The sequence below is a fragment of the Neofelis nebulosa genome, chromosome 1 (assembly GCF_028018385.1).
Source record: "Neofelis nebulosa isolate mNeoNeb1 chromosome 1, mNeoNeb1.pri, whole genome shotgun sequence".
In the NCBI taxonomy this organism is placed as follows: Eukaryota; Metazoa; Chordata; class Mammalia; order Carnivora; family Felidae; genus Neofelis; species Neofelis nebulosa.
This window is the reverse complement of record NC_080782.1, coordinates 238207305-239176401: the sequence shown is the minus strand read 5'-3', so window position 1 is coordinate 239176401 and position 969097 is coordinate 238207305. Positions and strand designations below refer to the sequence as shown.

Here is a 969097-nt window from a genome sequence, read left to right as displayed (position 1 = left end):
ATTAAGGAATGCACTTGTAGAGACCACCGGGTGTTATATGAAAGTGTTGAATCATTCCATTGAACACCTGAAACTAATATTACAGTGTATGTTCCCTAACTGGAATTCAAATAAAAACTTGAAACAAATAATAGCAATAGTATGTGGTTATTTTCTTGTACAAAAATAAAAGGGAGATACGACTTCTAGCTCCTGGGGCCAGACAAATGTATCTCCGGGGTCAGAGCAGCGAATTAGAGAGAAGAGCTGTACCCAAGCTGCCTGTCCCCCCTCCCCCCACCCCCAACCCTGACAGGTGCCATGGAGAGCCTGGATCGCCCTCTGGACATCAGGGGGTAGAACAGGGGACACCCTCCCCTCGGTCCTCCCTGGCAAACCGCTTCCCAGAGGGGCCTGGGCAGTGCTTCCGTGGGGTGTCCATTGAAGGCTGCTTCCCACAAAGCAACTCCACTCATCACCCACTTCCCAAACGTAATAATGTGGAAGACACCCAGATGGCTTTACACCAGACATTGTCAGAGGCCGATGCCTAGAAATAGGTCTTTTGAATAGACCCAGAAGAAGAAACCATGGGAATCTTCCAAGGTTCCAAAGCAGTTTTTAGAGCAATCCCTCCATATGGGGTGAGACTTTAAAATGCGTGACAATAGCTGGGCATTAGATGCATCTGAGAAACAGGAGAAATGAAATTGTAGGTCGATGAAAAGAAAAGAGTTTGGGGGATAAAGTTGCCCAAAGGAAGGGTTCTATTTAAATTAATGTGTGCAGATCTAAGAATAAGCTTCTTGAATGTTCCACTTAGACTGAGAGAGAATTTAACTTGCTTCCTTCTCTTCTAGGTTCAAAGCTGCATCTGTGGTTCACTTCTCTAAGCATTCATACTTAGTTTTGTGGGGCGATGTTATTTAAAGTAATATTTTCTGCTATATGTGTTGGAATCCATTTTTACTTTAAACTTTTGGAAACTCTAATGTTAGTTGTCAACATGGCCTGAATAAATCTGTTTATTGTTTTATTAAAATCACACTTTGGTCCGGAAAGAATTTTAGGTGGCATATATAAATACATCCAATCCAAGAGAACAAGAAAGAGAATTAAAAACAGGCAGATGAGGAAAACATAACTCAAGGGAAATGAGAACAGAAAAGATGAACAGGCATTCATATATTTATATCTATGTAAATGCATACATTTATATCTGTTTTCATCAAAACTCTTTTAGCACTAACTCTGAAAGCAATGTAAGCAAACCGTGCAAAAATGAATCTTTAGCCTATTTAAAATAAGTAGAAAGTCATGATGTAGTTCATGAAAACTCTATTATATTTGGAGGAAGAATGGAACTGTGATAAGGCGAGAGATCTAGAAGCTTCCAGAGTGCAAACCATTACAATTATTTCTTTACATTGGACATATTTGTAAAATGTTGTACAATTTATAAAATTTAAAATTTTTTTAAATGTTTACTTATTTTTGAGAGGGAAAGAGTACAAACGGGAGGGGCAGAGAGAGAGGGAGACACAGAATCCGAAGCAGGCTCCAGTCTCTGAGCGGTCAGCACAGAGCCCGATGTGGGGATTGAACCCACGAACCGCGAGATCATGACCTGAGCAGAAGTCGGACACTTAACCGAGGGAGCCACCCAGGCGCCCCTGTGCACTTTTGGAACATTTACTACATTTTGTTTCATGATGATAGGAGAAAAATGTAAAATAGCTATACTGTGTGAGCGGTGTGGGTATGTGTAACTGTTTTTCCGCTAGCACTAAAGTCACTTCCGAGAGCAAATAAAATCACTTTAGAGACCCAAGGATGCACAAGTAAAGTGTCTCCATTTCCTCTGGTTCTAGTCTACTAGGTAAGTCCTGTGAGCACTAAGTACTTGTTAACTAACTTGCTGATTGGCCTTTCTTCTTCTTTTATTCCTGTGAATGACTTTAATGTTTTCTGGGTGGATGTTTCCCCCATCTCTGTTGCGGGCCTACTGTGAGAGCTCTCTGAGAGGAACATTTCTGGCGTTAGCCATGAATTTGTCTGTGAAAGCATTTAGATAGCGCTTCTGGATCGGAGATTGACCTTCGCACAGAGAATTAGGAAAAAAAGCCTGAAGGGGGAGAAAAAGAGGCAGGAGCAGGGGAGGCCCCGCGGGGATGAATGGCAGCCCAGGAAAGATGAATGGGCCTCCAGGAAAGATAACGGGTAACAATTCAGCCACACCTGGGGGTGCTGACTAGCTCTCCAGTAAGCAGCTCACAAATGGTGGCCGGACACTAATGATACCCCCTACCAGCAGGCACTAGATGCAATGAAGTATTTGTTCACTTGTCTGGAGATCTTGCATCTTGTGATGGACACGCTCCTCTGTTAGATGTTATCATTTATAAAATTTAGTTAATGGTTACTCTTGTTAATTCTTTTCTCAGCTTCTGTGATCGTATATGGCTAATTCATTAGGATAAGGATTTCTTCTGCATTTGAAATACTCAGAAATGCATCGTGTGCCCTTCCTGGATTCCCAATACACAAATAACGGCAGGCTAATTATGGAGGGAGTTCTTTATTCTAAGCTGCATACAGACACAAATACAGGCTTTAGAATCTCTCCGAATTTCCAAAGGTAATACTACTCCTATGAATTGCTCTAGTGTGTTATTGGGACTTGAATTAAATGAAAGGAAATCAAGGGGGGGTGGTTAATAAAGACTCACTCATGTCTACTGTCCTAAATTCTTCTAGGCGTCGAACAAGCATTTTATCTTGGGATCCTAATTAAAGTCACTTTTCATCATTTTCATTGTGTACCCCCGAGAAATAGGCTCATAAATAAAACTGACAAGACCTGACAGTGTTATTAACCACTGATGTCAAACCTGATCATCATAGCACAGAATCCCCCCATGATAGGCTGCTATGTACAACCACCTCCCGGCCCTCGGTCTGCCAGGTGGATACGGAGGAAGGAGAAACCAGATGAATAGAAGTTTCTTTGCAAAATGCAGCCCTTTACAAAAAGCCCTTATCAATCGCTGGTCAGATTTTCCCCAAGAGCATTAATTGTGACCAACCGTGACCAGGGTGCTGTTGCTATCGAAGCAGTCGTAACAAATCGAGCTTCCTCACTTTGACTTTGGTTCCTTCCTGGACTTGACAACTGTTTACTGGGTGATTCTGTTTGAAGAAAGATACCAGGCACACGGGGATTTTTCCTCACGGCCATTGTCCATTAGGACATGAAAATATAACGAGAAGATAACAAGCATGTGTAAATCTACTTCCTGTGAATTAAATTGTCATTTGAGTGTGACTTTAAGAGAACAATGCGAAGCATTCTGTGAAAAATTCCTTTATGAAGCAAAGATTCCAATTGTGTGGCAAAGAGCAGTCAATTTGTAAACTGGAATTTGGGTATAAAGACCCACATTTGTAAGATTGAGAGGTTGCAGGTTTCTTTGTGAAAGTTTCTCTAGGTACTAGGTGGTGAGGAAGGCCTTGGAGACAGTGTGGGACCTGTACAAGGACACTGGATGGGGGCGGGGTGGGGAGAAGGCCACAGAGTGGAACATGGGACCCCAAAGAGCGTGAGACACCATGGCACCAGGTTAGAAGGGTCCTCCGATCTAAGGCAGAGGGGTTTAGATTCAATGACCATTGTCACCCTCGAGGAGCCGGGGGTTGGCATAAAGGGTCTTTAGTCAAGACTATCGTCTTGACAGGCATGCGGCTGAAAGCAGCGGACAATGCTGGTGGTCTGGGAAGTGACACCATGGGGGGGGGGGGGGGGGGGCAGGGCAGGGGGGAGACTCAGATTCAAGGAACCCGGGAGAAAGGAGTCGGGCTCAGGGACACAGATGCGGAGGAAACGGAGAGGCGGCTGAGCCACAGCTCTCTGCTGGCCGCTCCGTGCCACACGCTGTCTGGATTCCACTCGTTCTCCAAGTACCGCAGAGGCAGGCAGGTGCCTCACTAAACATGCAGAGGAACCAGGGCCTCTGAGAGCAGCCTTTCCGGAGAAGCATCTTTACATCACTGGAAACAGCCTCCAATCGACCCGGGACTGTTTGCCCTGGAACCATGAGGGAAGGTGACCAGGCTCTTACTGCACACCTTCGGGTTACCTGGCGCTGTCGCCTTCGTTCGGCTCTCTCCATACGCGCATCTTTGCGACACAATTTGATCTCTTCCTTTCCTAGCTTCCTTCAAATAATCCACGTGGAACCCTCAGCCATGAGCTTATCTAAACCCTTTCTGGACCGGTTCTATTTTTAGCCTGCGCGCATTCTCGGCAATAATGAGTTGTATCTTCTTCGCAATCATTGTAAAATGTGCAATCCCCACCCCCCCCCCCTTGTCTTGAGAGGGCATTAGCGCGTCACCCTCATTCAGCCCTCTGCTTACTGCCCTTCATTCATTCATTCAGTTGCTCGATAAGCATTGATCCAGTGCACACCACGGGCGGGATTCTGCGCCATGCACGGGAGGAACAAAGCAACGTGCTTCCAGCTCTCGAGGAACTCAGAGAGCACTGGGGAGACAGACTGGGAAATCTGACACTGTAGCTGGAAAGCGAGCAGGAGCGTCTGAGCAAGGTGTCACAGACGCGGCGAAGAGAAGTGCCTTCCCAACTAGTGCGCGATGCTTCACGACCCTGCCTGCCACTTCCACCCTAGATGTTTTAGATCTCGATGGTCTGGTACTTCTTTTTTTGTTTTTCAGTGTAAATAATCTGTATCTTTTTATCCAGCCCCTTATGAAAGCTTCTTTAGACTCGACTTTTCAAATGTCCGATGGGTCGTATCCGTCTTGCCACTTGACTTGAAATGGAAGCATCTTTCAAGTGCGGACACAACGCTAGAAAAAGTTAAGAGGTGGTGCCCTCCGGCTATTTCGCTCTTAGGTATCAACCTAATGGATAATTTTGCCACATGCCCTGTAGATCTGATCTTGGTTTCTTTGGAAATCCTCTTGAATTGTAGCTGTTGAGAACCTAGCACTCCAGAAAAGTTCTTTTCTTCCCAAGAACTGATTGTGTGTGTGTGTGTGTGTGTGTGTGTGTGTGCGCGCGCCTGCACGTGTATTTCTGTCTGTCTTCTTGGTGTGCCGAGGCTGAAGTTGGCTAGATTCTTTCACAAATACTAAATAAACCCACTGCCCAGAATGCATAACTTAAGAATGGCGTCCGTGACAGCTGACGTTCTTAAGAGGATATGTGTTTTCTTGTAAGAGAGTTGAGTGGATATAAAAGATACCGGTGACGGGCCCGCGGGAAAAATCCCGGGGTCACCTGGGACACCAAGCAGTATAGTGTCGGCGACTGGCTGACTTCGACTTTTCCACTCTGACTCTGACGTTTGTGATTTCATACCATGGACACTGAAAGTTCTCTGGCTGCCCTGACAGGAGAAAGCTCCCGAAAGCATTCGACGGATGCTGTTACAATCCCTTTGAGTCCCTTGCTCCAAGGCGTCGAGAGCCACAGACCGTCTTCCCGCTGCACCTGTGGACGCGCCACAGACCTCCTTTTGGAAACTAAGAAATCACACCTTAGGAATCTTCTCCCACGTCTTTGTCTTTCAGGAGCACAGAAGGCTCCATATTCAGTCAAGACGTGTTTATGGCCTGAACAAAGACAAAGCAGCGAAAATATAAAATTAGACACATTGATTTATTGCCATTTAACTAGCTATCTTCATGCTTTCAATCCATTTACCTACACTGACATGTTCACATTTATCTTTCCCATCCCACTTAAGATCACTGGACGTATTATACGCTTATCTTTTTGTGCATTGCCCCTCCCCTCCCCCACCAGAAAGACCAGTGTCTTTTGTCTATTTTGTTCTGTCATACTTTGGCTCCTAGAATACTTGATAACTGCTCAAAAAATATTTAGTGAATGAATTCTGAATTTCAAAATGTAGGGCTTGCTCCTCAATCCTCGTGAACGTATAAGGAGAAAGAAATTCGGCGTCTATGACGATTCCCGATGAATTTAGAGGACGCTCAGAAACAAAGATGATGAGTAGTTAGTGGACATACACTGTTGTTTTCTAGCTATGGTCCCTACTTAAGGAAACATACCAACAATGCAGGCATCCTCAGAACATAGGATCCACTGAGGATTCTCTATATCTGAGTACAGGACTGAAAATCCGTATGGCTTAATGCCAGATCCTGATCCCTGCGTTAAGTCATCTAAGATGACATCTCTTAAAAGGAAGCTGCATCTGATAATGGATTCGGGAGCAATAAATGTCATAGACAGAAGACGAGGGTGTTAAACGGAGCAAATCTCAACAGCTTGGAAGGTTGTGAATCGCAGATCAAATTCTGTCAGACTTGACAGTGTTCTGGCACGAGTGGGCACGCAGCTGTACACCTACCGCCAGGGCCCCACCTCCCTGCGGCCCTGAGGTCCCCTGAGCTCCAGGAGCCGGAGGAGGAGGGGCACAGTCTCACCGTTCTCAGCACCCCAGCCCAAACACAGAGCAACAAGGCTGAGGGAGGAGAGAGGCCGAGGTGAGGCTGGAAAGGAGTCGCTGTCTGCTATTTCGTGCAAAGAGCGGCCGCCCATGCAGACGGCCTCAAAGCCACACCTGAGTCCCAACGTGGGGGAGGAAATGGACTCAGATGAAGAAGGCCCCGAGTCCAGCTGGTGGACCAAAGTGGCTACCGGGCGAAAGTGCACCCCAGGCATGCCTTCCTCGCCCCCCAACCGAAACCGCCATCGGCCTGGCCCTGCCCTTCTTCCACAGCAGCGAGCCCCCTCCCTGTCGGGTTCTCGGCCAAGAGGAGGAAGAGGTGACCTTGACCTCCTGCTCTTGGGAGATCTTCACCCTGAGGAAGGTTTCAGTGAGACTAAGTGGGCCATGGTGTGACTAAAACCCCAGCCAGCCCATCACAATTTTCTATGAATACGCAGCTTAGGGTCTCACTCTGAACTTCCAACGTGCTGAGCTCACTGCCTCACTCTCTTCGTGGGGCACCGCAAACCCTGTGTCAAGAAAACCCTCTAGCCCTCCTGACCCACTGGCTTGGCTGAGCTTAGGACCCCTGCCCTCCCAGCCCGGGGCGTCCTGCACTAATTTCACTGTTTAATGACCCGTGGGTGCACCTCTCCACCTCCCTGCTCCCCCTGCTCCTCCGACCGGACTACTTACTAGAGGGCAGGAGTCACCCAGAGGTCACAGATCTGAAATGCAAAGGCACCCAGCACACGGCATTGGATGGTTGCGGAAAAAGAGAAATAGATGTGTGTGCGTGAGTGTTAAGAAAATTCAGAAAAACCCCTTCCACCGAAGTCTCTCAGGGTGGATGCATTTGCACTATGCCTTGAAGATGAGACTGGCTGTGGGCAGGTGGAAATGGGGGAGAGGGAGGGGGCTCTGAGAGCAGAGAGTGTAACAAGAAAGCCTGTATAGGGTAGCACCCCTTGGCTCCTGCCTCTTGCCCGCTGAGGTGGTCTCGAGCAAGTTACTTAGCCCCTGTGTGTGTTAGTTTCCTCCTCTGTGAGACGAGAATGATGTTGGATCTGTTTCACCATGCTCTGAGGATCAAATGAGCTAACATTTGTTTAGGCTTAGAACAAAGCTTGGCATACGGTAAGCATTTATGTAGACATCAGCCATTAGCAAAACTATTATCATCATAAGTCCAAATAAGAAATGTGGCAGGAACTCAGAGACAGAAGAATGGAAACAGTCTGGAACAGACCTGGCTGAGGCTGTCGCTGCTGCTTTATTTTTTCCTTTCCTTTTCTTTTCTTTCTTTCCTTCTTTCTTTTTTTTTTTTATAGCCTAACATTCTAGATTTTTCTGCGTGTCGCTTTCAAAGAGAGTATTCCAATGTTTCCAATCCATCCCAAGATTTCGTTGAGAACAAGAGGGTCATTGTGTCCTCATGAAGAAGTCATTGGATCTTTTTATTTACGTTTCTAAAATAATCTGTATTTTGACACCAGGCAACGTTCCTCCCAATTTCATCCTTGATTGGAAAAAAGGCAGAGAACAAATCAATTATATAACACACACACACACACACACACACACACACACACATACGTTAGGGCAATAAAAGAAGGCAAATCATATTATTCTGAAGATCATGGTTACATGAGATGTATAAACTGGCTAAACTAAATTGTTGCAAATCCCGTTTGTCTGTAATTTTTTTTCTTTAAATGTCCCGGTTGACGTAAACCCCATTTGCATTTACATGATCATAAAAAATCACGAGAAAAATATACTAATGCAGATCGACGTAAATATACAAGATAACAATAATAGACAATAGTGTATCTATGTTTTCCTTAATACCTTCAGCTAAGCCCACATTAGTCTAATTGCTTTGGTTTTTTGTCACTCATTTGTCAATGTCTGGCCCCTTTCTTCAGTTGTTTTCTTTTAGAAAATAAAAGCAAGTTACATAACAGTGTTGGTTGCACCCCAGAGACCATAATGATGAACCCAGAAGCCAGCAAAATGAGAGGAAAAGCCAGTGCTGTGGGCTGACCCCCAGCTCAAGGCTTAAGTTGTGCTCAGTTCTGGACCTGACTTTGTCTAAGTCTGAGAATTGAAACTGGATCTACTGTGATCTTGTTTTCCAAGTCTCCTAAGAGCTCCCAGAGCCAGGTAGCTGATCCAGGCACCTGCCCCAAATGCCCAGGTTCCCCTCCCGCCCTCAGGCTGCCTGGGCAGGGGGCTGTCAGTCTCTACCCTTCGTGGACGGAGATGCCGTCCATTCTCCCCTTGCCCACTCTGTGTGACACTGCAGAAAGGGGGTTGCTTAGGTCAGCAAAAGAGTGGGCTTTGAAGTCCAGCCGGCACTTACCAGTTTGAGACTTGAAGCCATTCCTTTGGCCTTTGAGCCTTAGTTTCTCTTTCCTAAAATAGATCCATATGGTAAGTATCTTACGAATGTCTTCACTCAAGTGAGGAAGTAAACTGGAAAAGAGGAAAGAAGCGAGACCCCAGACAGGGGATCCAAGGAGAAGAGCAGCAAAGGGGCCCTCCGGGGAGGGCTGGTGCAAGATGACAAGGCATCCCTGGGTGCAGAGGACAGTCCAGCCTCGGGCAGTGGCCAGCCTCAAAGATGGAGCCTAGGGCCCTTGGCTCGGTGCCTGCCTCCGGGCCTACTGTCATTTATTTATTTATTTATAAATGTTTATTATTTTTCAGAGAGAGAGACAGACAGAGCGTGAGCGGGGAACGAACAGAGAGAGAGGGAGACAGGATCTGAAGCAGGTTCCAGGCTACGAGCTGTCAAGACAGAGCCCAACATGGGGCTCGAACCCATGGTGCCGAGATCATGACCTGGGCCGAGATCGGTAGCCACCCAGGTGCCCCTGTGCCTACTTTCAATGAGTGAACTACTGGAAGATGAGCCCCTGCCAAACAAGGGACTACAGCAAGACAGAAGGAGACATGAGATCTAGGGAGCAGCAAATGCACAGGGAAGGGCAGAAAAAGTTAGACGTCAGCAATAGCAGCCTGGCCATCATCACCCCAAAAGATGGATGGAGACCCTGAGGAAGGTCATGGGCAAGGAACCCTGGAACTCCCTGGTCTTGGGAGAGGCTATTGGAGAATATGAGGAAAATCAGTAATCCATTGATAAGCCAGGGAATTATTGACTTGCAGAAAACAAAAAGGAAGGAAGGAAATTATCAGAGCACACTAAATATTTAACCGTGGGTAATAGTTGCAAATGCAAGGGCACTTGGGGGGCTCAAGGTGGTTGGACACCTGACTCTTGATTTCAGCTCAGGTCATGGTCCAGGGTTGGGCCATCTAGCCCCACGTCAGGCTCTGCACTGAGCCTGGCGTCTGCTTAGGATTCTCTCTCTCTCTCTCTCTCTCTCTTTCTGCCCACTTCCCCCACTTGCTCTCTCTCTAAAATAAAATAAAATAAAATAGGGGCATCTGGGTGGCTCAATCAGTTAAGCATCCAACCTCGGCTCTGGTCGTGATCTCACGGTTTGCGAGTTCAAGCCCCACATCGGGCTCTGCGCTGACAGTTCAGAGCCTGGAACCTGCTTCGGATTCTGTGTCTCCCTCTCTCTCTTTGCCTCTTCCCCCACTTGTGGGCTCTCTCTCTCTCTCTCAAAATAAATGAATTAATGAATTAAAAATAAAATAAAATAAATTTTAAAAATAGTTACATAAGCAGATAAAGGTGAACAGTGAACACAGATTTAATTTAAAATTATAATTATTTTGAGGGGTGCCGAGCTGGCTCAGTCGGTAGAGTATGTGACCCTTGATCTCAGTGTTATAAGTTCGAGCCCCTGTTGGGTGTAGAGTTTACTTAAAAATAAAATCTTGGGGTGCCTGGGTGGCTCAGTCGGTTAAGCATCCGACTTTGGCTCAGGTCTTGATCTCACGGTCTGTGAGTTCGAGCCCCTCGTCGGGCTCTGTGCCGACAGCTCAGAGCCTGGAGCACGTTTTGGATTCTGTGTCTCCCTCTCTCTCTGCCCCTCCCCTGCTCATGCTCTCTCTCTGTCTCAAAAATAAGTAAAAACATTTAAAAAAAAATAAATAAATAAAATAAAATCTTAAAAAATAAATAAAAATAAAATTATAACTATTTTGAACAAAAGGAGAAGAAAAAGCAGAGAATATGATGGTGGATCAGAAGTACAGAAAGTCAGTAAGTCATGTTGAAATTGATTTTAAAAACCAATATACATACACTCTTTAGAACTGTGGTCATGTTTAAGTTGTCAGAACAAACATCTCAAAGAGTTAAAACTGGTTGAAAAGAAAAAGGTGAACAGTGAGCACAGATTTAATGGGGAAAAGTGAAAGCAGGGAATGGTTTTATTTTCTTCTGGGCCTTCCACGTTTGAATTTTTAACCTATGTGCGTACATTACCCTGATAAAAATAAAAGCTAATTTAAAATCCTCACTTTAGGGGGGCGCCTCGGTGGCTCAGTCGGTTAAGCGTCCGACTGCAGCTCAGGTCACAGTCTCACAGTTTGTAGGTTCGAGCCCCATGTCGAGACCACGTCGGGCTCTGTGCAGACCCCTCAGAGCTTGGAGCCTGCTTCGGATTCTGTGTCTCCCCCTCTCTCTGCCCCTCCCCTGCTCATGCTCTGCCTCTCTTTGTCTCTCAAAGATAAATAAATGTTTAAAAAAATTTAAATCCCCACTTTACCAGATTGTTAACACGGGTTACTGACGATATTTACAAAGTGCTTAGCACAGGGACTGGCACAGAAGGACAGGCTCTCATGGGGACAGTGGTCGTCATTACTGTTGCTGGTAACAGCTCATGAGTTGGTCCAAATAAATATGCCACGTGCCAGTGCACTACTCTGAGTTCCATCCGTGTATGCGAAGGACATTTGCAGAGTGCTTTTATTTCTGTTACAAAATGTTTGTGTTTGAATGCTAATGTTTTTTATTGAGGTAAAGTTTGCGAAGTCGGGTTTTATAATTATATTCCTTGGTAGGATTTAGATCACTCTTTTTCTTTTTAATTTTTTTTAATGTTTATTTATTTTAGAGAGAGACAGGGCACAAGCGGGGGAGGGGCAGAGAGAGAGGGAGACACAGAATCCAAAGCAGGCTCCAGGTTCCGAGCTGTCAGCATGGCGACCCACGCGGGACTCAAACCCAGGAATCCCAAGATCATGACCTGAGCCGAAGTCGGCTGCCTAACTGACAGAGCCGCCCAGGCACCCCACCTTCTTTTTTTTTTTTTTTTTTGTTTTCCGAGAAAGAGAGAGAGTGAAAGAAATGTGTGCGGGGGAGGGGCAGAGAGAGAATCTTAAACAGGTTCCACATCCGGCTCAGAGCCCAACATGAGGCTCCATCTCACGAGTACGAGATCATAATCCGAGGTGAAACAGAGTTGGACACTTAATTGACTGAGCCACCCAGACAACCCTTAGATCACTCTTGAGTAGGGAATTTTACCACCGGATCTTTGTTGTTAGTGAAATGAACTTTAATTTTGTAACCTCTTAGAGCTGTAAGCAAACTTTTTGAGAACGTGTGTCAAAAGTAAAGAATCTATACTTTTCGTGAGATTTTACGAGGTTATGAGACCTAAGAGGGCCCATAAAATGTCTCTGGAGAATACAATATGTTGATATGACTTTTAATAAGTTTTGACTGCTGCAGTACAAAACCTTTTTTAAACCCAAACTTTACATTTCAAAAGAGACTAAAAAACAATTCCATTTGAGGCTTGATGGACCTAATAATTCCATGACTCTCGTTTTTCTGGTGTCACATCAACCGAGGGAAGTTAATAAAGAGAAGTGTTCTTCAAACCAAGCATCATAAGTGACCAATGGCAGAGTGTTGGTCACCTACAAGACAGGGGCTTTGGCTACCTGTGAAGAAAACAAAGGTACGAAAAGTAGTAGGTTTGTTTGCCCATGAGCATGCACGTGTAAAGGCGGGAGTCGAGAGGGGAAAGAAATTAAGAAAGAGAGAAATTGAGAAAGAAAGAGTTTAAAATGTGGAAATTTCCTTAAACCTAATTCTACCTCTTTTTTAAAAAAATTTTTTTTAACATTTTTATTTATTGTTGACAGAGCATGAGCGGGGGAGGGGCAGAGAGAGAGGGAGACACAGAATCGGAAGCAGGCTCCCGGCTCTGAGCCATGAGCCCAGAGCCCGATGTGAGGCTCTAACTCACCATCCGTGAGATCACGACCCGAGCCGAAGCCGGATGCTTCACCGACTGAGCCACCCAGGGGCCCCTAATTCTACCTCTTTTGTCTCTGAATTAATCTATTTCTTGGACAGATAAATGTTCACTTACTTTTAAAAAATCTTCTGGGGTGCCTGGGTGACTTAGTCGGTTGAGTGTCCGACTCTTAATTTCGGCTGGGGTGGTGATCCCCGGGTTGTGGGATCAACCCCCGTGTCAGGCTCTGTGCTGAGTGTGGAGCCTGCCTGAGACTCTCTCGCTCCCTCTGCCCCTCTCCCCAGCTCAGGTGCTCTCTCTAAAATAAAGATACATTGGGGCGCCTGGGTGGCGCAGTCGGTTAAGCGTCCGACTTCAGCCAGGTCACGATCTCGCGGTCCGTGAGTTCGAGCCCCGCGTCAGGCTCCGGGCTGATGGCTCGGAGCCTGGAGCCTGCTTCCGATTCTGTGTCTCCCTCTCTCTCTGCCCCTCCCCCATTCATGCTCTGTCTCTCTCTGTCCCAAAAATAAATTTAAAACGTTGAAAAAAAAAATTAAAAAAAATAAAAAATAAAAAATAAAATAAAGATACATAAATCTTTTATCTGCCTTCAAATCCTCACATGATCTCTTCTACAAATGAGCATCAGAACCCTCACAAAAAGGTGCTTGACCTCTTTCACACCCCAAACCTTGTGGCGTAAAGTCTGCAGGAGCCGTCACTCAGCGAGCAGGTCATAAGCTGGTGCACGGGCTCTGCCCGGCCTGGGGCTGGCCACTCCAAATAGATGTGGTTTCTGTCTTCTCGGAGCTCGCAACCTGTCGGAAAAGTTAGTCACACAAACAGCTGTGAAACCACACTGGCCGGAAGTGCTGAGAGGGAGGGGACATGGTGTGTTGGGAAACCCGGCGGGTGCTTTGAGGCAGAGCAGGGACTCAGGAAAGGCTTCCCTGGGTGAGTGGTGCTCCAGCAAAGAACCACAGGATGCTGCAAGGAGGAGGCAGGAGTGCTCATGACAGGATGTGTGGCTTCTGCCAAGTCTCAAAGGAACTGGGGGCCTTAACTGTGTCACACTGGGGAGGTGGCTCTGATGAGGCCAGACTGCAAAGCAAGAGACCAGAAAGAGTTTCACTGGTGATCAGACCCCAGGTTCCCTGTGTTCTGGGCATGCCAGGCAGGGTCACTCAGGAGGAAGCACAGGCAGGTGGGGAAAGCCAACTGTGGGCGGGGGGGTTTTCTTGTGGTTTCCGTGGGAAGGAGTGGGCAAGGCGGGATAAGCGGGCTGAGGATTGGTTTGCTGTGTCTGCAGGTAGAGCCCTCATGAAATTCGTGGTCACTGCGCCTATTAAAACACGCGGTTGGGGGCTTTCTAAAGTCTCCAGATGGTTGGGGATGGGTCAGGGCTTACCTGGGACCAGCTAGCGGCCATTTCTGTAGACGTTACAACATTGAATTACAGAAATGACGAGTGTGGTTTTATTGTTGAGGGCGAGGTGACCCAGGAGAGGTGGGCAGGCTCAGAGCACCAAGCAGACAATGTTACAGTTACCTTCTTAGCCACGAACACTTTGAAGATAACTGGGGAGGTGGGGGGAGGTATTCTGAAGGAACAGGCCCGCGCAGTGTGGAGACGGGTCATGGAAATTGTGAGTGACCACTGAGGCCTTTAAAATAGTTCGGGAGAGACGAGCCACGGACAGCAACAGAGCCTACTTGGGAATCTCTGTCTCTGCCCCTACCCCCTCGTGTGCACACGTTCTCTCTCTCTCTCTCAAAGTCAATAAATACACTTAAAAAAAAAAAACCAAAACACTCTGGGGGTTAAATTAAGTTGGCCAAATTCACATGGCTGGTTGAAACTGGTTTACCTCCAAGCTTACACATTCTTCACGACTTTTCCCTGTGTTAGTCGAGAGAACATACATGAAGCAAAAAATTCTCCCTGAAGACAAGCTTGCTCTGATGAAAGCATTTCCTAGTAAATAGAAATTCCCTGATAAAGCCTGAAGAGAACTGAGCTAACACAGGAATCATTCTTTTGTTAATTAAGGCATAGTGCCTACAATAAGCCACACAAATCTTACATGTGGTTTGATAAGCTTTGACAAACGTGCACACCTATGTAACTGCCACCTACACGTTAATTACACGTTAACTGCACGTTAATAAACGTGTAGAGCATTTCTCTGACTTTAGAAAGTTCCCTCCCCACCCAGAAGTGGCCACTATTTTGTTTCCTAGCCCCACAGATTAATCAGCCTGTCTTCCGTTGTGCCGGCCTTATTTTGCTGAGCTTCATGTTTCTGAGTTTCATCTACGATGTGTATCAGGAATTTGCTCCACTTTACTGCTGAGTTGTAATCATCTGTAAATGGATGCTTAATGGATTTTAGCAGGCTTTTGCATATCATTATTAATAGCTTCTCAACTGAAGGAACCTCATATTTTAAATTTCTCATGTTTGCTGGGATCCTGTTCCTTTTATACAACACAGACCGGAGAATTAAGATATGAATTTCCCTTCTTCCTCCTAGTCACTCATCAATATACTGACAATATCCCTAGGCCAGAATTGCGGGCACTAATTGATGGGTTCAGCTCCCCACTGTTGATAATTAAGGCCATCTGCTTGGAACTGGGATCTGTAGGGAGACTAAATCTCCATCACAAGGTAAAGCTTCTATAAGCTTCGCTGATGTTAGCAGATTGTGAGAGTGGGAAGTAAGCGTTTCTGTGGGTGAATTGCAAATGAAGGCAGCTATACAATGAGGAAAACTGAAACATTTTGCCCTAAAAAAATTAAGAATGTGTTTTTTGGAAATAAATATATATGCCGTTATTTAAAAGGGCATTATGACCCCTGAAAATGAAGCCACCCACACAAACACTGACCACCACACACGTGCTAAATAAAGATAAGGTCTAAGAAGATTGTGTGATCAGAAAGAGGGCACAAAATCTCCAGAATATCACCAGGAATAAAAGATCAATATATCATAGTCATCTTATATCTATATATTAATAGCAAATGATTGAAAATGACACTTAAGAAGCAAATATTGTCATCTTAGAGCAACCACTAAAAACTGATGAAATTAGCTTAAAGGCAATAAAGGAACTGCACAGTCTGCTAAGAAAAAAACATTTAATACACAAAAAGCAGGGTAAAAAAATCGGGGGTAGAGTAATTTAAAAAAGAGCGAGAGAGATGTGACGAATAGAAAACTGGCAGACTTAAAATAATTCATATCAAGAATTAAATGTAAGTGGATTAAACTCTCCAATCAAAAGACAGAGATCGGCAGATGGGAATATAAAAACAAAACCAACCTATATTCAGTCTACAAAAGATGCTCTTTAAATGCAAATATGCAAATGAGTTTAAAGTAAAAGAACAGGAAAAGACATAGCATGGAAACAGTCAGCATGAGAAAGCCCAAGTAGCTATACTGTAGGAAGGACTTTTACTGGAGACAAAGAATTTCAAAATGATTCCAAGATCAAAAAGCAGGAATATAGAACATTTACAAATGTGTATGAACCTGATAACAGAGTTCCAAAACATTAAACATTGACAAAAAGGAAAGAAGAAATAGACAAATCCATGATTTTTGCTGGAGATGAAACCATACTCTTCTGGTTAAGGACAGAACGTGTAGACAGAAAAGCAGTATAGTGAAAATTTGACCAACATTGATAGAGTAAGCAGGCAGAAAATCAGTAATGATAGATAAAGCCTAAACAACATCATCGGCCAATGACCTAATTGGCATTCACAGAACACTTGCCACATGGGAATACATTCTTTTCAAGTGCATATGGAATACTCACCAATATAGAATATCTTAGCCATAAAAACAAATCTCAATAAACATAAATGTAATGGGATTGCTTAGAGTATCTTCTCAGACCACAACAGAATTTACCAGAAGCCAGTAACAAAAACTCCCTGGAAAATCCTCAAATATTTGGAAATTAAACATGATTCTAAATAATCTCTGAGGAAAAGAAGACAGCAGAATTAGAAAATATTTTGAGTTGAACAAAAATGTAAGCACGCAGGGGCGCCTGGGTGGCTCAGTCGGTTAAGTGTCCGACTTCCGCTCAGGTCACGATCTCCTGGTCCGTGAGTTCGAGCCCCGCGTCGGGCTCTGGGCTGATGGCTCAGAGCCTGGAGCCTGCTTCCGATTCTCTGCTTCCCTCTCTCTCTGCCCCTCCCCCGTTCATGCTGTGTCTCTCTCTGTCTCAAAAATAAATAAACGTTAATAAAATAAAAAAAATTAAAAAAAAATGTAAGCACGCAGTGAAAATGCTTACAGGAAACTTTATAGCATTAAAAAGCTTATATTAGAGAAGAAGAAATGAATAAATCCAGTGATACAAACTTTTTTCTTAAGCAAATAATAAAAGAGCAAATTAAACCCAAAGCAGGTAGAGAAATAATAGAGGTAACAGTAGAAATCAATGAAACAGGAAACAGACAAACTAAAGAGAAAACCAATGAAATTGGAATCTGGTTCCTAGCAAATCTCAATGGAACATAAACTTTTAGGTAAACTGGTCAATTACAAATGCACAAATTGCCAATGAAATGAAAAAAATGACAGAGGATTCTCACTATAGTTCTACACTCACTAAAGATTGGACAATAAAGGAATGTTATGAACATGCCAAAAAATTCAGTGCCAGGGGCACCTGGATGGCTCAGTCAGTTAAGCCTCTGACTCTTGATTTCGGCTCAGGTCATGATCCCAGGGTAGTGGGATCAATCCCCAAGTCAGTCTCCGTGTTAAGCTTAGATTCTCTCTCTCCCTCTTTCTCTGTCCCTCCCATATTCGTGCTGTCTCAAAAAAAAAAAAAAAAAAAATCAATGCCATATGAAATATACAAATGCCTAAAAAGACACAAATTACAAAAACAGACTTGGAAAACAGGAGACATAACAAATAAAATGTTTAAATTTCCATCTGCTTTCATGGTAATTCTATCAAACATTTAAGGAATAACTGATACCCATCTCTCACAAATTACAGCAGAAAAAAGAGGAGGAAATACTTTACTGCATTACTCTTTAATACCTAACAAAGACATAACAAGAAAAAAAACTATATACCAATATCCATCGTGGACATAAATGTAAAAACCCTTAAGGAAATATTAGGAAAAAAACTGAACCCAGAAATATATTGAAAGCATCATGAATCATAAACAAATAGGGTTTGTCCAAGAAATGTAGTATTGGGGGAGCCTGGGTGGCTCAGTCGGTTAAGCATCCAACTTTGGCTCAGGTCACGATCTCGCGGTTTGTGAGTTCAAGCCCCGCGTCGGGCTCTGTGCTGACAGCTCACAGCCTGGAGCCTGCTTGGGATTCTGTCTCCCTCTCTCTCTCCCTCTCTCTCTGCCTCTCCCCTGCTCACGCTGTGTCTCTCCCTGTCTCAAAAATAAATAAACATTAAAAAAAAATTTAAAAATAAAGAAATATAGTATTGGTTTAATATATGAGAATCAATTCATGTAATTCATCATATTAATAGAGTAAAGGACAAAAACTATATGATGATCTCAACAGATGCAGAGAAAGTATTTGACAAAGTTCAACACCCATTCCTTTTTAATTTAATTTTTTACATATTTTTATTTATTTTGAGAGAGAGAGAGAGAGCAAAGGAGGGGCAGAGAGAGAGAGGGAGAGAGAGAATCCCAAGCAGGCTCCACGTTGTCAGTGCAGAGCCCAACGCAGGGCTCAAACTCATGAACCACAAGATCATGACCTGAGACTTACCCAACTGAGGCACCCAGGCGCCCCTCAACACCCATTCCTGATAAAAACTCTCAGCAACCTCAGAGTAGAGTGAAATATCTTCAACCTTGAAAAGGAGCATCAATGAAAAACTTAGCAGGAGCATCATACCGAATGTTGAAAAAGTAAATGCTTTTATCCTAGAACATGAACAAGACAAAGATATATACCCTTGCAACTTGTATTTAGCATTATTATTCAGCTGGAGGTCCTAACCAGGTGAATAAGCAAGAAAACGTATAATAGAGCATAGAGTTTTTAAAGAAGTAAAACCAAATTTACAGTCAACATGATCACATATGTAAAAACTCCTGAGGTGGGGGTGTATGGTTGCCTTATTTGGTTGAGCATTTGACTCTTGATTTTGGCTCAGGTCGGGATGCCAGGGTTGGGGATCAAGCCCTGAGGGGGACACTGCACTGAGCACAGAGTCTACTTAAGATTCTCTCTCTCTCTACCTCTCTTCCCCCTCCACTTCTCTAAAATAAAAAAAATAAAAAAATCCTGAGGGAATATACAAAATCTACTAGAAATAATAAATGAATTTAGCAAGACCTCAAGATAAAAGATCAATATGCAATAATCATTTTATTTCTATGCATTAACAGCAAACAATTAAAAATGACATTTAAAAAACCAATACATTTACAACAGCATAAAAAAAATCTTTAGAAATAAATTTAATGAAAGTTATAGAAGATTTTTACAACGTTGAGAGAAATTAAAGAAGACCTAAATAAATGGAGAGATATGCCATGTTTAAGAATTAGAAGATTCAATATTAAGATATCAATTCTTCCCTAATCAATAGATTCAATGTAATCTTTCTTTCTTTCTTTTTTGAGCGCGACACCCATCGTGGGGCTTGAACTCACAACCCTGAGGTTAAGAGTCCCATGCTCTACCAACTAAGCCAGCCAGGTGCCCCAGATTCAATGCAATCTTAATCAAAAGCACAGCAGGCATTTTCTTTTGGAAACTGACAAGTGGATTCTAAAATTGACATGGAAATGCAAAGGGCCAAAAATAGTCAAACAATTTTAAAAAGAAGAAAAAAGTTGGAAGAGTTAAACCACCTGGTGTCAAAACTACCACGATCCAAAGAGTGTAATATAGGCCCACCAATCAGTGGAGCAAAGTCCAAGAATAGATCCAAACATATATAGTCAATTGGTTTTTCACTCAGGTGTCCAAATAATTAAATGATGGAAAGGATAGTCTTTTCAACAAATGGCTTTGGAACTGTGCCGTACTGTCCATATTGGGGGGGCAAAAAGTCTTGACTCTTTTACCATATGCCAAAATTAACTCAACATGGATCATAGACCTAAGTTTAAAAGCTTAAGTCTTTTTTTTTTAATCTTTATTTATTTTTGAGAGAGACACAGAGTGTGAGCGTGGGAGGAACAGAGAGAGAGGGAGACACAGAATCTGAAACAGGCTCCAGGCTCCAAGCTATCAGCACAGAGCCCGACACGGGGCTCGAACTCGCAAACAGTGAGATCATGACCTGAGCTGAAGTCGGCCGCTCAACCAACTGAGCCACCCAGGTGCCCCTAAAAGCTTGAGTCTTAAAACTTTTAGGCAGAAAACATGGGAGAAAATATTTGTGATATAAAATCAGGCAATAATTTATTAAGACATAAAGGCACAAAACAAAAGAAAATATTGATAAATTGGATTTCATAAACATGAACATCTTCTCCCCTTCCAAAGACTCTCTTCAGAAAATGGGGAAAAAATTTGCAAAGCATCCAACAAAGGGCTTGTGTCCTGAACATAGAACTGTTACAACTTACCAATAAGGAGACACACAGTTCCGTCAAAAAATGGACAGAAGATTGAAACAGACACTTCATAAAAGAATATATATAAAAGGCCAATAAGGAACGAAAAGATGTTCAATGTCACTAGTTAGCAAAGAAATGCAAATTAAAACCACAAAGAGATACTGCTATATACTTCCTAGATTGGCGGAAATTTAAAAAGCCTGACAATATGAGGTATCTGCATGGGGATGAAGCTATTGGAATTTTCAAATATTGCTAGTGGTTATACTATAACAATACTATACTATACTATACTATACTATACTATATCCCCTTGAAAAACAAGTTGGTGCTTTCTTAAAAGGTTAAACACACACTCAATATTCATCCAAGCAATTCCACTCCTAGCTATATAACCAAGAATGAATACATATATCTACACACAAAGATACTTTAGACAAATGTTCATAACAACATTATGCTCCATTGCCCCAAACTGGAAACGATCAATATATTCATTAAGTAGTAAATCGGTGAACAAGTTGTTGTATATCCGGACAATGCAACACTGCTTGGTAAGACGATGGAATGAACTACTGATACATGCAAAAAAACATGGATGAAACTCAAAAATATGCAAAGTGAAGCAAACCAGACACAAAAGCCAACAAATTATTCCATTTGTATGAAATTCTAGAGCAGACAAAATCATAGGGACGAAAAGCAGATCAGTGGTTGCCTTGGGCCAGAGCTGGAAGAAGAGATTGACTGTTGAGAGAACGTGAAATTCTTCTGATTTTGGTGGGGTTTGCATGATTGTATACATTTCCCAAACTCATAGAACCATACTCTTAAACTCTGTGAATTTTATTGAATGACAATGTATCTCAAAAGTTGCCAAAAAAAAAAAAAATCTATATGCAAAAAATCAGTATCTTTTCTTTCTTTCTTTTTTTAATCAGCCAGTAGAAGACCCAGTGGAAGAAAGGACAATATGTTGGATATCCTGTCTTGCCCCCCAGATTCATTCTCCACCTGACTCCACCCTGTTCCCCACCCAGATAGGCTTAATTATATTGCCTGTTGACTATATCAATGGGCTCTCTTATCCTTTTGCCTCTGGTTGGGTTTGGCCAATGGAAAGCTCCAGCAGGAGATCTGAAGGAAAGGATTAGGGGAGGTAACATTTTTTTTTTTTAATGGTTATTTATTTATTTTGAGAAGGGTGGGAGGGGCAGAGAGAGAGGGAGAGAGAGGATCCCAAGCAGTCTCCACACTGTCAGCGCAGAGCCCGATGCAGGGCTCGATCTCACGATCTCACAAATCAAGTGAGGTCGTGACCTGAGCCAAAATCAAGAGTTGGATGCTTAACCCCCTCAGTCACCCAGGTGCCCCGAGATAGCGTGCTTATTTCTTCCTGTACCACTGTCCTCTCTGCTGGAACCACAGTGGGCCAGTGGTGCCCCTGAGGCAAGAGTATAACTCCTATCTGCAATAAGGCTGTGTATGTGGGTTACAGCAACTCCTTGCCCTCTACCATCCATGCCCAGGTGTGAAGATGACGAAGGACCTTACAACTGCTGCTACTTTCCCGAAGGTACTACTCTGTGCTCTTTGTTCTTCTATACCTTGTTCACATATTTGCCAATACAACTCTTCTCTTATCTCCCCAAGCCATCCAACTGAAATGGGACCATTTGTTTTCTTAAGAGAACCCTTACTGATACAGAGTTCGCTCAGAGCAGCACCAAAAAAATAAAAATCCCACTGGAATTCACAAACTAGAAATTGCAGGAGTCATGTAAAAACACTTCAAAATCAACAGCAACAAAAGACTTCAACAAATGGAAAGATCTCTGTGTACTGGAACAAAAAGACTCAACACTGTAAAGATGTCAATTCTTCCATAGTTAATTTATTATTTTTTTAAAGATTTTTATTTTTTGTCTCTATACCCAACGTGGGGCTCAACTTTACAACCCCAAGAACAAGAGCCTCATGCTCTACTGACTGAGTCAGCGAGGTGCCCTATTCCACAGTTAACTTATAAATCAAATGCCAACAGGTATTCTTACTGTTTTGTTGCTACTGCTGTTATTGTTTCATTTTTTAATTGAATGTGCCAGTTTTAATATTTATGTTGAAAAATAAACAAATAAGGATAGCTAGGAAAACTCTGAAAAAGAAAAGCAAATGTTAAAACATAAAATTATCATTAATGTCTTAAAAACCTATGGTACTGGCATGTGAATAGGAGACACCAATGTCATTGAACAAAAAGCCCAGAAAATATACATGAATACTTACGAGACATTACAATAAAACTTGCATCTGGCTCGCTTGGTTGGTGCACCATGCACCTTTTGATCTCAGGGTGGCGAGTTCAAGCCCCACATTGGGTGTACAGCCTAGTTTAAAAAAAAAAATGCATCTAGGGACACCTGGGTGGCTCAGTCAGTTAAGCTTCCAACTTTGACTCAGGTCATGATCTCACAGTCCGTGAGTTCGAGCCCCACATCGGGCTCTGTGCTGACAGCTCAGAGTCTGGAGCCTGCTTCAGATTCTGTGTCTCCCTCTCTCTCTGCCCCTCCCCTACTGGCACTCTGTCTCTCTCTCAGAAATAAACATTAAAAAACATTTTTTTTTTTAATTGCATCTCAAATCAATGGGGAAAAGGACTACTTAATAAATGGTTTGGAGACAACAGGGAGCATTCTGGGGAAAAAAATACAGTTGAATCCATGCAGTTCAACATACATGAGGATAAATTCCCAATGAATCAAAGATTTAAGTGTAAATGTGGAGTTGGAAAATATTAAAGGTAATTATGAGAGCATTTGTTATAATTATGGAGTGGTAAAAGACTTTCTAATTATAATTTAAAACCCAGAAGTAATAAAAAATTTTTAAATCTTGTATTACCAAACACCACTGGAAGTAATAATGTTGAAAGGTAAAGTGGGAATCAAACAACATACTCCTAGAGATCTATAAGAAAAAAAAAAAAGACCAAAAAAAAAAAAAAAAGAAGAAGAAGAAAAGTACAGAAAAGAAAGGCCAACAATTCAATAGAAAAATGACCAGAACAATTAACAGAAAAAGAAATGCAAACGAGTTTTAAACAGAGAAAAGATACTCGCAGTGCCTGGGTGGCTCAGTCAGTTAAGGGTCCGACTTTGGCCCAGGTTATGATCTCACGGTTCATGGGTTTGAGCCCCACGTCATGCTCTGTGCTGACAGCTCGGAGCCTGGAGCCTGTTTCAGATTCTGTGTCTCCCTCTCTCTCTCTGCCCCTCCCCCACTTGTGCTCTGTCTCTCTCTCTCTCTCTCTCTCTCTTTCTCTCTCTCAAAAATAAAAATATGTAAACAACAACAACAAAAAAAAAAAACAGAGAAAAGATAACTCAACTTTTCTCATAATAAGAGAACTGCAAATTGCAACAACACTGAGAAATCGCTGTCCACTTACCAGGTAGGAAAGCTCAAAACCATGGTAAAGTATTCCTGGTGAGGCTGTGGCCAACCGGGTTCTACCACGCACACTGCTCTCAGGAGTGCAAATTGGTACCAGCTCTCTGCAGGGCTCTTGGTGCTATTAGAATTCCAAATGTATTCACTCTTTGATCTAGCTATCTTCTTCCTGTAAATTTACTCTGTAGATATATTTGCACAAGTGAGAAATTATGTCTACGTAAACTTTCCACTTCAGTATTATTTTTAATAGTCAAACCCCCAAACAAACTATCTGACAATGGAGAACCGGCTGAATACATTACGATGTATGCATACAACGTAGTACTTTGCAGCCTAAACCAACCTGGAAAATGTGCTCTGTGTGCTCATTGGCATGAAGTTAATTGGAAATGCTAATTGAAAAAAACAAGGTTCTGAAGGATTGTAGTGCGTAAACAAGAAAGGAAAGTAAGAATATATATCTCTGAAGTTGCTTGTATATAAACACAACGCTCTGAAAGGATAGGCAAGAAACTAGTCACGGTGGTTGCCTGAGGGACAAAGGTGAGGGGTGGTGACAGCTGTGTGGATAAGCGACAGAGGTGGGAAGGAGGCTCGTCATCATATACTTTCTTATATTTGCAAAGGTGTCGAGCCCTGGAACTATATCCCCTATCCACAATTTTCAAAATGTAAAGACACATTATTCTTAAAAGCGAAACCCCGGACTGACAGATATTAGTATGTTACTTCAGAAAGACTCCTTAACTTAACAATGGGTTCATCACATTCACTGTCCCCCATGTGGTACAATGAATGTTTTCTGTCCTCATGTAGCAAAAACAGACAAGAGCAGGTGTTGTAGCCTTTGCTTCCCAGCTTGGTTAATGAGATGTGATTAGATTCATTTATTCTTGGGCTCCTAACCCTTCACAGGACTCTGACCCACGAGAATTGCCCTAGGTATGATTCTCTCTCTGCTCATTGGCTTTGAGTCTCTACATACACTGATTTTCATAGCCTCAAAAGTGTGCATTTCTGTACTTCCTTATTCGGACAAGTACAAAGGTGTGATTTTGTACTTCTGTAACTTGGACCAGTTAATATACACGGTTGCAACATTGGCAACCCCACCGAACAGCTCAACACCATTGATGGTAATAATACGCCATTAGTTAATCTTGACAGCCCGTGGGGTTTTTTTGTTTTTTTTTTAAGTTTTATTTATTTTTGGGACAGAGAGAGACAGAGCATGAATGGGGGAGGGTCAGAGAGAGAAGGAGACACAGAATCCGAAACAGTCTCCAGGCTCCGAGCTGTCAGCACAGAGCCCGACGCGGGGCTCGAACTCACGGACCGCGAGATCATGACCTGAGCCGAAGTCGGCCGCTCAACCGACTGAGCCACCCAGGCGCCCCTTGACAGCCCGTGTTTGATGCTTTTCATTTTTCTTCTTCTTCCTCTTCTCCTTCTCATACTCCTTCTCCTTCTTCTCCTCCTCCTCCTTCTTCCTCTTCTTTTTCTGCTTCTGTTTTACAGAAGAACCGACTTCACTCTGCCTTATTTGTGCATAAGACAACCTTAAATTTTATCTGCAAAAGCATCTAAGACTAGATGGTTCTCTACAGATCATTGGCTGTCTAGCAGATGAGCATTCAAACCTGTAATTGGTGAAAATCATGAAATGAAAGAAAAGCTCCAAAATAGGGAAGAGAGAAAACAGTAGGATTTAGGCAAGTGAATTTATTTTCCCTCTTATTTGGGAAACCATGGTGACCCAAGAGATTTGATTAAACCACATAATATGCCAACCAACATAAATCAGAACCATCTTGGAAGAAATATATCCTTTTGGCCTATTCAGTTCCTTTTCCTACCAGGCAAAATTTTCCCACAGAAATCAATCTGTTTGCCAGTCACAATCAAAATTTTCTATAAACCATAATACAATGGACAGATTGGCTGTCCAGTGGAAATGACCTTTTAATGCATGGTCTAGCCTTGTTTCAAATGCCTTAGTGTCACTGGGCATAGGGTTACAATCCTCAGAACTTCTGGGAAAATTTGAAAGTGAGGTTATAAATTAAATCATGGGTCTCCAGCCCAGAATTTTGGTGATTCCATCCCAGTTCAACTCCACCCAAGTGGATAGCCTATGAGCAGCATTTTTAGGAAATCAAAGCTAGTCTATATTCACATTTTTGTGATCTGCTTTCCTATCCATTTACACACTGAAATGGTTTTATTGTGCTGCCTTCTTTGAAAGAAAAGAGCATTTTGCATTCGTTAATGAGGCAGAAAATTCACCACACATTTGTAAATAATCACACCCTTCCTGGGCTTGCTTTTTTTCACGACTGCATTCTTAACATGATGACTGTGTTCCTGAAAAGCTGTGTATTGATTTAATTTTTAAACCTCTGATGAATCTTGTGTTAGTGAAGACGAGGATTTGAAGATCTGTTCTGAATTCTTTGTAATATGAACAGACCTTCCTAATTGATCTTCCTTGTAGGGCTGGACCTTTTTAGAAGGGTTTTCTTAAACAGAATGATTTCAGATTGTCAATTACTTACATATGTAACGGCATTAGGTCCTAAGATTAAGGCTGTGTACCTTTGAGTATAAACTTCATACTTAACGTGAATTTCCAGCTGACCTCAAGAGAATATAAAGATGTATTATTAACATTATGTATTGATTATATATTTCACACAGTTATTTTATAGTTATATATTTATATAATATATAAAAACAGATATCATTATGTACATTATATAATAATAAAATAGCTATTATAAATTCAGCAACACTTTAAAAATTATAACATAATTAATTTTAAATTCTATGTTTAAAAAAATTTTTTTTCATTTTCTTTTGAGAGACAGAGAGAGAGAGAGAGAGACAGAGCATGAGCAGAAACAGAAAAAATTCTGTTTTTTTAAAGATAACTAATCAAAGATACAAACACATGTAATTTAAAAAGTTTAATTGAATAGGTGGCTATGTCTGCTCCTGATCACAATATTCACTTTCAACCATTTGCTTTTTTTCTTTTTTTTTTTTAACGTTTATTTATTTTTGAGACAGAGAGAGACACAGCACGAACGGGGGAGGGGCAGAGAGAAAGGGAGACACAGAATCGGAAGCAGGCTCCAGGCTCTGAGCCATCAGCCCAGAGCCCGATGCCGGGCTCGAACTCGCGGACCGCGAGATCGTGACCTGAGCTGAAGTCGGACGCTTAACCAACTGAGCCACCCAGGCGCCCCCCATTTGCTTTTTAAAAACCACTTAATTGAGGTATGATGGCCAGGCAAAAAGCTGAATATATTTAATGTATACAATGTGATGAGTTTAGGGCTAACTATATACCCCTAAAACTATCCACAATGGAGGCCATAATTGATTCATCACCTCCAAAAGTTTCCTTCTGCTTCTTTATTTTATTTTTTCCTTTTGTGGTAAAGGCTACTTAACATAAAATCTACTCCTTACCAAATATTTAAGAATATAGGACACTATTGTTAACTACAGGCTCCCTGTTGTACAAAAAATCTCCAGTTTATTCATCTCGCATAACTGAAACTTTGTACCCTTTCACCAACACCTCCCCATTTCCTCCTCCCCCCAGCCCCTGGCAAACTCCACTCTACTTTCTGGTTTCGTGAGTTTGGCTATTTTGGATTCCTCATAAACGTGGGATCACGCAGTCTTTGTCCTTTCCTGCTCGGTTTGTTTCACTTAGCGTTCCTCCAGGTCCAGCCATGTTGTCTCAAGTAGCAGGATTTCCTGATTTTTTTAAGGTGCAATAATATCCAATTCTATGTATATGCCATATTTTCTTTATCCATTCATCCTTCAACGGATGTTTAATTTGTTTCCATCTCTTGGATATTATAAATAATGTTGCGATGAATACAAGAGTACAGATATCTCTTTGAGATCCTGACTTCAATTTCTTTGGATATATACACATTAGTCGGATTGATGGATCAAATAGTAACTTTATTTGTAATTTTGTTGAGGAACCTCCCTACTGTCTTCCACAGTGGCTGCACCAATTTGCATTCCCACCAACAGTGCACAAGGGTTCCCTTTTCTTCTCATTGTCACCAACACTTGTTTTGTTTTGTGTGAGAATAGCCATTCTAACAGTTGTGAGGTGACATCTTGTGGTTTTGATTTGCATTTCCCTGATAATTAGAGCATCTTTTCATATACATGTTGGCCATGTATGTCTTTTTTGGTGAAATGTCTATTCCGGTCTTTTACCCATTTTTTAAATAGGGTTATTTGGTTTTTTGCATTGATTCGTAGGAGTTCTTTGTATATGTTGGCTATTAACTTTTTATCGGATATTTAGCCGTTTGTTTTTAGTGTTCTAGTAGTTGGTTTTCATTAATCATAATCATACAGTTATTTCTTGGTTTATGAATCTTGCAGTGTAACTATTGACTTTTTTGCTATGATAGATGAGCATATTATTTATCTATCTATCTATCTATCTATCTATCCCCTCCTCACCTATTCCTCCCCTTTCTTCCAGTTATAAGTATCACTATTTTTCATTCTTTAACTGGTAATAGAAGTTAATATAAACATTCATATTATACTGTAATTATACTCAGCAATGTTACATCTGGTGAAATGTATAAAAGGATAGCCCACTTAAGCCTTTTCCTTTGAGATTAGCAGAGGCCATGACATTGCACCACAGAGAGAGAAGTGTAATCATATGACTTAGCAATATGCTATATAGACAGAGTCACTATATATATAATGGGTGTGCATATACATACAAACATTTGCACATAGTGTATATGTATGTAACCAAAATAGCATAAATGCTATTTATTGATTTTAACTTTTGGATTCAATCTAGAGGTAAATTACAGAGAACCTCATCATGGTTGTATAAATTCTGTATATATGGTATAATTATACCTAAATGATTTTTAAAGCCCATAAAATCAGAATGTTTATATTGAAAAAATATAACAAGAGATTTGAATTTTATTATTTATTCACTGACAGATAATGTTTGATGTATATATTGTATATATAACAGCACTGCAACCCTCAGATGTCACTGGTTTCTGAGTTGTTAAATACCAGTTTACTGATGGGCTTGTTAGCAGTACCTCAAGAATTTAAGTATTTTCTTCTGTCTTTTTAAAAGGGCTTATGTCTGACATCCTTATTAGATTATAAGCATCTTAAATTCAGGAAGTGGGTTTCGTATAGCAGGTAATTAAGAAATGCTTATTGGTAGGCCAATATCATACTTCCTGAGGAATTTTATATACTTAACATTCAAGCGATTAAATTCCGATAACATTTCTCAGAATAGCTGAGGGAACACTGTGTACAGAGATATTCTAGGTGATGTGGGAGGTATAGAAAGAAAGAACTTCCTGGGGCGCCTGGGTGGCGCAGTCGGTTAAGCGTCCGACTTCAGCCAGGTCACGATCTCGCGGTCCGTGAGTTCGAGCCCCGCGTCGGGCTCTGGGCTGACGGCTCGGAGCCTGGAGCCTGTTTCCGATTCTGTGTCTCCCTCTCTCTCTGCCCCTCCCCCGTTCATGCTCTGTCTCTCTCTGTCCCAAAAATAAAAAAAAAAACGTTGAAAAAAGAAAAAATTAAAAAAAAAAAAAAGAAAGAAAGAACTTCCAGTCCACAGTCCTGAGGTTCACCCTGTATGGTTGGAGAGGCGGCCAGGGAAACAAATCATGTCTTGTATCATAATAGAGGCATGAGCCAAGTATGTGGGAGAAGGACAATTAATTCCAACAATGAGATCTTGGAGGACTTTGTGAATGAGATGGCATTTAAGCTGAGCTTTTAAAGACGAGTAGGATTTTGATAGACAGGAAGAGAATAGGTGTTACAAAGTCCAGGGAACTCAACCAAAGGCAGATGACTGCTCACCAGCTTTTACAATCCCTTTCCTTCCATGGAATGCAGTTGTCCCTGGAAAGGGGCTACCCTTCCAAAGTCTGTATTTCCCAGTTCCTTGTTGCATCTAGATATGGCAGGTCACTGGGGGCACCGCTGCCGGGTGGCTCAGTTGGTTAAGTGCCCAACTCTAGATTTCAGCTCGGGTCATGATCTCACCGTTCATGGGATCGAGCCCCGAGCTGAGCTCTGTGCTGACAGTGCAAAGCCCGCTTGGGATTCTCTGTCTCCCTCTCTCTCTGCCCCTCCCTCTCTTGCTCACATATGCACTTGCTCGCTCTCTCTCTCTCTCTCTCTCAAAATAAATGAATAAACTTAAAAAAATATGGATATGGCATGTCATTAGTTCTCACCCAGAGAGTGTTAGTGGAAGGGATATGTGTCATTTGAAGCAAGGCTTAAGAAACAGGTGTATTTTCCATCCTCCCTTTCTCCATCTCCTGGAGAAAAAGGAACCAGAGATGGATGAATCCTGGGCCCCCAAGTCACCCCAGGAACAAAGCTGCTGACCAACTAGAAACACTTGCCTTGAACTGTCCCAATGAACAAATTATACACTAGACCTCTACATTTGGACATTTCCACATAGTAGGTCGGTCTAAAGGTGAATGGAGTCATATTCCCTGGAATAAAGCTGGAGCTGAATCTTGCACCCAGGACCTGGAGGGAGAAGAAATCACGAAGTGAGATAAACAGGCTGCAGTCCCATCATTACAACACACAACATTTGTGACACAAAGTGGGGGACACATCAAGAGACCCTTAAGACAGTAAGTTTCTAATCAACTGAAATGTTGAAAGAAAAAAAATATACTTATCTCCTTCGCTACATATTTCCCTGAAAGGATATTATCCACTGGGGTAGGGGAGGCAAAACAGCCATGGCCTAGAGGTTGAGAGCAAGAGGAGAAAAATGTGCCCCTAAAAGGATGAGCCTCCACCCAAGGCCCCGGTCTGCAGCTGAGAACCCTTAGTTCTTAGTTTCCCTGGGGCAATCAATGGCTGCCCGTAACACTGAGAAAGACTGGATAATTAAATGCTGCGTAAAACTCTCCTCATTTCTAAGAGCTCACTGGGAAACCCCTACCCAGAGTGTCACTCTTAACAGACAGTACTAACAGTGTAAGTAACAGCCACTGGGGCTTTCTGGGCAATTCGATTGATGGGCGATGGGAAGTAATTGGACTCCCTCAAAGAGACCAAAGTCCATGTAGGTGACAGGCCCACCTTCTGGAAGATTGGCCCGAAATTCAATCAGAAAATAAATGTCAACTCTGATCATATCACTGGACGTAAGTTGACACTGGCCAGTTAACATTTAACCATTGGCCTTTAGGATAAGTCGAGAAGAAGCTTTTAAATAAATAGTGACTATTCCACTCTCAAACCAAATGTCTGTTAAGACTTGTACATACAACTGCACACAAATCTACATAATTACCCACGATCCTGAAGCCTACACCAATAATGTACGTTGACACAAAGCACCCAGGGCTGTACGAGCATCCAGACACAATTGGGATCTACCACCTGGGTTTGAGAACCACTAGAGTAAATAGATAGCGTTTATTGTAATGATTTATGGAGAGCTACATTGGTAAGCACTTTGGAAAGAAGAGTAACCGACTATCTGTCCCATCCCTCGGCTTTTAGAGGAAAACGGTGAACCATACTAGCCAACAGTCAGCCTAGAGGAGACAGGCACGGAGAAATAAACCCAGGATCTACCTTGCCAAGGGCATGTTTCTGCCCAGACCACGACTTGCCATGAGATGGAGTATTTTCATGAATCGCTGGCTTTACCCTTTTAAAAATACCTGTCATTTTAAGGAAAAGGCTGCAAAGATTTTGAGACTAGCATTCTCTAATAAAGGACAAGGAACTGTGTGTATCCGGATGAGGTTTGTGTATCTGTTGAGTGATGAGCTTTCGCGGTAGCTAGAAATCTGGGGCCTGGATCAAGGGCAATTGTGACTTCCTAAGCCCAAATAGGCAGAGCATGTTTACATTAACGCATTTAGACCACGGTGAAATGAGGTACTTTAACAGCATCGATACAGGCATCGTGGGCTTTCTACGTCAGACTGCTGTCAACAGTATTCGAGGAAGGGACACAACTGTGCCGTTAAGGGGCGGGAAGTCAGTGGGCAGGGAAACCATGAAGCAGCCTCGAGGGGGACTTATGAGAAAGAGAAGACAAGTACCAAGATTGGGCACGGCACATACTTTGAAATATGCTTTGATGTTTCTAACACAATGCCAGGATACGCATGGGAACTAGAACCAGGAGTCTGACTGCAATCATCAGGTGGATGGATCTAAGCAAGCAGCTGGGGAGAGAAACATCAACTGCCCAAGGACATGTCTATCGCGGCATTTTAAAAAGAGCTATTTTCTTCTGATGCATTTTATAAAATAGTTCATGTAACAAACTTCAGAAATCAGCAGGCCACCAGATGTCCACCCAGCCCGCCAAAGTGACACTGGCCCATCTGATATTTATGGATTTGCGGTCAAGAGAACAGAGGCCTACCTATGTCTAAGTACTAAAAGTTATAAATCAACTTAAGAAACAGTCAAATAAAATGTATCTAGTACCTTAAAATATAGCTTCATAACAGAGGAATAGGAAAATAAGTGTCTCAGAGCTATGATTTATATATGAGTCAAGTCCAAAAATCACTATTTAGGTTTTTAGCATTAAGACATTAACACAGGAGTGCCTGATTGGCTCAGAAGGAAGAACATGGGATTCTTGATCTCAGGGTTGTGAGTTCGAGCCCCAACTTGAGTGTAGAGATTACTTTAAAAAAAGACATTAACATAATTTCTATTGTTTGGCACAAATAATCTAAGGGATCAAAAATAAAATTTAAAAGTATTAAAAGTATTAAAAGTGTGAAAACTTTCAACATATTATTAAAGTGTAGAGTAAATGAAAAAATTAAAGTATTAGTTTTTTTTGAGAGAGAGGGAGAGAGTGAGAGACTGTGAATGGGGGAGGGGCAGAGAGAGAGGGACAGAGAGAACCCCAAGCAGGCTCCGTGCTAAGGGGGGGCAGGGTGGATGGGGGGGAGAGGGTGTGCCGGCTGGGAAGGTAAATCTGTCTGCCACGGTCGCTGTGCTCCTTCCTGCGTGCGTCTGAGCAACTCGTGAGCACATTCAGAGCTGCTGCCGAGAGAAGGAGGACAGTGGGTGAGCCGCACTGCTGGAAAATGATGGTTCATTACCCAAAACTGACTGCAGTGTGCTGAGAGGGAACCTTCGACGCGTTAGTGAATTTGCCTTTTATCAGAATGCTTCCTCTCCCTTCTCCCACCGCCCCCGATTCTCCCCGGGATCTGGAGCCATACCCATCCCCAAAGTCAGCCACGGCACCCCCCAAACCTTCGTGGCATTAAGATGTAAGACGCGGATTCTCTGGGGCCTGAACACCACCGGCCACAGAGAGCAGATATGTCGGCTTATGGTCGTGCTGTGTCCGTGCCGAGCGCCCCGACTCAGAAGCGCCCGTGTGTTCCTTAACACATTCATCTGTGGGCGAGCGTCGCACCCAGGCCAGCCCAATCCCCGTCAACTCTACGCAGGCACCGTCTACACCAGCACTATGGCAGAGAACTAGAATACAAGCCGCATGTCTCCTTTTGAGTTTTCTAGAAGCCGTGGTGAAAACTAAAAAGAGGTAAAATGAATTTCAGCACTTTGTTTTCTTTAAGCCAAAACATCCACATATCATTATTTTAACACGTAATCAATATAAAGACTATTAACGAGGTATTTTACATTCTTCAAAAAAAAAAATCAAACTAAGATTTTATAATCGGGGGGTAATTTCACGCTTACTTCACATCTCAATTCAGACCGGCCACCTTTCCAGCACTCAGTCGTCACATGTGGCTGGTGTGACATGTTAGACAGCACAGGCCCGGACATCCACTCCCCGAACCCATTTTCTGGAATGAATGTGAACACCTTACAGCGGATAATAATGGCTACCGTTTATTAAGCATTTATTTTACCAGACACCATAACAAGCGTGCTGTGCTAATTTTCTCATTTTGTTCACCCCCAGGTAATATTTCTTGGCCTAGTTCAGAGCTCAGAAAACAGGCCCGACAGTAGTAGTTACTGGAGCAAGGAAAAAAGAGATCTTAAGCCCAAGAATCCTCACTCCACAGCCGGGGATGCCATACCTTTGGCACGCCCTCAGAGTTCTCTGCTGTGCTCAGATTCCCCAGACACACTTCACAAAAAAAGGGAATCCGGAGACAAGAAGTTTATTTTCACGGCTTTGCCCTCTACTGACTCATTTTCATGAGCTCCATTGTGGAGTTCCCCTCGTTGGCTCTCCCACCAAATACAAATGTCCCTCCACCCCTCTGCCCCTCCCACCCCCCAGTGCAAGAGCCAGCTGAAATTCTGCATGAGGATTAATTTATTCCTAGTGAAGGCAGCCAGGCATGTTGAGAAATTACATCCTGTTCTGATGCATGAATAATGAACTTGGAATAAGGACACAGTTACTTGTTAGTCTTGTCGTAACCAGACAATTTGGATATGCAGCAGAAGTTTCATCAGATCTGTGGATCATGCCAATGTAAAAAAAAAAAAAAAATGGGCAAACTTTGCAGGTTAGATCATTGTTCTAATAGCACCCACCAATGTGGACTCTTGATAGATTGTGCAGATTGATAAGGTACACAAAAAAGAAAGATTTCAACTCTCCTGCTCACCTGGAGACGAGAAGACACAGGGAATGCAGATATCTATTAATAGCATCGAATAAAAAAAAATCCAGGGGCGCCTGGGTGGCTCAGTCGGTTAAGCGTCCGACTTCAGCTCAGGTCACGATCTCACAGTCTGTGAGTTCGAGCCCCGCATCGGGCTCTGGGCTGATGGCTCAGAGCCTGGAGCCTGCTTCCGATTCTGTGTCTCCCTCTCTCTCTGTCCCTCCCCCGTTCATGCTCTGTCTCTCTCTGTCTCAAAAATAAATAAACGTTAAAAAAAAAATTAAAAAATATCCATGGGGTCAGGTTTCTTTTGTGTAAAGAAAGCATTTACGGATTAATGATTTTTTTCTGCTGTGATTAAAAATAAAGAATTATGATTTTGAAAAGAGCCCTCTATCTCTTAGAGGTACATGCTGAAGTCGTTACAAATGAAAGTATATGATGTCTGGGTTTGCTTTAGAATAATCTGTCTAAGTGAGGGGGCCACGTATATCTGAGACGAGACTGACAACACGTTGACAATGGTTGAAGCTGGTACATGGGGTATATTATATTCTTCTCTGTATTTTGTATATGTTTAAATTTTTTCCATGATAAAAAAGTGTTTTTTAAATTTTTTAATGTTTTTTTCATTTTTGTGAGAGAGAGAGACAGAGCGTGAATGAGGGAGGGGCGGAGAGAGAGGGAGACGCAGGATCCGAAGCAGGCTCCAGGGTCCGAGCTGTCAGCACAGAGCCCAGTTCGGGGCTCCAACCCACGAACCACGAGATCACGACCTGAGCCAAAGTCAATGTGGTGTGTAACCGACTGAGCCACCCAGGCGCCCTCATGATAAAAAAGTTTCAACAACCGATCAAAGAAGAAAAGATATCCTCAAAAACAGCCCTTCACTGGTTTACCATTAGAAATGGTAAATGGTACCCCTTGGTTTTCTACCTGTTTGTGTGATCATTGTCACTTTAGGACAGGATTCCTCGGCCTCGCCACTTTTGGGCCTGGATAATTGCTGTGGGGCCTGTCCTGCTCGAGCTGGGAGATTAGCAGCAGCCCTGCCCTCTCTCCACCAGATGCCAGTAGCTAGGGAGGGAGCATCTCCCACCCCTCCCCCCAGTCCTGTGACAACCAAGATCAAAACAGCTGCAGACATTGCCAAAAGTCCCCGGGGGGAGCGGGAACGTGCAAACCCACCCCAGATATGCACCATCGCGTTAGACTGTGAACAATTTGAGGAGCGTTTTCGACTTCGGGTTCCTGGTGACTCCAGCAAAACTGGTACATAGTATCTGATAAACGATCCAGCCATTCGCCTGGAGACCGTACCAGGAGCTGTGGGTAAAGCAAAGTAAAAAAGAAAACAAACGTACAGAAGGCAGTGCTGGGTGATGGTCAAGTGGTGACAAGGGCATATAAGCTATTCTTGAGAGTAGGGCTTTTACAAAGATCTTTCTAGGGGCGCCTGGGTGGCTCAGCAACCGACTTCGGCTCAGGTCATGATCTCGCAGTTTGGGGGTTCGAGCCCCGCGCCGGACTCTGTGCTGACAGCTCAGAGCCTGGAACCTGCTTCCCAATCTGTGTCTCCCCCTCTCTCTGCCCCTCCCCTGCTCATGCTCTGTCTCTCAACAATAAATAAATGTTAAAAAAAAAAAAATTAAAAAAAAATCTTTCTAACTGATCTGGTTTGTTATTATAAGTAAGTAGAACTTATTAACTGAATTTATAAGCTACAATTTTTAAATTATGTTGTATACAAGAAGTTGATTTTATATCTTATATGAAATTTTTATATTTTCTATAAAATGTGTGCATGACTGGTATTTGACTTCACTATTATTGCTCTCAGTTATTCAAATTTGAATTAAGTCAATTCTGCTTGGTCTGTGATATATTCAAATATCATAATAGTCACTTCTTCAGCGATCTCAATTATTTAAAACAGAATTGAATAACAGAGTGTTATAAGAACAAGGCCTCAAGCAGTCCATATAAGTAATACAAAGACCCTGAATTCATTTCTCCAGGAACAATGGATATACCCTCACTCAGAACTGAGTTACTCTTACTTTGCATATGGTTCTAACAAGGTTGGTGAGCTATTTCTTTCTCATTAAAAACCAAGTTAAGGCAGGGAGCCGGGCGGAGAATGCCGGAAACGAGAATGCCGGAAACGAGAATGCCGGAAACGAATACACTAAAAGAAGCAAGAAGTAATACTTGGTAGTCAAATACTTGGTAGTCAAGAAAGAGGTAAAAAGCAACATAAACACTCGACAGAAATAACACCAGCAGCAACAATAAAAACCAAACCTAGGGGCGCCTGGGTGGCTCAGTCGGTTGAGCGTCCGACTTCGGCTCAGGTCATGATCTCGGGTCTGTGAGTTCGAGCCCCGCGTCGGGCTCTGTGCTGACTGCTCAGAGCCTGGAGCCTGTTTCAGATTCTGTGTCTCCCTCTCTCTGACCCTCCCGTTCATGCTCTGTCTCTCCCTGTCTCAAAAATAAATAAAACGTTAAAATAAGTAAATAAATAAGTAAATAAATAAATACCAAAACTAGTGTGTGATGTCGTTATTAAATGCACTTCATATCCTTTAAATATTACAGCACATTCTAACTAACGGTCATTAATTCATTAACCAGAACAGAGAATAAAAGGCACATAGCAAATATTTGTGGAATAAATGTCCGTGACAATATGTCTCTGCCATTAGGAAAAAATGTAGTTGTGTTCATTATATTATGATTATAGGGGCATAAAAGCCAGCAAAACAATTTAAAAATATTCTCACTGCACCCAAAAAAAGGATTAGAGGAAAGTTTTGTTCTTAGGGTGATAATAAACCTTATTTATATGGAAACCTCTTTTTTCTAGGACTGTTGTTAACACGAAAGATTATTGGGGCTTATTCTAGAAATAAGAAGTTGGTTTAACATTTGAAAATCAATGTAATTCATTATATTAACAGAAATAAATGAGAAAAGTCATATATCCATAGATGCTAAAAAAGCATTTCATAAAATTTGAGACCCAGTCATAAAAAACACTCAGGGGGGTCTCCTGGGTGGTTCAGTTGGTTAAATATCTGACTCTTGGTTTCAACTCGGGTCATGATCTCACGGTCGTTGTGAGATTAAGCCTCTCGTCAGGGCTCCACGCTTGAAGCTGAGCTGCTTAAGATATTCTCTCTCTGACTCTCTGTCTCTCTGTCTCTCTCTCTCAGAGCCTAGGTGGCTCAGTCAGTTAAGCCTCCAACTTCGGCTCAAGTCATGATCTCACCGTTCGTGAGTTCGAGCCCCGTGTCGGGCTCTGTGCTGACAGCTCAGAGCCTGGAGCCTGCTTCAGATTCTGTGTCTCCCTGTCTCTCTGCCCCTCCCCTGCTTGTGCTCTGTCTCTCTTTCTCTGAAATATAAATAAAAACATTTTTTAAAAAAATTAAAAAATTCTCGCTCCCTCTCTATCCCTCTGTCCTCCTCTCCCTCTTCCTCTGCCCCTCCCCCATTGGTGCGTGCGCAGGCTCTCTCTCTCCCTCCCCCCTCGCCCCCGAAACACTCAGGAAACTAGAAATAAAATATATTTAACAAAAAACCTAGGATATCACACTTAATGATGAAATATTAAATGCTTTCCTTATCAATTAAACAAGAAAAAGAAATCTATTTTTATTCACATTGGTACCCCACATTGGGTGTAGAGATTACTTAAAAATAAAATACTAAAACAACAACAACAAAAAAATGCCCAATACTAATAAGTCACTTTTCTTAATAAAAATCAGGAAATTGGCCTCAAAAGAATTCCACCCCATGTTCCACCTATGAGGATTATAGGAACATTCATTTGGGGGAGGATAGACCAAATATATTTAGTGGAATCTCAGGATACTTAGGGATCTAGAAAGAGTGACATTTGAACTACACCCAGGGAATTGTAAACATTTTTAAGTGCTTCAAGGTATTTTTATATCTCTTTCTAAACAATATTCTAAAAACGTAAGCTTTTCTTTAAAGATTTTATTTTTAAGTAATTCCACACACAAAGTGGGGCTCAAACTCACAACCCCGAGATCAAGAGTCACATGCTCCACTGGCTGAGCCAGCCGGGTGCCCCAAAAGATAAGCTTTTAAAGCAGAATATCATATATAATCTATCCACGACCAAAGAGTTCTACAGCCAGGCTAGAGGTCACAGTCACTTAAATTGCATTTGATATATTTAGAACTAGCTATAAAATTATTTATTCAATAAGCATGTTGAACACTTACCATGTTCAAGGAACAACAACAGACACTGTGAGTGTAAGAGGTTTTGTAAGCCTTTGTCTTCTACTCCAATGTCTTATAATCTATTTGGGGTGATGGCACACACAGGTAGACAGCGATAACAGTAATGAAAATAATAAGTAGCTGGCATTTATCTAGCACTTCTCATATGAGGGACATTTTCTATATGTTATTTCACTTAACCTAGTCCTCAGACAACTCTAAGAGGTGGGTGCTCTTGTTTAAGAGACGTAGAAACAAAACTCAAGGAGACCCCACTGCAGCCCTAAAGTCACTCTGCCAGGGAAACCAGGACGGAAGGTGTTCTGTGTATTGTAAAAGCCTGACCTTTCAACCAGCAAGTAGGCCGTGGTGAAAAAAGAGCCAGGAGTCTGGCATCAGTTGGAAATGATTTGGATTTTAGGGGAAAACGTGATCAGGTGGCCCAATAAAGAAAGGCTTTGGGCTGGAAACCCAGCAATGTTGAACGTATTCTCAGAAGGCAGAAATCAGTACACGGAGAAAGAATATCAACAATGCATGAAGGCAGAAAATTCCAAGGCTGGTTCAGGAGATAGAGTATCAGCAAATCACGGATTCATGCTAAGAGGGTGGGACGGGGTCAGGTTATGGGGTAGCAGAAGTTAAAGCACGAGTTTGGAAATTATCACGAAGGTGCTAATGAATTGAAGCTTTTCAGTGGGTATATATGAAGCAAGACTCCTTTACGGTCATAATCCAATATGCAAAATGGATTAAAGATGGGGAGAAACTGGTTAGCTGCTGGTCCTTAGTCCTAGCTGCATATTAGAAACACCTAAGCAGGTTTTGTTTTTGTTTTTTTTCTTTTTTAATGCCAATACTGGGGCCTCAGCCAGGTCCAGAATCTCTGAGGTTGGGACCAGACATAGAATGTTTTTAAAGCTCTTCTAGGTGATTCCAATGTGGTATCAGAGCTGAGAATCACTGAGATTATTGCAGTCATGCAGTGTATGTTTTTGAGCTAGGGTGATAGCAGGAGAAATGATCGAATGCCACAGACATGATGGAGGCAGAGGAGGAAATAATAATATTTGGGGAGAAATTATTTTTTAATTCAACTTATTTAAACTAAAACAAAAACAGGAGCGCCTGGGTGGCTCAGTCGGTTGAGCATCTGACTTCGGCTCAGGTCATGATCTCACGGTTTGTGGGTTCGAATCCCACATCGGGCTCTGTGCTGACAGCTCGGAGCCTGGAGCCTGCTTCGGATTCTGCGTCTCCCTCTCTCTCTGACCCTCCCCTGCTTGCGGTCTGTCTCTCTCTCAAAAATAAATAAGCAGTAAGAAAATTTTTAAAAAATAAAAGCAAAAACAAAAACAGTTCACCCATTTCTCTCACCCTCAGTCCCCTGCCTCTGGTAACAACTAATCTGTTCTCTGTATCTGTGGGTTTGGTTTGGTTGATTGGCTGACTGATTGATTGATTGATTGATTATTCCACATATAAGAGAGATCATACGGTATTTGTTTTTTTCTTCCTGACTTATTTCACATAACATAATGTCCTCAGGTCCATTCATGTTGCCTGTCGTGAATAGCAGTATTTCCTTCTTTTTTATGGCTGAGTAATTTTCCACTGTATATATGTACCGCATTTTCTTTATGTATTCATCTATTGTTGGACACTTAGGTTGTTTGCATATCTTGTCTATCGTAAATAATGCTGTAGTGAACCTGAGGGTGCAGATATCTTTTCGAGTTAGTGTTTTGTTGTATCTGGATTAACTCCCAGAAGTGGAATTGCTGGATCGTATGGTAGTTCCAGTTTTAATCTTTTGAAGAACCTTCATACTCTTTTCCATAGTGGCTGTACCAGTCTCCATTCCCACCAACAGTGCCCAAGGGCTCCCTTTTCTCCACAGCCTTGCGAACCCTTGTTATGTTTTGCTTTTTTGACAATAACCATTCTAACAGTTATGATGGGATCTCATTATGGTTTTGATTTGCAGTTTCCTGATGATTAGTGATGTTGAGCATCTTCCTATGTACCTGTCGGCCACACGTATGTCTTCTTTGGAAGAATATCTATTTTTTCCCATTCCTTAAGTTGTCTTTTCATTTTGTTGATGGCTTCCTTGGCTATGCACTTCATTATGATTTTGATTACATTTCCTTCATCATCGGTGATGTTGAACATCTTTTCATGTGCTTATTGGCCATTTGCACACCTTCTTTGGAAAAATGTCTATTCAAATCTTCATTTTGACTTGTGTCTTTTATGTAACAAGTCCCTTTTAAGATACGATTTGTGTATATTTTCTCCCATCCTATGGGTTACCTTTTTTTCCCTTTCTTTTTTGGTGGCATCCTTTGAAGTACAAAAGTTTTTTCTTTTGATGAAGTTCAATTTTTCTATTTTGTTTTTGTTGCTTGTGCTCCTGGTGTCATGGCTAAGAAACCATGACCTAATTCAAGTTAATGAAGCTTACTCTGGAGTTTTCTTTCTTACATTTAGGACGATGATACATTTTGAGTTAAGTTTGCATGTGGAGTGAGTAGAAGTCAAACTATTTTATTTTAATGCAAATATTCAGTTGTCCTGACACCATTTGTTGAAAAGACTGTTCTTTCCCTGTTAAATGGTCTTGGCACTATTTTCAAGAATTAATTGGCCATAAATGGAAGGGCGTGTCTCTGGGCTCTGAATTTAATTCCATTAACCTCTATGTCTATCTTATGTCAGTCTCATACTATCTTGATTACTGGAACTTTAAAGTAAGTTTTGAAATTGGGAGGTGTGAGTTCTCCAACTTTATTCTTTTTCAAGATTGTTTTGGCTATTCTGAGTTCCTTGCATTTCCATATGAATGTTAGCACCAGTGTGTTAATTTCTGGCCAAAAAAAAAAAAAAAAAAGGTAGCTGGGATTTTGATAAAACTGTTAAATGTTAAATCTATGGATCCCTTTGTGGTATATTGCCATTTTGACAATATGAAGCCATTTGATCTATTAACATGGGATGTCTTCCCTCTTAGTCTTCTTCAAATTTTTTCAACAATGTATCATCATTTTTTTTAGGGCACAAGTCTCACACTATTTTGTAAAGTGATCTTATATATTTTATTCTTGTCTTATGCGACTGTAATGGAATTGGGCTTTATTAATGTTTATATTTTTATTTTGAGAGAGAGAGAGAGAGAGCACACAAGCAGGGAAGGGGCAGGGGAAATCCCAAGCAGGCTCTGCACTGTCAGCACAAAGCCTGACGTGGGGCTCGATCTCATGAACTGTGAGATCATGACCTGAGCTGAAATCAAGAGTCAGATGCTTGAGCCACCCAGATGCCCCTGAAATCAAGAGTCAGATGCTTGAGCCACCCAGATGCCCCTGAAATTGTTTTCTTAATTTTATTTGCAGATTTTTAACTGCTAGTATACTGAAATACAACTGATTTTTGTGTATTCATTTTGCAACCCCTACAGGTATATACACTTGTTGAGTCATTGAATCTTATGTGTAAGATACAATGCATTTTCCTGCATAAAGCTTACCTCAGTAAAAAAATTATAAGGTTTTAAAGAAAATAAACAGGACTGGTTATTTTTAGCATGAGATTGTTCTACTAACTGGAAATACTGAAGGTTTATATAACTGGACTGATTAAGGAGGGCTCGTCCAATGGAGAGAAGGAGGTTGTGGTATTCTATAGAGCACAGCTAATGGCTGTTAATGGAAAAATAAAGTCATTCCATATTGATACTTCAGAGAGTTAAGACAACTCCGTAAATCAGTAACTATGGTGATAGAAGAAAGCGTAGGCTGTGACTCGCATTATCCTGGCACGTTCCTTGTCAGAGCAATCTCGCAAACGAAAAAGGCTTTTGTTTTCTCTGGTCATAATTGATGAGCACCCAAGTCCCAGAATCTCCGGGCTCCATGTTCTCTCCTTTTTGCATCTTGAGGCACCTTGAGAATGAATAGAACATCTCCACTGTCTCTTTAACCACATCGTGAACACTGAGACTCAGCTGTTTGGTAATCACCGAGAGAAGTTTCAGCTATCAGTCAAGAAATAAGGCTCTTTTGGTGCAGATCTTGTGAAAATATAACACCGATTAGCAAGTGTGCTTAACTACTGGGGCCGGCAGATCCGTCTTGCGTAGTAGTAAATTTTATTTCTTCTCGAGAGTTCGTGCCCTGAGAAACCCTAGCGAACGCTTGGTACCTAGGCCATGTTTCCCATGTTTCTAGAGTTTACAAGGAAAACTTCAAGACCAAAACCTCCTGGAGACATTGATCTTCGAGCCCTTATATTTGAAATTAGAGGAATGAGGACCACAGGGGGTAAAATAGGCCTCAGGGGCCACATGTGTTTTGAATATTTCATTGTAGATATTTCAGGATAATTCATCTTCAAGGTTCTTAGGCCTCATCAGACTTAGGTCTTACACTAAGGTCTAAGAAAATACTGTATGAAACTAGCCAACGTTCATTGAAGACTATCTATTTCTCTTCAGTCTCCTAATGTGAGCTGCTGTCACATAAATAATCTAGATATTCCTGAGATGATTACAAATAATCACCCTTCAAGTACACTCTATAAAAAATGGTATTAACATTTGTTGAGTGACTGTGTTCCATGCATTGTTCTGGTGCTTTTAAACCTGGTCCCAAGTTTAATGAAATTTGACAATAATGCAAACAAATTTAGTTTACCCGCCAGACTTATTCAATAAATTTGTGTTCATTAAGAAGACAAGTGAAACATCATTGATATATACATATTCCAATATTTTCTTTCTTAACATTGTTTTCAGCTTCCCCCACGTTACCACGAAGACATCAAAACCCTACTATCGCAGTTCTGTCCTTCTGATTTTCCCACTGAAGGACAAGAGAAGAAAATTCCATATCTGTCATCTAAAATCTATTAGTAACTGCTTTGGCTAAGCCTCGAAACTAAGATGCCGCGGATCGATTACACAGGAATGAGCTGACATTTGCTTCCTGCCAGGAGGCAATCCAGACAGATATAGAGAATTGGTTTTCTGAATGTAGTTACAGAGAGCACAATATTTACCTTTGTAAGGATCTGAGACTTAGGGAGCTAGTACGAAAAGCTGTATGTTAAAAATAAGGACTTAGGTTTTGGGGAATCACGGAAGGCCCACTATGTTTCTTCGATACTATCCTTTTGGCCAGCTTATTTGAATCTGCTGAAACAAAAAGAACGTTCTCTCTTACTTCTGGCAGAGTTGCACAGAAGGAAGGGGAGGAGCTAAATCCTCAATCCTCTCCCAGAACCTCCAGAAGAGGAAATATTGAAATGTGAAAGCTGAAAGAGCCCTTAGAAGCCACACCAGCCACAGCCCTTATTTTATAGACAAAGAAACGGAGGCAAAGGTTGAATGCGACTTTTTTTTAAAGCTTTTAGACCCTTTATCGTCCCTTCTGCCTGTGTGCCACTTACAGAATGCATCGAGAAGTTTCGCTGGTGGGACTGGGATTCAGGTCCTCTGCGATAGAGTTGAAACAATTGTAAAAATGATTTTTCTTAGATGTATGATAACCAAATATCACAGAGTGCACACAGGACTGTGGACAGCAAGAGTCAGCATATTCCATTTTCAGAGAACAACTATCTGTCTCCACCATGGCCCTTTAAGGAATTTCAGGTACATTCAGATGAACTGTCTTTTATCCCAAATGCAATTTCCACCACTCGGGGCAATCTACTAAGGTAAGGTGCCCTGTGCTTCACAGTTAGCTCTGGGATTTGCCAGCTACAAACAGCTAGCCATAGGCTGGCTTGCTTTTAAGAATAACACTTGGCTTGGGGCACTTGGGTGGCTCAGTCAGTTAAGCGTCCGACTCTTGGTTTTGGCTCAGGTAATGATCTCACGGTTCGTGGGTTCAAGCCCTGTGGCAGTCTCTGTGCTGAGGGTGTGGAGTCTGCTTGGGATTCTATCTGCCTCCTTCTCTGTCTCTCTCTGCTCCTCTCCCCCCTCAAATAAATAAACTTAAAAAAATACCACTTGGCCCAAGCACAGACCTCTGAGGCAACATCCATCTACAGTCTTAGTATAAAATGAAATTACACTTTAAAGAACTTTTCCTACGATGTGAATTGTGATCTATTTCTACATACCAGAGATTCATGGCAGATATATAACTCTTAAATAAGAAAAATATGCTAAGCTATAAATATATACGCTTACAAAGTACATGCATATACAGACACTTATTTAGGAAGCTCTGCATTTCTTTTGGAATAATAATTAGGTTTATACTTCAGCCTACTTATTTTAACAAAAAGAGCATATGCCTTTCTAGGAATATACTTAACTCATAACCTGTCACTAAAGCAACTAAGTTCAATCTTCTGTTGTCCAGAAAAAAGACCAGTTTACTTTCTGAGACACCCAAAATACTGCACGTCCCTTTTACCAAAAGTCTGTATTACATAGGAGAAATCCAAAATTTCAGTTTTTCAGATCTTAGAGCAAAAGCAAGTCTCCAAGCAAAAGATATTGTTCCTGGTTGAAGCAATGAATTTCAACAGTATTCACCATGTTTATTTTCTGGAAATTGGGACACAAAGACACAGCCCTCAGATTAGAGGTTGCAGGAAAAGTGGACTTTCTTATTTCTCTTATTTTACGAGTGAATAAGATTGAATGAATGACTCATCCTGTTATGACTATAGCACATTTAGTGAATATTTTCACTGGTAATGAGTCATAACACAGGTTCCAACACGAGGAGTGCTGCTCACGCACGATGTGAATGTTCTGGAGTCTGAGACTATGTGGTGCTGCTGTCTTAGTGCTGCCATCTACTGGAGACTCCTGTCTCTGCAATGTTGACCAGATGGTTTTAAAACTCAGATGGCCTCTGAATAATTAACCTCACTTCTCCAAAAAGCCGGTGTTGCTACTTTGGTTGCTCCCGGTGTGTTTGCAGCGTAGAAAGCCTGGCTTTCTGATATATGAAAGGAAAATCACGAGGAATCAATCGTGGAGTGGAAGGCATCATTCCTGCTGTCTTGCACAACAGCTAATGGAAAGAGCCTCTTCTGATGTAAACACGCTATCCTGGCTTCTCCTTCCCTTCGGCCGTTTTACTCTGAAACAGGATCAGAGCCCATGAAATCCTGTCTCAGCCCTCCCACCTGCCTCTGCTTCTCTCTCTGCGTCTAGCCTCTGAAGCCACCACTGTCCCCTTTCCTCGACTCCCGGATGCTTCCTGCCAGCCTGGCCCCAGTGAGTGGGCCAGGTGAAGGTTCGGAGAGAGGCTCTCGGGATGTCAGCTTGCCTGATGCGGTTCTGTGGTCAAGGTCATGGGCACGCTCACCATCGGTGGTACTTCCCTCCCCCCTCTGTACAGGTTCTAGGCCATTTCAGGGGAGCTCACTGGGGAGGGCACACTGTGGTCTGCTCCAGGGGCCGGCTCTGACCGCGTCCTCCTGTTCGGCCTGTCGTAACTCAGTGGCAACGCAGGAGACGTCCTCAGAGGCCCCGCTCGCAGTCACCAGCTCACCTTGTAAAGCCTCAGCTGTCACCAACCACGGATCCTCCACCAAATGTAAATACTGGGTTAACATCCCATCATAGGAGGCTGCTCAAGAAAGGACTTGCCGTGGAAATAAGGAGAGGAAGTGCTTGTCGGTCAATCCAGGCACCGTCCTCAAGGTTCAGAAACTCAGTGACCTGCGTTCCAAGGAGAGACGTGTGTGGGATTGGTGGTTTATTTTTTATCCTCACTGCACCTCCTCATACAGCCTCGTCTCACCCTTTCTCTATCCCCCAACTACAGAAACACACACACAAATGCAAACACAAACACACAAATGCACATGCCAACACACACAGACACAGAAACACACGCAAATACACATAAACATAACACATACAAACACACCAAATGCGCACATACAAACACACAAATGCACACACGCACGCACACACACACAGACACTCCTCTCTCTCCTCTGCCTTGAAGCCAAATGCAGGACTCCTTGAATGACACACAAAAGAAGTTTTTAACGGGAAACTGCAATCTTTGAAGAAGGGAGAAACCTAATAATACAAATTATTTGTGGAAGTTTAATAAGCTGGATCAGCCAGAACGGAGACTGGACCAAGTAAATGTCTGTCTGCATCTTCCTTCTAGCCAGCATTCAGTTAACTGTGCCAGCTACTCAACTGGGCGCTGGGGATGATTCAGACATTGCTCCCGCCTCTCCAGCGACTCACGTGTCACGAAGGCTTGCAGACTCTGGATTCTTTCTCACGTCCTTTCTCCCAGCAAACATTGACTGGCTGACGCTGTTAATTGCCAAATGTGAACTAATTCTGAATGCACGAGCCTGAATTCTCCAGGCGATTTTGTTTCTAGAAAGGAAAATACAGATGCGAAAAGACAAAGGAAAGAAAGCTTTACAGTGCACAAACACGAAACAGAGAAAGGATGGAATAAAAATGATCTATTCTCATAAACCCAGATGATGAGGAGATGGGCAGGGGGCCCGTAATGGAAATAGAGAAGTCAGCAGGGCTAGTGTGAGGGACAAGGTGACATGTGCACTTTGAGACGGAATGACGTGAAGTGACAGGGAGACATAAGTGTCATTGACTGGCAGACCTTCAGATGCGAGGGGTGGGGCTTGGGTCGAGAGTGGATGGTCAGACTAGAGATGGTATTTGGGAACAATCTGTAGGAAGGGGAATTAAATCGGCGGGGCGTGAGATAAAAGAGGCACCATGATTTAATTAAGGAGAAAAGGTCATTTTCTCCAAACACCGTTGGTCCACATCGAATAAGCCATGGGAAGGCCGTCCTGAGGCAAAACTCTGGGCCAAATCCTTCCTTCCGAGCAATGAAGGGGGAGAAGAGGGGCATGGTGTGAAAAGGCAGGGAGTGGGAGTTCTGGCCTTAACTGGGGGGTCACTACAGCTTCACACAGCTCGGGAGGGGCATGCTCTCCTGAGTGCCTCCATAGCCTGATGCGGTTTTGCTGCCTTGTGTTGGGGCGGCCCCCACGGAGCCTCAGTCCCGGGTCCTGAGGTGTTCAAGGCTCCGAGATCACCGAACACACCATCAATGTGATGAGGGAGCGTAAAGCAAGCTGAGGGCAAAGCACAGCTCGCAACCCCTCACCCCCACCCGGGTGGGATGTAGGTGACATTCCTCAGGCACTCCCGGCTGCCCAAGGGCAAACGAAAGGGCAAAATCAATGGTTAACTGACAGAGATTCCAGTCATGCAGGACACGGGTCTCCATCAGTTAACAAATGTCTTAGTAAAACTACAAGAAAAAGGCAATCTTATCAATAGCCTAATCTCTAGAAACCTAGAGACTCACTTTCCTGGAGCCCCAACATCACCCTCTCCTCCGGAGTGCTGTAGGGAACAAGGACAAGAAGGAAATGGAGGGTAAAATTAAATTTCTTTATAACCTACAGCCCATTGACAAATACTTGAGGCAAAAAGAGTCTAACATTTCTCCAGGAACCCCCTACCGCCTTAATAGTAATGCCTGACTGGTGGGAAAACAACCTTAGCCTGACAATAGCAAGGATCCTTTAGCATATGAAAGTCCTTTTGCCTCAACCTCCCCTAACTGCACAGTGTATAATCAGTCACTCTTCACAACCCCCGTGCAGCTCTTTCTGCCCACGGGTCCTGCCTCCATGCTTTAATAAAATCGCCTTATTGCACCAAAAACGTCTCAAGCATTCTTTCTTGGCTGTCGGCTCTGGACCCCCACTGCTCCCAAACTCCATCAAATGGACAAAGAACTCAACCACACGAGACACGAGGTGCACACTAGCTGAAATCAAAATAGCCTTTTGCTGTGCTTGTATTGCCAAATCAGGACTTTGGCGGATGAAGTTCATTTCCGTGCCCTTTGTCTTGCCGATGCCCCAACTGACAGCCCCAGCTGCCTTCTGGAAAACCCAGCACCTCCATTCACACATGACACCGTTTCTCTCATTTTCCTGAAGAGTCCGCAGCTCTCTGCTCCTGCTCCGCTCTTCCCCATCGCCGCAGGCTGACCTTCGTGCCCTTGTTACTGGCTCAGGCTTTGCAGTGTCTGGATTTCAATCCAGTGCAATCGGAGCGAGCCGAACGTCTGAGCCAGCTCAGCATGGGGAATGTGACACCGGGCCTGCATTCTAGCGCCAGCTCCATCAGCAAAACCCGTCGTCTCCATCGTCGCCTGCGTTCTCTGTCATAGAGGAGCTGTCAGCCCGCGTGGCCCCGCTTTGCCTCCACCTCCCCATGCACTGTGGAGAGGATTTCTGGGAGCTACTCGTTCTCTGTGATCAGTGTGGCTGCACGAAGCCCACCCCACTTCCTGCCATCTCCAAAGCAAGGCTGTGCATGGCCCCCTGCACCCCAGTGGGCATTTGTCCTTAAACCACCTGATGACGCTTCTTGGTCTCAATTACTTCTCAGGCAAGTTTTCCATTCTTGATTAAATGTGCCAGAGGAACTCCCCCAAACCCAAAACAAGTTTTAGGTCTGGGTTAATCCCTTTCAGGAAAGACTCTGTTCCTATAAATGCTGATGATCTCATTTCAGCAACATTTATTAGGTGCAACTTGTATGCCAAACTAAGAAGGCCACAGGATAATGGGAATGTCTAGATATATATTTAGAAATCACAAAATAGATATTTTGTTATCCAAGTTATTCAGGGATGCATTACTATAGCAGAAAGAGGCCCAAATTAGGGATTATTTGGGGATTCTAATCCCCATTCTGCCAATCAAGGCTACGGGAACTTTCCATGCCTCTGCTTCTTCATCTGAAAATACAGGGGTTGGACCTGATTTCTTGCTAATGTTCCTTTACGTTTTACCATGCTGGGATTTTTCTTTTAATTGTTACCTTCTTATGTGATGTGGTTTAGCAATTAGGAACTCCCAAGCTCCTATTTGACATCGGTGTTTGAGCTGTTAATAATGGAAACACTGATTCCCCTCAGACCAGCTTTGCAGATAATCTTGTGTTTTATGGAGATGTCAAAGAAGGAAACGCTGTGCCAGAACGTCTGCAGAAAGCTTTGTCTTTCTGCAAGGTCATGATGTTCTAGGTGCTCCTGTGGCCTCTTATTTCACTCGGTAAGAATCTTATTTTTATTTATTAGCCAAAGGTGATGTGGTAAATTCCACAGTGGCTTATCCTCACTTCTGAGTTAGCATTTTTTTTTTTCAAATCTGTGCATCCTGTTTCCTGGGCAAATTCTCCAGGCAGAGTTTGAAAAAGCACTTTTAAGAAGAATACAAAGCAGGGGTGCCTCAGTTGGTTGAGCATCCAATTCTTGGTTTCGGCCCAGGTTATAATCTCACTGTTTGTGAGCTCAAGCCCCTAATCAGGCTCTGCCCTGGTAGCACAGGGCCTGCTTGGGACTCTCTCTCTTCCTCTCTCTGCCCCTCCCTGCTCCATCTCTCTCAAAATAAATAAATAAATGCACTAAAAAAAAAAAAAAGGAAATTTAAAAGGCAGTCCTCCAAGTGAATCCCAGACCCAGGGAAGGGGGTGTCTGCACTGACTCCCACAGTTCAGGGTCCCCAGCACTGCAGTGGGGGTGAGCCTGGCTCAAGAGCAGCAACTGGCCTGCGGGTGGGTCTGTGCCATGATGAGCCGCAACTTCTAGACCAGGTGTTGCCAACAGCTTGGGCACATGCTTCCCCAGCAGCAGTTCCGGTTCCCAGGAAGGGTTCTCTGTTTCCTGGGCCAAACTCTGACACCCGAGAGCTTGCTCCAGATGGGCTCAGGCCTCAATCATCCTCTCCCTCTATTTCCCATGCGTTCCCCTATTTGGGGCAGGTTCTCCTGTCAGAACCACCCCCCCCCTCCCTGTGCAATGGAGACATTCATCCACCCCCAGGACCTTCTGAAGGCACCTCCTTCTCTAGGTCAAGAAATAAAATCCACAGGCTTGATTTTGTGAGAAATAAGCCCACTGCCCCAATCAAAGGAGGGACACCGAGACTCAGAGCACAGTGAAGCAAGGCTTGAAGCAAGGCTTTAATCAACATTCTTGCAAGACCGGGTGTCTGATGAACAGGCCTGCTCCGGGCACTTGCAGCAGACAATTTATCTCCTAGTATGCAAGTCCCTCCCCCTAGTATGCTCAGCCTCATTGGCTGAGCACTACAGAGGCAAATCCCTCCCCTGATTCCTCATTGGCTGAGCACTACACAGGTAAATCCCTCCCCTGGTTCCTCATTGGCTGAGCACTACAGGGGTTACAGCCTTACCCGGAAGTCACCTGTGCCCATGTAAGGCAAAAAGTAGGCTGACTGGAACAAATGTACATTCCTTGAGGTGTGGCAGACACTTCAGTTCTTTGGCGCATGCTCATTGCAAAGCCCGGGAAAACTAAGCCCTCGAAATGAAGGGGCAGGGATTAGAACCAGGAAGTGAAGTGTCTAAGCGTTTGCGACTCTGGTTGATGCATAGGTTGTAAGGTTGTAATAGGTTGTAAATCTATTGTAAATAGGTTGTAAACCTTTTGTTAACTAGACAGCACAGCTTTTATTTGGTATTTGAAAATGAATCCTCTCACTTTTCACAATTTCCACCTTTCACAAATAATTTCTAAATACTTGGAGTTTTGGCACCAATAATTCAACGCATGCGTAGGATTTGAAAAACCCATCAGCAAAACGCAACAAAGTACCTCACAGTTCCTGTGGAAGGCTGTATTGTACTTCACCGATTCCTTTCTCTTTCTTCTTGTATTCATTATTTACTCAACAGACATTTACCTGAGGCCTTCCTGGGTATAAGGCACTGAGGTTTCAAAGACAGAGAAGAGTTGGTTATGGTGGGAGAGACAGACATAAATACAGTACACCACAACTGTTACTGGGCAGAAGTTACAGCAATGGTCCCTGGGGACTGGATCCAGGTCTCCCCCCTGGCTCCCGCATTCTGTAATTCTCAAGGAGTTGTGGTTCTGCTTTACAGGGGAGAGAGCAGAGGCTCAAAAGGGTCACTCAATTCCTGCCTTCCAGGTAGAAGTGGTAATGATGTGGAAATGTTAGGGTTCGCAGCCTACTCTTGAGATGTCTTCCGTGCAAAAAGGTAGTTTTATTAAAGCATGGGGACAGGACCCTTGGGCAGAAAGTGCTGCACTGGGATTGTGAGGGGTGACTGATTATATACTTGGGAACTGGGGGAAGTAAAGACGCAAAGTTTCCAAATGGACTTTCATATGCTAAAGACTCACAGGATCCTGGAGGCCTAGCTATTGTCAGGCTAAGGTTGTTTTTCCCTCCAGCAAAGCATTGACTTTAAGACAGTTGGGAGTTCCCGGAGGAAGGTCACACTCTGCCCGCCTCGAGTCTTTGTCAGTGGGCTGTGGGTTATAAGGAAATTTAATTCTATCTATATTTCTTTTTGCCTCTGTTCCCACATCAGTAACATTAGCTTTGTCCTTTGGTCCACATCTAACACTGACGTCTCCTCTCTGAGATGCGGAAGTTTGCCCTGATCGTGGCATGCTCCTGTTAAAAAGAAATCCACAGGCTTTTCTTTTTCGAAAATGGGTGTTACTGAGACCAAGATCCCAGACTAGGGCTTACCAGCTCAGCTGATTGCAGTTTTAACCTCCCGCAGAGATGCGCTTTTAACCCCGCCGTCAGGAATTGTTTAGTCGAGGCTGGTGAGCCTGGTTCTGGGGCCTTCCCCATCCCCTGAAGGAAGGTGAGGTGAACGACTTGGTAAAACCCCCACCTTTCCCCCTAAGGGAAAGGGGCTTGGCCTGGAACAATCCCTTTCTTTTGCTAATCACTTTCTTGCCACACCCTCCTTCTAAAAACCCTCCAGATTTTACAATTCCTGAGTTCCCCTCTCCTTGCCAGGTGGGATGCTGCCTGATTCTCGAATTCATTAATAAAGACAATTAGATCTTTAAAACGTCCTCAGTTGGGTTTTTGTTAGTTATTTAACACTGCTGAAGACCGCAAGCCTGCTGGATCCCTTCCCCTGGTCGAAGGGTCAGAGAAGACAGAGGAACACCATGTATGGGGGCTGGAACTCAGGGTGCCATGGCTCCTGCACCTGCGCCGGTAACACCCCTTGGGCAATGGGTTGCTCAGAGAATCTGCCCCTTTCTTACATTATTCAAAAACTAAAACCAAGGAAAACCCCTGAAGCTCTTCTAATAAATTCACCCAGACTTTCATTCCGTGAACACTCATTCATTGAACACGGGCCTTGGGAATACAGAGATTGATAAACTTGTCCACCATCAGCTGGAAGCCAATACAGACCGCCTCTCAGTGCAGCGAGGAGACTGAGGAAGCTTGGCCAGCCCACACTCTTGTTCTGAGCCCGAAGGCAAGAGCCTGCTCCACTCACCAAGTCCTTCCAGGGCACCTGTTGGGGACCAGAGTCCTCTGACGACGGCACTCCACTCCGCGATGCCCTATGTCTCTCCAAGCCTTGGTCCCAGCATTCCTGGCAGATGAAGGAGACAGTCCCTTGAAATGGGCATCGTCACCATCAAGCTAACACTCGGAGGACGTGATTGGAAGGGGGCTGGCGAGAGGGAGGCCCCCGGAGGTCCCGGCCGTCTGAAGGCATCGTCGTCACAACATCTGGTGCAAACCAAGAATATCATCTCGGGGAAGATCGCTCAGAGAATATCAAGAAGACGAGCAGGAGGGGGAAGGGGATGTGTGCTCCCTGGGTCCTAGGTCTCCTCTTCTCCATTCCATGAGCTGAAGACATGGAGGTGACGGTTGGGAGAGGGCGGGCAAGAAAACGAAGGGGCAGCGAGAGCAGCAGGGCCAGAGAGCCTTACCTGGATGGTTCCACACCGTGATGGGGGGCTGCCGAGCTCTCTGCCTTCCTGAAGTTCAAGCGATGCCTGTTTCGTCTTCATGGAAGGGACTCTGATCAAAACACAGGTGTCGGGGTGCCCGGGTGGCTCAGTCGGTTGAGCGTCCGACTTCGGCTCAGGTCGTGATCTTGCAGTTCGGGAGTTTGAGCCCCGCATTGGGATCCTGCTTCGGATCCTGTGTCTCCCTCTCTCTCTATCCCTCCCCCACTTGTGCTCTGTGTCTCTCTCAAAAATAAATACACATTTAAAAATTAAAACAAAATCCCACAGGTGTTGAAGGATGAATAGGAGCTCATCAGAAGTTAGATATAAAAGAGCATAAGATATGGGATGGGGACAGGAGGAAGGCGATATGGAAGGGTCTAAGTTTTCAGTGAGAAGCCAGAATTTATTTTTAGGAAAATCAATGTTCAAATGAACCCAAGAGGAGAGATTCTGGAGGCAGCCAATTGAGTTCACGGCTTCTGACCTGCTGAGAGGTGGTCTGGTAATGACACAGGATAAGAAGTCGGGTCAGTTTGGGGAACAAATCTGAGATACACCTGACACAGCTCGGAACAAGTTGAATAAGGAAGGTGAAGAGCGAAGGAGATGAGGGGTGTTTTTAGGAAGAAGGAAATGAGCTCCATTTTTAACATGTTCGATTTGAAACACCTAACGATGTCCCTCAGGAAGAGGAAATACGGGAATGTGACTGCAGCTCAATTTAGAATAAAAATAAAGCTTGAGGTATTGATTTTGGAGTTGCCCGGGTATACGGTGACAGTCGTAACTGTTTGAAGTAGGTCAGACCGCTCAGAAGGAGCATATAAAGTAAGGAGAGAAAAGGACACTTTCCCAGGTAACAAATGAGAAGAGAGAGGTCAGTAAGGGGATGACAGTCCCCAGGTTGAGGAAGAGAATCAAGGAAAAAGGGGCCATGGAACTCTCAACCCAACAGATAATAACACAGGGCGGGAGAGCTGTGCAGCCTTAGAGGGGGACCGCAGGGCCCCAGGGCCAGCTCCTCAAAGCACGGGAGGGCGGGCTGCAGGGTGCAGGCACAGACTCACACCCCCCCCCCCCCCCAAACAGACACACACATAGACAGAGACACACACAGCATCCAGCCACATGGCAAGGCCTCCCTGGACGCTCCGAGGGGAGAGGTTCCATCCCACCCGGCCCAGTTTATCACAGCAGCGGATTGTAGCCATTCACGACCTAAAACCAAAGTACTCTGCACGGAGCTGGTGCCCAACACGTTGGAAAGGTTGGAAGACACCTACCAGGCCGGTGTTGACAACAGGGAGGCGGATGGCAGGGGTCTTCGTTCCCCTGGGTAGCACAGCCTTCCTTTCCCTACATGCAGATCTTCATTTTATCCACTCTGCAAGGCCCGTTCTTAAAATCTTTCTCTGACCCCTCCAGCTTGATGGGATCTTTCCCCCCAAATCCCCAATCCCCTCAAATATTTGTTGTCCTAATTTTCCTCTGACTCTCAGTGCTTGCTGATCAGGCTCTGTCCCCCTCTATTATTACTAATACTTTACGTACTAGTGTAATCCTCCAACTAGAGTATATGCCCCTCCCACATTATATCTGCCACATGCACACGTATAAACTCAGTCGTGTGTCTAAATCGATGACTTTCCCGGGCATTTGGACATCCAGGAGCCTCTAGAAGTTTCCAGACTCAAGAGGGGGCCGGCGGCCTTTGAGAATCAGGTCACTCACACCCAGCCTATTTCTGAAGCCTCTTCCGTCTCAGGGGGGCCTCAGGCCAAGAGTGACAGAAGCCCAGAGCAGTATGAGGATATCCGGGGCTCGGAAATTAGAATAGAGCACTTGCCTCGACCATGAGGGCATGACTGACTCAGCCATTCGCCATTCTTCACGTATTACGATCTTATTAGTACTCAAACGTCCTGAGCGTGGCGGCAAAATTGGGAGACCACGTCACTTTTTAGTTTGATTCCCAGTAAAAGAAGGCACAGACAGAAAGGGAAGAGGGAGGACCGGCCACGAAGACCGTTCTCAGACCACCACACACGCCACACTCTACGACAGTGGTCCAAACTGTGGTTGTCATCTTGGCCTGAATCCTCGCACTTGTATACATATAAGTTATATATACATTTTTACAAGGGTTGCTGCGGTGTGTGTTCTGCACACAGGAAGGGGGCTCGGTGCTGCCACAATTCTGCTGCCTTGGTAACAGCTCACAGTGTAGGGGCACAAGTCTTGCCCAGCTAAATTCCTTGTTTAACTATCTCCATTAAAGCAGATACACGTTTAGGGTTCTTGCAAATAGCCCAGGGAGGCAAACTGGTGTTTCCTCTTAGCTCTGCAAAATTTTCAGTGGAACGGATCAGAAATTCAATTAAATACAGGTAATTCAATTCAGACAGAGAGAATCAGGCTGATGGCACATCAGAACACTACCTTTATTATAGACAAAGCCACTCCTGGAGAATGTGGCTTCTGTCTGTGGGAGAGTGGGCTTCCTTACACCTGACCCCCAATGGGGCAGCTGGCCCACCGGGTCCATGCCCCGGGCGGACGCTGGTAAACTTGCGGCACAAGGAACCGTGTGGAATGTGTTCTCCCACCAAGGAGCCGGGGCGTCGAGGGGAGGAGGAGAGGACTGGGCTGCGCCTTCCCACACCCCCCATCAGGACACAAGGGCTGTCGAAGCTTGGACGAAGGTACCCTCCTGCACGTGGAGACTGAGAACATGGAATGTGCAGGTTTGCTAAATGAGACAAGAGTTTCACCTACCGGCACACAGCTTCCCTTCTGTGTTCCACCAGCCCCTTTTGCTTTGGGGTAAAAGAGGCACGGAGGGTCAGGTTCTAAGACACCAAATGACCAAGACTGCAGGGCTGTTCTGAACGAACAGTGGGTTGCTTTTAAGAGATACGCAGCTTGTACTCATATGCCTTCCCCCAAATCGTCTGCATCCTGCTCCCTAAAGAGAAAGACAGGATTTGAGTGGTGGTGAGCATCCCAGAAACGCCAGCATGGGATGGGTGACGATGGGCCCCGGGACTTAGTGGGAGACAGAGGGGCTGAGAGGGAAAAACGCTGGACCAGAGGAGCTGGGTTCTGACGCTGGCTGCGTGTGTCCATGTGTGTGCGTGTGTATGTGTGAAGTCCCTTAACCTCTGGAGCCACTGCTTCTCAAACTTGAGGGCACTTGTCACCTGGAGAATTTGTTAAAAATGCCAAGTGCTGAGTTCTACCACAGGGATTCTGACAAAGATCAGGGACCCAACTTTTAACCAAGTGCTCCCCGTGTGAGTCTGACGCGGGTGACCCGTGGACCAGCGTTGCAGAAGCTGCATTTGGCCTCGCGTGGGGTAGCTCAGGGTGACGCCTTCCTGTGTCCCTGCCAGGGCCTCAGTGGGGATGAAGAGACACCACTGACGTAAGCCCATGTAGTCAATTTAAAGTCCTGCACAACTGCAGCACCATTCTGTGAATAAAGCCTCTGTTATTCCCCAGAAAACCTTTTGTGGCCCCCACTAACATGGTCTAGATTCTTCCCTAGGCGTACAGAGTATGTGGCCACAGAGTCTTTTGTGATTTCTAAGTCGCACTCTGTATTCTAATGTCCGTTACCTTCTTGATGTGTTTTTCTCCCTCTATTTTCCCCAAAGTCAGACGCTGCCTTTGCATGTTGGGTCTCATGTGCTATTTGTCAGCCACATCTCGATTCACTTGCGTTTCTCTTCAGCAGATTCTTTTTGAGCTCCCGCTCTGTCGGCCTCCTGGAGAAACCCGTCACTCAGAGACGGAGCGGGCAGTAGAGAGGTTTGCAATGGATTCGGGCCACCCCAGCCATACGGAGTCCCCACTGGGACTTCTCCCGGGCCAGAGGACTTGTCCTACCTCGGTCGGTGGTGCTTTTGCTCCTGGCCCCCAGGGCCTCTGCACTCACTGCCCTTGAACTGTCTCTGGCCCTGGGTTGAGTTGACACGGTCCAGTGCCAGCCTCTCAACACGGGGCATGGGGTCACACCTTCAGTCTTTGCCGGTCCCCAGAGGAACGGGCTGGCAGGCAGAACATACCGGACCTCAATTCTGCGCTTCCCAAACTCCTCAACGGAAGACACACACATTGTCCGTGTTTAATAGAATTCTCATCTCTTCCTCTTGTTCTGCCGTGAATCTACTATATTGCCTCCTCCCATGTGTCAGCCAGCTAACAGACTGAAATAAATGTTTGCCGAATGGACAAATCGGTGAATAAATGAACGGAACTGACAGGAGAGAGCCACTGATGTGATATCTAATCCCCGAGCTGTGTGGGGTCAGGGTGGGGATAGAGGCCACCATAAAAGTCCCCCGAGAGTGGCCTCGATCCTAGTGCAAAAGTAAATGCCACCGGGGGCTAATTACATCTGAGCCTTGGAGACTGTGTAATATTACCACGCTTTAAGTTATTGTCATTTTCCCATTTTAAAAATATATATTCACAGAGTCCTTTTTCTGTTAATAACACCCTTTTCTGTTACTTTGTGGCTGGGATGTATTCAAGCCAACTTAACAGAGAAACCTGGCAGTTCCATTTTCCTGCGTTTGGGGGACGTTTGAGCCAAAAGAATTGTGACATCCTCATAAATACATAAGATATCTGTGGCTCGGGCGTCTTGGAACAGAAGTGTGGTGTGGGAGGTGGCCAAATTGCTCATGCAAGGTGGAAAGGCACTCACATCCTCCTCACATGTTTGTCGAGGATTGACTCTGCACGGGGGACCTAACAGAGCGAGGGTGGTAGGAGCTCCAGCGAACAAGACGTCCTCGCCTTCATGAGATCATCGTCTCGAAAGAAAGGCAGACGGATCCACAGGCACATAGAATACCCTGTAACACCAGGTTCTGTTTTGTTGTGTTTAATCCGGGGGGAAAAAATGATTCTCCTCCCAGTGTCGTGAGACTCGGGGATGATTTTGAAAACTCTATTCATACTCGACACCTACTAGAACACTCCCACGGGAGGAGGTTCGTTCCTGAGTCACAGAAAACACGAAGAGGCAGATGGAACTAATAACAAAAGCTGGAAGATTCTATGGGTGCAGGGTCTGTCTTCCACAGCTGCCATGCAAGACAGCTGTGACGTGGGAAGGCAGGGTATCTTCATATGGGCTAGACCTCAGGGCTAAAGGAGACTTCGAGTTTAAAAAGCAAGATTTGATATAAAGTTGGTTTGGAAGACGATGTTGAAGCAACATATCATTTAGCTCCGTCACTTCTCAAAGTGATGCCTGGGGCGCCTGGGTGGCTCAGTCGGTGAAGCGTCCAACTCTTGATTTCAGCTCAGGTCATGATCTCACGGTCATGGGATGGAGCCCTGAGTTGGGCTCTGTGCTGATAGTGCAGAGCCTGCTTGGGATTCTCTTTCTCTCTCTGCTCCTCTCTCTCTCTCTCTCTCTCTCTCAAAAATAAATAAACTAAAAAAAAAAAGGACGTGCAGAATCTCAGGTCCTATTCTAGATGTACAGAATAAGAATATGCATTTTTTAAATGTTTATTTATTTTTGAGAGAAAGAGAGAGAGAGAGAGAGACAGAGCACGAATTGAGGAGGGGCAGAGAGAGAGGGAGACACAGAGTCCGAAGCAGGCTCCAGGGCCCGAGCTGTCAGCACAGAGCCCAATGCGGGGCTCGAACCCACAAATTGCGAGATCCTGACCCGAGCAGAAGTCGGAAGCTTAACCCACTGAGCCACCCAGGCGCCCCAGAATGTACTTTTGTAGCAACATCTCCAGGTGATTCACGTGCTCGTAACAGCTTCCGCAGTGCTGGTCTAGATCCGCAAAGATAGAGCCCAAGATAGATTTGGAAAGTCTAGGTCTGGAAAGAAGCTATAATCTAGGACACAGCTGGAAAGAAGATAGAGGGTAGAGACAAGGACAGTCTGGAGGGTGAAGCCATCTCTTGTCTAGGAAACCTCTTCACTGCATTTTCTGAGACCCTGACAGTCTGAAATCATCTGCCTAAACTATAATAATAGCTAACACTTATATAGTACCAGACACACTTCCAAGCAGTTTACGTGCAGCAACTAACTTCATCCTGACAACCCAGAGTGGTGACTAATATTCTCCCATTGCACAGGTGAGAAAACGGACGCGTTGAGAGGAAGTGCCTCTCCCAAGCCCATACATCTAGCAAGCCCCAGAAATAGGCTTTATTATTTTTTTAAGTTTATTTCTTTACTTTGAGAAAGAGAGAGAGAGAGAGAGAGAGGGAGAGGGAGGGAGAGGGAGAGAGAGTTTGTGCTTGAATGTATGCACAAGCAGGGGAGAGCAGAGAGACAGGAGGGGGAGAGAGAGAGAGAGAGAGAGAGAGAGAGAGAGAGAGAGAGAGAGAATCCCAAGCAGGCTCTGCACTGCCTTCACGGAGCCCGAGGCGGGGTTGAACTCACCAACTGCAAGATCATGACCTGGGCCGAAATCGGGAGTGGGAGGCTTAACCACTGAGCCCCCCGGGAGCCCCAGAACCAGGCTGTAAACCCAGGCGGTGCCACCCCTGCCTCTGTAGCTTTTTATGGCCTTGCTCTTATGCCTCGTAGGATCTTAAGCTGCTTCTATCAGCTTTGTTCTTACTGTTTCCCTTGGAGGGTTTTGTCTGTTTGTTTAAGATAACCATCCTGGGGTGCCTGGGTGGCTCAGTCGGTTTAGGACCAACCCTCGATATGACTCAGGTCATGATCTCACCCTTGTGAGATCCAGCTCAGCCTCGGGCTCTGTGCTGACGGTGCAGAGCCTGCTTGGGACTCTCCCTTTCTCTCTGCCCCTCCCCTGCATGCATGTACTCTCTCTCTCTAAATAAATACATAAACTTTTTGAAAAAGAAAAAAAGGAGGCGCCTGGGTGGCTAAGTCAGTTAAGTGTCCAACTTCGGTTCAGATCACGATCCGAGGGTTTGTGAGTTCGAGCCTCAGGTCGGGCTCTGTACTGACAGCTTGGAGCCTGAAGCCTGCTTTGGATTTTGTGTCTCCCTCTCTCTCTCTCTGCTCCTCCCCCATTCACACTCTGTCTCTCAAAAATAAATACATGTAAAAAAATAAAAATAAATTTTTAAAGCTCACTACCTAGAGATAAGCTTTGCTAACATTCATTAATGGTTTTTTTTTGTGGGGGGGAGGGGGGTTGCCTGGGTGGCTCAGTCGGCTGAGCGTCCTACTTCGGCTCAGGTTATGATCTCACGGTTCGTGGGTTCAAGCCCCGCGTCAGGTTCTGTGCTGACAGCTCGGAGCCCGGAGCCTGGAGCCTGCTTCAGCTTCTGTGTCTCCCTCTCTCTCTGCCCCTCCCCCACTTGTGCTCTGTCTCTGTCTCTCTCAAAAATAAATAAAATGTAAAAAAAAAAAAGAAAGAAAAGAAAAGAAAAGAAAAGAAAAGAAAAGAAAAGAAAAGAAAAGAAAAGAAAAGAAAAGAAAAGAAAAAAGGATCACATCGTAACTCTGCTGTTCCAAGGCGGAATAAGGGGAAGACGCTGGTGTGTCCTGGGCCATTTCATCCTCCGGCTTCGTGCCCTCCCACCTGTCACTGTCATGTACAAATTGGCAGGCTCCAGGCTGAATTCAGTGTGTTTTGCTTCACCATAAGTGTTTTAAAACTCAGACATTTTCATACAAAAATCTGCATATTCACACTGCTCGCTCCAGATGGCCGCGGTACCCACGGCTCCCTGGCCTGCTTCATTGGTACACACTCAGTCTCCCCTTTGTCCCCGCCTCCAAATGTGAGCGCCGTGAGAATGTGTGTCTCCATCAGGCATCTGGGTTGTTCCTTGAGCCTAGTGCCACGCATCGGGATGGAGGAGCTGTCGTCGATGCTTCTCGGCCTGGGCACCTTGGGCAGGAGCCAAATGGAGAGGAGAGGAGAGGAGAGCAGGGCGCCAGAGGAATGGCCGAGGAGGGGAGAGCAGAGGAATCAACGCGGGGAATCCCAGACTTTGCAGGGGAGGCTTTTGCGAAATGACTGTAAATCAGGGTGATTCAAACACAAATCCTTACTTAGGAGCAAGCTGTTGGGAAAGCCCTGTCGTCTTTGAGTCAAAGCCCATGCGGTCGTCTGTGGAAACGTGCCATGTTCTATCAAGGAGCTGATTTCTTAATAAGTGAATTCATTTTCTCCCGTAACATGCTCCCCTTCATTCACCATCTGTCCCTTCGAACGTGCGTTGGTGGATCCCTTCCAAGAGGTTCGCAGGTTTAGAAGTGGGATGAATGCGCGAGAAAACGCTTCACTGCCAGGAGGGCTGTTCTGTTCCCCACCCTCACCAGTGTGCCAGCGAACGTGTCCTTACCTGTCCTGTGCTTCTCAGAAGCATGAGTACTCATGACACGTGGGTGCAATACCACAGTCGACGTTTTAAGGGAATATGGTCGTGCTCTGTCTGCGGTACCAGGGAAGCTGATTGCACTGTGACTCGCCGTTGGCCGGACCAAAGCCTCCGTATTTCCCACCTGTCAGTTGGGTTCTGGAATACAGTTGCAATAAGACAAGATTTAACAAGACTGGTGACTCAGTTCGCTGAGTTGTTGCCTAAGTTCAAAAAACAAATCCCCACGTTAACACAAGTGATTATTTCGGTCCGCTGGAGGGAATTCTGTAAGGATATTAAATGTGCCTGCACCTTGCTTTTTCTACTGGGAAAACATCCAAAGGGAAGAAGTCAGAGTCAGGGTATCATTTCTGGAAGGAAGAAAACCGAACCTCCTGTATTTGGACACTTAGACTTTAATTGGGCCTTAAACTTGAAATGCTATCATTTCTCTTGGTCTCAGATTCTCCCTCTCTCTCTGCCTTTTGCGCTTCCCTCTCTCTCTTAAGCATTTCTTTGAACTGTGTATTTGGTACCATTTATGCCACTTAGTTGTATCCTTTAAAAAAAATTTTTTTTTAATGTTTATTCATTTTTGAGAGAGAGAAACAGAGCGCAAGTGGGGGAGGGGCAGAGAGAGGAGGAGACACAGAATCCGAAGCAGGCTCCAGGCTCCCAGCTGTCGGCACAGAGCCCAACATGGGGCTTGAACCCACGAACCGTGAGATCAAGACCTGAGCTGAAGTCGGATGCTTAACCGACTGAGCCCCCCAGGCGCCCCAAATCTTCATCTTCATACGCTCACTTGCACAGCACCTCCAGAGTATCTAAAAAGCTTTCGGACAGATGCTTAATCTCATGTGATCGTCTCAGAACCCTGTGAACCAGGAGCTACTATTTCCATTTCATGGGGAACCTGAGACGCAGCAAGAGAAAGAAACTTATATGGGACAAGTGGCCAGTGGCAGAGCTGAGATTTAAAACTGAGCCCTCTTGGGGCACCTGGGTGACTCAGTTGGTTAAGCATCTGACTTCATCTGACTTCAGCTCAGGTCATGATCTCACAGTCCATGGGTTCGAGCCCCGTGTCAGGCTCTGTGCTGGCAGCTCAGAGCCTGGAGCCGGCTTCGGATTCTGTGTCTCCCTCTCTGTCTGCCCCTCCCCCACTTGCACTCTGTCTCTCAAAAATGAATACATGTTAAAAAAATTTTAAAAAAAAAGCATCCAACTTCAACTCAGGTCGTGATCTCACGGTTTGTGAGTTCAAGCCCCATATCGGGCTCTGTACTGACAACTCGGAGCCTGCTTGGGATTCCATCTCTCTCTCCCTCTCTCTCTGCCCCTTCCCCACTGTCACACACTCTCTCTTTCTCTCCAAATAAACTTTAAAAAATAAAAACTAAAACTAAAAATGAGATTTCCTGTGTGCTTCCTTGCATGTTAGAGTGTTTCGATGGATATAAGGACTTACGGATATATAAATATCAAGAGCTCTACACGCAGACTTCCTGGAGGTGAATCCTGGCCCTGCCATTTACCATCCGGGGAGCTTTGGACCCGTTACACAGCCTCTTTGTGCCTCCCTCTTCATCTGTAAAATGGAAGTAATAATGTCTACATCATAGAATCACCATGAGAATAAAATAAGCTAACACACGGAAAGCACGTATGAAAGCGTGGACAGGACCCCGCACTTGCCTGTCACCGACCTAACACTGCTGGTGAAGGTTCAGCATAAAAGGCAGTATCCGCACCAGAATCGTATGATCGGGTGTCCATAGCTAAATGACCAGGAAGGAAGAAAACTCAGCAGGTTTTCTGGATATCAGTTTTCCTTAGCTCTTGTCAAAATGCAGTCCAGGCTAGAATTAGCAGAGGCCTGGGATTCAAATGTTTTAAAAGCTGGTGAGGGTGTCCTGTGAACTGCTCGTTTAAACAGCACATATAGTAGATGGAAAGAGGGCCCATTACTGCAGGCTCTTATCTCTTGCAAGGTTAAGAAGCTGTCTCTTCTAGAATCATTAGTCAGTGAAATAAACGGTGACAATAGCTTACATTTCCACTTCAATCTTCTTGCACAAAAAAAAAAAAAAAACACAAAAAACCAGTTTAATCTGATAAGGCAAAATGCTAACATCTTTCAAAGCTCCCATTACACAATTCAAAGAGAGTTTAGGAGTTTTCTTTATTTCTCTTAAATTATTCATAACATAAATCTTTGAAATATTTAAACTCCTTTCTCCAGTAGTCAAAGGAGAATGCTGATGGAAAGCTCTCTGTGCATGCCCAAAAGGGACAGATCGATGCTTGCGGATGGGGGAGGGGGCGGGGGAGTGGCACCGCAGCCTGGAGCGGGAATGGCCTCCCCATAGAACCTTCAAAGGCTTTCATTCTGCACGCTCTTGCTTTCTGGGACTGGGAATGTCTTCCTTTTGAGATCCAGGTTTTACCAAATGGGATTTACTTTTTCTAACGTTGTTCTCAAGGAAGAGCCTTTAACAAAACACAAGCAAAACATGCGAAGAAGTGGGACCGTCCTCCTACAGCAAATGAAAAGTCGCTCATTAGCAAAACACCGGGGTGCTACCATCCAGACGCCAGTGCAGCTGGCACCAATTCTGAGAGGAGAATGATTCATTACCATGGTTACTGATGCCCGAAATATTACCTTCTGCAATCAGCACACACAAAGATCCTTTAAAGAGAGTGTAAAAATTAGAGCACTGTAAACAATTAGTGAAAATTGCCGGCGGGCACGGAGGCTGAACTTACACAATGCTGCTTTCAGGGCCGAAAACCAGAGGGGACCACTGCGGCACCAGCAAATCTTGCTCAAGGCAAAAAAAGACACTCCTGTTCAGGGAGCCAGCTGCAGGCCTCGCCCACAAACATTTCTGTACAAATCTGTTATCAGTCACCAGGACGGGTTAGGAACAGACCTATCTAGCTGGTAATATTTGTACCATCAGATTCTAGTTCATTAGACACATAATTTCATTTTTTTTTAATTTTTTTAACATTTATTCACTTCTGAGAGACAGAGCACGAGCAGGGGAGGGGCAGAGAGAGAGGGAGACACAGAATCCGAAGCAGGCTCCCGGCTCTGAGCTGTCAGCCCAGAGCCCGACGTGGGGCTTGAACCCACAAACCACGAGATCATGACCGGAGTGGAAGTCGGAGGCTCAGCCGACTGAGCCACTCAGGCACGCCTAAACGCACAGCTTTTTAAAGCTTTAAAAAAAAAAAAAAATTAATAAACCTTATTTAAACATTTTAAAAAATTTTTTAAATGTTTATTTTTGAGACAGAGTCAATTTTTGAGAGACAGCGCCCCAATAAACCTCATTTTTAACGCCAGTTTTAAGTTCCCAACAAAATTGAGCAGAAAGCACAGAGATTTCCTCCCCCCACATTTGTACAACTATCAACATCCCCTGCCAGAGTGCTACATGTGTTGTAATTGATGCACCTATAAAAACTGATGAACTTACACTCACACATCATTATCACCCAAAGTCCATGGTTCACATTAGTGTTCACTCTCGGTGTTGCACATTCTATGGTTTGGGGCAAATGTATAATGACGTATGCACCATGATAGCACCCTGTGAGTATTTTCACTTCCCTAAAATTGTCTGTGCTCTGCCTGTTCATCCCTCCCCACCCCCACTCTCCCACCCCTGGCAATCACTGATCTTTTCACTGTCTCCAGACTTTTGTCTCTTTCAGCATCTCATATAGTTGTAATCATACAGCATGTAGCCTTTTCAGATCGGCTTCTTTCACTTAGTGATAGGCATTTAAGGTTCCTCCGTGTCTTTTCACGGCTCGATAGTCCATTCACCTACTGAAGGACGTTTTGGTGGCTTCCGAGTTTTGGCAACTCTGCATAAGGCTGCCATAAACAACCGTGTGCAAGGTTTTTGTGTGGACAGAAGTTTTTGACTCCTTTAGGTAAAAACCAAGGAGTGTGACTACTGGATCATACGGTAAGAGTATGTTTAGTTTTGTAAGAAACTTCCAAAGTGGCTGCACCATCTATACTCCCATCAGCAATGAATGAGAGGCCCCCAAGGTCGGCGTTTGCAAAGCATCTTGGAAAATGCTCTGTGTCCTAACACTAATATTACAGTCCAGTGCTGTTGCTTCTTAGTAATAAGATAGGGATGCGAAAGTGGGAGGAAAGGAAGCGTGGTTGTTAAATGGCAGAAGTTTGCCTTTCAAACTGCAGTGGACTCTCTTCCAAGTCTTTAAATAGGAAACTAGATTAACTTCCATAAAAAAAGCTTTCACTGAGTGGATGAGTCATTCCCATACATATCTTATTCTATTTAAAGAATGTCAACACCTTGAGGCAATCTGTGCTTTCCCAAAATCTGGTCCAAACTCAGCAAATCCCAAAGCCCCACCCTGCTCTGCTGAAAATGGCGGCAGTAAAAACTCGGTCATTCAAATCTCTGATTTACTGAAATGTACCTTCCACCGCGTAATTTCTTCACAAAGAGGTGGCTAAATCAATTGGTAGTATAAACAAGATAATAACCTATAAGGAGCAGGCACTTTTGCATTTTGCAATGTAATTTGCAAAGTCAGTTAAAACGTTGATGTTTGGGGCACCTGGGTGGTTCAGTCGGTTGGGCGTCTGACTTCAGCTCAGGTCATAATCCCACAATCCATGAGTTCGAGCCCCGTGTCGGGCTCTGTGCTGACAGCTCAGAGCCGGGAGCCTGCTTCCGATTCTGTGTCTCCCTCGCTCTCTGTCCTTCCCCCCTCTTGTGCTCTCTCTCTCTCTCTCTCTCTCTCTCTCAGTAAACATTAAAAAAATTAAAATAAAAACCAATGATGTTTATCATCTATTCTTTAAAGAACAGTGATTCATCAGTGCTTTATTAGCCACTAGTATGGTCTCAAATGGATGAGATTTGATAAATACATGCATATATGCATTCTGTATATACATATGCAGAAATACAGATAGAGATATAATGTGATCGCCACATGACCAAGGTTTTTTTGTTTTTTGCTTTTTTTTTTTTGGTTTATATTGTCCATTGTTTTATCCCATATTGTCCATTGTTTTATCCCAAGCACCTGGAAAAGTTGTAGCACATAGAAGACCATATACAAATGTTTATACATATTTGTATATGGTCTTCTATTATCTACATTGCCTTCAAATACACACGCACGTTGGCACACAAGAATGAATGAATGTGAAGGCTCTCTCTCCTCTTTTGAATTCAAAGAGTTGTTGACAGATTTTTGTGAGTTTTCTTTTTCTGAGTGCATGAGCTCTGTAAGGCTCCATGAAGGCTGGAACAGGGTCTCATAGTTCTGTGTATTTTTAGTCTCATCAGATTCTTGCTCTCAGCTTCGCCAATTTCTTTGTGGTCCACTGGGTCCTGGCCTGGCCCTGTGGGCTCCTTCTGCTTCGCCCCGGATCTTGTGTCTCCAAACCCAGTTGGAAAGGGCCCTGGCTTCTTCTTTGCTTCTCTTCGATGTGCTTCTTTTAACCTCCAAAGAGTAACTAAAGGTGATATAACTAGCTTTTCCACAGTGCCAGTGGTTGATGTGCAATTATATGCAACTAACAGCTGACAGGGAACAAGGTCAGCTGTTAGGAAAAATCCGTTGTACGCCAAGGCATGGTCAATGAAAGCAAACTGGCCAAAAGGCTGGGAACTGGCGAAATCGATGGGCTTATCCTTATGTAGCTCCCCAAACCGATTTCACCTGAGGGGACTGATCTAGCCGTCCCTACCCCTGATTTTTTTCTCTTTAGAAGAATTACGTAGGTTCCTGAGATTCACGGGGCCTGAGTTCAGTCGTGTGTCTGCCGGGACTTCAGGGCCGAGGCGTTAAGGACAGGTGTAAGAATTACAAGAAACTTCACAGATACAGGCTGATGATGGGGGCCTGCCCCGTTTCCCACAAAGTGAGGCTGGGGCTTGGCAGGTGTGGCGCTCCTGTAGGGACCCTCGTGTCGCTGCCTCAGTATCCAGGACACCTCTGCCTAGGGAAGAAATCGAAGAACAAAGGAAATTTCCAGTCCTACTCTTCTTCCTCAGCATGATGGCGTAGACAAGGGCGCCGGCTTGCAGCCCATCCCAGATGGATTAACATATCTGCTCGATACTTACCACTGCGTCATTTCAGGAAAGTTGCGTAACTTCTCTGAGCTTGAGTTTCCGTAACTGTTAAGTGACAAAAGTAATCGCCTACCTCATAAGGTTGTGACAAGGATCGGCTGCCAGTGATATAGTGCGTGAGGTCCACCGGAAGCCCCTGGCGATTCTGTCTCAACTATTCTCCTGATGTGTTCTAACATGCTCTCCTATAAGATGTTACCGTCGTAACAGCGACTGGACAGACAGGCCCCGCGTGGGATGCCTCCGTTCACTCCTCTTACCCACCCTGAGCGGTCTAGACCTTGGCACTCTGACCCATCTCCGGTGGCTGACCCGACTCCACGATGCAATAATGTGAAACATACATATTTCATTAGAGATTTTTATGAGGATTCAGTGCAGACGTCTCAGCACCCAACGCACAGCAGAAACAGTAGAATTTCCCCATTAAACACCCTAGTTCTTTCTTCGAAAGCTTGCCTGGACTGTAATCAACCTCACCTCTTCTCTTGAAACACAGACTCTAAAGACTTTGCCTGATGCCGGGACTGAGCCAACCCCACCCTCGGCTTTATGCCCCACATCTCCCAACACGGGGCTGCAGTCGGCAAATCCCTGCCTGGCCCAACGGCTGGTGTGGTTCCGAAGCCCCACAACCGTGGCCTAATCACGTCTCTCTGTCCTCCTCTCTCCTGTCCTCCAGGAAGGAAGAAACACAAGGCAAACCTAGTGTGAGAAATGACATTCATTCGCAGTGTTTCTGGGGCTGCTCAAGTTTGCATGGCCAAGGGGTTCAGGGCTGCCCACGCCGGCCCCTGATTCTAAAGCCTTAACTTTCCGCTCTCTGTGTTTCCCTTGGGCTTCGAGCAGACAACTGGTTTTTCTGTCCCATCCTGCACTGGTGCATTTTAAGGAGAATATTTAAGGAGAATCCAAATCGACTCCCTCCATCAGTCATGACATGAAGTGAACCAGAGTTCGAGGCCCTTGACTTCCTAAGAGTAACTGAACAAAAGGGATGGTTTCTCAGCAGACCAGACCCTCTCTCTCTTTCAGCCTCCTCCCTGGCTTACCTCTCCGGCCACACCCTGCGGGACTGGATCACACCTGATACCCTTCTGTGTGGTGGTAGGAGGTACGCTGTAAGCTTTACCCTCCTTACTGCTCAGAGTTTGAATCTTGAGTTCCCCAACTTGCCACGGGCACGTTAACTTAACCTCTGTAAGTCTCAGTCTCCCTACCTGTAGAACATGGATAGTATTACCTTCCTCAGAGGTTTATGGGTAAGATCCAATGCCTGGAACAGCACACATTCCCCACAGAGTGGCTATTGGTTCCTGATCTGGGAAGAGCTGGATTTGGGGATCCTGTGCCCATCTGACTGGCTTCACGATGAGGGTCAGGTGGAGAGGTCGGCATGCCTTCCCCAGAGGCTGGCTCCGCCAGCACTGAGGCACATTCCTTTCTGCCTGGCTGGACGTGGGATTTCATCCTTCACACCCTTTGCTTTCCTCAGATAAGGAAAAACGGGCCAGTGGTTCTCAACTGGGGCAACCATATTAAGTCCCGCACCCCTCACCCTCTGGAGGCGTTTTTGGCTGTCTCAGCTGGGAGGGGGTGGGGTTACCCCCTGCACCTGGTGGCGGGTGAGACCAGGGATGACGCTAAATATCACACAACGAACAACAGGACAGCCCCCACAACAAAGAATTAGCCAACCCAAAATGTTGATCGCGCCGAGGTAGAAAACCCTGGAAACAGACCCCGTGTCCAGAATGTATGCGCTCACAGATAAAATGCCATTCTTTATGAAGTGGGGGAGGGGGGGGAGGGAGGAGCTGTTGGAGGCAACTATGTACAAAGTATGCTTGTGGACAAATTCTCTGAAAAGAAAAACAAGAATTACCACCGGGAGGGGATGATATCAGATGATCTCAGATGGTTCTCTTGCGTTTTAAATCTTCCTATCGTGTGGTTTGGGCCATAAGTAAAGGAAAGAAACGAATCGTCCCAGACGGTGGCACAGGATTCGGCTACTAATTTAAACAAGATAACCAGCACTTGGAAATTCACTGACCCTCAAACTCTCTCCATTCACCCAGTGGGCCAATTTGTCCCCACCCAACTCACTTTGCAAATGCACGAGATAGAATCACACCAAGAGAAATCAACATTTAGAGGGGAAGAAAATCCATCCATGCGAAAATAATTTCAGTAGGGTTTTTAATATTCATTTAATTTTTACTTCATTGTTCACTAAACCAGAAAATGACAGCAATCGCCGTGACTGGTTAGGTCACTTGGGCCAAAAAAATTTCTGGTTTGCCTGGCTTTTCCTTTTCAAATTTTTCTTTTTTCCTTTTTTCTTCCCAGAAACTGTTCTTAACTGCCAAGTCATTAAAAACTGCCGAACCAATCTGTGCATAAAACACAACCGAAGCAGAACAGGTCACAGGGAAAAAAAGGATGCACTGAAAACACCTTCTACATTATACGACGGATGGTTTCCATAATAACAAAAGAAAAAAGAAAATAGGACATTTATAATGAAATGAAGTGGCTGAACATCAGAAGACATTCTTAAACTGAGGTGGAAAAAGACTCCAACACATAAGACAAAAGGCCAATCAGGGCAAGACGTATAAAAGTCCTATTCACTGAAGGCCAAAGAACGGCTTAGCTCCCAACATACTATTAAAGAACCACTCACACCCCACATTTCTCCTTAGCTGAGCGTGGGAGACACAATAACTGCTCTTAGTCACTGTCAGCACAGGGGGGGTAATTTGCATGTGATTTCCATACAATCTTTTTGCAGGCAGATTATGGCATTCACAAGTCTGAACTTTTCATTTTATTTTTTTTTCAAAGAGAAGGATCCATTGACCAGCAGTATGGACAGCTGTTGTTATTTCTGCCCCTAACCGCTGGATGTTTGCAAGCTCCCAAATGGTCCTTTTGATTTATGTTTTAACACTCTGATCAATGCAAGGAAACGTGAAAACCTAACCTTTAATCTTGAGATGGTTGAAATGGAATGAGCTTAGCTCTCCACGAGAAAATGCCAAAGTTACGAAATTATAAACTACATTATTTATGGAAGAGGAGTATGTCTTGACAAAAATTAGCTTTAAGGCAGAATTCTGTAATGGGTACAGATTATTTGATCTGCCCATTCTATCCTGTCTAGTCTTGCTGTCTTGCTGTCATAATCTGTTTATTTATTCATTGATTCATTTATGCCACACTCCACAAATGCTTCCAGGAAGTGCGCGCGCGTACACACACACACACACACACACACACACACACACACACACACAGAATACTTGAGGTGATAAAGCTGAGGAAAAAGAATGAAGCCAGGGAGAGATTAGAATATAGAATATACACCATGAAGTGTTGTGAGTTCCTATGGTGGGTAACAAATTTGGTGCCAGGCTTCTTAGTAGCCAAAACAAAAAGCACATTCCCATTATTACAAGGTTCACAGAAAAAAGAATGGTTCAGTTGTTCAGTGTTTCTCAACTATGAAACCTGAGAGAAAATTCTCTATTGTGCCTTGTGATGGCAGTTTCTTGAGGGATTTGTTAAGTAATCTAACAGTCGTGTTTTCTGTTTCATTACTTTCTGCACTTACCTGTATTGTTTTCAAAATAGGTAATAGAACACAATTTTGAAAAATCACTGCCTGGGGCGCCTGGGTGGCTCAGTCGGTTGAGCGTCCAACTGTGGCCCAGGTCATGATCTCATGGTTCATGGGTTCAAACCCCACATCGGGCTCTGTGCTGGGCTCTGTGCTGACAGCTCGGAGCCTGGAGCCTGCTTTGGATTCTGTGTCTCCCTCTCTCTGCCTTTCCCCTCTTGCACTATGTCTGTCTCTCTCTCTCAATAATAAACATTTAAAAAAAAAATTTTAAGTTATTTCTGTGGGGCGCCTGGGTGGCTCAGTCAGTTAAACGTCTGACTTTGGTTCGGGTCATGATCTCACAGTTTGTGACTTAGAGCCCTGAGTTGGGCTCCCTGCTGTCAGCACAGAGCCCGCTTCAGATCCTCTGTCTCCCTTTCTCACTGCTCGTCTCCCCTCTTGCTCTCTTTCTCTCTGTCTCAAAAATAAACATTTTTTAAAGAGTTATTTTGGGGGCACCTAGGTAGCTCAGTTGGTTAAGCATCTGACTTTGGCTCAGATCATGATCTCACAGTTCCTGGCTTCCATCCCCGTTGGGATCTGTGCTGACAGCTCAGAGCCTGGAGCCTGTTTCAGATTCTGTGTCTCCCCCTATCTCTGCCCCTCCCCTGCTTGTGCTCTCTTACTCTCTCTCAAACATAAATAAACATTAAAAAAAATTTTTTTAAAAAGAATGGATAAATTTTGATATAGCCATACATGGGAATACAGTATAACAGTTGAAATAAATAGATGAATTAGATCGACATTACTAACATGGATAAATATCAAAAACGTTGAATTTCAAAAGCAAGTTAGAAGGTGATATGTATACTGTGATTTAATTAATACAGGAGTTTAAATCTCCTTGAATAATACTATATGGTGTCTACAGAAACCTATAATTAACGAAAACACATAAACATGGATAACAATGATGCAGAACAACTTCAGGATAGTGATTCCTTCCGGGATGGTCATGACACTTTGAACTCTACACGGGCATGCAGGGTAGCTGGGAGCTTCCACTCTATCTGTAAGACTTTTCATTTTTTTGGTAGATAGAAATAATTTTATTTTGTATTGAGGCACAGCAGGCATACAATCCGTATTACTTCCTCGAGTGTGCGATATATTAGTTATTCACATTATAAAATTAAGGACAGAAAGCCTTGTATGCAGGGGATATTAAAAATGTGTGTCTAATTTTGAATCTGTCTCTGACAGCACCCACGACCAGCTTTATAAATCTGAATGCATACGACACGAGACACATTTGGACAAAGTATTCATATGGGTCCACTCCAGATGCTAATTCACTCTACAGATAACTCACTCTTCACCTTGGTCATTGGCACTCCAGGGTCTGAGGCACATGTGGATTTAAAAGACACTTCTGGAAGTACATTTATTACACTGGCCTTGTAAAGATTTCTGTTTCTTCTATTCTCCTTTAGAGCGAGGAGACCTTTTCTCTTTACAAGCAAGAAGACCTTCAAGCTTGTCTTTTGTTGGAAGAGTCTGAGCATAACAAGCTTCTTCTATGGCGAATCCTGTTACTAAATCAATCTCCATCCCTTGATTAATTGCTAATTTTGCCATTTTTTTGCAACAGGTCCCTGAGGTAAAAACTTTCCTGCCAGGTCCAAGGCCTTGCGTGGGCTGGGCAGCATTCCTGTCCTGGTTCTGTTCTAGAACGTGGCTGATCAAGCCCACTGCTTTGGCTTCTTGGCATCGAGCACACGAGAAGATGAAGTCTTTGATGAGGACCATCCCGATACCGCCTGGCAGTGGCTGTGACCCCCCTGCCTCTATTTCATTCACCACTGCTCTCATTTTGGAGACAAAAGGACCAACTTCACTGGGATTCACTTGGACTCTCTTCTTTAGGTCAGCAGCAGCACCGAATATTCCTGGGACTTCACTCCTGACTATTACCATCCGCGCTTTTGAATCAGATTTGAAAGCATCCACAGCTTTTGAGAGCATTTTTATCAGCTTTTACTGAATGGGTTTTTGGCATAAGCTCTGTTTATCCCAAGCACCGCAGTTCCTCGGTTCTCCTCTTCCAGGTACCGAACAGGCTGCTGGTCCTCTGTCCTCACCTCAGAGCGGTACCCCTCCATGGGGCCGACCCCCTGGCTGATGGCAGGCACCCAGTCCCACCCTAGATGCCTGGCCCACCCACGGGCCGTCAAGGAACCAGGCAGTGCCCCCCCCCAACCTGTGGGGCCAATGCAGGTGCCCAGGGTCCCAGGTGCCCCCGAGGCCTTGTCTAAGACTTTCTTTACACAAAGATATGAAACAGATACGGTAAACCAACGAACAGTCTAATTTTTCTTGTGGGCACTTGGGTGTATCATCCTTTTCTCTGAACTCTGTGTATTGAAATCTTTAATATTTAAACATAAAAATTTTAAATCATGAAAGGAAAGTTTGGGGATAGAGCTTGAAGGATCTAGAATGCCATGCCTGGGGTTCTGAACTTTATTCTTTAGGCATTAAGAATATGCAAACGTAATTAAAAAAAAAAAGCGAGCAGAGGACAGACTGGTCAGAGCTGTGCTCTAGAAAGATTACTCTACCAGGCACATAGAACTTCTCTCTCTTGTTCTTCCCATGATACGTACTTAAGTCCATCCGTATCCTCTGATGTCTTCCCTGCCTAGTCTCAAAGTTGTCCCCCCACCAGGCTCAGTGTTTCTTGTCTCAGCTGCAGATGTGTGGTGTGGAAGATTTTGGTTATTGTAAGGAGTGAATGGGAAAAACTGAGACCAAGGGCGGGGATGAGTTCGGGAATCAAGAAACATCACTCCTATTAAGAACACCCTAAGGGGAGCGACATAAAATTAAAACTCAAAGCAGATTCTGTGCAAATCCCATGCCAATTCCCTGGTGGCCCAGCTTTTTCAAGTCCTGGCTTAGCTACATGTGATTAAGGGGAGCACATCAAATCCAAAGAGGCACACATGTCACAGACCCTCACTCGTTCCTCATTAGGGATCATTCCAAAGTATGTCATTACATTTTTCCCCAGGAGTAAATTTGCCTGCGCAGGAGGCTGTGGGCCACGTCAGCTGCTCGACTGGGGACTGCCTATGTCAGAAACGAGTGCCTTCAAGGGTAAGTCGGGGGAATTTCCCACTCTGCACCCTGGCTATAACTCTGCTGTGGGTGTATCCCTTCCTTCCTTCTCCTTCCTTCCTTCCTTCTCTTTCTTTCCTTCCTTCCCTCCTTCCCTTTTTTCTTTCTTTCCTCCTTTCCTTCCTTCCTTTCTTTCAGTTTATTTATTTTTCAGAGAGAGAGAGGAGCAGGGCAGGGACAGAGAGAGAGAGGTAGGGACACAGAATCCAAAGCAGGCTCCAGGCTCTGAGCTGTCAGCACAGAGCCCGACGTGGGTTTGGAACCCGTGACCAACGAGATCATGACCTCAGCCGAAATCAAGAGTGGGAGGCTTAACCCACTGAGCCACCCAGGTGCCCCTGCGCGTGTATTTCTATCAACATTTCCTTATCCTCCAGCGCGGGCCAGGAAGTGCTGCTTAACAACAACAACAACAAAAGTTTCATAAGGGTGCTGACGGACTCAACCAGGTATTTGTGCTAACCTTGGGGCCCTCCTCACAATCCTTTTATTCGTATTTTGCTGTCTCCTCTTCTCGGTGCCGGCGGGGCTGTTTCAGACGGCCAGTCATCCGAAGTTCCTCCCCGGCTCGGGCGGCAGAAGGCTCCCCTTTCCACCTGACGAAGAACATAATGAGCCCTCCTCGTCCTAAACCAATGCCTGGGGTTGGCACTCCACGTCCTTCCCTCCGCCTTCAAGGAAATCGGGTTAGAACCCGTCCCCGCACCGTCCGCAGGGCGGGCTCTTCAGCGCGCTGAAATCCCCCTGCTGCAGTGATTGGGTCAGAGGCGATCACATGCCCTGGGGCCAGCCAATCAGAGTACTCCAAATCTGGGCCTTGGTGATTGGTCGGAGGATGAGTTTAAGACCCAAATTGGTCTGGTCCAGCTCCTTGTCAGCGCTTGGGCACGCCCTCCTCCGGGAGGGAAACGGCTCTTTTTTCCCTTGTCAGGGATTGGGCAGTGGTGTCCGAGAATTGGAGCCAACATTAGCAGAGGGAGGGAAAGAAACCAAGTTCTGATGGCATTGTTTGAACTCCCAGGTGCCGCTCAGGCCTTGGACTTTTCACTACATGAACCAGGAGTTCCTTTTTCGTCCCAGGCAGTTTGAGCAAGGTTTTCTGTCACCTGCTGTTGGCCAAGCGTGACAGCTCCAGTGTCCTTTCACACGCCCCAAAGCGGCCTCTGCAGTTCACCACAAAGACCCTGTCACTGTCCTTCTCGCCATCAGCAGGTGGCCTGCCCCTCCTCCGCAGAGAAAGGGAAACCATCCTGCACAAAGTCCACACTTCTCTCTGAGTTCTCGTGCATCTTGACCACCATCGTTGTTGAACTGTCCTCGGAGGAGTACTTCCTCCTGTGCAGAGTGAGCTGGACCCCTCTGCTCTGGATCCTGTCCCTGCTGCCCTCCTCTGGGACTTAGCCTTATCAAGTACTCCTTCTTCCTTTTATCTTCAATCTCTCCTGCCCCAGTGGCTCTTTCTCTTGTGTCTATGGACTAAAAAAGAAAGAAAAGAAGGAAATTAAAAGAACTTTCCTTCTTCCTGAAAATCGGCCTATCATCCTTTTTCCTTCCTTTACTTCACAACGTGTTCGCTTCAAAAAATACTCGCTACTCCCTGTACTTTCTTATCGTTCATTCACTTCCCAATTCACTGCTGCAATTAGAATTCTGCCCCTCTACTTCCCTGAACCTGCCAAGTGCAGTGGCCTAATTTCAACATTTCACTCCTCTGTAACAGTTGATTCTGCTGCTGTGTCCTCTTCTAAATGGACCGTCGAGCACTTCCCTCATAGATGTTACTGCTTTTTTTCAGGGCTTCTTCCTCCATTTCCTATCGCTTAAGCCAACAAATGTGCTGCCTTTTCTGGATTTCAAAACCTGTTGGAAAATTGACGGGGCCTATTGTTTGTTTCCCTAGAGGCATGTACTTTGCAGGGTATTGATCAAGGTTGTTAGTAACAAACTGAAAAATACAGTCCAGCTGGTGGAATCAAAAGGGGCTTGCCTAAGAGCACAGACGGTTCACATAAAGGTCGGGAGTGCGAAACTTCCAGGAACCCCGCACACGCAACGGAACTGCTCTGCCTCTGCCCAGTGAGAAGGCTCCTAAATCAAAGCCACTGCCAAGCTGCTGGCACCAAGCAGCTCTAGCGGGAACTGTGCCGGCAAAGCGGTGCCCCGCACCCTGTGCCTCTCTCCGCATGCAACTCTGTGCGGATCAAGTCCCTCATGAGGGCAAGTGTCTTCAGACCACCCGGTTTCCAATCAGGGTCTCTCCCAAGCTCATCCTTCTGGCAGAGCCTCAGTCTCATGCAGAATCCTGGCTTCAAAGGGAGTGAGAGATGTGGCTTCCACCTTTCCTGCTGGGGGCACTGTAGAAAGAGGCTAAGCAGACAGCGTTGGGCTAATCAATCAGCTGTTATCACCATGTATGTGTAAAGGCAAACTTCAAACACTGAAGAAACACATTTTAAATGTTGATGTTCCCGAGTGCTTTAGTCATGATTTCTTTTTTTTTTTTTTTTTTTTTTTTTTTTTGGTTACAAGTGTCAGATCACAATCGAAATTGCCTTTGTTATTATTTTTTTAATCTTTATTTTTGAGAGAGAGAGAGAGAGAGACAGAGTGCGAGCAGGGGGAGGAACAGAGAGAGAGGGAGACACAGAATCCGAAGCAGGCTCCAGGCTCCGAGCTGTCGGCACAGAGCCCGACGTGGAGCTTGAACCCATCAACCCTGAGATCATGACCTTAGCTGAAGTTGGATGCTTAACCAACTGAGCCACCCAGGCGCCCCTGAAATTGCCTTTCATAGGAGAAGGAATTTATTGGCTCAGACAAGAAGTTCAAGAACAGAACTAGCTTTGTCAGAACATGTCCACTCGGGGTCTCTGTTATTGTCTTCGCTCTGTTCCCCACTGCTTCTCTCTCAGGCAAGATGCTCCTGCACTGACTAGCTGGCCAACAGCAATTCCCTGCTCATATCCTACTTGTACAGCAGCCCCAGCAGACAAAGAGCCTCCTTTCCCAAGTAGTTTTAGCAGAAGACCCAGAGTGACGTCTCCTTGGACTAGTGAGTCAGTGAATCTCTCAACCTCGTGAATCAGCCATCGTGACCAGGTTCGCAGCACTCCGATGCACCATGTTTGAGTGATGTGTCCCATCTTAGGTCCAGAATGTGGGGCCATCCCCATATGAACACGTCGAACTGAGGGATAGGAATGGAGGTGCTTTCCAGAGGAAATAGTATGTTGTTACCCAGAGGAGGGAGAATGGATCCTGGAAAGGCGAATTTAAGAGCTGTCCCTTCCACCCAGAATTCTGCATCCCGCCTTCTGTTCCAGATTCCCTTGGGATAATCTCAACTACTTCTGTGGTTTCAACTACTGTCTGATTTAGGACGCTCTTGTCTGGAATAAACCTTACGTTGATTTTTTTTTTCATCCAGTGAAATAGAAAATTCAACAAAAGACATAGTGCATTTGAGGGGCACCTGGGTGACTCAGTTGTTAAGCCTCTGACTTCAGATCAGGTCTTGATCTCACGGTTTGTGAGTTTGAGCCCTGCTTTGGGTGAGCCCTGCTTCTCTCTCTCTCTCTCTCCTTCTCTCTCCCCCCATCCGTCTGCCCCTTGTGGGATTCTCTCTCTCTCTCTCTCTCTCTCCCTCTCTGCCCCTCACGCACTTGTGCCCTCTCTCTCTCTCTCTCTCTCAAAATAAAACAAAACAAAACAAAACAAAAACAGTGCCTTTGAAAGGAATTTTTTAAAAGGGATTTTTTAGAAGGAGGAAGGGCACAGTCTTTTTTTCCCCTATTTAAAAACATGTTAAACGACATTCTGAAATGACTCGCAGTGCTTCTGGTCCTCTACTAAAAATGGAACTGTTCGCTGTCAGATAATCCAGTTTATTTTGCCCAAATGGTGGACACAGACATTTTTGTCCACAAAGGGAATATTATTTTTTAATTTTTTTAAGTTTGTTTATTTTTTTGAGGGGGGGAGGGGCAGAGAGAGAGGGAGAGAGAATCCCAAGTGGGCTCCAGACTTGAACTCACAAACCATGAGATCACGACCTGAGCTGAAATCAAAAGTCAGTCACTTAACCAACTGAGCCACCCAGGGGCCCCCACAAAGCGAATATTTTTTAAAATATATTCTTCTTCTTCAGGAATAGGCCTCTTGATCCTTGGGATCTTCAACTGAGATATTTAATTATTCATTTATCTCATTTAAGGAAGGTTCAATGGTCATATCTAATCTCAGTTGTCTTAATTCCCAGCAAGCATGATTTTGAGCAATTGTCAGGGTTGTATTTTCTCTTCCCTTAGTGTAGCTTATCTTCTGGGAAGGAGGCACACAGATCTGAGTAGGTGACTACCTTAATACCAGTTTCTTTAAATGTGTTCCAGGGATAGAGGAAAAAAATGCATTATGACCTGGTGTTCTGTCGGTATCCAAAGCAGGATCTCCACCCAGATCCAGGTTCTTTATTTCGTTTTAATTTTTTTTTAACGTTTATTTATTTTTGAGACAGAGAGAGACAGAGCATGAACGGGGGAGGGTCAGAGAGAGGGAGACACAGAATCTGAAACAGGCTCCAGGCTCTGAACTGTCAGCACAGAGCCCGACGCGGGGCTCGAACTCACGGACTGCGACATCATGACCTGAGCCGAAGTCGGCCGCTTAACCGACTGAGCCACCCAGGAGCCCCATCGTTTTAATGTTTTAATTTATTTTTGAGAGAGAGAGTGTGTGAGCAGGGGAGGGGCAGGAGAGAGGGAGACAGAGGATCCGAAGCAGGCTCCACGCTGATAGCAGCAAACTTGATGCAGGAATTGAACTCACAAACCGTGAGATCATGACCTGAGCCGAAGTCGGATGCTCAACTGACTGAGCCACCCAGGCGCCCCTCTAGTTTCCTATCTTTAAAGGGCATTTTTATCTCAAGGTCCTGAAAACATCACAACTCAACACACCTCGAATGAACTCATCTTTAACATTTGCTTTTTGTTCAATATTCCCTATTTCAAGTAACTACTAGCTATCTTTCAACAAATTAGAAATTTCTGAATTGTCTGTCATCTCTCTCTGCTTTCATATCCAATGGGTCATCAAATATTGCTAGTTCCTCCTGAATCTGTCTTGAACCTGTATCTTTCCATCCTCCTCTGCATGAGCCTTAATTTTTTTAAGATTTTTTTTAACATTTATTTATTTTTCAGAGACAGAGAGAGAGAGCATGCGCAGGGGAGGGGGAGAGAGAGAGGGAGACACAGAATCCAAAGCAAGCTCCAGGCTCTGAGGCATCAGCACAGAGCCTGACACGGGGCTCGAACTCACAAACCGCAAGATCATGACCTGAGCCAAAGTCGGACACTTAACCCACTGAGCCACCCAGGAGCCCCTGCACAAGCCTTAATCAAGAACACCCTTTTCAGGAATTGCGGGCGACTTACTTGGACATATAGCAAAAGCCTGAAATGCTCTTCTGCATTCCATCTATCACTGGAAAGGAGAACCAGACAAGGAGCTGACTTCATTCAGCTCTGGCTTTAAACCTGCCCCCTCCCTTACCACGTCATCTCACTCACCAGGGGGAAATCACTTTTCCTCTTCGGACCTCTGTTTCCTCATTTGTGAAAGGAAAGGGTTAGACTACATAACCTCCAAGCCCTTCCAGCTCAACAGTTCTGGAATTCTAGTTCCGACAACCCTGTCCCTACCCCATTTATCTCACGGGGTTAGTGTGCAAGTTAAAATTACTGTACTTTCAGTGCCTGTTGGAGGGAACGCTGATGAATTCACACTAATTAGTCCTATGCCTGGGGATTTAAAACCTAAGAAGCCAGGGGCTTCCAGGAGAGTCACACGTATTCAGCCCAGGGAGCAGAACTACTGGACCCCTGTCCCGTCACTGGGGTGGGCTGGGGGACAGCTTCCATGCAGGCCTGGAGAGGTGGCTGCAATCACATAGGCAAGACCTTCAGAGAAGGTCACGGGCCTGAGTCATTATTAGCAGGATCACCTGAGCAGTCTATGAAAGCCTCCCCCCAATGCCCCCTTTCACTCCTTTGTTGTTTTCTCTCAATTACTTAGGCAGCAAGGGTGGGGAAATTGTTTTAATAGCTGGCACCAGATTTCTATCAGGGAGACACCTGTTTAGGAAAACCCCTGAACCAGCCTATCGGCCTACGGGGGATAGTGGGAGAGCGTGTTCATCTAGGAGACTGGGAGAGAAGAGGAAAATGGGAGCTGGCAGGGGATAGAAAAAGAAACCCAAATGGCCAATGAATATGGAAACAGCTGCCAGGTCTCCCAGCTAGTGGCTGCCCGGTGAGGAGCACAAAAACCCTGTCCGCCTCCAGGTGGGATAGACTTTGCAGTGAAGTATATTCTCCCTGTGGAACCAGGCGGAAGGAGCTTTCCCCCAAACTACATCCTTGCTTAACTGGATCTCCCGCCATTTGAAGGATGTTATTTAAACCCAGAGGATCGGGGCGCCTGGGTGGCTCAGTCGGTTGAGCGGCCGACTTCGGCTCAGGTCACGATCTCGCAGTCCACGAGTCCGAGCCCCACGTCGGGCTCTGTGTTGACAGCTCGGAGCCTGGAGCCTGTTTCGGATTCTGTGTCTCCCTCTCTCTGACCCTCCCCCGTTCATGCTCTGTCTCTCTCTGTCTCAAAAATAAACGTTAAAAAAAAAAAATAAACCCAGAGGACCAGGTAACCCCAGCGATCACTTACCTTACGTTAGTAACATAACACAACTGTGCTTATTACCTTCTGAGTTTTTTAAATTAAAAATGTAGACGGGAGCCTGCGTGGCTCGGTTGGACGAGCATCCGACTTCGGCTCAGGTCTTGATCTTGCAGCCTGTGAGTTCAAGCCCCCTGAGCTCAAGCTGACGACTCAGAGCCTGGAGCCTGCTTCGGATTCTGTGTCTTCCTCTCTCTGCCTCTCCCCTGCTCATGCTCTGTTTCTGTCTCTGTCTCTCTCTCTCTCAAAAACAAACATTACACATTTCTTAAATTTAAATTAAAAATGTATTAACCTTGTATTAAGCCTGTGTTTGCTACTACATACCACACTAGAATCCACTGAGATTTATTATGTCAGTGCTCTTGCTGTGATTATCTAGCAGCTCTTGGGAAAGGAAACAATATAAATAGATTTATCCTGATGTCAAGTAGGGAGGATAGTTGAAATTACCGGTCATGGTCCTGAGTTTCCGTAAAATACCAGTAAATCTCACATGAGTCTGGGGACTTCATGACCGTGTGAAGGGCAAGGGCCCCCAAGCTTTTCCTATCACAGCCGTCATAGAAAACAATGATATTTATGCAGCACTGGGGGGCTAACCCGAGGGGAGCCAGGGACAACGCACTATATGGGGCTTGGTAAAAACATTACATTTTGTTCATATCACATCGCACAGTTACGTCAAGAAAAATGAGCTAGGAAGTATCAGAGAAAATATTTACGACTGCCTTTCTGTAAAACTCTTCTGTTAAAGGACTTCACTGAGAAGTCAGAGCTCCCTCCGCATGCACGCGTCTTTCCTCTCAAGGTTTTAAGCCTTAGAGGGTCCCACCCTCCTTTTCTAACCCTTGATCGCCTCCATCCAGGAGGAAACATGTTCATCCAAATGGGTGATAAAAAATTGAAAACCGTGTTTGCAAGCCTTTCAAACATTTATAACAGTTGGAATTAAGTCGAAAGGGTCTACCAGCTCCGAAGTTTTTGTGATCAGGGCACATGGGCCTCAGACCCACCGGGACTTGGACCCGCCGATGGCCCCTCAAGTGGGAGCTGTCCCTGACGGATCTCACGTACGCGAGCAGTCCCTCGGAGGACACTGGGTCCGCTGAAAGTGCCCTTGGCCAGAAGCCTGCTAACTGGGGGGACAGAGATCGGGGCCCCGCCGAGCCCTGCCTCGCCTCACGCCGGGCTGCCCCTCGGCTGCGGAGCCCTGCTTCTTGCCCTTTTCCAACACAGACTCCCCCCACCCCTGCTCTCCACCCTTCGTCCACGGAGTGGGCAGCAGCGGCAGAGACGGGGTTCCAGGCGCTGGATCCCCCTGCTTGCATTTTCTGGCCCTGCAGGGGGTCCCAGGCTTTTCATCCGTTCGTGAATACCCCGGGATGATGTTAGGCTCTCTACCCACTGCCCGAGCCACTCTGTGGATCCCCCAACCAGGGTATGGCCAGCCACTCTGGGCCCTACAGGAGATCAGCGCCACCAAGCATACCTCTGAGAATATCCAGTTAAAGCCACAAGCAGGGGGTGGAAAAGTAACTCTGAAGGTTCAGAGAAATAGCCTCATAAGATAACAGAAACGAGTGTAGCTGGTAGATCAATTGGGCGTGTGTGTAAGTTGTGAGACTCATAACTCGTATCAATTTATTTAGAGCTACTATAACAAAAAATATTTTTAAAAAAATTTTTAACGTTTATTTATTTTTGAGAGACGGAGACAGAGCACGAGTGGGGTGGGAGTGGGGGGCAGAGAGAGGAGACACGGAATCCGAAGCAGGCTCCAGACTCTGAGCTGTCAGCACAGAGCCCAACGGGGCTGGAACCCACAAACCATGAGATCACGACCTGAGCTGAAGTCGGTCACTTAACCGAGTGAGCCACCCAGGTGCACCCAAAAAATAACTCTTGAAATAATGTTTATTTTTGAGAGAGAGACAGAGACAGAGAGAAAGACAGAGAGAGCAAGAGGGGCGAGGGGCAGAGAGAGGGAGACCCAGAATCCGAAGCAGGCTCCAGGCTCCAGGCTCCAAGCCCGATATGGGGCTCGAAACCACGAACCATGAGATCATGACCTGGGCTGAAGTTGGACGCTTAACCGACTGAACCACCCAGGCACCCCCAAAAACAACTTTTTAAAAGTGTTATTTGGGCCTGATAAAAATTAAGCCACTCCCCCTCCCCCCCCCACCCCCCCGCCTTGCATCCCTGCAATACTGCAGTCTAATTCTGATGCTAGTCACTTGGAGTCAGCAGAGATTCCACAGGTGAAGGGCATGGTCCCCAACTGTCCTCATTTCAGATGCCCGCTGCAAGTGTGGTCACCTGCACTTCTGACCAATTGGCTACCAGTTTGGGGGGTTCCCAAGATCCCCTCAGGTTGGATAATTCATTAGAATGACTCCCAGAACCCAGGAAAGTACTGTACTTACAATTAGAGTTATTAAAAAAGGATACAAATCAGGACCAGCCAAGTGAAGAGTCACATAGGGCAAGGTCTGGAGGGTCCTAGACACAGAGCTCTGTGTCCTGTCTCATGGAATTGGGGTTGTCATCCCTTCCGGAACAATGATGTGTTTACCACCAGGAAGCTACCCTGAGAAGCCTCCGTGTCCAGAGATTTTATTGGGGTTTCATTACATAGGCACGACTGATTAAATCATTGGTTTCAAAGTTGAACTGAGTAAATCTCCAGTCTCCTTGCCCTCCCTGGAAGTGGGGGTGGGGGGGTTAGGCTGATGTCACAAGGTTCAGGGCCCAGGCTTCTAATCACATGGTTGGTCTCTCTGGCATAACAGGTCCCATCCTGAGTCACTTCCTTAGCATAAGCTTAGGTGTGGATAAGGGGCCCACCACGAGTAACAAAGACACTCCTATCATCCAGGAAATTCCAAAGATTTCGAGGTTATCTTTCAGGAAGCAAGAACATACATCAGACAAACCCTATTATAACCCCTAACAACGCTGGTTTATGGATACAAGACTCTCAGGATAAGCCTCCCGGACAAATCAGGTATCATATGGATTTTCCACTAAAGGAGGACAAACGAATTGTTGGAGATATAATTCTGAGCTAAAAGTCAATATGAGAGAAAGTTATTAGGAGAACAAAGAACAAAGGTGGCAGGAAGAAGGAAAGAGTAAAACCAAAATGTACAGTCATAAAAGAAAGGATTAAAAAGACGCAAGTCCTTGGGGGTGGGGAAACTCTAGACCATCAGAAAAAATGGAGCCCAAGTAGGGTTTCGCCTCTTTATTATTCTTTTAAGTAGACTCGGTGCCCAGTGCAGAGCCCAATGTGGGGCCTGAACTCACAACCCTGAAATCAAGACCCGAGCTGAGATCAAAAGTCAGTTGCTTGACCGACTGAGCCACCCAGGCACCCAGGGTTTCACCTTTTATTCCTATTTAAGGCTGAGAGATGTCACTGTCAGAAGACCAATATTCTCTTGAACACAGTGTTGGATTTGGACTTTGATGGGGCTCTCCACTTAGAAGAAATCTCCCTCACACCCACCAGGCAGGCACAAATTGATGGGTATGGTCATGCATCAGACCTGGTGCATATGTGCCAGACTGAGAAAACAAGATGTGACAAGAATCTTCTGCAATGCAGTCCCATGGGCAAAAGAAAGATTTAGAAGCTTGTTAAGAAAAACACATTGCCATCTGGAAGTAAGTACAAGACATAGATCTAGGAGATATTGGTGTCTTCTGGGAAACACTGAGGTGCTAGCAGAGAAAGATCTTTTTAGATTATCCCCGTCTTCTCGCCTGCCCCCTTGGAGGGTCGGGTAAATGAAGGAAGGGCCAAAGATGTCAAATGTACAGGCCTTCGTTTTCCTCAAAGTGGGAGCCTTGAAAAATAACCCTGAGTGCATGTGAGGGTTTTTTTCATGTGCATTTCATGAAAAGTGTATAATTCTGTACAAAAAGGAATATGCAATTTTCCTAAACACTGAGACCTTGCTTGGATCTGTTTGATACATTCTTCACCAAATATTAGTATCTGTAGACTCAACATTTGGATAACTGCCTTTTTTCACATAAACCTTCACTGATAAGTGAAGAATATTATTCTTAAAACTTTTAATATATACATCAATATTTGATCCATTCTAGGATGCATATTTTCACACAATTTTCCATCTCTAAAGCTGGGTACATCTTTGAATCAGTGGTGTCTTACAATTATAATCGCCAGCATTGTTTTTTCTTTTATGATACATAAGAGAATGTACATCTGTAGAACCTTAGATTCGATGAAATATGGACAATTGCTTAAAATGTTACTAGACAAAACGTTGAAAGTTTAAAGAACCCCAATTGTCCTGAGTAGCTTGAATCCTTTCAGAACATGACAGGAATTAAGTGTCCAAATTCTAGAACTGTTAAAGAACTTTAAAAAGTGCCTTCAGGCATGGGAATCTACAGCTTTCAGATATCATATGCTTCTCCTTTAATCTTTTAATGTGACAAGTTATAGTAATAGACATTTTAAAAATGTTGAACCATATTTACATTCCTGGAGTAAACCCAACTTGATATGATGAGTGTTGGTTTTACAGACTACCAGATTCAGTTTTCTTTTTCTAAATTTCATTAAAGAGAAAGAAAGCGCACACACACAAAAGTGGGGGAGAGGGGCAGAGAGAGAGAGAGAGAGAGAGAGAGAGAGAGAGAGAGAATCTTAAGCAGAGTCCACACGCAGTGTGGAGCCCAACAGGGGGCTCTATCCCACCACCCTGGGATCATGCCTGAGCTGAAATCAAGAGTTGGATATTCAACCAATTGGGCCACCCAGGCACCCCTGGATGCAGTTTTCTGATCTAATATGGAAATGTCGAATTCCATGAAAGAGATACATTTTTACTTTTCCTCAGATATATGCAACAATGAATGGTTCTTCCTTCTCTTAAAGAGATTGTGTTAGGGACACCTGGGTGGCTCAGTCAGTTGAACTCTTGTTTCAGCTCAGGTCACGACCCCAGGGTTGTGGGATTGAGCCCCACGTCAGACTCCATGCTGAGCACTGAGCGTGCAGCTTGCTAAAGATTGTCTCTCTCTGCCCCCTTCCCCGCTCACGCACACCCTCTCTACATAAATAAATAAATAAATAAATAAATAAATAATTTTTTAACGTTTTTATTTATTTTTGAGACAGAGAGAGACAGAGCATGAACGGGGGAGGGGCAGAGAGAGAGGGAGACACAGAATCGGAAGCAGGCTCCAGGCTCCGAGCCGTCAGCCCAGAGCCCGACGCGGGGCTCGAACCCACGGACCGTGAGATCGTGACCTGAGCTGAAGTCGGACGCTTAACCGACTGAGCCACCCAGGTGCCCCAATAAATAATTTTTAAAAAAAAAGAGAGAGAGGGGCGCCTGGGTGGCTCAGTTGGTTAAGCGTCTGACTTGGGCTCAGGTCATGATCTCCAGGTTTGTGAGTTCAAGCCCCATGTCGGGCCCTATGCTGACAGCTCAGAGCCTGAAGCCTGCTTTGGATTCTATGTCTCCCTCTCTCTCTGCCCCTTCCCTGCTCATGCTCTGTCTCTCTCACTCTCTAAAATGGATAAATGTTAAAAAAAATAATAAAATAAAATAGAGAGAGATTGTGTCAGATTAGAGTTACCTGATCATTAGATGTTTGGTAGGACATTGGTTCTGCTATCTGGTTTTACTGTTTTGTCTGGAGGGGGTGGGAGAGTTTTCACTGCTGATTCCCTTGTCTTTATAACAGTTTTGGGACTTTTCATGTTATCTATTTCTTCCCAAGCCACTTTCGGCAATTTATATATTTTTTGGAATTTGTATGTATTGTCTAAATGTTGAAGTTATTGCCATAGCTTTATAGCACTGTTTCTCTTTTTATCGATGCCACAACTGAAATTATGCCCATCTTCCCATTCTGAATCTTTCTCTTTTTTCCTGATAAATACTATAAATGTTTTACCAAAAAAAAATCAATTTTTGTATTTGTCGATCCACTTTAGAGTATCTTTGTTTCCAGTCTCGTTACTTTCTGCTAAGTTATATTACTTCTTACTTAGACTTTCTATGGGTTTATTCTGTTATTCTTTTTCCAACTTCTTACATTAGATTAAAATGGATCCTTAACTCATTAATTCTCAGCCTTTTATCTTTTCTAATGTAAGCATGTTGGGCTGTAAAATTCCTTCTAAGAGGGCGCCTGGGTGGCTCAGTCGGTTAAGCGGCCGACTTCGGCTCAGGTCACGATCTCGCGGTCCGTGAGTTCGAGCCCCGCGTCGGGCTCTGTGCTGACAGCTCAGAGCCCGGAGCCTGTTTCAGATTCTGTGTCTCCCTCTCTCTGACCCTCCCCCATTCATGCTCTGTCTCTCTCTGTCTCAAAAATAAATAAACATTAAAAAAAAAATTAAAAAAAAAAGAAGTCAAAAACCATTTAAAAAAAATAAAAATAAAAAATAAAATTCCTTTTAAGTAATCTTTGGCTATATTTCATGTTTTAATATATAATGTCTTCATGATTGTGCACTTCTAATTGTTTTCTAGTATCCATTCTCATTTATTCTTTGATCCACAAGGTATTGAAAGGCACATTTAAAATTTGTCCCAAATGTATGGAGTAGTTTTAGTTATCTTATCTCTACTAATTTCTAGCATACTTGTAGTAAAAGAACATATTCTGCATGTAACTGATTTTTTTTTGGGTGGGGGGAGAAGCTTTAAGACTTACTTCATTGCTTAGGATGTAGCCAATTTTAATAAATGTTTTATTTGTACTTGAAAAGAATGTGGATTTTCCAATTGTTTGTTCCAGGATTACATGTGCCCAAAAGTCTTTCTCAAGTCTTTATCCTTACTGATTTTGTGCCTGCTTGATCTTCCAATTACCAAAACGTTCTACAAAACAGCTCATCCACTCTGATTGTGGATTCAACTGCCTATTGTATGGTCCCCAGTCCATTCTTAGGCCCTGGAACCAAAAGTTGAAAGTTCTAGGCCTCCAGGAATCAGTAGTAACATCCAGGGATTTCTGGCCTCCCTCCTTTGATAGCTCAATATGCATATAGAGAAATAAAACTAAACATTGGCATTTTTTAAGTGTTCTGTACAAGAAAATTTTAAAACTCTAAATTTCTGTATTGCCAGAAACATGTAAGATCTCTAAGCCTCACTTTTTCATTGAAAAATGGAAATAATAATATCTGAGGTTGAGATTCCCCAGGAAATGACACCAAGACAGAGATTTGTACTCAGGGAGTTTGTCGGGAAGCTTTAAGTGGCCTTAGCAGAGAGTGTTATGTCTCACTCGTGTATACCCACCAAGCTGAGCACGGACCTAACACAGCAAGTAGTCGATGGTTGTTAACTAAACCAAATGACATGAATCTCTTTTCTGATACATATAATGGTTATAACTTTTTCATCAGAGGAAAGCTGCAGTTAGACTGTGGCATCAGACCTGGGACCACTGGAGGACCTGGCCAAGAGTTGTCCTTGAGCTTCCCAAGAGAACCAGAATCCCCTAGTAAGTTCCTATGCCCCCTGGGCAACAAAGCCAACGTGGAGGCAGCTTCCGACACCGAGAACAACCATCAAGGACTCTCAATTATTTCTAAAAGGCCACTTTTATACAGGGTATAGGGAATCTAGAAATCTCAGGAGCTAAGAAGGAAATTAAGCTCTCAAATCTTAGACCTAGAAGCCAGAAAAGCACAAAATCTTAAATGATCTAAAACGAGAACCCCCTCCCACCTGGGGGATAACTAGGAAAACAGAATGTGTCTGTAGCTTTGGGTCCTGGTCTTTGCCCAGACTTCTATCCTTTCTCGGGAATATCCCTTTCCCCATGTGACTGCTGGCTCATGAGCACCTGCCATGTCCTGGAGGGTGCAGGAGTCTGTGAGCACAAAGCATGGCGGGATAGAAAAATTCAAGGGCCGTTTTCCATTGCTTTGTTCTCTTTATGACATTGACCTCTGCCTTCTGAGACGCAGGTTTTCACTCCCCTTTGGTTCAGTTGCTTCTTTGGGATTCTAAACCTTCAGGTTAAGGTTCTCCACGCGTTGAAAACAGCATGAAAGGCTGAAATCGTGTATGCTCTTAGAACTCTACTGTGAAGGCCCACATTGGAGACTGACATCTATCAGTGAGTCGAGTGTGGCCAACTACTCCCTCTGCGTCAGAACAGATGGGTTTCTCTGCGCTTGGCTCCCACATCCCACTTAGGGCAGAGCAATAGTCACTCTATGAGAAGTATTCAGCAACTGAGGCTGATTCAGGACATGGGCCTTGCACGTCCGTGGCTTGAAATGGTAGAGGCAATTGCTCGCTGACTTAAATTATTTTCTCTCGAGCCCATAGAGTTACATTTTTTTTTTTCCGTGTTAAACACATCGATGATTTCTCTCCGCTAAGCGGGTGTGTACTCAACCACCCAGCCACCTGCCTTCAATCATGGTTGCTCTCTCTCTCTCTCTTCTAGCCCCTTGTTTGGTATCTGGGGAGGGGCGGGGGGAAGCGCCTTTCTGATTTCAGCGCCATCATGTCTGTTCACTGCTGGTTTAGATGCCAACACTCCAACCAGCTCAGCTACTGTCCTTGATTTCTTCTACAAAGACTAGGCTTTTCCCCTTAGTCTCTCCTAATTATATGTAGGCTTTTCATTTCAGAATAACCTGTCTCAGAAGATCACGCTTCAGACCACCTCTACTACTCCCTTCTGTTTGCTTGTTTGTATATAAGCATCCTGCACCACTCCATACCTCATTCCCAATCCAAGAAATCCGTATTTATCTCTATGCACATAAAAGCAAGTTCTCTGTTCAACTCCAGCTCATGAAATTTTAATTTTTATAAATGCTTTTTTTAATGTTTATTTATTTTTGAAAGAGAGAGAGAGAGAGAGAAAGCACAAGCAGGGGAGGGGCAGAGAGAGAGAACGAGACACAGAATCCGAAGCAGGCTCCAGGCTCCTAGCTGTCAGCGCAGAGCCCGACGTGGGGCTTGAACTCACGAACTGTGAGATCATGACCTGAGCCGAAGTCGGATGCTTAACCGACTGAGCCACCCAGGCGTCCCTGAAATAATCCTTTTTTATTTCTTTTACTAATAACTCTTTGCCCCACGATCCTTCCTATAAAAACCCTCTATTTTGTACAACTGCTCAGAGCGTCTACTTGCTGGGAGGGAGTGCTGCCTAATTCACGAATTGCTTAATGAAGTCAATTCGATCTTCAAATTCACTCAGTTGAATTTTGTTTTTTAACACCCCCCCTCCAAAAAACAGAACAAAATAAAAACCAGAAAACAACTCTTTAAAAGACTCCAGTCGGGGCGCCTGTGTGGCTCAGTCGGTTAAGCGTCCGACTTCAGCTCAGGTCATGATCTCGTGGTTTGTGAGTTCGAGCCCCGCGTCGGGCTCTGTGCTGACAGCTCGGAGCCTGGAGCCCACTTCCAATTCTGTGTCTCCCTCTCTCTCTCTGCCCCTCCCCTGCTCATGCTCTGTCTCTGTCTCAAAAATAAATAAAAACATTAAAAAAAAAACGTTAAAAAAAAAAAAAGACTCGGTTGGTCCTAACAGTCACAGCAGATTAGCCGGCCTCATGTGTGCTTATGAGAAATGGAGATTTTCTGAGCAAAAGGCTCAGAGATCAGATCCCCATCAGAATAACAAGGCTTTCGAAAGGCAAACAACAGTTTTTCACTTGTTTACAAAGTGTGAAAAGAAATACGGGCCCACTGTCGGTTTTTTCCACCAATTTCACGCACACACACACGCACACACACACACACACACACACACACATCACACTGCCATTACCACAATCATTCGAATCAGTTCTAAAAACTGAAAAGGGTGGAAATAAGATTGACCCCGAAAAATAACCTACAGAATTCACTTTAAATGTAAAGGAGCAACAAAATTTATTGGCTGAATTGAACACAACAGTTAAAATGGCAGTGCTGTATTTTCATTTTAAGATGTTTGAATGAAACAAGAAAAGTGCTATTAGTTCAAGCTTCTTACATTCATTAAAAGAGTGGCTATCAAAAACAGCAACATGCACAATGATACATATGCACAAAATGGAATTATATCAACAAATATACAAAATACCCAAAATAAAATATTTACAGGCTTAAAAATATAAACATTGGTTCATTTATCCCATTAAATCATTGGAGGAAGGAGAAAAGATCCTATTGCTATCTGGAATCCTCTTGTAAAACAAGTTTTAAAAACATAGAGTAGTTCTAGAAGACAATTTTTGATGTTTTGGGGGGGACTTAACATTCTATTATAAAAATAATATCTATAAACCTACTAACCATTTTCCTCCTGTGCACAAAAATAATACAGCCAAAAGCTTGTCCTCAAAGACATGCCTGACCTTCAGGAAAACTAATTATAGAGATGGAGTTTCTCATTTGGGTCTTCTTTGTCGTTATTTTCAAATAACCTGCAATTCCCCATAGTACACTGAGATATTTCATATAAATAACTTGGTCAAAACCTGAAGTTAGCAATGAGCCCGGCAGGAGCCGGAGTCGAGTAAAAATGACAAAAATTTACTTTGCCTATAGCGTCAAAACCATTTTCCCTGACGTTCTTGATAGAACGACCACTCTCGGATCCTTCGCGTTCAGTTAACTTCATCCTAGAAGCAGTAACAATGTCATCTATTACTTTGTTAGCATTTCTCTTCCTTTCTTTAGAAATAACTGTGCAGTGGGGGATAAATGGTTGCAGTGTAGATATCTGAGAAGGCTTACTAATTCCTTTAGGCTGCCTAGGGCCATCTCATGGCATGTCACAAGGATTTGCTGTGTTTGTGCTCTGTGCCCCTATGCGGTTTGACCAGGTATTTTTAGTATCTCTGCTTTAGCTTATTAGATGATCCAGGTAGGTATCTGAGAAAGTTCAATATGTCTCTGATAGCCAGTCACCTAGGCTGTATTTTATTAAAAGTATTATCTTCCCACCCAAAGCAGAAAGTTACCAATTATTGAGTAGTTACCAAAAAGGACCCCAGTTGACGATTCAATAGAATGACCACCTGTCACCGAACTCTTCATTACATCTTATTAATACGAGGTCTAAAATCCATTTTAAAAGCATCTCGCCAAGCGTAGGCAGGTCATCGATTAGTAAAATAACCTTGTTAATTGTGACCATGTTACAATTTCAAATGGATTGTCCCTAAATACAGGAGTATGAACAGAAGCGGAGTGGAAGAAAACTCAGCTTGCAACCCGCTGGGTTCACTACTGAAATTGTTTTTGGTTTTGTTACTGACAAAACAGACAGCAGATTACAAAATCTGTAGGCAGACCTGCTTGTGTGTAACTCGAGAATAACTGGGGAATACAGTCCACAATTTTGACTGGCCCAGGTGGGGAAAAAACCTGCTAGACTCTGAGATCTTTTAGACTTGCATGTATAAAAGCCATCAAAGAATTAAAAACCAAAAAACCAAAAAACCAAAACAAGTTCACTTTTAACTCAAATAGTCAGAATTGTCATGGGTTGAGTGGTCTCCACAATTATAAAAATCTGGTTTGGCTCTCACAGTTCAGAACTTTGATCAGTTTCTTACTTAAAACGACTTATACAAAAATGGAATCACATGGCTAAAAAAGAAGATGTGTAATTAAAGCAGGAACTGTAGAGTTAGGTTTCTCATTCAAATTCTGTCCATTACGTATGAAATGGGCGACTCTGGACAAGGTATCTCACCTTTGCGCGCATTATTTCCTTCCTCTGCAGGATGGAGTTAATACCCACCCTGCACGGTTCTTGTGGACCGTGGCGATAACAATGCACAGAGGATCGTCCCGGCACAGAGTCGACACCTGGTATATGTTAGTTGTTTTACTTCAATATACAACCCTCAAATTCACGGTGGCTGACTTTCTAGGTCTTCAGTAAATATTAGTTGAATGAATTAATGAATCAGAAAATAGGCGCCAGAATTCAATGGCCACAGACAGAAGGTAGGATGCGCTACTTTTGAAAGAGCCAGGAGCTTGTCTCCGAAGTCCAGAACTGTATCGAGGCGACGGATCGCTCAGCTAGTTCCTACTTAAACAAGCCACACGGAACACCCAGAGCAAGCCTGGGCTGGGTTGATGATAGAAAACCACGTGCAACGTGCCTGGAATGACTGAAATCCTACAGGGAAGAAATATTGCCATGACAACAGAAGAGATTTCTGTCTATATTCTTGATGTTAAACCCGAGAAAGAGAGGATACCGTAAAAAAAAAAAAAAAAGCAGAGCGTTTGCCTGTTAACTGCACAACAGTGCCCGTCTCTCTGCCAGTGATGGGAGCCCCATCGTCTCAGACACAAAACCAATTTTCAGCTTTATGGCTTGGGTTGGCTTTTTTTCTATTGGAAGTGAGCCGGTCATGCCATGAAGTAGTTTTTAACTCTTGTGTCACCCTAAGTTAGTGAAGACTTTATATTCCTGTCCCAGACACTAGGGGAAAAGAGAGAAAGGGAAAGAAGGGAAGGGGGAGGGGTAAAGATGGAACGGGATGGAAACAAACATAAAACAGGAATGAAAGATGGCACACGAGGGGAGTAATATTGCCTAGCCCTCGATAAAAGAAAGATGTTTTTAGGGACTGTTAAGAAAGTCCCATCACGGTACGGCTGTGTGTGAACTCCAAGCTGAAGGGGGTTCTATGAAGTATCAGATACAGTATATGCCCCATGAATACAGGTTGCTTTGAATTTAAGTACTTATCGGTCATAAAATGCGCCCAGTTTCAGTTCCGGAGGCTTCGTGGCCATTTTAATCTGTCCTTTTTCAGTTTGAGAAGGGACTCCTTTCCGTAATCATGAAACTATCATTCTGAATCGCTCCTTGAAAGCATTCTCTGCAGTGAAAGAAAAACATTCCTTATAAGTGGACTATTCTTGCAAGAAGCTGACTCCTTTATATCATCAGCACAGTGCAAAGGCTTTGAGAAGCAATTTATGCCAGCCGTCAGGAGATGCTCAGGGCCAGACGCTGCCCGCCCTTGAGGGGGAACCACACTTACCACCTGACCATGTTACAGACACGTCTTTCTATGAAGCAAACGCTTGCCTCTTGCTTTCCCGCACAGGTCTGTATGTCACCAGTCGGCCATGCCAGCGTGTGGTCCCAAGCTGTCGTGCATATTTGTGCGTGGGGAATCAAAAATCCCTAAGGCCGAGTTTCCACGAATAAGAACTATGTTGTTCATCCCTTGGGCTGCCTGGAGAGGACGGAGGGAAACGGGTAGGGCCCAGGTATTTGGGTTCCTCCTGTTACTTCATCCGGGTACTTTAAACCAGCCATTGCCACTGGTGAGAAGAGGCAACTGTGATGCTTTCTCCTTATGTTTAAGAGTATAAAATTCTTTAATTAGTTTCTTAAGAATGATTAGTTGCTTAAGAATGAGCACAAAGTATATGCAAATATATTGGAACACGCCTCAGTAGAAACGGAGCACAGGGGACCAAGGCCAGATTGTCATCATTCAGGGGAGAAATCTGGAATGACTACCCTCAGGAAATGTGTTCCACTATGCAAGTGTCAAAACACTCCACCCTCGCGAGAAGTGTCCCCTTACTGCCATCTGAGGGCACCAAGTAAACATGGTGGCTACGGAGAGAGCGGGGAGAAAGCTGCTTTAATTAATCACTGCATACAAAGTGAATGGTAAAAAGTCTCTGAAGACTAATCTGACAAAGATGTAAGGAATGAAAACTCAGAAAGATCTGTATAAGAAACCTGGATTATCTAACACAGCCTTTTTACCTTGGTAACTGTGTGAGCAAAGGGTACTTTGAATATTATCCATTCAAGTGCAAATACTTCAAAACTTACTTCTGAGATGAATGAAGAAACCCTTAAAACTCAGTAAAACGTCACATTCATCAACGTGAAACGTTTTGTATTTACATAGGCAGGTAATTTGTGGAAAACGTATCTAAAGGAAGCCCTTAATGTCCTCTATGTCATTGTTGTTATTGGGTGAAATAATAAAAGTCTATTTCCTCTTGCAATTATCGAAAATGCTATAGTAAAATTTCTCCCGGTCAGTGCTAATGGAAGAATAAAAGCATCCAACTGCCATTAGAACTGATGCCAGAGTAGTTCAAGTAACATTGTGTGATGTAGACATTAAAGTCAGCCTGTCTTTGTGCAGAGCCATTAAACTCACTGATAAATGCAGGGCCAACAATTGATTTGACTTTCTCCTCTCTAATTTGTTCAGCTCTCTGACTAAACAGACTTAATCAACCAAGCATCTCAGAATCATACACAACATAGCAAAGGTATCATCAGCCCACACTTAATCCTCCCCATTAAAAAAAAAAATCAGCAAATATGGCCAATTTAGGAAATGCATAATAATAACTGGAATATAAATCTATTAAAATGCTAAAAAAAAAAAAAGCCAACTCTTCAATCTCCAAGAACATGAATGAAAGTAGCCCTTGGCACAAAAAAAGCAACTATGATTTCTTGCCTATGGGTGGACAAGGTTACGATCCAGGCTTCCTGCATTGGTCCTGATTTCCCATCAACCTACTGAGGCCATTTAATTAGTTGCCTGCATCCTTCATTTTGACTAGCGTGGGTGGAATTCTTAAAGATATAGAGGTTTTGGGTTTTTTTTTAATGGAAAACATACGGGAAAAAAAAGAAAAAAGAGAAAATATTTTACATCTTGCATAACTGGTTAATTGCCAGGCAAGAGAAAATGAAGGTAAACTTTGCTGACACTTTCCTTTACTTATAAAAGAAGACACAGCATCGCGGTGGAATCGGAGAAAGGAGTCCCAGAACTGTGAAAGCAAAAATAGTTTGTCCCAGTGCTTATAAAAGAGATTTATCAATAGATTGCCTTTACTGTTACAATATTCTCATCAGTACTTCAGGTACACTTAACTTTCCTGTACAGTTGAACAAATGAGCAAACAGAACTTTTGTCATGGATTCACACAGAGGAGACTACAACCCTCACAAGCAAATGCACGAGAAGAAAATCAAGATCCTTTGTTTTACGGCTAGGAATGAAATTTACGTTCTTTACATTCGCTGGGGGGGGTGGGGGGGAAATGAATGCAGCTGGAGTCTAACTAGCACTATCGGGGTGAAATCAAATTTAAATCCGTTTCTCCAGACAGAATGTGTAAAATATTTCCAAGTGTGCAGTAGATGCCTTTGTGTGTTAGTTTGTGCACAGTTGAGTGCATCAGCACGTGTGCGTGCGAGTGGCTTTATGAATTCCTGGTGGTGGGTTCAGAGTGCTTAAGGCTATGTCTGATTATAGGACCTCATCTATAGAAGGAAATTAAATATTAAAACAGTACTTTGAAATGACATTAAGGATCTGACACAATGCAATAAAAGCCAGTAATCTGACTAATAAAGAAATTCAACAAATCTCTACCACCTCTTCTAATTGAATCACTGCAAATTTAAAATGGGAACGATCTGCTTTATGCTACTGGCTCAAACTTGTTTTTCTTTGATGTCTGTTTATTTCGTTCCTTTCGTACTGTTGAAATAGGTTTCCGTATACTTAGCTTGCCTCTTTCTTTCCTTTATGACACAGAACACAAGCTTTAAAAACATGTACCATCAGTTCATTACTTAGGCAATCTCTCTGGAAGATGGGAGCTATATAGCTCATATAGTGTATGAATGTTATGCCGTTCACATGCATGTAGTTTTGCTTGAGAATATCTAGTCGTCCCGACACCATGAATCAACTCCTAGTAGGAGCTCTGGTCTTTTGATTACACACACTGAAGAGCATTTCAGAGAGGATATTACATAATCATTAGAGGCTAATAGCGTTCTAGGAGCTGCTTCAGTTAATCACTCAAAGTATCCAGGCATATGGTAACCTGTTCTGAAATAACTGTTTCATCTAAAATAATAGGAAACATACATATAAGGAAGCCACTTTTCAAAAAAAAAATCTTGGCATAGAATGTTTATGATACATATGCTTGCCAGTGTCATATTCTCAACATACCTGTCCCAATCACAAGTCCATAAAGCAAAAGTCAACTAACATGAAAAACTGTGTTTTTCTCTTATCTTTTCTTTGTATGTTCCTCATTTGGGACTCCCTATATTGTAGGATGGTGGAATCCAAAATTTTTATAACCAAGGTAAAAATCTCTGATAAATAGTCTCTTACCCAAGACAAGACAGAACCATTCCTCTGGGAGGTCAACACAATAGACTTTTCTTTTTTTCTTTTCTTTTTTTTTTTTTTTTTTTTTTTACCCCTGCATTGAGAGCCAGCGAACCCATATAAAACAAAAACAGAATTGCTTTAGGTTACAGTACATAAAAGAACATCAATAGTTCAGGGACAGTTATCATAACTAGTTATAAAACCAGATTTTAAATTCGAGGTTACTGATAGATTATAAAATGTTAACAGCTGGATAAACTGTAAAATATGTATTATGTACACGTGAAAAGGTTACAGTTTATAAATGCTAAAATACTGTGTCTCTTGACATTTTAGAGAAATCTTTCCCTGATCCTAATTTCTTCACTGGGTGGGAAAGAAAAAGGAGAAAGAAAGAAAGAAAGAAAGAAAGAAAGAAAGAAAGAAAGAAAGAAAGGAAGGAAAGAAGGAAGGAAGGAAGGAAGGAAGGAAGAAAGAAAGAAAGAAAGAAAGAAAGAAAGAAAGAAAGAAAGAAAGAAAGAAAGAAAGAAAGAAAGAAAGAAAGAAAATCCTGCTCTGTTGAGCTTTTTACTTCTCCCCAAACAAATGATCTAAACCAAGCAAACCAAACTGCTCCTTTATGGTCCTGGTGGTAGGTAGTGACCTATTTGCATACCCAGCAACTGAAAGTAGGCAAATTTTCTGCCAATCACTGATCCCCTCTGCTCATCAGGTGAAGACCAGACTCTTTCAGCTTTGGGGGTGTTTCCCACACAGTGGTACGGCAAAGGGTCTTTTCTTTCTTTCTTTCTTTCTTTCTTTCTTTCTTTCTTTCTTTCTTTCTTTCTTTCTTTCTTTCAATCCCTCCCTCCCTCTCTCTCTCTCTTTTTTTTTCCTGGAAAGAAAAAGGAAAAGAAGGAAGGAAGGAAGGAAGGTGTCTTGGGAGAGGAGGGGCTCCTCTGGGGTTGGCAGTGGTTCCTCCAGGCCCTCTTTGCACCCTGCCTGGCACGGCCAAGTATCACGGCATGACGCTTACTTGGGTTTGTTTGGGTAAGTCCTGTTTTCTGCAAAGGCAAGTAAAGGTGACTTCCAAGTGTTGAGCGCATCAAAGCAAAAAAAGGAAAACCAAAGATTTTTTTTTTAAAGGTAAAAAAATTAAAAGTGCTTGAAAATAATTCTCAGGAAACTTATCTTGAGAGGAGAATCCCATGTGTAGCACCCCCTCCACGCGGTATCCTGCTGCCCCTGCTGGCCGCACAGGGACCTCCTGGGTCTAGGCTCTGGAGCAGGGACGGTCCTAAGAGCCTCCGTTTAGGGGGAAGCAAAACTTATTTCGGTGGTTCCCAGGGAAAGTTGTATTCCTTGACGTGTGGTCCACGCACGTCGGCCTCGGAGACCTCACAACTTTTTGGCAGTGTCGTGGCACGCCGCTGCCCGGATGGTGGTCCCAGCCAAGCCCCTGTTGCTGACCCTGCGGACCAGCACTTTGGAAACCGGGATTTTTGTTCTGGGCATCTCACTCCTGACCGGTTGCTGGTGCGCTACGGGATGGCTGGACGGGAGGTTCGCGAGGTGCTTGATGCTGATGGGGATTTTAGAGTCCTTCAGCAGGCTGCCTGGTGTGCGCAGCGGGCAGGTGATGGTGACCGGGGACACGGGCTTTAACCGGGACAAGCAGGCCGTCTCCTCGCTGGCGGGGACGACGGCCGGGCCCGCATCCGGATCGGAGTAGAGGTCGTAGAGCGCGTCCCCGCTGTAGCTATCCCGGGGGATGGCCGCCTTCCTGCCGCCGCCGCCGCCGCCGCCGGCGCTGTCCTCCTCCGGGCCCGGAGTGGTGGAATCCCAGTAGCCCTCGTCGCTGTTGGGGACGCCCTCCTGCTGCTCCTTCTCCGGGGGTTTGGGCTCCTCCTTGGGATGGAGCTCCATGGGAACCCGGTTGAGCCTCCGGTGCTTGCCCAACGGCACGTCCTTGGCCCCTTCTGCGCACCTGGCGTCTTTGGGGGTCTCCGGCCCCACCTGGGCGTCCAGGGCCGCCGCCGCCGCCGCCGCCGTGGCCGCTGCCTCCTGGGGCCCTCGTGCCTGGTCCTCGGTCTGCGACAGCATGTCCCAGAACTCCTGGAGATAGGTGTCGTCCAGCTCGTCCGGGCTCGCCATCTCCTCCCCTCCGCCCTGGTAGGCCACCACGCCGGGGTTCTTTTTAGACAGGGCTGGCTTGCCAGGCCCGGGGGCATGCTTGTCGCAGCTGGGACCCGCCTCGTCCTCCGGGTCTGCAATAATATCTCCGCAGCCTGTAAGAGAGTCAAAGCTTTTCAGTGAAGTCACGTCAGAAAACATCAAACAAATACGATCGGCCGACGGGTCTGAGGGCGGATCGACAGAGGAAGGGTCGGGGGCGGCCGCCGCCCGGCCGCCGCACTCCGCGTCGAGCAGGGGGACGGGCGGTGCCGGAGCGTCACCTGTCCTGCAGGCTTCCTCGGCCGGGTGCGCCTCCTCCCCCGCGCCCGGCTCCGGGGGTGCCCGGGGCTCCTCGGCGCGCCGGTGCCCCGCGGCGTCCTCTCCCCGGGCGCCCTCGGCCCGAGGCGCCGCGGGGCCGGGGGCCCGTCGGCGGTCCGGCGCGGGGGCGCGAGCGGCGGGGGCCGGCCCCGGCTGCCCCCCTCCGGGCTCACCTGCTGCTGGCTCTGGCGGCGCGTCCCCGCGCGGCTGCTCCGGCTGGCGCGCGGGCGCGGGCGCGGGCGCGGGCGTCTCCTCCTTGACGCACTCCAGGCTGGCGGTGAGCGAGCCCGGCAGGACCAGGCCGCCCGGCGCCCCCGCGCGCTCGCCCTTGGCCTCCGCCTTGGCCCGCTTGTCCTTCTTGGGCCAGCGCATGCTGCTGAAGAGCCCCTTGAGCCCCCTCTTTTGTTTGCCGCCGGCCCTGCTCGCGTCCGCGGGCTCGCCCCGGCCGCTGTCCGGCCGCCCGTTCTTCCTCAGCAGGGAGAAGAAGCTGTGCGACTTGGCCACGGCGCTGGGGGCCGCGGAGCCCCCGCCGGGGCCCGCCGCCCTGGGGGCGCCCCCCGCCGCCGCCGCCGCCGCCGCCGCCGCCGCCGCCGCCGCGCCCGGCCGGCCCCCGCCGCCCCCGCCGCCGCCGCGCGGCTCCTCCTTCTTGCCGCTCTCCAGCACCAGCACCTCGGCCAGGCCGTCGTGGGTCCGGCTCCTCGCCATCCCCGTCGGACCCGAGCCTTTCGCGTCCCCTTTGTTTTTGACCCCGAAAATGCTGGGCATCGCGCCGCCCGATTTCCTCTTCCTGAACAACTTGAACGCGGCCTTGTTGATCCTCCCCGACGGCTGCTCGGCGGCCGGCGTCTCGGCGGCACAGTCGCAGTGCGAGTCCATGTCTGCCGCGAGGGTCCCGGCCGCGGCCGCCGCCTTCCTCCTGCAGCCCCCCGCGGACGCGCGGTCGCCGCCGCCGCCGCCGCCGCCGCCGCGCCCGCTCGTCGCCATGGAAACCGAGCGGGCTAAGCCGCTTTCGTCAGCCGTGCGCTCGCGCCAGGCCCCTGTCATCGGGGTCTGCATCAACCTGAGCCGCTCGAGCCGCCGCCGCCGCCGCCGCCGCCGCGAGAGACGCACACATCCAAGACCCTCTCCCCTCCCGCCAGGGGCTTACATAACTCCCCAGCCCGCTTCGGATCCGGCGCGGCGCGTGTGTGCGGCGGGGGCAGGCGACGGAGCCCCGAGCCGGCTGCGCACCCGGGAGGCGTCATGGTGGCGCTCGGATCCCGGCCAATGTTGCCCGCCGCCCTCGCGGTCGTCCTCTAGAGATGCTCCTTCCGCAAGCCCGCTCGTGGATCGCGGAACGCCCCCGGCACGGACAAAGAGACGCGAAAATTCGACCCAGCAAAATGGTTCCTCCTCCCCGCGCCTGTCCCGGGCCTCATGAGTCTCTCTTTGTGTGTGTGTGTGTGTGTGTGTGTGTGTGTGTGTGTGTGTGTGTGTGTCTTGCCCCCAGCCTGTCGTGTCTGGCCCTACCGTTTGGGCCCCAGGCAGCCGCAGGCAGGGAGCGCGTCTGTTCGCCTCTGCGGCTCGCCCGCCGCTCAGCACAAATGTGCAGGTGGAGGTGGAATCCTCGCTATTGCGGTTCTGATTCTGGCCGCAAAAACGCCAGCCCTCCGTCGAACACCAAGTAGCAACGCTCCGCAAGCAAAGTGCAGCAGTTCTGCAGGGTGGACGTGGACCGGTCCTTAGGGACAGCCATAGATTTTTATCTCAGACTCCAGCTCCTGGGGCTCGGGCCACGGGAGCCACTGCCTGGCCCGCACTGGGCCACGGCGGATGAGTGCAGAGTGGGCCACCCTATTTGAGAATCTCAGGTCCGCAGGTGGTCCTCGGAGGCCAGGGCCTGCCGCCTTCTTTTTCATTCCGCAGGACACGAGCTTTACTCCTGTCCCCCCCCCACCCCACCCCCCACCCCGTCCCCTTCAACACCCCCAGGCCTTCCTGCAGCCCTCTCCCCCTTCCGGGCAGGGAAGAGCCTGGCAGCATCCCTGAGGGCCCAAGAGTCTCTGCGGCTGCTCCAACCCACGTGATCTGGGGAGAGGAAAACCTTGCCCCAGAGAACCGCCCAATCTGGGGATCTTTTCTTCAATCTGACTTGGAAGGTGACTGCTAATATTGTAACCTTCACACCTAATTCCGTGATCCTGGCTGGGGGGTTATTAGCAATAAAAGAAGAAATGTGGAGAAGCATGTACACACACATATATAACATATACATTTACTATTATTTACGAACGTGATAAATACGTAATAATACTTCTTTGCCATTTATTTTACTCATAAATATTATTTAGGAATATGTAATGTTTACATCAATGTGAATAGCCATGTTTCCCCTAATCATATCGAGATTCATTTTTGTTGTTTTTTGTTGTTGTTGTTGTTAGAGACAGACAGGTGGGGTGGGGGGAGGAGAGCCCTCACACTCGCTGAGCAGGGGAGGGACACAGGGAGAAGGAGAGAGAGAGAGAATCCCCAGCAAGGCTCCACACCCAGCGCGGAGGCCAGCTTGGGGCTCTGTCCCACAACCCTGGGATCACGACCTGAGCTGAAATCAAGAGTCCGACTGAGCCACCCAGGTGCCCCTCGAGCATCCTTTTTTATGAGCTTTGCATTTTACCCCGAAACTCCATTCTCTGTGGGTTGGAGTCGTAGTTTTGCTACTAACGTGTTGGCCATCGCAGCTCCTGTAGCACGGAACACAGTCGGTTTGGATTTAGGCCTTGGGGTTGTTAGTTGCACACTTGCCCTTTTCTATTGATTTCGATCAAGAACACTGTTTCGTAAAATTTAAAGAGCAGGGAGTTTGGATTCAGGAGAGGTTTTCATTCTCGCATTTGAGTCCAACCGGGTCTCTGCAATTATTGGCACACGTCTCTCCCGGACAGGGTGTAACATTAAGATCCAGGTCTTTTGCCAGTTCTAACTGCCCACTTGCCATGAGGAATCAGGTTTCACATCACCGCAGGGAGGGAAGAGCTATGAAGGTCTGTAAAGCGAAACGCAAGTGTTATTTCTCCACCAGCCTTTGGAAGGCGGTTGAAAACCTTTCTCAGTTCTTTTATACGCATCCTGAAATTGCTCTGACTGGTGGGTTACGACGACGTCACTGTCCGTCCACAAGCGTTCATGGCAGGAATCTGGGAAAAATGAAGCACTCTATACAAACTCTCCCCTGCTCTCTCCCCAAGCCTGGCGCGGGGAGAAAGTGGACTGCTTATCTACTGCAGAGCTCTGTCTGATCTCCCAGGACTCCAATCTGAGTTTCATTAGCATGACAATCCTTGGGTCCCCCTGGAAAAATGTGGCCAGGACTCTGGGATGGATATCATTCCCTTTGAGACACAGAGACTCCAACAAAAACAAAGGGACAGAGCAGTCTTCAGTCCTTGGCCCAGAGGCAGAAGAAGGCAACACACTCAGAACCATCGAAAGGCCTCCAGCAAAGGGAGCTTTAGAAGTCAAGATGTGAATGGGGGTCTTCAAATGTCCTCTAACCTAAGGTCCTTGTTACAGGGACTGTCAAAAAGGAGAGTGTGGCCAGCCTGCAAGGACCTTACCAGAAGTTCCAGACACTCGGGGAGAGCACCCCTTCCCAGGGCCCAAGAGCCAGCAAGGGAGGTGGATGGTTAAGAGTTCCAGGCAGCCTGCTGGGTGGCAGGTTTAAGCCAAAGGTCATGGTTATGAACCATGGCAGGGGTTTACTCAACCTTAAATCGCTCTTCACAGTCAAGAGTGGGGGAAGAAGCAAAATCTGCATCTGCACAAAATGGTGACTTTAGTCCCTGAAAGACAGATCATGACAGTGAAGATAAGTTTACCAGAAGCATCCCTGTAGGGGGTTATGTTTTCCTCTTTCATTCCTTCTCCCCAACTCCACCATTGTCCCCACCCCCACGCTGCCACTTGAAAGAGCAAACAGAAAATTCAAGTAGAAAGAAGCTGAGGAGAAATGTTTCAGAAAAAAAGCTGTTCCGGGGGCGCCTGGGTGGCTCAGTCGGTTAAGCGTCCGACTCCGGCTCGGGTCGTGATCCCGTGGCTCGTGAGCTCGAGTCCCGCGCTGGGCTCTGTGCTGATGGCTCAGAGCCTGCTTGGGATTCTCCGTCTCCCTCGCTCTCTGCCCCTCCCCCGCTCGTGCTGTCTCTGTCTCAGGATAAATAAATAAACTTTAAAAAACATTTTAGAGGGTGACTCTGTGGCTTAGTCAGTTAAGCTTCTGACACGAGCTCAGCTCATGATCTCATGGTCCATGAGTTTAGAGCCCCTGTACGGGGCTCTGTGCTGACAGCTCCGATCGTGGATCCTGCTTCAGATTCTGTGTCTCCCTCTCTCTCTGCCCCTCCCCGACTTGCACTCTGTCTCTCTCTTTCTCAAAAATCAACAAACATTTAAAAATTGTTTTAATTAAAAAAAAGAAGAAGAAAGAAAAAAAGCTGTTCCAGAATGATAGGATACTTCACAAATGTAAACAGCAAGCTGCCTTTGCTGGAGACATGTGCATGCTTTTCTGTTTTGGCACAAGGGAGTGTTTGTTATTCAGTCACGGCTTTTCTCTCTGGGTAGAGAGCATCTTTGGAGGAAGACAATCAAAACAAGAGACAAGATAAGAGAAACACAGGAGAAATCATTTGAAAGCTTACCATCATGATCATCATCAAATTCCTCTTCAGGATGCCTTCTGACCAACCTAGCTCCAGCCATTGTCCTAAACTCATTGGGTGGAATTTTCTGAGGGGGATCACCCAGAACACTCTGTGGAAAAGGCCATGGTGCAGCAGCCGCCGTGGACCTCCCCTTGTCACAGCATTCCCATTAAGGAGGCCACAGGCTTTACCTTACATTTGCCTAAGGTCTTTAAAGCAATAATGCTTAATCAATGTCATTTGGAAATGATGCTTGAACTGCGACCAACACTTCCTGGCTCCAGACCACTCAGCCTGCTCTGGACCCGGCCCAGTTGGCAACGCTGGCTTCCCCTTCCTGTCCATCTCTGCCCCCTACCCCACCCCACCATAACTATCTTCTAAGGCGAGCTCAGTGAAGACCCTCAAATATCTTTGTTAAGAGGACCATCCGGAAGAGCCCCAGCTTTGCCAACTTTGACCCTCATCCAGCAGTTAACTCTGTCCATGTAACCACGGCCTGTCCTCGCCCTCCAAGGGATGCCATGGGCAACCACAAGCTGAGAGAGACCACAGGTGAAGCGCCCAGTGGCCAGGGGAGAACTATGTGAATGCCCCTTGGCAGGGAGCTTAGCCCAGGGGCCCATGCTACTGGCATTTTTCTGTGCCCTCCTTTCTGTGGAACACAAGGCTCTAGGTGACGGCTGGCAGAGAAGGACTAGAGAGCTCTAAGCACAGTGAGCCTGAGCTGGACCGAGGTTCTTATGTACTCTTGTGCATATTTTGATTGCTGATCTGGCCTGAGCACCAGCTTTCAGTGTGGGGTAATAGCTGCTCTGGGTATATGCTTACTCAGAGGAGAAATTCATTTCTAATTAGTAACATGCAATGTGAAAAGCCCAGTCCAACTCGTAATTTTCCACATTAACCCTGGAACACAGCTGAGGCTGCTGAGGGGCAAGGGCTTATCTCAAGAGAACACAGAATCCCATGTTGGCTCTGGAATGACGGGAAAGCTCAGGGGGTAAGGTGTTCTGGGTTCCACAGGTCACCACTCAGGTGTCACCCTGGCCCAGCCCCTGTGGGTTTGTACCCGGATCATAGAGCAAGGGGGTGTGAAGAAAAGACCAGATAAAAGCAAAATGAGCACCTATCTGTAATGTTGGTGGGTCTCAGAGGCACGGGCTGTGCGGAAGCTGGTATTTGGGTCATTCCTATGCCTCTCTCATAGCTTCTGCTTCTCGCTGGCAATCATCGGCATCCCTTGGCTTCTAGACACATCATTCCAAACCACCTCCATTTTATTCTTTTTAAAAAATGTTTATTTTTTTAATTTTTTAAAAATGTTTATTTATTTGAGAGAGAGAGAGAGAGCAGGGGAGGGGCAGAGAGGGGCAGAGAGAGAGGAAGACACAGAATCCGAAGCAGGCTCTGGGCTCCGAGCTGTCAGCACAGAGCCCAACGTGGGGCTCGAACTCACGAACCGTGAGATCATGACCTGAGCCGAAGTCAGATGCTCAGCCGACCGAGCCACCCAGGCGCCCTGAAACCACCTCCATTTTCACGTGATGTTCTCCCCCAAGTGTCTGTGTCTCCTCTCTTCTTATAAGGACACCAGTCACACTGGAGTAAGGACCCCTCTCCAGCCTCACCTCGTCATGTTATATCTCAGTCACAATTGCAAAGATCCTATTTCCTCATAAGGTCACATTCACAGGTACCGGGGTTAGGACCTCCACACATCTTTGGAGCCACCATTCAACCCACAATAAGCACCACTGCCAGCAAGGGTGCCAGCATCCACCTCACTTTTATCCTTCAGCCCGGTCACCAGTGCCCTCGGCACAGACAGTATTGTGGCTGGACTGTCTTCGACGGATCCAAACTGGGTATGGGTCGCTCCAGCAAGTGTGGGCCCTCGGTAGATTTCAAGGTCACGGATGGCGCTCCTGGGGTCGCCAGCAATGAGGGGACGGTACCACTGGCAGCCGGAGCAAACAGGAAAGAAAATGGCGTGGTCCAAGAAGACTAGATGTTGGCGCCCTAGACGTGAGACCGCTGGCGTCTCTTGGCATCATAGACTAAGAGAAACACCGTGGCCACTGTTGTTCTCCAATTTCTGCGCATAAGCCAGGGTGGCCCGAGAAACCCGTTACCCCGTCACCGCGACTCAGCTCCTCCCCATAGTTCCCTTTTCTCCTGGGTCACTGTTTGGCCAGAGCCCCTCTTAGAAAATATTCTGTCTCAGATTGCAGAGTGGGGTGGGATGCCCTCAAGCTGTCAGCACCAAGGCGGGCACGAGGAAGCCAAAACCAGGCAGAATGAGGCCAGACAACAGGGGCCCGTGTGGACGGGATGCCAGGGTGTGGGGCACGGGTGAAGGCACATCAGGGAGCGGCCAGACTCAGCAGTGGGGATTGTCTGATCCTCGCGAGGGTGGAAACCACAGCCAGACTCCAAGAGGAGGCCCACAGGTGTTAATGGAGGACGCAAGGCACAGGAATTCAAAAGCGAGAGCCCAGAGGGGCTGCAAGAAATGAATTAAAGCCCACGCACCCGGCCCCTTGGGGGTAACTTTCGCTCGTCTTTAAGGAAATTCTACTGTGTGTCTGCTTTCTGACGCAAAGCAGCCTCACACACAGGCTTGGCACGGCCCTTTCTGCAGGTCCACAGTGAGCACGAAGCAGCCCGTGCAGCTAAGGGAGGCCCCCCTGTCCAGGTTCCTCCTTCCCACCTGGTTTGCAGCCACATGAGCGAGGTGCTCTCTGCCAGGGCATCTCCTCATTGCCACCACGATGCCTTCCGGATCACCGGCTCCCTTTCTCGGCTGTTTCAACTTCAGTCCCACAAACACCAAGCTCCCCTGCTTTCCCGGGCCACTCTGGTTCTGCCGCTGCCCCACATCATAACACCTGCTCCCCTGTCCCTGTCGTGATGGCGCAGGGGACATACATAAGGGCTCCAGACAGACAGCAGCAGGGTCCTTTCTGGTCTGGCTCCCAAGCCCCACCCCCGCGACACGGGGAGGCGTGTGTCACACCCACTCCTTTGTGGCAGGGCCCCCTTCTTAAAGACCCTGCCATTCCTTCTCTCCAACTTCTTTTCTCCCACTCCCCAAAGCTTGGGGGTCTTAAGTAGTCTGGGCCAGCAAAATACACATGTGTTCTCTTAAGTTAGTCGCTTAGGTTGGGACCTTGGCCCTTCCAGTTTAAATGACCCTGCCTCGTGCAAGTAAAAAACTCTTATACTGGAGGATACTGCCATGGGCTTCAAAACTTTATTTTGCACTTCACTTGTTTTCGTTTTCTGGTTTCTGCATCTCTGACGACCTATTCGCATCTAATTTCCCAGCCCTGTCCCATCCCAAACCTCCTACACACAACGCACAAACACTTGCTCTCTAGCGTAGTCTATATTCTGGCAAGTCTGAGCAAATTCCCGAACGTATCGTTGCCCATCGGCTTGGTACACACTGTAGCTATCACTTGGGGCACGGGAGCCCCACTTTCGCAGCTGATGTACCCCATGCATTCCCCCACGAAGTGGCTGGGACCCCGGTTTCTCTGTGTTTCTAGGAGCTGTAGCAGATTCCCACGATAGGCATTTTCTGCACTGCCTCAATCATCATGGTAGCCCAGGGCCCACTTCCCATAAGTTGACTCGAACCTAGAGGGGCAGAAGATGCTGTTGACAGGGAGGAGGACTTCCCTCTGTGACAAGCAGAGCCCCCAGCCAGTGGCACTGCGACAGGTGAGGAGCTTTGTCATCTCAATCAGAGGCTGATGACTCACTTCCGGGGCCACAACCTCCCCATTGTGAGTTACACGGGGGGGATGTGTGTGTGGGGTTACTTCCCTTGGAATTCTAAGCGTTACTTAGGATGATCTTAGCTTCTGTACCGGGTACCCCCAAATGATGACTAAACCCAACAAGTGTATGTCTTGCTCAGGTACCAGTTCAAAGTAGGTATTCAAGTCAATGGGGCAGGGGTCTCTTGCGCATGCTCACTCAGGGTCTCGAGCCTCCCATGTCCCCTGGGGTCTTGTGGCCGTCCGCTTCTAGCCAGTGGGAGGCAAAGAGACCCCGGGAGAAGCTTAGACTCAGGCACCGTGCCTATCCCTTCCTGTCGCGTTCAGAGGGTTACGACCAGTCACATGACCACATCTAGCTGCAAGAAAGGGTGGGAAATCTGGTCTCCCCGTGTGCCTGGCCACATTGCTATTACTATGGAAGGAGAGATTAGAGCGGCCAGCCAGCAGAATCTGCTGCCTACGGGCCCACTCTGCGGCCATGCTGGGGCAAGGAAGCCTTCCCCATCTCGCAGTGGGTTCACTTTCCTTCATGCTCCCTCCTCCTACAAGACAGCACATTCGATCTCCAGACCCTCCCCTCCAACCCCATTCCAACCTCTATCGCCCACTCCCAGCTCCCTTCGTTTCCTTTAGCCTTCTTCTGTGGAGAGAACATTTTCTGGCTAAAGCAATTACATTTAGGGGCGCCTGGGTGACTCCGTCGGTTAAGCGTCCGACTTGGGCTCAGGTCATGATCTCACCGTCCTTGAGTTTGAACCTCGCGTCAGGCTCTCTGTTGTCAGCGCAGAACCCACTTTGAATCCTCTGTCTCCTTCTCTTTCTGCCCCTCCTCCCCTCAAAAGTAAATATTACATTTTTTTTTAAAAAAAGCAAATACAATTAGCAAATGTTTGAAACGGACTTAAGTTAGTGCTGACTGCGGTTATTGCCACCTCTAGACTGCCTCCATTAGCATTTGTTGAGTGTCTAGTGTGTGCTGGGGACTGTCATGAATAATCTATGACACTGCCCTCGAGAGCAACCAGGAGACTCCCCAGTGTGAGCCTTAGTTCAATGTGAAACTCTCCAGCCAAATGGCCTCACGGCACCTTTGTTTCCTCCCAGGTGCTCGGCCAGTATGATCAGCCCTCCGCAGCTTAAGTGTTCTTTTTTCTTCCTTTGGAAAAAAAAAAAAAAAAAATCTATGTTTTCCTCCATGATGGGTTAATCCCCAAACAGCCAGGCTTACTTCAGTCCCAGATCCTAACCGCCTACTGGGTTTTCTGCGTGGGCTTCAGTTTCAGTCCCTGATCCGGCTTCACGCAGCTTTCATTTATGTTTCATTTCCATCCACCACAACAAGGTTACTTTTTTCAAAAGAGAGAAATCTCAGCAGATGTATTCATTCTGAAATGTTTCCTGGACACACACCAGTGAGCTCATTAGCCCAGGCTAACCATGAGGTTTACCCTCCCCCTCCCTGCCTCTTTTTTTCTTCTTCGTCGTCGTCTTTTTTTTTTTTTTTTTTTTTTTAATTTTGCAGCAGAGAGCAAGATCATATGGTCCCCTAGCAGCTCCTTCCTGTATGTGCAGGGAGTAGTGACTGAAATCACCCTCAAGAAGGAGGGCTGTGCTCTCTAAACATGCATACTTCGGAGTATCTGCTTTTGTTTAGCGAAGACTGAAGCTCAAAAGGGAAATTTCTAGGTCAGCTGTACTTTGCTCTAATAAAGGGAAAGTCTAGCCAAAAAGAACAGCAAAACTCCGGCCTCAGCTTTTTGGAGTGTCTTGTCTGATTACCCAATTATTATATTACAACTCAGATTAGGAAGGGATTAGCCCCCGAGGTCGGACAGATGGAGAACACTATTAAAATACCCCATGTGGGGTTTCAGAGTGGGTAGCAAAGTGACCACCTGTCCCTGTTTCTTGGGTCAGTCTGTCCTCATTTAGAGTCCCAAGATCGCTGTCTTTGATGCCAGTGTGGAGAAGCTGAATAGCACAGGAAGCAAGATGGGCCCCTCTCCCCCAACTTCTGCCCCTCCTCTTTCTCTTTCCTTATCTTGTGCCCTGCCCTAGAATGACCTGGCAAGAAATGGTCAGCTGAATTGCAAGTGACTTTGGGGTTGTCATCTCTTAGGGCCCTTGGGAACAGGTCTGGGACATTGTATTAGTCAATAACAGACAGGAAGGTTTCCATCCCAGATCCCCTTTTCCTTTGTTAACTTCTGAATAGGCACCTCCTCCTTTCTCGAGCTTTTGTAATTCAGGGGCCACATTGGGCTGTTTCTTGAGCAGTGAAGGAAGGTCTGTCCTGTGTCTTTGTGCCTTTTCACCCCTGTGTTTGGGGAGATCGGGATGGTCTCTGTACCACCTTGCCGGGCAAGGAAGCCTAGTGGCTTGGGCTTTGGGTCCCAGGCTTGAATTCGCAGGCAGAAAGGTGCTCTAAGCGGTTCATTTAATAATTAATAAGCCACTTAGCTCTTCTGCTTCAAGTCTTTTATCTTACAGGAACGGCGATGCTGACCTCAGAAGGATGTGTTCAGAAACATTAATGGCTGATGAGAAAGCATTATGCCAAGTAAAATATGTTGGTAATCTCGACACTGTAATGATCTAGCCAGATGAGTACATCTTCCTAATGAATATATCTAGCTCAGGTCAATTCAGGAAAAGCATACCGAACACATAGAGCGGCTCCTTCCTCAAAGACTTGGCCCCAGCACGACAGAACATAGAATCTTAAAGTTGACAGGGTCATCAATACCCAAAGTCTACAGACAGCCACCATTCATGATCGGAATTCTCCAGGAAAGCGGGTTTCGCCACATCCAGAAGCAGCTTACCCCACGTTTGGACAATTCCATCACAGAGTTTTCTTGACAAAAAATAGAGTTGAATTACTTTATGTCTTCACAGCTTCTCCCCCTTAGTCCTGCTACTACTCTAGTACTGACCAGCTCAGACAGGCCGGGGATTATTCCACAGGGTTCTCACGCATTATTTCATCCCCACAATAATCACAGGGGGTTGGCTCCCCCGGTTAAGCAGAAAAGGAAACCGGGACAAAGAAGTAAAATGATTCGCTCAGATCTAATGGCTGGTAAACAGTGTGGCACCATAGTCTACCATTTTTTTTTTCATGTTTTTCATTGATTTTTTGAGAGAGAGCATAAGCAGGGGTGGGGCCGAGAGAGGGGGACAGAGGATCCAAAGCAGGCTCTGCGCAGACAGGGTGACAGCAGTGAGCCCGATGCGGGGCTCGAACTCGGGAACTGCAAGATCACGGCCTGGGCCAAGGTCGGACGCTCAATGGACTGAGCCACTCAGGCGCCCCCGTCGTCTACCTTCCTTATCACTCTTTCAGTTATCCACTCTGAGACGTAGCGGCTTCAAACGACGACCATTTATTTGCTCAGAATTTTGCGGCTCAGATGCTTTGTCAGGGCTTGCAGTGCGATGGCGGCTAGCACCGGACCCCAAAAGCGAGCATTTCAATCAGCAAAGCTGAAAACTGCATAACTGTTCAGGTCCAGCTTGAGAAGTTACATACCACCACCTCCACCAAATTCTATTGGTCAAAACAAGTCCCAGGGAAGCCCAGACTCAAGGGGAGGATGACTAAACTCGATGTCTTTGTTAAAGAGTGGCAAGATCATAGCGTGAAAAAACATGTGAAATGAGAGAGAGCATGGTGACCATCTGAGGAAACACCATCTACCAAACCCACCGCTTATTTCTTCTAGAAAATAAGTTCGCATGTACTTCCAAATGACGCCTCTTCTGGAAACTGCCTTTCGAGTATTCTCTGAGACTTAGGTTTTTCAGGCGAGCCTTTGGTTCTTGAACTGTCCCTTATCATCCTCGCCTTCTCCCGCCATGTACCCCACAATGTAATGGCACATCCCAGGGTATGCCTAGGCGGGTGCAGAGCAGAATGACCATGGCCTCGTGTCTGCTAGATGTGGATGTTGAATCAAGTGGGAGTTTTTGACTGCCACACGGCATCGCGTAGAAATTCTGGCCCCTGAAATTTGTAGTCCCTCACTCCGTGCCTGCACAGTTCTTTTGAGGGACCCAAGTTAAGTTCCATTTTGCAGAATCTGGCCTCGCACTCTGATTCGTCGGGCCTTTCTAGATCCTGATTTGGGGTTCCGCTGTCTTCACGCTCCTTCCCAAACCTACGTTTGACTCATGACTTACCTCTTCCTTCCACACCGGCTTCAAGCCACTGACAAGACTCCGGGCCCATTCAGGCACAAGAAGAGAGTGCTGAGGAACACCTCTGAAAAGACAACCCCTCTGAGCATTGACATCTCGCCATCGATCTGCAGCTCTGCAAGCCGGTGGGCGGATTTATTCAGGCAGCTGTGGATTCACCACCTCGTCCTGCTTTTCATCCAACCCACCTTTTTACACTTTGTCTCGGGAGGGTCAGAAGAACCACTGCCAGCACTTGAACCAGGTCCTGGAGACTCCCTCCTCTTTGCATTTCTCTGGTGATACTGGCAGCCAGAGAAACTAGGTCAGCCCGAGTTTTCTCACCGAGCCCCTGCTGACTCCTGGCGATCACAGCCTCCCCTTCTCAAATCATCCTGTTGACACCCCATGCTGGACTCTCTCCCACCTCCTCTGCCTCCTGCCTGTTTCTGAACAGCAGCGCACTGTTCACCCATTTACAGCCTTCCCTGTCCTCTGCAGAATTCCCCAGGGATCATCTCAGTGGTGCAGTCACCAAGCTAAATCGCAGCTCCCCCTAGAACCTGATCCTCTTAGGAATCTGGGTCAGGAGACGTAAAGCTGCCCACTGTTTTCAAGAAATGTGGGCTTCTCTGCTCCCCGCCAGTATGGATGGCATAGCACAGCCAGTGCAAGAAAGGCAGAGTGGACCTTCAGACTGCTTACGGTATGGTTCCAGGGGAGGCATGTCTGCTAATAACAATAATATAAAATTAACTACAGTCACTGCGTTTAGGGGGTGGAAGTGAGACATTGCAAGGTGCATAAGACACACGATTTCTTTTTTTTTTTTTTTTTTTTTTTTTTTTAATTTATTTTTGGGACAGAGAGAGACAGTGCATGAACGGGGGAGGGGCAGAGAGAGAGGGAGGCACAGAAGCGGAAACAGGCTCCAGGCTCCGAGCCATCAGCCCAGAGCCCGACGCGGGGCTCGAACTCACGGACCGCGAGATCGTGACCTGGCTGAAGTCGGACGCTTAACCGACTGCGCCACCCAGGCGCCCCAAGACACACGATTTCTACGTGGGCAGAAAAAAAAAGGTTCCTGGAGGCAGTGGCGTGTGGAATAATTCCTAAATAGCAGGTAAGTTCTGGCGAGAGCACAGAGACGGGCCTCTCACACGGCTGCCTGTTTGCAGACATTCGTGAAAACAACCAGGTGGCGATGAAACAGATTCCTTTAAAATGCTCGCGCCATTCGAGCTATAGGGCTTTCGGTGTCCGAGGAATGAATCCAAACACGACGTTATTCAAACTGTCATCTAAATGATGGTGTCCTTTAACGGAACACCGGGCCACCATCAAAAGACTGTTTGTGAACGTGAACCCGATATCAGCTCAGGGCCCGAGGAGGCCCTCCCCTTGTCTCTCAGATATCTGGTTAACACACCTCGATTCTCCACTCCACCCTTTGTGACAGTGCAATTCTTTCCCACTAACTGTGCAGATCGCCAAGAGCTTCCTTCCTCCCGAGCGCTTCTTTCCTGTCCAGGGCCGCCTCATTCAGCTTCCACTCCCCACAGGCATGTTGTGATTTGGGTGATTTCCCCTCGTTGAGAAGACCCGTCAAGGGGGCTCAGACCATGCAGCCCGGCTCCCTCTCGCCCTCACGCACTCGCTCCCTCAACTCCCTGCACCAATTGACAAAGTATGCCCCCTGCTCCTCCCCAGAGCTTTTTTCCCAATAATGGCCAATTTTTCCCTAAAAGGAATTCTATCCGTTGCTAAGAATATACATTTCCCTCTCACATAATTGTACGAAGAATTTTTTATGACGTGAGAAAATGCTTAAGATAACATGAGCTCAGCAGGAAAAAAGCAAGACACAATCGTAAAATTAGACCCAGTATAATCTCAACTGGGTAACGCAATGGGCCTCAAAGAGCAAATTTAGCCCAACAGTAGCCGTGGCCGTCTCTGGCGATGGTGGGCTGAGATTTTTGTTCTCCTGAATACACGCTGCTGCATTTGCCAAGTCTTGAAAGATAATGAAGATCCTTGGGGCCCAAGTGCTGGGGAAAGTAATGTCACCTTTTGGAAAAACTGAAGTCGAGAAGTGAGGAAAGGCCAGCGCGGGGCAGGGAGGGCGGGCTACCGACCCTCGCGCTCCTGAATGATGACCAGCCCTCCTTGCCCCGTGCTGCTGACCGCCAGCCTCCGAGCGAAAGCTTGACTAGTTATCTGACTTCCCATCGTGTTGCCAGACCGGCTCTGTGACACTTGGAGCCTCGGCAGGATTTCTGGGAGGCGGGGGCAGCGGCCGGGTGGGACTGAGGGGCGCACCTGCTGGTCTGTCCGGGCGCGCGCGGCCCGGTCCCTCCCCGCGGGCTGGCGAGGCTGGTGCGGTGCGCAGTGTAGCCACGGAGGCACTGAGGGGCAGCGACGTGTGCTAACAGACCGAGCTCTCAGCCCTTGTGGTCAGCGACGGTCCCTCTTAAGTTAAACATTGCAGGGGGACCTGGGGGGCTCCGTCAGTTAAGCATCCGACTTCAGCTCAGGTCATGATCTCACAGCTTGTGAGTTCGAGCCCCGCGTCGGGCCCTGTGCTGCCAGCTCGGAGCCTGGAGCCTGCTTCCGATTCTGTGTCTCCCTCGCTCTCTGCCCCTCCCCCGCTCATGTGCACTCTCTCTCTCTCTCTCTCCTTCAAAATAAATAAACATTAAAATAAAACAAAAACATCAAACATTGCAAAGCTGGATGTGACATCTATGATGACCACTCCTACGTTTAATCACTACTATTTAGTCAGTAATTTACTGGGCCCAGGAAAGGAAAATAAGACAAAAGGCCTGTCCTCAAGCTGCTTGTAAAATCTAGAACGGGAGATTCTGCACATGACCAGATGGGACAAGAGCCTTGAACAGTACAGCACACAGAAATTCAGATCCTCTGATGGGGCGGCGGTGGGGGGGGACGATCACTGCCTGGGGCAATCCAGGAGTACGTCCACGCAGCAGGCCCAGAGGTGTTCAACCGTGAAGGATGAGGGTCCCGGTGAGCACGCACCGGAGGAAGGCTTTCTAGGCAAAGTGCTAGCGAAAGGGACAGGAATACCACGGGGACAGGAAAGAATCAAGCATATCCAAAAGTCATGAGTGGTGGGGCACCTGGGTGGCTCAGTGGGTTAAGCGCCCGACTCTTGGTTTCAGCTGGGGTCATGATCTTGTGGTTCATGAGTTCGAGCCCCATGTCCTGCTCCGGTGCTGATGGTACGGAGCCTGCTTGGGATTCTCTCTCTTCCTCCCTCTCTCTCTGCTTCTCCCTTTCTCTCTCTCTCTCTCTCTCAAAATGGATTAAAAAAAAAAAGTCACGAGTGGTGGTTGAGCTGGAGGGTAAGATCCACACAAAGGAGTCATTACTGGAAGAAAACACTGGAAGGTAGATGAAGATCAGTTGAAGGAAGCTATAGATCCAAGTGAAAGAATTTACTCAATGGGGCTGAGGGTTTTCGAGCAGGAGAGTATAGGAGCTTAAGAAAGTTTACTGTCTGCTGCAGGTAGTTGAAGGAGGCAAAGCCAGGACTTAGCCAGGATCCCTCCCTGAGCCTTCTTCTTGGAGATAAGAGTCAAAGTAAGGGGGCGCATGAAATTGCCGAGAAAGGACACTACAGAAGCAGAGAGGAGGGAAGGAGAAAGCCCATAGTTAAGGAGTTACAGGAAGAGGGGTTATCAAGATAGTTGGTCGGTATCTTTGCTCGACTGACCTCTGACTTGCTTGGAACTTTATGCCACCTTGACACACAGCTGTCTTGACAATGTTCCGAATGACCTTCTGGCTTGCTTGTCTGGGTATTCTTCTCTACTTCATTGGACGCTCTGGTGCCCAAGGAATATAATTTACTGTGGCTGAGAGAGACCCTTGACAAAATTTCTGCTGTAGCATTTGGTCCATGAGCTTGTCAGTCCTCAAGTTTGTTTAAATCAGTTGATAGCTTGGCATTTTTAGGCTTCCAGAACTCTGTGAATAGTATTTAGGTCTTCCAGACTATCTCCAAGTCATTCAAAGATATTCAAACCCTAGACTGGTTTGAATATACCTTTTAGTATTCTTTGGTTTGTGATGGTGCTTTTCCTTTCGTGAATACTAACTTCTAGGGATTGTGTCATGCTGTATTTATGTATATCGAGATAAATAAAAAGGTGCCCACCTGGCAAATAATCCAATCATGTATGCACTGTGTACAAAACCCACTTACTACAGACCTCAGCCGTCGCTTCCTGAGTTCAGATCTTTCTTCGCTTGTGATGGGGTTACCTCCCAGTAAACCCATCATAGATTGAAAATATCACAAGTTGGAAATGCATTTAATGCACCTAACCTACCGAGTGTCAGAGATTAGCCTAGCCTACCGTAAAGGTGCTCAGGACACTGACATTAGCCTCCAGTTGGGCAAGGTCATCTAACACGAAGCCTATTGTATAATAAAGTGTTGAATACCTCGTGTAATGTGTTGAATACTGTACGCAAAGTGACAAATAGCACGGTCGTGTGGGTTCAGAACGGTTGTCCGTGTATTGGTGGCTTATTCTCGTGCTGGCTGCCAGTCCTGACGAGGGGCTGCGACTGCCGTCCAGCATCAGGAGGGAGAGAGGATCTTTACTGCATATCCGTCGCCCAGGAAAGGACTGAAGTTCAAAATTCAAAGTTCGGTTTCCAGCAAATGCGTATGGCTCTCACGCCACCGTAAAGTCAAAAATCGTTAACTCGAACCATCGTAAGCGGGGAGCATCTGGGGAGGGTGTGTTAGACCCCGAGAGAAGAAACCCCATCCTAGATGACGAGTCTGTGAACGGTTCAGGCTGCAAGGCAGGGCCAGCTTCTGGGCATGTCCCGCTGCACAGGGCCCGTGCTGGGCTAATGGCCTGCTGCTGCGTCTTGAAATCGTTAACACTTTTTGAACAGGGAGCCCTGCGTTTTCATCGTGCACCGGGCCCCGCAGATTATGCAGCCGCAGAGCTAAACACATGTGTCAGTAATAATGGAAAAGGTCAGAGGGGTCTCTGCTGGAAGGAACGTTTGAAATGGCTCTTTAGGTCAAAGCAATGCTGCGTTGCAAGGACGTGGCCCCGTGGGCTTCCCGCAGTCATTCACTGAGGTCAGCTTGGGGAGGGCCAGGGGCTCGCCAGACCTCTCTGGGGCCTCTACCTTTGAGCCCGGCGCCCGGCAACAGCTGCTCGCCCCGAGTGGGTGAAGAATTTAGCTGCAAAAATCTAATTTGGGACTCCCTAATTAAGCTAATGAAGTCAGATCATTTTAATCTCTTCTTGGTCTAGCCCTATGTCTAATCCCCGAGTAAATAGATAATTGTGACTTTGTGACATATGTGCCCTATTTTGGGATCGATGAGCCGAGCGACATCTTTCTGTGACTTTTTCTCTTCAAGACTTTAGGCAAGGAACTGGTTTTCCTCGGCCAGATTGGGGCAAAACTAGCCAGACTGATGCCTTTAAAATGAGTCAATCATGCTCCCGTTCTGCCACCTTTTACTACAAACAAGCTGTGCCCAAACTGCCCCTTCGTCCCGAAAGATCCTACATGATCCTCAAATTTCTCTTGTATAATTAATAATAAATAATTAGCATGTACAGATGTCTCCTGAGACGGGCTGAGGTTGATAAAATGGAGATCAAGCCGGCTCTCTCCTTTGGCCTCATAGTCTATAAACTAGGAAAATTCGCTAGTTCACCTTCAAAACAGTATCACATTGTCTTCCTGGGACACATACATCCTCGTAACACTGGGAAAGCCTCTAAAACCCAGAGACTGAAGGCACCGTTCTGTGTAGTCCCTCCATCTTCCTGCCAATCCAGATTGTTGTTACTGAACTATTTCCCCTGTCTTTTCAAATAACTGAGAGACAGTCATTCTTCCCCTTTGGAGTTTATTGATTCATTCACCGAGTCTTTTCCGTATTAATATTAATATCAGACGATGTTCAAGTATCACCTATTCCTCCCTTCAGAGGGTTTTGTGTTTCACCCATGCAATTTGATTTCTAAGCATTATTAGAAAATACAGGCACCATTTACAAACAGTCCAATTGGTTAGCAATACCACCACTAACGATAAGGGGTAATGTTCATTGGGAGCTTGCTCAGCACATCAGGCCCTATGCTGAGCACTGTGTTTAGATTATCACTTAATTTCTCGCCATCACAAGAGGTGGGGACTCCCGCCGTTGGAAGTGAGGAAAGCGAGCACAGACTTCTCTGTCCTCACCCAAGGTGCCCAGCCGGCCCGTCGGGGAGCATCTGAGCCAGGCGGTTCCAGGGCTCCAGGAGCCCCTCAGGTTCTCTTGCGAAGGAAAGATCTCTGTCCTATGGCCTCCGACTTCCCTCCAGCTCAGCTAAGTGTACAGGCAGGGTTGCCACTGGAAAACACTGCTGAGACAGTGTGATGGCCAGCACACGGCATCTCAAATCGTGGTGGAGCCCCTATTTGCCGTGTGCAAGGCCGGAGGCGCCATTCACGGGATACAAAGGTCAGGAGAACACAGACCCGCCTCAGAGAACACACGGAAGTCTTCCAAATCTCCTCGCAGAGACAGCAACCAGCCATCCCGGGTTGCCTGAGGCTGAAAAATGTGTGACTTTCCATTTTAAAAGGAAAATCTTTGCCTCACCAGGATGAGTTGGTCACCCCACTAGTGGAAAAGTGGTATCCTGTGTATTTTGAGAAGAAAATCCATGCAGCCCATTTGTGGACCCTATCTAGACAATCTTGTGGTTTCTGTTCACCTTTCTGTGTGCACCGTAGGGCCGCAGAGGCTGAATGAGCCCCGTAGGCAAGCAGCGTGCTCAAGACCCACACCTTGAATATTGCGAGTCCCTGAGGACCCCAGAGTGAATATGGCCGGGCTCCAGGAAAGACAAGCTCAGAGGAAGACCTTCCAGAAGCCCCGTGGATGGGAGTAAGGAGAGAACGTGGATCAGAGCTGCCTGCCTGAATGGGAGTGCTCGAGAGGAGAATTGCCCCGGGAGCACCATTTGCCCCTTCTTTGTGGACTCACCTCTACCAGCCCATAATTCTCCCCAGTGACCCTCGACTCTTTCAACAGCAGGCAGGAGGGACCAGAGCCACTCCAGTAACCCGCCCCCCCCCCATTCTCCTACTGGTGACCCCAGCAGCATTGTTGTTAGAGTCTTGGCCTGTCCCCCCACGCTCGGCTGCCTCACGTTGGGGCAGCTGGACAAAGTCCAATAGGGCGACATACTGGCTACTGGAGGGAGTACATTTTCTCTCAAGACTGAGGTCGCCATCTCTCTCCAGAGAAGCCTTTGAACATTCAGGTGGGAACCAATATGGTGGAGGGTTTCCGTGAAGGCTTGCGAAGGACCCCTGAGCAACTTTTCTGGTTTCTGAACAGAGAAACACAAAACGGCTCTTTTCTTTTCTTTCCTTTTTGCTCTTTGTTGCTGAATAGCTCCTTGTTCACAAGCCTTTGGGCATGCGTTCAGTTCCTATGACAATGCCTATGGCGGAGCCAAACTGTGAAATCAGACCCATTGTCAACCACAGATGTGCTGCCAGAGCCTGGGTGGGGTCGCCCGCCGAACCAAAGTGGCATCAGCTGAGCCCGCGACAGTGGTGAGCTCTGTGCTATTTACCACGACATCACAACAGTCCAGATGGGGCGCTTTTCACTCAAGGTTTGAAAATCCTCAGTAGAGAAGATTCTAGGCAGAGAAGAGAAGGCAACTGAATTTGCGTCGCTGAACTTAGTCTGATTTCAGAGAGAGATGGTACTTCACTGCCATCGGGTCATTTGCTGAGCCAAGAGCAAGAACTTAGGGCTGGACAGGTGACACATGGCGGGGTCCTCTGGGAGACAACAGATGCACGAGTCGGATTAACGCTTAAGCTGATTTAAGATTCATATGAGCTCGGTTGAAGTGTGTCAGTAGACTAATGTGTTTTTACTTCTATTTTAATTCTGAGGTTGAAATGGGAGCAGTTGAAAACAAGCATGAAATTAATTTCCCTATAATCTCTCGGTAGGAATATGACATCGATATCATTGCTTGCATCGACGGAGCATTTGGCTCAATAAAAATGGAGTGTCAGGCACTACATTAATCCTGTGGAAGGGTGAATCTCCAAGTAAAATAATTGTCCCACTTAATTTTTATTCCCTAGTCATCTGTGGCCACGGCTGGGCTGCAAATTTCATGAGAGGAGGGGCCAAGTCTAGTCTGTATCTCTTATGCTTCACACAGTGCCCTGAACGTATGTAGTAGGCACTCAATAAATATTTATCAAGTGAGTGAACGTAGTGTAAATGAGGCAGGATCTCCACCCTTAAATTGTGGTTAAGGAAACAAATACAATGTGGCCATAAAGGCTTTGGAGGGTCTGGAGTGGGTGGGCTGGGAAGTCCCTTCCAACTGTGGGAGCATCTCTCCTGTAGAAAGAGGGGCTCTGGAGGCAGCTCTAGAAGATAAAGCAGGGTCAGGCTGGAGGGGGAAAGGGAACTCTTGGTGGGTCTTCCCCATGACTGACAATCTGAATCTGTCTTCTTCCAGGATGCTGGCCCAGCAGTGCCCAGCCTCCCCTCTGTCGGGCCCCCTGTCGTCCAGGTGCGGTGTGGCTCTGCCTCAGGGCGGGCATCTGGGGCAAGGACGTAGGAAGGAGAACAGCCATCATGAGTCTGCCTGAAATGTGTCCTTTGCTGGGGACACATTTGCTGGTCCCAGCAGCAGAAGCCAGCACCCTTCCCACCACCCATGGACAGGCAAACGCCTCCAAACTTGGAACTCAAATCCTAAAGTGTTTGAAGTTTATTTATTTATTTATTGTGTGTGTGTGTGTGTGTGAGAGAGAGAGAGAGAGAGAGAGAGAGAGAGAGAGAGAAAGAGAGAGAGAGAGAGCAGGGGAGGGGCAGAGAGAGAGGGAGAGTGAGAGACAGAATCCCAAGCATGGAACCCAATGTGGGGCTTGAATCCACAAAGTGTGAGATCATGACCTAAGCTGAAACCAAGAGTCAGGGATTTAACTGACTGAGCCACCCAGTCTTTGTGCCACAGTTTGCTGCTATGGTACCCCAGGGAAATGCCAGCCTGCTGCTCTTTCAATGCCAACCTGCTGTTCATTGGTTCTACGCTTCCCTTCTGACCAATTACCATTTCCCAATGTTCATCCTTTGTCTCAAATTCTCTTCCTCTTCTCTTCCCACCTACAGTCCTCCCCTCTCTCCTCTGGCATCCCTCTCTTCCTTTGCTTCCTTCTCTGTCTCTCCTTCCTCTTCATAGCACTGAAAATTCCTTCAGATTCTAGGTAACAAAAGAAGAAGACTGGGGCGCCTGGCTGGCTCAGTCAGTGGAGTGTGCGACTCTTGATCTCAGGGTGTGAGTTCAAGCCCCATTAGGTATAGAGATTGCTTAAAAATAAAATCCTTAAAAAAACAAAAGACCCCTAAGGCAATGTATGCCAAAGCAAAAAAGAAAAAAAAATCCAAAAGTTAAACCCATAAAAGTGAGGCACCTGGCTGGCTCCGTTTGTAGAGCATTGATTCTTGGTCTTGTGGTCATGAGTTCAAGCCCCACGTTGGGTGCAGAGATTACTTAAATAAATAATTTTTTTAACTAAAAATTTTTTTTAAACCTTAAAAGTATTAAAAAAATCATAAGTGACCTTAATTAAAAATGTACCAATATCCATTCATGATAAAAACTCTCAGAAAACTAGGAATAAAGGAGAACTTCCTCAACTTGATAAAGAACTTCCACACAGTATCTGCAGCTAACGTCACACTTAACGGCAAGAAACTAGAAGCTTTCGGGCCAAGATTAGGAACAAGGCAAGTGTGTCCCTTCTCACTCCTTCTTTCCAACATTGTGCTGGAAGTCTTACTTAATACAGTACGATGAGGTACAGAAATAAAAAAATCTATCAACCAGGAAGAGAGAATAAGATTGCCTTTGTTCCTAGATGACACGGCCATCTGTGTAAAAAATCTGAAGGAATCAAACAAAACCTCTTGGAACTAATAAGCAGTTATAGAAAGGCTGCAGCAAACAAGGTTAATACATAAAAGGTCAACACTTTTCTATATATCAGCAGTGGACAAGTGGAATTTTTTTTTTTTAATTTTTTTTTTATTTATTTTTGGGACAGAGAGAGGCAGAGCATGAACGGGGGAGGGGCAGAGAGAGAGGGAGACACAGAATCGGAAGCAGGCTCCAGGCTCCGAGCCGTCAGCCCAGAGCCCGACGCGGGGCTCGAACTCACGGACCGCGAGATCGTGACCTGGCTGAAGTCGGACGCTCAACCGACTGCGCCACCCAGGCGCCCCGACAAGTGAGATTTTTAAACAAGGGTGCCTAGCTGGCTCAGTAGGTACAGCGTTGTGACTCTTGATCTTGCGGTCATGAAGCATCTAGCCCCATATTGGGCCTAGAATTTACTTTAAAAAATGAAATTAAAAAACCCAATGCCAGTTATGGTAGCACTCCCCCAAATGAGGTCTAAAACAATACCTAAAAACGAGGTATATACCTAACAAAATATGTAGAAGATCTCTATGAGGAAAGATACAAAACTCTGATGAAAGAATCAAAGAACTAAATTAATGGAGAGATAGCCCATGTGCATGGATAGGAGGATCCAATATTATCAAGATGTCATTTCTCTTCAACTTGATCTGTAGATTCAATGCAATCCCAATAAGAATCCTAGCAAGTCATTTGAAGATATTCGCAAGCTGGTTCAAATGTTTATATGGAGACGCAGAAGACCCAGAAAAGCCAACACAATATAAAGGAGAAGAACAAGTCAGAGGGCTGACGATCCTTGACTTTGAGACTTAGGGTAAAGCTACAGTAATCAAGACAGTGTAGACCTGTTAAAAACAAAACAAAACAAAACAAAACAAAACAAATAGATCAATAGAATAGAATAGAGAGCCCAGAAATAGACCCACATAGAGTCAGCTGATTTTTAACAAAGGAACAAAGGCAACACAATGAAGCAAAGATAGTTTTTTCAATAAATCATACTGGAACTGGACATCCACAGGCAAAAATATGAGCCCAGACACAAATCTTACACCCTTCACAAAAAATAACTCAAAATGGACCATAGATCTACATGTAAAATGCAAAACTATTAAACTCTTGGAAAGTTTAACTAATGTGGGGTATGGCAATGATTTTTTAGATCCAACACCAAAGACACCATCCAGGAAAGAAGTAAATGATAAGCCGGACTTCACTAAAATTAAAAACTGCTCTGCAAAAGGAAATGTCAAGAGAATGAGAACACAGGCTACAGGCTGGGAGAAAATACTTGCAAAAGACACAGCGGATAAAGAATTGTTGTAAAAAACACACAAAGAATTTGTATAACTCAACAACAAGGAAAGGAACAACTCATTTTAAAAAAATAGGCAAAAGTGATAAGATACCTCACCAAAGAAGACGTGCAAATGGCAGATAAACACATGAAAAGATGCTTCACATCGTATGTTGTGAGGGAGCTGCAGACTAAACAAGGGTGGGATGTCCCTACACGACTATTAAAAATGGCCCAAATCCAACATGGGCATCCCCAAATGCTGGTTACAACAGGAACGCTCGCTTACTGCCGATGGGAATGCAAAATGCTGCCGCCACTTGGGAAGACAGCTGGGAGGTTTCTTACAAAACCCAACATACTCCTACCAAGTGACCCAGCAATCACTCTCCTTGCTATTTACCCAGATGAACTGAAAATTCACATCCACCCAAAGACCTGCCCGAACGTGGAACTGCCCAAACTTGGAAGTAACTAAGATATCCTTCAGGGAGTGAATAAACAGGGGTACATCCAGACAGTGGGATCTTATCCAGCAATAAAAAGAAATGAGTCATCAAGCCGTGAAAAAACATGGAGGAAACTCGTAAATGCATATGACTAAGAGAAAGAAGGCAGTCAGAAAAGGATATATACTGCCTTGATGTCAACTATCTGACATTCTGGAAAAGGTGAGAGTATGGAGACAGTAAACAGATCAAGTGGTTGTCAGGGGTCAGTAGGAAGGAAGAGATGTATAGGGACAGCACAAAGGATTTTTAAGGCAGTGACACTACTCTGTATGATGCTATAATGGTGGATACATGTCATTATACATTTGTCAAAACCGATAGAAGGTATAACACCAAGAGTGAACGCTAATGGAAATGACAGTCTTCGGACGATAACTATGGGCCAATGCAAGCTCATCAATAATAACAAATACACCATTCTGGTGCAAGATTTTGTTAGTGGAAGATGTTATTGGGCAGGTGGGGGCAGGAGGTATGTGGGAAATCTCTGTATTTTCACTTTTTTTTGCCTCAAACCTAAAAGTACTCTGAAAAAATAGCCGATCAAAAATATATAGTGAGGAAAGGAAGCTGTTATGATTTGATTATGTGTGGGAGAGAGCCAAAGCATAAGAGACTCTTAAAAACTGAGAACAAACTGAGGGTTGATGGGGGTGGGAGGGAGGGGAGGGTGGGTCATGGGTATTGAAGAGGGCATCTTTTGGGATGAGCACTGGGTGTTTATGGAAACTAATTTGACAATAAATTTCATATATTGAAAAAAATAACAAAAAAATAAAATAAAATATTTAATTTTTACACCTATAGATTTCTGGAGATCATGCTATGATGATGATAAAAATAAAAATGGAATTCTCCTTAAAAAAAAGATTTGATTAGGGGCGCCTGGGTGGCGCGGTCGGTTAAGCGTCCGACTTCAGCCAGGTCACGATCTCGCGGTCCGTGAGTTCGAGCCCCGCGTCGGGCTCTGGGCTGATGGCTCGGAGCCTGGAGCCTGTTTCCGATTCTGTGTCTCCCTCTCTCTCTGCCCCTCCCCCGTTCATGCTCTGTCTCTCTCTGTCCCAAAAATAAATAAAAAAAAAAAAATAAAAAAAAAAAAGATTTGATTATGTGAAAATGAATAATTTCTGACAGTAAATATTACCATACATAAATGAAATGAAGATTATGTCTTAAGATAAAACTGGAACACCTTCCGCATTTAAAAGTGAAAACATTTAAAGACAAAACATGCTCAAACGATAACATTATCACATTTATTTGTCACCGTTCCAAATGGAGGACCCCCACGTCCGCAACATTTGCTCTAACACTGCCGGCCTTTCCCCAAAGCACTACCATAGGCTGGTTGTTGCAGCCCGAGGGCGTCCAGCAGGACACCGATCCCGCCTACGTTCTGCTCTCCGTCCTGAATGAAGCGTTTCCCTCCGCTCCCAGAGCCAGAGGGCCTGCTGGTTTTCCCATCTTTGCCGGAAAGGTCTTCCACAAAGTACTTCCTTTGGCTCTGGTGTTAGCCAGCCTCTGGGCATTTTTGTATTTCGGATTGCAGAGACAGGTGCAGCGTTTCACTGCAGGCAGCTAATCACTTCACTTGCTTCCTACCTACTTTCATCGTTCTGGATTTAACCTCTTTTTTTTTCTTTTATTTTTCTTGTAATTTTCTTTCTTTATTTGGAGAGACAGAGAGAAAGAAAGCAGGGGAGGGGCAGAGAAGCCCGGGGTCTCCTGGGAATGCCCATTGCTGATGGGGTTTCACAATAACCAGACTTCGGTGTAACCTTCTTCCTCAGTTCTTTACACTTGGGCTCCTGATTCCCCAGGTCATCCCCCCAGGAGCATGCAATTCAACCAGAACATCTTTGTTTTCTTTCACCATCTTATCGAAGCTCCCCGCTACTCCCCTTCACGGGGCCGTAGGGTCCTGGGGGCTGCCACAAATGTGTCACTGGAGTAATTTCTCCCGCGTGACAACTGTCTTCTTTTAGCAGCTCTGAAAGCTACAACTTCAGGGGTGTTCTTCCAAGCCACAGATCCGAGCATTTATGGTCCAAGGTCTCCCGGCCAGTGACGGCCAAGCTGAGATTCATCCCCTCCAGCATCCCAGAGCTTTCATGCCGCCAAATCAGTTCCTGCTCCAGTGATGAGACCCTGTCTCATATTCTTTGCATATGTCCAAGCAGATCATGAGTGAATCATTTCCTTCCACCCGATCTTTACTCTCCCTTTCTTAAGAGGGCAGACTGTTTCCCTGAATCAATTTCTTTAATCTGGCCTCTGGCCATGTTTATCTGCTCTGAGCGCCTTGCAGATGATCTGCTGCTGCAGAAACAAATCACCCCAAAGCACGGGGGCTTCAGACAACCCTCTCTGTCGTGACTCTGTGGTTCTGCGGTCTGGCGGGGGGGGGTTCTTCTCCCGGCAGGCGGTTCACACTTCCGCGTCCACGTGGGTGTGGGCTGGCCTGGGAGGCCTGAGAAGGTCCCTCGCACACGGCAGGGCGGGGGCCCAGAGTCCGCCGGAGGGCTTCGGTTCACACGCTCCCCGCGAGCCCTCTTTCTGCGCACATGTTGTCAAGCTCCAGGGCCGCCCCACGTGGCCTCTCTCCAGCAGGCCGGCTCGGACGTCCTCCCAGCACGGTGGCCGGGTTCCAAGAACACAGAGATGAGGCCCTCAGTCTTCCCAGGGACAGGGCCACGGAGACCCTGTAGCCACACTCCATCGGCCAAGTGAGTTTCAAGGCCGGCACAGACTCACGGGCCGGGGCAGTTGCCTTCCACCTCTAGGTGACCGCGGCATCCAAGAGGCCGTGGCCCTCTTTAATCGGCCAGCGGGTCACAGTCCTGGCCTCAAACTCGCTACCCAGCAGGAAGGACGCACAAACGATGGTCTCTCCAGCCCTGTGCGTGTCCTCATCGGACCCCCCATCCGGCGGCACTGGTGTGCAAGCCTGCCCTGCAGCTGTCAGGACCCCTGAGGGAGGTTCCCTGAACGGGACTTTGCAGATCCCAGCACCTCAGTTACACGCGAACTGCTCACCTACTCCCTCTGCCGGGGAGGCCGGCTCTGCCTTCTCCCTCAGGTGAAGGACCGTTCCCCCTGTCACAAGCAGCCGGTGCGTCTCCAGCTCAACGTGCCTTCAGGCTAGAGAGCCACTGACTCGCATTTCTTACAGGGGTTCTAGCCGACAGTACAGTGAACCTCTTCTAGGGAGGTGCTCCCTGGCTTCCTCATTCTAGGTAAGGCCTTGTGATGGTTAATTTGATATGTCAACTTGCCCGGGCCACGGTACCCCAGTAGTCGGTCAAACACCACTCTGGATGTTTCCGTGAAGACATATTTTAGATGAGATTAACATTTAAGTCAGTAGGCTTTGATTAAAGTAGATTACCTTCCATGACATGTGGGCCTCGTCTAATCAGCTGAAGGAGTCAAAAGACTGAGGCTCCCTGAAGAAGCCTCCAGAAGGGAATTCTGCCTCCAGTCTGCCTTCAGATTCAAGCTGCTGCTGTAACTCTTCTATGGGTCTTCAGCCTGCCCTGCAAGAACCATCTCACCTCACGGTGCCCTTGGGATCTAACGTTGGTGCTTTTGGGGACTGGCAGGTATTCAAAGCTGACTTTTGTTTGGGGCAGGGCTCTCTCACCCACAGGCACCTTACTATGGGCAATGCCCCCTCAGGCTGGCCATTTGGTACCGCCCCCAGCCCCACAGGTTCCGGATTTCCAGCCACACAACCCCCATCCACAAATACACACTCTCTGTTACTACTGCCCCCAATGTCGTTGCCTGTGGCTTTCTCAGATGAAGTCCTTTTAAAGATGGCTCCAGTCTGGCTCTCTCTTCTATGTAGACCACATCTCATTCTAGCCCAATGCCCCAGGAACAAGATAGATGGTATTCCTTGACTTTGGGGTCCCTTCATTTGTTTCCCTCCCAAATTCTCCCAAGAGACACAAGTAGGTACATTTGACTGAGGTGGTAATCTGGGATGCGGTGGGGACAACTGTGGATGCTGATGTTTCCTGGGGATGAGGTCTAGTGCTGTTTCTTGGCTAAGGATTACCAAAAGGGGAACCTGTTCCACTTTTTCCTATCATCCTTCCTCTCTGCCACGTATGCAACAGGTTTCTCCAGACTAGAGCCACCACTGTGGGCCTCTCCCAGAAGGCCCAAAGGTATGTCAGGGCCTGATATGCCTGTCAAGGACCTTTTGGCAGTAAGTAGCAGAATATCTGACTAAGAGTAGCTTGAGCAATAAGGATTTATTATTACGTATAAGTATAGAGGTAGAAAATTCCATGTTGATCCAGTGGCTTGACGATATCAGGGCTCTAGGTCAACTTCTCTGCATTCTCTTGATTTTTTTTTTTTTTTTATCCTCTTGGTCACAAGATGGCTGCTACAGTTCCAAATATCACATCATCCACCATAACATACAAAGCCAGGAAGGAGCGGACAAATTCCGTTCACGTACCTCTGTTCGCCTCAGAAGGGAAAATGTTACCCAAAATTCTCCAGCAGACTTTCCTTTACATCTCATTGGTCAGGGCAGGGTCACACACACCCCTCTCCCCGCCGCCCCCCAGTTCCCTGCTGCCCAAACCCAATCACTAACAAAGGGAATAGGTTAGTCTGAGACTCCTCATGATTCATCCTCTGGAGCTGGTTCCAACTTCCTTCAGGCAGCCAATCCCAGAACAAAACTGGGATTTCGTTCACCGGGGAAAGAAATGACGGAGTGTCGCTAGACCAGCACGCTGTCCTCACAGGCTCCAAAGATAAATGCCACCTCCTTCTACTTCATGACTCTGCCCAGGGCAAGTCACGAGACAGCATGTATCAGTCCTTGTCAGGGACAAAACGGTCACACGCGTGAGTGGGTTCTGCCGTTTAAATAGGCTTGTTTCTGCATCCGATGCCCCTCTGAGGTCCCCGAAACGGGCTGAATCAGGGAGCAGGAGACACCACAGGGCCCACGCAGGTCCCCAGGCTGCAGGGTCCCCGCCCCTCCCCTGGGCCTCGCTGCCCGCGGGCCCTCCCTCTGACTTCCCTGGCCGGAGCGGGGCGCTGCTGAGGACTCCCCGGGCTGCGAGGTCGAAACAGAAACGCAGATGTCGTTTAGGGGATGCCCGGGAGGCAGCGCAAAGCAGCCAGAAGCAAGGCCGGGGCTTCCGACAGCGCTCGTTAGACGCCGCCCCCGCCCCCCACTGGGGAGATTGGGGTGGGGGGCCGTCTCCCTGGGTGGAAGCCAGAAGGAGGAGAAAGGAGGTGGGGCGCGGGGGTTGGGGGGGTGGGGGAGCAGGGAAGCAGAGAGGAAAGGGCCCTCCCCGTCTGGATTGGCAGGGCAACTCTTGGAGATTTTACTTCCAGTTCTGTTTTCTACTGCTTCCTGGTTTCTGTCCAACACTTCAGCAGGTCGGGGTGTGGCTTGTTTTAATTCGTTCGCGTATCTGGCAGGCCCTGGGTTTGGGGGTTCATTTAACTTCCACCACCCACCGAGCCTCCCCTTGGGGAGTGTGAAGGGGAAACACAGAGAGGGAGCTAGCACAGAATAAAGGCAGAGCAGCGCAGCTCCGGAGGCCAGCGGGGCAGGGGCCCGGGGTTTGCAGGGAGGAAGCAGCGGCCGAAAGAATCACGAGACAAAGAAGTCGCTCTGTGACCCAGACGAGCTTGCTAATGTCAGCAACGGAGGTGCCCGGGCCGGGACGGAGCTCAGCCGCTTCCGGGTGCCCCGGGGGACCAGGCCATCCTGTCGGGAGAGCCGCTTTGCCGTGCAGAACGGGGAAGCCGGCCTCCCACCCTGTCCTCCGGGGTCCCCTGCCAGGTGGCCCCTACCTCTTTATTTCCTCACCTATCCCTCCTTACACACAGTAACCAGATGAGTCCCTTTCGAGAGCACTGAAAGGGCCCGTTAAGATCACTGGTTGGCCCCTGACTGTTCTTTATCCTTCGAAGTATTGCTTCTCGATCTTGACCCCAAATCAGTAACATTTTTCTGACGGTCAGCTGTGTTCCAGTTCTCCGCTCATGATGCCGCTGTCGGGAGGGCTCCAGGACGGATGGTGTGCGCCTGCGTGCCAAACTACGGATCCATTCATCGGTTCACCCGTTCACGCAACACGTATGTAATCTGCACTGGCTGCCAGGTTATGAGGTCTCTGGGATGAGCAGCGTGGCATTAACGTGTCACCGTTCGATCCGGAATATTTTACGCCTCAGAAAACAGCATAGAAAAGCTGAAACCAGAAACAAGAGAAGTATAGAGGAAGAAAGATTAGAAGGACGTTCGATGGCTTCCGGGGAGGAGAAAGGACCCCAAGGCCATCTGCTTCCTGGTGGGGATGGGAGAGAAATTCAGGGATCCCCTGGATGTGTTTGGGTCCTCCTTGGGCAGACGACAGCGCCCATCCTCAGTGCCACCAGGTCGTCCCCAGACCGGTGGCCAGGCCTCAGGACAACCCGAAACTCTCCCGCCAGAAACGCTAGTGTAGAGCCACCCCTTGGCCCTGGGGCTTCTGGCACGTGCAGGCCAACCCCAAATCAGGCTCTGTGTGCTCCTGACGGGGGGTGTGGAAGGCCCCGGGGCAGCTGGGACAAGGCCTGCATTCTGGACAGTGCTGGCTGTGTGTTTGGCTTTCAAAACTGAAAAGTAATAAAGGTATTTGAGGCCAAGTACGACTATAACGCCGTCGTAAAGGATTAATCCAAAAGAGCCACCTAGATGGGAGAGCTTTTGTGTGCCAGCGTTTCAGATGCATTCCAAGGGAAGGAAATGTGACTTCTAGAAAGGTGCCAGGGTTTTTTAGAATGAGGGATTGTGCCAAAGCATTTGCCGGTTATACTTTGAATAATCGAGAAGGGTCTGCTGCCACTAATTGGCTGATTCAAGGCCAAAATCAAAGACTTGAATGCTGGGTTCAAGTGCACATCACTTAAACTGTATTTTTAGGAAGTGGCGTCATTCAGAGTCCAATTGATTCATGTGTTCTATCAGAATCCTTCCAACCTGACATGAGAAATATGCTCTAGGCACACCTTCAAAAGGAGGAATGATTTTCCTACTTTTTGCCCTACTTTTTGGACATTATACTCCAAGAATTATTATGTGCTCCTATTTGCTATTTTTATATCCCCACTGCCTGGACTGTGACACCCTGCATGGGACCCACCCAAACACAGTGGCAACTGTCATCGTCTGTGAAACGTCTATCCCACACCTCCCTCAGCAGCTCATGCTTAGGACAATGAAGAGGGATTGTGCCCCGCTTGAATGCCCTCACCAAGAAACATGGATCCAAGATAGACAATCCCCAGCGGGAAACAAAGCCTTCGCTTCAGACTCACAAACCTTAAAAGAAATTATCTTATTAATCCGAATAAAACAAAATAGGGCACAAAAATAAAGCACTGAGCTATAAAGACTCCATGATGTTTTTTGACTCTCCACAATAACAAAATTCTCCTCACCACGCTGGAAGAGCTAACCTGGCCTTCCAGAATGTATTATGCCCATGGAGGGGGGGTGTCTCCTGAGGGGAAATTGGCCTAGCTCTGTTTTCCCTCATATTTTGTATGCTGACACCCAGATACTTCTTTTTGTCAGGCAGAAACGGCCATTGGTCTGCGGGGACAGAAATCACCACTGGTTTCCCGGAAAGTCTATTTGGTACTTGCCCCCCCCCCCCCGCCCCCAGCATCCCAAATGGGAGAGAAGAGGCGGCCCGTTATCTGAATGACAAATGGGGAGAAAATACCCAACAGCCCGCAAAACAACTCTTGCTTCAAAAAGAGCTCTTGCATCTCACCCAGTTGGAACTGTCGTTTGTCACCACCCGCAGGACGGACTCAGTAAGTTTTGTTGAATGGATAACTCAGCGTTCGTGTTCATCGCGGAGGATTGTCCTGGCCCAGCTAGCGGCACCCAGGCCCCTGTAAGTGACATCACCTGTACAGGGGGTGCGGAGGTCCTACCGGATGGGCTGGAGAACGAGTGACAGAAACCGCACACAGCCATACTAGCTGTGTTCTAAGTGGTGAGATTCTGGGAATAAAGCCCCTCTCCCGCTTACAACCTTCTGGTCATTTCCCAGTTTTCTGAGGACAGTCAAGTCTGAAATCCTTAACAGGGTCCATAGATCCCTGAAGACATGGCCCTTGGCTCTCTGTCGTACCCCGACTCCTGCCACTGTCCCGTTGTCCCCTAGGCCTCAGCCGCCTGGCCTCAGTCTCCCCACACCCCAGCTCCTCCCACCCCGTCCCACTTCCTGCTCCGCGTGAGTTTGGCGCTCAGTTCACAGCTTACCCACCCTGAGAACCATCTCGAAGAAGGTCCCCTGCTGAACAGTCACGTACCCTCCACTTTCACAGCACGTCCCTCCATCGGAAACACGTGCTCATTGGGATAGCGGTCCTCTCCTTTTAAACCGTAAGCTTTGTGGGGCACCTGGGTGGCTCAGACCGACTCGGGCCCAAGTCATGATCTCACGGTTTGTGAGTTCGAGCCCCGCGTCGGGCTCTGCGCTGACAGCTCGGAGCCTGGGGCCTGCTTCGGATTCTGTGTCTCCCCCTCTCTCTACCCCTCCCCTGCTCACGCTCCGTGTCTCTCCGTCTCTCGATAATAAATAAACATTAAAAAACTTTTTTTAAACCGCCAGGAACAAAACGATGTCCCGTGCTCTACCAAGAAATAGCCACTCCGGGAATTTTTCTCATAATACTATTGGTTTTACCGTCTTAATTACTTTTTAATATCAGTCTATGTCATTAAGAATGAATGCTCTCAAAGGCTCTCCGTCAGAAAAGCGCCCTGGTGCTTAAGCCCCTTAAATAAGCCATTTCTTTAATAAATAATTTCCACCTACCGAGCATAATGGTGTAGATCCTCTGACAAGAGAATAAACAAGGCGTCTGTTGGAGCCTGCTTTTTGCCGGGTTTACACTGAGAGGCTACCCCCCTCCCCCCATGGGACTGGCAGGGGCATGTCCCAAATCTCCCAGTTCTGTGTAGGGACATATATGGCTATAAAACCAGGGGCGACTGCTGTCCTCCTGGGCCTCACCACGTGCCGGGCACCCTGAGAGGCGGGACTGACCAGGGAAACCACCACATGTCCACCGCTCTGCTGAGGGACAAGAGACCTCAGGGAGGGACCTGTCCCCCCTGCGCCCCGGCTTTCTCCTTCTTAAAGCCGGGGCTATATTACCACCTCTCTCAGGGGGCTGTAGGGATCCAGCGGCAAATTCACGTCAAATGCTTGGCGCATGGGAAAGTTCTCGACGTGATTTGACTCGCGTTACCGTTTCACAGCCCGTTGCATCACATCTTCACAGCAAACTCAGGACGGCTGTGTGTGGGCGCTGATTTATCACATCCCCATTGCACAAAGGAGGAAGCTGAGGTTTGGGGGCAGGGGTACAAATCAACTTCCGGGAGGTCAGCCCGACCCCGTCAGATTGGACGCTCACACAGATTGATCGGTCCTCCAAGCCCCGGCCTTCATCCCGGCTGGGACCTGGGAGGGGGAGGGGAGGTGAAATACCAGAGCCAGCGGCCCCCCAGCCCCCCTTGCCGCTCCGGGAAATAGCACAGCAGGGATCGGGGCTCAGCACCGGCTTTAAACTGGGAGACTGGTCTTTCTGGGCTTCCCGTTCTTTGACTCAGATGAGAATAACACTCCTGCTGAGCATAACCTATAGGCTTCTGGTGATGAGCCCCAGTACCCACGTAGCAGCCCCAGGACATTGATCCACTCTCCTTCCTCATTTGCAACATGGGAGTGAGCGCACCCCCTCCCTGAAGGAGCTCTGTAACCCTAACACCTCACCCCTGGCGGCGGGGAGCGCCCTTCTGGTCCCCCCCCCACCCCGCCCCGTCCGTGGCGCTGTACATGGCTTGGCCCTGTGTCCCCAGCGCAGGAGGGAGAACTAGGACCTACCCAGGGGTCTTTTCCAATTCTGTCTCAGGCTTCATCCCTTTCCATGCACAACACTGGTGCTGACGGAGCGGAGTAGAAACCAACTTTTCCTCTCCAGGGGTGGCTGTCTATACAACAGCCCCAGGGCCGTGCGTCCGGTCGGCTGGCCTATTGCACGTCTGGCGTGAGACCTACACGCCTAACCCTGATCTCATGAGCACAACTTCAGGGAGGAAATACAGGCCTGATGAAATACTTCTGGAATACGGATTCCGCAAGCTTTGATATAAAATAATATTTGTGCAAGGTTCTAGGCTTTGGGTGAAAAGTGAAACATGAGGGTCATAAATATATCATCTAACTCGTTAGGCCAGCCACGGTGCTCGTGTCACATGAAGTAGGTCTATGGCTCTGGGCTCCATTCATCACATTATTCGGCGATTATCTCGAAGCCAGTAGAGTCCTTTTCGTGGGAGTGATGATTAAAGATGAAATTTATAACGAGGACGCGCGGAAGTCCATCTATACTGCTGATACTTAAGGATGTGCCGGGCATGTGAAACTTAGGATATGGCTTTTGGGTTTCCACCCCCCATCGCTGTGGCCCAGGATGTAAACTGTACTGGGATGTGCGGCCCGTGTAGCCCTCCCCGCAGTTACGCAGAGAGAACTGGCCTCTGCAACTTCTCCGTTCCTGAGCTGCTCTTCCTCAGGAGCCCCGTGCCCTGCAGGGAAGCAAAGGCGAGGATCTCAGTTTCCCGGGACTCGGTAAGTTCAGTCTCAGGTAATCACGCAATCACTTAAGCTTTTGCTATATGCTCAGTCTCTTAAGAAACATTCTGCGTCTCTCTAATATTTCCCCCTCCTCCTGCTCTTCTCCAAGATGGTGACGGAGAGGTAGGGATGGCTCATGACAGTGTGTGGTGCTAGGGGAATCTCACCTCCCCTGGAACTTTCCGGGGGCCCTCTGGCCGCGAACACAAGGGGGGCTAATGGGGCCAATTCCAGATTTGCGGCGGATCCCAGGACCTGTCTGGATTGGGAAGTGTTGGCGGGGGTGTGCCAACACCCTCTACAGGGGTCCTTGTTGCTGCCCCTGGTGCTAAGTAGGCTTCCACCTGTCAGGGGGCTCTCATCAGAGACGTGGGCATAGCCGCGCCCCGCGCACACTCTCACAGGGCCATGGCCTCGTGCCACGACCAGAAGGGATCACGCTGGGACCAGTGATGATTGCAAAGATACCTTCGCAGAAAACGCATCTGTTCCTCGGCAACGGCAGTGGGAAGACTGACGTCGTTATAGGCAATGTATCCTACGGCAGATGGCTTCTCAAGGACAGTGGTGCAAATGAGGACGAGCAAAGGGTCCTGGGCCGCAGTGTCGGCCCCTCTCGCTCACAGAGGGAGGCGAGCAATCAATTTAGTGTTAAAATGACCTGAGGAAGTGAGGATCCCAGACATGAGCTCTGCCATGGAGCCTTCCTCGGCACCTGATGAGCGGGCAGAACGAGGGCTCACCACCCCCCCCCCGCCCCGCCCCGCCCCTCCTACAGCGCGGGGCTCGTGGTTCTGACACCATCACTCGTGCGTCCACACGTACCGCCAACCCCACCATGGCCATGGCACAGTCTTTCCCCACGCGATCACCCCACGTTCCCTCCCCCTGATCCTCCTTCAGAACGTGGAAAGGGGCTGAAGTTCTCGTTGTCTTTTGAGCCAAGTCTCCTCCGGGGGCCAGAGGGAAGGAGGCCAGCTCCTCCAGTCAGTCCCGAGTCAGGAGCCAGCAGGGTTCAGGGGAAGCTCACACCGCCCCCTCCCAGGCTTGCCAGCCCCCCTCCCTCCTGCCCTCCGGTCTCATTGCCGCACAAGACACGAACGCCCTCCTTGACCGAACTTTGGCCAGGCTCCACAGCCCTCTTTTCGGCCAGGCTTCATCTTTGGCCCCTGTTGTTGGTCTACGGAGTCCAGTGTTACTGAAGGTTCTAAGTCACTTTATTGAGAGGCCCCCACCCTTGATATCCAAGCAAACTCCTCTTCCCCGCCCACCCCCTCAACTTTGGTACCGAACCAAGTTCCTCCTAGTAATTTTCCATCCACGGTCTCATCCTGCCAGTTGGTTATAAATCCCCACGGTTCCGACTGTATTCCCAGTTGCATCCGGTCTCTCTCCCCTACCGCAGCCCAGTCCTTCTGCGACTGTTTTGAATAAACTCCTTGTGCCAGTTTCACGTGTGTCAGAATAATTTCCCTTTAACAGTTCCGAGACCGCCCCCAAACTTACTCTCTGGAAATTACTGTTTGACTTTGCTCACGGTGCAGGGAAGGCGTGGTTGAGCCACCCGTCTCCGGTCCTCGAGCGTCAGGTGGGGAGAGAGAGAGTTGAGGCCACCTTCCAAGCCAACGTCGTCACTCCCACGTCTGCTCCCTCCAGGTCTCCAGCCCCTCCCTCTCCACCTGGCATCTCATCGCTGAGGGCCCCTCCCTGTGATGTTGGGTCTCTGGGCGCCGCGATTTCTTACGACCCAACAGAGGGACATTCTACAAAATACCCGACCAGCGCCCCTCAAAACCACCGAGGTCATGAAAAGCAAGGAAAGGCTGAGAAATTGTCACAGACCAAAGGCGGTTAGGGACACACGGCACTTACGTGGAATACAGTAACCTACATAGGATCTTGGAACCGAAAAAGAACATTAGGAGGAAACGATAAAATCTGAGTAAAGTATACAGGTAAGTAGTGACATACTCAGTTGTGACAGGTAGTAATGTAAGAAGTTAACAACAGGGGACACTGGGTACAGGGTCTGGAAGTCTCTGTGCCATAGACCTAACACTATTCTAAAATCAAGCGTTTTTTAGGGGTGCCTGTGTGGCTCAGTCGGTTAAGCGTTCGACTTCGGCTCAGGTCACCATCCCACAGGTCTTGAGTTCGAGCCCCGCGTCCGGCTCTGTGCCGACAGCTCGGAGCCCGGAACCTGCTTTGGATTCTGTGTCTCCCTCTCTCTCTGCCCCTCCCCCGCTCACGCTCTGTCTCTCTCAAAAACAAACATTAAAAAAAAAAGTTCAAAAAAAATGTTTTTATGTTTATTCATTTTTGAAAGACAGAGAGAGACAGAGCACAAGCAGGGGTGGGGCGGAGAGAGAGGGGGACACAGAACCCGAAGCAGGCTCCGGGCTCCGAGCTGTCAGCACGGAGCCCGACGCGGGGCTCGAACTCACGAACTGCGAGATCGTGACCTACCCCGAAGTCGGACGCTCAACCGACTGAGCCACCCTGGCGCCCCCCCAAAAAAGTTTTTTAAACCAAACGTTTTTTAAACAATTAGATGAACCTAAGCTACAGCAATGTAATGGCTTACCATTTATATAAGACTAAGGAATGGAAAAAAAAAACCAAAAACGTCTAAGCTTAACGACACCTGGATCCTGGACCTCCAAGAGTAGTGAAAGTGACACAAATAGAATCAGAAGCTGGTAACGACTTTACCAAATGCTAATTACCTCACATTTGAGACTTAGGATTTTGAAATTTTCAGTGACAGGACACGGAGTAATTAATTATACAAGATTAACTAGACCATGATTCAATTTAAATTTTGAGTTTCAGATGGTGTTCCTTTTTCTGCTGGGTAATCCCGGTTGAACACGTCTCTGAACTGTGAATGGCATTTGCAACGACACGGAAGGAATTTGAATCAGACTGTTCTCCTCCAGTGAGATGAGTTCTTTCCGGAAAGGATGGCCAAGGAAGTCGTGTCTCTTGGCTACCTGATGAAACTCACCAGCAGCAGCAACTGATCTTAGGTTACGGGAGTGGAAAAGGGGACTTAGAGTTTTGGAGCTCTCACTCCAAAAGTGCTGGTGGGGATGATACCGGTGATGCTGGTGGGAGCAGACGCATTTTCCCACGGCGGCTCCCCAGAGGAGATAGTACTCCAACGCCCACTTGGCCATGGCAACGGGGTTGTTGACTTCCAGTCACGCTGCCATTTGAGTGGCAGCTCAGCGGGGAACCAAGCTCAGCACAATGAAGGTCCTGCTCTTCAGAGCCTACTCAGTCATAAACATAGCTGTTTTCCCAGGCCTTCTGAAGAGAGGAGAGGCCAGGCCCAGGGTGCTGTGAAAAATGCCCCTTCTTTCCGCCATCCCACTGTTTCATTTCCTATCGCTGTCTTTTTCGATGAGCAAAGCATTCATATACTAAAAGGGGTAATATCATGGTTTTGACAGAGTATTTGATTTTGCATTCCCCGTGGTGAGGACAAAGGTTCTTTTTATCACATTCTAGCGCAGCGCACAAGAGGGAGGCCAGCAGGGAAAAGGCGACATGTGCAGTGAGGGGGTTAGTTTTTATTCCGAGTACACTGGGAAGTCATCGGAAGGTGCAGCCATTCAAGGACAATGTGTGCTGGCGAACTTAAGAGACCTGCCTGGAACCGGGGGCAAGTTTATTGGCTCTGTCTTCTCCCTCATAAATTTTAATGACATGTTAGAAAATTGGGGTCAAGAGAAACAATTTCCCAACGTCTTGATTTCCTGAAGGGTTTACCCTACAAGCAGCTATTTTCAGGGGATCCCGCTGTAAGACAGAATCAAGGCTCAATTCAGGAAAAGGATCTTGGCACTCTGGGCCACCATGCAGCAATTTCTCATTCAATCAGTTATTAAGTGCTGATTCAATACTAGCAATGCACTAAGCACTGTGCTAAACATCAGGAATGATGATGATCAAGGCCCAGCCCCTGCCCTTAAGACGCCCACAGCTTCGTGTTGGAGACAGGAAGAGTGGGTATGGTTGGGAAAGACTCATTGCAATTTCGGCTGGCTTTTAAGTGTTTTTCAAACTCACCCCAAGTGAAAACAGCTACAGAAGGATACCCCAATTGTCTCTGGTTTTGAGATCCTGCAGCTTTTCATGTGTTGAAGTCTCCTTCAATCATCTTTAAAGTCTGAATGATTTAGGAACAAGTTCTTTGGCTGATGCTAGTGAATTTACCAAAGTCAACACCTATCCACTCAGCTGCCTGAGGAAAGTTGGGACACTGACAAAGTTTCATGTGGTGACTTCCTGTGCATTTTTCTATATCATTTACACTGTCTTTAAAATCCCAAACTCACTCATTCTCTCTCCCCATTCAGTCTTCTCAGGAAAGAATCTAAGACTTACCCACATTGAGATTTAAGGAAATGTTGAAGCTCAAAGTATGTTTCAATAGGGGCAAAGTTTTGTTGTTTTTTTTTTTTTCTTTTTAGTTTTGGTCTAAGATCCACTAAATTCCATGGTCAGTTAATACATATTGAATAAAGGAATAAATGAATACACAAGCAAACAAAAAATAAAATAAAATAAAATAAAATAAAATAAAATAAAATAAAACAAAACAATAAGACGTATTAGAAAGAGTGTAAGGAGGGATGCCTGGGTGGCTCAGTCAGTTAAATGTACGACTTCAGCTCAGGTCATGATCTCACAGTTTGTGGGTTCAGGTCCCACATTGGGCTCTGTGCTGACAGCTCAGAGCCTGGAGCCTGCTTCAGATTCTGTCTCTCTCTGCCCCTCCCCAGTTCACGCTCTGTCTCTCAAAAATGAATAAGTGTAAAAAAATGTTTAAAAAAAGAAAAAGAGGGGCGCCTGGGTGGCTCAGTCGGTTGAGCGTCCAACTTCAGCTCAGGTCACGATCTCACAGTCCGTGAGTTCGAGCCCCGCGTCGGGCTCTGGGCCGATGGCTCAGAGCCTGGAGCCTGCTTCCGATTCTGTGTCTCCCTCTATCTCTGCCCCTCCCCCATTCATGCTCTGTCTCTCTCTCTCAAAAATAAATAAACATTAAAAAAAAAATTAAAAAAAAAAAAGAAAAAGAAAGAGTATAAGGGGAGGCAGAGTCAGGCAAATAGAACAATAGCATCCCATGACTCCAAGTAAGGTTGTTAAGCAATTAGCTAACAAAAACAAAGAAAAGAGATTACAACAGCTAAAAATCAGAAACAAAGATCATCCATCACAGGAGAAGACAGTTTGCAACCTGATCCAAACACATATATACACACCATGCTGTCCTTCATTCATTTTGCCAGACTGGGAAAACCTTCCCATGGCCTGAAGTCAGCCCACAGGTTAGCTGGTGTTTGGAGCCACTGGGCTGAAAGATGACCCTCCTGACAGGAATGCTCTCTCTCTTTTTTTTTTTTAAATTTTTTAAATGTTTATTTATGTTTGAGAGAGAAAGAGAGAGAGAGAGCAAGGAGGGGAGGGACAGAGAGAGCGAGACACAGAATCCAAAGCAGGCTCCAGGCTCCCAGCTGTTGGCACAGAGCCTGACACAGAGCTCGAACCCACAAGCTATGAGATCACGACCTAGCTGCTTAACCGACTGAGCCACCCAGGAGCACCAGAAACTCTCTTTTTTTTTTTTTTAACTGGTAGGGATACACAGCATGATGTGGAAGCAACAGAATTTTGCACCAAATGTGTACGCTGCTCGTTTCTTGGAAGCTGAAGCCTCTTTTTTGTCATCTCTGCCACAGTAAAAGTAAGGACCATTAAACTCATAGTCTCCTGACGCCTTTGCTCTGGAAGAGGTTCCACCCTGTTTGTTCCAGGCGATTCCATTGCCTCCTAAAATTGATCATATCCAGAGATGAATTAACTCTTGATTTTCTTTTCCAAAAAGGAACACTTAAAAGTCTTTAATTATTCAACTTGCACCAATGGATATTGACTCCTTGACACTGTGTTGTGTATTTGTGCCCCGCCCCCCTCACCTCTACTTCATCTAAGTGCCTCTTAACTTTAAGACTTAAGTGGAGCTGCGACTTCCCAGAGTGAGGAAGAAAACCAATACCACCATCAATGGGGGGATAATATCTTCTCAGTGAAGACAGCTCTGTCTACTTTGGGATGATGGCAAACTCTTTGTTTCATACCAGGTAAAAACAATTTGCTGGTACAGAAGCAAGCTATCAGTTTTTATATATTTATCTTGCATTTAGCCACTTTGCTGATTCTTTATCAAATGAAATCGTTCTTGAGTTGGTTATCTGGTGCTTTCTTAGATAGACAACAATATTGGTTGCAATTTTTTCCTCCTTTTAAATAATTATAATATATCTTATTTATCTTTGATATCTAATTGTATTGCCCAGAACTTCCAGGCAAAGGTGAGTAATAATTAAGGCAGACATCCTTGGGGTTCCTCCACAGTTTTAATGGAAACACCTCTAGAGTTTCATATTTAATGTTGTTTAATGCAGTTACAGATTCTATTCCAAATGTGAGCCTTAATCTCCCTAGTGTTTTAAAGATTTTTCTTATCTCAATCGGGCAAGAAGAGCCTTAAATTTCACAAATATCTCTTCCACATCTAACAAGATAAACTGTTTCCTTTGTGAGTTATTGATTTGGTTTATTAATATATTTTAATGTAATTATTCTTGTATTTCTGTAATAAATCCTACACAATCATAATAAATTATTCTTTAAATGTGCTATCAAATTTAATTTACTAGTATTTTATGTAGGATTTCACATCTATGTTAAAAGGTGAGTCTGGCCTACAATTTGGGGGGAAAATTAATTTATTTTTTCTTCTTTTTTAGGTTTAGGTTTATTTATTTTTGAAAGAGAGAGAGAGTGCGTGCACACACATGGGCAGGGGAAGGGCAGAGAGAGAGGGAGACAGAGAATTCCAGGCAGGCCCTGTACTGTCGGCACAGAGCCAGAGGCAGGGCTCGAACCCTTGATCCAAGAGATCATGACCTGAGTGGAAACCAAGAGTCGGACACTTAACCGAGCTGCCCAGGTGCCCCAGGGGAAAATAAATTAAAAAAAAATTTTTTTTAACTTATTTTTTATTATTGGTCTATTCAAGTTTTCCATTTTGTCCAGTTAAAGACTTTCCTGTCTATTAACATTTACTGTTTTTAAATAATCTTTTAACACTCCTCTACGCTTATTCATTTCTTCCTTCATTCAACAAACAGCAATTGAATTTGCCTTTATAGATTCAATTCATAATAAGGTGTCTGCCACAGAGACTCCACATTTTAGGGATTTAATCCCTATGCCTGGCACCGATTTAACTGCTGGTGACACAGCTGTGAATGTGCCTCGAGAAGGCCTTTCCGATAAGAGCTTACTTCCTAGTGGGGGAAACCATAGATGAAGTAAACAGATTGATTGCAGTGACAAAAAGATGGGAAGACAAGACCATGTGATGGAGATGAGGAAGCATGCCTGTCTGGAGCATGGTGGCCAAAGAAGCCGAGATTTCATGAGAAGCAGGCTTCCAAAGGCCAAGGGGCCAGCATTGCCAAGCCTCCGAAGTTAGAAGAAAGCAGAATGAAGAACAAAAAGAAGGACAGGAAGAAAAAGCAGATAGGTAATGATCAAGGAGGCCGAGGGGCAGGCACAGGTGAGATCACTCAATATGGGAAGATACTGGAGGGTTTTGTGCGTGGTTGGACATGATCCAACATACATTTTAAGCAGATCTATTTGGCCGTTGTACAAAGTGTTGGGGCAGAGAACAAGAGTGGCAGCTGGGCGACTAGCTGGGGGTTCAGTGGCTGCATAGGCAGAAGTGAAGGTGTTGCCCTATCCCTTTTCTCAGAGTATTCGAGTTGTCTTTTTCTCCCTTGGGTAGCTATGCTGGGAGTCTGCCTACTTGATGGCTCTTGTCTAAGAAACAACTCTTGTGTTTCTTGACTTACTCTTCTAATGTTCTCTTGTTAATAATTCATCAATGGTGTTTTGACCTCCAGGATTTTTTTCTACTTTTCTCTTTACTTTTTGCCCTCTTGCTCTTTTCTGATTCTTAGCTCATTGTTTGTTGCTTCCTTTAAAGTCAAAAACATTTAGAGATTTCAGTGTATCCCATAAATCTGATAGGAAACAAAATCTTCGTTTCACCAGACATTACCTTTTGGGGTACGTATGGCATCATATCAATGACCCAAATGTCACTAGGTCAAGGTTCCATGTGGATAATTGTCATTCTTTCAAGGAATTATCATATGAAACACATCTTGCCTACTCTGTATTATTGTTTTTTATTTTTTTAATGCTTATTTATTTTTGAGAAAGAGACAGAGTGTGAGCCGGGGAGGGGCAGAGAGAGAGGGAGACACAGAATCGGAAGCAGACTCCAGGCTCCGAGCTGTCAGCACAGAGCCCAATGCAGGGCTCAAATTCACGAACTGTGAGATCATGCCCTGAGCCGGAGTCGGACGCTTAACCGACTGAGCCACCCAGGCGCCCCTTGCCTACTCTATGTTAAATGCAAATCCCAGATACTTTCCCACCCCCCTTTGCGTTAGGACATGGACACTAGACTCTAAGTTAGAAGCCAGTGACAGGAAGAACCGGTGGCTGTGCAGAGTCCTGTTGAAATGAAACAGCAAGAGCTGCACACAGTGACAGAGGAACGTATAGAAGTTGACAGCAGAAAAAGTTCCACAAACATGTTCAATATTCCTAGAAAACCAGATAAGGGGAGCAATGAAAACTTGCCATTGGAGGTGCCAACAGGGAGATCATGGGGGAACAAGAAGCTAAGGCCACTCCTTCTGACGGAGTCTCTGTTTTCTCAGTGGGTGGAGAGGGTAGGCAAGCCATCACCTGCCTTGTGAGGAAGGGGGCCCAAGGGAATGTTGGAGGGTTGAGCACAGGTGACATGTGGGCCCACACTGAAAGGGAGACCATCAGCTACTGTGATTGGTAACTTTTTGAGACTTCTTGAACATTTGAAACTTCCTTGACATTTCAAATTTCTGTAGCAGTAAATCCCCATAGCATGTGTGTGCTTTTGTTTCAGGGGATGTAAGAATAAAAGCTAGATGGGGCGCCCGGGTGGCTCAGTCAGTTAAGCATCCAACTTCGGCTCAGGTCATGATCTCACAGTTCGTGAGTTTGAGCCCCGTGTTGGGCTCTGTGCTGACAGCTCGGAGCCTGGAGCCTGCTTCGGATTCTCTGTCTCCCTCTCTCTGCCCCTCCCCTGCTCATGCTCTCTCTCAAAAATAAAGATTTTAAAAATTATTTAAAAAAAAAAGAATAAAAGCTAGATAAACTACATCCCACTCTAAAGCTGGTACGGAGAGAGAACCCCAGGTAGCTGGAGAGGTTCATCAGATGCCCAGGGTCTGCAGAGGGGGGCAAGGGTCGCTCAGATAGATAGACTGAGCAGGCTGAGGAGTGGGTCACCTAGCAGGGACCACACTCCCTACATTCCTAAGCAGAGCAGAACCACCCTCCTAGATATGGCCTCATCTTGCGTGAGGAAATTGGACTTAATATGTTTGGAAATTATTTGAATTTCACTAATGCGGACCTCCAATTTTTTTTTTCTCCCGTCTATCCCTATAATTGCAAAAACTAGTGAAGGTATTTTACATATTCGCTTTTGCTTTTACTGAATAAAACATGTCCTTTCCATCCAGAGCACACATTTTTAGTGTTTCCCCATCAGGGACCTCTTCTTTTCTCTATGGTTCAAACGTTTATCTTTGAATGTACTCCTATTCTATGGATGAGTTGGAAAGAAGTCAAATACATCGATATTTGACATGACCAAAAGCATGCTTTCCCTGTCAGAACAACTATACTTTACCACCAAAAGTGAATCCCAGAATTGAAAGTCCTTCCCTGCATGCCTCGGACAATCGCTTCTCACCTTGTCCTTTGGCTTTCTGATGACTGACTGTCACTCCGAAAAGAGGGAGGCATTCTCGTCTTGCACATTCCCTACAATGTCAAATCTCTATGACAGATACCTAGGTATAAATTAGATCTAAAAAATGAATGCCGGAGACTAGAACCCTAGATGAAGGGGTTTCACCACATTACTATTTATGAAAGGTCATTTGACCCTCATTTTCATCTCCATGTGAACTATGAGTTCTACCCAAGAAGAAACAGACACAAGAAGTCCATATTCCAAGAGTGAACTACTGCATTGGATTTGGGATGTGAAGTCACATCATCGAGTGGAGATGTTTGCACTTCTGCATTTGAGCCCTGGCATAGGACTCTAAGATAATTCTTTTTTTTTTTTTTTTTTTAATTTTTTTTTTTTAACGTTTATTTATTTTTGAGACAGAGAGAGACACAGCATGAACGGGGGAGGGGCGGAGAGAGAGGGAGACACAGAATCGGAAACAGGCTCCAGGCTCCGAGCCATCAGCCCAGAGCCTGACGCGGGGCTCGAACTCACGGACCGCGAGATCGTGACCTGAGCCGAAGTCGGACGCTTAACCGACTGAGCCACCCAGGCGCCCCTCTAAGATAATTCTTTAAGTAGCTCATTCCCATCTATTTTCCAAACACACTACTAAAACCCTTGTGGAGAACAACTGAGCATTCTCCAGGTCAAACCTTGAGACCATAAGTAAAGAGAAGACGACGAAAGTAGATAAATTCAAATAAATAAGAAAAAATATTTAGAGCTTTGATTTTAATGGGGCCCGTATGAACTCAAATCAAGAGACAGAAGCTGGAAGAGATAGCCGTTCACAAGTAAATAATGTGGCCCGAGGACAATGAAGATGGTTTAATTTAAAATGAAAACAAATTTTTTTAAATGTTCGCTTATTTTTGAGAGAGACAGACAGGCAGACAGAGCATGAGCAGGGGAGGGGCAGAGAGAGAGGGAGACACCGAATCCGAAGCAGGCTCCAGGCCCTGAGCTGTCAGGAGAGCCCCATGCGGGGCCCGAACACCCGAACCGGGAGACCATGACCTGAGCCGGAGGCAGACGCTCAACCGACTGAGGCACCCGGAAGACGGTTTAATCCTAGAATCGCACAGAACATTGGCCTTATACTCGAGTATTTTCTTTATAGCAACTTATCGTCAGGGAGAGGTTTCCGAAGGCGAAGGTTCTTTTCAGGGCGAGTCTTCGTCCACCGCTCTGTCGCATTTCACATTGTGGATCGTTCTCCTTTGGAACCTTGCTCCTTCTTGACTTCCCGTGTGTGGTTGTCCATTCGACAAGTCCCGCGGCGTCCGCCAGACACTGAGCCCCGGAGTGACGTCACGCACACCAACACCCCTGTCCTCATGGGGCACATCTGTTCAAGGGAGCCAACGGGGAGTTTAAGAGGCCTATGCTGCAAGTGGCTCCAAAGGGTGGGCAAAAACAGGGGCACACGGGAGCCAACGTCCGCTCCCACCCACTCTCACCCCTGTTCCTCAGGCAGCCCCTGCCCTGGGGCCTTCCCACCCGACGGCCGACTCCTCATCCCCTGCCCGTCTTTGTTCCCACAGCACCGTTTTCACCCCACGCGACCCACAGCCTTCCCTCCTCCTGACTCCTGGGTTTCTTCGCCGCAACTACCAGCTGCTAGCACACAACATAAATTACTCTCCACGGTCATAGTTCGTTGACTGCCTCCTTGCTCCCTGGCAGCTCCTTCTGAGTCTCCTCCAGTATCTGCCGCCCTACCCATCCCTGACACGTTCCCTTGGGTGTCCTACTCCGTCCCTTTCAACGACGATTCGGTGCCTGGGGTACGTTAGATATGTGGGCATGGAGGAGACAAAGATGGAACCGGCCTCGGTCTCTGTCCTCGAGGAGCTCATCACGTCCTTGAGGCAGACGTGTGGGCGCTTTGACTACACGCGGATTTACCTGAACTCCTGGGAGATCACAGGTGAACCACTCAGCCCTGGTCGGGGGTTGCGGGAAGTCCTCCTGCTGGATCACGGCCCGAGGATTCGAACTGGATCACGGAGCGAGGACGAGGGTTACCCTGGCAGAGCCAATATGCTCCCCCAATTCCAAGCACGTCTCAGTTCCCCAGCACGCACTGTCCTTGGGTGGCTGCATTTTCCAAGGACCGCCCAGCACACTGGGAGCAAAACCAAGCACCTAACCGAGGCGTGAACATGCCTGTCTGTCCTCCTCTACCTCCTGCACCACTCTCAAATGTGATCAAGGGACTCGATCGGGAGTCCTTTCCTGAGGAAGACAGTACTTAAACAGAAAGCTAGGAAAATAGAACTTTCCAGAACAAACGCCCTCTTAGGAAAAAACAAACGAACAAACGAACAAAACAGTGACAGGAAGTAATACGGTGGGATACAGGAAATAGGGGTACTTCCGGGGCATTCTCAGCCACACCCTTCCCTTTCCTCTCAAAGTCTGGGGAAAGAGTTGCATTTAACGGATATTAGACACTTCAATAAACATACGTGTATTGAACCCTCTCCTTCTTGTATGCTCGTGATTCACAAAACTGCCAGGTACAGACCTCTTTCCTGAGCTCCAGACTCTTTTTTTTTTTTTTTTTTTTTTTTTTGGTGTTTTATTTATTTTTTGAGAGAGAGCAGTTGAAGCGGGGAAGGGGTAGAGAGACGGGGACAGAGGATCCGAAGCAGGCTCCACACTGATAGCAGTGAGCCCGATGTGGGGCTTGAACTCACAAACCATGAGATCGTGGCCTAAGCTGAAGTCAGACACTCAACTGACTGAGCCACCCAGGTGCCCCGGAGCTCCTGACTCTTAAATCCAACTTCCTACTAACAATCTCTGCCTGTGTTTCCCAGAGTGCCTTACATCCTTCACATGAAAAGCAGAACCCGTATTCTTCCCCATATACACCTGCTCTTCACAACTTTATTTCTCAACTTGGTCAATGACACTACCGTCCCTATCAGCAATCCAAGAGGCATCCGAAATCCCTCCTTCTCCACTCTGCCCATTGAATTGGCCACCGAGACCTTTCCATTTTCACTCCCGCCACTCTCTCCACTCCTTCCCCTGTGTAACATCTTGGCAATTAATTTTTTGCTTTGGTCTTTCATCATCTTCTCCTGAACTCCTGCAAGAGCTTCTTCTTTGACACTTTCTGTCCCAGACAGGGTGTCCCCCTTTCTCCCCCAAGCAGAGCTTGATTAGAACCCGTGAGTAGGTTCTGTTGACGTTGGAAGTACTCAAGGCAATAGGCATGAGGGAGCTGGGAGAACGGTGGAAGAAAAGCCCATAGAAAGATGAGTGACCAAGATCACCTCTGTGGGTAGCTGGGGCTTGATCCCATTCTCAGGCACATGTAGATTTCATCTTGGTATTATTCATGAAGAGACAGGAGAAGCGTTTACCCACAGGCTTCCATTCCTCACCATGAGGGTGTCAAATCTCCTGCACTTACAAGGCAAGGTGAAGGGGTGTGGGGCCAGGCATCCGAAATATCTGCCACCTACTCAGTTGAACCCACCTTTGTTTAAAATGTCTTTCTAGAATATAAATCTGATTATGTAACCTCCCTTGCCCAACTTATAATCCTCCAGTTCAGTGAGCTTGCAACATGGCACCCATACCCATTAGAACAGAGTATACAGCCTGCGCGATCTGGCCACTGCAGCCTTCCTGACCTCCCCTCACACCTACCCATTGCCCCCAATGCCCTGGCCATACTAGAGGCTGGACTAGTCATGATTCTTCTCTTTCCTCCATGTTTGCTCACTCTTCTCATCTTAAATGTTCTTCTCCACCTGGTGAATTCTTACTCATCATCTAAAACTCAACCCAACTACCATTTCTCCTCTAGCACCTTCCTGACGCCTACCGCGTACTCCCAGCTTGGCCCCCAAAGAAAGACCTAAAGCTCCCCCTCCTTTGCTCCTATAACAAATAATTCCAAGGCGATGTTACAGGGGGAGTAATGTACACGCTCTGTAATTCCGCCTACCCTCTTGTATTATCTGCCCCGGTCTCGTGAGACCCTTGAGGGCAAGGAACTACTATACCTCCTTCAATTTTGTATGTTCAGTGCCTTGAACAGCGTTGGACCCATAGGGCATTCACTAAATATTTCTTGAAAAACAACACGGATTCGTCACTTATGATGGATCAGCCACTTCGCTAACTGTGTGATGCATGTGTCACTGAAATGCGTGCAGGCCTCGAAAGCTGGCCCAGATAAAGTACACCTGAGACCCTGCCATCACGTGCTCATGGCAGGACGACACGAAGAGATACAAAGCAGCTAAAGGTTCCATCTCTCAACTGCCTCCACGCACTGCACACACACACAGCAGCTTTCTCTCTTTTCTTCTGGCATCTGGCCCCTTACACTACGGGAGACCAACTGCTGTAAATATTACTGGTCCAGAGTCCCCACCCTAAGCCAGAGGCTTCGGACACAGCACGGGGACAGGGCAACTGGAGACAACGGCGATGCAGAACACCAAACTGGATGGAAACCTTCAGTGGCAACAACAGGGGGAGACAGGGCCAAACCCGAGATCTTCGCAAAGAGGACAGCACTTTGTAGCAGCTGCACGGGAAGGAGGAGCATTAAACATTTATTAATATTGCCCATTTTCAGAAACCATTTGGCCAAGAGCCACCTGGCCTGACTCCTGGCCCCAGCCCCGCCTGCTAGGAGGCTGGCTTCCGAGCACACGGGCCTTCTAAGCGGCGTTCTGCCGAGGGGCACAGGGCTCCAAGCAGCGTCAGCTACATGCCCGCTAGGATGCGATGTCCTTCCTCTCTGGTGGCAACATACAAATTTAAAAATCCTAACTCGCGGGGCGCCTGGGTGGCGCAGTCGGTTAAGCGTCCGACTTCAGCCAGGTCACGATCTCGCGGTCCGTGAGTTCGAGCCCCGCGTCGGGCTCTGGGCTGACGGCTCGGGGCCTGGAGCCTGCTTCCGATTCTGTGTCTCCCTCTCTCTCTGCCCCTCCCCCGTTCATGCTCTGTCTCTCTCTGTCCCAAAAATTAAAAAAACAAACAAACAAACAAAAAAAAAAGGTTGAAAAAAAATCCTAACTCGCTTCCAAGCTCTAGAAGATACTAAAATATTTAGATTCAATACTTGCCTGGAATTATGAGGAAGGGAAGAGAGAGTTTATCAGACGAGAGCGAGCGATCTTAGCAAACTGGAAAAATAACAGGCTATCTGAAAATTAAAGGCATCCTTCTTGGTATGTATCAATATTTTAACATGGTTCCCTTTAGTTTCCTTTCTTTTAACTCCATCTGAAATTAGGAAAAAAAAAAAAACCCTTAAAAATTCTGGGCCTGTAAAATAAATAAATAATTTCTGGGCCTGGGTATTCATCTCTGCAGCCAATCCATAAAGGCCTCTTGTACAATTGCTGGGCCCCTGGAGACGTGCTCACGGGTTTTGGATAAGACGAGGAAAACACTCTTGCCATCAAAAGTCCAGGACCAAAACCCCCATGAGACATTTTCCCCCTTCCATGTACATTCTATAGGCTATGTTCATTTGGGTTTTCTAAATCGGTGATCTTTAGTGTATTTTAACTCTTTTCATGGAAAAGTTATATAGATAAGACATATTTTTCTCCCAATTATGAGTGTGGTCTGTAGTCATGCTCTCTAGTCACTCACCCCCCATTCAGCCATAAAGCTGGCTGAAGTCTGATTTCTGCCCCCACAGTCTGATAGTGAAACTGTTCTTGCCAAACCACAAGGACATAGACCATTTCTACTCTTTACATGAAATGACCTTTATGGCATTTGACACGGTAGATGAAGTTCTCAGACCCTTCCTCCCTGGAGCCTGTCGGTCTCTCTGGTTTTCCATGTTCTCTTTGTCTTGCTATTTTTTCTTTAGCTTTTCTTCTTTTTTCCTTACTTCTCAAGGTCTCGAGCTCTGATCTCTTATCTTATTCTAGGACCTCTGATAAATTTCATGCACACATGTATCTGAATCCTCCGCTAGAAACTGGGGGCTTCCAGACTTTCCTTTCATAACTGAGGTCTCTCCTCTGAATACCAGTCCCATATTCCCATACTCATAAAATATCTTCACTTGGATGTCCCATAGATCTCTTCAGTGCAATATAACTAACCCCAAGAGCATCCTTCCCCCACCTTACTCTCCCCTTCTCTTCCCCACCTAGGTGAATGGTAGTCCCATCTTTAACACAGTTACCCTAATGAGAAGTCTGGAAGCCATCACTGACTGGTGCCTGTGCATACTCTCAGGCCCTCAGCAATGATTATTGGTCAGCAAGCTGGTCTATTCTAGCTCTCTCCCTATTCAGCTCCCCCCTTATCCTTCATCAAAATCTTTTTTTTTCCTTTTTTTAAGAGACGGGGAGAGAGCACAAGTAGTAGAGAGGGAGACAGAGAGAATCTTAAGCAGGTTCCACACCCAGCACAGAGCCGGATGCAGGGCTCTATCTCACAACCGTGAGATCATGACCTGAGCCAAACTCAAAAGTCTGATGGTTAACCTACTGAGCCACCCAGGTGCCCTTCCTTCATCCATGTCTTACTTCAGGCTTCCATAACTTCTCTCTTGGGTTATCTCAGCAGCCTCCTTTTGACCCCCACCGGTCCAGAGCAACCCCTCCAAAATACAAATCTGACCTTATGTCCCTCTTGTTTAAAATCAAAACTTCAAACTGTCTTCCCGTCTTCTTTGAATTAATACCCAATATCAACTCTTACTACTTTCTAGTCATACTTTTCATTATGATCATATTCTGAACTATTCAGAGCTCCCCATAAAACCCATGTTCTCCCATATTTCTGTGCTTTTGTTCTAAATGGATAACATTCCCCTCTTCTTTACCTGGCCAAAACCTACACGTCCATCCTAAACCTCCTCATTCATGCAAACAGTTCAAAACAAAGCCTTTGATGCCCCCTCCCCAAGCAGAAGCAGGGTTTCTCTATGCTATGATAGCAACAACTCACAGCAGCAGCAAAAATAATAAAACAACAACTAATATTTACTTAGGGCTAAACAGTCACAGTGGTTCTTAATTCTAAATGTGTATAAGAATCATCTGGGAATGTTAAAACGCTATCCAAACATTGAAATGGTATCCAATGGTTTCCAAAGCCCATTCCAATATTCAGATGCATCAGATTTGGGACTGAGATCAGGAACCCACATGTTTAACAAAATATTCAAACTGATTCTGATGCACTTGATCTAGGAACCATATTTTGAAAAACACTGAACATCTAACCGGCTTCCTGCCAATCGACTCAACACATTGGCACCAAATTACTATTCATAAAATACCTCTTATAATTTTAAAACATCAAATAGTTGGCACCAAAGACAATTGTGAGCTTCACACATATCTGTCAATTACCTTCAGCCCACTGAAGTGGTATTATCTATAAAGAAACAGAAAGTTATGGAGATTAACCTGATCAAATTCACAGATAGGAATGACAGGATTCAAGTTTCGGCCTTGTTCCAGGATACCGTATCTTGAATCATTCACTGCCATATAAAAACGATAACCAAAAGTCTCAATGAGTCCCCATGACAGTCAACTGAATGAGATCCTTGGCCTGGATTTAAAGGCCCTTAAGGGTCCTGCCCCTTGTGATAGTTAATTTTATGTGCCGACTTGACTGGACTTATCTGGGCAGATAGCAGATAAAACATTATTTCTGAGTATGCCTGTGAGGGTATTTCCAGAAAAAATGAGCATCTCAGTCGGTGGGCCTAGTAAAGTAAGAGTTCTTCCCCTTTGTGGGTGGGTGTCACCCAGTCCACTGAAGGCCCAAATAGAACAAAAAGGCAGAGGAAGGGTGAATTTACTCTTCCTTCCTGACCTGAGACACATGCCTTCTCCTGCTTCAGCTATCACACTGAGTCTGGAACTTACACCATCAGCCTTCCTCTCCCCCTTTCTCATGTCTTTGGACTCAGAACAAAGTATGGCACCAGCTTTCCTGGTTCAACACCAATAAGACAGCAAACTGTGGGGCTTTTTGGCCTCCATTACTTTATGAGCCTATTCCTAAAATAAATTCATATATATATATATATATATATGTAAATATATATATTTATATGTAATTTATATATATTTATTAATTTCTATATATAATTTTATGTATTTATATATTTATATATAATATATATTTATATATACATTTTCATATATGTATGTATGTAAATTTATATATATATATATGTATGTATGTATGTATGTATGTATATGTATATATACACCCATATCCACACCCACAAACACATAGGCATACCTCAGGGATATTACAGGTTCAGTTCCAGACCATTACAATAAAGTGAGTATCACAATGCAAGTCAAATGAATTTTTTGGCTTCTTCGTGAGGAGCCAAGATGGCAGAACAGCATGAAGTTTTTTGTGTCTCGCGTCCATGATACACAGCCAGAGCAACACTAAACCATCCTGCACACCTAGAAAACTGATCTGAGGATTAACACAACAATCTGCACAACCTGAACCACAGAATTCAGCAGATATGTGGCGGGGAGAGGTGAACTGGGGGAGAGAGAAGCTGCAGAGGGCAGAGAGCCACTTTTGCAGGTGGAGAGAAGATGGAGATGGGGGGAGGAGAATACGGGAAAAGCACCCCCTCCAAAAGCAGCTGGAGAGAAAGTGGAAAAGTGGAAACAGCCACAGGGACTGAACTAAAAAAGGGAGAAAGGAGAGGGTTTAAATTCCATTAAGACTATAAACAAGGGAAGCATAGAGTCTGCAACTCCGCAGCTCGATAGCTGGCGGTGCTCTAGTGGGACGGGCGAATCCCCAGGAGCAGAGCGGAGTCCGGGGGTCTTCAGGCCACACGGGGAGATGTGGTTCCCCTGCTGGAAGGACACCTGGTAGAGACTGTGTGGGCCCCCCAAAGGCAAGGCCCCAGTGGACCCGGGAGAACAACCACATTCACTGGTGCTGGAACAAGGGCGTTAAGGGTGAAGCCTGGTGCCAGATGTGTGTTGTGATTTTCCATAATCCCTGAAATGCTGCTGCTACGCTATCGTGTGAACTTTTTCTGGGGCGGGCTGGCACCCGGCCGCAGTCTCTGGGCGTCAGCAGCAGCACAGTCTTGCGAACGTTCTTGGGGGCAGCCAGCACCCGGCCATTGCTCAGCGAGACCCTCCCACAGAGGGGCGGGGCGGGTCAAAGCCGCAGTCCCTCAGAAGTAAGGGGCTGGGGAAAAACAGCCACATCAGAGACAAAACTCGGGAGGGAGGTTCTGCCTGGGGTGTGGTCACAGACTGTGTAAAAGCGGGGAGTGGACAGAAGCCGAAGACAGAGGACGGGTGGGTGATTGCTAGCCAGGAAGAACAGAGTCCCAATACTAGAGAATGGGTAGCTGGATGACGCCATTTTCACCGCTCCCACACATGCGCATATGCACCTATGAGCGCCACAACAATCCACCCCAGTAGGCTAGCAGCGCCATCTGGTGGAGAACGGAGACATTACACTGAGCCCGCCCAACTGGGCCAACCTCGCTCTTCAAGAGCACAAGTCTCACCGCCTGCTTAGTTTATGGACTATAAAGCACTTCACAGTTTGACTTCTAGGGGAAAACAAAGTAATTTCAGTCATATTTCAATCAAACCCTCCTGTTGCTTTAACTACTAAGTTTGTGTAATATTGCAAATCCTTTGCTGTCCCTTCAACAAGCTTCACAGCATCTTCAGCAGGAGCAGAGTCCATCTCGAGAAACCACATTCTCTGCTCAGCGGTGAGAAGCAGTCTTCACCCCATCACGTTCTATCACGAGACACAGCAATGCCATCCACCTTCAGGCCCCACTTCTAGTTCTGGTTCTCTCACTGTTTCTACCACATCTGCCGTGATTGCCTCCACTGATGCCCCGAGCCCCCAGAGTCATCCCCAAGGGTGGGAATCCACTTCTGCCAAACTCTTACAAAGGATATTTTGACCTCTTCCCGTTGTTCTTAATGGTTTTCCATTTCAGGAGGGATTTAATTTACTTTGCCCAGGTCCATCAGAGGAATCACCGTCTATGGCAGCTAGAGCCTTATGAAATGTATTTCTTAAAAAATAAGACTGAAAGTCACAATGACTCCGTGATCCACGGGCTGTGGAATGGATGCTGTGTCAGCAAGCTGAAAACAACATTCATCTCCTTGTGCATCTTCAGAGCTCTTGCGTGACCAGATGCATTGTCAATGAGCAGTAGTATTTGTAAAGGAATCTTTTGTTTTTTCTGAGCAGCAGGTCTCAATAGCAGGCTTCAAATATTCTTCAGTTGGGGCGCCTGGGTGGCGCAGTCGGTTAACCGTCCGACTTCAGCCAGGTCACGATCTCGCGGTCCGTGAGTTCGAGCCCCACGTCAGGCTCTGGGCTGATGGCTCGGAGCCTGGAGCCTGTTTCCGATTCTGTGTCTCCCTCTCTCTCTGCCCCTCCCCCGTTCATGCTCTGTCTCTCTCTGTCCCAAAAATAAATTAAAAAAAAAAAACGTTGGGAAAAAAAAATTAAAAAAAAAAAAATTCTTCAGTAAACCTTACTGTAAGCAGATGTGCTGTCATCCAGGCCTTGTTGTTCCACTTATAGATCACAGGCAAAATAGATGGAGTGTAATTCTGAGGGGCCCTAGGGTTTTGGGAAGGGTAACTGAGTTTGGCTTCAACTCACAGTCACCGGCCGCGTTAGCCCCTAATGAGACAGTCAGCCTGTCCTTTGAAGTTTTCAATCCAGGCATTGGCGTCTCCTGTCCAGCTCCGAAAGTCCTCGATGGCATCTTCTTGCAATAGAAGGCTGTTTCATCTGGTTGAAAACCTGTTGTGTAGTGTAGCCGCCTTCATTGCTATCTTAGCTTAGCTCTTCTGGATAACGTGCTGCTTCATCTTACAATCTGATGTCATGGAGCTCGCTTCTCTGCTTAAACTTCAGGAACCCGCCTCTGCTGTCTTCGTACTTTTCTTCTCGGCTTCCTCACCTCCCTCAGCCCTCACAGAATTGAAGAGAGGTAGGGCCTTGCTCTGGATTAGGCTTTGGCTTAAGGGAACGCTGTGGCTGGTTTGATCACTGAAACGTTCTCTGTATCAGCAATACAGTTGTTTCACTTTCTTATGATTCATGTGTTCACCGGAGGAGTACTTTTTTCTTTCAAGAATGTTTCCTGGGCGCCTGGGTGGCTCAGTCGGTTAAGCGTCCGACTTCGGCTCAGGTCACGATCTCGCGGTCCGTGAGTTCGAGCCCCGCGTCGGGCTCTGGGCTGACGGCTCGGAGCCTGGAGCCTGCTTCCGATTCTGCTCCCTCTCTCTCTGCCCCTCCCCCGTTCATGCTCTGTCTCTCTCTGTCTCAAAAATAAATAAACGTTAAAAAAAATTTAAAAAGAATGTTTCTTTCGCATTCATAACTTAGCTAATGTTTGGCACAAGAGGCCTCGTTTTCGGCCTGCCGTGGCTTTTGGCTTGTCTTCCTCATTAAGCTTAGTCATTTCTAGCTTCTGATGAAAGTGAGAAACGTGTGACTCTTCCTTTCATTTGGACAACCCAGAGGCCCCTGTAGGGTTATTCACTGGTCTAATTTCAATATCGTTGTGTCTCAGGGAACAGGGAGGCCCAAGGAGAGGGAAAGAGATAGAGGAAGGGCCAGTCAGTGGAGCAGTCAGAATACACATAACATTTAGGTTTAAGTTTGCCGTCTTATACCAGCATGGTTCGTGGGACCCCCCACCCCAAACAAACTACAATAACAACATTGACATTCACTGATCACAGATCACCGTAACAAATGTAATGATGAAAAAGTTTAAAACACTGCAAGAATTACCAAAAAATGTGACCCAGAGACACGAAGTGAGCAAATGTTGTTGGTGCCATAGACTTGCTCTCCATGGGGTTGCTACCAACCTTCAGTGTGTGAAAAAACACAGTATTTGCAAAGCAGTAAGGCAACGTGCACTAGAACGAGGTATGCCTGTATGTCCTGATGGTTCTGTGTCTCTGGAGAACCCTAACACACACAGACTTTGGCTCTAGAGAAACAGAATTTTAGGGATGAGTTTTCTGAATTGGCTCTTGGGTTTCTGGAATTGGCTATTAGGTTTAAAAATGTTAATGAGGGGCACCTGGGTGGCTCAGTCATTAAGGGTCCGACTTTGGCTCAGGTCCTGATCTCACGGTTCGTGAGTTTGGCCCCGAGTCGGGCTCTGAGCCTGGAGCCTGATATGGGTTCTGTGTCTCCCTCTCTCTCTCTCTGCCCCACCCCAGCTCATGCTCTGTCTCTGTCTCCCTCAAAAATAAGTAAGCATTTAAAACAATTTTTAAATGCTAATGAATCTATTTCCAGTAGTTAAGAGAGCATTGATAGTTCATGGTGTGAACTGTCTATAGAAAGATGCAAAATATCTGAATTGGATACTTCTGATTAGCCCCTTACAAGAAGCAAGGCAGTAAATGACTCTGTATATGATACCTTGGAAACTTTTTGGAAAACTAAGGCATACAACAACATTGGTCAGTTGATCTTAGAACTCTAAGAAGACTTAGTAAGCCCTGCCCTTTATATCACAGGTGAGGAGAGCGAGACTCTATGGGGAAGAGTCTTGCCTGGGGGGACCACCGAGGAGCTAGGCCTGGGTCCTGCTTCTCCTGGCCCTTGGGTCAGCGCTCCTTCCACACAATAGACTGTCTCCTTTCATTCATCAAGAAAACAAAAACACCTTGCTTTTAGTAAGAAGGAGTTTTATGGAGCGACGAAGATATTCTAAAACCGGATTGAGGTGAGGGTTGCGCAAGTCTATAAATGTATTAAAAATCATTGAATTGCCCGCTTAAGAAGGTTGAATTTTAGAGTATTTAAATTATACCTCAATAAAACGGTTAAACAATGAAACCTTGCCCTTAGGGAATGGAGTTTGGTCAGAAGCAGGCTCTATCTAGCACACAACAGACAGCGGTAAACTGAAGATATTGCCTATTCTGTTTCCTCCTCCTCCGGCTGAGGTCCCTGTTCCTCCTTTAGTATCAGCCTCCCTACTTGCTGCTACTGAAAGCTAAGCTTCCCAAGGGCAGAGACTTTTTATACCTTGTCCCCTTCTAGATCCCCAGCTCCTAGAATAATCCTAGAGTAATCTCTGGTACATGGTAGGCCTGTCAAATATTTGCCGCATGGATGAATGAGTGAAAAACATCCATACCTTCATTTTCTTACTGTGTTCTCTACTGCATAGAATCTGGCTTCTTTCTCCAGGGAGGGGTTGACAACTAGCCCAAAGTCCACAGATACTTGGGGGTGTGGGGGCAGAGCTGGGGTCAGCCAGGCTCCAGAGGCTGTGTTCTTAATCACTGCTCTGTACTGCCTTCCATAAGCACTGAATAAATGTTAGCTGCGGTTATCACCAAATCTGCAAACAGCCACTTTCCCTACATCCCAAGAGATAGCCAAATTGGCTCATATCATTTCCTCATTGAAGAGGATGTGTGCATTTTTTTTCTCTAAAGAATAAGAAGGGTTTTGGAACCGCAGAAGGAGTGTGAATTTTGGAATCGGAAAAGTAAAGTACGAGTCCAAGTTGCTAGCTGTCGGAGTAGACACGTCGCCTAACTGCTCCAAGTTGGTGCCTTCACAAAATGAGGAAAATGCCACCATCCGTGCAGGGTTACTGAGAGACTTCCATGAAACGATGTCTGTGATGTACCCAGCACCCTACGTGGCATGCACTAGACACTGAGCTCGTGCCAAATGCCCGAAAGACAAAGAATGTCCCACTTGAAGTGGGAAAAGCATCAAAGGAAAGGACAGTGAGAAGGTAGCACGAGTGAGACTAAGATAGAACAACAGAGGGAAGAACTCCACAGGTTTATGTAAACGTAAAACACACGCACCCAAACCCTGAGGATAAGAAAGGCACGTTAAAAACTATGTTTTGGGGATGACTGGGTGGCTCAGTCAGCTAAGCGTCTGACTTCGGCTCATGTCATGACCTCACGGTTCATGGGTTTGAGCCCTGCGTCGGGCTCTGTGCTCACAGCTCGGAGCCTGGAGCTGCTTCAGATTCGGTGTTTCCCTCTCTCTCTCTGCCCTTCCTTGGCTGGTACCCCCGTCTCTCTCTCTCTCAAAAATAAACATTTAGGGGCGCCTGGGTGGCTCAGTCGGTTGAGCGTCCGGCTTCGGCTCAGGTCACGATCTCGGGGTCCGTGAGTTCGAGCCCCGCGTTGGGCTCTGGGCTGATGGCTCAGAGCCTGGAGCCTGCTTCTGATTCTGTGTCTCCCTCTCTCTCTGCCCCTCCCCCGTTCATGCTCTGTCTCTCTCTGTCTCAAAAATAAATAAAACGTTAAAAAAAAATTTAAAAAAAATAAACATTTAAAAAATACACACAAAAATAAATGGATGTTTTGGGGAGTGGAATACAAGTGAGGTGAAAGGGAAAAAGACCAAGACAGGGACTTGTATGAGCTCACGCTGCTGCCGTATCCCTGGAATCTGGACACCCACGGTCCTGCATCCTGCACTCTCGTGTGTACACATGTCCCTCACACTCACACATGGGCGCGAGAGCGAAGAAAGGCCAACTTCTCTGCCCACTCAACTTTTGTTCCCAATCTCCCTGATGTTTTGTTCCCCTATCTACCAACTGCTCAAAAAATCTACCTCCTGCTGGATCCACTGAGCCTAAAATCTTCAACCGATTCCCTTAGGCCCTCACCTGCCACAACTACTTAGCCACCGGTCCTACTTTGCCCTCCGCAAATGCCAAGACCGCTTGCCAACGGCCTGTTTCTTCACAATTAGTCCAATGTCGGCTCTTTCTAAAGAATACGCCATTAGATAAATTAAAGACTTCAGGATTTATACCTTCCTACGGGAACTGTCTTGTATAAGAGCATACAGTTGGATCTGTTAAGAACAGAGAGCAGAAAAGCTAACAATTTCATCTGTCAAGCTCTGGAAAATTAAACTGACGAACAGATCTGGGCAAGCAAGATCCCACTGTTTAGATTTTTGCTGCCCAATACGGTAGGCACATGTGGCTACTGAGCATGTAAAGTGTGGCAAGTTGAAGCTGGTAGGTGCCTAAATATAAACTATATCAAATTTAGAAGACTTAATACAAAAATATGTTAAGTATCCATCCGTAACTTTTATATCAATCACGTGTTAAAATGCTAATATTTTAGATGCATTGGGTTAAATAAAATGTATCATTAAAATTAATTTCTTCTTTTTCTTTGTACTTTTTTATTTTTTTATTTTTAAAAAATTTTTTTTTCAACGTTTTTTATTTATTTTTGGGACAGAGAGAGACAGAGCATGAACGGGGGAGGGGCAGAGAGAGAGGGAGACACAGAATCGGAAACAGGCTCCAGGCTCCGAGCCATCAGCCCAGAGCCTGACGCGGGGCTCGAACTCACGGACCGCGAGATCGTGACCTGGCTGAAGTCGGACGCTTAACCGACTGCGCCACCCAGGCGCCCCTCTTTGTACTTTTTTAAATGTGTTTCCTAGAAAAATTTTAAATTACATATAGGCCTTGCATTATATTTCTATAGCAGAGTATTAATCTGGACTTTCCTCACAACTCTTTCCCATGATGATCCAGTAACCTGAATAGGAGCTTCTCACTCAACCAATTTCACACTCACGTGTGCTCTTCAACTTGTCTCCCACTTCATTTCCTTTACAATATTCTGTGTTTGTTTCAGATGGCTACGTGACTAGAATTTCTCATATATTTTATGCGATCCTCGTACTCATGTTTATTATTTTAATTTTCATATTTTTGGTAACCATATATATCAAAACACAAATTTGAGATGAGTTGGAAAGATGACGGCTCAGTTAATGCAGTTGAGATATGCTTTTGTCCCTTTTTCCTTGCTGAAGTGTCAGCTTTTCATGGTGGTCACTCTTCCTGTAGTTTACCAACCTGTACCGTGCCAACACGAGAGAAGAAAATACTAGCAAACTGAGTTCAACAGCACGTTAAAAAGATTATAGACCACGATCAATTGGGATTTATTCTTGGAATGCAAAGATGGTTCAACATACAAAAATCAGAAAGAAGAGGAAAAAAGTGATTATCTCAATTGATGCAGAACATTCAGTTGACAAAATTCTATGTCCTTTCATAATAAAAACACTCAGCAAACTAGGAATAGGAGAAAATTTCTTCAATATGGTAAAGGCCACCTATGAAAAACTCAGAGCTAACACCATACTCGATGGTGAAAGACTGAAAGCTTTTCCCCTAAGATCAAGAACAATATAAAAATTCCTGTTTTGGGGGTGCCTGGGTGGCTCAGTTGGTTGAGCATCTGACTCTTAACTGTGGCTAGGGTCATGATCTTAGGGGTGTGGGATTGAGCCCTGTGCCAGGCTCTGCTCTGGGCATGGAACCTGCTGAAGATTCTCTCTCTCCCTCTGCCCCTTTCTTCTGTTTGTGCACTGTCTCTCTATCTCTAAAGTAAAAGAAAAAAGTTTAATAACAAAATAAAAATAATTTTAAAAAAGAATGCCTGTTTTCACCATTTCCATTCAACTTACTACTGAAGGTCCTAGCTGGAGCAAGTAGGCAAGAAAAAGAAACAAAAGGCATCCAAATTGGAAAAAAAAAGAAGTATTTCTGTTCACAGATGACATGATCTTACATGTGTAAAACCCTACAGTCTCCCCCTCACACATAAAACTGTTAGAGCTAATAAATGAATGTAGCAAAATTGCAGGAGACAAAATCAACAGACAAAAATGAGTGGGGGTTTTATATGCTAGCAATGAACAATCCAAAAAGGAGATTAAGGAAACAATTCCAGTTATAATAGCATCAAAAAGAACAAAATACTTAGGGATAAACTTAACAAGGAGGTACACTGAAAACTATAAAATGTTGGTGAAAGAAATTAAAGGAAATTCAAATAAATGGAAAGACATCCTGCGTTCATGAATAAGAATCTTAATAGAGATAAGATGTCAACACTATCCAAAGCAATTTAGAGGTTCAATAAAATGCCCATCAAAAATTCCACAGCGCTTTTGCAGAAATAGAAAAGCACATCCATAAATTCACATGAATCTTAGGGGATCCTCATAACCAAAGAAACTTGAGAAAAGAACCAATACATAACTTTAAAAAATAATAAGTTTAGACAATATTAATTCAAATTATTATTACCACAGGGCTTTCTTTGGTCTATTTCTTTTTTCCTTATACACATACTCTCTCTCAAAATAAACAAACAGAATAGAAAGACCCTAAGAAGAAGAGATGGGGACTCCTGGGTCCCCACTGGATAATCGTAGCTACCTCTGTTAGTCTGAGTTCGACAGAGAACCAGAAGCAAAAGGATACACACAGAGAAAGAGATTTATTACGAGAAACTGGCTCACATGATTACATGGGCTGAGAAGTCCCGTGATCTACCATCGCAAACTGGACACCCAAGGAAAGCCAGGAACATAATTCAGTCCAAGTCTGAAGGCGTGAGACTCAGGGGGACCCAATAGTGTAAACTCCAGTCCTAGGGCTAGAGAAGACCAGTGTCCCAGCTGGATCATTCAGGCAGAAGAAGGAGGTAAGTTCTTTCTCCTTGTTTCATTCTCTTCACACCTTCAATGGATTGGAAGATGCCCACCCACATTGCTTTACTGAGTCCACCAACTCGAATGCTATCTCCTCCAGAAACACACTCAGAACACTCCGAATGACGTTCAGCTGAGTATCTGGGTATCCATGACCCAGTCAAGTTGACACACAAAATTAATCACCACAAGCCCACCCCTTGTCACCTTGGGCCCATACATACCTTGTTAAACCATACTTCTCTCCAAATAAAGAAAATAACCGGATCCTAATTCTGCCTAACATGACACAACTCTTCTGCATACAACTGAAAAATGACTAGCCCCTTCCCCAAAAGAGGAAATAAAATCCTTGAGTGATGTTTACTCTTCTCCTTGACGTCCTCTAACTTAAATACTACGATATGACATTAACAACACTTAGATACAATGATATAGTGAATACACGATACGCTATATAATGGGGGAACAAGACAGGAAAGAAAACAAGGATATTTGCTTCATATATATACTCACACAAATGTATTCATCAATATAAGAAGGAAATACTCATGAAAACGATAGTCCTCAATCTGTAACTGGTCACATGGTCATTTCTGGCATTCGTAAGTACCTCTCCCCACTACCCATTCTGTAGTCCTTTTGCCTTCAGCCAGCACCTCAGCTGGTCATGGTTCTTCACCTGCTGGAGTGACCCAAACCTATATTCCTTTAAAAAAACATTTGTTTTTAAGTTTATTTATTTACTTAGAGAGAGAGAGAGAGAGAGAGAGAAAGAGATGGGAAGGGGCAGAGAGAGGGAGAGGGACAGAATTGCAAGCAGGCTCTACACTGCCAGCATGGAGCCTGATGCAGAGCTTGAACTCACGAACTGTGAGATCATGACCTGAGCTGAAATCTAGAGTCAGACACTTAACTGACTGAGCTGCCCAGGTATCTCCCCTGACTTCTCCAAACCTATATTCCTGAAGGGTCTGCATCATCAGTAACTGACTGGATAGGGTTCTTGTCGTTTTCCACTGACCTTAATCACAGGCCATGGTACTATTAAGAGAAGCCCACAAGGATCTGCTGTACTCTAGACACACTCTTCCTCACCTCCGCTGTGTAACAGCAGTCCACTTTCCTCTTGGTAGTCGGGACCAATCGCCCAGCCAACACGGTAACTCCCTTCTTTGCCTGTTGATTCAGAGGCAAGAGGAGCCCAACACGGGCAGGTGGCAGTCTTAACGTCCAGCTCATGAAATCATTGGTGTGTTTCCTGGTGGAGGCATTCCTCCCTCTCAAACTAAGACTATGTAGGCCAGCAGAGCATGACATCATGGGAAGAGAAAGCAAAAGCTTTGCTAGCGGGTCACTAGGAGTAATAGTGAATAATCCTATTACTCCTAGAGGAGTAATAGTGAGCAATTCCTGGAATCATGACTCCTGGCTATGGGAGAAAAAGCAACATATATTGGACACTGATCCAGAGCATGCCCAGCCTTCTGGAGAACCTTGTCCCAGCCCCGCAAGGTATTGCCACCGAGCTGGCACTACAACTGAATCTTCAAAGGACCATTCCATTGTCCTATCAGGCCAGCTGTTTAGACAACGCAGCAAGGCCAATGAATTCCATGAGCATAAACTTTTCTGCTTGTACAGATCAAGTAAGAATTTAGTAGGTTTCCTATCTATTTCACTTCTGGAAACACCATTATCAACTAGCCAATGCCACCGGTCTTTATGAGTTGACCACTCTAACTGCCGTTTTGACTCTGCTGTCCCCGTTACAGTAACCACACCTACCTTGCCTTTGGCCTCGAGTGCAACCACGTGACCCCCGCCACCCCTAGATCCAATTAGTCCCATTAGAACTTCCACATATTCATCGGTGTAGCTGTAAAGGTGAACGGGGAGGACAAATTAAGTCCTTCCTGGCACACGTTTGCAGCATAACCGAGAGAATTTCATACATTTCAATTTAAATGTGACTAAGGGAATAAAGATCTGAGACCAGCAGAACTGGTTCTCCACCCAAAGTGGACAGTCAGGTGGAAAATGTCCACCCAAAGTGGACAGTCAGGTGAGAGAGTGCAATGTGACAGTTAACATCAGCTATAGTTCATTCCCATAGAGAATTCCTCTCTACATGAAGAAATATTGACACCATATCTTAAACTATAGAGTCAAAAAGAAGGAGTTTAGGATGTATGTTGTGGTGATCTTAGGAAGACGTTACTTCCAGTGGAAAGAAAGTATCTTGAAAGGTGGAGGTATTGGGAAAGAAAAAGACAGCTAAAGATAAGCCTTTTACCAAGACAAGATAATATAAATAAATCCGAAGACAGACAACAAAGGCACATTTATTAAAGAAACTGTACTTCACTACAGCAACAGAAGAGGAAGTTCTTAAACTAGCAATACATGCTAATTCTTCCATTCTTCTTCATAGGATCACCTGCTACAACTGTTCCAAGAAAATCCTACACAAACGCTTATGAATAGCAAACAAAAACAAGCATCCATGGGAAGTTATTATAAGAAGAAAGCAAAAACGAGAATTAAAACTTTTCAGTAGATGAAACCCCACAGATAAATGCTACAAGTGGAGGCAAACTGTAGCAACACGACAACATGCATTAAAATATAATTAAAAGAAGTGCTGATATGATAAACAACCACTAATCATAAATTCAAAAACTCAGAATAGAAATGAACAAAAAGATGTGAAACAAGAATTAACAAACTTAAAAGAGAAACTGAAGCAGGGCACCTGACTGACTGGCTCAGTCAGTTAAGCATCTGACTTCAGCTCAGGTCATGATCTCATGGTTTGTGAGTTCGAGTCCCGCGTTGGGCTCTGTGCTGACAGCTCAGAGCCTGGAGCCTGCTTCAGATTCTGTGTCTCCCTCTCTGCCCGTCCCCTGCTCGTGCTCTGTCTCTCTCTTGCAAGAATAAATAAAACATTAAAACAAAAGGAAAGATATTGAAGCAAAAGAAAACAAATCCAGAAACAAAGATTAAATTTTAAGTTTCCAAAAGGAGAATATGAACAACTAAGTGCACAATAAACAGCATAGAGGAAAGAAATAAAAGATGTAAAAAATTAAACAGAAACGAACAAAAAATGGTAAAAAGAGAAACTGATACAGAAAACTAAAAAGATCTAATACTTATGAAATTTAAGCCCCTGAAGAAGAATAAAACAATAAAACTAATATATATTTTTTAAAGTTTATTCACTTCTTTTGAGAAAGAGAGGGAGAGAAAGAGAGAGTGTGTGTGAGCAGAGGAGAGGCAGAGAGATAGAGGGAGAAAGACAATCACAAGCAGGGTCTCTGCTGTCAGCGCAGAGCCCGACGCGGGACTTGAACCCACAAAGCATGAGATCATGACCCGAGAGCCATGATCAAGAGCCAGATGCCCAACAAACTGAGCCCTAAAACTCAGGCACCCCTAAAACCAGTATTTACAAAATGATTCTAGAAAACTTTGCTGAAATAGAAGACCTGAATCTGTATGTTCAGCTGGGCCCCAGTGTACCTGGAAAAACTGACTAGAGGAGGTAACTAACTGCAAGATACTAGTTTATAAAATGACTTGACTTTATTTTTTTAATTTGTTTTAATGTTTATTTATTTTTGACAGAGAGAGAGAGACAGAGCATGAGCGGTGGAGGGGCAGAGAGAGAGAGGAAGACACAGAATGTGAAGCAGGCTCCAGGCTGTGAGCTGTCAGCACAGAGCCCGATGTGGGGCTCAAACTCACAGACCGCGAGATCGTGACCTGAGCCAAAGTCGGACGCTTAACTGACTGAGCCACCACCCAGGCGCCCCAAATTGACTTGACTTAAAAAAAAAAAAAACAACACAGGGACAGCTGGGTGGCTCAGTAGGTTGGGCGTCCCACTCCAGCTCAGGTCATGATCTCATGGATTGTGAGTTCAACCCCCGCATCGGGCTCTGTGCTGACAGCTCAGAGCCTAAGGCCTGCTTCAGATTCTGTGTTTCTCCCTCTCTCTCTGCCCCTCCCTTACTCGTGCTCTTTCAAAAATAAATAATTAAAAAAAATTACCCCCCCCCCCCAACACACATACACACAACAAAACCCACTGGGCTTCCAGGGAAAGGGCCAAGCCACTTATAAAGAAAAATATGGCTGGCATCAGACTTCTCAACAATAAATAAACAACATTTCTAAGAAACCTCAGGAAAGAAAGTATACACAAAGGATTTTATATCCAGCCATACTACTCTTAAAGAATAAAATTTATATGAGAATGCAAGCTGGTGCAGCCACTCTGGAAAACAGTATGGAGGTTCCTCAAAAAACTAAAAATAGAACTACCCTAGGACCCAGCAATTGCACTACTAGGCATTTATCCACGGGATACAGGTGTGCTGTTTCAAAGGGACACATGCACCCCATGTTTATAGCAGCACTATCGACAATAGCCAAAGTATGGAAAGAGCCCAAATGTCCACCAATGGATGAATGGATAAAGAAGATGTGGTATATCTATATACAATGGAGTATTACTCGGCAATCAACAAGAATGACATCTTGCCATTTTCAACTACGTGGGTGGAACTGGAGGGTATTATACTAAGTGAAATTAGTCAGAGAAAGACAAAAATCATATGACTTCACTCCTATGAGGACTTTAAGAGACAAAACAGATGAACATAAGGGAAGGAAAACAAAAATAATATAAAACAGGGAGGGGGACAAAACAGAAGAGACTCATAAATATGGAGAACAAACTGAGGGTTATGGGAAGGGTTGTGGGAGGGGGGATGGGCTAAATGGGTAAGGGGCACTAAGGAATCTACTCCTGAAATCATTGTTGCACTATATGCTAATTTGGATGTAAATTTTAAAAAATTAAAAAAAAAAATAGAATAAAAAAAAGAATAAAATTTATAGAAAATATTTGCAAGAACTAAAGATTGTACTTGCAAGCTCTTCTAAAGAATCTTCAAGGGGATAAGCTCCACTGGGGAAACTTTGGCAAAGACTGGTGTTGAGCATTGGAGACATTTAGTGAAAACTTCTAGAGTAGAAAAAAACGAGATGAGGGTGGAAGGATAGTTTGATAATGTTATATGCTCTGACAAAGTGGAAATAACACAGAAGGGAGACAGAAAAGGAAGAATAGAATAAGCTCATTGACACACAAGTACCACATGGGAGCCAAGGATTACTACATACAGTGGACAATCCAAAGAGCAGAAACCTAAGTAAGGTAAAAAATGAGCTAGGTGCTTCATATAAAATATCACTAAAGAGGCGACCACTCGAACCTAAGTCCAAATATGTAATTACTAAAAGAAAGGTTTAAAAATATTTTTAAATGAAAAAGACCACATAGTAAACAGATAAAGTAAACATAGAAAGTTGAAGTAAATGTACACACAATGAAGTTATAAATTATGGCAAAGTTAACACCAAAGATGAGTCCAAGTTAATATAAATAAATGAAATAAACTGAACATTTATTTGATAATAAAAAGGATCATTTACATAGGCTCAAAGGACTTTCCACAAAATACTAATGTTATTAATTTTAAAGACAAGAAGAGTGATTTTACTTTGAAGAAACCTGGAACACACCACTTTACTCAAGGGTTCATAATTAACACCACCAGTAGCAGAATAAACTGATTTCACCTGATAGTACAAAATAACTGGTCTGTACTCATCATGAAATTCAAGAAAACACTGAGAAACTTTCCTGATTGAAGAAGCTGAAGAGACTGGAGAATCGAATTCAACATGTGGATTCAACAACTGGATTGCCTTTTTATTTTTATTTTTTAATGATTTTTAAAAAATATTTATTTATTTATTTTTGAGAGAGCTAGAGACAGAGCACAAGCAGGGGGAGGGGCAGAGAGAGACAGGGAGATGAGAATTTGAAGCAGGCTCCAGGCTCCGAGCCATCAGCACAGAACTGGCATGGGGCTCGAACCATGAACCAAAAGATCATGACCTGAGCCGAAGTCAGACTCTCAACCGACTGAGCCACCCAGGCACCCCTGGATTGTCTTTTTAAATAAAGGTAATTTGGGGGACAGTTGGAAATTTTAAATGGGGTCTGAGAATTATAGAGTGGTTATGTTAACTTTCTGGTTTTGATGGCTGCATTACGGTTATATGGAAATGCCTTAGTTTGTAGGGAAAATACACTTAACGTGTCTAAAGGAGTAGGGGCAACATGTCGGCATCTTACTTTCAAAGGGGTTCAGGAAAAATGTTTCTTCTGTACTTTCAACTTTTCTGAATACTTGAGATGGCCTCAAAATGAATAATAAAAATAATAGTAAAGAAAACTCTGAGAAAGAAAAGTGCCAAGGCACAGTTCTACCATATAGCTTTGATAAATACAGTTGTACAGTTTTGGTACATGAACAGACACACCAGTGCTAAGGAAGAGAATCCAAAAGTACATAAACATGATGTCTCAAATCACTGATAAGAAGATGAATTTACTAACAAATGACTAAAATAACCAGATAACCATTTGGGAAAAGATAAATTTGAATCCATATTTCTTTTTATATCCAGAACAAACTCCAGATGAACCAGAGAGTCAAATGAAGAACAAACAAACAAACAAAAAAACTCAGCTATAAATACTAAAAGAACATGGGTGAATTATTTTCTAACCTAGGATTAGAAAGTCTAACTAACTCAAAACAAGAAGCAATATAAAATGAATAGAATTCTATCTCCAAAATCTAAAACTCTTCTGCATAGCAAAAAGCAAGAAGCAAATGACAAACAAGGAGAATATATTTGCACATTACATCATAGAGAAAAAGTCAGTCTCCCTGAAGTATAAAAAACTCTTAAGAAAAAACAGAACTTGTTCAGAAAAAAATGGGCAAAAGACATGAACAGGCAATTCACAGAGAAGTGCAAATGACCTTAAATATATGAAAAAGAAAAAAATATATTGATGCCTTATCCATCAACCTACAGCATCGTTACCACACCTTAGCTAGCTAGCTAGCTAGCGCCCCCCCCCCCCCGCCCCCCTGCCGCCACACACACACTTTGAACTACTTGGTAAAATGGTATGTCTGAAATCTGTTTTGATATATGCCAACAACAAAAAATGGCAGAGTATCAATCAAATGTGATTAGCAAACTGCCATTAATAATTGACTCTAGATATATACACAAAGGCTTATGACACTACTCTTATTTTTGAACTTTTGAACATCTGCATAATAAAAAGTTTAAAAAAATAGGAATGAGTTGAATTCACTAGTTTAATAAAATCTATACCATGGAGTAAGTACTATGTAGCCATGAACGAGGACTGAGCAAGCTCCATCTGTAATGATCTGAAGTAATCCTCAAGATTCAGTGATATAAAAAATGCAAGATACAGAATAGTATAGAAAGTCAGCATCTTTTGTTCAAGAAAAAAGCAAATAAATATATATGTACATACATCATATATATATGCACATTTAATTGCAAAAAAAATATTGAAAGGGTAATAGAAACGAATAAAAGTGGCTGCCTGTGGTGGGGGGGATGGAAGAGTAGTGGGAAAAAAACAGGGCGGAAGGGAAAGGAATAAAAGCAAGACTTCTGCATATACCTTTTTATAGAAATTGGAATTTTGAATTATGTTTTACCTCTTTAAAAATCCACTAAACCATAAAAGAGAATTAGCAAATCCTAAATTTGAAAACAAAATATCTTAGTTGTATTTCAAATTAGCACAGTTGTTCCTTTTTTTATTGCACTTTATAGATAACCACATTTTTTTTTTTTTAATTTTTACAAATTGAAGGTTTGTGGCAACCCTACATCGAATGAGTCTATCGGCACCATTTTTCCAACAGCATCTGTTCACTTCCTATCTCTGTGTTGCGTTTTGGTAGTTCTTTCAATGTTTCAAACTTTTCATTATTATTATATTTCTTATGGTGAGCTGTGATCAGTGATTATGACTCACTGGAAACTCAGATGATGGTCAGCATTATTTAGCAATAAAGTGTTATTAAGGTATATACATTATTTTTATAGGCGTAATTCTACTGCACACTTAATAGACTATGGTATGGTGTAAGAATAACTTTCATATGCATCGGGAAACCAAAAAATTCATTTGACTCACTTTATTGTGATATTTACTCTGTTGTAGTGGTCTGGAATCAAATCCCAGTATCTCTCAGGTGTGCCTGTAAGGTGAACAGAGAAATTATTTCAAGTGACTTTTGAATATAATTCTCTTTATGTCCTTGGTAGGATATACACAAGGATAAAGAGAACTGCAAAGAAACCTTAACTTTTATTCCGTATTTCTATCATTAGTAGTAACACTAATTGCAATTGTGAAACTATATTTTGTATACTGTAGTATATTGTTGAATAAAACAAAAAATGTCAAGAGATGCCTGGGTGGCTCAGCTGGTTAAGCGTCCGACTCTTGATCTCAGCTCTGGTCTTGATCTCCGGGTCGTGATTTCAAGCTTTGCTTCGGACTCTGCAGGATATGGAGCCTACTTTTAAAAAAAAGGTCAATATACACATGCTATTAGAAACCAGGATTTTTAGTATAAGGAAAAAAGAAATAGACCAAAGAAAGCCCTGTGGTAATAATAATTTGAATTAATATTGTCTAAACTTATTATTTTTTAAAGTTACTTATTTATTTAGTCAGTTAGTTTATTTATTTATTTTGAGAGAGAGAGAGTACAATAGTGAGAGAATCCCAAACAGGCTCTGCAGTGGCAGCACAGAGCCCAACATGGGATTCAAACCATGAGATCATGACCTGAGCTGAAATAAGAGACACTTAACTGACTGAGCCACCCGGCACCCCTACATTTATTATTTTTAGAAGTACATTTTTCTAGTTCTGTCCACTGAAAGGGCCTGGAAGCAGTGACGCTCCAGGAGCAATGAGCACATGTGATGTCCAGAGTTTGGTTTTAAATATTATTCCCCACTAACAGGAACAAAGGTTCCTTGGAGAAATGGCCAATCCCAAAACCGGAGCCAGGAAAGCACAAGATGGGCCTGGCACATCTACTCGTGTCAGAATCCAAAAATGTGCTCAAAACTACTTGGTACCTGAACGGACATGAAAGGAACTTGAAGGAGCTCTTCTGCACAGACAGTGTGCAAAAAGAGCCTTAATGCAACTGATTAGAAAAATACACATCCCTACAGAAAAAGAGAGAAAACTAATTTTTGGAGGTATTACAACTCCCTACTCTGAAAATTAGTGATTAAAGGGAAAGAATTAAGCATTTATCAGGCCCTTTTCCAGAAGAATTTTCCCATTTGATGAGTGAAAGCACTTCTTTAAATACCATCAAATAAATGTAAAAGTGAAAAGACAATTTAGAAAATCAGCATTTTGGAACACCCAATGAAATAACTGATTCGGGGGGCGCCTGGGTGGCGCAGTCGGTTAAGCGTCCGACTTCAGCCAGGTCACGATCTCGCGGTCCGTGAGTTCGAGCCCCGCGTCGGGCTCTGGGCCGATGGCTCGGAGCCTGGAGCCTGTTTCCGATTCTGTGTCTCCCTCTCTCTCTGCCCCTCCCCCGTTCATGCTCTGTCTCTCTCTGTCCAAAAATAAATAAAAAACGTTGAAAAAAAAAATTAAAAAAAAAAAAAAAAAAAAGAAAGAACTGATTCGGGCAAATATTATCAAATGGACAAGTTGTTAGGGAATGGGATATTCATTTTGATGTCAAAATACCACCTGGCAGATGGGGCGCCTGGGTGGCTCAGTCGGTCGTGTCCGACTTCAGCTCAGGTCATGCTCCCGCGGTTCGTGAGCTCAAGCCCCGCATCAGACTCTGTGCTGACAGCTTGGAGCCTGGGGCCTGCTTCGGATTCTGTGTCTCCCTCTGTCTGCCCCTCCCCCACTCACGTTCAGTCTCTCAAAAATGAATAAACATTTAAAAAAAAAAATCACCTGGCAGAGAATTGGCTAAGTGCGAAGCCGGGGTGGGGGTGGGGGGCAAATGTACCTTTAGAAGGAGAGACCAACCAAGTGATCGAATTTATCATCAAAACAGTGGAACAGGCTGATTATTATATCCTCCTGAGTAAGGAGGTACAGGAAGTCGTAAGGTACCCTACAGTTGGTCTGGTTCAAGATATCGCTGCAAAGGGTGAGGGGACTGTTCAACGTCAGAGCCTAGAGAGGTACAAGCAAATGCAACGCACGAACCTTAACTGTAGATGGTGCAAAAATAAGTAAAAGGCCCTTAGGAGACCATGAGGGGCTGGAATCTAGATGAAATCAGAGGCTTCTTAACTTCTTAGGTGTGCTAATGGTTTCCTCATTCAGGATGAACTAGGTTATGCTACAGTAACAGAGCCCAAACTCTCGGTGACCTAAAACAAAGGTTTCTTTCTCACCCATCTTGTGCAGCAATGTTTCTTAAGTACGATGCGTCCCAAATTACTGCTCTCCATGGGAAAGTAATTCTGCGTTTCCTTTAAGAACAGGAGAGACGCTTACTGACCGGGGTAGGCGATTCAGAATGTGATTCTCCTACCATTCTGCAACAGAAGCTCCACAATATCGTTAAGTGCAAATGCTTCTGAAGGTTGCTTTTGGTTACACATTCCACTCTTTGACAAGAGTTGCCGTGCAAAGGGGTATTTTACTTGCTTGGAAACAATTAGAGTAGCACTAATACCATTTAGAAAAATGGCAGAAATTACGGTTTTATTTTCTGATAAGTACAACAGTATATATCCTTTTCTTGAGATAGTCAGTCACCTTAGTTTACAGACTTTTTCTAGATACAGCCTTCTAAAGCGTATAGTTCTGTACTTGTAAAAACAGGTTCTACGTTTTAACCAACCAAAACATGTTAATGCGAGTTGTACTACTGCACGGAAAAGCCAACAGAATAGCCAAAACACGGCCAATGAAAATGGATCGACATCACTGATAAAAGCCTGCAACTTCTCCTTATATAGTTTTGTAAACGATCAGAATTTCATCCAACTTAGAATGCCAACTGAATGAATTTTCAGTACTCTAAAGCGGACCTGGAAAAAACAAAAAAAAACAAAAAAAACCCAGAGGTCAAAAAAGGCTATTCAAACGGCCGGAACGCAGAACACCGACAACGGTGAACACTGGTGAGGATGCGGAACAACAGGAAGTCTCATCCACCGCTGGTAGGAATACCACCGGCTCCCCCACTTTGGGAGACGTTTTGGCGCTTTCTTACAAAATTAAACAGGCTCCTCCCACACAACCCAGTAATTACACTCCTTGGCATTTAGCCAAAGGCGTTGAAAACTTCTGTCCACACAAAAACCCGCACAGCACATGTTTATAGGCAACTTTATTAAAAACTGCCGTAACTTGGAAGCCACCCAGGTGCCCTACAATAAGCGAATGAATCAATCGTGGTATATCCAGACACGGAATATTATTCGGTGAGTGAGTGATCAAGACATGAAAAAACCGAGAGGAACCTGAAGTGCATTTATTAAGTGGAAGAAGCCAATCTGAAGGCTGCATACCGTATGATACCTACTATGCAACGCTATGGAAGTGGTAAAACTATAGAGATGGGAAAAAGATCAGTGGTTGCCAGGAGTGGGTGGGTAGGGAGAGATGAATAGGCAGAGCACAGAGGATTTGGGGGGCAGTGAAGATACTCTGTATGATACTATAAAGGTCATCATACATTTGCCCAAAGCCCACGGAATATAGGACACCAAGACTAAATAAACCCTAAGGTAAACCATGGACTTTGAGTGATAATGACGTATCAATTTAGGTTTATCAGTTGTAACAAATGTACCACTCTGGTGGGGTACGTGAGAAATTTCCGGACCTTCCTCTCAATTTTGCTGTGAACCTAAACTTCTCTTTAAAAAATAGTCTTTCAAAAAGGAGGCGGGGGGTTCCTGATACTACTACCCACCCTGCCCTGCTACTCCACTAAATAAAGAGAATAAAAAAAAAAAAAAAAAAAAAAAAAAGACTTCCTTCCATCTTTTTTAGTCAGGATTCCCTGAGCTACTCTGGCTTAGCTAACCTGTTCAAAACACCCCCATATAAACTCCTTCCTGCAAGTCACTTTCCTCCTCACATTTACCTCCAGATCTGCCTTTGGCAAGACATTTTACCAAATGTATACACTTACTGGACACTGCCTTCCACCAAAATTAAGTGACTCAACTACATCTGCTGAGCCTTTTAGCCCACTGTGCCTATTTTAAATATTTTGGTAATTACCTTTATGTAAGTTATTATTTATCAACATCAACCTTTGGGAAAATGAACTGAGGAAAGAAAGAACCACCACAACTTGATGCCATTTGTTTTTTGTGGTTTTTTTACAGAAGAAAAACATTCAAAGTAAAATATGAACATTTAATTACCTTTAAATAACATATGTAATAATTTACATGCTATACATTCCCAAACACACTGAACATAAATTCAATTTTATAAGACACATACACAATCTGCTTTTTGCCAACACATACGCTGTAGGTCACTTCAGATGTTAACTGATTTCTCAGTCCATGTGTGAGCACATAAATACACATATATATGCCTGAAGTTGAAGATAAACCAAAAACGTGTGAATATGAGAAGTCTGCCATGGAAGATTCTAAAACCACAATCAGTTAACTGGAACCAAGCAACAAGGCACAAAAGCTTCCCTTTGTGGTCACAAAGATTAAGGTTCCTGTCCCAGTGCTTAATTAAGTATGGAAATAGGCTTGGCTAAATCACAAACTATATTTTATAGTGCATTTCTGTCACTGTTTAAAAAGGAGTATTTTTCTTCTTACATAACACATTACACAAAAGCATTGGAAAAATAAACAGGATTAGGTAAGTTCCCATACAATAAAGCTTTTTTTTCCCATGTGAAAAAGATACTTGTTTATGCTCAAAACTAATAAAATAGATATAAGCATAGTAAAGAGAAGCATTAGGGATCTTACGCAGGTTTCCTACTCTCCCTGAATCACATCTCTTGCCAGCCGTGTACTTAAACCTTCAGTTTTAAAGCCAGCTGAGTGAAGACCGTCAAATGCATGTGATTTTTTTTTTTCATTTAAAGATATGTTACTAGCACACAGAAACAGTTAACATAACAAGGCAAACAGAAACCTCCTAGCATTTAAGCTGTTTTGCTAAACATTAACTTTGTATTAGGCTATCCTTAATCTTCCTTTTCTTCCCCTATGTTAACGGATACGATAAAAATGTTCCACATAGAAATGGCTGCTTTAAAATTCATGCAACCAAGCAAAATCTAAACTACCTGTACTAACTTCCCTTTTTTAATCCCAAAATTTTAAGGAAACTGAAAGTTTGTTTTAGGAAGAGCAACTCATTGAAAGATAAAACCGTATATATCTATATACTCTTCACTGTCTCTAAGAACAGTTTTAGAGCCTTAGCTTGTTAAAGTTACACAGTTAAAAAAGGAATAAAGCCAACCACAGAGCATCAAAAGAATGCAGTAATCCATACATAAAAGACAGTCAAATATGTTTACACGTATTCAAGAAATCAGTAATCTAAGTTGTAAGTAATGTCATCAAGTGTAGCACTGCACAAACTGGAATCAGAATTAAACCTTCAGTTTTCATTAATCTTGAATATGGAAGCGGGACCAGCCAACCATGAACTTAACAGTGGACTTGTACATCTGTTTATACAGGAGTATTGTAGCATGCAACCCCTGCAGTAATGAGAGTGCAATTCTTTACAGATAAAACAAGGCTGACCAAAAGAAAAAAACAAAAAAAACCTTGCTCTCGGCTATAAAACCTAAGAGTAAAGAATAAATTGACATTTTTAAGGCTTTCTTAGAAGTATTTTTCATGGCACTTCAACATTAAACATCACTACTAGGCAAAATATGTAAATACTCATGGTTACATAATTATAAGTCCATGCCATGTCAATTATTAAGTAAGGGAGAACTTGGTCAATTAAATTAGAGTTAAGGAAAGTTATTCATGTTTGGCTGTAATTAACATACAAATCATACAGAAGTGTCAATTCACTAGTATACAGTACAAGTTGTGTTCTGAGTAGATCCGCCCATACCACTCGTTTCTTCAAGGACTGAAAGTCATTCCTTGCCAGAAATGCAATGAAATGGACTTACTTCTCCCACAACAGCAGTTATTACCCTTTCTTCAACTACTCGACTCCAAAATCATTATCAGACAAATTCCTTTTGGTCATGCGCAAAGACCATTCTCACAATCCATTCTTGCACTACAGTCAGTCCAGACAATACTCTATGCATCTAACAAGTCATTCTTGCCACACCATACTCTAAGCTGACCACACCGGGTTCCGATTTGGAAAACTCCTCAGCGTATTCACTGTAACGATTATCTGCTGGGTTGCTGCCCTCTATAGTTCGAAGAGCATGATTCACAGGTAACAGAGTTTGCTCCTTGAAACACAAGGAAGTTTTGAGGGTAGGTGATTCAGGATGAACTGAATGTATCAATTCCTTGGTGAGAATTCCATCTGTTGGCTTATTTTTACATTGTTTAATTTTCTAGAACAAATCCAAATTTGAAACAAATTACTAATTGCACATACTACACGTTCAGTACAGGTTAGATGAAAGAAGAAACCAAGCTTTTGCAAATGTTCTCTTTATGAACAATACAAAGTTAAACCTCAAAAAATTAATAAAATCTACTGCAGAAGAGGAAGACATCATTGAGAATCCTGTTTATACAACTTTTATAGTGAAAAATGGTTATTACACTTGACTGCAGAAGATCCTAAGCCTTCATATTTGAAAAGGATATACATTACCTAGGAAGTATTAAAAAAAAAAGTAAACATTTTATAACGAAACACATGTGTTTGAGACCTTCACCCTGAATCACAACTCTATAATAAACACACACTTACTTACATAAAGGTTTTATTGCCTAAAGAACTTTCTTACGTGGTTTCACTATAATGGTTTGTTAGGTAAGCACAACCAGCTTTAGAACACAAGGTTAAGAAAACAAAACAAAACAAAACAAAACAAAACAAAAACAGAACACAAGATTTTAGAAGTATTCTTTGGCAAAGTATCCCGCTCTCCAGCCGATTATCTGCTTGTGTCACCTACGTCTTGGGCTTGCCTCACTTTTTACACATCCTCCTACTGCTTCCTCAAGCGGTTATTAGTTACCTCCTATTCTGACAGATGACTAAGGAACAGTCCTGCTTGATTGGCAGACACGACAGTCTGAGTTACAACTGTCTACGATTTTTAAAGTAGGTACTTGCTGATCCTTTTTGCTTCTATATGATGACTGACAAAAAGATGATACGAAAGTCTTAGAGTGGAGAAGGACTTCTTAAACAAGATACAAAAGAAGGCATAAAACATAAAGACTCATCAATGTGTACACAAAACATATCATAAATAAAATGGAAAAGACAAAAATGGACTGAATGATGCCACTTGTGATAGATAGATAGATAGATAGATAGATATGAAACAAAGAATTAGCATCTGGTATATAAAGAACCCTTACGGATCAATAAGGAAAAGGCAAATATGCCAACAGAAAAATGAGTGGAGGTTGGAACAGGCCATTCACAGAAAAGGGAAAACCAAATGGCCGGCATATATATGAAAAGTCATTCAACTTCATTTGTGATCATGGAAATCCAAAACTGAAAACAAATGAAATGTTCTGCAGTAGCTGAATGGAGAGACTGTGATATATGCACATAAGAGAATATTATACAGTAGTTAATAATAAAACGAATTAAAGCTACATGTATCAACATGGATAAATTTCAAACAATGTCGAGTAAAATGAAGCATGACGATATAACGACCTTTATATACTTTTAAAACGTGCAGCTCCTCAAGCCGGGTGAAGGGTACATGTGCAATCATGTTGCCTGTTACTTTTATACCTTATTAGAAAATATATTCTTTTGTATTTTTTAATAAATATTAAAAATAATATTTTAAATCATATAAAACAGTCTTATAAATTCTGGATAAAAAGACAGACAGAAGTATAAAAATATGCACAGGAATAATTAACGCTAAATTCCGCCCAAATTATGTGGGGATGGGCTGAGCAGAAGTATACAGGATCTTCAAATATATCCTATTTCATTTCTTAAAAAAAAAAAAAAAAAAAAAAGAAAGTGCTGAGGTATGATAAATATTAAAATCTCAAAAAGCGTGAAAGATACCCCAATATTTATTACGTTCATATCTCTACTTTTCTGATGACCCCTGAACAACACAGGGGTTGAAGGAACCAAACCTCCCTGCAACCAAAAACCCACATGTAACTTCTGACTCCCCCAAAACATAACTACTAATAGCCTACCATTGACTGGAATCCTTATCAGTAGCATAAACAGTCAACTGATACATATTTTGTATGTTACAATGTATTATACACTATATTCTCACAATAAAGTAAGCTAGAGAAAAGAAAATGTTATTTAGAAAGGCATAAGGAAGAGAAAGTATATTTACAGTACTGTGCTGTATTTGTAACAAACAAAATCCACTTAGAAGTGGACCTGTGTATTTCAAACCCATGTTGTTCAAGGGTCATCAGATATTGTACATCAGCTGTACAGTATTAGTATTTCAACATTAAAATTCAGGGAAAGCAATTCAAACTTAAGAGGTTTCTACATACCAATTTACACTTCCAACATAAGGAAATAAACTAACTTAATATTCCAAATGTATCACATTAAGACACTTCAGAATACTTACAGATTCTAAGTCTTTAATATCTTTCTCTAACTGCTTATTTTGCTCCTTCATATTCGTAATTATATTAAACACAGACTGTCTAGGATGCAATGTTCGGTCAAATTGGTGGTACATGTTTCTCCAAAACCTTTAGGACAAAACCAAAAAACAACAGCTCAATAAATTGTGTTTGGAAAAAAAAACAAGTATAAATACCTCAATGATGCCAACTTACTTAAAATTGAAAGATACTGTATTTGGCTCCAAAACTGTAAATTTTGGAGATTTGGAAGTGTAGAGAGGATTTAAGTACTTCTTCTGGTCATCCAGGAGAAAAGGCCACAGGGAGTAAGTCTTCTCCTTTAACCTTGGTGTAACGAGAAAAACAAAGAGCTTTCTCACAGATGCTAATAATCATTTTTTATAGATCAGGCAATTCCTTCCCAAGTAGATTGCAGTTTTAATTTTTCCTTCTATTCACAGTCTAACCTCACCTTGTCTCTGCATTCTGTATTCTCCCTTTCCACTCATAATCATGAAATAAAACCATGTCTCTTTGAACATAGCACAGGTCTACCATTTCTCTCACAACCATACACGTTAGGAGATTCCTTTCAACTTCCACAACTTCGTAAACGTGGTCTCTGTGACACCTATCTCAAATCACTATACACATGTATACAGAGTAAGATACTTGTGTCACTCTTTGCCTCATTCTTTGAACCCTCCATCGGGGCCGTAGTACAAGTAATTGCAGAGCAGGGACAAATTTAAGTGGGAATGAGTACAATCAAAGGGAATTGGGAAAAATCAAGTCGTTATTCAACAAACACACCAATTATACTGCAATTTTAAGAATACGTTAGGTGAAGTAAGTGGATGAAGAGTCGAATGGTTTAGACGGTACATTTACGAAATAAACATAAAATAGATAGGAGTATAGCGAAAAGGGGAGAGTTTGCTCATTTTGCTATGATCCCTAAGACGGCTAAGTTCTTGGAGAAAGACCAATAGGAAATACGTGCTTTTACTACCATCTTTCTTTTTGACAGGAGGTTTGGCACTGAGGACACTTTTTCCTAAAATAGCTCTGTACTCAGCATCATCTGCTCCGAATTATGATAAACCGTGAATTACCACAGCGTGGAGCTCAAGTCTCAATGGTCTTTGATTTGTTCACCTCTGTCATACTTGATTTCAGTTGCAATTCCTTTCACACATCTTTAGAATCTTCCACGTGCTCTCAGTTCTGCTTTTGAGTTGGTTGAGAGTGAGAGTGTGTGGCTGTCTTCAAATTACTACCAGACTTAGCTTCTCTAGTCCTTGGATACGCAAGAATCTATAACTGCTCTTTATTGGCTTGTGAGAAACCTAAACGCAGAAACTCAACCTAAAAAAAATGTAAGAACTCCTCACGGCCTTATCCCACATCTCCTTTGCATCAAAATCTAGCCAGAAACCCCTGCTCCCAAAGACTGGTTAGGAAAGAACAGATAGGAGACCCAATTCAGGGACAGACACACTATAGCTAACATATTTTCCCCAAACAATTGTCTGCTTAGAAATGTGAGAACTGTGGCACCGGGTGGCTCGTCAGCTGAGTGTCCAACTCTTAATTTTGGCTCAGGTCATGATCTCACGGTTCGTGGGACAGAGTCCATGTTGGGCTCTGTGATGACGGCAAGGAGCCTGCTTGGGATTCTCTCTCTTTATCTCTCTCTCTCTCTGCCCCTCCCCTGTGAGCAACTGCGTGCTCTCTCTTTTTCTCCCTCTAAATAAATAAACTTTCAAAATAATTTTTTAAAAATTATTTTTTTTTGTTTATTTTTGAGAAAGAGCGTGAGCAAAAGAGGGGCAGAGAAAGGGAGACACAGAATCCGAAGCAGGCTCCAGGCTCGGAGCTGTCAGCACAGAGCCCGATGTGGGGCTCGAACTCACAAACCATGAGATCATGACCTGAGCCGAAGTCAGATGCTTAACCAACTGAGCCATCCAGGTGCGCCACCCCACCCCCCGCCCCCCAAATAAAATTATTAAAGAAAAAGAAATGCAAGAAATATAGAGCCTCATCTTACCTTAAAACCAACAGTTGTAAAATTCTTTACCAAACCTTAAAGCTTAGTGATCAATACTTTGTAGGAAATGAAACAGTGTAAGGCTTTTCTGTTCTAAATATATATTCAGACTAGAAAGGAACATGAAGGGGGTTTCCAGGGTGTTGGCAATACTTCTTGTTCTAGGTGCTGGTTACATGGATGGATGAGTTTTAGATGTGCTGAGCTTCGCACTTAAGCTATATGTACTTTTCCATGTGTATGCCACATTTCAAAACAAATTTTTTAAATGTGTTTTTACTATTAACCTGAGGATGTGAAGGATCTTCAGAAAGTACTTAGCTTCGGAAATACAGACAATAAAATTCAGTTCTATTACAAACTGTCAAGTTATTTTATTATGTTCAACCATGACCTATGTTAGACCTCAGCTAAGTAGGAAAAAAAACCAGTCCATTTGAAGCAAACCATCTTACTTGAGTTCTTCTCTTTCCTTCTGACAATTTCCAAGGAAGTTTCCAAATTGGCATGAATGAATATGTTCATGGATCTGAAGGAGAAACGCTTCATTGAATTCAAAGGCTTGTGGAAACTGTTCGGTCAAATGCCACACACATTCCAAGAACTGAGTAAACACCGGTGAGACTTCCTTTGGGTCACCATCCAAATGGCCACACCTAACCCCCCAGAAAGTACAAGCTTTGAAAATGCTCTGAGAGAAGACAAGTGTTCAGGTATTATTAAATTTAAACACACACACAAAACACACGAACCAAAAACTTTGTGATATTGGCATTAAAAAAGTTTAATTTTTTTTTATTAAAGCAATTTAAACCTGAGTTTTTCAACCACAACTTTAAAGGGTATGTTATCTTCTAAGTACCACAATCCAGACAGAAGGAAGGTAATGAATTGCCATAAAAATTAACAAAGGTATGAGAATTGAAAGAAGTAACAGAAAAAAATTAAATCAGTTTTCATACAAAAAACAGCACTCTCACCTGCTTCTGGACATGTGAGCTCATGAAGAACAGAAATACTCTGGCACTCTAAAATAGCTTTATTAATTTTACAAAATATATAAGTGTAAAAGTATGACTCACCTCTCTGAAAACTTATGTCCAAAAGAGATCCAATCCTTTTCTATTAAAACCTTAATAAGAAAAAGTAAAATGCAATTTACAACTACTTTCAATTTCTTTTGTTTAAAATGGATTAAAAACTATTATTTTAATAACAGCATTTACCCTTTCAACTTACGGTTGCAAACAGAACAGTTTTTTTTTTTAAGTTTTTTAATGTTTATTTATTCTGGAGACAGAGAGACAGAGCGTGAGCAGGGAAGGGGCAGAGAAAGAGGGAGACACAGAATCTGAAGCAGGCTCCAGGCTCTGAGCTCTCAGCACAGAACCCGATGCGGGGCTTGAATCCATGAACCGCGAGATCATGACCTGAGCCGAAGTGAGACGTTCAACCAACTGAGCCACCCAGGCGCCCCCAAATTTTTGTTTAATTATAGGCAAAATATAGAAAGAACCTGGATTAGGGGTTGGTTTAACAAAGAGTAAAAATGATGCATAAAAGAAACGGTAGTCCTGTGACTTAATCATTTCAGTTGTATTTACTACATTTTAAATGAAAAGTACATGCTATAAAGCACTAGTACATTTACATTTTTATGTGTAATATCTGCATAGTAAAAAAACTAAGAAAATATAAATCAAAATGGTAACAGTGGTTAACTGTGGGTGGTAGACTAGGATACATGTTTTAAACCTTTTGGCTTATTGTACATTACTTATATGGTGCTTACAAAAAATATATATACACACACACACACACACACACAGGGAGACGGGGAGAGACAGAGAGAGAGAGAGAGAGAGAGAGAGCAATGAAAAGTTTATATTCAAATTCAAATGTTGATATCAACCTCTCGAATGAACGGTCTTTATCTGTTTTCTCTGTCACAACTCTACTGAAGAGACAGGCTTCTGATTTTTTTCAGTCTAATCTATGTAACGTATCTTCTTAGTATACCACGTAATTTCATTATCTAATCACCAAGTACATTTTCAGTATTAAAACTGCCACATTTAGCTTCTCTGATTTTGTTTTAAATCTCTCCAGAAGGCCATGTAACGTGATGGGGAAAGATGCAGTTTCTGGAGCCATGTTGCATGGGTTCAAATCCTAGCTTTGCCACTTCCACACTTGTGTGACCTCAGGCAAACGGTCTTCAGGCTGGAGCCCCAAATTTTACTGCAGGCCCTCTGCCTTTCCTCTCCACACCCACATCTAAAACTTCACTCAGTATCTTTCTCACGAAACTTAGTCATCTGCTTCTCTCAGTAGAAAGAGCAAGAGAGCAGCACCATCCATCCTGGCAACTGAGTCCAGATCTGGAAAATTATGCTGGAAGGGGCCTCCTCTCTTCTACTGCACATTTAACCCAGGAGCAATTCTTATGACTCTACTTTGTCAATATTCCTGGAGGTTGAACCCCACCCTCTTGTATCTGTGTGGGACTGCCCTACTCCTGGCTGTCTTTTCTCTTCTGAGTTAGCTTACCAGTTTCTACACTGGTCTCCTGCCCTCCATCATCCACTCCCCTCCACCTGGAAGACACCAAGCCACCTTTTTACAAAGAAGGTCTAAGCAAGTTACTGTTCCCTCTATTTAAAGCCCGTTAATGGCTCTCACTACCCAAAGAAGGTGAAGGTCAAATTTTAGTCTTCTCTTCCTGAGGCTTTCATCTCACTATATTCTTCTGCACCCAAGCAGCCCACTCTGACACCCTGAGCCCCAGTCATCACGCATACCTGCAGTCAGCTAACGGATCTATGCTTTGGTTCTCACTGCTCCTTTTGCCTGGGAAGCTCTCACTCTGTCCCAGGGCATTTATCACATGACTTCATTTGAATGTCTAGCAAACAATTAAAGCCAGACATGGCACAGAAAATATTCCTCACCTTACACTCTCAAGGTAAGCTGCACATAATTTTATCAGGAGCACTTCCATTCAGCCTATCCCAGATTCGGTATGTTAGTGCCACCAAATAATGGTGCTGAAAGGGATCTGGTGATGGTGAACTTCCCTCTGTCTTAAAGATGGCACTACGTTTAATAATTCTAACTAATGACAACTTTCTACCTTCGCTTCATTTACTTTACTTGCCATGAGTTAAGATGCAAATTTTGAAAATCTAATCACGTTAAAAGACAAAAAACAGGAGCCAGGGCTTTAGCTTCACAGAGCAGAAAACCTAGAGGCGCATGGGGGGCTCAGTCGGTTAAGCATCCAACTTCAGCTCAGGTCATGAGCTCGTGGTTTGTGGGTTCGAGCCCCGCATCAGGCTCTGTGCTGACAGTGCAGAGCCTGGAGCCTGCTTTGGATTCTGTGTCTCCCTCTCTCTGCCTCTCCCCTGCTGATGCTCTGTCTCTCCCAGTCTCTCAAAAATAAGTAAACATAAAAAAATAAAAAGAAAAAAAATAACAAAGAAAATCTATTCAACTAGAAATTTAATCTTCAGATACAAAACATGCTTCCTAATGTGTAATTACAATTAACAAATAAAGGAGTTTTAAACAGAAAGTTTCCTCTAGAATATAATTTTTTTTAATGTTTTCATTATTTATTTTTGAGACAGAGAGAGAGGAAGAGAGAGTGCAAGCAGGGGAGGGGCAGAGAAAAAGGGAGACACAGAATCTGAAGCAGGCTTCAGGCTCTGAGCTGTCACGATAGAGCCCAACGTGGGGCTCAAACCCACGAACTGCGAGATCTTGACCTGAGCCGAAGTCGGATGCTCAACCGACTGAGCCACCCAGGCACACCTAAAAAATAATTTTTAAGTACTCTTATTTGTGCCTTGTTTTACTATATCACTCATATTAGTTAGATAAAAATGAGGGAGAAAATACTGAATATCTCTACTATAACATTTTAGGAAACAACTATTAAATTTAAAAGTCGTTGGGTCACCGGGTGGCTCAGTCAGTTGAGTGTCCGACTTCAGCTCAGGTCATGATCTCGTGGTTCCTGAGTTCAAGCTCTGCATTGGGCTTGCTGCTGTCAGCCTGTCAGCACAGAGCCTGCATCAAATCCTTTGTTCCCCCCCCTTCTCAAGCTTGCTCCCTCTCTACAAATTAAAATTAATTAATTAATGAATTTGAAACTCGTTTTCAAAGAGGTGGCACAAATTGAAATCAGTCTGATTCAAGGTTTTTGAAACTCAGCACTATATATATTTTAAGCCAGAAAATTCTTTGCCGCAGGTGCTGTCCTATGTGGTATAGAGTATGAGCAGCATCCTGGGCCTCTACCAGTTAAATGTTAGTTAAATCCTTTTCTTTGTAACAATCAAAGCTGTCTCCTAACATGGCCAAATGTCTCCTGGGAGGACAAAATCACTCCTATTTGAGAATCACTGGTCCAGCCAAATCACTCCTTACCATGAATCCTTTGATTGTCCTGTAGTAGGAATCCAGTAAGAGAGAGCCAAGGGAACAGACCTGGGACGTCCTATCCCAACCATCAGAACAATGTACCAACACACTTGCACTTTCAACCGTTATTGCCTGGAAAGAAAGATCACATACTTAGATTACAGCAGAATACATTTTAGTGACATCAATTAAGTTCTATTTAAAAACGACACTAGCAAGTATTGCATTTCACAGAAGAGCAAGGATTGCAATGGTAATGTCACGGCATAATTTCCAAAAAGAAAAAAAAAAAAAAAAAAGGCAAAACACAATAAAAACACAAAGCATACCGACAAAAACCAAAACCAAAACCGCTGTGTCAAAGTATCTGGGGATTTCTTTTTAAGTCCCTACATGAAGTGCCACGTGATCTTTTAAAGCTCAAATGAAAGGAAGCCTCATTAAGGAGGTAACACGTAATAAAACTTATCTGACTGGAAAAGATACCAGGTCCCAACAGAATAAATGTATTCCTTCCCAACCAGTATAAACCCCCAAACCAAATATGAGAAAAGAAGAGTTACTTTGGCTAAGAAGATTGCTGCATCCATAACAGCTTTGATATGGCGAAGCCATCCTGAGCTCTCCAAACCAGAGTAGAAATCACCGACAGAAAGCCCTTTGGTACCATTAACTAGAAAAGAAGGAAAAAATTTTCAATTAGAATGAGGCTACAGTCTCCACTTTTCCTCCTCAAGCTCTCTCTGAGTTAAATGAAAAAAAGAAGAGGACAAAATAAAAAGGACTCTATAAATGAAAAGATGCTAGGAGAAGCTCAATAATGGATTTTGGGGATATGTTTTTCTGTCATTCTTCATGCTTAAGTAAAGCTCCAATCTCTTTTAAAAAAAACTTAAGTACAAAGTGTTTAATTAAAAAGTCTGATTTTTTTTCGTTAAAGAATTTTAAGTTTATTTTTGAGAGAGAGCGAGCGAGCGAGCGAGCGAGCACGAGTCAGGGAGGGGCAGGGAAGGAGGGAGAGAGAGAATCCCAAACAGGCTATCTACGCACTGCCAGTGCAGACCAGTGCGGGGCTTGAACTCATGAACCATGAGATCACGACCTGGAGTTGAAATCCAGAGTTGGATATTTTACCAACTGAGCCATCCCAGCGCCCCTGATATTTTAATTTTTAAAATTCCACACCATGACTGGAAAGACACCTTAGTACTTAAATAGAGCATTACTATCATCAATTAATCAATCTAACAATAGCAATTTCTGTAACACCATTAGAACTTTGCTGTCCAATACAGGAGCCACTATCTACCTGAATATGGCTATTGACATATGTTTAGTCCAAACCGAGATGCACTGTAAGAGTGTAAAATACACACTAGTCAATTTCTAAGACTTTAAAAAAAAAAAAACACCTAAAATGTGTCATTACTAATTTTTATACTGATTACACGTTAACACAATGTTTTTAATATATTAGGTTAAATAAGTACGTTGTTAAAATTAATTTCAACTTTTTTTTTTACTTTTTTGAATGTATAGGAAATTTTTAAATTACCTTAATTTTAAATTTTATAATTGGACTAGCATTATATTTCTATTAGACAAAGTTGCCTCCAAGGCAAGCAATAATTCATACCTTCCAATAACTTCTGAAGGCTGGACCGCATGACATGAATATTTTCAATTCCAACAAACTGAAATCTAATATTAGAATAGTTGTCTTCATTTTCATAACCTTTTCCAGCTGCTCTGTTGGCCATTGCATTCAGCTAAAATTTAAAATTTTAGAAATTTAGAGACAAATTGCTTTTATCTTTTAATTTAGTTCACCAAAACATCATGAAAGCACTAAATGAATCGTATTTTACCAGAGAGTTTAAAGAACACTTTAAAACTGAATATGCTACCATTTTTTAATGAATAAAAGTGTCACATACGTTATTAACAGTAAAGAGGGCCACTAACAACACGATTGCTATATAATGGAAAGTTCAGACAAGAAGTTCCCCACAAATAATTTATGAAACTAATTCACTTATGTTTGTAGTCAGTTTTCCATACGTTTGCAGTATTTCAAAATTTAGAAGAAGAAAGAAATATCTCTTATCTGAATCCTAAATGATTCAGAGATGAGCCGAGCCGGGAAGTTTTTCTGTTGCAGAATGAATGAGACCCACTTCAGAGCAAGCCTGTGGAGCCCTTGACCATCGGAGAGCCACAGGGACCCTGAAGAATCAGATCTGAAATGCACGTCAGGTTATTCGAGGTCCTCCACGTTAGAGATTACTGGAGGCCCACATGGTACATACCAATGGCATGTAATCCACGAGCCTGATACATCTCCAAGAACTGGGCCAAACTAAGGAGAAAACAGACTGCCAGTAGGCCCAATGTCTTTGGTCACTAGATCAAACGTAGAAGTTCATTTAAGATTTGGCATGTTTTCATTCTCCCAGACTAGGATTTCGTATTACACATTATTACTGTTTATTAAGTATTCTTATCAACTTGGATGAAACAAAACCTAAATTGAAAGAAAAAGTAGCTTTTCATCCAGTGGATGGGGGCCCAGTTTGGTAACGAGAACAGTTCAATTCTAACTGCTGGCTCACTGGTGATTCCGCACCTAAGGTGAAAGTTAGATAGTAAAACGCTTCCACATTATTACTACTTAAATTTGAGTTCATCAGGTGAGAGTCAGAGATTAAAATGCTTCCACATCACTACTCAAGTTTAACCAGTATAACAAAACAAAGAGAGAGGCCTGTTTTCTGTGTGGAAGTCAATTATACAAATGAGAGGTATAAGGTCCTGAGGAACAGATTGCCCTCAGGCCTCATATTCAGAAAGTCTTGTGTTACAACAATCGTTTATATCTAATATCATCTAAAAGTAGTTCTGACCTATGAACCCACCTAGATGAAACAAGGAAGTAAAATAAAATTTGTCTTACGATATCACCAACATTCCAGACTTCTAAGAACGTCTTTTCTTGTTAAGATAAAAGATCAAATTATCAATTTCTAATTTTTAATATTTCTTAATTTACTCAAATTAATCTTCAAATTAATCTTCTGTTTCTTCCATTATCTTTTGTGAGAATGCACAATGATGAGAATAACTTCTAGAACAACTACCGTTCCTTTCAACAAAACTGCCTAAAATCGTGTTCTATATCGCTCACTCGCTTTTTCTCATCGTTTTCTCCTATTTTCTCATCATTCCAGATTTTTGAAGAAATCCTCACTATAATTCTGCCAATGTCCTTTTGTGTAGCCCACCAGCTCTGCATGCGATGCTATAATAAAAATTAAAAGTGATGTTAGCTATTACCATTGAGGATTTTAATTACTTTAGTTTCAGGATCCAATATGCATTAGTTGTTTAACTGTGTTTATAAAAAGGAAAAGGGATTCTGACATTTGGCCCAATGATAAAAATTTAACCTAACATTATAGATGCCTAACAGAACAACCGTTTCCTGTTTACTATTTATAATTCTCTAGTTCAATGTTTCTTAAGTTGAACTCACTATTTTCCTTATTTTCTTGAATATTTCAATTAAGGCCCATTATTTTAACAAAAAGTATTTTGACAATTAAAAATTCTACCAAAAAAATTTAGTAAGATTTTCTAATTTTTCACAACACACATACTATTTAATATTTCTTCACAATAACATAAGACTTACACATCATCAAGAGCTCTCAATATAAAGTTCAGCTTTTCTAAATTTACGTATAAATCAGAAGACATAAGAAATCACACATCTGGGAAACAAGTCTCCTAACCTGGCATCCTTTTAAAGGCTGCTTTCCTCAGTATCATTAGCCTCAGTTACTTTAAAACTAGGATTCAGATAGGTCGATTATGGGCAATTAGATCAAATCTCACTAATTAAAGTAACAAAGATAATGAAACAAACAGACTGTACTGTATTCAAGACACGTACTTTGGGCCTGGTATCCATTACATACATATAGCGATTGACTGGGTTGGCTTTACTAATGGCTTGAAGCAAATGTTCATCCTCCAGGCACCTGGCACTGAATCCTGATAGTGGCTGACTACATCGACAAATGGCAGCCTAATTTTAAAAGGACAGAAAACAGATTATTCAGAGATGTCTAAAACATGTCTAAAAAATGCTTAAAAGAAAAACAAAAGTTAAAATCAAACATGTAATCTGTTTAAAAGATGGCAAGACAATTAGAAGATGTTAACTCTAAAATACTATTAGAATTAAACGCTTTTGTTAATATCTTGGTGTTATGTAAATTTTCCCAATATTTTCTTCTAGTAAGAAACTGAAATGCTTCCTTGCCTAGTTTGATGAAAAATTCCTAAATTCTAAGAAGCAACACTTGGTCAATTCTCTATCACGTAACCTACTAAGATACTTGCATTCTATGCTCTAGATTATAAAATACTTTGAACTCAAGTTCAAGTAGGAGATTAGTCAATAAAGGTAGAACAAAATTTTTAAAAATAGCAACATTTGAGCTTTTACTTTCCCAAAGCTTTTAGATCTCTACTGAGAAATCAGATCTTAATATAAAATGAGACATAAAGTAAGAAAAATGAGTTTCAGTTTAAATTTGAGTTAAAACATAGTCAATCTAGGAGGGCAAACATATCTGTAAGAAGTAGTGAATGTTGGATTAGACATTTTAAAGTCTTAAAGAAAGATTGAAAGATTTAGACCCATATACTTTTTCTCCAATCTCATCCATACCAACTCCAACTTAACCCGACCCAACATTCCAACCATAGTGTTTAACATTAAGGAAAAAGAGTAACATAAATTCACACATTCACATATTTTAAATTCATACATAAAACCATGAGAATCTAATAAAATAGAAGAAAATGAGGACTGCTTTACAACATTCTTTTCAGACATACTTTCTGATTTGTTAAATTGGGCACTGAATATCTATTTTCAGCCAAGCTTTCCAATAAATACTGTATACAAATGTGGGTGTGTCAAATAGAGGCCATACCCAGTCATAACTCCCTACGACTTTGTTATGAAGAGTAGATTGAGAATTTCTGCTTAAAGTTTTACCTTTTACCTCTGGCTCCCTTCTAAAATTGAACTAAAATTCTAATAAAGACATCTAAAATGTGTAAAATCAAAAAATCAAAGAGAATGGAAAAGAGAAAAGTACAGTAGAAATATTAATAAAATTTCAGTAAATGAAAGCAAATTGGTAAGTAATAACCAATTTACTGGAACAAAGAAAGCTGCCAAGTTGTTATAAGTTCACAAGAACCAAGTATTCTGAGCAGCAAAATTTACCTCTGATTTACCTCTGAAAGCTTGACCCAGAGGATAACTGAAAATAGAACTGGCTGAATATCTGTATGGGGACTAGTTAAGGCTCCCACATCTTCCCTCGCCCTGAAGACAAAGTTTATCCTATGAAAAGGATTAACCCCAAGACTCTGGACAATAGGCACAGCTGTGGGTGTAACCCTCAAAAAACAGGAGGATGGGGCAGTTGGGGGGGGGGGGGGAGCACCTGGGTGGCTCAGTCAGTTGAGCGTCCGACTTCAGCTCAGGACCTGATCTCATAGCTCGTGAGTTCAAGCCCCACGTCGGGCTCTGTGCAGACGGCTCAGAGCCTGGAGCCTGCTTTGGATTCTGTGTCTCCCTCTCTCTCTGCCCCTCCCCTGCTCACACTCTGTCTCTCTCAAAAATAAACAAACATTAAAAAATAATTACAAAAAAACCCCAGAAAGAATCCAAAGATAGAGATCACACATGCACACAAACTTCTGAACAGCTTTGTAGTACCCCACTTTTAAATATGAGAGGACAGGGGCGCCTGGGTGGCGCAGTCGGTTAAGCGTCCGACTTCAGCCAGGTCACGATCTCGAGGTCCGTGAGTTCGAGCCCCGCGTCAGGCTCTGGGCTGATGGCTCGGAGCCTGGAGCCTGTTTCCGATTCTGTGTCTCCCTCTCTCTCTGCCCCTCCCCCGTTCATGCTCTGTCTCTCTCTCTGTCCCAAAAATAAATAAAAAAACGTTGAAAAAAAAATTATAAAAAAAAAAAAAAAAAGAAAAGAAAAAAATAAATATGAGAGGACAGCTAAGAATCAGGTATTCTGAAAGGCATGAAAAACAAACAAAAAAATAAACAGAAAAAAGGAACTCTGAGCAACAGACAACTAATGTGGGAAGCAAAAGAATTCTTTTTAAAAAATCTTTAATATCTTCAGAGAACCCAGTCATCACGGCCAAGAAAAGTGTCTAAAAAGTTCAGGAAATACAAAAGAGTTCTTAGATTTAAATATAGTATAGCAAAAATAAAGAAGTGGACTAGAAACGAAGTCGAGGAAATGTAAAAAATAGAGATGGAAAATAGGAGAGAAAATGAAGAAAAACGGAAGTTTACAGAAGCCCATTAGCTCATTTGCCAACACACACACACACACACACACACACACACACACACGTACAAAGGAAAGTAAAAGAGGACAGGAAGTTACCAAAGAAATGGAGACGTAATTTCCCCAAAGCGAGTTCCCAAAGAGAATTTTTAAAAACACGCCAAAGCACCTCACTGTGAAATTTCAGAACACTAGGGGGAAAAGCAGATTCTAAAAGCTTCCTGAGGAGAAACAATCAGGTCACAAAGGACTGGGAGTCAGAAGTGGCATGGGACTCCCCAACTTACTAGCTGTTAGATCTAGGAAAAGTGGTTTACTCTGATAGTCTCCCCATCTGAAAGTTACAGGTAGTTAGTAGAGGCTAACTTATCAGATTGTCGTGGGGATTTCATGCATATGAAGCATCTAACACATAGTACCTCGGGGCCTACTATTACAAGCTACAAAGAAAACTCTGCGGTAATGGGCAATCCCTGTTACAGCATCTCAGTACAAAGATGCCTCCTCCCCCTCTTCATATTGCAGAATCCTTCTGTTTGAAGAGCTTTCTACAAAAACTGAGAGCCTGAAATACCCTTGGTTTTCTTCTTTTTCTTAGTTGGCTTCTCAAGACTGTCTGGTTTCCCCCAATACACGCAGGATGAAAAGAGAACCACAGGGAAGAAGAAGAACCTATCTGTGCCTTAATCCTAGTACTTTCAGGTCCCTAGGAGAAGGAAGGAAAGACTGAAGGAGGGCGGGAGAGGAAAGAAACATGACAAGTAGGAAAGGTTCTGTATTTCAGGCTACTTTTGTCTTTCAAAAACGTAACCCAGACTTCCCTATCAGCAACGTTGTAATAATGATCTCTTGATGTAAAAGCAAGTGCTCTTTAGGGTGCTTAAACCTGAAGAGGGGTTACACGTCGTTTGTAAATTAACAAAAGAAAAAAGAAAACCTTTTCTTACCTCTTTATGTTCATGATAGTAGGAAAGAACTGGGAATCTTCCCTTGCTCCGGAACTTGGAACTACCAACAATTATTGGTTTACTTGCTATTCGGGGAACATAAAGTTCTCTGGGGTAAGTTTCACAAATCTGTAAAAAAACAAGTGAAACATAACCATTCTTCTCACCATTCAAAAACCATGAGGTTAAAAACCACCTTCAAAAAACTTTCAAACTTATTAAATGCAAGTGCGGTACACATACGGACAGACAACTTGCCGCTGGGACACTCTCGGGCTCTGGGACTAACATTTTCTGAATTTCTCCCAAAATGTAGCTACGTCGAAGTAAATCAGAGAAAGACAAATACCGCATGATTTCACTCGTACGTCGAATTTAAGCAACGAAACAAATGAGCAAAGGGGAAAAAAGAGAGAGAGTGAGAGACAAGCCAGGAAACAGACTCTTTACAGAGAACAAACTGATGGTTACCGGAGGGGAAGGGTGGGGGAAGGGTTACACAGGTGATGGGGGTTAAGGACGGCACTTGTGAGGAGCCCCCGGTGTTGTAAAGAAGTGCTGAGTCACTGTGTTGTACACCTGAAACTAATATTACACTGTATGTTAACTACCTGGAATTTAAATAAAAACTTAAAAAAAAAAAAGGTCGCTAAGTTACCTTGTATTCTCGGTTGGCATCAGACAGCTGCCAGTTTGAATTTGGCACTCCCATCCTCTTATATTCCTCGGCAAGGTCAATGAGCTGCCAGCCTCGGAGTCGCTCCGAATCGTTTTGTTTGGGATTGTAAGAGAATGCATAGAGATCTTCATATTTTGCTGTAGTATACAAAACACATAAATGTTAAGCTGCTACTATTATAGGATTTATAGTTAAAATTCTACAAGTAACAGTTTTTCAGTTGTTTTTTTTTTTTTTAACGTTTATTTACTTTTGAGAGAGAGAAAGACAGAGTGTGAGCCGGGGAGGGGCAGAGAGAGAGGAAGACACAGAATCCGAAGCAGGCTCCGGGCTCTGAGCTGTCGGCACAGAGCCCGACGCGGGGCTGGAACCCACGAACTGTGAGATCACGACCTGAGCCGAAGTCGGGACGCTTAACCGACGGAGCCACCCAGGCACCCCAACAGTTTTTCAGTTTTATTCCTTCATTTTTCCTTTAAAATTTTCAAAGAGATAACTAATACCTGAACATATTTGAACTGAATATTTTCTCAGTTTGTTAATTCACATGATTATATCTAAAGGGATATCAATCTGAGATTCAATTTATATCATCAGCAAAAGCTAATAAATAATATTTTTATATTATAATACCCTAGTGTAATACTTCTTTTTAAAAGTAAACTTCTAATGACGTACACACTTCTCACCCACCACTCTTCCCAAACGAGATGTGAAATGAAAATACTAATGCTACGTTCCTGTACATTCCTATTCCATGCTACATTCCACATACATTCCTATAGGACAGTGTCGACCAAAAGCCGCAATGGTTGTACGGAGCTCTGGACAGCACTTGTTCCTGAACAGTGTCGAGCCCCTAAAGTGACAGAACCATCTTTACTGTAAGATTTGGCGTAACCTGGGACACTGGGATAAATACTACAGGCTTTATGTGTTAGGAGAGAAGGGCGTACATACACCTGCTCCTAGGTCACTACAGTCCGGGTGTTCAACAAAAAAGTACATTTAGTAACCAGTGTGCTTTGTCTCCCTGGAAAGGTCTATGTAATTCAAGTCAATGTTGAGGGAAGGAAGCCTCCAGATCCTGAAGGCGTAAGTAGTAATAGGATTCTTCTTTTGGGCCTACATGCCTCTCACTCCTACCTCTACTAAAGTTGGATTCACCCTCCCTTTCTCCTTTGGTGATCTCCCTTATGTTCCACTCTGGGCGATTAAATGTATTAGTCCCGCTGCTACCAAAGGAGCCCAACCTTCCTTAACTTCTCATTTAGCAACCAATTTCCAAGTCATTGGGACACCTTATTTGTGGGATACCCACTTGAAAAAAAAAAAAAAAAACAAAGCTGTTCTGTTGGCTACCAACAAACTTTAAGAACGTTAACATGAATCTATGCTTTTTAAAATCTGTACTCTAAATGCTTCATTTTTTCTTTACTCTTACCCCTTCTTTGGAAACCATTCTTACAAGTCAGATCAGAAGTAGCTAATTATTTCTAAGCCAAATTTTTTGGAATAGAATGCACAAGAACTTGACTTAAGAGTTAAAGTATCTAGGGGTGCCTGGGTGGTGCACTCGGTTAAGCGTCCGACTTCAGCCAGGTCACGATCTCGCGGTCCGTGAGTTCGAGCCCCGCGTCGGGCTCTGGGCCGACGGCTCGGAGCCTGGAGCCTGTTTCCGATTCTGTGTCTCCCTCTCTCTCTGCCCCTCCCCCGTTCATGCTCTGTCTCTCTCTGTCCCAAAAATAAATTAAAAAAAATAAAAAACGTTGAAAAAAAAATTAAAAAAAAAAAAAAAAAAAAGAGTTAAAGTATCTACCCAAAGGATACAAAAATACAGATTTGAAGGGGTACATGCACCCCAATGTTTACAGCAGCATTATCAACAATAGCCAAACTATGGAGAGAGCCCAAACGTCCATCGACTGACGAATGGATAAAGAAAATGTGGTGTGTGTGTGTGTGTGTGTGTGTGTGTATACACACACACACACACACACACACACACATATATATACACACACACACACAATGTAATATTACTCAACCATCAAAAAGAATGAAATCTTACCATTCGCAACAAGGTGGATGGAGCTAGAATGTATTATACTAAGCAAAATAAGTCATTCAGAGAAAGACAAATATCATATAATTTCACCTACATGTGGAATTTAAGAAACAAAACTGATGAACATATGGGAAGGGAGGGAGAAAAGAGAGAAACAAACTACAAGAGATTCTTTTTTTTTTTTTTTTTAATGTTTTTATTTATTTTTGAGACAGAGAGAGACAGAGCATGAGCAGGGGAGGGGCAGAGAGAGGGGGAAACACAGAATCTGAAGCGGGTTCCAGGCTCTGAGCCGTCAGCACAGAGCCTGACGCGGGGCTCGAACTCACGGAGTGTGAGATCATGACCTGAGCCGAAGTTGGACGCTCAACCGACTGAGCCACCCAGGCGCCCCATACAAGAGATTCTTAATGACAGACAACAAACTGAGGGTTGATGGAGGGGAGGTGGATGGGAGATGAGCTAGGTGGGTGATGGGCACTAAGGAGGGCACTTGTGATGAGCACTGGTAGTATGTAAGTGATGTGTCAAAGAATTCTACTCCTGAAACCAATATTTCACTGTATGTTAACTAACAGAATTTAAATTAAAACACACACACACAAGAGTAACTTAAAGTATAAAGTAACAATGAGATTTAGTCCATCACAAAATTAAGTAAGCTTTGGTCTCTCGTAACAGTACCTTGTTTCGACAGTTGTAGCAGGGAATTGTAAATATCATGGCAATCTCTTTCTCTGGGAACAATGAAATGCACAATCCTGAAGTTCTTGCACTGAATCACAAGTGGGCATCCAGAAGTAGTCAAAGCTAGTTTCTCCACTAAGGCAATATGGTGATGCAATATCTACAGCATGAAAAAAACATTTGATCAGCGTCGTAAAAAAGTACTAAACATCGTGTTCTCTTCCCGAGCGCATACGTGTTAGAAATGCCCTCTTCAACCAGAGTCCTCAAACTTTGTGACTGAATGCCTGAGCCAGAACTAGGCTCTGATACTTCTCCATCGCTCCGCACATTCAATACATCATCAGACCCCAACAACCGCGTCTCCTACATCTCTCTGGAACCTACTTCTCTCGGTGTCCACTGTCACTCCTCTAGCTGCAGTGCTCCCACTGTTTCTCACCCGAGTAACTGTAAGTCGCCGCCTACATGCTCTGTCCCTGCCTACTCTTACCTTCCTCTAATCCATTTTCTCCAGGGCAGGTGACGACTATTAAAAAACGATTTAGAAAACAGCAATCTGGTCATGGCATTTCCCAGACTCTGGGTTCTAGACTCATTTCCAGCCCCTCCCCGCATCGACTTCGAGTGACAAGGGCCCTTTCTGCATCAACCTCCTTCACACACACTCAGTTGTTCTTACTAACTGGCAGACTGTAGGTCTGCCTCTTCACCTAGGAACTTCTAGTATTATTTCTGGCCTTTGCTTAAGCCTCACCACCAAGAAAAACAGCCTGACAACCCCCATGGCCTTTCCCATGGGAAAAGTTAGGTCCTCTCCATTTTCTTATCCCTTATCAGCCTATACTTTTCCATCACAGCACTCAGAACACGAGTAATTCCTTGTATACAGTGAATGTCTATTTCTCCAGCTAGATGTTGGGAACTTCATACAGAGCAATACCACAGCTAAGTTGAGCAACGTTCTATCTCTAGCACCTAACACAGTATCTGGAGCATTGTAGAGACCCTGCTCAAGTAGAAAAAGAAAGTTTCAACTGTTATACATCCAAACTTAAAATCTGACCAAACCAGCAATACAGGTGTCACTGCTTACACCTCCCTTACAATGTTTCCTGACTGAATGAATAGAAAGTTCTATAAACTCAATACTTGATGGCATTTTAAAGGTATAATTATCATTCATATGAGTTCTAATATTCTATTTGCTACTAAAAAAAGTTTTCTTTTTCTCAATACCATTCCTAGTAATTTAAAGCATTTTTTAAAATGTTTACTTAAGAGAGCAAGCAGGGTAGGGGCAGAGAGAGAAGAGACAGAGAATCCCAAGCAGGCTCTGCACTCGGTGAAAAGCCCAACACAGAGTTCAAACTCATGAACCGTGAGATGATGACCTAAGCCAAAATCAAGAGACCGACAGTTAACCGACTTAGCCACCCAGGCACCCCTACTTTAAAATATTTACAGAAAAGTTTTCTGGAAAATAAAAGATCTCAAGAGTTATAGCAGATTCCTGAATGATAAAACTCAATCATGACAAGAAATAAATTCATCCCAAATTAATCTAAAACTTTAATGTAAGTTCCAATAAATAATTCCAAATGGCTTTTTGCCTTTTTCTGTGGTAGGGTAAGAGATGGCTGATTATTTCTATATCATACATATGTATTATATAATTATAAAATTAAATGCTGGTATTATTAATCACTAATTACATATTTTTTCTAAAGTTCACATGCAAGATTAAATCTATAATATAATCAAGATAAGCTTAAAAAAGACTAATGAGGAAAGAATTTGCTCTACAGACATCAAAAGTATACATCACACAAATATTTAACACACACTACACATGTACAGCTCACACTTGTGGCTAACATTTAGCACTGTTAACATTGATATTAGCAGGCCTGTGCCAAGTTACTCAAAATGGTCTAATACTAACATCTAAATAGAGAACAAGAGACAACAGCTACTGTAATAATATGTCACTATCGCGATTCTAATTACGACCCAAAATTATTTGCAAGAAAATGCTGCAGAGACCGGCTCTGTCACTAACTAGTGACATGACCTTGAAAGAAAAATCATCTGTAAAATGAGAAAAAAGATAAAAAGTTGGTAAGTCTCTAGATCTAAAATGTTCATTTCTGTGGATCTACTATACGAAACAGAGTTCATTCAGGAGAGACATATGGGAATATACTGATAAGAAGGCATTTTAAAGACAATAATAGGAGAGGACAACACCGATATTTTTTCACTGCCCCGAAACTATGTTCTCAACATCCACAAGAAGAGGTTGAGGGGAAACGTGCACATGTATCGCGAGGAGATGGGTAACATACTGAGAAGGTATTAGGACAGACGGACAAAGGAGGCGTAGATAGAGCGGGTGGTAGCATGACTAAGGATTTTACAAGGCCCTCCTGGCAGCTCCCGGGCCAACACCGCATGGGGAGGAGGTCCAGTGCCTCTTGGGAACACAACTTCTCCGAGATCAACATCTCAGGAAGTATCTTGACTTACTGCAATCACATATCAACTGGATGGCCTTCCTGGGAAAATCAAGAGTACAATCAAAGAGAGATTGTATTAAAAAGCTAGAGTCAATCAAGGAATGTGTTACTGGTACAGTGGAAGCAATATATCAAAAGAACAGGACAGGGAGCTTAAAAGCAGGCCCTCCCTTTATCTATCACAGTTGATAGCACACATTAATGCAATGAAACTGTCAGTAAATGGTGCCAGTATCCATATGAAAAGAACATGAAAATGAATCCCTAAGTCATATCATCCACCAAAATATTTCCCAGATATATTAACAACTTATACTTGAAACACAAAATGTAAGTTTTTGGAAAAAAAAAAAATAGGAGACTCTTTATGACTTTAAGAATCCCTTAAGTCACAAGACAGCACAAACCATAAAAGAAACAATGAAAGTCTAATACATTAAAATTTCAAACTTTAGTTGCAAGACGTATACACATACAAGACAAGCCACACACTGGGAGAAGTTATCTACGACACGTACACCTGCCAAAACATTAAAAACCAAAATTCTTATAAAGCCAGTAAAAGGATAAACAGCCCAACAGAAAAAGAAAAGGAAACCTAAAGGCCAAAATATCTGAAAGGACAACTTTCTCATAATCAGTAAATTAAAATCACAATTGCACATCCACCAGAGAGGCAAACATTGTAAAGCTGACAATGTCAATGTTGCTGATGATGGTGGACCATGAGTCACACTCTACTGAGAATATTCTGAAACAACTATTTTGGAGAGGTGCCACACTTAGTGAAGGAAAATATGCACTTATCTTAGACCCAGTAATTTTACTCTCAGCCAGATACCTCCGAGACACTCTGGCACATATACAGGAAGAAATATATATAAAATATCCATTACTGTACTGTTTGATCTATAATCAATCCACTTAAAAAACACTGTAATTGCAGTTTGGTATAAAAATACCACGGAATAGGCCATTTGATCTATTAAACATGGGCATGTATTACTTACATTTTTAAAAGTTAAAAGGAACAAGTAGCTATTTTATAATTATTTATGCAGATAAAAAGAGTCTTGCTATATTCTATAAAAAATTTCCACATTCCACATGGTATCTTTGTTTTATTAGGAGGGAGGGTAGAGAACAGGTTGTTGAATTTTGTTGAAAGTAGGTAACCAAGGATTAAATGATTTGTACATGACCAAAATAAAACACAGCTATAGGCCAAGTCCGTTATTATAAGTATGGTAAGCAGCACAGCAGATGTCCTTCTTACCCAGGTTTCTTTCTGATGAGAGTCTATAAATAATAGATGTGTGGCTGTAAGATAGAGTGTTCCTGTTAGAGACTTGTTGCTGGTACTGAATCGGTCAAGTAATTTCACTTGCTCAACCTAAAAAAAAAAAAAAAAAAAAAAAAAAAAAAAAGATGTTATCTCTCATTTCACAAGTAATACAAATTCTTTGTTATCCCAGGATTTAAATGATCAGCTCCAATTTTTTTTCCTCCTGTTCAAACACACGAGTTTATTTAATGTTGAACATTAAATTTCACGTATCTCGGGGAATAGGTACACCATCAGTAACCTGGGTACTTTTTAGAGTTAAAATTATAACCGATACAGGAACTCCGTAAAAAAATATTAACACAGATACTAAGTGGAACAGAAAGGAAGCATGTGGTATAAACACAAACAGTTTTCATATCCAAGAGTCCATAAATTTTAGGTTGGCAAATTAATAAATACAAAAGGTCATTTACCTAGGGTCATGGAGGTAAACTACCAGAAAAATTAAATCAGGAAAGTTAAAATGGTTGCAAACTCCAACTGAATTTCTCTATTCTCTTCACCACTCCACCCAAGACCATGTTTTGTAGCCACCCCTGTGCTTTTCCTCATACCGTTCTCCCTTTCTAAGACAGTCTCGTCTGCTTAGCTAAGTGCTAAGCACTCTTCAAGGCTCACTGATGCCCAGTCTCTTAACCCGAGTCCTTCTCAGAAAATTAATTGATTAATGTCTCAGCTTTGTAGTTCCTCCCGGCTCTGAATGCCCCGTCACGGATTATGTCACACGCTGCTTCCGTGCTGTCTAGTGGATGAGGCAGTGAGGTACACAGCAATCCTTTATTAATAGTAAACACCCACGCATGCCCTGTGCGCACGCGCACACGCAGGGTTGCCATTGGGGAATGGGGTTAGAGTTGGCGGGAATGTGCAGGATGATACTGTTTTGAAAACACAGTATTCATCGCTGTGCATGCTCATGGGGACGGGAAAAAAGTAAAACAACCATAACCAACTTAAAATTTTGATCGGCAGCTATAAGAGTAGGCTGTGGATAATTCTTTAACTTGTGTGTCTTCAAAACCGGATTACTAACAGTTATCTCATTAATTCTATACTTTTCCCATACATATTTTGTTCCTTACTAAAACTGAAGAAACAAATGCCCCCCATTATGAAATTATGATCTTCAGTGTAATAACTACCATGTAAAACACTAATTAGCTTCCCCCAAAGAAACTTCCTTCCAGGGTTTTGCACTCATAACAGTTGCTGTCCAAATAAGTCAAAATTTAAATGTAAAAATAAAGCACCTGTTTTTGATAGAAAATTTTATTTGCAAGATTAAGGCAATGAATTGAGTTTTAAGTCTTTTCTTCTGGAAACTTATAGAGATATGATCTAATTTATATGGCTCAGTTCTCACAGTTGATTTGACAGGCAAAAACTGCCAGATCATCATACTCCTTGTCCTTTATAAAAGACAATAGGAAAGCCTCCTTCTTATAAACCCGTATGAAGATTTCTCTTGGAGATCAGATTTGTTTAGGACCACTCCTTCCTTAGATAAAATTCTAACTTCATTATGCAACACACTTTGAATCCACACTTAAACACTTTTAAAACAATGGGATCAATTACTGTTTACCCCTCTTCCACCGTGAACTTGGCTGTAAGGGCACTGCGGCCAACCGGCAGCAATGACCCCAGTATAAAATCTCACCTGCCGCATCTCTGAAGCAATGAAAGCGAAGTGTCAATGGCACTGAAGAGAACTGATGAATATACTTGGAAATAAAGGTGACTATAAAGTGTCGACACTACTCAAGCAAACAATTTGTGCCACTCCACACGCTACTCAGAAAAGATTTAAAAAAAAAAAAAAGGATATTGGCAAGTAGTTTAAAGGGAGTAGGGGCTGATGTTGTTATTACCATTTATTTAAATGAACAGTAAGTTCTTTTTCAAGTCCACGTGAAGAGTTTTAATCTGTGGATTTTTAAAAGGTCATAAATATTTCTTGTTATGCTCCAATCATAAGCTGTAATAATTTGTTGACAAGGCACAAATTCTCTACACACAAGTATCCACATGCAAAATGATCACACCACTTTTCATTTGAATGTTAACCCTCTTCCCTCCATCCCCTACCTGGGGCTCTTGTCCACTGTCATTGGGTTAGCCTATACGTTAATGATTCCCCAAACTAAATGCCAACTCTGAGCTCTCCTGAATTTACACCGTCTGTTATACATATAATAACAATAATTCCTGACATAGCATTGAGGTCTTATTATGTGGCCAGTACTATGATAAGTGCTTCACATACATCATTTCATGGCTTCTCACGATTCCTATGCGGTAAGTACTATTAGTGTCTGTATAAAAAATGAGACTTAGAGAAGTCAAATGTCCCAACACCACACAGCAAGTAACGGCCAGTAAGCGGAACGGCACTGAACAGGAATAGTCTGGTTCCTGAAGTAGGACACCTTCCCACCATGCTAAACTGCTCTACTTGTGTCTAAACTGATTTTCCCTCACAAATAGGTTCCCAATCCTGTATTTCTGAACTGAGTGAATATTAACCCGTCCTCATCCAGTCACCCACACGAGAAATCTGGGACTCATCCTATGATCCCCAACGTTCAATTAATCACTAATTCCCACCAATTTTATGGCCTACATATTCTAAAAATCTGCACCTTCCACTACTATTAGGGTAGTTCCTACAATATAATGAAATCATCTGTTCACGTGTCCATCTCTCCCACTCAAGCTGTAACATACCCCAGGGCAAGAACTCTTATTTTTTTAATAAAGTTTTTTTTTTTTTTTTTAATGTTTATTTTGAGAGAGGAATCAAGCACAAGCGGGGGAGGGGCAGAGAAAGAGGGACAGAGGATCCGAAGCAGGTTCTGCGCTGACAGCAGAGAGCCCGATGCGGGGCTTGAACCCATGGACTAGGAGATTACGACTTAACTGTATGAGCTAACTGTATGAGCCACCCAGGCACCCCAAGAACTGTCTCTTATTTATGTCTGACTACCTAACGACTAGTATAACATTTGACACAATAAATGTTTGTTAAACGAAAGTGAACAGCCACAGAGAAATTTCTCACGGGGGGAAAAGAGAAGGTGCCCACAATTTACAAGCGGTCTCTTTCGCTGAAATCATCCAAGAGATTCATTACGTAAAATTCTTCTTTGTAACATTATACTGTCCCTAAGGTCTCTCTGCCACCTTTTCCCTACGCAGTAGGTGAACAGTAGACACTCATTCAGGGGTTTACAACTAAATGAACAAACTTAAAATCAGTGGAAAAATTACTAACAGAGTTCAGCTTTTTTGTTTTTAAATACATGTGTGGACTCTCAGTCTGCTATTCCCACCTCATCACCCAATTAGGACAAAGTCACTCTTCTTCTAGAGCTGCGTAACACTACACGGCTCTTTCAGGCTTGCTGTCTATCAAGATTAGAAATTCAGGTTACAAATACTCTTCCTGGGGCACCTGTGTGGGTCAGTCAGTTGAGTGTCCGACTCTTGATCTCAGCTTAGATCTTGATCTCAGGGTCATGAGTTCAGGCCCGGTATTGGGCTCCGTGTTGAATGTGGATCCTACTTAAAAACAAACAAACAAAACTCTTCCTAACACTCCAAGCCTATTTCTTGATTCCCCCTAATTTCTATATCCAAAATTATCTGAAACTCCATTTATTAGATCTCTAATTCTGGCTACCTACACACAAGTCCCAAAGCCTACCTGTTCCTCTGAATCATCTCCAAAACTCTACATAAATATAAATCCCAAGCCCCACTGAACTACATTCAGTCATCTCAGAAGATGGAGACCAATATAAATATAAATACATATACACAAATATAAATACATATGTATAAATACATACCATATTCTTTAAATACATATATGTAGAAGAGGCACACCGACCCAATATTTAAAGAATCTGTATTTTTATGAAGCTCACCGGGTCATTTTTACGCAACAGGTATTCCTTCTAACTTCAACTCCAAATTAATGCCTCTTGCTCTTAACTCACATTAGGCTAGGTTCCTTCCCTATCTTTATGCTCTTTTCCAAAATATTTAAGGCCCCATCTCGTGTAGTCCCCTCACTTTTTAAAAGAGCTTCTTACAACTGTGGCCCCTTAAAATATGTAACTGCATTATGGGCATGTACATACACTCCCCTGCCCTTCCCCCCCCACGCATACACACACATCTTTAAAGAACACAGAAAAAGGGGTACCTCGGTGGCTCAGGTAATGATCTCTCGGTTCATGAGTTTGAGCCCCACGTCAGGCTCTGTGCTGACAGCTCAGAGCCTGGAGCCTTCTTCAGATTCTGTGTCTCCCTCTCTCTCTGCATCCTCCCCCACTCTCTCTCACAAGATGAATAAACGTTAAAAAAATTATGAAGAGCATAGGACGAACATGAACATAAATATACATTATAAAGAGAGTTTACTAAAAAAAAAAAAAAAGAGTTTACTAACTCATTCAACACAATTTTACTAGCTATCAATAAAGGTCAATTTGTCTGGGCCTCGTTTTCTTTATCTGCAAAATAAGTACAATAATCTCTCCCTCGAGGGCTGCAGTAAGGTTGGATAATAAATGTAGGTACTTTACCCCAAGGTTGCTTGAAAAACAGTAAGCAATAAAGTGCTCAAATGTTTGCAAAAATTACTACTGTTATTAAGTTAGTAAGCTGATAAGGTAAGTTGAGCCCTGACAGTCCTCTATATTAAAACAATGTCAAGTTCACATGGAGAAAAGGAGGAAGAGGCACACCGACCCAATGTTCTAATGTGTGCTACAGTTGGAAAAAACTATGTTTTCCTAATATAATATTGAAAGCAAAGCTCAACAAAATTTTCTTAACTAATACACAGGAAATACAGAATTCTCAATAGAAGAGACAGAACACAAAAGGGGGGGAGCATAACATTTATTTGATGAAAAAGAAACTCCCACTAAAGTAGAGCATCTGTGATGCTGTAGATAAAAGGATACAAAGGGAGGATTTTAAGCACCGTAGCCCATGATCGGATACGGTTTTTAAGATCTTTCCAATGGCAACGTGGAGAAAATGTTGAGTAGAGAAGAGATGGGAGGAAGGAAACCAGGTAAGAGGCTAATGGAGTGATCTAAGGGTGCCTGGGAGAGACGTAGTAAGTCCTGGGTTAAGCCACAACAGACAGGATAAAGAAGCCCATCGTGAGATAAGGAAACTGAGGTGAGGAGGAAGGAGAAGTAGAGAAATAGAGGCTTCTCGAAGATGTTAATCTCGTCAGACCCGTTGCCATTCACTACGATAAGGTATAAAAAGAAATATAAATCTGAGGGAAGAGAGATTATATATGACTCAGTTGAGGATTATTTACCTTAGTAAATGAAAAATTATATTCACATCAGCAAATATAATAGAAAAATCATTACATGACTGCCTCAATATGGCAATCGCTATATGGATGTGACAGATAATAAAATGAACCTGAACATTAGTCCAAAGGGTTTATACGTTTATTTAGTACTTTAGGTTCCGGAGAAACTTTAGGTTCTGAGAAAATTTACGAATTATTCTGTTCTTTGCTACAAATCCTAAGGTAACTGTAAAAAAACAAACAAACAAACAAAAAAAAACAAAAGAAGGAAATCAGATCTTTTTCTTCGCTAAAATTATCAGCATACAAATTTCAAACCAGAGACTCAGCCAACTTCTAAACACCAACTGCTGCCTCATATTTCCCTTTTTCACCAAGGAACTAAAAGTACTTCACAGATGTTGCGACAGATCTTTCCCAGTGTTTTCCTGGAAACGTTTTAAGTCAGGTATTTAGGGAACCACAACTCTTTCAATTGACTAGCACTGAGGCCCTACAGAAATAGTGTTCGGATCCTTTAATTATAGGTATTGCCACGCGCAAAAAGACAGTGGGGAAGAAGGAAAAGGTTTTGGGAACAGAATAAACAAAGAAGAAATGGTGCCGGGAGAACACAACTGGAGGGTATGGTCATTATGGTGAGGATGGGAAACGCCAACACATTACTTTGAGGGCACGTAAGCTGAATTGTTGCCAACTTTGGGCCTGCACTGAAAGGTCCCCGAATGGTCTAAACAGGAAGTTCAAATTTCAGCTGATTACAAAGCTGGAAAGGAAAAACGCAGGGAATCACACATACTCAGAATCACATCTAGAAAATCCAGACACCGAGTGGCCTCTGGGACAAGAAAGGACCAATGGCTACCCTCCAAGTTCTGCATCAAACAGCTGTACTTTACAACTCCCTGACAAAGGTTACTGAAGCAGAAAATGCACTGTCAGGGATTCTCGGACTTGTCGTGAGCCACCCCTATAGCCAGGCACCCATTGGGACTCTTAGTATCCACACGCCGCAGCACTGACGTCTTTCAAAAAGAAAGAGCGTCAAGCTGCCTTTGTGAGGTGGAAGATGAACCTCAAAAGGGCAGTGACTGCCATCTTTCTTTGTTCGTGTACCCCCAGTTCCTACAATAGCGTCTAGCTGAATAAATCACCAATGAGACCGATTATAAATCCAGGGACGCTTTTCAATCCTGTCTTACTTTGCTTTTCTGCAGCATTGGACACAGCTGACTTTTCATGAATGGCTTCCTGTCTCACTCAGTAAAAGCAAAGATTTCACATCAGCCTTCAAGGCCTGCCCCTTTGCCCCACTTTTAATCTACTAAAGTGCTCTCTCCTTCACTCACTCTACTCTAGCCACACTGGTCTTCTTGCTAGTTCGTACTAAGCAGGCATGCCCAGCACGGGGTTTCTGCCCTTGTTGTTCCCTCCTCTGGGACTCTCCCAGCCACCCCTTCCCAGCCCCTGTCCCTGTGCAGACGGCTTGCCCCCTCATCACTTTCAGGTCTCTACTCAAGAGTCACTACCTCTGTAAAGACTTCCCTAACTACCCTACTTACAACCATCCTCCCCCAACCTCATTCTGGCACTCTCCACAGCAGTTACTATCATCTACCATGTTACATATTTGACTCATCAATCTTGTTTGCTGTTATGTCTTCCCCAACGAGCAGATGAGTTTTATAACGGCAGGGACTTTTGTCTGATTTACTGACCACCGTTTCCCCAGTGCCTAAAATATACAAGCCTAAAGACAAGGAGAGAGCAGAGGAAGAGGAAGCAAAGAAGGAAATTAGAATAGGGAAAACTGTTCCCTTCCTGTGACTTGCCTCTTCCCGTTTTATCCCTAATACTCTTTCTCTGACTCCTCTTCTCCTGCTCCCCCTTTGTAAGTATTCTCAGAGCTCTAACCTTCACACTCTTCTCCACAGAGCCTCTACGTGTACTCCTTGCAGAAACTCATCCATAAAAGAAAAAATCAATGATTACCTAAACACTGACAGCTCCCAAATCTTCTTCGGGACCACACTTCTCCCCTGACCCTAGACCCTCATAATCGGCCACCTGCTAGACACAACCGGACCACCTAAGTTCCTCTCCTCCATCCCCTACTTTCCTTCCATTTCTACTCATGCTGACCTACCTCACTATTCAAATCTCTTGATCAGACCATTACTCTGTGGAGAAGAGGAGTGTTATGGTTAAGAGAACAGGACTGGTATCAGAAAGATCTAGATTCGGGGCGCCTGGGTGGCCCAGTCGGTTGAGCGTCCGACTTCCGCTCAGGTCATGATCTCGCGGTTTGCGAGTTCAAGCCCCGCGTCGGGCTCTGTGCTGACAGCTCAGGGCCTGGAGCCTGATTCGGATTCTGTGTCTCCCTCTCTCTCTGCCCCTCCCCCACTCACACTGTCTCTCTCTCTCCTTCAAAAATAAATAAATAAATATTTAAAAATTTTAAAAGAAAGAAAGATCTGGATTCACGTTTCCACCTCTTACCTAGTAGAGCTAGCTGTCTGAGTCAGGACAAGATATTTAATCCTCTGCAGGCTGGGGTTTTCCCACCTGTCTAATGGGATAGTATTAGTGAGTCAAAATGGCATTTTACATGGGGAAAAGCATTCAGGTGCTCCCCACAAACCATTGGTTCTTATTTTTAGTCATTCCCAGCTTTGCATATCTTTCCCTCTGTGTAACTGATAACATGTGTTTGTATACATACATGTATGATCTTACATTCTAATGACAAAACGGGTAGCAAGCTAAGAACAAACTAGGCGTTACTTTTGGAATAATTCACTTGAATCCTAGTGAGGTCAGATTTTCATAGGACACTCAAATCTTTAGTAAACTCTAGAAAGCAGTCTTCCGTATAGAACTTAGGAAAAACATTCTTCCATTACATTCTGTAAAGTTCCATTCACAAACAGCATGATATCATTCGACATCAACAGATGATGTCAGCCAAAGCACTGGAGCCTGGCAGGGAAAGGAGAAAGACTGTATAAAGAAGTGTCTCTGCTTATTTCCCATTGTTTCTTGGCAAGACTATCTCACTATGGCAAAATTAGAGCTCAAAGTGATAGGCATAAGCTTGGAAATGGTCTTTCCGAAATTCAAATTCACACCTGACATCTTTAGTGGTACAGTTCGTAAATCAAATGTGACCAAAATAGGATGATGTTCCTGAATTTTATAGCTATAAAGCCATTTAATCAGTACTCAGCCTCTGGTTAGTAAGCAATAATAATAATAAAAAACCTCACAATGACCATAAACTATACAAAAAAAAAAAATGCCACATATTATTTACTTATGTCAAAAAGAGATTTTGGGGAAGAAAAAGCTCTTAGAATTACTATTAGATTCATTTCTGATTTAATATTAATACATTTTAACAATTAGATTAAAACTAGAGAAGAAAAAAACATTATGTAATCTTTGGAATTAGACAAACCTTGGCTTCGCTCTTGGCTCTACCCCTCATTAGATAATTGGGCAGATTACTTCAACTCTCCAAGTCTATTCCCTCATCTGTAAAGGTTGATAATGTACCCAATTGGCAAGGTTATTCAAGAAATTAGTGACAATTTTGTATAAAAAATATATTTGTGAAATTGTAAGTACGGTAAAGAAATACTGCACAGTTGGCTCTAGAGACATAGAGTTGCTCAAGAAATGGTCATTATTGGGGCGCCTGGGTGGCGCAGTCGGTTAAGCGTCCGACTTCAGCCAGGTCACGATCTTGCGGTCCGTGAGTTCGAGCCCCGCGTCAGGCTCTGGGCTGATGGCTCGGAGCCTGGAGCCTGTTTCCGATTCTGTGTCTCCCTCTCTCTCTGCCCCTCCCCCGTTCATGCTCTGTCTCTCTCTGTCCCAAAAATAAATAAAAAACGTTGAAAAAAAAATTTAAAAAAAAAAAAAAAAAAAAAAAAAAAAAGAAATGGTCATTATTACTTTCCAAATACAGCGGTCTCAACACAGAACAAGACAATCGTTACGTACGACTACAATCAGTTCTTGATCATAGTGACTAAACTGCTAAATTCCAAACAGCTAAGTCAACTTAAAGCAATTCATTTTTAGTTTTGAAATACAATCATTTTTGCAGTAAATTAACCATGTCCAAGTGAAGGCTACGCATACTAGTATAAGAATGCAATAGGCTATGTTCATATCAATCTTTTAAGACTAAGCCATGATTTAAGAAAATATTACAGTAAACGCAATGATCAGAATGTAGAACGAGCTCCAAATCTATCGTGCTTACTGCTACATAACCGGTGTCTGTACGATGCCTGGCACGTAACTGGGACCTGGTAAATATTTGTTTAATTACAGTCTGTCTATAGCCACTTAAGATTATTCCAGAGTACTGGTGGTCCAATGCTAGAAAAAGAATTCAAAGTAATAAAAGAGCACAACTTGAGAAGCAATTTTAATAGAAAATTAAATTTTGCTTCTTAAAAAGTCGTAAGAGGACCTGGCTAAACCATCAGCATAGGCCCACTGTGAAAAGCTACTATATAATATACATTCAGAACTTTGGAACCAGGACAAGAACCTGATCTGATGCATACCTCAGCCCTCTTTTCCACCTCTGCATTTTCTACTAGTTTGGTTATTTACTTAATTAGCCTTCTGTTTTCAAACTTTAAGTACCAGCAACTTGAAGAATTACAGAGTTGCTTTACTATTCTTCTCTTTAAAAAAAAGATTTTTTTGAAAGGCATTAGTTTTTAGCGTCTTCAATTTTACTATAGTATGCGCAGTCAAAAACAAGCTCCAACAAAAATCCGTGACCTCTAACAAAGGTTTGTGAAACATTTTAACGGCACAGACCTCAAACTCCCCATGGGACAAATGAAGATAAGGCATGTCTGCTATTTTTCTAAATGAATGGTAACTTTAGGATGTGAGGCTACTGAACAATGGTTTCAGGAAAACACGAAGTCAAGATTCACAGTGGGTCCCTCTTCCTTGTGTTTTTAGGCGCCCAGAGGTCTTCAAATCATGTTATTCAAGTCTTGTCTCGGTTTGCTTTCTCCCTCCCAAGGCTGAAGCTGAACGTAATTGCTGGTAACGTAATTCGGTAACATTCTGATGCTATCCCCTTCAGTTTTAACATTTGTAATGGAATTATAAGAATATTGTGTGTTCTTAAAGGTAAATGCCTTTCGCACCCAAATGTTAAGCATAGGATTTAATAAGCTCAACTAAAAAAGAGTTTCATCGGACACTTTAAAATATGGGATGCCATTTTTTTCTTCTCCATAACTCCTCTGTTAAACTATTCACACCAAAGACAATGAAGTTTTGAAGCACAGAGACGGAATGCCAAATTTAAACGACTGGAGACCGAGACAAGCAAGTGAGGTGGAGCAGAGCGCTGATCGCAGCGTCTCCAAAACTTCCATCAAGAAACCGTGACATGGGACAATTCAACGTGAACAAGGAAAAGCTTACACAGCACCGGAATGCTGGTTTGAGGACCCACCCGTTTTCCGGTCTATGGGCGGCGAATGGCTGAAAGCAGCTGGAGCTAAAACAGCCCCAGTTCTGCCCCCCAAAGATGTAGCGCTAGAGGGCGGCGACCGATTTCATGGGACTTAACCCCCCAGCAGCCCAAACCATCCAGACCCTGACACCCAGGGCTGAAGCGAGACTGCCACTCCCGTAGGTACAGGAGGCCTCCGCACCCACCTCGGCCCAAACTGCCCCTACCCTCCCAGACTAGGCCCGGGCAGGCCCCCTCGGGCCTGGGGCCGGCCCCCCCCCCCCCCCCCCCCCCGCGCGGCCGGTCCTTAGCCCCGGTCGGGCCAGCCGAGCTCCCATCGCCTCGTCCCTCTGCCGGCTCAGACCATGGCCAGTGGCGAACAGCTCTCTGCGTCCGACTACCTTGGTCGTACGGATGTGCTCCATTTCGAGGAGACGGCCGCCGGCAGCCAGCCTCACGGGCGTACCATGGAGCGACAGAACCCCGGGCGGACACAACCACCCAGGTCCGGCAGGAACTATCAGCGGGCCAGCGCCGCGGCCCGTCAGCCCGCCCCCTCAGCCCGCCCCCTGGCAGCGTCAACCGCGCAGGCGCAGCTGGCGTGCGCCGTCTCCAAGAAACCCTTCCCCAAACCGGCGGCCGCGAAGGGGGCGGGGACCGGCGGGGCAGAGCGTCCTCTGGGGGAGAGCGGCGTCTCCTTCTTCTGAGCCACCGTAGATCCTACAGCGCCCCCTGCTCGTGGAGGCTCGCCAACCCCTAGCAGAAGGCGTCCCTCTATCCGGCAGTTGGCCAAGGACAAGACATGGAGGCGAGCTCGGTGGTTCATAGACTTTTCTTTGCTCAGGAATGGACTGTGTGGACGTCCTGGTGTGAAGAGAATTTAGTGGGTGAGGGCGAGACAAGACGTCACTGAAGTCCATTACCCTGCCAGTGGACAGCACCAAATTTCAATACTTTCTCTTTAGGTGCTGTTGTACTAGAATCTGTTCCGAGGAAATCATCAAATATATTTAGTGTAGCCTTATTTGAAACAGTCAAAATTCCCCATACTACAGAATTAGTTATAGAAAAGTGTAGTATGTCCGTAAACACCAGCATCCATTAAAAAATTATGCGGTAGATCCTAACAAGTAAAAGCTGAACAAACTTGAAAATCATCAACTTTCCCTAGACCTGCAAGAGAACTGAGGTCACCGGGAATATCACTGCCCCCAGAATTAGAGAGGGGCAGGCAAATACAGACAATCACAACTAAAGGAAACAAACCCACAAGCAGCAACCTTCCTGGGCACCAAGGCCGGACAGTTTCTTTTACCTAGGTAAATCATGTCCAAATATCCAGAAAAACTTACAAGACATACTAAAGGGCAGAAAACAGTGTGAAGAGACACAGGAAGCATCAAAACCAGACTTGGATATGACAGGGATGTTGGAATTATCAGACTGCAAATTTAAAACAATTAGGGTTACTATGGGAAAGGGTCTTATTTATCTGGACAAAGGAGACAACACGCAAGAACGGATGGGCAATGGAAACAGAGAGACGAGAGTCCTAAGTAAAAACCAAAAAGAGATAGTAGAGATAAAGAACACTGCAACAGAAACGAAGAATGCCTTTGATGGAGTTATTAGCAGTCTGGACATGGCTGAGGAAAGACATCTCGTTCCTCGGAGAGCTTGAGAATATTTCAAAAACTAAAACTTCCAAAACTAAAACACAAAGAAAACAAAGACTGAAAAAAAAAACCAGAACAGAATATCCAAGAACATGGACGCAGGACATCTACAAAAGGTGTAGTATACATGTAAAGAACATCTGAAGAGGAAAGAAAGGAACAGAAGCAAGTATTTGGAACAATAATGTCTGAAAATTTCCCCCGGTTTAATGTTGTATGTCAAACCTCAGACCCAGTAAGCTCAGAGAACACCAAGCAGGATAGATGTCAGAGAAACTACACATCATTCTCAAACTATAGAAAATCAAAGATAGAGAAAAAAAAGTCCTGAAGAAGCCAGAGGAAAAGAATAGTTTACCTATGGAGAAGCAAAGGTAAGTATCACATTTGACTTCTCTTCAGATGTGAAGAGACCGCACAAGCAAGAGAGCAAAGTGAAATAAAGACTTTCTTAGGTAAATAAAAATTGAGTAGATTTGTTGCCGATAGAGCTGCCTTGGAAAAAATTGTTAAAAGAAGTTCTTCAGAGAGAAGGAAAATGATACAGGTCAGAAATTTGGATCTACATAAAGAAAGGAAGAACATTAGAGAAGGAATAAGTGAAAGTGAAATAAAAACATTTCCTTATTCTTTATTGATCTAATAATAAACATTTTGTTCAAAATAATAGCAACAATGTATTTGAGTGTGTGTGTGTGTGTGTGCGCACACGCACGCACACATGCTTAATGTATAAGTGAAATGAAGGACAGCAATGACACAGGGATGGGAGGGAGGAAGGAGGAATTAGGATTATTTTGTTATAAAGTACTTGCACTACCAAAAAAATTTATGCTGTAGAGGAATATTACATAACAAAAATGTTGATGCTGTATTACTGAGTGGAATATAAGCTGGCTATGGAATGATAAGATCAATGTGACTGTGTTTTGTAATTTTTATGTATACCAAAAAAGTTTACATTTCTAAATGGGAGGATTGCAGGTGGTTTTTGTAATTCCTCTATTTCAGTGTTTCTCAGCCTCCAGTGATTCTGCCCCTCAGGAGATATTTGGCCATACCCGGAGATATTTTTGGTTGTCACAACTGGGTGCATGGGTGGAGACGCTACTGACATCTAGTGGGTAGAGGCTAGGTTTGCTGCTGAACATCCTACAATGCATACCTACAGACACACACCTAACAAAGAATTATCCAGAAACATGTCAATAGCGAAGAGATGGAGAAACCCTGCTTTACAGTTTCCCGATGTTCTATACTAAGCAGGTTTTTAAAAATTTTTTTAACGTTTATTTATTTTTGAGAGATACAGAGACAGAGTGCGAGCAGGGGAAGGGCAGAGAGAGAGGGAGACACAGAATCCGAAGCAGGCTCCAGGCTCTGAGCTGTCAGCACAGAGCCCGACGTGGGGCTCAAACTCACGGACCACGAGATCATGACCTGAGCCGAAGTCGAACGCCTAACCGACTGGGCCACCCAGGCACCCCTATACTAAGCAGTTTTGATGCAATTTGAGTTTTGGGTTTAAGAGTGAATGCTAAGAAAGAATTCTTGAGATGTTTTTGGTGCAAAAAGATGATTTTATTATAGCACAGGAACAGGACCTATGGGCAAAAAGAGCTGTACTGGGGTTGTGAGGAGTAACTGACTATATACTTTTTAATTAGTGGGGGTTAATGATAGCGTAAGCCTCTAAAGAATGTGGAAGCAAGGCTTTCAGGACCTTGAGGGGCTAGGTGCTGTTAGGATAAGGTTACCTTTAGTCTTTTAATAAAACGTAAACACTAAGGCACTAAGGCAACCACGAGTTCCTTGAGGAAGATCACACTCTGCATGCTTCACGTATCAGTGGGCTGCAAGCTGTAAGGAAATTTAAGCTACATTTCTCTTGCCCTTGTTTCCCTCATCAGTTTCACTTTTTGTAACTAGAAAATGCTGCTTGTAAAACATCATTATAATTTTTACATCATCTTTCTTACCATGTTTGATGTTCTAGGTTTTTTCTTCTTTCTCTTTTTTAATGTTTATTTATATTGGGGGGGGGTGGTGTGGGAAGGGGCAGAGGGAGAGAGAGAGACAGAATCTGAAGCAGGCTCCAGGCTCTGAGCTATCAGCACAGAGCCCTATGTGGGGCCCAAACTCATGAGCCCTGAGATCATGACCTGAGCTGAAGTTGGATGCTTAACTGATTGAGCTACCCAGGTGCCCCTACATTTTCTTTTCTGGTTAAGAATTTGCCAGCATTTCATTCACTTATTTAATTCAACTTGTCTTGGTGTTGCTTTGTCTTATTTTGGTTTGGTTTTTTTTTTTAGGTGCCTGCTGTGTTTCAGACAGATTACCAAAGCAAGTGAGATGCTCATTAAGCACAGCAGTCTTTGTGGTGAAATTACTTTCTCCTGTAAGGTAAGTATGAAATAAGATTGAGCAACCTAGAAACCAGTCCTGGTACAGTAGCACATACAAAAGAAACACAAATCCTGCTTCCAACAAGGAAGAAAGAAAGAAAGAAAGAAAGAAAGAAAGAAAGAAAGAAAGAAAGAGAAAGAAAACACATTGAAAATTAATGTAGGTCCTTACTGAAGACCTTTTGAGAGATGAGAATAGGGCAAATTATATTGAGTGACACACATCACGACTTCCTTAATAAAACCTCTTTGTATGATTTTTCCATGTTTTTGTCGTTTTCCCCACTTCCTGTTCCCAGTTTACCCTCACGTATCAGGTTGTCTATCCTCCACCTTCTTTTCTCTTGTCATTTCTCACTTTTTCTCTCTTACTGATTCTAATAGAGAGGGAATAACAATGATAATACTTACTACCTGATAATCAGGAGTCAGAAAGTGTACCAGATGCTTTACCTGTATTCTGAGGAAAATACTTTCCTCAACTTAAAGATGAGGAAAGTAAAATACAATGAAGTAACTTGCCCAATATCACGCAACAGAGAAAGCCTAGATCCATGACGTGAAGCCAGACAGTCTGACTCTAGAGTCTGTATTATTAATAATTATTCTATATTGATTTTCCACAATCCATATAGATGTTCCATTGATGATAATATGATAGGCTAGGAAATGACCCTGCCTTAAAAAAAAAAAGACTTAAAATAACAGGCAAAGTAGAAATCAAGTTCTGTAAAGCACCAGGTAACAGACAAGATAGTGAGGCCTTACCGTGCAAACTATAAGGGAAAGTATATACCCAGAGAGTTAAGCAGGAAACTGGAAATGTGGCAAAAGGGCCATTTCCAAACCAGGTGCCCTTAAAGGATGCAAAATTCAGAAGTCAAAAATCTCAGGCCCACTCAGGTGGGGAGTTTAATGAGGCACTCTCTCCCTACGTAAAGCCAGGGCCGTATGGAAACTCAACCAACCCAAACCCTAGAATATAGCAGAAAATGTGCATTGACACGGAGAAAAGAAGGGGGTGCAATAATTGCCCATCTTGAAAATATTACAACCACAAAAAGGTTATTAGATGGATGTACAGCCTAGATTCATACCACCTAAAAAAACTTACCCCAAATGTCAAGCTGTGAATGCAGTTGAAAGTACCTGGAATCAGTAATGCCTAGGACGCTTTTTACAATAAACACAAATCCTTTTATAGTGAATTCTACTTCTACTGTGGGTTTCAAATAATTCTCACAATTAGTTTTCAAAGGAAAGCTGTGGTGATTCGTCAGAGTAAAAAATAAGTAGTACACAAGGAAACAATTCTCAGGAGATAATTGGCAGTTAACAATGCAATAGCAATAAAAGATTTTATAATTATCAGGCTTTGTTTCTAAAACAACTATGCTCATTTTGTTTAAAGAAATGAGACATTTAAAATATCTGCAGTATAGGGGGGAAATAATTAAAAAAATATTTTTTGCTTATTTAGTTTTGAGAGAGAGACAGAGACAGAGCATGAGCATGAGCAGGGGAAGGGTAGAGAGAGAGGGAGACACTGAATCCGAAGCAGGCTCCAGGCTCTGAGCTGTCAGCACAGAGCCCAACGCGAGGCTTGAACCCAGGAACTGTGAAATCATGACCTGGGCCGAAGTCAGTTGCTTAACTGTCTGAGCCACCCAAGCGCCCCGGGGAAAAATAATTTCTGAATGATATAGCAAATATGAAGAACCAAATCTAACTTCTATAAATTAAATACAAAAATTGGAATGGAAAGCTCATTGGATGGGTTTAACAGATTAAGCAAATTAGAAGAAATAATTAGAAAACCAGAAGTTACTAAAAAAAATTATCCACAAAGGAAAGGAGTACAGAGAGACAAAAAGAGTATAAATATGACAAAAGATTCAGGAAAAATGAAGGAAAGAGTGCAAAGATCTAACATAAACCTAATCACAGTTTCACAAGAATAAGAGAGAGAAGAAGAGAGACTGGGCAAAAATAACATTTGATGAGATAATGCCTGAATTTTTTTTTTTTTTTAGAATGCATGGAAGACACCGATCCACAGAATAAAGAAGCCTACAAATTCCATGTTTGATAAAAAGAAATCCATGTCTAGACACATGATAGCGAACTACAGATTCACTATGGTGACTTTGTTATGGCAACACCAAAGACAAAAAGGGAGATCTTAGAAGCATCCAGAGTAAAAGTACAAATTACCTCCAGTAGATCCGTAATTACATTTACAGTTGACTTCTTATCAGCAATAGTAGAAGGCACGTACCAAACATTGCAATGGTATCTGCCGTTTACTGGAAGAAACAACTAATGATCTAAAATACTTTTTGCAGGGGTGCCTGGCTGGCTCAATTGGTAGAGTATGTGACTCGTGATCTCAGGGTTGTAAGTTTGAGCCCCATGTTCAGTGCAGAGATTGCTTAATAATAAAATCTTTAAAAAATCAAATAAAATAGGGAGGCCTGGGTGGCTCAGTCAGTTAAGCGTCCAAATCTTGATTTCGGCTCAGGTCATGATCTCATGGTTCATGAGTTCCCGCCCCACCTGGGGTCCCATGGTGACAGTGCAGAGCCTACTTGGGATTCTCTACCCGCCCCCCCCCCCGCCCCCCGTCCCTCTCCCACTCTCTCTCTCTCTCTCTCTCTCAAAATAAATAAATAAACTTAAAAACATTTTTTTAACGGGAAATAAATCACTTAAAAAAATAAAATACTTTTTCCAGGAAAAAATATCTTTCAAAAAATGAAAGTAGGGGGGAAAAAAACTCAGACATCTTCCAAAAGACAAAAACAGAAAGACTGAGTTTGCCATGATCCACGTTACAGCAAATTCTAAATTGTATTTCAGAATAGGGAAAATGATCACAGATGGGAGATCTAAGATACAAAAGAAATGAAGATTCTTTTTTTTTTTTTTACATTTATTTATTTTTGAGACAGAGAGAGAGCATGAACAGGGGAGGGTCAGAGAAAGAGGGAGACACGGAATCTGAAACAGGCTCCAGGCTCCGAGCTGTCAGCACAGAGCCTGACGCGGGGCTTGAACTCACGGACCGCGAGATGATGACCTGAGCCGAAGTCAGCCGCTTAACCGACTGAGCCACCCAGGCGCCCCATTTAATGTTTATTTTTGAGTGAGTGAGACACAAAGCACAAGCAGGGAGGGGTAGAGACAGAAGGAGACACAGAATCCAAAGCAGGCTCCAGCTCTGAGCTGTCAGCACAGAGCCTGATGCAGGGCTCGAACCCATGACCGCGAGATCATGACCTAAGCCGAAGTCTTAACCGACTGAGCCACCAGGCGCCCCGAAAATTCTTTTTAACATAAAGAAATGAGAGGCGCCCGGGTGGCTCAGCCAGTTAAGCTTCTGTGTTTGGTTCAGATCATGATCTCATAGTTTCGTGAGTGGAGCCCTGCATCCGGCCCTGCGCTGACAGTTCAGAGGCTGGAGCCTGCTCCAGATTCTGTGTCTCTCTCCCCATCTTTCTGCCTGCCTCCCCCACAAACTCATGCTTTGTCTCTGTCTCTCAAAAATAAACGTTAAAAAAATTTTCAAACACAGAAATGAGTAAATGTAAATATACACGAACTGCTTACAACAATAATAAAGTTTTGCTAAGTTGAACAATAATTCAGATACATGAGTTAGGAGTGAAATAAAGTATCCTAGTATCCTTGCATTACCTTGGAAAAGAGTGGGAGTGCTGGTTAACTTTAGCCTTAAAAAGTTGTGTTTAGGGGCGCCTGGGTGGCTCAGTCAGTTAAGCGGCCGACTTCAGCTCAGGTCATGATCTCGCAGTCCGTGAGTTTGAGCCCCGCATCGGGCTCTGTGCTGACAGCTCAGAGCCTGGAGCCTGTTTCAGATTCTGTGTCTCCCTCTCTCTGACCCTCCCCCGTTCGTGCTCTGTCTCTCTCTGTCTCAAAAATAAATAAACGTTAAAAAAAAAAAAAAATTAAAAAAAAAATTGTGTTTATATGTGTTATTTGCTAGAGTAACTGCTAAAATAATAGAAACAGCATGTAAGTTCCAATGTAGAAGGTGAAAATGGAATTTTAAAAAGATGTATTTGCCACAGCATAAAAAGAATATTAGATGTCAACAAATTTAACAAAATATGTGTAAGATATTTATAGAGCATGTTACAAAACTCCATAAATGGATGGATAATAGGTATACAGATATGCAATCTCAATCTTCTCCCTCTCTCTCCACACACACACACACACACACACACACACACACGCCTAAATAAATGGGAGGGTATACTATATTCATGGAATAGAAAACTCATTTTTAAAATATATCAATTCTTCCCAAACTACTCTATCTACAAATTCAGTGTATGCCCAATCACTACCCTAACAGTCTTGGTGTGCGTATGTATTTTGGGTGTGGTGGGGAGTTGGCAGTACATATGTGTGATAAGCTGATTTTACCATATATATGGGAATGTAAAGGGCTAAAAATAAGTTTGAGGAAGAACAATAAAGCAAGATTTTCCCAAAGGGATTTTGGAGACATTATAAATTTACAGTAACTTAGGTAGTGTGTTGCAAGAATAGGGCAGATAGGCTTGTGGAACAGAATGAAAGTCCAGAAATAAACCCACATATATAGATATTTGATTTATTAAAAATGTGATATTGGAGATCAGTGTGGGGAAACCCTCTTTTCAGTAAATAGGGCTGAGAAACTTTGGTTTCTATATGGGTATCTATATGGGTAAAAAGATGAAATTTGAACCTTACCCCACACTATGCATTCCCATGTTGAGTAAAGACTCAGATGCAAAAAAGCAGCATAACAGACTTATGGAGGTTAGGTGAGAATAGTCTCATGACTTTATTATGGAGAAAAATATTTAAATAAGACCGTAAAAAACATTTACATAGTAAATTGAACTACATTTAAATTGTATATTTCTATTCCTAAGAAAAAAAGACAATAAGGCAGTACAAAGCAATCCAGTTTGTATAAAAGACATTTTTAACATATATAGTCTACAAAGGATTCATATTCAGAAAATATAGAGTTCCTATAAATAAATTTTAAAAAGGCAGAGGCTCCACAGAAAAATGGGTAAAACATTCGAACAGGACTTCACAAAATAGGATATCCAAAAGTTCAATCACTATATGTAAAAGTATTTAACTCTATTATTAATCAGGAAAGTGTTTTGGCAAGGATCCGTAACAGCATGGACTCTCAGACCATAGTTGCTGTGGGAGTATAATTTGTTACAAAGCCTTTCAAAGGTTTATCATCACCTTACCTAGTTGAACATGTTCATAGCCTATGAACCATCAACTCACTCCTAAATGTGGACTCTAGAGAATCTTAAGCATATGCAATAGTATGTTATGTATATTATGTATATGCAATAGTATAGTATAGAGTATTATGTATAATAATGTTTTTAGTACCCCATCTGTAATAGCCCAAAACTATAAACAACAGCAAGAGTAAAATAGGTGGATAGATAAATGGTGATACAGTCATAAAATGGAATAATATGCAGCAATGTTAATGAATATTCAGTTACATATAACAGCAAAGATGTGGGGCGCCTGGGTGGCGCCGTCGGTTAAGCGTCCGACTTCAGCCAGGTCACGATCTCGCGGTCCGTGAGTTCGAGCCCCGCATCGGGCTCTGGGCTGACGGCTCGGAGCCTGGAGCCTGTTTCCGATTCTGTGTCTCCCTCTCTCTCTGCCCCTCCCCCGTTCATGCTCTGTCTCTCTCTGTCCCAAAAATAAATAAAAAACGTTGAAAAAAAATTTTTTAATTAAAAAAAAAAATAACAGCAAAGATGAAAATCATAAGGTTGAACAAAAAATGCAAGACACAAAACAACCATATGCTATGATTCCATTTATGTTATAGTTCAAAAATAGACAAAACTCAACTATGTTTAGGGGTGAACACAGAGGTGCTAAAACACTAAGGAAAAGTAAAGAATATATTCTTACAATCATCAGGAAAATGGTTACCATTGGAGTGTGAATGAGGAAGGGCATAAAAAGAACTTCTAAGTTGCGTACAGCATCCAGTTTCTTGATGTGGGTGGTGGTTACAATATGGGCGTTTCATGACGTGGATGTTTAGTTTATAAACAGAACTTGTATCCTTTCTGCATTCTTCTGCAAGTATGATATTTTCGTAACTGGGAAAAGTCTATGAAGTAGGACATTTTAACTTCTTTTCAAAGTAATATATACTGTTGTTTTTTTTCTAAAGTCCAAGGGTAGGGGCATCTGGGTGGCTCAGTTGGCCAAGCGTCTGATTTTTTATCTCAGCTCAGGTCTAGATCTTAGGGTTGTGAGTTCAAGCCTCACATTGGGCTCTAACACTGGGCATGGATCCTACTTTAAAATAAACAAACAAAAAAATAAACAAACAAGTATTCAAGAGTAGCATAAAGCTTGTAACAAAATTTGGTTATCCCCTGCTTCATCACTGTTCCTACTTCCCCAAAGCACTCATTCTGATTTTTGTCTTTTTCTTGTTTTTACTTTCGTATGTCTAAGTAACATAGTTTTAGGACTCTTTCTTGACTTTTTCAGTTTTAGGTAATTTTTTTCAGTTTCTTCCTTCACTTAAGGTCAGAATTTAGCTCTTGTAGGAAATCCCCTGCTCCCAGATTTGCATTTCTCCTTCCTCTTGTGCTATTAAAGTTTTAACACCTTAAAAAAGTTGAATTCACACTCATGTTTTCATTATTATTCTTATAGACTCTTCACTGTGATTCCAAATTAAGTACTCCACTTACATTTCCTTTCTTATATAATTGAATTTTTTTTTTCAATTGCCTCTTTGAGTAATTTGCCTAGTTTTCTTTCTCTCTCATGTTAAGTATTCTCACACTAGATCCAGTATTCCTTCATGGTTAAGTCCGACAGATAATCTCTCAGTTCCATTGTTTTTCCTCGAGACATCTGTCCAGAGGTCCCTAGATATCTCTAAGAGTCTCTTCCCTTCTTATTCCAGGTTGTTCCAGTTGTTCTCTAGGCCTACTGAATTATCTTGGGACTCCCCTTCACCAGTATATGGTGAAGCCAGGGAAATGTCTTGATCAGTCTTTTGTGTTGAATTCCCAGATCTTATGTTGTATTCTTCTTGATTTGCTTACTTTGTTCTGTTCTGTTTTGGTGGAGTATATTATTTAATGACTTCCTGAAATAAGGCAAAAGACAAATCTTTGATGGATAGTTTGGCTGGGTCTAGAATCCTGTGCTGGGAAAAATTTTTTCTCTTAGGATTTTGAGAGCTCCCAGAAACACATCCTAACTTCCACGGTACCTGTTTAGAAACCTGATGACTTCCTGGTTTCCCTTCGGAGGTCCCCACTTTATTTTCTCAGGAAGCTTTCTGGATCTCTTCACCCCCATGATCTGAAATTTTAAAACAAGAAACTTGGTTTTCTCCTCTATTTCCATCCAGTGTTTTGAGAACATGATGAACTCTTTGAATATTTTGTTTAATGTTTTTTATTCTTGAAAGAGATAGAGCATGAGCAGAAGAGGGCAGAAAGAGAGACACAAAATCTGAAGCAGGCTCTAGGCTGTGAGCTGTCAGCACAGAGCCTGAGGTGGGGCTTGAACTCACCAGCCGTGGTATCATGACCTGAGCTGAAGTTGGACCCAGGTGCCCCCATGCTGAACTCTTTCAATCTAAAAACACATTTTCCTTAATTATGGGAAATTTTCTTATATTATTTCTGAGATAATTACTGTTTCTTTCTTTTTATTATTTTCTTCTTTTTTTCTCCCTTCCTTCTGTTATTGTTCTTCCCATTTCCCTCCCTTTCTCCTTTCTTTTTCAAAAAACATTTTTTTAAATGTTTACTTATTTTTGAGAGGGAGAGAGAGACAGAGTATGAGCCAGGGGAGGGGTAGAGAGAGAGGGAGACACAGAATCAGAAGCAGGCTCCAGGCTCTGAGCTGTCAGCACAGAGACTGATGCGGGGCTCGACCTGAGCTGAAGTCAGACACTCAACTGACTGAGCCACCCAAGCGCCTCTCTCCTTTCTTTCTTCTATCAGATGTGAAAAGTCCTGGTCTGACTCTAATTTATTATTCTTTTATTCCTATTCTCTAGGCCTTTGTCTTTTTTTTTTTTTAATGTTTATTTTTATTTTGAGAGAGAAAGAGAGAGAGCGCGAGTGAGCAAGGGGGCTAGAGAGAGAGGGAGAAAAAGAGCCTGTCCGCTCTGTCAGCGCAGAGCCTGATGCAGGGCTCAATCTCAAGAACTGTGAGATCACAACCTGAGCAGAAACCAACAGTCAGATGCTTAACTGACTGAGCCACCCAGTCGCCCCCTTTGTCTTCCAAATATATTTTCTGGGAAATTCTTACGACTTTATAATACCACCCTTATGGAGTAGGAGTTGTTCTCCCCCTCTTGTGGGGCAGTGTTTCTATATAAATGATTTGGAATGCTTCTGCACAAGATATTTTTCTATTCTTCCCCATTTATTATTTATTCATTCGCTTACATCAGTGTGGATTTACCGATGTTCATTTTAAACTTTTGGTTATAATCTGTTATTTCCTTAGTTTCTTGTTCCAGCTTTGGCCATCAGTAAATTTTTCACTTGGCTCCTATGTCCTTTGACATACCTCATCAATATAGGCAGGGGTTTTTTGGTTTCTGGTTTTTTGAGCACTTCCTTACTTTCTGGCACTACAATATGCTCCAGGCTCATCTTGCATCTTTTCCACCCCAACTCTTAGAATTAATAATTTCTCAAGGAGGTCCAGTCCCTTTAATTGGAGAATGATAATAGAATCCAAGACCTGGGCACTAGCTGTGCCGACCGCTACTGGAATGCTGTTCCTCCCAGGCTAAGAGTTCATTTGGTTACCTACATCTCCCTTTTTCCTTTTTCTAAAAATTTTTTGTAGCACTCTGTTCTGATTTTGTGGATCTCGTTTCTCTAGGTATAAGATAAGATAAAAATAAAGTTACTTGTTTATTTTTGCTTCCCAAATTATCTCCATTCCTTCGTTTTGTTTTGGTTTCTGACTTTCGCGTCAGACCTGTTCTCTAGTATCTGATGCTCTTTGACCATCCTTTCAATAAAATGTTACTTAGAAACAATCTTTGTAGGAGAGTTTGACATTTGACGAGCCTCATGCAGAACGAAGAGGTAAGCATTTTGTTGGGGATCCCCCATACCACTACTTGAAGGTACTATGCGTTTGAACGGGCACAAGGAATTCTGGGAACAGTTGTCTTGTTGGTAGCAGCAGCAGAAACTGAGTAGAGAGCCCGTTAGGCACCACACACAGGATCGAAAGGATCCATACCATCTGCTCCTCTGCACTAGCTCTCTGCACAAACTCCTACCCAGCAGGACGCGCCGCAACACTTGGACTTGACCACAGCCTTTGATCGCCAGGGAGTTTGCGCAGCACCAACAGGGTCAGCCACAGCGCGCCCCACCCCCCGCAGCGGACTCTCTGAAACGCCGCGGAGCGGATGAATTATTATCGATCCATTACCGAAACGTCAGGGAGCAGACACGCTCCCGGTACTTCCCCGGGAAGGGGCGGTAGCCAACCAAAAACTGAGGTCGCCTCCTTTACTATAAAGGCGCCTGGAATGCTCCATAGGGTCTTCCTCACTCTGGGACTCCGCGCATCCCTTTCACCAGTAGGGAAGGACATAAGCAATAATTGCGATTCAACAACCATAAAGTACAGATTACGTCAACACGTCTCCCAATACAGAGCTAAAAAGAAACGGTCCGCCTTGCCTTTAACGCCGGACGCCACCTCCGTAAGAGAGCCGGCGGCACGCCCACTCCGCCCCCTCCCAGGGTGCCTTGCGCGGCGCGCCGACCCACCCCCGGTCCCAGGGCGCCTTGCGCGGCGGCCTCGCTCCCGGTGGGCTACGTGCGCGCGGCGGGCGCCGGAACGTGCTCTCGCGTGGTGGCCCCACCCACTTCGGCCTTCTCAGCCGCTGGGACTTGAAGTTCCCGCCAGGTCGCGGCTGGGTGAGAGCGATGCTGCGCGGCCCGCCTTGACTCTGAGGAGAGAGGAGCGTCCCCGGCCCCTTGCAGCTTGCTGACGCCTTCGAGCCCCGGCAGCCATGTCCACGGGGTTTTCCTTCGGGACCAGCACGCTGGGCTCCACCACCGTCGCCGCCGGCGGGACCGGCGCAGGCGGCGGTTTCTCCTTCGGGACTGGGGCGTCTAGGTAACCGCACCTCCTCGCTTTCCCCGGCCCGGGTCCTCCCCCTTGAGGCTCCGGTGGATGGGCCCGTCCCTCCCTCTTCCCCCCGCCCCCCGGGTTTCCTTCCCGGTGGGCCTGGTGGCAAAATACTTGCCCAGGGCCAGCTTCGAAGCCCTGCCTTATTTCAGCGCCCTGCCGCCCACCCCGGCGGCCTGGTCGGCAGGAGGGCGGATGGTCTCGGGGCTGTGAGGTCCCCCAGAATTTACGATGGTTCATACTCACACATTGTTCCCACGGAGGGGGTCTGGCTGCGTGGAAGGGCCTGGCATGTCCCGCCGAGCCCCAGCGGCGCGGCAGCCCGAGGCACGGAACGAATGGTGAACGAATGAACGGCACTGGGGCTTACTCTGGGGTTTTAGAAAAAGACAGTGTAATAGAAGATTTTAAGGGGCACAAGTCAGAGTTTCTCCCCGAGAATTCAGATTTCATCGCAGGAGACACGGTGTGGGACTCTCCAGGGCTTAATGATGTTGTGGGATTTTAAACGAGCTCAGGTCTTTGGACCTCATGGGACCCTCTCCTTTGTTGTTTCTTGTTTTAAACACTTGTTACAGCATTTATTGGTGATGATTTTGAACATGATGTGCAGATGAGTGTACATGAGCGAGTGTTGTGTTGTAATGACTTACACTGAAAAATGTAGCATATTTCTCGTTTTTGTGCAGCCTGCTAAACCACCAGCTCAGATGGCGAAGTAAAGCTAGCAGAGGTCCAGAGACCATTAAAATCGTTAAAGATCATTGTCGTGATGAGACATGGAGTCTTTAGAATTCAGTCTTTTTAAGGTAAAAGTGGAGGAGTTCCTTAAATCCAGTAAAGCGCGTAGAACGCGTTACACGGCGTCTTGTGAAGTTTGAGGAATGTGGTTGTAGATTAAAAGGGCAAAAAAAGAATCTTCCTTGGGTTAAAAAAAAAGGGGGGGGGTTGGGCAGACTACATAGTCAAATATAAAATCTGGGAGTCTCTCTCCTTTAATACCTCCTTTTCTTTCACTCTGCACACATAATCAGCAAGGCCTGCTAATTTAAAATTTTTCTAAAATATCTATCTATCTATTTATTTTGGGAGACAGAGAGAGACCGAGCACGAGCTGGGGAGGGGCAGAGAGAGAGGGAGGCACAGAATCCCAAGCAGGCTCCAGGCTCTCTCTGGGCTGTGAGCACAGAGCCCAACGGGGGGCTTGAACCCACGGACCGTGAGATCATGACCTGAGCCGAAGTCAGAGGCTTAACCCACTGAGCCACCCAGGTGCCCCTCCATTTTGTTTTTTTTTTTAAATGCTGGTTGTGATCTGCTAAATTGATGTTCTACTTCTGATGGGTCCTAATCTTAGGTTGAAAAACACTGCTGTAGCAACTTGGGCATTTTCTTAGTTCCTCAGGTGGGCTTGGCCCAACCCCTTCCCCTTGGGTCAGTTCCCGCTGATTGGAATCCCCCCGCCACCTCCTTGAGTGCCAGGCTAGTGTCTATTGTTGGGACTCCAATGCTTACCTATCCAGAGAGGTCTTTGCAGCTCTGCCAGTGTAGACGAGGTTTCCATCCTCATAGCACCCTGTCATATAGCACTTACCACGGTTGTAGTCAATTCATTATGTATATTTTATTAAAATTTTTTTTAACGTTTATTTATTTTTGAGACAGAGAGAGACAGAGAATGAACGGGGGAGGGTCAGAGAGAGGGAGACACAGAATCCGAAGCAGGCTCCAGGCTCCGAGCTGTCAGCACAGAGCCCGACGCGGGGCTCGAACTCACGGACCGCGAGATCATGACCTGAGCCGAAGTCGGCCGCTCAACCGACTGAGCCACCCAGGCGCCCCAATTCATTGTATTTTTTGTTGACTTGTTTATATTCTGATCCCAGCAACGGAACGGAAGCTCCATGAGGGCAAAGACCGTTTCATGTCGTTTTTTTGGGTAGACACAGTGAAGCTCAGTGCGTATTTTTTGAGTGCATGAGTGATTGATTCATTTCTCTCCACTGACTGGAAACTTCCTGAAGTCAGGATCTGAGTCTTACCACTCTGTCCTCAGTCCCTGTGACAGTTCCTGGCACATGACAAGGGCTTTCATAGATCCTTGTTGAATGACCGAGTAAAGGAATTCTGAGTCTTGAGCTGGAAACATGTACACAATCTTCAGAAGGGCTTAGATAAATGAATGAAAGGAGAGACCATCTGACGTCTGTCTCGTGGAGTACTGGTTTGAAGGCCTAACTACCCCTAGAGCCATCTAGCGATTTGGTCTCTAGGTAAATCGTTTCAGCAACGTTACTGTCCAACAGTTCCCACGTCTGGAAAAGGGGTATCATCTATGTACCTCACAGAGGTGTTGAATCGGATAAAGCATGGAAAGTATTTAGCATCACACCTGGCGCTTGGTAGGTGCTCAGTAAGTGTTACCTCCTGAGTCCACATTAGGGCAGGTCCTGATCTGCTGGAGTCAACTTGGCTTTTCTGTAGCACGTCTTAAAGAGTCACTAGCAGATAATACCAGGTTGAGGCAAAAATTGGTCATGTCTGGGGTGGCTTTTGGTTTTCATTAAGTAAATTTCTCTGCCACAGAGAAATTTCTCTTGCTTTTCTGAGTAAGAAGATACCACTTTGATATATTTCTTTGGTAATGTTTTCAAATTTAGGTGTGAAACACTTCATTGTGTCTTCAGTTATCAAGACATTTTAAATATTTTAATTGTCTTTTTAGACCTACCTTGGCTGTACTTCTTTTGTGTCTTTATGGAATGGCAGTAAAACCAAATGGGATCACTGATTTATTTGGGAGACAGCAGAGCATAATAACCATTTTTTTAATTTGATGTTTGTAAAATTTGCCAATAGTGTTTATTTAAATATCTTTTTTTTTTTTAATGTTTATTTTTGAAAGAGAGCAGGTGCATGCACTGGGGTGAGGAGGGGCAGGGAGGGAGAATCCCAAGCAGGCTCCGTGCTATCAGGAAGCCTGATACCTGGCTCGAACTCCCAAATCACAACATCACGACCTGAGCTGAAATTAAGCATCGGACACTTAACCGACTGAGCCACCCAGGTGCCCCCTAGAATACCATTTTAATGCAGTTAATTAAGTGTTTAGGATTTGTGCTTTGTTGGTGAAACTTTGCAACCCTGTTCGGCCAGCCCTCTGTACTGCACACCTGGGACACACATACACCTGTGCTCATAGAAATCATTTTAAAATCAGTGATAAACTGGGGCGCCTGGGTGGTGCAGTCGGTTAAGCGTCCGACTTCAGCCAGGTCACGATCTCACGGCCTGTGAGTTCGAGCCCCGCGTCAGGCTCTGTGCTGACAGCTCAGAGCCTGGAGCCTGTTTCCGATTCCGTGTCTCCCTCTCTCTCTGCCCCTCCCCTGTTCATGCTCTGTCTCTCTCTGTCCCAAAGATAAATAAAAAAGCGTTGGAAAAAAAAAAAAATTTTAAAATCAGTGATAAACTAAGACAGAGGGTGTAGTCTTTTTTTTTTCTTCCCTACTCAGTGTCGATGACTGATTTCAAGTTCTACCTTCTTAGTAAGCTCGTCTCTATTCCCCTTACAGTGATTAGCTGGCATAATACCTTGTACATAATGCGTTTAATTGAATTTATAAGTGTTCCTTATGATGGCGGTAGTAACATTTAATCTCTTAATCTTTCAAAAAATCTGTTAAGTGGGCACTGTTACTCCCATTTTGCAGATGAGGAAATAGAGAATCATAAACACTAAGTAATGTCACACAGGTACCAGGACACTGGGGTGCTGGTACTGGAACCCAGCCGTAACACTACTGCCTTCTTAAATTGAAACATCCCAGACTTTTAAACTTTTTAAAACTGACCTTGGCTTCTCTTATGGTGATTATGTCTGTATGGAAGGTGAGGGAGAAGTAATAAAGGTACGTATACAGGATGAATGGGATCTCCCATCATGTTACATGTTGATATATTCTCTCCTACACAATTTTTGAAGTGGCAAATTGTCAGGATTTCTTGTTTATTTTCATAATTTGCTCTCCCACCCATAGATAGCAAATTTGAGCCCCCGAGTTTTGATAAGAACAGTTGAAAGTTGTGAACTCTGTTCATATCACTTGTTATTATCAGCTGTTCTTTTTAAGCTTTCAGAAACTCTGGATCGAGGGTAATTTTGCTTTGCATTTTACTCTTGCCAGGTTACCTTGAGTCCTTCTCATCTTCTCACCCCCGCCCCCAGTTCTTACTGCTGTTTTGGTGGCAAGATACCTGTGTCCTCTGCCCCCCCACCCCCACCCACCCCAACTCCATGAATGTGGTAATATAGCAATAGAGAGGTAGTGAAGACCACTTAGAATAACTTTTCTATTTCTGGGTATGTTATTTTTCTTTATGTTATTATTAGTTGGGGAAGAACAAATGCTTTTGGAAATGTGGACTGTACATGAGTCATTCCAGAAGAAAATGATCCACGTTCATAGCATTTCCCTAGCCATTTAAAAGTATGCTAGCTTTTTTTTTTTTTTTTGAGAGGGAGAGACAGCATGAGCAAGGGCGGGCCAGAGAGAGAGGGAGACAGAACTCCAAGCAGGCTCCAGACTCTGAGCTGACAGCACAGAGCCTGACGCGGGCTCAAACTCCTAGACCGTGAGATCATGATCTGAGCCAAAGTCGGATGCTTAACTGACTGAGCCACCCAGCGCCCCCCCCATTGTATTTTTTAAGGCTACTTTTATATGTGACTTATTTTTAAAGGGAACAGGAAAATATTTGAGTTTGGTTGGTTAAAAATGTTAGTTCCTTTTGTATTCTCTGGAGGCATATTGAATATGTTAAATGAAAGAAGGTAATTAACCTCGAGCTTTTATTTTTCTTAAAGAAATCCTGGCTCTAATAGACTGTCTCTTGGTTTTTTTGTAACAAGCAACCCTTCGGTGGGGCTCAATTTTGGAACTCTTGGAAGCACTGCAACTCCTGCAACTACATCCGCTTCCTCAGGTGGTTTTGGAACTGGCCTCTTTGGACCGAAATCTACCACTGGCTTCACTCTGGGAGGAACAAATACAGGTAAGGAGGCTTGTCACATTTGCAGGGAGTAGGTGTGGGCTATTCTTCAAGTTCTGTTCTCTGTCCCTTCTCTTTACAAGGATTGTCATTGGCGACAGACCGAGAAAATGGTAAATACCAAGATGAAAAAATACATTGGCATGTGGAATTAAGGACCAGTGATAGGCCCGTGTTGGTTATAATCTATTTAAAAGAATTTTTTTTTAATGTTTCTTTCTGAGAGACAGAGAGACAGACAGACAGATCATGAGTGCGGGAGGGGCAGAGAGAGGGAGACACAGAATCTGAAGTCGTCTTCAGGCTCCGAGCTGTCAGCCCAGAGCCCGATGTGGGGCTCACACTCGTGAACTGTGAGATCATGACCTGAGCCGAAGTTGGATGCTTAACTGACTGAGACTCCCAGGCGCCCCAGTTATAATCTATTTTTGTGTAAAGAAGGAAAACACACACATTTAAAGAATTAAGTAAGATCTCTCATAAGAAAAAAAATGTTTTTGTAACTTGACACAAAGATGGCATACCTCCTTAAATACGATGAATAAAGTAACAGTTTGTATATTAAATTATATAATGCAGCGTCTTACCTTAGTCAAGATGAGTTTACCAATTTGGACTTAATTGAGCATACGTGGGACAGTTAGCATCTGTTTTACTGTAAAATTATAATTTGCCTTCCTAAGAGATGTTTTAAGATTTTGTATTATTAAAACAACTGTCTCACTGGGAAAAGGTAGACATTTCGATAATAAAAAGTTTGTTTTTTAATACTTACGGGCATTTTATTATTAAGTTAAAAATATGGTTCACTGGTACTGCCATTTAAACAGTTTACTTCCTTATTGACTTTTTATTCTCTACCCTCAGGGCCTCTTGGTCTCTGTTACCACCTTTTGCATTGACCTTCCAGCTTTGATTGCAACATTTCACAGCCACACATAGAAAATGTAAGAACTGCAGGAGTAGATGTGACACCAACCAGGGAGCTTCTTGAAATAGCTCTGTGTGCCATTGTTTTGCTCAGAGTAGCTTTTTTTTCTCCTTGCCTGATTTTGTTAGAAGCAGTAGTTGTTTGCATTTTATAAATTTTATTTCCTAATTAATCAAAATTATATACAGCTTGCAATATGAAAACCAGTGCTATAGGAAGAACGTTGGTGTTAGTGGTCATGGTGGGAGATACTGGTCGTCTGAGTAGTGTTATCACACCCTGAAGATGATTCCAAGTCTGCCCTTGTGATAAACCCCCAAAATGCCATCTTCCGCTGATGAATTAAATTTTATTTCTCTTTTTGTCTCCAGGAATAGCAACAACTATAACTACAGGATTAACTCTGTGTAAGAATTTTTGAGGAAAGATTCCCAGATCTGTGGTTTTCTACTCTGCTCGTAATATCTCACAGAGCTGGGGTATAGAAGGAAGCATGTAAGGAACCTAACAGAGATCACAGACACTCATCACAGAACCTTTCAGTACTGGCGTGTTTTAAAAAGTCAGTGACTTTTTAATTCAGAAAAAAAGCCTTAAATACAGAAGTGGTTTTTCTGTGGAAATTTCACATTACAGTTTGCAGTTGTTTGAGTCCTTGTAGTGAAGAAAGCACCACACTACATAGCTCAGAAGTCTTGGAATTAAACCCAGCTTATACCTCCCAAGTCGTTGTGAGGTCTTAGGTAGTCATGTAATATCTGGCAGCTTTTAGTTCTCTATAAAGTGAAAGTATTAGACTAGAAAGTTTTTCCTTCTGGCTCAAAAATACCCTCGTTCTCTGCAGTGAGATGCCAAATGGAACGTGAGTAACCAGAATGGCGATTAATAATGTCAAAGGAGAGGAATGAATGAAAGGACAGCGAGAAGCCTCAATTAAAATTAAATTTATTAATTAAAGTTAAACCAAAAGTTGAAATAAATTCAAGATTGGTGGACTCTTCTCATTTGGATGCTACTCACCTGGGATCAGGAGAAAGCATCGCACGTGTGTTTACTCCCAGCGGTTTGGACAGGATTGGCTTCAAGGACAAGCAGTTGCATTCTTTCATTTTCTGAGATGGTCGAACCCGTGCAGGATTTCAGAGCACTGTACTCTGGCAGGAACTTCTGGTTGTGGGAAGGACAATCCAGAAGCTTAGTTTCTGGCTTCTTCGTGCTCTCAGGAGAAGCCAAGATGCAGGTTGTTACACGTGTCTTCATTTAGTAGTTTTGAGCAGCTGCTGCTTCCTAACCGCGTGGCCTTAGGCGTGCATGACGGTTTGAGCATTTAGTATTAGCTGTTGGTGTGGCGGTGGTACTGGTGGTGAGGGCGGTGCGGACGATGTCAAGAACTACAGAGTGTGTGAGCAGGGCATTCGGTGTGTCCCGAGGTGAAGGTGACGGGCAGGTGTAGTAATATGTTCTTGTGTGATCTGATAAAGGCCGTAACAGATGTATGAAAGGCACCAAGGAAGGAAGAGAAAGAAAAGGGTAGAAGTTTACTTGGGGGGCAGGAGACATTATTCCTGATGCAGGAACGGAAAGTGCAAAGGCCCAGTTATAAAAGGACCGGGGAAGTAGGAAAAATACTCGGTTCTTAGAGTTCTGGATTCAGAGGTGGGAATGGTACGGAGAGGGGATTTGAGGAGCAAGTTGGGACAAGATAGGAAAGGCGGTTGTGTGCCAGCCTTTAGGCTGTAGCGTAGAGATAGCAGAGAGCTAACGGGAGCCTTCAGTCCGGGAGAATCAGCGGGGCATTATTTTTTGTTGGTATTCTCGCTTGTTTTTAAAGTAACTAACTGATTCAAAGAATAGATTAGAGGTTAGAAGGACTGACAGCACAGAAACAAATCAAGAGGTTGTGATAATAGTTCTGGAGAGGGAGATGGCCCGAGCTAAGGTTTTTGAAGATGCTTGTAACCCAGGGATATTTCTGCAGGAGCATTGACAGGGTTTGTGGCCAGTAGGATGTAGGAGAGAGGAGGGGCATCAGGGAGGGTCGTGGTTTCTGGCACGAGCAGCTGAGAGGACCACGGCAGGGGATTCAGGAGTGCTTTTGTCTAGGGGGATGCAGAGGTGCCGAGGGACATCCAGGCAGAGCTAGCCAGGGAGACTCCAGGGGGTGTAAATTAAGACCATGTTTCTGTGGTTGAAATTCTGCGGTTGGGAAGTAAGGAAGCAGGCCTGGTACCATAGGCAGCCTCATTTAAGAAGTGAACAGAGGAAGGAGATGGACGGAAGGAGACTGAAAGGAGTAGTGGGAGCTGAGAGAAACCCAGAACACTAGGCAGTAGAGAGTGCTGGTTTAAAGAGCCTTGGAGGGGAGGGGGAGGGAGACTTTTCTGCTGAGTATAAAGGAAGGGTAAATGCTATTTTAGGTACCTTCAGGGGTAGAGCTGAAAATGGATTTCAACATTACCACAGTGACTGGACTTTTTTTGCTGTTCTTCCATCACAGGGCCGTCTTTTTTAAGTGTGCACCCTGGTTTGGTCCCACCTTTTATATGTTACTTTTTCGTGCACGTACAAGTACATGTATCCTTGTTCTGTCTGCGAAAGTAGATGGACTCTATCTTTTAGGGATCCTGACTGAAACTGGCATGATGCACACTTATGGTGAAATAGGATCTGTTTGTCTGCTTGCACAGGAACGCCAGCCACAACATCCGCGTCTGCGACGGGTTTCAGTTTAGGGTTCACGAAACCTGCTGCATCTGCCACACCGTTTGCTCTGCCTCTCGCTTCTACCTCAGCTACTGGTCTTACTCTCTCGTCTGCTCTGACGTCAACTCCTGCAGGTGAGGCACCATGGGAGAAGCCGCCTTTTACGGTTGAATTGAACAGTTTTGTCGTTGGTGAACATAGGTATCCACCTTTATTAGCAAAGATAACTTTGGTTTCGGAAAGGTTTTATTTCAACCGTGAGGCGGTTTTGACCTAGTAAACCACTGATTTGTGAAGAAGGTCATCGCTGGTCCTTAAAGCAGGAGGGACCATCTTGGAGGTCAGTCTCTATTTACAGAGCAAAGCAGGGACAGAGTGAGAGGCAAAATGTAAAATTATTAATATCCACTTTGTTTTCAAGGAGCATTTTGGTGACAGGGAAGGGTAAAGAGTCCGCATAAATACTGCCTGGCTTAGGATTCATTCCATTTCAAAGGCGAAGTTGGTGTCCTGGGTGGAAAAACTCCTTATTACTGTCCGGAATCAGTTACCTGATACCATTGTAGTATTACCCAGAACTCTTCTTTCTGTCACTGGGTTTTGCTCTGAAGGTGGGATTTCTCTTTGTTCTTAGGTATATATATAATTTCATCTTTAATGAGTAGTTTTTCCTAAGTGAATTTTATCATGGACATGAAGGGTTGTTCGTTGTGTTTTTGTTTTTTTGCTTTTTGCATTTCTTGGGAACTGTTTTTATTTTCTCTGGTGTTCTTAGAAATGATGTTTCCTTATGAAGCCTTACAATTTCATTTTTTACAGCATCTACAGGATTTACCCTAAATAACTTGGGTGGAACAACAGCCACGACTACTACTGCATCAACAAGCCTCTCTCTAGGGGGAGCCTTAGCCGGTTTGGGAGGTTCGCTTTTCCAGAGTTCGAACACAGCAACATCAGGTAATTGATGGTATTTACATTCCAGAAATAGTAACTATTTATTTTGAAATTTACTTTATCTCTATTTCAGCCTTTTGAACAGATCATTTTATCTCTTTAACCTATAGATTTTTTGTTCAGTATGAACACTGAATTAAAAAATAATGTTTTTCATACATAATTAGACATCTTAGCCATGTAGAAGTAAATTTTTCTGCTCAATATTTTTATTTATTTATTTAGAGCACATGAGCAGGGGAGGGGCAGAGAGGGAGAGAGAATCTCACTCCGTGCTCAGTGCAGAGCCTGACGTGGAGCTTAATCTCATGACTGCAAGAATGACCTAAGCTGATATCAAGAGTTGGGCACTTAACCGTTTGAGCCACCCAGGGGCCCCTCAGTATTGACTGACTAGATAAGGAAGCAAAGAGGGGCCTGTTTAAGGAGGAGTAAACTATTCTAAATTTTTTTTTTTTTTTAATGTTTATTTATTTTTGAAGGAAAGCAAGACAGAGTGTGAGCGGGGGAGCAGCAGAGAGAGAGGGGGACACAGAATCCGAAGCAGGCTCCAGGCTCTGAGCTGTCACCAGCTCTGACGTGGGGCTCGAACTCACGAACTGTGAGATCACGACCTGAGCTGAAGCTGGTTGCTTAACTGCCTGAGCCACCCAGGCACCTCAGGAGTAAACTATTCTAGAGAAACTTGTCTTTTTAATAAAAGACAGTTGCTTAACTTGAATCGTTTAGTATCTAAATTCATTGTAAGACAACTTGACCTTTTAAGCTCTGGTTGTAAGAATGGCTTTCCATTAAAGACATCAGGAAAGGGTATTAGCATGTTTTGAAAGCAAAGTTTTAAAACACAAGTATTAAATTTATTATAGTCAGACAAAATACTGAAGTATCAATTCACTTGGCAGAAGAATACTTAATGTTTTCTATCTTAGATTGAGTTTTCATTTCATGCTTATTTTGAAATTGGCCTCATGTTAAGGATTCTACCTTAACATGTTTTGAATATTAGGAATGTATAATAGAGGAAACATGATAATGTATATAATGTAACACAGTAATATAATACAGGACAGCCATTGGGGCTATGTGGAAGTGAGAAAAGCTTTCCTCTGATTTGAAGACATTGTATAATTATCTCACATAGCAATATAGAATCAAGAATTTCTGTTTGGGGCGCCTGGGTGGCTCGGTGGGTTAAGCATCTGACTTGATATTGGCTTAGGTCTTGATCTCACGGCTGTGGGATCGAGCCCCGTCTCCGGCTCTGTGCCAAGCATGGAGCTTCTTTGGGATTCTTTCTCCCTCTCTCACTCTCTCTGCCCCTCCCCTGCTTGTATTCTCTCTCTCTCTCTCTCTCTCTCTCTCTCTCTCTCAAAAAAAGAGTTTCTGTTTCCTAACCTAATTTATGAGTTAGGAAAAGTTGATAACGTGTTGGGGCGCCTGGGTGGCTCAGTCGGTTAAGCATCCGACTTCAGCTCAGGTCTTGATCTCACGGGTTCGTGGGTTCGAACCCCACGTCGGGCTCTGTGCTGACAGCTCAGAGCCTGGAGCCTGCCTTGGATTCCGTGTCTCCCACTCTGTCTCTGCCCCTCCCCTGCTTGTGCTCTGTCTCTCCCTGTCTCAAAAGTAAATAAACACTAAAAGAAAAAAAAATTTTTTTTAATAAAAAAAAAGAAAAGTTGATAACGTGTTGAAATCACAGAATTTCCAATACATACGTTCATTTATAATGGCTATTTGATTTTCAAAAGTTTTGCTGAACACCTAATATGTGTCTAATAATTGGTATGTGGGAGAGATGGAGTATGACCTGATGTTTTCTATTAGTTATGGTTCTTTTGTGTCCTCTATTCAGATACTAAATTCAATGAAGAAACTCTGGGTCAGTGGAAAAGGGAAAAAGGAGTTTGAGTTCGTCAGGATAACCTGTAGAAATTTGTGGTGTTCAAGTTTGCTTTGATCTTTCAAACACTTATCTTTGTCACTGTTGTCTAACCTTTTAGGTACTCAAAATGTCTTCAAATAAACAAATCAGTGGATGACTATAACGTACATTTCCTTGCAGGATAAATATTTAAACATCTTTTCTAAAGGTTCCTGTGAGAGCAAAACACAAAAATAATAGGGGAGGTTGAGTTTTGTTTTTGTGTCTGTTGATGAGTTTTTAGGTCTGTTCTAATTTTTCTTAGGCTCTAGACACACATCAGTGCTTAATTTATGGTTATGCTAACCTAAAGATGCCATTGACTTTAAAAAATTAACGTATGTTTAGCATTGTTTTTTTCACACATTGCCAGTGTTTGAATCCAGCTTTCAGTCATCCTGTGCTCAGATCCAGTACATCCTACTGTTTCTCTAAATAGCATACTGTCCATATTGTCAGCTTGGGAACGCATGGACTTCTGTGATTTACCAATGCAAGGTCTCTAAAATTTTGCTACTTGATTCACAAGCATACATTAATAATTTAAGATTAACAGTCTAGCCCCTTCAATTCCTTTTGTCAGTCAGGTGGGATTTAAATAAATGAATTTTCTTTTCTTTCTTTTTTAAGGTTTATGAAAAGAACTTGGGAGTATGCAGTTTTGATGATGTTTGAACTGTAAGGCTTCCAACTGTCAGCTCTTTAAATTTCATTAATAGTAAAACTTTTTGCTTTATATTAATACTGAAACCTTACAAATCATTACTGTTTTATTTATCTGTCCATCCCCACCTTTACTGAGGTATAATTGAGAAATAAAATTGTAAGATATTTAAAGTGTAGAGCATGATGATTTGATACATACATATACATTGTAAAGGGATTCTATCAAGTTAATTCACACATCCAATACTAGGTAATTTTAAAAGTATATGATTCCAAAGCCTGGTTGGAAGACGTGAAGCGTTCACCTGAAAGTGTACAAGCTAAAACTGCTTTTGTAGAGAGGGTTTAAAAAGCAACAAATAAAATCGATTGTTCACATGTATTGAATTAACCTACACTCTCTGATCCTTCTGGTAAAGAAAAACTGATACAGATCCGTAAATACAGAGAACAGAGTGATGGTTGTCAGAGTGGGTGGGGTAGGAGGATGGGCAAAATGGGCGAAGGTGAGTGGGTGGTGCAGGCTTCCAGTTGCGGACTGAACAAATCTCGGGGATGAGCGGTACAGCCCAGGGAATATGGTCAGTGGTACTGTAATAAGGTTGTGTGGTGACACATGGAGTAGCTACACTTGTGAACATAGTGTGATGTGTTGACTTGTCAGGTCACCATTGTACACGTGACACTAATGTGACATTGTGTGTCAGCTACACCTAAAAAGATTGCCTAAAAAGTAAAGAAATCAAAATTACATCATCAAACTCCTTATACCATCGGATCCCAGCAAGACTATCAGTCTTTGTTCAAAGCATACTCTAGACTTGTTCTTGTTATTTGCTTAAATCAAGTATGAAGAAAATCCAGGATCCAACTTAAAAGCAATTTGAATGCTTTGGTCATTAAGGTGAAATTATGAAGACTTTCAGTGAAAAATGAGGCAGTGGATGTTTATCCCTCTGGGCTTATAAATAATATTTGGTTTATTTGTAGGACTTGGGCAGAATGCTTTAGGCTTGACTTTGGGAACCACGGCAGCTACTTCAACTGCTGGCAGTGAAGGCCTTGGTGGTATAGATTTTAGTAGCTCATCAGATAAAAAGAGTAAGTAATGTTACTATAATTTTATGTTCTTACAGTGACTTAAACTCCTGTGTCTGGAAGATGTTAGTTACATATTAAGTAGTAAAGTTTTGACTTTTTTTTTTTATTTTTTTTTATTTTTATTTTTATTTTTTTTTAACGTTTATTTATTTTTGGGACAGAGAGAGACAGAGCATGAACGGGGGAGGGGCAGAGAGAGAGGGAGACACAGAATCGGAAACAGGCTCCAGGCTCTGAGCCATCTGCCCAGAGCCCGACGCGGGGCTCGAACTCACGGACCGCGAGATCGTGACCTGAGCCGAAGTCGGACGCTTAACCGACTGAGCCACCCAGGCGCCCCAAGTTTTGACTTTTAAATTTGATTGTATTTCCCAAATGATGCATGTGGTGTGTGTTTAAGATTTTCTTTTTGTAGAAAACTGAGATTTGTATGTGCATATGCCTTACGTAGCTATCTTCACGTGTGTATTAATATATATTCTTAAGTTGGGATCATGAGCACATACTACAGTTGACACTTGAACAACACGCTTTGAACTGTGCAAGTCCACGTCTGGGTTTTTCCAATAAGTAACAGCACCGGAAGTGTGTTTTCTCTTCCTTATAGTTTTCTTAATAGTGTTTTCTTTTCACTAGCTTATCTGATTGTAAGAATACAGTGTATACTATACGTAACATATGTAGTGTGTGTTCATTGATTGTTTATGTTATTGGTAAAGCTTTGGGTCAGAAGTAGGTTATTAGTAGTTAAGTTTTGGGGAGTCAAAAGGGAGTCAAAAGTTATATGTGGATTTTCAACTGCCTGTGAGGTTGGCACCCCTTAACCCCTGTGTTGTTCAAAGGTCAACTATATTCCTTTATTTATAACCTGTTCTTTCTCATGTGTTCTATCAGAAGTATTTGCCAACTCAGTAATTCTTTAGAAATATTTTAATGTAGCTTAATATCAGTTTTATGAATGGATGTATCATTAGCCATCATTCTATTATTAATATTTGTTTTTAGGTCTTCTGGGAAGTATCACTGTATCGGGCATCTTTATAGGGAAAGGCAACATAGTATTGTACTTTAAAGATGTACACTCGGGCTGAAATTGCCTGGGTTCAGATCTGCTCAACTGTTTACAAGCTCTGTGACCTTACTCAAGTTGTTTATGCCTCTGGGCTTTAGTTTCTTTATCTGTAAAGTGGGCCCAACATAACAGTACCTACTTCATGGTGTTGGTCTGAGGATTACTATTCATAAAACTTCAGCAGAGCCAGGCAAACAGTAAATGCTGTCTAGGTGTTTGCTTTTAGTATAACTTTTCATTCATATTTTCAGTTAATTTTTTAGGACAGATAACCTAGCAACTGAATCATTGGTTTGGAGAGAGAAACAATTTTGGAGACTCTTAGTGTATATTGTGAAATTACTTTCCAGAAAGGTTTTACCAATTTATTTCCCACCAGCCAGTATGAAAATGCCCTTCTCGGGGCACCTGGGTGGCTCAGTCGGTTAAGCGTCCGACTTCAGCTCAGGTCACGATCTCGCAGTCTGTGAGTTCGAGCCCCGCGTCGGTCTCTGGGCTGGTGGCTCAGAGTCCGGAGCCTGTTTCCGATTCTGTGTCTCCCTCTCTCTCTCTGCCCCTCCCCCATTCATTCTCTGTCTCTCTCTGTCTCAAAAATAAAATAAACGTTAAAAAAGAAAATGCCCTTCTCGCTATGCTCCTGCCATGCTGGGTATTCTTTTTAAAAATGTCAATCCAGATTCATTTTCAAAAGTTTTTTAGTGTTGCTGGTTCCATGTGTGTGATTGTTTGTTTTGTTTTGCAATGTCTCTTCTGCCTCTGATGAAAACATGTTCCCTAGGGCATATGCATGTGCATTGCATTAAAACCCCATGAAGAATTAAAAATGAGGCAGTAGATGAAGGTGTAAAATGTGCTGTGTCCATATGTGAGAATTTTTTTGTTTTGGACATGGTTATTTTTTTAAATTTTTTTTTTTTTTTTAACGTTTATTTATTTTTGAGACAGAGAGAGACAGAGCATGAACGGGGGAGGGTCAGAGAGAGAGGGAGACACAGAATCTGAAACAGGCTCCAGGCTCTGAGCCGTCAGCCCAGAGCCCGACGCGGGGCTCGAACTCACGGACCGCGAGATCGTGACCTGAGCTGAAGTCGGCCGCTTAACCGACTGAGCCACCCAGGCGCCCCGGGACATGGTTTTTATTGTGAAGAGATACTACGCTAGGGTGAAGTACTATCCTAAAAGTTGGCAGAATCCTTTTTTTTTTTTACGTTTATTTTTATTTTGAGAGTGAGAGAGCATGCATGTGCACGAGCTGAGGCAGGGCAGAGGGAGAGGATCCCAAGCAGGCTTGCGCTTGATCTCACGAACCGTGAAATCATGACCTGAGCCGAAATCAAGAGCTGAATGCTTCACCAATTGAGCCACCCAGGCACCCCTGGCAAAATCCTTTTAAACTTAGAATATTTAGGATTGTTTTTCTTTGAATGAAAATTGACTAATTTCTTTTTTTTTGTTTTAATGTTTTATTTATTTTTAAGACAGAGACAGAGCATGAGTGGGGGTGGGGCAGAGAGAGGGAGGGAGACACAGAATCCGAAGCAGGCTCCAGGCTCCGAGCTGTCAGCACAGAGCCCGACCCGGGGCTCGAACTCACAAACCGTGAGATCGTGACCTGAGCCAAAGTTGGACGCTCAACCGACTGAGCCCCCCAGGTGCCCCGAAAGTTGACTAATTTCTAAACATAGGGGTGTATCTCTTGTTTTTAGTTTTCTGCGTAGCGACTCCATACTTAGAAAAAACCTTAGATATTTTAGCAGCTTAGTTTTTTACTCAGCTAGAGCAGCTTGGTACCCTCCAACTACTTTCATTCATGAAACTGCTTCTCTCTTTATTGTATTTGCTTTTAGGCTCCATGTGAAAGGGCTGAGTGAGGCAAAGGAGGAAGAGAAATGTCAGGAGTTAATCTCCCCGCTTTTTCCTGGGCCCTCCCTCCCTTGTCTTCCGCTCACAACCTTGGTGAGCGTTGAGCCAGAGGAATACGTGGAATAAGCACACGTGACTTCATGTGCCACCTCTGGTTCCCTGTCATCTGCTCCTACGTGTCAAGGGGTTCTTTTTTAACCTGAGGCTTTCTGTCTTTCTAGTGGCTGCATCAGTTAGCCTGGACCTGCGTTACTGGATTTAATCAGATCAAGAGTGGTAGGAAGCAAAGTTGTGTGAGGAGGCGCGGTATGGAGCTGGGCCTGGGGATGACGATGATCTTAGCCCTTTTCTGAGGAGCTGCTGGAAGGCCAGCTACAGAACAGGACGATGAGATTCCAGAGGTCACCAAGGGCCTTGGGTGCCACGTTAAGGAGCTTTGGATTACACTGGGGACGGCTGAGACCTCGCAGGGCTGTGATGTGGGTGATGTGACCTGAGATACGTGTTTGAAGAAGACGGTTAGGAGAGCCACGTGGGAGATGGTGTGCAGGAAGGCAAGAGCAGACGCGGAGCTCTAGTAGGACGCTCTCAAAGCAGCCCGCGGGTATTAAGAGAGGCAAAGCTACACGCACTAGTCCGCGCGCCCAGAGTGAGCTAAAAGCAGGCCTAAGTTTTATATACACAGGTTTGTCTGTGTGTAAACTTTTGTAAATATAATAAGAATGGAATGTCAGAGAGCAAAACAGTACTTGAGTCAATAAAGAAGTTGAACTATCTAGAAAAAAATTAAATCCCTGCTTTATATTGCTGTGTCTCATCAAATTGGAGACACCCATCTGGAGAACGTGGGTACCAGTTTCAGAAATGTTCAACTGTGAAGGAGAGAAATCTTAGCATCTGTGCAATACAAAGTAGGGAAAAATAAACTATAGTTGGATTAAAGAGGTAAACAAAAGAAACCCCATGGACAAAGGAAGAAGGTAAATGACAAATTGGGACTAAAATGCTTCATTTCTAGATGCTTATATTTTCACATTTTAACATCTGAAACTGAGATATATCTTAAAAGTAGGATCTAATTTTACAAATAGACACATGAAATACATGAGACAAAGAATTATATACTTAATGTTGAAATAGCTCTTAGAAGCAATAAGAAAAATACCTCAGAGATACCCAAATAACCTGAACAGACTGTTCACAAAAGGAGAAATATACTTGTTTAACTAACATTTGAAATATTTTACTTAGTACTGTCAGAAATAGGAATTTGCATTATAATGAAGTGGCATTTTCCACTTAAATACTAGCAGTGATTTTTTTAAAACATAAGTTCATTGTTGAGAGTGTGATGGGAAAGGTACTTTTTTTTTTAATGTTTATTTTTTACTTATTTTGAGAGAGAGAGCATGAGCAGGGTAGGGGCAGAGGGAGAGAGAGAGAGAGAGAATCCCAAGCAGGCTGTGCTCTGTCAGCGCGGAGCCCGACGCGGGGCTCGATTTCACAATCCGTGAGATCGTGACCTGAGCCAAAATCAAGAGTCAGACTCTTAACTGACTGAGCCACCCAGGCACCTTGGAAAAGCTACTCTTATTCCTAGTAGTTGGGAGGATAAATTGGAACAACTGTGTTAAAGGATCAGTTTGATAATATGTCAGAGGCCTTCCCTGAAATAATCTTTGACCTATAAATTCTTCTTTTTTGGAATACAAATAAAGTAGTGAACAAGTATTTATGGATAACTATATCGACTGTAGCAGCATTGTTTATGTAGTGAATGGTCATATGTTAAGAAGAGGGTTGGGCATAAAGGTTCTGATGCAGCTACATCATCATATCCTATGGTCGTTTAAAGTCCCGTTAAGTGACATGGAAAACTTATAACATGCTGAAAAAATGTGTTGAAATATTACTTCTAGTAATCCTGACTGCTTTTAAAAATGTGTAAGTACAGAAAAAGCCTGGAAGACGAACCACTGAGGTTCTTTGGTGGGATTCAGTTTTGTGTGTTCCTATATATATATTTTTTTTTTTTTTAATTTTTTTTTCAACGTTTTTTATTTATTTTTGGGACAGAGAGAGACAGAGCATGAACGGGGGAGGGGCAGAGAGAGAGGGAGACACAGAATCGGAAACAGGCTCCAGGCTCCGAGCCGTCAGCCCAGAGCCTGACGCGGGGCTCGAACTCACGGACCGCGAGATCGTGACCTGGCTGAAGTCGGACGCTTAACCGACTGCGCCACCCAGGCGCCCCTCCTATATATTTTTTTAAATAAGCGGGTCTTGGGGCGCCTGGGTGGCTCAGTCGATTGGGCATCCATCTTCGGCTGAGGTCATGATCTCGCGGTTTGTGAGTTCAAACCCTGTGTCGGGCCCTGTGCTGATAGCTCAGAGCCTGGAGCCTGCTTCAGATTCTGTCTCCCTCTCTCTCTGCCTCTCCCCTGCTCACCCTCTGTCTCTCTCTGTCTCTCAATAATAAATAAACGTTAAAAAAAATTTTAATAAGTGGGTCTTTATAGTGACCAATTTTGGAAGAGCAGAAAGTAAGTCACTGCATTTTGCTGAAGGAGCTTTTTTTACTTTTCTGCTTATATAGATATATGCTATTAATGATAACTACTAAGTAGGTGTAATTAGTGAGAAAGTTGTTGCTGTATCTGCACACATTAAAGACTTCATTTTTTAAAAAATTTGCTGCTTTTGTAAAATATTTAGAGATGATCAGGTCATCTGATATATTTTAATATTCTAATCTAAAAAAGTGTCAAGTAAAACTTTCAGGAGTTAAACTGCTAGGCCGGAATATTTCTCATGGAAGACAGTTGAAAGAGGAAGATTTGGCCCTTGAATGAGATAGATACAAATCAGCTATATAACTGTCTGTTTATATGTACACAAACATGTCTCCATAACGTGCTCTGTTTCAAGTTGGTGACACGTCATGGCCTCACATGCTGTTTAAGAGGCCGTCTAAGAAATGCTGAACAGTTTCTGTATATACCTTAGCTTGCATTAAATTGAAACTTCTATTTGGAAGACATTGTTGAATGACCTGTTTTTACATGAAGCTTCTTGAATTTTCTAGGTGATAAAACAGGAACAAGACCAGAGTAAGTTTACAGTCTAACTTTTAAAATATTTTCATTGAGTTTTATTTATTAAATAGTAGGCAAATGGTATGGTCGGAAGTAAATGAAACCATATAGGCATTTAGAAGAAAAATTCTTTGAATCAGTTTTTGTCAAAAATAAATAATAAACCTATGCTCTGGAAAGATTATGGGATGGTCAAATCTTCAAGTTTTAGTCATTTGGAAAACTTACAACCAATTCTTTCCAGAGCACTTTATGCCCAATTTTATATCTAAACATACCTTTTAGATGTAAGTTACTACACCAGACCATTTATTTTATGATGATGAAGAGGGAGAAGAGCCTCCATATACATCGTATGTTCGAAGATCATTATTTTTACTACCACTTGTATTTTCTCACCTACTTTTTACATTAAATAAAACATTTGTAAATAAATGATCAAGTTCATGCCTCTAAAACATCTTGTGTATATTTTAGCCCTATTACATAAATAGGAAGCTGAAAGAGACTGAGATTTGCCTAGAGGTTATAGCAAGGAGTTAGTAGCAAATCTGTGACTGAAATTTAACTGGTAATTACATTATGGCATGCCAAATTTCACTTATTCCTATCCTCATTACATATGTATGATTTCCTTAAGCTATTCCTAGGTCTTATTTTATTGAAAAACAAATTGAAATTATAAAATAAAGTAAAATATTTGGAGCATCTCATTATGAGAAGTTTTGTAGACTCTTTAAAGAATTTTTTAATATTTTTTAACCGAATGAAATGACAGTCGTAGAATTTTTGAGCCGGGGCAACTTAGTTCAATATTTAATCTGTTGTATTTTCTAAATTTTTTTCTTAAACATTTAGTTGAATGCATTTATGTTTACTTATGATAGGTGCCAGTCTTTTTAGAAAAGATCTCTCTATGTCAGGTGAATTGTTAAAGTTATTTTAAAGGTCAAGAAATTTATAGTTTATAAAGAGCTTTGAAATCATTCATGAAATGTATAAATGGGGAATATTTGCTTTATCTTCTTCTCTCTTAACATACTCTAGTGGAACTCAGCCGTCAGCTTTTTATTACCTCAATGGCTTTAATACATCTGTGGCATTTTTCTTAGGGATAGTAAAGCACTGAAGGATGAAAATCTACCTCCTGTCATCTGCCAGGATGTTGAAAATCTCCAGTAAGTGTGTCAAACGTAATTAGATAAGTCATTTTGAAGAATGCTAGAATATATTTTAGGGGGAACATCTCTTTCTCTTGAATGTTTTAACTTGGGTAAAAATTTTAATGTTTTTAGAAACTAGAGAGAAAGCAGAACAGGACTTAAATTTTTGTTAACTGTCATTCTCAAAAAAGAATGTGAACTGTAGTTGAATTTTTAATATTTCCTTCTTAAAACACCAGGACTCTGGCCAGCCTATTGTAAGGGTACTTTTTTTCTATAGGAAACCAAAGGTGTATTTTTTTTTCAATTTAGTTTTATGTATCTTTTTAGGAAATTTGTGAAGGAACAGAAACAGGTACAAGAGGAAATTAGTAGAATGTCTTCAAAAGCAATGCTTAAAGTACAAGAAGATATTAAAGCTCTGAAGCAGCTTCTGTCACTAGCTGCCAGTGGATTACAGAGAAACACTCTCAATATTGACAAGTTGAAAATAGAAACTGCTCAGGTAAATGAACTTACAGTCGTTTTACTGTAGGGTTTTGTTTTGCCATGTTTTTTTCAAATGAAATCAGTCTTTTATAAAATCAGGATTTACTACATATAGCTTGTACAGTTTTAAATTGCTGTAATAATAATAGTTGCTAGTTTGTATTGAGTGCTTACTGTGTATGAGGCAGTGTTTTTTTGTTTTTTAGTTTTTATTATTGAGAGAGAGAGAGAGCGAGAGCACGAGGAGGGGAGCGGCATTGAGAGAGGGAGCGAGAGAATCCCTAGCAGGCTCTACACAGTGTGGAGCCCGATGCAGGGCTTGAACCCATGAACCATGAGAGCATGATCTGAGCCAAAGTCAGATGCTTAACCAACGGAGCCACCCAGGTGCCCCATATGAGGCGGTATTTTAAGCAATTTATTAATCCGGTTTAGTTTTCATGACAGCTCTGTGAGGTAGGCACTCTTATCTTCCTTATATAAATAAGACAGTGGGCAGAGAGCTTTGTTAATAAATGGAAGAGCTTGGTTTCTGACCCTGGTAATCCAACTCTAGAGTTGATGCTCCTGACGAGTTTGCTTTCTAAGAGTGACCACTGGCTAAGTTGCTGCATTATACAAGCTAGACAGAAAAACGTTTTTTGTTTTTTTTTTTTTAATTTTTTTTTTTTTTTTTTTTGCAACGTTTTTTATTTATTTTTGGGACAGAGAGAGACAGAGCATGAACGGGGAAGGGGCAGAGAGAGAGGGAGACACAGAATCGGAAACAGGCTCCAGGCTCCGAGCCATCAGCCCAGAGCCTGACGCGGGGCTCGAACTCACGGACCGTGAGATCGTGACCTGGCTGAAGTCGGACGCTTAACCGACTGCGCCACCCAGGCGCCCCAGAAAAACGTTTTTTAAAAGTCTGTCAGTGATTAAATAAAAACTATATCATGCTTTGTAAATATTAAATATATACAAAAATACATACTTTGTGTGTGTGTGTGTGTGTGTGTGTGTGTGTATATATATATATTATATCGTTCTTATCTATTTTGGTGGGGAAGAATGATGGTAGATGATTTACTTTTATATTTTAAGTAAAAATGTTCAAGTTGCTTATATGTCTTTTTTGTTTGAAATATGATTGACATATAACACTACATTAGTTTCAGCTGTGCAACATAATGATTCAGTATTTATTTTTATTGCAAAATGGCCATAACAAATCTAGTTAACATTTACCACCATGCTTAGCTAAAAACCTTTCCCCCTTGAGATGAGAATTTTTAAGATCCACTCTCTTAGCAACTTGCAGATATATAATACATTATTATTAACTGTCGTCGCCATGCTGTACATTATATTCCCCGGTCTTATTTATTTTAAAATTAGAAATTTGTGTGTGCTTACCTTTAAGTCTTTAAGTCAACTATTGGAGAATACTTTCGTGATATTTTTAATGAAAATGTGTTACTAAAGTAGCTATTCTAAACTATGATGTTTAAAAGGAATTCAAGGGGCGCCTGGGTGGCTCAGTCGGTTAAACGTCCGACTTCAGCTCAGGTCACGATCTTGCGGTCCGTGAGTTCGAGCCCCGCGTTGAGCTCTGGTCTGATGGCTCAGAGCCTGGAGCCTGCTTCTGATTCTGTGTCTCCCTTTCTCTCTGCCCCTCCCCCGTTCATGCTCTGTCTCTCTCTGTCTCAAAAATAAAACGTTAAAAAAAAAAAAAATTAAAAAAAAAAAAAAGGAATTCAAAGCCTTTGTTGTCTGCTTTCAGAATTCCTGGTTGCCTACACACATTGGTTAAATACAAATAAAATATTCTCCCATGTTTCTTTTTCTCTTATTCCTCGTGTGTGTGTGTATGCACATATATATGTATGTATATGTCATATCTAGGAGAAAGAAAATGTTATGCTTCTGGTGGAGAATGATTAGACTCTGATTAAACATTACATGAAGTCACAAATGTCATATGTGAAATGTATGAAATTGTACAAATTCTATGGAAAAGTTCATTAACACAGTAATAGAGGAGGCAACTCAGAAAGAGGTGAATGCTATAATGGGATCCGTTGTGACTTTAGTACCAGATGATTCTATTCATAAGTATTTGGAATACTTTTTATGTACTTGACTTGCTAATAGTCTTTCAGAGATAAAAACACAACCCGAAAGGCACTAAAAGACTAAAAGAGCAAATGAAATAATGAAAGTTTGGGTAGAATATAAAGGTGGCAGATGAAGAAGACGATGAATCAAAGAAAGCTTCCTTAGGGCTAAAGTCCTCTAAGTTGGGTTTAGAAAATTTTGTAGATGATATCAAAGAAATTTGATCTAAACTTACGTTATTTCTAATTTACGGCAATTAGTGCTCTACCCACACTTCAGTGAATTATCTATTGAAAAAATATTCTGATTCCCTTAGTGAAGTTATCAATCTTTAACGCCAAACCCTTTTCTTCAAAGAAAGCCTTTTGGGGAAATAAAAGCAATTCTGAGGTGAGGAGCAGTGTTGTGGGTGCAAACACCAGAACCTTGTGGAAGCAAAGTCTTTTAAATACTTCATTTTGGGGGGTACATAACTCAAGAGTTTAAACAAGAAGTGTAGTTAAACTTCTTTCTGGGTAGGGTAGGTGCCAGGTGCTTTGTTGCGGTTATATCATTGAGTCCGTGGAGTCGGTGAACATTTTTAAGGATCTGTTTTACCACTTCAGCAGGAGTGTTGGGATCAAAATACACATGATATACTAGTGAGAGTGAATTAAGTCGGTTCGGTACTATGTTCTAGGTACAAGGTATGACTGAGGCACAAAGGCCTCAAGAGGGCACTTTTTAAAAAATGTTTATTTATTTTGAGAGAAAGAGTGTGCATGTTTGCACGAGGAGGGGAGGGGCAGAAAGAGAATCCCAAGCAGGTTCTGCACGGTGAGCCCAGAGCTGGATGTGAGGCTTGATCTCATGAACCATGAGATCATGACCTGAGCCAAAATCAAGAGTTGGATGTTTAACAGGCTGAGCCGCCCAGGTGCCCCTTAAAGATTTTTAAATCATAGCAGAGAGTCTTTTGCTGTGGATGAGTTAACTTCACAGATTGTATAGACGTCCATAGTTCTTAAAATAGATAGCAGCTCATTATAAATGTATCATAACCTTCATTAAAAGTATACTTTGGAAAGAGGTTTTGGCGACTTGTAAAACAGGTTAAACATGACGTGTTCTCGGAGCATGAGAGTGGCATTGTGGGAAGTTTCAGTCCAGAGATCACTGGTATTTTGAACCTGGCTTCTAACTGGTTAATCTTTCTTTCTTTCTTTCTTTCTTTCTTTCTGTCTTTCTGTCTGTCTGTCTTTCTGTCTGTCTGTCTGTCTTTCTTTCTTTCTTTCCCTCCCTCCCTCTGATCTGTTAGGAGTTAAAGAATGCTGAAATAGCTTTAAGAACCCAGAAAACACCACCTGGACTCCAACATGAAAACACAGCTCCCGCCGAGTAAGTTACTGGATTTTCTCACTTTAGGAAAGCCAAACAGTACAATATATAGGCCAAGAATTTGTAGTTTACTATGTAGCAAGCCTGGGTTAATAAGCACTTGACACGGATTTCTCCTTTTAATTCTCACAATAACCCTAAGAAGGCAGTTCATTGTCTTCATTTTATCGAAGGGTAAGTGATGGCTAAGATCTGAGCTTTTAACCAGTGTTATGCAGTTATACTTTATTGGTATGTACGGCCTTTTCCACTGCATTAAATATTGCAGGTAGTAGATATTTTTACCAACAAGGACTTTTTAATTTAAAAATAATTTTATGATAATCCCTTCCTTAAACAGGGCGTTCTAGAAGTAGTTTAACCCTTTTACTTGTTTGCATAGCTTTATTCACACAGGTAATAAATCATCAGAAAGAGCAGTTAGAAAATGTAGATAAGTTAAAATAAAAAACATCCACCTGCAATCTTCTCACCCAGGATGTGTGTCTGTCTAGTTGCCAAGCGATATCTATCTTGTCTCTTTATATTCTTTCATGTTGCTAGAGCTAATGATAGCTAATATTTATCAGATGCTTACCATAGGCCAAGCAGTGCACTTAGCACTTGACATACTTTATCTCATTTTCCACGAAACCTCTACAGCTGTCACTATCCCAGTCTTCGAGATGAGGGGCCCGAGGCATGAGGAGTGGTGGAGGTCTGACTCCTAGTTTCTCACCCCTTTTTTCTTTTACCTTTGATGGTGACATGATTTCAGACTTAGAGAAGAGTTCAAGAAGGAAACAAAGAATTCCCATGTATCTTTTATCGAGATTCCTTATATGTTAATATTTTTACTATGTTTGTTTTGTTCCCTGCTCTCTCTAATATATATACATATTTTCCCCCCCCCCGAACAGTTTGAATTCTTTGCAGACAGATGCCCATTATGCTAAAGTACTTCAGTGTGTATTGCTTAAACATAAGAACATTCTGTTACATAACCACAGTTCAGTGATCAAAATCAGGACATGTTAACAAGGACAGTGATACTCTGATTATCTTATTCAGATTAGCATGGGCTGTGTTCCTCACCGGACTTCTAGTAGTTTATCCTTCTCATTCTTCATGCTGCCATCAGAGCTGGTTTTGAAATGGGGTGAATTGTATCATTTTCCATTGCAAAAAGCTTTCGTAGTTGCCCATTTCTTACAGAATTACATACAGCACGCTTTGTATACTATTTAAGGTCCCTTTTTTTTATCTGGCATTCTCTGGTTAAATTTAGCAGCATAGTAGCAGTAATTACATGCTTTCCTCAGACACTATAGTGTTTTCAGATTATAAATATAAGGACTGTAAGTACTTGTAAAATCTGGTTGACAATTGCACTTTTTAAAAAAACTTTTTTGAACTTATTTAGACTTAAAGAAAATTTCCAAAAATGATAGTACTTCCTTATATCCCTTACCTTTCTTCCCTTAATGTTAAAATACTGTGTAACCACAGTATAATTGTCGAGAATAGGAAATTAACATAGGTGTGGTGTTACTAATCAAGCAACAGAACTTACTTGAATTTTACTGACTTTTCCACTAATGTGCATTTTTTTCTTCCAGTATCCTGTTTTCCACTAATGTACTTTTTCTATTCCAGGTTCCCATTCACTTCTCATTCATTCATTTCTCCTTCATCTCTCCCAGTCTGTAACAGTTATTCAGTCTTTGTCTTTCATAACGTTGATACTTTTAAAGCATAGAAAGTTATTTTGTAGATTGTCTCTTAATTGGGATATTTCATGATTGGAGTAATTTCATGATCTGTTTTTGATACCTTGATAACTCACATGTTTTGGTTCTGATTTCAGTAATATCTATGCCATATCCTTATGTCCTCAGACTAAGTCAAAGGCCCTACTTAAATGGGGGCATATGTTTATTTACTGGTTATTTTAATGCAAAGAAAATAACATTTTTAAAACTTTGATCTGACTTTGTAAATGTTTTTGTATAGCTACTTCAGAATCTTGGTTCAGCAGTTTGAGGTACAGCTTCAGCAGTACAGACAGCAGATTGAAGAGCTAGAAAACCATCTTGCCACACAAGCAAATAACTCACATATAACCCCTCAAGGTAACATGCTTTCTGTGGTGATTTTTTTTTTTTTTTTTGATAGCACTGTTTTTTAGTAAGAGAGGTTAAGGTGTTGTCACATAATATTCTACATAACTGCTAGTGGTTGTCTTGAGCTGCTATACAATTTCCTTAAGGCTTCTATTAGATATTTATTCTCCATAAATAGAAAATGCTTTATTATGAACTGTTATTATGCTGACCAAGGCAGAAGTTTCAGGGCCTTCTCCCCTCCCCCTGATGACTGATTCAGACACCCTGCTCTCAGTCAACTCGCTGTGCTCTCTTCTCTCAGTCATGGAAATATTGACGTGGTCTTGTGCCTCCTACACTTTTAGTACCAAAAACTGCACTCAAGTCCTAGAAAAATAATACTGATTATGTTACATGTATATTTGTGTGATAATATAACTTTCTTTTATAGATTTGTCAATGGCTATGCAGAAAATTTATCAAACATTTGTAGCTTTAGCTGCACAACTTCAGTCTATTCATGAAAATGTAAAGGTAAGTTTTCATTACCAGTTCATGGATCTGTATATCTAGACCCAAGTGAAGTATTCATTTGCGGAGCAGAAGCATTCATGCTAATTATAGGAATAGCTAAAATTACATATAAGTGAAGAAGACTAAAACTAAAACAATCCACAATCATGCTCAGATACGATCACAGATAATATCTGTTGTTTTTTCAAAAAGATCCAAGTGTTCTATGCAATCAGCTATCTTAACTTTTTTTCAGTAGTATATTGTAAACAATTTTCTGCATTGATATACATATTTTTTCAATATCATTTTTAGTTACATAGGATTTCAGTGTATATATATATATGCGTAGTTTCCTTAACCCATCCTATTTGTTGGACATTTAGGTTGTTTCCATGTCTTTATAACTAGGAGCAGCACTACAGAAAAGAAACATTCTTCGTAGCAAAAGTATTTTGTGCTGCTTTAATTTTAACATAGGTCTTATTATTTTTTTTTTTTAATTTTATTTTTAATGTTTATTTGAGAGAGAGAGAGAAACAGAGACAGAGTGTTAGCAGGGGAAAGGGCTGAGAAAGAGGGAGACAAAGAATCTGAAACAGGCTCCAGGCTCCGAGCTGTCAGCACAGAGCCCAATGTGGGGCTCAAACCCACGAACTGCAAGATCATGACCTGAGCCAAAGTTGGATGCCTAACCAACTGAGCTACCCAGGCGCCCCATAAATTATACCAGTTTTGAAATGAGCATGCTTTGGAGCTTTTGCTTTAATATATTTAAAATTCTAAACCAGATTTTTAAAATAGTTTTAAAGGAGGAATTTTTATCGAATTTTCTTGAAATTAGTTTATTAAAGTACTAAAGATGATTCTCTGTTGGTACTTTGAAGTCTGTGTTGTACAGTTTTTTTTTTCCCTTAATTTTTATTATGAAAGTTTTCAAATAGACACACAAAAGAAGGGCACTGTTGTAATGAGTGCCAGGTACCCACTCTCCGCTTCACCCATTATCAGGATCCTGCCTTGCTTTGTCAGTTCCCACCCAGGGATGCTTTTTCCCCCTGGAACATTTTAAAGCAAATTCCAGACATGTCATTTGTAAGTATACATGCTTTTTCAATGGCAGTTTCTCCTCTCTGGTATTCTTATTTCTTTTTCTTTCTTTCTTTTCTTTCTTTTCTTTTCTTTCTTTCTTTCTTTCTTTCTTTCTTTCTTTCTCTCTCTCTCTCTCTCTCTCTCTCTCTCTCTCTCTCTCTCTTTCTCTCTTTCTTTTTTTCTTTCTTTTCTTTTGTTTTTTAGTAATGTACATTGTAATATACATTCCCAGGAACCAAAGAATGTTCCATGATCAGATTTGCCATTTATTTTCAGTTGCATTTAGTGACCAAAGTATAATTTCTAGCTTCATTTACTTACAGAAATCTCACAGGAGGTCGTTTTTTAATTTTTGTTCCTTTTGTATTGTTTTTCATGAGATAATCTGCTGAAGCAGGTTTAAACTACCTGAGCCAGCCAGGCCCCAAGGACATTAACAAAACTGGACATTTTATCAATTAACTATATAAATCAAGGCTGATAGCTGTTCTTTTTTTCTTTTCTCTCCTTAAACCAATTGTCTTTCAAGTCTCTAAGGCAGGTGATTATTTTCCAGTGTCTGAAGCAGAACAAATTGATGGACTACTAATGCCAAACATTGTATGGCTATATTCATAAAATTACACAGAGAGAAGAGGACGGATTAGGGGGAGATCACTTCTAATAAAACTCATTCTTCTGACATCACATACTGTACTTCTGACTGCATTTTCCCCAGTTTTCAGTTCTTGGCAGGCCTGCTTCAGTACATTAAAGAGGTAGGAAAGTCTGGAACCAGAACATCAAATACTGACATCCACACAAAAGGGGATGATAACTTTTAAATACTATAAATAGCAGTAAGATTTCTAAGTGTTCTACCTGTTAAGACCAAAAAGACATTACTGCTGAGAATGGTAGGAAATCTGAAAATCCTATATCTTTTTAAAAAGTTGTTTAAAACTGATCAAAATTTGATTAAACCCTTAATGAAAGTATCTAATAATTCTGATGTGAGTTAATGGCCTTAATCAAGGCAGATGCTGCATTGGGTGAACGAGCCCACTTGATGAACGTGGTAATTTTTCTTTCTTACTCTGAAATTATAAACTCACTCCCCCTCCTCGTTTGGTTATGCAAGCTCAACATGAGTCATTCTCGTGGTAAAATAGTCAAACAACATTGATAAAGTGAAAACCCTTTTTAAACCCTCCAAGCTGTCTCTGCTGAAGTCACTTATTTTAACACGTGTCACCCAGGCCTTTTAAAGAAGGCATTTAGCACATACATATGTAGTACACGTTTTCAGCTTTTTGCATCTAAAAGTTATCAAGAGGTTGGATGTTGGAGGGGGCAACAATCGTGAAAAACTAGAATATTGAAAGTGGAATTTTAGATGTTACTAGCTAACTCGTTTTAAAGAGGCCTCGTGGAGCCAGAATGTTTTAGGCAGTTTATTGTAAAGACATGACAAAATTAGGGAAGAAAATACTCAAGAGAGCGTTAGAGCTTGCATGCATCACTTCACATTCCATGCATTAGTAGCACTTTGATTTGCCCTTTAGGGGGAATGTATAGCATTGGCAATGTCTTTGATCTTCTTATTTCCTACTTAGATTATTCCCGTATTACCAGATTCAGCACAGAACTTGATTGATTAACCTTTTCTTTTTTCTTTCCCTTAGGTGCTAAAAGAACAGTACCTTGGCTACAGGAAAATGTTCTTGGGAGATGCTGTAGATGTGTTTGAAGCCAGGCGAGCAGAAGCCAAGAAGTGGCAGAACGCACCCAGAGTTACTACCGGACCCACCCCTTTCAGCAACATGCCAAACGCGGCAGCCGTTGCCATGGCTGCAACTCTTACACAGCAGCAACAGCCTGCTACAGGTCTGAATGCATTCAAGTTATAGCTTCTTACTGTTAAAATGCAGAACATTTATGTGCATTTTTATAAGTCTTCCTTTTGTGTTAGCACTGAAAAATTTCTATGAGTAGCTATTCCAGTATAATCTAAAAATTATGATGGACACAATTATAAACATATACCTGATAAAAAATGCAGGGTAGTCTTAGCAATAATTATTCATCAGTTAGATACTGAATATTGTGAATTACTTAATGTTATTTGCTGTATTGCTATAAATACCCTTTAGAACATGGTGTTTCACTACCGAATTACATTTAAGAATAACACGTTCTAAAATCGTGATTGTATCATTTATTGTTTTAAAGTCAAAGCTAATTCAGCCATTATTGCATTTCTCATATATGATACTGATAGATGGTGCATTCTTGTTTCCTCATACATAGTGATTACAGAGTACCCACATTTAGGATGAAGTACATTTTTATGACTGAAGGTGTGTTGAAGATCAGTTGGTTGTTTTTATGTATAATGACTAGAAACAGTACAGGTTCTTTTAACCAAATTCGGACGAAAGTACATGCTAGAATTATTTGTACCTTTTCAGAATGAACAGAACAGTAGCAGGAGCAGGAAAAAGATGTTTTGAGATGCTCTGGATTGCACATTAAGAAGTATGAACTGGGAAAGCTGGGCAGATGATGAAAATAATTGGTGAGATACTAGAAAGCAGATAATTTGAGTCCTTGGTTTAATTCCACTTCTGACAAAAGAAACATTTTTTGTGGTCTAGTTCTGCAGTGTGGAGTTTGGTCCTGTGTCTTTGGGAGATTGTTATCTTTACTCCTACAGTCTCCTTTTTGTCAGGCTTGAAGTATGACAGAGAAAATACAGTCTTAATGGATATTGATTTTTTTTTTATTCATTCAGAAATTTTTGAGTAATCCTTATTATTATCCTATAGCATGTGTCTTTCTGAGAGTTCCATATAGTCCAAGAGTAAACTACAATACAAAAAGTAAAAAAAAAAAATGAAAAAAACAGACATATCTAGATTGCATTCAGGCTGCCTCTACTAGGGAAACATTCTCTGGTTTTCACTATTGGCGGTTTAAAAATTGTTCTTCACATTTGGAGATGACAGAATAGACTTACCGTCAGTGAATGGCTGGTGATTGGTTTATGCCAAATCCTCCACATTCCGTGGCTGGACCCGTGTGAATAGTGGCTCATAGTGGCGCTATCTACTAGTTCTCCGTGGCTGGAGTGTAGGATTCCATTCTCGAGTTATGGAGGAAAAAAGTCATTATGGAACTGATTCCTATACTGACCTGATAATCATACTGATTCAGTATAGGAATCGGTCCCATAATTGTGATTATCAGTTCTCATGATTATTTAACCAGCTAATCAAGCCAACATAGTACCAACTTACCTTTCAGAGCCAATATTAATCCTAAAAAAGATCAGATAAGCATGGGTTTTGGTTAAGTGTCCTTTAAAACATAAGGGATTTCCATTTTAATAAATAAAATAAAAAAGTCAGTTATTTAAAATGTCATGGGATAAGTGAATTTTATATTCTGTGGTATACAGCTAAATTTGAAGCAAAACCACTTGTCAGGGTTGTTACATTTTGAGTTTTGGGTTTTTTTTGGTTTTTGTTTTTGTTTTTTAATTCCTTTATGTAGACAGCCTTGAGAGGTTTGTAGGTTTTCACTCATACGTTTTATGCTCATGGACATATGAAGATGTATGTTCGTTCTACAAATATGAGTGCCTACTATGTGCTAGGCTCCGAGGGTACCAAGGTAAACAGTGAGCTGAGTATGGTGTTTGCTCTCCGTGGTGATGGAGAATGTTGGCTTAATTTAGAGTGATCATCTTGCGGAGCCTTTGCTCATTTAATTTCCTCTGTGACTTTTGCCAGGCTTCAGGGCAGCTGCGGCCCCCTGCAGTTGTGAAGCCTGTGTGAGGGCTTCCCCGTTTACATTTTGAGTTGTGTGATTTTTAGAACTGAGAAGTTAAACAGTAGTAATAAAAATTTTGCTTTATGTCTTCTGTTTCTCGAAGGCCTTCCCAGCTCCATATAGTGCATTCCTTTACGCGTCTTGTAGTCAGAATGTTCGTTATTTCAGTCCTGTCACCACTGCAGCGAGACGGATGAGGTCTCCTAGATACAGACCGCTTTGATGAGTTACAGCCCGTTGAGAAATATTGTGCTTTGTATTCACTCGGTGACTTAATCTTTGTGTCCTGTGACTTTGAGGATATCTTTTGCTTTTTAAGTGCAAATAATTTTAAAGACCATCTAGATTCAGTTAGGTAAGGCTTGTGTGCTGTTTTTATGTATCACTGTTGATGTGCAAGATTTGAATTGTCAGGGGTTTTGCTTTTAGTTGCATATGGATTCTTCATTAATATAAAAAATGCAGACAGCTTTCTTAGGCTGCCACCTTCTGAAGGTGGTTTCTCTTGGAGGTGGAGGTATGGGTTTAAGTGACTTCTTAACTTTGGTGTTTTTAAGTGAAAAAAATATAATAGGTCTTAGGCCTGCGTGATTTATGGTTATTGTTTCTGAAGGCTGAAGAAAAAACTGACGAAAACCAGTGGGCTAATTATGTGTGAAATAAGCATCAGAACATGGATAAATTACACATAAGTAGATCTTGAGTACACTTGTCCATCAGTGCTTTTGAAGCCTCTTAAAAAGCTTAAGACATTTTACATTAGGATTACCAATATAATTTTAACCTAGCATAGATTGTTCTAAGCTAACGTACTGGGATTAAGTTTTGCTGTTGTGTTTTGACACTTTTAAAAAAGTTCTTGATGTTTACATAAGAAGACTATTCTCGTGTGACTTAGCTGCTATTTTTAAGGAGAGCTGAGACATTTTGTTAGAGTTCCTAATTTCTAGCTTTTAGTGTAGGTTTGGACATTTAAGATGTAGTGTTAAATAGGAAACGTTAAGTATTTCATTTTAGTTTCTTGTAGTTTTCTGGTTTTGTTGTATTTAACAACCAAAGGAACATTCCCCGTTAAATCAGTAAGTAAACTTTTTCAGATTGGGGGAAAAGGCATTTTTTGTTTTTAAGAAAAAATTATTTTTAAAATATGACCTAGGAATAATCATACTAATGACATTAGATATTTTGAGTAATTATTGAAAATTATCAAAAAATTTTAGCACTTTAGTCCTTTTCCTGTGAATGCAGTTTTACTTTTAAGAAAGTAGAATTTATTCTGGAAAATATGAATGACAGTGCTGAACTTGATTTTGTTGTGTGTGAATATGTTATCCGGTAACTTTTGTAAAATGTTACTCTACGTGAAGATTTCACTTTGGGCAATTATTGGGATATATTACTACTAACTTGGTTTTATTTATGGAACTAAGCCTCTCATTGAATGACTATTCAGATTTTGAAACAGATTTCTTGAATTGTTTACGTGACTTTTGCCTGAAGGATTTAGATTCTGCTTTCTAATAGTGAAACTAATTTATATGGTGGCCAGAGTGTAATATATGCTAATACTTTGGCGTGGGAGATATTTATCATGTTTTTGATATTAAAAAATGTTATACATTTGCCTACTAGTTTTATAAATGATGTTGCCTTCAGAATTTGTGTGAAGGTACAAAACTCAAAGTATCATGTACCTGTTGTGCAATGGAAAGTCTTGTCATTGTCAGAGTTCTTGATGACCTATATTCTGAATATTGATGATTAGGGTTACTCTTAAAAACAGACCCACACACAACAAAAAGCATGTTATTTGAGTAACTCTTAACGACTTGTAGGGTTGAGGGCTGTGGTGTGCGTTGTTCTTTAGGGCCTTCCACCAGCAGTGCCTCCTATAAACATGTGACACTTAAGTCTCTCAGTGTTAAAGAAACTGGACGTGTGTTTTCTACGTATTATTTTTGTTAGAAATAAGAAAGTAATATGCTTAGTTTCTTTTTCTTATAGTAACATTTTACAAAAGAGCTGCTAGGCAGGTATTTTATTCTCAAATTGATCTCAAACTGGATGTAAAAATTTAAATCCTTTTTTAATTTATTTTTTCATAGTAGTATAAGAACTCTGGCTGCTATTAGTTCTTACTTTTTATTTTCTGGGTAGAAGCTATTTGAAAAGTCCAGTTTCTGTCCTTGGGTAGCAAAATATAGTTCCTCGGTTTTCTTTTTCTTTTTTTTTAATGCTTTGTAATTGTACACTACCTTTTGAATATACAAACCTCATTCTTCATTGAACAACTTGAAGGCTTTGATTTTTTTTTTGAAGAGTTTAAATTTCAATCTGTATGTTACTTTGGCAGTTCCCTCAACTTTGAGATGCACTGATCACTGTGCTTGAAAAAGACAAGACTGAAGATTGTACTATGAGATTTATTGAATAATTTTCATAAATTATTTATCAAATGAGAGATTTTTAGATTTTTGTATTCTGCTTAGTTAAAGAAAAAGTAGTTAAAAAAAGAGAGGCTAGTAAGTTTGATGCTATTCTTGCCAAACAGACTCAGACAAAATCTTTAATGAATGGGAAAAGGATGACTAATAATTGTTCTGCATCTGAGTACATTTTCCAAAATGTTGGAAAGAAACTTCTGAATTGAAATCTTGAATGTATTGAATCTGTCAAGGTACACAGCGGTGCCTTTGTAAATGTTCATTATCTTATTTAATCAGGTGATAAGTGGTGTAATGTAGCAGAGCTTAATAATAGACTCAATTATCACTTTTTGTGAACAAGTTGGAATTGTCATGTTACTGTGTAATTGATTTGCTTTAAAATGAACAATAAATTTAATGAAATAAAACATTGTCTTGTTTTTTATCTACTTATTGTATATATCATTTATATTTCATATAAAAAATGCCTAGTTTTTTTGGTACTTACTCTTATGAAGTAACATGATAGTTTTGCCACGTTAGCGTCAGTCTCTGATCAGTTGAGACTTGACTCTAACGATGAGGAGCTTGTTTTAAAAAAAAAAGTAAAAACCTTTTACTGATTACACCAACTAATTTTATCAGAAAACAAGTGGGGAGATCTAAAATCATTTTAGAAAGAAAACCAAAAGAACTATAATTTACAATACATTAAAGATTTCAAATTATTTAGTAGGTTAAAATAACATCTTTCGATGTGCTAAGCCTCTTTTAATTGTCTAGTGTGAACAAGTTACTTAAAAACTTTTTTTTTTGGTTAGGTAAATCAGGCTGGGGAGATACCTGAAAACTGGCTTTTAGCAAATAGAATTTGTTAAAATTAATCACTGTTTATTTTAAAAATAATTTCATAAAGAAATTTTAATCTTGAAAGAGTAAGGCAAATTTGTTTTTTTTCCCCCCCATTTTTTTTTTTTTTTTATACCAGGGCCACAGCCATCTCTGGGAGTTAGTTTTGGAACACCATTCGGCTCAGGTATTGGCACTGGCTTGCAGTCAAGTGGCTTAGGTTCTTCAAACCTTGGAGGTACACTTTAACTTTTCTAATATTGCCTTGGACTATTATACATTTGAATTGATACTAGTCTGTAAAAAATTTCTAAGAGGGTCTGCTATTTTGGTAGTTAAGGTTCCATCTGGCAAAAACAGCTCTCCAAACATAATCAGTGCTTTTTAGTATTAGAACTTAAATCATTTCATCTTCAGTGAATAGTAAATAAAAAAAGAACAGTAAAATTAATTGGTAGGGATGTTCATATTTTCAAAGCAATATGCTAAAATATGAACTTGCAAATTACTTAGTTTTAATAAATTTAACTTAAAAAAAAAAAAAAAAACCAGTAGTCTTAATCACATCATTTTAGAGTCCAAACTGCTTCTGGACATCTAATCATTATCTTCTTTTTCTGTAAATGAACACTTTAGATGAGAAAATAATTTTATTATAAATTGGACAGTTCAGCTTCTGTCTTTTGCTAAGCATTTTTGGCACAGCTGCCTTTATGCATACTTGTATACATAACAATAGTTTTATAAGTTAACTCTAGTAAGGTAAGTCTTCTGCCAATCATCATGCTACATATAAATGTATTCACAGTTCTGTGGTATGGGTATTTGACAGTAGAATGTATTTTGACAAGCATATTGTCATATAATGAATATATTATTTCCACTAAAATATATCATCATAAGAGTGGAAGTCTTTGAGCAATCAAGGTTACTTAATATAGTAAACTCTATTGGAATTACTAGAATTATAGTAGACAGCATATTTCCTATAATCTATAATCCAGTTTGCCATCATATTTCTTAGCGTCATAGGCTATAATACTGTCTCAGACTCCTTATTTTAGATAGACTATTGCAGAGTAGCCTAAGAAGAATTTGAATTTTATTTTTAGATCACTTGACTTTGAGGAGAATGGAGACAAGTCTTTAAGTACTTAGCAGAATCTCTTCTTGAACTTCATATGACGAAAAATATTTTTTGTATTTAAATCATGACTAGTACTATTAAGAAAGAAAAATGATCTCCCACCCGAAATTTCTCAATTGTCAAATCGGCTGGTATGTGGCAGGAGCCTGTGTTGCTGAGTAGATTTAATGTGATTAACCGTTTTGTAATTATGCAGTTTTTCAGTGGTGAAGGTTCTTAAGTGAAAAGGTTTTGGTAAAAATCAGAGTAAAAGTTGTCTTATGGTACTTGGTGTTTAAATTCTTGTGCATGTCACGCTTACTTATGAATTTAGTTGGTTTTTTTTTTCCCCAAAATGAAATATCCCTAAGTAGATGTGTTTATATCTGTTTGACCTAACACCATATTTCAGTGGTCACTAAAATTTCTAGTCAATCTGGGAGAGAAAATACTAACACGATCTTGTTCTTTATAGCTTGTTCTGTATAAAAATTACTGATGGGTCTTAAACTTAGTCTCAATAGATCAAAATGTTCATTTCAGAATTAATCTGATTCTTCAGAAGTCTGACGCACAAGAGTAAATAGCAGGTTTGTGTAATAGCACTGTGTTTATTAGACCTCTGATAATTTTAGGTTTTACTTGTCAGTAACCTTTAATCTCTGTTTTACGTACCATTGTATATTTCTCTATTACCCTTTCACTAGGATTTGGAGCTAGCTCTGGTTTTGGATGCAGCACCACAGGGGCCTCCACATTTGGATTTGGAACAACAAATAAACCCTCAGGAAGTCTTAGTGCAGGTTTGTGTGTTTTTGGCCTGAATATCAGGCAAATTTAAAGATGCAAATTATGTAATTTAAAAGTATAATGATTGTTATTTCCAGTAGCCAGAAGCAATCCCTGATTCAGTTTCTACCCCCCACAATGAAGCGTGTAAGCCTAACTAATCATACAGTTTTATCTCTCTTGGAAACTAAAAGTCAGGTTTGTGAAATATCTCTAACAAGACTTATTAGTTTGAGACAATAAGTAATTGTATCCTCTTTTAACTAAGTAGAGATTCTTTTGAACCCAAAGACTAGTTTTATGGTTAAACAAGTCTCTTCATTATTACACAAATGGTCCCATTGTTGTGAAAGCTTTAACCCAGTGTTTATTTGTTTAGGAGAATGATTTCTCTCCCAAAGAGATGTTCTTTAGTTGCAAGTCCCTTTGGTTTTAAAAGTCCCACTCTTATAATGGATGATTAATTGGGTTCTTTGTTCATTTTTGAAATAGGTATGTAATCTTTTGACTCCTCTAGTAGAAAATCCCAAATTTCTTCTCCATTTTCTCTATATTTGTAAATTATGGCTTCACTTATAACGTTTAGGGGTAAGTAGCATGTCTAAAATAATGACACAATACTTACTGTGTTTAAATTGAGGGAATTTTAAGGCAACTTCATTTAATATTAAGTGGTATTTAAAATCAACAGTTCCCAAAGAGTAAGATAATAGAATTCAGTGATATGGGGATTATAATCTAAATACGGTACTATTAATAAAGTAGGCAGTGATAGCATTTGATCTTAGTTACGCAAGGGTTCCTATAAAATCAGAACAGTGGGTACTACTCTTTGGGGTGTTCATTGTCCTGAAAATCATGGGTTGAGGCCTTCTTGGAGGACTTAGGATTACAGGAGTGGGTCCATCTTCTACATGTTGACAATATGTTTCTGGAGCGGCTGAGAAGGAAGGCACCATGGCATATCTAATTAACAGGAAAGTATCCGGCAGCTTGAAGTTTTCTAGAGTTCAGTTATTTGTGCTAAGGTTTCTCTTGGCTTGGGTCACTAAACTTAGGTCTCTAAAGGTGCCTCTTAGTTGTTAGCTAAATTATTTTCCTATAAAATTCCATGTTACAAATTTAGTGTTCTAATATATTGGCTATTTTCATAAATATATATTCTTTTAGCTAGAAATTTACCTCTTGTCCCCATTCTTTATATTTGTTTTTGTGTTTTAACTTCTGATGTGAATATTTTCTTCCCTAAACATAAGGCTTTGGCAGCTCAAGTACATCTGGGTTTAACTTCAGCAATCCTGGCATCACGGCATCAGCTGGTTTGACATTTGGGGTGTCCAATCCTGCCTCTGCAGGTTTTGGAACAGGAGGACAACTCCTTCAGTTGAAGAAACCTCCAGCTGGAAACAAAAGAGGAAAAAGATAAACATATGGGTTGATGTGGTTGAGAGAATTCATAGCAGCATCGTTCATTCTATGAGTCTATTTTTCTAAAATTGATGCAGTAATTAAATTGCATCCCAGGAGATTTATAAAGTTTTGATATTTTTCCCTACTCTGGAATCTGAACTGTGTTCTTGTTTGCCATGGTAGACATCTTTTTTTCTTGTGAATTTGAAACCCAGTTGTGTATTTTTCGTTATTTTTTGATGGTCAGTGTAAGCAATGTTCTGATGACATCACTAATAAGTAAAGCCTATTTAACCTAGTGTCATAGCAATGTTTTTGTTGATAAGGTTTACATGATGTGAATATATGCACATTTGTTTCTTATACAGATGGTATGAACTCTTAAGTCCTATACTAGAATCAGTTTGTTCCTTGATAAAGGCCTTTTGAACTACACTGCAGGGCATCTTGTGAATATGTATGTAAATATATACAGAATAATACACACAGTTGTGTGTTCACATAAAATATATATTTACAGACCTACAACTTTTGCCTCAGACTTGTTCCCCTTTTCTAAGGGTATTCTGTTTTTCACCTTTTAAGCTTCAAAGCCTCAGTGCTTGTAGAGTGATGAGCTAGAGGTACCAGGTCATTGCAGTTATTTAATTTACTTATAGACTTAATGAAATGGTTACTGGTGTAAATATTTGACCAACTCCGCTTCGTTGCCCCCAGGCTTTTCCATAGCAGCTGCTCTGAATGAGGAGTGCTGTAAGAATCATCCAACAGATTTTAACAACTTTTATTACCCCATACACCCTCACATTTGCCTGTATGAGATGTTTTCTCATATCTGAGATGAACCTTCAAGAGCATATTTGAACTCCAGACTGATGTCTGGGGGCAAAGAGCTATTAAGCCAAATTGATTCTATGCAGGTGAAGGATGCACTATTGCTTTAGTGGAAACTTTTCTAGCGATTCCAGTACAGAGTTCTTTCTTATAGGGCTATTGATATTGACACCAAATGGAGTGGTTTATCAGCCTCTTAATGTCTTAAGTAAGTGCTTAATTTGGAATAGAGAAACAATATATTTTAAGAAAAAAGTATTCTTTGTAGCAACTATAAACTACCCCATTTTAACAGTGAACAGAGCTCCAGGTAAAAACACATAAGGCATGTCAGATTGCATCTGTGTACTATTTGTCTATATTAGTATTAGTGACATCGAGTGGGTGAAAAAGAAGGCCCTTGGAAAGAGAACTGCCTTAGCTATGATTTCACACAGAAACCATTAAGTAGACCTACTTTATCTTTCAAGTACAGTTTTCAAATGGGATGTGAACATGGAATTTCATTGAAAATAGTATAATTTTTTATATAGAAGGTTTTGTACATAATGTGCATCAAGTGAATATTTTCAGAATCATTTTCACCAAGGCACCTTTTTTTCTAAAATAGGTATTACATACACACACACACACACACACACACACACACACACACACATATATATTTTTAGTATAATGTTAGTTGGGTTTGATTACTAAAGTGTTGTTAAATCTGTTTTATTTATCCGCATATAGCAGTGATTGGCTTTTTGGAATTGAAACTTTTGCGCCTTGATGCATTAAAATAAGGAAAATGCTTTGTTTTTGGAACACTGAAGTTTTTATTTTTGCATTCTTCTCTAAAACTGCAATCCCCAGATCCAGATTTTGGGGAAGGGTAGGAAAACGTGGGATTTTTGTGTTTTGAATTACTGTCAGAATTAAATACCCAAATATAGCAAGCTTTTTTTTTTTTTAAAGGACATTGCATTGTGCTGCAAAAATCTGAATATTTATATTTCTTAATTTTGTTCTTTATATCTTATACATTTTAATATGTTGAGCCACTGGAAATTTGTAACAGATCAATTTGTGATAGGAGTTTAATGTGTTGTCATTGTCTCCAATGTCTTCACTCTGTCCTGAGCGTATCATTATGTAAACAATAAAATTTATTGTGTCAGTTGCTTTGAATCTTTATAGGTGTCAGTAGTTGTTCTAAATATGTAATTTTCTTATTATTGCTCTTTTATTCTCTGTGATTGGTTTTTAGTGTTTTGTTTTTACCAATTTATATATCTTGCTTTTTAGAAAAATTGTAGAGTGAACACAAGATAGAAGGATATTGGGTAAAATGTGAAAGTCCCCTTCAGCTTCCAGGGCCTGATCCCACTTTCTTCCCCCTGAGTATCTTTTCTTCATATTTCGGTGTGTATTCTTTCGAACCCTTTAAAAAATGGCCCTTTTCAACATATGCATATAAATATTTCTTCTCTCTAGTTTTCTCACATTTATCATTCTCTTAGGTCCTTCTTTTTGTAACAAATGGGTTAAAAGAAATCTGTGTACTTTCTGATTTGTCTTCTTTCTCCTTTAACCATAGATCATCAACATTTTTCCATGTCAGTGCATGTAATTTACTTTTTATGTACCATCCCGTGGCATGGATGTACAATGAATTGTTTAAAGTATTTTCTGTGGTTGGGCAATTAGGTTCTTTCCAGTATTTCTGTTTTACAGAAAAAGCTGTATGTGGCTCTTATGTTTAATGTTTCTTTGGGATTGATCCTTGAAGAGCAATTGCTGAAAATGCATATAAATTGTATTTTTTAATGCCAGATTGCCTCCCCAAACTGCTGTATAAATAATACACTTCTACAGCATGTATGGGTACCCATTTCCTAGTATTCTTTGCAACCCTAGATATTATCAATCCTCATAATAACTACTTGTGAGTTGAACTTTTTAATATATATGTTAGCCATTTGCATGTTAATGTAATTGCATGTTGGTATCCTTTGTCCATTTTTATTTAGTAGTTTTTTTTTTGTTTTTTTTTTTTAATGCTCTCTGTAGATAATGTACGTTAATGTTTCTCTTATGAGGTAGTTTGGACTCTTGGAGTCAGCTGGGTTCAGACACTTGCCTTGAACCTGTGTGATCTTGGGGAAGTTAATTCACTTTTCTAGAGCTTAAGCTTTATCATCTGAAAAGTGGGGATAATAAAGATGGGTAGTTGTATTAATAATAGAATCTTCTATAAAGCACTTGGATGGCATGAACCCCTGATACTTTGCAAGTTTCACTGTTCTTGCACCAGTACCCCACTGCTGTAATCAGTGTCCTTGGATGCTTTGTTTTGGTACCTGATGGGGGAGCTGCCCCATCTTGTTTTTTTGTTTTTGTTTTTGTTTTTGTGTGGGGTGGCTATTTTCAGACACTTACTCTTTAAGATAAGCTTGAGTACCCATATTTTTCTTTCAGAGATCTTACTGGGATTTTGATTGGGTTTATACAAATGAAATCCATTATGATCTGGGGAGAGTTGACACCTTAATATGTATGGCATGATATGTGCATATATTAGGACTCTTATTCTTTCTGCAAGGTTTTACAGTATTTATCAGATACCTGTTTAAGCTTTTACTAACTGCGTCTTGGTTTTATTTCTGAGTGTGGATTTTTATCCTGCACTTGGTAGAAGGTCATTCACGTTATTACAGAAGCAGGTTAACTGTTCTTTTGTGATGATACAGTAAACCCAAGTTAATGTCTTACTAATCTCAAATATTGTGGGAATTTGAATAGTGCTTTTAGAAATATTGTAATGGGATTTTTATGTGTGAAATACTTAGGTTTGAATGATTTATCACATTTGCTTTGACATCCCCTTCCTCCGTGCCTTGCCCTGGTCTCACCACGCATAATCTTGGCTGCACTGTACTTTTTGGAACACACACCACGAAGTTATTTAGGGGATACAGCCCTGGGACTTGGTAACAGGGGGTCAGTGTCCTGGAAAATCTCAGCTGGAGGGCCTAATTTCAATCTTCACAAAGTCACCTTTACCTGTAGGTGTCTCCCATTTATTGAGTGTGTAACACGTCTGTTCTGGGCTCCACACTCGCAACTTAATATACTCTACCCTGTTTAATCTCAATATCACCCTGTAAAGCAGAAAACTCCCAATTACTAGATGAAGAAACTGAGGCTTATTTTATGCAATTTACTGGAGGTCACATGTCTGTCAAGTCATGGAGCTGCGGTTTTCTGCGATGACAGGAATGGCATGCTGATTTTCATGCCTAAGCCCTCAAAGTCTCCCACGGTAATGTCATTACATGATTTATATGGAAAATTCCAGGTATACAATAAACTATAGATCAAAGCAAGGTAAGTACAAGGGGCTCTGGCACTTGAGGGAGGCATCCTAGGGGGGGTGTTGTGTGAGGAGGCAGCAGGTGCGGGACTTCTGGAGCCACCTTTCCCACTGCTTCCCTATGAAGAAGCTCATAGAGAAGCATGAGGGGTGGTCTGCCCACCTTAGGGTAAGGGGGAGCAGTTTGGACTATCTGAATCTTCGGAAGGTAAGAAGTTTAGCAAGAAAGCTTTTCCAGGAAGGCTTGCCTGACTGCTGTAACCCAAGAGCACCACATGCTCAGAACGTGTGAGACTCGATCCTTTTCTTGCCTTACAGAGAGATGAACCTTACCTGGCACAAGGAGACCATGGAAATGGGCGAGAAGTTCGGGTGCTGAGGGACAGCAGCAGATTGAGGAAAGAGTAGGGGTTACTGGACAAGTTGGTCCTGGGCCAAATGTGGTTTTTTTTTTTTTGCCTCTTCCTACTTTACTCAGTCTGATGAATGCACTCTTTCTCTGCTACCTAATCTGTCAATGAAGAACAACAAAAAACCTACCAGTCTCACAAAGGTCGCAGTCCTGAAGACTGGGCTGTAAATTTAATTTGCAGAGACCTTGTTTTTGTCGTCCTCAACCCTTTGAATCCCCTGGTAGCAAGTCGGTTAAATTCAGTAAAACATTTGTTAATATTTGCTGTGTGCAAGTCAGTGCTGGGAATTTAGAGGAATATAAATAGCAATGGGGTATTTTCTGTGCTCAGTAATGTTAGCTAACATCAGTGCTAAGCGGAGGCAAGAGCCTGCTCTTAAGAGCTTTCCATACATGAACTCATTTACTCCTTAGTCCTATGAGGTAGGTACTATCATTTCTTTTTTACAAATGAGAAATTAGACACAAGTCACTAGTAAGTGAATGGGCCAGAATTCAAGACCAGGCTGTTTTTTTAGAGTTGAGGATTATAAGTAAGCATACTCTCATGTGAGCTTTTTATTAAGTGATAGGATAAAGATACAAAGAAAATTACTGAGTGCCCAGAGGAGAAATTAACTTGGCCTGGGGAAACTCCCAAGAAAATTGTAATAGGTGGCTTTGAGCAATGAATGAATAGGATTTTTTTTTTTTTTTAATTTTTTTAAAGTGTGTATTTTTGAGAGAGAGCACGAACGGTGGAGGGGCAGAAAGGAAGGGAGACAGAAGCAGGCTCCAGGCTCTGAGCTGTGAGCACAGAGCCCGAGGTAGGGCTCCCACCCACTAACGGTGAGATCACGACCTGAGCCAAAGACGCTTGTCCTAGTGAGCCACGCCCCCTGGCTCCCCTGGGTTGTTTTCTTTTCTTTTTTTTTTTTTTTTTTTAACGTTTATTTATTTTCGGAGACACAGAGCACAATTGGGGGAGGAGCAGGGAGAGAGAAAGAGACCCAGAATCTGGAGCAGGCTCCAGGCTCTGAGCTCTCAGCACAGAGCCTGAGGCAGGGCTGGAACTCACGAACAGTTGAGATCATGACCCCAACCGAACGGAAGTCGGATGCTTAACCAACTGAGCCACCCAAGTCCCAGGAGCCCCTGTTTTTAATGAAGTATTAACAATTTGAATTTGAAGAACCACAGATTTATTTAATTAAAGATAATTTTACATTTGAACAAGATAAAGGGAGAAAATAAAAAGCAACAAATACCTCACTTTCCAGAGGAAGTTTCTGTTAAATTTCTCTTCTGTTACTGTTTTTCTTCATAACTGCATAGCATGTATGTCCACACTCTGTTTAATAACCAGTTTCTTTTGGTGAATATTTCGACTGTTTATATTTTTTTCGCTATTAGAAATAATTTTGGTAGGATCAGTGAAAATGGTATCCAATTTTATTGATTTATTTTCTTTATGAGTTTCAACATTTTTGTGTAGGTAGTAACCAGCTTTTAAAAATTATTTGTAAGAGCTCTTTGGATGTAATCCCTTCCTATCTGTAGAGATGTTTGGGAAAATTAACAATTTTAAACCTTTACTCTTGGAGCCATGTAACTTTTTAATGAAAATTATGGCATTTAAAATAATTTCTTATGTATTGCAGATGTTTTGCAGTTAATCATTTCACCTATTTATGGTTTGTTTTTGTGCTGAGTAGAAATTTTAAGTTTTAAAATTGCCCAAGTTTATTGGTCTTTTTTTTTAATGACTTCTGGGAAAGAGTGAGAAGTCAATGAGAGGGAAAAAAGAATTAAGACAGTTTAAGTTTTGTTTTATTTTATTTTGTTTTGTTTGTTTTTTTTAAGAGAATGTGAGCTGGGGAGAGGGGAGAGAGAGAATCTTAAGTAGGGTCTCTGTTCAACATGGAGCCTGACGCGAGGCTTGATCTCATGACCCTGGGGTCATGATGTGAGCCAAAGTCAAGATTTGGACCCTCAACCAACTAAGCCATCCAGGTGCCCCTAATACTTTTAAAGTTTTACAATTTGTAGTCTTTCGTATTTGTTTACCATTAAAACTTCCTAATTGTATGAAGTTGTCTTTAGAAGATTCAGCTAGGTGGCTGGTGCCAGACTGTAATTGGAGAATGGCAAACCTTGAAAAGAGTTGCAGTGACATTAAGATAGGTGATATGATCATTTCTCTTTTAGAGATGAGAGAAGCAGCTAATTTGCCCAAAGTCCTGCAAGTCCTAAGTGAGGATGCTAAGACTCAAAGTCTGATATCCCTGGTGTCATTCAAGTGAAGTCTTTTAGAACTTGATTTTCAAATGATGGCACGTTCAACTCACTGTCATTTCCAAATTTAATGCATTCTGTATTGTCACATATTCAGAAGGCAGAAGAAAAGTTAAATCTCTGTGGCCAATGCATTTTGTTTTTCTTTTTAAAAATTTTTCTCCTAGATAGACGGGAGAACTTGATTCAAGGACACCAACTCTTAGATAAACAACATGAGTGACAAGTTCTTATTCTTATCTTACTTGGTGAACTGTATAGGTGCCACTATGAAAACTAAAACTATCTTTTAACTGTATCTTCTAGATTGAGCCCTTGTTTGATGTAATCATTTTATCTTATTTTTTAAATAATCTATTAAGAAGTTTCTAAAAACTACCACTTTAGATTCCTTACACAGTGTTGATCCTACGTGGTCTTATTTGTATTTTTTTCCCCCTAAAACTGTAATTGTGCGTGAAGTGTGTGTATCTGTGTGTGTCTGTATATATACACAGGTATAATTCAAATTATTTGTATATAAAGAAAATTGAAAATGTATCATTGAAAGTCATTCCTATTTTTGATGATATGTAAACATTTAAAGATATATTTTTATATATTTTGGTGTATCATTATCCCCTTCTACCTGACTTAGTTATTAGTTTAGGGAATTTCTTACTGTTGAAAATAGCAGAGGGGCGCCTGGGTGGCTCAGCTGGTTGAGCGTCCAACAGATGATGATCGCACAGTTCGTGAATTTGAGTTCTGTGCTCAGCACAGAGCCTGCTTTGGACCTTCTGTTTCCCGCCCCCCCCCCCCTCCCCGCTCGTTCTCATGCTCTTTCTCAAAAGTAAATAAACATTAGGGGCACCTGGGGGGCTTGTGGATTGAGCATCCAACTTCAGTTCAGGTCTGAGCCCCACATCGGGCTCTGTGCTGACGGCTCGCAGCCTGCTTCAGATTCTGTCTCCCTCTCTCTCTACCCCTCCCCTACTCGTGCTTTGCTTTCTCTCACTCTCAAAAATAAATAATAAAACATTAAAAAATAAATGCTAAAAAAGAGAATATAGCAGAATTTATTATTTTCATGTTTAATTCTTATTTTTTATCAAAATCACACGACACAGTTAAAAGAGTCATGTTTCCATAAGCCTTATTAAAAAAGCAGTTTCCCTTCTCTCTGTTTGGAAGTGACCTTTTTCACCCCTTAAAGCTTTTGGCCAATTCTGTTTTCAGTCCCACTTTCACCTCTTCCTGCAGTCGTTAGTAGCTTCCTTCTCAGCTTTCCCCACCATGGTGAAAGTCAGCTCTCTTGATCTGCTAGTCAGTTACTCTTCCATTCCAGCTCCTAACATTTCTTTGCTATTAACACAGGGGGTTTCTGTTTGCAGGGACATCTCCTTAGTTTGCATGGCTCATATTACTTCAGATATAGGCAAAGCTGCTTTAGTAAGAGACCTGAAAATACAGTGGCTTGAACAAGATGGTTTATTTCTCTTTCCTGTGATGGCCCAATAGCAGTCCAGGGTTGATGTGGCTGTTCAGTTCCAAAGAGAGGGCCTTACCTTAATTGTCTTGAGTACATATTGTATTGAATCTGTCTTATTCCTGATATGGATATAAACTGACCTAGATTGGATTTATCCCAGCAGTGACTTGTATTCTCTTTGGTCTGTGATGTAGTTTGCATTACCCTTTCTTCAAAATAACTGTCCTTCACTAGCTTTCACTTGAACTCTCTTTTGGATGCTGCTCTTGATTTTGACCTTCGTGTAACTTGAGGTTCAGAGGTTGCAAACTAACTAGGGAGCTGTCACTTGATCTGTTTGGTCCACAGAATGTGTGCTGATTTTTAAAAACTAGATTTTACACGAAATCCCCAATCTCTTATTTGTGAACAAACACAAGCAGACAGATCTGGCAGCAGCGATTGCCACCCCCCCCCCCCCCAGGGAACTTCCCCTTTCAGAGGTGTCATTGACCCTCCAATTGACCCCTGTCCCCACTGCTCCCTGCCTTCTCTTACATTTACCTCGCTTGTTGAATTACCTGCTGCACCAGTTTCATCATTTGCTCTGTGGCCCACAGGCTTGGTCCCTTACCTTTCTCTCTAACTATCATACGGGTCTTCTCTACACTCTCCTCCGCTAGGGCCGTGATGGGGAAACCAACGCACAGAGAGCCAGGCTCCCAGCCTTCCTCATTCACAGAGATGTGAGAGTGACGACGGCTAGTCCACTCAAATGATCACTAGGAAGGAAAACGTATTCATCATCTGGCAAGTTTCTCAGTGCTGCGGAAAGCTTCTGACCTTCCACCATCGCTTTGAAAGCAATGACTCCCCAAGTGGAGCTCTGCAGTGCCGGGAAGCTGACAGCAGGGGGCAGGGGAGATGAGTTCCCTCCTGCCAGAGGGCTAGTCAATTTCTTGCACAGTGTCTGTTTCCTGACCTGTTGTTTCATGGCTTGAAGTTCTATAATGGGACTCATTTGTTTGTGTTTTACTATTTGGTAGGTGTGTTAATAACAAATAATTCTTTCCAATCATAGTGTGCATTTTCTACAGTAGCTGAACAAGGGATTGGTCTAAAGAAAAACGGTCTTTTAAATAACTTAGCCCGAAGCAATAATGCGCTGAGCATTTATTCCTTTTGGTTTCAAAAAGAACTCCTCCCGTGTGATACACTTTTATTTGCAGTTGGTTTAGAATTAGTGATTCTCTATTTTTCAAGTCTATGCTCTCTGATAATAGCAAACGTATTTAGTGAACACCTATGATAAGCCAAGGAGGAGAGTGTGGTAAGTCATTATGCCTTGGTTCAGAATTAGTATTTCAATCTGCACTGCCCAAAATGGTAGCCATTTGCCATACGTGGCTACCGAGCACTTGACATATGGCTAGTGTGACTGAGAAACTGAATTTAAAATCTTCATTTGAATCAATTTAAATTCGAAAATGGACGTTCAACTACATATTGGGCAACACTTGAGGGTGTTTGGAACAACCTAGATATACGATTCTACTTTTTGATTGTAAATTTTATGAAATCGACATGCAGGTCAAGTAGTTCCAAAGCAAATTTAGCATTTGAGAAGCTTTTAGGTATAAAATCCACACTGGAGTTTGAAGACTTGTCATGAAAAAAGAATAAAATATTTAATTAATATTTTTATTTTGATTTCATGTTGAGATGATAATGTATCAGGTTAAATAAAATCTTAATTTCATGTGTTTGTCTTGTTTTAATGGGGCTCCTAAATTTTAATTTAAATTAATCTAATTTACATTTTATTTATTTTTTTTATTTTTTAAAAAATTTTAACGTTTATTTATTTTTGAGACAGAGACAGAGAGAGCATGAACAGGGGAGGGTCAGAGAAAGAGGGAGACACAGAATCTGAAACAGGCTCCAGGCTCTGAGCTGTCAGCACAGAGCCCGACGCGGGGCTCGAACTCACGGACCGTGAGATCGTGACCTGAGCGAAGTCGGACGCTTAACCGACTGAGCCACCCAGGCGCCCCTCTAATTTACCTTTTAAATTACATATGAGACTTGCATTATATTTGTTGGACGGTGCTGCTGTAGACAGTACTAACCACGCTCCTGGGGCCATTTCTCTCTAAAAGAGAAAGAAACCGCAAATTGTTAATTTGTTTCTCTTTAAAAAAGTCTCTGTGTCAGTTCTTACAACAGCCTCCTACCTGGCATCCCTTTCATTGTGTCTACCCCTGTGAGTCATCCGAATTCTTCGTTACCGCCTTGAAATGCAGACAGGGTTATGTAAAGTCCATGCTCTCTGGTACTTTTTATTCCCAACGCTTTAGCATAATCTGCAAGGTCCCTCAAAGCCTGGCGTCTACTTTCCCAAGTCCTCTTCTGCTCTTCTGCTGCTCTCACACACCGAGGCCATTCCAGGCTACTAAGTTCTTTCCTGCCCTCTGTTTCCTTTGCCTGGAATAGAGGTTAGCCTCTCAGTGCCCTCTGTCCTCGTCCTCCCCATCTCCTCTGGCAAAGTGAACATACACCTCTGCACTCCAGGAGGACTTTGGCCCTTATGACACAGGCTTACCCCATATACTTCTGTCACTCGAGGAGGTATTCGTCTCCCACATTCGATTCTGTGATCCCAGAACAAGAGCCCTGTCTGGTTATTATTTTGGTTTGTTTTTGTATCTTCAATACTTAGCATTTGATTGGACTCCATAAATATCTACGAACTGAGTGATTACTACAGTGGGAAAGGGGTTAATTCAGGGACCCACTGTGGACCTTACTCTGCAGAGGGGTTGGAACCATGCCCTCCACCACTCGGCCAAGTTATTTAAGTGCCGCGTTAGTGGAAAAGAGATAATACCTATGCTACAGGTTGACTGAAGAAGAAAATGAGTTCACGTATATGAGGTGCTTCAGCAGGTGTCCAGCAACAAATATTAGAATTGTCACCATACGGTCTAAACTATTTTTCTTTTTCTCTCAGGCAACAAATCACAGGTTTTAACTGGATTTCGAAAACCCAGTGTTACAGAAACCAATGAAATAGGAAGAAAAATCCAGTTCTGAGCAGTCACTGAATCAACAAATACCGACTTTGAAGGAACTTCTGATTATCATTTTACCAACGTCACTATTTAAGAATAGAACTATAAGGCTTAATGAGTTTGGCCCAGGTGTTTTGAATTCAGTAAAGAAAACTTGCCCTTGATGTTTAAGGATGATCTAATGGATCATAAACCAGTTACGGAGAGGGTTTAAAAACACTACTGGGAAGTAGGCCACTAATTCAGTGTCTATAAGGAATCATGGAAGATTTACAGATGGGTAGGAAAAGCTGATACAAAATGGAATTGACCAAGTACAGTGAATTAAATCTTTGTTAATGTAATTATGCAACTCATTCGTTTTTAAAAAGCAGCTTTCCTGAGATATAATTTATATGTCCCATAATTCACCTATTTGAAGTATACATTCACTGGTTTTTAGTGTATTCACAAAGTGAGGCAATACTACAGTCTAACTTTATTATTTTTTTTTTTAATTTTTTAATGTTTATTTTTTAAGAGGGAGAGAGAGAGAGAATAGACACAGAATCTGAAGCAGGCTCCAGGCTCTGAGCTGTCAGCACAGAGCCCGACGCGGGGCTCGAGCTCACGGACCGCGAGGTCACGACCTGAGCTGAAGTGGGTGCTCAACCGACTGAGCCACCCAGGCGCCCCCCACCCCCTCACAGTCTAATCTGAGAACATTTTTCCCCCTTGAAAGGAAACTCCATACACATTAGCAATCCCTTTCACCAGCACTTCCACCACAAGTCTTAGGTAAACTTTCGTCTCCTTCCTGTTTTGAACATTTCATGTAAGGGTCACTGGCAGCTTTAACATTTTAGCATAATGTTATCAAGGATCATCCATAGTGCAGGACGTATCAGTTCTTCACTCCTTTTTATTGCTGAATAATATTCCATTGCATGCATATAACATGTTTTGCTTATTCACTCATCAACGGACATTTCGGGTGTTTCTGCTTTTTGGTTATTATGCATAATGCTGCTATGAACATTTATGTACAGGTTTTTGTGTGGACACGTGTTTTCACTTCTCATGGGTGTGTACCTAGGGAAGGAATTATTGGGTCACATGGTGACTCTCTACCATTTCCAGGAACTGTCTAATTTTTCCAGAGTAGCTGTACCGTTTTATAGTCTTACCAGCAATATGTGAGGGTTCCAATTTCTTCATATCTTGCTTTTGTCTTTTTAAAAAATTATAGCCCTCTTAGTGGGTGTGAAGTCGTATTTCATTGTGGTTTGAATTTCCCTAATGACAGATAACGTTGGCCGTCTTTTTCTATGCTTATTGGCTATCTGTATATTACGCACTTGATTCTTATGAAGCATATACCGTTCCTGTGTTCATTCTATTAACAAATGTTTGCTGAGCAACTATTATGGGCCAGACACCTTTCTAAGTGTTGGAATAGGTAAGTGAATACATCAAACAGAAATTCCAGCCCTCGTGGCACATATATTCTAATTGGAAGACATGGGCTATATAAAAAGTAATATGTTAAATACGTGGAATTTTAGGTGGCGATAAGTGTATGGAAGAAACAAGGTGGAAAAGAGGAACAGAGACTGCTGGGGTGAGGCTTACAGTGCTACAAGAAGTAGCTACAGGACGCCTCACCTAGAAGATGGTATTTGAGTAAAGGTAAGAGGTGATGATGCAGGGAGCCAAGCAGAGTCATGGGCAAAAGCAGGCAGTGGAAACAGTGCAAACGTCTCAAGGCAGGAGGACTCATTGGCCCAAAGAGCATCAGATGTATGGCAGGAATGAAGAGAGGGAGGAGAGTAAGAACCTATGGGAAGATCAGAGGTAAAAATGCCATCGGATTGTGCAGGGCCTTGGAGGCCATTATGTGGGCTTTGCCTTTCAGTCTGGGTGAGATAGTAAGTCTTTGGAGGATTTGTACGGAGGAGTAACACGATCTGACCTCTCTCTTTTTTTTGAAATATTAATTTTATTTTTTATTTATTTATTTTTTTAATTTTTTTTCAACGTTTTTTATTTATTTTTGGGACAGAGAGAGACAGAGCATGAACGGAGGAGGGGCACAGAGAGAGGGAGACACAGAATCGGAAGCAGGCTCCAGGCTCTGAGCCGTCAGCCCGGAGCCCGACGCGGGGCTCGAACTCACGGACCGCGAGATCGTGACCTGGCTGAAGTCGGACGCTTAACCGACTGCGCCACCCAGGCGCCCCTAAATATTAATTTTATAATATTTAGAGAACACTAATAAAACCAAATGACTCATAGTTATACTTTGGGCCTTGGGAAAATATGACACTCTGAAATTTATTTTATTTGAATTAAAATATTTATGAAGAACATAAAAGCTTGGAATGCATCACGTTTGGCCGTGAGATATAGCTGCATATCACAGAGCATGAAATATGTAAAACATTTAGCAAATTCCAGAAGGAAAATAGATCTGAGAGCTATGACCTTACTTACGAGAAAATTTTAGTAAGTTAAAGGAGCAATAGTTTTTTATTGAGATATAATTGACATGTCAGTTTCAGGTGTGCAACATAATGATTCATTATCGGTATATGTTGTGAATTGATCACCACAGTAAGTCCGGTTAGCATCCATCACGACACATAGTTACAATTCTTTTTTCTTGTGATGAGACCTTGTAAGAGCTACTCTTAGCAACTTGCAAATGAACTGTAATCGCCATGCTGCACATATACATTCCAGGCTTGGAATATGTATATATGTGTGTGTGTGTGTGTGTGTGTGTGTGTATCACGTTTTCTTTATCCACTGATGGACACAAGTTTCTTTCATGTCTTGGCTATTGTAAATAACGCTGCAATGAACATGGGGTTGCCACATATCCTTTCAAATTAGCGTTTTGTTTCCTTTGGGCAAATAGCCAGAAGTAGAATTTCTGGGGCATCTGGTAGTTCTATTTTTAATTTTTTGAGGAACCTGCATACTGCTTTCCACAGTGGCTGCATTAATTTACATTCCCACCGACAGTGCGCAATAGTTCCTTTTTCTCTACCTCCTCACCAACACTTGTTTCTTGTTTCTGTTTTCTCGTTATACCATTCCAACAGGTATAAGGGCAATATCTCCTTGTGGTTTTGATTTTCATTTCCCTGATGTTGAGTGACATTGAGCACATTTTCTTGTACTTCTTGGTCATGTGTATGTCTTCACTGAAAATGTCTGTTCAGATTCTCTGCCCGTTTTCTAATTGATTTTTTGTTTGCTATAGAGTAATGAGGTTTTTGTTGCCTTTTTTTTTTTAATGTTTGTTTTTGAGAGAGAGAGAGCATGCACGCCTGTTCGGGTGCTTTCACATATGTGAGCGGGGGAGGGATAAAGAAAGAGGGAGACAGAGGATCCCAAGCAGGTGCTGTCAACGCAGAGCAGGGTTCGAACTCATGAACCTGAATGGTGAGATCATAACTCAGCCAAAGTCAGACGCTTAACCAACTGAGCCACACAGGTGCCCCGTGGTATGAGCTTTTTAAAATATGTTTTAGATATGAATCCCTTATCAGATATATGATTTGCAAATATTTTCTCTCATTCAATAGGTTGCCTTTTCATTTTGTTGATGGTTTCTTTTGCTGTGCAGAAGCTTTTTGGTTTGAGGTAGTCTCACCTGTTTATTGTTTTGCTTTTTGTTGCCTTTGCTTTTAATGTCAAATTCAAAAAAATTCATCACCAAGACCAATGTCAAAGAGCCTACTGCCTATGTTTTCTTCTAGGTGTTTTATTGTTTCAGGTCTTACATTCAGATCTGTAATCCACTTTGCTTTAATTTTTTGTGTATGATATAAGATAGTGGTCCAGTTCCATTTTTTTGTGTGTATGGTTGTCCAGTTTTCCCAACACCGTTTATTGAAGAGACTTCCCTTTCCCCATCATATATTTTTGGCTTTTTCTTTTTGTCGTAAATTAATTGACCATGTTTATTTCTGGGCTCTCTTTTCTGTTCCGTTGGACTATGTGTCTGTTTTATGCTGATGCTATACTGTTTTGATTACTATGGCTTTGTAATACAGTTTGAAATCAGGAATTATGATGCCTCCAGCCTTGTTCTTGTTTCTCAAGGTAGCTTTGGCTATTTGGGGTCCTCTGTGGTTCCATACAAATTTTAGAATTGTTTTTTCCTATTTCTGTGAAAAATGCCATTGGGATCTTGATAGAGGTTGCACTGAATCTGTAGATTGCTTTGGGAAATATGGACGTTTGAACAATATTAATTCTTCCAATTCATGAGCATGCTATATCTTTCTATGACTTCCTTCTTGCCAAGATGTTCAGAGATGCCTATGTGTGCATGCACGTGGGTGAGGGGATATTAGTTGTCACAATAACTGGGGACCAGGGATGCTCAACATTTTGCAATATACAATATGTCAGTAGAAGCTGTGCTAGAAAACACTGGTGCAAAGACACAGGAGGTGAACTGAGACACCATTCCTGCTCTCCGACTAAGAAATGAGGGATACTTGCATCAGGCTGGGGCACTGTGGGTGATGAGGAAGCTTGATGATTCCGTGTATATTTTGAAGCTGGAGTTGACAGGACTTATGGACCGATGGAATATGAGGGGAAGACTGAGAGAAGAATGAAAGGTGACTTAAGGATTTGGGGAAAAACGGAGTTGACGTTCCTTGGAAGGGCAAGGTTGAGGGAGCGGTGGGGGAGAAGGAGCGGCAGAATCACAGGTGCGGTCAGCTATTGTAAGTCTGAGACGCCTCCGGACATAGCAGTGGGCATCTGGTAGTAGGCAGATGAAAAGAGGCATCTGGGGGCGCCTGGGTGGCGCAGTCGGTTAAGCGTCCGACTTCAGCCAGGTCACGATCTCACGATCCGTGAGTTCGAGCCCTGCGTCGGGCTCTGGGCTGATGGCTCGGAGCCTGGAGCCTGCTTCCGGTTCTGTGTCTCCCTCTCTCTCTGCCCCTCCCCCGTTCATGCTCTGTCTCTCTCTGTCCCAAAAATAAATAAAAAACGTTGAAAAAAAATTAAAAAAAAAAAAAAAAAAGAGGCATCTGAAAAGAGATTCAGTAGGCATTCAGTAGGCATCTGAAAAGAGATTCTTGAGGGGGTGATTTAAATTTTGGAGTTTTACTAGGCCAGGTGATTAAAAAAAGAGGGAGTTAGAAAAGGGAGAAGCCGTGGGGCTTTCCAACAAAAAAAAAAGTCAGAGTGATGAGCAGGAGACAGCCAAGGAGACTTAGGAAAACTGTCCAGTGAGTTAGAAGGAGAAAGAAGGTAACATTGAAGTCAGAGGAAATCTCTAGTCACCTTTGGCAGCATGGGTGGGTGCAACGTCGGGGAGGAAGATCTGCCTGGAGTGGGGTCACAGGGAAGGGGGAGATTCCCAGCCTTCCCCTGATAGCACGTCCTCCCTGCTTAGTACAAATATAAACTCTGGACAGAACACAAAAACACTACTTGCGGATGTTGAAAAATACGCAACCGAAGGCAGTTGTCGAACAGGGGCCAGCTTCCTTTTTCTTTTCTTTTAATTTTCGCCTTTTTTCTCAATGCTTTGCCCCCAGGGCAGGCTCTACTAGCTTCTCAGTGCATTTCAGGAGACTAAAACTCCAGTAGAAACGTCCCAGTCTCTCCGGCCAGAGGATTCAGGTAAAGGAGGCCCACGAACTGGAAAGAGAGAGTGTGTGTGTTAGCCTGGTGAGAGCGTGCGAGCAGGGGAGTGGCAGAAAGAGAGGGAGAGAGAGAGAATCCCAAGTAGGCTCCACGCTGTCAGCGCAGAGCCCAATGTGGGGCAGGATCCCATCATCCTTGAGATGGTGACCTGAGCCGAAACCAAGAGTCAGACGCTTCACCGCTTCACCCACGGAGCCACCCAGGCGCTCCCAAATTTCCCTTCCTACCGTCAGTGTTTGTGAGGTTCTGTTTTTCTGCATCCACACTAGAAACGATAATGAGAGATTCCTTAATTTTTGCTGGTCTAATTGGTATTAAACGGTATCTGTGGTGGTTTCAATCTTTACTAAATGACTAATAAGGTTGAGAATATTTTCATATGTTTATGGGCCATTCATATTTTTCTTTCCAGTTAAATATGTGACATCTTTTGCCCATTTGTTTTCCTATTGGGTTGTTTACCTTTTTCTTATTAGCTCATAAATTGTTAACTGTTCATTCTTTGTCGGTTAAATAAGTAACAAATGTTTAATCACGGTTCGTGGCTTGTCTTTTTCATCTAGAGTGTCTTTTGATGAGTGGAAGCTCTTACTCTTAATGTAGTTAAAATTATTCGTTATTTTCTTTTATGATTTTATGGATCTTTGGGGGGGGTGTTTAAAAAAAAATTCCCTACTTAGAAGTCATAACAATACTTGGTCTTTCCACCTGAAGCTGACTCATGAGTGGTGTGAGAAACAATTTCATTTTTTTTATATGGCAATTCAGCACCATTTATAGAATAATCTATTATTTTCCCAGAGGCTTCCAGAATGGAACCCAGCACAGATTAAGTTTCACACACGTGCGTGCCTCTTTCTCACTATTCTGTTCCACTGGTTTATTTATCTCTCCCAGTATCAATTCTGTACTGACTTGTTATAGAAACTAAATCACAAACTTAATTGTTACAACTTTATAATATGTCTAGTAGGTTCATCCTCCTATTTTGTTCTTTCTTTTGGACTATGTTGTTTATTCTTGGCCCTTTTCTAGGAAGACGAACATCTGCTTTTCAAGTTTCATGGAAATTCCTGTTGGAAACTTGTTTTAAATTCCATTGACTCTATGGATTAATTTATGCATAATTATGTCATATAACACTGAATTTTTCCATCAATGAGCATGGTATGAGGTTCCATTTTGGGGGGCCTTTTTAATGTCTTTTAATAAAGCTTTATAACTTTTTCCTATAATAGGATTTGCACTCTATTTGTATAACGAATTTATATTCAGCAAACTTGCTACACCCTTATTCTAATAATTTAATTGTATATGTGTTACACATTTCTACCTTGACAGTCATATCCTGTGCAAATAATCCATTTTGTTTTTTCCTTTGCAGTCCTTTGATCTTTCACCTGGTTTTATTCTCTTACCCTCCTGGCTGGGTGCACTGGATAATGTTAAATAGGAGGGGGAATAATAGTGTTCTTGTCTTTTTCCTGATCAGTATTTCACCGTTAAAGTTTTATTTTTTTTAAAGATTCTCTTTATCTTTATTTCAGATATTATTCAAAGATTTTTTTTAAAGATTCTCTTTATCTAGGTAAGCAAATTCCCTTGTGTACATAAAAAAAAAAATCAATAGGTATTGAATTTCTTCCTTTTTCTGCATCCATTGAGATGAGAAAGATTTTCTCCTTTAATCTGTTAATGTACTAAATTTCATGTGTTTATTTTCTATTAAACTACCTTTGCATTCATAGGATAAACCAAACTTGGTCATAATGTGTATTACCTTTTTTAATAAAGTACCTCCGTGTGTGTGCATGCACATGTGTGTGTCTGTCTCTGTATCTTTCTCTCCCCTCTCCTCATCCCACTATTTTATTAGTTTTTTGAAGGCATAAACTGTTGACTTTGTTGATACTTTGTATCCTGTCTTTTTTTTCCTATTTCATTAATTTCTGTTCTTATCTCTGGGCTCTTCTGGTTTCTTTGAGCTTACTCTGTTGCTCTTTTCCTAATTTCTAAAAATGGACATTTAGCTAATTACATTTTTGGTTATTTTTCATTTCTTGTTTTTTTAACATAAACATGAGGTCTTTAAATTTTCTTCCTGTGTCAATTTGGGATTATCCCACAAGTTTTGATAATTTTTATTAATGTTCAGTCCTAAGTATTTCTTGTCCAGCATGCATTCTTTGTCTCTCCATTTCCAACCATATCCTTTAAAACTAAAATTTGAGGGGCGCCTGGGTGGCGCAGTCGGTTAAGCGTCCGACTTCAGCCAGGTCACGATCTCACGGTCCGTGAGTTCGAGCCCCGCGTCAGGCTCTGGGCTGATGGCTCGGAGCCTGGAGCCTGTTTCTGATTCTGTGTCTCCCTCTCTCTCTGCCCCTCCCCCGTTCATGCTCTGTCCCTCTCTGTCCCAAAAATAAATAAAAAACGTTGAAAAAAAAATTTAAAACAAAACAAAACAAAAAAACAAAAAAACTAAAATTTGAAATTTTTATTTTTATTTATTTATTTATTTTATTTTATTTATTTATTATTATTAATGTTATTTATTCTTTAAAATTAAAATTAAATTTTTAAATTTAAAAATAAAAGTTTTATTTACGTCGTTTATATCTTCTATGTTTTTGTACGTTTATTTGTTTGCTTTCGGTACACTTGACCTATCGACAATGAAATGATGAGCAGTTACACAGCACTTGCTAAATACTGGGTGATGTTTCGGGCTCTTGGCATTAGTTATTAGGGAATTATTTTATTTTATTTTATTTTATTATTTTTTAACGTTTATTTATTTTTGAGACAGAGAGAGAGACAGAGCATGAACGGGGGCGGGGCAGAGAGAGAGGGAGACACAGAATGGGAAGCAGGCTCCAGGCTCCGAGCCATCAGCCCAGAGCCCGACGCGGGGCTCGAACCCACGAACCGCGAGATCGTGACCTGAGCTGAAGTCGGACGCTTAACCGACTGAGCCACCCAGGCGCCCCTAGGGAATTATTTTAATCATCCTTTAAGGTGAATACTATCATCACCTTCATTTTACCTATGAGGAAGTTGAAAGTAAATAAGTAATGTGTCCAAGATTGCACAGCTAATGAGTACCAGAATAAGGAATCATGCCTGACACTCTGGTTGCACAATGCATGCTCTTAACTGCTATATCATACTATGTGTCAATAACTCTGGTATTCAAATCCCATATTACTGATGTATCTGTCATTTTCACACTGAAGTTCTATCCAGTTTTCATTATACACATTAGGGCTATTATGTTAGGTGAATCGAATCTTTTATCATTAGGCAGAACCCTCTTACTTCCAGTAATATTACTATTATGTTTTGTCTCTTATTAACACGGTCACTCCTGCCTTCTGTCTATATCAGCATGATGTAACCTTTCCATCTTTCGCTTTCAAACCTTTGGTGTCCTTATATTTTTGGCATGTCTCTTATAAATAGGAGTTAGCTTAATCATTAATTTTCATTTTCTTTTTTTTTTTTTTTTTTAAATTTTTTTTTGAACGTTTTTTATTTATTTTTGGGACAGAGAGAGACAGAGCATGAACGGGGGAGGGGCAGAGAGAGAGGGAGACACAGAATCGGAAGCAGGCTCCAGGCCGCGAGCCGTCAGCCCAGAGCCCGACGCGGGGCTCGAACTCACGGACCGCGAGATCGTGACCTGGCTGAAGTCGGACGCTTAACCGACTGCGCCACCCAGGCGCCCCTCATTTTCATTTTTATTGGTATATGTGTATCTTATAGATTCAGATACTTAGTGCTTTTCAATATCTTTATTCTGTAGGAGTTTTGTAATTAAAAAATTCCCCTTTCACGAAACTGAGAGTTGTTAAATTTTCACTGGAAGGACCTCTTAAAATATGTTTGTTCTGCCAGGACTCTTTGAAGGGGAAGAAACACACAGACACACACACTCAAGCCCCCTATCTGATTTTAACTTACTGGGTATGCTACATTTGGTTAAGTTTCATCAAATCTCTCCATAAAACTTTCAGAGGCAAAAAAATTCAGTAAAATTTTCAGAGGCAAAAAAATTCATGTATCAATCCCATCAGGACTTGGAAAGTGTCACCTCACCCAGTTTCACTGGAAAATCATAATTAAACCTTCAGCTTCATTTGTAGCCTAGCCAAAAATAACACAAATATCCTTTTAGCGGCACATCCATTTGCTTTTCTTTTTAAATTTTATTTTACTTAATTTTTTTTACCATGATAAGTTTGTTTTTTTTTTTTTTTAATCTTGATAAGTGTACATTTAATTCCCATCCCGTTTCTCCCATGCCCCCACCGACCTCCCCTCTGGTAACTCTCTGAACTCTATAGTCAAGAGTCTTGTTTCTTGATTTGCCACTTTCTCCTCCTGTTTTTTTTTTTTCCTTTGCTTGTCTTTTTTGTTTTTTAAACTCCACATATGAGTGAAATCATATAGTATTTGTCTTTCTCTGACTTATTTCGCTTATCATTATACTCCAGCCATGTTGTTGCAAGTCACAAGATTTCATTCTTTTTTTATGGTTGAATATTATTCCACTGTATATAAGTACCATATCCTCTTCTTTTTAAAAATGCAATTTATTGTCAAATTGGCTTCCATACAACATCCAGTGCTCATCCCAACAAGTGCGCTCCTCAATGCCCATCACTCATTTTCCCTCTCCCCCAGCCCCCCATCCATCCTTAGTTTGTTCTCTATATTTAAGAGTCTCTTGTGGTTTGCCTCCCTCCATCTCTGTTTGTATTTCTCCCCCTTCCCTTCCCCCATGGTCTCAAGATCCACATTTGAGTGAAAACATATGATATCTGTCCTTCTCTGATCCACGTTGCTGCAAATGGCATGATTTCATTCTTCTTTATTGCCAAGTAGTATTCCATTGTATATATAAACCCCATCTTCTTTTTTTTTTTTTTTTAAATTTTTTTTCAACGTTTTTTATTTATTTTTGGGACAGAGAGAGACAGAGCATGAACAGGGGAGGGGCAGAGAGACAGGGAGACACAGAATCGGAAACAGGCTCCAGGCTCCGAGCCATCAGCCCAGAGCCCGACGCGGGGCTCGAACTCACGGACCGCGAGATCGTGACCTGGCTGAAGTCGGACGCTTAACCGACTGCGCCACCCAGGCGCCCCTAAACCCCATCTTCTTTATCCATTTGTCAGTTGATGGACATTTAGGCTCTTTCCATAATTTGGCTATTGTTGAAAGCGCTGCTGTAATTGAGGGATCAGAAAAATGGCGACCCCCCAGTCTGTCCTTTATGGGCCAGGTGTTCCAAATCACTCTGTTCAAGCCGTCCTCACTGTGCCATGGGCACAAATGAGGTGGTTTGTCCCGCTCTCCCGACGCCCATGCCCTGGTGCTTGGCTGGGATTCAAACTCCTGCTCCATGAGCCCTGGTACTGGGGGAGTGCTGCCCCCACGCCACCCGATATATGGTCTCTGGCTGGCAGGCAGTCTTTGTCTTTTGAGCAGATAGAACCCCTCTTCTTAGAGCACTCCAGGGAGGGTATCACTTTCTCCTACTGTGGACTGCACCCCTAACCTAGCCATGGAGCCTGGGGCTGGCTCCCCTCCTCTCTAGGTGCACGATCAGGGCAGCCGGTCTGGATCTCCTTGGGTTGATTTGGTTCCGGGCACTCTGTGCTTCCTGGGTGTGGTTTTCTGTTTCCTTCCCCAAATTCACGAAGTTCTTAGCGATTATTTCTTCAAATGAATTTTCTGCCCTCTTTTCTCTGTCTTCTCCTTCTGTGATCCCTGTAACGCTAATGTTAGTACATTTTTTGGTGTTACTGTGTTTCCTAAGTCTATTTTCATTTTTAATGTTTTCTTCTCGCTGCTGTTCAGCCTGATTGCTTTCTAGTACTCTGTTTTCCAAGTTGCTGATCCATTCTTCTGCTTCCTCAAATCTACTATTCATTCCATCTAGTGTATTTTAAATGTTTTTTATTGAGTTCTTCATTCCTGATTGGTTCTTTCCTATGTTTTCTCTTTGTTAAGGGTCTCACTGAGGTCTTCCCCTGTATTTTTATGACTATTGCCTTCAAGTGTCTATCAGGAATATTACTTAGCTCTGTTAGTTAGCTCTCTTGTGTGGTTTTGTTCTGTTTTTTTCATTTGGGACATATTCCTTTGCCTCCCATTTTGTCTAACTCTCTGTATCTCTTTCTACGTGTTAGGAAAGTCAGCTATGTCTCTTGTTCTTAAAAGTAGTGGCCTTATGAAAAGGTCCTGTAGTGCCCTGCAGTGCAATGTTCCCTGTTCACCAGAACCTCACGTTTCGAGGGTGTCCTCTCTATGTGTTGCAGTCCTCCTACTGTCGTGACTGAGTTGCATTCGCCTTCAGTCCAGTCATGTGCGATGGATCTCTTTGTCTGGTATGGGCAGGGTTTGGTCCCTGTGTTGTGAGTTGGCTAGTCTGGGGCCATCCTGGGCTTGAGTTGAGTCAGAGCAGGTGTTTGCTAGACATAAGGTAGCACTGAACTGCAGAGCCCTTTCCCTGTGTTGAGAAGTTTCCTTGGGGGGGCTGGGCCTGCATTCAGACCAGGTGAATGGCCCCTACCCCCTGCTGGGGCTGCATTCAGACTGACACGTGTGGTTATCTTTTCCTCTCCCCGGGTAGGAGTCACTTTGAGGTTGTGTTGGTGACTGCGGGGGCTGCCTGCACACTGCCAGGCTTAGGGCATCGCTTTGGACGGGCTCTTGCCTAGGGCTTTCTGGAGGGGGCAGGGCTGCAGAAGGTGCGGGCAGGTAGTGGTGTTAGCAAAGTTTGTGCAGGTCTGCTGTGGGAGAGGATGTGGAGCTTGGGGAAGACTTCCTAAAGCTGTAGCTGCAGGACTGGAGGTAGTGAGTCCACAGGAGAACGCAAGGGCAGGGAAAATGGCGCTAGCGAGGTGTGGATAGGTCTGCTGTGGCAGAGGACCTCGAGGCAAGGCCTGGCTGGAGGGGCGGGGGGGTGTCTGAAGGTCATGGGGGTGGAGCACACCGTCAGCAAGTTAAGCGGTGGGTGTGGGTGCTGCCCTAGTTTCTGAAGGTGTCCCTGTGCCTAGGCTGAGGGGCAATGAAGGGAAATGGCAGCTGCCAGCAATTTTGTTCTTGGAGAGGCGGGCCAATGATCCCCGTGCCTCCAGTACGCACTCTGAGATTAGTAAACGAATGTCCCTTCCATATCCCCCGGGTGGTTTTCAAAATCCTCCTTCTGTGTTATATCTCCATGAGGCTGTTTGTTGTGTTGTCTCTCTCTCTTTTTTTTTTTAATGTTTATTTTTTTTTGGAAGGAGAGAGAGAGACAGAGCATGAGCGGGGCAGGGGCAGAGAGAGAGGGAGACACAGACTCCGAAGCAGGCTCCGGGCTCCGAGCTGTGGGCACAGAGCCCAACGTGGGGCTCGAACCCACAGACCGCAAGATCATGACCTGAGCTGAAGTCGGACGCTCAGCCGACTGAGCCATCCAGGCGCCCCTGTTGTGTTGTCTCTTTAAGGGTGGGGACTCAGTTTCCCCTCGTCCTCCCAGCAACCCCAGAGCCAAGCCCACTGATTTTTAACATTCCACATATTAAGCCCCGCTGGTTGTAAGAACTCAAAAAATTATGTCTCTGGTTTTCAGGATTTGTCTTCCCCATGCAGGTTCCTCACACCTGGGGTGCCTAGTTTGAAGGTCTGTTCCTTTCCTCCCTCCAGGCCTCCGGCATCACTCGCTCTCGGGGACGGTCTCATGGGTCCATTTAGCTCTGGACCATGTCTCTTCCCTTTCCACCCTCTTCCATGTGGCCTCTTCTCTAAATTTAGCTGTAGAGGGTCTGTTCTACCAGTCTTCGGGTCATATTCTGGATTAGTTACACCGATGGGGGTATTATCTAGTTGTATCCACGGGACAAGGTGAGCTTAGGGTCCTCCTACTCTGACATCTTTCTCAGAAGTCCTTTACCGGTCTTTTAAACGAGAAAACAGTTGAATGTAGCTCTAGAAATATTTCTTTAAAAACATTTAAAAACTATTTATTTTCCATCTATTCATTTTCTCAGCGTTCTTTTTCTGGAACCTCTATTAATCAGATTAGTTTTCTAATTAGCTATCCTTTCTCTCTTATTTCTCTAAATGCCTGGCTGCCGGCTGTTGTGTGCACCAAATATGCAGACGTGTCTGTGTGTGTGTTCGGGTCTGTGTCACAGTTTGTATCTGTGCTTGTGAGTGTACGTACATGTATGCACGTGTCCTTGTATGGACGTGTCCCATGCATGGGAGTGTGTGTGCACACATTTTTGTGCATGTGCATGTTTGTGTAGACTATTTGGGGCGTCCCTGAGTTTGTTTGCAGTCGTTCTTTCGACCTGCCCTCCCTCATGCTCATGGCTCTGAGATCTGAACCTTTCCTGGGTACTGGGGTGGGGGGGAGACAGGCTCTGTCTTTGACTCTGTCCCATTCTATGCTCACCTGGAGGCTGTCGCTTCTTCCAGCCTGCGGAGCCTTGTCCAGGGTGTAAAAGATAATGTTCAGAAACAGACGTAAGTTCTCTACGGGAATCTAGATAGAATAAAGATCCACACCATAGGTGGCATTTCCAATGAGTGTGAAAAAAATGGCTAATTCAAGAAATGGTGTGGGCATTCCTGTTCGCCATTTAGAAGACAACAAAGCGGGACCCCCTGCCTTGTTCCAGAAAACAACATAAACTCCTGATGGGATGAAGAGTCAAATATGAAAAAGGGAACACACAAAAAAATACCAGAATAAATGGATCATTAAAAAAAAAGTGTAACCTGGAGATAAAGAATGCCTTTGAAAAATGTCACGAAATCCAGAAAGCTGAAGGGCAAAACTGATAAGCAAGCTGCCTTCCTGGACATTACGTTTCTTGGGGCTGGTTGACCTCGCTCCCCATGATCCTTTCCCTCCTTGGATGCTAGTGGTCCTGCGACTGTCCTGCATGGGCTAGCCGCTTCAATCCACACTCCTTTCACTGAGAGTCCCTGCAGGCTGGGCTGCTGACCACACCTTGGCCACTCAGACTCTGTCTGAGAAGTGTGAATCTGGAGCCGGGGTCCACGGGGTCAAAAGCGGAGCTCTTCCCAAGGCTCTGATGTTCCCAGTTGCCTGTGGTTATGTGAGGACCCATGTCCTTTCATGAATTCTGTATCTATTTGGGGCCCCTGGGTTGCTCAGTCCATTAAGCGACGGACTCTTGATCTCACCTCAGGTGATGACCTCACGGTTCACGGGTTCTAGCCCCGAGTCGGGCTCCACACTGGCAGTGTGCAGCCTGCTTGGGATTCTTTCTCTCCTCTCTCTCTGCCCCTCCCCCCACTCTCTCTTTCTCTCTTTCAAAATAAATAAATAAACATTAAAAACACTGTATTTCTGTTTAAGTTAGCCAGAGCCAATGTTTATGGCTTACTCTCAGAGAACTCTGGTAAATGGAGAGCTGGATGGGGTGGGGGTGGGGGGAGCATCCCTGCCTTGCTCCTCCCCACTCCTCCCATAAAGCATTCTAAACCAGTTGAAACAAAAGTAACAAAGTGGGAAAATATTTACAGTAAGAATAAATAAATAAAGAACATTAAGGGCCAAGTCACAAAATGAAAACACTACCAATAAATACATGAGACAATGGTTAGTCTTTCTAATGAGCAAAGGTATGCAGACTTTAAAAAAAAAAGTGTTGAAAACATCTATTAGGCTTTCCTGGTGGCAGAGTAAGCCACAGGCTGTATTTTCCAAGGCACGGTTGATTTTTCTTTCAAGTTTCTTTAAGTAGGCTCCACACCCAGCGTGGGGCTTGAACTCACGACACTGAGATCAAGAGCCGATGCTCTATCACCTGAGCCAGCCAGGTGCCCCTCAAGGTAATCTTTTCTAAACTGCAAATCTCGATTTCCTTACCTTCTGGACGTTTGGTTCCGTTTCCCAATGCCTTGTCTATTGACCGGCTGGCGGCAGGCTTGCCCCTTGCGTCCAAGCTGCACCCGCTGCACCGAGGAGGGCTGGCCTGAGTTGGGAACGCCGTGGGGCCAGGTTGGCCTGAGGATCCCTGCGCATCTGCTGGGGGCTCTCAGCCAGCCGCGACCCCCGCCCCAGACCTCTCCCCCCGCTCCTCCCCCTGGTTTCCCCCCCAGACCCCTCCCCCTGGCCCCGCCCCCAGACCCCTCCTCCTGGCTCCCCTCCCCCCACCCGTCTCAGCCCCCCTTCCCCCCCCCCGCCCCCCACCGCACACGGACCGGTCCGCGTCTCAGAGCCGCATCTCCCCCCCGGTGCTGCCGGCGTGGCTCTGTATCTGGAGCTTTACCGGAGCCCACCGTGCACCTCTGTAAAATTGCCGGCACTGCCTGGGGGCCGCGGGTAAGGAAGGGGTGGGAGCGGAGTGCGCCGGAGCGTGCGATTGCCAAGTGGCCGCGGCGGCGGCTGGGGGGCAGACGCGGAGAGGGAAGGAGGAACAGGAGCCCCAGGGCAACGCGGGTGGCGGGGGGAGGCACAGGGCTGGCGCGTGGAAGGGCTGGCCTGGGCCGGCGGGGGCGTGCGTCGGTCCCTGCACCCGCGTACGTGCGCACGCAGGGGTGGGGGGGGTGAGGACGCGCGCGGCCTGCCGCGGTGTCCGAGCGTGCAGGCGTGGGAGTGGGGAGCCCCCGAGCGCGGCGGCGGAGCTCCAGGGAGAGGCACGGCTCCGGGCTGCAGGCGGCGTCCAGGGCGCGGGGGCGGGGTGGGTGGGAGGAAGGGAAGGGGCTCGGTCTCTTTGCCCTAACTCCTGCCTTTTCTGTCCAGCCTCCCCCTGCTCTAATGCACGTACCCTGCCTGTGCTCGTTTCCTCTCACGGCTCAGGACACGCGCAGGAGGACCCCAGGCCTGGTCGCCCCCTTGAACGCGGCGGGCTGTTGCCGGGAGAGCCGCCCGGGGACGCGACCGCGTCCTGTGGATGAGGGGTGCCGGCACCCGGGCACGCGCAGTGGTTACCTACGCTTAGGGGCCGGATTCCACGTTCCGCGCGTGAAACGCGCGCCCCGCTCTCCAGAACGGGAGGGGATGTTTACTAGGCATATTGGACAGACTGGTTTTCCGAAGTGAAGTCATAACTGAGATGCTGTATGTTGCCGTTGTGCTCGGATGCGCACTGGTGATGCTTTATCTGCTGTGCGCGCAGGGCGCCTCCATCATCACAGAAGCGGGGCGCAGCGCGGTGGGGAGACCTCGGACACCTCCAGCCGAGGCCACCTGCCACTCCCCACCTTCCAGGGCCCTCCGGACTCCACTTCTCTCCGTCCCAGCTTTCCCACCTGGCTCCTGTCTGGGGGCAGGCCTGCAGAGAGCTGATTCCTGTCCTTCCCGACGACGGGGACAGTGGCTTGGGGTGGCCTGAGTGCACTCTTGTTACTCTGCCAAAATGCAGCCTAAAGCATTCTGATTGTTAAATAATTCAGAAAACGTTCATCTGTCTTTGCTGCTCCTGTGAAACTCAGATCAAGTAAGTAGAAAAGAGCAGGGAAAAAAAATGTTTAATGTGATGTGAACATTAATCTTTCTAAAGGATCTGTAGCCCACAGAAATGATAAATCAGATAGCCAGCCAAATATTATATGTTAACTTCTCAAAATGTTGTCTTCAAGTTATGTTAATGCAAGTAATTCTCTAATATTCAGGAATCAGTTTGCCAAAAGGGTATTTTGGGGGGCTTTATGTCAGTGAGGTCCATCCATATTGTAGCCTGTATTAATACTTCTTTTTCATTGCTGAATAGTATTCCAGGGAAGCATATACCACATTTTCTGTATCCATTCAGCGGCGGATGGACGTTTGGGTTATTTTCAATACGGGGCTATTATGAATCACATTTGTGTACAAGTTTTTGTGTGGATGGATGTTTTCATTTTTCTTAGTGGATTTCTAGGAGCAAAATTGCTGGGTTTATAGGGTGAGTTTTACTTTTATTTTTAAAGTTTATTTCTTTTGGGAGAGAGAGAGTAAGAGTACCAGTGTGAGCAGGGGAGGGGCGGGGAGAGAGAGGAAGAGGAAGAATCGCAAGCAGGCTCTGTGCTGTCAGCGGGCAGCCCAACTCCGGGCTCGATCCCGTGAGCCGTGAGGTCATGCCTGGAGCCGAAATCAAGAGGCGGACATTAACCGACTGAGCCACTCAGGATCCCCATGTTTAACTTGTTAAGAAACTGCCAGGGGCATTCCAGTGGTAGCAGGTGCAGCCTATGATATCGTTAGCCCTCTCCCTCCAAACCCTTGCAGTGGAGAGACGTCGGGTCATAAAAGATGACAAAGCAACAGATGTTCATCTGATGAACTCCAGAATTCAGTCAGCTCTGAGTTTTAGCTCATATTGTGTAGGAGAGGGCATGTGTTCAAAGCTGTAATTACTTTTGGTAGTCTTTGGTCCGTAGCTGCGGAAGACAATGTAGATGCTTGATTAAAGTCTTCCGTTCTGTTTATATAAAACTGTGCTTTGGGTTTGTGTTACTATGACGGTCTAGAAACACTTTTCTTTTTTTTTTTTTTTTGTAACTTCTCCTCTGTTGAAAAGACCAATTTGGAGGGTACGATAATTATGGATGGGGCCACTAGACACGGAATTGACAAAAGCTCGCATTCCGGCTCCACTTAACTACCTACCTGTGTGATCTTGGGTAAACTCTTGAACCTTCCTAACCCCGAGTTTTCTCATCCACAAATTAAGGAGAATCACGTCCTTGTCTGTTTGTATTGTTTTGAAAACGAAGTGAGGAAATGCAAGTCAAGCATTTAGCTCATTGCCTGGTGCAGAGTAAGCACTTAAAAAATGCCAGCTATTTTTATCACTATTATAAAACTAGCTCATCTGCTTTCACACTTGTTCAGTTGTCATCAAGCTGCCGGGTTAGCTGTTGAACTCCCCAATACTCAGCAGCTGTGTTGCGTTTCCTGGCGAGGTGCTTTGCTCTGTTATTGTGACATCCCTTCTGGTCCCCAGTTCAGCTTGGCAACCGACGCTTGCTTTGATCACTCTGCTGTTCATCCCTTGCAACTGAAATTGTAGCATAGCAACGACGTTAGGCTGATAGACTCACTATATTCCTACGCTTCATTTAAGGAACACTTTCTTATTGTAAAATTGTAAAAAATTTGAAAGAGCATGAGATGGAAATAGAAATCACCATCCAGGAATAATGAATTAGAGTTAACATTTTAATACCTCTCTCCTTAGATATGGATACACACACACACACACACACACTTCATATATATGTATATTAAAAAATAGGGGGCACCTGGGTGGCTCAGTCGGTTCAGTGTCTGACTTCGACTCAGAGTTTGAGCCCCATGTCGGGCTCTGGGCTGACAGCTCAGAGCTTGGAGCCTGCTTCAGATTCTGTGTCCCCACTCTCCGCCCACCCCTACTCAGGCTCTGTCTCTCTCTCTCTGTCTCTCAAAAATAAACATTAAAAAAATTTAAAAAATAGATCACAACATATATACAGTTTTATGTTGCCCTTTTGTTCATTTAACACTGTGTTATAAATAATTTCTCAAGCCATTACACGTTCTTCAAAAAGAATTTTAACTTATTTGCTCATGCTTTTGTCATTGGGCTTGTTTTCCAGGTTTTTGCTATTATAAGATATGAGTATCCTAGTGCAAGCATTTAAAAACATTTTAAGGGGCGCCTGGGTGGCTCAGTCGGTTAAGCATCCGACTTCGGCTCAGGTCATGATCTCGCGGTCCGTGGGTTCGAGCCCTGCACCGGGCTCTGTGCTGACAGCTCAGAGCCTGGAGCCTGCTTCGGATTCTGTGTCTCCCTCTCTCTCTCTGCTCCTCCCCCATTCATGCTCTCTCTCTGTCTCAAAAATAAATAAACATTAAAAAAAAAACATTTTAAAAGTTGAGGTAAGTTTACAGTGAAACATGTAGATCTTAACTGTACAGTTTGATGTTGAAAAATGCACACACCCAATATCCATTCCTTTATATAAAAAAATTAAACCTGTCATCCCAGGAAGTTCCCTTGAGTCTCTTTTCAGTAAGTCTTTACAACCTGACCCTTACAGGGGTTTTTCACCTTTTCTCAAACTTCGTTTAAAGAGAATTGATAAAAGAAAATTTCCTACAGATGATTTACAGATCCGCTTACTAGATCAGGTAGGTTTTTATTCTGCAATTCATGAATCAGGGAGCATTCACTCCGGCAGATAGAAAACAAACAGCTTTAAAAAGGCAAGAGATTGTTTTTTTTTTTTTTTTACTGAGGTATCATTGGCATAAAACTTTATATTAGTTTCAGATGTACAACATGATTCAATATTTGCATACATTATGAAATGATCACAAGGGGGCTAGCTAACATCCGTCACCACACAGTTGCAAATATTTTTTCTTTGATTTAAGATTCGTTCTTTTAGCAACTTTCAAATATGCAATATAATACTTTTAACTATAGTCCCCATGTGGTACATTACATCCTAATTTATTTATTTATTTAATACTGGAAGTTTGTACCTTTTGATCCCCTTCACACATTCCACTACCCCCCCTCCCCCCCGCCATACAAGTGTACCTTGTTTTATTGTCCTTTGCTTTCATGTTTTATTTATTTTTGAGAGAGACAGGGACAGAGACAGAGAGTATGAACAGGGGAGGGGCAGAGGGAGAGGGGGACAGAGGGTCAGAAGCAGGCTCCGTCCTGACAGCCGCAAGCCCCGTGCCGGGCTCAACTCCCAAACTGCGAGATCATGACCTGAGCCGAAGTCGGACGCTCAACCGACTGAGCCACCCAGGCGCCCCGTATTGTCCTTTACTGTGCTTCCCAGCTAATGGAGGTTTTTACGAATGGCAAGTCTGTGGCAGCCCGGTGTGGAACTCGTCCATTGGCACCCCTCTCCCAGCACCACCCGCTCCCTTCGTGTCTCTGTGTCACATTTTGGTAATTCTTGCAACACTTCAGACTTCTTCATTATTACTACGTTTGTTTGGTGATCTGTGTCAGTGATTACTGTTTGCTAAAAGCTCAGATGATGGTTGGCATTTGGGGCAATAAAGTATTTTTGAATTAAGGTATGAATATTTTTTAGACATTGCGCACGTAACAGACTACAGTATAGTGTGAACGTAACATTTATGTGCACTGGGGGACCTAAAATTTCATTTGATTCGCTTTATTGTGATATTTGCTTTATTGCAGCGGTCTGGAACCAAATCTGCAATATCTCTGATGTATGCCTGTATGAGTGAGATTTCTGTGACTTAGTTCACTTAGCATAATGCCATCAAGGCTTATGCATGTCAGCAATGGCAAGGTTTCCTTCTTTTTTTATGGCTGAGTAATAGTGCGTTCTATATAATATATTACATGTATATTTAGAATATGTAATATATATTGGGGCGCCTGGGTGGCGCAGTCGGTTAAGCGTCCGACTTCAGCCAGGTCACGATCTCGCGGTCCGTGAGTTCGAGCCCCGCATCAGGCTCTGGGCCGATGGCTCGGAGCCTGGAGCCTGTTTCCGATTCTGTGTCTCCCTCTCTCTCTGCCCCTCCCCCGTTCATGCTCTGTCTCTCTCTGTCCCAAAAATAAATAAAAAACGTTGGAAAAAAAAATTTAACAAAAAAAAGAATATGTAATATATATTACATATGTATTTAGAATATATGATATATAATAAATATATACATAGTATAATAAATATAATACATAAATCTCTACATCTCTATATCTCTATCCTTATCTATGTATCCATGTACCTATCTACCCATAAAGTTGTTTCCATGTCTTGGCTATTCTGAATAATGCTGCAATAAACTTGGAGGTACAGCTATCTTTTTGAGTTAGTGTCTTTGTTTCTTTCACATAAATACCCAGAAGTGGAATGGCTGCATCATCCCACATGGTAGTTCTGTATTTAACTTTTCGAGGAACGTCCCTACTGGTTTCCACAGTGGCTGCACCAGTTTACATCCCCACCAACAGTGCCCGGGCGTTCCCTTTTCAACAGATCCTCACCAACACTTGTTTCTTGTCTTTTGGATAATAGCAATTCTAAAAGGTGGGAGGCGCTATCTCGTGGTTTTGATTTGCATTTCCCTGATCATTAGTGATGTTGAACACCTTGCAAGGAATTTTCATAGACCAAAGTGAGCAGGATTGAGGAAGTTTGGACGGGGCATTTGCTAATAGGTTAAAGCAGGGTTACTTTCCTTACAAGGAGCAAAGGCACTTCTTGGAGCTGGGTTAGGTGATCTGTGCCGGGCAGACCAGTGCTGATTCGTTGACCTAGGCCTTTGTTTTCTGGGGGAGCCAAGCACAGAGCATAGACACTTAAGTTCTGGTTTGCTTACATGGGGCTTAAGCCACGAGGATCTTGAAGTTGGACCTAACCTGGTTACTTTAATGGAATTATACTCTATTTACTCTTTTTTATCTTGCTTCCACTCAGCATTATGTTTTTTAGATTCATCTGTGTTACTGTATGTATTGGTGATTTATTCCTTTTTATTCCTCAGTCATAGCCCATAATATGAATATATCACAATTTGTTTACACATTTACCTGTTGATGGATATTTGGGTTGTTTCCAGTTTGAGGCTATCATGAATAAAGCTGCTATTAACATTTTTTTAAGTTTTTTAAAAAGCTTATTTACCTGTTTTGAGAGAGAGAGAGAAAGAGAGCGCACAAGTTGGGGAGGAACAGAGAAAGAGGGTGAAAGCGAGAATCCCAAGCAGGCTCCACACTGTCAGCGCAGAGCCCCATGCAGGGCTTGAACCCGTGAACCGTGAGACCACGACCTGAACCAAAATCGAGTTGGACACATAACCACCTGAGCTACCCAGGTGCCCCACTGTTAATACTATTCATTTGTAAGTCTTTTTGTAAATATGTGTAAATTTCTCTTGGGCAAATACGTAGAAGTGGAATTTCTGGGTCATAGGGAAGGTGGATATGTGACTGTGTAGGAAGCTACGAGTTTTTCAAAGTGGTTATGGCATTGGACGCTCCCACCAGCCAAGTATCGCCACTCCTACAGTATTTGGAGTTGTTAATCTTTATTTCTAAGCATCCTGCTGTGTACTGATATGTCATCGTGTTTGAATCTGCATTTTCCTGATCATTAACGAATTAGATTTGTCTTGGGAGCATTGAGTTGTAGGAGTTACTCATATATTCTAGAAACAGGTCCTTTGTCAGATGTGTGTGCATTGTGAATGTTTCCTCCTGGACTGTGCCTGCCTGTTTATTTTCTTGGTGTTGTTTTTTGATGAACGGAAGTTTTATTTTTGGTGATGTCTGATAAAAGTTTTTTCTTTTACCTTCCAGGTCTTGTCTAAGAAATGGTTTCTTCTAGAAGCTGTACATGGCTAGTTTTTTTACACTCACGTTTATGATCCATTTTGAGTTAATTATTGTGTTATGGTTAAGGGATCACGGCTTATTTAATTTTTTTCCACATGAACATCAAGTTTTAGCACCATTTATCGAAAAGACTTTATTTTCCCTATTGAATTGTTCGGGTGCCTTTGTCAGAGTTATTTAGTGGTATTTCTGGACTCTCTATTCTGTTTCAGTGACGTGTCTGTGCACATGTGTCTACACTACACTGTCTTGATCAGCATTAGCACGACAATAAGACTTGAGATCAGGTAATGTCTTTGATTGTCTTCTTTGGGTCCCTTGTTTTCAATGTGGAGGTCTTGCACATCTTTCGTGAATTTTTCCCCATGTATTTTATGATTTTGGCGCCCTTATGTTTTATGAAAATTAAATTTATTTGCTGCTGGTTTTGATAGATTGGATTTCCCAAAATGGCTGCAACGGTGTTTGCGATCCTTACGTGCCACCAGAATCTTGCCTCTTTTCCATCAAGAGCTGGAGTCTATTTCCTGTCCTCTCGAACTGACTGGGCCTTTGCGACTCTGTAACAGGTTGTGGTGGGAGGGAGACCGCAGGTGCTCCGAAGCTAGGTTAGAAAAGGTGACATAGCCCGACTTGGTCTCCTGGGACTGTTGGAAGCCAGCCACCATGCTGTGAAGAAGCATCAGCCGCCTGGAGAGGACATGTTCAAGTACAGCAGATGACAGCCCCAGCTAAAAGCCCAGCTTCAGCCAGCGTCACATGCCAGACACAGGTGCTAACGCGTAACGGGAAGGGGAGGGGGCCTGCGACACCCGCCCCTCTGGTCATCAGGAAGATAGTGACCGTTCTACTGAGTATTTCTTGTTCTATGTCCAATTTGGGAAAGTGCTCTCTAAAAACGATGTAAAAATTAGCGGAATTTGGAGTCATCAGAATGCATTTACAGAAAGCTGAATACGACTGCGTTACAAGAATAAGGTTTCCTATTAAATCCTCTTCTTTCCTGGATCTTTTGCCCAATACTCTCAGGGTTGCTTTTTAGCCTGTGTGTAAATAACAACAGGGAGAGAGGAAGGAGGCCTTATGAAGAAAGCCTAAAAGGAAATTGGTCTGGGGACAGAGGGAAAGGAAAGTGGTGACGGATTAGTGGTGGCTTCCACTTCGACTGTATTGTCCCTTAAGCCGGCGAGGACGTAAACCGATGAACACTGTATGTGTATCTATATCTTTGTATTTTTTAATTTTTTTTTTTCAACATTTTTTATTTATTTTTGGGACAGAGAGAGACAGAGCATGAACGGGGGAGGGGCAGAGAGAGAGGGAGACACAGAATCGGAAACAGGCTCCAGGCTCCGAGCCATCAGCCCAGAGCCTGACGCGGGGCTCGAACTCACGGACCGCGAGATCGTGACCTGGCTGAAGTCGGACGCTTAACCGACTGCGCCACCCAGGCGCCCCATATATCTTTGTATTTTTTAAATGTTTATTTTGAAAGGGAGAGAGGCAGAGCGTGAGTGGGGGAGGGGCCGAGAGAGAGGGAGACACGGAATCGAAGCAGGCTCCAGGCTCCGAGCTGTCAGCACAGAGCCCGACGTGGGGCCTGAACTCACAAACTGTGAGATCATGACCTGAGCCAAAGTCGAACGCTTAACAGTCACCCAGGCGCCCCTATTGATATCTTTTTATATGGTGTACATATGCCATTTCCTTTTCAAAAATGTTTCCCTATGTATAGACATAGGTCTATATACATATGATATACGTATATATGTATACACGTATGACCATTTTTTCATGTGTAAACATTTTAAAAGGAAATGGGGGTTTTCGTTCGAGGAAAGGCGCTTAGGAAATGGTGTCAGGTCTTCATTTGTATGAAAGAACTTCAGAAGGACACAAGCCGGTTGTTTTCTAGAACCACGAAGATTAAGAACGGGCTTGAGTGAAAACAGAATTTTAGGTGGTTATAGGAAGGGAAGGATTGCTTGGCCACCCTAGTTCTTGAGTGTTGGGAGTGTGCTGCCCAGAGAAGTTGTGCAGATTTCGTTCCTTGGAAAACAGGGTCAGCCTTTCTGCCGTCATCCCATACCATACTGTCTCTGGGAGACCGGGTCTGTCGTTGGCTGACCTCACTGCTTAGGGAGAGGGCACACAGAATGGAGAGGATGGAGACAGCTGGCTCTCAGGGACGGAAAACTCGGATCCCCTTTTCTTTTACGTCATCCCTTAGGACAGAAAGGACTGCTCTTAGCTCAGTAGTATTTATCAACCCACAGTGCCAGGAGCTCGGTGTGTCCTTCTTGGTCTAGCTCTTGAGGGTTTTTTCCCTTCTGCATGCTGCTGCTGTCACCTGACTTGTGAATGCCTGGGGTGGTGACTCTAGAGAATGGAGGCGCAGGCTCTTTCTTGACGAGCCTTTGCTTCTATAGGGTAGACACAAAATGCATTTCTCTGACTATTGCATACATACAACATTTCCCTGTCGCTGTCTATTTTGCATTGGCTCCTCTTTTTTACAAGCGTTTTGGTCTCCTTTGGTTCTAGCCTAGGCTGCCCCTGACAAGCGTAAAAGCATTTCTCTGAGAGGTCAAGCACAGGTTACTGAATGATCCATACTGGCATTTGCGTTCTGAGACTAGTAACAACTAAATACTGGTCATCGGCTAGCTTCTGTCCTTTGTGCAGGTGTATCTTTAGAAGACTTCAAAGGTAGGATTTAGGTCTGGATCCTGTAGTCAAACGCCATCCTTAACTAACTTCCCCAGAGAGATACCCGCCCGTCAGATCAGGGAAGTTAACCACGGCAGTCAATGAGGTAACACAAGTTCAAGCGAGGCGCCCATCTATTGGCCCTCGCACCTACGACGTCATCTTCACAGTGGGCCAACTGGACTGTCTACAAAGTTGTCAGGACAGATTTGGTTATCGGAAGATACACACAAGGAGAAACAGAAGCACTCCCCCGACTTCATGATAGGGATGCAGGAAATCAGGGGAAGGCACTGAGCCAGTCTGTGGTGGGCAAGGCAGTGGCCTCTATTCAACATACTCAGCTTTTAAAAATTAAAAATAACTTCTATCTACTCTTTCTTTTCCCACCTGGTTATGGGCAGAAAATTTTTCATCTTAAAATTCGGGGTTGAAAAAAGCCCTCCTTTTCACCCGAGTCCTCTCCCGCTCTGCTTAAGCTCTCAAGGGGGTTGTTCTCCGTAGGAAATTGAATCATTAGTGACAAAGTTTTTGACAGACTTTGCTGGGACGAAGTTGCTTCGCGATCACCCTCAGCAGCTAAGACCCACTGAGAAAACATCTTCCGCCCTGAAGCTCTCAACTCCACAACCGAGAAAGTTCTCTTCTTCCTCAATACCATGCTGAAGATTCACACTTCTTATCAGAAACACTTTTTTTTCCCCCCTGAGGGCCCAGAATGGGCAGGCAGGGAATCCCACCTGAAGCTAAGGTTGCCAGTCTGTCCATCCCTTCTGCACGTTTTTTCTAGGAAAATGCGGGGCAGAGGCTAGCCAGGAGGAGCTGGAGGGATGCCTGGCCTTTTCTCGTGGGGCACCGATTCTTTCTGCTGAACTCTGTTCCTCTCCTGGTCCGTCCCCGGTAGTTACGCTAAATTTAGTGTAATGATCACATCAATAAACAAACGCAAGGTCAGCCTCTCTTACAATCATGTTTCTCTTTCACTCTGAGGTCGGAATTTCATCACCTACTAAACATTCAGCCTTTTCTCTTCTCTTTATGGAACTGTGCCCAGAAGGACCAAGTGCGGTTTGAACGCTGAGTAAAAACAGTAAGGAATGGATCAAGTGACCTTGGACAAATCACCTCACCTGCCACTGATTTTGTTTCCTATGGAAGGTGTGTCGGTGTGTGTGCGCGAGTGTGTGCGTGTGGTGTGAGCTAAGCGAGCTAAGTATTCGTAGGGGCTCCTCACAGTTTTAACGTGCCACTAACTAGAATTCTAGGCGGGCTGGGGGCCCGGAGTCTGGACACCCAGGTTTTCTGTTTTCCAGACCCTACACCTTAGAAGTACCTGTTCTTTGCAGCCGATCCCACCACAATGTACACAGAACAGAAAGCGAGAGAAGCCGGCAGAGTCAGGAGTCCCGAACGATTCACACGGGACAAGCGCACCACCTAACAAGGGGCAGGTAAAAGAGGCAGCGGGCAGGGGCAGAAAAGGGCACCCTGAGGTGCGCTCGCGCCCCAGAGGAGCCCCCTAGCGCACCGCCCCGTCCCCCCACCCGGCCCCTCTCCGCCACCTAAGAGCCCCCCGTGCTGCGGAACGTTCCAGACTCTTCCCGGCCGCGGCCCGCTCCGCCTCCCGCCGGGCTCCCCGCCGGAGGGCCGGACCCCTCCCCCGCCGCCGCCGCCGCCGCCGCCGCCGGGCCAGCGAGGCCCGCAGCGGTGGCGTCCGCGGGCGCTGCCGCATTGGCCGGCGGCTGCGGCACGGACGGCGCAGCCGCCTCCTCCTCCGCCGCCGGCGGCCCCGCAGTCCGGCCCGGGAGCGCGCCCACCCATGGCCCTCGGGCCGCCGTCCCTGCGCCCAAGCCCGGCGCGCAGCCTCCGCCGCTCGCCCGGGGCCGCCTAGCCCCCGAGCGGGGCGCGATGCCGAACGCCTCCCGCCTGGACAGAGCGCTCAGGATGTCCCTGCCCCGAAGGTCGCGGATCGGCTCGTCCGTTGGTGAGAGGGGAGGGGCGCGCGGCGGGGAGGGTCGGCGGGGCGGGGGGTGGGGGGGGAGGCGGGCGCGCGGAGGGGAGCCGCCGCCCCGCCCTCCTCCCGCCTCCCGCCGCCGGTGCTCGCACCTGGGGGTGGGGGTGGGGCGCGCCCGCGCCGCCGGAGGGCCGCACGCCGGGCGAGGGGCGAGGGGCGAGGGCCGAGGGCGCCGGGGACCCCACTCCGCCCGCGGGGCCGGGCTGCGGGTGCGCGCGCTCGGGGTGTGTGCGTGTGCGCCGCCGCGCGCGTGCCCGGCCGCCCCTAGGCCGGGGGTTCGCCGTCCCCCGCTGGGTGGGCGCGGAGACCGTCGGGCGTCGGCGGGGCCGGCCTCGCCCTGCGCGGTGTTTGCTGCAGGGCCCCGGGGAGCCGAAGGGCCCCCACGAACGTTCGTCGCCACCTGGGCCCTGGGGACTCGCGCGCGCACCCGGCGGCGACGCACCGGCTCTCGACCACCCGCACGGCCACCGCACACGCCCCGCTGCGCTCGGGCGCCCGGGCGTTGGGGCGCCTAATCCTCTAAAGCCCGACACCCCGGTGCTTCCACCCCGGCACCCCCGGCCCCTCCCGTCCGGACGCTCGCATTTTGTTTCTTACAGACTATATTTAGAAAGCAAAGTCGCGTTAAGCTGGATGTTACGTGATTATGATGCACGATGGGTTACCTAGACCCTCCCCTCCCCCCAGCCCTAAGGAGAAATCTCTTACCATTTCAGGGCGCCCTGCAAGTTTCTGGGTAGATCTTTGATTGGAGGAAGGGACAGGGTCTGCACTTTGGGGCTGGGGGCGTTTGGAATTTCTGTGCAGTTTTTGTCGTTTGTTTTGAGAAAGTACGCTTCTAAAAATAAGTGACTTTCCCTTTTCTCTGGTTGAGTCATGTACGGCAGACCAGTGTTTCCACGTTATCGTCCGGGCGCCTTCAGACTGGTTGGAGGAGAAGCCCGGTGCGAGAGGATCGCTGGCCGAGACTAGGCAGTGCCGAGTGCGGGCTGAGGCAGGGAGCCCCGCTGGGAGGGGACGGCGGCCATCCGGGGGCCGGATGGTACCTGTGACAGTGCTTAGGTGGAGCGGAACGGGGCGGAGGGGCGGGGAGAGCGGGCAGGGCCGCCGCCATATGTTGGAAGGCAGAGGCAATAGCATTGTTCCTGATACGGATTGAGGCTTCAGTAAACAGAGAATCAAAGGTGGCTGGGAGGAGAAAGAGAGTGGAAGAAGGTGCCACTGTGTGACGGTGCCGTCGCACAGAGCCCCGCTCTTGCGCGAGTGCTGCGTTGGCTTTAATGCTGTGTTGTCGCTGTCTTGGAGGCCTTAATGGGTTTTGAATGAGGGGCCTGCAGTTTGATTTTGCAGCGGGCCCTGCAAGTTACGTAGCCAGGGTGTATAGATGTGGCCCAGAAGGGAAAGGTCCTTGGACGGAGCCCTAGGTGTGGTGACATTTCAAGGTTAGGGCAACCGCCAAGGGGCTGAGAGGATGGTCGAGGGGAAGCCCGGAGAGGTCCTCTGAAGCTCAGTGAGCCAGCCGTGCGGAGGGCAGGAGTGCTCAGCTGTGCCCAGTGCTGCTGGGAGCCCAGGAAAGGCACCACCTGCCGACAGTCCGTCATGGAGGGCACGGGTGACCTTGCACGGAACTGTTTTGTGGACGCCTGGGCGAGAATGTCTACAGAACACCTTCAGAGAGACTTAAGGGGACAGATATTGGAGACAGCAAGTACAGAAAACTCTTGGCTGAATTTTGTAGCAAAGGGGGAGAGAGAGCAATGGAGTGGTAGATGGGGGAGGGAGGGGAGCTGTGAGTTCCAGGGAGGTTGTTTTATTTTAAGACTAGTATTGCAGTCGTGCAGTTGATGGTGTGAATGTCAAAGCAAGAGGTTTTTAGGGAGAAGGGAGGACAGTGATCTGAGATCAAGAGTGAAGAGCAGGGTCAAGGCAGAGTAACAGAGACAAAAAGTCCAGAGGTGGGCGAGATAGGGCATTTGCCGATGAAAGGTCGCAAGTTCCAGAAGACAGGAGGGTGCTAAGAGGTGGCGGCTATGTGAAGAATTTGCATATGGTGGGAGGAGGAAGGGGGCCACTCCTGTGAATGAGGGTACAGGCCTGATAGGCTGAGTTTGGATGACGACCAGGACAGAGGGAAGTGCTGGGGCTGGGGGTGCTGCAAGGGGAGGGCCGGTCCATGCTGGAGGGTTAGCCCAGGAGTGTCCTGAGCTTTGAAACTGCTTTCCAGTTGACAGAGGTGCGACACCATGAGTGGGACATTGCCATCAGCAGAACTGGCACTATCACCACCCATTCTGCAGAAACTCTTTTTGGTACTTTACTCCTTCATGTGGAAGAGGTTCTTCAAAGAACCTTTTCTTCTTTTCTTTTCTCTTTGCTTTTCTTTTCTTTTCATTTCAAACAAGTCTTTTTTTTTTTTTTTTTTTTAAGCGTTTATTTATTTTGAGAGTGAGAGAGACAGAGTGCGAGCAGGGGAGGGGGAGAGAGAGAGAAACAATCCGAAGGAGGCTCCAGGCTCCGAGCTGTCAGCACAGAGCCCGACGCGGGGCTGGAACCCACAAACCACAAGCTCCTGACCTGAGCTGAAGTCGGATGCTCAACCGGCTGAGCCACCCAGGCGCCCCTCGAAGAACCTTTTCTAAAATGAAATGAAACAAAACAACAACCTGTTAGAATTTGGGTTAAATTTGCATTAAGTTTATAGATTAATCTGGAGCGAGTAGACATTTAAAAAATGTTGTCCCTTTAACCATAAACATGGTATTCTCATCATTTATATATGTCTTCTTTTATGTCTTAAAAAATTTTTTTAATGTTTATTTATTTATTAAAAAAAATTTTTTTTTCAACGTTTTTTATTTATTTTTGGGACAGAGAGAGACAGAGCATGAACGGGGGAGGGGCAGAGAGAGAGGGAGACACAGAATCGGAAACAGGCTCCAGGCTCCGAGCCATCAGCCCAGAACCTGACGCGGGGCTCGAACTCACAGACCGCGAGATCGTGACCTGGCTGAAGTCGGACGCTTAACCGACTGCGCCACCCAGGCGCCCCTTAATGTTTAATTTATTTTTGAGAGAGACAGAGCATGGGTGGGGGAGGGGCAGAGAGAGGGAGACACAGAATGGGAAGCGGGCTCTAGGCTCCGAGCTGTCAGTACAGAGCCCAATGCGGGGCTTGAACTCACCAGCTGTGAGATCATGCCCTGAGTCGGATGCTTAACCGACTGAGCCACCCAGGCGCCCCTGGGTCTTTTGTTAAAGTGTCGTAATTTTCTCCATAAATTTCTATGCATTTTAAAAGGTTTATTGCAAGATACTTCTGTTACTAGAATAAATGAGCTTATTCAAAAAATACGTTTTTAATTGGTTGTTGCTGACGTCTAGGAAACGAATTTTAATGTTGACTGTTGTATCAACAACCTAGTGAACTGTCATAAATTTTCGAAGCTTAGGGTTGCTTTAACTTTGTGTGTGTAGACGTTATCTGCAAATATTAATTTCATCTCTTCCTTCATAATTGTTATAACTCATATGTTTTTCTTATTTGATTATATTCATTAGTACTGCCAATAAAAGTTTGACCAGAAGGGCCGTTCTTGCTCTGCTCTTAGAACATTAATGCTTCCAGAACTCTCTGTTGAGGAATGGTGCTGGAGTCCGCAGCTGTTCTGTAGGACTCTAAGGAAGCACTCTGTACTTCCTACTCAGTACTTTAGGGCAGAGGCGGGTTTATTGTGCATTTTAAGACACTGGTCAGGGACCAGCAGAATGCTTAAAGCTACCTGGGTGGTTGTGAGGTCTTTCCCTTTCCTCTTTCCTCCCTGGGTCTTTGTGTTCAGGAAGAGTGCATCCCGGCCCCCGTATCAGAATGGCCATAATAAAAAATAGTGACCTCAGCAAATCCTGGCAAGGATGCAGAGGAAGCGGGTCATTCCGACATTGTTGCTGGGGATGTAAAACGGCACAGCCACTCAGGAAGAACGCTTAGCAGTTTCTTTTCTTTCTTTCCCTGTTTTGATCGAAGCATGGTTGACACACAATGTCACATCAGTTTCAGGTGCACGACACAGCGATAAGATGTGACATCTCTGTGTGTTATGCTGTGCTCACCACGAGTCTGGCCCCCGACTGTCACCACTCAGCGTGTTGACTCTGTTCTCTATGCTGTGCCTTTCACCCCCCTGACTTACTCATCCAGACTTGTGGAAGCCTCTCCCTCCCGCCCTTCTCCGTCCGTTTTGTCCGTCTCCCACTCCCCTCTGCTCTGGCAGCCACCAGTTTGTTCTCTGTATGTATGGGTCTGTTTCTGCTGCTTTTGTTTTTTTCCTTTTGTTTTTTAGATTCCACAGATAAGTGGAATATGGTATTGTCTGTGACTGCTTTCACTTAGCATAACACCCCCTGGGCTGATCCGTGTTAGCAAATGGCAAGATTTCATTCATTTTACGGCGGGGTATATTCCATGGTATGTATGTATACGTACGTGTATATATTTATCCGTCTCAATGATCAGTACACAGTTGTCAGTGGACAGTCAGGTTGCTTCCATTTCTTGGCCATTGTAAATAATGCTGCAGTGAACATAGGAGTTCTTCTGTCTTTTTTGAATTAATGTTTTTGTTTTCTTTGGCTAAATACCCAGTAGTGGAATTACCGGGGTATATAGTATTTCTGTTTTTAATTTCTTGAGGAAACTCTGTGCTTTTTTTGTTGGCACCATGCTGCACCAATCCACGTTCCTGCCAACGGTGTACAAGGTGTCTCTTTTCCCCACACCCTCACCTACGCTTGTTATTTCTTGTCTTTCCGATACCGGCCATTCTGACAGGCTGGTAGAGTGACATCTCATGTGGTTTTGGTTTGCATTTCCCTGATGATGAGTGATGTGGAGCACCTTTTTAGGTGTCTGTTGGCCACCTGGATGTCTTCTTTGGAAAAATGTCTATTCAATGTAAATTAAATAAATAAATAAATTATTAATAAAAAAAGAAAGACAAATGTCTGTTCAGGTCTTCTGACCATTTTTAATTGGATTTTTTGGGGGTATTGAGTTGTATAAACTCTTTATTTTATTTTATTCATTTTATTATTTTTTATTATGACATTTATTGTCAAATTGGTTTCCATGCAACACCCAGCGCTCATCCCAACAGGTGCCCTCCTCCATGCCCATCACCCACTTTCCCCTCCCTCCCACCTGCCATCAACCCTCAGTTTATTCTCCGTTTTTAAGAGTCTCTTATGGTTTGGCTTCCTCCCTCTCTCTTTTTTTCCTTCCCCTCCCCCATGGTCTTCTGTTAAGTTTCTCAGGATCCACGTAAGAGTGAAAACATATGGTATCTGTCTTTCTCTTATGACTTATTTCACTTAGCATAACACTCTCCAGTTCCGTCCACGTTGCTACAAAAGGCCATATTTCATTCTGTCTCTTTGCCACGTGCTATTCCATTGTGTGTATAAACCACAGTTTCTTTATCCATTCATCCGTTGATGGACATTTAGGCTCTTTCCATAATTTGGCTATTGTTGAAAGCGCTGCTGTTAACATTGGGGTACAAGTGCTCCTATGCATCAGCACTCCTGTATCCTCTGGGTAAAGTCCTAGCAGTGCTATTGCCGGGTCATAGGGTAGACCTATTTTTAATTTTTTGAGGAACCTCCACACTGTTTTGCACAGTGGCTGCACCAGTTTGCGTTCCCACCAACCGTGCAAGAGGGTTCCCGTTTCTCCACATCCTCGCCAGCATCTATAGTCTCCCGATTTGTTCATTTTAGCCACTCTGACCTGTGTGAGGGGATATCTCATTGTGGTTTTGATTTGTATTTCCCCGATGAGGAGTGACGTTGAGCATCGTTTCATGTGCCTGTTGGCCATCTGGATGTCTTCTTTGGAAAAATGTCTATTCAATGTAAATTAAATACATAAATAAATTATTAATAAAAAAAAGAAAGAAAAATGCCTAATCAAGTCTTCTGACCATTTTTAATTGGATTTTTTTGGGGTATTGAGTTGTGTAAACTCTTTATATAATTTGGCTATGGTAGTTTCTTATAAAGCTGAACACACAACCGTCATTTGACATGGCAGTTGTCCTCTTGGGCATTTATTTCAGAGAAATGGAAACCTGTCTTTACACAAAAGCTTACGTGTGAATATCCACAGCAGCTCTATTCATAATAGCCAAAATTTGCATGTCTTTCCATGGCCGAAAGGATAAACCAGCTGTGGTATATCCATACCATGTAATACTACACAGCAATACGCAGGAGCCAAATACTGGCAAACACCACCACTGGGGTGGGTCTCCAGGGAGTTGTGCTGAGTACAAAAAGTCTAATTACGAAGCCTACGTGTCACCTTATCCTGTTTGTATGACATTCATGGCAATGTCATATAAACATATATGACATTCATGGCAATGGCAAAATTATAGGAATGGAGAATAGGTTGGCGGTTGCCAGAAATGAACGAGGGTGTACGGGCAGGAGGGATCAAACGGCAACATGAGGGATCCTTGGGGTGGTAAGAATGTTCTGTGTCCTGACTTATCCGATAGCAGTGCCACGGTTGTGATATTGTGCTATAATTTTGAAAGATGTTTCCACGGGGGAAAGCTGGGTAAAGGGCACACAGAATCTGTGTTTCTTACAACTGCATGTGGATCTAAAATGATCTCAAAACGTTTCATGAAAAAAAAAAAAACCAAGGTAAACTGTAGTGATTTTTCGTCAAAAGAAAATAATTGTCAAGTTTCAGATCTTGTAATAAACTCTCAGTTTAAGACAGTGGACTGAAATTATTATGGTTTCATTGATAGGATGTTTCCTCGGGGAAATTGCATTGTACATCACCTGTTTCTGTAACACGGCAGAGCCTCTGTGTTTGATAAGCTCTGTGCTTGACGCATTACCTCCTGCTTGATGTCATCTTGGCGGGGTCTGGGGCAGGGGTACTCCGTTGAAATTATTCTCATTTTTTATAAACTCGTAGTGAAGGGATCAAAGGCCACCGTCTGCTTCAAGATGATGTGCTCAGCTGCGTACTATTTAGTAAAATAATTCTGGGATTATTATTTTTTGCTCATGAGATATCTTTGACTCCTGTCTTCATCTGGATATTCAAAGGTACTTTTGCCAATTCTCCCTTTCTCCAAATATATGTTCGGTGTCCGTGTGGCTCAGATATTTCACCAGGTGATGGGAATACAGAGACTGACCAGGGGTGGCCCCCCGGCCTATCTGGAGCGTACCGTTGGCCCAGGGAGGAGCCTTTCAGTCCGGTAAGGGGGACAGAGCGGAACTGGAGCTGTTGATTTTAACAAATACGTACTGAGTGCCCACCGCGTGCCGGGCACCGCTCCTGGTGCTAGAAACGCAGCGGTGAGCGGGGCAGGTGCTCTCTCATGGAGCTTGCGGCCCTAGTGGTTAGATACAACACACGGGGTCGGCGTGCACAACTCTTCCTCTGCCTCACCGTGGCACGCATGGCCTGTGACAGCTCGTGGAAGGTAACACTCGCGGGCAGCGCACACGGATGAGTGACGAATCTGCGAGTGTGTGTATGGGTGTGCAGGGTGAGGTGAGCTGTGAGGACAGAACGGAAGAGAGAGTTGTTTTTTACAGACTGTGACGTCAGAGGTATCTGGGAAAGAAGCTGCCTCCCTGTTTTATTAAATTTAGGGATTTGGCTTAAATGACAGAAGATTAGCAATGGAGAGCGGGTGGCCAGCCAGCGCACAGACCAGACACCGAAACCAGAGGAGGGCGGCAGATCTTCCAGAAGCTGTCCCCAGTGTCCTCTTCCCAACCCCACCCTGGACCCACCCATGTCCTCTGTCCTCTCCTGGTCCTCAAAGGTGGTTTTTTTTTTGTTTTTTTTTGTTTATAAAGAGTTCCTGTGTGGACTCCGTTTTCCCATAACCACCTGCCCCACGTTTCAAGGGGCCAAGTGGGAAAATGAGGGCAGCGGAAAGTGGAGAGAGCTCTTCTGGTAGAATGTGTGCCGGGAGGCCTAGCTGGCTGGCGTGTTGAATTAAGAACGTGCAGATCATGACCTGTGGAGTGAGGAGGCGAAGGCCACTTGCCTGAGGCTGGCAGGGGGCTCCCTCGGCCCCCAAGCGCCCGCTTTGGGAAAGTGAAAGCCCTCTGGGTCGTTTTGACCAAAGGTGCGGTTTTGGTACGCTTACACAAAGGGAGGAGTCACCAGAGTTATTACCCACAAAGCCCAGAAATGGGGCTGGGGGTGCAGTGAGCTGGGGGGAGGGCCGTCCTCCATCGGGGGGGCATGAGCGAGCCGGAGGCAGAGAACAGGGTAGCAAGCACCTGTTTCCTATAAGGTGGTCAGGGTGGAGGGCACTAACTTCTGACGGCCTTAACTCGAAGGGGTTTTTTTAAAAGATGCCTCGGGGAAGGCACAGTGGGAACTTTCGGGGCCCTCCCAAGCTCAAGTCCATCCGTGAATGTCCAGACCCTGGGTATGAGTAGGGGAGCCATGCCGTAAAATACCCAGGCGGCAACTCGGAAACACACACGTTGTCTTTCATCACGAAGGGCGGGACGGCGTCTCAGAAATGGCCAGATCCTCCGTTTCACAGAGGAGAAAGACAGTTCAGAGACATTCCTTGCCTCTTGGTTAATTTCTGACAGGACCAGCTAATCCCCCAAGTCCAGTGTGCTTTTGGCCACCTCCGGTGGACGTGGTTCAGTATCACACCCAAGCCGAACAGAACAGGTTCTGTGTTTGTTTTCTGTTCCTCAAATGGAAAACTTAAAGCGTTAGGCCTAATTGCTCCTGCTTCTGTTTTCTCTGTCTATCCTGTGGGTACTCAGAGCTCTGACTGAGCTGTCATGGATTAATTTTGGACTTGGTCTAATGGTCTAGATTGTGTTTGGAACTTTCTTAAATTTTTTTTTTTTTAACCTTTATTTATTTTTGAGACAGAGAGAGACAGAGCATGAACGGGGGAGGGGCAGACAGAGAGGGAGACACAGAATCTGAAACAGGCTCCAGGCTCTGAGCTGTCAGCACAGAGCCCAACATGGGGCTCGAACTCACGGACTGCGAGGTCATGACCTGAGCCGAAGTCGGACGCTTAACCGACTGAGCCACCCAGGCGCCCCGTGTTTGGAACTTTCTTGATGGCAGTATGCATCGGGGTTCAAATACCTAGCTTTAGGATCAGAGAGAATTGGATTCAGTTCTGTATGACGTTGGAAAGCTTCCTTTATTTCTATTATAGGTGTGAATGAAAATAAAATTTTGTACCCCATGGGGTGGTTGTGATTAGTAATATGTATAAAAGTGCAGGCCTTAATTATTTGATACATTAAGAGAACTTTGTGATGCAATCACGCTTGTATTGACAATATACAAGGTAAACTCATACCCTGCATGACCGCGGAACTGGCAGAAACTTCACCTCTCACCATTTCGCCCGGCTAAATCTCACGATGGAGGCCTGCGTAGGACATGAGTGTATGAAGTCACCACTCGAGCATTTAAGCAGTCTTCGCGTGTCCTTATCCGGGTGTATGTGATCACCCGCCAAGCACTCTGATATACGTAGAGAATTCATCCTCCAGTGTCTCTGGAGACTTTCCCCCTCTGTTCATTTGTCTTACTGTCAAGGCCCTTTTTTTCCCCTACAGGTGGCCAGTAAACACCCTAGTTGACGGCTTCAGTTGCTTAATAATTGACTTAACTTTTACAGCGGATGTTTTATCTTAAACCCTTATCTGACCGAGGTGCCAGCGAGACTGACGTTTAAATTCAAATTATTCTCTAAAAAGCTTTGCAGACATTTAGGGGAGGATGTGCATAGAACACCTTTAAAGGTGAGCCTCTGCCTTTCCTTCTTGGATCTTTACATTTACTAAATATAACCTGCGGTCAATGCAGCACTAGATACAAGATCTTATTTACATCCATTTAGGCCAGGGAAAGTGCTCAGGGCCGATGCTAACAACTGTTAAGAAAGTCTAAAAATAAAAGTGATGTCATGCTCATGCCCTGGGAGTTCTTCCCCGTCGTTAAGGGCAAACTCCGGAATAAGACCTGGGAGAGAGCCCTCACCAGGACAGAGCACCAAGGAAGCCAGGATGGTTGGTTGCCCATGCGAAATACCCTGACGACCTGTAGGGACACGGTCACACGTGGACACCTGGGTCTTTCCTGCAAAGATGTGTTCATGAGGGTGCACGAGTAGTACTGTTCATTCATCAGTAGTGATTGTGGAGGGCTCCCTGTGTCAGCACGAACGTGTGTGTGTGTGTGTGTGTGTGTGTGCGTGCCCGCGTGTGCATGTCTCTTGCTCGGACAGTTCATCTCTTACTTTGCTCATTGCTTGTAAGAATCAGAATCCGATATAACATCACCTGTCACCCGAAAAAGTGCCAGTTAACTTTGAACTAGAGATTTTACATTTGCAAGTAGACTTTCCAGACTTTTGTAATCTCATGCTAAATAATAAGCAAATGTGACATTTCACACATTTCGGTGAAGCGTTCGGGGGCTGCTTCTCCCTCTTCTGTCCCGAGGGGTGCTGTGTGAGCGGTGATCAGCACTGGGGATCCCTGGATTACTGTAAATATTTTAAGCACATTCCCGAGACTGGTCGTACTGGAAACTAGAGTAAGCAAATACTACACGGAGTAAGGACCTCTCTGCTCTGACATTTGGAACCTCATTCCAGATCCTAAGTTCAGGGAGGGTTGCTTTTTTTTCACCGGCCTTCAGTGATGCCTTCATATCATGGACAAGCTCATTCACATTCAGAGGGAGACACTGCAGACTGGCAAGCTGTTCAGCTTCGTGCCCCACAGGATCAGGCCTCTTATGAGCTATTTTTAGCCACGTAATGATTATCCTTATTTAAGACTCTTCTCCATTTTCTTTTTGCTTTTTTTTATTTGCACCGAGGAAACAGAACTTGGGTTTTAAAACTGCAGAATTTTTGTCTTTGGACCCCCAAAGAAGTAGTTACTGTTTGTCTAGCAAACAAACTAAGTGACCTTTTGTTCTTGAATCTCAGGAGTCTCGCTCCACAGCTGAGTTTAGCCGAATTGCGAAGAGTGTAGGATAGTGTGAGGGGTTTCTGTGGTGTCCCCCGCCCCCACGGTCCCTTCCCCAGATTACCCGTGCCGTTCACTTGTGCTGCTGAGAGTTTTAGAAATACGCTCTCGGGGTCTGCCCTATGTTCATGCTCATGGTGACCTTCCTGATGCTTGGAAATACGTCTGTTCCACTCTATTTAACTCTTCCACTCTCTGATTTTCAGATGTCAGGGTGTGGGCAGATATTCTGGAAGGGAAGACACCACTGTGGGCAAGTGACTGAGGGGGCCTCAGGTAAAATAAAGTGCACAGGTAGGGGCTGTTAGGGTATTCCAGGTGAGGAATAATGAGGGCCTGATCCAGGGAAGCATCAGAGATGCAAAGAGAGAATGACTGGGGAGCACAGCTGAGTTGGAATGGACGTGGTGTAGAGTTGGAACCAGACAAGTAGAAAAGTCTATCCATCTTGCCTGTCCATTATTTGTCCTTTGAGAGCCCAGGCACTTTGCAGAAGTGGGCAATACTTCAGAGAGTCAGACATTATCAGAGTCAAAGGTGACCCTGTGCCATCCAAGATGGCGGCCACCAGCCGCAGGGGCCTACTGGGCACTTGAGAGTCAGAACCCAGTGTAGTGTGCACACTGCATTCTGAAGGCTTAGTAGGAAAAAAAGAATCTGAGACATCGCATTAGTAATAGATGGTGTTTCTTATATATTGAAATCATACTTGGGATTGGTCAAGTTAAATAAAATATGTTATCCCAATTATTTTCCATTTCTTTGTATTTTTTTTTAAGTGTGCCTATGAGAAAAGTTCAGATCGTATATGTAGCTTGCGTCGCATTTCCATTGGACAACACTGTCATAGGTCGTCTTGTCCAAGCACTTGTGATTGACTATTCATGGAATTGTAGACTTTCAGCAATAAAATGATCTGGGAGCCCAACATCCTCCCCTCTGGGGGAGGAAACCGAGGCTCTGACAAGTTACATTCTGGAACCTGCCTGGCGTTTCAGGGGTGGTGACAGCCTGGGGTCCATGTCTTTCTACTCTTCCAGTATTCTTTTCAGGCTTATTTTGTCTTTCTCTGGCACTGAGTAAATCTCTAGTGGGCACAATGTAAGCGATCCACCTTGAGTTTATTTTGAAAATTAACTGGGTCACAGTGCAATATGACCAATATATTTGGTTTTGCTTTCCACAGTTTTAATCACCACAAGTCAGAACATCATCTGGAAACAGATGATTCTCATTTTGAGCAATTGGTAGAGGGTCCACAGTAGCCTAACGCTGCGTCACAACGCCTGTGTCACTGACCTCATCACGTGGGCATTTTATCATGTCCCATCATCACAAGAGGAAGGGTGATTGCAGTGTAAAAAGTTATTTTGAGGGAGAGGCCACATTCACATTAATTTTATTGTGGTCTATTGTTGTTACAATTGATCTGTTTATTAGTAGCTATTAGTCTCTTACTGTGCCTAATTTATAAATTTAACTTTATCACAGATATGTATTACATACAGGAAAAACACAGTATATATATATATATATATATATATATATATATATATGTATAGGACTCAGTACTATCCACGGTTTCAGGCATCCGCTGGGGGTGTTGGAACGTGTCTTTGTGCATAAGGGGGGCTACTGTACTTGAGATTCCATTATATTTCTTTGAACCTAATATCTAACAAAACCTACTTGCTTGAGTCTTTGTCGTCTGAGATCGTCAGTCAATATTTGCAGAGAGGATCTTCAAATATTATGCACCTGCACTTTATATTAAATGAACTTTTGGCCCCGTGCTGCACGGTCTAGAGAGAGAAGCTGGCAAATCTTACCCACCCATATGACAACCTCCCTCATGACCAGTGGGCATTTTGGTAGCAATTTCCTCTTCCCGGACACCGGTCAGCAATTAGAGTCGAGTTTTTCAAAGACACATATCTTAAAAATGTTCCCCTCTGAGTGTATATTTTCTTCATAATGTAGTCCTCAAATGGCTGTCCCCCAGAAACGGAGAAAGTAAATACAGAAGCAAAAGTAACCCAAGGGCCATGTTCAAACACCATTAGGCTGTCCATGGCCCTGAGTCTTGTTGGGAAGGCAAGGTAGGTTTTGTTACTGGGGGATAAAGCTAGGCTTTTTAGATCGTCCCTGAACTTTGAGTCTTTGGGAATTTCTTTTAACATCGATGAAATCGTGGGCTGTGATACCAAATGCAGTGTGGGTAACCGAGAGGATACTTGTGCTGTCGTTAGCAGTCTGGTGTCTTGTTCCGTCGGCGTGTGGTTGTTTTGCTTGAAGGGGAAGATCTGACTCTCAAGCTGTGTCTGTACGATAGAGAGCTATGTTGTCTGTAGTCTGTGGTCTGTTTCAGCAGAGGTCTTGGCCTTAGGAACATGGCTGTGGGGTATGACTGCAGATACCCTGGGTAGGAGAGGTATCCCGTGGTTCTACGTCCACCATAAGGCTCTTTTAGGCAGAGTGTGGACAGGATGTATCAACGCGGTGCCAGAAATACCACGCAGGGCAGATGAGACCTTGGATGTGGCGATGGCCGTGTGAACTCAGTGCTGCGGCATCACGCTGTGAGGTCAGCACTGTAGTGTTGCACCGTGACAAATGTGTAATGACATGTATCCACCATTATAGAATCACAGTATTGTCACTGCTCTACAGGTCCCCTGGGCTTTACGTGTTTATCCTCCTCTGTCCCCGGCCCCTGGCTACCACTGATCTTTTTAGTGTCTCCATCGTTTTGCCTTTTCCAGAATATCATTTGGTTGGAATCCTACAGGACGTAACGTTTTCAGACTGGCTTCTTCGCTTAGTGATTCGCATTTAAGACTCATCCATGCCTTTTCACGGCTTGATAGCTATTTTTTAAAATCCCTGAATAATGGTCTGTTGCCTGGATGGACCACAGTTTATTTATCCATTAAGCTACTGAAGGATATCTTGGTTGCTTCCAAGTTTTGGCACTTATGAATAAATCTGCTGTGAAGGTCTGTGTGCAGGTTTGTGTGTGGACATATATTTTCAACTCCTTTGGGTAATCTGATCATATAATGAGAGCATACTTAATTTTATAAGAAGCTGCCGAACTGTCTTCTAGAGAGGCTGTGGCATTGTACATTCTTACCAGCAGTGAGTAAGGATTCCTGCCGTTGCGCATCCTCACCAGCATTTGGTGCCATCGGTGTTTTGGATTTTAGCCGTTCTAATACTTGCTGTCATTTGCAATTCCCTAATGACGCGTGATGTGGAGCATCTTTTCATATGCTTATCTGACATCTGTATATCTTTTTGTATCTAAATGCAAAGAACTCTTCATTGTTTGTTTCAGAGAGAGAGAGAGAGTCAGACACACACACACACACACACACACACACACACACACACACACACAGAATCCGAAGCAGGCTCCAGGCTCTGAGCTGTCAGCACAGAGCCTGACGTGAGGCTCGAACTCATGAATGGTGAGATCAGACCTGAGCCGAAGTCAGATGCTTCACGGCCTGAGCCACCCAGGCACTCCTACAAAGAACTCTTCAAACTCAGCAATAAGAAAACATAGAACTTGATTTACAAATGGGCAAAAGATTTGAACCGGTGGTTCACCATGAAAGATATGTTTTGCAGATATCTTCTCCCAGTCTGTGGCTTGTCTTTCATTCTCTAAGTGTCTTTTGCAGAGCGTATGTTTTCCATTTTAACAAAATCCAACTTATCAATATTTACCTTCACAGATTATGCTCTTGTTGTTTCAAGTTTTCTTCGATAATATTTTTTCTTAGCTTTTTGAAACTTACATGTGTAAAGTTATTCTTCTAGAGGATACTTAAAAATTTTTTTTTAACGTTTATGTATTATTTTTGAGACATAGAGACAGAGCACCAGCAGGGGAGGGGCAGAGAGGGAGACACAGAATCCGAAGCAGGCTCCAGGCTCCGAGCTGTCAGCACAGAGCCCGGCACGGGGCTTGAACTCATGAGCCACGAGATCATGACACTGCGCCACCCAGGCGTCCCTGGAGGGTACTTTTAAATTGTGAGTAACACATACTGTTTTTTCCTCCTAACACAGGCGAGAATTAATCAGTACATGAATCCTTTTCCTCCCCACTCTTGGCCCCGCAGACAAAAAGAAGACTGAAGCTTGGCTGTCTGACTCCCTCCCCTACTGCCTTCTCTGCTGAAATCACCTGAGTTGGCTTCTGAGCGTGTTCACTGTTTTCTTTGCTCACCAGGCTTCCTTGTGTACCACTCTTCTTGTTGGAGCAGATCCCCCAGGATCTCCCAGTGACCAGCTGGGAGTGTAAAGGGTTTCTCCGTGTCCCTGAAAATGCTTTTATGTCATCCTCCCAATTAAGCGACAGTTTTGCTGAATACAGAGGTCTAGCCTCCAAACTCTTTTCCTTCAGTGCTTTAAGGAGATCGCTTCATTATCTTCCTGTACCCAGATTTGCTGATGAGAATCTACGTCCATCAGACTCTTGTTCCTTTGCAGCTAAGCTATTTTCCTTTTTGATTAGTTTTTAATGATATACGTGTCCTTGGTGTTCTCAAATTTCAATCTAATGGATTTTCTTTTGCCCATTAGTTAATTGCTCGGTGCTGGAGGGCCCTTTCAATCTAAGAATGCTATCTTTCTTTTGGGGGGACGTTTTCATCTTGCCTTGTCAATCACTGCCTCCCCTGTCCTCCCGCCCTCCTGCTTGCAGCTTCCTTTACATCAATGTTGGCACTTCTGTGCCCCGCCCCCCCCCCCCAGGGGTTTCTTAATTGTATTTATATTCCTTATCTCCTAATGCCCCATTTGGGCGTTACCTGGCGTTCACTGATGCACTCTTTAGCTTTGGTTTTCCTTTCTTTTCATTTTTTTTCTCCTTGGTTTTTAATATCTACCGACTTTTTATTTCAACATTTATGTATTTCATTTCCAAGGTCTCTAATTGATTCTTTTTTTTTTCAAAACACTCTAGTATTGTGTAAGGTCCTGAACACTCTGCTTTCCTGGAGGATGTGAATTACACGTTTCAAAGTATTTTTCTGATTGTTTTATTATTGGAGTGTGAGTTCTGTTTGTTTTCTCCGTTTCAAGGTGTTCATGCACCATGTAGTTCTGTGTGATTCCAGAACTCATTTTTTAAAAGTTGGTTTATTTATTTTAAGGGGTGGGGGATGGGCAGAGAGAGAGGTGTTTTTTTGTTTTGTTTTTGTTTTTCCTCAGTTGAGGGTCCCTGGAGGGGGCTAAGCAAAGCTGCGGGGGATCGGGGATCATCCACACTGTCTTCAGTTGAGTGCAGAGCAGGTGAAACGTGCTAGCAGGTGCCTGCAGGGATGGTCTGCTCAGCTCCTCACTCCTTCCACATAAACAGCTCTGTGTCCCACGAGCCGGAGGAAGCTCTCTGCAAAGGAAAAGTGTGGGTCAGTTTCCAAAGGGCCAGAGTTTCAGTGGTTTAACCCTGGCCAGGTGTCCTATGGGACCACATTAGCCACACAAGTAGTCTATCCTGTGTTTATCCTCTCTTTTCTTTTGCTTAGATGCACGCCTGCTGGTTGCAGAGGGGAAGTCACGCACAGCACTCTCTTTTTGTTTGATCTGTGCTGTAGCTTAGGCTGAGCACAGTCCCGACTGTAGGCAGGGATACAGCCCAGATGACTCTAGTCGGACCTTTTGGGTTCCGACCCTGACACATCCTCGCTGGGCGTCCATGAGGAAGTTAGTTCCCTGACTCCATGAGCCCCGCTTTCCTCGTCCATAACATGCAGGTGGTAATAATACCTCACTGACTACAGAAAGACCTTAAATATAATAACATATATGGAGCACCTACCACTACCCGAAACTTAATGTCATTCATTGATTATTGTAAAATTAAGAATTAAAAACAATGACGTGATATGCTCTTGTAATTATTTCGAGAGTAATATGCTAGGGATTATAGGGCTCTGACCCTCCTCCATTTTATTTTATCCATAACTAGATTGTTAACTTTTCTTCATGTAATATGAACTCTGTATGGATACCAAAGTCTTTGTCTGGAAAGTCAAATGACAATCGTAGTGGGCTTAATTAAAAAATTTTTTAAAATGTTTATTTATTTTTGAGAGAGAAAGAGAGAGAGACAGCCGGGGGGAGGGGCAGAGAGAGAGGGAGACACAGAATCCGAAGCAGGCTCCAGGTTCTGAGCTGTCAGCACAGAGACAGATGCAGGGGTCGAACCCACGAACTGTGAGATCATGACCTGAGCTGAAGTTGGTCGCTTAACTGACTGAGCCACCCAGGCACCCCATAGTGGGCTTAATTTTTAAAGAGCATTGCAATATTCTGCTCACATCACCAAATGCATGGGAGAATTTGCCTCTTGTGAAACAAACCAGTTTTCCACTTTATTATGGTGCTTTGGAAAACTTAGAGGAATACAGGGATCACATACCTCCCTGCGCCCACCCTGGTTACTGGAAGGGATATGGGGCGTGCCCAGTTGGCCCCATTGCAGACTTGCACTTTTAAACCAAAATTATGCTGAGCTGAGTAGCAGTCTGAACATTAGTAGGAATGGATGTTTTTCCTCTTGGAATCCAAATTGTCATTTTCTCTCATTACTGTACATTATGGAAGGTGTGACCACCCCATACACTCCAGACTCTGCAACAGTTTAAGGGTGTCTCTCTCTGTTTTTTTCTTTTACAACCTTGATTTCTGCCACAGAGCACATCTTTCAGGGACCTTCTGGCCTCTCAGCTGATCTTGGAAATACATGATTACATCGTAGTGTCTCTGGACCCTCAGGGGAAAATGTTCCCACTCCTTTTGCACTGGAAATAAAAAGAACAGGTCCATTCTGTGCTTGGAACTAAGGCACTAAGTAACCTGAGGTGCTTGGAGAGAATTTCTCAGGACAGTGTGAGCAGCTGTGAACCTCCCGCTGTGTGTTCTAGCAGGAATTAAAATCGTGCGGACGGTTTTGCGTGGCACAGGGTCTAAATGAACATGTTTCCACATCTTAAACTTTTCCGTTTTCCGTTTACATATATTCATGTGTTTTTTTTAAATGTAAAAAAATTGTTTTTCAGAGAGAGAGCGTGCATGGGGGGAGAGAGTCAGAGGGAGAGAATCTTTTTTTTTTTTTTTTTTTTTAATTTGAGAGCGAGAGTGCGGGAGAGGGGCAGAGGGACAAAGAGAATCTCAGGCAGGCTCTGTGCTCAGCATGGAGCCTGATGCTGGGCTGGGTCCCACTACCTTGGGATCATGACCTGAGCCCAAATCAAGAGTTGGACATTCAACCAACTGAGCCACCCAGGTGCCCCTCTACGTATTCATTTCTTTTTTTTTAAAAACAAATTTAATGTTTATTTTCAAGAGAGAGAGAGCGTGAGCAGGGGAGGGGCAGAGAGAGAGGGAGACACAGAATCCAAAGCAGGCTCCGGGCTCTGAGCTGTCGGCACAGAGCCCGACGCGGGGCTCAAACTCACGAACCACGAGATCATGACCTGAGCTGAAGTTGGACGCTTAACCGACTGAGCCACCCAGGCGCCCCATCTACGTGCTCATTTTTAAACACTTGCCTCTGCCTTCGTAGGTCACTGAGCGGTGGGCTGTGGGTCATATGCACGTTGTACGTTGGCTTTAGCACTTTTCTGCTGTAGGAGGTGAAGCCCTTTGTTCGCCGCATACTGTCTAAGCTTCTGGTTGGTGGGCATTGGGTATTTATGTACATGTTCACGGCCTTAGTGCTTCACTACTCTCTAAAATGGGTATAAATAAAACCCCTTTCGCTAAGTTACTGTTGAAGTGTTTGAAACATTACTTAGAGCTACAGCTTCCTAAAAGTCTAATGATAATTTAGTAACCGTAAGAGTGTTTGTCCATGAGAAGAACTTAAGATAGGTGTTTCTTTTCTGTTACCTGAAAATATTTTCTATGTTAAATGCAATGTAAATGTTTCTATATATTAAGATTTTTTTTTTCTCTTCACTAATATTTTAAGATACGTCTGTGGGTCCCGGTTGTTCCGGAAGAGACTTTTTGTGTTGTCTTTCTCAGCGTGAGAATCTAAGAAGGGAAGGAAGGAAAGGAGGTTGTCAGGCAGGCAGGAAGGGTCTTGCCCTAGAGAAAAGGTGGAAAACTTGCTGGAGGGCAGGTCAAGGACACTGTGGTGCCCGGTGGTCAGGAGAGGGGGAGGAGCGGCCTGAACGCAGGAGCGGTGGGCGGAAGGGAAAGTGGAATTGCGTGAGGGCCGGTGTGCACGGAGAGTGTGCTTGAAGGGAATGTTGCTCTCCCTGTTCGATGGAAAGTAGGTTCACCAAGGTGGCCTGGAGATATCCGAGGGAAACCGATGAAGAGCGAGGGCCAAGCTCTGCCAGGTGATAGGACAGCCTTCTGCTGCTAACGTGGGATTAGAGGAGCACAGGACAGACTTCCTGCCCCCAGTCCCAGACTATGGAGGATGAAATTTCCGTTCAACAGGATGCGAGAAGATACACAGTTTGAGGAAGACAGTGGCTCTTCATGAGGTTTGAGGGACTGTAGGGAGAGAAGTAACCGTTGGTTTGTTTTCAGGAACTGAAAACAGGCTCATTTGGAAGTGGGAAATCTCAGCATTTTAGACGTAAGGAGAATGAGGTAGAAACTGGTGCAGTTTGTCATGTTGAGAGAGGAACGTGATCGTGCTGAGTCTGATGAGCTCCGGGCTTAAGTGAGGTCGGCAACGGTGGGAGAGGAGGTAGCCGCCTGTGGTCTACGCACTTTCTGCGAAGTGCCCTCAACTGGGTCTGGGTTCACGTGCAGATCTTCAGTCCCGTACCTTAGGTCAGTGGCGAATCAGCTAGAGGGCTACTGGGGGCGACATACACGAATGATGTCGACAGGTGCAGAGGCTGCCTGGGGGAGCCCGCGTTTGGCGTTTGACAGAGAAGGACATCGGTGAGCCTCTTTGTCACACTCAGCTTTGGATTGGAGGAGTACTTGGAATGACATCACGTAGCCGGTTTTCACTGAAATCAACAAATATCGATTGAAGCCTTCCCGTGCATAACGCGTGACCTGGCTACTTTTTGGATAAAGGAGACACGATACTACACAGTTCCTGTTTCCCGGGAATTGACCATCTGGTTGGGGGAGATAAGACCCAGACATGTGAGGAGGAGGTAATAAAAATAAAGAATATTTGGAGACAACAGCAGGGCACCCACAGGGCGTGATGAATTGCGGAATGAGTCACGAGGACGGTAAATGAACGCTCGAAGCAGAGCCTGGTGATACTGTGCTTTTCAGAGCAGGATTTGAGTGAGGTGGTTATTTTTTGGCTTTTTAAAAAGTCAGGGTAATTAAGGTGTAATTTACATACCACGGAATCCACCCTTTTTAGGTGTGTCGTGTGGCTCCGTGATGTTGACAAATGCATACACCTGCATGTAATCTAGACCCCGACCAGTTTTCATTTCCCCCAAAGTCCTCCCTTGTCCTTTCGTGGGCAGTTCCCTGCCCCTCCTCTCTCCCAGCTCCGGACAAGCACTGTTCCGAATTGTTCCTGTTGTTTTGCCTTTTCCAGACAAATGGCATCCCGTGTATATTGCAGTCTTTTTTGTGTTTGGCTTCTTTTGCTTTGTGCTTTTGAGCTTTACCCGTGTCTGTCGTTTCTTTCGTTCCTTTGTACGGCTGACCGGCATTTTGTGGTATGGATGTACCACAGTATGTTCATCCGTTTTCCCGGTTCCTTGAGTTAGGTTTCAAAGGATGGGCGGATCTAGGTGGAGGTGGTGGTGGCGGGGAGGGGACAAGGTAACTCAGAGGTAGAGTGGCATGATTTAAAATAGAGCAACTTTCCGAGATATATCCCGAGCAGCAGTAAACCAGAGAGGAAGCCTCCTGAATAGGCAGCTTTATCTGCATTTTTATTATTGATCAACCCAGCTTCAGCCTTTCCTCCCCCTTCACAACCAGCCGGCAGCCCTGGACCCTGTCATTCTGTCCACTCTCTGCCCATCTGTTGGCCCCTTCATCCCTCCATTCTTCCATCATTTATTCACTTGTTCCGTTCATTCATCACTCAGCCTTCAAAGTGCCGGGCACTGAGTTAGAATCAGGCGAAACAAATTAGAAATCAAAATCCCTGCCACCTAGGGGCGCCTGGGGGGCGCAGTCGGTTAAGCGGCCGACTTCAGCCAGGTCACGATCTCGCGGTCCGTGAGTTCGAGCCCCGCGTCGGGCTCTGTGCTGACGGCTCGGAGCCTGGAGCCTGTTTCCGATTCTGTGTCTCCCTCTCTCTCTGCCCCTCCCCCGTTCATGCTCTGTCTCTCTCTGTCCCAAAAATAAATTAAAAACGTTGAAAAAAAAAAAAATCCCTGCCACCTAGAAGTTCTTAGTCTAGTGGGGGACATGACAGGAAAGCCAACAATTAATAAAACCCCTCATCACGTAATGCTTTGAATTATTTAACTTTCGATGTGGGTTCTGTAGGGCAGGAAGAAGGCACCCTCCGTGTTGGTGCCTTGAATATCCTGAGATCAACACGTATAAAAGATAATTTAAGTTGAAGCCATTTAGATTAGTTTTGGTCTTTGGGAAAGGAAAGAAACCCACTTGTATACATGTTTATTTTTTGCCCTTCTTGGATGCCATCGGGGAGAAACTTTGGCCAAGATGGGGAGTCTTGAGCAGGCTGATTTAGTGGGTGTGGGGCTCAGGGAAGGTCACAGCTTCCAGCAGTTGAGGTTGCTTGAAATCTACTTGTGGTTGAGAATACAGTTTGAAAAATGCCAACAAGCAACAATCTATCGTAAGGCACAATGGTTAAGTCAATGATTAAAAAAATAAAACCATTAAATTCTACCGCGTGGAGGTGGATGGACAAAGGCAGCCCGGGTATCCCTGGATTCACTCGTTTAGTGCTGAGCCCGGGTGCTGTGAGCTGTAGTCAGCCGTAGACCCCTGCCATGGTGGAAGTCCGTGGTGTGGTGCTAGTGATTGACGGGGAGCCCCGCTCCAGCAACTGTGACAACTCTGGTTGGAAGGAAATTCTGTTGCTTTTACACTTACTGTGCCTTTCCTTTGCGCCTGTGCACATGTCCCTGCAGACCCCAACGGAGGGACTCCTCCTCCATGGGGCCCTTCTTGGTTGATCAAGATTAACGGGCGTTTCGTTCGTTTGCCTGAGCCACCCTGGCATTTCATGTGTCCCGCTTGTTAATCCTTGTCTACTTTCAAACTTCTCAGAATTATTTACATGCTGTTTTCTGTAGTAGACACTTTCATGGCTGTATTTCTCATTGCGGGTTTCTTTGTCTTATTTTCTTTGGATTAATTTCAGAATTATAGAAGGGTTGCAAAGATAAGACAGGTGTTTGGTATGTCCTCTAAAAAAAAAAAAAAAAGCCAGCCTCAAAATAGGTTGACAAATGCTTCATCTGCTGTTTTACAAGGACTCTAGCCTGGGAGACAGTGTATCAGATCACTCTCAAAGAACTTTCTCGAATCTTGCCAGTTTATAGGGGATTATACGCAAAAAGGGGAGGGGTGTGGGTGCTTGAAAGCAGCTCTCCAAGGTATGATTGCATGTCACAAGTAGTAAAACTTGTTGTTTTGTAAAAATTAAGGATTTGTTATAAATTTGTTGCAAAAACTAAGGATTACGGATTCCCTGGTAGATGCACGGAAGACCCTTGGTTCGTTTTCACACATTATGTTTCTACCATATCTGATTGTTCAAAAATATGGCCTGCATGCCGCCACTTAACTGCTTTTCTGGTTCTTCTTGTTTTTGGTTTCTCTTTGAGGTCACTTGAGACAGTCATCAGGCTGACATCAGCCCCCTACTGCAGTTTGAGTGTAAGTTCGTCACCCAGCTTCCCTGATTTTAACGTCTTGCTTAACCGTGATGCATTGGTCAAAACTAAGAAACTAACATTGTTGAAATACTAATTAACTAAGCGACGCCATTTTATTCGGATTTCACCAGTTTTTGCCCTAATGTCTTTTTTCGTGTTTTGTTCCTAGATCCTGCTCAGGATCTCACACTGTATTTAGTGGTCATGGCTCTTTTTCTTCTCTGATCTGTGACACTTGCTGTCTTTCCTTATTTGAAGAGTACTAATCAGTTATTTTACACAATGTGCTTCAGTTTGGGTTTGTCTTCAATTTGGCGTTTTCCCCTGTGATTACTATCTGCCGAACTGTCTTCCAAAGTGACTAGTATTAACATTTTGCGTTCGTATTTCCCCCAGCAGTGAGGGTCCCTGTTGCTTCTTTGCATTTGGTATTGTTGATTTTACCAACTGTAGTAGGTGAGCGAACAGTGGTGCCTCATCGGGACTTTAGTTTGAATTTTGAATTTGAATTTTATTTTTCATGTTTATTTATTCTTGAGGAAGAGACAGACAGAGTGTGAGTGGGGGAAGGGCAGAGAGCAAGGGAGACACAGAATCCGAAGCAGGCTCCAGGCTCTGAGCTGTCAGCACAGAGCTGGACGTGGGGCTCGAATCCACGAACCACGAGGTCATGACCTGAGCCAAAGTTGGACGCCTAACCAACTGAGCCACCCAGGCGCCCCCCGCTTTTTTTTTGAAAGAGAGAGAGGGAGCAAGTGAGCCAGGGGCAGAGAGAGAGAGAGAGAGAGAGAGAGAGAGAGAGAGAGAGAAGCAGGGCTCATCGGAAGCAGGGCTCATGTTTTTACCTGAAGTAGGACTCGAGCTCACCCAAAGCAGGGCTCGAATTTACCTGATGTGGAACTCAAACTCGCGAACCGTGAGATCATGACCTGAGCCGAAGTCAGATGCTTAACAACTGAGCCACCTAGGTGCCCCTGAACTTTAAAAAACATTTTTCAATTTTACTTTAAGTAGGTGCGATGCCCAATGTGGGGCTTGAACTCATAACCCTGAGATCAAGAGTCATGTGCTGTAACCGACTGAGCCAGCCAGGCCCCCTGTCTGATACTTTGTGAGCCTGCTGTTTGACTTTGTCATCTGAAGGGGGTTCATCTGGGACCCATTTCATCTTGTATGGGCCTTAACTGTAATGGATGCTTACTGAAAATCTCATGTAAAAGAAAATATTTTCCCTCCACCCTTCTAGGTTCTTGGCTGAGACCCCTCTCCTTGTAACAGAAGAGCAAATTAACAGGAGTGAACAATTTTGTGTGTGTGCCCTCACAGGAGCCCCACAAAGATGGGAGCCTGGGAGGGCAGCCAGGGGACCAGTGCCCGAGCTAAGGAAAGGGCTGGGGCTTCCAAGAGGGGAGACGACTCACGGGGAGGCGAGAGGAGAGGGAATATTTGGCAAAGGCTCCCCCTCAGGTGATGAAGTTACTTCTGGCAAAAGCTCTCTTCCGGGTACGGGCCCCATTTCTAATAGAAGTTTCCCTTCCAAAGGCGTCGCCGCTGTTCCGTTTTCAGAGCTTTTCCCGTGTCTGCAGTTTCTCAAAATAATCAACTCAAAATAATGCTTATTTCCAAGAGGCACGCTCTGGGGTCGTATACTCTGCTGCCTTTCACTGACGAGGGAAGAGTCTGGGCTTCCACGGCCGGCAGACTTGAGGTTGAGGTCCCACACTCCGGTCACGAGATCTTGGGAAGTCTATGGAACCTTTCGGACTTAGTGCCTCGACTTATAAAACGTGAATACGATCTCACGATCATTGAGAACAACTAGATGCACGGCACCTAGCGTTCAATACTGCTTTTATTGTTTTGGTTATTGTCAGTTGAGTGAGTGAATAGTTGAGTGAGTGAATGAATGGTGTAGTTGTCACGACCTTGTAAGTACACCTTAATAATAGATGAGAAAGATTCTAGTGGACGGCTTGGCTTTTCTGGGTCTCCTTTCTCAGCTGCAGAGGGGTGGGCTTGACCTCTGCAGTGTGGTTAGGCTGAGAGATGGGGCCAGTCTAGGGGGAGGGGAGCTGGGAGCTCCTTAGAAATCAGTGGTGGTGCGGGGAGGTTGGCCTCAGGCGGACATCGGACATCGACAAGGGTGTTGCTCTCAGATAAGTCTTCTAGCCAACGGTTTGCTTTGTGTGGTTTTGGGGATTTGTGTTTTATGTTACCATAGAAAACAAAGCCCTTGCCTCCCCCTCCCCCCCCCCCCAAAAAAAAAGAAAAAAAGAAAGGAAGAAAGAAAAGAAAAAGGAAGAAAACCAAAAACTAACACAAAAGAAGACTTCAGGTCTAATCCCCTGAACCCTCCCGAGCCTGAGGGGGAGACCCTGTCAGAAGAGGCAGATAAGCAGAAAACAGGAGGTTGCAGAGACCAGTTACTGGCCAGGTTGATGACACAGGAAAGATCCAGGCTTCACAGGCTTGACATGCCCTTGGGCCACCTCTCAGTAGACCACTGGTCCCTCCACACTCTGTATCCCCTCCCAGTGGAGTCCCTCCACGCTCCCAGTGGCCAGTTACCCAAGCCAGAGATCTTGTCTCCAGCCTGAGGGGATCTCTCTCTTAGAAGAGGGCCATGGGTCCCACTTGTCGTCCTCACCCGTGGCTCTGTGGCTTCTGTCTTGGCCTGAACATCTAGTAATGACCCCAGATGGCCTGTGACCACGAGGGTGCTCGTAGATGCATTAATGGCTTCGTGTTTGTACTAACTTTACCTTGGTGTTTTTAACACTGACCGTGTAGTTGGAAAGCCTGACGCTATGAGCCTGCATGTCCTTTCCTTTCCACTTTAAGACCAGGCAACTGAGAGAAAAGCTTGTGTGTTTCTTTTTTTTTTTTTTTTTTTTTTTTTTAATTTTTTTAACGTTTATTTATTTTTGGGACAGAGAGAGACAGAGCATGAATGGGGAGGGGCAGAGAGAGAGGGAGACACAGAATCGGAAGCAGGCTCCAGGCTCTGAGCCATCAGCCCAGAGCCCGACGTGGGACTCGAACTCACGGACCGCGAGATCATGACCTGAGCCGAAGTCAGCCGCTTAGCCAACTGAGCCACCCAGGCGCCCAAAGCTTGTGTGTTTCTTACAGGACCTTACTGAAGCCACTAGAGGACTCCAACACCACCAATACCTGGATACTTTTTTCTCAAGTCCTCTGTGGGTGGCAGAGATCCAGAGATGCACAGGGACCTTTGAGCCCGCTCGCTTTGCTGCCATCGAATGATCATTGCAATTGCCCAACTGGGCTTGGTTGGGGTTGGGGGGTGGACCTCATTGCCTCTCGCCCACCTTGAGTCAGCTCCTTTCACACTTTAGGACTCGCGACTTGGACTATCCCACTTCTGGGAATCAGTTTCTCTCTTCATTGGTATTCACGGTGTCTTCACTGGTGTTCATTCATCAGCCTGGGCTGCTATAACAAAATTTCATACATTGGGAGCAGACGTGCACGCATTTGTCTCCGTTCCGGAAGCTGAGGAGCCCAAGATCGAGGTGTTGACCAGTTTGGTCCTCCACTGAGGGCCTGCTTCCTGACTTACAGCCATCCGTCTTCTTGCTGGGCCTTTACATTTTGGAGAGAGAGAGAGAGCTCTAATATCTTTTCCTCTTTTTTTGAGTTTATTTGTTTAAGTAATCTCTATGCCCAACATGGTGCTCGAACTCACAACCCTGAGATCAAGAGCCACACGCTCTACTGTCTGAGCCAGCCAGGTGCCCCTCCCTTCCTCTTCTTATAAGGATACTAATCCCATCATGGAGGCAGCCATCCTCTGGACATCCTTAAACCTAATCACCTCCCATAAGTCCCACCTCCAAATACCATCATAATGGAGGGTAGGGCCTAAAGACAGGAATATTGCGCGGCACAAACTCTGTCCATAACAATGGGGATCTTTCATATAATCTCCTGGAATTTTCCTTTATAATTGGTCATTATACTTCCATGTGTATGATTTTCTGATTGTCACCACTGCAGGCCATGGGTCCGTGGGGACAGCCCGTGTCCCCTCTGACTCACTGTTGTGTCCCTGGTGCTTGGTATATAGTAGATACTCGATAAACATTGTTGAATGAATGCTGGGGGCTGAAAAAATACAAATTTGAATGCGACTTGGTTCCTGTTCTTGAGGAACTCGGGAGAGGACGGAGATCTTTATAGAATATTTTCCATACCACGTGATAGATTTTATTAAAAGATATGTGTGATGTTGAGAGGCGACAGGGAAGAGAAGAGTGTCTGTGCCCCCTGGGGTGGGAGAGATCAAGAAAACTTCACAAGAGGAAGTGATGCTCTTACAAAGTGTCCTTATGTAACTGAAGTGATGAATGTGAAATGAAATAAGGCCGGGGACAGACGTCATAAACCAGGCTTTGTGCATTTGTATAACTATGTGTGATCAGATTATTACTGTTTTCGGCCTTTACCTCTGCTTGAAAAGTTCGCTGCAATTCACAGCGGTGATCCCCAAATGCCAGTTTGTGGACTGGCTGAGGCACAGTCCCGGGACACGGAACCTGGGTGCCTGATCCACACTTTGAACCAGCTCCCCAGGGTATCTGACATACCACGGAGAATGGGGACCGCTGATGGGAGCTGTGGCTCTCAAGCTGAAGCAAGCACCAGAGTTCTCTTGCTTCAAGCTGTTCTTTATTTAGTGATGAATACAGTTTAGGCTGGATTGTGATGGACAGACATGACTGCTTTCTGGCTGGGGATGGGGTGAGGGCAAAGGCATATCAGCCACAAACTGGCTTCGTGGCCACCAGGCCACTGTGTTTGAGGATCAGGGTGTCTTTCTGCGTGGGGCGAAAGGACAGGACTGATTTAAAGGTGCCCTTTAAAAATAGCTCCTCTGCTACCCTGGTGGGCCATGGTGCTAGGCCCTGGCTCGGCCTCCCAGCAGGCATATGACTTACTGGTCTAACCTCTTTCGTTGCCTTTCAGGAGCGAGTAGCTGAGTCAGGCTGGGCACCAATTAAAAGGACTGTAGAGGGGCTTCCTTGGTGAGATGGTTCTTTTTCTGTGGAGTGGTCCACCTTGGCTGGTAATACTGGGTTAGAAGACACTGGTTGAACCCAGCAGTGAGAGTAGAGCATCGATTGTGGTGGAGAATATATGGGGAAAAAAGTATCTCTAAACACAATTCAGACGGCCTTGTAAATTTTATATCTATCTTTGCCGGGAACTCACTGGGTGACCTTGAAAAGGTTTCCACCTCCTCTGCGTCCAGACTTTTCACTCGGACCAGGCTTCTGCACGGGGAGATTGGGAGCCACCTCTGTCTGTGTGGCAACCACATTTCCCCCCAGCCTGAGGGGGGAACACGTGGTCTGGAAATATTTTTTTCTGACCTGTTTCTTTTTAATCGAAACTTGTCTACTAATTTGGTTCCTTTGGTAGCCAGTGGCAGCCAGTTGCATGGAAGTTGGGGGGTTTGCAAGAGTGGAGAGCTTGAAGTTGAGAATGTCCAAGGAGATCCTATGGCAGGGTTGCTCTAACCTAATGAAAGTTACCAGTTGGCTGTATTTATCACGGGTAAGACACATCCTAAAAGCATAAGGGCTGGAGGGGGGCTGCTGCAAGGAATCCATTCATTCATTTATTCATCCCTCTCTTTGGATGTTTACTGGTTACTTGCAATGTGCCAGGCACTGAATTAGGTGCCGGGGATATCCAATGGAGGATGTAAACTTCTGGCCCCGTGGAAGACAGACAGGTGGACAGGCTCTTTCGGAGCAGTGGGTGAGTGCCAGAGCGGGGAAGGTAGAGGGAGCACATGTGAAAATCACCCACCCAGACCTGGCGGCCAGAGAAGGGTTCCAGGAGGACGCAGTGTCTGAGACTGAATGAGGACCGAGTCATGCCTGGGAGGGGGCTGGGGCTGCCGGGAGTGCTCAGGGCCAAGGGGACAGTGTGAGCGGGAGCTGAGAGAGGACTAAAGCCTGCGAGGAGGGGTGCTCCGGGCTGGCTGGTAGTCGAGAGGGAAGACAGAATCGGCTGGAAGGCCTGGCCTCGTTACACATTTTGACTCTTCATCGACAAGGCGACGGAGAGCCCTCGGAAGGATTTTGAAGGGCCGCAGTGAGATCTGCACTAGAGAATTCTGCCCCTGGTTTCACTGTGGAGAGCGGCTTGGAGGTGGGAGCGGTTAAGGAAGCAGCAACGGGAGGGCCATGGGGGCGAACCCGGGCGAGTGGCCGTGCGGGTGGAAGGAGGCAGATCGCATGTGAGAAACTTGTTGGAAGGCGGGCCGAGGGAGAAAGAAGGGCGAGCTCCCTGCCGGGGCGTCTGGGTGGCTGAGGAATATGGAAGAAGAGAGAGAGAGAAGTGCTTTTATTCCTTGGCCGTGTTGGTTCGAAGTGGCTGCAGGACGATGCAGAGCAGGTGTCTCCTGGGTGGTTGGATCTGCGGGTGTGGCCCGTGGACATGAGATTCGAGGCATTGACTGGTGCTCCTGGGACGTGACGCTTCAGCGAAAGGTGAGGAGGCAAAGGAAGGTGACAGAATGTGTCCCGAACAGAACTTTCCTGAACGTCCCCATGGAAGGGACAGGCAGGGGAGGAGAAAGCTAGAAGTGCTGTGGAGAAGCGGCCAGGGAAGTTGGAGGACACCGGAGGCGGGAGGGGCGTGCTCCAGACGGAGAGTGGCCGGCAGGGCCGAGCGTGCCAGGGCCCCAGGAAGGCAAAGGCTGCAAAGGTTGGATTCAGCAGCAGGACGTGTGGAGACCCTGAGGGGAGCAGCTGGGTGGAGGGCCGGGGACAGAAGCCCGAGAGCAGCGTCCGAGAGGACAGGGATAGGGGAGAAGCCAACGGGCAGGTGTAGACGGTGCTTTCAAAAAGCTCATCTTCGGGGCGCCTGGGGGGCTCCGTCGGTGGAGCGTCCGACTTCGGCGCGGGTCACCATCTCGCGGTCCGTGAGTTCGAGCCCCGCGTCGGGCTCTGTGCTGACGGCTCGGAGCCCGGAGCCTGTTTTCGGATTCTGTGTCTCCCTCTCTCTCTGCTCCTCCCTCACTCATTCTCTCTCTCTCCTTCAAAAAAACAAACATTAAGGGGCGCCTGGGTGGCGCAGTCGGTTAAGCGTCCGACTTCAGCTCAGGTCATGATCTCACGGTCCGTGAGTTCGAGCCCCGCGTCAGGCTCTGGGCTGACGGCTCAGAGCCTGAAGCCTGTTTCCGATTCTGTGTCTCCCTCTCTCTCTGCCCCTCCCCCGTTCATGCTCTGTCTCTCTCTGTCCCAAAAATAAAAAAAATAATAATAATAAAAAAAAAAACAAAAAAAACCAAACAAACATTAAAAAAAAAAAAAAGCTCGTCTTCAAGGGAGGGATGAGAAGAAGCTGTTGAAAAATGAGTGAAAGTACAGAAAATGGAGGCTGGAAGAGGAATTGCTACCTGTCACGTCAGGACCGGCCCTGCCCTTGTGGGCTGAATTAAAGCTCGAATTCACAGACATTATTGGGAAGAGCCACCTGCCTCAGTCAGCTCTCCTTCCGCCCAGCTCTGCCTTCTTCCAGACGGTGCCCTCAGCTCAGGCCTCCAGCAGCCTGCACTCTCTGCTTCCCGTCCCTGCACGCGCTGGGCTTCTGGGCGGCTCCCCCAGGCCCCTTAGGATCGGAGTGGGACCCTTAGCACCCAGGCCCTGCCCGGGCTCGTCGCCCTGCACGCCAACCGATAAGGCTGGTTCAGGCCCACACCTTCTGGATCGTGCGTTTTGAATAAATGCACAGAATCCTAAACATCACATATCACAAACAAACTCGGGATGTTCCGTGCAGTGTTTCATTGTGGTTTTTAGGCTGGGCAGTCAGTTACTAGTACTGCCAAGTGTGCATTCTGGGTGGGGAATGTTCTGGGGAAACCATAGAAAAGGTGTGTTACCCACAGGTACACAGCCTTCCCTCCTTCCCTTTAGCTGTGTGTTTTTTTTTTTTTTTTTAACGTTTATTCATTTTTGAGACAGAGAGGGGGAGGGGCAGAGAGAGAGGGAGACACAGAATCGGAAGCAGGCTCCAGGCTCTGAGCCGTCAGCCCAGAGCCCGACGCGGGGCTCGAACTCACAGACCGCGAGATGGTGACCCGAGCTGAAGTCGGACGCTTAACCGACTGAGCCACCCAGGCGCCCCATCCTTTAGCTGTGTTTTGATTCCCCTGCCCCTGGCTTCTCTCATCCTGGCTCCTGGCCTGTTGGATCACGACTCATTCATTCATTCATTCATTCATTCACTCTCTCTGTCCACAGAAATATGTTGAGGATCTGTGTGCCCGGCTGTGATTGGCACTAAGGAGTCAAAGGTGAACAAAATGGGATTTTTTGCCCTGTGAGGGTGATGTGACAAATGCTCCCACACGACCAGGCACACACCCTGCAGTGGGAACTGCACAGAAGGCCTGGGAGTGTACCAAGGGCAGGGCCGGCCTCCCGGAGGAGGCGGCATTTGAGTCTAGCTTGGAGACGAGAGTTGGATTTTACCAGGTGGCTCAAGCTGAGCCTATACTTGGAATCCCCTTGTGCCTCTCCCGAACCCGTCTCCCTGCTCTGCACCCACCCCATCCTTGGAGGGTCAGATTCTGGGTTAAAAAGTTTGAGGAGCCAGGATCATCACCCTTCCTCGGAAACGTCTTATGTCTTTCTTCCAGGTAACATATTTCAATTTTAACAGCCATTGTATGGCTAATGCGTCCCCCCGAGCAGTGGCGTTCACAGGGTGTGTGTTCCCCGGCTGCTATATTGTTGTGCCTCTCACAAGGTCATGCCACCTGCTTGATTGGTTGCAGCTGGTTACCACCGCTGCCAGATTGTCAGCAAAGCGATGGCCATGTTGAGAAGGGACACTTGGCAGGCAGCGGGGATCTGTGAGGGACCTTAAGAGCACCGTGACTGGGTCAAATTCACAAGCATAGAAAAGTATCTCAAGGGTCATGCTGATATTGTCAGTATCAAGGCCCAATTTCGCTAGAGCAGGTCTTCTATCTTTAAAGCTAATTACACTGGGGAAATTGATAGCCCCGGCAGGTAATTGATGCCCCGTAATCCTGACAGTATGATATGGTTGGTTTTGTTTTTGTCTGTTTTTTTTTTTGGTGACATAATTTAAAGAATAATTTACAGAGAAAACAAAACCTGGGCATTCTTCCCGAAAGGCCTTCCTCAGATAAAGAGGAAGAATGTCTTTGAATTCTGATATCAAGTTTTGTTTCTAGACTGTATTGCAGACAAATTAGTCTCGGGGGGATGGGAAACCAAGTTTTGCAAAGGATGGGGTGTACGTGAGCCTTCGAAGATTCCAGCATGCAGCATGGCTGATGATAAACGTTTGTCAAGTAATGAGAGAACAAGTAAAGGGGGTTTCCCTTTGATTGCAGGGGTCAGGCTGCCCTGAAGGCCGACGGTTACTATGACCACAGCGGTTTTCTGCTTTTGAATTAAGGCCGGGAACGCCCTCTCCAGTTAGGACCTACAGAAGTACAATCAATGAACAGCAGCTGCTGCTGGTTTCCTCTCTTCTTCAAAGCTAATTATTCCCATCTTAGGACTTGGCAAAATCTGTCTTCATGGGGAGGCTTAGTTATGTTCGCCACCCGGAACTCTCCGGAAATCATACATTCTCAAGTAATTGCGGGACACCCTCTGGTGAGCAATCCAAGGTGTCTTTACTCTCCACGCACAGACGCAGTTCTGGCTCTTTCTTGTAGGTCTTAGTTGCCTGGTTGCACCCTGGTGGTTCAGGACCGGGTCCCTATGCAAGGAGGCATCGTTCTCCTTCCCAAGGAGCTCTGGGGGAGCCCTGAGGTCCGGACAAGGCTGATACGATCAGGTGGAAGGTGTGGGTAGAGGAGATGCTGTGGTTCATCTCATTCTTTCGGCTCCAAGGTCCCCTATGAAATGTCAACACCCGGGAAAGACTCAGTCCCCATTTGGCAGAGCTGATCGACTCGAGAGGACCGTGCGAGAAGGAGGTGCTGATGATACGTGGGCTGCAAGGAAGGAGGGAAGCCGTGCCCTCTGGGGCAGGCCAGAGAGACAAGTGAGCCCCATGGCTTTGCTTCTTTCCCACCCTGTGCCCGGAGGCTTCAGGGAGGAGGCGAGTTGACTTTTATGCTCCCTGTGAAGACCCTTACTCACTAAGTGTTAAAATCCACTGAATATGGCAGCAAATTTGTAAAGCCAAACTCTTTGTAATTATGTGTATTTTGGAAAATGCGTTAGAATTCGTGACGGTAATACTGAAATGTCATCTAAAGCTTGTGTTCCAAATATCCAGTGAAGGTAGAAGGAGTAAGAAAAGAGGTGTCTTCACTGTCACCTTTGCCTCGTATCGAGGTCTAGGGAAATGGGGGTGGGATTAGAAAATGGGGATGGTTTGGGGCGCCTGGGTGGCTCAGTCGGTTGAGCGTCCGACTTCGGGTCAGGTCACCATCTTGCAGTTGACCGAGTTCAAGCCCTGCGTCGGGCTCTGTGCTGATGGCTCAGAGCCTGGAGCCTGATTCAGATTCTGTGTCTCCCTCTCTCTCTGCCCCTCCTCCACTCATGCTGTCTCTCTCTCCCTCTCTCTCTCTCTCTCTCTCTCTCTCCTCTCTCTCAAAAATAAACATTAAAAAAAAAATGGGGACTGTTTGATCCAGAGGAGGAGGATACAAGGGCATTAAGAGGAAAAGGATCAGCTCTTGAAATGTCACAGTAGGGAAACAACCAAAAGGCCCACAAGAAAGTGGATTAAAATCGAAGAGAATGTTTGCCATTAGGGAGAGCTTCCTGCCTGTGCTACATTGTGAGGTTGGATTGGGCTTTTCAAGTAAGCCCATCGTCTCTCCTTCTGTGAATAATATGAATATATCGGGTGGAAGGCATCACACCGGGGCTGTGCGGCCACCTAGGCGTGTAAGACAGGGTCTCTGGCCTGGGGGGAAGCACAAAGGGGCGTGGTGTGGAATGGCTTGAGCTGAGGGGCATAGACTGGGTCATCTCTCAATACCATTCACTGGAGAGAAGGAAGTACTCTTACAGCACTTTTCAAAAACCAGTATGGCAAGGAGTACTTTGGCTCCGAGGTTTGTAACTGGCCTGGCTTCTGTTGATTAGTCTCCGTTCCTCCAGGTGTCTCCATAACCTTTCCCAGTGTTCTCTGGGCTTTGGATCTGGCCCCGATCGCCCTCCTCTCTCTCTCTCTCTCTCTCTCTCTCTCTCTCTCTCTCTCTCTCTCTCTCTCTCCTTTGTTTTTCAGGTTCACAACAAAATTGGTTGAAGTATAGAGTTCCTTAATCCTGCCCCCTCACTCTCCCCCACCGTCAACCTCTTGCACCAGAGTGGTACCCAGCAGTGACACTTCAGTACTGGCCAAAGTCCATGGGTTACGTGAGGGTTCTGTCTTGTCGATGTGCATTCTGTGGGTTTTGACAAATGTATAGTGACGGGTCTACCATTATGGTAGCACATGGGATAGTGTTATGGCTCTAATATTCCTCCGTGTGCTGCTTACTCATCGCTCCCTCTCCCTAACCCCCGATCTTTTTATTCTCTCCAGTTTCACCTTTTCCAGAATGCTGTATGCTTGGAACCGTGTACGGTATGCAGCCTTTTCTGATTGGGTTCTTTCACTTAGTGGTATGCACGTAAGGTTCCTCCCTGTCTTTTCGGGGCTCGATAGCCCATTTCTTTTTAGTGCTGAAGAGCATCCCAGCCTCTTTTTCAGGCCCCTCTGAGCTCCCCTCAGGCCGCCTCCCAGGCACAGAGATAGCAGGAGAGGAGATAGGGATGTCTAGAGGGTCAGTGTCTTCTGGACCCTGAATTTGAGAGTCGCTCCTGGAGAAAAGAAAAATCCCTTTAAAGATCCATGCCTTGGGGCGCCTGGGTGGCTCAGTCGGTTAAGCGGCTGACTTCGGCTCAGGTCACGATCTCGCGGTCCGTGAGTTCGAGCCCCGCGTCGGGCTTTGGGCTGAAGGCTCAGAGCCTGGAGCCTGCTTCCGATTCTGTGTCTCCCTCTCTCTCTGCCCCTCCCCTGTTCATGCTCTGTCTCTCTCTGTCTCAAAAATAAATAAAACGTTAAAAATTAAAAAAAAAAAAAAGATCCATGCCTTTGTGAAATTTATGAATTTTTTGAATCCTCTTTGGACGCGGAGATGAATTCCTCGTTAAGGGTAGGACCATATCATCCTACCTTTGTAGCAATCGGGGGCAGTTCGCTAGTTTCAGGCTCTGAGCACCCAGGAGCAGGATGACTGGAACTCATTCCCACTCTTGCCTCCCCCCGCAGACTCCTCCCTGCCCGGCCCTGCTTTCTGTGTTGGCTGCTAAGGTCTGCCTGTGGCCGGCAGGCTGCTGCTGTCGGGCACCGCACAGTGGCCTCGGTTCCGGGACATGAGCTGTCCCATCAGATGAAGGGGGCTGGCCTGGATGCAGACTGCCTTTGTTGTCACTCAGGTGTTGGGATCTGCCTAATTTATTGAGGTGGAGCTGGTATCTCTTGTGGCCAAAGACAACACTCCCGCTGGAATGAGAGAGGGCCCTCTTTTCCTCTGGAGTTGAAACCTTTGATCGGGTTCCCAGAATAAGTTGGCCCTGCCCTCTGGGGTTCCGGTGCGACAGGATAGGGGGCCACGGAGATGCCTGCTGTGAAGATCCTGTTTCTTGTGTGTTAATCTTGTTGAAAGACATTTTCCCCCCCCAGTGTGCACCCAGTGGATATTTACTGGTGACTAGGTTTGTAGGAGAGCAGAGTAAAAATTCTCAAAGTATACTATTAGGGTCTTATTAATGAGTTCTGTTTATGGATTATGTATATACTAAGCCATTGCCTTAAACTCGTGTCTCTCCCAAAATAATCTTGGCCTTATTTTCAAAGACTGTCTAAGGGGGAAATCCTCCTGTCTCTTAATGGTTTGGGACAGCCCTCATGGTGCCTTGATTTGATAGTTGAAGGAAACTAATTGCACATCTAAGAATTTTAATTTCTGATCATAGATGCAGAACGATACTGTGATTCTCCTGGAGTGTTGCAAAGGGAACGGCTCAAATATAGAAATAATGGGCTTTTTGCACACATGCAAGGAATTATAATAACACTTGGAGGAAGAAAGCGTTGTTGTGTCGCCTGATTTTAGTACCTTCAATTATAGTTTGCAAAGTCACATACCGTCTCGTGGAATTGTTATTCAAAACGCTTTCTTCTTTACTTTTCTGTCCCCTGCCTGTGCTGGCATTTATGCCCTTTTCTATTTTGATCTTCCTGTAAAGCTCTCTTTTCTGAAAACGGTTTCTGGAAACATCACCACCGGCTAGACCAGCAGGCTGGCTTTCATCCTGTCTCTGCCATGATACGCTCTGTCTACTGAAATATTGACTTAAAGTCTGCAGGCTTAGTAATAATGTCTATTGTGTCTATTTACAGAAAAGGAATTTGCCACGGCTTCGTTTCCTTTTGGGGAGGAAGGAGATGGTCACAGACATTTGTATATCACTCCCCGCATGATCTTTATGAAGCATGACAAACGTAAAACAAAATGATAAGATCTTGGGCATCCAGGGCTCAAAATCCAAGATTAAAAAAATCTAAAGACCAGGGCAAATAGCTAGGCTGAAATAGGAAAGAGATGGTAAAATCGATAACCTGGAAGAGTAAATGGAAAAAGCGATTCAAGAGAACGATCGTGTTTTGTTTCAGGTTCTTGTAAGGATTATTCCTGACCTTCAAAAAGACAGAAAACACTAAGCCAGGCACCACGAAGCTTGGGTCAAATACGGTCCCGCCTTTGAATCAGCGATGATAACTGGGGAAAAAGATAGAAAAAAGTTGAAGAAAAATATTAACGTACAGCCATGAAACAGGATGGACTGCCTTACCATCAGGAGGGACCATTGACAGCAGAAGTAATAGAATTTTCGTGTTGCGCTGACACCTGGTTATTTTTTCAGCCAGTTGCAGAGGTTAGGGTATTTTCTGACTCCAAATGGCCAAAGAGGCTGAGCCCATTAGCATAGTGCTTCTCCAAAATAAATGTAACGTGAGGGGGAGTCTTGTGCACGGCTCCCGCTGAAGCGATTTGGTTCACAAGACAACTAAAATATAGGCTATATTTTACGTAAGATATAGGCTACTTTGGAAACTGAAAACGCACCTCAGCAGGCTCAAGGGGTGTGGGGGGTACGCCTCCCACAGGCAGACGGCCAGCCCGTGGGGCAGGCACAGGTGCGGGTTGCGTGGAACTGCTCGGAACAGGAGGAAGGAGCACTGTGCGGGCACTGTGCGGAGTTCTGTGGGGAGCACTGCAGGGCTGTTTAATGATGGCGGCCGTCTACCTGACGATTCCCGCAAGACAGTTGGTGTGCCCAAAGCCCTACTGAAAACAAAGATGTTGTTTACTATACAAAAGCTACAGCATAAGCCACAATATTCGGAGACTGGTGGCTAGAAGGATCTATTGAGCAATGCCCTTACTTCCCACTGACAACATGATTTGATTGTTCAGAGACCATCTGCCTTCCACAGCCATAGGGCTGTGCTCAAAATGTATTAGGTGCCAAAGTAATCCAGTTAAGGGAAGCAAAGCTCCGAACTTCTCACTGTCCATATCCGCTCCTGGCCAGGTGGCTACTGGAGGGCTCCTTGAGGCCTTTGGACCTCAGCAAGAAACAGAGGTGGGCCATTTCAGGTGCCGTGTATCAAGTTATATCAGCAAGGAGGAGGCAGGGGCCTTGGGGAATGAAGCATCATAGACCCACAGGGGACCAGTACAGCCAACTGGTCACCCACTGGCCTGTCCTCTCCTGGACCCCACAGAGTTCGGGCAGGACACGCACGGGTGCACCCCATAATGCCAAACGGATCTGTTTGTTAATTCAGTATACCAAAACAAAAGTTAACTTCATGCTTGATTTTATGTGAAGCGCTCTAGTAAGTCAAGTAGTTGTAGTGAGAGTATCTTTTATACCTGCCGTCAGACTTATTTTTCAGAAGATTTGCAACCTGATTGGTAATGTGATCATCTAACTTAAAAACTAAGTGAGTCTAGTTACTATTTCTGATTCTGATTTAAGCTCAAATGTGGCATGGAGTTCAACCCACTTTCCTTTTTTCTTCTCTTCTTTTTTTTTTTTTTTTTTAATGTTTATTGATTTTTGACAGGTGGGGGAGAGGGTCAGAGAGAGAGGGAGACACAGAATCCGAAGCAGGCTCCGGACTCCGAGTACAGAGCAGCATGCGGGGCTCAAACTCATGAACTGTAAGATCATGACCTGAGCCAAAGTCAGAAGCTTAACCGACTGAGCCACCCGGGCGCTCCCCCCTACCCCTGCGTCCGTCCCCCCCCCCCCCACCACTCTTTTTCATTTTTAATTGAGGAAATGGAGGCCAGAAGTGTTCTGTGACTGGTCCAAAGTCCGCAGTGGTTTAGAGGCTGAGCAGGACTGGAGTCAAGAACTTTCTCCTCCTTCACGAACCGAAGAACTGGTCACCATTTCAGAATAAAGGCTCTTCATTTCCTTGAAGCCTGCTCTATTTTTATTCCTCGATAACTCTGTTTTACTTTATTTACTTTATTTACTTTATTTCTTAGGTTACTGCTGAGGTTTATCATTCTCCCGCAGGTTGACTGAAAATCTTGTAAAAATTGGTGGCTCGTTCTTGTTATTGAATGCAGCGATGTGAGCAGGAGGGCAGGTCAGGGTCGGCCGTGTGGGGTGGTCACCATAGACAGCAGCACCACTGACAGTTACAGCCAGAGAAGCCGTGGTGGTCACTGAGCCTTTCACTTTCAAAGTGGGAAACTGAGACCCATAGAGGCCAAATAGCCTGTCAAAAATCAGAGCTGTGACTGGAACCTGAGATGTGTGTGGCTGAAAGAGAGAGCGCGTGCGTGTGCATAAGTTGGGGAGGGGCAGAGGTGGGGGGAGAGAGAGGGGGAGAGTGAGGGAAAGAGAGAATCTTAAGCAGGCTCCGTGACCAGCTTGGAGTTTGACTCGGGGCTTGATCCCACACCCATGAGTTTATGACCTGAGCTGAAATCAAGAGTCAGACACTTAAGTGACCGAGCCACCCAGGTGCCCTGGCACCAGAGACTCTTGATTCTGTGACTATGTTGTCACAAGGACTATATTTCTAGACAGAAGTATCAATTGTATTAAACCACAGAGATAAATATAATCAGTTTTAGGAGATTAAGCGGTCTGGTCTTCGACCCAGGATGTAATGTGCAATGTCCTTACCGGTCCCTGGAATCAGCTTATGTATATGCCTCTTTTCCATGAATTGAGTGCTTCCATCTATCTAATTGAGGCTTCCTGCATATTAATAACCCTAGTTATAATATCGATTCCATGCCTCGGAACCACACGTGGCGCTGAATTTCATTGCCTGATTTGTGGTTAATTACCTAAATGTACATTTCGTTCTGAGCGTTGCCCTCGGTTCCTTTTTGGTCTCTTCCCCCCTTTTGTGCCCCCCCCACCACCACCCAGCTGTTATGTCATCTCTTCATTTGTTCTTTTATCAGTTCCTGGTGGCACAGGGTTGTGTCAAGCGGGTGTGGTGCACATAATTAACCAGGAGGGCACACATACTTGAAATTTGCCAGGGAGGAAGCAGAGGAGCAGGGTGCCTTCACAGATCGAGCAGGTGCTAAAGACGGGTGGTTTCTGGGAAAACTGACGCCCTGAGCAAAGAGACTATGACAGCCATGAGGGTTGATAAGCTTTTTCGTTAGATTCACATTTCTACCACCGTAGATCCCGTAGCACGGAATGTTGTTCACGTTCATATGCTTTGCCTCTGAACATGATGAACTCATCGTAAGTCTCATGTGTGCATTAAATTGCACCCATCTTGGGGCGCCTGGGTGGCTCTGTTGGTTAGGCGTCCGACTTCGGCTCAGGTCATGATCTTGCGGTCTGTGAGTTCGAGCCCCGCGTCAGGCTCTGTGCTGACAGCTCAGAGCCTGGAGCCTGTTTCAGATTCTGTGTCTCCCTCTCTCTGACCCTCCCCTGTTCATGCTCTGTCTCTCTCTGTCTCAAAAATAAATAAACGTTAAAAAAAAATTAAAAAAAAAAGTTTGTGTCCAGATTTTATATGAAAGTCTGGGGGCGCCTGGGTGGCTCAGTCGATTGAGCATCCAACTTCGGCTGAGGTCATGATCTCATGGTTCGTGGGTTCGAGCCCCACATCGGGCTCTGTGTTGACCGCTTGCTCAGAGCCTGGAGGCTGCTTCAGATTCTGTGTCTCCTCTCTCTGCCCCTCCCTCGCTGACGCTCTGTCTCCCTTTATCTCTCAAAAATAAATAAACGTAAAAAAAAATTTATGTGGAAGTCTCTTGGATGTCCCAGCACCAGAGTTAGATGGTGAAAGCCCTGGATGTGTGTTTTCCTGTTGTGTTCTAACATCTGTTGACAGCAGGCCTAGACAGTGCGCCATGATTTGCGACAGGCTTGATGTCCACGTGTTCACCTCCTTTACAGAAATTTTAGAGTTTGTATTACTCTCCCCGACTCCTCTCAAGATGAACAGGTTTTAAACCTCTCAGGAAGCATTAGCAGGAGGCCATCATCATCATTATTTGGTTAGTTTGTTGTATCACAGGACTTATAAACTGCCCAGGAGAAGCATAAATTGTCGATAGTTCTTCCAGAATGACTACCTTTATTAATGTTTAAGATTCATGTCTGAAAGGCTCTTTTTAGCTTTTCTGCTTTCTTTTATTCATGGGAGGTACTAAAAGCAACTCGTTGGGGTACATGGGTGGCTCGGTCAATTACGCATAGGACTCTGGATTTCGGCCCAGGTCACGATCTCACAGTTTCGTGAGTTTGAGCCCCGCGTCGGGCTCTTGGCTGACCGTGTGGAGCCTGCTTGGCATTCTCTCTCTCCTTAGGAGTCTCTCTTTCCTTCTTTCTCTGCCCCCCCCTCCCCCCACTCACATGCACACAAGCGTGCATGCTTGCTTTCTCTCTCTCAAAATAAATAAATAAACCAAAAAGAAAGTAAAAGCAACTTCTTTTCGGGTTGAAAATATTGAGACATACATGAGTTAAAGGCAGTTGAATGAAATAGTAGCTACACCCATATTGTGTCCTCATAAACCGTGTCCCAGAAAAATGTGATCCGAGCTCTTGAGCAACTTTGCTGCTTGAGATTGCCATGTGGTTTAGAACTTGGGCCACCATCGCGGGCGGTTTAGGAGACTGGGCTCCAGTTTAAGTGACGCCATTTATCGGGACTTTAATTATGAAGTGTTAGGGTATTTAGTTGATTTCCGCTTGTCTGAAAGTATGTCTTTGTCCCCTGGGACCTTCTTTTGCCCCCAGTTTTCCATAAATTTGTGGCTATTTCTAAAGGCGGGCGTGAGTCGCTTTTTCCCAGTTTAGGCTGAACCAGACATTCCCTTCCACCTTTAGCCTGTTGGTATAACTCAGTCTCCGCCTTGTACATGAAGGTGTGCTCTAACCACACAGGGACCTTTACTTTTATTTTACTTTGTTTTCTCCCGTTTCTCCAGAGGCATGGCCCTGTGTCCTGCCTTTGGGGCCATGGTCTGACTCTGTGATCTTGGCCAAGTTGCTTTGAGATTTTGGCACTCAGTTTCTTCATCTATGAGATAGTATTAGACAGTCTGCAAGTGGATTCATTCATCAACAAATATTTATCTTCTACCATTTTCTCAGGTGCTGGATGACTTTGCATTGATTGGTTCATTTATTCATTGATATTCTCACTTGTTTCAGAAAGAACTGAAGGAAGCTGGGTAATAATATTTGCTTTCACAGTGTACAAAGCACCTTCGCATATATCATCCATTTGATTATAATAATAGTCCTGAGAGGCCGGTGGTGCTGCTTCATGGTACAGATGGGATAAAAGGTCTTTCCAACAAGCCATATTTGATGATTGTCGGGGAAGGGTCATCAGGAGGACGTGACCACTGGTTGACCTGTGATCTGGGCCCGACCCTTGGAGGCTCCTCACGTCCTTGGAATATGGCTTCCACGTGCCCTCCCTGCTCCCAGGAGGTGCCCCAAGGACCTAGCCTTGAGATAGTGATACGGCGTTGGGAACCTCTGCACTATATGCTGACTGAGCCCCATTAAGGCCTCTTTATAAACTGAAGATTTACAAAAAAAAATGCTTATTTGTTTTGAGAGAGAGAGAGAGAGAGAGAGAGAGAGGAAGGGCAGAGAGAGAGGGCGAGAGAGCATCTCAAGCAGGCTCCGCACTATCAGCACAGAGCCCGACGCGGGGCTCTGTCTCACAAATTGTGAGATCATGACCTGAGCTGAAATCAAGAGTCCGACGCTTAACCGACGGAGCCGCCCAGGCACCCCTAAACTGAAGATCTGATGGGCAGGCGCAGGGAGGTACTTGACTTGTGGCCACCCGCCCTGTAGGTGAGCCCTTGCTTATGGAACCTGCCGCCTGCCAGGCTGTGGGATCTGCCTCTCTCCTCTGCCTCTCCTTGCCGTCTGTGGACAGCAGGGCAGGTGTGGGGGGCAGTTTCAGATGGCCTCTGGGCAGCTCCAGATGCTTCAAATCTACAATTCCATGGTCCCAACCGTTCAGCTCAAACTATAATTACTCTAAGAAGCTTGTTCGAAGTGGAGATTTCTGATTCACTGTGGGGGGTGGACCCCCAGAACCTTCATTTCTAAGAAGCAATGGTGGCAGTTCTGGTCGGGGGTCTGCTGACTGCACTTTGAGAAACGCTGCCTTCTGGGCGAACACAGCGCCCGCACAGCACAGATGGCCATCACACGTTTACTGGCTCAATCTGTGGGCAACGAAGCTGTGAGAAATAACCAACAGAAATAGAATGAAAACGTTCACGCGTAGATAGACAGGTGACACCCATAACACTGATGGAATGGGAAAGTCGGCTTTGCTGTGGACCCAGACACCTGCAGTGTTCTCAAAGTAAATTAACTGGTGCTCAGCGTGCTGTGCTCTTAGGCCCCCCTCCTAGCACCCCAGGCCTTCAGATTTTACCTTGCACACCTCTCATACCACCCACACTGCTAATCCACTATCATTTCCCCTGTTAACCAACAGCCTCTTCCAACCCTCTCTTTCCTTCCGGGGCCTGGTGTAGGAAGCTGTCAGCATCGCCCTGCCTGGCGCTCCTGTGTACAGATCGTCCACTGCGGAGGAACGGGGACCTGAATTAGAAGATCCCAACCCCTCTGGAATAATACATCTAACGTTTGCACAGACCCCAGGGAAGCTCTGTCTTAGAGAGGGGTCAGCTGAGATCTTCTTGCAGTCTTTAAAAGGCTCTGCGGAAAGGGCAACTCTATAGAAGTTCACGAATAGGGTTTCAGCCGCGCCGCTCCCAGCCCTCCCTCCACTTGGGAGCTCTGATCTCCTCGGACCAGGCCGCTCCCCGTGCCTCTTCCCCTGTTTGCCGTGTTAGAGGACTTTTGTTTATTTTAAGTTAAATCATGGCCGTCCTACAGGTAGCGTTCAGGAGGGAGCCGGTAAGATGTTACAGTCCATTCAAAGCATCATCCAAAGAAGACGCATTTCTAGAACAGGAATACTGAAGTGTATATGCGTATAGAGGCAAAATTAGCATTTTTCTGCAGAATGGGGAGGGGGGTGTAAGTTGGACTGCCTGCCATCTGGCAGCATTTCCTTGTCTACAGGCAAGAATTACTTTGAATTGCCTTCAGTTGTCTGCAATTCACAGAACTCAAAGGCAATGAGAAGCGAGAATCAACTAACCTGGAAAGACGTGAGCTGGACATTTCATGGTTTTCTACTGCAGCACAAATTTTGCCCACTTTGGCTTTATGCACTTACGTTGAACAGCCCATTTGCAGGAGGCAATTTATCCTAAATTGGGCTGCTCTGAGATTTCTCACCCAAGCCCTTGTGTTGAAACAGGAGCACAGGGTCTAATGAACGGAGGGGAGGGGTCCTTAAGGTAGTGGACTCGATGGCAGGAGGGGAAGGAGGAGAATGCAGGTGGGGGAGGGCCTCAGCAGGTGGTCTCCCAAGGTGACTTTGCTGCCACGCTGCTGCCCATCGTCCTGGGCCTACTGACTTGACCCTCAGTCACCGAGGAGTGGGGGGGCTCAAGATGGGGCACGTACCCCTACGTTGTCCAAATCATAAAACTAATCAGGAAGTTGAACCACCACCCCGGGTACTCTCTCGCTAGGCTCTCCGAGTTTGCAGTCATAGAGGAAGTGCTGTGATTCGAATAGGGAATAGTAATGGGAACTGTCAGCAAGTTTGATTTTTTTTCCCACCAGCTGCAGCGTATTTAGTACAAGCATTGACCCTGGGTAGACTTCTAAAGAACTATTAAGACGATAGGGAACTTATATTTATTACATTTAATTGGAAATATAAGCTTGGCACGCAGGAAATACGAAAGGACTGGAGCAGTAGAGCAGTAAATAAATGATAAATGCAGGAGGTGGTCAGGGAAGGGTCTGGTTCCCTGTGCATCCTTCTTAACAATCCAAATAATGGGCCATCTTGGCTAGGATTCTGCCATCAATTGATGGGAGCAAAGAACTGAGGCAGGTGTGTGAAGAGTTCTAGAAAGGACTCTCATAGATTACTCATGGAAAAGCACGACTGTGTGCGCCTATGTGCGTGGCTGAGTGAATTAAATCCTCTTCTCAGAGTTCTAAGCTTTTATATTGAAGGGTCTCTGTGGACAGACCAGTCACAGAAGCAAAGCCTTTCTTTCTTTCTTTTTCTTTCTTTCTTTCTTTCTTTCTTTCTTTCTTTCTTTCTTTCTTTCTTTCTTTCTTTCTTTCTTTCTTTCTTTCTTTCTCTTCCTTCCTTCTTTCTTTCTCTTTTTCTTTCTCTCTTTCTCTCTTTCTTTCTCTCTTTCCCTTCCTTCCTTTCCTTCCTTCCTTCCTTCCTTCCTTCCTTCTTTCTTTCCCTTTCTTTCTTTCTTTCTTTCTTTCTTTCTTTCTTTCTTTCTTTCTTTCTTTCTTTCTTTCTTTCTTTCTTTCTTTCTTTCTTTCTTTCTTTCTTTCTTTCTTTTCTTTCTTTCAGCAAAGCCTTTAAACCAAAGCTTTAGGAACATGTGACATCATTTTCAGGGTGGGGAGAGGCCCGAATGGGATTCCTCTTTTTCCTTTCAGACCTGTGCCTATCTTTGTGTAATTTATTTATTTTTGTTTGTTTTTAGAATCATTTGAAAAGAACTGCTTTAGAATTAATCAGCTGGAGGAGGGTCGATACCGGCAGGGTCACCAGCGGGCCGAGGGGCGATGAAATACAAGGATGGAAGGGGACAGGTGGGTCAGGGGAGGGGGGCGAGGTTTCAGTCAGAGCAGAGACGGGGATTCGGAGGAAGGTAGGTCTTTGTCTGCATTTTATTTTATTTTTAAAGTTTATTTATTTATTTTGAGAGGGAGAGAGAGAGAGAGTGAGCACGAGCAGGGGAGGGGCAGAGAGAGAGAATCCCAAGCAGGCTCCACACTGTCCATGCAGAGTCCCAGCTCAAGGCTTGATCTCACCAGCCAGGAGATCATGACCTGAGCTGAAATCAACAGTCCGACTCTTAACCAACTGAGCCACCCAGGGGCCCCTTTTGTCTGCATTTTAAACCTGTTTTTTTCCTTTCCTTTCCTTTCCTTTCCTTTCCTTTCCTTTCCTTTCCTTTCCTTTCCTTTCCTTTCCTTTCCTTTCCTTTCCTTTCCTTTTCTTTTTTTTTTAACAGCAATTATTATTCCAAGAATTATTCCATTGAATACTAGATATGCTTTTAGATGCAATGTGTGAGCACTAGATAAAATTTTTGGTGATAACAGAGATGGGCTTAGTATTTAATTTGTAAAGTTTCATGCTTTAATTAACATGGTCACGGATAGTTTTCAGGGAATATCCGGAATGTTGATGGTTGGAATGGAGATCCAAACTGGGGACTTGAACATACAGGCCCCTTTCAAGTCTTGTTCTGTTAGTGAAATTCAAGCTTTAAATGATGAATTTAAGTTTTAAGATTTAGCTGGTGTACCTATAAACAGCTCGGTACAAACTGCTTTTTTTTTTTTTTAATTAAAAAAAATTTTTTTTTTTCAACGTTTTTTATTTATTTTTGGGACAGAGAGAGACAGAGCATGAACGGGGGAGGGGCAGAGAGAGAGGGAGACACAGAATCGGAAACAGGCTCCAGGCTCCGAGCCATCCGCCCAGAGCCCGACGCGGGGCTCGAACTCACGGACCGCGAGATCGTGACCTGGCTGAAGTCGGACGCTTAACCGACTGCGCCACCCAGGCGCCCCTTAAATCTTTATTCTCAAGACAGAGAAGGAGAGAGAGACAGAGTGCGGTGGGGGAGGGGCAGAGAGAGAGGGAGACACCGAATCCGAAGCAGGCTCCAGGCTCTGAGCTGTCAGCACAGAGCCCGATGCAGGGCTTAAACCCACGAACCGTGAGATCACGACCTGAGCAGAAGTCGGACACTTAACCGACCCAGCCACCCAGGCGCCCCCAAACTGCATTTATTTTTAAATTGCTTCCTTGGGATATCTCGCTGAAGTTATTTGATTTAAACTGCCTTCCCTTTATTTCCAAAACTTTGATTCAAGTTCCAGGACTGAATATGAATACCTAGGATTTTTTCTATTGTGTAAAGTGCATTACAACTCTGGATGGACGGAAATCTCATTCTTTAAAAAAAAATATATATATATATTTTTTAATTTTTTTTTCAACGTTTTTTATTTATTTTTGGGACAGAGAGAGACAAAGCATGAACGGGGGAGGGGCAGAGAGAGAGGGAGACACAGAATCGGAAACAGGCTCCAGGCTCCGAGCCATCAGCCCAGAGCCTGACGCGGGGCTCGAACTCACGGACCGCAAGATCGTGACCTGGCTGAAGTCGGAGGCTTAACCGACTGCGCCACCCAGGCGCCCCTAAAAAAATATTTTTTAATGTTTATTTATTTTTGAGAGAGAGAGAGAGAGCGTGAGCGAGCAGGGGAGGAGCAGAGAGAGGGAGACACAGAATCTGGAGCAGGATCCAGGCTCTGAGCTGCCAGCACAGAGCTGGACACGGGGTTCAAACCCATGAACTGTGAGATCACGACCTGAGCTGAAGTCGGACGCTTAACTGACTGAGCCACCCAGGCACCCCATCATTCTTTAAAAATATGTCACTACTAAACATCTTGGTAAAGAATGCACAGGTCAGGGGCGCCTGGGTGGCTCAGTTGGTTGAGTGTCTGACCCTTGGTTTTGTCTTAGATCACGATCTAATGGTTTGTGAGATTGAGCCCCGAGAGTTGGGCTCTGCCTGCTTGGACTTCTGTCTCTCCCTTTCTCTCTGCCCCTCCCCTGCTCATGCTCTCCCTCTCTCTCTCTCTCCTCCCCGGCCCCCCCCAAATAAAGAAATAAACATTAAAAAATGCACAGCTCAAACTTGATTTCGCATAGAATAGTCCCTTAGTGGTTCTGGTACTTTAGTGGATGACCAGATAATTACTTAGTGTCAACCAAGAAAAAGAGGCAGAACTGAAATAAAATAAAAGCAGTTGTTTGGGGTCTGAGAATTGCGATTTGGAGGCACAGATTTGGGTAACAACCCACATTGCATCCCACTAGGGAGCCAAAGTCAGGAGTTTTTAAATATTTTTTTTTCATATATGTATTTTTTCAGGTATTTTGAAAGAGAGAGAGTGTGTGAGAGTGGGCACGTGTGTGAGCTAGCAGGGGAGGGGCAGAGAGAGAGAGAAAGAGAGAGAGAGAGCATCCCAAGCAGGCTCTGTGTTGTCAGCTCAGGGTCTGATGCGGGGCTCAATCTCACACACCATGAGAGATCGTGACCTGAGCTGAGATCAGGAGTCTGACGCTTAACCGACAGAGCCACCCAGGCATCCCAAGGCCCATCTCCTTAATGGCCTCCCGACTCCCTTTCAGAACCCCTTGATGTAAGGGACTCTATTTTCTTTCACATTAGGAACGCATCTTGTCTTCAGAGCCTTGTTCTTCACTGTGTGTAACGCATAGCAACTATACTTTTTACATTTGTCTATGTATTTCTCCATAGCTTATGGTCTCTCTTTTCCTTTCATTTTTTTTTTTTTTAATTTTTTAAATGTTTATTCATTTTTTGAGAGAGACAGAGCATGAGTGGGGGAGGGGCAGAGAGAGAGGGAGACCCAGAATCCGAAGCAGGTTCCAGGCTCTGAGCCATCAGCACAGAGCCCGACGCGGGGCTCGAACTCATGAATTGTGAGATCGTGACCTGAGCCAAAGTCAGATGCTTAATCAACTGAGCCACCCAGGCGCTCCTCTCTTCCTTTTAAAGAAGTAAGCCATATGGCAACTTGAGAATTACACAAGTAACTATTACTTTGTACCTGCACAGCACTAGAAGTACACAGCAGACCCCCCAAAAGAAGGAGTCTGATCTATGACTTTGTACGGCAGGCTCTACTGGGCGTCGTGAAAATCTCTGGAGATGAAGCGATTGTATAGGATGCGTTTGCTGCTAAATATGGAGCCTGGCATATTTAACCTCTGACTGAGGTTCCCTGTGAGGATATTTGGGTCTTTTTTGCTCCTTTAGGATTCACCATCTTTTTCCGTATCATGGCGTACCTCGAACTGAGCCCCTTGTTAAATCCCCCTGTAATTCCCGCCAATTATAAAGTGGTGATGATGAGCAATTATTGGGAGGTGATTAAAACAGGCCTGCAGGTATAGGGCTCAAACTTTGCTTTCTGGTCCTCGGGAAGGACGAAGCCACAGAACTGTCCTTATCTGGCGCATTCCTTAACTGTAGTGTTAGTTAAGTAGACAAAACACTTCCGAATCAAGGGGAATATAGACAATTCCTTAAGGACTTAATAAACACCTTCAGAGGCTCTCTGGAGCATGTATTATTTACCTGTGGATTTTGACAGAAGCATTTGTCTGTAGACTGAGATGCTTCTTTTAAAAGCGTGGGCTTGGGGGCGCCTGGGTGGCTCAGTCGGTTAAGCGTCCGACTTTGGCTCAGGTCACCATCTCGCGGTCCGTGAGTTTGAGCCCCGCGTCAGGCTCTGGGCTGATGGCTCAGAGCCTGGAGCCTGCTTCTGATTCTGTGTCTCCCTCTCTCTCTGACCCTCCCCCGTTCATGCTCTGTCTCTCTCTGTCTCAAAAATAAATACACGTTAAAAAAAAAAAATTAAAAAAAAAAAAAAGCGTGGGCTTGTTTTTCATGCCTCATGTAAGGGTGCCGCTGAGGTTTGAGAGTGCGTGTGCTTGGTCCACCATACCCTCTACCTAGAGGTTTGTCTCCATAAGGCCTGTGACTCAAAGTCGTCCTGTCATTGTGGGCTTGTCAGTAAGTGTCCCTACCTTCCCTGTGTTGCAAGTTAAAAAAAGTTACCCAAAGGTATTTAAATAAAGGTCACAAGCAGGTCCCGCTAATGGTCCTCTATTTTCAATAAAATTGCGAACCTGGCCTTCACCCTTCTTCCTTCACCTTCTGCCGCCACCACAAGGACTAATATGCCCGGGCTTCCGCACTCTGGTTCTGGGAGAGGGGAGCGCGTTGTCCTGTGGGACTTGGGGAGGCTCCTGAGTGGGGAGGGCTGGGGCGTGGAGCGGGAATGGGGGTCAGCTGTCACAGGCCGGGGAGAGAGAGGAGGCCTTTCCTCGAGGCCCAGCACAGGCTCACCGAATCCTGTCCTGCTGAAAGTGCTCTTCAGTCTGTAATGTATATAATGCCACTGATTGATTATGTGATTCTGACTTGAGTCCCTCTTCCTGTCCTGTGGCGTTTCTCTTATAGCTGATGGGTCTAAAAGCACCTTTAACCTTATGGCCTCTGTAACCACATTGTCAAGCAGGGTGCTTCTGGATGTCAGCGACCTTCCAATTTAGGAGTGACTTGATTGGTGATTACTTTCTTCTGTCTCCCCCTCTGCACTTCTGGGCAGAATGTTCCAGGTCTCTGCACACAGTTAGGTTTAACTGCTGTTACTCTTTTTTTTTTTTTTTTTTTTTTTAACGTTTGTTCATTTCTGGGACAGAGAGAGACAGAGCATGAACGGGGGGAGGGTCAGAGAGAGGGAGACACAGAATCCGAAACAGGCTCCAGGCTCTGAGCCATCAATCAGCACAGAGGCCGCTGCGGGGCTCGAACTCACGGACCGCGAGATCGTGACCTGAGCCGAAGTCGGACGCTCAACCGACTGAGCCACCCAGGCGCCCCTTAACTGCTATTACTCTTACAGATTGAAGCCCCTATAGGATTTCCTTGAGACTGAATCGTAAAGAAGTCGGTTAAAGTTCTTTTTCAGAAACAAGTTCGCTTAAACCAAGTCATTTTATCGAATGGTCTCAGTAAAGACATGTGGTCGGTTTTTCCCTCCTAGACCCGCGGGCGTTCCCGTGATGATTGCGGCACTTGAGCTTGTGTTTTAGCTATTAAGGGTTCTTGATGGTTCCAAACGCAGCCTGCCTCCTGAATGTAAGCGACCGTCAGAAGCACGGGCCTGAACTACGTGCTCTGTGAAAGTCTCCGCGGACGGGCCTCTCTTTTCCTTCCGCTCCCGTCAGCGCGTCTGTGTATGTGCTCCGTTACCGCTGTGTTTCCAATATACATCTTTCCCATTGGCCTTTCCTCCCACTCTTGTCCAAGATCAATCCTTCCGTTTAAAAGCTAGAAACTTGCCCCCCCCCCCCCCCAAAAAAAAAAAGTATGGAGGACACACAGTGCTTTCTCAGTGGAATCTATTGAGATGTGGTTTAATGGAGGCTGAGAAGCTGGACAGATTCCTGGGACCAGAGTCCAAGTTGATTCTGTTTTCTGATTGTATCCCCACCCCCACCCTAGTTGAGCTTTATTGTTGAACCTGAATAAAGGAATCTCTCGTTATTTTAAGGCCTTTCCCGTTAAATCCTAACGTTTTAAATTTGGAGGGTGCAGGGGAGGATAAAACTTGACTCTCTAAAAATTAGGTATTTGGGTATAATTCCGTTTTGTTTCTTGTTTCCCATAACCCCAAGCGTCCCTCTTATTGGAAGCATTAGAATTTTACTCCTCAGGTCTCCTTGGAAGCAAATCTTTGATAAAGTGTGGGACATTTGAGTTTGTCCTGGCAACCGCCTGTTTGTTCTCTGTATTTGAGTCTAATTTTGTTTTGTTTTGTTTTTTTTTTACATTACACACATAAGTGAAATCATATGGTATTTCTTGTTCTGTGACTTCTTTTACTTAGCAGAATGACCTTCTAGGTCCATCCATGTTGTCACGAATGGCAAGATTTCATTGTTTTTCATGCGTGTGTCTCACATCTTCTTTATCCAAGCATCTGACTGTCTATGCCGTTTCCATGTCTTGGCTCTCGTAAATAACACTGCAATAAACATGGGGGTGCATCGATCTTTTCAAATTAGTGTCTTCATCTTCTTTGGGTAAATATCCAGAAGTGGAATTACTGGATCGTATAGTATTTCTATTTTTTAATTCTTTTTTTTAGATTCCAGGGGAAGTAGGCAGTGAGAGTCTTAAAGAAGACATCAAGCATGTTCATTCTTTGGAAAGATTCCTCCAAATCTGGTTGTGGTCTGCAAGGAGGAAGACCAGGCAGCTGAATGGATGGGTATTCTTAATGCTAGAGCCATTTGTGCTCCTTGAGCGTTCCATTTTAAGTGTGTTAATTATTCAAGAAACTGGTAAATGTAAAAGACTGTCAAGTACCGTGTGGGAACTTGGGGTCGTGCAGGAACTTGGCGCATTCAGGATGCACTCATTGCTCCCGTGCCGGCGTGCAATAGTAGATGAGGCAGGAGAAGTCACTCTGCCTTGTGTGATTTCCACGGGTGTTCAGGTTTATCACGTAGGCCAGGAGGGCCCTGGGAGGTGGGAGGTGCTGTCACAAGCCTGGAGTGATGGCTCAGGTGTTGGTGACGAGGGAGGCAGTCTGGGCAGGAGTCAGCAGGTGTGTGATGATCCAGCCGGTGAGGATGAGACCCTGAGAGGATGGCTGGGGGGAGGGGCTGGGCTTCTAGAAATGAAACCTGTGCGGTGCCTCCAAGACAGAAAATCAGTGAGGGCTCCGATGTTTGTGGTTTGAGGGCTTAATATAAACACCAGATTCGATGAGGAAAGCTCAGTTTGGAGTTAGAGCGTTGGAGAAGTATGTGGGGACCTCTGGGTGGAGATGTCTGCTAAGCAGCTGGAAACATGGGCTCATGTCCATGAGTGAGGTCTGGGACCCAGACCAGCTCAGAAAAGGACGGCGTAATCTTGGGTGAATGTGCAGCCTGGGTGGGAGCTGAAAACAGAACGGTGGAGCCTCACATGTGGGGGGATGGTCAGAGGGGGACTTTGGGTGCAAAGAGAAAACAACAGATTCCTAGAAACCCAAACAGGGACTGTGGTAACACGGAGGAGATGTTACTTTATGAGGCTGAACGCTACGGAGGGGTTTGTAGGAATGAACATGTGGACAGCTGGATTTGGTAGGTAGGGGGTTGCCCTTGATCTTGGGAAGAGTGATTCCAGAAGATGGTAACAAGGAAGCACTGTAGTGGGTTGAGGAACGGTGGTTAGACATGAGGGTTGTTGGGGATGTTCTGAGAGATGAAAAGGCGGAAGGTTATGGTACAGAATTGAGCGTACTTAACAGGAATGGAATAGTTGGTGCGGTCTCTACTTGCGTAAGCGTGTATTCTTACCTCAAACGTATTTTACAAAGTAGGCACTCCTTGTATGTGTAATACATGTGCAATACATATGCGTCTATAACATGTAAATTACTCAAATGATATACACATAGATGTAAACCTGTCTCTTGACTATTTTGATTAAAAAAAGCCTTTGAACGGACCGGAAAACCTCAACACTTAATTTTATATGCTTTCTCTAAACGGATTTTAATTGACACATTCCAATGGGGACCTTTACTTTCGGTCGGGGGAAATGCCACGTAGTCACAGTGGAATGGGAATTGATGCCTCCTCCCCCTCCCCCGCTCTAGAAAACAACCGAGGTTATCTGAGATCAAGTTTTAGTACTTACTTGATTGCTTCTAATTAGGCAATGGTCTTGCTTTCATATGAGGAGCTTCTTAGTAAAATGTGAACTCGTAGCATTTTTTTAAAGTTTAATTCTTCATTGAGATATAACCTACGTACCGAAAAGTGCATGACTGTTTTTTTTTTTGTTTGTTTAAAAAAATTTTTTTTTCAACGTTTTTTATTTATTTTTGGGACAGAGAGAGACAGAGCATGAACGGGGGAGCGGCAGAGAGAGAGGGAGACACAGAATCGGAAACAGGCTCCAGCTCCGAGCCGTCAGCCCAGAGCCCGACGCGGGGCTCGAACTCACGGACCGCGAGATCGTGACCTGGCCGAAGTCGGACGCTTAACCGACTGCGCCACCCAGGCGCCCCTTAACGTTCTCATTTTTAAAGCTTCGGGGCCTGTTTGTGCGTGTAGAAGCACGTAGGGGCCCGCACAGAGCTGTGCCATCAGCTTTACCCACATCACTGGGCACTTGGGGTTCCTATGCTGATTGACCTCGGTGGCCTTGGGCGTCTGCATGCTCGTGTGCCCACAGCCACGGGACAGCTTTGGGTTTTATCTGCACTGAATCCCAGGCGAGGTGTTTCTAGGGACCCTAGGATGGAGCAGAGACCCCATGCAAAGTGTCCGTTGACTTTCGTCCCTGGGGATCTGCAGACTTGCATAAATGTGGAATGAGCCCCGCCCCCCCCCCCCCCCCCCCCCCCCCCCGGTGTGGATATTGACTAGTTTGGGAGCTTTGATGGTTCCTAGCAAATACTTGGGGCTGACATCTGGTCATATGTGTATGTGAGCTGAGCAGGGTGTCTCCGAGGCCTGGTGGAGTCTCCTGGGCAGGGGCGCCCTGGCCGAGAGCCGGGCTCCTGGTGATCAAGGTCATGTCCCTGAGGTTTGTACAAGTGGACTAGCCTGCTCATTTTCTTTCTGTCCACTTTTTCTGTGGGCGATGTGACCCTGTTTACATCTCTCAAAAGGAAGCACTCCCAGAAAAACCCCTTTAGGATTCGTAACTAAGTGGGCTTGTAGGGATTTACGTGTTCTTAGGTGGGTAAATGTTCTTTCATAGAGCCTAACACCCTTGCTTTTATATTTTTCCCCCTAAGTATACATATTTGACGTCTCAGTAAATGACGCAGACAGTTTGTGACCAAAGTTCCCCAGCACTCATGCTAAGCTCACGAGGTGCAACCCAGACATTGGGTTTTCTTGGCTCCACCTGGAAAGGGGGGTCGTCAGCTTTAGGGAGGTTCCTTGTATACTTTGTCAGTTCAGGGGAAATCTAAACAAGTCCAGGAATGACTTCTAATTGTTTTTTCCTTTTGTTTTTATTTTTTATTTTATTTTTTTAATGTTTATTTTTGAGAGAGAGAGAGAGAGAGAGAGAGAGAGAGAGAGTGAACAGGGGAGGAGCAGAGAGATAGGGAGACAATCAGAAGCAGGCTCCAGGCTCTGAGCTGTCAGCACAGAGCCTGACGCGGGGCTCGAACTCACAAACCGTGCAATCACGGCCTGAGCCGAAGCTGGACGCTCGACCGACTGAGCCACCCAGGCGACCTGCTTTTTTCCTTTTGTTTAAAAAAAATTTTTTTTTATTCTTTATTTTTGAGAGACAAAGACACAGCATGAGCAGGGGAAGGGGCAGAGAGAGAGGGAGACACAGAATCCGAAGCAGGCTCCAGGCTCCGAGCTGTTAGCACAGAGCCCGCCACGGGGCTCAAACTCACGAACTGCGAGATCATGACCTGAGCCTAAGTCAGACGCTTAACCGACCGAGCCACCCAGGTACCCCTTTTCCTTTTGTTTTTAAACCATGCGAGGTCTGAGTTCCTGAGCTTTGGCCCCATGTCTTCCTGTGACTATCTGGAAGAGGCATTTTGTAATGTGTTTATTCCTTGACTTGGGTGTGTGTGGATGGGGGGAGGAGGAAGGAGTGGTGGCGACTTGATGTGAAGATCTCAGTTGTGTCCTGCAGTTCATATTGTTTCTAGCCTGTTTTTGAAGCGTTCCTTGCATATATGAGAGTAAAACACACATGCTTGATTCTTGAGTTTTTGACTGTAGTTCTTAATTGCATACAGAACTCTCAGGCATTGGAAGTGGGAAATATAGGGGCGCCTGGGGGGCTCAGTTGGTTCAGCATAGGGCTTCGGCTCAGGTCATGATCTTGTGGTCTGTGAGTTCTAGCCCCACGTCCGGCTCTGTGCCGACAGCTCGGAGCCTGGAGCCTGCTTTGGATTCTGTGCCTCCCTCTCTCTCTCTGCCCCTCTCCCGCTCACGCTCTGTTTCTGTCTCTCAAATAAATAAAAAACGTTAAAAAATTTAAAAAAATCTGTTAATTTTGGAACTACCATTTGGCCAGAATGTTATTTATTTTTCCCCTAGTTTTAGATCACAGGATAAACTGATCTCATGAAAAGTTTTGCACAGTTAAATAGAAAGAACCGCTCTGTGCACGTGTGTGTGTTCACATGTGCATGTGTGTGCCTTTTCTGACTAAATTTAAGCTGTTCGCTGTCTTTTTTTTTATTGGTTCACGACCATAAAATTTAGCACTGGAGATTTCAAATTTACCTTCAGTTATGGTGCAATAATTCGACTCTGAAGATGTATCCATAACCTTCCAATTAGGGTCAGAATTAGTCATTTGGATTCAGAGCAATATTTCGACCATGTAGACATTGTTAATAACGGCTTTAACTGTAATTTAAAAACTCAGATGTTTACATATTTTGCTTTTTTTCCTCCCAGGGCTATGTTTAAGCTAAGAAATCAGATGGCTTTTCCACAGATCAAAGGCCTATAAAATTAGTCTTCAAAGCCTTTGAAGCTGCAATATTTCAGGAAATAGTGTAAATAAAATCCATCGACTCTTTTTAAAATAAAGCTTTTCCTGGTATTGCTAGGGATTTGTATTTAGCATTTCTAAAAGTTTCCTGATGGTAAAAACCTCACCATTAAACAGGATTAGAAACTCATGTATTTTTTAAAGTCAGGATTACAAGTGGATTTTAAAGAAAATACATTAAGGGAAACTTCTACTTTATCTGAAGCCTAAAAGAATGGGTAGGGGAAGAGAGGTTGAAGGAGTGTATAATCTGCTTTAGAGAGAAAGTGAGACAGACTTTAAACAAGTAGACACTCTGGGATCTTCGTAATTCCCAAAAGGATTCTTCACCATTGGGCAATCTCCAGTTTTGATACAGGACACGTATGTTGATACGATAAGGCAGCCTTAATTTATGAATCCAGTGTTAAGAAGGCAGTTTTTTTTTTTTTTTTTTAACATTTATTTATTTTTGGGACAGAGAGAGACAGAGCATAAACGGGGGAGGGGCAGAGAGAGAGGGAGACACAGAATCAGAAGCAGGCTCCAGGCTCTGAGCCATCAGCCCAGAGCCCGACGCGGGCTCGAACTCTCGGACCGCGAGATCGTGACCTGAGCTGAAGTCGGACGCTCAACCGACTGAGCCACCCAGGCACCCCCAGTTTTTAAAAAATAAGAAAATAGAAAGGAAAACAACCTTCCTATTTTAATCTTTTTCTGATCCTAAAATGTTCTTTTAGAAAATGAAATTAAGAATAGGAATAAAGAAGAAATAAGCCGTTTATATCCATAAAGTCTAAAGAAGAGAAGTACTGTTAACATTTTGGAATATGAAGGAATTCTTAAGGAATATGAAGGGTCTTAAGGCTTTTCCCCAGTTTGTTATATTTGTTATTTTTCAGAGTCACCATTTTAAAATCTTAGATGAATGAATGTGTCTAAAGCATTCTGTGATCCTTAGTGGATTTTTAACCAGGAGTGGGGGGGCGGAGGGAAACAGGTAAACTTTGAGAAAAAGGAAGTTCTGGGTAGGAGATTTGCAACCGAGGGAAATTCAGTAAATATTTAAGACCGAATCCTGTCTTCAAAACGTATTTTCCAAAGAACTCTTAAGGGTGTTATCAACTTTTTCGGATGACTTCTACTATGGAGGGTTTTTATTTTTTATAAATAGTCAAAGATCATAGAGCTGAATTAGAAAATATAGTTCCCCAGCTTTGAACCAAGTTTGTTAGCAAATTTGGCCTAGTTCATGCTGTTTTGTTTTTTAATGCTGGATTTTTATTTCTAGGTTGCTAATTATTTCATTAGTCTTTTTATGGAACGATTATTTATCAACATGGCAGGGTATGTCACAACTGGAGATAAGTGAGAAAATTGGGGAGACGAGGAAATAGGAGAAAGAATAAGACAAAATCAGTAGTCAAAATACAGTTGGCTCCAATCCTTTGAGCAGCCGAAGCAAATAGGAGGCATGATCAGTCGGGAGAATTAGTGTCCGTGAGAAGACAGAGACACTGAGCTATTTGGGATACGGAGTCCAGGTTTGAATTTCTCTTGGGAATCCCAAAAGGTGCTGTGATAAGGGACCAGAGCGTTTACAACATCCCTAAAGAAAATGTCGTGAATGATGTGTTGGCCTGGGAACGTACCGATCCGTCACGAGCTCCCCCAGCGCCTGGTGTGTGCCGGGACAGGGCAGGGGCGATTCTGGGGCAATTCTGGCAAACCATCTGGCTCAGGCAGTGTTAGGGGGCCTGGGTGCTGCAGGGTCTCCCTAACGGGGAGACAGTGTCCAATCTTCCAAGGAGGTGGGAGGTGCCAGGGGATGGGAAAAAAAAAGTCACAAAATGGAACTTGACTCACCCTCTTACTGATTTCCACAAATGTTACCCGTATGGGGCTGTAGAATCCATCAGGCTATTTGATAGAAGAAGAAAGTCTTAATTTGTCATCCCCTCGAAGGTCACCTTGCCATTGCCCCTGTACCTCCTTTGTGACTTGGCAGGCTTTTAACAGGATTCTTTTTTTTCCTTTTCTCCTCACTTGTTTCGGGTTTAGGGTTTTGTTAAATGAGTTTTGGGTCTTACGTTTTCTTTGCTATAAATATCCACCCAAAGCCATCGCGTTGAGAAATCTTTGCAGCCTGGAGTTTTCGGGATTAAAATCCAAGAGCCATTTTACCAGCGGAGGTTAACCAGGGAGCAGCTCTGCGGGGTGCTTGTCTGCCCCTTCTTAAGTGACGGGATGGTGGTGCCTGCCTGGGTGTGGCTGAATTCCATGTGGAGGTGCACTTAGTGGGACCGAGCTCTGCTGGGGTGCTGGGGGAGCCAGGGTCTTGGTTGTAGGCTCTCCCCATAACTTCTCCCTATAACTTGCTCCCAGGCTCAAAGATGAATCCTCAGATGAGACTTGGAATTAAAGCAAGCCAAGGAGGCTTCTATTCACCTAGAAATTTTACTGTCATCTAGCAAGATATACCCATGACTATCCTTCCACTGTTTCCTTTGCTAATTTGGTAGATAAAAAGTTAAAAAAAAATTTTTTTTTTTTCATGAAAAGTGGCTCCCACTCCTCTTTCTGCTATTATGCCACGTAAATTGGAACAGGACCGTTTCAGGGCATAATGTAATTCTCTCAGATTATCTTGGGGATCCGCTTTGAGCTCTTAATGCCTAGACACCTATGAACGCTTACGGCTGCTTTTGTGTTCACGCAGCCCGTGTAAAGGACCGAGCACCATGCCCCTCATCTACGGCTGTAGGAGATGCTGTTCCATAGGTAATAGACTCCATCTACAACGCTGTCCTAATGTAGGTGCAGCCTACACAAGGCACGGGTGACAGAGGACTAGGAGAAGAGCAGCACTACTTTGAGTAGATAGAATCCTCTGTCTTGTGGATCTAAGGGATTCTTCGTCCTGTAGCTTGAAATGTAGCAAGATCAGCTTAGGCGGTTCAAAGAATTTTTCTTTCTTTTCGTAAAGGTCAGCCAAATATATTTTGAATATGTTCAGAGCCCTGAACTAGGTTTTTTTTTTTTTTTTTTGGCAATGAAAATATTTAGGTGAAACCTGAAAATGAAATTAGATGGTATGCCGGAAGCCAGAAACCCAGAAGTTACACGTGAACGTGGACCGATAATACTCTGTCTTAGAATAGGTTGTTTATCTCAGTGAGCACCAGAAAAAGGAAAACCATGGGCTCAAAACTAGAAGCTGCTGATTGGGGGGGGGGGGGGGGTCACAATACTCACACTATTTTAAAATTGCTTTTTCTTAATTTGTTTCTTGGACGAGGAGTTTGAATATCGTGCTGAACGGTCAGGTATTTAGTTTGCTTTTGCGGTTTTTAGAACAGTGATGCAATGGCTACTAAAATACCCAAATCTAGGGAATGTGAATTGGAGTCGAACTTTCTAGACCACTGCTTTTTAATTGGTAAAAGTTATAACTGCTGAAAACTGTTGTGGGGAGAAGAATCGAAAGCATCCTTTGTCAAGATCTGTTGCTTTTGGTAATTGAATGGTTTTGTCCCCACCTTACAGTTGGAACAGTGGGAGGGCCTTGACTACAGAACTGACCTCAGCTGATGCCAAGGCGGGGTGGGGGGGTTGGCACTATGCTGTGAAGTGTTACCGGAGCTTTCCTGCTGAACTTTTTGGTTTTCTTTTCTTATTTTTTAAGTTTATTTTTTATTTTGGGGGGAGGGGGGAGAGAGAGAGAGTACGGGCACACACTCGCAGGGGAGGGGCAGAGAGAGAATCCCAAACAGGCTCAGCACCATCAGTGCGGAGCCTGACGTGGGGCCCGATCCCACAAACTGCGAGATCATGACCTGAGCTGAGATCCAGAGTCGGATGCTTGACCGGCTGAGCCACCCAGTTGCCCCACCTTGTCTGTGACCTGTTTCCTCATTCACGTTTTCAACCTGGACAAGGTAGGACTCAGATTTTTGCAATTCAAATACAAATTATCCTCTCCTATATACTTTGTATAAGTAGTATTGGGAAAATTACCATAGTCAACAAACAGTATTGATGGGAAAATTACCATAGTCAACAAATCAATACTCAACACGAAAATGTCCTTATGTATAACTTTTTTCAACCATTAGACTGGATTTTTCAGTTTTATTTTGCCCTGAGAACCCCAAGGTAGGTATTTTTCTTGTACTATTATGTGTAACAAATGAAACCTACTGAATGCAAATTAAGAATTTCAAGCTGTAAAGACCACGGTTAATCTTAAAGGCAGGTGGAAAAATTTTTTAACATTATAAGTCTCTCGGGGCGCCTGGGGGGCACAGTCAGTTAAGCGTCCGACTCTTGGTTTCGGCTCAGCTCGTGATCTCCCATCAGGCTCTGTACAGATGGTGCGGGGCCTGCTTGCTTGGGATTCTCTCTCTCTCTGCCCCTCCCCCACTTGTGTGAGTGCTCGCTCCCTCTCAAAAAGAAAATAAATTAAAAAAAAAAAATTAAAGTCTCTTAAGCAGGAATACTGTTCATTTCCTGGAGATTTGTTGAAGGGAAGATACGAACCGTATTGGATTTTTCCCCACCTGAGGCCTTTGCGGACCACAGAAACTCTTAGAAAGAGGGCTGTAAATTTCAGATCAGGTGATTTGGGAAGAGAGGCAGGAGTGAGTGAGTGCGTACTTCACAGTGATGACCCGGAAATGCAGTTAAATAAACGAAACCGCCTCACCCCGTTTAAGACGGCTCTTGTGACATACTAAAAAAACCCCAGAAAATAACACATGTTGGCAAGGATCTGGAGCCCTCGGAGCCCTTGGGCGCTGTCCGTGTAAGACGGTGCTGCTGCTGTGGAGAAGCAGCCGGAGGCTCGCTCAGAGTGCCAAGTGTGAAGTCCCCACGTGAGCCAGCGACTCCGCTTCCGGGTGTAGACCCCAAAGAATTAAAAGCAGGGCCGTGAAGAGACCCTTGCACACCCAGTCACAAATAGCCGAAAGGTGGAAGCAACCGAGGTGTCCGTTGATGGCCACAACGAACGTGGGGTTGTTTCATCCAGTGGGATGTTATTCGGCCTCAGCAAGGAAGGAAATTCGGACCTGCTGCAGCCTGGATGGGCCCAGAGGGCGTTGTACGAAGTGAACTAGGCGGTCGCAAGAGGCAAATACTGTAGGATTCTGTTTATACGAGGCACCCGGAGGAGTCAAGTTCCTGGAGGCAGAAAGTCGGATGGTGGCTGCCAGGGACAGGAAGAGAGGGGAATGAGACATATTGGCCAGCTGTGCAAGAGGAAAGGGGTTCTGGAGATTGCTGTGCAACAATGGGAACGTACTCGTGTTAGGAGGGGTTTAGATGCTTTACCACAATTGGAAAATTATACATGTAATTTATTGTGTGTGCCTGTCGTGATTTGATTTAAAGTTTATTACTATTTTCTTAAATGTTTATTTATTTTTGAGAGAGAGAGAGAGAGAGAGAGAGAGAGAATGGGGGAGGGGCAGAGAGAGAGGGAGACACAGAATCCCAAGCAGGCTCCAGGCTCTGAACTCTCAGCACAGAGTCCGACCGCGGGGCTTGAACCCACGAACTGTGAGATCATGACCTGAGCCGAAGTCAGATGGTTAACTGAGCCACCCCGGTGCCCCATGATTTGATTTAAATAGTAGTTTAATGAGGTCAGTGCCTAGATTGTAATCTGCTCCCCCATTCCCTATCCTCATCCCCTTATATAATTTTTTTGCTATCTTCTTATAAATACTGTGTAACTTGGGGGTGCCTGGGTGGTTCAGCCGGTTAAGCGTCCAACTTCAGCTCAGGTCGTGATCTCGCAGTTTGTGAGTTCGAGCCCTGCATCAGGCCCTCTGGCTTCAGTTCTGTGTCTCCCTCTCTCTGCCCCTCCCCGTTCGCAGTCTCTCTCCCTCTCTCTTTCTCTCTCCCCCTCTCTCTCAAAAAAATAAACATTTAAAAATTTTTTAAAAATACTATATAGCTTGTTTTCTTCGTTGTCTCTTTTCCCTCTAGAGTGTAAGCTCCATGAGGGCACAGACTTCTGTTTTGTTCTATAGCTCTGGTTCCAGAAAGGGTGCGTTGGCACATAGTGGGTATCAGCAGATATCTGTGGAGTGATAGAATATTGTAAAGTCAAGTCACTTGAATGACAGTTGCATTTGGGATATTTTATCTTAATGTCTTTTTGAGATTTAACATAAAGCATACAACTCTAGAGTAGATCACTCAATAAATACTTATGCATCTGTATGCCTGTGGTCAATGCCCAAAGGAAAACGCAGACTATTCCCACCTTAGAAGATCCCTTATGCTCCTCTCCAGGCAGGGCCCTTCTTGCCGGATGTAGTCACTGTTTTAGCTTCTATCACCCCTGCATTTATTTGCCTTCACACTTCAATTAAATGGCATTTTACGGATATACTCTTCTGTCTGCCTTCTTTCAGCCAGCGTGATGTCTGGGAGATTCAGCCATGTTGAGTGTTTTCCTGGGTGGCAGATCGCTGTTGGTTTCTCTGCCCCTTGCTGATCAACAACATCTGAGTTTTTTCTGTTACGAAACAGATTGCCGTATATATTTTCGGTGGACATAACTTGGGTGAAATACATAGGGGTAGAATTAACTCCTAGGATAGACCTATCCTTTAGAAACCGCCCAGTGGTTTTCCCGGGTGGTAGAAACGATTTACATTCTCACAGCCCTGGGACCCCATTCTGGTGAGCACGACGAGTGCTTCTCTTTGGAAGCCATGCTTGTGGGCGTCTGTCTAGTGCATCCCCTGTGGTTTTCACTTGCATTCCTCTAACGAGTAAGGTTGAGCGTCTACTCACGTGCTTACTGGCCACTGGAATACTCTCTGCGAAATACCTGTTCAAGCCTTTTGTTCATTCATCTTGTCTCTACATCTTGTTCCGTGTGCAGCCTTTATTTTGGGCACAAGTCTAGTGTCAGATACACGCATCGCAAATATCCTTTTCCAGCCCGCGTCTTTCCTAAAATCCCGTAATGAATCGAAGGCCTTGAGTTTGGTAAAATCAAATTGATCAAGGTTACTTCAAAGATTACGTTCTGTTTAAAAAAAAAAAAATGTTGCCTGTCTTGGAATAATTTTAAAACCCTTAATGCAGTTAGCACAATAGAATGAACTCATATTAGACACTCATTTGAAAGGGACAAAGAATTAAGTTTAAGCAAGTTCAGAACCCAAACCTCTTTAAGGATAAGACCAAGACACGAGGCCTCTTTTTAGGTGACGTTTTGCATACACTTTTTAAAAACTGAACTTTGTTTTGTTCAACGTTAAGAGAATCTGGTCTGACGGCCACAGTAGGGGGACAGTGACTTGGGAGCGAGGAGATTGTTTAACTTGGACTCGGAGCCTTTGTCTTCTCTCTCCTTCACAAATTGTGGGCCTAACGCTTTCTGTTTGCCCCTCACCTTTCCTTCATGGACTCTGTTATAAACTTTTATTCTACTGTTTTTCTAATTTTTTTTCCCCCCTGTTGTTTTCTAATGTGCTAACCCAATAGGAGAGCCCAACAAGACGTTGGAACGTAGCAGCTGCTGTACGATATTAATGGCGGGTAAAACCTGAGGTTGCTGTACATTGGGGTTCTGTTGAAATTGTTCCCAAACTTTCCCTGCTGCTAGGATTCTTCCTTAAAATAGGGTCATGAAGGGACTCCACCTTGCGGTTCTGCCAGTGCCCTTTCTGGAGCCCGTATTTCTGCTTGGAGTGTCTTTTCAAGTGAGTTATTTGGTACGTCTTTTTGGAGGAGTGGCTGGGGAAAGCTTTCTATTTTCCTAGGTAATATTTACCTTAACCTTTTTACGCTCAGGTCTCTGCACAGATAACCATTCTCAGAAACAAGTGCCCGTTTGTGAACACTTTCTTTTTGCTTTTGCTTTGTCGGCTTTTTCCCTATGTTCACACCGTCCGATATGGGTGTTAAAAATTTTGTTGTGGTTGATTTGCCGTTTCACTGTTTTTTTTGTTCCCTTCTCTATTTCTCTACTTTGTGTTTAATTGGCTGTTTCTAGTTTCTGAGGACCAAAGTGTAGCTCATTCATTCGAGACTTCTTTTCCTTTTCAGCGTAACCATTTAAGGCTTCCATTGCCTCTAAGCCGCGGCACTCTATGTATCCAACGTCTGTCTTGTTTTTCTCATTTAACAGTCTCTCCTTCTACCCTCACTGCCACCGCCCGGCTTCAGACCCTCTTTCCGTGCTCAGGATTCCTTAATCTCTGGTCTGGATTGGACTTCAACCTCTGTGTACGAATGCCTGAATGTATACCAAAGATTTCCCCCTGAAGGCTTTACGGCAACTACAAATTGACCCGTCTACACAGCAAAAGCCCAACAACAAATTTCCTCTTCTTTCTCCTTCATGCTTTTCTCCCTTTGCATCCTTTTCACCCATACAGACACGCAGACTCATTCTTTCCACCGTGGTTGATGGTGTCCCTTTGACCGCTCCTGCCTCAACCCGGTCCTTCCTGGCCCCGCTTTTCCTCTTTCAGATGTTCCTTCCAATGTGTCCAGTGACTTAGTGGTGTTCCAGGATTCTCTGCTGATTTCAGTTCTGCCGCTGCCTCCTTCAGGCCACCGTCTCTTGCATGGTGGGTCTCCACGGCGATTTAACCTGTCCCTTACCTTCCCCGTGCTCCCCAGGATTCAATCTTCTCCGTCTCCGACCCGAGCGGGGTGGCCTCGCTCGATGCCGGCAAGCCCGATCACACTTTCACTCCTCGTCTTCGGTTATTTCCTCACCTCTCAGAGGGCTTATGGTGTCCAGCTTATGTCACATGGATTTCGAGGCCCTTCAGATTTGGGTTTCTACTTCCTCCTCCTTCCACGCGTGGCACGTACCGGCGTCGTGGCCACGTGGATCTTCTTGAGGCCTCCAGAACAGGATGTTGCATATTGGTCACTGCCTTGGAGAGATTACGTATGTTGTTGCCCTTACCCAGAATGTCTTATTGCAGCCTCTCTGTTCGTCCTCTTTAAACATGGGCCTGTTTACCCCTCTGAGACCTCTCGTATTGCCCTCCTTTGCCTTGGTTAGGAGGCCACCTGACACGCTTCCGCGGACCGTGGCACCTGAGCCCCTTGTACACTCGATGTTGTCTTTGGACATCACTTGTGTACAGGTCTCCTTTGACCCTGAGCTGGGGGATCCAGGAAGGGCGGTGTCCGTCTCCCTCATCTTTGTCCTAAGTGCCCCGCATTGCTCTGAGCACAAGCGGTCACTAGTTACGTTGGCGGGACCGAGGTTTGCTGACTTTAGTCAAGGATTTAAAAATTTTCTGCCGCCTAAAATATACATCTTCATGTATTGATGGAACTCTCACTCTGCTCCTTAAATAAGACCGTATGAGAGAAAGACCATTGAAATTCTAAAATGGGCCACGCAAAGGTTATAGAGGAGGACTCTGCTCGGCGAGGAAGGTTCACGTAAAAAATGGGTGGGGGTGGGGAGGGGGGGAGCACGAGCGTGGCTGGTGGATTTAGTGGAAGCCCAAGTGGATGTGATGGGCCAAGACTGTGGGATGGTCTGGAGAGGTACGCTCCCTGGAGAACCGTCTGTGGGCTTTCAAGTCGGCAGTGACGAGGAGCTTGGGTTCTGATTTCCTCCCCAGCTCCAGCAGCTATGGTGACCTTGAACAAGTTAACCAACTTATAAGATTCCTGTGCGTAAAATGAATTTCATGCCTACCTCCTGGAGTTGCTATCGATGAACAACATGTGCTCCAGATGTCAGTGTTGGTATTACTCACACTTTGGTTTCTCCTCTGTTCTGGCCGGCCTGCCTCCTCTTTCTTTTTCCGCCCTCGTCCGCGTGTCCACGCCTCCCCTCCTCCTGGCCACTCACAGAGAGACAAGCTTGGCAGTTTCTAAAGGCCTCCTTCATCACTCACGGTGCTCACAACCCAAGGCGATATATTTTTGTATACCTCCCTTACCTTTCACCGACATAATCCCAAGAAAAATGAGGGAAGCAGTTGTTGTGACTATTTTCGGGCGTCTCAGACCACTGCCCTGCCTCCTGGCCCCAAACTAGAGCTTTATTTTCTTTTTAAAAAAATTTTTTTTTCAACGTTTTTTATTTATTTTTGGGACAGAGAGAGACAGAGCACGAACGGGGGAGGGGGAGAGAGAGAGGGAGACGCAGAATCGGAAACAGGCTCCAGGCTCCGAGCCATCAGCCCAGAGCCTGACGCGGGGCTCGAACTCACGGACCGCGAGATCGTGACCTGGCTGAAGTCGGACGCTTAACCGACTGCGCCACCCAGGCACCCCGAGCTTTATTTTCATTCAGTTCAAAATATTTCCTGCGTTGTCTTCCAGTCTCTTCTTTTACCTACGGTTTAGAAGTGTGTTTAATTTTCAAACGTTTAGGTGTTTTTCAAAGAGCTTTCCACTGTTTCTGCTCATGGTCAGGACATATTTGTATCATTTCAGCCCTTTTAAATGTGTTGAGACTTGTATAGATGGCAGTTCACCTTGTCGAATGGCCTGTGCGTATTTCTCCTTTGCTGGGTAGAACATTCTCTAAGTGTTGTCAGATTGCTTTATAGTGTTGTTTGTATCCTGTATTTCACTATTGATTTTCTTTCTTTGTTGTATCAGCTACTGAGAAGTATTGTAGCCTCCAATATAGTTGTGGTATTGCCTATTTCTGCTTGCACGTCGAAGGGTTTTGCTTCATAGATCTGTTATTAGATGCATAAATGTTTAGGACTAAGTCCTCTTGGTCAATTGATGTTTTTATGATTATGAAAGGTGCCTTTTTCATTTTTTATTTTTATTTTTTTAACGTTTATTTATTTTTGAGAGAGAGAGAGAGAGAGAGAGAGCGAGCGCCAGGGAGGGGCAGAGAGAGAGGAAGACACAGAATCCGAAGCAGGCTCCAGGCTCCGAGCTGTCAGCACAGAGCCCGATGCAGGACTTGAACTCACGAACCGTGGGATCATGACGTGAGCCAGAGTTGGGTGCTTAACCAACTGGGCCACCCGGGCACCCCAACAGGTGCCTTTTTAAAAATGTGTATTTAGGGGCGCCTGGGTGGCGCAGTCGGTTGAGCGTCCGACTTCAGCCAGGTCACGATCTCACGGTCCGTGAGTTCGAGCCCCGCGTCGGGCTCTGGGCTGATGGCTCAGAGCCTGGAGCCTGTTTCCGATTCTGTGTCTCCCTCTCTCTCTGTCCCTCCCCCGTTCATGCTCTGTCTCTCTCTGTCCCAAATAATAAAATAAACGTTGAAAACCTTTAAAAAAAAAAAAAAATGTGTATTTATTTTTGAGAGAGAGAGACAGATACAGAGACAGAGTGTGAGTGAGGGAGGGGCAGAGGGAGAGGGAGACACAGAATCCCAAGCAGGCTCCAGGCTCAGAGCAGTCAGCACAGAGCCCAATGCCAGGCTCAAACCCATGGAGAATGAGATCATGAAGTCAGACGCTTAACCGACTGAGCCACCCAGGTGCCCTGAAAGGTACCTTTTACCCTGATAATACTCTAGTTCTAAAAATCTATTTTTACTGATACTGTGACACTTACTAGAGGTTTCTTTCGGTGGTCTGCTTCATATCATTTTCCATTTCCCATTGAACCTATCTGTGTTTTCTATTTAAGGTGGATTTCTTGCAGATTGAACAAAAAAGATCCAACTAGAGGCGATCGGACAATTGAATAAATTGAAGTATGTGGCCCACTTACAATGAATGTAGTTATCACTGTGGTTACATTTAGGTCGGTCATCTTCTTGCTTTCTACTTCTCTAGCCTCTTCTTTGCTCTTTACTTTCCTCTCCTGTTGCTTTTTAAAAACGTGTTGGGGCGCCTGGGTGGCGCAGTCGGTTAAGCGGCCGAGTTCAGCCAGGTCACGATCTCGCGTCTGTGAGTTCGAGCCCCGCATCGGGCTCTGTGCTGATAGCTCGGAGCCTGGAGCCTGTTTCCGATTCTGTGTCTCCCTCTCTCTCTGCCCCTCCCCCGTTCATGCTCTGTGTCTCTCTGTCCCAAAAATAAATAAAAAACATTGAAAAAAAAAAATTAAAAAAAAAAAAATAAAAAAAAAATAAAAAAAATAAAAACGTGTTAACTGTGGGGCGCCTGGGTGGCGCAGTCGGTTGAGCGTCCGACTTCAGCCAGGTCACGATCTCGCGGTCCGTGAGTTCGAGCCCCATGTCAGGCTCTGGGCTGACGGCTCGGAGCCTGGGGCCTGCTTCCGATTCTGTGTCTCCCTCTCTCTCTGCCCCTCCCCCGTTCATGCTCTGTCTCTCTCTGTCCCAAAAATAAATTAAAAAAAACAAAACAAAAAAAAAAAAAACGTGTTAACTGTGCATTTTATGTATTCTGTCTTATCTCCACTCCGGGTTTATTAGCTGTAGTTCTTTGTTTGATATTCTTAGGGGTTGTTTCAGGATTTCCTATGCGCATCTTTTCACTCGTTGCTTTCTATAAAATAACAATGTAGTGTCTTACGTCTAGTACAAGAACCTTATTACACAGTATGTTTTTATTCACTCCTCCTCTGTCTGTTGCACTGTCCATTTAGTTCTAAGTGTAATTCCCACAATACACTTGTGTGCTACCGAATAATTTTTAAAAGATTTTAAAGGAAGTATCTCACTTGCCTGTATATTTCCAGCTTTAGGCCTTCCTTGTTTTTGTGTGGGATTGTTTTCTATCTAATAGTCTTCTACTTTAGCCTACAGAACTTCCTGGAACTTGCAGTACATAAATTCTGCCAGCTTTGGCCTCCATGAAAAAAACCTTTTTCACCTTCACTGTTGAAAGATGTTATTGATAGGGAATCCAAAATTAACATTTAAAAAAACCCCTCAAAGGTGTTCTGTGTTCTTTGGACTTCCATCATTTCTAATGAAGAGTCTGAGAAAGTTCTTATCTTTCTTCTCCAGTATGCCCTATGTCTTTTCCAGGCTGACATATTTTTTGTTAGTCCTGGTTTTGCCATTTGCCTATGTTATGCCTTGGTATGTTTTCGTCTGACCCGCTTGGGGTTCATTGAACTTCTGGACATTTTGGGTTTATAGTTTTCATTAATCTGAAATATTTTTCCTCTCCCTCCTTGCACCACCCCCATTTTTGTGCCTGGAACTCCAGCTACATATACTGTAGATCCCTGATGTTGCCTCACAGGTCACTGAAGCTCTGTTGATATGTGTTTCTCGGTGCTTTGGTTTGGATAGACCCTCAAATTCATGAATTCTTTGCGCTGCAGTGCCTGATCGGATTTTAACTCCACCCGGCATCATTTTCATTTCAGATATTCTGGTATTCATCTCTAGAAGTTCTATTTGTTATATCTCATTTCTTATTGTATCTCCCCCCCCCCCCTTAAATCCTTGAACATATTGCATCTACTTATAGCAGTAAGTTTTTAACACCTTTGTGTAGTAATTCTACATTGTTCTCACGTATGGGTCTGTTTCCGTTACTGAGTTATTTTCTGAGTATGGATCCTTTGTTCCATACAGGTTTTCTGTTTCTTTTCATGTCTGGTGATTTTTGACCGAATATGATACATTGTGAACTGAGAGCTAGATTTTAATTCCTGTCAGGAGTTTTGGACTTTGCTCTGCTTAGTTACTTGGAGATTAATTTGATCCTATTTGGGTAGTTTTGAAGCTATTATGCAGTGGGTCTAGAGTAGCTTTTCTTATAGGTCTCTTCTAGTCTCACAGCTAAGACATGATTCCCAGTGTAGGCAGTGAGGCCTCTCTACTTTGGTTCATGGCACCTCTGACAATTTCCTGGCTTTGTGTGAACTCTGGAAATTTCCCCTCTGACAGTTCCTTGGCAATTATTCTTTCCCTGGCCTTGATGAGTTTTGCCATATGTATGTGCAGGTTGGAAATTAGCCAAAGGTTCAAGGTGACCCTTTTGCAAATTTCTGGAGCCTCTGTTTTGCATAGCTCCCCGCTTCTATGGCCCTGTAAATTTCCTTCTCTGCCCTGTAAATTCTCAGCATTTTGGCCTCCTCACACTGCGATCTTTGTCTCCTCAATTTAGTGAGGTTGTGAGGTTTTCGTTTGGGTTCTCTGCTCACTGCACTTTGGTCCAGAATTTGTTTTCAGGTAGAAAGATATCATAGGGTTCACCTTGTTTCTCTTCTCTCCAGGATTACTTACCCAGCCTGTCACTTGATATCAGAAAATAATTTTTTTTTCCTATATTTTCTCTAGTTTTCTGATCGTTTAGTGGGAGGGTCCTAGTCTGGACCTCCTTATACCCCCCGTGGTCAAAAATAGAAATCCCAATTGGTCTATTTTAAACTTTCAATTTGTGAGATACGATAATCTCAATTTGTATTTAGGAATTGATGTGTCCTTTTTGTCTTCCAAATTAGCTCAGACTTGTGGGCTTACCATGGTACAGTTTGAGGGAGCTTGGGCTTGGACGCCCTCTAACTTGAGTTGTTCTTACGGCAGCGGGAAGTCACATCACACCAAAAACATAGACCTCATGCTGTGTTCAGTTTTCAAAATCTCAATGTAGCGTTTATACAAGAGAGACGATAGCCGTTACCCTTTTAAACAAATACATCTTCATGAATGTAAGAGGTCCATGAGTTTGCCTTGGAGAACTTAGCGGAAGCTCTCAGCCTAGCATAAGCGGTAGTCACACAAGTGACTATTGTGACACGAGGTATGGACACTTACCGCTGGCACCTTCCCTGTTGGGGGCAGTAAGAGGATGTTACTTCTGTTCTTTGTGTGCCATGGGGCATCATCTTGATTTTTTTTTTCCCCACTGGATTCTATTCAGGTGCTTTTCTTTCCTTATAATCTTATGACAGGTTTTTATGTCCACTTGTCTGTGACATTTTTGTATAAATCAACTATCAATATAATACGCTTGAAAAGGAGGCTCTTAAAGATTGATATGCTATTTGTTTTAAGTACGTAATAATAATTCACTGGCTATAAATGCATGTAGAGGCACAGATGTCTTTAAGATCTACTACTGTATTTTGTTTTAAACATTTTATATTTTTAGGAAGATACCAAATATTTAAAATGGCAAACTTTTCTTTAGTTTCATCAGGAGATATTAAATGAAGTGTTTAAAGTTGCTTAAAAATGCAGTTTTGAGGAATTAACAGTTTTGAAAAACGTTTACCAAAACATAACAGGAAATTTGGGGATTGAATACATTTGGGCAAAACATCAGGACCCCTAGGAAAGTGTTATACAGACTTTTCTTAATGAGTCAAAATAGTGATTGTGAACATTAGGGATTATTTGGTATTTATTTAGTCTTCCTTGCGTTTATGGCTGGGGTTTTCGGGCTATGCTCACTCTCTAACCTATGGCCTCAGGGTTGCTGTGCTTGGTACATGTGTGGGGCCTGTCTAGTTCTGTTCCCTTCCTTGCTGTGCCCTTCCTTGCTCTGACTGACCAGTGTGACTGACTGTAACGATTTTTTCCCCTCTGATTGTCTCTAATCTGAGATAAGGGAATGTCTAGTTTGTTAATCTTACTAGAAACAAGGATAACCAAAATGTGTGCTTACCTTTAAGGCAGGACTAAGGTTCTTTTATAAGAAAACTGTTTTGATTTTGGTAAAAAACTCTAACATCAACTTGGGTTTCTCTATAAGGCATTTTGGTCCCTACATCACAGCTGGAGGGGTGTTTGCCAACAGGCTAAGTTATATGGCTAGGAAAGGGCTAGTGCTCAGCTTTCGGATGCAGTGATTTTGGGTACAGATCTGTCGTCCCTGTTAAATATTCCTTAAGCTGATATTGAAATTACTTTTCCTCTTTGAGATACAAGTTGAGTCTGAGGGGTGGGGAGGGCTGTGGGATATGTTGACAGGTAAGAAAATAATGGAATAACAACTGCTAAGCCAGTGCTGTAAAATAGAAATTTAACTGAGCATATTTGTACTTTAACAGTATATTTCATTTAATTCCGAATATCCCAAATGTTATTTCAGCATGTAGTCAATATACAAAATTGACACCATTTACTTCCTTTTTTAAATACAAAATAATAAAAGTCTGCTGTGTATTTTCCACTTATAGCATATTTTGATTCTGACTAGCCATATTTCAAGCACTCAGTGGTCACATGTGGCTACCATATGGGACAGCACAGCGTTAGTCTCTGGTTGTTATCTGATCAACGTTCTTATGATTCAGAATTTACACGTGCACACACAAATTGGGATCTGAGGAAAGTGTTCAGAAATGCCATCTTAATGCACTTTGGATAGCCATAATGAAATAATCTTTGGTTTTTTGGTTATTCGTAATTATCAGTACTCTAGTTGGGGTGTTTATACCTGTTGCGGGAATTAACGAGATCTTTGTGATGCGGTGCCTCTCGATAAAAACTTGAGGGCAACGTTAAATGTAGTAAACATTTTCAACATAAACTGTGAACAGCACAGTAGGTAGAGAAGAGTTTATCAGGTTAGTTAATGTGCAAGTGATTTTTTTTTTTTTTTTGGTCGAGGAAAATGGGGGATTTAACCAGAATTCTAAGGTATGGGAGTAATGTGGTTAGAAGGTAATGGCGGACATGTGGAAGGTCCTTGCGATCCGAGACGCAAAATCGACATTCTAAGTGGACCAGCTTAGAAGAATTCCTGGTTGGAATACAAAATAAGACAATACAGAGAAGTCCTTGGGAATGATAACTCTTGACAAAAAGGGAGTTACAGGAGCTGATGTTTAGATATTTAGCAAGTGCTGTCATAGGATTGTGATATTTTTGTCTGACTACAGCCACATCACTTAATAGAATCTTTAAATTAAACACTTCATAAGAACAAAGTTATCTTTGGTACCTATATCCAGCACCTCTAAGGAGAGCGTATCAGTGTTTGGGGTCGGGAAGATGGAGAGATTTGTTCTTGGATTTCGTCAAGTTGGAGGTGGATTTAGGACTTTGGATTAGACTTGAGTTAACACCTGGCGTGGCTGCTGCGACGGCGACTATTGCATTAACAATGTCAATGTTGGGTGTGCGGACCTTCCCTAGAGTCGGTAGCTTTGTGTTGATCCTAAGGCTGAGTTTCTTACCTATGGGAGCAGCCACTTGGCAGATGTGTGTTCGCACAGCAGCGGGGATGGTGACCACACTGATTCGGGCACACGGATTATATGGAGTGAGGCTCTCCTGACGATAAGTCCTTGTATGTTTCATGTAGTTACACTGTATATCCCCTTCAAGGAATTCTTTTCTGGGGGAATTGCTGTTAGTAAGTGTTATCTTCCTATAAAGCAGACTCTGTTGCTTATTATTATTATTAAAAAAATTTTTTAATGTTTATTTTTATTTTTGAGAGAGGGAGACAGAGCACAAGTGGGGGAAGGGCAGAGAGAGGGAGACACAGAATCGGAAGCAGGCTCCAGGCTCCGAGCTGTCGGCACAGAGCCCGACACGGGGCTCGAACTCACCGACTGTGAGATCGTGACCTGAGCCGAAGTTGGACGCTTAACTGACTGAGCCACCTCAGTCGCTTATTAGATCATTAGCTTTGCCTTGTGAATGTTTGCTCAATGTTTTTTCAAATGTCTGATTTTAAGTTGTTCTCAAGGTGAGCATAAAATTGAAAATGGAAAGTAAACAGGTCTCATTTTGAAAGTTACTTAGGCCCAACTAAGATGCTGATGGGCACTGTTCTAGCACATTTATTTTCAGAAATTATATTTTTAAAATCTCTTAGGGTAAGTTGTTCAACCTGGCTGGCCGAGTAACTTGAAACATGTGCAGCTTTGTGGCAATGTGGCTGCGTTCTCAAACCCTATTTTCTCATTCAGCATATTGTTTCGTGTTGCCAGAACTTTGTGTTTTCCTATATTCTTAGGTTTGGGCCACATTTAGACACAGGTATTTGTTTTATGGTCCTCATGACTCTGATGGGTAATGCATGGTCTTCTGCATGTTCCAGAAATGCAGATGCGTGCCAAGGCACCACTCAGAGGACCAGACCTTCCCTGGCCGCCTTGTGTGACTCAAACACACTTTCGCGGCGTCATTGTGTTTACATTAAATGTACATGTTCGCTCAGGCCAATAACGTTCTGTAAGTTCTTGGATGACTTTTTACTATTACAGAACATCTTTGCAAAACAATATTGTCTAAATTCAAAGCCTGATCATGGAAGCAGACAGACCTAGCTCTGCACTTTGGATATTATTCCCTTTGAGTTAAGTGAACTCCATCAGGTAGTTCGAAGTTTCCCAATTGTCTCATCTGTCAAAGGGTGTGGATGACCCTCACAGGGTGGTTGTGAATTAAATGTGAGTCTGTGTGGAAAGCATCTGGCAGCTGGGATGGGGGGGGAGGTCTTAGGAAATGGAAGTTTAATTATTAGCATACAGTCACTAATGTCTTTGGTTTTATAGTATCCTCCTTATTTTATTATAGAACTTCGTAGTTTACTCACCTTTTTCAAACCCAAGGTCTCAGTTTTAGCATTATGAAAGTATTAGGTAAAGTAGGTGTTATCTTCCTTGCTCAGATGAAGAAGTCAAGTCTCGTAGAGTAAACTTTAAATTGTAGGTAAAGCATTTGTGAAATCAGTAAAATGATGCTCAAAGCCTGGCTTACTGAAGGACAAAACGTTTACTTACGGTTACGGTGAAAAGAAGCAATGACATGTATAATGTTGACATTGCCAGGTGACGAATGAACCTTAGCAACAGAGCTGAATATTTGCTAAGACTTGTTAAAGCAGGTTGAATTCACTGAATCATTCAAACGGCAAGTACCAAACACGTGTACCAGGCACCATAGGGAGAGCAGGGAACCTGAAAATCTTAGCTCATGGAGCTTGCATTCTAGAGGGGTGGGCCGATGACCCGTGGATAAGTAGTATTTACAAGAGTTATCACCGCTCTAAAGAAAAGAAGCCTGGATAGCAAATGACCAAAGGAAAGAACTACTGTAGATGACACAGTTCCAGAAGAACTCTTTGAAGATGGGACATTTGAGCAGAGACCCAAGACATAAGAAAGCAGAGATGTGAAATTGTCGAGGAAGGCAGTTCGGGCTTAGGATAACCCCTAGGCGGGAGAAATAGTAGGAGCTAAGGAGCTGAGCTGGGGATAAGCTGGACATCTGTGAGGGACAGAAGAAAAGACCAGTGTGTCTGGAATAGAGCCTTGTTAGTCTATGGTGGGGAGTTTGCTCTCTACTCAAAGTGTGGTGGAAAACCGTTCCACCAGATCTCGGATTACATTTAAAAATAGGAGTCTGGCTCCTGTGTGAAAGGTGGGAGGAGGGGGGCGCCTGGGTGGCTCAGTCGGTTAAGCGTCCGACTTCGGCTCAGGTCATGATCTCACGGTCCGTGAGTTCAAGCCCCGCGTCGGGCTCTGTGCTGACGGCTCAGAGCCTGGAGCCTGTTTCCGATTCTGTGTCTCCCTCTCTCTCTCTGACCCTCCCCCGTTCATGGCTCTGTCTCTCTCTCTCTCAAAAATAAATAAACGTTAAAATAAAAAAAAAAAAATTTAAAAAGGTGGGAGGAGGATGGGTTGGGAAGTTACTGCAGTGTCCGGGCGAGGAGGGGTTGATGATCTGGGGAGGTAGCAGCTCAAAGAGCGAGAAGCAGTCTGACTCAGGATCTGTTCAGGTTAGGAGCAGGGGTAGAACGGATGGGATCTCCCGACCGACTGGATGTGGGATTGAAAGACAAGCCGCAGTATTTGGGAAGTAATTGCAAGGAAGGATGCAGAACTACTTCTGATTCAGGTCAGTCATTCCTGGAGGGATTCCCTGCCCTCCACAGTAGAAAGACAAGCCATCTATTCAGTTGGAGCCCATGGTAAATGCTAGAGATTCTAGAGAAATGAGATCGTCCTTGACTCCAAGGACCCCCAAAGCAGGGCTTTGTGAACATTGAAGTTACTCTCTAAGAGAAGGAGGGAGTTTAAAGCCAACAGAGGAGGAAGTTCTGGCAGAGCAAGTTTCCAGGGGGAGATGCAGTTTGAGAATGGAGAGGAATAGGAGGGATGGTGGGTGCTTTTGGCTTTTATGAATGTCTTCGCCTCTTGTCACTGGAGTGACGAATGAATTTACTTGTCGTCATCTTTGTCATTACTTATTTGGAATGTGTGGCTTAAAATAATCTTTTTTTTACATTCATGAACTTATTTTCATTCTGTCTACAAATCGGCAGTGACGAAACTTAGAGGTGCATGTCCCATGAAATATGCAAATGGAAATTTACATAAATAACTTCTACTGCAGGAAGTTAAAAGTTGAAAAATATTTTCTACGCCCCTGAAGTTCACCGTATTAAAGTAAACCAAGCCTTCCTCCTCAGACTTCAAACTGTGTTGTCTCAGCAGAAAGTGATAAAATCTAATCAGAATAAAATAATCCAGTGTCTGTTTTTTATTCAATGCACGAGTACTCACTGTTTTGGTTTCTGGCTGCTCATGTGTTGAGTCGGCTGCTATATTGCTTCCACTGTAGGCTGAACTCTGTAGGTCATGTTTGCCCGAAGATAGGTTTTCATGGGGAGAAAGGCATTAGCAGGCATAATAGAATTTCAGTATACGCGCTGTGGTCAGGGGGGATGCTTCCAGTCACCCTCTAGGCCCCCTGGCCTCTTCTGTGTTCTGTGTCTCAGTGCCTGGAAGTCCCCGGGTCCAGATCTGTCTGTCTTTTGAAAGCACAGACTAAGGCTGACCTAGCAAACCTTGATGAGGAGCTCTGTTGCAACCAAATGACCCCAGAGTTTGTTGACTCGGTCTTTATGGTGTGAGAAACGTAGGGGCGTTTCGTGTTCGTTGGCGGGAACTCCAGACCTTCTCAGAAGTGGGAGGGAGTCTGTTGGGAGATGAACGTTGCCAGCGAGGAAGAGAAGCCAGCTGGGAAAGGTACGCACCGGAAGGCACGCTCGCAGGTGCATGAGCTGGGGAGGCAGGGTCCCAGCACGGGCCCTTCTGTGTCTGCCGTCTCCTGGCTTTTGCTTCCCGAGTGAAGGAAGAAGTAGGAGCTACAGGTGTCACATCGTGAGAAAAAAGACCTGAGCTTGTTCAGGAGCTGCAAGCGGTCCAAGAAGTCTCAAGTTCAAGTGATGGCCAGAGCAGTAAGAGATAGAGGCTGAACCAAGAAGGCCTGATATATTCTGGGTAATGATTTTTAGGTGAAGCCTCTCTACCTAATGAAGATTTGAGGCAATACATATCAAACCATGCCCTGAAAAGCATTTGTACTTTATTTGCATTTTTCTTAAGAAATGTCTTTTCAAAAAATTTATTTTTTGAGAGAGAGAGAGAGAGAGAGAGAGAGAGAACGAGCATGGGAGAGGCAGAGAGAGAGGGGGAGACAGAATCCCAAGCCAACACTGTGTGATCAGCATGGACCCCAACTCAGCGCTTGATCTCAAGACTGTGGGATCATGACCTGAGCTGAAATCGAGAGTCAGATGCTTACCCGACTGAGCCCCCCGGGCGCCCCTCTTAAGAAATCGTCTTCACAGAGTAAGTCCACATGACCTCACCCCTCTCTCTGCCAACCTGCGTTAGTGTGTGACGCTAACATGAGTGATGTCCGTGTGTCAGGGCTGATGGTCAGAAGTGAATTATTTCCTTATTGACTGTGCACTTCTGATATTGGTCTCTTGAAGTACTCGTTAAGGCCTTTACTGCTGGCTTATCTTTGCCCTCCGGATCCCCTGCTTTGGGTCTGTCTGGGGTATGGTATGGTCTTATTTCTTGCGCTCGATCCTTGGTTGCTTGGCAGTCTCTTTGCAAGTGTCGTGTGTGTTTCACTCTGTGGTTGGTACTTTTGTCAACTCACTGTAGAGCAGTTCAGCCATCGCCGTGGTTATTCAGATGAAACCAGAAACTATGCACGTTTCTGTAAAGGGGAAAACGCAAGCTGCAGCCAGGGTACATTAGATCCAGGGACCACGGGCGCTGAGATGGGGTTAGGAGTAGGAGAGGCTCCTTTGGGGCAATGCCTCTGAAAGATGTAGGTGGGGGTGGGATGGGGTGGGATTGAGCGAGGAAAGCCTTCTTGTAGCAATGCATCTGCTGCCTGTGATGGAAAAGAGAGAAGGCAGCAGAGCTGGGCTGGAAGAGCCTTGGGCTGTGACGCTGACCCATTGGAAACCTCCAGAACTGGGCTTGGCAAGTTACAGCCTGCGGGCCTGTCACCATCTTCATTAACAATGGCTTGGACTTAACTGCAGAATTTTAGGAGATACTCTGGTCTTAGTAACATTGCATTTACTGAACTTGTGGAGTGGCTGTTTCCCCCCTCCCCCATTTTATAAGTCCGTTTTATCTCCTTGCATGGAGGTCCATTTCAGAGGGCGTCCCTAAATTCTGTAGAGGGTAGTCCGTTGATTAGTGCTGTCTTCCTCCAACCCCCACATCGTCAGCTATAGGTGTGTAGAACTGAGATTGTCAGCAGAGTAAAAGGAAGGTCTGGAAAGGATACAGGACTCTCTGGTTGTGACCACCCTTGCTGCTAGTGCATTGACAAAGGATTTGAAGAGTAGAGAGTGCTACAGAAACTTAGTTATGGTCCAGGATTGTATGTCAGACGTCACTGAGAACTTGGGACAATTCTGGCAGGCTTTTGTAACATTCAGTCCATTTAAGTAGTGTCTTCAGTGGACTGAACTCTTGTCTAAGAGTGGTAGGCAATGCTTCTATCATTTGGGCCTCTCAGTTCCCTCATCTTCAAAGACTTATTGGTCATAAGGATATCCTACTACCTAGACAGGGTATTTCATTGTATTCGCTTTACAGTTTCATGGTCCACTGTGAAAGTCCTTTCATTCAAGGGGAAACTAATTGCTTAAGTGATCAGAAATCCATAGGTAAAGGAAGATCATCAGAAAATGACCGGCCTCTGGTCTTTCCCCTCCCTGTCATCCAGTCAACTGCCAGGCTTTGTTCATTAATTCCTTTGATCTGCTTCTGAAATTAGCCGCTGTCCTTCTGGTGCCCAAGGCTCTCTTAAAACTAGGGACCCTTCCCTGTGTGAACACCTTCCCTGATCTGTAGCTCCATTACACCATGTCTGACTCTACGTCTGTGTAATTACGTACATGTTTTCACTTCTAGGTCATCTAGCTTCTTACACCTTGTCTGTCAAAATGGTCCTTCCATTCCCTACTCTTTGCTCTGGCTTTCAGAGGCAGTGTTGTGTAGGGAAGCGAAAGTTAGGAGCTTTTGTCGTTCTTGTGTATCTGGGTGCAGAGGGGAGTAGAATACAGTCCTAAGAGGGCATCCTAGAAAGCTGCGTGAATCAAGTGGCTCACAGCGCATGTTTGCCCATGGCTTTGTCTTACTCTGGATGTCCTTCTCCATATTTACCCTTTGGAGCTCTTTACGTAGAGCTCAGTTGCTGGCTTTGTAGTGAGAGACCTCTGAAATCTCTCCACTACGACCCCCTTACTACTACAGCTGGGAATACTAGTTTCTCTTAGGCACTGCACACCCATAGCATTCAAGGTCTCTTTTCCTGCTCCCACAGATGCTGAGGAAGAGTAAGATCAATAAGGCATCGTCTATACTTTTCCAATTAGAGACCTTTCCAACCAGAAAGACACACAGAGTAACTATGACCTGGAAAATGCACAGACGGGACAGTTGGGTATGGTTGTTGGAGGTTGTGTAAGACTGAGAAAAACATTCCCTGGAAGAATTCCCTGCCTGGCCATGTCCGAAGGTCCTGTAAGTAGAGGGGGGACCTCCAACCCAACCTGGGGATGTGTGGTGAGCGAAGACTTCTCAGAAGAGAGTTGTTGGGAGGCACACACGCTAAGGGGAATAAATACAGGTGGAAGAAGACCTTTCACATCCTGTGCCGTAGTACTCTGCACAGATTGGTTTCCTCACCACATTGCAAGTTCTCTGAAGGCAGGGAGAGAGTTTTTGATTTTGACGTTGTGCACATCGAATGTTCTGAACTTCGGACGAATGAATGACTTCCATCTGCCTCCATCGTTTTGCTTGGCTGCTTGACTTACTGATTTCTTGTGTATGTTCCTGCCTTCAGGGCACTTGACTCTCTAGGGACTTTGTTTTCCTGGGTTAAGCACCCAGTCCCGTAATCACCACCACCACCACCACCATGTTGCCTGTGAGCCTGGCATTTGGGGGGAGTTGTGTTTTTAATGTATAGACTCTGGGGCTATACTTTCAGTTAAAGAAAAAGAAATCAACCCAAACCTAATACTAATAAGGATACAAGACCATCAACAAATATTTGTCTATTTTTGGAAACTCCTTGAAGCCCCACCCTCAAATTATTTATAACGTAGGTCATATAAGTGACTCATAACGAGTAAAATTCAACTTACAGATACAAAGCTAGTTGGCGAATCACCCCGTTTTCTTTATCTCCAAAATGAACATGCTTGTCATGAGTGGTTTGAGAATTCTATGGGTTAACCCATACAGAGTGCGTAGACCAGGTTCAACGAAACATTGTGCTTCTTACCGTCACCGTGCATGACCTGTCAGTGACACGGCAAAGACAGCTAATTGAGTTGGCGACACGAGTCGGCGGAGGACGCCGGGATTTCACGGATCCCGTCCGCGTCTCTTTGGCCTCGCTCCTCCTTTATAAAGATTTTCCCATATTTGGAACTTTCTCACTTCTGTGTCTGAGAAGAAACGGGATACACAGAATGGCACGTCAACAAGAAAATCAGGGGAAGCCATCCCAACTGGGAAAGAATGTGTTGTATCCGTGGAGTCGGGAGTGAAATTGGCCTCCTGGTGGACCCTTTCAAATCTGACTGCCCGTAATGTTGAAGGCTACATTAAGATTGTTGATAGAAGTAAAGATCGTTAGCGTCACATGACCCGCGGTGAGAAGCACACAGGGTGGGCGGATTTACATGTGAAACAGCACGATAGTTGCCTTTCTCTTGAATGTGCCTTTCTCTTGTACTTGAGATGTGACTTCTATGCACTCAGTGCCTCTGCCTCCCTGGGGAAGGTTTAGAAGATCCACCACGAGAAATATCAAGGTGTCTTCCCCTTATGCTTTTCAAAAATAGCAGGGACGGACAAGCCAGCCTCTTGTTAATGAGATTTTGCGGATTAATTGTCCTCTCCGTTAAAGGGTTTACAACAGACCTGGGAGGGCTTGGCTGTCAGCATTTTCTACGTTGAAGAAGAGTTGGGTTTGCAAAGGGTTGTTTGGAATCCAGAAAGAATGAGGTCAGGGACGTACACTGAAAAGCTTGCCTGTCCTTTTGATCTTTAGGAGGTGGAAGGGGGGGTGGTGGTGATGGTGGGGGGGGGGGGTTGGGAAGGGAAGAAATCCATCTGAAAAGAAACATCTTAATTTTTCTCTCTCTGGGGAAAGTTTCCCCAGTCAAAGAGGGGAGATGTGTGACATATAACTGAGAGGTAAGAAAAAGTTTCCCTTTCCTGAATCGCCCACCGGTACTTTTCATGTGGTCTGGGAGCAGGTTTAGAAGCTGCTGGGCCCTTCCGGGGCTGCAGAGAGATGACTGATGATGCGGGACAGGCGGGCTGGTTCTGAGACGACACTCCGTGAATCCGAACACCTTTGGCCAAGGTGTTTTGTGTCTTCCGAATGCTTAGGACAGGCAACGTACAACTTCAAAGAAAACTGCACCTCTCCTAGGATTAACTGTTCAAAGCCTGCCTTCATGCATATAGTGAAACAGTAGTGAGCTTTTTAAGGTTGGTGCCCTTAATTTGCACCCGGTTTCCTGGCCCCAGGAGTGATGAGTGTCCATCCCCTAGCAACAGGGAGTTGCAACAGAAGTCCCTGGGCTTGTAATTTTAAGCCTCGGCCAATCCGGCCCGTCATATAGAAAAATCTTCTGAATTGACTGTTGCGAAACCTAGCCTTTCTTTTTGGTCGTTTTCGCTTTTGTATATTAAAGAGATTTCCTTAAAAGCACATCTGCCTTCACTTACATTAACGTTCATCATTTGTGAATTACTAAATGATCTAAGGTGTGAAATGCGTTTCGAGGAACCAGAAGCCTGCTTTGCAATGTTGTCCTAGGTGGAAACAAAGCCTCAAATTACTGTGGCTCCATTTTCACCCCCCGGGTGCCGGAGCCAAGTAGGTTGTATATAACGTATCGCTGGCACGTGTCTTTGCTCGCACGCCATTATTCCTGGAACACTCTGCTTTTTCCACACAGCCAAACCATACTATCCTACTCATTTTTGTAAGCCTGGTTCCGATGCTTCCTCAACAAAGTCACCCTGGTCTTTGGCCTTGGCAAGACTGGCAGTCATCTTTGTTTTCTGGTCTCCTGTATCTCGGTCCCCTGTATCTGTCCCCCGTATCTCGGTCTCCGTTTCTGTTGCTTCTGCTGAAGCGTGAGCCTGGGCCTTCAACTGTGCACTCCTATGCCTGGCAAAATGCCTTAGGTCTAGGAAGGGCCCAATTCCCGCTTGGATAAATTCAACATTCAACAGTATTTTAAATCCTCAAGAGGCCGGGGCCAGTGTCTTCCCTTCTCTGTCCCTGACAAAGAGAAAAGAGAAGCCAATAAGTATTGGCAGTAAAAAGTGTCCCTTTCTCTTTGTGTTTCTTTTAAATTCCTGGACAGAAACGGATCACAGATGCTATACTCGGAGAGCTGTGGTTTGTGCAAAGTGGGGTCTAGAAAAGGCCTCCAAAACGTGCCCGCCGTGGCTAGGACCATCGCATTTCGCGTTTGTACCGCATTTTCATTATGTGTGTTTGATTAGGAGCAGTAATGGCTCGAGGGCTTCCCCGGCTGCTGGACTGCTTTGTGTCATTGTGTTCTGAAGGATTATGAAACATCTTTGTAAATATGGAGTGTAAAGGCCAGAGTTGAACTTGAAACCTTTGGGGCAGGGGAGGGGTGTGTGTGTGCACGCACCCACACATACGCACGCACACACACGTGCCTCTGGTTACAAAGCTCTCTGATGATAGTATTGTTTTCCTGGAAACTTCTCTGGAGGCAAAGAGAACCATCTTTTACATACTTTGTAAGTGCATACAAAATTAGGAGAAAAGACCCAATCCACTTAATTCCAGTAACAAAAGGCTGAAGATCCTGTTTGCTATTTATATGTCCTGTTTTGTTGCCGTGGAAGATATTTAATGTTTCCTTGAGGTGGGAGTTGTGATGTAATCAGGTTGGTAAGTGGAAAGAACTTCGTGTGTATGAAGGGTCAGCAGACTGTGTCCGGTGGGCCAAATCTGACCTGTGAGTGAGGAACGGTTTTTACATTTTTAAGAGTTTTGTGTTGGGCGCCTGGGTGGCGCAGTCGGTTAAGCGTCCGACTTCAGCCAGGTCACGATCTCGCGGTCCGTGAGTTCGAGCCCCGCGTCAGGCTCTGGGCTGATGGCTCGGAGCCTGGAGCCTGTTTCCGATTCTGTGTCTCCCTCTCTCTCTGCCCCTCCCCCGTTCATGCTCTGTCTCTCTCTGTCCCAAAAATAAATAAAAAACGTTGAAAAAAAAAATTTAAAAAAAAAGAGTTTTGTGTTTAAAAAAGAGAGGCGTATGTAGCCCAAAGTCTATAATGTTTACTGTCTGACCCTTCACAGAAAGTTTGCCAACGTTTGATTTCTACCATCGATTTCTGTTTTGCGGTTGAAGAGACCAAAGCTAGCTGGTGTCCCGACTTGCTGAGGCCCGTAAAGGCAGCCTGTTCTAATGGAAGGAGCATTGGATTCAAGTTTCTGCAGATCTGGCTTCTCTCATCCTATCTTGCGTTTGACCTGATATACTTCTGTGATTGTTCGTAGCGTCTCCCTTTTGGTTCTGTCATTCTAGCGTTCACCAAGTAATGTCTGCAGTTCGGTTGTGATACCAAGTACCCACAGTGAGCTCAGACTTCGCAGGTTCAGGGCACAAGTTTTCTAGAAGACTGCCCTCGCTTCAGACAGGAGCTGCAAGCTCAGGGATGCCTAGACCACTTGTACTTCTGACCAAATGGCTACAAACTCAAGGATTTCCATTACCCCTTCAGTTTCAATATATGCTAGAATAACTGAGAACTCAGAAAAGCACTATATTTAGGATTACAGTTTTTATCATAAAGGGTGCAAATCAGGACCAGCCAAATGGAGAGAGACACTAGGGTGAGGTCTGGGAGGGTCCCACATATGAAGCTCCTTAGGACATGTCGTCGGAGCTTTGGTGTCCGTAGTGTTTATTGGGCTTTCGTTACATAGGCATAATTAATTGGACCATTGGCCACATGATTGAATTCAGTCTCCGGTTCCCCTTCTTGCCTGGAGTTGGGAGGTCAGACCCCAACCTTCTAATCACATGGTTGGTTTTTCTGGTCAACCCCCATTCTAAAATGGCCTAGGGGCCCACCAGGGTCACCTCATTAGCATAAAATTGGGTTATGGTCCTGGGGCCCCACCGTGAATAGCAAAGACACTCCTGCCCCTGGGGTAGTTCCAAGGGGTTAGAAGCTCCCCCAGGAAGCCCAGACAGAGACCAGCCAAACTCTTTATTCCACAACAATGTCCAGGGTCTGACTTCCCACAGAACTAGTAACAGAGATGCTAGAAAGAGGCTTGCCCCTTTAATGGGTTTCTGACTTAGGAAGACTAGAGTATTTCTTTCCCAAGAATTTCTACTGTGAGGTAGTGAAACTTCTTTGCGAGGGAAGTGGACTAGATAAGTCACCGGCATCTTCTGGAGTTCTGAGTTAGAGGAAAATAACTGCAGTTCAGAGTGAAGGATTTTATTTCTATGTTGCTTAAGGCAATAAAATGCTTAGTAAAAATTTGCCTTCTATTAACTCCCCTTTCATGTTGAACTCTTTGAGGTTCTTAACTCCCTGGACCTATGTAGTTCACACTAAAATGTATATTAGATAATCAACAGTCATAAAATAATGTATGATTAATTAGATAAGGAACAGATTTCAGAAACCTGTTAAGGTTTTTCCTCCTCTTTCCAGAACGATCTCCATGGAATTAATTTATGTAATGGGGAGACATGAGGCATTGTCCTCACTTCTATCTGCTCACCTGCCAGTGGGAGGTCCAGCGTTGTCCCTGCTTCCTAGCTGGTGACTTCACATCCTTGTTGCCACAGATATGTCGTGTGAGTTAAATGAGACATTTGGGCCATTCAGCAACACGAAAATACTATAAGGACACGAAGGAAGTGAGTGGGAAGAGATTAACAGGCAAGCTGGAGCCACGGGGTGGCTGGGGTCAGTGGGAGAGTCGTAGGGATCCGTGACATGTGTAGCAGAACTAGGCTGCTTTCCTCTGCCCCGTCCCTATTCTTCACCCGTCCTCTGTGCCTATCCTCTTAAAATTCTTTCTCCTATCCTGGCAGAAACTCTGAAGGAAGGAGGGGCTTCTTTATTTAGCCAATCACCTTCCAGCTATTTCTGGGCTTTATCCAAACCAACCAACCCAAGTGTTGCCACAAAAACATTCCTCTGTCAAATGCGACTTCTCTGGGTGTGGGTTGTGGCATCTAATGGCACTTGTGCCAGGGGCATCTAAAGCCTTGCCCCCGCCCCAGGGTGATCTATACGTAAATAGGTATTTCTCCCTCCTCTTTAACCTTACTTGCATATCCGTCTTAAAGGAAACAAATAGGTTCCCTGTGCTTCCTCACGGTACTGATTAGCACTTCTGGTTATTCAGGAGTGGGTCAAGGAACCCAGAGACCCCAGTATAGCTAAGATCTGGGAAGGAAATTACCCAGAATCCAGAAAGCTGTTGGGACAGTTTCTGTTGCTCTCCCTGAAATGGTTTCGTCTTTATTTCAAAACAAACCCTCTATTTCGCTGCCTACTCCATGGGTAGAAGATGGCCATCCAGAGACCCAGAGTGTGTATGTTAATAGAGCAGCCACATGCAGAAACCTGTCAAAGTTTCCAGAAGACTCCTCTAATGGTCAAACTTGGGTGAAGTCACTATCCCTGGTGCGAAAAGCTGTGATGCGAGGGGATGCCTGGGTGGCTCAGTTGGTTAAGCGTCCGACTCATGGTTTCAGCCCAGGTCATGACCTCACAGTTCATGAGTTCGAGCCCCATGTCATTGGGGCTGATGGCACAGAGCCTGCTTGGGAATTTTCTCTCTCCCTCTCTCTCTGCCCCTTCCCAGCTTGTTCTCTCTCCCCCTCTCTCAATAAACAAACAGACAAACAAACAAACGTTAAAAAAAAAAAAAGCTGTGATGCATGCATCGACCCTTTCATAGACCTCTCCGGGGCTCCCTGGCCTGCATATGGGAAGGGAAAGGTTCAGTGACCACACAAGGGAGTCTGTGGTTCAGCAGCTGGGTAGGCATCCTCAAAAGGGACCTGCTACATTAGCCCTTTATCTATATGTACAGACTGGCTACTGTGTGCTAGGCATTATTCAGGATGACAGGGCTAGAACCACGAGCAAGACAAAGTCCCTGTCCTCATGCCCTTGGCCGTCAGCTGTCTTGTCGGCGTTTCTTGTTGTGTAGTAGGCAAGCTTAGTGCTTGTCCATTTTCCCACTCTCGTTTCTCCTTATTCTTTTTACTTTGGTTTCTTTCTCAACAGATATTTATTGAACTCCCACTGTCTGCTGACACTGTGCTTGTTTATATGGGGGAGTTGTAAGCATATACTCTAATTTTGCACGGTGGTATTTTCAAAATGCATTAACTCAGGATTCATCTTGGGAGTCTGAATTTGAAACCTTAGTCATGCTGTGCTTCGCTATATATGGTGTAGTGTTTTCTTTAGGCAATATATTTTCGACAGATGTGTGGTATTTGGAAGAGATTAATGTTTTTCTCCAAAGCAGGACTTGGTTAGGATGAGGCCACTGAGGTAGAAGAAAGTTATTGGCGTCCCGGGGAAGGTGGGGCGGGGGGGGCACTATAATGATTGCTCTCCAGAATAAAATTCCAGGCCGGCCCTGACGTAGCGTAGAAAGGTGAACTGGCCTCATGCATGGTAGGTGCTTGGGAGACATTATTTCATGTAATTCTGTCTCTAATTGTGTAATTTGTTTGCACCCCAATATTTGTTATCCAACACTTAACTTCTTGTTTGGGGAAAATGGTTTCCATTCTCACTTCTATCACTAGTGTTTTTTTCGTGCCAATCTTCTCTTCTTCAAATTCGAATTACCCAATGTTCTTTTTTCTTTTTTTTCCTGGCCCACACATTCAATCCCAAAAAAGTCTTACAGGGTTTCCTTTTGAGATCGTTCTCCTGACTGTGCGGTTTTTTTTTTTTTTTTTTTTGCCCATTCTCCATTGAAGTTTTGCTTTTTAACCTCTTGCTTCTAGACTGCAGAATTAATTTCCTACCTGATCTCCTTATCTACAGATCCTCTCCTCTTTCTGCTTTTACTTGTACCTTGCTGCCAGCTGCACTTCTCCCCTGCTTAGAAACCGGCTGTGGCTTCAGATGACCTTCAGGATGAAGTTTAAATTTCTTTGCCTGGCATTTAACTCCTCCCCAGTCCTCCCCGCCCCCCCCCCCCCCCCCCCCCCAGCTTCCTTTCTGTTTCCCACTTTGGACCCCTCAGTGCTCGTTTTTGTTTGTTTGGTTTCATTGGCTTATACATCTGGTCTACTTGGGCCTTTGCCTAACTTCTTTCTAGTTCCTGCCCCCAACTGTCCTTGTCCTCTTTCCTAACAGAAACCTTACCCACACTTTAATGCTTGTATATCTGTCCTCCAACTCTTTTTTTCACCAGCTCCCCTCACACCCAAAGAGGCTGCTGACCCCTGACCCTCCTTAGCACCTTCAAGCCCACTCTTAGTCACTTGTCCCGAACCGTAGTGTACTGGTAACCATAGTTCTACCTTAGTACCTTAAACTGGTTAACATTTTGACAGTGGGCGCTAGGCCTTTGTTTGTTTGTTCCCAGCAGCATCCAACAAGTGATTCTCAACTGTGGCTGCCCACTGGTATCCCTGAAGGCACTCGAGAACAGAGTAAAAGACGTTGGAATCTGTGGGGGTGGGGCCCAGGGCCTATATAATTGTGGGAGCTCCCTTGGTGATGATCATGTGCACCAGGGTCAAGAGCCACTGAGTGAATACAGTCTAAGCAATGGACTGTTCTGCCCCATACAAGCATATGGCGTTTGAGCCCTCTGTGCGAATCATTGCATCTCTGCCTGGAGAATTCAAAGCCACCCTTTAGAAGACTTGAGTGAAAATGACTTATTCGACTAGCAAACGTGAGTGCCCGTTATGTGCCAGGTACTGTTCTAGGTGCAGAGATCACTGTACTGAACAAAACATGTCCCTGTTGTCCTGGAGCTTCTGCTCTTGGCCGTGGGAAGACGGGCCATAAAGAAATATCAGGTAATGATGATCGAGGCTGGAGGTGACTAGAGCAGGGTAAATGGGCAGAGAAAAAAAAGCGGTATTTTTATGAAGGGAATGGTTTTGAAACTAGCCTATCTGCCTTAATTCAGCAAGTGCTTTAAAACCCAGCGTTCTCTGACTGAAGTGTGGGAGCCCCGGCCGGGCTCTCAGGCCAGTCAGTCTTGAAGTGGGAACTTTTGCTCTCTGCTGCCCCTTGTCAATAAGCAGAGGGCAGAGTAGTCCCCCGTGAGGCCAGACGAACCCTGGAGAGTGGAGGCTGGAGGCAGGGAGCGAGCATCTGAGGAGATGGGGGTCCCCAAATGGGGAGCAGCTAAAGCGCTGTGACCGGGGACCCAGCTGTGGATACTCCTCAGGATAATACGCCCGCTCTCAACCGGTTTTGTGTTTCGGTTGTTCCCCTCATGTGATCACGATGAATAGGATTATAATCACTTTCCACAGATGTCAACACTTTCTCGTTCAAGATTTTTCTCTGTCAATGAATGTTCGTTGCAGCTGTGAAGTAGGTGTTTGCTGCAATGAGATGTCAGTTTCTTAAAGAGTATACACCGTTCATTTCTTTGATAGGTGGAAAGCATGGCAGTTGGTGCGAAGATGCAGGTTTGGAAAAGGAGAGGAGGCCTCCTCTGCAGGGCACTTATTTTTCTGTGATCCTTTACTTCAGGCATCCCTCCCTGAGGGTCGGTTCTTGAGGTGGGTTGCCCCTGGTGATAAGGGATACACTTGGCCGTTGGCGACGGGGGTGTGTTCCGGTGTAGCCGGTCCAGTAATGGGCGTGTCATTGTTCTCCATGCTGACACCTGCATACGTGGAGGTTATGGCGTGGGGGCGGGGGGGGGGGTCGGTTGGCCCACAGAGGGGCTTGACTGTAGGACTGAAGTCAGCTCTTAAGGGGATACACTTGCGTGTGCCTTAACCACACAAACCGAACGGGCGCCATGAAACGCAAGATCACGCAGCCCTCCGTGAACCGGGATGGGTAAAGCTACCTCCCTCAGGTTGCCAGGCACACCTAGGGGGAAGGGCAGCCGGTGCGTTCAGGATCACGGGCGGAGCCGAGCCCATCACCCCCGAGGGTTGGGAATTTCCTTTGTAGGGCACGGAGGTGTGCTTTCGCCGTCCCTTTCCGCGGCGACCAATGCAGAGCACAGCCCCTTTGCTGGCATCTTTGTCCTAAAGTCAATCAGAGCAGCCGAGAAAACCGAGTTCCGGACAGCGCTCCCTGGGCCCGCAGGGGGAGCTCACCGGTGGGGAGGGGGGAGGCCCTGGCCCTGGCCCCGCTGTCCCCGAGGCCCCTCCCCGCCCCTGCAACGGGCAGCGGTGCCCCTGGCAGCCAGGCCTCCGGCTGCAGCGGGGCGGGAGGGGGCGGGGCGGAGTCGGCCGCGGGAGAGGCTCCCTCCTCGGCGCCCGGGGGCCCGGGGAGGGGGCGGGGCGCGGGAGGGGGCGGGGCGCGGGGGGGGCGGGGCGGAGCCGGGAGCAGCTGCGGCGGCAGGTCTCCAGGGGGAGCCAAGGTACATAGGCGGGCCCGGCAGCGCCCAGAGAGAGAGCATCCTTCCCAGCCGGTCCCCGCCCGCCGGCCCGCCGCCCGTGCTCGCCGCCTCTTGCCTGGCGTGACTTCTTTGTGTTTTGTTTTCTGCCCGCACCCCGTCTCTGCAGGACCTGTTCGTCCTTCTTCGGGCTACAAGAAGGCGGAGGATGAGATGTCCCGGGCCACGTCTGTTGGAGACCAGCTGGATGCGCCAGCCCGCACCATTTACCTCAACCAGCCCCATCTCAACAAATTCCGTGACAACCAGATCAGGTAGGGGGGAGGCGGCCGAGAGACACAAGGACAGTTGGTTCACGGCTGGGATGGGGTTCATCTTGCTCTTGGCGGCTTTTGCACACACCTAGCCAGCGGTCCCCACCCTCCGCCCCCATCTCTTCCTCCAGCCCCTTCCACTCCCCTCCCCCGTCCCCCGGGAGCCTGACAGTCTCTACCTGCTTCCAATGGGGTCATGTGAATACAGCCTTTACCTTTCTGTTCCTGGGCTCTGTTCTGTGCTCAGGCCCTCTGTGAGCCCCGAGGAAGTTTCTATTGTGGCCCTGACAAAAATGAGGTCTCTTATCTTTTCATCCCTGGGTTCCCTTCCAAGAATTCCTCCTAGTCCTGTTTCGAGCTACATGAGAGCTCTCCTTACCGATTTGCAGACCATAATGTAGGGAAGTGCTTTCTAAAGGACTCCCACAGGACACAAGGACTCGCACTCAGCCCTAAGTGGTCCCCAACATTGGTTACGAGGTACTTATATGCTGGGAAACTTTGTGCGGAGTTAGCTTTCATCCATCTTTCTGCTAACATTTAAGTGTCTGCTTTTTGCTGGCTACCGTCTCGGATGCTTTAGCTGGACTTAGTTAAGGAATCATCAGAACCTCTTAAAGAACGTTACCTTCAGACTAAGAAACTGAGATGTTAAATAATGTCCCTGTGCTCCTATGGCGTCTAACTAGCACCCACCTTCTCAATGAAAGCTGAAGTTCTTTCAGCTGTGCGAAGCTAGATCTTTAGGCACGGGTGTTAGCAGGTGTTTTACGTTTCATTAAACTTTCAGACGTAGACAACTTTATACGAGTGACTTCGGAGGATGTGGTTCTGTGAATGGCTCAGAACACCACGCACAGGTATAGAGAAGTTAACTGATCAGGTTACACGTAGATTATTGACAAGCTTGAATTGCAACCCAGTGTTTCTCGAAAGCTCTGGTGAAACTTCGCTGCGTGCTTAAATACTCGACAGCAGCACTAGCCCTTACGCAGGCTGCTTAGCCGGACATCCCTATTGAAAAAGGTTTGGCCGTTGGGCATGACTGTAGCTTGATAGAGTTTGCGGTAGAATAATGGCGCATGTTATATGGAGGTGACCCCTCCATTGATTAAGGGACTGTTAGGTTGTTTGGGGCTAGATTATTAGTGTTAACTTATTAGTGTTAGGCTTTATTTTGGGTTTACAAGACAGATGAACATAGGGGAAGGGAAGGAAAAATAAGATAAAAAGACGGAGGCAGGGGCACCTGGGTGGCCCAGTCGGTTGAGCGTCCGACTTTGGCTCAGGTCATGATCTCGTGGTTTGTGAGCTCGAGCCTCCCGTCGGGCTCTGTGCTGACAGCTCGGAGCCTGGAGCCTGCTTCGGATTCTGTGTCTCCCTCTCTCTCTGCCCCTCCCCTGCTCGCACTCTGTCCCTCTCAAAAATAAGTAGACCTTAAAAGAAAATTAAAAAAAGAGGAGGCAAACCATAAGAGACTCTTAAATACAGAGGACACGTTGAGGGTTGCTGGGGGGGTGTGTTGGGTGGGGGGCGGGGATGGGCTAAATGGGTGATGGGCATTAAGGAGGGCACTTACTGGGGTGAGCACTGGGTGCTCAGTGGTGAATCACTAAATACTACTCCTGAAATCATTATGACACTATATGTTAACTAACTCGGATTTAAATAAAAATTTTAAAAAATTGGAACAAAAAATGACCATTGGGACATACTCTTCACTTAAAAACGTAGCCTAGAGGAATAGCTGAGGTCCCGATAAGAATGAGCGGGCTCGGTTTAAAACGCAGAGCGTCCACCACAGTGAGTTTCTGCTTCCCAAACTCACACGCTCTCATCAAAAAGACGACAAGCGTTGGGTGTTGGTAAGGACGTGGCGAAATTGGAGCCCTCCCTACATTGATGATGGGCATGAACGGTGGTACAGCTGCTTTGGAAAGCAGTTTGGCAATTCCTCAAAAGGTTAATGCAAAATTACCATGTGACCCACCAGTCCTCCTAGGTATGTCTCCCCAAGGGCAGTGAAAAACTGTGCACACAAAAACATGTGCACAAACTGTAGCAGCGTGATCCTAACCGCTCCAAAGTGCAACCCAAATGTCGGTCAACGGGTGAATGAATAAACAAGGTGTGGTCTATCCGTATAAGGGAATACTATTGGCCGGGGAAAGGAATGAACTACATTACCTGCTACGATATGGGGTGAGACTTAAATATGATGTCAAATGAAAGCAGCCTGTCCCAGAAGTCCTCATTCCACTTACAGGAGATGTCTAGAGGGGCAAATCTATTGAGACCTGGATTAGTGATCCCTAGGACGAGGGAAGAGGTTGAGAAACGGGAGTGACTGCTAATGTACGTGGGGTTTCGTTTGGGGGTGATTACACAACTCTGAGAATATACTTGAAACCGTTTGGAATCCTGCATTGCCAATATAGTTGCATTTCTTCGTACCTTCTATATGTTTCCATTCAATTACTTTTAAAAAGATGGAAAGATTACTTAAATATGTTCTATTTTTTTTTTTCTTTGCTTGATTTCGAGGCTCAAGAGATCTATATTTCACTATGCTACACACTTTAAGCAGTGAATGTGTTAGGCCCAAAAATACATACTATATAAGGATGTCGAATTGAAGAATGTTGTTCTTAAACCTTAGGATGTTTTCAAGTAGTATTTTTGCTTAGTTTTTCTTGATTTCTTGGGCTCTAGTATCCACTTAAGCATGCTTAAAGTTGGGAAACTAAGGGTCTTGATATTTGTTTAAACTTCCTATTCTATGGAAGAGGATTTAGAAAAATTTTTTTTTACATTTATTTATTTTTGAGAGACAGCACTAGTGGGGGAGGGGCAGAGAGAGGAGGAGACCCAGAATCCGGAGCAGGCTCCAGGCGTCGAGCTGTCCGCACAGAGCCTGACGCGGGGCTCAAACTCACAAGCCGTGAGATCATGACCTGAGCGGAAGTCGGACGCTTAACCGACTGAGCCACCCAAGTGCCCCTGGAAGATGAAGATTTTTAAGAGCTTTGGTAACGTGGATTCACTACTTGTTCCGTAATCAAGATGCAAAGCTATCTTTTGAGGCTGATCTTACCAGATTTTTCAAGTGGCTACCCGTTGTACAGTTTCATTTGTACTTTTGGGGGTAGAAGGAGGAGTAAGTATGGGAATATACGCTGGGGTTGGTTAGGAATAAAATAGGTACCAACTCTTCTATTTAAAGTCTTGTATAAGAATATCATTGCATTAGTTGAAATAAATCCCATCGGATATTAAAAATCATACAGTTTGAGTTCATGGCTTCTATTGGGAATGCAGATTTCAGAAAACACTGAATAGGGTCTAAGAGATTAAAATGTGGCCCTTGCTGTTCTGTAAAATGGCTTTTGAGTATTTGTTTAGCCTCAAGTCTATATTTAGGGGAATTAGTAATGGTAATGTGACTTCTAGTTCATTGAGGGACTGGCTATAAAACTTCTTGCCATTAAAGCTTAAGGATTTTACAAAATGTTGAGCCACATTATTTTAGCACGTTAATGTTGCTGGAGTCGTCTTATAAAAATCCTTAATTCTTTAAATAAGGCTTTTTATCTTGGCTATGAAAGTTTGCTAAAAGTCGATAAAACTGTTCAAAGGAATATCTTCATAAAAGGGGGTTGAAAAAGGATTTTTTTTCCTAATCTTTCTTGAGAAAGGGTCTTAACTTTTTTGGGGGGTACGGAGGCAGGGGCATGGAGTATTCATTACTGATTACTTGCTTCCAAATCAGTGTTTGTAAAAGAGCCCAGGTAGGACAGGTGAGACTCATGCTAGCCCATGAGTCCAGGGTACTGATTTTTGTGGCTGTTACATAGACCTCAGGAGGCTGGTGTTCCCACTGACCTTCTCCACCGCACGCCCTTTATGACTCAGAGTGGAGAACTGATCATGGAGTGAACTGATCACGGCAGTGGCTCTGTGACTGTGTTTATGGCCACCTGGCATTTTGATTTCAGAAAAGAGATCCGAGTTTGCTAAAGAGGGATGTGGCTGTTGGGCATTGGGAAAGGTTGGTGAGGGGCTGCATGGTACAATTCAGGACAGACCTTGAAAGTCTAGAGTTAATGTTTCAACTAGTATATCCAAGAAGGAGACTGGGCCTGCTGAACACACAGTTAAGGTCACTGCTGGAGTTGACGGTGGCCCTGGCACCCCTGGGGGATATGCCAGACATGGTAACTCCAAATTCCAAGCAGTTCCTTGAAGTTCTGGGAGGATCTGCACCATATCGGTAGATGGCTCTCTAAACCTTATTATTCTCCATACTGAAAATACTGCCAGTGATTGATTTGAAGCTATGGTAGCTTGAAGTTTCCATTTTTGAAGCCAGTGAATTTGGATTCTTACAATTATGAGGAAATAGGACATGGTCTTTTTCTCCTAAGCACTGCTTTTCCTAGGGCCTTAGTTATGAAAACAGTACTGCTTCACCTTCTAGAAATGAGTAGTAGTTAATGGAATATTGCAAGGTTCACACATACATACATATGTAGGATTGTGTATATATATCCACCTAACAAGATCCCTTTTTTTTCTGGTGTACAATCTCCTTTTAAATATTTTAATTTTTTTTTTATTTTAGAGAGAATGTGAGCAGGGGTGGGGGGGGGGGGGAGAGAGAGAGACAATGAATCCCAAGCAGGCTTCACGCTCAGCGTGTAGCCCCACTTAGGGCTTGATCCCACAACACCTGGGATCATGACTTGAGCTGAAATCGAGAGTCAGATGCTTAACCGACTGAGCCACCCAGGCACCCGCCTCATTTTAAATATTTTAATAGCTTTATTGGGATATATTTTACATCCCATATAATTTGTCTACCTAAAGTATATAATTCAGTGGCTTTTAGTATATTTAGAGTTGTACCACCATCACCACATCCATTATGGTTTCCTCCCCCTGGACCTGAACAACCACTCATTTCCCCTCTCTGTAGATTTTCCTCTTCTGGACATTTCGTATGAATGATATCATCGCCTCTTAGGTGTTTTAACTGAAATATTAAATGCTTCTAGAAAGTTTGCTACTTAGAACAACCTGGTGGTGAAGCTTTAATTTTGTAAATGTAAACTCTCAAAAATGTTGAAAGTTAAACATTTTTTTCCAGAAAATACCCTGAAATTTGCTGATCGTTGGGATCTCTTTGCTGAGCAAATGGATGCAATCAAGTTCAGGTGTATGCCGTCTTTTCGTGGGATTATCAGCACGCCATTTGTACTAGGTTCAAGGCTACGAGGGAGTTTGAGATGAGGTCTTCAAAGCAAGTTAGGAATGTTTACAGATATTGTGTTTTGAATGAGTCATTTCAGGTGGGAGTTCCAGCTGACAAAAATCTTCATTAAAGCAATAATTTAGCTCGGTCAAGCTATCGCATTTCTTCTTGGTTTGTCTTAAAGGAAAACTGCTTAATATTGCTTTTGCCAAGAGAAGTTTAAACTAGAATTTTGCCTTGCTAGAAAAAGGGACACACTTACGCTGCTTAAAACGTAACAGAAACAGGGGCACCTGGGTGGCTCAGTCGGTTGAGCATCCGACTTCGGCTCAGGTCATGATCCCGCGGCTTGTGAGTTCGAGCCCCGAGTTGGGCTCTGTGCTGACAGCTCGGAGCCTGGAACCTGATTCGGATTCTGTGTCTCCTTCTCTCTCTGCCCCTCCCCCACTTGTGCTCTGTCTCCCTCTGTCTATTGAAAATAAATGTAAAAAAAAAAAAAAAAAAAAAAAACCAACGTAACAAACAATATGACGTTCCTGGTAAGAATCATAACTGCCTTTTACTCATGTAAAGAAGATTGTTTGAAAAACCAAAGTTGACACATCTGATTTGGGAGCGTTTTTGTCAAGTTTGGCCAAGGTAAAATGTATAAAAATCCTCATCGAGAAGATATGTGGTAAAAGCACGTGTGTTACCTACCTTGAAACGGCTTCAAGATGTTCTATGTATGCTGCTGTTATTGAGCTATTTGTATATTTTTACTTTGTATATATTGAAGATGTGCAACATGATTTGACGTACATATTACATAGTGAAGTGATTAGTCAAGTTAATATCCCCTCCTCACTCAATCGTTTCTTTTTGGCTTAGAGGTGGATATACTTGGTTAATCTCCAAACCACGCACTGTAGTTTCTGCACGTGAATGTCACAGCGTGTTGAGAGTCCCTAATTTGTACATACCAGCAGCCACGAATGCCGTAGAAGTTTCTTGTGATTAGGACGTTATCAGGTTTTCCACCCTTGGACGAGGCTTTTAAGGCATGGCGAAGACTGGGGGACTCTTAGCGCTGTCTTTCAGGTAGCTATTGAGCGCATCAGCTTTCTTGAAATGTATTTTTAGAAACAAAAGCATGTCAGCCTCGGGCTAGTTTTGTGATGTTTTGTTGTTTCTAAGCTAACCGCAAATGTCTAGGAGAACAGGCTCACGGTGATCTATCAAGTGGACCCTTGTATGGGTGGATGAGGAGTGTATCTTGACTTCCATCAAAGTCCCATCTGTGCCATTGTCATTGATGAAAATGGGTAAAGGCATTTAGTCTGAGAGTTTCAGTCAGTAACTTACTTACCTTCTTCCCTATTTCCCAATTTTATTAAACCTTCCTGTCTTTGAGCTGGGGTTTCTGATTCTAGCTGATAAAAAGAATTGAGCGTCAGGATTTGTGAAAAACAAGTTAAAATTGAACCAGAATTAGAGGAGACTGAGGACCTAGGACGACTAAATGTGGTATGAGTTCTGAATCAGATCTTGGAACAGAAAAAGTGCATTGGTGGGAAAACCGAACTTTGAATAAACGATGTAGCCAGACTAGTACTGTGCCAATGTTCTTCTCATATTTACTTTAGTAATTTCTTTGAGCTAGTTGTCATCCAATATTATTAGTTTTGATCCTTGTGCACTGGTCGTATCAACATCGTGGGGAAATTGGGTGAAGGGTATATGGTAACTCTTTGTGCTAATTTTGCAACCCTTCTGTAAAGACAAACTTCTCTCAAAGTATTGGAAAAAACCATGGGGCGCCTGGGTGGCTTGGTCGGTTAAGCATCCGACTTCAGCTCAGGTCACGATCTCACGGTTTGTGAGTTCGAGCCCCGCGTCGGGCTCTGTGCTGACAGCTCAGAGCCTGGAGCCTGTTTCGGATTCTGTGTCTCCCTCTCTCTCTGCCCCTCCCCTGTTCATTCTCTGTCTCTCTCTGTCTCAAAAATAAATAAATGTTTAAAAAAAAAATATTGGAAAAAACTAGCGGAAGTGTCTGGGAGAGTAGGAACTGAAAACTATACCCCTGTCTTTGTGTTGGTGCTTTGGGAAATATTGAGCTCCTTTATTGGAGACAGACATGGTTTTGGATGGATGATGGTCAGAAGAGAGAGACCGGACCCATCTCTTGGCCTGTTTGTTGTGCTAATCGGATGGGAGAACATTCACTCCCTGGGTGTCAAACAACATTTCCTTAGACGGCAACACGGAGAGTCTGGTGGCATAACAGCTGACCCACTTGTACAGAACTTGAAAAGTCGGTAGCAAAGTGAACGCAGAAAACTCTGTGGTCAGAGTTGAGTCACGTGAGATTTTGTGTAGTTCTCTAGAAAGTAGCCTCTAAGTGTTTATTCCACTTACGGCTGAGTCACTCAATGGACAGCATAAAGCTTACTCAGAAATGCTAATCAGCATCCCTTTGAAGAGGGACAATGCTTACAGAGAACAAAAGGAGAGGTCTGACCATTGTTGGGGTCAGACATGCAGTGATGTTTTACAAAGAAATTTCCTGAAATCCATGACGTTGAGTTTGATCATTTAAATGCTGATCTACCCTTTTCTCTTAAAGCTGGCTCTTCAAAACTTGAATCGCCGGTTTTTAGCTACCCTTACGGTTTTCTATTACACACGGTTAGGAAAGGATTTGGGGTTAGGTTGGGATGTTGTTGGTCAGTCTGAGGATTATTGTATATGTCTTCCGTATTTGTTACATAAACGGTCACTCGGAAGGCTACTCTCAAAGAGCGTTGGCCGGTTTCAGTTTCAGGACAGCCTGCGACCAGATAATCCACTTGAGACCGGGCTTTGTGCTCTCATAGAAGTCTCAGATTTAGGCCCGTGGTCTCCCGTTTTGATCGCATGTCCCATTGGTAAAACACTACCATGAACGTTTGATATGTATATTTAAGTATCTGTGTATATGTTACTGTCATTAGTTATTATCTCAAGACGCAACATGTATTTACCAAGGTTCTCGGTTAAGAATTATGGGTGTAAATCCATGGTAATAATGATTATTTTGAATATTTTTGGGTGACTTAATCCAATTTGATTAAATCCTCCTAATGTTGAACTTAGTAAGATGGATTGAAGGGCTTTTATAAGGAAGAGAAGTGTGAATTCAGTTTTTTTCCTTGTCGCTTGCTTACTTTCTTTAAAATTTTTTTTTTAATGTTTATTTACTTTTGAGAGAGAGAAAGACCGCACAAGCAGGGGAGGGGCAGAGAGAGAGGGAGACACAGCATCCAAAGCAGTTTCCAGGCTCTGAGGTGTCTACACAGAACCTGACACGGGGCTCGAACTCACAAACAAGGAGATCATGACCTGAGCTGAAGTCAGATGCTCCACCAAGTGACCCACCCAGGTGCCCCGCTTACTTTCTTGCTTTCAATCTGTGGTTTGTTTCATTACGGGATTCTTAAGCCACGTATTCTTCTTGGGAGGTTTAGTTGAATTGGAATTGGATACATTACTCCATGAATGCCCCTAACTGGACACAGAAACTGAAATATGTAGTGATAAGCAGAGTGAACAGATGGGAAGGGGTGCCACTGTCACTCCCTCGTCAGTCCTCTCAGGCCGCCATGAATATACATAGCCGAGGTGGCTTAGCGTTCTCTCCCCTAAGTGTTATTTTTCCTGCATAGTAAGAGGCTGGAAGTCCAAGACCATTAATGACAGCATGGTCAGGTTCTGGTGCGGACCCTCTTCCTGACTTGCAGACAGTGCTGCCTTGTTTTGTCCTCACGTGGTGAAGCAAGAGACCCAACTCTCTGGTGTCCCTTCTTATAAGGGTACCAAGCTGTACGAACCCCACTCTCATGACCTCATCTCGGCTTTATCACCTCACAGAGACCCCTGTCTCCGAGTATCCTCATACTGGGGGTTAGGGCTTCAACATACCAATTTTCACGGGACCCAGTTTAGTCCATTGCACCCCCTACCCTCTATCTCCCCCTTAGGGATCTTTCCCTCAAACCTCGTTACATAGGACCAGGTGGGGACACCGGTGCCAATCCACTCAACAAACGGTATTAAATCAAATGGTTGGGAGTGCATCTACATAGAAGCTGGTGACCTCTTCCCACCTTCTGCTTTGGAGCCACCAGCTTTGGGCTGTCTTCTCTTCTTTGGAGAAACCTATCTGGTCTGACCCATTCCGGTTTTGACTTCAGACCTCAGCAACCCTGAGACCGATCACATCAATGGGACTTAGCGCCATTTCTAACCCTGCATTTGATCTATACTAGCAATGCACTTCGGTCCCCTTTTATGAAGTGTGGTGAATTGGGGCCGGGTGGTTGGCCGCACTTCAGAGCGAGGCAGGCAGCCGAATGGGGGAAAGATCAGTGAGCTGGGTTGGAAGAGGAGTTAGAGCTCCGCCCGAAAGATCAGGTGTGGTTCGCGTGGGGAGTCATCCTTGGCATGGGGAACGGCACAGGTGAAGGTGCAGAGGAGCAGGAAAGCTGAGCGTGTGTCTTTCCAGCAAGGATGTGGAAGAAATCGGGGATGATGGATGATCTGTGCGCTGGGTGTAACCAGGAGAAGCTTTCAAAGACGCAAGTAACAGCATTATGTTGTTGGAGAACCTTCCAGCACACTCTGATGTTTAGAGTGGAGTTTAGCTGTTGTAATTTCCTGAGGTGAGGTGTGGGGCTACAGGATCATGGAAGCACAAGTCACCAGGGGTGATCAGAGGGGAGGTTGCGAGTGGGTGGAGGAATAGATAAGCATGGTCCTTAGTTCGGGTCCAATTTTGGGGACAGAGAAGGTAGTGACGCTATTTCTTCTATTCCCGAGGATTCTTTTAAAACTCTATTGAATGCTGGGTTAGAGCAAGGTCCTTGACCTCAAAATAGCACAAACTTCCTTCTACCTCAGTACTACCCTACCCCCCAGGGGCTCAGAGGTGTAGGGGTGCCTCTGTTGGCTGAGTCGTGAAGGCGTGGAGCTCTTTGTCCCCCTCTTCCAGCAGCTCTACTAGGAAGTCGCTCCAGCTGTTGTCAGCTCTTCCTCTACCTTGAGATACGTTCCGTTCCAAGATATTTGGCTCAGTAAGTGGGAACTAGAATAATGTACCTTGTATGTCGGTAGGAATTTGATGGCAGTACGTATGTAACCCAAGGTATGGTATTTGGTATAGTCTCCAAAGAGTGGCTGAAAGTCCAGGCTGGTTATTATTCCCGTTCTCTTCTGCCAGGTGTATTGCTTACTATCCAATTATTTGAGGCCTAGAACATTCAGTTGATGAGCTATGGGTGGGGGGTGAGGAAAGGAAAGTGTATTTGAGTACTACCCTGGGCAAAGGACGGAGAGTACCTGGACAGTAACTATGCAGGTTAAAGAATAGCAAGGTAGGGGCACCTGGGTGGCTCAGTCAGTTGAGCATCCACCTTCAGCTCCAGTCTTAATCTCACACTTTGGCTCAGGTCATGATCTCGTGTTCTGTGAGTTCGAGCCCCGCATCAGGCTCCCTGCTGTCCGTGCAGAGCCCGCTTAGGATCCTCTGTCCCCTTTGCTCTCGGCTCCTCTCCCACTCACGCTCTCTCCCTCTCAAAAATAAACATAAAAAAAAAAAAAAAAAAGCAAGGTAGATTTTGCATGTTAGGGGCTTTAGTATATTTTTCCTATATTTTTCTGCAACTTCTACAGGCAAGCGTGCTGTCCCGAGAGTGTAAGACCGGGCTGAGAGGTGTTCAAGTGTGCGTGTGTGTATCATCGAGGCTTCAAGAAATTGGTGCCTGCGTTTGGCTGTGTTGAGAGAACAGGGTCCCGTGTAAGTTCACGTTAAAGTCACTGTGACCTCCTCCTGCAACCAAATACCAGTGAAGGTTCTTGACTACGGGACGGTGAAAACCTTAAACCTGGTCCAAATGGAGAAGTAGAAATGTTCTGAGTTACGAATGTAGAATCCGGAGCTCTCTCTCCTTCCCTCTTTTGTCCCTCCTTCCTTCCTTTTTCCCTTCCTTGTTCTGGACAGTCGGCTTTTCAGCCATTTGGACTCTGCTTTGACCATCCCTAAGGAATACTGTGCATGATGTTTAATCTGAATACTTAATTGTAGATTGAATTCTATAAAGGAGTGTTCTTATCCTATCAAAAATACGACTCCTTTGTTTCTATTCCAGTAAAAGGTGTGGAGGTCTTGAAAGCATTACTGTCTAGCATATGAAATGTGTTACAAAACCCTGACGATTTAAAAATAGAGCTCTTTATTTTCAGACCATAAGGTTATTTGCTGAGTAGTATCATAATTACTTCCCCAGTATTCCATCTTTGTTAAAACTGCCTCATATTAATTTTTAATGTTCCCTTTACAAATTAGAGTTCCTCAATCATCCCAGTGTTGACGTATCAGTAAATTGAATTATTTTATAGAATGACTGTGCCAAGGGCAGACGGAAACATCCACTTCTCTCAGTCTTACTGTTTTGCCTGCTACCTCTTTCTGGTTTTATTGCCACTTGTATTTTTAGAAAGTTTGTTCACTTACATAGGCTTAGACATTACAAGAGAAATAATTTTATTATTTTAAAAATCCTATTTTTTGAACATTTGTCCAGTTTTGAGAGACAGAGCATGAGCAGGGGAGGGGCAGAGAGAGAGGGGGACACAGAATCTGAAGCAGGATCCAGGCTCTGAGCCATCAGCACAGAGCCCGACGCGGGGCTCGAACCCACCAACCATATGAGCCGAAGTCAGGTGCTCAACCGACTGAGTCACCCAGGTGCCTCGAGAAATAATTTTAAATACAGGAGGGAATGAGTGTGCATACCATACCGTAGGTATTCTCTGTATGGAGGTCTTGATGTGGGTTAACCATCTTTGTAGGCCAAGCAGTGTAGATATTACCAAGTTGTGGAACTCCAAAGGAAAAAAATAACCTGATGGGAGATCCCTACTCATGCCTTTACCAGTTTTCTTCCACCACTTTGTGTAACTGTATTCACGTGTGTGTGCACCCTGAAATTCTTAATGCTTGTAATTCATTTGTCCTACACATGAACATGTATCTCCGTTGGGAACTCATTAACTCTTCTGGTAAACCAGTCTAGTCCATGTTTAGCTGACGGGGGAGTCCTTCCTTTACGTTGAGACTTCTCGTGATTCCCCCCTATGAAAAGCAGAACTTGGCCCATAAGCAGCCATAAGTAGTTGTGGTCACTATAACAAAATATTCTAATATCACATCTGAATTAATATTAATGAACTGTCATGCATTTAATGGTGCCCTTAATGTTTAATAATCATAGACGTCTGTGGAGATACGGTTTTTGCTACGGTATGAGTTTTGAGAAAATGTTGACACGGCGAGGGGTGGTCAGTCAGTAACCAACAATACTTTCATATATTTCTCTTGCAGTTTGTCAGGATCACGCTATTTCTAGTTTTGGGGTCCATTTGGTAGTATCTTTGGATGGTACATGGGCACACCACACTGTTGAGAAAAAAAAAATAATTTATCATATGTCCTACACTTACTTGGACAAGCTATTTAAAAAAAATTTTTTTTAATGTTTATTTATTTTTTTTGACAGAGACAGAGCATGAGCGGGGAAGGGGCAGAGAGAGGGAGACACAGAACCCGAAGCAGGCTCCAGGCTCCGAGCTGTCCGCACAGAGCCTGACGCGGGGCTTGAACCCACAGACCGCGAGATCATGACCCGAGCCGAAGTTGGACGCTCAACTGACTGAGCCACCCAGGCGCCCCAGGACAAGTTATTTTTAATACAATGGTGGCATTTGCTAGAGAGTAAAATAAGTGTCTTCTAGAAAGAAACTCATGATATTTAAGAATTTTGGAATAGTAGAATAGCTTTATAAGAAACTTAGCAGACTTTGATTTTAAATCCTAATACTTATATAAGTAGTTTGAAAATACCAACTTAACATCCTTCCCAATCAAATGTTTTCTCACATAGCTGTTGAAGATAAATTGATGGTTTTTGAACTACTGTGCTAAGGGACCTGATGAATTTTGGTATTTTGAGATACGACCATTAGAAAAAATATAACTGGGGTGCCTGGCTGGCTCATTTGGTGGACCGTGCAAGTCTTGATCTCAGGGTTGTGAGTTTGAGCCCCGTGCTGGGGGTAGAGATAACTTGAAAATAAAATCTTTAAAGAAAAGATAGAATTATGTCTAGCTTTTAAAAGAGACTCCTATGCTGTTTACTTTCTGGAAACTCACTGAATATTTAAAAAATTAGAACAGCATAAAAACGGGGGCGCCTGGGTGGCTTAGTCGGTTGGGCGTCCGACTTCGGCTCAGGTCATGATCTCGCGGTTTGTGGGTTCCAGCCCCGTGTCGGGCTCTGTGCTGGGGCTCGGAGCCTGCAGCCTGCTTTGGATCCTGTGTCTCCCTCTCTCTCTGCCCCTCCCCTGCTCGCAGTCTATCTCTCTGTCTCTCTCAAAAATAAATAAACATTAAAAAAAATTTAAGAAAGAACAGCATAAAAATGGGTCCACATACATCCATGGAATAATGTTGACCAGATAAGAGAGCTGAGGTTGAGTTCGGCAGAAGTGCTGTAGCTATTTAGTAACTTCCAAGATGCAGTCTCTGCTGGGCAAGACTAAAAAGTGAACGGTCTCTGGAATCTCTTTGCCAAGGTTTATGGACCTAAAAACGATCCAGTGCATTTTTGTGGAAGCCTCGTAGAATGCCATCTGTGCTTATGTATATTTTGCCCTCCGTTTGTCATTCTCGTCCTGTTTGCATGCTACCTGCCGTGCTGTGCTTCTCTCCTGTGGCATGCATAGAAAGGTAACTTGATTGGTGAGCCCACAGTCTATGGATCATTTTTTTCCTCTAGACTTTACATTGTAAAAGAAAAATCTAGGTTTATTTGGTCTGGGGCAAGGCTGATTTCTGTTTGAAACTAACACTCCAGGGGGAATTTTTTGAAGGGGGTCCTCATTTACAGTCCTCCCTATCCTCCAGTGCATATTCCATAGGATTATTGTGAAGGCTAATTAAATGAGTTAATATATATAAAGCACTTTAAACGGTGCCTGGCTGAGTGCTTTACAGATTTTGGTGTTCCTGTTGTTTGCATTTTAGATTATGTATTTGGCAAAAATTCTCCTACCAAACTTGTTACATAGCGCCTGAGATGAAAACAACCAGGTTTTGAATTGCATTTAAAAGGATTAAAAGATAATGTGCAAACTGAATAGGAGGAGTGTATCTTAAGGGAACAAACACAGACATTCTCTTTGTGCAGCAACCTGATTAAGATCAACTTTAGCGTTTGCCTGAGGTTCTCACGGATAACTTTAAATTATTAAGTGTTTACTGGAAAAATGGTAATGGAAAAAATGAGCAGTTGTAAGCTATGTTTTTTAATTTTAAATTTTGAATTGCCAGAGGGGGAAGGTACTTAGGTCAAGTAAACCAGCAAAGGAAAATTGGTATACGAGTCTTGTGCCCGCCAGTGACTACCTGAATGACTTTTCACCCATAATTTCTCTGAGCCTGTGTTTCCTCACTTGTCTGGCGGGAAGCATCCTTGCCTTGCAGGCGTGTCATGAAGCTAAACAAGGTTACAAATGTGAAAACGTCTAGAACGTAATGCGCCATGGATATGGGTACGTCCCATAACCTATCAGATCGGCTTACTCCTCTTTCTCATGGTGGTAAATACAGGTAACTTGAAAGTTACCATTTGAACCGTGTGGGAGTAAACCGAGTAGTAGTGTGAGGCACGTTCACATCGTTGTAACTCTTTTCATCTTCCCCAGGGGAGACTTAATGTCCACGGGACCACTCCCCGTTTCCCCCCTCACCCTGGCTCCTGGCGACCACCGTTCTCCTTTCGGTCTCTGCGAACCTATTCTCCGGGTTCCTCGTGGGGTTCTCCTCCACTGTGGGGAGTTCCCGTTCTCTATCGAGTGATCAGTTTCTACCCGTGAATCCTTCTACGATTGCTCTCCTGCCTTGTTGTGAACCACGGTAAACGCCATTAAAATAGATACAAAGGTCTAGAGGAAACTCACACGATTTCTTTTCCTTCCTGCTTCTGGGTGTGGTTGCCTTTATTGTGCCCATCCTTCCCCAGTGCTCCTGGGAACGTTGGGGGATTCTGGGACCAGGATGGAGAAGGAGGGCTGCGGAGGGAATGTGGTGGGATTGGCATGGGCTTTTAAGCCAGATCTGCTTTCTCAAGTAGGGGGTTTCTACGGCACTGTCTCAGGCCCTGATTTCTTCACTTCTACCGTGACCGCCTGCCTCAGTGTCCATTTCCTTGCCATCTACGTTGTTGGAGGTCATGGGTCCAGAGGCAGTTAAGGCGCTATACTACATCTGTTTTGTCTTCAGTAAGGCACATGAGGCTGGCTGTTCTCATTGTCTCCCAGGTTGACTGTCTCCTCTCCCCACACCCCTTCTCACCCTGCATTCTGGCTGCAGGGAGAACTCCCTGGGCCTCTACTCACAGTGCTTTCCCCGGAGTGCTCTCTTTTCCTACTAACGCTGGTCCACGTAGTGAGCTCTGTCTTTTAAGGCTCGGTTCTCCTATCTCTTAAGAAGCATTTTCATCCTTGTCCTGCATCCCCACCCTTCGGAGCTTGAGCGACCCCTGCTTGTGCCACAGCTTCGCATGGACTTTCCTGTTGTGGAGCTTAGCCTGGTGCATCAGATCTATTTTTGTGTGTCTGACTCTCCAGCTCTGCTGTCTCATCCTTGATGGCAAAGTCTGTCTGTTTCATCTTGTGTTCTCCCAGCACCAGGCACAGTTCTGGCCAATGGGAAATGGAAAATCTTGGCTGCATGACTTTGCTCTACAGGTGAAGGTCAGAATTGCACGGAAAATTAGACTTGGCTTGATGTGTTGTTCTAAGATTTCCGTTCACGCTTAATTGCTTATTGAACAAAGTAGAACCCCCAAAGCAGTTACTTAAGCCTCAAAGATTGATGTATTGTGTGGTTTTGATGTGCTTTTGTATATAAAATATTCTTGCAAAAGGGGGCTGCTGAGTTAAATGCTTTTAATGTCAATTCTTCAGATTTAATAGACTGATATCTGCCCTCAAATGCAGGTGCCTTTGGGACTTAATGTGATTGCTGGCATCCTTACTCCTTTATATTAGTTGAAGTTGAAAGTTTCTTCGTTCATCAAATTTATTTTTAGTACCTGGTACACACGAGTCCCTGCGCTTGGGGTTGGGGATGCGGTGGTGGGAAAGCGAGGCTGCCGCATTTGTGAGTCTGATCTTCTTGTTCCATTTGTTTCTCCCCTTTCCCCATAGTTCTCTTTAGCTCTTCGGTACCTTTGACAAAGGGGACTTAGAGAACGCACGTGTAGCCGCTGCTGTGGGATGAGTTCGTTGCCCCTCTGCTTTTGGGCGCGGGTCCTCGGCCTCTTAAAAGAGGAGCCCCTCCGGGAGAGTGAGAGCGGCCCTCAGGTGTGTTCCCTCGCGGCCGGAGGTGGGAACGGTGCACCTGCCTGAGGTGCAAACAGTGCAGCCGCCTGGAGGTCTGCCTGCCTTCCGTTATCACTGTGCACCAGCAGCTGGAAGCGGCAATGGCAGGAAAGATGCTCTCCCTGAACAAGTCTTCCGTTGAGCTGAGGTCTAGACAATGGCTGTGATGATTAAATTTGAAGGGTTTTCTGTATATGTAAAATTACACATCTATATGCTTCAAATAAACGTCATTTATTCATCCATTTAAGAGAGAGTGCGTGCGTGCGTGCAGGAGGGGACAGAGGGAGAGAGAGAGAATCCCAAGCGAGCTCCACACCCCACGTAGGGCTCGCTCCTATGACCCTGGGATGGTGACCTGAGCAGAAATCAAGAGTCAGATGCTCAACCAACTGAACCATCCAGGTGCCCCGAGCACATTTTTATTTTAAATAAGTATTGTACTCTGCATGGAAGTCGGCACATACAGGTAACCCTCTGGCCCCCAGTATACAAAGACTAGGTTTCATAATTATCTTACAATTGATTTTTCATAACTATTCATGGTTTTAAAATCAAAAAGCAAATAAGGAGAAGAAAATGTAACATTAGTGGTATTATTTACTAGTTGTCTAAATTACTCCTTTTGCAGACATTTTGGTTTTGTTAAATTTCACATGCTAGTTTCTTTTTATTTTTTTTTTTAAATGTTTATTTATTTTGTTGGAGAGAGAATGAGCGAGCACGAGCAGGGACGGGGCAGAGAGAGAGAGGGAGACACAGAATCCGAAGCAGGCCGCCAGGCTCTGAGCCGTCAGCACAGAGCCCGACGCGGGGCTCGAACCCACGAACCTGAGCTGAAACCAAGAGTCGGATGCTCAGCCGACTAAGCCACTCAGGCACCCCTTTGTTTACTAGTTTCTTGACCATTATTGACATAAATATCATAGCAGCCTATGACCAAAGGATTAAAGTTCAAACTGTTATGGTATAAAAATGATTGAATAAGAATAGTTGTGCTTCTCTCTGCCACAATAAAAATTTACTGACATGATTACGTACAATTTAATGAAGATAATGTGTGCTGTCAGGCCTTTGATTCCCGGTCAGGTTTTTGTTTTTATTTCATGATTGTTACTGAAAGTAATTTTGTAAATTGAGGAGGGGGCTGTTTTAAAAACAACAACAACAACAACAACAACAGCAAAACCACTCTCCTGGGTGTCAGACACCCTGGGTAAGTGGATCACTGCTGGCAGCTGGCGTCATGGCGAGCCAGCCTTGACCTGGCTCTGGACTGTCACTGTGTCCCTGACCGTGAACCTGCAGCTCCTCCCGCCCCTGTGCAGATGGATTTAGATGTAGCACGGTTTCTTCCAGGCCTTTTCAAGGTCTCTTCTAGTTGTGAAATCCTGTGTTTGAGTGGATCCTGAGCTGGAACGTGGCACGGACAGAGCAGTGTTTGGGTTGACCTATTGGCCAGTTATTGCTGTCATCCTTACTCCTGCTGGTCCCCGGTGCCTGAGGCGGTGGGAGTCCGTTTCTCTTGCCCATTGGTAAAAAAGTTCAAGGTGGTCCATGGATGTGGTCATCTCTTCCCTGCTGCTTCAGTCCCTGAGACTAGGAGTGACGGAGTTATTCTAGATTTCCCTCTGCACTTGGAAGGAAGATGTATTCTCTATAGAATCCAAAGTTCATTTGTTGAGACTTCTTAATTACATTTTTCAAGTCTATATTCTTAGTCTATCCAATTAGTCTGGTAATAGAATTATTCTCCCGTTACAAAGTTTTTGGTCAATTTGCTTAGGACTTTCGTTTTACGTGTTTTCATGCTATGTCATTTAATACGTGGAATTTGTCCCATTGGTGGTAACATAGCTATAATTAGTATTTTGGCCTATGTTTGTTATTTTGCTCTCAAACTTGACTGCCTGTTACTACTACAGCCTTTGCTTGTTTTTTGTTCATGTTTGTATTGTATGATTTTGCTCATAAATTTTTCTGTGTGGAATAACAAAATCCCTCCAGAGATCCTTCTTCTATTCGGTAGGTGCTCTTGACCTATTTTTATAACTTTTTGATCATTTTGTTGGTTACTGTTGTTTGCTTACCTTTTCCTTGACTCTTGGCCTTGGCCAGTGAAATTCATTTTGGGATTACTAAAATGGAAGGAACTAGGGGTAGAGCCATTCATTTTGGCCACATTGACCATGTAGGGTCTGTGGGATGGGCAGGCAGGTACGTCCAAAGAGGGCACGTGGTAGGGGTTGGGGTTGGAGGTGGATTTGGTGACCACGGGCACACTGGTGGTAATTTGAACCTTGGAAGTGGAAATGATTTGGATGTTGAATAAGGCCAAGGGCAGAACCTTAGGGAAGATCCCTGTTCAAGGATCCATCTGTGAAAGAAAAGGAGCCATCCGAGGTGGAGGGTGGTGACCAGAAAAGGAGGGCTGCAGAAGCCCGGGATGGCCCTTCAAGGAGAAAAGTAATGGCGTTAGGTGTGGACAAGAATCCCTTTGCTGGGATGGGTCACTGAGTAGTTTCTGTTAATGAGAGCATCAGAGGCCAGGGAGTGGTAGGTTAAAGGCTAAATGGGAGGTGGGGAGGACGGCAGGGTGGAATTGTCTTCTTGAATGGAGTTGGCAGTGAAGGGAGAAGAGGAAAGGCTGAAAGAAGGGGAAAAAGGAAAGGATTTTATTTTAAGAACTGTCTTGGGGCTCCTGGGTGGCTCAGTCAGTTAAGCCTCCGACTTTGGCTCAGGTCATGGTCTCCTGGTTCATGAGCTGGGGCCTTGTATCAAGCCCTGTGGTGACAGCTCAGAGCCTGGAGCCTGCTTCAGACTGTGTGTCTCTCTCTCTCTCTCTCTCTCTCTCTCTCTCTCTCTCTCTCTCTCTCTCTCTCTCTGCTCCTCCTCCATTCCCTCCCTCTCCCTCCCTCCCTCCCTCCCTCTCTCTCCCTCCCTCCCTCCCTCCCTCTCTCTCCCTCCGTCTCCCTCCCTCCCTCTCTCTGCCTCCCTCTCTCTCAAAAATAAATAACATTAAAAAAAAAAAAACTGTCTTCCTGGGGACGCCTGGGTGGCTCAGTCATGTAAGTTCTGACTCTTGATTTTGGCTCAGGTCATGATCACACAGTTGTGAGATTGAGTACTGTGTCGGGCTCCATGCTGGCTGTGGAGTCTCTCTCCCTCCCTCTCCCCAGGCCCCCTTTACATGTGCACACACTCTGTCTTTCAAAAACACCTGTCTTGCCGACAGTGGTGGAGAAGGGAGGTAGGATAGGTTAAGGGCATTGGGCCTGGGGCATCAGATCCCGAGCGCAGGTGCAAAGGTGGAATGGTCCCTTTCAAAGATATGACTGAAGGGGCTAAGGCTGGATGAGCTGGCAGCTTGGGTGCTATGAGGAGCAAGGTGAATCAAGTCCAACTGACAGCTTCCGTGTATCCCATGTCGTGGGGGTGCACAGCCTCGAAGTGAGGGGGTAGCGGTAGGGTGGAGAGTTAGAAAACATGGAAGGGTTGGAACAGCCGGTGGTGCTTGGGAAAGGGCACAGAGAACTTAGGTGATGTTGGGACAGTAACATAGGTACTTTAGGTGCAGACACCCACTTAGTTTTGCATTGCTGAATAATATACTTTTAGTTTTTCAATCTTTTGGTGGGGGGAAAACACTAAATAAAAAATCAGTCTGAGTCTGTTGCTCTTTGTGTATTGTAGGTATTTCCAAGTGGGGGCTTTGTGTATATTGGGTGCGCGTGCGCGCGCGTGTGTGTGTGTGTGTGAAAGCTTTGACCTTTCTGCCACTGCAGAAGATTCTTGCTGCCAATGTTGGGTCATTTATAAATATTTGAGTAGGTTTGCTGGGAGCAAAACCATGCTGCAAAGGGTATAAAAGCTTGTTTGGCAGAGATGAATGTTGGAAGGATTTATGATAACAGGGGATAGAATATAGGGAACACAGCCTATTGTTTTTTTTGTTTTTTGTGGTTTTTTTTTTTTGGTTTGTTTTTGCATTTTTCTGTTTTGTTTTTGAGGGGCAAGGATTCTTGGTATCTGCCGGTTTTTAGAAGAGGTTTGCTGTTCTCATATTCACTGGACCTTCATCTGTGTTTCCAAAACTGACAACCTAAGGCTAAAAATTGGTCCGAAGCTTCTGATGGTTTTATAATTGTTCTTGAACACAGCTAACTTTACTTTCCTGTTCATTTTCTTGGACGTCTTCTGTCCGAATCCTCCTAGCAGTGAGTAAGGTTGACACTGATGATTTCAGCACAGTGATGTTCCTCCCCCCTCTGGCAACCACCAATCTGCTCTCTCTGAGCCTGTTTTTTTTTTTTTTTTTTTTCTTCCAAGTAGAAGTGAAACCATATAGTATTTGTCTTTCTGACTTCTTTCGTTTAGCATAGTATCCTCTAGGTTCATCCTTGTCATTACAAACGGCGGGATTTTCTTTTTTTCATGGCTGAGTAATATTCCACTGTGTTAATATACACCTGCCACCTCTTGCTTATCCGTTCTTTGATCACCGGACACTTGGGCTGGTCCATATCTTGGCCGTTGTAAGTAACGCTACGGTGATAGTGTCAGCTTTTTTTTTTTTTTTTGCTAGACGGTTTTAAGTGTTATGTAGTAGGCTAATTGTACAATTCAAGACTTGATGCAATTGCCCGTGCCCTCCGAATGAATAGTTGTTGAAGAGGAGACCATGTGAGGCGGAAAGATTGCGAGCATCTGCGAAAATGGAAATGGTTAAGTTGCGCAGCCCAGTTGACCTCCGTCTCCCTGGAGCCACCGGTTCTCTGCCACCTCCCACTTGCTTGTTAGACAAGTGAAGAGGTTTTCTATTGATTCTGACTCCTTTCAAAGCCCTGCATGAAACCTGCATGAAAATGAAGAAACTATTTTGTTCATTATATTGGTTATCTCCTTGTTCAAATATTAGTTAGCTCCTGACAGGAACAGTTTTTAGTTAAATTTGGGGGGGGAAAAAAAGCAACTTAATCTAAATGGACCTCAGCTTACTCACTAGAGAAAATGAAGCTGATCCCACCCGTGAAGGGATTTTATTTATTTATTTATTTATTTATTTATTTATTTATTTATTTACATCCAAGTTAGCATATAGTGCAACAATGATTTCAGGAGTAGATTCCTTAGTGCCCCTTCCCCATTTAGCCCAGCCCCCCTCTCACAACCCCTCCCGTAACCCTCAGTTTGTTCTCCATATTTATGAGTCTGTTTTGTCCCCCTCCCTGTTTTTCTATTATTTTGCTTCCCTTCCCTTGTGTTCATCTGTTCTGTGTCTTAAGGTCCTCATCTGAGTGAAGTCGTGTGATTTTTGTCTTTCTGACTAATTTCACTTAACATAAGACCCTCTAGTTCCATCCACGTAGTTGCAAATGGCAGGATTTCATTCTTTTTGATTGCCGAGTAATACTCCTTTGTGTATATATACACCACATCTTTTTTATCCATTCATCCATCGATGGACATTGGGGCTCTTTCCATACTTTGGCTACTTTTTTTTATTTAAAAAATTTTTTTTTACATTTATTTATTTTTGAGAGACAGTGAGACAGAGCATGAGCGAAGGAGGGGCAGAGAGAGAAGGAGACACAAAATTCACAGCAGGCTCCAGGCTCTGAGCAAGTGTTCAGCACGGACCCCGATGCGGGGCTGGAACCCACGAACTGCGAGATCATGACCTGAGCCGAAGTCAGACACTTAACCACCTGAGCCACCCAGGCGCCCCCATACTTTGGCTATTGTTGATAGTGCTGCTGTAAACATTGGGGTCATTTACCCCTTCGAAACGGCATCCCTGTATCCCTTGGATAAATACCTAGTAGTGCAATTACTGGGTCATAGGGTAGCTCTATTCTTAATGTTTTGAGGACCCTCCATACTGTTTTCCAGAGTGGCTGCGCCAGTTTGCATTCCCACCAGTGGTGCAAAAGAGATCCTCTTTCCCTGCATCTTCAACAACATCTGTTGTTGCCCGAGTTGTTAATGTGAGCCATTCTGACAGGTGTGAGGTGGTATCTCATTGTGGTTTTGATTCGTATTTCCCTGATGATGAGTGATGTTGAGCATTTTTTCTTGTGTCCGTTGGCCATCTGGATGTCTTCTTTGGAGAAGTGTCTATTCCTGTCTTTTGCCCATTTCTTCACTGGATTATTTTTTGGGTGTTGAGTTTGAGAAGTTCTTTATAGATTTTGGATACTAACCCTTTATCTGACATGTCGTTTGTGAATATCTTCTCCCATTCTGTCGGCTGTCTTTTAGTTTTGCTGATTGTTTCCTGGGACTTTTGAAGACTAAATACACGAGGCAAAAAGAGTACACACACAGATATGCACAGGGAACAGTGCCTGGGACACTTGGGATTTTCAGTCAATGTTGGCCTTGTTATCGCTAAAATGGGAGGTGATGGGGGTTGCGGTTACCATGTGCTAGGAATGCTAAAGCCCTTTGAACTCCGGTTTTGAGAAATGTTTCTATCAATCTTAAGAACAAAATAGTTATTAGCAAATAAGTTTATTTGGGAATAAGGGAATTGCGATTCAGGACACGCAAGCTATGGAAAACCATAGGCAGGTCTGAAGCTGAAGGGTCAGCTTTTATTAGATTTTAGAGATAAATCAACACAGATGAATTGCCTGCTTTGAGAAATTCTTTTAAGTCCCAGGCAGGCCCTTAATATCAGAAAAAGATGGAATATTGTGCAATATTAAAGACACTGAACGAGCTTTTATTTCTTGTGAAGATTATAGGTTTCACATATCAATGTAATACCCATTTAGACTGAGTTACATAGAGTAACTAAAGTTACTATTTTTCAGGTTTGGTTTAGTTATTCAAAATAATGGTTAGTTTTAAGACTAATCGTTGCCTACTGAACTTCTGACTAGGGGGAATAAGTTTGAACAGCTGAATGAAAATTGAATTAAGTTCTTTTTGGATTTAAGGGGAGGATAAAGTTGTTTTTTTTTTTTTTTTTTTTTTTTTCGGATAAAATCTTAGGAATATTTTTGATTTTATGATATTTTTCCTTTAACGAGAGAATTGGTGGGTTGGTTCAGCCGATGAAAGCTAATATCTATAATTTAGACCATTGTTATTTCGTGGCCTACTTTCCCTATTGAAGATAGGGGTGTAAAAATAAAATTTCATTCTCTGGTATTTGTTCATCATAATTGTTGCCCATCTTACCTGACTTATAAGCTATATACCCACATGCATGGAGGCACACACTGAAAACAAATTGACCATGTTGGGTGCCCACTGTGGCCAGATATGTGCTCTGCATTGGGGATCCAAAGGTCAATAGGTTGGAACTTGCATGATAGGAGAGAGAAACAGATGATGGGTGTATGTGAGAAGAGTCTAGGAGGTCAGCAAATGTAGCGTTAGCATTTGTGTGCCTGATGGGAATTTTGGATGGCAGACCTTCATTAATAGAATTTGACATTTTATCTTTAAAATTTCTCCTAACAGAGAGAAATCGGGAAGCTTTGTAGTTTGTAAAAGGACCCCATTCCTTCAACAAGCATCCTTCTCACAAACTGTTCTTGTTCTGCACAGGCGGAACTGTTTCTGGTAGTCACATTCTCAAATAATGCTGCAGATTCAGTCTCTCAGGCATGGGCTCTGCTTTTTTTCTTGCGCTGATGGTGTGTCGGACAGTTAGACTTCTCTATAAAAACTTCCCTTTTTGGTGGTAGGATTGGCCGTGTGGATAACGCTGCCTTTGTTAACACTATACTTGAGCCAAGCTCGGAAGTAGGACGCAGCTAGTTTCAAAAGGTTTTTGCTTCCCCTGCAGGTGTGTTGAAGTACAAATTTGAAGGTAGAGGTTTTGGAGGATAGATAAGAACGACTATTTGTAAGAGCTAACATTTGTTGAGAACTTCCTGCATGCCGAACACGATTTCTGTTGACCCAGTATTGAACTCTGCTATTTTGCGGTGGCTGAAACTTAGGCACAGAGTGTTAAAATAACTGGCCCAGGATTCTTAGAGTGTTGGGGAGGAACATTTTTCCTTCTACCTTCTAGATTCTTTGGTCTAATTAAGTGGACATAATTAGGTTAACAGGAAAACAATTAGTTTTGTGCTTAAGGGAGACCCATAAAAATATGGGACTCCAGTGTAAGTCAGGCAGTTGAAGCTTTATATGCCGTCGTAAGCTAAGGAATGGGATAGAAAGTAGGGGACTCAAAGGGGAGGAGGGTGATCCATAAGACAATAAGAGCAGATGTTTGGTCATTAGACGTTTGCCCCGCCACGCACATAGGTCATTCAGATAAAAGTTTTCTCTGGTAATAACTCGCTCTCTGAGCCAGGCTCCCTATTTAAATTCTTTTAGGTAGTTAAGGGAGAGAGGGAGGTTCTTCTTGAGTGCTAGGTCTTGATTGCTTTCAGCTCAAAATAATCTATATGCCCAAATGGTATCTTTTGGGCTCCTGTATTATGCTTTCCTTCATAGCAAACCTAGCAGTCTGGCTGCAAAGCTCATGCTTTTAGCCACGATGCTACATCCATTACTGGAATGATACGGAGTCCTACATCCAGAGATAATTCACATGCGGGTCATACTGGTATTTTGTTCAAATCAGAACATGACGACATTGACACTTTGCCTAAGGAAAATCAAACTGAGATCTTTTACTTTTGACGATAAAATAGTGCTACGTGGGAGGGGATAAATGTCCCCCAAGATCCATTCCCAGTGGTTCATCCCCATGCTAATTATCACCCCCTATTGAACCTAAGGAGGTGATATTATTCAGGCCAACTAGATAGAAACATACAGATCCTCTTATAGTGACTGGCATAGACTGAATGTTTGTTTCCCTCAAAATTTATATGTTGAGACCTCATTCCCAATGTGGTGGTATTTGGAGGTGGGGACTTTGGGAGGTGATGAGGTCATGAGGGCTTTAGGGATTAGTGCCCTTTGATAAAAGTGACCCCAGAGAGCTCCCAATTCCTTTTACCCTGTAAGGACAAAGCTGGAAGACAGCTGTCTATGAACTAGGAATCTAGCTCTCCTCAGACAACGAATCTGTGAGCTTTCAAAACTGAGAAATAAATTTCTGCTGTTGATAAGCCACCCAGTTTGTGATTTTGTCGTTGTTATTGTCGTTACAGCAGCCTGAATGAAACAAGGTGGTATCGTGGCACTGAATAGTGTCTATAACATTTGGGGAAGTCTTGGTAGCCTAGTGTATTACAATATGGGGGGCGGGGACCCAAAAGAATATGGACTTTAGAAATGGGTTATGAAGTTGTAGGTTTTTGACCCTACTACAGATGTAGTTCCCAGTTCTTAATTACATCCGTGTAATGTTTCGGAATATGAGATTTGCAACTAAACATACTTGAGTCTTGGCCTGGCTATTGACTAGCTATGTGATCCCAGGCAAGTGCAGTACCTTCTTAGAGAGTGTTTCCACTTTTATAAGTCAGTGCCCAGTGAACAGATTTGTTCCAAAAGTTAATTGCTTGGCAGATGTTAATTACTAAATTGGATGGCAATAATTCCTCCTATGGGCACGGTCTTCCATCATTGAGGAACTATGTAGCTCTTTTCTCACTCTGCCAAAAAAGTACCCATTCTTCTCTCCAGTGTATTCTTTCATTTAATATTTGTTGAATACTTGAGTGTCTTGATTTAGTTAGGAAGATACAGTAAATTGTAAACTTCAGTTTGTATCCAGGGCAAGCAAGAAAATAAGGGAATGTAGGGTACAGTCAGGGTGGTGTGGGGGAAGATCAGCCAGATCTTCCACCTCTCTGGAGGTGATACATGGTCAAGATATGGGGAAGGGAAGGAGCCGGCCACTTAGAGAAGAGAGGTGGGGAGGGCACCTCTCTCTGCTGGGCACCTATTCTCTTCTGGGCAGAGAATAGGAGCAGAAAATGGAGTGGCTGAGCCTAGTGAGAGCAGCTGGTGAGAGCCGGGGAGCCACCACCACCTTCAGAGTTACCCCAGCTGTTCACAGCAATGTGTTCTCACCCCCATGGTCCGAGGGCAGGATAGCCCAGACTCCCTAATGTGACCGTCCCACGGTTCACCAAGGGTATGCATCCTAGTGGGGAAGAGTAAATTGTTTCCTCACAAAGCCTTCCTTTTCAATACTTGCAAAAATACTGTCCCCTTCTGTATGGTAAAAATTCCCTTTTCCCTGAACTTGGAAAGAAGGCTCAGTGTAGTGAATGAGATGCCACACAAGTTACTAAAAATTACCAAAGAGAGTGTCCACGGCCCTTGTTCCCCTAGAGAAGTGAAGTGAACTCTAGATGATAGAGCTCTTCTGAAGGTTTAATTGAAATACTGAAGTGTGATAGGAGAGGACCTGCATAGAAGCTTTGTCTCATTTAAAAAACACTTTTAAGCTTGTCAAAGAGATTTAAATGACTTAAGCTCAAAGTCCTTGGTGGTACACTGTGTGCTCAGATCAAGTCCGTGAGGCTGTTTCTGTGGAGGGTTCGTGCAACTCTGGAGAAGCGAGCTAAAGTAGAATTAAAGTGGAAATAGACTGTGAGAGTAATACGTGATAGAGAGGCCCAATAGAGAGTATTGGATTGAAATGTTTATATTTTGATTCTTTTGAGGCATAAATTCCATATGCAGTTTTTGACTTGTATGCTTTAGGTATTCACATCTGAAAACTTAAACGTTCAAGTTTATTTGCCTCTATCCGTGTTTGTATTCCTTTGACCTATTTGACTCCTACCCTGACACTTTTAGTTGTGTGTTTGGGTAGGAAGGGGGAGTCCTGAAAAGCAACATAATGTGGGACACCTGGGTGGCTCAATTGGCTTAGCATCCGACTCTTGGTTTTGGCTCAGGTCATGTCTTGTGGTTTGTGGGTTCAAGCCCTGTGTCGGGCTGTGTGCTCATAGCGTGGAGCCTGCTTGGGACCCTCTCTTCCTCTTTCTCTGCCTCTCCCCTGCTTGCGCGAGCACGTTCTCGCTCAAAATAAGTAAACTTAAAAAAAAAAAAAAAAAGGTGACACAGTTGATGTGTTTTAACACCTACCCAGGATTTGCTTTAATCAGGTAGAATAAGGCAGATGCAGAAATGATGTCAGAAGGAAGGAGCTTGTACTCCCACTTCCCTAGAAGCAGGAGGCAGGACATGCCATGCAGGGCCACCTAGGGAAACGCCGTGTCATTCTTGTGGCATGATACGCCGATTTCGGCTGGGATAGTTTGAATGATCTCGGCAGCTCTGGGACATGGGACTGCCCCTGGTTGCCTGGTGTCTGACTCTGGGACGACACCAGGGCAGGCGTGACGTGTGAGAGCTCAGTGGAGCAAGTGTTTGGCGGGTGGGGGCTTCCGGTTGGTTGGTTTGCGTATGCAGGATGTGGTCCTGGGAAAGCCGCTTGCTACCTCTAGAGAGAAGGAGGGATGCGACAGCTATGGTAGGGAGCTAACACAGCTACCTCTGAGAGGGGAAGGCTTCCGTGATCGGTGGTGCCTTCGATGCCAGGACATCAGGAATACAGAAAACAAGAAACTATAGTTAGAACGTGACGGGAAGCCTTTAGTTATCTGTAATCAAAGTGAGACCGAATCCACAGACGTTGAATAGCTTGTACTGGAGCAAAACACAAGGCCCAGGGCTGAAGGGGTGAGCTGAATTTCCTCAGACTTGAGGGAAGGGGTTGCTTTCCCCCCCTGGGCTCTGAGGAGAGGTCCTGAAGGATGGTTGGGAGAGCCAAGGGTTTCAGAGGGAAGTGTGATTACAGGAGAAGGGAAGAGAAATGTGCATGGTGAGCAGTGGTGGCAAGACCGTGCCTGGATGCAGGGTGTTGGGCCCTTTTTAGTTCGAGGCTGGGGAGCATTAGGAGTTTATCAGCAGTGTGGAGGAGGAGCCAAGATGGCGGAAGAGCATGGAAGCTTTGTGTGTCCGGCGTCCATGAAATACAGCCAGACCCACACCGAACCATCCTGCACACCTAGAAAACTGATCGGAGGACTAACACAACAATCCGCACAACCTGAACCACAGAATTCAGCAGGTACGTGGCGGGGAGAGGTGAACCAGGGGAGAGAGAAGCCACGGAGGGCAGGGAGCCGCTTTTGCAGGTGGAGAGAGGACGGAGACTGGGGGATGGGCGGGGGGGGGGGCAGAATATGGGAAAAGCACCCCCTCCAGAAGCAGCTGGAGAGAAAGTGGAAAGTTGGAAACGGCCGCAGGGACTAAACGAAGAAGGCGTTTATCAGCAGTGTGAGGCCAGACCCCATGCCCCTCGCTTGGCCTCCTGACACTACTGTTCAAAAGCAAAGCACTTTACTCATTTCCAAATACTAGTGGTTATTTGGATCGTGGGGGTTTTTGAATGTGAAAATAGTCAGTATGTCAGAAAGGAGTCAGGTGCCCTTGTATGGGATAAATTCCAGGGCGTTAATGAGCAGGCGTGAGCTGATGAGGGTTTCCAATAGGCTATGATGGCCTTGGGAGTGGGGGGTGGGTGGGAAGGAAACAATGGGGGGCATTTGGCTATATTAATTTATCCAGAAGAGACTTCAGGCTGGGAGCTTCATTGTAATATCATTGTAATGTTACTGGCAAAATGGAAGTCCTATGAAATATCGAAGCCTGGAATGCTGCAGATGGGCATATGCCCGTTTTCTGGTGAGGGGCTGTGTTACTGGCTAGTCTCAAATGGGATTGGAACCCATCAAAAGGAATTTAGAGTCTGGGGTTTAGCAGATCTGGGTTTGAATCCTCCCTCTGCCATTTTTGGAGGGGGGTGGTGGTGGTAAAGGATGAATTAAGCTGCCGGCAGTAACTGTTACATTCAGAAGAGAATGGTCAAACTCAAGAGCCGCGACTTCCTCTGCCTGAAACACTGACTGACCCGTTTCCGCGTGCCCGCTGGGCTCAGGTGTCACTTTCTCCATGTCCGGGTTGTGTTATATGCTTGTTGGGGCTGTGGTACCTATCACTGCACTGTGTAATTGCCTGTCTGCCACAGTGCAGACTGCCTGTCTCTAGACCAGCCTCGTGTTAAGTATGATGGTGTAGATACAGTGTTTCGTGGATATTGTTTTGCCATTCCATTTCAAGAGGCATTGTTGGGGCACCTGGGTGGCTCAGTGGGTTAAGTGTCCGACCTCTGCTCAGGTCATGATCCCGCGGTTTGGGAGTTTGAGCCCCGCGTGGGGCTGTCTGCTGTCAGCACAGAGCCCGCTTTGGATCCTCTGTCCCCCTCTCTGCCCCTGTCCTGCTCGTGCACATGCTCGTTCCCTCTCTCTCTCAAAAATAAACATTAAAAAAAAAAAAAAGGAGGAGGCATTGTTGAGGAACCTGAGTGGGGAAGTTTTAGTTTATTAGTTTGGAGAAGAGAGCACTCAGGGAACATCTGCGACCATGCTTTCAGAGGTGAGGGCTCTGGGCTGCCTTGGCAGGTGAACATACTGTCTCAGATGTCCAAGCAGGGCTGTGATGTGGGGTGACACGTGTGGGTCTGTGTTCTGATACTGGGGCTAGAGAGGTGTAAGATGCCATCTAGCTTCACCCCCCCCCCCCCTTTCATTGTACAGTTGACACAGAGATTGTGTAACTAAGACACTTCCCCAGACTGGTGTGACAACTTAGGGACAGTTCAACCAGACATCTCCTGGTCGCTTTGGGTAGCATCTCCAGAACTGGGTACTGGTTGAGGTCAAACTGGTGATACATCCAAGTGGGATAGCCCCCAGGGGGGCTGAATAAGGAGGGAAACAATCTTCCCAGGTGTAAGGATGGAGAGGGAGGTCAGCATGGAGAGAACAAATGAGCTGTGAAATAGTATTCGTAAAGAGCTTTCCAGTTTTAAGAGTTGTCCTGAAGTGGACGTTTGTTCTTTGGGTGAAATACTGAGCATCGATTGTCTCTTTGGACCATTGGACCCAAATCCATAAGAACCAAGCATCTATTTTCACAGGGGGCCAGAACAAGACCTCATTTGCTCCGCAGAAAGAAATAACTTCCTCTCGGAAGCAGTAAGATGTGAGAAAAATACTTAGACACTCTGGATTCCTTCTCTTGTGGGTCTTTAAGAATTTGAATGCTTGTCACCTACCCTACAATGCTGAAATGGATGGTCCCCCAGTGAATTTTGAAGAAAATGGAAGACCTCGGGTTAAGGGAAAAAAAAAAACCACATGGATGGAGTCTGAATACTTAACTAGTTTAGGGTGCCACGTAGCTATGAGTTTGTCGTTGGCATTCAGTAAATACTGGCATGAAGATGAGCGGGTCTGTGCATCCTGGGCCCAACAGAACAGCTCAGGGCCAGACATGGAGTGTAGATGTTTTAAGAGATCTTCTCAGATAGGATATCGAGAGCGTGAATTCATCATGCTCTAAGAGACTCCATAGAGCACCCAGGTATGTTATGTGCTGGAAAGCATGTTAGAAACATCCAATTGGGTATTTGCAGTGACTTTCCTGTACTTCATGCCAACGGAATATTTTTCAGTGGTGTTTTTTTTTTTGTGTCCCACCACCTCCCGCATAGTCAGGTTTTGGACTGAATATTGTCGGTATTCGATGTTGTGTATATGAAAGGTATGAGGAAACATTCGTAGAATTTTTCAAAAGTTCGTATAGGATTTTGAAAGGGCACGACTGAATTGGTACCCTAGTTTAAAATTCTTCTTCATCTGCCATCTATTACATAGGGGTTTTTTTGTTTTTTGTTTTTTGGAGTTGTAGTTACGAGGGATTATTCACTAAGAGCAAATTTTATTTTCCTTTCCCTTTTAGAAAGAATATGTGCCATTCAGACTGTCACTTTGTAATGTGATGGGAAAGGCCACTTACAATCAATACTCCCCTTCTCGTTCCTTCTAAAATCTTTGCTTGGATCGGCCAGTGCAAGGCCATCTGAAGCTGCTAACTTTGGCCCGTGTTCTCAGGATCACACTGTTGATGAGGATTGACAGTTACTAAGGGAACTTCTGCTATATCTTCCCCTATGTAGGGTACTATCCCCATGGCAGTCCCTTCACCAAGAATAGTTGTCTTGGGGCGCCTGGGTGGCGCAGTCGGTTAAGCGTCCGACTTCAGCCAGGTCACGATCTCGCGGTCCGTGAGTTCGAGCCCCGCGTCGGGCTCTGGGCTGATGGCTCAGAGCCTGGAGCCTGTTTCCGATTCTGTGTCTCCCTCTCTCTCTGCCCCTCCCCCGTTCATGCTCTGTCTCTCTCTGTCTCAAAAATAAATAAAAAACGTTGAAAAAAAAAATTAAAAAAAAAAAAAAGAATAGTTGTCTTAAATTTAAACTTAAAACTGTGTCTCAGTTTTAAGGTGATTGGATTGAGTGTGTCTGAGACTATCTGCTTTGGCCCCTAATCTCAGGCTTGCAGATAATAAGACTTATTTTCTTTAGGTTTGTTAGCAAGGTCTCTCTCTCTCCTTCCCTCCTTCTCTCTCTCTCTCTCTCTCTCTCTCTCTCTCTCTCTCTCTCTCTCTTTTTTGTCACAGCTATTTTCTTATCAGTGGACATGGCTGGCTTAGATCTTTATCTCTATTTTAAGAGACCTACTGGCATACATGTTTTCCTCTTTCTTTCAGTTTCTTTTATCAAAGCCACAAACACCCCCTTGATTCATTTTTCTTTATAAGGCCATTGTTTTCCCCCTTGGTTTTCCATCGCTTAACCTTAGAGTCTGGAGTTAGTTACAAAGTCTGAATTGTAAAACCCTTTTGCATCGTACAGCTGGTAACGCGGGTCAAAGACACTTTCACATGTGGAATCGTGCATTAACCTCAGAGACTTCTTAAAATACAACCCACTATGACTACTTATCCTTTTTATTTTAGTTCGCTCTCAACGCTTCATTTTTCTTGGCTTTCAGTAAATCCAACCTAGAGATACTTTATAATATATGCTTTCCTGGCTCTTAGCTCCTTAGTTGTGCTGAACCTTGCTGATGATGAGAGCCTGTCCATTTATTTCCCTTTCAGAACTGTTGCCATTATGTAACATTATATATAACAATAAGATATTGTTATTCATATCAGACATTCTCTTATCTTTCTCTTCTGTACAGGTCGTCCTTCTTGCCGTAGAAATATAAATTAGCCATACCTTTCTGTTTTTTTTTTTTTTTTTTTTTTTTGTTTCCAACGTTTAATTTTTTGGGAGACAGAGAGAGAGAGAGACTGCGCGAGCCGGGGTAGGGGCAGAGAGAGGGAGACACACAGAATCCGAAGCAGGCTCCAGGCTCTGAGCTGTCGGCACAGAGCCCGACTCGGGGCTCGAACTCACAAGTCGTAGGATCATGACGTGAGCTGAAGTCGGATGCTCAACCGGCTGAGCCACCCAGGCGCCTCGTTTAGCCATACCTAAGACCTGTGACCTAGAAAGGAAAAAAGTCTTCCCTTAAGACTTCCCTTAAGACTTCCCCTAAGTAGAAAGGTTAAGTGGCTTCTACAAGCTGGAGCTGGGATTCGAAACCAGCTTTCCACATTCCCTGCCTGTGCCTTTTTCTCTTTTATTATCCAGAGGAAACTAGATCTAACAAATACTTGATTACTTTTCAATATAAAGGGCCATTGCGTTCAGCTTTGCTTAAATTCTGATTTTGTGTTTATCGTGGATAATACCTAATTCTGCTGTCCAGAGTCTTTCCTGATTTCATCGCTGAATGTTGCCTGTGTTCCAGTTCAGTGCCCTTTTGAGGGGCTCTGACATCTTTTCACCCCTGATCTCATCGTACGGATGATTTAACAGATGTGATGTTTGTCATGCCCTGAACACAAACCACTGATATTTCCACGCTTTTCGAATTTGATCGATATGTGGAACTGTCTGTGTTCAATCCCAACCTCAGTCCGTGCTGAGTCCCTGGGGCTACGTGCCACCTGCCCAACCTACCGTGGATCACACCAGGAGGCCATGACATGTCTCTGTCATTTGCTTATCTCAGAGAATGGCATGAAGACGGGTGCCAGCCACCACTTTTGTCCCAAGTACTTGGGAGCAGGAATGGTCGTGAGATGTGGGTCTGGCCAGTTAGACGTGCACGGAGGGCATCCGGGGACAGATAGATCACTTCGTGATAGAGGCACACAGCCTTTCTCCTCCTGGAATGCAGCCGGGCATCTGAAGGGGGAGCCGCTGTTTTGTGACCATAGTGTGGCAGAATGTAAGGACACCCAGGATATGGACATTTGTGGAACCGCTGTGTTAGTGCTGGACTGCCTGCCCCTGGGACTTGCGTTCTGAGAGGAAAATCCCCTCTCTCCCCCAGGCGGCTGCGGTGACTTTAGGTGAATTTCTGTTTACAGGGAGCAGAATTCGATTCCTAATTACGAATATTTTTTGTTTTAACCAGAGCATCTGCTTCTTTTCTAAGAGCTCGCATGCATTCACGTTTGCCTTTCAAAAACTCGGTTTTTGGCAGTAGTCCTTCCATTCTCCTTGGCTTTCAGTAAAAAGGATTTTCTCAGTAATGGCGTCTAATGTGCTTTTCACTTGAAAATTTGCAAGATTGAGAAATTGGCCACCATATTGAATAGATACTGTGGATAGGTCTTAGATTGACTTTTTGTGTTATGACCGCAGTCATGTGACCACTTTGCCACTAGCCCTAATAATGTCCATTCCTCAAACTAGACCTTGTTTATCAAAACATGACTGGGGCTACTAATTGGAATTGCTAATCATGCCAAAAACTGTAGAAAAGTGCAGGTGTATTTCCCTAAAATGATGACTTACACAGATCAAAACACCAGACGCTCATCTGAGAATTTGTACCACAGCATAAGGCGTATATGTATATGGCTTGAAGAAAAATCATTAGAGGTCCTTGAGAGGGAACCACTTGTTCTGTATTATTTCATCTAGTAATCATGTTCAAATCTGCAATAACCATTTTTTTAAAAACAGATAGGGAAACTTACGTTCTTTAGCGTTTCTATTTGTGGTGTGAATTTCCCAGGGAGAACAAGACAATTTTGGAAAAGAATATCAAGGTAGGAGTTAGTTACCTTACCAAATGTCAGGACATATACAAACCTACTGTCAATCAAAATAGTATGGGAATTGATGAAGATATCGTGGCACTGAAAAACGTGCCAATGTGTTACAAAGTGGTATTTCTATTAGGTGGAATAGATAATTATGCTGGTATCATTTATGAAATAATATGCCTGTCTGTCAGGGTAAAGACAAAATTGAGCTCCTTCCCATATCAGTAAGAATAAATTCTGATTGCAAAAATTAAAGACTGATATTGATATCTATATAAAGAGGGGCACTTGGATGGCTAGGTTGGTTAAGCGTCTTACTCTTGACTTTGGCTCAGGTCATGATCTCACAGTTCACCGAGCCCCACGTTGGGTTGCATGCTGAGAATGTGGAGCCTACTTGGGATTCTCTCTCTCTCTGTCTCTCTGTCTTCCCCTCTCAAAATAAATAAACTTAAAAAATATCTATATAAAGAGAATCTTGGAGACTACATTTCTATAATGGAAGGATGGAGAAAAATTTAATACCAAACCAAGGTGCTGTAAATTTTGGGGGGACATAAGCGTTGTCCAAAACCTTTTTGTAAGTCAGAGATTCCATTAAAAAATTCACTATACAAACGAGTGTTCTAGAAATGCATTTTATAGAGTTAATAATTAGCTACAACCAAGAATTATTACAGACACTGAACAGATCACCAAACTAATAGGAAAATAGGCAAAGTGTATGAGGAAGTGATAATGGACCAAAGCCATGTGGCGTGCAAATGTATGAAAATATGCTCGACTTTGTTGTAATTGAGGAACTGCAAATTAATTTGGCAATATGTATTATTTGGCAGAAGACTGAGTACTGTAAAATGACAATACCTGTTATTGGCGGGGATATGAAGATAAAGAATACTCCTGTATATAGCTGGTAGAAATGGGAACTTCTACAATTCTTTTGGGAAATAAGTTGCCGTCTATTAAAATAAAAAATTTATGATCCTTTTGGAACAGAAAAAGGACATTAGGTAGCAGCTGAGGAAATCTAAAGTATGGGCTTTAGTTAATAATTTTAAAAGCTACATGATCCTTAGATTACCTTAAATGGAATTAAGAATCTATCTCCTAGAAGTAAACTCACCGGCAATCATGGATCTGCAAACATGGCTATTTAGCATGACCTGTTTTAGGGTGTACAAGTCTGGAAATAAAGTAAATTCTCACCATAGGATGAATAAGTCAATGGAAGGATATTATATCGTTGTTAAAAATGAATTAGAGCTGTGCCCTTGACTTGCAAGGATTTTGCAGTGTTGAGAAGAGCAAAATTCAGAAAATGGCATATTGTCCCATTTTTGTGGAACATGGCAACTATATATGAACATGTGTCCATGTCTGTGTATGGCTTTATACACTTTAAAATTATGGAAGGGTATACAGGTTATTAAAATAGCCATATATAGATGGTTTATGTATATGTATTGGGTTATGTATGTATCCACAGAGGCAGATTGACTTGACCCTAATGGAGCTTAAGGTTCAGGATATTTGCTCATTCTCAGGCCCTGGGAGGGAGCTGCCCACACGTTTATTTACATGGCCACTGATTCTTGTATAAGAAGTAGATTGAACCCGGATTGGGTAAGACGAGGGTCTCTTTTCAGTTGGACTTCACCCCTTTATCACACTTCCTCTTCTGTTTGATGGCATTGGAGTGGCATTGTAGGGATCTGGATAAGGAAAATTAGGAAATAACATCTTATGTGGGTTTAGAGATCTATTTACGTGGCGTGCAGTCACTTTGGTGACTAAATTATTAACTATGTCCCAGTATAGGAGTAAGGATCAGAAATGCTTCTGTTGCCAGCACCTTGCTTGGGGTTGTGGGAGGACAGTGTAGGGTTAGAAGTGTGTGGGTCATATTGGAGGGACGGTGTTTGAAAGGCATGGGGCCAGAAGCTAGTCTGTAGGAATTTCTTCCAGATTTTAAGTTTCATTCATAAAAGAAATTTGACAGAAGTTTCTCTGAATTTGACAAACAAACATTTCATGAGATCACTGCTGTTCATGAATTGTGAAGTGAAAGAAATATCAAAATTTCAGTGAACAGTAACTTCTTAACCATTATTACAGGAAAGAGTGAATTGTCTTTTATGAAAACTGTTACAGAATTGTCCGGTAAGAAGTGATCTCAGCAAATGAAATAAAAGAACACTAGGGAAGAAGTATTGTAGAATACTAGACAGTTAATAAAAATACTGTATTTTCTGAAAGTTGGCAATGCAGTATATTTCAGGTTTTATGAATTATGTTGTGATTCTCCCCCATCATTCTAAATAAGTATTGTTTTTTTTTTTTTATTTTGTATTAAAGCGGGATTCCCCAAGTTGTATGTATATTGTATACAAATTATATCCAGACCCCACAAGTCTGGACCTAGCTGTGGGCATATAATGAGTACACTAAACGAAAGGATGAGAAAACATTTTAGGATTACCTAGGAATGAACTACAATACATTGTGTTTTTATATTAAATCTCCATGAGTGAATATACAAGGACCAATTATTAAACTGAAAAAGCAGCTTTAAAGTTCTTCTCTAAACATTGTTTTTCTGACAGTTTGCCTTAGAAAATTCCTGAGGATCTTGGTTTTCCTCTGGCTCTGACGTGTGGCTCCTGTTTTCATTGCAGAGAACATTGCTGGCCAGAAGGGGGCACTGTGCTGTCAGTCTAGGTATGCAGGGAGCTCTGCCTGCAAAGCCCGTAAAGGTGGTGAAGAGAATAAATATTGATAGGGCTTTCCAGAGCTCCGGGTGTGTTAGAGGAAAAGAAATTACTTTCTCTTCCTGCCTCCCACCCCCCACCCCACGCTTTCTCTCTCGCATGCATGCACACTGAGTGATGAAATGCATATATTACAGATTGTGCATTGGGTAGACATGAATAGGGAAAAGCCTGCTAGAGAAGATGACCCCTTGGGCTGTTGGCTCAGAAGCGGAGAAGGATGTGGTTTGATGAAAAGAAGAAAGAAAGATGTTCTAGGAATTTGGCAGGGGATTAAAAGAAGCGAGAGAACTTAAACTAATACTCTTCGCCATAAAGTGATTTCTGTTTAAGGGGGAGGAACTTTACTCTCATTTTTCCTGTGGGCTGAGTTACAGGATAAAGACTCCTGTGCTGAAAGCCAGACTGCTCTTCCCAAAGGAATGACTATATAAAAGTTTTATGCTCTGAGTGTTGCACTGATGTTTGTTTCTTGTTAGATTCAAGTAGGGTAGATTAGAATTTCCTTCCTTCTGTCCATAGCCTAGGGCCGGGTTGTTGCTGGCGGAAGGAAGGGGCCGTAGGGAATAATATCAGATACGAGTGGTTCCTACAACATTTTATGGTGGGAAGCAGTGTAAGAATGAATTAGGTCTTTAACCTAATTTCATGTTCTGATAAACAGCTTCTTATGTATGCCATTTCTTTTTTTTTCAACGTTTTTTTTTTTTTTTTTTTTTTTTTTTTTTTTTTTTTTTTAAATTTATTTTTGGGACAGAGAGAGACAGAGCATGAACGGGGGAGGGGCAGAGAGAGAGGGAGACACAGAATCGGAAACAGGCTCCAGGCTCCGAGCCATCAGCCCAGAGCCTGACGCGGGGCTCGAACTCACGCACCGCGAGATCGTGACCTGGCTGAAGTCGGACGCTTAACCGACTGCGCCACCCAGGCGCCCCTTATGTATGCCATTTCTAAAATTAGCCAAAAATAAAAGAACTGATGGTCCCTTGACAATTAAGTCTGGATACTACTAACCTTTATTTAAAATATTAAGTTATTATTAAAGTAATACACATGAGTTGTTAAAAGTTGAAATAGGTGTGGAAGCTTACCATGAAAATCAGTAGTCTCTCTCCCCATCTCTCCCATTCTGGTTCTGTTCCACCAAAGGCAACCACTTTGAACTCCTTCTGCTTTTAATTCTTTTGTGGTTTCCACCATACTTCTTTTTTTATGTTTATTAAAAAATGTTTTAACGTTCATTTTTGAGAGACAGAGCACAAGCAGGGATGGGGCAGAGAGAGAGGGAGACACAGAATCCAAAGCAGGCTCCAGGCTCTGAGCTGACAGCACAGGTCTCGACGCGGGGCTCGAACTCACAGACCGTGAGATCATGACCTGAGCCGAAGTCAGCCGCTTAACTAACTGAATCCCCCAGGTGCCTCTATATTTCTTTTCTTTTTTTATTTTTTTGAGAGAGATAGCATGTGAGTGGGAGAAGGGCAAAGGGAGAGAGCAAGAATCCCAAGCAGGCTCCACGCTCAGCCTGGAGCCTGACGCAAGGCTCAATCTCATGACCCAAGGATCACAACCTGAGCTTTAAACCAAGAGCAGGACACCTCTGTTTCCACCATAGTTTAGAAATAATCTTTCTGAATTCTCTTGTAGATAAATATTTAACTTCTGACTTTGGTGCCAAGTACTGACATAGTATATCATGTTTATTTTTTTCCTAGTGTAACTTGCCTTTTCTTCCTCATTTTTCTGCTACAATTTTTTTTTTTTACATGTTTTTCCCTTCAGATCACTATTATACAACCTCTCTATATATTGAAAAAAAGATCTCTCAGAATAGTGTCTCAGTTCTATTTGTTTTTCCCCCCAGAGACCTCTTTCTCAGGTAAACTGGCTGTTGTGTGGATGTATTGTAAAATGATCATCTTAGAACTTTCTTGATGTTTTGTTGAGTTGAATTCCCTATTTTTTTTTGATAGTGTGTTAGTGTGTTGTTTTATTTATTGATTAATCCCTAATATTGTTAAGCCCATTTTGCAGTAAACAGTTTCCTAAGAAAGCTTACATGAAAGGTAAATTTGAGTGTCTGATAGTTTGGCTAGGTATAGAAATCTAAAGTGTTGCTCTAGCTGAATTTATGTTAAATTCAATGTGATATTTTTTCTCCTTTATAAATAAGTTATTTTTACAGTCTTGTGTTTTTAATAGAAGGATATTTGGTATTCTATAATTTCAGATTTTTGAATAGGTCTCTCGTTTTGGGTACTTAGTGAAGCCTTTCAATCCAAAACTTTATATCTTAGAATTCTGAGAAATTTTCTTGTATATTTTTAAAAAAAATGTTCTTTGTCTTACTTTTGTAGAGCTTATAATGGTTGGATATTGAGTCTCACATCAGTGCTCTTAGGTCTCTAATTTTCATCTTTTTTTCTATTTTTTGATATATATTCACTTTTATATTTCACTTCTATGATTGGATTATCTTAGGCTGTCATACTTGTAATTCCTAATAACTCTTTCATTCTGTTACATTTAAAAAGTAGCATCTTACCCTGGTTTTAGATGAATGTACTCTCTTCTTACAACTCTGAGGATGTTAGCATTTTAAAAAGTACTCTTGGGGTGCCTGGGTGGCTCAGTCGGGTAAGCGTCTGACTCTGTCTCAGCTCAGGTCATGATCTCATGGTTCATGAGTGCGAGCCCCGTGTGGGGTTCTGTGCTGACAGTGCAGAGCCTGTGTGGGATTCTCTTTCTCTCTTTGCTCCTCCCCTGCTCGCTCTCTCTCTCTCTCTCTCTCTCAAAAAATAAACCAAAAAAAAAAAAAAAAAGTATTCTTCTTAAAGTTTGCCGCATTGTGTTTCCTGAGATCTTTTCTTTTTCTCTTTTCATCTTTGAATGTCTTTTTCATAATTGCAACTTTCTACACATACTTGGTAATCTTCCAAAAAGCATAGACAACTGAGTGGTGATTTATGAGCATGGGTCAGATAGCAAGCTCTGCTTTAGGAAGGACTTTGAAACATTAGGTATATGGAGGCTTTTTTTTTCTCTTCCTGTGAGGTTTCAGTGTTTGCCTAGGGCATGATCTTTAGCTCTCCGGCCATGGGTATAGGGGTCTAGCTGTGTGACGTTTCTGTGCCGCCAGAAGCAGGGGCCTTCCAAGAAAGGAACAGTGCTGCTTTTCTTAAGCCTTTGCTTTTAGCCCTTTATAGTTTTATCTCCTGAAGTTTCTCCAGATTCTTAACTCTGATCTCCTGGCTTGGCTCCTCTGAGTAGAGACTTTAACTGTTTCCCCTTGCTTTCCCCCCTTGCCTCCCTTCTTTTTCCATTGTTGGTGTCTCCACCTCCTGAACCTCCAGTGTTTTTTGTAGGCTAACACCCCTCTCTCCCTGTCCACAGGCCCCTCTGACACACTGGGATGTGCCTGTCTCTGTCCTGCCTGATAAGTAATGGTGATGGTTCATTTTATGTATATGCCATGGAGTGCCCAGATGTTCGGTCAAATATTATTCTGCGTGTTTCTGTGAGGGCGATTTTGGATTATATTAACATTTGGATCATACAGTAAAGCAGATTGCCTTCCCCAGTGTGGGTGGGCTTCATCCAATCAATTGAAGGTCTAAATCGAGCCATAAGGCTGAGTAAAGCGGGATCCCCTCCTGCCTGACAGCCTTTGAACTGGGGCAGCGTCTTTTTTTTTTTTTTTTCCTGCCTTCAGACTGGAGTTCCACTACCGGACGTCCAGCTTGCTGACCGTGGGTTTTGGGACTTGTCAGAATCTATAATCGTGTGAACAATTTATAACCTCTCTCTCTCTCTCTCTCTCTCTCTCTCTCTCTCTCTCTCTCTCTCTCTCTCTACATATACCTCCTGTTGGTTCTGTTTCTCTGGAGAATCCTGACTAATGCAGTGACCCTCTTGCTAGAACTGAATTATTACTCTCTCAAAAATGGACTGACTTATCTTCTCAGAAAATAGTTTTCAAAGTAGAACCTGTTCTTCTGTCTCAGCCCAGGGCCTTTCCCCAAGCCGTGTTGCCCTCTGGAGGCGTTCCCTTGCTGCGGCTCCTAGAGGCACGTGCCCAGCTTTCTCGCCAAAAGCAGACAGGAGTCTATTTTAGGAAGAAAAAAAAATCTCCCCTGCTGATGATTCCGTTTCGCATTTTGAAAAACATGGTTGTATATTTTTACATTCCTTTCTAATTTATGGTGCCTGGGTGGATGAGGACAATAAATGTGTGTCTATTTAACAATTGTGAGTCAGAAACCAGGTCCTTAACATTTTTTTTTAATGTTTATTTTTGAGAGACATAGAGCACGAGTTGGGGAGGGGCAGAGAGAGAAGGAGACACAGATTCCGAAGCAGGCTCCAGGCTCCGAGCCGTCAGCACAGAGCCCGATGCGGGGCTCGAACCCACCGAGCGTGAGATCATGACCTGAGCTGAAGTCGGATGCTCAACCGACAGAGCCACCCAGGTGCCCCGAAACCAGGTCCTTTTTGGATTGAGCCGTTATGTGTGGGGCTTTAATAAAATGCTCTGTTCCTCATGTCTCTGTGAAGTTTCAGGTAGGCAACTACACGGGTGTGTGCACTTTATGCAAAGCTGAGCTGTATACATGGTTCCTCATGCATACCAGAGAGTGCAGAAAACCTAGCAGAAAAGCTTGAGTTAAACGTAAACGTTTGAATAAAGGTTTGCAGTTACGGGTGAGTCACAAAAATGGTATCGCTCGCCTTGGGTTTTGATATCCATAAATTTCTTGGACTCTTCGTAGCACACAGGACTTGACCGATTTTGCTTTATTATCCAGACCTTGGTGAACTTTTTGTGCATTCCACACTAGTGAGCCCTGTGTACTCCTCACCACACCTCCTGCTGATTTTCCTGTTTATCCGTGGCTAGGATCCCATGTAGACCTGGCTCATCTTTGGAGTTCCTAGGCTCTGCCTACTTGGGAAGTGACCTTTTTTGACTAGTTTTAACCTCCTCCTGGAACGAGCGATACCCCTGCTTCCATGGAGCCTGTGCAGGCTTTAGGTGCTTCTACTGTGATGACTCTGTTTCAGAGTCCTGTCACACCTTGTTTGACTTGTAGTATGTCAGCCCCCAGAGCAGCCTTAAATATCCCTTTCGATTGGGTTTATTTCCCTGGGTTTGGAAAGAACGTCGTGAATTCTGAGTGCAGGGCCAAAGGTAGAATTACATGCAACAGACTTTGACCTGTTTTGCTGGTCCTGGGGTGGCAGTAGGATTGGGCTTCGTTTGTGACTCCTGTACCTGTTGGTGTCGAGGTCAGGTATTTTCATGATATTTGGTGTTTCTTTTTATTCGAGATAGAATCTCTTTGAAGATGGTCCTTTTCGCTTTGCTTTGAAATGAGAGTCTCCCAGCTCCCCTTCCTTTGACTTGATCTTCAAGTTCACAGGTTTTCAGGTAAAGCAATTGAACCAAACCTGCTTCTCAGTGATGCTACATCTGAAGATAGTAGCTATAAGCAACCAGTGTCTTGTATTTGGAACTGCGTATCTCAGAGTTGTCCATGGGCAAAGATATGCCTGGCAGCGTGCTTTGTGCTCAAAATGTTGTTGTGTCTCCGTTCTCTTCTCCCCTGGCCACATTTTCATCGAAGTATGGAAATAAACGCTTTGTGCCCAGAGGCATTTATTGAATGATGCATTATGTGTTACAGAAAAGAACATGCAAAAAAGGTCTATGTCAGCCGTCATAAAGTGCTATGAAGAAGTGTGTTACTAATGCCACTGGCCCAGGTCCAATTACTACATTCTGGGAACAGGCTATGAGATAAGGCAGTATCTAGCACTTTTTCCCCAGCTATGGAAGAAGAAACAGGAAAAGTGTTGAAAATAGAGATTTTCAAAAGTGTTGAAAATAGTGTTTTCATATGAGCTTTGCAACTGGTGGAATTGTAATAGTTCAGGAAAATGATGTGAACGCTTTTAGTGAAGTGGTCCTAGCCCTGTTTATCGGCAGGGATTTCTATATTGGAGAGGATTTCCTGAACATAATTTGGGGGGGAGGGGTGTTGGTTGGCAAAGCATCAGGAGCTAGATGGGGAGGGCCATAGGCTTTGCTGTCCATTGGTCCATCCTTTTGGCTGTGTGTATACCTAAGGGGGATTTACTGCTCCCATTTCAAAGCCGAGTGTTAAACTAGTTTAATTTCTGGGTTTCTGGAGGCTCGTTTTAGGGGCAAGTTACACTTGGATTAGTTACTGCATTTTAGATTTGCCTTTAGAGACCAGTTGTCAATTTCGGTGTTTCTCACAGCCAGAAAATCCTAACTCAAGCGTCATGTCTGGGTTTTTTTTTTTTTTTTTTTTTTTTTTAAACGTTTATTTATTTTTGAGACAGAGAGAGACAGAGCATGAACGGGGGAGGGTCAGACAGAGAGAGAGAGACACAGAATCTGAAACAGGCTCCAGGCTCTGAGCGGTTAGCACAGAGCCCGACGCGCGGCTTGAACTCACGGACCACGAGATCATGACCTGAGCCGAAGTCGGACGCTTAACCGACTGAGCCACCCAGGTGCCCCATGTCTGGGTTTTTTGTGCTGAGTTCTGGCGATGAGACTTCTGGAATGCTTTGTGACGTGTGGCCGGCGTAGCCCCAGACCCACGTGTTTGCCAGGCCCTGTTTCCTGTAGGGGTCGGTTCCCATACTCTCCAGGTGCTAAGAGTGACCAAGGGGAGCGTGCCCCCGCCCCAGACACGTGACCCCTGCCGAGCCAGGTTTCCCCAGGGGAGGCGGTTTGCAGGTTGCTGCAGTTGTCAGCTCTTGTCTTCTTGGAATCCAGAGACCTCAGGTTCTCGAGATGAAAAGGCCGGTGTCTGACTCAAGTGGTCTCTCCGTACTTCTGCGTGTGGTTCCGCCCCCGTTGGCCCTTCCCTGCCTCTCCCACGGAAGGAACCACGGGAGCGCTCACACTCCCCGCTTTGCCCTTGCTGTTCCCTGCTTCTGTGGTGCTCTTCCCTGCTGTGCCCATGTGGATGTTTCTGCTGCTTCACCTCCCTCAGGGCTTAGCACAGCCTTCACCTTCTTGGTGAAACATGCGCTGATCTTGCCGTTGAGGATCAAGCCCCTTTCCCCAGGCCCCGCTTGCGTACCTCTGTGTCCCTCTTCCCCGACTGATTTTCCTCCACGGTGTTTATCACATCTATTCTGTCCTGTTTTGTTTTCAAGCTCATTTTTCCTCTAGAATGTAATTCCCACGAGGGTATGCAGTTTTGACCGGTCGGTTCCCTGTCGTGCCTGGCACCGTGCTAGTACCCGGATGGGGCTCAGTGAATATCCGTGGAAGGAAGGTCAGATGGATGTTTGACGAGCCCCTGGTCATTCCTCACGTCGCCCAATTTTGGAAGACGCTGCTCTAACGTGTTTAGAGGGCATCCGAGTGAACCACAGGAAATGCCTGTTTTCTCCTGGTCACTTCTCCCCATTCCCCAGGCTCTACGATGTGCTAACTACCTAGGGCTGCCTGGAGCCAGTGCCCGTCCTTGCCGTGAACAGCCATGTCCACAGGCGTGCTGACGTGTGGTTTGGGTGGGCATCTTTTGGGGCCGACTCGTTCACCTGGGTGAACAGACTCTTCTGTTGGGAACCTCCTTAATTGGCCCGTTTCACCCTGTGTATGGTTCTTAACCCTGGTACGGGGACCGGATGGTAGAGGTCTCTCCTCCTTGTTAGGTCTTGTAGTGTTCACCTGGACTGACTTCAAAAACGAGATTTGAGCAAAGCTACCTGTTCAAGGGTGGTTGCCGGTCGGGGTATGGTCCTTGGACCAGCACCGTTGACCTCACTGGGAACTTGTTGGCAATGCAGAATCACAGGCCCACTCTAGACCTACCGAGTCAGAACGTGCACGTATTGGGTAGTTTTACGTGCAACTTGACCCGGCCGTGGTGCCCAGGTGTTTGGTCAAACATTATTGTAGATGTTTCTGTGAAGGTGTTTTTGAATGAGATTAGCATTTAAATTGGCAGACTGTGAATACAGATGATCCTCTACTTTGGGTGGCCTCATGCAGTTAGTGGAAAGCCTGAACAGAACGAAGTCTGCCTTTCCTGGACGAGAAGGAATTCTGCCATCAGACAGCCATCAGACGTGAAAGAGCACGTTCGATCTTCCCCTGGGTCTCCGGTCGGCTGGTCCACCCTGCAGACTTTGGACTTGTCAAGCCTCCACAATTGGGCGAGCCAGTTCCTTAACATCTCTCTTTCCCTGTCTCTGTGTATACACTTCTGTTGCTTCTGTGTCTCTGGAGAACCCCAACGAATCCATTTTCACAAGATCCCCCAGTAATTTATATGCATCTTTAAGTTGGGGAGGCAGTACCCTAAACTCTTCTGGTGGAAGGATTTTGAGGTGCTTGCCTTTAGCGGGTTGTAGTTGTGTGTCCCTAAATCTGTACCAGGACACCTCAGGGTTGTCTGTCAAGACCATTGTTTTCAGGCTACGCAGTAGCCATCTCTTAGACCCATGTCGGTTTCTCTGAATTACTGATGACACTCATTCTGTTTCAGTATGAAAATATCTTAGACTCACTTTTCTAGTCTGACTAGAATAAAAGTTAGTATGTTTTCCTCCCGCATCTTACCTTTGGTTTTCTCACATAAATGGGATCTCTGTCTACTCCAAACGTTTACGGCATTTCAGAGACAGGCGGGTCCTCTTACACACACTTCGTATCTTACCGAATTGGGAAACGTTCACGTGTAGACAGGGTCGCGTACCGTCAGTGTGGGTGTGTCTGTTCCATACAGATGGAATCTGGGGTTTATAGTCACACTACTTTATAAGATGCTTTTTAGTCTTCAAGTATATGAATTTTCCTGTTTTCTTTATGATAAATGTTGTTTGCTTTGTTTCAGTGGTCAGTACACCATAAAGGAATGCGTGATGTTCCGTTTGAATTTGTCCTCTAAACTGTAGTTGAGAGAACTTTATACCGTAACTTTATACGACATGTACTGTCATGTACGTGAACTTGATATATTTTCCCTACTCTTTAATGAGCTTGATTGCTGCTAGTTCTGTCTGGCAAAATTTTACAGTGACATCTTATACCCCAATGGGCTACATAAATGGATGGGGGCTCCATGCAAACGTATTTTCTAGATAGTTCAGTGATATCCCTTCAAGTGTCAGAATCTTAAAGTTTGAACGGTCTTAGAAGTGGTTTTCATGTAATTGTCTATATGTATATTTAATACTGTAAGCAGACGAAGGCTAAAAATAATTCTCTGAGGATGACTCCAGTGTGTATTGTGAAACACAAGGCTGATGTACCATGGGGATGATCTTTTCTGAGACAGTAGCAGTAAATGGTACATGGGACAGTTTCCGGTTTCCTCAAGTGACCTTAAGATGCTATGTTTTTTGAGTTGCCTGGTTTTATTATTTTGTTGTTGGGACTTATAGCAGTATATATGCCCCTAGTGTTCTGTCTCCTGAGGCATTTGCTCTATTTTGGTGTTTCTGATTTGTTGTGTATTTGTGTGTTGTGTTGTTCTGCTGGATAATCTTGCTATCATATATTTCAGTTAAGAGTTGGCTCAGATAGAACTACCCCACCATCCAGCAGTTGAACTGTTAGGTATTACTCAAAGGATACAAAAATACAGATTCAAAGGGGTATATGCACCCCGATGTTCATAGCAGCATTATCAACAATAGCCAAACTATGGAGAGAGCCTAAATGTCCATCGACTGATGAATAGATAAAGCAGATGGGGTATACATGTATACACACACACACACACACACACACACACACACACACACACCATGGAATATAACTCAGCCATCAAAAAGAATGAAATCTTGCCATTTGTGATGACGTGGATAGAGCTAGAATGTATTAATGCAAAGTGAAATAAGTCAGAGAAAGACAAATATGATTTTGCTCCTAGGTGGAATTTAAGAAACAGATGAACATATAAGAAGGGGGGGGGGTGGATAAAGAGAAGAAAGGGAAACAAACCACAAAAGATTCTTCATGATGGAGAACAGACAGGGTTGATGGAGGGAGGTGGGTAGGAGATGGGCTAGATTGGTAATGGGTATTATGGAGGGCACTTGTGATGAGCACTGGGTGTTTATATAAGTGATGAATCACTGAGTTTTCTACTTCTGAAACCAATATTGCACTGTATATCACCTAACTTAAAGTTTAAAGAAATACTTAAAAAAGACAATAAAAAAAAAGAGTTGGCTCAGAATTAGGTCTTCAGAAGGCAAACTAGGAGTCAAGCGGGTACTTCTTATTGGTAAGCCTTTGAGCAGCCAAAGGAAATCTGGTTCATTTGGCCCCTTCAGCTTCTCACTTTATGCCTTTGGATTATTTCATTGTTCATTGATTATCTGCTATGTAGTGGGAACATATGAAGTTGAAGTAAGCATCTTAATGTTCCCAGAATCTATTTTGGGGATGGATAAATATAATACAAAGCAAAGCAGAGACCATATAATGTAGGGACAAACACCATTCTGTGGGCTTGGAGGAAAAAGAGTCTGTGATTTGACCAAATTTAATGGCATATATAAGTTTGAGGGGGTAAGATGGGAAGGGCAGTTTAGTTATGGAGAGACCATTTGGGTGAGAGAGGATGTCCCAGATGGAAACAAAAATGGGAACATCTACAGATTCAACACAATATTTATCGAGATCTAGTGGCATTTTTTTACAGAAGTGGAAAAAACACTGCTAAAACGATATGGAACCACAAAAGACCCTAAATAGCCAAAGAAATTCTGAGAAGGAAGAATACAGTGAGAGGCATTACACTTCCTAAGTTAATGCTATACTCTAAAGCCATAGTCATCACGACAGTATGGGCTTGGCATAAAAACAGACAAATAGATCAACAGAACTGAATCAAGAGCCCAGAAATAAACCCGAGTATATATGGTCCACTGACACTTGGAGAGGGAGCCAAGAATTCTCAAGGGAGAAGAGACCATCTTTTCAATAAGGTGCTGGGATAATTGGATACTCACATGTAAAAGAATGAAACTAGACCCCCATCTTACACCACTTACAAAAATTAACTTGAAGTAAAGACTTAACTGTAAGACCGCAAGCCATGAAACTCTTGCAGGAGAACATAGAAACAAGCTCGTTGACGTGGGTTTTGGTGATGATTTTTTGGATGTGACGCCTGAAACCCAAGCAACAAAATAAAAACCAAGTGGGACTACCTCCAAGTCAAAAGCTTCTGCCCAGCCAAAGAAACCATCAATAAAGTGAAAAGAGAATCTGTGGAATGGGGAAAATGCATTCGCAAACCAAATATCTGATAAGGGGCTAGTATATAATATACATAAGAGACTCCTACAACTCGATGGAAAGAAAGGTCAGTTAAAAAATGGGTAAAGGACCCGAGTAGACACGTATCCAAAGAAGATGGACGAAAAGCCAATAGGCACATGAAAAGATGCTCAGCATCTCTAGACATTAGAGAAATACAAATTAAAACCATAAGGACCTATCACATCACACATATTTGGATAGCCAGCATCAAAAAATAACAAATGCTGGCATGGATGTGGAGATATAAACTGGTGCAGCCACTGGGGGGAACAGTATGGAGTTTCCTCACAAAATTAAATAGAACTACCCTGTGACCCATCAGTTCAACTTTGGGGAATATATCCAAAGGAAATGAAAACACTAAACCTGAAAAGATATCTCCACCTCTATGCTCATAGCAGCACTGTTTACACTAGTCAAGACATGGAAACAGCCTAAGTGTCTGTTGATGGGTGAATGGATGAAGAAGTTGTGGTATATGCATAAAGTGGAATATTACTCAGCCACAGAAAATGAGGGAGCCCTACCGTTTGAGATGTGGATAGACCCTGAAGGCACTTGAAGTGAAGTAAATCAGAAAATGAGGACATACTGCATGATCTCACACGTAGAATCTAAAGAATCCAAACCCAAACTCCTAGAAAAAGATGAAACCTGTAATCACCAGAAGTGGAGGGTGGGAGGAAGGAAATTGGATAAGGTGGCCAAAAGTTACAAACCTCCAGTTAGGAGATAAACAAGTACAAGGAATGTAACGTACAACATGACGACGATAGCTACCACTGCTGTATGATAGATATGAAAGTTAAAGTTCGCTTGTGCCCATATGAGAAGATGGGTGTTGGCTGAACCTGTTGTGTTAACCACTTCACGATAGATGTAAATCAGAGCATCATGCTGTGCACCTTAAGTTATACAGTGATGTATATCAATTATTTCTTAATAAAACTGGAAAACAATTCCAAGCGAGCATGAGTAAAGGATGTGATAGGAATGGAGTTTTTTCAGGTGTGGTTGACCAAAAATAAAGCCCCCACCTGTGGTGGGTATCCAGAGGGAAACCTTCCTGGTACCCAGGGCATACTTTATGGAATTAACTTGCTGCATTGAATCGATGGCTTTCTATTAAGAACTATCATGCATCACAAATCATGGAGTAATAATTCTGCCCTGCTTGTGTGAATTACCCGAGGTATTTCTGTCTATCTCAGTGTTTGTATCTTCTGTATTTGGAATGTGTACCTCTTTCTGTTTTGCGATCCTTGAGACATGTCTTCCTTTAACTAATATTCTTGATGTGCTTACTATAGCTCCCAGAAGGTGGACAAATTTCCCTGCTCACACTGTGTGAGTAGTAAATGTGTCTAACTTTGAAAACAAAGATCCCATTGGAAGATTTTCTTGTCAGGTGTGTCCTTTTACAAAATTTTGTAAAGGGCCAGCATGGCAATTTTCTTGTCCTGAAGTTTGAAATACTTTGTTTTTTTTTTATTTTTTAATTTTTTAACGTTTATCCATCTTTGAGACAGAGACAGAGCATGAACGGGGGAGGGGCAGAGAGAGAGGGAGACACAGAATCGGAAGCAGGCTCCAGGCTCCGAGCCATCAGCCCAGAGCCGGATGTGGGGCTCGAACTCACGGACCGTGAGATCGTGACCTGAGCCGAAGTCGGATGCTCAACCGACTGAGCCACCCAGGCACCCCTGAAATACTTTATTTTTAAAACCACTTGTAAAATTCTTGAAACTTCATCTTCTTGCTTTTTAGAACTTAGGTTTGTAACCGACGCTATCATTTTTCTTTGTCCTTTCAGTACGGCCAAGTACAGCGTGTTGACGTTTCTACCTCGATTCTTGTATGAGCAGATTAGAAGAGCCGCTAACGCCTTCTTCCTCTTCATTGCCTTATTACAGGTAATGTTTTTAAAAAAGTTATTTAAAATTCATAATGCTAACTACATGCAAAATGAGACTTTGCTCAAAGGTCACGTAACTGAAAAAGTGTCATGATGCTTGGGTGTAATCTGTCCCCTTATCCAGTCATTGTTTCCATGAAGAAACATGATCTTTGCATAAAGGGAGACTTATCTAGATATTGCTGGGAGGACAGTGGCAGTTACTAAAAAGACGCCTTGAAAAATGGCCCTAGGGTGATACTTTTAACCCCCTTTCTGTTCTAAACACATAGCAATGTTGGATAAAATTCTTAAAATATGTAAAACATGTACTTAGTTTTTAAAATGTAATCATTTTGGTTTAACAAGTGGAACAGAACTTCAAAGAGTGGTGAGTGTCCTACTTTCTTTTACATAGAGAGGATTTTCATTTAAAAATTTTAATTTTGTCAGCTTCCCTCTTTTGGTCTCTTGTCTTACAGCAAATTCCAGATGTATCTCCAACAGGAAGATATACCACCCTGGTGCCATTGATCATTATTTTAACAATCGCAGGCATCAAAGAGATTGTAGAAGATTTTGTAAGTTTTTGCTTTCATACAATAAAAATGTTGTATAAGTTATATAGCTTAAAACTTATCTGTTGCTTTGGGTTTTTTGTTGAAGACAGGAAACTGGTCGATAGCTTAACTAGCCTGTCAAGGCCCACGATGGTGTTTTTGGGGAGGGAACGTGGACACACAGTGTCTTAAATCCAATGGCACAGAAGTAGTTCAAACTCTATTTTCTAATGTTAGCTCTGAGGCCCCTCTTTGATTTTCATCACTAATGTTCCTTGTGTCCTGCTTTAGAGCTTGTTAATTTGGGTCGTGGAAGGATTATATTGCTGCCTACTATTGCAGCATTGGGCTGGCTGTGGCTGAGGTAATTTTATGAGTCTTTTCCTCATATTAATCTCCGTGTATTTCCAAGTTCATTGGCTACAGCCGTATTCATGCTTTCTCCCCTTTTCTCTCTCCGCCTGTGGTCTTGTCTGCATAGTCTTTCTCTTCCTCTCCACTCCTCACTCCCTCAACCCATTTCTCTCACTCTCTCTCCCTTCCTCCCACCCCCACCCCCAGCAGTGTCTGTGGCTCTCTCCTTCTCACACACACACACACACTCACACACACATGTACATTTTTCTGGGAATAGGGAAACAAATAAATAGAATACAAATCAAAGGAAACGTATGTTGTGCCTGAAGTACTTTACCAATAAAATGAATTCGGTTGTTGTTGGGTTTATCATCCTGAGTAATTTTTTAGTCGAACCTAAAACAAACAAGGAGTGAGAAGTTTCATACTTTAGAGTGCTCGCTCCTTGTTGGACCCAAAAGGTCATGGTTTACACCTGCATCCACATTTGCTACATTTATCTCCTGAATTCAAGCGTCGCTGGGTCACAAACCACCGAGCTGAATTTGATAGCATTAATGTTGCTGCCAGACGGTTTCCTCGTGTCCTGTTTCTTTCCTGATCTATTGTTTGTTGTTTCAATTATTCATTTGGAACTTGTGAATCTAAGAACGTTCTTTTCTTTCTTGTAACAGAAGCGGCATAAGGCAGACAATGCAGTTAACAAAAAGAAAACGATAGGTAAGACACCAGGCTGAGTCACTTTTTCCACTGGAAAACCTAAGACCTGCATTTAAGGCATTTTAAATTAGTAGCTAATGGTACCGAGATAAGTCGAGGGAAGTGATCTATAAAACATTTTCAAGAGCAAAATTACAAACCAGTCCAACAAAAGTGAGTCCTGGCTCTTAAGATTTGAACAGAATTGGTGTATTTTCAAAAAGGTGGTAATTTTCAGGAGCTAGACATATTTTATGTCCAAGAATTCACATCCTTGATTTGTAATTGTGCCCTACCTCTCTCTTTTACTCTATTGATTTCTAGAACATTAGATCTGTGTGTGTGTGTGTGTGTGTATGTATGTATGTATGTGTATGTGTGTTTTTAAATCTCATAACAACAGGGTGCTATTTTTCTCCTGGGATAAACAGGACTAGATTTAACTTATATGCATATATCTATATTTCTGTGTACGCATTAATCTACATATGGGACACAGACTTGGGCTCCATTTTGGGGAGTGGTGTGGTATACCTTTATGTCTAACGATATGATCATGTTGGAAGTAACAAGTGGAATTGTAAAAGGAGCCTTTTAGATTTTGGAAAGCTGGTTTCATTTTGATTATCACCGATGTTGATTGAAACATTTTTTTTCTTTTTCAGTGTTAAGGAACGGTATGTGGCATACCGTTATGTGGAAAGAGGTAAAAACGAATTTTAAAGATACGCCGGAAAGTACTGGCTTGGGGACTTAGAATCAATTGATAGTATTTATTGATTGCAGTAGATAAAGTTCAGGTTAAGACATCAGTCCTTTCCCATGGAAGTTTTACATTGTGGAGCTTCCCACGAGGTTTACTTAGAACTGCTCCTTGTTGGCTCTGTTCCCCGCTGTCTTCTGGAAAGTACCCACGGTGTCAGTTCAGCTGTGAAATTCATTGCTCCCGATGGATATTTCTAGAATATCAAAGCAGTCTCTAGCTTCTGACTCCAATCCAAGAGACCTTCTCCCTGGTCTCTGTTCTCCTAACCTAAAACCAGTTTTTTAAAGATTTTCTGACTTCGGAGAGTCTCGCTTCTAACATCTTTGGTGGGAAGAGTTTTGGGTTTAAGATTGACTGTAGAACATAAATAGATGGAGTGGGGGTTGGAGACCAGTGTTGTTTCAGTCCTGAGGTTGGGTGGCACGACCCAAGTCTTAACTTGACGATACTGACGAGGTTTGCCTCCGTGTCCCTGGAAACCTGAGGTTGGGAGGTTTGGGGCTGGTGAGCGTTCCTTGGCAGTTCAAGGTGATGAATAGAAAACCTAGAAGAAATACGCTGTGCCATCTGGGTATCTTGCACCTGATAAAATTAGCTTTTGAAGTGAGCCTCTGTTTTACCTGGACCATCTTGGTGGTCATAAGATACTTTTGGGGGTGACTCTCATGACTTCAGAATTTGAAGCTGATTAACATGATTTCAAAAGGAAACTGCGTTTTAGAGGGCTAACTTAACGATAGTTTTTGCTGTTACACATTTAATAAGCAGTGTTTAAAAATGCCTCTAGGGGCGCCTGGTGGGCTCAGTGGGCTAAGCAGCAGACTTGGCTCAGGTCATGACCTCACGGTTTGTGGGTTCGAGCCCCACGTCGGGCTCTGTGCTGACGGCTCGGAGCCTGGATCCTGCTTTGGATTCTGTGTCTCCCTCTCTCTCTCTGCCCCTCCCCAACGTGTGCTCGCTCTCGCTCTCTCTCTCTCTCTCTCTCTCTCTCAAAACTGAATAAACATTAAAAAAACCCTTTTTTTTAAAAATGCCTCTAGAATTTTTTACTTTGCAAAATGTCTGTGATATAGTGCCTGCAGCCCTCAGTTTAGTTTTTTTTTTTTTTATTTTGTTCCAAGAGACCTATTAAGTCCCTTTATAGTGTTTTGTGATAACACTTTAACCTTGGTAGCAACCTAGAAATCCTGTATTGCAAATACTAGTCGACCTCCCTCTTACTTGGAAGTCTGTGATTCTTGGTCAAGTGGTTTGAAATTCTTGACTTCACAGGTTAGAAATGCTCCCAGTGCTGTTGGGTGGGGGGGTGTTCAAGGATTTCCACTGCACTTAGGAATGGTCTCTGTTTCTCTAGGATTCCTATTGCCCGCCCCCGCCTCTTCCCCCGCCCCAGATAGCCATGAACAGTGATCTGGATTTGGGATGTTTACACTACTCGAAACAGTAGAAAGTGGAGCAATGATCTCTGAATTCCGGGTCCAGGAGGGGATGGCCCCATTGACCCCTAAAGCTTGCTACTGTTTCCCACACACACATTTGAAGTTAGAAAAAAATCCCAAACCGAATAACTCTTCTATGCTTTGCCACATACATTTTTAAATTTCATTTAAAACACTTGTGCTTGTTTAAATGGAGCTCTTAGCATGTACTAGAGACTGTTAGGCGCTGGGAACGCAAATAACAGTACAGCATGGCCCCTGCCCTTGAGAAACTGCCTACAGTGGTTCTCAGCCTTGGTGTGGGGCATCCCAGCTGCCCTAACGCTGACTGCTGCCCGGGCTGCAGTCTTAAGAAAATGTCTGATTCTGAATTTCCACAGGGCCCTCGAATTTGCATTTGTAACAAGTTCCCAGGTGAGGCTGCTGCGGCGGTCCAGACTCCTGCCCCAGCACCCCCACGGGTAGTGGGAGCGGCAGGCAGCTGAATAGAATGCAGTGCACGTACTGAGCTCCGTGTAGGGGCGGGCTTGGGGAACATACGGGAGGGACTACTAGTCCAGCAGTTCAGAGGAGCGGAGGCTTCTCTCACGGGATGCGCTGGTGTTCTTGCGAAGGATGAACGGGAGGTAACTGTTTGGAGAGGGAAATGCTCTTCAGGACAGACGGAGGTGGGTGGGCGGGAAAGGCGGGCACATCTACACGGTGGCTCAGAGCAAGATTGAGAATAGGGGAGAAGACAGGGGAAGCTATCTTTAAGCTTCCCAGAGCCATGAAACTCCCACCTGGAACGGTAAAGCCGGAGTCGGCAAGTCCCCGGGCTGTAGCTGAATAGTGAAAGCTCTTCTGTGCCTCTCGAGAGCTTTGGTTGACTTGAGGAGACCTTTGAGCTTGTCCTTCAAAAATCAGAGACTTGAGGAAACCCCCTGAGGCTAGAGTGGATTCAGGGGTTCAGGGGGGGGGGGCTCTGTCTCGCCTTAAGAATTCTCATTCTGGGTAGTGTCACATGCGCAAGAGACAACCAGGCATAAGAACACCAAATAGAAAACCATTTTCAAACACATTTCCAGCTAGGTCGCTTTTCATGCACATGAAACTTCTTAGTACTTTGTCAGTGGGCTGCAAATGCCTCTGTATGGAAATAACTAAGATGGGGGGGGGCCCTAATTCCCCTGTCCTCCCACTGGGTTCACAAAAATGCCACTGCCTTTTTCTTACGAAAACATGACCAGGTTTCCTTTCTCATTTTTAACTAAGTGCTGCTTCTGATTTTTTTTTTCTATGCAGTTAAACTCTTCACATAACATACGTTTACGTTTAAAACCATTTTCAATTTTCATAAGCATTCTTTGCCTTTGAACCGATGGTTGTCGCGATAGCTCTATAGCCTCTGTTCTTTGATATTCTTTTTTTAAAAAATTTTTTTTACATTTATTTTTGAGAAACAGAGTGAGACAAAGCGTGAGCCGGGGAGGGGCAGAGAGAGAGAAGGAGACACAGAATCCAAAGCAGGCTCCAGGCTCCGAGCTGTCGGCACAGAGCCCGATGCGTGGCTCGAACTTACCACGAGATCGTGACCTGAGCCGAAGTCAGACGCTCAACCGACTGAGCCACCCAGGCGCCCCTGATAATTCTTTATCATGGAATACGGGGTATACTTCGGTGCCTGCCCTTTGCCGATAGGTTGATATACAGTGGTTCTGGAATTTAACTTTTACCACCATTCCCTATATCGAGCGCGGTTCCTTACTTCACACGCTTTGGTGAGTGATACAGAGCACTGGCAGGACACCTGTTTAGCAGACCTTCCTTCTCCTACTAGAAAGTTAGATACAGGCACCTGCCAGGGGCATTCTCCCAGCCTGCAAGATCCAGCACTCTTTCATAAGCATCACTTTCATAACTACTCCATTTGAAGTTCCTGATTTCCGAGAGAACAGAAATGTGTGTTAGAACAAGAAGGAAGACCTGGTGCCCATTTTGAGTTTTGAATTTGTTAATGTGTGCTGAGAGCGGCCTTTGTTCCCGTGCTGTCAGAGAATTGTGGCATCTCTGACTTTGACACTCCCAGTGTTCGTTTGGTGTCACTCCTGCTGGTAGAGACTGGCACTCGGCACATGCCTGTTTCATGCCGAGTGCTTGTATATACGTCCTTAGTCATTGCATCAGCCCTCCCAGGTTAAGGTTGGTCTTTCCCCAGTTAAAAAAAAAAAATTATTTATTTTTGAGAGAGAGTGAGCAGGGGAGGGGCAGAGAGAGGGAGACACAGAATCCAAAGCAGGGTCCAGACTCTGAGCTATCAGCCCAGAGCCTGACTCCGGGCTCGAACTCACAAACCGCGAGACCATGACCTGAGCTGTGGTTGGACGCTTAACCGACTGAGCCGCCCAGGCGCCCCGAGGTCTTTCCCCATTTTGTAAGTGAAGACGCTGGGGCTCGGAGAGGTGAAGGGCTTGCCAAGATTGTCTAGTGTCTGTGAGTCTCAGATTTGAACCTAGGTCGGCCTGACTTGAAAGCCCAGACTCTACCTACCTGGGTGCTTCTGTGACGTTATTTAAAGGATTTCCAAACCCTTGGCCATGGTGTTCACGGTTGGCAGATTAGGGCCTCTTTCCTTACCTTGGGGTCTTCTGTCCAGCGGAGTCTGTTTCCTAAAATGGTCTCTGACTTTGACTATGACTTTGTTTTTGTTTGTTTTTTTTTTTTTGGCAAGTGAGGCTATACAAATCTTCCCCGTTGTATGTGGTATGTTTCCAGGGGACCTTTCAGGTGCCCTGTTCGTGGGTGAATTTAGTATTGCCTTGCAGTCAGACCACGGGCCAGTTGCACGGTTTTGAATCTGGGGTCTAACGCTCATTGGCTGCTGTGTGATGTTGATCGCGTGATTCCTCTTTGAGCCTCAGTTTCCCTGTTTGTTAAATGGAGAAAATCTGTGTTAACTCAATTGCTCCTTAAAATAACCCCATGAAATATGTGCTGTGAACCTCATGATATACACAGATGCACACGGAGTTTACATCACTTGCTCGGAGTCATATAGGGACAGTGAGGAGTCCAGCCGGGGGATTTGAGCCCGGCCTTCAGGCTGGCTCTGGAGCTGTACTCAGCCACCCCCCCCCCCCACTACTGTGTAGAGCTATGGGATTGTTGTAGAGTTCAGGGGTGGAATTTGCAACTGGATGGAATCATCATGAGCAAAGGAGACCTTGATAGTTGTTCTGACCCGTGTTTCCTTACTCTCCCTTTCTGTTTTTGTTTTGTTTTTCTTTTTCATTCAGCATCCACTGCAGAGAGGCCATATTACCATTTGTAGTGAAAGACTTTGCTTCCGTTCTTGTCAAGGAAAAAAATTTGGGCTTGTGTCTTGAATTTCAGGGCATAATTATATAGTAATGTTTTCTTCAAATATTTAACCACCTTAGTCACTGTTTGTGCTTGCCTTTCATGCTCCTCGGACCCTGTCCCTGGTTTTCTAGGTGGCGGTGGGAGACATTGTGAAGGTCGTCAATGGGCAGTATCTTCCAGCAGACATGGTCCTGCTATCCTCCAGGTCAGCTGTGCTAATGGGCACGTTTTTTGAAATAAACGTTACAAACAATAAAGCATTGAATGGTGACTGCGGGAATCACAAGCCTCCTTTTTGCTTCTACCCTCCAAGGCACCAGCCTGCCTCTCTCTCTCTCTGCCTCTCTCTCTCTCTGCCTCTCTCTCTCTCTGGCCTGTTCTTCTGTGACTCGTAATTTGGCTCTTTTTTTTTTTTTTTTTTTTTCCTGCCTCGATCCTGTTTTCTTTCTCCTATCCATTCCCGTGTACTTTTGCAAAACTCTTTTATGTTTATTGGTTCATTTTAGTCTCCTAGCTATTGTGGGCTATTTGTCATTCACCGGAAACATTCCAGAGCAGGGGAGTGATTCCTTCAGGGTACCCAGCTTGCAGCATCTCTGAGACCTGAGAACCGGTCTCCTGGTGGGTCTAGCCAGGAGTCTTCCCGTGGAACCTAGGGTCTCCTTTACTAGCCGCTCAGAGATCTGGGCCGTTTCCGCAGCATAGACATGACTGCAGATAGTGTTGCCCCTCTATTTCTCCACGTTTTGTCCCCCTTTCCACCCAAATGCCATTGCCACATTCTCCACGAAGTTTCGTGCTGGAAAGGTATCACCAATCCCTACGTGACCTGAATCACGGACCGTGTAGTCCTTGACTTCTCCTTGGCTTAATACATAAAAGTGAATATCAGAGAAAGGATGCTAAAATTAGGATATGAGTAAACTTCTGTTCGTGAGTTCAAGATTAAATTATATGATGAGACTAAAACTTCCTGTATTTGTGTACTGTGGGGAGTCCTAGATACTCACACCGTTTGCATTTTCTCTGACTACAGACAGTGCTGCTTTTATTGGACCTGATCACACATTGGATTTTAAGCCTTAGCGCGAATTGTCTTTCTCGAGCTCAAAGGTGTGACGATAGAGTCCTAGGCCTATAGAGGAGGAAAAATACCAAATACATAAGGCAGGATTCACGTCTGTCCCTCTTGATTAGTAATGGCAGAAATAGTGAAATGTGGATCATTTGACAGTTTGGGCTGTGAGTTTTCACCGTAACCCTCAGAAAACCTGGTTTTAATGTGAGATTGCCCCAGCTGACCATGTGTTCCTAGGCTGCTCACTAGTGTTTGAGTCTGTACATTGTGCTAAGCTGTCCTCTGAGTCTGTCATCACATTTAATATCCCCCCTTGCTGTCCCTGCTATTTACATGAGAAAACAAAGATTGAACAACTTCCAAGTCCACATGTGCCACCAATGTAGCAAGAGGAGGTTTGGACTCAGCCAGTGGCTTGCAGGTTCCGTTCTCTTAACCACTATGATTAGAAGTAGGAATACAGTATCTTCTATGCTTCTTCTTCTTCATATGTTCTGTCCTTAAAAGTAGGTGTTTGGATTAAAAAGTTACCTGTTGACACAGTAAAAGGCACAGGGAAGGCTTGCCAAGCCTGTGTCTTGATTCCTGAACGGTGGCTGTAACGTTCTTCAAGAGATGTGTTTGTTCTGGCTATGCCTAGGGCAGCTCTTTTGGTCGGGAGCAGACTGAGTCTCAGACTCTAAGGGTCATCCAGACACAGCAGTTGGGTCTTAGCCGGAACATCTTGTGTTTCCCTCAACCCACCAATCCCCTTCTCATTCTTCTTCAGTTATTTCTGTTGCTTAAGGTCAAGCAGCCATTATGTGGGGCCCATAATGGTGGATAATTGGGCAGACCACTTGATATTGGTGTTGAGCCCCAAAGAGGAGGGTCTTTCTGGTCAGTTACTACTGAAGTGGTTGAAGGGCCAGTCAGCAGACACACTTTCTAGTAGAGACTTTACGAGCTGGGAATTTGGGGAAGGGATCTTACTTACCTTTGGCTTTTGAAATTTCTCTCTTCATAGTGAACCTCAGGCGATGTGTTACGTTGAAACAGCTAATCTGGATGGGGAGACGAACCTTAAAATTCGTCAGGTAAAGTTACCTTGTAAGACTTGTGCTGCTACGGAGACCCCCCCAATTGCCAATTTGGTCCGCCTGTACCAGTCAGTGCTTTTCCTAGAGATAAAAAAGGAATCCCTGGGAAGAATGTGGCTTTTATTCTGAAGGAGTCTGTCTTGAGGGACCGGTGGTTTGATTTGTCAGCCTCCCCAGTTACTCCATTTTCGCTAATACATTATTTCTTTTGGATTAACAATGGGGTTGCCGAATGCTGTCCCTAAACCTGGAAGATTGTGTTCACGTTCCCCTTTTGGTTTAACATTTTAGGGTTTGAGTCACACTGCTGACATGCAAACAAGGGAAGTATTGATGAAGTTATCTGGAACCATAGAATGTGAGGGACCCAATCGCCACCTCTATGACTTCACTGGAAACTTGCACGTAGATGGGAAAAGGTATCACTTTTCACTTAGTTTTTATTTTTGGTTCTGTGTTGTTGTTGTTTGTTTGAAATGGAGCTTTGGAAACTATCAGTTTGTTTTTTGATTTCATAATATCTTAAAATCATGAGATTTTGTAGGTTTCGCTTAGATATGAGAGACTGAGCTTTTCCCAAAACGCAATTTCAGTCCATATAAACCTTCCCTTAAATTTAAGGAAAGAACTGGTTTTTGTCAAGAAAAACAGCCTGAGGGTCTGAAATGAGGTTAACAGCATGGACTGTTTTTTCTGTGTGTATTACCTACCAGGGAGGAGAGACAATTTGGGCTGCATAAAATTGTCCAGAAAAGCAGAAGAGAAGCATTGAGGGGTATAAGAGCCAATCTGTTTATTAGAGAAACATCCTTTTGGGTTTTTTTGGCTAGCATTCTTCTAAGTAGCATTTGTGTTTATGAAGTTGAGTGGAAGGAAACGCAATTACCCTTTTTTTTTTTTTTTTTTGAATATTCACGCTCTGTTGTCTGTATTCTTTTGTCTTTGTCCTCTTGACATTTGTTTGAGAGTCATTTTTGTCCTTGCGTTGATGCGCAGTGTCTCCCTTCTGCCCATCTTTAATCTGCGTGCTCCTTATCCATGCTTCCCACCTTTGCATTTTGAACAGACCCAAAGGGAAGGATCTGATCATGGGAATCAACCCAAAATAACTATGACAGCTGTGACTGCTTTCTTGGTTTTCATTTAGCATGCAGAACCATTCTGTGTTCCAGATCTTCATTTTGAATTTCTAAATTATCACCCAGTCCCTTATTTAACCATTAAGTCATCCTTGACAAATTTGATATTATAGCTCTTTTGCTTTTTTGTTGTAATAGTCTCTAAAATAAACTGGGTTTTCCAAATGAATAAGCTTCTGGTTATTTTAGCAATTTCCTTATTGGGTGTGGAGTTTCATAACTGGGTTGTAAGAGAACACGATTCCCTCTAACATTTTTTTAGGAAAAACAATCTATATTTTTTTCCTCGTGGTGATAAATGGATAGGATGACACTTTTTTTTTTTTTTTTTTTTTTTTTTTTTAGATTAAGGCATTGGTAACCTTTACTGCCCCTGTGTCTCAGTGAAATAATTCAAATTTGACTAAAAGGAACAATCAAATTAATAGACTAATTGTGGGTTAATGTTTAAGGGAAAAGCTCATGCTCATGTGTCACACTATCATTAAATATAAATGTTGTTTCTTATTTTTAGCCCTGTTCCCCTTGGGCCCGACCAGATCTTATTAAGAGGTACACAGCTTAGAAACACTCAGTGGGTCTTTGGCATAGTTGTTTATACTGGACACGACACCAAACTCATGCAGGTAAAACATTTCTATGCTGAAAAACAATGCTGGTTTTAGAATTGATTTTTTTTCTTTCCGCTTTTCTAGAGTAGAGAGTGCAACTGCAGGCGTTGCATTTGGGAAGCGCAAGTTTGTGACCTAAATTTGGAAAGGACGTACCTGATTCCTTGGGTAGTTTTTCCTGGATTTCTGTGATCGTATCGCATGTGTATTATCTCTTGCCTGAAATATCGACGGTCTTTGTTTTCCAGACTGAGGGGGACAAACAGTTCTAACTTATTTTATCTTCTGCACTTAAGCGGGGATTCATTCTAACTTCCTTATTTCGCTGCTTCTCTTCCTCACCCTGTGAATTAGGATTTTACAGTAAATTGTCCTTTTAATTGGTAAAATCGGTTATTTTTGAGTTAATGTTTATTCTTCATACACCAAAAAAAAAAAAAAAAATTAAGTTGAAATGATTTTGCTCTTTCTCCCTGATTGTGATTTTTAAATTATTATTTGTGGGTTTGAAGCAGCCCGCATTTGTATTATGATGTGTTTCGCCAGACAGGTTTTGAAATTCTGTATAAATCGGTGTCCTGATGTGTCATTTCTTACATTGCTTTGGTTTCGTTTGGCATCTTACTTGGCTAACGGTTGCTGTTCATGAGAATCGGCTTTTTGGCTTGTCTGCTCTTTAGTTTCGCTTCCGAAGCATATATTTGACTGTACTTCTTCGTTCAAAAATATTGAGTGACCACTGTGCACCGAGTCTTGAGCTGGCCTGTTTGGATGCAAGAGTGAAAGGCCCAACTCACCCTCTGGGAGCCACATGGACTAAGGAGTAATGGGGAATTGCCGGGTAGCACAGTCAAGTCCTGTGGGTGACTGCAGAAGGGCCAGGCCCCCCAGGATTGGGGCCGTTAGCGACTCCGTGCTGAAAGCACATTTTAGATGGAGGGTTAGAGAGAGGGGTGCTCTTGAGTTGGTCCGCTCTTTTAATCAGACGACAGAAGAGGAGAGAGTTAACTGTTGACTAGAACAGACGACGACGCGTTGGAGCCCACGTCCGCCCCAGCCGGGAGATGCAACGGAGTCAGGGTGGCGGGAGGTGGAGGGTGAGGAGGCTTCAGAGGCTCGTGAGGCTCGAAGGCTGCTGCAGCTGCTGTGTGACAGGCCGCGTGGAGTGCTCGTCCTGGGGTTTCTTGGGCGGAGAGACCTGAGAGCGAGCCGGGGGAGGGGGAGGCCGACGGTAGGACTGTGGGAGGCAGGGAAATACGGGGCTGAGAGACCACGCGTCTGGCGGTCGGGGTTATGGTCGTGAAGACGGGATGATGGCAGCCCTGGGGCCAAGATGGATGCCTTAAGCCAAATGGCCACCTCCTGGGAGCGTGGGGGCCATGGCCGGGAGGTCGGTGGACTCGCTGAGGGAAGAAGCAGAAGGCGGTGTAGCCGAATGACGTGAGTGTCACGGGGGAGCGTTTTAAGGTGGCATCAGAGGCATAAAGCGTCAGAAGTGCCACCAGCTTCCGAGGCCGAGGCGTATCAGCACCCTCTGCTTGAGGGGCTTCAGGGAAGGAGTGCCCTCACCTGGGTAAGGAAAGCTCCCAGCGGAGGAGGAGGAGGTCGCGGAGAAGTTCCGGGCCTGGGATGGAATGGCATGGCGTGTTGGAATGGCGGCGGGGGAGGGGGGGGTGTGTACGAGAGGGTGGGGGTCCGTGGCAGCCCGAAGAAAAAATAGTTAGTGAATGCTGAGGCCCTTCTTGGATGGCTCATGATCCTTCGGTGAATCCGAGAGGCGTCTCGTCTGTCCTTCCGGCTGGGTCCTCACCAGTTCAGAGCTGATTAGAACACTCCACTAACCAGCTCACTTCTGTTTTGTTTTGGTTTTTAAAAATTTTTTAATGTCTAGTTTTGAGAGAGAGAGAGAGAGTGAGTGGGGGAGGGGCAGAGAGAGAGAGGGAGACACCGAATCGGAAGCGGGCTCCAGGCTCCGAGCCGTCGGCACAGAGCCCGACGCGGGGCTCGAACTCGCAAACCGTGAGGTCGTGACCTGAGCCGAAGTTGGCCGCTTAACCGACTGAGCCACCCAGGCGCCCCAGATCACTTGTGTTTTGATGGTGACGTGACAGAGGTGACACAGAGCTCAAGTTTGGGGCCCCGAGACCTGTGTTTAGATTGTGCATGTTACAAATTTCACCCCTCTCCGAGACTCCTTGTATGCCGGTTGTTTTTCTCAGGGTGACATTGGTAGTGTAGCTTTGAAGCTAAGGTGTAAGAGATAATTAAGTTATGCCTAAAAATGATCCCATCATCTTGTTATTGAGCAAGGTGTGCACAGTTACCTCATGAAGTTTGCGTCTCGTGAGATGGGCACTTCTCATCGCACCTACGCGTGATAAACCCATGCGAGGCTTGTTACGTGTTGACTGTTTGAGCGCAGAATGATGGAAAGCCCCAGAAACATCTGTGCTAGATGCACCGTGCCTTTAGGACTGGAACAACAACTAAAAATAAGGAGCTTTTAAGTGGAATATAATCTAACACCTGTAGCTGGAAACCGTTCTGCTTGTGAACTAACGTTTTTGTCTGTACGTGTGCTGCTTGGCCACAGAGAGGAAGCACAATTGCTTTAGGGGTCTGCTACTTTTGTGTTCGTTCTTTAAGCTCTTCCCGCAGTGTCTTCCCCTCTTCAGAGTTCCCTTGTTTCAAGTTGGGTGTAGTTACATGTGGAAATATTTTCAATATTACAGTTTCTATTGGTTGATTTAATGGGAAAGGGGTATTATCACATTCATTACAGCAAATACTTAGTGCCTTCATTCATCGTTCTAAGCAATTTGCATGTACTAAATCGTTTATTCCTCACAATGGCCCTATGAGGAAGATACTATTGTTGTGCCCACTTTCTAGATGAGGACGCTGAGACCGAGTGTCTAAGTAAGTTACTGAAATGACATACCCACCCGGTAAGAGGGAGACTTGGGATTCGAACCTAGGCAGTATGGCTCCGGAGGGCATGTTCTTGCTAGTTGCTCTGTTGACTACTCTGTTAGGAGAGAAGAAAACGTGTGAAATTTAGGTCAGTTGGAAGCTTTTTCAGACTCTGACGTTTTGACTGGTTTCTATTACAGAACTCCATTACTCAGAAGTAGCAGCGTTTCCTAAGAATTTTGTAGAAGAATTTACGATGCCAGTCAGAATTAACATTACACGCTCATCTCTGCAAGTTGAGATGTTCAGGGAATGGGAGAGAGTAGGCAGAGCTCGGCTCCGCACGAACTACGTGTGATTGAAGCTTTGGGGCTCTAATATCGGACACAAGATAGCTTTTCCTAACCCTGTTCACTGGCCAGGACTCAACAGTTGGAAAAGATCAGAAGCCAAGAAACTAATGAAGTCACAGAAATGATGTGTATTGTAATTTTTTTTTTTCTCTCTGGGCCTCCAGTGAATGTTTGTTAAAAATGATATGATCTTGGGGCTCCTGGGTGGCTCAGTCGGTTAAGTGTCCGACTTTGGTTCAGGTCATGATTTCATTGCTCGTGAGTTCGAGCCCCACATCAGGCTCTGTGCTGCTGACAGCTCGGAGCCTGGAGCCTGCTTTGGATTCTGTGTCTCCCTCTTTTTCTGCTCCTCCCCCGCTCACACTCTGACACTTTCTCTCTCTCTCTCTCTCTGTCTCTCAAAAATAAACACGAAAAGATAAGATCATGAGTTTTAAAAGATTGGGATAGGGAGTCTTGGAATGGGTCTCTTGCTCTTTCCATAAGACCAGAGGTGATATGTTGTCCCCATCAACCTATAGATGGGATTTGATTTTTGATGGGTCAACCTTCACTAATAGACTTCCATTTAGATTCTAAAGGAAATTTTAAAGTCTGTAAAGGACAGGGGTGCCTGGGTGGCTCAGTTGGTCAAGTCTTCGACTTGATTTCAGCTCAAGTCACGATCTCACAGTCATGGGATCCAGCTCTGCATGGAGCATGGAGCCTGCTTGGGATTCTCTCTCTCCCTCTCTCTCTGTCCCTCCCCCATTCATTCTCTCTCTCTCAAAATAAACATTTTAAATTCTTTTTTTTTTTTTTTTTTTTTTTTTTTTTTTTTTTTTTTACTACTTATTTTTTTGAGAGAGAGAGAGAGAGAGAGAGAACGAGAATGTGCATGAGTAGGGGAGGGGCAGAGGGAGAGGGAGACACAGACTCCGAAACAGGCTCCAGGCGGGGCTCAAACCCACGAAGCGTGAGATTGTGACCTGAGCTGAAGTCGGAAGCTTAACTGACTGAGCCACCCAGGTGCCCCATAAGATAAACATTAAAAAAAAAAAAAGTCTGTAAAGGACAAATAATTCAGAGAACTGAAGTGAAAGGGAGAAAAGAGAATATAAAGGAAAATGCTGCTGGGCTGTTTAAATACTTAAACACTTCAAAATTGCCAGTAAAACGATTCCCCACCCCTACAGGAAACCAGATCATGAGGGTAGCATTTGTGGGTTTGGTCACAGTTTCAGCGATGTTGTGGAACAGTATTCTATCGGAAACATAGGGATGGATTGCTCCCTGTTTTCATCTTGATTTTATTGTGTTGTGACTTGATCCATGTTTTTATTTTTGGAGACCTTTTCATCCTAGGTTTTTTTAATGATCAGATGAATGAAAAATAGTGAAGAGTCATGAGTTAAGTTTTGAACAAGGCACCATTTTTAAGGCCAGTGAGTGCCCTTCAAGCTTTCAAATCCCCCGATTTTCACAAACCAGTGTTTGCACCTGAGAGACCAGGCTCATGACTCCTGGAGGGAGACTTGCAGACTGCAGCCTGTGTCCATCTGCCCCTATCCAGTTCCTGGCTCCTGATTTAATCCAGGGGCGGCTCACCTCCAGGAATGGACTATTACGATCTTCGGGGTTACTATATTAATTCCCTATCACTGCTCTGCTGTAACAAATTATAGGGACTCAGTAGCTTAAAACAACATGAAGTGGTCATGTTACCTAGTTCTTTAGGTCAGAAGTCTGATACGGGTCTCACCCATGTCACGACCCCTGCAGGACAACATTCCTTTCTAGAACACTCCAGGAGGTTCTAGAGGAGACGCTTTTCCTTGCTCTTTCCAGCCTCCTAGAGGCGTCCTGAACTTCTTGGTTCATGACCCCTGTTTTCCATTGTCAAAGACGGCAGTATTGTACGCCTTGGACTAGTCTTGTGTCTCCCTCTGACGGTAGCCAGGAAAGGATCTCTTCATTTTCTGGTTTTAAGGGCCCACGTGATTAAATTGGACCCACTTGGCTAATCTAAGATAATCGCCCCAAATCATGTCCTTAATTTAATTATATGCAGAGCCCCTTTTATCACATAAAACAACGTATTTACAGGGTCAAGGTATTAGGGCATGGACATCACTGGGGAACCGTTCATTGTTTCGCCCGGCACAATTAGAATCAGAGAATTTTTAGTAAGATGACTTCAGGTGCATAACCGTCCAGTGTGAACAGTTCTACTGACTTTTCCAGTGCTAAGAGGACGTAGTCCCAAATTTTCTACCCGATAAGCAGCGGTCCTTGAATCCGGCTTTAACGAATCTTTCTAAACTGACTCGCCGACACTGGCCTCTGTTTGAGCTGGGATGGTTTCCCCACTGGCCGTCAGGAATTAGACCGTACGTGTTTGTTGATGGTTAGGCTGTCTTCCACTTTTGTCTTACTTTCCTGTCTACATTTTGTTTATAATTCAAGACTGCACTCAGATTTCTCACGACCACTAGAGTTTTCCTCATGTACCTGCTTGTTCCTTGTTCAGTTTTCCAAATGAGCCCTTTGTCCATTTTGACACCTAATCGTGTCAACACCTATTTTGCATTTTCGATGTCTGTGTGTCTGTGTAGATCTTTTTTTCCCTCCATTTTGAGGGGAAAATATATACTTGAAAAATAGTTGTTTGTATTTTACTTGTAGAGCTATATTTGGACATTCACTCTAGATTCTTATGGTACAGAATCTTTAAGTTTCTCTTGCATTAAAAACATCCTGTTTTAAACTGACTTAAATGATTTAGAACTTGTTTTCTAAGATTGCAAAAGTAGCCAATTTTGTACTAAAATGTAATCCTAAGTACAGATTGAAGCATGAAGAGTTGAAATGTGTTCTTTATTTCAAACATTGTTGATTCAGGAGTGCGGTGCACTTTTTAATTCCATTGGCTATTGAGAAAAAATACAGTCTTTTACTTTTTATGTGTTGAATTTGGTTAACTTACCTCCTTTTCTCCCCACTCCTTAACCTCAAACCTGTTCTGTGACTCTTACTGATTTTCACTGCTGTTGTACAGAATTCCACAAAAGCACCTCTCAAAAGATCGAATGTTGAGAAAGTGACCAATGTGCAGATCCTGGTGTTGTTTGGCATCCTCTTGGTCATGGCCTTGGTGAGCTCGGTGGGGGCCCTGTACTGGAATGGGTCTCAAGGTGGAAAGAACTGGTACATCAAGAAGATGGGTAAGTGTCTGGATGGAGTGCTCGTTGAAGTAAGATTAAACCAGTTTTGGAGAAGGGTGGCCATGCTATCCTTCATTCTTTTGGCTCCTCTCTATAAGGCCAGCCTTTTTGGAAGGTTAGGAGTCATGTGATGAAATGAAGATTGACATATTTGGGGATTGTTTTTTATTCAAATGATTATATTTTTAATGATTTTTTTGAGGTACTTTCTTAGTGGTTGCTCTTAGGGATTAATGTCTCAGTTTATGGGCATCTGCCTCAGATTAATACTAACTTAATTCCAGTAAAATACAGAAATTTTACTCCAGTATGGATTCATTTCTTTGCCTGCTTTGTGCTATTGTCATATAAATTAGGTCTATGTTATCAACCTAGTAATACATTGTTATGGTTGTTGCTTTATATAATCTAGTGTCTATTAAGCAAAAAGAAAAAAAAATGTAGAGTTGTTTTACATTAACCTACTTATTTACTATTTCTGGTACTCTTTATTTCTTCCTGTAGATTTGAGTTACCAGCTTGTGTTATTTCTTTGCTTCATAATAGCTTGGTCCTCTCATTCCTTTGTGCTGTCCTATATTACATCTGTATATAAGTCCAGCGGTGCAATTTGCCGTGTTTTTTAAATCCAAAAGAAAGGATAAAGAGAAGTACCTGTGTAATTACTTGTACTGATATCCTTTGTTCATATGGATTTAATTCCTGTCTGGTGTCCCTTCCTTTCATCCCGGAGAATTTCCATTGGTATTTCTTGTAAGGCAGATTGGATAGCAACAAATTCTGTTTTCATCTTGGAATGTATTAGTTTCTCCTTTGTTTTTGAAGCAGAGTTTTGCTGATACAGGATTCTTGTAGAATTCTTGGTTGGTGTTCTTTTCCTACCAGTACCTTGCACGTGCCATCTCACTGCCTTCTGGCCTCTGTTGTACTGATGAGAAGTCAGCTGCTTCCCCTTGTATGTGAGTGATTTTCCTGTTGCTGCTTTCAAAATTGTCCTGGGTTTTCAATAATTTTGAGTTTCTTTCATTTGGAGTTTGGTGAGCTTTTTGGATGTGTCTATTAATATTTTTCATCAAGCGTGGGAAGTTTTTTAGCTACGATTTATTCAAATATTGTTTCTGCCACATCTTCACTTCCTTCTCTTTCTGGCAGTTCCATTATGCACGTATTGGTCCACATGATGGGACTTTATTAGGCTCTGTTAGTTTTTCTTATTCTGTTTTCTTTCTGTTCTTCAAATTGGTTAATCTCTATTGATCTGCATTCAAGTTTGTCTGTTACTCTCCTGCCTCACGTCTGGTCAGCTTCACGGGGATTTCTTTAATTTCAATGATCATACTTTTCTGTTTCAGAATTTCCATTTGGTTCTTCTATCTTTTTATCAGTGTTCTCTGAGCAGTCGTTGTCCTCGTACTTTCTTTTAATTCTTTAAACAGTTTCTTTTAGTTCATTATAATAGCTTTGAAGTCTTTGGTCCATCATTTGGGTCCCCCTCAGAGGCATTTCTTTTTGTCTCGTTTCCTTGTATGTTTCATATTTTTGCTGTTGGTTGTTGAAACCTGGGTGCTGTAGATAATATGTTGCAGCAATTCAGGACGGTTTCCTCTTCCTCCTGGGGTTTGTTGCTGTTTTTTTGTTTACCTGTTTAGTGACTTGCCTGGAAAAATTCTGTAAAGTGTTTTCTCCTGCCTCTTACTGCTCAGTTTTAGTCCCATGTTTTTAAAACTGTTGAAATGTATAGTTGAAGCTATATCAAGGTTTTTAGTATATTCCTATTTGTGCTGCCTTTAGCCCTTACCTAACTTGAATGTTTTCATCACTGCAGAAAGAAACCCTATCCTCATTAGCACTCACTCTTCTTGGTTTTATCTTTAAGCCTGGATTCCTAGGGTCAGCATAGCTTAGGGGTCATGCAATGATTGGTCAGAGGTTGTGCTTAAACGCCTTGAGATAGTAAGGTCGTGCTAAAACTCCTTTGTTGTTTGATCTGTGTGTGGCTGTGGAATACCTTCAGTGTTTGGGGAATTTAAAGTCTGACCATATTCAGCTGGGGACTGGTAGTTCGTAAGTCTCTCCTAAGCAAGTGCAGCCTCGTGCGTGGACGTGATTTTTCTGGACCACCAGGGTGGAGTGTGATCTTTCCAAGGTTTCTTCGGTCATTTATTTCCACAGATATCCCTTTTTGATTTCTAGCTGGCCTTCTGTTTTGTTTGCTCCTACTAGTACCGTGAGATGTACGTCTTCCCTGATTGTTAGCCCCTTGGATCCCTATTCTTCTTGGCGTGCCCTCGGCATGGCTGTTTTCGTGCTGTGTTCCAAATAATGACATCTTCCTCAGGCTAGTCCTGTCCTGACAACCTGCCTTCCTCTGGAGTCGCGGCCTGCCTCACCCTGGGATAGAATTTCTCATGGAGCTGGGGTCGGGGGCATGAGAGCTGCAAGTCCCGTCTACCCACCCCGAACAGAATTTGAGCATCATGGCTCAAAGGGAAAGAAGAGGGAAATAGCCTCTGACTTAAATGCCAGAAGTTTCCACTTAGATGAAGTAGATATTTTTAAATGCATGCTTTTGAATTTTTTTTGTAGGCACTGTGATTAATTTCCAAGCACTTTAACTACTTGTTTTTGATAATTTTGTCCAGTTCTATTGCTTCCTGTTTTGAGAGATTTGCTAAGCTTCTTATAGAGCAATTCCAGAAGACAAATCAATTTAATGACAAAATATTTTGAGAACTAAATTTGAATTTTAAAACTTTTGAATCTTTTCTTGAAGTTTTTGTTATTCCTATCTTTAAATGTATTTTGGTTAAACTGTCAAAACATTTTTTTCCTTTTCTAATTATCTCATGCAGAAAAATCAAACCCTTTTAACTGCTCAGGAGAACCATTGTTGCAACTTTTACAAGTATGACCAGGACTCGAGTTGTAGGTTGGATCAAAACCCTTGGTTTTGTTCTTAAAATTTGGATTTGGACTGTATTAGATGTCTAGCTTCAAATATGAAGACTGATACTTTCTCTACGTACATAGTTTCAAAATATCATGATCTGGATAAATAGCATTGGCCACTATCTTGGTATACAGGATTTGTGGGAACTGGCACTTAAATTGCCTAATGTCGGGGTGCCTGGGTGGCTCAGTCGGTTAAGCGTCCAACTTTGGCTCAGGTCACGATCTCGTGGTTCATGAGTTCAAGCCTCCCATCGGGCTGTGGGCTGACTGGTTGGAGCCTGTGTCTCCCTCTCTTTCTGCCCTTCCCCCACTCTCAAAAATAAATAAACATTAAAATAAATAAGTAGCCTAATGTCAAATTCCAGTACTAGCTGCGTGATTTGTGGTGGGAGAAGGGTCTCTCCGTCCCACCCATAATGCTCTCTGCTTTGTTTTCCTATGGAAAAGTTGGCGTAGCTCTGGTAAGAGCCGTCGGACTTCACATTCGCGTTGTCGGTCTTGGAGCTGTGACTTCATCTTCTGTCAGCTTCTGTCCTCGCTCACCTCCACTTGATTGCTTTTGTTTGGCTGAATGAACTTTTAGGCATAGGGTCTCTCCTGAATGTACTCTACTTACACTGTCTGTGATGATCCGAAGCAATTTTTGGCCTGTGTTGAAAGCTGACATTTTAAATTTCTTAATACGCGATTCTCATCGGCAGCTCTTCCTGAGCAAATTAAACCTCGGGGACGTTTGTCGACTATTGGTACTTTGAGATGCTGTTTAGCAACTATATGATTCAAAAGAACAAGATAGCAAAGTGACATGTTAGAAAGAAAAGAAGCATTTGGCAGGGAAAATGGAAGCCTTGGTGGGTGAGAAGAAGTGAAGGGTTGGGGCGAAGGTCACAACAGCCACTGACCAGCTTGTGCCCCCTCCCTGTCATCCTTCACCAGCCCTTTATCTTGCCATCACAACTACCCTCTAGAACTCTACAGATGAGTCAAACCACCACCATTGGACTAATGTCCTGGGGAGGAAAAACTCAACTGGGGCTTCAAGTCCCTACAAACTACTAATCTCCAATCCTAGCCTTTGCTTTCTTGAAACACCCATTCCCCTCAAGAGGCATTTAAAAAATTTTTTTTTTTTCCAACGTTTTTTATTTATTTTTGGGACAGAGAGAGACAGAGCATGAACGGGGGAGGGGCAGAGAGAGAGGGAGACACAGAATTGGAAACAGGCTCCAGGCTCCGAGCCATCGGCCCAGAGCCTGATGCGGGGCTCGAACTCACGGACCGCGAGATCGTGACCTGAGCTGAAGTCGGACGCTTAACCGACTGCGCCACCCAGGCGCCCCTCAAGAGGCATTTTTAAATCCAAACCTTCAGCCGGCTGCAATCCTCCCTCCCCCCTTGCCGAGTGAAGATCATACCACTTTTTCCTTCGACCGGAGTGTCATGCTCATTAGGAAAAGAACTTTGCCTTTTGAAACGGACCTCTTTTCTCTCTCCTGGTCCCTTTTCCTGGCCACACTGACCCTACTTCTGCTTTGGATTCTGTCCTCTAGGGGTCTTGTTCCATCCTTAGGGGTCCTCCTCTGTTAAGATTTCCTTCTCTTACCTTCAGTAAATAGGCTCAAGTCTTCCTACCTCTCTCTCTCTGCCCGCCACCATTGACACTTGGTTTTTTTGTACCTTACACACTCTTTGGAGGATTCCAAATAGACCCTGACCTTATGAGTGAGCTCGTAGATATTCCTTACAGCCATTTGAAATGCCTACTTTCTTTTCTCCATCCTTTTTAGTTAGCTGGCTTGTCTCTTTCCGCCAAAATTGGACTAAAGCCTCCTCCGGATGGCCTTCAGCGACTATGCCTTCCCATTGGAAAAACCTCCTGTCTGGGTTTCAGCAATGCCCTACGAACTCCTGCTTCAGTAGATGTAGCCTGCTGCATGGACAGTGAGGGGCGTGCTGGCTCCTGCTTCCTCTCCTCCCCCACAACCTCCTGTTAGAAGCCAGCTCTCTGGTGGAAGGGATCCTATTAACAGTCTTGGTATGCACTGTATGCCACGTAGTAGGCGCTCACAGTGTTGTAACTCGAAGCTCTCGATTTATACATACACCACGAACGTCTTCTAGAAAAGTTCCACAAGAATAAAGGAAAGGGAAACCGAGTGGAGACGAACTAAAGCTCACAGATGCTCTGTTTTTCTTCCACAGACACGACCTCGGATAATTTCGGCTATAACCTGTTGACGTTCATCATCTTGTACAACAATCTGATTCCCATCAGTCTGTTGGTGACTCTTGAGGTTGTGAAATACACTCAAGCCCTTTTTATAAACTGGGTGAGTATCACAGCAGAGCTTCAAAGTTGGGTGACTGGAGCAAGGTCAACCAGCGTTTTCTCCTGTTGGCTCAGAGCCTCTCAGGCGAGCTCGCAGAAAAGGAAGAACGTGGTTAATTTAGGATTGGGTCTGGGACTTAAACTGGCCAGACGACTGGCAGGGGGTCTCTGGCAAGGCTGTCGCTGAGCCGGTGGTGGCAAGGACTAGATGCCTGGGACCTCCGCCTCCCGGTCTGTTAAAGGGGAGGACGTGGGTGCCCATTCAGGGGGTCCTTGTGAGGATTAAGTGAGATAATGGAGGCAGAGTGCTCAGCGGGCGCATGTCTTCGGGTGAGTGGGGACGAAGTGGCTGCAAATGCGTTTACAGTCTAATTAGTGCCGCAGGAAAGGTCTCGTAGGTGTGTCTGTTTTAGTGTTCACCGTATATCAAATTCACCGTGACCATATACACTTGGATTCTGTTGCGAGAGTGGAGGTGGAATTTTTTGGGAGCTCCCATGGCCATTAAGCAGTGAACTTCAGCCAGTGCTTGTAGACTGGGCGCCTTCCTGTGCATTGTTATTTGATCTTGCCGGCAACCCTGTGAATGAGGTATTGGCTGATCACAAGCATGGGTTGGACTAGGTCATGCAGTGATCGTCTTGCAACCAAATCTTCTGTGTATAAATTGCATATTGTCTTCTATCACAGTGTTCTCTATACTAATGGCCATTGTACTTCCTCACCCAAATGAGCACTTATACTATGAGTTGTAGCCGCTTTTCTGCGTTGATCTGAGTGAAGGACTAATGGTATTTATTTTCTGAAGCGTCCTCCCCACCCCCCTCTCTCTCTCAGGACACAGATATGTATTATGTAGGAAATGACACCCCTGCGATGGCCAGGACCTCAAACCTTAATGAAGAGCTGGGGCAGGTGAGAGCTTCTCTGGGAACTTTGGTAGTGGTGACACGAGCATCTGGGGAGGCCAGTGCTAGAACCATCAGACATTTTGGAAAAATAGTTCTCTGGGAATGTGGTTTTGATGTCTGAAGATATATATCTATATCTATATACATCTATATGTAGATATATATATATATATATAATATTGAAAGTACAATATTATTAAATAGAAATGTTAGTTGGTTTTCACCTGCTTTTTTGAGGCATCGGTGTATTTTATTACCTAGAAGGTACCTGCAAAAAAATTAACACAAAAACTAAAGTGCAACGTTAGTTTGGATATTAAAATTGTTTATCAGGAGGAAATGATGGGGAAAACCATGATTCAGACATGCAGGTATTGGGTAACCTTACAAAACATGAGGGAACTAATTTGCAGGGACGTAAATCTATTACATTTCTCACATGTTTTAGATTTTGTTTCTGGAACATTCCGGGGAACGGGTTTCTTTTCTGCTCTCACCTTTGAAACCCCTGTTGCCTTTAATGAGTTGTGTTTGCGTTTTATCTTCATCCTGTGTTGAAATTACTGTAAGGAAAGCCCTCTTTTGAGCACATTGGAATTAAAGGTTGTAATTTCCTTTTATACATCTTATTTAAACCTCCCAACAGCCCTGCAAGGTGGGTGCTATATATATGTCAGACTAAATTTGCCTCCTCTTTGAATGCTTTTTTAGTTTTTCAGTAAAGTTAATCTCTCTTCCATGTCTCCATGACAGTCTCTCCAAATGTAAAAACAGTAAAATGAGAGACACGATAGTGACGTGGTATCTATTTCTGTCCTGGACCTTTCGAGTCTATTCGAGGGTGTGGATGTGCCCAATATGAAGTCTTTGGTTGCCTTGGTCATAGTTTAACACGGTGCTCCGTTTACCATTGTTCTCAGGACCCGTTAAGTTGGATCCGAGTAATTGATGGATTACAAGTGCTCAAGTTGTACCCAGGATAAAAATTCATCCTGATTGGGAACATGGGAAAAGTTTGCTTGGGGTCAAGCTACCTAGTTTTGACTTGGAACTTAAGGATAAGTTAAAATTCAACAGGCAGAATGAGAGCAAATCTTGATAATTCCTTCTTAGAAAGCTTTCATTTTTAACATTGTGATATAATATTTTAATTTTTAAAAAAGAGGGGCAGAAGGAAACTCTGCTTATTGGAAGGCTGATTCTACTGAATTTTTTATACCCCTAGACCTACTGCATGTAAAAACTTACTTACAGGGACACCTGGGTGGCTCAGTCGGTTGAGCATCCCAATCTTGGTTTTGGCTCAGGTTCGTGAATTCAAGCCCCTCATTGGGCTCTGTGCTGGTAGCACAGAGCCTGCTTGGGATTCTCTCCGGCTCTCTCTGCCCCTCCCCCACTCACACTGTTTCTGTCTGTCTCAAAATCAATAAGTAAACTTAAAAAAAAAAAAAAACAACAACTTATGGTTGAAGCATTAATTACCCATACTTTACCGATTTTTATTTCTATGTAATATTTGACTCCTTCAGGAACATTACTAATTTTCCTTTACTTGAAGACCCTTTGATTGCTTCAAAAATAATTCATAGTGCATTTGCCTCTATCGTTTCATTAAGAGAAAGTACAGAATAAATATTCACACATTAATCCTTCTTCCATCAAACAGTAAGGCATGGCTTCCCCCTTGTGATCCCTGGAGTAGATCCAGTAGCAATCATGGCCCCTCTTTAGAAAACCACCGAGAAACTGGAATTTTTACAGGAGACAATTCTGTTAATTATTCTCCCTTCACCAATCCATGACCTCATTTCCCAGACGTTCTGTATCTTCTGGCCAAAGTCTTTGTTTCATAGATGTGGAAAGCGGGGCCCAGAAGGAGGAGGTGACTTTTCCAGAGTCCACATTAACTAGTTTGTGTCCAGAGCCTGAACTGGGCAGCCATCCCCCTATGCTCTTGAGCTCTTTGCCCTCTTCCCCATCACATGATCCACTGGAGAGAACATAACTCGCACAGCACATGTGCATTTGGAGTTCATCTCTTTTCCATTCAGCTAATCGTGACCTCTAGAAATTTCTCTCTTCACCTTTGTATATTGGGAGCTTTGTGTGTTAAATCTGTAAAACTTTGTATCTCAGAAGGTTCTATAATCTATAGCACGTCTATGCTGCCTTTGTGTCATCTTAACTGTTACTATGATGGAGGACCTTCATGTTTGTTCTGTGTTGTTTCAGGATATGCTTTCTTAATCCAATTAGGAGTGGAGTGAGAAAAAATGTCTTGAGGGTTGCCCAAGTCTGAGCTTGTTGTCTTGATATATTGAACGCTTAGACCAGGGTGCTGTATGAGATCGTGGGACTGTCCTGGAGAGTGATGTGTCCTTGTGGAAGGACCTAGTGCTTGTGCTTAGAGACGGATGTGGCAGCAGGACTGTTATCGAGGCCCCTCCTTTGCACGTTTCCACACAACTGCATTCTAGGCTTGGTTAGTGGACAAGGTTTTCTTGTTTTGTTTGTTTTTTAATTAAAAAAATATTTATTTTGGGGGGAGGTAGAGAGTGAGCAGGGGAGGGGCAGAGAGAGAGGGAGACACAGAATCCGAAGCAGGCTCCAGGCTCTGAGCCAGCAGCACAGAGCCCGACGTGGGGCTTGAACTCACAGAGAGCAAGATCATGACCTGAGCCGAAGTCGGACACTTAACCTATTGAGCCACCCAGGTGCCCCAGTGGTCTGTGCATTAAACGTATTTATATATTTAATATATAATTATAAAATATGTTGTAACATTATAATATATATAATTATAAAACGTGTTTTACTTGCTTTGAGGGAATTTACCTTTTAAAATTAATGGAGATTTTTGAAAAATAGAGAAGGAAAGACTGTATTTGTGTTGATATCTTACTACAGTTTTGATGTACATTTCTTCCGTTCTTTGATTTAGGTGAAATACCTATTTTCTGATAAAACTGGAACTCTTACATGCAATATCATGAACTTCAAGAAGTGCAGCATTGCTGGGGTAACCTATGGGTAAGTTTGTTTATCACTTAAAATTTGATCTGCATTCTTCCAGCAAAACAAGTTTATTTTTAGTTGCTTAGTCATATACCTTTTTGGTATTTGGAAAGGATATTTGTAAGAGATTTAGATACGTAGTAACTACTGAATGGGTTTAAAATGTAATGGGTCCCAACTTTGAACAGTTAACACAGTTTATTTCTGCAAATATTTTCCTGGTAAGAAATCCCTGGATTTAATGTTATAAATTTAATTTTAAAACTTTAATTCTATAAATTTAACTTCTTTAAATTTATAACCTAATAATTATAAATGTCTTACTCCTATTTTTACCTGAATGCCTTTTTTTTTTTTTTTATTTTTTTATTTTTTTATTTTTTTATTTTTTTATTTTTTTTATTTTTGGGACAGAGAGAGACAGAGCATGAACGGGGGAGGGGCAGAGAGAGAGGGAGACACAGAATCGGAAACAGGCTCCAGGCTCCGAGCCATCAGCCCAGAGCCTGACGCGGGGCTCGAACTCACGGACCGCGAGATCGTGACCTGGCTGAAGTCGGACGCTTAACCGACTGCGCCACCCAGGCGCCCCCTGAATGCCTTTTTTTTTAATTTTTTTTTTTTTATTGATGTATAGCTGACATGTAACTTTGTTAGTTTCAGATGTATTACATAGTGATTCAGTGCAGGTATATATCGCAAAATGGTCCCCACAGTAAGTTTAGTTAACATCTGTCACCACACATAGGTACAAAATTGATTTTTTTCTTGCGCTGCAGCTTTGAAGGTCTATTCTTTTAGCAACTTTCAAATATACAGTATAGTATTTATTATTAACTACAGTCACAATGTTGTAGGTTAAATTCCCATGACTTATTTTATAAGTGGATGTTTATCTTTTGCACCTTTCACCCATTTTGACCACTCCCCACCCCTTGTTTCTGGCAACCACTAACCTGTTCTCTGTATCTGTGAGCTTGCCTGCTTTGTTTGTTTGTTTATTTTGATTTCACATAAGATCATATGGGATTTGTCTTTCTCTGGCTGGCTGGTTTCACTTAACCATACCTTCAGGGTCCATCCATGTTGTCACAAATAGCAAGATTTCCTTTTTTATGGCTGAGTAATATTCTCTTGTACATATGTACCATATTTTCTTTATCCTTTCATCCATTTATAGACAGTGAGGATGTCTTGACTATACGTTGACTATGTAAATAATGCTGCAGTGAACATGGGGTGCAGATATCATTTTGAGTTTGTGTTTTTATCTTCTTAATACCCAGAATCTTTCATAAATACCCAGAATTGGAATTGCTGGGTCATACGGTAGTTTTATTTTTAAGTTTTTGAGGAACTTCCATATGGTTCTCCATAGCAGTTACACCAATTTACAGTCCCACCGGAAGCACACAAGAGTTTCCTTTCCTCCACCTCTTTGCCAACACGTCTTATTTCTTGTAACCATTCTAACAGGTAGGAGATGATAGCTCATTGTGGTTTTGATTTTCATTTACATGATGGTTAACACATCTTCGTGTACCTGTTGGCCATCTGTTTGTATTCTTCAGAAAAATGTCAGTTCAGATCTTCTGCCCGTTGTAAAAACATGTTTATTTTTGAGAGAGCAAGTGAGCATGAGTGGTGGAGGGGAAGAGAGAGAGGGAGATAGAGGACCCAAAGTGGGCTCTGCGTGGACAGCAGAGAGCCCGATATGGAGCTTGAGATCATGATCTGAACCGAAGTCAGATGCTTAACCCATTGAGCCACCCAGACATCCCTCCTTCTGCCCATTTAAAAAAATTTTTTTTAATGTTTATTTACTTTTGAGAGACAGAGAGAGACCGAGTGTGAGCGGGTGAGGGGCAGAGAGAGGGAGACACAGAATCTGAAGCTGGCTCCAGGCTCCAAGCTGTCAGCACAGAGCCCGACGCAGGGCTCGAACTCACAAACTGTTGAGATCATGACCTGAGCCGAAGTTGGACACTCAGCTGACAGAGCGACCCAGGCTCCCTCCTTCTGCTCATTTTTAATCAGATTATTTTTTTTCTATTGAGTTGTATGGGTTCTTTATATATGTTAGATATTAACTCCTTACCACGTATATGATGTTCAAATATTTTCTTCGATTCAGTAGGTGGCCTTTTCATTTTGTTGATGGCTTCCTTTGCTGTGCAGAAGCTTTGTAGTTTGGTGTAGTCCCACTTGTTTATTTTTGCTTTTTGCTGCCTTCGCTTTTGGTGTCAGATCCAAAAAAATGATCACCAAGATCAATGTCTAGGAGCTTATACCTGTATTTACTTGCAGGAGTTTTATGGTTTCAAGTCTAACATTTAAGTCTGTAGTCCATTCTGAGTGAATTTTTGTGTATGGTGTAAGATAGCTGTCCAGTTGGTTGAAGAGATTTATCCATTTATTGAAGAGATTGTCCTTTCTCTGTTATGTATTCTTGGCACTTTTGTCAGAAATTAAGTGACCATATTGCATGGGTTCATGTCTGGGCTCTCCTTTCTGTTCCATTGATATATGTGTCTGTTTTTATGCCAGTGTTATCCTGTTTTGAGTACTATAGCTTTGTAATATAGTCTGAAACCAGGCTGTGTCATGTCCCTGGCTTTGTTCTTGTTTTTCGAGATTGCTTTGGCAATTTGGGTCTTTTGTAGTTCCATACAAATTATAATTATTTGTTGTTTCTGTGAAAAATGCTATTGGAATTTAAATGGGAATTACATTGACTCCGTAGATTGCTTTGGTTCGTACGGACATGTTGACAGTATAAATTCTTCTCATCCATGGACATGGAATATCTTAATATTTATTTGAGTCTTTATATTCTTTCATGTCTTACGGCTTTCAGTGTGTCAGGTTTTGCATCTCCTTGGTTGAGATTTTTAAATTTCTCTTCTGATGATTCCTTGTTAGTCTGCAGAAATACAACCGACCTTTGCTAAATTCATTTGTTTTAATAGTTACTTGGTGGACTCTTACAGTTTCTATATATAGTATGGTGTCATCCGCAATTAGTGACAATTTTACTTCTCTCTGAATTGGGTACCTTTTATTTTTCTTGCCTGATTGCTGTGGCTGGGATATCCAGTGCTGTGTTGAATAAAAGTGGCAAGAGTGGCCATCTTTGTTTGGTTCCTGATTTTAGAGGAAAAGCTTTCGGCTTTTCACTATTATGATGTTAGCTGTGGGCTTGTCACATGCGACCTTTATTATGTTGAGGTATGTTCCCTCTATAGCCATTTTGTTGAGAATGTTTGTCATAAATGGATGTTGAATTTTCTCTAATACTTTTTCTACATGTAGTGAGATGATCATATGATATTTATCCTTCATTTTGTTAGTGTCGTGTGTCACATTGATGGAATATAGATGTTGAACCATCCTTGTATCCTGGAATAAATCCCAACTGATCATGGTGCATGATTTTTTTTTAACGTATTATTGTATTCAGTTAGATAATACTTTATTGAGGATATTTGCATCTGTGTTCACCAGGAGTACTGGCCTCTAATTTTCTTGTGGTGCCCTTAACTGGTTTGGGTATCAGGGTAATGCTGACCTTGTAAAAACAGTTTGGGAGGTTCTCGCCTTTTCTCTTTTTAGGAAGAGTTTGATAAGCATTGGTATTCTTCTTTGAATGTTTGGGAGAATTCACTGGTGAAGTTGTCTGGATGTGACTTTTCATTGTTAGGCTATTGATTACTGACTTGATCTGCTTACTAGTAGTCAATCTAAGATTTTCTATTTCATCATAATTCAGTCTTGGTATGTTGTAGGTTTCTAGGTATTTATCCATTTATCTATTTCTTACATGTTGTCCAATTTCTTGGCATATAATTATTGATAGTATCTCTTATGAGCTTTCATATTTCTATTGTATCACTTCTTCCATTACTGATTTTGAGTCCTGCTTTTTTCTGCTGAGTCTAGCTAAAGGTTTGTCAATTTTGTTTATCTTTTTAAGAACCAGCTCATAGTTTCATGGATCTTTTTTTCCCCCTCTATTTCATTAATTTCTGCTCTAATCTTTGCTACTTTCTTCCTTATGCTAAGGAAGTTAGTATACAAAGGACGTTGTCTCATTTGTTCTTTTTCTAGTTTTTTGAGGTGCAAAACTAGGTAGTTTGGGATTTTTCTAGATTTTTCGTACCGGCATTTATCACTGTGAACTTCCTTCTTAGAATTGCTTCTGCCACATCCCATAAGTTTTACTATGTTGTATTTCCATTTTCTTTGGTCTCCCCGTGGTTTTTTTTTTTTTTTTTTTTTAAATTTCTCTTTTGATTTCTTCTCTGACCCATTGGTTGCTCAGTGGTGTGTTGTGTAATCTCCGCATATTTTTGAAATTTCAGTTTCATTCTGGTAATTGAGTTCTGGTCCTACCGTTATGGTTGAAAATGATGCCTGATGTGACGTAAGTTTCCTTGAATTTGTGAAGATTTGTCTCGTGCCTAACACATGATCTGTCCCGGAGAATGTTTTGTGTGGGTGCCTCTCTTGATCAGTTTTATGAACGCTCTGTTTCCCTTTCTCTGGCAGTCATTTTCCGGAATTGACAAGAGAACCATCGTCAGATGATTTTTGGTAAGTGGATTCTAGCACTTCTTGATGTCTTAGTGGGAAGGGTTTTGGAACAATTCTGTATTGTCATTTTCGCTGAAATATTTTGTTAATAAAAGTTTCATATTTCTTTTTCCAAGAGAGAACCAAACTAAAATTAAACATGAATATGCTTTTAAAAGTAATAGCGGAACTACACGAATTTAACAAGAAACAGCCAGTCCTTCCCTTGATACCTTCCATACTTCCTGCTTCCCAGCATAATGTCTTCAACGTTGTGTCATACATATTGTAGCCTGTATCAGAATTCTATTGACATGAAAGGCTGAGTAATATTCCATTGTATCTATATACTACATTTTGTATAACCCTTCATCTGTTGATGGGCATTTGGTTTTTTCCTACTCTTGCCTGGTGTGTTTAATGCTGCCGTGCACATTGGTATAGAAGTATCTAGTCTCTGCTTTTAATTATTACGGGTATATACCTGAAAGCGGGATTGGCGGGTCGTGTGGTAGTTTTATGTTTGATTTTTTGAGGAGCCACCAAACTGTTTTCCACAGCAGCTCCACCATTTACATTTCTGGCAGCAACACGCATTTTCCCCACATCCTCGTAACACGTGTTAATTTCTGTTTTTGTTTTCATGTACACAATAGCTATCTCAATGGGTGTGAAATGGTATCTCATTGTGGTCTTGATTGGCATTTCCCTTAGGACTAGTGATGGTGTGTGCTCATGTTTTAAGATTTATATACTAACAAAGCTGATTGGTAGGGCTACATGGTCAGGGGAGACCACGCAGTTGATGACTGACTGGTTTCCCTGTGGGATGATCGGCCGGGACCTGCAGTTTTAGGAGGATCCTTGGATGTCAGCCTCGGTCTTCTATGTGATCAGTCGTCTTCTCAGGAGAACTCTCCAGGCTTTAAATCTGGCTGTGGCTGTTAAAGGAGCTGAGTAGAGGCAGAGAGTTGATGGTCACGAAGGATGCACCTAAGACTCCTGTCCTGGGAGAGTTCCCTACCCTACCGGCTTGTGTGCCCCGTGTTGCTGGGTCCAAGGCTACTCTGATTGGACTTCTCCAAACTATAAACCTTCCATGGCTTTCTGAGTTCCAAAAAGTTCAGTTATCTGGCTGCATGGGATGAGGGGGAAGGTTCCTGGAGGCAGACTCTTCCTCAGATGGATCTGGAACCCCTCCTGCTTCCCACTTTCCCTTTATCGGACAGACACCTCAGGCTGCCATTTGCTCGGCTTCCGCAAGATTCTGCAAGGGGCATCAGTTGGTATTCTAGTCTCTTCACCGCACAAGCTGTTGGTTTGTGCTCTGCTAAACTCCCACATCCAGAGTTCAGGCTGACCTCGGCTGTGGTCACTTCTTCCGTCGTCTTTGTTTCCAAGGAGGGGTTTCAGGAGGAAGTGGGGATACAGGAATATATTTAACCCTTCACATTTTCTTCAGTGTGATAGCACACTGCCATCGTATCAAGTTTTATCGTTTCCTTTCTCACAATATTTGCCTCCTTCTCTCTTCTACGTATGAGTTCTGACCATAAATGAATGCCTAGATACAGTACAATAATTGTTCTATTTTACCTGCTTTGAGGTAAATACTCAGAAATTTTCCCTGGTAGACGTTAGAGAACAGCTAAAGTGACAAAGTGTTGACCCCTGCCTCTGTTTCTTCTTGTAACTATGTCGTTGTTTATAATGAACATATAAAAAAAAAAAAACTCTGCTTATAATAAGGCTAAAGATTTTCTACCTCGAGGTCTGAAATAATATGCATTATTCCAAATCTTTAAAAGTTTAATATAAATCTATAGGCTTTCTAGGTGTGATTCTTCTTCAAGACAAATTCTTACTAGGTGCGGGTAGATTCTAAAGAAGTTTTTGAACTGAATAAGTATTTTCTGTTCTCTCTCACAGCCGGATACCTCCTCCCCCTAGTGACTCATGTGACTTTGATGATCCTAGGCTCTTGAAGAACATCGAAGATCATCATGTAAGGCCACTGTTTTGCTTCTAGAATGTTACATAGCTTATGGTGTACTTTTATTGACGTGTATGTGTGCTGCCTTGAAATCTATAATTTTGGACCCTGGGGAGGAGATGTGGTTTTACTTTTCTGGAGTTAGTATTCAGGGAAGTGATCTGAAATAAATGCTCTGTGGTTAACACTCTGCATGGTAACGCAAAGCTGAATTAAATGTGTGGTGCAGCTCCAAAGTCTCACGTCCAGATGAAGACGAGTCTCAATATGGAATTCGCCAACATTTCGGATTTCTCCTGCTTTTTAAGATTTCTGCAGTACCATTTCTTCACGGTTGTGCATCTAAGAGGTCATGCATTTTGAAGGACACTTGCTTTATGCTTGGACCGGGAGAATTTAGGGAAGAGAAGGAGGGCAGAAGAGCACGTTGCATTTATAGCATCCTACCGTGTGCCAGACATTTGACGCGTATTTCCTTCAGCGCTGGAGTCACCCCGGAGAAGTTGATAGGAAGCTGCGTGGAAATAACGACTTGGCCAAGAGTTGCCAGCAGACAAAAGTAGATAGGAGACTCGGAACCTAAGTCTGGTTGATTCTTAACTCTGACATCACATTATCTCTACTATTCTAACAAACCGGGATTAACTACAGGGTCGCCTAAATTCATTTGAAGAGCTACTTTGAAAAATACCAACTTAGAAAAGTCTTTAGGGATGAAGGCATTTTGCAACCCGTTTAATCAGTGTGAATTCCATCCGATTTTTTCTGAAAAAAATTTACAGTTAGGTAAACTTGAGCAAAAGTAAAAGTTTATCATTCCAACATTTTGTTAAGATGCAGATCTATTTCAAACTTTCTCTAAATTCTCAGTGAGGAAATTTCCTGTTCTCTGCTGCACTTGCCCATTTGTTAACACTGAAGTCTTCCTAGGCACGATTCTCAAATGCGTGCATGTAAGGCACCCACGCCCACCGGCTGGGATGCGGACTTTCCGCCTCAGTCCCCGGTGGTGCTGATGAAGTGGTCCCAGGCCACCCAGTGGATGCTGCTGAAGTCCGTGCCCTGTATCATAGTCACAGGCATCGATGTGTTCTCTTTTTTTTGAATTAAAAAAAAAAAAATTTTTTTTTTTAACGTTTATTTATTTTTGAGACCGAGAGAGACAGAGCGTGAATAGGGAAGGGGCAGAGAGAGAGGGAGACACAGAATCCGAAGCAGGCTCCGGGCTCTGAGCTGTCAGCACAGAGCCCAATGCGGGGCTCGAATGCACGAGCTGCGAGACCGTGACCTGAGTCAAAGTCGGAAGCTCAACCGACTGAGCCACCCAGGCGCCCCCTTTTGGTTTTCATTTTTTTTCCCAATGTTTATTTAGAGACACAGAGAGACAGAGTGTGAGCAGGGGAGGGGCGGAGAGAGAGGGAGACACAGAATCGGAAACAGGCTCCAGGCTCTGAGCCGTCAGCCCAGAGCCCAATGCGGGGCTCGAATGCACGGACCGCGAGACCATGACCTGAGCCGAAGTTGGACGCCTAACCGACTGAGCCACCCAGGTGCCCCCCCCCCCTTTTTTTTTTTTTTTTTTTTTTTTTTTGAATTTTGATAGTAGCCGTAGGTCCAGCTGCTAGGCTAGAGGTTCTCCGAGCTGAAGAGTGGCATCTGAGGAGAAGCTTCTGTGGAGGGTGGCAGCTTAATCACGGATATCCAAGGCTTCATGGGCACAGTGAGGGCTTGCTTTCTGAAGGAGGACTCCAGGATTCCCGAATAGCGTTTAGAGGGCATTTAGGTGACTAAATGTGTCTGTTCAAGTTGGGGTGGAGAATGGGAAAGGACGAAGGTGGAAGGGTGACCTAGAGGCTTGGGGAACTGCACTTAGTCTCCTTTCAAGTTTGTTTTCCTGGCCCAGATCAGTGGGTGTGGAAACAGCAGAGCAAGTGAGGTGAGCCTCGTGCTCGGGGTCCCTCAGAATCCCAGGGAAGGCTCAGAAACGGCACGCGAGTGGATCCGAATTTAAATAAGAGACTCATTCATCTACTCATTCATTTAGCAAACAGCTTAAGGGCCTGGTTGATATCAGTCACCTTGCTAGGTACTGGGGGAAGACACGAGTAAGAAAACATTCAGGGGATTTTTATTAGTTGGGGAAACGGATGTAAAATCATTAGGAGTCATTGTTTACCTTTGTGGCGTGGGTGGGGGCGGGGTACGATACCTCTCCCCAAGAAAGCGATTTCATTTTGTGTAGATGGAGGACTCTGATCTCTTTGGTGGGTGTTGGGGCTAACAGAATCGTTGAAATGTGGGCATCGTGGGCACCCACAGTGAATGGTAACTCGCATTCACCTAGAGTGTGGGCTGGTGTAGAAAATCAGTGCACAGGGGGCAAATCCTCATTTAGAGAAGAGATCGTGGGGAGACACTCTACATTTGCCGCTGGGATCCCTAATTTTGAAATCTTGCAATACCGAGCTCAGTTAATTTGTAGATACGTACAGATGTTCTCTTCAAAGCTGAACCCATGCATGGGCGCTGTTTCTGACCGTCGGTCGCATGCTCGGTCCTCTTTTGGCATTCGAGTGGAGACCGGAGATGTATCAGGATCCTCTAACAGGAGCATTTCCTGCCCCGGGGCCAATGGCATGCATTTCTGGAAGGAACCCTACTCTCTGGAGAAGTTAGTGCTGCTTTTTTTCTCCCATTGCCACCTCACCATCTGCCGTCCTGAGCCAGATTTCCTTTCATTCCAGTGGGAAGGCCGTCGAGAGTAGTGGGGCAGGGCCAGCACTATTTTCATAAGGGAATCCCTGGCTCAGTGAGGTAATCATAAGCATCGATGAACACATGGAGATTTTAAATTTTTTTTTTTTTTAACATTTATTTATTTTTGAGACAGAGACAGAGCGTGAACGGGGGAGGGGCAGAGAGAGAGGGAGACACAGAATTGGAAGCAGGCTCCAGGCTCTGAGCCATTAGCCCAGGGCCCGATGCGGGGCTCGAACTCACGGACCGCGAGATCGTGACCTGAGCTGAAGTCGGACGCTTAACCGACTGAGCCACCCAGGCGCCCCGAACACATGGAGACTTTAAAGGGTATTTTAATAATCTGGACACTCAGAGTTCACTGAGGGTGTGATACGGCCATGGACTGGAGAATTTATTTTCTATTATTTTAGCAAAAGCCTACTTGCCTATGTTCACCACTTTTTAAAGGTGTGCTTGAAGCCTTCTAGGGTATTCTACATCTTGGCTACTGTGTTAATTACCCCACTGACATTTAACATGTAGCTTGACTATAAATAATGAGGACCATAGGCTACAGTATTTTTCTTTCAGAAAATCGGGATTAGATTTAATGTACTTCATGGATTTTTAAAACATTTTAAGTACAGAGCCTCTTAGATCACTTGGTTATTTTGCCAAAATAGGATTGAGGAGAGGGAAGAAGCATTTCGGGATTTTAGCCTATGGATATCCCACATTCCTATGTAAATTGTCTTGGGACCGTTGACTAAAATTAAAGCATTTGGGCCAAGAAAACCTTTGCTTTCCTCCCAAGGGAGTACCTCCATATGCTACAGATTTTTTGTTTTTCCTGGGTCATCATTTCTGATTTTCTGGGTCCTTTAGGACTATGTTTTAAGCTTTGTGTAGGCTGATAGCCAAGGTGGAATTTGCCTATTAAAGAATCCACCTACGGAAAATTTCAAGGAACAAGTTCATGTGGTCCTTTGTTTACATTGCTAACCAATGGCTTCCTATTTGTGGGATAATTTCCCAAAGATTTACCAAGGAAGAACACATAGGGGTTTTTCTTTCTTTTTTGAGTCATTATGCCTAAGACTTTTGAGCTTGAGTCTTGAAGAAGAAATTATTTGTATATGTATTTAAGTACTTTATAGCTGTGATTTGGCATGCCAATTTTAGACATGCCTACTTTTCTATGTTTTACATTCATCAAATACTCATTTCTAGATATAGAAAGCATTTTGTGCAGATTAAAATCTATTAAATGGAGGACAGGTATTTTATGATTATGAGGTACCTTAAATAGGCAAATTCATAGAGGCAGAGCAGAATAGAGGTTATTAGGGGTCGGGGAAGGTGAGAATGGGGAGTTACTATTTGAGGGGTACAGAGTTTGGGAAGATGGGAGTTTTGGGTGTAGATGTAGTCGTGGGTACACAGCAGTGTGTCTTTAATGTCCCTGAATCCTGCCCTTACAGATGGTTAAAATGATAAATAGTATCTATTTCTCCACACGCAAAAGCTTCAACTTCTAAAAAGATACATATACATGCATGCGTGCCTTGTCCAACAATCATTTCTTCGAAGTTATAAAAGCCTTTTCTTGGAAGTTGCAGAAAGGAAAAAGTTTATTTGCAAACATGGAGCACTCGTTTCAAATATGTTACAAACCTCTTATCCATAGGCTGTGCATGGTTTGGCTCCTTTCCCTCATTTATTAGAGAATGCCAGGTTAACTAGAAAATCAACGTTAGAACAGTTTTGTTTTAGGGATTTTTTTCTTTGTGGATCTTTAAGAATGTTGTCTGGCCTACCACTCAAAGTGGAAACTTAATTTGAGTGTGTGTGCGACTGTTCTTATTAGCTGTCAGAAAGATTTTACTATTTGCCATGAATCAAAGACCCTCTTTCCCACTACACTGTGGGATGAGATGTTGTGCCAGATACGATAGTTCTCAGAGGCAAGAGAAAGCGGTCTTTTCTTGTCCTCCCGCTTGCTACGTTTTTATGTATCGTGTGTTTCTAGCTCATTAAATCGTTGAATTGTCTGTGGAACCGGTTGTTGCTGAGTACCATTTATGGCAAAGAGAGAAAGCAATAAGCTCGGGTCAATTAATTACCAGTGTAAGGCACAGTATGAAAGCCAGAGTCGTCCTTGGGAGCCTGTAAATACTTCCTTCGGTTCCTGCCGCCTAGGCCAATATTGCCAAAGACCAGGCCCAAGACCTAATGGTCAAAGTGGCGGAACTTCTTAGAAAGCTGAATTGGAAGCCTCACAAAGTCATCCGCATCAAAGTCTGGTAGGATCGAGACCCTGGGACTAGGGTTGGGCTCTTCTGGGTAGATGCACCTGAGAACCTGAGACCCTAGGTTCCTCTGTAACTTCTGGGCCTGCGGACGTGGCCACCTGCCCTTAGGTTAAAGAACAGACAAGGTGTAGAGGAAACGCTAGGACGGACGATGGAAGAGAAAGAGCAGGGACTCACCTGTCTGGTGAGTCCGCTCTCGGTATACTGATCCAACGTAGAACATGCTAGCTTCCTTCCCCCTGTTCCTTGACCAGGTCTCGGCTAAAGCAGGTGGTCTTGTGCAAAGTGCTGATCTTCCTCCGGGTCTGCCCCCACCTCCCACCTGAGCCACTAGATCAAGCCTGGGGATACATTTCAGCACAGCAGATGGGGGTGATGATGGCCCGCTAGTTTGGAAGAGGGGTTATTCACCAAAGGGGCTGCAGGGCCTGGTAATTGCTACCAGTGAGAACTGGGAGAGCGTGACTGAGAGAGGGACATGATGGAAAGCTGCACAAGAGAGAGAGTGTTGGAGTGTGGGACTCTTCTGCTGCTCTCTCTTGGAGAGCCAGTTCTCTGAGCTGCTGTGATGACTCTTAGAAACTTGGAAGGAGTGGTGGCCTTTATATAAAAAGCAATTTATTTTCACTGCAGAAACACTTAGAGAATACAGAGTATTTTTTTAACCCCCTAAATCGCTTCTGTCCTTTGCTGCCAAGTACTGTTAACATTTCCGTCTATTCCTTTCTGTTATCTTGTTCACATGTGCACATGTGAACACACAGAAAAATTCACTGCAGATGCCGAGATCGTGCTGCATGTAAAGTTTTTACTAATCCTACCTTCTCAAGAAATTAACAGTATAAATGTATCTGCAAACACTGATATTCCTGGAGATGGTCACCTTTAATTTCAGCAAACGATTCCCTGATATGTCGGAGTCACTGGAGGTGATTCCCCAGCACCCTTTGCCGTGTAGACCTTGGGGAATTTGTAAATCCTCTAACTTACTTGATTTCACTGAACCGTAGTTGAATGTGCATTTTCTTTTCCTGAAGGCGGATAAGAAGTAGCCGTGTGAGCGGTTATGATTCACTGCCACATGGCTGCTCTTCAGTCTCATTGACGGGTCAGGGGAGAAACTCAAAATGTTTTCAGATACCGATCACTGTCCGTTTGTGACTGAGAAACTAAAAACAAAAACTCTGCAGAAATCAGAAAACATAGAGTTGCTTCCTGATGAGAGAAAAGACAAATCTGTCTCAAATTTATAGCCAGCTGCCTATCAGAAAGTGAAATATAAAAGACCTTGGCGTTAAAATAACGTGAGGACAAGGAGGCCCAGTATCACCCCTGGCTTTGAACATCGCCCTTAGAGTGCTAGCCTGAGTGGGCCAGTAAGAACTCAAGTGTATATGTTAGAAAAGAAAAGGAAAATGCCGTCACCTGTGGGTGATGTAATAACCGTCTGCCTTAAAACCCAGGAGAGTCAACTGAAACTCGGAGAGCTGGTAAGGGGTTCATTACAAGCGACATTAAACACACTTACAAAACTCAGTGTTGGTCCTTACATCTGAACAGACTCTTGTGAAATATAATAGAAGTAAGATCTTATTCATAACATAAAAGGCAATAGATAAGACGTCTAGTACAGTTCTCACATACAGTAGGCATGTAGGTATTTTTTGAATGAATAAAAAATTAACAAGATTAATAAAAATATGCCAGGGCCTATAGCTAGAAGTGTTAGAAGGCTTTAATCAATAGGAAAGCTTTCTGTATTCTTAGATGGGTAAACAGTATTACGATGGCATTTCTCCATTATTTCTATAATCTAATCCCAATGAAAATCATGAGGAGTGTGTGTGTAGGATGGGAGAAATATATTAAATACATATCCAGGACGGCTTTTTTTTTTCCTTTTTTTTTTTTTTTTTAAGTAATAAGGATGCACTGCCTTACAGCTTTTAAGCAATTATGAGGTTAAAGAACAGACAAGGTGTAGAGGAAATGCTAGGACGATGGAAGAGAAAGAGCAGGGACTCACCCATCTGGCGAGTCCGCTCTCGGTATACCAATCCAACGTAGACTTGAACGCCTTCTGTCTGCTGGGCCTGGGGTTATGTTCTTGAGGAAGACCGATGACCTTCTGGCACGCCGGGGTGTCCCAGACGTGGGGAAGCCGCACGTGAGGGGCAGGATTGTTCGAGGCGTTTGGAACAAGCGAGGCGGGGTCTGGGGGAACTCTAGGAGGGGCGCGTGCTGCCTCCTCATTGTCCTCTGACCCCAGGGTTAGTCCATTAAGAACGATGTTCCGAGACGGGTGGTAGGGGACTTCTCAGGTGAAGTGACTGTCGAATGGAAGCAGAGAGGATGAGTAAGAACTGGCTGTGAGCAGGTGGAGGGGGCAAGGAGCAGCGGGACAAGCGGACGCCTGTCGGAAGACCTGCGGACCAGACCGGCTGGTGGAGCACCCAGGAGGGGAGAGGCGGGAGGAGGTGGAGCTGGGTGGAGAGCAGCTGCCACCCAGGGGGTGGCATCGTGGGGGACGTGGGGTCCACGCTAGGGCCTCGACCTGTGTTCGAGAGGGGGCGGAAAGCCAGTAGCGGGCTCTAAGCAGGGGATGGCCGAATCTAACCCTGCTGTATGTCAGCGGTGTTTTAACAGATGATCACCTTGCCTTATGTCTGTAGCCCACAGCTCCGTGCATACAGGAGTTCCTCACCCTTCTGGCCGTGTGCCACACCGTCGTCCCTGAGAAGGATGGAGATAACATCATCTACCAGGCTTCCTCCCCAGGTGAGGGCTCTGGGCCGGGTGTGCCGTGCTATCCCCTTTTCTGGAGGCTTGGCTGTCTGCATTTACTTGTGGAGGGTGCGGTAGGGCGGTCGGCTCCGCGAAGACCCCGCTGTTTACCTCTGGCCTCGCGCAGTGTACAGGTTATGGTCACGAGCGATGAAGCCACAGAAAGGTGGCGCTGGGCCCTCCTGACTCTGTAACACTGTGACCACGATGGGAGGCCCCAGGCCATCTTGCAGCTCCTAGCAGAAGTCCCTTGCAAAAATAACGTAGCAATCACTATTGCTCATAATAAGAGACTATCATGCAGTGGAAGAGAGAGATCAAATCATAATTTCAGCTTGGAACATACCTGTCTTTGAGTCCTCTGAAAATTTGTTGAAGTGTATTGTGAATGTTGTGCCATGCATGTGTCAGTGATTTTCAGTTTACCAGGACGTTTAACCTGAACGCTACTATTCTCCAATAATTTTGAGTAAAGGAAAAATCATCATAAAACAAACAACAACAAAAAAAAGTCCCTGCACTGGACAAAACTCTCAGGGGAGGGTGGCCTGGCTTCCCTGTTCACTCTCTGCCCGTCGTAGATTCTCCAGCTGCTGATGAAGCTGGGTGCTGACTCTCGACCCGCTTCCTGGAGCTCTGAATCCTACCATACTAGAAGTGAAACGCTGCCTCGCTCGGACGAGATGGGTTAGTCAGGAAGCCATGGGAATGTAGCTTAAGTTCCTTAAGGAGAACTTGACCCCAATGGAGGATAGTAGGTACACCAGCACTCTTGTCCCGACGATCAGCTTTAGGTCCTGTCTTTCCCGCCTAACGAAAGTGCTGCCTTTCAGGATCCTGGTGGCGGACTGAGCGAGCGCCTCCTAAATCCTGAGTCCTTACCCTTGTGTGCTTAGGCCGGGCCTCTCTAGCTGCTGCCCATCTGCTTAATGTGTAAAATAAGACGCGCTCCACAGAATTCTGCCATTACCTGCGATTAGTCAATGCCTCGTCAACTCTATTGACAGATGAAGCCGCTTTGGTGAAGGGAGCTAGGAAGCTGGGTTTTGTCTTCACCGCCAGAACGCCCTACTCGGTCATCATAGAAGCCGTAAGTGACGAGCCCGGGTACCTCTTGACATTGTATGTCGCCTCCTTTTTTGAAGACTGTGTTTGAAATAGCGTGTCTGATGTAAACACGATAGCTACATTTCTTCTTTTTTTTTTTTTCCCCCCTCCCGTGAGGATTAGGCCCCGTTGCGAAACTGCCGGCATGACGGGATTCTGTCAGCTTATTCATGGTGTGTTGCGGGCATTTTTCTCTCAGAGACGCTTGTCCACAAGTCTTGCGTGTGCTGGTGTGATTTGTGGTAAAGAACCTAGCAAGCCTGCTCTTGGTTTTGTCATAGGGAAATAAGCGCGTGGCCCACTTGTCCTGAGGACAGGATCTGTGACTCTGTCCCTGTAACCCTGGCACGTAGAGTTCTTGCCCAGCACAGCCCTTGGCGCATTAGCTTCGGTCTCCCTGGCCGGGGGAGAGGCGAGTTGGTGCTTAAGATCTTTGTTATTTACACGAGTTTTTCTTTTCCCTACAGTCAAGGGATTTGTTTATTTTATGATTGTTTTGTTTTCTGTTTGTTTGGTTTTTTTTTTTTTTGAGTTTGGCTGCTCAGGAAGCCTGAGGGAGAAATTTGGTGACAGGAAAAAATGGAAATCAAGTGTAACATCCGGTAGGGACCCTTGAGGCAGGTAACGGCGGAAATCGATGGTTGGGACTGGCAGTGCCCTGGCATTTTTGATGCTGACCGTTAGAGGGGCTGCGTTTCGCGACAGTCTGTGTTGATGAGGGGTCTGGAAGCAGTCGCTGCCTTCTCTCTCCTCTGCCTTCCTGCACCCCTCAATCTGGGGAGGACTGACGGATTATAACGGTTTTTGCCTTTATGTATCTTGTGTCTCTGGACCTTGCCGACGCACTTGACATTCGCTACTAACTTACATAGCCGTTGTCGTTCTTAACTTGGCAGTGCTCCATTTTTTTCGTGTACTTAGAAATGCGAAACGTAGAAAATAGCAGGCCTCGACAGAGCGCCCATTTCTTGGCGTTTTCGGGTTCCTGTCTTCTGGAGGACAGAGATGAGATCATAATCGTTTCTACTTCGCTTTAATCGCCAGCAAGTCTCGCTTAGGGAAAGGTACAGTCATTAGAGGTGGAGCAAAGCCACGGACTGAATACAGAATTTCCTTTGTGGAAGGTTTTCAAGCCTTCGCCCCCCTCGGTTTGGGGAGACTCAGAACCTTCGCTGCACGATCTGCTGTCGCACGGGTGCTGCTGGTTTCTGTGCATTACGGCGATGGGGACGGGAGGCGGGACGGACTGACAGGGCACGAGCGGGAGAGACCAGGAGACAAGGCCGCTTCTGCTTTGCTCACGAGAGCGGCTAAATACGGGGAAGCCAGGGAGCCCACTGACCTTGTCATCACGGTGGTAGATGTCGGTGAAGAGTGCATGGGCACCCCTCTGTCATTTTATTAGCCCATGAAGGCCACGCGTCTGGGAGTGCAGGAGACTCCCTGACTGGTTCAGGGCCATAAATAGTACCTTTGCGCTCCCGTTCAGCCAGAGTGTCCGCAAACCCCACCTTCTCGAGTGGGTTACCAGCTGTTGCCGTGAAGTGGCCGCGACCGATCATCTTGATGGTCGAGTCCGTGGGGTGCACGTGGTTGCCCAGTGGTTGATCTGAGAGCAGAGAGGGGTTCGCGCCTGGCAGTCACAGCGCTTGGGCCGATTTGCGGGGTACTGGTGGGCACGCCTCTGAGTGGGCCTCTGAGGAAGTTGGGACAGCCTGAGGAGAAAGAACCGGATGAGGAGGCTCACTGGCTGTATCTCTGGGCGTGAGGGCAGTTGTGCAGAGGACAGTAATGATGCCTCAGGTTTCCCTGGATAATTGGCTTCATTCATTACTTCTCTCAAGCCTGAGGGACACGTCCGTGAGGAGGCCACGCGCTCAGTGGCAGAAATAAGATTCTGACTCCTACCGATGGAACTTCAAGGCCCACGTGCTTTCCATCGTGATGTATTGGGGAAATAGAGAGCAGGAGTTTGGCAACGGTCCACACAGCCTGGAACCTTCCGGGAAAAATCGAGAACATTGCGGCTCCAGCTTTGAAGAACTTGAAGAAAAATAACATTTGATGAATTGCTCTAAAATCTTACGCAGATCCATAATCCTTATTTCTAAATCGCGAATCCAGGAAGCTTTGGATTCCAAAAAAGTTTTCTCCTGTATTTGGGGAATAGGCATCCGGCAGCAAAACTTAGCCAGAACTGACATGAGGCCGTTTATGGTCTTAGGAATCTCCGGGTCCTACGTTTTGCTGTGGAAAATTGACGTGTTGGATTTTAGGGCGTTGTGGCCACATAGGCCTCTGGGGAAATCATGCCACATGGTGTATGTGTACATTTTTAATAAAATGTATCAAATTCTGAATTCAGAGGCATGACTGGCCCCAAGGTTTCAGGTGTTCTTGGAAGGGAGTGTCAGCCAGCTGTTGTGATGTCCTAGAGAAGAATGAGAAGCTTCTACCAGAAGGGGGAGCTATGACCCCACCTGACTGGCTTGTGGGAACCCTGTACCTGTTGAAAAGGCCTTGGCAGGGGGATAGAGATGGAGAGAGAATGAGGTGGGGAGGAGGGAGAGCGGGAGAGGTAATCGATGTGTATGTGTTACACAGAGGGAGGGTGAGAGGGATATGTGTGTGTGGATTATATACACAGAGAGAGAGAGCGCTGGGAGGAGGAGGAGGAGGGACGGGGAGATGGGTGTATAGAGAGGTTTACGATTGGGGAGACTGTTGTTTTGAGATTTTAATACTGGGCACCTCAGGTAAGAGCCTGTTTTTCTTCCTTTAGATGGGACAGGAACAGACATTTGGAATCCTTAACGTCCTGGAATTTTCTAGGTATGCTTCTCCTTCATGCGCCGGAATAAAATACTTCCATATATATTTAACAGCTTCATCAGAGTGTTTGCAAGATTGTATGATCTGATTAAACACAGCACTTAGGTATTAAAGTTAGTGAGTAGATCTCCACAGTCCCTCTCCTGTCTGGAATTTGGGACTTTCTGTAAAGAGAGTGACGCAGGTCATTTTCCTGTGCGTGCGCGTGTGTGTTTTCCCCGAGTGAAGCACTGTGCTCCCATAGCCTCCTGTTTCTGTACATTTCCAGACCCGCTGTTCCGGCATCAGCCGCGGACACGTCTGCACAGTTTGGAGTGTGTGGTGGGGAGGGCCTTATTTCTGTTGGTTTTTTCCCAAGTGCCGTGAGGTGGTGCCTCGTGCTTTAAGCACTCTCATGCCAGACCTGGGGCACTGGCAAGCCAAGACAGGTAAGATCAGTCCATCCCCGTCGGAGGCTTTGTCTGAGTTGGGCAGTTGTTCTGTCTATATGCCAGCTCATTCTTCCCCAGGGTGGTTTATCTAATTTTCAGACCCAGGAATATTTGTTGATTATTTGCTTCCCTAGATCATTCCTGGTTTGTCCTTTTGAAAAATCTTAATGTTTTGTTTCTTGCCTTCTCAACACTGACTGTCAGTACGAGAGCAAAGCTCTTTTGCTACCTCGAGAGCCTATTTTCCAATTATGAAACTTTGGGTTTTTTTAATAACCATTGTTAAATGATTTCACACCTTGTTTATTCTCTCTGCTTTATAAGCTGTTTGAAAAAGATCAGTTTAAAAAAATTTTTTTTTATGTTTATTTTTGAGAGAGAGAGAGAGAGAGAGAGACAGAGACAGAGTGCGAACGGGGGAGGGATAGAGAGAGGAGACACAGGATCTGAAGCAGGTTCCAGGCTCTGAGCTGTCGGCCCAGAGCCTGACACAGGGCTCGAACTCATGGACCATGAGATCGTGCCCTGAGCCGAAGTCGGATGCTTAACAGACTGAGCCACCCGGGCACCCCTGAAAAAGATCAGTTTGTAACCCTCTTGTAGGAAATGCTTTCCAGCCCTAGTCTTTAGTTTTAGGACTGAAAACTTGAACTTTGGTGGGTCAAGAGCCCTTGTGGCTGCGTATTCAGAGGGGAAGAACGATGGTTGGTAACAGCAGTGGTTCATAGAGGGAGTAGGAGACAGTGTCCCCGTGGGTGGAGGTGAGGAACATACTAAACATGGCCCCAGACTTTTTGTGCCCCGTCTCTTACTGGTGTCCTGGAAACTGTGCTGTTATGCGGCTGTGTTAACTGGGACCAGCAGTTATTGGAGGGACAAGGAGGAGGAAAGGGAATTAAATTAAAGCAGGTGAATATGGACGTGAGGATGTTTTAAAAACTTATGGGAGAACCTGCGGGAATAAAAGATCACCTATAGCTGTGGTTCTGTTTCTTTTTAGTGGACTCCTCTTTTTCCCAGCGCCACTTAATCGTGACCACACTCCTTTGTGGTACCTGGTGGCAGTCCTGCTTTGCGCATTCAGACACCGAAGTGCTGGGCAAACAACTTTGCCACGAGTACCCGGCTACTAGGTGGCCGAGGGAGAATTCAAATCCAGGCCAGGCAGAGTGCTTAGGGTTAGGGGGTGGGAACTTACACAGAGCTGGAGAGAGAATGTCCCTTAGTCTGAGGAGCTCATAGTCCATTGGAAATCCCCTTGCTGGGGTGGGTGGTGTGGGGCCCGCTGTGGTTAGGACGTGTTTCAGGAGGGTGGAATGTTGTCTGCGAGAGGCGTGGGGCAGGAGCCGTGGAGGGGGGGTGTGCCGGGTGTGCCGTGTGTTCCGGTGTGCTGGAGGCCTGCTGGTGAACGGGCGGGTTCGTGAGAGATAGACCAGGCTGCAGAGGTGAGTGGAGGTCAGCAAGAATTGGAACCTGTAGGCAGTGGGGAGCCATTGAAGGCTCCGTGAGTGACCATGAGTCATGATGAAAGACCAATGTAGGAGGGTCCGTGTCGGAGTGGGGAGGGCAGCAGTGAGGCTCACCTCAGTGCTGCGCGAGGCATGTTCTACGACTTTGTAATTGCTTTCTACTCCAGTTAAGAGAAGACCCAACAAGGGGCTTTTGAGTTCAGCGGATGTCTATAGAAGCTTCCACTCTGTTGCTTACTGGGCAGATTACTCATATTTTGAGCCGTAGAACAAAAACACTTTTACAGAGTATCGTCAGGAGTAAATTAGATGTGCGTAGCAGACGGTCAAGTTTTCTGTTTCTGCTCTCCTGCTATACATAACTATATTTGTGAGTTTCCATGGCAGGGAAAAAAAATAGGTTTATATCCGTTGTGTATAATAAAAAGAGTGGGAGGTATACAATGAAAGCCCACCTTTGAAGGAAAAGATAAGGAAAACGGAGTTTCTCCATTTTTAGGGCTACCAGGCCATCTTTTGATGTGTTTGGTGCTTAATCATAGGGCATGGGTCCTACAATACAGACCAGTGATAACTTTTTTTTTTTTTTCCTACCCTTACAGTGACAGAAAAAGAATGTCTGTGATTGTTCGAACTCCTTCAGGCCAACTTCGACTCTACTGTAAGGGGGCTGTAAGTACTGGCCGAGCGTCTCGTGTAGCAGGTGCCCTTGGTGGCCCCTTTGTGAACCTGCTTCTCCTGACCGCTGTCGTCATCGTGCCCTGGAAGTTTGCCCAAGGTTGAAAAGCTCTTTCAGATGGGCCATGAAATTGACTTGGTAGTAAAGGCCTACTGAAGACAGTGGCGGTTCAGGCCAGCGTGGCAACCGTGGCCCCTGAAAAGCTTCCTTTTAGCCAATAGGTGGTTTCAGAAATAGCACTGTGCCGTGTGATGCGAGATCCTTAGGGTGTGACTTGTGATTCTCGTTTTATCGGCATTATGTTGTGACTTCAGGAAGATGGAATGGTTCATAACGACCTGTGATGATCTTTTAAGTGTGTGTGTGTGTGTGTGTGTGTGTGTGTGTGTGTGCGCGCGCGTGTGCGTTCTCAAACAGCTATTCGTAGTTGTTGTGTTCTGTGTTTTCATCACAGAGAGCTTTTCTGGGCTGTGTTGCTCAGTGTTTCTTAGCTGAAGTGGGTTCAGGGCCTAGTGGCTGGTGCACGCCATGGCTGGGAGCTCCTGCAGGGGCAGGAAGCAAGAGTGTATTTGTGCAGTTTAGGATGTCCATGGTACCCTTTCCGCTTCTGCATAAAGGTGTTATACACATCGGTACGTATTTTGCAAATGTGGGTAAATGTAGGTACCATTATACCTCTGACAGTTCTCTTGACGCTTACGGTTCTCCCCAGAGTTTTTGTCTGGACACATCCATACCCAGTTTGTTTTCCAAAGCTCATGAGTGAATCTGTCTGAGAACTGTATTTCTACCTGCCCGTTCAAGTACTCTCAAGTATTCACATTGGATAAGCATCATTAAAACAAAGCTAGGTTTAGAATGCTGACCGGAGGGTTTACTTAAAGGTTGGCCAGTCACAACGTTTCTCTATTTTATAGGATAATGTAATTTTTGAGAGGCTTTCAAAAGACTCAAAATACATGGAAGAAACCCTGTGCCATCTGGAATATTTTGCCACGGAAGGTCAGTGAAATTTGGAAATGTTATTTTTAACCATTGAAGTTCTACTTTCGAGTGTTTGCGGCTGATGCTTGGGGGTGAGCGGTCATGGTCTGAATGGACGTGTCCGTTTTGTGCCGTACTTGGCTTGCTTCCTAGGAGTATACTTTCCTAGGGCCAACCCCTGCCCCCCACCCTCCACATTCTGTGCCCACGGCCCTGACGCGATGTGCACCAGAGTCCACGCAGAGTTACCTGCACGACTCTGTTCGCTCTTCCCCTGAAGGACGAAGGGAGCAGGCAGGCCAGCTCACGGTGTGTAGAATCATTCTGTAGTCATTATTCCCGTTCTCAGAAAACCCATGTCCTCACTTCCCCGTCCCCCTCTCGTGATCCTTGTGACGCTGGCTTATCCATGACTTGAGGAAGCAGTAAGTCACTGAGCCCACAGAGACTGGGAAAGGCGTTCTCTGAAAGGATGTCAGAGATTCCAGCAAGGGAACATGATGAACGTTGGAGCCTTGCCTACGTGCTGGCTGCTGCTTTCTTGGCTTCGTGTGCTCCTGTGGCTATGAGCGTGTGTGTGCCTGCATGCGTGTGCACGTGCACATGTGACTGCTTGGAAGCCTGGGTCTTCCACATGGTAGCCTGTCGGGCTTTTATTGCTATCCTGCCTCCTCTACTTCTGATACCTGCCCACGGCACACGTACGTATAGATCGTGCCCAGCTCCTGTACGTCTCTGCCGTAGGGAGTTCACGTTCACGGCTTCTCGCTTCTCATGGACTCTCAAATGTATCCTCGAGGTGGTTTATAGCAAAATGCGGTAGACTTGCTTCTACCTTCCCTTTTTCGATGAGTGGAAGTTGAATTAGAGTGACCTAAAAAGCAGATCGTTTCTTGAATTTTTTTTTGAGTATGCGGGTATAAAATGGAGCCACGTGATGTCACCTAGGAGGGAAGGCGTCCTGCGTCTTTCCGTCGCTGGATACACTATGGCTGTTTTGCAGGCTTGAGGACTCTCTGTGTGGCTTATGCTGACCTCTCTGAGCAGGAGTATGAGGAGTGGCTTAAAGTCTATCGAGAAGCCAGCACCATCTTGAAAGACAGAGCTCAGCGGTTGGAAGAGTGCTATGAGATCATAGAGAAGGTAATTGCACGCGATACACTTGTTACCTGCCCAGTGAGGGGGCTCCACCACGTAGTGAACAAAGTCTTTGGACGGGAATCCTTCCGCTGTATAGCGGAGAGCGTGTGTGCATAGGGGAGGGGCAGGAGAAGGGACAGAGAGAGAGAGATAATGAATGAATCTTAAGCAGGCTTCATGCCCAGTGCTGTCTGTCCAGCGCTGAGCCTGGCGCAGAGCTCGATCTCACGACCCTGACATCATGACCTGAGTCAAAATCAAGGGTCAGACGCTTAACCAACTGAGCCACGCAGGTGCCCCTTAACCATTAGCTTTTAATAATGTCTTTCTTTGCTTTAAGAAGCACTTAGGTTTTTTTTTCTTTTATTAAAGTTTATTTATTTATTTTGAGCGCGCGCGTGAGAGAGAGAGCGCACAAACGGGAGGGGCGCAGAGAGAGAGAGAGAGAGAGAGAGAGAGAGAGAGAGAGAGAGACGGGGAGACAGAATCCCAAGCAGGCTCTGTGCTGTCAGCATGGACCTTGATCTGGGGATCTAACCCACAAACCACAAGATCATGACCTGAGTCAAAGTCAGATGCTCAATTGACTGAGCCACCCAGGTGCCCCAAGAAACACTTAGTTTTTATGGGCTACCTGAAAGGTTGAACCAGCTTCCGCTAAGTGTTAATGGTATCTTAAGAAGTATCAGGTCAAAAACAATGTCAGTGACTTTCTGGGTTTGCCTAAGATTAGGCACCCTGTTGACTTACGTGAGTTACATGAATCAGACTCCATAGGCTGGTTGGACATTGTTCATTCTGAGAATTTTCACACTTATTCTAGTAACAGCTGCTTTTGCCATTGCTGCTTTGTATTGCCTACTTTGATTTTTGTTGTTGTTTCTGTTCTTTTCAGTTTAACCCAAGGCGTCAGGTAGCTTTCTAGGTATTAGATTCCCTCCCATCTGGGAGCTGGATCTCACCTTTTTCTGTTTCATGTCGGCAACCATTGGCCCATCCAATTTCCAGTTTCTAGAACTCTGGAGTCATTAGCTTTTATCATTCTTTGTGTTTTTTAAAATGACTCTTGAATTTTTTTATACCCTGTTTTTAGTTGAGTTTTATATTTACTTACGTGTCACTTTAATGGAATTTGGTAGGAGTAGAACCAAATTCAAGTGTACATTGTTTCTGCTTTACTGGAAATAACCAAAATTACTTTAGAATCAGAAAATGATTAAGTCGGGGCACCTGGGTGGCTCAGTCAGTTAAGCATCTAACTTTTTTTTTTTTAATGTTTATTTATTTTTGAGAGACAGAACGCAAGCAGGGGAGGGGCAAAGAGAGAGGGAGACACAGAATCCAAAGCAGGCTCCAGGCTCCGAGCTGTCAGCACAGAGCCCGACGCGGGGCTCGAACCCCCCCGCAAACTGCGTGATAATGACCTGAGTCGAAGTCAGATTCTCAACTGACTGAGTGACCCAGGCATCCCAAGCATCTGACTCTTGATTTTAGTTCCGTTTTTGATCTCAGAGTTGTGAGTTCAGGCCCTGCATTGGGCTCCATTCTGGGCATGAAGCCTACTTAAAAGAAAAAAAAAAAAGAAAAGGAAGAAGACGGTTAAGTAGGTGATGTGCCCATGGGGCACCCTTTGCACCAAGCACATAGTGGATGCTTTTCCCACAATCAGGTAATCAAGCTAAGGTACTCTGTCATGGAGAGACTCAGGGGAGGTAGGTAAGCAGTTAACAGGCTCTCTGGGCAGGGGCTGTGGAATCTGCCAGACCAGCAGGCAAGGTACAGGCTGCTGCTGTCTCCACATCCCCGTGCATTCACACCCATCCTCACTGTGAACTAACCCTTTGTGGGCCTGGAAGAAGTTTAACAATCTTAAAATCTTAAAATCCTTTGATATTTTTTTCTTTGGCTTTTAAGTTGTTAGCATCCACGGCCTCTTAGCTTTGTATTGCCAGATGTGCGTTATCATCTAGAATCAGTTTTGCTTCCGTGTTAACTATTGTATGGTATGTCCTTAGCTCATCAGTGGAGAGGGGAGGGCTCACGTGCTGTGACTATCCTCAGGATAACTTGCTTGTATGCTTTACCGCTGGGTGATTTCTATTTTAACATGCCCATGGACCGGGAAATAAATGATGAATACTGGGTTGCCTCTGTGTCTTGAGTGGTTCTAACACTGCAAACAGTTTTGAAACTCAGTACATGAAGCATCATTAATTATTTGCAAACAAAGGCTTAATGTACAGGAAATAAGAGAACCGTCAACATTTTGACTGCCTTTTTGGGTCAGTTTTGTGATTGATGCTGCTCTTAAGCGTGTACCGATCTTTAATTGACGTTATTTTTCAATCCAGAATTTACTGTTACTTGGAGCCACAGCCATAGAAGATCGCCTTCAGGCAGGTGTTCCAGAAACCATAGCGACTCTATTGAAGGCAGAAATTAAAATATGGGTGTTGACAGGAGACAAACAAGAAACTGCAATTAATATAGGTAAATGCATTTTAAAATTTCCTGATGCTGGTTTTGTATTGTTTTTAAAGTGTCTTGGAGAAGTGCCTAGGGCTTCCTCAAAGGCATTGACAGATGATGTTTTAAGGCCAAGGAAAGTTTACCTAAATCAAATGAAGATGCTCTTGCGAGCATTATCTGCCTGTAATAAACACTGAAACTCCATCTCCCTGAAATGTAGAATATAGAATTGTATAGAATATAGAATTCAAGTTTTGAAAACTTTTTTTTCTTATCACTTTCTTCACAAAGTTTTGGTCTGAGGCTAAGATGTTTTCACTGAGTTTATTTATTATTATTTTTTTGAGAGACAGAGTGAAAGTGGGGGAGGGGCAGAGAGAGAGGGAGACACAGAATCGGAAGCAGGCTCCAGGCTCTGAGCTGTCAGCACAGAGCCCGACGCGGGGCTCAAACTCAAGAACCATGGGATCATGACCTGAGCCGAAGTTGGATGCCCAACTGACGGGGCCACCCAATCCCTCACTGAGTTTAATATGCATTATAATTTTGGGTAATTATGACCACTGGGATGATTTTACCAACCGATGGATTTTCTAAGAGCGCTGTGTCTGTCTTTCCCTTCTCTGCCTGGGTTGGTAACCTCTTTGCTTGCTAAACATCACAGAAAGGAAAATTGAAGAAAGGGAATTTTAAGTCCACATAACTTCATTTATGTTAAAGAGGCGCATTTTGAGTTTGGAAGGAGTTGAAATGACTCATTTTAGGAGGTCTCCTTTCGATTGCTTAAGTTCCCTTGAAGTTCTCTGCCACTTCCAGTGTCATTATGTAGCACCAGCCCAGGTGCGCATGTGATCAAATGAGTATGTGAGACCACGTGACTTATAACGTCTTTATGGAAACAGACTCTGGGTTACAGCTGACTTCAGAAAGGAACATACTGGAACATCCAGGTTTAGGTTACTGTTATCCTGTTTGGAGCGGTCGCCTTGGAATGTTATCAACTGAATCCCATGGTGGCCCTTTCCTTAAACCTTCTGTTTTGAATCAACTCTCCCAGATAACCACAGTTGTAGTCAGTACTTACCCTTTGAAGTGATTTTTTTTTTTTTTTATAGGCAGGAGTCATTTAATCATTTCTTATCAAGGTTGTGACTAATCAAATGCAATTTGGGCCCCCACACCACTGAAATTAAAGTCCCAGGCGAGTGACAGGTGATTCATAACCATCTCTGAAGCTTCAGGTATAGACATTACCTATTGATTTGTGTTAGTTGTCTGTCAAATGCGTGTTTCTGGACAAAAGTAGGATGATATTTCTGTGCAGATCCCTCACTATCACTAGAAAATAAAATTCTATAGCTTGTAGCCCTTTGGTGATGCCAACATTTTTTAAAAAGAAGGTAAACATGTGCTTTTGGGATAATACCCCTCTCTCTCTATATGTATGTGTTGTCCCTTCAGGTATGATTTCCCATAAAATTTGGGTTAAAATACCTGCTGCTATGTGGTTCCTTTTGTTCATATAGGGCACATAAAGTTGACTGCTGCCCCCAAATACTGAAAATTTAGGGGTGTGCTCTCTGCTCTCTTAGAGCAATATCAAAAGGTAGGTAAAATTGTACTACGGTGATAAGATCTGGAAAACAGAGGTTGAGTGTTCCTGCTGGACTAATGACCTTTTTATGCCCCTAGCCCCAGACGACTTCCTTAAATGCTTTCTTGTGTTTGCTGTAAGAAGAGAGTGTGAGTGTGCTGGCCGGAAAAAGGCCACTGTCCCTCTCATGGCCTCTCTGCAAAATCACCCTGTCCTTAGGCAGCACCCACGTCCCTTCTCCTGCTTGTCCCTTTTGTCATACCTGAGCATATCAGGGTCTGGAGGAGTTTAGACTACACGCGAATAAAAGCAAAGGCTTAAAAGTCAACCCAGAAAAAAAAAAATGGATTGTAATTCCTAAAGGAAAGTTTGACTTAAAGGCTGTGAGGCTTGTCTGAGGCTTATGAGATAATTGAAAACCTATCTGAAGAGTTTGTAAAAATCATGGTGATAGTATTTTGTGCTTTTTTATCAAAGAGAGTGTAGCAACATTTGTAGCTTGGGGACCAGGAGTATTCACAGCCATTAGATATTTTAAAATTGATCTTTTCTTAGCAAATCCTCTACAGGACCACATGGAGATGATGCATCCTGTTCATAGATAAGCTGATGACTTTACCAAAGTCTTGTATTCTGGAGTTTTTTTCTACTCACATATTTTTCTAGTGTGTGAGAATTCAAGCAGATCTTTGGTGTTACTAAGTATGCATCCAACTGCCATGGAACTGATGTTCTTTGAAAGAACTCTGTCTGAGTTACTTTTTCACTTTGCATTCAGAACTCACTGGGAATCCTGGGTGGTGTTGAGGGAGTAAATGTCGCTTTCTGACTTAGGATTTCTGTTGAGCCCGCAAATGATGCAGAAGGCTCAACAAAGTGTAGACATCCAGACGTTGTATTAGACTTGTCCACGCCAGGCCACAGGTGACAGCTACAAGCAGCATGAGGTCGTGCTCCAGATACAGTGTGGATTGTATGCCTCTGTACTCATCGCATGTTCCTCGTGGCCCCCAAAATATGAGCTGTTACTGATCCATAATACTTGATGTCCTTTACATTTTAGTGCATTTGGTCTGCATTTTCAGGGATTCAGGGGATATTTGGGAAGAAGATCCGGTGTCTAGAGTTATACTTCTTTGTGAAGGAAGGAGAAGAGAGCAATTTTTTTTTCTATTTTTTTAATTTTATTTTTAATTTTTTAAAATTTACATCCAAATTAGTTAGCATATAGTGCAACAATGATTTCAGGAATAGATTCCTTAGTGCACTTTACCCATTTAGCCCATTCCCCCCCTCCCACAACCCCTCCCATAACCCTCAGTTTGTTCTCCATATTTGAGTCTCTTCTATTTTGTCCCCCTCTCTGTTTTTATATTATTTTTGTTTCCCTTCCCTTATGTTCATCTGTTTTGTCTCTTAAAGTCCTCATATGAGTGAAGTCATACGATTTTTGTCTTTCTCTGACTAATTTCACTTAGCATAATACCCTCCGGTTCCATCCACTTAGTTGCAAATGGCAAGATGTCATTGTTTTTGATTGCCGAGTAACACTCCATTATATATATATACCACATCTTCTTTATTCATTCATCCATCGATGGACATTCGGGCTCTTTCCATACTTTGGCTATTGTTGATAGTGCTGCTATCAACATGGGGGTGCACGTGTCCCTTCGAAACAGCACACCTGTATCCCGTGGATAAATGTCTAGTAGTGCAATTGCTGGGTCCTAGGGTAGTTCTATTTTTAGTTTTTTTGAGGAACCTCCATACTGTTTTGCAGAGGGGCTGCACCAGCTCGCATTGCCACCAACATTGCAAAAGAGATCCTCTTTCTCCGCATCCTCGCCAACATCTGTTGTTGCCTGAGTTGTTAATGTTAGCCATTCTGACAGGTGTCAGGTGGTATCTCATTGTGGTTTTGATTTGTATTTCCCTGATGATGAGGGATGTGGAGCATTTTTTTCATGTGTCGGTTGGCCACCTGGATGTCTTCCTTGGAGAAGTGTCTATTCATGTCTTTTGCCCATTTCTTCACTGGATTGTTTGTTTTTTGGGCGTTGAGTTTGATTTCTTTATAGATTTTTGGATACTAACCCTTTATCTGATATGTCACTTGCAAATATCTTCTCTCATTCTGTTGGTTGCCTTTTAGTTTAGCTGAGTGTTTTCTTTGCTGTGCAGAAACTTTTTATTTTGATGAGGTCCCAGTAGTTCATTTTTGCTTTTGTTGCCCTTGCCTCCAGAGACGTGTTGAGTAAGAAGTTGCTGCGGCCAAGATCAAAGAGGTTTTTGCCTGCTTTCTCCTCAAGGATGTTGATGGCTTCCTGTCTTACATTGAGGTCTTTCATCCATTTTGAGTTCATTTTTGTGTATGGTGTAAGAAAGTGGTCCAGGTTCATTCTTCTGCATGTCCCTATCCAGTTTTCCCAGCACCACTTGCTGAAGAGACTGTCTTTATTCCATTGGCTATTCTTTCCTGCTTTGTCGAAGATTAGTTGGCCATACGTTTGTGGGTCCATTTCTGGGTTCTCTATTTTCATTGATCTGAGTGTCTGTTCTTGTGCCAGTACCACACTGTCTTGATGATTACAGCTTTGTAGTATAGGACAAGAGAGCAAATTAATGGAATATCTGCCCAGTGCCAGCGCTCTGCTAGGAGTGCCTTCTGAACACGGTCTTCAGTCTTTACATCTCAACGGTCTTCTGGCTCAAAGGGGAAGTTCAGTGTTTATGAAAGTTAGGTTGTATTTAATGACCAAGCTAGTATGAGGTCTCAGGGCCCCTCAGTTCTGGTGCAGGGCTCATTTTACACGGATTCACATAGCTTTCTCTGAAATTTGAAGACTGGGGGAGAATGGTACAATATATCATCTGTTCCAGGCGGCACGTTGTTATATGGCAGTGTCCTGAAATTGGGATGTCTTATGATCGTTGACTCTTACGGTTTAGTGACATTTTCTTAGTGGTACGTAGAGTAAGCGTTCACCTTTGGAGAGGACGCTAGGTGTTTGGGGTTGTTCGTTTTCTTCAGCATTTATCTGTCATACTTTAATACATATTTCTAAAATGTAACTTTTAGTTCATACCTTGGAAATATTTAGTCAAATTAAATTCCAGGATATTTATGTCTCTGAGGAGCCAGTGAGTACTATATAGACAGTCATCTTGCCTGTGGGTTTTAGGTAGTTTGGAACTGGCACGGTGCCAGAATCCTGCTGCACCAGGCTTGAATTTGTGCTAACTAGCTATGTTTCAAGGAGTTGGCAATTTTCTTTTTTAGCTTAAGAACTTGGCATCCGTTAGTCTAAAGTGAAATTTCAGATGTAGCCTTTGTGAATTGTGTCATTTCCTTATTACCACTGGATAGAACATCTATTCAATAGATGTGAAGTCCTCAGAATCTGATTTTTTTTTTTTTTCTAATGGATATAGGATGAGTGAGAAAAAAAATCCTAGTGTGATTCCATTTTAAAGCCATTAGGCGGGAAAGAGCTTTCATTGTAAACTATTCCTAAGTTGTAATTCCGCACCCTACTCCCCCACCCCTCATTTTTTACTCATCATTTAATGCTTCTGAGCCATGTCTTACAGTCTTGGAAGTTTAATTTTTAGAAAGTAAATATGGTGCCTGCTTATCCTATTATTGCCCGTTGCAAGGAAGACAGGTGTCTGTTTTCAGTGAAGCTGGGATGTTGTTTGGCGGTGATCTCAGTCTGAGTGTTTTTTTTTGTTTGTTTTTTTTTTTTTTCACAAAAAAGTCAGATATGTTATATCTTGATCACCTACAGCTGGTGTTGTTGCCAGACGTTCTAGTACAGGCTTGGGGGACCCGCATTCCCTAATTGGGGCGCGAGTTCATCCTGAGCCAAAACAGAGTGAAATAGATGATAAAGTACTAACTGCACAGCACAGACATTAAGCATGACTGGTGTTACTAATAGTTACCGAGTGAACGTTGGCTATACTGCGCCAAATACTGTGCTGAGTCATTTGTGTCTGTTTTATATTTGATTCCCCTGAGACAGCCATCATTCCCCCTTTTAAAGATAGAACTGAGGCACAGAAATACCAAGCAACTTATTAGCCTACATCACAGAGGTTCGGGAAGATGCTGAAAAGCTGAGCATGGACCTGTGATACTTGATATTTACTTCCCAGAAGGAACAATACCTGAGCCAAAAAAGAGAAAGGAAGCCTTCGAGGTTTCCAACTTGAGCCTTCAAGGGTTCAAAAAAAAAAAAAAAAAAAAAAGAAAAAAGAAAAAGTCTGAGCATAGAATGGGTCAGGATGGCCCAGTCTGTGAGGCGAGGCTGAGGTCCTGTGCTCTTACGTGGAGTAGCCTTTTCCTGAGAAGGATCTGGAGGGAAAGGTGCCCAGGTGTGTGGTTTTGGGGATGAGCCCTGGTTCTCTGGATGATGGACTCTGAGCTTCGTTGGCCCCCTCTGGAATAGATTAGGAATATCATCTTTCATCATCCATTCCTGATGTCTGGCAGTGCATTTCATACATTTATACTCAAATATTGATCAGATTCTCTCTGAAAATAGTTAGGACCAACAACACAAACCTTTACTAAGGGTTTGGAACCAGCCTGAATTTCAGGGATGGGTAGGTTGATGAATCTGAGCCTAAGATCCATGGTTAGTAAGGATAAAGTGTACCTAACCCTCCCAGAAATGTCTCCAGAGAAATCTGGATTTACGTGTCTTTGACGATGTGAGTTTATCTCAAAAAAAAAAAAAAAAAAAAAGGGACCGATTTCAGAATCTGAGAGATTTGGTTTGGTGATACTTCCTAGTGTGGATGATTATTTTCTTAAAATGCAGTCCTGCTCTAAGTACCATAGAGTCTGAAATATTTTGATTTCTTTGGATGTTGATTATACTCAGGTAGCAGAAAGACTAAACACTTTTGTAGTGTGCTGTTAATTTCAGCTGTAGTAAAAAGCAAAATCCCAGAGGTTCTCTTCCTAGTGATTTTATGGCCGTTTTGTTAGATTGCAAGATTAAAGAGCTAGACCTCAATTTACAAGTGCGGATTGACATTTCATACCTGGCCCTTCTCCAGGAGTTGATCTCATTTTATCCACAAACATTAGAAATCAAGCACGCCAAACTGGGGTTGACATAATTTAATTTGCCACATTAGCTAAGTCACAATTAACTGTGTTAGACTTCCGTGTTCTGTCTAGTGCAGGTGTTTTGTGTGATAATTCTCTAAGCAGAATCTCACTTCATTTTCTAAATTGCAAAAAACGCGTTTCCAGAAACCTTGAGTTCTGTATATTTAAATTCGCAGAAGTGTCGGTGGCTTTATTTATTGCCCTGTTCCCTGAAACGGCTAGAAAAACATTTAAGAGTTTTTCCATAATATCTTTGTGCAGCTTCAGTTGTCAAGTGGCATTTTGCGTCGACTGAAAAATATAAAATAAATCAGCAAGTTAGGGCTTAAAAATTATAGCTCGCTTCTACAGCTGTTGTTCAAATCAAAATCCACCAGCAAATCCTTTTGCGTTAGTTATACTAAATTTGTAACAGTCTATGTTGCGTGACCTTAACTGGAAGTCTCTGGGGTATACAGAAGGAGTGAGCCTACCATAGTGGGAAATAATTAAAGTTGCAACATTGCCTTTTGTAAATGAAAATAAAGTGTAGACCTCCCTTCTGAGCCTAATCTAAGAACTTAGAGGAAAGAAGAATACATTTGTAAAATTTTAACGGTCAACAAAGACTTCACTTATGTCAATCCTATGAGGCAGGACTTTGAAAGGCATTCTGGGAAAGTCTGATTTTTACTCATTGCTGTTAAAATACAGACTTGAACAAGTTTGAAAATGTGTAGAAAATTGTTAAATGTTTCCGCCTGCCCTCCCCCCCCCCTTTTTTTTTTTGTCTTCTAGGTTAAACAGGTACTTGCCCATGTGGTCTTACGATTTTAGATTCTTCAGTTTGTTTTAGGTTTTAAAATGATGAGAAGTGGTTTTAACAAGTGAAATAATCTCGTTCCCTTGAGGTAACCATTGTTAACGGTCTGGACTATATCTTTATGGTATTGCTTTTAAAAAATATTCTTCTGAAATATCAAATATTCTTCTGAAATGACAAACGTTAGTGAAGGATATACTTTGTACGTTCCAAAATAAACATATTTATTGTCTCTTTCCTAAAAAGAAAAAAAAAAAAACCAAAAGGCTTTTCCTGGTCTTAATTTTTCTGGGTGTCTTAAAGTCTGTTTGGTGCCTTTTAATAGGGTTTCCTCCACATCAAAAAAAAGCCCCGCTGAGTAGAATTGTCACATAAATGCAGTAGTTCTGGGACTGGCCCATTAGTTAAATGCTTGTCTCCTTTTCCAGTTAAATATAGCATCTGTAGGAACAGATATTTTAGCTGTTCTGTGGAGAACAATCCAGGCTCCTCCTCGCTTCAGGAATAGCTCTGGTTAAGCCCCTTCCTTGAGATTGTCACCCAGGTACTGGCTCGAAGATTGTAATTCTCGTTGCTGATGACTGGTTTCCTGTCTCCGTAATCATCAATCCTTTATCTTTAGGTGCTGAGGGTGGGGGGAAAAACTTGCTGTGAGGGCCAATTTTCTAGGTGGGAGGATTCTTTCCTTGCCTTTTCTCAATGAGCTAGATTGCGACGAAGGTTGGTGAAAAGCGCCAGTTCTCTCAAGGGGCACTGAAGAGGGGGGACGGTATAGCCTGGAAGAGAGTAGACTCCTGACAGACGTCTGGGTCCTAGGACCTGCTGGAGCTGCCTCCTTCCCACAGTGCCTGGATTTCAGGGGGCCGGGCTCTCCTCCTGGTCTGTGGGGTCACCGAGCATCTCCAGATGCTTGGCAGTAGACTGCAAAGCCTGAGTAGGGAAGTGGTTCAGAGAAAACATGTTCACCTCCTGGGAGGAGAAGTCGAAGAGCCACTTGCTTAACCTATAGAGAGAACTCTTTAAAAATAGGATGGAAACGATCGATAGGGATCAGTGTGGGAATACATACTTTTTTGTTTCAGGGGAATTTTCTTTTTTAAACTCCATTTGATTCTTGAAATGCACCTTGCTTTGAATTTGGGGGAGGAAGAGAGATTCCCCGGTTGTGTGATCGTAGTCCTTTGAAACCTGATGTGAGAATTACCTGCTTTGTTAAACAAACACACGAGGGCTCTTGATAGTAGGGTAGGCTCCTTTATGCCGATTTGCAAGCACCGTTAACGTCCATGTGTCTCCCTAATGGTGCTGTTTTTTACGGATAATCCAAGGCTTATCCTGCCGTCCTCCAAAGATGAGGAAAACTCCACGGAAAATTGACAAATGTGTATTTTAGCCTTTGGTCACGGAAACCTTCCCAACCAGTTCTATCTCAGTGGTCTGCAAGAATCAAAATCTGCTCAAAGAACTCTCTTTTCCGGCTCCTCACGCTTGTCCAATTCTTCTGTGTTCCTCGACAGGCTTAAAATGGTGATAAGGAAGACCCAAGAAGGGAGGATGAGTTTACACAGCTATTGGAAAGTGATGAGTTCTTGGAAGGAATGATAAACTCCCTAATGTTGCTTCTTCCTCTTATTCTAGGATATTCCTGCCGGTTGGTGTCACAGAATATGGCCCTTATCCTATTGAAGGAGGATTCCCTGGATGTAAGTCATTTTTCAAACGTTGTATGTGTCTTGTACCGTATTAAACTCTTCATGTATTTGTTACTACTATAACTGATGAGGGTGTTTTTTTTTTTTTTTTTTTTTTTTTTTTTTACTAAAAATTATAAAACTACTCTGTATATTGTTATTTATGAACAGATGTCGTAATCTCTTATCTTTAAACACCAGAATAGTAAATTTAGAGCACTGCTTAAAGGTACTTCTCCTTTGTGCATCTAGAATTGTGCATTTACGATGTTGTCGGGACCTGTTACGATTTACGTTAAGTGGCGACGGTCGACTCCAGGGTTACCAAGGAGACTTGCAGGATTTTCTTTCTAGCACAAACGTTAACATAAAGATAATATTCAAGTGTCCAGAGTTGTTTGAATTTATATAGGAATAGGCTGCATTCCCCCAACATTCCAGTGCCACTAGCTCATGCAGAATTGAACAGCATGGTTCTCTGAGCATGTCATAGACCTGTACCCACCTGGGCATGGCCTAAAGCTTCTGATGAGACCACAGGAACCGATCTGGGGCTAAACAGTGACCTGGGAAGTAGTTTGATATGAAGACATCAGCTGAACAACGAAATCCCATTTGTCAGGACTCGTAACAAGGGCTTGTTACTGCCTGGAACCCAGGGCCACCCTTCAGGCAGTGTATTTAAAGCCTCTTTTAGGAGCAGATGACAGGGTTAGTGAAAAGGATGAGCTATAGTACAGAGATGTTTGTAGTCGGAGACCGGGGAGGCCATGAATCCTACCGTGAAGGCCAACACACAGAGCACCTCTTCAGGTGGCGAGTCCGTGTGCCCGCGATGCTGTTTGATGGCTTGGGAGCTTCAGGATCGATCTCAGGGTGCCTCTTACCCTTGTTTGTGTCACTGCCTGCCAGAAGCCCAAACCTCCCGGGTCATCCCTCCTCTCCTGGACCCTAATTCTCCAGCTCTGGGGTAGTGAAGAACCTCCCTTCTACCCAGTGTTGGCTTCTCCCAAGCACCCCCATCCCACTTGCCTTTATTCTTGTCTATAGAACTTCTGATCACTAGAAATAATATATATTATTATTAATAAATATAATAAAAGTATATCAACTGTGACGAAACACATGTAGAATTCGCCATCTTAGGCATTAAGTACACAGTTCAGTGGCATTCAATATGTTGTTGTATCATCACCATCTGTCTCCAGAACTCTTTTCGTCTCACAAAATTAGAGCTCGGTCCCCCTAAAACAGCAGCTCCTCACTTCCTCCCCAGTGAGCCCCTGGCTCAACCACCATTCTGCTCCCTGTCTCTGAATTTGACTACCCTGGTATGTCCGCTAAGTGGAATCATACCATATTTGTCTTTTTGCGACTGGCTTATTTCACTTAGCATAATGTCCTCAACTCATCTATTTTATAGCCTGTGTCAGATGGTCCATCCTTTGTGACTGGATAATATTCTGTTACATGTGTAGCTCATGTATGGCTTATCCGTTTATTTGTCAATGGCAACTTGGGTGGTTTCTGCCCCTGGACTGTTGAGAGTGCTGCTTCTATGAATGTGAGCGTTCAACTATCTCTTAAAGACCCTTCAGTTATTTGGAGCATATGCTCAGAGGTGGAATTGCTGGATCATACGGTAGCTTTATGTTGAGTTTTTAAGGAACTAGCTCGCCGTTTCTATAGCAGGTGCTCCGTTGCACATCCCCACCAGCGGTGAACGAGGGTTCCAGTGTCTCCACATCCTCACCAACATGTGTCATTTTGTGGGTTTTTTTTTTTTTTTTGTAGTAGCCATCTTGGTGGGCACGAAGTGGTATCCCACTGTGATTTTGGTTTGATTTCCCTAAATGGTTAGTGATGTCGAACGTCTGGTCGTGGGCTTAGTGGCCATTTGTAGATCTTCTTTGGAGAAATGTCTAGTCAGTCCTTTGCCTGTTGAAAAAATTGGATTTTTTGCTTTTTCATTTTTGTGAAACACTTTATATTGGGTCTGGCTCGCTCTAGTCCCTTAAAATGTGAAAATATAAGGTTCATAGAGCTAAAAATCTGATTTTTAAAAAAAAAATTTTTTTTTTTAACGTTTATTTATTTTTGAGACAGAGAGAGACAGAGCATGAACGGGGGAGGGGCAGAGAGAGAGGGAGACACAGAATCCGAAACAGGCTCCAGGCTCTGAGCTGTCAGCGCAGAGCCTGACGCGGGGCTCGAACTCACGGATCGCGAGATCGTGACCTGGGCCGAAGTCGGCCGCTGAACCGACTGAGCCACCCAGGCGCCCCAAAATCTGATTTTTTAAAAAAAAACTGGTCATGTCAAAGACAATGCTTTTCACAGGTACTCTGTAAATGTTTGAATGATTGGACCAACTTTAGATCATTTTCCAGTTACCGGCTAGAACTTGTGTTTAAAAGGTCACGCTGATGAGGCAGTGGCTATCTACCACATAGGTACCTCTGTCTGTGTGTGGATGGGCTGCATGCAAGGTGTCTTTAGGAGGGAATCGAAACTGAGGAGAACAGCTTGGTGGTAGAGAGGAGAGGGGAAGAGCTGCTGCAGAGAGGGGGACTAGAACCGTGGGGGAGCCAACTAGCCTGTGAGAACACCCAGATGTCTATGCCAGGAGCTTACTTGTTGACCGATGATCTTCGGGTTCCAAGGCATCCACGATCTTAAACCAAGCCTATTATGTGATGGTAACTCAGAAGTGAGCCTGTATTTTCCTTTTATGCCAAGTGTACTCTGGGACCCGAGAGATGGGCTTTGACTCTACCCGGCACTATGAGGCTCTAAGTACAAACTGGGAATTTTTTTTTTTAAAGTTTACTTCTTTTTTGAGAGGGGGGGAAGGTGCAGAAAGGGAGGGGGACAGAGGATCCAAAGCAGGCTCCACACTGACAGTAGAGAGCCTGATGCAGGCCTCCAAGTCACGCAGTGTGAGATCGTGACCTGAGCCAAAGTCAGGCGCTCCACCAACTGAGCCAGCCAGGCGCCCCCACATCGGGACTTTTGGTTGACCTAGATCATGGAGTGATTTGTGAGGCCAGACAGGTTTTGGGGGATGTGACTGGCTGCCCTTGGAAGCCTGTTAAGAATTCTTCTTTCTAACCAGTGTTGAACGTCTGGTTTTAGTGTAATGACTTCCACGTACTCAGTATCTGCTGAACAGAGGTACAATTTCTATGTATTTTTTTGTTCCATCCTCCAAGCCCAGGGGGTATTCCCTATTTTTGACTGGAGTCCTTGTTCCCTTCTCCCTCGTTCTTTAGTTGGGTTGAGGGCATTCCTGTTCTCAAAATATTTTATTGGTAGGTGTGGAATAGGAGTCCTGGGGAAGTAAATTAGGTGTGTACCAGATCCCTGTGGAGCTCCCAAGTTGAGCTTTTTAGGCTGCAGGGCTCGGAGGATGAAGCAGACCAGACAGGGACAAAGGAAGGGGCCCAAGAGTTCGAAGCATTGGGCCGAGGTCCCCTTACTTCGCCTCACATATAAGTGGGAGAGAATAACGGGGATTACCTCAAAGGGCCTGATCTGGCATCCATCACTTTCACTTGACCGGCAAATATGTCCGGGGTAGAACTCCAAATGCTTGTAAATGATCACGATTTATCTCTCTGCTTTGAGTTAGTCACCTGTTGCCAAAACAACATCTAAGCTCTGTAATACAGATGAGATCGGGGGTCTTTGAAACCGGGCCGGGAGGGTGGTGGATCATATGTACCCCAGGGGAGCACTAGATGATGATACGTTAGGATGCCAGAAGAAAATGTGCTTTTTCTTTTTTTAAGTTTAAAAAAAAAAGTGCCGTGAAGTCAGCTTCATTGATGATCACATATAGGTTGGCACTGGCACACCCAATCCTATTTCAGGTGTCCTGGTTAGAAATGGGCCTGGGAGGGGGCGCCTGGGGGGCTCAGTCGGTTGAGCATCCGGCTTGGGCTCAGGTCATGATCTCATGGTCCGTGAGTTCGAGCCCCACGTCGGGGTCTGTGCTGACAGCTCGGAGCCTGGAGCCTGTTTCAGATTCTGTGTCTCCCTCTTCCTCTGCCCCTCCCCTGTTCACGCTCTGACTCTGTCTTTCAATAGTAAATAAAATTTTTTTTTTTTTTAAACAAAGGAAATGGGCCTGGGAGGAGTGGGTAGGAGGAGGGAGGCATGGAGTGCAAGGAAGAAGTGTGGACACTGGGGCAATCACTCTTTGGTTTGCGAAATATTGCCCTTTGCGTGTACTGGTTAAGTGGATTTGTGGGCCACGTTTAGTTTTGGGAAAACTGACTCTCCCAAGATACCAGCTTACGTGGATCCCTGTTTAAAACAAAAAAAGGATTGGGGGTAACACTAGTGTCAGCAGAAGCCACACCGATATGGCATGCTAGTTCAGGCTTTTCTTCAGCTACTGGATGAGTTGAGTCAGTTATCAGATCTCCCAAGTTAAACAAATTTCAGAATTACTCAGGAGGCCATTGTCATTAATCTTGAATCTTTTCAAAAACGTATATGGTGTCTTGAAATGTTAGCTGTGGTGACTAAAAAAACCCTCTCAGGATTCATGAGGCTTTTAAAACTGAGAATGAGGAGTATGAGAATAAAATTGTACAGTTTTATTAGCAGTGGATAAAAACATCTAATATTCAAGTTACTCTCCAAATTTCACAAAACCGGCTAGCTATCGACTGAAGACATCCTTTGATACTTGACAAGAAGTGCCACGCCTTTTGGGGAGCGTTTGTGTACCCTCCAGTAATGCAGATAAAATAACACAGCCACAATTAAAACAAAGATGCACGGAAGACCTACAGAAAATCTTGCTGGGGTTTTCTGAGGAACAGGTAATTGAGCAAAGTGTGAGATGTAGGAGATTTGTTCCATATTTGGGTGAAAGTGTAGCTGTTTCTAAAATGGGTTAACTTATGGGGTGCCTGGGTGGCTCAGTCGGTTGAGGGTCCGACTTCAGCTCAGGTCATGATCTCACAGCTCGTGAGTTCGAGCCCCGTGTCAGGCTCTGTGCTGATAGCTCGGAGCCTGGAGCCTGCTTCGGATTCTGTGCCCCCCTCTCTCTCTCTCTCTCTCTCTGCCCCAACCCACTCGCATTCTGTCTCTGTCTCAAAAATAAATAAACATTAAAAAAATTTAAAAAATAAATAAAATGGGTTACCTTACATACACACACACACACACACACACACACACACACACACACACACACACACACAAATTCTAGTTTTGATGAGCCATCAAAGGAAAGATGTATTGGTAAGGATATATTCTGAGCAAAATATTATTTCTTTAACACAAGTTTTATGAAATAAGTATGTATCATCACTGACGGGATGGTCTCTTAGGAATGAAAGTGGAATCCTGTAAAATTCACTAGTGACCTCGGTGGCAGAGACTGCGTTTGCCAGCATCCTTCTGGCTGGATGGGACTCTGAGATTTCATTCTCACTGGCGGCATGTGAGCAGAAGTGAGATGGGAAATTTCTGCATTACCCAGTGAAAAGGAAATCCCTGGCCCTGGTTTCTTGGTTCTTTCCATTTTGTTGACTGCAAATGGCACCCGCTAGAGTCTCTTTGGAAGTGACTGTATTGAGGAAGCTCCATATTGAGGAAGGCAGAGTTGTCTCACTGCTTCAGGTCCCTGGATGACTTTGAAGAGCAGAGAATCTGAAGATTCTGTGTGTGTGTGTGTGTGTGTGTGTGTGTGTGTGTGTGTGTGTGTGTGTGTGTGTGTGAGAGAGAGAGAGAGAGAGAGAGAGAGAGAGAGAGAGAGAGAGAGAGAGAGAGAGAGAAAATGAAAGTTACATAGTTTGAAATCTTGCATGGTGGGGAGATCTTTGGTTAGCCTCACCCTACTAATGAAACAGAACCTAGTACTTAAAGTAGCATCCGTAAAGGCTCCTCAAGCATAGATATAGGGCTGTCCTCAGAGAGGAGGGTTTGCTTTGGTTGGCAAAGAGGAGGGGATGGGATTTGGAGGTCAAGGGACTTGGAGCCCTTCAGTTTGATACACTCGTCCCCATTGGAGTCTTTCAGATTGAGACACCTGTCTTAAGGTCCCATGTTTTCCCAGTCATTGCCCTGACTTCCACGGGAAGGGACCTAGTGAGTCTGTAACTACAGCCTGCATAGAATTCTACAACGTGAGCGTTTTTATCATCCCCAAAAGTTTCCTCGTTGTCCCTTGGCAGGCAGCCCTCCTCATCCCTAGGCAACCGCAGACCTACTTTCTGTTAGGATAGAATTTCATATGAATGGAACCAAACAATAGGTTCTGTTATTGTCTGGCTTTTATTCAACATGGTAATTTTGATGTTAATGTCACTGGTTGTATCAGCGGATCCCTTTTTATTGATGAGCAGTATTTCATTGTGTGGATGCACCACAATTTATCCATTCTTCTGTTGATGGACATTTCAGTGATTTCCAGCTTAAGGCTATTATGAATAAAGCTTCCGTGAGCACTTTTTGTACGGGTTTTGTGTGGACGCATGTTTTCATTCCTATCGGATAAGTCCCTAGGAGTGGAATTGTGGGGTCATAAAGAAATGTATATTTAGCTCTGTAAGAAACTGTCAGTTTCCATTTTATTTTACTACTAGTGCTGAGAGTTTTCATTGCTCCCCATTTTTTTTTCAATATATGAAGTTTATTGTCAAATTGGTTTCCATACAACACCCAGTGCTCATCCCAAAAGGTGCCCTCCTCAACACCCATCGCCCACCCTCCCCTCCCTCCCACCCCCCATCAACCCTCAGTTTGTTCTCAGTTTTTAAGAGTCTCTTATGCTTTGGCTCTCTCCCACTCTAACCTCTTTTTTTTTTTTTGGTGCATGGGTGTGAGGTAAAGACTGAAGTACAGTTTATATCCCATAGGGCTATCTAGTTTTTCCAGCACCATTTGTGAACAATACTATTATTTCCACATAGAATTACCTTGACTTGATCATATCTGTGACTCAATTTTTAGACCATCTATTTATTCCATTTATGTATACATCTTTCTTTATGCCCAATTCCTCATTCTCTTACTTGTAGTACCTTTGTAACAAGTCTTGGATCCTCGAATCCTTTTTCAAGACTGTTTATTCTAGGACCTTTGGCATTTCTGTACACATTTGAGAGTCAGGTTGTCGACTCCCCCAAAAGCTTTGCAGGATTTTTATGGAGGTTGCGTTAAATATATAGAAAAATTGGGGCAATTTGACATTTTAATGGTATTGAGATTTCTAATCCACAACATGATATATCTCTTATTTACTTAGGTCTACTTTAATTTCTCTCAGCAGTATTTTGTAGGTTTTAATATATAGGGCTTGCATACATCAAATATTGTGGTTTTGTTTTCTAGCTGTAATTTAAGAATGATTTGGCTGTTCTCTTAGGCATTGATGTTTTCTTTTAGATCCTTTATGATTTGTAAAATTTCTGGTAATTCCATTTCTTTGTCATTTCTGGGTCCAATTTCTCTTGGTTATAGGTCACTTTTCCTGTCATTTATTGTATGCTGTTTATTGTTAATATTATACTTAGTATCTGGAGTCTGTAATTTTTCTTTAAAGAGTATTGAGTTTTGGCAGGCAGTTACTTGTTCACCTATAGTAGCCTTTACTTTAGAACTACTTTAGCTTTACTACTAAGATGCGACGTTAAGACTGCCACCTAAGACTGTAAATATTCACTTTAGTTTCTCTGCGGTGGATGGTTCGAACTTAAGTATCTCCCAGTATTGTATGAATGCTGGGAATTTTTCACCTTACGGGCCTGATAGTTCTTTTGTCTGTCTGTCCATCCGTCTATCCATCCATCCATCTATCCATCATCTGATTATTTACATCATTTTAAAAATTATATATTTTTTTATGTATAGGTTTTTTCCCGATACGGTCTCTCTCTGTACACATGCATAACTTAGTGTTTGGTCAGAGTCACAAGGGAACCCTTCTAGATTTCTCAAATTCTTTCTGTGTGTAGTTTGTCTTCATAATGCTACTTTGCAAATTCCAATGACCTAGAATTCTCCAGCTGTACCTCCAATCAGAAAGCCTCAGCTTTCTGGTTCATCTCATTCACTTGATCTCTTTCAGGGATCATAGTCCTTAGTTGCCTATTGTCCTGTGTCTAAAAACAGATGTTTCCTATCTTTGTTTCCAGTTTTCTAGTTGTTTACAGGTCTGGTGTCTCCGCTACTTTATGATGCCTAGAAGCAGAGTTTGATAAATCCCACTTCTGCCTCTGTCAGACCATCTTTGATACATACTGATTTCAAGTGTAAAGGCCGGTACCACTTGGATTTTTCTTTTGTAACAGTTTGTTGCCCCTAGAGGTTGGCCAGTTGTCTCTGATTTTGGGAACTCTATGAAAATAGCTGGCTCAGGAGAAAAGCAGAGGGTTGATAGGACCTTCCGGTTCCAGGGAAGAAGCAGGAAGGAGGATGGCTGGAAAAGCAGAGGAAGACCATCGTTGATGTTAATTTAAATAAATGTTTTGGTACTCTTTGTCATGGACAACTAGCATCTTTTTCCCCACTAGTGATGAGATCAACATCACTTCCTTGAAACCCAAGCAGGTGAAATAGTGAATCTCTGTTTCCCATCTTTGGACTGTTTGTTGGAACCACTTCTGGTACCAAATACAGGACTGGGCAGGCTTCAGTGCAGGAAATACAGTCAGATCTGATCAGGAGATAAATACCCCACACATTATTTGAACAGAGTGATTTTTAATGAAAAAAAATGTGAATTAATTTTGGAGTTGTTAATCAGACAACTGAAAGTCTAAGAAGAGAGCTCGGGGGCAAATAACAACCCCCAGGAAAAATCTGAGCCCACGCTGTTGTTGCAAATAAAGTTTTATTGAACATTCCCATTTATTTACACACTGCCCATGTGTGCTTTCATATTACGGTGGTAGGGTTGGTTAGAAATTCAGTTAGTGACTTTTGGCACACAAATCCTAGAATATTTACTATCTTGTCCTTTTTAGAACAGTTTGCCTGCTCTAAGGTACCTTGTAGTGGCAACTGAGGGAAGCAGGTACCGCTCATAGGCTGAGGGAACAAAAGGAAAAAGATTGGACTCATTAATACTTTTAAACTTCAAAGAGGGGATTCTCAAAGCTGATACTGGGATCTCTGAAGAGTGGGAGATGGCCGGCTGGTCCAGAGTGTCTGCATTTTGGGTAGAAGACAATGAAGATAGATTTTGCAAGTGTTGCAGAAATCTGAAAACTGGATTCATCTTCTCCTCTTGGAAGGAACTGAGCTGCCCTGGGAGGAAGAAGCAACTCGCAAGGCAATTGCAAGGGGACCGGAAACCCACAGGAGACCAATGGGAAGGAGCAAGTTCCTTTTCCAACGGCAGCTTCTCTCGTCTGTCTCTTGCGCCACCTACTGGCAGAGCCTAGCACAGAGCCCTCTGGCGAATCAGGAGTGTGGTGCATAGAGTTTCTGCTCCAGGATCACAGACTACATACGGAAAGGTAGTTTTGAGGCTAAGGGTTATTAACTCGACAACTGGCACAGAAACTAATTTCAAGTATAAAGAAAGTTAAAACGGTAAATTACTGGAAAAGCTGAGTGAGCAGAAGTCTGCATGTCCCAGGTAGGTAGGTAGCTTTCCAGTTCATGCATCTGCACGTTTATTCTCAAGGTCAGGGCACTGTTGTTGCTATCCCAGAAGACTTGAGAAAATCACTGCTGATCTTCCGGCTTCCCTACCCCTGTGAAGCTGGCACTAGGTGGTGGAATGTAGGATACTTCCTCTGCAGATAAAGGAATAGCTGTCTTCATTCTGTCTTCTAAATCTTAAGCAAAGGTGTCTTGTGGATGGAATCTATCCTGAATCCTGCTAATAAGGGAGTCTGGGAAATACTGTTTTTAGCTTTACAGTCCTTGCAGTATAGAGAAGAACATGGAAGAGAATGGGAAAAGACGGTGAGAATCCATCAGTAAACTATCAAGTACTGGCTAGTTCATAGGCAAGAAGCGGGAATCAGCACACAGAATGCTATAGGATCTCACGGATGTGGCCAGTTTTATAAAAAGGCTTTAACATACAGTAGATTTTTTTTTACTTTGTAATGACATGTGGAGTCACCGTGAACATATTGTGGACCACTGAGAAGTCTATTTTGTTTCTGTTGTTGTTCTCATGGCAAAGAACTTAACAGTTGTCAGACTTAAAGGTGACGAAGAATAGAATAGTGGCTAAGGAAGCAGGCTTTGGAATGCTTGGCTGGGTTCAAATCCTGTTATCTGTGCTTAGAAAAGCCTTTGACCCACAGTGAATTCTCCTAGTAAGTCAGTTACTATTTTCTGTTTTTCTTTTACAAGAGTCCACTTTCCCAATTTCATCTTTTCTCTAATGACAGGTGTCTCCATGGTAAGTTATTCAAAATACATTTAATATATGTAAGCACATTCACATATTCATACCCACAGGCATACTGTCATTATTTGTTGCTTCAAGTCGAAGATGAGATTGCATTCTTTTCTTTATGGCTGATTAATATTCCTCTGTGTGTGTGTGTGTGTGTGTGTGTGTGTGAGTGAGTGAGTTGTGTGCACGCACGCGCTTCTGCGTGCATGGGCGTACCATATTTTCTTGATTCATTTATCTGTTGATGGATCTGGGTTGCTTCCATATCTTTGCTATATATTTCAGTAAATATGGGGTACGCATATCTTTTTGAATTAGTGTTTTTCTTTCCTTTGGGTAAATATCCAGTAGTGGAATTATTGGCTCATATGGTCATTCTGTTTTCACTTTTCTGAGGAATCTCCATATTGTTTTCTGCAGCGATCGCACCAATTTACATTTACACCAACAGTGCCCAAGAGTTCCCCTTTGTCCACATCCTTACCAACACTTCTTGTCTTTTTGATACTAGCCATTCTGACAGGCATGAGGTGGTATCTCATTGTGATATTGATTTGCATTTCGCTGATGATCAGTGATGTCGAGCACCTTCTCACGTGTCTGTTGGCCATCTGTAAGTCAGTCACAGAGATGAAGAGTTTAGCGTAGAGGATATGGTTGTTAACGTTGTAATATTTGGTGACACCCAGTGACTACACTTATCACAGTGAGCACTAAGTGATATATAGAATTGTTGAATCAGTGTTGTATACCTGAAACTAACACAGCATTGTATGTTAATTATACCTCAATAATAAATAAAAAAGAAGATGAAGGCGAGAGGATACTGGCTCTTTTTGGGATGGAGAAAACACTTGAAAAGATATGTTTAGAAACGCTTGTATTGTTATGGGACTTCCTGCAGAAAATGTGGGTTGCATATCTTAAGCCATGGACTAAGCAGCCTCCAGAAACAAAAGCTCATGTGTGTTGAGTTCTTCTTCATGAGTGCCTGGCACTTAGTGTGAGTTCTCGCTCTTAAACTTCCTAGAAATTCTTAAAGGTAATGAAGCTCTCCTCTTCTAAGGTTGGTGTTCAGATATTTTAAAAAAATTCCTCCCCGTTTTTTTCCCCTGCCATCCTGATAGTATTTACCTACTTGGTAGGATCCCCTTATAGCTGTATTTGTTCTTCAACATCTTTCCGTGGTGTACTAGAAATTTTGGTTGAGCAAGTTTTTTCCTGATTTTAGACATGTTCAATTAATAATTATTTTAATCCTTTAAAGGTATTGAACATATAAAGGACAGAGAGACTATCAAGTGTTATCGAGGAACATAAAGCGAGGTGAGGGGGACGTGTCAGGCAGAAAGGGCAGAGGTGACTATGTAGGTTAGTTAGGGAAATTCTCTCTGATATGATGATACCTGAGCAGATGTGCATGATGAGAGCCCTGGGCTGTCTGGACAGGGGACTGCACTTCTCACTTTGCCTGGAACAGTCTCAGTTTATACTGTTGTCCTGGCAAACCCTCATCATTCTATATCTGGGGGCCTACTGTCCCAGGAAGGTGGTTTACCAAGTGCAAAGCCCCAAGGCCGATGCCTTCCTACTCTGTTGAGCCGCAAGTGGCTGCAGTGGAGAGGGAGAGGGAGTCCAAGAAAGAGCAGGGACTTCACCTTGTAGTTTTGTAGGTGGTTGTTATGACTTGTCTTTTATTCTGAGTGAGATGGGTGGTCACTGGTGGAATCTGAGCAGCAGGGATACACTGTGGTAGATGTAATGGAGGTGAGAACAGAAGCAGCGGGCCCACTTGGCAGGCTATTGTACTAATCCGGGTACAAGGTGATTGGGCCAGTTGGATCCAAATGTCGGCCATGTTGGTGATGGAAGGTGGTGAGATTCTGGGTGTAGCGTCTTTTCACAGTAAAGCTAACAGGATTTGCTGGTATATTGAATGTGGGATATAAGAAGGATAGGACTCCAAGGGTTTGGATCTGAGCAACTGGGAAGATTGAGTTGCCATTTCAGAGATGAAGACTGTAAGAGGAGCAAGTATGGTTGGGGGAATTAGAAGTTGTTTTGGGGTGTGTTAGGTTGAGGTGGTGATGAGAGATTGTTAGGCAGATGAACCTATAAGTCTGAGATTCAGGGGACACGTCTAGGATGGAGAGAGATCCTTGGGAGTACTAAGTGTACTATTTTAAACCATGAGACTTGATGGGGCGGTATATTTTAAACTATAGAGATGGCAAAGAGTTGAGAACTAAGCTCTAGAGGAGTTTCATTGTGTAATAGCTTAGGAGATGAGAGCCAGCGGAGGAGACCAAATGGGTGTGGCCATTAAAATAGGAAGAGAAACAAAAGTTTGGTATCCTGGAAACTTCATATAGAAGTAAGGTTCAAGAAGGAGGAACAACTGTATTGGTCGCTGCTTTATGGATCCAGTAAGATGGGGTCTGAGAATTTGTTATTGGAATCAGCAATGTGGACGTCAACAGTGACCTTTCAAGAGTTGTTTGGAGTGGGGGGGGGTTGCAGAGATGAATGCCTGATTGGAGTGGATTCAAAGGATTGGGTGGAGGAGAAGAATGGGAGAAAAACTGTGTAGAGATTTCTGTGAGTTTTACTGAAGCTTTCGACAGATCTTTGGTTAGTATGGTGACCTGTTTCCTTATTCTGTTAAGCAAATTAATGGGTCACTTATTCTTCTATTAACATATCACAAATTGTGATTTTTAAAAACAAACCTGGTCAATAAAAGGAATATTAACATTTCCTGTTTAAGTGAAAGTGGTAGACATTTGTTTCAAATGGTCTTGGAATAACTGAATCGATCAGACCTTTAAATTTAACGTACCAAACTCTTTATCGTGTAACAGTCATGCTTTTATTTATGTTTTTCACAAAATACAGCTGGTAGTACTCGTCTGTTCGACTGTAGCTATGTCAGAAATCATTCCCATCCAAAATGGGTTTATTTCTGGTCATCCATGTCGATGGAATCCAGCCTTGGTTGGGGGTGACTTTGAAGGCTTTGTCCACCTCGAGTGCTAATGGTATCCTTGGAAGCATCGAAAGCACAGAGAATAGGAAGGCATAACCTGTCAGGGAGCCTGATGGCTCTTACCACTGCTGGCTGTCTAGATGAAGATAATTGGTAATTGCGTGGTATATCATAAAGACAGATCATGAAAAATGCTTAATGGTGGCAGTTCTTAGCCAGAGATAACAACCTTCTCTTCTTGACCATGCCGCCAGGGTATCATAGGAGGAAAAGTTACATTGGAGGCTTAAATCCGTCAGATTCCTTCATCGATGAAATTTATTCTGTGTCAAATTTCTCAGCACTGTTGTTCCTGTATGAGGCAACTTAGGTAGACCTGGGCATGTTTTGTTTGGAATGACTTCCAGGTTGTATCTAAGACAGAACCTTTGATGTAGTTCACTTGATTAATGGGAGTGTAATGATCACCCTTTGTTCTGAGGATAATTTAGATTTTATGGCAGTCTACTAGTTTTAATCCTAATTGACTCCCTTTTCAGAATTCATCCATCTAGTGTAGAAAATAGGTATAAAGGGCAAAAGAATAAAATTACTTAGAATCCCGCTACCCAAAGAACTACAATTAAAAATTTGGCTAATAGTCTGAGAACTTCTTTTCTGAGGCAAGAAGAAGTATATATTTATATCTGTGTATACATATGCACACACACAGTATTTATAAATTTCTTTGCGTAGATACTTATATCTATGTATTTGTATCTAAATATTTGTTTATATACTTATCTATAAATATTATATATTTGTGAATCTACATATTTATACATGATATTCATTTTTTGGCTCTTTTCACCAACAGTGCAACATGTGTGTAGTATGTATATAGCCATTTAAAAAATGAAATTCTACACCACATTCTTGTTAACCTGTTTTTTTCCTCTCTTAACTGGAATGCTGTTTCTAGACCAATCAATTTGTAGCTGCAGCCCCCTTTTAGAGAATGACATAGATTCCATTGTGTATATTTCCATGGTTTATTTAACTCTTCACTGATTGTTGGACATTGAGGTTCTCACCTTTCATGTTGGGGAACATAATTGGTTTTCTGCTATTTATTTTCTTAGAGTAAATGCCTAGAAGTAAGGATCCTAGATCAAGAGAAATAGACCTCTCTGGAAAGAGATTATCCATGCACATGGGCACACACATACATACAGGTGCATGTATTCATACATTCTTCTTTGTCCTCTTCTGCCAACTTACCTTCAATTTGTTAGTGAATTTAAAAAGTTTACCACACTGTGCACAAATACTTACATTTCCAACATTTTTATTATCTTCTCAGTATTGCTTGTGGAGTTAAAATACTCTGAATTGAGATTATATTTAATATGAGTTAAATTTGAAGCTATTAAAGCAAAATAAATTCTTAATAGATGGTCGCATAGCTTATAACTTGAAACAGGGATGAATTTTTAAAATTAAAAAATTTTTTTTTTATTTTTGAAGGAGAGAGAGACAGAGTGTGAGTGGGGGAGGGGCAGAGAGAGAGAGGGAGACACAGAATCCGAAGCAGGCTCCAGGCTCTGAGCTGTCAGCCCAGAGCCCGACATGGGGCTCAAACTCCCAAACAGCGAGATCAGGACCTGAGCCGAAGTCGGACGCTCAACTGACTAAGCCACCCAGGCGCCCCGAAACAGTGATGAATTTTTAACTTGTGTGGCTCGTCTTTGCTTTTCCTATTGGGTGTGTGGTGCTAGGTGACCCGTGAAATGTAATAGCTATCACCGATTCTGTTTGAATGACTATTTTCTTTTATTTAAAAAAAATTTTTTTTTTCAACGTTTTTTATTTTTTTATTTTTGGGACAGAGAGAGACAGAGCATGAACGGGGGAGGGGCAGAGAGAGAGGGAGACACAGAATCGGAAGCAGGCTCCAGGCCGCGAGCCGTCAGCCCAGAGCCCGACGCGGGGCTCGAACTCACGGACCGCGAGATCGTGACCTGGCTGAAGTCGGACGCTTAACCGACTGCGCCACCCAGGCGCCCCTGAATGACTATTTTCTTTTAAATCTTTCATGATGAGAGCGGTCTTAAATGCATGATTTAAGAACATGTTGAAGAATAATTCATCGGCAGATAGATTATTTGTAAGTAGGAACATGATTATCTTTTAGAGATGAACTGTCTGCTTTCAGTAGAGAAGTTCTTGATTTATTAAGTTACCACAGTCTCCATTCAGCATAATGGTCTAGTTCTTGTACTTGAATTTGAATTAGAAGCCTACTGGAAAATATTTTGGTCCAACTGAGCATATTTATTTGGCCTTAACATTACTTGGTTCAGAGGTGTTGCTCTTTGTTACCTGGAACTTAAATTTAAGAACAGTGTAAAATAAAATGATAGATTTAAAAAACCATCTTCCGTAAGAGGTTGGAAGTGAACATGTTTTTCTGTGCTGTCCATTATGATAGTTGCTAGCCACAAGTGGTTATTCATCACTTGAAACATAACTGGTTTGAGGAAACACTGATTTTAAGTAACCCATCTTGTAACTAGAGGCTACCATATGAGACAGAATAGTGTAGGTTGTTTTCAGTCCCCTTGTGGAGGGGTCAGCAAAACTCCATGAGGCCAAGTTCAGCTCACCACCTGTTCTTGTAAATAAAGTTTTGTTGGAATACAGCCGTGCTCATTGATTTATGTTTTGTCAGTGGCCGCTTTAGTGCTACAGTGGCAGGGCTGAGTGGTTGCAACACAGAATACATGGCTCACCAATTCTTACTATCCTAGACTGTTGACTGTCTGGTCCTACACAGAAAGATTGTTGGCTCCTATCCTGCCCAATGAAAGAGAAATTGGCCCAATTCTACTTCCACAGTTGTTTGTTGCATTTTCTAAAACGCACTTTGAAATGTTAAGCATTGTGGGAGAAAAATGGGGTCTATGGCTAATTTGGGGGAGATACAGAGTTATAAATAAGTAGGTTTTTCTTTAAGTTTATGCAATCTTTAATACATTTATTGTATTATAAATATTGAAGAATTAGAGAATATTTGGTTAACCAAGCTTGACCCCTGAATTTCTTTTTTGATGAGTAAGTCTTGGGATGGGGAACACAGATTTAGAAGTGGTGCCTTTAGAAGTATGGAGTTTTCCTCTTGGTTGATGTAAGAATAAAAACTGCATGAAAGAGAATGCTCAGAAAATAGAGAAATGCATGTTTAATTTTTAATTTATATTAAATCAGTAAATATTTGAGTGCTTTTTAATTGGCCAGATTGCTATTATTATAGACAGTTGTAAATGACAACATATTCTCTACTCAAGTTTCTATTTTAGTGTAAATAACTGTTAAATCTTGACTTTGCCACAAAGGAAAAGCGTGAAGTGCTAAGTACATATAGCTAGGGAAAGAGCAAACTTTCTGTAAAGGACTAGATAGTAAATATTTCAGACTTTGCATGCTATGTGCTCTAGGTCACAACTGTTCAGTTTTGTCATTGTTATAAGAAAGCCATAGCTGATACACCACTCACGTCATACGTCCTTATACGTGTGCATCAATGTACCATATGTAAATGCGTACATACGTCCTTGTGCTCACATTAAGTATTCAGTAAAAATGACCACATGAGTCATAGAGTGTCAACAAAATTTTAGAGAACTGGTTATCAGGCATTTCCCGTTCTGTGAATACAGTGTACTGAACCAACAAATCAGTGATTTAAAAAAAGATTATAAAAAGGTTGCATTCTTGGAAATTTAAAAACTGCACTTATAAATAATTCAGGAGTCAAAGAGGGAATCACGTTGTAAATCAGAAAATATTTAGAACTGAACGATTAAAAAAATGCCTTGCATCAAAACTCATAGGAATATCTCAGGTAAGTCTGTAGCCTCCCTGTTATACTGTAAAAAGAGAAAGGCTTAAAGGTAATGAGCTGTATCTGCAATTTAAGATGTTAGTAAAGAGCAAGAGAAGGTCACCGTTTCTCTAATGAGATAAACACAAACACATAAACAGAAAAATTTTCAAAAACTGCAATTTTGGGGAACGAGAAAAAGCTACGATAGAGAGCAGTGCTTATAATAATAGAATACTTTGAACAACTTGATGTAAATAAACTTGAAGCTTAGATGAAATGATTAATTCCTTAGGAAAAATATAAAACCGTCGGAATCGTACTCAAGGAAATAGGAAACCTGAATCCCCCTACAACTATTAAAGAAGTGGTATCACTACGTAGAATTTCTCCTACAAAGAGAACACTAGATGCTCTTGCAATGTATATGGTCCGGTTTTGTCAAGCATTTAAAAGAACAGTTGCAATTTTATACATAGCCTTCCAGAAAATAAAAGTCAGTCCTTTTCAGTGTAGTTTGATGCTCATGTAACCTTCACCTCAAAACCATTCGGGGCAAAATGGTAAACATTACAGGCCAATCTTAGCTGTACACTGAGGGGTAAAATTCTTGACTGGATTTGGTTTGCCATTCTCTCATTAATGTAAAAAAAAAAAAAAATCATACATTGTGATCTAGTTGTGTTTAATTCCAGGAATGTAAACATGTTGTTTCCTTTAAAAACAAATCCTGATAATATACTTCATCTCATTAACAGATAAAAGGGGAAAAAAACCCATACAATTTATCTAATTAGATGCAGAAAAGAAAAAAAAATTGAAGGAGCAATTTATCAGTAAGCAACAATAGCAAAAAAACTTGGCGTCCTGGAATAGGAGTAATCTTTCTTAACCTGATAAGGTGCATCCACCACGACCTACGTGAGACATCCTACTTCCTGGTGAAGCGATAGAACATTTCTTTTAAGGGGCGCCTGGGTGGCTCAGTTGGTTAAGCGTCCGACTTCGGCTCAGGTCACGATCTCGCGGTATGTGAGTTCGAGCCCCGCATCGGGCTCTGTGCTGACTGCTCAGAGCCTGGAGCCCGTTTCAGATTCTGTGTCTCCCTCTCTCTCTGACCCTCCCCCGTTCATGCTCTGTCTCTCTCTATCTCAAAAAAAAAAAACTAAATAAATGTTAAAAAAAAAAAAATTAAAAAAAAAAAAAAAAAAAAAGAACATTTCTTTTAAAATACTCATGAGATACACATGTTCCCTGCCAGCAGCCCCTTTTGACATTTTACTAAAGGTGTTAGCTTCAGTGTGACAAACAAGAAAGGTATAAGGATTAAAATAAACAATTTTCCAGGCACCTGGGGGGCTCAGTTGAGCGTCCCACTCTTGATCTTGGCTCAGGTCATGATCTCATGGTTCATGAGGTTGAGCCCTGTATCGGGCTCTGTGCTGGCGGCCTGGAGCCTGCTTGAGATGCACTCCCTCTCCCACTCCCTCTCTTTCTGCCCCTCCTTCACTTGCGTGTGCTCTCTCTCTCTCCTCTCTCTCCTCTCTCTCCTCTCTCTCCTCTCTCTCCTCTCTCTCCTCTCTCTCTCTCTCAAAATAAACTTTAAAAAATAAAAGACAGCTTTCATGAATATGATAATGAGTGTCTATATAGAAGATGCAAGAAAATCAGATGAACCATAATTAGGAGTTAAGGTAGACTGTTAAAATGGTTTGTAAAAGGGAAAAAAGACATTACAGAGAATTGAAGGGCCATGACTTGTCTTCCTTTATCCCATTGCCTGAGAGAAAAATTGCCCTCTGGAATTTTTTATACTTTGCTGTACCTGCGTATGTATCCAAAAGCTATATAAAAACTTATTTTGGATTTTTCCCAAATGAAATCCTATTGTTTGTATCTTTGTGCTGCTTTTTTCCACTCATATTTTTTGGCATTGAAGTTCATAAATTTAGTTCTAGTTACTTGCTGTACAGAATTTCAAGCTTGGTGGTGGACATTTTGGATTATTTTGCATTTTTCATATTCTCGGAAGTGCTGTTGAAAACATCGTAGGTGCTTGTCTCTTAGGTACATGTGTAGGAATCTCTCAGGTATGTGCCCCGAAACAGAAATTGAGCTACTCACTATTCTCTAATTCCTCACCAGGATGGTTCTACCAATTTCCCTCTCTCCAGGAGTGTGTGCAGATTGTTATTGTGTTTATTGCTTCGTATCCCCATCGATGCAGTTCCTCATCCCCCTTTTTTTTGTGGGTGAAATTGTTCTAGACCAACCCCTTTGCTCCCCAAATGGGTGAACATGAATCCTTCCCTTGTTTTCTATTCCCCCCCTTTTTTTTTTAGTTTTTATTCAAATTACAGTGAGTTAACATGCAGTGGAATATTAGTTTCAGGCGTACGATTCACTGGTTCAACACTTCGTCACCAGCAGATGATTCAACACCGTGCTCCTCACAAGCGCCCTCCTTAATCCCCATCACCTGTTTCCCCTCGGATAACCATTCTGGTTTCTCTTCATCAGTGACGACTTCATGAAGTCTAGGTTTTAAGAGCAGTAATATTTGGTAATAGAAGGTACAGCTTATCTTGTCCGATTCTCCAAGCCCCTCCGTAGTTAGCTGTTTGGGGATCTCAAAAGAAAGTGCTCCTTCCTGGATGCCTCACTCCTGGAACATTGATTTGTGTCTCTGAATCATGAGTACCAGGAATCCCTCTTGGTTCCTTGGAAAAAAAAACCCAAAACACAAACATGAGCAAAATCTGATAGATTGAATTAGCTCATAGGGTACAAATTGCTGTGGCCGGCTGGCACATGTGGGTCCTGTTGAACGTAATCACCGACCCTTCGACACGTGTGGCGGCGGCTGCCAGAGTCCGCAGCCAGGATCCGAGCGAGAGGGCGGTGCACGTGTAGTTTAAGGAATAACATAGAGACTAAATGTGTAATTGGAAATGATTTTGCAGAATAAAACTGAAGTCTGGTGTATCTCGAAAAGGAAATCACTGCAGACATATAAATCGCTTCCTGTTCGGCTGAATTACAATTTTAGCAGTAGACGAGACGGAACGGAGAGGTCTCCACCAAGAGATTCAGCTAGGGCTAAAAATCCTGCCGCGTGGAGGTGGAGGAGCTATAATGCCAAAGTGAATATAAAAACAATGTCATTTCCTTCAAGTTAAACTTTTTGATTATAGTTGTATGGCGAGTTTTTATTTCATGGTTGTATACAGCTTCTTTATCGTCGTGTAACAGCATTTGAAGGCCTTTTGCTTGCTATTCATGTGGCATTTACAAAGTTGGATACTAGATTTCGGTGTTAGGGGCTGATTATTTTTATCTCTCTCTTTAAATTGGGGGATTTTCTGTCCCATTGAATCCATGAGTTATAGCTTTTGTTATTGCAGTTCTCTCCACAGAGAATCGACAGGATAGTTTTGTGTGTAGGAAATGATTTGAAAAGTTTGGCAGAATAAAACTAAAATCTGCTTTTAGGGACAGAGGGGAGGACTTCGGTATTGACCCTGCAGACTCCATTCTTACTTGGCGTGACCTTGCCTTTGTTGTTGACGGTGGTTTTCTTACACATTCCTTGAATTTATTTTTGTTAGAATTCCATTATGAAATTTACCTAATTACTTATATTTTTCCATAGTTTCCTTTCATTCCTGCAGAATTGGAAAAATCAGAGCAGCCCTGAGGGGAATGTTTTAAGAAACACCCTTCCTTTTTTTTTTTTTTTTTTTTTAGTCTTTCTGGGCTTGCCCTCCTCCATCTCAATATCTTTACTTAAAATACACATAGTAGATAAAGACTCATAAAGGGAAAGGGAGGAGAAGGCTTCTTACATTTTTGCAAGATAGCAATTGGTGATGTGATGTGTGTTTAGGATTTAATATGCTAAACCTTTTTTTATCTATTTAATCTCCTTATGATGCATTGTTTATATTAGCTAATTTGTGGGTTGCCATATTTATATTATTGACTTAAATCATATAGAAATTGATTATTGGCTTGTAAGCTATGTGCAAGTCCTCAGCAAATAAGCATGTTATATTCATGAGAGCAGTGTTAGAATTTGTGGCTAGATGCCAATCCTATAAAAGCAGCTTTAGGAGCTGATAGACCACATGAGCACATACAGATTTTGAAAGGAGATTTCTCAACATACTTAAGATCTTGATGGCGTAAGTCCCCGTAATTAATTTCACTTAGATTTCTGGTTTTGTCTCTCAGTACATGGGCATCACTGGCACTACTCTACACTCAGGACTTCAGTAAGTTTCTTTTCTTTTTAAGTTTATTTATTTAGAGAGAGCGTGAATGGGGGGTGGGGGGGGGGGAGAGAGAGAGAGAGAATATCCAAAGCAGATTCCTTGCTGTCAGTGCAGAGCCTGACATGGGGCTTGATCTCACAAACTGTGAGATCATCACCTGAGCCAAAATCAAGAGTCACCTGAGTAATTTTAAATGTTAAAATAGAACAGGCAGGTTGAGAGTGACTTTGGTAACTGGCCCAAGGTTGGTTAGGAGCGTGTGCTTACCTGTGTGAGTGTGATCCTGTGGGCTGCCGCCTGAACGTTGAGCTGAAGAATCTGGGAGGACAGCGTTGGGAGGGAAGAAGTGGAACAGACACTGGAATAGTCAGTTCATGCAAGGTGTTGTTACTCCTCCAAGAGCACCTTGATGTTATCAGGAAAGATCTGTTGTCTTCGGGGAGGGAGTGTGCCGGAATGGGTATCAGGACAGGGAGGTGGCGTGCAACTGGCAGGATGTTGGCGACCTTAGGTTTACCTTGTGAGTGTACTTATTTAGGATACTTGAAAACAATCTCATTAGGAAACTTGTTTGTTTTAAGCTCTCGAGCAGCGAAGAGTTACATTAATGTCAATAAACTTTGGTTGAATAGGGAGACCACGCCCTTCTTTAGAAATTGTACAATTTCAGGTTTTGTTAAAAAAAAAAAATTAAAATTTCCTTTTTTGGCAGGATTCCCTAGGTGAGGCAGGGAGATTTCACGCTGCTGGTAAAAAGGTGATGCCTAGTGGTAGTCAGTAGGTGCCTTAAGACTTTGCTGGAACATGCGGAATAGCATTCTTCTGGACTACGTCCAGAATTTTTATTAGGTTCTTGGATGATGGGAACGAGCTTGCTTAACCAGCCTCCCAGCCTTGAAATGGCAAGAACTCCCAATTCTCTAAATGGCAGCAATGTAATTAAAGACTTGAACTTGGGTTTGTTTTCCAGTAATGGCAGGTGAGGTTACCCTAACCAGCTTTCATACTGAAAATAAGTAAAACTGTTGAATATAATATTTTTAAAAGCATTGAAGAAAAGACAAGACAGTAAGGGATTCTCAGGAAAAACTGAAGGGATTGTGGGAATCCAGAGAGGCATATGGGATGCCTGGGATGATGAAGCTGCTGGGGGCCTTGGCAGGCCACAGTCCCAGAGTGAGACTGAGCCACAAGTAAGACTCATTTCCTGTGGGTTTATGCCTGAGTTCTCTGCACGTGTATGGTCCAGGGACCCTGAAGCCATTCATCTCTAGTAGTAATGTCAGATGTTTTTATAGGAGGTCATTTTAATTCTAAGTGCAAAAAAAAATGAGTTCACTGTCAAAAATAATAAAGCACAGGGGAAAAGATCCCTCAAGCAATTAGCACACACTAGAAACAAACTACAAAGATTAAAGATAACAGAATAATCAGATATAGAATGTGAAACAACCATACTGGGTTATAACAAAAAAAAATTGAAAATCTAAAGATATCTGTAGGGAGCGGTAAACTATAGAAGATAGCATAGCAAATGTGGGAAATGATTGAATAGAATTTCTGGAAACGAAAAATACAGTAACTGGAAAATTAAGTATATCTGGAGAAATAGAATAAGCATAAAATTTCTGGAAATGAGAAAATGAAAAATTCTAAGGATTTAACAGCATATTAGATAACACTCAAGAATGAGTTAGTGAAGTGAAAGGTAGGTAAGAAGGCTCTAGGACAGAAGTCAACATTTTTTTTCTGTGAAGGGCCAGGTAGTAAACATTTTAGACTTTGTGGGCCATGTCTGGTCTCTGTTGTATATCCTTCTTTATTTTATTTAGGTCTTCAAAAATGTAAAAATAAATTCTTAGGTTACAAGTCATGTTAGGAACAGGCCATGGGATGGCTTTTGGCCCGTGGACGCTTCTTCCCTGGCTCCATATAGAATACAGTGTAAAGAGGAAGAAGAGGAGAAAATACGGAAGAGGCTGAGGTATGGAGGACAGAAGGAGAAAGTTTGCCATGTACTTAATCCATCCTAGAAGCTAGGCCAGAGAAGTATCTGAGGAAATAAGAGCTAGGAATTTTCCACAAGCGATAAAGGCACTTTTCCATAGATTGGAAACGTGCAGTAAATCCTAAACAAGATCAATGGAAACATGATCACCAAGAAACATCATTGTGAAACTTCAAACATCATTCGGTATTTCCAAACCCCAAGCACAAAGACAAGATTTTGAAAGCGGGAGGCGACATAAGGGAAAGGTCTAGATTACTTCTGTAGGAGAGACAGGTGACTTCCCACCAGCAACCCTGGAGCTAGAAGATAGCGGAATGGGATTTTCAATGCTGGAAGGAAATAACTGCCAACTGAGAGTTGTAAAGTCAGACGAATCTTTCAAGAATGATTTAAAATTCAAACACAGAAACATAGGTGAGAAAGCATCACCAGCTGACCCTTATTAACGGAAAATTTAAAGGTTGCATTTTACCCAGAAAGAAAACGATCCTGGGTGGAACATCTGAGTTGTGCAAAGAAACAAAAAAGCAAAGTATATGTTAAATACGCGATAAGACGTAGATTACTATTGAATGTATCCAACACTATCTGTAGGAGGCAGTGAAGTTGATTTGGAATATAATACAACAATAGCCTACAAGTGGAGAAGAGAAGGAAGTACGTGTTTAAAATCCTCCCGTTTAGAAATAGTTTTCAAGCACAAACAGCTTTACAGTTGGTAGGAATCTTAAGACGATGAACTATTGACTCAGTTGTTAATAGGATAATAGAACAAAATGTTAGAAATGGGCACTGTGAAGCATATTGCTTGGTTCCTGTAATAAAGGGGAGAAAAGGGAAATCCGTGAACCAATTGTAACTTTTTACTATTTTCAGTAAAGTTGTGTGAAACTATAGAGGGAAAAGAAACCTGAATTAATAGCAGAACCTTCAACGTACTGTTACGATGATAAGTAACTTTGAGGAAAGTTGAGTTGAGAATCGAGCAGTGTGCTTTCAGATGGGAAAAGAAGGGTTATTGAGGTCGCTGTCTGGCTTCTGTTTTAGTAGCCCCCTTGCTGTTGGAGTTCTTGGTCCCAGCATCTTCTCCAATAAACCCTTCATCCAGGGAATTCTTCTTATCCTGGTCATCTTTGATCTGTGCTCTTCTCCAGGACACAAGAAGGTACTTTGAGAAGTGTCAGGAGATGTTTCCTTCATAATTAGGAAAGACATTCTTTGTATAACTGTTATGTATTAATAAGCATGAAATCTGCATAAGCGTGTCAGATGTCAGATTTTTTATTCACAGGGCTAAGTGTTGGTAGAGACACTGGAGGACAGATTAACCATGAGATTTGGCCTATTTTTTGATGGAGTCTGCCCATTTCTCTATTTTTTGTTTTCTTCAACCTTTTCTGCTACGTGGTGCTTTCTTATTTTCTTGGGTTTGTTAGAGTTAAGTGTACTTATTTTAAAATATCATCTGAGGCTGATAATGTCTGTAAATGTTGATCTTGGACGTTCATGAGATACCTTACAGAGGTGAGAGATCAGCTCCTTTCTCTTAAGTGCAGTTTTCTTGGGTTTTATCTAATGTATTCTTTTTATTGAAACATAATTCACATACAAATACAAATTTATCATAATGCATTCTTATTCTTGTATTATAAGACACATGCATTTGGAGTTTTATGTTTAAAAGTCACACCCCCCCCCCCCGGCAAAAAAAAAAAGACAAAAAGGAAATTCTTTCTCTAATCTTGTAGATTTTGTTTTCAATTGCGTGCATGTGGCAAATAACTCACTATCTGTGAGTTCAGCTCATGGGGCAAAATATATTTGCTGTAGGCTCTTTTCTCTAGGAACCTCATTAGGTCATTGATAGTTCTGAGTTTGTTGTAATGACCATGAGTAAATGATCCAAAATATCTTATGTATATCCTCCCAGCCATCCTACCGTTTTAGACTGAGCCCATTTTTCTTCATTCTGGCTTCATCCTAGCTTGATGTTTACCAAATCCAGTCTTGATATCACCAAGAACATTGGCAGTGAGGGGTAGGAGGAAGGTAGGATTGCTTATGTGACAATGGATCCCTCTCTAGGAATGTGGAGCTCCGTTTTTTGTTGTTTTAAGTATCAAAAAGTTGTAGTCAGAAACAGAAATAGTAGAAAGCAAATTTGTGCTGAATCTTGAGTAAATTTACCCCAAAGTTTGATGTCTTTAAAATATATAGTGGGCCCTGAATTTTGTCCTGTGGTTGTGATTCAACCACACGTTGTGCGTTATTTTTTTTTTTTTTTAACGTTTATTTATTTTTTTGAGACAGAGAGAGACAGAGCATGAACGGGGGAGGGTCAGAGAGAGAGGGAGACACAGAATCGGAAACAGGCTCCAGGCTTTGAGCGGTCAGCACAGAGCCCAACACGGGGCTCGAACTCACGGACCGCGAGATCATGACCTGAGCCGAAGTCGGCCGCCTAACCGACTGAGCCACCCAGGCGCCCCTGTTGTGCGTTATTTTTATACGTTAAGACCTTCAGGGAATTCATGTGCCAAGTGGGAGATGTGTCAGTAAAGTTAAGCAGATTTTTGGCAACTGGCAAATTTAGTTTCTTAAGACAAAACAAAGAAAGAAATAGGAATAGTCAGGATGAGATAAGCACCCAGGCCGAGAGAGATGATGAGAAGTAAGGAGAAGAGACATCAGAAGAAAGTGGGAATGTTGAGGGGCCCTGGGTGGCTCAGTCGGTTGAACGTCTGACTCTTGATCTCGGCTCAGGTCGTGATCACACGGTCATGAGATGGAGTCCCATGTCAGGCTGTGTGCTGGGTGTCAGGCCTGCTTGAGATGCTTTTTCTGCCTCTGCCCTTCCCCTACTTGCACCCTCTCTGTCTCTGTCTCTGTCTCTCTCAGATAAATTTAAAAGACATCATTTCTTGGTATGAGAGAGCTTTAAAATAGTTTGCATGTAAGTGGTGTTTAGGACACTCACTGAGTTGAAATCTCTAAGAAGCATCTTGTCCAGTGGAAACCTTTTTTCTACTTGAGTAGCATAACCATGTTTCTTTCCTCCTGCTGGTCTGTGTGAGCCCCTGATGCATGGCACTTAGGGCTTTGGAGAGATCACGGGTTAGGCCAACGGGCTATAGTTCCTTTATTGCTCGTGGTTTATGGATACAGTAGAGGAAAAGGAGAGAAATTTGGGGGAAATTTGATTATGCCTGTGATGGGACTGGCTGTGTCTCCATTGCACACACAGAACTGCTGGGCTCAGAAATGACTTCGCAGAGTTCTCACAAGTAAGTAGAATTGTTGGGACCGTCTCTCCTGGCTCTGAATGCTTGTGTGTTTGTTTCTCACTGCATCTGAGCTGTTTGAGTTAGAGGGACGAGCTGATTGAGTTGGAACCGTAACTGTCTGATTTTTTAACTGTAGATGAGTAAGCACTTTACCTTTTTCAATTTCATCTCAATTTGTATTTTGCTTTGTTGTTTAGGAGACCAAGTTAACCTTCCCGAGATACTTAATGTTAGTCTTGTTACGTGTTTTCAATGGCACCTCTGTTGTGGAGTTTTGTGTGAAGGTTGAATGATGTACTTTCCCAGCACAAATTACAATATTTCCCCCAAATTATATGTACTAAAGGCAACTGAAGTTTGTGTGCAATTATGTGTTTATCACATTGGTGATTGGCTATTAGCTGGGTAAGTGCAAGTTGTGTGAATTATGCTTGCCTAGGGGTGGTCTTGCCTATGTGAGCTGCTCTCCTGAAATAGTCAATTTACCCAAATAAAGTCATTAGTGCAATTTTCCTGATGACCACCTCTGAGGTTTGTTTTTTTTTTTTTACTTTTTTCAGCTCCCGTAACTTTTATAATTATATCATTTTAAAAGAAATCCCTTCCATCTGCAGGAGTGCGTTGCTTATGGCCTCCTTGAATCAGCCGAGGTCCATGAGGTTTTTTGCATTTGAACTATAAAACTATTTTTGCATAAAAATATGAAAAGGTTGTGCCTTTCTTTCATGGCGTAAGGCAACTTCACGGCAACAGTGGATTGTGTGCAATCTGTTCTACGTTATCACATTTTGGGGGACGTGGACTTTAGTAGGCAGGGGTGGGCAGTGAGAAAATGTACACTGAGTGTTGGAAGGAAAAAGATTGGTTATAGATGCAAAGATGGTGTTTCCTTCAGCAAACAGAATTGGAGACTCTCTGTCAGCAGGGACACCGGCTGGAGTCCAGGAATCAGGAGACATGAGAAGTGGTAAATCATACGAGAAGATTTTTTACTTTATCAGATCCCTTTCTGAGGAAGGGCAGATGCAGTCTTTGAAATCACCAAGTGTTTGGAAAAGGGTACAGAAATGCAGTGGGACAAAAGTGACTTAAAATATATACTCTTCACATGCGCGGTTTTCTGCACAGTGTGAAGTAATTGTCTAAAATTACAAGCACTACGACAGTGATTGAACTCCAGCTGCTCATTGAGCCTTTCGGGTTTAAAAATACACAGGCCTCAGCAATTCAAAGATTATTAAATGACACCTTCTTGTGGGAAGCCCCATTAATGTGTTGGAGCAGTGGGTAGCGAAGGTCTTTGGGGAAGCAGGGGTGATGGGTGTCTCATTACAGTTTTGCTACTGCAGAGCTCTTATGGGTTGCTGCTCCTTCCCAAGAACCAAGATTTTCTCAACACTTTATTCCAGAGGACGTTTAAAAAAGCTGAGATCTCTTGCATCCCTTGACAGTTAGATTTTGCGTTGATCTCTGAAGAATAGAAATTAAACGAAATCGCTCATGAACCACAGACATGCATTGGTCCATAACTTGGTTATTTTCATTGAACCCCCACAACGGCCTATGATGGGACTGCCTCTGCTGGCTCCGAATGTTTGTTTGTTTTCCACTGTGTCTGAGCTGTTGTGAATTTTCAGATGTTTTAGAGTCAGATTGCCTCTAAAGCAGTTTTGAGTTGCCATTCCAACTTGAAGGGTTAAATAAGAGGTTTTATTCTTTGGTTCAGTGAATGTATTGAGCCCCTGCTGGGTACGAAGTACACCTAGAGGCACTGGGCGTAAGTGGTTAAAAATGACCTCGATGGTCCCTTACGTGGAGCTCCCAGTTTCACTGGAGGGACGTGGACAGATAAAAATAAGTGAACCAACAAAATAACATAAATGCCTTGAAGGACAAGTAACAGGCTGGGATATTAAGGAGTGGTTTGGGGGGTAAAGGAGAGCGCCTTCTGATCCAGTGATCAAGGACTCTCTGTAAGGAGGTGACCTTTGGCCTGAGAACCAGCGGTGACAAGGTAGGGCCAGGACAGGAGCATGCAGGACGGAGGAAACGGCCAGTGCAGCCCTCTCTGCCCCAGGTAGTATACTGGCGGAACACAGAGGCTGTGATGAGGCCGAGCCTAGCGAGCGAGGCTTCCTAGTCCTGGAGGCGGTCAAGAAGCAAGCAAGGGAAGAGCACGCCACACGGGGTCCTATAGGACGTGGAAGGAGGCAGGACTGTTCTAAATGCAGTGTGGCCTCTAATCAATGGTACTGTCATTTCCCGAGATGGGGAAGTTTCTGCACGTGGGTGGGCAAGGCGTTCTCTCCTTTGGTCACTCTGATTGAATGTCTAGACCTCAGTGTACTGATGTATACTCGGTTCTGTTGGGTTCAGACTTGACTATGACTCACAAGTTCTCTGAGTCAGGATGTGTAAGTGGATGGATTATCTGACCGTGAAAATTCTCTTTGTCTAATAAAGAGGAAGAAATTCAAATATATCACTGAAGAAAATCCGCAAAACATGAAGGAAAGACAGAGGACCAGAGAAAATCTTTAGAAACAACCACAAAACATAATAAAATGACAAAAAATACACACCTATTAATAATTACTTTGAATGTAAATGGACTAAATTCTCCAATAAAAGACATAGGGTGACAGAATAGATTAAAAAACAACAACAACAACAAAAACAAGACCTGGGACGCCTGGGTGGCTCAGTTGGTTAAGCGTCTGACTTCACTTCAGGTCATGATCTTGTGGTTTGTGAGTTCGAGCCCCACACCGGGCTCTGTGCTGACAGCTCAGAGCCTGGAGTCTGCTTCAGATTCTGTCTCTCTCTCTGCCCCTTCCCCCGCTCATGCTCTGCCCCTCTCTGTCTCAAAAATAAACAAACACTAAAAAAAAAAAAAAAAAAAAAAGACCCATGTATATACTGCCAAAAGAGACCCACTTTAGACCTAAAGACATCTACAGACTCACAGTGAGGGGACGGAGAAACATTTATCATGCAAATGGATGTCAAAAGAAAGCTGGGGTAGCAATACTTATATGGTACAAAATAGACTTTAAAACAAAGACTGTAACAAGAGGCAAAGAAGGACACTATATAATAGTAAGGGGGACAATCCAACAAGGTATAACAAGTGTAAATATTTATGCATCCAATATGGAAGCACCGAAATATATAAAACAGTTGATAACAAACATAAAGGAACATAAATGATAATACAATAAGTGTAGGGGACTTTAACCCTCCACTCACATCAATGGACAGATCATCTAAACAGAAAACCAACAAGGAAACGATGGCTTTGAATGACACTGGACCAGATGGATTTAACAGATGTATTCAGAACATTGTATCCTAAAACAGCAAAGTACACATTCTTTTCAAGTGCACCCAGAACATTCTCCAGAATAGATCACGAATTAGCCTGCAGAGCAGCCTCAACAAACGTGAGAAGATCGAAGTCATTCCATGCATCTTTTCTGACCACAATGCTATGAAACTGGAAGTCAACCACAGAAGACAACGAACACATGGGGTTAAAGAATATGCTACTAAATAGTTAATGGGTCAACCAGGAAATAAAAGGAGGAATTAAAAACTACACGGAAACAAATGAAAATGAATACACAACAAAGATGTGTATTAGATGCAGCAAAGCTATCCTAAGAGAGAAATTTATAGCATACAGTCCTACCTCAAGAAGCAAGAAAAAATCTCAAATATCCTAACCTTACATCTAAAGGAGCTACAAAAAAGAACAACAAACAAAACCTAAAACCAGCAGAAGGAAGGAAATAATGAAGATTTGAACAGAAATAAATGATATAGAACCTAAAAAAAAAAACAAAAAAAAAACAAAACCAAAAAAAAAAACAACCCAGTAAAACATATCAGTGAAATCAGGAACTGGTTCTTTGAAAAAAATAAAATTGATAAACCTCTGTCTACACTTATCACAAAAAAGAGAAAGGACTCAAATTACAAACAAGAGAAGAGAAATAACACCACAGAAATACAATTATAAGAGAATATTGTGAAAAAACTATATGCCAACAAATCGGACAACCTAGAAGACACGGGCAAGTTCCTAGAAAACCTCTAAACCAGCAAAACTGAAACAGGAAGATATAGAAAGTTTGAACAGATCAATAACCAGCATAGAAATTGAATCAGTAATCAAAAATCTCCCAACAAACAAAAGTCCAGGACCAGATGTTTTCACAGGTGAATTCTACCAAACATTGAGTTAATACCTATTCTTTATTCTGAAAAATACAAAGGGGAGGATAGCTTCCAAAGTATTCTGTGAGGCTAGTGTTATCCTGATATGAAAGCCAGAAAAAGGCACTAAAGACACTAAAAAAGAGAACTACAGGCCAATATCCCTGATAAACGTAGATGTAAAAATCTTCAATAAAATGCTAGCAAACCAAATTCAACAGTACATTAAAAAATCATTCACCACGATCAAGTGGGACTTATTCCTGGGTTGCAAGGGTGGTTCAATATTTACAAATCAAACAACATGATACATTACGTCAATAAGAGAAAGGATAAGAGCCAGATTATCATTGCAATAGACACAGAAAAAAACATCTGACAAAATACAACATCCATTCTTGATAAAAACTCTCAACAAAGCAGGTTTAGAGGGCACATACCTCAACATAATAAGACCCATATATGAAAAACTCACAGCTAATGCCATCCTCAATGGAGATAAACTGAGAGCTTTTCCACTAAGTTCAGAAACGAGACAAGGATGTCCACTCCCACCACTTTTATTCAACATGATACTGGAAGTCCTAGCTACTGTAGTCAGACAACAAAAGGAAATGGAGGGCATCCAAGTCAGGGAGAAGTAAAACTTTCACTGTTTGCAGATGACATGATACTATAGGTAGAAAACCCCAAAAAACTCCACCTGAGAACTTCTAGAACTGATAAACAAGTTCAGTAAAGTTGCAGGATGAAGAAGCAATGTGCAGAAATCTGTTGCATTTCTGTCCACCAATGATGAATCAGAAGCAAAAGAAAGCAATCCCCTTTACGATAGCACCAAAACCCGTAAGACACCTAGAAATAAACCTAACCAAAGAGGTGAAAGATGTGTACTCTGCAAACTATAAAACAGCGATGAAAGAAATTGAAGATGACACAAAGGGAAAGATTCCATGCTCACGGATTGGAAGGACAAATGTTAAAATGTCTACAGTACCCAAAGCATTCTATGCATTTAATGAAATCTCTATCAAAATACCGACAACATTTTTCACAGAACTAGAACAAACAATTGTAAAATTCACATGGAACCACAAAAGACCTCGAATAGCCAAAGCAATTTTGAAAAAGGAAAGCAAGGCTGGAGGCATCAAAATTCCAGACTTCAAACTATATTACAAAACTGTAGTGATCAAAACAGTATGGTACTGACACAAAAATAGACACATAAATCGATAGAACAGAATAGAAAACCCAGAAATGAACTCATAACCATATGGCCAAGTAATCTTCGACAAAGTAGGAAAGAATGGGAAAAGGACGGTCTCTTCAACAAATGGTGATGGGAAAACTGGACAGCAATACACAAAGGAAAGAAACTGGGCCACTTTCTTACACCACACACAAAAATAAATTCAAAATGGATGAAAGACCTAACTGTGAAACCTGAACCCATAGAAATCCTAGAAGAGAACCCAGGCGGTAATTTCTCTGACATCAACCGTAGCAACTTCTTACTAGAAACGTCTCCTGAGGCAAGGGTAACGAAATGAAAAATTATTGGGACTACATCAAAATAAAAAGCTTCTGCACAGTGATGGAAATAACAAAACTAAAAGACAACCTACAGAATGCAAGAAGATATTTGCAAATGACATAACCAATAAAGGGTTAGTATCCAAAATATATGAAGAACTTATAAAAACACCCAAAAAATGAATAATCCCATTAAAAAGTGGGCAGAAGATAGGAACAGACATTTCTCTAAAGAAGACATACAGATGGCCAACAAACACATAAAAAAGTGCTCATCGTCACTTAGGGAAATGCAAATCAAAACTGCCATGAGATATCACCTCATACCTGTTAGGGTGGCTAAAATCAACAACACAAGAAACGACACATATTGGCAAGGATGTGGAGAAAGGGGAACCCTCTCGCACTGTTGGTGGGAATTCAAACTGGTGCAGCCGCTCTGGAAAACTCTACGAAGACCCCTCAGAAAGTTAAAATGGAACTACCCTATGGTCCAACAATCACATTGTGGGGTATTTACCCAAAGAATACAAAAATACTGATTTGAAGGGTTAGCAGCATTTACAACAGCCAAGGTATGGATGCAGTTCAAGTGTCCATCATTAGATAAATGGACAAAGAAGATGTGGGGTATGCGTGTGCAATGGACTATTATTTGGCCATGAAAAAGAATGGTATCTTTGAATTTGCAAAGACATGGATGGAGCTAGAGAGTGTAATGCTGAGCGAAATAAATCAGAGAAAGACAAATATGATTTCACTCATATGTGGAATTTAAGATACAAGCAAGGGGGGAAAAGACAAATCAAGAAACAGGCTCTTAATTATAGGGAACAAACTGATGGTTACCAGATGGGAGGTGGGTGGGTGTGTGTGTGTGTGGGTGGGGGGGGGTGTTAAACAGATGATGGGGATTAAGGAGTGCACTTACGATGAGCACCGAGTGAGGTGTGAAATTGTTGAATCACTATATTGTACAGCTGAAACTATTATAACTCTGTGTGTTAACTAACTGGAATTAAAATAAAAACTTAAACTATTCTCTTTGTTATGCGAGCTACAGCTTGTGCTGACCAAAGTATCGGAGATGCCATATCTATCAGAAAGTTGCTGGGTAAACTTGGACTCCGGATAGAAGAGTTCTATAATTTACATACCTAAAGGCATTGTAGGGTGTGGCTAGGTCTGTGTGACAGACTCCTGCAAAGGCTGGATGGACACTCCTATGGCTCCCACCCTTGTTGAATTAGGCGCCCATGCTATCGGCCTCAAATAATCTTTATAGCCCTTCACTTTAGACCAACCTTTTGCTGACCCACAGGTTTTTGTTTTTGTTTTTTTCCCTTGAGGTTAATTCCTTCAGCCAAATTATTGTCGAGGCCCAGTGGCCCGGGAGCCATTCATTGTCTTTAATGTAATGTCATGCAACTTTGCTTCGATCCTTGATGTTGACCATACTGCGTTTTCAAGTTCTAGAATCTCCAACCTCTGAAACGCCACTCTAGGGCTCTGTTTCTGCTGTCCACGCTTGCAAATACACCACCTTGATTTCATTTCTTCCCGCCTTTGTTCATCCTGATCCGTTTGTGAATACCCTTCCCTCCTCTCCTGACTCATTTTGAGCCACACTGGCTGCACTGGTCTGTTCCAGCTGCTGTAACAAAGTACCATGGGCTGGGGGGTCTTAAACTACAGAAATGTATTGTCTCCCAGTTCTGGAGCCTGGAGGTCCAAGATGAAGGTGTCCGTGGGATGGGTTCCTTCTGGAGGCTCTGAAGGAGAATTTGTTCTCAGCTTTCCTCGTAGCTTCTAAGTTGGCCCGAGGCACTCCGTGGCTTGGAGATGGCCGTCTTCTCATCATGGTGTCATCTTCACACTGTTTCCTCACTGTATGTGTCTGTGTCCAGATTTCCCATCTTCCTAAGGACAACAGTCGTTTTGGATTAGGGCCCCCTCGTGATGACCTCTGCAAAGACTCTACATCCAAATAAGGTCAGATTGTGAAGTACTGGGGGTTAGGGCTCCAACAGAGCTCTTACTGGGGGACACGATTCGCTGTCTCTTCTCCGGTTTCTCAGCGCAGATGTTAAGTGGCCAACATCTTGGTCTCTTGTTTGACCCTTGGGGATGGTTACCTCTCCTACAGGACAGTACGATCTTGCTGTGGCTTATTAGTCGTGTCCCTGTAACTCTTCCATCATATTTATCCTCTGATTTGTCTGTCACTCTCACCAGTGCATCGTCGTCTTGAGGACAGGGTCCGGGATCAGCTCGGTATCCTCTCCCTGGGCACTTAGAGAATGCTCACAGGGTAACTGTATGGTATCATCGAGCGTACGTGTTGGCTAAACACTGCCGTGGTCTCCAGTCCAGGCATAGTTTGACTCAACAAACTTATTTTTTTGGAAGAGCTAGTCCTATAATTCAACAGAACAGAGGTTTTAAAATTTTTTTAGAAATTAAGACCAGTTAAAATGATAGAATGCAAGCTTAGGTGACGTCAAGTATAAAAGATGAAAAATAATTTTTTTCTTGTGAAATTAAGGCTGCGGTAGGTTCAGTTTAACATCCATCACCATACATAGTTACAAAAATACTTGTGATTAGAACTACTTTCTTAGCAACTTTCAGATAAACACTGCAGTGTTAATTACAGTCACTATCCTGTACATTACATCTCTATGACTTATTAATTTTGTAACTGGAAGTTTTTACCATTTGATCCATTTCACCCACCCCTGATTCCACACCTCTAGAAAGCACCAGTCTGTTCTCGGTATCTGTGATCTGATATTTTTTTTAGTTTGTTTTTACATTCCACACGTGACATTGCCTAGTATGTCTTTCTCTATGTGACTTATTTCACTTAGCAAAATGCCCTCAAAGCCTCGAGGTCCATGCATGGTGTTGCAAATGGCAAGATCTCCTTTGTTATGGCTAAATAATATTTCATGGTATATTCATGTGTGCATTTTGCACATGGCAATGAACTTGAGGATGCAGATACCTTTTCAAGATGGTGATTTCGTTTTCTTCAGATATCTATCTATCTATCTATCCGTCCATCCCACCACTGGACTGCTGAGTCACGTGACAGTTCTGTTTTTAACTTTTTGAGGAATATTAATACTGTTTTCCATGGTGGGTGCACAAATTTAAATTCCCACCAGCTGTGCACAAGTGTTCCTTTTTCTCCACATCCTCACTGATACTTGTTTTATTTTTTGATAACAGCCATTCTGACAGGTGGTAGGTGCCCAGGTGCCGCCTCATTTTGGCTTTGATTTGCATTTCCCTGATGATTAGTGATGTTGAACATCTTTGCATCTACCTGTTGTCTGTCCGGATGTTCTGTTTGGAAAAATGTCTCTTCAGCTCCTCTGCCTATTTTTTTTAATTGGATTGTTTCTGCTTGTTTGTTTTGTTAGTGTTTCTGTTTTTGTTTTGTTTTTGCTATTGAGTTTTACGTGTTCTTTTTATCTTTTGGATATTAGTTCCTTATCATATGTGATCTGAAAATATTTTCTCCCGTTCAGTAGGTTGCCTTTTCACCTTGTTGATGGTTTTCTCTGCAGCAGCTTTGTGGCTTCACGCAGTCCCACTTGCTTATTTTTGCATTTGTTGTCTTTGCTTTTGGTGTCAGATCCGGAAAAAATCATCACCAACATTGACATGGAAGAGCTTACCGCTTATGTTTTCCTCTAGGAGTTTCATGGTTTCAGGTCTTTAATCCATTTTGAGTTCGTTTTTATGTATGTTGTAAGAAAGTGGTCCAGCCTCATTCTTTTGCCTGTGGCTGCCCAGTCTTCCCAACACCATTTATTGAAGAGACTCTGTCGCCATTGTATATTCTTAGCTCCTTTGTCATCTACTAATTGGCCATATGGGCGTGGGTTTATCTCTGGGCTCTCTGTTCCATTGCTCTAGGTGGCTGTTTTGGGGCCATACCATACTGTTTTGATAACTAGCTTTTTAGTATAGTTTGAAGTCGGGGAGCTTTGTTGTTATCGATACTGCTTTGGCCTTTTGGGGTCTCTTGTCATTCCATATGAATTTTAGGATTGTTCTATTTCTGTGAAACTTGACATGCTGTTGGAATTTTCTCAGTGATGGCGTTGAATGCGGACACTGCTTTGGGGAGTAGGGACACTTCAACAATATTCTTTCAACCCATGAGCAATGGAGTATCTTTCCCTTTATTCATCTCTTCTTCAGTTGATTACTGTCTTGCAGTTTTCAAGGTACAGGTATTTCCCCTCCTTAGTTAAATATTTTTCCTAAGTATTTTATTCTTTTTGATGTAATTGTAAAATGGGATTATCGTCTTAGTTTCTCTTTCTGATAATTTATCAGTGTTTAGAAACACCATAGGTTTTTGTATATTGAGTTTTGCATCCTGAAAGTTTTCTGAAGGGTTTTTTTTTTTTTTTTGGTGGAGTCTTTAGGGTTCTGTCTATATAGTCTCTTGTCCCCTGCAGATAGTGACCCTTGTACTTCTCTCTTTTTGATTTGGATCTTTTTACTTTCTCTTGCTAAATTATTTTATTTAATCAGTCATTTGATCTTGTAGATGGTCTTCATAAATGCCTTTCTTCCAGTCTTCTTTCGGAATATTCTTTCATTTTGAAACACTAGCTCAAACTATCTTCTTTTATCTGCTATTTGAAGAGTTGCCAAGTATTTCGCATTAGGCTACACGATCCATATGATATGTTGAAAACCATGTGGGTTGTGGAGAGACTGTTCTGGTGTGAATGAGATGGCATGAACCAGTAAGAGGGCCCATCCGAGTGTCCTCCTACGTGCTCACCTTTCCTCAACGGTCACCCACCCCCTCTCCCACCCACCGACTTTCCCTCTGCTTTCTCTCCCTGCTCAGGCCAGTGTGGCTTCAATTTTCCTGCATAAAACCCCTGACCTCCAAGGAATAAATGCTGGTTTAACACACAGCATAAATGGCCCTGTTTTCTATGACAACTTTAAACTAATACTGGTATTTTGATAATTGAGAGAGAACTTCAGATGTGGGGAGAACGGGGTAATATAATATTGCAGTTCCTATGGCAGCCGCAGTTTAATTTTATGGCAAGATCAATGACTTTAGAAATGGGGATGTATTTATAACACTGAAAGCTTTGTGTTGGCAATTCCTTTCAAAGAAAGCGATTCTCATTATTCTATCGTAGACGTGCCCACCACCCTCAGGCTGTTAAAGACACTTTGTTTTGTTTTGTTTTGTTTTTTCTTTAACCTTCCCTGAGCAGGGGACGGGGAGGGAAAACCAGGCGTAGGATTCTTTTGTGCTTGCTTCTAGTGTTTTATTTCTAAGTGAATTGAGACCATATGGTCCTATAAACCCAAAGGTAGGTGGTTCAGAGATTTAATTTTGTGGCCTTGAAATGTTTCTAGTTTTGCCCGCAATTAGTGGAATATAATGTGTTCACAGAACAATTTATAACTCACACAGACCCACTGGCGAAGGAGTCCGCTCCAGGTACTGTGATGTATCCAAGAGAAGTGGGAGATCTCCACAGAGATGACTAATCGGTGGAGACTAAGCCCTCTCCCTTGTTCGTGTGACAACATTCGTTGGGTGTGACGCTTACTTCGCAGTGTCAGGTTTCCCCGCCTATATGCTCAGCCCTAATCCTCGCTTCCCGTGCATCCGTGTTCATACCCTCATGGATGAAGCTTGGCTTCAGGCTAACAGTTTTAAGTGACGGAGCTGTGGTTTGCTAAAGGCAGCTTTGGGCTGCTTATGTTCGCTTCTGAATAGAAAGAGCTTCCAAATATGTCCTGGAGGGAATGGTTCTACAGGAAATCTTGAGACAGCTCTTATGTTGATACATGTAAAATATGCTTCTTAATAATACGTGTTCGTGATAATCAGATAAATGGAGTGTTGACTGATAACTTGAGCAATGTGATTGGCTAATGAACAGGATGTTTATTCTCTATTAATACTCTGGACATACCAAAGGAAACTGCATCATCTGTTGAAAAAAAGGTCCTTGGAGTCCTATTTTTGAGCCTTCATTTTAATTTACAAGAGCAGGGATTGCTTCTGGGACCGACTTGGAGTAGTTTCTGGGGATGATGTCTGATTTAAAGACCGTTGGCTGTGCCAGGGGCTATAGGCTTCACCTGTGAAATGCCAGGGTGCCTCTCTTGTCAGAGCTTAATTACATTATTTGCATCTTGAATTGTTGAAGGTGGGTTGTCTGAGACGTTGAGAGAGATCTGCTTTTTAGTTTCTGACCAAGCAAGGGAATGATGGTTACATGAGACACGACCATACCTGTGCTTTTCACATGGGGAAGAGCGGTCTTTGGAACTTAGGTTAGTGCCGTCCAGCAGGACATTCTGTGACGATGGAGTTGTTCCTTTTAGCCGTGTAAGAGGACAACCCCTGGTCACGTCTGGGTAGTGCAACTGAAGAACTAATTTTGTAATTAAATCGAAATGTAGGTGTAATAACGAGCCACAGGTGGCTGATAGCTACCATTATTGCACAGTGTGGACACAGAAGACTGAAGACTGAAGACTGTTCTAACTCAGTGGTTCAGAATAAATTGTACTTGGCTCCTCTCCAGGGTAAATTTATGTCTGTGGTCTTAAGTTGATTTGAGAAGAGGCTTATTATGCGTTTGGGGTCATCTAAACTTGATGCAGCATTATTTTTTTGTCAACGGCTGGTTGATGATCATGTTGATCCTACAAGAAAATGCTTGCTGCTTACATGTGAAGAAGAATTTGGTGGGCTCCGGCTTCATTCACAAGGTCAAGAGGACAAATGCTATGCCCGCATTAGGCGTTATGCTTTCTCGGTTGATGCTTTTACCGTACAGTGACCCGTGGACGTTGTTCGTGTGTTTAAAGGTATCTTAAAAATGCTGCCACCGTCAATGTAGGAGTCCTTCCTCCACTTCTTCAGCTTTCTGTATTATTCTCAAATCCCTTGGTTTTTGCCCTAAAACTCTTCTTCTTCACCCACCAAAAAAAAACTCCTTCGACCACAGCTGGGGTTTACCTGGTTGGCTTGTGCAGCAGGCCACGAGTGAGATCATAGTGTAAGAGCAGCTCATTGGGGAGGGCGGGTGTTACAGGAAAGGTAGAATCCTGAGCTGCTTTGTGGGGGTGTCCTGGTGGGGAAGTGTCTTTCCTTTAGCAGAGATTCAGAGGAAGGGTGGGAACCTGTGTCTTCTGTGATGGAGGGACTTCATTAGTTCTCCACCTCAGCTGGGAGGCTGCTCTTCTCTGTGGAAGACGTTGTGTTCTGCTCAGCCCTCCACGTGTTTTGTTACTTTCCTGGTGAGGAGGCTCTAGAAGGCGCCCTCAGAGCCATACGACTTGGTTACTACTGGTGTTTTCGTTATACTGCTAGGCCTGAGCGATAAGCTGTTTATAATTCAACGGTCTTTAAAAAAAAATTTTTTTTTCACGTTTATTTATTATCGAGAGAGAGAGACAGAGCATGAGCATGGGAGGGGCAGAGAGAAGGGGAGACACAGAATCTCAAGCAGGCTCCAGGCTCTGAGCCGTCAGCACAGAGCCCGACGCGGGGCTCGAACCCACGAACCGGAAATCATGACCTGAGCCAAAGTTGGACGCTCAACTGACTGAGCCACCCAGGAGCCCCTGTAATTCAGCCTTTTAAGGGAAAGCACAGAGTCATGGGAATATAGTGTCTACGAATGTTTCATTGACTCCCGAAGTCCTGAAGAAGAAGATCCTGAAGATTTGTTCAAGTCTCTACCTATTCCCATTAGCAAAGCAAAATGAGGTTAGATTTCTCTTGAGCCTGCTGATAGACTCTCTGGCATTTTTTATTTATTTATTTTTTTAATTTTTTTTTTTAACGTTTATTTATTTTTGAGACAGAGACAGAGCATGAACGGGGGAAGGGCAGAGAGGGAGGGAGACACAGAATCGGGAACAGGCTCCAGGCTCCGAGCCATCAGCCCAGAGCCCGACGCGGGGCTCGAACTCACGGACTGCGAGATCGTGACCTGAGCTGAAGTCGGACGCTTAACCGACTGCACCACCCAGGCGCCCCACTCTGGCAACTTTTAGAGAATGATCTACATCTAGCCAGGTGTGCTGTCTTTTACAAAGGCAAGGTTTTGCTTCTTAAGTATACACGGCAAGTAAGTAATTACTGCTCTTTCAGAATGGCATGTAAAGAAATTTCTTCCTTCCTGTAGGACTCATATCCATATTCTCTGTTCATGAGTATGTTTTTAAGGGGATTCATCTTCCAGAATGATTTCTAAGAATCTAGGGGTGGAGAATATACATCATCAGCCTCAGAATATCTCATTTGAATTCCAGCCTTGCTTTTTTTTCCCCCCCAAAAGAGAAAGAGAATGCACCAGGGAGCATGCATAATATCAACTCTTTGTCGTCTTCAAAGGCTTACATGGGGGCATCAAACTTAATTTCTTACTACGCCCTTTCAACCACAGCAATAAAATAAGCATGGTGAGCTTCATTACGATGATGATGTCGTACCCCCCTTAGGCAGGCATGTCTGTGGTGCAAACACCTCGCAAATATTTTTTGTGTTGTTGACGGAAAAGCCACCCGACTATTTAAAGTGGGCAGGGGGAAAAATGAACTTTAATGCTGTATCTACAAATCTCCTGGAAACTTCACCAGGAAAATGTAAGAATCTAAAGCAGATTAACTCAGTCAAGCTTGACACACACGTGAGCCGTCTCTACTTTCCGTTGGTTGTTTCAGGAGACAGCATCTCAAAGTGAGTTGTCAGAAGAGGCGTCAGCGTCTCTCCAGGGACTGTTACTACAATCAGGAACTGTGCTCCTGATGGAGTAGGCCTCAAATAAATTGGACCCATGAATATTAATGATTTCTTAAAAGTCATACCTAGTAACTACATCACTAGCCCTTCAGAATGGGGCCATTATGCTCTATCTGTGCGAAGTGCCGTTAGAGTGAACGTGTTTCTCGGGCCCAGAAAGCGACTGTTAGCAACTAAGCTTCTAACAAGTTCTGCTCCCATCCTAAAACTGAGCTACACAAAAATTCACAATGCCTTGAGTCATAGTTAGTCTTAAGGCTTTTAAATGATGCCTGAAATGATCTCTCGCGACTCCCCTAGGAAGTTTGAACTGATGCAGTTTTCTTTTAAATGCCCCTGTGCCACATGGTGGCACTCGAAAGTAAGTCTATGTGTCTTTGTCCTGCCCTCCCTCCTGTGGAGGTGGGGGTGGTGGGTGGTTCGTTGCCAGTGACAGATCTCTGCGAGAAGACCTGTACCAAGCACTTCTTGCGCTGGCCTTCTCCAAAGCGGTTCAAGTTTATTCAGAATTGCCATTTCCCCCCATAGGATATATATTTTTTAATATGAAATTTATTACCAAATTGGTTTCCATACAACACCCAGTGCTCATCCCAACAGGTGCCCTCCTCAATACCCATCACCCACCCTCTCCTCCCTCCCACCCCCCATCAACCCTCAGTTTGTTCTCAGTTTTTAAGAGTCTCTTAAGCTTTGGCTCCCTCCCTTTTTTTTTTTTTCCCCCCCTTCCCCTCCCTCATGGTCTTCTGTTAAGTTTCTCAGGATCCACATAAGAGTGAAAACATATGGTATCTGTCTTTCTCTGTATGGCTTATTTCACTTAGCATCACACTCTCCAGTTCCATCCACGTTGCTACAAAAGGCCGGATTTCATTCTTTCTCATTGCCAAGTAGTATTCCATTGTGCATATAAACCACGATTTCTTTATCCATTCATCAGTTGCTGGACATTTAGGCTCTTTCCATAATTTGGCTATTGTTGAGAGTGCTGCTATAAACATTGGGGTACAAGTGCCCTGATGCATCAGCACTCCTGTGTCTCTTGGGTAAATTCCTAGCAGTGCTATTGCTGGGTCATAGGGTAGGTCTATTTTTAATTTTTTGAGGAACCTCCACACTGTTTTCCAGAGCGGCTGCACCAGTTTGCATTCCCACCAACAGTGCAAGAGGGTTCCCATTTCTCCACATCCTCTCCAGCATCTATAGTCTCCTGATTTGTTCATCTTAGCCACTCTGAGTGGCCTGAGGTGATATCTCAGTGTGGTTTTGATTCGTATTTCCCTGATGAGGAGTAACGTTGAGCATCTTTTCATGTGCCTGTTGGCCATCCGGATGTCTTCTTTTTTTTATTTATTTTTTATTTATTTTTAAACGTTTATTTATTTTTGAGACAGAGAGAGACAGAGCATGAACAGGGGAGGGGCAGAGAGAGAGGGAGACACAGAATCTGAAACAGGCTCCAGGCTCTGAGCGGTCAGCACAGAGCCCGACGCGGGGCTCGAACTCACAGACCGTGAGATCATGACCTGAGCCGAAGTCGGATGCTTAACCGACCGAGCCACCCAGGCGCCCCCGGATGTCTTCTTTAGAGAAGTGTCTATTCATGTCCTCTGCCCATTTCTTCACTGGATTATTTGTTTTTTGGGTGTGGAGTTTGGTGAGTTCTTTGTAGATTTTGGATACTAGCCCTTTGTCCGATATGTCATTTGCAAATGTCTTTTCCCAGCATTGCCATTTTAACTCTCTGGTCTCTGACCACAAATCAGCCTCCCGGAGGCTTAGGACCACGAAGGCTAACCTCCTTGACACTTACCATAGTGGTTAGCAATTGGTTTACAAGCCATAAAAGCCATTATCAGATCATTAGCGAGGACTTTTTTTTTTTTTTTTTTTGGAAGGCTTAAAGGTATCTCCTGAAATTGCTCTGAGGAATGTCCCTTCTAATTTAAAAGAAGTACAGGAGCAAAACAAGGAAAAAAGTTAATTTGCATTAACGTGTGTGTGCTGTTTCAGTGTCATCAGCGTGGGCAACTTGTGCTGTGTGCCAGGGACTTTGCTCTGTGCTGGGGCACAAAATCAGAACCTGCTCATGGATGGAGTTCAGTCTAAGGGAGGAGGACCCACATATCATTTTATTTTTTAATTTTTAATGTTACTAAATAAACGCGGGCACACCAGTGGGGCAGGGGCAGAGAGAGGGAGAGAGAGGAACCCACCCAGATGTGTGATTTGAATTCATGAATCGTGAGATCATGACCTGAGCTGAAATGAAGAGTCGGGCACCTAACCCACTAAGCCACCAGGCCCCCCAGGACCCACATACCATTTTAAAAGTGAAAACTCATAACCAGATCATGAGAGTGCCGTGGAAATAAAGGGGAAAGCAGGACAGGAACGTGCTAAAATAGGGGACTGTTAAGCCTGACAAAATGAGTTGGAGAGGAAGCACGCGGGGGAAAATGAGGAACGAGAAACCATTCCGTAAAGGATATTGAGTAGTTTGGGGGATGTTTCGCTAGATATTTCTACTGCAGGCTGTAAATATGTGTTCCGCGTGAAAGGGCAGTTGTGGCTAAGTGAGCCTGAGGGCGAAACATCTCAGATTCCCCTTTTGGAGACACTCAGAGCACATAACTGTTTTTTAAAGTCTCTGAGATGTCCCCCCTGCCAAGAAACCAGCTTACGTTGATTTCATCCAGCGTTGCCTAAATGTAGTCGCGCACGGAATCCTTGTGCTGTCGTACAGAATGATTTCTGATCAGAGGCTCAGGAAGTGTTGCCTGCTGGTGGTGGACGAGGGGCTGCAAAACTTGGCCCAGGCGAGACGCTAGGGAGTATTCTAGGCCACGCTCCAATTTGGAATGTTTCCTTTGTGTAAAAACGTTACAGTGTCTTCACATCCCCTATCAGAGGCCGAATTGCTGTAATTACTCTGAGGCTCTCTGCTTTGGAGAGACATAAAAGCAAGCGGCTGGCCCCTGAGTCAGCAGCATAAGCTATCTCGATACTGGGGCCATTGCTGTAAATGGAACTTTTGCACAATTCTTTAAGCAAGGAGAACTCTCCCTAGTGTCCTGTGGGGATTCGGCGAAGCTTCCTGTCCGGATTTGCATGCCCAGAGGCTGGATGAAGGCAGGGGAAATGACGGTGCCGGGATTACAGAATGATGGAGATCCAGTGCTGAGACCTCAAGGATTGGCGGGGAAGACGCAGAAAGAGCTGGGGAGTGGATGTGGAGGATAGAGAAGGAATATCTTGGAATTCGGAAAGCTTTTCGTCTGGGGCAACGTAGTATCAAATTCTCTCACTCAGATCAGGGCCTTTTAAAAAATTCCCTGCTGTGTCTCCCCCTAGAGGCTTGCCTGGCACAGAGTAGATGTCAAGAAATACGAGTTGACTGATTAAATTATGTTTTATAATGTACAAAGCCCTTAGTATTAATGACTGCCTGCAGTGCACGAGTAATGTCTTTGTTTTGCCATGCTTGTGCAAACCTCATGAAGTCCCATGGTGACTTATGCTGCCACATTTAAGGTTTGTTAATTGTCGCCTTTAGGTTATTTGCTACCTCGAATTTATCTCATGTTCTTGGTTTTCCTGAAGATGCCATCTTATTAGTTTTTAATTATAACACCAGGGGACACAAAGTGGATAACAGCAAGCTGTGAGATGTAAGCAGCCGTGAACCCCAGCACCCAAGACGGGGCTCCTGCTGAAGACAGCACCGTGTCCTCCTGTGTTCCTACCCCAGTCCTGAAGTTTGTGTTTTTAAAAGCCAGAGAATAACAGCTTTAGCCACCTCATATATGTCTTCTTCAACAACATCCCGTTTAGCTTTGCTCGTTTGTGAGCGTTACGAAACAGGCTGTATGTGCTCTACTGGATTTTGCTCGTGATCACTCAACGTTCTGCTGAAAAACGTGTAGTTCCTTTTCCCTGCTGAAAATGAAGATTGCGCCGTGGGATAATGTTTTCATCCTTTCTCCTGGGATGGACATTTGGGGTGCTCGCAATCTTCTGTTTCGAACGGCGTTTTCCCAAACATCCTTGTATGTGGCCCTAGCTGTGTACAGGTTTCTCTGTGTTGACCCCCGAGTGGAATTCTGGGTAATCGTGTTTGAGCACATTCCACTTTACGAGACGATGCCAACTGCTCTCCAGAGTGGCTGTGGCAACGTACATGCTTTCCTGCATTAGAGTTTCTGTTGCTTCTCCTCTCCAGCCCTCGGGATTTGTAAGAGGACTTCATTTTCGCCGGTCTGTCTTTGGCTTCCTCCCGTGTGAAGTGCTTGTTAATGTCTTTTGCTGGTTTTTCTATCGGGTTGTTTCTAATTTTGTTCCTGGTATGTGTAGACGTTCTCTTATATATTTCGAATGTTAAAATTTTATTAATTGGTGTGTGCGGCAAATATCTTCTCCCACCTTGTGGCTTGTCTTGCCCTCTCTCTGTGGTTTCTTTCGGTGGGGGAAAGTTTATAATTTTATGCAGTCAGATCAGTCGATGGTTTTCCCTCTGATGCTTGTTCTGTGTCCTAAGAAACTCTTTCCTTGAGATCATAAAGGTAGTTTGCTGCATAGTTTTATACATTATTTTTGGTGGTTTTCACACCTAAGCATTAAATTGATTTTTGTGCAGGATGTGAAGACACAGTCTGATTTTATTCTGTGGGCACGAGCGATTGCTTGTACCTTTTGTACAATTGTACATGTACCAGTAATTGAACGGTTATCCAGTCTTTCCCTGATAATCGTAGACACCAGCTCTTTGCAGTCACATGCCCATATGGGTACATATGTTTCTGACACTTTTGTTCTCTTCGTCGACGCTTGCCTCTTCTGTATAAGTGCTCTATTGGGGTTTTGCATATAATTGCACTTAATCTATGGGTCATTTTCTGAAGAAATGACATATTTTTTTTTTTTTACATTTTTTTAAAAGTGGGTTTCACATCCAATGTGGCACTTCAACTCATGACTCTGATGTCTCGAGTCATATGTTCTACCAAATAATCCATGACATCATCTATTTAGTATTTCCTTAATGTCTTTCAAGTGAAATTTTTAAAATTTCTCCTTAAAGTTCTCCCATAGAGTTTTAGATTTATTTCTGGATACTTTGTGCTTCTGTGATAATAACTTTTCAAGAATTTTATATATATATGGTACACATATATACATATGTGTATATATATGCGTGTATATATGTATTGCTGATATTTCTAAATGGAATTTATTTTAGCATTCTATTTTGTAATTTAGGAACCCTACTAGACTCTAATATTAATTTTAATATGTAGATTCCTTTGGAATTTTAAAAGTAAATAATAATACAATCTTTCAATGATATTTGGGTACATCTTTCCAGTCCTGGTGGTTTATTTCCCTTTCTTGACTTACCTTGTGGACGAGGGCCTTCTAGCACGTTGCTGGATAGAAGCAGTCAGGGGGCTACTTTAGGTTTTTTCTGATCTGAATTCTCATGTCTCACTTTTAAGGATGATGCTTATTGTAGATTTTCTATGGATTCCCTCCATCCTGGTAACACGAATGGATACTGAATTGTATCAGATAGTTTTTCTGTATTCATTGAGAAGATGGTATGATTTTTCTTATTTAATCTTTTGATATTTGAATTACCTTTGGCTGATTTTCCAATATCGAACCAATATTGGCATTTTCAGAAATATTCAGCTTGGTGATGGTGAATTACTTTTTTGTATTCATTATTGATTTTTGTTTGTCAATATTTATTTAGAATTGTATGCCTATATTTGAGTATAATTTGTCTATAATTTTTGTTTTCCTAGGTTTTCCTTATTGAGTTGTGATACCAGAGTGCTGTCACTCACAAGGGAATGTGTTCTCTGTTTCTCTCTGCTCTTAGTTTGGATAAAGCTGGGATGATTTCTTACTAGAACTCACCTGGAAATTTCTTTGTGGAAAGATTTAAACTATTGAGTCAATTTCCTTGATCGTTATAAGATTTATCAGGTGTCTTTTCCTTTGGAAGTCAGATAATTAGGCAATACTTTTCTCCACCCCCTCTGGGTTTATTTATATCATTAATTTTTCAGCTTCATTGGCTTGAAATTGCTCAAAGCTATGATCCTCAGCTTTATGAAGGTAGCACTTCTCATTTCCATTCAATTTATTGCCCATTTATTTTAGATCTTGTTTATTAGAGCAGTATTACTAAAGAAAGGAGTTTGCTAGATTTTTCAAAGAACAAACTTTTGGCTTTCTTTGGTAGCCATTTTTGAGTTAAGTTGTACATGTTTCTCTCTGTTGTCAATTACGATACAAGTATGGTTCTTATCATTTCTAACAAGTTCTGTCTTCACGTATAGAAGATATTCATGTAGCTGACAACTTGGCTGTAAGTGATTTTCTCTGGTCATCTTTCATTTTTATTTTAGTCAGTCTTTTGTTTGTAGTTTCTTTCATTGTTTTTAAACTTAGAAAATCATCTTCTGTCTAGATAGTTAAAGATTTAAAAATTTCCTTTAACTTAATCGTACATCTAATAAAGCTCTATTTTGAATTTTAATCTGACCTATGATGTAAAATAAGACTGCAAACAATGACTCAAAATTCCAGCTTCCTGATCAAATCTGCTGAAGCTCTTTCTATAGAGAACTTCACCCAGTCCTCTTTTAGACGTACTGAGTCCTAAATTTGGGGACGGGGTTGGGTGGTGAGATCCCAAAACGTTTGTTTCTTAAAAATATCACAGGTAGTTCTTGATGTGCAACCAGATTTGGGGACAACTCACTTAACTGTATGTTTCCAGTTAAAGGTGTATTTTGTTGTTCCAGCAACAATCATGCAGCAACCTTTTCTTTTACTGCCAGTGGAGATTCCTCCCTGCCGTGTGTTCAACTCCAGGGTATCCACGGACTGTCTCCGGGCTCTGCAGTGTGACCTTATTAACATCACCGACTAAGGGAGGGTAGTTATAGAATATGTTCGCCTGTCAGGTGAGGCTGCTCTTCCTTACTCTTATTTTTAAAAAACAGTTCTCATCTCTCGGGGTATGTAGTATGCGTTCGCATTTCAACACGCCATTCAAAACGGGGTCTGTTACACAATTTCACCTTTTTCGCGTACTTTCCATCCCTTTCTTGTTCAGATGACTTCTTCTGTGTGTGCATTTTCGTTAGTCATGGAATTTTCTTTCGTTTTCTCTTCGAGTTTGTGAGAAGAATGGCATTTTCTTGATTTTTCCCTGGCTGTCACCGGTACCTAGGAAAGCTGTCGATTCTCGTTTTCGGTAGAGTGGTGCATTTGGGCTCCTTTAGACTTCTTCCAGTTCCTGAACTGAGCCACTTGTCCTTCAGTTGGGCTGCTGTTCCTTTTCTACGTGGTCCCCTCCACTGCCTCGCCCACTCTCGCTCCTGATTATTCCCCACGCTCCCGATTTCAGCTGCACGGTCATTCCACCAAGATGTCGTCTTGGAGCCTCTCACTAGGTTCTGTGCTCTGCCGTAATGACAGCCCGTTTTCCATCCTGATGGCTTCTTTCAGTGTGACTGCTTACCTGGTGTCGCTTATCCCTGCCTGCCTGTAAACTCCTTGGGGGCCAGGGACATTTTGGTCGTTTTGCTGCTGTCTCCCAATATGTAGTGCCTGGCACACAGTGGGCACTCGAAACATTGGTTAAATTAATGCATGAACCTATGTTTTAGCAGCATCCGTTGGGCAGTGTGGACACTGTGGTGGAAGAGGAGAATGTCAAGAGGCCCAGAAAGGTCCGTTGCAGTTTTCCAGGCAGAGGAGAGTAGGAACTTTAGGTGCACTTACCAGGGATGGAAAATAAGGATTAGATTTCCGAGCGAAGAGGTGTGATTGACTTTATTTCGGTGCCAGTTAGATGCAGGTGTAGGAGAGCAAGCTGGGTGGATTGAGGCATCTGCGGAGAAGCTGGTCTTGGGAAGAAAGCTGGGGAGAGGTGGTGATGCTTGCTTTCTCCGTATAGCCCCTGAAGATAAGGCACGAAGGGCCACACTTTGGAAATCATTGTTTCCCTTAAAACCCAACAAAATGGTTTTGGGCTACAAATGGAGAGCGTTTCTATTTTCCTTATTTGTGCTCTCTGGTGAATTGCTTTTAAAGACTGTGACATATTTTGAAAATCGTTCTTATGATGTTAAGCCGCTGCACTGCATCATTAGGCTGTCTTTTGTCCTTACGAGGTGGAAAATGTGGAAATTCCATCTCCAGACCCCAGTTAATGTGTGGTTTCCTTTTGCATGGAGAGATCTTTGAAGGAGGGAGCCCGTATCTGCCCCTCGTCTGTGCCCATGGCTCGTAGGCATAGAAGGCTGCCTCTCTCTTCCTCGTCTTTCTCACTGGGGTCCACTTGTAGGTCTCGCTTCAAGTGACGCTGTGCAGGTGGCTCACTGAAATCCTCATCAGTGATGTGGTTTCGGCGATGCTATGACCCTGAGAAGTTGTCAACAGGTAGCTGCTCTATTTAGGGTACCTTTTTGCACCCTGCTGTGTTCAAGAGAAGCCTCCAACATTGGCACCAGGTTCAGCATTACGTTAATCGCCCGGTTGACGGAGGGTAACGTAAATGGGTGGAAGAAGGCCAGGACTGACCTCTCGGCGAACCTAAGTGTTTTACTGCTGGTGTGTGAGGTGGGGGACGACTTGGAAAAGCCTTACATTCTGCATCGGTGAAGGGTGCTGTCACCAGTGATGCATCTAATTTCCTGGCTTCCCTAACAGAGTTCTCAACATCATTAGAATATTACTGCTGCAGTTGACATCGTCAGGGCCAGAGATGGGAGATAGTGACATTTTGCAGTTGTTGAAATGCCCCCCTCACCCCCGACTGCGATGTCCTTCGTGGTGGAGAGGGAGAGACACATCTGGGGAGTGGCCGAGCAGCTGTCAAATCTTCCTAACTGGGAAGAGATCTCTTCGATTCCTTGCAGCAGCATCATATTGCTTCCCAAGTTCATGGCCCCAAACACATCACTAAAGGAAATAATCAACCATTAGATCTTGCAGCATAATTATCTGACTATCCATTTTGTTTGTAGTTTGAATGAATCCTTGCTAAGCTTTATTGTGGCGGAGGTGGCATGCACCCTGTGTAATTTGTTTTTGTTCTAGAAATACTTGTGTACAGACGGGCAAGATGAATGGGGAGTGCCAGCCATTTTGCCAGCTCGTCAGCTGTCACTGTTTAGGTCACTCGATGTCAGGGGATGTTATAAACAGACCCTTCTTTCCAAATGCAACACCACTTGCTATTTCTAAGAGGCTACCAACGAATGGATTAGGAAATAGCAGGAAATCATAGGCAGAGTCAGTGCCTGGGTTGAAATCCTGACTCCGTCCTGTGTAGGCTAGGGGCCCATTACTTAAGTGGTCAGTGCCTCAGTTTCCTTTTTTTGTAAAATGGGGCTAATAGTGGTACTGCAGGAAGGTTATGAGGACTAAATAGGTTCACGCACGGAAAAGGTGAAGAAGCGTATCTGGTAAAGCATAAACACTGAAATGTTAGCTTACGTTATTAGGAAGTCATTTCTAAAATGTAGCTCTCACTTAGTGACCAGAATGCTAACTTAAATGATTCTTAGTGAGTTGTACGATTTAAATTTTGATTATTTTTTTTTTCATTGAAAGTCCTAGTGGATTCATATCACTAAAATCCATAATCTGTTACATTTGTTACATTCTGTTACGTTAATTGAGGCTATCAGGTGTCCAAAGAGGTCGGAGGAAAGCTTAGAGGAGCTAAACTTGCTTTTTAACCCCAGAGAGCCATGTAAAGTGAACCGAGGGCTGATCTTTGGCATTCGGGTCAGGAAAGCAGGGTCTGAACACAAGAGGAGGAAATAAATGCTTCTCTTCCAGTTGCTTGGACTGGAGACGCGTGGGTTGCTGAGAACGGGTGAGTCTCAGAAGCATCACAGTTTAATGAGGACACAACAAGACACCAGAGAATCCTGTCCCTCCCATCCTAGAAACTGCCTTCGTGCCTCCGCGTCCCCTTCTGTAAAGTGGGAGTTTCCATGCTCGGAGGGCTGCCACGGTGAGATGGGCAAAGTCCGTGACTGCCGTGGGCCAGGACAGAAGACAGAAATCCAGATTTTTACATAAGAGCTCAGATCTTGACATGTTGAAAAGTAATGTTTTAAGGGTTTGGTGCGGCCCAAGTAAGTCCTGTCCTTAGCTCAGACCCAGGCTTAAGGCCACGAGTTTTCCATCTCTGAAGTGAGAACAAATTGCTAGTTTTACGTGTGGCACACCAGTTTATTGAAGATCACAGGTCATTTTACTAGAATCTTTGAGTAAAATGATATCTGGTGGACTAGCTGAGATTGTTACACGATGCCTGGTTTCGGTTATTTGGGACATACCTGAATACTTAATTCAGGTAATATGTTCTCCTTAGAGTGTGCAGTTGCTGCATGTAAAACTTGGCCCAGAAGCTGCAGACTGCCGTCCCGTAAAATATTAACTTTTGCCTCTTAGGTCCTATTAGTTTTTTTTTTTTTTTTAACGTTTGTTTGTTTATTTATTTATTTATTTATTTATTTATTTATTAAAAAAAATTTTTTTTTAAACGTTTATTTATTTTTGAGACAGAGAGAGACAGAGCATGAATGGGGGAGGGTCAGAGAGAGGGAGACACAGAATGGGAAACAGGCTCCAGGCTCTGAGCCGTCAGCCCAGAGCCCGACGCGGGGCTCGAACTCACGGACCGTGAGATCGTGACCTGAGCCGAAGTCGGACGCTTAACCGACCAAGCCACCCAAGCGCCCCAACGTTTATTTATTTTTGAGAGAGAGAATGAGAGAGCGCGTGCGGGTGGGCAGGGGCGGGGGAGGGGCAGAGAGGGAGGGAGAGAGGCGCCGCCGAGCAACGTGCTGACAGCAGTGAGCCCGGCGCGGGGCTCAAACTCGTGAACCGCGAGATCATGACCTGAGCTGAAGTCGGGTGCTCCACTGACTGAGCCACCCAGGAGCCCCTGGGTTCTATGAATCTGTTAAAGGAAACATTGCCTCTGGTTCTTCTGTTCTTTCACGTGTAAGTGGCAGTGTCATCTCCTAAAGAACGTGCGTTTTAGGGCTCGGAGTCTGGAGTGCGGGAAGCTTCGGGAACCAGAGACAGCAGAGTGTGTTGGACCGCTGGCACCCAGCCCACCGGTAGGACGTGCCTGGTATCTTCCGCGTGGGTGCGAGTCGGTGCAACTGTGAGTGGCTGTCTCGGCCAACGGCCTTGTGGTGTTTGTAGCAGATGCCCCATGTCGTGTTACTTGGAGAAGTTCTAAGGATTTGCACGTTTACCACATAGGCAGATACACATCCAGAATTACCTGTGTCCAAACAAAACGACCAGACATTCGCCTTTCCCAGCTGACGTGTGTGGCTGCTGCTGCTTTAGCCGTTAACGATTTAGCTGTAGTTTGGGCTTCCCATTTTCTGGGTAAGATTCCCAAGACACCCAGTCACAGGTTTCACCGCTTCCTGACAGTTCCCAGTCCAGAGCAGATCCTGCTTCCGTGAACCTTTCTAAAATCACGTAACAGAACCCAAATCTGGAACGGGGCACCCCCCAGCCCTCCGCAGCCTGGTTCTCTGATTGCAGCAAGCCAGTAAACCCCAGTGTGGTTCTGCCGGTCTGTCCCAGTGGGCATTGAAACCTATGTAAGATCTCATGATAGTATCATGCAGGTGTTTACTTTTTGGTACTTGTGAAAATCAAAGGCAGAAGACGTAGGAAAGTTTGTAAAGGAAAGTTAATGTTACAGGCTGAATGATCCCTTTGAATAAAAGCTGTTTTACAGACCGTCTCCCTTTCAAGGTTGGGTATGTGGCACTGCTAAGGCGTGTGGGAAAGCCGGTCGGTGTCTACGGACAGAGGTCACGTGATTCGCTATGGCTGTTGCAGGTAGGAGGAGGGCATGACCTTCTGAAACCTAGTTAGAAGAAGCTCTTTCTAAAAGCTGTAGATTGTGCTGATCATGATCCTCAGCAGGCTTCAACCTGCTGTCCGAGTCTGGAACTGTAGACAAATTAAGATCAACAAACATTCTGAGGTCAAGTTTCATTTAATTAGAGTTTGCTGCCAAGTCATGGTTTGGAGCCCAGCCTCCGAGCCAGGTGCCTTTTGACCGTCTTCAGTCTGAGCCGCGGAGAACCCACAAGGAGGCTTTGCTTTTTCTCCCGGCCAGCTCCCTATCAGGCCAAATCCCAGGGGCTTGCCCAGGGATAAGCTGTCTCTCTGCCTCTGGGTATAGAATGCTTTGCTGCTAATGCACGAAGGCAACACAGAGCACACGAGGCAATAGAAGTGGGTTCCAGTTTGGTAGGCTTTTCCTAAAACCGAGAAAAAGGATTTCTGGTCCTTTCTCGGGGCAGTTTAAAAAGAAAAATAAGCTGACTTTTAGTTTTTCAGGTCACTTTTCGAGGAAACATGCAGAGTTCTCTCTCAGGCACTGTTATCTCCCTTTGTGAGGCAAACAGGAAGCTTTCCCTTGCCAGCTTTATTATGTCATTGAATTAATAATGTTGTAAAGACTAGATCAGAAGTCAATTTGGCAGCTGTGCCTTTAGGGAAATTTTTGGAAGAGTGACCTTCCATTTTTAATAAGCATGTTATTGCATTTAGAATTAAATTACCGAGAGCCAAGCTACCCTCTTGAATTTGCTATTAGCCATTTTTTCCCTTTTATTTTTAATGAACTAGAACAAGTTGAAGCCAGTCGTTTCTAACCGTATGCAGTAAGAAAGGAACTCCTCATCTTTTACTATCAGGCCCTTTATTTTAGGCAAGTTTTCCTTCTCTAAACGTTGGGATTTTAAGTCTCCTACAAGGCATCAAATTCTTTTTTTTTCTCAATGTGGAATGGGAAGACTTGGTACGTTACTTTTACATATGGGTGCTTCCTCGTGCTTGAGTTTTCTTCCCTAAAGTGAAACCTACAATCTTCCTTGAAGTGATGTGATTCTAAAATTCACGCAGAAAATACACGGACCAGGGCGTCTAGTAGTGTATGCTGTAACAACAGATCTGGGGAAGAGGTTTAGCCCATCAGATACTAGAACCTAAAACATTCGTCCTTAAGGCGATACGGTGCTGGGCTGACGGAAAATTGTAGAAGCCCAGAGGGCGGTGGAGAATCACTAGCTAGCAAATTTGGTCTCTTTTATTTTCAAATAATACTCCTGAGTAAGCCCTGAGAATTGCTCCTGAATGATGTCGGCATAGATAAATGGCAATTTGGAGCCAGAATTTAGAAACCTAAACCAAATAAAAGGGTACTCCCAACTCACTGAACATGACAGATTCTCAGACTGTGGGAAACACAGTGAAAGAATAAAAAGATAGTGTGCTCAGGCATGAAGCCATCAACCAAATCACAGATCCAGAAATACTCCCTTATTGTCACAGGGCCTTTTTGAGAGCAGAGCCTGTCGGGTAAGTCGTCTGATTCTGGCACCTAACACACCTACTTAGTAAAAGCCCACGTTTGCTAAGGTAGCTTAAAGAATGCTGTAAACGAAAACGGCAGTGTATGAACTAGCCTGTGTGGATGTGTAAGCAAATGTACGATTTTTTTTTTTTCATGTGCTGGGGCGATGACATTATGGGTGCTTTTAAAGAAAAATCCCTTTACTGTATTTTCAGCAAATTGGGGCAAACAGTAAACTTACATGACTAAATCTGCTTTTTATTTTATTTTATTTATTTACTTTTAAGTTTATTTATTTTGAGAGAGACAGTGGGGGTGGGGCAGAGTGAGAAGAGGACAGAGGATCTGAAGCAGACTCCGTGCCATCAGCACAGAGCCTGACGCGGGGCTCGAACTCTTGAACTGTGAGATCATGACCTGAGCTGAAGTCAGACGCTTAACTGTCTGAGCCCCCCAGGTGCCCCATATACCTACTTGTTAGCCGACAGAAAGTCTTTGACCCCAGCGATAAGTATATTACTGTATGTATTTCTCAGGTTGATGCTAACGACCCTATTATAATAACAGACATGATTTGTTGAGTGCTTACAACATGCTGGGCACTTCTAAAAGAATTATCTTTCCTTACAGCAAATGTTTGAGATGTATTGCATTTTTTAATATGTGTTAACAAGAAATCTGTAATGGTAGCTAATTCGTGTGCATACATGGGCCTGGGAGATACAGGGAGAGTTACCTTTGTATGTATGTATGATTATTTACATTCTTTTACTGGAATGTAAATGCCTGGGGGCTTAAGAATATTATGAAACACAGGTTCTCTGACATAGGAGTATAACCTGGCCCCACCTATCAGATATTGACTCTAGGAACCATGTGTTTCTATCCTCTTTCTGAAAAAATCTGTCTGGGGGCTACCCCTACCTAGTTTAGGTACTATAGATAGATAGATAGATAGATAGATAGATAGATAGATAGATATAGATATACGTGTGTGTATATTACATATAATATATAATATAGTGTTCATTATATATAATACATGTAATATAGTATATATTATATATAGTGTATATTATATATAATATATAATGTATACATATAACATAGTGTATATATATTATATGTAGTTTTTATTACATTATATATATGCTATACTTATACTATATTAAATATATACTTAAATATATACTATATTAAATAAGTAAATATAGTATATAATATGCTATATTAAAGTTTTTATTTAAATTCCAATCAGTTATCAGTCAGTGTAATGTTAGTTTCAGACGTACAATATAGTGATTCAATTTTTCCCTATAGTACCTGGTGCTCATCACCACAAGTATACCCCTTAATCCCCATCACCTGCTTAACCCTTCACCCCACCCACCTCCCCTCTGGTAACTATCAGTTTATTCTCTATAGTTAAGAGTCTGTTTCTTGATTTGCCTCCCTCTGTGGGTTTTTTGTTTTTGTTTTCATTTATTGGTCTTTTGGTCCTGGTTAGGACAGATACACAATTTTTGGTTTTGACTATAATGACTCATAGATCACTGAGTGGAACCTAAGATTTTTCTCTTGCTCATTTGCCTGTGATCTATCAATTACACACGAAATAAAGTGAAGTTTGCTTTAAGAAAAGAGAGGGGAAAATGATTAGGAACGTAAGCAGGATTAAATCCCTTTGCATAGCTCTGGAGAGACCATATTTCCTTGTATCACTTGTGTAAAGCAAAATTTGAAAGATGTGAGATCTAGTATCTGAAACACGCATGGGGCGGGGGGCTACCTCCAGTGCTTTATTTCTAACACGAGGATGGGCATTGAAATTTGATTTAGTGCGTTCTGTGTTGCATTCTGTAGGGGTGATGAGTCACTTTGTTGTTTGTTTAAAGATAATTAAAAAAATAGGGCAGCAGATGTTAAAGCGAAAAGAAAGGATTAAATGCTAATTGGAATGATTGTGTGAAGCTGTGGTTTACATGCATGGCATCCTGTATTTGATGGGTGGGGAAAGCTAGTGCAAACAGTGAGGATTGTGTACTTTGAGCACTTGTTTCCAGGACACTTGAGGCCAGAGGGTAGTGGTTAACACAAGAATTCCGAGGTCAGACTGCTTGCATTTGAACCCTGGTTCTGTTGTTCCCTTGCTCTGTGACCTGGGGCCAATCATTTAAACTCCGTGCCTAGGCTTTCCTGTAAAATGGTGTTGTTAATAACACCCACCCCATAGGATTATTGTGAGGATTAAATGAGTTCAGATATGCATATCCCTTAGAAGAATGCATAGCGTATTGTAAAGACTGTGTATGTTGCTTACCGTTAACTTGCTATGGTTAATGGACAAAGGTTTACTAGGACACAGAGGAGGTTCACAGCATCAGAGGTGAAGTTATTTTGGGGTTGCATCCTTGGCAAAGTTTAGTAGGTGCCCCAAGATGGTTCCTCGTTTTTTAGAAAGAATTTATAGGCCTAGCATGTGATTGATTTAAGCCTCAGTGCTGACTGACTCTCTATGGGATCTTGATACCCTGATTAACTTCATTGTTTTCCAGCTATACCTCTTGAACTTTTTTTTTTTTCTCCTTAATTTTACTGCACAGGAGAGAGGTCTTGCTAATGTTTAGGTTCTTAGGTATAAAAATAGAACATTCTTGAGATGGTCTGCGTAACTGACGAAAACCTGACTGGAAATTAACCACTGCAGAGCCACTGCCACTGAAACGATTGTTCTGGGAAGCATGAGTTCACAATATAGAGTGAATTAGTGATTAATCTAATCTGGAAAAAAAAAAAATGAGCCCTTGACAACAAATAAACCTTACACATCAAGGTACTTAACATGTAGTTGTCTTTAGGCTGCAAATGCCCCTTAAAACTATCAGTGGATCTGACAAGATGCCCTTAAAAATCTTAGAGAAACCTGGGTCTGTGCTGAGGTTGTGTTCTGGTGCAGTGTAATATTTGCACGTAACATCCTTTTATACTACAGAAGAAAATCCTTATACATAGATACTAGCTTTTTTCCAAGCACCCGGTCGGTGAACAGAGGGCAGCAGACCAAATACAAAGGAAAAGAGGTCATCTGAGAACTTAAACAGCAGGCAGAGAGCGAGGTGGACATTGACCTGCTTCCATCGGCTTGTGCTTTGTGCTGGGTGCTCCTAGACACTCATCCCAGGGAATGCACACACACATCCAAAATAGGATGTGGTGGCTCCGTTTGGCTTGCTGAAGACATCGAGGCTCAGAGGACGTAAGAATCTTGGCCGAGATCACAAGCACAGAAATGGCAGAGCCAGGATTCAAATTCAGCTCCAAAGTTGATGAAGCTCCTGAATATGTAGGCTTTAATAACATTCGACTAATGCCTCCAAAAGTTAATTTGGTGCAGATGGGACTTTTGCATCATTATTAATTCAGTTTTTTTCTCCCGCATCATTTCAGGTTCCTTATATTCATAAAATTTGGATTGAACTTTTTATTCTATTACTGAGCAAGTCTCATTTCTGAGTTTGTAGGTGGGGAGAGGTGTTCTTCAGGTCACTTGAAATGGTGTCAGAAGAGTACGAATGTCTCCATTTAACCTCATTACCTGCTGTAATATTCAAATAGCCTTGTAATCCACTTTCTTTTATTTTCACCGAAGACAGATTGGGCTACTGGCTTTTATCCCTTAATCTCCAGAGTTACGTCCTGAATTCCCTATTTCGAGATTGCAGACAAGTTTTTTTTTTTGTTTTTCCAGGATTAGAATCTTCCTTGATCTAGACCCATTATTTAGTAATATAAAGAGATAAAGCATCTTTTCCCTCGTTTTCTGGCGAAAGGACTTTATTGCAACCCACAATGTGCAGAGCTAATAGTAATTTTACCTGTTTTCTAGCCCTCTGCTCAAGGTCAGAAAAACGTTTGGAGGTCTCCTTAAATGGGAATCTTCGCCAACTACAGATGATTTAAAACCTTTGTCAAACCTGTAGCTTTTAGGAATTATCCTAGCAGAACGAGGTTGGTAGGATTAAAAGAGTAATTTACTTTCTTGCATGTTGAATGAAAGGCCTGAAACGCTGATTAGGTGGTAGGAGAGAGTATGAAATTAGATAGAATGGCGGTAGGATTTGAGATTTTATTGTCGCCTTCCTCACCCCCACCTCCAGCAGCGTGGCAGTGGGTCACGTGACTCTGCCCTCGAGGTTGCTTGGACCATGGATGCCATCGTCGGGAGGTGTCTATAGTCCTGCCTGCATGTGTTCTGACCTAGACCAAGTCAAAGTCAGACTATGCCAACGAGAATGCCTGAAGATAGAAACTTTCAGTTGCGAGAGTGACATCTGAGGATCTGACGTGCACCGTGCGACCGTAGTTCAGATGGTGTTGTATTCTCGAAGGCTGCTGAGATCTTAAACGTTCCGAGCACCCAAAAATAAATGAAAAAGTTAACTGTGTGAGGTGTGATGGATGTGTTAGCTATCTTGATCTTGGCCAATCGCTTCACAGCGTGTATCTCTGTCAAATCACGTTGTACACTTGAAACATACACCGTCATATTTGTCAACTATTCCTCAGTAAAGTTGGGAGAGAATTTTACAAAAGAATGCCTTGAGAAACTGCTCACGACCGAGAGTGCAGTTGCCAGGTGGAGTTGGAGAGCCAAATAGTTGGGATCAGTTTGACTACGATGAGTCAAGTGAAGGCGAAACTGGGTGGGATCCAGTAGGTCTAGAAAGGCCTCCAGAGAGAACCAGAAGCACCATCAAAGAGCTGTGAAATGTTTGTCCTCATTTCCTGTTGCTGCCGCAAGTTTCTGGCTTCCTGAGGCTTGGTGTTCGTTTTCTCCTGCATATAGTGACTGTGCACCCTTTCCTTTGAGGGCGTCCGCTTCTCGGGTGGTAGAGAGCCTTTCCTGTGAGGAGAAGGACGTTTAAAAAGACGTCTGCTCCGTGCACTCCGGAAGGTCCGCACTTTGGTCTAGAATGTTAGAGAATTAAGAAAATAATTTCCCAAGGCATTAGAGGCCAGCTAAGGCTGAGAGATGGGAAGTAGCCGGGGCGTGAGTTCCTCCAGAGCTCACGTGTCTAAGGCAATAGTCCACCACGCAGGCTGCGCCCTGGAAGTCTCTGTGCTCAGCGAGGTGCATCTCTCAGGAGACAGAGCACTTTCCCTCTCAGGCCAGGGCCACTGGTTTCTGGTAAGCATTGATTTTGCAAGCTAATATCCAACTCTTCAGGGTTGTGTCATTATACCTAGAAATCGTGACAGCTCACTCAAATCCTTTGAGTATTTTAGGAAACATAGGTCAGAATTGGGGCAACTTAACCATTCTTATCAGTCACAGAGGTGCTGTGTGCCAACTTTGACTCCCTAGTGTATGACTTTCGTCCTGGCTTTAGCAGCACGTGTGAAATGTGGACAGGGTTCTGGGGCTCATGGGGAGGAACGCTAATGTGTTTGCACGGTGGTGCTGATCCGAATCCGTTCATGCCTCCTATCATTCAGTCTTGAATCCCAGAAATCATGGATTTTAGAATTGTGTACAACAACCACCTTGGCTAGGTTCTTTAGTCCAGGGCTAGGTTTTTAAGCCTCATATGTTCATAAAATGTGTGACAGAGATTTTTAAGATTATTAGTGGTGTTTCTGTCCTTTTCTTTTTATTGGCCGATGCGAATGGCATCAGGGGATTACAGGCCAAACTTATAAAATATCTATCCCGGCCAAGGCTGGTTTTTGCCTTTATGTTTCCAAATATTGACATGGTAGGACACAAGTCTTAAACTTAGTGGGAAGAGGCTTTTCTTGGCACATTTTAATTGTCAAATCTTAAAAACGTTGGTTTGTAAATTATTCCAGGTTAAACTTTGCTATCTGACATATTGGGGTTTATTATGGTAATTATTTGGAATTTGGGCTTAAAAGTGAGTATTTTCCCTCTTCTCATGTGTATGTGAAACTCTCAGCCTTGTGATGACACCAAGCTTCAATATGCCAAATGAACATGAATTTTAACTTTGCTTTTAGGGAGATGAGGGCAAGGGGGTGAAACTTCCAAATGGATCTGCAACTCGATTAAGGCTTTCTTCTGGTGGCGTCTCTTTCTGTAGAAAGACCGTTCTGTTCGGTCCGTTCGTACGAGGATTAAGCTTTGGTTGGTTGCTCTTTACTATTGGAAGAATGAAACCAAAATTAGAGGTATTTTTCTTTTTCCAGCTGACTTTTTTTCCATTGAGGTGAAATTAACCATTTTAAAGCGAATAATTCAGTAGTGTTTCGTACATTCACGATGTTGTGCAACCATCACCTCTGTCTAGGTTCAAATTATTTTTATCACCCAAAAATAAAACCCTGTGCTCACTAAGTATTTACTCCCCCACAATTCCCCACCCCTGGCAAACAGCAGCCTGTCTTCTGTCTCTCGTTCACTTAGTAACCAATGCTGCCTTCCTTTGTGTTCGATGCTTTCCTAGTGTACCTTTTTGATCCTATCCTTGCTTCGGTCTGAATGTTCGTGTCCCCCTTCCCCTGCTCCCCCTCACCCCTACCCCCTGCTTTCATGTATTGACATCCTAATTCGCAAGGTCATGGTATAATGAAATGGGCCTTTGGGAGGTGATTTGGTCATAAGGATGGAGCCTTCATCATTGGGCCCAGAAATCCTCACCCAACAATGTGTGGGCACCCTGATCTTGGACTTTCAGCCTCCAGAATTGTAATACAGTTCTGTTTTTTATGAGCTACTCAGTCAGTGATATTTTGTTTTAGCAGCCTGAACAGACTATAAAACACATCTCATTTCCTTTTCCGTATATATTTTTTTATTTACTTAGTGACTACTGTGGGGATTACAATCAACATGAATTTCATACAGTCCAATTTGAATTGGTGGCAATTTAAATTCAGTAGCCTAGAAAAATTGCTCCCATACAGCTCCACATCTCCTTTATATTGCTGTTGTAGCAAATTTCATCTCTGGACACTGTATGTATACCCATTAACATAGACCTATAATTATCTTGTGCATTTATCTTTTTTTTTTTTTTTAATTTTCTTTTTCAACGTTTTTTATTTATTTTTGGGACAGAGAGAGACAGAGCATGAACGGGGGAGGGGCAGAGAGAGAGGGAGACACAGAGTCGGAAACAGGCTCCAGGCTCCGAGCCGTCAGCCCAGAGCCTGACGCGGGGCTCGAACTCACGGACCGCGAGATCGTGACCTGGCTGAAGTCGGACGCTTAACCGACTGCGCCACCCAGGCGCCCCTTGTGCATTTATCTTTTAAATGACGCAGGAAACAAAAAAAGAGCTGCAAATCAAAAATACGCTAATATTGGATTTTATGTTTTATGTCTGCACTTACCTTTAGTGGAGCTCTTTACTGTTGGGTGTTCTTTCATTTCAGCCTAAAGCACTGCTTTTTAGTATTTTTTGTGGGGCAGGTCTAGGAATGAATTCACATTTTGTTGATCTGGGCATGTCTTCATTCCCCCCGCCTTTTTTTTTTTTTTTTTTTTTTTTTTTAGTTCTCTCTACACCCACTATGGGGCTTGAACTCAACAACCCTGAGATCGAGTCATACTCTCTACTGACTGAGCCAGCCAGGTCCCCCTGTCCTAATTTTTTTAAATGGTAGTTTTGCCAAATACAGGATTCTTGGTCAGGTTTTTTTTTTTTTTTCTTCCAGAACTTTAAATATAGTCATTTTACTGCCTGTTGGCATCCATAGTTTCCAATGAACAATTGGCAGTTAATTTTTATTAAAGATGCTGTACGCATGACGAGTAGCTTCTCTTGTGTGGTTTTTGAGATTCTCTTTATTTTTGTCTTTGACAGTTTGATTGTAATGCTTGTTTGCATTTGTAGGTTGGATTATAGATTTATAGATTTGCATTTATAGATTTATAGGTTGAGTATAGATCTCTTTGAGTCTATCCTGCTTGGAGTCTGTTGAGCTCTATGGACCATGGGATTTTTTCAGCCATTTTTTCTTCAAATATTTTTTTCTTCTCCTCTGTTCTTGTTTTCTCCTCCTAAGACCGTCATATGCAAATGCTGCTATGCTTGACGGTGTCCTACATGTCCTTCTGGCTCTGTTTATTTTTATTCATTCGTTCTTTTTTCTTTCTGTTCCTTAGTCTGTATGACTTCAGTATATTTTCAGTATCGCTGAATCTTTTTCCTGCTTGTTCAAATCTCTCACTGAACCCTTCTAGTGAATTGTTAATTTTAGCTACTATACTTTTCAGCTCCAGAGTGTCCATTTGGTTTCTTATTATTACTCCTATCTCCTTACTAACACTCTCCACTTTGTCATACATTTTCCTGACTTCCTCTGCTTCTTTGTTTCCTTTAGCATTTTGAGCATACTTAAGACGATTGATTGAAATCTTTGTCTAGTGAATTCAGCGTTTGAGCTTCCTCAGGGTTGACTCCTTTCGATTTTATTTTTCCCTCACGAATGGGGCATTTTCTCTTGTTTCTTCGTGTGCCTTATACTTTGTTGTTGTTGGAACTGGTTATTTTAAATGTTATAATGTGATAAACGCGGAAATCGGATTCTCCGCGTGACAAGGGTTTGTGGTTGACCGTCAAGTGCTGCCGTTTGTTTAGTGAGTTTCCCAATCCATTTTTGCGAAGACTGTATTCTTGGTCCCGTGTCATCACTGGAGTCTCTGTTGCGTCGATGTGCGGTGACTGAAGTCTCTTCTCTGTTTTCTCACTGGGCATCCAGTAACCTTAAATGAGATTTCCTTAAATGTCTGGAGTCAAAAGGGAAATAAATGGTTTCCCTGTCTTTGAGCTGGAGCACCCCTTCAATGTGGAAGGTGGGTCATCCACAGCTCTGCTCTTGCCTCCTGTTGGGCAGCACTGACAGAACCACTAGAAGTGTAAGTCTGGGCCTCGTCGGGTCTTTTCTGAGTGTGCGTCAGTCCTGGGCACATATACTACACTATAACTTTCACGGTGTATGTGGTGACCCTTCCAAGCTCTTACTCATTCCAGAAACTTCCTCCTCAGCCTTTTGCTTCCCAGGCTTTTGGGTCCATCCACTGCTTGCCCCCTCTGCTGTCCCGTGTCCTGGGTGAGCGTGGGGAGCGTATCTTTAAATCTTCCATAAAGTGCCACCGTCACCTGGAAAAAGCCACTGCCCGGGAGAGCAGGGCGGGGCGAAACAAAGGTCCGCCTCTGCACCAGTCCCTCAAGGAACCACAGGATAAGTCAAAATGCACCACTGTAGTATTTTGAGAATAAGATCCCTATGAGCCCCTTGGCATCAGCGAGCTGCACTAGGAATGTCGGCCACCATGCTCTTGGCCACGGTGTGGTGCTGGGGGGTGGGGGTGGGCAGGCAGGTAAGCACAAAGGCCACAGTGGTCTATTCATGGAATTCAGCCACGTTTGTCTTCACTAAGCATTCCCCCAGTTACTGCAGGTTTTTCAATTAAATCCCAGAGTTCCAGAATGTGATCGTGTCGGTATTTTCATCTTAATCATTGCTTCCGTGGAGGAACTGTTTCTCAGAGCACCCTAGTCCATGGTTTTCTGGGACGTAGCTTGGGACTCACTTGCTTTTTCGGTCACTTTTTTAAAACCGATCATTTTTTTAAGAGCGGTTTGTGGTTCACAGGTGAATTGGGGGAAGGGTACAGATTTCCTGTGTGTCCCCCACCCCCACACATGCAGAGCCTCTCCTACCATCACCACCACCAGAGTGGTATATTTGTTACAGTCGATAGACCCACATTGACTCCTCCTCGTCCCCAAAGGCTGTAGTTGTGTCAGGGTTCTCTCTTGGTGCACCTTCTGTGGCTTTGGACCAATGTGTAATGCCAGGTATCGAATAGAGTCCTTTCACTGCCCTGAAGATCCTTTGTGTTTCATCCGTTCTTCTCACCTCCCCCAACCCCTGGTAAACGGTGATTTTTTTTTTTTTTTTTTTTTAACTGTCTCCATAGTTTTTGTTGTTTCCAGGTGTCCTATAGTTGGAATCCCACAGATTCTCAGATTGGCTTCTCTCACTTAGGGAATACACATTTAAGATTACTCCGTGTCTTTTCATGGCTGATAACTAATTTCTTTTGATCACTGAATAATATTCCTTTGTCTGGATGTATCCCAGTCTACCCGTTTACTTACAGAAGGGCGTCTTGGTTGCTTCCAAGTTTTAGCAGTTACGAGTGAAGCTGCTATAAACATCCAGGTGCAGGTTTCTGTGTGGACGTAAGTTTTCAACTCCATTGGGTAAATACCAGGGACTGCGATTGCTGGGTTTTATGTAAAAGTGTGTTTAGTTTTGTAAGAAACTGCCAAACTGTCTTCCAAATTGGCTGAACCGTTTTGTGTTCCTACCAGCAATAAATGAGAGTTCCTGTTGCTTTAAATCCTCACCAGCAGTTGATGTTGTCAGCATTCCAGATTTTGGCCATTCTAAGAAGTGTGGGTAATTACTTTTTGAAGGATGATAGTCCCACTTCATACAAATCTGAGTGGTAATATTTTTATCTAAACATGCTGTTATTAAAGCAGCCTTTCAGAGCCTGGGAAGCGTTTCCTGCCTGGGAGTTATTAAGTAGGCTGTTCTGTACAGCAGCCGCTAGCCCCACTGTCAAGGCCACGCAGCTGCGTGGATTGAGTCGGAGGTGAAGTGTGCTCTTTGCTTTCTCTCTTGCCGCCGGTTTCTCAGCTGATTCTCCCTCAACCTTCTCCCCGTGTCGTAGCTTCATGCCCCTTGCTCCTGCCTTCTTCGCTCCGCTGTTCAGTGTTTTGACCCATCTAATATTTTGTAAACACTACTTTGATCTGGTGACTTTCAAAATACATTTTAATAACTTCAGAAGGAAGCTTCAGCTTCTGGGACTCACCTTCAAGATGCTTTAAAAATCCAGCCTGGTCTTATTTGCCCACCAATTCCCATTGTATTTCTGTGTATTCCCGCTAAATAAAGAGTGTCACCATTTCTGGTGTAGAAACTGAGGGTGCCCCTTCTGTGGTTTCTTTTACTTCAGTTTCCCCCTTCCACACCTTTCTCTTCTTCACGTGCCCACAGTCTGCCTCTCTTTCAAAAACCTAGCCCCGATGTGAAGGCTTTGTTAAAGTTAATATCTACTTTAAAAAAATCCTTATTACTTAACCTTACTACTATTTGGTTCTTAATACTCCGGTCCCTTGTAGTATAGTTATTTTTGGAATCTGATTTCCAGATTTATCACGTTAAAACATTTAAAATGACCAGTTTTGGGGGCGCCTGGGTGGCTCAGTCGGTTGAGCATCCGACTTCAACTCAGGTCATGATCTCACCATTCATGGGTTCAAGCCCCACGTCCAGCTCTGTGCTGACAGCTCGGAGCCTGGAGTCTGCTTCGGCTTCTGTGTCTGCCTCGTCTCTCTGCCCCTCCCCTGCTCACACTCTGTCTCTGTCTCTCTGTCTCTCAAAAATCAATAAACATTAAAAAAATATTTTTCTTTGAAATAACCCAGTTTTCAACAACAAATTACAAGGCACACAAAGAAACGAGAGAATGTTCCATTCATGGGGAAAAAACAAATTGAAAGACATCATTCCTGAGGAAGTTCAAACACTACACTTAGTGGATATAGACTATCATTCAATCTATGTATTCTGTCCCTTCTCTTAGACTTTCAGATGTATGAAGATGGCTAGGGTACTTGGGTGGCTCAGTCAGTTAAGTGTCTGACTCTTGATTTCGGCTCAGGTCATGATCTCACTGTTTGTGAGATCGAGCCCCACATTGGGCTCTGTGCTGACAGCATGGAGCCTGCTTGGGATTTTCTCTCTCCCTCTCCATCTCCGTCTCTTCCCCACTTACACATGCACATGCATGCTCTCTCTCTCAAATAAATAAACTAAAAAAAAAAAAAAAAGACATATGAAGGTAGCACGTATTGGTTCATTTGACATTCCCTGAATTTCTTGGCATAGTGCCCTACTGTTTTAAATGTTTATTATTTGCCAAATAAAGGCATATTTGAGTTTAGCTACATAGAAAGAAACTATTTTTGTAAGAATGTTCTATCATCTTGTAGCTGTCAAACCAATATATCCGATAGTGTGATTTTAAATGGAAATAAACTTGCCGAGCCTGACTGGGGGAGCTCTTAGTTTGGTTTCCTTTGACTTCCTGAGGTAAAAACTGGTAACACCTCTCAGTGTCTTCAAGGATGTTCCTACCGATACTTTAATTAGAAACTTCTAGATTTCCTTGCAGGCTACTTCTGTGCTTAGATGCATTATTTTATCTAAACTCTTTACCTGGAATCACAACTTGATGGTTTTCCAACTTGCATTGGGTCCCTAACACCGAAGGCTTGGACCATATGTGAAATCACGATGCTGTTGCCTTGTCTGTGTCATTCCTGAAAGTTTTTTAAACTTCATTTCTTATTCACATTTCTATCAGATGTCATGCCTTAGTCATACCCTCAGCCTCTGGAAAGAAAGCAAGGGGCAGGGTGTCCAATGGGGGACCTTGCAGGTCTTAGCCTCCGCCGTGCATGGGCATCTCCTTGGAGTTAGTGTCTGCCTGGCTGACTCTCCTCTCTTTCTTTCCTTCTTTGCATGCTTTAGTCTTGTTTGAGGATTCTAGCTTGTTCCTAGAGGGGTAATACAAGATATCCAGGGACACTGATTCCATTTCAGCTGTCCTTCCAAGATACCCTAGAAACAGTCTCTTAGGTCTTCTGTTTTTTCCATCACAAACCTTTTTCTCAGTATTGGACTCCGCTCATGGCATCACCTTAATGTGTTGCTGTGCTAGCAGGGTCTTTCCATTTCTCTGTGAGGCTGGGATTGAGGGTAGGAAGATCGTCTTTACAAACACAGTTAGCAAGGGAAGTTAAACCACAACTGTAAGGGATCCATTTTTTTTTTTTTTTAATGTATGCTTTTTTTTTTTTTTTTTAAGGCACTTTTTTTTTTTTTTTTTTTTTTTCCTCACTTCCAAACTTTTAATTCTGGCTCCCATTTATTTTCTTCATTTTCTAAGTTTGTTTTGTAGCAGTTCTGGAGCCACCTATGCCCGTGGCCAGGAACCGGCTTTCTTCCTCTTTGAGTAAAGACAAAGTTGACTCTAGGATAGGGTCAAAATCCATACCAGTAGGTCTCAGTTCTGCCTTTTTGAGCTAATCCATTCAATCTAATTTCCCTTGCATATGATAGCTATTAAAACATTTCGAGACTGTGAACATGCTTATTTAAGACCGGAAAAGCCCAGGTCACAGAGGAAGAAGGAGGCAATTACAGAGTAGGAGTGGACAGACTTGAGTGGTTTGGGAGACTCTGGGAGATGCAGATAATATAAGGCATTGCTGGGAAAGATGAAAGGAGCGGGGCAGAGACAGAAATGTTTGTTCATCTGGTAGTTTTTATGATCAGTATTCCCTGAAAAATAATTTCTGCAGGTTCCTGCTTCACAATGAAAATAGGAAGAGTGTTGTCGATTGAAAAAGCTCAGGATTCCTGCATTAGCACTGCCTTTCCGTTCAGCCGCTGCTGCTTTCCCCCCAGGCCAGAGGAGGCAAGGAGAGCGAGAAGGGGCAGGCCTGTTCTTCTCTCCCTCTGGTTGCCCTGTGGCTTCCAGACGTCACCGTCACCAGAGCTCTGTAGGACTTCCCAGTGCCCCCTGATGGCCTTCCATACATTTGTATGGGATTCTACGTGATAATTGCTGTTTAACTGCACACAGATTCTGGGCGGGTCACAAGATTAACCATGATGTGGCAAACGAGACCAATTGCTGTAGCTGCAAAGCAGTGACTCTGGTTTCTGTATTCCGCTCAGGAAATCGAGTCTCATTACTCTAATCCTGTCCTGCGTTAATACCGATGTAATTATAGGGCCAGAAGTTTAAAAAAAAATTCCAAAAAATGTAATACTGAAAGTCCTGCAGCCTTACTGACTAATTGAGCCTAATTTCATGATAGTTTACGATTGCTGTCATTTGTAGATAGCATTTATTGCTCCCTGTGTACCCTGTACGTTCTTCCAGTAGGTTCGCTTTCCTACCCTGGACGCTAATTTAATCGTGACTCTCCATCTACCCCATCAAAACAGCCATCAGTGAGTAAGGAGAGTGGTTTAGACGGATGAAGGATGACTCACAACAATGGAGTTTATAAAAAGAAAAATGGTGACAGAGCTAACTTGTAAAAAGAACCCCATAATCCAAAAAGTGTGTTTATTTGCTTGTGTGGTCCTAGTTATGTTTAGTTTCACGTAGGGACTGGGGAAAAAGATGAAAATGATGGGGAAAACATGGTGCAGAACGTTCGGTTGAAAATGATACAGTCCACATGTTGCTGTGTTATCATTAAGTGTGTATTTTTGAAACAAATTGATTTTTTTGTGGCTCAGCAGATGATAGTCAAGGGCTTGACTGCAGTACGGAATCCCATTTGGTTTTGGTTGCACCGTGGCTATAACCCCCATAAGAGTGAATCTTAGGAACGAATTAGAAATTTTTGTGATGTAGGGGCGCCCGGGTGGCTCAGTCGGTTAAGCGTCCGGCTTCGGCTCAGGTCACAATCTTGCGGTCTGTGGGTTCGAGCCCCGGTTCGGGCTCTGTGCTGACCGCTCAGAGCCTGGAGCCTGCTTTGGATTCTGTGTCTGCCTCTCTCTCTGTCCCTTCCCTGCTTGTGCTCTGTTTCTCTCTCTCTTAAACATAAATAAACATTAAAGAACATTTTAAAAAAGAAATTTTCGGGACGTTGATGTCTTAAGTTAAAACCCAGCCATTAAAGGACCCCCATTTTCTGCCTAAAGTAAGATTTCTGCATTCGGAGAAGCCACCAGACCTCCATGTCTTTTTAGGTTAGTGTGAACAAATTCATCCTGCTTTGGCATCTTTCCAGGGTTCCCACTGAGGGTCCAGATGCGTGCCCCCATGGAACTGTCTGTTCGATGAGGACTTTCTTCTGTCTTCAGCCATGCATAGGGTAAAGCATGCAAATTAGGTTTTTTTGTTTTTTTTTTTAATAAATTATGCCACCTCCAATAGTGTGTTGTTTCCATTCTAGTCGGTTTTAGGCCTTTTGAATTGTTTGAAACAAATTGGTTTTGAAATCTCCCCGATGCCTGTTGGCCCACATTTTTCAGTAGGTGAAGGTCAGAATGGGTTCCCTACCACAGCTGCCCTCTCATTTCTTTCTCTCCGGGTAGGTAGTGTATTTGTTGCTTTTCAATCCCCGCAACAGACTGGAGTTTCTTATTCTTTCTCTAAAGAGTATAAAACTCCCTTCGGACTCGGAGAGCAAACCGAGAGTGAAACCTTCACAAGAAAGAGTGTTGATTGACCTGTTCTCCCCACCCCCATGTCCTCACCACTGCATTTCTTCCAACATCGTGGCTATCAAGAAAGTGAAACTGGAATAATTTTTCAAAATTGCAGTGTGACCATGGTAGCAAATGGAATAGAGCCGGAAGCAGTGACGAAGCAAAGAGTTGCTTGTGGGCTGAAACCATGTGTATGTCGTTTCCCCCTGGCCTCCAGAAGGTGATCTTCCTGGGGAGCTTTCGAACATACAAGATTCACTCGTAATTTCTCAGAGTAATTTAAAAGCAAACGGTGGTCACCAAGTGGGTATAAGGCAGCCATAAAAGGATGCTTTATTCTTTCTCTTTTCTCTTTACTTCTCCGTTTTCAGGGGAGTATTCTGTAACCAAAGGGGGCGATCCTGCTTTTTTCCTCATTCCTCCGTCCCTAAATTCCGATCGCTCCCCTGAGTGTGCTTGCCACCTTGTTAGCATTCAGGTTTTATGACAAAGGGGAGTGTATGAAATAGATGTGGTTCTCTCGAGGCGATGGAGAGGCCCCAGCGGGACAGAATTTCGGGAATGGCAGCAATGTGCCCGTCTGTCATGTTGGCTTTGTCCCTAGGATTGCATCGCGTGACCCGTAGAGCCAGGTGGCTGAGCAGGAGCCAGGTTACATTTCTCCAGGGCCGCTGTGCTACAGTTGTCACCCTCAACTGCTTAGAAATGTCTAACATTCTTGCTTTCCGGAGGGCTTCCTGTGTTTACACATTGATGCTGTTGAAATCCGGGCCGGTCGATAGACGGGTTGTAGAACAGGACGGACGGAACCAAATCAGGCCAGGTGCGGAGCAGCACCTTGGGGAAACGCCTCCAATTATTTTCAGACGCTGGCACCTCTGTGGAAGCTACATGCCTTATGAAGTAGCTTTCTCATGTTAGGATTTGGGGAAATGTGCTGACACGACCTTCTCTAGTTAACATCTTGTGTGTTTGTGATAGACTGTGGAATCATTCCACTATAACTAGGGAAGGACTATGAAAGAAGAATATTATACACACAAATTTTGGAAGGTGTGGGTGATCATTTTGTTCTGCTGAGTATATTTGAGAGAGCGACGGTGTTCGAAGAGCACTGAAAGTAGTTCCCCAGGCTCTGCTGGAGTTCATGAGTTGGATCAGCTCACCTTCAGGAGGCAGGCAGGCCACAGAATGCTTCCAGTGGATGGATACCGAGGCCTCAAAAAAGAACATTTTATTTTATTTGGTCATTTATTTTATTTTATTTTATTAAAAGAAAATCTTTTTTAATGTTTATTTATTTTTGAGAGAGACAGAGATAGAGTGTGAGCTGGGGAGGGACAGGGAGAGGGGGAGACATAGAATCCAAAGCAGGCTCCAGGCTCCGAGCTGTCAGCACAGAGCCCGACGTGACGTGGGGCTCGAACTCGCGAACAGCGAGATCGTGACCTGAGCTGAAGTCGACCGCTTAACCGATGGAGCCCCCCAGGTACCCCTATTTTATTTTTATTGAAGTGTAGCTGACACACGGTGTTACATTGGTTTCAGGGGTACAACATGGCGATGGGACAAGTCTACACATCACTCAGAGTGTAGCTTCTGTCTGTCACCATACCGTATTATTTTAATACTGTTGACTATATTCCCTGTGCTGTGCTTTTCATCAAAAAGAACATTTTAAGTGGAAATCCCCCAATTAGTGCTTTTCCCCTTTGATTTATATTAAAAAAAAAATCGAATTGATATAATTAACTTACCTGTTTGTTTAAAAAATCAGTAGTGCCTTGGAGGGTAAGTATTCTGACAAGTAGATAAAGGTTATAAGATGATCTGATTGGCGGTACACATCAGAGGATTAAAATGTCAGGTTAAGAAATATGTTTCTGGCTTGAGAGCTTAAACGTATCTTAAAATGCCCTTAAATTTCACAGGTATCCGAGGAAGGATGAGCTAGATTGTTTTTGTTTTGTTCTTTTCCTCGTCTGGCTTAGATATTTCTAACTTGGCTCTACTCAGTAGCTCTCCCTCCGAGCTGGGTTGTGCTGGAGACGTACAGACCGCTGTGTGAGGTGGGGGATGGAAAGGAAACGAGTCATTTCAGGGCTCTGTTCCGAAGCGTGAGATCTAATCTGGTTCAGAGACCACACGTGAATTCTACCTTAGGACATTCGAATCATTTCTCTGGCAACTCGGTTTATTGTGTGTGAGCACATCGGAACACCCTGCTGTCTCTCCCCAACCTCACCGTGCTTCATCAGGCATCTCTTGTTTTACATGTGCCACAACAAAAAGTTTGAATTTTGCCCAAGTGAAAAGGAAAAAGTAGAGCGCATATTAAGCGACTCTTTTACGTCTTACGCATTTTTCTCTAGAAAATAACTGCGTTTGTATCTGACCCGGTGAGACTGTGAACTTACTAGTAAGGGATGAAAACCTCTCATTGGTAGAAATTCAACAGGAAGCTCAATTTGACAAGTTAAGACTTGCACACACACAAAAAAGTGTCTTCTGTAAGAACTTTTGTTTCTTATTTTTAAAATGTGATTGAATGTGTCAGAAAGCCTCTCACTCCTTTTTGTGTGTGTGTGTGTGCTTTTCTTTTCCTAGTGCTTTGGTGTGAGGGCAGAGTCCTATAGTTCTTCTCCCTTCTAGAGAGAGGGAAAAGCCTCCCATCCACATCTCTTCCAGCTGGACTTGTAGCCAGCTGGTTTGCCTTGCTGTGCCCTCTTGGCACACCGTCTTTTGCTCCACTCCATCAGGACTCACCTTTAACAAAATTCTTCTATCACGACGCCAACTAAGTCTAGAAATCTGCTACTCCGGTTGCCACTAGGTACATGTGGCCATTTAGATTAAGTAAACTTAAAATTTTTGTTTCTTAGTTGCACTAGCCACATCTCAAATGCTCAAGACTCACACGTGGATGGTACAGAAGATCATTTTCATCATCACAGAAAGTTCTATCGGACAGTGCTGGTCTAACACCCTGAAGAGTTTCCTTTTTTTTTTAAAGACTGTAATGTAAGCCCTTAGCCTGGCTTCCAAACTTCCCCAAATCTTGTTTGGGAAACATGTGTACAGATTGAATATAATTTATTAGAAGGTTATCAGAGAAATCGTTGTGCTCAGGGGAGACTTGGTGGAAAAAGAGAGGCATCTTACTCCTTTTTTAAAAATTTTTTTTAAATGTTTTTATTTATTTTTGAGACACAGAGCACGAGCAGGGGAGGGGCAGAGAGAGAGAGAGGGAGACACAGAATCCAAAGCAGGCTCCAGGCTGTCAGCACAGAGCCCGATGAGGGGCTCGAACTCACGGACTGTGAGATCGTGACCTGAGCCAAAGTCGGACGCTTAACCGACTGAGCCACCCAGGCGCCCCCATCTTACTCCTTTTGGAAGAATGAATGGTGCCCCAACAGGCAGGAGGTAGTAGAAGAAGGTTCTGGGGAAATACGTGAATGTGAATATCATTTGGGGTGTAGAAGACCTCTGTCTGGTGAGGTATAAGGTGAGGAAAGGGAAACAGGTGAGAGACCGATGGCCTGTATCCTCTGTTAGGGATTTGTACAGGCACGTGTCTTCTCATGGGCTCCAGCACCCAGCCATCTTTAATCTCCTCTGTCTTCAAAAAGAGAACATGAAAAAGTTGACCCAGTAATTGCAGAGAAGACGAACACAAGGCTGTTAGTGGATAAACGTGTACTTGAAGGAGAGGAGAGATGGTGGGAGTTTCGAGGTCCCGAGATCTGGGGGGATCACGGTGTGCCCCTGGTGCAAAGGAGAGAGGGAGAGAGAGCAGGAGAGACAGAAACACAATTTAGGGGTATGAGGCTAGCGCTGCCTTGAGAGCAAGTCCTTTGAATCGTGACCACAGCGCAGGAGTTTGAGAAGCTTAGGGTGGAGGGAAGATGAGTCACGACAGCCCAGGTTCCACGGGGTGCAGTGGCTAGAGAAGTGGAGGTGCAGGTAGTGTATGGTGGCAAGAAGTTGGCCCTCAACTTGACGCCCCTAACACCTGCGAAGCACTTGATGGTTACCGGGTTGCTGCGAAGCACTTGTGGCCTGTGTGGGGGAAGGTTGGCCTCCCCAAACCGAACAGCCGTGGAGCCTGGTACCAAACAGATTTCCACGTGAGGGGGGGAAAGGTAGAGGTCCTTAGCGACTGGGCTGGCGGCAGGTGGAGTGTGTGGCCAGGAGCATTGCTGAGTGTACGGAATGAAAAAGCCCCACCGGGGAGTTGCTGAGTTTATGGAATGACCTAGACCCAAGGTGCCAAAGTAAGCATTGCTGATCTGGCTACTGGCGTCTGCCTCCCAGCCCTGGCTCTGGCCTGAGAGCGGCTCCGGTGGATGGGGTTCTCTTGAGGCAGGAGGCCAGGACTGCTAGAACCAAGGAGAGGTGGCAGCCGCTGTAGTCATCCCGGGAAGCCGAGGCCGGGAGGTGGCTGGCTTTCGAGCACACGTGTGACGGAGGGATCTGGACTCCGAAAAACTCTACGGGAGGATGACTTTGGCAACAGGGTGGCTGGTCGTTTCTGAGAAGAATAATTCTTACTCGACCAATCCGTCGTAGGCTGACGGGACAAAAAGCAATTTTTGTGAAAGCATTTGATGAGTTGTAACATGCCATAAAAATTCAAGTTACTTGTAAATTGCATTGCGGAGGGTAGAGATCTGAGCAAAGGAAACCCGGTGAAGGTATCTTTACAATAATCACAGGGAATTAATGAGAACATGAATCCAGGCTATGACAGTGGTGGGGGGGGGGGGCCGGGGGGAGAGAGAACAGATGTAAAGCTTTCTACTAAGGATGTAAAACTTGGACCGGGAAGCCAATTAAGCACTAGGGGGAGGCAGCGGGGTGAAAGGAGGAGGAGGACACCAGGATTCCGAGTTTGAATGACGGAGAGCATAGTTGTAGCAAGACCTGTCCTGCAGGGAAAGGCCGGCGGTGGAGGGATGGCCTTTGTGTCGGGCTTATGGGATTCCAGGCACCGCTGGAACATCCTGCCAGAAACGGCCGGGAGAAATCTGGTTGGAAACCCAGAGGGATAATGGAGGCTGGGGTTGGGTGCTGACCTCTAGAAGCAGTGTTGGTGACTTTGGACTCGAATGCTGACACCAAGGCAGAAATATCAGAAGAAGACCAAAGTCACACTCTTGGGGATGATGCAACTTAACTTCCTCTGGTGTTAGGGTTTCCTCAATGCGTGTGTAGCTTCCTCAGCCTTCCTGAATCATGGCACTTAGCACCGCGTGTTCACTTGCTCAAATTCCTGACATACGCTTAATTCTGGGAGGGAGGGATTGCATTCATCTTGTGTGCTATCAATCCTGCACGTAGGTTGAAATGCCTAGAAGCACACAGTAAGCATTGGCAGATATTCTTTTGAATGAATGCATGTTCTCAAACTAAGGTCATTGTGATGAAAGATCAAGAGAGCCCTGGCTCGAAGGTACAATCCTGGACCCGTTCCAGGTCAAGTGATATTAAATGAGACCAGTTGATATTACTAGTGTCTTTCTTCCCTAACGCTCTGCAGATTGAGAATGTGAGTTGAGAATACAGGTTGTTGATTGTGGATTAGGAAGACATAAAAATAGCAGAAGGTCAAGGGGATTAGGACAGCATCAGTATCCCTGAAATCCAGGGTAGTTGGAGTGGTAGGTCAAGCCAAGAAAGACCTGAGGGTGAGTCCTCGGTGGTTTATGGAACAAAAGACATTTTGAAAACAAAGCAGGCAGTGTTGACGGGGGTGGAAGAAATTGAGAGGGAAGGAAAGGGAAATTCCATGCTGTAGGTTCTTGGGTATGACTGTGCTAATTGTGTGGTTTTTAATGGGTTGAATTGTGTCCACCCCAAAAGACATGTTGAAGTCTTAATCCCCAGGGCCTTAGAACGTGACCTTGTTTGTATACAGGTACACTGCAGATATGATTAGTTAAGATGAGGTCATGCTGGAGCCGAGGAGGCCCTGTGCACTGACTTGTGTCCTTATGAGAAGAAGTGACACGCATGTACATAAGACGGGGAGCAGTGGCAGAGACAGAAGTCCCTGAAGCTGCAAGCCCCAAATTGCTGGCAAGTCACCAGAAGGTAGGAAGGCACTAGGGCCTGGGAAGTATTCTCCCCTACAGCTTTCAGGGAGAACATGGCCCTGCCGACACCTTTGCTTTCAGACTTCTAGCCCTGAGAAGTGGGAGAAAATTTTGTTGTTGTTTTCAGCCACCTCATTCTTGGTCAGTTAGGGCAGCCCTGAGAGACTGGCAGTGGCTAAGAGGAAGTGAAAATGAAGGTCATGGAGACCAAGGTGGTATGAGATATGGTTGCCATGCTCAAGGTTTGGAGAACAGTGGAGAGGGATGGAGGGAAGAAAACCGTGTCGAGCACTAAAAGTCTCAGATAAGGGGAGTGTCCTGTAGCCTCCATACCCATAGCTAAGTGGCCACATAATCACGAGCTCTCCATACCTCAGTTCCTTTGAAAGTAAAGCAAGGGGCTTCACCATCATCAGGAAGGTGACTTCTACATTCCCGGTTTTGTATATCTCCAGCTAGGTCTGTTAGTTCCTGGCCATTTGGGTTTAGGTTGCAGTTGGTATGGATGTTTGGTTTCTTTTGCAGGTATTGTAATAGGGGCTCTGTGCATCTTAAATAGGACCGATGTCTTCAGGTTGAATGAGTTCAGTGTGCCGACCACTCCCTGCCTAAATTCTCATTGCAGAAAACACGAGTGGTATGCCCTGGTACATATTTCTGAAGAGAGGGAAGCAGTTGGTATTGAAGTGACCGGTTCCTTTTGCAAGGGCATCCATGAAAACTAGGAAATCTAGACTGCTTTCCAGAGAAAAAGAGTCTTTGAAGATTGGGAAGCTGGGGGAAAAATTAAAAAAGAAAAGCTGTGCCCAGCTTACCAATATTGAGGGCAGAGGAGTGGCATAAGACCGGCATAAGACCCTGTGGGTTCCTTGCTTTGTCTCCCAGGCCTGCAGCCAGTTTGGGTATGGGGGGAAATGAAGGTGTTTAGTGTGTTCCCCTAGAGCTCCCGCATTGGAAATGAACTTGGGATGAGTGCTAATGTTTTAGATTTTTCTCCTATTGGTTGCAAGATGAAATGTTTGTGCACCCCTCACTTGGTGTTGACCTTGGTATTTCCACGCTCCTGATTTTCGCAGATTGACAGGTACATAATTTTGGGTAACAGCGTGACCTGTGTGTATTCTTCCAGTCCTGACCGCCGTGGGGTTCGGGGCAGTGGTCCCTGTCATTCAGTCCACTTCTAGGGAAGTCAGCCTGCAGGGAGCCCTTCGTGCAGTTTCCAGTGTTGTTACAGGAATGGCACTTGGCTCCTAGTGGGAAGGACAGGTTTGTTTCCTTCTCCTGCTTAGATACAAGTGTTCAATTTTTTGCTTTTTCTTTCCCTCCTCCCCCTTATCAAAACAAAGCAAACTAGTCTTTGAGAACGCCTCAGAACGATTTATTTGCTGAAGATGCATGAAAACAGTGATCTAAGAGGTCGGGAAAAAAGAAACCTCAGTGGTTCCATCCTTGTGTACCTTTTAAAACAGATGGGAAGAGAGGACGACTTTGGACTGAGTGCTTGGGGTGTGATCTTGTTCACCTTCTGATAGAAGAATGAGTCTTTACCAAGTGACTGTGTTTGGCTAGAACCCAGGCCCAAAAGAACACTCTGGTCTTTGGCAAATGCATAGAAGAAAAACATGTCAAAATGAAGCAGAAGTACCGTATATCAGTTTCCGTGTGTAACTCTACGTGTGTAACTATAGCCGAAGGAAAGCAAACATTAAAAAAAAAATGACGGCCATTCCTTCTAATTTAGACTGTATTGGTAAGAAGTGCCATGGAGCTTTGCTGAAGATGCTAGAAGACTTAGACAAGAGTCGGTATCAGCCTGACTCCACTTCCAAAGTCTGTCTTCCCGACCTTTCTGGTGGGTTCCTGTTGTCAACTGGATCCTTCTTCCACACGCCTCTCCAAACACCTTATGGTTTTGGGAGGTGGAAATCAGGAACAAAATCCTTTCCCAGAGTCTGGCTCCGGGACCCTATCACCTTCCAGACTGAGCGACTGGAGCGGCCTGGCGGTTGTTTTTCTTAGTTGTGTTGCTGCTTTAATTGGCCTCAGTTCCCTTCATCTGTCATGAAAACTCTTAAAACTCATACGAGAGTAATTTTCCCCACCTTCTTTATTGCGGGTTATTTTCTCTCCACGGGGCACGCTGCTGGGGATTCGGCCCGCGCCCTCCGGTGCCCTCCTCCGCTGGCTTTCTTCGGGAAGCAGTCGTTTGGTGAGTCTGTGCAGGCTGACTGATTGAGTTACACCCTGAGGAATGTTGAACCTGGTTCTCAGCTGCAGGATGTCTTTCCCGAAAGTTCTTACAGTGCGGGGCCTGCTTTGAGGATTCACATTTGTGTATTGGTTTACAGCAACATGAAAGCCTTCTCCCCACAGTGGATGGGTAAGTTACGTAAGGAACGTGACATAGCCCTCTCCCGGGGCCCGGAGCTGAGGGCAGGCCAGGTCCTTCTGGCTGGTTTCACATGTATTTATGACTTTCTTTTATACCTAATAGTCTTGCCTTGGATTTAAAGGAGAAATTCTTAAAAAAAATTTTTTTTTTAACGTTTCTTTATTATTGAGAGACAGAGACAGAGCGTGAGCAGGGGAGGGACAGACAGGGAGGGAGCTCTCAGCTCTGTGGCCATGTGCTGTGCCGTCAGCACAGAGCCCGATGCGGGGCTCGAACTCACAAATCGCGAGATCATGACCTGAGCCGAAGTCGGACGCTCAACCCACTGAGCCCCCCAGGCGCCCCTCCCCCCCCCCCCCCCCCCCCCCAAGGAGAAATTCTTAAGGAAAGATTCTGGGTCATTTCCTGTAAAAGGTTGGAAGCTCTAATACTTTAAATTATAAAAAACAAGAAGAGTAAACATTAAGTCGATCTCCAAATATTGCATTCGATAGGACGTAAATTGAGAGCAAAAGGCCACAAACAGAAAAATTACCTGCTAATAGCACAATCTGAGGTTATTTTAGTAACGTGTGGAGGAGGAAGTAGACAAGGGAAAGATTAGGAGGCAGGCCCTCTCTGAACATACTGCCCTTAGGCACGAAGCTTGTGGCCGCCGCAGCGTCCAAGGTGAGGCTCTTGGTTGAGAGCGGAGGTGAGCAATTTGCACTCTGTCTCTACACCAGGCCTGTGTCTACGGGCTGCAGTTGGCCCCGTTGCTGGTTAAGTCTTCTGTACACATAAGATCCTCAAAATGCTTGACTCGGTAGGAGAGTAATATGCTTCTACTGGATTTAGTGTGTACTTTCGTGGGCGTGTGTCAGTATATGTGTGTGTGTTCGGGCTGCAGATCTGTATTTTATTTTTGTCATCAGAGCTCGGAAGTGATGGTAGGGATGAGTCCTTGTCTCCGTTGAATTGCCCAGAAGCCATTGCTTTCCTATTAGCAGGAAGAGGGTAATGTGCGATTACAGACGGTGGTGTCGGCGAAAGCATTTTGTGTTGGTTGCTCAGAAAAAGAGTACGCTCGTGAGCACCGAGTGGTATATACAGAATTGTTGAATCCCTCTATCACATACCTGAAACTAACATAATACTTTGTGTTAACTCTACGGGAATTAAAATAAAAACTTAACAATAAAAAAAAAAGAAACAAACTAGCTTGTGTAGGAAAAAAGGTATTCGCCGTTTTGGGAAAATGCTGCATGAATCATCATTTCCTTTTTTTTTTTTTAATTGTGAGTCCCTGATCATGCTTGATTTTTGTGTCAAACCGATGGTCAGTGAGCCGAATGCGGATTGCAGTAGTGTTCTGCTTGGATGGCGTTGTGAATAATGGCAGGTGGTACAGGACATACCCCAGTCGGCCACTGACCTCGCCCCGCCTTCATGTCCGAGCTGTACCTTTATTACCTGTCTGGTGCCCTGAGATCATTTACCTACATGGTACCCAACGCATATTTTCAAATTCTTTCTCAAACGGAAGCAAACAGATAGTAAGGCGTACGTCTGTTCAATGTATATTTGTATTTTGTCTCTCCAGATGTCTTCTGACAATGGTTTAATAAGAGCAGTGAAACACTCAAAATTGCTAAAGAATAGATTAAGAAGGTTTAGGGCAAGGATTATATATTAACTACCTAATTAGCCCTTAAATCTGTGGCACTGATCTTAATGACTGAGTTTAGCAGAGTGGGAAAGCTTGTATGTTTCCTGTTTCCTGAGTGAACAATCCTGGTATTGAATGATTCTGGCTTAACCTTTTTCGATCTCCCTGGAAACATTTTTGCTTCTAGGTTTCCCTTACTCCTCAAACGTTGCTAAATTAGCACGGGCTTTGAAAACCCCCCAAAAGTCCTCTCCATTTCACATACTTCTCATATTTGTTCTATTGAAAGTGTTGATCGCAAGACAAGCTTAAGTCTGAGCCCGGATGGCATTGATCTGATTGATTCCTCTGTGTGCTCTCTCTGTGGCCATGGGCCTTCTTCTGGAAAGACCATATCGAGTTCGTCCACTGTTGTGAATGAAAATAATCAGCTGGCGAAAGCATAGAATTAGAAACCTCTTGGTATATTTATTTCTGTGTCCCAAGAATTCTGATTTAAAGCAGACTTTATTTCAAGTAATGTGAACAGTAGGTCGTTCAGGAGTCTCAGATGAATCAATGTTTTCTTCCCTTCTCTCCAAGAAAATCTATTTAAAGCAAAGGTCAAATCTGTGCTGGATTTAGAACCTATTAAATGTAAGTCTGGAGAACAGGGCCACTTCTTTTCTATTCTTTACATAGTTTCAAGCACTAGGGACACTCTGGTCTTCTGCCAGCCATCATTTCCCACATTTTTCTGGTGTTTGTACTTGGGTGTTTTTTTTTGTTGTTGTTGTTGTTCCGGAGGATAGAGTGTTACCTGGAGCCTCTGTACCCAGTGAATTTGAGCCCTTGTGAGTCTTTGAGCTTATGTGATTTAGGAGTAACTTAAACCTTTAACAATTGCCTTGGAGGAGTGGATTAGGCTTTGAAGTGTATCTAAGAAAGATATATTAATGCATGTATTAATGTGACACATTTAATTAACATGCTCCGAAATTGAACTCCTGTGTGCCCTTCCTCTCTCTCCCCCTTCCCTCATCCCTCTGTCCTTTTCCATCTCCATGAAGGTTGTCAGGCTGTTGCCCATATTACCATCCCCACGCACTGCCCTCACATTGTTACCAAACCCTGCACATTTTACTTCTGAAAAATCTTCTTTTACTTCCTCAGTCCAGGGCTTGCTGTAGGTGTGGGTGTTGACATGGTGTCCGAACTTGTCCCTCAGCTCCCCATGGCCTTTCACTCAAGAAAGATTCGGATAAATCAGTGCCCTGAGAGGCATAAATCGGGAGAGGGAAATGGGTGTGCACAGGGGAGTGTGCTTTTAAGTAGAGTCACCGAGAAGGATCTCATCGGGGAGAGGGGACGAGCCATTGGAAATCTGGGAGAGAGCTGGAAGGGAGCAGGAGGGCGTATTTGAGGAACACCAAGATGTCAGTGGGTGCCGTGGTCAGAGCCACAGTTCGGGGGGGTTGGGCCCCACGGGGCAGGGTGAGGCCCTGGCTCTTGAGAAGCTTCTGAAGACTGAACCGAATGACAGGATCTGCCTTTCTTGTTACCAGGACTCTGTTATGTTGAGAAAAGAGAACAGGGTGGGGGTGGGGAAAGGGCCAAAGCCGGGAGGCAATTTAGGAGTTTGCTATGATGGTGTAGGAGAGGGAAGGTGGCTTTAGCAGGGCCTTGGTGAGAGGTGGTCAGATTCTATATGTATTTCAAAGACATAGGTCACATTGTTGACTGATGGATTGATTATTTAGGGTGTGCAATAAAGGAATAAGAAGAAGCCCAATGTTTTTGGCTTGAGTACCTGGAAGGTTGACGTTCCCCTGCTGTGTTCCCACTGTTGGTGTTCTCAGAAGATTTAATGCAGGGAACAGCAGGCTTGGGAAGGAGGGAGTAAGGAGCCCAGTGTGGACATGATGTTTGCAGTTCCTTATAAGACAACCAAGTGGAGATGCCAAGTGACGTTGTTGGATATTCGGGTCTGGAACTTGGCGGAGAAGTTCTACCTGGAGATATAAACTTGTGAGTCTGACATATTTAAGGACGTAAGACCAGCTGAGATCCCTAAAGATACACGTAGGAAATGTCCCTGAACTGAGCCTTGAATCATTTTTCTTATAGGATTCAGAAATTCAGCTTTCTTAATGTGGGATATCCCCTTTGTCCCAAGCCCAGGTTTCAGGGGCATTTCTAGGTGTTCTTAAATACACGGACAGGTGAGGACAGTTGTCAGGCCGCAGTCCTTCTGCAGAGTTGTTTTCAAAGGAGTGCCCTTCTGTCCATTCCTAATCTCTGCTAAGCGTTCCAGTGTTAAATTTGCCTTTTGGTAGTTTTCTCCTGCTCCTTGCCCCTCCCCTGTTAGAATCTATGTCTCTGTCATGGATGTTATTATTCTTTTCTTCACAGTCCCCTATATTAGCCCTTAGCCTGTGTTCTCATTCATGTGCACCTGGTGGAAGGCAAGGGAGTTCTCTTTTTGTCCCCACGACTTTGAATATCACCTGCATGTAACAGCATAGCGTTTGTTGAATTGAGTTTAATTTCTTAAGGCTCACAAAAGTGGTTTCTGTTTTATATTATACACACACGCATATATGTATGTATTATATGTCTACACATACCCATATATACACATGGTATTTGGTATTTTATAATAAATATTTTATATATTTTATGTTTTTTCTAGGACATCATGTATATCGTGTATGTGTGTGTATATGCGTGTGTGTGTGTGTGTGTGTGTGTGTATTATTTATTTTCTTCTCAGAATGACTTTTCATCTCTTGTCTCAAGCATTTAGTACTAGGGCTTAGGAGCCCAAAAATGTGTACATGAAGAAAGAAGTTCTTATAGGGGCGCCTGGGTGGCTCAGTCGGTTAAGCGTCTGACTTCGGCCCGGGTCATGATCTCACGGTCCGTGAGTTCGAGCCCCGCGTCGGGCTCCGTGCTGACGGCTCGGAGCCTGGAGCCTGTTTCAGATTCTGCGTCTCCCTCTCTCTCTCTGCTCCTCCCCCGTTCATGCTCTGTCTCTCTCTGTCTCAAAAATAAATAAACGTTAAAAAAAAAAAAAGTTCTTAGAGACACATTCAAAGTTATTCCTTCCATCCAATATGCCATCTTATGCAAAAATTTCAGTACTACAGCTGACACTTCATTTTTCCCTATAGAAATTCTAGCCATCTGGAAAATGTGTGTGTGTGCGCGCGCGCACACGTGTTAAAGGTGAAATCTCTACTGAAAGCAATTTCAGGAGCTTCAGGAAATCCTCATTCCTCTGGACAGCTTTTGGGTTTTCAATCGGGGAATTTGCATGTTCTCTCAGTTTTACTAGTTTAATTTTAGGGGCTGAACCTTCATCAACTAGGTAGAATAAAGAATCTGGAACCGTGCCTGGATTGGCAACGGCCCACGACAGCTGTAACGAGAATGTGGGCAGAGCCCCGGTGGGACCTCGACTTGTGTCCAGTTAGAAACCAAAGAACACGGTGCTCATCGAGCTGGGAGCGTGGGGCCCCGGCCGGCAGGGCCAGGGGCATGGTGGGAGTGCTAACGTAGCTCTCTGTCTCCCCCACCCCGTCACCAGCAAGCTCTGGCCCGCCCTAGTGATTTTCGTTCCCACTTTCAACGGAGAAGTGGGTCAGAGCAACCACAGCACATGCCCACTGACCAGTGATACTTGGCCTCCTAGTGTCGGGGCGACAGTAGGGACCGGGTGGCACCGTGGCCGGCGTGCATTTGTCGGGGGTGGTTGGATGTTGCTTCGCAGGAACCACGGGTCTAGGCCTCCCAGAGACTGTAATTTTTCAAGAGACACCGGCTGTCAAAGCTCTCGTGGCTTTTAAATTTTGGATAAAAAAATTTTTTTGCCAAATGTGGGATGAATACTTAACCTAAACTCACCGTGTTGGTTATGTTTCCTGGCCACTCAAATCAATTGTCAGGACCTTTTCTCCAGTTGGGCATAAACTGCTGTACTTCTGCCCGTAAGCCAGTCTCGGTCTCCTTGGCCGACGCCCTTGTCCGGCGTCCGATGGACTCCTGCTTCTTGAGCCCCGCCGGACTTCGTTCGTGGCACGTAAAACTCATGGCAGGTGTGAGGTATCTATTTGCTTCATACCTGTTTCCTCACGAACGCGTAAGCGCCTCGAAGAGAGCTTTTGCAGTTCCGTGCGTGGCTGCGTCCTCACATTTGGCGTCCCACGGCCACTTCACGTGTGAGTGGTCTGCCAAGCTAATGTCTCAAGTGCTTTAACAAACTATGAATAGAAGGCCCTTGTCACCAGACGAGTGCAGTGGTGTGCAGAAGGGACAGCAGGAGCAGAGAAGAGATGATTCACACCAGACAGTGAGCGATTGTTCTGGCCAGGGTCAGGAGTTCAGGAAGCAGCAAATATTCCCCCCCAGAAGGGGTGGCAAGCGTTTTCTCAGCACCTGCTGTATGCTGAGTGATTTGTTTGTTTGCTTTCTTCACCCAGAGGGAGTGGTAAGGAAACTGCCCAAACGGTTTCTTTTTCCAGTCTTCGACCGGCATTGATTGAGGGGTTACATGATCCACAAAGGACAAGCGGTGGCTGCCGGAAGTTCGCTCTGAGCTCCGCAGACTTCGGAGGGACTTCTGAGTAGCGGTGTCCCCAGAGAGCAGTGCGGGGTAGTCCAGGGCCAGAGAGGCTCCCTACTCCACCCCCACCCCCCGCCCCCCCCCCCCAGGCGTTCAGACCAGTACTTACAGGGAACGGTAGGTTGCTCTTGAGCCAAAGAGCCACCTGTCTGTACGCAAAGTCAAAATGAAGTATCTGCTGTCCCCCAGTCACAGACCCCTCCCCGCGTCCTCCCACATCCGTTTCGCAGCCACTGGCCTCTTTTAGCAGGCCAGACAGACCCTGGCTACCCTCCCCATCTCCTCTCTTGCCCTCTGACCATTCACCAGACACCACGCATCCTTCTCGTGAAATGCGTTTCCTGGTTTTGTCTCTGTGACCCCAGTCAGAGGTTAGACTCTCATCATCTGAAGGCTCCTTGCTAGCAAGGTCCGCTTCCTGTCCCACTCCATCATCGCTGCTGTCGGTGGGTGAACATCTGAGTGTGGTATTTTTATATGTAGAAGCCGTTGCTTTGCATTTGGGTGTACAAATGCTTCCTTCTGTCCTCCCAGCCTCGCCACCCCCCCGGCACCTTCCCAGCTGTGCCTGTGGTTCCCCAGCCTTACAGGCCTGCGTCGGTACCCGCTGCCCGCAGTGGTCTTTGGCTGTCATGTGCCATTGTCGATGTTTCTCCTTCCTTTGCTCTGGGCCTCTCCTCCCCTACAAACCTGTGCACATAATAAGCTCTTAATGGCTAAAGATTCATTAAAGGTTTTTCTTTTTTTGTTCTATATTTCAATGTAAACTTCTGTCTCCGTGACCTTGAATCCTTGTCAGTCTGTGTAGACAAGAGAATGGTGAGGGGTGTTCCAGCCTGACTCCCGGCCTGCCCCCTGCCCCCCCCCCCCCCCCCAGTTTGTTAATGGATTCTGTACAACTGGGGAAGACTTCTGGCCAGGCGTATGTGCTGAGAGTTCCTCCTTGCCCAGTCATCAGTGTGGTGATCTCCAGTGGAAATGGGACTTATTCTACACATTTTTGCTTACTTATTTGGTTTTGTTTTAAAAATCCATGTGTAATAAAATACACCACTGATTTTACCAACTGGCGACTATCCTCCAGAAAGTATTCCCAGTTTTAAATGTGCTACCATTGTTCCACATAAACACGAAATATTTTCCTAACATAGCAGGGGATTTGTATACAGCTGTTCTTTCCTCTCACATAACTCTCTCTCTCCCCCCGACTCCTACTGATTCAAGGAAAATCGAAGAGGTCCCCCTGGTAGGTGCTTTCCAGAACTTGTCTGAGGTGGCTCAGCCACAGCCGGGGAGCTGTGGGTGGTGGGCCAGTCTCAGCAATTTGTGTGTCGTCTTTTTGCTCCAGTAGGTCCTAGTGGTGAGCCAAAGATCACAGTTTCTTCGCGTGGCTAGAGCCTTCATGATTACCTGTTCACTACCTCACACAGACCACAGCTGCCACATGTGGATTTGGGATTTTTTTTTTTTTTTTTTTTTTAATATACTGTCATGTGCTGTTTGCATGAGTCACACACAGCCTGGGCACATTGTAATTCCTCTGAGAGTTAAGAAGATTTTAGGAGTAGTAAGTGTAGTGGCTGTACTATTGAAATACTAAAGTTAAAACTTTGAGTCCTTAAGGGCAGGAAATTAACTAGTTAAGATTATTATGTTCATTTTCCTACACGGCACCCGTAAGGGTTATTCAAAAAGCGAGCATATGGTTTTAAGGAATTGGGCAAACCGTAAGAGACTCTTGGGTACCGAGAACAAACTGAGGGTTGATGGGGGTTGGGGGAGAGGGGAAAGTGGGTGATGGGCAGTGAGGGGGGTGCTTGTCGGCAGGAGCACTGGGTGTTGTATGGAAACCAGTCTGACAATAAGTTATATAAAAAATTGGTTTTATCGTAAAGCAAGGGAGTAGCTCAGAAATTGAAATGACTTTGCGCTACTTATGCTATGCTTTCTATGATGACTTAGCAGATACCAGCATTCGTCACTTGAGCCACATGTGGATCTTTGGTTTGCTGTTGGAACTTTATCTTTCCGTGTAAGATGGCACTCTGTCTTCCTTTGCTAAAGTTTATGTGACATAATTAATCACGCGGTTCATTTCAACTACTTTGCAAATTTTAATTGTCTGGGGATGATTTTCTGCAGTAGTTTCTTTTTAAATTTATAAACGTGATCACCATTGTGTTTGGTCTGGGCATTTTAAAATAACTCCAAGTGTCGAGCAGATTTTAGAGATAGCTAAATAGGTGGTAGCTACGAATACGCCCAAGGTTAAAAATGTAAATCCCCAAAGGTCAGAAAATTAATTAAGTTAAAGTGTTTGTGTTCATAGTAAAATTATTCCTAGTTAGGGTGATATTAACCGTGGCAGTGATTCATTGCGTCTCTGAAGTCTACGGTGACTCCCAGAGATCCAGTCTGGACAAATGTGTGACAAGCAATCGTTCATGGAATTATGGAGGGTCATTTTATACACAGCTGCATGATCACTGACAAATGCTGATTTTGCATTCTTCTTGCGGGAGGGTCACACTTTGAAATCATTTTCTTAGAGGAAAAGGGTTATCTACTTTAAGAAGAATTCCACATTTTAACAAATTGAAAAAAAAAGATTCGCAGTCCATATTCAGATAGCAATGCTTTTTAGAGCATATAAATTATTTTTGAGATCTCATTATATATAGCCATTCAAGAATATATTTGTTTAGCATGTAAGACGATTCCTGGTACTAAAATCAAAATACAGCTTTTTGAATAAAGTAAGCCTGTTAGGTTTGCTATTTAATATCCTTTGTGATAATGAAAGTACATGTTTTCAGGGAATTCTTTAACCTGAATGATTTGAGCTCAGCCACAACTGTTAGTCAAATGGTCTTTCAATAAATAGCAGTGATTGTAGTCTTCAGACATTTTCTAGGCCCTGAAGGCTAAAAATAAGTGGACAATAAATGGTAAATGGTCCCCCCCCCCCTTTAAATAAATGGTACTTGTTCATTTACAGCTGCTGCCAGTTTTCTGCCATATTCCCCACCTCCTGAGTCCCCCTTCTCACACTGTCTGGGATGCCTTTCCACGAAAACGTGGGTCTTCTAGAGACGAGAGATGTGAAAAGAAGAAACTTGAAAAGTAGGATATCCCAGCTCTCCTGAAGAGGGGTTCTTGGGGCTTAGCAGCCTGCACAAGAACGGCCCCTGTGTACTCCCTGAATCATTCCACTTTGCTTACTTGTGTGTCTTAAAATCCCCCCAGACAGAATTCGTTTAATTCATTAAGCATTAGGAAATAGTCAACACCATTAGTCATTAGGGAAATGCAAATGAAAACCACTAAATCTGACACTGCACGCCTACGAGAAGGGCTGAAATCGAGAAGACTGATGGTGCCCGTGTGGACAAGGATTGCGGGGAGCAGCCAGGGCGTGCACATGGGCCTGAGAGGAAGGCGAAGTGCCTCAGCCGTGTCTTTTTAAGTCGGAAACAGCCCCTCCCGGTCTCTTTAAAGTTAGATGAACACTTGGGGCGCCTGGGTGGCTCAGTCGGTTGAGTGTCCGACTTCGGCTCAAGTCATATCTTGCAGTTCGTGAGTTCAAGCCCCGCATCGGGCTCTGTGCTGATGGCTCAGAGCCTGGAGCCTGCTTCAGATTCTGTGTGTCTCTCTCTCTACCCCTTCTCTGCTCATGCTCTGTCTCTCAAAAATGAATAAATGTTAAAAAAAAAAAAAAATTAAAGTTAGATGAACACTTGCCCTGTGTGTCTGTGTAGGTGGTAGGACAGAGTGGTTCCAATCTTAGGTGTCTACCCAGGAGAAGTAGGAGTACGTGTCCACACAAAGACTCAAATACCTACACTAGCATTATTCATGATCTCCTAAAACCGGAAGCAACCCAGATGTGTAATAATGGGTGAGTGAATGAAACAAAATGGGGCATATTCATACAGTGGAACACGACTCAGAAACAGAAAGGAATTGATGAGTGCAGAAACACTGGACAGATCACAAAGCCTTAGGCTAGATGAATAGGCCAGACAGAAGACACTGTGAACTCTGATTCTATTTATATGGCATCCGCAAAAAGGCAAAACTATAGTGACAGAGTGGATTGAGGATTGCTAGGGAATGGGTTGGGGGTGGGGTGGGGGTGGGATTGCCTGCAGAATGGCAGGACGGAACGTTTTTAGGGTAATGGAAATGTTCTATGTGTTGGTTATGGACAGAGTCACATGACTGCGTACCTTTGCCGAAACTCCTTGAATTGTGCATTTAAAATGGCTCAACCTTATATTAATTATAGCTCAATGAAGTCGATTAACCAAAACAAAACCTCTGTAGAGGCTTGTCTGTTGCTGTGAATTCAGTAAATTGAGTTGGTTTACTCTCAGAAGATAAAAAAAAAAATTTTTTTTGTCAGCAATAGAACATTTTGTGGGAGGTGGAGATGGCCAGTGTAGAGAAATGCTTGATGGGGGTGACAATAAGAGGTGACTTGAGGGTACCAGACAGGTACTTGGGTACATGGAGGCAAGAGGCCAAATTATCTCTTAAGAAGGTTTGCTCAGTGCCTGTGAAATAGCATCCTATCCTCCTTGAAATTATTAGCATTCTAGGAAATCCTTGAAACATTACACACTTAACAGAGATTCCTCTTACTTTTTAATGAACCTCGTTAGATTAGAACAAAGCAACATCCAGAGCAGAAAGGTATCAGCTCTCCAGGCATCAACAGCTGCCAGTAGGGGCCATGAGTAACTATCTTGTCTTCCCAGCCTTGACTTTCTTTATTTGCCTGTCATGGGTTTGCCGGGTTTGTGCTTTGTCTTTTAAGTGTTACAAACTTTCATATCCATTAGGATTTATAAATGCCAAAGTATTGTGCGTGTTAATGCTGTCAGGAAACAAGTGTGATTATATTGGAAGTGAAAATGATAGTAAAATAAAGGCAGTGGCAAGAATAAGAAGAATGCTGCTGTGGCTGCTCTGACAGTCTGGGCAGCGGGAATGGGTGGAAGAGTGGTAGAATGCAGTGGCGAGAGAAGTGACATATGACAGTGGGCAAGAGACAAGAAAAATAGGCGGCTGGAATGGAAAAACAACAAAACCCTTTTGAACCCATGGTCTAGAGGATGAGCATCACCATTAGATCCTCATTAGCCCGAGGTTAATCCAGGAGAAGGGAGTTTGTTCTCGAAGGCGTAGTATGATTTGGCTGAATTGCTGCTCGTGAAACTTGAACCATCCTGGCTTTCAGCATGGTCAGCTCTGAGCCCGTTGGAATTTGCAGAACATCAAAGTGGGGTCTGAGGCAGCTGCTGCTACCTCAGCGTCTAAGAAATTCCTCTCGACACTTGCCAAGCTCACGGAGGGAGAGGGTTGCCTACCTCGACATTTTTCAGTGTTGCTGGAACGGTTTCATTTTGAGGAGAGATTCCTGCTATCTGCAAATCGGTAGAAATGCATCCAGATTCTAGAAATCTTCATCTTTCTGGGTTGATTAAACCCGGAGTGATGAACCGGAGAGCCACCTTTCAGATCCCACCTGCGCATAAATTCAGATTGAACTTCAGCTGTACTTCAGATGAACCTGTGATCTGTGAGCAGACAACCATTTCCTGAGATCAAAGGTAGCACTGTCTATGCTGTTTATATAATTAAAAAAAAAAACAACTGAAAATGGAAAGGCCAGTGTAGAGCTTACTGATAAGAAATGCATGGGGCGCCTGGGTGGCGCAGTCAGTTAAGCGTCCGACTTCAGCCAGGTCACGATCTCGCGGTCCGTGAGTTCGAGCCCCGCGTCAGGCTCTGGGCCGATGGCTCGGAGCCTGGAGCCTGTTTCCGATTCTGTGTCTCCCTCTCTCTCTGCCCCTCCCCCGTTCATGCTCTGTCTCTCTCTGTCCCAAAAATAAATAAAAAACGTTGGGAAAAAAAAAAAAAAAAAAAAAAAAAGAAATGCAGGGCTCCCAGTACAGCTCAACCAAGGGAGCGGTGAGTGTTTGCTGCACCTACAGGAACGGTCTGTAGTTGCCCTCGCTCGCTTTTGGCTATAAACTGTGTGTGTTTTTAATTGCAAAGGAAAATAAAATTGTAGAACGTGTATGAAAACCTGGAAACAGATTGTTTAATATTAATGCCTAAAAGGCAAATTCTAGCGAAGGGTTTTGGAATGTTCTGTATCTTTCTGGGAATGAAACTTCTAGTCCCAACTCCCCGTGCCCCTCATAACAGCTAAGTCCATTGTAACTTTCAGTAATTGGTTTTTTATTAAAATAAGAGACTGCAGTATAAAGTTTAGCGACTAGGCTAAATAGGCATTAACAGGCCCTGGGATCCAACCACAATTTGTAACATCGTTCCTTTGGGAAAATAGATTCTAAGTGCCCAATAACCGACTTACAAATAGACTTTTGAATCATAGTCCATTTGAGAATAAGGAACTGTTTGTGATAGTAATACCTTCGATTGGCTTGCTTGAGAACTGCACAGAAGGGACCTATATTCTGCCACACATGTGCAATGAACCCAACCAGTCTGGGTTTGATCAAAGATTATTGCTGAGTGGGCATTGGAAGGAACTGAAGTGGAGGCTGGAGACAAGTCAAGGGTGGAGTTGGGAGGATGGGGAGTTGGGAGAGGTTTTAGTGGGAGGGAAGGTTTTCAATCTCAAAGGCAAAGGTGCGATTCCGTGTAGATGAAGTGAGAGAACAGGACGGTTTGGATAGGAGCGGCGGTTAGGAGTAGAGAGCGTGGCAGGCAAAAGGAATAAGAAGGATCAACTAGAAGACAGCCTCTTAATTATAGAGAACAAACTGAGGGTTACTGGAGGGGAGGGGCAGGGGGATGGGCTACATGGGCGATGAGTATCAAGGAGGGCAGTTGTGATGAGCCCTGGGTGTTGTACGTAAATGATGAATCATTGGGTTCTACACCTGAAACTAATATTATACCGTACGTTGACTAACTGGAATTTACATAAAAACTTGGAAAAAAGGGAAAGGAAAATGTACCAGGAAAGCCAAATGGCCCACATAGTAATAGTCATGTTTGCTGCAGTCTCTGCAAAGGGAAAACGTGACTGCTACGTTTCTACGGTTTGCAGCTCAACTCGGCCAAGGGGTCATCATTCACTTCCACGGGCATCTCCTGCTCCAAGAGGCCTTGTCCTGCCTCCCCTCTCCCTGCGCCCCCGTATTAGCAGCCTTCTCTTCCACGTTCGGTACTAAGCGCGGATCTGTCCTACGGCTACTATGTTAGGAGGCTCATTCCGGGCAGTAAACATGATGGCAGTTGTCGTGTGCTCAGTCTGTGTGTTGCCTTGGTCATAGGCCATGTCTTTTCGTATCCAAATCCATTATGCCAAGAGTAGTGCTGCATCACCGGTGGGCTCAAGGGGTCGTCTTTTGTCTTAGCTTGGTCCGCTGGCCCCAAAACTGGGTGGCTTAACCAACAGAAATCTATTCCTCATGGTTCTGAAGGCTGGGAAGTCTAAGATCAAGGTGCCGGCAGATCCATTGGCTCCAAGGACATTGGATCCAAGGGCTCTCCTCCGGGTTTGTGGAGCAGCTGTCTTCAGCTGTGTCCTCCCGTGGCTGGAGGGGGGAGAGTGGGCGGGGTAGAGAGAGAGAGAGAAAGGGAGAGAAGGAAGAGACTCCCTCGTCCCTTCTAGTAAGGGCACTGATCTCATTGGGAGTGCCTCCCCCTCTTGACCTAGTTACCTCCCAAAGGCCCCACCTCCAAATAACCATCACATTGGGGACTAGAGTTTCAACATATGAGTTTTGGGGAGATACACACATTGAGTCCACAGCACTTTTCCCGGTACGACTTGGAAACCTGTCAACTCAGTGTCATCCATGTTTCCCAGGCCACTGTGGGCTGTGGCAGACAAGGCTCTCAGGAAGAGGGGCCATGTGTGCGACTCTGTGTCCCTGCCTGCCACTGTTGAAACTCCAGCTCCCTTTCGGGTCCTTCCCTATAACTGCTTGACTGATTGTGGGGGCAAGGGGAGGACTGTTTGTGTCTGAGGAGCATGGTTTCCTCATTAACCGTATTTCTGCCATTCCCATTCCCAGTGCTTGGCACCCTCCCTGCTCATGCCCCAGAGCCTCTCACGCTCGCGGGCGGTCAGCTGCCAACCCTTAGGCTGAGGAAGAAGGCTCCAGTCTGTCTTTTTGAGCAGGACAGAAATAACCCTAAGTGGAGAAAGTACCCTCCGTGATCTTACCGCTGTCGCGTATCTCCATTTGTACTGTGCCCCCTTAAAACACAGCCACAGGCAGGGGTCTCCTCATCTCAGGGATTTGAATTCTTCAACCTCTTCCTCCGTAAGTCCAGGGGGTGGGGTGGCAGCGAGGGTAAGTTTTGCTGGGCTAGACGGTGCCTCCACGACAGTATTGGCACGTTGTCCGAGGACCAGTTCCATACATCTTGCCTCGTCCCTCTCAGTAAGATATTTTCCAGGAGGTTTTTCTGTGCCCCCTGCATCGACCTCTGGCCAGCACCCTCTCCAGAATTGCCCAGACTTGTCTGAGTTTCCCGGTGCACACACCCAGGCCGCCACACCGGGATTTCCCTGAGTGGGTGGGATTTTCTTCTTTCCACCCAGATTCTAAAGGGCAGGCTGTTGGCACAGATGAGGTAAACGTAGACGTTTTGTCTGAGATTCAGAATTATGCAACTAATCGAGAGTTAAAAAATGTGTAAAGTTTCCTTTATTTTACTGAAAGTCAACTTTTATTCTTCGGGCACTGTTCTATCCATTATGCCTATGTCACTACGCTGACAAGGAAGGCATTGTCAGCAGCAATGGCATTTATTCACTGCCCAAAGTAGCCCAACTGTGTATTTTCCTAGATGTAGGGTAGTAACCAGAGGAAGAATGGGCTTCATTGAGTGCTTATTATCTGCCAAGCTCAGTGTTAAGCAGGTTGCCCTGATTAGCTCATTTGTTTATAACAAAAGTGCTGTGAGGTAAGTATTCTTAGCCCCGTTTTACACTTGAGAATCGTTGTTTAAAGAGGTTAAATAACCCGCCCAGGGTCACAGAGGTAATAAGTGGAGAGCTGGGACCAGTCCCTGGGCCATCTGACTCCAGAACGGGGCCCTAGGCCACAATTATGCCTCAAATACATCTTTCTGATAAGTGTTGTTGGAAGTCTCTTACTGAGAATGAAAACTGAGCAGTAAGCCAGTAGAACCTGTTTTCCACTTTGTGGTAGTAGCTGATGCTCGGTTTAACCAGCGGTGGAAAGATTCCTGTCCATTTGACATGTTTCTTGAAGACGGTAATTGATGTTATCGTGTGGATCAATTATATGTAAATGTAGGTTAATAGCCAAAGGACAGTCGTCCAGACGATAATTTCAGCAGACTTTTGTGTTTCCCCGATTCATTTAAACCGTATATTTTTGTGAGCCAGAGATTTTATTCCTCTGTTTGAAGCAGATATCCTGCTCGTAGTCATAAATTCCCTGGGAAGTCAGACATACTTTTTTTTTTTTTTTTTTACTCCAAAGAATGATTCTATGCTTTAATTCTATCTGATAAGAGACATCACACCAAGGTGCTTATTTAGGCTGGTACTAATATCTTAAAACATATTATTTTAAAGTGTTTAATTTGATTAAATATTTTCTGGAACATGAAAAACATGATCAGTTTGTTTCTTCTTGTGACGACCCATGGGGAGAAATGGTTTAATCTGAACATCTCAGCAGAGAAGAGAAATTAATCTTTTGTATTAATTTTATATCCCCTAATACTTTTTGGAGGCTTTAAAGATTATCTTGTGCAAACTGAGAAATGTTTGCCATTTAAGTTTTAGCACCTTTATCTTTTGGAAATAATAATAAAAAAAAAAAAAAACACCACCACCCATTTGTTTGTATGGAGTCTCCTGTTCCAGAGGCACCGAGAAAACTCCATATGGAGTATAAAGGAGTGGGGAGAAAAACTGTCCTCAGAACCTTAGCAATTAAAATTCCAACGGAGAAGAATTTGGATGCCGTAGCTCAGCCTGGACTGTAACTAGAGTAGGTTATTTTAAATGTCAAATGTAAATATCATTAAAGGGGATACGTTCATCCATACGACAGACCTAGCAGGCATTCCAGCGAATTCCAGACACGCGCCACATCGGACTCTGTATGCGTTACATTAGAATGGGTATGGCACTCTGTTTTTGATATATTAAACACCTAAAATTTGAAATACTAAACACATGCCCCCCCCCCCCCCCCGCCCCAACTCTCGTTTCAGGCAACAAGGGCAGCCATTACGCAGCATTGCACCGACCTTGGGAATCTGTTGGGCAAGGAGAACGATGTGGCCCTCATCATCGATGGCCACACCCTGAAGTACGCACTGTCCTTTGAAGTCAGGAGAAGCTTCCTGGATTTGGCGCTTTCGTGTAAGGCGGTCATATGCTGCAGGTAAGCAGATGCAGACTGTGCGGGGTTCGCGTTCCAATGTGGCTGTAACCTGTGCTTTTATTAAAAAACAAAACAAAACAGTGCATGGAAATTCTAGGGGTAAAGTTTCATTTAAAAAGGAAAACAAGCGAAATAGAGGTGCCTGGGTGGCTCAGCCCGTTAAGCATCCAGCTCTGGATTTCTACTCAGGTCATGACCTCACAGTTTGTGAGTTAGGGCCCGAGTTGGGCTCTGTGTTGATGGTGTGGAGCCTACTTGGGATTCATTCTCCCTCTCTCTCTCTCTCTCTCTCTCTCTCTCTCTCTCTCTCTCTGCCCCTCCCCTGCTTGTACTCGTTCTCTCTCTCTCTCTCAAAATAAATAAAAACTTTAAACAGGTTAAAAAAAAACAAGCAAAATAAAAATACTAACTTAACCATCCATTCACAGATTTTAGGTAAGGCAGTTAGTGGTTTTTACGGTTTTGTTTGTTGTCTCCTGAAAACATAGGAGAAGAGCTGGGGCCTTAACTGGAATAAGTCTGCCCTGAGCAGGTGTGGCAAGGCCCTAGCTACTTGGTTCTTTGGTTCTGGATGTCTGGGCTCAATCTCCAAGACTCGAGGAATTTGGATGCCTCTTTTCTGACATACAGTAGGTATTTCTATTCAGTAAGGAGGTTTGGTGGGGGCCACGCTATACCAGCTTTTGTGTTTGGACCCAGCCAGATGACTTTGTTGTTGTCTTTTAAGCTTTCATGTGAATTCCAGTTAGTTGACACACAGTGCTGTATTAGCATTCAGGTGAGGGACTTGGTTGTTTTTTCAGGAAATCTGGGAAGGTTTCTGAGGGTGGGCGTTGCTACTTTCCGCGGGCTGCTGGCCATGCAAGGTCCAATTCTGATAGAGATTTGAGGGTCACGATTATAAAGAAAATACTAGAAAGATGAGCGGCACCACCTTGGTTGTGCAGCAGATGACTTGAGAGCTGAGAGGAGAGCTTTCCATCTCCGAAACTGCTGTCCTTGGGCAGTGCCTGGTACATGGTTCAGTGCACCGTCCAAATCCTTGGATTAATAATCTGATCTGTGCTTGCTCTTATATTTTATGGTTACACGTTTTTTATACGTTGTTTCCTTGGGTATTTTCTCAGAAATCAGTTATCAGGATGCTTTTAAATTCCTCACCGCATTGATGCTTCAAGAACGCCTCTTGTGGGTTCAAGCGTCGTCCGTTCAGAATAATGGCTGTCACAGTGACAGTGCTGTTTCTGCCTGACTAAAAGGCCCTAGTGACATCATCTGCCACACCTCTCTACCCAGACCTCTCGTAACACTGCCTGTTTGGGATGGCCGGCAACTCTGGGGGACAGCTACAGGAAAGTCTCTCCCTTGCCTCTCCAACCTTGCTCCCCACTGTAGTGAGTCTTGGGATTCTTCTTGGAGACCAAAAAATCTGTTGCCATTTTCCCGTGAGTACACATACTCAGAACCCTGAACCGTCTTTGGATGCTGATAGTTCTCTATCATTTTATCCTTCTCTCTTGAACCCTTTTCGTAATTTGGAACACGTCATCAAAGGCCAAGGAGAGCCGGGGTGGCGGCCGGTGGGGCCTCAGTGGTGGAGAGGAATGTAGCTGTTGTGCTGTGGTTGTAGGATGTTCAAGGACCCCAGGGTGAGGAACAGATTCAGAAGTGTTTACAACAGTGAATAGGAGCTGCGTGTTACCTCTACGTCCAGAAGCTTGGCACGGTAAGAGGGACCCAGAATAGTGAGGAATGACTAAGCATCTGGATGTGAAAGGCCAGGCTTCCGAGTTTTATAATGGTCTCCCTTTCTCTCTCTCTCTCTCTCTCTCTCTCTCTCTCTCTCTCTCTCTCTCTCTCTCTCTCTTTTAAACAATTTTCTTGAGATACAATTCACCTTTAAAGTATATAGTTCAGGGGCGCCTGGGTGGCGCAGTTGGTTAAGCGCCAGGTCACGATCTCGCGGTCCGTGAGTTCGAGCCCCGCGTCGGGCTCTGGGCTGATGGCTCGGAGCCTGGAGCCTGTTTCCGATTCTGTGTCTCCCTCTCTCTCTGCCCCTCCCCCGTTCATGCTCTGTCTCTCTCTGTCCCAAAAATAAATAAAAAACGTTGAAAAAAAAAAAAAAATAAAAATAAAGTATATAGTTCAGTGTCTTTGAGGCTGCTCACGACGTGTTGTAACCATGACCACAACCAATTTCAGACTATTTTTTTTTTTTAACATTTATTTATTTTTGAGACAAAGAGAGACAGAGCATGAACGGGGGAGGGTCAGAGAGAGAAGGAGACACAGAATCTGAAACAGGCTCCAGGCTCTGAGCCGTCAGCACAGAGCCCGACGCGGGGCTCGAACTCACATACCGCGAGATCATGACCTGAGCCGAAGTTGGACGCTTAACCGACTGAGCCACCCAGGCGCCCCAATTTCAGACTATTTTTAACCACCCCCAAAAGAAACCCTCTTTTCTCCTGTTAGTCAATCCCCATCCTCCTCCACCCAACCCCAGCCTCTCTCAGTGCTAAACAACCACGAATCTGCTTTCTTGTCTATACAGATTTGCCTATCTGGGACATTTCGTATGAATACAAGGATATGAGATGGGGTCTTCTGGCTTCTTGCACTTAACGTAATGTTTTCTTTTTTTTTTTTTTTTTTTAATTTATTTTTGGGACAAAGAGAGACAGAGCATGAACGGGGGAGGGGCAGAGAGAGAGGGAGACACAGAATCGGAAACAGGCTCCAGGCTCCGAGCCATCAGCCCAGAGCCTGACGCGGGGCTCGAACTCACGGACCGCGAGATCGTGACCTGGCTGAAGTCGGACGCTTAACCGACTGCGCCACCCAGGCGCCCCTTAACGTAATGTTTTCAAGGTTCCTCCGTGTTGCAGAATATATCAGTACGTCGTTCCTTTTCGTAGCTGAATAACATTCCGTTGTATAGATATACCACTGTTAGTCATCCGTCTTGATTACCCCTGGATTGTTTATACTTTTTGACCACTATGAGTAATGCTGCAATGGAGATTCATGTATACGTTTCGTATGGACATCTGTTTTCGTTTCTCAAGGAGCAGAAATGCTGTGTCAGCTCGTATGTCTATGTCTGATCTCTGGAAGAACCATCAGGCCGGTTTCCAAAGTGGCTACACCCTTTTACATTCTCACCAGCAATCTGTGACTGTGCCAGCTTGGCCATATCCATCTACTTGTTACGTGTCTTTTTCACTGTTTAGCCCAGTGGGTATAAAGTGGTATCTCATAGTTTTGATTTGCATTTCCCTGATGGCTAATAGTAATTAATTACAAAACATAGATAAAAGAGAAAAATTGAAATACTAAATTAATTGAAATATTAAAAATGAATCATGTTGAGCATCCTTGCATGTGCGTAATGGCCATGCCAATGTCTGTTCGAGTCCATTTTTAAGTTGGATTATTTGTCTTCTTGTTGAGTTGCAAGAGTTCTTTATGTTCACCATATATGTACGACTGTCTTATCAGAAATAGGATTTACAAATATTTTCTCCTGTTCTGTTGGTTGTCTTTTCATTTTCTTGAAGGTATTGTTGGCAGCACAAAAGATTTCAATTTTGATGAAGTCCACCTTATCTGTTTATTCTTTCATCCTGTGTTTTGGTGTCCTGTTTTGCTTATTTAATCTTTTTTTTGAGAGAGAGCACACCTGTAGGTGCGTGGGTGTGAGCAAGCGGGGGAGGGGCGGAGGACAAGGGCAAGAGAGAATCCCAAGCGGGCTCCACAGCCAGCGGGGCACCGGATGCAGGCTTGATCTTACAACTGTGAGATCGTGACCGGAGCTGAAAGCAAGAGTCAGAGGCTTAACTCACTGAGCGACCCAGGTGCCTCTAACCAGTCTTTTTTTTTTTTTTTTTTTTTAATTGGTTTTTGAGAGAGAACAAGCAGTGGGGGGGGGGGGGGGGCGGGGAGGGTAGAGAGAGGGGGAACAGAGGATCGGAAGCGGGCTTTTTGCTGACAGCAGCTAACCCGACGTGGGGCTTGAGCTCCCAAACCGCGAGATGATGACCTGAGCCAGAGTCTGACGCCCAACGGACTGGGCCACCCAGGAGCCCCCTCTATCCTGTCTTTTTGAAGCAGCTGATACTGTGCTTTCTTCCCTGGGTTCCATTTGGGCACGTTAGCTCAGGGACGTGGCAAATGGCAAGAAGTGGAGAAGGAGTAGTGGTGAAGCGCTCTTTTCTCGTGTCTGTGCCGTAAAGCTGCCGACTTAGGTACCTGGTTTCTGCGAGGCCCACAGCACCAGGGGGTTGTTCCTCTATTTCCACCCGGAGCCAGAAGTCATGGTGAGGACGTCCCTCTCCCTTGCCAACCGCGAGTGGGTCAAGGGGCCATCACCCTGACTTGTCGGTGAGCAGAATCAAGCAACAAGAAACAACATGGGCAAGTCTGGTAAACTAAATCAAAGCAAACGTGCTCTCACTTCATGGTTTTTCAAAGGGAAATCGAAACGAGTCCGTTGGGATTCTCCGGGGAGAGCAGGAATGCCTTCAAGGCTTTACAGGAACACGCAGCTTCCTTGCCAGGTGCTTGATACTAAAGAAAAACATCTTCTCCCCCTTCTTTCTTTGGCTGCTTTCAGAGGGCTTTGTGCATCGCATAAAGCTGAGCACTCAAAGACTTCACAGGAAGGAGTTCCAACTGGAATTGGCACAGAAAGAGGAAATTTCAAATTAAATACTGTTACTGTCTACAAAATAGAAACACTAATTGAAAAAAGGAGAGCGTATCACTTTTACTACTCTAGGAAACATTTCTTGGCTGGTTTCACACTCAAGATTTTAAGAACATCAACACCTACTTTAAAAAAAAAAAGCACTCGTGTACTTCAGATGTTGCTTACTATTCGTTGAGAATTTAACCGTAAATTAAATTTAACGTGACTTCAAACATAAGGTTGACCTTAATTCTCACTTTTCATCTTTAAAATGTAATCACTGTAAAAGTTCCCCCTTTCTCTAATAATAGAAGAAAATAATTGCTTTCGGAAAATAACCTCAGTGAGCTCGTGAAGCCCCGTGTCCTGTCAACGTTGATTCCGAGACTGGTGGGTGTTGTATAAAAACTGATAACACCGTTAAGCGAAAACAATATTTTAGGCAGAAAACAGAGGAAATAATGTAAGAATTTGTTACCTACTTTGCGGACACTAGACTCACACACATTTAGCTAATTATACCTTATTATACCCAAAATATTTTCCATGTAGTTAAAAATCCTAGAAAGGTCATTACATGGTCAGCAACACAGGTACAGGTCAGAAATCTCCTGAGGTTTACTGCTGTATCTGCCAGGGTCCCTGCCACATTATTTATCGAGGTAAAAACTGGTTGGTCCAATCACACTTTTGTCGGAGGCTTGATACGTGCATCGTGTGTCCGGGAGAATAGTGACATGGTCTGTGCCTGTTAAGAGCAAAGAGTAAATAAGAGTATATGACAGGACTCATGTATCTTCTACTTTACATCTTATGTGGGCCCCGACTCCTTGTAAGCAGGGCCTCAGAGAAACTAGCAGGTCCCCGACTCCAGTGACCTGTATCTTGCCATATGCAAAGATTCTCGATTTCTTTCTTGATTCCTCCTCAGCAGCTGAAGTCAGTGGCTCCCCCCGCTGGATTCTCATATGTTTCTGTGGCTCCTCTTTTTCCTACATGTCTTCCTTATGGGATCTTTTCAGCAGCCTTTGAAGTGTCCTGTTTCCAAGGTTTTGCCTTGGCCTCGTCATACCACCCCCCCGCCACATCTTCTCCCTGGTGCGTTCCATTTTTTTTTCAGGGCCCCGTTCATCCTCTCTGTTCGTGAGTCACAACACCAGCTTTATCCTGAACCATCTAGAGAACTTAAACGATTTTTGTCCTCAAAAATTTAAATACAGGATTATCCTCTGACCCAGCAATTCCACTGCTAGGCGTATAACCCAAAGAATCAAGAACGGGTAATCAAGCAGATACTTGTATGTTGATGTTCATAGCAGCGCTATTCACAACAGCCAAAAGGTAGAAACAACCCAAATGTCCCCTGGTAGATGAATAGATCAACAAAGGGTGGTATATCCATACAGTGGAATATTATTTGGACATAAAAAGGGAAAAGCGTGGATACACGTGCTACACGGATGAGCCTCAAACACATACCTAGTGAAAGAAGCTGTTACAAGAGATCACATTATATGTTTCCATTCATATGAAATATTCAGAATAGGTAAATTCATACAGATGAAGGCAGATTAGTCACTTCCAGGGACTACGGGAGAAGGAACATAAAGTGATTGTTGAATGGGTACAGGATTTCCTTCTGGGGTGATGAAAACGTTTTGGAACTAGATGGTTGCACAAGGTTGTGAATATACTAAATGCCACTGAACTGTTAACATTTTTTTAGTTTTATTTTATTTTATTTTTAACATTTATTGATTTTTGAGAGAGAGAGAGAGACAGAGTGCAAGCAGGGGAGGGACAGAGAGAGAGGGAGACACAGAATCCGAAGCAGGCTCCAGGCTCCGAGCTGTCAGCACAGAGCCCAACGCGGGGCTCAAGCTCATGAACCATGAGATCATGCCCTGAGCCGAAGTCAGGCACTTAACCGACTGAGCCACTCAGGCGCCCCTGAACTGTTACATTTTAAAATGGCTAATTTTATGTTATATGAACTTTCTCTTAAAAAAAACAATAACAAATGAAGGGGAACCTGGGTGGCTCAGTCGGTTAATCGGCTGACTTTGGCTCAGGTCATGACCTTGTGGTTCATGAGTTAGAGCCCTACATTGGGCTCTGTGCTGATAGCCCAGATCCTAGAGCCTGCTTCGGATTCTGTGTCTCCCTCTCTCTGTCTGCCCCTCCCCTGCTAGTAATCTCTCTCTGTCTCTCTCAAAGATAAATAAAACATTAAAAAAAAATGAATAAAAGAATTCATCCATTTAAATGAAATGTATGTTGAATGAACGAAACAAAAGTTTGAATGAAAGTGCCCTTTGTTTGAATTAAATCTTTGTGGAAAAGAAGAAGAAAGAAAAAAAAAAAAAAAGACAAGACTGCTTCCCAGGCTCTACCCAGAACAATGAAATCAGAACTCTAGGGATTATACAAGCCACCCATCCCCAACTTTGATTCTAGTGAGTATTTGGGGTTGAGAGGAGAGGACTTCCCCAGTCTGTCAGCATGTCCAGCATAACCCCTTTCTTCAGCGCCCCCCCGTGTCTGAGACTTTTTCACACTGACCTTGGCATACCTTAAATTCAAAATGTGTAGGCTGAATTGGTCACAATCCCTGGTCTATGCGTCTCCTCCTTTCTTCTGGGCTTCCCCACTAGTTTTCGGAGTTTTCTGTCCCAGGTGATGGTACCATGCGCCTCACAGGTACCAGAGCCTTTTGGTAACATAACAGGCACTGTTCTGTATTTGAGGGACCTGTAAGAAACGAAACCACAGAGGGGCGCCTGGGTGGCTCAGTCGGTTGAGCGTCCGCCTCTTTGTTTCGGCTCAGGTTCTGGTCTCACGGTTGGTGAGTTTGAACCCCGCCTCGGGCTCCGTGCTAACAACGGGGAGCCTGCTGGGGATTTTCTCTCTCTCCCTCTCTTTCTCTCAAAAAAGAAAGAAAGAAAAAAAAAAAAAAAAACCTGAACCATATAAGTAAATTATTGTATTGAATCAAAAATTGCACTCTCTTCATTTGTTGATCCTTGGTAAATATTGTCTTTGTCTTCATAAAGAAGAAATAAAGGCCTCAGAAAAATTAGTGTCTCACCCATGACTTCACCTAAAATAGTAAGGGAGGCATTGTCAGTTTATCTTGGATACGAACAGTACCAGGGCCCGTGCTCTTATATCATGTAGTCGGCTCTGGCAGCTAATTTATGGTCATGTGTTGATTACTGTCAGGACTCGAGTTTTATATGAAGTTTTTGCTTTGAACATGTTCCACCTGAAGAATTTGTGTGAACCTATTTAGCATAAAGTCTGGTAGGATTTGTCTTTCTCCAAGAAGTCACGTAGGAAATGTGTAAACCATTTTTTACATGTTCAAGAAGGAGTTCTGTGTTCTCTGTTCTTTCCTCCCTGTGTCCTTGGAACTACCGTCTTTCACGTTCTCTCATTTTTCCTTTTCCTCCGACGTTCTCGAGTTTTGTCAAAACGGAGATAAATTTTGTGGGCACAGACTTGGGATGGGGCGGGTCTTTGGCCTCTTGAGAACATTCAGAAATTGAAAATGTTAACATGTATCGGCAGGAAAAAAGTCATGAAACAATCGTCAGGGCTCCCCTTGTGAGGAAGCTGTGGCCCCCCACGGTCCCCCGCAAGTGCAGGTGATGCTCATTGTCCCCAGTGCCACCATATCAGCAGATGTGATTTAGGACCGTATATCTCTGGGCAGGAGGTGGAGCGGGAGGAAAACACCACAGCAGGGTGGATGTGCAAATGAAGGGTTTCAGAAGATGTCATTTATTTTCTTGGGTGTGTTTCGACTTCTGCCTTTCAGGGTAGATTCAAAGATAAACATGTGTGAACCTACCATGATACCATAGAAATACGGCAAAGAGAAAACAGATTGGGCACAGCAAACGTTTCTAAAAAGCTTTTTGGGTTTATTTTTCTAACTTGAAGAGTAATTTATATTTCTCGTAGGGAAAAAAATAGAAAATTCAGATAAGCGAAAAGAAAGAAATCAGAATTCACAATCCCCCCAACTAGAGTTCATGACGGTTAGCAGTTGATATTTAAATCTAGATCTCTCTCAGTTAAAATAATTTTTATCAGAAGTGGTTTAGATTACTTATAATATGTGAAGCGAAAAAGGTTATAAGCCTTAAAGATGGTTATAAAGGTTTAGTTTCTATGTGAAATCATGATACAAAATGTTTTCTAAAAGCTTGCTAATCTTCTGTTATGAAAACACCATGATTAATCTATTCCTATTGTTGGGTATTTGGGTTAACACGTTATTTTTTTACTGTTAGGAATATCACTACCGTAAGATTTTTATAGCTAAATCTTTGCGAAGACACTTGATGATTTCCATAAAATAGCAATTCAAGAGTAAGCCACGTAGAAATTGGCAGAAGTGTTTGTACCCTTCACCTAAGAAAGGGAAGTTATTTGATTGGGAGCGAGAGAGATGTGGTCAGGAGCTCACTCCCTGCTGGGACAGATGTGTTCCCCTCGTTCGGCCAGCTTGGTCTGGGGTTTATTTTCCCCACCAAGAACGGGGAGCAATTGAGAGATTACTTTGTGGCAGGATGCATACGGGGTTGAAAAAGAAATCACAGCATTTTTAGTCAGGGACAGTGTATCATCTCCACGGCTGGTTCGACCTTATACTTGTTTTCCGGACTCTCGGAAGCCTGTGACTCACTTAGCCTGCATCCCCGAACCTGTACACTGGCCCTACCTTCAGACTACTTAGGGTGGAAAAGAACTGGCTCCTTCCCCTTGGTCTCCACTCCAGCTTAGCTTTTTACATTAATGAGGCATGATGGATAATAAGAAATCTTAGAACATTATGCATTTTGCGTGTGGTATCTTTCAGCCTGTGAACCACACACAAGAATTCTATCCAAACAGAGTTCAGACACACTAATTAGAATTGTACCACCAATTGTGTTTTGGTTGGCGTCCACATTGGTAGGGGGCCAATCATACACTTGCAAAAATAAAACTTTTCTTTAGTTTCTTTCATGATACGATTTCTCGGCATCATACATGTTTAGTTAGAAGTCAGCTTCCACCTTTGACATTTCGTTCCAGAGAACATTATTAACTTGTCGAGGGTGTAAGCCTATCCTTGGGTTGTTTGTATTACAGCTTAGCATGTATGCCCGTTTGTTGATTAAATGCAATTAAGGTAGAATTCATTCTTAGACAGGGTTTTGTTTTGTTTTGGTATTTTTTTTTCATTGAGCTCTAAAATGAATGCTATTATTTGAGTGATTGTGGCAATTTTATTTGGTCCTAACTGGCCTTTTTGTTGCTGTGCTCAAAGTGAGTGTGCTCAGATGTTGTGATTCCTCAGCAACATGTTGAATAAAAACAACGTCCAAAAAGCCCGCCGTTTAAAAAATGTTTTCCGTCCACAGGTTTCACCATTATTTACTCAGAATGAAAATTAGATTGATGTAGATTCTGTACCATAGAGAAATAGCTTATTTAATCATTGTATAGACTGGCATATGTGGGAACTTGGCAATCTTAATAGAACAAGGAATCCCTTTCTGAGTAATTCTAGCTTAGAAAAAAAAAAGCCATTTTATTAAACATTTTGGAATCAAAGCCGATTTTGATGACACGTTTAGAAATGGAGGACTGTTTTCGTCTTAAATAACTATTGTGGGACGTAATTTATACTAGTCACTCTATAGTATCAACTCTTGACTATGAAGGATTTCTGGGTTTTTTTTTCCCTCCGGCTAAAAGTGACATATTATCAATATTTATCTGTAGCTCCTAGAGGTGAAAAGTCGAAAGATAAATTAACCCGTCAACTTGGTTACTTGTGTCCTGAACTAGCAAACTGCTTTGGTGGGAAGATACAGTACTTGTGACAAAATAGAAGCAAATATTTTAGTATAAGATTTAAAATACAGAAAGTTCTTCTGTAGGAAAATCTGTTAGATAATCCAAATTAAAAGTTAGCACCTGTGACATGTTGACATGACAGAAATCTCTAGCAGGGGGCATTTAGTAATACGGTTTGATCTTTTAATAGTGTGCTGTGTAATTGCGAGCACATTTCTATTTATTTATTTATTTTTAAATTTTTATTTTTTTCAGTATATGACATTTATTGTCAAATTGGTTTCCATACAACACCCAGTGCTCATCCCAAAAGGTGCCCTCCTCAATACCCATCGCCCACCCTCCCCTCCCTCCCACCCCCCATCAACCCTCAGTTTGTTCTCAGTTTTTAACAGTCTCTTATGTTTTGGCTCTCTCCCACTCTAACCTCTTTTTTTTTTTTTTTTTTCCTTCCCCTCCCCCATGGGTTTCTGTTAAGTTTCTCAGGATCCACATAAGAGTGAAACCATATGGTGTCTGTCTTTCTCTGTATGGCTTATTTCACTTAGCATCACACTCTCCAGTTCCATCCACGTTGCTACAAAGGGCCAGATTTCATCCTTTCTCATTGCCACGTAGTACTCCACTGTGTATAGAAACCACAATTTCTTTATCCATGCATCAGTTGATGGACATTTAGGCTCTTTCCATAATTTGGCTGTTGTTGAGAGTTGTGAGCACATTTCTTAGGAAATTTTTTTTTTTTTTTTTTTTTTTTTTTGGTTATAAAATGGGTGTTACCATACCACTTTTCTTCTCTCGCAGAGCTGTCCTTCTGAACGGTTCTGAGACGTGGTTTTTGTGGTAAAAGTTCCCCTTGGTTTCTGATCTTCACACTGTGTCGTCGACACAGATACAAGATGGACAATGGAAGTAACGAGGCCCTTCCTTCTCGTCAGGCACTAGTCTAAGAATTATGGTAATCGGGCCTGTGTGATCTCCCATCTCACCGCTCTGCCGCTTTCAACACATTGGGACCCAGATGAGGCGCCAGGAGAGCTTGTAGACACATCACTTTTCAAGTTTTTTCCTGTGTTTCTTCCTCTTCCTCTTTTCATGAATGATTAATTCATCAGCGCGTGTCATTTTTGACAACAGTGCTCTGCCAAATGAAACAAGGTGATGTTAGGTCAAACCGTGGTCCAAAATTCTGAAGTAGAAGCTCATAATATTTGGCATCTTTCCTCCTAGAAAAACAAACCAGGAGAAAAAAAAAAGTCAAGAATAGAGCCTAACTAAACATGTGGAATGTGTCATGAATATTTATATCCCCAAGTCTTGCCTTGTGATAGTATTTGTGTTTAAGGTGGTTTTTTTTTTCTTTTTCCTGTGAAATAGTTCAGAATGTGTTTCATTAATACAAGTGTCATGTTAACTTTCATTAGGAAAAAATTCCACTTCTTCTGACAACACTGACACCTTTCTGATGGAGCATATGCAAAGTAGCTCTTCCGTTAATTGGTCCCAAAGAAAATTATGTTTTCCAGTTTCCTGCCTATACATCTGACACTTTCCCTCATTTAGTACCTGCTCAATTATCGATGCTTTTTCCCTTTCCTGATTTTGACAGCCAGTATTCTTCCTATGACTTTGAAAACCATAAGGAATACCCCATCCTGGAAGCTTAACTGTCCTCCAGTTTGAACAGGAAGTACCAAGACGACCGTTAGCAACTATTCGCGGACTGCAGCCTTCTCTGGTTTGTTTGTTGATTGGTCGGTTGGTTGTTTTTCCAGCTTTATTGAGGAATAATTGGTATACAGGAAATTGCATCTAATTAACACGTACAATTTGAGTTTGAACGTATATATACACTCTTGTTACCGTCATCACAAGCCAGGTAATTGACATGTCCAAAAGTTCCCTTGTGTCCCTTTGGTTTGGGTAGTGTTTTTGTGGGTTTTTGGTGTTTTTTTTTTTTGGATTGTTGTGTGTTTTGTTTTTGGGTGCAGTAAGAGCACTCAGCAGGAGCTCCACCTCCTAATAACTTATTAAATGCACAACACCTTAGTGTCAGCCGTAGGCACTGTGTGCTATGGCAGGTCTCTGGAACCTGCTCTCGAGTGACTGTACCTTTCTACCCATCGAGCGATGGCTCCCAGTTCCCCTCCCCCCAGCCCTTGGTGACCACCATTCGTGGACTTCTATACCTTTGATTATTTTATGTGCCTCCCATAGACGGACTCATGCAGTGGTACTTGTCCTTCCGTGACTCACTGACTTCACTTAGCACAGTGTCTTCCAGGTCCGTCCGTGCTGTCACCATGGCAGGAAGGCTTCTCTGCTTGAAGTGCCTCTGATTCAGCTTCTTACTTGTTTAACTTTAGAGAGGAAATACCTGGCAAGAAAGGAATGTTTCCGTTTGTTGTGTCTCAGAATTCTTCCTATTCTATTTAGCCCCATTTAGGGCCACAGGTAAATTGGCAACATGAGATACTTCAGGTTGATGGGGCTAACTGAAGTTGCCAAATTTTGGAAGTTGGGCTTGGTTTAAATTTTATGGTTGGCGATTTCTGAGCTTGATTATCATTGCCATCTGCACCGCTTTGCTGGGTCAGCAGAGACTAAGAGCTTCTGCTGAAAGATTTGGTTTCTGTTGTTTCTGGTTAATCCGCTAACTGAGCTCTGTTGGAGTTCTGGGGCTGAGTGGTCCTCAGTGGCTTAGTTCCTGATAGGCCAGCAAATGGGAGAGACGCAGGCAGACGGACAGACGGATGGACAGACAGACAGCTCCTCTGTCTCTCGCTACTCCATCAAAGTCTTGACACCTGGGTCATCTGAGAAAAACAGAGTGAGCATTTTTCTCCCACTAAGCAAGGATTCATGGCGGTGCCCTTTCACCACTTGGACATACCGGTCATTAAAGACCAGAGTAAATACACCAGCGTGAAGATAATCCTTTCTCAAATATACAAGTGCCAAGTTGAAACCATCTGTCAATCGTTTGTGCATTTTCCCCTTACTTTTATTTGTCTTAGTGGGTAGGTGTTGTTTGGAAATATTGGAGCTTGAGAAATTAGCAGTCCTCTGTTATCACGGTATTTTGCCAGTTCACAGATAACTAAACTGTTAAGTTCATGTTTTCTCTTTGTAGAGTCATGACAAATATATATTGGGTATTTCTTTTTCCTGCAATAGAAAATAATGACAGGGATTGAAGCTTATTTGTAGATAATTGAATACATGGGCATAGGGGTATGTTCAATGGTTTTTCAAGCTCCGTGCTTCACGTCAGGATATGAATTTTGAATGTTCAAATCTGGGAACAAATATAAGATTAACATAGAAGGTAGCGAAGGCTTTTTTAGAAACGGAGAAAAGAATAAGTGGTGATTGTTCATTTATTTGAACAACACTTGGGATTTGAATTTATATCGCTCTGTGGTTGTAGTTGTGTATTAACACGTGTCTGTATAAACATAGCTACTTAAAGAATAGTATCTGACGGATGCTTTAATACCAACACCTCATGGAGGTTAAAGATAGTTATAATGATAGAAGCTAAAGAAACAAGGTAGGGGTTTGTTGCAGTTTTGTGTTTCCTTTGTTTGAAAACAGCTGCAAAGAGTCTTTGGTATGATTCCATTGTTGGGTGCCTTGCATTTCTGTATTATACTTAAGACCGTGTCAAGTCAAAGATTTCTTTAGATTAAGTATTACGGTGTTCAGATAAATTGTGAGGAAGAAAGAGGACTTTTCCCACATCTTCTAGACCTATTTTAAGGTGATTTCGATGCATCTTATCCTATTATGTTTTTGGAACAAGCTGGTTTCCGCGTGATGGACCCGGTAACTGCGTCGCCCCCAGTCGGCTCGCTGGCCCGCCCAGGCTCCGCACGGTGGCCCAGCCGAGGAAGTGTCTCCTGATGAAGGTTGATGCGTAGGCCCAAATGGCACGGCCTCTGCCTGCAAAGAGGACTGTGGCGGGAGGGCCAGCCCATAAAGGGCAAATGGCGGCACAGATGACAGCATTAGGTGCCGTAAAAGTCAAATCTGGGAAGCGAGGGGGCATCGTTAGCTCCAGGGGTGTGTGTCTGGTGGGGAAATACTGATGATGATACTGTGGCGCTAACACTCAAGTCGTCACTGTGTCCAGACCGCCTGTGAGCATTTAACATCTCTTACCTCGGAAAATCCTTCAAGCGGTCCTGCAGAGAAGAATCTTAGGGTCCGTCCTTTAGAGTTTGGAGAGCAGAGGCTCAGAGGACTGAGGACGTTACCCTGAGTCCTGTAGCTGTAACGAGTAGGTCCAAGGTTTGAACCCCGGCAGCCCAGCTCCAGAGTTGATGCTGGAAGACTGCTCTCAAGATAACGGTGAGGAGCTGAAGGGTTCAGAGCAGATGAACGGAGCTTGCATGTGCTTAGGGAAGATTCAATATGAAGGCCAAAAACAGAGTGTATCTGCGAGGTGCGAGGCCCTTTCAGTTCTTCAACTCGGCGACAATGGGGACCTCAAGTAGGGTGGTGGTAGCCTGAGTCTCTGACACATAGTAGGTATTCAACAAACTCTTGGGCTGGATTTCTAGACTTCCTGCAATGGGTTATGATCCAAATACACGGTCATTAAGGAGTTCGAATCAGTAACTTTTAGCGAGGGGGTGAATGTAGGAAGATTGGTAGGATGGGGGAGACGTTAAGCCCTTAATGATACAGCCCTTAACTTTACAGACGTTAAGCTGTAACACGGGCCATGGCAGAGGGGATGCTGGTGGAGGGATTAATTTCCAGCATTTCTAGGAGCTGCATCATCTCCAGCAGCTGCCAAGTCTGGTGCAGGTGGGTGCTCTGGAGTCCAGATTCCCCCAGTGACGGTGTGTTGATCTGTCTGAAGCTACAGACGATGGCTTCTTGGCTGTTTGCCTTCTAGCTAGCATCTATGCAACACACGTTCTGGATCGGTCACTCTAGTTTGTGCTGCTCTGGTAGGAAAATGAGTAAGAGAGACTTTGCTTATGGTCTCCCTTCACATACGTCTCTGGTGGAAGAAAGTACTGTGACTAAACGGAGTGTGACTTTAGAAAACACACAAAACCACGCGTGCAGAAGACAAGAACGGATGGAACATTAAATACCATAAAGCTGGAAGTTCAGTATTTGTTACTGGCATTTGTCTCCTCAGGGCAAGGTTTCTCATGAAGGTGAGCTCCCTTTGTATCTTGCAGATAATGATGGAAGTTTTCAAACATGGCGGCCGGGGGAGGGGGCAAACACTTGCCTCTTAGATGAACCAGGCTGGATTTGAGAAGGGTGAGACTTCGGAACGACTATGAATATCACAACTGGAGCAATCTAGAAGACTAGATGCCATGTCCTTTTGGGACACGAGTCACAGTGGCCATCTTCACTCATAGAACACGTTTGTCACCTGTTGTTTATTTGTCACCATTTATTTATTTTTACTGCAGAAGGAAATGCGAATGTCTCCTAGTTGACTTTGAGGCGGTACTTCCTTTCCCGTGTTAATTTTCCCGACGTATAAAGTAGTGCCTCTAACCAGCCACTCAAAATGCATGCTCTCCTCTGTCAACTTATTGTTGCTTCAGTAGCGTGTATTTACTGGTCTGCTGTTGGACTCTAGGTTTCTGAGCCAGGGTTGTTTGAGCGGTTCCCCCACTGGAGAAAGCTTCTCGAACTCCTCTTGGTTTGCACAGACGCGGCGGGTCTGCACCTTCAAGGTGTCGAAACGATCCTCGCCGGTTAGTGCCATGGCCTCTAGGACTCCAGACCCCAGAAGACTGGTCTTGGAGGACACTCCTCTTTCTAGATACACACTCAGAGCAGGAAAAAGTGTTGAGGAAGGTAAAGGTTTCTCCATAACGCAGTCCCTTTGTCAAGATGAGTGGGAGGCAGGGCTTTGGGTGAGGTCAGACTTGCTTGAGTAGTAAGGCCCCTTAGGGTAGGATCCATAGGCTGCCCGTAGCAAGGCCAGTCCTGTTGGTTCGCCAAAGCTCTGAGGGCCCAAAGGGGCGAGAGATGATATGTGAAAAGGATCTAAGTGACTCCCCTAGTGTTAGGCCACGCCAACAGACATAGCGAAAGTAAATCTGATTCAAGTGCTAAGGACTTAATTATGTCCTCCCCAAATTTATATGAAGGCCTAACCCCTAATGTCACTGTAGAGCCTTTAGGAGGTAATAAAGGTAAAATGAGGTCTTTTAGGATGGTGGGATCCCGATCCTATAGGATCAGTGTCCTTATAAGAAGAGACACCCTGTCATGTGAGCATATGGTAAGAAGGAGCCATCCGCAAGCCAAGGAGAGACCAGAAACCACATTGGCCGGCATCTTGATCTTGGACCTCCAGCCTCCAGAGCTGTGAGAAAATAAATTTCTGCTTTTTAAGCCCCCCAGTCTGTGGAACTTTGGTACGCCTGCCTGAGCTGACGAATACGCTAAGTTCAGGTTTCTGCATTGCCCAAGCTAACTAATAAAATCCTTACTGTAGTTGTTTTTCGATCAGCTGGAGTTGCCTTAATCAGTTCTGGGTTTGTGAATGTAAAAGGATTGGAAAGGGGGTCATGAGTGAGGTGAGGGATCGGTGGGAAGAATTGCGTGAGTAGGAGACGATAGCCTTGAAGAGTAAACCTGGGAATGTTTTGTATTTCAAACTACACCATTCCAACAAAGGTAAGTCATTTTATGTGATAAGAGCAAAAGTAAGGAATATCATCGTGGAACTAAAAATTTAGTATTGTGTTTAGCTTACTGCACCAGTCTTCCCTTAAAACTATCCTAGGATTAGCTTGATTTGTTTGATTTTAAGGTAAATTTAGCAACTCGATCCCTAAAATTATAGATGCTGACCAGTGTACGGAATTCCCTCTTTTCCCAAAATGATGTCTGTTTCTCCTTCATTACGTTCCTCAGCTTTGTTCATTCCATATTTCAGTTTTGATGTGAGGTTTAAAAAACAGAAATTGCTTCTTCCGTTTCCAACTTGAAAGGCATTTTGACAATTGTGTGTAACAAATGCCATCATTCTCACTGGGTCTGTTGTTTCTGATAGGACAGAGAGGCACGTTTTGCTGGCCTAGAAATTCTTGCCAGTTTTCATGCACTGTACCGTTCGAGCATGTCTTTATGTATGAAAGGAGAGTGATTTAGAACAAATTTATATTAGCCCGATTCTCAAAATCCTGAAGTTAACCAGGATTACTTCGAGTGCTACAACTTTCATGCAGATATTCTGCAGAAAAATGTAAAGATCCTCATTGCCCTGCATGGAGATCCTCAGTCACGATTCTAAAAGAGCCCAACCTGAACCTAGTAGGTGTGAGGGATTTGTGAGTTCTCCTGGTTAGACCTCAGTACTTTGCTGCTATTCCAGCAAACTGAAAAGTCTCTGAAGGATTATTTTAAATGTAGGTCACGTTGTGTTTCTTCAGATGAAAATCAAAACCAAATCTGCATATATGCTGAATGAATTAAAGGTATGCGTTACAAAAAGATCTCCCGTCAGATACTTCTATGGGGCTCCTGCTTTGTCCTGGGGATGAGATTATACTGTGGGTGGCAAGATCAGCACAGCCCCCGTCTCTGTGGTGCTCGTGGTCTGGAGGAAGACCTGGATGGTAAAAACCGTGGATTGTACAATTTGAATTGAATCCTTTACTCTCTTGCATTTCTGTGTACAGAGTCCTTGATCTTAGGTAGATTGACTTCTTAGATATGCTAGCTTCTCTAATGCTGTGCTACTCTTAATGTTCAGCTTTGATTGGCCCAAAGTTTGGCTAAAAGAGAAGCTATATGTCTCTGCCGAAAACCCTTCTAGAGGCTTCTCATGGCTCTGAGAATCAAACTAAAAGGACTCAATGGGAGAGTGCTTCCCCATTGCTTACCATGCCCCAGCCACATTGGACTCCTTTCTGTCGCTCTGCAATCCGAGCGGGCTGCTGGCTCAGGACCACCATGAGACCTGTTCTCTTTGCCTGTAAAGCCCTAACCCCTGATGCCACATGGCAAACACGGTCCCTTGATTCAGGTCTCCCCTCAAATACTAACTTGTCAGTGAGGGTGTCCTTGAATACCTGGCTAAATTAGCGCCCCTTCCTCTGTCCTCAGCTTTAGTTTGCGTGATAGTGCTTATCCCTACCTCACACACTGTACTGCTGTCTAATAATTGGTAATCTGTCTCCACCCAATAGAATGCAAGTTCCATTAAAGCAGTGATCTTTGTCTCTTTGGTCCTCTGCTCCATCCACGGTGCCTAAAACGATGCCCAGCACATAGTGAGTGCTCAGTATTTGCAAATGAAGAAATGGTGTGATACCCTCCCTAAGCCTTTATTTTTCTGGGAGGCAGCCAGCCCCCTTCTCGTGACAGTTGCTGACGTTATGCCAAGAGCACTGATGGTACAACAGTGAAGAGAAAATGTTGGCAGAGTCAAATTTTTTCTCTTTCCACTATCCTTCCTATTTGGGAGCACCCGCTTAGGTGGTCTACCCACCTATGTGTAAAAAATGGCCTCCAATGTGAAAGAATATAAAAGTCCTTGGAGCAAACAAAGAGCCTTTTGTATCAGAGTTAGCATGTAATGCTGAGTTTAGGATGCTCACAGGATCTCCACATGGGCACTAGAAACAGAAAAAAAAAAAAAAGTATAGACTGGACATGTGAACAAATGCTTCCTTTGAGAGTAACATAACTTACTTTTCCCTTTCCCGTGCTCCTATCCCTTCATAAAGGCGAAGCTGGCTTTATTGACAGCTAGTACCACTGAATGCTACTGTAAAGTCAGTTTATGAAGCTAAAGTTTATTGAGCAGCTACTATGTTGCCTGCGATGAGGCTAGAGAAGCAAGCTGGGGCTCAGGCAGGCAGGTCTGTCATCACGTAGGGATTTGTACTTTGTCCTCAGTACAGCATGCAACCTTGACATTTTCTAACCAAGAAACGATGTGATCAGACATATATTTTTTAAGGACTGCTTTACTGAGATGTAATTCACATGCTGTACAATTCACACATTTCAAGTGTACAGTGTCATCCTTTTTGGAATATGCAGAGTTGTGCAACTATCACGGGGGTCCATTTTAGAACATATTCGTCACCCCCAAAAGTTCCGCGCCTGTTAAACACTCTGGATTCCCCTCTGTCCCCAGCCTTAGGCAACTGCTAGTCTCCTTCATGTCTCTAGATTTGCCTATTCTGAAAATTCCAGAAAAATAGAACGATATGTGGTCTTTTGTGACTGGTTTCTTTCCCTAAGCATGATGTTTTCAAGGGTCATCCGCGGTGTGGCATTTTACTTCTTAGGGTGGATATATCACGTGGTTTTTTTTTCCATTCACTCACGGATGGACATTTGGGTTATTTATACTTTTTGACTGCTATGGATAATGCTTCCGCGGACATTGATGCATCAGTTTTTGTATGGATGTACGTTTCCAGTTGAGTATATACCTAAGAGTGGAGTTGCTGGGTCATGTGGCAACTCTGTTTTCTAAACATAGAGGAACCGCCAGACTGTTTTTCTAAAAGGACTGGATCATTTTACGTTCCCATTAACAATGTATGAGGGCTTCAATCTCACGATTTTTGCCAAAACTTGTTATCTTTTTTTTTTTTTTAATTATAGCCACCCTAGTCACTGTGAAGTGCAATCTCATTGTGGTTTTGCTTTGCATTTCCCTAATGATTGGTGACATTGAATGTCTTCTCATGTGCCTACTGGCCGTTTGTATGTCTTCCTTGAGAGAGATCTATTTAAGTCCATTGCCCATTTTTAAATTAGGCTGGCTTTTTATTATTGAGTTGTAAGTGTTCTTTATATGGTCTGGATACAAGTATTTTATCAGATATATAATTTTCAGATATGTTCTCCTGCTCTGTACGTTGTCTTTTCCCTTTCTTTCTCTCTTTCTTTCTTTTTTTAAATGTTTATTTTTGAGAGAGAGAGAGACAGAGCATGAGCGGGGGAGGAGCAGCAGAGAGAGAGGGAGACACAGAAACCGAAGCAGGCTCCAGGCTCTGAGCTGTCAGCATAGAGCCCGACGCGGGGCTCGAACTCACAAACTATGAGATCATGACCTGAGCCGAAGTCAGATGCTCACCCGACTGAGCCACCCAGCCTCCCCTGTCTTTTCTCTTTCTTGACGGCATTGTTTGCAGCACAAACAAAAGTTTCTAAATCCGATGAAGCCCGCTTTCCCACTTGATCTTTTGTTGCATATGCTTCTGGTCATGTCTGAGAAGCTATGGCCTGCTCCAAGGCCATGAATATTTATACCTATGTTGTCTAATAAGAGTTAAAGTTTAGGGGCGCCTGGGTGGCTCAGTCGATTAAGTGTCTGACTTCGGCTCAGGTCACGATCTCGCGGTCCGCGAGTTCGAGCCCCGCGTCGGGCCCTGGGCTGATGGCTCAGAGCCTGGAGCCTGCTTCGGATTCTGTGTCTCCCTCTCTCTCTGCCCCTCCCCCGTTCATGCTCTCTCTCTGTCTCAAAAATAAATAAGCGTTAAAAAAAAAAAAAAAAGAGTTAAAGTTTAGCCCTTACATTTAAGTCTTAGATCCATTTAAGTTAATTTTTGTATATGGTGTGAGGTAAGGTCCCGTTTCGTTCTTCCGCATGTGGCTGTCCAGTCGTTCCAGCACCACCTGTTGAAGAGACTGTGCCCCATCGAATGGTCACAGCCAGGTTTCTGTTTTTAGAAGTGCACTCAAACTGGTGGCAGTATGGCTTAAAGGAGGGGTAAGACTAGAGGAAGGGAGATCAACTGGACAAATACTGATTAGCCGTTATCCTGTGTTCAGTATTACTTCTAGGCACTGGGACTGCGGTGATCGACAATAGGGCCGGGTGTAGCCAAGCCTCGTGCTGGTACTGAGGATTAGGATGCAAATCTATAGGAAAAAGAAAAAAAGCAAAGGAAATGATTACGAATTGTGAAAAAAGAAACAGGGATGTTGTACATACAAATCGTGTAGCTTATTGAGTACATAAAATGTGAATTTCTTGTTTGTTTTTTTCCCTTTAATTTCAGAGGCGTCTCCACCGTTGGGTTGAGTATGCCACCTCACGCAAGTGGGGCAGAGTGGACTTGGGTGAATAGCCTCCCGTGGAAAGAGACGTCGTTAGTGTCATTGTGCCCTGCATGCTACTTCCCCCCTCAGAGTTTGACTTCGTGTGCTTGTTCACCTGCTGGCAGCATTTCCAGGCTGACAGACTGAAAGAATGACCGCTCCATCCATCCATCCATCCATCCATCCATCCATCCATCCATCCATTCATTCATTCGTCTTTATTAGATCAGGGTAGCTTGGATCAGGGAGGCAAAGAGAAGAGGAACACAGATTTGAGGGAGGCGTAGATGTAAAGTGGAGAAGACTTTGTAATCAAGTAGGAAAGGTAAGAGTGAAGAAGGGGGAATGGTCAAGAATGGGATCAGGGATTCTGTGTTTCGTGGTAATGACAGCGACCGAATGCTGAGGATGGGCTCTCTGTTAGCATTTTCCAGGCATGTGTCCGTGCTGCTCAAAAACTCCTCCCAAGGTGGGCACCACCAGTACCACCACAGGACAAAACCAAGGCTTGGGGAGATTAAGCGGGTATCGCCAGAGCAAGAGTGGGCAAGCATCCGACTTCGACTCAGGTCATGTTCTCGGGGTTTGTGGGTTCGAGCCCCGCATCGGGCTCCGTGCCGACAGCTCGGAGCCTGGAGCCTGCTTCCGATTCTGTGTCTCCCTCTCTCTCCGCCCCTCCGCTGCTCGTACTCTGTCTCTCTCTTTCTCAAGAGTAAACATTAAAAAAATTTTTTGAAAAAAGAATTGAGCTTAACCTTGCTTATCTTTGGCATTTTAACTTCTTTCTCTTGCTACGTGATGTATGTTTTTAGTTATAGCTCTTCAAAGTCCAGGCTAACGAGATAGAGGAGAAAATATTGTCTGTAACACCGGGGGCTAGGTGAGAGTAGATGACAGGGGGACTCTGGAGTGTGGTACGTATTGCCTATTCCTAAATTATGTCACGTGTGCCCCGGCACTTGACTTCCTCGCTGTTGGAACTGGTTAGATCACTGGATTTTAATTTGTGTGGTGTGGTGCTCTTTTTTAGAGCAGGATAATGACATTAGGAAAGTTGGATCGAGGTGATTTTTTCATCATAGTAACGGAATACAGCAACAATTTCAAAACTGAGCATTTGTGTCATTCCTTGAGTTGGAGCAAGCCTCAAATTATAAAACGTATTAGGGAACATTTTAATATCTCTGAGACTGGGGTCAGAAAAAATGTAAGGAAATAAGAGTCTTTCATTTACTGTTTTTTTTTTAACCTTTGTTTCCTTTTTGTGAACCTATTATTCCGAATCTTGTGCTCCTTTTTATCACTTTTGTGGTGATGGATGCCAGCTGGTACACACAGTTGTTATTTTGATTCCAATCTGCTGTGTCTTGGGGAATATGGACTTTTTGCTCTTTGAGCTACAAAAATCGGTATGTACTAAAAACAAAACGAGAGAGAGAGATTGCTAAAGATCCAGCAGCCATCTAGGAAACATCTGCCAAGAATGCCGATACATAGGCCCAGCCTCCTGAGACAGAATGTGAATCAGGAAAAGAAAACCAGGTTTTGGGTGTGTGTGTGTGTGTGTGTGTGTGTGTGTGTGTGTGTGTGTGTGTTTTAAGCCAAGAATAACAAATGAAAGATTAAAACACACAAGATTAAAATTGTTTTGAGTTTTTTTTAAAGTTGGTTAGAAGTCAAGGCTTAGAAGCACGTACCATTTTATTTAGTGAAAAATGAAATTTGGGATTGTTTCTTCTCTCTCTCTCTCTCTCTCTCTCTCTCTCTCTCTCTCTCTCTCTCTCTTTTTTTTCATGAGCAGGGGGTCGGGGGAGGCACATGTGTGAGCTGGGGAGGGGCAGAGGCAGAGGGAGAGAGAATCTTAACCACAATGTGGAACCTGATGGGGTGGCTCGATCTCATGACCGTGAGACCGTGACCTGAGCTGAAATCGAGTCCGGCGCTTAACTGACTCAGCCCCCCGGGTGCACTGGATTGTTTCTTCTGTTGTAACTGGTTTTTGGCATTGGTTAGAAATAGCAGAATGAATGAATGAATGGACACATGGCCAACGCTGGTGCAAAATGGCAGAGGACCTGAAAGGGAATGGGCCATCGTTCATGTAAAACACACCTGTGTGCACGTGGATACCCAGGGACATTTTCCGTGTCTTGCAGGGTTTTAAAAGATTTTTGCCCTGTTCTGCCTTTTTGAATTTGAACTCGTGTATCAAGCTCGTAGGTCAGTTTCTGTGAATGCTTTTCAGCCTGGACTACCTCAGCTAAGCTCTTAGGTTTCGTGAATCCAATTCAGTGCCAGAGGAAGGCTTTATGATTTGGCTCTGGGCTTTCCTTATGAATGCCTTCCCATTTCATTTCTTCCAAAATAAAGCACTTCCATAGCATCACACCCCTGTTCTGGTTGGGCAGCTGCTTGTGCTCCTGCAGAGATTGCCAGAAACACTGTAAGTGGTCCATTCACGAAGGAGAAGGAAAATCAGATTAACTGTTGTTTTGGCCTGATTGACTTTCTCAAACCCAGGGAGTGGGTTTTTCTAGGGGGCCACAGCCTGCCTGGGTGTATGCCGACAGTCAATGAGAGGAACCATCCTAACAGCCCTGAGGGTGAGGTGAACATTGCCTTTTAAAGTTGTTCAGGGGAGGGGTAGAGAGAGAGGGAGACACGGAATCTGAAACAGGCTCCAGGCTCCGAGCCGTCAGCCCAGAGCCCGACGTGGGGCTCGAACTCACGAACCGTGAGATCGTGACCTGAGCCGAAGTCGGTCGCCCAACCGACGGAGCCACCCAGGCGCCCCAAACATTGCCTTTTGAATTGGAAATATAGGTTACATAGGTAGAGCGATGGATAAATAATTCCTGGGAAGGCATTCCAAGAACATTTACTACCTCTCTGACTTCAGCCACTGTAATTTCAAAACGTAGCTGGTGACAGTCTCATTTTCCCAGCTACTCCATGTGAATCTTTGGCGTTTTGCCTTCCTCCCTCCTCTTACCCCTCGTAAGAATTCCCCATTCGCAGTTCTTGATTCTTACTGTTTTTTTTTTTTTTCGTTTAAATCTCACTTTTTTCATCTCTTCAGTCGGCCTTCAGCAAACTGTGCTCCAGCCTCTGCTCAGAACCTTACGTCCCTTCTCTTATGAAACCCTCATCATAACCCTGCAGAGGCAGGTTGAACAGCTTGTCCCGGAGCTGAGAACAGAAGCCCAGGTTGGGCTTCTATACCAAACAACTCAGCCTTTTAGGGGGACCATCCCGTGGCTTTCTGTATTCACAGATATGTACAACCATCATCACAGTCAATTTTCAAACACTTTCGTGTCCTCAAACAAGAAATCCTGTACACTTAAAACCCCAGCCCCCAACCTGAGCAGCCACTAATCCACATCTGCCCCTCTAGGTTTGCCTGTTCTAGACCTTGTGTGTAAATAAAATCATAACACATAGTCTTGCAGGGCTAGCTTCTTTCACTTAGAATGTTTTCCAGGCTTATCCACGTCCTAGCACATATCACCATCTCCTTTGTATGTTTCAGTAAAATTCCATTTTACTGAATGGAATGGGTACACCCCATTTTGTTTGTCCGTTCGTCGGTTGATGAACGTTTGGGCTGTTTCCACCTTTTGGCTATGACGACTAATGCCACCGTAAACATCCACGTACAAGCCTTTACGTGGACATCTGTCGTCACTTCTCTAGGAGGCCACTTGTGGAGCCGCTGGTAACTGGATGCTTACCTCTTTGAGCGGCTCTCAGGCTGTTTTCCCCAGAGGCCGTACCATTTGACATCCCCGCCAGCGGTGTGCAAGGGTCCCGCCTTCTCCCCTTCCTCGCCCACCTGTCCTTGTGTGACTTTGTCAACACAGCCGTCCCAGTGGGTGTGAGTGGTTTGGCGCTGTGGGGGCTGTGGGCTGTGGACCCCTGGCAGCACTCACCTCCACTCACATGCGCCTTCCTTTCCTTCTTGATGGCAGTGGGAGTCCCTTCTGCTTCCAGCCCCCCATCGATGTTGCCCTCCCAGAGCCTTGCTCAAGTACTGTTTGGTCCTACAGCTTACCTGACCAGGGTGCTCAGGGGGTTCCCCCCTTTCCTGCAGGGTGCTGTCTGCATTTCTTTGGGGTTACAAGCACTGCTGTGGCCTTGCATTCCTCTCTTCTTCTGGACAGAGTGGAGACTGACTGACGAGACTGGTGTATTTATTATAACCTGCCTGTGCTAAGTATGTTCACACTTGCGAGCCTTTGTTCCTGCAATTCTTACAATTCTTCTTCTACGAGACCCTTTCTGCCAGATGTTATGGATTTCTTCCACGTTCCTTCAGTACTTACTATTACCGACACACACACACACACACACACACACACACACACACACACACACGGCACTAATTTATTGCTTTGCGTTTCTTATTTAGGCTTTCGTCTGTATATACCAAAAATGCATCTAACGGCCACAATAAATGCCACTTCGTCACTCCCTGGTTACAAAACTGAGCCTTCCCAGCGCTGTTGAGGACCCCTCTGTACCTAAGATCACACCTCCCCCCACTTCTATTCCCACAGAGGTGACTCCTCTCGTCAATTCTGTTTGGTCATCCACTTGCTTTCTTTCATGGTTTCCGTCTCTCTGTGAGTGATATCATTTCCCTGTACATGTATTTGAACTTAGAGCAAATGGAATTGCACGGCAGTATCACTTAGTTTGTTCCAGGCTGTTTGAATTTAATCCACGTTAATTCACGTGGCCTTAAGTGTATTCATTCTCGCTGCCACCTGAAGTTCCATTGAATGGATATTAGCACAACTTCTTTTATTATTCTCCTGTCAATAGGCATTTGGCTGAGAAAATAGTAAATGTCTACTCGTGCACATGTGCAAATACTTTTCTAGGGTATGAAACTTGGGAGTGGAATTGCTTGGTAGTGCGGAATGTGCATTTTCAACGTCACTAAATAATGCAGCGCTGTATTCTTAAGTGAATTGCCAACAGTTTATAAAAGTGTTTCCTCATCTACATCTTTGCCAAGACCTGTGTTTTTAAGGTGTTTTAATCTTACCAGCCTTGCAAGTGTGAAACGGCTTATCTCCTTGTTCCAATTTTCTGTTTTCTCACTTGCTAATGAGAGGACTTTAGTTTTCGTGCCTTGTCTCACATCTGATATTAACTTAGCTATGAGAAGTTTCTTTTAGTTAGCATTGGCCTAGCACATCTTTTTTTCTGTCCTTTTACTTTTGGCTTCTCTGTATTCTTTTTAAACATCATCTAGCTGGATTTTGTTCATTTTTTGTTTCTAACTCCAGTTGGAGGGCCTGTGTAGCGGAGAATTTTGTCCATTTCCACATTGTTTGGGGTGATTGTCGTTTGGGGTCTGTGAAGAATGGGAGAAATGAATTTGCATGCGGCCATCGTTCTGGGCAGCATTCCAAGATGGCCCTAGGGTTCTCTACCATCTGGTGGACACCCCCTGCATAATCCCCAAGACTGGGAATGTAATGCTTTTACTTCCACGATTAGGTTATGTTTTATAGGAGAGTGGACTTTAAGAAAGGGAGATAATGTGAGTGGGTCTGACCTACCACATGAACGTTTTAAATGTTGTTCTAAAGGTCAGAGATGGGGAAGCCAAAGAAATTTAAAATGTGAGTAGGCTTTGATGGGTGGTTGCTGGTTTGAAGATGGAGGGGGTCTGTACCGCATGGTGACCTCCAGGAGCTGGTAGTGGCCCGAGATGCAACCAGCGAGGAAATGCGGATTAGCCCTAGGAGACCACGGTCGGGGAATCCAGTCGTACGGGACCTGGACTTCTGACCTACGAAACTGCGAGCTAACAAATTGGTGCTCTTTGAGGCAGCTAAGTTTGTATGGCTTTGTCATGCAGCAGTAGAAAACTAATACAGTCGTGTGCCATCTGAGAGAGCTTTGGGACAGCGTTCAGGCCTTTCCAGAAGGTAGTTGGGAATAAACACCTGTATTTGAGAGAAAGATCTCGCCTGGGGACAGATTTACAACTGTTGTTACAGAAACGTAACGTGTAAATGAGATCAGTCAGAAAACGAGCCGCTACACGGAGCACCTTGGGCAATACTCACATTACCCGCTGTTGAATTGTGAATGAGGGTCTGACGGGTGAGGAGTCAGAGCTCAGAGCAGCGTGAGTTGCAAAAACTGTGTAAGTTTTATCTCCTTGGGAAGTTACAACTGGGTTGAGAGCTGAGCACATGTTACCGTACTGACCGTTTCGGAAATCTACAAAGGCCCCGTCTGCGGCTGTGTCTCCATTTAAACCATCCACCTTGATCTCTTACGGTCCCACAGCATGAACAGACGGCTGCCTTCTCCTCCGGTCATTTAGTGGGAGGAGGGAAGAGAAACAAATGCCCGTTATTGAGCTCCCTTTTGGCAAAAAATATGTTAAGAATGGAAAAAAGGAAGAAAACCAGACCCGTGTCTCTTGGTGTCATAATGACTGGAGCTTGGGTATACCGAGGGTCTGGGCGGTCAGGTCATCAACATAAGGGCCACTGATGCAAAGTTCAGACTAACTTCCTCCGGTACCAAACCCAGGAAACAACGGACTGCCCCGGTTGCGAGGTGCCCTAAACAAACACGTGTTCCCTGAACGAACACGTGATTGAAGTGCTTACGAGTCAGCAGCCCTCGCCCTAGCGCCTGGAGGTTAAATGTTACCCAACGCAGGCATTTCCCCTGCCCTCTCCGAGCTCACCGTCTTTCAGGCAGGGCGGCATGCACACCAGCACCTTGCAAAAAAGCGGTTCAATATGCTGGCTTCTCTCTTGTGTTGCTTCTTTGGGGGCCGTTGCTCACCTGGCACACACACCCTCCTCCGCCAACAGGAGAAAACACAGGAAGACACTAGCCTGGCACTAAAATACCGTTCCCTTAAATCCTCCAATTTCTCTGAACTGTTCTGGGCTCTGTTTCTTGTCCCCCGCGGACCCGTCCAGTCAGTCGTACCGCAGAGCTCCTCCCTTGCCTGTGAGGATGGACCCAGACGTTTGGGGCAAACTCTGAGTGAGGAGCCCGGTGCCGAGCTTGCAGACCGGGGTTAGAAACGGGTGGCGGCTGACCAGCGTGGGATCTAAGGTCCTTTTCAGGCCCAGGGTTCAATTTTGCTGACTCGGACCCTCTGAGGTGGCCATTCCCAGACCAAAGACCAGTGGCAAGGATACCAGGGAACTTTCTCTCATGTGGAGGCCAGGAGGGAGGGAGGAGCGAGGGAGCGAGCCAGGTGTTCTCAACACCTGTGGTCACCTCGTGCTGTGGGTCAAAAATTGAGGGTCTATTGGAGGTGGCCAGGCTCCTGAGTGTGACTGCCAGACAGATCCAGCCAGACCGGCCTGGTAACCCCGTGTTTGACCAGAACCGTCCAACGGCGTGGCGCTCTCGCCTGCCCTAGCCGTGGACGCTCTGACCCTGCCCTGCCCGATGCTTTCCTGGGTTTATTGCTAGAATGATGTGCTTCTGCTCAGTTGACTTCTGGAAACGGCTTCCAGCCTAGCTTTTCCTTTATCTCACTCTGTTGCTTTCTCTACCCTGGCTCTGTTCCCGACGTTCGCAGTGTCCGCAGCTCATCATTCCTGTTTGAGTTCCTGCACTGTAAATGACCATTTTGTTTCTCGTGGCACAGAGAAGTAACCAGCCCGAGGGGGAAAACAGCATGAGTCCATGTGTGGTTAAGGCTAAAAAGAAATCAGCCTGATTTTTTTTTTTTCTGGCTTAAGTCTTGTCTTCATAAGGACCCCAGAAGATCAGTCTTAAGACCTCATGGCTAAATGTCACGTGCTGTGGCAATGACACTGATTCCAGCACATAGTGAGTGCTTATCATGTACCTGACATTAAACTAGAAGGTTATTTTTTAAATTTTTTAAATTATTAAAAAAAATTTTTTTAAGTTTATTTCTTTGGGGGGGGCAGGTAGGGGCAGAGAGAGAGAGGGAGACACAGAATCCAAAACAGGCTCTGAGCTGTCAGCACAGAGCCCGACACGGGGCTCGAACTCATGAACTGCGATATCATGACCTGAGCTGAAGTCAGACGCTTAACTGACTGAACCACCCAGGCACCCCTAAACTAGGAGTTTTATATATGGTGTTTATTACATTTGCAGGGCAACACCAATTTTCTGATTTCAAACAAACAAACAAACTGAAGCTCAGGAAGAATAACTTGACAAGCAAATGCTGATAGAAATCCATTGAATGGAAAGCGAAGGTGAAATACTGTAGCCTTATTTATTTCAAAGTCACCAGTGGTATGAGAATTATTTTCCAAAGAGAATCATTTTCTGATTTGCGTAGAATAGATTATAATGTTTCGTGTACCCGAGCAGAAGCCCCCTTGTGTTGGAGAAGGTAGATGAAGGCAGCAGAGGGTGTCTCTGTAACTAAGAGTATGACAGGGGCGGGGCTGGGGGACAGGCAGGGCGGGGCCTGGGAGGTTGGGGGTGGGGGAGTAGTTGCCTACTGCCGAGCACTAAGTAGCTGAAAACAACACAAATCTATTCTGTTACAGTCCTGGAGGCTCCAGGGGAGTGCAGGCTCCGGGAGCTATTGTATTCTAAAGGAGTTCTTTAAATAATAAATTCCCTGACTTGTGGCCCCTTCTTCCATCTTCAGAATATATCACTCCACTCTCTGCTTCTGTCATCACATCGTCTCCTCCTCTTCTGAAGCAAAACCATCCTCTACGGACACTTTGTGATGACATTTAGAGCCACCCAGATAACCCCAGATGATCTCTCCATCTCAAGGTCCGTAGTTATAGCCGCAAAAATGCCTTTTTGGCCAGATAAGGTAACATTTACAGGTTCGGGGGGTTCGGATGTGGACATATTGAGAGGCTGCTCTTGAGCTTGAGAGCACATAGGAATTGATCCCTTGCAAGGAGCTCTTTTCATGAGAAGGCGCGAGCCCCAGGGGTCTGGAGGAGATCCCAGCAACAAGGCAGGAGTGCTGGCAGGCTCTACAGGGAAGGGCAGTGAAGAAGGGCCCTGAGGGGTGGGGGTAGGGTGCATTTACGTGTGTCTCTTGATTTTCCTTTCCTTTGTGTTGATTTTCAGTGTAGTAATCTGGTATCTTTAATCTGTAATCCCCATCAGCCTCCAGCCGGGGCACGGGTGTGTACAGAGGGGGTAAGCACAGCCACAAAGTGGGGGTGGGGGGCACATTTTCCCTCAGATCTCAGAAAAGAGCATTGACCTGTAAATTAGCCTGACTATGTGGCATGACGGAGAACTCGGGTCTCCTGAATTTTCAAGGTAAACTGTTGGAAGATATCCGAGCTGAATCCTTGCGTGACAAACTTTGATAGTCTGAGAAACGTTGTTTATTGGAACATTATAGGAAGAAGTTTAGAGAAGTTTTTTTTGTTTTTGGTTGTGTTTGTTTTCACAGAAACATTAGTTACCGCACAATGCCGTGGACAACCCGGGAAGTGATTTTGTCATCGTTATTATTTGTATTCTCTCTTGTCAAAGCCAAAGCATCCACCACATGGCAAGAGCTGTGTTTGCAATATTGAAAAGCAGGGGCGCCTGGGTGGCTCAGTCGGTTGGGCGGCCGACTACACCTCAGGTCGTGATCTCGCGGTCTGTGAGTTCGAGCGCCGCATGGGGCTCTGTGCTGACAGCTCAGAGCCTGGGGCCTGCTTCTGATTCTGTGTCTCCCGTCAATCTCTGCCGCTTCCCTGCTTGCTCTCTGTCTCTCTCTCTCTCTCTCTCTCAAAAATAATAAACATTTAAAAAATTTTTTTAAAGAAAAAAAAGAAAAGCAAATAGAGAGGCCACTGGACGACATGAGAGCCTGTGCCCTGGATGATTGGGAACGCTCATGGCGAAAGCCGGCCATTATCTGGAATAAACTTCCCCGGAGGGAATTTTTCAGACTCACTCAGGGGACCGCTAATAAAACACAAACTATAAAGTGTCCTCCAGCAACAAAAACACGTGGGATGTTTTTCTATATAATATTTCACATTAAATGTAATTGTAGATTAACTTTTATAGAGAAAATATTTGTTCAAGCCAGAGATGCTTAAATCCTTTCATTTCCTCAAGTATGACAAAGCACTGGGAATATATTCCCCTTTGTAATTTCCTACTGATTTGCCCCAGTTACGGACAGAACATTAACTCTGCAAAGTCTGCACATGGGAAACTGCCCCAGACAGAAATCTTAAATTGGCCAGACCCTGAATCTGGAGTTGAGGCCTCTGTTCTCTGGTCCCAGCATCGAGGCCCACCCTCGCGGGTGGCTCACCAAGCGTGGCTTCCCGGCCTCACGGTGCTGTCCCCAGGGCGGGGTGAGGGCTAGGTCATCCACGAGACTCCTTCCTGCTCTTAGCTCACACACGGCTCAGCTATCCCAGAACCACATGCCGGATTTAATTAACACCCAGACCTGTTTTTATAGTCTTTATGAAACGTTAAAGCTTGGACTAATGTTTATTATTTATTAGTTTATGCAGTCTATTTGTTAATAAACAATAATAATTGGCAATGTCTTATTACTGAGAATTTCACAACCTCCAAATTCCCAGCGTGAACAAAGTTCGAAACTAAAGGGATGAGACGAACAGAGTTTGAAGGGCAGCACGCCTGGCTTTGAACCTGGCCTCTACCGCTTACGAGCTGTGGGCCTTCAGCAGGGAATTGGCTAGAATCTCGCGTTTTCTCCCGTGGGAGGTGGGGACATCTACCTCAAGAACATCTCCCGGCAACTGTCAGGTGCTTCAGTGCCCTACGTGGCTGATGACATCGCCTGTTTAATAACGGAGGTCGACGTAGCATCAGTGCTGCTATTTTGTCTACACGGGGCCTCGCCTCTCGAGTAGAAGCCACCGATGCTTAGAGGTCGCGTTACTTTTCAGGACAACTTAGTACTTTGATCCACGAGACGGGCAGATGAGCTGTCCCTGCCTGAGGGAGAAGGTAGACGTGGTGTGTGATAAGGTTTGCATCACACTGTCGCCAGCAGACGTTAGAGGTGGTCGTCTGAAAACAGTGGGTGCGGCCACTGAGCCTCCGAAACGGGTCTGCTGTGTCCTGGGTGCCGTGGCTTCGTGTGACCAGAGCCGCTTCGGTCCTGCCTCCTGTCTTGTGCTGTCCCCACAACTGTGGGCTCTCAGGTAGACCTCCCCACTGCCGCCACATCAGTGAGCGTTGGGGAAGTTTGTAATTAGCACATACACGCGAGCATAGAAACGTGTGCCTCAAACCTGTTCAGTTAGTTGTGATGGCACTCTCCCTGGGACGTGGCTGCTCTCTTTTTTTTTTTAACTTTTTTTTTTTTTTTAACGTTTATTCACTTTTGAGAGACAGAGAGAGAGAGAGGGAGGGAGACACAGAATCCAAAGCAGGCTCCAGGCTCCGGGCTGTCAGCACAGAGCCTGACACAGAGCTCGAACTCACCAACGCGAGATCAGGACGTGAGCTGAAGTCGGACGCTCAACCGACTGAGCCCCCCCCCCCCCCCCCGGGGCCCTGGGACTTGACTGCTCTTAATAGCACCTCTGAAAACTGTCTTTCAGAGTTCCAGTGCCACTTCATTTCAGGCCCTGCCAGGTAGATGTTCTCTTCCTCTTGCATTCATATATCCTCAGCGCTGCCCTTCGGAGAAGTCCTAGATCTCAGCCGGTTTGTTGAGTTATTCTTACAAGGCTATGCCCTTGAGTTGCTTCTGTCGGTTCCCCTGTGCTCCTCCTCGTTTCTTCCATTTGTGGACATAAACTGGGCACCTTCACTTACTACCTTGTAAGACGGAATCAAGGGGACCTTGCTTTGACTTCTGCTCTGTTCTCTCACACTCCCCGTCCTCTTGGTGCCTGTGTCCTACAGAGAACTGGGGAGGGGGGACCTGCCGCCGTGTGGCCAGACCAGGCACCGTGGACGTGCTTTTGTGTGTCCTCACTTAACCCTGACTCGTACCCCTCAGGGCAGGCCTTGATATTCCCACTGAACTAACTGGGGGAAGTGCACGTAAGTAGTTTATGATCAGAACTCAGGTCTGAGTCCAACCCACTGTATCAATTACTTGGAGTCTGTTGTGACATCTGGATGTTTTTCTTGGTGTGGTATTATTATTACTGTTATTATTGTTATTGCCGCCCTAGCAAGGCTTGGATGAAGTGGGTCCTGGTCCTACGCTTGTTTGGCTTGTCTTGATGGATCTGTTTCTTCGCCTTTGCTCTCAGATGGCTTTGTTAAACTGAAAAACCCAGAATTGGTGATAAAAAATCTCTAAGAGACTTAGGTGGCCCTCCGACTTCACACTTCATAAATTACGATTAAAGGGAAATTGTTGAGGATGCTAACGGCAATGTGAAAGAAAGCGCTTCCCTGCACACACACACAAAAACAAAAACAAGTACGATGGTTGAATTTGGTGGCTTTTCCCCCCGAGTCTTTAACGTGCTCGTGTGGGTCGTGTCAGAAGGGAATGTAGCGTACGCGCTTCTGAAACTTACTCTCGTCCGTCCACATCTGACTTAATTTGTTGGAAAGCAAAACTCAGATCAAGGTGGATTTGTCTTCAACTCCATCAAATTGATTCTACAGAGCAAAAGGGACTAGTGGTCCGCGACTGTTAGCTGGGCGTGCAAATGTCCGCTGTGTGTCAGGACTACCTGCTGTAATCGTGGCATTCTCTGCTTTTATGGTGGGCGTTTAAAATGTAGTAAACACGTGCAACAGGGCTCCTGTGGTAGCTTCTGCCCTTCTCAGAAGTTGCAGCCTCCGGTGATAGGAGGCAACCTCGCACCCTCGCAAAGAGTACCCGGTGCTGAGTTCTCCTTACGGGTTGACATTTTGTCCTGTGCTCTGTATTCTTACTTTGCAGTTTTTCGTGTGTCACAGACCTAACGTGAATGCCATAAAGAAGGCCAAAGTAGACTCCCTGCTTGACTTCCTTATCCCAGAAGAGCTTACTGTGGAAGGTGGGGGTTGAGGAGTTGTTGGATTTTTGTGGTTTAACTGGTTAAAGGAGGAAATACAGATAACTGTGAAAGCCGTAATTGTTAAAATATTTGCCAGCTGGATTCTCGTGCCTGTGGTTTTCCCCATCCTCTTCCCAGACGGTGTGGCCATAGAATGCTTTTAATTTGGAGTGACCCCCTTCCAGTCTTGTACTTTCATTTTTCTGAGTCAAGGCACTAAGTCCTCAAGAGCCGATGGAAGATACTTAGCAACACCCAGAGGGTTAGTGGAAAATCCCTCCGGTGTAATCAAATTCACAAAAAGCATATAATGCTCCTTTCAATTTTTTTTTTTTTAAATGGAAGGATGTACAGCAGAATCTAACACACAACACACATACCCACGAAAAATGGGGCTCGTTCGGTGACTCGCTGAAGGTGTCACTTAAAACTGGGAAAACACATTGTTGTGTGCACAGCAACCAACTTGTTCTTTCTACTCGAAGATATGCCACAAAACTGTGAACGTCTGCGTTCAAGACTTGATTTCCGTTATCCTGAGGGTTGTGAAAACTTTAGGCTCTGAAAATGAACACGATCGATTTGTAGGTGACAACATAAAACCGGACGACTAGACTTTTTTCCCAGGTGGGCTGCGTGTCCTCTCAACTCTGGTGTCCTGGAGAGGTCCCCAGCGTCATGTGCCACTTATCTGTGCTACTGGCTTTTCCCCTCCCAGCCTCCTTCCCGTCGCTCCTCTGCTCACATACCTCAGACATACTGTTCTATCTCCCTCACGTCGGGGATAAAACTGAGCTTTTCTCTTCCCAGCCCAAAGAGCTGGGCTTTTCCCAAGAGGAAAGAAATCCCTACTCCGAGTCATTGGTATTAAAGGAAAGAAGCAACTCCCCCCCCCCCCCACCACCACCACCAAAAATAGTGTTTGGAAGTAAGGAGTCCTGATGGTCCCTTGCAGGCTGTTCCTTCCAATGTCACAGCAGAGGCGAGCAGCGTTGCATGATTGGCAATCATCTGCACCGGGACTCCCAGGACTCAGAAGATGTGGTCGTGGCCACACAGCAATTCCATCACTAGCCACCTACGATGCCTTGAGCAAGCTGTTCACACTTCAGGCCTCCGTTTCCTGCTCGTGAAATCAGGGGGATAGACTACATGATCTCCAGGGAATTATTTGTTGTTGTTCCAAAAGTCTAGATATTATTTAAATTTTAAGACCTAAGATAAGTAAATGACATGTCTCCTGAATTTATTTTTAAAATGTAGTTCATGGCCAAGAACATTCACTGCCGTAAAGGAATCGTTTGAAGAAGTGCTCTTTTATTTTCTGTGGGACTGTATTTGACTTGAAATGTTTTATTTTTCGTTGTGTCCTTTCAATGGATTTCAGCATGTCTATGAGCTGAGTTGGTCTAACAAACTAAGTGATAACAGAATGGATATTGTGTTTTACGAGTCAATCAGTCAGGTCTCGAAGGGATAACAATTATGAAGAAAATACGCAATTTATCCCGGTAAAAGAACTAACTTCTGCCTGAGAAAACATATCATACCCTGTATTATGGCATGACGCTGATTTGTCCCACAGGTGTGAATAAACCTGGAAAGCATAAACATTTGGAAGTTATTGAAAATTTATTGAAAATGTAGTACGAAACTTCCACCCTTCCTTTGTTCCCATCCAAAATACAGAGTTATTGTAGTTGGCTAAGGTTTTTCTTAAATCTCAGAGGTGTCATTTCCCCACATGTGAGAAAATTGAACGGGTTGGATCTAAGACTAATAGTACATGCCTTTATGGTGAAATATAGACAGTGGGAGGTGTGTGTCATAGAAGTCTTCAATGCCTAATAAGGAAATAATCTGACTAACAGCAGGTGTTTTGATTAACAGAGAAGGTAGTTTATAGCGTAATAAAGAACGGCATGAAGGATTATATTGCCCAAAGAAACCAAGACAGATTTTGGGGTGGGGGGAGGGGAGTAACTTCCCCTTCCATGCCCCTGTGAAAGTAATACATATTGTTGAACTTGAAAAACAACGAAGGAAATAGAAATCACTGACGGCGTCCCCATCCTCGGACAACTACTGTTTCTTGTACTAGTTTGCACGTGCCTATATGTGCGTGCGCGTGTTTTATTTTTCGTGACGTACTCTGGAGCATGCATTTTTCATCAAGTTAAATAGGTTGTAAACGGCAAGCAGAGATTAGAAGACCCAATTTATATTCTTTCCATTAGGAATCTTTAGCTTTTAATTCCTGCTAATTTAGTAGTTATTTGTTCTTTTTGTCATACTTTGTCCACCGTCTCACTTACTGGATTTCAGTAGTTTTCTTTTCCAAAGGGTTTGGTGTCGTGGGTATTGAGTCACTTAATCTATTTGATATGTGGGCCCACTTAAAAAGAAAAAATCAGCCATTAAAAAAAAAAAAATCAATTGTGGTCCAGAGAGGTAGCTTGAGAGTTTATCGGTTTCATCTCCTTTCTTCAGCCAGAACTGCCCAGAGGCTCTCTGTTTTAAGGACCTCCTGACAATAAAATTGTAAACCACAAATAGTGTTTAACACCCTTTGATGTCAGCCAACTATTCCTTCCGCCTAATTTCAGTACCTTATGGCACAGCTTAACCCCCTTCCCTTTTGATTTTTCTCCATCGGAGGTAGGGGCACCTGGTTACCTCTTTTGTAACATTGCCTTTTCCCGGTGAACAAATAAGAGCCAGTTACCCTCTAACTTTCTCTTCACGTCCAATTTCTTCTTTTAGTCCTCTTTTACCATGACAAGCTTGCCACGAAGACCACAGGCGTAGCGCCCAACATGTGGTGTACGTTCAAACGTGAAGATGTGGGTAAACTTCGGGATTGGTTGTGAGTTGTTGTGTACATGAAGCATCGCCTTCCATCCTAATTCCCTTCTCCCCATCCCAGTCCCCATTTCTGTTCCTGGTTAGTACTACTTGGAAAGGCCTCTGTGGCTAGCCAGGAGTAGGAACCGGGCCCATAGCTAAGATAGCACTCGGAAAGGCTATCTGTAAGTACTGAATGAAGTCCTTAGCCAAGGGCTGTTCTCCATCTCTAGTCTGTGCCCGTAGCATCGGAAGTGGGTAGTAAACCGAACAGAAGATGTTAGGTAACATAGATTTCTCTCTTTTCCGACTGACACTCATGTGGTACCTTACGGTTCACAAAGCACGTAGGGTCTTTGCAAGCATTTATCGAGGTTCTACTGCACCCTACCACTGGGTGAGATACTGGACCTCCAGGGTTTTTTAAAGCAGCTCTTACCCTCAGAGTTCACAGTTCAGTAGAGGGGACAGAATGTAACAAACCATCACGAGCCATCGAGGTAAGCCTTCTAACAGGTAAGATCAAACCATCATGAGCCATCGAGGTAAGCCTTCTAACAGGTAAGATCAAGGTGCAGCGGTGGCAGAAAGGAACAAGTGATCGGTCCTATCTGACAGTCAAGGGCGACTCAAGAAAAGATGGCTGACCTGGGTTCTAGCACAACACCTAAAATGTGATTTCGCTTACTGAGTGATGTGGTCCCATTCCTCCTCTAGAAGGTGGGTATTGGACCTTCCATCTTGGAAGTCCTAGGTTGCTGGTTGCTGTAGCCGGGTCGTTAGATGTAAAGGGAGGAGCAATCTTATGTGTACGTGAAGAGTTAGGGGCTATGTCTCAGAGGACACTGAGTGAGAAATATTTTTTAAGTTAGACAAGTAACCGACAGGAGGAGGAGGAGAACTGAGAGGAAGGTGAATCAGGAGGGCAAGGAAAATAGGAAGCGTCGGTAGCCTTCCAAGGGGGAATGGGTGGTAGCCCGGGAGAAGGCTAGACAACCGTGGGGATGGGGCCGTCGTAGGGATTTTGAGAGCAGGAGTAAGGATGGCCTAATGGATGTGGTTATAGAAGGCCTCTTTTGAGATAAACCCCACATGGGTCATGTTTCCATTACCTCCGAGTGCATCGTGATGGCAAGACGCCGATAGGTGGTCACTTGGAGACACTTGGAGAGTGGTCTTGAGACACGGTCCACATAATTAGCTGGAATGACAAAAAACAAGTGTGACCAAGGATACAACCTGCATTTAGGGCCGGTGAATGTTATCTGTGATGAACCAGATTGTAAATATCCTAGGCTCTGTCGTCTCCCCACATCTCTATTCTATTTTTACACAGAAGCAGCCAAGGATAACACGTAACTAAATGGAGGTGGCTGTGTTTCAGTACAACTTATTCACAAGAATGGGCAGTGGGTTGGATTTGACCATGGGTTGTAGCCTTCTGACTCCTGATCTAGACGGTGGAGTCTGCATGTTGGCGACTGTAGTTGATTGGAGGCGTGGACCAGAGTACGTGCTCTCTGGATATACCTGACACAGAGCCCTGGGGAATGCAGACCAGCAATCGTAGAGGAGGACAAACCGGCAAATGAAACTGAGATCACTGTCAAGCCAGAGTGGGGAGAGGTTTTCAGTGTTAGGGGGTGTGCATCACAGTCAGCTGACATAACCTAAGTGCTAGGATAATGACATTCGGTAGGAGGGAAGTTTTTGTGGCATGATAAGGACAGAAGTACTCTGAAAGGTAAACACAGGGCGAGCAAGTAAGGGCATGGGTTTGTTTTTGTTGTGGTTTCTGTTTTTTTTAACCCCAAATGTAAATATGAGGAAACAGACCCTTGCAAAGGTAGATTACGCAAGCCTGCGCCAGAACACGGACTCGCGTATTTGCATCTTGCAGTTGTGTGCGGTTTTTAAAAACCATGCCCCCACCGCCACCAGGCCCTAGCTCATTCTCTTGATTATTTTGTGACATCCCAGCTTAAGAGGATCCCTTCTGGTTGGACCAAGAAGAATGAGCTACCTGTAGGTCTGCCAGTATGCAGATAGAACCGCCCTTCTAGAAGTAACCTACAGCCGACCCCGCTCCTGTAAACCATCCTGAATACTTGCAGAGACCAGGCAACGCTCTTTGTTTTTTGTTTTTTGTTTTTTTAATTTTTTTTTTTTCAACGTTTTTTATTTATTTTTGGGACAGAGAGAGACAGAGCATGAACGGGGAGGGGCAGAGAGAGAGGGAGACATAGAATCAGAAACAGGCTCCAGGCTCCGAGCCATCAGCCCAGACAGGCAACGCTCTTTGTAAACACGACACTCCTCGCTGAGTCTGAAGACCGTCTCTTGCCCTGGACCGAGAGCATCACGTGTGCTAGCTCCTCATTTAATCTGGGCACCAGCCCTCTGATTTCAGAAGTATTATTTCTCTCTGATCCATGAGGAAAACCAAGATGCCACCCCCCCCCCCCTTCCCCCAGTAAGTGGCGGGCTGGGATTTAAACTCCCATGTCGCTGAGACTTCTCACCAGTAGAGGGACAGGGACTGCCAATCTGGAGCACAGGCACGGTATCCCCGTTGTCTTGTCCGATCCTACGGTCTCTGCCTCCTCCAGCCCCATGTCTTTTTCTGACAGTCGCTATGGTTTAATCTTTAGGAAGGTTGCAGGGCTGTGGAATTTTGTTATATCCCGTATTTTCATTCTGAGGTCTACCGCCATGGCTGGGCACGAGAACTTAGCCGGTAGTAAATGATAAAAATGTGTTGCGATGGGAGGTAGGTGGGGAGGCAAAGCGTGTGGGTGTGGGGGAGACACAGAAGAGGAAGGAAAAGGGATTTGTGAGCAGGGTAGGGAGGGGGCCGGGCCTGGAGGGCCCCTCGAACGTGTCTGTGTCCCCTAAACACATCTGTTTTTAGCTGGCTTGCTTCTGCTAACAGTTTCTCAATTTACATATGGAAGAACTACAGGCAAAAAGACTGGAATCGAGGGCTCATGCCACTTGGCTCCCCGCCAGCTTTGATTTCAAGCTGACAACTTTCTGGAAGTAACACAAGATTTATAGTTGTTTGTTTCCCCTAATGAGGTGGCAAGATAAGGCTGCATCTGTTATGGCTGCTCAGCCCAGGGTGTGTGAACGTTGCTCTTCTTTTTAAAAAGAAACACGAAAACGTAAAACTTTCGAGGTCTAAAAGTGGTGTACATTAGCACGCTGGTAATTGGGCTCGTTGCACGTCAGCTGCTCTCACCTGGGTGGGGAGTGCTGGTGTGGAAGGTGGGTTGGCACGTGAAGTTGGCGGGTGAAAGCTCTTCCTTTTCTCTTGAGCTCTGGAGCAGGAGAGTCACGCCACGCGTTAAAGGAGGGGAAGGACGTGGCCCGGCGTTTCTCTCCGATGTCTGAACAAGCCCTTCCTGGTCAGAGCCTGGACGCCACCCTCCGTGGCGCTTGCGAACAGGTCGCTAGGCATCTTGGCGGTGTGTCAGGGGGCGATGGGGACAGCCGTTCATCAGAGGCGTTCCCCGCATCCCGCACGACTGCTTCTCTGTCCTGCCTGGAGCTTCTTGACCTCGTGCTCTTACTTGCAAGGCAAATTCTGTTCTCCCTCGGTCAAATCATATGGAAACAGGGACAGAAAGGCTTAAAGTGTGAAACCTGTGGCTGTTTCTTTCTTACGCTATAACCGGGTAAACTGAGAGATGAGAACAGCCTTCGTATAGCACAGAAGGAGGCTTTCTTTTTCTTATTTTTTTTTTTTTTTATGGCACTTTTTGACCCTGTTCCACCGCAAAATAAGTTCAACTTGGTTTGGAGAAGAGCCACACAGATGGAAAATCGTAGAAAGACAGTAAATAAAATGTAACAAAAATGGCAAGTTTACCACTTGGAGCTTGATGTTATTGGGATTTGTATGCTGTCTCCCGTTTTATTTAAGGAGAAATAAACTTCACGTTAATGAAGTTGGCAGATGATCCCAAATCAGAGGAGATTTCAAAAACGTGGAAGGGCAGAAATATTATAATTATGCCTTTAGGAGATTAAAAATATAGGCAGGAAATAACAAAATGAGATACAGCTTGTAAAATGCACACTCATACAACTGGGGAAAAATAATGTGAAATGCAGAAGCTGAATGAACAGAAGAAATGTGTAACAAAATGCCAAAGAATAACAGTACGTGCCAGTATCCACCAGACCCCGAAGTATACTGCCGTGGACGGACCATTGGGGGCCACCTACGCTGCTCATCCGCAATAAAGAGACGGTTTGGCCTGCAGAAAGGACAGTCAGCGGTGTTTATTTTGGTTTCCAGAATTTCCCTGTTGAGGAGCTAAGGAGACCAGAAGGCGGTCGCTGGTAGAAACCGACATAACACCGGGGAGGATGGGAGTGTAACAGTAGAGGTGAGGAAGGGCTGAATGCAGACTGTGATACTGGGGTTGGTCACCAACAGATGGACCTCAAGGAAACCTAGGAGGCGAAATCAGGCTGAAGATCCAAGGAGGAGGCAAGAGAAGTTGCAGATGGCTTCCCGGCGGGGGCCTGGTGGAGCGGGTGTCACTGTGATACCCACAAGAGGGTTAAACAAGCAGGTCCAGGAAAGATAGTCTCACGTATGTTGATTGGTGGAAGCCAAAGGGCTCTTCAGCTGTAGGACTTTCTAGTATGCAAATGGATGTTTAGTCCAGCTGGATGAGTTGTAAGCTAATTTGATGTGTCAGTGATCGATACAGAATGTCAAGTGCTTCTATCAGGTAGACCTTTACATTTTATCCTAGAAGGCCGAAAAATGTGAGCATCTCAGACATCTGGCCAAAACAAGAAAGCCAGTCTTTAAGTATTCCTTTCCTTCCATAAGACAATGCTTATTCACTTTTCTTAAATATAGCTATAGTAGACCTGTTTTAAAAATCAGACACAAACACACGTGACTTTTCAGAACCCGAAGCAGGCTCTGGGCTGTCAGTGCACGTGAGATCATGACCTGAGCCTGCTTCGGATTCTCTGTCTCCCTGTCTCTCTCTGCCCCTCCCCGCTCTCTCTCAAAAATAAGACTAAACGTTACACATTTTTTTAAAAATGAGTTCTCATATTTTAGTTTTACAGGCAAGACCTTTGCCTGAAGAGAGAGTTTAAAAATCAACTACTTCTAGAAGATGATGGAAATGTGGATGAGTCCAGGATGTAAATTTCACATTCTAAGAATGCTGATGATGTGTGAACCTGAAATCAGATTGTTGCTTAGTTTCTCAAAATATTGGGATTGATAATCTCCCTTGGTCATAATTAGCAGTTAATGAGCAGAGTATCCAAAATAGAAGTGTCCCTGAGACAAATGAAACATACACACAAGCAAAATTTTCCTGAATTTAAAAGCTTAGGGAAGTTTAGTTACTGATTCAAGTAAAATGCAGCCTTCACGAACTGAGGGCTCAATGTCATGACACGTGCGGGAAGGCACTGGACCCAGGAATCAGGAGAATTGTGTTCTGAGGCGGGATCTGCCCCTTTCGCTGAGTTTTGACAAGGCTCTGGAGATGCCTGACTCTAAGTCCACCGTACCTGAGGGCAGGATCCTGCCTTCTTCTCATTCTTTGTGGTAGGAGGGCTAAGTGATTACCGATGGAAATCTCAGCAGCCTTTCTTAGGGATATTTCTGAAAGTCAAAGTCCTCAACGTGACTCTGAGGTATATAAGATGGGGTACGTATTTAAAATACCTTGTTAATGTCAGCAACGACTGTGTGACTCAAGCAGGTAACAAATAGGGACACACGTGTGCTTCGTCACAAGATAGTTATGTGGCACGGCAGGGGCTCATTAGAAACCAAGGCTTTGACTTGCTTGAATCCCCCCCCCCCCCCCCCCCCCCCGCCAACTTTTCTTACTGGTGGTGAATCTTTTGGATCATTTATTCTGAGGAATATGCACTGGGACCTCATAACCAGGGATTTTTTTTTTTTTTTTTTAGAGAAGATGGAAGAAACAGTGGTTTGGAAAAGGTCCTTGGAAGTTTAAGAGAAGGCCACTGCTGCCCTTCTAATCTCAAGGACATGACATGGGGGCAACGTGTCGTGCACACAGGGGCGGGCATGGCTTTGCGGCACAGGCTTTCCTGGGGGAGTCAGGTTCTAGTTTGGGAGGTGGGGGATTTTTGAAGACATGGAAGATGGTAGGGGGCGTTATGGGCTGACTTGTGTGTGTGTCCCGTCCAGTAGGCCTCCCCTTCCATAAAGGGGAATGTTGAACACGGGCACATGGGAAGAACACCGTGTAAAGACAAAGGCGGAAATCGGCATGATGTTTCTGCAGGCCGAGGAAGATTGCTGCTAAACCACCAGGAGCTGAGAGAGGCAGGCATGGAGCAGGTTCTCCCTCAGAGCCCGCAGAAGGAGCCTGCCGACTCCTTGACCTCAGGCTTCCAGCTTCAGAACCGTGAGACCAGAAATTTCTCTCGTCTAAGCCATCCAGCTTACGCCATTCTGCGGTGGCAGCCGTAGGAGACGAATACGAAAGGAGACGGTGTCCTGAAGGAGAAATTCTTGTAGGATTCTAACAGTGGTGGAGGTTCGGGTCACAGGAAAGGAAGCTCAGAGAGCAAGCTTGAGGATGTGGACGAGATAACAAGATTTGCTCCCACTGTGGGTGGCCACAGTATGTGAGGACATAGCTTCGCTTTGACATGTGGAATCTACCGGTCACATTTTTCACGTGTGGTGCTGGGGGTTGCGTCCGGTTCTGGCAGACGTGGGACTGGAAAAGCTTAAAGAAACATCTCGGCAAATGCGTCTTGAGGTGTCGAGCAGCGCCGGCGACCGTTCTGCAGCGATTTGTTCTGAAACTTTCAGCAAGTTGATTAATTTCATCCACTTCACCTGTTGCTGAGTTTTTCTGAACCTTAGCAAGAATGCTAATTAGTTGTGAAAACCTATATTGATGGATGAGGTGAAGGTCCCCCGAGGAACATGTATCCCATCAGTTAACAGTTGATTTATTCGTTGACGGAATGTCCTTGGAAAGCATATTGCGGGTTATGAGGAAAGTTTTTGAAACGTCGTAGGACGTAAGCTCATCCTGTGACCACATCTATTCAAAGAAAAAGCATATACTGCCTTTTCGCATAGTAGAAACTTTTAAAGTCCTTCATTGTTTTCTGTTGTGGCTCTGGTTTCGTAATTGTTATCAAGCAACATGCCCCGATATGTGCCTTGACCTTGTAAGAGGGAAGGGACCGCGGCCCATCCACCCCAAGTATGAATTTTCTGGAGCAGTTGCCCGATTCTTTCCGGTTCCTCAGCTTAAAAACCAATCTGAAGGCAGTAGATTTTATTTAGCCCCGAAGCTGTAGTTAGAACATTTTTCTTCCTTCCCCTCTGTTTTTGTCCCTAGTAAAATAAACGGAGGTACGTGGCGCTCACCCGCCCTGCTCGCTCTTTCCTGCTCCCCCCCACCCCACACGTGTGTGTTAGCCAAATATGCAGGTTTGTGGGGTCAAGAATGCCGGCGGGAAATGCACGCTGCACATACAAATGTGTTTTCAGACATTTCATTTAGAATGCGCTTTCCTTAGCCCTTTTGAAGAGACAGAGATGGAGGAAAGACAAATTTCGTTTTTATGCACTTGGTTCCATATTTAGAGATGATGAGATCATTTCGGTTTCATTGGTGATGTTAACAACTAAAAGATAATAGCAGGCTGATACTTAGAGTGAGAATTAAGATGGCCTCATTGATCCCAACCCAGCTGTGTCCTTATTGTGTGACCTTGGTTAGAAATCTCAAAAGCCACTGTGGTGAGAGGAACGTGCATCAGACTGTGTTTGTAAGAACAAGCTCATTACAAGGCATACAGGGAAGTTAAAAGTATGTTCATCCAGAGGGAGATACCTGAGTTTTCTTATCTTTGCTAATTGGACACGGGTTGCATTTTCAGAGGAAAAGATGTTAGATACATTTTTAAGACTGTGGTGCCATTTCCCTGCAGACAATACAAAGGGCATTCGTTAAGTCAGAGAAAGACAGAAAGCGTATGATAGCACTTACATGTGGACTTTAAGAATGCCAAACTCCTAGGGGCGCCTGGGTGGCGCAGTCGGTTAGGCGTCCGACTTCAGCCAGGTCACGATCTCGTGGTCCATGAGTTCGAGCCCCGCGTCAGGCTCTGGGCTGATGGCTCGGAGCCTGGAGCCTGTTTCCGATTCTGTGTCCCCCTCTCTCTCTGCCCCTCCCCCGTTCATGCTCTGTCTCTCTCTGTCCCAAAAATAAATAAAAAACGTTGAAAAAAGAAAAAAAAAAAAAGAATGCCGAACTCCTAGAAACAGAGACTAGAATGGTGATTATCAGCGGCCGGGGAGTAGGGAAAAGGGGAGGTGTTGGTCAGAGAGTATAAACTTGCAGCTGTAAGACAAATAAGTTCTGGGGATCTCATGTACAGCATGGCCATTAAAGTTAACAATGCTGTGTTACATGCTTGAAAGTTGCTCAGAGAATAGATCTTAAATGTTCTCGCCACAAAAAAGAAATGGCAATTATGTGATATGATGCAGGTGTTCCCTAAGACGACGGTGGTAATCATTTTGCAGTGTATCTGTACCAAATCAACATGTTGTTTGCCTTAAACTTATACAATGTTACATGTCAATTACATCTCAGTAAAGCTGGGGGAAAGGGAAATTAACACCTTTGGAGAAAACTACAGTGATTTTATGGTTGTGTTATGTGACTGAGAGGAATACACACACACACACACACACACACACACACACACACACGCAGGAGAGCACTAGAGCAGGGACCCACCTGTTCTGATTTGACTTTGGAATCGTACGGATTAGGCGGGAGTGTTGATGGCACATGATTCACCTCCCCACTTGTTGTCCTGGGGCTAATGACAAACCATGTCCATTAGGCTGCAAGCTGATTTGTGTCAATGCAAAGTGTCCTGCTTGGTGAGAGGGAATCCAGCCCAGAACGTAAAGTAAATCGTACCATTAACTTGTCTTTATTTATATCCTGTTTTGGTTCTAAAAACCAGACATAAGATGCTTACGTTTGATTTGGCATAATTCTCAGGACTGTCTTCTGAGGACTTGGGAAATCTCATTTGCTTGGTCTAAATCCATCAATGTCCTGAGCTATATATCTGCTCTGTGACTGAGTGTGGAATTTCCCTAGTGACTGGGGATACGCTGGGGTGTTTGCATATAAAGGTAAATATGAATTCAGCCAAGATCTAGTTCATACAAAGGTATGGTAATGGGGTAATATTTAAGGAGTGAAGCAAATGTTGCACGAGCGAAGTAAGTGCCAGGATCCATTTCGAGTAGAACTGTATTGCTTATGCTTTTAAAATATGATTGTTTTTAAGCAAACAAACACAAGCCCGAGTTTCATCCTCTAGTTCAGTTTCGTAAGGTTATTTTATGTGTGTGTGTGTGTGTGTGTGCCTGTGTGTGTGTACGTGTGCACCATAAAGGATATTTCAGTAAAAGAGAAATAGTGTAAGAATAAATTTCTCTGGTTTTGACAGAATGCTAAGCATAGGGCTGACTAAATCCTATAAAGTTTGTGCCCTGTGTTGTTTTCACCACACTGTGGGTGTGACCTCTCCTTCTCCTGCTGTGACCCTTTATCAGAGTGCCATTCAGTACCCGGGAGGGTCCCCACTGCATGTACTCTCCAGAAGAGACTTTAAAACCCAGGTAGTGTAATCCGTACTCCTCATTTTTCTAGCTGCAGGTGTGATGCTCAGCGACGTTCTCTGTGTCATTCTCCAGGAGCTAAGGGTAAAGCCCACTCAAGACTAAAAACCTAAAAACGGAAGCTCCAGTGACAACACGGAAGACTTGTTTAGCGCGTTCAGGGATTTGCATACTGACATAAACTTAATGCAGAATGGATGTCAGGTCGTGGGCGTCTTCCTTGGTTATTTGACTTGGGAAATGAGAAGGGAAAATAAAGTAACAAAGCTGTTAAAAGAATTTGAATTTCAGGGGCGCCTGGGTGGCTCGGTTGGTCAGGCATCCAACTTCGGCTCAGGTCATCATCTCGCGGTCCGTGAGTTCGAACCCCGAGTCAGGTTCTGTGCTGACAGCTCAGAGCCTGGAGCCTGCCTCAGATTCTGTGTCTCCTTCTCTCTGCCCCTCCCCTATTTGCGTTATCCCTCTCCCTTTCTCTCCCTTTCTCTCTCTCTCTTTCTCTCTCTCTCTCTCTCTCTCTCAAAAATAAAGAAACATTAAAAAAAAAATTTTTTTTGAAACTTGAGTTTCAGCTCAGACTTTTTATGGTCCCTTTTTGTACACATAACAATATCTTTTTTTAAGGGAAATGTTTAAGGTCACTTTGTGTACTATAGGTGTTCAAATATTTATTAAACTATTTTCGTTAGTTAGAAAAACAGTTAACCCAGGTTGAGTCTAGAATGTTCCTTGCTCGTTCACTGGAGGGCTGATGATCAGGTACTGAAAGGAAACTTTACCAGCACATCCTTACCCTTGGACAGATGTTACATATGCCTCAATAACAATAGCAGCAAAACATTTCCTCAATAGCTAAAATTCTGACCCCTTCTAGTTGAAGGATATTTATTTAGAAAGAAGTGCATTTAGGGGCGCCTGGGTGGCTCAGTCGGTTGAGCGTCCGACTTCGGCTCAGGTCATGATCTCGCGGTCCGTGAGTTCAAGCCCTGCGTCGGGCTCTGTGCTGACCGCTCAGAGCCCGGAGCCTGTTTTGGATTCTGTGTCTTCCTCTCTCTGACCCTCCCCCGTTCATGCTGTGTCTCTCTCTGTCTCAAAAATAAATAAACGTTAAAAAAAATTTTAGAAAGAAGTGCATTTAAGACTAAGCTGTATAAACAGGTCAGAGTGAAAGGATTTTTTTTTTTTTTTTTTTTTTTTTACAACCAGAGTCAAAATGACTGGAATAATTCATACGTATTTCTTAATTCTGTACTTCAGCATCGTGGTGTCACCCCCAGCTTTTCTGCCTGTGCTTTCTAGATACCCCTGTGACCAAAGTTCCTTAGCTCGGGTGCGTTTAGTTCCAGCGGGGGGCGTCCCGGCGCCCACTGAGGGTCCTGTTCGTTCTGTGCTAAGGTCCTCTGCTTCCCTTGTAAAATGAGAACCTTCTTCCTTGTGTTTCCTGATCTCACCCAGGAGTTTTTTCAGTTTTTTTTTTTTTTAACAAGGGAGGATGTTACCATCTTTGAGAAGACTTAAGATGGCAGTTTCTGTTTTTCTCTACACATATAAGAGATCAGAAATGGGAATCGGTAGAAACTTACATTTGCCTAATCTACAACCCGTTTATTCTATCCATGAGGAGTAATGAGGGATCAGAGCCCATTAGAGCCTGAATGTTTGGGAAAACGTGCCTATGTGGCCGTGCTCTTTGGGCCCATCGATCTTCGTGAGAGGGAAAGAACTATGGGAAGGTCAGTAGAAGAGTCAGTTCTCGGGTTTGTATCTCCAAATGTTTGTGGTGCTTCCACATAAGAGTTTAAAAACATGAAGTGATTCAATTTTAATTTTATAAAATTGTGACTTTTCAGCAAGCTGACATTTTTAGCTGGCTTGGTTCACATATTTTCCTACAAATAAATTAGTTTTGTTTATTCTAAAGAGATTCATTGGGTTTTTAAAAATGGATTGAGCTAATAGTTCAGAAAACCTGAGACTTAGCTACTAACATGTTTGTGGTTCATTCTGATATGAGAATCAGTTTGGTTTAAATTCCAGCTTAAAAAAATTAAGGAGAGGGGCGCCTGGGTGGCTCACTTGGTTAAGCGATTAGGCGTCCGACTCTCGGTTTCGGCTCAGGTCATGATCTCCTGGTTCTCAAGTTCGAGCCCCTCTGATGCTTGGGATTCTCTCTCTCCTTCTCTCTCTGCCTCTCCCCTCCCTGCCCTCCACCTCTCGAAATAAATAAGTAAACATTAAAAAAAATTAAGTAGAGATACACTCGGACCAGATGTTGGCTCTGTTTTCATGACAGTCTGGATAGATGGTATTATTGAACATTGTGAATAGACTAAATAATCTCAATCAAGAAAATCCACTCCTAGTAGAGAAATTATTTTTCAGTGAAAGGAGGTGATAGGATTTTTCCCCATGTTATTTCACGTGGAAGATTTTTCAGCAGACTGGTCAGAGTTCTGCCCAATTGTTTTGAAGGTTCCTAAGAACTAACCTGATTTTTCTCCTCACTACACGTCTGAATTTCCTTAAGCTTTTGGAACTTTTTTCCGTTTTAAATGTTACACACACTCTCGCTTTGACCATTGAATGAAATGTTTTGACATTTAAGGGGAAAAAATCCTATAAGCATTAATCAACGTAAGATATTTGTTGCTTTTTCATTCGACCCCATCCAGCTTTCATCCTGACACGCACCATCCTGGAGGCACCGGCGGCTGGTGTAATTGTTTAGTACAGAACGCGGTTTGATCTCTTTCTTGTGCTTTCAGTACTGGTAAATTAATCAAAAGGAGTTACTGCTCTGCTGGGCATTAGCATGGGTTTAGATGTTTCTGCTTCAGGGCCTGTTCATCAACGAAAATGCTTTTAAGCCCCAAATGGAGAGTAAACAGTATCGTTGCGGCCGCTTTGAGGTGAGCCATTACTTGTGACCCGCTTACGTTGGGGAAGAGGCCCGTTTGTATTAGCGGCTATTCTGGTTTGGGTTGTAGCATTTCCAAAATGCTTTTTCTCCTTTTATTTTAACGTCCTTAGTCTTTGCGAAGAGCCACTCCTACCGTCATCACCGCACATTCATACCAGAGGCATTTCGATCTCGATACATGGAAATCAAAATAAGGAAACCCAGTTTGGTCCCATGCCAACATTCCTATGAAGTTTGAAATCTAACATGTGTGTCATAACCAGCATTTGTCGTTAGAGGACAATGAAATTACACTACCAACTGAGACAGAAGTCATCATCTGTAATACACAGCAGTTCTTTGGGGCATGTGGGTGGCTCAGGTGGTTGAGCATCTGACTCTTGATTTTGGCTCGGATCATGATGCCCAGTTCGGGATCCCACGCTCAGTGTGGAGCCTGCTTAGGATTCCCTCCCTCTCTCCCTCCCTCCCCAACCGCCCCCCCCCCCCGCCCTTCTCCCATGGGCGCACTCTCTCTCAAAAATAAAAAAATAAGAGCGGTTCTTATTAAAATTGTAGTTGGGTTTTTTTTTTCCCATTAGACAGAAGTCGATACTCTTATTATCATTGGCACTCTTTGTGCCAAGCATTGTACTAGGTGCCAAGATCCAAAAGAAAATAGTCTTTGCTTTCCAGGAATTAGTCCCTTGAGAAAGACACATATATGAGTCATTTCAGGGTGATGAGGGGTGTGTGCCGATTGAGGGATTGACCAGGGGGCTCTAGGTTAGGTCGAGAGGGTGGGTCCTCTCCCAAGGAGGAGATGACGTTGAAGCTGGTCTTCAAAATGAGTGGAAGGTAGTGGAGGGGTGGGGGGAGACAGGGAGTTGGAGGAGAAGATTTGTCAGGAAAAGCAGGGCAGTAAGACCATAGGTGGAGGGGGTAGGGTGGGGCATGGGTGTTGTCAGGGAGGCAGTGTCTGGAAAGGAGCTCCGTGAGGCGCGCGGTGCTCAGGAAACTTTTTTTTTTTTTTAAGAAATTTATTGTAATTTAATATAGTGGTCTGAGTTCAGAGAAATAAAGGGGAAATTATGTGTTTGAAACATTAACTTTGCAGCCCAAATATGGAAGAGACTCAAAAAACCAGAAAATAAAAATAAAACCAGGCATACACAGGAAAGCAGACAATTCTAGATATGGACATAATGCTCCCCTCAGGGTCCATTACTATTACATGGTTTTCGCAGTTTTGTGGAGGTATAATGGATATGCAAAAACGGCAGGTGCTAGGTGTGTACAATTTGGTGAGTTTGGACAAACACAAATACCCATGAAACCATCACCACAGTCAAAGTAATGGACGTGTACTCATCACCTCCTAAAATGTGATCTGGAATGGTGATCTACTAAACTTAGCTTGTTCCTGGAGGGGAACCCTGAGGAGTTCAAGAAAGTGCGGTACAAAGATTGGCCTTATGAACACAGCAAGGCTGTGGTGTAGACAGGAGTTGGGGTGGGGGTGGGGCAACAAACCCATGGTGTTTCTTCAGATTTTCTTTTTTTTTTTTTTTTTTTAATTTTTTTTCAACGTTTTTTATTTATTTTTGGGACAGAGAGAGACAGAGCATGAACGGGGGAGGGGCAGAGAGAGAGGGAGACACAGAATCGGAAACAGGCTCCAGGCTCCGAGCTGTCAGCACAGAGCCCGACGCGGGGCTCGAACTCACGGACCGCAAGATCGTGACCTGGCTGAAGTCGGACGCTTAACCGACTGCGCCACCCAGGCGCCCCCTTCAGATTTTCTTTAAAAATGAAAAGGAAATTAAAAGGGGAAGTTCTGGTCATGATTGAGAAGAATTACTTGAGATAACGGTACATTGTCTCCTTCATTTCTGATCGGTGACGTCTAAGTTTGCTTTAAAAATAATTGTTTGCATGTAAAGAGCTCCTACCTGTGTATAGAAAATTTCTGTTTTGAACGAGTTGCTCTGGAAAAACATAGAAGTCCTTTTGGGATTACATTGGTAGTTCGGTAAAGTAATGTAGCTGGAACACATCTGTTTTTGAAAACTGAGAATTTCTTCTGTTTGTCCAGGGTCTAAAGTTGAAGTGCGTTTTTGGACTATACCACAGCATCCTGGAAAACTGAAACAGGGCTTGGGCCCACTGTCTATCGGGGTGCCGGTGAGCTCCCAGCCAGCACTGCTGTCCTCAGGGTGCAAACTGCACATTTTTCTGGTGAAATTTACCTCACTGTGTAAATGTGATTTATTTGGCGGGGGGGGGGGGGGGGCCTTTTTCTCCTACAACCTTCTCTGGATTTATTTGAAGGTAACTAAGGTAATCCCACGCCCTTGGCTTATTTTGAATTCAGCCTCATCAACAGATGTTTAGTGAGGCTGGATGGTGCCTTTATGAGAGGACTAGAGGCACGGTGCGAAGAAACGTCAGCATCTTCTTTCTTTTTCTGTATACTTTGGTATTTAGAACGTTGAGAGGTAGCTCTGTGAGTCTAGAAATATCTTGCAGTGTAATATCAGTCAAATGGCTACAGTCAAAGGCAAAGGTGGTCGCAAAAGCTTTCAGGGAGGAGTTCAATTGAGGAAGGTCTCCGGGGGCATTTAATCAGCTTTTGTTTTTAAGAACTTATGTGCTTTTTCATCGTAAGAGTAGTACACGTTTCTGACGTGAACCGGAGAGAACAAAAATGCAGGAATAATTCACCTAAATCCATTCTTGTCAGCGATAGCCACTTTCTAACTTACTTCCTCCTGCAATTGTATCTCTGCGTGTACACGTGTATGTCCATTTAATAGTGCATGCCCCAAACTGGATGCCACTGCACCTGTAATCGCCCAGCTTGCTGTCTTCATTCAATAGTGCACAGTGGGTGTATGCCCGTGTTCCATGTGGGCACATTTTAGATCTTCAGCATTCTCTTTTTTAAGATTTTTTCTTAACGTTTATTCATTTTTGAGAGACAGAGACAGAGCACGAGTGGGGGAGGGGCAGAGAGAGCGAGGGAGCCACAGAATCCAAAGCAGACTCCAGGCTCTGAGCTCCCAGCCCAGAGCCCGAGAGGTCTGCGTTCCTAATGGCGTGGGACTTACAGACGATGCTCTCGGGCTGTCTGAGGGCTATCACCTTGTCTCCTGATCCGTTCCTTTCTTAGCATAAATTCTTGCAGTGGAGTTGCCCGTTCAGAAGTCAAACGGAGTTATATATATGCACGTCGGTAGTATATCAGGGTGCTTATTTACCTCCGCATCAACTTGTGTATCTGTAGTGTGTTCAGTTTTTGACAAACTCTGTTCACACTGTTCCCTTCCCTTCTCCTGAGCTGCTCTTTCGTCGGCTCTGCCCACCATCTCCTCCGGTTCTCTCAGAACTAAGAGAAAGACCTCTGTGGGGTTTTTTTGTTTTTTTGTTTTTTTTTTTTACTGGCTCACCACCCTCCACTGTGTCTTTGGCTGCTCTGTTAGGCTCCAGCAGCCCTCAGCTCAAGTGCATCTGGCTGGAGTGGTGCATGAATAGGTCTTAGGTTTCCTGCTGGAGCTTACAGGACTGGCCGTAGCAGGTATAAGAACCCCGTCTGGGCCTCGAAGCCCGGAAACCTGGGAAGTGGCGTCACAAACAGACCTGTATGATGCACGTTGGGACTTGCAAACCGAGTGATACCACTCGAGGGGCGTGGCCCCACAGCTGCCTTTGGCTCAACCCATACACATTTCGAAAACCCTTTTTCGCTTATTCAGCACCCAGCTCAGTGCTGATTCGTATGAATGTTGGCCAGACACTCTGGTTGTGTGGTTATTCGCTTCCTGTTCCCTTTTAATGAATGCGACGCTCGGCCTTTTAGAGCAATTTACGTAGCAAACTTACGTAGCTGTGAATTTGGAGACTCGTTCCAGGTGGGGTAAGAGTGTCCACAGCCATTGTGTGAGTGCCAGCCACGAGCCTTCACTACCAGCCGATAAAGAGTTCCAGAACGTAGAAAGAAAACTGGCACACGTTGGGGTACGTTGCCCCAGCGAGGGTGGTGCTGGCCTCCGTGGGGGGGTGGGATCGCAGAGGAAACGTTATCCTCGGCGTAGAGGGATGGTCCTGCCATGTCTGTAATGAGGTTTCCTAGCTTCTGTTTGGGACACGTGTTGTCAAAAGTACTGGCAACCCCACGAGAGGCTGGGAATGTCCTGCGGCGAAGCATCTCCCTGCCTGTGGGAAGGGTCTCCTCTGCCACGGTGCTTGGTGGGTGGGTGTGCACAAAAAGAAACACCACCTGTGTCAAAATTTAGCTCCCAGAGTTAAGGAAAAGTCTGCTTCCTGAGTGAACATAGCATCTGGAAGAAATAGAGAGGGGCTGTTTCCTAATTGCCATTCAAGTGTGTTAAGCCAAGTGTCCTGCATAGTTTTCTCTCCTTCATTCACTCGGGGACTTGAAAAGAAATCGTTCCCCTTGCGCTTAGCATCACGTGTGTACCACTTATTCCAAGAGCAGTACTGTTTGACTCCGTCAGCATCGATAGCCCCACCTTATCACCGTAGCACCCCAAAAGCGTGAGGCTGTCATTACAAATCTGACTTAATTTGCCCAATGCATTTTTAAATTTTTTTTTTCAATGTTTTTTATTTATTTTTGGGACAGAGAGAGACAGAGCATGAACGGGGGAGGGGCAGAGAGAGAGAGAGGGAGACACAGAATCGGAAACAGGCTCCAGGCTCCGAGCCATCAGCCCAGAGCCCGACGCGGGGCTCGAACTCACGGACCGCGAGATCGTGACCTGGCTGAAGTCGGACGCTTAACCGACTGCGCCACCCAGGCGCCCCTTGCCCGATGCATTTTTATCGGTTGGCTAGTTTGCCGCACTCTGTGTGGCTGGATTGCTGAATATAGTTTTCTTTATTCTGTTGATGACCTGAACTTCATTACCAGCTGATAGGGAGTTCCAGAATGTAGGAAGAAAACTGGCCAAGAGTATTGGTGGCTTACTAAACTAACTGGCCCTGGCCTCTGCTTTGTTCCTGATGAGATTATCAGAGAGCAAGTCACACAGAGTGTGCTCACTTCCATGGTCAGTGCCCAGGCCCATAAGGCCGTTATCTTTCCAGGAAGCTGTGACCTTCTCTATTTGCTTCTTAGGAAAATTTCAACTTTAAACATTTCAAATCGAAAAACCCTATGTGATTTTTTTTTTAAAGCTTTTACTAATATGATTTAATGGGCTATAGCTAGCTTCTTAAAATCAGTCAAAACTGTCTTTTCAATAATGTTGAAAAATATTTTTCTTTGAGTAAAAATTAGTCTCTTCAATTTTAAGATAATTTCACTTGCAAGTTTGGAGCTCAATAAAGTCCTGGGTTAAGTAAGTGTCCTGGAGAATTGTCTGATGTCAAAAAGTAGGCAAAGAGGTCCTAGCTTTAAAATTTGTTGGGACCTGGGGCACCTGGGTGGCTTAGTCGGTTAAGCGTTCGACTTCAGCTCAGGTCATCATCTCACAGTCTGTGAGTTCGAGCCCCGCATCGAGCTCTGGGCTGACAGCTCAGAGCCTGGAGCCTGCTTCAGATTCCGTGTCTCCCTCCCTCTCTGCCCCTCCCCTGCTCGTGCTCTGTCTCTCTCTGTCTCAAAAATAAATAAAAACATTTAAAAAATGTTTTTTAATTTGTTCAGATCAAATATTAACAAATTTGTTTTAATTGAATTTTTGTATTATTTTATCATCATTTCAGAGATAAAGTGCTTTCGAGATTTTATTTTTTACCATAACAACAGATCATCTGTGACGTAAGAGAATACGTAATTACAGATTTCATTGGGATTTTTAGGTTAACTGAAAATGGTCATGTGTTGGAGGGGGCATTTCTGTTTTTGACTTGTTCACTGGTATTATTTGACATAATGAGGCTTCTTTGAAATGTGTCTTCTACCGATTTCTGTCCTTTTTCTTTGGGAAGAGTAAAATGGATTCTAGACTCCCGTTTTATTAATTACATTCCTATTGGGCTATTTGCTGTTTTGCTTCATTTTGGGAAACCAGAGTAAGCGGAAAAACTATTTCTAGTACATGAATGAGGAAGAATCATACTCCCGTGTTTGATCCTGCTCGAGGGGGAGAGCATCCTTGTGACGGCTAAGCGTCTCTTGAGTTTATAACGTGTTCTAGTGAGCAGCTGACATGATTTTAAGGCAAGAGGACAGGCTAAGCTGATCACCCAGTCCTAATCATTCAAGAAAACTCTGATATGGTTACAGTTCCATCTCTTGAGGCAGGCTTTCCCCACTTTGACTCACGACTGCACCGAGGGACAGAGCTATGGAGGGAGGTGTGCTGACCCTCGTTTGTTCTTTGTTCCCATGCGTTCCTTGCCCCAAACCTCCATGGGCTCCATTTCCCTCCGCAGCATCTAGCACAACTGCTTCTATCGTTTCTGCAGTGTGACCCGTGGAGGTAAACTTGGCAGTGGACCCTGTGTGCCAAACACTTTGGGTGTACGGACAGTTAAAAACGGAAGACATAATCTTTATCCTGCAAGAACGCACAATCTTATTTGTGTTTACATACGTTCACAGTCAGTATGTCTGGATAGTGGAGTGAATTATTATGCAATTTAACGGGTCGGCATACAAAGAAATTAGGTAAAATTATACATGAAAGCAATCAGATACAGGACGTTAAGGTGGGGGGTGGTAAATTCAAATAAGGACACATCAGCCAAAATTTTCTTCCCTGCTGTTCCGCATCCCACCTCCACCCTGAAACGCCGGGAGGCCCTGAAGTCAGGAACTTAGGGGAGGACCTTCCCAGCCAGGACTAGCATGGAGCCTGGATGGCGTCCTCAATGGAGAGGTGGTGAGGGGTGGTTGGCACTTAATCCAAGAGTCAGGAAGAAACTAAGATCGGGGTTTTCCCTGTCTTTCAAAATGCTTACCCACCGATAGCGTTCCTTTGGTCTTTGTGACTCTTCTGTGAGACACATGGCAGGGGTGACTCCCTCAAATTGAAAGCAGAGAACCGTTCGAGAATCGGGATCAGGTAACCTCGTGGGGCTCTCACCGTGCTGGGAGTAGATGATCCGTGCCCGTCCCCCAGCCCGGCCTGGCCAGATTGCTCAGCGGAAGTGTGCGACACTTCCCGAGTGGGGGTGTGTGCACAGTAGCCGGGCGTGTAGCTGAGTGGCTAAGCGGGCAGACCCTGGGGTGCGACGGCTGTGGTCACGTCCTGCCTTGGGTCGGGCTTTGTGACCTTGGGCACAGTGCGCCAGCCTCCCTGGCCTAGTTTTCTCACCCTTGAGTCGGTCAGGATGGCCCTGCCGATTTCTCGGAGTCGCAGCGAGGATTCAACTAGCTCGGTCACGGAGGGCCAAGTACCGTGTGTTCAATCAGCACTTGTGGCTGGTCTTTTATTATTATCGCTATAAATAAAATAATAATAAAATATCCATTTTGCTTCCAACTCGAAAGTATAGGTTTTAGTGCTCGCTTTGGCAGCGCATAGACTAAACTTGGAAAAATGAAGAGAAGCTTCGCGGGATCCCTTCTGGGGATGACACACAAATTTGTGACGCATTCCATTAAAAAAACAAAACCAAAACAAAGCAGCGTAAGTCTTAGAACCTAAGAAATATCAGAAACCCTCATTGTTGGCCACAGAGGAGAGAGAAAAACTGGAGAGGCCGCCTGCCTGGATGAGAAGAGGCAGGGATCCCATTTATGCCCCTCTCTGGGGGGCCCTCCCACTCGAAGCCTTCCCCCTTATTCCTCCTCGTTCGTGTGGTCACGCGGGGCCGTCACCTGCGTCCTCGCCTCCCCACAGTGTGAACAACGAGCACTCTGAAACCCCGGGCGTGAACAGACTCTCCAAGGGATGGGGAGGGTGGGAGCTGTTGGAAGAAGGATGGAATTTTCCCCACATGTAAGTTATCATCACCTCGGACCTCGGGTCACGGAATCTGGTTCTGGGCCTTATACCACTCTGAGTGTGGGCCATATGATTTTTAAAAAGGCACCTGGGTGGCTCAGTCAGTTGAGCGTCCGACCCTTGGTTTTGGCTCAGGTCATGATCCCAAGGTTGTAGGTTGGAGCCCCAACCTACACGTCAAGCTCTGTGCTGAGCCTGGAGCCTGCTTAAGATTCTCTCTCTCCCTCTGCCCCCTCCCCGCTTGCTTTCTCGCTCTCTCGCTCTCTCTCTCCCTCTCTCTCAACCTCTTATATCAAACTCCCTTATCTGAGGCTGCGTTTGGTTGATGACTCCCATTTTAGCTGGAAGGTGGGTATGATTGCAAGATTTAAGCATTTCTCGCCATCTCCTTTGTATTTCTAGCTTTTTATGGGACGAGAGCCCTTGCTGAATGCGCTCCTGGTACCTTTCCTCGACTCCTCAGGTCTCCTGGCTGGAATCTTCTTCATCCTAAACTACCCCCCTGGCCATAGCCCTGGTCCAAGTGGGCATGTATGTAGCTAGCTCTGGTCTTGATCTCCTCGCCAAGCTCCGCATCAGGCCCTCCGCCCCGACAGCAGCATTGATCTTTCTCACTTGTCCGCCGCAGCTGCCAGCCAAGGTGGACGGGGCAGATGTTGGTAGCGCTGACCCCGCCTATCGAACCACATAAATGGCAAACTGGACTTTCAGGCGGTGGCTGTTGCTTAGAGGAGGTGGTAACCTGATTAATGTGGTTGTTGGTGTATTATTCGACTCTGAAAAGTATAGCTACCAGGTGGACTTGGAGGTTGAGGTTTGGGCTTCTCTGAACAGGTGTTGTAACGAACAAGTCACTTTCATCTTTCTTTTTCTTTGATCAAAACTACTGAAAGATGATCATTATTTAGTATGAAAAGTGTGTTCTTGAACATGAATTGGAAACAATGAAAATGAAGAATAAGCACAAGGAGAGCTGTGTTTGAAGTCCAAAAACAATCATTTAAAAATGGGTAATTTCAACAGGCATTTGTTACCTATTGTATTTGGTGCTACGGGTTTTAAGGATGAGTAAAAGAAATCCCTAAGACCAGGTAACTCATAGCCTAATTATGGAGACGAAGTACCACACAGCAAACTATATTCCAGACCAGACTTTGTCCAAAGAAGTGTTGTTCTGCTAGTGTTCAGTCAGTCAGGAGAGCAAGTCACAAATTAAACTTGCAGTAGGTCAGGTTTATTACTCTTAGACTTGGCTGCTACAGTTGATTTCTCCTGTGGGTGCACGGCGTCTCGGGCTCACCTTCTCTCTTTATGCAGACCCGCACGAGGTTGGTCACGAGGCCCATGGTCGCTCCTGCCCCACACCAGGCGCTCCTGCCCCATCTGCCTGGTGTCTGTCGATCTTTCTCGACCACTTTCCAGGACTTCAGCGGATTTATAGAGCCAGCGCTTTCATGTTCCTGGGTAGAATGCTGCTGCCTGCCTCCCTCCCCCCGATAGACTTTATTTTCTGGAACAGTTTTAGGTTCACAGCAAAACGGAGTGGAATGTACAGAGATATTTACAACACATGCAGCGCCTTCCCCCCCCCCCCCCCCCCCCCCCCCCGTCCGGACAATGGTACATTTGTTACAATTGATGAACTACATTGACCTGTCCTTATTACCCAGAGTCCATTGTGCACATTAGAATTCACTCTTGGTGCAAATTCTCTGGATTTGGACAAATGTACCCCCAGAAAAGCGTGATCATTTCTTGCTACTGAGATCAAGAATTAGTGGCTTATTGGGGCGCCTGGGTGGCGCAGTCGGTTAAGCGTCCGACTTCAGCCAGGTCACGATCTCGCGGTCCGTGAGTTCGAGCCCCGCGTCAGGCTCTGGGCTGATGGCTCGGAGCCTGGAGCCTGTTTCCGATTCTGTGTCTCCCTCTCTCTCTGCCCCTCCCCCGTTCATGCTCTGTCTCTCTCTGTCCCAAAAATAAATAAAAAAAAAAAAAAAAAAAAAAAAAACGTTGAAAAAAAAAATGGGTAATTTCAACAGGCATTTGTTACCTATTGTATTTGGTGCTACGGGTTTTAAGGATGAGTAAAAGAAATCCCTAAGACCAGGTAACTCATAGCCTAATTATGGAGACGAAGTACCACACAGCAAACTATATTCCAGACCAGACTTTGTCCAAAGAAGTGTTGTTCTGCTAGTGTTCAGTCAGTCAGGAGAGCAAGTCACAAATTAAACTTGCAGTAGGTCAGGTTTATTACTCTTAGACTTGGCTGCTACAGTTGATTTCTCCTGTGGGTGCACGGCGTCTCGGGCTCACCTTCTCTCTTTATGCAGACCCGCACGAGGTTGGTCACGAGGCCCATGGTCGCTCCTGCCCCACACCAGGCGCTCCTGCCCCATCTGCCTGGTGTCTGTCGATCTTTCTCGACCACTTTCCAGGACTTCAGCGGATTTATAGAGCCAGCACTTTCATGTTCCTGGGTAGAATGCTGCTGCCTGCCTCCCTCCCCCCGATAGACTTTATTTTCTGGAACAGTTTTAGGTTCACAGCAAAACGGAGTGGAATGTACAGAGATATTTACAACACATGCAGCGCCTCCCCCCCCCCCCCCCCCCCCCCGTCCGGACAATGGTACATTTGTTACAATTGATGAACTACATTGACCTGTCCTTATTACCCAGAGTCCATTGTGCACATTAGAATTCACTCTTGGTGCAAATTCTCTGGATTTGGACAAATGTACCCCCAGAAAAGCGTGATCATTTCTTGCTACTGAGATCAAGAATTAGTGGCTTATTGGGGCGCCTGGGTGGCGCAGTCGGTTAAGCGTCCGACTTCAGCCAGGTCACGATCTCACGGTCCGTGAGTTCGAGCCCCGCATCAGGCTCTGGGCTGATGGCTCGGAGCCTGGAGCCTGCTTCCGATTCTGTGTCTCCCTCTCTTTCTGCCCCTCCCCCGTTCATGCTCTGTCTCTCTCTGTCCCAAAAATAAATAAAAAACGTTGAAAAAAAATTTAAAAAAAAAAAAAAAAAAAAAAAGAATTAGTGGCTTATTAAATACGGGCTTTAGGTTTGAGAAGGGGTGTGTGGTTCTTGGAGAAAAGAGTTTTGTCTGACTTCTCCGCATTTCTACCCAACAGATTCCACTCCCAGATTTTCAGATTGGAGAGAGTGGGTGCATGTGGTGCTGGTCACTCTCATCCCTGTGGCTCTTAAGGCTCTCGGTTGCTTGCATGAGGCCTGGGGTCAAGGTCAAGAGGCACACAGGCTGCCCCGCTTTTTCCAGGGTACAGATAGTTACAGTTTGGCTTATTTCTCGGGTTGGTAATCTGGTGACCTTTGCGCCAGGTGACAGGTGAAGGGCAGGTCTAATTAAAATCAGTCTATTAAGCATCTCGGTCGTCATTTATTTTTAGTGGTGCATGAGCTCATGATGTGTTGGCCCTGAAGGAGCTATAAGCTTGCTCTGAAATGTCAAAACTCAAAGCCTTCTCAGCTTTCCTCTCGGTTCTATTTCCTATTCCCACTATCCCCACAGCAAAGGCCAGGCACGCTGTTTTGAAATACTAGTGAAATTTGCAGTGGAGAACAATAAGTGTATGTTAACCCCGAGGAAGGCAGACACTCCTGAGAGAGTTTGGGGGGCTTTAATAAAGCATTTCAAGGAAGCAGAGTATCGAATTAATGCTTTTTGTGCTAAAAACATTAAGGTATTTAAATGTGTTATTCTAATCCCTGCTTCAGCCTGGGAACAGAAGGATCTAATATCTCTTTTTTAAATCCCAGCCTTCCTAGTCTGGGCCCTTCTTTTCAGCCTAGCACAGGAAGAAACAGGCTATAGCCAGTTGACTTCAGTGAATAGAAACCTGTGTGTAATTCACAACGTACGACCTATTAAAATTTTATATCAAATGTGGCTGCCCGGATCTTGACATATTCTGTATTGTTTAGTGGCGATGTTAGGTTTTCAGAAGCTAGACTCCTGTCTGAGCGCCATTTTAATTGTTCTGTTTCCTGGACACGCAATAAAATTGTCATGGACGCAAGTACAGATGCATAAATCCTGAACCCCCAAGCAGGGGATACTTATTTCAAAGCGAGCCCTTTCTGGTTGTGGAGTAAACTGATCTTGGGCAGACAGGGCGTCCTCCCTTTCTCCAGAGCCACTCTGAAAGCCTCAGCTGCACAGGCAGCATTTATGGCCAAAGCACAGGATCAGGTTATAAGGTTTTTGTTCGGTGAATAAAGAATATCAGGTTCCCTCACGACTCACAACTGTAGGATGGCTGGTCTCTACCTCCTAGGCTGGGAGGAAGAGAATGCTCATGGGACAGTGAAGGCAGTCCGCAGTCAAGTAGTAATTAAGATCAGTGCTAAATATATCGCCCTGTCCCCAGATCACTCATTAGGGTTTTTTCCGCCTTTAAAATTCTTGTTTGTGGAGAAGTTTTTTTTAAATTTTGGAATCAGGATTGGGGGCCATAGAAGGGTGACTTCAGGTGATTAGACTATTTAGTCATAAAATTATTCATGTTGAAACTCTGGGTCACGCATCCAACGTGAAAGTGCAGAATACTTTGATTAAGATACTGGCAAGATTGTTTTTCAGAGTTTGATACTAAAAGGAGAATCAAGACCACATTTTGTACACTGTGTGTGTGTGGTGTGTGTGCGCACGCACCGAACACTGAGATAATCAGCAACCCCTTTAAGCTTTAGAATTAAACACTGGAGGAGTTAAATGAACTTTTTAAGCAAGGAAACTACTGGTAGTAATTGTTAATATATTGTTATAGTGGCAAATTTATATAAATAGCATTTTTAAAAAGCTCTCACCTTCTCTCTCGATTCCAGGCCTGCCTGGCTGCCCCTCCTGAGAGAGGGGCAAGGAGAGAGTGTGAAGGAGGGCTCATCTCCTCTTTCTGGAAGTCGAAGTCTATTCTGGAGGCAGAAACATTTAGCCTTAGTATTTTTGAAAAAACGAATACTTACACCATGTCGAAAAGAGTCTTTGTACTTTTAGGATGCTTTGGAGATTTTAAGCTTTCTGCAGTTTAAATTTAGTATATGCCCAAACATGTGTGTTAAATTCCTAAACTGACTGGGACATCTGGGTGGCTCAGTCGGTTGAGCTTCGGACTCTTGATTTCGGCTGAGGTCACGATCTCACGGTTCATGAGTTCGAGCCCTGTGTCGGGCTCTGCACGGATGGTGCGGAGCCTGCTTGGGATTCTCTCTCCCTCCTTCTCTCTGTGCCCTTCCCCACTCACTCTGTCTCTCTGTCTCTGTCTCTGTCTCTCTCTCTCTCTCTCTCTCTCAAAATAAATAAACTTAAAAAAATTTACGTTCCTAAAATGACTGTATATCTTGCACCACCAACATATACAGCAAGATGATAGCACAGCTACCTGTTTTTGGCCTCACGTGGCACAGTCAGACTTGTCACATTGCGCCAGTAGCCTGCGTTCAACCATCAGTGTACCTGAAGGGGGACAACCTCCATACAGGGAACGTTATCAAAACATCTCCAAATAAGCGATGCCTCCTGAGCTCTCCGATTAGCGGCTCAGCAGATCCTGTGACCATATTGGCCTGTATTTCTCAAGGGTGGCTGGATCAGATGAGGGCTCATAGTTATTTCATGCAGATTTGTATCACCAATCATGAGATCTAGGTCGATCATTTTATTCAACCTGCAAGTTAAATGCTTACTCTACTGGGTACTGTGTTGAAAAGTTAATAGGGCAAAGGTCTGGAGGAATTGGGGCTCGCGAGAGAGTATGATTTCAGACTGAAATCACCGTGCAAGGAGCAGATACGTGGCGAGGTGCTTACACACAGACTTTGTTCGGATGGTTTGCATCGCCTGACATCCCCGAGACCGCTCGAAAAGACCCGGTAAGCCAGTTTGTGCTAAGCCCTCAAAGTGCTGACGCAGGGTGATACTCAGGGGCTTACTGTTGGCTTCTCATAGTCAGAGCATTCGGATCGAAAGAGCAGGCTTCTGGGTTAGCCCTTCCCAGGCGAGCCCTGTGTGAAGCCAAGGATTGTTGCCCTGCTACATGTCATTAAGAACTGTCGCAAAAAGCCTCTAATGAGCCTATAATGTTTTTAAGGATGTTAGTAGAAAACAGAACCAAGAGCCCTGGCATGTTTGGCCAGGAAGTTTGCAAGAAGGGCCCACTGGCATTAGTGGTCAGGAGAAGTGGGGTGATTTGAACTCCTCTCCACGGGCGATGGAATGAGATCTCGCAGAGGTGCACAGTTGCTTTTGTACTTCCTCCAGTCTCTCCGTCTGTGAGTAGGAGTGCTCTTTCAGGATTATACACAGGTAGCACGTTCCCATTTATATGGAAGTTGATGTACTTTTAAGTAGAACTGTAGTTTTCCTATTATTCATAATTACGGTTAGAGAGGTAATTAGTCCTAGAACCATGATTTTGGTAGTTAGTCACCATTTATTGAATGTCCACTGGGTTAGCATGTGGGGTAGGGGATGGAGAGGGAAGGATGGAAAAGAAGGAAAAGGTGAAATCGAGGGAGACAAAGACATTCCCCCATAATGGGAAAATCATCACACTGGATACACTGAGTTTACTTTAAGAGAGATACCTGCTAAATAGTTCTGGGATCAATTCTTTTTTTTTTTTTTTTTTTTTTTTTTACTTTTTTTAAATTAATATGTTTGTTTTTGAGAGAGAAAGAACACAGAAGGGGCAGAGAGAGAGAGAGAATGAGAATGAATCCCAAGCAGGCTCTGTACCATCAGTATGGAGCCTGATGTAGGGCTTGAACTCAAACCGTGAGATCCTGACTTCAGCCAAAGTCGGACGCCTAACCAACTGAGCCACCCCGATGCCGCCTGGGATCGATTCTTGAAACGTCGGTGTCCGTGATGTTCCTGCTCGTGGTCTGTCATCCCCTCTGCTCTTTTATGAGGCAGCTCTTTTATAAGGTTGGGGAAAGGACAGTAACTTCCGTCATCCGGCATTTTGTAGGAAACCACGTCTTTGATATTGCCACGGTGTGGTCCGAAATTTTTAAGGATGGAGAGAAATCCTGCCACAGGAGGGCCTCCATAACACCTCAGATGGGGGGGGGGAGATGCTAGGGTGGGTGGAACCCTTCACCGCCGAAGCCGCCAAAGCCGGACACGCTCATCCCTGAAAGTCTGTGAATGTTGCTCATTTAGAACTGGGTCTATGGTGCTACCCTATGTATGCAACCCATTATCTCATGGATGGTATTTTTTCTCTATACGCACTCCTTCTGCTTTCGAGAACGTGCTCCGCTCTAGTCCCGACCCTATGAGGCTGCCTCGTGGTCAGGCATTGAATTTTTGCAATAAAACCTGAACTGCGTTTTCAGTTACGTCTTTGTGAGGTGCCATCCCTAATGGCTTCCTCCTGTAGAAGATAGCTCTTTTCTATGTGTACGTTCAAAAAAATTTTTTTTAATGTTTATTTCTTTTTGAAGGAGAGAGAGAGAGAGACAGAGTGTGAGCGGGGGAGGGGCAGAGAGAGAGAGGGAGACCTAAGAATCCGAACCAGGCACCAGGCTCCAAGCTGTCAGCGAGGCTCGAACTCACGGGGCTGTGAGATCATGACCTAAGCCGAAGTCGGATGTGGATGCTTAACCGACTGAGCCACCCGGGTGCCCCTCTGTGTGTACATTTTTATAATAAGGGAGCACTTAAGTCTAATTGAGAGCCCCTGAGTGAGTTTAAATGTCACTTCTTTGTGCCTATACGTAAACTGACCTCAGGTACCTACTGGGTCTGCCCAGACACACCCTCTTGCCCCGCCCTTCCCCTGCAGCCTCTCATATCTGTCCCTCTGCTCTAGGGACTGTCCCAAGCTGCCAACGTTATTTGCTTTTGGAGCTAGGGGCTACGATCAGATGCCCTAAGAACTGAGACATGAGATTAAATTTGAGAGAGTCACACATTTTGGGTCAGAGCACAGAGATAGAAAGTTCCAGAAGGGGAAAGCTTTCTAGGAGGCCTGGACAACTGGTCCTGTATCAAGTGCACTAAATGCATCTAAGGAACAAACACAGGTCAGGACGCATATTGGTCAGCCAGGGAGGCACTTATTAAACAGACACATAGGATAGTTCAATTGTTTTGAGATTTTAGACACTTTTTTTTTTTTTTTTAATTTCAAAGAGAGAAAATGTCGGAGTGGCGTTGAAGGGCAGAGGGAGAGAGAGAGAAAATCTCAAGCAGGCTTCATGCTCAGCATGGAGCCCAACGCAGGGCTCAATCCCAGGACCCTGGGACCACGACCCAAACCAAAATCAAGAGGCAGACGCTCAACCAACTGAGCCACCCAGGCACCCCTGGATTTTAGGCTTCTATGTTAGGTGTTTGTGTATCTACAAACAGATTTGTTTTTTTAAGATGTCGCAATTTTTGAAACTTTTAAGATTACTGACTGCTATAAGAAATAAGGTGTAATATTTTAATGTTTTTTAACGAAAGAGTTTCATAAGGATGTTATCTTTAAATTAATAGGGAAAATGGACATTTTCACAAATTAAATCACAGATGTTGGTCTCTGACATTAAAAACAACTTATAAAGTCCTATAGACCAAATTTTGGTTAGTATTTCCTCCCTCTCACCCTCTTATGTGAGACACTCAGATTTGAAGACTATTTTAAATGACATTCCAACCCTAGTTTGTACTTACTAGTTGAGGGTTAAAAGCAAAGAAGAGGGCACCTGGATGGCTCAGTGGTTAAGTGTCTGACTTTTGGTTTGGGCTCAAGTCACGATCTCATGGTTTGTGAGTTTGAGCCCTACATCCGGCTCTGTGCTGACAGTGCTTGGGATCCTCTCTGCCCCTCCCTGGCATGCTGTCTCTCTCAAAATAAATAAATAAACTTAAAAAAAAAAGCATAGAAGAACATACAAAGCTTGAAAGAAGGGGATGAGATTCAGTGTTCCTGCTAATTGTTAAATGTCACCTTCTGAAACTTTTACATGTATCTTCTGCTTTGGAAATGTAAGCCCAGCTAATTAAAACATTTGAACAAGAGAGATCTTGTGATCTTGTCCAGGTCAGTGTTGACTACTTTGGTGTTGTCCATAGGCAAGCAACATCACCATCACCTGGGAGCTTGTTAAATGCACACTTGTGCATCAGAACCTGTATTTTTACAAGCTCTCCAAGTGATTCTGATGCTCACTTAAAATTTGAGACTCGTTGACCTAGGCCAGTGGCTTCAAACTTCGTTTTCCGTCATAGGGACTATACAGAATAAATAAATTTAAGAGTCCAATTAGTAAATGTGCTTAGTGAATCTGGTTAATGAGTAAGTGTTGAAGTTCTCTTGGGTGCCCCTGGGTGGATGGAGTTTCTTGCAACTCGCCTGGCTGAGCTGAGCTCAGTTTGCAAATCAGTAATAGAGATTCACCCCACTTTACAAATGAGATCTCTGGGCTCTAAGAAGGAAGGGATTTGTTTAAACTTGCTCAGATGATATTGCAAAGCAGAATTTAGAAACTTGTTTTGAGACCAGGGCTTTTGTAGATCAGATAAATTAATGCATGATCATTAATTCTAGAAAAGCAGTTACCAAAGGTACTACTTAAGCATCATAGTTGAAATAACTTTAGAAAGTACATTTTCAAGTTTCAGGAACACATATCCCATGAAATTAGATACTCCAGGATACTGAATTTTTTTAAGTCTCCAAAGGAAAACTTATTTTTTATTTTAGAATCTATTGTGTTCGCCAAAAAAGTAGGTAGCATATCTCTCCAGTTGATTAAAGATCTTTGATTTTATGTTTTTATTCACAAGGCACTAAAGTAGTTATAGAACTGTCCCAAGTGCCTAGCTTAGCTCAGATGTGGCCTGGAATTCTTATTTTATGGGTTGAATGTACTATATGCTGGGAAGTGTGGCATGTGATTCCAGGTTACAAATTAAGATTAAAAAAGGAGCTGGTTTGTGCTTCGTGGCAACTTGGCGTACTAAAACACTATGTATGACCGAGGCGTAATGGTGCCTATTCCGTTTTGTAGAAATTAGCTGTTTGACATCTGTTTTGAACCCCTCGTGTGTGCTAGAATTATATTTTCTCAAGGCATCGCAGCCGAGGGCATAATAAATCCTTGATGAGAATTTCATGCTTCTAAAATGCTTGGATATGACTCAGTTTATATATCCCAGTCAGGTTTTCTCTTTATTCTTGCTTTTTTGGGAAAACGCAGCTTTGGACTTGCATATATTTTGCTTGAAGCCATCAGAATCATGACTCAACTCGTCTGAGATTCAAATCCCACAGTGGCAAATGTAGTGAGTGGATCTGACTTGCTACTTGGCTCTTGTTGCTTGGCTTACTGCTAAACCCAATAATGAGAAAACACCTTAAAAATATTTTTTAATGTTTATTTATTTTTGAGAGAGAGAGAGAGAGAGAGAGAGAGAGAGACTGCACGCGCGTAAGCAGGGGAGGGGCAGAGAGGGAGGGAGACACAAAATCCCAAGCAGGCTCCAGGCTCTGAGCTGTCAGCACAGAGCCCGATGCAGGGCTCGAACCCACGAACTGTGAGATCATGACCTGAGCCAAAGTTGAACACTTAACCAACACTTAACCAAGGCGCCCCAAGAAAAAAAACACCTTTAATGTCAGAGAAAACCACGGACTTGTTTAGTGGCTTCCCTATTTGGCCACCACAGCCCGTCCAGCCTCCCACCACACATGTTCTTGTGGTTGAGCTTTCTGCCCTGCAGAGTCCCCTTTTGCCCCGTATACCCCCTTTTGCTCTGAATCACTCCAGGTCAGCTGGACACCAACTTACTCGATGACTTGGGTGGCAAGGAAGATTCTCAAGTCGTCGTAGCCCCAGACTCCCCAGGGCTGTGTGTCTGTCCCATGTGCTCCTGTACAGAAGACGAGTTCGAGATTAAACGATAGTGGAGTTTCACTTCAGTGAGTGAATGAATGTATTTGAAGAGCCAGTGATGTAATCATGGAGAGGAGTGATCAATGCAGAGGCTCCCAGACTCCCTGCGTTCGCAGAACTGTAGCGTCTCAGTGATTGCTTTGCAAAGCCCCTAGGCCAAGAAAGAACATTGAATACATTGAGCAGTTTCTAACTACGAGGAAGGTAAGGTCAAACGACGAAAGAAGTATTTATGTTCTAACAACTTAGTAGACGTTCGAAACAATCACGGACACAGCTGGAAAAAAATAATACTTTATCTCACCCTTACTAACCATAACCACTCACCGATGCTCTGGTGTGGGGCACCTGTTGAGCCTTGGACAACTTCTCAAACCTCGAAGAAAGCATGGATGTTTCAGCCCTCATTTCCTATTTCACACTGATTTCTGCTTTTTATCATAGCAGCCGTGAAAACTCGGCTTCACAAAGATACGTCATAAAAAGGAATGTAGCATGATCTAATATTGGAACTGTGAGCTCCTTCGAGCTAGTGTTTCGTGCGACTACCTGAGGGATATTGCTGGTTTTCCCTTGAAAATCCATAATTTCCCACTGCAGCACTGCAGGGCCCTTACAGGGAACCATGGGTTGGGTGGTGTTCCGTTCTCAGATGTGTCCGGTTTTTTCTAGCAATTGAAGTTTTGCAGATGGGGTAGGAGATAACATTTGTGTCACACAGGCAATGTGTGATTTCACATAGTGATTTCACATAAATATATCAACCATCTCATGAGGTAGGCTGTTCTCATTTCCCCCATTTCATTGATGGGAAGACAAGGACTCAGAATGACTTCTTCTGTGTAAATAGTATGGGGAACAGAAGAAGGTCGCGTTCAGTTATTTAACTTTGAATCCCACATTGGTGTCTCCCTACCATATATGACCTCTGCTTCTGTTGAGCTTAGAGAAGAAATGGGAAATCAGAGTTGTGTAGCAGATGAGAATTGTGGGGCTGTGTCTGCCCATCAGGAGCTTAATGAGAGAGGTACATCAAGGTCAGCCCTTGGCTCTAAGTAGCCCTTGCGCAAATGTGGAAGGAAGAGCTACAGTTTACATCTCTGGCCGTTAACGTCGCTTCCAGTAATTTCCCGTCAGGCTACATTAAAGCAAGTCTAGCATCTGCTACCAGGGAGATGGGGATTCTGTTCCGTTCTGCTCGTAGCTGTCCGGAAGATCATACTTGGGAGCTATTTGTAAGCTCTGAAGCGTGTCTGTTAAACAGTGGGTGAGGGACCTGGGACTGTTGAGCTCGTAGCCCCTGAACTGTGGGAGGAAGGATGTGATGGATGTCTCTCTAGGTCAGCCTCCCTGACATTTGAAAGATGAGTTCTACTTGTTCTAGCCTAACCCAAAGGACAGAATTCGTGCTTTTAGGTTATCAACCACAAAAAAGTAGCAGTAATGATTTTTGGTTGCAGTTGCCCTAGGAGGCCATAAACTCCCGTTATCGAAAGTCACTGTGAGAATGATTAAAGAGATAGTAGATTGTACAACATGGCTCCTAAAAGCCTTTCAACCCCCAGATTCTGTTTTTCTAATTTGCTAATTTCCATTCCTTTGAGCTAAGGCTCCCAGAGTACCTGTGCTTTAAGTTCAGTTTGCTGTCTCACCAGACACAGAACGGTCTCTGGGTTGGTAAAATTAAATGTAAGGTAAATTGTAAGTTTTTCGTTGGAAACAGGTATCCTGGAGGTCAGAGGCCATATGAGAAGTCATAGTTGTACTGAGAAAGTCCTTGCATGTCTGTTCTAGTTTACAAGTACTGTGCGTATGTGGGTGCAGCCAGCATACCTCTGGGAGACCCAGACAGGCCTTTTACTGTGTGTGTGTGTGCGCGCGTGTGTGTGCGTGCGCCATTCGGGAGTTTACCCATGAATTTTTTTTTCACCCAAAGTGACTCTCAGCTTACCAGTTCAGAATTTAAAATAAATCAGTCCCGAGGTACGAATAGTTTTACCATATCGTTGTATTATCTGGTCTTACACTCCGAACAAATACTTCGTTATAATGAACTTTGCTGTGCTTTAGAGCCCGTAGATTTACTTTGGGTCTTCTTCCCAGACAATTTGAGGGCTTATAAGAAATAGCCCCCATCCTTCGATTCCTTGCGGAAACAGCCCGTCTTCCTGCAAAGGCTGTCTTATCTTTGGGCTTTGGGCTGTGCTCCTGCACAGTTCAGCTTTGGTAGTCCTGTCCCGGTGACCGCCCCCCCCCCCCCCCCCCCCCCGCTTCTTAAATCCTTGTGCCTTGGCTGCCCTTCAGACACTGCCTCCATTTCTGAGGTGGAGAAGGGAAAGGCTTTCTTCTCCCTTACGCTCATCCTCTTTCTGCACTTCTCAAGCCATGCCAATTTTCTTTCCCTTCTGTGAAAGCCGATTTTACAGACAGTTCCCTTGCCAGCCCTAGGTTGTGTGTGATGTACAGCAAAGCAAAAATGGGGTCTGTGCTAGTTTTCTGATTTATTTGGAAGACGTTTCCTAAGACCTCTGTATCCAGCTTCCCTGCCTTTATCTTTCGGCGGGGGGACACATGTGCCCCTGAGGAGTTTGCACGTATGGTTACCGCCGCGCAGAGCGATTACAAACAGGCTGTGTTTTCAGTTAGTTTTGACTTGTGTATTTCATCTGTGAAGTTGGCAACTACTTGAAAGCCACAAGCTACTGTTTTCTGAAAGCTTCTTTGCACATGAGCATAAAACGTATGTATTGGATTTGGAAATTGTCCAATAACTGCCCTTTTAATGCAGCTCAATGTAGATTACAGCTGTTTCCCCTGGAAAGACGCATCCAGTCATCACTTCTTTCTTCTCTTACAGAGTGTCTCCTCTGCAGAAGTCTGAGATAGTGGACGTGGTTAAGAAGCGGGTAAAGGCCATTACCCTGGCCATCGGGGATGGTGCCAACGACGTTGGGATGATCCAGACCGCTCACGTGGGCGTAGGCATCAGCGGGAATGAAGGCATGCAGGCGACCAACAACTCGGATTATGCCATCGCGCAGGTCAGAGGCGCGTTGACCTGCTGTCCCGTCCCGTTGGCAGAGGTATCAGCCGGGCATGAAGGCCTGGTTGGTGCTTGACCTCGGTCCAGCCCTAAGAACCCTGCCCCCTCTTTTGAGGTTGTGTCTAGACAAACTCGCCAGAGTATTTGCATTTCCCTGTGGTCTTGCTCTTGTGCGGCTTGAGGGCCCTGTGCTGCGGGTTGTTGTGGTTGTCGCGGTGGTATTTGTCAGCGGTGAGGTTGGCCGAGCTCTCTGTCCTCCAGACGAGGCATCGTCCCTGACGGATAGGTCTCGGGTCCTGCTGATGAGAGCCTCTCGCCCTCAACTCCCGCACGGGCTGCCTGTCCTGGTCCTGTTCCTGTTCCTTATGGCATCCCTTGCTGAAGGATGGCCATGCTCATAACATTAATTCTCTACTGTCCCCATCCCAGAGTCTCTCCTCTTTTCAGAAGGCGCTAGAACACTCTCTCATCAGGCATTGAAAGTCAGGGGAAAGCAGTGATTTACAACCGCCAGCCACCCTTCTCTACGGCCATAACCAGGGTGCTGCCCAGATCCGCTGCTCTGAGATGAACCCATGGTCAACAGCAAACAGCCTCTCGCTGCCAGACCAAGTGCAGCCCATTCCTCTCTGGATCACGTGTTGCCCGCAGAGGGGCCCAATGTACTTTGTAGTTACTGAGCAGATGACCTGACAATGAGAGAGATGTCTGCTCCTCCGAGAGAGCCAAAACCTGAAGGAAAATAGCCAACCGCCTCACCCTAGGTATGACAGATCCAGATCATTTGCCCCCCTTGATCATCCAGAAAATCTGGACCTCACAGTGGACACCGATCATGGCCTCCCGTCTACAGGTTACAGTAACTTGTGATAAAACGCCTGAGCGTTTGGTGGTCAGCCAGTGTTTTGTCATTTCAAGTATGTGTTAACCTTAATCACGTGAACACAAGTAATAGTGGCATTTTCTCCCTTCAAGCTGAAATCGGGGGCTGCGTATACAATGTGAAAGAGCTTCCAACGCCCCCAGGGCTGCGGGCTGGTACTGCGCAGCTTGGGGGCTCTCCCTCCCCGGAGCCGGGTTCTAGAGCATGAGATCACCTCTCAGACTCCCTCCCGTCTCGTGGTTCTGCAGACACAGGGAGGAATTTACAAAATCCTCCTGGCTCTGGAAAGCCCACGAAATCAGTCTTGTTTCTCTGTTGATTTCAAAGAAATCCTCAGGGTAATTGCTAAAGTTGGTAGGGGAAGGAACTCTGATTTTCCAGGTGGGAACACTGGGGCTCCTTCCCATTAGGTGACCTGCCTCGGGTCCGAGCACCGGAGGTCAGAGAACACCAGACCTGCACGTGACCTTGGGGACCAGTCCCGCACACCTGCCCGTTCACTTTCCCGAGTCCACCACTCCGAGGCCTGTGAGACTCCCGCTTCCTGTAGTCTGTCAGCAACTGTAGATGTTATGCACCCCCAGCATTATTAAATACTTGAGTTATGGCATCATGTGGCTGGAAGGGATCTTTAGAGGTTTCCTAGGAGTTCCAGGCAAATATTTGCCTGTCTTTTTCTTTAAAATGTCTGGGGAAGGGAGATTCCATGACCTGCTTTATTGAAACTGCATACTAATAGGCTGTGGGATCTGGAGCAGTGATTGCTCTCTTCAAGTTGACAGCATGAAAGCAGGGTAGGGAGGAGAGAGAGAGAGACAGACAGACAGACAGACAGACAGACAGACTTAGGGGTCTCCTTCCCCTTCCAGTGTTATAGCCGCTGCCAAAGGAACTGATGCGCGGCCCCATGTGTCTGTGGGTCTTTGTTTCTCCTGTCCGTGGTCCTGCCCATGCCTGGGGAGGGGTCCTGCTGCTTCAGGGCAGCCTTCCTCCTGGCCTTACACCTTCCCCACCCGACACTGTGCCTCGGCCGCTTCAGTCAGGAGTTAGAGATGCCACAATTTTATGAGTCCCGTTGCCCCTCGTGAAATGCTAAACGTCTCTGGCAGAAGTTAACATCGTGTGCTTTGTCTTTTCATTTCACGTGGATGAATACGTTTTTGATCGGATCTTTGAGGACGTGCCCCGGAAGGTTGTATACCGAAGGAAGAAAATGTAGCTCGCAGGCTTGTCCTTGGGAAAAACGATGAAAGAGGCCAGGCTCTGGTTCACCTCTTTTCGGCCCGCCTGTGCTTTTATCCTCAGAGGCAGCTGCTGGGACTCACGGCCGCCCCTGTGCCGCTGCCTTGCCCGTGGGCAGTCTGTGCTGGCGACTGTAGCCCTCGGCTGCCCGTTCTCCTCAGGAGAGGATCCTTCCTGCCCCCAACCTTCTTAGCGTCTTTTGAGCGACCTCATGAAAATAGCATTTTGATTTAGGGTGTGTGTGTGTGTGTGTGTGTATTTCCTGAAAACAGATCATTGTAGCGTTACACTTGAGTCATTCCGGATGACTCTAGCAGATGTTCTCTGTGCCCACCGAAGTTTAGCATCAGGGGGTCCAGGTCAAATGCAAACTTCCTTTTTATTTGTTTAGCCAGTTATTTTATGATTCCCCAATCCCCTTTGGAATCCTTAATGAGCTTTTATGGGGAGTTTTATTTTTCCATATGAACCTACTCCTGCCATTTTGAAGTGGCCATTTAGCTTTTGGAGTACGTAGTTGAGTGACCGCCCTACCCCCATCTCCTGGAACAACTCATGAAATGTGATGTCGTGTCAGATCTTTAGAGCTAATGGGAACCTATTGTGTGGTTTCCTCTTGAAACAGAATGGTTTTGTTTTTAAATACTGCATTTCTAGTCAGAAATTTTCTTTTCTACAGTTAAATTTAATTTCAGAAGTAATCAGAAATAGGCAGTTTGCCAGATCGAAAGAATTTTTTTTGCACGCATCACTTTTTTTCTACTTAAAAAGTGTTTGTTTATTTTGAGAAAGAGAGAGTGCACACAAGCAGGGGACGGGCAGAGTGAAAGGGAGAGAGAGAATCCCAAGCAGGCTCCACGCCGTCAGCACAGAACCCCATGTGGGGCTCGGTCTCACAAACCATGAGATCGTGAGCTGAAATCAAGAGTCCTATGCTTAGCCATCTGAGCCACCCAGGTGCCACTCTTTTTTCAATTTAAATTCGAGTTAGTTAACATATAGTGTAGTATTGGTTTCAGGAGTAGAATTTAGTGATTCATCACTTACATGTCACACCCAGTGCTCATCCCGACAGGTGCCCTCCTTAATGCCCCTCACCCATTTAGCCCATCCCCCACCCACCTCCCCTCCAGGAACCCTCACTTTGTTCTCTATATTATGTAAGAGTCTCTTATGGTGTGCCTCCCTCCCTGTTTTTATCTAATTTTTCCTTCCCTTCCCCTGTGTCCATCTGTTTTGTCTCTTAAATTCCACATGAGTGAAATCATATGATATTTGTCTTTCTCTGATTTATCTTGCTTCGCATAATACATTCTAGTTCCATCCATGTTGTTGCCAATGGCAAGATTGCATTCTTTTCTATGTCCGAGTAATACTCCATTGGTAATATATACACCACATCTTCTTTATCCGTTCAGTTGATGGACATTTGCGCTCTTTCCATAATTTGGCTATTGTTGATAGAGCTGCTGTAAACATTGGGGTGCTTGTGCCTGCCCCCTTTGAATCAGCACTTTTGTATCCTTTGGATAAATACCTAGTAGTGCAAATTGCTGGGTCATAGGGTAGTTCTCTTTCTAACTTTTTGAGGGACCTCCACACTGTTTTCCAGAGCGGCCGCCCCAGTTTGCATTCCCACCAGCAGGGCAGGAGGGTTCCCCTTTCTCCACATCCTTGCCAGCATCTGTCGTTTCTTGAGTTTCTAATGTTTGTGGATATTCTCAATATAGCCTGATGATCTCTCTTAGGAGAATGAGCCTGAGGACGACGACGACCCTCTGACTTGGAGTGGGTAATTGAGGGTTTAGTTCTAGGCAACCGACGGGACATCAGTGTGACACAAGACTAATTAATGCGTAGACGTTGTGAATTTAAACAGGATTGCCCCTAATGGTGCCTTTGTACCGGAGCACGACACGGTCCACAAAAACAAACAACAGCAACAAAAAACAAACCTTATTTCCCTCCCTCCAGCTCAGTATTCGCTTTTGGGGACCTTTGTGGGGTAGGACACAGAAAGCCAAGCCAGGCTAAGAGGAAGCTGAAGGGATAGGATCCAAGTGGCGCCCGAAGACCCTCCTACCCCAAAGAAGATTCAAATATCTCATTTAATATTGGCTATCGCTCAGTATTTCAAGCAGCAAGAGCCATTACATCATCGTCGACCTCGTACCCGCTGCCTGCTGGGTTTTTGTTTTTCTTGACTGCATAGCACTCTAGCAAGAGGTACTGTGCCCTGGTTGGGAGCAACAAAGGAGGACACAATGAGTGTAGAAGTGAGGGCTGTGTGTGTGTGCCCGAGTGCGGGTGCCCCTCTGTGCACGTGCAGCTGCTTTTGACCTGCAGGCTGATGGTGGAAATAGGTCATGTACACATGTGTGCATCCCTGTTGTAAAAAGGGTACTGGTGCCTGAGCGCTCCTGTCCCTTGCTCCCGAAGTCACCATAAAATCTAGTCGAAGAGAAGCATCTGGTTGCTTTGCTTTTCTTCCAACTCAAGTGGTCACCTTCTCCTAAGAGTTGAGGACCCTCCCGCCCCGGCGAAAAAAGTATTTGTGTAAGCAGGACGTCAGGAGGATAACAGTTGGAGGTCCACTGTTGTGTTTGGGGGAAAATAACAATTAGGTGGATCTGAGACGAGATTTTAGTCGTCCTCACTGGACCTGAAAGCTTTGCCTTTTGTTTTCGGGAGGGAGCGGTTTTCTCGGGTTATCCGCACACTCCGCTTTCCTCTGCTCCCTTACCCGTCTCCCAAGGCCATTTTGCGGCTTCTGTTCCTAAACGATGGGCGGTCCTGAACTTCGTTCTTCTTCTTTCTCAGTTCTCCTACTTGGAGAAGCTCCTGTTGGTTCACGGCGCCTGGAGCTACAACCGTGTGACCAAGTGCATACTGTACTGCTTCTATAAGAACGTGGTCCTCTACATTATCGAGGTGAGCAAGGTTAACCTCTTCGCCGAGGCGGAAGGCCTTCACGTATTGAAGGTAACTTCAGGAGAGGATGTTGTTCATGTAGAGCTGAAGAAAAGGTGGGGGGGGGGGGACATGTGGGAAGGCCGTGACGCACGTGGCCTCTCAGAAGCAGGGGGCACCTCGCAGGTGGAGGTCCTCATGCCGAGCCACCGGTGCACGGAGACTCTGCATCTGGCCCGAGTGGAACTTTGCTGTGACTCACACCCCGCGCCCCCCAGGGTGGTCAGCGCCTGGGCGGCAGATGCTTGCACCTGTCTTGGTGGCCCCTGGGACGTTTCTAGGCAACCCAGTCATCCTTATCTTCCCTGGAATGAAAGGGTCTGACGTCTCGCTGTGTTTCTCATGGAACCCGCACGTTACCCAAGCACTGATTTGTCACTTGTGGGACATCTGGACCACACTATTTCAATGGGGTAAGGCTGGGGAGTAAGCAACTAAGGTAATTAAAAATATCTCTTGAACTCACTGGGTTGTGAAGCTGGTTTTCAAGATGTTGATTCAATTGCAGGTGGACTTATTTTACTTATTAGGGGGACTAGAGCAGGAGAAGGGTGGGCCCAGGGAAAAGTGGAACGGGCCCTTTTTTGTGTGAGCCCAGTGGGAGTACCAGCAGGACAGCTGTGCTGCAAGGGGGTGGCTTTTGAGGGCATCTTGACTCATAGGTTTCCAAGTGTGTTTAGAAAGGAGGAAGCAGGTGGTCGCTCCAGAGAGATAGAAAAGCAATGTTAATTGTGGATGGTGTCAATATGGCATTCTGTTACGAGTTATTTTGTGTCTGATTTCTCAATGCTTGGCAGAAATAATAACCAAGGCATAGATCAACGTTTTCTGATGCGGATCTTTAATGTACTCAGCTCGGGAAATTTAACAAGTGGTTTGACTAGCCATTTCTTTACCAAATTGTCTACCCTTTCCTCTCAAATATTCGGGTCAGACACATAGGTTCCCATCACTCAGTCTGTAGCTAAACTATTAGTGGGTAATTTTCCTGAGTTGTGCAGGTTGTTCACTGTACAAGGCTGCCCAGCCGAAGGGGTAAATGGGGCAGAGATGTAGGAAAACCAGGAAAAAGAGATGCGTTTTTCTAATTTGCACAAAGGCAGTCGACTCACCGCGTCTGCCCCTCTTGTGCGGTAATAACACAGCTCAGTCCATGCCAAGTAAGAACTTGTAGATATGACGGGTCTCATAGTTTGTGTCTTCCTTTTGTCTGCGTTATTACACGGTTTTTTTGGAGGGGGGCACTTAAATACGTTTGCCCTTCTGTTTCTGTGACATTTTTTTCCCTCCGTGGTAGGAGTCACTCCTGAATGTCACTGGGGGTCATAGCTAACCAGTGCTGTGGTCTGCAGGAGTGTAGGAATCCCTGCTCCCACCATCCGAAGTTTTACGTGCACTTTCAGCTCCTGTAGCATTTGGCCTCACAAGATTTCTTAACAATCTGTTTTTCCTCAAAGTCAGCAAATTACAGATAGTCTAGACTTCTTATCAGGACATTTTACATGAAGCCCCCAACCCTTTGGCTTCCCAGAACTTCTTCCCAGGAAGTGCTTAGTCATTTACACCTCCTATCTTGCCCCCCCACCCCACCTCTTTTTTTTAAATTTCAAGAGGGCTAAGGAGGAGAAGAGTATAATTTTTGTCTGTCTGGAAAATTCTATCTGGAACGAAACCCTGAAAATGCCGTGTGAGTTCCTTACATTAATTTTTCGATTGTAGCTGAGCCACAGCGGTAAACAGTCTTTTGTAAACAGCCTTTAAAAACATTCTTGGTAACATTTAAAAATGAAATAAAGTCTCCACCACTCTGGTCTCCATTTGCTATTTAGTATTTCTAGGAGATTTAATTCGAAAACCAAGAGAACAAAATCCTCGCCTGCGCCCGGAGCATTGACTCGGTGTGTATATAGCCTCTGTGCCACCAACATGCACTTTAAGTGTAATTTTAAAAATGGGAAATTTTAGTGTGTTTTGAACCAAAAGATCAAAGCTTATCGTACTTTGATTTGCTGCTTTGCGATGAATAGTTTTGCATTCTGAGGGTTACCTTGTAGCTAATTGAGAAGGAATTCTATCGCGTATTACTCCCAAATGGTTTTCTTGTAGCTCAAGGAGAAACCCTTGGCAACAACCACTAAGTTCTCGTCTCAAACGACCTCTGATAGATATACTATCAGTCATTTAAAAATAAGAGTCTAGAGGCAATTTGGCGGAGTGACAAAAGACGCACAGGTAGGCATGGGCACGCACACACGCACACACACACTTAGAGTCTTAGGCATTGCCGTGAGGATTATGGTGATTTGAATTACCAGTAAAGATTGTATGGTACACCTATGAGCCTGCGATGCTCACTTGGTCCACTGACCTATGAAACTTGATTTTCCTGCGGGACCCACGGCTCTCTCCTCACCTCAAGACGGAATGCAAACTGAAAGTCCCCGCCACTGTCATCCCCTGCTCGCTTAGGCGTATTCTTTCGGGACCCTTTGCCGTGTTTACGGGCATGTTGACATATACAAGCAAATCAGTGTTTTTACACACAGGTCCTCATGCTCTGTAATACGGTCTGCAGCTCACGTTAGACCTCACACCGTACTTTTGGGACCATCCCCGTCACTACACACAGGTTCATCGCGTGCTGTTTCACAGAGTAGCTTCTTGATCTGTTTCACCTTTCCCAGATTGATGATCAAGTCCTCTCCCTCCCACCCACAAAAAAGCCTTGCGGAATAACAGCTTTCCCTCTAAGGAGGCCATAAATACTCGACCGAAATGATAGTGATCTAATTCGAGCGTTGCCACCACAGTGCCTTGACCGTCACGCACCATCAGTTGATAAGTCCGTACCACGGGCTCCTTCTTGCTGACAAACCTTAGTGCTATTTGACGTGTCATGTAAAATTTCTTCGGGCTGAAGTAACCAACGGTTAGAGTGATTATAAAATAGGAACAAAACGATGGGATCAATGATTTCATGGTCACCCTATTAATAAGCAAAACAAAAGATACATAAACCTTGGCTCTCTGTTCCCTCCACTACTGCCTTTATTTAGTATTTCTTGCCTGCGTGATAGCAAAGACCGCTAGCTTTGCTCCATCAACCATCTATATGCAGCCCGGATGAGCCTTCTGACATACATTTGACTCATTCCAGTGACTGGCACAGTTTCTGGAACATAGACACTCAGAAATGGTGGCAGCGAGTAAACAAATGTCACTGCCCCCCTCAGACTCAGACAAGCAAAGGAGGGGCGGAGGGAGAGAGAGAATCTTAAGCAGGCTCTGTGCCCAGTGCAGAGCCGGACATAGGGCTCAATCTCAGGACACAAGGTCATGACCAGAGCCAAAATCAAGAGTCAGATGCTTAACCGACCGAGCCACCCAAGTGCCCCATCCTCGAACTCTTCAAGGTTCTTATGGCTCCTGATGGAATCCCCAGGTCTGCCTTCCTGCCCCTGCCCCTCGTGGTCTGGATCCCGATTGTCACCGGCCTTATATTTCACTCCATCCCTCCTCATCTGTTATTAGTGCTGCTAATGGACAGTAAGATACACCTTTACTATGCTTACAGTTCTGTGCATTAAAACTGGATTTTTTTTTTAAAGTTCATGTGTTTTTGAGAGAGAGAATGCAAGTTGGGAAGGGACAGAGGGAGAGGGGAGGAATTCCAAGCAGGCTCTGCACCAACAGCACGGAGCCTGACGCGGGGCTCAAACCCACAAACTGTGAGATCATGACCTGAGCCAAAGTGGGACGCTTAACCAATTGAGCCACCCGTACGCCCCACATTGGATTTTTATCATTAGAAACCAACTGGCAGTTTTCTGTCTGCCTCTCATAGATGATGACCAGAATATCACAAAGAGTGTCTGGAGATGGGTGATGATGGCTGCCCAATGGTGTGAATGTACATTAAAACGTGATTAGGATAGGGACGTCAGCGTGGCTCTGTTGGTTGAGTGCCCGACTTGGGCTCAGATCTGTGAGTTCGAGCTCCGTGTCGGCTCTGTGCTGACAGCTAGGAGCCTGGAGCCTCCTTCACATTCTGTGTCTCCGTCTCTCTCTCTCTGCCCCTCCCTCCCTGCCCCCCCCCCCCAAGAATGAATAAACATTTTAAAAAGATTAGTATGGTAAACTTTATGTTATGTGTATTTTACCATAATAAAAAACATGCCAAAAATTTTTAAAAAGAACATCACCAGCACTTTGTTGGTTGAGTCACATGGAGGGAAACAAAACGTGTAGCCAGGACCCTATGCTTTGGAGAGCTCATTGAAGGTTTTTTCAAACCTTCAATGTAGTGTAGTTTATGTAGTTTTGTTTACGTGTAGTTTTGTTTTGTATCAGCGATTAAATGCTAAGTTTGTGGCTGTGACCAGATGACCATATTTCTCAGAAGGTAAATTTCCGCTGGGGGCTAGACCACGCAGAACATCTTAGCCTTGTGGGGCAAACGGGGCTCTTGTCAGCCAGCTAGAGGGGATGCGTTCCTTGTGTGTCAGAGGTAGGAATAAAATTAGCGAAGGCAAGGAGGTAGGGTTGGGTGGGATATATGAGTGGCCAGAGAAGGGGATCTAAATAACTAGACAGGAGTTTTGTTGCTATTAGAAGCTGGGGTTCCTTTTTCATTCTGGAATAAGCGAGTGACATAGTAAAAGCGATTTCAGAAAACTCATATGTCAATATGTAGGGCAGATGGCAAGCAGAGACCTTTAATGTAATTTTGTAGTTTTAACCTGGAGCATAAATCATGACCATTATGTAACTATTTCCCAGCATAATTTATAAGCAGAAAGGAACAACTGATTTAAAAAAAAAAAAAAAACAAACTCTTTGATTTCCACAATGGTAGGCATTTACCGTAAATGTAAAGATTGGGGAAAAATCCGTATACATTTTTGAAGTCCTCATGCGACTTCTTGGTGATAATTCCCAAAAGAGAGAAGGGTCGATTAAATCCTTTAAAGTTCCTACGCTATTTAACAAAGTAGGGGTTCGCTACTCAGAATTTCCTGAATAGGGTACAAAGCCTAAGAAAGTTTCAAAGCATAACAGCTTCCGCATGTTAAGCGTTTACTAGGTGCACTGGTTTGTCCTCAGACTTTCTGAACCCCTAGGGAAAGGTAATATTCGGAATGGAGAAAAGTTTTAATGATAATAAAATTCAAATAGGAAAATAATAGGGAAGTTACTTGAATTTAACCTGCATTTCAAAAAATTATGATACGGATCCCTTATAAACTTTGATGTGTGATATAAAGACAAGACCCCAAATCATCTTTGAAATAGATGAGACTTTGAAATTATGATTATTATTATAATTACGATGGCGATGAGTTGGTGGCTCCTAGTATAGAGAATAACAATAACTTAGGTATTGATGTGAAAAATGGGAATTTTATACTACTTAGAGTGTCTGCTTATTTTTGGCAACACGTATAAGGAATTTTAATGTTTTCTTGGGGTCATTAGACTGGTATGGGATACTGGCCAGGAACTGGGATGCATATTTGGCATGGAGGTCTGGAAATATCACTGAATAAGACAGATTTAAACCCCTGCAATTTGAGATCAAATGCAACTAACCAACAGAATTTTGTTGAAAGCTAATTAAGACTTGTCAGTATCTGACAAGCCTAACACAAACAACAAAAAGCCTGTGCTCTAGAACGTTCCAAAATGTTTACCAGCATTTCGTTTTCTGTACCTTAAAACTAAAACAGTAAAGTGAATTATGGTTCATGTATAAACTGCCATTTTCACCCAAAATATTCTCAGAGAAGTACTTTGAATTTGTTTTTTTTCTGAAAACATACACATAATCTTTTTTGTTGTGATACAGTTTTTTTGCTGTCGGACCTCAGAGGTTTTGGGTTTTTTTTTTTTTTCCTCCATTTTTTAGATCATTATTGTTTGAGAATAATTATATCTCAATGACTTGTAGGCGGCCCCTTCTTTCATTTACCATCTGACTAGCTTCTCATTGTGGAGCCTTAATGTGCGAGAGATGCTGCGGATTTGGTGAGCCCTGTTCCAAACTGGCATCTGTTTCCCAAGAGTAACCCGGGCTGCCTTGTAAATGGACTTTGGGCAGATTTTGCTTTAAATCTTAGAATCAACAAAGAATAGACATTTTAAAACTTTAAAATATTGTCCAATAACGTTTTCTCCTTTTAGTTACGATGCACGACTTAAACCCGCCTCGAAAAAAAAGAACGTATTTCATTCTTGACACATAAGAGATCTCTTTATGGTGAAAGACCAAATTCCTGATAGCTAAGCTTCCCTCTTCTGAACTGTCCGTCTGCCTTGTGAGAGGTGGCTTTAGGTTTCTTGATAAAGAGCCCTGATTTGAGGGGCTAGATTGCAGTGATGAGCTTAAAAGTTAGCATGTTAATAGGTGAAGGTGAATCGAGACCTATCTGTACAGGCTGTGACTTCATCACATATGAAACCATCCGTTTTCTGGTAAAAGCTTTAAGCATTAGGTGTTGACTGCCTACTCGATAGCAGGTGGAATGCTGGGACCAGGGGCCCAAACTCTGCAGAGTTCCCCACTTGACGGGGCTGGTGGCACAGCGAGAGAAGGGCCCCGGTGGCAGATGTCTGGGGCCAGATCCATTCCAGGAACATCCCAGCTTGTGGACTCCGTGACCGCCCGGCCATTTCCTGTCTGGAGCTGATAGTTACTGAGCAATCTTTACAATTTTAATATGTGGGAAGGAAAACTGTCTCAAGAATGGCTTCCCAGTGGGCAATTACAGGATGGGAATTCACCAGAAGTAGGAATACTCTGAACAGTACTCTCCCCGCCCCACACACCCTCATTCTCCAAGCACTCTGGGGTCCTGGGATCCAGATGAACCCGACTGGGCCCCTGCTCTTGGAAGAAAGTAGGGGATGCAGGGAAGACTGGCACAGTTACGGTGCCGGGTGCCGGCTTACAGGAAGACCGCGCGCGGTGTGCGGGGAGAGCTCTCACAAGTGGTGCCGTAGGGCCGTGGGGGCCTCGGCTTGCCAGGAGGAACTGAGCTAGGACCTGGCGGGATGAGTACAGGCTGATCAAGCGAGGGGGGCTGGAGGAGAGAGTTCTGTTGGCCTGCCAGAGAGAGGCCCGCACCTGTCTGCCCCACTTAACCCTCCCGGTGTATTCCAGCTCCGTGATAAATGCCAGAAGTCACCAGGCCCCTAGTAAACAACAGGGAAGAAGTGTAGTTTGCTGGGTTTTATGTTTCAGTAGGAAGATGGCCGCAGAAGTGACGGCACAGGGGCGCAGGAATGTTCTCTCCAAGCCTACTTGGTTGCTGCCCATTTATGGAGCTGGGAGTTTATCAGCAAAAGGTAGAGGGGTGGGGAGGGGTGACGGAAAGGAGTCTTTATAAAGCCACAGAAATATTAGCAGTCTGGAGGGATTCCCCTACAAGATACACCATCACTTTGAACTTTACAAAAATAGACTCTTGCTGCCTTTTCCATGTGACAGTATATGCTTTTTTAATGATGTTTTTGCAGCTGTGTTACCTGAAAGGCTCATTGTAAAGATCCAACGTTCTACCAAAAAAAAAAAAAAAAAAAAAAGAAAAAAGAAAAAAAGAAAGATGTATTTAGGCCCTGATGTTTTAAAGATTGAGTCTTTAACTCCATAAAACCTCCCCGAGGGGGGAAAAAAAGTGCGAGTCCAAAAACAAAATCAAGCAAAGGACTCACGGGGTGATGTGAACTCTGAGAGGTCTGCTGTGTGCAAAACCGTGCCTTATTCTGGAGCGCCCATTCTTTCCTCCCCTCCTGGTTCTGTGGCAGAGACAAAGTCACCCCAGCAAGGGGGGGCCACCTCATGGCCTTGTGCCTTAAAGCTCTCTTATGCCAACTTGCTTCCTTTCCTTTAGGTCCTGTTGCACTCAGACGTAACACCTGCATAATTTAGTGCTGGGTTCTCATCAGGGGGAATGTTACTTCTTTTTACCAAATCGCTTGTGACTTCCCTAAGGGCAAGGACCCTTTCTTTCTGACTTTGCCCCTAGACCGGACTAAATACACACTGCTCAATAAACAGATAATCAATTAAACACATTTCAGTAGAGGCTGACATGTCAGAATCTCTTGGGCTCTGTGTGTCTGGGTGGAGTGGTGATGAATGTGTTTAGAATACAAAGGATTATTTAAGTAGCCTATATTTAAAAAAATTTTTTTAACATTTATTCATTTTTGAGAGAGAGATACAGAGCATGAGCGGGGGAAGGGCAGAGAGAGAGGGAGACACAGCATCCGAAGCAGGCTCCAGGCTCCCAGCTGTCAGCACAGAGCCCGATGCGGGGCTCGAACCCACGAACCGTGAGGTCATGACCTGAGCCGAATCGGGTGCTTAACCAACTGAGCCACCCAGGCACCCCAGCATATTATATTTCTGATTTCTGTTTAGGAAATATCTTTCTGGTCTAACTTAAATCTTTCCTTGTGGAATTTTCATACAGAGAATAGACCCTCCAAGTATGTATTAGAAGATTAATTCAGGTTTAGAATTTGTTTAACGTCATCTTTTGAGAGAGAATAAAGGATAATTTTGATTGGATTCTTTAAACACATTCCTACCTTACACGACCTTTTATTTTAGCTGAAACTCTTAGATTTTCACTCCGGTGAAAGTGATTTTTACCAATTGGGTTTTTCTTGCCAGTTTACTCTGCGTTGCTCTCCTAGATTTCTTCTTGTCCTTTCTTCCACTGGTAGAGACCAGCTGTCCTAAGACTTTCGAAATCAGATTTCCTTGAATTCTCGGTATCAACTTTGTAAACGTGTCTCAGCACAAATGCCCTGATCGTGCCTGTCTATCCATGTTCATCTCTGTGCACCAGAGTAGCACTATTCTGAGCAAGTAAATTTCCATGACATTTGATTGCAAGGGGTTAAAAGTCCAAGATCGGGGCGCCTGGGTGGCGCAGTCGGTTAAGCGTCCGACTTCAGCCAGGTCACGATCTCGCGGTCTGTGAGTTCGAGCCCCGCGTCAGGCTCTGGGCTGATGGCTCGGAGCCTGGAGCCTGTTTCCGATTCTGTGTCTCCCTCTCTCTCTGCCTCTCCCCCGTTCATGCTCTGTCTCTCTCTGTCCCAAAAATAAATTTAAAAAGTTGAAAAAAAAAAAAATTTAAAAAAAAATAAATAAATAAAAGTCCAAGATCGAGAACAGAGACTTCAGTCACAGGTTGTGGAAAAGAGAAGGGGACAACAGAAAAGAGCACCTCCTGTAGCAGACCAAGGAGAAGGTAGTGGGAAGAGGCAAAGGGGGTTCATAGTGTATCATTCCAGTTATGGAAAATGATCGCCTGTTTTTGGTTTTTTTTTGACCTCCATTTGCTTTGAGAGGATCAGGAGCAGGGACCCTCTCTTCTCCTTTTCTCTAAACTTGTCGGCCTGACTTAGGAAAGAGAAATAGACTTTGGCCCATAGTTTTGAATACCTTTTTTTTTTTTTTTTTTTTTTTTTTTTTTTTTTACACAAGCAAGCGAAGTATGATTATAAGAATGCAATTCGTCTTTCTTTTTCTTCGACTTTGGGTTTTTTTGGATTTGCCCTTTAGTTGAAATAGCTTCGGTTAAAAAAGCGTCACATCAGGAAGCTCATCTCTCCTCTGGTAAATGCCTGTACTTTTAGGTGGTAAATAATCTTCACTGCCTACTGACAACTCACTGGAGCCAATATATTGGTTTTCATTTGAGCCACTATATTGGTTTTGCAACAGGTGTTCTGGGAGTTTAGCATGCCCTTCATTTCTTAGTTCCAGTGCCCTGACAGATCAAGCGGGCTATTTAAAGAAGGCTCACGACTGGGTGTTGTATGGAAACCAATTTGACAGTAAATTTCATATATTAAAAAATAAAAAAAAAATAAAAAATAAATAAATAAATAAATAAATAAATAAATAAATAAATAAATAAATAAAGAAGGCTCACGAAGTGATGTATGTGCTTTCTTGCCTGGTCTTTCAAAGCTAGGGGAGGCAAAGTATATTAGTGTCATTAAATTCTGCTTGTACCTCCTGAGCAGGCCGGTGAAAGAATATTGCTTTAAAATGTTGGCCTCTTTCATCCAAGGATCAGAGGATGAGCTTTATTATTGTTCCTTTAACTAAGCTGCATGTTGCTTGGATGGTCGTTTTGTCAATCACTCGTCCATCTGAAAGTTGCTTCTTCGTAACATTAACTACTAACTAGGAGCTTTTGCCTCCTTGTTAGCCTTGCTTTATTGGTTTTCTTTTTTCTTTTGAAGGTTTTTATCAGTACGGTGCACTGGTATACCACTTTATTTTTTTTGGTGAGGTATAATTTACATGCAATAAAATAAACCCTTTCCTTCCGACTTCGGCTCGGGTCATGATCTCGCGGTGCTTGAGTTCGAGCCCCGCGTCGGGCTCTGTGCCGACAGCTCGGAGCCCGGAGCCCGCTTCGGATTCTGTGTCTCCCTCTCTCTCTGCCCCTCCCCTGCTGACGCTCTGTCTCTTCCTTTCTCTCAAAAATAAACAAACATTAAAAGAAAAGAAAACAATAAGCCCTTTCTAGGGTACAGTCTGTGAGTCTCAACAAATGCATATGATAGTGTCATTGCCATGACCCTCGGATAGAGAGCACTGCCGTCACTCAAAACAGCCCCCCAACGCCCCTTCTGTAGTCCGGAACCTACCCTTACACCCAGTCCCTAGCCATGACTCGTCTGTTTTCTGACCCTGTAGTTTTCTGACCCTTTCTTAGAAGGTCCTGTGGGTGGAATTCTACCGCTCTATGATCTTTGGCATAACCCATTCGAGGTTCATCCATATGGTGGTGAGTGTCTGTGGTTCATTCTTTTTTAGTGCCGAGTAGTATTCCACTATAGAAATAGGATTTCCCATGGTTGGAGAGTTCTGGAAGCCCAGTTCCATGGGGTTGTGAGCCAGGGACCAGGGAGGCACCGGACTGCAAGTAATACTGTGGTTGCAGGAAGAACGTAAATGAAATGCGACCGGAATAGCCCTGATCATAATGGCGATGATGATGACGGAGGGGTGAGTCGGCCTGGGGAGCACTTTCTGCTAATCCTTCTGGGGGAGGAGAAGGGCCAAGAACCCAGACTTGTCTTCTTCCAACCCCTCCTCCACCTGCTGTCTCGCTGGGGACGGCGGTTAGCAGAGAGCAGCAATGTTAGGTTGGGGTGGGGCTCTGTAGTCAGACTGCCTGGGGGCTTTGCTTCCAGCTCAAGCCCTGCAAATCTGGGCATGCCTCCTGGCTACTCCCAGCCTCAGTCTCCTTCTCTGTAAAATGAGGGCAATAAAGTGCATACGTCAAAGAGTTTACGAGGATTAAGTAAGACCATACAGGAAAGCCTTTAGCATGGGGCCAACCGCAGAGAGCCCTCAAGTTAGCCACTGAGCATTAATCTGAAGGTATTTCATATTTGACCAATCTTTCGACTACAGTGTTGTAGGGCCCGAGGCGTTTATAGTTCATCCTTCTTCCCAGAATAGGAATCGGCCCTGCAATAGCCAACTCTAACCCACCCTCTGCTGGGAACCTTCTAGGAGGAGGTAAGTCTTCCTTACTACCTCTTTAGGTAGTGCCACCTTAAACACAGCTCCTGTTATATGCTGCAGTTGGATATAATCGCTGCAGAGCAAAACAGCCTTGAGTAATCCTGTTCGATTAACTTGGAGTTTGCTTGCCTCCTGCCCGTGCATTGCTACCAATTCAGGTGCTGATAAATAACTGCAGTCCAGTAATGTGGTCATATGTTTATGACTGAGAAATAATTCCTCCGGCCCAATCTGTGGCCTCGTGTTCTCCTCGCACCCAGGGGGGCATTTACAGATGTCGTTAATTGGCCGAGAATCCTCGATGCTGTCACACGTTGCCTGAGAGCATTTAGATGAAACACTGTATATACAAACCACGTGGATAAAGAAGATGTGGTCTATATGTACGATGGAATACTACTTGGCCATGAGAAAGGATGAAATCCTGCCATTTGCAGCAACGTGGATGGAACTGGAAGGTGTTATGCTGAATGAAATCAGTCAGTCAGGGAAGGACGGATATCGTATGTTGTCATTCATATGTGGATCTTGAGGAACTTAAGTCCATGGGGGAAGGGAAGGGGGAAGAATACTTACAAACAGAGAGGGAGGGAGGCAAACCATGAGAGGCTCTTAAATTTTTTTTTTTTTTTCAACATTTTTTAATTTATTTTTGGGACAGAGAGAGACAGAGCATGAACGGGGGAGGGGCAGAGAGAGAGGGAGACACAGAATCAGAAACAGGCTCCAGGCTCCGAGCCATCAGCCCAGAGCCTGACGCGGGGCTCGAACTCACAGACCGCGAGATCGTGACCTGGCTGAAGTCGGACGCTTAACCGACTGCGCCACCCAGGCGCCCCGAGAGGCTCTTAAATACACAGAACAGGGTGGATGGGGGATGGGGGAGAGGGGAAAGTGGGTGACGGGCATGGAGGAGGGCACCTGTTGGGATGAGCAGTGGCTGTTGCACGGAAGCCAATTTGACCATAAATTATGTTCATAACAAAATAAAGAAAATTGTAGCCATTAAAAAAAAAAATAAATGAAACACTGAAACTGATGTACTTGTCCCCTAAAACTGCAGCCCCTTAAACAGTCCACTCTCTGGGGGTTTGCTTGAAGGAATCCATGTGAGTTTCCTTTGCTCCCAGAGCATGAGTCTCTCTAGTTTCTGTCAAGGCCAAGCCGTCTCCTGTTGGCTGAAAACAGTCCTCCCAGGCTGCCCTGGACCGAGATGTATGCGTGCATTAGAGTTCAAAAAAGAGCCTTTCCTCTAGGTGAACCAAGTCGGAAGTGTGCCGTCCACAAAGACAGTGTCAGTACTTGCACGGGGCAAAGTGCTAACGCCCGTCTCGGGTGTTTTTCACCCGGGCCAATGGTAGCCTTAAAGTATGCAAGGGTTCTATCAATTACACCCGTCTTCAGGGTGCCCTGAAACTCATCTGCTTTGGAACCGATAAGAACAAACAACAGTGGGGCGCCTGGGTGGCTCAGTCGGTTAAACATCCAACTTCAGCTCGGGTCATGATCTCACGGTTCGTGGGTTTGAGCCCCACCTTGGGCTCTGTGCCGACAACTCATAGGCTGGAGCCTGCTTCGGCTTCTGTGTCTCCCTTTTTCTCTGCCCCTGCCCTATTTGCACGCTGTCTCTCTCTCCCTCTCAAGAGCAAACATTAAAAAAAAAAAAAAAAAAAAGGAAGAAACAACAATGAATTCTATCCTGGCGACTACTATGCGTTGGTATGAAAATGGAAAATAAACGTTCCTGGACTCCAGTTGCTGTTTCCGTGCCCGAGTATATTTTGAATCTATAAAAGCTGGGTGCATTTTGTATCTGCTGCCTTTTTTGTTGTTGTTGTTGGAGAGACTTGCCAGAGAAACTTACCCAAAAAGGCAATGCTGTGAAAAATTTCCTTGCTATTTGATAGGTCATGATAAAGGCCACTGGTGGCTCTCTTGTTCTTGATCTGTGCCTAATGTCATCAGCTGATGGGAAATACGCATTTGGCTTGATAATTCTTGCTGGAAATTTTAAAAGCTCCCATTAAATAGTCCTAATATGTTGTTGCATTAACCCCAAAAGGATCTGAAAATATTGATGGAATACTCACTATAGGGAAGCTAAATAGCCACCATGGATTTGTCTCCCCACCTAAATGACACCAAGCAGATGGCTGTTGTTTTCACACTGGTCTTGGGGGCCCGTCTTTGTAGCGGTGCTTCCCAGAATGATCACTGCCATGTATGTACAGGAACCACGTCTCCGACGGAAGATGGAACCACGCATGCGATGGAAGTACCCGGGGTGCCTCCCAGAGGAGTTCTCACGGGATACCTCTGCCTGCGTCACTCTCCCCCTCGAGCTGTGGCCGGTGCCCCGGTTCACCTGACTCTAGCCGGAGTCCGTGCAGATAGGAGTCACGATTGATCCTCTGCTTCTCCTTTGGTTCCTGCTTGTTAAATTTTTTTCATGTTTATTTGTTTTTGAGAGAAAGAGAGGGAGAGGCAGAGAGAGAGGGAGACACAGAATCCAAAGCAGGCTCCAGGCTCTGAGCTGTCAGCAAAGAGCTGGACGTGGGGCTTGAACCCACGAACCGAGAGATCATGACCTGAGCTGAAGCTGGACGCTCAACCGACTGAGCCACCCAGGTGCCCCTTTTTCTCCTGCTTCTATAGCATCTGTCGCAACATTAATCTCACAACATGAAGTGATATCTGCCTACATCAAGAAATGCTAATCAATGGTTTCTGAACAATAAGCATAAATGGAGGAAAAAAAAACAAACCCTAAATTCTACTCAAGCCAACTAAGGCTTTAATGTTGCTAATTAAGTTAGTAGAGTGAATTCTAAAGAATAACATTGAAATAATAATTAAAATCAAGTTTTTCTGCCTACAATGAGTCAGAAAAGATTTAAGTATTCATTAAAATACATATTACTTAAAAATGAAGTTAAGTATATAGGAGGAATAATAAGACAAGTCTCACTCTAAAAGTCAATGTGAATAAAAAGACCTACCCCACTCTTGGACTAGGAAGAAATATGTGCACACGGAGACATACACATACATTTTTACACATAAAAGCATCAAAATAAACAAGGAAATGCTAAAGATCATAAGAAACTACATGATAAAATAGCCTGGACATCTTGAAAATAAAAATACTAAGAGGACTTGTCAAGCTGGATGTTACACATAGTACGAAGGTGTAACAGTAAGAGCAGTTTGGGGCTGTGCATGGACAGATCAATAGAACCAAGTGGAAAACACAACAACCAATCCAAATACAGCTGGATCTTTTGTTTATGGTTAAACTAGCATTTGAGTTGAGTGGGTAAAAGATATTTTACATAAATGGTGAAGGGCAACAGAGGCCACTTGGAGAAAATATTACAGCAGATTCATAATTCTTTACTCTTTCCACCAAAATTAATTACAAATGGATTTGACTTTCATGCGGTGAAAAGGTAATGCATTCCCATGGTTTCTAAACTTGAAAACCCCAGTGAAAATTAAGCATCCTAAAATCGGCTATCTCTGGCTCTGTCCACGTCACTGCCCCCTTCCCTGTAGAGGTGTCCCTGATACCTCCTTTCAGCATTTGTTTATCCAGACACCAGCCTGTGTGATTATTTGCCTTGTGCGTTTCTTTCGTACGCAAAAGATTGCATTCTAGAGACCTGTTCTGCCCTTTCTTTTGTGCCATAACAGTATACCCCGGGGTCTTTCCACGTCAGTGCTAGAGGGCCTCCTCATTCTTCTTGCAGTTGCAGATTATTCCGTTAGGTAAATAGTTTACTTAACTAGTCCCCTATTGATGGACACTTGGGTTATTTCCAACCTCAACATTTTCCTTCAACAAATTATGCGCCAGTGTTGGATAAATTCCCAGAAGTGGGACTTCCATGTCAAAGGGTAAATGCATTAATAATTTTGATAAGTATTGCCATTTCCCCTCTTTCTTCTACATTTCTAGGAGTTCTTTACATATTGGGGGGAGATTAAGCTCATTTTCAGGGGCATGGGTTGCAAGCATTTTACTTTTCATTATAGTAAAAGACTGGGATCATCCCAGACTGTTCATTGCGGACTGGGTTCCCTGGGAAGGAGACTCAGATGGAGTTTAGCGTGAGGGATTTTGTGCCCTTGAGGTCAACATCTGTCAATGGGAGGGAATGGAATCATGAAGAAGCTATGGATCAGGTAAATGAATGAGACCCTATGTCAGACAACCGGCCGGGGGCCAAAGCCAGGGTAAGAACGCAGATTCCTGCTCTTGCTATAGCAACATTGCAGGCTGCTGCTTCCAAGGAGAGCATCCTGAAGAAGGCCGTGGCTCAAGAGAAGTGATTTCTTTTTTTTGTTTGTTTTAATTTTTTTTTTAATGTTTATTGATTTTTGAGACAGAGAGAGACACAGCATGAACGGGGGAGGGGCAGAGAGAGAGGGAGACACAGAATCGGAAGCAGGCTCCAGGCTCTGAGCCGTCAGCCCGGAGCCCGACGCGGGGCTCGAACTCGCGGACCGCGAGATCGTGACCTGAGCTGAAGTCGGATGCTTAACCGACTGAGCCACCCGGGCGCCCCTAGAGAAGTGATTTCTAAAGAAATGAATGAGAGTAAGCAAAGAAAAGCAAAGAAGGAAGTATTCCCTTGGAAAAGGGTATACCCGTGAGTCTGCAGAATTGCAAGTAGTTCTGAATAGTTGAAGGCTGGGTCTAAGAAGTGTCTAGAAATGCAGTGGGAGAGAAAACTGGGGTGACATCAGTTAAGCCCTGGATATATATGAGTCTTGGCGTCTTAAACACAGTAGTAGTGATGTGAGGATAGTGGCATTTCTGAAAGATCATTCTTGTACTGTTCATCTTGGTGGCTCATAACAGAGCAGCAGAGGATAGTTTCCAAAGATGGCTACCTCAATATGTCTTTTAAGTCCCATGCTCTTCATGCAAAGTGCTTCTGACACTTTTCTACTGAGCGGTGGTGCTGCGTTCCCTTCCCTTGGGTCTGGATGGACCTTTGTAACAGCTTCAAGCAATAGACACCAAGTGACTTCCAAGGGTTGGTTCCATTGGAACCCAGCTGACCTGTTGTGGGAAGACCAAGCCATGTGCAGAAGGCACATGAAGCTTTCTGTCCAACAGCCTTTCTGAGGTCTCAGCTGCCAGCCGTGTGAGCACACAGACTTCGAAGAACTCCAGACCCCAGTCTTCTAGCTGATACCAGTGAAGCAGAGATGTGTGATGCCTGCTGAGCCCTGCCCAGTTCTAGATCTGTGAGCAAAATCAATGGTGCCATTGTTTTGAACCACTAAGTTTGGGATGGAGGGAGTGACTTGTTAAGTAGCCATAATCCCTAGAAATATTTAGGCTGATTTGGGTTTCAAGCAAATTAACTCATGTCCCATCAGGCCAACAGGTTTCTTTATCTTTTGGGTCGTGTTCCTTTGAGCCAGTCACTTTTGGAGATGCAGAAGAGTGTTTCGCATAGATGATAAATATTACCGAAAAGAAACGTAGTTTCAAAGGACTTGTCACCATGAAGTTTAATAATTAGGCACCGAGCACACTGTTCGATGCCATTCGCGCGATCTATTCTCCCTCTCCCGGTATTCTTTTCTCCTGGACCCGACCGTGGCACTGAAACTCCTAGTTTGCTGATGACAGAAAAGTATCAGATTTTCCTCTTGCCATACAAGTGTATGCAGTGGTCAAAATTCATAGAGCTGTACGCTGAAAAGGGTGAATTTTACTGCACGCAAGTTATATCTTTAACACGTACCATAAAGTATATCTTAATAAGCAGATATTCTAGTAATTGCTCCTAGATGTTTGAATCGGGCCTAGTGCCACATCTGCCAGAAAGGTCTTTTGTTTATATCGAACGTCTCCCTTTCCTTCTCCATTCCACCACCCCTCCCCCCATTACATCCTCTCTCTCATAACCCCACACTTTCTTAGAGTTTAGTTTTGGGGTAGGCCTGCTAAGGGTGATTCATGCATCCATGCCCAAGTTTTAATTCGACAAATAGGGCTGTGATCAAAGTATTGGTTCTGTACGGTAGAGACTTGGGAACATTTGACAGAACTAAACTTAGTTCTCCGCTGAGACAGCCAAAGCCTGGAGACATCATGCGTGCACTTTCGGTATGCATACGTGAACAGTAGCAAGGAGTTTTCTCCCACTCTGTTTTCTTATCCCTGCGAGGCTAGATGGCTCAAAGGTGTTGGGGCAGGAGTTTACTTGGGTATCATTGGGCTGTCGGAGCCTCCTATCCCTCATTATTTTTGAGTTGTAAGAATATAGTTAAAATGCTTGTGTTTCTGTACATTTCCTTAACCTTCAAATGTGAATATTACAGTAAATCATAAACCGCAATTCAAAAATGCAAACACCTTCTGTGCCCACATTTAGTATATTTAGTCAATTTCTTTTCCATATCCACTCAATGACAGCTGAAGGAATTTCTTTAGGATGACAGATTGTCAGCACATTGACATAGATTGTGTTAGATGTATATTTTTAGTGGGAACGAATGATTTTTAAGTGAGCTTTTCTCAGAAATATAATAACAGGGAGGAGAATTGTTATTCCATGTGTCAAGCCTATAGAATTTTTTTTTTCTTGCCGGTTATAACGGTCAACCTAAAGAGTAGTTATTAACAAGTAGTTTACAAAATAAAGAGGAAAATCGTAGCTTGCTAAAAACCATTCTCACATTTACTAGAATAGACACATGAGTAAATAGGAAAGAAAGTTATCTTTAGAGAAAAAATAATTTTAAAATAGTTTAGAATTGTTTCTCGTTCTTTATTATATTTCGCTACTTAGATAACATTTGGGAAAAGGGACCGATCAAAACTTGCTACATGGAAAGGGCATTTCTTTACATTTACTTGTGAAATTGAACTAAAATTCGGAGTATAAGAACTATGATCTCTGAATGAGATCCTGATTTCTTATGAATACTTTCCTGGAATCAGAGGCTAAATTGTGCGGTTATGACCTAGTTACTATCTGGAGGTACTGCAGATTGTTCAATCAGAAGGCCGTGTGTTGCTTTCTGCCTCTGAACATTTGGGACCATCCCTTTCCTGTGTATGAGCCCTGGGGAATTGAGATAGGAGAGCGGGATACATGTTAAATCGCTTTTCATGTAAGGAATGCCCACGTTGGTTCCCAGAGGACAAAATTAGGCAAGGACCTAATGGGGAAGAGCTGTTCTCAGACTGGGAGAATAGGCCTGGCTTCCTAAGGGACTGCCTCTCTCTTGAATCTTCAGCATTGGCCCAAAGGGATGTGTTTCTTCATAACTCACTTTGAATGGCCGTTGTACCGCACAACAACATGACCTGCCATAACTTGATTCCTTTTACGCTGGGAGAAATCTTTGAGGACACGGAACCAGGGAGGAGAAAACACTGCACGTTGCTGAAGAAAGTAAATCTTATTACAAAAGAAAGCAGTCTGAATTTTTCTCTGGAAAATAATTAACAGCTGCCAAGGGATCATCAGTCCTTCAACTGCCTACATACAGCTCGGTTTCCTTGGTGTGGTCATTAGTGGAGATTTTTCAGGCGAATCCACAAATATCCTGTGGGAAAGGTAAATCTGGTTCTATAGAACTCTAGCCCTGGGGTGGCTGATGTGCACCCCTGAGGTTTCACTTCTCCTTGTACCCGCCCCACACCATCGTGATCCTCGGTGCCTATCAAAACAGGAAGCCTTTTCCTACTCCCTAATGGAAGGAGGCCCCAGGGCATTATTACCACAACCAGCCGCAGGGATAAAAGAGGCCTCAAGTGGTAATATAAATATGGTGATAATAATCCAAAAAGAACACAAAAATAAAACCACTAAAACATACTTGCAAACACAAGTGTCATTCACAGCTTCGCTTCTCACCGTAAAACTGTGCCCCTTGGCCACGTGGGGCCCTTGGTCTTCCCTGGTGTCACGTCCTTTGTAGGGTGAAGAGTGGTGTGGGCAGGAAGCATTTTGAAACTTGTTTGCAGTTACTGGGCCGCTGTAAATCTATATTTAAAACTACGATTACCAAACATGTTTAATAACCAAGAGAAAGCTTTGTTGAGACAGGGACGGTGTTGTGTACCATAAACTCAGCGATGCAAATATATGAGCGTATAAAACAGACTAGAAGGAAAAACCCAATATATTCATACTTATATTTGAGTCAGTAAATGTATGAATGGTTTTTTTCTGTGTGTTTTATAGATATTTTTAAACAAATGGTATGTTTTTATATGCAGAAAATGTCAATGCGTACATGTGTGAATAGATGCTATAACGATGGGGTTTAGGAAAAAGACAAGTAGAAGTTACAGTTGACATGTGTATTAAAAAACCAAATCAGGGGCGCCTAGGTGGATCAGTCAGGTAAGCATCCTACTCTTGATTTCAGCTCAGGTCATGATCTCGTGGTTTCATGGGTTCAGACCGCACATCAGGCTGTGCGCTGACAGTGTGGAGACTGCTTGGGATTCTGTCTCCCTCTCTCTCTGCCCTGCCCCCGTGTGTGCACTCATGCTCTCTCTCTCCCTCGAAAATAAATAAATACAATCACCCCAAAAACCCCGGAAACAAAAGTTAGGCCATTGCAACAAAAATCAGGATATGGGCAAAGCATTACTTAGGGAATCTTACATTCTTATGATACCTTTTGCTGCCAATAGTACGTATTCCTTGCAAACAGTTCTCCCTGAAAGATAAATACCGTTAAGAACTTTTCCAAAGTGGCACTCAGCTTGGCAGGGTTTCATGAACTCTCTCTTGAAGCATCTTATTTTTAAAAAAATTTTTTTAACATTTATTTACTATTGAGAGAAAGAGACAGAGCATGAACAGGGGAGGGTCAGAGAGAGAGGGAGACCCAGAATCCGAAACAGGCTCCAGGCTCCAAGCTGTCAGCACAGAGCCCGACGCGGGGCTCGAACTCACGGACCGCGAGATCACGACCTGAGCCGAAGTCGGCCGCTTAACCGACGGAGCCACCCAGGCGCCCCCCCCCCCCCTTGAAGCGTCTTAGTGGACATTAGGTAGTTCATACCTCTGCATGAGCTGAGTTCTGAACACACCCAAATAATTATCCAAACTTCTATGATGCAGGATAAACAAAACAGCTCTGTGGTAAAATTAAAATCTGTCTCAATCACGAATTTCATCTTTTACTTTTTTGAGTCTGAGGTAGTGTGCTCATCAGAAATGGACATTGTATCCCAGAACAGCTTCGTTCCCACTGCAGTCAGAAGGGCTGTATTTTATTGAGTTCTTCTATGTTAATTTGTTCCTTTTTGGTTTAAAAATGTGTACGTAACAAGTTATACTTGAATGATAATTGATGATAGTAATTGGAGTGTCTAAGAGAAGTTTTAGTCCAAATAAAGCTTTGCCTTAACTAACATGAAGGAAACGATTTCCTCAGCAACTATACAGACTATCGTGTCAGGTGCATATGCATTTTTTTTTTTTTTTTAAGAATTTGATGTAGAGGTTGTCTCATGACTATAGGTTTTATTCAATTTAGGTTCTGTTTTATATATCTTTAAGTTTTGGAGGGGCCGAGCTAGTTTTATTTGACGGCATGACTTAACGGGTGGAGTTTGCAAGGGCTCTTAGCTGTTGCGATGCTCCTCACAATGGCACGGTCTTGAAGTGTTAGTTTTGTTAAACATTCCGTGCTGAATTCGTAAAAAATTAAAGGTCTTGACACTTAATTACATTCAAAAGGGGAAAACAGTGTCGCATTCGCAGACTGACCCCGTTGAAGTCTGAGTGGTTATCGATGGGCACGGTGCCTTGGTAAATCGGTCCCGTGTAGAGACAAATGAGTCGGAGGTGCGTAGATGGTTTACGCAGATTGGGTCTGTATCCAGTAATAACAGATCCCTTTTGGTGTTCCACGGTTCATTTTATTTCAAGAATTCTTTAAAACCTGTGCTATTTTCCCGGTCTAATTTTGCCCAGACCAGAACACCCTCAGCACGATGTGCTTTCACCCTTAGGCATCTCCAGTTGACGTACAGTGACTAATGTCCGCCACGTGTCATGTAATGAGCTCCCAGACTGCTCTCAAACCGTGTTTGTCTCATTTGACCCACAAGAAATGGTAGTTATTCTACTGTGAAGATACCACAAAATGATGAGCGATTCACGTAACTCTGAAACTCCCTCAGGGAAACATCTATTATTTGTGGAAAATGTCACCTCATTCTCTAAGAACTTCCTCAGCTTTCTGTGTATGTTTTGGGGCGAGGTGAAGAACACAGCGGGAGGTATCTACACTTGGAGATTCTGTGCACACACATCAAGCAGTCACAGGCTTCCGTGTAACTTTTGCCCACCTGGCTCACGGAAGGTAAAGGTTTCTTTTTATAGACGCAGTTGTTGTTGTTGTTGTTGTTGTTGTTGTTTTTGATAACTGAGTGTCCAGTCCTTAATAGGGAAAGAGTATTTCAAGCAGTTTTAAATACTTAGAAAATAATATCACATTTCTGTGCAGTCCCTCGGGACTTGGAAGGGGTATTTTAAAGGCTGGTCTTGAGAAGGAGGAGGCTAGGAGGCATGGCTTCCGACCCAAATTCCAGTTGTGTACCCTCTCTTCCCTTCAGTGTCCTGTTATAAAATGGAACTTAACCAACCTCTCAGGATAGTCGTGGCAGTTCAGTGGTAATAGCAGACGAGCTCCATCCAGAGCCTAAGTGCCTAAATGCACTCCCCTCCTGGCCAGTCATTTTGGAGGATAATTATTTGGGGGTATAACAGAAGTTCATCGCTGGAAAACAGTTTTAAACAAGTCTGCCTCATCGAAGGGTAGGTACGGGAAAACGGGAGCCAGCACGGAGGAATCCGTGTGTGTTGCTCCCGACCGCAAGTATAATCAGAAGGACGCGGGACTTTTTCTCAGAATGGATTTGTAAGGACTCGTTTCGACGCCAGCTCTCCAGTTCGAGAATTCCAACTGCTCTTGCTGGTGGCAGCGGAAGCCGTCTTCGGGCACAAGGGAGCTCCTCAGTGGTCTATCACCACCCTTGTCCTTTGATCTAGGAAAGCGAAACAGTGACTCTTCTTCCCGAATAAGTCGTTTGGACATTTCCAACAGAGCATCCGCAACCTCAGGAAAACGTAATACGTTTCCTAAAGGACGTTAAAAAGGTGCAGTGTTGTCTGATGACTCGATATATTCACTAGTAATTATAGTCACAATAGTAGCTGGCACTTACTGAGCCATTTCGTGTGCTATCCAATGCTGCATGTGCTTTCCACATATTATTTAACACCCACCAACCCGTATTAGACGTTTTCTACTACTGTGTCCATTTTACATGGGGAAACCGAGGGACGCACAGGTTAAGTAACTTGTTCGTGGTCAAACAGCGGCCGAGCCAACATTTTAGACCAGCCATTCTGATTCTGGAGCACTAACTCATATCTATACCAAATATTTCTGGATGCGGTGGGAATGAGGACCGGGTATCTGCCCTGACCTGGTGAGGACGAAGCTCGGGTAGGTTGTTGACTAAAGAGAAGGGTAATAAACACAGTTGATAAACCCAGGTACCTGATAACAAGGTCTCAAATTGAATCATAGGCCAGTCCTAAGAAGTCAAACAAGAGATGCACTGGACATTATCACACAGTCACTTGAATCAGGTCTTGGTGTCTAATATAATCTTCCGTCCAGTTATTTTCAAAAACCTGGAATATGGTTTAAGATACAGCTCCTCATTTTGACTTTAGAGGGGTTGTACAGAAGGTTTCTGAACACCTGGAGGCACTCTGTGGATTTTTTCCCCTAAAAACTTATCCCCAGGGAAGAGATTGCTGAGCTGAGGAGCTGGGCGTCTCACAAAGAATGTATCTTAATGCTACGAAATAGTGCCCCAGCTGTCACAATTGTTTGTGCTTTTCCGTCTCTAAGCCGTGCTGTGCCTGCCTCCCCGTCTCCCATCTATGCTGGAAAAATTTCACCTTCATGAAATTGTCAGAAAGCAACAGCAAGAATAACCATAGAGTGTTATGGTTGTGGTTTCTGCAGCCACAGGGGCTCATGATGCTAAGAGTTTTCCCTAAAAACTGTAAGTTGCCCAAATCCGTGTTGATCCCGGGCACAAGCAGCAGAAAGCATCTCTAAGGGCCAAGAATTGCTGAGATTTCGACCCTGGGCAAAACTGTTCTTCCATTCAGCCGTGGAACCTAAAGCTGAGCCCTAATCTTGCTTGGTTTTCTGATGTCTGTCTGTGCCAGCACATTGGGCTGTTGTCTCCATAAGATACATGTAGTTACCAACCAGGCAAGAGAGCTGCCTTATGGGAAGAGAATTCTGATTTGTTGGGTGGAGATTTCGCCTCTGGTTCCATCTCTGGGCAGTGGGCTACTTTTCTAGGTTCATGTGGAATCTGTGCTCCCTCTTCTGGGTTGGCTGTGGACCCCAGGGCATCTCTCTCACAGATGTCTTCCATGTCTGGTAGGCTGTCCAGACGCGCTCACCTAGAACGGGTTAGTGTTCTGAGCCCAATAAAAATCCCCTTGTTTCTCAGTTTCAGGCCAAATTCTTTAATGCTTCAGTACTGCTCCATCATTTCTCCCTTAACGGCTAAACACCTAACTCTTTTGGAAGCTCACACGGGTAAACTTTACCCAGTGCTGCTCTTAAAATCTACCTCCCACGTCCCTCTCTGTGGGCGGGACTCCGGCAAAGATAGCAAACAGTTCCAGAATGATCAGAGACGAATTGCTTCTGGATATTCTTCCTTCGCCTTGCCAGAGTACTTGGATCGGCCATCGGGAGATTTTTTAGAAAACGCTTTGAAACTCAATTAAGTAGCCGGACATGAACAAATGTCAAGCTTTGGCCATTTAAATATTCACGGCACTATCCACGTGGGAACCTGCATTAATCACACGTTCATTCTTGGGATAGCAGAACTTGCGAAACTTCTGCCTTGCATTAGAGACACTTCCCACTATTAAAAATAAGCATACATCATTTGAGAACTTGTCCTCACAAATGTACGCGATGGATAATCGCAGTGAAACGAAACCAGTGACCAACATTCAGTACCTGAGGCACAGTCTCTATAGTGGCAACTTCCTGGAGACCTCGCAGACCAGAAGCTCTGACCTCTATCCTGTTCCTCCGGGAGTAGGCAAAGGTGACGGGAGACAGGGTGACTGACTGTGCTTGAGAACTTTTTCTCAAGTCAGATTGAAAACAGCAGATTGGGAAGGAAAAAGAAGGCACAAACAGAGAGGGAGACAAACCGTAAGAGACTCTTAACTACAGAGAACAAACTGAGGGTTGCTGGAGGGAGGTGGGTGGGGGGATGGGCTAAATGGGGGATGGGCATTAAGGAGGGCACCTGCTGGGATGAACCCTGGGTGTTATATGTAAGCCACGAATCCCCGGGTTCTACTCCCGAAGCCAAGACTAGCCTGCATGTTAACTCACTTGAACCTAAAAAGAAGGGAAAAGAAAACAACATGAAAGAAAACAGCAGACTGGGAAGCAGTAGAAAATGTTACCCCTGGAATTCTGTGACCCAGCGCGGGCCGGTTGTGATTTTATTTGTCACCTAGAACGCCTGGAGGCTAGGCACTAATTGAGCAATCGGTAAATCTGAAACTCGGCTTGTTTTTAATTTCGTCATAAAAGTGAACGTCTAATCTTCCACAGGGAAATTTTGTCTCCCCCCGGTGTGAGGAAGAAACGTGAAGTTGTGTTTCCCTTTCGTTCCGTGTGCGCTTTCAGTGGTTACTTCCTTACCAGTTGTGCGGGCTGTTATAACCATATAGTATGAACTATTATACGACATGATGAAATACATGTGTAGAAAGTCAGGGAGCTGTGTTGCTTTCACGAAAATTAATTTGTATGTTTTGGAAAGACTCACCGGTGAGGGTTTTTGTTTTTTGTTTTTGGGTTTTTTTTTTTTTTTTTTTTTTTTTTTTGCTAATTACTAAGACAACTGAAAAAATTGGTAAGTTTTGTTTTTTTAAAATCACAGAAGATTTACACTCCAGTTGCCTCTCAAGTTTTCCCTTTACTTAAGAAGCTCCGAAACTGGGCATCTTGTAATTGAATGCTATCAATAGTTTGTAGTATCTCCATGTGATAGACAAAACGGAACTTGAAGCAGGAGAGCCTGTGAAATCAAGTTTCGGGGAAGGCATTTACATTTCTATATTCAAAGTGAAATATTTATTTACCAGGTTTGACTACTTTTTTTTTTTTTGAAGTTTATTTATTTACTTTGAGAGAGAGAGAACCCAAGCAGACTTTCCGTTGTAGCGTGGAGCCCGACACAGGGCTCGAACTCACGAACTGTGAGATCATATTGCCTGAGCCAAAATCAAGAGTCAGATGCTTAAATGACAGAGCCACCCACGAGCCTCTTGACTACTTTTTTAATTAACCGACTTCCCGCAGGTCTCAACTGACTAGAAGATGGGATTGTAACAGATTGCTGAAATGAGCTTTTTAATATAATTGACACGGAACATCGAAATTATACTTTAGTATCCGGGGCACAAGTAAGTCTACGGCACAGTGATTTAATAGAGGTTCATGCTGTCATTTTAAAGGACGTCCTGTACTATACGAATGTGTACGTGTATCCTATAAATGATCTATTTGTGAAGTCTTGGCCCAGATAAGAAGTTTTCTTTAGCTGCAGTCCTGTAATGAGTAATTATGACACAGCTGATGTATATGCCGCGTTGCTCTCACGCTTTTGTCTATATGAGCATCTCAACCCGGAATGCCGGTTGCCTCTTACATCTTACTGTTGAAATTCTACCGTCTTTCAGAAACCAGGTCCAATGTGATGCTTTGCCTCAAAAGTCTTCCCCAGATTCTCCGTGGAAAGCTGCGGGAGACTCCTGAGGTGTGTTCGTTGGCAGCACGTTGCAGTACTCCCTGCTGGCTTGCTTAGAGATGCTCCCCGTGCTGGGATCGGGGGAATCCTGTTAGCACCGACGCACTTGTACCGTGTGTATGTTTGTGTACACCTCCACGTCTCCGGGTAGCTCTGAACACGGTCATCGGCACTTTCGCCTGACTTACGTAAGAGCACGCACACCGAAACGCTGCAGGGCAGCAAGAACTTCCATTTGTGTATCAGGAGAGAGAACAGATCCTTCCCCACAGCAAGCACACACACACATTTTTGGAGGGGAAGAGAAGCACTGTGCTGACATTGTCTTGGAGAAGTGACCGCCTGTACGTAATAGGGCTCTATATGCTTTGGCGAAACGTTTGTTTAAGCTTAGAGAGCCTTTCAGGTTTTGTTAGGATATTTAAAGGTGCTTGTCTTGTAACCATTTTCAGGGGTGTGTGAGGAATGGTCACTAGTGAGAGCAACACAGAGAAGACTCTTGGTTGGGAAGAAATGTTACTATTTTACAATTTATAATAAAAGTGTGGTATTAGAGATAAGTGCTACGTACTTGGAAAAGCTACGAACCTCGAAGCTCCAGGGATCAGGAAGCTAATTTTAACTCTGAACTATAAGCTCCACGGGTTTCGGAGTTTAATTTTCTGTGATATTAACCAATCTCGTGTGGTGAGTTTTGTAGCTTTGTTAGTTGTATTGATCTAATAGTGAAATACAAGTGCTTGGGTCTGTATTTGTAGGACTGGTATATGTGACTTGCTTCTCCGTTATTATTGGGTTCCAAAAACTGTCAAGAGCTTTCTGTAAACACATTCTAAATCCGAAAGTGTCTTTAAAAATGAACTTTTTCCCTTTGAGGCAAAATTCCAGTTGGCTGGCAGTTTTCTTTCCTATAAAGGGGCTCCTTAGGGAGAAATGCTCTGAACGGAACGTGGCCTTACCACCACCCTGCCATGGTCTGGATTTGGTGGCCCTGTTAAATCACTTCCTTACTCCGTGTATAGAAAAATGGATTCTGCAACCTTAAAATTATAGCCCTTACCCAAGAGGACGTCTAACATAAAGAAAAAGCAGAAGCTAGCTGAGGCTTAAGATGTCTATATAAGGAGAAAAATGAGGTGTTAAACAGTTAGACACTGCCATCAGATTTTTCACATTGATTAATAGTTCCGAATCGTTTGGGCCTTAGGTCCAGAATGTAACAGTTATCCAACCCGTGGACATTAAACATTCAGTTGCCAGCTTCCAGGGTTTTTTTGTTTTTTTTTTTTGATTGTTAATTTTCAGTTCATGTGTTTTAGGTGCTTGGCTAAGGATTTTGTGAAAATATCTTTTCTTGTTTGAATTCATTTTTCTGCAAATTCCAACTGCTTTAAAGGTAGATGATAGAGTTAGCTTATTTTTTTCTTATTTACCCTTATTTAAGGGTAATGAGGCAATTAATATCTTTTATTTGCTCATAAGAAACTGTAATATATATAATTTATTCAAAATCAAGGTTGCTTTTGAAATTTCCACATGCTTGGAATCTTGGAATCTCAAGCTATGCATGTAGTTACCGTCTTCACAGGTATTCCCTACTGAAAACCATGCTGGCATTTCAGAAATTAAGTACAAAGTATGTTTATGAAGTGGCACTTAATTTTGCAACTGTGGAAATGTTGTTCTCTTGATGAAGGCTACAGCTGTTACAACATTAAGTTCTTTTTTTTCTTTTAATTTTCTTATGTTTATTTTTGAGAGAGAGAAAGAGAGAGAGAGAGAGAGAGCGAGCAGGGGAGGAGCAGAGAGGGAGACACAGAATCCGAAGCAGGTTCCAGGCTCTGAACTGTCAGCACAGAGCTGATAAGTGTTATTGAAAACCAAATAAATTAAAAATCTCTGGAAGAAATTGTGCTTATAGGTGGCGGCTAAAGAGCCAAAATTCTGGTAGAAGCTGGACATTAGACATGGTAGACAAAGATGAAAATGGACCCAAGACCTTGATTATCAAGAAATAGTCCAGAGGGGCGCCCGGGTGGCTCAGCCGGTTGAGTGTCCGACTTCAGCTCAGGTCACAATCTCACGGTTCGTGGGTTCGAGCCCCACGTCGGGCTCTGTGCTGACAGTTCAGAGCCTGGAGCCTGCTTTGGATTCTGTGTCCCCCCCTCTCTCTGCCCCTCCCCTGCTCGCACTTTGTCTCTGTCTCTTAATAAGTAAACATTAAGAAGAAGAAGAAGTCCAGAACCTAGAAGGAATTGGAAAATTCGGGATGAAACAGACAAATATATAAGGTGGTTTAAGTGTGCCTGCCCGGAGAGATTCGGGGTTACAAAGAAACTAGAAGGGCAGATTAAAGTTATATCATTTCTACCTCTTTAATAAAGTAAGAGTTCAACCTACCTGACAATTATTTGGTGTCTGAGATATTGGGGTCGACCGGGGCATGGCCAAGATAAAGTTTCGAGGCAGTTCCATTTGAAGTCCCCCACAGTAAAGTGATCTGAAGGTACTGCATAGAGACCTCGTTTTTCATTCAAAAGATCCCATAGACGTTACCAGGCCCAACCGGTTCTTGTTTCAAAGGACAGTGGTGTTAAGAGAATGGTTCTATAGATGGCCTGAAGTCCCGTGGCTGTTCAGGGGCAGAATCAGGACTATTACGGGAGTCTTCTCTCGGGCAAATTTTGTATTTTCTCCTCCACATCACTGCAGCTGTGCAGATTTTGAGCTGCTCCAATGAGATGTCTGGTAGACCGCTGTAGATTGAAATATAATCACATATCATAAAATTTCCCCTTGAAAGAGGACATTCGAGGGGTTTTAGTATATTCGTAGACTTGTGCAGCTATCACCACTGTATGATTCCAGAACACTTCTATCACTCCGAAAAGAAACCCCGTAGCTCTTAACGGTCCCTGATCACCCCCTAACCCCCTGTCCGGCCACCACCACCACCAAAAGCCTCTGGCAACCTCCAGTCCACTTTCTGTCTCTTTGGATTTCTTCGTTCCAGACACGCCGTATACGTGGGAATCATGTAGTACCTTGCCTTTGTGTCTGGCTGCTTTCACATAGCCTAAGGTTTGCAAGGGTTCATCCGTGTTGTAGCACGTATCAATGCTTCGTTTCTTTTTATGGCAAAATAATACTCCATTGTATGGATCTACCACACTTTTTAATCCATTTGTCAGTTGACAGACATTTGGGATGGTTCCACGTTTTATACATTATGCATAATACTGCTATGAACATTTGTATGCAAGTTTTTGAATGGGGCTAAGTTTTCAGTTCTCTTGGCATATACCTAGGAATGGAATTGCTGAATCATATATAAAGTAACTCTATGTTTCGCTTCCCCGGGAAGTGCCAAGTTGTTTTCCAAATTCGCAGCACTGTTTTGCACTCCTACCAGCAGTATACAAGGGCTCCAATTCTCCATACCCTCACCAACACTTACTTCTTCTGGATTATCGCCATCCCGGTGGGTGTGAACTGGTGTCTCGTTGTGTTTGGGGTTTGCGTTTTTCTGATGACTAATCATTTGAGCGTGTGCTTGCTTATTGCTCGTCTGTAAGCCTTCTTTGGAGCCATGTCTCCTTAGACCCTTTGCCTGTTTTTCCTTTGCCAGTTGGGTCGCTTGTTTTCTTCTTCTTATTATTCTTGAGTCGTAAGGGCTCTCTTTGCATTCTGAATACAAGTCCCTTCTCAGCCGTGTGATTTTTTTTTTTTAATATATTTTTTTTCCATTCTGTGAGTTGTCTTTTCATCTCAAGGGTATCCTTTGAAGCAAAGAAGTTTCTAATCTTCCTAGAGTCCAACTTTTTCTTCTTTAGTCTACTATGTTTTTGGTATCCTGTCTAAAAACCGTTACCTAACCCAAGGTCACAAAAATGTACTCCTATGTTTTCTTCTAGATGTTCAGTAGGTTTAGCTTTTAAATTTGGGACTACTGGGGGAACCTGAGTGGCTTAATCGGTTAAGCGTCTGACTTCGGCTCAGGTCATGATCTTGCGGTTCGTGGGTTCGAGCCCCGCATTGGGCTCTGTGCCAACAGCTCGAAGCCTGCTTCAGATTCTGTGTCTCGCTCTCTCTCTGCCCTTCTTCCACTCATGCACTCTCTCTCTCTCTCCCCCCCCCTCAAAAATAAACATTAAAAAAATTTTAATTTAGGACTATTGTCCGTTTTGAGACAGACAGAATGGTGTAGAGTAGGTGTCCAGCTTAACTCTCTTGCATGTAGATATCCAATTGTATCAGCATTATTTATTGAAAAGATTCTCTCCGTCATTGAATTATCTTAGTCCCCTTGTTGAGAATCAATTGAACATAAATGAAATGGCTTATTTCTGGACTCTCTATTCTATTGATCTGTATGTGTAAACTAAAAATTCTTTTAAAACAAACAGTGAGACACTTAGTCACATTATTCAATCCATGTAGAAAACAGAGAATAGAAAAGTATCTATAACTTCTCACTGTGTTTTGCCATATCTCCCTTGAGCGAGACTTAGACCATTTAATTCCTCTACAGTTGTTATTCTTACCTTTAAAAAAAAACTCTGCTCACACCACTCATTTCTTTTCCTATGCACTGCAGAAGACAGAGGGAATGGACAAAGCAGCAGGACTCCTAAAATCACTTTACACACACACACACACACACACACACACACACAGGAAGGGGTAAAGGTTATATTTCCTTTTAATATTTTGTATTTTGCTGTCCCTGTTTCTGCTGTAAGCCACTGATTTACTGAGTGCAGTCCTGAGGCTCGATACCAGCTGTGCACGAGTGGACTTTTATAAATACTTTCATGAGAACTTGAATCACGAGTTACCTTAATTTAAGGGCAAGCAAAGAACATTCTGAACAAAACGTAAACCTTTACTGAACCCAAGTTCAAACTGGTTTCTTTGCTCCCCAAAGACTTTTTGTACCTGAAATATCAATCGAAAGCATATTTCTACTTGAATTTTTTTAAAAAAATCCTTCAGATATCTCTACTTTAACTCCTATGATTTAACTTTTAGAAACCTCCGTGACCTTATAAACAAAGAGATCTCTTGAGAACCGAACTGGGAAACCATATTTTCAGAGAGCCTAGAGATTTTTCCAGAAAGTTGAAAGAGATCTAAGGAATTCAAATCTCAGAAGGAAGGATTGTGTCCTAGGTAAGAGCTACACCCGAAAAACATGTAATATTTCAAAAATTTATGGTTCCAGTGAATATTCACATGCTACATTGTAAATTACCAGATCTTGACAATGACTTGGCTTGCATATGAAATAATATTAGCTTAAAGTTGTTAGACAGTGAAAGATACAGAAAGCCAGACTCTGTAGAGAACCAACAGAAATAGGTGAAGGGGACTAAGAACACTTACCATGATGAGCGCTGAGTGACGCATAGAATTGTTGAATCACTGTGTTTTACACCTGAAACTAATATAACATGGATGCCAATTATACTGGAATTAAAATGTTGAAAAATTATTCGACAGTGACATACTGCCTTTTAAAATGCGGTTTCCTTTTTAAAATCTTTTTTTTTTGTCTTTTTTAAGTCTTTTTGCCTATTTAACTTCCAGTTTGTTAACCTACAATGGGATATTAGTTTCAGGTGTACACTATAGTGACCCAGCACTGCCGTGTAATACCTGGTGCCCATCACAAGCGTCCTCCTTCATCCCCATCACCTATTTAAAATCCACAGTTTTGCCCTCTCGAACCTACCATGTCCACAAGGCTGCTGTCGATTCTTCTCAGAACCTATTCTTGTCCCTCTTCTCCCCTTCCCATGTGACGCGTCCTCGCAAATGTTTCAAACTGTGTGTGCCGCTCGCCCGGTCGCTTGTAAAGCTTCCGTCCAAGTGCTGTCTTTACCGTTGTGGGAATAAACTCTCCTTTCTCTCGGAGCTGTTCCCATCTCCTCTTGAAAGGCTGGTTGTTCTCACCTCCGGCTCACAGTGCCCGGCTTATTTTCTTCACAGCCCTGATGGTTGGATCTGTTGGTTTACTTCTGCGTTACCCGTGTCCCCCACCGGTCCACAACGGCCTCAGTGGCAGAGATCTTTCTCTCTTTCCCCCTAAATCTCCAGCACCTGGAGTACAGCCGAGTACACAGTTGGTGCCCCATAAATATGTGTCCAATAAATGATCAAACAGTAGTGAGTTACAACCAGAGTCAAGACTCCCGAGAATCTGAGAGGGTGTAATTAGTATATTGCAGAGAGCGCGCCGGCTAAACTCATTTCCTGGAGGGAGTCTGCTTAATGACATCTCTAGCCATTTGAATGCAGGAGAGGAAAAAGTTGTTTTTGTTTTCTTTGGTTGTGTCTTTCACTGGGCTTTGGACCCTAGAAAAGTAATTGTAACAGCTTTTGTTCAGCTCTTAGCGTCTGAAGCCTTCATTCAGTGCGGACTGTTGTGGGAAAAGCACTTTCTCTGAATGAGGCGTCCTGTTGTTTCTGAATTTGCCCCTGTTTTTCATCTTCTTGCTCATGAAGTTGCACAAGATTCTGTTTCTTTATATAGCGCATTAAAAATTGCTGTGTGAATGGAGAGCGCCCACTTCTCAAACCTCAGCCCCAGTGGTCTTTCCTCAAGGGAGCCTTGTTTCACATCCTCAGCAGCCTTTACTGTCTTTGACGGCGTTTGTCACATTCCAGACGACAAAGTGAAGGTTCCGTCTGTTGGGCCCAGCCCCCCGGTCTAGAGAACTCCATGGGGCCAGAGAACATGTCCGTCTCTCTTAAAACAGCTCTATTTCTAGGCAGCACTCAATAAAATAAGTTGAATCAATTAATCCTTTCCAGCTTTAAAATGCTGATCTCTCTGATTCATGAATCCGTTTTCCAGCAGCAGTCATATGTGACTTTGTGATATTAAATACATTTCCAGGAAGCTCAAATACAGGGACATGAATGGCTCAGTGAGAGGAACAGGTGTTTCACGCTTGCGGGAGAAGCCAGGTATGACGTTCACTTACAGACTTGCAGGCAGAGGTCATTTGTTTCCTGGGTGGACCATTTGATTTTTTTGAAAACAATTTTTAAAGTGATTGTGGTATATTAATACCATTAAATCATTGATGAATTTTGCCAAGTCTTTGGAAAGTAAATATTAAAGGATCAAATTATGATCAGGCTTACATTTTATTTCATCGTTTTGTTTTCAGCTTGTCCTATAAATTTTGTGCATGATGTTATAATTAAGGATCTTAAGGGATGAATTAAATAGAGAGTTATACAAAATTTTTGCCACTTGTCTCCCCTAAAAGAAAAATATCTGTAACTATAGTAAAAGACCCTGTCGTCTTAATTAAGAGGCAGCTCTTTTCCTGTTTTTTTTTTTTCCTGTCTTAATTATATAAGCTGTGCTGAGTGGGATGTAATAACATGATTTTAAATTGATAATTCATGTGTAGAAGGCACTTGGCAGTAAAGCACAGAGCAGTATCAGTGGCATAACGTTGGCAGTAGAAAAATATAAATATAATCCAAATGCCAGCATAGAAATAAAGCCAGGACCAGGTAGTCAACGATTTGATAAAATGTTTTGGGAAATGCAGTCAATTACATTAATTTTTACACCAAAATAAAACATGTAGTTTACTTAGAAGTCATAGGACCTGGAAGTGTGTGTGTGTGTGTGTGTGTGTGTGTGTGTGTATCTACATACCATTAAAAATGGTAATCCTTACGTTTACTTACACTTCTAGTCATCATCCCTAAAGAAAACCTTTTTTAGATGTTTCTTCTGGAAGCTATCAGCTTGTCTCCAAGTAACATGCTTGTGCTATGTGTTGATTTCTCGATTTCAGACGTTGCCTTTTGACATCCTGTTCTGGCGGGTGAGGATTTCCCTCCCATATGTTACTGTCTGACCTGCCCTCTTCCTCCCTTCCGATATTGTTACAGCTATCATTTTAATTAATTTGGGAATCTGTGTGAGCCTCTTTAATAGCATGTAAATAATGTTCACTGTAGAGCCAAAAAATATGATTCTTTTTCCTTTCTTGCTCATGTTTCAGTTTTTCCCATAGTTTCAGAAAGACTTTTTTTTTTTTAATTTTTTTTTTTTATGTTTATTTATTTTTGAGACAGAGAGAGACAGAGTGGGGAGGGTCAGAGAGAGGGAGACACAGAATCTGAAACAGGCTCCAGGCTCTGAGCCATCAGCACAGAGCCCGACGCGGGGCTTGAACTCACGGACCATGAGATCATGACCTGAGCCGAAGTCGGACACCCAACCGACTGAGCCACCCAGGCGCCCCAGAAAGCCTTTCTTTTTTTATTCAAGTGTGTGTGTGTGTGTGTGTGTGTGTTTGTTTGTTTAGAGGGGGTGGGCATGTGTGCACAACAGGGGAAGGGCAGAGAGGAAGAATCCCTGGCAGGCTCCACACTCACAGTTCTGAGCCTGATGCAGGGCTTAAACACATGAACCAAATCGTGAGATCATGACCTGCGCCTAAACAAGAGTCAGACACTTAACCAACTGAGCCACCCAGGCACCCCATCAGAAAGCCTTCCTCTTTGTCTCTTGCTCTAACTGAATTCCACATACTATTAATACTCTCCAGAAGTTCCATTATATTATGTATTTTCTTGAATCTCCTATCTACCGCTCCCTCCCTTTTTTTTTTTTTTTTTTTTTTTTTAATGTTTGTTTATTTTTGTGAGGGACAGAGAGAGAGAGGAAGCAAGGCAGGGGCAGAGAAAGAGACACAGAATCCAAAGTGGGCTCCAGGTTCTGAGCTGTCAGTGCAGAGCCTGACACGGGGCTCGAACTCATGAACCATGAGATCATGACCTGACCCAAAGTCGGACACTTGACAGGTTGAGCCACCAAGGCACCCCATCTCCCTCCCTTCTGAAGACCCCTCTCCTCTGGACTGCTTATTCTTTAGGCCTTATTCCTGCTACACAAATTTGTTTCCTGGATTCCTTGTTGTCATTATTCATGACTTCTTCTTCACTCATGTTCCTGAAGCACATATATCAGTAGTTCCTTCAAAAGTGTTACATGGGTAGTATATTTCTGAGACGTTGGATATCTTTATTACGTGATTACATGTGATTGGTAGATGGTCTGGGTATAAAATCCTAGGCTGAAATTCTTTTTTCTTTTAGAATATTCTCTCTCCTTTAGCCTCCTCCTAGCTGGCCAAAGAGAAGCTCGATGCAATTCTGATTCTCAATACTTTGTATTTACACATCAGACTATTTGTCTTCTCTTTGTTCAGTGTTCTGAAATTTGCAAAGATGTGTGTATGTGTGTGTTAGTGTGGATCTCCTTTCCTTTATGTGCCTTTTCAACCTAGAGACTGGCTTTCTTTAGTGTGGGAAATTTTCTTTTATATATATTTTTGTAACCTCCTCCTTTTTATTTTCTGCATTATATCTTTCTATAGCTAAGTCGTGTAAAGAACCTTCTGGATTTTCTCCCAATCTACCTATGTTCTCTATAATTTAACTCTTACTCTCTTGTTCTCTTTGAGATTCCTTGACTTACTTCTAGACCCCCGCTATTGTGATTTGGGGTTTTTTTTTTTAATGTTTTTCTTTCCTTTTAATTGGCAAGTCCTTTACTTTGTTCTCCCTGCTTTTATAGTAACACTCTGATCTTAGTTTATAGGTGTAATATCTTATTATACCTCCTTGAGGATATAAAATAAAATCCATTTAAAGTTTTCTTTTTTACCCCATATTAGTTTCTGTTTTATCTGAGTTTCTTTTTTTTTGAAAGTTCTTCTTAGATGCTCCAATATGTGGTTTTAGTCTTTCCTCAATTAGATTTTTTATTTCTTATTTACATATTTTAACCTTCACCTAACAATGCAAACATTGAAATACTGAATAGTTAATACATAATAGTCAAAATATCCTTTAATACATTTCAGATTTGAATAAAATTAATGTGTGCTTAAAGTAATTTCGCTTCCTGATAAAAGGTGACAACTTTTCCCATTGTTGATCATATTTACTTTTCCTCTCCTGGAAGAATTTCCCAAAAAAAAATCATGACAGTAATAGCAAACTTCTTAGCACATCTAGATGATGATAATTACTATGTCTGCTTCTTCCAATTCTATTGTGAAAAAGAGATTTACACCATCCAAGTATAAAGAGCACATCATTAATACTATATATGTTCATACACACTTGGATAATAACCAAGAGGACCTTCTCTGGAATGAATTCTGGAATTGTTCCCAGATGTTAATAATTGATTGTGTCGTATATAATGTCCAGGTTAAATTATGTATTACCTTATTTAGTGGAAGTCTAAGATTGACAAGTATCTGTAGCAAGACAGGATATTTTGAGAATTTAACTACTCATAAAACACGTACCATGCAGTAATTTGTGCCTTCAGCAAGTGCTGGTACTCTATTTAGTATTCTGGGTCTTTTGGCAAGATTGAAAAATGTTTCTGCTACTAGTTAAACTGTTACTCTGAAATCATAAATATACACACTTAAAATAGACAAGTTAGCTGTACCAGTACCTTAAAATTATACTCAGTAAGCAATATTCTATTCTAAGTATTAATAATGCCAAAACTGGGCAAAGGCAATAGAATGGCCATCATAGTAGCTTGATTGCTATGAATTTATTAAGAAAATATTACTTGTTCCTTTTCAAAATAATAGCCACAAACAAAGAAAAGAGGGAAGAGAAAGGAAAAAATGCTCAAGGATGCTTTTCCACACGAACCTCCAAGTTTAAGTGACCAACATCGTTCTGCCTTATCTTAGCAACTTCGTGAGGCCTGGGACTGATGGGTGTTATCCACAGAGAGAAGTGATGCTCCTAACGTTGTCTCCCATTTTAATTCATTCATAGCTAAGCCTACTGAAGCAGCTCTCAATCTGGGGCCTCTGAGGGAGGTGCCGCGGCTAAGGGCCAGAAGTTCACGGCTGGGAACACTGCACGTCACGGCTGGGACAGAGGGCAGAGTGGGTGGGTGCTTTTACAAAGTATGGCATGATTTTACCTTTTAGCGCATTATGCAGTTTGGCTCTGATGGGACAGACAGGGTTGTGGGGCTGGCGTGACCTCGTCTGTAACCTCCTTCCCCGTGGCCACTCTCCATGGTGGTTCTGGAGGTGGCCGTGTGATCTTGTTCTGGTCTGTCGTGTGTAAGTGGAAGTCTCTGGGTGGGACTTCCAGAAGTGCCTGGCCCGTGAATAAATATTTACTCAGGGTTGAAGTAAATGAAGTATAAACCTTAAGTACCGGTTATGAAATTTAATACAAAGTGCCTTTTCTTTGCTTCTGTCTATCGCCCCTGAGCTGTAGACGTTGCTGTCGTGCCAAAGCCCATCCCCGGGTTTCTTGCGTCCTCCTTGCACAGGGTCCCTCACTGGATCACTTCTGTTCCTGTTGATGTGATGGGTGTCTATTTACTAATATAGCAGATGTTTTTCTTATCTAAAACTCTCCCCCGAGCTTCAGCCTCGTACTTTGGATTTCTTCCTGGAGAGCCCACAGGTACTACATATTTCACATGCCCCCAACGTGAGCTCATCTGCTGCCCTCCCATCACCAAGCCTCACATCTAATCATGATCATCGCTGTGACTCCAGTCTCCCTTCAGAAGACTCTCTGAATCACCTGCGGCTGCCACTCCATATTAATCCCCTCAAACAGGACTTCTCAGTGTCTTTCTCTAAGAGTGTTCCCAGCTGTGATTCCTTCCCTTCATGCCTCTCGAGTCTGCCTCCTACACTCTTCTGTTAGGTAAACTTCCAGAAAGGCAAGTGGCCTGTGTCACATTCCTGCCGAAATGCAGTTGTCCTGGGCTCCTGGTTGGCCTGAACAAGCACGTGCTAGAGTGGAAAGTCCTCCTGGGAACATATGAAGACCCCCCCCCCCCCCCCCCCAGGAATCCATTGCCAGAGCTCACTTCCAGGGCACGCTCCTGCCCCGCCCCCCTCTCCATAGCCAACATGAAAAGCATACGTCTCGCCTCTTCAGAAGCTCACTGTGGGGCATGCTCCGTGGTACGAAAAGATGTCAGCCACAAACCCAGGAGACTGCATTTATTGAAAAAATAAAACCCCACCTCTTCTACCCCACACAGTGGTCAGCAACACACGGCTCCTGAAGAATTATCCAGAGAGCATCTCAGTAAGGAGCAGAGAAGGCGGCTGTCCCATATTTCATGTAGATGCCATATCCATGACAATGCTCTGTTCCTCCCATTGATCTGTACCAGTGCCTGGAAGCTCAGAAGTGGCATGGCCATCGTGGATATGGATATGAACATGTCTATTTCAAGCGCAGATTGAAGCCAGAATTTTTTTCTGATGTAACCAGTTAGTTAAAAAGTTGAAGGTAGGTGTTGGCAGTCAGGTTTCAGTGACTCTGTCCTACACTCAGAGAACCTCGTGCACAGAGAAAGCAATATAAGGTGGCCCTGTGTGGTCAGAGGAAACTGTTTTGTCAAACAATCATGTAACAGCAATAGTGTATTCACAACGAAAAAGGTTCCTATTTTTCCCCAAAGTTTTATTGTGTCGGGTGAAAAAGGTATATCTAAATGAAACCATAGCAGGGATAACTAGAAGTTACCTGAAAATTCTTGGCATAGCCTTGAGGTGTACTTCTAGAAGTTACGAAAGAATTACTCTGGTGAATAGGTAACAAAATCCTCTACCAGCCAATGTTTTTTGTTTCTTTGCCTTCGGAAAACTTCAAAAAGGACCTAATCAAGATGTCAGCAGATAGATTATTTCCAATGACATTCGTATTAGAGCACTGTTTTCTTCTTTGGCAAGTGGCTCAGAGAATTGATGGATATTGCTCTGACAAAACTTTGCGTTCTCATTTCCTATGTGAGTTCTATTTCTCGGGACTTAAGTCTGTAGAATAGACATGATGCAACGGGAATATTCTTCCACAGTTGCATAAACTAACGGGCTGAGAGGGGACCCAGCCCCATCTCTCTCATTAAAAGATGTATTTCCAACAAAATTTTGTTTATTATTTAGTGATTATCAAAATGTGTAGTTTTTTATCAATTATATACCGCTAGTAATCGTGATGAAAACTAAATCCAGAACTCTTTAGCATTTATAGCTATATAGCCGCAGAAAATTAAAAGAAAATTCATTGTAATTTCTATTCTTGTGCAGTGTGATAGGGTGATCAATATACGACTTTAAAACAAAAATACATTAAATTTGGGTTAAATCGTATCTGAGTCAAGTGGAATGGAAAACAAGTTCAAGACAACAAGAGTGATGTAAACTTTGTGACTATTAAAAAAGTATTTGTAGATTTCTTAAAGTGGATTGTAATGGGCATCCACTTGTGGTACTTAGAATCCATTGAGTAGGTTAAAAAAGATTACATTTATTGTAAAATGCCAATCTTTACATATGCCAGAAATTATATCCTTTGCAACTACTTGTCCTTGTCATTAGAAAATTTACACGACCTTAAAAATGTATTGAGACCAAAGCAATCTACAGAGTCAATGAAATCTCTATCAAAATCCCAATGACATTTTTTTGCAGAAGTAGGAAAACTCATCCTAAAATTCCTGTGGAATCTAAAGGGACCTCACATGGCCACAGCAATCTTGAAAAGGGAGGGCAAAGTTGGGGGAATCATACTTCCTAATTTCATACCTTGCTGCAAAGCTACAATAATGAAAATAGTGTGGTAGCAGCATAAAGACAGATATATAGAGCAATGGAATAGAGAGCCCAGAAATAAACCCTTACATATATGGCCAAATGATTTTTGACAAGGATGCCAAAACCTTCCAACAAGGGAAGGACCATCTGTTCAACAAATGGTGCAAGGAAAACCACATGCAAAAGAAATTTGGATCCTTACCTTACACCATATAGGTGTAACTCAAAGTGGATCAAAGAGCTAAATATGAGAACTAAAACTATGAAACTCATAGAAGGAAAACATGACATTGGATTTGGCAATGATTTCTTAGATGTGGCACCAAAAGCACAGACAACTAAAGAAAATACAGATAAATTGGGCTTCCTCAAAATCAAAATTTTTGTGCATCAAAAGATACTGTTAATAGAGTGAAAAGGCAACCCACAGAATGGGAGAAAATATTTGTAGATCACGTATCTGACAAAGGAGCAATATCTAGTATATATAAAGAACTCCTACAACTCAAGAAGAAAGAAAGAAGAAACAAGAAGAAAACCTAATCCAAACATTATTAAAGGACTTGAATAGACATTTTTCCAGAGTATATAAATGGCCAAGAAGCACATGAAAAGATGCTCAACATAAGGAAATGCAACTCAGAATCACAATGAGATGCCAATTCACATCCATTAGGATGTCTACTATTTAAAAAAGAAAGAAAGAAAGAAAGAAAAGAGAAGATAGCAAGTGCTGGTGAAGACATAGAGAAATTGAACATTTGTGCCTCGCAGGTGGGAAAATAAAAGGGTCCAGCCACTGTGGGAGACAGTATGGAGGAACCTCAAAAATTAAACATAGAACTGCCTTATAATCCAGCAATTCTACCTCTGGAAATATACCCCAAAGAATTGAAAACAAGTACTCAAACAAATATTTGAATACTGGGGTTCATAGGTACGTTATTTATGGCAGCCAAAAGGCGGAAGCAACCCAAGTATCCATCAATGGATGAACAGCTAAGCCAAATTCTGCATATATGTGCAATGAAATAGTATGCGGCCTGAAAAAGGAATGCAATTCTGATCATCGCTACAACGTGTCTTGAAAAAATTATGTTGACAGATACAAGGCAGACACAAAAGGACAGATGCTGCACGATTCCACTTACGTGAAGTAACGTGAATAGTTACATTTATAGAAACCGAAAGAAGAGCAGTTACCAGAGGCAAGAGGGAGGGCAAATGAGCTGTTATTGTTGATGGGAAATTCTAGAGGTAGAAGGTGGTGATGGTTTTACAACAGTGTGAATGTACTTAATACCACTGAATTTTACACTTAAAAATGGTTAAAGTGGTAAATATGAAGTTATGTATATTTTACCACAATAAATAAATAAATGTTAAGAGAGTTTTTCAGATTTGCAGCTACACTTAGGCAATAGATGCATAACTGTTCACATATTTGAATAACACCTGTCTAGTGTCCTTTGCAGTCTGAACCCAGCCCTCTCCTCTCACTTCATTTTCTTTGTAGCCACCTGGAAATTCACATCTGCTACAATTATGTACCTGTAAGGCCCTTTCTCCCCCCACCGATTTGATTAATGGAATCTGATACTCCCAAGTACCCACCACCTTCCAAAAAAGGTTCTTCCCGTAGAGAGAACCCATCTCTGCATCTATTGTGTTCCCAAAGAACTTCTCCATACCTTTGATCCGTGCCAAACCTGTCCTCAACCAGACCGAATTCTTTAAGGGCCAGGATGTTACGTGCTCTGGCTTTGTGACTCCTACGCATAGCACAGAACATAATTTGAAGCAGGATCTTAGTAAATAGTTCGGTAACTGAACTTCTAAAAACATACGCGATTCTTTCCTTATAATTCTCCTCTGAGAGAGAAGGCAGACCTTTTCCCCACTTCCCAGAACAAGAAAATCAGCAAATGCCACACCTCGCTCGAGCTACAGGCGTCAGGTGGCTGATAGGGATGGAGGAAAACATCACAAATCTGCCTTCTTACGACCGGGTCTGTGGAGCCAGGCACTAAATGTTATCGTCAATATGTTAAGAACATTACTTTATTGGCTATAAAACACATGTTTTTGAATATTTGCCATAGGTTTTGTCCATAAACGAAATGATCTTCTACATATTTCTGCTACCCCTTCCATAATAAGCCCCCTGCCGCTGTTCCAACGCCACAGTTTGGAAACAACTGTGTCATTAATGAACGATACCAGATCCTAACCAATGACCTCCAGATGAAAGGCTCATTATTTCATTACTGGTCTCCAGAGCTGTTTTGTCCCCTAACACTGTAGTACAGAATTTAGACTGAAGAGTTTAAGCCTTGAACTATAAAAAAAAAAAAAAAAAAAAAAAAATGTAAGTAGTCCTTGACATAATTTGGAGTGATTAAATTCTATTGTGCCAAGAATTCCTTATTAAAAATCAATTTAATTGTGCATATACCATCTGGTCGGTATTATGGTCTTTTATGGGAAGGAACCATGATTTTGTATTTACCTGATGTTCTGTTGGATAAGCATGTAATTTTGTAAAAAGGGAGAATGTTGTGGCCCTGGAAAATCAGTAATTAAAGAAACTTTAAAGGTGTTTACTAGACGTCACTTTTGTGATGTTTGAGCTATAAGATTTAATATTTTAGGATTTTAATGGGAAAGAAAATGTTAAAGTAGGAAATGTTTCTGTGCACATCGTATGCTACATTTATTTGCATGAATACTTTTTATCATATATTTTTGAAACTCGAGTTCCCTTAAACATAACTTAGATTGTCACATCAGTATTTGTGTTGTCTTTTTATTCAAAGAATTTGGGTAATGAATGGTGAGAAGTTTGTCTTTGATTGTCGACTAGCTTGGTTTGAACTATATTAGTAAAAGATTGCCACAGTTTAGCTCACAATGTTGCAGGAAAATGTTTCAAACCGGAGGGACTGCATTTTGTTGTACAAAATGGGGAAGTTTTTTTGCCGCCTGTTTTTCAAAAACACTTTACACCCTAATGTAAACAGGATCCTTTAGTTTCCTTACATAGCATTAGAGGCTTAAGATTTGGGTCATTTCCTTAAGTTTTTGGTCTGCTTATGTGCTTGTGGATGTGAAGCAGTTTGTTCATGTTACAATCTTCAAACGTCAGCGTTGTAAATTAGCAGCCATAAACATTGATTCAATTCTGAATTGCCTTAACTGCGATGTCAAAAAAGGCACCTGGGTGACTCAGTGGGTTGAACGTCTGACTCTTGATTTAAGCTCAGGTCATGATCCCAGGATCGTGGGATCGAGCCCCACATTGGGCTCCATGCTGAGCAGAGAGCCTTCTTACGATTCTTCATCTCTCTCTGTCTCCCCAGTTTACGCTCTCTCACTCCCTCTCTATTAAAACAAACAAACAACCTTGTTATATAGGGCCTAGTGTTAACAGCTACCTATTTGGTATCAGCCATAACATCTCTAATCTTCCCTGTGCCCTGATTTCCTCGTTTGTGAAACAGGCACAAATGACCATCCTGCAGTGTGTGGTTTTCTTTCCATTTGTTTATTAAAAGAAAATGAAGCTAGGGGATTCAGAAAGTTGCTTGTGCACCCGTAGCAATTAAGTGCTCCAATGAGGATGAAATCTGTTTGGTCAGTTCCATGATCTGTCCTGTACTCCCTCTCAGCGACCTTTCCCCTTTCATGTTAAATGTTAATATTCTGCACGTATTCATTTATTGAGTACCTGCACCATGCCAGATTCTGAGCATGTAATAACCAGTGGAATCTCTGCAGTTCTCTGGCTTCATATGTCTTACCGACGGGGTAGTAGACAGACAAGAGCGCAACAAAAGCTATAGGACATAACAAGCCAACGGAGAAATGAGCGTGGGACAGTGATAGAGAATGACAAGGTCTTTCCTCCTACGTAATTCTTTAACACTGATTTGTTGGAATAATAATAGAGATGTCTAAAGAAAAATAATTTCCCCTCCTCTGCCTCCGTTGCTGCCCAGGCGTTCAATAGGAGCAGTTTAGCTAGGCTACCTTTCTTTGCGCTCATACAAACATGCGTAATTGTATGGCGTTTTTCTCGTGGTTTTACCAAAAAATGGATTTCATACCCAGGCTTAGTCAGTAGAGCATGTGACTCTTGATCTCACTGCTGTGATTTCAAGCCCTACGTTGGGTGTGGAGACTACTTAAAAAAAATTTTTTTTTTAAACTGGATCCTATACACATTACTTCATAACTTTCTTTTCGTTTATTTGCCTTAAAAAGCCCTTTGAAGTTGTATAAGTGTGTGGTGTTTGCCGCTAACATTGTACCTGTCCAGGACCTACCCAGAGAACATTCTCCAAAGATTTTAGAGCTGAAGCCTTGCCCATTTATTACAGTAGTTGCTATTTAATGCTGACCACTCAATCCCATAATTCACTGGACTGAAGACACTTGCCGGGAAAGTTTTTGGAGTATCTTGCTGTTACTACTGTTTTTTTTTTTTTTTTAAGTTTTCTTTATTTTGAGAGAGAGCACAAGCAAGGGAGGGGCAGAGAGAGAGGGAGAAAGAGAGAATCCCAAGCTGCTCTGCACTGTCAGCTTGTGGAGCCTGACGTGGGGCTCGAACGCATGAACCGTGAGATCGTGGCCTGAGCCGAAATCAAGAGTCGCTTAACCTAATGAGTTAAGTCGGTTAAGGACTCTTCACCGATTGAGCCACCTAGGCATCCCCTGTTACTACTGTTGTTGTGGTTGTTATTATCATTATTATTATTATTATTATTATTATTATTATTGCCATTATTATTTCTGATAGCTCTAGCTCTACAATAGCATCCCTGATTTTTTTCCCCTTGATTTCCTGTCCACCTACCTACCTGTCTACTGACCCATCTATTTATTTTGCCTTTTCTTTTGTCAATCTATTTCTTTGGCATACATTCCTTCATTTACATACCCATAGATGTAACATTTCAAAAGATAAGTGCTTTTATAGACTTGCTACATTCACAGCCTAATAAAGACCTTCAGGGGCTTTTCTTCCCTATGCCTTTTGCTTTGTTGTCTTTTTGCTTTCCACTATTAACAACACTGCAAACCAGGCAGTGTTTTTACATACAGGTGCTTTTATTTATGAGAATAAATAGAATTTTTAGACAAAGTCTATGCTTGTTTTTCTATCTTAATACACATTGCCAGATGAAATTCCAGAAAGATTGTGACACTCTGACTTTTAAACAGGGTATCTTTAATGCCAGTTAATCAGCTCAGACCTGATGTGCAAACCGGTAGGTGATGATGTCATTGCCACTTCAGCAACAAACCATATGGCTGATTCATTTAATTATTCCCTCTCGGGTACTTTTCCCGTGTCAGTCCTCTACCACGGGTCTTGGAAGAACAGGGTAAACCGAGGAACAGGTCCCCCCCTTTCCCAAGTGAGGCAATCCTCTAAGTATGTCGGCTGTTAGCTGAGAACCTGAGTGCAGCAGGTCCGGCCCGCTGAGATCGTGCAACGCGGCCAGGACCTCTAGACGCGAGTCTGTGCAATTAGCCAAGACGGTTACTGCGTTTTTGGCAGTGAAGCAGCAGTTAAAGCAAAGAAGGATCTTTTTCCAAGAAGGAAAAGCCATTTAATAAGTTTGAGTCAGTTTGCTCGTAACAGCGCTGCATTTGAGGACCAAAAACCCCAGGAGCTTGGCAAGGCACAGTGCTTGGCTGGTGTTCCCACCAACTCACCAAGTCTGAGGCCAGCCGGGCTCCCTGTGCTTTGCCTGTATTCATTTAGTAACATTCCTAGTTAACAAGAACGTAAAGGCGGAGGAATCTTGCTCCCCATTAATCCAGAAGAGTGAAATGTAGTGGCTCTAAGCAAGCCGTGGTCCAGGGAGCTGTACATGGGAGGGGGGACGGGCCATCTGCTTGCACTGAGGGCTGTGTGTTGAGTGCATGTAGCTTGGAGCTTGTGGTCCCACCAAAAATGGCATTGATGTTTAGGAACTGGGCAGTGCTTGCTTTTTTGTACACGAATTTACCATTTGTGTACGGGTGCCCGGCGTGGAAGTCTGATTTTGTGCTGTGTCAGGGAACCACGGTGTACCAGTCTCATGAACGAATGAAACAAAAACTAAGTATGCTTGTATAAATTATTTGAAAGCACAGTGTGTTCTCATACTTTTTCCGTTTCACCTTTGGAACTCTTGCCAAAACGAAATCAGGTTTGAGCCTTTACCACGTAAGAGAACACCCGGCTCGTGGGTTTTGAAATTAGGGGATGGATTTTTGTTTGTTTGTTTCGTTTATTTTGGTTTCACTTTTTTTTTTTTCTCCACCAAATACTTCCAATGAAATAAACAGGTCCAGTGGTCTAATGATGGATCATTTGAATGAAGGTTGAAATTGAGTTGGAAATGTTGAGAATGAGCTTGTTTATACTTTTCAAAACTGCATCACCACCTGCAACTGATAAAAATTAGTACAAACATAGCAAAAATCTTTAAGGAGACGTGTGGCCAAGCCAGTGCCAACTTGGACAGAATCGGAGCCCTGTTTAAAGGGAATATCCCCACATTCAACTAACCAAGAACTTTACTCTGAAGTAAAGATTACAATTTTTCACATGGTTCAGGATCGCTTGGAACAAAGGTTAATGCCAGGAAAGAGAAGGTCGATTTCTCAGGATTTTTCCCCCTTATTGTATATTTTCTGCAACGTGAGTGTCTTAGTTACAAGAAACTCACTCTCAGTCTTTAGGGTAATTCCTCATTAGTGATTTATAAAGTTAGGTTTCTGACATAAGGATCTACATTTGTGAAGTTCTGGATTCATATCCGGTGCTGCGGTGGCCTCTCGAGAACAGCGCCTGTGGTTCAAGGCCAGGGGAGAGTTCCTCAAAAAGAAGTGAAGCTCTTTTCATCCACACCCCGTCAACACAAATATAAGCATGGCTTCGCATAGTCTGTCACGTATCATTGTTTTGCTTCTAATAAACATCTGTTTACATCGAGATTTCTAAGTTGTATCAGTTTGACCTAATAAATGTATTTTTCATCCAGTAGTGGCACCGTTGACATTTTGGACCAGGTAATTCTTTGTTGTAGGGAGCCGTCCTGGGCACGGCAGGATATTTAGCCGAATCTTTCGCCTCTACCCGCGAGATGCCAATAGAACCCTTACAGAGGTCTGCAGACATTGTCAGTGTCCTTCGAGACAAAAATCAACCCTAGCTGAGAATTACCGCTTGAAATAGTTATGTAAATAAAACATGAACACGTTTTTAAAACGTTGGGACTGGTACAAGAGGTAGGAGACGCCACACCTCCTGTTGAAGAACACTGCTACTACCAGAAGATAATGGATATTAAGTTTCTTATGTGACCTCCAGAAAATTACCCTGTAAAATCTGTGCCGTACCGTCTATTCTGTACTGTCGTGACCTTTCAGCATATAGCTTGATATTTTTCATTTTAATACATCCGTGAGACTTTGGTATTAAAGCACTTACAGTTTTATATCACTCTTTTTTTAACGTTTTATTTTTGAGAGAGACAGAATGCACACAAGTTACGGGGGGGGGGGGGGGGGGGGGTAGGGCAGAGAGAGACCAGGTTGGAGGTTCCAAAGCGGGCTCTACGCTGACAGCAGTGAACCCAATGTGGGGCTTGAACTCACGAACTGTGAGATCATGACCTGAGCTGAAGTTGGATGCTCAACTGACTGAGCCACCCAGGCACCCCTTAACATTACTCTTTCTAATGTCTGCACAGTGTCGCATTGTTACAGATGAACCATAATTCATTTAGCTGTCAGTGCACAATGTAGGTTCTAACTTTTTTATCCTTCCGAATACCACAGTAAACCTGCTTGTATTTTCATGTTGAATACTATGTGATTACAGATATAAGATACAATCCAGAGTATATCCCTAAAAATGGAACCCCTAGATCAGAGGAAAAGTACATTAAATCTATTTGTGGACAGTGCTCTCTACGTTAGCATCTGGCTATGAGGGTAGCTATTTCCCCACATTATCAAACTTTGAAATCTTTGCGCATGATATCCCTGTGTTTGTATCATAAAAAGTGAGATTTCCTGTACTTATAAGTTGTTTTTTGTCCACCGTGATCACATTGTATCTGTTCTTTGCCTATTTTCCTAACAGCTTATTGGGCATTTTCTTTCCCATTTGTAGGAACTCTTTATGTATTAAGGAAATTAGTCCTTTGTCTTCATAGATGTTACAAAAATGTTTGAACTAGTTATTCCTTTTCTTTCAAGTTTATTAATATTTTTTCTATAGAAATTAATTGTTTCAAATTTAGCCCTCCTTTTGTACAATTTCTGAGTTTAAGGTCTCCAGAGAGTTTTACATACGAAAGCACTTTTCCCCCCCTGTTTTCTCTTAATTCTTTGAATTTGGTTTTTTATGTTGAAATAGGCCGTCCGTAATTAACTTGAGTATGCAGAGTGAGAGCAAAATACCGCATAATTTTTTTCTAAATAGTATATCATGCTGTGAACAAAATTACCTCATATTTGGGTGCAAAACACTAAAACTAGGTTCGTACTTGGTGCTTGCAAAGAACCAAGGAGAAGCCATGCTGTCAGGATAGCAGGCAAAGACCTACCTGGTCTGTAGGGCTTTGGAAGTCAGGGTTGTGAATTTGTGATTATTCAAATAGTATCTCTTTCACAGGTTACTCCGTACACAGCACATATTTTAATTTTTTTTAATCCACCAGGCATTAAAATTTTTTTGTATTATTAATACAATAGACACACTTAGTATTACTTCTGTCATCGCGTTTTCATCGTGTTTTGGGCTCTTAACGTTTCCTTTGTTTCTGTCTTTGCCTAAGATTCTTGTCATGCTTTGTTTTGCTAAGGACGTGTCAGCATTCCCACTGGCCTCTCGTATTGTCTACTGCTGGAGAGGAATGATCTTTCCCCTTGTAGGTTAACTGCTTTTTCCGCCAAAATATAATAAGAATCGATCTTTCAAAATTTTAACCCATTAATTGACATATCAGAATGTGGGTAGCTGTTGATCTTTCTTTATCTGTGGTTTTGTTTCCTGGAGACAAATGGTGCTCGCTCTGTTGGCTGAGCAAGGTATTGGAATATTTCAGAATTTTTCTTTCATTATATCTTCGAACATTTTGTTTTCTATCCTACTTGCTCCTTTATGTTTTTTTAAGGTACACCCTTTTGGAATTTTCCGGTTATCTTTGAGAGTTGTCAGCTCTTACAATGAATGTTAACCTTTTGTGCTTTGACATTTGTTCTCCTAAGCCCTCCCTACCGCCATCCCTAGGTGTGCTGTGGGCACTTTGAGTTCTGGGTGCCTCCTCCTTTATGAAGTGCCTTTAACCTGCAACATTGACTTTGTCTTACTTGTTTCCTCCTTTGATAGCTTATACATCTTACTTTAGCTCTTGTTTCAATGAAAAGCCACATTTTCTGTAGCTCTTTTATGCCTGTCAAGAACATTCAAGATATTCTTCTGCCCTGTGACCTGGTTTTTTCAGTAAAGATTATTTCATATTCATGTCATGTATAATGTGTGACATTATATATTTTATATGTATATAGTTATACATAATTATATGTAATATGCAATGTCATACATAACATACACATATTCTTTCATAAACGTATGTTTTCCTTATTATTTTGTGAGCATATCTAGGGGGCAGGGGCTGCAAAATTGTCTCAGAGCGCTTGCTCATCAAAGGTTCTGCCTCATCTACATTGGTCAGCTGTCATTTTGCATCAGTAAGCCCCTCTCTCCCCGTCTCTTCTTCTTGGGCGAGTTGGAGGGCGATGTGTCTCACAGTGAATGTCTGCATGTTACGGGTTTTCTGTTGGACGAATTTGCATTTATTTCTTTTCAGGTTCCCTCCATCACTGTCTGCCAAGTTGTCAGCCATTCCTGCTCCCAACTTTACCCTGCCATCCCCCTCGCTTGCTTCTTGGGGGGAAACGGCATGTGTGTGTACATTGTCCTTCAACCTCAGTTTGCTTGCTGTGGTGAATGGGACAAGGGACCTCTGCCGTGACTTGTCCCTGCCTCTAGATTTCTCCCTTGAACGTTTTCTTTTAATGTTTTCTTTATTTTTGAGAGCAAGAGAGACAGAGCGTGAGTGGGGGAGGGGCAGAGAGCGAGGGAGACACAGAATCCGAAGCAGGCTCCAGGCTCTGAGCTGTCAGCATAGAGCCTGATGTGGGGCTCGAACCCATGAACTGTGAGATCATGACCTGAGTTGAAGTCGGACGCTTAACCAACCGAGCCACCCATTTCACCCTTTAAATGAGAGTTGGTCAGCGATTTCTTGGATTGTTGCCCTGTTTCCTGGAAAATTTTTTGCTCTGTAGGTATATTACTCTGCTGTTGGCAGTCCCCCTTATTTGAGCCTATCTTGTATTATTTCTATGCTGTGTCATGTGTTGTTTTAATAAAGGCTATCCTATAGTTTCATTGAAAATAGCTGATTCTGGGGTGCCTGGGTGGCTCAATCAGTTAAGCGTCTGACTCTTGATTTCAGCTCAGGTCATGATCTCACAGTTCTCGAGATCAAGGCCCGCATCAGGCTCTGTGCTGATAGCACAGAGCCTGCTTGGGATTCTCTCTCTCCCTCTCCCTCTCTCTCTTCCCTTCCCTCCCCAAAATAAATAAGTAAACATTAAAAAAAAAAAGAAAATAGCCATTTGCTATTTTCAATTACTTTTGCTGTTTTCAGTTGATATTAGGAGAGGGGAGAGCGGTAGAAATATCACTACCTTCAGCAAAAGAATATAAATCAACAGAATTAAGCAATATAATAGTTAAGTGTTCATTAGATGTTTATCAGTGTTCGCTCACTTATTTGAATAGGAGAATGTAAAAGTATAACACAATCTTGGGAAAATAAAGTGAAAACTCTTGAAACAGTTTACAAATGTGCTTGAATCAGATGTGGACCCAGGCTCTCCTCGCACTAAAAGTTTGGCTGAACTATTGATTACCAAGGCCTCGAGTGGTTGGAAAGCAGTGTGATTGGAATGGTTGTTTTAGGGACAGCTGATATTCGAACAGGTGTCGTCAAAATATTCTGAGTGCAGAACACAGCATAAACTTCTGATTCTTAGCTCCCTGTCAGTGTTTCTTGACAGAGAACAGCCAGGCCTCATGGGGGCCTCTTGGGAGACAGTTGGGTTTAAGAGTGAATAAGCGTGTGGGAGGACTTTTGAGGGTCCGCAAGGTCAGCAAGCTTATCTTAGGTTTAGGAGGGATCCCTAGTAGTTGTTTGAACTAGGGGATGAGATAATCAAAGCTATGCTTAAGAACACTTCATCTGGCAATTGAATTGAGGTGTATTTCATTCGACCCTGTTGGGACTCGGTGAATCCTTTGTACTAGCTATCGGATTCCGTGCAGTTGTGCAACGTAGGCAACAGTTCCTTTCTCAAGAAGCTGATTTTGAAAAATCAGACTCGGTAAAATTTTCGTAGCAGAGTTGGTCTCAACTCTTATTATCATGGGGTAGCTGTTCTGTGTTGCCAGTGTATTTCTCCCATAGTAATGGATTCAGTCTGTCATGATTTTATACCACTAAGGTGAATTCTGTGATTCCCGTGAGATGCTTTAAAGTCTAGCCCCAGATCACTGGAATCCTGTTGTATCCCATAAATTTAGATGACTTTTGAAACAGCAGCATGTTGTATTCCGTTCTTCCATATTCGCTCCCTTCTAAATCAGGGTTTTGTCCATCCTCGTGATGGCTCACCCCTTTTCTGTTGCACTCTCATTGCTCCATATGTTCTCCTGGTTATGCCCATCTGATGGCTCCTTCTCTAACATATTTTTATCCCCGGGTATTTGGCTCTGCAGTTGTTTTTATGTCAGTCGTGCTTAATCAATTAGAATTATAGTCTACTTGAAGACATAAATAATCGTCTACATTTTATTTATTTATACACCCATGTTACTCAAGAAGATGATTTGAGCATGTTCCTTTTGTATTACTGTGTTTTGACCTTTGCTGAGGTGGTGGACGTTTGATTGAGGAGGGTCACTATTTTATGAGCTAAGAACATAAGTGACCAACAGAGGAGTTTTTGTTGTTTTTTTATTTATGGTTTTTATCTGTTTGAAAGTCCTACAAAGATAAATCGCCTTTATCAAATCAACTCCATGGGGAAAAAGAACACGAATTCTGAGACTCTTCCAGTCAATGAGAAAGCGTTGCCACGAAACATAGTCGATGTAAATGAAATATAAGTTGCTTTTCTGTAAAGATGTACGTATTACCTCTTAAAATTGATGTATGCGTTAAATATAAATTTTCCTTAAAATACCAGTACCCGTAATATCGGGAACTTGTTTTTTATGGAAGAACGACCACCACGTCCTGTGGCTCTTTATCCCTCAGCAGCTGTGTCCAGCTGGTGGTCCACATTCCCCCCACTCCTTCTTTAGTGAATGGAAACATTTAGGTCAATATTGATATAAAACTTCTTGAACTTTCTTCTCTTTCAGCTTTGGTTCGCCTTTGTTAATGGATTTTCTGGGCAGATTTTATTTGAACGCTGGTGCATCGGCTTGTACAATGTGGTAAGCATTCCCTATCTCTATCTGATAGCATGCGAAACTTCAGTGACATTCCTTTACTGTTTACGTCTGGGAAGTGTATCTAAGTCAATCATCTGTATACATAGCGGGCGGCACAAATACATCTTTAGAGCCTTTGTTGCTGCGACACATCCCGCAGAAGCCCAAGCTCTCCACACATGGTTTCAATCATAGCAGATCATTCTTGAATAACCCCATGAAATTATTAACCCATATATCTTGATAATAGACCCTTGTTACCTCCTGACTAAATGCCTGCACAACATTTCCATGTTTTTAGCTCAAGTAAAAATTTCTGAGCTACGTCTAAGCCTGTTCCGCTTTGTAATTTTATTTCTGAATTCTTAAACATAGATAATGCATGTACAGTATGTAACCCGGTGTCCATTCGTCCTTCTTAGAAGAGTATCTGTCCTTGTGGGAGAATGTTGTCTTCCACAGCTAGTGCTGGAGTTGTGAACGCTGACTTCCAGCTCCCATGGTGAATGACAATCAGCTTGTTTGGTATTTTTCATGATTTTGGAGTTCTTTTTTCATTACTTCACTATAGTGGATTCAAACGCTAGAAAGAAATAGAAACCATAAGCCAAAATGGCGAAGTATAGCTACTTAGCTGTTTGTTTTTCTGGCAGGAAGAACCAGGGTGCTGTAGCCTGGTGCTCTAGAGACCCCAGTACGCAACATTGCGAGTTGCGCTTTCCCACTTCTTTTGGACGCTAACTCTGGCATTGCCTGCCCTGTGGCAGTGTATAGTCAGGAACAGCCATCATAGGAAGCTATAGATGGAACTTACCAGACATACAGTGTACATTGTGGGGCTATAAATATTTATACCTTGTATATACGTTTTTGGCTGGATGTTCTAGTCATCGGCTCACATAATCTTTTTTTTTCTTCTTCTTCTTCTTTTTCAGTAGCAACCATGCTAGGGGCCAGGTATAAAATGCTGCATATGACAGGTTGCCCCAGCCTTGGGGCATAAGCTTGATGGGATAAGAGGGTCAAATGGGTAGACTAAGCTGCCACTGGGCCTGAGTTCAGATCTGATCTTGGGTTTAAACAGTGTTGGTGAGTTAGTCGGTGTGCTGCTAGCTGCTAAGTATGCTGGCACATTTATCGCGAATACGTAGGCTCAAAAGGCAAAGGTGACAGGTGGGGAGAGTGGGGCCGAATCAGTGCCCGTTTCTCACCTGTGCTGGAACAGCTGTTCTAACTCACCTACCACATGGATAGCGGCTCAAGGACCTCCCCTCGGACAGATTGCTAACTTTGCAGGACCTAAAACTGTTTGGGGCAGATGAAAATTAGTCTCTGCTCCAAAATGATTTAGTGCTGGAAGGGGCCACATCCATGCCTGCATACGGATTTATAAATAGGAAGCTGAGACCCGCGAGACTCTGCCCGAGAGCTAAGGACTGGTGTAGTGTCGCCTGGTTGGATGATGTGTGGAGGTCAGCCCCCCTTTTGTGTTCAGGCCTGAGAGCTGGATTCTTTACTTAGCTGTGTGCAGCCGTGGACAATTCACACCAATCCAACAAACTTGCGTTGAGGGCCTGCTATGCATAAGATGCTGATAGGCTTGGACAGTGTTGGTCAGAATGCGGTCCTCACACCGCTTAATCAGGATTTGTGTGAAGAGGCGGACGCCTGAGCCCCATCAGAGCTTCTCAGAGATAGTGAGAACACAAAAGTTTGAACACACTTTTTTAAGGATGGTTGTGCGTATGAAAGGTTATGACCCACGGTGACCTTTGATCCCTAGGGCTGGGGATGTGTTGTGTGCTCTTTGTGTCCCCCAGACTATAGAAAAGAGGATATTGCACTAGAGAAGTAAATTTCAAGGTAAAATGGCCCTGCACGTCTGTCACTAAGACCACAGCACAGCTGTTGGAGGGAGCCACCATGCAGAGCTGGGACAGTCAAGGATCTGTGAAGTCAGAGGGGTTCTGGCCCCCAGAAGTCAGTCATGCTGGAAGGGCCAAACCTTTTGAGAACATGGAAGTTTGTCCCCATAGAAATTGTTTTGGTAACTTTAAAAAAAAAAATTTTTTTTTTAATGTTTATTTTTGAGAGAGAAAGAGAGAGAGAGAGAGAGAGACAGAGCACTAGTAGGGGAGGGACAGAGAGAGAGGGAGACACAGAATCCAAAGCAGGCTCCAGGCTCTGAGCTGTCAGCACAGAGCCTGACACGGGGCTCAAACTCACAAGCCGTGAGACCATGACCTGAGCCAAAGTCGGACGCCCAACCAACTGAGCTACCAAGGCACCCCTGTTCTGGTAATTTTTGTTTGAAATAAATTGAAACTAAGAGAAATAGGGGCGCCTGGGTGGCTCAGTCGGTTAAGCGTCCGACTTCAGCCAGGTCACGATCTCGCAGTCCGTGAGTTTGAGCCCCGCGTCGGGCTCTGGGCTGACGGCTCGGAGCCTGGAGCCTGCTTCCGATTCTGTGTCTCCCTCTCTCTCTGCCCCTCCCCCGTTCATGCTCTGTCTCTCTCTGTCTCAAAAATAAATAAACGTTAAAAAAAAAATTAAAAAAAAAAAAAAAGAAACTAAGAGAAATATTGCCAAAAGAGTACAAAGAACTCCTGTGTTCACATTCATCGATTATTACCATTTTGCCCTCATTTGCATTTCTCTCTCCTTACGCGCGCCTAGGTGCAAACGCCCACCAAGGGCACGCATGCACACACCCACAAGCACGCATGTGCACGCACGCACCCACCCCCACAGGCCCTCATGCATGTCTAATGATCAGAATCTAAAATTTTGAATGGATACGGTACTATTCTCTGCTCCTTATTAGTTCATATTCCAGTTTTACCATTGTTCCAATAATGTCCTAGTTAGCAGCTTTTTCCCACTCCTGCCTCAGTGCACAGAGACCCAGTACAAGGGTCTCTGAGTTTGGGACAGTTAGGGACGTCTGAGACGTTCACTAGTGACCCCTATGTGGGGCTGGATTTCCTCTTTCCATCTTCTCCAAACAGCATTTCTGTCTTACTTTTTCTTCTTCTGTATACGCTCTTTAGATTTGATTCCCCAGGCCAGCTAAAGTAGCGAGTCATGGTTTATCATAGCAGATTAAATAGCATAAAAACTGACCTGAAACTCTTAAATCTCTCCAAATAATGAACGAATGCCACCCATTGGATTCCCATCATATCTATAGTCAAATTTCTACGTCATTTTATTTTCTAGTGACGAGAACCACCATGATCAGATGGATTTCAGCTAGATTTCATCTTTTATTTTATTGAGGTAACTCTTAATGTGCTTTAAACTGTTTGAAAAATTATCTTATTTAATCTTATCAAGCCAGCATAATTTGAAGGAAAAAACTATGGGCCAGCCTCATTTGTAAACAGAAATATAAAAATTCTAAATAAATTATCAGCAAATAGAGTTCAAGAGTGTATCAAAAGAGTAAAATATTTGACCAAGTAGGATTTATTTCAGGAATACAGGAGGTTCAAAATTTTTAAATCTTTCTAAATATCAACAAAAGAAAAAAGAAAAACATGATCCCATCAGCGGATGCTGAGAAAGTATTTGAGGCAAGTCAGCTGCCATTCCCCAAATAAGGACTCTTAAGTAAAATGGGAAAGAAAGAAGCCAATTAACTATAATCCAGACTATTTATTTAAAAAAAAAAAAAAACAGTAGCTATTACCATAAATGGTAAAATTCTTAAACTATTTCATTTTAAATAAGAAATTAGTCAGGGATGCCTGAAATCACTATATAATTCAGCACTGGTTTTGGAATTTTCAGCAATTGCCAAGAAAATTTAAAAACTATTACTAGAAAAAAAATGACTTCTGTGCTTCTACAAATATGCACACAAAAAGTGGCCTTTTAAATGTGTTCACATATGGCTGTATATCTATAAAACCCCAAACATATCAATAAATACTAGAATTGTAAGAGAATTCATAAGGTGACTAGATCCATAACCAATAACTTCTTTCTATCCTAACAATCGATAGCTTTTTTAACTCTAGCAAGGAGACTTAGAAATGCAAAGGAGTAGTAATTCCTTTCATATACATTGTATAGGAGTAATTTTTATAGTACCAAATAGAAAAAGAAATCCAAAACCTTACTGAAGTATACAAAATAGAGGAGAACAGCTAGCAAGGGATATTATTCTCTTGTATGAGAAGACAGTGTCATAAAAAAAAACTCCTCTAAATTGATATATAAATATGTGTATTCCAAATAGAATCCCAGTGATTGGGGCGGGGGGCGGGGGGGGAAGTTGCTCAAAATGATATCGAAGTATAAGTGAAATTAACAAGTACTTGAGAACAAATACACAGAGTACAAAAAAAGAATCACAAGGGTCAACTTCTTGTCACTAAACATCAGACAATATTGGCTCAGTTGGTTGAGTGACCGACTTTGGCTCAGGTCGTGATCTCATGGCGCGTGAGTTCAAGCCCCGCATCAGGCTCTGTGCTGACAGCTCAGAGCCTGGAGCCTGCTTCGGATTCTGTGTCTCCCTCTCTCTCTGCCCCTCCCCTTCTCACTCTCTGTCTCTCTGTCTCTCTCAAAGAATAAATAAACATTAAAAAAAAATTTTTTTTTAAACTTCAGACAATACTATAAACCTGTTGTAACCAAATCAATATGATCCTTACATGAAACTGCACCAATAAGTTAGAGAACCCAGAAGAAAATTCCAGTTTGGGATTCCAGATCTACAATATGTGAGAATTAAATAAACGTCAAAGGTGCTATTTTAGGAAGAGTTTGGATTAATTGTGTTCTGACAACTGGCTCTTTATTTGGAAAAAATAAAATAAAATTGGATGCCTATCTTATACCACATAGATAAATAAATTCCAGATACATTAAGACTTACATGTGGAAAGTGAAACTGTAAGATTCCTGCACAAAATTCCTAAAAACTTTGATAACAATAATTGGGCACTCAAACCTCTTCTTGACCATAGAAAACTTAAGTGCTTTTATATGACAAGAGAAATCATAAAGAAAGCCAGGAGACAAAGAGTGCATCTGGATTAAAGACAGAGTTGGTATCTGTTATACTCTTAAAAAGTGGATAAACCACAAGTGGAAAATGGACAAAGGACCTGACTAGACCGTTCACAGAATTGCAAACCCAAATGTCCAACAAATATATAAAAACACGCTGACACGTGTTGGTAGTCAGGGAAATGTAAGTTTTCTTTTAGGTAAGAATTAATATCTTTAATTTTTTAGCCTGGAGGATATTAAATGTAACACCCAGTGCTGCTGGGGAAGCAGGGACAAGATTACTGTTGTCCTCCATGAAGGGAAAGGTTTATAAATGATTGGAAACCACTGAGCAAACATCTTGTAAAATTTAACGTGTATCTTTTTACCCTGCAACCCTATTTCTGGGAATCCTTCCCACAGAAATAAAAGATAAAGGTATCTTTGTTATGATACATTATGGACGTTTATTACGTAATGTGTGCGGAAACAAAGGAATACCTATCTGTAGGCGAATGGCTGAAAAAATACGGAGCCTCCGTATTATTAATCACTGTGTGGGGCGGACAAATACTGCTTTAGTGTCAAACCCAGGGGACGTGTGAAGCATCCCACGATGTATTGTTTTGCGAGAAAAATACGAAGAAAAATTTGTTTCTATAAAACAGAGAATGGGGGCGCCTGGGTGGCTCCCTCGGTTAAGCGTCCGACTTCGTCTCAGGTCATGATCTCACAGTCTGTGAGTTGGAGCCTTGCATCAAGCCCAGTGCTGACAGCTCAGAGCCTGGAGCCTGCTTCAGATTCTGTGTCTCCCTCTCTCTCTGCCCCTCCCCTGCTCATGTGCTCTCTCGCGCGCTCTTGCTCTCTCTCTCTCTCTCTCTCTCTCAAAAATAAGTAAACATTAAAAAGAATTTAAAAAACAAGGACAACAAAGAATGATCTATGTGTGTGGTGTGTTAAAGCAGGGGGAGAATACGATAGGTCCTACTGGGGGGTTGGCCACTGGTGAAGGGGGGACGATGTGAAGTGGGTAGAAAGTCCCGTAAAAAAGGAAAAGAAGCACTACGGATGGTGACGTGAAGCACGCGTGAAAGCACATATAAGCGGAACAACGAGGGTGGGTGGACGTACAGCTGTGCACGGGTTCTGAGATGTTGGCTGGGAGCACCTCCCTTAAACAGATAACTTGTATTATTGTGAGAGGGCCGAGTGCCAGCCCTCTCGATCCTCTTATCCTTGAAATCTGGGGGAGGTGGAGATCCCCAGGGCCGTTTTCCTTTCTGCTCCAGGGTGAACGAGGATCATGGGAGTTTTGTGGGCCTTATTCCACCACATCTCTGATTGTTTTAGCCTAATAGATTTGGAAAAGGCCTATTTATCTGGACTCGGGCTCCCGGTAGCTGGTGACACAGAGCTCTCAGAGACACGCATCCAGTTCCCACGGGCTTGAGAGTTCGCTGGCTTTGTGGGCAGGGATTTGCTCGGTGCTGATGCCGAGCAGTGAGTGACCCGGCCTGTGACCTCTTCCCAGAACCACGTAAGAGAATGACCTTACTTTCCGGGCTGAAATGGCACGCTGAGTCCCAATTTCTTCTTTAGGATCTGGCTTTCTCTTTCCCAGACACAGTCAGGAGCGTGCCAGTCCCCTGTAGATTACAGGTAAAGGTCGTGGTCTCAGCAGGCACCAGGAGACTCGTTGTCGTGGCAGGTTGCACTCTGTCTCCTTCCCAGCTTTGTCTTGTGCCACGTGGTCCTCAGGCTGTGGTCCTCAGCCAGCCACCGTGCCGGAAGTCTTAGGAGTCCTCACCCCACCCCCGAACGTGCCACCTGTGTTCCTACCTGAAGCTTTGCGAGCGGTGCTTGTTTCACGGGAGTGTTCCCTTCTGTGCCCCTCTCCCCGGCCTCCCTCTTCATCCCGCCAAATCCCGTAGGTCCAGCACCTTACAGGTCAGGCACTCTTTGGTCCCAGAACCCTTTCCTGACTTTTCCCTTCTCCTTCCCCATCATCTCCCCCATGAGTAGTTTCGCAGAGCACGGAGTCGTAGGTGTTTATTTAGACGCAGGCTGCCTGCTGCCCGTCTCCAGCCCTGCAGTAGACAGAGCTCCTGCGGGTCAGGGACCTGCTTCTTTTCCTCCTCCTTCTATACATATTCCTGGTGCTTATCACGGCGTCTGGCCCATAATTCATTCCCAAGAAATGTCTGTCAGATGAATAAATGGGTGAAGTACCTCGTGCTTCCTGAAATTTGAGTATAAAATCAGGATGGGAAGTTGTAAAATCGCGCCTCGGCGACGCTAACAGGAAGGCGCAGCACCCCACAAAGCCACCGAAACCACCGCTTGCTTGACAAAGGAAGGTAGCTGTTAATTGAACGTGGTTTCTTAGCTAATCAGATGTTTATGGGGTTGCGTTTCGCGTCCAGTGCATTCGTTTTATGCTGATGGAGTAACAAGTAAAAACGGTCTCTCGTGTATTCTCTTTGTTTGGAGGGTGCCTGGGGAGCTGTGAATCACTGAGGCTCAGGTCTGGACTTGACTGAAAATTAAGTCATCGTTCCGTGGAAGCGAAACACTCGGGAAGGCCTCTTTTAATGGCTCGTTGTTCTCCACACAGATTTTCACAGCGTTGCCACCCTTCACTCTGGGAATCTTCGAGAGGTCTTGCACCCAGGAGAGCATGCTCAGGTTCCCACAGCTCTACAAGATCACCCAGAACGCGGAAGGCTTCAACACAAAGGTAAATGACGCTCGCCCACAGTCGTCGCCTCAGAAGCGCGTAAGCGGCGTGCTTCGTCTTCCGGCTCTGGTTACCTGCCTGAGAGGTCAGAGAGAACATTCGAGAAGAGTTGAGGCCCCAGCCCTCTCCAAAGTATAGCCAGCCGGTGAATTCCAGATGCCGAGTCGGAAAGGAAGCGTCCGCGTTGCACGTTCGGTTCCTGTTTGTCGACTCCTTTGCTCTTGTCCCAGTGTGCCTTTGATTGCACCTGAGTAGAGGTGTCCTATAGGTTCAGCCCCTGGGGTCCTGGGGCCCAGCAGACATTTAATAAAACCCGTTGGGGATGCGGTAATTCTCTATGTCTCCTTACTTTTTTGGGCCATTGTAGTCTACCTGCAATTGGTCTGGCCAGTGGCGCCCATGGCCCTGGGTCCTGTGGGATCAGCCGTCAGAGACTCCCCTTCCCTTCATAAAGCCCCACGATGAGGCCGGTGGGGAGCTTCCCTAACGGAGCCTTCTCGCCACCTGTGGCTTGGTTTTTCAGTTACAAGAAAAGGTTTCTTTAGTCAGTGAGTAAAATTGGCCAGATGTCAACACGGGAATCAAGGCAGTGGTGGGTATTTCTTTTTCAGCCTGGAGAATCAACCAGAAGAGACAAGGCATCTAGACCTAAAAGGTATAAGCAGCCCCGCAGAGGGCCGAGCGGAAGCTGGGTGAGGCTAGGTGTTGCCGGGATTCTGCCGTCAAGCCTGGCAAAGGGGACCTCCCAGGGTCTGCCAGTCACAGCTAAGCGGCAGGGTGGTTGAGTCTCGCTGGCCAGACGGGAAGACCTATGCCTGGTTTGGTGCAGGATGCCTCCTTTGCCATGTTTCTGTCTTAGATTTTTGTGCAGGAGGGGGTTAGGGGGTTGAAACAGAGGTTCATTTTAACATTTTAACAGAGGTCAGTGAAAACACAGGGTGCTGGTTGTGTGCATGATTTGCTTGGGTAGCCACCGGGGCCTTGGTAAGGGTGACAGAGGGTGAGACTTATTTGCGGACACCTTGAAGATTTGTTTTTTCTTTTGAGGGGATGGGTGAGGCGGTCAGGGAAAAGGCAGGAAAAAAATGAACTTTTCAAATGGGAAAATCCCATTGTCTTATCATTTTTTTTCATTATTGTCTGTCTCCCCACCACTACTTAGGATCAAACTATAGGACAGTCCCCGGAACAATCTGTAGATGTTTGAATAAACTCAAGCTGGTGTCAGTATGGTAGTTCGGTCATCTCAGTAGTTAAAGAGATCCTCGAAATGCATTTATGAAACTCTGGTTTGGAAGAAACTAAACTTTGCGTTCTCTTGCTTGACCTTTCAAGTGTTAAAGAGTTTTAAACGTGCATGATATTAACCAAACTCCTAGAAGTGAGCGAGTTGGGCGGGAGGGATTTCAAAAAGCAAAACAAAACAGCGAGAGCGCGGTGTAGGAATCCACATTTAAGGCGTTTTCAGCGTTTTCAAAACATTTCTGTCTCTTGTTAACAATTTTGACCTAATACCCTTCTCTTTCTAGATGATTGTACAATTGTGTTGTCTTTTTTATGATTATTTAAAAAAAGGATTATAATTCATTTTTTTGGATGTGGACAGATTGTACATTGCTCTATGTGTATGGCCATATACATTCAGGTCTTTGTAGTAAGGTGATATTATCTGGAGATCGTCCAGTCATTGGTATGTAAAAATGAGGAAATAGGTATTTTTTTTTTTTAACTTCAAGAATAATACGGTGCTTCTGCAGCGACGCAGCACCCCGCCAGTATCCTTCACAATGAGCCGTCTGTTGAGTTGCACAGAGGTCAAGAGTTGTGGGCAGCTCCTGACTCCCTTGGTTTGTTTTCCCTTAGGTTTTCTGGGGTCACTGCATCAACGCCTTGGTCCACTCCCTCATCCTCTTCTGGTTTCCCATGAAGGCACTGGAGCATGGTAACGGCTTCATGACCTCAACTGTCAGCAAGTAGCTCTGCGGTCCCCCTGGTGCCAGTTGTTCACGATCCGCCCCCTCCCCCCCCCCCCCCCCCCCGGTTCTGCAGACCTAGAGATCACAAGAACACATTTTCGAAGAAAAACATACCTAAAATCTAATGAGAGCGAGGGCTCAGGTTTATAGCTTGTAGGTTTCATCCATTCTGGCTCTGAGAGCCCGTTTTCTTTCCAGTTGCCTGGAGAGTTTAAATGCTAGGAATTCTAAACTTTATTTTTAATAACGTTTGAGGCGAGGATCTTGAAGCAAAGCACGGCACTGTAATGAAACATCGATGCCTCCCGTCCACGAGTTTGACATTTTTGGTTAATGACTTGGGCTTTCGTTTTCCACCCTCACGGACCTATATGCAGAGTAACTCAAATCTCGTGAGAGCCTAACCTCACACCCCATTTCCTGAAAGAGTTGCTTTTCCTTGACATACACGTTTCAAGCAAACTGTTAAGGTTTGAGGACTGATTCTCTCGACTGGGTTTAGTCCTCCCTCCAGCTGGGTGAGGGCATGTGAGAAATGCAGCTGACTCAATATATCCAAAATGTTTCCTCCTAAGGAGAGACACATCTTTTAGACCCAGAAAAGGAAAATGTATCATGAGAATGCTTCTCTTTCATCCCTCTCAAATAGTAATAATCCCCCGGGGAAAAATTACTCCGAATGTTGACTAGACAAGGCCTTTTATTGTTCAGAGAACCAAAGAATATAAAGCCTACAAGCCTCTTTGTTTCTGTGTCAATGTGTTTTGTGCTTCAAACAGAAATGATTCATCCTCGCTGATAGTCTTCAGCCTATTAAATACTGACAGTTGGAGAAAATGCATGCACAGCCAACTTATTATACCCTATGACCTGTTCTCTGAGTCTCATCAGACCTCCTTGTCCTGGAAGGGTCGCTAAGTCTCCAGATCAGAAAATAAAATGTCCTGCTTCTAGACCCACCCCCACAAGGGACATTCTAGCAGAATCGTGTCCTTTTAACTCTAAAGCTCTCCTGTGATTCATTTTTACTCAGAGTAGATCTTCACATATTTTGAATGAGCAGGGGTTCCAAAGAGTGCTGAGTGTGGTTTGTTGTAGAAGCCCTGCCAATTTGGTGATAGAAGCAGCCATCACTGTGTTAGGACGGACTGGCAATGGGAAGCAATGGGGACAATTTGGGGCGGGGGGGGGGCGCCTGGGTGGCTCAGTTGGTCAAGCATCCGACCCTTGATTTGAGCTCAGGTCATGACCTTGCGGTTTGTGAGATCGAGCCCCACGTCAGGCTCTGAACGGACAGCATGGGGCCTACTTGGGATTCCCTTTCTCCCTCCCTTCCTCTGCCCCTCCTCTCTCTCTCTCTCTCTCTCTCTCTCTCTCTCTCTCTCTCTCTCTCTCTCTCTCTCTCTCTCTCTCAAAATAAATAAATAGTAAAAACAAACAAGCAAACAATTTTGGCAGTTGTCCCCTTGGCCCACACGCAGGGACACACGGGGAATGGTGTGGACTGAGCACAATGGCTATCTCCAGGCCCCTTCCCCTTCTTATCGAGACATTGCACTCTGGTCCTAACTCCAAAGTGCTTGCCTTGGGACTCTCAGAAGATTTGTAAGATGGTCATTTGCTTGTCTGCTTCCAAAAGAACTAATGTGGCCCATTCTGCGGTAGGGGCAGGGGTTTTCCAATCCTAGAGTTATGATTATGTGCTTTGAGCTTGTGGCTTGTGGTTTGTGGCAGAATTGTTACGGTCAAGCTAGCGTCCATTATGTAGATCTATTCGTTCACCTCACGCAGCCTGTGTTGAAAAGCAGACAGACTCCCGAAAAGTTACTTTACCTGAGAGATAACACCAAATGAATTTCAGGTTTGTTTCTGCCACCCTGTCTGCTTCCCTCAAATTTGGCAATTTGCCTAACAGCCAGCCAATAACATGAGTTTTTCCAGTTTGTGTTATCATCACCAATGCCATTATTTCATTGTGTTCAGTAAGCCCGCAGCATGGGGTTTTCTTTTCATTGTGTTGTAAACATTAGCCTATTGAGTGAACCTGTGTAAGACAAAATAAATTGCAAATATTAAGTATGTTTGGCAGAGAATTGTAGGAGACCATTGGAGTTCTTGTTCATTAGTTGACTTCCTCTAACAAATGAATATTTTAGAATGAATTTCTTAATTCTCACGATTAATGGGTAGCAAAAATGGTTGTATACTGCTGCTCTTTAACCTCATTCCCGTGATGCTGACGTCCAAGGCACCGTGGTGGATGATGAGGGTGACAGGTAAATAAATCAACGTGGGTCTTACCATCACAGAGTTTGTAGTCTGATAGGGGAGACTGGATTCACACGTGGAAGCTTCTAGTACAAAGTAGAATATTATTGCCTCAAGTAAAATACGCCTGGCGAGCTATGGGATTTTGGAGGGCTGAGAGAGAAATGCCTTTCATTTGGAATTGCTGTTAGAGAGGACATTTAGGTTTAACCTGAAAGTCCAAGCAGGATCGAGACATGTAGGCATGGAAGGAGGAGCCGGATGCAGTGGGGAATTTCAGGGCTGATGTGGAAAGCTTCGAGGAGCTGATCCCTTCAAGGGTAGAAGACCGGAAAAGGTTTGAGAAGGTGGGTGAAAGCCGGACGGCACAGGGCTTTGCATGCGAGGTGAAGAAGTTGGGACTAAAGATGTTAAGTGAAGAGTCACGTAGCATTTAGATCAAGGAGAGTATTATGATCAGAGCAATCTGGGGGGGAGGGGGGGACAAACGTGTGATGTCAGATAAGGTGAGTGGTAGAAGGAAAACCACTTGTGTCTCCAGGCATCGCAGGGAGCGTTTCAGCAGAGTTAAACCCAGGAAATGGGAATATGTTTAAGGAGGAGGGAGCATGTGTTGAGAACTTCTGTATTCAGCAGAACCATGGCGTCTCTCTGATGTGCCCTGACCCCGAGAGTGCGCAGATATAAATTCCGCCTCTCTTACCCTCGGGCGGCTTGCAGAAGGTGGGAGCCGATGACCAGCAAGCACGTATGGAACTGCTGAATGGCCAGAGTGCTGAGTGCTACGGGGACACAGCCTAGTCTAGTGGGTCGAGGAAAAGGCTTCTCCAAAGAAATGACATGTATGTTTTTGAAAGTTGAGGAGGGGGTGGCCAAGTGGGGCAGGGGAGGTGTGGGGGAAGGTGGGGAGAAAGAGCATCCCTGGCCCAACCAGGCAAGCACGCGAGCACCCGCACAGGCCGTGGACAGTATTTACCGGTGTGGGAGCCGGGGAGGGGGCGGGGACCTGGACTGCAGACTTTGTTCAGCCTCCGATGAGCATTTCAGGATGCTGGACAGTGAATGTCAGTAACCTCCCCTCCTTGTCTCCCAATCCTAATGCAACGATAATAAACCGAAGCACGTCTTCACGTATTTCCAATGTTCCCTCCGGGGTCAGCAACAGCACCCACGGTCGAGACAGCTACAGCACAGAGGCGGTGGGAGTGGCTGGAAAGGAGGGCAGAGAGGTTAGGTGAGGGTCGCGTCACGAAAACCCGGGTGGGCACTTTTCTCGGTGAGGGGTTGGAGGTGAGAAAACTGCTGTGTAGAAAAACACATGAGGGTTGGCAGGAAGATGAGGGTTTTCTTTGGGCGTGGGTGCGGGTAGGGAGAGGAGAGTCAGTGGTGGAGATTCAGAAAGGTGGCAAGTTTGAGAAGATAGGGACTCTTGCTGGGATTACTGGTTCGTGTGTGCTGATTGACAGTCTCAAATAGAAATGAGTTCTCGTGACACTTTGAATTTCCGCTTAGAGCAATGTTATCACCCAACCCCCAAAGACACCTGATCTGAGACAAATTAAGGCACTTCCAAGGCAGCGCGGGTCCTGATCTGACAGAGGAGTCCCTCCTTCACCCCCAGGTCCTGCCTGAAGCTGTTCCTTGGACTCCTCCCCACACCCGGGGCCTTAAAGGAGTTTTGCCTGACAGGCTAAGGTCCCTAGAGTATGTCATTCCTGTTATCGACGCACGCTTTGTGGATTATGTCCCAAAGACAGTGGATTTTACTAGGGAGTTCTCTGTCCACCATCCGTGAAGAGAGGCACAGGTACATACCAGCGTTGTTCACTCTGGGCACGTGGTTGTTGGGAAGGAGTATTTTTGAGAAGGTGTGAGCACGCCATTCATTCCTTAGAAAGGTTCCAGGAATCTTGCTTTGCTTATGTTTGCGTGGTTTTGGATAGACCTTTCAAAGCACTCCTTTGCTGATGGAGTTTGTGAGGACTCCTTTCAAGTTTCAAAATAAAATTTTCTACTCCGGCAATTCAGCAAATCAGATTTCTTCCGACCATCACAGCCTTACACTCAGTCCCGTGGCCCATCTGCAGCTCCCACGCTTTGATGTGAAAAGCGATTCTAGGTTAAAAGCAGAGACGTCACCTTTGCAGGGACTGAAATTCATCAAGACCCTTGGTGTCAGGCCACACTCAGGTTTTCCATTGGTGGATCCAGTCTGCATATTTGAGCAATCCTCCTTGAAGTGGAATGTGGCTATTGGCAAAAGAAAGCAAAATCAGGTTTGACTTACCAAAAGGAAATTTTCAGATTTTTCTTGATGAAATTTAAGAGGGGGGAGGGTGTGACGAGAAAAGAGAATATACTTACCAGCCGAGAAAAATTCCTGAAACGTTTCTCAATTCTTCACAGTCTACACCCTGGAAATCACTCCCACCCCTTTTCAGAAGGAAAAGTACCACAGGGATACTCATTCCTCTGGCATCATTAAGCAGCAAGGTCTTTTAAGATTTCTGGAAAAGGCTATTTTCTACTTTTTAATCAACGTGCTGCTGGAAGATCAGTTTTACAAACTGTGCACGCGTATAACATGAAACGTGACATACTTCTCCGCCTGTGGCATCACCGGGCCGTTTTCGCTTGAACTATTTACGATCTACCCCCAGTACTGCAAAGTTGGCTCTGTCACGTAAACCCTAATGACTTGCCTTGCTTCCCCTTAAGCTGAGTGTGGGCAAGGCTGCCCTTGTTCTCTGGGCTTGCAAGTTCTTAAACTCAATTATTCGTTCATTGAAAAGAAGGCGCTAAATGAGTCTGTTCTCTGTGCCAGGCCAGCACTGGTTTCTGGGCATCCCGTAGGGAGCCAATGTTGCTCTAATGTTCCCCTAACCTACCTGGTGGCACTACATCCTGGACCAGTCGGGAGGGTGTTGCTACTGCAGTTTATCCACAAAGTTTATCCACAAAATGCTGTATTTGCTTCTTTAAAAATTCTTGTAAAGTTTGTTTATGAGAGAGGGAGAGAGAGAGAGGAGTGGGGGAGGGTCAGAGAGAGAGAGGGAGAGAGAGAATCCCAAGCAGGCTCCATGCGGCCAGCACGGAGCCCTGTGCGGGGCTCAAACTCACATGCCTGAGCCAGAACCAAGAGTCTCGGACGCTCAGCCGACTGAGCCACCCGGGCACCCCCAAAACGCTGTATTTTCAAGTAAGGGATGTGAAACAAGAAGCCGATGTTTTGTTCCCCTTGAAGAGTCACGACTGTGCTGTGCACAGGTTTTAAAAGATCTACGACACGTGAGAAAGATCCAGGGACGAACGTCAGATGCTAAGTGGGACGGAAAGGGGCCTGGTAACCCTCCATATGTCCTCTGCCACTTGGAAACTTCTGAGTGGCCAGGGTGGCGGAGGATGTTCATAAGACCCTGAAGCATGTACATGAAGTGAATGGGCCTTGCTCACTAAAATCTAGAAAAATGGAATGTGTTGGGAGCTTTTTAGATGTTTATACAAATGAAACTACCGCTTATAAATCTAAATAACTCATCACTAACCCAATCATAATATACTGAAAATAAAACCAAGTCTCCAAATTCAAATTCAGAACATTTTTTTTTTTTCCTGTTTGGGTTTGTTTTCAACCCAGTGACCCATTGAGGGAAAGCTCAGACTTTGTCCTTTTATCTGTTGCACTGATGTTTGGAAACACAGAATTGGGCTGGAGGCTCATTGTTGTCATTCAGTTAAATATTTCTTATGTTCTTAAATATTCGCTGTCTCTTTTTAAAACATATTTTTAAAGTTTTATTTATTTATTTTGAGAGCGTGCGAGAGAGAGAGAGACAGCACAAGTGGGGGAGGGGCAGAGAGAGTGGAGAGAGGGAGAATCTCAAGCAGGCTCCACACTGACAGCATAGAGCCCCATGCAGGGCTCGAACCCACAAACTGCTAGGTCGTGACCTGAGCTGAAATCAGGAGCTGGACGATTAAGCAACTAGGCCACTCAGGCACCCCTCAGTGTCCCTTCTAATAAACCCTGTGTTACATGTATTTGAAACAGTTGGGTTTGGTGTAATGCTTGTAAGAATCGTGAGCCAGAGTCCCAGATTTCACGAACCCTTATAACTTTATCAGGAAGTTGAATTGAAGTGCGTTAGCAAGGGTGGGAATAGACTGTAACAACCCCCAGATCTTAGAGGCGTAACCCATCAAAAGCTTATTTCTTAGTCGTGTCACCATCAAATGGAGGAGTGCATTGGGCATATTTTCTTTTCTTTGATTTTTTTGTTTATTTTTGAGGGAGAGAGAAAGTGTGCATGCACAAACGGGGGAGGGGCAGAGAGAGAGAGAGAGGGAGGGAGAGAGAGAGGATCTGAAGTGGGCTCTGTGCTGACAGCAGAGAGCCTGATGCAGGACTCAGACTCCGGAACCATGAGGTCATGACCTGAGCCGAAGTCAGGCGCTTAACCAACTGAGCCACCCAGGCACGCTGAGCATATTTTCTCATTTTCCATGTTTTTGATGCTCTAATGACTGGGGCCTTGATCCTGAAGAGACCATCCTTCCCAGGGCTACCTAATTTCTAGAGAGAGCAAAGGACTCCCTTGCAACAATGTCTCTGATACTCAGATCAACCAGTCCGGAGCCGACACCCCCAACCATCTAATCTATTAACTTTCACATACCAAGCAATATTCTCCCTGCCCTGAATCACCCCGGGGCCAGATACCAGACAACTAGGGATCACCCCTGTAACCCAGAGTCTGCTGAAATTATTCACACCATCCAGTCCTAAGCTTACACAGCATACCTGCCCTGCCTTGCCCATTCCATCCCCCAAAGACCCCAGTAAAGGCTCTGGACCATGCTCTCCCCTTTCGTCACCTTCCTCCTGACTGACCCTGGTGCTTCCCCGTGTGGCCCTGCGTGGCATCCATGGCTCCTGTTTCTAGGGATCTGTAAGCATGAACTTCCTTCACGACCTCGTTTCCATGTCTGCATATCTTACCATACCTCACTAAAACAAATCCTGGGTGCGTTTCAATGCAAGGGGGCAAGGGGGCAAGGGGACTCCACATCATGACCCCTGAGTTCACCCTCAGCCTTAACATCGGCAGGGCAGAGAGCCAGGAGAGGGAGTGGTTTCTCCTGACCATGTCTGGTATCTCCTGCTCATGTGTGATTGGCACAGACTAGTCACAGGGCCCTCCCTAGGTATGAGGGGCTAGGGAGTGCTATTTAGCTGTGCACCCGAGAATAAGGCACAAGTCTGTGGCCTTTGACTTTGACATTCAAGTTTACTTTCCACCGTTTTTACCACCTTTTTTTTTTTCTTTTTTTTTTTTAAAATTTTTTTTTAACGTTTATTTATTTTTGAGACAGAGAGAGACAGAGCATGAACGGGGGAGGGTCAGAGAGCGAGGGAGACACAGAATCTGAAACAGGGTCCAGGCTCTGAGTGGTCAGCACAGAGCCCGACGCGGGGCTCGAACTCACGGACCGCGAGATCATGACCTAAGCCGAAGTCGGACGCTCAACCGACTGAGCCACCCAGGCGCCCCACCTTTTTTTTTTTCTTAACTACCTTTTTGAAATCCATTTTTAGTCAACAACAGTGAAAAACACATTAAAATTTGAGTTTCATCCTTAACTTTCTCCATCAGTAACGGCAGTAGAGAGGAGAAAATCCAGCAAAAGGCTTATATAACCAGGAACTCAACCCAGCACTGGTTATGAATGTAATTATAATCACTAACACTTGTATAAACCCTACCTTCTGTAAACTCTTTCCAATATTTTATACCACTCTTTACCGAGAAAGGAAAAAATAAATTTTCTCTTCACAAATACATGGCATTGGAAGCAGAAAAGAATAGTTTCAATCACAGAGCTGGCAGTCAAGGTATTTGAGCAGGGTGAGTTCTAAAAGTTTGTCAATTAGTGAGTTGACATTTGAGATACATCTTCACTTTCAATACTGTACTAATCTAGTAGTACCTGGTTGGGGAGTACCTCCTCGAAACGTCTAGAGTCTTAAGAGGCCCAAAGAGCAAGATGGGGTAACGATACCCTGTTAATATTCTGGAATAAGGGCTCCTGGAAGTTCTGAAGCCAAAGGGCGGGGAGAGGGAAAGCAAGAGAAACTTGGCATCCGATCTTCAGCCAAAATTCTTGGCAGGTGCCTTGCCGTCAAGGGAACGGTGCCCCCCACCTCCGTTCTCCCTACTGAGTCATAATGTACGTGAGGTGCCTGGGATTTCTAGTTCAGGTGTTCCACAGATTCTTACGACATTAAAAATGCACATATAAATTCACCATCTGTTTTCTTGATTATTAAATCCTGTCTTCCCTGACTGTACGGGACCGTGCTATAACTTTGTCTTCAGATTTTGTTTTTTGTCAGAGCCATTTCTGGATACGTTCTTGTGGTTTAATGATGTAATGCTTTTAACAAGCTTTTAATTGAAATGGCATCTTTATAAAATGTCACCAACCTAGCCCTGTGGAATACTCTGAAGTAAGTTCCTTGATCATTCTGTCTGCTTAGAAAATGAGACATACTTTCCTTACAAATCACGGGTTTTCCCACAAATATTTTCAAAGAGGTTCCTGCATGCAGCATTTCTGGGCTGTCGCTACTGATGTGGAGAGTCCGTGTGGTTTTGTCTCAACGGTCCACAATAGTCTGTTTTAGTGACTTTTTCTAAACCACACTTGGCTGATCTTACACTACGTTGGCCCCTGGATCCGACCAGATATTGCAAATACTGTCAGTCTGGAAGAACAGTGTCACCCACTGCGGTGGGCCAGTGGATCCTGAAGCCCCAGTGTGATATCGGCCTTTAAGAGAATGTGCTAACTCTACCCGGGACAGTGTCTCCGACTCTGTCACTTATGTTTAACCCTTTTGATGCATATAGTAAACCCCATCGTTCTAGTAGGCTTTATGTCACATGTAGCCACAGTAAAATCATTCTAAATTTTTCCTCTTCCTTTAGGTTCTCCACTCTATGGAAATCTTCCGATGGGTTTTGGAGAGAGGCGAGCATCGCCTCTCTCATTTCATCTCTCACCCGGGTGAATTTGATCCCCGGTTTGCAAAAGGCTGACTGGTCCCAGTTTAGTTACGTGCCAGCTGTTCTGGTGCCGTAGGGAGCTGAATCCTTCTTGCTGCTACCCCTGCTCGGCTAAGCCTTTGTGTGCTGATAACGATGGCTTTCTGGTGGGAAGTACACCGCCGTCCTGCTGGTGAAGATAGGGAAACAAAGGTTTGGGGAGATTACATCGCTCCGCGTGCACTCTTGACGGATCTCTCGTGTTAGGGACCTTTTGAGAGCCTCGTGGTTCGGGCCCTGCCCACCTCATCATTCCGGTGCACGCCATCGTGGCCCCACGCCCACCCTGCACGGTTCACCCCTCACCCCCCTGGGCGGGGGTCTGCCTCCGTGCCCCTCTTCAGGCTCATTTCCTTTTGCCCTTTCCCCTCTCACCGCCCCCTTCCTCCCAAATAGCCATCTACCCCACCCCATGCTGCTCTGCCTAAAGTGGTGTTCTCACCGTCATTTCCACAGACGGTGGCCAAATGATGTTCTGAAGGCTGGCTTGGGGACCTCAACCACTCACCTGGGTTTGGGGGTTACTTTTTCCCTTTGAAAAAATCACTGGAGATGTTACATATCTGAGTGAAATAAAAACAGCCAAACAACAGGAAAGATGTTTTCCTGAGTGGGTTGTTGGAGTCATAACAGTGCTCTTCGGTTTAAGCAACGTGGGAAGAAATAGTTTGTCAGCAGCGTGCTTCAGGAATAAACCGGACCGTCGAAATGGGCTTTTCCACCCTCGAATTATCAGCAAGCCATAGCTTACTGATGCGTTCATTCGCAAATGATTTCTTAGGACTTCTCATCTCTTCTTCTGTACGTTATTGGCAAGATTTAACAAAGAACAGTGCCCACAGGTATCTGCCTCTAACGCGGTTGAAATAAAACCCGGACGAGAACGATCCATTCCATGGGAATTTCCCCAGCAGGGTGTACAGAGCGGTCTTGTGACTTATCTAAAGGATGCTATCTTCTTTGAGGCTTTTGGCGTGCCCCAGAATTCTCCAGTTGGCTAAGGAGTTTCTCCTTCAAGGAATAAATTATTCCCAGATGGTAATCCATTTTGACCGAGGCGGGAGATACTGTTTCCTCGGAAAACCAAGATGCACGCTGGCTTATCCTTCCAAACTAATGAACAGAAATAGAAGGTTTATCCTGTCTCGTCTAAAAGTCACTTTCAGCGTACCCAGATCACCTCAAGTATAAACATTTAATGCCAGGGAGCATTTCACTTTCTTGACGGTGGAAATTAATGCATCACCAGACTCTGGAAGCTACAGTTGGAAAAGGTCTTTTGGTTTTCCCTCTTTTTCTCTCCGCGCCGCGTTGCCAGCAGAGCGTTGAGTAGTCCTGAGGGGCTCCATGGAGGCGGCGTCCTCGTACGTGAGCTCTCAGTCCTACAGGTAATCACAGTCCGCCCCCGTTTAAAGGCCATCAGGCATCGGGTGTTGCATGCTTTGTGCGGAAGTCTCCCACTGTTTGTGCCCATCGGTCGGGGGAACAGTTGGGTGTCACTGCATTCTTTCCACAGTCTGACTGGAGAGAAGAGGGTTCTCCCAGGTGAGACACTGCTTCAGAGTCAATTCTGTATACTTCTGGGTATTTCCAGTTCCTCTTTTGCCTGACTTCCAACGCTGTGGTTCTCAGTCTGGGCGATTTTGTCCCCGGGGGACATTTGGCAACGGCCAGAGAAAGTTTCCATTGTCAGCTAGTGACTGGGTGCTCCTGGCATCCAGGCAAGCCGCCAAACATCCTGCGATGCACAGGACAGTCCCGCGCAACGAAGAATTACCTGGAAAAATGTCAGTAGTGAGTGCCGAGGTTGAGAAACTTGGGACTGATGCAGTACGCACCCTAACTCAGGTTTCGGGGGTTTACTGCTGCTCCCCAGGTTTGCACATGCGTTTACTTCCATATGTGGCCCAGAATTCCTGTCCTAGGAATCTAATTTTCTGTCCTCCTCAATTCTCTCCTGAAAGTTCTTCCCGTTAGGTGCTGGTACTTCAAAGGAGTCCTTTCTAATGTTTTTCCCTCTTAAAATTGTTTCCTTTTTTTCTCTGGGATCCATTTTTCTAGCTCAGTAAGGAAAACAATCTGTTATTTGCAGTTTGTTGCAAAGTGGGTGATCTTTTTCATGTCACTTGACTTCTCTTTGCTGCCCTAGTTTTCTCGTCTGAAACATGAAGGTGATGATATTATTTCCTACAGTTGTTAGAATATCAAAGGAATATCACGTATGTCAGTATTACATATTAGTAACACTAATAATTATGCATTGCTATTACGTATATTGGCAAGCATACGAATATATGTAAAGTGCTCAAAACCGTGCCGGTCATATAGTGGGTAACATGTTCTCTCCTTTCATTGCAGAATTTCTTACCATGCTTTACAATGTTCTCTTTATGTCTATAAAATATGAAACACGTTCTAAGCCCTTCATGTTAGACCAATGCTTTGAATGTTTAATCTCTTTTAGTACATGAATCAGCCAACATTTGAAACACTAGTACTAAAAGGAAATTCAAAGAGTTGTCGAACCATAATTGTGAACTTTGATGGTCAGGTTGGTCTCACACCTCTTCTAACTTTTCCATCTGGTCGGCATGGACTCTGAACTCCGTTAGGGTTTAGTGTAGGTTGAACTTCAGGGAACTCGGGTCTTTGTTGTCCATTCATTTACCCGTAGATTGTGACAAGGAAATCCACCTTGACCTAAATTGAACAGGAAGAAGCTCTGAAACTCTCCAGTTTCTACCATGACCTACCTGGGGCTGATGTAGCACCTAAGAATGCAGACCGTATAGTCTTTGAATTTCTATCTTAGAGGAATCTGGGTGACAATTCAATCATCATCGGTATCTGGTATAAAATCCCCGGCTTATAGGTGGGGAAACTGAGACTTAGAAGCTAACATTTTAAAGAACATAAATAACAGCAGAGCTGAAACAATAGAGCGGGGCTGTATGGTCTTCTAATGCTCATTGCTGGGATTTTTTTTTCCCACTAACCTTGACTCCCTTCTCACCACCTCATTTTTCTCAACATGCTTTTGTTTCTCCCTCAATAGCATTATGTGTCTTTGTTATCTGATCTTCCTATTGTGACTTTAAGATGTTGACCACTTGGTGGGGGTGGGGTGCGTGTCTGGGTGGCTCAGTCGGTTGAGCATCTAGTTCTTGATTTTGGCTCAGGTCATGATCTAGCAGTTCGTGGGATTGAGCCGTGAGTCCGTCTCTGTGCCGACAGCACGGAGCCTGCTTGGGATTCTCTCTCTCTCTCTCTCTCTCTCTCTCTCTCTCTCTCTCTCTCTCCCCCCCCCACCCCGCTTGCATTCTCTCTCTCTCAAAATAAATAAACATTTAAAAACGAAGGAAGGAAGGGGGAAAATACTGATCACTTGGTACCAAATTTTAATGTGTCACTCTTTTTATCAGTATTCCTACATTAATATGACCAGAACCAGTGTTCTCCATCTCAAGTAAATGATATCACCGTTGGCCTAGGTACTCAGGCAAAAACCTGAAATCACCCTTGATTCCTCATGTTTTTTTCCACCCCACCAAGTCCTAAATCCTGTCATTTATACCTTCAAAATATGTGCCAATTCCTATCGCTTCTTTCCACCTCCAACATAACCACTCTGGCCTGCAATGTCCAATAGAACTTTCTGGACAGTAGTGACGCTCTGTATTCCCTTCTGTCCGACATAGTAATCACTAGCCACCTGCGACCGTTGAGCATTTGAAATGTAGCTAAGTGTATCTGAAGAACTGAATTGTTTTTAATAACAGCTTTTCAATACATAATTTACCTACAATTCACCCAAATGCTATGGTGTTTAATATATTCAAATAGTTGTGCAACTGTCACCTTAAGCAATGTTTGAGCATTTTAACCTCCCCCAAAAGAAACCCCGTACCTGTGAGCAGTTACTTTTCATTTACCCCCCCTAAAAAACCCACCTCCTGTCAGTCACTAATCTACTTTCTGTCCCTATAGACCGGCCCATTCTGAACAGCTCAGGAAGTACAATCCTACAATAGATGGTCTTTTGTGACTGGCTTCTTTCACTTAGCACGAGATTTTCAAGGTTCACCCACATTATAGCATATTTCAGTATTTTATTCCTATTTATTGCCCAATAATGGAATAGTAGGTGTTTTGACATTTTTCCTTCCTTTTAATGAAATTCTGCCTAAGTTTCAAGTCTCTCCCCCACGCTTCAAGATCATCCCTTTGTAAGCCTGTGGCCATCCCTCTGTGGATAACTCCTATGTTCCCCAACAGCCGTCCCTTAGTTTAGGTGTCTAGCTAATGCAGCCCATAATGTCACTTTACAGTTCATCTTCCCTTATATCCACAAATTTACCTATCTAGAATCAGGAGAAAGGCCATGCCCTGGAGCTTGGTGTAGGGCCCCACGAGCCCCAGATTCTGCCTATGATGCTACTCAACCATTTTGGTGTTTTAGGAAACTGAACAGATCTTGAATCTTTCATGAGAGTCAGATTCCTCAAAGCAGATGTGTAAATCAGCAAACCCAAATATGTATGGCGGCCACTGGGCTGGAAATTTGAACACAAAAATCCCTATATACTTGGCCTGTAGGCCACAGATCTAAATTTGAGTATAGAAGGACATAAGAGGAGATTGGCAGTGGCATCCAAAGAAACCATTCCTGATGTTGAAACAGCCTTCAACCCCTCAGGATAATAACCAGACTTTTCACAGCAGGCAAGTTAGACAGTTCTATTAGAGTTCAGCCTCACTGATTGTTTTATCCATTGTGATAGTCATCCCTGAAAAGAAAAAAAGTGGAAAAGGTTTAAAAACAATTGAAGCTTCAAAACCCTCGTTGTATTTTCTAGATGTCTCTCGTTGGATTGTTCACATTCCTCCAATTGATAGACTTCACGCGGTTGCATATGAGAACATGAGTAGTGAATTCTGAGTTCAGTAATCATGAATTGATTTGTATTCGTGTAATTATCTTCCTTTATTGGCCTGTAATTCCAACTTAGCAAAAATTAAAAATGCAGAGTAAGAGAACACTCAAAAAAAGTCTAATGCTGGCATTCAAAAAGATAGACTATTATGTCCTTACTCTTCCCTGTGTTTAACCCAACAAAGGGACATTTTAATCTTTATGAAAATGTAAATTTCAGTGCAGTTCAAGTGTTTGGTTCAGTATGTTGGAAACCGGATTTTGTTTGCTTCATTTAGAGAAAATATCAGATGAAAAAACTCACCGTTAGAAGTAGGAGGCATTAGAATCACAGATGATGCAATTTTTGAAATTCCCTTACGATTTAATAAATGTTTCCAAAGTTCTGTTTTTGTGTTCTGAAGAAGACAGATTGCAGTGCTCTTCCCCAGAAGTTAGTAATAACTTCTTTGTTTTTCAGATACTCCGTTGGCCAGTGGCCAGGCCACAGACTATTTATTTGTTGGAAATATTGTTTACACGGTAAGTTTATCTCTGTTTACGGAACCGTTCTTAAGTGGCATATGTGTGGGCTTGGTCTCTGAAAACCCTTTATATAAGGCCTTCCTTCATGTTATTTGTTTCAAATCGTTAAGCCACATAGTATAGATTCCTTAGAGTTCAAAATGGCTGTGAAATGCTTACCTCACTTTTTTAGTGGAGATTTGACAGAGTCGATTTCTGGACAGGTGATTAACAGATCACCCCATTCTTCAAATGACACTTTCACATCTACCTGTGAAAAAGGCAACGCTGAGAAAGGTTATTTTCCCTAAATCTTTCCAAGCTAAGAAAAGCACAAAAGTAACTCCAGCTGCCTCTGGAGGGGAGATTTGCGATTCTCCTAGAAAGTAAAAATAAGTCACTGAGGATAATACGTTTTCCCCAATTCCTTTGTTTTCACAGTATGTTGTTGTCACTGTGTGTCTGAAAGCTGGTTTGGAGACCACAGCTTGGACTAAAGTAAGTTTCCTCTGGAATTGTTTCTCTATCCTTGTAGGTATTTTGATGGCATGCGATCTTTTTAAGCCTTGGGAAAACAATCAACAATATTTGGTTTGCTCATTTAAATTTTGCACGTAAAAATCATCTTTTTATCTTTATCAGGGCAAATTTGCAACCCAAACTTTTCTGATGATTCATTTGCTTGGCACTTAGTAACAGCTCTAAACTCTTAACAGTTTTCTCATGTCAAATATATATGCATGTTTTTAAAACAAAACAAATACAGAAGATACAGAAGGACAAAAAGGAGAATTTTTAATTTCCTTCACTTTACCACCAAGAGACAGTTGGTATTAACACTTTTCTGGATAACATTACAGACTTTGTTCCATGTGTATTTTTAATAGGAGAACGCATTACAGAGCATATAGATAGTTTGGTGATCTTTTTTCAGTTAAAAATATATCATGAACATTTTCCATACCTAAAAGTATACTTGCACAAAACCTTTCTTCATGATTAAAGAGTATTAAGTTTTATCGATATCCAACATTTAATCATTCCCCAACTTCAGACGTTTTGGTGACTTGCCACGTTTCAGGATGATGACCCATGTTTCATGTTTGTCTGTCACTGCTGTTTTCATAGGCTTCTGCTTCTGGGAAAGTGAGGGAGGAGGTTGGAGCTGGATGTGGAAGGAGGGAATCTATTAATAGACAATGGCAGTTAATCCAGATGAGAGGTGATGGTGGCTTGACCCGGGGTGCTACAGGAGGAGGTAGTGAGAAATGGCCAGATTCCAGATGTATTTTTTTAAAAAGCCAGCAGCCCTTGATGATGGATTACATCATGGGGCGCGGAGGAAAGGATGACATCGAGCATCGTCGTATTAAGAGGACAGAGGAGAAAAAGCTAACAGCTCAGTAGGCACTTAAAGGACTGTTAAGACATAATATCCATCCCAGATTTGTAAAAAGTTCTTTGGAAAATGAAGAGAACGGCCGAAATCTCAATAAGTAAGAACATCTTGTTCTTTTTGTCCATTCAGTGCTTTCTTACTGGATTAACGAGGCCTGGCTTTATGTAGCTCCAAGTTGGAGCAGACGCTAGTGAGGACCAGCGGGGGGCCTACTAAAAGTACAGGATGGGTCTAGGAGAAGGTCAGCTGCGGCAGCAAAAGCACCTTGATCTTAGTTTGGGGCCACCGGTTACTTGAAATCATTGTTAAATATTCTGAGACGAGGCCATTAGAAGATGGAACTTTGCAATGACGAGTGATGGGTCAAAATGCTTCCCATAAGGAAGGGTGGCTTGGACACAGGGATTCTGCTGCAGGTGGGGTTCAGGTGGCTCTCCTGGGCCAGCGGACAAGCCCTGCCTGAGCGTGTGTTTCCTTTTGCAGTTCAGTCATCTGGCTGTCTGGGGAAGCATGCTGATCTGGCTGGTGTTTTTTGGCGTCTACTCAACCATCTGGCCCACCATTCCCATCGCTCCAGATATGAAAGGACAGGTCAGTGCTGCTAATTGCGAATGGGCTTTCCGTGTCCAGTGTCCGATGGTGATGGTGCTTTCCGTGTGTGGGCTTCTCCGGTCTCGTGACGCTGATGAACTTCAGGAGAGGCTGGTATTGCCTGCTTCCATCAAAATTCAGAGGGAGGGAAATAAACCAGATCAGAGCACCTGGAAGAGGTGGTCTTGTCCACACCAACGGCATCTGAAATTTTAACTACTGTAAGTAGTCAGCTTAAATCCGCTGACCTACCTGGCGTGTCCTCATTTCCATAATGGAATGTGTGTTGATTACACACAGTTCTGATGTGTACAGGTAGTTTTTGGCCCTTGGAAAACTGGAGTTGTTTTGAGTCATTCACAATCCAATGATTATGCTGACGGTAGCTGTGAGGTTAAGTGTATTGTTATTCTCTGACTGATAGTCTCCTGTGCAAGATAAATCTAACACCTCTATGAACCAGATCGTTAATTCACCAGAATATCTTCTTGTTCATCTCTTGAACTAGAGAGGCTGAGGTTGAAGACCTATACGCTTGTTTGAATTGTTTTAATATTTTCTTTTCTTCTGTGTTTGTCCGGTGTTTGAGATTGAGCCATCAACGGTGATGGACCTTAGAGTCCCACAGTATTGGTTCTTGAGAGGAGTTTGACAACCCTAGGTTCCAAACCACCCCAGGTTACAAATGAAGCCATGCAGGCCCTGACACTCCAGGCTGACCCTACAGACCCCATTTCGGGGTCTGCCCATAGCCAGAGCTGCCCAGGGACCCCCCGGCAGGTGGCTGCCCCGGGCCCTGTGCTTTGGAGGCCTCCGTGATGGCTGTCCCTGGCTGGGTATGTTCCTCTTCGCAGGGTGAGGAGCCCATGGTACACAGAGCCAGAACCCCTACGTCTAGTCCCTTCCCTGGGTTCCTAGGACCCTGAGTATCCTTCCCGAACAGCCACAAAAGCCAGCTTCCCAGGCCTGCCTGGCCCTCTTCCCAGATCCAGGCCTGTGTGAACACCCCTTGCCCCAAGGGGCAGCTGGGTGCCAGGTACGTGCACTGGGCCAGCTGGCTGTTTGCATCTTTACACCCACCCCCATGTGGATGAGAAGAGAAGAGAAGGGGGTCGTGGGTTTCCACTCGTGTCCCTGCACCAGGAATACATATTTTAGGGACAGGCCTGTCTGTGGCACAGCCGACTGCTGTCTTAGCTTCACTTACTCTGCCGAAATAAGCCGAAACTCCTGGGTCTACCCAACGCGAGATACATGGGCAGCGGCCGTGTCGTGTGAGATAATCCGGGGGTGGCATTGCTTGTCTCTTTTGCTTGGCGAATCAGTAGTCGACATCCCAGGGTGTCCGGGACCTCCCCTGAATGTGGGTGCTGAGCAGGGCAGACGTGTTCTTCAGGAGTAGGCTTGTATGTCTCCTGTCGCGTCTTTGCCATCTGTAAGCAACGAGGCCAAACATACCTCTTCCAAATCCGAGTGACAGAGGAAATTACAGAAGATGGGTGTAGCAAGACAAGCATCTCCCGGCAAAGATACTTTGTACATGTAAAGAAATCAGTTCTACTTTAAAGCAATGGGCTCCATCCCCAAAACAAACCAAGTGCCTAGAATATCTGCTTCACATTCTCTTCCTTCTGGGCGAGGGCAGGTGTGGTCTCATGACTGTTTCTCTCGGGGAGTTTTTACGGTGCGGAGAACAGCTGATTGCTGAAGAGACTTTCTTATGTTAGAGAAAAGTGATGGCTGGCAGAATGGAATCCGTCCACGCATGGCCGGCCAGCAAAAACTGCTAGTTTGGAAACCCCTCCCGGCATCTTCAACAAAGAGAAGCTCGCATGAACCCCCTCTGTACGCATTTGTAGCCGCAACTCCAGTCCAAATGTGCACGAGCTAGTCTGGTTTCCAACTCTCACTCCGATCAAGAGGTTACTTTCCACGTTCAGAGAGGCCACGTTTGCCGGGCAGACCCTAACAGGCCACATTTTCACTATCCAAGTTGCTTCCTGTGTGAAGCCTCGACTGAAATTTCTGTCGTTGAGGACCTTTCAAACACATTTAACCAGGTAGTCCTACCACCCCAAAGCAAAGAAACGATAATATCAAACCACATTTCACTTTGGCATACACATGGTTTTATTTCTCACGTATTCCCCGTCGTTCTAACTTTTTTGTGGGTTGGTTTGCGTGAGGCAAAGGAAGTCTTGAAATCCAACATGGCTGGCCGGGACTGAGGTTCTCGCTAGACGTTGAATGAGATGATTAACGTAGTTTTCATGTCACAGGATTTCTAAGTCAGTATTCTGCTGTCTGTGTTTAAAGAGCTGTTTATTATCGCTAGTCTTCGTCTGGGGGAGACCTCTTAGTGGGGACAGGTGTCAGAGAACAATGTCAGAGCCAACCCAACGCTCTTTTACCTGCTGTCTGCTGCCCAGTGGTTTGTTCATCCTTTGAACACTTTTGAAGAAGCCCTTGCATGGAGAGTGGCCAACACTAGCCTGAGGTCTCCCAAAGACCTCCTGCTGACTCCGAAGGGATTTCAGGCTATCATAGAGAAAGATGGGAGCCGGGCTCAGGTACAGGCAGAAACAGGGCTCCTTAGGGTTACTGTCGAAAATGTGCCCAAGCCGTGGTCATCCCTTTGGTTCTGGGTTGGTATTATGGACTCAGTGTTTGTGTCCCTAACCTCTGATTCACGTGGTAAAGCCCTAACCCCCAGTGTGATGGTATTTGGAGGTAGGGCCTTTGGGAAGTTATTAGGTCATCGAGGAGATTAGTGCCCATAGAAGAAGGGGCCAGAGAGCTAGCTTCCTTGGTTTCTGCCATGTTGAAGCCATGATGAAAAGTTAGATGTCTGCACCGGAAAGACCAGGCTGGCACCCTGATCTCAGACGTCCAGCCTCCAGAACCATGAGAAATAAATGTCTGGGGCTGATAAGCCACCCCATCTATGGTATTTCCTTATAGTAGCCTGAGCTAAAACCATTGGCGAGTGCTTAGGAGTGAGGGGTACTCTGGGAGAAGACTGTTGTTGTTGTTGCTGTTACATGTTTTTAGTGACTTGTAGAAACCTTTTTTTGTAGTTCCCAAAGCGGTAGGATTTTGGCAAATTGAAGATGGTTGTTTTGAGCTTTGGAATTCAACCAGTGTAATGGCAAACGGCATTTCTCACTGAGGAGCCCGAGACAGATACCCCACACAAAACATTCTGTCTATTCATAACATCCTAAACTGTTGAAAAGATGCATTGTTTCTGCTGGGGTTTCCTAACAGATTTAGTTCAGTATTTCTTTCTTTGTCTCATCCATTATGTTTGGAGTTTTTCTCATGGTGGGGAGAAGGCAGGTTTTCCCTCGAGGGCAAAGGAGGAGAAGGCTCTAGATGAGAGTGATTTTCTACCGTCAAAGGGTCTTTATCTTCCCTCCAGTACCTCATGATATGGTACTCGAAACCCAGCCAGACAGTGAGCCAGGAAGTCTCAGTGGCAGTTTCTGAACTCAGAGAAGTCATCTGAAAATATGCAACATTTGTGGGATTTTTAAGGACACCCTGTTTTTTCTATTTTTCTAGGCCCATGCTAGATCGAAAGCGAATTAAAAACTCAAGTTGCGTCTATCCTGGTTACTGCCAAAGTCCCCTACCAGGGAAAGTATGTGCTGATGTTTTCCCATAGAGGACCGTATGTTTTTCTTTCTCCCAGTAGCATAACCATGGGTTACAGGCGTCTCCATAATAGGTCCCCAAAGCCAGTGCTTGAGGGTGGCTTAGCCCAGAGTTGCCTGCTGAAGGGAGAGCTTTCAGTTAGAGAGAGGAAGACTTTATCTAAAACTGGATCGGGAAACATATTTACATTTTCTTCACGTATTTCTCAAGGCTTTTAACTTGGGGAGTATCTGAGGGGATATCATCTCATTTGACCTCTGTGTGAAAGTCAAGAGACCTGCCCTAACTAGCTTTAGAACCTTTGGTAAGTCCCTTAGTCCGTGTTAATTTCCTTATCTGCAAAGTCAGTGTAATATTACACTAATTACCTCAGAGGCACATGGTACAGATATAACAAGAAAACCTGAGGGAGTTAGAAGACATGCCTGCTCTTTTTCCCGGAGTGACCAATTACTTTTGAACTTTTGTAAACAGAGATATTGTACACTCGGCTCCCAATTCTTTTGGCCAGAGGATTTTAACGTTTTATAGGTTCTAGATGTGATATTTATCCGTAAGTTCAGGTGACTACCTGCATCTGAATCATCTGGGTTGCCTGTTAAAAAACAACCTCCTCCCCACCCAGAAAATATGTTCTTCCAAGGCACGTGCGCGCGCGCACACACACACACACACACACACACAATATCACAGTCCCTGGGTGTGTAGCCCCAACCTCTGAATTTTAATAAACCTTCAAGCTATTCCTCCCTTTGATGTTTGAGAACCACTGCTCTAAGACACCTAAAATATTACTCCATCAGTGTTCGAGTCATGCAGGGTGTTATAGGGAGAACATGGTATGTTTAAAATATTCACAAATGATTTATGTCTCATGGGCAGTGCTTATGTAAGACATGGCGGGCATTGCCAGTGACTGCTTTAAGGCAGCTAGCTTTCCAAATAGAGAATTATACCAGAGGACATTACATCGTTCACCATGGAAAAATATTCCTCATCAACTTTGGTGCTTTTCCTTTAACGTTCTTTTCATTGCTAGTAAAAGAGGAGAAAAAAACCTTTCACTTCAAAGCTTACAAACTGCTAACTCTGTAGTGCCAAGCTCCAGGCTTCAGCCAGTTTCTGGCCTATGACAGGCTTTGTTTTTTTAATCCTAAATACAGGAATGGGTTTACGTTTGAGTTTTATACCCACACTCGTGTATACACAGTGCAAATCCCAACGGACTAACAGTCTACAGAATGGAGGTATCATTGCTGACCATGGTTGGTCAAAGAGATCCACTACTCATCTTCCCTAACTGACTGCTTTCTCCTGGACTTGGCAACCTAGTAAGATCTCAGGCCCAGGTATTTTCCACACAGAATGTTAAAAGAGGGGTTTTTGTTTCCAAGTGCCTCAGGGAGGCAAGCAAGGGAGAAGGGTAACAGCCCCATCGGCCACCACCTTTGCTCAGCTGGGGTTCTAGAACATCTCTGCAAGACAAAGGCCCACCCAAGGGCCAGGAGGGAACTTGTGCCCGGCTTAAGTTTCCTGGCGTGGGACAATGTTGTTCACCCCCAGCATCCATCCTCCTCCACGCTTTCCCGAGGGGCCTGGTTCGTAGGCACATACAAGGCCTTGTGCAAGAGGTCCAGCACCTTCGGGGACTCATTCCCCCCCCCCCCCCGACTCCTGGGGAGAGCTTGATCCCAGCCTCTGCTGTCGTAAGTGATTCAGAAACCCTACGGGGGACACAGGAGACATTCTCTGGGGGCTTCTGCGAGAGAAGCATGTTTGCTCCCGGAAGAAATCCATCAAACAGATGGCTTTCTCCTGTGCGTGATGTGGTTGCTGCCGTGCCGGCCAGAGCTGTTCAACCATCAGGAGGGAAGCCCCTCCAGAATCCTGCTGCCGCCATGAAAGATGTGATATAAAGACAGAAGACCACCAGAGTCTCTTGCGTGAGTGTTGAGCCACCAAATGAAGCCAGCCTTGTAGTGCCCCCACCCTGCACCCACGCCCACTCTCCAAGGAGCACCTCATGCATGTGCCACCCGTACTCTGTCAGTAGCATGTGCATCGAAAAGGCACTTGACCCTCATGTCGGTGTTGGGACGTTTCTTTTATAGTCACCAGTATGCAGTCAGTCAAGGAAGTATGTGCTTTAAAAAAAAAAAAAAAACAGGCTTAAGGCTTAACATTGCATATTATGCCATATTCGAACTTGGGCGCTTGTAGATTTATTTAAAGATTTGGTAAAAAATTACTTTAATATCACAGTCGTTAGTGTTTTAGGTAATAACATCCCAGAAACACCTAACATGAATACTGTAAAGCTTATTGGAGTTCTCTTTAATATAGCAATATTGAATAGAGTAGGTTCTATTTTCCTCAAATCATGTTTATTTTAAAAGCCTGTGGCCCCGGCTTATATGAGAAGGGGCCAGCCTCAGGAGGTAGAAAGTTCCATCAGTAGAGACTTGTCTCTTGGCTTGAGATAACCTTGTGGTATCTCCTTTGTGCAGTTTTCTTGTTTATTGAGGTTGGCCAAATTATTTGTGGAAGTCCGATTTGTATTTTGGCTTTTAAACTTGTACATTTTGGGGGCGCCTGGGTGGCTGAGTCGGTTAAGCGTCCAGCTCTTGATTTTGGCTCAGGTCATGATCTCCCAGTTCATGAGATGGAACCCCACGTTAGCCTCTGTCTGTGCTGACAGGGCGGGGCCTGCTTGGGATTCTCTCTCTCCCTCCCTCTCTCTCTCTCTGCCCCTGCCCTCTTCTCTCTCACTCTCTCTCTCTGTCTCCAAATAAGTAAATAAACTTTTAAAAAAATATATAGTTTAAAAAAATAAAAATAAGGTTGTACATTTTGGGTGATAATAAGATTGACTTGCTCTGTTTCTGGATGACATTCTCTGAATACATAACAATGTGAACAAAACTAAGAAGGACTCCCAGGTCTCTCCAGTGTCTGTAACTCTCGTCATCCACGTCCAGGATGAGTTTGTCCTGCTTACAGGCTCCCCACTCTAATCCCTGTTGGAGACAATCGCTAGAACCGAAAAACATGAACCGAACTATAACCAAAAATTCTTCATTGATAATGAAGAGAAAAACAGACACAGTTGCTTGATTAGGGATATCAAGATGAGCTCTCCCAGGCCTATGAATATCTGGGCTCTGAGATGAGAAAATTCAGGCATCGGATAAGGTCTATCAGAAGACGGATGGCCTTTGTAGATGTTACATGTCATGCCAAGTTGTTTTTGTTTGTCGTTCGCTGATGATCAAACAAGGGGGAGAGTATATTTTTCAAAATGTGGTAGCACCTTAAAGCAATTTCAGATTCTTTCTACGGGCAGTAATGGGGCCAACACCACTTGGCCTGGTTGCTTCTGTGCAAGGCCTGGCGGGATCCACAGAAACAGTCTGGGTTAAAGTGACCAGGATCAAACCTCTCTCCTATTCAGTGCACATCCTAATGTTGAAAGTGGGATTTGAACTCAGTTAACCTAATGCCTAAGAAATACGTAAAGTGAAGTCTACTGTTCATAACGTCTGTAACTGTTAATTCTGAGTCTCAGTTTCATCGGGTATGTGGAGTAGATGATATCTATCTCTGGAGCTAGTAGGTTGAGGAAGAGAAGGCATGTAAATAATAGTAGGTAATGTTATGGGGGTGGGGAAAATGGGTGGTGGGCATTAAGGAGGGCACTTGTTGGGATGAGCACTGGCTGTTGTTATGTAAGTGACACATCAAGGGAATCTACTTGTGAAGCCAAGACTACACTGTATGTTAGCTAACTTGCCAATAAAAAAAGAAAAGAAAAGAAAGTGCATCACTGGTTAGAAATATGGCACGGCCTCCAGGGCCATTGCATAAGTGAGGGTTAAAAAGTGGGCAAATCCAGGGGCGCCTGGGTGGCTCAGTTGGTTGAGCATCCGACTTCAGCTCAGGTCATGGTCTTGCAGTTCGTGAGTTCGAGCCCCGCGTTGGGCTCTGTGCTAACAAACAGCTCGGAGCCTGGAGCCTGCTTCGGATTCTGTGTCTCTCCACCCCACCCCACCCCCCAGCTCATTCTCTGCCTCTGTCTCTCAAAAATAAATAAATGTTAAAAAAAAATTTTTTTTTTAAAGTAGGCAAATCCAGCAACTTAATGCCCAAAGGCATCCCAACTGGGCCTGAGTTCCTCTGGTTCTCTGCAGACCTACCAGAAGTCCCGCCCTGAACCTCTCAGCAAACCTTCCGCGCAAGGTCTTTGTCAGAGCGCTGCAAAATAGGTTGGGTGAACAGGTCGTACAACTGTACCAGCAGGCTAATAAATGTTTGTGCGCTTGGCACAAAAAAGAAAAGTAGGTAACGTTTATTGAGAACCTACTAAGTCTCAGACAAATGTGCATTCATACAAGTGTATGCTGCACACAAGCAGTTACATAGGGAATCAAGCATTAGCTCACCTGACGATCTACGAGCTGTAGGAGGGCACAGAGGCTTAGCAACAAAGCAGCAGCACCTCGGTCGGTCTGGGGAGGGCAGTAGCTGAGACTCGGCGGCTATGGAGAGCACCCAGGGTGATTGACACTGGGTACAAGCCAGATGTCACCTAAGTGTCAGGCGAATCTCCTTGAAATTGTGCTTTTTTAAAAAAAAATTTTTTTAACGTTTATTTATTTTTGAGACAGAGAGAGACACAGCATGAACGGGGGAGGGGCAGAGAGAGAGGGAGACACAGAATCGGAAGCAGGCTCCAGGCTCCAAGCCATCAGCCCAGAGCCCGACGCGGGCCTCGAACTCGCGGACCGTGAGATCGTGACCTGAGCTGAAGTCGGACGCTTTAACCGACTGAGCCACCCAGGCGCCCCCGAAATTGTGCTTTGATTAACTTGCATCGGAAGACGCTTACCCTGCAGTGTAGTCAAATTTTTAAAAGGTAACTGCAGAGTCAGAAACCATACACGTACCTTGTGTGTGAGCTGCACGCTTCTGCCCTTGAACCCCGGGGAAAGTAGGTTTCAGACCATGTCTTTTTTTTTTTTTTTTTTTTTTTTTTTTAGGTATGTCGTGGAAAGCCCTTTTTTTTTTTTTAGTTCCTACTCCCCCACCCCCAACACCCCTCTTCTCTTTCTTTTGGCAGTTTATTTTATTTTGGCCTCTCGTTTCAAGGATGCTGTGTGCTAATTAGAGGCCAGGCGGCTTTGATTGGGAGTTATTTTTCTCCTCGGTGAAGGGTTTTGTTGTGGTGTTGGCATTTGCCATTCATTCGGATGTTAATTTTTTTAAGTATCTGTCAGCAAATTAAAGTACACATTACATGCTGATTTTGTTTGTTTGTAATATTTATACTCCGCGGTCACTGAGTATGTTTGATGTGGTTTTGAACTTTTCCTTTCTCCAAACATGTGGAAATGCGTATGTGGGGCACTGGAGTTGAGACTCTACGCAGGAGTTTCCTTCTCTGACATCTGCACAGAAAAACGGCCTTGACTGGTGACCACGGTGTGCAACTGTGGTCCTCCCGCCCAGAGACATCCGTGTTCTTTAGGCTTGTTCTGTTTAAGAGGTGGAGAGCTGCTTGGGAGAGGCCAGCAGCGAAAGGGTTTGTACAAGGAAAGACAAACCTTGCAAGAAAAGTTGGGTCAGACTAAAGAGAATCACAGCCTGCGATTAGGCCTATGCCACGGCTGTCGTATTTTGTGTAAACAACGATACAAAGCTGCTGTTGACAGAATCCAAGAGGACCAAAATAGTGAAAGGATTTAAAGGAGGTGAGATCTTCAGTCACTCTTGTTGCCTCGTAAAATATTAGCACCCATCGAGGAAATTGTATGCTTCTGAAACCAAGATTAATCAGCTGTTAGAGTGTTTGGCATTCCTTTGGCTAAAGACAGGAAAAGAGAAATCTAGGGTTACCTGTATCTGTGCCTATCGTGCTCATTCATTCATGGGTTTTGTTTTCGTTTTTTTAAAAAAAATTTTTTTTTTAATGTTTATTTTTGAGAGAGAAAGACAGAGCGCGAGAAGGGGAGGGGCAGAGAGAGAGGGAGACACAGAATCCAAAGCAGGCTCCAAGCCATCAGCACAGAGCCCGATGAGGGGCTCCAACCCACACAGACTGTGAGATCATGACCTGAACCGAAGTCAGATGCTCAAGCGACTGAGCCCCCCAGGTGCCCCTGGTTTTGTTTTAGTTTTTTAATTGCTACAACCTGATTGTAATAAAGGATAGAACCTGAAAGAAGGACGTGTTTAAATGTGGAGATTTCTGAGTGCCAGTGAAGGCAAGCCCCGCCCACCCTTCTCAGCCTCAGCAAACAAGCCTTTTGCCTCCTGGGTGGAGGGCCATCTTGTCATCAGTCACCCGCCCTACATCTTTGTGGTCACAGCCCCTAAATCCCTTCCCCTCTTCCAGAACATGTATTTAGACAGTGCTGGTTCTGCCTCTGCTCCACATCTGGTTCTGAACTTGGCATCCAGAACTAGTCAGCCAGGATGTCCGTATCGTGGACCATGGTGACTGATTCAGGAATGGGCATGGGGACCTGCACCAGGCCACTTAGAGGCAGTTCAAGGATTTGTTTTTAATAGAAACTAACAGGGGAAGGAGAAGGCACTCTTGCTGCTGGTGTGTCATACGGGGATGATGTCAGCCTGGAGCTGCCAGTGGCCGCTGTGGAGAGAGTGCCTGGCTGGGGATGAACCGAGCACAGAGAAAAAGCTGAACCAGGAGAGGACCGCTTCGAGTACACTCCTGGATCCAGCTCTTCCTGAAGCTAGGGCCATCTCCAAACTTTTGGATACACATAAACCAGTATATTCCCATTTTTGCTTCAGACAATTCGAGTTGGATTTCAGTTACTTCTGAGAAGAGTCCTAATTAATGAAGAAATTGCTAAGTTGCAGACACAAAAGGGAAAAGTGACTGAGACAAGTTAAGATAGGACTCTCCTCTCCTTCTGGAAAATTGACAGGCATTGTTATGTTGTAGAAAAGCAGCTGGCCAACTATTCCCACTGTGTCTCCAAATTGAGTGCCATGGGACGCTGCCTACTTTTTGTAGCCGCCCTCCCCTCCTTCCCCACCCAGAACAAGAAGACAGCCTTGGGTGGAACTAATCGTTTGCAACAGAGATGGAAGGACATGGAACATTTTCTGAGAGAGGCCTCTTGGAAGCCAATGATTCAAAATGTCTTAGAGTCTAATGGTCCTGTGCAGATCTGTCCAATAGAAATATGGGAGACACATGTATAGCGTTCAGTCTTCTAGTGGCCCCATTAAAAAGGTAAAAACAAACAGTTAAATTAGTTTTATTAATATACTTAGCCTAACTTGGGATCAACATTTAAAAAATTATTAATGAGATAATTTACGTTCTGTTTGTACTAAACCTTTGAAATCCAGTATGTGTGTTAAACTTACAGTACATCTTAAATCAGACCAGACCAATTAAGTGTTCAGTAGCCGCCTCTGGCCAGTGGTCACTGTGCTAGACAGCACAGCTCTTGGCCAACAGAGATTCGGAAACCCAGATTCATTCTCCAAGACTAAATATAGTTCAAGCAAGATTAAGAGATGAGGAAACCTAGCCCCAGATAAGCTTGGTCCTCTCCAGGTCCCTCCCCTGCATCCAGGGTGTGGACGGACGACCTGACTTTAATTTCAGTCCCTTGTACTTAAAAAGATCTTGACTCTTCCACAAGGCTTTCCCTAAAAAATAAAATCTGGACCAACTGAGCTGTTAATCTATGCTTATTAATTGCCTTAAGCAGAGTTTTTGAAGCACGGTTTATAAAGTGTGGGTCTGATTTTAAGTAGTTGGCTAATACCCCAGACGTTTCCTCCTGCATGTGGGAGGGAAGAGGTCAGGATCCAGGACTTGGGTCACGTTTATGTCCTGCTGCAACCAGCTGAGCAATAGTCACCCATGCCACCAAAAATAAATTCGATCTGTTCCTAACAAATGGTTAATTTGTTCAATAAGTGGCAATTTCTGAGTAGGATTATTATGTCATTTCTGAGATTATGGGAACCCTTTTGTCCTTTTTTTCCCTCTAGAGTCCCAGGCGCCTTTCTCCATCATGATGCTTAATCCAAGCCTTCTATCATTTTTACCTCCTAAATGTCTTTTATAAATATGTATCTTCCTCCATCCAGCTCTGGTCCTGTCCTGTTAGTTGATGGTGTAGCATTTTTTGCCTGGGCTCTTGCAGTAGCCTCCTGATTGGCTAGTGAGCATCCAGTCTGTCTGGATCCATTGCTCTACTGTAGTCAAAATAGTCTTTCAAAACACAAACCTGATGTAGTTGTCCCCCTGGCTTCCTGTTGCCCTCAGGATAAAGTTCCAGGTCATTTACCTGGTCCCTTGGGCACCACGAAGCCCTGACCCCCACTCCTGTGATATCGTCCCTCACTCCTCACCCCCCCCCCCCCACACACACACACTGGTCTTCTCTTGCTTTCTGGAGTGCCCTGCTTGTACTCTCACAGTGCATTTGCACCTACTCCCCTCACTTCCTGAATGGCCTGGTCTCCGCCTTCCGCCTAGCTAATGCTTACCTAGTTTTCAGACCTCACGTGAGTCATGACTTCCCGAGGGTGCCTTCTCTTGCACCCCTGACCAGGTTATATCCTCCTAATACAGGTGCCCTTAACATGACTCTCCTTTGTTATACTTACCACGATTAAAAATTTACATTTGTATACGAGATAATACCTTAAACCCGTTAGGATGACCGCTACTTAAAAAAAAATAACCAGTATTATGAAACTATAGAAAAATGAAATCCGGGGCACCTGGGTGGCTCAGTCGGTTAAGCGTCCGACTTCGGCTCAGGTCACGATCTCACACTCCGTGAGTTCGAGCCCCACGTCAGGCTCTGGGCCGATGGCTCAGAGCCTGGAGCCTGCTTCCGATTCTGTGTCTCCCTCTCTCTCTGCCCCTCCCCCGTTCATGCTCTGTCTTTCTCTGTCTCAAAAATAAATAAACGTTAAAAAAAATTAAAAGAAAAGAAAAATGAAATCCTTGTGCACTGTTGGTGGGAATGTAAAATGGTGTATCACTGTAGAAAGTGGTATGGAGGTTCCTCAAAAATTTACACTCAGAATTACCATACTATCCAGCAATTCCACTTTTGGGCATATACTCAAAAGAATTGAAAGCAGGATTTTTTTTTTTTTTAATTTGAGAGAGACAAAGAGTGCACAAGCATGAGAGAGGCAGAAGGAGAGAGAGAGAGGGAAAATCTTAAGCAGGTTCCATCCATACTCAGCATAGAGCCTGATGCAGGGCTTGATCCTACAACCCTGGGATCATGACCTGAGCTGAAATCAAGAGTCAGATGCTCAAGCAACTGAGCCGCCCAGGCATCCCAAAAGCAGGATCTTGAAGAGATATTTGCACACCCTTGTTCATAGCAGTAGTATTCACAAGAGCCAAGAAAGAGAAACCATCCAAATGTCTGCTGGCAGGTGAATGGATAACCAAAAGATGATCTGTACATACTAAGGAATATTATGCAGCCTTTAAAACGAAAGAAATCCTGTCACGTGCTGTAATACAGATTAGATAGATAGATAGATAGATAGATAGATAGATAGATAGAAAAATAGATAGAAAAATAGATAGATAGAAAAATAGATATAGATGAGCCTTGACATTATGCTAAGTGAAATAAGCCAGACCCAAAAGGACTAATACACTGATTGCATTTGTATGAAGTACCTAGAGAAGTTGAATTTATAGAGACACAGGGTAGAATGGTGGTGGCCAGGGGCTGGGGGGACAGGGGAATGAGGGGTGAGTAACACTGCTCAACTAGCTACATCCCAAAAAATGGCTAAGCTGCTAAGTTTTGTGACGTGTTTTTTACCACAATTTAAAAAAATGCTTTTGAAGTACATTTATGTGATTTCATAGTTTATGTCCGTTTCTTCCTCAAAACTGTAAACTGTGTGAGGAAAGTGAATTCTCTTCAGTATGTCCTTGGACTTCTCTACCCTCTTTTCTAGCATTCAGTAAATATTTAAATGCGTGAATTAGTACAATGAAATTAAATACCTCTCACGTAGAGTTGAGGGATGGATTTGGCCTTGTGTGATAGGTTCTTAGTATCTGTTGGCTGAATGGATGACCAAAGTGGATACCAAATACTTGAACATTTGGAAATAGTCTAGCTCTGCACACGATAAGTGATTGATAGCTTAACGAATTCAGCAGTGTTCTCAAGTGTGCTAAGAGCCAGTAACACAAGCCGTGCATTTTTCCCACCCAAAGAATGATTTCCAGTTGAAAGATTTTTAGAACATTTCCAGTTGAAATCATACTCGGACCATTTTGGCTACATGGGTGCTATCTGGGATATAATATTTGTTGACCCTGGTATTTGCAAATATTTGGTATTTATAAGGTTAGATTACTTCATGGGAAGGGGCGCTGGGGTGGCTCACCGACTGAGCATCTGACTCTTGATTTCGGCTCAGGTCATGATCCCAGGGTTATGGCATCAAGCCCTGCATCAGGTTCCATGCTAAGCCTGGAGCTTGCTTAAGATTCTCTCTCTCTCTCTCTCTCTCTCTCTCTCTCTCTCTCTCTCTCTCTCCCTCTCCCTCTCCCTCTCCCTCCCTCCCTCCCTCCCTCCCTCCCTCTGCCCCTCTCACCCACGCACACACTCCTTGTCTCTCTCTGTCTCTAAAAAAGGAAGAAATTCAGAAGTGTCTCTTTTGGAACTGATAGTAAAGGAAAGGCAAAAATGGAATAAAAATGAATTCTTGAGTACGTAATTTGAGGAAGTGCTAAGCTAATCAATATCCAGTGGTCTTATTATGGGAGATAAAACTGATGAAGACAGTGAGTGCATCTAGCAGAAGTGTAAGTTCTCTAACCCACTACATCCTCGGATGGCATTCTCATTATTCCATTGAAAGGACTGATATATTTGGAGTAATAAATACAAGCACACAGTTGGAAGAAGAGGTTTTGATTTTTTTTAAAAAAAGTCAAGGTTAGGTAGAGTTTAGGTAGCAGCTGGCCTCTGATAAATCTGGGATGATTTCATGGAAGAAAGCGACCTTCTCTGGGGGCACTGGTCCTCCGTCAGATGGTGGAACATTCCAGGTTTATGGATTGCCTTAGAAGAGAGATTTAAAGCATGGGTACATCTGGCACCAAGAGCCGAATTAGGGCACAGGATTTTTGTGTCAAGTAAAGCGATAACTACAAGAAAAGAAAAGGTTTACGATTTGAAACTCGTCTATCTTCAACACAGCATCATAATTAAGGGAAAGAAGAGCAGTAAGGAAAGTGGTTCTACATCCAGTAAAAACAGAAGCGGCTGGGGCGAAAAGAGAACGAGGGGAGGAAAAGTGATTGATAACGGGGAGCATCAGAAGTCTTCATGTGACGAGGAAGGCCAGGTGGGTAAGGGAACCTGGGAGGAGAGGGTTTTATCATTTCACCAAAGGAAATTGCAGGGCTGTGGAGAAATTTTCCTAGATGTGGCATTAAGAAAGAAACAAATTGACCGTGAATATAGGTCCTGTAATGCAGTAGGTCAGAGTTTTACCTCTTTATGATTAATGTGGGAAAAGTAATTCTTAGAAACAAAAGGAAATAGAGGACATATGAGTGTTATTTTGTGTTAACATATCTGACTGCTAGCTCATTTAAAATGAACCAAAAAAAAAAAAAAAAAAACACCCTGGTCAGTGTTTTAAAACACACACACACACACACACACACACTGAATTTTCTTACCATTCAAAGAGAATTGCATCAGGGTATTATAGTAGTTTGCTATAATAACTTGTTGATCTATATGAGACTTTTAAAATCTGAGATGACTGTGATTTTAGAAAACGGCTTATGATGTCAAAATAGTTTACAGGAAATATAAAATCAAGCCATTTTTAGATAACTAGCAAAATTGTCTCCTTGGGGATTTGTTCCTTTTGTTAAAAGAAAAAATAATCCTGTGTTTTTGATGGCTCACATGTAGTGGACTGACTTAGTGAAGATAGTATTCTCATACACAGCATGAAAGTGAATTCTGTTCAAGCCTTTTTGAAGTTCTTCTGACACAGGTCTTAGTGATAGATGCTATTTTAGGGCCATTTTATCTCAAAAACAACCTTTTTCTTTCAAAGAAATGGAATTAGTCCTTCATTCCTCAGTATCATTTATGTACCTGCAATACTGGGTAGTTGTCATTCTAGAAAATTGGAGTTTGGGTCCTGGTGGTCTCCAGGGCCTGCCTCTTCACCCTCTGATCTCCTGGGATGGTGAAGGGAGCGTCCGCAGCTCAAAACTCCAGACATTGAACATCTAACAGAGTGACGTGTTTGAATCTGTATTTCTGAACGCTCCATATCATTTTGCTTTCAGATTCATAGACATGTCTCCATTAGTTCTGTATATATTTTTTCTTCCTTAAAGCGCGTTCTTGACTGTTTGTCTCCTTCTGATGTTCTGTCATTTCCACCCCCTGCTCTTCCCTTTCTCCTAACCCGAGTCCTCTGTCAGTAGGTAGTTACCTTTTCTCCTGTTCCTAGAGCAACTCTCTTTGCAAAGTTTTGTCCACTGCTATAATGGCATAGGTTTACATCGTAGTTTGTTGATCACAGCTTGCCAAGAGGGCCCTCCTACACTTTTCACTACCGAAACTACTATCTCTGTGAATTCTGAAGCCATTTTGCAAGCCCCTCATCCCTTCAGACATGGCTTGGGAAATCGTTTTATTCATTAAGGGCTCATGAGGACATTACCCATTACATGCAATTGCTAACAAAGGGAAGCATGCTCCTTTCCCAGTGGCTTCCTAACAGAGCCTGCCCTATACCCAAAAAGACAACCCTCAAGGCCTGAAATACATGTCAGTCTTAGAAGATCGCCTAAGAAAGTATTCGGTGAATAGACTGTAAGCAAAAGGCTGATAGCTGAACCACTCACTTGCACGCCACATTGGAGAAAAACAGGTTTGCAGTTCTTCCCGTGTGATGGAAAGCTTCTTTTTCTTTTTTAATGTTTGTTTAATTTTGAGAGAGAGAGAGAGAGAGAGAGAGAGAGACAGAGCGTGAGTGGGGGAGGAACAGAGAGAGAGGGAGACACAGGATCTGAAGTAGGTTCCAGGCTCTGAGCTGTCAGCACAGAGCCCGACGCGGGGCTTGAACTCCCGAGCCATGAGATCATGACCTGAGCTGAAGTCGGACGCTTAACCCACTGAGCCACCCAGGCACCCCAAAAAGCTTCTTGAGGACAGCCCACTTCTTGGCAGGTAGAAGACACTTCAGTAAGTGCGGAAGGAACAGATGACTGAGGTAGGAGGGAAGGGCTAGAATATAACCCAAATGAGTTGCCCGCCCCCGCCCTTACCCCCAGTCATCACCAATCAGGCTCCCTCAGATGTGCTGGGTGACTTGTTAGTTGTTGTTCAATTTGCATCAACATTAAAGAATAATGTTCTAAGATGGTACGAACCGTATGGCGAATCTAAATAATTTTGACTAGTTCTGTGTCATCCACATGCTCGGCCTCTAGAACCTTCTTTGTCTTTCTCTGGCTCTCGTGTGTTCCCTCATGCGCCCCGTCCAGGGGTGTCTTCACCCTCTGCAGTCACACAGGCTTAAACCTTTAACCTACTTCCCCTTGCCCCCCCCCCATCACCAGAGCTGCCCCCCCCCCCCATTAATTTTCACCTGTGCTGCTGGGCTTGTGTTACAGCCTTTAGAGCACTGTACCCCCGGCCTCATGGCAGATAGTCTATGTTATTTGCCCCAAGAGGGCTCACGTGGTCTGCACACATATTTGGTCTACAGGGAATGTTGAAGTGGCAGGAGAGGGGAGAGACCCTTTGGCCTTGACGACAAGATTTTAAATAAACTCAAAGAATCAGGACTCTGGATATTGTCTTTGGTTGTGGCTTATTTCCATGAAAAAAGAATCTTAAAACTTCAACTCTTGTTCCCCGCTAGTGTCTCTTTCTTAGAAATTATTCAGTGAACACCCAGGAAGATATCTCTAGTGGTGGCAGTAAATGAAGTCTGATGGAGAGCAGGTTTTTCTATCAGCCATTAGCCTTGACCTTGCCCATTTGGGGCTATACCCCAACGTGCCCAACTTGTTTTGTTGTTGTTGTTGTTGTTGTTTTAAATTATACCGGTCAGGGTCCTTGGGTGCAGTGAACAGAAGAAAAGAAAACTGGCTTTGACTTAAGAAACAGAAAAGGAATACGTGGAAGGAAATGATACAGCCACAGAATGTAGGGAAAGGCTTAAGAACCAGGCTCAGAAAGCTGGTAGAACTCGTGGAGGCCACCCTGGGGCCATGTGGTCAGGATACGACCCGGCACTGTGACCGTTAGCTGTGTGCCTCTGCTGGTGACGGACTTTGAACTCTCCCTCTGCAGATACTCCTTGAGGTGCCCGAAGCGCGGGCAGGAGCATCTGACGGCTTCCTGCCTGGCACCAGCCTTTTCCTTTCTGTGATGGTTTTTCTAGCAGGTTTCTTATCAGCTGACCCAAACGTGTTTTATAACGGTCCTGGCAGTGCCCACAGTCTCCTACAAACAACAGGAAGGGAAAGCCTCTTCCACGAGGCTTCCATTTGGGGAAGGAGTGAGGATCCCAGACCTTTTCTGGAACAGCTTCTCTCGAGGAGACGACAAATTTGCCTAACTTACCAGACAATTGGAGGAATTTCGGGAAGTCCAGTCACACCATATGATACTCAGTAATGAGCAGAGACAAAGCAAGAGTCTTCCCTGTAAGAAAGCTTAAAGAACAGCTTGGGGAAAGGCAGGCTTCAACTGAGTAGGCTTAGATGTGTCGATGGGGACGGAGGTGGTCTCCCTCACAGAAGTGGTGGGGTGAGGAACCGTCCATGGCATGAACTGTTTGGGGCAGAGGGACTGTGATGGGTAATCAGATCTCAGATAACCCGAAAATCAGAAATTAATGATGTACAGATAATCGCCTGTAACTTGCCATCATCTATAGCAATTCAAGTAACAGTTTTCCTCTTCCTTGTGTGTCAAAAAGACCCAGTAGCTGATCCGTAGAGGGTTGCCTCTTGGCACACTGGCTTCGTGTGAAATAGCTAAACGTCCCATCAGTTGAAAAATGTGTACTCAGGATACTGTCAAGGCAGGGGCAACCAAGAAAGAGGAGAGAAAAAACGTGATTAGCATTATTTTGTCGTAATTCGGCTTGAGCGAATTAGTTACCGAAACCAGGGGAAGTTGCTATCCCATTTATAATCCCAACATGAGGCTCTAAGTGGTAATGGAAAGTTTCAGATGAACTTTGGTTTTGCAGTAGAATTTCGGCATTGTGAGGCTCTTTCTGTAATACGCTCAGATGAATTCACGTAAATCTGCTGGAAGAACCTTTACAGCAAGGAAAGAGTATTGAGAAGCTACCCTTTTTCCTCTCCCAGGAGATACTATTTGTCGTTACAAGTTATTTGCCCCTAGATGGAAAACACAACCTCATCTATCCCTGCATGCCCCTAAAAGCTATTCAGCAGAAGTTAACCTTTTCAATAGAAGCAGCCAACTTTTCTAGCAAAGGAATTTGCAGTCTTTGTGGTTTGGGTAAAAAGGTGGTTCATTTTACTGGTTTCTTGGTGAAAAATGTTTCATGATAAATTCAATCTTTCCTCAAAAAAAAAAAAAATCCCCAAATCTACTTTTCTGTGCAAAATTCACCATGAAAGCCTTTCTCTATTGAAGCAGCCGAATGTGGAGTTGTGTGGACCCGGGCAAACAGTTTTGGGTCCAAGGTTAAGGATATTTATTGCCGGAGGTATTATGTGTTCGTATCCAGGAAGAACAAAATCTAGTTCATCGACAGTGGTTTTCAAATGCATTCATTTACTTTCTTTTGTTTTAGGGGGAATGTTTTTCTCCTTCTCCTTTTAATCCTTTTCCACACACTTGGTAGAATTTGGGAGGATTTCTGCCAGGGATAACTAGCAAAGGTATACAATGTGCGAATACACAGGAGATCTGCTGGTTTCATTGCACAGACTTCAGAGAAAGTTCCTTACACTCTGACTTTGGCATAGCATGCAGGAAATTCCTCGTTGGTCTGCCCGATGCAATAAACAGCCCTCCTGCATCTAACCACATCCACGCTGAAAGTTTCTTAGGTGGGGTTACTTTTGCTCTTTGTGTAAAAGTTAAGGGTCCCAGGATTCCAATTCCACACTCTCTTTAGCTCCTCGGTTTGGAGTTTGTGTAAGGACTGTGTTTAGGAGTTAATGGGACTTGCGGTTGGACTTACTCTAGTGTTTTCTTTGTGCACACGGGAAGGGTAGACAAGGTAAACAGATCCCCTGTGGGGATGCTTTCGGTAAACCTTCCATTACATCAGACTGATCAAAAACATCAGAAGTTCGCATTTGCTTTTCGATTACTCATTGAGGACGTGGCTTATTATATTCAGTGCCGGTGAGTCCTTCAGTACCCCTGCTACTCCAAGGGTGGCCCCCAGCCAGGTGGCCTCAGGATCACCAGAGGGAGGGCTTGTTCAAATGCTAAATCTCAGGCCCCAACGCAGAGCTGCTAGACTGGACTCTGCATTTCAACCAGAGCCCCACACGGTTCGTAGGGCATTAAAGGTGGAGAAGTCCCGAGTCCTGTCCATGCTAGCAGAGTGCCTGAGTCCGTTCCAGTAAGATCTCCATGGGAGGGTGTGAGGGAGAAAACAGGCTGGCCAGCGGGGCAGAGGAAGGAGAGCCCGGGAGGACATCGCCTGAGTTAAATTATGCTCATTAATTCAATTTGCGGCAGGAATGTGTGTAAATAAACGCGGGCCGCTGCAGAAGTTCTGTTTCCTGAAGGGCTTAGGCAGGAATGCAGGGGCCAGTGGCCGTGAAAACCTGAGTGGAGATCAGTCAACCCTGCAGCCACGAGACAATGACAGTAAAGAGGGCATTATCTTTATCGTGTTAGGGAGGTTTTAAATGCAGGGTTTAGTGCCAAACCAAGTGGAACAGGAGAGGCTGTGCTAGCACAGATAAAATCTTAATTATTTGAAAAGATGAAGCTCGCTTGGCTGTTCCCTCCTCCTTTTTGAAATCAGTGCAGGTCAGATTTCCAAAGGGGTTAAATGAAAAGGACAGTGCCACAGTCCTACGCAGCCCGTCAGCGTTTCACGTGCGCATTTTCCCCGCAAAACTGAGTCCATGGAAAACAGGGAAGAGAAAATGGAGTTCTCCAGGTTAAGAGCAGCCCCTGCCTACCATAAACCTGTAAGATGTTTATGGGCTTGATTTTTGGCACTTCGTGTTCAGAAACGGTTTGGGGGGCGGGGGCTGAGCAATCATCTCTGGTTAATCTTTATTAAACCCCATGGGGCATGCTGGGCAAAGATGCCCGCCTAACCATTAAAAGATGGCCTGCGCGCTGTCATTTTCGGGAGCTCATTGAATGTTATTTATGCCAAAGACACATCTGCTTTCCAGCTTAAAAATTAGCCACAAGTCCCTCGTCCCTACTCACGGATGGGATGATCTAGAGGAGAGTCCTGTCCTTTAATTTTACCTAGAGATGCTTTCCTGAATGCCTCTGTGCTTAGGCCGCTGCTAATGATGACGCCTTACTGAGTGCGTTATGTGTTTAATCTTTAGTGCCCTTCCTACCTGATAGACACGAAACCGAGTCCTGGTAAAGTTAAGGAACCTACCCATGGCCACGTGGTCGGGAGGGGGCCCGGTATTTGACCTCAGGCTGCCTCGGGGGGCCTCTAACCGCAGCCGTTCACCCCTCAATACACAGCAGCCCCATCTCTTTCAACTGTGCCCTGAGTGCTGTGCGCCTTCTCTGTCTCTTAGGAGCCCTCCGCATCATTCTGTCGTGAAAAAAACATTTTTCTTTTTATTATTGCGCACTAGTGTGTACCCAAGTCTTTCACCCACTGGATTGTTAGAAATTTGAGAGAAGCGGGGCACCTGGGTGGCTCGGTCAGTTAAGCATCTCTCAAAAAACAAATAAACATCACAAGTACTTTTAAAGAAAGAAAAGAAATCCTAGAGAAGAGACTGGCATAGACGAAGCCCTCGGTGAACAGTAATTCGTTCCTTCTGAATGCTGACAGGCCAGTGACTTCAGTCCTGAGCCTCGCCCTGGTTCTACAGGAGAACTTACAGGTGATTGCACTTTCCCAACACAGAGTGGCATTCTGGAGAAGCACAGAGAGCCCTTGCCTGTCGGCTGTATCCCTTCCTCTTTAAAAGGCTAGAAAAGTCCTCTCCTATACGCCACTGCAGGTAAACCTGGAGGCCACTTCTTGGTACCCACATGGGACTCCCATTAACGCGGACGCAGCTCGCGTCTGTCAAGGGGACACAGAAACATCCTGCAGATCGTTGAGGCCTTGATTGACAGTCTTGTTGGCCGCTCAGGGCTCGATTTAAACTCCGGCAGAGAGTGACAGGAAGCAAAGCGAGTTTTCACTCCTAGTTATTTCCTCGCTTGTGTATACACTGGCCTTTCCCTCGGGGGCGCAGAAGGGGCAGAGGCAAGAAAGATGAGAAATCAAGCTCTTGGGGCCCATCCCTCTGGGCCACCCTCGGTATTCTAACTTCCACACCATCGGGCCGAGCCTGGTTAATAAAAGGACCTTGGGCGTCCCGCTCCTGCCTGCTGTGACTGCCCACCTCGGGGAGGGTCCGCGGCCTTCAGCAAACAGCACGAGCTCAAGTCGGGTTGGCCTCTGCTCCCTCGGCCATCACGGCAGCGTCGCAAAGCGACTCCACAAATCCCACCCGATGGCAGTTGAACAGTGTTGCGGGGGGGGGGGGGGGGAATCATCTCAGGATTTCGCTCTCTGTCACTCCTCACCCACACTCCCAACTCGCCAGTATTCGGGGACTGATGTATTTGTGGAGAAGCGCCACTCCCCGCTTCTGCTCCCACTCTCTTTTCCTGCCTGTCTCTTCCCGACTTTTCTGCTCATTAGCAGGCTCTCAGAAAGCAGGCTGGGGAAGGAAGCAAGAAGATAATTCTAAAATCAGTGTCAGTCTTGGCTTATGCTCCAAGTCTGCCTCCTTGGGAAGGAAGGGGGATCCTGAGCTGGGTGAGCCCTTTTTCTGCTGGGGTTTCCCCAGGTGATGTGGCTACTTTCACTTCCAAGTTCGTGCTCCTTCCCTCGGCCTGAGAAGGTCCTGAGCATGCTTTGAAAAGTCCGACGTTGGAGGAATGGGGCCCAAGTCAGAGCAGCCGGGTGGACAGAACTCGATTTCCCTGCTGCCTCTGCTTCTCTGTCACTGTTGACCTCTGCCCTTGAGCCTTCTCACGTGCCTCCTCCCTTCGTCATCGCCTCTCCTGTCTGCTCACATCCCTCTCCAGGCTCTGCTGACTGCGTACTCCCTGAGACCAAGAGACCTTTCTGTGGAGATGAAGGGGGCTGGGCCCTGTGGCCTTGGCCTTTCTGTCCCTCCCGGGCCCTGGTCTCCGCAGCAAGGACGTCGGAGCAGGCCACACTCTCCCGCCCTTGCTTCCGCTTCCTGCTTTGCCCAAGATTCCCTTCCTCACCCCAGCCTACAGCACGTCCTCCTTTCATTTGCCTCTGTTCTCCTGTGTCTCTATCCCAGACTCTGCCCTTCTTTCTCTTCTTCCACCTGGCGTGAGAGGCATGTTCCTCGAAGCGGGGAACGTAAAGGCTAAATCCTGGGTCCACTAATTGTCCGAGGAATGTCGCTTGCCCTTTCCAGCTCATTAACAGAACGGAGAGTGGCCAGTGGTAGAGCCACCGACGGCCTAGATCGATCGGCCCCGACCCAGAGGACTCTCAGTGTCCCCCTGCTGCTCGCGATGCTGTTTTCTTGCTGTTGGTTCTGTCTGTCTTGCACTAAAGCAGTCACAACCTGATAGGAGGGGAGTTGAAGCAGAGCAGGGTATTTGTAGGTATTTTTTTCCTCTTTTAACATTGGCCTTTTACTGAGCCATGGGGATGGTTTCCATGCATTACTCCTTAATGATATGTTTATTTACCTAGACCCACACATTCTCCCTTGCCCTATAATAATCCGATATTAACTTGTAATAACCAGGATGCCTATTGCAGGAAGGGGTGTTTCAAAGAGAAGCAAAGGGAATTGCAGGTTCAAAATTCCTGAGAGAAACTGAATAGAACCCTACGGAAGAGGATGTGGGAAAATGACGGGCTCAAGAGGGCAGTCTTCCAGACTAACACATCGCTAGCTATCTCTGCTCGTACGCCATTGTTTGAAAGCTGCCTTTGGTTTGAAGGAAGTTTCTTCCTCTGAGCATATTAAAGTAGGTAGTTCTAAAATTGGCTGGCGATGTTCTATCGTCTCTTAGATAAGAGGTATGTTTTTTGGTAGCTGTAACTGAACAGTAATGACACTTGGGCGCCTGGGTGGCTCGGTCAGTCAAGCGTCTGACTTCAGCTCAGGTCACGATCTCACGGGTTCGTGGTTCGAGTCCCACGTCGGGCTCTGTGCTGACCACTCAGAGCCAGGAGCCTGCTTCGGATTCTGTGTCTCCCTCTCTCTCTGCCCCCTCCCCTGCTTGCACTCTGTCTCTCAAAAATGAATAAACATTTTAAAAAGATTAACGGCACTTGAGATTTCCAAATTACCTAATATAGCCCCCACCCCCACAACAGAAGTTGGGACGTCGGGGCCGTGCTGGTGGAATAAAGCATTTGTCGCTGGGATTAGTTCATAAATCTAAATTAGCTCTTTTTCCGGAAGATTCTCAGTGTGGAAATGGTGGCATTTGGCTCTAGCTGGATTTGAAGGCACATGTTTTGTGTGTTTGTATGATTAGAAGGGGATTCTGTGCCCCTGTTTTGTATACAGTGCCTGTCATATGCTGTCCACCCTTCTGGCTTCCCTATTTTTTGTCACATCTGCAAGTGCTGTCTGCCTTTTGTAAACAGGTCACTAATCCCAGACTAGAGGCATGAAATACAGCTGACGCCTTACACGCTCCACATGTGCTGAATGCCGACAGCGAGAGAGGGAAGGGCCTGAGGACTCAGCCTCACGGGGCAGAGTGCCTCCTCGGGCCACTGCAGGGAAATCCCTGCCAAGCAGCAACCCACAGCCTCGTGCCATCTGGTAGCTGTTGAGTAGCATATAGGAAAAATGTCCTGAGACCCAGGGCCTTCTCCAGAGGGAGCGTCAGAGTTTTACTGCCACGAGAGTGGAATGAGAAAAATGGGACGAAGCTTTCAGATTCTAGCCCCTTCTAACCCAGGTGCCCCCAAAAATCATTTGAGATGCACACCTCTGATGTGTGCACTTTGTCGTTGGGTATATCTTTTACTCTGATAAAAGGTTTCCACTTAAAGATAGGACAAGTGTGTAAGGAAAAACGTCTTTCCTCAATCCAACTTTCGCTAATAATAAACTGAATCGAGAGGGGAGAGAGAAGGCGGCAACAAATCAAAGCAGGTGTTTCCATGTGCAGGACCCTGAGATAGGAACTCGCTTCCCATCTGCCCTGGGAAGGCTTCACTTGTTTTGTTTTGTTTTTAAGATTCTGTTTTTAAGTCATCTCTACACCCAACCGGGTGGGGCTTGAACCTACAACCCTAAGATCAAGAGTCTCATGCTCTACCCACAGAGCCAGCTGGGTGCTGCGGGTGGTGGGGGAGCCTTCACTTTTAATAACTCTCCTGCTTCAGTTTTCCTTTGTCTATTAAGGGTTCCTAGTTTGCTTTGTTAGTTTGATATTTTTTTAACAGAGTAATAGTAAGTACATCAATATGTGTTTGAATCTCAGTAGAATGCTTTTGAATAAATGTTTCCACGGCTGCTTATGCATTGAGTACTCTAACAAAAAATCTAAAACATTTATTTTAATATACTGACTTGGAAATTACCACTATTTGGACGGTAGAGGCGTGGGAGTAGATGATACTGCCAGGGTAAGTGGGCAAAGAGATTTAAAAAAAAAGTAGAACAGAGCCCTGAGCCCCCGGGGGAAAACTGGCATCTCCAGCGTTGGTAAACAGCCTTCTGCTCACCGAAAGTAGCACACGTTAACGAGACAGAGCACACTGATCACTCTGTAAAGGCTGCCTGAATAATTCAGTCTTGTTTTCTCTTTAAAAAGTGAAATAGCGGGGCGCCTGGGTGGCTCAGTCGGTTGGGTGGCCGACTACAGCTCAGGTCACGATCTCGCGGTCCGTGAGTTCGAGCCCCGCGTCGGGCTCTGGGCTGATGGCTCGGAGCCTGGAGCCTGCTTCTGATTCTGTGTCTCCCTCTCTCTCTGCCCCTTCCCTGCTTGCTCTCAGTCTCTCTCTCTCTCAAAAATAATAAACAATAAAAAAAATTTTTTTTTAAAAAGTGAAATAGCTTTGAGCTGCTCTAAAATTCCTGGTCTGAAATTTTACATCAGGACCAAAACAGTACCCAGACTAAGAATTTTAGTACCACCCATTTTTCTTGCTAAAGAACTTTTAAAATGTGCCCATAGATATGTTGTCTAAACTTTCTGAAACTGACAAGGAAAATGTCTTTAAAAAAAAATTTTTTTTTTTTAACGCGTATTCATTTTTGAGACACAGAGAGGAGGGAGACACAGAATCCCAAGCAGGCTCCAGGCTCCGAGCTGTCGGCACAGAGCCCGATGCGGAGCTCGAACTGACAAACCGCGAGATCGTGACCCGAGCCGAAGTCGGACGCTTCACCGACTGAGCCACCCAGGCGCTCCAAGATGTCTTTTTTTTTTTTAATTGACAAGGAAACTGTCTTTTTTTTTTCTTTATCAAGCTTAGAAAATGCTAAAAATAAAAGGGCTAAAAACACATGGGCATTGTGTGCAGAACCTAGTCGGGAGGGTCGCTGTGCTTGGCCCACGCAGGGCATCTGAGTGTTGGTGGGGGCTGGGCTGTTGAACCGGTGGGCGGTGGGTATAAAGTGTGCAGGCTCCTGGGCGCTTTCTTGTAGGTGGATGTTTTATTGGAATAGGTGCATTTCTTTGCATATGTTTAATCTTATGTGAAAATACTACCTCTGAAGCGTTCTTTTTCCTCACTTCAATGTGACATTTTTTTCTGTGACCTCTCAGACTATCACGAGAACACAATTTAAATTCCACCAATAAGGGAGACTTCCTTTTGACAAATAATTAAGTACTATTTGTTTTCCATCTTCCGACAATAATTTGTTCTCCTGTTTTGCTGTTGTTGTTTTACGTGTAGTAAACAAGTAAATTCTGATCTTCTTCCCCATTTCCCAGCAAAGACCAGTGTCTGTGCATTGCTGTTAAATTTGTATTATCGTCATTTGTCGTAGATATAATTTAAATGAATTTTTAAAAATATTAAAAGGTCTTAAGACTTCAGGAAGTTGAAAACCCCCTGGGCAGAGCAGTGTGTGGATAACTTTTGTTTAAATCACCTTCCCGCACCTCCTCTGTCTTGCCTTCAGGACTCTTTAAGAAACAACTTCACTGCTCTTTAAAAAAAAGAAAAAAAAAAAGTCTTCGAGATGCGGTCTGATCATAACTCTCTTCATACTTGCTCAAGGCTCAATAGCAGATTAATAAAATATTCTTTAAGGAGGACTATTATTTTAGGCTCAGCATGGGTTTTCATGCAAACCTTAGCTCTTTTCCTGTTGGATATTATCAATACCACTTTCACATCCTTCCTCCCTAATGCAAGAACCTCTTCTTCACCTCAAAGTGGTTGATCTCCTGGCAACACTCAGCACTCGTCGCTTCTAGAAGTTCTGTCTTCTGATACATAATCCTTTCCTGTCTCTCCTGACTGTGACTTTACTATATTTCCTTGGTCTGTCCTACTCCACGGTCCATCCCTTTAAATGTAATTGGTCTGAAGGATTCTTTACTCACCTTTTTTTTTTTTTAAATAAACTTTCTCCCTCTGTTATATCCTATATGCCAAAAGCTTCAATTCCAGTTAAAAACAATCAACTTCCAAGAGTATATCTTAGGGCCAACGCTGTATAGTTGCCGACAACTCGACTGACTTGGAAAACGGAAACATATTTTTTTCCTCTTCTGTATTTCTTTAAATACCTAACAGACTACCTGGGACCTAGTACATATTAGATAGATGAAAAACATGCTCACAACAGTGAAACTTCTTAATTTCTGCATTCAGTTCTGTGATTTTCACTCTAACGAAATAACCCTCGAGGACGTACCAGAAGAACGAATATAGATATTTCCTCTCCCCGATACATATTTATACTTTAGCCATGACGATCAGTAGGCCACCCTCACAAATGGTGTATTTCTAGCTCTACCTATCAGACTTCTTGTAGAAGGTACAGCTTGGGGATCGACACTTGGCAGAATATATTTTTTTTTCCCCTGACTCTTGTGGGACTGGCTGATTTCGAATATAAGCCGTGGAGCAGAAATGTTAAAACACTTGGGAGCCCCGTTCCCCCCCCCCCAACCCCCGCAGTGGGAGTCTTTTATTGCCAGAAGTGAATATCCCATAGAGCTGAAGAAAGTCCTATGAAATTTAGCCTTTAAAAACAAAGCTGTGTTTCAGTTATGTGGAAACAGAAGGGATTGCTTAAAAAAAATGACATGGCAGATGTGATGAGAATTTGTTTGAAGGCATTTCTCTCAGGTTAAGTCACGTTCGCCAACTTACAACCTGGAACACATTTTGACAACTCAGCAGAGCTCCAGGGTGGAGAGTCCGCGACGATGAAGAGAGTTTGTGCCGTGGGACGGGCTGGGGGCCGGAAGTGGACTCCCCCTGCTTGAGAAGTACCCGCTCCTCTCCCTCCGTCGACTGAGCAAAGCCAAGGAGCAAACTTGAAAACACGAGCTGTGTCCCCTCTCCTCTGCAGTGATGCATTCAGTGCTGCAGGTGATTCGCACAGGGTCGCGGGCCGGGTCGCCTTGGTGCGAAGCACAGAGGTGTTGTTTTGTGTGCTGGCCTTCCGTTTCTTGCATAAACATGAGGGCCAGATCATTAAATGACCCCTAGTGGAAAGTATTCTTCCACCGCTCCCCAGGGAGGAAAGCATTAAATGCCAGCACCGAGTATTGAGTGTTGAGTATTGAGTTAATGTCAGATAGGCCCGGGTTTGGGACCGTTGCCATCAAAGAGGGTGGCCATCTTAATCAGACATTGCCTTCGCGTGGGTCTGGGACAGGATATCACTGGAGAGCGTGATGCATCTTTTCCTCAGCTCTTCATCCGGATGCCGACGCTCCGGAGAGCCAGGGCACCTCGGGGTGGCCCACCGCCGTGCCGCCGCGAGCCTGGATAAGAGGGGCCACCGTCTCCGCCCCACCTGGGAAGCTGCCCCTTGCTGTGGGACATGCCAGGGCTTACCCACCCTCCCAAGCGTGTCCCACAGATGGAGGGTTTAGAGCCCCGTTCATTGAGGATTTTGCGCGCTCACACATAAAAGGGGTAGCGTCCCTCCGGTATTTGCTTGGTAAATGGCACTTATTGTAGGACTCTTCTCAGTTCTTAGTACCGACCTGTCAGAAATGGTTTGGGAGCATTTTTGGGTCAAAAACTCCCCATGTAGCCTTTCAGCACAAATTCATTTTTGCCTGTGATATACCGGATACTTTGTAGGACCTGGAGATACAACCAGGTTGAGGACTAAGGGCCCCTGTTCCCGTGGAACTCCCATTCTGGTGATGTCAGGCAGAAACCAACGAATAACGTATGAAGAGGATGAAAAATCGTTCTCACACACATGCAGAGAATTACAAGTGACCGTGTGCTTCCTTCGGATAGGGTGCTAAGAGGGGCATCTCAAGGGAGCCGCCATCTTGGCTAGGGTTGGACTGAGAAGCAGGAGCCCATGGTGCCCAAAGTGGGAGAGAAGGTGCAGAGACTGTTGTGTTCTGTGTAGAGAGCAGAGGTCAGTTTGGTTGTAGTGGGAACCGGGGAGAGTGGCGGGAAATGAGAGCACGGGGTGAGCAGTGGCCAGAAATAGGGGGCCTTTATCAAACACACAATGAGAAACTTGGATCTTACTCTAGATGGGATGGAAAGCCTTTGAAAAGTTGTGAGCAGGAAAATTACATGATCCGATGTACATTTTTAAAAGGTCAGCTCGCTGCTCCCTGGTGCTAAGAGGAGGGAGTTGATGGAGAAGAAGCGAGAGAATCAATGAGTCTTCATGGAGTTGGGATCTGGAGGAGAAAAATGGCTAACTCCCTGTTTGGTACAGGACGGTGTCTAAGGCGTGACTGAATTTGGAGTCAAATGGGTAGCACAGTTAGCCTTGTGTTTGGAGGTGGGCCCAGTGAGTGGGTCCCGTTGGTGTAGTGAAGAAGGAGAGGCAGAGGGGTGAAGGGAGACAGAGTAAGGGAGACAGTTCTGGGGTTGCACAGGAACTGTCTGAAGTGGGCAACTCACTGAGGCTGATGAGCTTTCCTGAAAACACCAAACCTGGGAGAAGACACCCTTTTGCATGATTCTGCGAGCCCGGGTGGTGCCAGGAGTGGCCAAAGAATGGCGTTGGGCCAGGGGATTTTGTAAGAATTGGGGTAAGGAAAGCTGAGAGTTAGCCTGAAGAGGAGGAAAAGGGAAAAGGGACCAAACTGAAAGGGCCTTGGGAGTTTTGCGGGATTGGAGAATTTTTCCTAAGGAGCTCCAATAGCTTCTGTGCACATGCAGAAGAAAAGAAAAGAAATCCCATCGTACTTGGAGCTGCGAAGCGTTATATGCATGTGTATGCCTTTAAAGGAGTTAAATTTTACACTCAGTAGATGCATATTTTATGTAAAGATTTATCATAGCTATGAATACTAATTCATAGGTATATTATATACACCTAATTTAAAATGTGGTTCTTAGAAGAAACTAAATCAACTCAAAAGGACAAATTTAAATTTTTAGTTATTTTTCCATTGCTTTCCTACACAGATCTTAGAAACAGGAACAGAGTTCTTTCAGAAGTCAGTTTCTGGGAGGAGGAAGGAGGAATGCTTTAAACTGCCGTTGATCGCAAAGAAACTGGCATGGAGGGCTGAGGTTTCAGAATGAGATTAGATTTCACTCTACAGCTTATTAGCTGAGCTACAGTCACGCCGTAGCCTATTAGCTGGGAAACTATCTCCAAACAGGATATGGTGATTATTTGTAAATGATCACTGAACTGCTGATAATAGCTCATCACTGGGTACTCAGGGGAACAGCTCCTTTTAAACGTGCATATAAAGACAATGTGATTGAGAATATCATAGGTACAAGCACGTAAATACCAACTGATCTCCTAGGTTGGAAGATTCCTAAGTAAAGGTAATTCACAATAATTTAGATATGATAGGCTGTAGATTAGGCATGTTTTAAGTAACTAGGATTTATGGAAAAGGATAACAACAAATTCTTGGCAATCAAATGACACGAGAGCATGGGATTCAACAAAAGGACAGTGAAGAAGTTCACCGAACAGGAAGGGGAGATTGCTCAAGAGATCTGTAGGGAACCATTTTTCCCACTATCCTCTCTGCATTTCAAAAGGTGGATGCGATTACAGCTGGAAGACATCGTCTGAATGTGGAGCGAGATGCTAATAGTCTGCCTTTTTTTTTTTTTTTTTACTGGCAGTGAAGTTTCAGTAATATCTTTACTCCCCTCCCCAAAGCTTTGGAGAACATCGGACATTACTCGGTACAAGCAGATTGAGTTATTTGTTCGAATGACCAGCGTTTTTTTTTTTTTTTTTTTTTTTTTTTTTTTCCAACATTTATTTATTTTTGGGACAGAGAGAGACAGAGCATGAACGGGGGAGGGACAGAGAGAGAGGGAGACACAGAATCTGAAACAGGCTCCAGGCTCTGAGCCATCAGCCCAGAGCCTGACGCGGGGCTCGAACTCACGGACCATGAGATCGTGACCTGGCTGAAGTCGGACGCTTAACCGACTGCGCCACCCAGGCGCCCCGAATGACCAGCGTTTTTGAAATAGGGAGTCCAGCTTCTGTCCACAGGAATCCCCATATCTGGCGGACAAAGAATAAATCCCGTGCATCTGGATACTTCTATTTTGGATCATGAGTATTTGAAGTAATCATTCATAACCATTTATTTGAAATACTTTGTTACATCATAGCTAGGTGGTATCCATAAAAAAAAAAAAAAAAAGATTTTCCAAAGCGTCTGTGCATGTTTCTCTGTAAGCATTTTGCATCATGCTTAAAAAAAAGCTCCTCTTAGGGGCGCCTGGGTGGCTCAGCCGGTTGAGCGTCTGACTTCGGCCCAGGTCACGATCTCACGGTTTGTGGGTTCGAGCCCCGCGTCGGGCTCCGTGCTGACAGCTCAGAGGCTGGAGCCTGTTTCGGATTCTGCGTCTCCCTCTCTCTTTCTGCTCCTCCCCTGCTCACACTTTGTCTCTCTCTCAAAAATAAATAAAAATTAAAAAAATAAAAATAAAAAAAGGTCCTCTTGGAGCACCTGGGCTCCGTCGGCTAAGCGTCCAGCTCTCCACTTCGGCTCAGGTCGGGATCGCGCAGTTGACGTGTTCAAGCCCCACATCAGGCTCTGTGCTGACAGCATGGAGCCTGCTTGGGAGCCTCTCTCCCCCTCTTTGTCTGCTCCTCCCCTGCAGGCACACGGGTGTGTACATGGACGCGTTTGCTCTCGCTCTCTCTCAAAATTTAAAAAAAAAGGCTCCTCATCCTGCCTTTGCCCTGGAATGTTGGTGCCCCAGGCACTGCTGTTCAGTTTCATCCGTAACGTCTTTTTGTTCCCATGCTGCTCTTTCAACCACTGCTCTTGGACAGTGACCCCCACTCCTTGAGCAGTGAGGACCTCCTCCTGAGCCCCAGGCCCACACTTATGGAATGAATTCGCAGCCGTTTCGACTGGCCCTTTCCTCCTAAATGTCTCCTGGTCTCTAGGCCTCTCGAAATCAACCTGTCACAGTATCGACTAACTTTATGCACCTTGCACACGCACACACACGCACACACATTGGCACGTGCGTGCGTGCACGGGGGGTGGGGGGGGACCACAGCAGAAATGAGACTTGTTTTTCCTGCTGTAAATCCTGGCTTGGTTTCAGGTAACTCACACCAGGAACCCAGCGTCTCCCTCCTGACCTGTCACCCTTGGCGCGAGTGGTTCTCCAGCAAGGCAGTGTCACCCCTGACCTCGTCTTCTGACTCATCTTCCCTTCCTAGCAGCCCCGCCACTTTCCTCCTCAGCCGGAGCGCCGACCTCACCACCGGTCTGGCTGCTGCTTCCCTCTTCCTTCCCTTCATCTCAGCCCTCCCTGCAAGGTGCGTCCGGTCTCCATCGCTTCCCGCCAACCCCACCCCTACCCACCCTGCGTGCCTGCTTCCATCCTGGGCCCTCAGAATCTGTTGTCATCCCAGCCACCTGAGTGATCCTTTCAGAACCTGAATGGCTCACGTCAGCGTCTACGCAGAAGCCTCCCGCCTCATTCAGACTGAGTCCTTGTCGTGGTCCGTAAGGCCACTCCTGACCGTTCTCTGTTTCGGCCCTCCTCACACGCTCTTGTCAACCGCAGCGGTCTTGTCCGACTTCCCAGGCCTCAGGCTGGAGGACTTGCCGGGCCCTTTGCCGACAGCCCTCTTGCTCAGAAATTAGTGTCCTGCCTCGTCGTTCTTTGCGTGCTCAATTCTTCCTCATAGCTCTGCCCACCTTCTGGTCTACCACATAAGGTGCGTGTGTCTTTGATTTGTCTTCCCACACAAAGAAGCTTTGTGAGTCTGCAATTTTGGTTTAGTCCCTGTCGAATTCTCAGCTTAAAATACTAGGAAGTAAACAGATAGTTTCAAAATAAATGAATGGGAGTCGTCTGGGGAGCATTTAAAAACACGGTTGTGCAAACTCCACCTCAGACCTAATGAATCAGCACCTCGGGGCGTGCGGTTCAGAAGTTGCTCTGTTTCCAAGGTCCCCAGGTTGGGAGCCACTGCAGCCAGAGAGCTTTCTGAAGCCTCAGGTGTCCCCAGCTTCAAACCCTCTACTGCTTTCCATTTTCCCGTGGAGTTGTGCCCAAACTCCGTGAGGTGACAGTCAAGGCCCTGGGCCAGTCAGACCCCTGGGGGACTTTTCAGCCTGCTTCACTCGCTTCTCGTGCCTTTTCTCTGCTAAAGTGTCATACTCCTCTCTGTTTGCCGAATTGCTCGTGGTTAAAGTTTTGATTCAAATGTCAGTGGTTAAGTATAATTTCCCTCTTTACCCTCATTTCTCCACAACCATCCCAGTGATTGCGGGTCACTTGTATGGCACATTGTGTATCGTATCCATGACCTACTCTTTCGGAATTGGCCTCCTCGGGGCACCTGCCTGGCTCAGTCAGAAGAACATGATACGCTCGATCTTGGGAGTTCTGAGTTCAAGCCCCATGTTGGGTGTGGAGATGACTTAAATGAATAAAACTTTAAAAAAAAGAATTGGACGACTCCCCGTTAGACTCTAAATTACTACAAGACGACAGCGACTTCCTTTGCTTTGTCCTCAACATCTAGCAAACTGTTAGACACAGTTCTTCCCGTGCACCCGAACAGAAATTATCTGAATGATGTGAGATACCTTCACTGGGTTTTCTTGAGTATTGAGCACTAGACATCTGCACGGATACGGACACACGGGCCCAGCTAAGCAGACGTGCGTGAGTCCAGCCCTGGGCCCTTGGTCCCCTTCTGCTATTGCCAATCGTCCGCCTTCTCGTGCTCCCAGTTTTGATGTCTTAACTACCGTGTCTCTCGGCAGGCCACCTCCTTAGGCACTTAAAGAAACGGTTTTAAAGGAAGATTTCCTCGTGTGATCCCTTGTGCGCTCATTTCTAAACAGACAAGATTTTCTCTTCCTCTCCAGATTCAGCTTCTCTTCCTGTTCTCTGATTCTGTCTTCCATCACCGCTTGGTGGACCTTGATTCCGCTTTCATCCCCGTTCACGCTCTCGCTCTCGTCTCTGTCGCTCCCGCGTCTCTGTCTCTCTCGCCTCCCGTCTTTTAATATTTTGGCCTCTCCTATCATTTGAAAAGTGAGAACAGCTGAGTAAAAAGTCCCGCCGTCCCTCTGCTGACCTCCGCCTGCTGTGTCTCCCTTCTGTAGCTTCGCTCTCCCCTGCTGGCGAACTGGGGGGGGGGGGGGGGGGGGGGTCACCAGCTGCCGCGGGACCCCAGACCCTGTGCCCGTGCCCACCCTGGTCCTCCTCTGCCTGCTGGCGCGAAGCGTCAGCCTCTGGCCGTCTGCTTCCCTGAAGGGCACTTGAGAGGCTCCTGTGAGACGGTGCTGCCCTGGGTCCCCTTTCTGCCCCTTCCATCTCATCCCCTCTCCCCGGCCGCCCCGCATAGCCCTGCCCCGCTGCTGCACCGTGAATGACAAAAGTGGCAAGAAAGCCTGGGGCCGAGTAAACGCTCATGATCAGCGCGCTCCCGCGTCTGGTTCCCAAGTCTGGGTCCTTTTGTGTTTGTTCTTCGCTGCCACCCCTCAGGAAAGCCTGTCTCTGAAAAGGGGCCGGTCACCTCTGCTCTCTGTCCCTTCCAGCTGCCCGCCTGACGTGCTGTGTCCTGACCTTCACCCTTGCAAGTCTAAACCTTATCTTCTCTCACCCTCACCCCCTTTCAAATAGATTTTTCCTAATTTCTCTGCTCCTGTCTTTCTTCTTCCGGCCCGTGTCCCGAGCCTCTGATCATCTCACGCGCCCCCTCCTCTATCTGCCCTTCACAGTTGATCGGTCTCCGCACCTCGTTGCCTCTCCTCCCCTCCCCCCACCATCACCTTCGTATCCTTTATTGCTTCCGGTCTTCCCGCCTTCAGTCTCTCCTGGGAGGGTGCACACAACGGACAACCGTGCCCAAGGTCCCACTGTCACTCAGCCACAGGGATTCTGGTAACGCCACCCAGATCTAGGCTCTCCGCAGCCTGTCCCACTTTGCGGATTCCCCGGCACCCCACTGGGGTCCTTTCTGAACTCTCATGAATGCTTCTCTTCTTCCCTGATGAAATGCTCTCCCCTCTTCTCCTCGCCTCCCCAGAGCTGCCCTTTCTTCACGTTCTTGTTCCTTTGGGAGTACTCCCTCCCCAGGTTTTTGCTGCTTCTCCTTCATTACTGAGATGACAAAACGAGAGCCTTACGACAGGTTCTCTGCTGTGAGCTGACAGTCCTGTGCGCTTCCCTGACTAGGCCTCAGAACTTGGTCTCTTCCTCCCACAGTGTCCTTAATAAACATGTTTTGTTGACGAGCCATCAAAACAGGGTAGAAGACACTCAGAGAACTGGTATACAGCTGCATTCCAACAAATGATAACTTTGAAGAGGAAGTAAACTAAAATCAAACTCCCAGTTTGACGACCATTTACGATCACTTGGAATCTTGGCCACCTCGGTGGGTTCCTCCATGATGGAGGTCTTAGATTTCTCTGTCTTGCTTTTCTTATTTGTGCAGGAGAAGGGCCTATTGACTCAAGCGTTCAACAGTCACTTCATGATACCTACGATGGGGATGTGTGGATGTCTTTCAGCTGCGCAATAGCAAATGACATTTTCTGAAGACAGAGACCTTATCGATTAGCAGGCCTCTCAGGGATTTTTTTTTTCCAATTTTCTTTTTGCCATTACAGTCTTTCTTTATACTCCCACCCCCTTTTTATGGTCCTAACTTCTAATCTAAGTCTAGGCCCCCATGCTTTCAGCTATCGTACGTCATACTATGCTCTTTTTTTTTATTTATTTCATTTGAGAAAGGGAGCAGACACATGAGTATGGGGTGGGGGTGGGGGGGGGGGGGAGAGAGAGAGAGAGAGAGAGAGAGAGAGTCAGAGTCCTAAGCAGTCTCCACACTCAGCATGGAGCCCAATGTGGGGTTCAATCCCAAAACCCTGGGATCATGCCCTGAGCCGAAATCGAGAGTTGGACACTGAACCAACTGAGCCACCCAGGCAGCCCCATCACACTACACTCTTAAACAAGCACAGTAGAATATGGAGTCTGTAGAGATTCTGTCTGAGTTCTGCGATGGACCAAAGCATGAAATGCTAGAGCCGGCTCTTAATATAGAAGCTAAGGTCTTCTAGGTTCTTCCCAGGAGTGAAACAGTCCTATTGCATTGCTTTTTTTTTTTTTTTTTTTTTTTTTTTTTTTTTTTATTCTAAGACCTTTTATTCTAAGACCTATTCTGTATCCTTGGCAGATTTATTCAGATGAAGGTTCTGTGATAACACATCAACTCTGTGGTCTAGTACCTCGCCTGTCAAACTCTTGTAATTAAAATAACGTGTATAGGGGCGCCTGGGTGGCGCAGTCGGTTAAGCGTCCGACTTCAGCCAGGTCACGATCTCGCGGTCCGTGAGTTCGAGCCCCGCGTCAGGCTCTGGGCTGATGGCTCGGAGCCTGGAGCCTGTTTCCGATTCTGTGTCTCCCTCTCTCTCTGCCCCTCCCCCGTTCATGCTCTGTCTCTCTCTGTCCCAAAAATAAAAAAAAAATTAAAAAAAAAAAATAAAATAAAATAACGTGTATAAACACTGTGACTTGAGATCAAGCTTAGAAATCTCATTTAGAGATAACGCTCTAATGGCTGATGGTTTCCTCCCGAGATAACACCGTATTTGCTCCCTTGTCTATTGCAGCAGATCTTTTAATGGAACGGTTCCAGTAATGTCTGGAAGTCACCAATTACGACGGGCTTGCAGCGTGTGCAACTGGATTCTGTGCCCGCTGGGCTGTGGGTAACGGTGACTCAGTTTCACTACGTTGCGCGTAGTTTCGCTCATCGGGTTGTCGTGTCCGGGCCCGCACTTGGACACTTTTTCGTCTTTGCAACCTTGTCTCCCGAGGAAGTAACGAAGCGGTGACCGGCCTCCCCGTTCAGAACGGACGAGGGTGTCCCTGAGGCCTCCAGTCCCCCTAGGTGTCTTGTAACAGCATTCCACAACAGCTGTTCTGTTTTAAGGCTCAGTGCCCTCAACAAATTCCAGACGCCCCACGGCTGTGGCAGTTGCTGAATGGTGACTTCAGGGTTCACTTGGTTCAGGCCTCAAGGGGACGGAGTCAAAGCTGACATGACTTACTGTTCAGGCAACAGTTTCCAAAGAGAGAAAACATTTCAGATGCCAACTAACCGCTGCTTTCTTCCAAAGAAGAGGACTTTAGAGGAACGGCTCTGTTTCAGGCAGTCGTGATCCTGGTTCCATTTGCTTGGACGGCATTTTAGTTTCCCGGCCCTTTCGTACTGGGGACGCTTGACCCAACGGTTTTGATTTTTTGCGTGTGATACTTTTAAATAACAAGTCCGTAAAGTAGAAAATACTATTTGGACGATAAGAGGAGCAAACAGTGTTAAGGGTTATTTTAAAAACTATCTCATTCATGGCTTGCCTCGAACTTCGAGGATATTTGTTTACCAGTAATATCTGTATTTAAATCTGATTCATTTGGGGCGCCTGGGTGGCTCAGTCAGTGAAACGTCCAACTCTTGATTTCAGCTCAGGTTGTGCTCTCACGGTTTGTGACTTTGAGCCCTGCATCAGGCTCTGTGCTGTCAGCTGGAGACTACTTGGGATGCTTTGTCTGTCTCTCTCTCTCTCTCTCTCAAAAATGGATAACTAAACATTAAAAAAAATAAATCTGACACATTTTAGCTGAGTATGAAAGCTTTGCAGAAATACTTTGAAGTTGTTGACTTATTTCTTATAATTTGTTTAGTTTATTAAAAAGAAAATTCTGAGTAAACATCAGTGTTATTATAGTTATAATTAAATTATTCCAGGTAATAGTTTCACAAGCTTAATGACATGCGTTCCCAGAATAATACAGCTAATAAAAAATATAATTACAACTAACCACGTCATACTTTATATTCTAATCATTTTGACCATTTTTAAGTGTGCAATACAGTACATTGATAATGTCGTGCAACTATCACCGCTGTCCACTTGCAGAATTTTTTTTTTTATCATCCCAGTCAAAACCTCGGAAATAATTCCTTATTCTCTCTTGTCCCCAGCTCCTATTTTACTTTCCCTAAGAATTTGCCTAGACGAGGCACCTCATATATAAGGTGGAATTCTACAATATCGGCCCTTTGTGTCTAGCTGGTTACACTTAGCATGATGTATCCAAGGCTCATCCATGTTGTGGCACATGTCAGGATTTCCTTCCTTTTTAAGGCCGAATAACATGACTCCACTGAATGTTTCGTAGAAGAAGAAACTCTTGCTTGACCCTCCTAGGGTCCCCTGCCTGGGTCCGCTAATTAAGCTGACAGGTTAACAGGAGAGAAGCATACAAATGTATTTATGTAACTTTTAGGTCACATGGGAACCGTCCTAAGGACATAAAGGCCCAAAGAAATGGTTAAACCCGAATGGTTCTACACCAGGTTTGGTGAAGAGTGGGAAGTCATGGAAAGTTATGATAGGGCGCAGGGTCTGAGCTAAGTGTGAGAAACTGGGGGGCATTTAGCGAGGTCTGTTGTCTGGATTCCTTGCAGCGGGTCCACGAGTGGAGGGAGGAGACCTCTTACCGGAGAGTCTTAGGAACTGCTTCAGGGGAGAAGGGGGAGAACAGATCAGAAAGAACCTCTCTTCTGCCATTTTCTCAAACGCCTTCAGCTTAAAATTAATGTGCCTGGGTGCCATATTTCCAGGCAGCATGTCTTGAACCCCGCCACGGTGTACTACATTTCGTTTCTTAATTCACCCGTGGGTGAACATTTGTGGTGTTGTTTCCACTTTTCGGCCATTGGGAACAATACTGCTGGGAACATTGGTGCACAGGTTTCTGTTTTAGCGTCCATCTCTCTTGCAATGTGCCTTCCTCTTTCCGTTGTGATAGGAAACACTAAATATTTCTTCCAAAAGTGGTCCAGGCCTGGCTTGTTTTGTTCTTCCCAAATGAAACAATCATTCAGTGGGTATAAGCTTCCTGTTGGGAGGTTTAGGCTGACTAGACAATTGTGTCTTCGTGTCTCATTGTAAACACCATCTTGAGGTAACCACAGGGCCATTCACAGAACCCTGGAATGATTAAGTAAATATGAAAAGAAGACTAATTATCCCCCTCAGATAAGGCTGGGAGATTTGTGCAGAGAGGTGTTTATGTCAGTGCGGCGTCTTGCTTGTGGACAAAAGATTCCCCTGTTTTCCAGGAAGTTTGCCTCCCAGACCCGGTCGGTCATGAATCTTCCTGGGGCCGTAGCCCCTTGAATCGCCGTGGTGCTCCAGGCCAGGTGGTCCCCCGGGACAGCGTGCCCTGGGCTTCTGAGATTTATGCAGAACCAGTTGAAGCCCAAATACCTATCCCATTCCTAGCCCCCCCCCCCCCCCCCCCCCGTGTGAGCCTAGCCCGAGGGAAAGCAGTAGATGGTGTTAACCAGACTCAGATTTTTTCCCCCCCCTCTTAATTCCTGTGTTTGAAAAACAGGAGCAAAATGTGTCTTCTGTATTTAGCTCGTGCTTAGATCTGTATTGGGGCCTGATGAACGTGTTTCTGTTGTTGTCCTTCCAGTTACTTAGGAAAACAACCTGTTTTGCTCCCAAGGTTGAATTAAGGTGGTGGTCTTTGCTCAGTATCGTGGAATATTAATACATTAACAACAACTGAGCTTATAATAAAGAACGGTGACCTTTCAAATGATCTGAACTGTCTGCTGTATGTCACATTTTCCCTTTTTAGAGAAGTGCTAATTCATGTTAAGTCCGCCTGAGAGATTTGTTTAATGAGCAGATTAAACATGAGGGATGATTATCCCTCTCTTCACTTTTTTTTTTTTTTTTTTTTTCTTAAAGGAAGGGCTTCTTGTGATGGCCCTCTGCTATTTGGCACAGGAACACAGAGGGGTCTTTTTAAAATTACCCCTGCAGGGTCACTGGGACCCAAGCTGTTTGCTTCATTAAACCCTGGTGGCTTCCTTAGAGCCAGCACTCCCCCCCCTCCCAAACAGCCCTGACACAATTGTATCTAAATTAGCATCTGACTGCCTCCCCCCAACCCTTCCCTCCCTATTTAAGCTCCAGCTGACAGGGATTGGCAAAGATGTTAATTGGTTGGGCCTGGCTCAGAACAATGGATTTGCCAAGACGACAAAAGGACTAATGTTTCTTTCAATATGCACCCAGATTCACATTAAGTACCTCTTTTAATTACCAGGAATTATTGTAATGCCTGGTCAATGGAATAATTGACCCTCAACAGCCAGCGCTGATTGGCACTAAATAATGGCACCGGCCTCGTCAGAGTAGCAGGTAGGAGGGTGATTTGGAGGGACTGAAGAGAGATTTTCTCAGCCAGCGCTCTGGGAAGTTCCAAGCCAGCCCAGTGGGAGCCCCAGAGAGGGGACTCATTTGGGCTTACCCAGGAGGAGATACGCTGAGAGCCATTAGGATTTTATCCTCCGCATCCTAAAGGGGTGCGTAAAGGAATGAGTTAGGAGTGTGAAAGAAATTAGTCGGTGGCTTGGCAGTTTAGGACTCGTGTGGTCAGTGAGAGGCCCCAGCGCAGGTGGAAATGTTCCAGACTTCCTCTACCCAGGAAGGTTCCTTTCCAGCCCACACCGCAGTTCCGCCCTCCCTTTTTAAAAAGGGACATTTTGATTTCAAATGTGGGGTCAAATGAATCCCCAAACTTGGTGTCATCTCATTCTCTATTATCACAAATCGTTAGATACCTTACAAATCATTATCACCAATCATTAGATATCTCACAATTTTGTGCCGTATTGAGGTTCGTAGACACTGTGTTTTTAAAAAATTGACTATGTCCGGATGGGATCGAACAGCATAGTATACACTACCTAGTACAATCCTTACTTTGCGGTTGATGTCCTAATTCTAAGCAAGGTTAGATTTTAAATTTTTTAAGGGCTCTCGAGTGCACACACGCAGGGGAGGGGGAGCAGAGAGAGAGAGAGAGAAACAGAATATCTTAAGCGGGCTCCACGCTCAGCGAGGAACCCGACTCAGGGCTCCATCCCATGACCCCGGGATCATGACCCGAGCAGAAATCCAGAGTCGGGACTGAGCCACCCAGGAGCCCCAAGGTTAGATTTTAAACCACCATGCCCCGATCCCCATTATAATGTCCACCTATCCACCGACGTTACCTTGTGTTGGGCATTTCACATGGAGCGTTTACTGAGTGATCGTAACCACTCGGTCTGAGTAGTAGTGTTTGTGAGGCTGCTGAAATGTCATAGCTGGGCACTGTCGCCGCTGAGGTCAGTCGGAACCGAATCCTAATCTTAACCGAGCTGCAGTCAACCAATGTGACCTTTAAATAAGATACTAAAATGCCCAAACTTAAGTTTCATCCATCGTTTTATTCAATATAGCACCAGGTAAAGAGGAGCACCCGCTGTGTTGCCTATTATAATTATTGCCCCCAAGACTGCATAACCAGGAAATGATGGAGGTACAATCTGTACTGTTTTTTGACTCCTAAAGCTTGTGCCTTTGCAGGATGCCCTATCACCGATCCATCCCTAGAGTTTAAGAGAAAATATGAATATGCTTCAAAAATGGTGAAAAATAAAACAGCAGTGCTTGCTTTCATCTTTAAAAACAGTAGATGAGGGGCGCCTGGGTGGCGCAGTCGGTTAAGCGTCCGACTTCAGCCAGGTCACGATCTCGCGGTCCGTGAGTTCGAGCCCCGCGTCGGGCTCTGGGCTGATGGCTCGGAGCCTGGAGCCTGTTTCCGATTCTGTGTCTCCCTCTCTCTCTGCCCCTCCCCTGTTCATGCTCTGTCTCTCTCTGTCCCAAAAATAAATTAAAAATGTTGAAAAAAAAAAAATTTAAAAACAGTAGATCAGAAAAAAATGTCAAATATAACGGAAAGTTTCACAAATACATTGTGATGTTGGCCAGGAAATTATTTTCCGTACATAACACTAGACATTCATTTACCTCTAGCAAGTTTCAATCGGGGAAAGGAAAACATTCGAGTATTCACTGCTGGTTCTCAAGATAGCTGTGTTTTTCCCACGAAGGAAAGGTACAATGTCCAAGCAGATTGTACGGGCACGTGCTGACACCCGAACTTGACAGAAAGGATCGTTTAAGTTCAAATGCCTCAATTACAGGTTGATTTTTGTATTTGTTTGGATGTTTGATCTGGTGAGTAGGTTCAATTTTTAAGAAGTAAGTTCTCTTAGGTTCCGTGGATAAATATAAAAAATGACTAAACAAAACACCACCACCAACAACAACAACAACAGCATCTGCATTTCTTGCAGTGACGTGAGTTAGGGCTTTGATGTAGACTGCCAAGTCTTTCAGAACTTCTCCTTGAGAAGCTTCAGTTTTTATCATGGAGAGTGGACTCTTGGGTGGGAAACATTCTTATTGGTCAGCAAAAGCCAAAGTTCTGGTCCAGCTTTACTGTTCCCTAGTTCTGAGTCCTTGGGCAGTTTAACTGTAAAAGAATAGAAGATGACCTCCTACAACTCAACAAGTCAACCTGTAAAATAACCATCCCAACGCCGACCGAGAGACGTCGCAGCCATGATCTCGCTTGATATCTGTGCTCTTATATGTTCACGGCCGCCTTCTACTTCTAAAACTTCTCTCTTAACACCCAAATTATTTCCCTTGCCTAAGTTCTTATCCGTGTCTTTCCACCTCCTTGCTGGTTCTTTTCCTTTCTGGCCATGACGTGTGGTGTCCCTCAGAGTTCAGCTGAGTCCTTCACTAACTTGTTATCACTTCCTGTGGCCACCTCGTCCATCGCCATGCCCCGACCAAGTAGAAATATTTACGCTGCAGATATAAATCCCTAACCCTCACCTCTTCCTGAGTACCAGACTCACATTTCTAAGACCCTCTTCACACTCCCCACCCCAACACTCAACATACTCAAAATTCAGACTCCTTGCCTATAACCTATGGGCTTAACGCATCATTGTTCATTTCTGTGCTTCGACACGGAACATGGGATTTTTCTTACACTCTCGCGACTCCCTGACCTACAAATCCATCTTTTCCTAATCCTGTCCTTCTCTTCCTCAATACGTCTGGCAAATCCGCTTCTCTCCGTATTCTCAGCTGCCGTCACGATGGTTGTGATGTCATCACCTTCTGTTCGACTCTAGAAGTTACTGCGGATGATCTCCATGTCATAACCTCCTTCACCCCAGGCTTTACGCCAGAGTGCAAACTTGTGGCTGCTTAGAAACTTGTTAAGGGCCCCGCTTCCCTACCGAGTGATCTCAAACTCCTTGGAAGGGCCTGCAGGAGCCTCACAATGGAGCCTTTCTGTACCGTTTGCTACCTCCTTTTTTCACTACACCCTGTGCAGAGACATGCGGCATATTTCCAAGCTTCTGGTTATTGCTGTTCCCCCTATGGAATGCCCTCCTTCCTCCTCCCTCGAGTTAAGATTTCGCTCACGTTTCAAGGACCAAACCCTTATCATTTGTCAGTGTTCCATCATGATCGGGATTTCTACCTACGTGAAGTTTTCTCCAGACTTCCAGCAAAATTCATTTCTTTCTTCATCCCTGCCCACAGCTCATGGTCATCTTTGCTGGAAGAACATCTGTTCTGCTTTGTTAGCATCAAGGGATTGTATATCCGAGTCTAACCAGGAATCCAGAAGCCAGGCTAATTATTTAAAATCGCGTGTTTTAATTCAAAGAATTGGTTGCAGAGGCAACACGAGGTCTGAGAGAGAACGTGGAGGTGAACCCCCACAGAAAGTGCCCCCCTCCCTAGGCTGCAAGGCCAAAGGGAATACACCGTAGTATGGGCCTAGTAGCTGGGTCATCCTGCGGGAGTGGTCTGTCCCGGCAGGAGCAAGATCCCCAGGGGAAGCGGGGCCACTTCTGGAGACCTGCAAGCAGAGGGGAGAGATCCTGGCTTCTCCCTTCTCACCCTCTAATCTCTTGCCAGAAGCTCTCATGGCAGAGCCCAGTTGGGGCCCCCCGGAGCACGCAGCCTGCAGGGGTCAGGCCAGTGAGACAGAGCAGAGCAGGGATTTGAGCGCAGCAGAGACCCAGCACTGGCACGGGTTACGTCTGTCTCCGGAACATATTTAGAGTGGCTTAAAAACAGGGACTTCATCTGGCGTGCTTTTGTAACCGTACTGCCCAGCACCAGGAAGGTTTCATAAATATTTAGTGAATCGAAATGAGCTCTAAAGTTTCCTTCCAAGCCTAAAATCATGCTTTCACTCCCCGTGCATTACCTCCATTTATCATAACCTTGAAACAAAAACATGAAACATCTCCATGAAATTTTTCTTTATCACATCGCCGATTTGTGCATAGTTATTTACTTAAACCCCGGCTTCAGTTCAGTCTTCGACCCTGTTCCTTTATTACCCTCGAGCCGGTGCTATTTATCAGCTCGGGGTCGGTTTTGAAACCTTTTCCACCAACTGGGAGTCAGATTAAGATACAGGAAGGGAAGTGGAGACATTGATTTGAGAAATGCTAACAATGTGAGGGGGAAAAGGGGGAACAGAAAGCGTTGTTGCGGGCAGTTTTCACATAACTCGTCTTAAATGTGCCTTTGAACAGGCTCCCACGCTGGTCTGTGGCCAGGCTCCCCCGCGCCCCCCAGAAGAGACGTTGAGGAGCGTGGCGGGCTCCCCGTGGGCGACGCCCAGCAGGTCTCAGGCCGAAGGCTCGGTGGCCGGTCCCTGCCTGCCTTTTTAAGTTGTCTTGCCCTCCCTTTGGAGCCATTCCAAAGAAGAAAGGCGTCACCACGGCGGCACCCAGGGGGCCTGGCGTTCGGATGCTCGCACCTTCCGAGATCGCGTCACCTCCCGCTTAGGAAGCCGCTTCCGGCCTTCCTCTTCTGATGGCACCTGCCTGCGGCACGACCGTCTAGACCGGATGGGCTAGACCCCGGGTTACAGCCTCACACGCGTCACAGGGTCTAATGTTTAAGATAGTGGCCGAGCAGAGCCAGAAGAAATCTTAAGGAACATCCCGAGCCCTTTGTTTCCTGGTGAGGAAATGGAAGCTCAGGGAAAGGTCCCTCTTCTGCCGCACACGCTCCAGAAGTTGTTTGAAACCCTCACCTTGAACAGAATGTCGCAGTGTTGTCAGTGTCATTGTTAAGCAATTTGCTTGTCCTTTCTACGTGTCTCCTCTTATTTCGAAGTGAATTGTAGGCGTTTTTTTTTTTTTTTTCTTTCTTTCTGTATGCCTCCTTTATTGGCTTCTTTTAGGTTTGGACTCCGAGATCTCCAGACAGTGTCCCGGGCCCATGTTTCCTGTTTTGTTTTGTTTTTCTTTTTTTACCCCAGCACCCGTGTCCTTCTTTCTCTTCAGTCCACTTGCTCTCACCCCCAGTGCCTCAACTCTCACACTCGCTCTGACGTTTCACTGCATGAACAGATTGTACTCAGCTCAAAAGGGTTGCAGCTGGGGGCACCCAGGTGGCTCGGGTAAGTGTCCAACTTCGGCTCAGGTCGTGATCTCACGGTTTGTGGGTTCGAGCCCCGCGTCGGGCTCCGTGCTGGCAGCTCGGAGCCTGGAGCCCGCTTCGGATTCTGTGTCTCCCTCTTTCCCTGCCCCTCCCCAGCTTGCACTCTGTCTCTCTCAATAATAAACATTTAAAAGAAAATTTTTTTTTAAAGAAAAGGCTTGCAGCTAAGCACACACACCTGATAGCAACCTCTACACGTAGGTAGAATTTCTGTGTCTTTGAGATCATCATCCAGTTCAGCTCCTGGCCAGAGCTGTGGTCTCCTCTGTCCCAGAGCAGTATGGACACAGTTCGTCAAAGCTGACCCCAGATGTTCAGCATGATGACATTACAATATTCTCATTTTCTCCCTTCCCATTTCTTCCCGTCCCTTCCCTTCCTTTCCTTTCTCCCCATTTAAAGACCCTGTAAACCTGCAGAGGACCAGTGTTATCTTTAATTCTGCAGGTTAGATCTGTAGATGTCTAATTCAAGCCAAATACTAGTTGTTTTACATTGATCAGATCTGTCCTTCACAGTAACCCTAAAGTGCTGGTTTTAGTGTCCATTACTTTATGAAGAAATTGAGAGAGAGAGAGAGAGATTGATTGATTGATTGATTGATTAACTTACCCAGCATCACAGAGATATTAGCTACACAGCTGTGGTTCAGTCCTAGGTGTGACTGATTTCAGACCTGCTCACTGCATGATATTATGACACAGATGGCTATGTCAACCAGAATTCATCTAAGTACCTATAATTTCAGGAACAATCACTAATTAATATTGACATAAATTATTTGCTAGAAAATTCTATCTTGGTAAAGCTTAAAAATAACCTGGCTTCTATGCTGGTAACTATTTAAAGAAACGTGTATCTTTTCCCTCCTTGTAAATATAAAAATAATTTCTTCATAATGGCGTGTATTATTTTAAAATGTGAGTTGATAGCTCATAGCAATGAACTATAATAGAATAAGAGAACTTATTTAATTCTAAGATTTCTTCAGTATTACAGAATACATTTTCAATCCTTGAGTATTAGCCCTCCCCCCACCAAATTGCTGACCGTGAAGAAAGAAGATGAGAGAAAATAAGAGAAGGCAGATGTTTAAAGGGAATAATTAGCTCTAGAAGGACATATGTTTTTAGATTCAGTGAATTCATCTTTCATGAAGTGGAAATCCTGGCCAAACCACATAAATGGACTTAAACTGACTGCCAGATAAGGAGCATTTTAGAAACGAAAAGGCACTGCTACAGCCTGAAGGATAGGTTTCCCAAAACATTCTGATAAAAGCAAAATACTAGAGGTACATGAGTGATAGATAGGAAGTTTTCTCGGGAAGGACATCAGTTACTAAGATAGAGGAAGGGAAATTTGTAACGGGAAATGAGGAAGCCAAAATGTTGTATTTGTGGATTGGGCTCCGCAGGCCTCCAACCACGTGATGTTCCCAATCACAAAGTGACTTTTTGCTGGTGACTACATGCTTGCACAAAGCGCCAGATCCCTGGTTAAACGGGAGAAAAAGACCAACCAACGTGGTGTAGAGCATTCACCAGTGTGAAAACTATGTCTGTTGCCTGTGGGCACTAAAGGGAAACGTAGAAAAGAGAGCCCACTCTCCAATCAGAAGGGGATGAGCCAAAGTCTACGTGATACGACAGTGCTTAGTTTATTTTATTTTATGTGTTTTATTTTTACAATGGCTTATTTTAAGATTTGTTCTGATTTGTGAAAGTTTGAGGACCGCCCCCACGCCCCCCCCCAGGTTAACGAATCAGTACACGGAAGATTAGGGCCCAGTGGAAGCAAGGACAGCATGAATTCCAATGTCACCATCGGGACTTGTCTTCTATTCCTCCCAGCAGCCTGTCGCTGGACATTTCATTTCACTTTGTCCCCCACTCGTAATCTGATGTTAGGGGGTACTATATTTGTTACTGTGATGGTTTTAAGTTAACTGCCCTTGTATTCTTCGTAAAAAAGTTATTTAAGAAAGCACATTGCTATCTAGGGTTTGGTACTGGAATGGAGCGTTAAGCAGTAGGAAAAAGTGGTTTCAAATACTATTTCTCTTAGGCAGAGGTAGTAATCCGTGGGAGTCCTGAGAGTCGCTATGGACACCTGTGTTTCTCTAGACCTTGTACAGTCACTGAATTGGAGGACAGAGCCGGAAATAATGACTTTGCTTTTTAAAACTAAACTAAATGCTGCCTGGAAAGTGAATGCAATTCACCTTTAAAGGAATGTGTATTTTTCCAGATATGAAATCATTGGTGTCTTCGTGTATTCTCTTCCCAAATTATACATTGTCCTTTTTACTGGAAATGTGCAGGTGAGCTCATTGTTAAGACTTCGATGTAGGGAAAACTACAGGCCTTTATCTGGGAAAAAACACACGAAAGGTCTCGGCCAAGGTATTTGGCATTATGGCAAATGACTTATCTGCCATCTTCTTTTTTTTTTTTTTTTTTTTTGATTCCTTGCATTTGAGCTAAGGGGTGGGAAAAAAGAGCCTATGACTAATCTTCAAGAGTAAACTATAGGGGCGCCTGGGTGGCTCAGTCGGTTAAGTGGCCGACTTCGGCTCAGGTCATGATTTCACAGTCCGTGAGTTCGAGCCCCGCGTCGGGCTCTGTGCTGACAGCTCAGAGCCTGGAGCCTGTTTCAGGTTCTGTGTCTCCCTCTCTCTGACCCTCCCCCGTTCATGCTCTGTCTCTCTCTCTCTCTCTCAAAAATAAATAAACGTTAAAAAAAAATTCAAGAGTAAACTATAGGATTTGAGACTATAGGCTCATCATGACATCTAACTCTTACTAGATATTCTAAAAGTAATATTTGATGAATCCTGTACACACACACATACACATATATTATTAGGCGCGCGCGCACACACACACACACACACACACACACTTTATTAAGGTGCAGGAAAGCTAGAGCTAGTCATTTCCTGGGAGTATAAAGCCTTTACAGGTATTCATAACAGGTGGTCATCCCCATGAGATTGGGTTCCGGTACTCCCAAGGAAGTCTTGCTTTCCTAGGCTGTTGGTAGGATACCAGAAATAGTTCAAGGACTCAGAGCTTTGCCCACAATTACGGTGGTGTCCTAGAATGCACTTTAACAAACACTTATTGAGTATCTGCTGTTTTGCAAGCCTTTGTGCTATGTGGGTACAGTTTAATTGATCAGTGATTAATTTGAAATACAACACTTTATGTGGTTATTATTATGACTGTTATCTTGATTGCAAACTTTGCACTGTATTTTGAATTTCAGTTTGAAAATATTTTTCTTTCCAAAAGCTAAGTGTGCTGGTTATAATATGTATATTACCTATTATAAAAATTACACCAAAGCCATTGGCCAGGAATAGCAACTTTTAACGTTTAAGGTTGGTGTGATTCTTAGCTGAGGTGTACCACCTCCTTTTTAACTGTATTCCAATCACTATCCCCAGGAGGCTTGGGGTGTTTGGGTTTTCTTTTTGTCTTGGACATAAAAGAATTGTTATGTTTACCTGCTGAGGAAAACGGCCCCCTGGAGAGGTGCATTCTCTAAGCTCTAAATTAGGAAGTGCAGTGAAGTGGGGTTGCCCTCTGGATTTTCTATACCCCCTACCCCCCACTATAGTCCTAAGAGAATCCCCGCTTTTAGAGGAAATTCATCCTTATTCAACCCATTTTCTCACTTTCAATTTAGCCTTTAACCTGTCAGAACCCTCATCATTCCTGCCTAACGATTCTCACCATCACCATTTCTTAATTACAATTCTAAAGAATATTTTCTGTCTCTTTCTTACAGACCTCTCTGTAGTGTGTTGCGTTTTCTTTTTAAAACTCACTTTTTTCTTCTTTCTTCTTTTCCTTTAAAGCCATCTTCTCTGGGACTCTCTCTATACTCCGGCCAACCCTTTGCTTCTCCATGCTAGACTCCCTTTCCTCCTTGGTAACTTACATGCTGAAGTTCCCCAAAGTTCTACCCTCAGCCACTGGCTCATTCTTCTTGACAGGTCTTATCCACTCATCTGTCGTCTACTAATACCTCTGGACTTACGACCTCCGAGTCTAAATCTCTGAAAGGCAAAATCACTCTTCTAGGTGCCAGACTCAGTGACCCAGAGCCTTTCAGACTTCCCAACTTGGATCACACACACACACACACACACACACACACACACACACACACCCTGAGCTCAGCATGTGTGAGACATCACATTCCCCCGCACACGCCCTCACCTGTCTACTTTTCTGCCCCTGTAAGTGGCTCTACCCTCTACTAGCTCACATAGCCAGGAGCCACAGTCTTCCCTCTTGCCAGGCTCAACAGTCACCAAGCCTGGTGGGTTCTACTTTTGAAACTTTGCCAGGTCTCCCTGCCTTCTACTCTGCATGGCCTCGTTGGAATCTCACCGTCCCTGGCCAGCGTGGCCACAGGAGTCCCCGCCCTACGGCTTGGCCATTGGCCCCAGCCCTCTTGAGCTCCCATGCCTTTCCTCTTGCTTGTAGCAGACTCCTTTTCCTGAATATTCCCAACATTTTATTCTGCTTTTACTTATTTGTAGAATAAAACTGTAAGGATCCAGAGGACAGAAACTCTATCTCCCTTGTATCCCAAGAAGTAACTCTGTCCTGTTTTCCCTTTCCCACAATCCCATTAAAGCAATGTCTAATGAATAAGATCTAACAAAATTCAACAGCAAGGCTAAAAGACTTCTCTTCCAACACAATAAACTAGTATGAGTGAGTCTCAAGGAAAACGTATGGTGAGCCCTTGTCCCTTTAAAATGTGTAAGATGATCAGATATTGGAAAAACTGAACTGAAGGTGAATTCATATGTATGTGTCCTATTTAATTTATTTACCTATAAAATCTTGTGCTGGCATGAAAGATTTGAGCCTAAAAGCTTAAGATTTAAGCTGAGATATGCTATTTTGATTGATTACATGTCATAAAACAATATAATATTTATGGTTTGAAGTATAGTTTTTGGTGTCTATTTGATCGAGTGCGTGTAAAAGGGAAAAATATATCGCAATGTTTCTAAGCTAGAAATAAGCTAAATAATTATTGAGGTAGAGAATGTCTTTACTTCTACAATTTAATTTCTTAAGACTGTTGAAACTTAAGAAGAGTGACACTCTTGTCAAGTTTGGAGGGTAAGAATTAACTGCATTTAGTTTTGGAGAGTATGAATTAGCCGCATTTTCCGAGTTGTAGCATAGAATAGGAAAATCCTACCTCAGCGATTGCCTGTATCAATAAGAGGTCAATTCCAGGGGCGCCTGGGTGACTCAGTCAGTTAAGTGTCCGACTCTTGGTTTCAGCTCAGGTCATGATCTCACGGTTCATGAGTTCCAGCCCTGCATCAGGCTCTGTGCGAACAGCACAGAGCCTGCTTGGGATTCTCTGTCTCCCTCTCTCTCTGCCCCTCCCCTCACTCTCTCTCTCAAAATAAATAAACAAACTTAAAAACACACAACTAAAATACTTTTAAAAAAAAAAAAGAGTTCAACTTTAAAACTCTAATAGGTCCATCATCCTAATCAGTAACATGCAGTTATTAAAAATTTTAAAACTTTTTAAATGTTTATTTATTATTTTGAGGGAGAAAGAGAGAGACAGAGTGTGAGTTGACGGGGGCTGGGGGTGGGTGCAGAGAGAGAGGGAGACACAGGATCCGAAGCAGCTCCAGGTGCCGAGCTGTCAGCACAGAGCCCGACGCGGGGTTCGAACTCACAGACTGCGACATCATGACCTGAGCCAAAGTTGGACGTTCAGCCGACTGAGCCCCCCAGGCACCCCAGTGACATGCAATTTAATAAAATCTCCGTGGTCAGCTTATTGTGTGAAGAGTTTTCATTCTAGACACTCAGAATTTTATTGTAGCCTTCACAATCTGGGTGTCTTGAGGGAGCCTGAGCAGAGCCCCGTGTGAATTTGGAGGAGTTCAGATTAAAGGCGTGATGTTCCGAGAACAAGTCGGATCGGTCTGAGTATTGCAAGATTGTTTTCGGCATTAACGGTGGCTGGTGACAGAACCATGAGACCTTCAGGTCCTGGAGTCTCAGCGAACCACCTTGGAAAGAGATAAGCGGACCGCTGTCACCTTGCGGAATTGTAGCTATTCCCCAAGAGGACAGAAAGGACCGCGTGCTTCCGGTCAGTGGGCAGGGCCATGGGGTTCCCTGTGGCCAGCTGTTGGCTCCCTCCGTGGAAGGCCACCGAGTGCTCGGGGGTTATAAATGAGCAATTGTTGGAGCCCCTGCGGAAAGCATCCGGCAGAAGGGTTAGCATCCCTCGTGTTGTGTTTTTGGCCTGCGATTACAATTAGTGCGCCACATCTCATATGCCTGCATGTGTCCAAATACCCCTCGCCGGGGTGCGGTTTCCCGCAAAGGGGGAGGTCGGGGCCGCTGCGCGCATCTGCTCATCTGCTCATCTGCTCTCATCTTGGGCCAGTGCCAGCCAGCCGCACTTTGCGACTGTGACACGCGCTAATTGTAATCCTTGTAACCTCGTTCCCACGATTGTACACAGAGCCCCGCCTGCCAGGAGGCCCAGGGAATGCCTCCTTTTATAGGGAACCAGGCTTGGACCCTGTGCCGAGGGGGTCCAGATCTGAAGTGCAGCGTCTTCTTTTTATTATCAACTTGAAGGGCAAGGACAGGTGGGGTTAACCAGATCCAGACCCGGCTACCCTGTTTACTGTAGAAAGCCAGGGAGCGACGTAGAAACACAGGCCTTGGTAGGAATACACCGTAAAACTGTAGTGCCCCTCCTCCCACCAGAAAAGCTTGGGCAGTTATCATTTTTGGCTGAACGGGCGCAGTCAAGTTTTCCCATCACCAGATCCACCAGCGGAGCCCTGCCAAGAGCCGCAGCCGCGTTCCTGCCAGTTCCTGGAGTCTTCTCAAGTGGCGTTTTATTAAAGTCTTTTATTTCGCTTTCCGTGAACATTCATTTCTTCTGTTTGCCTCCTGCAAGCCAGCGCTTTGACGGGTGCTGCGGCCAGCAGGGGTGAGCCACGGTCTGCGGCCGCCGGGGGCCGGGCCAAGCAGTAAAGGGCACGAAGTGCACAATGCGTGAAATCCTTCTCTGCTTTTTACCGTTACCGTTGTTAAGTTCGGAAAAATTACTCTCACTGTCGAGGTCCATCCGGATGACATGTATTTTAGGAAAGCGACGGAGGCTGCAGTCCCCGTGATCAGGTCCAGATGCCATCCTCCCACCTACTGACGTGGTCGTCTGGGATAACACCGCCTCTAGCCTGAACTTCCCTTCTGTAAAGCTGTTAAGTCCCCTCGCTCCTAGACGTTACCAAAGTAATGGAGAGGGAGGTCCTGGGCGGACTTCTCAGGGACAGCGCTGCCCACGCCCAGGCTAGGGTATTTCGTGGTAAGTTTGATCATCCGCTTTCTGCCTGCAGAGGGTTGAACAATTGAAATCCCGTCTGGCTTTTATTTTTTCTAAAAATATCATCCCGACACGATTATGTAATTTTAGCATTTACTGTGAAGTTCCTCTCTGGCAGCATAAAACACTACAGAAAACGTTAGTAGAAGTTTGGGTGTCTAGCTTTTTAATGGGTGGATTTGTGTCACTGTCGAAGAGTGACTCTCTTCCAAATAGCTGACATGGACAGGGGAGGTAAACACTGGCCAGGAGGGTGCCCCTCAACTTGCTTTCCCTTGTCTTTGCGAGACTCAAGTGATAATGTTGATAATGGATTGATAATGGCCCATGGGCCACATCCCGTAACACAATTTCTACCCTCCCTTCCCTGTTGTCTCCTGTGCCTCTCTCATTCAGAGCACAGTAATTGAAGGCTTGGTAAGAGCCATTAAGCTGTGAACAGATGACCACCTCTTAATATCTTATGCATTTCCAAGGCTTGTTAGCAGAGTTGGTCTGTCAGGGCTGGAGGCCGCGAGTCTGAGATCAAGGTGTTAGCCAGGTTGGTTCCTTCTGAGAGCTGTGAAGGAGAACCTGTCCCATGGCTCTGGTCTCCTAGAGGTATGTGGCCATCTTCAACGTTCCTTGGCTCGCCCACACATCATCCTGATCCCTGCCTTTGTGCTGTCCCTGTGTTCATGTCTGTGTTCAGATTTCTCTTTAAAAAAAAAAAAAAAAAAAAAGGTCGGGGCGCCTGGGTGGCTCAGTCGGTTAAACGTCCAACTTTGGCTCAGGTCATGATCTCACAGTTCGTGAGTTTGAGCCCCGCGTCGGGCTCTGTGCTGACAGCTCAGAGCCTGGAGCCTGCTTCACATTCTGTGTCTCCCTCTCTCTCTGCCCCTTCCCTGCTCATCCTGTGTCTCTCTCTGTCTCAAAAATATAACATAAAATAAATAAATAAATAAATAAATAAATAAATAAATAAATAAATAAATTTTTAAAAATTTTTTAAAAAGTTTATTTATTTTTGAGAGAGAGACAAGAGAGAAAGAGAACACAAGCGCGGGGCAGGAGCAGAGAGAGAGGGAGACACAGAATCCAAAGCAGGCTCCAGGTGCTGAGCTGTCAGCACAGAGCCCAATGCGGGGCTTAAACCCACGAACTGTGAGATCATGACCTGAGCCGAAGTTGGATGCTCAACCTACTGAGCCACCCAGGTGCCCCCAAATTTCTCCTTTTTCTAACACCGGTCATATTGGTTTAAGGGCCCACCCTAATGACCCCATCTTAACTAATTCTATATCTCCAATGACCCTGTTTCCAAATAAAGTCATATACTGAGGTACTAAGTTTTAGGACTTGAATTTAAGAAATTGGGAGGAAAAGGGGTGGAGCATGTGACTCTTGATTTGGTGAGGTTGGGAGTTCAAGTCCCACCCATGCTGGGTATAGAGACTACTTAAAAAAAAAAAAAAAAATCTTAGGGGCGCCTGGGTGGCTCAGTCGGTTAAGCGGCCGACTTTGGCTCAGGTCATGATCTCGTGGTCCGTGAGTTCGAGCCCCGCGTCGGGCTCTGTGCTGACAGCTCGGAGCCTGGAGCCTGCTTCCGATTCTGTGTCTCCCTCTCTCTCTGCCCCTCCCCTGTTCAGGCTCTGTCTCTCTCTGTCTCAAAAATAAATATTAAAAAAAATTTAAAAAAAAATCTTAAAACAAAAAGAAAAAGAATTTGAGAGGGAGGTAATTCAACCTATAACACTATCATACGTTGATGTTTCCTTGAAGTATTTTGGGTTCTTACCACCTATAATTCTCCCTAAGAACTAAGCAAGTAAAGACTGGATTGTGCTTATTTCGTAAGTTGCATAGTCTCTCTATTTCACAGAAGAATCCTCTCTCATTTAGGTCTGGGGTGTCACAAGGACTTTCAAATGCTTGCTGTTTTTGCTAAATTCAGGTAAAATAAATACGAGGTCTCCTTTCTGTCAGGCTTTGAGCTTGGTGCTGAGAATATAAACATGTGTGGTCATTGCCCTCACAGAGTCAGGGAAGAAAACGAAAGTATAGCACAATATGTTCTGTGTAATGCGTATCAAACTACAAAAGGACATGGTCAATTTGCAGGTGGAGTAAAAAAGCTGTGGGGATTCCTTAGGGATTGCCACGACTCCCCTCAACAAGCTCCTGAAGGAAAATAGAGATTTCCTACCCCCTCTACCCCCAAGATTTAAGAAGTGGGAAAGCATTTCGGTGGGAAAGACCTGTTCTAGGACCAGAGAGATGGGCAATAAGGAAGGGGAGGGAGTGGTTCACGGCAAGAGTAGTGAACGGACTTGGGGGAAAAACGTGGAATCAAGTGTTCAGGGCAAGGCGATGGCTTTGGACAAGAAGGGAAATACATTGTGTCTATGATTAAAATGAAAATAATTGATACGGGTGTGACTGTAGGTACATTTAATGTTTTCAGAAAAGTTCAGAGTCAAAGATTTGAAGCTAAAGTGCCCGATTGTTAGAGGAAATTTCCATGGTTAAATCATCTTTCTTAAATATAAATTGGAGTGTCTCATTTTGCGGCCTAAAACCCTGTAATAGCTTCATCTTGACATTTTGATGTAGTCCAGCATTCTTAACAAGATTTAGAGACCCTCCACAATCTAATTTTTCTTTGTGTCAGCTCTCCCTTGCCCTCTCTGCTCCGCCATATTAGCTCCTGGAATGTTCTGGGCATCTGCCCAGGCCTGGAACGGGGCCTTCTTTTCCTTCCAGTGGCATGCCTTCCCCTGTTACCCAATCCATTCCCTCCTCCTCCTCCTCCTCCTCCTCCTCCTCCTCCTCCAAGCTTCTGCTGAAAAGTGGCACACTCAGGGGGGTGGTTCCTGATGGCTCCCTACTCCTGCCCCAGCTGCCATCACCTCCCAGAGCACGCTATTGTCCGCTTTGTTACTTGCATGGCACTTATTCACTGACATATTTCTTTTCCAATAGATGGCAAGCTCTGGAGGGCATAAACGGTGTCTCCCATACAGTTCACCATATCTCTGGCATGCCGTATTGCGTCTGGCATATGGCAGGTGTTCAGTGGATGTTTTGCTAAATGAATGAATGAGAAACACATAACTGATGGGTCGTGTCTCAAAAATAAGCATGAAGTTAGAAAATAAAAATAAAGTACTTACTACCGGTCACACACAGAAAAGTTAAATTTTAAATTCTTGCCAAACTAATGTAGTTCGTATTTAGTTAACTCTCGGGAATGTTTGAAGGAACGAACCAAGGGACTGAAGAATGACGTGGTCAGAACTGACCTTGAGGCTGGAAAGCCACAGAGGACCACGGGAACAGCTGGATGTGTGCGGTGCGTTCCCTAGATTCTCCCGGACTTCCTCGTCTTCTCTCCTTTCTCCTCTGCGAGTTTATGTTGTATTTTCTTTTCCTCCCGCCCACTCTCCACTCTCGCATCCTCTTCGCTTTCCCGTGTGTCACCTACACCGTTGGTTCTAATGCAAGTGCCTAAATGCTAGTTCAGCATCACCCGCCCCCAACCCGAACTATATGGCCGGTCTTTGTGCTAGGGAACCCGACAGCCATCGTATTTACACCTCTTGTCCTCCTCCACCCACTGGGAAAAGCATTTAATTTAAAAAAAAAAAAAAAAAAAAAAGGTTAGAAATTTGCATTTTATCACCTTTATTGAATGAGTTTTAATGGCCCCTTCATTTCAGAAGCAAGTTAGCGTTTGGTTTTCCTCTTTAAGAAACAAAAAAACTTGGCTCTTTGTGGAACCTGAATCATTTTCAATCCCAAAATAGGCTGGTAGCTGTCTAAGTCAGCATTCTGCACTGCTTTTGTCATAAAGCCAGTCAGTGTTTCTCCAACTGTGGGGCTGCTCCTGCGCCAGCAGAAGTGGGAAAGAAAGAATACGATGCTTGCTGTAGTACACGGGTTCATGTTGAGAAGTGTATGTCTTGGCACAGGAAGATTTCAAAGGCTTGAATATTCATAAGGTCTCTTATCTAAGCCACTCACCGGTTATTAGTGCCTCACATTAAATTAAAGATATGTAAATCCTCAGAGGTTCGTGGTATATGTGGGCTGACTGAAGCTGAACCTCGGAGAAAGAAACCACACACTGCATTTTCAGGCGGGGTCTGTTCGCTCTTCTCTGCGCTGCACTCGTTATAACAGCACTTTCCTCGCTCATATAAAATTGTGATCACTTCGTCTCCAGAAGCCTATTTGACTTAGCCTTATATGTATACCATTTCTCTTCCTGTGCTTCAAACGTTTTACGCGGACGAAGCCTGCTTTGAAGGCAGAACACCCACGTTCGGTACCACTGCGTTCATTTTTCTTCTGTTTTGGCTTCAATTACGGTGCTTTTAATATTCATGAGGTCTGAAAAAATAAACATCCTAGACCATTTCCTCCGAATGGAAATATTATGGTTTCAAACCCCAGAGAAAACAATTGGTAAGTTTTCTACCAGCCCACATTTTCTCTCTGTCAGTTAGAAAGTAGCTCCAGCCTGGCCGAAGGAATAACCTGACGCTTGTGGGCTTCCCAGAGCAGATGGCCCGGGGCCTGCTTTAAAGACGAGTCAGAGAGTCAGCAGACAGGCACATTTAAAGATTCCCTTTAGAATGAGAGGTATCAGAACCCTTTCAACTGACTCAAAATGACACCGTTTTTGTCACTGAAGAACGTAGAAGAATTCTCTATTCCGTCTGCTTTTCTGTGTTCAAGTGAAAATTGTTGACCATGTCACTCCATTTTGTCTCCTTACTTTCCATCAGGGCCTGTGCTGGTATTTCCTTCTCCAGGAGTATGCTCAACCAGTCCCTTAAATATCTTAAGGAATATAGGGCAAGACCTTCCCACAAATGCAAAGGCCAACCTTTTAAGAAAAAGGAAATGGTTGTCCTCAATAGTTAAAAGTGATCGTCAAAAGTGGCGTTTCAGTGTGAGAACGTTGTTCTAGGTTCCATGTGCTGGAGCGGGCCAGCCCCAGCGGGGTTACGCATCCCATCCTGTTGACTCTCTGTCGTGTCGCCCCGGGTGAGATTCTCAAGGCCTTCGATTCTCTCCCCAAGGGGTAGCTCTAGAGTCTTCCCTCACGCTCGCTGAGAGCATGGTCCCGCGTCCCCCACTGATGACCCACCTGTAGTTTCACGGTTCCCTTTCTCAAAACATCTCTGTAACCTGTCTCCTCTTTCCTTCTCAGGAACTATCATTTCTCTAGGTGCTCAAGGCTAACTACCTCTTCCCCAGATCGCGTTCTGTGTCTCTATGGCTGACTCAGACGCCATTAACAAATCTTTTGTTCCTACCACCTCCCACGAAGGGTGCTCAAAGGACGAACATTTGGGTCCCAGCCTCCTTCGCAGTGAGTGATACCAGGCCGCATGGGCCAGAAATGGCCAGCAAGCACTAGGGAAACTTGAGCGGGGGTTTCCTTCATGACAGTAGGCGGTGGGGGGGCGGGGGGCGGCCTACCTTCTCTCCCTTCCTTGAAGGCAGATAGCATGCCTTGCACAGCACCCATTTTGGGACCATGAGGCCTCAAGTAAGAGGACAGAAAGTCAACACTGAGGGTGTAGTGCTACGGGACGAAAAAAGCCTGGGGACTTCACAGCACGGAGGAGCAAGCACCTACTTCCAGAATTATTCTCGGGGAGCAGCCGGCAACCATTTGTTGTTTGAGCATGGTTGGTTGCATTTTTAGTTACACACGGGCAAGTTCAACCTAGCAGACACTCCCTTCTCCCCCAAACAAAGCAGATAGAAAACCCTTGCCCCATCCTGGGACTTCTTGTACATTTTTAATTTCTCTGTCTTCGCTGGCTCTTTCCCAAACACCTTCCTTGTCCTTGCCCCTCCCCGCCATCACTTCAAATACTCGGTGCTCTACATCACTCCCAAGCTTGGTGAAAGAATCGGCTCTACTTGTCCCTTTAGTCCCGGCGTCGGACTTAAGCCCTCACCACTTCACCTTTCCTCTCACAGGTCGTGGGTGTCCTTCTAGTCTCGAGCTGTGGGTCTGAGTCTCGATCTTCCCCAGCCTTTCTGCAGCACTTAACACGGCGGGCTTCTCCTGCCATCTTGAAGCTCTCCTCTCACCCTCCAGTCTTCCGGGTGTTTTTTTCTTTCCTTGTTCCCTGAAACGTAAGGGCCCCTCACAGTTGTGTCACACTTCTCTTCTCTCTCTGCTTTCTCCCCTGCAAGTCTCATCTATCCTAACCCCAGCTTCAAATATCATTTCTGTGACAGTGTCTCAAATCGGCCCCACTTTGGCCCGGTGTTAAAAGTAGTCTCTGTTGCCAGCTGCGGATTGTAGATCGTTGCTTCAAGTCACGCTAGAATCTTCCTCGTCCTTTTCCTGCCGCCTTGTATTCAGGTATCAGATCTCACCGATTTTTCCCTCAGCAAAAATCTCTCACACCTTTCCTGCAATTTACATGTATAATGCTGCCCCCCCCCTGCCCCAATGATGGCCTGTAGTGTAGGAATATCCTAATTGCTTTTCTTATGTGAGTCTACCCTTGTACAGACCACCATCGTGGCACCTCCCTCACTCTAACTCACGCTTAATCCCTCACTGAGTCCTGTCCATTCTTCCGCCCAAATATCTTCCCCATCTGTCCATTTACCCTCCTTTCCATGCCACCACCCTAGCACAGGCCACCGTCTTTGACATGGCTCTTGGCTTTTAGTCTCGTTCCTCTCGATGTTCTGCACGGCATCTGGAAGGTTCTTTAACCAGTGTGAATCAAATTATGCTCCTCCCCTTTTTCAAGCCCTTTAAGGAATCCGAATTGAGAATCTTGTACGTGGCAGAGGAGGCCCAGGCTGATCTGGCCCCGTGAGTCTTGTCAGCTGCCTCGTAAAACACTGCCCGGCCATCCTGCTCGCCTCTTAGTTTCCTCACGTCGGCTCAGGTCTCTCGCACTCAGGGCCTTGGCATGTGCTGTTCTTGCCGCGCACAGTACTCCCAACCCCTTGCCCAAACTGTCTTGCAAATTTCTACCACTTCCTTTGGGTTCAGCTCAAATGGTACTTCTTAAAAGAAGCTGTGGGCCCCCTCATTGTTCTTTGTAATCGCATCAGAACGTTTTCCTTCGTTGCCGTGAATGAAAAGAATGTCAGTTGTGTTAGTTGTTTAGTGTTCTAATTTCCCCACCCTTAGGCTGTCAGCACTTTGAGATGAGGATCCTTGCGTGTTTTTTTCTTCGTGGTGTGCCCAGCGAAACCAGCTCGGTGCCTTACCCATAACGTGGGCTCAGAAGTACTTCTTGCGTGAATAGCAAAGGCTCAGTGTGGTCTCACCGCCTGTCGAATAGAAACTCAGCCCCTTGGCCTCTTTGCTCAAGGGAGCCTAGAGTCTGCCTTCTGCCAACCTTCCCCACCCCTTCCCTCACGGAACTTTCCCCTGACACATGTGCCCTTTCTTGTTCCTGGTTCACCCCTGGGCTTCCCTCTACTGCCATGTTTTATGTCGTAGCCCTACCCGTCCATTACCAGTCCAGCGTGCGTCCCTTTATGATGCGTTTTTGGACCTGTCCCCGACCAGGGGTGATCTCTGCCTCCCTTGCTGTCCCAAGTACCTTGCTGTGTGTTCCTTTCTGCTCTTATCTTTTCTGCTCTGCAGAAAAGGTGTATGTTTTTCCCTCTTGAACTAGCGTGTCAGATGCTAGAGAGGAATGTGTCCTGTTGGTCTCGGCACCTACCACACTGCTGGGCTCAGGGCCTGGTTGGTTGGCGTGCTGGATACACAGGTGGGCTGCGGGCCTCGGTGATCCGCCTACGGTCGAGGCGGGCAGAGCGAGCTGAGCCCTCTGTTTGAAACTCCCCAGCCAGACTGAGGTAAACTTGGGGAAGCATCTCGAAGTTCTTGGCCAACCCCGGAGGAGAAGATACTTGATAAGATGTCCTGAGTGGCATTCAAGGTAGAGCAGAGACAGAGAGCTTAGGTTTTTCCAGTAAATTTATCCGGATGGTGTGCCATGGCATCCCTTCATTCCCCTAAAGGAGGGGACAAGCCCTACAGTATGTTGGCTCAGCTGGCTGAGCGGATATTGCGCCGACTGTGGATCTCAGCAACGCAGAGGGAGAAGCCCCAGTGTGGTCGTTGAAAGAAGAGAGCGCCCATCCCCAGTCTCTTGGGATTGGTCACGGAAGAAACGCCACTCTGCCTGGGGATTGCCTGGTGCCTGTTTTGTGGCCGCCTCCCACAAGAAAGAAACCTTTTCATCACTTGAGTAATCCCTGCCCCCTCCCCACAAAGGAAAATAAACAGAAAATTCTCCCTTTGGGTCAGCTTTGAGCATCAGCTGTAGCTGCTCTAGCAAAGATCAAACCAGAATGCTTGCACCTTGTGGTCATTGGCATCAAAGGCCGCAGGTTTTCTTTCTGCCTCATTTTAATATGCTTGTGAGCCTTGGGAGGCTTAATTAAAACTGCAGGGGAGCCAAAGTAAGCATATAAAGGAACTGTTTTGATGCTTCAAAAACCCAAGCAAACAGAATCTGGATTATTCAATTAGGTATGCTTATGGGATTTGTCTTGGGTGTTTTGATTGCTCAAAGCCTGCTGGGGAAGGCAGTCATGGGGTTTAGACCTGAAAAGAACCATATTTAATGCCCCCCAAACTTCACTTCTTATCTTCCTTATTTAGGTTTCCCATTACCAGTGCGTTATTGTGAGCTGCACATGAACTTTTCCTCTGACTTCTGTTTACTCAGCTTCTTCCCCTGATACCGGATTACACGGCAGGGCCAGCCCAATTTTCCGGCCTGGTCTGGCAGTCTCGTTGTTGGATCCCTTTCCTGCTTTTTCGCTGATGGTCTTTGCTTTAATAAGACGCGGGGCTGCCAAAGAGGCAGCGTGGCACGGCAGCTCACAGCGCAGGATCCCCAGCTAGACCCCTTCTTGTCTGTTTGGTCTTAGACAAGTCCCCTAATCCCTTCCTGTGTTTTTATATCATCTACAAAAGGGAGATCGGGGTGGTGGAAACATGTGCCAACATCACAGCGTTTACCGTGTTAATTCAATCAAATCATTCGTGCCAACGTACACTTAGCACCGTGCCTGGCTCAGGATGAGTGTTCAGTAAATGGCAATAATTATCATGGTTCTCCCAGGACATCGGTAGACATATCTCCCTTAGCTGCAGCCAGTGGATGAGGGAAGACGGGAAGGGCTGTGAATGTAGGCCCTCCAGAGGCATAGGGTAGATAGACCCGGCTTCTATGCTACGAACAAGCCCAGTCTAAGGCCTCGAAGGTCACATGAGAGACCACACACACACACACACACACACACACAGCTAAGGTCAGCAGAACGTCTATCATGTGACCGGTTTTCCCAGCGGGCATTGACAGGACAAGGACTCCCACAGTAAGATCAACTGTGGAGCAACTTTGTCATTACACTATGGGACTCTCCCTCTGAAGACACCATTCAGAGTCAGGTCTCCAGGAGAATTGATTGCCAGGACATGACGGCTGTGGGCACAGAGGCAAGCAGCCATATCTCCCAGGGCCGTGGTGGCCTGGCCTGGTTGTGAGCACACTGCACACTCCAGAGAGTGTATGCTTCCAGCTAATCAGCTTAAAATAGACCCGTGTGCCGAGAGCCTATCCTGATATCCGACCGTTGGAAAGCCACCTGAGAGGAAAGGTTTACCTGGTGTCGATGGGAGAATCCTTAAGAACCCAGACAAAAATACTTAGTGTCAGGTGCGAAAGATTTACAAACAGGTGTTTCTGGATGGTACTGCTGTGCTAGGCTTTCACTTCCTTTCCAGATGGTTGTACCCCAACAAGGCAGGTAGTATAAAATGTTTGTATAGATGGATAGCCTGTGCAGGACAGAGTTTCCCCTTTCTGGTTTCTAGCACATCTGTTAACAAGTGGCTGCCTGTGACTAACCAGCTGCTCAGATAAAGGGGTGGACAGAACACGTCCGTGCTGTTAGGAGGTTGTCAGTCTAATGAAGACACGTAAACAAGCCTAACGTTGAATGTAATGCAGAATCACGGGAGCAGTGAAAAGAGCAGGCACCTTGAGGTCTATGAACTTGGGGCGAACGGTGGCTCTTAGCCCTGGCCAGCAGCACCCCCTTAGGAAGATCGTGTGGCCTCTCTGAACTTTCCACGTCTCCAAGATGGAGGACGGTGTGGCGTTTGTAGGGCCACCCTTGGGTATTAAATGAGGGGAGGGTAAGCTACGAGCACAGTACCTGACAAATGGTAGCTATGCAAAAAACGGTGCTAGGAGGAGTGTTATATGAAGGACACAGGGGAGGGACACAGGGGAGAAGCTGAAGGGGTGGTATTTGAACCGAATCTTGAGGGCGGCAGAATTCTCAAAGTGACAGAACGGAGCGTTGCCAGCTGTGCAAAGAAAAAGATGGGCAAAGGCCAAAACAAGAAGAACGTTCCAAGAGACGCAGACAGTTCAGCATGGCTGGAGTGCAGGGTTCTGGTCATGAAAGGCCAAGAGCACGGTCTTGATGACAGACAGGGCCGGACCATGAATAGCCTCACATTCCATGCCAGAGAAGTTAGATTTTTGCCCAAGTTTGCAGTGTACTAAAAATTCCAGTGCCAAGTACTACACGAGTCTATTTATATATGCTCCTGCCTGCCCAACAGCCACCCTAACAAGGATAAGATAGCCCCATGTTGTAGATGGGCCAACTTGGGATTCAAGGAGATTGTTACTTTGAACTTAACCGTGTTAGCTTGTAGTGAGTCAGGCAGACAGCTTATCTAATGGGCGTGTTGTCTCGTGGGGTATTTCATGTCAACTTTTGTTGCCTTATTTTTACTTTCGTTTCCTATTCTTTGTTATTCCACCTTGGATACGGTTGGAACCAAGCAGTACCACAAATACATAGAATGCCTCTACTGATAGTCCAACTGAGTGAGTCTGGCCACTTTCCCCAGCTGGGCAGTTGATGAGGTAGAAACAGGGAATTGGCTCGCTAGTGTAAATCACCAGGATACAAAGATTCATTTTTACTTTGGGTCATATTGTTCACCCCCAATACATCAAGCAGTCTATTAAAAATAGCACACTATGTTTTATTTATTTATTTTTTTTTTATGATCAGTATTAGGCTTGAGTCCAAACTAAGGTAATGCGGGGCATTTGGTTGAAGTTGAAGCTCTGGATTTCGCGAAATGTGGTATGACACCCACAAGGGAAGACGAGTCAACCCAACTTTAGACAGGCCATCCTCACTCAAAATACTGGAAGTACACGTTAGCATCACCTCTAGGGATTTGGGGTGCGTGAGGCACCCAGAGCTCTGTAGTCCGAATGGCGGCGATCAACCCCACGCCCTCAAATTGCTCAACGCCGTTGGTTTTGGATGACTTCTAAACAGGTGTTTCCTCTATGTCGCAAATGGTTTAAACTGGAGCCTAGCTTACGTCCGGCTCGTTCAGCTGAAATCACAGGGCCAGCTGACGCTCCGTGAGCGTGTCTGCTCATCTGCGTCCATGCTGACAGCTGGTACTTGCTGATTCCCACGTTGGTCAGCGCTGGACGTAGAACAGATGTTGGGGATTACGGGGAAGGATTCGGGGAGGCTGTGGGCCTGCGTGTCCGCGGAAGTAATTCATTGTGGCGACGCAGACAGGCCCTGCTGAACCTTCAGTGAGAAGCTCTACGACATAAGCCTCGGTGGGCCTGTGCATCAGGACTCGAAACAAATGTCTTCCTGTGTCCTTTAATTAAAAGAAAAATGATAAATCATCTTTAAACGGAGAAGGGAGGGAACCTAATCCTACAAAGTTCATTTAAGTTCTAACCTCTGAATTACTTAGTGTAGAATCCTCTAATGGATCCCCTTGGTGCAGGATTGGAAGACCGTTTGCGGGGGGGCTGGAAGGTGGGCTGTCCCATCCACTCCCATCCTACCCCGCTTTCTGGGAAAATTCCTGGAAGGCTGGGTTCAGTTTATCCCATACACCACAAAGCTCTTTCTTCCTGGCCGTTTCTGGCTGTCCTGCAGGTTCTTTGTCTCGCTGGCCCACCAGTGGTACTGTCCAACGCTCAGCTCACAATCCCAAGATGCTCGGAGTTAGAGGTCCAGACTGTAGAAGGCTGTAGGTTGTGACAGTTTTGTGTCTGCTCAGCAGGGCACTGGGATCCTCAGCTCTTACTGTGGCAGTGCTCTGTGGAAAACTAACCAGAAGGTAACTTCCTTTTTTCTTAAGGGTTTCCAGGTAGCGTTCTGTAGGGTTAATGAACTTCGGTTCGATCCTTCTCATCACAATCCAATTATATTCGTTGGTACATTTCAGGAAGTGTGCTGTTGGTTAAAAAAAAAAAAATCAGATGATTTAAAGAGCCAGAAAGAAAGGGATGATACAATTAGAACTGTTTCAGCCAGTAAGGGTCATCAAAGAAAAATTTAGAAATCAAGCGAAGTATGTAAACAGAGTTTCTAAGAAGAGTAGAGTTCAGGTTTTCTCTTTTACTGGTTTCATTGCCCACTTACTTATAGCCCGTGGTCAGTGGTCAGAATTACAGGCAAAACGTAACCTCAGCTGTTACCGCCTTAGAGTTGATTTGAGTGTCTTATTTTTCCCCCCAAGCATGTAGCATATATGTTGCTTTCTCTGCATGTAAACATTAAAAAGTTTCTGCTGGTGAGAAAGCACATTGTTAATATGGAGAACAAAGAAATTGACAATAGCTTACTAGTGTGAATGTTTTTAAAGAAAAAAGAGACAAAAGACATAAATTTGTATATCATTGGCATTAAATACCGTAGTAAATAAGCAAATAAAAATACGAGGAAAAACATAATGGATCCTTGCAATAAACATTCTAAGATTCAGAATCTCAAATGCATTAGAATTAGGAGGGCTTTTTTTGTTTGTTTTTTTTTTTAAATAGCAACTCACAGTAACCTCCTTGGTTTTCTTTTTGGAAAAAAAAAATGGGGAAGAAGGCTAATTACTATATTCTGTTTTTCCTCTGAAAACATCTTCCTTTCTCCCAAATCTACACAAATATAAGAAGACAATTCTATCAAAGCAAAGAAATGCCTCAGATGCTTCAATAACATTAAGGGGAACAAAGACAAAAAGAAGGTCTGAATGATTTTAGGAAGAGCATTATTACATATTATTCACATATTAACCCATTTGAACATGGGAGAATGCCACAAATGTACCAGGCTCTCTGTGGAAAGAACAGTCCAAAGTGTTTATGTTTGGTTGCCTCTACGAATTTTTAAACAAGGGAAGCTGTATTGAAAAGATAAATTGAGATATATGGGAAAGGAAAACATCGCTGAAGTGCTTCCATTAGGGCATGATGAAAAAAAAAATGGATCTGTTTTATGTAAATTTTCAACAGTGACCTGGTAAAGAAAGTCAAAAGTACATTAATTAAATTTACAGAGCCAAAAAAGGCAAAGACCCAGGAGGTTAGATGTAAAAAAATACAGATGGACTGAGAGAGATGAGGGGAAATAGATAGACTTTTACAACATGATATTCAGCTTGGAAATATGCAAGCTCTAATACGCTGGGGAATACCAGCCAAAAGACAGATAGCTGGTTTAAAGGAAAAGTTAATAAAATGTCGAGTCTGAAAAACTATACACACCAAAGCCAGGAAATTACAAAGTTATGGATCCCACAGTAACTGTAAATTAACCCCAGTGCACATATGTAGTATTTCATATTACTGTATATGGTGTTAACTTTCACGCCTAAACATGCAGGCGTGTGTGTGTGTTTCGTCTGAATTACGGTTGTAATGGGAACGAAGGTGCAAACAGGACACGTAATGGATTGCCTGCTCCTTTCACAAGTCACCCAGGAGCCCTGGAGCCCAGGCTGGTCATGCGCCTTGGAATAGAGCAGAGGAAGAGTCCGGCACTGATTCAAAGTCCAGTTGTTTGCCAAAGGCACTGGGAAGATAGACACATTTCTTAACAGTCGTAAAGAGGTCATGAGCGTCCTGGGTACGTGGAAGGAAGTCCATAATACATTCCCAAGATAACACGTAGGATTTAAATGTGTCTCCAATCTAATTTCTCCTTTCCTTTTCCTTGCCTCATGCAAACTACCCAGTATCTCTCTCATATGCTCCCTTTACTCCTATTTTTTTTTTTGCCCAATGACCACCAATGACCATCCAGTTTTTCTCTCTCTCTATACCTGGTGTCTTACTGAGCTCAGTACAGGAGATAGGATACAATGTTTTTCTTTTAAAGCATCCAACCTACCAATCTGGTTGTTGTTTGCTTTTTGTTTTTTCTTTTGGTCGTTCGCTTTTTTTTTTTTTTTCAACGTTTTTTATTTATTTTTGGGACAGAGAGAGACAGAGCATGAACGGGGGAGGGGCAGAGAGAGAGGGAGACACAGAATCGGAAACAGGCTCCAGGCTCCGAGCCATCGGCCCAGAGCCTGACGCGGGGCTCGAACTCACGGACCGCGAGATCGTGACCTGGCTGAAGTCGGACGCTTAACCGACTGCGCCACCCAGGCGCCCCGGTCGTTCGCTTTTTTAAAAATAGTCCAGTCAGGGGCGCCTGGGTGGCTCAATCGGTTGAGCATCCGACTTCGGCTCGGGTCATGATCTCACAGCTCGTGAGTTCGAGCCTCACATCGGGCTCTCTGCTGACAGCTCAGAGCCTGGAGCCTGCTTCGGATTCTGTGTCTCCCTCTCTCTCTGCCCCATCCCATTTGCGTTCTGTCTCTGTCTGTCTCAAAAATAAATAAGCATTAAAAAATTTAAAAAAAATAGTCCAGTCAACTTATATGCTGTATATTCTAATACATTCCTTCCTTCCAACATAGGACCAGGATGGAGGAGTCCACAGACCTCTTCCTGAAGCATCATACAGGCCATTTCTCTTCTAGTTCATGCGTCTTCTTTAGCATCTTCTACCCTTGTCATAACCACACACTGATTTTTCCCTCTTTACTGGCTCCATCATTGGGAAGTTGTCCACCTATGTAGATAATTCTTCTATTTATCTGATCTTTGTAATCCTTTGGCCTCCTCAATGCCTGTGAGGTTCTCTGCAGCCACCTTCCCCTTCCTTGGCCAGGCCACACCTCCACGACCTGGTCATTGAAATCTGTGTCTTCTGCAGGATCCCACTATCCGATTCCCCTGGGCTCACAGCAAGCCCTCGTTCTTCTACTGCCTGTGGCCCCTCATTCCCACTGGCCCTGCTGTCCACCTTCACCGTCGTTATCAGATGAGATCGGGCACGTTCAGGGGGATATGGCCGTGGACGTCACTGTCATTATCAGTCTGTCAACCTTGTAGTTGGGTGTCCAATAAATACTTTCTGAATGTTCTCTCACCAATTCTTCCAGCCTTCAGCTTCCTCTTTCACAGCTGGGCTCCAAAATCAGCGATTTAAGTGGTTTGTTCCCTCCTGTCCGTAATTCCCACGCCCGCTTCTGTTCTGATAGCTTCACCTGTCCCTCCCCACCATCTGCTTGCGTAGCTGTGGGCTCTCTGGGTGTCCCACGGTTACGGAGAAGGTCAGATGGCCTGTGTCCTCATCAGGGTCATCTGTTCATGCTGGCAGTCGGCTCTGATTGGTATTGTAAGATCTGTTTATCTGAATTCCCATTCTCCAGGCAGCATTTTCTAAGGCTTCTTCTTCCCCTGTAGCCCCAGACTGCTTTGGCCCCACCAAAGTAGACTCATGGCCCCACCGTCTACTTACAGAGATTAAGGTCATCTCGTATGGGTTTCTCCAGTCGTCTCGCCACCCAGAAACCCCGGGGTTCACCCATCACTGCGGTACAGGTGACACCCAGATACGTAGGGCTTGCCCATCTCTCTTGTGACAGACACGGGCTCTGGGGGCAGACGGCTGGCTGTATGCTCTGGCTCTGTCACCTGCCAGCTGGGTGGCCCTGGCCGAGTCCCGTGACCTTTCTTGCCCGAGGCACCCCACCCCTAAGACGGGGCTGACAACAGCACCTCCAACAGCAGGGCCCAACAGGCAGGGCTGCTGAGAGGATGAAACGCACCGCCTCGTAGAGAGGGCTGAGAACATTGCCGGGCACTCGGCGGACACGGTAAATGTGGCTCATCTCTTGTCGTGGCCCTTTTTGCCAGTGTCCATGTGTTAATCTTATTGTGAGCCCCTCAGCCTCCCTCCAAAACCAGTTGGAGCCAGTTGGCCTCCAGCCTTTGGTCCCACCTTCCCCTTCACTGCCGGCCTCTGCAGCTACCCCTCTCCAATCTTCCGCCTCTGATGTGGCTCCCACCCAGCGAGGCTCTCCTTTGTCTCCTCAGCTACGTTAGAGGCCCCTCTCTCGGCCCAACAGGCTCCACCCTCCCTTCGATGGCTCCTATAGGCTCGTGCCTTAATATTCTCTGTTCCAGATGCCTCCTGTGGCTTTTTATCGTCTCCTGAATTAAATCTAAACCCCTGAGGCCCACATTCAGGGCTGCCTCCCTACACACGGCCCCAACCCAAGCACATTTTTCTCTTGCAGAGAATATTCCCGTCACTCCCACCTTGGGTCTTGGTTCCAGCTCTTCTTCTGGCTGGAGGGTTTCTCACCGCTTGTAACTATATGGAATCTCAGTGAGCCCCACATGAGCACCCCTCTTAAAGACCGCTTTGCCTTCCACACACACCTATCTTCTTTCTCTACCAACCAGAAGCTGCTAGGAGACAGGCCTGGCCCTCTGGCTCCCCATGTGGCCCCAGCATCACACCCACACTGAATTGAACTCTGTGAGTTCAGACCTGGACACCCCCCTCCAGCACCTCGTACCAGGCCTCACACGGCTGTGCCATATGCTGGTGCTGTTGGTGGCCTAAGAACGGAATTTATCGACGTTGTGACATCTCTCACGCGTAGGGACAAAGGACATGGGCTCAAATACGCAGCCTCCTCACATATTAACATGCCATGTGCTTTATCTCTTCTTGAAAAGAAACAGAATGTTAACCATACTGTTGAGTGCCCCTGGTTGCCCTCCCAATCTCGTTCACTCTGAGATAGAAACACTCTTGTGCCTTTAATGTTTACTATTTTTATGCATGTATTATGTACCTAAAAACCTACAGAAAATATAAACAATATATAGTGTTGATTTTTGCAGGGTTTTGAAGCTTTATAAAGATTGTATCATATATACCCTTCTCTTCAACACTGGGTGTTTGGGTTTGTTTTTTTTTCAAAGCTATTTTTGATGTTTACCCATAGTTATAGAATTGTACTTCATTCATTTTCATGCTGTTTGCGGTTGTATAAACATGCCAGAACTTATTTATTCTCCTGTTGATAAACACTTAAGTTACTTTTTTTTTTTTTTGCCATTACTGAAAATACTATAGCAAACTTTCTTGTCTATATCTGCAGACATGTTATGAGTTTCCCTAGAGTATATAACCAGGAATGGAAAGAGCATTGGAAATTTCTCAATGCTTTTAATACAGATCTTTTCATGCAAAACTTTTTCACTTTAATGCTTCAAACTCATCTCTTTCCTTCATGGTTTCTGCTGTTTCATATCAAATTTTCTTTTTTTTTTTAATTTATTTTTTATTTTGTATTCTTTTCTCAACATTTGTTTCTTTTTGAGAGACAGAGACAGAGCATGAGTGGGGGAAGAACAGAGAGAGAGACACACACACACAGAATCCAAAGCAGACTCCAGGCTCCAAGCTCTCAGCACAGAGCCTAACGCGGGGTTCGAACCCACAAACTGAGAGATTATGACCTGAGCCGAAGTCGGATGCTTAACCGACTGAGCCACCCAGGCGCCCCTCGTATCAAATTTTCTAAAAACTAATCAAGGTTATAAAGGTATTCCTCCACACTTTGTTCTACAAGTTTAAAAGTTTTGCCTTTCACCTTGGAAGTGACATGTGCATGGGGTGTAAAGCAGGTGTACTTGGATTTTTTATAACGACATAAACAGGACCACGTCCCGGCGAGCCCTCCTCCCCCACTGATGCACAGGATACTTGACTGCTAGATTTCTAGTACCATCATATGGGATTCTTCATGTCTAGACTCTCTGGTGTTGCATCTGAGGGGCAGGGTCCGAGCAGAGCGGGGCTGGTGACGCCCTGCTAGGGGAACATGAGCATTTGCCTCCAGACAAATGGGTTTGAACCTAGAGAGCATCTGAGATGCACCACGATCCCTGCACCGGAGACTTTGTCTCTCTAGAGAGCCTCAGAGTAGCAAGACCCCAGCATAGTGACGTCTAAGCATCTATAAGCTGGACATCTCTGGAGAACCGCTGGGCCATAAATTACAGGCATCCTCTCCTCACTCAAATTATTTCTGTTTTATAAAAATGATTCTTTTCTAACTTTTAGATGCCCTCTGGGATGCTTTGAAGGCCAAGATATTATTTTTGTTTCATAGGTATCAACTTTAATAAGACTTGCCCAACTGAAGAATAACGAGGAACCATAAAATCTCAACAGATCCTGCGGTGTATACACACACACACACACACACACACACACACACAATGTGGGACTTGACCCCAAGATCAAGAGTCGCACGCTCCACCGACTGGCCCCCGCAGACTGTGAGCCGTCCGTTAACAGACATGTGCTGTGTTGTCTGTTACCAAGACATGGCAGGTTTTGCTTTATTGACTGAGGATACAGGACGGCTTTCTCAGCACGACTGCACTACACTGGGGAAATAACATTCCCATGGAATAGTTGAATTGTTTAAATCATCTAAATGTGTCATTTTAAGATGCTGCATTTCAAGCAGCATAGAAAAAGACAAGGGTCAGAAATGTGACAGAAGAATTTATGTATGGCAAAGTCAGACTAGGATTTCTAAGCTAAAAACGGAAGCAGGATGTTACAAACTTAAAGGCTTGCAATGTATTAAAACAAATGTTATTGAAATGCTAATAAATCATAATAAAATACTAGCCAATTATGAGTAGACAGCACAGCCATTGTCTGTTAAGAGCATGACTCTCATACCATGGGACAGGCAGGCCCTGGCTCTAGAGTCCAGAGAGACCTGGGTTCAAATCCCACCTCAGATCCTTGCCATGTGACCTGAAATTGGTCACTTAACCTTAGCCTTAAGTTGTATCATCTGTAAAATGAGAACAGTGAGTTTCTTTCTTGCAGGTGTTTCTGTGGGGCTTAGAAATAATAGATGTGGGAGGGGCACCTGGGTGTCTCAGTCGGTTGAGCGTCTGACTCCTGGTTTCAGCTCAGGTCATATCACGATCATGAGATTGAACCCACATCAGGCTCTACTTTGAGTGTGGACCTACTTAAGATTCTCTCCCTCTCCCTTCCTCTGCCCCCTCTCCCCTGCTCATGTGTGCTCTCTCTCTCTCTCTCTCTCTCTGTCTGCCCCCTCTCCCCTGCTCGTGTGCGCGCGCCCTCTCTCAAATAAATTTAAAAAAAAGAAAAAGAAATAATATACCCGGGAGTACCTAGGAGGAGAGGTTCCATAGAAGAGAGTAGAAGCTCAAATAAAGACCTACCTCCCACTTGGGCCAGAGGCCAGTGGCGTCTTTAAGGAAAACAGAAAATGCCAGGGAAGGGTTGGGAAGAAGTGAGGGTTGGTTTTAGAGTAATACTATACATTTATATTGTTTGGGATACCCTTGCTGGGAGTTTGGAGTTCCTGCAGCGTGTGCTTGTGAATCCTTCCATGCATCCGGCAGCGTTGTGCATAGAGACAGGTGAGTAGTTCAACCAAATACCCCGCATTCTGTCCGTGTGTGTAGATGGCTGCGGGTGTGCCTTGGAGGAGCGCGCTCCCCCTTCGTCTTTGTATCTCTTGTGAGTAACCGAGAGGTTGACGTGGAATGGGTGCTCAGACACTGCTGGTTGTTGCCGTGAAGCGTTGAGCTTTGTGAAAGAAAGAAACCAACTCGATGAGTAGAAGGCATTAATTTCTTAATTTGGTACTTGGCGTTTTGCAGTGCTCGCTTGGTTATCGCGAAAACTTGACTAAAGCTAGTCTCTTCCCCCGCGAGGATATTGTTTCTATTTAAAAAAGGAAATCTGAACTTTGGTGTGGGGGAGCAGTAAAAAGTAACAGCAAGAGTGACTGAAAGAGAGAGAGAGAGAAGTAGGCAGAAGACGTCCCTGGGGAGCCACAGGCTGCTGCTAAATTTCAGCTGCAGTTGTCAGAGTTAAAGAAAACATCGGAGAAAGTGTCTCATCGCGGGGTCCCCGGATTGTTCTGCTGTGAGTAAGGCCAGCTGAGGGGTGGACCAAGGCCAGCTGGCAGGGGCTCAGACGACCGGGTGCCATGCACCAGCCACTGAGCTCATTTGCTCCACCTCGATCACGTTACAGTCAGAGCTGCTTCAAGATCAGCACAAGGCACCGTGCAGATGTTTGGGGGCTGGGAAAGCAAGGCAGAGTTTGAGGAAGGAAGAAGTACATGCTTAGTGCTGAAGGGTGAGCCCAGGCCTTCTTGGGGATTTGGTGAAGTAAAATGTGTTTGAATACAGCTAACTGGACACTGGGCTCAACAGCCTTGGGAGGGAGGTGCCACTGCTCTCTTGGTTCTACCAGGAAACTGAGGCATGGTGAGGTTAATTAACTCGTTGAAGTGTCATGGTCTAAAGCATAGAGGCAGAATTCTATCCCGGGTTTATCTGAATCCAAAGTCCTCATTCTTCACTACCGTATTTAGCTGCCGAGAAAATCCCTACAGGAGCGGTAAGGAGTTAGCCCAAGGCTGCCACATTGGGTTCTAGAACTCTGCTCCCTCAGTGAATGTTCATTGTGACTTTGTGAGGCAATGGAGCCCAGCGTCTGTATCCCCGAAGAGATGTCCGTCTCCTCCTGAGAGCCCTTGTGGTTGTGGATCTCCATTCTGGGAAATAGATTGAGAAGCACCTCAAGGACTATTCCAACAGGGTGGAAAACAGAGAAGCTTGGATCCATAGCAGTGATCAAGAACCAGTCGAAGCCTGGATCTAAGCAAAAGGGGATATAAAGTTTGCTGATTCAAGGGCTTTCCATGTCTGCCCCCACCTCTGCTCCCAGGCCCAGTAAGCTCCTGCTTACAACTCTACCTGGGAATGTCATGTGCCTGCTGATCAGCTATCTAGTGTACAAATTATTTTCAAATCCAGGTATGTTTTTGTAACTGTTAATTCCATTTTCCTTAAACTTGTTCACGGAACACCCCTGACAGTGGAGGAAAGTGAAGATTAACATTCCCCAGGGATGCCTGGGGATATACGCTGTGGCATTGCATCTCAGAAATGATATTGATTTGAAGACTCTGGTTTTAGGAAAAGAGAAACCATGCAAATCTATTACAAAAATGTTCTTGGTTTTATCTTCTATATCATTTATTTCTGCTCTAATCTTTATTCTTTCCTTCTGCTGGTTTCAGGCTTCATTTGTTGTTCTTTTTCTAACTCCTTTAGGCATAAAGTTAGGTTATTTATTTGAGGTGTTTTTTTGTTGTTGTTTCTTAAGGTAGGCCTATATTGCTTTAAACTTCCTTCTTAGAACTACTTTTGCTGTGTCCCAAAGGTTTTGGGCCATTGTGGTTTCATTTTCTTCTGTTTCCAATGTACTTTATCATTTCTCCTTTTATGTCCTGGTTGACCCTTTCATTGTTTCGTAGTATGTTATTTATCCTCCATGTATTTATGACCTTTCCAGATTTTTTCTTGTGGCTGACTTCTAGTTTCATAACGTTGTGGTAAGCAAAGGTGTGTGATATGACTTCGATCTTCCAAAATTTGTTGAGGCTGTTTCTGTGGGCTAATGTGTGGTCTATTCTAGAGAATGTTCCATGTGCACTTGAAAAGAATGTGTATTCTGCTGTTTTAGGCTGGAATGTTCTGAAGATACCTGTTAAATCCATCTGGTCCAGTCTGTCATTCAAAGCCATCATTTCCTTGTCGATTTTCTGTTTAGATGATTTGTCCATCAATCTAAGTGGAGTGGCAAAGCCCCCTACTATTATTGTGTGACTATTGATTCATTCCTTTATGTTTGTTATTAACTCTTGTATGTATTTGGGGGTTCCGTGTTGGGGACATAAATATTTACAATTGTTCGATCTTGTTGGACCATCCCCTTTATTATTATGTACTGTCCTTCTTTATGTCTTGTTATAGTCTTTGTTTTAAAGTCTATTTGTCCGATATAAGTATTGCTACTCTGATCACTTCTGATGTTCACTTATATGACAAATGTTTCTCTATCTCCTCACTTTCAATCTGCAGGTATCTTTAGGTCTGAAATGAGTCTCTTGTAGGCAGCATATACATGGGTCTTGTTTTTCTGTTTTGTTTTTGTTTTTATCCATTCTGTCACCGTACATCTTTTGATTGGAGCATTTAGTCCATTTACATTCAAAGCAATTATTAATATATATTTATTGCCATTTTATTACTTGTTTTGTGGTTGTTTCTGAAGATTTTCTCTGATCCTTTCTTGTCTTTCTCTCTTTCATGGTTTGCTGGTTTTCTTTAGTGATGTGTTTGGATTTCTTTATTTTTATTCTTGGCATATTTGTTAGTGGTTTTTGATTTGTGGTTACCATTAGGTTTGTATATAACATGTTCTGCATATAGCAATCTATATTAAGTCAATGGTCATTTGGGTTGGAACCCATTCTTTACTCCTCTCTTCCCCACATTTTAGGTATATGGTGTCATATCTCACATCCTTTTATTTTGTGATTCCTTAACCAACTTCTTACAGAAATATTCATTTTTACCACTTTTGTGTTTCCTACCTTCATACTGACATTTTGGGTCTTTCCTTTCCACTCAAAGAGTCTCCTTTAATATTTCATGCAGGGCTGGTTTAGTGGTCCAATACTCCTTTAGTTTCTGTTTGTCTGGGAAACTCTTTATCTCTCCTTCTATCCTGAATGATAGCCTTGCTGGAGAGAGTATTCCTGGCTGCAGATTTTCCCCATTCAACACTTTGAATATATCATGCCACTCCCTTCTGGCTTGCAAAATTTCTGTTGAAGACTCTGCTGATAGCCTTATGGGGTTTCTTTTGTATGTAACTGTCTTCTTTGGTCTTACTGCTTTTAATGTTTTTTCTTTATCCCTATATTTTGCCATTGTAATTACAATAAATCTTGGTATGGGTCTGCTTTTATTGATTCTGTTGGGGGTTCTCTTTGCTTCCCGGATCTGGATATCTGTTTCCTTCCCCAGATTAGGAAAGTTTTCAGTTATTATTTCTTCAGATAAATTTTCTGGTCCCTTCTCTCTCTCTTCTTCTTCTGGGATGCCCATCAGATGAATTTTAGTACCTTTTGTGGAGTCACTGAATTCCCGGAATCTATTCTCGTTTACATAATTCTTCTTTTTTCCTTCCTTCTCTTTTTTTCCCACTTTTGCTCAGCTTGCTTACCTTCCACTACTCTGTCTTCTAGGTCATTAATTGTTCTTCTGCTTCTTCCAGCCTACTCTTCATTCCATCAGGTTTGTTTCTCATTTCATTTATTGAGCCCTTATCTCTGCTGTGTTATTCCTTATATCTGTGTTAATGGTCTCACTGATGTCCTCCACTCTTTTCTCAAGTCCAGTGCTTTAAAGTCTCAACCAGGCATGTTACTGATATCTATTTCCCTTAGGTCTTCACCCATGGCCTTGTTCTGTGCTTTAATTAGAGACAGATTCCTCCCTCTTCTCATTTTGTCTAAGTCTCTGTGCCTATTTCTGTGTGTTAGGAAAGTCAGCTACGTCCCCTGGTTTTGAAGGTAATGACTTTATGAAGAAGAGGTCCTGTAGTGCCCTGCTGTGTAGTTTCCCTTGTTCCCAAGGGCCTCACATTTCCAGGAGTGTCTCCACTGTGTGCTGTGTACTCTCTGTTCTTGTGTCCTGGCCACTTTATCCTTCAAGTCAGTCACCTCCAGAAGCTCTCTTTGCCTGTTGTGAGCAGTATTTGATCCCTGGCCTGAATGTGGTGCATTTTAACTAGGTGTGCCCTGGTCTGCTTGTGAAATGAGACCTGTTGTCACTGCCACTGGAACCGAGGCCTTGCAAAACTCCCTTGTTAGGAGATTCATGTTAGCAGGGATTTGGGCCAGTGTTTTGGGGGACCCCCCCCCCCCACCACCATGCTGGGACTGAGGCAAGCATGACTGGAAGGAGCACTTCCACCAGAACATCAGGGGCAGGGCTTGGTGTAAGCAAGTTAGGTAGCAAGTGTCAGCACTTTGCAGGTTCCCAGGTGGCCCTGGGCTTATGCTGAGGGGCACAGGAGGAAAATGGCAGCAGCCAGTTCCTTTGTTCTCTGAGCTATCCCTCTGTGAATGCCGTCTCTCTGGGTCGTGCTCTGAGATGAGTGAATAATCTCCCTACCGTGTGCCGTAGTGGGTCTTCATATCCCTATTTCCATTTTCCATGGTGTATGTCCGTGAGCTGTTTGCCCTGCCTTCTCTGCAAGAGCAGCACAATGCCCTCTGAGCTGTCCCAGAGCCAAGCCCACTGACTTTTAAAATCCAGGCTTTAAGCCTCACTCATTGTAAGAACTCACACAGTTTGGGCCCTCTCGCTTTCCATGCCAATTACCATGGGGATTTGTTTTCCTAGTATGCTTGTTCCCCTGTGTCCTAGTCTGTCTCTCACCCTTCTCTGCAACTGTGGCTCCCTCCTCGACCACAGTGACCACAGTCTCTTTCTCTCCCAAGCCATGTCTCTATACTTCCTGCCTTCTTCGATGTGGCATCTTCTCTATCTTTAGTTGTTTGTTATGCCACTCTTCAGATGGATTTCTGGGGTATTTAGGATGGTTTCATAGTTACCTAGTTGTGTTTCTATAGGATGAGATGAGCCTAGGGTCCTCCTGCTCTGCTGCCGTCTTCCCCTTATCCTCTTGCCTTGGCTTTAATATGAAATCATCTATTTTTCAAATCTTTGGGTAAGGCTGAAGATCGAGAAAGATGTGTCTTGTTAATCCCATGGATTTTACTCTAATTGGGACTATGCAAATCTTCCAGGTCATGTTAGCATTTTAAAAAGTTTTCTAAATGCACAAAATAGTGATCAGTGGGGACTTTTCAGGGAGATAAAATATCTCATATTTAGGATATGTGTGTGAGTGTATATATTCTATTAGTTATGTGGTTCCCATTGTCTACCTCTGCATTAATTTCAGTAAAAGTTGGGGAGACAATCCTTCCTAGGGTCAGTCCTGTCAGGCTACATGAGTGGCTGCTGGCCTTATGTACCCATAAGGCCATGTCCTGGGTAGAAGTTTTTATCGTCACTTGAAACAATGATTCAGTGTCTTTTAGTTTGTGGTTCCTGCCACCAAGGAACCTATGGGAAAACCTGAAGCCGACCGGATCTCCCATCTCTGAATTCCTTTAAATCTATGCTAAGGATCAGGATGGTTATGGGCTATTTATTCTACATTACTGAGGAGATCTCACTCACTCCTCAGCCCTGTGGAAGCAGCTTAGGCTCTGTGACAGTCTGGGTTGATCATTTTCCCCAGCTTCCTGGACGGGGACTCAGGTAGGCACCATATTTAGCCTTTTGACGTGTTCCCACACAGAGAACATTTTTCATGAGCAATTAGCCCCTACTCTTTTTTCTTTTCTACTTGGGTACAAAGTAAGTTATCAGCGGACATCTTTCAGCATCATAGAGCGACAGCTGAGTCTGTGCTCTGAGTGGTGTTCTGTAGAGATGAGAGCCGGGCTTGGCCTGGTATGATGATAGGACGCTCACCTTGATCAATTAAAAATAGAAGGCACCCTGTCACCAGTCAGCACCAGTGAGTGGTGCTCATACTTGAACCTAAAGAATAGATCTTAGCTATTTCACTATTTAGCTTTTTTCACTATTAACACCTGCTGCCCATCACCCACAAGCAACCTGTTTGCAATATAACTTGGGAATCCCGCCTCATACGGCTCAACCTGTCCAGCCACCTGAGAGCAGTGACGCGTGAACCTCCTGACAGCTGGGACAGATCGTCATCTTCTGGACCCAGCCCCCCTCAAAACTCACTCAAGAGCCACTCTCTATCGCTATTGTTCCCTGCTAGGATATCCAAGTAAGATTGGGGCTTCTACCAATAGGGTAAAAAAATCAGCTCATTATAGGTAACGTGTATAGTGCTTACCATGGGCCACACACTGTGGTACTTTCCATTTGTTCATTTAGGACTCATGGTATCCCTAGTGAGTTAAGTAATATATATTTCCCATTTTACAGAGGAAGAAGCCAAGGTCTGGTGATTAAATAAGAGTAGGCGGCAGAGTGGGATTGAGGTCCAGGTAGGCTGTCTGTGCCTGTTAGGGACTGGATGTCTGTGTCCCCCTCAAATTTTTATATTGAAGCCTTAACCCCTAACGTAATGGTATTTTAGAGATGGGACCTTTGAGAGGTGATTAGGTTCAGATGAGGTCACGTGGCAGGGGCGGGGGGCCTCGTGGTGGGATTAGTGCCCTTGTAAGAGGAGACATCAGAGAACTTGCTCCTTTCCCTCCCTCCCTCCCTCCTTGCACACGCGCGCACACACACACACACGCAGGTCATGTGAGCACAGTGAGAAATCAGCCTTCTGCGAGCCACAAGAGAGCTTTCACAAGAAAGCAGGCTCGCGGGCACCCTGCTCCCAGATGTCCAGCCTCCAGAACTATGAGGATGAATGTCTGTGGTCTACGCCCACAGTCCCTGGCATGCTGTTATGGCAGCTCGGGCTGCCAGTGCTCCGTCAATCCCACCTCCCACGGAAGCCCTTACAGCCCCTCAGCTTTTCAAGAAACACCTGCCGATCGTTCTCTTTGGTCCTTCAGATGTCCCTCCTTGGCAGTGGCTCTTGGTTCAAGACCTTGATTTCGTCCGCCTCTCTGGGAGGAGGAGGGAACCAGCTCCTATTCCACCTTAGGAAGTGCAGGCGACCCACAGGCTAGGTCACCAGGGTGTATATTCTGGCACCACAGCGGCCAGTGAATATGCCTGAAGTGAAAGCGGCACCTGTCTGTTCCAGAGCCCTGGGCTCTGCGGGGACCATCTCTGTGTCTCTGGATCTTCCAGATTTGAGGGCCAGCTAACAGTAGTCATGGTGAGGGGCGCTCGTCTCTCTTCGGGGGGCTCGTCACTCAGGCAGCAAATCGAAGAGGTGGGTCATCTTTATTGATATCTGTCATAAATACTGTGCTCTAATATCGAGCCTAATATTCTAAATTACCGTGGTTGTTGCCACTGTGAGACATCTAATTTTTCTCCTCAGGGAAATGGATAACTTTCTGTGACACCACAGTTGACTCTTTCGGCTTTCTGTAAAATCACGCGAGAATCACAATCTAGAAATAGTGTTGAAATTGTCTATAAACACCCAGAAGAAACACTGTACCACAGACACCCACAGAATAATTTCTGGAAGCCTGCAGGCTCACCTCTAGGGGAGGAGAGTCAGAACTGGTACCGTGGCGTCCCTGCAGCCCTCCCCATCAGCACCTGCAGGATCGAGCCCCATGTCCGGCTCTGCACTGTTAGCGTTTGGATTCTCTCTCTCCGGCTCTCTCTGCCCCTCCCCCACTCACGTGTGCATGCCGTCTTGCTCTCTCTCTTTGTCGCTCGCTCTCTCAAAATAAACAAATAAATATTAAAAAAAATTGTACAGCACCAGTTTTAAACCTGTCCCTGTTCTCACCTTGAACGTGAGTCCCACATTTCATAGCAGTGATAGCTGATTTCCTTGCCTTAATTTCCTGCACCAGGCCCTGTGCAGAATGCTAAGAATTGTTTTCCCCTCCGGAAAAATCGTTTCAGGAAATTCGTGGTCTCTAAAATGGGGTGCTAAAGAGCGAAATGGGAAATCAAAAGGACCACTACCCGAAAAAGGATAAGTTAATAATCCAAGCAAGCAAATCATAGCATCAACACTCCACGTCTTCACAGCCTGTTCGGGAAACATCGGGAACTGCCGTCTCGTCACTGGCCGGGGAATAAATGAGAGTTGAAATGTCGCCACGGATTTGTAAAGAATCGTCCCGTTCCACGCGCCCTGAAATAAGAGTTCCCTCCCTTGGGTAGGGGTGGGGTGGGGTGGGGTGAGGGGAGTCTGTGTTTCCTTCAGAGTTTTCTTTCTGGAGCTTTTGGCTTTGTCAGCGCTGCCCTGCCAGGTAGTGGGGGAAGGCTCCCCACTCCTGTGGCTTCTGTCATAAGTAGCTCACGCGGTGATGACGGTGTTTGTGAGAGCAGACCCCACATGCAAGGTGTCACGACCACTGTGAGCCACTGGAACGGCTACCATGAAAGATACGGACAAGACCAAGCGTGGTGAGGACGTGGGACAGCAGAGGTGCTCAGACATTCACTGTACTCGTGCAACTGCTTTGGTGACCTCTTGGGACGTCTCTTATAAAGTTCATCATACACAAGCACACCTCGTTTTATTGTGCTTCACGGATACTGCATTCTTTACACATTGAAGGGTGGTGGCAACCCCGCCTTGAGCGAGTCCATTGGTGCCATTTTTCCAGCATTCACTTTGTGTCTCTGTGTCCCGTTTTCGTAATTCTCACAAGATTTCAAACTTTGTCATCATTGTTATTTTTTAATTTATTAAAATGTTATTAATAATTTATAATAATTTATAATAATTTATATTAATTATTTATAATAATTTATAACATATAATAATAAATTAAATTATATTCCATAAATATATAGAATATGTATTTATATATATTAATCATAGATAATTAATAATAGATTGATTAATCTATTAATTAATTAATAGATTAATATAATTTATTAGAATAATTAATTAATATAGATATATTAATTATAGATGATTAATAATAATTATTGTTAAAATAAACAATGTTTATTTATTTTTTTATTATTTTTTTTTTTTTAATTTTTTTTTTTCAACGTTTTTTATTTATTTTTGGGACAGAGAGAGACAGAGCATGAACGGGGAAGGGGCAGAGAGAGAGGGAGACACACAGAATTGGAAACAGGCTCCAGGCTCCGAGCCATCAGCCCAGAGCCTGACGCGGGGCTCGAACTCACAGACCGCGAGATCGTGACCTGGCTGAAGTCGGACGCTTAACCGACTGCGCCACCCAGGCGCCCCAATGTTTATTTATTTTTGAGAGAGAGTATGAGTGGGGGACAGTCAGAGAGAGAGGGAGACACAGAATCTGAAGCTGTCAGCACAGAGCCTGTATGCGGGGCTTGAACTCACCAACAGTGAGATCAGACCTGAGCTGAAGTCGGATGCCTAACCAACTGAGCCACCCAGGGGCCCCTCACACTTTGTCATTATTATATTTGTTATGGGGACCTGGGATCAGTGATCTTTGACGTTACTCTTGTAACAAGAGTTTGGGGGCGCCGCAAACCACACGCATGTAAGACAGTGAACTCAATCCACAAATGTGTATGTTCTGACTGCTCCACCCCCAGCCAGACATTCCCGGTCTCTCCTCCTCTCCTTGGGCCTCCCTGTTCCGCGAGACACAACAATATTGAAATTAGGCCAGTGAATAACCCTATAGCGGCCTCTATGTGTTCACGTGTAAGGAAGAGTCTCACGTCTCTCGCTTCGAATCAAAACCTAGAAATGATCGAGCTTGGTGAGGAAGGTTTGCCCAAAGCTGAGCCAGACCCAAAGTTAGCCCTTTTCCACCAGACAGCCAAGCTGTGAATGCAGAGAAAACGTTCTGGAAGGAAGTTGAAAGGGCTTCTCCGGTGAACACACAAATGGTGAGCAAGGGAAACAGCCTTATTGCAGATCCAGAGTCACCTGGAGTGGCCTGGACAGAAGGTTACATCAGCCACAACATTCCCTCCAAGCAAAGCCTAACCCGGAGCAAGCCCCTAATTCTCTTCAGTTTTATGAAGGCCGAGAGAGGTGAGGAGGCTACCAGGAGCAGAGTTGGAAGCTAGGAGAGGTGGGTTCATGAAGCTTACAGAAGGAAGCCTCCAGAAAATAAATGGTGCAGGGTGAAGCAGCAGGTGCTGACGAGAAGCGGCAGCAAGTTTCCAGAAGGTCTGGCCAAGGTAGTTAATGAAGGTGGCTGCACCAAACAGCAGATTTTCAATGCAGACAAAACAGACTTCTATTGGAAGAAGATGCCACTGAGGACTTTCACAGCTAGAGAGAGGCCACTGCCTGGCTTCTAAGCTCCAAAGAATAGGCTGACTCTCTCGTTAGAAGCTAATGCAGCTGGTGACTTGAACCGGAAGCCAACTTTGCTGAAGTTGAAGTCCGTGAAGTGCTCACGGACCGTTCTGAAAATCCTAGGTCCCGTTAGAATTATGCCCAGTCCACTGTGCTTTACAAGTGGATCAGCGAAGCCTGGATGACAGTATGTCTGTTTCCAGCACGTCACGTTTACAACATGGTTTACTGAATATTTTAAGCCCGCGGTTGAGACCTGCTGCTCAGGAAGAAAGATTCCTTTGGAAATATTGCTGCTCGTTGCCAGTGCACGTGGTCACCCAAGAGCTCTGATGGAGACGCCCAAGGAGACTAACGTTTCCATGCCTGCTGCCACGGCGTGGATTCTGCAGCTCACGGATCGACGAGTCATTTCCACTTTCAAGTCTTCCTATTGAAGAAATGCGTTTTGAAAGGCTATCGATGTCATAAAAAGTGATTCCTCTGATGGATCTGGGCAAAGCAAATTGAAAACCTCCCGGAAAGGATTCGGCATTCTAGATGTCATCAAGAACATTCGTGATTCGTGCGAAGAGGTCAAAATATCCACATGTGCAGGCGTTTGGCAGAAGTGGATTCCCACCCTTGGGGATGACTCTGGGGGCTCGGGGCGTCGGTGGAGGCAATCACGGCTGACGTGGTGGAAACAGCGAGAGAACCAGGACTAGAAGTGTGGCCTGAAGGTGGACGGCATTGCCGGGATATCGTGACAGGACGCGATGGGGTGAGGACTGCTTCTCACCGCTGAGCAGAGAACGTGGTTTCTCCAGATGGACTCTGCTCCTGCTGAAGATGCTGTGAAGCTTGTTGACATGACAACAAAGGATTTAGAATGTTACATACGCTTGGTACTTAAAGCAGCGGCAGGATTTGAAAGGACTGACTCCAGTTTTGAAAGAAGTTCCACTGTGAGTGAAATGCTATCAAACAGCATCTCACGTGACAGGGAAACCACTCGTGAAAGGAAGAGTCCCTTGCTGCAGCAAACTTGAGTGTTTCTTCTAAGAAATTGCCACACCCACGCCAGCCTTCAGCACCCGCCGCCCCGATCAGTCAGCAGCCATCGACATCGAGGCAGGACCCTCCCCCAGCAAAAGGATTACGATTTGCTGAAAGCTCAGGTGATGGTTAGCTTTTCTCAGCAGTACAGTATTTTTTAAATTAAGGTATGTGCATTGTTTCTTAAGACCTAATTCCATTGCCCGATTAACAGACTATGATATAGCATAGACATAACTTTTATATGCAGTGGGAAACCAAAAAACCTCATTTGACGTGTTTCGGTGCAATATTTGCTCTATTGTCGTGGTCTGGAACTGAACCCCCAACATCTCTGCGGTATACCTGTGCATATGACAGAGCAACCCCACTCTCAGGTGTTGACCCCAAAGAAACAGAAACATACGTACACAAAAACGACTCTGTACACACGCGCACAGCAGCCTCATTATTGGTAATAGGCCCAAACTAGAAAGAACCCCAAGGTCCATTCACAGGAGACTGGTTAAGCAAATTGTGACATATTCACACAACAGAATACCGCTCAAACATTTTAAAAAGAATAGGTTATAGATACCCGCAGGAACACGCATGAATCTCAAAGGCATCATGTTGGGTGAAAGAATGTCTTCCCGCTTACGTGAAGTCCTAAAACAGGCAAAACTTAGCTGTTAGTGACAAATCAGGGCAGGGGAGGGATCTGGCAGGTGTAGTTATACAGATGTACACAATTGTCAGAACTCTTTGAACTAAAAACTGAAGAGTTGCGCATTTGACTGTATTTAAATTATAATACCCCCCTTCCCCAGAAAGCATTCCTTTATCCTCCTGGAGGGGGAATACAGTTTTTTTTTTGTTTTTTTTTGTTTTTTTTTGAGAGAGAGAGACTCAGTGTGAACGGGAGAGGGTCAGAGAGAGGGGGAGACACAGAATCCGAAGCAGGCTCCAGGCTCCGAGCCGTCAGCACAGAGCCCGACGCGGGGCCTGAATTCACGAACGGTGAGATCATACCTGAGCCGAAGTCGAACGCTCGACCGACTGAGCCACCCAGATGCCCCACATTAATCATCCACCACTAACTTTTGAGGCTTTCAAAATAATAGTGTCCATTGATAGAGCCACCTTATGCTTTAGTGACAAAAAAAAAAAAAATTAATAAAGCCCACTGTCAAAAAGAGAGCGTTTGTTACATGCTTGGTTCTTAACAACCCCACGTTTGTGGGAATGATATTTTTAGGTGGTTGGTTCTTCTCGCCCATCTTCAGGGATCACAGCAAGGCTGAGGTAGCAGCTTCTTGTGCCGGGGGTTATGGCTTCAAGTCCCCTTTTGTGCAGGTAGATCTGGACGTGCCACTGGGCTGGCATTTAAATGTCCAGATCAGGCGTGTGGGGTGGTTTCTGAGTTAGCACAGGTATGTAGGCGCTTCTGGCATCACTTGGTTGTTTTTCCAAAACTTCATTTGCATTCCGAGTGCGGGGGAGGAGAGTCGTCTGAGGACGTTCTGTGGGAGACAACTGAGACGTTACTTTTCAGTAAATCTAAGCGTGACATTGGCACCAGCGTTAATGCCGTAGGTATTCTGTGGAGGAGAACTGTGGGCACACGTGACTATGGGAAGGGGACTCGATTTCAGCCTGAAATTGCGCCCTCCTTCCCGAAGCGAGTGGATGTGGTCTCAGCTCGGTCCTTTATCGAGCCACACAAGGGATAGTCTTCCCTGCACCTGTCTGTCGTTGCGCCTGCCCCAGAGTTCCCTGGGGAGGATGGATTTGTGCCGTGCACCTGCCTCTCAGCCTTGGCGTGGGGGGGCTGCACAGCTCCTAAACAAACGCGTCGACTGTCCCACAGTCACCCAGAGCAAATAGTGCGAGAACGTACATCGCCACCCTTCCCAAAACGACTCTCGCAGAGAGAAAAGCGGATTTAACTTCCCTCGTGCGCATCCGTGGCAAACAAGGTTTTTGGAAAGCCAGAGCTCACCGACAAAACTAGGGCTCCCTTGGCCTTTGAATGGAAACACAAATTTAGGAAAGGTGAGGGGTAAACAAGACTTAAGGAGTAGAAATCACAAATACAAGTGTCCCTACCAGGCGGATGGTCCTTAGAGGTTTGGCTTAATTTTGTTACTGTGGCCGGGGGCGGGGGGGGGGGGGGCGCAGGGATTGGGGGGGGCGGTTCTTTGGTTCTGTTTTTGTGACACTGCAAGTCCTCCAGATTTTCTTTGACTTACAGTTTGAATTTGGTGCCCTGTGTTTCTGGTGTTAAATGGAAGTCAGACTTGGGGCTTGAGTGCTATTGCCAAGTCTGTGCTGGGGGATGTTCGTTCTCTCCTGCCCCGGGATGGGTGGGTGCGGGAGAAGGAAGACCCTCATTGCTCACGTTTAGGGCAGGCAGTGGGGCTTGGGGACAACCAACGGCTTTGGATGTGGCAGCAGATCCTGGGGGGAAGTTGCAGAATTAAATTTCCTTCTGTTCAACGGGAACTGTGAGGGGTCACATGAGAAGTCCTGCACATAGAGATGCACAAAGAAGTCCTAATTCCTTCTCTGGGCCGGTGAGCGGTTGGCTTCCGCTGTCAGCACCTTGGTTCCCATGCACCCCGCACTGGGAGCACGAAGTACCTTACCTGGCTCTGGTTACTTCTGCTTCCCTTTTGAAACTTCTCATCTATTGGTCTCTTGGGTGCCTCTGTCGGTTGAGCATTCAACTCTGGATATCATCTAGGGTCATGATCTGATGGTGGTGAAATCAATCCCTGCATCAGGCTCTGCAATGACAGCATGGAGCCTGCTTGGGATTCTCTCTCTCCCTCTCTATCCACTCCTCCCCTGCTCATGTTTGCACACGCATGTGCGCTCTCTCAAGTAAATAAAACTTAAAAAAAAAACAACAACAACAAACTCCTGGTCTATCACCATGTTCCTGGATGGCTGGACCTGAGTTTGCGGGTGTGTGTGTGAGATTAGTAGCACTGTAGCCAACAAACGCACTAATCCCTGATCACTCCTGTTGTGGGTGCCCCTGGTTCATACTTCTAATCTAACTCAGTGCTGTGCTGGGCAGCTCATTATAGTCAGACAAACCTCCAGTCCTGTCTGGGCTCTCACCTTTTTGCGCCCTAATGTACCAACTCATTCTACCCACCTGAGCCTCAGTTTACTGCAGTGGGTTCCTGTGCATTTGGCACCTGAGTGGCTCATGTCTGTGCTAGTAAAGATGTGCTAACTGGGAAGAGGGGGTCCCTTCTTCCCAACAGACTGTTAGCACATCAAAAGGATATTTTTAAAGCCTCACTCAATAGTACTTAGGAGAGAGGAGGGGAAAGAGTAATTAAGTGCCATTTGTCACCCAGCCCAGCTCAATAAACATTTTTTTTTTGGTCATGCTTAAGAGAACAAGAAAATGTAATTAAGTTTAAATAACTAAAGCTGTGGCCTTAGGGAAGCTTTCAGGATGTTGGACCTCAGTCATTCCGTGAAAATCTGTAGAAACTTTTCTGGAACCACACTTTTAAGTTATATACACGAAATCTTCCCGGCTCCAAGTTGTAAACACCAGCAACAGCAACAACAATATTTGCAAATCTCTATATAACTTTTGTCAATTTGGGTGGGAGCTTCATATTTCCAGTAGGGCAGCTCAAAGTTCACGGTCCTTACTTCGCTCAGCAAGTAAACTTCTTACTGAGTTTCGTAATCTAGTTTAAATCATTGCTGTCAAGTGTTATTTTTAAATGACCGTACCCTTTGGTAAATACACCTAGCAGATGATCCAGGACGTACCCCCGGTAAGTATAGCTCAAACCAGTCCCACCTTCCATGGGCAAGTACCACCCCAGGCGGGTACAGCAGAGAGCAACACCCAAGGTGCCAACTCAGCCCTGCGGCCGGGGACTCAGCCAACCATAGAGGCAAGAGGGTTGTTGATGGGCTCCTTCCCATGGTTCGCTTGGGAGGTGGAGGGAGGGGTCGGGTTACATCTTTCTTTCGTGTGAGTAATACATGTTTTCAGTAGAAAAAGCGGGAAGTAGAGATAGCCAGAGAGATACGCAAACACCAGTCACCGTCCTCCTGTATCCCAGATGCATTATTCACGAACATGTCAGCAGCACGTATGAAAGCGGGTGTTAGTCTCCAGCCCAGCAAGGCCGGGACCACTCCACCCCTTCTGAAGTCCCAAAATGCATTTGCGAAAGGCGAGCAAATCCTAAAACACGACCTACAACAATCGGAGTGTATATTGACGTATATAGACACGTGCTGAAGGCTTCACATTCAAAGACACGGGAACTTGTAGCAGACTACATCAGGACATGGCATCTCAAGTTCAATTTCGAGATTTGGCCCAGTTGTGCTGCTTTTCCCACACTCCCATTGCCATGGTGGGTCCGTTGGAAGAGGTGTCAGAACCGGAGTTTGCATTAGCCTTATAACATTCCTCCGTGCCAACCAATCTAATTCTCTGTCCCTCTTAATTGCCACCCACGAGCCCATTGTCTGTAGGACCACAATATAATTAAGTCCTGTTCTTGGACGTTTCTTTCTTCCTGTCTTTGGTAGCACAGCACGGTGTGACTATTCTTGCACTTACTTCTTCGGACACTTTATTACTTATTTCCTGAGGATGAAGTGGAAGAGACGTGATTGATGGGGCGCAACGCGCTCCCATAGTTTTAAGTCAGAAAACAGGGACTTTTTTTAGAAAAATCAAAGCAAGTCCTCCAGGCCCTGGGTGGAGTTCAGCTTTACCCCAGACCTCACTGCGTCTCAGACTCATCGTCAGAAGCTCCGAGTCCCGTGGAGAGCCACGCGACAGAGTTCGGAGGCAAGACCCGAGCGGTTAGGCGTGGGCTTTGCCGTGGCTGCTCGGGACAAGGGCCGCGGTGGGTGTGGCGGGCCCACCAGAACAGAGGACGGAAACCAGAGAGCGCGTTGAAACTAGCATGCCACGTGGGGGCCAAACCCCGCCCTCTGCACTTGAAGAGAGCTGCCCTGAGCGCCCCCTGATTCTCAGCCCTGCCGCGTCCCTGCAAGTGTCCCCCGGCTTACGTGTGCCTCGACCCCACTGCCCGCCTGCCCTCGGAAAGCCTCCGGCCACTTGGTAATGAGTTGTGGCAAAACCTCTCTCTTCCCGTTGAACCAAATGGTGAGGACTCCAGAAAAGCAAAGGAACGAACATGAAGGGTTCTGTCACCCCTGTCCCTTTTCGAAGTGGCCCACCCTTCCAGGCCAACTTGCCAGTTGCCAGCCAGCTCCAAGCTCCCAGCCCGGCTCACCAGAAACCCCAATCTAAGGACTCCCTACTCCCCAGCCCCCACATTTGCTTAGAGCAAACTTGTCCGCACCTCCCTCCCCAGCTTTTGCCCTACATTCTCTTTTCCCCTCCTCCCCTGACATTTAACTTGGCCCCACAGCTCTATACCTTAAAAAACCCTCTGCCCCAAACTGTCTGTGATGCAGCATGCCAGGACCAAGAAAAGCTCATCAAAGGCTGCTGTCCTCGCTGCCTGTCCCTGTCACTCATCGTTCCCCTTGGAACTGCTCTCCCTCTACCCTTCCCTAGCTGCCGAAACCCTGCTTATCTTTCTAGACACATCTCACGTTCTGTGTTCTTTAAGGAGCCTGACCAGCCTTCTGAAACCCCCTAGAATGTGATCACAATACATGTCATATTCCGCTGTGTCGTGTACGGACGGTCCCTGACTTAGGATGGTTCCATTTAGGATTTTCCAACTTGATGATGACGTGAGAGCGAGATGCATTCAGTAGAAGCCGTACTTGGAGCTTTGAATCTGGATCTTTTCCTAGGCCAGCGGCATGTGGTACGACTGTCTCTCGTGACGCCGGGCAGTGGCCACTCCCCAGGCAGCCGGCACAGCCACGAGGGTGAATAACCGACATGCTCACAACCATTCGCCACCCAGACAATTACCTGTCACTTTTAGCACCGTATTCAGTACGTCGCAGGAGATTCTCGTTTTTTGTTTCTTTTTTTTATCAAAGCATAGTTGGCACACCATGTTATGTTAGCTTCCGGTGCGCAGTGTAGTGATGCAACAAATCTCTTTGTAGTGTGACTGCCACGTGTCACCATACAACGCTTCCCGTCCCACTGACCGTCTTCCCTAGGCTGTGCCTTTCATCCCTGTGATGGAAGCCTCTGTCACCCTCTTCATCTGTTTTACCCTCCCCCCCTGCATTCCCCCTCCCCTCCGGCAACCACTGATTTGTTCTCTGTACTTATGGGTCTTTTTCTGCGTTTTTGTTTGTTAATAAGTTTGTTTTTTAGATTCCACGTAAAAGGGAAAATAGGGCTTTTGTCTTTCTCTGTCTGGCTTCTTTCACTCAGCATTATACCCTCTGGTACGTCCATCCACGTGGTCCCACATAGCAAGATCTCATTCGTGTTCATGGTTGAGTAATATTCCGTGTGTGTGAGTGAGTAATATTCCGTTGTGTGTCCGTACACACCCCCCCCCCCCACATCTTCTGGATCCATTCATCTGTTGATGGACACTTAGGTTGCTTCCATATCTTGGCTATGGATTGTAAATAATGCTACAGTAAACATAAGGGCACATATATCTTTCGAATTAGTGTTTTTGTTTTCTTTGGCTAAATACCCAGTAGTGGAATTTTGGGACCCTATGTTTATTTCTATTTGTAATTTTTTGAGGAACCTCCATACAGTTTTCCACATTCATGCTTTATTATAAAATAGGCTTGGGGTACCTGGGTGGCTCAGTTGTTTGGGCTCCCAAGTCTTGATTTAGGCTCAGATCATGATCTTATGATTTGTGAGTTCTAGCCCCGCATCGGGCTCTGCACAGACAGCATGGGGCCTGCCTAGAATTCTGTGTCCCTCTCCCTCTCTGCCCCTCCCCAGCGTGCTTCTATATATCTCTCAAAACAAAAATAAACTTAAAAAAATAAAATAGGGTTTTGATGATTTTGCCCAACTGGCTATGGTGTTCAGTAAGTTAGGTGTATTAACTGCATTTTTGACTTATGATATTTTCAATTTATGATGGGTTTATCAGCATATGACCCTGTTGAAAATCAGGGAAAAATCTATAGATTATACTGTGTGTGTGTGTGTGTGTGTGTGTGTGTGTGTGTGTGTGTGTGTACTTAATGATTTTAAGTTCCTGGGAGGCAAGGACTATAACCATTCATTTTCCTCTTCTGGGTGTTCAGAATCACTGTACCTTGCACCAAGGTACTGGTTCTACGAACGAATGAGCAGCGAAGGAACATGGGCTGATGTATAAGGGAAGTGGATGTAATGAGCCTCCTAGAGAAAAGTTGATTTGAGAGCAAGCTGACTCCAACCTTTCCATATAGAAGGGATTTGGGGACAGCGTTCTGATCAGAAAGAGGCTTTAAAAAGCACTTTTTAAAGAGGGAGACAACAACGCTTGTAAAAATGAAAGGAGACCAGAGCTGATGGAGATCAACAGAGAGGCACATTTTCGCTGTGATTGAATGTCTGTTGTGTGTGTGTGTGTGTGTGTGTGTGTGTGTGTGTGTGTGTGTGTTATGGGATGTTTTCCATTGATTAAATCACATAGGTTTTTTGAAAGAACAAACCTAACGCACGTGTCACTTCTCTGTCTTGCAGGCAACCATGGTCCTGAGCTCTGCACACTTCTGGTTGGGATTATTTCTGGTTCCCACGGCGTGTTTGATCGAAGATGTGGCGTGGAGAGCGTAAGTGAAAAGTGAAGTGCCCGCCCTAAGTCTTGCTCAGCTGCCCTTGCAATCACCTTTCGTGAACCCTGCGGTAGGGTCCTGCATGCTGTGGGACTTCTCAAGAATCAGGTCTCCTGCCTGGCCAAAAACTGTACGTGGAGGTCATTTCAAATTAGAAAATACTTGGAAGGAAGGAGTCTTCATTTTCCCAGTAACTCACAGTAGGAATCCTTCAAATATAATTTATTTAGAGTGTCCGTGTACAGATCTATGTGAACATTAATCACAAAGATGAAATTATAATGTGGGTCAGACAGGAAACAATTCATGCTCAACTTTTGCTTATGTTTCAAAATAATATTGTTTCTGAAATATCTTGTGTACAAGGTAAGTGAAGCAACTACGTTCCAAGAGAATGTAAGTTTTAATTTTATCCATGAGAAAAAGACGGAATACTCCAAATGAGGTAACACTGAGTTTTGTTTGGGGCAGGCCTGATCCCTCCTACAAACAGTTGCCGACTTCCCTGAAAATTGAGCCTCCTGGATTGGTTTTACTTTAGGCAAAGCATAATTATTTTGGGGCCCTGAGGTAGAGAATTGAGACTTTAATCCAAACCTTCCAGGAAAAGACATCAGATTTCATTTTTATCTCCCCCTTCCTCCCACACTCAATGAGAATTGTTCTTGCCTGACAGTTAAGGATGTCTTTTGAAAAAGTCTTCACTTTGGCATTATCTTGACACCCAATGATGCCTAACGTGGAGAGAGAGAGAGGAAGAGAGAGAGAGAGAGAGAGAGGAAGAGAGAGAATTGTATAGCACATATTTTGGGTGGGTTTTTTTTCCTCTTCACTAAGTTTTGCAACTGTTGGTAAAAACTAAATAATTCTAATTTATTAAATGGCTTGATTTACCACTACTTTCCTTTTATCTACTAAACCCGTGTTTTGTAAATAACTGAACTAGAATCTTTGGAAATGAAATTATAGCCAGGAAAGATGTTTTCTTAATCTAATAAATGCACTGAGAGAAAATATTCTATTATTTGTTCTTATAGCACAAAGCCCAATTGTGGCATACCATTTTACCTTGCTAAATTGCTTCAATTTCACATGACAGTTGGGTTAATTTTAGGTAAATACAGCATGACGTTGGTTACATTAGATCACTTTACAATTTATACTGATTGAGAATAGTGATGCAATTATAAATTAATCTCAGCCTATTTTAATTCAACTATCTAGATTAATGCCATGAAAAAACATGTTATTGAGACTGTATTTGCCAAGTGAGACTTTAGCAAAAGTATCTTTCTACCATTTCGAAGAGTGTTGGCCGATGACAGTGTTCTCTACCTCCTCGTCTTTTCCAATCCATTCTGAGTAAAAGTTACCGGTCACCAAGGAAGCAAATTATTCCTTCAAGCAGGACTTGTTTTTGGTTTCCCCTGGCACTGTAAAATTAGTGCCATTTACATTTTAGCAAGAACAAATCAAAGGACACTGCCTCCAGCTCCACCGGATGGAAAGAGCAAAAGTCACTTCATTTCCAAGAAGCTTGCCAGCCAGGTAGGAGCAGGGACCGTGCTCTGTGGTGAGGAGGCTGGTGGGGGGCCAACAGAGGCAGACAGACCCCAGGCATTGTCCCACCTGCTACCTCCTGCCCGGTAGGGGCCCAGAAAACAGCCCTTCCCAGGAGCAGACGGCACCTCAGCTTTGGGCTGAGCCGGAAGGGCCGCTACCAAAGTGCAGGGACACTTACAGAAACGTACTTTTGTCCCTTTCTGTTTGGAGAAACCAGGGAGGGTGTGTACCTTGGCTCTCACCTGCAGTATTTGCCCAAAGAATATGCTCAATTTGTAGTACACATTTCACGTCTAAAGTACAGTCACCTCTGTCCTCAAAAAACAAGAATTTCACAAGTTTACTTGGGAATCCTCCCTGTGATCACGGGGCCCATGTTTACACTCCCAGCCTGACATCGATGTTGTCGAGTCCCGTAAATTCACAGGCTTCTCTGGGAAGAGAAAGCCGACTATGAGTCAGTCGCACTGTGATTTCTCTTTCTGAGCTTTAACTCCCGGGACGTGTTCCGGTTTTCCTTCCTGCACACTGAGCAAACACGCGAACCCTGCTTGTCCACAACCTCCCTTCACTGGGTTCCGGGTGTCAACTATTTATTGAGACACGATGTGCTGTGGCTGTCCTTGGGCTTCCAAGGAGAGTTTTGAGTGAAGTGAATCGGAATTACCGAGCACCGGAAGAGCCTGTGGGGCCTGTCAGAGTCTCTCACGGGATGACTCTCTCATCTTGCCTTGGCCCAATCTTACTGGACTTTTTGTTTTGTCTTGAATGTTGGAGGTTGACTCTCTTTTGAAAGAGCTTTTAAATCCCAGCAGGAGGCAGGCCCACCTTTTTGCATGTATTTCTATGAGTGTTGAGGGAAGTGAGCTGCTCTTTCTACATTTTCCCCCCTTAGCCTGCCCAGTCCCCCTCTCCCATTTCAGGAACTAGACTGTTTCAGAGTCAGGGGAAAAAAAAAAAAAAAAAAAAAGAAAGAAAGAAAGAAAGAAAACCAGCATGAGGTAATTCAGTCATTTTTTCCATGAAGTCTGTCAGCTTTCTGGTCGAAGATCCGTGAGACTATCTTAAGTCAGATTTGGTTGCCATAAAGTACCTCCTCTGTTATCCTATTAACCATAATTTTCATCAGGGACCGAACTAACACATCTTTTACTAAAATAATTGACTGATTATATGTGATACCTGGCTAATGAGTATTTTTATTAGAAGCATGAAGTTTAAATTGCCCAGAACTATTTTAATACACTTTAGCTTACACGCTTCCAAAATGTTTACCCATGACCACATTCTTAGGTAAGCTGCCATGCACTCATTCTCATTTAGGAGAAATTCGTTAGTTGCTTTGTAGAAATAATATAAAGCTCAAGGCCACTGGGCACAGGAACCCGTCTCCTTTTATCTAACTGTATCTCTTATACTTTACCAGTCAGCACACAATACGTTCAGCAATTCCAGAATGACTCTATTTCCTTATTATAATCCCAGATAGGGAGTTAAATGGAAATAAAAAGTAATAAGAAATTTCTGTATACAAATGAGTCTTGATTTAAAAAAAAAAAAACCCAACTAAACTAAGTTTTTGTGAACCAAATTGTATTTACATTTTCATCCACATTTAGTGGAATCGAACATCTCCTTGACTTGCTGCTTTTCCATGTAGAGGAGGGAGTCAAGGAACAAAGTTTCAGAAACAGAAAGGTGCAAAGGTCAAGATGCTACGTCGATCTATTTGTGTTAAAAACCCCCGAATACGTGGAGATACCCATAGCTGTATCTGGAGGCTCCCAGCCAACTCTCACACTCTGACAGTGGCTAAGCAACCCACGCTACCCCTCGTGGGATCATCTGGTCTTTTGGTGCGAGGTTGGATGGAGCAGCCCCAGACCACAGCGGGCCAGCCGTTGGGGGACAGTGGGGCTCACTGTGTCACAGCTGTGACTCAGAACAAGCCACACCCCGGTGCCTGGTGAGACCGAACTTGCATGCCAGTGGCTGATGCTTAAAGGCCGGCTTTTCGCATGTGAACTTTGACAGGGGGAGGAGAGCCATTCATCTAACGAAGAATTTATTAATGATGTAAAGTCCCTTGAAAAAGCAGTTTTGCGTTGCTAACATCACTTCTACCCCAGTGCCACACGCAGAAAGACTCACGGAATCATCCCCAAGCGTTGCCATACGGTGTTCTCAAATAGTGGTCAAGTCCCATGAGCTAGGCTCGTGGAAATACTGAAAACTTGCTGAGTAATTCTTGGACACCAATGAGTTTCATCCATTAAAAACATGCACAGTGTCTGGGGGCATTAGGATACTCAGATCATTTCACCCTGAAATGATTTTGTGAATGAGCCAAAACTGGCAGTTTCAATGTAGTGGGTCAGATTCGTTTTCCCTTGGCCTAAGGTGTAGATTTCCAGCCCACTGGCCCAGCCTCCCTGTTCCTAGCCTACTTCTTGGTGGCACCCTTGTCCCCCAGCCCAGAAGATAACTCCGAGGGCTGTTACAGAGGTTGATGAGCCCTGATTGCTCTGTGTTGGGAGAAGGAGGGAGGAAGGAGGGGAGGGATGGATTGAGGACCATCCTGAAACAGAGCACATGTTCATCCCCCAGGACCCGCAGATGTGTTCTCTGTGTATTTGGGGACCTGTATATCTGGGGTGAATCCTAGCGGAGCGGGGCTTGCCCCTTAGTTGTCTCCCTATCATCCTAGCCCCGTGAGCCCATGAGATAAAAGTTCAAGTTGGGGGCCCAGCATATTCAATAATAATGAACAGTGCAAATTTCAACATTCTTTTTTTACTGTCTCCGGCAAAACGTTAAACGTTTTCTCATTTCTTGTTTAAATTAAAATTCCACAGTCTCTGCTTTGAACTGCAGTATGTTATCACTACTGAGTCCCGGGACTCGGCTTGATGTAATTAAGGTATTATGTGTTAAAACCTGTGTGGCTAAGTTCTCTTGTTTACTTTGGGGAAAAGGAATGACAGGCACATACACAGTGTCTTAGGACTAATACTCCATTATAGATTAACTTGGAGTGTTAGGGGATGACTGGGCGTTATCTTAACAGACTTCTTCCCTTGAAGGTGGAGGGTGGGAGGAAGAATGCGATTTCACTGCAACAGCTTGCGTCTTCAGAATGTTCCCGTTACGCTGTTTTCTCTTCCTTGCAGAGATGCTCCGTTTTTGTTCTTGTTCTGTCTTTGAGTCCTGGCACTTAGCAGGGTCTCCACATCTGTTTACACTGAAACTAATGAAAAGCTTTTTGTAATACAGAAACCTGCCCTATATTGCTAAGCAATGAGCCCTTTTTCTTTTTAGTTGCCCCCCCCCCCCCCCCCCCGTTTCATACCTGTGTCTAGTCAAATGGCCTTTTCCTTCAGCAGGACCGTTTCCAACCAGTAGCTCTGTGTTTAGTCTCAATTTCAGGAAGATCCTGAGATCAGCTGCTTGTTTGAATGTTGTAAGGTATTCTTAGTTTAATCAGAAAAAAAGGGCAGGCGGTTCTTCCTGCAGTTTGAGGGGGGTGACCTGACCAGGCTGAGCTTTAAACTGTGGTGCAGAGGCCAGCTTATTTCCGTTGCTACATCAGTTGCTTTACGCCATGGAGACCCACATAGATGGGCCCTGAGGGTAAGTCTCTGCAAGAGAACAGTGGAAAAGCTGTGCCTGGATATTTGTATTGACCCTAAATTTCAGGTCCAGAGTTTGGCTTGAAGAGCATGAATTCCAGCATTATAAACCCCATTCCCGGGGCACCTGGGTGGCCTGGGTGGCTCAGTCGGTTAAGCATCTGACTTCAGCTCATAGTCATGATCTCACGGTCCATGAGTTCAAACCCCACGTCGGGCTCTGTGCTGACAGCTCAGAGTCTGGAGCCTGCTTTGGATTCTGTGTGTGCCTCTCTCTGCCCCCCGCCCCACCCTCTACCCCCTGACACCTGCCACTCACACTCTGTCTCTATCTCTCAAAATTAAATAAACATACATACATACATACATACATCCCATTCCTGCTGTGACAGTGGCTCTTTTGACGCTAAAAAGAGAACAAACTACTCACCCGGGGTCTGTGATCCCAGTAGGGGCCAGGGCTAAGGGATCCGCATACATCCACTAGGGTAAGGATTTAAAGCATCTTCTGGGTTCTTAGGTTCTGCAGTGAAACACTTTGGAGATGGACCCATGAATATCCATGGACCCCGGTCCTTGGTCTGAAAGGCTGGGCCCTCAGCCAGATTCTCAGGCTTTCAGCAGCAGGCAGTGTTCCTTGGCGGATGTGGGCTAACTTCTGAGGCTCACGGTCCAAGTGTGTTCTGGGGGACTTGGGATGCTTCCTGGTGTATGAAAGTGGAGCCCCGGCCACGCACCGGGACTGTGACTGTTCCACAATGTCCGGAGCTGCAGCCTCGGCGTCCAAGGGCATCCAGATGTGGCCCCAAAAGGGAGCAGCCAGGCTTTAACGCTGTATAAAGTTCCTGTGTCATGCGCTTTTTGTCTTTTCCTTCCGACACAGGGCCAAGCATACCTGCAAGAAAACGTTGCTGGAGGAGGTGCAGGAGCTGGAAACGAAGGCCAGAGTGATGGGGAAAGCGATGCTTCGGGACAGTAACGGGAAGAGGTGGGCCGGCGCCGGCCAAGAGCGTGGGGGGCACCAGTTCTCCCAGCCCTGCTCCCTACTTTTCCATCCCTCCTTGCTTTTCCTCTCCTCAGTTTTCCATGAGAACATGGCATGCTCAGTTTGAGCCGTTTTGGGGATTCTCGAAGAATATAGTCGCAGGCAGATTTAAATTGCATTTTCTCAGTGGCCACATGAGATGCGGCCTGTCCCCAGGTAAAGCTGGGGGTTTTCACGGGGTCTGGGCATGGCCGAAACAGCCCACGTGCAGAAAACAGAAATAGCAGTGATACTATCCCAAGGCAGAAAAGGCCTGTTTCAGTCTTGTTACCAAAGCTAGGCCTTTTGATGTCAGGCCCAATTATTATTCTCAATGATGAGTATCTACCATGAAGGTCTGCATGCCGAATAATGTGTGTTTTTCATGTAAATCTTGTGACGGTTCGTGGCAAGTGTACCTGGGGCCTTTCGTTGTGCTTTTACCGAATTGTGATTTTCTACTGGTGTTGAGAAAGTATCATGTTACGTATGGGCGAGCTCACGGGAACAAATGCTATCGTTCCCTCTCCTTATTTCCCGTGGGACATCGGCCTCCTCTTTCCCATACCTAAAAGTTGGGCATGTGAACAGCTTTTGATTAATCCTGTACGTCACAGTGTTATTAGATTGCATTTAGCTAAAGCCCGAATACTACCAAAGGAAGCTGACCTGGACCCAAGAACAACTTAGTATTGCTGTCTTAGACACATGGAATGTCTGGAAAACTCGGAGTACCACTCTCCTATACGTGGGTTTAAGGAAATCTGTAGCTCACTGCCAGGAAAACAGAAATCTGCAAGCTGAAGACGTCTAGAGATTCCTACTGTGTGTCTTAATGTTTCAATTCTGTTTGATCCTACCATCTTCCAAAGCAATGAAGACAAAAGCATTTTCTTTTTTAACCCAGAGTTTGAGAACTATTAGGAATGTAACTTCAAATAACTTCAGATACTTCAGGGAAGGAGTTGTAGAGCGTGTAGTTCAAGTTGTGGTTTTTGTGTTTGTTCATGACATTTTTTTAACAAGTGAGGCCATTGGCATTCATTATATGGCAGCTGTGCCAGTCGCTGTAAAAAATAATCTGTCAACAAGACAAAAATCCCTGTCTTCAATAAGCCGAAAGCCATGACTGGGTGGGGACAGCGGCCGGGCTTGAAGCAGATCTATATAGAAGGGTTACACACGGCAGCACATGGCTAAGGCCTGCTCTGTCCGTTAGATACTTTAGGTCCAGTGCTTAGCACCTACTAGATTTTCAAGGGCCTACAAAATTCTTTGAGACCTGGGAAAAAAAAAAAAAAAAAAAAAAAAAAAAACGTTCCTAGGCTCTAAAAATAGGGAGAAACCTCGGCAAATTGAAATTAATAAGGGTTTAAAACTCTACAAAAGGCAGATCAGTCTTAGTAACTGTTAGATGTAATACGCATGCTGAGTTTTAGCGTCTTTGAAAACAACTCACAGGGCCTCCTAGATCCCAAGCATGCTCGCATATACCCAGTGACTGCTGAGAGATCATAGGTAATTCCTAGGTAAAATGAGAATTTCAAAGCAAAATTCTAAAAACTCTTCTGCAGCCTTTGACAGGAAAACCTTGCGCCCGACGTGGCATAAGAATGCGCTTCACCGTGTTTGATCCAACGTGGGGCCGGGGTCTCGTTCTGGTCCGTGAGGTTAAAACAGGCCTGGACATGGGGTCGGTAGCCTGGAGGGCGTTCAGAGGAGGCGACAACCCGGGAGGTCATCTGGCGTGGGAGATGAAGGGCTTCACGTTGGAGATGGGATGGGAAACAGGGCTTGGAGGAGGCGGGCAGATGGAAATACTGAGTGTGTGTTTCCAGCAGAGGGAGCAGCCCGTGCAGAGGCACTGGTAGGATTGTGTGCCCGTGTGCATCCCACGGAGATCTGGAGCCTGCGTGTGAATTCTGGCTCAGCTGTTTGCTGCTTAGCCACGTGACCTTGGACAAGATATTTTACATAGTGAGATGGTCTCTTCGTCTGTAACCAAAGACCAATATTTGGGAGAAGGTGGGTTGGGACTTAACGAAACAATGCGGACCACACGGCAGGTCGCCTGACCCGTGGCAGGAGCACAGTGTCCCCGCTGCTGGTCTTCAGTTTGGCTGGAGAGCTGTGATGTTGAAGGCGGATGCGGGCTGTGAGCCCATCCCTCCTTACAGTTCATAAAAAGAATGTCATTGTTAAAATTCACGTGTCCTGTTCAAAATGCACTTCTCAAGGTTCAAATGAGTGTCCGAAAGCAATTAGAGTTTAAATGGGGCTTCCTACCTTCTGCACCTTCAAATCTGTTTTCTGATCACTCTGTAAACGTGACGATTGTGTGGCTGGAGTGATTGCGCAAGAACGTGAGTGTGCACCCCCACTCCGTGGCTCCGGTTCCCTTGGGCTCTCGTCGCGGTGTGTTGCCTCACTTTTGTGTTCCTAGCAGAAGATCATTCGGGGATGCCCCGCCTCCCATCATCCTCAGACCACCCCCCACCCCCACCCCCGCCCCTGACCCACCACCATTTGTTTTTCCTCCCTCCTAATTGCTCCCAGATTTTCTGGGTGGTCCATTTGCAAACTAGATAGTGGCTACGGGCTGTTCTGATTTTGTCCTGCCTGGTCTCACAACTTTTCGTTCATCGCCTTTGTTTGCTCCTTTCACACCTGCCTGGATTCCTGTGCACCTCTGGTGCAGGGAGGCGTGGGGGCGGGTCAGCCCGGGAAGGGGTGGGGGAGGTTTCTTCCGCTCGGCCCTTCCTTGTAAAGACTTAGAGACGCCGTCGTTGAGAGATCCTGAGTACTCTTCTCACATCCCCGTTTCTCATTCCCCGCCCCCCATCTAATATTTCACTTCACTGGTGCATCTGTCTTTGGCTGTTAGTCTGGCGCATCGTAGAAGCTCTGTAAATATTTGTTGACCGCCTGGAAATGTGAAAGCCCTGCGAGTTGATGGTTGGGCAGGGAGAGTGAGCCTGCGCTATCCGTGTGGACCTCCCAGTCCCTGTTGTGTGGGCTCATGTGGAACGTGGCCCCAGAGAGATGCTGAGAGAGACATAGGTGGCCACTCGGCCCTTAGTGAGGGGCGCTTTTATCTCATGGCTTAAGAATGGAGCTAACAGAGTCACAGACGGAGAGGCACGTAGGACATTAGCCTATGCATGCGCGGATGACAGCCCCCAGCCCATCCTGCTCGCCAGGTGTCCTCAACACCCCTAACCACGGGAGAGCTCGGAACGCCTTCCCTAGGGCCTCTTCAGGACATCCTGCCAAGTCATAAAAGCCAGGTCCAAGTCGCTGGCAAATATCGTAGCAGTTTTTCTCAGGAATGTAACTCACAAGAAATGGAGCAAAAATGTTTATGCATTAATCTTGAGAAGCCCTCTTGTGCCAAATTTGCAAGTATAATTTTGAAACGGTAGCTAGGGATTCTGTGTCCCTCTGTGCTCTTTAGCCATTCAATAAAATACTTTTAACTTACCGTTTGACTGATCTTGTCGAAGCCCCAAACTTCACACTCTTGGTAAATATCAAAATGTCATTAGCATGCTTCCACACTCCTGCATTAGTAAATCTTGACTTCTGAAATGAACCTGTGTCGTTGATGCATAATTAAACCTGTCCTCGTGACTTAGAGAAAACAGGCCGATAAAAAGATGACATCTGAGAATGAGATATCCAGAAAGTGCAGGGCAGTAAGAAAATGCCTACAGTGGTGAGCAGAAGTGTCTTGATTTTGTTTTGTCCTTCCCCGATGAAACATTTTTCTTGACGTATTGTTTGCATACCTCCCAAATACCAGACGCTTGTTAATATTTGCATTGTTAAGAATACCTTTCCCCAAACCATCTTCCCCAGAAATCTTTACCAAGATATCACCCCCCCTCCCCTGTTCGGTGTGCAGGGTCTGTTATGCATTTCGGGACTTTGCTACAGGGAATAAAAAGGAAAATAAATGAGCTAAAGGAAAGAATTCCTTCTTTCAGTGTTTTGGTAGTATTTTCTCTCTCTTTATTCCTGAAGTGTAACTCACGCAGTTTTTGTTTTTCTCTGGCGGAAGAAAATCTTCTAGTGGCCACTTACCATTACAAATAGAATTGTTCAAAATGCCTAAGATGTCACGTACGGGGGACAAATCTTTTTCCCCCTTACCTTGTTTTTCTTTCTTGGTACAAGGTAGGGGGTGTTCTGATGTTTTCGGTATGAGGGCAGTCAAGAAGAAAGGGGAATATATTTGGTGAAAACATCCAGTTTTCCAGTTATTTAATCTGAATAAACAACAAGGAGACCCTTTTGTTGTACAACTTCTCTCTCCGCATCACAGTTGGTGGGAGGGGGTAGGATAAGGCCCTGTGCCGACTTTCTCCAGTTTCAAGGTCAAGGAGTTCTGGTTGCTGCCCTTGGCTTCCCCCAGCAAGTCGGTGGGATTCTCTTTCACTTAAGTGCTTCCCTGAAATATACTTCACTCTGTGCCCTGGTAAAGGTAGCCGGTGACTGGTCTTTGCCTCGTGGCGAGCGATCACGGAGTCTCTTATTTGGTTTTATGTCCTCGTGAATGCTGATACATGGGCGCTGTGACCCCGGGGCTGAGCCAGCACACCCAGGGTAATCTAGACAGCCTGTCTGCCTCTTGGGAATTCAGGAGGGAAACGTGATTCACTCCCGTGTGTGGGTGCCACAGCCTGCGCTCACACAGCTTCCGTTTCATCAAGGGCTACCTCTAGGCAGATAGGCGGGGCGCTGGGCCAAGCCAGCCATCCGGGAATCCTAATGGAATGTTATCAGTGGAAAAATAGAGGCCGGAGCCTGAAACACATCAGCAAGATTTTCAAACACACCAAAGTTTATTTCTCCAGCCATCATTCACCTGGTGCTCTTTTAAAAACCAACCATATTAAAAAACAAAAACTCCCCAATACATTTTGAGGTGAGTACTCAATTCAAAAAATATCTACTCCATGGGGCGCCTGGGTAGCTCAGTTGGTTGAGTGTCTTCCTTCAGCTCAGGTCACGATCTCGTGTTCGCGAGTTCAAGTCCCGCACTGGCCGCACTGCTATCAGATCTCACTGCTTCCGATCCTCTGTCCCCCCCTCTGTCTGCCCCTCTCCTGCTTGCATCCTCTCTCTCTCTCTCAAAAATAACAAACGTTAAAAAAAATAAATCAATATCCACTTCGAGCTCTAGACAGAAATCCTTTGATATGTAAAATAATATTTAAAAGCTGTTTGGTGTAAATACACCTCCCAGTCACAATTGTACAGCTGCTGAGTCAAAAGTGAGTGTAAGCGAGCCTCAAAATGTGAGATACACCAGCTTGATTGTATATTATTTCCCCAAGATAGACTTTATGTCATTTTAGGAAAAATGTTTTTTCCTCCTAGTATTGGCTGCCGGCAGCACCTGACTCTGTCTTCCCTTTGTTTCCCTTTCCCACACTTTTCCTCTCCCTAAAGCATCTATTAGTTTTTTATTAGCTAAAAGGATAGGAAATTATGGCATCATTTTAGCAAACCTCTCCAGGCCAGGTGGCAAATGTCTGCTTCCAACACCTGGTTAAGATTTCTTTCACTTCCAGCTGCATTTTTCCCATCACTGTGTCATGACGCAGAGGAAAGAGTAGAGCCCCCCCCCCCCCCCCACTTAGCTGTGTGACCTTGGCTGGGTTAATAACTTCTCTGAACTTTAGCTTTCTCATAAAGTTACTTTGAGGTTTAAATGAAATGATACAGATTAAATCTATAGCATATGGAGACGTTCAAAAAGTGTTAATACCCATGTTGCCTCCTAACGTAGAAGCTGAATAACAAAGTTTCACTGGCCATTTTAACACATGTGGGGTTTTTTTCAGAGCTCTTAGAGTGTGAGTCCAGCAGATTCTCTGGCTTGCATCTTCGGGGTACGCCGCCCTTCCTCCCAACACCCCCCTCCAGGCTGGGGCAGAGGGCAGGGCTCCAGCTGAGCCCCAGGCGCATCAGAGCTGTGTGAGCAAGCCACCATGAGTTTTGGGTCAAGGACACCAGGAGGGGGAGAGAGTTCACAACCCTGACGGTTTCCCGAGTCAGCCTTGCATTTCTGCTTTTACTGACTCTACTTTGCAAAGAAGAGGGGTGCTCCCAGCCAGGCTGTGTCCCAAACCCAGACTGTCTGCACGCAGCACGTCTGTGCCTGAACTGGCCGTCTCCCCTGAGAACCAGCCCATCCCTCAGAGTTCCCTGCCCCCATCGAGGACGAGTTGCCGCAATACCTCAGACACCCTCTCTGCATCATCCCGTCCCCTCTTTGCTGTCACGCGCGGCCGGGCTCCGGGGCTTGTAAACAGACCACCACTCCGCCACCTGGGCCAATCCCCTGTTTCCGAGGCCAGTGGCTCCTTTGGTGCCCTGTCCCCCTGACCGGTCCCCCTGCTGTGGTGCCTGCCCGGCTCACTCCAGCCTCCGCGGAGCCAAGACTGTTTCCTGCCGCTCCCTGGTCTAGAACCTTCCCTATTAGCTGTCCAACTGAGTGCAGGACAGGGACATACACTGATTTCCGCCTCCTCTCCCTCTTTTTACTGGCGTGGGTCTTAGCCTCCTGCCTCCCCTTGCCCTCCCAAGCTTCCCCTTCCCAAGTTTGGTCACACTCCTCTGCAGCCCGTGCTGCCCGTGGCCCTTTCTTTTCTTTTCTTCTCTCTCCTGTTCTTTATTCTCAGGTTCGTTAACATACAGTGTAGCCTTGGCTTCAGGAGTGGAGTCCCGCGATTCATCGCTTACATGCAACACCCAGTGCTCATCCCAACAAGTGCCCTCCTCAGTGCCCATCAGCCACGTTCCCCTCCCCCCTCTGCATCAACCCTCAGTTTGTTCTCTGTGTTTGAGAGTCTCTTATGGTTTGCCTCCCTCTCTGTTTGTATCTGATTTCCCCTTCCCTTCCCATAGGTTCATCTGTTAAGTTTCTCAGATTCCACATGAGTGAAATCACGTGATATCTGTCTTCCTCTGACTTATTTTGCTTAGCATAATACCCTCCAGTTCCATCCATGTTCTTGCAAATGGCAAGGTGCCATTCTTTTTCATCGCCGAGTAGTATTCCATCGCCTATTTAGACCACATCTTTATTCATCAGTTGATGGACATTTAGGCTCTTTCCATAATTTGGCTATTGTTGAAAGCGCTGCCATAAACATTGGGGTGTGTGCGCCCCTTTGATTCAGCACTCCCGTATCCTTTAGATAAGTTCCTAGTGGTGCAATTGTTAGATCGTAGGCCCCGTGGGCCTTCTCTGTTGGCTGGTTTTAGGCAAGGATGTCCACACTGGGTGGAGCTCTGGGCACTCAGGGACAAATGAGGCAGACCCTTGTCCTGGAGGGACCCGCAGCCCTGAGGACAAACGTTTCTGCCTGCAGACACACTCTGACATCACTGAGTTGTCTCTAATTTCTTGCCACTATGATAACGTCAGCTTGGGCCACCTCTAACGCATTCGTTTTGAAAGTGTTTTCAGTTATTCAGATATTCAACATATACGGCAATTAGTGCAAAGAACCCCCCACCCAGTTCTCGCTGCCCAGATTGAGCGCTTACCAAGGTTTTGCCGACACCGCTTCATCTAGCTCCTTTTGGGCCCCATTCTTGTTTCGCTGACGCATACAAAGGAAGTCCTAGATATCACATCTCACCCTTACTTACTTCACGATGCAGCTCTAAACATCACACCATACATTTTCACGTGTATTATCGTTAGTACGTTTATACCTGCTTATGTTGTTACCTATAAACACTGTAACTCCAACGCCTGTTATCCCATCTAAAAAATTAACGCTAATCCGTTGGTATCAGTTGATACCCCGTCCACAAACAGATCTTCTGGATCCTGCCAGGCCTCCCTTTTTGGGGATTTGTTAGGTTTGTATGAGGGTCGAGGCAAGGGACCCAGGTAACCTTAGGTTGCTGTGTTTTCAAGTTTCTTTTTGTCTCCAGAAGCCCCCTGCCCTTCCTTGTTTTTCATGCCATGGGCTTAACAGAACGTCTGCCCCATTTTCTTTTTCTCACGACGGTTGTCACCACATGCTGGAAATGAGTTTGCTCCTATCCGAAGAGGTGGCCCAGCCTCAAGGAGATGGGGTCGCCTTCCCACCACACACCAGTGTCACCCAAGCAGAGTCAGAGACCAGACCCTCATCTTCGACTCCAGGCCTCCTTCCACAAAGCCAAGGTTTTGAGAGCCACCCAAGTGCATCCATTTCTAATACATCTCATTTGGAGTGCCCGGAAAGCAGTGGAGCCCCCAGAGAGCAGGAGGGGTTGGCCGCCTGGGAGCAGGCATCCGATCGATCGGAGGCCAGAGGCCTTGGGGAGGGTTTTGGGGGGGAAGGTCAAAGTCTGCGCTCCAAGGAAGCTAGAAAATAATAGTCGAATGCTGGCGCCTTTTCCATCCCTAAATGCAGAAGGAACACGGAACAGACATGGAGACCGCCCTCCTCTAAAGGAATACGGAAGCCAGTCTGTCCACATCAGAGCAAATAAAAACAGAGGAGTTCTGGGGCGCCTGGGTGGCGCAGTCGGTTAAGCGTCCGACTTCAGCCAGGTCACGATCTCGCGGTCCGTGAGTTCGAGCCCCGCGTCAGGCTCTGGGCCGATGGCTCGGAGCCTGGAGCCTGTTTCCGATTCTGTGTCTCCCTCTCTCTCTGCCCCTCCCCCGTTCATGCTCTGTCTCTCTCTGTCCCAAAAATAAATAAAAAACGTTGAAAAAAAAAAAAATTTTAAAAAACAGAGGAGTTCACAAAAGCTGTCAGCTGTTGCGATCCGATTCAGAAAAGAGAAGCCTTGGGGCGCCTGGGTGGCGCAGTCGGTTAAGCGTCCGACTTCAGCCAGGTCACGATCTCACGGTCCGTGAGTTCGAGCCCCGCGTCGGGCTCTGGGCTGATGGCTCGGAGCCTGGAGCCTGTTTCTGATTCTGTGTCTCCCTCTCTCTCTGCCCCTCCCCCGTTCATGCTCTGTCTCTCTCTGTCCCAAAAATAAATAAAAAACATTGAAAAAAAATTAAAAAAAAAAAAAAAAAAAGAGAAGCCTTATTGAGGAAGGTGATTTCCAGCCAGAATCACCTTAATGGAGACGAGGATGGTCTATAAAAGAAATCGGCTGGGTGGATTTAATCCTGTGTAGGGAAGAACCCTGGGCAAGGCCTGAAGCAGCAAACGTGTCAGTTGAGACAACAGGGAGAGCTGCTCAGAACAATCAGAGAGTCCACTGCACCCCCAGGCAAGGCCGGTGAAATCTGCAGCCTTGCTGACAAATAGCACAGGTGAGGAAATGCATTCTAGAACAAAGGGAGTAAAAGATCCAGGAAATTACAGAAAGGCTCACTGGATTACCCAAATGGGGATTTCTGGTGACTGCATCCTGGGCACAGGAAAGAGAGGATGAGGAAACTCAACTCGTAAGGAAGTAAAACACCTAATTAGCATTTACCTAATGCCTAAGCTGCCTGTGTCAACTAAAAATAATTGGTTCTCTGTTATTTTACGGACGGGAACTCCCAAGTGCCTTTGTTGTTGTTGTTGTTGTTGCTGCTGCTGCTGTTGTTGTTATGGACAGGTGTTCAATAATTTAAGAAAACTTTCATAAATACCTTTTGTCATTTGTTATGAAGCAAGAAAAGGACTTCTTGTTCCCTTTAAGTGGCACGTTAGCTGTGCTAGAAATGGGCGCAGCAGCTGAGCCACTGTAGTCCAAGTGTTGCAGAATCTTTATGTGATTTGTGCAAGGGGACGAAGAAACCCTTGTCTCCCTGAGTGAGTTGATAGATACGGAGGCAGGTTAGTGTCAGTCCGTGGTTTGCTAGGAACGCGTCCCCAGAATCTAGTTCCAGGATGACTTAAGAAAATTTATTTTTCCTGGGGCGCCTGGGTGGCGCAGTCAGTTAAGCGTCCGACTTCAGCCAGGTCACGATCTCGCGGTCCGTGAGTTCGAGCCCCGCGTCGGGCTCTGGGCCGATGGCTCGGAGCCTGGAGCCTGTTTCGGATTCTGTGTCTCCCTCTCTCTCTGCCCCTCCCCCGTTCATGCTCTGTCTCTCTCTGTCCCAAAAATAAAAAAAATAAAATAAAAAATAAAATAAAAAATAAAATAAAAAAAAAATAAAATTTATTTTTCCGACCGCGACTTAAGTTAGTTTAATGTCCTCTTTTCAAAAATCATTTTTACTCGAGAAGTTAACGTTCAGTAAATAGTGCTGGTGGTTCATCACATCCCCTGTAAAGCAGGACAAAATATTCTAATCCTTTTTTTTTTTTTTTTGCAAGTCAGTTTTATTTAACCCATTTGAACAACAATAGAAACAGGAGGTAAATTTAAGAAAAAAAAATTTTTTTTCATGGTGTAGGTCTTATCATTTGAATAGTGATATTTCACATTCCAAGCAGAGATTAGTTCTTCAGGAGGTTTTTAGAAGATCTTGGCTAATCACTTCTCTACTTCATTATCAGTGAGTGTCTGCTTTTTAGTTTGACTCCCTCTTCCTCCCTACCTCCAACTGTGATGGTAAAGCATTCCAGCCAGCAGAAAACAGATGACCGCAAACACCCATTCTGAAATCGAGTTACAATTTAAACATAATCCAGGAATAGCCAGATTCCTCTGCTCCTTTCTCAATGGGCCCGTCCTGACTCCTTTGGGAGACTGAGGAAAGAAGAAGAGACCTTCTGGCCCCAAAAGTACAGATGCAGAGTTGCTTTTGTAGTACATTTAAGAGAATTGTTGAATCCCCTGGATGTATCAGACTTCTGGAGGAAAAAAGAATTCAACGGGCAGTGCTGGACTTTTTTTTTTTTTTAATTTTTCTCTTCCTTCCTTCCTTCCTTCCTTCCTTCCTTCCTTCCTTCCTTCCTTCCTTTCGTGTTTGCACCCGACGCTACTCTGAACATGCACACCCAAGTCCCAGGTGTGGTCCTTGTTGTACAGCACAGTAGTTTGGCATCTCTGTGCCTGGAACCTGAAAAGCCACTTGAGGGCCATTTGGTCACCAGGTCATTAGGTGACTGTGACATCATTGACCTTGTAGTAGACGACTCAGAATTTGTAAAAGTTATCGCTCAGAGATGATCATCGTCGTGGGAATTGCTGCATTTAGCAATAGATGTGTTGAACTTTTGGAGAGATTGCTCTAGTAATAAAAGCAGGGGGGGTGGGGTGGAATGGATGTGTCTCTGCTAGTGAACAGAAGAGTAAATCCTTCTGGAGGCCAGGACACGGGAATGACTGCTTATTTAAGAGCCTTGGTGGTTTAGCCATTCAGTTAGTTGTAATTATGTCTTCCCTAACAAGTCAGTGATAATACGGTTATTCAGTGTTTATTCTCTTGCCCTAGCAATTAGGATTGGCTCAAGGCACCTTAGGTGGTGGTAATTGGGAATTCACACTTGCTAATGAGTAAACATGTTGGCTTCATAGCAAATAGAATCACTGATTGGCTTAATACGGGACAAGTCACTTACTCATCATGCAACAGACATTTATTGAAAACCGAGGACGTGCCAGGCCAGGGTGTGGCATAGGATGAAACAGACAGGTCCCCACCGTGTTAGAGCTTACATCCCAGTGAGGGTCACACGCAGTGAACAAACAGCGAATAAACTTGAGATTCAGTAGTGACTGGTGTGAGGAACATGGAACAGAGGTTTGTCACGGGGAATGAATGGGTTTACGTGTCAGGAAAGTCTCTCAAGATGTCACTTAGAGACCTAAATAAAACACATAGCCAACCCAACAAAGATCTGGGGAAGCAGCATCCCAGACGGTGGAAAGTGTTGGTGGTCTGGCTGGGGCCTGTAAAATTCAGGGCAAAGTCACCTAAGAGGCAGCAGAGAGATTTGCAGGGAACGATAACGGATCAGGATTTCAGCCAGCAGGAGCCATGGAAATGGCTCAAGCAAAAGAAATGCATGACTCGATATTGTGAAATACATGATTGCCATGCCATTTTAAAGCCACAGTAGAACAAATATATATATACATATATAAGATATGTAAATATAAAATAGTATATAAAATACAGATAAATAATATATATATAATATATATGTGTAAAAGTGAAAGTAAAAAAATAAGAAAGTATTTTGGTATGAATTTATTGTAACAGTTAAAATTAACACATTTGTTTTAAGGCCAATTAGTAGTAACAGTGAGAAGATTTTTTTTTTTTAATTTTTTTTTTCAACATTTTTTATTTATTATTTTTGGGACAGAGAGAGACAGAGCATGAACGGGGGAGGGGCAGAGAGAGAGGGAGACACAGAATCGGAAACAGGCTCCAGGCTCCGAGCCATCGGCCCAGAGCCTGACGCGGGGCTCGAACTCACGGACCGCGAGATCGTGACCTGGCTGAAGTCGGACGCTTAACCGACTGCGCCACCCAGGCGCCCCGAGAAGATTTTTTTTTTAATTTTTTTTTTTTTTTTTTTTTTTTTTTTATTTTTTTTATTTTTTTTATTTTTGGGACAGAGAGAGACAGAGCATGAACGGGGGAGGGGCAGAGAGAGAGGGAGACACAGAATCCGAAACAGGCTCCAGGCTCCGAGCCATCAGCCCAGAGCCCGACGCGGGGCTCGAACTCACGGACCGCGAGATCGTGACCTGGCTGAAGTCGGACGCTTAACCGACTGCGCCACCCAGGCGCCCCCCGAGAAGATTTTTAAAATGACAGAAATTTAAAATAAGTTTTATGGAGGACAGATGTCTTATCTTATTTTTTTTTTTTCTACTTTCTTTTGGGTTCTATTGAGAAAAGCCCTGATGTACAAAGAGTAGTTGCCATTCACAGTTAACCATGGGAATCTCAGACTATGTTTTTTTTTGTTGTTGTTCTTGATTATATTTAATGTAATGATATATTTGCTTAATATGTAAAGTAATATAAGTAATATATAAATATATTATTAAATAATTGTGTAATCATTTTTATAATTATTAAATATAAGCATAAATAATATAGAAATAATTTATGTCAATAATATGTTTGCCTACATTTCTTATATACGTATATCATATAAAGAGGCTACTGATGGTTTACATAAGCACTACAGTTCTCTAAACTAGCCTCATCTGATAAAGTGATTGTTCTCTTGTTACGCGACTGACTTATGCAGACAAGAATATGGTCAAGCAATGCACTTGGAACAGAATAGGCTAATTGCCAGTATTGTTTTAGCTATAATGGACACATAATGCTTTTTTTAAAATACCAATATACAATTACAATCTTTCTAATACGTGACCTGTTTATAAGACTGAATGTAAGAAACTTTAATCTGAGATCTTTATAGAAGCAAGTTAATTTGAAAACATTTGCAGCGTTTAATATTAAGGTCTGGTGTGTCTTACATGAAATATTTATAGGTTCTTATTTTATATTCTTAATTTTTTTTTACGTTTCTTTTTGAGAGAGAGAGAGAGAGCACAAGCAGGGGAGGGGAAAACAGAGAGAGAGAGAGAGAGAGAGAGAGAGAGAGAGAAACCCAAGCAGTCTCCTGCATTGTCAGTGCAGAGCTTGATGCAGGGCTTGAACTCATGAATCGTGAGATCATGACCTGAGCCAAAACCAAGCATCAGACACTCAACTGACTGAGCCACCCAGGCATCCCACGTTCTTATTTTAAATGTTTTTACAAATATTCAATGTATAGAGAATGCAACTTAAAAGCTAGTGGTTGAAGGGTAGTAAACAGTACTATAACCTTAAAAGCACTTATTATCCCTGTATTTGAATTGAGTCACAATGTCCAAAAGCATATGTTCAAAAAATTTGAAGACTTTGGTAAGAACATACACTTTAGAGGGGCACCTGGGTGACTCAGTTGGTTGAGCATCCGACTTCAGCTCAGGTCAAGATCTCACAGTTTGTGGGTTCAAGCCCCATATTGGGCTCTGTGCTGACAGTTCAGAGCCTGGAGCCTGCTTCAGATTCTGTGTTTCCTTCTCTCTCTGCCCCTCCCCTGCTCACACTTTGTCTCACTCTGTTTCTCAAAAATAAATAAATGTAAAAAAAAATTTTTTTAAAGAATATACACTTTAGAGAAAGTAAAACACGCATAACTATTTTAATATCACTTACATATCTAGTTGAGGCATATAAAATGAATGGCTTAAATTTTTTTTGGTATTTAAATTAAAAAATATAATTTAAGCAAGAGTTTTACATGCACTCATTTAATTCATTGATAAATATAACCTTTCATCACCACTGAAATAAAAAATTTTCAATTCTGCTGCACATTTCTTTTTTCCAGTTTGTCACAAATAGTTAAGATTCCAGATGGAAAAAATGTTAGATAGTCTAGGTATTTCTAGATTGATAGTTGTTTATTTTTTATTTTTTTTTAAGTTATTTATTCATTTTGAGAGAAAAAAAAAGATCCCAAGCAGGCTCCACACTGATAGTGCAGAGCCCGACTGGGAGCTCTGTCTCACAAATCCTGAGCTGGGACCAGAGCCGAAATCGAGTTGGACGCTCAACCGACTGAGCCACCCAGATGGCCCCCATGGTTGTTTTGTTCATTAAAGCATTGGTATGTCACCCAGACCTTTTGTCATCCTGGCTATATCCTACCTGTTCAGAAAGCATTTGCTTTTCTGAAAAGACCCGAGGGCAGGAACTTGCTGAAGGTGCTTTTGTCACATGTAGACATGCCCATTTTGTCACATGTGGACATGCCCATTGTCCACACTCACACATCTGTTGAAAACTGAACACACAGCCAAGTTGCCACAGGCTGGAGACAGAGCCCTTTACCTGCTTCCCAGGTGACACAGTGTCTCTCACCAGGTGCAGAAGATCAAAGACACTTAGAGCGCTCAGAGCACAGGGGCGTCGTGTGGGATTGTGAGCGAGCTGCTCCCTACCATGTTACTGGACAAATTGGTTGTATTCTTTGACTGGACGTCTACAGATCTTCTCTATGCGGGAGCGTTAGAGACATGTTGGCTTCCCGAAGTAAAACCCAAGTGAGCTTTTTGTTCGATAACCCAGAGAAATGCTGCAGCCACAGGTTTCTGCTCCATTTTGGCCACCGCTCCTTTGTGTCCACAGACCACACGGGCCTGGGTCAACCGGCTGAAGACCACGTTGCTACTGTTCCTCAAAGCTTTTCACGTTAGTTTCTTCGGTACGTGGAAATGAAAATACATGCATAGCCTCGACAACCATTGATTTGTATGTGTTCTCTTTTGTTGAGGAATGTCTAGGGGAAGAGTGCACTGTGTCTCATTCTGGATAAAGAATTTTCCTGAGGATCTTCAGGGACTTTTTTTCCATTAAGCCCAGCAGACATCCTCATTTATGTACTTCAGATACTCGGTTCTTATTGTTCCTTAGGTGACTTTTTCTTCTTCTTCCTTTTTATGTAGTATTCTCCGAGGACATAACCACACCATTCCATCAAGTTTACTTCATTGTTCTGTCACTGCTGGATTCCTTGCATTAATTTCTTTCTTGAACACGCCAGCTTATACTTAAACCACGCATACATCTCCCGTTTTCTGACTTTAGTTCTTTTATAGCTCTGTTGGAACATGTCCAACGTATGACATCATTAGAAATGCTGCGTAGGCTCTGAGATGGACCTTCTGTTTATCGCCTTGATTTTCTGTGCTGCCATTCACGTGTGTATATCGTGTGTGTGTGTGTGTGTGTGTGCGTGCGTGCGCACAGCACATCTCATCTGCTACCATTTGCAACAACAAAAGAACATCTACCATTTACAAGAACAACAACAACAAAAATGAAGTTACAACAAAAGAAAAACCTGATCATTGAATTTATAGTCGATTTTTGTCATTTGTTCTCCCCAGACTGTGTCCACCCATCTGTGAGCAGGACAGGACATGATGGCACCTCTCATTTTTTCCTTCTATAAGCCATTACCCATTCACATCCAATCTCATCCAAACATTTTGCACAAAAATGCCGACAAGTAGTTTCATGGCTTTTTTTAATGTCTGTGAGTGGGTATATCCTGTTGTTGAAGGTCATGTTGTAAGAGCAGATTTCTCTGACGGAACCTTGTCTTCTCAGAACCTTCTCTGATAGAACCTCCTTCTAGTCTTCAGGGGTCAGCCTGGATAAAAGTGGAGCTTCTGGTAACTTTCCACACCCGGTTTCTCGTACACGTTCGCTCACTCAGAGATGCCAATATTGTCATCCTTTGTGGTGATGCTAATCCAGGCAAGAGCACGTATTGAGCCGTGTGTTTTGCCAGAGATCATGCTAGGTGATGAAGAAACAGGAAAAGAGTAAAGTGATGATGTCAGATGGGCAGGTAGAGAATGGGAATACAGTGTGAAAAGTGTTTTAAGAGGGTATTGGAGAGACTGAGAGAGCCCAGTGCAAGTTAGAATTTGTTAGCAGGGGGCAAAGCAGGGGAAGGGGATTTTGGCTGTAGAGAAAAACTCTGCAGAGTTCTCCAGGCACAATGAAAAGGTTAGTGTGATGGGCCAGGAGTCCACGTGGTGGTGAAAGTTTAGGTTGGATAAGTAGGTAGGGACCAAATTACATGACCTATGATGAGGCTGGGGTTTTATTCTATAAGCCACAGGGAGCCATTAAAAGCCTCACTAATTAGAAATAGCTGTAGAATGAGGGGCGCCTGGGTGGCTCAGTCGGTTAAGCATCCGACTTCGGCTCAGGTCATGATCTCACGGTTCGTGGGTTCCAGCCCCGTGTCAAGCTCTGTGCTGACAGCTCAGAGCCTGGAGCCTGTTTCGGATTCTGTATCTCCCTCTCTCCCTGCTCCTCCCCTGCTTGTGCTCTCTCTCTCTCTCTCTCTCTCTCTCTCTCTCTCAAAAATAAACAAACATCCAAAAAAATTTAGATATAGCTATAGGCTGAGATCTCATGAGTGGCGAATATTAAACAGAATCACTTGGCCTTTCTTCACCAAGATCTCTACAGTTTGCCCATGCAAAAGCAAGTGTAGATGACTCCAGAATGTCTCTGTCATGCAAGGTTGTACCAGGACATGCCTATTTAATCCCCTGCTCTAAAACGATTTACGTTATAGGAAGGTTTTCTTACAGTGGTTTCACACCCTTTCTGAGGAGAGAGAAAAATTGTAGGTTACTACCTGCTTGACACATAAGCAGTAAGCAACCAAATATGCAAACGTAGGGTAATGCCCCCTTGGGCTGACCTCCAGCCCTGGGGACTTCATGACTCTCCTAATGTGAAGAATGCAGTTTCTCACATAAAGCCTAATGGGTAGCTATTCATGTAACACATATGTTACACATTCATAGAACATATATATTACATGGTCATATAACATACATGTTATACGTTCATATGACATTATGTCCCATGTTCATATGACATACACGTTCTACGTTCATATGACGTAACAGTTATAAATAATTTATGCTGATTACAAGAATAGACAAAATGGTAAAACCTAGATTACTGTTATGAATTATATCCAAAAACTATACCTATATCCCAAAACAATAACTATATGCAAAAATAACTGCTAGGTGTACCTCAGGGTCACGAGGCCAAGAATAAATAGCCAAGTCCCATCTCCTCCTCTTCATACTTTTTCAACTTACTCTCCCTGTCGCTCTCCCAGGCATACATTCTTGGTTCCTCAAAGTCTGTCCTTGGGCCAGTGGCTTGTCATTGTTTTGGAACAAGAAATCTTGTATCAGTAGAGACTGCCTCCAGTTGCAAATGACAGAGGCCCCCGTTCAAACCACCTTCCAGGTCTTGAGAAGTCCCGGCTGGTACAATTTGAACATCCCGCTGGAGGGCAGTCATGGCTGATGGATCCCTGGCCAGGAATGTCACCAGGACCCAGAGTCTTTCCACTTTGCTCCAATACTTCATACTAAGTCTGCTCCAGCCCCTGACATGATCACAGGGAGATCACCCCACATGAAGCTTGTTCACAACCATTGAAAGGAGAGTTTGCCCCTGACAAATAGTTCACGAGTTTCTGTTTTTCTGGAAGGGGCCATCCTGCACCAATCCCTACAGTCAGGGAAATGCCATGGTGGATGCTTGAGGTCTGGATTACCAGCATCCATCCATGTAGGAATGTAGGAACTCCATGTAGGAGTGCTCCTCAACAAGGGAGGAAAGAAAAGGATGTTGGTGGGGACGTTACATGCAACTTACATACATACATACATTACAGGCCTCTGAGAATCTGATGAAAGCATGGCTTGTCTCTCTACATGTCAATTTTGCATTAGATTTTTAGGGGATTCACTCACCTCCTAAAGACGGTCATTCTTTATCTCAGAGAAATTACATCACTTCCAGAGCAGAGACGCATGTTTCTCTTAGATTTTCGCATTCTCCTGTACTCTGTATCCATTCTGGAAGTGCACCATCTAACACTGGAGGTCAACTGTGGTTTTTATTTGCTGTTTCATAATTTTTACGGATGACCCGGAGACAGGTCAAGTAATAAGATGTGAGCGATTAATTGCAAACATCCAATTCATTCTTTAAATCCATAACCCAAGGTTTTTTTCCATTGGGAAAGAAAAGGAAAATGTGGGGGCGCCTGGGTGGCGCAGTCGGTTAAGCGTCCGACTTCAGCCAGGTCACGATCTCGCGGTCCGTGAGTTCGAGCCCCGCGTCAGGCTCTGGGCTGATGGCTCGGAGCCTGGAGCCTGTTTCCGATTCTGTGTCTCCCTCTCTCTCTGCCCCTCCCCCGTTCATGCTCTGTCTCTCTCTGTCCCAAAAATAAATAAAAAATGTTAAAAAAAAAAAAAAAAAAAAGAAAAAAAAAAAAAAAAAGAAAAGGAAAATGTGTTCTCCCTGCCCTGTGCCCCACCTGTTTTATTTTCTACCACATCTTTCCTAATGCTATCCCAACATCAGCTGCAATGAATCTTTCCACAGACTGGTAGGAACCAAGAGTAAGGTAATCGGCCAGACCTGTCAGAACAGCCTCACGCTGTGGGATCCGGGTGAGCCTTTTCAGTGAGAACTCTTCTCCAAACTGGAAAACATGAGCAAGCCGTGCTGTGGACAGCCATCTTATTTTGAAATTTGAAAAGAAAGGGTTTGCCAGGAACACCAGGCAGGTTTCGCAGCTCTTCTGCCTGGAAGAAGCCGAGGACCTGACCTCTGGAGAGCCCCTTGTGCATTGTCTGTCCGTGTGCTTATCAGTAAACCCTGCTTTAAAAGTAATAAAAGAAGACCCTGGCAAAGTTTGCATGGTGCTGCCTCACTCCCCGTGTTCGCCTTGAAGACCCTTCTTTAAAGAAGAGACCAGAGAGGATTTGACGGATTGCCAAGCCCATCCGTGGCCACCGGCCAAGCAGAGTTGGGGGGTCGTATTTCCCAGCTCTCTGCAGCCCAGGCCGTAGGTCTGGTTGTCAATCTGGACAGCCGTCAAATGGCACCAGATAACTAAATGTTCATTTTCCTTTTCTGTTTACCTAAACGATCAGCTCAAAAGTTTTTTAAAAGGCAGCTGTGGTATGGTTCCTGCTTGTTCCACACAGAATTGTTCTGCAGGTGTGGCCTCAACTTGAACAATTTTTGCATACTTGTTCTCAAATGGCTGATTTGAAAACCCACTGTTTGCAGTCACTTCCTGCTGAAGAGTATGGGTTATTTTTTTTTTTTTTTTTTTTGATGAAGCAGACATTTTTTTCAAGAACTACTTTAAGATACTTAGCCTTGGGGCGCCTGGGTGGCGCAGTCGGTTAAGCGTCCGACTTCAGCCAGGTCACGATCTCGCGGTCCGTGAGTTCGAGCCCCGCGTCAGGCTCTGGGCTGATGGCTCGGAGCCTGGAGCCTGTTTCCGATTCTGTGTCTCCCTCTCTCTCTGCCCCTCCCCCGTTCATGCTCTGTCTCTCTGTCCCAAAAAAAAAAAAAAAAAAAAAAAAAAAAAAAAAAAGTTGAAAAAAGAAAAAGAAAAAAAAAGATACTTAGCCTGACTACTTGGCCACAGGAAACAAAGTTGTTAGTGTCCATACAGGATTATGGAAAATGGGATTCTAGTTCCAAATCCAAAGCAACTCAGCTAGTTGATGGAGACCTGACACAGGTTAGTGACCGAGGAGGGCCCAGCGGAACCCCCTGCACGTCCAGCCCTGGCTAAGTGTGGGCCTCAGCCTCAGAGGGCAATGTTGACCGCCTGTCCTGCGGTGTCCTGTGACTTAGATGCCGTCTCTGCCCTGAGAGAGAAGACCCTGGGCCCCAGCACTTCTGCACACAGAGCTGGGAAAAGGCCTTGACTCACAAATGGTAAGATATGGCAGCCACACACGGGGAGGAAGCGTTAGACCCCATGCTACCTCCTAGTTCCAACACGTCCGTTGGGAAAGGAAAGGGAGCTCAAATGACTTTTTTCGGGGGCTTTGAGTCTACCTAGGACTTAACTGATAATACTATGTTCTCCATGTGGGAGGAGGTGGAAGAAAGAGGAAAATACTTCCAAATGTTGGTTGTGGCCTGGCTGGATTCCAGAGTACTGGCGATCGTGGGTTCATTCACCCCTTCATAACATCTTCCTTGCGCACACCCCGACCTTGTTCCAGAATGGACTTTAAGCAGCTCAAAAACATGAATTGAGCGTTACAGTGTAAAAGGTAATTTGTTGAAGGCCTGTAACTCTCTCCATGGGCTGGGCCGAACTTTGAGTGACTCACCCCTGGTCTGAAGTCCTATAAACAAATCCCCTAGGCTGAGATCTGCAAATTTTCCTCTATGTAATTCTCATAAAGAGAGTTTATTGTATTCCCCACCAATCGGGCCGTGCATTTTCCCAGGGAGACAGTACAATGCAGGCACCTGTATGGGCCGTCAGACTCCTGTGAACTCTGGGGGGAACACAGAGGTCAGGCTATGCCAGGCACCTTGATCCCTCATTATCTTTAATTAGTGTTTAGGAGGTTAATCGGGAGTGAAGCTTATCTTTTGTTACTTCAACAATTGAGTCAAGGGGGCACTATGGCCAAATTCGAATTGTTTGGGTTCTTATTTGAATTTGTAAAGTCAGACGTTTATTGCCCAGACCCGTGCCTTGGAGAGGTGCTGGAAGAGAAACAAGGGTACAGGAATAGTTATTTTTATTGTAATTAATTTGCAGCTTAATAGACCTACTAGAAAGTTTGCTATTTGAAAAGAAAATAACATTCATGAGCGTTCTCAGTGGTTTCAGACTTGACCCAAATCTTCTTAAGCTCAAATAGGCAAATTTGCTTCATTTTACATATAAAGGCAAGCTCACATTCAAGGAATTTAATTGATTAAAATACTATTAAGTCATTACTCCCATGTCTCCCCTTCCTGTAGTAGATGCTCTGTCAAATCATATTTTCAATATTTTCATGGTAGAGCTAACTTTACTCTCAGGAAATTGTATGTCAGCCCAATAGGCTTCATTGTTCACAAACTGTCCTTAATCCTGGTTTAAATTTTCCTCTGCTTCTCTCCAGCACCCTGTGCTGTTTCTCTGCAGTTATTATCCATAAGCATCAAGCACTTTAAAAATAATCGTTGCCTTTGTATAAATACTCTTTTCACCCTCCCACGTTCTTTTCTTCCTTCCTTTGCCACATTCACATACTTGCCCCTTGTTGCAAGATAAACTGAGGCAAGTTAAGAATTGCAAGATTGTTGCATGAGCAACAATCAAATAGAATCAGAAGCAACAGACCAGAAGTGGCTAGGAGCTCTCTGCTAGGGGGAAGGAGCTCAGGGAGAGATTTCATAGAGAAAAGGCAACAGCAAATGAAGGAGATTATTGATTGGCTATCGCTTAAAGCCTGGTCAGGTTTGTGATTGGTTGTCCTTAGGCGTCAGTTTCATAACCGTGAGGTATTTACAAGCTTGGATTTTGGTTCGCCTGTGTGCGCCACCGTGGCATTAAAACCGCATCGGTCTGAGGGCTTCCTTGTTTAATTAATTTAACACCCTTAAATGAAGGCCATTGTTTTCAGGCTTCACGGGAGGGTGAACTTTGGACCTGCGCTGAAGTGCACGGTTTCCATTGCACAAGAAAGCAACCCTTAGCCAATGTGTACGCCTGCCTGAGAAGGGTCGGCCCTTCTTTGGCGAAGTTAGAAGGTAGGCTTGGGAGTCCTGTGGCCCTGGAAACTCTCTTCTTCACAAAGAAGCTCCGTGTGATGAGACCCTGGGAGGTCACACCAGCTCCTCCCTTCCTCCAGGACGAGGATGTGCTTGCTCGGCCTTTGGAAGGAGGAAGACGAAGGGCCCCGTGGGCTTGCCATCCCTTCATTTCTTCAATCCTTCCACGTATAGCCCTTGAGTATCTTCCTTGTACTCGGCACTGTTTTTGGTGCCGGGCATATAACCGTGAATGAAAAACATCGAACTGACCCTCCTAGAACGTACCTTCTGGTGGGGAACAGAAAGGAAACACAAACTCTGTGGTGAAAAGTGAGACAAAGCAAGCTAAACCAAGGTACAGATTTGGAGAGAGAGGAGGCGGGGAGGTTATACAGCAAGCCGCTCTACGGAGAGAGCCACCCACCGTGGGAAGGACATCCCAGACAGCCAGCCAAGTGCAAAGACCCTGACGTGGGAAACTAGTTAGTGTTCCCGGAATCGCGAGAAAGGCCATGTGGCTGGAGCGGAGGGGGGGAGGGGGAGCCTAGTGGGGGATTGGGTTTGAGAGGAAGCCAGGGTTTTGCGTTTGGCGTTTGATTTTGAGCAGGGAGACGGCATGGTCCGGTGGATACAAGTAGAACCTTAACAGAACTTTGCTCCTGGAAAGCAGCATCTTCCCGACCAGCCCGGTGCTTCACCACGGAGTTGTTTTGCCTTGACCTTTCCCAAATGCCCCGACCAGGAAAGACACAGAGCCTAGACTATTCCTCACTCCGCTACACCCGGGGCTTCTCAACCCACCGCCCAGCCTTTCACCGAGGCCTCTCTGGGTCAGCCAGGTGCCCTGCTAATGTATCTGTTCCTGGCAGCCCCGTGACTCTGACCTGACCTTTTCGTAGGCTCCGACTGGACCACGGCGCTCAGCCTTGTATAAGGGAAACCTCACTACCTCATTGCAAGTCGTGGAATGAGGTAACGGTTTCCATATGTGCTGGGGCTGTCATTCAAATCTGACTTCGCCTGCTCTGCTAATGAGGTCAGACGGCTCTGCCTGTGGTGGACAGCCTCTCCCGGGGGGAGCGCGGCTCCAGGAGACGGATGACAGTCTCCCACCCCCTTTCAAGGAGCTCAGGGAGGCCACGTTTCTTCCCACTGCAAAGAAACACAAAATAAAAGGCCGTGCGTACATTGTTTTGTTTCTTTAAACGTTTTATTTGGGGATAATTGCAGTTTCACATGTGGTTGTAAGAAATAATACAGAGAGCGCCCCCCTCCCCCCTGCCCCTCCCCCTGGTAGCCTTTGCTCACTTTCCCCCAAAGGTGACATCTTGCAAAACTATACAACGGTGTCACGGCCAGGAAACTGACATCGATGCAGTCAAAATAGGAAACATTTTCATCAGCAGCAGGATCCTCCTGTTGTCTTTTTATGGTCATATCTACCTTCTACCCTCTCCTTAGCTCCTGGCAGCCATCAATCCGTCCTCTATTTCCGTAATTTTGCCATTTCAAGACTGTTATATAAATGAGTCCTATCATGTGTAACTCTTGGGACAAAAAAAAAAGCTCCCTTTTTTCACTTAGCATCATTCTCTGGGGACTCATCCGGTTCTTGCGTATTAGCAATGGTTTCCTCCTCTTTCTCGCCGAGTAGTATCTCAGGGCCATGGCCGTGCCACGCTTTGTTCGACCATTCACCTGCTGAAGGATATCTGGGTTTCCAGATTGGGGCCATTATGAATAAAGCTCTGGAAAACATTTGTTTACAGGCTTTTATGTGAACGTACGTCCTCATTTCTCTGGGATAAATGTCCAGGAGTGCAACAGCTGGGTTTTTTAGCAGTTGCATATTTAGGTGGGTTATTTATTTATTTTTTTTTCTTTTTAGAAATGAAAACCATTTCTTGGCTTCCATTCTGTGGGTAGGCAGTTTGGGCTGCACATTAGCTCAGGTTTATCTGATTTTTTTTTTTTTTTTTTACATCAAATGCATAAACTTTACCTTTTTAAATTATATAATTTAGTGGTTTGTAGTATTTTCACAGAGTTGTGATGTGTTTGGTTTTTTAAAGAAATGCCAAACTGTTCTTTCAGAGTGGCCACGGCATTTACATTTCCACGAGCAGTGTCTGAGCGATCCAGTCTTTCCACATCTGTGCCAGCACGTGCTGTCACTGTTTTTTTATGTTTTTTTTAATTTTTTTATGTTGGCCGCTGTGGAAAGTGTGTGGTAATAGCTCCTTGTGGTTTTCATTTGCATTTCCCTAATTGCCAATGGTGCTGAGCCACTTTTCACGTGCTCATTTGCCATCTGTATGTCCTTTCTGACGAAATGTCTCTTCGTACCCTTTGCCCGTTTTCTAATTGGATTCCTTGGGGTTTTCTTCTGTTGAGCTTCAGTAGTTCTTTATATATTCTAGACATTCATCCTTTAAAGATAGGCGGTCGACAAACGTTTTCTCCCACTCTGTAGCTTGTCCTTTCGGCCTCGGGAAGACAGTCTTTCTCAGGGAGAAAAGAAAAAGGTTTTTAATTTTAATAAAGCCCAAATTAATTTTTCTTTATGGATTTTGCTTTTGGTGTTAGGTGCAAGAACTCTGTGCCTAGTCCTCAATCCCAAATATACGGTTGTATTTTTTGTAGAGTTTTATAGTTTTGTGTATAGTTTTATATTTTACTCTTAAGTGTGTGATTCATGTTGAGTTAATTTTTGCATAAGGAGACTTCTATAGAGGGTTTGTTTTTCTTTATGTATGCATGGTTGCTCCCGTATCATTTGTTGAAAAGAGTATCTTTCACCGAATTGCTTTTACACCTTTATCAAAAATCAGGTATATTTTTGTGGTCTTTTTCCTGGGTTCTCTATTCTAGTCTATTCTAACCTGTGTAGCTATCCCTCAACCAATGCCACACTGTCTTGATTACCATATCCTAGGTCTTGAAATCAAGTAGACTGATCCCTTCCACTTTATGCAAAATTCTTTTAGCTACTCTAGGTCCTTTGCTTTTCTGTACATTTTTTAGAATAATCTTGTCTATACCTACAAAAAAATCTTGTTGGGATTTTGATAGGAATTGCATTAAACCTATAGATCAATTTGGTAAGAATTAATATTAAATCTAAATATCAATTTGGGAAGAATTAACGTTTTTATTTTTATTTATATTAATATTTATGTTGAGTGTTCCAATCCATGAAAATTACATATCTCTCCAATTATTTAGATCTTTGTTTTGTCAACATTGTGTAATTTTCAGTATATAAGTCCTATACATATTTTGCTACATTTACACCTAAGTATTTCTTTTTTTTTTTGAACAAACATATATGCATCATGTTTTTAATTTCAGGATTCACATGTCTATTTATAGTACATAGAAATTCAATTGATTTCTGTGTGTTGGTCTCATAGCACGCAACCTTGCTGAACTCACTACTTCTGAGAGTTTGATATGTGTCTGTGTGTGTTTATATTTTCTTATCTATATTTATATTTCTTGGGATTTTCTAGACCATCGCATCATCTGCAAATTGGAACATTTTTATTACTTCCTTTCTGATCCATATTCTTTTATTTCCTTTTCTTGCCATATTGCATTGACTATTACTTTCAGCACTATTTGAATAAGAATGTGAGAATGGACAAACTTACCTTGCTTCCTATCTTAGGGGGAAAGTAGCAGTCTTTCATCATAAAGTATGGTGTTAGCTGTGGAGTTTTCGAAGATGCTCTTTGTCAAGTTGGAGAAAATCCCCTTTATTCCTAATTTCCTAAGAGGTTTTGTTTTGTTTTTTAAATCATGAATGGGTGTTGAATCTTGTAAAATATTTTATCTGCAGCAACTGATATGATCATGTGGGGTTTTTTTCCTCTTTAGCTATTAATATGGTGGATTACATTGATTTTTATATATTGAACCAGTTTGCATCCCTGGAATAATGCCCACTTGTTCACGTTGTGTTATTCTTGTCATATATTGCTGAACTGAATTTACTAACATTTAGAAATTTTGCATCTATACTTAGGCGAAATACTGGATTGTGGTTTTCTTTTTTCTTTGTTATATCTTTAAATGGTTTTGATATCAGGATAGTAAGTGAATTAGAAAGAGTCCCCTCCTCTTTGATTTTCTGGGAAAGATTGTGTAGAATTTTTTAAATAATTCTTTAAAAGTTTATTTTCATTTATTTTGAGAGAGAGATAGAAAGCAGGAGAGAGGCAGAGAGAGAGGGAGACAGAATCCCAAGCAGGCTCCATGCTGTCAGCACAGAGCCTAATGCAGGGCTCGAACTCACAAACCGTGAGGTCATGACCTGAGCTGAAATCAAGAGTTGGCCACTGAATTGATTGAGCCACCCAGGTGCCCCAAAGGTTTTGTAGAATTGATGTTAAGTCTTCTTTAAATATATTTGGTAGAATTCTCCAGTGAGAGAATACAGCAGAATTCTCCATTTTATCTTTTGTTTCCTGTTCTGGTTTTCATTTCTCTGTTTTGTTTTTCCTTCCTTCTTGTGGGTTATGTGAATGTTTTTTGGAATTCCATTTTGGGGGTGCCCAGGTAACTCAGTTGCTTTGGCTGAGGTCATGATCTCACGGTTTGTGGATTCAAGCCCAACATCGGGCTCTGTGTTGACAGCTCAGAGCCTGGAGCCTGCTTCAGATTCTGTGTCTCCCTCTCTCTCTGTCCCTCCCCCATGCGCGCGTGCTCTCTCTCTCTCTCAAAATAAAGAAACATTAAAAAATAAAATAAATAGAATTCTATGTTGATTTATCTGTCATATTTTTGAATGTGTCTCACAGTATAGATTTTTTTACTAGTTCTGGGTATTATATATATATATATTATATATATGTATATGTATATGTATGTATAATGTGTATGTATATATATATATATATGTGTACATATATATATATATATATATACATACACACACACACACACACACACACACATAACTAGTCATAGTTTACTGGTGTTGTAATTTTGCCAGTCTGAGTGAAGTCATAACTAAACTAATCATAGTTTACTGGTGGTGTCATTTTACCAGTCTGAGTGAAGTACAGAAACGTTACCTCCTTTTACATTTCTTTACCCACCCCCATTTATAATATGCTTTTCTTAAAAATTTTTCTCTGTATACATTTAGAACCACATCAGACAGTGTATAATTTGTGCTTTAACTTACTCAAATATAATTCAGGGAATTCAAGAGGAAAGGAAAAGCCCATTGCATTTACCCATATTTTTGCTTACCGTGTTCTTTCTTTTTCCCTGATGCCCCAAGATTTCTTTTTTTTATCATTTCCTTTTCATTTCTGAAATTTCCGTTAGCTATTCTTGTAGGGCAGTTCTGATGGTGACAAATTCTCTTAGTTGCTTCCATTTGAGAATGTCTTGATTTCTTCTTTCCTGAAAGATATCTTCACTGAGCGGACAGTTCGTTCCTTTCAACACTTGAAAAATATTATGCCGTTTCTGGTGAGAAGCCCACTGTCGTTCCAACTGGTTTTCCCCTACAGGTAAAGTAGCATTTACCTCGGGCTGCTTTTGAGATCTTTTCTTTGTCCGCAGTTTGAAGAAATTTGAAGAAAGAAATTTAATATAATCTATCTTGGGCTGGATTTTTGGGGGCTTGTCATATTTAGAATTTGTGCAGCTTCTTGAATCTGTAGGTTTATGTCTGTCACTAAATTTGGGAAGTTTTCAGCCTTTGTTTCTTTCAGTGCTTTTTCAACCCCATTCTCCTTCTCCTCTCCTTCTAGGACTCTGAAGACATGCATGTTACTTCTTCTTTTATTCCCACAGGTCCCCGAGACTCCGTTAGTTTTTTCCTCAGTCCATTTGCCTCTGTTATTCAGACTCCATCATTGCCACTGTTCTGTCTCCCTGTTTACAAACTCTTTCTTCCGTCCCCTCCATCCCGCTCTTAAACCCATCCACTAAGTTTTTCTTTGTTATTATATTTTTAAGTTCTAACATTTATAACCAGTTCTCCTTTATGTCTTCTTTTTTGAGGCTTTCTTCTTTTATTTTTCATTTGTTTTACACATATTCCTAACTGCATGTTGAAGCATTTTTATTACGGCTGCTTTAACATCTTTGTCAGATGATACCACTGTCTCTGTCGTCTTGATGTTGCCATCAGTTGATTTTTTTTTTTTTTTACATTCATTTTGACATCTTCCTGGTTCTTGGTATGACATGTCACTTTCAAATGAAACGTAGACATCTTAAGTGTTAAGTGTTCTGATGCTGGATCCTGCCAGGTAGAAGTGCTCTAGACCCCCTACTCGACCTCTGTTGAAGCCTGCTGGGTGGGGATGGGAGTTCCTGCTGTCCGCATGACCTCCACTGACACTGCAAGGGATAGGTGAAGGGTGGGGAGGAGACAGGGGGTATGCCTTTGTTACTCCTGGGCAGGGATGAAAGTCCTGATTCTCTATGAGGCTTCTTCTGACACAACCCCACTGAGAGGAGAAGAAAATGCCTCCTTTCGCTAGGTGGGGCACAGAAGTTCATTCTTCTCATGTTGTCTCTGAAGATACCACAGGGGGCCAGAGGCCTCATTATTGGCTGACAAGGATGAAAGTCCCAGCTCCCTCCTTGATCTCCTCTGTTACCACCTCATAGGACATGCTGTTACAGCCTCATAGGAGTGGAGGTCTAGGCTCCCCACTTGGTCTTTGCTGGCATGGATGGGAGTGAAGCCACAGGTTTTTTTCTGTGGTGTTGGGCTAGAGTAGCATGATCATGGTCTGACAGTTTTTTTTGTCTTGCTAGGCTGCCCCTTTCCTGCTCCTTTGACTAGAGAAAACAGGCTTTTTTCTGGGCTTTTTTGGTTGCACCCATGGGCATTTCTGGGTTGCCAGACTTTTTAGCTCCAAATATGGGATCTGTGTGGCCAGAAGGAAACTGAGATTTCTCATGCCCCGAGGTTCCTAGCTGGTCTTCCTTCCACTTTCATCCAAGTTGCTATTTCAGGTGGAAGGACAGTGGGGTTGCCAGCTCCTGGTTTCTTTCTTCTTGAACTTTCCTTCTAATTTCACTGATTTATTTAAGTTATCACTCCAGTTAGCAGACACAGTGGAAAAGGATCACATGTAATCAGGTTTTGCTTTCAGATCTTTCCAGTGTCCCCTGCCCCTTTTGTTAAAGGCTTCCCAGGCAGCTTTGTCCTTCAGCATGGTTGGCTTACGTGCATCACCTGTGTTCTAACCCAGGTGGTTGTGGACAGACAGATTCCATCTATCTTGAGCCTGCAAATCTGCTGTTGCCTCTTGCAAACTTATTGCTTGATTTAATGCTACACCTCCTTGGAGGGCAAACTTTTCTTTTTGATAGAAAATCACCCAATCCACATCATAGAAGAATGACATTTCGTCCAATACCCCAAACAGCCCCCTGACCCCCACTTTCCAAAACTTTGGACAGAAGAAAATAAGCAACTTGTTAGTATAAGCCTTTCTTCCCTCCAGTTCCCGGTTGTGCTGGTCAGAGGAGACTTGAGACCAGAGAGGACAGGACAGATCTATCCTCTTATTTTTTTAATGGAATTTGTATTAAGTTAATGAACCTTGTGTCCTATCCTGTCCTCAGCCAGACTGTCTTTCAACTCTTCCATGTAATCTGAATTCTTAACAAAATACAACGTCCTGTCTCTGTAAAGGACACGGAGTTGTTTTGTTAAGTTTTGTTTCCGGCAGTGTCATCTAGAATTTGGAGGGGGCTTTCCTCCTCTGGAGGAGAATTGGGATTCTATCATTTGTAGAGAACAATACAGAGGAATTCATCTCAGTTATTATTGGAAATCCCACTGCATCCTAGCCCAGTGTTGGGCATTGTGGACAGATACGGAGACCAAAAAGACCACGAGAATAAGACAGACCAAATCAGTAAATACAGAGGACAAATGCAATTTTTTGTATGTAACCATGTCCTCTGTCCTCAGCCCTGGGTAGGTACTGTGAAAAATGCAGAGACAGTATAAGACTTGGTCCCTGAGAGAACAGACCCTCTGGTTGAACACTCAGAGGATGTGTTGGTGTTTCTGGGAATCACCCCTTAGGGCACCTTCTCACCCCGCCTGTTCTCCCTGGGTTTCTACAGGCTGAGGAATCCAAAGTGGCATCTCTGGCTTGAATCTCTCTAGACCCCAATATCTCATGGCCCCCTAAATGCTCCAAAGGCAACTCAAAGCCTGACATCCAAAATTGGACTCATCGTCTTTCCTACTAAACCCATTCCTCTCCTGCATTTCCAACTGGATGATCAACAAGGAGTTAGCCGTTGTTCAGGATGTAGCTTCAATGTTGATTCTTCTTGAAGGCTTCCTGAACTTCCCCCAAGTTATCACTCCTCAGTTTTAACGCTGCTGAGGCCTGTGTCATCTCCATTCTGGTACTCATCACCTTTGCCATAATATGTGTCTACCCAGAGAGATCACCTCAGAGACTGTGAGCTTCATAAGGACAGGGACGGTGTCATAGGTGGCTTTGTTTCCAGCACTGGATCTCACACACAACAGGTGCAGCATAATTGTTGAAAGAAAAGAAGTCAAGTTTGAAAAGTGGAAAGTGTATGGTTTGGCAGAAAGGAAAAAGGAGAATAATTTACTACCATTTAATGGAACAGGCTTTACAAAGGTCTCCTTGCTCCAGGGTCGTAATTCCTATCTTACTGGAATCTTAGGCTAGAAAACCTATTTTGTTTTTATTCTTGTTATTTTCCCTCATTACACTGGTCTGTTTAACTAAGGCAAAGTTTTTGATCCTACAAAGGCCTAAGTAGGTCTGGAATGCACTTGAGCCTAAAAGGTTCTTAGCTTCTGATGTTCAGATTATAAGGCGTAAAATAAGTTACCAATTGAGGCTATGAAATCTCATTCTCTAGGGCGCCTTAAAAATAGGTTAGAGTTTCAGTAGTCTGATAGATTGGTAGATGTTTAGCCTTACCTGAAGGAAAAGGAACTTTGGACTAGCTGTTTTCTTGAAGAACCTGTCAGATTTATGTTTTGAATGTGGTCCAGCACTAATTTAAAAATAAGTTTCTAAAAATACATATTTGTTTTTGGCTTTGTACGTCAGCTGCAATTCCTAGCAGCTGTAACTACTGACAAGATCTAAAAACAGATTTGCAATTATTTGCTATATTCTCCATGTTCCTGCTCTTTGGCAGTTATGCATGGGTGATTTTTGCAGGAATAGCCTCCTGACAGAAATGTGGACATGAGGGTTTGTTATTCCCCAACATAATGCTTCTCAGCTCCCCGCTCCCTCCCAAACTGTTCAGTTTTTGAGACAGGAGCACACCTCCCCCTCTAGGATATGTCAGCTTCTGAACAGCGCCTGCCTATATGGAGTTGTGTGAGGTTGGGTTTCACCATCATTACTGGGGAGGCACCAAGAACGCACGCTCCGTTGGTAAATTTATGTTTACGTGTACCTCTCCTATCCGTAAGTCTCGGTCAGCGTGCGTGCTTCAGCGAGGACAGGACACCATCAAAGAACACACGTTGACTCCAGGATCCCCCACTGTGGGAGAAGTAAAATGTGAAGATTGCATCATTACCAACAGCTCAGGCAGTGGGAGGGAATTTACTCCCACTCAGGACCTATTCCCTCTCCTTTTTAACTGAAATTTCTTTTTTTTTTTTAAGTTGTGATAAAATTCACACAGTGTGAAATTTACCATTTTAAAGTGTACAGTTCAGTGGCACTTAGGACATTTACAGTGTTGTGCAACCATCACCACTGTCTACTTCTAGAACGCTTCCACCTCCCCAAAGGAAACCTTATGTGGTTTAAGCAGTCATGCCCCATTTCGCTCCCCTGCCTACCCACCCGATACTCTCCGGCAACCAATACTCTACTTTCTGTTTACATACTGGTCTATTCTGGACATCTCATATAGTCATGCAATACATGGCCTTGTGGGCTTGACTTCTTTCAATTACCATAATGTCTTCAAGCCTTATCCCTGTGGCAGTATGTCCCTCCGCACTCGATTCCCTTCCGTGGCTGAGTAATAGTCCACTGTATGGAATATACAACGTTTTGTTTCCATTCATCAGTTGATAGACATCTGGATTGTTTCCATCTTTTGGCTGTTGTGAATAATGCTACTGTAGATATGGGTGTACAGGTATCTGTTTAAGACCATTTCCATTTCCTTGTTTTGAAAGTATATGTTGGAGTGGAATGGCTGTGTGATGCAGTCTTCTGTGTGGAACTTCAGTGGCTGCACCATTTTATAATCTCACCAGTAACGTGCTAGGGTTCCAACTTCTCCACACCCTCTCCAAAACATGGTGCTTTCTGTTTGTTTGCTTGCTTGCTTGCTTGTTTTATAATTACAGCCATCCTAGTAGATATTAAGTGCTATCCCTTTGTGGTTTTGACTTGTATTTCCCTAATGACTAATGATGTTGAGTATCTTTTCATACATATGCTTTTGGCCATTGTATTTAGTCTTTGGATAAATGTCTTTTGGGGCGCCTGGGTGGCGCAGTCGGTTAAGCGTCCGACTTCAGCCAGGTCACGATCTCGCGGTCCGTGAGTTCGAGCCCCGCGTCAGGCTCTGGGCTGATGGCTCGGAGCCTGAAGCCTGCTTCCGATTCTGTGTCTCCCTCTCTCTCTGCCCCTCCCCCGTTCATGCTTTGTCTCTCTCTGTCCCAAAAATAAATTAAAAACGTTGAAAAAAAATATTAAAAAAAAAATGTCTTTTGAAGTCCTTTGCCCATTTTGTAACTGGGTTGTTTGTCTTTTTTGTTGTTGAGTTTTGGGGATTATTGATATATTCTGGATACTAGACCCTCATCAGATATGTGATTTGTAAATACTTTCTCTCATTTGGAGTTTCCTTTTGACTTTCTTGATAATGTCCTTTGATGACCAAAAAGATTTTAATTTTGATGAAGTCCAATTTATTTTTCCTTTTGTTGTCTGTGCTTTGGGTTCATATCTATGAAACCATTGCCAAATCCCAGGTCATAAAGATTTACTCTTGTGTTTTCTTTAAGGAATATATATAGTTTTAACTCTTATATGTAAGTCTTTGATCTGTTTTTAGTTCACTTTTGTGTATGATTGCAGGTAAGGGCCCAACTTCATCCTTTTGATGTAGAAATTCAGTTGTTCTAACACCATTTGCTGAACAGACTATTCTCTCCTCATTAAATGGTCTTGGTAACTTAGCCAAAAATCTGGGCTCTTAATTACATCACACTGATTTATGTGTCTATCTTTATGCCAGTGCCACACTGCTTTTATTACCATAGCTTTAAAATGTTCTTATGTTTTATTTATTTTTGAGAGAGAGACAGAGACAGAGCATGAGTGGGGGAGGGGCAGAGAGAGAGAGAGACACACACAGAATCTGAAACAGGCTCCAGGCTCTGAGCTGTCAGCACAGAGCACAACGCGGGGCTTGAACTCGGAAACGAGCTCATGACCTAGGCTGAAGTCTGACGCTTAACCACCTGAGCCACGCAGGCACCCCACTGTAGCTTTATGTTAAGTTTTAAAATCAGGAAGTGTGAGTCCCATAATTTTTTTTTCAAGATTATTTTGGCAATTTGGGGTCCCTGTGGATCTTAGGACAATTTTTTCCATTTCTGCAAAAAAGACTGTTGGAATTTTGCCTGTTTTGATTAGAACTTCCAACAAATTCATCAGATAGAAGTGGTGAATGCAGGCTTCCTTTGTTTTGTTCCCGGTCATAGAGAGCTAGGTTTCAGTCTTTCACCATTGAATATGATGTTAGCTGTGGGTCTTTCATAAATGAAAAGGACTTTATGTGTTGTGTTGAGGAATTTCCCTTCTGTTCTCAGTTGCTGAGTAATTTTTTTATGAAAGGGTGTTGGTTTTGTCACATGCTCTGTCTGCACCAATTGAGATGATCACATGATATTTTTCCTTCATTGTATTAATGTATGGTGTATTGATTGATTTTTGTATGTTGAACCAGCCTTGCATTCCTGGGATAAATCCCATTTGATCATGGTGTGTAATCCTTTTATTACACTACTAGATTTAGTTTGCCAGAGTTTTCTTGAAGATTCTCTCTCCTTTTTTAAACCAAGATCTCATAGATATAAATTGTCTTTCCTTGTACTAATTTGTACTTCGTTTTTCTTTTCTTCCCATTATTCAAAATTAACCAAATATTTGGTTGTGTTTCCTTCACCTTTTTTCCAATGTCTTTGTGAGTATATAGCTTCCAAAATATGCATAGATGATAGAATACCATAAAGGGCAAATGTTATTATCATCCCTTTCTATCTTGAGTTTTTTCAGCATTATTGTTCAGCATTTTTTTCAGGTTTATTTATTTACGTGAGACAGTGTGAGTGGGGAAGGGGCAGAGAGAGAGGGAGAGAGAAGCAAGCTCCATGCTGCCAACACAGAGCCTGATGTGGGGCTCCAACCCACAAAACTGAGATCATGACCTGAGCCAAAACCAAGAGTCGGACGCTTAACCAACTGAGCCACCCAGGTGCCCTTTCCTGAGAAGTTTTAATAATTGTCAGTAATAGTGCTTTTTTTTTCTGCAAAGAAGAAAATGGGAAATTGGGAAAGTACTATTACTTGGCATTTCAACTTTGGAGCACGTAGAGAAGCCAGTGGCTCAAACATCTCCACTAGAGTGTTTTATGAGCTCTCAGACCCTTTTCATCACCTAAACCTTTGTCAAATCTGCCACTTTAAGGGTCTCCAGAAAAGGTGTTTCTGAGGATAGCAAAGCTTGAGAAAGAACAGTTCTGTGATCATGTTTTGTAGCCATAATGTTTTCCAGTAATTGGGTCAGGGGAATATAAATGATTCACAGAAACCAGATAAAGTCAATATGGTAGACTGAGCTGACTCAGGACTTTTCCAGATGCATAGAAATGCTCAGTGAAATATGAACAAAGAAAGGCTTTTAATACATAATCAACTTCAAATGGAACACATAAACCTAGGTGCCAAAATGGAGAGACACAAAAGCCAGTAGGCCAAGAGGGAGATAAAGCTGAAGAGGGGGTATCAGACTGCATGAAAGGCTCAGGGACTGAAGGTGCAGAGATTAATATAGGGAAAGGAGAGGGGCGCCTGGGTGGCGCAGTCGGTTGAGCGTCCGACTTCAGCCAGGTCACGATCTCGCGGTCCGTGAGTTCGAGCCCCGCGTCAGGCTCTGGGCTGATGGCTCGGAGCCTGGAGCCTGTTTCTGATTCTGTGTCTCCCTCTCTCTCTGCCCCTCCCCCGTTCATGCTCTGTCTCTCTCTGTCCCAAAAATAAATAAAAAATGTTGAAAAAAAAAATTTAAAAAAAAAAAAAATATATATATAGGGAAAGGAGATAAAACCTCAGTCCCAAGTGAGATAGAACTCAACGCATAAAGCTACAGATTTTGTAGGGCTGCTATTTTAATGAAACAGAAACGAGAAACATTTTACTCACTAGATTGACAAAGCAGCAATGGGGAAGACAGAATTACCCACCAGAAACTGGAAGCCCATGCTTATGTATGAGGTCCAGTTTTAGACTCTTCCCAATGCTATGGGAACTAAGCTAAGCTAATATAAAAATTGATGCAACCCACAGGACCCTGGCAGAGGCAAAAGAAAATCATTCTGAAGCATGACTTCGTAACTAGAGCACACACAGTAAATGAACCACAGTGACGGTGGGTCATGGAATACTGCAGACATTTATTGGCTCTCCACACCCCCAGGAACTGGATATGCAAGGAATGTCTGAACAAACCTATAAAATACTGGGGAAAGAAGATGTGGAAAGAGTAAAATAGTGTGTGAGAACAGGTGGATCTAGAAGATAAATAAACTCTTGTAGACATGAGAAGGGTTCTAATTTCAATTAAAGCATGCCAGTCAGTTTAATGATAGTTCAGGTAAAACCAAAGAAAGAAAGGAAATGGAAAACGTAGAGGAGACATAGAGATGTGGAAGATAGGATTATATATATAAGAAGATCCTGGATAAGAAAAAAACAGAGAACTGGGGACAGGCAGGATTCAAAGTGTTTTCCATACATGAAGATAAACTTCTGAGTTGTAGTGACTTTCCAGGTCTCAGCAGCTGAGCAGATTTAAAAACACATTTGGGCGCCCGGACGGCTCAGTCGGTTAAGCTTCGGACTCTTGATTTCGGCTCAGGTCATGATCTCCCAGTTCGTGAGTTCGAGCCCTGCATGGGGCTCTATGCTGTTGGTGTGGAGCCCGCTTGGGATGCTCTCTCTCTCCCTCTCTGCCCCTCCCCCACTCACATGCTCTCTCGCACTCTCTCAAAATATTTTGGAAAACACAAATAAATCTACATCTAGTCGTACTAAGTGTCGTAACAAAACTGCAGAACACCAAGGACAGAGTAATTATAAAAGTATCTAGAAGGAAAAAGACTATCTGCAAAGAACTGGTCCTCTAAATGAGTAGATAATTAAAAAGAATGTAAGAAAGGAGAAAGGGAGTGAAGAAAAATGTGATACATGAGAAGCCGAAAATAAATGACCCTCCTTAGATATATTTTAAAACATGACGAAGTGTTAGTTGTGATGCATATATACGTAAAACAAAAGTACGAAATAGAGATGTAAGACTATTTCTGATTTATTATAAGAGAGGGGGAATAATGGGGTCTGGGAGGAGGGCAACGGACTTTGTATTTGAAATTTTATTCTTTTGTTCACATTTGAAGTAGGGGCGCCTGGCTGGCTCAGTTGGAGGAGCATGTGACTCTTGGATCTCAGGGAGTGAGTTCGAGCCCCACATTGGGTGTGGAGATTACTAAAAAAATAAACAAACTTAAAAAATGTTTTTTGAAGTCATTCTCACAACTAGGACAGGACTTGGTGCAGGAGTGCAAATGAGGTACCACGTCTGAGTATGTGAAAGTCGTAAGTCAAGCTAACAAATAGCCATATACCTTGACTAATATACCTTCATAAAGACTGTGGTGTTTTGTGATTCCCAGATTCTCTGGAGTTTTGGAGCCAGAAAGTCGTGGCATGGGGAAGAGTTTGCTGCCCTGTGCCCTCCCCCCACCCTCCCAACCCCAGCTCGGTCCCGCACTCAAGGGGATTTACTTACACGCATGAGTTTGGGCATCACTATCCATCCGATGCAAAAACCCACCCATTGGCCACCCACAGACCTAGGAGTGTGAATGCTGGCTCTAAGGTCTGCTTTTAGGAGGATAGTTTGGCCTTGGGTGCCAGCTTGGAGAGGTGTCACTCAACAGGAACTTCTGGGGTCCCAAACACCTGGGGTGGAGGGCAGGCGTGGACTCTGGGTGGACATGCCCCACTGGCCCTATGGACCCTTCACCACGTGGAAGGAAGGGCTGCAGGACAGAGTGGGTCCCTCTAAAACAAGGGGTCAAGCGGTCAAGCAGAGGAGCTCCATTTTCTAAAGCTGAGCCGGTGGGTGGACATTCACCGTACTAGTAGTCCCTATGTGTTTGGAGTGTCTTGTTATAAAGAGAGCGAGAAGAATGCACCATTTCACAAGGGAAATAGGGACATCTGTCGAGCCCAAAGGCAGGGGCAGGAACACTGCCAGCAGAGCATCCTGTGACCTTTGTATTTGCTACAGCTGAGTCTGTTTCCTCACCTGCCCAGGCAGAGACTGGGATGTGTGACTTCCCACTTGCATGGTCCTGTGAAGTTCTCATTCGCCCCATCACTAGGCAGCACCTTCCACGGAGGAATCCTGGCCAGTGCTGGGTCACACAGGGAGGACGGCCCTTCATTTCCTCCCCCACGTCGTAAAAGCAGCCAGCACAGGGAGCACTCATAGGCTCCTCCTCGTGTATCTGCTCCTCTCTGCCTTGTCCGGGCTGTTGCCCAGCAGAGCCCAGTGAAATTAATTTGGCCCGTGGAAGAAAAGGCCATGAGAGAACGGAAAGCCGGTGCCAAGGGATAGGAAAGGTGTTTTTCCTCATCAGCCATCATGCACTTTGCCAAGCTTAGCTAGCCGAGGCTCACCTCCAATTGGTGATGAACAAACATCATCCTTTCAACTGACGTAATCAGAAAGCGTTCTCTTCTGGAAACTCAAGTGCAAAAGGAACTTCAGCTCAGAGAACTACTGAGAATACCTTGGGCCCCACTCCTCCTTCAAGGCCCTTGAGTTGCTGTGAGGTCGACTCCTGTCAGGAGACCGTGGTCTTCAGGCTCGAGGCTCACAGACGTGGGATGGGGGGGATGTACTCGGACGGCCCGTGGCCGCAGCTCCTCAAACAACTTCTGTGCCCTCACATTCCCACAAACGGCAGATCGGGGCGTATTTGTTTGCTAGGGTTGCCATCACAAAGTACCACAGACTGGGTGACTTAGCAGAAATTTGTTTTCTCACTTCTGGAGGCCGGAAGTCCAAGATCAAGGTGTTGGCAGTGTTGGCTCCTTCTGAGGTCTCTCCCACTGGCTGGTAGATAGATGGCTGTCTTCCTTGTCTTCGGATGGTCTTCCTTCTGTGTGTCTGGGTCCTAATCTCCTCTCCTTAAGAGGACACCAGTCATGCTGGATTAAGCCCACCCTAGCGACCTCATTTAACTTAATCGCCTCTTTACAGACCCTGTCTCCAAATACAGTCCCATTCCGAGATTACTGGGGGTTAGGATTTCAATGTAAGAATGTGGGGGGATCGCAGTTCAGCCCATATCAGAGGGCATTGGCAAACTCCCACACACCAGGAACCTCCTGGGGCAAGCAAAGTGACCTCGTAATGGTGAGAAATCAAAGCCCTTTGGCCTACCTGGGCAACTTTAAAGCACCCCCTTCTGCTTTATCAGAATAAACAAAAGCTGTCCCAGAGGACCGCTCCGTATTTCCTTACAGCGGTGGCAACCTTGGAGGGAACCCTTTCAGGAAAGGCGAGAAGAGCTCCTAATCCTCGTGTGTTCCAAGAAAATTCACCTTGACTTTCAAAATAACAATCAGGTTGTACAGAAAGAAATCAGTCTCTCGTGGGGGCCCCACGGCACCTCGGGGAGGCTCTCGTCCTGGTACATTTTACCGGCTCAGGGAGAGGCGGCTGCAGGTGGGACTAAGGCTTTTAAGGCATTTACCATAGAAACAGATCACTGCTTGCAGAAGTGTTCTGGAAAGCCAAGGGTGTGCCTGGTATGAAAGGGCACTTGCGGTGCACTTCAATTAAGAGGCAGGCCGCGTTCAGAGGCGTTACGTACAGGACAGACTGGAAACAGAGCGCCTTTCAGAAGAGGGAGCAGTGCGCTCAGGGTGTCGAGATAGCATCTACTGTAAATAATAGAGCTACTGGCCAAACTGGACATTTTTCTTGACATGAGGAAGCCTTTTCCCCCGGTCTCTTTTATTTTGAAACCTAAAGTCACTGGGTGAGGCATTTTGAGAGGCATCCACATGAACCGGGACTGACCGCGTTTGATCCACCTGCAGGATGAATGAACGTGACCGCCTACTGAGGAGGCTCAGCAGGAAGACGCCCCCCACACTCTTCCGAGGAGGCTCCCTCCAGCAGTGTGTCCCCCGTAAGTAGCCCTCACCCCCTTCCGGTCAGCCAGACCCCAGTGACGCAAGGAAGGCGTAGGCTTCATTAAAGCATGCTGGTGCTAAGAGGGACGGAGACGCTTGCCAAGCCAGAGCCCCACATTTGGACGTGGAATTTGTGCATTTGGCTCCGGGCGAGTAAGCTGGAGTCTAGGTAGTGCCCTGGGACCCAATCAAATGCCTGAATGACAGAACCCTGAAACTTAAAATCCTGATGTGCTCGAGATCCTTCTGTCAGCCTCCCAATAGGATTTTGTTCCAAGGCTCAAGTGACATGATTTTTAAATCATTTCCCCCAAAGATAGCCATGTGCACTCTTTTATTTCATATTAGCATGTTAATTAAAACAATGACGATCACCGGGGGAAAAAAAATCTCTGTTCTCTTCCCAGGAAGGCTGCCTCTGCCCCTAGCGCTGGTGTCCCCACTCAACACCAGAGGCCAGGCCTGATTTCTGGGGAGGCACCTGACCCAGGCAGGGGTCAGTGGGGGTGTGCCAGACCCCAGAGGAAGGGTGGGAGGCCAAGAAAGAGACATAGGTGGCACAGCTCACGGAGGTTGTAGGCCTATTTCAACAATCCAGCCACTTGGCTCGCCGCTGAGAGGTGTTATTAGCACAGGTTTCCTTGGGCCGGAGGGGACGTCACCTGCCTTCCCCAAGGCGAAGCCTGTTGGCACCTGTCGTCTGTCACCTGCTTCTGCCCCTCTGAACCCCGCCTCTTCTCCCAGCATCCCCTCTCTCGCACATCACTTACCATCTCTTCAACTGCCATGTTTCCTGCTTCCTTTCTCTCCCTGAGGCGTTCAGGAGGGAACAGGAATGGTTTAGGAGAAGTGGAGAACTGTTGTGTCCGTAGTAACAGGTATTGAGGGTCTGTTTCAGGCTCACCTGAGCTCCACCCATCAACAGATCTTCACAGACTTTCCAACAGAGAGAAGGACAGGGATGGACTCCCTCTCCTCACTTTCCCACATGGAACACCAAGTTCCCTGTGGTGCCTCACATGCCGCCCGTCCTGCCCCAGGAAGCAGGCAGTGTCTGCCCCAAGAGCACTCGGCAGAGGCTTAGGTCGCTACAGTAACTGGCGAGCAAGGCCCAGCGATCTGGGTCACAGCCATTGTCTCTCTGATCCAGGAGAGAGGTTGAGTCAGGAGGCTTGATGGCGTGGTCCAGAGAGCGAGGTCTGCGGGGTCCCGCTTCTGGAGCTGGACTGCCTGGGGGTCCTGTCCCAGCAATGTCACTTTTTTTGTGTGACCTTACATCTCTGTTTCTACATCTGTAAAATGGAGATGATGTAAGAACTGGGTTCGGGGGGAGAATTAAATGAGATGGTTTATACCAAGTGCCTAGAACAGTGCCTGACACTATGGAGTCCAATAAAGGTGAGGTATTACTGGTTTTTTCTGCCACTAGGTGAGTAACTTTGGGCAAGTTACATATTTCTCTAAACTTCTGTTTCCTCCACTGGGGGAACAAAAGAATTATAGTAATATACGTCTTACACACCCTCTGTGAGGCTTCAGGATGATGTGTGTAAAGCAGCTCTCTGTCGCAGGCACAGAGAAAATGGATACTGATTCTGTAAATGATGATGTCTAGGCCCCACTGCTTCTCTAATAAATGTTTCAGAATAACCCGAGAAAGACTCTATGTGATGCATATATTGAGATCAAAGATCAAGTAAGAACTTTTGCAGAAGAATCATAAAATATCCTACAACTGTTAAACGTTTTTCTTAACTCTCGGTGTTTTGAAGGACAAAAGAAAATTCTAAGGAACAAGTACAAGGAATAAAAAAAAGACCTCTAAAAGCACGGCACGTTTTAAAAACACCCAGCAACTAATAGCAAGAAACCGATCGGTAACAGAACATTCTGTCAGTAACAGCTAGAGAAGGCCATCGAGCTGTGAGAAGTGGTCCTGGCCTGCGAGGTCTGCGTTCTCCCCTTGGCCTCTGCTCGCCCGCCCTGGGTCTGTCCGTCAGCTGTCTTGGCCCTGTCTTCCCAGGAAACTGGAAGGAAGACTCTCATCTTGGCGGGATTTTTAGTTCCTTACAGGCCACCGACACGCGGTATTGATAACTGAGATCAGCATTTTTCCTACAGTCTAATTTCCTTGTCATCCGCAAATGGGCTACCCCCATTTCTGTCGCTTTCAGGGAACATCTACTTTCATGAAGCTGTTTTATCAGAGCTACTTAAGGGGAGTTTTATTCCAAAATAATTTTTAAAAAATGACATGATTTTATGGGTTTCACGAAATGTTCTATCAGAGCACAAACAACGAAGATGCTCCCCTACCCTTCCAACTCCTCTCACCTACCCCGTTCTGCCCCCAGACTCTGGCTGTGGCTGAGCATTTAAGGAGCAGATGCCTTGGGAAGCCAGCCAGGGGAAGTTTATGAGTGGGGTCCATCCAGGGCTTTCCCCACGGCCCCATCATTACTTTCTGGCTCTCGGGACTTCGTGACAGATGGAGCAAATCGGGAGAGGCTAAGGGTTGGAGGCTTCCTCTGAGCTCCCCATTTGGATGCAAATGGAGGCTACTTGTTCATCGGACAGAAGCTGGTGACCTGATGGGGCATCTTTGTTGGGGTGAGGGGTGCGGGCTGGGCGGGCAGAGGCTCGTTGGGTGGTGATAGTCCCTGTGGCCCCACTAAACACTTTTCCTCTCACGGCCCTCCCTCCCGCCAGGCCTGGTTTCTGAGAAGACCATATTGTTGTCTGTAGGAGGGGGACACCCCTGCCCCAGGGTAGCCCTCCCAGGCCGCCCTCCATTCCTTCTTGAGTTACACGGCTCACTTCATGTCTCTGTTGAGGCCAAGAAAGTCTAGTGAAGAAGGTCTTAGTGCGTCAAGTTCTGGAAACATGACGGTAGATGCAACCCATGGGAACTGCAGGACAAGCCCTCGGGGAGTGGCCTCTGGGCGCTCAGCTGACCCTGGGAGAAGAGATTTGCTACTGGACCAGAAGGTCCTCTCAGATGGACACCTGGAAGTCCTTCCCAGTCTGGAGTGGAGGGGTAATCCTGCCGGAAGGCCCTTGTGCCAGTGAGACAAATACAAGCCAAGGATGCCTTACAGCTCCAAGCTACGTCTGTGTCCCAGTAGGCATGGGCAGGATATGAATGAAAAACAGAATAAGTAAGACAAGGCTTTTGCTCTTTGCACTTGAGCAAGGAGCAGACGATTCCACATGCTAAGATAACTTTCCCAAAAGGACACTCCCAAACAATGTTTCTATGTCTCAAAAAGTCCCCTTCATTTCTTCCTCTCCACCAGGCACCTCCCCCGTCCAAAAAGCACATCAAAAAAGACGGGCAGCAGTTGTTCTACTCAGATGGAGTGTTGAGACTGCCTCCGTTCTTTTCTGGAATGGAGGTAGAGGCTTCCTCCAGTGGTGCTGAGTGTGAATCGGCCCTGAACGAAGACGAGCGTTCTGTGGCCTGGCTGTAATTCGCCATGGAAACGCCTGGCACCCATGTGGAGGGTGAGAGCTCTGAGGACACTTGGACCTCACCTGGTCCAGGCCCTTTATTTTACAGAACGGTCAACTAAGAAGACCCAGAGAGCTTAAAGAACCCATGGTCCTGTGGTCACGTTACTGCCACGCAAGGACTAGAACCATCCCTTGCCTCAGGCCCTGGGCCTCAGGATCCAAGATGGAAGCAGTGCAGGTGGAAAGCCTCCGTCGGGGTGGAGAGCTCACTAGCCACCTGCCCGCCACCAGACGGGCTCGGAAAGAGCACCGACAGGGCGCTCCCATTGCTTGGGATCAGAGCCACTTCTGCCGGGTTGACGAGCATCCACCTGGGGTGTCACGGCAGGCCACCGACAAGGGCTGCGTGGCCCCCTCAGGAAAACATGGGATGTTGACTAGAAATGTTCCTGTTAAAAGACCGGAGAGTGAAAGGCATCCAAGTTGACCACAGAACACAGCCTTGTGACCGGAGGAGACGGTGTTATGGGCTAGATTTTGCTTTGAAACATCCCACGGCAAGGTGTCTGGTCTCAGACTGCAGTCAAAGAGCTGCACAAAGAGCACCTTGTGTGGGAGGGGCCTCAGCACCCGGGAGGGAGGGAGCCGCCCCTCGGAAGCTGGGCAAGGGACGTCTCCTCTCCCCTGGCCCTCACCAGTCAAGCAACTCACTCGGAGGAAACCTAAATCAGAAGAATGGAGGAGAGAGGAGGCATTTCCTCTTCAGGTTCCGTGAAGCCGCGGAAGCCTCCTTGTGTGGAAAGCCAGCATGAGAAAGTTCAAGTGCCCTGCACCCAGCACCCCCAGGGCCTCCCTCCCCAGGCCCGCTCCTGCATTCCAGCCCAGGGACCCCGCCTGCTCTTGGACCCCGCAAGATGGGGCTCACGCCAGCTGCCACATGGTGTGATGTTTTGGTTTGCGGATTTGGTTTTGTTAGAGATGGAGGTGAGCCAGGGGAAGAAAGCCCCCCCTGTGGAAGATTCCTTTCGGTTCTTATCCTTCCCTAGTTCTCCCTGCACTCCCACCCGCCCCTGCTTTCCAGCCCATGTCCTTAGCTGCCTCCCGGGCCACCTGTGCAGAAGAGCCCTGGCCTCCCAGGGTGTCCTTTCTGAGCCCTGGGGTTTACTCAGGTGGTGGCCGGGAGAGCCGGGAAGCCAGCCCAGGCTCAGAAAGTCTGCTTTATGAGAGTCTGGTTTACGCAGAGCACAAAGTCACCCTGCGCACCATCCCCACGAAGACGGCTACGCGTTGCTCTTACCTGTCCTTACGGTTCAGAAACTCTCCTTTGTAAGCCAAGTGTTTTAGTAAAATAGTCACCCCCGCGAGGTGATACACGGCCACAACTTCTGATTTCTTTTTCTCCCTTAGAGAACGTGGCCGTGAACTAACATGTCCATTGATAAGTCATCCGCACACGTGGATGGGAGTGACCGTTGTCAGACGTTTTACCGCGTTGTCTTTTGGTCAGAATGTCCAATCCAGCTGTGGGACTTCGCCATACCCCTGACCCAGAGGAGTTAGCCAGCAGAGACAGAGTCTTGTAGATGCTCCTTCTGTGGGAAGGACCCTTTAGGAAGGAGGGACCTACTCTGGGCTTTCGAAGGCTAAACCCCTCTTGGAACCAGAGGTGCAGGAGAGTGTGGGTCCTGCAGAAGTCCTGCCTGGGTTTGGCTCCCAGCCCTGCCACTCACTAGGTCTGTGAAATCACCCTGCTCCTCCGTTTCCCCATCTGTGAAATGGGAAGAATACTATCACCTAACTCATAGGGCTTTGGGGGAGGAATAAATGAGCTATTCGTGCATAATACATAGAACAGAGCATTTAATAATTGTTGGAAGCTGGGGCTGGTGGTATTATTATTATCGGAACTGATTGTAAGACCCAGCCTTCCTGGGGGCTCTGGAATTTATCTTGTGATCTTTTTCTTTATGTACACAAAAATAAACACACTGTAATTTCTCATTACCAGTCCGCATCAGTCCGCTTGAAAGGCGGGAATGCCACGAGCGTCACACGCACATCGCCAGTCTTCGCTCCCGGCGTTGCTGGGTGCTCCCCGGCCAGCCTGCCAGCTTCAGGCAGATTGGGACACTTCTGGAGCAGGGCAGGTGGCCTTGCCTCCCGGCTGGCGCTGGGACAGTGCAGACATGGACCAGTGACCTGCCGTTTCTGCTTCCCTGGCTGAGCTCCCCCGAGGCGAGGCCGGTCCCCGAGCCTTTCCCATCCCGGCGGCGGTGGCGGCCAGAACCAGTCAGGCCCTGCTGGGTCAGGCCTCGTCCCACCCCGCCCCACACTCTGCCCACGTTTCCCTCCCGGGCCACGGGTCTGTCCGTCCCAGGCTCCCACCTACCCAGGGCCGGTGAGCCCAGTGTGGCGAAACTGAGCTCCCGTGTCCCAAAAGAGCATTTTCTTCTAAACCCAGGGTGGCCCCCCGTCCCCCAGTTCTCCTCTCAACCAGTCCCCGTGTGTGTTCCTCCTGCAGATGGGTACGCCTTCTCGCAAGAGGAGCACGGAGCTGTCACTCAGGAAGAAATCGTCCGTGCTTACGACACCACCAAGAAGAAATGCAGGAAGAAATAAGACGTGAGTTGTCCCGATGGGTCCCAGGAAAGAGACGTGGTTTGTCGCGCCCGGTGTGATCCCATCTCTGCCCGAAGAGACTGGCGTCAGCAGCCAGAACACCATAAAACACATTTCCGTGGCCTTAGCCAACCGGTTTGTTAGTCACAGCCCCTCGCAAACCTGCAGTAGATCCCGCGGGGGAGGCCGTCTCTTCCCCTTCCCGTGTGTCCGCAGCGCTTGGCCCGACTTCCGTTCCCGTTGTTGCGAAGCATTCAGCTGTGCTCTGTGAGCCGTGAAATGGAAAACGTTACGTTTCATTTAAACATCAGTGCTAGCGGGCCTGGGAGACAGGCAAGAGAGTGCCATGCCCGTCTCGTGGAATGGGAGCGGGGGCGCGCTCGCTTCCTGTCGCGTTAACTCACGGAAGCTGCATTCGGGGCAGGCCGGCGTCTGGCTTTGATTCCTCTTTGGTTTGTATGACGTCGGCGTAAACTTCTCCATTGCGGTGAAATCGCAAAACCGTCCATCAGGGTGGTAAGCCTGAGGACGCCTATCGTAATGCGCTCCACCGGCCCGGCAGGGCGGCCGGGTCGGCGTTCCAGGATTCTCCTGCACCCTTCGCAGGTGCCCCCTGCGGCCCGGCGGGCTTCCCCGTCTCCGACCTTCTGCATGGCTGGCCGCGGTGCTCGGTGCATGGCCGCTGGTGGGCAACCAACCGAAACCCGCACTGTTTCTTGCTCTAGCACAGATTCAGGTTACCGGTGCGAGAAATCCCCTCTTCCACACCGCCCTTTCCCTCCCGTAACTCAAGAAAAGAAAACATACCCCGCATGTATCCTGAGCGTCTGTCTGCCTCCTTCCGAGGACAGGGAAGCCTGCGGGGTCGGGGGTGGCAGAACGCCTCCGCCAGCCTGCTCTGGTGAGGCTCTCGGCGCTCACTCCCCAACCTCCAGGCCACTGGACCTTTGGCACCCATTTAAGCCAGACCCACGCTTGTTCTCTTGGGAGTTGGGAGCACATTTTGCATTTTCGCTGCTGGGAAACCACTGAATTTATAGCGTGTCTCCCCGGAGAAGAGACGCCCCTGTCACTCTGCCACTCTGAAATCGGAGAGAATGAGGGAACCCAGTGGGAGAGTAAGGGACCCTGAGGCTGGTGGAGGAAGAAAGCCATCAAAGGAGAAAGCAAGAGGCAAGGACACAGAGACGCGGGGATGAGGACGCGGTGGGGGGGGGGGGGGGACATTTTAGCCCAGTCTCAGTGGAAACCGGAATCAAGCCCGGAAGCCCAGGCGGTCGTGATGATCTGCCTCATGCATACAGGAGGCGAAACAAGACCTTGACAGGCAGTTTTCGTTGAAAAGAATTCTACACCTTTCAAGGAAACGCCCTTTTCTATAGGGATGAGGGTTCCTTCCTTATCGAGTCGGTGTGATATACGGGCACCTCCCGCAAAGTAAAGTGTCCTGAATCTAAGGCAAGGAAGAGAAGCGCTGAGTCACTGACTTTGCAAACTGCGCAGTGTCACCTTCTAAATTTGGACGGAACTTGTGAGCCCTCAGGCATGAATGTCAGCACCTGGAGCCCTTAATAAATGGCCAGCCTGGAGGCACGTTCCTCTCCTCTCCGCTTTGGTTGCCAAACCAGATTTTTGGATGGCTTCACATAAATACTTCTGGGCAGCTGTTACTGCTTAAAATGGCACAGTGCTTCTGGGGATGGCTGTGCTAAATGGGGAAATAAAACAATAGTGCACTTTGCTTCCTTATCCTTTATTTTTGCAACATCCACATCTTATTGGGCATTGTAATAACTGAGAGTATGATTTGCTTTGACTAAGAAAACTAATCCTTTACTTATGGCATGACCAGGATTCAGAGAGGGCTTACGGGGAAGCGGAATGCCGTGAGGCTTGGAAAATGGCCCTTCCTCCTTCCCCAGGATGGTAAACCATTTTTAAATACTAGAACACCCGGTGACATGAATCACCGGAGGACTGTCATGCAGGAATTGCGCCCCCCAGCCCACAAAATGTGCCTGTAGTTAACACAACAGACCAAGGTAAATGTCTTTATTGGACACCCGGAGAGATGATGTCCTAAATACATAGAAGGAATGAAAATTTGAATTGAATGTGCGTTAGGCATCCTGACTGTTTGGTTTCATTTGGAACTAAGCCTGTCTGGAAAGGGGAACTCAAATTCATTCTTTGTCAAATACTTAGTTCTTTCTTTCACTTGAAGCCTTCCAAATTAGATTTGTGAATTACGGGGTGCGTGTGTGTGTGTGTGTGTGTGTGTGTGTGTGTGTTTTGTTTGGGCTTTTGGTTTTTTATTTTATTTTTTACATTAAAATGCAGTTCAGATTTTCTGAGATTTTAGTATATTTTCCAATTCTTTTGAAAATGGGACTAAGCAGTCTTTGCAAGTATGAAACATGCACACAGAAGAAACCATGAGATGGGATACCTTTCTGTTCTCTTATGTGGTTACGCCGTCTGGTAGCCAAATGACTAAATTGGGCTTCGAGGAGGAACAGCTGTCACTATGTGCAGTGTGTAGTATTTAGCCGCGGCCAACTCGGGGGCTGTGTCATTTGTCCTGTCTTCAAAATCGAGGTCAGAGTGTCACACACAGCCCCTCCCCAGGGAGCAGGGTGGACTGGAGTAAGTGGCATACTCTGGCTGTCAGCTCAGTGGAGATGCCACATGGGACTTGTCACTCTGCCACATGGTAAGTGACATACAGGCTGGCAGGTCATACTTGGTCAGCACTACGGGGCCTGTTCCTGATTGGGCTAAAGTAGCAGCACCCACTGAGGCCCAGCCTCGGTCTGGGGTTATACACAGACTGCCGACTCTTAAATTCGAGTCCACGTTCCGTTCGGCTGACTCCGCAGAAAGAAAAGACTGGCCGTTCTATGCACTGAGTTTTGAGTTCCACTGCACACTCGCACGGGCCAGCAAGGGAGGCTGTGGCAAGTGCACATTAAGCGGGCAGGATAGGAGAACAGAATAAGCCAGCCATTTCTGCTTGGCTGTCTGGATTAGCACTTGGTTGCTGATCAGAACGGGCTTTGTCATCATTTGGGGATGTGGCTGATGTGTCCATCCTGTCTCTGCGCAAACTGTTCAGGGCTTCTCGACCAGCGTTTTGTTCTCCCATCTCCCCAAAATGTGATCATCTCGGGGGGAATCGTAGAGCATACAAAACCCGTGCTTTGGAGAAAGGAGGTGCTGTTGCTTTAACATTCGCGGAGTAACATCCTCAAACGTGAACCTGAGTTTTGGCAGAGCATGGCTGGGAACTCTGTTGACGTTTCCTTTCCCCTGACAAGGCTTCAGGTCTTGCTGTAGGGAGCTGGCAGTGAAAATCAGTGATAACTTGTCAAGAAGCGGTGAATAATGAAAAAAAAAGTGAGTATGAGCAACAAATGTCTGAAAATGCATATAGATGTACATATGACAGGCGCTAAGACTGAATTTTTTTAAGGAAAACTATCGTCTGTAATCTCCATTTGTTACAACAATGACCCTTTATTTCCTTTTTTGAAGAGAATCTTCTATCATATTTCTGTTCCTAGGAGTTTCTGTCTTAGACCACAAGTTGGGTAGAATGTTTGCAAAACTCTGCTGTAGGATGAGGTAGCCTTTCGCCTTGACCATGTGAAGGAAGTGCACACGTTTCAGCTGGCATCTGGATTACTACCGAGGGCCATTGTCCCAAAGTAATTCAAGGAGTGATTTTGCCTCAGCATTTGAAATGTAGACTTCATCTCCTGGGATCCATAAAAATGGCGAACGGGGGGAAATCTGGTTAAGCAGAACCCAAAATAATAACCTGGCAAAGAAATGAGTTTGTCAGGTCAGGTTCAAGGATGGCGTCCCCCATCACATTCGTTAAATACTTTCTTCGTGCAAATGCTTGTGTTAGAAATACAGTAGTGATAGAGAGAGTGAAAATAAAGCCCTCCCCGCTAACAAGGGAAGGCATACCTCAGTTGGCTTTGTTGCTGGCTCTCCGTTGGCTCTAGGCAGTTGTTGGTCTAACTGTAGCCTTGGGAGAGATTATTTAGTCTCACCCTAGCCATTTTCCCATCCTTAAGGGTGAGGAGGATGGTTACAAGAGTTTCCACGGGGTTGTAGAGGTGAGAGTCCAAGATCCCCCCCATGATGATATATTAAGAAGTATCTCCAAAAGGAATAGACCTGGAACACTCTACCCGATGGGTGGTATTCTTCATTTGTTTATTTTTTTTAGCATCCCAACAGAACGCTGTTGTCCAACAGTACACATTTGCTTTGATATTACATGAGCTTGATTGACTGCCAGGCCTCCACTAGCACTCTGTTTGAAGCTCTCCCTTAGCTTGTTGGGTATGACTGTGGCAAACCAGGATGCAGTCTTCGACAGGAATAAAAGGCCACGTTGGCCAGCACAGTGTTCGGAAGCTACAAAACAAAAGGGGGCAGAAAAGAGGGGCGGCTCACCCTGCTGTCCCGCCCCAAGCAAAATTCATAGCTGTTAACTCTGACAAACACCTCTGCTCCCCTGACTGAGGAGGGACAAAAGAGTGATTCTTTTACACCTTGGCTGGCTCATTTTCAATGACAATCTCTTGCCCTAGTTGCCTTAGAGACATCCACTCTGCTCTTTCTCTCAGGCTCCAGACCAAGAAAAACACACTCACAAGATTAGCCCATCGGCATTTCTTCTGACCTGGCTGAAGAAAGAAAGGAGACCTGTTCCTTTTAAAAGTCAGGAACTACGTGTCAGGTGGCTTTGATTTATGACAGAAAAAGGAAGAAGAAAGTTGAGGTAACAGCACTATCCAAATAACCCTGCCCAGGAAACTGAGGGGTCAAGAGAGCTGATCAAGAGCCTTTTATAGGCAAGCTCTTCTGTGTGGCAGAGAAGGGGCCAGAAGGAGGCGGAAAGCCTGAAGGTGAGGATGTGAACCCACCTCCAATGGGATTCGATTCAGTCATCTCCCTAAAGGTCGCCAAGCAACTACAGGTGGCTCATCGAGCACCGATTTCAAAATGGAAAAAAAAAATCTGCCCTGTCATAGGGTTTCTCTCCTTCCCACTAGGTCCCTGCACCGGTAGATACTTTCCGGGTTTTTCATTAATAAAATCAGCGTGTGTGCTGACACGTGCATTCATTCCTCCACCTTCCTTCTCCCATGTTACCAATGATCGCTGAGTTCAGAAGCACCCCCGCTGCTTCCCCAGGGGCCGCCCTCTGCAGGGGCCTTGCTACCAGCTGCCACCCAGCCAGCTGCAGGGGTGGCGCCCTCCCCCCCACCGCCCCCCCACCCTCCCACCCTCCCATCCTCCCATCCCCGGGCCTGCCAGGAGCAGCCGGGTCTACAGCCTGCCTGTGCATCATCGTTCCCGCAGGTCCCTGAATTGCTGTTTGAATGTAGCATCCTTGTGGTGTCTTTTTCATGCAGGCAAAGCCACGTGCCCTCCTGTCTGCTGTCACATCTGTGCTCAGATTGCCTAAATATTGTTTGCGACAGGGAGGTTTTAATCTGGTTATACAGAGGGAAGCGGGGCTGTGGGGGCACGTTTAATTGGCTCCCAGCAGAGTAGCGAGCGCGTCTGTGGAGTGTGGGGTTTTTTTGTTCCCTCCCTCTAGAAGTGTTACCATTTTCACGTCCTATTAATGTCCTCTGGTTGTTAAATTACAGCAGCACATTATAGCCGAGCCGGGTTCCCTCCTGGAGTGAATACAAATGAAGGGCATTTACTTGTATTTTTAGAGGTTTTGGAAAATGTAGTGATTTGTGGCTTTGATCAATCCTGTTGACTGGTATATGTCTGCACAAACCTGTTTCAAATAAATCTTTTGTTAAAGTAAATGATTGGGCCGTGATTTATTTTGGAATTTTCTCTTCCACTAATAAGCAGTTACTGCCATAGGGACTTGGGACAATAACACAGAGGTTTTGTCTGCAGGTGCGGGCGATGTATATGTTCTGCCTCAAGAGCTGATGGTCAAGGAAACCCTGTTCTATGGCAGGAGCACAGAAGAATCTGAATTGTAGATTAACGTGAGCTCTGTGAGTCCAGGTCCCTTTTATGAGAAGAGGGTCCAAGAGGCCACACGGAGTTTGGACTGATCACACAATGGAGAGAATTGTACATAGAGGGACTTCTCCCATCCATTCCTGTACTTTCCTTGGTTTATCTCAGTTTCCCTGCAAACTGAGGTGTGAAACGTTCAAAGTCTGTTGTCAAGCATGAAATTACAACCCCGTCGTTGAACACGCCATCCCAAAGCATGCCGCCTCGGCACCTTGACTATTTGAGCCGAAGGCCATTGAGAAACAGCAGGTGCAGGAAGGGCTCTGTGATCTCCCCCTTCTACCCAAAGGCAGGTCACAGCATCGCCAATGAGAAAGGTAGCCTCCCTGCGCTGGGAAGAGAAGAATGTTCTTATCACTGGGGACTGGGGGTCGACGCCGGAATGGATCTGTACAAACAAACCTCCTAGAATAACCCCGACCTTCCACTGGCTCCCCCCATATGTTGGTTTCCCTGTCTACTGCCCCTATACTGCAAGCCTCTTTGTCCAGTCACATGCCCACAATTTAGCTTTCTTTGTGTAAAAGGTATATAAGCGTCTGGGCCTAATGGCTTCTTGGGGTCTTCAGTTTTCTTCTGAAGATTCCCATATACACGTAAAAATATTAAATAAATGTGTATGCTTTTCTCCTGTTAGTCTGTCTTGTGTCAGTTAAATTCGTAGGCCAGCCACAGAACCTAAGAGGGTAGAAGGAAGTTTTTTCTCCCTTACATTATTTTAAGGAGAGTAAGGAGACACCTGCCCGTTCCCTGTACGCTCACCAAGCCACGTTTAGGTAAGCATCCACGACCTTGGGGTTCCCTGGGATGCACAAGTCACACAGCAGAGGCCACACTGAACCTGGGGTAAAGTGGGAGCTAGAGGGCCCAGACATTGACCTTGGAAGCATGGAGACAGGGGCCTTCCTCCCTGGAAACCAGCCTCAGGCTCTGGTTCATCGCCTGCCTGCCTGGCTCTGTGTGGGCAGCTCTGCACTTGACTCATACGCAGTGAGGACAGACTCTGGGGGCGGAGGACAGAAAGGCCACAAAGCCTGCAGAGGCTTAAGTCTGGAACTCCAAAATCTCCTACCTGCCCACTTCAGATTTACTACAGATCCCCACGGTTGCCTCCGATTCCTCCCAGATAGTTTTGTTAGAACTGAGTTTGGCCAGGGGCGCCTGGGTGGCGCAGTCGGTTAAGCGTCCGACTTCAGCCAGGTCACGATCTCGCGGTCTGTGAGTTCGAGCCCCGCGTCAGGCTCTGGGCTGATGGCTCGGAGCCTGGAGCCTGTTTCCGATTCTGTGTCTCCCTCTCTCTCTGCCCCTCCCCCGTTCGTGCTCTGTCTCTCTCTGTCCCAAAAATAAAAAAAATAAAAAACGTTGAAGAAAAAAAAAAAAAAAAAAAAAAGAACTGAGTTTGGCCAGTCACGACCTTGGTGGCCACATCCCCAGGCTTGGGCAGGGACAGGAGGCTGGGCCTCATTCCAGGCAGAGCTCTGGCCAGAATGGCCTGCTCTACACAGGCCCAGCCTTATTTTTCGTAAATCACGCAAAACTGAAAATGGTTTAATACGATCAATGGCAAAGTGTTCCATTCCAAACCTTTGCCGTGTGCGCTTGGTTGGTTCTAGAAAATCTGCCTTTGCTGCTACGGCGATTTTTTTTTTTTTTTTTTTTTTTTTTTGAAATGCCGTCCCTCACTTGGCTCACCAGAAGAAACTTGCATCATTGAGAGGCCATTAGCAGCTGAAGACAGCTTCCAGACCCTACATTTCTGCCTACAGCACTACTCTTTGGCATAGTTTTCCCTCTGGAAAAGACTCAGGCCGCTTTGAAAAATCATTCAGATTCTATTTATTTTCAACGTGTTTGTGTAAGAGACGTATAGAACGTGAGGGATTGAAACGTGTATCAAAGCAGCAGGGCACATGACAGAAGCCCACTCCAGCCTCTAATCTTTCTCTTTCTGCCTACGTTCTGTTCCACGTATGCATCTTTCAAGGGAACTTGCCAGCAACTGTTGAAAAGACAAGCCGTTGTCGTAACGGGGACTGTGGATGCGGTCTGGGACTTTATTTTTTCCCAGAAGGAGCACATGCCAAGGCGAGAAGCACCAAACAAACACGGTCCAGTTCACAATCATTAGGCTTTCACTTATCGAAAGTAGGCCATACGCATAAATAAAACGACTCACAGTTCTTGCGGGTGGGCCCCAAACTCCGCCTTCAACTGTTGGCCTCTTCTGGCACCGCACTGTCCTTGACTTTAGATTGCAGAGCGATGGAAGCCGAAAGCAAGGTGCACAGGGGCCCTTAGCGCCACGACTTTGGCTGAGCCCTGAGTGAGCAGGGTCTGTCCCAGCGGTTTCTATGTAATTGCTATTAGCCTTGTTGACATTGAATGCTACCTGTACTCTCTCCGCAACTCTAAAGAAAATGTGTTTTGATTTGAAATAGTCTAACTGCCAAGAACCTTATGGATTTTTCTCCCGACTTTCAAAATAGCGGTTGTGCGTATCTTAAGTCTCATTTGACTTAAAACTCTTGTGCTGACCTAACACACCTTGCCCGTGGCTGGGGGCCCCCGTGGTTGTCACCGTTGCTTTCCAAATAGCCTTGAGGTGGGGGGGGGGGGGTGTGTGTGTGTGAGTAGCTGCTGTGAGCCGAAGTAGAACATCCCTTTAGTCACGAGCAAAGCTGTTAATGTCATTTCTCCCCCCTTCCCGGTGTCCTTAAGCAAGCTGCCTGCAAATCACTTCCAAAGATGGCTGCAGGAGTAGCCCTTGGATTCGGTTTACTATTGCATTTAAAACTGCACAGAGGGGAGAATAGTGGGGCTCGGGGAGACCCTTACGCAGCGGTAAAAGAAACCACCTCTAAGTGAATTTCTTTAATACTTGGGCTGGAGAATGTTTTAACGGAATCTCACTTTCCGGTCTACGTGGTGAAGAGCCCCCATGGGCTGGCTGCCGACGGCAGGTCCCCAGGAGCTGGGAGCTGAGGATGCCCCACACGCCCCCTGCACGAGGGAGACCCACTCGCACATGCAGGAGGCCCCTGGGCCTGTGTGCGCAAAGCTCACGCATGCGCGATCACGCACGCCCCTCAGCTCTGCGGGAGAAGACGGAGCGGACACAGACAGACATGAACGCTAAAGAAGAAACTCCCTTCTCAAACTTGAGAACGTAGCAAAGCAGGGGAGACGATGCCACGGGAAGGGTACGAGGGCTTGACGCAGTGCTCACGCGAGGAGACGAGAGAAAAGCGGGCAACCGTGTGTGCTAAAGGGAGATGTTGGCAGGGCTCTACCGGCCCACCTGACCAGACAGCTGGACGTTTGAGAACCTGGGGACTTTACTGCTAAAAGGCCGAGGCCCCCGCTCCCAAAGAAGGGCCTCCAGCGGCCAGCAGAGGTGGGAGAGCACTGGGCGGCCCAGGTCAGGTGTACTCCTGCCCTGGCTGACACCAAGCAAGGCCGGCTAATGATCTTGAGCTCTGCCCATCCCAGGCAGCTGCAGCTGGGAGGGCTCTCAGACGCCCTTTCTCACGGCCCTTCGGAATCCGAGCCGTTTCCCAACACAGGTGGGGGGGGGGGTGTCGAGACGCAGTGGACAACCACACCGAGTCCCGGCCTCACGGAGCTGACATCCCAGTGGGAGAGACGGACCGTAAACAAAAGAACGTATAATCTGACACCGGGTTCTGCAGCATAGATGGTGTCTTAGCTTGGGCTGCTGCAGCAAAACTACCATCGACTGGGGGGGCTTAGAAGCGACGGATATTTATTTCTCATAGTTCTGGAGGCTGGAAGATGGGAGATCTAGGAATGACTTCAGCAAGCCTAACGTGTGGGGAGAGACGCGTGCCTTTCAGAAGTCACGTGTTCTGTGGACGATGTCCACGTGGGGCTCCTCACTCTACAGCAAACCAAAGGCCACTGACACGCATCGAACACCACCGCCTACAGTGCCCTCCAAAGTGACTTACCGCCGTGACGTCCTAACACAGTTCTGACTCATTTTCTAGTAATCGTAGAGACGGATGTGGGCTTCAATACGACTGGTCAAGCACAGTGTTTATATAACCACGTTGTGAAAAAGAGAAGTCAGTGAATCAAATGAGTTTCTGACACTTCTCAGGAAAAGACTGCTGAACGAATACTGACCCTTAGTCAACAAAGGATCTTTGTGTCCCAGTACATCTTGCGTTAGACATACAATTTCTTAAAATTAATACAAAGGTATTGTGCTGGCTTAAAAAAAAAAAAAGAAAATGAAAACTAATAAAAAATAAACGAAGAGTGATCACCCCAGATTACTCTCCGCCTTCCAATTTATTGTCAGGAGAAATGGTTTTAAGAGGATTCCAGTGATTTCAAACTTTTGCCACCCTCACATAGTTATGTTGGGCCAAATATTTCGAGTCAACCTGTGACCAAAGTCTAGACAGAAGCTGCAGATATCATTCTCACAGAGGTCACCATGGGTCCAAGAACAAAGCCAACAGGACCAACATTCTATTCTGTCTCTGGTATTGTTAACTGAATGGCCATTTGAAATTTTTTGTAAGCAAAGAAGAATCTGTGTGCCACTCCAAATAAAGTCAAGTTATATTGGATGCTCCTTTTCAAGAAGTAGGGTATTGCCTTGGCCTAAGGAGGATTCAGCTCATTCAATTCCTTTTGAAAGACTTAACATCTTTATGGCCAAATATTTTTTTCTACCTCCGCAAGTGTTAACAGCATGTGCACTGCATGCAGGCATTGTGCTGGGTGCTGAGGAGTCATTTAGAGCTGTAGAAGTCTTGGTGTCTACCCTTGAGAAACTCGCTAAGGGGACATGTACACAATTCAACATGGCCCCGGGCAGCATGACACAAGGGTACCAGCAAGTGCTGTGGGAACAGGGAACAAAGAGGAATTACACCCAGCATGTGTGCAAGGAGCAGAGAGCAGCACTGTCCCCTCCCTAATCTCTACTGCTCTCAGTTCTTATAGCCCAGTCTCTCAGGGTTATTGGATGACATGAAAAACAGAGGAACGACAAAGGATCCCAGTAGAATGTGGCTAGATGAGGTGGGTTTTTTTTTTAATTTTTTTTAATGTTTATTCATTTTTTTTGAGAGAGACAGAGCATGAGTGGTGGTGGGGTGGGGGGGTGGGCAGAGAGAGAGGGAGACACAGAATCCGAAGCAGGCTCCAGACTCCGAGCTGTCAGCCCAGAGTCCGACACAGGGCTCGAACCCATGAACTGTGAAATCATGACCTAAGCTGAAGTCAGACACTTAACCAACTGAGCCACCCAGGCGCCCCTAGATGAGGTTTTAAAGATAGTTTAAAATTTAACCAAAAAACCCTACTTACATAAAACCAGAGCTTCTGGAAAGCAGCCTACAGAACCAACACCACCTCGGGAGAAAGCTGAGGTGGCCGGCCCTGTCGCATTATGTCACTTAATCTGCACAACTGCCCTGTGAGTGGATGACACGATGAGTCTCATCTTAGCCAACTGAGGTTACACGAGGTTTCCTGACTTGTTACCTACTTGTCAGGGATGGACGAGGGATTCGAAAACAACTCCCACCTCCTCCCAAGCCCATCCTTTACGTCAAAGGACCATGCAAAAGACGACTGCAAAGTCCCCAGAAAATGCAGCTGTCCAGGGAACTCTGTTAAACCCAACTCCCATGGAACGTTTAGTTTCTATTTTTGCCTTGAAATGAGACGTATGAAGAACTCTGAGTTCAGTCACCGACTTGATACACAGCTGTCCTAAGTAGATGAATACATTTGCAACATCCATGTCAGAAAGATGAGGAAAATCCTAAGAGTTATCCGGCTACAAGGCATAGTGTCAGCTTGAAAGATGCCGGTTCCTGACTTCTGCCCCCTCCCTTCCAATGCTGCCATCCGATGCTCTGGGGGGCGGCCGCACCCCTTACCCTTTGCCCACTGGCCATACTAGGCTCTGCCAACAGGGGGCGCTAGAGGGAGCCTGAAAGGTTGGGGGAGCAGAAGGGCAAAGATCTGCCCGTCCACTGCCTTGTCTGTGACCACAGATACAGCACCAGTTTCCAGCTTTTAAAAAAAAAAAAAAAAAAAAAAAAAATTGGCATTTCCTGGGGCACCTGGGTGGCTCAGTCAGTTAAGCACCCAACTTCAGGTCAGGCCATGATCTCATGGTTCATGGGTTCGAGTCCCATGTCGGGCTCTGTGCGGACAGCTCGGAGCCTGGAGCCTGCTTCGGATTCTGTGTCTCCCTCTCTCAGTCCTTCTCTTGCTCATGATGTGTCTCTCTCTGTCTCTCGTAAATAAATATTAAAAAAAATTTTTTTTAACTGGCATTCCCAGAATGGGCTGCATTGTGTCCCTGGGGGTACCGGTCAGCAAGTGCTGCCTCTCTGAGCGGACAGGGCCCTTCCTTCAAGCCCTGGATTCTAATACCCCCAACTTCTTCCCTTTGTTCCTTTGGCCTTAGGGATAGTAACTGCCTCAGGCAATCATCAGCTCCGCATTGCCTCAGTTTCCCCTTTTGCTCTTTCAGTGCCCTAGCGCCCGTTTAACCAATTCCTTTCACAAATTCTCTGTTAAAAATAACCGGTATGACACTGGTCGTATCTACTAAGGCAAACATCCATATATCTCCTATGACACAGCACTTCCTGTTCTGAAACTCCACACAAGAGGGCTGAGGGCTCGTGTTCACCAAAACACCTTTAAAATGTTCCTAACCGCCCCAAATGGAGAGTAACCCAAATGTCTGTCAACAGTAGAGTGGATAAATACAGTGTACGTATGGTATTTCTATATGACGAAATACTACCCAGCGATGAAAAGGAACTGGGGCTCCATTCAACATCAGTCATAACAGTGAGGGAGGGAAGCGTGTGATTCCATTGTTATGAAGTTCAAAACCAGGCAAAGCTAACGTATGGTGATAGAGATCAGAGGAGCCCTTCCCCTTGAGGGGAACTCTCGGCAGGATTCTGTCTCTCTCGACCTTGATGAGAGTTTATTGAGTTGTACATTTAAGATTTGTGTCCTTTGCTGCGTGTCGGTTATAATTCAGTGGAAAATTAAAATGATTCAATTTGTGTTCCTGACCGGACCCCAGTTGGTACAGAGAGATGCCAACTGGCAGACTAGAAAGGTTCTGTAGGTGTAGCTAAACGCAGCAGACATATAGGGAGGAGAGAAAGCCTGTGAATTTACAAAGCAACAGCACAGAGAACTAAGACAGGCCACTTAGGGCATTACAGAGAACAGTACTGATTCGAGGCTCAGAGAAAGCCAGTTCTGTGCACGTCTCTTGGGCAACCTAAAACCATTAGAAATATAGACTAACCCAGATAAAACTGGTCATTGAAACAAAAATAAGGAAAATCTAACATAGTTCTGTTGTAACGATCCATCTATCTGTAGTTGACATATTTTGTCAATATAAATTATGTATTTTTATCAGGCAGGTTGAAAATATCTGAAAAGAAATTAAATTATATGTGTACTATAAACACCTCGTAGATGCCACTATGTTATATTCTTTATCTCCGCACCGACCCTAGGAGGTGGGTGTGGTGGATCTCCTGTTCCAGAAGGCACGCTTGAGCTCAGAGACGTGAACGCTCACCATTGGTGTTAGAGGTGGATTCTAACATAGGTCCGTCCGACTCCAGAGGAAGTTCGACAGAACCAGTTCTGGCTGAGACAAGGAAAGCTGAGCGCTGCAAACCAGCTCCAGTTTAAAAAAAAATCAGTCAAGAATTGAGAACAGAGTCTTGGATGAGATAGCCTCACATAATAAGTTATTTCTGTTTCAGATTTTCCTGTGATCATTCTGTACACGTATGTATACACACATGTGGTAATTTTATATACATGTTACAGATGGCAATCAGTCTTCTACAGCTGTTATGTCTCCTCAGTAAATAATGTCTTGTGTAACCTATGATTTTTCTAAATGAAAAGATGGTTGAAACCAAGATGCAAGTTTGATGTTTGAAATCAATCTTAAGGCCGCCACCATAAACTGTTTACCCTCTTTATCATCCCTCGTTTAAAAGCTTTCTTATTTTTTTTAATTTATTTATTTTGAGAGAGAGAGAGAGAAAGTGCAGGAGGGACAGAGAGAGGGGGAGAGAGTCCTAAGCAGGCTCCGTGCTGTCAGTGTGGAGACCGACTTGGGGTTCCATCCACAAACCGTAAGATCATGGCCTGAACCAAAATCAAGAGTCGGTTGCTTAACTGACTGAGCCACCCAGGTGCCCTTAAACTTCCCATTCTTGACTTGAGTCCAGTTCCTTCGATTGGGGGTGTAAAAGTCGGAGGCATTCTGAAGCTTTAACTGTGAAAGGCACCATGACCCCCACACAGCCACCTCCCTCCATAAAATTGTAATTTTACCTCAAAGTTATTCTGTCCTGGTTGCTGTGGGGTTATAGTGAATAGTCAAAAATACTGAACATCTTGGACAGGAGTAACCGTGTCTCTAGGGGTTTATTCTTCCATTTTCACTGATAAAGGATTCTATCCAAGAAGAACAGAGGGCAAAGAAAATCAAGGGCAAATCATGCACTACGTAAGAACTGTTTACCTAGCCCATCTTCAGTTTTCAGGAAAAGAGGTAATAATTTCTAACCCTTTGTCATCTCTCACTGACTCAACCTCTTCAAGGCACTTGAAGCACAGTAACATGCATGTTTTCAATTAAGAAAAACATTTCAGAAGGCAAAGAAATTTTCTGTGTAAGTATCTTAGAATGAATGGGCTGAATGAAAATAGCTGATCTCCGGCTCTTAAAAAAAAACAACAACAAAAAAAAAAACAGAGAGAAAGGGTGAGGGGTAGCAGGGTGGAAATGTCCTCACGGCTCTACCAAATAAGAAGGAAAAGAAAAGGAGGATTAAGGTTGAGTGATGAGAAATGGTGTTCTCATTTGCATGCATGATTTATTCCTCCTGGCAATATTTAGGCTGCTCCTTTTAAAAAGGAAAGGGGCTCTCACTCTTAAAAACTGAGAACAAACTGAGAGTTGATGGGGGTGGGAGGGAGGGGAGGGTGGGTGATGGGTATTGAGGAGGGCACCTTTTGGGATGAGCACTGGGTGTTGTATGGAAACCAATTTGACAATAAATTTCATATATTGAAAAATAAAAATAAAATAAAATTTAAAAAGCTCTAAAAGTTGGGTCTAAAAGTTCAGACCCACTCCCCGGGCTCCCAGGCCCTTCCCTGGGCAGGCCCCGGGGAGCCCACACACTTCCCTGGGTTGTCAAAGCCACAGCCACCACCACCCCCTGCCTTGAGCTTCCTCCACTCGAGATTATATGCTTGCTCACGCGCTTTCTTTGTGTCCTACTCAAGAGGCAAGGGAAATCAGCAGAATGGGGAAGTGATCGCATGTTTTAAAATCCTAGAAAGTCCCCTCAGCCCTTACATTATTTACTTAGCGGCAACTCAGCAAGATCTAGTAGGGCCGGCCCGGTTCCCGGGCTGCTTGTTTTCCATCCTGATGACTGACAGGGTTCGTCAGATGTCTGGGCCTGCCCGTCGTAACCCCTCTCCCCAAACTGCGCCAAGCTTCGCCAAGCACATACCTCGAGTCGAGGCCTGCGGTGGACAGTGCAGGCGAATACACACTGTACATCCTAATGCTGCAGTTTGGACGGGAGGAGGCCCGGGCTAAGTTAGTGGGAAGTCTTGATTCTGAAGGCCCTTAAACAGAAACAAGCGCATTCCTTTTAAGCACTTAAAAGGCTTAATTAAGCAACTAAAAGCTAGCATTCTGTGTATTCATTTAAATGACTTGAGTGACTCACGGAGAAGACGTGTGGCAGACATAATGTGAATTTGCGGGAAACAGAGCCTTTACCACAATCCAGGAGTATGTGCGAGTGCTGTCACGAGGCGGGGGCCAAACCCTTCGCTGTCCCAACTGTTAGCACCACTTTAATTTTTCTCCCCTGGGTCCAGTCCATTTGGGGACATCCGCCCTGACTTTTCCTCCCCAGCTTTTTCCCAATTTTCAAGGTTTCCCCAGGAAATACTTCTGATGGAAACTTAAATTCTAATCTGTATCAAAATAAGGAGAAAAGATCATAGAATTCGTGAAGTTGTGCAAGCCTGAGAAAAAAAGAGCTCAAGGTAAATTCACTATGAGATACTAGCATTTCACAAGGTATTTCACTATGAAATACTAGTCAAGCATCTAGGATCATAATCAGAAGTGGAGCCCTAGCCTGAAGCGGGGAGTATGGCCCAGGAAATATGCCAAACCCACTTGCATTTGTCTCAGCGGTCTTCTAGCCGCTCTGGATGTTGATATTATTGTTAAATTGTAACTTTTCCAGCCATAGCAGGAATGATAGGAGATGAGTAGTTTCCTGGCCCTTCAATGGACAGAAAGAGCTGATTCATTTCTTCCTCCTTACAATCAGAGGGTCTGACCTTCCCACACAGAGGGATACAGGGATACAGTCCCCAGAGCCATCATGACTCAACGCTGAAGGTTTACATACAGAAGAAAATGTACAGCAGCGAACTATTTTCCTATCTGTAACTGCTTTTTTCTTTTTTTTTTCCCCCCAGCACAACTTTAAAATAGTTCTCCTGGGTGCAAATTATACCTTACAGATTCCGATTTCATGCCAGTAAGGAAGGTATCCTTAAACCAGGTATCTGAACCTTTTACTTTGACAGCTAAACATCTCTAGTCTCTATCAAAATTGAAAAGATCTGAGGGTGCGTCCAATGATATTATTTATATTTGGGGGAAGACCAGACAGCACTAAGTGAAGAACTCATTTCGTTTATTAAAGCGCATTTTTGCTTTAATCATATTTAGTACTATGTAGAAAGGAAGGAAAAGTTACACAATTTTAGAGAAGCTGGCACTGTATGTTTTAAAAAAAAAAAAAAAGGCTGTTAAAAATGTCACAGAGGGACTCCTTCCTGCATCAGGTTAAGGATGGACTAGATTAGGGGTTGGTGAGCTAAGACCAATGGCCAAACCTAGCCCACTGCCTCATTTTTACGGCCCGAAAGTTTAGAATTGTTTTTACACTTAGAAGTTATTGAGAAAAAAAAAAAAAAAATCAAGTATTTTGTGACATGTGAAAATCGTATGAAATTCAAACATCGGTGTCCATCAGTGAGGTTTTATTGGAACATGGCCATACTCCTCTGCTGTTTTGTGATAGTGGCAGAGTTGAATAGTTGGTAGAGACCATCTGGTGTGCAAAGCCTAAAGGATTTACTCTCTGGCTCTTTCCGGAAAAAAAAAAAAAGAAAAAAAGTTTGCCAATCCCTAGGCTGAGTGATCTGAGGTCCTTTTCACCTCCAAGCTTCTAGGAAGTTTACTTCTTAGATAACCCAGAATCCTCCATCAAAGACAATGTGTGGAACATACATGAACCTGATTAATACCGTAATCCCAAAGACTCTCTTTTGTGTCAATACTCACAGAACGTACATAGAAACTTCCAAGACATTACTTTTAAAGGTACGCTCTTGGTTCTAGAAAGCAATTCTTTATAATTTTTAGCAGTTTTATCACATTAACAAGTTTAAAAGACCATCCGAAGAGTTACCAAGTAAAACAAAAATGAAAAAAAAAAAAACCCAACTCCCTTGGAATTCATACCATAAAATATTTATTAATAAGTAAAAGGATTCCCCTGCCTTTGTTATTAAAAAATTTTGAGCATCTTCGTGGATACCAATTGCCAACAATGGTTTTATATCATTCAGTCATGAGAGAGAGACAGAGAGAACAGAGAGAGAGCTGAGCAAAAAACAGGGTAGACAGAAAATGGATGGATAGTTGGATATATAAACTATCGACATTAAATATAAATGTGTGAAAGACCATACCTTACAAATGGTTTGTTTAATTGCAAATCTTGGTTGTGCCATCAGATGGAAATACAGTTGCACATACTTAAACTTACTTCTTTTAAGCAAACAGTACAGATTCACTTGAATTTCATAACTCAGAACATTAGTAATGAATACAGTGCTTGTTGAGGACTACAAGAGAGAGGAAAACAAAAACTAACTGTGAGGGAAGAAAGGCAAGATCTCTTTGAAAAGCTTTTCTCTTGACTCAGTAGTCCCCCCCGCCTGAAAAATAAGCCATTCTGATAACAAGAGTATGAAAAGCCTCATGATTTGCAAAGTATATTGTATTTGTGGTTTAAATTTCATCCCAAGTCTCAGATTATGGCTGAGAAGTTATACGAAGTATCGTTGTAAAGCATTTCTTTGAATTTTTATAGGAAAACAAGAAAATGTTTTATCAGATCTAGGCAGAAATGCTGATCTTCATTTATAACAGTAATTACCCGCACACGGTACCATATAGACATGGGGATCCGAAAACCGAATAGAACAAAATGCCAAGCCATGCCACACAGTAAAATTCCAACTCACTTGGAGAAGTAGCAGGTGGTAACTTATGATTTCAATATAAAATCATCTAATTACGTCTTCTCAGATGTCACTATAAAGTCAGAAAATTAGATGATACGATCAGGAATGAGATGAACGGTTGTATTACTACACCACCCGCTACTTAAAAGATTAAAATAGTCCCAGAGTTCTGAAATGTCATTAGTTAAGTAACTATACAATTTCTTTCAGTCTCTTTTTAATGTAGAAAATCACTTTGTAATAAGATCTCTACACAAGGTAAAAAAGCACAAAATAGACCAAAAAAAAAAAAAAAAAAAGCACAAAAATAGACAAAATATATCTATCTTTTTACAATGAAATTAAGATGTGCCTGTGAAACACTGAGATCAAGGACCCAGCTCAGGGAGTTCGAACTGGATCTCCTTTTATAATAATTCTGTCTTTACATCTTCCCCTGAACCTTGGATGCTTATAAAACTCTTACCCAGGTAAAAGGGAGGGAACAGGTATTCCGATCTTGGACAGTAAGAAACAAAAAAGAAATAATCGCAAGGATACAATAGAAACCCTCAATCTGTCCGTTCACAAAATCCTTCCGGCAGTCGTACCTCAAGGGCCCTTACGGCCTCAAGTGTCTGTCACACAACCACGGGCAACAACACGGGCATCTCCAGATGATGCTTTTTTCCCCCGTCATAAATCAATCACACCCCGGGACGAAACCACATCCAGAAAGGCTAACGTGGAAAGAGACGTTTTCGTACGGCTGGGGGCAAACGAAGCCATCCAAGAGAATCGGGCCGTCCACACCAGCCACACGGGCGGACTTCCACTTAGAGAATTCTTCCCGCATCCCCGGCCTCCCCGTGCTCCTGTCCCGTGCAGGAACCCGGCGGGCACCCTGAGCTACACGGTCACAGCTGGGTACATCTTCTGCTCGCTGTTGGTGTGGGGGAAGGGGGCTTGGATCTTCCGGTAGCCCGTCTGCAGGCTGTCCAGGAAGGGGGGCACAGGAGTCATAGGCCCCGAGTCGTGCTGCACCGCGTACCCCACGTAGGGGGGGTGCAGGAACTGCCCTTGATGGGGCACGATCTGGGTGGCCTGCTGACAGTTCAGCACGGAGAAATTTGTGGGCATGTTGACATACACGTTGTTCATGGTCCCCTCGGGCAAGCAACAGTTGGTCTGTGACCTCGTTGGGGGCGCCCGGGCCCCCGAGTTGGCGCTGGAGCTGGAGCTGGCAGCCGTGCTGGACTGGCGGGAGGACGACCCTCGCGAGGTGCTGGCACTGGGGATCATGGGGATGGTCTCCATCAGGCGGCTCCCTCCGGGGGCGCGGCTCTGCTGGGGCTCCTGCTTCGGCCGGAGACACCTGCAGCAACACGCTGCCACCAGTGACCCCAAGATGATGAAGGCGACGAAGACGGACCCAACGATGAGGAACGGTACGTAGATGGGGACTGAAGGATAAAAACCGGATCATCGTTTACTGTAAGAACGCAGTAAAAATCAGCGCTTGGAGTTAAGTGCGCCACGCCCATACCTGGACCCGAAGGACCCAGGCTGGGCCAGTCTCTACTTTCTAGCGGCCCATAGGATGCCCGGTCCCTCATCAAGTATGCAGGGAGGGCGGTAGGGCCCTGTAGGCGGACCGGCCCCCAAAGCAAAACTGTTAACGTTCACAGCTGAGGCTCACCAACTGCAACACTGAGACGAATGTCCAATTTAGCAAAAATAGGAATTGAATGTTTTGAGACTTCTAAAATTCCTACAGTAACTGAACTGCCTGAACTTAAGTCTGCCCTAACAGATACTTGTCGGATCTGCATAGAAATGAATTAAATTTCTGGGGGTGGCTCAGTCAGTTGAGTGTCCGACTTCAGCTCAGGTCATGATCCTGTGGGGTTTGTGAGTTCGAGCCCTGCGTCGGGCTCTGTGCTGATGGCTCGGAGGGCCTTCCACTCTCTCTCTCTCTGCCCCTCCCCTGCTCGCACTCTGTCTCTCTGTCTCTCTCTCTCAAAAATAAACATTTAAAAAAAAGTTTTTTAATATTTTTAAAAAAGAAATGAATTAAATTATTTAAGAGTGGTTCCCCCCCCACACACACCCCCTGGAAGTTATGTTCTTTGCAGACTTCTCTTGCCATTCTTGAGCTGTTATTTTTTTCACAGGCAAGTAAATCAAAAACTTAGGTCTAGCCACAGCCGTTTCCAAATCTGTAACACAAGGCACAGGGGTCATCAAAGAAGGGTAAAAAAAGAACAAAAAACCAAATACAAAAAACCACCACACACACTTGCCTCGCTGAGGGCTGGTCCTTGGGCCGTGGCCCCCCCACCCCCACCCCCCGTGGGCTCTGGATGGTGGAAAGGTAACGTGACTCGCAATAAAGGGAAGCTATTCCAGACACGTGCAGGTCAGCATGAAACAAGGTACCGAACAGAACAAATGTTGGGAGCAACAGGACATCTGTTCCAGGGAGAAGGGCAGCCCCCATGATCAAGAAGGGACCCAGGCAGGGCCAGGGTGGCTGGAGTAGGGCAGTTACACCCGCAGTTAACAACACTGGGTTCTGTATGAAGAACTCCAGGGAAAGCCTGCAGACCGTGGAGCGGTGTGCATCGTATTTAACGAGTAAGGTTGCTTCTGAAAAATAACGTACAAGCGGAAAATAAAAAGCCTTCCTCAAGTTGGCAGTGAGTTCCATTTTTACACTGTTGTACTGAGAACAATCTTTTGGAAGCTCTGGGGATGGCACTCCAGGACTTTCAGCAGCTAGATGCAGGCTGCCGGGGACGGAGAATCAGGAGACAGGAGGCTGGACGGTGCTTCAGAGCCACTTTGGAATTCTACCCCGTGTCACCGAGAATCTGTTTTCTGATGGGCTCCTGCCTGTCGCCTTGGCTTTTCGATTGGAAAATACAGAAGGACAGGGACTAGGGCTCGCTGGTCTCGGCAAAGCCTAGAGCACAGGGGTGCAGGGCAGCACTTGGGAAGAAGCCCAGCTCTGAGACTCCTCAAGTCAGTGTTATTAGAAGACACTGCCACACGGAGTCCTGGAGGAATGATGCCTTGTTAAGTAAAACGTACTTTATAGGAAGGTCCCAAAGGCTGACCTCTGAAGACTTCCTAAACCTTCAGTGCTGAACACTGTATTTATGTCGCACCCCGGCAGCACGTAGAAACACTTGCTACAGAGTTTGCAGCGCAGAGGGTTTTCAGATGAGGGTGCTGTTCTAACAGCATGATCTCTTCAGCCCAGCTACGACGGACCGGAGCAGTGGACGCTGGGCTTTTCCGTATGCACGTTATAATTACCTCATTCTCTAAATTAGAATACCAGCCCTAAATGGGTTCTTGGGATGTAAACAAATAAAAGCAAAAAAAAAAAAAAAAAAAAAAAAGAATACTCCAGACATCACAGCAGAAACTAGCTGAGTTCAGTGTAAGTCCACAGAATGAGTTTTGGGGAGAAAGAATTGTTTTCCTTCCAGGATTTTTCACGGGGGGTGTAAATAACCACACAGAGGTAAAGAACGCAGTGCTCCCATAAAGCCTGGGCACAGCCTGATTAGGCATGTTGACCGTTTTGACTGCAGAAGAGAAGTCAGGGGAACAGAATGTTTAGGAAAAAGGATTTAAAAGAGTGAAGGAGGCGTCCACCTCGCAAGAAACCAGCCGCCTTCTGGTCTGTCCAAAGTCAACCCAACTTTTTTTTCTAAACTTTTTTTTTTTAATGTTTGCTTATTTTTGAGAGAGAGAGCGCAAGCTGGGGCAGAGACAGAGGGAGACACGGAATCCAAAGCAGGCTCCAGGCTCCGAGCTGTCAGCACAGAGCCTGATGCGGGGCTGGAACCCAGAAAGTGTGAGATCATGACCTGAGCCAAAGTCGGACGCTTAACCGACTGAGCCACCCGGGCGCCCCTCAACCCAACTTTTTAGAGGTCACTCATGAGCCCAACTTAGCAGATACATCAAGGCAGCAGTTCCGTCTTTGGCTCCTTTCTCAAGGCTTGCTTCCCCAGTCACACGCCCTGCAACAGTGAGCTGGAGCTTTAAGATGGCACCTTTTCTGGAACTACCCTCAGTTCTCGGCTCTTCAGACTCAAGGCAGCGGGACTAGAGGAGTAGCTTGCTAATAAAATGCTCGACTGCAAAGGGAACAGCACTGAAGAGAGCTGCCTCTTACCAGGCCCAGGAGACAGTTCTGGAAACACAGGGGCCACTCAGTGCCAAACAAAGCTCAGGTAGCTTAAATCCCCGCTCGGGGCGCTGCTAAAAAGTCCTCAACATAACCAGCTGCAGAAAACCGAGGAGACGTCCATTCTGTGTTTGCCATCCGACCTCCACCTCTACCCTGGTGCTAAATCCTCCCTCCCGTACGTGGGCGGAGACCCTCAAGGGAGGTGGTCTGGAAGGTTTCTGAAGAATGGAGGAAGTGGAACTCATCAAATTCGTTTGTGGATGTGTGCTCTCTCTTCAGCAACTTGAAAAAAAACTATTAATTTGAAAAAACCAAAGCCACGAAGAGCAAGCTTGGGCACGGTTTTAGTATCACACCTACTAAGTCTGACGTGGTAAGAACTGTCCAGAAACCAGAGAGGCCCGGGCCGTGCAGCCAAGTGTTCCAGAGGATTAGAATTCCCCGGTCTGTTAAAGTGCATCACCCACAGGAAAGCCCTGAGGAGCCGCCTGCCTTCTGCGGAGCCTCTATGGACGAAGGGCCCTCGCCAAGCCTCTCGCTGCGGTCGCGCCCTCACCGTTTCCCGGGGTCCCACCAAGACACTCACTCTTACTAGAAGTTAGACCTATGGAGACAGGAGGCATGGGAGAGGGTTTCAGAGGTCCCCGGCCAGGAGGAATGCGGGGCTGTCTGCACCCCACGCTGCCTTATGTTTGTGGTTTGCTTCTGAAAATCCAAGCCAAGCTGTTCTTTAGGGGGCAGGTAGGGAAACTGAGGCTCAGGGCAGTGAAGCTTAGCACAAGTTAAGAGCTGCTCCAGGATGCAGACCCCCCCCCGCCCCCCGCAACCTCCTGGTCCAAGCCCTTTTCTGAAATTCCATCGCCCCTAACTCCTCTCGGGTCTCCAGGCTCCCGGGCCCGTGGCGCGCGGGCGAAGCCAACCTTCCTCCCCTCTCGCGCTCCGACCCGCCCGCCCTACCTGCCGAGCCGTCTGGGCCGTCTTTGTCCGCCCGGCCAGGCTCGCCGGCGCCCTGCTGGCGGTCGTTGTCGCAGCCGCCCTGGTCCAGGCGCGCCTCGGCGCTGGAGCAGCAGTAGCGCAGCGCGCAGCTGCCGCAGCAGATGGTGGCGTCGCCGCCGTCGAAGCGCTCGGGGCACTGGAAGCCGATGCGCCAGACGCCCTGCGCGTCCAGCCAGCCGTGGCAGTACTCGCCGCTGGCCCGCGCCCCCGCCGCCAGGAGCGCGGCCAGCAGCAGCTGCAGGAGCGAAGCGGCGTTCCGAGGGGAAGCGGCGGGCGAGCGGCGTCCGCCCCACATGGCACCACCCTGCGCGCGGGCGGCGAGGCTGCAGAAGGCGCAGAGCGGTCTCCGGGAAGTCGCGGCCCCGACGACCAGGCTCCCGGGGCTGCGGCGGCCGGGACTGGGACGCCTTCCGCGGCGCTCTCCGAGCGGGCCTCTCGTCCTCTGCCGCGACGTCCAGGAGCCGACGACGCCGGGCTGCTGGGGCAGGGGTCCTAAGCCATCCCTCCCTCGGCCGGGGCGGGATGCCGCTCGCCGGTCCCCGGGGGCGCTGCCTTGAGAGCGAGCCCTCGCTGATGGAACGCTCTGGGCGCAGAGTCAGAGGGGCCCCGGAGCCGCCGGCCCGCAGCCCCCGGAGGCTTCACCCGCGACGGGAGCCTCCGCACGCATCCCCGAGGGGACGCTCACTCCCGCCGCCGACCTGAAGCCAGGTCGTTGCCGCGGAGGTTCGGCCTCGTGGTCCCGCGCGCAAGTCGGGGAAGCGGCTCCGCTCCTTTACTGCCCTCTCGGGCGGCGAGAAGGGGCCCAGAAAGGTGGCAGCGCGCGCAGGGCTCCGGGCAGCAAGTGCAGCGGCCGGCCGCGCTCAGGCTCCCCAGCCCCGAACTCGGTCCGCATGGCTCCGGGCAGCGCTGCCCTCCGCGGGGCGGGCGGACGGCCGATCCTCCCGGCGCACGCCGGCGTCCAGGACGTGGGCGACGGTCCGGCGCGCCCCCGCCGCGGTCCCGGGAGCCTGCCTGGCTGGCGGCGGCGGCGGCGGCGGCGGCCGCGGCTGCTGCTGGGCGCGGGTCCAGGCGGGCGGCTCGCCCCCGGCTCCCCCGCTCCGCCTCTCCCGCTGCAGCTCGCTCCCACGGGCGCCCGGCAGCCTCCGTCCAGCTCTCCCTCTCCCCCTGGGCGCCGCTTCCCTCGGGAGGGGCGCGCACCGATGGGAGCCTCCCACGGAAGTTTCGGTCCTCCGGGCTGCGGAAGAAGCCGAGGGCGGCAGCCGCCCGCACGCTCACGGCGCCCGGCACCAAGCCAGCTCCGACTGGGCTCGCCGCGGCGCTGCACGGCGTTCTTATTAGGGGCCGGCGGCTCCCCGGGCGCGCATGCGCGCTAGCGCGGGCTTCCCTCCTCCCGGGTACGCCCCGAGACGCCCGGAGCCCTTCACCTTCCGACGCCGGTGGGGCGGCGGGCCGCGCGGGCAAGGACGCGGCTCAAACAAACTGGGCCTTGCTAACGCAGGAACGGCAGTAATCGTAATAAAAGCAAACTGCACTTGCTTATTGAAGATCCTCGTCCTTCCATCTGATTCTCAAGACTTCCCCCGCGAAGGGTTATAGTCACTTCCCATTTTACAGAGGGTGAAGTTGCCGCTCAGATTAAGTGTCTGCCTCAGCTTCCAGCAGCTCGCGTCCTGGCCGCGGCTGGTCACGGGCCACAAGCGTGGACGTGTGTGAAAGCGTTCGCATGCCTGGGGCTGCGCCTGGTGGGCTCCAGGCCTCCACCAGGTGGAATGAAGAGACTTCGGTGAAAGCATTATAAATTTGGCCACTGTCTAGATGACCCGTGTCGAATTTTTTCTTTCCATATTTGGGCGTGGCGATTTACTGGATTTAAGCAGAAAGGTGCCTCTGTTCACCATTTGGCCTTACGGGTGCAGACAGCTGCAGTGGAGAGGAAAACAAGGTTCAGACAGACCAGAAATGCGGCTTTGATGAAGGAGAAATTAATAGCTTCTCCCTTGCGGAAGCTAAAACAACAGGTGCTGATGCTATTAAAGCGGCAGTGATTATTTTTAAAAGAACTAGTGACCCTTCCGACACGGTCTGGAAGTCAGCGGACCTGGTATCTAGGCCCAGCCCTACCAGTAAAGAATGACTGCATTTTCTTGGCCTCAGTTTCTTCGTCTTTAAAGTGGACCATGGGATACGATAACCACCAAGGTCCCTTTCAAGGAGGCGACTGTAGAACACAAGGCAATTTCGTTCACGGCAAAGACACTGCTGTTCAAACAATCGTGGGGCACTTGTGAATGCCTGGTAAAGGCACAGATTCAGACATGGTTGATATCCTTCCACTCTCCCCAACAAAATCAAACGAAAGGAAAATACCTACCCTCTTCTCCCCCGCCCCCCCATCCCAAAGAACACCTCATTCTTTTCACTAAGCCTCTCTCTCCAAGCATTGCGCTTAAATCCATTGTTTTGGGGGAGTTATTTTTAGCTTCATAAAATTATGTATTTTTAAGTTTATTTATTTTGAGACAGAATCCCAAACAGGCCCCTCGCTGTCGGCAGAGCCCCCAACAAGGGGCTCGAACTCACCAACCCAGGGAGATCATGAGCCAAAACCGAGAGCCTGTCGCTTCATCAACTGAGCCACCCAGGCACCCCTAAAATTATGTATTTTAAATGCACCAGCCACCGACTCTTTTTAACCTAATATGTTAACAAAATTTCAATGTGAAATTATTCATTCAACAAAATCACGCTGAAGTCTTCCGGGAAGTGTATGGTCCTCTGTGTTGGGTACTGGGGATGCGTCAGGAAGCCAGACATCATGGACGTTTCCTTCAAACAGAGCTCAAAGTCTCTGGGGTAAAACAAATTGGACAAAGAGACGAAGAATTGAATAGGCAAAGATAATATAAGTATGATAAAAGCTATGACTGGTGGTGTAGGTGTACAGGTTAAGCACATAACCTGAAGGTCAGGAAGGAGGGAAGGTCAAAAAAATCCAGCCCAAGTTCTGGCCCAACTACAAAGCCTGCCCAGCACACTGCTCGTCCCCACAGCGCCTCCTACAGAGGGCCCCGGGACTAACTGTGAGCTCTATACCAATCACCGGGTGCTTAGGTATCATTGTTTTCCAATGGGACCGTAAACTGATTTGGGGGGTGTTCAGAGGGTTAATACTTTACCTTTTTATTCCCCCTTTGGAAAAAATGAATACAAAAGAACTGTACATTTCTCCAGACAGTCCCTATCCCATACCCTTCTTCCACTATCCATTAATCCTCCAAAAACTCTGAGAACTTGTCAGAGTTTATTTACGACGAGAGCGACGTTGCCCATTTCCACATTGGGATTGCTTTGGTGACAGGGTAGGGCCACAGTTTCAATGCAATACGTTTTTCTCAAACAGTTCACAATTTAGTCACCGGCAAACCTGGAAATGCAGAGCTTGGAACAAATTCGTTGTCTTTTCTATTGTTGTGTTCCTTTATTCTTTGAAAATTAAGGAGAGGCCCATTTCGTAGTTACTTTATGTGGTGGTTGATTGACTTCAAGGCTCACATCCTTAAAACATTCTGTTCATTCCTCTGGCTTGTTTTTAGTTTTTCTTTGCGTCTCTAGTATGTCGTATTGAAATTTTATAAGATGAGTTGTCAAATACTTTTTGAGCTTCTCTATGGGAGGTGCTACTGGGGGATGTTAAGTGGGCCTTGTTCCTTTCCATAAGAAATAAAAAGAAATTCCCTCACTGTCCTTAACAGACAGCCTACACTAATTTTACTACTCTCTTCTGAGAAACCATGGCTAGAAATCAGAACATATAGGTAGTAGTAATAGTAATTTATTATAATCAAAACTAAATGTCAGGCAGTCTGCCAAAGTATATTTAAACACATATGAAAGCTTAATTCTATAGACGCTTGCTGGGGAAGTATATTTTCAGATAATTTTGTCTTTCGGTCTGTGCCTGTGTATATGAATAAAATGCAGTTGATTCAAATACAGATTTCTGACATATCTTCAGAAGTACAAGTGGAAAGTCATATAACTAAAGAAATGATTACTTATACCTCTGCTAACTGGAGTTGATATAAATCATATGGAGGTAATCATATTTCGTTTGGCTAGCAGTTCTAAACGCTGCAAAATCTGCAGAGTTTTTCTGCAAGTTTCAGCAAGAGCAGAAGGCTTTTACCATCTGTACACCAGTCAGCAGTCTGTTTAGGAAGAATGGCTTTCACTGGGTTCATTCATTTTTTTTTTCCTCCTCTTTTATAAATAGGAGTAGTATTGAAAATTCACATTTGGTTTACCAGAAGTTCTTTTAAGTTAAAAGTGTTTGTGTTAACAAATGAGACCTCAAACCCAAACAAATATGCTAATTTACATTGCTTTTAATTTTGCCTTGTGGTTACCTAACCTCATCTGAAAATAAAAATGGTCTTAAGGTTTTGAAAACAAACATCTCTCTTGTTGCTTTTAAATTTCTCATCTTTCATCCTCCTATTTTTCCTTGTAATTGATATACTGACTCTCAGAAAAGTAATTTCCATATTTTAAATTCTTTTTTTTCCCTCATCTGTCATTAACTTTAAACATTTGACATACTTCTCTCCCTCCCCAATCCTCACCCCTAACTCCAGAGTTTTAATGAACCATTTTTCCGTTGATTTTGGTATTTACTACTGATATGTTTTCTTTTTGGAAATACAGAGTTACAAACCATCCAGCACTTCTTCCGACAATGCTGGAATATCTGAAAGGGTGGCGTAAACAAAATCAACCTGGCATCCAAAGCCTACAGCAAATATCTGCAAATCATGTAACTGATAAGAGCCTAGTATCCAGAGTATATATATTCAAATCAACAACAGACAAGTGACCCAATTCAAAATCAGGCAAAGGGCTTGAACAGACGTTTTCTCCCATAACCAACAAACGCACGAAGAGATACTCAATATCATTAGTCATTAGGGAAATGCACATCAAAATCACAGTGAGATACCATGTCATACCCGCTAGGATGGCAATAATAAAAATAATAATAATCAGGAAATAACAAGGATTAGAGAGAATGTAGAGAAATGGGAACCCTTGTACCCTACTGGTAGGAATATAAAATGGTGCAACCACAGTGCAAGGCAGTTTGACAGTTACTCAAAAAGTTAGACGTAGAGTTACCATATGACCCTGCAATTCCATTCCTATGTATATATATCCAAAAGAAGTGAAAGTGTATGTCCCTGTATATATTTGTACATAAATGCTCATGGCAGCAATATTCATAATAGCCGACAAGTGGAAACAATCCAACGTCCATCAACTGGTGAACAGGTAAACAGCTTGTGGTATATCCATGTGATTGGAATACTAAGTCACAAAAGGTAGAAAGAACTGATACGTGCTACAACATGAATGAATCTTGAAAGTATTATGCTAAGTGAAAGAAGCCAGACAGAAAAGGTACATGTTGCATGACTCCATTTATAGGAAATGTCCAGAGTAGGCAAATCCAGAGAAACAGAAAGTAGATGAGTGGTTGCCAGGGGCTACGGGGGAGGGAAGAAGGAGAGGGACTGCTTAATGGGTATGGGGTTTCCTGTAAGATTGAAAATGTTCCAGAACCAGATGTGAGCGATAGTTGCCCAACATCGTGAGTGCGCTCAACGTCACTAATGGTAAAAGTTACGTTATGTGTATTTTACCACAGTAAGAATCCAGAACTGAAAGAAAAAGCCTGTGCCCATGAAACTAGCTATCTGCCCATGACGTCACATGAAGGCTCTGAAGCAGGTTCACCAGTTTTAAGTCTCTGTTCTCTTAGAAATGAATAGTGCTGAAAGATAATCAGTTAAGGAGTCCTGTGACACAGCCGGGTACTTCTGAGTAGAATTCTGAACCCCTAGGTTAATGTTGCAAATCCTTTGTTAGAGACTAACTTATATCCCCACCCACGTTCATAGGCTGAAGCCCTCATCCCCAGTGTGACTGTCTTTAGAGCCAAGGGCCTTTAGGGAGATGATTAAAGGTCACAGGAGAATGGGCCCTAATCCAATAGGACTGGTACTGGTGTCCTTATAAAAAAAGGAAGAGACCCCAGGGATGGATGTGCACAGAGGCATGACCATGTGAAGACACGGCAAGGAGGCGGCCATCTGCAAGCCGAGGAGAGAGGCCTTGGGTCAAAAATCTCGCCAGCGCTTGATCTCAAACTTCCAGCCTCCAGAACTGTGAGAAATACTTTTCAGTCGTTTCAGCCTCCCGGTCTGTGCTATTTTGTTGAGGCAGGAGAACAGACTGGTGTACCGTGTTCTGCCCAGTCCCTTCAGCCTAGAACACCAGGAATGCCCTAAGACAACCGCGAGGGCCTCCTGAAAACGCAAGGCAGCTTGGATCCGAGCTCTACCTACGGACCAGAGAGGAATGACTTGAGGTGACAGGGATACGCCCTAAAAACAGTGTGACAAAACCGCAGGTCCATCTAGAATAAGCCACAGTAAATGCGTGCTGATTCAAAATGGTAGGAAGATAGAGTCCAACTCTTCGCCAAAGTGGATTATCACACAGATCTGGTTTCAGTTTACCCCCAGAACCCTTTATTTGTGTCTCTACTGATGTAACTGGAATTATGGTTCTTTGGTCTTCCTTTCTAGGCTGTGAATCCTTGAAGGCAGAAGTCAAATCGTACTCACCTTTGAGTTCCCACCGTGGTGGGTGTGGAGTAGGCTCAGTCTACCCAGTCAATAAATGTTTACTGAGCGTGTGTGTGTGTGCCAGGCACAAAAATACTCGATATTGAACTGAAGCGTTAATTGTAAGGAATTTTAAACCTTACCTAAATAGTAAAGGCGTCCTGAGTATAGAAACTTGGATATGAAGTATCTGGGAAGATTAGGCTAAAGAGAAGTGGTGCTCAGGTGAAAATCCTGGCGCAGTGAGTTCAGAGGGAGAGAATTCCCAGCCAGAGACTCGCGTGGCCTCACCTACGCAGACTTAAGGTGAGAGACATTTTGCAACGAGAGAAGATGCAAGAAAGGGGCAAGCTGTGCTTGGATGTCACCACGTGAAAATCGACACGTAAGCCGCCCACGGGATTGGTGCCAGCAGTCTTCACGGGTGGCAAGGGTAGCTCCGTTGTGCCGCCGTCGGTGGTCTTGACGTTGCCTCAGTGCCAGGTTTGGTTGGGGCAGTGACGGCCCAGCACCTGCTGCAGACGCGAGGGGCATCGCTTCTGTCCTCTGCGTCTGAGAGCCAGCGGTGGCAGGAGGAAACTGCACCCGCCTCGGGGTCACCAGAAGAACGAGTTTGAGAAGGGGACGCTCTGCGGGGGGATTCTCACAACTAAGAAGAATCTCTGGGTCCGGTACGGCTCCTCCCTGCAGAGCAAGAGAGGGTGAAGAAACGTCTAATCTCGTTATGTAGCCCGGAATTCTGTCGTTTCATGTCCAGGCTAAGGAACTAGATTCCTTGAATATAATTTCCTATTGTTTATGAAAATAATTCAGGAGGCACTCTGGATCACAGGTTCCTTGGGATTGCACGTTATTAAGATCATCGTTTTTATGACCGGGTCACAGGAGGAAAAAAAAAAAGCCCATTTATCCTGGGTGTTTAGATTTGATGTAAATAGGAATTTCCTTCATCAAAGCTGCTTCACCAGTCTCCTGGTAAAAACATAAAAAGATAAAAGGACCACTGTGCTGCTTATTTTAGCAGAAACGGAATGATGGAATTCACAGCGCAGCCTCCCGGTAATTATCCTTGTCCAAAGACTTCAACTTTTCTAAACCAAGCCCTCCCCCGTTTTATGGCTTCGACCTTCTTTTTGTACCTTTTGAATTCGTAAGAGACTTTCTTTGGCTTTTGCAAGAAGTCAATCTCTCAGGAAACAATTGAATTAAACTTCCTATTTGTTTAAAAGTCCTTGGGTAGTGGTTCACATCTGCATTTCCTCAAAATGTCTCCATTGGAAGAATAAAGAAAGAATGTTCTGCATTGTGTAGTATTCAAATGAGCAGAAAAATGTGTAATGAGTTCCATATCCTACAAACCTTAGCGTCCTGATAACACCTTAAGACTTGTTAAGTATTTCAGACCATTTCACAGCCTTACAAAACTCAAACATTTCTTGCTGGATATTGTAAGTTCTTATGTAATGTAACAGGTGCCTGGAGAGTCTCCAGTTTACTAGCCTTCATTTCTTAATTAGAAAGAAAGTGTTGTTTTCCTTTTAATGTTTTCATGTTAGAAAATATACTTGAATAGCTATAAGACCGAAGCCCAATCAGTTAATAACTACTATTTATTGAGCGTCTGGTATTGAGTGTCAAATATTGTGCTAAATTCTTCGATATCATTATAGTGTCTCTTCTAATGAATGTGTTATTAATAAGCTAAAAAAGGTTTAAATTCATCCACTTTTCTAAAATGTCCTAATGAGTTAAAAAAGAAAGCCTATGCAGAATGTCATCCAATTAATTTAATACAAGCATCGTTAGTATTCCTTTCCCAGCTTTTATTTTCGATGAACCAGTTTCTAATGTTACACACATGAGACGAAATGTCTTAGAAAAAAATGCACAAATCACTGGCATTCTTAATTTGTTACCAATTTCCGTTTTGGCGCACGGTGGTTAGCTTTTATAAGGTGCGCATATTTTCAGTTATTTTATTTCTGGAAGTAGGTCAGTTTACTTTGGAGATACGAAGCCCGGAAGAAAATACTAGAAAAATAGAAAGTGGAAAAGCACAGGAAGGTCTAAGATGATGAGGATATTCTGTCTAAAGAAAATAAGGTGAAGGAGGTAGTCTCAAAATCCTTTCAGGGGGAAGGATTATTTCAGGAGGGCGCTTAAACCTCCAGTACGGAGAAGACAGACCGGAGAAGGTGATCTTTAAAGAGCGCTCTCTAGCCAGTGTGGATGAAGAGGCTACAATGCAGATGACGAAGGAGGTAGTAGAAACTACCCCTCTTTCCTTAGGAACCTGTTCAATAAACTGTAGCCTTGGAAGGAGGAGGGGTGTCTCAGGAAAACTGTGCCAATGGACACAGCCAGGACTAGTCAAAGTCTTGAGCTAGTATTCCTTGAATCTGACCATGCCGCGTAAAAGTCTTACACTTACGATAAAGGAAACAGCAAACAAGGTCCATATTTGTTCTTTTGACATTGATCAAACTCCCTGACTTCCTCAAGCAAGTAAAATATTTTAAAACAAGCGGCATTTGGGTGGCTCGGTCGATTAAGTGTCTGACTCTTGATTTGGGCTCCAGTCACGATCTCACCGTTCATGAGCCGGAGGAGCCCTGTGTTGGGCTCTGCACTGATAGCGTGGAGCCTGCTTGGGATTCTCTCTCTCCTTCTCTCTCTCTCTCTCTCTCTCTCTCAAAATATATAAATAAACTTAAAGAAATAGATTTTAAAACAAGACAGGAATGTTGCCTCTATTAATGTATCTGGTATCCCCTTCTGATAATATTTTAAGGTTCTGGGATCATACGCATTTTAGTGCTTCTGGGAGCGGGAGGAAAGGGGGAGTGGGAGGTGACGGGCTGCCTGGGGGTTACCTTGAGACCTAGACCGGTCTGCAGAAGTCACACGGTTCCAACACTCAAAAGCCATCCGGGGTGAGTTTCAGATGTAGGTAATTTACATTTATAGACTGGGTCAAGCAAATTCGACAGTTTAAGTGAGCACTGAATGAATGGGAACATAAATATGTTGGGGCCAATAAATGGTCATATTTATAGAGTGCAGTAAAAGCCATATCTCTCACTCCACTTGGAGAAATCCTGCCAACTGGATTTGGATTGAATGCAGTGGTCATGATATTGAGTGCTAAAACCACAGGAGAGGTGAACTCAGCTCTTTAAACTGAACTTTCAACTTCTGTAGTACTATTTCAGATGCGTTTGAATATTCAATATCCTCTTGGTAGAGAAGGAATAATAAGTCCAAAGACACATGAGACAAAACAAAACAAAAAGCACAGCCAAACAAACAGGCAAAAACAAAAAAAGAAAACCAAAGACACACTTCCTTTGAAACTCATTCATACATTTCCAGAATCTAAACGGGGCCGCCAAACTCTACCTAATTTTGGAGAAAATATAATCCATATGTTGCCTGATAGGAAGAGAAGGATTAAGCCAGCCTCCAAGTAATAAAAAAAATGGGTAACTGTTTCCAAGAAACAGCACTCACCGCTGTTTTCTTCATTATGGTGAGTCCTGTTTTGGTAGTCTTGGAAGTGACCCTGAAGATCAGGGCTTGGTTTACTTTCAAGTCTGAGCATCGGAATCGATTTAGCCTCCCCAGTACAAGAAGCACAGCCCCCCACTTGTCGAGTTCCTGCCCAAGGAGCAGAGGGCTCTGCCCCACGCTGGTATTACAGGGGCTGAGTCATGAACGCAGGGCGAGCTCACTAAACCGAAGATTCTTTTTTAAAACACAAGCAGAGAAGTCCAAGAGCAGTCTCCTCACCCTTTCCACGTGTCACGGAAAGTGAACACTGCCTCTCTATGGCAGCGTTTCGACGCTCTTTGCCATATCTCCAGCTCACTGGAGAGTCCAAGATTCGAGGATAATGAAAAGTTGGAATTCTGATAAATGACACACCAAATCTTTGAACTCCTTTAATTCATGTTTGTTGTGTTAAATTTCACAAGTGGCTGTAGGTTTCCACAAACTCTGGTACTTGACTGTTTTGTCCCTAGGACGTAGGTTAAGTGGTGTAAGAGCTGTTGTTTTTAACTGAATGATGACATCTTGCCATGTCTAGTTGACTAAAGTAAGAAATCCGGGAGGTCCTTCTTTTCAGTTTTGACTTGCAAGTAATTTCAGACTTGGAGAATGGGTTGTGAGGGTATGAATCACACAGAGAGAGCACTTGGGTACCCCTTTACCACAGTCACCAATTGTTACCATTTGGGAAATGTGTTTTATGTCCAAACAATGCCTCCTAAAAATGGCTTCATCCTCCTCCTCCTTCTGATTTGGGACTATCTGACCTACAGATATGAGAGAAAGGACCAATAGTATTAATTGTACCTTACTTGTTAGAACAACACCAGAACCATTTTCTTTTGCTGGTCATTGATTTATACTCCCTCCCCACCCCCCCCCCCCCCACCCCCGGTTGTCAACAAATTATTAAATCCAAATCATACGCTTGTAAAAATGCATTACTTGGGTAGCCCTCTCCTAACAGCTTGGCTAACTTTACATGTATTACAATGCTAAGCATTGAAGAATATAATTTCAAGCCTCTCAAAACAGAGAAAAATATATGCAACCCATAAACTTCCCAAGACTTCGGGTCTTTGGCTCTTGCACTCCATCTTCTGGCTAAAAGCTGGCTGTGAGACAGTGGAGTTGAACACACCAACCGTTATAAGCAATTGTGGCACTAGATGTAAATGAAAGAGAAGCATTAACATTATACCAGCAAAAATGTACTAAGTCCACAGGAAAAAGAGTAATCCACAAGATCAGACAGAAGGTGACTGCCGCTGAAATGACACCCCTTGCTTACCTGGAATGTCAATCTGAGAAGCCTATGCCCAGGTTTTATGACCCAGTGGTCGATAGGTAGGGGAGAATGATTGGGGATAGAGTTTGGGAGGCCAGGCATGGGGAGCCATCAGCTGGTTGTCAAGATCTTTAAATTTTAGGTAACCTTTCTCCAAGTCACTGCTTCTAAATCCCTTTGAAGGGAAGGACTGAGTCCATTTTACCTTTCCATCACCCTAGACTGTAGACTTTCTCGTCAAATGAGTGAAGAATGAGAAACGAATTTCTTTGCTTCTGTTTAACACATGTAGGCATGCTGTTGAGGTTTTAATCTGAAATACAAAGATTAAAGTAATGAACGATTACAGCACACAACAGCAAAATATCTAGCAACTAATAGCTTTTCTGTAGCCCCAAATCATACACGTCTATTTAGTCAGATTTTCAATTTCCATCCAAACTATTTGCAGAAACAATCTACTTAGAATCCTCATTTTAGACTTGGAATGGGTTATAAAAACTACATACTTTACATCAAAAATCAGTAAGTTATCCATTTGGCTTTGAAATATTTCATAAATCACTGCAGATTCCCTTTAAAGATTCCATACTCTTTGAAAGCCTGTTCTAGGTTTAATCATATTTGCAACATATCCTTAAGACAGGCAAAATAATTGTCATGCGCCAGAGTACCAACAGTCACACCAGAGTGAGACATGGAGATTTTGGTGATCTGAGGCAACATGGACACAGCCTTTCCTGCAACATTACATTGAAATCTCCAAGGGACCAGATCTTTTTTGCACAAACATTCCCCATTCTTAACTTCCTGTCTGCTTAGACTCCAGAAGACTTGCTGGTAAGTTTCACTCGGGGTTAAACTATAATGCAACAATAGTAGAATTTCCAAAGGGAAGGTAAAAATAGTAGAAAATAGTAGCTATTTATTGAAGACCTATTGTGTGCCTTAGATTGTTTATATACATTGTCTCATTTAATCTTCCCAAACCCATTTGGGAGCAAAGTTACCCTTTACCTCCCGCTGACAATTGCCATTTGCCTGTAGCTTCAGCTTTGGAAGCCGGAGTCAACAATATCTCCAGCATCCCTGAACTTGTGCGTGATCAGTGGTCACAATGGTCAACTGCTCGCATAGGCTACCATCATATCTAATCCTTATAACATGTTTGTAGAAATACAGACGTGGAGTGACACTGGGATTCGTTTTTACTATTGAAATATAGCATTTACTTTCAAATATAGGTTAAGTGTGGACTGAAAATCTCTTTGGGGCATTTAGAGTTTGGAATTCTATCAGTCAATTGAAGTATGAATCTCTGTTTATTATAGCAAGACTATGACAAGTGTGGAAGGCAGAAAGATTATTTAAAAGAAGGCATGTTCGCTTCAAGACACATTGTTTTTTGAGTCAACAAATGTTCATGCAAATTGAAATGATAATATGAGGCAGACGAATAAGGATTATCAATTATATCATAACTGTAGACTTTTGTAGAATTGTTTTTGTGTATTAGTATTCTTAACATTAAATAAAGTGACAAGTAAGAACTGTATTCTTTTTTTTTTTTTTTTTTTAAAGGTGGTCACTCTACATTACACTCACAAGGGGAGCTTTTTTTTATTTATTTTTGGGACAGAGAGAGACAGAGCATGAACGGGGGAGGGGCAGAGAGAGAGGGAGACACAGAATCGGAAACAGGCTCCAGGCTCCGAGCCGTCAGCCCAGAGCCCGACGCGGGGCTCGAACTCACGGACCGCGAGATCGTGACCTGAGCTGAAGTCGGACGCTTAACCGACTGCGCCACCCAGGCGCCCCTGTATTCATTTTTTTCTTCAATTCTATGTAAGCCATGATCCCTTTAAGGAAAAATGCTATTCAGAATTTCTTTTTATGCATGCTTTGGAATCAGGTGGTTAACTTTGCCACTAAAAATTTCACAGGAAAAACTCCCAAATCACTCTACAGCAACGTTCAGGATAAATCATCTCTGATCTACACATAATAAAGACTAAAGGAAGAAGAATAGAATATTTACTTAAAAATGAGCTGCTCAAATCCTTTGCTTCTCTACCAAAGGTGAAAATGGGTTCTATCTAGTATCATAAAAATGTAGGTAGCTACCAGAAATCTAGCCGCTCACGGTGAAGAAATTATTGTTTCTTGCCCAGAATGTTGAATTTACAACATGTAACTGATAAAATCTTAGTAATAAAGCTTGTTAATGTAGTATGTTGACTGAAAAAAAAATGACTCTAATTCTCTACCCCAACACTATTCATGGCCTTTGCAATGTGTCTTTGGAGACCTTCCCTTGCAGAGGTGGCATCTATTTTCCCACTCTGAATCTGGGCAACTTTGCGGTTTACTTTAGCCAATAGAACGCAGCAAAAAGACTGATGTGCCGGTTCTGAGCCTAATCTCTGGCGGCCTCACTGGTTTGCACGCTTCTGCTCGCATTCTTTGAACCCTGCTGCGCCCTGAGAACAAGCTCAAAGTTCTACTGGAGTAGGAGACACCACTCGGAGCAGAGACTGTGATGCCACCTAAACCAGTCAGCCCCCCGCTGACCTGCGAGGTGACTGCAGCCAGGTGAGTGAGCAGACTGGAACCTAGCTGAGATCCTCTGGGATCTCAGAGCAGAGAGCAGCACAACCACCCAGCTGACCAGCCGGAGTGCTGAAACATGAATGTTTATTATCGGATGCCAATGAAGTCTGCAGTTACTATATGCCATGGAAGTTTGTGGTTGCCCAGCCCTATTGTGACAATAAATAACTGATACAGTTAATGGCTACTTTTTTTTTTTTTTTTTAAGAACATTTCAGGCTTATTCTTTTATCCCAGAAATCCATGTTAAGACGGTGATATTTGGCTTTGGCTTCCGTGACTTTACCACCTGACCGTTAAAAATTCAACCCAAAGCATGGATTCGGTGCTTCTCCGTGAGTTAAGAATGATCATCTCCACTTTAGAACTTAAAAACCACACATGCACACAACGGAGGGTTTGGAAGATTTCCCAGGTCCAAATCAGATCTACCTGCCTCCAGAACCATGTTCTGGAGTTACAGAGCTACATTCTCTAATACAGTCTCTGGGATGAGCTCTGGCAAGAATGGAGTTGGTCACTTACAGGAAGTCATCCTACGGCCTGATGGACAATTTATTCTGGGTAGGAAATGAAGAGAGTCCATTCCATTTGGAAACTGATATCTGTGCATGAAAGCCAATTTGATTGTCTGGGAAAAGACTCTGGATGGAAGGAAATGTTGGTAATCCCACCACAGACCGGCACAGGTACTCAGGAAAAGTGTACTGAGTTCATGAAAGTTACTTATCAATGGAATATGCTTTGCGGCTTAAAGAAAGGAAATCTGTTCAAATTAGGATTTTATGTGACAGTCCTCTCTATTATTCTTCCGATGCATTCACTCTAAAATTAGGCAAGAGGGGCGCCTGGGTGGCGCAGTCGGTTAAGCGTCCGACTTCAACCAGGTCACGATCTCGCGGTCCGTGAGTTCGAGCCCCGCGTCGGGCTCTGGGCTGATGGCTCGGAGCCTGTTTCCGATTCTGTGTCTCCCTCTCTCTCTGCCCCTCCCCCGTTCATGCTCTGTCTCTCTCTGTCCCAAAAAATAAATAAAAAAACGTTGAAAAAAAATTAAATTAAAATAAAATAAAATAAAATTAGGCAAGAATAATTATTTGACCATATGCTTTGTTCGTCCGCCACCTTCCTCTGATTAGACTAAGCTGACATCTGAAGAAAGGTGCTGGGAATTGAAGCAGTGTGAGAAAGACACAAAGGAACAGACTCTCTTATGAGTAAATACTCGAGGGAAAGACAGAACACTGATTGGATAGAGAAGAGGACTGGTTCTCAAGGTGTTTCCAGGGTCAGCAGCCTCAGCATCATTGGAGAATGTGTTAGAAGTGCCAATGCTCATGGGGCGCCTGGGTGGCGCAGTCGGTTAAGCGCCCGACTTCAGCCAGGTCACGATCTCGCGGTCCGTGAGTTCGAGCCCCGCGTCAGGCTCTGGGCTGATGGCTCGGAGCCTGGAGCCTGTTTCCGCTTCTGTGTCTCCCTCTGTCTCTGCCCCTCCCCCGTTCATGCTCTGTCTCTCTCTGTCCCAAAAATAAATTAAAAACGTTGAAAAAAATAAAAAAATTAAAAAAAAAAAAAAAAAAAAGAAGTGCCGATGCTCAGGTTTTACCTCGGACCCACGGGATCAGAGCCCTGGCGAGCTTCCATAGACCTTGTAGGTGGTTCTGACGCCCACTGAACGTGAAGAACCACCAGGTAAGGGTCATTCAAAAGGAGCATTTTCTTCCTTGTACGCTTTCAGTTTGGGTCTTGTGCACAGTGGAGAGATAGAACGGGACAGCTCTGACCCTCCCAGCTCTCTGCTCCCGGAGGAGGCCGGTGGAAGAGTTGCAGTCTCCCTGTTCCTTGCAAGGTCTGTGAACAGTGAAAGCGGGCAGGGGAAAGGTAACTGGCAGAGGAGCCCAGTCCTTGTGGCCCCCTCACTCTGCTCCAGCTTCCCTTACTCCTTAAGCTTAACCCTCTGGCTGCCCTGACAAGGTCAAAGCACCTTGTATGTCATGCAAAAAATATTTCCCAGCAAAGTGCTTTGCCTCCAGCTGTGAAATTGATTAGTGGCCACAAAATCCCCGGGGAAGCGTCTCTGCTGGCAGCTGTAGTTCCTATCTGGAAACTGCAGAAGAAAGGAGTTCATGAGGGAGGACAAGATCGTGTATTAGGTACAGGAAAAAAAGTTTTAAAGTATCTTTTCCTCTCGAAGGTAAGCAATGACACACCCAGGAGAGGAGATAATTCTACTTCCTGTATTCGAGTTTTTTGTTGGAATAGCTTAATATTTAGTTAATCGTTACAAAGCTACTTCTGAAATCAGTATCAAGAAAATTAGCTTGTATGTATTTGAGAGCTGTGGAATTAGAAGATGAAAATCAGGGGCGCCTGGGTGGCGCAGTCGGTTGAGCGTCCGACTTCAGCCAGGTCACGATCTCGCGGTCCGTGAGTTCGAGCCCCGCGTCAGGCTCTGGGCTGATGGCTCGGAGCCTGGAGCCTGTTTCCGATTCTGTGTCTCCCTCTCTCTCTGCCCCTCCCCCGTTCATGCTCTGTCTCTCTCTGTCCCAAAAATAAATAAAAAACGTTGAAAAAAAATTAAAAAAAAAAAAAGAAGATGAAAATCAGCCGGTGCACATCCTGGGAAGGCGTGCTCCTTGTGGAACACTTGGCCAGAGTGAACTGTCTCCATGTATCCAGGAACACTGTCTGAAATATGGGAAAACCAAAAATGTCTTATCATGGCAGGTTCAACTCATTACTCAGATCTGGAATTCTTTCCTTAAAATACATTGCTCTCCATAAAAGTGAGGCAATTTAATTTAATTTAATTTAATTTTGAGAGAGACAGAGATAATACAATTGGGGGAAGGGCAGAGAGAGAGAGAGAGAGAGAGAGAGAGAATCCCAAGCAGGCTCCATGCCACCATCAGAGACCCCTACATGAGGCTTGAACCCACCAACCTATGAGATCATGACCTGAACCAAAACCGTGAACTGGAGGCTTAACCAACTGAGCCACCCAGGCACCCCATCCATAAGAATGAGTTTCAAAGGTCCAGTTAAACTCTGCAATACTTCCTACTACCACATTTCCCCCCCTAAAGCACCTTTTGAACATATCCTAATATTCTGAAGTAGAAGAGTGCTGCTTGACCCAAGAGAGAATGCATGTCCAGGCCTCAGCTACTGCACTGGGAGTAAGTTACATGAAACTGACTAATACCAATTTATGGGCCCAGATATTTTATTTTCAGTTAATACATAGCCAGTTAGATTTTTACACAGTGCAGGGGACAGAGGTAAAACCAAGATTCATAATAGGAAAATATATAAACTATGAAAAAAAAAAACCCAACAAATACAGGTATCCTAGGTGGAAAAGTTACAAAGCATACCATGGGAGCTAAGTGTTTTCTTCACAAATTACTTGACTGGGCCAAAAGTGGGGGGGAAAAAAAGTGTCTCTCACGCCCCCTGGTGTCTTCTGGTGGGACTTGCAGCGTTCCAAAGTTCTTCAACAATTCCTATCAGACTGAACAAATTCTAATTCCCTCTTTTTATTTATGAGAGACTTTATTAATTATAAAAATAATTGAAATATCTATCTAAATATGAGAGACAGGAAAGCCTGGTGTTTGCTGATGACTGTCAGTGAGTTTACCATAAAATGGGGCTAATCAAGAATGCTAAGAGCATGAGGTCATGACCAGATGGCTGCCGTCAGTGAACACATGTCTGAACTAATTACCAGGAGGGGACAGGGACAAAGACCAAGTGCCTATAAAAAGCAGTAGAGCTTGGTGAGCCAAGGGACCAAATTAAGGAGGTAAATCAGGAGGACAGGAGAACCAGAGTTAGGAATTTTGTGGAAAGCACAAATACAGACTAGACCATGGGAGGAAGAAAACCCTTAATGGATTGGAATTTTGAATGTCGCTCCAATCTAGTTTAGATCCTACATAGGCAATCAAATAAGCATCTATCAAAACAAACAAAAAGTGGGGCGCCTGGGTGGCGCAGTCGGTTAAGCGTCCGACTTCAGCCAGGTCACGATCTCGCGCTCCGTGAGTTCGAGCCCCGCGTCGGGCTCTGGGCCGATGCCTCGGAGCCTGGAGCCTGTTTCCGATTCTGTGTCTCCCTCTCTCTCTGCCCCTCCCCCGTTCGTGCTCTGTCTCTCTCTGTCCCAAAAATAAATAAAAAAAAACGTTGAAAAAAAAAATTAAAAAAACAAACAAACAAACAAAAAGAGGCCATTGAGGGGCAAAAAAAAGAAGAAGAAATCCCATTTCAGAGGAATAATCAAAACAATGTTATCAAACCAGTAAAGAACGTGGTTTATAAACATTTGCTCTTACCGCTTGTACTAGAAGCTTCAGAAATTTGTTTAGAATTTTACAATATCTAAAGAAAATGAACAAATTAAGGACCAGACAACGGATTTTGGAAACACATTTTTCATGTAGGTGATTTTTGGCTGGAGGAGGAAATAGGATACATGACTCAGTGACTCTACTGGCTTACTGTTGCCTTGAAAGCCAAATCTCCTGGCTTTCAATTTTCCTGGAAATTCGAAAGGTAAGAATGCCCTTTTCGAGTTTTTCAGCATCCAAGTGTCTGGGAAACGGGTTTCTATGGCATGGCTATCTACACTCACAGCTCAGCAAGATCTGGACTTCTATCTAAACAGCCGGTTAAACTGGCAAAAAGCGAAACACATGAACGTGTGATCAGTTTGTGGGTCTGTGTTTTAAGTCTCCGTGTGTGCTCTCTGCGTATATCGATAAAACCCAAAGGAGGGCCCCTATGGGCGCGGGTGTGCATTCCTAGCGTGCAGAAAAATCACCTGGAGACCTTGAATAAACACAGATCCGGGCTGGGGAGAGTCAACCAGTGACTGAGCGTCTGATGCAGGAGATCTGGGGTGGGGCTAAGAATTTGGGTTGCCGACAAGTTCCCTGGTAACACCGGAGCCCGCACTGAAAACTGCTGCTGCGGGCGTGTGGAGCTTTTGAGGCGCTAGTTGGGTGGGTGAGGAAGGAGAAGGCTGGATGTGTCCAGAACATTCCCGGAGACGCTCCGAGGCAACCCTCTGCACAGAGCTGACCCATCCCCAGGCCTCCAGGAGCAAACGGTTTGTTAACGGGGTTCTCAGGCACTCTCCACTCTGTAGCGGATTAAAATGCACCGGCAGGCGTGGCTCACACGCCTAAGCACACGCGGGCGCCAAACTCCCCGGCTCATCCCCGGCGCCCCACTGTGGATGTTCTCTGCAGGGATGCAAGGAGGGTGTAGAGCGAGGGCGCCTCCCCGGCTCCGGGCAACCCTGCCCTTCCCCCTTCCCACCTGCGTTCCGCCCCTCCCCTTCCCTCCCGCCTCGCGTCCCACCGAACCCCGCCGGGCCCCGCTCCCTCTCCCACCCGCACGTGCGCCGCCTCCAAGCCCTGCCCCCCGGCTCTGCCCCGCCGGGGCCTCGCGCTGCCCTCCCCTGCCCACCTGCGCCCCGGCGGCTCCGCCCGAGCCCCGCCCCCGGCGCTGCCCCGCCCCTCCGCGCCCGGGAGCCCCGCCCCCGTCCCGCTCCGCCGGCGCTGGGACGCGCACTCGCGCCGAGGGCCCGAAAGGAGCCCGGAGTCGTCGAAAGGGAGAGTGGAAGCACGCGCTGTGGTGGCCTGGCAGCAGCTGGGGCGGGGTGTGCTGGCGGGGGCGCCCCGTGCCCCGAGCTCTCGAGGCGCGCGGGAGGCGTGCTCCTTGCCCTCGGGCTTCTCTGGCGGGTTGACCAGCAGTGCGAGCGGAGGAACCCGCGGCGGCGCGAAGGAGGCCCCGCGCGGAGGACGCGGGCCCGGACGCCGTACGCGCAGGGGGCGACCCTCCTCCTCTGGCCGGCTTCCCGTCCCTTCCCTCGGCCCAGCTCACGCACACACCCTGGTAGGTGCTGCGCCGGCTCGTCCTCGTGGCCGCGTCCTCCGCTTCACGGGTCCCGGGCCAGGCCCCGCCTCTCTGTCCAGAAAAGGAAATTCCTAGATGTTAAAACTGCGAGAGACCCTAGGGGAGGCCTCCTTGTTCTGCAGAAGCAAAGTTCTTGAAAAGCCACGTGTCCAAGGGTATCCGAATCGGTTTTGTTTATCTTTAGGGTTTTTTTTTTTTTAAGTTTTATGTAACGCATTCCATTGTATGTAGGGTAGGGGCCAGTAGGGGCCCAAGTGCGGAAGTCAGCAGAATGGATGCAGCGCCCCAGGCCACGGGTGGTTGTGGCCGGCCTGTTCCACCGGCCTGTTCCACCTCGGGTCCTAGTGCTTACGAAACCAAACGGCAACAAAGTCTGAGCCATCAGCCTCGAGAGATGCAGGCTGGCAACAGACTGCAGATGTGTTTGATAAGCTGCGTTCCACGGAGGCCTCCAAGGAAGACCTCCTGCGTGGAAATGAGGTTCTAATAGGAAGCCTTGGGACGGGAAATCTTCCCAGATGATTTCCAGAGGGTGGTCCGCAGCTGGGCTAGTTTGTGTGTCAGGAAATCTTCTGAGCAGCCTCAGTGGCTGGGAAAAGCATCGTTTTTAGGTAACGGGCAAGACTCTGTCAAAGTAAATCATGTATTTAATAATTTTTCCCTCACCAGATTGTAACCAATAGGAAGATGACCTGTGTAACCCCCACGGCAGCGGGGGGCAGCTTCTTTATTTGCTGTCATTTGGTTCACATTGACTCAGCCCTCTCCCATCCTCCCACCCCCACCTCCTGATGGGAACACGGCCCCCTTTCAGAGATTTCAGATTTCAGGGTGTTCTTTCTACCTCTGGAAAAAGTTCCATTCTGCGTGTGCTGACCCCAAGACAGAGCCCAGGCATTTTCATTTGACCCCCCAAATACTAGTGAGGTAGTAATGTGTTTTGGACATTTACTCAAGATTTGGGGGGGTTAAGATAGCAAGTTAAGACGCCTAAAGATGCAGGCCTCGGCTTCCTTCTCTTCTCCCTCAGCCGTCCCCTAAGCAAGGTCATCTCCTGACCTAGAGATCAATGCCAATAGATCTGCATCCGAAGCCCCTTCCCTCAGCACTCCTTCTGTGTGTCCAGCTGCTTCCCTGATCGCTCAGGCTCCTCGTACTTAGCGTATCTTTGGCAAAACCTGAAAGAGTAAAATTATTTCCGGAATGTGCCCAGACCCTTGCAGGCTCTGGCCGCTGTGTGATGTCGCAACCATGGCAACAGTGGAGGGACTTAGATAAGTTGCGACAAAAGGTGAACCCCTTTTCAGTATGTTCTGCCATTTCTTGGTTCCCTCTTGGCTCACTTCGTACACATCTTTTTACTGCCTTTTCCAGGAATACTGCCAAAATATTCTTTGAACGTAGAGAGGGGTTGTTGTCTATGTGAATGGCGAATACAACTCTGAAGAGTTACCAGTAACATCATGGCCACTGTTGAATGGTATACTTTCTTAACCTGGAGATGATTTGTGTGCTAAGACATGTTGGCATGGCGGGCCCATGAGGGTTCTGTATCGGTGGTGTCACAGCCCTCTCGGGAGCTTTTCTGGTGTAATCTGGAGCCTGCCCCTGTCCGCAGAGGGCAGGGAGAAACCAAAGAAAGAGGCAGGCCGCTCCAGGTTGGTAGGTGACAGTTTTAATAATAGCAAAGGGAACAAACATATGAGATTTGTCTTGGGCTGTGGCAAGACGAACGGATACCTGCACCCACCTCCAGATCTTAAAACTCCTAATGAGGGGCGCCTGGGTGGCTCAGTCGGTTAAGTGTCCGACTTCAGCTCAGGTCACGATCTCGCGGTCCGTGAGTTCGAGCCCTGCGTCGGGCTCTGGGCTGATGGCTCGGAGCCTGGAGCCTGCTTCCGATTCTGTGTCTCCCTCTCTCTCTCTGCCCCTTCCCCGTTCATGCTCTGTCTCTCTCTGTCTCAAAAATAAATAAACGTTAAAAAAAAAAAAAATTAAAAAAAAAAAAAACAACTCCTAATGAGGCCCTAAGTGGGCTCAGTTCACATATACCATGCAGGTGTTTTCAACATCACATCCACATCTCAAGGCTCTGTCCTTGGAGCTGCCTCTGGGAGCAGGAAAGACAAATGGAACCCACATTCCAAGGAAGGGGAGGGAGTGATCGGAGTGCCCTGATCCAGCTCATGGGTGACTTGGTGATCACGTTCCCCAACATACCCACATACCTATAGTTTCCACTAGAAAAAGCATGTAGAGATCACCACTTAATACGCTTACGATAAGGTCTGTTTACCAATCTACTTAGAAGGATTAAGGTTGGTCAGTTTTGAATACCACTAGTATTTCTGAGTAAGAATGACATGATAGGGGCGCCTGGGTGGCTCAGTCGGTTAAGCGACCGACTTCGGCTCAGGTCATGATCTCACAGTTTGTGGGTTCAAGCCCCGTGACGGGCTCTGTGCTGACAGCTTGGAGCCTGGAGCTTTGGATTCTGTGTCTCCCTCTCTCTGCCCCTCCCCAGCTTGTGCTCTGTGTCTCTCTCTCAAAAATAGGTGAACATTAAAAAAAAAAAAAAAAAAAAATGACCTGATACATCTACCAACAGAGTTACCTTAGGAAATGTAACAGGATGAAAATTTAATCATTGGTGCCCATAAAAAGAGTGATAAATAATATTTTACTAAATAACTTAGTGGTGGAAGGTGGGAAGTGACCATGAAAAAGGAGTTGGTTCTGAAGCATCTGAGTGGCTCAGGCGGTTAAGCATCTGATGCTTGATATGGGCTCAGGTCATGATCTCACAGTTCATGGAATCGAGCCCCGAGTCAGGCTCTGTGCTGACAGTGTGGATTCTCTCTCCCCCCACCCCTCTCTGCCCCACTCATGCTCTCTCTCTCTCTCAAAAATAAAATTTTTTTAAAAGGAGATGATTCTGCTCTGTGTAAGAGATGAATAGGAACTTTTGAGTGGGAAAGAGTAGAAAAGGGACAGAGGGAAGTGGGGAGAAAGGAGGGAGGGACCGGACCATGTGGTTGTGATTGGAAACCAGTGTAGGGATTTATATTTAATTCTAAGTGCAGTAGGAAGTCGTCAAAGATTTTCAGCAGAATAGGGCTAATCTCAGTCAAGTAGAAATTCAGAAGGTCTTTTGGAATTTCCGTGGCTTAGCCGAAAACTTCCCTGATAGCACCTGTATTTTCCACTTACCAAGCTATTTTCTTAGGTTAAAAGTGAGAGTGGAGTTGCTATGCCAAAGGTTATAGATATATTTTAAGGCATTCAATATGTATTGATATATTTAATTCTTTATTAAGTGACTGATTAAGGACCATAATTTTATATATTTTATTTATTTATTTATAAATATATAAATTTATATATTTTATTTACTTATTTTATTATATATTTTATTTTCCCCTGTACTAAATGTTCTAGAAACATCATTCTTTTTATTATAAACAGAAATTTGTGAAAAAGAGAAAATAAGTTTCTTGTGTGATAAATACTCTTTCATAGGGGATATCAGTAGATACTGTGAATTCAGAATGTGTGGCACAGGGAAAGCTTTTCAATGGTGAGCTCAGGCTGAACAACCTACATCTCAGCAGCAGCCGTGCCAAGGACCTGTGTTTGAGTTAGGAACTAAGTTTGGCTGCAGGTAACTCAAACCTGACAAACAGTGGCTTAACCAAATTAGTGGCCTTACGATGGTCAGATTAGGGATGGTTTATGCTTCCAGGATGCCGTTACAGATTGGACTCCTGTCTTTCCACTCATTCACTTGTAGGAGGTACTTGTTGCCTCACAGTGCATCATGGCTGCTGCGACGCCAGCATGAGGCCCCCGTAGGAATGAAGCAAGAAATGAAGAGCAGTGAAACACATGTGCCCACTGGGTATGGCCCTCTTTTAAGGGCCTTTCCTGGATGCCCTCTCCCCCAGTCTGCTTTTAGATTGCTTAGCCTAAAGTGTGTCACATGGGCATCTATCAAGGAAGCTGGGAAATGTGGTAAATGTGATGGGACTGAGTTAATAGGGAAGATGAGGAGAATGATTGTTGGTAGACCAGTGGCAGTCTCTGTCCCGCCCCAGATGTGACCTTGGCCACAACTCCAGATGAGAAAAGTAAATCAAAATTGAAGTCCACAAATGATAAAGAAATTTTTGTTAGTTACTTATTGCCAAATAACCATTTACTCCAAATGTTAGAGACTTAAAAACAACGAACATTTATAATCTCACAGAACGTGTGGGGGCAGGAATGCAGATGTGCTTTAGCTGGGCCCTCTAGATGAAGGTGCCTCCTGAGGTTACAGTCAAGGTGAGCCTCGTCTAGGGCTACATCCCATCTGGAGGCCCAATCGGAGGAGGATGTGTCTCCAGGCTCACTCACGTGCTCGTTGTCTGGATTCAGTTCCTCACGTGCTGTCAGATTCAAGGCCGCGAGTCCTTGCTGGCAGGCGGCTGCAGGCCTCAGCATCTTTCTGGATGATCTTTCCCGCAGAATAGCTCACAACCTGGCAGCTAGCAGTCAGCAGAGCGAGCAAGAGAGAGACCCAGAAAGATGGCCAGATGAAATCTGGAGTCTGTCATTGAACCTCATGACCTCCCACGTACCTTTGACCGTATTCTGTGGATAATTTACACAAGTGCGTGAATACCTGGAAGCAGGAACCACTTCGTGACATGTTAGAATCTGCTGATCACAATTATGCGTCTCGAGCGAGGACACGTGGACCCCATTTCCTTGTAGAGCTCTGAGAAGGTTGCCCAAGAGCAAGGACCATTTATTCTCCTCCCTCCTGATGCATTTTCTCCTGCTTGCTTGAGATAAGCATTCGTTTTGGAACCACACATAGCACACACAGACTCACCCCCCTTTTGGGGCCTCCATTTACAATAATTACGTTAAACATTTTCTCTTGGTCACCCACCTTCGTAACTTTATATTTTTAAACTTCCACTGTTCTTCCATCCGCATCAGTTTCTTTTTTTTTTTTTTAATTTTTTTTTAACGTTTATTTATTTTTGAGACAGAGAGAGACAGAGCATGAACGGGGGAGGGGCAGAGAGAGAGGGAGACACAGAATCGGAAACAGGCTCCAGGGTCTGAGCTGTCAGCCCAGAGCCCGACGCGGGGCTCGAACTCACGGACCGTGAGATTGTGACCTGAGCTGAAGTCGGACGCTTAACCGACTGAGCCACCCAGGCGCCCCATCCGCATCAGTTTCTTGACGCCCGTGTTAGGCTACTCGAGCTGCCATACCAAAATACCACAGGCTGGGGGGTTTAAACAACAGACATTTATTTTCTCACAGCTCTGGAGCCTGGAAGCCCGTGATCCGGATTCCGTCAGGTTTAGTTTCTACTGAAGCTTTTTTCCTTCTGGCTTATAGATGTCTGCATCCTCGGTGTCCTCACGTGACATCTTCTCTGTGCACAGAGAGATCTCTGGGGTCTCTTACTCGTAGGAGGACACTAGCCCTGTCAGGTTAAGGCCCCACCCTTGGGAACTTCAATGATCTCCCTGAAAACCTTATCCAGATACAGTCACACCAGGGGCTAAGGTTCCAACATACGAATTTTAGGGAAACCACTTGGTCCATAGCAACTCTATTATATAAATGAATGCTTCTGTAATTTTTCTCCTTCTAGGAACTGCACCTTTACTTATACCTGTCTTATCTCCTCTTCTGTCAGCTACACCTTTGCTTTACATTTTCAGAGCTGTTAATATTTGCATTCTAAGCATCCCGTGCTTCATTGAGGGCTGAGTCTAGGCATTGAAAGCCAATGAAAAGTATTTACATTCCTTTTCTTCTGTATATTCCTTGCCGAGCTAAGTAGTATTTTCGTATTAACTTTCCTTCTCTACAGCTCTTTGTGTTCAATTTTACTGGCTTCAGGTCAACTAAACTGTGACAGGCTCTGAGGACAAATATATGCTTTTTTTTTTTTTAATATTTAGCCTTTAAAACAAATATTTTTCTAATGTTCATTTTTGACAGAGAGAGAGAGAGAGAGAGAGAGAGAGAGAGAGAGACAGAGCATGAGCGGGGGAGGGGCAGAGAGAGAGAGGGAGACACAGAATTGGAAGCAGGCTCCAGGCTCTGAGCTGTCAGGACAGAGCCCGATGCAGGGCTGGAACTCACAGACCGCGAGATCACGACCTGAGCCGAAGTCGGACGCTCAACCGACTGAGCCACCCAGGTGCCCCCAAATATATGCTCTTTATTCTTCTCTCCATCTCTTTCTTTTTATATGCCATCAACTGTTCAATGTCATGCAACTTTTTATTTTCCTTTATATTCAGAAGCATAATTTTTTCAATAGTTTTTGGGTTTTACAGAGGCTTCTAATTGCCTTTCTTTTTTTTTTCTCCCTTTTTAAAAAAAATATTTTTAATGTTTCTTTATTTTTGAGACAGAGAGAGACAGAGCATGAACGGGGGAGGGTCAGAGAGAGAGGGAGACACAGAATCCGAAGCAGGCTCCAGGCTCTGAACTGTCAGCACAGAGCCTGATGCAGGGCTCGAACTCACGGACCGTGAGATCATGACCTGAGCTGAAGTTGGACTCTTAACCAATTGAGCCACCCAGGCGCCCCTCTTTTTTTCTTAATAAAAGAAATACATGCCTTTTTCATGTCTTTAGTGTAATCCCACTTCTCGATTGTAGTATCTACTGTATAAAGTCCTCTCAATTATTTACAAACATTATAATTCTCCTGCCCCAATCTGTATGGGAAAGCCAAATCTGTGTGTCCACCAAACTGTTTCATCCTTAGAAAGATGATCTTTTCCAAGCTGCTGATGCTTTTAGTTAAAAAAAATAAAATTATAATTGTATATACATACCACAGTTGGGATGCTTCTGTATGTTGGCTATTGTAAATAATGCTGCAATAAACATAGTGATGCATATATCTTGTTGAATTAGTGTTTTCATTTTCTTTGGATAAACACACAGTAGTGGAATTACTGGATTATATGGTAGTTCTGTTTTTAATTTTTTTTTCAACTTTTTTTTTTTTTTTTAATTTTTTTTTTTTCAACGTTTTTAATTTATTTTTGGGACAGAGAGAGACAGAGCATGAACGGGGGAGGGGCAGAGAGAGAGGGAGACACAGAATCGGAAACAGGCTCCAGGCTCTGAGCCATCAGCCCAGAGCCTGACGCGGGGCTCGAACTCACGGACTGCGAGATTGTGACCTGGCTGAAGTCGGACGCTTAACCGACTGTGCCACCCAGGCGCCCCTGTTTTTAATTTTTTGAGGAAACACTATACTGTTTTCTACAGTGGCTGCACCAGTTTGCATTCCCACCAACAGTGCACAAGGGTTCCTTTCTCCCTACGTCCCCATCAACACTTGTTATTTTTCGTTTTTTTAATTTTTTTTATTTTACTCATTCTGACAGATGTAAGGTGATAACTCATTGTGGTATTGATTTGCATTTTGCTGATGATTAGTGATGTCGAGCATCTTTTTAATGTGTCTGTTGACCATCTGTATGCTGTCTTTGGAAATATGTCTGTTCAGGTCCTCTGCCATTTTTAGTAGGATTATTGGTTTTTTAATATTTATTTATTTATTTAGAGCAAGAGCAGGCTCAGCATGGAGCCTGACATGGGGCTTGATCCTGCAGCAGTGAGCTCATGACCTGAGCTGAAATCAAGAGTCAAACACTTAACCGAGTGAGCCACCCAGGTGCCCCAGATTATTATTGTTTTTTAATGTAGAATTCTTTATATATTTTGGATATTAACCCCTTATTAGATATTACATGCAAATATTGTCTGCCATTCACTAGATTGCCTTTTTGTCTTGTTAATGATTTCCAAGCTTTTTATTTTGGTGTAGTCCCAATAGTTTATTTTTGCATCTGTTTCCCTTGCCTTAGAAGGCATAGCTAGAAAAATGTTGCTATGGTTGATGTCAAAGAAATTACTGCTTATATTTTCTTCTAAGAGTTTTATGGATTCAAGTCTCACACTTAGGTGTTTAATCCCCTTTGAGTTATTTTTGTGTATGGTATTAGAAAGTGGTCCAGTTTCATTCTTTTGCATGTAGCTGACCAGTTTTCCCAGCACCAATTGTTACGAGCCTGTTCTTTCCCGGTGGTGTACTCTTACCTCTTTTGTTGTAGATTAATTGACTGTATAAGCTTGGATTTATTTCTGGGGGTCTATTCTGTTCTATTGATCTATGTGTCTGTCTTCCTGTCAGCACCATACTGTTTTGATTACTGTCGCTTTGTAGAATATCTTGAAATCTGGGATTATGATACCTGAAGCTTTGTTCTTATGATTGTTTTGGCTTTTCAGGCACCTTTTGTGGTTCCATACAAATTTTAGGATTATTCTAGTTTTGTGAAAAATGTTGTTGGCATTTTGATAGGGATTACATTAAATCTGTAGCTTGCTTTGGGTATTACGGACATTTTGACAATATTTGTTCTTCCAGTCCATGAAAGATCTTTACACTTATTTGTGTCTTATTCAATTTCTTTCATCAGTGTCTTATAGTTTTCAGAGGACAGGTCTTTCACTTCCTTGGTTAAATTTATTCCTAGGTGTTTTATTCTTTTTGGTGTGATTATAAATGGGATTGTTTCTTAATTCTTAATTTATTTCTTAATTTCTTAATTCTTAATATCTTTGCTACTTCATTATTAAGGGTATGGAAATGATACAGATTTCTGTATATTAATTTTGTATTCTGCAACTTGACTGAATTCATTAATCAGTTCTAGTCATGTTTTGGTGCAGTCTTTGAGGTTTTTTCTATATAGTGTCATGTCCTGTATATGCATGTAGTGATAGTTTTACTTTTCCTTACTGCTTTGGAAGCCTTTTATTTATTTTTCTCGTCTGATTTCTGTGGCTACAACTTCCAGTACTATGTTGAATAAAAGTGGTGAGGGTGGACATCCTTGTCTTAGAGGAAAAGTTTTCAGTTTTTCACCATTGAGTATGATGTTAATTGTCGCTTTTTCCTATATGGCTTTTATGTTGAGATATGTTCCCACTTTGTTGAGAGCTTTTATCATGAATGGATGTTGAATTTTTCAGTGCTTTATCTGCATCTATTGCTATGATCAGTTTTTATCCTTCCTCTTTTTAATGTGATGTATCACATTGATTTGCAAATAATGAATCACCTTCGCATCCCTGGAATAAATCTTACTTGATCATGGTGAATGATTTTTTGTAATGTACTGTTGAATTCAGTTTGCTAATATAATGTTGAGGATTTTTGCCTCCATGTTCATCAGAGATATTGGCCTGTATCTTTCCTTTTTTGTAGTGTCTTTATCTCATTTTGGTATCACTGTAATGCTGTCCTCATAAAATGAATTTGAAAGTTTTCTTCTTCTTCTATTGTTTGGAAATAGTTTGAGAATAGGTATTAACTCTTCTTTAAATGTTTGGTAGAATTCACCTGTAAAGATATCTGGTCTTGGACTTTTGTTTCTTGGGAGGTTTTTGATTACTGATTTAATTTCATTACTGTAATTGATCTGGTCAGATTTTCTATTTCTTCCCGATTCAATTTTGGAAAATTGTATGTTTCTAGGAAATTATCAGTTTCATCTAGGTTGGCCAATTTGCTGACATATAATTTTTCAAATGAAGATTCAAATAAATAGAGTAGTAACCCTTTGTATTTCTGTGGTATTGTGTTATTTCTATGTCTTTGTTATTTTATATATATATTTTTTTAACATTTATTTATTTTTGAGACAGAGAGAGACAGAGCATGAACGGGGGAGGGGCAGAGAGAGAGGGAGGCACAGAATTGGAAGCAGGCTCCAGACTCTGGCCCATCAGCCCAGAACCTGACGCGGGGCTCGAACTCACGGACCGCAAGATCGTGACCTGAGCCGAAGTCGGACGCTCAACCGACTGAGCCACCCAGGCGCCCCTGTCTTTGTTATTTTAATGTTTACTTATTTATTTTTGAGAGAGAGAGAGTGAGAGCTTAAGCGTGAGCAGGGGAGGGGCAGAGAGAGAGAGAGAGAGAGAGAGAGAGAGAGAGAATCCCAAGCAGGCTCCATGTTATCACCACAGAGACCAACCTGGAGCTTGAACTCACGAACTGTGAGATCGTGGCGTGGCCTGACCCAAAATCAAGAGTCGGATGCTTAACTGACAGCCACCTAGGTACCCCGAGATTTTTCTTTTTTCTTGAGGTAGGCCCATATTACTGTAAAATTTCCTCTTAGAATTGCTTCTGGTGCATCCCAAAGATTTTGAACCATTGTGGGTTTTGTGTTTTTTTTTTTTTTTAAGTTAATTCAGAGAGAGGGGGTGGGGGGAGGTAAGGGCAGAGAGAGAAGGGAGGGAGAATCTCAAGCAGGCTCTGCACTGTCAGCGCAGAGCCCCATATGGGGCTCAAACTCATGACCTGCACGATCATGACTCGAGCTGAAACCAAGAGTCGAATGCTTAACCAACGGAAGCACCCAGGCGCCCCTGAAACATTGTGTTTTCATTTTCATTTGTCTCCATGTATTTTAAAATTTCCTCCTTTTTAAAAATTTTTAAAATTTTTATTTAGATTCCTGGTAGTTAACAAAAGTGTAATATTAGTTTCAGGTGTACAATATAGTGATTCAACACCTCCATACAACACCAGGTGCTCATCACAGGTGCACTCCTTAATCCCCATCACCTATTTTGCCCATCCTCCCCCCGACCCCGTAACCATCAGTCTGTTCTCTGTAGTTAAGAGTCTGATTTCCTCTTTGATTTCTTCATTGGCCAACTGGTTGTTTAGTAGGCCTGTTGTTTAGCCTGCGTGTGTTTGTGTTTCTTTCAGTTCTTGTGTTTGATTTCTAGTTTCATACCATTGTGGTCAGAAAAGGTGTTTGATATGATTTCAGTCCTCTTAAATTTATTGAGACTTGTTTTGTGGTCTAAAATGTGATATATCCTGGAGAATGTTCCATGTGCACTGGAAAAGAATGTATATTCTGCTTTTGGCCGAAATATTTTGTATATATTGGTTAGGTCCATCTGATCTAATGTGTCATTCATAGCCACTAAACAGTCGTTAGCATTCTGTCTGGATGATCTATCTAGTGATGTAAGTGGGATGTTGAAGTCCCTTACTATGATTATTGTATTACTGTCAATTTCTACCTTTATGTCTGATAATATTTGCTTATGTGTTTAGGTGCTTCCGTGTAGGGTGCGTAGATATTCACAGTTGTTCTATCCTCTTTTTGGATTAATCCCTTTATTACCACGGGATGCCCTTCTTTGTCTCTTGCTACAGTCTTTGTTTTAAAGTCTATTTTGTCAAGTATTGCTGCCCCACTTTATTTTTTGCTTCCGTTTGCGTGTTACGTTTTTCCATCCTTTGGCTTTCAGTCTGCATGTGTCTTTAAGTCTGAAGTGAGTCACTTGTAACTAGTATATAGATGAGTCTTGTTTAATCCATTCTGTTATACTGTGTTTTTCGATTGGAGCACTTAGACCATTTAAATTTAAAGTAGTTATAAAAAGGTATACACTTATTGCCATTTTGTTGTTTTATGATTGTTTTTATACATCTTCTCTGTTCCTTTCTTCTCTTACTCTCATCCTTTGTGGTTTGATGGCTCTCTTTAGTGTTATGTTTGGATCCCTTTCTCTTTTTTTGTGTGTATCTATTACAGGTTTTTGATTTGTGGTTACCATGAGGTTCATATATAACATCTTATGTGCATAACAGTCTGTATTAAAGTTGATGGTCACTGAAGTTTGAATACATTCTAAAAGCACTCAATTTTTACTTCCTTCTCCATATTTTATGTATATGTCATATTTTACATTTTTTTATGTCGTATACCCCTTGCTTGATTTTTGTAGATGCAACTAATTGCACTACGTTTGTGTTTTAACCTCCATACTGGCTTTATAAGTGATTAATCTAGTACCTTTACTATATGTTTGCTTTTACCTGTGAAAATTTTCTCTTCCATAGCTTCCCTCTAAGTACGGCCTTTTATTTCCACTTAAAGAATTTCCTTTAACATTTCTTATCTCTCCTTCTATTCAGAATGATAACCTTACAAGGTAGAGTCGTCTTGGTGTAGGTGTTTTTTCCTTTCAACATTTTGAATATATCATGCCATTCCCCTTTGACCTGCAAAATTTTCGCTGACAAATCAGCTGATGGCCTTATGGGGTTTCCCTTGTATGTAACTGTTTTGTCTTGCTGCTTTAAAAATTCTCTCTTTATCATTACTTTTTGCCATTTTTATTATTATATGTCTCCGTGTGGATCTCCTTGGTTTTATCTTGTTAGTGGCCCTCACTGCTTCCTGGACCTGAATGTCTGTTTCCTTTCCTGGATTAGGGAATTTTTCAGCTATTATTTCTTCAAATAAGTTTTCAGCCTCCTCTCTTTTCTCCTTCTGGGATCCCTAAATTGTGAATCTTAATATGCTTGATGATGTCCCAGATTTCCCTTAACCTATTCTTGTTTTTTATTGTTTTTTCTTTTTGATGTTCAGCTGGGTTGCTTTCCGTTAGTCTTCCAGGTCACTGACAAGTTCTGCTGCTGATATCCTCTAGTCTGCTATGGATTCCCTCTCTAATGTGTTTGTTTTTTCAGAGATTGAATTCTTCAGCTCTGCCTGGTTCTTTTTAATATTTCTTAAAAATTTCTGTTGAGTTTCTCACTGAATTTATCCACTCTTCTTAAGTCTCGTGAATATCTTTACGGCCATTACTTTGAATTCTTTATCAGGCATGTTGCTTGTCTTTTTTTTTATTTGGCTCTTTTACTGTGATTCTGGTTTGTTTTTGTTTTGTTTTGTGTCCATTCAGGACGTCTTCTACTGTGTTTTCATTTTGTCTAACTCTGTTTGTTTCTATGTATTAAGTAGGTCAGCTTTAGCTCTGGGTGTTGAAAGTAACGGCCTTGTATAGAAGAGGTCGTGTGCTGCCCTATAATGCGATCCTCTTGTCACCAGACCCAGGTGCCCCAGGGTGCCCCCTGGACGGACTGCGTGCACCCTCCTGTCATGTCTGGGCTGCAGTTGTCTTTAGCGCGGCCGACTGCAGGGTCCCACTTTTCCTGGTTGGGTGCACCTGGCCGGGTTTGCTTCCTGTGCTGTTGAGGGGCCTGTGTGCAGCCACTGCTGGCTCTTGAGTGGGCGTTAGCCAACTTCAGTTCTCTGAGTTAACTCACAGCCACGGCTACAGATGCGCCGAAGGGCAAGGCTTGTCCCCGACACAGCCAGCCAAGAGGCCACTGCGGGGACCGCGGGCACGCTGGCCTGTGGTGTTGCTTTCCACCCCTCCCTCCGCGGGAGCCGCCGGGAGTGGCGCTGGCTCTGGCTGTGGCTTCTGCCGGCTGTGGCAGGGCAGGAGCTGCTTTGGAGGGACACCTCCAGGGTTGGGTGGACTGGATGGGGCGGGTCCACAGGGGAACGTCCGGCGGGCGCGTAGTGCTAGCAGGGCAGATGGGGAGGGTAGTGTTGTCTCCCACGCGTGTCTGGCTAGCTAGGCTGGGCGGAGGGGAAGAGAAGTGGCACCCGCCCGTGCTTGTGTTTCTGGAGAAATGTCCTGTAGATCTTTGCCCTTCCAGCACGTGTTCTGAGATTACTCAATAAATCTCTTTCGTGTGTACTCCATGCATTTTAAAACTAGTGCTTCTGTGCTGTGTCTCGGGCTGAGTTCTTTAATATCTTGGCTCTTTCAGGATGGGGACTCCATTTCCTGTTGCCCTCTGGCTTTCCCAGAGATGTTAAGCCCTGCCGATTTTAAAAGTTCCCTGAGTTAAGTCTTCCTGGTTTTCAAAGCCAGACATTAGGGTCTCCAGCCCCGAGTGTGCCTGTGTGGGGTCCGAGCCTCTCATTTTTTCATGCTTGTGATGTGCCTCCCGTTTGTGGTTAGTCTCACTGGGGGGTTCACTTCCCGGTGGCGTCTCTGCCCCTCCTGCCCATTGGGTCTTGGCCTCTTCTCCATGATTAGCTGTGGAAGGACTGTCCTGACCGTCTTCAGGTATCTTCAGAGTTAGTCACCGAGGTGTAGCTGTTATTTCGGTACGTACGTGGGAGGGGGTGAGCTCGGGATCCTCCTATTTTGCCCTGTTCCCCAAATTCCTATTACTATTCACAACACTTTTTTGAGATACATACTATTTTATCCTCCTTTTACAGATCAAGAGACCGAAGTACAGAGTGATGAAGGTAACTGGCCTGGGTCACGTGGTGGTGACCATCACCACCAGTTATTCCTTAATGACCTCTGTTTCCTCTCTGGATGCTTCCAGCAGCATTTCTTTGGTGTATGAGGTTGTGTATACAGCTGTCTCTTCTTTTTCATCTTGGTCCCCATCAACAGGTTCTTTTCAGCAAGGACTGTGCCTTTCTTCAGCCTTGTAAGTAATCTTCCAAATGCTTTTCACGGATTTCCCATCTTCCCTGTCGTGTCCCTTCCTTTTTGTACTCACTCTTAGTTCGGTGTTGAACATTCTCGATTGATTCTCTACATTTCCTATCTCTTCTTTCATAACCTCTTCTTTTTTCTCTATATCGTAGGATATTGACCAAACTCTATCTTCCAGACCCCCGTTTGTATTTACTTTATCTTACAATATTATTTTTAATTGTCAGGAACTCTTCTGCATTTTTTACTTTGTCCTTTTCATACCATTCTTTCTTTGTTTTATGGATGTATTCTCAAAAATGTCTGAATGTATAATTGCAATTTTTTTTTTGTTAAAACGTGTTTTAGTTTACAAATTATTGGTGTAATTTTAGAAGTGATTTGAAAACACTTTGCCTTTCTATTCTGTGCTGTTGATTTTCCAAAACACTGATTAAAAGTGGCAGGATGTCTCTGAAGAGAATTGCCTGTGAAATACCGTGACGGGCCATTTTGGAGCAGTACGGTGAAGTGTTTGAAACAAAGACATTGCAGCCGGAGTGCCTAGCTTGGAATTCTCACGTCATCATTTATAACTTGAGTGACCTTGGGAAAATTACCGAACTTCTTTGTTTCGCTTTCTTCATTTGTAAAATGGGGATATTAACACCCCCTGCTTTGTAGCACTGTTGTGGTGATGAAATATGATCGTATGCGTAGGGTGCTCAGGGCCTGGGACAGAGTAGGGCCTATATTAAGCGTTGCTCCTGCCACTCCTGTGGTAATAGCTATAAGCATGATGATAATGACGGTGAGGATGAAGAGGGGGGACACTGCTTGTGAGACCTTAGAGTCCAGCAGTGTGAATCAAATTGCTTTGCAAAGTAAGATATGAAGACTTTTTAGTTTGTGTGGCATCCTGAGAAGTAGAGTTAAAAGGCTAGAAAAACAGGAAGGCTGGGTGGGAGATGAGAAGTGAGGACAGAAACCGCGCTGAAATTGCAGTAAGGAAGCAGGAGTCCAAGAAGGGGCTAACTGGAAGCTGACTTTGGCAGAAGAAGCCAGAAAACTCACACTGATAAAAGTACATACCATTCTAAGTCTCTTGTTTTTGCTGGTCCAATATGAGCTGGGAGGGTTAACCCCAGCAGACCTGGAATTGACCTGAACTGTTGTACTGAGGACCATACAGGGCACTAACCCCTGGTCAAGCTACGGAATGTGCTGTAGGGAGTGATAGTGTTTCTTTGTAACCGTGGGTCTGATGAGTTTGTACCAGCTTGTCAGCGTTGTTTACCGATAAAGGTAAGAATCATGATCTGCACCTTGTCTCGGTGAGACCCGCTTGTCCGCAGGGCGCCTTGCTATTTGGATTGGTTCTATATCCAATCAAGAGCATGCCTAGAGGGCATAAGAAACAGCTCGGGGCGCCTGGGTGGCTTCGTCAGTTAAGCATCCGACTTCGGCTCAGGTCGTGATCTTGAGGTCCGTGAGTTCGAGCCCTGCGTCGGGCTCTGCGCTGACAGTTCAGAGCCTGGAGCCTGTTTCGGGTTCTGTGTCTCCCTCTCTCTGACCCTCCCCCGTTCATGCTCTGTCTCTCTCTGTCTCAAAAATAAACGTTAAAAAAAAAAAAAAAAAAGAAACAGCTAAGGTTATATTTTGGACTCTGGTTTTGAGATTTTCCGTGCACAAGTCAGTAAATTCCTATCCGAGACAGAGAAAGGGTCTGCACTGGCCCTCACAGAGGGAGATTCTGGGAGCTGGTGCCTGGCCTCTGGGAGCTGGTGTTGCTTTGGTGCCGCCTCTGACTGTGATGTATTGCCTTACTTCAGTGCTATTGCTAAAGTATATCCTTTTCCTGCAATAAACTGTAAATGAGAAAGCTTTGTCACGTCGAGTCCTGTCTCTTTAGCAGTCAAACTTAGGATGACCACTCCATCCCTGTTCACCCAGGGCTGTCCTGATTTTAGCACTGGAAGTCCAACATCCCAGGAGAACCATCAGTCCCAGGCAAATGGGCGTAGTTGGTCATCCCAACATTTGTGCAAGTATATTTCCCCTTCTTCCTTACCCACTCCCACCCCACATTTCAAATATTCAGTTAAAAAAAAAATTCCATTAGTTGTTTTGTGTTCGGGACATTTAAGCAGATCAAAGAAAAAAGACGGTGCTCCAAGTTTAAGTTGAAGAAAGGTAGAGAGAAGGCAACAGCTTCAAGGGGTTGAAAGAGAAATCAAGGATTCTACTTGAGGTGAGAAATGGGAGAGGAGATGAGTAGTAGAAACAAGATCTGAGGATCCTTGGATGGATTGAAGAAGGATGCCGTATTTTCCCTAGTAGTCTGACTGTGGGTTCTGTCTAGTTTTATTTGAACACCAGAGGAAGGAAGGATTTGAGCAGCTGGAGGACGTGAGAGCACCCAGAACTGCAGCCTTGGGCGGCGCGATTGGAAATGTAGCAGTGCTCTCTCCCTCCTTCCGTCACCCGAGGCCCATGAGGAGGGGACATCCGTGGCCGTGGCCACAGGGGTATGGGCCTCAGGTCAGCAGAAAAGACTGATATTCTTGGAGGGGGGATTCCCTTCCGGGAGCATGGCAGCTGCATGGGATTCGCGGGGTCCCTCTTGCTCGTGCCCAGGACACGTTGGGAAAGGCAAGGTCAGGAGGAGAGGCATCTGGACAGCTTCACTGCCTGGCTCATCGCGGGGGGGGGGGGGGGGGGGGGTTTACACTGCGTTTGTTCTCCCTAACGAGGAAAATTACAGCTTTCTAAATATAAATGACACACATAAAAGGGGAAGGACTCCCTTTTCTTTTTTTTTTTTTTTCAACATTTTTTATTTATTTTTGGGACAGAGAGAGACAGAGCATGAACGGGGGAGGGGCAGAGAGAGAGGGAGACACAGAATCGGAAACAGGCTCCAGGCTCCGAGCCATCAGCCCAGAGCCTGACGCGGGGCTCGAACTCACGGACCGCGAGATCGTGACCTGGCTGAAGTCGGACGCTTAACCGACTGCGCCACCCAGGCGCCCCAAGGACTCCCTTTTCTAAGAAGGTGTTGGTGTTGTTTCCCCTAAAGGCACACAAAATTGTGACTAAGTTGGCTTCTCAAAGTCCTTGGGTCTAAGTTTATTAGCTTGTTTTAGGGGCATAAACTGGTTAAAGCAGGTTTGCTCTTGTTTTCAACTTGGAAGTCCAATAAACTGTGCTGCCCAAAATGGGAGAATAAATTGCAGATATCTAAATAACTGGAGATTTCTTCATCCTGGGTCCTTTTTGTAAAGCTGAGATATAGTTGACATCACATTATGTTAGTATCAGGTGTACAGGGTGATGACTCAACATTTGCAGATACAGCGAAACCATCACCATTATTGTGACTTACTGGTCTAGTTAACGTCCATCACCACACATGGCTACAGTTTTTTGTGGGTGTGGTTAGAACTCTTAGGTCTACAGCAACTTTCAAATATACAACGCAGTATCATTAACTGTATCGTGTTGTACATTGTATTCCCAGGACTTATTTATGTGAGGGGATTGTTCTTTGTGTATCACCTAGGAAATTCAGTAAGTTTTGACGAAAATCATCTGCTATTTTCCAAAAATGAGTTGTAGATACATAAAAGGGACTGACAGAGCAGCCATTTATATAAAAATAATGCCATTCAAGATGGCAGACAAGTAGTTTTGCATCTCTAAGAAGGATCACTGCCTAAAGTATCATTTGACACAGTGTCATGCAATTTATGATGGGCGGGGGCATTTACTCCAATCTGAAAAACATGATTTCTTTTTCAATTAAAAATAGGGCACCTGGGCGGCTCGGTCAGTTGAGTGTTCGACTCTTGATTTCAGCTCAGGTCATAATCCCGGGGCTGTGGCATTGAGCCCCATGCCAGTCTCCACGCTAAGCACGGAGCCTGCTTGGGATTCTCTCTCTTTCTCCCTCTCTCTCTCTTTCCCTCTCTCTCTCCCTCTCCCCCCCCCCGCCCCTCTCCCCTGCTTGTGTTCATATATATATATGTGTGTGTGTGTGTGTGTGTGTGTGTGTGTGTGTGTGTGTGTATAGTAATGAAAAATTAAAAAAAAATAACCCATCTGGGCACATTATACTCTTTCTTGGCAATTCTTTTTTTTAAGTTTTTATTTTTAAAGTTTTATTTATTTTGAGACAGCACAAGCAGGGGAGAGACAGAGAGAGAAGGAGAGGGAGAATCCCAAGAAGGCTTTGTGCTGTCAGTGCAGAGCCCAACATGGGTGGGGCTCGATCCCATGAACCATGAGATCATGACCTGAGCCAAAATCAAGAGTCAGACACTTAAGCAGCTGAACCACCCAGGTGCCTCTTTAAGGCCTATTAAGAGGCACCCAGGTGCCTCTTTAAGGCACCTATTAAGGTGCCTATTTAAATTTTAGTTAATGTACAGTATAATAATAGTTTCAGGTGTACAATATAGTGATTCAACACTTCCAAGAAATACCTGGTGCTCTCACAGCAAGTCCACTCCTTAATCCCCATCAGCTATTTCATCCATCCCCCCACTACCTCCCTTCTGGTAACGACCAGATTGTTCTCTGTAGCTAAGAGTCTGTTTCTTGGTCTGCCTCTCTCTTTCTTTCTTTCCCTTCGCTCGTTGGTTTTGTTTCTTAAATTCCACATACGAATGAAATCATGTGGTATTTGTCTTTCTCTGACCGACTTATCTCGGTGAGTGTAATAATCTCTAGCTCCATCCACATTATTGCAAATGGCAAGATTTCATGCTTTTTTATGGCGGAGTAATATTCCATTGCATACATATACCACTTCTTTTTTTTTCCCTTCAGATCTAGGGTTAGGGTTAGGATCAGGTTGAGGGTAAAGGTTAATCTTAGGGGCCAGGGTAAGACTATGTCCCTGATATCTTGGTATTCTTTACATAAACCTGTGACCGTTTACCCTGAGGTGCTAGAAAGGAAGCATCAGTTATGCCTCTGACAATAGTCTTCGATAGCAGAAAATATAAAAGTCCAACATTATGAGACCTTTTTGATGGCTAGCAAAAATTTGGACTTGAACTTATTTTTTTTTTAATGTTTTTATTTATTTTGAGACAGAGAGAGACAGAGCATGAGCAGGGGAGGGGCAGAGAGAGAGGGAGACACAGAATCCGAAGCAGGCTCCAGGCTCTGGGCTATCAGCACAGAGCCCAACACAGGGCTTGACCTCATGAACCGCAAGATCATGACCTGAGCCAAAGTCGGACACTCAGCTGACAGAGCCACCCAGGGACCCCTGAACTGGAACTTATAAAAAGAGAATTAGTGCTCATACATTTCAATGTTAACATAAGGGGCATATGATTCCACTCTTGTCTGATGTATCTATAGATGTGTGTATACGCCCATACACATAAATAGGATCATAGTAAACATGCTATTTTGAAGCTTATTTTTGTCCCCCACCTTATAAAATGTGAATATTTTCTCATTTGGGTGAATACTCTTTTACAACATGATTTTGAATGGTTTCTGGGTATTTAAAATAAGATTATAATGAAATTATATATAATTTTTAAACATTTAAACAAATTAATATCTTAGTTAATATACAGTGCAATATTGATTTCTGAAGTAGAATTCAGTGATACATCACTTAAATAAAACACCCAGTGCTCATCACAAGTGTCCTTAATATCCGTCACCCATCGAGCCTGTCTCCCCCCAACCACTACCTCCCTCCATCAACCCTCAGTTTGTTCTCTATCATGAAGAGTCTCTTGTGGTTTGTTTCCATTTATTTCTCCCTCTTCCCATATATTCACCTGTTTTGTTTTTTAAACTCCACATATGAGTGAAATCATATATTTGTCTTTCTCTGATGGACTTATTTTGCTTAGCACAATACATTCTGGCTCTATCCATGTTGTTACAAATGGCAAGACTTCATCTACTTTGATGGCAGAGTAGTATGCTATTCTATGTGTATACAACTTTTTTTCTGAGCTAACTGGTATATTTTATTTATTTAAAAGATTTTTAATTTATTTAAATTCAAGTTAACATACAGTGTAGTCTTGGCTTCTGCAATAGAACCCAGTGATTGATCGTTACAAATAACATCCAGTACTCACCCCAACAAGTGCACCCCTTAATGCACATCGCCCATTTAGCCCTTCCCCCCCCGCCCCCCGCCACTTACCACACCTCCAGCAGCCCTCGATTTGTTCTCTGTGTTTGGTGTCTCTGATGGTTGGCCCTCTCTGTTTTTATCTTATTTTTCCTTCCTTTCCTTTATGTTCATCTGCTTTGTTTCTTAAATTCCACATATGAGTGAAATTACATGGTATTTGTTTTTCTCTGCCTGACTTATTTCACGTAGCAATCTACTCTAGTTCCATCCACCTCATTGAAAATGGCAAGATTTCATTCTTTTTTTTTTTTTTTTTTTTAAATTTTTTTTTTTTCAACATTTTTTATTTATTTTTGGGACAGAGAGAGACAGAGCATGAACGGGGGAGGGGCAGAGAGAGAGGGAGACACAGAATCGGAAACAGGCTCCAGGCTCCGAGCCATCAGCCCAGAGCCTGACGCGGGGCTCGAACTCACGGACCGCGAGATCGTGACCTGGCTGAAGTCGGACGCTTAACCGACTGCGCCACCCAGGCGCCCCAATTTCATTCTTTTTTTAACACAGAGTAGTGTTCCATTGTGTTTGTGTGCGTGTGTGTGTTGCTTCTTCTTTATTCATTCATCAGTGGACATTTGGACTCTTTCCATAATTTGGCTTTTGTTGATAGCAATGCTGTAAACATTGGGGTGCGTGTGCCCCTTCGAATCAGCGTTTTGGTATCCTTTGGATAAATACCTAGTAGTGCAGTTGCCAGGTTGTAGGGTAGTTCTATTTTTCATTTTTTGAGAAACCTCCATACTGTTTTCCAGACTGGCTGAGCCAGTTTGCATTCCCACCAACAGTGCAAAAGGGTTCCCCTTTTTCCACACCCTTGCCAACATGTGCTGTTTCCTGAGTTGTTAATTTTAGCCATTCTGATAGGTGTGAGGTAGTATCTCACTGTGGTTTTGATTTGCATTTCCCTGATGAGGAGTGATGTCGAGCATCGTTTCACGTGTCCGTTGGCCATCTGGATGTCTTCTTTGGAAAAGTGTCTATTCATGTCTTCTGCCCATTTCTTTACTGGATTATTTGGTTTTTGGATATTGAATTTAGTAAGTTCTTTATAGATTTTGGATACTAACCCTTTATCCAATATGTCATTTGCAAATATCTTGTCTCATTCCATTGGTTGCCTTTTAGTTTTGTTGATTATTTCCTTTGCTGTGCAGAAGCTTTTTATCTTGATGGAGTCCCAGTTGTTCATTTTTGCTTTTGTTTCCCTTGCTTCCAGACACTTGTCTACTAAGAATTTGCTGTGGCAAGGTCAAAGAGGTTGCCTCCTGTGTTCTCCTGTAGGATTTTGTCTCACAGTTAGGTCTTTCATCCATTTTGAATTTATTTTTGTGTATGTTCTAAGAAAGTGGTCCAGTTTCACTCTTCTGCATGTCACTGTCCAGTGTTCCCAGCACCACTTGATGAAGAGACTGTCCTCTTTCCATTGGATATTCTTTCCTGCTTTGTTGAAGATTAGTTGGCCATACATTTGTGGGTCCATTTCTGGGTTCTCTGTCTTGTTCCATTGATCTATGTGTCTGTTTTTGTGCCAGTACCATACTGTCTTGATGATTACAGCTTTGTAATACAGCTTAAAGTTCAGAATTGTGATGCCTACTGCTTTGGTTTTCTTTTCCAGCATTACTTTGGCTATTTGGGGTCTTTTGTGATTCCATATAAATTTTAGGATTGTTTATTCTAGCTCTGTGAAGATGCTGGTGTTATTTTGATAGGGGTTGCGTTGAATGCATAGATTGCTTTGGGTAGTATTGACATTTTAACAATATTCTTTCAATCCACGAGCGTGGAATGTTTTTCCATTTCTTTGTATCTTCCACAGTGTCTTTCATAAGCTTTCTATAGTTTTCAGCATATAGATCTTTTACCTCTTTGGTTAGGTTTATTCCTAGGTATCTTATGGGTTTTGGTGTAATTGTAACGGGATCAATTCCTTGATTTTCCTTATTGGTGTATAGAAATGCAACCGATTTCTGTACACTGATTTTATATCCTGTGACTTGGCTGAATTCACATATCAGCTCTAGACGTTTTTTGGTGGAGTCTTTTGCATTTTCACGTAGGGTATAATATCTGTGAAAGTGAAAGTTTGACGACTTCTTTGCCAATTTGTATGCCTTTTGTTTATTTTTGTTGTCTAATTGATAAGGCTAGGACTTTCAGTACTATGTTGAACAACAGTGGTGAGAGTGGACATCCCTGTCGTGTTCCTGACCTTAGGGGGAAAGGTCTCAGTTTTTCCCCACTGAGAATATTAGCTGGGGGTCTTTTATATATGGCCATTATGAGGTTGAGTAATGTTCTTTTTATCCCTACTTTCTTGAGGGTTTTTATCAAGAAAGAATGCTGTATTTTGTCAAATGCTTTTTCTGCATCTATTGAAAGGATCATATGGTTCTTACCCTTCCTTTTATTAATGTGGTATATCACATTGATTGATTTGCAAATACTGAACTAGCCCTGCAGCCCAGGAATAAATGCCACTTGATCATGGTGGATAATTTTTTTAATGTACTGTTGAATTAGATTTGCTAGTATCTTGTTGAGAATTTTTGCATCTAGCTTCATCAGGGATTTTTGCCTGTAATTCTCCTTTTTAGTGGGGTCTTTAGTTTTGGAATCAAGGTGATGCTGGCTTCATAGAATGAGTTTGGAAGCTTTCCTTACATTTCTATTTTTTGGAACAGTTTGCTAAGAATAGGTATTAACTCTTCTTTAAATGTCTGATAGAATTCCCCTGGGAAGCCATCTGGCCCAGGACTCTTGTTTTTCGGGAGTTTTTTTGATAACTGATTCCATTTCTTTGCTGGTTAGGGACTATTAAAATTTTCTGTTTCTTCTTGTTTCAGTTTTGGCAGTGTTTGAGTTTCTAGAATTTGTCCATTTCTTCCAGATTGCCCACTTTGTTGGCATATAATTTTTCATAGTATTATGTTATAATTGTATTTCTTTGGTGTTGATTGTGATCTCTTTTGTTTGTGATTTTATCTATTTGGGTCTTCTCTCTTTTCTTTTTGATAAGTTTGGCTAGGGGTTTATAAATTTTGCTTATTATTTCAAAAAAACCAGTTTTTAGTTTCATTGATCTGTTCTACTGGTTTTTTCTTTTTTTTTTGGTTGCTATATCATTTATTTCTACTCTAATCTTTATTATTTCCCTTCTTCTGCTATTTTTTGGACTTCACTGACTGCTCATTTTCTAGCTCCTTTAGGTGTAAGGTTAGATTGTGTATTTGGGACCTTTCTTGCTTCTTGAGATGGGCCTGAACTGCAATGTATTTTCCTCTTAGGACTGCCTTTGCTGCATCCCAAAGGGTTTGGACTGTTGTGTTTTCATTTTTATTTGCTTCCATATATTTTTTATTTCTTCTCTAATGACCTGTTTAGCCCATCCATTCTTCAGTAGGATGTTCTTTAACCTCCATGTATTTGAGGACTTTCCACATTTTTTCTTGGGTTGATTTCAAATTTTATAGCGTTTTGATCTGAAAATATGCATGGTATGATCTTGATCTTTTTGTACCTTTTGAGACTGACTTGTGACCCACTATGTGATCTGTTCTGGAGAATGTTCCATGTGCATTCAAGAAGAATGTGTATTCTGCATTAGGATGAAATGTTCTGAATATATCCATTGTTAGGTCCATCTGGTCCAGTGTGTCATTCAAAGAGATTGTTTCCTTGTTGATTTTCTACTTAGGTGATCTGTTCAATGTTGTAAGTAGGGTACTAAAGACTCCTACTGTGGTTTTATTACCAATGAATTTATGCTATTAATTGATTTCTGTATTTGGGTATCTCCAAGTTGAGGGCATAAATATTTACAATTGGTAGATCTTCTTGATGATAGATCCCTTAATTATGATACAATGCCACTCTTCATCTCTTGTTACAATATTTGTTTTAAAATCTAGTTTGGGGCGCCTGGGTGGCGCAGTCGGTTGAGCGTCCGACTTCAGCCAGGTCACGATCTTGCGGTCCGTGAGTTCGAGCCCCGCGTCAGGCTCTGGGCCGATGGCTCGGAGCCTGGAGCCTGTTTCTGATTCTGTGTCTCCCTCTCTCTCTGCCCCTCCCCCGTTCATGCTCTGTCTCTCTCTGTCCCAAAAATAAATAAAAAACGTTG

The 969097-nt window shown here is 44.4% G+C and overlaps 5 protein-coding genes, 6 long non-coding RNA genes and 1 pseudogene across 29 annotated transcripts; 2 read left to right on the top strand and 10 right to left on the bottom strand.

Moving 5' to 3' along the window:
- Positions 1-43167: 43167 nt before the first annotated feature.
- On the bottom strand, positions 43168-76611 carry LOC131488204 (uncharacterized). 2 transcript variants are annotated; one of them, XR_009250116.1, is made up of 7 exons: positions 75154-76611; positions 63223-63342; positions 61734-61907; positions 53400-56388; positions 51270-53053; positions 46832-46969; positions 43168-46285 (listed from the first exon to the last, which is right to left on the bottom strand). It is a non-coding gene; the product is annotated as an uncharacterized LOC131488204 (long non-coding RNA). The 2 variants fall into 2 exon arrangements; XR_009250117.1 differs by lacking the exon at positions 51270-53053.
- On the bottom strand, positions 72328-73898 carry LOC131488194 (methylglutaconyl-CoA hydratase, mitochondrial-like; annotated as a pseudogene).
- A 14696-nt stretch (positions 76612-91307) lies between the features above and the next one.
- Positions 91308-101978, bottom strand: AMER2 (APC membrane recruitment protein 2). Of its 2 annotated transcripts, XM_058689709.1 has the most exons (2): positions 100239-101978; positions 91308-99860 (listed from the first exon to the last, which is right to left on the bottom strand). In XM_058689709.1, the coding sequence occupies exons 1-2, from the start codon at positions 101119-101121 to the stop codon at positions 98971-98973; spliced, it is 1773 nt and encodes a 590-aa protein (XP_058545692.1). In that variant the 5' UTR covers positions 101122-101978; the 3' UTR covers positions 91308-98970. The 2 variants fall into 2 exon arrangements, with proteins under 2 accessions (XP_058545692.1, XP_058545683.1); XM_058689700.1 differs by having other exon boundaries at positions 91308-101978.
- A 7423-nt stretch (positions 101979-109401) lies between these two features.
- Positions 109402-113278, bottom strand: LOC131488183 (uncharacterized). 3 transcript variants are annotated; one of them, XR_009250113.1, is made up of 3 exons: positions 111472-113277; positions 111196-111392; positions 109402-109691 (listed from the first exon to the last, which is right to left on the bottom strand). It is a non-coding gene; the product is annotated as an uncharacterized LOC131488183 (long non-coding RNA). The 3 variants fall into 3 exon arrangements; XR_009250112.1 differs by having other exon boundaries at positions 112718-113277; XR_009250111.1 differs by having other exon boundaries at positions 111196-113278.
- A 31567-nt stretch (positions 113279-144845) lies between these two features.
- Positions 144846-147751, bottom strand: LOC131488166 (uncharacterized). The gene is made up of 2 exons (XR_009250107.1): positions 147088-147751; positions 144846-146527 (listed from the first exon to the last, which is right to left on the bottom strand). It is a non-coding gene; the product is annotated as an uncharacterized LOC131488166 (long non-coding RNA).
- Positions 147752-165055: 17304 nt separating this feature from the next.
- Positions 165056-212000, bottom strand: MTMR6 (myotubularin related protein 6). Of its 5 annotated transcripts, XM_058689680.1 has the most exons (16): positions 211826-212000; positions 200512-200628; positions 196714-196876; positions 193941-194098; positions 193283-193411; positions 189894-190028; positions 189126-189239; positions 187578-187710; positions 186505-186614; positions 185948-186073; positions 182599-182648; positions 181972-182172; positions 179677-179808; positions 179463-179589; positions 170846-170909; positions 165056-165653 (listed from the first exon to the last, which is right to left on the bottom strand). In XM_058689680.1, the coding sequence occupies exons 1-15, from the start codon at positions 211847-211849 to the stop codon at positions 170883-170885; spliced, it is 1746 nt and encodes a 581-aa protein (XP_058545663.1). In that variant the 5' UTR covers positions 211850-212000; the 3' UTR covers positions 165056-165653; positions 170846-170882. The 5 variants fall into 5 exon arrangements, with proteins under 5 accessions (XP_058545663.1, XP_058545658.1, XP_058545650.1 ...); XM_058689675.1 differs by lacking the exon at positions 165056-165653 and having other exon boundaries at positions 170832-170909; XM_058689667.1 differs by lacking the exons at positions 165056-165653; positions 170846-170909 and adding an exon at positions 173403-173748.
- A 13411-nt stretch (positions 212001-225411) lies between these two features.
- NUP58 (nucleoporin 58) lies at positions 225412-276055 on the top strand. 2 transcript variants are annotated; one of them, XM_058689636.1, is made up of 15 exons: positions 225412-225717; positions 230639-230781; positions 234397-234546; positions 235232-235369; positions 238944-239054; positions 245075-245099; positions 246197-246262; positions 246578-246752; positions 250131-250210; positions 252203-252321; positions 252746-252828; positions 255564-255765; positions 261127-261225; positions 262821-262916; positions 275651-276055. In XM_058689636.1, the coding sequence occupies exons 1-15, from the start codon at positions 225611-225613 to the stop codon at positions 275731-275733; spliced, it is 1677 nt and encodes a 558-aa protein (XP_058545619.1). In that variant the 5' UTR covers positions 225412-225610; the 3' UTR covers positions 275734-276055. The 2 variants fall into 2 exon arrangements, with proteins under 2 accessions (XP_058545619.1, XP_058545612.1); XM_058689629.1 differs by lacking the exon at positions 275651-276055 and adding an exon at positions 264159-266323 and having other exon boundaries at positions 225413-225717.
- A 4690-nt stretch (positions 276056-280745) lies between these two features.
- LOC131488123 (uncharacterized) lies at positions 280746-291695 on the bottom strand. Of its 2 annotated transcripts, none has more exons than XR_009250082.1 (3): positions 291600-291695; positions 291265-291370; positions 280746-281363 (listed from the first exon to the last, which is right to left on the bottom strand). It is a non-coding gene; the product is annotated as an uncharacterized LOC131488123 (long non-coding RNA). The 2 variants fall into 2 exon arrangements; XR_009250083.1 differs by lacking the exon at positions 280746-281363 and adding an exon at positions 288674-289908.
- Positions 291696-292601: 906 nt separating this feature from the next.
- ATP8A2 (ATPase phospholipid transporting 8A2) lies at positions 292602-907437 on the top strand. Of its 9 annotated transcripts, XM_058689525.1 has the most exons (38): positions 303076-303389; positions 393047-393191; positions 443765-443864; positions 444328-444426; positions 445437-445482; positions 446127-446167; positions 451140-451213; positions 453093-453162; positions 453457-453584; positions 454819-454930; positions 461219-461384; positions 466539-466666; positions 467503-467580; positions 470518-470606; positions 475140-475184; positions 477093-477168; positions 484880-484985; positions 485999-486081; positions 488881-488930; positions 491433-491502; positions 492427-492511; positions 493497-493636; positions 495985-496123; positions 505262-505326; positions 600385-600557; positions 672229-672412; positions 677360-677470; positions 730093-730167; positions 737780-737902; positions 739766-739844; positions 754646-754707; positions 755131-755187; positions 756572-756679; positions 848786-848874; positions 854953-855057; positions 894562-894653; positions 900632-900732; positions 906673-907437. In XM_058689525.1, exons 1-37 carry the CDS (start codon positions 303314-303316, stop codon positions 900727-900729), a joined length of 3567 nt encoding a protein of 1188 aa, XP_058545508.1. In that variant the 5' UTR covers positions 303076-303313; the 3' UTR covers positions 900730-900732; positions 906673-907437. The 9 variants fall into 9 exon arrangements, with proteins under 9 accessions (XP_058545556.1, XP_058545538.1, XP_058545508.1 ...); XM_058689573.1 differs by lacking the exons at positions 303076-303389; positions 906673-907437 and adding an exon at positions 292602-292837 and having other exon boundaries at positions 900632-906575; XM_058689555.1 differs by lacking the exons at positions 303076-303389; positions 906673-907437 and adding an exon at positions 302743-302856 and having other exon boundaries at positions 900632-906575.
- Positions 298815-303324, bottom strand: LOC131488134 (uncharacterized). Its single transcript, XR_009250087.1, has 4 exons — positions 303223-303324; positions 302739-302842; positions 302146-302314; positions 298815-299739 (listed from the first exon to the last, which is right to left on the bottom strand). It is a non-coding gene; the product is annotated as an uncharacterized LOC131488134 (long non-coding RNA).
- LOC131488131 (uncharacterized) lies at positions 586331-590184 on the bottom strand. Its single transcript, XR_009250085.1, has 4 exons — positions 589422-590184; positions 589189-589314; positions 587326-587527; positions 586331-586789 (listed from the first exon to the last, which is right to left on the bottom strand). It is a non-coding gene; the product is annotated as an uncharacterized LOC131488131 (long non-coding RNA).
- A 12546-nt stretch (positions 907438-919983) lies between the features above and the next one.
- Positions 919984-924802, bottom strand: SHISA2 (shisa family member 2). Its single transcript, XM_058689500.1, has 2 exons — positions 924350-924802; positions 919984-920648 (listed from the first exon to the last, which is right to left on the bottom strand). Exons 1-2 carry the CDS (start codon positions 924681-924683, stop codon positions 920095-920097), a joined length of 888 nt encoding a protein of 295 aa, XP_058545483.1. The 5' UTR covers positions 924684-924802; the 3' UTR covers positions 919984-920094.
- Between the last annotated feature and the right edge of the window lie 44295 nt (positions 924803-969097).

Excerpts from the sequence above, each read along its gene's own strand:
- AMER2 (XM_058689700.1), bottom strand. The coding sequence starts at position 101,121 with ATGCAGACCCCGATGACAGGGGCCTGGCGCGAGCGCACGGCTGACGAA.
- MTMR6 (XM_058689648.1), bottom strand. The coding sequence starts at position 211,849 with ATGGAGCACATCCGTACGACCAAG. Across the intron at positions 190,029-193,282 it reads ACTATCATGAACATAAAGAG|GCTGCCATTTGTCGATGTAG; the intron begins GTAAGAAAAGGT and ends TTTTAAAATTAG. Across the intron at positions 186,074-186,504 it reads CAGCAATCTTCTTAGCCAAA|GCAATAACGGTTGAAAGTGC; the intron begins GTAACTCTTCTT and ends CTTTCTTTCCAG.
- NUP58 (XM_058689629.1), top strand. The coding sequence starts at position 225,611 with ATGTCCACGGGGTTTTCCTTCGGGACCAGCACGCTGGGCTCCACCACC. Across the intron at positions 252,829-255,563 it reads CTATTCATGAAAATGTAAAG|GTGCTAAAAGAACAGTACCT; the intron begins GTAAGTTTTCAT and ends TCTTTCCCTTAG. Across the intron at positions 255,766-261,126 it reads GCAGCAACAGCCTGCTACAG|GGCCACAGCCATCTCTGGGA; the intron begins GTCTGAATGCAT and ends TTTTTATACCAG.
- ATP8A2 (XM_058689525.1), top strand. The coding sequence starts at position 303,314 with ATGCCGAACGCCTCCCGCCTGGACAGAGCGCTCAGGATGTCCCTGCCC. Across the intron at positions 496,124-505,261 it reads AGAAACTGCAATTAATATAG|GATATTCCTGCCGGTTGGTG; the intron begins GTAAATGCATTT and ends CTCTTATTCTAG. Across the intron at positions 755,188-756,571 it reads AGACCACAGCTTGGACTAAA|TTCAGTCATCTGGCTGTCTG; the intron begins GTAAGTTTCCTC and ends TTCCTTTTGCAG.
- SHISA2 (XM_058689500.1), bottom strand. The coding sequence starts at position 924,683 with ATGTGGGGCGGACGCCGCTCGCCCGCCGCTTCCCCTCGGAACGCCGCT. Across the intron at positions 920,649-924,349 it reads CGGCCCAGACGGCTCGGCAG|TCCCCATCTACGTACCGTTC; the intron begins GTAGGGCGGGCG and ends TTTATCCTTCAG.